General features: G+C 41.0%; 4 protein-coding genes and 1 long non-coding RNA gene across 20 annotated transcripts; 3 read left to right on the top strand and 2 right to left on the bottom strand.

The window, feature by feature from the left end:
- The first annotated feature begins 78,151 nt into the window (after positions 1-78,151).
- Positions 78,152-665,588, top strand: NCKAP5 (NCK associated protein 5). 11 transcript variants are annotated; one of them, XM_074967244.1, is made up of 21 exons: positions 78,175-78,292; positions 95,899-95,963; positions 149,862-149,990; positions 293,928-294,001; positions 358,500-358,563; positions 395,586-395,719; positions 471,499-471,589; positions 496,851-497,000; positions 538,503-538,571; positions 545,855-545,893; positions 551,635-551,754; positions 578,123-578,227; positions 581,305-581,496; positions 585,671-589,521; positions 590,431-590,608; positions 595,578-595,656; positions 621,821-622,135; positions 625,508-625,647; positions 627,686-627,815; positions 630,814-631,001; positions 663,856-665,585. In XM_074967244.1, exons 3-21 carry the CDS (start codon positions 149,922-149,924, stop codon positions 664,135-664,137), a joined length of 6,270 nt encoding a protein of 2,089 aa, XP_074823345.1. In that variant the 5' UTR covers positions 78,175-78,292; positions 95,899-95,963; positions 149,862-149,921; the 3' UTR covers positions 664,138-665,585. The 11 variants fall into 11 exon arrangements, with proteins under 11 accessions (XP_074823343.1, XP_074823347.1, XP_074823345.1 ...); XM_074967242.1 differs by lacking the exon at positions 95,899-95,963 and having other exon boundaries at positions 78,152-78,292; XM_074967246.1 differs by lacking the exon at positions 95,899-95,963 and having other exon boundaries at positions 78,171-78,288.
- On the bottom strand, positions 283,098-316,713 carry LOC141995822 (uncharacterized). 2 transcript variants are annotated; one of them, XR_012641405.1, is made up of 4 exons: positions 316,631-316,713; positions 288,366-288,437; positions 284,373-284,572; positions 283,098-283,719 (listed from the first exon to the last, which is right to left on the bottom strand). It is a non-coding gene; the product is annotated as an uncharacterized LOC141995822 (long non-coding RNA). The 2 variants fall into 2 exon arrangements; XR_012641404.1 differs by lacking the exon at positions 316,631-316,713 and adding an exon at positions 309,113-309,189.
- Positions 665,589-667,524: 1,936 nt separating the features above from the next.
- Positions 667,525-691,806, top strand: LYPD1 (LY6/PLAUR domain containing 1). 2 transcript variants are annotated; one of them, XM_074967253.1, is made up of 3 exons: positions 667,525-667,755; positions 669,343-669,480; positions 690,983-691,806. In XM_074967253.1, exons 1-3 carry the CDS (start codon positions 667,656-667,658, stop codon positions 691,219-691,221), a joined length of 477 nt encoding a protein of 158 aa, XP_074823354.1. In that variant the 5' UTR covers positions 667,525-667,655; the 3' UTR covers positions 691,222-691,806. The 2 variants fall into 2 exon arrangements, with proteins under 2 accessions (XP_074823354.1, XP_074823355.1); XM_074967254.1 differs by lacking the exon at positions 667,525-667,755 and adding an exon at positions 668,157-668,454.
- Positions 691,807-880,019: 188,213 nt separating this feature from the next.
- Positions 880,020-936,483, bottom strand: SLC35F5 (solute carrier family 35 member F5). Of its 3 annotated transcripts, none has more exons than XM_074967238.1 (18): positions 936,370-936,483; positions 934,370-934,438; positions 932,577-932,651; positions 925,265-925,348; positions 920,042-920,183; positions 918,653-918,796; positions 912,379-912,441; positions 911,412-911,493; positions 909,923-910,113; positions 907,882-907,963; positions 905,981-906,068; positions 904,406-904,470; positions 903,916-904,020; positions 900,866-901,025; positions 891,980-892,070; positions 884,404-884,558; positions 883,355-883,443; positions 880,021-882,772 (listed from the first exon to the last, which is right to left on the bottom strand). In XM_074967238.1, the coding sequence occupies exons 5-17, from the start codon at positions 920,174-920,176 to the stop codon at positions 883,362-883,364; spliced, it is 1,443 nt and encodes a 480-aa protein (XP_074823339.1). In that variant the 5' UTR covers positions 920,177-920,183; positions 925,265-925,348; positions 932,577-932,651; positions 934,370-934,438; positions 936,370-936,483; the 3' UTR covers positions 880,021-882,772; positions 883,355-883,361. The 3 variants fall into 3 exon arrangements, with proteins under 3 accessions (XP_074823341.1, XP_074823339.1, XP_074823340.1); XM_074967239.1 differs by having other exon boundaries at positions 904,415-904,470; XM_074967240.1 differs by lacking the exons at positions 925,265-925,348; positions 932,577-932,651; positions 934,370-934,438; positions 936,370-936,483 and having other exon boundaries at positions 880,020-882,772; positions 920,042-920,180.
- Positions 936,484-955,801: 19,318 nt separating this feature from the next.
- ACTR3 (actin related protein 3) lies at positions 955,802-1,007,414 on the top strand. 2 transcript variants are annotated; one of them, XM_074967235.1, is made up of 12 exons: positions 955,802-955,998; positions 985,008-985,063; positions 991,954-992,078; positions 992,504-992,614; positions 994,495-994,590; positions 996,503-996,610; positions 1,000,183-1,000,326; positions 1,001,322-1,001,495; positions 1,002,793-1,002,885; positions 1,003,748-1,003,873; positions 1,005,250-1,005,333; positions 1,005,747-1,007,414. In XM_074967235.1, exons 1-12 carry the CDS (start codon positions 955,955-955,957, stop codon positions 1,005,840-1,005,842), a joined length of 1,257 nt encoding a protein of 418 aa, XP_074823336.1. In that variant the 5' UTR covers positions 955,802-955,954; the 3' UTR covers positions 1,005,843-1,007,414. The 2 variants fall into 2 exon arrangements, with proteins under 2 accessions (XP_074823336.1, XP_074823338.1); XM_074967237.1 differs by lacking the exons at positions 955,802-955,998; positions 985,008-985,063 and adding an exon at positions 991,553-991,654.
- Positions 1,007,415-1,007,750: the final 336 nt, after the last annotated feature.

Here is a 1,007,750-nt window from a genome sequence, read left to right as displayed (position 1 = left end):
GTGATCAGAGACTAACTGGGACTCAGGTGAACTCAATCTAAGCTTTTGGAAACTTGAGTTTCTTCTCACTGTATTTCTGTGGGGACTGACCTGTTTAGATTTAATGTGTTTCCTTTATTTATGTTTATGTATAAATGTGAAGATAATGTATGTGGATTACAAAGTAGACAGGTTATGCTGTAAAAATTAAGTTGTTGTGATTTGTTTCTTTATCATAAAATTTTATAAAGTTGGTACTTAAGAATTAAGTTAATTCCTTCTGTTCTTTTGGACTTGAATGAGATTGACCCTGTGCAATCCTTACTGAAAATCCTTAGAGATTGAATTCTGGGTTTCCCTTTCCAGGTGCTTTTCTATGGGAGTTGGGCTTTCTTTAGGCACTGGAGAAGGGCAATGAAGTAAACTCTAGCCCACCCAAAGGTTACACAGGGAACCCTGTAAATGGTAAATCTGCCAACCAGCTACCTTTTTTGGGTCTTATTTAAGCTATGTAGTCATTTATTTATTAGAATATGTTTTAAAATGACTATCCAGTCCAATTTGTGGTACCACTGAGGGGCTCATCCATTTGTACAATAGGCAGCATGTTCAATCATGTCTCTGTGGACAGAGATGTATGTGAAATTCAGTAGAAATATAAAGCAAATGTAGGAAAAAATAGCAGGAAATATAATCTAGGCAACTATTCAAGCTTCATCAAATTTGCTTCACTGAAAATCTTCAGGCCTAATACAAATTAGGGTAATGCACTGCAGGTTTTGACAAATATTGATCTTTCAAAATAGATAAGAATGGAGGCAACTGATCAGAGACTTTTTGCAATACTCTATCAGCTTATGAATCTTCTGACCATTGGTTATAGAACTAGTGACTTGAAAGACTAGCTGTGAGATATTTACTAAAGAACATGAAAAGACAAATGCTATGTATCAGAATAGAGTGGAACGTACCCCTAGCAGGGGGTTAATTTCTGTTTCTTAATGTTCCTGAACATGTAGCTTATTTTTGCAATATGCAGAATTTGAAAGGCATGAAATAGTCCTGGTCTAAAAGAGCTTAAAAATAATTAACAGTTAAATTTCATATTTTACTTTTCATTTTGTATAATATTTCTCCAAACTACAGCATTTTCCCCTGGCAATTTTCATTGTAACTATTTAACAAGCACTATTTTTTCTTTTCCTTGACTTTTCAATGAAGTTGATTTAACTTTTATAAAACAATGATTCGTTAACTTTATATATAGTTAGAGGAGACTGTAATGAAACCATGTGTTGTAGAAAACTAACACAGTTACTAGTTAAATCACATCTGTACCTGCAGAGGAGCATACTTAAAAGGGAAAACACAAAGTAAAAGGGTAGATTATTAGCACGTAGGCCCCCATTTCTGCAGAGACATGTTAAAAACAATGGGACTATTCAAAATTTAAGCATGTGTGTTAGTCTGACTGGGGCCTTAAATACAATGATTCTATGAATGTACCACCCTTCTGATAATTGAAAGTACTGCTTGCTTGAACCAGACTTCAGATGACCCATCAAGAGCTCTGTAATTGGGTAGTCTGCCCCTTAAGGGTAGGATCAATCCCCCCTACTATATGGTGTGACCCTTTAAGGTTTTGAAAGGTCTGATATATACAAGAACCTAGGAAATCTTGGTGAGAGGAAGTGGTCCCAGGAACAAGTGGTGTTTGGGAGAAAATCCCATCACTGGTTCTTTAAGGGCCCTGGGACCAGAAGCCTTGCAGAATGGGTGGGGCAAGGCTCCCTTCTCACCCAACCAATTGCGTGAGCTTTAGGAAGGGGACCAGCACCTATGCTGCCTTCTCCTTCAGAGCAAAAAACCACTAGCAGGAAAAGGACTAACTGCTGCACCTTCCTAGCTGGAGGGTGAAAGAAAGGACTAATTGCAGGAAAGGCACCGTTAGACGGGAAATTGTCTGAGGCTCTGCTTTGGACTTAAATTATAACTCCAGCTGGAGGACAAGGAGAACAGCTGGAGCCTCCTGTTGTAAGGAGAGACAAAGGAACTGTGGGAAGTACAATCCAGCTCTTGCAGAAGGGCTGGGCCCCCTGAATAGGGGCAAGGAAAAGCTACCTGGATTCTTATAGGGACCCAGAGTGGGCATTAACTTGAGCAGCTAAAGAAAGTAAGTTTACTCTGTAGAAACAGTTAATAAACCAGACCCTGTGAAGGCGATATATGTTTTTGTAACCCCTTTGGGGGTTAGAGAGCATGGCCTCTTTAAATCTTTTTCCTGAGGGGGGAAGTGCTAATTGTTCCAGAAGGAGAATCATAGAATATTAGGGTTGGAAGAGACCTCAGGAGGTCATCTAGTCCAACCCCCTGCTCAAAGCAAGATCAATACCAACTAAATCATCCCAGCCAGGGCTTTGTCAAGCCGGGCCTTAAAAACCTCTAAGGGTGGAGGAAGTGCTGTTGGGGGGAGGGAAGCAGAGAGATAGGTGAGAGAACAGGGTGTGTGTCTGGTGCTCCAGACAGAAAGGCTACAGTAAGCAGGTCCTCACAAAGTGAAGCAGCCAAGAACCCGCCTGAAGCCAGAGAGGGACAGAGCAGCTGACTGGGACACCCCAGGACAGAAGCCAGGAGGAGCACTGTGCCAGGGAGGAATCGCCCGAGAAACTGGAGCTGGACCCAGTATCACTGCGGCCCAGAGCTGCACGGGGCTGTGAGTACCAGGGCTCGTGACTTTGTATTGGGAATAAGGAGGGAGGCTGCAGCTATTTAAGTGGGGAGGTTGTCGCTGTGTGTGGCTTTGCAGAGAGCGGCACTGGAGGGGTTTGTTGGGGAAAATTTACTGGTGCTGAAGATGACCAGGAGCACCTAAGAATCACCATTGGACTGGAACTTTGCCCAGGACTTCTGAACTCTGTGCAGAGACATTGCTCGGTATCTGCCCTTTTAGACTGGTACCACTATGCCTGTGGTGGGGCCTTGTGTTGAATGTAACCCTGTTTTACTGCTCCCACTGTCTTCCCCCCTGTTGTTTTTCTCCATTCATCACTCTGTGAATAAATATTTCCCTTTCCTATATTAAGTGTATTCTTCCTCTGTGTGTGTGTGTGTGTGTGTGTGTGTTCGTTCACTCTAGGGGGCTTGAAACAGGTGCCCCTGGGGTGGAAGGGACTTTCACCGCTGAGTTCCTGGGCGCGCCTTCTCTTGGCCAGAGCTGCCTGTAGAGCAGACTCCATCTTGGCCATGAGGGTGCTAAAGTTACATTTTGAACTAATATAGTCTGGGTAGTTGAATGAAAGATCCAGAGTGGGTGCTGTGAGGAATGTACCTGCAGGGCCACAAGGGGGTGTGCTCAGTGACAACGCCCCATTACGATCTCCAATAACTAATGTATTCGGTAATGCTGATTGCATTAGGTCATGCTGAAACAGAAGGACACCCCAGGACACAGGTATTCTGTCCCAAATATGGCAACTTGGTGACAATAGCTTTCATCATGATAATCAGCACGTCACATCCAGTATGCATAGTTAGTGTTGGAGTAATGTCCTGTGTTGTGACAGATGCCTTCGTTCTCAGGAACTGCTGTAAGCATAACATGAGTGCAACCTCATACCAAAGGGAAATCCAGCCAGGGAGAGTTGTTCCAGCATTCCATCACTTACAGTTTAGTGGTTTTACTGCAAAGTGTCTGGAGGTGATGTATGTATATAGATAATTGGGTAGGCTAATGTCAAACAGGAATTGTATGAAGCATGCTTGAATGAGGCTAGTGCTAACACATGCCACACAGAGAGAAGGCACTGGTTATAAGAAGGCCAAACGGTCTCTTCAGTTTATCCTCTAGTTATATGACAACAATGATCAGATGACAACGCATGGCTGCTTTCTATTTGTGAAATGCACTCTTGCCTATTACTTTGCTAAACCACATTATAGTAACACCATTCACAAGTTGGCCAAGACAATAGTTTTAGTCTGAAACATATTATACTTGCCAGTGTGAGAAACAATCAGGACAGCATTGTGTTGACTTCCACTGACAGGTATATGAGCTGCTTACTGTACTCAGTTTAGGGTCATGATCTTAGAATAGGATATAATGACAAGTGAACAATACTTCTGGTATTTAAAGATTAAAAATACAAACTAATAGCTTTATTGACTGTAAAATCTCAGAAAACAGCAGGAGGCTATGTAGGGAAGTATACTTATTTATCTCTTCAAATTTATAAATTATAACTAGAGATGCCCAGCCCATGCCTTGGATGCCATTCTCATCAATGAAAAATCACATCTATGGATCCCATTACAATAGTAGCAGAGTATCACACAATATTTAATACCCCTTTGAAGTAGGATTGTCTCCATTTTACAGATGAGCGCCGAGTCACAAAGAGGCCAAGGCCTAAATTTTGAAAGGTATTTAGGGATTTTGGAGCCAAAGTGCCCACGTCACTTTTGAAAATGAGACCTAGGCTCCTAAGTCAGTTAGGCTAGGGGATGCTGTACTGCTCAGCTTTTTGGTGGTGATTAGCCAGCTTTTTCTTTTCCCTGCCTTGACTGGTGAAACTGCTAGGGCTGTTCTGTCTGTGACTTGCCCAAGGTCATGCAGGAAGTCTGTGGTTGATCAAGGAACTGAACCCAGGTTTTTTGCAAAACTCTAGGCTAGTGTCCCAACCAATGGATCATCCTTTTCTGGAAAAAAGATCATCAGCAGAGGACTGTCCATAAACATCCTCAGCAGTCTTTGAGAAAAAAGATGCACTTTGCCAAATGCCTGAAAACTAACAGATGTGGTGAATCAAGGTGAGGAGTGATTTCCAAAACTGAGGACCTTATACAGAGAATGCCCTGCCAGCGGCTATCTCTTGTTGATGCTGAGGTAGTTCCAACTTGAGGACCTGTGATGGGGTGTACTTATCCCACACTGGCCCTGCAGGAGTTAACCCCATCCTGTGGTCTGAGGAGGCCATGACTCTCCCCCTTGGTGGACATGCTCCAACTGGAGGCAGACTATAAAGAGGGTGTCCCAGCTCAAGTCAGGGCTAACTGGGGAGGAGAGTGGATGTGTGTTGGAGGCTCACACCCAGAAGCTGTCAGAACTCCAGGCTGCAGAGACCAGCCAAGTCAAGACCCCGGCAAGTACCCGGCTGTCTGCTGAGGCCCATGGTGGGAAGGAGTTGCTGGAAACCACGCTTGCTGAGTCCCACAAGGAGTCGTCGGACCTACAAACTATGGAGTGGAGAGACCAGGGTAGGAAGTAGCCTGGGGGAATCAGACATTGATCCGGTTGTGGTACCGAGAATGGAGTGAGCATGTTTTTGTGGGATTCCCGCTGACCCAGCACCACTCGCCACTGATAGCCCTCTGGACTGGGACCTGATGGAGTAGGGAGGACCTGGATCCTTCTCCACCTGGCCACCAAACCCAACACTGGATGGCAGCCTGCTTCCCTTTGGGCCACAAGGCTCAAGTGTTCCCCAGCCAGGAGGCTGTGGGATCCTAGATGGTGTGGGCTGCCTGCCCTGCTCTATTGACTTGGGCCGCTAGGCCACGCTGCCCAGCACCAAAAGGGTAGCCACCTTGATGCCGTCCCGACACCCCGTGACAGGGCGTACTTACTCCGCAACAATTCCTCTGCTGATCTTGCCTGTGGTAGTGTAAAAGACAGTAGTGTATATCTACAGATATATCCATCTCTCCTTTTCCCCAGTAACAAAGGGCTGAAGAGTACAGTGAGTATGAGATTAGCTGCAATTACATTTACATGCAGTTTTCACTGTGAGCTACTCTGCAACATGCAGAATCTGTACCTTCACATTGTGACATTGTTTTCTATTGAAATATTATGGGATCTGTGGTGCTGGTGTAACCTCTGCAGAGTGGAGGTAAGTCAATTTATTTAGCAATTCTGTGCTACAGAATTCCTCTATTTGACTTAAAGTATTTGCACAAACCATGAATTCCTATCCCTTCAAGAGACTACAGCTGGATTTTCTATAGGAACCCTCTAAATACTAAAAGTGGAAATTATAATAGGATTCACTTTCTTCCTCTCCTTAGGAATCTAATATCAGGGTTTAACCAAAGACAGTTACATGTACACACAGTTAATAATTTGAAATTCCTTTTTATGGATAACACTCAACCCCTGCCTCTTACAGCACAGCAGTTACAATGGACCCTAACTAGACTAACATCACTAACTAGAAATATATTTCCCTTTAAAATGAAGAATATAACACAGGGCCTGGACACCAAAATATATATATTACCTTACAAAATAGATACAGGGATTGGGGCTTCTGACAATGGGAGAACTTATGTTTTCACATAGGCGCACCCTGGGTGTTATATTAACAAGTAAATAAAACACTTAGTTGTATAACATACCCAATTGTTTCAGCATCCACACTATTAAGCACCTACCCAACTTCAAATAAGATTTAAAAAAAAAAAACTTGACAGTGACTGTAGCTGTTTAGCTCACACAGTATCTTTTGGGTCAATGGTGTAATACACCTCCCGAAGGCATTTAGCCTCCAGTCTGCTAATCTTCGTTTGATGGTGTTTTCCCAGTCTCAATCCCAATGATTTCTTTGTCTTCTCCCTACAGGATTGGGCTGGATCTAGTGCTAAACATGGCTGTTAGTTTGTACCCTGACAGATCTCACTACTGGTTGGCCAGGAGCTTCCAGCTTCTAACTAAGGGGCAGGGAGGGGGAAGTCTTCCCATGCAGGAATGTCTTCCCTTAATGTAGCCTTTCTCACAGCTTCAAAACAGCTACTGAGCATGGCTAAAAACTTCCAGCACACTACAGAGAGTGCAGGATTAGCAACTACTTCTTTGCAGTCACTCAAGGTTCTATACTGCTATCTTGTCTGGAACTGTTTCCATATCAACTCCCAGAGTAAATAGAAACAGCAGCTGTAATTATAGCAAAATGTGTTTGTGACTAAACTAGGGTAACTATATTTCCCAAAGGGCAAATGGGATGCTGTGTAGGGCTAGCCCGAGTCTCCCCCCCCTCACCCCCGCCCGCCATAGGGCTGGAACTGGCATCATTGCTTGCCCGAGGCCTACCTGCCCCCACATGCGAGACTGAGCTGCCATTGCGGCTTGTTCAAGCCCTACCTCCCCCCCATGCGCAGGGCTGACATCGTAGCTCACCTCCCCCCTCCCCCAAGATGTTCCTCTGCACCCCACGTTTTTTTTTACGAAAGGAATGCCCATTTTTGTTAAAAAAGTTGGGACATCCTGGATAGGTCTTAAAAAAAGGGACTCTCCTGGCCAAAACGGGACGTGTGGTCACCCTAGTCTAAACACCATGAAATAAGAAAAAGTAAAGGGGGTTACACAGGAGTGGGTAATGTTCCTGTTGAATCAAAGTAAATGGAAAATATAAAGTTTGCATGTATACAATCTGGGTGTGCTCTCTTAAATTGCTGTAGGATGATGTCAGTTCGGGGCATAAAAGTGGTAATCTCTCCCAGTATATTCACTGGAAATGGAGATTTCATCTTCAGTCATCCTCATTTTGCATCAGTGGTAATTGCTAAGAGCTACCTGGCTACTACTAGAGCTGGGTGAAACATTTTGGATGGAACATTGTTCTGCTGGAGAATCCTGATCTGATTTAAATCAAAATATTTCAATGAGGTTTGAAGCATGATAAAGCCTAATGTAATTATAAAAGTGGAAATGATAAAGTTCTAACAAAATGTTTTAACCTTGTTGAAACAAAATGTATCAACAAGGCCAAAATGAAATTTCATCCTGAATCAGGATGACACCGAATTTTGAAGGCTTAGAATTTCCTATGGGATGGAAATTCCACTTTTCAACCTGCTCTATCTATCGCTGTTATCTGTGTGATGAAACAATCAGTCAACTGGGATTGCTGCCACAGAGAACTTTGGCTTCACCCCAGCTATATTTCTGCTCTCTGTAGAGATCAATCCCTGTAAAGGTGCTGTGGTACTAGAATGCTGAGACATTTTTGTGACATCTCTAACTTTGAGAGATGTAGGTTGTCAAGTTTGTTTTGCAACAAAATATTCAATTTGCACCTTTTTAACCCCAAATGGAATATTTAGTGACTTGCTAAGTTCAGGCCAAGTTCTTCATGTAAATGTCTCCACATAGGCTGACATTGTTCCAGTTAAGTAGCTAAAAATACTGTATCAATCCTGTCATTCCCTCCGTCCAGTCACCAAGAGATTTCAACTTTGACACTAGTTTAGATCCAGCTCCTTCTCATACCAAGCTTCACACATAATTTCAGAAGGAAACTTCAGCTTCACTATTACTTTTAAGACGTGACCATGGAATCCAATCTCTCTGAGTTAATGTCTTTGCTGATATTGTCATTCTCTGAGATGTATAAGTCTGTTTAATTATCTGTCTACTCCTATGTCAATGTCTAGCTGTCTGGGTGTCAGGACGTAGCAGAAGAGTACAAACACTCAGTCACCTGTCAGCTCTGTTGGCTGATGCTGTAACATGCATTTTGTATATATCGTGGGCTACATTGTGCCTGCTCCTTTTGTGGGAGTGATTGTAAATGTGTGTGGTGTCAAAGGCAAGGCACACTCAGTCCCTTTGCTTAGAAGAGCACAGGAACTACTCCCTCCTACTGACCTCAGAGGCACAATCTACTTGAAAGGCAGCAGGAAAGTGGGACAGCCCTGGCTCCTGTACATCCAGCTAGCACTCTGGCTGGGTGTGGAGAACAGCTCATGTAGAATAGTGCCTACTGGTCTGGGAGCTGTGCTGCCCCAACAGCAGGGACATGTAGCAAGTGCACAAAAAAAATCATGAATTTGCTGGTGAATATTACAAACCAAGAACCCTTGCTAGGGCCAGACATGGCACAAGCAGGTGCAGTGCAAACACCCTCACAGCAGTTTCTCAGCACCTAGACTCTAGGTGTTTTCCAGGGAGTTTTCTAATTGTTTTACAGTGAGAGCTGACGTCCCTAATGCATCGAAGTAGCTCCCCATACAATTCCATAAAACCACTGTTATCCTTCTTAAAACATACCTCTGTCATCAAATGTCTCCAAAGCACTTGACTGTGTCTAAGCAGCTGGTACACTGTAATTGCTCTTTGTTACACCAACGGTAATTAGGGTTGTCTGGAAACAAGAATTTCAGTTTGCAAAATAACTTGATGTTTTGGATTTTGTTTTTGTGTTCCATCAGAATGAAACTGAGACCTTTCAGAGTTTTTTGTGGGGAAGAAAATAAGGCACCCCTCCCACCCACCCAAAAAGGCCCATAGACTGCTGGTTAGGGCACTCAGCTGGGATGTGGGAGATCCAGGTTCATGTCCTTGACCTGCCTGTTTTTTCCCTCTCTTTCTTCTGGCCCAGTGAATATTTAATTACTTATACAAAACCAAACAGCTCAAACTGACTCAGGTAGAGCAGCGACTTAAACCTGGGTCACCTACATCCCAGACGAATGCCCTAACCACGGCGCTATGACATCAGTTTTTTCCTGCATCTGTTTGTACCCACCTGATGTCTCTCATCATATACTTACTGTATGAATATTCTTAGGCATTTTTAATTGTGTTGAATGCCTTGTGCAATGGGGACCCAATACCTGACAGGGCCGCTAGATATGGCTGCAGTACAAATAATAACTGGGGTCAAATTAATCCCTAGTGTAACTCTATTAATGACAAGGGATATATTTTGCCTCAGATGACTGCTTTGTGTTTTGTGGCCCGTATTTCCCTAGTCTTGGGAAACTCAGCACAGATTAACCAAGGCTGTTGGAGAGGTTAGAACTTCTTTCCACCAGTTTTCTAGCTGGTTGGAAAGAGGTCAATGGAGGGTAAGTGGCTCCCTTTCTTTCAAGCATAGATTTGGGCTAGATGAGAACCAAGGCTCTTCTTGGCTTGGACTTCTTTACTTTAGCCCAACAAATATGGATGGCCCTGGTCTGGCCTGAACTGAGTTATGTGAGGCGCCAGCGAATGAATTTCTAGGGTTTATTTTTTTCATCCCAACATGTTCCTTTCTCCATCTTGTCTGGTTTTCTTTTCTTCCAGCTTCATGGAAATATTCTTTTTTGGCAAAAGAAATGTACTTTCTAAAACAGTGACTAGCTGTTTTCCCCCCACCCTTGTCATTAAATAGTTGCTGAGATAATACTGCTGTCAATAACCCAGTGCCCAAAGAAATACAACATGTAATAAATCCATTGCACACTATGTTGCATGGAGACATCTGTTAAACCACACCCCAGTGGCTTTTGGATATGGAACTCATGTTCTTCTGCTCCAAGTGTACATACGTTTCTGTTGCTCTTACTAAATGAGAGTCCCAGCTAGCTGACATAGCAAGGCTCTCATCCTTTTTGCACGTCACCCACTTAAGCAGGCAGGATCGCACACAACTAGGCAAGTCTCAGGCCACCCAGCAAAGAGCGCTGATACCAATACTCAGTAGCCAGACATTGCAACAGGTGGAAAGTCAGCCCCATTTACCTGCTGGCAATCGTTCCAAACAGGAAGGGCCACCATTCTTTGATATCCGTACCAGAAGCAGCAGCTTCCAAAGATGGCAGCAGCAGCAGTTAATTAATATCTTCTGCTGTAGGGTGCAGAGTGATGAAAAACCATTAGTTTATTATTTATGTAGTACTAACAGTTTGCTCAAACAAAGAGTAAGTAAAAGACTACAGCCCTGGCCTCAAGGAGTTTTACATCTCTTACTATTTATTTATTTATTTATTTATTTATCAACTAGTTAAATTGGTCCATAGATGTACATGGTTCTTGGGTTGATACAAACACGAAAAGACAAAAGGCAATATCCTGGCCCGATTTAAGTCAATGGCAAAACTCCTACTGAATTCCACGGGCCCAGGGTTTCATCCAAGATCTCTACCCCAAGGAGTTTATAATCTAAGGATTGGAGTGTGATTGGCCCTTACACAGGTCGGCAGGGGACAGGGCATGAAGCCAAGTCCCTCCGTCCTTGCAAAGCTCACGCAAGGGCTAGTCATATCACACCCATGCCTTATGTGCACCATAGAGGATGCATGTTGCCTCCTAAGGGGGCAGAGAGGAGGGAGGACAATGGCCTTGCCCTCTCCATACTAGCTCCCATTCTAATGCACAGCCTGTGCAGTGCCGTGGCCCTGTGCCCCAGGAAGCTTGTCCCTTCCTCACCACTCCTGGCATGGCACAGTTCTATAACCCTCTCCTCAGAGCTGTGCCTTAAAGGCACAGTCCATACTAAATTAGGCCAATTGTTGGGATGCAGGAACCACAGAATGGCAAAAATAGGAGGAGAGACAGGGGATACCCTGGGGTATGCAGGGTTGTGAAGCCCCTGACCACTACCTGCCCTTAGTGGGAAGCAGTGTTGTGTGTGATGTTACTGAAAGGTTGGCTGGAAAGACCAAATATCTTACTGGAAGGCAATTGCTTCAGCCTCTGAAGAGCCTTTCCTCATGTTGAAGGTGCTTGGAATGGCTGAGACAGTCACTGATGAGGTAATACATGTGCTACAGGCATTCATATGCTAATTTTACCACTTGAAGATTAACATTATGACACTCGCAGAACTATGTTTGTGGATCTTTTCCGAGAAGCAGATAAACGGAGAAAAATTGCCACCAACAAGGGGTGCATTTATTCCTGATATCAAGAGGGCAAATGAGCAAGCAATGGAATGGTTTCAGGATGACTGAGTGCATCCAAAACTATCCTCTCCTGTCAGGCATGATGGGTCTTGGAGAACGGACTTATCACATCATTTGTGTGTGAAATACTAGGCACTCCCGAATCAATCCTTCAGGTAATCAAATCCTTGTGTGCAAAGTGCAGATGCTTGCGACCCTGCACATGTTTTGCCAGAAGCCTGCCTTGTACAGAGATGTGCGAGTGCGACTTGAACAAGGATCAGTATGACAATGTGTCTAGCATTGGTGCCCTAGACTGAGATGACACTGATGAGGACTTTGATGAATACATGTTTTCAGGCCTATGTGTCAAGGCTAACTTTCCTAGGATTTCAAAGACCAATGGCTTTTTTTCAATGTAAGCAATGCATTCATGTGTTTAAAGTATAATTCAAACAAATTGTTTTTTTAAAACTTTCTCTAACATATATCTACATAATTGTTCTAGGTTTGCTATGCTTAGTACCTTTGTATTTGTGGGTGAAGGGGCTTTTGAGTGATACCCAACTTGACCCATCTGGATGTATTATCAAAATTCAACCAACTGGAGGGTCTGGAGCTGGGTGCTTGGGGATGGGGAGACACTAGCGAGTCCCCTGTTGCATGCTGCAGAGGGTGACAGCATAGAAATTATGATTCTGTAATCAGATGACACCTCCCTTACTTTTCTATCACTAACTTTCCCACGGAATGAGATTTTACTACATTGGGCTCCCAGACTAGTAACTCAGATTCCTGAAACCAACAGCCTCTGGTCACACAAGTACTTCCAGGTGTCTGCAGACCTTGCTGTCCCTCTGCAGGCTATTGATATGCACACATTAACCTCTGGTCCTCGGGGTGCTCTCTGAGTGTCTAGCTCTTAACTACTGGGCACACAGAGAAATTACCAGGTAAGCTGCTCCCAAAGAAAGAGTGCACACACCAGTTTGATTGATTTAGCCTAGGATCAGCTCCAACATAACATCACAGCACTGAGATATATTTATAGGTTTATTATCCAAGACTAAGATTTAAGAGATGACGACTAAGGATAATGATAGAAATAGAAATGGTTACATATAAAACAAGAAGTATAACACACTTCTCAGAATCTAAACTTAGCTTTAACAGGCTAAAATTCTTTGTCTAAAGCAGCTTATCTCACCTAAAGCAATCTCCTAGCATTTCCAACCAACATGGCTGGGATCTTCCTTTCATTAATAGAGAGTGCTGTCCTTTTTGCTTCTTCAGTGCAGGATAAAATGATGCACTTTTTGCCTTATTATACCCCCAAAGTTCATTGTTTTGTCCCCAGAGTCAGGATTACTCCCCTGGGGTTTATCATCTGGTGTCTTCTTTCCTGCTGACTTCCCAACCACCTCTTGAATCAGTGGTTAATTTGTGCTGGGGCTTGCCAGGGCTGAACCCTGGCACCTCTAGGCTTAGCAGTTCATAGCCCTGGCACTTCTGTGCTTGCTGTGTCAGTTATGAAAGTATTGCATGAGTCCCAACACCTCTTTCATTACAAATTAAGCACTGTGTTGAATCATATGCAAATAGGGAGGGACAGGTGAATCAACATCTTCTGTCTGCCCCATAAGATGTTTGTCAGCTCTTTCTGAGACACAGATTTTAAAACATATTTTCAGTATTTATACACAACTTCTTAAATATCATCCGTACGTACAGTTTGCAATGATTATGAGAATCAGTATGACATAACCTTTTATTAGCTATGTCACTTGTCCCTCTTTGGATCACTATGTGCGATGCACATGAGAGAGAGGCCCTCTTTGGATAAATACTATGAAAGTAATGCATTGGGTGTCATGAATTTGTCTGGCGTGTCAGGAGTTACTGATACAGAACAGTGAATCATTTGCCAATTGGCATTGAGGGGTTCCTAGGGGTCACAGATTTTACTTTATTTCCCTTTATCACTAAATGTTTGTCATTGAATTATTGCCTTGTGCTGAATTTGCCCTCCTCCCCCTACCTGTAAATATAGGTCTGTTAATCATGGACAAGCATGGGAGTGTCATTAGGAAGTACTCAACAGTGGAAATCCAGCCAGAAGAAGCAAGTTTTGAGAATGGATATAATGAAGGAGAGGAAGAATGCATGATTATAAAAGGAAAGGTACTACGGGGCAGGGAGCTGCATAGAATCATGAATTGGGGAAAGAAGACAAATGGAAAATGTAAGTGAATGATGCAGAGGCATAAACAAAATAGTCCAGGCACATATAGTACAACACCTTCTGCTTCTGTGAGTTTGAGGAATCTGTGGTGGTAGATATGGAAAGGCTTTTTTGGTGGAAGAAACCGAGGAAAATATAGAAAACAGTTCTGAAGAGCGATCTGAATAAGGAGATGGAATTTGTTTGGCTCATAAGAAGGAAACAGTATTCCCGGTTGTAAAGGGCAATGTGGAGGGTGGCACCAAAATGAGAGTAGAAGCGGGGAAAGCAAGAAAGAAAGAGTGCTCCTTCTATTTAGTGTGGATAAAAATATACCTGACCAACTGGTAGGTCTAGCCACCCCACCTCTTATTCTGAAATAACTAGTTTCTGTCGACTTGGCTTAAATCTAATTGTTCCTCTTATTTTGTGTTTCAGAAATTACCTTTTAGTAGTTTACTCTGACATACCTATTGGAAATTGAGCTATTCCATTCTTTTGTACTACATTCACAGAGAGAGTTACATACTCGGGCATGAACGCTGGCAGAAAACTGGAAGTGAAACAGCATTCAGCTGCTGCAAAGGCTCAAATGTGTAATACAGACCCAAAAGGAAGATCACAACGTTTTAATGCAGGAAACTTAAAATGCTGTGGGATGTAGCCTCTTGCTGTAACTCAGTCTTTCTGGCACTTCCATTTCTTGACTTTATTTCTGATGTAAATAATCTTCAGTGGTAAAAAGGAAGGGAGGGCAACAAATTCATGTGCAGCATAGGTAACTTTGGGCATAAAAAGAAAGGCATGACCAGCTTAACTAGCTCGATGTATTTGGCTGGACTTTAAAAACTCATAGAGAGCTAGAGCAAACGCAGACTTTTACAATGGGACTCTCTCTACCACCTTTACTTTTTCTTGTCACTCCTTTGGCTAAAGCCATAGAAGCTCAGCAAAAGACAGCTGTTCAGATCTCTTAGCTGGGAATCTCAGTGAAGGCATATCTGTAGTCTTTTGCGTGAGTTCAGTCATGCCCATCAGGTGCAATGATGTGGTGCCAACTTCCCAGTTGGTTGGATATTTACCCTAGAGCACAAGTGCCAAGAAGTAATGGGTTTAGACAGGATACTTGTAAAACACTGTAGGTGCCATTTCTCCTACAGGTTTCAGAGTAGCAGCCGTGTTAGTCTATATCCAGTAAAAAGAAAAGGAGTACTTGTGGCACCTTAGAGACTAAGAAATTTATTTGAGCATAAGCTTTCGTGAGCTACAGCTCACTTCATCGGATAGTGAGTCCTGACTTTGTTCCAACATTCCCATGCTGTAGCTACTTGCATCTTTGCACTTGATGATTTTTAAATGTATTCATCAGGAACAACTGAAGGTAGAGCTGGTCAAACATGTTCAGTCAAAACCTTTTTTAGTGGAAAATGGCCTTTTTTTTTTTCAAAATAAAAACTTCTATGGAAAATGTTTGTTTAATGTGAAATGCTCTTGTTTTTAAGGGGAAAAAAAGAAACACTTTAGTTTTTTAAAAAACTAAAATTCTTCAAAATTTCTTGCAAAAGAAACAGGTGGCATTTTTTGACTAGCTTTCCATTAAGTATTTTGGTTAAGGAGGTTGTTTAACAAAACAAGTTGTCCTGCAGCAGATGCCTTAGAAAATCATGGTTAAGGAGAATACAGAAACCACAGGGCTGATTCTGGCTCCAGCTGACAAACCATACCACAAAGTGAATGAAGCAGATCTCAAAATACAAGTTGAACATTTGGCTTAGGGGACTGGCAGTGAGATGTGCAACCTTTCACTTCTGGATAAAACGGCTATGTCTGGCACATACTGACATAAACCATAAATCCATTAAAGTGCTACAGTATTTGGTACCAATATAAAATGCGTTTTGTGGTTTCAGTCCAATTCCTACTGGACAGATGACCACATTACAAAATCACCTTCATAAATGGCACCATCACCAGCAGTCTCAAAAAGTGAGAACAAAAAATGGTGTGATCTGGATTGAGAAATACATCTCAGAGTTAATTCTTTAATAGTCTATACACAATGCTAGGAGACTGGGTAAAAAAGAAGGGGAATTGGAATTGTTCACTTATGAAGCCTGGTGGGATGATTCGCCCAACTTGAATGTTAAAATCAACCTATTTAGGAAAGACTGAGTGGACAAAAAGGGAGGGGGAGTGGCAGTCTATGTCAAAAATGGCATAATGTGTTTCTGAGTCACTGAGAACTTGGAAAAAATTATCTTGAATGTTTACAGATCAATGTCCTAACAGATAAAGCACAAGATGGGGCACTAGTTGGTATCTGCTACGGACCACCAAATCCCGCTAGGGCACAGGATGACTGGCTCCTTATGCATCTATCGATAAAGTGTAGGAGAAAAAGCTGTGTGATCATGGGGGATTTCAATTTGAGTGACATATGCTGGAGATCTCATACTCCCAGTATTAAAACATCCTTGGAATTTCTAAATGTTATAGATGACAATTTCTTAACTCAAAATGTGTATCAAGTAACCAGGGGGGAAGTCTATGTTAGACCTAGTCTTCTCAGATAAAGAGAAACTGATCACAGAACTAAAAGTTAATGGTAGCTTAGATACAAGTAATCATGACTTTATCACATTTATAAAGTCCAAACCAGTAATATGTATACTTGGTGCCTTAAAAAGAACAATTTCACAAACCTGAAAACAGTTATGAGCCAAATCAGCTGGAAAGAAGAATTTAATCAGAAAACGGTGAATGATAATTGGGAATTGTTTAGAACACTTTACTAGATTCCCCAAAAGCCACAAATGAAGAAGGCCATATGGGTTAAAAAAAAAATTGACCTTGTTTAGAGGGGAAGTGAAGGAAGCCAATAAAAATGAAAAAGGGGTATACCAAATGGAATAAAGGGGAGGTTGATGATGAAGAATATAAATTAGATGTTAGGAACTGTATAAAATTGTCAAGGGAAGCAAAGAGATGCAAGGAGACATCTATAGACAGCAGAATTAAGGAAAATAAGGAGTTTTTTAAGTATATAGGAAAAAAGTATCCTGACAATGGTATTGGTTCATTACTAGATGGAAATGGTAAAATTATTAATAATTCAGAAAAGGCAGAAGTTTTCAATAAATATTTCTGTTCTGTATTTGGGGGAAAACAGATAATATGATGATTGTTGATGATAACATTCTTTCCATTCCACTAATATCTGTGTAGGATGTTAAATAGCAGTTACTGAAGTCAGATGTTTTAAAATCTATGGGCTATCTGCTATGGGACTCGATTAATAAAGAATTAAAGGAGGGTAATATAATTAATGTCAACCAGCATAAGTTAATGGGAAATAGTTTGAAGGGATCTAACTTGATATTTTTTTTGATGATATTGCAGGTTCGTTTAATAAAGGTAATAGTGTTGATCTAATATACTTAGATGTCTGTAAGGCATTTGACTTAGTACCACATGACAGTTTGATTAAGAAACGAGAAAGATATAAATGAACATGGCACACATTAAATGGATTAAAAGCTGGTTAACTGATTGGTCTCAAAATTTGTAAATGGGGAGTCATCATTGAACAGGTGTGTTTCTGACAAAGATTTGAGGATTATGGTGGATGATCAAATGAACATGAGCTTCCAGTGTGAGACTATGGCCAAAAGGACTAATGCAATCCATGGATGCATAAATAAGGGAGTCTCAAGGAGGAGGAGAGAGCTTACGGTACCTCTGTATTGGCACTGGTACAACTACTGCTGGAATACTGTGCCCTGGTTGGATGTCCACAGTTTAAGAAGGATGTTGATACATTAGAGAGGGTTCCAAGAAAGCCTCGGGAATGATTAAGGGATTAGAAAACCTGTCTTATAGTGATAGACTCAAGTTGCTCAGTCTGTTTATCTTAACAAAGAGAAGGCTAAGGGGTGACTTGATTACAGCCTAAAAGTAACTACATGGGGAATAAATATTTAATATTGGGCTCTTCAATCCAGCAGAAAAAGGTGGAACACCATTAAATGGCTGGAAGTTGAAGCTAGACAAATTGACTGGAAATAAGGTATTCATTTTTAACTGTGAGAGTAATTAATCATTGGAAGAACTTACTAAAGGTCATGGTGGATTCTCTATTCCAGGCAATTTTTAAATCAAGATGAGATGTTTTTGTAAAAGATATGCTCTAGGAATTTTTGAGGGGAAGTTCTGTGGCCTGTGCTATACAGAAGGTTAGACTAGATGTTCACAATGGTCCCTTCTGGTCTTGGAATCTATGAACCTGTAAAGGAGGTTGAATCTGCAAGATACAGAGTACTCTTGGCCCCGATCCAGCAAAGTATTCAAGCAGATGTTTAACTTCAGGCATCTGAGTAGTCCCACTGATTTCAGTGAGACTACTTGTGCATAGAGCTGAGCAAAATTTGAAATGTCTGTCTCATAGGAAATTCCAACATTTTAACATTTGTTTTTGCCCTGAAAGGGGATGAAAAGTTGATATTTCAAAATACCATCAAATGGAAATTAAAAAAAAAATCCATTTGGAAATGTCAAAACATTTTATTTCAACACTTTCAAAGACTGAGACATTCTTGAAACAAACAATTGTTGAAAAGACTTGAAACACTTGGTTTCAAGCCATTTCCACATGAAACTGCATTTTTCTATCGTCGCTCATTGCCATATGGATGTTGAAGTTGGGGAGCCTGATGCCCCCAGTCTTCCCTATGGGCCAGGTTTATTCGTCCAGGTCTGATGCACCCAGAGTCATGTAATTTCCATGATACACCACACAACTCAGTCAGAGGATAATCAGTACATTGCCTTACGAGAGATGTAGTACTTCAGGGAGCCTGGCTCACAGGAGAGAATTGGGGCCAAAAATACAACTCCCATAAGACAATGTCATAGGGAAGTGCAGTTTAATGTTTTGTTGTTCTGATTCAAAACTAAATATTTCAGGTCATTTCAAAAATCAAAATAGTCCAATTTGGGTCAAACTGACCCACAATGAGATTTGGGGAAATCAGTTTTTTTTTATGGCAAACTAAAAAGTTTTCACAGAAAATTTTTGAATTTTGTAGAAACTGGATTTTCCATTGGATAATTCTTGATCAGCTGAATTTTTGCTGGAATGGGGCCCAGGTTTCTTCGTCGCCTTTCATTTGCACTAAATTTACTCAAAAATTAACACTTCTAGATTACCCAAAATAGATACATTTTAAATGATTTTGCCCATTTTTCAGTGCTTAGGGATGCGCCCTGATTGCGTTATGTGTGGTATAGCCAAAGGGAACAGTAGAAACAGAACACAGAACCCCTGATCATCATTCTGCTCTCACTTACTAGTGTAATTCCCTCTACTTTGTCAGCGCTACTCCTGATTTACCCAGGGTTAATGAGAGCACAGTCAAGCCCTCTGACTGCAGGTCAGTCAGATGGTAGTTAGTAACTCACTGGGCCAATTTATTCGTGTGTGAAGCAATTATGGTGAACATGTAAAAGCCTCTTAGTAAACTCCTGGCATTTTTCATTCAGGATCAGAAAAGAGACTGAAAGTAAAATTAGCTAGTTACATTGTATGTTCTATACGTACAAGAGAATAAAAATTTAAAACAAAGAGATCCATACTATAGACGGGCAAAGTATGAGGGAGGTAGAAATTGCGGTTGCTGCCTTGAAATGAAAGAAGTGGTAGAATTCTATTCTTACCCATTTGCGTATCTGAAAAGAAGGGTTTGTAGGTGGAAAATAGCTAATAGTCACTGTCCACTGTGTAATTCAACAGATACAAAGAACCATAAGATCTAATCAAAGGCTCTGAGCTAAATTCAACCCTAATGTAACTCCACCTGAATGACTTGGGATACATTAAGCCCCGTCTTCTCTTGCTTCCAAGCTCTTCAGATCTGGTGGTGATGCCAGTCTGCCTCTGACAACCCACAATTTGATAGCACTTTCTCTTTCAGTAAAGCACCTGATATCACCAAGATGCACCACACAACTGTGGTGTGGCTTTGTACTAGTTGGGTTGGGGGTTTCCCAGTCTTGCACTTAGAGTAACATAGGAGCAGTCCAGAAAAAATTAATAAACAATCAAGACTAGACTTAATGGCAGCTGCATGTATAAAAACCCTGTGTGAATCTTGCTTGCCCAAACTGTGGAAGTCTAATTACTGTATATCACAATAGACCCTGTATTTACTAAGGAGCCTTATTAACATGGATGTATTTCTAACATTGTATTATAAATTATTTAGTTAGGGTTCCAATGTATTCTCTTCTCCCTGAACATGTGTAGATTCTATTGATGGAAGTAAAACATACTTATCAAGAGGGGAACAGGCCCTCCTGAACAGCCGAACATTTAGTGTTTAAGGAAATATCAAAATTGTGTCATGATCATTATTTTCCAGCAGATGGCAGTACATGCACATGGCCTCTGAATGGCAGGAGTAGGAGATAAACATATTCACTGTTAAGACACAGAACAACATAAATGTGATGGAGATGATACCAGTCTTATTAAAACACAGATTCTAAAGTATTTATCATATACTTCCCATTTTAAAATACATGAATACCTATCTCTACATGTATTCAGTGATAATATTTTTATTTCTGCTTTAAATGCAAGTGGAGTATTATAAGATTTGTGGGTTTTGGGAACAAAGAAAATAGGTTGTGCAGTGTGGTAACCCTGTGTTTTACATTGTAAGTTTAATGAAAGCTTATGCTCAAATAAATTGGTTAGTCTCTAAGGTGCCACAAGTACTCCTTTTCTTTTTATTGTAAGTTTAAGTTATACAAACTTTCTATACAGGTACTATTCTATAATAATCCAAACAGGTTCTTGCTGCTTGACAAGGAGAAGAAGGAGCTGGATCAACTGGTACTGAATAATTGCAATGGAATAAAGTACATTTAATAACCTACCAACGCAGCTGTAATGAGTTAAACCTATGGAATGACTTCACTACTACGTTAGGGCTCCTCTGTTCAAGTCATAAAAGAGAAGCCACACAGTGATCTTTAAAATCTGCCTAGTAAACTTCCTAATGCTATTTCAAATACTGGAAGCTCTTACTTAAAAGGTCACAAGGTGGCTGTTTAATCCCCCCCTTCCCATCATTTTTAATGAAATGCAGGTCCCTTCTCTCTGTATTAAAATAACATTGAGGTTTGTTGTGACCCAAAGCAAGAAAAGGTAGAATGGCAAATGCTCGCCTTGTGTCAATAACTCACTTGGTTGTAAAACTCAAGGTACAACTGTGCAAAGGAGGGTCATGATATCACCTTTGCTATGAGATTCTTGGCTATTGTCGGCCTCTGTCCAAACCTTAATGGTAGTGTATTTATATATAATTTATATATTTAATTTCCACATTAAAGAGGAAATCCATTCATGGAAAATTAGAAACTGCTCACTATTTACCCCTGGGCGCAAACCTGCTCTCCCACAGCTGTTCCAGTCCCTGTGTAAATTTATACTGAACCTTTTAAAAAATTACATAGCTAGCTAGCAACACAGTCAGTCAAATTGACAGGTGCTTCTCTGGAGCAATTCTGAGTATACTTGTGTATTCAAGCTAGAATGCAATTGAGAAATGGCCTTGTAAGAGCTGTTCTAGCCTACAGGGTGAACATGTATTTACAAATATGCAATTTTTTAACCAACAGGCCATAGTGACTTTCAGAAATAAGTAATACAAATAATCAAAAAGTTATTACTCTGCAGCTACCATTCTAAAAGTTTCCGCAGCATTCACAGCAAATAGTCATATTAGTGGACATGAGTGATAACCAATGCACAATGCATATCCACTTATGTACTGTATCAACTTTCATTCAAGGATCTCAAGGCACTTTACAAACATACATTAATTAAGAATCACAGTCATATGAAGTTATATCCATTTTACAGATGGGTAAGGAGAGAGAAATTACTTATGCCAGTGAAAGAGCTAGTAATGGAATACAGGAATGCCACCTCCCAGTTCTCTGCTTTAGACACTAGGATTTAGACACTAATCCTCTCCCTGTTGACATAAATGGTATTTACTTCAACTTCATTACATTTTTCTAAAAAGATTTTTTAAAAAACCCAACCTCAACAGAAACATTTTGTTTTTCCCAAAATGAACTTTTTTCAATTTTTTTGCTTTGCCAAAGATTTGTTTTAAAAATTGTTTTGGGTTGACCTGAAACAATTTAAAAAAAATAACTTATTTTAAAGTTCATCCACTTAACCAAAAAATTAACCAACAGCTCTACTTGGGACTATAGAATGCCCTGGTCTGGAGTTAGATGTATGAATCAAGCACTGTTTTTATGCCTTGGAATCCAATGTTGCGCCTTTCATGTTGTGCACAATTGTCTTACTTAATGAGTGACTTTCCAGCTGGGGAAACTTTCAAGAGTAATAATAAGATCTGGCTCTGATCTAGTGATTTTTCATCCATTAATCTCTAAGTGCTTTAATAAAGGAAGATTAATATCTTCCCCACTTTACAGATGGGGGGACAAATCACAGAGAGGAAAGTGAGTTGCCCAAGGTCACCAGCAGAGATTGGAATAGAACCCAAGTCTCCCAGGTCCCAGTCCAGTTGTCTAGCCACTAGACTTCAGGCAAAAGCCCATTTACCTCACTCATATTTTTCAGGATTTTTATCAAGTTTACTAATCACTGGAGGTATTTGAATTTAAACAGGAATTTCATGCTTCATTGGACCCTGCAACTGACCTTTTCCTAAAGAGATTTTTGACAATAAACAAGAATTAATGGAGTCACAACTTAAATTTTTTCTTTGCTTTCAATTTTAAACCTCCAATAGCTTTAAGGCCCTGGGAAGAAGGCTGATTATAACAGGGTTGTAGGGGCAAGTTCTTCCTATTTTTCCCATAATCTCTCTTCCTCTTGTTTCTATTTTTTAGCTTTGCATTGACCTCATGAAGATTCCCATGTGCAAGCTTCTGTTTAACATCCATTCCAGTTACAATGTAAGTGAGACGGCCAGTTCAAGTGGTTCCCTTGCTTAAGGCACTTATGGTATGAAGTGCCAGCAATCTTAAGTCTATCTTCTGGTACGGGGAGCCCAGGCAGGCACATGTAACTTCTGCAGGGGTAAGTCCTTTATTAGGGCTCAATTGTGAATAAGGGCAAACACCCCCTGACCTCTCTTTATTATTTCTTATTTGTATTACCATAGCTCCTATGAGCTCTGGCCATGGACCAGGACCCGATTGTGCTAGGCATTGTACAAACACAGACCAAAAATATCGTCCCTGCCCCAAAGAGTTTACAATTTATAATCCTTTGTGAATTGTCCACATCAGTTTATGTGAGAGACTGCTACTCCTCTTCCTGTGCAGGTGACTGGGTGTTGTCTTGGCTGCGTCATGACAGAGGGGCAACCAAGCCAACCCTGGGTGATTGGCACTGTTACCTGGAGCTTGCCACTTCCCCTGCTTTTACCATAACCACCAAACTATCAGAAGGCTGTCCACAACCTTCCAGAAAGTCCAACATTTCCCTCTCCACCCCAGGTTGAGAACCTCTGTTCTAGATAGGGGAGGGGACATATTGAAGTTTTGCCTCTGGTGATAATTTTCTTGTATATCACATGGTCTGTCTAGTCCAAGGAAGGTGGGGTTCTCCACAATTTCTGTATTGCACAGGGCACCAAAATCTTTAATCTGGGACTGATCGACACTGATGCCAAGAAGAGGTTTAGGGTACCCAACATTTCACAAGATTGGCTCTATAATCATCCAGAGACAGATTTGTTCTGGCCATTCAACTGAGGAATAAAATAAATTCTAGCTGCCCATCTCTGATAAGAAGGACCCATGGAAAATTGTATACAGAATTGCTGTGGTCATGTCATAATGTTGAAATTTGTGGTAAATTGCAGAGGACTTTTTGTAGGCTATTTCATTTTACAATTTTGCAACTTACTATAATGGTCACTAACTACTAAATCTGTCACTGTTGCTTTACGATGATATTAAATTGTATTCTCAGGCAAATAAGGGCTAGCCGAAGTAGCAGCTAGGGGTCTCTGTGTAGCTGTAGCAGGCAACAAAATAGGAGGCCTAGATGTATATGAGGTTCTGCATTTTACTCTGAAAGTTTGTAGACACTCTACTTTGCAAAGGTATTTGCTGCTAATCCAGGCTTTGTGATTCCACAGCACCTCCTGTTCTCCTGCTGCTGTTCTCCCATTGACTCCTTTCCTTTTGTACTTCCCACTCTCACATCTCCTAGAAAATGCACATCAATGATAGGAATATGATACTTTTCCCTTGGGGTTTAAAATGCTGCTGCACAGATTGCTTAGCAAAGTGGGTCAGGGTCCTGATATATATGTGTCTCCTATTTTTCTGCCTGCAACAGCTACTCAGAGACCCCTAGATCTGCTTTACCTGAGAATACTATTTAATACTCCATGAGGACTCAGAATTTGGCCCAATATTAATGCTTTGCAGTACTCCAGCCCCTTCTGCTGCTTTCAAATCATTTGAGGTAAAATCACAGCACCCTGAGAGATAGGTAAACGTTGTTAATCCCATTTCACAGGTGGAGAACTGAAGCCTTGTGATAAGGTGTCCACCCCACACAGGACTGACAGGGGTTAAGATAGCCAGGTAGGCCAATTAACTCCACAGGCTGCACCCGGAGAAGGAGGCTGGTAGCAAGGAGCTAATTGAAATCAGGAACAGCTGGGCAGGAAGGCGGGGATGGGGGGAGTGCCTATAAAGCCAAGTAGTTGCCAACAGGAAGGGCTGCTGCTGGGAAAGGCTATAGTTGTTCCCTGGGAAGAAGGAGGCGTGTTTGAAGGCTTCAGAGACAAGTTGCCTTAAGTTACTCCCTGGAAGGAGGGAGAGAAGAGACTGGCTAACTCAGACGTGTGGGGAAGGCCAGGAGGTATGGAAGCGGCTCAGGGAAAAGCAGCAGAGTACAGGGAATGCCTCTTGGCTGTTGTGTAGAGAGTCCCTGATCCAGAAGCTGGAGTAGAGGGTGGGCCTGGGTTCCCTACCAGCCTGTGCAGCAGTGATACAGTGAAGCAGAAGACTGCCTGAGGGTGCTGGAGAACAGGAATTTTGATGCCCTGCCCTTCCCTTCCCTTCCCTCCAAAAAGGTGAAATCATAATGGGGACCTGGCTGGACGGCAGAGTCACGAATAGGACAGCGGAGGCTCCTGAGAGTGAGAGAGGATGACTTGCTTATGTCATGGTGCAGTGCTGTAGTACATGAGTAGCCCCACTTTCTTCAGTGGGGCTGTTCATGGAGTATAACTCCTCCTGTATAGCAGTGGAATAGTTTGGTCTTATGTAACTTGTTCACATACCATTTCTGTGGCAGAGCCACAAACAGAACCCAGTTTTGAGCTTTAAACAGACAATGGTTCCTTTCCTCTAATGAACTTGACATAATAATTGGTTATATTTTCTTAATTTTAAATAAATTGCACAAGAAACTATGATGTTAATAAACTGTCAGAAGACAGAGGAATTCTGCCCAGAGTGGGTAAGGGGTCATATCAGTCTGATGGACTGGTTCAGTTCCCTATGGCCAGAAACTTTTAGGTCAAAGAAGTGGACGAAGTTATACAACTAGAAACATGACCTCTCCAAAACGCAAGTTGTCTGATTTTATTCATTTACAGGGTAGCTGACTCTCAAGGGAGTGAATGATGTGGGGGTTTGTTTGTTTAGATCTGAAGATCACCAAAGTATCTCTTTGAAGAATTTGCTTTAGTTAAGGTTATTGATAAGCAGCAGGTGGCTTGTGGATGCTGATGTGATGATAATTCTTTAGGGTACTTTTTGCTAACTTAGAGTATGGGGTGGCAGTTTATAAACCTGCTTAGTTGATGAAAGCACAATTTTACCCCCTTAGTCTATGCACTGCAGCTGCACTGATACAGCTGTGAGCTCTCTAGTGTAGTGGCTCTAAGCAGACAGGAGAGAGCTGTCCTGTCAACTTAATTAATCCACCCCCAATAAGCGGTGGCAGCTATGCTACTTCTCCTGCCAACATAGCACTGTCCACTCCGTGCTTAGGTCTGTGTAATTTATGTCACTCGAGGGTGGCTTATTCACAGCTCGGAGCACTGTAAGTTATACTGACATAAGTGGTAGTGTAGACATAGCCACTGACTTATCTATAAGGCCAGAAGGGACCACCGTGACCAGCTAGTCTGACTTCCTGCATATTGCAGGCCACAGAACCTCACCCACCCACTCACATAATACTTCAAATACAGTCTGAATATTTTGATCTAGTTTAGAAATTAATTTTCTGAGGCCGTATCAAAACGTGTGTGACAATATGAAGAAGCAGCCCACTTGCATGCTCTGTGCTCATAGTCTACTGTATATAAACCACAGGACGTGGCAGAAATGGCAGTCTGTCATTCTAAAATTAACTACTTTGGGCTTTGTCCACAAAGACAGCCATCTCAACAACCAAAAATGTTTTCAGTGTTATGTATGGTAGAACTGATGATCTGTACAGAAGTTGTATGTAAAATGATCATTGTTAAGGAATTTTAGCCTCTGGTTGCCGGAAGCTGGGAATGAGCGATAGAGGATGGATCACTTGATGATTACCTGTTCTGTTCATTCCCTCTGAAGCACCTGGCATTGACCACTGTCGGAAGACAGGATACTGGGCTAGATGGACCTTTGGTCTGGCCCAGTATGGCCATTCTTATGAATTGTCATCTTGGCATCCATTATGTACCTGAGGAAAACACGCCTGTTGTAACAGGACAATCTAGATAAGGGTCAGAGCCTGCAAGGAGTTGAGCAACTCCTACAAAGTGCCAAGTACTCCTCAGTCAGTCAGCGGAGTCAATGGGATTTGAAGACACACCACACCAGGAATTTAGCATGTCTAATCAAATATTTTTAATGCACCCATTGCTCTGCAGGACCATTTTGTATAGGGAAAAAGAGCAGTGATGTGATGACTGACATTTTGCATGCAAAGATAGTTTCCATAGCAATGTAGGCTGGTTGCTTTGAGCATCAGGAAGCATTCACTCCCTTATGGCTCTTGATAGGAAATAAGTCAGAAGTGTGCAAATGTTGCTCTTCCACGTACAGAAGACCATAGAACACATAATGCTAACCCTTAATGTTGGTAAGCAACCTACCAGAGTGGGAGGATCCAGAGGTCTAGAACTGAAGTCTACTGGTTCTTGAGTGAGTGTCACATCCATCCTGCCCTTTGACTGATCTAGTAGACCAGTGATTGACAGGCTGTGAGCTTTGTGGGCCTGAGCACCACAGGTTGTGCTGCCCACAGAGGGCCTGATGTCAATGCTCCTAGACCCCTGATTGGTCCAGGTTCACTACTTAAACCTGGAGGGAACACGTGGGAGTTGTCTGTGTAATGAGGTGGATACTCAGGTGGCTGCTATGATGGACCCTACTTCTTTTCCTTGTTCTGATCTGAGTTCAGCTCTGATCCTGAGTTCCTGATCTCTGGCTCCACCCGCTAGGCCTGGCTTCGGCCTCCACTACTAGGCCCGACTACCCCGCCAAGGCTGTGACGCAGTTTGCTGTGGAGCTCCCAATAAAAAAAATTTTTTTTAGTTCTGATTAGACAAGAGTAGGCCTTACCATTCTCCCACCAAAGTTAACAGAAGTTTTGTTGCCTTTGGTGGGATTGAGTCCAGTATCTGATATTTTATGAGATTCAGTGAGGGACACAGATTTTAAGGCTAGAAGGGACCACTATGATTATCAAGTCTGCCCTCCTGCATTACACAGGCCAAAGGTGTACAAGTACATAGCCACTGATCAGAGATGGTACCGTGTAACAGGGATAGCAGAGTTTATCTATACCAGTGGGACCTGTGTATGTGGCTCAAGGACATTGTGCATCTCTGAATGCTCTCATTAACTGCAGTCCAAAAGCTTCTCCCCCCCCCACCCCCCGTGTTATGTTGCTTGGGAGAAGCAGATGGCAACCTGAGTGCCAATGACCACCCTCCCCCTTCCTTCTCCTTTAGTACTCAGGGCCCTACCCAGAAGCCAACTGGTGCAAACTTGTCTTCCCCATCCTTTGTCCATTGGAGGATTGGGGCTCTCCCTGCATTAGCAGCTGAGATTGCGATCCTTCCCTGACACAAGTTGGCTTGACAGAGAAAACACAGGAGATGTTTTCTTCTAGCCCAGACCAGCAAAGTCCCAGCTTCCACATTTGCCTGGAAATCCTAGCAAGGCACATCAAAGTAAATATGATTTTATGACTCTGTAATGATCAAAATAGCCATTGCAGCACATGTGGCCAGATTAAATCCACTGACTGCGGGGTGGTATTACAGCAGGAATGAATTTGGCTCACTGTATCATTCCTTTTTGATACACCAGGTAAACTGTATCAACTCCATGTTCATCTCAATATAATTACAAAAGTGAGCAATACACTGTGCACTGAATTCTCCTTGCTCAGGATTCACATTGGGTACAAAGAATATTTTACTGCATCCAAGGAGCACAGAATGCTACGGCTGTTTGTAACATAGTAAAATGAAGCAGCCTAGGTGCCCTGTAAAAAAACCCCCCAAAGTCTCACTGATCATAACAAAAACTACCCATCACATCCTTAAGGTTAAATTGGAGAACATATTGTGAATGTTGAATATATAGCAATTTACATGTGCGTAGGCATCCAGCACTAATCCTTCTAGAATAAATACACAATGGATTCTGAGGGTTTAGAAGCAAGAGATTAGAAAAGTCACATGCAGAGAGTGAGAGGGAAACAGACCATTTATACAGGGTCTGAGACAGAGTAGTATTTATTAATAAAAAGAGACATGCATACAGTGCTAACTGCTAGCAAGTAGGCACTCCCATGGAGTGGGTGCAAGTTTCCCATGGAATTAATTAAATTATGTTTAATCCCATTTATTATTAAACTAAATGGCAGAGTAGTGGGAAACCCGCATCATCTCCATAGGGGCCCTTCACTTTTTAGTGTCTGGCACTAAATCATGGGGTGTGAGTTAGGCAGAAAAAATCTGCACAAACGTTATCCTGTGTTTTAGGGCACAATTGCATCACTGTACACTCCTTGTAAGAAAGCACACTATTGCCTATTGTTGCTTTATTAGCTCTGCTCAAGAGAGGAAAGGAGCGAAGGCAGACAAAGGACTTTTAGATGAGATGGACAGACAATACTACCAATAATTCCATCAGTATTGGAGGGCCGCTTTCAAAGATTTCTCATCTCGGAGAAGGAGGGTAATAACCTACAAAGCCCTCCTTTTCTGGACTGACACAAAGGTAGGAACTAAGCACTGGTACAGATTTGGCTCCCTCTGTGCCATGCTCTAGATCAGGGGTGGGCAAACTTTTTGGCCCGAGGGCCACATCTGGGAATAGAAATTGTACGGCGGGCCATGAATGCTCACAAAATTGGGGTTGGGGTGTGGGAGGGAGTGAGGACTCTGGCTGGGGGTGCGGGCTCCAGCGTAGGGCCAGAAATGAGGAGTTCAAGGTGCGGGAGGGGGCTCTGGGCTGGGATGGGGAAGTGGGGTGCAAGGGGGGAGGGATGGGAGTACTGGTTCTGGGGTGGGGCTGGGGATGAGGGGTTGGGGTGCAGGAGGGTGCTCTGGGCTTGGATCGAGGGGTTCAGAGGGTGGGAGGGGGATCAGGGCTGGGGCAGGGGGTTGGGGTGCGGGAAGGGGTGCAGACTCTGGCTGGGGGAGCTGGCTCTTGGGTGGGGCTGCATATGAGGGGTTTGAGGTGCAGGAGGGTGCTCCGAACTGCGATTGAGGAGTTCAGAGGGTGGGAGGGAGATTGGGGCATGGGGAGAGGCTCAGGGGTGCAGGCTCCCAGTGGGGTGGCGCTTACCTCAAGTGGCTCCCGGAATCAGCGGCATGTCCCTTCTCTGGCTCCTACATGGAGGCATGGCCAGGTGACTCTGCACGCTGCCCCATCTGCAGGCACTGCCCCTGCAGCTCCCATTGTCTGTGGTTCCCGGCCAATGGGAGCTGCAGGGGCGGTGCTTGGGGCAGTGTGTAGAGTGGAGCCCCCTGGCTGTCCCTACGCATAGAAGCCGGAGGGGGGCCATGCCGCTGCTTCCGGGAGCCATGTGGATCGGGCCCCAACCCTTCTTCCCGGCTGGAGTGGGGCAAGCCCCAGACCACGCTCCCCAGCGGAAGCTCGAGGGCCAGATTTAAAGGACTGGCCAGGCCAGATCCGGCCCGCGGGCCATAGTTTGCCCACCCCTACTCTAGATCTTCTCAGGGTGTGTTAAATGATGTGATAAAGACCACATTAGAAGCTTGTAATAGGGTGTCTACCCCACATGAGGCCTGAAGGGGTGAATTAGACCAATTAACCTATAGGCTGCACCTAGGGGAAAACCAGGGAGTGCCAAGACCTACTTTGGTGATGAAGTCCAGCTGGGAGAGGAGTTGTGCTGGGCATATCAAGCCAGGAAGCTGGCATCAGAGAGGAGCTACAGGGAAGTAGGCTGTATTAAGTCCCTGCGAGTTGGGAGGGGTGTTTGCGGCTATCGGGTTCAGTTATCCCCTGTGAGGAGGGAGTTTGAGCTGGTACATGCACGGGTGGAATGGGGAGCTGTAGGAAAGAGCAATGGGGTCTGAGCAAAAGCCGCAATTGCCAGGTACAGGGCCCCTGAACTAGAATTTGGAGTAGTGGGTGGGCCCAGGTTCCCCTACTGGCCACTGGGGAAGTGGTACTATCAGGGCACTGCCAGAAAAGACTGCCTGAGACCAGTCATGTGGAAGGTCTTTGGTACACTGGCAGGGGGATGCATGGTGAGTCACCTGGCTGGAAGGCTGAATCACAAAGTGAAGGCTGCAGCTTGTGGAGAGATAGAAAGAGAGAGAGAAGTGGAGAAATGGCTTGCAACTGTGGGAAGGGGTGTTGAGCTATTTCCCAGAGTGGCCAGGAGGAGGCACCATCCTAGCGGTGAGTGGAACACTCTGTCAGAGGGCTAATGTCCGCTCTTGGCGATAATCATGTAAACTCAAAGTAATTCTTTTTGACTTGAATGAAGTTATTCAGGGTTTACAGTGATATGACTGAGAGTGGAAATTGGCCCTAGGTCCTTTCACTAGTGATAAAAGTACAGTATATAAATATTGCACTATGTAAAGATAAGGAGGCATCATGCTTATTTTTATTCTTACTATCTCCCTCCCTCCACACTCCACAAGGGGCAAAAATAAGAAGTGTTTATCTTCTGAAATAAGGTTTCATAAGAAATCAGGGGTCCTAACAAGGTCTAGTGAATAGAACCAATAAACAGGACCTCCGTATGCAGGTTGTCTGTAAAGTTCGCACCACCACCATGAACACCTTAGTACAGCAACCTTTAATTAGTTTTACAGGTGTTTCAACATAGGCAGTTGAATATTCTCTTCTGTTCCCCCTTCTCTTCAATGTGAAGGCCAGCTGTTTGGGACAATGACCAACTTTCACTGGGATGAGGGTATGGTGAAAAGTGCACAGTAGAATGGGACCCCAATTCCTGATTGGAGCTTTTAGGTGGTATTGTAATGCAAATAGCAATAATAGGCCATAGGAGATACTGAGATACCTGGGCTGCACTGCCATGTACATGTTGGGGACGCTCAGCTCTACCATTCCTTACTACAGGACAGGCCCAACAAAGAAAATAACAGAATGCCACTAGCTGTCACCTTCAGCCCCCAACTAAAACCTCTTCAGTGCATCATCAAAGATTGGACAACCTATTCTGAAAAATGATCCCTCACTCTCACAGATCTTGGGAGACAGACCAGTCCTCGTTTGCAGACAACCCCCCCAACCTGAAGCAAATACTCTCACCAGCAACCACACAACAAAAACACTAACCCAGGAACCTATCCTTGCAACAAAGCCCGATGCCAACTTTGTCCACATATTTATTCAAGTGACACCATCATAGGACCTAATCACATTAGCCACGCCATCAGGGGCTCGTTCACCTGCACATCTACCAATGTGATATATGCCATCATGTGCCAGCAATGCCCCTCTGCCATGTACTTTGGCCAAACTGGACAGTCTCTATGCAAAAGAATAAATGGACACAAATCTGACATCAGGAATCATAACATTCAAAAACCGGTAGGAGAACACTTCAACCTCTCTGGCCACTGAGTAAAAGACTTTTAAGGGTGGCAATTTTGCAACACAAAAGCTTCAAAAACAGACTCCAAGGAGAAACTGCTGAGCTTAAATTAATATGCAAACTAGATACCATTAACTTGGGTTTGAATAGAGACTGGGAGTGGCTGGGTCATTATACATATTGAATCTATTTCCCCACGTTAAGTATTCTCACACCTTCTTGTCAACTGTCTAAATGGGCCATCTTGATTATCAGTACAAAAGTTTTTTTTTCTCCCGCTGATAATAGCTCATCTTAACTAATTAGCCTCTCACAGTTTGTATGGTAACTTCCAACTTATCTGTATATGTATATATATATCTTACTATATGTTCCACTCTATGCATCCGATGAAGTGGGCTGTAGCTCACGAAAGCTTATGCTCTAATAAATTTGTTAGTCTCTAAGGTGCCACAAGTACTCCTGTTCTTTTTGCTTTCTCAGTTCTTGGTAAATTGTCTGTCTGGCAATTAATCTGGACAACATTTAGGTGATGATGGCAGCGGTGCTGGAATAGTTTTTAAAGTGGGGGTGCTGTGCCCCCCTCTTACTCTGCTCCATGCCCCCTGCTGCCCCCAGAGCTGTGTAAAACCTGGGGGTGCTGCACAAGCAGGGGGGCACAGATGGGGCATGGGCCGGGGCCTGGGCCAGCTCCTGGGGTGGGGAGGGAGAGCCACGCAGCTCCACTCCTAGCCCTGACTCTGGCTGCTGGCCCCAGCCGAGGCTCCGTTACACCCTGAGCTATGACCCTAGCCTCAGCCTCCTTATTCCTGTCCACATCCACCCGTCCCAGAGCCATGGCCCCACTTCTGGCTTCAGCTCTGCAGGGGGAGGGCCCGGACAGAGGTAAGGGGGTTGTGAGGTATAGTTTGGGGACCTTTATGTCCTTGGTTATTTCTGGTTTCCCAGGTAGCAGGAGTAGTTAGGAGTGCTGTTTTCTGTCTGTGTCTGGTTAGGAAGTTGCAAACTTTTATCTTGAATGTATATCATGCCACAGTTATCCTTGATTTTTTTGACCTCAAAATTGGAGGTGATCCTGAAGGTAACTTTTGCATGGTACATTCTGTTCTCTGTGTATTGCACTAGCTTTCTTTTTTGTTTCCAAGTAAAATTCTACGTACTGAATTTGTAAAGCCTGTAGCATTAGAATTCTGGCTACCTTAGAGGATGTCTCTCTCCTCTTACCATCTCAACAGAACATCTGTGACTTCTCTGCTAACAGGCCTTTGATTTGAACTCAGGAAGGAGGGGAGGTAGGGCCAGACACAGGGAGCAGGATGTTCTCAATGAAATAATCCTAACTCCTTGTTGGTCTGACCAACCAAAACCCATGTTTGTTGACCTTTGTTTTCAAGGGGTCAACAAATATGTGGGCAAGGGATATAGTACACTTAGATATCCAGTGAATATAGTAGACTTAGATTTTTCAGAAAGCCTTTAACAAGGTCCCTCACCAAAGGCTCTTAAGCAAAGTAAGCAGTCATGGGATAACAAAGGTTGACTTGTGGATCAGTAACTGGTTACAAGATAGGAAATAAAGTGTAGGAATAAATGATCTATTTTCAGAATGGAGAGAGGTAAATAGTGGTGGCTTCAGGGGTCTGTTCAACATATTCTTACTTGGTCTGAACAAAGGGGTGAACAGTGAGGTGGGAAAATTTTGCAGATAGTTAAGTCCAAAGCAGTCTGGGAGTGGATGACAGAGGATGGATCTCTCAACAATTGCCTTTTCTGTTCATTCCCTCTGAAGCAGCTGGCACTGGCCACTGTCAGAAGATAGGATACTGGGTTAGATGGACCATTGGTCTGACCCAGTATGGCCATTCGTATGTTCTTAAGGCTTGTCTGTTTGTTCAATATTTTTCCGTAGTCAGGACAAGGAAGGGATGTGGGCATCCATGTTTGCACTGGAAAATATTCATGCTTTTGTTCACTCAAACGGAGAGGCGCTTTATGCTTGTCGTCTTACATGGACAGTACAAGAACAAATTGCCTGTATTTCCATAGCTGCTGCTGCATTGCCATGGAAACAGATATGGTGTGTTGCATCAATTAAGTGACTTAATGGATAAATGGCACCTCTAGTCCATTTAAACAACACTCCTGGCATATCTGTAAGTCTGTTCATACTCCTTTACAGTTGGTACTCAGTTGCTCTTTTCCAATGTAAATATCAGACTATGCTTTTTGTTCATTTTGAGGCTGGTGTCTGGGCATAGAATGGTAAATAAGACTTTACTGTAATACTACACTTCAACTGTAATTCTTTTACTTACAATGACTATTTCTTATGCACAGAACAATTTGTGCTGGGCAAGGCACAAAAAGAAGACGGTCTTTGTCCTGAAGAACTTAAAATCTAAATGCTCTCAGAGTCTTCACTGTGTAGTTCTTAATTTGTCAGAGTTGAATAAATATATATTAGTATGAGAATGATCAAAACTCCCAGGGCATTGAGCCAGTCTTGCATTGTATTGTTTTGTTCTTCTAAAATCTGTTCATCTTTAAAGAGCAAGAAATGGGGCATTCTTGATGTTTTTTGGCAATGGCTTCTGTATAGAAGGAACTATATTCTGTAGCTTAAGCACTGACCTTCCAGTGGAGCATGTTAAGGTTCCATCAGACTTGTAGGCTGCTATCAAATGTCAGGTGGGAGTTAGTTTGCCAAAAGGGTATGGCAGAGGCAGAGAACTAAGTTGGATCATGATTCTGAAAGAGTCTATAGGTCAAAATGAGCATCTTGTTCAAGTCATATGCTGCTCAGAATCCTCAAAGCATCATATTCTCTCTCTCTCTCTCTCTCTCTTACCTGTGACCTCATCTTATCTTATCTTTTTTTCCTAGTGCTCTTCTCCTGTCTAATTAGGGTGACCAGATAGCAAGGATGTGAAAAATCAGGATGGGGGGGGGAGGGTAATAGGAGCCAATATTAAAAAAAAAAAAAAAAAAAAAAAGCCCCAAATATCGGGACTGTCCCTATAAAATCAGGACATCTGGTCACCCTATGTCTAGTTTCCCTTCTTTTCTACTTTTTTAGCTTCTTTCTAGCATCCTCCTCTTTCCACAATCCTTTTTTTTTTTTTTTGGTCTGGATTCTGCCATTTGGACCATTCATTTTTCTGCAATGTGTAGAATTTCTGCTACCAAGCCAATTTCCTGTGCTGCCATTGCACTGTGGTGGGGCCAGGAGCAGTTCTTTCAGTAGCAGTAGACAAAATAACTGGTTAGTCCTGTAAGTCAATATTAGGTAAGAAAACAGAATGCAAAATGCTATCCTTACTCTCTGCATTGGTAAGGTTGCCAGGTACTCTTTTTAAATGATCACACACAGTCTGAGTAACTTGAGGAGGAAATGTATAGCAATTCCTTGCAAGTTTTTTCCATGTAACCATACTATGTATTTCTCAAACAGTGCTCTGAAGAGGTGTCCACAGTGTAAGATAGATGTGCTTTTATTTTATAAATTGGACTTATAATTCATAATATCTGTAATATTCAGGCACTACCTAATTTAAATTTATGTACTTAAAGTGAAAAAGGTCCTTGAAAGTGTTTAGTTTATGCATATATTTTAGTCTCATTTACCTCTACCTCTAGGCTAGGTAGACTATTACTGTTATCTGAAATGTTACCATGGCAACAGTTTTATACTGTCCTTCCTCTTCCTCGTTATTTCTCCTAGACAGCGTCTGTCTTTTAAAAATCTTGGCATTGCTGAAATAGGAGTCTTAATTATTGAAGACTGATGGCTTTATCCTGTAAAGTGGAGTAGCGCTGAAGTCAAGGGAGCTTATGCCGGTTTTCAGCAGGAGAGGATCTAGCCCTGAATGTTCATCCTTTTTTCCTCCCCAAAATTAAATATAAAACTGCTTCAGGTTCAAAACTGCATTTGTGAAGCACAGGTTTCCAAAACAATGGACTCTTTTCAGCCATGACTGATGCATTTTTTTCACTTTATTATTGTCCCCGGATAGCGTTATTGGTTTGTGCAAACAAAGAACTGACGGGAGGTATTAATGATTTAATTTACCAAGAGTCTTTTTTTTCTTTGAAGATTTCATCAAAAGTTCTAGCTCGTGCAGTAGTGAAGTGCCTGCATGTATACACCCTCTCCATCACGGCACTGAAGTATGAAGGTCACTCGCTGAATTGAAAATATATCAGAAACATGGGTACATAATTTGAAGACATCAAAGAAATAATAGATGGCAAAACTCATTGAAAGGGAAGCGTCCTGTTGCATTATTACAGCTCAGATTTCAATGAGGAAATAGGCTGGAGCTAAAATGAAAGAATCAAGAAAGATTGTGTTCATATGATCTTTTATCTTGCAGATGAACTTTCATCAATGTCTGAGAGCTATACGGTGACACATCAGGAAAAGGTAGGGATTATATGTTAGCAAAGTGAACTGCTAACTTTTAAGACTATTTGACAGAAAGGAGCTGTAGTCAAGGTGACAGAACAGAAAATGACTGTTATCAGTTCAATATTCGATCCTCTCAGGAGGAGCAATATCCTTCTCTTGTAATGACTGATCAGGCAGCAGCACCTGTGGTAGAAAGTGCAATCATGGTATTCTAAAAGCTATTTGTTTTATATTGATCCAGTACTGACTGAATTGCTATATCAACATAATTTTCAAATAACTCGCCAAACACTAAACGCATGACTTGAGGATATATATATATTATGTCACCACTCTTCTTGACTGAATTTAATCCAGTTTCATGCTTACAGAGGTCTGCTCAACCAAAGTGATGTGGTCCAGTGTTTGGAAGCCATGGACTGGGAGTCAGGAGACCCGAATTCTAATATTAGCTTTGCTACTGACTTAGTGTGCAGGTTGCTTAACCTCTCTGTCTACTTTTGTCATCTGTAAAATGGGGATAATACCAACTTCCCTGTTATAAAATCCACCCTTTTAAAAGCACTTTCCAAGTGCTATATACATTTTATTAAAGTTTTATACACTGTGGGATAGATTCATCCTTCTTGTTGTGAAGGGCCTAGGCCCCTTGCTGATGAAAACTGTTATCCTGCAAATGGAATGCATTGAGTTGGTGACCTTTAAAAGCATGCTTAAGACTTGAAACTCCCCAGAGTACATAGCCCACCATGTTTGAAGGGGGAGGGGAGGAATATTTTTTAATTATGTAAATGGCACCCATCTTGCTTCAGTACCTTATAAATGCATAGAATAGCTACAAAATGAATAATTGCATCCTATGGGAAACTGAATAGGATGCTTGATGTGACTGGTATATTTGCCCCATCTCATGACTGACTGGGAACGCCCCTGGCTTTTGAAGGACCACAGCTCCCTAATCTCTTGTTTGTGTATGAGAGAGGACTTTGGGCCTCCTTTTCTCTCCATTTTCAAATACTTATGAGTATCAATTTTTTTAAGCAAACACATCTCACACTGCCTCATGTGTGGGCCAAATCCTGTGGCCCTTCCTCAGGTAAAAGTCAATGGGGATCAAATGACAGCCACAGTTGGCCCATGTTCTTCAAGATTCTCTCATAAAGCTTCCTAGGCATGTGTGTTTCAAGAAATTAAATAGGATCCAATTCTGCCTTCAGCTATGTATTTATTAGTTTTATTTTCTTTACTGACACTAATAATTTCTGCAGTAAGTATGGGCTGCATGTGCATGTGAGGGTCCAGTTTGGCCTGAAATCTACTGTTTATTTAGGCTTATAGCAATAGCTGACACATAATGTTTACAAAAAACATTGCACTACCACACCACGTCTATAGTGGGGTTGCAAAAAAGTTAGCTTTTACCATTATTCTCTCCCCACACATATGTTAGATTTGTGCTGGAATTGAATGGAAATATTATAAATACAGTTTTGGTGGGGCCAATTTTAAGACAATGCTTTGAAATTTTTTTCAAAAGAAAATTAATCCTGAGCAGTGCAATTAAAGTTAGCCAAAATAATTAAAATATAGATGACAGTATGGGACTATATCCACTCATGCACAATATTAAATGACAAGAATATGTAAGAAATCAGCAAATTCAAAGATTAAGAAAATAATATTCTAAAAATTCAGCAAATCAGTCATTAAGGAAGGTTTCTTTCATCTTTTTCTGGCTATGCCTATTCATTTAAGCCCCTATCATATATTACAAACTTATTTGTATGGTTCAGCATGCCTCAATTAAGGTTTTACTGGCCCATCATAAAGCTTATCACAGACTAAGTTTTTTCTTTTCTTCTTCTTTCTGTGATGTATGCCAGGTTCTGTACCAGCTGTCAGTCAGTGCATTACGCTTAGTGCCTGAATAGACACTTGTTCAAAATCAATTTGTTCCCAAATTTCCCAGAGTTTTCAGACCTTTTTACAACCTCGGCTATCTTTTAAAATCCCAATATAGAGCTTTTCAGTCAGAACTGATATTGCCACTGTGCACTGAAACATCATCTGACAATGGACAGCCAAAGAAAGGGGAAGTACATCTGACCATGGTGCTTACCAGAAATACCTATCATTTAATAGGTATACCTAGTCCAGTGTGTGGTGGGGTGTGTTTTTTTTTTTTTAATAACCATTAACAGCTTGAATGCACAGACCATCGTTCTCATCCCTCCCACAGCACAGCTCAAGTTTTTACTTTTAAAATACACACATTATTTAAAAACTGGATGGATAGGGCCTGATTCACCATTGCCAGCCATACGTATAACAAAAGTGTGACACACAGGAGTGCCAGTTAAGTGTGGCTGAACTCTCTCTGTCTTGGCCCCAGTGACTTGCATGTGTCAGAGTTACAAAAGATCATGTGACACTAGTAAGGATCAGATGTGGGAGACTGACCCAAAATAAAGGACACACAGGTATTCTTGCAGGAAACAAAGAATGATGCAGGATTCTCTCTGTTAGAGTAAATAACTGCCTGTAACTTGAGTTGCATAATTCTCTCTTTCAGATGCAAATAATTTTCAACAATAAAAGAGGAGGAACACAAAATTTTTGAGGCTCATAGGTTCCTTTGCAACTTAACTGTGTGATGTCCCTGAACCAGGGGGGCAATTGAGAGGTATGCATGGAAAGTTTGCAGGATCAAGCACCTTATTTATAGAAATGTCTGCACATGGAGCTAGTGGTGTGACTAGCAGCTCACGTAGACCTACTCATGCTAGCTCTCATGGAGTTAGTATGCTAACGATAGTGGTGTCGGCTAGCCACCCTGAATATGTACCCAAGTGGCCAAAAGACTTTGTACTCAGGGAGGATTGCCTGTGCTACCACTCACCATTGCCCACTGTACTGTGGCTACCCTACTATTTTCAGTACACTAGCTTGATAAAAGCTAGCACAAGGGTGTCCACTCGAACTGGGAATCACACCCCAGTCTCCAAGAATAGAAGTAGCCTAAGATTAGAGGGGAGGTTTTCAAAAGCCCAAAGGGCAGTGAGGTGCCTAAATCCCATTCCTGCCTTTGGAAATCGCTGCCTGAAAGACTTTTTTTTAAAAAAAAAAAACCCAATAACGTTTTAGGTTTAAAATAATGTGGTGTACCACGGAACCATTCAGCATTCTGGGAGAAATGACTTGTGAAGGCAGAATTCACACCTCTTCTGTACTGTCCAAGAATCTTAAAATGATTAGAAAATGAGGAGTAAAATGATTCAGTTCCTTAGGAGGAAGAATGGGGTCTGTATTAATTCTTCTGATGAACCGACAATAATTTTCTCAACCCTTTCTCCTGAAATATGATGTTGCTACGTGGACAAACAATGTCTCTGAACCCAATTTTTCTGTGTGTGGGTGTGTGAGTGCTAATGGGTACTACCAACCAAATGACATGGGCTTAATTTAATACCTACACAGTTGAAATAAATTAAGCAATTTTAAAATACTTCTCTTCATTATTTCCCTTTTGTCTGCAGTAAGTCTAGTCATACAAAATACTTGGTTCTGGAATACATTTCATCTTGGTTACAAAAGAAGGAATTTCAATATGAAAAATGTTTTTCTTTTAATTGAGGTGACAAATTGGGCTTAAGAAGGTTAAGCTTTGAGACAGGAAAGAAAGGACACTTCTCTGTGAATTGTTCACACTCTCTGAAGCCTCCATGGTATCAGTGTCTTGCCTGGATTGAATACTTTGATTTCATCTTTTGTGTCTGATACACTCCAGGTGAAAATCAACTTCATTTTAAATACTGTAGATCAACAAAAAATTAAAAACTTGCTTGGCTTTTGGTCACTGTCTTAATGAGAGATTCATGATGGCTCTATTGAAGTCAAATGGGAGTTTTTGCCACGGACTTAAGTGGGCAAGGATTTCACCCATAGTGTTTTACAATTTTTTACTAGTCTTGTCAGTTAAACAAATTCAGATGTGGGGTAAGAAGGTGCACCACTATACGTATACAATTGTGTATGTACTCAAATACTTCACCTGTTTTATAGATTGTTCTTGGGGTACCCAGGGACCACAATTATACCTTGCCCTGTATGAGAGCATAAAAGATAAGGCTCCTTGTGCCATGCCCTTTTTGGGCACCTGCATGAGGATCTGTCTGAACGTGCTTACCAAGTGGCAGAGGAAACAACGGATATTCATGTGACAATGACAAGAAATATGAAATAATCATTACAAAATTTCTCCAAGTCACCCTATAAGGCTGTGATCCCTGCTCTCACTAACATTCCACACTCAGATAAAGGAAAGAAAAGTCCACCAAAATTCGTAGAATGGGTTTCATATCTCATGATCGCATTGAACAAATATTCTTCACTTAAGTGTCCCATTTAAAAAGGAAAGCAGCCAATGGTAACATTCTCACCCTCTTCCAAAACAAAACCATTTCCCCACTAAACTGCATTTCCAAGTTTCAAATTCTTCATTCTCTTCTGTCTCTGGATCTCTAGCAGAGGAATTATTAGACAGTTTATCATTCTTATGTTTCCCTCATGAAAAATCAAAGGACTGATCAGGGCCAAAAGACATCAATGCCACCTTATGAAAAACAACTTGACATTTACAAGGGGACAGGAGTTTGAAATCACCCTAAGAGAGAATTCTACTTGGCTATAGGCACCTCCTAAACCCTGTACTGAGTTGTGTGTGGAGATTATAGCAGTGTATGCTGGGACCCTCCGCAGTTCATGTGAAATAACGAGGGGATGTCCCCATATAGGCCAAGGAAAAGGTGGCAATTTTGATGGGTGGCTGGGCTGAAGGGATCCAGAAAAAGAACCAAAGGATTTATGATTGTGTATCCATATTCCAGCACTTTGAGCAAGTGACATGGAGGGGCAATGGCTGGTATTCTCAGTCATAAACTGGAATAGTAGCTGCTGATGAGCTGCGTGGCCACAGGTTGGGTTGCATTCTACTCCTCCGACTCCTGCATCCTTCTTCCAATTACAAGGGCTTTATATTGGTGCAGTGAATCCTACCCTTAATAGAGTTAAGCCACAGGACTAAGGGGAGAGCTTTACCTTTCTTTTTCTTATCCTCTTACACTTTTGTTTTAAATCATAAGTAGTATTGACATATCTTGCATAAAGTTGCAATGCAGTTCCATTCAGTCGCTGGTAACTAGAGTTGCTTTAAATTTTTCAAATGGGGCAAATATGTTTTCACTGAAAACACTTTTCAAAAACAAACGTTTTGGTGAAAAATTGCTGACGTTTCATTTTGAAAATGTCTTTTTTATTTTTCAAAAACACCAAAACATTATTGAAAATGTTACAGAAATATTTCATTTGTTTAAAATGTTCTTGATTTTGATAGTTTTTTTTTCTTTTTCTTCTTTTGTTAGCCTTTTCAATAAAATATTGGGGGGAAAATCTGCCACAACTGTGTTTTTTAAAAAAAAAAAAAAACAAACAAAAAACAAAAACAAAAAACCCCCTGAAAAAAAGTACTTTTCATTCTGAACACTTGAAAATGAAAGCAGCTTTGATATTTTAAGGTTTTTCATTAAAATGTCCCCCCCCCTTTTTTTTTTTTGGACCAGCTTTCATACTAACAAATCAGATTTTATTAGACTAGACCATATCCTAATATAACTCAGTGGTAGACGGGGATGGATTTATCTTATACATTTACAGACTTCACTTACAAATCCAAATGCAGTTCTGAAAGTGTTTACATCTCTATAATATCAACAATAGATCATCCCAGCAGTTTGGAACATGTAATGGATGATGAAGAATTTGAGGTGCTGGTATGAGATGAATATCCTTGATTGGACAATTTCTGTCTACATTTTTTTGAATCCTAATGCATGAAAATGAGTAAAGTTTGCATTTGACTATTTGAGGCATGCTTTATTTTTATATTATAAATTAGCTGAGGATTTTAGATGCAGTCTCTGAAGATTAATGTGAATAGGTTTTTAATGTCTAGTGCTATATTTTAAAAACTTTGGGATGGGAAAGTAGATGTATCTTAAATGGCTTAGAGAACATCTTGTGCAGCTAGGCTGTGTGACTAGTGTGCATAAATCTTATATTTCCTTTTGCCAATAATTTTTATATATTGGCTGATTCACACTGTAAAACAGATGCCAAGACATTAGTAACATAAATCATGAAAATGGAATAGCTGCATATGTGATAAGTATTTACACAAGTTATATTTAACTGTAGAAGAATATATGTGACTAACAAAGTGCAGACATTCAGAAGGTGATAGTAGATTAACTCATTCTAGTCTTCTGCATATAGAAACTTCTATTTAATAAATTAGGTTTAATTAATAACTTAGGTGAAAGACCGTTTGATCACATTTCTGTCAGTGGATAGTCTACATGTCAGAGATAATGCTGTCTGTACATACAATAAAAATAAAAAGAAATACTTTTAAAAAGAAAGACTTCGTCTCTAAGGGGCCACAAGTACTCCTTTTCTTTTTATTGTATGTACAGACTAACACGGCTGCTACTCTGAAACCTGTACATACAATAATCATTGGATTCAATCTCATTAGAACCTTACAGCTACGCTAGCTTGTTTGATATGGGTGAGAACTAGACTAAGGCAGAGCTGTATGGGGAAGTTCGCATAATACTTGCCTGGACTACAGATAAAAATCTAGCCACTTTTAACCAGACCTAACCTTGAGTTTCCTTCTTATTGCACACCAATGAGCAGAAACAGGACCACCCTTATGAAGAAGGAAAATATGCAGATAAGGGACTGGCTGGATTATGTGTTGGGTGAGAAGAAGGGAAAAGGGAGAGGGAATATTATGACCATGAAGGAGGGAGAAGGTATGAGGAATATCATGTAGGAGGAGCTGGCGTCAAATCCTGATTTCAGCTAAGGTGCCAATACACCAAAGACTGTCCACGGTTCTGGGGGGTTCTCCCACACACGCATTGTATCTATCAGAAACAAACTGATCTTTGACTAGTTGGGCAAAGAACCTGAGTGCTAATGAGACTGTTTGGATAACTCTTGCCTTCATTATCATAAAGTCAGAGATATGACTATAGAATGCTAATCATACTTCACAAACTGTACACACAGCACTTTGCATCTGATGCCTGTCACATAAAGGTCACCATGACAGGAATGTTTGCTTAAAAGGAGGAAATTCCATTTTAAAGCTACATGACTCACAGTCAACTCCAATGATAGGGTCAGTAATTAGCCCAAACCTTTATCTGCTTTGTTTAATATTGTATATTGATGAACCCAGACCAGAAACCATCTCTCATTTAAAAAATATTTTGCAAACATTTGTAGGATCACATTTTGGCTTGAGATTATTTCAAGAATGGCTTGAATTAGCCAAGACCACTTCCTGCATGTATCAGCTGTGAATCAATGGGGGTGGGGTGGGGGAATGTTTTAGTTCACCTGGTGTAAAGTTTAAAGAGTGAATAATTACAAATTTGTAAGTAACAAAATAAAGCAGAACATTTGCCACCAGGATGTTTATAAATAAATGTTACTATTATATAATATATATATTTTTAGTAAAACAAATAAGAACTAGACCATTTCAAACTGGAAAGAAGGAGCAAACTTTTAACAGTGAGGGTAATTAACCATTGGAACAGTTTACCAAGCGATATGGGGGATTCTCTATCACATGACGTCTTTAAATCAAGATTGGATGTCTTGCTAAAAGATATGCTTGACTGCAAGCAATTGGGCTTGATGTGGGAGTTACTGAGTGAAATTAAGTGGTCTTTGTTATGCAGGACACCAGACTAAATGATCATAATGGTCCCTTGTGACCTTACTATCTGTGGGTAAAATCCTAGCTCCACTGATGTTAATGGAAACTTTGCCAATGACTTCAATGGACCTAGGATTTCACATTAGATCACACTCCCTGTCAGTAAACTCACTGTTTGCTTGATTTTTCTTTTTTGGGCTTAATCTAATGAATCTATGAATTCAATCTATTTAACTTGTTCATGCAACTAGTTCCATTAAAGTCAATAACAGGATGGATTCTGATCTCACTTACACCAGTGTAATTCCAGAGTAACTCCCTTACTTTGGTGTAACTACTCTGGATTTAAATTGATATAACTGAGATCACAATCTGGTCCAATTAAACTACTTGTAGGAGTAAGGCAAAAAGAATTTGGGCCTAAAATTTGTAAGAGAAATATTGATGATTTGATCGCCACATTTTCTAAATAACTAGAAGCTAATAGACAGGGCCTCCAGCCACTCTACCTTTCTTTGTTTTTGGAAACCTAGAGAAAGAACATGTTTAGTATTGAATGGGGGCTTGTGATGTTTATTCCTTGTTCCTGCTACCCTTTCCTAGTTGGTATGTTGGCATTTTCTTTTTGGGTGGAAAGGGAACCCTCCTTATCAGGTTGCAGTTGTCCTGGCTCAGTCTCTCTCTTTCTCTCTATTCATACCTCAGTTTTCTTTCCCTCAAGGACATCAACTCTGATTGTGGCTCCTATAAACACATTTAATATGCTCTGAGTCGCTAGTAAAATTTCAAAGTATGCAGCAGAACAAAAACAGAACTATTAAACCCTGACTCTCCCACGTACACTCCCTGTACAGTGCACAGGAATCGCACTGAAAGAACTATTATTAAAAGAATAATTGCATGTGTTGTGCGAAGTTAAAAATACATATATCATAGAAGGTGTATGTACAACACCTGTTATGGTCTCATCTGACCATTTATTACCTTCAGACATTAGCTGGTAAGTATTGGAGATGGGTAATTGTATCCATATGTGCATATTGCCAAACTTTCACAAATCATGTAAGTTCTACAATGTATTTGAGAATCTTGGCCTCTCCTAGGTGAAAATTTTTTCAAGTAGTTTAGTGTGATGAATAGCAAGGACCTTTATACTCCCCTTCTCCCAAAGGTTCCTACTGATAAATCTCCTGTTCTCTGAGACCATTGGGCCAAACACAGAGATGATGTGTCAGTGCCCTGAGTTACATGCTGTTAAGCAGGTATAGTGAGGCATAAAGGAGTATAAGTTGGTGTAGCTTAAGTGCTGAGGAGCAAGAAGATATATATTAAGCCAACTTAGTCTCCCTTAAACTCACCTCTGAATATGTCCTATTGAGTCTAAGTGAAATGCCAAAAAGCTAATATTGACAGACATGGCAAATGATTAAATTCTATAGTGCACAAAATACTCATATATCCACTGTACTTGCCACATGTAATACATTAAAGCTCAGTGCCATTCATCAGAGGGTGTCACTCAGGATGTGCTCTGATACTAGTAATGGGGGCGATACAAGTTCTAGGTGTATTCATCATGCTCCATGAGTTCTCTCTTTGGGTTTCCAAAACTACCTGACAGCAGCTGGGCTATGGGCCTTTGCATATATAGGCTTGCCTGGTTAGAGAGGTACTTTAAATCTAAAGGAGAATGGATACATATTAAAAAGTGCCTAGGTGCCTGACTACCATTTAAAATTATGTCTCATCTGCCATTGGTTTCAACTGGAGTTAGGCACCAAAATATCTTTAAAAATCAGTTGAAGGCCCATTAAAATTACCACTGAAGCACCTTAGGTATTTTTGGCTCCTAAATCACGTACCTGCTTTTGAAAATTTTACCCAATTTCTGTTTCTTTAAATAAAGTAGGTTTCCAGTCCTTGTGCGAATGGCCTTGCGTATGTAAATTTATGCAAATGGATCTCTGGAATTGAAAGGAACATGCTTACTATCCCCAAACCTTTTGGCTTTCCTTTTGTGTAGTGGTGGTACCATGGTGGACAGAAACTATCTATACGTGGAAGGAGGAGGGTAACAAAAATGGTTTTCTAGACCTGCCCAAAACAGTTGAGCTGTGACTGACAGGTCCCTTCTGTGGACTGAATGGGGACTTGCTTTCATTCATTGTCTGATCCAAGTTGTTTAAAAAGAACCATGTGAAATGTAAACATTTGCTAATAACAGCAGAGCTAGTTAGTCTAAAATCTCCTGTTGTATCTGGTTTCAGGAATATATTTTTTCAGAGGATAATTTACCCTTAATCTTTCTCCTGTTGATATAAAAATGTACGCTTACATAGCATCTTTCAGTCCAAAGGATATAAAAGCGGAACAAACTGCATACTTGTCATCATTGAAATGCAGCCATCTCCCATGGAGCAAAAGATGGTATGCCAAGGATACTGCTATTATGAAAAGGGATATGAGATCCTTAACGCCCACACATCACTGACAGGACTTGAATGTTTAAGATCTGTGTCCAGAAGTCCTAATAGATTATACTCACACCAAGGCTGTCCCAATTCTATACTGGGCAAATTGTACCTTTTGGGGTGCTGCCAGCTCTCTTGTCACATCTTACTCTTTCCAGAATTTCTAGTTCATTGCACTGAGAGAGAGCAGGACATAACCAGAAAACTAACGGCAACTCAAATTACACTGGACATGGAAGTGCATTTGTGTGAGAGAAGAAATATTTCCTCCTAATGATGAGATCTCAAAGGTGTGGGAAAGATTTACCATTCTGTTTTGTAAATAACCATTTTATGAGCTCCTCAACTGTACTTCACAATTGACTCTGTGGAACTTGCCCAGTAGAACGCTTTTATTCGGTATAAATGGTTTCAAATATCTTGGATACTAAATGAATCAAACAGCACTGAATATGACTTGTGAGCAGCTAGATGCTTGCGCGCGCGCTCTCTCTCTCTCTCTCTCTCTGTGGGTGTGTGTGTGGGTGTGTCGTTCTCTCTGGCTGAACTTGCTGATAGGGGCCTGTTAGTCAGCTGGGGAGCCATTCAGAGGGGCAAGAGACAAAAAAATTATAGACCAGTGAGCCTAACCTTTATGGTAGGCAAGGTTCTAGACATTAATAATGGATGAGATCACAAAACATCTGGAGAAATATGAGCTTACAAAAACTAGCCATCTTGGATTTATAAAGGCTAAATCTTGTATGACAAAGCTGATAGATTTTTAAAGGAGATAATGCAGAGGGGAATGAGGCAGTGGACAAAATCTAATGCTCTCTAAAAGGCATTTGACCTAGCATTGCAAAGGAAACTTATGCATAAGGTTAACAAGCACAACAGTAGAAACAACTTCACAGTCATGTTCAAAGAGAACTGGACAGGTACTTGACTGTGCACATTAATAAACCACCCATTCATTAGTTAGCTGCTGTAGCAGCTTTGGATCTAGTGGGCTGCTAAGCCTTCTTTGAATTGATAATATTCCTCTGTCCTACAGTAATTTCCTAGGATGCCCATATAGAAGAAAATAAATATTGAAATAGCATGAGAACAACAAGCCCTTGATTACTCAGTTGAATGGAGGAAAAATTGTCCTGACAGGGAACTTTTGGGGTGGTGGTTTCATTTTTTATTTAGGTCTGTTTCCCCATGTATGGCACAATATTAAGATTGAGTAACTCCCTGGGCCCCAAACTACAAACAAACAAAACCTTTTGGACATGGCCACATCACAGAGGAAAATAAAATGCTGAGACACACAAGCACCAGTCTTCAGAGGAGATCATTTCTCCTCCCTGACAATGCAATGCACTGCGAGACCCTGTCAGTTGCCAGTGCCATCCTGGCAATATCAAACTTGACCTCTTCTTCTCTCTATCCTGACTTCCCATCAAATTTAAATTTAAATTCAAAGTCTCAGTTCATATCTTCAAAGCTCTCCATGGCCTGGGCCCAATATAAAAGATTGTCTGATGCTCTGGGATGAAGACCATGGTTGACAACTTTGATCCTCTGGCAATATGGCACACTCTACAATAAGAGTAAAATTTGTCTGTGATGGAAATGACACTTTCTCTAGGGGCTGGTCTGAGACCATGGAATGAACTAAGGACTATCACAAATCTCACCACTTTCTGCTCCAAGTGCCAGGCATGGTTTTTTGACCTGGAGTTCTCTAACATCGACATGTAGAAATACGTATATTTAAAAAACAAAACAAAAACAACCCTATATTCTACCAACACAATACACTTGACTGCACATACTTCTCTCACTAGAGACAGGATGAAAGAACAAACAACACCTGACAGTTGTGTAGTCAAGTTCCTTAATACGCTACAGGAAGGTGCGCAGATATTGTAGGTATGACCATGGTATAAGAATTTATATAGAATAGAAAATATATTAACTCTCTCTTCATCTTGCAGTTGCTCTCAGTGGAAGGCAGAGAGGCTTGAATTATTGTCTGATGCATAAAACAATGAAATATCAATACAGAGTTCTGTTTATAGAACAGGTACAGGAACGACCTTTTAGAATTGTTAGAGAAACCACAGTGTCTCTCAACAGCTTTGCCCAGGTGGAGTATTCACCTGTTTTCTTCCTGGCTGGCACATAGTTTAGACCAGGCTGCACAGAGGTTTTGAGGGGGGTCCAAGGCAAAATCTGAAACTGATGCCCCCCGACCTTCCAAAAAAATTACCACTGAGGGGAGGCCAGGAGAAAGCGGGTGTTGGAGAGTGAACCTGCACCACACTCTCCCCACAGTAGTTCCTCAACTCCTATTCCGAAGGACTGTACCGAGCTCCCTGCTCCAGGCATTATGACCTGGCATGTGGGGTCACAGTGCCGCTCAGGTATAGCCCAGCTGCCCCTCTGTCATGACAGAACTGCCAGGCCAAATTTAAGTGGTTGGGTCACAGCACCACTTGGTTTGGGGGACCATCTGAAAAGGGGGTCTGGGGCAAACTGCCTCCATCTCCCCCACGCAGCTTTAAATTTAGAACTAGACTGACTAGGCCCAGAAGGATCTGAATAGGGTCTGCCAGCTGGGTAGTTTCCTGATTCTTGAGACTGGATTGGCCCCCAGATAGAGCAGACTCATGCCATAGGAATTCTCAGAGATTCAGTAAAGCTCTTAAGTGTGTTTATATGGCCTTCTAAATATCTTTTCTGAACCAGGGCCTTAGGACAATTTAATGGGCCTACAGTTCTGGCCCACTGTATTCACTTGAAATTACTGGAAGAGACTGGACTCTCTCCTTACTGGAGGTATGCAGATATGCACCTTATCTAAAATCTAAAGGACACGTCTCAATGGGATTGTGCCTGAAAACACAGTTGCAGATTTTTTTTCTAATTATGCAGTAGTGTGACTTCAGTGAAAACAGAGCCACTTCTAGATGAAAAAGTAAATAAATAAAAATTAATTAAAACCCAGCCTATTGCAGTGGGCCTCACAGAGCCTTCTGCATCAAAAGGAAGTCCATGGTGATGCTATGCAGAGAGATACGGGAACTGCTGGGTACTATTGAAAAGCTGCTTTCTCTCTCCTCAAAAAAGCCTGCATATATCAATGATGGACAAACAATCTTTGTATATCCCTTACCTACCTCAGAAGGGTGTTATAAGCCTGAATTTATTTGCTCATGTTATTAAGAGTCAATGTTTGCAAAGTGTTTTGATATCCTTGCGTGAACAGTGCAATAGAAGGTCAAAATACTAATAATTTTTGTTTAATATGGAATTTTTAGAATTAACTATGTACACAGGCAACATAATATCACCATGTGTCACCCCTATTCTTCAGGCAACGATGCAACTTCAGGAAGATTTATCCTGGTGTTCTTGTACTTTTTCTGGCATGAACAATTAAGTAGATACAATATATATTACATAACACAATTATGTACATAATTTCACCATATGAAAGTACTTAAGGGCCCGATCCTGCAAACACTTATTACAAAGCTTAGTGTGATTTCTGTGAATACTAATTCCAATTGATAGGAAGTGTTTGCAGGATCAGGCCCTTAGTACTGTTGGACACAACCTAAAAGGGTTGGATTGTGCTCCATTGAAGTCAATGGCAAAACTCTCATTGAGGCCATTGGGACAGGATCAGGCCATACTGAGCACTGACTTTAATTTTAAGACTAATTGGCAGCATTTAGAAAATGGGACCAAATCTAAACACCATGTCCCTGAACAGTGGAGGAGTTTGGATCTGGATCCAAAGCTTCATGGCTTAAGCCCATCTCTAATTAACTTGTTGCTTATCTTGTTTGCTTTGGCTGAATCCATTTTTCACTAGATATGGCAGTGGGTGTAATTCCTTGTCTTTATTAAACTTTTCCCTCAGAGAGGCAAAAGCCTGAGCATTCTAAATTGTCCTCTTATTTATACTACAGGAAACCAACATAGTTATGCAAACCCATAGCCAAAATAATCATGTGCTGATGTATAGAGATCTAAACTACCTCATGGACAAATAACTCCAATCTGGAATTCTTCCCAAAAGTGGGATTCTTAATGTTCCAGCAACTGAGGGTAGACAAAAATCATGTCACAAGATATACATTTGAACTGATGGTAAACCCTTTGGTAATGTGATATCATGTAAAATATGTAAGACATTAACATAAATGCTCTTTTAAAATATTATGCCTTTGTCACAACTACAGAATAGATAAATTAAAATGAGATTTTATTATAAATTTAAAATGTTCTATAGTTTGATAAATAAAATACAGCCAAAATATGTTTTCTTAACCTTGTTCTCCCTTGCATTTTAAAATATTTTTCTGAGTACTTTAGAATGATCACACTCAAGAAAGATGCCATGGATGTTGTGTACACCAGAATGCACAGTGCATAAATTCTGCACAGACTGACATATTAATAGCCTAGGATGGGCATCAAGATCCAAATACTTAACTGAAATTATGTCAAAAGATAATTTGGTGTGAAACAACATAGCTCATTGAAGGAGGATCTGGCCCCTGGATTCATATGTTAGGGTGTGTGATATGGACACACTTTTGTGGTTCACTGCTCTGTGTCAGCAATTCTTGTCAGGCCTAATATTCTCCTAACACACAGTTGTCATGATATATACTCAAAAGGTGGCATGTAATACATCACTGGAAAACTAATAGCTCACCGATCATTAATATTATTGCATGATGTATGTACAGGGCAAGTACATATAGTTATGGATATGTGCTAAATTATGTTGTTAAAATGTATTTGGCAAGTAATGCATAAGCCCAGTCTGCCTTAGACAGGTTTTCCCCCAGAAAGGATGGAAGGGAGTTATCTTCCTTTCTCCAATGACCTTAAGCAAAGTGTGAACAAAAACAATGGAAGACCCATTTACATATGAATGAGCAAGGGGTTGGGAAGTCCAGAAGAAGGGAAGAACAGCATGAGGTCATCCTGACACTGGCGACAAAACAGTGAGTTTGGGAAGATATAAAGGGAGAGAAGAAGCTGTCTTAGCATCTAACACTGGACAGACACAAGGGGCCAGAGATTTTGCAAGCTGAGAAAGATGGGCCCTTCAGGCAAAGTGGTTAAAGTCTTTGGGAAGTGAATATAAGTGAAAAATCTGCTTAGGCAATGATCTTTTACCTAGGAAGACAAGGGAAACCAGCACCTTGCACTTCTGCGGAAGATCCTGACTAAGAGAACTTCGGCTATGGCTGGAAAGAAAAAGATTGGTAAGAAATCCATCTTAAACCAAGGCTGTAGCTTGTTGAGTTAAGTCTTAGCCACTAGAAAGTGTATTTTACTTTTATTTGGTTGTAGCCATTTGGTCTTTATCCCTTGTACTTGAACTCACTTAAAACTGATTTCTTTTTGTTAAAAACTTTTTACTTTTAATCTAAAACAACTTAGTGCTGTGTTTGAATTGAAGTGATTAACTCCAGTTGAAGCAACTCGCTGTTGTGGCTTTAAAGCAACCAGCTGTTGTCCCTTTAAAGGAGCAATGGACTTGATTGTACCTTTGAATGTTCCAGGAGAGGACTGGACATTTCAGGGCAGATGGTTTTGGGGAAATTCAGGACTGGGAGTTTGTTGGGGTCCTTTGGCTAGTAATAACCTATGCTGGTGGAGACCAGAGTGTGACTATGGTATAACAAGCAGGCTGCTGGTATCAGAGTTGCTGAAACAGGGCGGCTCAACACATAAAACACTCAGCGCATGCTTAGATGCTGTCTGGGAGCATTGACACGGGGAGGTATAGCAGCAGAGCATTTTAAGATACCCAGGGTTACAGGATGAGCAGTGATGCAAGCTCTCACTAGTCTGAATTGCATCCCAATATCTAACTGGGTGACACTGTGCCTAATTACAAATTCAACTCAGTATGGGCATCTGGGATCAGATTCTCAGCTGTATACTGTGGAGCTATTACAATTTATACCAGATGCGGATCTCTCCCTAAGTTTAAAAATATACCTTGCATAATGAACACCACCATTGGCACCTAAATTGCAAACACATCCTACTTATGGCAAACAGTCCCAAGTTAGGAAGAGGTGTTGTGACAATACAGAAAGACGCACTTATTAGCACCAGAATATGGATTGGTCTTTTCAGAGTAGTCTTTGTTGTGCTCTACAGCCTAATCTTTCTAGACAGATAAAAGAGAAGGGCCTGGTGGTAGAACACTACTAAGTGGAGCAATACATTCTCTCTCTCGATGTCTTCAGATCAAGACCGAATGCCTTTCTGGATGATATGTTTTAGTTAAACACAAGTTACTGAGCTCAACGCAGGGGTAAGTGGGTGAAAGCCTGTTAGTTGAACCATCTTTTAAAATTTTGTTATAGGTACCTGTATGCCAACTGTATGGCAACTTCTTTGTATATTTTGTATGTTATATGTGAACATAAATAGCTATTTTTTACAGCAGGGGAAGTGGGAATGCTTGTATTACTGCACTGCTGAGGTAACCTTTGACTTTATATTTGCATGTCTTATGAAAAGATACTAGGGAGATGGGACTAACATCTGTCTTATGTCACCTTTCTTGGAATCAATGGTTTCCAGCTAATTTGAATTCATTCATCTCGTCAGCAAAACTTTCACACATGGAGGAAGTCAAAGTTGCACTTTTGATATCTCTGGTTCATATTGGAGGATTGTCGACTGTTCACTTTTGGAGATCATCACCCTTATTAAGAACAGGCCTAGAAACATTTATAAAAGTAGCACAGCATAATGGTGTGATTTGTAACCATGGATAAATCATCAAATATATGCTTGCCAGATAACAAGTATTACACAGTACATTGTATATGCTTGGCACAGGAGCCAGCTGGCATTGTATCTGCAAAGCAATCTGGAAAATGTAGGACAGCTTGTGGGTAACAACGCTGACATTTGAAAGGTTTGTAAACCTCCTACTCAGTTTTAACCATTTATTATTTATAGTTGATAATAGCTTTCTGGAAAATACTTTGCTTATGAGCCGGTCCACTAATTATGATACATCAGCTCTGCATGAGACAGTACAATGTGGCATGCTGTGTCATTCAGTCTGTCACTGAGCTCTATGAATAGTCTGCTTTTTCTCCTTCGTACAACAGATAGGATCGGGTCTCCAGTGTATAGGTGCTGCTGAGCGAGATTGTCCTTCTTAGAGACAGATGCCATTAAGGTATGATATACAGCATGCGATATGGCTTGTTGGGATTACAACTGCGGCAACATTCAAAGGCTATGTATAGTGATCTCATTAGTCTCTAGATTGCCTCCTGCACAGTCTGTTGGAAAGCTTTACAAGGGCAAGCTCATAAGGAAAAGTAATGTGTCACGTTTTGATATGCTACTCCAGTCTTGAAAAACAAGCAGAAGATCGGCTGTCTGGGGGTGCTACCAATTTAAAAGAATAGGGAATGTCTCAAATTGCAGGTCTACTAAATAGCTTAAACTTACCATGTACACTTGGTATAATCTTCTCAAGGTCCAGAGCGTCCAGATAGGGACTGAAGACATCTGGAATCTCTGGATTTTTTCAGCCTGAGATGTTTATCTCCTTGCTTCATAATCAGCCCCCAACAGATGTTCATCTTCTGTCAGGAATCCAAATGGAACATCTGCAGAGTTCTTAGGACTTTCAGTTCAGGATATATCTGTGAGGGAAAACATATGACATGGATGATATTCTGTTGTATTCATTTCAGCTTTATATCCCCTCTTTTGGTTGAGGTTTGCAAATATTATTAGCACAGTGACATTCTGAGTGAACTAGGAGCATTTTCTAATGAGGATCAGTTATGGGGAAACCTTCTTTTAATCACTGCATTCGAGTGACCATTACATTGAGCTCTATAAGAAAGCAAATTTGTCTGGTCTAGACATCTGCATGGAAGCAACGTCCTCATTTTCACAAGGACAGAATGAGTTGTGTTTGACAGTTTTTGAAGACTTGGTAGAGTTTGAAGCCTGTAGTTTTAATTGTTCTGGCCTAGTATACATTACAAAGTTAGAGCAATGCAGTGTGAGTGTAGACACTGCATTACTTATGTCAACCCTAATTGTCCTCCAGCAGCTGTCCCACAATGCCCCCTACTGATCACTCCGGTCATCATTGTGAACTCCACTGCCCAGGTCACTGAGACTGGAACCCCCCCTCCAATGTTCCCTCTAATTTTTGACAGGTTGTGTGCACAAAAAATTTCTTCTGTGCAAATTGTTGTGCTTCTGTGCAAATTTTTGTGCGCGTGGTGTTTCGCCGTGTGTGCGGGGTTTAGGATCTGTGTGCGTGTGCACACCCGCACAGCATAGAGGGAACAGTGCCCCCCACCCCTTAAAGCCCTCTGAATTTTTGAAATCCTTTTCCTTTGCCCAGCTTGGCGAGCACACCTAGCAGCTCTCCATTGTTGAGTGCAACTGCCCAGCTGACCATGCCAGACGTGCTTCTGCTAGGAGTAGACAGGAGATACTGGGTCTCCTGGGACTGTGGAGAGAAGAGGCTGTGCAGGTACAGCTCCAAAACCTCTTTAGAAACATTGACATCTACGGGCAGATTGCTCAGGAGATACAGGAAAAGGGATACCAGCGTGAACAGTGAGAGGAGAAGGTGGTGGATGGGGGACTGGCAACCGGGGGATCCAGCAGTGCTGTGAGCCAGGACCTGTTTTTGACTCTACCGCAATCCAGCCAGTTGAGCATGGATGAGCCTGATGCAGGGGAAGAACCTCAGGTGAGGGTGCGGATAGATTTTCAGTTACAGGAATGGCACCCCCAAAGTAGCAGGCCATATCTTTTGACTTTTCATTAATTTACTCACACTAGAAAAGATAATGGTACAACCAGAAGACAGAGAGTTTCTATCTGCTTTTCATTCCCCTCTAGAGCTAGGCAGGGGGTAGGGGGCCTGCAGAGCACTTTGTTTATGTATACAGGGATGTCTTATTTCTTCTTCTGCAGTGGGTCACTTTCCCATGCCACTCAGCGATAACTTTAGCAGGCACCATTGCAGTATACAAGCTAGCAGCATATGGGCCCGGGTCGTGTCAGGACACCAGCAGCAGCTGTGCTCTCTGCCTCTGTTACCCTCAGGAGTGAGATCCCCTGAAATCACTACCGCCTGTGGAAAATGGTGCCAGTATTCAGTCCCATTGCTCTATACTACTAGAATCCATGCAACCACGCAATTCCCTCCTCATTTCTCCCACAGGTCATACTCCCCTTGGCCAGTGTTGTGACGGCAGTGCACAAGCAATCCCAAGCAGAAGTGAGAATGTAGTGCTTAAAACTTTAGGGGAGCAAGGGGAGTGAGTTCAGCATCTTGTTTTGCTTTCTGTAGTGAATGCGCCGACAGGGGTACCACCGTGTATTTTATCTTCAGATGCTGCCTTTGCAGCCTTCAGGGTCTCCTCCTCCACACCTGTGGAATGCCTGAGCCAGATAAGGAGGACAAAGAGGAGGACTTGGAATGGCATGTTCAATGAGATCCTGCAAGCCAGTGCTGCATCAGACTGTGAGCACAGGGCCTGGAGGGTGAACACTGCAGACAGCCTTGAGAAGAGTGGAGAGGAAAAAGTCCCAGCAGGAAAAGGAGAGGAAGATGCACCACGGCAACAAACACAGATGCTGCAGACTCTGGTGGACCTGCACGTTCAACAATCCCAGGCTCCCCTCCTTCTACAGCCATTGAGAACTCAATATGGGGACCTCCTTATACCTTCCCCGCAACATTCCACAGGGCATCAGGAGTATTTTCACTACCCCTGCCATTTCACCCCACGGAACATTAAAGACAATCACAACTTCATATACGCTGACCTGTGAGAGCCACGGTTGGAGTATGTATAGTAGAAATAGACATGAATGTTCTTTTGCGTAAGTTCTGTTCTCTTAATGAATTAAGTTTTTAATGTATTTGTTTTAAATTGCATGGATTTTTTTTTGTACACTGATTTTGTTACAGAATAAAATTCTATTATGGAACATAATTCATCTTTATTAGTTCACAACATATGCTGCTGAGTACTCAGCAGTTCTGAAAGCAACCAATTACTGCACAATGTCATACAACTCATAGGATCTTTCACTAACAAAATTAGCAAATGCATTGACAATGTTATATTCCTACATGTACCGCAACCACCACACGATTCCTACCAGGCCACTAAAGAGCAAGGGCAGGTAGAGCACTCTACAACAACACACACAATACTCCGGCTCTCTGTTAAAATTGTCTTTCAAAGTCACCCTTAGCCATATAGTCTACAATGAGCTCTTCTAATAGCCCTTGTATCTGGCTAGTCAAATTCAGCAGACAGCCTCTGCACCTCCGCCCTCCACCCTGGTGGAAACTTTCCCCCCATTGTTTCACAGATATTATGCAGGACACAGCAGGCAGCTATAGCCATTGGGATCTCTTTCTCACTGAGGTCTAATCTTGTGAGTAAACAAAGCAAGTGACCTTTCCGATGACCAAAAGCATATTCAACTGTCATTCTGCACCTCTGAGCTGGTAGTTGAATCATTTCTTGGTGCTGTTGTGGTGGCTGATGTACAACTTCATGAGCCAGAGGAGCAAGGGATAGGCTGGGTCCCCCAGGATAACTACTGGCATTTCAACATTCCCAGTGGTAATCAGCAGTTGGGAAATAAAGTCCCTCTTTGTAGCTCTCGGAACAGTCCTGTGTTCTTAAAGATCTGAGTGTCATGCCCTTCCTTGACTAGCCCATGTTGATGGCAGGGAAGTGCCCCCAGTAATCCACCAGTGCTTGCATAACCATAGAAAAGTTTCAGAGTAACAGCCGTGTTAGTCTGTAGTCGTAAAAAGAAAAGGAGTACTTGTGGCACCTTAGAGACTAACCAATTTATTTGAGCATAAGCTTTTGTGAGCAAAGTGAGCTGTAGCTCACGAAAGCTTATGCTCAAATAAATTGGTTAGTCTCTAAGGTGCCACAAGTACTCCTTTTCTTTTAACCATAGAAAAGTAGCCTTTCTGTTGATGTTCGCACCAGCAGGGTATCTGGTGCCAAAATAGGGATATGCATGCTATTTGGGAACCCCATTGCTGCAAATCGATGCACTATGTCCTGCACATTGCTCAGAGTCACAATCCTGCATAGCAGGAAGTGATTAATGGCCCTGCATACTTGCATGACATTGGCCCCCATGGTGGATTTCCAGACTCCAAATTGATTCCCCTTCTCACCGGTAGCAATCTGGTGTTGCAAGTTTCCATAGTACGATTGCCACTTGCTTCCCTATGGTCAGTGCAGTGCTCATTTTGGTGTCCCTGTGCTGGAGGCCTGGTGTGAGCTGAGTGCACAGATCCAGGAACATGGCCTTGCAAATCTGAAAGTTCTGCAGCCACTGCTCATCATCCCAAACCAGCATTATGATGTGATCCCACCAGTCAGTGCTTGTTTCTCAGGCCCAGAAGTAGTGCTCCATCATCTGGAGCTGCTCTGTGAATGCCACTAATATCCTTGCATTGATTCTCACTATTTCCCACAGCAGTCTGTCCTCCAAGGAATCATTGTGCTTCCCACTCATTAGGTGCTGCTTGTAGCTCTGCAGATACTCCAGGATCACGCGTCCTGTGCTTGCAATTCTCATAATAGTGCAGAGCTTGTGCAGGCTCCATGCTTCTGTGAAGATGGCAGACAGAGAGAAGGGCTGCACGCGTTTGTGGGATTTGGAGAAAAAAGGCATGAAGTTTATGGGATAGGGATAGTTGCAAACCGCTGACCCCATGCGCCCAGTCACCCCTTTGTGCCTTGTTCTGGCCCCATCATGCATTGCCAAAACTTCCCAAAAGACAGTGCATCTGACAGTGGTGAGTTGCACAGTGGGATATCTACTTGTGGTGCACCACACCCTGCATCGATACAAGCAATCACAGTGCCTATGCACATTGCCGACACAAGAAGCCAAGTATGCATGCACACAAGCAATATACTAACTGTATGATGACATAACTTGAGTTGACTTAAGTCTGTAGCGTAGACATGGCCTAACACTGTTACTGCGTACCTGCAGCTGGGTAGCACTCAAATTATGCAGAGCAAAATTGTCCCGTTTTTGAAAAACCAAAGCAGCAATAAAATCACTTCTAATCCGATTGCTGCAGAATAAGTTACGAGCAAACATTTGGGCACAAATGAAAACTGGTGTAGGAAAGTAAGATTATATACGCATCGTCCACTGATAACTACAGACAATAATCAGTAGGACCAAACACTACCATGTAGGGAATCTATCCTGTTTATTTCCACTATCCTGCTGTGTCTTTTCCTGACGTGAGATAATAACTTTCCTACCTGCTCTAAAACTCTGTCTGCAAACCCTGTGAAGGGCTGAAAACTCACCCCCTTCCTTGGGGCTTGAATTTATTAATGAACAAATAAGACAACATGTGGTCCAGCCCAAAAGTTGTCCTTCAGTTTGGCTGCTCCCAGGGTTTCTAGTTCAGCCCTCCATGCAAGGTCTTCTCTACTTCAGACATAAGATCTCTCTATCAGGGCAGCATAGCTGGGAAGCCTGCTTCTCCTTTTTCACTTTCTCCAGCAGAAGGGCCTTCTCTCCAGGCCTTTTATTGCTGGTGAATGCAGTTTTAGCCCATTTCCAGGGCAGATCATTAATCCCTTCAGCCCTTGTTTCAGGGTAGAATGTCTACACTCAAATGCACTGTCCCTATTCCTTAATTTGGGGGTTCTCCAACTATGGTTCATGAGGTTATTACATGGGAGGTTGCAAGCTGTCAGCCTCCACCTAAAAACCCCAGTTTGCCTCCAGCATTTATAGTAGTGTTAAATATTTTTTTAAATGTTTTTAATTTAGAAGCATGGTCACACTCAGAGGCTTGCTGTGTGAAAGGGGTCATCAACACAAAAGTTTGAGAACCACTGCTAAATGAAAACTTCTGAATCGACTGAACGTAGGCACTCAGTACAGGAAAAGGGCGTGGATATGCCCCCAAAAGTATTAGTGCCACCTACATGAGTGCAGCACCAATGTGGATGTAGTAATTCGAGTTCATTTGCCGTGTGGCTGCTCTCACTCAAGCTAGGCTAACTCAGAGAAGTAACTAGAATGTAGATCACTCAGGTTAACTCTGCAGTGAAGACATAGCCTTACACAATGCAGCCTGCCAGTTTTCCTGGCTTACCTCCTCTGGCCTGTGCATGACCACAGCCTTGCCCGTCCCATTCCTGAAGGCTAGAATCACTGTATATTCTAGCCTCCAGCAATTGTTAGTCATTTATATTATCTCATTATTTCTTTATTAGGACAGAGAATACCATAAATTCCATTGTAATAAGGAAATAGGCAAAAATTGTAAAAATTGACATGGTGACGACACGCTAGTTTTTAATCAGCCTGAAAAATATTTTGGCTGGGGAACAACTAGATATGTGATCCTGCTCCCATTGAAAGTCAATGGAAAGACTCCCATTGAAGGACAATGAGAGTGGAATTGGGCACTAAAAGATGTAAAGGTGAGCAAGACCTGCCATTAATTGTTATAACTTTCAGGACTATTCAGTGTAAAGATTTAAAAATAAACAAAAAATGTATGACATGTAGGCTGATTTTTGTTTCCTCTTTACAAATTGTTTGCATGGGCTTGGTATGCATGAGAAGTGCCATTTATGGTAAGCGGTTGTGGTACTTCCCCCACGCCCCATGGTTATAAATAAGCTATATACTGACATTTAAACAACTACAGTATTTCTATAACCAAATGAATATGATATGCACTCTGATAGCTTCATGTTTCAGGTCTCTTAAATCACCACTGCATCTTGTTATGAGGCCTAGGGGAAAGTCAAAGGTTGTGTTCTTTGCTTTCTTTTATAAATATGTTACAGTCCATTTCATCCAGAGTCTGGCTCTTTTCACAGCTGGTTGTAGAGTCAGATCTATAGCCTTTATTATGGTTTAAATCACCTAACATCATACTTTGTTTTGTTTTCTGAAATGTGAAGAACTCTGGCCTGTAATATATATAAAAGTACTGTTTGTTGTTTGACTGGACACCTAAATCATTGTTGTTTCTCCTTTTTGTAACTCACATATGTAAAGGGAAAATGTTTTTGTTCAGATCCATGTATTTTAAAAAGTTTTTAATAATGGTTAAATGAAATAATTCCATGATTGTTTATTTTGTATCAACATATATTTCTTACTTGCATAGACTCTCTTTTTACCTGATGGATGCTGGATGCGGTATTATGAGAAGTCAAATATGACAAGCTATGCTGATTTCAGAGGAATAAATGTCAGACTACTTTTGCTGTCCTGTGGTATCCATACTATTAGATTATTCCTGTTATGTAGTGTCCCTCAGTGGAATCTAGGAGACCTGGACACTCACTTTGTAATTAGACCACCTTGTAGAGACCCATAAAATAACAGCAGAGAGTGACCTTGACAACAACATCGTGTATTGGTGCAAACTTCATTATTTAAGCTGGTTGGGAATTTTATGTCAAAATATTTTTAATGAAAATTTTGTTTCCACAGAATTAAAATTTTCCATGGGAAAACTTAGGTTTTTCAAAAAGTTTTTGCTTTTGTGTTGGGAAACTCAAAATGAAATATTTTGTTTTAGGTCAGATCAACTTGAATTGAAACATTTTGTTTTGCTGAATTGCATTAAATGTGTTTTTGTTTCAAGTCCTTCTGACACTAATCAGTGTCTGCCTGAGCTGCCACAGTGTCTCAGGGGGATTGTAGTTCAGATGCCTCCAGGGGTGTATGCAGAAATTTAACATTGACCCTTTTGGGGTGGGGGAAGCATGTTCTGTGTCCGCCCTAGCCCTAGGAGGAGCTTGTTCTTCCCTCCTCCCCATCGTCCAGTAGGAATTCTCTCTACCCTCCTTCTCCGCCGCACCCTGGCTTCAGCGGGAGCTCGCGCTTCCTTCCCCCACCCTGGCCCAGCAGGAGCTCACTCCCTTCCCTGTGGCTCCAGGGCTGGGAGGAGCTTGCTCTCCTCCTGCCCCTGCAGCTGGAGGAGTTCTGTGCCCCCCCTGCTTCCACCCCCTTGTCCACGCCCTTGGATGCCTCATTTCCCCATTCTTCCCAATGGCTAGACTCCCTACTTAGAAGATTTAGTCTATGTATTGCCATCTCCTTGGTTGCTGATCCACTGTAATGTATGATGGGAGTTCTATAATTACAGTGCTGTCAAGCTGTCCTACATGAATCTTAGGGCAGACTGTTAAGAAACAGGGCACAGATTTCACATTGGTTGTGGGTTCTAGACTTATTTTCACCAACCAAGTGTCAACTTCTCCAACACTGTAACAGTCTTAACATGAAGTCACAGACAGTCCTCATCGGTCCTTCGATCTATCTTGACACCTAGATAAGATAAGATGTCATACCAAAGACATTGCTTATAGCCTATCCTAAATAATCTATCTAAAGATTTATTAACTAGGAAAAGGACATAAGAGCATTATTTACAAGGTTAAGGCAGGTAAACATATATACACACAGATAAGTTCCAATCTTAAGTTTCAAAAAGTGATAAGTTTCTATAATAAGCAACATCTATATGTCCTTTAGGACTAAACCAAGCCAAGCACTGTGAATCTTTTGCTTATGCTTAGTAATCCTTGCCCCTCAGAGTTCAAGCAGCATACAAGATACAGTTCCATCTTCTTAGGGCTTTTTATTCCTTCCCTTCTTTAGCTTTCAGTTGCAAATTCAGCTGTGGGGAGGAATTCACTTGTCTCCTCTTCATGTCCAGGGCAGAGCAATCTACAGTCTTGTGTCCCCTCATGTTCCACAATATTTTGTCTGGTGTTGAGGGCCTCCTTTGTTGGGCATGAGATAACACCTGTTGGAAATTAGTATTTCAAACTTGCTAATGCTTCTCTATGTGGTGATTTATAGAGCAAACACTTAATTACTACTGTATAATATGGGATACAGGTATTTTAAATGAGATAAATACATGCAGCAACTTTCAAGCATTTCATAAACACTAAACACATTCTTATAATTCTAATACCTATTTTAACAATACCAACACATAGGTGAGCCCGTCTGGTTCCTGCTATGTATTTGTCAGTGTTCAGTTGAGATCTAGGGGCCTTTCATAAGATGGCACTTGGTTTGCTGGCATCACAAGTGCATCACAGGAAAATGGTGGATGTGAGGCAACCAAACTACAACTCTCATGAGGCGATATGGTGGCTCAAGCAGAAGCAGAGATTAATATTAAACTGAGCTGAAACTAAGTATTTTGATTTGGCATGACAAACAAATGAAACATTTCCATTTGGAAAGTCAAAAACACCATTTAAATAAAAATAGCTGAAAATAAATATTTAGACATTTCTGAATTAAATGTTTGGACACTTTCATTTGATGAAAAATGATGATATTCTGACTTTTTGTCCCAATTCAGGATGCAAACAAATGTCTAAAAATTGGAATTTCCCACAAGATGGAAATTCTGATTTTTTGATCATCTCTATTCACAATGCAATATCATGACATTCTGCTATGCTTTTATTTTGTCTCTGTGGCTCTATTCAATAATTATCTCCTCTCCCTTTCCTTTCTTCCTCCTTCCTCTAAGCTATCACTGTGTCTGTCTCTCTTACCTTCTCCACTTTCAGGCACTTGAAGGAGTGGAAAAAGTTTCCAATAGCATCATTCCATTTATTTGGATTTCCTTTACATATGTGAAGCTCATATGGAAGCATTCTTGGTAATTTTCAGTCTCACTACACCTGCAGCAAGGTATTGGAGTCTTGGACCAGATTCTGATCTCATTCACATGTGAGTAACTCCATTGTTCACTAGTGAAAATTCTTTTTTTTCCTTACTTTGTTATGTCAAGTTCCCGCAACTGTGGTAAGTGTCTCCCAAAACAAATGACAACAAAATCCTTGCTGTGAAGAGGATAGTCTAATTTTGACACAAGACAACCAGAAGGTAGAGGGGAAGAGGAAAGGAAGTACAAGGGTGGCATAATTAACTCACGTAGTAAGTCACAGACATCTTGAAGTTTCTGTTGTTTTGTTTTAAGCCAGCTTCCTTCCTCCTCTCTTTTCACAGACTTCATGGGAAAAGTGAGTTTCAGGAAGGGATTTGAATGAGGTGTGGGAGGTGTCTTGACAAATGTGTCTGGGGAAGATGTTCCAACCCTAGGAGGATCATAGAGAGGGCATGGAGACACCTGTCAGAGGAAACCTACATAGTGTCAAGGCTGCATCATTTAAAAAGTGGAGAAGATGAGAGGGAATATGAAAGGAAAATAGTTTAGTGAAGTAGACAATGCCTGATGTATTGGCTTGAAGGCAAAGATAATAAGGTTAAATTCGATCCATGGCACAATGGGGAATCAGTGAAGTGACTCAGAGAAGGGTCTGACTGCTACAGCAATAACTGTTGTTCTGGAGGGACTGGAGGAGGGTTAGGCAGCATAAAGAAGAGGATATTGCAGTAGTCAAGAAAGGTGATACAGGGGATTCATACAGGGAAGTCAGAGTAGACAATCACAATGGTCTCTCTGGGCTTAAAAAAAAATCTATGACCCTATGATGAAAAATTTAGTCATTGAGACACAGATTTTAGAAGTGTTTTGTAGGTAGAAGTGACCACCCTTGGTCATGGGTTGCATGTGGGAGTAGAAGGAGAGGGAGGAGTCAGAGAGGACCCCCAGGTTATAGGCCTACGTGACATGGATGAAGATGTCATAACTGATAATAACAGAGACTGGAGATTAAGGAGAAGGTTTGGGAGGTAGGATTTTTAGTTCAGCTTTGGTCATGTGGAGTCTGAGGTGACAACTTGCTATTCAGCATGAGACAGGGAAAGCTGAAAGGTTGCCCTAAAAAGTGATGTTTCTGCTCTTTCAAGAAACATGGCAAAAACTAACAACAAAAAACATACACGTTGAAAAACATCCTGGCTTTACTTGTGAGATTTCACACAGGTTTTGGAAATGAGCCCAACTTGAGATGCTATGGGTTTTTGCAAATCAGGGCCCTATTTTATCCAAACACCAAAACTGCAGGTGTTTAGAAGGAGGAGAGAAGATAAAAGCTTTTGGTTTTGGCCCCCCTCTAGCTGTTTTTCAGTGCCTGAGCCTAAATATGCAGAATGTGCCCTTCCTCTCCACTGGTGCAAGTTCATTCTTGATTTCTTTCTTCTTTCATTTTCTTGCCTGTGGGGTAGGTGGATCTGCTGCATTGAGGAAAGATGAGTAAACTTCACCTGAAACGTAACAGATGGTAAATGTTCTGGTTGCAATTGAATACTTAGACTTCAGTTCTAATTATTAAACCACATCTGTCAACAAATCTGCAGTGACCCACATAAACTTCATGGCCTGCATTGGGAAGTGAGTGGGAATGGACCAGTATATGAAGCCAGTCACTTCATCATGAAGCCATTGTTAAAGAGCTTATCTTCCTTCCCAACCCATCTAACACAGGTGAGTTTCTTCTGAGACCACAGCTTACTCCATTTTGTTGGTGGGTGTCACATGGCCCATTCACCTCTGATGGCACTTCCTCCTGGTCACTTTGGGGATAAGCTCTGGCCAGATGTGCTCTCCTCTGGCAGTTTCTCTCCCATTATCCTCTTGGCCTGCAGACCCCTTTTGCTCTGCAGCCTCCTCTTTGTGACTCAGCCCTCTGGCCAGGTCGCTGCATGGTTTCCCCTTCCAGGAGTGGGGGAGGGGTACCAAGGTCTCCATGGAACAAAAAGTCCCAGGCAATCCACTGTCCTTTATCTGCTCTATGCCATGTCCGCAGTGACTGGTAGGGGAACCTAGGTCCACTCTCTACTCCAGGTTCCAGCTCAAGTGCCCTCCACTCAGCAGCCAAGGCCTGCACAGTCTGAATGGAGAGCCATCTGAATGGAGAGCCAGTAGACTCTAAAGTTTTGCCACTTTCACCATGTTTATTGTATGAATCTTGCTTTTTTTAAACTCACATTTCTGATTTCTAAATCCTGAACAGCTTTTCTGCCTCTTGTTCTTCTATAAAATCATAATATAATGAGTTTCATGACATGAATAAACACTTGGGTGAAATTCGCCTCCTTTTCTTCCATTCTGCACAGTCTGAATAAACAGATATCATGTGGGAAACTACATGGTGGATGGAATCCATCCCCCTAACGTGAGAAGCATGAAGACGGTCCATAGATCCTCCCTGGCCAATATTCCAGCTCTATCTGCAATAAAGTTGCAAGATCTGCACTACATACTTGGTGGTTTGTAGCCCCTAGATCTCCATAAGCATGGACCCAGTGACAAGATCCCACTTCCAAACCCTCTCTGTCCTATATAGAGCTGATATGGAACATGGCTTCTCCACACACAAGGGTTGCTCAATCCTGCATTCACACTGTTCAGCTGCTCAGAGCACTGTTATACCTAGGGCCTTCTGTAGCCCCTTCCCCACTGTAGGAGAAACCTCCTTTGCCTTCTACAGTCTGATTTACTGACATTACCAAGGTGGATTCCCTCTATGTTTTAGTATAGTTTGCCCTTTGGAGTTCAGAGGGTTGTATCAGGACTTCCTCTCAGTGCTCATGTGGAGATTTTTAACTGGGGAAAAGTCTTTCTTATTATTTCATTGACAAGTCACAGCATGGCTCTAAAATCACAATAGGACACCAAATATTTCAAACTTGCTAGGAGTCTTCGGGCTGGTAGCCAAGAGCTTTGTTTTTAATCATTCTCTGTGTGATGAAATGTGGGAGGGTTTTGTTATTGTTTTGGGGTTTTTTGCTATTCCTTGCAAAAATGGCATCAGAGCATTAACCTAATTTTTGGAAGTTCAGAAATTAAGCATCCTGGTTTTAGGAGATAAGCACCCAACTTTCAGCAACTTCTTCAACACCATCCACACTACCTGCAGGTGTGGGTGGTGTACAGGTCCAAAGAAAAGAGTCAGCAGCAAAAGAACAATGACATGCCCCCCCGTGCTTCTGTGGTATTAGATGAGTCAATCCATCAAGAACAATCCATCTAGCATCAGGGAGACCCAGAGGGATCACGTTGTGGTTTTCCTGGATCAGCAGTAGTGTCTCTATTGTTGCTTTTTTTAAAGTTACCTTCAAGTGAGGCCTAGTGCACGGATTGAAATGCTAGTTATTGCAGTTGCTGCGGAACAATCAATCGTCATGAGTGATTCGAGGCAAGCCTGATTCTGGGCTCTTTTGACATTTTCCGTTGACTGATAGTGATTGTTAGGACTATACTCAGTGTTTTAAGAGCTAACAGGATGATTGTTTGCTATTTCTTTATGAGAATCATTTACTGAATGGTAGAGAGAGAATTTTCATTGTGATTATAATTGCTCAGTGTGGAAATGTTTGTTCTTAACCAACTAATTCCCAGGCATTCCTTCATCTTAGTTAGTTTGTGGTTGATCCCTTTGCAAATTATAAATTCTTATGGATTGTTTTTCAAGGGCATCATTGGGTGTGTTGAGCATTCAAGCATCCATGCAAAGTTACTGCACATGTATCGCCATAATTGTGATGAATCATCATTCCTGTTGTTAAGTTTTACAGCAAGACTTTAGGCCAAACAAGAGTGGGAGAGATTTATTTAGAGGTCAGAAAAACAACACCCTGAATGTGTTACACAGGTGGGTTCTTTGCCTCAAATATGCAGTTCATTTAATTTTAATAAGACCTAGTAGGAGAGTACATTTCAAATGCTAAATGATGGTGATAGTACAAAGGTCTATGAAAACATATAGGGCGATATTCACTGTGAGTCTGTGCCAGCCTGCACTAGCAAGTCTGCTGAAGCAATAGTTTGCAGCCATACACAGCACTCTCAAATGCTGCAAAAAATTCCTCAGAACCTGGGGATTACCACACTTCAATCATTCCACTTGCGTCTGTAATGCTGAAACACAAACCATTCCACCTCCCCCCAAACTCAAACTTTTTCAAACTTTTCTTCTTGCTTGCAACATTTTTCTCCCCCACCCTACTTCCCTTGTTCGGTTCTAAGGTGACCAAAATTCCCTTATTCTGGGTGGCTTGCCCTGCTTTTCCCAATCCCTAATCTATATACATGTTCATTATCACTCACTTGCGTAATTGTAACTACCTCTGTTCTGCTGCATCCTAGCTATGCTCTCAGCTTGTACAAAATTCAGCCACTTAATTATTCACTTGATGCAGGATAATTGACCATATCACTGTCTTCTGTACTGAAAGAGCTTTACAGGCTTCTGGTAAAAGAGCGGATCAATTGGAAGATCCTGCAGCTTATGTCTGGCTGTGCCCTGCTTTATCTTCATGACCTTAGCTCAACTCTAACTTGCTTCACCAATAACACTGTAACCCTTGGTCCCTTTCATATCTCCACATACATTACAAACAAAGACAATACTGTTGAAACATTACTTAAGTTCAATAAAATGTAGTATATTTAGTGCCCTTAGTACATATTTTCATAATGACATTTAATATAGTAATGCAGTTTTTCACTTCTATAGTGTCATCCATCTCTGGCATCTCAAAGCTCATTATTAATATTAATTAAGCTTCACTACTATGTACTGTAACCCTGTAAGGTAGGTGGCATGATACCCATTTTACAGACCGCGAAACTAATGCATAAATGGGAGTAAGTGATTTTCCCTACTTCTGAAGAACAATTAGAGCTAGCCGTGATCTGATTCTTGGAAATTTAACCCTTAAAACAAGAGCTTTCTGGGACAAGCAGCTCATTCTTCAGTCTACCTCTGGTGGCCTGAACCTGTCGTCGTGCCTCTGCCTGGGGGTAGCAGAGCTCTTTGCTGTGGTAAAACTGGGACAGGGAGTGTTGTGGCCACCAGAGGGACCTTTCTAATGGCAGCAGCTGTTCAGCTCCTCGTAGGTAAGTTTGAGATTCTGAATAGCATAGGCTGTACATTTTCTCTAAACTGTTTGTTTAGTTATCTATTATTGACTTATTACCAGTGCTGAAAACACTAGTTGGTAGCTCCTCTCCCTGAATTCTTTATTTTTAGTTGACACATGAAAAAAACAAAGTACAAGGTTGTTTCCCCCCACCCATCCTGTAAATTTGCTTATCAGTGTACAAAACAGAGTCAGACACAGTCTCTGACTCAAGAGCCCACATTCTAAATCATACAGATGTTAGGCAGTGGGTGTTATACCCCTTTTACAAGTAAGCAGACTGTGACTAAGAGAAGTTACGTGACTTGGCCGAGGTCACATGATCCTGCTGTTGGTGCTGTGCAGATGGATCCTTGTGTCTATGCAAAACTGCATTACAGTCAACATAGATCTGCGTGGGCTCACGGATCTGTCCATGCTAATCTGATTGTAGGATTAGGGCTGGTGTTTCTGGAGAAAAATGGGATTCTTGACTCCCAGTCCTCTGATCTAACCAACAGGCCGTGATTTGTTCTTGGTTACACCAGAGTAAATCCTGACTAACTCAGCTTAAATGAATGCAAATAGCTGGATTCATAGTTGTGTAAATGCAGAATTTGGCCCCACATGTGCTAATTGAAATGTACTCTTTCTAGTCAGAGTAATAATAGATATTAGTCTTTTGAAAGACATTACTAAAAGTATTTCCTTTTCTCTCTTCTGCCGTACAGTGCAATCTTAAAGTAAAGACAATTTTAGACTCCTTTGTACTCAGGCTTAAGTGTACAGTAAGTTATGTTTTACCTGTCTATTTCTGTGGAAGAAAAGCTTTAATTTACATCTCAGTTTAATTATGTCCCATGCACACTGTACCTCAAAATGCAGGATGAGATGATAACATTTCTTACTTATCATGCTTACCTGCCTTATGGGAGGAGTTAGAGGCTGGATCTGCTAATGTCTGTATGGAATTTTGAATACCATTATTAAAAGAAAATGTGAAACAATTTTTTTAATAAATACATTGTAATAATAATTGCTGAGCAATTATCGTTAAAAGAAGGATAGTGTACACAGGCAGAATTTAAGCCCCAACCTGAAAATTGAACCCCTGTGTCCACGTAGAATTCAACTGACATAAGTGGTGCTCTGTGGCGGGATCTGGCCACATGTATCATTATATTATTGTTAGCAAAAATCAAACTTTAATCTGCATTGTCTCATGGGTAATGTTGTTATATGTCACAGTACAGTGACGATCTAAAAGGTTACTGAAAACCAAGTGCGTGAGAGTTGTCATGAGTTTCATTAAATGAATGGCGATTCCACGGTTATACGTTATAATTGGTAATGCTGTCCCTGCAGTGACTTCCCAGGAGGGCTTTCTTACAGGCTCTGGCTGCCCAATAGATCGAATGGAATCTGAATAAACAAAATACTCGGCTTTATCACAGGCCCCAAGGCTCTGGCTCCACCGGTATCCCTGGTTTCCTTGCTTGATCCAGTCCTTGTTACCTATGCATGCACAGCTGAAACCTCAACAGCTACAGTAGGATAGGAAAATGAAGCTATAGAATCTGCAGAGCTCACACTGAGTTCCCTTAACAGATTATTTATTTATTTTACTTCCACTCTCTCCCAGGTAAGCGAGACTGTATGAGTGGTATGAAATATTTAAAATTGCTACATGAAGATACCATACCTTAGCTACATGTTCTGGAAAAGACTGGCACAGCATCACATTTTTATCTCCTTTTTTTTTTTTTTTAAAGAATGCATGCTTTAGAGTTGTTACCGCATGACACACAAATCATATTCTGTCCAGTTATATGTCATCTCATCAGACTGGCCATAAGTATGTAGCAACTGAAAATGACATATTTGTCCTGGTGCATCCAAGTGCTCATTTGAAGCTGAAAACATCACCTCAGGGTAGCAAGTTTTGAATCACATGAGGGGTGATTTTTATCTTGTGCAGGTAGATGATTTTAGCTATTTTGATTCCACCCTTGATTTCTTGTTTTTATGTTGTCTGGATGGGTTCCCTAGCTGATTCATTCTCCTGTAATCTTCAGTGCCCTCTGCGTGCTAACTAATCCTTCATCTTCTGCCCTGAAAACTTGATCCCTCATTTATGTAAATTTCTACCCTCCTCATTTGTTAGCTCAGCAAAGCGAAACAATTGGTAAGCTATTTTCTTCCATCTTGGTGGACACTGTCAGCCTGATGCAGTTATTCCAGCAGAGCGTGACTGAAGTGAGACTCCCTCTGCAAATTATACACCCACCAGGGTGGAAAAACATGAATGGTATGCATCAGGGTCTTTAGTGTAAAAATCCAGGAGTAGAACTAGTGCATTCATGGATGTGTGGAGTCCAATTGGCATTATGTGCTGCGCAGAAGGTACTTCTAAGGACCATTCCTCAGGCTTGGCCAGGAGTTACTATGCAGCTGTGGAAGGATAAATGTTGCTGATAATAGGGACATATGGCATGTGTCCTGGCCATTCCACTTCTCAGGCAGATTACTATTGACCCTGGCAGAAATAATCGGCATAGGAGAGAGTACTTGGGGTTGCAGCCAATCTGAATACAGATCCCTTTTTGATCTGATTTGAGGAAAAGGAAAAGCAATGCCAGTGCAAATTTATGGACATAACATCTGATGAGAGAAATTGCAAACTGATGTTAATAAGTCCGAGGGCATTATACCCCAGTGAACTTGCAAATTGATGCTAATGCAGATTAATGTGCTCTCATGCCTGAGCTAAATCTGCTCAGGGCATGAATTTGGCCTTAAACTCAGACTATACTCATTTATTTTTTGAAAAGGTTTCTCCTCCATAAAGATGTTAGTGTTGTGTGGCCTACTCATAAAGAATCATATGCCACTGCAAATACCAGAAGAACAGGAAGGTATGTGATAGATAATGGTACAACATGTCAAAGAACGTCTATCGGCTTTGGTGTTTCAGTAACATGCCCTGTGCGGCAGCCCTGTATTCAGAGACATTGCTCCAGGAAGGTAGGTCCAGGAAAGTGATACTTCAGGGGGTGATATTTGAACTCTCAATGGAATTGACTGACGTGGAGACATATTTCTCAGGGTGCTGTTTCTTGTCAGAGGGTTTGGAGCTAACTAGAAGGGAGCAACATGAGACACTAGATAAAATGGGGTATTTGGGAAATACTTCTCAGGCCCAGCTCCAGTGTCTAAGGAAGGCTAGCGTCTTCCTTGGAAATCCCACCATTGTTCAGTGTAACTGTAAATTATGAATCATTATATTAGATTCAGACATCTTGTTTCTGCATATTATTGCATAGAAGCCCTTGTGCTTCCCACAAATGAGTGTTTATCAAATGATAGCTATCATGCTTGGCAACCTTGCTTAGGGCTAGATTGCTATGTGTAGCCACTGCATGGGGAGGGGGTGCAGAGGCAAACTTCTATCAGTAGGGCCTTACCAAATTCATAGCCAAGAAAAATGCGTCAAGGACCCTGAAATCTGGCAGATTTCACGGGGGATACTAGGATTTCTCAAATTGGGGGTCCTGAAATCAAAATGTTTTGCAGAAATAATCTGTTTTGATGATCATTTTGTTGGGAAGTTTGAGAGAGACCAACTCATCCACCCCAGACTAGCAGAGTGCGGACTTGAACCCAACTTTCCCATGTGTTACATGAGTGCCTTAACTACTGGGCTATCGTCTATTCTGTGCATCTGTGTCTGTCTGTCTGTCTCCTGCCAACAGCAGGAAGGCAGTGAAGAATTCCCATTAGAGTTGGGGGAAGTATTCTTTGCTTGTTGCTGTTGTTGCTTTTGAAAGATTGATTATCTTTTCTTTGATAATGCCCGTATTTCTTTCTCTCTGTTTTTGAAGTAATGCTTTTCCTTCTCACTGTGCTCAGGGCTATTAACTGGCTTAATAGGAAGCGTTTCAAATGCTTACATTTTGTCAGTGCAAAGATTCTTCTTGTGTAATAGCTATCAGAAAATCAGTTAGCATAGAGCTTTTTTGAGGCTTACTGGGGCTGTGACTTGAATCTCCCATAAGGCTCGTGAATAAACCAGACCCGTCTGTGAAAGTTTGTTCTTACTGTTCCTTTGGAAATTTTAGCCAGTGCCTTAAATTTAATTCATTTAAAAGGCAGCTATTGAATGGAAATAAAGGCTGATTGTCCTCAATGTCCTGTAACAAATCAGAGGTTACTTAGGACTTCAGGTTACCATTCATGACACTGCGCACCGTGATCCCAGGAGCAGCAGACATTAGAACTCTGATCTTCCTTCTGCTAAAGCACAGGCCTTGACCACTTGAGCTAAAGGTAGGGCTGAACTGGGGTGCTGTGCAACCTGCCATTAGCTATCTTCAACCCCCCTCCTCCAAGCCTTCTCACCCAGCCACCCACTTCATATTTTGCTGATAAGATTAGTTTTTCCCCAGTAGAAGGTTACAGTGCAACAGTTCCACCAGGGAGTTTTCCCATTTTACAAAAAAATCCCACAAACAAACTACAAAGCTTGGTGTAAATAATGATATTCACAATGCATCCAGGGTACTTGTGATGGTCTAGGAATATTCTCTCACTTACAGTATGGATGCCACAAAAAGCTATGCTGCTCTCTCTTACGTATAACACTCATGAGATGACCCATTACAGGCCTTGGGAGTTTTGTCATGCATTTCAGTAGGAGAATGGATGACATTGAAGGTCTCAGGAATTTTGTCATGCATTTCAGTAGGCTGCAGTGTAGGGACAGCGGGTGGGACAAATGTTGCTTTATGTAATCTTTTCTGCTGCCTGTGTTTTCAGGATGTTGAATGTTCTTGCCCGGCCCTTGCCAATCATCAGCAAGAGAAGTCTCAGAACTGCTCTAAGTAATGTTCTGGTAGCAACAGTGGCTTAGTGTGATGGACAGAGTAATGCCGACAGACCCCAGTTGTCGGCGGGCAGGATCGAACCTGGGATCTCTGGAGCTTACTGCATGAGCCTCTGCTGCATGAGCTAAAAGCCACCTGCATATTAGCTAAGGCCGTAGAGCAGACTCAATCTCTCTCTCTCACTTTCTAAGTGGTCTTGGTGACACAAGATGGGACAGAACACCACACCTGGAAGATGTGTGGGTTACATACTTCCCCTAGCTGAGGAAGCACATCCCGAGCTTCAGAGACTTCCCAGTTGAAATCCCCGACGAGACCCCACTTGTAACGCTGACAGACCTCAGTCGTCGGCAGGCAGGATCAAATCTGGGGCCTCTGGAACTAAGTGCATGAGCCAACTGGCTCTTAGTTAAGGCTGTAGAGCAGATTCATTAATCTCTCTCTAAGTGGTCTCAGTGCCACTAGCTGGGACAGAACACCACGCCCAGGAGATGTGTGGGTTACAATGGGACTTAGGAAGGTCTGGTTTCAAGTCCCAGGTTGGTCACAGACACCCTCTTTAAGCAAGTAGCTCAGCTCCCTTTTGGTTTTATGAAAACAAAACAAACAATAAACAATTTCCCTCTTCACAGACATGCTGTGAGGGTAAAATACATGAGTGATAGTGATGCACTCAGATACTATGATGATGAGCGCTGTATTCACACCTAGATAGGGTTTGTCAACCAGCCCAGGATAGATCGGCTGCAGCTTACTTGGCTAAGCCTCCCTAATGTATACCTCTTTTTGTGCGAACTAGGAGGAGACCAGGATAGAGCTGTGTTGGCAGCTCTCTGCTGTTCAGGGAAGGTCCCTTGATAGGAGTAAACCTCAGGGGCAGTTTCTATCCCTTTTGGATCCCTTTACACCTCTGGAGGACATAAGGGGCTGAGGTGGAACAAAAAATTGGGCACAATATTTGGAGTATCATTAAGAGCTCAAATCTACATTCCCTCTGAATGTGGTACTTCCACTGAATTCCATAAAAGTTCAGGGCACTGAGGGCTGGCAGGCCAAAGCCCTCTGTCCTTACAGATTTAGGGTACAGAGATGCACATTTCCAAAATGTTGCATGGAGTCAAAATATGAAACCATGTGACTCATGGTTGGTATAATTAGTTCTTCTCCTTTTCAGATGGTGCTCTTGAAATGCTGTTTTTTCTCTGTAGGTGGCAATTATTATCATCATTCCTCTGAGAACTGTTCACCTTTAAACAGTCTTCATTATACTCCTGCTCAAGAATAATCCCCTTTATCGTTACTGATACATTGGTGATAAGCAAACTGTTTAGCAGTTACAATTTCATAGGCGCTTTCCTAGGTTGCAGAACACTGGGTTTCTCAGATGCCATGCGTTCAGTCAGACACAGTTTGGAAGTGTCTCAGTGCTTTTAAACCTGACTTGTTAATGTTTCTACATTAAGTCTAAATATTGTATTTTACTGTGTGAATTCTTGTGGGTTTTTAATGTCTTCCCATTTTTCCATGCTGCTGTGAGCCCTTAAATCTCTATATTACAGAATTAGAAAATACACGCTGCACAATTAGATATGGGATGAACTTACTCATTTAAATAAAACTGCAGAGTCCACTTATCATGTACACATTTAACCTCTTAGGCCTGGTCTACACTATGAGGTTAGGTCGAATTTAGCCGCGTTAGGTCGATTTAAAAATGACTGTGTCCACACAACCAACCCTGTTCCGTCGACCTAAAGGGCTCTTAAAATTGACTTCTGTACTCCTCCCCAATGAGGGGAGTAGTGCTAAAATCAACCTTGCTGGGTTGAATTTGGGGTAGTTCAGATGCAAATTGATGGTATTGGCCTCAGGAGCTATCCCAGAGTGCTCCATTGTGACCACTCTGGACAGCACTTTGAACTCCGATGCACTAGCCAGGTACACAGGAAAAACCCCGGGAACTTTTGAATTTCATTTCCTGTTTTGTCAGTGTGGCGAACTCAGCAGCGCAGGTGACCATGCAGTCCCCCCAGAATCATAGAGCATAGAATGTTTCTACGCTCCCCCATCATCTCTGTCCCTGAGGTTATTGCAGATTAGAAGGCGAAAAAAATGCACTTGCAATGACATGTTTTCTGAGCTCATACAGTCCTCCCACACTGATAGGGCACAGCTTAATGCATGGAGGTATTCAGTGGTAGAGGCCAGGAAAGAATTAAGTGAGCACAAAGAGCGGAGGCAGGATGCGATGCTGAGGCTAATGAGGGAGCAAACGGACATGATGAAGCATCTGTTGGAGCTGCAGGAAAGCCAACAAGAGCACAGACCTCACTGCATCCACTGTATAACTGCCTCCCCTCCTCCCCATGTTCTGTAGCCTCCTCACCCAGACGCCCGAGAAAGCGGAGTGGATGGCTCTGGGCACCCAGCCACTCCACTCCAGAGGATGGCCGAAGCAACAGAAGGCAGTTGTTCAAACAGTTTGATTTTTAGTGTGGCTACAATAAGCAATGTGGCCTTGTCCTTCCCTCCTCCCCCACCCCACCTGGGCTACCTTGTCCGTTATCTCATATTTTTTTTAATTAATAAAGAAAGAATGCATGGTTTCAAAACAATAGTTACTTTATTCTGAAGGGGGGAGGGTGGTTGGCTTACAGGGAATTAAAATCAACAAACAGGGTGGGTTTGCATCAAGCAGAAAAACACACAACTGTCACACCGAAGCCTGGTCAGTCATGAAACTGATTTTCAAAGCCTCTCTGATGCGCAGCGCACCTTGCTGCGCTCTTCTGATCGCCCTGATGTCTGGCTGCTCAAAATCAGGCGCCAGGTGATTTTCCTCAACCTTCCATCCTGTGATAAACATCTCCTCCTTACTTTCACAGATATTATGGAGCACACAGCAAGCAGCAATAACAATGGGAATATTGGTTGCGCTGAGGTCTGACCTAGTTAGCAAACAGCGCCAGCGAGCTTTTAAACATCCAAAGGCACATGCTATCACCATTCTGCACTTGCTCAGCCTATAGTTGAACTGCTCCTTACTACTGTCCAGGCTTCATGAGAGCCTGGGAGCAAGGGGTAGGCTGGGGTAGGTGCGACAACGCGGTGCTGCCAGCTGGGAGAGCAGCCTTAGGCAGAAGCCTCCAGCTCACATGATATTCCAGGCAGGACTGAATCTCCATGAGATGAAACTTAAAGAAGAGAATGACCTGGAGTCTCTGGCTCCCATTCGGTGCTCTAAGAGGAGAATAGCCATGTCTGTCCAGGCACCCCGATCGACCTCACTGAGGTCTGCCAGGAGCACCCAGGAGACTTACGATGGCTATTAGTCCTATTGCACCATCTGCAGTGAAGGCAAGGAGCTGCTGCTGTGTAGCAATGCAGTACCGTGTCTGCCAGTAGCACCCAGGAGACATACAGTGACGGTGAGCTGAGTGGGCTCCATGCTTGCAGTGGTATGGCGTCTGCACGGTAACCCAGGAAAAAAGGTGCTAAACGACCATCTGCCATTACTTTCATGGAGGGAGGGGAGCCTGATGACATGTACTCAAAACCACCCGCGACAATGTTTTTGTCCCATCAGGCATTGGGAGCTTAACCCAGAATTCCAATGGGCAACGGAGACTGCAGGAACTGTGGGATAGCTACCCACAGTGCACAGCTCTGTAAGTCGATGCTAGCCAGGGTAGTGAGGACGCACTCTGCCGACTTAATGCGCTTAGTGTGGACATACGCAATCAACTGGATAAAATTGGTTTCTAAAAATCGACTTTTATAAAATCGACCTAATTTCATAGTGTAGACATACCCTTAGGTAACAAAACATAAAGAAAAGGAGAAAAATAAGCAGATGTTAACAACACTAATGGAGACTCAAACTTTTGTTTTTTACTATAGACTTGTATTCTATAGTATCTCACACACTAGGTACTAGAGTATATCATACCAAAATTCAAATGGATAAGTCTTGTTTGACCGTAAATATGCACAGAATCGCACAAGTGACTCACAAAAGAACTTAAAAATGGGGAGACAGTCAGTTTCTAAGCACCTCATCATAGCACCTCTTGAAATCTCCAAAAATCGAATTGTCTTTGAAAACAAGAAGTGTAAAGCTACAGCCCTTTCAGTAAATTTGTTTCCAGATGAAGATTTTTTTTGCTTCCAGATTAATTAAGACCTTTAACAGAAAATTATTAATTACATCATCACATCTATATAATAGAGTTCACTGTAGTAATGTAGGAGTCAATGGTATTCAAACGACATCTTTTGATGAAGTAATCGGGCTGCTTCTGGGGCCTGTTTCAGCTGCTATGGGCGTGCTTCAAATGCAAATTACTGCCAAATGCATTCTTTCTAAATTCCAGCCAATTAAAATACATTTAAAGTGCAGCTGGTGGAAAGCAAAAGACCTACAATTGTGCAAGAAACTTTAGGGCACTGAGATAAAATCCCCAAGTTTGGCTAACAAGATTATTAAATTATGCATTTTTGTAGAAGTGGAGAAACCAAACAAAGAGCTCTCCTAAGCTCCAGTTAGAAGCAAAGATGACACTTTTAGCACTACCTTAAAAGAGACAAAGCAGGGAGTGTGTTTGTTAGGGTGTCAGTTTTCTACTCGTGGCTCTTTAAACCATGTAAGTTTGGCAGCTTGCCCTATGTGGTGCTGCATACAAATATTGACAGAACACAGTGGTATTTGTTAAACCCGTTCTTGAGAAGCGAGTGATTAAAACTCTGAAGGAAGATCTGAGAACCTCAGACATTTTTTGTCCTCAATAACGTTATAACATTTACAGAATGAAAGAGAAAATACTGAGTTTGGTAAATTGAAAACATTGACCTTCCATTTCTGCTTTGCCTTGTAGGTAAGGACAGATTTTTGTTTGTTTTAAATCTTATTATAAAAAAAAAGCTTACATTTAGCACACTGAAAGGTGCTGTTAGCACTTTTAATTTAATCCTGTGATTTGGGAGGAAGCTGTGAGACAGTATGTGTAAACAGAAGATGTTACCCAGTAACTACGTACCATCAGCATTCATGTTACCTTTTTCTCGGTACTGTTCCAGTGTCTTATAGGTGCTTGAATCTTTACAGACATCTTTATATACATTTATAGTTTAATGTCTGGTACTTTCCTGACAAGTTCCCAGCTGCATTCTCTCTAGTTGTATTAATAGGGGGATTTCAGAATTTGCTGCATGTACCGTACTTTTGAAAAGTTATTCTCTCTGCTATCTAACTGATCGTTGTTATTCTAGTTTTCAAATGCAAACCAAGGACTTCTAAAAATATGTCACCTGCTCTTTCTTTTAACTTTAATGAGTTGTTTTATCTGAGAATATCGTCTTCATCTTTTCTGGTATTTTAAAAGAAACAGCTGAAGTTGCATTAATGAAAAGTGTATATTACACAATTTAAGATGTGTAAATCATAATACATCATATCTGATTTCATTTATTACATTCTGATGTATTGTAAATATGAATGTCTTCAAGTCCCTGCAGACAGTATTGGTTTATACCCATCATTTCATCTCAGCACTTTAAATCATCTGAAATTCCAGATTGATGATTCCTATTTCAACACATTATGGTCAGTACTCTTTGGCTTCACTGTTGCTAACTATGAGCAAAGAATCTTGCTCATTTCATGGTACAGAATCATATTTCAGCAATAGGGATTCGTTAAATGTGCCTTGTTAATTGTTAATGTGCAAGTAGAGCTGAGCATATGCCAAGCTGAGACTTTAAGAAAAGCTTCATGTGCCTACTGACAAAATAAATGCTGGTTAGTCTATGGAATAATAGTTTAAATGTATTTTGCAACAAAACTTCAATGTATGAGTTCAGCTATCACATGAAAATAAGTCTGGTGAAGTAAAAATCAAGTACATTCAAGAAATACACATTCAAATTCCCTACATTAAGGGCCTTGATTTTTCAAGCTTTACTCATGAAACTAGTCCCATTGAAGTGGATGGAACTATTTATTTGGCAAGGTACAACACATCATTAATAACTACTACAGAATTGGGGTTCAAAGCATGTGTGTAAATAATATTTATTATGGGCTATAGTGCGATGCAGAAATATATACTTTTAAAAAAACCCACAAGGCCCCACATCCTGCAAAGACTAGTGCACATGTTTAACTTTAGGCAAGTCGTTGCGGGATTGAGTGAAAGTCTTTTTGAAGATAAAATGCAATTGAAAAGCCTTGAGAAAGATGGAAGGGTCGGTGGGGGAATGGGTCAGCAGCTCATTTTTTAAAACAAAAACAAAAACCCACCTCTGGGAGCACCAACATACCCAGATCTCTAATACCACAGCAAAAGCCACTACATGCTGCCATCTTCCATATTTACCCACCTTCCTAGAGTCCACTGAGATGCTAAATATGATTATGGTTATTGTTAAAGGACAAATTGAAAAAGCAACTTTTTAGGGGGGTTATGAAGGATAGTTAGGAAAGATGCTGAGAAGCTAGTACATGGATACCTGAAAAATGGGTTAATTCCTCTGACACTTGGATTGTCATTATTCTCTTTACTAGGAGTCTCAGAAAAGACTTGTTTCAAACTGAGAATTTGTCCCAAAAAAAGAGGCTTGATCCAGTTAGCATAAACCAAGAACTGAATTTAGCCCTTTCTATACAAATGTTTTTCTTGTCCTGGACTTTTCTGTAAACTTCCCTTACACACATGAACTGATTGGTGTCTCTGGCTTTGATTCTGTATACTATATTTTTTCCTTCAAGGGGAAAACAGAAAGAGTTGGTTAGACAGTGTAGAGACAAACAGGTAAGAGAGATCTATTGCTACTTCTACATTCCCTGCTCTACCTTCATATTATACTAGCCATTGGCCATGGTATTAGTATCAGAGATCAGAGCCCCATTGTACTATGTACTGTACAATACAAAGTGCAAGCCAGTCCCTGCTCTGAAGAGCTTACAGTCTAAACTCATTCTGAACTCAAGAGTGCATGTTGTAATTTTGAGGGGGACACAGTGTAACTTCGTGCATAACTAAGGCGCTGAATCCCTGCTTTACATGCAAAACACAGCTCATCCTTAACTATGGAGTCATGACTGGCACCATCTTAATACACAAGACAGACACAGAGCAGAAGGAGAAGCAGAGGCATGGAGAGGTACAGAGAAGCAGAAGTTGGTAGATGCTAGTGTTGATCCTGCACCTCAGACTTGGTCCGACTCCAATAGGAATTTGGACTGTGGAATCAGATCTTATGTTTATAATAGCAAGCAGATGTGATCTTACTCCTTTCTGGAGCTTATCCACTACTTCTTCATGTCTTTGACAGACCAAACATGAAAGCCCTCATGTGCGAACATATCCTCCTTTCCTTTATCAAAAGACTAGAGCTATGAAAAAATGGTCACGTTGCAGCAGGACAGATGCACTGCTTTTCATAATTATGAAAAGGAAAACATTATTCAGAATCAAGAGATATTATTTTATTTTATCATCTGTTTAGTATTTCAGTGCTGACAATATTCTTGGTATTGTACAGCACCCAGATAAACAGACCCTGCACCAAAGATCTTATGTAAAACAATGCACTATGGGTGTCATATCCCCTTCTAATGGCTGGTCCATGTTAGAGGATAAGGGTGAAAACATGACCCGTCTGAAATCAATGGCAAAACACCCATTAACTTTGGTGAGGGAGGATTTCACCTTAACTGCTAGTAGTTAACGGAGTTGCTTCTTTAGCTCTAGTGATTGAGGCCTATGCTTTTAGTGTTGAATGTGCTAGGTTCAAAACCCTGCAGATGACTCATGCTGAAGGTCCATACACTTATAGGCTCAAAGCCAGAAACAAATAAACTGAGATGAAATGGGAGACCCAGAAGATGATATTAACTTGGAATACATTTTGGGATTTTTTTAATGGACTTTTGTTTACTTTCTTTAGTGCTTAGGATTCTGTTTTATAACCAGGAAAGAGGATGGTGTTGAGAGCAGAAAAGCTATTGTTAGAGTAAAATTTCCCACCATAAGTGGCCAGGTTTTTTTTCTAAAGTAAAGGTGTGAAAATCTGTGGTGTTTGCTGAAAGATGGCAAAATTCTACTTTGTAACAAAGGCTTACTCCATGAGAATTCGATACTTCTGGAAACTCAGAATTGAAACAAAGTGCAACTGCTGAATTGTACATTCTAGAGTGATAGATCGCTAGAAAAACTTTTGGATGTGATTTCACTTACAGCACCGCCAGGGTACAGCATTTCATAAAGATATGTTATGTGCATAGATCGCCTTAGTTATGCACCAGTACTAACCTATAATCAACACATTGATGTATCCAACATTTTTCTTGTAAACTGAGCATTTTAGTTTTGAGTACCTCTTAGTGCCCTGACAATCCTGCTCTCTACTGAATTTTTGGTAGCTGCTTCAGATCCTCCCATATTTTTCAAATTGTTCTGTTAGGACACTGTGGCTAAGGTTGTGGTAGAAGTTATAAAGGCAAGGCAATCACCATTTCAAATTCAGGGAACCAATGAGCACCTGGCCTCCTATGGAAATACAAACAATTTGAAATGCAGTTTTACTCCAGAAAATGGCTATATGAAATGTCGCCTCCTTTGTCTAGGCCCATCCCCGTGTGGTATTGAGTCCAAAATTCTGACTCTAATAACACGTATATTATCGCTAAGGAGCCAATATAACTATGTGAGATAAAACTATGTTCCTGTTCACACATAATCAATTACATTTCACACAGCCTAGGTGTGAATGGCAGCATCATTTGACCTATAGAACCTTTACTACTGGTAGTTCTGAGGAATAAGGAAAGAACCTGGCTTGCTTTTCATATCCAGGGTGGTTTTTCCAGAAGTCTGGAAAAATATATTTTTGCTTTTAAATGGAGCAAATTGTGTATGGAATCACAGTGAGATACAAAGGGTTTGTCTACACTAGAAAATCTTGTGATTTAAACAATACAGGTGTACAGAAATTTCAATATTTTCTGGTAGCAGTAACAAACACTGATGTATGAGAGGGCATATCAATTAAAGGAATGTGAAAGGCTTTGGCAATCAGTGCACATTACTGTGGTTTGCTAAACGATACTCATGCTTTAATGAAATTACTGTTTTTACTCTGTGCGCCCTGCCCACACTGCCATAGTTATTTTCCTACCCAAAGCCAAAAAGTTTTTCTTTTCTCTGTGGTGGGAACCACAAAACAGGGATACAGAATCTTTTTAAAATGACTACTTCCGCGGAAACCCACATGAATGTTGGGTTTGTCACTTTATCCCAAGTGAATCCACACTCGATCTTGCAACTGGCCACATTACTGTGAGCTTTGTTTCCCTCAGGCTTTAGCCCCGTGCCCCAGCAGGCACTGCCAGACAGGGCATGTTGTGTGTGTCTTGCTCAGAGGGTCAGTAAGTTTGGCCACCCCTGATCTAAGTGATGTCTGTAGCTGCATTGCCCCAGAAGGAGCCCCAGCAAAGAACTGCTACCCCCTGCCCCATGTTCTCAATGGGGAAGTAATCTGCTACTGGCCCTTACCAGATTATTTTCTCTCCATCCTCTCACCCATGCTGGCCCAGCTATGCTAGCCAGTTTGTTAAGGAGGAAGAGGCAAAGATCCACCTGTTTCTTGCTCATTACCTTCCCACTTTCATGGGAGGGGATACCAGCTGTGCCCCCCAGCTTTCCCCCCACATATCAGTAGCTGAGATATGGGAACACAATACAGGGAAATGTGTGTACATCTTTTGCCCTTGTAAGGCTGTGTAAGGCCAGGCCACAAGTTGACCCATTGCAAATAGCAATACTTGGTTGTTGGAAAAAGGAACAAAATGTGTTGTCAACATTGTGTGCTCTTCCAATAACGATGCTCTTAACCTGTGTGACCACTTTATGTCATGGCAAAGTATAAGGAGCAGCAGCTGTTAACTTTGAGCTGCATCTGCATTTGGAGCTGAGGGTGCGATTCCCAGCTGGAGTAGCTGTGCTTGAGCTAGCGTGCTAAAATAGTAGTGGCAGCCATAGCAGCGTGGGTAGCGGCAAGTGGCAGCAAAGGCTAATTGCTCTGAGGACATGGCCTACAGGGGCTGGGCAGGCGGTCAGGCCACGCCACTGCTTGCCATTGCCTGTGCTACTGTGGCTGGGCTACTATTTCTGTAGCCTTTCAGCTCAAAGAGAGCTAATGTTCTGTCTGCTCAAGCAGGGAATCACATCGCCAGCTCCAAGTATAGATGTAGCCTTGGTTTATACAGACTAGCTTTTAAGAATCAGAGGGGTCGCCATGTTAGTCTGGATCTGTAAAAGCGGCAAAGAATCCCGTGGCACCTTATCGAGTAACAGACGTATTGGAGCATAGGCTTTCGCGGGTGAATACCCACTTCGTCGGATGGATGTAGCGGAAATGTCCAGAGGCAGGTATAAATATGCAAGCAAGAATCAGGCTAGGGATAACGAGGTTAGTTCAATCAGGGGGGATGAGGCCCTCTTCTAACAGTTGAGATGTGAACACCAAGGGAGGAGAAACTGCTTTTGTAGTTGGCTAGCCATTCACAGTCTGTGTTTAATCCTGAGCTGATGGTGTCAAATTTTCAAATGAACTGAAGCTCAGCATTCAGAGTAGCAGCCATGTTAGTCTGTATCCGCAAAAAGAAAAGGAGGACTTGTGGCACCGTAGAGACTAACAAATTTATTTGAGCATCAGCTTTCGTGAGCTACAGCTCACTTCATTGGATGCATGCAGTGGAAAATCCAGGAGGGGGATTTTATATACACAGAGAACATGAAATAGTGGGTGTTACCATACACACTGTAACGAAAGTGATCAGGTAAGGTGAGCTATTACCAGCAGGAGTAAAACTATTTCCCCATGTTTATTTTTCCCCCCTACCGTTCCTCACATGTTCTTGTCAACTGCTGGAAATGGCTCACCTTGATTATCACTACAAAAGGTTTTTTGTTTGTTTGTTTGTTTGTTTGTTTTTCTCTCCTGCTGGTAATAGCTCAACTTACCTGATCACTCTGGTTACAGTGTGTATGGTAACACTCATTGTTTCATGTTCTCTGTGTATATAAAATCCCCCTACTGTATTTTCCACTGTATGCATCCGATGAAGTGAGCTGTAGCTCACGAAAGCTTATGCTTAAATAAATTTGTTAGTCTCTAAGGTGCCACAAGTCCTCCTTTTCTTGAAGCTCAGCAGTTTCTCTTTGAAGTCTGGTCCTGAAGTTTTTTTGCTGCAGGATGGCTACCTTTAAATCTGCTATTGTGTGTCCAGGGAGGTTGAAGTGTTCTCCTACAGGTTTTTGTATATTGCCATTCCTAATATCTGATTTGGGTCCATTTATCCTTTTACATAGGGGCTGTCCAGTTTGGCCGATGTACATAGCAGCGGGGCATTGCTGGCACATGATGGCGTATATTACATTGGTGGATGTGCAGGTGAATGAACTGGTGATGGTGTGGCTGATCTGGTTAGGTCCTGTGATGGTGTTGCTGGTGTAGATATGTGGGTAGAGTTGACATCGAGGTTTGTTACATGGATTGGTTCCTGAGTTAGAGTTACCTAACTATGGTGCACTATGGTGCGGTGTGTGGTTGTTGGTGAGAATATGCTTCAGGTTGGCGGGTTGTCTGTGCGCGAGGACTGGCCTGCTTCCCAAGGCCTGTGAAAGTGTGGGATCGTTGTCTTTTAAAAAGAGTTACTCACGTGTTAGTGCTATGGTGAAATGCACCAGCACTGTTTAGTCTCTTCTGTATTCTGCTAATTTTATCATTTGTATATAGAAAACAATGTACAATGGCTTTTAAATAAGGGCTGGGTTCTGGTTTTGAATGTGTATCTATAGCACAGGTATTTTTAAGCCCAAAGCATGGGATTTCCTGGTTTAAAAAAGCTTGTAGCAATATTGTTTTGTGTTGTAATCATACCTGATCTCACAAGCTAAATTGCGGTGGTTATGGTCTGTAACGGGAGGTTCCAAGGATTACCTAGGATGCTAAGAGTAATGGTGTTTGCGATTCAGGGCAAGACACTTTTCCCTCCAACTCAGTGTGGTATATGGGGGCATGTATATACAGCTATATATAAAGTATGTGTTTTAAAGTGCTTTGTGATCCTCTGGCAAGAAATGTGCAATGCAGACATAAGGTATCACAATTAATAGTAACAACTGAGTGGATATTTTATTAGCTGTAGCTCTGAACCATAGAACAATAAGAGAGCAGAAAGTGGCAAATCGCCCTGCACCCTACTTGGCCGCTGAGGAAAGCACGAACAAGAGCCATATGTGAGTAATTTTGACACTAAGTGTCTGTAAATGGGTTCTTTGTTTATTAAAAGGAGACAGAGGGGAAAAATCTGTAGGCTAGATCTGACATGTCATGGCTTTGTGTAACACAAGGACTGTGCAGGGGTCTCATGTACTAGAAAAGGATCTTGGTAGAAGTACCCACCATTACAGGTCTCCACTAGAAGTTCTCCAAGAACACATCAAACTGAGGGGCTATAATTTCCTTCCAGCCTCATTCTTCAAGATAACCATTTCCATCTGCCTACAAGAAATTGTTAATGAGAGGCAACCCTTTCCTCTGCCTCGTGAGAGTTTTACATATTTGTACCCAGACTGAAGAAACAGTTTCTTTATTGGTAAAACTGGGGCCTACTGAGAGTGATGCTGGCCCTACCCTTCAGCAGTAGAATAGTCTGTTGAACATGACTTTCCACTTGTGATTGTTCAAAACAGCTTCCTTATGCACCCATTTAAAAAAAATCACATAGAACAAATGTGAGCCTCCCACAATATTTGCCATTTTTATGCTTTTAATTTAGTGCTCACCTTACTCACTTTGAGTAGTGCTTTCGTCTTCAAATAGACTCACTAGGGCAGATCCTCGGGTGGTGTAAATTGTCATCACTCTATTAAAATCAATTATTGAACTTCAGTGAACTATGATAATTTTCATAATCTGAGGATCTGCCCCTCTGGTTTTAATGAGAAATAGGGTACTACTCAGTTAATATTAGGGTGTCTGACTCAAGCCACAGAGATTGTTGTTCCTTTTTTTGGGCAGGCAGGGGAAGAGGGGGTGGGGATTATGGTAGCACCAAGATCAGGGCCCCATTCAGTAGGTCCTGTACAGACACATAGGATCCATTCTGATATTCTTCCTCAATTAGTACCTCAATCCTCAAATAGTCCTGTTCATTCCAATAGCACCACTATACCTGGTGGAAGGGAATTGCAATCTGACCCATAGTTATAGATAGTCCCTGTCCCAAAGAACTTACAGTTGAAATAGACAAAATGGGCAAAGGGTCCTCAGAAAAGGAGCATTTTTGCAATTAACAGATGGTGAACGGAAATGCAGACAAGTAATTTGCCCAAGGTGTCACAGGGAAGCAGTGGCAGAGCCAGATACCAAACCCAGATCTTCTGAGCTCTAGTCTAGTGTCTTAGTAACCACAGAACAGTCCTTCCCCTGGTTGTGAAGGCTCTTAACTAATCTTTTCCATCAAGGTGACAGATGTTGTCCTGGATCTTTTTAAAAAGATGAGCATGATCTTGTCTTTTGAGAGTTGGGCAGATTTTTTTTTTCTTTTAGATAAGATTCATGGAAATTGCTCTGTAAAGACCTTTGCTTTCCAAAATAAGAATTTCAAGAAGGGAATGCTGGTTGCATGCTGGGTATAGTTGTATGCCTCTGATTAAACCAGTCAAGCTAAAAGTAGTGGACAATGAAGTTTAAATAACCAGGATCGTTAATGTGCTCTGTCAAGCACTTCTTTAAAGAAAAAAATGTTCATTCAGTCTGGCATTTGCCACAGTGCAAACAGCCTATATAACTTATTTTGCGCCATGGAATTCCTATTTACGCCCCCTGGTAAGTGATTAAGTAATTTGGGGTTAATTTCACCTTTGAGAAGAGATTTATGCTTTCAATTTTGGAGGGAAATGATCACAACTTTCAGGACCAGGGGTGTGTTATTCCCATTGACTTCAGTGTGGCCAGGATTTCACCGCAGATGCAAAACTAATGCCAATCTGAGTGGATACTTACTGAAGAAACAGAATACCCCATAGCACTTGGCTGAAGATCACTCTGTCAACAAAACGAGTTTTGAGAACCAAACTCTGTGAGATCTATTGCTGAGAACACATGGTTGTTGGACTCTCCCTGCACTACTAGCACCTAATATCTTTTTGCAAAGCAAAGGTGCTAAGATACTATGGTGATGAGGTCATATAATTACCTGCGTAGATCAATAGACAGTGCCATTTTGGTATCCTTTATTATGAAGAAACGTGTATAAAGCCCAAACTCTTCTGTAAATATCGTAGAGTTGTATAAACACAGAACCTACTGTGTACTGCTACCGGTATAGAAAAATTGACAAAAAAACTATTAATATTATTAGAACTGAATATTTGGATAAGGTTTAAAAGTAAGGGCTAGGTCCTCAGCTGGTGTAACTTGCCATCACTCCTCGAAGTGCATATGGAGCAGTGCTGATTTTTCTTAACATTCTTTATTATAAAAAGGAAAGAAATGAGCCACTCTTCTGGATTAGATGTATAATAATATGTGACTTTTTAAAGCAAGTCTTTTCATTGAAAAATACTGGAGGAATCTTATGTGATAATGTTTCTGACTCATTTTAAAATGTAATTTCTTTTAGCTTGGTATTCCTGTCAGAGAATTATGTACGGCACATAGGACCGTCTGAGCTGTAAAATATAATGCTTTTGAAGCAATTATTTGTTTGGAATGATACAGCAGTCTTGCAGGATTGGGTCCTTACCTATACAAGTAGTCCCAGTGAAGTCAATGGATCTACCCACATAAGGAAGGGCTTTCAGGAGTGGGCCCAAATCATAGCTTTTCGGATCCATGTCACTATATGGTATCTTACTGACAATGTGACATCAGTTTGTATTAGCTCACCAGCTTCATAATCTGGTTGTGTTCCTGTTCCCCCTGAAGTTAATGGCAAAACTTCCTGGAACCCCGCTTTTGATTCACATAGATTAATTAAGAAAATGCTGTATTGACAAACCACTGTACACAAAAATCCAGATTGTGGCATGAGGTTTTATCTGCATAAATTCCATTGATATTAGTAAGAGCTGAATATAAATTCTTGTTACTGAGTGAAGAGTGTTTTTCTAAATATTTGGCATTGCTTCAGTGTCCCATTGAGGTATATTCCCCAGAACTTCTACCAGTGCAGTCCAAAGCTGACCTTATTTAATAACATGGAAGATGAGAACCAATGGAGTCTCCTACAGGATCCAACTTAGAATATTCCATCTTTGTCCAAGCATATTGGCTTTTTGGATCAGGGATTCTATACCCTTTGTGTGCCGCAAGCCACTTCATTAGACAGATTCTCATAGATGATTCTCATCCTCCAATGCCCCAGTACTTGTTACTTAAAAAAGACAGTTCTGTTTGCCACCAAGAAGGGATCTTTGGACCATTGTTGGACTACAATCTGAGAACTGCTGAGACAGAATATTACATATTTTGACTTGTTTCCAGAAGCTGCTTTATGTGCAGGCTTCAAGTCCTTTGCAAATGCTAACAACAAAGTTGTTAAGTTGATAGTTTGCGTACTCCTGCTTTAGAGAGACAACAGTTCAATAATTATTCAGAAAAAATATCTGAGATTTTTGAGACGCTCTTTCATATATATTTTTAAATATAGCTACCAGTTATACAACTTGCCAGACAATAAACAACGGGAAAGTTTGTCTCCATAACCAAACTAATCAGAGTGGAAAAAGATGGAATTCTTTCAACAAAATAAATTCTGTTCTTCTCAGATGTCACGAAAATTGATGTCACTTCTAATTCTTCTGCAAAAATTGCTACAGTTTGCAGCCAGTCAATGCAGTCCTTTTCTCCCTGACCAATCTATAAAAAGACATTGTATACAAACTTCTATTTTCTGTGCCAGAAATGCATTCCTGGAATATAATGGTGGCCTTTTTGTTTTGTTTTTTGTTTAGAAATGTGGATAATACTTTCTCCATGAACTTTGATAACATTTATTTACTACTATAAACAACTAAACTGAGTTCTTTTGGCAACCCAAAGTGGAATCCCCCAGCAGTAAACTTCTCATTATTTATTCTGTAAATATTATGCTGAAAATAGTCTTGCCTGACAGCTTTACATGAGTAGCATAAAGCTTCATATCTATGAATTCTAAGGGCTCTGTCTATAAAGTGAGGGAGGCTTTTAATGGACTGAACAAGAAGAACCCTTCCTAGGTTCAGATGGCAATCCAACCTTTACAAGTACGTATTATTCAGACTGACATGATTGCAGTGGTTCGTTCCATAAGTTCTTCTTTGTTGATGAGATCAGCTTTACTGCTGTGGTGTCCAGGAAGAGTCTGCTTCCATGGAGCTTACATCCAAGATTCTGGAAATCCCTTTCAGATACAGGAAGTAAAAAGCCATAACTCACTGAGATGACTCTGAATGAACAGTGGTGCACACTATGAGTGTTAAGCTTACCTGATAAAATAAAAAGATTAGAAAAGTTGGCATGTGAGTGACAGCTCTGAGTCAGATGGACTCTACTCTTGCACAGCCATTCAACCTTCCGGCCAAACACATTCATTTTTGGTTTGTGTGTGTCTGCTCTGCTAATTGCCATTGATAGACCTATTTGCAGTCAGCTGTGCCAGCCCTTGTTTGTTTAACCCAATGACAGGCTTGGTGAGTAATGCTCTATTCTCTCGTCTTCAACCATACCTACAACGCAATGCATCTCCTAAGCTGGCCATCTCTCTCTCTCAAGAAAAAGTGCATGGATGTGTCTTGCTCAGCTGGATATTTTTTTCTTTCCTTTTTTTGATTTATTTTGTTCCCCTGGTGTCTTGCCTTTGCTCCATGGCTGCAGAGTGTACTCTTCTGGTTACTGACAGCAAGTCACGAATGCTGAAGGTGATCAATGCAGTTCAAGCTGCGTGGTTTATTTTTAATGATCTTCTCTACCATATAATGGTGAGGTATATCATTGTGTTAAAATCAGTGTGGGGGCTGGAGGAGGAAGAGAAAGACAAGACAATGCTCAGTTGCTCTGAAAATCAAACCACTTCTGCTTAGTTGCCTAAGTATGGATTTAGTAGCCTGACTTCTTTTTTCTTCTTTTTTTTTTGGCAGCAGTGCTGTGCACATACAACTCCCGTTGAAGCCAATGGCAGAGTGGGAGTGGTCAGCACCTCTGAATCTGGCCACTCAGCTCAACTTTACGTACCCAGCTTTGGCAATCTTGGCCTTCGATATTAGAGAAGGACAGCAGAAATAGTCTATGTAGATACAGTATGGTTGATGGTAATGTGTATGTAGAAATGGAAATGACCACATCTGAAGTGGAAGAAAAACATAAAGGGCTTAATGTGCTCAGATCAGGGGAATCAGATCACTTCCACCCCAGAATACTGAAAGACCTGGCCCACGAGACTTCCAGTCTGGAAGCAAGGATTTTTAATAAATCTATTTATTCGGGGGTAGTACCATATGAATGGAGAATAGTTAATGCCGTACCTATATTTAAGAAAGGGGGAAATTATAGACCCATTAGTCTGATCTCACTAGTATGCAAGGTTTTAGAACAAACTGTGAAGGAAAGAACAATTAAATTCAGAGACGTAAATGGTAAAGGGGGATGCAATGAAACGTTGATTTACAAAAGGTAGAACGTGCCAGACTGATTTCCTTCTTTGAGAACAGACTTTTTTAGACAAGAGAAATGCAGTAGATGTAATATTCTTGGACTTCAGTAAAATCTTTGACATAGTGCCAAATGGGAAATTATTAGGTAAATTAGGAAAGATGGGGATCAATACAAGCATTGTACAGTGGATAAGGAATTGGCTAAAGGGGCGAAGGCAGCAGGTTGTGCTGATAGGTGAATTATCAGAATGGAGGGAGGTTATTAGTGAAGTTCCTTGAGAATCAGTCCTAGGCCCAGTCGTAGTGACAGAAGAGGAGAGAGACCTGGGTGTGGGTCAATCACTATGAACCACCAACGTGATGTGACTGTGAAGAAGGCAAATGTGAACCTAAGCTGTTTTAGGTGAGGTATTTCCAGTAGGGATAGAGGTGTATTAATGCTATTGTACAAGGCACTGGTAAAACCTTATTTGGAGTACGGTGTACAATTCTGGTCATCTTTGTTCAGGAAAGATTAATTTAAACTGGAACAGGTGCAGAGAAGAGCTATTAGGATGATGAGCGGAAAAGAGGGACTATCTTACAGGACAAGACTAGAAGAGCTTGGCTTCCTTAGTCTAGCAAAAAGGAAGCGGAGAGGGGATATGATTGCTCTCTATAAATATATCCGGGGTTAAATACCTGGGAGAGTGAAGAGTGATTTAACCTACAGGACAATGTTGGCACAAGAACAAATGGATCTCAACTGGCCATGAACCAATTCAGGCTGGACAGTAGAAGAAGGTTTCTAACAACCGGAAGGGTGACGCTCTGGAACAGCCTCCCAATAGGAGTCATAGGGGGGCAAATAACTTACTTGGTTTTAAGAGAGCTGGACAAATATTATGAGTGCAAGTGTATGACAGGATTGTTTGTGATGCTAGGCGGTGGGCCGCAACAGCCCTGGGGCTCATTTCAGGTTTATGTCCTAAGTGCATGCTTCAAGGTTTCAGCTGGCCACTGGCAGGGGTCAGGGTGGGATTTTCTGCCTCTGAAGCACCAGGAGATGGCCATGGCTGGAGATGATACATTGTGGGGGTGGGCCAGTGCTCTTTGGTGGCACCAGGCATTCTCTCTCTCAGGTGCTTGGCTGGCTGGTTCTTGCTCACATGCTCAGGGTCTAATTGATCGCCAGGGGTCAGGAAGGAATTTTCCCCCAGGCCAGATTGGCAGTGACCTTGGTGGGTGGGGGGGACTGACGAGACCTGCCTTCCCGTGCAGCATTTCAGTGCGAGTCACTTACCAGGATCGTCTGGGTATATCTCACTTAATTATTTCACAGTCACTGAGGGGGGCCTCAAGCACTGGTGCATCTTGATTCCTTCTAGTCACTGTCTGTGGCACATAATAGTCTAATCTCTGGTGGGCTGTAATACTTTGTTTTCATTTTGATTGTTGGGTTTAGTGTGTGGATGTGGGTGTGTTTGTGGGGGGGTTATTGGCCTGTGCTATACAGGAGGTCAGACTAAGCGCAAGTCTACACAGGGCTGTCCCTAGCTATTCTGGGGCCCTCCGCAGCCCCTCCATGGGGGGGTATGGGGGGCAGGCCTCTGCAGGGCGGGGAGGGGCTGGCCCCAGGCCTCCGTTGGGGGGGGGCTGGCTTGGGGGGCACGGGGGAACCATCCCCCAGCACTCACCAGCGGCACAGCTGAGGTCGGGTCACTGCACTTCCCGCTGCCGGTGAGTGCAGGCCCGGCCCTGCTGCAGTCCTCAGGGGCAGGAAGAGGCGGGGCTAGGGCAGAGCAGGGCGGGGGCTTTGGGGAAGGGGTGGAGTGGGGGCAGGGGCTTTGGGGAAGGGGTGGAGTGGGGGCAGGGCTGGGGCGGAACAGGGGTGGGAAGAGGCGGGGTGGAGGCGGAGCAGGGGCCCTGGGGAAAAGGCAGGAGCTGGAGCAGCACGCAGCAGTGCAGGTGCCCCAAATTTCCTGGTGCCCTGTGCAGCTGTGTACTTTGCGTATGGGTAGGGATGGCCCTGAGTCTACACTTAAAATACTGCATCAGCGCTGCTGCAGCACTTTAATGAAGACACTCTATGCCGACAGGACAGACTCTCCCATTGGTGTAGTTAATCCAGCTCCCCGAGAGGTGGTAGCTATGTCGGCAGGAAAAGTGCTGTCTACACAGGAGGTTAGGTCGGTATAACTAAGTTGCTCAGGGATCTGCATTTTTCACACCTCTGAGGGACGTAGTTAAACCACTATAGGTCTGTATTGTAGACCAGACCTAAATGATCCAGTGGTTCCTTTTGGCCTTAAAGTTTATGACATTAAGTGATCACCAAGCACCGAGATCACAGAGAGTTGCACATATTAAGGTGATGATTTTAAAAGGTATTGTATATTTGCCAAGGGCACCCAGTGTAAGAGCAGGGGAAGAAGTTAAGAGTAAAGAAAAAAAATTTAAAAGCCTCTTTTACTGATAAGAATCATGTGAGGCTTCAAGTATGATTAAAATATTGATTCAAGGATCTCAAGACTTGGAACTTCATTGCCATCCTACAACTGCTGTGTAATTAAAGTTCAAATAGACAAGAGTAAACCAGATTTCTGAGTTAGTTTAATTCTTATTTTTCCAAATGCCTCATACAATCTTTAGCTAGAAGTACCATGAGTATTATCACCTATCGCTTATACTTACAGCACTTTTGGCTAGAAGCATGTCTGATTTTGATATGATCAGAGGATGAAAGCATTATTTCAAGTGTTTTGAATGAAATTCTTTGTTTATCATAAAAAGAAAAGGAGTACTTGTGGCACCTTAGAGACTAACCAATTTATTTGAGTATAAGCTTTCGTGAGCTACAGCTCACTTCATCGGATGCATACTGTGGAAAATACAGAAGATGTTTGTTTTTATACACACAAATCATGAAAAAATGGGTGTTTATCACTACAAAAGGTTTTCTCTCCCCCCACCCCACTCTCCTGCTGGTAATAGCTTATGTAAAGTGATCACTCTCCTTACAATGTGTATGATAATCAAGGTGGGCCATTTCCAGCACAAATCCAGGTTTTCATAAGCTATTACCAGCAGGAGAGTGGGGTGGGAGGAGAGAAAACCTTTTGTAGTGATAAACACCCATTTTTTCATGATTTGTGTGTATAAAAACAAACATCTTTTGTATTTTCCACAGTATGCATCCGATGAAGTGAGCTGTAGCTCACGAAAGCTTATGCTCAAATAAGTTGGTTAGTCTCTAAGGTGCCACAAGTACTCCTTTTCTTTTTGCGAATACAGACTAACACGGCTGTTACTCTGAAACCTGTCTTTGTTTATCATCAAATGCAATTTGTAGCTGTTTTTGCTTTTGCTTTATGAGTTAGTTCCGTAGCTCTGTAATATGGTCCCCCAAAGAACTTGCCTGTTCTCTTTTAGGCTCAAAGTTTGATTTAATTGAATTGAAGTTTTCCATTTACTTCAGCAGAACATGTGGTCCTTAGGGTCTGATCCAAAGTCCATTGAAATCAATGGGAGTCTTTCCACTGACATCAGTAAGGCCCTTGAAGCAAAATTCTCTCCCTCTGCCCTGAAAGTACATTACATTGGGCTGGGATTTTCAAACATACCTAAGGGAGTAAAATGTCCAGATCCCAATGAATTCCCATTCAGTACATAACCCCTTTAGAATCTAGTGGAAGCAAAACAGAGGGTAGGTAATTCCAGTAAATGTCAGAATGTCAGCTTGAGCCCTTGCTAGAAGTAGATGATGTTCAATAATACTCCTATGAACATCTAATTCTTCTCACTTTAGCACTCTCAGACTACTAGGAAATCAGTAAGGAAGGTTATTGTCCACAGAAGAAATCACAACTGTACCAGCTAGGAGCCCACTCTAATATCCTGCACGGAAAACATCATGTACTATAACTTCTCATGACATTGATGGGGAGAGGAATGACCTACAACACTTCTCGCAGCATGGGAACAGGCATGAGTTTGTCCTGCTAAAATCAATGCAGCTTATTAGCGTCCAGTGGTGGAAGAGCTTAGAAAAACAGGAAAGTGCATTGTTTTCATTCGGTGGTATTGCATGTAATGAGAGATGTGACTTTTCAGATTAAAAGAGACAACTGTCTTCAGGGAAAAAAAGGCGCCAGAATAAAAACGGCTAAGAAATTACTCAGCATGTTTGAGGATTTAGATTCAGTTAGGGCACTGATCACAAGCCGATTGAATGCAATAGAAGGATCCCCATTGATTTCATTCGGCTTTGGATTGGGCCCTTACTACCTGACTTAAAAATATGTAGGCCCAAATCTTCAAAGGTATTTAGAAACCTAACTCCCATTGAAATCTTTGGGGATCCTAGGCTGTAGCTCATTTGTTCCTCTAATCAATTTGTATTTAAGGACATGAAAAAACATTAACCCCTCATTCACCATAGTTCCTTGCCTTTCAGAGGGAGGTGTACAATTTTAAGCATTGAAACTGAACTGTGGGGATTGTTTTGGTGCGTATCCCATTCTGATGTTCTTATTGCATCTAATGACCCATGGGGCCAGCTGTATAGCTGTCAACTTACCTGTGCTCCTTTTATCTCTGAGCTTTATCTTTTCAATCCAGGATCTCTCTCTACTGATTTATAATAGTCTTGCAGCATTGAGAGCCCTGGAGAAGTGCTATTCTACATTTAAATACACACATCTGTATGTGTTGTACGTTACTTTGTACTGCACTGCTAAAATGATGCTATGAATTTTTTTTTATTACAGGTTATATAAAATACACATATTTATTTTTAGGGAGATTGGTCACCAGGGCTTGAAAAAAAATCTGCCATCTCCTGTGGGCCCAAGCTACCAGCCAGGTAAATATCTTCGGCCTATTGTTCCTCACAAAGGCTGGACCCTATTTCCTCTGAGGCTATAGCCCCTGCATTTCAAAGAATGATAGTTGTGTGCTGTATATAATTGTAATGTATTATCAATCTGTTTCTTGTAAGATAATTTACTACTAGGGCCAGTAAAATAGCAGAAAAAATAGTCATTTAATGTAATTGATGAATTCTACTAGTAGTAATCTAATAATATATGTGCTGAATAAGATCTGACTGGCTTTAGAACTGGGTGACTATAAAATAAGTGTTAATATAACGTGAGCTACGTTCTCTGTCAAGCTGTCTCAAGTGGTTCAGGACTGTGACTACCAAGTTCAGGGAAGACTGTCAAGAAACAGGGCATACACCCAAATTGGTTGTGAGTTCTATAGTTAGATTTCACCAACCAAGTATCAAGTCTGAACTCCTCAGGCACTAAAACAGCTGTAACATGGAGTCACAGAGCCCCTTGGGTACTGTGATCTACTTTGCAACCCAGGCAAGTTTGGCTTTGTGATAGATAGTCCCTTACATCAAAAATCACAATTACTTCCAGTCCCAAAAGACCAGTCACTTACCCATTGCACCTTAGATCCTATACCAAAGACAACGCTTGTAGCCAATCCTGTAATAAGTGAACTAAAGATTTATTAACTAAGAAAAAGAAATAAGAATTATTTGCAAGGATAAAGCAGGTAAACATACACACACACAAATGAGTCACGGTTTTAAGTTCCTAAAGGTAATAGAAGTTTCTATAATAAGCAAGCTCTATATGTCCTTTAGGGTTAACCGAGGCCAAGCAAGGGGATCTTCTGCTTATGCTTAATAATTCTTGCCCCTCAGAGTCCAAGCAGCATAAAGATGCCGTTTCTTCCTGTCAGGGAATTTTATTCCCTTCCCCCAGAGTTCAAACAGATGAGACAGGTCTCCATGAAGATCTCCTCGTCATGTGTGCGGGGGAACAATCAATAAAATCTTTTGTCCTCTGATGTTCCACAATGGTTTGTCTGGTGTCTATGGGCCTTCTTTTGCTGGGCAAGAGAGAACACCCCCTGTGGTAAACTATTATTTCACACTTGCTTAATACTTCTCTCCTGACTGGGCGGCGGAGGGTTACAGTTTCAAAGCAAAAACTTTTCTAGTGCAAAAACTTAAATATTACCTTTATAATGTGGGATACAGATATAGTGAAATTACTGCATGTAGCAACTTAAAAGCATTTGATAAAATCTATACGCATTTTCATAAACCTAATATCTATTTTAACAATACCAACACACAGGTGATCCAGACTGGTTTCCAGCTATGTATTTGTCAGTGTTCAGTTGAGGCCTACAGGCCTTGGCATGAGCTGGCCCGTGGTCCACTAGCATCACAAATATATTTGCTGAATATTATCTGACTAGCTATAGAACTGGTTGACTATCCAATAAGTGCTCATACACAACAATCTCTAATGAATACCGGAGACAGGGGATTCAGTTTGCTGAGTACCATCTAACCAAAAGGTTTGTCAGGCTGTTCTCAATAGGAGCTGTTGAATGATGAGATTTTTTTGAAAAATCTGGCTCTTCATGTCCCATCTAGTCTCTTGTGTGCCCTAAAGTGCAAGGTAACATGAATGTTCTTCGGTTCCTTTGTAACTGGACGTCACAGCATCTGGGAAAGTTAAATGGCAGCTTAATTTTCATATCTAGAGGCTTCTCATTAGCACAGCTTCCCATAACATCAGTTTAATCTGTGTATTGTTCTATTGCATTATGGAAAATCATAGAAATACATATCTGCTAGAGCTAAGCATATACGCTTTTGTAATCAGTCCCTGACAGCATCTGTCTAAACAATGCAGGAAAATCCTTGGGCTTGGTTTGTTATTAGAGAATGGGACTGTTTGTTTATTCAGTAGAAGGAATAAAACACATTGAGAAGAAGCCAACAGAGAGACACTGACTCAGTTATAAAGACTTCCAACTTGCAGCTACAGGATATTTCAGTTCCAGCATTTCACATCAATAATAAACAATCTTCATGGGAATCATGAAATAAGAAAATGAATTGAGGGCTAGGATCTATATATTTTTTAATTTTGTGCTTGTTGTAGTTACATTAGGTTCGATTTGGAGATTGTAAAGAAACATGTTCCATATCACAAGAGCCTGAATTTAAAATGGTTTCAGAGTAGCAGCCATGTTAGTCTGTATTCGCAAAAAGAAAAGGAGTACTTGTGGCACCTTAGAGACTAACCGATTTATTTGAGCATAAGCTTTCGTGAGCTACAGCTCACTTCATCGGATGCATCCGATGAAGTGAGCTGTAGCTCACGAAAGCTTATGCTCAAATAAATTGGTTAATCTCTAAGGTGCCACTAGTACTCCTTTTCTTTTTGTGAATTTAAAATAAATGTTTGCCAGATACGTGAGGCATTATCAATAATTCATCATCCTAATTCTTCTGAGATGATCTGTTGATGCAAACCGTTGGCGCACATGGTACTAATATGAGCATTTATGTGATTTACAGAGCTACAAAATAGCAAATAACTAGAAATTTCTTCAAGTGACAGCCTGGATAGGCTCTTGAACATCAGAAATGGTGTATGTGACTGACACAGTGTAGTATAAATCATGCTTGTCTTTTCTAAGTGGCCTCTAGTGGTCTCAGGGTATAAGTAAATGCACTTAGACTGGCATCTTCATAGTCCATTTCCAATACCTGATTGACAGGTTATATTTTATATTATTATGGGTTTTTTTTTTTTAGATCTTTAATAACTCCTTAGTCCCCTGGATGTTTGGTGCTCACAGCAGGACATCTTGGAAAGGGGTGTTAATGTATCTCTATAAGGTGTGTCCTGACACTCACTGTGTATTGGGTCTGTTTTTTCTTAGAAAGGTGTGCCTCGCGCAGCATGCAGCCAGTTGTGTTACAGAAGGGGATAATGTAAAATCTTTCTCAACCCTCTGTTGGGTAGTAAACCTAGAGTAAACATACCAATCCCACAGCTGCAGCTGTGATTTGCCCTCATGTTTTGCAAGTTTAGGTGACAGCCATTCTTTGTTAAACATAGGTTTATTTTAACTCCTTGTCCAGTATCTATGACAGTGCTTATGTATGTATGACATATGCACGCATGCTCACCCACACATCCGTACAACACATACCCATTTTAAAGGGTGTTTTTGAAGATTTATTTACTTCAAAATTGATGGGATTTGTAGATTTTTGGGTGTACTGTCAATGTCATGCACCCTCATGTGTAGTCTGAGAGTCAAGCTTGGTTCCTTGCTCCAGTGCCATTAGGAGCTGGGAGAGCTGAAAGCTCATCCTTAGCCCTGGAGAGCTGGGTGTGTTTCATATAATTGTCCAGCAGCCAGTCTGTTAAAGGAGCAGTCTTGCTGTCTGCTAGAAGTCCCTTCCAACCTTCCTCTGTTGGAGGGATGTTTGCCATGATATACCACCTTGAGGGGGATGAAAGAAAGAAGAAAAATAAGGTAAATCATCAGAATTTGGTTGACCTGGGAGAAGCATAGATGGGATTAAATACAGTGTTTCCTGCATGTATCTGCAGTCCTTTCTGTAAATCAATGCATTCTCTCAGGGGTCTTTTGTGTGATTTAAGAGTGTTGGAGAGTAGTAAAGGGAGGCTGGGTGGATTTGTCGCAGTAGATGTAAGAAGTGTCCAAGTTTATAAGCCAGAATATGCAAAATACATGCCTAATGTAACTCTCTTGACTTCAGTGGAGTTAAACCAGGGATGAATTTGATTCCATGTATAAAATAGAAGTACATACAATTATTTTGGACTCAAAAAAGAAGATAATTATATTTTTCTTGTAGCTTACAGTGTGGAAGAGGAATTAAAACTTGATAGTTCCTATTCACAAATGTATCTCTGTCCCTTCTAAGAGAATGATGTAGACTGGAACTTCATTTTGCATCATTTTATGGGCAACAGTTGGCATCCCCTAGCTGAAACTCAGTCAGCTCCATGAGTGACTGAGGATTTGAATAAGCACTGCCACAGTTCATTGGTTTTGTGGTTTTGTCCTGAGACAAAACGGATTTTGTGTGCGTTCTGCAATATGCCAGCACTAAAATGTTCGTCTGCTTTTCCGCAGCGGCTGCGAGGCTTGCTGTCTGAGGCACAGCTGTGTGCAGTGGATCAGCCACAAGCAGGGAAGAACTGGTCCTTGTGGTTTTTGGTCTTGGTTTTGGATACTTGATGTAGGAACTCTCTCTTGGAAGCTTTCAGCACAATGGACCCCACTTCTGGCCTTATCCAAAGTCTACTAAAGTCATTAGAAAGATTCTCATTGACATTAATGATCTTTGGATTAGGCCCTGAATCTGGACCTGGAATATATGGACAAATGCTAGTTTCTGAATAATTTTGATATCACACATTGATAAACAAGTCTCTGTGCACTTCTCTGAAGCTTGATTTCAGTTCTGTGGCAAGGCTCTTGCATTTTGTGGTACTCCAGTACAGCAGTTTGGCTATTCTGTGGCAACTTCAGATTATTGAAAACCTTTGTTTTTTAAAATTTATTTAGATATAAAAATAAATACCATTAAGAATGATAACGTAAGAAAGCTGTTTCAGGTACCACATGCTAGGTAATGATAATAATAATAATAAAAAGAACTCCAGGCTTGTAAATTTAAACTGGTTCTTTATTAAGAGAACAATTTACAGAGATGCCGCAACTGCAGCCAGCATTCTAGCCATGTGGACACAGATTGACTTCCTGATGCCTCTTCCAAACTCTTCCCTCCTGCAACCTGTGCTCCTCTCTCCTGTTTCCATGATTTCTGAAAAACTCATCCTATAAATTGATATTACATTGCATTTATTTTATGCTGTCACTACATGTTAAATTTTCAAAATGTCTCAGAATTTTGTATCGAGAATACATACATTCATTTTCAGAGTTGCTGGCCAGCACTAATAGTAGGAATGTTGGCATTCCAAAATGTAATTATTAAATTTCAGAGTTAACATCCCATTGAGAAGAATAGGGGCATCCCCACAGAGCTTTGTCTCGGAGCTATTTTCTCAAGTTTTGTGCAGATTCAAGAAGAAAACATTTCATTGGTTAATATTCTCTGTTCAATGTTAGGCAAATTTTCTTCTCAAGCATAACAGCTAGAAATGTATTTTTTGTTTGTTTTGTTTTTTAATGTAAGCTTAAATTGTGGAGCACAGCTCTGTAACAAGGGGTGGACATTCAACAGTTGTGCAATTCCAGAGTATAAGAGGCCCAGTTTATGAAGCGACCATCAAACTAATGCTCACGTGAGTGACCCATTAGGCTTCTCTGTGGCTTATGCTATCATTTCAATAGGGTAGAAAATCCATGTTAGACTCACATTTATTCCCTGATAGCCTCTCTGACCTTCTCCTATTCCTTAAACCTGCTTTGCTCTGCCCACACAGACTTCCCAGCCAGTTCCCTACAAGACAAAGATTCTCCAATTTTTGCCTACATAGAACAGATACAGAGTGACTTGAACAAATTGGGCTGACGGCCTATTTGCACTATTGCTGATGGAAAGTAAGTCAGCTTCACAACTGCAGCTGGGTTGATTTGCATAAGCATCCCCATAATGCCTGGTTTTGCCTAAGGGAGAAGAAACCTTTGAGGAACACTAGAGCACCACTGAAAATACACTCATGTATGTGCATGATGCATGACCTTTATTTTGTGTAATTTTAAAACTGTACTGACTGGAATAGCTTTAGGACACACACACATCTCCCTTATATGATGGTCTGATGTGGATGGCAATCATACAATCATATCCCAGCATACCTATGTACAATACAAATAACATAACGCAAGTTGGGTGTTGACTCTAACTCAGCGGACAAGAATAATGACTAGTCAGATTCAGTTCATTTTTTGAGCATTTCTTAAAACCAAACCAAGAATGTAGGTGCCTGCTTCAGTGGAACAGGCAGCTTGTCCCAGGTCTTTGGAGTGGTAATTTTAAAAGTTTGCCTGCCTTTTGTAAGGTCTGATCCTACTCTTCTGACTTTAGTGAGAGTTTAGTCTGAGTCAGGACTGTAGGGAAGGGCCTGTGGGTATAAGGTTGCTGTCGCTGCAGGGGAAATATTGGAGGAATGAGAATAAGTGTAGATTAGAGAGGCCTTTTTGGCAGGAAGAAAGAGCAGTTTGCCTATAACACCTAGTCAGGGGTGCTCTGTGTGTGTGTGGGGGGGGGGGAGGGAGAGCAGGAAGGGCGGGAGGCCTCCTCCCGCCCCTGAGTTTTGTACAGGAGGTGTGCAAGCTCCCAGGTAGAGCTCTTAACTACAGCCCAGCATTAGTGTGAAATGTATCCGATGAAGTGAGCTGTAGCTCACGAAAGCTTATGCTCAAATAAATTGGCTAGTCTCTAAGGTGCCACAAGTACTCCTTTTCTTTTTGCAAATACAGACTAACACGGCTGTTACTCTGAAACCTGTGAAATGTAAGTTCTGCAGAGAAGAGGTGCCCCTGGGGCGGGAATCAGTATTTTGTTTACAAACAGAGGCAGGGTGATTAAGATAAGAAAGGGTTGGTGATTAAATTAAGTATCTGGAAGTCTAGCCTGTAAAACAGGAATCCCTGAGGGGTAGGGTGGGGGGTGGGGTTATTTTAGAGAGAACATAGGGGACTCAAAAAATACAGCCAAGCCCTGTGAGCCAAGGTTACATTCAGAAAAGGGGGAGGTTTGGGAGTATAGGTGAAAAGAAGGGGTCAAAACCCAGGGAAGGGATAGCAGTGGTACAGAGAAATTCCCACTCTACCTGTGGTACTTATGTGGCCCCATCAGCATAGTATCTGTGCACCTCACAAGGTCTAAACCAGGGGTAGGCAACCTATGGCACGCGTGCCAAAGGCGGCATGCGAGGTGATTTTCAGTGGCACTCACACTGCCCGGGTCCTGGCCACCGGTCCAGGGGGCTCTGCATTTTAATTTAATTTTAAATGAAGCTTCTTAAACATTTTAAAAACCTTATTTACTTTACATAAAACAATAGTTTAATTATATATTAAAGACTTAGAAAGAGACCTTCTAAAAATGTTAAAATGTATTACTGGTACGCAAAACCTTAAATTAGAGTGAATAAATGAAGACTCGGCACACCACTGCTGAAAGGTTGCCAACACCTGGTCTAAACTATTTCTCCTCACAGCCCCTCGCTGAGGTGGAGCAGGGCTGTTATCCGCAATGTACAGTGGGGGCACTGAGGCACACACAGACTAAAGGCCAGATTTTCAAAGGTATTTAGGCACTGAGTGGGATTTTCAAAAGTGCCAAGAAGGTTAGATGCTTTGTAAACCCCATTAGATGCCTAGCTGCATCTTTGGGTGCCTAAAAGATTTTGAAATTCTGTCCATAAGGCAATGGCCTGAGGTCAGACAGGAAGTACATGGGGGGCAGGGCCGGGGGAGCGAGTAGAACACAGGTCTCTCATGGCTAGCTTCCTATCCAACAGACCAGCTTCTCTCTCTGCTGTATGCTGGGGAAAAAAAAAAGAGGACTCTGATAGATGAGAGCAAAACCAAGGTGGCTAGGTCTCTGAGATGCCAGCAAACAGTCCCAGGAAGTTGGGATGCATGCCATGGTTGACTGTATGAAAAGCAGCACAGAAGTCAGGAAGGATGGAGAATGAGAGTCAGATGAGAAGACATCACTTAATTCCCTAGGGGTGGCAGGTTCTGCCTCAGGCTGGGTTGTACAACAATAGCTGCTGTGCAATTTTACATCATTTTTGTTCTGAGTTCTAGAAAAGGAAGGAACGAGAAAGTGTCATATGAGTATCAGATGTGTTTATGCCTCAAATTCTCAGGATTTCATCTGTATCCAGGCCAATTCCAGAACAAAGAACAGAAATTGCATCCACCGAGTCCATAGAGTCAACGATTATTGACATTATATGTATTTGTCACTGGGCACCATCTGTGTGCTCAGCACTGTTCAGAATATGGCAGAGAATGTAGTTCCTGGGCCAATGTGTATAAAATGTGTAGCCCTGGATAGGATGGCTCAGATATTTAAGTATGAAGTGTATAGTTATTGACCACACATGTTATCACGTGTTCACTGTGATGTTAATATCTACCACTAATGGCGATAGAAGTTTTACTTAATTAAGGACTAGAAGATTTGACCCTCCAACTCTCTTTCAAGAGGAAGAACTGCTCAGAGCTCCTGTGCCTGTTTATTTTCCTTTCCTGCCTGCAGTGGCCCTGATATACGTCAGAAGTCTCTGGTTTTTTCCTCAACTTTAAAATGTGGAATTTTTTTGATGTTTGGTTTTAAATATTTTCCTGTGAGAACTGCGACTCAATCGCTGTAGTGTAGCCTTCTGGAAAGTAACTAGCCTTTAAATAGAACTAAAAGCAATGTTGCCAACTCTCATGATTTTGTCATGTGTTTCATGATGATCATTGTTTTCCTTAAAGCCCCAGCTCCTGGAGTCAAGTGAATACATGATGATTTCAGCCTTCATTCTTAAAGAAAAATGAAGTTTCTAGCCCTCGTGGCTGTGGAGAAAGCTTCAAAATGTGACTCCAGTGTACCCTAAAGGCTCAAAAAGCAGAATGCAAATAAAAAGATCACCAAATCAATTATTTTTACATAATCTCATGAGTTTAAAGCCAATCTCATGATTTTTGGTGAGCCTGATTCATGGTTTTTGAACATTTGGGATTGGCAATACTGTGAAAGTGACTTGAAAGTGTCACTTTCACTCCTGTTTGATGTCAGTTTCTAGTCTATTATTTGTAGTGGGGTAACACCCCTACAGCCCCAGACGGGTGCAGTATAAACTCATGGGGCCTTGCCCTAGTAGGATGTTTCCAAAAGTTAAATGATCTGTTCCAAGCTTGGTGAACTGCAAAAAAGTGATAGAAAGTAATCGAGATTTTTCTACAAGTATTTCAATTGTGGTATTCAAGAGTTAGTAACAAAGTAAGGACATATATTAAAATTTTAAATCTAACCAGTATCCCTTAAGTGACTTGACACAAGATGTGAGAACATGTTAGTATTAGAGCTGAGTGGGTCTAACATTTATTTAATTCTCTTTTTTAATATAGGAATTAGATACAGTGCTCCTATCAGCTAATTTCTGAGTTATTATCTGCAAAAAAACCCTAGAGTTTTCAGGTGCCTGAGTAGCCCTTGGAATCACGATTAAAGTTGCCCCCCCGACCCAAAATCTGAAATGGCGCCCCTGCTAGATGTACTTGAATGCAATTACATTTAATTTTAATTTTTTAGTGTTTACAGCCTTTGGTGTCTATTCTGCCCTTGATACATTTGTACAACTCCCATTAATGCAATGGCAGTTCTTTATGTGCTGAGGGAAGTGCAGACCCTAATGCAAACAGTTACTAGTGAATACATTCTTGGAGTTATCCGTCATTCCAAAAAAAAACCCAACAAAATTCAACTTCCCACCCTCTCTTTTATTTAATTACTATTGTCAGAAATTGCATTATCTTTAAAAAAAGTTATAATATTTAACTATAAACCAACATCTGGCACGATATGGACCACTTCTGCTTTCTGTGTAGATAATCCGCATCAAATTACAGTTATAATTACTGTTTATCTTGCCAGCTACTGTGAACCATTGAATCTTTTTAAAGAAAGCAAATAAGGAGCTCGCTTGCTTACAGTTCACCAGTGTTGTCTTTACCATACATTAATAGCTACTGACTCAGCTTATTCCTGTTTGGAAAATATTTCTATTCTGTTATCTGTGTTTCGACAGATGCTTATTAGAATGACTACAAGTGAAATTTGGGGCCTGATTCTGAATTCAGTTACACGAGGGTAGAATCAAATATTTAATCATGGTGTTAAATGTTGTAGATTGCTCCCCAAGTCTTTACTGCTAGAAGCAGAGTATTCAGGTCCTGGCCCCTAATTAACATTATCTCATTGACCGCAAATCTCCTATCTTTTATTTCTTTAAAGATTTAAAAAACATGTGTTAAAGAAACCTCTATAACCTTCCCCATATTGCCATTGTCAAGAAATCCTTAACTGAATACATCTGTAGCCTTAACATTAATATATTTTCAAGGAAATTAAAATATATTTCTTAAGTCTGCAGAGATCTGATTTTCTCTTGTAAATTACTGTTTGTGGTTCGTAGGTGCTCCCATAATAAAATCAAGGATTGGGTCTCATTGTGCCAGGCACTATACAGAAAAATCACAGAGGATGGTCCCTGCTCCAGAGAGTCCAACAGTCAGACAGGTTGCAATCGAGGGACTAAATAGATAAACGTGGTGAGACTCTTTTGGAGGAAATCTCAGGTCACCACCTGCCCACTCAAAATCATTTAAAATATCAAATATTTTCTACAAACAATTCATGAATAAGTCACAGTCCAAGAATTATCACAAACACCTAAAGCACTTAATGGAGTGGACCTGCTTTAGGTGGTTTGAGATGTTATCTTTCTTCCATTTTCACATGAGTAGCCATATTGAATTAATGGGATATCTGAGTAGGCTGAGCTTGACTCATGTTGCTTCATAAAAATAAATAAAATGTTACTCTAAAATAAAAGCCATCTTCAAAAAATGAGGCTGCTAAAGCCACAGACACCTAGTGCAGGAACGTTACTCTGGTTTGAAAAATATGGGGGTCTTGGTGTTGTCACTGAACATGTAAGGTAAAACAGGTTCTAGGAATACATGAGATTTTAATACACTACAAAAAACCGAGAACCTTATTCAATACACCAGAATGGCTCACTTAATATATTTTTGGATAGATTATGTTACATTCAGTATACAGTTATATTCAGATTAGGTTGTAAATGAGCAAATCAACACCATGTTTCTGGCTCCAGTCCCGATATTTTAAAACCCTTTCAGTGGCAGAAAAACTCTGCTATTAATTGGATGTCATTGCAGAAGAAACAAGAGCTCTTGAGTTATTTAGATATCCTAAGGCTGCAAAACAGTAAATTGCATTTGTTTTATTACACATGCCAAAGTCAGGGACGCTGGAGAAATAAACTACTTTCAAATTGTTGGGATGATTGGAAGAGGTGGTAGAGACTTAATACCTTGCACGTCTAGAGACATGGATTCATACAGTACTACTCTAAGCAACAAACAAAATATGTTTGGCCTCATTCAGATCCCTAGAGGGCATTCATACCCCTATGGCACCATATAAATATAACATGAATTAATAATTCACATCGTACACAATACAAAACATTTCAGCATGATGGCAATTCTCTTCTCTGAAGAATCCTAGTGCTAGCAAAGCGGAAAAGGTGCAGTGCAGAGGTCTGGGACATTTGCAGAGGTGTGCTGGAAAGATTGCAGCATGCTTGGGTTATTTTAGTCAACCAGGGATTGAGCGCAAGGAGTTCCAGAGCTAAAAGCATCAACTCTACAGCTTGAATTAAAGAACCAGGCTCACTCTGAATCTGGGGCCTTTAATAGACTCTCATTCTCTGTGGATCAGGATGTGTAAAAAACACTGACCAGTGGGTTATACTTGGTTCTAGCCAATGATATCCAATCCCTACTTTCATGAACATCTACATATAATACAAAGGGGAGAGTGTGTGCATGTGTGTTTAAAGAGTGCGAAGAAGAAAAAAAATCCCATTAGTTGAACTAAGGTGGAAGTAGCACAATGAACATTCATGTGACTTTTTAAGATCAAAGGAAAGTGGGGTGGGCGGCACTGCTCAGTATGTACTTAAAGGTTTTTGATATTTAGCAGATATAACAACAGTCAGTTAACTAGCCTGAGACTTAAATCTTCAGTTAATCACAAAACATGTTATCATTCAATGTTTCAAACACATTCAGTGATCATAGAATCATAGAATTGGAAGGGACCTTGAGAGGTCATCTAGTCCAGTAACCTGCACTCATGGCAGGACTAACTATCTCTAGACCATTCCTGACAGGTATTTATCTAACCTGCTCTTAAAAGTCTCCAGTGATGGAGATTCCACAACCTCCATAGACAATTTGTTCCAGTGCTTAACCACCCTGACACTTAGGAAGTTTTTCCTAATGTCCAAGCTAAATATGCTTTGCTGCAATTTAAGCCCATTGCTTCTTGTCCTATCCTTAGAGGTTAAGAAAAACAATTTTTCTTCCTCCTCCTTGTAACAACCTTTTACATACATGAAAACTGTTATCATGTCCAGACTAAACAAATCCAATTTTTTCAATCTTCCCTCATAAGTCATGTTTTCTAGACCTTTAATAATTTTTGTTGCTCTTCTCTGGACTCTCTCCAATTTGTCCACATCCTTCCTGAAATGTGACACCCAGAACTGGACACAATACTCCAGTTGAAGCCTAATCAGTGCGGAATAGAGCGGAAGAATTACTTCTCATGTCTTGCTTACAACACTCCTGCTAATACATCCCAGAATGACGTTCAATTTTTTTGCAACAGTGTTACACTGTTGATTCATATTTAGCTTGTGGTCCACTAAGACCCCCAGATCCCTTTCCACAGTACTCCTTCGTAGGCAGTCATTTCCCATTTTTGTGTGTGTGCAACTGATTGCGCCTTCCAAAATGGAGTACTTTGCATTTGTCCTTATTCAATTTCATCCTATTTACTTCAGACCATTTCTCCAGTTTGTCCAGATCATTTTGAATTTTAATCCTATCCTCCAAAGCACTTGCAACCCCTCCCATCTTGGTATCATCCACAATCTTTATAAGTGTACTCTCTATGCCATTATCTAAATCATTGATGAAGATATTGAACAGAACCAGACCCAGAACTGATCCCTGTGGGACCTCACTTGTTATGCCCTTCCAGCATGACTGTGAACCACTGATAACTACTCTCTGGGAATGGTTTTCCAACCAGTTTTGCACCCACCTTATAGTAGCTCCATCTAGGTTGCATTTCCCTAGTTTGTTTATGAGAAGGTCATATGATACAATATCAAAAGCTTTACTAAAGTCAAGATATACCAGGTCTATTGCTTCGTCCCATCCCCAAGACTTGTTACCCTGTCAAAGAAAGCTATCAGGTTGGTTTGACACGATTTGTTTTTGACAAATCTATGTGGCTGTTACTTATCACCTTATTATCTTTAGATGTTTGCAAATTGATTGCTTAATTATTTGCTCCATTATCTTTCCGAGTATAGAAGTTAAGCTGACTGGTCTGTAATTCCCTGGGTTGTCCTTATTTCCATTTTTATAGATGGGCACTCTATTTGCCCTTTTCCAGTCTTCTGGAGTCTCTCCCGTCTTCCTTGATTTCTCATAATTGGAGATGCTGGGTAATATACCGGTAACTTCTTTTTATTTATAATGTGTGTTAAGGATTTTGTTTAGCTTGAATTGAGTGGGTTATATTAGGCTTTCATCCATATGATTTTGCCAGCTTGTTCTGGTTTTCCCTTACAATATGAAGATAAAGCATTCTCTTCCTTCCTCTTTCTCCAAGCAATGCCTTGCACGCTGAGTAATCAATTAAACTCATGTTAAGTGGCTGTAAAATGTTACCATTCTGATTTGGTAGCAGTTTATACCCATTTTACACACGTGTAAGTGCAGGGCAGTGCAGAATCAGAGCCACAGAATATTATTCTGGTCTCCGTTACACTGATGTACATCTAATATAATGCCTTTGATGTCAGTTAAGTTATATTGTATTTGCACTAGAATAACCAAGCAAAATTTGAACCGTGGGCTCAAAGTGTTCTCTGAAAGACATGCACACAACTGCCATTGGCTGCAGTGGAATAATTTCAGGGGAGGACTTTGGAGGAAAATATGTGCATACATCAGAGCAAAAGTTTGGTCAGTAATTTTATTTTGATCTAATAAATTATTGCAGAGCCAACTACATCTACATATATTTTTCTCTTTTGTTTTTTGTTTAATGCCTATTCATGGATTAAAGAAACAAAACAAAACAAAAAACAAGAACATTCTGGCAGCAGAATTGTTCAGTGGTGTTTTTTAATGTACAACTTTATGTAAGTGGGGGGGCAAATTGTCCTCTCAAGCAGATTGACTCACTTTACATGTGGGGAAGAGACAGCTGAACAGCCAGGAGGGAAATCTGCCATTCAGAAAAAGTATTGTAATAAATCTACCCTGAGACTGCATGGTTTGTTTTGAATGTTAGTTTGCGTTTGATGGTTCTAATCTAACTGAAGTCTTTATCATACTGTTTGAAATTGTACCTTCAGGGCTGAGATGATCACTGAAACTTGCAAAGGCATTTGATGTTTATTCCGTGTTGCTCAGTGCATTTATATCGCTGCACAAGGAGTTTCTCTTTCTTTATAGTGTTCAGTAAAATCTTCAAGAAATATAGCAGAGAACAGTATGATAAGCCAGAACAGACCATCTCTTCACTGGGCACTTTCTACCAAGACAAGAGGAGGGGAGATTCTTTGAACCTTTTGAAGTAGGATGACTAGGGAAGTTTTCTCTTCACAAAAATAATAATTTCAGAGCTGTTTTAACATTGTTTCAAAGGTACAGGTCAATTTTCCCTCTTCGATGAGGAATCTCTAACCAGCTGCTGTGAGGAGTGTTTATATATATATATATATAATCAATCAGATACAAAATAATTAGGCCATATGGTTGAAATTCTGTTGTGTGCATAGGCGCTGACTCTGTGGGTGCTCCGGGGCTGGAGCACCCACGGGAAAAAAATAGTGGATTGTCAGCACCCACCGGCAGCCCATCTGATCAACACCTCCCCCTTCCTCCCTCCCACTGCAACCAGCTGTTCAGCAGCATGCAGGAGGTACTGGGGAAGGGGGAGAGTGAGAGCAGGGCGTGCTATGGAGAGGTGGCAGAATGGGGGTGGGAAGAGGCAGGGTGGGGTCTTGGGGGAATGGGTGCAGTGGGGCAGGGCCTGGGGCGGAGTGGGGGGTCGAGCACCTCCCAGGGAAGTGGACTGCCAGTGGTTGTGTGCAAAATTTATCACTGCATTTCCATGACACTGTGACACTTTCCAAGAGGACTGCAGGGTGGATACCTGGAGACTTGCTCTGAAGTGCCTGTTTTTTTTTTAAGCATTTGAGAAAATGGTGTTCCCCAGTTGTTGAGACTGGGAGTAGGAATTCCTGGACTTTAATCTACCACTGACTCCTTCTCTGGCCTTGGGCAGGTAACTTAACCTCTATGTGTCTTAGATTTGTAGCATGGAGCAAAGTCGTCCCTATATCTTAGGACTGTTATGAGAATAACATATTCATGTCTGTGAAGTACCTTGAGAGGCTCTCAGAGGTGTTATAGGGTGCTGTATAAGTGGACATGAAGTAAAATGGGAAGCTTTGACTGCAACAAGAATACATTACGGAAGAGAGGCTCTGGATATTTCTAAAATGATGCATATTATTATTTTTGATCACTTAAATAGTGTCAGCAGTGTGGTAGATGCTTCACAGCTATTGGCTCTTCACTAATCTTGGTGAAGATAGGAGAAAGCTGGGAGATATGAGGAGGAGCACGAGTGACTTTAGTCTCTGTAAATGGCTCTAGGGCTGCTCAACGTGCTCTATTTGTAGAACCTTGGGAAAGGATGGCTCTGATTTTTGATTGCTGATGCAATCATTTACTTTTGCTGGTGTATAGTGATCTGAATCAGGCCCAGTGCTTCTTGACTGCTGCAGGAATGAGTAGCTGTAGTGACCATTTCCAGTGGATGCAGTGGTTCTTCTCTGGGACTACTGCAGTCAGCAGCCACAATGTTGCAAAATGTCATAGCTGCTGCTGGATCTTGATTGAATCTGTGTGTGTGTGTGTGTGTGTGTGTGTGTGTGCTCGTGCATTAATGAGATTGCCTGCGTAGTGTGACTGATCAAACAGTAACCTGATCGTACAAACACCGAAGCTAATGAGAACAAGTACCATGGCAGGTTGTCCTTGGTCAGGATCATGGTGGAGTGATTGTGTTAGGAAATCCACATTGTGGCTGGAACAAGAGTGGGCAGAACAGGAAGCACTGAACAAATGGGCCTGGAGATGTGAAAGTCACGGGCTCCTTCCCGAGGGAAGATGCTGCATGGTGAAATAGGCAGGCTATGAGGTTTGTGAAGGAGCCAAATGGAGTACAAGTCCAGCAAGGGAGAAATTAAACATGTATAGTTGGCAACAACAGTTTTCCCCTCCCGCACAGAGAGAGAGAGACACCTCCTCCCCTTATGATGGATGAGAAAAGAGGGAGGGAGGAAGAGGGTAGAAACTGTTCTTCCTCCAAGCAGTGAAGGGAAGAATAGAGGAAGAGAGGGGCTCACAGGTGGATGGAGACGGGAGGTTAGTAACACTGATGGCTTTATCTTTTCTTTAGTCTTCTATGAGAGGTTCGTTCTTCCACTATGCTATGCCAGTGTATGTATGTGGATGGTTTTGGGGAGGAATCAGTGCCTTTAAATATTATGTAAATACATACATAAAATAAACCAATCTAAGCAAAATTAATTCTTATTAGCATAATCCACTTTCCTCTGGAGAACTATTTTTTTAATGAGTTGATATGGAATTATGTCTCTGAAACACATTGTAAGGCTGCATTTTCCACCCTGATGCTTATCTCCATCTGGTGTGTGCGTGTGGGAAGACACTGTGCATAAAGCTGTCTGAATAAAATAAATTCCTTGTTTGCTGTGAGCGGCTCTAATCACTCTCTTTTAATAATGAAGGAGCAGTGAAGTTTCCAATGGACGGACACTGAAAGATGTTATAGCAAATATTCCCAGTTTGGGTGGATAGCCCCTCCCACCACTACAGGCGATTGTTGGGGTCCGTGAGCTTTGCCGATGTAAGGGTGTCAGGATTGGGCTGAGCATGTTAAACAATGAGTTTGATGTGTAGGGATGTGGGGTGGAAGGACCATGTGTAAGAATCTGCTCTCAGACACATAGAGAAATGCAAGTGATTAACTCCATTCCAATGTCCAGTTCATTGAGTAAAAAGGTAAATGGGCTCTCATCCAGGAATACAGGGTAGTCTAGACAGCAAGACCATTTAGTCACCTGAAAGAACAGAGAGCCACCACAGCTGCTGTGGAACCTGTCACAACCGGGTTGCCAAGAAGCCAGATGCCTGCATCTGGAGGAATGTGGGTTTTGCACTGTAACACCTATGCTTTGTGACGGGGAGCGATATGTCCAGAAGGGAGGAGTGTGAGCTCAGATCAGTCAGTGTTCTCATTAAGGCCTCAGTCGTGCTGTCACTTAGACACATGCTGAGCTGTAGGCATCTCAGCACTCCCATTGGAAACTGACTTTGGGGGCACCATTCTAAGACTCATCGCTTACTAGAGACCAGTTACAACAGCCCCACTGGGACTGCTCCTGTGTGTGACAGATGTCAAGCTCTGCCTAACTCATTTTAGGACTGGAGCCAGGGTCCTGAACCTTCAAAGACTTACACGTGTGCTTAACTTTGCACCTGGGCATAAACCTTTGCAGGATTTGGGCCTTGGAATGTTCTTTCTTTGGGCCTGACCCAAAGCCTAATGAAGTCATTGCCATTAAGTTCAATGAGCTGTGGATCAGGCCCTTGGTGTTTGAATAATTGTAATAGTTCCAGGGACAATGGGGCGGAAAGGAAAAGAAGAGTGGTTTAAACCTTTAAATTACCCCAAACCAGTTTTGTATGTTACCTGCATTTAATTAAACATTAAAATGAAAAAAAAAAGTTTTTGATTGCTGTTGGGTGAGGAGGGGGGAATTGAAAGTTCCACTCACTGCCACTGTCATGAACCATGACACAAATAGAACTCTCAAGCTTGGCTTAAAACTTGCATATTCTTGTTGTGAGTTTACAATGAGGCAGCTTCACAAAAAAATCTTATTGTGAAAGCAAATGTTCTTTAAGGGTAATGGTCATGATATTCTGAGCCAGACGATCCCTGTCACAAACAGGAAGGCTCTCAGCACAATACTATGGTAGCAGTGGTGAGGGAGCCTCACAGAAGTGTTAGAAATTGGTTGCATATCACTGTTGTAGCTGGCAGAACTAATAGGTTCATTTTAGATTCCCTAACGGCTAAAAATATTGGAGGAAATCTTTCATATTAGCCCTTTATGTTTCACGACAGTATCTGCTTTCAAGGCTTCATCTTTGTAATTAAGGATAAAATTCTGGATGGTGCAGGAATTGAGTTGGAGGAGATATTCTTGCACAAATGCACCTTTGCATGATGCACTTTATGCTGAATCACCTTCTAAGGTACTGGAGAGGTTAATAAAGATCTGGGGAATGCACAGGTCATCCCATAAAGCTGTCAATCAAGTACTGGAAAGACTGTGGAGATGCCATTCTAAGTGCATGTACTTATCCCCCGAGTTCACTTTGAGACCACTTACCACAGACAAGCTAGATTTATACTGCACTATGACTCCATTAGATTGTGGAATAGCCAATCAGAGGGCAGTTTCCTGTTATTAAATATTGTTAGCGGCTTTCTCTGCAGTCTGAGGAGAAATCTATTGTTTGTTACAGCAAGAAAGCATTGCCTTGCTAAAGACTTCTCTTACCTCTTCACTTTCCTTGGCATGCAAGGGAGGTAGAGTGAGCTTTGAAAAATCACCCAGCAGGGAAAACAACAAAACTGTCCTGGTGATCAAAAGCTTCCAAGGCTGATCAAACTGTTTCAAGTGAAGATCGGGTGTTAACAATGAGAATTTAAGGAGAAGCATATCCTACTCCCACGTACCTTTTTCACATATTTTCATTCAGCTCCCTTGTTTGTCCTGTCTGCGTGCTACACCCCAGCTAGTAGGCTCCGAAAATATTTACTGTGCGAACGTGCTAGGAATCAAGGTATGTTTAGGCATTTGTATTGTCATGCTGTTCAGGACTTATTTATGTTGGCTAAAGTGAGTGTTCAAAAGGTTTTAAAATGTAGGACCAAATTCTGGCCTCAGATGCTACCATGTAAATCTGGGGAAAGTTCTTTGATTTCCAGGAGGCACTCCAGGTTTCCACCAGTGTATGAGAGAGCCAAATTTGACATATTCAGGAGAATCCTTTTGTCAATTAAGAAAGAAGCACCACCCGTACAGTGGTCTCGGTGAATGTACATTTTATATGCAGCCAGTTAGGAATAATGCAGCCAGTTAGGAATAATGTCCAGCAGCGTAGCCCTCTAAAACGTAACTGCTGCTACTGCATCCACTGATCTGCTTGTCCTGCCTCACCCCCAGGAATAGCCTGGGGAACAAATAAGGGCTTGTCTTTACTACCACACTGAATCTGAAGGATAGTCTGGTAGCTGAGCACAGGAATAAAGAAATCTATGTTCAGGCTTCACCTCTGCTGTAGGCTTTTATCTTGGGCAAGTCAAGTAGTGTCCAGTTGTGAAATATGTTGAGGTGGAGGGTCTAAAAAATTTGGGGTCCTGTTCTGCCAGGGCCAACCTATTCCTGTGGAACGGGGAGGATCTGACCAATGGATCCTCTGCACTGCTCTAGTTGGGGAAGTGATCTGGTCATGTGTGCCAGTATCTGACTTAGAAATGCTCTAAAATTTCCTAGTGAGTTGCAAATTTCCATACTGTAAAATGTACAAGAACTAGGTTGAGCAACATAAATATTCATTGGGAACAGAGTCTTGTTCTGTAAGTGCTGTCTTTTGTGTGTGTGTGTGTGTGGTTTTTTGTTTGTTTCATGAGACTGTAACTGTATTGTGAAAATATAATGACAGGTTTCAGAGTAGCAGCCGTGTTAGTCTGTATCCGTTAGTCTCTAAGGTGCCACAAGTACTCCTTTTCTTTTTGTGAAAATATAAGTTTTTGATCATTTCATTTAGATGAATAAGCATTTGAAAATTATTAGTCTTAATTTATGAAATGCTGATTCCTTCTTTTTTCTATTGGTCCCCCTTTGTGTCAGTTTACAAACTGATTTTGTTTTCAAATGTGTAGGAATTTAACATGTGTTTTACAATTTTATTAATGCATATAAATCTTTGCAATGGAAGGGCCAAGTAACGGAGAAAATCACATTGTAAATTAGCATCAGATTTACACTAAATCTAACCCCTCCAGATTACGGATGGGTTTGTTCCTGTTAGAACAATATAAGGCATTGATTAACAGACCCGTACAGAGTCCTATTAACATTTGCTTCAGTGGAATTCTTTGCTATACCACCTGCATGCAGGGCTGGGGTGTAAAGTTGTCTTAGGAGTTGAAATCCATGTACTTTAATTATGTTGTGTTGTAACACTTCTCACTGAAGCACATTGATCTTCAAAGTGCTTTGCAAATATTGTGAGTCAGATTGTGGGCTTTGCACTGGTGATCACTTGCAAATTGTTCCAATGGCTTCAGTGGGACTACTTGTGTAACTCCCTGCCCACTATTTCAAACTGGGACCCACCCTCCTTCCATCAAAGTCAATGGGAATTTCGCTCCCTGACTTTAATGGAAGCAGGCTTGCAAGGACACCATTGTGAGGTAGGCAGTAAGTAATACCATAGTAGTAGAACTACTAGTGCCTTGAATGGGTTAGGAGCTGTACAGACATACATGGAGAAATTCTAGAGAGACTTTACATCAATCACCTCCATTTTCAGGAGGAGACCACCCTGTCTTCTTGTTCCAGATCTTCTGTCCTAGGTAAAACGGTGCATTAGAACCGACAACAGAGCTTACCAGGTGTAGTCCTTACTGCTGTGAGCAGCCCCTTTGACTTCTACTCAAGATAGCAAGATACACTGCTGTTGTGTAATCACTAAACCCAGGGGTAAATATTGGCAAGAGAGAGCGCTTTCATCATTAAGGCAGGCCAGGGGCCAGATCTTTAGCTGGTGTAAATTGGCATATCTTCTCTTAGCTGGTGTAAATTGATATAGTTATACCGACTGCCACCAGCTGAGGATCTGACCCAAGTTTTAGTCTCTGAAGAGATGCAGGAGTGTAGGATGATTGCTTTACTAATCGTGGCTGAGAAATTTGCAAACAAAAATACTACTTTAATTTGGTTCTAAACAGTTCTTCAATCTTTCACTCTGTGGTTGAATCTGCATTTTTGTTTTCTGAAGAAGAGCCAAGGTATATTTCCCAATATTGAAGTTCCTCCCTGTTGAAACATAAACAGATTGCAGATATAGTGTAGACAGTTGCAGTTCTTACACAGTGCCCTTCCTGTGTCCCAAGTTCTGACTTGAAAAGATCAGCTTCTGAGAAACAGGAGTCAAGGTCCAAACTTCATGCCAGTTCTGTTCTAGACTTCTCCTTTAGCAGAAATTCTCAAGGAAAGGCATTTGGCCAAATTAGTGGCAGTGCTAGTTTTGTGATGTGTGTTCTACAGATTGGTGGGGACTGAACAGAATCTGTCATACTCATTTCACTTTTAAAACACCATTTTGTTCCAAACCACAGTCCCAGGAAAGAAAGGTCAGTACTTTATGTCCTTACCACCTAGTATTGACAGACTAGCTGCCTTTGCCATTCAACTTCCTTGCTCTTTATATTTTCACCTTTTAAAAGTGAGGGATTAAATAGGATTTTATAAAGTCTTTAAAAAAGTCAATGAGATTAAAAATGAAACTATCTTGTAAGTCATGGTGTGATCAAAATAAGTGATAAATAAAGGAAAACATCAGGGCTGACTATGAAAGTTATTTTTCTACAATGAGAGTTTAGCTGAATATTCAATTTCAGCCCAATACTGACATCGACTCTAGGTTTCCTTTTATATATGTGCCTGTGTGTAATTATATATGCACACACACACTAGAAGTATTCAGGGGTAAATCCTGATAAAGTACTGCTGTCATTTAAATCTCTCTCTTTCCATTGTGTAAGTTGATTAGGATGTACTCAGTTTTCTGTTTTTCATGCACACACTGGCTACCGGTCATAAGAAATCGTAATTTGGGTAACTAGAAGTATTTACTTATGTAGAACTGAAGCTCCTACTAAGATGCAAATTGTGCTGCAGGGAAGATAGTTGTGCTTTTTTCCCTCCCCTTCTCTTTTCTTTTTTGACAGTCAGTTAATAAAGACTCAACAATAAGCAGCTGCCAGTGATGTCATTTGGGACTTTGTCCACAGAGCTTGTATTTACAAGTACCGAGCAACTACATAACAGCAGAAAAGCCAACTACCAGCAAACTTCATGTCTGCAGTTACTGTAGGACTTTGTGGATGGTCTAGAAAGCTAACCCTGTTCTTCTGACCACAGAGTTTTAAAGCTTGGTAAATAACCACTGGATAAACTCAAGAGAATTTCTGGACTGCAAAGACTTCTTATGGTTCTGATTTCTCTAGGACTGTGGCATGTTTTAATTGAACAACTGCAAGTAAGGCTTTTGCTGTTTTAGTGTTTTATCATATCTGCAAAGCTTCTTTTCTTTTAAAAAATATTGCATTATGTTTCAATATTACTAGTTGTGGTAAAGGATTAATTATAACAGCAGCAAGGACGCAGTTAATAGCAGTAATTACAGTCAGACATCTGAATCTGTTTCAAGTGTGGCTAATAGTCCCATATAGCACGGGTAATAGAAAAATCACAACTTGAATTCTAAATTTTATGTTTGCATGTGATGGTTATGCTAACTTGACTTTTTTCAGTGTAACTGCAAAATTACACTCGGATTAGAAAACAAAGAAAAATCATAAATATTTTTCATCGGTTGGCTGATGAAGTTTTTATGGTGGTTCCCAAGTTGGTGTCATTTTAGGACAATCAAAATTCATTCAAATAGTTAACATAGTTTCCTTATGAAGTTGTACTTCCTGCTCATCTATACTTACATTTAGGGCAAAATTAGTCTGCTTTGACTTTTAATCTCTGTACTGGCTCTGGAAGCATAGAAAGTTTAAAAGTTTGTAAATCATCCAGTGAAACCATTCATGTAAAATGAGATGTATTCTACTACAACTGGGACAGTAGCATTTTTATTTTATTTATTTCTGTTAGCTGTAAACAACGAATGATAAGTAACTGAACCACTGCTGAAAGGGGCTGCCCTAATAAGTGCTATTAATAATACATTATATTTCTTTAGTGCCTTCCATCCAAGGATCAGAGTGTGCTTTACAATCACTACTGAACTCAACTTCAAACAACCCTGTGAGCTGGGAATTGCATTGTCCCCATTTTACAGAGGAGGGACTGATGCACTGAGGTGACTTACAAAGACTGCGCAGGCGCTCTGTTGAAAGGCTTGGAACACATCCCAGATGTTCAAGTTCCCTGTCCCCTGCCTTAAGCAGAAGACCACCCTATTTAGTGTAATTTCAGATATACTGTCTATTCTCCAGAAAAGCCACCTGATCACAATACTGGCCATAAAAAGCTCGAGACATCTTTTTTTTATTACTACTTTCCTCTACTTAATGATGTATCTCCGTTGGGAAAACAAAGCACTCTCCCTGCAGGAGGAGGCGGAAGGAAGCTCCTGCTATTAAACATCTGAGGGTAGGTCAGCATATACCACATCTGGTAGCAGCAGCGGCGGCCGGAGCCCCGGGCCCTTTTAAATTGCCTGCTCTGGGGCAGCTGCTCCTTTTGCCTGCCCACCCCCGTTTGGCGGCCGGGCTTTGGGGGCAAAAGGGGCAATGACATTAAAGCGTTGCCGTGGCAGTGCTTTAACATCGCTGCCCCTTTTGTGCCCCCCCCCACTCCCCGTCGGTGGCCCTGGCCTGTACCGGTACACTGTACTGGTATGCTGTACTGACCCATTCCAACTTACTTTCACCCCTGCTGGGTGGATCCATGCTCAGGATTGGTATCCTAGGGCTAGATTTAAAAGAGGCTATAGACATTGCAACACTAAGCACCGCGGGACCTAAGTTTTGTGGTGCTTTGCCACCTACTGGAATGTATAGCCCTAAGTTAGACATCCAGGCTCCCTAGCACGTTGAGAAGGAAGCCGCCTAAACTAGCCAGTAGGAAATATGGAGGAGAGGGGTATGGCCTACACCACAACCCTCAGAAAGAGTTAGGCATCTACATCTGATTTGGAGGGAGGCACCTATCTGCAGTCATGATTCACAGCCATGGATCCTCTCCTGCAGATAAGCACCTAAGCACTTCCTTATGTTTATTAAAAACAAACAAACAGACCCCAGGAAGAAGCAAGTGGTAACTTCCCCTCCCTTTATAACAGTTAGCCCAGTGGTTACAGTTCTCACTCAGGATGTGGGAGAACCAGTTTAAATTCCTCCCTCTGCCTGATGTGGAGAAGAGATTTTAATATGGGTCCCCCCCCCCTCACTGGAGAGTGCCCTAACTGCTCAGTTTTGGGGTATTTTGGGACAGGTGCTCTAACCCAGTGTTTCTCAGCGACCAGTCCGTGGTCACTGAGATCTCCTTGACACAGTTTAAGAAGTCAGCAAGCTGTTCCCTGGTATCAAAGAGGTTGAGAAACACTGCTCTCTAAACATTGGGCTAAAAGCTACAAGGGGGGTACCACCAGCCCCCTCTTCCTCTGGCTCTTTTGTGTGGGTTTATGCATAAGTGCACATGAAAAGCCCCATTGATTTCTATGGGGCTACTCACCCACATAAAATCACTCCTATGTGCAAGTGTTTAGAGGATTGGGGTTTAAATGAGCAGAGACTGAGACTCATCAACACTTACAAGAGGTCCAATCCTATTTCCATTGTAGTCAATTGCAGAACTCTTAACTGATTTCAACAGGAGCGGGATCAGAGACGCTAAAAGCCTTGAGAATTTGGGGCCATTTTTCTTTCATTTTCCTTAACTTAGGTTGGCAACATAATATAAGGTCCTATTTTATATTTCATTAAACCAAATTAGGATACACAAGAGAGTCCCAATCCTGTAGATACAACTTTAGTTGGATTTTTGCCTTGGTAAGGACTGCTGGGTTGGCCCCTGAAAATGTGCCCGGGGATGCCATATGCATAATCATCTATCATTATAGTATGGTGTTAAAGTGGACAATTGCCAGCAACATTTCTATTCTTCAGGCTCTTTTTCAATTTGAAAAGAAATGCAATAAGTGCAGACTTCAGCCAGTCAACCTGACAGGTGGGACTAATTTTGGACAAAAACACTGTACAGTTCTGCAAAGGGAGCAGCAGAATTAGCTAAAGACTTAAGCACCCTCGTTACAGGGACTGGTGCTGCAAGATGCTTCACAACTCCCACTGATTTCAGTGGGAGTTCAGGGAGTTCTGCACCTTGCTGGATTAGGACCCCGGTAAAACAAAAATGCTAATCTGGCTGTGGAAGTGTTGAGCTTCTAAAATTCAGTTTTATTGTAAGCTCTGCTGACTTTATTACATACAATAAAATACATGTACAATAGAAATAGGACATTAGTCATAATGCCTACAATACCCTGATCCACACGTGTCTAATGATGTGTGGTATGCAGAAACCTTGATTACTTTAGATATTTCCTGATGGTTGCGTAAATTAATCAAGGTATTTTCAGGGTGAGGAATGGGCTCGCTATAATCTGAAAATTATCTAGAAATCTCACTGCGATTTCTTTGCCTGGCATTCAGGTGAGTCATGCTAATATGGTTTGTATCACAGCAGAAGGTGCTAAAAGTTGTCAGTAAAATTGTCTATAGGCTATGGATGATGTGAACTCTGTGAAAAGCAGCTTGGATACTAAAACAGTGGATAAACATTATGTTGCTGAAAGATGGGCTATTAGCATTGAGACGCCGAGAGAACAAATGCTGTTGTTGAACGGCATGTTTGATAGGCTTGCCATGAAATGATACTGTTTGTTTTTCCAGAGCCAGCCTAGCTTTGGATGGTGTGCACATACAATAGGTCTGTGCAGCATCAAATACATCACCCATTATTTTCTTTGATCGCACTAATTGATTATAATAATTCATCCTTATCTAAATTGTTAAATACAACAGTTCACCGTGTCCTTTTCTTTCTTTGTCACTCACACATAATACAAATAGGAAGACTTAATTACTGCATGCAACAATAGAGGCAAATTTTATTGCTTGCCTTATTTTGATTGCAGCAGCACTGAACTGAGAGTGTGGATATTCGGGAAAGGAGAGAGGCAGAAACAGCTCTGCTTAGCTGATTGTTATTAGTAATTAGCATTCATACTTTGCCTTTCTCATACTTAGGGACAGATTATGATATCCTTACCCATGCTAAGTAATACTATACTCCACAAATAGTCTCACTGAAATCAATGGGATTACTTGTGGAGTAAGGTACTTCTCAAAATGAATAAGGGTCTCACAATCTGGCCCTCGATGAATTGTTCTATTCAGTTAGTCTTTATCTTCAGTGCAGGACTGATATCCAGAGTTGCATTTGCAGAGTAAAGAAAGTAGTATTCCTGGCAAAGCAACTTTTGGATGGGATAAAATAATGACCCAATTTCTTCTCCTTCATTATTTTCTTTTTGCTAGTTTCCAGAGCTCCCAGGTGTATCTTCTTAAGATATGAAATAACTTGGCTATAACATGTGCTTATAATAAATACTCAGTTCCTGGAATCTTACAAAATGGTTCACACTGATACATTTTTTGGGGGGGGGTGTTTTTGCCAGTAGAGGGCCCTCTTAAACGGAATAAAATAATTGCTTGCTGGACTGACATTTTCACTGAGTAATGCTGCTTAAAACATGTGGATATTTTCAAGGGCAAAATTTGGGGTTTATTTTGGAAGCTACTGAATGATTAATTTTTTAAAATAAGACTCACTTCCCTCTAACAGCACAATGCAGTTATATATGGGACTAATTAGACTGAAATTCTTCCCTTTTTTTAAAAAATAAACATGTGGATAAAATGTATTTGAGACTGTTCTAAGTTTATAGATACAGCTTCAATAAGTCATTAAGTGGCTGTGATATACAGCAATAGCATGTGCTTTCAAGACAATGAGACAAATGAGAAAAATATTGTTTTTCAGAGGTACAATCATGCTTGCATTTGATTTGGGGTCCAAAACTTGCAGTCATGATATAGGCAAAACTCCAGGATGCCCCAGTGGGAATATTGCCTGAATAAGTGCAGCAGGAATTGACTCTTGGCAAAATACTTTGTCCTCAATCTTTTATATGCAGCTTGTGTGAACTCTGCACAGCTCATGTTTTGCTGATTGCATTTAGAGGGTCATTCATTGTGCAGTGTTGTCTGTCCTTACAGCAGATGTTAAAGGATCCCCCTTTAAAGGCTACTCCTCCACAGCATCTAATTATAACCTACACAAAAGCTTAACAGATGTTATAATTGTCTTTGCTCTTTGATTAAATAGTTTCTGCATGATTTGCTTAGATACCCCTCCCGAGTTTCTAAGTCTTTCTGGACAATTCACGTGTGTCTTCAGTTTGTTGGCAGTGGTTGGTTTTTTTGTTTTTTGGGTTTTTTTTTACAAATTTGTGATTTTTGTTTTTATTGTTAATATTTAACACATTTTTATGTACTGTTGGGCCAAGAGAAAGTAACAAAAACACTGTGATTAGCAAATGTATGCTTGAATGAATTTTCCTCTTGCACTTAGAATCTACTGCTTCTAATGCACAATAACTGAGGTTATTCAACAACATATGCATTAGCACATATCATGTGCCATGAGTGCAAAAGAAATTACCAGTTGAGAAAAACAGTTCAGTTAAATTCCCATCTGATTTTATCTGTGTGATTTTTGTCCTCTGTCTTGCAAATTTTACTGGTTTCTTCAGGGGGGATTGAACAATTTTGGTTCTATTCTTAGGGCTGCATTGGGCCCAATAGACACAAGTCTACACTGATAGTGGTGTGATGTCAGGGTGAGCTCCAAGAAGGATTATGTCTTGGAAAGGACACATTTTCACCCAGATCCCCTGCCTGCAGAAGGGCACTCTCGGTAAACCTTGAGATGCTGGGACCTGTCCTTCCTTCATGGCATGCCCAGTCAGTGTCATGGACTAATGTGAGGCGGGAAGTGGCCATGATCCCACCTTTTCTCATCCCTTCTGGAGCAATTTGCACTCATGGGGGCACTGAATGGATTTCTCACCCTGCTTTACTGGAGGAAAGATGATAGAGCTCTGGAATCACCGAAAGGAATGATCATCTATGGCTCTTTGGTGATCGTGAAATAAATTTGCATAAAATTCATTTCATGCTCATGTATTTCACAGCGGGTATGGAGAGGGTGGAATTTATTCGCTAGCCAGCAGCTGTAGTGGCATCTGCAGTTGGGGGTTGGGTCAGTAGATGCTGTAATTGCAAACCCCTCTGGTCTCTCATCCAGTCTACCCCGATCCTTCCTTCTTACTGCTGGCACGGGGGGGGGGGGTGCCCAGCCCTTTTTGCTCCCTCACCCTGTCAGGTGTCTCTCTAGCCTCTACCCCCCCTCCCCCACATGGTCGACCCATATATCCAGCCCACGTGTGGACCTTTTGGAGGGGTTTTTGACCAACATACATTTTGAAAACAGGTAATAAGGAGGAAACAATGGTTTGCTGCCTTCCCATCCCCGTTTATGAAACCAACGTACAACCCCAAATAGGGCTTGATGGAGCCCATGAGTAGTATGTAGGAAGCGAAGACAACGGAAATCTGTGTTGAGACCAAAAGGGTGAAATCCAACGAGGTTTTATTTAGACAGCCAGCAGGCAGCTGCAGTAGTAGTCCCTGACTCCAGCCATGACACACACTCACACACTTACACTTCTTGCTTCCTGTTAAGAAAAAATTAACTCAAAGACTATAACTCCCAGCATGCAATACTGGATCTATCAATACCACATTTCCCCCATCTTAAGAACTAACCCTATCTTACAACAACAGTAATAGTGCAATAGCTTGTTACTATATTAATAAACACCAATTCAGTAATTAGCAAATAAATAAACAATAGCTAAGAATAAATGGTTAGATAACTTGAATTAATCTTCTAATTATAACTGAGTACTAGTCTCCTTTTTCAGTAGTAATTACATAACATAGTCTTTAGTCCATGCAGGTAGCTGTCTGACTCTGATAGCACGTCTGTCAGGCCCAATGGTCTGTCAGTTATCCTGTACTGTCCGTGGCAAAGTAGAATCATCGGCCCCACTTAGATGGTTTGAAACATCTTTGCTTTGCTCTTCACACAGGTGCAAGATGAATAAACAGCATTTCATACCTGAGCATCTGACAGTTTGTAAGTGTAAAGTCCTTTCCTCCGCCCTTCCCCCCGCCCCCAACAATTTTCAATGGAAACATGAACCTGGTTTCTTCTTTTCATAAGATTCCAGGTTTTCATACTCTTACAAATGAACCAAATTAAATTTTTGGTTCCTGGGCCCCACACTGTTTCTGTATAGATTTATATATTTGCTGTTTCTCTTCTATCCAGCAACACAGCTATATCAGATGTAGGTCCCTATAATCGATGCAGTAATTCAGCAGATGACCTTTGTGTTGTGGCCTGGTGCATAGCCTTATAGATTTGTAAGAAATCTGTAGTGAAGGTCATCCGGGCTTTTCTTGCCAACATAAGCTGTTTGCAGACGGTCTTTCAAACATCTGTTGAATTGTTCAGTGTCTCCGTTTGTTTGAGGGTAATACATGGATGATCTTCTATGTCTAATATGCCTCTCTGCCAGAAAAGTTTGACATTCCAGTGAGGCAAATTGCATTCTGTCGTCCAATACTAATTCTTTCAGGTTCCCTTTCTTGCTAAAGGAAAGAACTTGACAAGAACTTGATCACTGTAGCAGAGGTGACTTGTGACATAAATGCCACTTCTAGCCATTTACTGAAGTAGTTGATATAGGTGACATAGCATCAATCAGTTGGCGCATTGTCTGATGGCAACCTTTTCCCTCACTGCATCTAGAAGAGGAACAGATTGTAATGGGGGCACATGCATAACCACCATCTTGTCATGTAATTGGCAAGTAATGCATGTTTTTGTAGGTGCTTCAGCTTGAGCATCCATTCTCAGACACCAATACGTAGGTGCTGCTTTACTGAATTAAAGATGATGTGTCGTGTGCCAGGTGTATGAATTTTGGCTGCAGTTCACCTGGCACAACCAGCTGGTAAGTACCTTGTATCATGCATCCATCTTGTAGAGAAAGTTTGTTGCATGCTCTAAAGCAAGATAGCAAAGCTGGATCAAGGCATTTGGAATTTTGTGACCATTTTGTCATCAGCAGTTCCTGCAATTTTTGTTGAATTGGGCATGCTAAGCAAGTAGATTTGAATTGTTATGGCTGTGAGAGTACCTGTTATAGGTGCAACTACTTCTTCATCGTCCCCAATCTGGATGTCAGACGAAGGCAAGGGCACGTGGCACAAGCAATCAGCCATCACATTTTTAATTCCCAGCCAGTCTGTGTCATATGTGAAAGACAGACCATCTTTCGCTGACCATCTAGCAATTCAGCTTCCTGCTCATTTACATCCTTTAGGTGTTAATAGTGTCATCAAAGAGCTGTGATCTGTAGGCAATTTGAAAGTATGGCTCCAAAGGTAAGTTCTCCATTTTTCTGTAGCGTATATGCAAGTAAATGCCTCCTTTTCAACAGCTGAATGCTTTCTCTCAGCTTCTGTAAGTGTTCTCAAAGGAAATGCAACTGTCTTCTTGATGTTGTCATCATGGATTTATGTAAGAATTGTCCCGAGTCCACAGTCTGAGGCATCCATCATCACAGTTGTGGGTAACCATGCAAGTGCTGGGCTATTTAATCAAATCTTCACTGCTTTGAAACTAATTTGAGGTTCCCCGGAGTAGTGTTTGTAACAGTTCTATGACTGAAGCATAGTTTGGAATAAATTTGATATACCATGTCATAAGACCTAGGAGAGCACATGAGCTCTGTGAATCTCTCTGACGTGGCGCTTTTGTAACTGCCATGACATGGTTCAGGTCAGATTTCAGTCCAGTTTGCAAAATTATATGCCCCAGAAATAACAAGTCAGCCTCTCTGAAGTGGCATTTGGCCAAATTCTGTTTCAGCCCTGCTGATTCAGGAGATATTTTTCATGTTCCTCAGGAGTCTTCCTGAATACAATAATATCATCCAAATAACTGTGGACTCCAGGCTGGTTCTTTAGAATCACTGAAAACATTCTTTGGAAAGTGCTGGGTGCTGATACAAGTCAGTATGGTAAAGGTGTAAAGCAGAATAATCCAGCATATAGAATTAAATGTTGTGAGATCTCTGCTGTCCTCCTGTCTTATAACTTGGTGATATGCACTCTGTAGATCAAGAGTAGAAAAGATCTTTGTGCCATGAAGTTGCACGAACACTTCTGTGTGTGAGAGCGGATGGCTGTCAGTCACAATGGCTTTAGTAGGATCCCTTAAGTCTACACAAAGATGAATACTTCCAGCCTTTTCCTTTGTCACCACTAACAGAACTATTCATAGAATCATAGAAGATTAGGGTTGGAAGAGACCTCAGGAGGTCATCTAGTCCAACCCCCTGCTCAAAGCAGGACCAACCCCAACTAAATCATCCCAGCCAGGGCTTTGTCACGCCAGGCCATCATTCAGATGATGCAGGGTCTTCAATAATACAATTCTGTACTAATTTTTTAAGCTCTTGTGATACAGCATCCCTGGCTGAGAATGGTAGATGGTACAACTTCTGTTGCACAGGTGTCATATTAGGTCGAAGTGTAATTTTGTGAACAAATCCAAATATACAGCCAAGGGCCTCCTCTGAACTATCCTTGTTAAGAGCAGAGACTGGAGTTTGTGGTTTTAGTGGTGTCAGGTGGGGCAGAAGCAATGCCCATTGACTACCCATGCACGTTTAGTGCGGCAAACAAATCTGCCTACAATAGGAGTACCCCTATGGATGATATCGAATTTCACTGGTACAGAGTATGTATCAAAAGAGTACAGGAATGTGATTCATCAAGTTCCACACTAAACGTAAGCTTGGTTCAACATCTGGCACACGTCCAAAATATTGCAAATAAATCGATTCAGGTAGTATTGAAACTGTTGAGCCAGTGTCCAGCATTAATTCCACCACCTGGGGCTTCCCTCATGCTATAGCAGAACCATGAACAGTACATACTATTTTATGCAATACTCCAGATGCGGCCTTACCAGTGACAAATAGAGGGGAATAATCACTTCCCTCGATCTGCTGGCAACAATCCTACTAATGCAGCCCAATATGCCGTTAGCCTTCTTGGCAACAAGGGCACACTGTTGACTCATATCCAGCTTCTTGTCCACTGTAATCCCCAGTTCCTTTTATGCAGAACTGCTGCTTAGCCAGTAGGTCCCCAGCCTGTAGCGGTGCATTGGATTCTTCCATCCTAAGTGCAGGACTCTGCACTTGTCCTTGTTGAACCTCATCAGCTTTCTTTTGGCCCAATCCTCCAATTTGTCTAGGTCCTTCTGTATCTTATCCCTACCCTCCAGTGTATCTACCTCTCCCCCCAGCTTAGTGTCATCCGCGACCTTGCTGAGGGTGCAATCCATCCCATCATCCAGATCATTAATGAAGTGTTGAACAAAGCCAGCCCCAGGACCGACCCGTGGGGCACTCCACTTGATACCAGATGCCAACTAGACATTGAGCCGTTGATCACTACCTGTTGAGCCCGACGATCTAGCCAGCTTTCTATCCACCTTATAGTCCATTCATCCAATTCATACTTCTTTAACTTGCTGGCAAAAATACTGTGGGAGACCATATCAAAAGCTTTGCTAAAGTCAAGGTATATCATGTCTGCCACTTTCCCCATATCCATAGAGCCAGTTATCTCATCATAGAAAGCAATCAGGTTGGTCAGGCATGACTTGCCCTTGGTGAATCCATGCTGACTGTTCGTGACCACCTTCCTCTCCTCTAAGTGCTTCAAAATGGATTCCTTGAGGACCTGCTCCATGATTTTTCTGGGGACTGAGATGAGGCTGACCAATCTGTAGTTCTCTGGATTCTCCTTCTTCCCTTTTTTAAAGATGGACACTATAATTGCCTTTTTCCAATCATCCAGGACCTTCCCCCGATCACCATGAGTTTTCAAAGATAATGGCCAATGGCTCTGCAATCACATCAGCCAACTCCCTCACCACCCTCAGATACGGTGCATCCTGCCCCATGGACTTGTGTATGTCCAGCTTTTCTAAATAGTCCTTAACATGTTCTTTCACCACTGAGGGCTGCTTGCCTCTGCCCCATACTGTGCTGCCCAGTGCAGCAGTCTGGGACCTTGTCTGTGAAGACCGAGGCAAAAAAAGCATTGAGTACTTCAGCTTTTTCTACATCATTTGTCACTAGGTTGCCTCCCCCATTCATGGTCACTAGTCCTAGCCCATCTGGAAATTTAGACTTTATAATGCCATTTTTGTACTGTTCCTGCAACTTTACTCTAGTGAGACACCTCCTATTATTCTGGAATATCTTACAGTATCTGTGGAGTCTAGTTCATAACATTTGCTGTAATCTTGACACTGAACTCGCCTAATATGGCCCACATCAGTGTAGGTTTTATCAAATACTGCTCTGAACATATTTGTATTGATCTGCACTATAATACTTTGCCTTGGCAATGTACAACACCATTTGTCTGGGGATCTCAAAGTCCTTTACAAACCGGGGTATGTTGTTTATGGATTTACTAAGAGTACTGTATCCTTCCAGTTCTTACACCTGAAATCTCATTACTTCTGAATACTTTCCATTTATAAACTGGAGGTTTAGATGAGTTAAAAAAAATTGTAGAGTGCCAACTGTGCTTGTACAGAGTATTTTAATTATCCAGACACCTGTCCACTACCAACTTATAGTGTTTCATATAGGTCACTGAGCAGCCAGATGATGGTAATCACTTTCATTCACTATCATCCTGGTGTGAATTTGAAACCATGATCCAGAGGTGAAAGGCTAAAATTTCAATTACCAATACTCCGAGCCTTCCAATTCCCCCTATTACTCTGCTGCTAGAAGTCCTAAATTTCATATCTGTGGAACATTTATAAATTATGACATATTAAAAGATCAGCTTAAATCACTAACTCCCTTATGTCACCATTTTGAATGTTCGGAATCAATCTGTTCCAAGATGTTCCATAACTATGTCCTAAAACTGCACAAGCAAAGGGAAATGCAAAATGGACTGGACAAGGAAGAACAACAATAGAACACCATGGAAAGTCTCAGGCTGGCCATTCTCCTTGTCATTCTACTCAAGAATCCTTACAGTTCTCTTGTATTAAACTAATACAAGACTAATTAGTTCCCCCAAAGCTCAAATTCTGTCATGTTTTTATTGGTTGTGTATCTAACATCATGATGTTTATAGGAAACAATTTCCTCAGTTCCATTTACCAGTCTTTAATCAAGTGAATTGTGTTTCTTCTCCATCATCACAAAAAAACCCAGCTTTAACCAGCCAGTACTGAAAATTTATGGGGAAGATTCTGACTTTAGGCACAGCCCTCAGCAAGATATAGTGCATAAGCTGCACTGCTCCAGGGGTAGCCATGGGAAGCATTGTGACTCAGACACACCTTTGGGTCACAATTCCTCCCTAGCTTCCTCCTTGCTCTCTTGGGTGTGTGTGGGGGAGAGGGGAGGAAAAGGAATTTTACAGCTCGTCCGTACTACTAGTAAGTTACTACAGTCTCTCTGTCCCCTACTGGCTCAGCTACTCTGGCCAATGAATAGTGTGGAGCCAAGGTCCTGCCCCATGCTCCACCCACCTGCTTTGGGAGGGGAGTAAGCAGGCAAGTAGCTCTGCTTATTTTTGTGTGCTCAGACTCAAGGTCTAAGTTGCCTACATATGGGACATTGGAGGATTCTTGCTCCCTTGCATGGCTGTGTTGTCCAAGTCATAATCTAACTGTTTGGTTGTATCTTTTGTTACTGAGAGATCCTACAACCAACCATTTAAAATAATGATGAGCAAATGCTCTTTATTGTGCCATATTGTTTGTATGTGAAATTTTCCTTGAGTGGAAAATCTAGAAGAGTCTTTGTGTACACAATGTATTGGGTCAATTTCTGTTCCCAGTTACATCCATGCAACCTCATTTACTTCAGTGGAACGGCATAGGTATAAATTAGGGTTGAGTTTGGCCTGCTGTCTACTTTGTATGAAATCTGGAGGCAGAATCATAGAATCATAGAATATCAGGGTTGGAAGGGACTTCAGGAGGTCATCTAGTCCAACCCCCTGCTCAAAGCAGGAACAATCCCCAACTAAATCATCCCACCCAGGGCTTTGTCAAGCCTGACCTTAAAAATATCTAAGGAAGGAGATTCCACCACCTCCCTAGGTAATGCATTCCAGTGTTTCACCACCCTCCTTGTGAAAAAGTTTTTCCTAATATCCAACCTAAACCTCCCCCACTGCAACTTGAGACCATTACTCCTTGTTCTATCAGCTACCACTGAGAACAGTCTAGATCCATCCTCTTTGGAACCCCCTTTCAGGTAGTTGAAAACAGCTATCAAATCCCCCCTCATTCTTCTCTTCCGCAGACTAAACAATCCCAGTTCCCTCAGCCTCTCCTCATAAGTCACGTGTTCCAGTCCCCTAATCATTTTTGTTGCCCTCCGCTGGACATTTTCCAATTTTTCCACATCCTTCTTGTAGTGTGGGGCCCCAAACTGGACACAGTACTCCAGATGGGGCCTCACCAATGTCAAATAGAGGGGAACGAACACGTCCCTCGATCTGCTGGCAATGTCCCTACGTATACATCCCAAAATGCCATTGGCCTTCTTGGAACAAGGGCACACTGTTGACTCATATCCAGCTTCTCGTTCACTGTAACCCCGAGGTCCTTTTCTGCAGAGCTGCTGCCAAGCCATTCGGTCCCTAGTCTGTAGCGGTGCATGGGGTTCTTCCGTCCTAAGTGCAGGACTCTGCACTTGTCCTTGTTGAACCTCATCAGATTTCTTTTGGACCAATCCTCTAATTTGTCTAGGTGCCTCTGAATTGTATCCCTACCCTCCAGTGTATCTACCTCTCCTCCCAGTTTAGTGTCATCTGCAAACTTGCTGAGGGTGCAATCCACACCATCCTCCAGATCATTTATGAAGATATTGAACAAAACCGGCCCGAGGACCGACCCTTGGGGCACTCCACTTGATACCGGCTGCCAACTAGACATGGAGCCATTGATCACTACCTGTTGAGCCCGACAATCTAGCCAACTTTCTATCCACCTTATAGTCCATTCATCCAGCCCATACTTCTTTAACTTGCTGGCAAGAATACTGTGGGAGACCGTGTCAAAAGCTTTGCTAAAGTCAAGGAACAACACGTCCACTGCTTCCCCCTCATCCACAGAGCCAGTTATCTTGTCATAGAAGGCAAATAGATTAGTCAGGCATGACTTGCCTTTGGTGAATCCATGCTGACTGTTCCTGATCACTTTCCTCTCCTCTAAGTGCTTCAGAATTGATTCCTTGAGGACCTGCTCCATGATTTTTCCAGGGACAGAGGTAAGGCTGACTGGTCTGTAGTTCCCAGTATCCTCCTCCTTCCCTTTTTTAAAGATGGGCACTACATTAGCCTTTTTCCAGTCGTCCGGGACTTCCCCGGTTTGCCATGAGTTTTCAAAGATAATGGCCAATGGCTCTGCAATCACATCCGCCAACTCCTTTAGCACTCTTGGATGCAACGCATCCGGCCCCATTGACTTGTGCACTTCCAGCTTTTCTAAATAGTCCCGAACCACTTCTTTCTCCACAGAGGACTGGTTGCCTCCTCCCCATGCTATGTTGCCCCGTGCAGTAGTCTGGGAGCTGACCTTGTTTGTGAAGACAGAGGCAAAAAAAGCATTGAGTACATTAGCTTTTTCCACATCCTCTGTCACTAGGTTGCCTCCGTCATTCAGTAAGGGGCCCACACTTTCCTTGACTTTCTTCTTGTTGCTAACATACCTGAAGAAACCCTTCTTGTTACTCTTAACATCTCTTGCTAGCTGCAACTCCAGGTGTGATTAGGCCTTCCTGATTTCACTCCTGCATCCCAGAGCAATATTTTCATACTCTTCCCTGGTCATTTGTCCAATCTTCCACTTCTTGTAAGCTTCTTTTTTGTGTTTAAGATAAGCAAGGATTTCACTGTTAAGCCAAGCTGGTCGCCTGCCATATTTACTATTCTTTCTGCACATTGGGATGGTTTGTCCCTGTAACCTCAATAAAGATTCTTTAAAATACAGCCAGCTCTCCTGGACTCCTTTCCCCCTCATGTTGTTTTCCCAGGGGATCCTGCCCATCAGTTCCCTGAGGGAGTCAAAGTCTGCTTTTTTGAAGTCCAGGGTCTGTATTCTGCTGCTCTCCTTTCTTCCCTGTGTCAGGATCCTGAACTCAACCATCTCGTGGTCACTGCCTCCCAGGTTCCCATCCACTTTAGCTTCCCCTACTAATTCTTCCCGGTTTGTGAGCAGCAGCTCAAGAAGAGCTCTGCCCCTAGTTGGTTCCTCCAGCACTTGCCCCAGGAAATTGTCCCCTACCCTTTCCAGAATCATACCTATAGCTGGGAAAAAAGACAGTGGGGAAGCCAAATGGTGGCTAACTAAGAATAACAATACCTTATTTTGTAGAAGTTCTATGGCCTGTGTTATACCGGAGGTCAGAATAGATGATCACAAAAAGTCACTTCTGGCCTTGGAATCTATGATGTAGTAACAGCATTTGCAGAGCATATTTCATGAAAGCCACTGACAAAAATGAACTAATCCTTAAACCACCCTATATGAGATGTATTATTATCCTCACATTACAGGAAAGGAAACTGAGGCAGGGAAAAATAAGTGACTTGCCTTAGGTAACACATTTAGTTTGTCAGAGCTGGGATAAGAACTTGGGGTCCTGATCATCTGGTCAGTTACAGGCGAGTGGCTTCAACAGCTAGTGTGATCAAGTCCAAGGAGTTTTTGACTTTCATGCTGATAGCACACTTTTCCCTTTCCACCTTCCTAAGAAACAGAAGAATACCATTATTCTCCATGTAGATGTGTGTATGTTGTTGTTTTCCTGATTGTGTGTTGTAGGGTGTAGTTCTACCCCTGAAAAATCACCTTGGAAAACAGTCACATCAGACTGGCAGCCATTGCTTCCACACTAAAGAGAGACTGCATTATCTCATGCTAATATGCCCACCACCACAAGACATACAAATGTCCCTCAAACATCAGTGGGTGAGTGACCTTTGAAATTTAAAATAAATAAAAACTTAATCTCTGTTTACCTCTGTCCCCACTCTCTCCGTTACCTTAGTGTTATTGTTAATGGTAGTCTGCCATATAGTCTACATGTCTGTTTTGTGTCATTTGAAATAACTGAGTGCAGACTCGTGAAAGGGATCAGTAGGATGACATAAACACGGAAGAGTTATCAGCCTCTAACTAGGAGTTTCATGAGCGTTTTAAAATTTACATTTTTATTAAGTTTCTGGCAGATGGCAAGAATGGAAGTCAGTCTGTGACAGCCAGTGCTCTCACAGAGAAGTTGAGGTAAGGCACTGGCAGCAGCTGACTGCTGGAGGGAAAGGGAGGGGCTGTTATTTATATGTTTCCAAAGCTAAGCTCTCACTCTAATATAGATCAGCCACTACAACGTAGAAAAAGAGAATCATAGAAGAAAGAGATGGAAAAATCCTATCAGGCTCTGTCATCCACCCTGTCAGTGTAACATTGTTCCTGATAGTATATTTAATTGTCCCTTATCCTGTCTCATTTTTAGTATCACAAGTATTTGACCAATTTCCTTGGAAGATGATACCATAGTCTATATTGGATTTCACTATAGGTAGTTTTCTCCAACTACTCAGTGTCTTCCCCCCCCCTTTTTTTCTGTTTAATCTCAGTGTACGAACCCTAATCAATTCCTTAGTGTCTTTGATGTTTGTATACCTCTCTCAAATATGTGTAGATAGTTATGCTCTCCCATCCCGTCCTCCTCTCGTAATTGTTTAAAACAATGATGTACAGGTTTGTTAACCTTTCTCCACATAAGCCAGTGCCTTAATCATTTTTATTGCTGTACAAAAGCCCAGTGAACACAATCAGCAGTATTTTGGTTTCTAAGGGTAACATCCTGGCCCTGTTGATGGAAGTTTTGACCTTGATGTTGATTGGGCCAGGATTCCATCCTAAATTCAGAGGAATTATTGCATCCTGTAAGACATGATGATTCCCTTCTTCCTCTACTCCAGCCTCTCAAACCTTTTAATTTGATTAATAGATAAATGTTATAAATACATTGGAGTGTACATTTGCTTTTGAAACTATTGTGCGTTTCAGATTTGTATCAAAAGTAGGTGGATCTGAGTCACTTCTTGGGTTCCCTGGGTGAGTGCCCACATCTCACCTAAAAGATTGATTGGTAGTGTGGTTTGGTAAAGGGCACCCCATAATGCTTTATAGAAATATGCTTATGAGTGTAAATATGATATAACTGGAATATGTTTTATGCTAGATATGCCATGTAACATATCTTTGGAAAGGTTATGATCTACTGAATATATTCATCCTATTTGTATGCATGTATCATTTTTATATCTGAAGTTATGAGCGTTGGCTCTATGCTTGTATTTAAAGTGTTTGCTGTAGGAAGCACATAAGGCAGATTTGGTCAACATAGTGTGAAGGGGTTATTCAAGTAATTGGGAGTGCTTAACTAGCAATGGACTTTGGGAGACGCTAGTCCACATCTAAGCTTTCCTGGGAACATTCAAACTAACATGTAAACAATGGTGTCGGCCTGCAAAAAGCTGAATCATTCATAGACATGTGACTTGCCCAGGTGGCTACAGACTCCATCTTGTTACTGTGATTTTGCATAGGAGAACAAAGGGGTTTCTGCCCACAAAAGAAAGAATATAAAAGGCCCTGGAAACCCATCCATTTTGTCTTTAGCTGGCTCAAAAGATAGCCTCTCCAGCACAAAGAGATGCCTGAAAGAAACTGGAACAAAGGACAGTAACTATGGGGGTGCGAGTGATTGCTGGACCCAGACTAGGAAGGAGTCTTGTCTTGAAAGAAGCTTATTGGAACATCTCTGAGGGTGAGATTTACCTGCATTTAATTTCCTACTCTATTAGGCTTAGACTTGTGTGTTTTTGTTTTATTTTGCTTGGCAACTTACTTTGTTCTGTTATTATTTGGAACCACTTAAGTCCTACTTTTTATATTTAATAAAATCACTTTTTACTTATTAATTAACCCAGAGCAAGTAATTAATTCCTGGGGGAGGAAACAGCTGTGCATATCTCTCTATCAGTGTTATAGAGGGTGAACACTTTATGAGTTTACCCTGTATAAGCTTTATACAGAGTAAAACGGATTTATTTGGGGTTTGGACCCCATTGGGAACTGGATATCTGGGTGCTAGAGACAGGAGTACTTTCTAAGCCATTTTCAGTTTAGCCTGCACCTTTTGGGGGATGTGGTCCAGACCTGGATCTGTGTTTGCAGCAGGCTAGCGTGTCTGGCTCACCAAGGCACGGTACTGAAGTCCCAAGCAGCCAGGGAAAACAGGCTCAGAGGTAGTCTCAGCACATCAGGTGGCAATCCCAAGGGGGCTTCTGTGACCCAACCCGTCACAGACTCCAACTAGGTAGGGCTAGGAGTGGCCTGCTAAAGCAGCGAAGTGCTCTGGGCAGGAGGACGTGGGAGAGGCTTGGAAGACTTTCAAGGTGAGTCTGAGCAGGGCTTGATGAAGGATTAATAACTGAATTTTGAACTTGAAGGACTTTATTTTGGAACCGTGTATGATAATAAACCAGCCCAAATAGGAGCATTGTTGGCTGCCAGGAAACCTTTGTGAAATTCCCAAGAAACCCTAAAGAGAAGGAAACTGAGGCAGGGATACTGCAAGGTATCTCCAGGCCATGAGGTGGTGCTCTGGAGGCACTGACCTGGGTACCGTTGGGTTTCTGTTTTTGTTTTAATGTTGCAGACTTCAAGCAGTTACAAGGGAATAATAATTGCTGCAAACTATATTGCAGAGGTATGATTTTTTTAAAAATAAAAGCTGATACAGGAGCAGAAACTTAACAATTCTTATTAATTCCATATATTGCTTGAAGAGCGGCTAAACATATCAATATTTTATAATAAATTAAAACTTCTTTATATTCCAGATGTCTCTTTCTCTTCTGATCTTTTTCATATTCTAGAAATGATATCTAGACTTGTAAGACTACCATATAGAGACCAAATCTACATCTCAGATCATTCATGAGCTTTTCCATCATAAGATTATCCCATCCTCTCCTGAACCACAAAGATGAACAACTCTATTTTCTAATCTTCCTGCATTTACTTCTAAAATATTGTCATTTTTTCCTGTGATTTTGTGTGTGTTTATGCAAAAACATGTTTTGATTGTGGTGGTGTTGAGTTTGTTGCAAAACTTAGCGCACAGACTTTAAGCACAGACTAAAACAGTATCTTTCTAAAAATAGGTCCAAGAGAAAATGTGACTCAAAGAGACACCTGAGATGCAAGTCTCCCCCTGCTTAATCTGGGTTGGTAGTGATGCCAGCAGTAAATTACTACCATCCCCAACCTGCATTTGGTCATTTTTATGCTTTGGGCCACTGAGTAAGTGGGTAGAGTTAACTCCTTACCCCTCCCTGCCCAGTCCTGCCTCAGCTGCTCTGGGGAGGGAGAATACAGGTGAATGGCTACATTTACTCCTGTGAGGGAGTGGGATGTTCTTCCTGGCCCCCTTCCCTCTCTTGTCTGTGTGTGCGTAGTCCAAGACACAATCTACCCCTTAATTTTTTCACTGCAATTTTCTTGACCATAAGCTAAACTGAAGTTGGACGAATGTGAAAAATTTTTTTCCCTATTTTCATTGATTGTCCCTGTCATTCTATCATCTAAGCATATATTACAAAAATTGATACAAACAACTGTGTTCAACATGTCTCTAAAATCACACCCATCAATTTTTAACATTTTTTCATCTTTAATAAGGACGAACCAGGTTGTGCCACTCTTGTTCACATGGGGCCAGATTTTCCAGTCAACTAAATTCAATTTACACTGCATAAGAAGCACAAAGTAAATTTTTAAAGCAGCTGAAGAATGCCGCTGGAGAATTTTCACTGTTTAGAGGGAATCCCTGCTGGTGTATAGCTGGAGAAGATCGGTTAGCTGCCTCCTATGCTAGCTAGCTATCTTCCTACCACCAATGAGTGTCAGAGGTGTGGGTAGTGGAGCCAGGTTCTACTCTGACTGATCCCTTGGTGGAATAAGCGTGGCAAAAGCAAGATTAGACCTCTTCTGCTCTAACTTTTGCCAGGGCCAAATAGTCAGGAATCAAGGAGTCACAGCTGACTCCCTGTGGCTGCCACTGTTGGCTATGACTGAGCACATATTGGAAATAATGGAGAATGGGGCAACTGAGTGATAATTTACCCCTCAAGTGGTCTCACTGAAATGAATAAACGTACTTGTGGAGTAAATTACTATGAAATGTGAGTAAGGATGGCAGAATCTGGCCTGTAATAAAGTGTCCAGTGCCGTCTAGGGGTTGGAATGAGAACTATTCAACTGTGTGTTACAGGCTGTAGGGTGTAGCAGCCCAAAAGTGGTAGGGGCTTGTCCTTTGAAGCTGGAGAAGCTGAGTTCTTTCTCTGGTGCCACTGGATGAGATTACCCAGACCTTTCTCCCCTTCTCAGCCCTTCTCAAATTGTGACTTTAGCTATGGGGTTTCAATAGGGGCTATCCACTCAACCCTCTGCACAGTGAGCAAGTAGGTGGGAAGTGGGCAGGAAGTGGGAGAAGCCCTTGTTCTGCCTCTTCTTACTTGCTGGCTAGGTACACAGTGGAGAATAAGCTTCTCCACAAAAAGGGGCAAAGCAGCTATCATCTTCCTCAGAGTCTGGGGATTATGACTCAGAATCACAGGTTGTTAGATGCATGTGTGACGTTGCATTCCATATGATTTTATGAAAATATGCTAATGAATATGAATATAATGTAACTGGAATATGCTTCATGCAGAAGGTATCTTGTAGGGTATCATTACAAAGCTTGCAATTTACTGAGTGTGGTCATCCTAGTTGTATAAATGTATCATTCTTGTATCTGAAACTAGAAATATGAAATATAACTCTGAGGTCCTATTGTAATTATGCAACGTGTGGGCCATTAATGGTGGTTTGGAATCTTGATGGCTCCCATCAACTAAGACAATTTGCTGTAAATGGCTGTTTACTTGCAAACCCTCCTGTGAGTCAGGCTAGGAAGAATGAAGGCTTGGGGTCTCACAGGAATGTGACCATGTCATCTGGTACTGGAATCTATCTTAAACCTGGTGCTTTTCCATTTAGAAGGAGGGGTGAGGACCCAGAGAGACAAAAGATTCCCACCTTGTGCCAAAGCTACATAAGGGGGTGGAACAGAACAAAGGAGGTTCCAGTCATGAGAAATCCCCTAGTTACCACCTGAGCTGGAGCTAACAAGAAAGGATTGGGCCCAGATTAGGAAGGAGTCCAGTCTGTGAAAGAAGCTTATTGGAACATCTCTGAGGGTGAGATTTAATCTGTAATCAGTTTCTTAATATATTAGGCTTAGACTTGTGTGCTTTGTTTTATTTTGCTTGATGATTTACTTTGTTTTGTCTGTTATTACTTGGAACCACTTAAATCCTACTTTTTATGCTTGATAAAATCACTGTTGCTTATTAATTAACCCAGAGTAAGTAATTAATACCTGGGGGAGTAAACAGCTGTGCATATTTCTCTATCGGTGTCACAGAAGGCGGACAATTTATGAGTTTACCCTGTATAAGCTTTATACAGAGTAAAATGGATTTATTTGTGGTTTGGATCCCATTGGGAGCTGGGTGTCTGGGTGCTGGAGACAGGAACACTTGTTAAGCTGTTTTCAGTTAAGTGTGCAGCTTTGGGGCGCGTGGTTCAGACCCTTGGTCTGTGTTGGAGCAGACTCGCATGTCTGTCTCAACAAGGCAGGGTTCTAGAGGCCCAAACTGGCAGAGAAAATGGGCTTAGATGTAGTTTCAACACATCAGGTGACAGTCCCAAGGGGGTCTCTGTGACCGAAGCCATCACAGCATGCTCCGTGGGTGGAACAATTTCCTGAGGCCACTTACTGTAAAGTTCCAGTCTAGTCTACTGTGAGGGTCAAAATGACAAAGTAACAGCTGTGCAAAATGCAGGTGACCATGACATCCTCCGTGGCCATAGAATTGTTCGAGTAATTTAGGAACAAATTGTGCTGTCCTTACTCATGAAAATGGAAAATTCTCATTTAAGTCAGCGGATTGTTACTTTGTCTAAGCAGGCAATGTGAGGTTTGTCCCTTACAGTGTTATTAGTTAACAGAGGAAAAGATTTTTCAAGATATGACTTTTATCTTGAAAATTTTCCTTTAGGCTACATAATATTTTATAACTTCCCAGCATGCTTCATAGAATGAAATCAGATGTTCAAAAACTATGAATAAATTAAGACTGGGTTATAATTTCTCATGTCCATGAGTTAGAATTCACCAGTAAATAATCATTTACTCTCCTGGGCTCTGATATTGATAAAACCAAATCAAGTTGTGCTCTTACAGGTCATATAGGGAGAGGGATAGCTCAGTGGTTTGAGCATTGGCCTCAAAGGGTTGTGAGTTCAATCCTTGAGGGGGCCATTTAGGGATCTGGGGCAAAAATTGGGGATTGGTCCTTCTTTGAGCCAGGGGGTTGGACTAGATGACCTCCTGAGGTCCCTTCTAACTCTGATATTCTATGATTCTAAGATGGCACTTCATCTAGCAAAACCTTGCTTGGATTCACTAAATTTTTGTCATAAAAAATGTGCATAGCGACATGTTTCTTTTTGTGTCTCTAGAATATGGGTGGGCAAACTTTTTGGCCTGAGGGCCACACTGGGGTGCGAAACTTGGAGGGCCGGGTAGGAAAGGCTGTGCCCCCAAACAGCCCGGCCCCCGCCCCCTATTCGCTCCCTCCCACTTCCCTTCCCCTGACTGTCCCCCTCAGAACTCCCGACCCATCCAACCCCCCCTGCTCCTTGTTCCCAGACTGCTCTCTCCTGGGAACCCCTGCCCCAAACCACACCCCAGGTATCCCACCCCCTATCCAACCCCCTCTGCTCCTTGTCCCCTGACTGCCCTGACCTATCCACAGCCCCGCCCCCTGACAGGCCCTCCAGGACTCCCACGCCCTATCCAACCCCTACTGTTCCCCGACCCCGACTGCCCCAGAACCTCCACCCCATCGAACTGCCCCCTGCTCCCTGTCCCCTGAGTGCCCCTGGGACCCCCTGCCCCTAACCGCCCCCTGCTCCCTGACTGCCCCCCGGGACCCCCTACTACCCAACCCCCTCACTGCTGCATGTGTGCGAGCGCTGCTGCCACCCCCTTACCATGCCACTCAGAGCGGAAGGAGCTCGCAGCCCCGCTGCCCACATGGCTGCGTGGCTATGGGGGAGGGGAACAGCGGGGGAGGGACCGGGGGCGAGCCTCCCGGGCCAGGAGCTTAGGGGCTGGGCAGAAGGGTCCCACGGGCCATAGTTTGCCCACCTCTGCTCTAGAAAGAAGTGGGCAAAAACTGTGCTATTAAAATGGTCAATTTTGCCAAACTGATGTAAAGATAAAATTTGTCAGAAGACTGAATTGCTCAGGGGTTTGGCAATGAGGTATTTCTGTCTGGGTGATAGTGACCTAAAATTGTTATAGGACCATCAGGAACTAGACTGAGATTACAAAGCCAACACTGTAACAAACACTAGCCGTTATTTTTGTTGGCTGCCTCAGCAGAGCTAGAAAAAGTTGAAGATTCATGGAGAATTAATGCCTTTTGGCAATCTCTCTGGAACAGGATTAGCAGGGAGGCAGAGAGGATGCTGCCTGTGTTACGTCTATTCTAGGGAAAAACACAGGTCTTCTGTCATTAGGATCGTCTATGTGGTATCTTTCACAAGCACTAAATTCAGTCTTCAAAAATTTTAATTGGTTCAGCCCATTGACCAATCACATTTTGCTTACTATGGAGAGTCAAGACCTGACTCTTATCGTTCACTGGTTTCATACTTCATTGACTTTCATAAATATACTCCTGATTGATGCTGATGCAAGAGAAATGAAAATCGGTCCGAAAGATCCAGACTTGGTGGTTATGAAGAACTCTTGATTAGTTTATTGTACACGTCTTCCTTTTGCCGAAACAAGTTTCACCAACTGCCACTCTTTCAGACCTACTCACATTCACTTATCTGTGAATTGCATCACATTACACAGCTCCTTTGGATTTGGCCTGCTATCTTCAGTGGCTTCCTAAGAAAGATGTCTCTTTCTGATAAAGCCTTTGAATTAGGCCAAGTAGAGACTTGATCTCTGGGTCTGACACATGCAGGTCTGTTTCTGTAATCACTAGGCTACTGGATATATTGGGATGGGTATCTCTAATTTTGACCCGAAATTCCATCCTGGACCTGAGACACTTTCCCAGCAGAAATCCATGTTTAAACCCAGGTGTTCCTGAGAAAAGTTTCGGGTTTGAGAAACTGGCATTTTCCAGAGAGAAAATACTTCATCAAAAAATCCTGACAAGCTCTAATACCAACTGTCTTCAAATCCCTTTTGACTTCTGTGGAGGAGCTAAGAATGCTCATGCATCTTGCAGGATCAGTCTTCTGAGGATCAGAACACTGCAACAGATCCCTCTCACTACTCTCATCAGTCATTGTCTCAACAACCCATTCATGCTTTCCTACTTTTTATCTGTTATCATCTTTGTCCAAATAATTTAGTTTCACAGTTTAAATGCGTCATATATTCCATAAAAGCAAACAACAAAGTGTAATCCTTTGACCTTTTCAGTGTTCTTTGGTGTAATTTACTGACTGCTCACTTTCTCCCTACAGCATGGCCCTTATTACCACGATAAAAATGGACAGACAGTCCAAATAGGAAATGCTGGAAAGGTTACAGCCTTTGGATTGGTTATAAGTCTATTAACTGTTCAGAGTATTTTTACCAGGAAAGGTTTTAACAAGAACAGAAAATGGCATCAGATGAATCACAGTTGTTATGGAATAGGGAAATGATATAAACATAACCCATTCTCCTTAACACATTAACACTGTAATCTTGTGGCCTCTCATTTTATGTCATTGCAACCAACCCTTTTCTCTTTAAATGCATCCAGTTATCCATGTAATTAACCTGATAAGATATTGAGATGCAAATCTTTTAAACTTTTCTCATCTGTTTCATCTTGACATCTGTCATTACTGAAACATCTTTAATGCCATATTCTGTATTTTATGGTTTATTGAATTCCTTTTATTATTTTGAGCACATTATTAGGTTTGTTTGCTTTAATCCCCCAACCCTTACTTGCTTGGCTCTTAGAAATGGTCTTGTAAGGCGGGTTTCTAGATGTTTGGTTTGACAAGCAGGGGGAGAACGCCTTGTGTGAAGAAAGCTTAAAGGTAGATGGCAAAATTGTGTTGCGGACAGGGTGAAAGTTCAGAAGCTGGGCAGATTTGTTTCATTCTCTCTCTGGGATACATTGCGTAGGAGTCTGCCTGCCTGAACCAAACTCCTCAATGCTGCTGGGATAATTTCTCCAAGGCAGGCGCTGCATAGAGCTGTTCTAGACTCTAAATTGGTCACCTCACAAGCCGGGGGACTTGCTGGGACAGATTAGGAATGTAGATGGGGATGCTCCAGGCTGCAGAGCAACTCAGAGGCAGCCCTTGGGCTGCTGCACACCTACCACTACTCCTAAATGCCCCAGGAGCAGCAGTAGGGGGTTGTAAGCCGGGTCAGAATCTGGCAAAACGAGTTATGCTGCTGAAAGTCTTGTGTAAGGGAGATCGGACTCAGGATCCTTTTTTGTCAGTAGTTCCTGACTGACTTTCTCAAAATTGGATTTTTTGTTTTGATGTAACTTTCCAGAGCCAATCAGAAAAAAATTAGACGTAGGGGCAGCATGCATGGAGTAGTGCTGTGTTTGCTTCCTTTTCATTCCCATTGCATTCAACTTAGCTAGGTGTTTTAGTGTCTGGCACTAGACTTTCTCTGATTTAATTAATTCATTCATATTAGCACGTGACCCAGGCTAAGATTCTTCTCTTTCTCTCTGCAAAAATGCAGCTTGCTTATCCAAATAGTCTCCTAATCCAGTGTGTGTGTGTGTGCACAGTGTGTACCCTCGTGCTAGCAAACTACTGACCAGTCTACTCAAATACCTGGGTGTATTGAGCTTTATCTGGCTGTTCTGTGCTCATAGAGTTGCTGTGGAGCATATTGCAGGTGAAACAGAAAGTGTGTAATTTCATGATGCATAAACACAGTTTATGCAGTTTTCTGCAGTTTTTTGTTTCCCTAATCACTAGTATTGAAGACAGCTGTTTGATATGTCCTCTCAGAAGAGAATTCCAGAATGATTTTTCCTTGTCAGTATTTAAATCCTCAACATCAGCCTGCTGAACACCATTGGAGGGAAGGAGGAGGGTGTCTTAATGAAACCATTTTAATGACCTGCTTTTAATCATAATGGAAAATTTTTTAATGCTTTGCAGAGGTGGAGTTTTGTGGTGATCCCAGTCTGAAGTGTTTGGAAGGACAGAAAAAGGACACAGAATCAGAGTAAAAGGGTTTTTGATTGATGCAGACCTAGGAATATAACAGCACTGTTTGGTGTGTAATGAATATTCTTCATTATATTGAATATTCGTAGTAATAAGCTCTACGATTTTGAATGCTTTCTTTTTTCCACCTCATGTCTGTTTTGCAAAGGCTCATGCAATTCTTCATAATACTTAAGTTTGAAATGCTTCTGTGTTCATTTGTCTTAGAGAAACCACATGCAAAGCCAACCCATAAACTTCAGTGTCACCAGCACAGGCTGCAAAAGCAACCCTACTTTACTATAGCAGACTAGTGTGTATGATAAATTGGAAGATAAAATTTCAGTTAGAAAACCGATTCCAGGGGGCTTGAGTGACTCAAAGGATTCACAATGAGATAGAGAGACTTTCACCTCTAGGTCACCTGTTTAATTCTAGTCAATGTCTGCACTGACTGAAAGTTTTTCCTATCTGATGGCTTTTTGATGTCCTATCCTAGTGACAGCACTTAAAACATTTTCCCCCCAATTTTCAGAGATATTACCAGTTCCAGCTGTGTTCTCCATTTCAGGTATAAAGGATAGCTCTCAAACTGGCTGAATTTTTCTAGATGGAAGAAACTTTTAAAATGTGACCAATATATAATCTTTGGCGATTTTAATCTAGTCTCTAGTAGGCTCATGATCCTATCACAAAAAAATCCCCATAATTAGCACTCTTGTTGACAATCTCAGTAGAGGAGGCCAAAGAATGAATGAGCTATGGAGACTGAACTATCCTCTTGCCCCAGGGATGCTTGCCCTGTTGGTACTGAGGTATGTGGAGTGGTGGGAATGTTTGAATTGTACCTGTTCTGAGGATAAACAGGAAGACTTCAGTCTCTAGAATTGTCAGTCTGACACTTATCACAGTTGCTATGTTCATATACATTTTTAAAAAAGACAAATATAATCAGTTTCACGTTTCCAAAAGATATGATTCTGGGCCAAATCCTTGGTTAGCAAAAATTGGCATAGCTCTATTGAACTCTGACCCTGTACCCTTAAACTGTATGAAGAGATCTTGGATGTTTATCTTGGTAAAATAATCTTACACTTTGCCAGCGGTCATGATATATACATCAAAGTATAACCTTCTCTCTGAAGGAGACAATATGAATCAGAAAATGTCATATGTGGATTACAGGTGGAATTTCTGTATGTTAATAACAATACCTTGGTTCTCCTGGATGCGGATTATTAGGTCCATCTCCCAGTGTACTGAACATTTCTTTCCATTATAAAATTAGTGTATTTTCAAAGTGTGTAATACCTCTGGACTGAAGATTGCTGTTACCCTGAAAATTCCTAAATCCAAAGGTATGGCTTCATTGCGCAGTTAATCCAGGCTCTTTCATGGGTATTGCACCATACCCACCTCTATCCACACACACAACCCTCTCTCCCAAGTTTAGTGGTACTTTCAGCCAAAGCTAGCTGGCCTGCTTTGGACTGCCAGCTAAAATACAGGTTCAATAGTTACTCAGGCTGGTAACCTACTGACTTTGCAGTGAGGATAGGGGCTAAACCACTCAAGTGCTGATAGTCCTACAGTGCCTTCCCACAAGTTCCCCGTTGTGTCCAGAAAAACAAAAACACTTCCACAATTCATTGGTAAGGCTATGGTTTTATCACGGAGGTCGCGGAAGTCACAGAATTCATGACTTCCAAAGACCTCCGTGACTTCAGCCCTGGCAGCTGGGATCTGCAGGGTCCTGCTGCCTCCCGCAGCAGCAGGGAGCTGTATCATACCCCCACTGCCTGAGGTAGCGGGCCCCAAAGCTCTCAGCCGACATAAGCAGCAGAGGTTCCCCCAGCACCCAGTCGCTGCAGGCACGGGGGGTACCCCGCAGTTCCCCAGCCTCCGCCACGAGAGGGCAGGGGGACCCCTGGCAGCTCCCTGGCTGCTGCCACAGGAGGGCGGGGGACCCCTGGCAGCTTCTTGCCCACACCACGGGAGGGCAGGGGGACCCCAGCAGCTCCCTGCAGCCACCGCAGGGCAGGGAGCATGGGGACCCTGCAGCTCCCCATTAGCCATGGCAGCAGGGGGACCCTGGAGCTCTGAACCCCCAGAGCTAAAAATATCCATGATAAAATGGGAAGGGACTAGGCAGCTGTGGGGTGGCTGGGAGCTCCAGGTCCCCACCCCCCACAGCTACCCAGTCCCTTCCCATTTTATCATGGATATTTTTAGTAAAAGTCATGGACAGGTCACGGGCTTCCGTGAATTTTTCTTTATTGCCTGTGACCTGTCCGTGACTTTTCCTAAAAATATCCATGACAAAATCTTAGCCTTATTCATTGGTAAAGAATCATAAAGCAGCTCAGCTTACTGCAGCACAAAGAATCCTGGGCCCTTCGCCAGAAGTCCTAGTGTCACCAGTCAGCGAGTGCAGCACCAGTGAGGACACATGTAGTTGGGTATGGTTTTGCAGTGTGGCTGCTCACACCTGGCCTAGGCTAACCTTGGTTCTGATCACCTGAGTTAACTCTGCAATGAAGAAATCCCCTTAGGAGCATCAGGCAGCGGATGATAAACTGAAAAGAGAAGGCTGGTAAATTGTTTTATCCTGATATGTAGGTAGAGTATTCCTCATGACGTGGGCAAACTGTTAGTGAGTGGTACAACGCTTAAGGTCTATTCCTGCTAGACAGCCACTCTCCCAGAAGGTGGAATCTCTCAGGAGGTGCATTTCTTCCCGTTTGAATTACTGTAGGTCTCTTAGCTGGCCTGTAGGTTGATCACTAGGAGATAGAAGCCTACCAGATAAAGCTCTTTCTTTGGGACAGGAAATATGTTGCACAGAAATATCTGTTCAGAGATAAGAGCTTGTTTTTCAACATTTTAGCCAATGTTTTTATCTTTAGTTTGAAGAGAGAGTCGGATTTTGAGGTTCAAACTGGCCTTTGGCTTGTCTGAATTAGAATATTTTTGTTTGTTAAGATTCATGGGCAAGATTTTCAAAAGTGACTAGTAATTGTAGGTGCCTCAGTTAACGGTGCCCAGCTGGAGGCAAAATAAAGGGAAGTGATATTCAGAATGTGGGTACTTGCTTCCTGGAAATCAGGCTTCTTTAAGGTGTCATGAGTTGGACACCGAAGAGCTGAGGTACCCACAGTCACTAATCACTTTTGAAAACTCAACCCATGTGTCATGGGCTATTATTTCCTAGTTGGAAAAGGGTAGGGCTAGACCTAGATTTGTAACTGTTGATAAATCTAGACTATAAACTTTTTGGGAGCCTTGTCCTCACATATATGTGTAAAATGTCCATAGTAGCTCAGTGTTGGTACTGTACAAATAATTGATAGATAGTCTTACATTCATTATTTGTGTAGTGGATTTGGGAATGGTTTCTGCTAAGTGTCTGCAGACAGGATAATCAAAGCACTTACTCAAATGAAATCTTGCCCATCCTCTGGGGTAGTTGCCTCCAAACTATGACTACCTCTAGCTCACGCCAACGTGAGCCTATTGGTCAATAGAAATGTATTTTAGGGAAGGTTATGCTTGGCTGGTATGATGATGAATGGATAGAGATACTGTGCAAAGATGACAAAAGTTAACCCTTTCTTTCTCACGTCTGGCATTTTATAAAGAGGAGAACAGCATTGTATTGAGTTGCTGTTGCACCTTTAATAATATCCATTGTGGTATTTCACGTGAACTGTGGTAATTCATCTGGAAACAGTGGTAACTACGTAGTAACTCACCGTTGTGCTCCCTCGTTATCTCAAGTGAATAACACATTTAACATTTTAATTGGTAGCAAAGCAAGCAAGCAGAGGTTTACTGTAAACAGCACTGCACAAAATGGAAAAAGAAAGTGATTGGAGCAATAATTGAGATTTCTTCACTGATTAATTGCCACGCACATTTAAATATGCTCTCACTGAGCTCATTTATAGCAATTAATCTCTCTACAGACTAATTTACAGGTATTATATAGAAAACTGGCTGAATTTTGATCTCATACCAGAACAAAACCAGTATAAGTGAGGTCAGATGGGTCTGAAGTTGGGTAGAATGGGAAACTTGACACTGGATATATTGCTATCAGGACAGATTCTGATTCCCCTTAGTCACCTCGAATAGCTTCTTACAATAGTAATCCCACTGAAGTCATAGGGCTACTTGTGGTTCAAGGTACTATTCAAAATAAGTAAAAGGAGTTAGAAACTGGTTCTTATACATGTAGGGTCAGATTCTGCTCTATTTTAGTCTGGTTTTCCACTAAATAGAATGGATTTGGCACTGAGTGAAACTAGGAGGATTGCAACCTTGCTAAAACCATTTTTTTTTTAATTCTTCTCTTTCTAAAACTGGTCTTGACTAATGATTTTGGACCAAACCCTCAAATCTTTGTTCAGGGAAAGCTCCCTTTGGCCTTGCTGGAAGTTAGCCCAGAGTAAGACCTGCAGACATTGCCCTTTGACATTTACAGATGCACTCAATGTTGGTTGCAGTAGAAGTTTCTTATACTTGGCTCTACATTTATGTGCATACTTATTTGCCTCTATTTGGGTCAGATTTTGATCACAGTTACATAGTTCTAAATCCAGAACATCCTCATTAACATCAAAGACGTTATTTCAGATTTACACGAGTGCAGCTGAGAGAAAAATCTGACCTACATTTCCAAAGAACACTAGACAAACCATTGCATGCACAATATACCTCTCTTAGAAATTTGAACCTTTTAAGACACTTTCTGTTATCCTGGACACTTGGAAACTTTCTTGTTACGTGATGCAAGTTATGTCTTAGAATTAATAGAAAAGGTCACCAACAATGACACCACTAATTTCCTCTACTGCAGAAGTACCAGAATTTCACAGGATGAAATTCTATGGCCTGTATTATGCAGGAGGTCAGACTGGATGATCATAGTGGTACCATCTGGCCTTAAAAATCTATGAAAGGTGCTCAGGGTTTTCAACTCCCAGAACCTTGCAGGATTGGGCTCTATATTTATGCCTCATAAATATAACACAAGGAGTTATGCCTGTAAACATGGTTTACTGGGGAGTGTGAGCAAAGTGAACTGTTTATTTTTTCAGACAGCTTACTAGCTCTGCAAACCCATTTCCCAGATCTGTTAGTAAAAGACTATACAAACACAGGGGGCCCTGATAAAGCCAACCAAGGACAGTATCAACAGCTGGGTGGTGGTGGTTTATTTTTTGTTTTTAAGATATCACCCCAATATGTTCAGTTTACATTTCTCTCTGGACAGATCAACTTTTTTGGCACAGAAAACTTGTTCCTGGAACACAGCCTACTCGATTCACAAAGTCATTAACTGCTGGATTATTAGAAAGACAGAAAATGTTAACTCGAATATTGAAATGTGCATTTATTTTTTTCAGTGACACTGGAAACAGCCTGATATTTCTAGTAGATTGCAAGGAAAACAAACCACCAAAGCCATGGAGAGAAAAAAACAACTACAGAAAAGGGAATTTGGGAAAAGACTTTCTCTGGACAGCAGTCTTGTGGTAAGGACTAAAATATTCATTTACTGTTGTGTGTTTTGGCATTAAAAGTATTGCTCTTTAATTTAAGGAAGCATCATCTGGCACATGCTCTGGATGAATTATTATTGATATACCAAGGACCTGATCCTGAATTTAATGAGAGCATGATCTTGGCCCCAAATCTGCCTTCAAAAAGTAATGTTTTAGCTGCTGACTGGAATAAACAAAGAATTCTTTTACAGACATATCATGGATGCCCAGATTGGAAAATACTTGAAATATGTGTTTACAACTAGTATGCTGAAACTGAATAAACTGAGAGGTCTCACCCTGCCCACATTCACCACTGTGACTTTTGCAGAGGCTACTCCTTATTCTGAGAAGGGAACTTTTTCCTTGGAGGTGATCGCAGATCTGCTGCCTTCTCAGAGTAATGAAACTCCTGGGAATGATGCTTGGGGAAGTGGCTGGCATGCTTAGTGAGTCTCCTCCATTGTATAAATGCAGGAGAGGATGGGTCTTGCTTGATTGGTAATGTCAGCTGGCCAGGGAAACAAATGTAGAAAGGGGACATGACTGTGGGAGCAGTGACCACTTTCCTGGGCTCTGAAATGGAGATTAGGGAGATGAGATGATTCTGTAAATCACCCTTTGTGCCTTATAAAATAAATCAGGGAGTCAACACTCCTTCCCCTAGCCTTAACAGACTTCCAATGGCCCCAATGAAAGGGTGATTGTAGTGAGTTACATATCATGGGAGGTGTGGAGTTGTAGTGAGTTACATATCATGGGAGGTGTGATTGTAGTGAGTTACATATCATCTTCCCATTGTGAGCAGCTCCAAAACAACCTGACGTTGAGTGTGCTTTTGCAGTGGACCGTCTTTTCCTCCAGGTAGGTCTGCAAAATCCAGCCTGCTGGAAAGCCTGCATCCTCCCAAGACTTGCACAGTCCAGAAATGTGCAGGTATTTTCAGCTAGATCAAGCCCAAAGTTACAACGTTATTAAAACTACTTCAGTTATCTTACAGCTTGTGTGCACAGAAGTGGATGCACAGTTTCATCATCTAATAGACTCTTATATATGAGCAAAACAAAAATAAGCGTTTATTGTACATTCATAGAGTATGGACTGTGTTCATACACAGGATCAAGTTCTGCTATTATTTCTAGGCATGTAACTCCACAGAGGCAGATTCTGGTCTAATTTCTCTAGTTAAAGTTCATTGCTGTGTTCCAAAGATTTTAGCCACAGAAGAATAGAAACTGTATACTGAGAGTTTAGGGCAATGCCAGCAATTTTGAACATTGCCGCATGGATTGCTAGGAAAGGTGTTGATCAGTATGGAAAATAAGTGCTGGTTTTTTTACTATTGTTTCATTTATCCAAAGAATTCTCCATAGAATAGTTTTGGTGCTTTCTGATGTCTAATCAACCAATGAAAATGTAAATTTTGTTTTACTCAAGAGACAGGTGTGGTCTGATGCATAGGCTCCTGGTTTCCTGCCTCCAGTCTATGCACTAGATCACACTAACTCCCCAGTAAACCAAAATGTTGTGAGTCTTCTGCAAAGTCTTGCATCTTCGACTGCCTGTTAGTATATCATTCTGGCTGTCCTGTGACTAACCCAAATTCAACCAGGCAAAACTAAACACTTTATCTTTCTCTCCCTTCCAAAAAAACCTCTCCTCTCCATCACTGTCAATAACAATACATTTCTTTCTGTCATCCGGGCATTACACTCCGCTCTTCTCGTCACTTCCCCTACATCAATTCTGTTGTCAAATTCCATCAGAACACTACATTTCCAAAATCTATCCACTCATCTTCATTCTACCTTCTGAAGTTCCTACATCTCCTCTCGGTCTTTTTACTTCACGTAAACCCTCCTGCCTCACCACTCTCTTGAAGTCATCTTGCACGCTCAAATTTCAGTATTCTCCAGGCTGGACATTATGCTTGGAACCATCAACCCTGATTTGATGATAAAAACATGGTCTCTGCTTTCTGTGGAGCCTTCTAGCAATAATCCACCATAGAAAAGAATCTTATTAATATGCATTCAAAAGCAACATGTTCAGTTTTTGACCTTGGGCCACAAAACACAAGTATGAACAGGAGATAATCTTAACACACATAATAGTGTGTTATGTTATCGATCTGTACTGCTTTACTATGCCATCTCCTTGTGGAAACAAACACTTCTTCCATGAAGTAATGCACAATGTAGATCTCACTTTCAGTAGGTATTAAAATTTACTAAACCTAAGTATTGCTTGGAGATTTTTAATAGCAGTGGATTATCTCTGCCTGCATCTTCCTCTTGGAGTCAGAATGTATCGGCTCAGAGGAAGAGAGAAAGTGAGAAAAAGAGAAAGAAAGCAATTTCTAAAACTGGAAATGGGCTCAAGCCATTCTGGGTATAAATTTGGGCTTTTCAGAACTGAATCTGAGCTTTACCAGAGTTTGGTGTGTTTGGATTTAGCCCATTACAGAGAGCGGTCCGAACTCCAAACCTGGGACACCATTTCAAGCTTTCATCTGGGGTTTTGACTCAGGCCAATTTTTGTCTAAATTTGGAACCTACAAACAATGAAGTAGTGACAAATGACACATGCACATGACACTCTTCCTCATAGCACAAAACAGAGTCGCTTCTTCTTGGATCCCCTGAATGAAGGGGAAAAATCAAATGTATTTAAGCCCCGCTAGAGCTGAGCAAATTTTTTCAGACAAATAGTTTAGTTGACAAAAAATTCAGTTTCAGGTCAACCTGAAACTATGTATGGATTTGACACCAATAGTTTTGGCCAGTCACAAAATGGTTAGAGGAGGAGGCGAAGGAGGTGGGGATAGTGGTGCTACCTGCTTTCCGCCTCCATGCCCTAACCTTTAGCACAGCTGAAAACCCTTAGGGAAAGAGCTTGAAAATGAGGCCAGGTAAGCTTTTCTCAAAGAAAAAATGTAGACACAAAAATATGAGGATGATTCATACTGTGAAGCATCATGAGATTTTCTACTAATTAACAAGTTCGAATGAATATTTCTCTGAATACTTTACCAAAAGCTGATATATTTTAATCCGTTTATTTCTGCGGAGACTAAGAATCCTCTTGCCCTTAGTAACAGCAAAATATCCACTGAGGGCCCTGTTCAACTCTTGTTAGATCAAGAGAAGTCTTACGATTGACCTCAAGGGAACTGGATCACTTTGAGGTTAAATGGTCATATGATTACTGCTATTATTGTAACCACTAGAGGTCTCCACTATTGCCAACAACTGAGAATTTCAATGCACAGGCTATTAATTAATATTTATAGACAAAGCACGCAAACCTTTAGAGCAATGACAATGATATTTATAGTTCCATGTTCAGGTGAAAGGAATGACAAAATATTTAACTTGATGTAACAACCCCTATAGAAAATCCCTATACGACTTCAGAATAATACCACCCTTTTTAGTGTTCTGTCTGATGGTTGACATTCCCCACCCGCCTGTAATAAGGATATAGTTTTTGTATAGGAATTTAGAATAATTTCTATAACCTGTATTGGTTTCATCCCTATTAAGCTCTTGGGAAGCTTTCTATTATGAAAATCTGTGTTTATATGTTACAGACAAGACATGATTATTATTTAAATCAGAGACACATGTGGGGAGCTAGGATTAGAACTCTTGATTTTCATCTTAAAAAAAAAACAGGCCTCTGTCACTTCAGATAAAGGAAAGCTCCTTTAGATGACCTTATTAATAGGGGTCCCCTGTTCTGTCTGTGGGCCAGCCAATAGATGGAAACAACACAAACTCTCTCAGACATCTTAGACAAAGTCCATCCACCTACGTGGAACTAGAGCCCTATATTTTTCATAAATTCATGATGATGGAGGGGCAGATGGGCCAAAGCTGATCGGTATTGCAAACCTGGGTGCCAGGTGCCTGGAATGGAGAGCTGGAGTCAGCCTCACAGGTCAGAAACCACTGCTGCATGGTGAGTGAGGGACAGGCTCACTCTGCAAACCCCATCACCCAGAGAGTCTTTCACATGTTGTGGGCAGGACGCAACACTTGTGGATAAAATGAATACAATAAAATAACATGAAATTCACAAAAAAATTATAACAAAAATATGTTTACTGAGCTCTTACATCACTGTGAATTGCTTTTGTAGGATGGGGGTCACAGTCACATCAGGGTTATGCTGTGATTACTGAAGGTACTTCAATTTAGAACAAAAATAAAATGCAAAAGAAATAATGTCAATGGAATAAGGTTCTTTGCGATATATTATTCAGCCATTTGGTATTTCTCTGTGTTGTACAGTTTTCCAGGCAGGATATGATCCCTGGTAAACAAAGGAGACAGAACTGGGACTCAAGCTTTGTAGAAGTCTGTTGGTTTGGTCTGCAGTTTGTAGTTTTCTACAATAAACTTTGTAAGATTGATTCAATATAAAATGAAAGTCAAGTAGCTTAGGCCTTAAATTTAAGTTCTGTTAAGTTTTACAAATCTAATATTAGAAATGTTTCATGATTTTTAGTTTTTTCAAATAGCTTTTTGCTCCTTCTGACATTTGGAACCAAAACATTGTATTGGTAAATGACAACCAGCAAATGAAAAATGCAAGGAGAAAAAAATAAAAGGAAAACTTGCTATTCTGTATTTTTTTCCAATCTGAGTTAGAATGCAAAACAGAAATAAAGAGCAGACTATGAAGAATACATTAGCTTTTAAATAATTCTTTCAGTTTGGAATAAAGGAAAGATATTATTAGCATCAGTGTACTTTTTAATAGGGTATTTTTAACCTGGTGAGATCCCTTTTATCCAATAATAATTACCAACTTATTTTGTAGGTGCTGGAACTAAGAGTACTGCCGCAACCCCTGGCTTGAAGTGGTTTTCATCATATACAGGGTTTGCAGTTTGGTTCAATGGCTCTCAGCACCCCCACCATACAAATTGTTCCAGCACCTCTGACTTATTTTGTTAGTGGTGAGGGATGTTGGCCCTGAGGATGCTATTAAAACAGCTAATGAAAGGATTGATTGTATTTCAAGTTGTCCTAAAAGAACTTCTTCCCAAAGTAAGTAAATAAAACAACTTTTCAAGAAGCATCTGTGGGATAGAGAGACTATTAGAATGTGTCATTATCACTTTGAGTACAACTAGCTGTGTATTCACGAGGTCTAATACTCTGTGAAAATAATAAAAGGCCCACCAGAAGTCTAGCCTTTGCCTGATCCAAACTGTTCAGTTGTCCCCAGGACACTTTTTGATCAAAAAAAGTCAATGTTACAAGCTGTGCTCTTTATTTATGTGAATAATTCACAAGCCGGCTGTGTGCTTGGTTAGCATTTGCAGCTGTGATGGCATTTAGCTGAGCAGGAAGTTTGAGAATAGTTTCTTTTCAAGCAAGCCAGCATTTACAAAATAAGTTTTTCACTTACTTTAAAAATGAGGCTTTTACTTTTAAGAGCAAACTGCAGTAAATGGTTTCTTTGGTGGCTCATGAACTGTGTGCTGATACTTTCAACCTAGTCATACACTGCTGTGATTCTCAATTGGATTAACTTCAATGATACCACTACACTGTAATGAGGGTAGCACTATAATATAATAAATTGCACTTTACAATGAGAGTAATAGCTATACCCACCCCTCCTCAGATTGTATTACAGTCAAACACTAGGTAAAGGCCAGTCTAGTCAGTAGTCGCTTAGGTGACCTACTGGGAAGGAACATTGTGTTTTCTAATGATTAGAGCACAGGACTCAGAATCAGATGTTCTGGGTTCAAATCCTGGCGCTGTGTCCTTGATCAAATCTCTCTCAAATTCTATTCCTCAATTTTCTCACAGTAAAATGGAGAAGATAATACTTCCCTATGTCACTAAATGTTGTGAGCCTTGAGTTTCTAGTGTGTGCTTGTAAAGTGCTTTGAGACCTTTGATGAAAGGTGTCATATACAAAGTATTATAAAAACCTCCACAGAAAGCAGTGTTGGTGAATCTGGAAGGGGATTCTTCCTACTGTGCGAGAATTCAACCAATGTCCCAAGCTGTTAGCATTGTATTGTTCAAAGTATTATCTTTTACCTGATATGTACGACCAGTTGAAAACTTGTGAAGTTTAAGGATCATGCCACTTTTCACTTGTCATTTAGCAGATAAAGGGCGGCATAATCCAGTTTGGGTTGCTACATTGTGTCGCTATGAATCTCCATACTGCAGTCCAGCTGAATATGGTATTCTTTCAAATTTTCTGTCCTGATATGTTGGATAGTGTTGCATCACAGAGCAGTGTAATTTCAGTGGTGGATGCAGATTCTATTTTGAATGTGTGTTTGTGCACACACACAAATGAGAAAATACCTGTGGAAAAGTTCTAGATAGTCACAACCAGAAAGATTCATTTCATAAATAGCTGGGGTTGAAAGAAAAGCTTCCTTAGAGTTTTTGACTTTATTTATTCTAACTTGGGACTCAAAATGAAAGTATCATCTGGTGTCACAAACTGTATTTTAGAGCTGGTTAAAAATAGAATTTCCATCCTGTGAGAAATTCTGAGATTTAAAAATTGGAAAACTTTCAATCAACTCTGCTGTAATCTGCCTTATGCTGTTAGTAGTCCTAGTCAAAATTATACAGCTTACATGGAACATACTTATCGACTAGGACTCATGTGAGCCAGGGGTCTTTGGGGATACCAGACAGATTACTTTTGTAGGTTTCCTTAAAATGCTTGTCAAGGCTCATTTACTTTGAATAACTGACAGTTGCCTTCTCTCTGACCCTCACAAGCTGGTCATCCATGCTCCTTTTAGGGGTCCGTTTGACCCAGATAAGAAATGAATCAGGATAATTGTGAAGCATTCAGATTCCGCAGTAGCAACAGCAACTGGCTTTCTGGGCAACTGTCTCTATAAATCCAGGCAGTCTTCATGACACCAATGAATGTTTTCCCTGGTGTAGAAACAGTGCAGGGTAATTTGGCCTGAGACAGTTTCCAAGTTGTTTTCCAAAGAGCTTGTTTTCACTGTCATACCTTAGAGATTTTCTTAAAAGTGAAAATCTTTGGTAAGGCTGAGGGAAAACTACCTCTTACTGTTTATGAGCACACAGTATATTTTTTCCTAATTTGAAACTCTAGTTTGACAAAGATAACTGACAATGTGATCACATTTCAGGGTTAATGGCTTCTCTGACTGAATCCAAAACCATCTCATAACTGTTCATTGCACTCCTATGTGTCTTCAGTGATATATATATATATATACCAAGAGAAATCCTTCCACTCTGTCCCTCCAGGCAGTGGTAACACAATGTAATATTGTTTATACTGAAATAATAAGACAGTCCCAATTTTTTGCAAAGGCTTGCATCATGCAAACTGCAGTTCCAGTTGTAAGGATTCTCCTCTTACTAGGACAAATCTTTCCAGTTTTATTCACTGTGGACTGAATTCAGTGGGATGACTTATGTAAGTAAGTGGAGCAAGATTTGGCCCTTAGCGAAGTTGTTCTGTGAACAAATTGTACCGCGTTATTAGAAGGTTGTAATGTCCATGTTAATTAAAGCACTCTAATGAATAACAGACAATGATGCTTCTGTGGCTCCATTTAGGTGTTTTGTGAAGTTCCTTGGAGATTTAAACCCTAGAGCTGGACGAAAATGAGAATTTCCATCCTGTGGGGAATTCTGATATTTTGAGATTTCTTTTAATTTGTTGGGATGAAATGACAAAAATGTTCATGGAATTGAAAGTTGAATAAAAAAATTTCAGTTTAGAAATGTTGAGACATTTCATTTTGTTGAAGTGAATTGAGTCTTTTTGGTTTGAATTGGTTCCTATGAGTTGCTGCGATGCCCATGGGAGTCGTAGTTTGAGTACCTCATGCCCCCATTTTCTTCAGTGGTCAAGCTCTCTGGTGGGACTACATCTCACATGATCCACCAAGGTGGCTCAACCAGGGAAACTGTGGGGCATCCAGGGAAATATCCAGCCAGGGAGCTTGGCTGGCAGATGAGAATGGGGGCACCCAGACAATAACTCCCACTGAGGCATCATGGCAACTCAGCGGGACACAGATTAATGTCAAACTGACCCAAAACAAAACATTTTAATTTGTTTTGATGACTTGAAACTTTGCTATATAGGGCAACTTGACCTGAAATGAAATATTTTGTTTAAACTTTGCCAGTGAAATATTTAATTTTTTTTGACAAAACTGAAATTTTCCTATGGAAAACTTTGATTTTTGCAGAAACTGCATTTTCCATAGACAATCTATTCAAATGGCAAACTCATGACAAGCTCTACTAAAGATAGTGGGCTGGAATTTTCCACCTTTACTCACGCTTTGTAGTACCTTGCTCCATGAGTAGTCCCAATAACTTCAATGAGACTGATTATGCAGAAAGATACTGCTCGACATAAGTAAAAGTGGCAGAATCTGACCACTGTGATGGCTTGAATCTGATCTCATTTGCTCGTTTTACACCAGTTAAACTCCATTGACTTTAATCGAGTAGTTCCTGATTTACACCAGTGTAACTTATATCAGAAACAGATACCAAGTGTATGCCCATTCTATAGGTACTTTGTCACATATGCATTCGGTTACCAACAAATACCTGTTCCTCCTACTGTTGTTATACATGCTCAGGGTTGAGTATAATTCTTCCCACATGTTCTGTTTTGTAATATGGGTTGCACTGTGATACTGACTCTTTGGCTGAATTTTGAATCATTTTGAATTATAGTTGGCTCCCATCACTGGCTGAGAAGCATTTTTTTCATTTATGGTTCCATTTGATGGGACTGTTATTTACTTTCTAACCAGCTTGTAATCTTGGTTTCATCTGTGACTTGAAGCTTTCCTTTGAGTGCCACATCAACCACATTGTCAAGACTTTATTATCAGCACAGGAATTTAGCAAAGCTCAAGCCACTGCTGCCTCAGCAAGCTGCAGAGGTTTTGATTTATGCCTGGATAACAGCACGGTTGAATTATTGCTATATCTGGTTCACAGACCTCCCAAAGTGGCTGTTACTTCTCCAGCTTGTGTGAAATTCAGCAGCTAGAGGACACACAGCTCAATGTTTCCAGCAATCAACATACCACACCTGTACTAGGAATTATATGCTGAATTCCTTTCAAATATGATATTCATTTTATCGCACTTAAACCTATAAAGCTCTGAATTTGCTTGTTTCTCCACATCTTCATGAAGTATCAGTTTCTCATGTTCTAGGACTGTCCCACTGCTTGTATGCTTACAAAATATATTGTTCAAGAGTGTGTGTCTTTGTTTGGTTGTGATCTGTATTCACCACTTGCCCTTGAAAGGTAGGGAATCTGCCACAATAGGAGTTCCTTGGTCTCCTCTTCCTTCAATAATAGAAAATTGATATTTATGTATAATTTCAAGTTAACTTATATCAAATGATCTGAAATATTTCTTTATTAAGGACACTATGTAACCAAAAGCTGATGAAGTGATTAATATACTTTACAGTAATTTTTTTATGTCTAGGCTTGGCAGAGTTCATTTTTTTTTATAATTTTGATGGATAATATCAATGTTTATTTAAGCACATTTTAGATTTTTATCAATTTAAATGTTCACAGTTATGGGAAATTATAGGGGGACCCGTTTAATGACAGTGGACTTTGAGACTCAAAAAGTTAAAGGTTTGTAACCATTAAAGCACAAATCGTCAACATCACATATCAACATATACAAAGTAAATATCCTTAAATCAAACTCTAAGTTCTTAGCAGCATTTTTCTTATGTTTCCTAACTGTAAATTTTGATTATTGTCACTGGAAATGTTTTGATTGGCTTGTGTGTGTAGAGTATAATCAGTGCTTACTGACATTTGCAGATAAAAATCTAATCCTTACAAACCTATTTATATCCCATCTTTAAAACCCACAAGCCAAGATTTTCAAGTGTTTGTGGATTCTCAGTGGCTCATTTTTAGGGTGCCCAACTTTGGGCATCCAAGTAGGACCTCATTTCCAAACGTGTTGAAATTTCTTCTGAAAACCAAGCCCCTTTAAGAAGTCTTAAATTGAGCATTCAAAGATCGAGGCATCCAGAATCACTGTTCACTTTGCAAATCTTGGCCATTTGCCAACTTCATCCCTGGTGTCATTCTATTCATTTCAAGGATGTATTCAAAACTGTGAATTGAACACTGCAGAAAGACAAGCCATACTTACCCCGTGCCATTGTTGAATTTCATATCTATATTTTGATCAAGAAAAACAAATATTAAGGTAGTGCTACTTGTGGTTCATAGTTAGGGGTTAGTTGAGTTTTCGCATTGACAGCAGAGATTCACCCATTGGATTATGTATCAAGAATACAGTGTATGTTGCCCCAGAACTACAGAACTCACTCTTTGAGTACAGAATGAATCTCTGCAAATTTGCAAGTATATTAGTTAATTAATTTGAGTTAAATTAATTTTAAAATTAGTCTTTTAAGAAATTTAGCACCATGTGTGCGGCTATTTCTTTGTCCTGAATTATCTAAATACTGGAATAATGCAAACTCTTCAAACTTTCCTTATACTTAAACTAACTAAAATATCTGATTACTTAAAATTTTTTGGTAGGATTAATGGTATTTTTTGCCATTTTTCTACATAGTGGAAAGTTTCTTCTTCAGCAGAGACTTATTATAGAAGGACATTATTAGAAAAGTCTACAATGGACCTCCCCCTTTTAAAATCTCTGCCATTTCCAATTGTTTTTAATAGGACTGAGACCACAGGTGCCTTTGATTAAGATGTCCTCTTTCAAAATGGCCACTGCATTCTATTGGGAATATAAGAATGAAGCAAAGCTGCCTTCAAAGAAGATGGTAGCCCCTGACAGCACAATGTCCTGACCTATAGGGACATGATGAGGGGGAGAAATGGAAAAAAAATCAAATGTGGCTTTTTAACCTGGGGCTACAGGTGGTTTATTGCTAACCATAAACATATTATTTATGCATGGTGTCATTGCAAGGCAAAGTTAAGGTGTTTTTTTGTGCCTAGGAATTTTATACATCTGTTTGTATGAGTATTAGTAGCTATGCTGCTATGTCATTTGTGCTTTGGGAGATCTCTAAGCAACACATAAGTTTTGCGGGAAGTGTGTTGGTGATAAAGTAAATGGGCGGCTTCTCTCTCAATCAATACTGAACCAATGCACCAGCTTCAATGGGATTGGTACTCTTAACTCACAGAGGTGCTTTTGAAATTCCCACCAGAGCCTTCAGTTTAGCTTGCAGAGCTGCAAGTACTAGACACAGTAAAATTTACAAAGCCAGTCTCCATAAATTATCTCAAAGATCTTCTGCAGTCCTGAGGCAGTAGGTATAATCAGTTGAAGTTAATGGCACTACGCACAACTTTAAGCATGTGTTTTAGTGTTATGAAAACAAAATGGGTAGACAGTTGTTAAAGCTAAAGAACTAATAAGAAATAGAGACAGGAAAACCCAGAACCCTGGATCCAAACATTCCTCAATGTTTTGGCTTGGGGCCCATCTTTAATAAGAGGCAATAATGAAGACACAGTGTATTGTCAGCCGGTGAAAATCAGGATTGCACAAGGTCATTGTGATAAATACTGTGGCTGGATTTGTAAAAGGGCTGGGTAATTTTATGACCTCTAATGTTTGTAGCTTTGCAAGCTAAATTAATGATGAGTGTAATCTGATCTCTTGCTTCAGGGGATAAAGTAATCACCTGTAGAGCAAGGACAGACTTCATACCCTCCCCAGATGCATTACACAGTTGGTTGGGCAGGATAGAAAAGTGCCTGCCTTTCTCTGATGAGGTGCTGTCCATTACCAGAGAGAGGATTGCCAGCTGACTAAAAGGACCAATAGTCTGATCTGGTTTGGCAAATCATATGGTATGTTGGTATGGAATGAATACTGAAGCAAGGGTTCGAGAAGAGTTTGGGGATGTCTGGGTTTAGTATTTAAAATGGAATTACTTGAATTTATAATACTACTCTATTCTATCCCTTAGTTGCTATTTTCAATGTTAAGGATAATAACCATACAGCTCTGTCCTGAGAGATTTTTTTTTTGACTGAAGCCTTGATGGATGTTTCAAATATCAAAACAATAGAAGAAACAGAATCTGCATTGAAAACGGAGTGGAAAATATCTTCTAACTCCTGTTTACCTTGTTTTGAGTGTTTAGGTTTGAGATTTCTGCCCCTTTATTCCACTAGAAATGTTGACTGATAAAGCCACCTATCATGGCTTGTCACACTAGTTAAAATAGAAAGTCCAATGTATATAGTAGCACAGTCAGCTTAGCTTTGAACTCTGTCTTATTTTCTTTCATATATAATAATATGTAACATTTCTGGAAAGTAGAAATCCCTAGAGGCAAGATTATTTCTTTTAAAGTTTAAACCATTTTAATGTGATTATTGAGCACCCAGAAGCAACTGTAAGAGGGAAATATGCTGTCTGAACCGGTTCTTGTTTATTTAGAGTAGGTTAAATTATATGGTGGATGAAGACAAGTCTAAGGAATGGGATCCAGTTAGCCCAGTTGAATGCTATTTACTGCTCACTTTCTGCCTCACTAAACTGTATATTACAGTGGCACTTTTCTGTGACCACTTCCTTTAGAATGCCTTAATCTTGCAATGTTTCGTATATACCTCATGATGGGAATAATTACTTCAGCTTGAATTTTGACATAGAGAAGACACAAGGCCTGACTCTGCTCTCACTTGCACCAGCGTAAATCAGGAATAACTGAAGTCGATGGGATAAATTGGAATTACCGTGGTGCAAAAGTCAGGTAAGATTAGAATCAGGTCTACAGACTAGAAGCACAGAAACATGGTGCTTAACCTGTCTTTAAACTGCATGTTAACTCCAGTGAAGTTACTCCAGGTTTACACTGATGTAAATCGGAGGAGAGTCTTGGCCTGGTAGCCCAATAATGCCACTTTCTTCTTGAGGTGAAATCTTGGCAGTGTCCCTCTGTCTGTGGTTATTTTATCCTTATAAGGTAAATAAAGGCTTGAGCGTTTAATACTAGCTTTTGAAAACTGGTTATTGTGCTTGTTGAGTATCTTTTTTAAAAAATGTCTTCAGCTTATATATGCCTCTACCTACCATAGGGATTCAAAGTACAGGTGCAGGTTATAGCATTTGTTATGGGAAATTATTCCTCTCCTGTAGAAAAACACTGGTGGATTTACTGTTGCAGTGTCTTGGAGGAAAAGGGTTTTTTGTCTTGTGCAGTATTCAAACCCCACAGCGCCTGAAGTTCCATCATGAAAATGCAGGTGATTCCTAACTCCTGTCTGTTGGGAGCAGAAGGTGCAGAGATGGAGACAGCATTCACTAAAATGGGTTACAGCTTGGAATCTGGAGGGGCATGTACCTACAGCATGCCACCTTCCCCTTCAGGCTGGAACTGACAGAGCCCTATTTGCACGGCGGGACTTCCTCAGACTCCTAGTGACGGGGGAAGAAAGCTGTGGTGCTGCCTCCCTGACTTGCCACTGGATTGTGTGTGTGTGTGTTGCGGGAGAGGGTTCTGCCTCCGTATTCCTGGTCCATGCAGAGGGAGACTCTGGCTCAAATGTTCACAGGAAGCAGTGGGGACCTAAACAGACATTATGACCTGTTTTTTGTAAAATATAGATTTCATCCCCTGTTTACATGGGAGAGGAGCTGCTTTATAGATCTTAGAGGAGTAATACGTGTCTTTGCACTTCCCACAATGTGTTTCTTTTTAAAAGAGAGAGAGAGAGAAATAACACCAATGACAGGACCAAATTCAGCAGTGACATAAATGATGGTTCAGTTTTATTTGGCGGGTATAAGTATTAAAGTAGTGTAACTAGCACAGATCTGTTGTTCAGTGGGTGTTAAACATGCAGGTAGGTTTGTGAAATGTCCATGTCAAAGGCAAGTAGTGGGAAAAGTCCTGGTGATTGAGATTAACAGCAAACTGCACTTATTTTGCATACTCAAGAAACGTCAAGGCAGTGCAAGTTACACTACTTTGCCACATACAGTAGTTTTCAAACCCAGTCATGCCTGACATGTAGCTTACATCACCACTGAATTTAACCCAGAGATTTTCTTGGGAAGTGCACCTACTTTCACAAAGTCTACATGTGGCTCATTATGTTGAAATAATGTTCGGCATGCGATAGAAACAACAAAGAGCAGGACACGGCTGGGTCCACCAGACACAAATCTGCTATAACGGATACAGCATCGTAAGCATACGCTACACATTATATAATGTAAAATGTGCTAAATAAAAAACTAACCACTGCCCTAAGGAGCTTACAGACATAAGGGCCTGAATATGATACAGTGAATAAACAGAGTGATGGGTGGCCTTTCTAGCTGGAATGCTTTGTGGAACAGGTGGGCCTTCAGAAGTTAGTTTTGTGTCAAGGAGAAGAAGGTGTGTAGGTGGGAGCTACGTGCATGCAATTACTGAGAGAAGAACAAATGCCTCCAGCTTCACCTTGCACCATTGCTGGCAAAGAAAACCAACCAACAGTTGATTAAGGTTGGAGATGTGACTGTTAATTTGAATTTCCTAGCTGCAGCTGGCTTATTTTATGGTCTTGGCATTATTTAAATGTACATTTTTACACTAAATTCACTTTGCATTTTACACCTTTAAGAAATGTCAGGTTGCTACAAGTTCCAGAAAAAAAATGAACAAGCATTTCCTTACAAGTCAGGTACTGTTATTTCTCGATGTGACTTTGAACTAAGTTCATTAACTTTTCCCACCTGAGACCTTCCTCCTCAATATCTGTGTATTGCCTTTAGCTGCTCCCTTGGAACTCTTTGCCTGCTATAGGCTCCCAATGCTGGGTCTGATTCTGCAGCTGTTTCATGTGTACAACTCCCAGTGACTTCACTGGAAGCTTAACATGCAGAACTGCTGCAGACTGGGTCAAACTGTAAGGCCACATTCTGTGCCCATGTATACCTGTGCAACCCCACTGAAACCCTACTGGGTTGCCTGGGTGTACCTTTGGGTAGGCGGAGAACCTAATGGCCATACTGGATCAGATCCATCTAGCCCATTATCCTCTCTCCCAACAGTGGCCAATGCCAGATACTTCAAAGGGAATAAATAAAACAGGGCAATCATCAAGTAATCCATCCCCTGTCATCCAGTCCCAGCATGTGGCAGTCAGAGGCTCAGGGACACCCAGAGCATGAGGTTGTATCCTTGACCATCTTGGCTAATACCATTGATGGACCTTGTCCTCCATGAACTTACCTAGTTCTTTTTTTAATCCATTTATAGATTTGACCTTCACAACATCCCCGGCAACGAGTTCCACATGTGGACTGTGCATTGTGTGAAGTACTTCCTTTTGTTTGTTTTAAACCCACTTCCTATTAATTTCATTGGGTGACCCCTGATTCTTCTGTTATGGGAAGGGATAAATAACACTTCCTTATTCACTTTTTCCACTCCATTCATGATTTTATAGACCTCTATCATACTCCCCTTTAGTCATCTCCTTTCTAAGATGAACAGTCCCAGTCTTTTTAATCTCTCCTCAGATGGAAGCTGTTCCATGGCCTTAATCCTTTTGGTTGCCTTTCTCTCTACCTTTTCCATTTCTGATCTATCTTTTTCAGGATGGGGTCACCAAAACTGCACACACTAGTCAAAGTGTGGACCTACCATAGGTTTATATAATGGCATTGTAATATTTAGTGTCTTATTATCTATCCCTTTCCTAATGATTCCTAACATTTTGTTAGCTTTTTTGACTGCCACTGCACATTGAGTAGATGTTTTCAGAGAACTATCCACAATGACTCCAAGATCTCTTTCTTGAGTGATAACAGCTAATTTAGACCCCATCATTTTGTATGTATAGTTGGGATTACATTTTCCAATGTCCTTTACTTTGCATTTGTCAACATTGAATTTCATCTGCCATTTTCTTGCCAAGTAACCCAGTTTTGTGAGATCCTTTTGTAACTCTTCACAGTCTGCTTTGGCCTTGACTATCCCGAATAATTTTGTTTTATCTGCAAACTTTGCAATCTCACTGTTTTACCCCTTTTTCCAGATCACTTATGAGTATGGTGAACAACACTGGTCCCAGCACAGATCCCTGTGGGATACTGCTGTTTATTTCTCTCCATTCTCAAAACTGACCATTTATTCCTACCCTTTTTCTGCTGTCTTTTAACCAGTTACTGATCCATAAGAGGGCCTTCCCTGTTATCCCATGACTGCTTACTTTGCATAAGAGTCTTGGTGGGGTACCTTGTCAAAGGCATTCTGAAAGTTCAAGTACACTATATCCACTGGATCACCCTTGTTCACATATTTCTTGATCCCCTGAAAGAATTCTAATAGGTTGATGAGGCATGATTTCCCTTTACAAAAGCCGTGTTGACTCTTCCCCAACACATTATATTCATCTATGTATCTGATAATTTTACTGTTTACTATAGTTTCAACCAATTTGCCTGGTACTGAATTTAGGCTTACTAGCCTGTACTCACCTCTGAGGGCTTGTTTAAAAATTGGTGTCACATTAGCTATCTGGTATAGAGGCTGCTTTAAGCGTTAGGTTACATACCACATTTAGTTCTGCTGTTTCATATCTGAGTTCCTTCAGAACTCTTGGGTGAATACCATTTGGTCCCGATGACTTATTACTGTTTAATTTGTCAATTTGCTCCCAAACCACCTCTACTGACACCTCAATCTGGGACAGGTCCTCACATCTTGCACCTAAAAAGAATGACTCAGTTCTGGAAATCACTCTCACATCCTGTGCTGTGAAGACCAATGCAAAGAAGTATTTAGCTTCTCCACAATGGCCGTATCTTCCTTGAATGCTCCTTTAGCACTGTGATTGTCCATTGGCCCCAGTGATTGTTTGGCAGGCTTCCTGATTCTAATGTACGTAGACGTTTTTTTGCTGTTAGTGTTTGAGTCTTTTGCTAGTTGCTCTTCAAGTCCTTTTTTGCCTACCTAATTATACTTTTACACTTAACTTGCTAGAGTTTATGCTTCTATTTTCCTCGGAAGGATTTGACTTCCAATTTTTAAAGGATCCCTTTTTGCCTCTAACCGCTTCTTTTACTCTGTTTAACCATGGTGGCATTTTTTTAGTCCCTTTACTGTTCTTTTTAATTTGCAGGTATACATTTAATTTGAGCCTCTTTTTGTGGTGTTTTTAAAATGTTTCCATGCAGCTTGCAGGTATTTCACTCTTGTGACTGTTCCTTTCAATTTCCTTTTAACTAGCCTTATTATTTTTGTGTAGCTCTCCTTTCTGAAGTTAAATGCTACTGTAGTGTGCTTCTTTGGTATCCCCTCCCACCCCCAACAAGGATCTTATATTTAATTATATTATGGTCTGTATTAACAAGCTATAATCACCTCTTGGGCCAGATCCTGTGCTCCACTTCTGGGGTCTAGGACTAGCTGCTTCAAAAAGCAGACATTAATGATGTCTAGTGCTTCCAGTGCTTCACCACCCTCCTAGTGAAATAGTTTTTTTTAAATATTAGGGGAAAAAATTTCACTAGGAGGGTGGTGAAGCACTGGAATGGATTACCCAGGGAGGTGGTGGAATCTCCACCCTTAGAGGTTTTTAAGGCCTCGCTCGACAAAGCCCTGGCTGGGATGATTTAGTTGGGGTTGATCCTGCTTTGCACAGGGGGTTGGACTAGATGACCTTGTGAGGTCTCTGCCAACCCTAATCTTCTATGATTCTATGATTTCTATGTCTAGAAACTTTATTTCTGTATCATGTCCTGAGGTGACATGGATCCAGTCAATTTGGAGATAGTTGAAATCCCCCATTATTATTAAGTTGTCTATTTTTATAGTCTCTCTGATTTCCCTGAGCATTTCACAATCACTGTCCTGGTCAGGTGGTCGGTAGTATATTCCTATTGCTATCCTTTTATTAATCAAGCTTGGATTTTTTGTCCATAGAGAGTCTATGGTACTGTTTGGTCAGTTGTAAGTAACAAGTAAATACAACTGATTGTTTTAATGTTTGTTGTTGAAGCAAGGATGACTATGTCCATTGAGGCTCATCCTATATAGGACATTAGAGGTCAAGGAAGGAGGGATCAAGGAGAGGAGTCGAATATTTAATTTTCAATCAGAAGCTTCAACTCTGCTCTGGTTAGCTCTGTTGGGAACCCATAGCACTGATCCTGCTCCCATGGAGGTCAGTGTGTGTTTTGGGGAAGTTATCATTCATCAATAAATAAGTGAATTAAATTACAAGAACAATTCATTCAAGTTTAATTTGGACGCTTCTGGGCCTCTTCTCTGTTCTCCTCCAGAGCCAGGCAAGGAAATTCAGCTTCTAATAGATAATTAACTTCTCTGCATCCATGTAGAATCTCCTGGCTGTTTAAATTTTCTATTTTTCTTCCCTACTTTAGTGTGGGCAAGAGATGCCACAAAGAGAAGCTATTTTCATACTGCATGGTGCATCAGTATTTGGGTAAAGGCCAGCGATTAGCTTTTAGCTCTTTGAATATGCAGAGTCTAAAAGTTGAAATCTTGCCACATACCATACATAATATTTCCCATTAAATTCATTTTCCTCTCTGGAACCGGTCTTATCTTTTCAACATAACATTCCATTACAATGTTGAATGATGGTGAGTATAGTAAGTCTCACAGCTGCTTTTCCCTAAATGATCTGAGCAACTTGACTATGGATGTCAGCAACTTGACCTTGTTCCCTAATCCTGCTGTTTTGAGAGAGCACTTTGAGGGATATGTCTGAACGCAGCATTTCTTTATCCTTCAATGTGGTCAAATTTACAATATAATCCTCACTTCTGTAAACTTTCAATTAAGAATATTGACTGTCAAAGCAAAGAGTATTGTTGAGTTCTGTGCAGTTGTTGGGATACAATGAAATGATGGAGTTAAGAAGATTCAAGCCTTTCTTTAGACAGCCTAAAACACTGGCAGAAAATAGATAAGATCCAGTGTTTGTTAGTGAACTGAAGCATTCTTCTGGGGAGCGTGACTTCAGAATGTTGTTTTATCAAATGCTCACTCCAGATGTAGCATTCCATATAAAGCAATCAAAAACATATTGAATGTTCTGGTTCCCTTGCAATTTTCTTTGCTGCAGTCTTGTCCATTCTAGCAAATATTTCTGAGACAAACAAGTAACAAAGCTGTCAATGCCTGAATTCTGGTTTTTCAAAAATATAATCATACTTGATGCAAAAGCTATAGCTCAAACTTCACAAAAGATGAAATAGCAAAAGGAAGAATCACACCAAACATATGACTCCGTGAGCAGCTGTCTTTGAAATGTATGTTTTTGGCAAAATATATTCAAGAAAAATACTGTTTATTTTTAAAATAGTTTTTTGCCTCTGAAGATCAAATCAATGCCCAAGTTAAATTTTAAACTTGGTTGAGAAAAAGAAAAATTCTTCACAAATGCACAAGTACTCAAACTTCCAGTTAAAACAATTTAATTCTGTATGTAAAATAGAATTTGTGAACTTTGGATTTAAAAGGCTTATAACTAAAGCCTATAACACTTGATTTAAAGGAGTTCTTCTCGTGTTGTCAGTAACGGGACTTGTAGTCTCTATGTACCTCAGCCACTAGAGGGCAAGAGAATAATAATAATGATAATAATAATGAATAATAATAAATCTTGTATGTCTGCATCCATCCAGTAGAGGGCAGTAATGCACATTCATGTGACATTCCATTAAAATTTATAAATTTCACAAGGAAAAAGTTCTTGCCTTGCAATATTTGTCCATTTTCTTGATATTTTATGAAACTTAAGTTCCAAGTTAAGTAGTTTGTTCAAAAAAGGCCTTTGCCTGATTCTGAAAGGGAAAGGATGTGAATGGGTGAAGATTTGGCACTTTAAAGCATGCACTATTTTGCATTGCATACTAGCGGAAATAACAGAGATGAAAGAGGTGCAAGCAATAGTACCAAAGCAACCAATTATGTGAACGCATCTGTGGGGTGGCTAGACAGGAACTGAGCTTTGTCCCGTCTTCATTTTGTAATTCAGCATGTCCCTGCCAGCTTTGTGGTCCCACATGTGTAAATTGTCAGGGAAAAAATACCATAAGTTATTTTAAAAAGCAAACAGATGACTAAATGGATCATTGAATTGGATTGAACAGTGCCAAATGGACACCAGTATCATCAGATGTAGTATATCCCTGCTCTTCAACATACACCACCTTCCAGGTGCATCCAAAGTAAAGTCACTGCTCAGTGGTATTTATGATATCACAACAGTTCCCTACACTGTGATCAGGGAATAACTGTAGTATCTCGGTGTTGTAATTTTTCGGACATGTACATTTCAGGGTAACAGCTCTGCTACATAGTTAATGAATGACTCGTCACATGTGACTGTACAATGGGAGGTAGCAATATATCAGTCAGATCAGGAGGTCTGAGAGGTGGAGGTGAGCATGACTAATGACCAGCCATCATGGAGGCCTTTCTTTGGGGTCAGGGTTCTGCAACTTTGGGAGTGGAAAACAAACATGGAGCAGCTACTTTCTGAGGCATATTCCTTCAGACATGTATGGATTTCCAGTTGAAAACACATCTGGATGTCAGGTGTACAGTATATTTCTTGTATGGTACTTTGAGAAGGTAGGGGTGCTGGACAGGTTTGATGTAGTCAATGGAAGGTGGTGCTGCAAGAAAGCACAGCTTCTCTGGGAGCTTTATACTGTGAGGGGAAGAGGAACCAAGGGTGCTGTGTGAAGGTATTTGGCTTCCGATAGGATGCTCTGCTGAATGCAGGGGTCCCAAGATCTTTGTAGAAGTTGGCTATCCACAGGTTAGGAGACGGAATCCCCTTCCACTCCAATAAAAGCAAATCCTACCAGCCCTTCCCACCAGGAAGTGATTCAGAGGAAATTCCAAAGTGGAAATTAGCAGAATTTTCCTGCCTGCTATGGGAGGTTTCTCTCACATACAATCCAATGTGGCAGGGGGCTGAGCTTAATTTATTTATGGGAGCAAGAGATAAGTATGAACAGTCATTAGGACGGATCAGGTTTTGGAATGTATAGTGTATGTGCTTCTGCATACACACTTGCCTAATGAAAGAAAATGAAACTGTGGCATTTTAAGTGTGAGAGTAATTAACCACTGGAACAGGGTAACATGGCTTGTGGTGGATTCTCCATCCTTGGCAAATTTTAAATTAATATTGGATGTTCTAAAAGACATCTAATTCAAACAGAAATTATTTCAGGAAGTTCTACGGCCTGTGTTATTCAGGAGGTCAAACTAAGTGATCACAGTGATCCCTTTCAGCTTTGGAATCTATTAATTGTTCTCTGTGACTTCTACTTCTTGCCTCTTGTAAATTTGATGCCAGTAGTAGTATCTTATTTTCTTATTCTGCCATTACGCCGTTGAATGATCCTTTATAAAGCAGGGCTAAAAGTAATCACTAGAGCAGGTGCAGTAGGGTTGGTAGGATACATGCTTTCCTCCAGTAGTTAGAGAGGGAGATGCTACTGTGAACTTGATTTACATCTTTACATTAGAGATGGGACTGTTCAGTACCCAAAATTTCAAATGCTCCAGAATGGTCCTCATCAGTATGCAAGGCTAAAACAAAACCCTGGACGAACAGCTTCATCTCTGTTTCTCAGGGTATGTCTACACTGCAGCTGGAAGGACACTTACTGATGAGGGTAGACAGACATGTGCTAGCTCTGTTTCAGCTAGCATGCTAAAAATAGCAGGGGGGAAGGGAAGGGGTGGGTAGCATAGCATGGACAGCACCTTGGGATAGCCACGTGAGTACAAATCCACCCGGACCCCCAGGAATGTAATTGGGCAGCTAGCCCAAGTGGCTGGCCATGCTACCCCAGCTATACTGCTATTATTAGTGTCCTGGCTCAAGCAGAGCTTGTGTGTGTTGGTCTACCCGTGCTGAGAAGCACACACTCAGCTGCAGCACAGACATATCCTCAGTTTCACCATTTTCCTAAAATGCTTTGCAATCTTGAGTGAGATAATCAGGGCTTTCTAAGGATAAAGTAGTATTATGTTATCTCACATCTATCTTCTGGGCAGACCTGACTAGCAGTTAGGTAATTTAATACCAGGGTAACCTCTCCTCAGCTCCACTGGGAGAAGCACGTGGAGAGGTACAGCAAGGTTAGAGACATGGCAATGTCACAGGTGATTTGCCATCTTCTAATGCTCAGTGCGTCCAGCGGCCAATTGCCTTGTGCTTTTCTTCTGTCACTGACGTTCTGAGAACAGCAGATGAGCGAGTGCCTCTGCTTTAAATAGAAACAGGCTAGATTTCGAATTCTTCTGACCCTTTGGCTCGAGGAAACGGCTCAATTTTATAAACTAATTTAATACCAAGAATTATCTAAGAAAGTATAAATAGCAGCCAGCTAGTGAAATATTTTCTGAGTAAGGGGACCTTCTCAGAAAATGATGCTGGGTTAGACTGGTTTTGCAGAAAGATATGTCTCTTCCTGTTTTCTCTGTGCCGACACATCAGGTTGTGACTTGTCATGTCTGCTTGCATTAATAGTGTTGGATTATGCTAAATGAGGTAACTTAATGTGACTTGTCTTGCTTCTCTTATGCTCTTAGTGTAGGACTGACCTAATGAAATCTTTAGGAATGTGTGTCTTTCTGTTCACCACTTGATCACAACTATGCTGATCCTGTAGCATTTGCTAGAGCCATGTTATTAACTTTGCTTTTGCTATTTGATGTGTGTCTAGGCCTGGATCTCCCTTACTCTATTGATTTTTTTTTATTTGCTTTTCCAATATACAGTCCTGTCAAAGAATTTAGTAGTAGGGACCAGTATATCATCCTTTAAAGTAGCCAAGAGCATAAATTTCAACGGAAACAATAGCTGGCAATTAGAGCTAGGTTGGGAATTTTTTGCTGAAATGTTTTTTTGTAGAAACATGCCGATTTGTCAAAACCTAAACTTTTTGCAGGGAGGTTTATCAGGAAGGTTTCTCATGTTTAAGGATGGAATTTCTTGTCAAAACGAGAGGGAGAAAGAGAGAACACACATCACCCCAGAGTATTCAAAAGCCCAGCATTTATGGTGCTTTCCTAAGTTGTGGGGGACCCAGGTTCAAGTCTTTGCTCTGAGTAAGGCAAAATAGGGATTTAAACCCAGGTCTCCCATATCCCAGGTGAGTTCCCAAACCATTGGGCTAATGCCTATTCTGGAGTGATGTGTGTTCTGTCTGATTTGAATGAAACATTTTGAAAAGTCTTGGTTTAGTCCTAATGCATAATGGGAAAAGTTGTTGAAATCTTGAAAATTTTCATGGGGCATGTCAAGGTTCCTTCCCCTCTCTGAACTCTAGGGTACAGATGTGGGGACCTGCATGAAAAAACCCCTAAGCGTATTTTTACCAGCCTAGGTTAAAACTTCCCCAAGGTACAAACTATTTTACCTTTTGTCCCTGGACCTTATTGCTGCCACCACCAAGCGTCTAACAAATATAACAGGGAAAGAGCCCACTTGGAAACATTTTTTCCCCCAAAATCCCCCCAAGCCCTACATAGAGAATCCCTCTAGGCTAAACCTTAAGTTACAAAAAGACACAAAAACAGGAATATACATTCCATTCAGCACAACTTATTTTATCAGCCATTTAAACAAAACAGAATCTAACGCATATCTAACTAGATTGCTTACTAACTCTTTACAGGAGTTCTGACCTGCATTCCTGCTCTGGTCCCGGCAAAAGCAACACACAGACAGAGAGAACCCTTTGTTCCCTCCCGTCCCCCCGCCCACCCCTTCCAGCTTTGAAAGTATCTTTTCTCCTCATTGGTCATTTTGGGTCAGGTGCCAGCGAGGTTGTCTTAGCTTCTTAACCCTTTACAGGTGAAAGGGTTTTTCCTCTGGCCAGGAGGGATTTAAAGGTGCTTACCCCTCCCTTTATATGTATGACAGGGCATAAGAGCTATTTTCCTCCCAGCAGTACAGTCAACACCTGCATCGGTTGTAAGATTTTAACTTGTGTCACTGATGTGAGATGGGATGGAAAAGAGTTTTTAACTGGAATGAAGCTGTTGTGCGATGACAAAATATGGATATGAATCATGTGATTGCATTCTGAATTGGGAGATGTATACAAATATAGATTATAGCCCTGTGTTCTTATCAGCACAGAAATGGGAACCAGGCCTAACCCCAGTCTGACATTGAGTCCTTTGTCGCTTTGGGTTTGCTGTCTCATTTTTCCTTTGAGTAAAATGGGAATAATGCTACTTACTCCACCAGAATTTAAAAATCATTTTGGAATGAAAATTTGCTTTGCAAAATGATTGCTATGTTTTATTATTAGGTTTATTCTAGGTTTCTTTTAGCATTTTTGAAGTGACAAATGATCTGTGATCTGAAATTAGCTAAAAATGGGCCCAAATCTCCTTGCTGACTACTTTATTTCATTTGTTTTTGGCAGCTAGAGCTGGTTGACAAAAAAAAAAAATTGTGTAAAAAAATGTTTGAGGGGGAAAAAAAGGAACAAAATTTTCACAAAAAAATCATTCTGTTTTTCAACCAACTTTGTTGACAACACTTATTGTAACATTTAAAAACAAACACACACATTCACACACCCTTTTTAATACTAAAGGACTAAATTATCCCTTCAGTTACACCCACATAATTATAGATGACACACCATTATCTGAGGGCAGAATTTGGCTGCGAGTTAGGTATACTATGTCTGTGAAACTAATCGCTATAACATTTTGTAAACACTGTATTTTTTCCCCCTCTGGCAGAACATAGACATTTACATTCTTGCATCCTTAAATGAGACGTGACTGAAGTGACTGTATCAAGTTAGGAAAGCTGAAGGCTTAGAAATTTAAAATCATAGTTTAGATTATCCTTCACTCACCAGTCAGAGTGCACACTGTTGACAAAGCAAAAGGCATTGACAAACCAGAAGCCAAAGGGAGATGTATGTATTTTCGTTCAGCAGCTTGAATGTGACATTTATGTACAAAAATGTGTATGAAAAGGTTTTACTTTAATGCACAAAAGCAAGGAAATTCTGCCACCAAATCCTTACCTTGGGTCTGACAGGAGGTTGTTGCTCAAATAGTTTACCTAACAGACCGTTCTGTAACACTGGGCAGTGTTGAACGATCTAAGGGATGGCACATCGTGCAAACCTACCTATCTGGTTAGATAAATATAAACGTATACAACTACAGGTATCTTTAAAGATATAGTCATATCTTGCATTTTGGGAAACTACCATACAGATTCTCCCTAGTGTTACTGAAAATTGTCCAGCATCCCTTCTGCAGCATGGTCTAAAATAATGTTTCTCATACTTTTGTATTGGTGACCCCTTTCACACAGCAAACCTATGAGTGCGAGCCCCATGCCCCCTTATAAATTAAAAACACTTTTTATGTATTTAACACTGTTATAAATGCTGGAGGCAAAGCGGGGCTTGGGGGTGGAGGCTGACAGCTCAAGACCCCCATGTAATAACCTTGTGACCCCCCTGAGAGGTCACAACTCCCAGTTTGAGAACCCCTGGTCTAAAATGTATAGATAAAAGGAGATTTCAAAGAGATTATAGCAGCTTTAATTGAGAATTTTCTTGGTTTTTATGTCCTCTGTGTTGTCTTTCAGGATAAGAATGTGCAGAGGGTGACACACTGATACCAAGCCCATGTGGGTTTTGATGTGTGGCCAATGGGTTTCGTACTTCTCCCTGTGCAAGGGACTGTTGGGAATATGGTGACAGTAGAGTAAAGCAAACCTAGGGAATGTCAGGGCTCTGTGTGAAATCCTGGCTCCAGTCTCACAGATCCTTGGTCATGAACACAGAGGGAACTCCTTCTGTGTTACTTCTTGCCCAGACCGGATAGTGCAGTTGATGAAGAACGCAGGTAAATGGAGTTTATCCACTTCTCATTTAGGAAATATGGAGTTGAGTTTAGTTTAGTTCACCCATTTCTATTTCTACCACTATGCCACTGACCTCACCCCATCCAAACTCTGACAGCATGCTTATCTAGCTGTGCTGCCTTTCAGTTGCAGAGCTTCAGGCTGAGAGTCTGAGATGGCAGCTGAGAGGAGTCTGAGTGCTGCTTCAGCATTAACTAGTCCTGTTTTCTCAGGTGACATTCAGTCCACATGGAGTTCAGAGCCGCTTAGAGCTGCTCTCCCCTGCTCTTCTCTGTCTGGATTACATATCTTTTTCCCGAACATTTGTGGAGGGGACAAATACAGCATCATAAGATAGAGGACCATTGTACGTATCGCTACTTCAATATGTCCTCTCCACCATGGTCCAGCAAGGGAGCATAGGATAGCATGTGTTTATCTGCACCCTTAGCATTGCTTTAATATCACTTTTATTTTTATCATTATATCAATTAAAATTATACTATCTTATTGTACTCTTTGTGCTTCAGTTACAGTCATGTCTAAAGTGCTAAGGACCAGGTCCTAAGTCCATTAAAGTCAGTGAAAAGCCTCCCATTGACTGTGAGCTTTGGATCAAGCCTAAATCCACATGCCATATTTGTTATGCATTCTTTACAATACACAGAGCATAAGGTACCACTTGGGGTTCTCTATGGTTCTCTAATGATCTTTAATCTAGTAAGGATCCAGCAACCATTGCATGAAAAGTAAAGGGTGTCAAAAGGCACTGAAGAGGCACAAGGGGTTAGACTACATTCCTCAGGCTGCACAGGTGACAGGTGGTACTCTGTACTGCCAGCTGCCTGAGTGTCTAAAACTGGGTCAAACACTTAGAGGCCATGAGAAGGCTTGGGAGGATATTGATACAATAATTGCAGTTTGCTATCTGAGTTTGTAATGACTCCCTACATGACTATAACTTATATCAGGCTGTTCATCTTCAAAGCTTAAGTGATGCAGAAGGCCTGGCATGTGTAACCCACACACCTTCTGGGTGTGGTGTTCTGTCCCATCTAGTGGCACCGAGACCACTTAGGGAAATTAATGAGTCTGCTCTACAGCCTTAGCTAAGGGCCAGATGGTTTTTAGCTCATGCAGTAAAGGCTCATGCACTAAACTCCAGAGGCCCCAAGTTCAATCCTGCCCACCAATGACTGGGGTCTGTCAGTGTTACACATGGACATTTTGTACTTGGGTGAATCTAGCCTTTAGGTACCCTCCACCACGCAGTTGGTGTCATGTCTTCCAAGCGGTTAAGAAAGACTGGACTGCAGGAGTGGGTGATTTGCTTGCTGGGAATGAAATGAGTGGACACACTGTATCTTACCCTATGATGACATATCCTAGGTTCGCTCATTTCCCATGGGACCTCAGATCCTAAGACATTCAGACCCTTTTGAAAATTTTACTCACCATCTACATTTGTTTACATTCTGCACAGTGCAGAGTACAACTCCTATTGACTCCAACAAGACAAAACTCCCCTCCACCAGCCAGGTGGTCAACAGGTCAATCAGCCACCCCTGATTTGCTGCCAGTGTTTCTAGGTTTTCCTTGTTAGGGGAAATGGAGCAATCTGCAGAGCTGAAGGGTCCTATTCTAAGTCTCAGCATTTCAGAGGCAATCTGTGCTGTGAATATTAGGGAGGTAAACTTGGTCTAAACTCTTCATTGAAGTGCCTGTGAGTACTCCTGAACATGACTGGTTTACTATTGGTTTAAGTTTAACCCTCTTTATGGAAAACTTTTCTATATCAGATACACATAATTTTTTAAAATGTTTTGTTTTTGCCACCTCTGTCCCCTACTCTTGCCACCATGGTGTAAGCTAAATGCAATAAATGTACCATTTTAATTTCCAACACAAAATGTGGGTGGATAAAGCAAGTTATTGCCCTAGCATTCCATGAGCCTCTGAAATAAATCCTTTTGATTAGAAAGATGTTCCTAGTTTGCAGACGAGTTAACATCCCCTTGGCAATTTTCTCTGATTTGTTTGTTTGCTTCAAAATATGGAGACAAATTCTGAGGTTCTTACTCCATTCTCACGCAGTCTTTCCTCAGGAAATCTCTCACAGATTTCAGGACTTGGCCTCTGTAGTGTACAGATTTCTCAATGGCATTGATAAGCAAAGCCATGAGAGGACAAGGTTTTGTTTTCTAAATGGGTTTTTATATCCCAGAGGAAAGGCTTTCCAGTCAAGCTTGAGATTTCATAAACGTATTGAATAAACACAAACCATCTCCTAATGATGTTCTTTTCTTGTACACTGTTACATAACTCACATCCTATGAAATTAATTATGAGTCTATTAGTGATTCCTGGAGTACACATCATATGATTTCGTTTTTACAGAAGAATATAGTGATGAACCCTCTGAAAACTGGGAGCATATACAGTGAAACATACAGTCTGGTCTGCTATCCAGGAAGCAACTCCCTTTTTTAAGCAACACATTTGTCCCAAAGGTTCCCAGTACTATTTTTTACAACCGTATTTAATGTCTAGACAAAAAATGTTGTTGATCCCTTGAGTTGTCACAAAAGAGAGATTTCACTGGATATCCTCCTAAGCACTGATTTTGGCTACAGGCCTAGAAAGTGACAGTGGTTTATAGGTTATGAGGACAGACAAGTTTCTGCACTCAAGCGTAGTGATATTGGGTAAATAATTTCTTCATGAGCGTGCTAGTTCAATGCAGAGTTATGGCTGCCAGCCTTCATATGATGTGTAGCATTGGTTTGGTCTGCCACTAAGAGTAGAGGATCTCTCTAAAAAGCCATGTTTCTGCAGATGTAGTGACGCTTAGATAGGACTTTCTGTCTTTTCCACCCCTTCTTTTATCTTGAAATTCAGGATGGGAGTCTGGCCCTCTGTAACTATGCAATATAGGTAATGTCTTTCAAAGGAATTAGTGCAATATCTCTCCTTAAAATTCATGAAAACTTCTATTCATTGTGGCAAAGAGCACTTTTAGGTCTTTATAAATGACCGTTGGTCTAATGGAATATAACAGTGACTAGGCAAACGCAGAGTCTCAGACAAGTGATTTCAGAACCTGGTTGCAAGAAATGAAAATGAAAAATATTCATTGCATATTTCTTATTCAAGAAACCTAGAATTATAGATGTTAGATACCAAAAGGCCTGTTTGGATCATCCAGTTCATTGGCCTGCCATTGCAGGATTGTTCCCTATGGTGTGTTTCCTAAGGGTCCCCAGCAATAGGGTTGGTTTCTGGTGCCCCATTTTCTCAGTGAAGGGACTGTAAGTTCAGTATTTCTGTAAAGCTTCTCTGGATGATCCTTTAGTTAACACCCCTGTGTTCTGTCTGTTTTATACTGTAAGGTCTCCAGTTCTGGTTCTACAAGTGTATGTGTGCTCAGCTGCTCCTGTACTTTAAATCGGGTGCCCCGTACAGTACTACCACATGCATTATTTTCTCTATAAATATATACAGCACACCACAGGAAGGGGGAAGATTGATGTGCAGCTTGAAAAATTAATTTGGAAAATTCAAGCTACAACTGGAATTTGAGACTGTAAGTTCTCTAAGACCAAGAAACAGCTCTGCTACAACAGACCATAAGAACAGCCATTCTGGGTCAGACCAAAGGTCCATCTAGGCTAGTATCCTGTATTCCGACAGTGGCCAATGCCAGGTACCCAAGAGGGAATGAACAGAATAGGTAATCATCAAGTGATCCATGCCCTGTCACCCATTCCCAGCTTCTGGTTAGGGACACCATCCCTGCCCATCCTGGCTAATAGCCATTGATGGACCTATACTCCATGAACTTATCTAGTTCTTTTTTGAATCCTGTTATAGTCTTGGCCTTCACAACATCCTCTGGCAAGGAGTTCCACAGGTTGACTGTGCGTTGTGTGAAAAAATACTTTCTTTGGTTGTTTGTTTTAAATCTGCTGCCTATTAATTTCATTTGGTGACTCCTAGTTCTTGTGTTATGAGAAGGAATAAATAACACTTCCTTATTCACTTTCTCTACACCAGTCATGATTTTATAGACCTCTATCAGATCCCCCCTTAGTTGTCTCTTTTCCAAGCTAAAAAGTCCCACTCTTACTAATCTCTCCTCATACGGAAGCCGTTCCATACTTGTAATATTTTTTGTTGCCCTTTTCAGAACCTTTTCCAATTCCAGTATATATTTTTTGAGATAGGGCGACCACATCTGCATGCGGTATTCAAGATGTGGGCGTACCATGGATTTATATAGAGGCAATATGATATTTTCGGTCTTCTTATCTATCCCTTTCTTAATGATGCCCAACATTCTGTTCGCTTTTTTGACAGCCGCTGCACATTGAGTGGATGTTTTCAGAGAACAATCCACAATGACTCCAAGGTCTCTTTCTTGAGTGGTAAGAGCTAATTTAGACCCCATCATTTTATATGTATAGTTAGGATTATGTTTTCCAATATGCATTACTTTGCATTTATCAACATTGAATTTCATCTGCCATTTTCTTGCCCAGTCACCCAGTTTTGTGAGATCCTTTTGTAGCTCTTTACAGTCTGCTTGGGACTTAACTATCTTGAGAAGACCAGAAGATTTGACATGTTATTCTCCCAAGTATCCTTTGTTAAATCATGATGGCTCATCTCAGGATTATTTACCCAGAGGCTGATAAGCTAAGATCACAAGGTGAGTGCTAAATATGACATTTTCCATGCGAATGTAAACACATGTAAATTGTTAAAAAAAATCTTGCTAATTGAAAAAAAAAGGCACAGTTAAAATAAGGAGATCAGCACTGCAGCGAATCAGTTTGTTTAACAAGAGTGTTAGCACTTTGCCCTCGATCAGATATATCAGGGCTGGATTGTGATGCCCTTACTCACGTAAAGTAGTACTCTACTTCTCAAGTGTTCTCATTGAAATCAGCAGAAGTAGTTGAGGAATAATGTACATTCCAACATGATTAAAGGGAACCACAATCTTGCCCTTAGAATCTAGAAATATTGATTTTAATGGGACTTATTGTGGCGTAAATTGCCACTCAAGATTACCAGAATCTGTCTCTAAGTGCGCACGTCTACCAACCATTAATACAAATGCACTTATTTTAAAATTTCAGCTTTCAACTAGCAAATAGAGATTTTTAGATTCTCCATAGCCCTTCAAACTTTTTTGAATGCTTCAGAGAATATTAGATCACTTCTGAGAACTCTTAAGACTTCAGTGGGTGTTACAACTGCAGGAACACAATCTTAGAACTGATTGCAGCAAAACCCAGGGAAATACTCTGCTGTCATTTACCACATTTTCAAATCAAAGCCTTTAAAAAGCATTGTGTATTATAATTTAAAAGATAACAAATCAGATGGATAATATAATTCTTGGACTCACTGCAATTTCCTCCTCCCTTTAGTCATTAGAAAAATATTTAGTCTGACTATGATTATGCTGTAAAGCGTATAATTCCAAAGCATAGATATTGACAATTAATATAACGGGAACTGAGCAAGACTAATTAAAATCTAATCAAGAGTGCAAGTCAGAGCACATAGTAACCTTACCCTATTTTGCTCTCAAATACCCTGATATTTTGTTTTCAGTGCTAGTGAATTCAGTTATCATGTAATTTCTAAGAACCAGTTGAGGATGAGGAAAATTTCAAGCAAATAGATATTTTGTGTTTATTTCCTATTTAAAATGTATGTTAAGTTGACAAGAAGAAATTAAGCGCTAGAGTAGGACTAGAGATTTTCATTCTTTTTCTGACTGTCATAGGCTTGGTCTGCTCTTTTTAATGTCTCAGTCCATGCCTCAGTTCCCCACCTATAAAATGGGGATAATACTACTTTTTTTCTTCTTCGTCATCTGTCTTGTCTATTTAGCTTGTAAGATCTTCAAGACAGGGACTGTTCTCAGTAGTTGTGTGTACAAGGCTCAGTACAATAGGGCCTGATCTTGGATGGGAACATCTGGCTCTACTGTAATGCAAATAATTAATCATGATAAAATGCAAATCAGTTGTGGCACCTTGGACTTCTGGCAAATTACCACAGTGGATCTTATCATTTCTGTTTGGACATCATGGTTTACAAGGAGCCAATCATCCCTGAACTATACTTGGAAATATATATTCCAGCAAATATTGAGATCCTGCTTGAGTTGAACGACACTCCTGTAGGCCCCGATCCGGAAAATATTTGTGTATATACATAATGTTACATAATGTGTGTAGTCCCATTACATTGTCTTTGCAAGATCAAGGCCTTACTGACTTCAGTGCAGTTGTACAGGTGTAACTGAGAGCAGGATTTGGCCCTGGGTCAAAGAGAACTTTATGAATCACTTCTTAATCTAAGAGGGGGGAAAATGACTCTACAGCGTCTTTTTTTCTCCATGTATCTACCAAATAGGCCTTAAATAATCCAAACAGAGGCTTTCAGTAGGGGTTTCACCATCCTTTAACAATTAATTGTTGAAAAAATTATATACAATTATATATTTGTTATATATATTAAAATAGGGCTAAATCCTGCCATTCCTATTCCAACACAGACTCACACTGATGGCAAGTGGGGACTGAGTAAGGACAGCAGGATTTGGCTCTGAATTAATATTTACTAAAACAGAGAGAATAATTTGCAACAGTGCTCTATCTGATTAATTTTGCCTCTTTTCTGCTTATGGAATGTCTGCAAGCAAATTGAGCGTTCCTCAAAGGTATTTGTTATTCAGATACACTCGGTTAATTTTTTCACTTTGTTTTTGTTATGTGGACTGCCAATCTGACATGGATATTCGACAGGCAGTATTTATTTGGAACTCTAGTTGTCTTTTCTAATTAACTTTTGGACAGTAATCAGATATTCTAAATTGTTCTAATCACATGTATTAAGATTTGCTCCTGCAACTCATTTAATCAGTACAAAAATGCTAGCACCTGACCCACTAACATGTCTAAAAATTTACTCCTAAGGATACCATGACAATTTTAGAAAGAGTAGGGACAGAACGTGATATCTTCAGCAAAAATGTCCCTTTCCTACCACCCTTGACCAGTGTGTCATATGTTTGCTTCCCTTCACACCTGAGCTAGGTGCATGATTCTTCGGATCCAGTAGGAGTTTTGCATGAATGAGGAGTTTTGAATGGGTTTCCAAGCCCCTCCCCTCCCTCAGTTCTGCAAACACTTAGACGTGTGAGCACTTTACTCACATGCATACACCTGTTGAACTCAATAAGACTATTCCTGTGCATAAAGTTAGGCACATGCTTAAGTGTTTGCATGATCTTGGCCAGAGTTTGTGAAATGCTTTGTGACTGTTCTGGGAAAAGGCGCTATACCTCTACAACAGATACTATTTTATTTTATTTGTGCTTGTAAAGTGGAGAGTAGATAAATGAATTAATCATGCTGGATTTCCTGCACTACAAGTTGAAATCTTTAGCAGGCATATCATCACTTTAATACTTTGGAATTTCTTCAGTGAGAAGGATCTTCTGAACAAATTATTGAACGAGTATCATTGAGTCTCCACCTATCCACAAAACAAAATCCATATGGTAGAGTAATAAGGAATGTGTTTTGAGGGGTCAGACAAAGTACCCTTGAAGGTTATAATCTTAATTATTAAAAGGCTTGATTAAAGAGGATTATTAATTCTCCTTGGAGTCTTGTATGTATTATTCACTATGATAACATACCACACGTGACTGTGAACTTCCTGGTCTAGCCCAAAAGCTTAAAGAATGAGTACATATTTGAAAATTAATTTCTCCAGTAAAGCCAGTTAAGGCATTAATGTGATAGTACTGTATCTGAGAAATCAGTGCGATACCAAATTAGTATCTAACATTGACAACTGCTCTTGTAACTTAAGAAATCTGTCAGCAAAATTGTCAACTTCAATTATATTGGCTTGCCTAGCTGAAGTATTTGAGTGCCAAATAATTGCAACTGATGAACCTTTGTTAATGAAAAGCTGTACAGGTTAGTAAGTTGCATTATATAATTGAAGAGAATCTCAATTAACTGATAAAAGGTTTCTTAAATTTTATTTTATTACTCAGTTAAAGATCAAAGTGCAGTATCCTTTTGCCTTCCATCCAGTGAAGAGGGGTTTTTTTAGACAATCAGTGAAGTAAGGGGCAAATTTGAAAGCATTTTCACTTCTTCAACCATTCATTATAATAAGCAGAATTATGCCCTCATTTACATCCCATACCATCCCATTGATTTCAGTGGAGTTACATAACTGCAAATAAAGAAATAATTTGGCAGTAATAAATAGCTTTGTGCACCATCATTAGTTTATGGATAGATGAATGCCAAAGCATTCAGGTCGACAGGCAAGTGTTTAAATTTCATTGAGTCAATTCCAGTAGCAGAAAAGGCCAAATATGAATACAACAGTTGATGGGACTGGATTCAAAGTATTTTGCAAAATGTATTTATGTCTATTTAATCAAAACATATACAAGGTGTTGTTATTTCTGAATGCTAAACATGGTGATTAATTACACTGACACAAAAGAAAACAAGATTACCTGGAATTTGTGATAAGAAAATGCTAATTCTCTTAGTCACAGTAATGAATCACTATGTCTCTCCTTTCCTTCCCTGTTCTCAGATGTGTCAATATAATACAAATTGTATTGGAGTAAACCAAGAATATTTCTGAACAAATGTATAGACTCCAAAGCATTGCTATTTACACTGCATCTGAAAGTGGGAATTTGGGGCTGTAAACCCAGATGCATCAAGTCAAAGATAAGGTGTGATAGCCCTTGCTTCATATGGCTATAGTAAGACTGCTCCTGGAATACTGTATTCAGGTCTGGAAACTTCGATATGAGAAAAAAAGGGATGCACTGGAGGGAACTCGGAGAAGAGCAAGCCGGTCAAGTAAACTACATGACTTGAGTATCCCAAGAGTTGGTCCTGAAAAACTTGGGTACATAGAATTGCATCTGCAATTTTAGAAGCCCATAAGGCCTCACTGGGTTTTTTTTAATTTCAACAAAACCTTTTTTGTGTTTGGATTAATCCTGTGGGGAAATATCACTCACCATGGGTTGTATAGTGCTAAAATGGACACACATGAGGATGGCTGGCATGAGGATTATTGACTAGTTTGTCTCGCATGGATGGGTCAGGGGCCATGCTGAATTTTAATGTGGTCCCAATAAAGTGTTACTTTATATCTTAGTTCTTTGTTGGAACCTTACAGGATGACTGCTAAAGTCCAGGTTGAAATCTGGGTCCCACTGAAGTCCAAGGCAGAACTCCCACTGATTTCACGAGGCGAGGGCTTGGCCCTAGTTCTCCTGCTCTTGCACACTTTCTCACATGGAAGAAGGAGAGAGGATTTAAATTAGTCTCAAACCCAATCCTTGTGACATAATGTATTTTGGGTAAAAGAATTCAAACAAAAGAAAAGAGCAAGATATGCCAGAAAACAATAGGATTGCAAGCAACATGAGCGTATGGTGGAAGGGGACTGTCTTGGTTTGCTCCAGCATAATGTCAAAGAGAGACTGATACATGACAAGAGCCTAAAAGGGGAATTATAGATGGTGGTTTGGGCGCCAGATGTGTAATTAGCATGCTCAAGTTCATACACTGACTATGTTGTGCAGTGGGGCTGGTCTTTGGTGAGAATTTACTTAAAGCTGTTCCACAGTACAGTCGTGTGTTCCTTGCAAGATACATTAGTCCATTTCCTAGGGGACAGCCAGTATTTGATTTATTCATTAGTTGCACGTGAACCATTGAGGGCTGATGTTTCTTTAGTAAATGGACATTTCAGATTGTATTGGTATATTTAGAGACAACTGTTTTCAGGTATCATTCAAATCTGTTCCAAGGGAACTTTAAATCAGCACTTATTTGTTTATTGTGAAAACATATCTAGCAAGTGCGGAAAAAACCCAGAAGCGTAATGTGAGGGGAAAAACCACACCCACACTGTAAGATGCAGACAAGCTGTAGTGGTGTCTATGTACCATGAAGCTGTTTTGCAGTCTGTTGAATGCATATATTACAGCCTGACTTTTTGGAAAATAATTCTCCTTAAAAGGAAAATATGTAAATTAAGTGTATTAGAGAGGTGAATAGCTATCTCATGCACATTTTTTTAATTTGCCATAATATATACATGCATTTGCAATAACAAATATAGTGGCCTGGAAGATGACTGGAAAAAGAACAATATGATTAGGGGAGTTAAAGCCTGATTTGCATCTAAAAAATGTAGCGTATGCTCATTTATGTGCAAATGCAATGGAAAAAGGCTGCAGGTAAAGTGGCTAAAGCCTAAACAAAATAAACACTTAATTTTCTTTTATTGTACTCTGTGACTATTAATAATATTATTGTACGAAGGCAGGAACATTAAACTAAGCAGGGGAGCAATAAATGTTCCTAGACTGTGCAATGCTGTTGATATTAGTGGCTAATAGCTCCAGAGTTCACATAAAATGCAGATTGAAGTACAAAGAAGATGTTTAGTGGAGTCAGCAGTGGCAGTGAACTGTTTACAGGTGAAACCAATAAGCAGAGGGCAAACACAGCAGGAGCAGTTTCTGTAAAAAATATCCAGAAAGGAACTTTGTGAAGCGCTTAAGCAGAATGTCGCTATCCTCAGGGAAGAGATTTGATAATCCCAGTTTATTTCTCTTCAAAACTAACTTTTGAAATGATTCATTATAATAGGCTGTATTTCCATTTACAAATGCCAGGGAACAAGTATATACGTGTATGCCTACATAAAAAATACGATTTAGGGAAATCATTCAAGGGTTATGACAGATGACTTGATGTAAGCCCATTGGGTATAGGGGATGAGAAATTGAGTTTGGGGTTAATGAACCATAAATAAACTTGCTCACTGTGACTTACAGAAGAATGTAACACTTCACAGCCAAAGGTAGAATACTGGGTTGGATGTATTTCTCATAACTGGACCCTTGCTGTTTGCCTCAGCTTTATATGAAACAGAGAGAAAATATTGATTTACAAGAAAACTAATAGTGATTTACCTAATTAAAGGGAGAACCTTGGTATCCCACCAGAGAAAGTTTCCTGGGTGTGAAAATTGCATTTCTTTGTTACCTTTTTGGGTAAATGTTCAAAACATTAAAATCTATATTTAAGGGTTGGATTCAACTGAGACAGTTGTGAAAAAGAGTAATGTGTCTGAAAAGACTGAATTGTCTAGCCAGCAATTTTAAATCATGATTTTTTAAAAAGAATTATACATTTACTATAATATATGCCACTTAACTGAGAGGACCGCTTTACTGAGAGATTTCCAATGAACAAATTTAGGATTGTACAGCACCTACCACAATGGGAACCCAGTTTGGTTGTCCTCTAGGTGCTATTATGTGTTGTTATTAATAATTATCATCACAGTTTAGCCTAGTGGTAGTGGATGAACATTGCTGAACTGTGACACAGTGAGCAAAAGTTCTTCCTTATAGTGATGCATTTCACGAGTGCCAAGTAGATAGCTGGTGCTTGACGAGGTATAAAATAGGTATGAAATTAAGATCATTTAATGCAGAAATGATCAAACTCGGATTAAGAGACCAAATAACGATACAGGCATGGCAACGATACAGGTACAAAAGGGGTTAGGTGTTGTGATGTTGAGAGTCACAGCGCCTAACTTTTAGGTGCCTAGAAAATCACTACAATCGATTGAGTGAATGAATGGCGAAAGAGAGACAGGGCTTCACAAAAGCCAGCATGTTAGGCAGTGAGCTGCCTGAACAGTGGGAAATGCCAATGAGAAAGATTTCAGAGTAGCAGCCGTGTTAGTCTGTATCCGCAAAAAGAACAGGAGGACTTGTGGCACCTTAGAGACTAACAAATTTATTAGAGCATAAGTTTCCGTGGGCTACAGCCCACTTCACTGGATGCATAGAATGGAACATATAGTAAGATATATATATATATATATATATACACACACACACACACATACACATACAGATACAGATAAGTTGGAAGTTACCATACAAACTGTGAGAGGCTAATTAGTTAAGATGAGCTATTATCAGCAGGAGAAAAAAAAACTTTTGTAGTAGCATTGTGCATGCCCAGAGGCAGAAACTTAGATGCCTACAGTGTTCAGTAGGAGTTATGTGAATTGCATTGGAGCCTAAAACTGGGATTTAGGTAGCTAAATTAGGTATCTAAATCTGGGGTTTAGGTGCCTAAGTACTTTTGTGAATGTAGCTCATAGTGAAGGTTATGTTACTCTTGCATTTTTATTCAGTGTGCTATTTCATTTTATGTCTTTTCAGACATTTGAATAAACAATAGAATTTTCACCTAATTTGGCCAATGGACTGTCAATTAGGATACTTCTGCGTTATTAACAGCTTTGCTCCACATTCCCACTTTTTTAGTTCTTTTGTTTTTTTTGTTTGTGTGTGCCGTAGGAGTGGTATTGTAAGTAACCCCTGTCATTAAAATGCTGTGTCTCACAGTAGGTGTTCACTGATTGGGGCATGTCTGTTGAAACATACATTTCTGCAAGACAAAGAGAAAAAGACTTTAGAGCAAATGGAGCCTTAGGCTATCAAAGAGCATTAAAAACAGAATGCGGCAACAGAAAATGTACAGCTTACATGTGCCTGTGTCCAAGTGTGGGATGAGCTCCTTTGACTCTTTCTCTGGGCAAACAGGAAGAACAGGCTCAAACATGACAATTCTTCTGAGAACATATAGGTACCGATGGTACTGTTATCCTTTAAAGCACCTTTGCCAGCCTTCATGTATACGTCAGGGAAGAGCAGGGAGAGAGGGAGTTGCTAGTGCTAAGTGTATGATTTAAATCAAAGGTTAATTGATGCCAGAATGTTTAGAAATGGATAGAAGCCTGCTAATAAATAATATGGTTAATTTAATCATTTAATTCAATAACTTGGGATTTAATACATTGCTGCAAGTTTGCTAAAGCATTTCAAACTATTTACGCTATGTGCTCTAATGCTTAGGCTTGTGCTGAAATGCCATACAATTTACCCCCAGAAGTTATTCGCAGCATGCTAATTTGTTAGCAATCTGTGAATTGACTTTTAAACAGTAGTAGTCTCATTTGGAAGTCATAAGGGTTTTTATTGGTCCACAAGGATCAGATATCATGGTAGACTGTTAGCAATTGTCTGTAATCCTGAACAAGAAAGAGTAAAGTAGATAAACTTGACTGCGACAATGTTTTTTCCCTTTAAATTTACTGAAGGATATAGTCCAAGTCAACAGGGGTCAGTGCCATACTTTTCTCTTCTTTGGTCATTTATTAGCCATCCATTAGAGTTGAAAGAACTATTTTAGGCTTGGGCATATGAACAAGAGAATGTAGGGGGATTTTACGGAAGGCAGTTTCAGTTTTCACAGTGCAAAAATATCTGGGGTTTGAATTAAAAATAGTCGCATTTTTTCAAAACATTCAAGATCTGGCCTATAACTTCTTGAAATTGGTGGGGGTGTCTTGGAAATATGGGGTTTTGCTTTTGGTGTGTATAGGTATACACCCACCCACCCACCACAGACCTACTGATTTAATGCGGTTATTATTTATGTGTATAACAGGGCCTAGAAATCTCATTGTGCTAAGCTATCTACAGTCACGTAGTAAGTCTCTGCCCCAAAGAGATTACACCCTAAATAGTAAAAGGATGTATTATTCTGTTCAGATTATGGTGAGGTACTGAGAAATTTAAGTGATTTACACAATGTCATGAATGAAGTCTGGGGCAAAGCAGAAAATTGAACCAAAATCTACTGAGTGCCTTAACCACAAGACCCTTTCTTCCACTCTAGCCAGCTGATTTCTTCCCTGCATGCTAGCAGGTTTCAGCAAAGCTGCAGGATGTGACCAAATGCTACTATACTCTTATCAAACTGAGCTCAGATAGTAAGGTCACATAGGATGAAACCTATGGGATTTTTCCAAATACTTTAACTGTTGGTGTCATTTAATCTATTCAGAAACTTCTTGGAAGTTTTGATGCTCGTGTTGGAATAGCAAGCATTGCTAGTATGACACAACATAATATGTAAACCATTCAAAATACCTGGAGGATGAAGTGGTGATCACTAGCAGCCAGCATGGATTTACTAAGAACAAATCATGCCAAGCCAGCTTGATTTCCTTCTTTGAAAAGGTAACTAGTTTGGCGGATAGGAGGACATAATATACCTGGACTTCAGCAAGGCTTTTGACACAGTCCTACTTGACATTTTCATAAGTAAACCGGAGAAATGCGGGTATAAGTGGGTACATAATTGGTCAAACAACTGTAAACACAGAGTAACTATTAATGGCATTCGCAAAAAGAAAAGGAGTACTTGTGGCACCTTAGAGACTAACCAATTTATTTGAGCATAAGCTTTCGTGAGCTACAGCTCACTTCATCGGATGCATACTGTGGAAACTGCAGAAGACATTATATACACAGAGACCATGAAATAATGCCTCCTCCCACCCCACTCTCCTGCTGGTAATAGCTTATCTAAAGTGATCACTCTCCTTACAATGTGTATGATAATCAAGTTGGAAATGGCCCAAAAAACTTCTTAACTGTAAGAACAGTAGGACTGTGGAACAGACTGTCTAAGGAAGTCATGGAAGCTCCTTCACTGGAGGTTTTCAAGGAGAGACTGGATAGCCATCTGTCTTGGATGGACAACAAGTCCTGCCTCTTGGCAGGGAGTTAAACTAGATGACTCCTGTGGTGCTTTCTAACCCCATGGTTCTATGATTTGATGACACAAAGATATAGTGATTGCAAGAAATTGGTGCTCAGTGAGACCATGGACAATGGATTACTCTTAACCTTTTAGGCTTTGACTTCACTGACCCAAAGTTTTTTTTTTATTGTGAAATGAACATGCCAATTCCTATCTCCCTGTGAAATCCCAAGTGGAGACAAGTCACTTCCAGTGTTAGCCATGATGTTGGTAAGCACTATACTCCCCCACTCATGGTAGACCGGGCCTACTTTACTTCATGGAAAAACTACAGTGCCTTGTCTCCACTATATGTTTTTTCAGCAGAATTGCTAAATACAAAGCTTCTCTGGTAAAACACATGGTTAAAAACATACTTATTTTTTTGTCAGTGAAGGCACAGACTTAGAATCCTGTAAACGTAAAGGCTTAATAAAGGAATAACTCATTTAGATGTGTCCATCTGCAATAACATTTAAGCCCTGGAAAAAGTAATGTTACCATAATATTTGACACTCCTCCAACTCCTTCCATCTGAGGCTCTCAAAGTGCTTTAATTAATTTTCACAACGCACTGTGGAATTAAGCAAACATTGTTAGGAGATTCATTTTACAGATTGATAAAGTGAAAGAGAGGTTAAGTGTCCTTTAGAGTTGCACATCAAGTAGGTTGCAGGGCTGAGAATACAACTCAGGTGTTCTGATGTTGAGTTCTTTGCTCTCATTAAACATCTTTGTATTCAAACATATGCATGTATATTTAGAACCAAAATAGAAATGTTTTCCAAACAAAGGTAAAGACAAAAACCAAATTCTAGTGGAGGTGTAATGTTGAATCAATATTATAAAAATCTGCATAACACTATATAATGCCCCACTAGCAATTAATAACATATTTTAGGTATGGTCAACATTATACAGAAACATTCCCCAATAAGACTCAATGCACTGGTTCACATCCCAAAATGTGATTTATTTGAATAATCTGAACCCTAATTTATACAACAATTTGTAGTTTTGGAACTGGGATTTCCATCCTTGCAAATCTATGGATGCTTCAGAGTTTTGGAAATTATTATTCCCCCCTCTCCCACCCATGCACAATCTAAATGCAATCTTCCCCTTTGTCTAATGTGCACATTCGGAAAATTGCCATTGTACAATGTATGGAATGAACAGGCTTTTTTTCTTTCTAAGCTCTCAGGTTTCTGGTTTGCTGTATTTCACGGCTTTGTTTTTCAAATGTCATATTGTACTGGAAACATGAGAACACTTGAATTGCAGGTTGTATTTATGAAAACAGGAAGCATTTCAAGACGAATAGCTGTCATTTAATAGGTTGCAGGTTTCAGATCTTGATGTCAAGCCAAACCCTTGTTATTTTTGGCTAACATATTTTCCTCTGAAGCTGATGCAGTTTAATATTAATGCTGTGGAGTTAAGTAAGTCGTTCCAGCTCAAGAGACTATTTAGTCTGATCACCTGCTTTCAAGAGAACTAAATGGGGGTCTTTTCTTTGCGGTTAAGTTTTCTACTTCATTAGCGATGATGGGGTTTTATCCACTCAATAAGAGATGACTTTATCCACCTTGTACTACGTTTGCCCTCAAATAAAAACCTGGAATTCCTATGGACTTTAATGGAAGCTGTATAGCTGAGTGTAGAATTTGGTATGCTGTGTTGAGAAGTGAATGGGAAAGTTGCTGATCCAATTAGTTGGGTTCTGACCACAATACTTCGGTGCTTGCTAGAGCCTGTAGTACATTACACTCAGAAAAGCAATCTGTAAAAATGTCAGGTTCCATATTTATTCTGTCACTCACTCCTTTTTTCCTTTGATTCTTCTAACAACCAGCAATGAAGAACCCATGCTGGTCGCTAAAAATCAAAAACGTGATTATCTTTCTATTCCTTGCATCACCACCAGGAGTCTGCAATTAGAATTTAGCTGACACATTAGTTAATAATGTGCAAGGCACTGTAGGAAGCAGCTTGCTCTGCCATAGTGTTCTTGAGAATTAACTGTAGTTAAAAAAAAATTGTTTTTGTCAGTGAAGAAAGCAGACCTGACCTTAAAATACTGGATGAGTAGATACACTGAATAAGAAGGTGGCACCTTGTAGTGTCCTGTTTCTGAGTATAACCACACATCTAGTATAAACTGGTATCTTGGGCAACTTGTTAGTGAATTCAGCAGTTGGGATTATTTAAATTATTTTTGTAGTTACTGAATTTCTGGCTAACTTTGATAAGTTACAGAAAGAACAATATTTTATTTATATGTATCAATATCTCTATCTATATAAAATATGTATTACCACTGCACCTAGGAACCCTAGTCATGGACCAGGATCCCATTTTGCTAGGCACTGAATAAACATAGAACAAAAAAAGCCCTCTGTTCCAGACAGTTTACAAATATATTATAATTGAGCAGGTACTCTACAGTAGCTCTGTATATTTTGCTTTTTTTCTTTTGCTAAAGTCCATTTTGAGTGTTTATTACATGATCGTACATATTAGGAATACTTAGCATCATGACATTTACTATGATACAGTACCTATTATTTATGAGTTACGGAGCTGTGTTTGAAAATTTGCAGAAATATATTGTGGTATATCTAAAAGAGCCTCAGCCTACAAAATGTAGATTAGCTGACTATATGATGTTCTGCACCAGCTGAAATTTGACCCATTGAGAGGGCCAGTGCAAAGCCTGTGAACCACTTAAATTCCACTAATACCCAGTTTTAATGGATTAAGTGGAATTTAAGTAGTGCACAAGCCTCCAACTGGCTTTCTGCATAGAGGTGACTTTCACCCTACTGCGAGCTCTAATCTGACCGTTTTCAGAGCCCAGTTTTCTGCAGAAGCCTTCTCAGAATAACAGGAGCCAAAGAAAACGAATGGAGGGGTTGGATGGCAAAGGGAAAAAGGAGAAGAAGCAGGAAGGAAGGGAAGAAATAGCTGCAAGTATAAATGGCTGAACCCATGGCTGTCGAGAGACTGTATATGTAGATGGAATTCTGAGCTAGAACAGGTTGGAAAGAAAATGTACCGTGTCGCATTTCTAGTTATGTGAATATTTTAGAGGCTCTGCTATCACTGGGAGGCATTGGTGCAAGTAGAAATCATTTCTTGCCGGTACTGCACTTATGAGAGGGATGCAAGGGGGGAGCACATCACCTCCCCACATGACCCTCCATGTGACTCCTCCCAGTGCCGCCTCCAGCCTGGACCCCCACGCTCTCCCCATCTCCTCCTTTGAATAGCCAAACATCAACATGCGTAACTACTCACTTTCCCTCCACATATGTAGTATTCAGTCTGTTTATATGGAATATGGCAGTTGGCTGAGGAGCCAGTTCAGCATATGTTTGACTTATTAAAAGAGAAATTTCAAGTAGAACTGTATCCTAAACTGCTTTATGGTATTGTACCCAAACATTGCATTTCAATGGGGGATTCAACTTCCTTTATAGGAACAGACTCCTGAAACTCTTACTAGTCCACAAAAATGATCCATAGTCATGCAAATAGTCCCATTGTCTTCAACTGGATTGATCAAATGATTAATGGTTTACAGGATTAGGTTGCAAGTTTGTAAATTGCTCTGGATGAAACTGACAATCTCTGAACTGATCAGAAGGAGCTTCGTTCGAATAAAGGTGGGCAGACGAGGAACATATTTAAAAGTGGTAAAATGAGGAACATATTTTCAGCAAAGTTCTTGGCAGATTCCTGAGGCAGCTGGTTTAAGGCCGTCAGTGTCTGGCATTATAATCTTCACTTATAGTTCTCTCACCGACAAAGCAGCAAAATGAGACATTTGTTTTCTTTGTTTTGCTGCTCCAGTTCCAGTTAACAAAATGCATGTTAGACTAGTTTGGCTGCAAAGAATAATTCTATGTACACTGGGGACACAGTCTGATTCCTGTAAGGCTGCAGAACTGGCCTGACATCAAAATCCAAACATCCTCTGGTCAGTGCAAGCAGAGGCATCCCTCTAATAATTTGGACTTGATGTGATGCAGTATGAATGTCATGGATAATTCAGACCAATGTGGAGAAACAGAATCAAAAACACTGTTTAAACACCTTCCATCCCCGCCACCCTTCCCCTTCTTGAGGACTCCTGACCAAACAGCACAATACATGTGCTAACAAATTTAAACAAAGCCTTTGTTTAAGTTTGTCAGCGCATGTATTGTGCTGTTAAAGCCATTTAAAGAATGAATGCTCTCCCTAGCCACGTTCTGCTCCATTAAGGAGCAGAGTGCAGGCCCACACCCCCTCCGGGGAGGGAGGGGGCTAGCCCCAAGTCTTTCCGGTATCCCGTACTCACTAAAAATCTCTTGCCGGTACTGCATACTGGCGGGTACCGCCCTACTAGCACTCCTGCTGGAAGTGGGGACAGAATCTGGCCCTTTACTACCAGAGCATAGGATTAATTTTCTATCGGAGTGAATGAATTCTATTTGTTAGAGCAGGGGGCTGGTTGTCAGGCCTCCAAAGGTTCTTGTCTTGCTCTTCCACTGCCCTTATGAACCACATGTCATTTATGAGCCTCACTTTACAGGTCTGGGAGAAAGGGGCTAACCGCATTTACCTGCCTCACAGATAAAGGCTTAATGTTTGTGAAGCACTGACAGATCCTCCGATGAGAAGGACTGTATCAATATCCATTCTGCCTTCTCCCCTCATATGCCTTCTAATGAATTCTTCTTTAATACTCTGTAAATGTTATGGGAAAAGGTTATGACTTTCCATTAATATAGATTATGTACAGTTCAAGATGGTACAAAACATACGATTGTTTGGGGAACGTGTCTTAACTTGTGGCCTCACCAATTTAAACTGTTTTGCAATGTCTGACTTTACTAACCCCTAAAGCATGTCCTATCATACATACTACTTATTCCACAGCTCTTTGGAAATCAAAACACATACTTCAGCAAACACGCCCTTGTAAAGAGAAGGCTGAAACATTGGCAGTGTTTAAAGAAAAATGGCATATTTTTAAAAGGTTAAAATTTTTCCTTAGATTTTGCTGCTCATTCTTTTAAATGTTGGGCAAAATTTTCAAAAGTGCTTACATCCCATTAATTTCCAATGGGACAGACTCTAAAGTCACTTTTGGAAATGACACTTAGGCTATGTCTACACGGCTCCACAGTTCAGACTATGGGGCTGTGAATAGCAGTATGCCTCAGAGTGCTGCACTGTAACTTCCCCATAGTGACACCAGGGCAGCAAACTGAAGGGTTCCTAGTTTGTGTTAACGTAGTCCCCTTCAAACAGCACCACATTAACCAGCCCAAGGAACCTTTTAGTTGGCACCCGTGGCATCCACATGGGGGAGTTACAGCACATCATTTTGGTGTGCACTGCTCTTCAAACTCCAGTATTCCAAACTGTGGGATTGCATAGACAACACTATGACGAAATGCTCCATGAAATCAGTGGACCAGTGTCACTAAAGTTGGTGTAAGGAAGTGTAAATCACATCTCTGTGTACCACTGAGGCACCTTGTGCCCAGTTGGATTCAAATGGAGGGCAGGCAGGTGCTGGCTACTGCCATTCTCTCCTGGAGCCTTGGAAGAAGTCTCTAACATGCTGGAGCTCAACAGCAGTTCTGCAGGTAGGAACAGCTGAAGGGAGACATTAAATTAATGCACTTCTCAGCCACCCTGGCTGCACCCCTTCTGTTCACTTTTAGCGGCACAATTGTCCCTTATGATTCTCCACCCACTAGGGAGATAGCAGCCTCTCTCTGGCGCTGCACCTTCCTCCCATGGTGGACTTGATGCCATCAAGGGTTATTACGGAAAGCATCTGAATCCCTGATAAACAACTAGTAGCTCTGCTTTGCACAGTTCCATTAGAAGATACTAAAAGAATAAATATTCTGTCTGTTGCTCATTATACAACAATAATAATCCAAAGAAATCACATGGGCACAGTTACGTTCCAAGTAATCCTGTTTACTAACCATACACTAACACGCAAGGCTTGGCTTTATAGATTCTGCTGCTCTGTTTGGTTTCTGGCAGCGTAACAACATAGAACACAATGAGCCGCACTGGAGGGCTCACAAACTATTTAAAGACATACCGACCTATTCCTATACACTACAGTAAAAAATCCGGGACATGCTCAAGGTTAATATTTTTCTGAGAGAAAACTTGTGGTGCAAGGTGGGAAGGTGAATACTTGGACAGTGTATGATGTGACCGTTCTCTTTGTCTCAGTATTTCCTGGGTGTCATGGGGAAGCTGTCTCATTTTAGGGTAGTATGGACAAAGTCAGGCAATCCCTGCTCCAGGTCATGTCTCTATAGACTCATAGACTGTAAAGTCAAAAGGAACCATCATGATCGTCTAGTCTGATCTCCTGTATGTCACAGCCACAGAACTTTGCCTACTCACTCCTGTAATAGGCCCATAACCTCTGGCTTTAAGGCTCCTGGACTTCAGGAGTGGAAACAGACCTAGGAAACAGCAAGAGGCAGGTACTGGAAGAGAGGAAGTGGGTCCCAGGGCATAGTCAATGTGTGGTGAAAACCAAGACTACTATCTTTAAGATCCCAGGAATAGGAGTCATGTAGTATAGGGTGGGTCAGGGCTCCTCTCTCATCCAGCCAAGCAGAACAAGCTCTGGGAAAGAAGGCAGTGTATATTCTGCCTCTTCCCTCATAACAGAGGAGACACCAGCAGGGAAGGACTACTGCCCTCTCTCCTACCAGGGAGGAAAAGGTCTAAGTAAAAAGGGGCCACCTGGGAGAAACCAATTTAGGGCTTCAGCTAGCCTGAACCAACAGAGCCCCAAGAAGGATGCTATGGAACTCTGGGCTGAGAAGAGGACACCTGTTTGAATTGCCACACAACTCCCGGAAGGAGGGTTTGGAGACTCCTGAACTAGGGAGAAGAAGGGTTTGGTCTGAGGTACCAAAAAACTCTGTGGCAGGGCAGAGAAGCACCATACCAGCAAAGGAGGGGTTAAGGAGAGCCATTGAGCCCCACCCCACTATACATGCAGCCAATGTCAAGCCTGGAGGGGGAATAAAAGGAGAGAGCCTGACTCAGTTCAAGGCTTACTGTCTGGGAAGGAGAATGGGGCTCTGGCTCTCTGCCTGAAGAGAGCGTCTCTTGTAGAGTTGCAGAGACAGGCCTGCTAGCTGGAACAGCCAGTGGGGGAACAACTAAACCCCAAGGAGTGAACAGTGCTATAGTCAGAGACTGTTTGGGAACCAAACCCAAAGGAAAGGACAGGAATGTCCCACCTCAGAAGACTGGGGATGGCCTAATATTGAGTTATGTTTGCTTTTTGTTGTAGAACGTTTGGGGCAGAGCCCCTCAAACCCACCCAGAAGGGGATAAAACTGATGGGAAAATTAATCAGTAGGTGAGAGTCCTGCCTCAGTGGACACTGGAAAAAGAGACTTCTTCCCTCCCCTACCTGAGAGACCTTGGCTGCCTCAGGGTGCCAGAAGGGGGAGCTGCTCCAGCCACACCGCTACAGATCTATATTTGGGAGAGGACTAAATAAACCCACACAAAGGCAGTGGGAGGGGGAAACTTATTTTAAGTATTCTGATCTGAGTATAAATGACAGTAAAGAACTAAGAGGGATCTGAGGGCAGGGTGCTGGCAGGGCTACCTCAGGCCACGAAGGTTGGCATTTCTGCATACTAGGGTATAGCAGAATAGTGGCTGTCATTCAAATGAAGACCCAACATGGGTAAATTCCACCTGCAAACACTAGAACTATTGCCACAGGGAAGAGCAACAACTGTAAATAGTGCTATAATTCCCCAAAATGGTAATTCCAGGCATTTTGAGATAGAAGCAACACATTTGTTGTCCTTTGTCAAAATCTTCAAGAGACTTTCAAAACAGATGAAAGACAACAAGAAAGATGTAGACAGGAGGTGACACTTGGATGGGATATGCTGCAGCACAAAAGCCTTTTAGCAGAGGAGTGAGAGATCCTTTATAGGAGCAGAGTCCAACATAGAAAAGTATCTTACATAAATCAAGGGCCAATCAAAATGGCTATTGTAGAAGGGCACACGATCACATGAGTACTGCAGTTTAGGACAGTATTACAATGCTTCATTCATTAAGGGCTGAATTCTGCATCCTTTCAGTATCCAAAACTCCCACTGCAATCAGTGTGCCAGGAATGCAGGCTCCAGCCCAAAGTGAAGACATGCAAAGAAAGTAACCCACATTTCCAGCAGCTGTTCAGATGAAAAAGAAATTCAGTGATCCAGATCTCACTTACACTAATCTCTCTCTACACCACTCTTTACACCTGGTGTAAAGAGACCAGGCCTTAATGTAAATCAGGATCTGACACAATGAGCTAAATTCTGCAGCCAGATATAAAGAAAGCAGAATTTGGCCTTTTCTGCCTTGACTACAAATAGGAATTTAACAATTTTCAAGTGCAAACCTTGTGAGGTTTTTGTGTCTACTTGGAAAAATTTGAGTCTTGTAATGCTTTGTAATCTGTCAACAGCTTTTATCTGGTCAGAAAAACCCTACAAAATATTACTAATCAAGCATAGGGCAGTGGATAATGAGATTCTGGTGCGATGTAGCAAAATGTTTGCCCTTATTAGGGTGAAAGGGCAATCTTCAGCTGCCACTTTCCACGGGTGAAGGCTGATTTTCAAGACTGAAAAACCCACCTTTCCTTTTCCTGAATCCTTTCAGAAAATCACCCATCAAAGTATAACTTTTTCCCCCCTCCCAAAATCATGAAACATTTGTTTTGAGCATCCTAAGACTCTGGCATCCATAGGGCAGGGACTGTTCCTTCTGGAATGCATGGATAGCACCTAGTGTATTGTTGATGCAACCACAAACAAATAAATTAATTAAAATGTCTTCCACCAGGTGAGAATATTTACACTGTGTTGAAGGCCTGAGTCAATCTAAAAAGTCTTTCAGGTTTCTGCGTCATGAGAGCCCAAGCACAGCCATGAGTTGCAAACCACTGAAACTCAATTGGGTTGAGGACCCCACTGCCAGAATATGTTCAGAGCAGGTTTCTTTCAAACCACTCCTGACCAATATTTAGAGTGAGCGCCAGATCCTCAGCTACTGTAAATCAGTGTAGCTTCTTTGATATTGGGAGACATCACAATCCAGAAGATTGGAATATTATACAGAATGATCTAGATGACCTTGAAGATGGTTGTGAGAGAAATGGGATGAAATTCAGTCATACAAAGTGCAAGATCATGCACTTAGGGTCTAGTAATAAGAATTTCTGCTCATGAGTTGGACACAACAGAAAAGGCTAGAGATCTGGATTTATGGGTAGATCACAGGATGACTGAGCCACCAGTGTGATGCGGCTGTGAAAAAGGCAAATGCGATCCTAGGATGTATTAGGCGAGGCATTTCCAGTAGTAAGAGAGAAGTATTAATGCCATTGTACAAGACACTGATAAGACTGCACTCAGAATACCATCTACAGTTCTGTTACCTGTGTTAAAGAAAGATGATATAAACTGAAACAGGTGCAGAGAAGAGCAACTAGGATGATCAGAGGGCCTATCTTATGAGAAGAGACTGGAAGAGCTTGGCTTGTTTAGTCTAGCAAAAAAAGGCAGGGAGGGGATATGATTGCTCTGGATAAATACATCAGGGATGTAAATTTCAGGGAGGATGAAGAGCTATTTAAGCTAAAGGGCAGTGTTGGCACAAGAACAAATGGATATAACGTGGGCATGTACAAATTCAGACTAGAAATTAGAAGAATGTTTCTAAACATCAGAGGAGTGAGGTTCTGGAACAGCCTCCCATCAAGAGTTGTGGGGGCAAACAACTCAATTAGTTTTAAAGAGAGAGTTGGACAATTTTTTAATATGATTGTATGACAGGATTGCTTGTGATAGTAGGGGACAGGGCTCACTTCTCGTTTATGTCTTATGTTCCTAAAAGCTCATGCTTCAAGGTTTCAGCAAGGCACCTGCAGGGGTCAGGAAGGGATTCCACCCCCAATCCCTCCCAACCTCTCACCACACAATGTATTCTGGGGCTGGGATTTTTTTAATCTCCTTCCTCTGAAGTATCATGGATGGCCATGGCTGGAGATGGGACATTGGACAGGCTGGGCCATGGCTCTGAGGTGGCACTGAGGTTTGTCTCTCTCTGGTGGTTGTCTAGCTGGTTCTTGCTCACATGCTCAGGATCTAAATGATCGCCATATATGGGGTTGGAAAAGAATTTTCCCCAGGTTAGATTGGCAGTGGCTGTGGGGGGTTTTCACCTTTGTCTGCAGTGTGTGGGTGCAGGTCACTTGCCAGGATTATTCGGGTATATGTCATTTAATCATTTCCTTGCCATTTCATGGTCCTCAGGTATTGGTGCACCTTAGTCCCTCCTATTGTCTGCCTGTGGCACATAAGAATGGCCATAGTGGGTCCAACCAATGGTCCATCTTTAGCCCAGTATCCTGTCTTCCAACAGTGGCCAATGCCAGATACTTCAGAGAGAATAAACAGAACAGGGCAATTGTCAAATGATATATCCCCTGTCATCCAGTCCCAACTTCCGGCAGTTGGAGGTTCAGGGGCACCCAGAGCGTTGGGTTGTGTCCTTGACAATCTTGGCTAACAGCCATGATGGACCTGTCCTCCATGAACGTATCTAATTATTTTTTGAACAAGTTATACTTTTTGGCCTTCACAACATCTCCTGGCAACGAGTTCCACGGGTTGACTATGCATTGTGTGAAGAAGTGCTTCCTTTTGTTTGTTTTACACCTGCTCCCTATTAAGTTCATTGGGTGAACCCTGGTTCTTGTGTTATATGAAGGTGTAAATAACACTTTCTTATTCACTGTCTCCACACCATTCATAATTGTATAGACCTCTATCATATCCCCCCTAAATCATCTCTTTTTTAAAGTTGAACAGTCCCAGTCTTTTTAATTTCTCCTGTTATGGAAGATGTTCCATACCCATATTCATTTGTGTTGCCCTCCTGCATATTTTTTTCTGTTCTAATATATCTTTTCTGAGATGTAGTACCATGGATTTATATAGTGGCATTATTATATTTTATGTCTTCTTATCTATCTCTTTGTACTTCTTAATAATGTTCTGTTAGCTTTTTTGACTGCTGCTGCACACTGAGCAGTTGTTTTCAGAAAATTATCTACAATGACTCCAAGATCTCTTTCCTGAATGATAACAGCTAATTTAGACTGCACCATTTTGTATGTATAGTTGGGATTATGTTTTCCAATGTACATTACTTTGGATTTATCAACATTGTATTTCATCTGTCATTTTGTTGCCTAGTTATCCAATTTTGTGAGCTCCCTTTGTAACTCTTTGCAGTCAGCTTTGGACTTAACTACCTTGAGTAATTTAGTATCATCTGCAAACTTTACTACCTCATTGTTTACCCCCTTTTCAAGATCATTTATGAATGTGTTGAACAGCACTGGTCTCAGTACAGCTCCTTGGCGCACACCACTATTAATCTCTCTCCTCTGTGAAAACTGACCATTTATTCTTACTTTTTGTTTCCTATATTTAATCAGTTACTGATCCATGAGAGGAACTTCCTGTTATCCATGACTGCTTACTGTCCTTAAGAGCTTTTGGTTTGGGACTTTGTCAAAGGCTCTCTAAAAGTCCAAGCTCATTCTGCCAACTGGATCATCCTTCTCCACATGTTTATTGACCTCCTCAATGAATTCTAATAGATTGGTGAGACATGATTTCCCTTTACAAAAGCCGTGTTGACTCTTCTTCAACATATTGTGTTCCTCTATGTGTCTGATAATTCTGTTCTTTACTACAGTTTCAACCAGTTTGCCTGGTGCTGAAGTTAGGCTTACCAGCCTGTAATTGCCAGGACTGCCCCTGGAGCCTATTTAAAAATCAATGTTACATTAGCTATCCTCCAGTCATCTATTACAGAGGCTGATTCAAATGATAGGTTACATATCACAGTTAGTAGTTCCACAATTTCATATCTGAGTTCCTTCAGAACTCTTGAGAGAATACCATCTGGTCCTGGTGACCTTTTTGCTGTTTAATTTATCAATTTGTTCCAAAACTTTTTTTATTGACTACTCAGTCTAGGATAGTTCCTCAGATTTGTCACCAGGTGTGGGAATCTCCCTCATGTCCTGTGGATAGTAAAGACTTAACTTAGTTTCTCCACAATAGCCTTGTCTTTCGTGAGTGGTCTTTTAGCACCTTGATCATCCAGTGGTCCCACCGATTGATTGCCAGGCTTCCTTCTTCTGCTGTACCTAAACATTTTTTTGCTGTTAATTTTTGTGTCTTTTGCTAGTTGCTCTTCAAATTCTTTTTTGGTCTGCCTCAATACAGTCTGACACTTGACTTCCCAGAGTTTATGCTCCTTTCTCTTTTCCTCAGTAGGTTTTGACTTTAAATTTTTAAAGGATGTCTTTTTTACCTCTAACTGCCTTTTCTTCTCTACTGTTTAGCTAGGTGGCAGTGTTTTGGTCCTCTTACTGTTTTTCTGGGGGCGGGGGGGAGCACTGTCAATAATATACTGTGTAATACTTTAGTCTAATTTTGGTTGTTGGGTTTAGTGTGCGGGTGCTGGGTGGTGTTGGAGGCCTGTGATATACATGTCAAACTAGGTGATCTGGTGAGTCCTTCTAGCCTTAAACTCTGACGTTGTCGGTTGGAGCTATTTTGATTTTTACCAGCGGAGACTCTGACTTGGAATATTAGTCAGAGGGAGTGAAATAAACTCTTTGTTTATCTAAATCATACAGTGGTTCCCTTTTTGAGCTGTCTGTTTCTGTGGGGATTGACAATCTCTGTTGCATGCTCCTCTTATTTTCTTTCTGTCTCAGATGACTGTTTTCCAATTCAGTTCTGCAGGACGCTCCGTTAACAGATCATGACTCACTACACACAGACTTGCTTTGAGTAAAAAATGCCCCGTTGCCCATTTATTTTGGAGCAAGTTTTGGCAATTGAAGCTGCCAAGAGGCAGTTTTCATGAACCTTGGAGCAGCTGCAGCACTGGGAGGAGAATAAATATTTTCTTTTACTCACAAACAAAACACTCTCTCCTACTTGAACCCTTGTGCCAATGCCTTGACTATATGGAATTCTAGCAAAATGATCAGCCTTAACCCAATGGCAGCTCTTGAAGCTGTGATTTGTACAACTCAGGTCTCTGAGGTGGCCAAGTCAGTGCCTCTTTGTACTATCTTGCTCTTGAAATTTGTTACTAAACTCGTTACCCTTCCACTCCATTTCATAGATGTTGGAGGTCTGAAGCTGTGCTGAGAAACACAGGTGCAACTTCTACTAAGAAATGGCACATTTAAAGAGTACAGACATACTGCATCCTCCATGCCACTGCCATGTTGGCTGGCATAAAAGGCCTCCAGCATATAGTGCAACTCCATTAAATATCTGCCTGAAAACAGGGTACCACAACAGTCAACACCTATCTTCAGGCATGTCTAAGGCATTGTGTCCTGTTTTATATGTTCTCATTAGTTAGATAGACGCCCAGGGGAAATATATAGTATCACCTCAGGTGGCCTGACTTTGAAATATTCTTCTGTTTAAATTGTGTGATGCATGTAACATTCCCCCCAGTTTAAACATATTTTGGGGATGAGAATGTGGTTTCTGATTAAATGGATATCAGCAGATGCAAATCTATATAAGGATGAGCATAAACATGGTAAAATAGATTGCTCTGAGTAAGATCACTACATTCCCCAATTTAAATCTACTCAAGGCACCCAGATGCCATGGTATGTAGTAAGTAATTGTCAATATAATAATAATAAAGAACTGATTTTCAGTGTGAGGTATTTGTCCTCTCTGCCAGGCTCTCCATGCAGAGCCAGAGGGCTCATGAGAATACAGCCCCACTTTCAACACTGACCCAAGGAGAAAAATTGTGCCCAAGGCACTGGCTTTGTGTCCAGTTGGCATAGCTATAAAACTCTTCTGTGACATAATGGTAATGGGGCACTGAAAGAATAACGATTCTTTCCTTTAACATTGAACAAGGAACTTTATTAGAATAAGTCAAAAATTAATAACCCCAAAGCTTCTCTGCCTCTCTCTCCCTGGAACCAGCCTTCGTCTCCCTGACTTTAGCCTGTCTTCCTTCTCCAGATTTAAAGAAACAGTATACATATCCTAACACCTCTTTACAAAGTAGTCACAGGAAAACTGGAAAAGGTCACCAGAGCCACTAGAATGAATCAAAAGTCAGAAGTTTTCCTCAAGTGACAGGGAGTGTTTGTGGAAGTTGGGGAGGGGGTGGTATTAACAGGCTGAAGAGAAGCAGCACTGAAATTTGGGAGTTGGATGGATTGCTCTGAGGGGCTGGAAGGCCCAGCCAGAGATCTCAGCTTTGCATCTGCAAGTGTCTATCCCTGCTTCTGGTACAAGGGTTCTAAACTGCTGTATACCAGTTATGTGGTCTTCAGAGACGAAGAAAAGAGAGACTCCTGTCAGGCCAGGCAGACTGTCTGATCATATCAGAGGGGTAGCCATGTTAGTCTGTATCCACAGAAACAACAAAGAGTCCGGTGGCACCTTAAAGACTAACAGATTTATTTGGGCATAAACTTTTGTGGGTAAAAAACCCCACTTCTTCAGATGCCTAATCGTGTCCTCCTCAGATGTGCCAGGATCCTGAGCTTAGCTAGGAGGGCAGAAACCATGAGTGGCTCTGGGTAGCCATCTGGGTAGAGTAGGCTTCACAACCTCATCCTATCACAGAGACTTAGTGGGTCCTACGTCCACTCTATCTGCTTGCAGCTCTGTGCTGTCTCTCTCCTACCCCATTCAATGAAGCCCTTTACCCACAATGGATTGTCAGCATTTATGCACTTCGGAGTGATATTCTGTGTAGGTGTTTGGTAGCTTTAACTAGCACACAGGCAGTAGACTCTCATACAGAACTGGCACGATTGAGGCTGAATTCCTTGTGCAAGTTTATCCTCATCCCTTCAATATTAATTCTAACCTACAGCTTCAATCCACTCCCGTGGAGAGGGTAGAAGTGTGAAGCTATGGACTGAGGAAATCAGTGAGCAGGGTCTGCAGCCACCGAGCAGGGCAGCCAAGGACAATATCTGGGATAGCTATGCATGCTTGTCCTAAGTTCCAATATATCAGGGGTGTATTCCCTGAAATTTCCTCAAACCCTGTGAAACTAGAAGGCTGTGTTCCCTGCCCCTTCTATGTCAGTATGAAACCTCTTTCCTAGAGGAGATAAAGCACTGATTTTTCTACAGTCAAAAGTTAGATTTCCTTCCTTTATGTGGCTCAGTGTTACACAGAATTAGCTAAAGCAGTATTCCCAGCTCCAAATGTTCAAGCATCATGAGTCAGGCCCAGAAAATGAGGAGATTGGTTTTAAAATTATGAGATTAAAAAAGACATTTGCGGTCTGATGTGTTTGCCTTCTGATTTTAGATCTTTTATAGGTCTTCCTTGGGTAACATTCTCAAGTTTTTCTACTCAATCCTGAGGGCTAGAAATTTACTTTTTTAAACAATATTGAAAACTGAGATTCTCAGCTAAACCCAGTAATCCAGGAGGTGGGGCTTTAAGGAAAACACCAAATATTGTGAGACTCTCAGTGCAACAGTGAGAGTTGGCAGCAATGTGAAGAGAAAGATTTACCATCATAGTGAATATGCTGTAGCACTGTGATTGCAGGAATAGAGTATGCATCAATAGTGAGACTGTTGAAGTACGAGTAGGGCTATCAAACCTTTCTTTTTTAATGAATTTTTCCTATCTATCTTGTCTCCACCACACAGATCTATTGTGCGGACACACTGGCAGGCAGCATGCTTACCTCAGTTAATTCACTTTCAGACTAAGAATAATAACGTATCTGAACTGTGTGCTTAGCATTCTTTGGAAAATGCCTTGGATCCAAAGCCTGTTAAGTCTTCCAAGTGGTCTTTCATTACATTGTGCTAGCCTGTCAGCTAGAATTGTTTTTATTTTTAGATACAGAATACCCTAACTTGGAGACTCTTTAAAAACTCTATGTAATGTAAGGCTACAGAGTCCTGACTCCACGTCCCCAGAAGCAAATTTCAGATAGTTGTTTACACAGCCTCTTGATTCTCTCCCTCCCAGGGGCAGTCTAATGGGGAATCTCAAGTGTATCATAATGGATATTTTCCCTCAAACCCTTTAACTTTAACTCCTTCCTTCTAATTCTAGTGCTAGTTAATCTCACTGCTTTTTTTTTGTGTTATCTGCTGTCTGAAGAGACTTGGCTTTGATCTAATAAGAAATTGGTGTGTGTGACACCACAAATACTTTACACCTGCAGAAGATTTCTATTTAATAATAAATGGATAAATATTGGCAAGATCTGAAAAACAAAAGTGGAAGAAGCAGAATGTGATTTTAGCCCCATTTGATAAGAAACCAAAGAGGGGTAATTTAATCATAATTTATTTTCATTATGAAGTTAAGCAAGTTTTAAAAAAAATAATTTTTACATGAATGTACTGAATTTTATAATTTTAGTGTAAGGTTTCAGTTCTACTTGATCTCTTTCATATGTTTTGCAGTAATATGCCTGGATCAGCAGTAAAACAGCCTCTCAGCTGTCAGTTCTGGATTCCTATTGATACTATCCGTTGTTTTTGCTTTAGAGTAAATGGGTCCTCTAACTTTGCACAAATCAAAGTATTCAAATGACAAATAGTCATAAGATCAGATACCATCCAAACAAGTTAGCTTGCCTTCCAGCTATTTGAATATTCATCAGAGTTTCATTTCCCATAGCCATTTTATTGATCATGCAACTCTGATTACAAATTTACCATGCTGAAACCAATTTAAATATTTTTGCATTTCTTAAATGTACTGGTTGGTTAAAACATCCATTTAGTTTATGATGTTGTGAAATGATTTGATATAGACACAGAAGATATCACTCCATTCGCATTTCTGCCCAAGATTAAGAGTCAGATTCTTCAACTGGTGTAAATCCAGAGTAACTCCATTGGATTCAATAAAACAATAGAGATGAGATGAAAAAATCTAGCCTTATGCCTGTGGATGACATCGACACTGTTGGCAACTACAGTAGAAATGTCGTCAAGAATCTGAAAATATGGTGCAATCTAAAGCTATTTTGCATAATAGTGGCATGGTGTATTGCAGAGTTTATCATAAAACTGTTTAGCTATGCCAAGCCTTTAATGCTGCTTTGAGGAGCTTTGCTTTACAGTATCATTCAAACAGCAGCGCTCAAGTCCCCTGATATTGCTGGTAAAAAGTAATTATTTGCAGTGAATAGACTGCCTCCACAGTGCACTCATTTGACAGTATGCACATTCACTTTTTTTCCCTAACCATACTTGTCAGAGTTAGCAAACCATCCACAGCAATGAAAGAAGTGTAGGCTTTTGTAACATTGGTGTTTTTAGTGTTCCTTTAAAAGTGTGAAGTGATAGGTATTAATAATCTTTATTTCAGATTAACAAAGGTTTGTTTGTTTGTTTGTTTGTTTAGTTGGTTGGTGATTTTGCCTGGAAATTTATGAACTGTTACTGCTTTGCCTGCACAAGCTACACCCAACATAGCATTTCGGACTTACCCTATCGCTTCGCTTAGTTTTGCAATAATAACCTTTTATTTTAAAAAGCATCACTATGTGCTTTCCTAGTCTCTGTGACCCCCAGCGATCGATATTTGGTCTTTGTGTACTGGATAAAAGAGAACGGTTGGGGTGAATGACCTTTAACTGTCCCCAAAGTTTGGTTTCAGTTTTATGGGCATAACATTGTTGATCCCACATCCATTAACATTTATAGCCTGCAGCCATACTTCCTTGGGCTGTGATCTCATTTGCTCCCATAAACAAAGCAAAATTTGGGTTTGGCCAGTATTTGAATGTGTGCTCTCCAAGGAAATCCCCACCGCTGTAAAAATTGTTGTTGGTAATTCATTAGGTGGCACTCTTCCTTTTGATCAGTGCTGAACGAACTCCCCAGAATAGTGCATGAGGGCCCTGTGCCATTTTAGGTGCCATCTCTCAGAGGAGATGAGAATAAGCCCTTTAAGGAAAGTGTGGAATGTGTAGGAGTAAAGCAGTACTGCCTTAAGGGCATCTGAAGCTTTTCTTGGCCATGAAGATCTTGTTGTCTCCTTCTCCACTTGTGAAGACACAAGGCAGCTCCACTTGTGTGCCACCTCCGGGGCACCTGGGATCCCGGCTGCCACCCCATGCCCTGAGCTCTGCGGGCTCCACTGCTGCCCCACTGGCTTGCCCCGAGAAGTGGGCAGAGACCCATGTGGGCTGAACACCCACCTGAAGGTGGGGAGGGGGGGAACGGCTCCATCGGCAGCCACCTGGGCGCCCCGCTGCCTCTCTGAGAGAGAGATCTCTGCTCGCCTCCCCTGGCTGCTGGGTCCTTGCGATCCCCCTTAGCCGCTGCGGCCGTGCTGCAGCCCCCATGGCCAGGCTCGGGTACCTCCCTGTCTCCTCAGGAGCCCGGGCGGTTCTGTGCTCCTAACATAAGTGGCACGGGGCAGCAGCAGAGCCCTGCATTAAACGTGGGGGTGCTGCAGCACCCCCTGCACCCAGGACCACCGACAGGAGGAGGGGCAAAAGGGGCAGCTGCCACAGGGCCTGGCAATTTAACAGGGCCCAGGGCTCCCGGCTGCAGCTGCTGCCACCGCAACAGCATCAGCAGCTGGAACCTCAGGCTGAAATCACTACCGGAGCCACGGGCGCTGTGGCTCGGGCAGCGCTGAAGGGCTGGCTGGGGGAGGCTAGCCCCCAGCCCCACCCCTTCTGCCCGAGGCCCTTCCCCTTCTGGGGGCCCAGAGCTGACCTCCCCACCTTGCCCAGGGGCCCGGCAATTCAGTCGGCAGCCCAGTCCACACCCCTAGTTCCCGCACCTATAGTCCTGGCTGCTGCCCCACAGCCCACGCCCAGGTCTGGACCCACTCCTGGGATGAACAGGGATCTGGCTTTCTTTTTCTTGGCTGGGTCCCGGGCGGGGGCGGGGGGAAATGAAGCTGTGCACAGGGCCCCACTAACTCTAAATCTGCCACTGTGTAGAGTCAGTGTTGATGTAGTTAGGTCAAGGCAGTGTCAGTGCAGACACTTTGTTGCTTACGTCAACTGTTACGGGCTTTCAGAAGCCATCCCACAATGCCCGACACTGACTATAATCAGTACAAGTGCTCCTGATGAGGATGCACACTGCTCACATGAGGCACAAAGTATAGACACACACTAGCGATGTAAATACTGCGGCAGCTGAATGCTGCCGTAAGTTAAGTCAACTTAATTTTGTAGTGTAGACATGCCCTGAGTACCTTTCCCAGGCCTGAAGAAGAGCTCTGTGTAGCTTGAAAGCGTGAGTCTCTCACCAACAGAAGCTGGTCCAATAAAAGATATTACCTCACCCACCTTGTCTTTGAAAAGAAGGAATGACAGAGGAGGAGTTTCCTCTTTAGTCTTAGAGATGCTACGCACTGTATTAATTTCTGTGAGGGGATGAATGATAGAGGAGGAATTTCCTCTTTATTCTTCAAGATGTTAAGCACTGTTCTAGTTTCTTAAGCCCGTGAAGTGGACTTAATTACATGTTTGATAGCAAATGTAGTAGGAAGAGGGCCTGAAACATAAGCCCATGTATCAGAGGGGCTAAAGTAGTTAAAACCTTGCTGATATGAAGCAAGGTCAAGTTGTGAGCAAAAGGCAGGCCCTGCTCACCTAATTTGGCAAGCATAAGGTTGATATTGCAAAACAATATTCCTAAGAGGTGCACAAAATACTCACGCAAGCACATTCCAGAAGGGTGGTACCAGAACACCCCAATAAACACATTCCCCAAAGATAACAGGAACATGCTGACCGATCTTAAGGATAAGGTCAGGATGAAAGGATGATGAAGAGAGATGTTTTGATCACACTTGCAGGTACAAGGCAATGGGTGCCGCCCTAATACTTTAGAGGGTGGCACCCTGATACATCAAGGATGACACGTAACTTGCTTGTATTGCTGTATAAAGGTATTGCTCAGAGGGAGTGTCTTTGTCTGGCATAGGGGATAGTGGAAAGTCCCGCCACTAACTGAGACGGTCCATTGTCATGAGCATACATGTGTTAGTGTACCTGTAACCATTGAGCCAGGGCATTAGCGCCATGCTTCGTCGGCAATAAACCTGACCAAGTGCCTTCGCTATGAGCCAAGTCTGTGGATTTATTGGGTGGTTCACTCGAGGTCTGCTGTGCCAGCTGTCTGAGCAGAGCTGGGACAGCACACAGTAGAACACATGGCAGAACACACACACAGCCAAAAATCTGATGACAGCAATGTGTGTTCCTAATATTCTGAACAATGTGCCTAAACAAAGTAAAACGTGGATACCTATCAATGCATTAAACAATACATCATATTACTATAGCTGGGTCTATTGTAAGAAATTATTTAGTATGTATGCAGATGAGGCATTTCCTTTTCATTTATGCATTTTTTCAGCCTTATATGCTGAAAAGAGAACTTTAATAATTGATTAACATTTTTTATTGTTTCTCATGAAAAAGTAATGCTGTTCAGTTTGTTGCATGATGTAAATAATGTGGGGATACTAATCTTGCAATTATACTGTATATTGTGTGATGTACAGTATTCAAAGTTTAATGAGCACACACTAAGATGAAGGACAGCTTTGTGAGTGTAACACAAATTGGCTTTCCTTACTTAGCCCATGGCATTATAGGCCATTATTAAAAGCGAGTACCAAAAACAATTACGTATATTCAGCATCTTTTGACATCCACTTACTGCACAGGAACTTAGTGCAATAGATTTGTCGTTCAAAATGATACAAGGGAAGGTTTGTACTTTGTAGTCTAACAAATAAAGACTGTGCAGCCTGTTTTAGGGATTTGAATCTAAGGGATTGTATTTTTCAAAGTGCTGAACACAAGCTTAACTTTGATCCCTCTGAAGACAATCAAAGTCTTATCTCTGATTGACTTCAGTGGGAGCAGAGTTTGGCCAACTCTGAGTGTTTTTGAAAATCCAACCCAACGTTTTCTGGCCCACAAATGAGTACCATCAGCACCATTCATTTTCCTTCCTACACTGTGACACAAGACCTGATCCAAACCTTTCTTACTCTTTCAGGCCAAGCTCCCATTGATAACAATAGGCATTTGACCTGTGTAAGGAAGTTGGGATTAGGCCCATTATATCTAGCAAACAGCTCAGCAGAGAAAATTGAAGTCAGTGAGAGCAACAAGTGCAGCTGAGGGTAAAATTTGGGAGTGTTATGTACCGAGAGACTGACGGCCATTATGTGCATGTGAAAGAATGGGTATGTGCACGTAAGAAAAAGGTCAAAATTCTCCTCTCATATTGACCAGATTGTACTCAGTTGTGGTGATATGTTTTTTTCTACCTATGTGGAATTCCAACTGACACAAAAACAGCCTTTATGGTTCACCTTTCAGTTAAATATATAAAATATACTTTTTAAAAAAGGGATTTATAATTGCAGTGCTGAAAACTGTTAACTATACCCTCTTAGCCTGGATGCTGTAATATACATGTGATCTGTTATTGAGGTCCTCCATATTTCATGAATGTTTAGAAACAATGCAGACTTTGGAAACTAACCCCACAAAGCCGTACAACAGGTTTTTGCTTTTTTGATTGTTTCTTTTTCAGAAGACTGAAATCAGTCTGCACACTTAGCTGAAGAGCTACTTCTCACTATCTGAAACTTTGGTAATCAGCTCTGAACACCATTGGGGATACATTAATTGGCAGCAGCTGTGGAAAGCTATTCAAGTTAGTTTCCCCAGCCAAGCTGTTTGGGTTACATATAGGGAGCAGGGGGGAAAGAGATAGAGATTGAGAGAGAGAGAATTACATTAAGTGCGCTCAGGTTTTTTGGACCAGACCTTGTAGTATGTCATGTATTTTGCATAAGTTAAAATATTAGGCAATATTCCTGTGTATGAGAGACTTGTCTCGTATTTTTTTCCCTTTGTGTGCAAATTGTGAATCAAATTCTGTAGTATCAAAAAACAAAATTTGAAATAACTAACCATGAAGCATTCTCCTTGCTTTGGGACATCTCTATTGGAAATGTGCACTCTAGGCTCAGATCTGTTCTTCCTTCTAAGGATATTTTTAAATGTTTTGTTTGCTTTTTATGTTTAGCATTCGCATTATTAGGGGGAGGGATAGCTCAGTGGAGGGGGAGGGGTAGCTCAGTAGGTTGAGCATTGGCCTGCTAAACCCAGGGTTTTGAGTTCAATCCGTGAGGGGGCCATTTCTGTGTGACAGTTGTTTTTAGGGGGGGAGGGATAGCTCAGTGGTTTGAGCATTGGCCTGTTAAACCCAGGGTTGTGAGTTCAATACTTGGGGGGGCATTTAGGGATCCGGGGTAAAAATTGGGGATTTGAGCTTTGAGCAGGGGGTTGGACTAGATGACCTCCTGAGGTCCCTTCCAACCCTGATATTCTAGGATTATTGTCTAGCACAAGTCTTGTATTTGTGTCACTGCTTGCCTATGAGCTTCCCCCCGCCCCCATTAATAACAATGGTTACAGTCTTTATCTGTGGATTGTTAGGAATCGGATCTTAGATTATCATGACCAGTGTTATATTCACTGATGGAATTTGAAAGTATCAACTGAAATTCACTAAAAAAAATGCCTGGTTGACAAAGTGACATGTGGCATCTTGTAATCCTAATGGATAGATTATATCAACAACACAATATCCTTCATAATTAGACAAAAAAATCCGCTGCCATTTTGTGATTAATAGAAGCAGTTCTATATCATTAGTGATGAGACCACTCATTTACCCCAATCAAAAATATGTTATTAAATAGGTTATTCATGGGAATTCCTGTCTCTTTAACAAAGAATGAAAAAAAATTAAACTATTCCTGCCACCTGTTCTCTGTTCCATTTCATTGTATTCATTCCACATGTAGTAAACTTGTATCCCACAATCAGAAATCAAGCCTTGCTTAGGGATCCAGCTTATAGCAACTAGTGTTCTGGTTTTCGTGATAGTGTCAAAGAAACCTCCCTTGTTTCAGACTTTCAATAGTTGTGAAATATGGGTCAGCTGTTTTTACTATGGCATATCAGTTAACATTTATCAAAGACAAAACTATCTTCTTGTAAAAGACTAATATTTGTCCCCTGGTCTCAGCTAGAGAAACACTATGTGAAGCGTTGGTTTCAGAGTAACAGTCGTGTTAGTCTGTATTCGCAAAAAGGTATTCTAAGGTGCCACAGGTACTCCTTTTCTTTTTACTATGTGAAGCATGTTACAAAATAGCCCTTAAATAGTCAAAAGCTAACATTTATTTCTGCAGAGTCTCAGAACCTCAGAAAGCAGCAAAAATCCAGATGGAGGGGACTGGATGGCTCAAAGGATTGCAAGTAGGCTGTAAAGCCCTTTATATCTGGAATATCCATTTGTATCCCACCCAGATTTGCATTGACCTGACACCTTGACAGTGATCTTATGGTAATGGCCATTTGTTGGCATATACGAGATAAGTTTGGTGATATCAAGTTAGTTCATGATGGATAAAAGGGCCCACACCTGGAAAACCGCCACCACAATGTTCACCACAAATCTGAGGTTGGCCAATTGAGGTCAGAGGTATGGTAAGTTAGCACTGCAACTGAGTTTGTATGGAGCAGGCCCTCTTTTACCAGAACACAAAGTTCAGTATAGTCAATAGAAAAATTTGCAGGGACCATATAGAGCCCATATAGAGGTCTCCAGTGTTTTGAGTTGAGCTCCTATCACGATCAAAATTACACACACACACGCACAGTTCTGTTAAGAGCTAAATACTCCTGGTCTCTTATACATGGGAAGTCCTGCTGAAGTGAAAGGCAGGCAGGATTTGGTCCTAAATATTCTAACTTCAGAGTTATCTAAAAATATATATATAGTCCCTTTTATATGCCCAGACATGAGGCTTGCCCAATGGTCATAAACTCAAGGAAATTAGAAATGGGAAATACCATTAGGTCATTCAGTCTGTCTCCTTGCCTTCAACACTTTGTGGGGTTTAGTTTTAAATGTCCCTAAGCAATGAGACTTTCATCACTTCCAACATCTGGCCTGACTGATATAACTGACTTTAAGCATCATCCTCTATGAAAATGCCCAGCAGCCCAGACAGACTGGGCTGAGAAGGTACTTGCAGAGTTTTCCCCAAAGCATTTTGGATTTCCCCTCCCCATACACATCCCATCCTCTGTGGGAACACACAGTGTTTATTATTAACAGGTCAACTTTTAATGAGAGTTCCCTCCAGGTGGTATCTGAGATACTGTTATATTTCCATAAAAACGTTGTTATCTATTGTAAGGAAATATTAGTCTCTCAGATACAGCTGGTTGGTAACAGTTGACTTTTTAATGGTAACAGCTGACCTTTGAAATACCGTATGGGTTTAGCATAATAATTTTTGCTAGCTGAAATCATTTGTCCATTTAAACCTGCAGTGAAAACTTTGCACCTTTGAGGGCTGCACTGGAAAATTGCCTGGAGCCTGAGGGACACACATACTTTGCATATAAATGTACATAAAATGTATCAAAAGATAAATGCACACAAGCCTAACAGTAGCTTACACTTGCATCTTCACTGAGGGTCAAATGGAAATTGCTTGTTTGCAATCCCCAGAAATAAAGGCCAGCAGTTGATCAGCTTTGTCATTGCCATGTATTTACAAGGAAAGGGCATCCATGGGCCACATTCTAAGACTTTTAGATGGCTACAGTTGGCCCTTAAACTGTGTTTTCTTTGACCTTCAAACCCAAACTATGTAAAACCTTGTTATAATGTTACTTTAAACATAATCTGTAGAAGAACATGCTCATTTTTAAATTTCTAGTTATTGGTGCTATTTTCATCCTTTTAATGGTATCTTTATATTTATTAAATGCTATAATAAGTAATCATCAAGGGGCATCAGAACGCCATCTAACTACAGATTTTACTTGCATGTTGCCGTGGAACATAGATAAGCATTGTGGTTAATTTACACACTGTTTGCTTTTCTTCCCTCAAATGGTTCACAAACTATAAGGTATATTCTGCATGTGATAGTGTGCGCAGGAAGAAATCTCTGTTCCTTTTAGGTCAAACAGCTAATTGTGAGTCCTGGTAATGTTTCGATAGGACTTTAATATTTGCCTAAGATGCAATACTAGAAGCACACCCAAGCTGGAGCTACAAGAGAAAGATTTAGAACAGGTGATATAATCTAACTTGACAAACTAGTTAAATATTGACAAGAAGCGGAAGAGCAGCAGCACTCAGGCTGAAGGAGAAAAGTAAGGTCTGGCATTTGTGATTCAACATATCCAGGATTTTTCAGTCCAAAATGAACAGCTGGAGTGGTCCTAATGATTCACCTGGGTATAGTCTTCTGCATAGTTTACCTTTTCTTCAGTTGTTAAAGGTAGGTCTGTTTACTCAGAAGAAATTATTCTGGTTGGTACAGCACATTAGCAGTAAATAGTGCAGATGCCTCGAAGATGGTTTAACTTCAGGGAGATAATTTTATTGTTGATTGCGCAGTTACATACAGGCTTATACTGTTCAAAATTTAATGAATGAAAAATAAGCAAAGTCCTTTAGTGACACAAAAAATTTCATGTTTTATAGCTTGTAAATTGACCTTTTGCAATGATGATTTTTTGTGTCCATTTAAAAATGTTTATCTTGTTGATAGTATTTCCATAAGACTGCATCTAAAAAGGGCTATTTACTAATGGAGAGACATGTATGTCAAGAGTATTATGAGATTATTATTTCATTTAAAATAATGCACAGAGGTAGTCAAAGGATACAGTGTGTTGCTTTTTTTAAAAAATGGTGTGGCATTCTATTATTGCACCAAATCCTTTTATAAACTGGCAGGCTGGGTAGAGAAGCTGTCCCAGAAGGATAACTGAAGAGCTACATAAATAAAAACTGACATATTAACTGCTTTAGGTTTTGGTAGTTCCACATTTGGAAATTAGAAAACATAGAAGAGACTCAGGAAACTACCATATTTGCTTTTCAGAAAAGGTGATTAAATAATCAGCAGCTGGAATTTACACACTACCTTTTAAAACTAAATAACAATGACAAGTCACCTTCAGTCTTATTTCCAGAATAGTACAGAAAACATTCAATCTTCTGGATTATTCTTCATAAATTATTTTTAAAAGAAAAAGGAGAAATAAAAAAGAATAGGAAGAAAATATTAGAGTGAGCAATAAAACCCTCATAGTTTATTTCAGCAGGACTATTCTTGGGAAGCATCCTCTTAAAATATGATGTTCATATAATGCATTGTTGGTTATATGTTCCTTTCCAGAAAGCACTGTGTTGTGTAATTCCAATGTGTCATATGGCCTATACATACCATGCACTTCTTGGCAAACATTCTTTGATGTATGGAGCCTTATTGAAATATGGAAACATGAATGCAAAGCTCATGGACAGTAGCTTGTTGGCTCATTTGCGAAAAGCTTTATAGAGAATTGTGAAATGCATATTAAATTCGATGTCTCTATATGTTTTAGAGCCAGCAGTTTCCCTGAGTCGTTTTTGGCTAACAATCCTCATTTATAGAATGTGATGCTCTTAGTTGTTTAGAGGTAACAGTTTTTTAGCCACTTGGAACATTGTCCATTCTGGCTGAGATCTGGGAGCGTTTTATGCATGGCCGACCCCTAAAGTTCTTAGTTCTTGTTTAGGCAATTTTCTCATCAAAATCACTTATGTTTTTTGAGTGAGGACTGAGTAAGACTCAGGATTTTGCCCACAATAATTACCCTAAGGTGTGCAATGTATGATAATAAAACCATATATGGTATATCCTGCTTTGGTAGTGATATGCTGTACCTTCATTTGATACAGAAGCAGTTGATGAATTACCAAAGCTATATTCTTGGAAAAAATATGTAATTTATGTGGTGTAAGATATGCAAGATTAATTGGAGAATAAACCAACCAACTAGCAGAAGAAAAGGGATTATATGCAAAGCTGGCTAAATATTTTTAGTTGATAATGGCATGAAGCTAGCTCTGTTCCCAAATTACAGTCTTGCTGTAGGCTAGCTTGATTACCTTACTCTTCTGATTAGTTTTAGGTCTTGGAAATGTACATCACTAAGGACACAACATACTGAGCTTTTTGTTTGTTTGTGAAGGTGTTTGTAAATTCCTTTAAAAGTGTTCCTTGGTGTTATGAAATGTGTTCTAATTAAACCGGTATCACTTTGTGAATAATGAAAAATTGTCACTAATTATTGTTTGGACCCTGCCTGGAATTCATCCACATGCAGAATTTGCTGGGTATGTATCATCACTGTCACTCCAGTATCATGCTGATGAAACTCCATTTATATCAATGGAGTTACACCAGCTTAAAAGAAAGTTACATACAGTTGAATCAGGCCCTCTTGGTTCTGTGGGAATTCTGCACAAAGAAAGGCTGCAAGATTGGACATACAATTTAAGAAAGGAAATATGAGGGCAGGGATCCAGTGCAATAAAAGGAAATGAGGTTAGCTAGCACGCACATCATCTTATATGGTAGGGAAGGGAATTGTATCTGTTACACTGAAAAATCTGTGATGCAATTCATGCTCGCCATACAAAACCCACTGCAAAGAACAACTAAGTATATAAAATCTTCTTTATAAAGTGGAAATCATCTCAAGGTATCTTATAATGAGAAAAAGCAAGGTTGTAAACTTAGCCCAAGCTACATTAGAGAGAGGATTTTAATTTTACTGTTGAGAAGACCTGTAATTTTCTGCTGTGCCTAAAGAAAAGATTTCAAGAAGACAGTATGTAAATCTTAGCCAAACCACTGCATATCAAGGGGAATATAAAGACATTTTCATGCTAATTGAGTTGTAAAAATTCTGTTCAAAATTAAGACTCAGACTGAACTTGATCCCTCTGGGCCAAATGTCCACTGGGTCCTGTCCACACTTTAGATGAAGTTAATGATAATGGCCCATATGCTCCCACTTTGTGGTAATGCTCAGACAGAGGGCAATAAAACTATGAAGATCACACTTGAGAATGTTAATAGGGACAATGACTTTGTGGAACAACACACAGGCTATATCTGCTCTCCCAGTTTTTTGTTTGGATGTCACTTTCCCTTGTGCAGAAGCTTCCTGTGGGTCAAGAAAGAAAGAAATTTAGGAATATCCTCAGGTTCCCACCTATAAACTTCTGGAAGGAGGGGCGTTGAGCAGAAAATCTGCAGGTGCAGGCTGAAGTAGAATTATGTGCTCTGAGACTTCCTATTGCTACAGTCCCAGGGCAGAGTGAGACAGTTAATGGCCGTACGACTGCTAAACTCTTCTACTAGTGCTGAGGAGTGAGGTACTGGTAGAATACTGACATAGAGAGACAGGGCCTCTAGTGTGTATTCTTGTGCAGCTAAGCCCTATACCCAGTTTTGAGTCCTTGAGGCCCGCTTGCACTGCAGTTTCCCCAGCTCAGCCTATCAACAGAAGTTGTGATGAATCTGTGGGAGAGATTGTTTCTCTCCCCAGTAGAACCCACCCCAGAGATGTAACATATCCAACATAACACAGGAGCACCACACAACAGCTGAACTATACTGTGATCAGATGAAAATGCAGGGGGAATTGTATATAGACCTTGGCCTGTAATGACTTAGGTTGGCATTTGGCCAGGAGCCCAGATTTAACCAAGTGCTTACATATTTTTAATCATCACAGTGGATGATTTGTGGTGTCAGCTTTACTTCTCATCTAAAGACAGCATCTCTAGCAGCATGATGCCCCTTAACACCACACTAGCGCCTTATTTCATGATTAACTCAGAAGGAAAGTGATATCTACCGATTCACAAATACCACTTTCTATGGCATCTATTTTCCCTGGAGTTCTCCCACACAAATACTGATCAATCCTATTAGGTACAAGATGAAAATAGAATATCAAATCCAAACTCCCTTGGAAAATGCTGGATTAGGATTAGAATCCCTGAATCCAAAACTAGAAAAAGTCAAAAATCTCACAAGAACACTGCCAGCAAGACATTGGCCAAAACCAAGCAGAAACATCAAGAGACTTGTGTCCTTTGGGGCTGAAATCTTGCATTAACAGCATTGTAAGATTTTGGTGCCACCTGTATCTGAAAGCTAACCCTAGTTTGGCTTTGAACCTGAACACTATCCTAAATCTAATCCAGATCCCAAGATTGCCTCCTTCATCCCATCTTCATTCCTAGCCCTCTTTTGCTACTAAATTCTGAGCGGATCACTATCCTTTTGACACCTTTATGGACAAAAGGATAGTGTCACCTGTTTGAAGTGTCACCCTGCTGTGCAGGGTCATGGTAAGCAGGAGTTTAAAGGAAATTACCATTTGTTGTTCACAAATCATATGGTGCTAAATTATATAAAACCTCTGTCTATCCAGTGTAACCTTGTATAGGCTACTGTGGAACATAATCATCCAGAGCTTTTATTGTATTTGGCCCTGAAGTTGTAAATCAAAATAAATTAAATGGAATTGAGTCCGTCCTTCTGTTTGCTTCACTCTAGTCACAGAAAATACTTGCTTACATAGGCACTTGAAATATTTTGAACAAATAAAGAAATATATTTAATATACATCTCTGAAACTAGTAAGGAAGTATTGTGGTTCAGTGGGAAAAATAACTTTAAATAATCAAATTTAACATTTATTTTCTAGTCACTTGTCACTGAGTATCATATCCCTGTTCCTTTCTGTAGCCCTGAAAACCCTGGAGCTATTCCATCTGATTTATCTAAACCAAATGTTTGGCAGAGAAGTATTCAAAATTAAAAGATGTTCCTTTTTGAGTCTGGTTTTGTTTAACTTTGGAAACGGAAGCTTGTGTTGAACAGTGTTTTACTTCATGATTAAATGGATGAAAAGTACAGTTTGCAATATAAAGCAGAACTGGTAACTTCTGGCTTTTTGGGTGTGGGTTTGATAAAAGCACAGAAAAACATCCCTGGTGATTATTCTCAAGATTTTGTCATAAACACAGGCCAAATTAGAACACTTAAAATGTTATAAAAACAGATTTTTGGGCCAAATCCACAAAGATGACTTGAAAAACGATTGATTGTTAACAACCATTCACCAAACCAGGCAAAATAACATAATCAAATTTTCAAGAAGTTTCACCCATCTCTCCTCAGTGTGTTACAGAAAAGAATCTTTGGCAATTTTGGATCAAATTATGTGTTTCTTAATCCAGTAAAATTCCCATAAAAATCAATGAGGATTTTGCTGAATAAAGAACTGCAGAATTTCGCCCTTTTGTCATTAATAAAGTGTGCTATTCTCATACAGATTAGAACTAGTCTCCTCTCAATGCACACATATTAATGTTCTACATTCTGCCATTGGAATACAATATTGACCTGACTTTCAGGGATACTGACCACCTGCAGCTCCATGTATCTAAATATGAATCTTGATATTCCAGTAACACTCTAGAATTTTCTTTATGTAATCAGAATGTTCATCAGTTATATAACATTTCAAACTAACACTATGAATTTTTGCAAAATTAACCTTCACAATTAGACCTGAATCAAATTCCACTTCTACTTGCAAATCCTTTAGGCTTATTTGGATTGGGAACCAGATTTGGATCTGAACTACACCCCTTGGACCTATCTTAAGGCCAGACTATTATCCCAAATACAATTTGGGGATTTTAATTTTGAAATGAGTACTGATCCTTTTTAAAAATTCAAGCCATTTATTATGTCCATTTCAGCTAATCTCACCCTTCCATCTTGCACACAGAATTATAAGTTTAAAAGTTGGGGGGGTTTTTAAGAAGTATATTAGATAGAATATATTGAATGTTTTGACAAGAAAAAATAAGCCCTGGAAAGTGTCTTTGTTCTCTGAGGGCAAGAGGTTAGTAAAGGAAATTTACTGCGCAACAATAAAGAAGAATGGAAGATTTGAACAAATGATTTTGGTGGTGAATAAATCAAATTTATTGTTCGAGGGTTCTGCTCTTTTGTGTTCAACGAAAAGGTAAACAATGGATCTGTAAATTATTTGCATGTTTTATTGCAAACAATCAAAGAGCCCCCTGCAGGTAAAATTCTCTTCTTGTAAATAGTAGCCAAAGCCCCTTTGACCTTTCAATGTATCATCCAAGATAGTAATGGCCATTTGGCTATCATAGATTGCTGTGACTCCATCTGGTCTACCAGCTGGCTGCCAGACATATGGGAGAGAAATACTGAGAATCAGGCACACAATGACAGGCCAGCTAGAGTCGTTAGATCCACTGCAGTGGTGTCCAGTTGGTTCAAAAGGGCTGAAAGCTGTTTCAGTGTTCTTTGCCTCAAGTTTGCTTTTGACAATCTGCACATTCATCAATATAGGAATTTACTATCCTTATCTCTTAATACTGCTCATCTATTATTTTACATACAGAAACATTCAAACCAGAAATGGTTTACAGGGTACAGAATGCAAGCACAGAAATTATATAATTTTCATATAATTATAAACTAGATAAACATCTGTTTGGCTAAATATTTATTAGGCAGTGCCAATACTGAAAACTGATTAGTTAACAGAAAAGTATGCTTGAGTAAAGCGCTTAAGTAATGTGTGCAACTGCTAGCATGTGGGTTTTTCCATTAACCATTTGAACAGTCCAGCTGAATTTAAGTGAATTGTTGGATTGAGGCCTAACACCAGTGAAAAATCAAGAGTAACTCAGAGGAAGTCTAATGCAATTATACTAGTATAAGTGATACCAGAATTGGGCCTAGTGTATGTACATAAGTGCATCTATGTTTGAGCTCTGTGTCATCCTTTACTCAAAACTGAATACTCTCAAAATTTGCTTGTATGTGTTTGTGTAGCATTTCCTACATCACTTTTGAATTAGCGAAAATTTAGACAAATTTGGACAAGGCGTGATTTTTATTTTCTGGATCTCTGTACAAAAGTCACTGCAGTTTTGTTGCTCTATTTTTCAGTTTCAGTCTGAGTAGTTGGGTTTTATCACATGGTATCCTGAAACAGAGAGGAATATTGGTAAAGTTTAAAGATCTCTATACAGGAAAACTGACAATTCAGAGAACAAAGTGACCTTTAACCTAAGAATTTAAAAAGTACAAAAAGAATAGATTGAATTAAAAATGAAAGTGCTGCATTTCTCTCACTTGCCTTTTGCTTGTTGTTTTTCTGTTGTCTAGAAAAGTCTGAGTCACTTGAAGAAGGGACCTGTCTTCTCACATGTCTGTAAAATGCTTAGCACACTTTTAGGCATATGAATAATAAGTAGTGGTGGTTTAGGTTTTGGTAGTAGTCAGATCCGAGGTTGGGGGGGTTCTATTTTTCAGGTCCAGCTTCAGTGTGGTCAAATGTGAGATCAGGATTTTTTGAGAGATTACGGATCAAACTGGTAAAAATCTCATGGGAACAGTTGCTCATTTTCCCCCAGAGAACCCAGACTGTGGGTAGAAGCAGTGCAGAAAATATATTTTGAGTAACCTAGAAAACACAGAGGACCAAATGTTGTTGGTGACATCAGTGGAAGAGTTGCTTGACTAAGAACCACAGAATTTGGACCCAGGTAATTTGCAAGTCGAAGGGGAGTGATGAGAAGCAAATCCCCTATTCAGAAGTCTTAGAAATTGCCTTGGAAACACCTATCACTTAATGCAAGCTACTGTATTCCAAAATATCCCCAATAAATATGTTTATTATGAGCTAGGAATAAAAGTTCTTGCTGACAAATATTATAGTGCAACACACAGCATGGGGATAAAGTCCATTGCAGACAGGGCAATCTCTCCTTCCCTGTCTCCAGTTCTGGTACTGACATACAAGCATAAATCCTTCATGGGAAAAGCAAACCACGGCCACTAGGAGCTGCAGGCGGTCATGCCTGAGGATGATCAATGTAAGCACTGTCTTGCGGCCCGGCAGCAGATTACCCTGATGGGCTGCAGGTTGCTCACTACTGTTCTGTCTGTTGAGTTAGTGTGAAGGAATGGAAAGATACAAGCTCTCCTTTGTTTAAAGTATCACCAGATTCAGTGATCACTGGGCCTTGAGAGAACCCGATGGAATGCAGGGGTCCACAGATTCTGGGGAGATTGGAATATGACAGTTGATCAGAGAAGTGGAAGTAATGGCTCCGGGGGCTAACAAAAGTGGTTGTGCTTCCAATAAGGGACAATGGTGTGCACAAATTTTGGGGAACAAATACAAACAGGAGCAGTTCTCAGTACAGAACGACACATGGAAACAAGAGCTTCCATTTTCAGCTTTTTTACACAGATGACTTTACAAATTATGCCCATGCGACAGCACTGGCTTTCAGCTTCTACTACTGTATAATAATAATAATATAGGGTTCAATTATGGCTTGAAGTCAGCTTCTATTTAGAAGTCATCAAAATGTTTGTGCACAACTTGTCTTGCTGCATGCCTTGTTCTGGTAATTACACATCATTTCCTTCTCCAAAAAAGAATTGCAAAACCTAGTAAATCTGGTAAGGTCTGGCCATTGTATTGTCTGTCTGAATGATGAATTTATGCAATGGCATTTTAGATGTAATGACCATCTATACTCTTTAAGCTGACTAAGGTAAATAGACAATTAATTACATTGCTGTTTATACTTCATTGTGTGATTTTTATATTGAGAGATTCTTACTGATAGATGCAGACTTCAGATTAATTAATACTTGTAATTATTTCTTTTTAATCAAGTGTCCTCATTAGAATTTGATTAACTTGAGAAAATCTACTTGATAATTGAACTAGGATATTTTGTGGGAGAGGATGGGGGGAGAGTAAACTCTAAGTTCTCCAAACTCTCAAGCCTATAACACACAGTCCGAGGAAAAACATGTTAAGCACCGTGCCTCCCAATGCTTCTGCTGGGGCAATACTAATTTACATCCTTACTTAGAGCTGTGCCTTTATAATGCCACCACCATTCAGTGTGTGTTACACAGCCTCTTTTGTGCCTTGTCCTCAAAGGATATGGGCTCTGCTACAGCTCCTAGCTAAAGGACTAAGCTCAAGTAATTGAGAATTGTGCTTTTTGTCGTGGAGGTCTCTGGTTTGATCCCTGGTGGTAGCTGCGATGATGATAGTTATGAAAGTGGTGGCTTCTTTAGGATTAGAATTATTGTGGGTCTGACATGTGGGGTGAGCATCCCAGGGGAAGTATGTAACTCATGGCTTGTGACTGTTTTACAACTTGTAGCTAGGAAATTTAGATCAAATTTGAAAAGTATTGCAACACCCTCAGACAGAGACAAACACCTACAACTTCTCTATCAAGCATTCTTAAAACTACAATACCCACCTGCTGAAGTGAAAAAACAGATTGTCAGAGCCAGAAGAGTACCCAGAAGTCACCTACTTCAGGACAGGCCCAACAAAGAAAATAACAGAACGCCACTAGCCATCACCTTCAGCCCCCAACTAAAACCTCTCCAACGCATCATCAAGGATCTACAACCTATCCTGAAAAATGATCCCTCACTCTCACAGATCTTGGGAAACAGACCAGTCCTCGCTTACAGACAGCCCCCCAATCTGAAGCAAATACTCTCCAGCAACTACACACCACACCACAGAAACACTAACCCAGGAATCCTTGCAACAAAGCCCGATGCCAACTCTGTTCACATATTTATTCAAGTGACACCATCTCATAGGACCTAATCACATTAGCCACGCCATCAGGGGCTCTTTCACCTGCACATCTACCAATGCGATATATGCCATCATGTGCCAGCAATGCCCCTCTGCCATGTACATTGGCCAAACCGGACAGTCTCTATGCAAAAGAATAAATGGACACAAATCTGACATCAGGGAATCATAACATTCAAAAACCGGTAGGAGAACACTTCAAACTCTCTGGCCACTCAATAAAAGATTTAAGGGGGCAATTTTGCAACAGAAAAGCTTCAAAAACAGACTCCACCGAGAAACTGCTGAGTTTGAATTAATATGCAAACTAGATACCATTAACTTGGGTTTGAATAGAGACTGGGAGTGGTTGGGTCATTACACATATTGAATCTATTTCCACATGTCAAGTATCCTCACACCTTCTTGTCAACTGTCTAAATGGGCCATCTTGATGATCACTACAAAAGCTTTTTTCTCCTGCTGATAATAGCTCATCTTAATTAATTAGCCTCTTACAGTTTGTATGGCAACTTCCACCTTCTCTGTGTGTGTGTATATATATATATATATATATATATCCAGTGATGAGCTGCCAAAATCTTAACAACCGGTTCTGATTTAAGGGATGTGCCGCAGTATGTTTTTTTTGTACCAACAGGGTTACCATACGTCCGTATTTCCCCGGGAGGAATTTTTAAATTTTAAAAATTCCTCCCGGACGGCAATTTAAGAACCAAAAAGCCTGACCTGTCTGGGAAAATACAGATGTGTGTTAACCCTGCCTAACGTTCTTTTTTAAAAAGATGGGCCTGAACTAGAAATGAGCTCCGTTTCACATGTGTGGGTCCCCGCCACACCCTGGGGGTGTGCTGGGGGACCAGATGTCCTGATTTTATAGGGACAGTCCCGGTTTTGGGGTCTTTTTCTTATATAGGCTCCTATTACCCCCCACGCCCTGTCCTGATTTTTCACACTTGCTGTCTGGTCACCCTAGGGTGTGCACATGTGTGCATCCCAGCTGCTCCCTGCCCCCCCCCCCCCATTGAAGCAGATGTGCAGGGTTATTGCCCTGGGAACTGCAGGGCACCAGTGGACGTGGGGCCAGCTGCAGACAGGGGCGTGGGGCAGGGCTAGCTGGAGCAGGGGGTGCAGGGCTGGCTGCGGGCAGGGCAGGGGGTGCAGAGCTGGCTGGAGACAGGAGGGTGCAGGGTGGGCTGGAGGTAAGGGGGTGTGGGGCTGGCTGGAGACAGGGCAGGGGCTGACTGGAGGTAGGGGCTGGCTGCAGGCAGGGCAGGGGAGTGCAGGGTTGGCTGGAGACAGGGGATGGCTGCAGGCAGGGCAGGGGGTGCGGCAGGGGCTGGTGTGGGCAGGGCAGGGGGTGCGGCAGAGGCTGGCTGCAGGCAGGGGGTGCAGGGGTGGCTGGAGACAGGGGCTGGCTGCGGGCAGGGCAGGGGTGCGGCAGGGGCTGGCTGCGGGCAGGGGGTGTGGGGGTGGCTGGAGGCAGGGCAGGGGTGACTGGAGACGGGCTGGCTGCAGGCAGGGGGTGCAGGGGTGGCTGGAGACAGGGGCTGGCTGTGAGCAGGGGGTGCGGGGGTGGCTGGAGGCAGGGCAGGGGGTGGCTGGAGACGGGCTGGCTGCAGGCAGGGGGTGCGGGGGTGGCTGGAGACGGGGGTGGCTGCAGGCAGGGGGTGCGGGGGTGGCTGGAGGCAGGGCAGGGGTGGCTGGAGACGGGGGCTGGCTGCAGGCAGGGTGTGCGGGGGTGGCTGGAGGCAGGGCAGGGGGTGGCTGGAGACAGGGGCTGGCTGCAGGCAGGGGGTGTGGGGGTGGCTGGAGGCAGGGCAGGGGGTGCGGGGTGGCTGGAGGCAGGGCAGGTGGTGCGGCAGCGGCTGGCTGCGGGCAGGGGGTGCAGGGGGTGGCTGGCGGCAGGGCTGGCTGGAGGCAGGGCAGGGGTGGCTGGAGGCAGGGCAGGGGGTGCGGCAGGGGCTGGCTGCGGGCAGGGGTGTGGGGGTGGCTGGAGGCGGGGCAGGGGGTGCGGCAGGGGCTGGAGGCAGGGCAAGGGGTGTGGGCGTGGCTGGAGACAGGGGCTGGCTGTGGGCAGGGTGGTGGGTACTCACAGGGAGAGCAGCAGGACACACCCCAGGCCCAGCAGAGCAGCCGGGGACCCACCAGGCAGCATTGGGAGCCCCAAGCTGGGGAGCAGCAGCAGCAACAGGGCTCGTGCCCAGGGCCAGGCGGCAGCCCACGTGGCTCCCGCAGCGCAGCGCCCCCGGCGGCCAGAGGAGAAATTCCATCACTTCCCGGCCGGAGTCCATCAAAGCCTCAGTGCCCCCTGCAGAGAAGCAGGTTAACACCCAGTTCTAAAACTGCTTCAAAATTTAACAACCGGTTCGCGCGAACCAGTGCGAACCGGCTCCAGCTCACCACTGTATATATCTATCTTCTTACTATATGTTCCATTCTATGCATCCGATGCAGGGGGCTGTAGCCCACAAAAGCTTATGCTCTAATAAATTTGTTAGTCTCTAAGGTGCCACAAGTGCTTCTGTTCTTTTTGCAGATACAGACTAACATGGCTGCTACTCTGAAATCTAACACCTAGTGGGATATTCAGAAGTACGCCCAGCTCCTTCTGATTTCAACCTCATCAACTTCAATAGGAGTTAGACATCTAGCTGCTTTTGGAAAATCCCACTAGGCACCTATCTACAGATGTGGGTGCCTAAATATCTTTAAAAATGTGGCCCTGCATCCTTTAGCTCAAACTATAGAAGCTTATGCTTTAGCTGGGGAAGTCGAGTTCAGTTTAAGACACCTTGTGTCCCCCTATTCCTGGAATGACTGTGTGAGAAGCTTCAGGGCAGCCTGAAGAACCAGACTGGCACTGGCCTAAGGGGAAAGTATAACCTTACGGGGAGAGTATAACCTATTGTACTGTGATATTAACTTTAACCATTTTCAAGATGTTTCTGCAGTATGGTGTTCAGCAATACAACCTGATCATGCAACAGGTCTTTGCTACAAGAGGAATCATTTCTACCTTCATTGCCAACTGAGTTGAATAATTTCTTGTAACACCCAGCTAAAGATTTAGCAGTGAGTTCTAGATCTAGTTGCTGCATAAATGGACAAAAATAATTGATGGATTCGTTTTGCCAGCAACCTTGCTTCATTAAGCTACAATGCACGGGTAGATTAATGAATGGCATCACTTAGAATGCAGTGAATGGAGACATGCATTATGCACTAAATTCTTATCCCAGTTATACAGATGCAGCTCCCACTAAGGCACTACAGTCTGTGCCTCTATCCTGCAGCTTCTGTGAAGGCAAATTGCCCATTGACTTCAGTGGGAGAGCAGCTTGTGTAAGACAGAGTCGGGTCCCTTATAATAGGAATTGTTGTGGAGTAGAAAGAAAGGGGATTTCAAAAAAGGATAAGGGAGCACAAAACTAAAGCGAATACAAAGCATTTATTGAACTATCCATCATAAAATCATGTTTTATAGGACAGATGTGATTGTTGTAATAAGGAAGAGTGAAGAGATTTTAAGTGGAAATCTTTTGTTTGGCAAAACTGTGTATTTGTAGATGTGTTGTACAATGGTTTCATATTCTTGTATAGAGATTTAATAGGAACAGAAATTCTGGTTAATATCACTGGGACTTTTCCATTCTTGGCCGGCATTAATTTACACTTTCCATAGGTTTGCTGTTGTTAGTTACTCAATTATTTTTGTGTGCTTGAATTTTGAGATCAAATGAGACAAATCTTGTATATTTAAGAAGCAGAATGCAGACTGGTTATGGAACATCTTGCTGGCAAAATGAATCCATAAATAGTTTTTGAACCATTTATATAGCAGCTCCACGTCTCAATATCTTCAAGTGCTGTGCAGTGTTAAAGATATTGCCTGTTTTAATGCAAGGAGTATTGTTGTTAATAATACATGTGTTTTAAACATTATTAATAGTTTCCTCAGTTCTGCTTTAATTATTTAAAATAATCACAAAGCTTCAACTTTTCTTTCCCTCTCCCTCCCCAACAATGTAATTTGGGCCTTTACAAGCATATGCACTTTCAGAATAAACGCTGAAGTGTCGGTAAATACATTTGGTGGCAAATCTTATTAAAATTTTGGACAGGGTTTCCAGCAGGTAGAAGCTCTGTTTATCCAGGATTCAGAATGCACAGACATTATTTTTATGATAGAATTCCAGTAAAGCTATCCACCCAAGGGGCTGCTCTTTGAGATTCCATTCATTAGCTCTGAAATTTTTGTCTCTTGTACGCTGGCTTCAGGAAGAACAGGGCAAGCACCTCTAATGAAGGACTCTGGATTTTCCATCTTGATCCATTTAAGTCAGAGTTTGATATTATCTTGTGGATATCTAACAAATATAGTTTAAAGTAGAGCTGCCCTCAGTTGTTTGCCCCTCTGGTCAGTAAGTCCTTCAAAGCTTTCCACTGTAGTGCTGTTCACCCAGTAGAATTACGCTTCAGTGTAAATTTACATGTGTCCAGTAAATTGTAATGAAGAGGAAGTTAAAACACAAACAAAATTGTAAAAACAGTATAACCAGCACAGCAAGCTAAGAGGAAATGAAAGCATTAGCAAGGAAGGTGCAAAAAGGAGATCCATGGGCCAGGCCAAAATAGCATGTTAAAGGACACGTGCTCTCATGCAAAAAGGGTGATGGGGTGAGGGTTGGGTGGGAATTCTCCCTCTAAAGCAATGCTTCCTCCTTCCCCACACATTCTCACTTTGAGTTTCTGGGTGCTGTGTAATTTTGGAAATTTGTCCCCAAATGATTGCTTGTAAGGACTTTTGTTACGACATGTCTGACATTCTTCGGGAGTTGTTCTTTTCCTTGACCTCTCCCTAGTAGCTTGAGAAGCCCAAGTAGAGCTTGTAGAAAAGAACTCTAGCTTGCACTGAGGTTACAGAAGCACTTGGATCCATAATAGTGGTGTGACAAACATTTTCTTTGGTAAAAACAACGAGGAATCCTTGTGGCACCTTAGAGACTAACAAATTTATTGGGGCATAAGCTTTTGTCGGCTAAAACCCACTTCATCAGATGCATGGAGTGAAAAATACAGTAAGCATTATACGTATGTTACAGCACATGAAAAGATGGGAGCTACCTTACCAAGGGGGGGGGGGGGTCAGTGCTAACGAGGCCAATTCAATCAAGGTGGACGTCGCCCATTCCCAACAATTGACAAGAAGGTGTGAGTATCAACAGAGGAACTTTTTGTAGTGACCCCGACGCTCCGAGTCTTTAATCAGACCTAATTTTATGGTGTCCAGTTTGCAAATTAATTCCAGTTCTGCAGTTTCTTGTTGAAGTCTGGTTTTGAAGTTTTTTTGTTGAAGAAGGTCAAAACAAGAGACTGGATTTCTACATAGAGTGCTTCCGCCGACATGCATGGGCTGAAATTGTGGAAAAGCAGCATCACTTGCCCCATAACCTCAGCTGGGCAGAACACAATGCCATCCACAGCCTCAGAAACAACTCTGACATTATAATCAAAAAGGCTGACAAAGGAGGTGCTGTAGTCATCATGAAGAGGTCGGAGTATGAACGAGAGGCTGCTAGGCAACTTTCTGACACCACATTCTACAGGCCATTATCCTCTGATACCACTGAAGGTTACCAAAAGAAACTACACCATCTGCTCAGGAAACTCCCTGAAGAAGCACAGGAACAAATCTACACAGACACACCCCTAGAGCCCTGACCAGGGGTATTCTATCTGCTACCCAAGATCCATGAAACTGGGAATCCTGGATGCCCCATCATCTCAGGCATTGGCACCCTGACAGCAGGATTGTCTGGCTATGTAGACTCCCTCCTCAGGCCCTATGCTACCAGCACTCCCAGCTACCTTCGAGACACCACTGACTTCTTGAGGAAACTACAATCCTTTGGTGATCTTCCAGAAAACACCATCCTGGCCACTATGGATGTAGAAGCCCTCTACACCAACATTCCACACAAAGATGGACTACAAGCCGTCAGGAACAGTGTCCCCGATAATGTCATGGCAAACCTGGTGGCTGAACTTTGTGACTTTGTCCTCACCCACAACCATTTCACTACAGTGCAAATAAACAATGGTCACATAAACACCACCCTATACCGGAAATTTACTGACCGCTTTACATGGTATTGTATTGGAAGAAATACAATACCATGTGCCATGAAGCCAAAATAATGAATAATATTCACTTTGGGATTCAAATAAAACTTTAAGATTTTCATTTGTTTGGATATTTTAAGCAATGGTGAAAGAACTCTATTACAGGACAAATTCTCCTGCAACTTGGATTCAAATGAATATTATGTTAATCCATTGTGGCATTTTTAATATTATAGTCAGGAGTGCTTCAACTCCAAACTACGAAAACTACACCCGATGCACTATCAGAAACAGCTAGCAAGCGAACAGTAGCGTCTGTAAAGCTATTAAATTTCTCTTCTTTCGAGCAGGAGCCTGAGGCCTAACAGTATATCTGAGGGTGCATAGGAAGCAGATTTTGCGTGGAAGATTGTCTTCTTTAGCTCAGAAATTTTAGGTAAATATACATATTTCTGGATTCTTTGGCACACTTATACAGTATATTGTTATGTTTGGATACAGACACAGAGAGGCTACAGAACTGGGCCCTTATTATAAATAACTGTTTACTGCAGAAGTTCCCATAAGTGTACATTACTGAACAGCATAGGATGTTTTGGACACAGTCCAAAGTTTTTCAACTGACTTCTTCAGCTTGGTCCCTTCATTTTCATTTTTATTACTAACCATAGAACATTGCTGACTCGTATGTATTACTTTAACTGCTGTATTTTACACTAATTCCACTTGGTCTACTGTTATCTTGTGCTTCCGCCTCCCACCATCTATTTGTTGTATCCACCCGTTGACTTTTGTCTCATATTTAGACTGTGCAGGGACCACAGTTTCCAACATATATATGTAGGGCATCACACACAATGGGGCCCTCATCCTCAACTGGAGTCTCCATGTGCTACTGTAATACCAACAATGAATAAATAAGAATCAAATCTCTGTGAACTTTAAAACTTGAAGATAATTACAAAATAACAGTCTGACACAAAGCAGGGGCCAGAAGCAGCATGCTCAACTCCAAGACAAAAAGCAACTTGTGTCATTGAATAGTCCTTTATGGTGTCAGCCCAGGAGTGGCATTGATGGACTTGAGAAGTAACCACATGTAGGCCTTAGTGGCCAGAAGGAAGGATCAGCTGAATAGGGGAATGTTTGAAATCCTTCCTGATCTGGTCCAAGAATGGATGTTTGCTAACTGCCTTTGAGCACTTGTGGATTCTTTGGTCAAAAAAATTATGTAATACAATTAATAATAGGAGAGAACATGGTCAATATACAAGGTTATTTCTATCTCTTTACCTTTGTGTGCAATCTTCCAAACATACGTAAATGGCTGTAATCTGTGTTACTGGGTCAGCCATTGTAGATTAACTCTAGAATAAATAGATTAGATTAAAGTGCTCTGTAACTGAATTGTCATTCTGAGGCTATACTGGTACAATCTAAGCCAAATGCTATAATGAATAGCCCCAGAAGTCTGCCATAACCTACATTAGAGTTTGTGACAATCAGATGCACATTGCATTAGACTTACAAAGTTATATTTGAGTCCACTTTAACTAAAGATAAATTGGGTATTTGGTGAAAAGATTTAAACTCCTGTTTCCATATTCTGCTCACAGTCATACTACATTACTAATTCAGAAAAGATGTAATATGCCTTATAAACAAAGATATTTTGTTATATTTTAATCACTGAAATTTGCTCTCGGAAAGGCAAAGGGTCCTAAATCTACACTACAACTGTGTTAAATGTGTGGATTTAATTAGTAGAGATTCTTGTGAACTTTTTCCTTGTTTCTTAAGTGTTTCACTTTGCTTTTCGGGTTTGGACAAGTCCAATAACATTGCAAAGCTCAGCCAAGCCCACAAAGTTCTCCCTGGTTTAGGATTGGCTGAAATTATTTGAAGCCACCAAAATTCACATGGGTTCCATCCATAACCATACTGTAACTCAGTCCGGATTTCTTTGGAATCCAACATAGTTTTTGATGAAGCTTAGGCAGTGTTCGCAAAAATGTTTGTGAACTTCAGTGAGCCAGCATTGAGTCTGGTTTTGAGTTTTTGATTATATAAATTTCAAGCAGTCGTAATCTACAGTGCACTTGCACTGAGATAAACTACATATTTCCTCAGAGTTAAGGAAGAAAGTAACAAAATGTGGATTGGCTGCCAAAACTCTTAAGTAGTCTATATTCACTATATGAAGGGCAAAGAGAATGTTGGCCCTCTCTTCATACTGAAATTGCAAAAAAATAATTGGATCAATCCTAAAATCACCTCACTCTTTCTGACTATTTCCAACATCTGTGCCACTATGTGCTAGATGCGCACACAGAAAACCTATAAACTGTGTGCCTGTGTAAGCACATTTTTGGTGACTGGAGCTTCCTGGGTTTTCAACTGAAGGTCAAATAATTATAACAAGCAGCCAGTAGCTGGTCCTAGAAATCCTGCTGAAAACCAAGATTTAACATCCTTCAGACATTTGTGAGATTGAATTCATTACAAAAGAGCTCCACAGTAATAATCAAATCTCTCTGAACTAAAGAAAATGGAGTTTTTCTAGTTCTTCATCTTCTGATAAAATATATCTATGCTCAGGGATTCTGAGTATAGTGCTAGGCTGCATTCTTTAGCCCCTTTCTGTTTATTAAAAGATTCGAGAGTTTGTGTGTGTTGTGCCTAAAGGCCATGGTAATGCGTGCACTGTAAATTATTAAAATAAATGAATAAATATATACAGTTTTTCCTTTAGTGCCAGTGGTTACTTCCTGATTCTGACTACTGAAGCTGACATCTACTGCAATGGTTCTTGCACCTTTTTAATATTGTGGACTGCTTTTTAATGCCAGTCTTTTCATGGACACCTGACGCAATATCCCAAGTCCACACTTTGCCTGCAGCAATTGTAGTACTTGGCTTTGTAGAAATAGGTAATATTTGGACAATATAACAAAGACAGGATACAGCTAAACTCATTGTCATGCAGTGGATTATGATTCCTTAGTTACATTCCTCCATCAATTTTGTATCTGTTAATTTACTCCCCTAAGTGTAAGGCTCTACATTTATTAATAGGAAAGCTCCCTGCATTATCTGATGCCCCCAGTGCTCTAATCACTTCCTGTAACATTGCAGTTTTGTTCCCTTCTCCTGTGTGTTTACGAACCCTTCAACTTTGGTGTTGTCAGCAAATTTGAAAGTGGTTGAATTTATACACCTGACAAAGAAATACTTGTTAGCAGACTTAAGTTCCATGCAGCAATCCAAATAGGCAGAAGTATACAAGGAAGCTCTGGCAGGGTTCTGCTTGAAGACTGATGAATGCATAATTGGTACTTTCTAGGACAGTATGACTGCTACTTACTTCAATTGCACATGCTTCTTCACTTTAATGGAAGCAGCTCTGTGCATCAGCTGGAAGTGCCCTGTGAGTGACAGCAAAAAACTTCAACAGCAACTGGCCAGAACATTGCACCCCAGATTTCTGGACATGGAGTTGGCCTTGGAGAGCAACACATTCAGGATGCCCAGCCTTGATTATTACTGCTCATTATACCTAGGAATGAAGCCACATGCCCTAAGAAGCTCCAATTGGTAGCTTCAGTCTGGTAACACAGATCACTGTAAACACATCATCCTTGTGCCCTGTTCTCTGCATTGGCTCCTCACTGAATACAGAGTTTAGTTCAAGATCTCTGTCCTCATAATCAAAGTCCTTGCTACCTGGGAGATCACCTCTCCTTCTATAATAATCCTGGTTGTCTGCAACCACTACTTTGCAACAAAGCAATTAAACTGCCTATGAATACAGGAGGTTCTTGAGTGCAGGATACAGAATTATTGCAGGAGCCAAATTTAGACTATGGAGCTCACTCCTAAAAGATATAAGGATGACCCCAAAACTATCACTTCTCAGAACGAAAAGCAAAACTCATTTCTTTTATAATAGTTTTCTCTCAGTAATTTCTTTCCACTCATCACCCCCACTCACGCACACACACAAACATAAGCAAATCAGAAAAGTATAAACGAATGAGGCTGTTTTTCCTATGGGCTGGGAAGAAAAGAAAGAGAGACATGTATTGCTTCTATTTTTAAAAACTTAGGAAATGCTCAGTTACTACAGTGGAGGGGGGTCATATAAGTACCTTGAAAACTACTAATCTAAAGTATTGTGGTTTGGCGAGCCCTCCCACCTCCCCCATTGTTCATTTGTCAAAGTGTGTCTGTGTAGGTACATGTACATGAATAGGAAGGGTGGGACATTGCTAATGATGCTCAACTGTGCAGTCATTTTCTTTTTCATTTTAACCCGTCTTGGTGGCATCACTGAGTCAAAGACAGAAACACTTGAGTCAAAGACAGAAACACTAAGCTTTACAAATGAATGAGAAAATCCCTTAATAGATATAGTCACTGAATATTACTACTTGCTCTGACAGACAGAAATAAGGAATGACAGTATTTTATTTCCTGGTGGTATTCAGCTTAGAATACTCAATAAACAGACACTCCATGGGGCTGAGCAGTAAAAAAAACCCAAACCCCTCACAGTCATTTAGAGCATGTTTAATATAGATAGCCTCAATGAGATATTATATGTTCATTATCCTGAATACTTCTGGTCTAGGAATCTATAAAACAGGGAGCAGGTCTGTTATTTCCTGGATGATGGTGCCAGATATTATGAGCGAAAAATGGTTCTAGGCACTTAATACCAGACATGAACCTCCGCTCCATCATGGACCTGGGCTTTGGAGAAGTCTGCCTGCTAGCCCTCATGTTGGGGTGGGGGAGGGGGGAAGAGAAAAGTTTGAAGAGGGAGAGTTAAGTGTTAAATGGATTAAGAGAGCTTTCCATAGAATGGAGATATCCGGATAAGTGAGAGAGGCACAAGAATCAAAATTTGGGTATGCATATCAAGCACTGCAAACTTCAGAGGTGTTCAGAACCGGGTTGCAAGGAGAGGAGCCATTTGCAGAATTCAGACATGAGTTCAGATTTTGGACACGCCTCAGGTTTGAGGGGAAGAGGTTTGTGTGATCCAGGTTGTCCCCATTTCTGCACATATACTGAATCTTTTTTGTGCCCACTTTTGTCCATTGAGAGATATCTGAAGTACAGACATTGGGGGAAGAAGTTGCATCCCAAAGTGATTTCCCTTCTCTACTGTAATCTAAGTAATTCAGAAGTTGCATAGTATGATTCAGACAATGTATTACTTACCAGTGCAATATGAACACACAGTTGAAATGACAGTAAAGCCTGCAAGTTCCTCCTTTTTTGTGCAAAACACTCATGTGAAATAATATTTAAAGGCCGATCACAGATGCATAACACAATCCAGATAAAGTGACAAAAGTCTTTTTCAGAATAAGATACAATATGCATAGAATGCAAATAGCAACTGTATGATGGGTGTACGTTATAAATTGCATAATGAAATAAATGCTCATTATTACTCAAGTGCTCTGTGTTATTCACAAGGTACCATAGGTCTTAATAGCATAATGACAGTATCTGGAACTGGAGAATACTATAACTTACTTTTTTTTTCCATTTTGGCATAAATTGCTTGATTATCGGAATTTCCTGCAAAGCTCATTTATTGAAATAATTAGAAACAAATTGCTCAGATCCACTTTGCCAAACTAATCTCCTTTACAAATTGCCACTCTAATGTCATTCCAGCTCTCTATCCTGAAAAACTTTATCATGAAGAAGAAATGGTTTTTAAAATTAATACACGATAATCTTCTGATGAATGTTGGACAGCACATAATGAGCTTAACTACCATAGCTTTCAGAGGCAACTGACAGAGAAAATATATCTGAAATGAAGGTTTTCTTTGCATATTGGCATGATACTGAATGATGAAATTTTCATTCTTTGAAGTAACTTCCGTAGTATAGGACATTTCGGCCACTGTAATATCAAGTTCACAACTGAACAAAGCAACAATTTAGCCTGTGCTCCAACCCTTTGCAAAGGGATATTCAGCAAGTCTCTTGTAAACTGTGTTGAGCAGAGACCTACAGAAACAACATTTGTTACAAAGACCTAAAAAAATACTCAGTAGAGAAAACCTTGCTAGACACTGTGGGCCCAGACATGCAAGGAGTTGAGTGTCTCAGGAAAGTTGCTGACCTCTTTCATGGCTTATGGTATGACAATGCAATGGACTAGGGACTAATTAGTTGCAGTGCAGCATCTTTGCAAGCCATGTTACTGACTCTAGAAATAGGGATGCAGCAGAAACACATTGTAATGGTAGGATCATCCCTGGTCATTCCTATGGCTGCCCAGCCATTTCAATAATTGGTGACCAGCCTCTTATTTTTCTTCAGGGGTCAGAGCTCCACTTCTGAAGGTGGAGAGCCACAGGCACTAAAGTGGACAGTCTGTAGGATTGGGTTCTTTTTGAGCAAAGATATGTATAATGATCTAATATGGTTGGTGCAAATCCACACAGGAATATTTTCATTAGAAAAGTTCCTATTCCACATAGCACAGGTGAATTCTGTCTATCTGGCAATTTCAATATGTGGTAAAGACTCTCTGACCTAGACAAGGGGGTCACACACTTCATAATGTCCATAGGCCAAGTTCATTGCACACACCACAGCTCTTTGCATCCCTCTAGTTCCCCTCAATAAGCTCCCTGTATGCCACACTCCCATCACTCTCTATTTCAGGGACTGTCTGCAATCCCCCCTTCCCCATCCTCCCTTATGCCCATTCATCCTTCCCCCCATGCCAGGGCCTCTGTGTGTCTCCTCATTCACCATTTCCCACCCGCCCCTCATGCCAGGGGCTCTATGTTTGTCCCAAGTCTGCTCCCCCATACCATCATCCTCCATTCTCTCCCCTATGGCAGGGACTCTCAGTGCTCACATAATTCCCCCTCCATCACATGCTAGAGGCTCTGTGTGTCCCCCATGTCCTCTCCTCCCTTGCCAGGGATTTTTTATATCACCGATTCCCTCCTTTCTCCGCCATATCAGGCTCCCCCATTTCCCCCGCTGACCAGGGGTTCTGTGTTCCTGCATTCTCCCTTTTCTCCATACCAGGGTTTTCCACTCTCTCCCCTACCATTCCAGGGGCTTTGTGTGTCCCCCATCCCCAAGCATTTCCCTATTTCTCTCCACCATGAACAGAGAAATGCCATCAAGTTGAGAGCAGGACCTTACTGTCTTAACCAATTATTATACTGTCTTAGACCAATGTTACATTTTAAGGCTTTCTCCTCATTCACCTAACAGCTGGCCATGATTATTCAGCTAAAATTTTATTGGAAGTGTGTTTTTCTTTGAAATCAATGTGTTTCACGAATATAGTTTAGTTTTATTACAGAATTTTCAATTTTTAATGAAAAAATTCAAAATGAATGGATCACTGTCCTTTTTATAACAGCCCTTCACATATTTGAAGACTATAACCGGGTCCCCCCTTGGTCTTCTTTTCTTAAGACTAAACATGCCCATTTTTTTAACCTTTCCTCAGAGATCAGGTTTCTAAACCTTTTAGCATTTTTGTTGCTGCCCTCTAGACTCTTCAAATTTGTCCACATCTTTCCTAAATTGTGGTGCCCTGAATTGGACACAGTCCTCCAGCTGAGGCCTCACCAGTGCTGAGTAGAAAGGGACAGTTACCTCCAGTGTCTTACATACAACACTTCTGTTAAAACACCGCAGAATCATATTAGCCTCTTTTGCAGCTGCATCACATGGATGATTCATATTCAGTTTGTGGTCCAATATAATCCCCAGATGCTTTTCAGCAGTACTACCATCTAGACAGTTATTCTCCATTTTGAAGTTGTGCATTTGATTTTTCCTTCCTAAGTAAAGTAATTTGCACTCCTCTTTACTGAATTTCATCTTGTTCAATTCAGACTAATTCTCCAATTTGTCAAGGTCATTTTGAATTTTAAACCTGTCCTCCAAAATGCTTGCAACCCATTTCAGCTTGATGTTATCTGCAGATTTTATAACCATATTATCTACTCCATAATCCTAGTCATTTAATGACTAGGATGAATGGTACCAAACCCAGGACTAACCCCTGAAGTACCCCACTAGATATGCCCTCCCAATTTGACAGCAAACGATTAATAGCTACTCTTTCAGCCAACTGAGTATGGTCTGTCAACCAGTTGTGCACCCACCTTATAGTAATTTCATCTAGACCACATTTCCCTAGTTTGCTTAAGAACATAAGAACAGCTATACTGGATCAGACCAAAGGTCCACCTAGCTCAGTATCCTGTCTTCCAACAGTGGCCAATGCTAGGTGCCCCAGGGGGAATGAACAGAACAGGCAATCACCAAGTGATCCATCCCCTCCCACCAACTCCCAGCCTCCGACAAACAGGCTAGGGACACCATCCCTGCCCATCCTGGCTAATAGCCATTGATGGAGCTATCCTCCATGAATTTATCTAGTTCTTTTTTTAATCCTGTTATAGTCTTGGCCTTCACAACATCCTCTGGCAAACAGTTCCACAGGTTGACTGTGTTTGTGAGAATGTCATGCAGAACTGTGTCAAAAGCCTTACTAAAATCAAAGTGTAACACATCTAGTGTTTCCCTCCAATTCACTAAGTCAGTAATCCTACCAAAGAAGGAAATAAAGTTTGTTTGACATGATTTGTTCTTGACTAATCCATACTGGCTATTCCTTATAACCCTATTATCCTCCAAGTGCTTACACATGGATTGTTTAATAATTGCGCAAGTGTCTTTTCAGGTATTGCAGTTAGGCTGACTGGTCTATAATTCCTGGGTCCTCCTTGTTCTCCTTTTTAAAGATAGGTACTGTGTTTGCCCTTCTCCAGTCTTCCTGTCATCCTCCAGGAGTTCTCAAAGATAATTGCTAATGGCTCTGAAATTGCTTCAGCGAATTCCTTTAGTATCCTAACATGAATTTCATCAGGCCCTGCTGACTTGAATACAACTAACTTATCTAAATATTCTTTAACTTTTCTTTCCTTGTGATGGCTTGCATTCCTTCCCCCGGTTGTCAGTATTAATTGTGTTGAATATCTGGTCATCATTAACCTTTTCAGTGAAGACTGAAGCAAAATCAGCATTAAGCACCTCAACTTTCTTGATGTCATCAATTATTAGCTCCCTTCCCCTTTAAATAAAGGACCTACACTTCTCTTCATCTTTCTCTTGTTTCTAATATATTAAAAGAACTGCTTCTTATTTTCTTTGTCTCTTGCCAGGTGTAACTCATTTTGTGCCTTAGCTTTTCTGATTTTGCCCTTACATACTTGTGCTGTTCTTTTGTATTCCTCCTTATCAATTTGACTGTGTTTCCACTCTTTGTAGGATTTCTTTTTTATTTTCAGGTTATTAAAGAACTCTTGATGGAATCACATTTAGCTTCTTACTATTCTTTGTATCTTTCCTTTGCATTGGAATAGTTTGCAGTGGTACCTTTAATCTTGTCTCCTTAAGGAACTGCCAGCTTTCCTGAACTCCTTTTTCCCTTACATTTTCTTCCCAAGGGATCTTACCTACCAATTCTGAGTTTGTTAAAGTCCGCTTTTCTGAAGTCCATTATCCTTATTCTGCTGCTCTCATTCCTTCCTTCCCTTAGAATCATGAAATCTATCATTTAATGATCACTTTCATCCAAATCACCTTTCACCTTCAGATTCCCTACCAATTCCTCCCTGTTGGTCAGAATCAAGTCTAAAATGGCTGTCCCCCTGGTTACTTCCTGGAACAAAAAGTTGTCCCTGATACATTCCAAGAGCTTATTGAAGATTTATATTGCTCTACAGCTTTGCTAAACAACCCCACCCTTCCAACACTTTCCATTCTATTTTAGCACACTGTATTTCCAAATCATATGATTCTAGGTTGGTTCTAGGTCTTTGGACAATGTGCTCTGGAAAGTCAGATTCTCACACAGTATTTCCAAAGCATTTTCTACCTCCTTGTTAATTAATTGTTTCTATAGTAATATTTTTGCTGAAATTGTAAATGTAAATTTACAAACCCTCCCCAATAGACGGCCTACTCTAATCAGCAGATGCTCACACTATTCTGTATTTATTTTAATTGTCCTTTATGAGGTGGTCTTTATCAGCCAAAGGGAAAGGATGTGATACATTACTGAAGTGGAACATAAGCATTTCCAAGTACTAGTTAGTACTGCCACTTGAAAAAGAGTCAGGTCTACAGTTCCAAAAGGAGCTTTATCTGTGAATCCTTCAGCCAGTAGAATTTAAATGTATGATTGATATCAGCTGTTATCATCACTGCCAACTGCACTGTAACTTTTAAAGTAAACAGACTTCATTAGCAGCTTTCAAATGTCTTTTTTTTTTTACTGCTGTCATTTCATGAAGCCTAGTGAATCACAGAATAAAATGCTGCTTTCTTCATTCACCACAGGCATTCTTCCAGCGTAGCTCTTGGAAATCTTAGGCAGTTCAAATCTGACTTCCTTATTCAAACCATACACACTTATAGAATGGTAAATAAAAGATATACATGTCACACACAATAAATTTCTTAGGCACAGGTACCCAAAATTACTTTGCTTAAATAAAAGATCCTTTGATGAATTTAGTGCTCTTGAAAGTTGCCAGAGGGACTGCTCTGAAGATTGAACTTCCTTGTTCAGAGAAGAGGTAAACACTGAGCTTATGAGCATGGTATAAATACCTAGATGATGGTGCAGAAACTGTCTCAACACTGGCTATCCTTGGAGGGACCTTGGAGGGACCAGGCAAAGATAAGGACTATTGTCTGGACAGAGCCAGGGCCAGATTTAGGGGCAGGTGACCCAGGCAACTGCCTGGAGTGCTGGGCTTGGGGAGCACCAGGCTCTGGGGGCTGTTTTTGTTGTTAGCAACAAAAGGGAAAATAGAATGTTTGAAGTAAAATGTTTCAGGTATTCTGTATGTGGATTCATTTTTCACTAACTCCTAGAATGTTCCGGACCTTTGTAGAATCTCATGGAACCTTTCAGACTTTCTAAAAACTACATTTTCCTTGAACCTCCTAGAATGTTGTCAGCCATGCCTAAGCTTGGCCAGCCAGTCAGTGAGATATAAAAATGAAGTGAGAGCCTAGCTGCGATATACTGAGCCTTGTTTTATTGTGTAATTATGAAAGTGTACTTGTGTTTTAAGACTTGAAGTGTGTAAGTAGCAACTAATAAAGGGCATATTTAATGAGATGCCAAAGATGGATTGAACCCCTATCTACGTAACAATATAAAAGAAATACTGTTATTTCTTTTGACTTGCAAAGAATAATTTGGCTTTCTGGGGCTTGTCAGATAAATTGTTCACTGAACATAATGGTAATTTCCTCAGCTTTGGTACAGCTCCTTGGGAAATAAGACAATATCATGCGTGAGCACCTATGTCGGATAGTTCGTAAAGAAGCTGTGTACCATTACTGCAGCAAAACAACTCAAAACAAATTGATTGACCTTATGGCAAGGAAGGTGCTTGATAACATATTGATGTGCCTCAGCAAAGTGAAGCACTACGCCGTAATAATGAACTGGACTCCCAACATTAGTCACAGTGTGAAAAGATGTCATTTACAGTAAGATTTTTTTTGTTGATAGGGATGGCTACATCCAAGTAAAAGAACACTTTATCCTTTCTGGTCTGTGAATGACTCTACTGGGAAAGGCCTAACAGAACTGTCTGTGAACATTTTGAATGAAAATAAAATAAAGCTTCAGGACTGCCACAGCCAAGGCTACAACAACAGTGCAAACATGAAGGGAAGAAACCGTGGCATCCAGGCAAGGATTCTTGCACTGAATCCAAGAGCTTTCTTCATGCCTTGTGGCTGCCATTCCCTCAATCTCTTTATGTCAGATGCAGTGTCATCTGCTTTAGATTCAATATCTCTCTTTGGAGTATTGCAAAGGAGATACATCCTGTTTTCAGCATCAGCTCTCAGAAGATCCTCCCGGACAATGTTACAAATCTGACCATGAAGCCACTAAGTGACACTTGCTGGGAGAGCAGCATTGACTGCTTGGGGCCAGGGAGGTACCAAGTGACTGAGGTTTACCATGCCCTGATGAAACTGACACAGCCAAGTAAAACCGAGGCCAGAATCTGACAGAAGGCACAAAGCCTGGCAAAGCAGATCACTGACTTCAGATTTCTGGTCTCAGTTGTGGTTTGGCATGATATTCTGTTCCAAGTAAACATGATAAGTGAGGCTTTACAAATTTAGTCAATGGAAATCGTGACATCTACTACTTTGATGAGAAGCTGACTTGATTTCATTGGTGCCTACAGAGACAATGAATTTGAAGATGCCATCACTGCTGCCAAAGAAATGGCAGAAAACGTAGCTAAGGAAAGCTCATATTCATTGGAAGATGAGACAGTTTGGTTGTGAGGGTAGAGATGAGGTGATGGGAAGCTCGGAAGAAAAAATTAAAGAGGGAGTTTTTTTGCTTGCTCATTGACACTGCTTGAGTGTCCATCAAACAAAGGTGTGGACAAATGAAGTATCACAAAAAAACCCTGGGGAGTGGGGTGTACGACCTGGCGACAGAAAAACACTCTTGAACAATAGTACAGACCTTCACCGGATGCTGACGCATGGGGAATGTTCAAATATCAATGATAAAGACCTCTATGTCAAATTGGACATCATCTGTTACATTTTTCAACATGGGAAGCACTCTCCACTCTAAGTTCTCCAACTCATTCATGATGCATAGCTTAAGGACACTTTTCCTAATGTGTGAATAGCTTTGAGGATTGTGCTTACGCTGCTGGTCATAGTCCCAAGTGGTGAGCGCAGCTTTTCGAAGCTTGGGCTCATTAAAACATCTCTTCAATTGACAAGAGACTGACATTACTTGCTATTTTATTGCTTGAGAATGCCATTGGCCACTCTTTGGATCTCTCTGACACTGTGCTTCAGTTTGCAAGAGCAAAGTCAAGAAAAAGGACCTTTTGAACCAAAGGACTAGAATTAACATTCTAAGGCTGTCACTTACTGTAACACTATTTAATACTGGTCCACCCAGTGTTGGGGCACAGTTTAATTTCTTGATGTTAGTACGTTTCAGTTTTTCTTAAAATTAAAAAGTTTCTATAAGCTCAGAGAAATAATTTTTTAATTTGCTTATATGTGGCATGAATAAACACAGATTTACAGATCCTAGCACGCAGATTTATCATCTTAGGTGACAGGGATAAATCATACATGCATATTGTGCATCAGAGTAGTGAAATGGGCTACAAATGCCATAAAAATAAGGTATTCAAAAATTTAACAAATGTAGGGAGGGCACTGGAGATGGTCCTCACCTGGGGTGCCATGCCCTTCACTCTGCAAGCTGGGTTTGGTGAGGATATACAATAAAATATAGCATATGCACACTCCCATCAGCAGTGCAGCCATTGGCAGTGATCACTCCCCTGCAGTATACCCAATCTGCTGGGTGCTCTATTGAATGAAAGTGAGATTATAAAAAGAGGCCTTGGAATGGTCAGAAAGTTGAGCCACCTGATTGGCAGGGGCCCTTAAAATGTCTCATTTGGCCATGTCTACGCTGCAGCTGGCCCCGTGCCTCCCAACCAGGGCAGACAGACTCACATTAGTTCTGCTTAAACTAGTGTGCTTAGCCACCCGACCCTTCTGGGTCCATCCTCAGGTGGCCAGCCCCAGCCGTTGCCTGTGCCATAACATCCACACTGCTATTTTTGCATGCTAGTTTGAGTCTATCTACTTGGGCTGGGAGGCATGCTGCCAACTGTGGTGTAGTCATATCCACTGAAGTTAATGGGAGTTTTGCCACTGATTTCACTGGGGTCAGGATTTCACCCTGAGATATGTCCTTTGCTTTTGAACAGCAGGGTGGCTCTCAATAGTTCATAATGGTCATGGAACTATGAGTGGTGACTCCCTGGTACTCTTTGGAATTTGGACAAACATACCTTTTCCACAACCAGTGTATGGAAAGTAATTTAGTTTGTTTTTAATAAATTACTAATGGTATGTTCTGCCGAAAGATTGATTGAATACAGCAGATTCTTCTCATTAGAGTACCATAGATTTAGTCAAGGGGATTTGAACATCTTTGCTTCCAAAAATTTGTAGATGTTTCTTAGTCATGTCTTTAATTCCTTGATCACTTCTTATTGTTGTTAAAAACCAGAAGACTCATGATTTTAACCATAAACTGGCTGAAGACTGGTTGTCTCTCATGGCCTCACAATTACTATTCACTTTTACAAGGATGCAATAGAATTTAATTTACAATCTCTCATTTGTTCATTTCGGGTCAACAAAGATCTGATTTTATACATTCAGCTGCTAATTTGTAACAGTGTTTTCTTTGGAACATATATTATGATTTAAAAATGTGATCCTTTATGTACATACTTGACCAAATATGACAGTTTTCCTCATGTATACAAACTTAATAAAATTTTATTGAAATTACTCTCAGATCTTACAGAATGTAATAAAGAATTATATCCCTTTAATAGGGTATTTATGGAACTCTATAGCAAAATAGAATTCATATTAAATTCTTTCGGATTAGAAAGAATATCATAGTCCATTACATTCTATAGAATTTTTTATAGTAGTTTCATTCTTTAAATAGAGGGCGGGGGGAAATGGAGAGGGGAAAGGAACATTAAGATCTGTTTAAGACATCAGGGGTTTTTGGGTTGGTTTTTCTTTTTACTACTAAGTATACATTAGTAAAACTTAAAATTGATTTCATTAACTTCTCTAAATTATGTAGACATTAATAGCATTCTTATTATTAATTCCTTCAATTTGTTTATATGAGTATTTGATAGGATACTTATTATATTTTTTGCTATTCTAGCTATGTATTAATGAGACTCATTAAACATAATAGAATTTGACAATTTATCACACAGATTAAAAGCCCGTTTCACATCACCTCCACTCACCCTTTATGTTTGGAGAACGTCTTTGGCATAAATCAGGGACAGAGTGCAATTTCCCAGGTTTTCTTATACAGAAAATCACAGAAGCTCTATGCATGAGTTCCCTTGATTCCCCTATGTACCTCAGTGTTTGGCAACCATTCTTTCCCCTTCACTTATTAAAACAAAGGCTTTTACAGGTGCTAAATTCATATTGCAAAAAAGTTTTAAAACTTCATAGTGTAATACAATAATCCTGTTGAGGGCAATAGCTGGCTTCATCTGACCATATTTCATCAACTACCTCCAGAAGGACCATAGAGGTGCTTTACAAACACTGTAAAGCTCTATTTCTCAGTACAAATTTAACAATAGCAATATAGAGAATAATGTATCTCCAGCTGTGCATAATGGGGTTGTAAATTCCATCAAGGGTTCTGGCAATATTATAAACCATGAGAGCAAACTCAAGTGGTTTTTGATGTCTCCAAAGCCACACAATCAAATTATATAGCCTTAGGGGCAGATCATCCTTTCCAGTGTGTAGCAGGGGCCAGGAGGGGGGTTGGGGGTGAGGAGGAAGAGAGTCAAAGCAATTCAAATGTCAGCTAACCTGGATGGTAATTGCTTAGTATGGTGGAAATGGAAACTATGGAAGCATAATTCAGAGTCTACAGACACTATGTGATTGGTGCTCTCTGTGTTATTTTTTGTGGAGTGGCTGACTGGAAAGGAATGGAGCTGAGGGTATGCGTATAGTAACATCTTCCATCAACTATCAAGGAGACTCCCATAAATTCAACCAAGTGTGCTTTTTAAAGGCTACAGATCTATATCAAGAATATTGACCCGAAGGTGAACATATGACTCTGTGTGTTGCGATGACAGACCTCTATCTATATTATTCACCCCAAGGTGCACCTGTCCATCTGTTACACTGTATGATTCTTTTACTTTTAATGGCGGTTTCAGGGATATTTAAGCAAAGCAAGGATCCCTAAAAATATAAATGGTAAAAGTGCTCTGAAGTAGCATAATAAAGTGATGAGGCATGCTTACATGAGGAATAAGAGGTGATGTAAGATACAGAAATGGAGCTGGAATCTTTAAAGATGATCTCATTGTTCTTCCGAATCTGCACTTCTTTCCTGCCCTTTCCCACCAGTAATATGTGGATGCTAAGGATAGCACCTCTGCATTATCTTTGATAGCAGCCACATGATCCATGAACCACGCTACAGATTATATCTTTGCAGAACTTTATAACTTTGTAGTTGACTTTGGAGCTATCACATAGGCTTCTGACTGAGATTGAGCTTTCTGAGTTTTATTAACCTTATGGACACACATTTCCTCCTAGCTAACTTTTTCATTCCCAGGAATTCTCACACTTTCATTCTATCTCCTCCACTTGACATGAGCATTGGGTCCCCCCCCCCACCAAAAATAATCTCTGTTGAATTCTTTAGTCAGATCTTCCATGGTGGAAAAGTTTGATTCTGTGTTCTCATGGACGCTTTCTGTGTAAATATGCATGCTCCCTTGGATTGTCCTGAGTCCGAGGAAGTTGATAGGTGGAGTGAAGAAGGAATAAACCCATGACCTTGCTGGGAGCTAAAGCTAGACCTACAGCTATTGTACAGACAGAACTGGATAGCCTGAATTGCTTGTGACTGACATGCAGTGATCAATCACATGCTTTTCCTGCTATAAAAAGATACACAAGTAGCAAAGAAGACAAGTAACTTGTTTCAGAGCACTGCTGATTTGATATTTTTCAAGTGCTCTTCAATAAAGTGTGTCTAGTTTGATCTATCCCTTCATCAAAAATATATTTTTAAAAAATAGATAATGTCAGATTGTGGGCATTATTTGAAGACATTTCAGTCAGGGAAAATAATGAACTGTGTAGACACTTGTTATAGTTAATATGAGATGCTGGTGTCTAAATTTTGCATAATTATTATGTAGTATAATCATTATCTTGTACAAGTTCACATCCTATCTGTTTAAAATGAAGGGAAGTTCTTGGCCTCTGAGCTGAAGTCAATAACACTAACTTTGCTGTTTATAAAATTTATTTTGTTGCTAGCTAGCTATCTATGCAGCTAGTTTCTTCTAATCCCTGAGGGAGAAAGAAAAAAGATTCTAAGGTCATTAGTGTGCAGAATTATCTCAAACACAATAGATTTTCCTCATGACAAATCACACATAATCTCCATAGCAACCTCACATAATTATGCATAAGATTTCAATGTAGTAACAAAAATATGCATGACAGGAATTGTAAAGAATAGCTATATAGGGTGAGACAGATGTGGGGGTAGATGGTGTATAGAAAGATTGAAAAGCGACTTTTCTAAGATTGAAAATGAACAAAAGACAAAAAAGATTGCCTGCTTTGTGTTTTGGAGAGTGGTGTCATTAAGTCAGTACATTATCTGGGAATTGGATACCAAGGGCTGAAATACCTACTAGTAATACAGAGGTTCCTGCTAGTGCCACAAGAGTTAGTGCAATGGCACCAGCCTTTTATTATAAATCCTATTTTCACGGAGTTATGATGCTATAAAAATTTTCTCCAGGTTGTAATTTGGCATCCAAGATCTAAACACAGCAGCAGTTTTATATTTTCAAATCTTGTTTCAATCTGTTTGGAAATCTTTGACTAATGGGAGTGCAAAAATAATATGTATAATTTTGTTGTCTTTTTTTTTTAAAGACTTCAGAATTCAAAGACCGTTTGTAACTAAAACATGTACGTTGTGCAGAGTGGTAGCTCAAAAAGAAGACTAGAACCTTTCCGTAGCCTCTCTCCTCCAAACCCAGCATGCACAAAAAAGTTACATATCTAAAGGTTAAAAGTAACTACTCTTCATTCACATAATGTACAGTAATACTTCAAAGCATGCAAGTGGGATTTCATTGCCCAGTGCCGTGTATTAATATCCAGTCCTCATGTGGGGCGTGGTTAGTGTGTGTAGGTGTTGTGCATTAGCAATACAGATAAAAACGTAGATTACACAGCATATGTTTGCAGGTTCCAATACTCGTGACACAATGAACCCAATATAGGAACAAATCCTTGAGGGTACTAAATGTCTTTGTGAGGTGCTAAGCCCTCTCAACTTTCATTTACTTCTATAGCAGTTGAGAATTTTCAATAGTTTTGAGGATCAAACTGGCACTCAAAAGGCTAATGCTCCTATATTAATACATTGCTATGATTTAAAAATTATCTATCGTCTCAAAGATTTAATCATGCTGGGTCTGATCCAAAATTCAGTGTCTAATCTGGCAAGCTGGTTGAGTTCTAAACTGAAGACAGTGTGAGCTTTGGCATTGACTTAAAATGTAGAGCTGGAAGGGACCTGTAGAAGTCATTTAATCCAGCTCCTGCACTGAGGCAGGACCGAGTATACAGCCATCCCTGACAGGTATTTGTCTCACCTGTCTTTAAAAATCTGAAATGATAGGGTTCCACAATCTCTTTTAGTAATTTATTTCAGTACTTAAGTATCCTTATAGTTAGAAATTTTTCCTGATATTTAACCTAAATCTCCCTTCCTGCAGATTAAACCCATTACTTCTTGTCCTACCTTCAGTGGCCTCAGAGAACAACTGATCACCGTCCTCGTTATAACAGCCTTAACATATTGAAAGATCAGATCCCCTCTCAGTCTTCTTTTCTCAAAACTAAACATAACCAGTTTTTGTAACCTTTCCTCCTAGGTAACCTCATAGGTCAGGTTTTCTAAATCTTGGAGCACTTTTGTTGTTCTCCTCTGGTCCAATCTGTCCACATCTTTCCGAAAGTGTGGCACCTAAAACTGGACACAGTTCTCCTGCTAAGGCCTCACCAGTGCTGAGTAAAGTTGGACACTTACCTTCTGTGTCTTACACATGATACTCCTATTAATATACTCCAGCTTGATGTTTGCCTTTTTTGCAACTGTATCACATGGTTAGCTCATATTCAATTTGTGATCCATTATAACTCCCTGATCTTTTTCAGAAATAGTACTGCCTAGTCAGTTATTCCATGTTTTGTATTTGTGCATTCTATTTTCCCTTCCTAAGCGTAGTACCTTGCACCTGTCTTTATTGAATTTCATCTTATTGATATCAGACTAATTCTCCAATGGGGCTTCAGTGGCCTCTGGGTCAAACCTATCAGAATGTTGCAATTAACTCCAATTAACATCTTGGTGGTATTGTTTTTAAAAAAGTTAAAATGACAAAATAAACTAATGCATAAAAACTACTTTCAGCTAATGCTGCATACTTGATTTAAACTCAAGAATGCAAGAAAATTCAGAGGTAAAGAATCCAGCAAAATTTAAGTCCTGATGGAAGTGGATAAAACTGCATAAATTCCAGTGTAGATAGACATATTTATGCCATGTTTCAATTTCCTCCCCATCTATAATTTTATTCATTGTGACCATGTGTTAAGGTGGGGGTGTGGGACAAGTAAGTGTGCTATTCTCGCATTGTGGGCTCTGTTTTTGTGTGTGAGACGCCCATTGACAAAAAGGGACATTAAGCTGGGTTATCGAAGCACCTCCATTTTGGTCCACAGGTGAACAAAAACTAGCAGTTTACCAGCATACTTAGCTATTTTGGTTTTCTTTAAGTTACTTGTTCATACACTATGAACCCAAAGACTCTATGGCCATGTCTACACTACCCGCTGGATCGGTGGTTAGTGATCGATCCCCGATCGCTCTGCCATCGACTCTGGAACTCCACCACGGCGAGAGGTGGAAGTGGAGTCGACGGGGGAGCGGCCGCCGTCAATCCCATGCCGCAAGGATGCGAAGTAAGTGATTCTAAGTCGATCTAAGATACCTCGACTTCAGCTACGCTATTCTTGTAGCTGAAGTTGCGTATCTTAGATCGATACCCCCCCTCCCCCAGTGTAGACCAGGCTTTTGTGAAACTTCAAGCAAACTTGATGAGAATCACCAGTTTCATCAACAAACTGGCAAATTACTCCAACCTCCCCATCTCAAAACCTACCTGGAACCTACCTTTCTCCCCCTATAGGTTCTCTGGTTCTTTCTCCAACAGGCCTTAGAACTCTCCCCATTCTTTACCTCTTACTGTTTCAGGGGGCTTGTAAACCTGAAAACTCCTCTCTCGTCTCTCCCTACATCTGATGGCAGACAGCTGGCATAGTCCTACATCTGCTGCATTGTGAGCATCAGAAAGGAGGATCACTACACTGCAAACACCACAGCGTATTCTTGGGGACTGGCAACCTGCCCAGCACTCCACCCTTTTTGAGTAGGAATGGGGCAGGAAAGAGGGTGCCTTAGGAGACTGATTTCAATGAGACTCCTTGATGTCCCCTGGAAAATAGCAAAAAGAAATTTCTAGGACCCTATCTCTTACCCCCTTTCATTAGCTTTACACCAGTATAATTCCATTGACTTCTTTGGGGTCGCTCCTGATTTATATGGATAAAGTGGGTCAGGTCCATAGTAGTCTTGGTTCTAGATGAGTCAGAAAGAATCCACTTTCACACTGTATTTCAGTTACTTTTGCTACCAGTCCCTGCCAAAACCAGAGAGGGGTGAATTGTGTGAAAACAAAACAAACAAATGAACAAACTTTCTAGTCTGTCATAAAAGGGGTGGGTAGAGTTCATGTTCAATTCTCAGTGAAGGATTAGGTGGTTTCTTATTTCATTTGAACTGTTTCAAATATCCTTAGTTTATTACCTTGTGGCTATCATCAGTTCCATTATATCACACATTAGCCAATGCTTAGGCACAATAAGTAATATTGAGGACAAAGCTTAAGCCTGGATTTTGTACTTCCTTCATGAATTTAAATACAGTTGATGACCAATGTGTATTGTGCTAAATAATGTGGGATATCCTCTGACATGTCATAATGAATTATGTGAACCACAATCCAATTTTCTCCTGAGATATAATAGCTTTAGATTCTGAGAACTTGTCCTAAAATGCACTAATGGTTTTGAATTATCTTTCATAAAAGTCTCAGCATTATTTTAGTATACTCTTATTTTTTTTGTTCAGATAATGATCATCATTCAAAATGTTTACAAATATCAGACATTATTAATACATGGTTGCAAAATCTACATATTTTCATGTATGAAATGTAATAGATTGAACTACATTATTAAAATTCCCTTCCAAATAAAACAAATGTAGTTAAGAAAAATAAAAGAACTGAAGCTATGACTAAGATTTCATAGAAACAAGGAAGCAAATATTGCATCCTGTTGAACTCTATTAACATTTCATACCACAAGATGTTCTCTCTGCTAATATAGAACATAATAAGATGATTTGTCAGTAGATATATGCTGAACTTTTTACTCAACTCTCAGTATATTTTATTTGCATATAAAGTGGCACATTTATGCTCCACAATAACTAGCCCTGAAGGAGCAATATTTAATAGGAGAATATAATTATTCTACTCCGGTTATAAACATTTTCTTTGGGGCAGTGGGCAACCATTTAGGACAAGCTTCATAATCATTCATGTACATTATCTTAATATTACAAAACGGAGCCAGGAAATACCTAAGTTGCAAAAAAATTGTGATTTTATTTTAATGAAAGGTCTATATTTTCCTTGTATGACAAAATGGATGATGTAATATATTTTATTGGACCAGCTTCTGTTGGTGAGAGAGACAAGCTTTTGAGGTTATACAGGTCTGGGAAATGTACTCAGAGTGTCACAGCTAAATACAAGGTGGAACAGATTGTTTAGCCTAAGTAGTAAACACATATTTCAAAGGACCACTCTAGGTGAAGTGACCAGTTAACACATTTCTAGCGTTGAGGGAGGAAAAGGTCGGGGAGAAAGCTGGGGGAAGAGGGGTAGTGGGTTATAGATTGTTGTAATAAGCCATAAATCCAGTGTCTTTATTCAGTCCATGATTTTTACTGTTTAGCAAAGTTATGAATATAAACTCCCAAGCTCATCTTTTCCGTATCAACCATTTTAGAAATCATGTTAATAAAGGTCAGTGTGCTCTCTACCTTTTTATGCCTGACTATGCATCATGGTTCTATGTTTTAGGATACATATATTATGTTTGTGATAATATTATGTCATATACTGTGTGAACCACAGAGAAATTGCTATATTTTTCAAATACAATGACTGCATTATATAGAAACTGATTATAATAAAGCTAATTAATTATTCTAATGTTTCTAAAGGGCTTTTAGTAGGTCTGACCAAATACGTAGCATGTTCCTAAGGCATTTTCATGATGTTTTATTTTTTTATTACACTGTTTCTTGTAAAGTTTTACAATCTCAATATTTTTCAGAATTTTGATATGTGACCCCAGGGTGAAAGAGGGAGAAGAAACAATGAAGTTAATTGGATTGGGCAATGTGTAATTAAGGATAGAATTTGGCCCATTGTAATGCCGTAACCTCTTCTTGTGTGGTGTGGGATTTTCCTTTCTTCCTTAGCAGATACATCATAACATGTGATGCTTGTGGGCTGGATACTGATTGCACTTACACAGTCTGGATGAACTCCATTGATTTTTAGATGAATTGCTCCAGATATATATCAGCATAAATGAGATCTGAATCTGATTGATTGTCTCAATATCATATTTTCCATGTTTGCTAAGAGGAGGGGTGCTTTATTCTGAGCCCTGATTTTAACTTCTGACCCTTTACCTAATCCCCAGCACCTTGATCTACAACCAGTAATTTAACTTCTGGTAGGAAAGGGAAGAAGAGTGAAAGACTCTGAGGGTCATGCAGTTCTCTGAAGGTCAGCCAACTTGCTCTTTAATCCACAAGGCTGCTATCTCTCCAAATGGTGATAGAGCACATCCTTCCTGTTCTGCTTTCACTTTCTATCAATCATAAGAACAAGAATCCAATGCAGGTCTCCCACAATGAAATACAATGCATGGCCACTGCAACAAAATGTATGATCTTTGGAAAGCCTGCATTAGACTGCCCTGAGCTGATCTTTGTTAATTATTTATTTGTGGTGGTGGTGTTATCAAATTTGCACCAGACACTTCCCAAAAGACCCAGTCCCTGTGCTGAAGAGTTTACAACTTGATGACCATGGAAGGCAGGGGACAGGCTGAGTAAAGACAAATATTATAGCAGGGCAATCATATGCAACTCAATTTATGCATACACATATCTTGGCAATTCGGTAATATTTTGACTTGGAAGATAATAGAGATAGTACTATTGACTCACAAAGGCCCCAGTAGAGCAAAATACTTAAGCATGGGCTTAAAGTAGTTTGTTGAATAGGGAGGGATTTAAGCATGTGCTTAATATTGACATTAATGACAATAATGTCATTTTATCCCTTGTTTGGCCTTAGAATTCTGTTTTCACTTAGAAACTAGGGGGCAAACTACCCTTCACTCAATTCCCATAAAATTCAATAAGTGATATTTATGATGGCACAATCTGGCCATAGGTAATTGTTAGTTTCGTAAATGTTATATTTAAAAAGTACTATATAAATATTTTGATTTTTATTCTTAATTCCACAGTACTTTAAATGAAAGTGGTCAAAGGGGAAAATAGCAATTTAAGAAATGCCAGATCTCCAGGAAGTACAATGACTTTGAACATGCTTTTGTACTATGATGATGTTTGTACTATGACATGATGACATATTGTGTATTGAAAAAGACATAGACCAATATTGATCATAAAGGTAACATTTAAAAAACAATGGGAAATCACCAGTCTGCATTACTATGCAAATCTTTCATAGTAAGACAAATGGAAGAGAGAGAGAGAAAAAGAGTATCATACTTTTTAATTAGTGTTTATTTCTGTAAGTAGCTGAAGAAAATAAATACGTATATTTTTCTTATTGTCAATTTTCCATTCAAAAATGAAAATCATGCGGATGTTACAGCTACAGAAAGCTGTTCATCAGAGTTTCAAACTCGGATATCTAAACTTAGGATCAAAGTGGTTTTAATCTCATGCTGCCTGAATATTCAAACTGTTCCAAGTGCAGGAGTCAAAGGACTTGCTGAAGAAGAAGATCAATTTGTCACGCTCTCATTATCAATGCACTTCGGCTTTGGGGAAAGCAGGGCTCAGTTAAAGCTTGAGAGACAGAGAGGAAGGAATGGTTGTGTGCCTATGTGAGTGTGTAGAGGGGTGATTTGTTACGTAGTGGTCAGGCTTTTGATCAGTGAAAGAGGGGATTTCATAAAGAGAGAGGAGAAGAGTTAGGGGAGAAAAAGGTTGGAATGAGACAGCACTTTTTAAATCCATGTGTCTGATGGGTGGATCCATTGTCTTTGAAAAAGTGTTTTATTTTATCAGACTTAACAGCAGCAGGGAAAGAACTTTTGATCCTAAACCAAAAGGAAAGGAGCACCTTGACTGTGTATTTACATTGGATATTGGTTTCAAGTTCTTAAGTTATAAAAGCTTTTTTTAAAAATGTAATTTTGTTTACCCTGTGAGATTTTCAGGCTCTCGCAACTCTAAAGAAGTTTGTCCTAGGACTGTATGTATACCTCAAAAGATGGTGGAGATAAATATTCATCATGCTTGGTTGAACAACAGGTATGCAGCCATGATATAGCTCTTGATTCTACTATTCTGGTATGAAGATTAAAGCTCATTACAGCCTCTTTAGTTCTCTATTCTGGTAGAGCAACATTTTACCTGCCACAGGTCCTGGACATATCTGGGACATAGCTGGAATGCAGTGGTGGAAGCTATTAGAAGACCACAGGGTGGAAAGTAACTGAGTTTTCGGTTAGCCCCATCTCTCCATCCCAGTGGAAGTTCCAGCAAAAGTCAAATTCGTTGTACTGATGATGCTGTCTCAGAAGGAGGCTTTCTGTCTGCGGTATGACAGGAGCAGCAGTGGCCTAATGGTCACTGGGAAAAATCAATGACTTGGCAATTGTGACCAGAAAGCTGCTTCTGTTAAATGCAAACTTATTGATATCCCAGGCAGGTAATAAGAACTGCTCCATTCAAATGGCAGAGAACTCTTTCAAGATAGCAGTAGAGCTGTAATCATGGACTTTGTTTCTGGAACTAACAGCACATTGTTTAGGTGATCTTCAGGGAAGAGAAAGATTTGAAGTTAGCAAACACTGTTCCAAGGACTTCTACTTTTTTTTTTTTTTTAATTTCTTACAAAAGGTCCTACGGTCTCTGAAATATATGAAGCGTTCTCAGTCACACACAGCCACCACAAGCAGTGTGTGCCAGTGGTTCAACTACCTATTCACAGACAAGGAAAAGGAAAGGAAGAAAACCAAAGGAAGAAAAAATCCCAAGCAACTCCACTCCATGATCAAAAACTGAAAACCTGCCTGTGGGGTAGGCATCTCATATAAATGAGCCTTCTGCTCATTGTCGGCCCCGTTTCTCCCTCCCACCACAGCCATGTAACCAGCAGCAGATACTACAGCCCTAAGGAAGATGAGACATGCCCACTTGTTGCCTGGTTCAGGTTCCTTATTAAAAAAAATTAATATATAATAACATGATTCTATCTCTGGGGAATGACTCCTGCCCAGATTACAGGATAGGGCATTTTGAGGGGCTTATCCCTGGTGATGGTCCACCCCATTACTTTGTGTATATGAGTGACTCATCATGAATAAGTCAGTATGAAGTATTTGGCTAGGTTCCTGATGCCAGCTGAAATCAGGGTGGGTTCAGATTCCATGCTACCTGTGAAAAATCAGATCCGAATTTTGTCCAATACAGCTGGCTCAAATGTAGGCCCCCACTCCCATCCTTTGCTAAAAATGCCCTCTCACTCCAGGATCCTCCCAAACTTTCCTTAGTTGTTTTCTTGTGAGGTGGAATTATGGCCTGATCCCAAATCATTCCCTCCTGAAACTAACTGTCCCCATCAGGCAGAACTTGGACTGCTGTCCATGTCCTTTAGCTTCTTGGAGCTCCAGGAAACAAAGGGCCAATGACTCTGAAATCCACATAGGAATTTGGCGAGAGAAAACCGTCTGACATCTTCCCCCATAAAGCAGCAGGAACTGAGAATAATTCCTTGTAATGTAGTTGCTACACTGCCTGCAGGGACTAGGTGCTCCATAAGACTTGGTGAAGTAGCTAGGGAACTTTGCGGGGTTCTTAGCAGTTGTGTGTTAGGAATTACATGCCATACCTGCTAGCGTGTGGTTGCTAAAGGACCCTAGGGGTTTCCCTAGCTACAGTACTAAGACTTATGAGTCTCTCTGTGTGCCCTAGAGTCAGTGTAACCATGCTGATCAGAAAGATTGTCAGGTTACTCCCCAAAAAGAAAATAAATGAAAATTTTGGGGCATCCTGGCATTAAGGGCTGCTCAGAGAAACAAAGCCTGAAGGGTGTACCCACCTCTCCTGGATAATCATTAAAAGTTCTCCCTGAGATCTTGGCTGATCTGCTTTCAGTGTTTTTACCAAGTGCTTGCCCTTTATCACCTTCCTATGATGCTCCCAAGGCTCACAGTGAAATTTATTCAACTGTTTGCAATCACACCAACCCGCCCATCCATCTCCATGCAGTCATGCAGAAAAATTCCAAAATGTCAAAAGTCATGGACATTTTTCATTAGCTTCAGAATCCAGAACTCCTGTGCTAGTCCTGGTCTCATTTATAACTTATAAGAAGAGCAGTATATTCATTTTTTTTTTATTACTCGAAAGCTCGTTAGATCAGTTTTAAAACAAAACCTAAAAAATGCACAGGAGCCAAAATATCTATCATTTCTGTACTGTTAGAGGACTCTCCTATGTTGCACTATTGATGGTATGTGTTAAACATGTCAAGCAAGTTAAAGGTGGCTTGTTAATTCACTTTTATCCAACCTTCTCTCATCGGTGATCTCATACACTCACTTGAGCTATAATAATGATGAATTGTGTGGTTACTTTTTAAAAAAAATGAAACTACTTTTCATTAATCAAGGGTTTTCTCTTTGCACAGTAGATTTTTGAAATATTTATGGCACAGATGGATACTGAAACTGTTGCTACTGTGCTTGCTACTTCAGCCATGGTGTGGAACGACTCTTAGTGTACTGGAAGTTAATGACCAGATTTTCTACCAACAAAATGCAAAACACAGACCCTTGATTTCTTACTATTAATTATGTCATTACTACTTTTCTATGTAGTTTTGCTTAAAACATTTGTACTTAGCCTTTATTTAACATATTTAACATAGCACAAGAAACCACCATGGTAAAATAAATTTAGTTTTCCTTCAGCTTTTGATTGATAGGCTTTATAACCCACATTACCACTTTCATATATTTAATGTTTATTGTCACAAAATGTGTTTAAAATAGAGGGAAATCAGCAGTATAACCAAAGTGTTTGAAAACATTTAAGTCTTCAGAAAAATTTTCCAAGGGGCCTCTAAATTTGCATCCATCCTACAATTGGATGCCCATGGATGGTCCCCTGTATCTGTGCAGACTCCACTGACTTTAGTGGGATGTCACACAAGGATCCATCTGCATGGATTCATTTTGAGGATCAGGGGTAAATTTGTGAATAAACCATATTATTGTAACCCTCCACGTCTCCCCTATCTCCTCCATCCTCTATCTTTCTGGCTCTATGAACTGAGGTTGTGCATTCCTCAGGGCAGTGATCAGGGCCAAGAATCTAAAAAGTGACTAGTCATTTTGGATCCCCAAATTGAGACCCCTTTATGATTTTCATTAAGTGCTGATAACCATCATCTAAAAATCAGGTGCAATTAAGGTGTACCAAGCTGAGCACCCAAAAATGGAGACATCAAAATCCCCAGTCACTTCTGAAAATCACTACTGCAACTTGCTCAAACAAAAACCTGCATTTTCACAAGCAGATATGCACGATTGCACATACAAATCCCTCATTAATGAATTAAAATATTTGTTTACTTATTCAAGTGCAAGGATTCTCTGCACAGAGTTGGTACATAGGCAAATTTTGCTGGCTTGGTTTGAAAATGTGATGTTTGGTAGGTTGCAGACGTTTGCATAGTAAAATGATCTTATGAACACTTGCAGAATACAACAGAAAGAAAATCTACAAAAAATACAAATCTTCCCGCAAAACACTTTGTTTTTGTATTTTTGCACAGCACTTGTCAATGGGTTTCAAAGAAAACCAGGTTCCACACAGACTAAAAAGAAACACTCTCTGAAGGATGTCAGTATGAGGAAGGATCTTTGTGTTTATTCCTCCAATTTGCCTTTTAACCTTTAGTAATAACAGATTATCCTTATACTTGTCACAGTAGGTGAAAACCATGGTATGCTGACACTATGGCATCTGCATTTAATTCAAACTTTAGCCAGATTGAGTGGCTCCAAAGGATAAATAAAGTCCTTCAACTGCAGCCATGTGCAGTAATAGATCTTTGAAGAGATTTAGTTACACTTATTAGCATAAGGTTACAGTTTTCCTTATTTAATTGAAAGCTTCTTCCAAACCCATAATGAAAATGACAGAAATTATACTCCTGTGACAATGTCATATACAGACTAGCAACATGTGTTGAATAACACACAACATTAAACAAAGAATTTGAAGTTGAGCATCCCATTTATTTTTTAAATAGATTTCTATCCTGTTTTTCACAACCCCCAGGAGCCATTATTGTCATTGAACTAGAAATATTTCTTATAATTACTAAACTTAGCAAAGAAGGTCTTAGAGTTTTCAATAATTTTCATGACTGGTAAAACATTGGTTACATAAATAATAGAAATAAGCAAAATATTATTTATATCAATTTAGATTTCAGCCTGGCAAATGCTTAGGCACCTGAATACCTTTATTAATCTGAGTTCAATCGAAGACATATTTAAAAAATCAGTTTTTTCTGGCATATAGACTTACAAGATGGCTGCAGTCTGAACAAGTATAATATGACTATTACCAAGGTGTACTCCTGCTACTGTACTTCATCAAAATAGGGCATAGCCCTTATGACTGTGTAACTAAGCAAGCTCAGGGACAGAGCCGGGGGGAATGAATTTTAAATTTTTGCTCCATTCTGCAGACGGACAAAGCTGACATCTTTCAAAAATTTTCATAAAAAATGTGTGAGAGAGGCCTGCCCACCCACTAGTGGGGTAGTTAGGGCACGTACCTGTGTTATGAGAGAGTGAGGTTCAAGTCCCTGCTCTGACTTGGGCTGAACAGAACTTGAACCGAGGTGTCTGCTCTTTGCTGTTCAGGGGGAGGGCACCCTCTCTCTCAGAAATTCCATCCAGGACCCTGAGAAATGTGTAGCGGAAACTGATGCTGTCCTGTGAACAGTTTGTTTTGACGAATGAGGATTTTCAGAAAAAAAACAACAAAACCATTTTGTCAAAAGATTCCTAACCAGGTCTACTCAGGGAACTTTTGTGGCCAGTAGCCCTGGAAGGCATTGGACCCTCTCGCTGTGCTTTTGGCATGAGACATGTTTAGTTCCCTTTGGAAAGGATTGTCTATTATAGATGTTACATATTTCTGTGGACTGCCATATATAATAGGGGCCACTTACATAGTAGTTTGGTTTTGAGTGTTATTGTACAAGTCCAATATATAAAACATATGCCATTCAGAATATATAGAATTGACAGTTGCCATATATTTTTGTTCTGCATGGAGTGGAGAAAGTTGCCACATATAGAAGGCCTGTTCAGCAGGCTGTAACTGTGTTGGACAAATTCCATGTTTTCCACCTCCTGCGAAATTGCAGTCATATAGATTTCATGTCATTGACTTTCCCTCTCTCTTCCAAAACTAATGGCTGTCTCAGGAGTGACAAAAACTATTCCTCAGCAGCAGCTCGACACAGTTTTATCAGCCGAAAGTTAATCCATCTCTAAATCCACTCCCCACAGATGCAGATTGCCAGCTGGATGCCTGAATCCAGCTGATAACATTCGCATTGCATTACAGTATTATATGGACTTTAGTGCTTCTCTTCTTGATCAAAGCCTTTACTAGTATGTCTCTGATTTCAGACTTTTACATTCAGTTGATGTGGGTGAATTTATTTGAGCAATTTCTGTTGAGTTAATCTGACATCATTACTCATGGCCATTGTGTGTATTAGGTGAGTCTAGAAGTCCTGCACAGAGGGGGAAAGGGGTCTGAGCTATGTAGCCTAAGGAAGTGAACCTTTTCTATTTGTACAGTTATAGACTTAATTTAACCCTGAGTTCTGTTAGCATAAGCCAGCAAATGCCAGGCTGCAGATCCCTGGCAGCAGTAAGTCTGTATGTAGAGAGGGTGCAGCAGTCCAAGTTGCCCATGTCCCATTCCTACTGGAGGTCTTTGGTTGGTGCAACTCCCAAAAGTATGTGGAGCCATCCTTAGTGGGGGGCCTGGTGCAAGATGCACTAATTCAGTGCCTCTGCTGGGCAACCTTCACTAGAGGGTCTTGTAGTCCCTGTCCAGGAGGAGCTCTAGTGGAATCCTGAGAGGACGGCAGCAGTGATACATGCTCAGTGGTAACTCTCATCTGTGGCCCAGCTGCTCCCCCACACACAAGGCAGGGAGGGTACAAATTATACACCTCGCTGTCCAAAGGAGTGAGTCTGAATTTATGGAGCTGAAATTCAGAAAACTGCAATAGGTGATGCTCATCCCATGTAAATCCTGATTTTTGCTTCTTGATGGTGTCATTAGGGAGAGGCATGCACTATACTTTAGCATATTTAGACTGAGAACCAGAAACTCCTAGATTCCTGCCCTGGTTCTGACACTGACTCACTTTGGGTCATTGGGCAAATCACTTAACTGTTCTCTGTCTTAGTTTCCTCACCTATAAATTGGGGATAATATTACTTATGAGGATTAATTAGTTGTTGAGCCATATTGTGCCAGTGATTTTTTATTTTTTTAAAGCAGACGTTGTTTCCAATGGGGGAGTTCTGCTTAGAAATCAATGGCTTGATGGTGGCATGAGGTTTATAAAGCAATTTAAAAATGTGAAGAGCTTTATAAGTACTTAGCATTGTTATTCATAAGAAATCAACTGTTCAACTGAAAGTATAATAGGATTCCTCTTACTTACACTTTTGATTTTAAATGAATAGAGGCCAAAATTACATGTCTATAGAAATCGTGCATTTCATCTGGGAGCAAGTATATGAGAAAAGCAGCCACCCAAGGTTAGACTAATGGTATCAGTACAGAAAGGGCTAGTGGCCTGATGCCATTTGTCATCCACTGCTAGGAAAAGAAGCGAAATACAATAATTTCTTTCTATAGTCTCCCAATCACAATTGTCATGGGTATTATAGTGATATCTGTTCTGATTTGTTATGAGGTATGCCTCTAAGAGATTACAAAGCAAAAGGTACAGTGGTATTTGTAAGAGTTATAGTGAAAATAGTGAACTTTTCAATCCAATTACCAAAGTGCCTAGAATTCTCATTTCAGAGCAGGTAAAGCTATAATGAATATTGGATGAAAAACTTATTTATCCAGAGCATTTTAATGAAAGAAAAAGCAAATGAAAGAAATGAAAGAAAAAGCAAAACAATAAATTGGCTACTCTTGTTACAGAATGAAGGGGGGAGAAGTGCCCAAACTGGTCATGTTTGTATTACCACTGAACCTTTTGGTATGTCTCAACTAAGACCATATGTTCTACTTATTTTCAAAGTCATGGTTTAAGAAAGGAAAAGATTTTATGGATCAAGCTGCAGAATAATGCTTTAGTTCATAGGCTGCAGTCTTGGACATCTACCAATGCATATGCCAGAATGGTTGAAATTGGCAGAATGCTAAAAGCCCTTGTCTCTAGCAGATCATGTGAAAAAATGAAGTGTGGTAGGTATGTAGACCTCCGTTTCTACTGATCTGTTTCTGGCCGCCTGAGCAGTAATTTTTTAGGAAACTAGATGACGATCACTGAAACAGAAGAGAGGCAAATGTATTGAAGAACATGAGGTTGCTCTTCAACATGGCAATTTGCCAACCTTCTGTCCTAACAGCTCCACAGAAAATAAAATGCATTGCAGCGTAGATGCTTGTTTTTGCCAGGAAGAATTTCTCTTTATGCAAGGATGTATCTCAGAAAGTTGCTAAATTATTAAAATAATGTTTCAGAAATATTTTCTAACGATAAGCATCGCTGATTCATCTGGGGGTCTGAATTCATTCTAATTCTGAGACAAAAGAAAGAGGCTCACTGTGGAGAGCTTAATGAAAATCTTTGCTTACTGTGTAACGATGGTCAAAAAACAGTGAAAAAAATTAGGATGAAAGCCTGTTGGGAAAAAATTGTGGAAAATTTAGACTTTTTGTCAAAAAACATTGAAAGCTCAATTATTCATTGAAAAACAGTTTTGACTGACATTTTTCAACCCGTCCTAGTTAGGCTCTATAAAGAATGGGGTCAAAAATCATTCTGAAAACGTTATAATGCTTTCTTACAACACGTAATTAGCCTGTTGAATTAATTGCCACAAAATATCACTGAGGCCAGGAACTTTATATGATTTAGATATTTATATGGATAGTAAGTACATCTACAATTACATTAGGTAGGATAAAAAAATTTGAAGACTAAACATAAACTCTCATTCTTTAGGCATAAGCCAAAAGAAAACTTCTCTGTGAGCAGATAATTCTATAGTTATCCAGTTTTGGGGTTCTTGTACATTCCTCTGAAGCAGCTGGTTTTGGCTACCAAAGACAGAGACAGGATATAGGATTAAATGGACCACTGGTTTGATCCAGTATGACAGTTCCTATATTCCTCTGATGCTGCTTTTTAAATAACTTATTTACTGAAGACAATGAAAATATCCATATGATGGATACATTCTACATACAGAATTTTGCAGTCCACCCAACATCAGTACATGATACCACAGGGAAATGCTTTAGAAATGCCTTTAAATAGACAGTCCTCTATAAATACACTCCTTGTATTTACCATTACTTTATATATTACAAATGAGGTGCTGGTACTAGGGGTGCTGGCGCTGCTGCCGCACCCCCTGGCTTGAAGTGGTTTACCCCCTGGCTTGAAGTGGTCTCCATCATATACAGGGTTTACAGTTTGGTTCACTGGCTCTCAGCACCCCTACCATAAAAATTGTTCCAGCACCACTTCAAAAGAGCACCATTTATGATTATCTATTCACATTTTTATTGTTGGTATTGTCCCTGGTGCTGTGTTGGGAGTGTGTGTGGGGTGTGTGTGTAACTAGAGAGTATTTATTTGCAGTTTCCTACTGTGTCTCAGGCAGAGTGTTCTAGATATATTTGTAGGTTACCATTTGTAATAGATTGTACTGTTTTAAACTTTAAAATCTTTTTAGTTGTGATTGGGACAAGTACCTCTTTTCTGTCAATAGGGGTATTTTTAGGTCATTTTATAGAAAGGGTAGGTATTTTTTCTCCTGAGCTCCAAAAGGCCTTTTGAAGGTGAATGCTGTTTAATGTTATAAATGTCCTTTCATGGATAGCCTAGAGGTGATCTTTCTCATATTCAGACATTCTATCTTTTTTTATTTCCCTGTCCTGTATTCATGTGTGTCCTGTTGTGTGCATAAATATGCACAATTCATACTTTTATTTGCATACTACTTTGCTGTTAAAGTGCATTGTGACATATGTATATACTGAAATCTGACTTCCTTTGTACATATATCCATATACTTTTTCATTTGTGTGCATGCCAATCCACACATTTAAATATGCCTTTGGTTCTTTTATTGCTTCTTGCTGCCTGAGGGATCTTGCCACTACCAGCAAATGTAAACTTTCATGTTGTGTTAAGTCCCACTTTGATTATGAGTTGTTTTGTTTGACAATAGTAGATTCCATTGAGTAATAATATCTGACAATGTGCAAATAAAATACCTGTTCTTCTGTCAGCCGGGTTTACAGTCATAGGAAAAAAAACCACATAAAAGCAAGAAACAAACAAAAAAAATCAGGGCAGACACAAATCTTGCTTGAGTAAGAGTAAAAAATATAATCTGATTGGAGGAGAAAGAGGAGGAATCTAATTTTTTAGAGCACGAAGTCAGATATGCAGAAGCTGAGTGCACATCATTCACGTTTACTTTTGATTGATTAGTCACAGTTACTGGAAGGGCGCGCAAGTTTGGCATCTCTCTCTACTCTTAATAGGCACCTAAGGTGACATCCACTGGTATCCCAGCTGGTGTTTCCACCTGTTTAACCTCTTAAAACTGGCACAGAGCATGATGTTTATATATTTAAGGGGTAAAGCGTACAGACATAGGGCCAAGATTTAGTGAGAACACAATAATTGCTTTCCTTTTAACAGCAGGTGATGCATTTCCCACTGAGGAAAATATAATCCTGCTGCTTTAAGTCATAGTAGGAGCAACAGGAGAAAAAAACATGAGGAAACAGGAAATGTCACAGAGCTAGGTATTTGGAATTCCATTTGCAGATACCATGAAGCTCTGTAAGTAAAATGAAACTGTTAATTCACAGATTTAGTAAAGCTGCCAAGAAAGTCATCAGATGATGTTTAATCACTAATTCAAAATTTTCAAAGTACAGAAACTGGAAACAACTGTTCACTGTTCTGTCTTCTCATGTCTGTTCCCTGACAGCTGTACGTACAGTTGGCAGTCAAAAGGTTGAAATTATGCATACTTATAACAGCTTTGAGGGGCTAATCCTTACAGCATAAATGCGTCAGTTACAGTATTAACATCAATTACGTTCTGCAAGGACAACTAGCATATGTGCTATTCTGTAATTTTAATACAGTTGAATAATAACTTCTCCTAATTAATATATTCACATGTGCATACACTGTTAATAGTAATGACAGAAAATTGCAAATGTATATAGAACATTTGTACGACCCTCAAGTCTTGCTGTCTAAGGCCCTGATCTTGTAATCAGACTTTTGAACTCATATGGGGCTTTGATTATGTTAATGGGGCTTTTCATGGCTGTAGGTGATCTGACTGCAGGATCAGGGCCTTGTAAGTTCATAAGAGCAAGTTCATATGCCATCATACTATATGTGTTTGTACAGTGCCTAGCACAATGGGACCCCAAATCTAATCAGGCTTCTGGAAACTAGTATAATATAAATATTTGATAATAATGATGTATATGGATGGTACAAATAGGTTAATTCTCGATGAAGTCTGATCATCTGAGACTATTACATGAGTAAGAATGATGCATCACAATGTTACCATTCCACTGGAATTACAGTGTTGCCTTTTGGAAGATTATATATTTTATGAACTTTCCAAAAACTTTACCAGAATGCAAATAATAATCAGGGCACTAGTTCGTCCTTCTCTAAAGATTACATGTCCGTAAATTCCCTTTGTGTTTTGTAAGAATGTGAGTGCCAGGAAGGTTTCCTTTAGGTGATTATTGGAATGTGTACTGAAACACTGGTGCATGTAACCAAAGGCTATTTTTCACATAAAGCCATTATGGGGTGTCAATACTGGCAATAGATTCTCACAACTCTCAACAAAATAGTACATCTCAGCATTACTCCAACTCCCAAATTAAGTTTAGGATGTACTGTATCAGTTCAGGTCTGAATGCTGACTTTCTTAAACAGTGCTTTCACCATGTAGCACTGATCATAGTTAAGAGACTAATTACATTACTGTTGAAAGCAGAAATCTCAGCCTTGATTAATAGCTTGGCACAGATCTGAAAGAAGTAGCTTCAATCAAAAGAGCCTGATAGGGGACAATCTGGAGAATCTAGGCACCCATATGTAAAAGATACAGAAGCCACAAAAAGAGTTTAGATCTGTCAGTAAACTAATAATTGGCAGAAAACTCATTAGTATCTGAACCCTGTGTAAACTAAGCTGGCTATGTAACTCTGTGTTGTAGAGGAAGGATCATTGTGGCTCCCCTGAATATAATTTTGCTACTAAGGTGAACATTAAAGATAAACAAGTGTTTTCTGAATTATTTTCATTGGTTTATGTTCTCTATAATATTACACAAATATATCTGTTTTTTGGATACCTGTTTAAGAGGAAGAATGGTGCTGTAGTTTAGGCACTAGACCAAGTTTCAGGAGATCTGGGGTTCTAGTGCTGGCTTTGCCCAAGTCTTCCTGGGTGATCTCAGCCAAGTTACTTTGTGGCTCTGTGCTTTCCCATTTGTAATGATAAAATAATTTGTCTTTCTGAGGTGCTTGGAAACTATGGTGTCACAGGTTTCAGAGTAGCAGTCGTGTTAGTCTGTATCCGCAAAAAGAACAGGAATATTTGCGGCACCTTAGAGACTAACAAATGTATTTGAGCATAAGCTTTCGTGAGCTACAGCTCACTTCATCAGATGCAGCATCCATAGCTCACGAAAGCTTATGCTCAAATACATTTGTTAGTCTCTAAGGTGCCACAAGTACTCCTGTTCTTTTTATGGTGTCACAGAAGATCTTATCAATAAGCATTTGTGAAGTTTCGTAAAGCTAGGGTGTGCATTGTTCACGGATAGTTTGAGGATTCCATTTGCCTTCTTTTTTATCCTCTTCTTCCTCCATATTTTCTTTGTGGCTAGACAGTCACCTGCATATTCAGCATGCCTTTCTGGCCCCAGACGTCTGATGCACGAGCGCATGCTAGCATGGGGGTGGAATTCAGTCATCCACATAAATGATCATGGTTTTCAAATATGTGCTTAGGATGTTTTGTTTTACCATACAAGGTAGAAATGTAAATATCGAAGAAAAAGAATTTGCATGCTGCCCTCCTCTATTCCCCTCCAACCCTTGAAATCAAAGAAAAAGTGTCTGACGCACAAGAAGTAGCAAGGGGCCAGATTTTTAAAGGTATTTAGGTTCCTAAAGATACAAATAGTGCCTAAAAATACTTTTAAAAATCTGGCCCTGTGTTCTTTTGGTTCCTTCTTGATGTAGGGATGCCTAGCAAGGGAACCTGTGTTAATAGTCTCACTCCATGGTGACCTCTATGGGAGACTTGCCTGAGTAAGAAGTGCGGGGTCAAGCACAGTAGGAACAATAACTGTCAGAGAGCTCATTGTTACAGAGACTTAGGGCCTGATTCTCATTTAGACTGAGGCCACTTTAGCTCCACTCTGGCAGTATAAAGTGGCCTTAACGTGTGCGTCAGTTATTTTTGCACCCTTCTTAAGGTCCCTTTCCACTACTAGAGCTGTGTAAAATGTTCTTAGGATAAGTGAGAGACAGGGCCACAATGTTTGGAAGAAAGTAGGGAGAGACAAAGACAAGTGACTGCTCAACTGCAATTCTTCTCTAGGGCTCAGGCCCTAGAGAACATTGTGGCCCATTTCCTTTCTAAGGAAGGACTTTGACTTCATAGTTGACTGCTGACTCCATTTAAAGGTCCAAATCTTGCTCCCATTGACAAAAATCCCTTTGACTCCAATAAGAGCAGGAGTTGGCACTATGGGTCATGAGCATATTACATCCTGAAACTGATGCGTTGTTTTGGCGGGGAGTTATTGAGGCAGACTCTGAAACATGCATGACATGCATTTATGTAGAAATATGTAATAATTAGAAAGTCTTTATACTGACTAGCCTGGATTTTCTCTTGAAGCTTCTGCATGTAATTTATGAAAAAGTGTTATTTCATTACTCAGACATATATACAAAGGAAGCAAATTATCTTATTACATTCTGTGACCAGTCAAAGGAAGAGTTAAGTGGACCATACCCAGTTCTCTTAAAACATTAATTTCCTGTGTTGTCTTTAATTTCCATGATAATGAAATGTTGAAAATAGCCACTGGGTATTATTGTATGAAAGACAAATTAGATTATTCCAGTTAGATAGAAGTCCTCTCTTAGGGTTGTCATCAGGACATGATTACTGTACATTTTTCTATACATGAGAAATGTCAATCTTTAAAAACATTTCCTGCTTGAAAACAAGCAGTGATTTTTCAGGATCTTTTCATTTAAATACTGTCAAGCTGATGACAATGGAAGTGCTTTTTAAACAAATGATTAAGTACTATATTTAATGTTTTAAAATGGCTTTTTCCCCCAACTGGGCTTAATTGTAAGAGATAGGTGATGCAGATAGATGTTTAGCACTTTGCAGAATCAAGCCATATAAGATTCCATGGACATGCCTGGGCGAGTGCAATGGCTTCACTTGTATAGTTACCCATAGGTCTGTAACACTTTACATTTCATACTTTCTTGTGCAGTAGGCTTTTGCTTTATAGGTAAGAGGTGAGACTTTGATAAAGGGCTAACCTCCCTGTGGCTTTTAGTGGGAATTGGATAAATAACTCCCTTTGGTGGGAGTAGAATCCTATCCATGGTGCACAGTGTATATTTGTGGGGGGGAGGGGTGGTAAAAGGATCCTTCTGTCTCCTCTTATCTCTGCCCTGCAATTGTAGTGTTTTCATCTACCTGAGTGCAAGAGCTATACATAGCTTGTGGTGTGGGCCATCCCAAAAGGGAATCTGCAGAGGGGACCATACTCCCTATGTCCTGGCACAGACCACATTCTCCTTGTGTGCCAGGGAACGCCATTGTACACAATGGCTCCTGGAGCACCTGCTAGGGCACTGAGGTACTCTTCCAGCCACAATGCAGGGCAGAGCCTGTAAGATACAAGCCAGCCCTTTCTATAGAAATATATAATACATAGTAGTAAGTTTTTTGAGGGTAAGGGGAGGTTTAAATCTCCACCAGTTTCTAGGAGGGAAGCTTTTGGAAATTTCTGAAATATTTGGAAAAAAGTATGTTTCACTTTGGAGTTTCTCAATAAAGCTAATTTAAGCCTCAGAATGTTCATGTAATTTGCATATGCATCTGATCTTCAAACCTTTTGAGGACCATACGGTATATTGCCCATGATCCAGGCACGGGATATATGTGTGGATCAAATACATTTCATTGTCCTCACATATGTAACTTGTTAGTTACCATTATTTTTGAGTGCTCAAAAGCACAAGAGTAGCTTTACAAATGCTAGATGCTTCTAATGGACCACTATCCAAAGAATGGTTATGTACAATAAATAGTACACTAAAAATCATTTAAAATCAATATTTACTGTAAAGTTCTGCCGTTAAAACCACAGAAGGAAATTGGCAATTTCAGACACCCCAGAAGTCTTTCCTCCTGTTGGAGTGATATCTGAGTAATTTGGTCAAGAGTAAAATGACTTCAAGGTGAAGCTGAGTAATAATTCTCTTGCCCACACTCAGCATACGGCATCACTCTGATGTGGAAAAAGAGGCTTTGGGGCACATGGTTAATATATTCTAAAACAGTTTCAGGGTTGTTGTTTTTTAAGTGTCCCTTTTTTCCTCTCCGTCTCTGAACAGTGAGAACCACAGCTGCTGCGGAAAAGTCTGATGGTATTTCCACACTAGAACAATTCAAGTGGCTAAAACTTCTCAAAGTCTATAATAGAGCCTCCAGTTCAGTAACATGACTCATAACCTATAGCCCTAGATTTTCCAGTTGATCATGATAAAGATCTTTATAATGTTTGTGCTGTAATTCAGGTAAATATTATACAAGCATTGTTTCCAGTGAGTCAGATCCAGTGATGAGAACAAGTCTAGTGGAAGCCTAAAGGCTAATGCTCGCTCGCTCGCTCATTGTTTAAATAAATCACGTTAAGTCAGAATTAAATCTCCTGCAGACTGAAAGGATCATATTTAAGACAAATGGACAGTAAGTATTATACTGATGTATTTTAGACATAATGTAGAAGGGATACTTATTGTAAAGATATATTTTTGGAATGTTCACTTGCAATATGTATTATAAAAATGAAAAGCTAACATGTAAGGATAATCTGAATTGTCACCATATATCCTGAATTGCAGTCAGTTCACAAATACTCATCTAAGCCTATATTTCTGAATATTTTGAGCCTTCTTTTCTACAGTTTTGTATATGGTTCAGTCTTATTAGAATAAACAGAATATTTTGCAATACCTTCTTAAAGAATATTTCTAGGCATGTAGCTTTTAGGGGTGTGTTTTCAACTCAGTATGCGGGGATTTAACTACACAATTTTCATTAGTATTACTAAGAGATGAACAGCTAGAATGTCATGATTTCAGCTGAGAAGGTATCCTCTTACTGTGTACTAGTCCTATACCTTACTGCATCTGTGGATACAAAAAATGCTGAGCTACATTAAAGTTTTCAGTTTAAGATTTTTATAGAGGAAACAAAATTAATTTAACTTGTGTAACATTATTACTTTTTATGACTTGTTCAGTATCCACAATATGTGTAATGAAAACCACCTGTAGAAGTTGCAAGGCTGCACGGGGGATAAGTAATGCATTGGTCCTTTTCTGTATAAAATTACATAATAATATGATTAATAATACAACCCTCATGTGCAAGCAGTGAGGGGGGAACTGTGTGATTTATTTAACTATCAACCAGAGAGAAAAATTACTCATTTCCACTTTTTTCTACAATGACATGTAAAACCCAATTAAGCTGGCTTTTTGTAAGTGTTCCAGGGGAGATCTATCAAAAGCCATCTTGACCCCATCCTACCAGAGGGGAGGATGTGGAGCTGCAGTGTAGCTCCTCTTCATCCATTACTTTTGACTATAGGCTGATAATAGTGTTTGCTGCCCCTCTGCACCTCTTCTACGTTCCAAGCCACTGTATCTATTGTTGTCATAAGCATGGATCAAACTGTCCCTCTCCTGGTTTACCACCAAAGCAACCTTTCACAATTACCTATCATGAAGTGGTGCATAGTCACCTCACCAGCACACAGAAATACATCCCGGCATGGCTCCTTGCAACACATCTATCCCTTATTCAGGGCTGTTGGAGTGCTGTAGCAGCACAGAGTGTCTTGTGTAAGGCCCATGCAATGGGGTGAATTGTATCCCAGTGACACATCCCAGTGCCCGCTGTTTATACCCATTGAGTTTAGCAGGACTGAATCGGTGTAACAAAGAGCACAGTTTGACCTATTAAGTGTTTAATAGGCACATAGGCACAAATATTTCAGTTTTAATTTCAGACCTGTCTGGGATTTTGTTGAATTTTCTTATTATAGCTTGACATTAAAATTTGGCATATTCCTTTTGCTAAATCTGTCCTAAATCTGTCCTAAATCAGCCAAGGTCACATGATGGTGTCTAGCCTATACAATCTTTAGGAAATGCCAGACTTCAGATGATTAATCCCATGAATAGAGAGGGTTAGATTACACTGGTACATGCTATTGTCTCATGCTGGAAATGTAAACTCTTTCTTTATAACGTGGAGTCCAGGGTTAGTTTATTGGCTATACTGCAGTGCGTTGCTATTAGAGCTGGTTATCAGATATGTGACTTGTAAACCTGTTCTGCAACAAGTATTAAAATTTGTTTCCTCACCCAGATGCATAATTTAGTTGCTGTCTATAAGAAAGTGCATTATACGTTGCAGTATTTTTTTCCATTTGTGGGAAACAAATAAAACAGGGACCAATCCTGTGATCTTTACTGGGTTTTATTCATTTAAAACTATCACTGAAGTTAATGGGAATTCTGAATTAATAAGGAGAGTGTGATTTGGCCCACATTTTAGCACTGATCCTTTCTTTAGGCTCAGTCATATCCCATAGTCACTAGCCTGTGTTGAGTGCATTGAAGAACTCCAGCACTCCTGGGTGACATTTGGGAGTCAGGTCTACACTAAAAACTTAGGTCAATTTACAGCCACCACATTGGTTCATTTCCACACTACCCTTCTTCTGTCTGTGGTGCACATCCTCACTGGGACTGCTGCTTCCACCTTCTTTAGCGGGGCAGTGTGGGGGTCTGAGAGCCCGGGCTGCCAGTTCCATGCAACTCTCCACCCGGAGCTTGGCTTCCCCCCCCCGCTTTCAGCTTCCTGCTCCCCACCAGGAGCCTGGGTGCCCCCCTGGGTTCCCGGCTCCCTGTGGGGAGCACAGCAGCCACCCAGGTTTCCAGCTCCACGCTCCCTGCTGGGAGCATGGCTGCTGCCCAGGCTCTCAACAGGGAGCTCTGTGATGGCTCCCTGCTGGAAGCAGCCCAGCTGGGTATGGGGAGCTGGGAGCACAGAGGACAGCCAGGCTGGGAGCCAGAAACCACGCACAGGGAGCTCGGGCAGTAGCCCGACTAGGAGTGGAGAGTCAGGACCCTGAGGGCAGCTCATCTCTGAGTGGGAAGCTGGGGTATCTGCCCGGTTGGGAGTGGGGAGACGGGAGCCTAGGGAGCAGCCTGGCTCCAAGAAGGGAGGTGGGAGCCGAGGCAGGATGCAGCAGCCCAATGGGGAGCCAGGAGTCGGGGGAAGAGGGGTAGCTGACACCAATGTTAGCCAATAGCCGATGTAAGTAACCCGCAGTGTTTACACAGACACTCTAAACCGACATAAGCCCTATGCCTCTTGTGGAGGTGCTGTTATTATGTTGGTATAGTACGGCACTTACAAAGGCGGGAGCAAGGCTATAGTGGTACACTGACATAATTAGGTCAATGTAAATTGCCTTATGTTGACCTAACTCTGTAGTGTAGACCAGGGCTTAATCTTCCTGTGGAAGAAAGATACCTCTCAGAGCTCCTTGAAGGCAGGGTAAATACACATTACTGCATTCTTTTGTGTTTCCAGCCAGATCAGCTGGCCAGGAAAGAATAGAGGACATGGCTCTACCTTCACCTAATAACTCCCCACAGCTATTAAAGTGCTTCCACTGTCAGGGTGCTAGTGGGGAGCATTCCTGCTCTCCAAGGTGTGGCTAGAATGCAGGGACACAGAGTGGGGTGTTTCTTACATGACTTCCTTCAACTTGAGCACCCTCGGGGCAGCTGGATTTAATATGGCCCTTTGCTTTAGAGCCGAATCCTGCTCCCATTTAAATTAGGGGTTTTCAGTGGACCCTATTAGGAGCAGAACCAAAGTCATGGTGTGTTTGTGTGTGCGTGTGTATGTAAATAAAATAAATTCTAGGAGAAATTTGACTTTTTTTTTTACTTATTAGGATTTTATTGTTCTATTTTTAATAGATTGTAAAGTGTAAAGAAAATGGTTTTTTAGGACACTCCCTTCGGATTACATTGCTTTTTTACTCTTTGTTTCTCTCTCTCTCTCTCTCTCTCTGTATACTGTATCTAATATATGTATAGTGGAATATATAGTAGGTTACACCGGGGGTAGGGGCAAATTTTCTGCAGATGCAAATTGATGTAGCTGTGCTGAAGTCAATATTTATAAAATAACTGGAGTGCTATTATGCATGTGCAAGCCAGTCCAGCCGAGCTGGCCACAGTTAAGCAGATGTTACTTCAAAAACCTGCCTTAACAAGTTCAGTTCGCCAATCAAAAAGTTTGTGGCTAGAGCAAAGCGTCCTGTCAGACAGGCGAAAGAAAGACAGAGTGACGGCAAGAAACAATGAAAGGAAGATTCCTTTCAGCAGTCTCAGCAAAAGGGAGGCAAGGGGGGAGGATGTCTGGAGTCAAGGAAACCTCACCACTGCACTCACATTGCCCTTTCTTTGCTAGTCTTTCACTTCTCTGTTTTTATGACAGGCCAAAACATCCAGTAGCTACTGTATATGGCTTTGCAGCTGTTTTTTATCAGTATTGCTTTTGTTAGATAACAGACTAAGCTAGTGATTAGAGCCGAGTGGCTGAAAGCTGGGAATCCTGGCTGGTTTTTCATGCTTTGCCACTCTGGCAACCTTGGGTATTACATTTAAAATCTTGGTGCCTCAGTTATTATGGATAACATAATGGTACTTATCTCCTTCACAGGGCTGTTGTGATTATGCATATGTAGCATTTCTAAAGCATTTTGTAAGCTTCACATTGAAGGCACTATAAAGTATTTTTAATATATTTCTATAATGTAGCACTCTGCCAGGAATTGCAATGTGTATGTGAGGATGGTCATGGTAGTGAGAGGAAGGAAAGGGGACAAAAATATCCAGTTTGGGATTTACATATTGCTCACATGGATGACAATTTTAAGCTATACACTGCGGTTATTTTGAGTGAATACACAGGTTAAGTAGCCCTCTATATGTATGCAACCAGAGTAGTCTTTGCAAATGAACACTCCGCATCTGTGATAGCCACAGAAACTCTTCACTGGATTTCCCCAAACCTTCAGATGGATTCTATGAATGCTTTTCCATCCATGTTATAGCTCCCTGTCTCCTTCAATCCATCACTTCCATGAGTCACATGCAAGTACCATATGTATAAACAAATCTGATGCTTCCAACCAATACCTACTTTCAGTGTGTTCTGGTTGATTTATACTCATAAAAACAATGAAAAATTATTCAGAAATTGTAATTACCTGAGAAAGTCAGAAGTTGATTAATTAAAGGCTTCAATTTTTATGTTGCATTTCTCTGATTGTTAACATTTCTGGACATATGGCATCAGTACTTATACTGTGTGATGTTTGTTAATGTAAATTGGATTTGACAAACAAGATTATAGCTAATTATTTCATTTAAAATGTATATATTGTGTAAGATAAATTCATAAACATGTTGCACAGTATTTATTTTACAGCTTTATTTACTTGACTGTCTGCTTTTGCTATCTAGTAAACTTCTTTCGGTTTCAGTGGCTACCTTTTCACCCATGACATCTTTAAGATACAAAGGTTTCTGTCAGATAGTTTCTCCCCTTCTAAAATTACACTTAGTCATTAGCAATTTAGAAATATCTGAATGTTTCCTTAGCTCCTAAAACTTAGATCATTCAACAAAAATAAATGTTGCCAGATTCAGTTGGACTGTATTGTTATGTAGAGATCTCGTACAAAGGACCAGGTTCTCTCCTCTGTCTGACCACTTTACACCACAACTCAGCACAAAAAAGCCAACCTGGCATGACTGAACCACCTTGCTGAAAGGGAACCCTATGGTGACATAGAGACAGCACAGTAGTTCCTAGACCAGCACCTATTGCCATTCCTTTGGCTGGCACTAAGAGCATGTTCAGAACTTCCCTCACCCAGCTATCTGTGGCTGCTGTAATGGCCTTTGGGATCTTTGGCAGTTGGTGCAGATTTAGGGTGATGAGATGTCCCGATTTTATAGGGACAGACCTGATTTTGGGCTTATATAGGCTCCTATTATCCCCCACCCCTTGTCCCGATTTTTCACATTTGCTGTCTCGTCACCCAATGCAGATTAGAAGAGCCCTAGAACTACTACTTTTACTTATACCGGAGATCAGCCCAAATAAGGGGAAATGCTTAAAGCTGCCTTTGCAAACCTCCTTCCCCACCTATGTTGCATTTTATACTCTTTGGCTACAACAGAGGATCAGGGCAAAAAAACTCTGCTTAAACTTAATTCATAACAGGCCACATCCTGATTTACTTATTATTCTGTTCTTATTCAGGGAAATCTCATATTAGTATCAGTGGGAGTTTCGTCTGAATAAGGACTGAATACAAAGTGAGAGAGGATGTCCAGTTTTGACCTCTAATAATAATGAAAAATGGATATCCACTTCTATAAAGGAGACATGATTATGATGCTATCAATACTATTTATCTTCATAAGGTCTAGTTTTGATAATCACATTGACAGCATATATATCTGATACACTGTTCTCCTAAACTGGGCTACTAATACTCAGCAACTAACTCATTTAGCATTCAAAATTCAAACGTTCTGGCATTATATCGATCATTCTGTCCCATCTCAGGTTAATTCCAGTAAAGGCTTAAAGTACTCTATTTTTCTTATTAGCCATACTCTCCCTGATGTATTTCATCCGCAAGAAAAGCAAGCAAGCAAGCAAGCAAGCAGCTCTGTGTCTTGAATTAAATACAGTTGGTATGTCATCTCAAGACAAAACGCATTTACTTCATTTTTTTATTCATGCAGCCAAACAGAATAGCTTGCTCAAGATTTAAGAGGAGGAGATACCACTCCTGCAAGCAACCACCACCAGGGAGATTTGTGGCCCAGAAGGAGTGCTGACTGCTAACTTTTTTAGATGCTTGTGCCAGCAAGAAAACTAAGTTCTAGACACATTCATTTAGCTTTTTCATTCCTGTTTTCCTCCCCACCCTTTGTTATCCCTTCCATTCGGAATTGACCCCCCCCCTTTCATTCATATCCCTTCTATCTGTCCACTTCTTCTGCAAAATCTTCCACTAATAATCCATCAGATAAACAGATTAAAATAGTTATGTACATTTTTAAATGGACTATGGGCATATTGCGCCCCCCCCAGTGTCTTGTTTCTAAAATTGTTCTGTCTGTCCAGCTCAGTCATTTTGGGATTTTATACTGCCACCCACCACCATAGTATCTGAGCACCTTCCACCTAAATCAATAGCAAGAGCAAAGTCCCTAGTGGACTCTATGGAGTCTGTTTCCTGCTTGGGATCAAAACTCTGCTCTTTGTTTGTTTTTTGAGGAGGGGGCAGCTGGTAGTGGTTTGGGAATAGAAGAGATGTTGCACTGTGAGCATCACTTATGGAGGAAAGGCTTTCTCAAAGAGGAAGGTTTTGCAACATTTCCTAAAGACGGACAATCTGAATTCACCTTATCGCCTATGTGAAATGGTTCCACAGTCCTTGACCAAGGATGCTTTGTCCCCAGCTCTCAGGTGCTTCCTTGTGAGCTTTGTGATCTGTATGTTGCAGAGGAGTGCAACTGTCACAATGGTTCATAGATTGAAATTTGGTCTTTGATGTAGTGGGGAGTTGATCCATCAGTTGCTTTGAACATTAGGATCAAGGCATTATACTGGCATCAAACGCTGACGAGGATCCAGTGGAGGGATTTGAGCACATCAGGCGATGCTTACAACAGCTTAAGCCAGGGAGAAGAAGGCTGTACCAGCTGGAGCCAGTGCATTGTCTTCACATTCAGCTTCAGATACCATGAGTTGCAGCAATCCAGCGTGGGGATGACACATGCATGGATCAGTGTGGCCACTACCTGGTCCTCCAGATTTAGCGAGGAATAAAAAAACAGAACTTTAAATAGGTCTGTAACACTTCAATGGAAGGCATGAACAATGTCTTGGTCAGCTCTTACAGGGAAGTTCTTAGAGGCAACATGTTCATTTTATTGTTCTATGTTTGTGCAGCACCATGCAAACTTATAGCACTCAATAAATAACAATTAAAATAGTTACGACTTGAAGTCAAGGGAGATATGCTTATTTAGTGCAGCTGAAGAGCTGGCCCTCTGTTTTTCATCTGGATGAGCCATGGCAACAGGATTCCCCTGGGGATGGTGAAATGTTTCTATTCCTGCCTCTTTAGCTTCTCCCTTTCACACTGAAGCGCCAGTAGGGAAACTCTGTTCTGTGTCTTATGTAAATGCTTTTTATGAGGTTTTTTTTAATCACACTCTTTGACGATTAGGATGAGGGCAAGAAGGGATTTGTAGGGTAAAGCATCAAGTTGAAATTAATTTGGTGAGTGTGAGCAGAATAAATTGGCAAATTATGTTACCTTTTTGGCTACCTTCTCCTCCTCCATTTGCAGATCATCTTACTCCTACAACAGTGCTATCCAGCTACCTCCTGTGGTTTTTCTTGCATGACAAGGCCCATCTCAGAGACATATTATCTAGAGGTGAAGCCTGTGAGGGAGAGAAAAAAAAACCCTGGCAATGTCCCTTAATAAAAAAAGCATGTTCATTCTCCAACAACTTTCCTCCAGGTGAGAGAGCTGGATAGAATTTGTCATGATCACTCCTAGATTAGCCAGTCCATAGCCATATGCTGCTCACCTGCCTCATTACTTCTGCACATGAGGACAAAGTGCCTCTAGAAAATGCCCAGTCTCCACCAGCCCTGGAAGCAAGAGTCCAGGCTTGAGCTTCCTGCCTTGCTAGATGCCCAATTTGTGACCCTTAGCTGATGTAGAGCGGCATAAATCCACAGAACTGTTTTACCCCAGCTGAGAGTCTGCCCCTGTCTTGCAACCCTAATTCATGTTGAGTTGTAGTCCCATGAGTAGATCCACTGTGTCTACTCATCAAGACCGAGGGTTGCAGGATCAGTCTCTTTAACTGTCTTGTGCTGTTTCAGGCTTTATTAAACTCTACTCTCATATATGTGGATAGTGACATTTGAATGGGTGCAAAGCCAAAACTAGGCAGCAGCAGAAATGAGACCCAGCTGATTTTTATGAAAATAACTGGCTTCAGAAGAGTTGGTAAATCAGCTTTAATCACTTCAGCTGAGATTTAATATGAACTGTTCACTCAGGCTTAAGTAATTTTGAACAATTAAGAAATCTGCTCAACATATTTGTTAAAGCCATCATTACTGTTTTCACCAGAATGTTCATAATGCACACAGCATGAGAAGAAGGCTCTTGCCAGTTTTTTGCTCCACTGAAAGTTTTTTAAAATGTGCAGTTTGATTTTAATTGCTAATAAAATTAACAATGAAACTACCATGTTGAAATCATGTAAGAAAATAGTAAATTGGTGAAAAGAGCTGTTTTAAAAGACCTTCCTTTCATTGGCTTGCACTGTTTAGCAATAGCAGTTATTTAACTCTAAAGGTGGGCAGTCTGGCACCAGATGCAGTGCTGAAGGAAGTGACAGAAATACCTAATACAAGGAGCTTTTATATTTTTTCCATGTGTTTTATTTTTAGTGCACTGCTGAATAATATTGGATAACAGATAGCTCACTTAAATCCCCAATTCTCCTAACACTTGGACACATTTAAAATACACATATATATTATATATATATAATCTCCCCGGGGGCTGTTGGAAAAAGCCTATTCCATCAGAAGGTTATGTAGCAGGATGATAATGAAAAATAAATATTTTTTAAACATTATAATATTCTCCAGAGGAGCTCTCCCCAGAACTAAAGCTTAACCCCAGGCAGCTTTCCAAAGTCCTTCAAAGATAAACTAGTGCCTCCCCTCATGGGATCATAGCTTAGGTCTTCATCTCTCTGGTCAGCGTCACTAGCTACTTCTGGTTTTTGCTACTGTAGGTTGCTAGTTTCAACAGAGTTTACTGACTAACTTTATTATTATTATTTTTTAAATATTTCCCTAAGGCTATGTCTACACTACGAAATTAGGTCGAATTTATAGAAGTCAGTTTTTTAGAAATCGTTTTTATATAGTCGATTTTGTGTGTCCCCACACTAAATGCTTTAAGTGCATTAAGTGCATTAACTCGGCGGTGTGCTTCCACAGTACCGAGGCTAGCGTTGACTTCCGGAGCATTGCACTGTAGGTAGCTATCCCACAGTTCCCGCAGTCTCTGCCGCCCATTGGAATTCTAGGTTGAGATCCCAATGCCTAATGGGGCAAAAACATTGTCGCGGATGGTTCTGGGTACATGTCGTCAGGCCCTCCTTCCCTCCCTCCCTCTGTGAAAGCAACAGCAGACAATCGTTTTGCGCCTTTTTTCCTGAGTTACCTGTGCATACGCCATACCACCGCAAGCATGGAGCCCGCTCAGCTCACTGTCACCCTACGTCTCCTGGGTGCTGGCAGACGTGGTACTGCATTGCTACACAGCAGCAGCTCATTGCCTTGTGGCAGCAGACAGTGCAATAGGCCTGAAAACCATTGTCATCATGTCCAAGGTTCTCCTGGCCGCCTCGGTAAGGTCGGTTGGGAGCGCCTGGGCAGATATGGGCACAGGGACTGAAATAGGAGTGACTCGACCAGGTCATTCTCTTTAGTCCTGCCGGCAGTCCTATTGCACCATCTTCTGCCGAGCAGGCAGGAGAGGAGGATGGCTAGCAGTCCTACTGCACCGTCTGCTGCCAGCCAAAGATGTAAAAGATAGATGGAGTGGATCAAAACAAGAAATAGACCAGATTTGTTTTGTGTTCATTTGCTCCCCCCTCCCTTCCTCCCTCCCTCTGTGAAATCAACAGCCGACAATCGTTTCGGTGAGGTATCGGTGAGGGGCACCTTGAAAAGTTTAATGGAGATTCAGTCCTGCCTGAAATACCGGGGGGAGGGATAGCTCAGTGGGTTGAGCATTGGCTTGCTAAACCCAGGGTTTTGAGTTCAATCCTTAAGGGGGCCATTCTGTGTGACAGTTGTTTTTGTGTCCCCTTGATGTAAAGCCACCCCCTTTGTTGATTTTAATTCCCTGTAAGCCAACCCTGTAAGCCATGTCATCAGTCGCCCCTCCCTCCATCAGAGCAACGGCAGACAATCGTTCCGCACCTTTTTTCTGTGCAGATGCCATACCACGGCAAGCATGGAGCCCGCTCAGATCACTTTGGCAATTAGGAGCACATTAAACACCACGCGCATTATCCAGCACTATATATGCAGCACCTGAACCTGGCAAAGCAAAACCGGGCGAGTAGGCGACGTCAGCACGGTGACGAGAGTGATGAGGACATGGATACAGACTTCTCTCAAAGCACGGGTCCTGGTAATGTGGGGATCATGGTGCTAATGGGGCAGGTTCATGCCATGGAATGCCAATTCTGGGCCCAGGAAACAAGCACAAACTGGTGGGACCGCATAGTGTTGCAGGTCTGGGACGATTCCCAGTGGCTGCGAAACTTTCCCATGCATAAGAGCACTTTCATGGAACTTTGTGACTTGCTTTTCCCTGCCCTGAGGTGCAAGAATACTAAGATGAGAGCAGCCCTCACAGTTGAGAAGCGAGTGGCAATAGCCCTGTGGAAGTTTGCAATGCCAGACAGCTACTGGACAGTTGGGAATCAATTTGGAGTGGGCAAATCTACTGTGGGGGCTGCTGTGATGCAAGTAGCCAACGCAATCAAAGATCTGCTGATATCAAGGGTAGTGACCCTGGGAAATGTGCAGATCATAGTGGATGGCTTTGCTGCAATGGGATTCCCTAACTGTGGTGGGGCCATAGATGGAACCCATATCCCTATCTTGGCACCGGAGCACCAAGCCGGCGAGTACATAAACCGCAAGAGGTACTTTTCAATAGTGCTGCAAGCACTGGTGGTTCACAAGGGACGTTTCACCGACATCAACGTGGGATGGCCGGGAAAGGTACATGACGCTCGCATCTTCAGGAACTCTGGTCTGTTTCAAAAGCTGCAGGAAGGGATTTTATTCCCAGACCAGAAAATAACCATTGGGGATGTTGAAATGCCGATAGTTATCCTTGAGGACCCAGCCTACCCCTTAATGCCATGGCTCATGAAGCCGTACACAGTCAGGAGCTGTTCAACTACAGGCTGAGCAAGTGCAGAATGGTGGTAGAATGTGCATTTGGACGTTTAAAATCGCACTGGCGCAGTTTACTGACTCAGACCTCAGCGAAACCAATATTCCCACTGTTATTACTGCTTGCTGTGCGTGCCACAATATCTGTGAGAATAAGGGGGAGACGTTTATGGCAGGGTGGGAGGTTAAGGCAAATCGCCTGGCCGCTGGTTACACGCAGCCAGACACCAGGGCGGTTAGAAGAGCACAGGAGGGCGCAGTGCACATCAGAGAAGCTCTGAAAACCAGTTTCATGACTGGCCAGGCTACGATGTGAAAGTTCTGTTTGTTTTTCCTTGATGAACCCCACCTCCCTAGGTTCACTCTACCTCCCTTTAAGCTAACCACCCTCCCTTCCTCCCTTCGATCACCACTTGCAGAGGCAATAAAGTCATTGTTGCTTCACATTCATGCATTCTTTATTAATTCATCACACAAATAGGGGGATAACTGCCAAGGTAGCCTGGGAGGGACGGTGGAGGAGGGAAGCACCTGGAGGGGTGGTGGAGGCGGGAAGTACCAGGTCGGGTGGTGGAAGAGGGAAGGACAAGGCCACACAGCACTTTAAAAGTTTAAAACTTTAAAACTTATTGAATGCCAGCCTTCTGTTGCTTGGGCAATCCTCTGGGGTGGAGTGGCTGGGTGGCCGGAGGCCCCCCCACCGCGTTCTTGGGCGTCTGGGTGAGGAGGCTATGGAACTTGGGGAGGAGGGCGGTTGGTTACACAGGGGCTGTAGCGGCGGTCCGTGCTCCAGCTGCCTTTCCTGCAGCTCAACAATATGGTGGAGCATATTAGTTTGATCCTCCAGCAGCCTCAGCACTGAATCCTGCCTCCTCTCATCATGCTGCCGCCACCTATCAGCTTCAGCCCACCACTTACTCTCTTCAGCCCGCCACCTCTCCTCCCGGTCTTTTGTGCTTTCCTGCACTCTAACATTGTCTGCCTCCACGCATTCGTCTGTGCTCTGTCAGTGTGGGAGGACAGCATGAGCTCAGAGAACATTTCATCGCGAGTGGGTTTTTTTCGCCTTCTAATCTTCACTAGCCTCTGGGAAGGAGAAGATCCTGTGATCCTTGAAACACATGCAGCTGGTGGAGGAAAAAAAAGGGACAGTGGTATTTAAAAAGACACATTTCATAGAACAATGGGTACACTCTTTCACGGTAAACCTTGCTGTTAACATTACATACATAACACATGTGCTTTCGTTACAAGGTTGCATTTTGCCTCCCCGCACTGCGTGGCTAACCCCTCCCCCTCCCCATGGCTAACAACAGGGAACATTTCTGTTCAGCCACAGGCAAACAGCCCAGCAGAAATGGGCACCTCTGAATGTCCCCTTAAGAAAAGCACCCTATTTCAACCAGGTGACCATGAATGATATCACTCTCCTGAGGATAACACAGAGAGATAAAGAATGGATGTTGTTTGAATGCCAGCAAACATATGCTGCAATGCTTTGTTCTGCAATGATTCCCGACTACGTGCTACTGGCCTGGCATGGTAAAGTGTCCTACCATGGTGGACAGAATAAGGCTGCCCTCCCCAGAAACCTTTTGCAAAGGCTTTGGGAGTACATACAGGAGAGCTTTATGGAGATGTCCCTGGAGGATTTCTGCTCCATCCCCAGACACGATAACAGACTTTTCCAGTAGCTGTACTGGCCGCGAATGCCAGGGCAAATTAATCATTAAACACGCTTGTTTTAAACCATGTATACTATTTAAAAAGGTACACTCACCAGAGGTCCCTTTTCTACCTGGCGGGTCCGGGAGGCAGCCTTGGGTGGGTTCGGGGGGTACTGGCTCCAGGTCCAGGGTGAGAAACAGTTCCTGGCTGTCGGGAAAACCGGTTTCTCCGCTTGCTTGCTGTGAGTTATCTACAACCTCATCATCATCATCTTCCTCATTCCCCAAACCTGCTTCCGTGTTGCCTCCCTCTCTATTGAAGGAGTCAAAGCACAGGTTTGGGGTAGTGGTGGCTGAACCCCCTAAAATGGCATGCAGCTCATCATAGAAGCGGCATGTTTGGGGCTCTGACCCAGAACAGCCATTTGCCTCTCTGGTTTTCTGGTAGGCTTGCCTCAGCTCCTTAAGTTTCATGCAGCACTGCTTCGGGTCCTGTTATGACCTCTGTCCTTCATGCCCTGGGAGATTTTGACAAATGTTTTGGCATTTCGAAAACTGGAACGGAGTTCTGATAGCACAGACTCCTCTCCCCATACAGTGATCAGATCCTGTACCTCCCATTCGGTCCATGCTGGAGCTCTTTTGCGATTCTGGGACTCCATCATGGTCATTTCTGCTGATGATGTCTGCATGGTCACCTCTGCTGATGAGCTCTGCACTCACCTGCAGCTTGCCATGCTGGCCAAACAGGAAATGAAATTCAAAAGTTTGCAGGCCTTTTCCTGTCTACCTGGCCAGTGCATCTGAGTTGAGAGTGCTCTCCAGAGCGGTCACAATGGAGCACTCTGGGATAGCTCCCGTAGGCCAATACCGTCTAATTGCGTCCACAGTACCCCAAATTCGACCTGGCAAGGCCGATTTCAGCGCTAATCCCCTTGTCGGGGGTGGAGTAAAGAAATCGATTTTAAGAGGCCTTTAAGTTGAAAAAAAGGGCTTTGTTGTGTGGACGGGTGCGAGTTAAATCGATTTAACGCTGCTAAATTCGACCTCAACTCCTAGTGTAGACCAGGGGTAAGAAAATAGGACTTTTAGGACTTGCCATGTTGGAATAGGCCACTAGTGTGTCTAGTGTAGGACCATGTCTTTGATAATGGACAATTGCCTGACAGTTCAGAGGAAAATGAAGCCACCAGGCTTCTGGACAATTGTTGATTATGTAACTTTCCCACACCCAGGTGACAAACATCTTATACCCTGAGGCATGAAGGTCTGGATCAACTGTGAAGTTATCCTAGTTGGTTTAAAAGGCAATGTTACTGGGTGAAATTCACCCTGCTGCAGAGTACCAACGTAAGGCTCTCTGCACTACTTATGCTCCTGGTGGAGTTATTGGTGGAGCAGCTATGTTGGAGGGGCCATTCTGGCCCAGCTTAGGGCTGCTCTGAAGGGCAGTGATGGGGCCATGCCTGAAACCCCAGAGGGGACAATCACAGTTTTGAGTCCTTGTGCTCAGGTGGGTGCACAGGGAAATAAATGGCATGAGATTAGTCACAACAAGTGGTTTAGGAAGCGTGGAGAAGACGGAGTTATATCCTTGTTCCCTCCTTCACTGGTGAGCACAGCTGTGGCCTGCCACAGCTGAAGTACACACTGCACTACCTTAAAGAGTGTAGCTGGGCCAGATTGCTTCTGGACGGCAGAGTTCCTGACTGAGTGGGATGGCTCAACCCCAACTGCCACATTGGTCAGAGCCCACTGGCCCTACTCTAGCAAAGCACTTAAGCATGAGCTTAACTTTTAGCACACGAGTAGTTCCATTTGTGAGGCAAACTCACAGCCAAACCAGGGCTCCTCACTCAGCTGCTGTGGTGAGACCACGTCTCCGGGGCAGAGTTCCTCTGGGCCACATCTACTGCATGAATGGCAGGCAGATCCCCCCTTCTGGGAGTCTAGCCCCCAGCTCTGCCCCTTCCACCTCTGTCCCCTGTCCCTCCCGTGGCCAGAGCCCTAGCCTCCCCCTACCACTCTGCCCTGTGGCTGGAGCCCCGAGACCCCACCCCTGCCCCAGAGGAGCCTCAAGCCTGCCACCATTTAGCCAGAGGAGCCCCCAGCCAGCCGGAGGCCTCCCCCCAGCCACGCCACAGGGAAAGCTCTTGTTTCTTCTCTTCTGGGAGAAGAACCTGAGCTTTTGATATCCACCTTGCGGGTTCCAGGATGGCTGAGGAGGTGGTATGTGTTACGCAGCTTCCTGGGTTCTCAGTAATCTCCCTGGAGTCCAGGGAGATTACTAATGAACCTGGGAAGCTGAATAGCACATACTGCCTCCTCAGCTGCCCCAGAACCTGCATGAGAAATCATAGAATCATAGAATATAAGAAATAAGAAATAATAAGAAATAGAAATAAGCATAAGAAATCAAAAACTTCACCCCAAAATCCCACAAGTGGGAGTCCAGCGGCTGTGGCAGCACCAGGGGAGGCTTAGCCTACCCTGGCCTATTATACCCACTGCCCATGGTCCACTGGCTCCCTGGAGGCCTTTGAGGAGCAGTGGGCACTGTCCAGAGATCTTTGCTCATTGTCCCGCTCTGACTCCCTGCTTTTGACCCTATGACCCTCACTCCCATTCCTGTTTTATCTTTTGTTGTCCCCCATATTTACTTGAGACCTGGGCCCAGTAGCTCCTACCCTTAGGCTGAGGGGAGGGACCTTTAGATGTGGGCGGGCCTGTGCCCGCCCATCCCCAGACTCTCAGTAGGTGCTGCGGTGAGTCAGCACTCAGGCAGCAACAACCCAGCGGCACTGACTTACCACTTCAACAGAGTCTGCAGTGACTCAGCCGTCTGGCAAGCAACAGCAACCTATCACTAAGCAGAGCCTGAGTCACATGACGCTAGGCTCAGCTACTTCCACAACCCCACCAGAGGTGTCGATCAGTCTGAGCAACAGTACTGTCTGGCCAGGAACTGTCCTGCTGCCTTGCCACGCCCCACACTCCAGAGACTCCCAGCCTGCCCCTACCCTTACCCCAGACCCAGTATTGTCCTTGCCCTACTCCAACCTCATCACTGACCCGCTCCAGCCTCATCTCTGCTTCCTGATCCTTCCCAAAACCTTGGACTCTGACTACCCAGCTTTGACCTTTGGCCTGTATCTGGACTCCAGCTTGAATATTGACTTGGCTTGTCTTTGGACTGTGACCACCCAGCTTTGACCTCTGGCTACAGTTCTGATTCTGGTTTGTTTACAGACTCTGACTTAGGTGTTGACCCAAGCCTGTCCTGGTTCTTGATTCCAGCACCACCTGTAGCCCAGGCCCAACCCCCTGCCTCGCTGTGACTTACACTCCAACCACTAGGACTGATTATTGACACCACTGATTTAAAGCTAAGCATGTAATTAGTAATTTGCTGGATCAGGACCTATAATCTTAATCCTTTTCTCAATTTTGCAAAGATCATTAATATATTTGACTGTGACCTCTACAAACTTATTAAATGATCCATAGAATATATTTCATTTTGCCAATTTTAGTTTCTAACCTCCAGCTTTCACTCCTTGTATTCTGGGACCAGGATGTCCTACGTTTGCTGCATTACAATAAGTGGGAAAGTGTTCACAGTGTCCTGTGTTCCTGATATTTTGTTTTGTTTATGTCCTAGCTAGCACAACACAAATACACATCTGGTATATCAAAACACTGGATGGTGGATCCGAGTTCGCATGTGAGATACTAATTTCTGTTTTCTTAAAAAAGGAATGTTTTAGATGGCTTTGCTATCTAACAACCATTTAATTATCATTTTTACAGGAAAACAGCTGCACAGTGGGAATTTTCATATTTTGTTCTGTGAACAAACATGCTTAGATTCATTTATAGGCTTATGCAGCAACACAACAAAATTACAGGCTTTTATAGAACTGTGCATTAGTGCCCATATGGGTTTGGTATACTTCCCTTTGATGAGTTTACAAAAACCACATGGAGAGCATGGGGTTAAGGAGCAGCCCTGGGTGCAGGCAGCCCCACCCAGCCACACCTGCAGGGCTTTAAAAAGGAGAGGAGAGCAGCTCAAAGGGAGGTAATGAAAGGGAGCAGACATCTACCTTGAGCTCTGAGGGGGATGTACTGCCCAGGAGCTCCCTGCCTGAGGCCTGACTTCACAGATCAGTGAAAATCTACAAAGGAGAGAGAGAAGTCAAGTGAATGAGCGTGCAGGTCAGAGAGTTGGTAGAAGTAGTATAGTCTCTGAAACTAAAGTCGATGAGTAGGAAGTGATCCAGGGAGGGTGCCAGCTTAGCACCCTAATGTGTCAAGGGTAGCTGCCCCCACCGTTGGGCCCTGGACCGGAGAGGGCAGGCCTGGGGCTCCCCTACCCTCTCCCAGAGGACATTACAATACTATGGGCCTTCACCTAAGCTGAGAGGTCTGCTGGAATAGACTTTGACTGCTCTGGGACCCTGTGCAGAAGAGGAGGACTGGATATCTTTGGGGTCAGTGGTGCTGAAGGGCAGGATCCAGTTTCCAATGGGGAGATGACCTGCTGATTCCTGCCTGACCACAAGGCATCATTGTGGGTGGCTGTGCACTTTCTACACCCCCTTCTCCCAGTTACCCACATAATCTAGATTAGATAATGGGAAGTTTTATTTGGATTTTCTATTATTTTTACACAATTAGTGAAAGTGTTACCTTAAAATGAAGTGATTTTGTGCCATCATATGAGAGTTTACTCAGTGAGTGAAATGCTGGCTCTATCATGCTTCAAATAAGCAAAAATTTCCTTCCAACAAAGTTGTGATATAACACTACTAGATAGGTTGCCAGCTTTAGACAGTTAATAACTGAATTTCAAAAGTATTGAGCAGCTACTGATCCCATTGACTCAGTTTAAAGTTGAGGTGTTTAGCATCTCTGAAATGCAGTTGGGCAGCTTACTTTTTAAAAATTAAATCAAAGTGCTACAGGCCATTCTCTACTATCTATTCCACTTTTCTAAAATGGTTATCAATAGTATTTGTACCAGTAATGTTAATCTAAATGGTTCTTGTCACTACTCAGTAACTGGATGTTCCTTCTCTAGTGTTTATGGGAAGGATATTTTTCGCAGGGTCTGAGCCTTATTGCTTTGCAGCGTAGACGCAGCCCCACTTGACTCACTTCCTGGGAGTCATCTGGAAGTATCCCACAATTCCGTGGAATAACTTCCTTAGTCCTCTCTATCCCAACAACTTGCTGTCCACTCTATTGAAAATGGAAGCCACGTCCCCTTTGCAAACGGCAGCAGCTCAGGTCAGTGTTAACTCCTTCTGTTCTGATCACCGATCTGCAAGCACACTATCGGAGACCCTCTCGCAATGGAGAGCGAACTGATCAAGCCTTTTGCAAAGCAAGCTGATTACTGCCCACCCTGCACATTACCAGGGAAGTTTTCTCACAGAGCACCATGATCTTAGGGCTAGAGTGGCCACATTTCGAGAGTGGGGCGCTAGGCACTCTGAAATATGGTTGCTTTGACTTGGGTCTGTGCACTGCGGTGTGGATGCCAGAGCCCTAGGTTAGAGCATGAGTCAGAAAATTCTAGGGTTAAAATACAATGTAGTCACTCAAGCCCAGGGTTCCCTAACACAGGTAGGCTGACTCAAGTCCCACTAATCCTGGGCTTCTATTACAGTGTAGACATATCCTCAGAGTTCAAACAACCAAAAAAATGGGAAATTTTCCTGTGGCTTTGTTTTATTTCCTTCATTCAGCCTTCAAGCCCACAGGACTCAGCTTTCTTGCACGCAGGTGCAGATGGGTCTGTTAACCAATCCTTTTTATTGCGATGTTCCTTGATGGCCCATCTGATGTTGATAGTCCTGGATTGGTGGGGATGGGTCGGTGGAAACTATTCCCATGCCTGATTTCACAAGTTTGGAGCAAACATTTTCAAAGTTGTAAAGCAAAACATATATTTTCTTATACTATGGAATACAGACATTGCAAGTGAGCTTAATGCATTCAGCAACCTACAAGCATTTCATAAAATCTAAACAGTAAATACATTCTTATAAAATAATAATAAAGGACTATTCAAGGCAGAGAGGCCCGTTAACACGTCTGCAGTAATAGACCAAAAAAGAAGGGGTTAGTGCGTTACATATGGTTGTAATAAACCATAAATCCAGTGTCTCTGTTCAATCCATGATTTTTAGTGTCTAGCAGAGTTATGAATTTAAGCTTCCAGGTTCATCTTTTGAAGGTGTTATGCACACCATTATTTATACCTGTGTGCTGACTACTTATGCTAAACAATCTGTTCCACCTTTCATTTTGCTGTGATATTTGGAGTACCTTTCCCAGACCAGAAGAAGAAGAGCTCTTTGTGGCTCGAAAGCTTTCCTCTCTCACCAACAGAAGCTGGTCTAATAAAAGATATTACCTCACCCACCTTGTCTCTCTAATGTCCTGGGTCCAAAACAGCTACAATTACACTGCATAAATAGATTATGGCATTTGGAAATTATTCCCTTTCATGTGAAACCTTTTTAAAGGCTGACTCCTACTGCTATCCCAGAGCAGTTCAGAGGGGTTAGGTGGATTAGTATTAGATAGGGACCAAATCCAGCTGCTTTCACATGTGCAGGTAGGAAAGTGGGCAAACCTAGGTTTGGAAGTACAGTACTTCCAGAGCTTTTGAAACAGCAAATCATTGTATTGTACCTTTTAGTCACAGCACAGATGAGATGTTTGGGCTAACCACAAAATTTATATTTGAGTTGTGCTTGATCTTCACGCCATACTGACAAATCATCTGCTGTTGGCTTTCAGACCTCTAAGTAGAAATTGAATCATTTGTCAGGTTTGCCATGGGAAGAACTTGACATTAAGGCAGAAAAAATATACAAAATAAATATATATTTTCTTTTTCCCAATTGACTTTGTGCACTTGACCATATTTTTCACAAAAATAGCGATAAAATTAACTGTTCACATTATTGCAGTAGAATTGTGCGTAATAAAACTATTGATTCTCTTGGCTGCAGGGCAAAGTGCACTCAAGTATAAACCAGGAGTGATTCATATTACAGTAAAATAAGATATAAAGGGGTTATTAATACTAATTTCTGCTATATGTGATATAGTAAAAGCTATTCATTACAAGGAAGTTTGTTTCAAACAACTTGGTACCACAAGTAATCATCATTATGCAATTGCATAGTGTAGCTTTTCTAAGCCATAACATACCCATTCTGCACAATGATTTTTCTCAGTTTAGCTTCAGAAAAGCTCACTATCTAATTTACATGATGACTGTACATGTAAAATTTAACTCAATCTATTAAAACAGACACTTTACGGACCCAAGATAAAGCCAACGGGTCAGATTCTGATTTCCATTGCAGTGATGTAAAACCCAGATTAATGCCACTGAAGTTGATGGAGTTTCTCCAGTTTTATATTATTGTAACAAAGCACAAAATCCGTTTCACGGGAAGTTTGTTTAAGTAGGCTGCATAATCTGTCCTTATATTTGGAATCTACTACTGGGGTTTGGGAAAGATAAGGAAACTACTGGAAAGCTTCATAATATTCAGTTCCTTACCAACAATGCTAACTTTCAACAAAATATTACTGAGATTATTTCCATTTGCATGGAACAGGTGTCTACTACTACCTACTTCAGAGAATTTCTATAAGAGGAATTTTTGTGGTTTTATCAACCAACCTCTGAAGAGTGAATGTAGCTTTTTATTAGAACAACAAAATAATTACCATGGGCAGAAACATATGCTAGAACATTTCATCATATCCTCATTGTAGAAATCCTGCCAATAATACTATTCCAATTGACTTAACCATCAGGCCCCCTCTATGTTGTAGTGTTGCCAGAGGTGCAATTGAAGAAACCTCCTTTACTGTAGACATAATTGCAGTTAAAAATGTACAGTAGTGTGTGCAAAATTTATTTTGGTAATCACATGATTATCTTTTTGATTGTATGCTACTCAGTTTTTCACAAGCAGAAATAGGTGTTTGTGGATCATGATTTTTATACTTACATAGCTGTAATTGTATATTAAGTTGTTTTTAGCTTAATTTATTTCTTTTGTTGTCATTTAAATCCATAAATTATTAAAAGCTTAGCTGTATTCCTGAGAACCGTCTATTCTCACCCAACGCTAAGCCCTATAATGTTACACAATTGCTTAGAACAATTTCGGTCCTGGAATATAAAAACTACATTAGATACATAAAATATGATGGTTGAGTTTTTGTGACATTTATTGTCACCTTGTGGAGAGATGGGATAATGTACTGTCCCCATTGTAATACCACCTTCCATTCCTGAATTATTAAGATAAATGGCTGAACAAAGACCAGCCATTAGGCAACAGACACACACAAGCAAATAATACTAGACAAGCAACAATAGTACACAAGGATATAGTCTATGATGGGGCTTGCCAGTGAGTCCATAAAAAGAAGAACCTTTGTCTCCAGAAACCCAAGTTGGAATTTTCATTAGATGTTGCCCGTGAATCATATTGTTGATAAAAACAATGAGGAGTCTGGTGGCACCTTAAAGACTAACAGATTTATTAGGGCATAAGCTTTTGTGGGTAAAAAAACACTTGTTCAGAGGTGTGGAGTGAAAATTACAGAAACCAGATCACTCCATGCCTCTGAAGAAGTGTTTTTTTTACCCACAAAAACTTATGTAAAAACCAAGTAAATCTGTTAGTCTTTAAGGTGCCACCAGACTCCTCATTGTTTTTGTGGATACAGACTAACATGGCTACACCTCTGATATTGTTGATAGTCTGTTAAATTAAAAGTACTATGGCTGTACTGAAGCCACTGCCATAATAACACAGCATATTATGCTATATGTTATTCTGTGGGATCTTTCTGAAACATTTTATATAAGTATCACTCTAGAGTTACTTTCATCCTGGAAAGTTATTTTTCTATTGCTGAAGTAAGTGTTTCTCTAGAGAAATAAATTATTTCTTTAAAGAACAGACAAGATTCTTTCAGCAATAGAAAAATAATTGATCAGTGATTTTTGTTCTGTATCTGAAATTCCACCTGATGAAAAGTACAGTAGCTTTCGTGTGGCTGATAATATCATACGTTACCGCACCTGAAAAAGTTGAACTGAAAAAGGATCCTGGAGCTGAATTGGTTTGATATTCAAATTCAGTGTTTGAGGTAATATTTTTCCAAACTGTGATGCAAGCAACAAAATAAACATTTGGGTCAAATCATGGTTGCCCAGCAGACATAGATTTATGTCAGAAACCACAAGACCTGAAGAGAAAACATTATCCACCCCAACTCTGACCAAAAATCTACCACCAAGAGACTTGGAGGAGAATTCTGGACATAATGTGCAGGTGCATGCATATACATACCATGGCCTACCATGACACGTATGCATTTTCCCCAATAATTTCTGCATATAACAATTGGCTTTATAAAGGGCTCTTCTGGCTCGAATATAAGCCTCCATTAATGTTGCTTTTTTATGTCAATGTAAGTTTTATGTGTTGTAGGTTTCCATTTCGTCCTTAACCCTCACATAGTATCTCTGTTAGTTAATCAACATTTTACAAATGTTATAATAAATACATAAATATAAATATATATATGAAAAAATATTTTGATCCTTTTCTTTTTAGGAATATATGGACTCAAATAAATACATAGAGCATTTAGTAACTCAGCTAGAAGAGCAACGCTGGAACCTATGGAGGCAAGTGCAATTTATATGCATATATTTGTTTTGGAAAGAGAGATGATATTCCATAGTTTTTGCTGCTGACTTTAGATAAGATGGACAGGTGTTGAACTTCCAAATCTGCACTTCTGTTGAGATGTAACCCAAAAATACCCACCCACAAATATTAAACTCTCACATGACTTTTACCACAGATGAAATAACTCAACAGTGCACCACACAGAAAGTCGTCACTCTAGCAGTGGAATCATAGCCGTGGCCTGTCAAGATTGTTAAATATGTCTGCAGGTATCCCTGTGTGTGGAAATACTCTGTTTTCCAAGTATTTGCTACGCTTATGCCTGCTTAGAATTATTGTCAGTTTCACTGGAGTGGGTGAACCAGGCAGTTTGGTCTCCTTGAATATGGGGGTCTCTTTCAAATGGAATGTGAAAGGAAGAAACATAAGTGACCATGAAGTGGTGATAACATGGCAACATAAGACATTCAGAGTTTTAAAACCCAAACTAGCAATGGTTAACAAGCCTGCTGCAATGAAAGGTTGTCTCTCTCACCAACAGCAGTTGGTCCTATAGAAGATATTACCTCACCCACCTTGTCTCTTCAATGAAAAAGAGGCAGTCTTGATGCTCTAGTAAGTATTTTCCATATCTCCTGCTTTCACATCATTACCACTGGATGTCCAGACCCAATTTGCATATCTATAAAGTGATGATTTACATATGCTAATATATACCTAGTGGGGATTTCTGCTCCACCTTTATCAACTGAGAAATGTACACGAGCACTTGAAAATCCCATTGAATTCTGCGTGCTTAGGCAAGTTGGATGCAGAACTTTGAAAATTCCCTTGCATGTGTTTGCCTTAGAAAATGTAATCTACTCATAAGTTATCAGTTCACCTAGTTCTGCTGCAATAAAGTAGCTATTCAATTCTAAATACATTTTCCCTATGTGTGCCTGCAACTTGATTGGATAGCCTTACTTGGATGGTTTTACTGAAGCATTCCCAATGATGCCAGATTCCATGGCCCATCCCCATTATGTAAGCCATACTACTGTGCATTTTTTGCATCTCTCTAAAGTTATGGAAATGTCATTCATAAAAGTGACAACTTGCAACATGAATGGTTCTGGTGCTGTATTGTTGTTTCTGAAGAATTGTGCTCTGCAGGTTATCCCAGGGCTGCCCTGGTGAGAAATGGTACAAACATCTCAAAAGGCTTTTTCTCTGATTTTTTTTTTTTTGGTCTCAACAAATCCTATTTAACTTTAGATGACTTATTCCCTCTATAAGTGGATAACTTATTTGATCAGATTTTTATTAGTCTGTGAAATTACACCAGTTTTTTTATTTATGTAGATTTGTAGTTGTTACACATTACATGTGATAACTAAGTAGCTATAGGAAAACACTTTGCAGTTCACTGTACAATTTCTGAGCATCCATTATCTCACATTTTTATAGGTATAGGGGCCAAATTTAATATCTGACGTAACTCTACTGGGAAGTCACTGGAATTATACCAGGGATGAAACTGATGGAATATTTACCATCCGTATATTTTTGTATGCAATATTTGATTATTTTTTCTTGCTGCATGTAGAAGGTTCATGAATCTGAGAAGTCCTCCATTAAGTTTGCAGACAAGTATAATTTAATTTTCTCAAATTAGTTAAACCAATGCACCTCAGATCTGATCTCAGGAGAGGAATAATTAAGTTCTTATGATTTTTCAGTTGAAAACCCTGTATACTCAAAAAAGATGGATTTTCACATTGCTTGATATAGCTCTGATGAACATTCCTGTCCTCTGGGATATAAAATGGGATTAAAATAACATTTTTGACATGGGGTTAGCCTCATTTAAAGCTAGACTACAAAAGTTTATGGACATTTAGTTCCCATTTTCTTTTAAAATTGAATTATTATACCAGAAGAGACAAGGGTTTTCATGTAAAATTACAGTATTCAGTAAAATGCATTTGATTAAGAATGAAGGTTAACAGTAGCATTATATCTGAATAATAATATGGTGAATAAATGGAAATGAATAGTAGAATAAAGAAAATGGAAAAACTCCTTGAAAACCAGCAAATATATAAGGACTTTATTGAATTGAGAACTGACATTCAGCTAGTACTGAAAACTGAATGTTCTTTGCAGAGTTAAAGGCAGCACTTTCTTTTTATTATTATTTACAGAGTAACATTGGGATAAAAACTTAAGAATGACAATGAATACTATAAAAAAATCCTCTCTGGTTTCGATAGACTATCTTGAATGCTTTATTGTAGTTTTAAAAGAGAGAAATCTGTAATATGCTCAGGATCATGGGAATAGCTCATGCTATACAAGAGCAGTACTAGATTGTCTAGAGTCAGACAGATGCCCTAATAAATCAGCATAGACCACTTCTTAGACTTCATTATGCCCTTGATTTGTGGCTGCCACAATTTTAACCTATTGGGTCATTGGGCATTGAACCTGACATTGAACAATAGCCCCCAGTTTACTCTAGGCTAGCTAATAAAAAAAGACAGATACAAATTCTGAACATTTAGCTCCTTCAACATTACTTACAGTCTGGGCTAATTTATAGCAATCAGTCTGAGACAGAAGAGACTAAAACTGATGGTAGGGTGCTCCTATAGAATGTCTACGGTACCACATGTACAACAGCAAACTAAAAGGCACTTAATTAGATGTGGGAGCAGAAATTTCTTTTTCTTCTCATTTTACAGAGCTTGATATATTTTACTTTCTTCATGTGGCATAGCCATCTGTTGTGGAACATAGAAATTTATTGCTGTAATCATACTCCCAAGAGGACCGGTTATGTTTAGGTCATGTTTCATAGCATGCTACTATAATAGACCTCCAGATTTTCAGTTTCTAAAGAACTTCAGAAGCATAAGCACAGCTACCTCAGCAGTGTCTGAAAGTACAGCTGTTTGTGACCACCACGGTTTTCTTACGCTAAGAACCTTAGAGGGCTTATTGTTATATGAAGAATTAAGACAGCAATAAAGGTAGAAATTCACTGTCTGAAACAAGATACATACACACACTCACACACTAGTAGCTGAAAGCCCACGCTGTCACTCAGGTGTAATTTGTAAAGTCACGTGCGTAAAAAAAGACAAAAATATCTGGGAACTTAAAAATTACACAGTAACAGACTGTGAATCCAAGTCATGATTGAACCTGGTGATATTCTAAACAAAAACTATCATCCTTGTAGCTGTTTCCAGCTCTTCACACTGACTCAGACATTCTTCAGTGTGATGCTTGAGGTTTCTGTGTGTGCTGATTGTGTTGTTGTGCTGGGAGAGTTGTGTTGATTTGTGCAGGTGCTGAATGAGCAGTATATGCTGTGGAGAGGAGCTATGTATGTATGGGGTCATAGTGTGTGCTGCTTGCAGAGGTAGCGGGTGAACTTTGGGGCAAGTGGGCCTTAGAAGGGGGAAAAAAGTAGAAAATGCCTGGTCATCTGGGTAACCTACCTGGGCCCTGGAGTCGGGGGCAGTTGTGCTGCTGGGGCATGTGAGAACTGGTCCCTGAACTCTGAGCCTGGACTGAAAGGGTGGGACGAGTAGGGTCCTCTAAAGAGCTGTGCACTAACTGCCTCCTGTAGGCCCTGTTGGCGTGCTCTAAAAGGTACCTAGGGTGCGTAAACGCAGTCCTGTTTGAAACGGGACTACATCAACTGCATAGGTGTAATTCATAAATCAGAAGGACTGAGAACTTAAAAATTGGATGGTAACAGATCGCAAAACCCGGTGACGATTCAGTCTGGTGGTATGCTGAACAAAAAAAGCCCTCCACCATGCTTATCGCTGATTCCATGGCTTCACAGTGATGCTACGGACATCATAGTCTTCAGAGTGACACACACAGCGACAACCCTGGAATCTTATTTTTTGAGGTGGGGTTTCTTTTTTTTTTTTTTTTTATAAATCTTTATGGTTTTTTGTTTTGTTTTTGCTTTTCTCTGGCTTATTTGGGAAAAGAACAGACAGTAACGCAAATTCAATGCTGATGTAACTCCATTGAAGCTATTTTAGTGGTTACACAGTAATGAATTTGTCTCAGTAGATCAACATGCACTGGAACATTTGGGATTATTTTAGGGTTTATTCCCCCCTCCCACTCCATCATGGTCCTATAAATAGTATCAAAAGTTTGGACAGAAAAGATTTTTTTCTCTGCACTGGTTTTTTCTCACGTAGTCAACCAGTGCTGTTTCATATTTGGCTAAATTTTATTTACTCTATATAATTTTAAGGGCAGAATAATATGAAGAAATAATTGGAAAAGTAAGGGTTTGCTCCTGCAGTCTTTGCTCAGTGGGGAGGTTTGCCTCAGTAACATCAATGTAATGATTGCAACAGTAGATCTTAATTTTAAATTATTGACATTGTAGTTCACTTTTTCCCTTAACAGAAAAAAGAATTGGTATTGAAGATAGTATGCTTTTCCAGGTATAAAAGGGTCTGCTCTTGTTCCCGCTAACGTCCCAGAGAATTTTATTAGTGACTTCAATGGAACCAGGATTGGACCTTGGTCCCAGAATTTTTGGTAGTGTTGGGATGTTCTAGACTTCACAGAGAGTACAATCAGGAAACAAAACAAAAGCCAAACATATATACTACAGTGATGTAAAACCCTGAGAGATGGAGAGAGAGACAGTATATGGACTCCATGACATTTTTCTAAGTACAAGTTTTAAAAAAGAGGCTTTCTTAAATAACTTTGCTATGCTTTCATCTAAAGTATTAGCACGTCTCTATGCTCATGGGTTGAATGCTTGTAAACTAAGGAGGTGCCAAGTATTCATCAGGTTGCTTTTGCTGTAATCATAAACTTCCACTGGGAGATCTTAATTGGTAACAAGTAAAATTGCTCTGCAAGAATTCTTAATGGTGAACGCAGATTAAAATAACAACCGTGATTCGTTTTAAACTGCTTGACTAGAAAAGGACTAATCTTTTGGGAATATGATGCATGGCAAACAAATGGAAAACCCTGTGTACTGTCTGATGTTAAGGCAGGGCAGGCTTTGACAAAAATATCTAATGCTGTAGCAACAGAACAAAGGCATACTCCGCACACATTTCTTTTCCTGTGGGGTCTCCCTGTAGCTTGGCTGAGTAGAACTAACATTAAAGCAGACAGAATCTTGGGGATCTTCATAATTTTAATCCCACTTTAAGTCTTCCTGTAAGATTTCCAAATGATAGCTATATCTTCCAGCCAGTGATGTTGAATGGGATTTCCTTTGGAATCCATCATTGTTGCCCCTTGGTCATCTGGCAGAGATCTTCGCAAAGAAATGCAAAGCTCTCCTCTCCGCTGTCTCCATATGAGGAGAGATTAAAAAGACTGGGATTGTTCACCTTAGTAAAAAGATGACTAAGGGGGGGATATGATAGAGGTCTACAAAACCATGATTGGTGAGGAGAAATTGAATAAGGAAGTGTTTTTTACCTCTTCATTTAACACAAGAGGTAGGGGTCACCAGGGCTTGATTAATGCAGGGGCTTTAGGGGCTGCAGCCTAGGGCGGCGGGCTAAGGAGGCTGGGGAATGAGGCCCGCTGCTTCTTTTTATCTGTGCCATGGGCTGGACACTGGTCCCTGAGCCTCTGAGCCCCACCCCCCGGGGGGATGGAGCCACGAGTGCCAGCTCGCCGATGTGCTCCTGTGGCCCCTAGGCGAGGGGCATTCAGGGAATCTCTGAGCACTGTCCCCGCCCCTGGCACCAGCTCCACAGGTCCCGTTGGCCAGGTATCTCTGCCTAGGGGCTGCACATGCTGGCCACACTGGGGAGCAGAGCAACGTGGAGCCAGGGCAGGCAAGGATCCTGTGCCGCCGACCAGGAGCCACCCGAGGTAAGCGCCTCCCAGCCGGAGCCTGCACCCCGCACCCCCTCCTGCATCCCAACCCCCTACCTAGCATGTAGCCCCCTCCTGCACCCAAACTCCTTCCCAGACTTCACACCCCCACCTGCATCCCAACCCCCTGTCCCAGCCCTGAGCGCCTCCTGTACCCAAACTCCCACCCAGAGCCCACACCCCGAACCTCCTGCTGCACCCTAACCCCCGTCCCATCCCTGTCCCCACCCCAGAGGCCCCCCCCAGCTGAAGCTGCACCCCCTCCTGCACCCCAATCCCCTGCCACAGCCTTGAGCCCACTCCCCCACTTCAAACTCCCAGAGGCCCCACAAAATCTATTAGCCCCGGGCCCACAGGACAGTTAATCCAGCCCTAGGAGTCACCCAATGAAATTAATAGGCAGCAGCTTTAAAACAAACGTAAGTAAGTACTTCTTCACAAAACACACAGGCAACCTGTGAAACTCATTGCCGGGGATGTTGAGAAGGCCAAAAGTATAACTGGGTTCAAAAAGAATTAGATAAGTTCATGGAAGATAGGTCCATTAATGGCTATTAGCCAAGATGGTCAGGGACACAACACCATGCTCGGTGTGTTCGTAAACCTCTGACTGCCAGAAGCTGGGACTGGACAACAGGGGATTGATCATTCGATAAATAGCTCTGTTCTGTTCATTCCCTATGAAACACCTGGCATTGGCCATTGTCGGAAGACAGGATACTGGGCTAGATGGACCATTGGTCTGACCCATTATGGCCATTTTTGTTCTTATGTGTTAGTGGCTCAGTATTCTACCTACTCATGCTTCCAACACCTGCCAGTGGATAAAGACAGAATAAAATGCAATTTTAAGATGCCAGGCACATATACCTAAGTTGCTTGTTTTTGTCAAATTATTTAATAGCCATGTTCCTTCAAGTCCAGGACAGTGCTAAATCTGAGAACCCATTAGATTTGTAAATCTGAAGATCATGTGGTACAAACACTGACACATTCCTTTTTTTTAAGGGAAACCTTTACAATCCTGCAGTGAGGTGTGAGACTGTAACTGAGGGCAGAATTTGGCTCTTGGTATTCATTTGCATTATCTGGGTAGCTGCCAATTAAAATAATTAAATAACATTTTTTTCTACTTACATTTTGTGTGGTTTCTGTGGTTCATTATAGTAATGAACTAACAGAACTTGATTGAATGAAACTTACAGAGCAGACAAATCTTGCAGGTTTTTTTCCAACACAGCTGATAATGCCTCAGTCCTAAAATACACCATATGCTTTATTTATTATGTGAACTCATTTCTTCCATGAACCAGCATTTGAAATGTGGGCTTGAGAGGGAAAGTCTTTTGAGAACATGTCTAATATTTGATCAAATGTATATTTCTCTAGATCAGAGTAAATTTGGATGATTCAATGAACAGGGAATATGTAGCCACTAGGTCATTAAAAAGCACTACTATTGCATTATCTGTGAATTAAGCAGGTGTTCTTCCTTTCAATCTCTGGTACAAAGCCCTGTGTCATACCACAATTTTAAAAAGGGTCTTCTCCATGATTTTAAACTAGTTAGGTCGGTATTGTGGATAACTGGCAGATAGAAAAAGGAGGCATTTTATTGGCTACATCTTATTGTATGACCTAAGAGATCACAGAATGCAGTGAGATAATCCATTCTCCTATTGAGATATACATTAAAGGGGACAGCTCTCTGAAAAGCAAGACACACAATAGGAGACTGTAAAAATAAATTCAGTGACCGCACTAAATAGGTAATGGGTTAAAGATTACAAATGTACCAAACTACACAGATCCTATACAGTACATAAACATGAACTCTTTAAACAACATTAGTCTGATGAAGAAGACTAGAATGCTTACGTATTGGCTAAAGGGGGTAAGGAAAAACAGTTCAGTGCTTGTTTAATATTAATATTATTTGTCTCAAAGTACCACTTAAATCACATTTAAACTAACAACATTACAGTGGATACCTTTTGAAAAGTTAGCACCTATTCAAAAGATGGTACTATTGTATCAGTGTTCCTTCGTGTACTGTATATAGAGGAAATATCTCACAAACTGATAAAAAATTGCTACCGGGTTAGTCATTTACTTAAGTGCAACTACTGTATCAGATTAAGAAATTAATATCTCTCTTTAAACCAACAAGAAATTTTTACAGTAAATTATACTTGTTTTGATGGAGCGTTTTCTAAATTAATTTTACTTATTTTAACAAAGCACAGCTTGATGTTCTGTAGTACATAAGAAATATGAGGCAGTGGCTATGATCATTACACAATACATGCAAAGCAAATATTAATTTCTAAAAGACTGTAGATCTTGTCCAGCACTCCTCACTCAGGGAAGGCTGATGGCAGTGTCAACTGGAGTTTTGCCTGAATAAGGAGTGAAGTATTTAAGTCATTAGGAAAGGGATTTTGAGCTTTCTCTGTACAAAATATTTTCCATATCATCAAATTGCTCTGTATGTATACTATACAATCCCAGTTTAAAATGTTAAATTTGACAGAAAGAGCTTAAGAACACTATGTAATTGTTCCATATGTTCACAATTCTAAAACTAAAGAAATTAGCCAGTGCTTAATCTAAAAATATTTTAAGAAAATTGTATAATGAATTAGGTTGGGGTTTTTTTGCACAGATGTATGGCTGTCTTAATAACAAGACTGCCTGAACCATGAATTGATTCATTTCTGAAATTAAAAAATAGAGGCCTTGAGCAAAATATATTCCTTAGATTTATTTGGCGGAATAAAGATCATAAATGTTCCCTACTCAGTTGAAAGAAGAAAACTCCAGCCGGGAAGAGTGTGGAAGGTCTACTTGACATATGGATGTCTGTTAAATGTAAAATGTATGAACAGCCCAGAGTGAATGCTCCCCATTTATATGCTGAGAAATGAAATGTATAATCTTGGAATGGTTCACTATTTATTTTACATTTTTATAAAAATGAACTTTTTGTGTATTCAGATGGGCTTCTTTCTTTAGTTGGTATTTAGGGTTAGAAGAATTTGGGAATTCATTTTACCTGATCCCATCTGTTTAAGGCAGATGGTTATTGTCTGGGTCTCCTGAACTATGCACTGTGGTTCAGTTGGAGGGCACTAGGCACAGCATGTATATATATACAACTGTATCACTGCATGGGTGAAATGTAGGTCTACAAAGAGGAATGTCCCCTTTGGAAAAATATTGGAGCACATGCTAATCTGAAAATCTGTCTCAGCTTTGGGTTCTGGTACTGAATCAGGTCATTAACGACAATTTACAATGCATGTAGATGCTGCATTACATGTTGAGCTTGTGAGGCTTCTGTCAGGTTAGCAAGCTCTTTTTTAAAAAATAAAATGCTCTCCAAACTTATTTCAAGGCAAGTGAAAATTAAATACAAAATAGCACATAGAAATGTTTGTTTCTCCATTCTCACTAATGGCTATCTTTTGCCATACTTTTTTTATGCTGAACTGTACTTTACTCCTCAAATAGTCCCATTGATCAAGGAACAGTGAGTGACAGGACCTGACCCAAGATCTTGAATAATTATGTAGTCTAAGCCTCAGATAAAACAAGTGTATCTTTAAATGTACAGGTTTCAGAGTAGCAGCTGTGTTAGTCTGTATTCGCAAAAAGAAAAGGAGTACTTGTGGCACCTTCGAGACTAACCAATTTATTTGAGCATAAGCCTTCGTGAGCTACAGATGAAGTGAGCTACCGATGAAGTGAGCTGTAGCTCACGAAAGCTTATGCTCAAATAAATTGGTTAGTCTCTAAGGTGCCACAAGTATTCCTTTTCTTTAAACGTACATACTCTCTCTTACATATAAAGCATGTGGGATGGATTCTGGTCTCAGTTATGCTGGTGTAAATCTGAATAATTCCATTAAACCCAGTGGAATTACCCTAGATTTATAAGTGTAAAAGAATCAGAATCTGGACCTATATAAACAGCCTATTATATTGTAGTATAGTATAGAAATATGTGTGGCAGATAGGCTAAGTCTGTGGAAACTTCAGTGACAGGTTTATCTCAAGTGGCTTTTTTTTTTCTTTCTTGTCATGTGGGGAGAGAATACATAAAAGTGAGAATAGGATTGCAGAAAAGCATGTGTATTGTCTACCATGAACTTAGATGTGTTATTGTCTTTGGAATTCTTTGAGGAAATATCCTAAATTAGTCATTTTACTCAAGTAACTTATGAAATAAGTTGGAGAGCCCAGTGCAGCCCAGTTTTTCCTCTGCAAGCTATAAGTCATTAACACTAATTCAATAGGATCTACAAGGCCGCCTTTCTGGTCACCATCAAATTTTGCACCGCCTCATGGCACCCTTTGTCACCATTTCAGAAGGAGGCCAATGACTGAACGAGCATGGAGGGAGAATAATTCAATCATCTCTAGGAGGAGAAGGACCCAGAAAGCCCTTCCAAGGCTATATTGAATCACACTCTCTGAGCTATGTGGAGAAGCTAGCACTGCTGCTACCAGGCCATTGGGTAGACAGGACTTTGATCTACCAATCTCTCCCTGCAAACTGGCTTCATTTATAGAAGATAAATTCAATAACCTAGCTTAGCATATCTGTTTGATTTTATATTGCACCAGCATTGATAAAGTTTGTTCCATCATTATTATTGATTATCATTTACATTAAAGTAGCACCTAGAGATCACATCTGAGATCAGGATCCCATTGTGCTAGGCCATGTTCATACTTACAGAGAGAGACAGTGTATGTACCCTGGCCCCAAAGATCTCACAAGCTAGATAGGCAAAGGGCAGGAGGAAGGGAATAGTAGTATGCCTATTTTACAGATGAGCAACTAAGTCATATAAAGAGAATATGTGACCGAATTCATACAGAAAATCTGTGGCTAAATCAAGAATTGAACTCAGAACTCCTGGGTTTCAGTCCAGTGCTTTAACCTCAAGAACATCCCTTCCTTCAAGTCACAGTGTTGTGCCCTGTCTGCCTCATCTTAGAGGATGTGGTTAGTTATCAGCTAAACTGATAATATGTAGCACTTTTAAATTTTCTAGACCTAAGGGTATGTTTATACTTCATTTTACAACACACAGCAGGAAATCTCAGAGCCCAGATCTACAGACTAGGGCTCACACTACAGTGCTAAAAACAGTGGTGTATGTAGACATTGCACCTTGAGCTGGGTCATGGGTTCTGAAGACTACCCTGTGCTCAGGCTTCAGAGCCTGAGCTCCAGCTCAAGCCTGAATGTCTACACTGCCATAGTGCTAGCCTGCAGGGATTTCCCAACACCCCCCACACCCAGTGGTCAACCAGTTACATACAGTATTGCCAATTTAGTTGTTGGTTGGAAATTTGAATAGAAACTGAAACATTAGTACACACTTTGAAAGCATATACAGCAGTGGTTGGCAACTTGCGGCCCGCAGGCCACACACGGCCCATCAGGGTAATCCACTGGCGGGCCACAAGACATTTTGTTTACATTGACGGTCTGCATTATGGCCGCCCACAGCTCCCAGTGGCCGCGGTTTGCCATTTCCGGCCAATGGAAGCTGTGGGAAGCGGCACGGGCTGGCCACAGCTTCCTGCAGCTTCCATTGGCTGGGAATGGTGAACCGCAGCCACTGGGAGCTGCGGGTGGCTGTGCCTGTGGATGGTCAATGTAAACAAACTGTCTCATGGCCTGCCAGTGGATTAGCATAATGGGCCGCATCCACCACTGATATACAGCATATGATAAAATACGTGTACCTGAGAAAGCATAATGTGTTTGAAAAGTATGAACAAAGACTAGCTTTCTCATACAGCTGTTGTTTATGACAATGTCAGTGCATTTGTTTCAGCTACATTGTCCAACCTAATAATTTCAAATTACGATTTGTAAGCAAGGTCTGAATGAGCTCTCCCCTGATAGCTAGTGATGAGCCAGGGGGTAGGTGGAAAGGCTTCAGGACCTGACTGTATTTACATGAACACACCTACTCTTCCTACGTATCCGGCAGACAGAGCTGTGTTGTCTAAGTGATCAATTTTGGCTGGTGCCAGGTTACAAATCACTTTAGTATTGAATGCTGGGGTAATCAAATGTTATCCTTATTTCAGAACTGTGCTTAGCCTGCCTGAATGGCGGGGGGGTGGGTGTCTCCCTCAGTGCTTAATTTGTGCTACGACTTGCCAGAGCTGAGCCCTGGGACCTCTGGGCTTGCCACATCAGTTATGAAAGTAACAAATTTGCTTGAGTTCCTGTACCTCTTTCATTACAAAATAAGCACCCTCAACTGAACTCACCTCACTAAGCAGGGGGGTTGGATGCCAGATCCCAGTGGGGAGAGAGAGGGTGGGGCACAGGTGTTTTGGTTGGTGGTGTGGGCTCTGCCTAAGAGTCACAGGCACTATTTGATCTGCCTCTCTCCCCTGTTTAAAGATAGAGCTGATTAGGCTCTGTAGGGAGTCTTTTGGTTTAAGTGACCACTAGAGCTGAACTCACTGATAATCAGGTCTAAGTACTTAGACCTGCTGTGGGACAGTGTTTCTGTTGAAGAAACTGCCCAGCCAGCAGTAGCAGTGAGGTTCCTCACTGAGAGCTGGGTGGAACCTCAAGAGACCAACTTGCAGAGGTCACAGTGGCAGGTGGTAGCAGGAGGTGATGGTGCAGGGCCATTGGGGACAGAGCAGTGGAGTAAATGGTGGGACGACAAACAACATCGGCCAGAGTGAGCAGCCAGAGCAAGTGGTGAGCAGCCAGAGTGAGTGGTTGGAGGAACGAGCAAGATGCCTTCTTCCTTGCCCCTCCCCACCTCCCGCAGCTCCCAACTATGAGTACAGTGTGGTGGAGGGAGAAGGGAGGGACATGTCAAAGGAGCATTTGTTTGTTGGATTATATTTTAGTGACTTTGCTCCAGAATGCTAGATTTGTGATTGGGAAACTTATATAAATGTACGTTTCCTAGGGGGCTAACATTTTAAAAATGCATTATTTGCCAGTGTTGTTATCTCACATTGCCACTAGTTCAAGAGGTTGTTATCTTGGGGAGTTTCTGTACTAAACTTTTTTATTATTATAATTCATTTTTATGTAAGAACAGCCATATTGGGTTAGACCAGTGGTCCATCTACCCCAGTATCCTGTCTTCTGAATGAGGTAAATGCCAGGTGCTCCAGAGGAAATGAACAGAACAGGCAATCATTGAGCGATCCATCCCCTGTCGCCCATTCCCAGCTTCTGGTGAACAGAGCATGGTGTTGCATCCCTGCTCATCCTAATAGCCATTGATGGACCTATCCTCCATGAACTTATCTAGTTCTTTTTTGAACCCTGTTATAATTTTGGCCTGCACAACATCCCTGGCAAAAAGTTCCACAGGTTGACTGTACATTGTGTGAAGAAATACTTCCTTTTGTTTGTTTTAAACCTGCTGCCTATTAATATCATTGGGTGACCCCTGGTTCTTGTGTTAAGTGAAGGGGTAAATAACACTTCCTCATTAACTTTCTCCACATCAGTCAAGATTTTATAGGCCTCTATCATATCCCTTCTTAGTCGTCTCTTTTCCAAGCTGAAAAGTCTCAGTCTTTTTAATCCCTACCCCTAATCATTGTTGTTGCCCTTCTCTGTACCTTTTCCAATTCCAATATATCTTTTTTGATATGGGGTGACCAGAACTGAACACAGTATTCAAGATGTGGGCATATCATGGATTTACATAGTAAAAGTGGAGGAGCTTGATTTGCCAGACTGATCAGCCAAGCCAATACTGACAACCTACATGAAAAGGCTTCAAAACACCATGCCTCTGGACAGCATCAACATGCAGAAAGTCTTATAAGCCAGTCACTGTCAAAGCAAATTTTAGAAGTACTTAATGAGGCTGTTAAGAATGCTGGAGATATAACTCAGTTTATGTGAACCAACATGGCTGTCGCATCATACTTTCTGTTTAAGCAAGAGATACCACACACTACAAACCGGAGGCCAATGTTAAGTGCATTGTCACTTGTTAATCCTGAAGTTGGACACTGATCCCAAACAAGACTGGCAAACGCTCACTATCTTTCTGCAAGAAACTCAACTAACTGGCTAGAAGCATGTGGCGCAACAGTGAAAGACTCAGCAGTCGAGAACGCAAAGAACTCTCTCACCACATTCAAAAAATGTGCATGCATGGCTGATGAATGTACTAGTGCAAATAGACATCAAGTATTAAGTCACTGAGTATGTTGTTTTGATGTCCGTGGTAGGCCACTAAATGTCCGTGGTAGGCCAGCATTCTAGATGTTCAGGTTATAGAAGACACATCAGATGCATCTGTGATATCTTAGAAGAGTTAAATGCTTGAAAATTGAACCCCAAACAGATGGCCACTTGTGCATTTGATGGAGCTGCAAACTTCTCTGGAAGACATAGTGGTGTACAAGCTTTCCTCAGAGAAAAGTGTAACCTTATCTCTCCTAAACACACTGCAGAGACCATTTACTCCAACTAGCACTAATATGAGCTGCAGAATCTTCAAAAGACATTTAAAAACCGATAAATTGAATGGCTTTGTCATACTCTCTTTTCAGCAAGAGTCCAAAAGGACTGAATGTCTTGAAAACAAACAGAAGATACACTGGGACTGAAGTTCAAATTAGTCCAACCTGGGAAAACTTGCTAGCTTTCTCATGAGTGATCTTTGGCTGTTGTCTCAAAATTACTGCACCATTATTACTGGCTTTAGAAAATATCTACGGAGATAGGACAGATCTAAGTAGTGCAGCTGGTTGACTACTTTTGCTACAAAGTTCAGAGAAGACTATTGCCATTCTCTCTCTTGTTAGTCTACCGTTAAAACCACTTGGGTCATTAAACAATGCCATCCAAAAATCTGCTATAACAGTAGTAGATCTTTGTCCAGCAATAGAAGCTACCCTTGGATCAATCAGAGAGATATCCATTGAAAACGTACTGGAAGAAGCAAAGACTTCAACCCAGAGGTTGACAAATGAAGGCACTTATACTGAATCCTTAAGTGGAGAGGACAAGAAGTGTTTGTTAAGCCAGCTGAAAAAGTACACAGACTTGATTCTTATAAATCTACAATAGCGATTTCTGGATTCTACTCAACCACTACGTCTTATAGAACACCTACAGTTGAGTAGAATGAGGCACTACCAGCAATGGAGCTGCTATGTGATCAGGACAGAGTAGAGAATTTTGAATACAGAGTGGAATATCCTACCACAAACGAATGAAGATTTAACTTCAATTTCTTTATCATCACTCGTGGTTCGACCCGATCTTTGTTCTGTGTTTCCTAGGATGAAAGAAATAGGAATTCATCTATTGCTACCCCCAGTCACAGCAGGTACAGTTGAGTGTTTTTTCCTCATTGAATAGAATTTTGTGCTCTGAAAGAAGTCATCTTCTGCCTGATCATGAACATACCATGAAGGACTGGGAGTAACAGACACACAAGAAGCCACCAAATATGAATGCACTGCATTCGAGAAGTTCATTAACAGAGTTGTGCAAAATTATAACAAGAAACCATGAAGGATGTAGTGTACCAATGTACTTCATAGTAGCCTTGAGTAGCCAACTTTAATTTGTGTGATGAGTTAAAAACATAAGTTAAATCTAATAAAATGGTCGTAAAACATTTTTCAGTTTTTACTGTGGAGCCATACAACCTACCTTCACCCACACAGTCTCACCCCCTTGGCTCTCACCGCCTCTGTAAATCTGAACACCCCCACTAATTTCAATTCCTGGGGGAAACACTGCTAGCCTGAATCTGTAACCTGGACTCTGAGAGTCTCTGCAACAGGTTTTAAAACACAATATAGCCATACCCTAAGGTATGTCTACACTGCAATTGAACACCTGCGGCTGGCCCATGTCAGCTGAGCCAGACTTGTGGTGCTGAGGCTATGAGGCTGTAAAATTGTGATTTAGATGTTTGGGCTCAGGCTGGAGCCCGAGCTCTGGGACTCTGAGAGGGGGCAGAATCCCAGAGCCCAGGCTGAACCTGAATGTCTACGTTGCAATTTTGGAGCTCTAAAGCCCAAGCCAGCTGACAAGGGCCAGCTGTGAGTGTTTAATTAAAGTGTAGACATACCCTCTGATCTGTTGCTAGCTTCATCCAGGCCACTCATCTGGTGTCTTGTTTAGCTTCGCTGCTGGGTGTAATGGGGGATAGGAGAATTTGGGGATAGGAGAACTTGGCTGAGGATGATTTAAGATCATTATCCTATTCTGGATACAAGTTTCCTTTAATTCTGAAGAATTTGGCTGACTTCCTGCCTCCACATGTTAAATATTTAGACCCAAGATACATTTTCTATAAGTTGTGTGTGTTGTATGAGACCTTTTTATGTTAAGGAATGATATTTGTCATGACTGTGCTTAATATTAAAATGGTGTTGTCATGCATGTGGCAACTCATATCAGGGTATATGGTCCATTTGCTAGTCAAGTTTTTAAAATCAGGAATAAATTCCAACAGATTCTGCTTCGGGGGAAAAATTCATGGACTGATAGTGCAAACCTGTGTAAACATTCTTGAAATTGATCCCACAAGGGGCAAGGTTTCAATTATAAAGCCGTATTCATCAGGGTGTTAACAACATGAGCAACTTTTTTTCTGTTTGATTCACCTTGGTCCTGAATTTGCAAACCTTTGCTCATGTGAACAGGGGTGCTGGATCAATTTTTATAGTGGGGGTGCTGAAAACCATTGAACCAAACTGTAAACCCCGTATATAATGGAAACCACAGACTCATGCTAGCTCAGCTCCAGCTGGCATGCCAAAAATAGCAGTGTGGACATTGCAGTTCCTGAGTCCAAGCCCATCCAGCCACTTGGGTCCAAGCTCAGGTGGCTAGCCTGAGCTGCTGCCAGTGTCATAATGTTCACATTGCTATTTTTAGCATGTTAGCTCAAGCCGAGCCAGCACAAGTCTATCTACCAGGGCTAGGAATCACACCTCCCAGCTGCAATGCAGACATATCCTAATAAGTCCCTGCTCATGCAATGCAAGATTGTCCTAAGTGCTTCTAAGGTAAATTAAATCTGTGTAGTGAGGTCCCGCATAGACTTGATGGATTCCACTCTGGGTGGCTAGGGAGGGGAGATCTCCCAACACATGCCCTCTGAGGCTATATCCACACTGCAAATGGGGATGTAATTTGCACCTTGTGTAGAAATATCCACCATGCCTGCTCACTAAAAATAGCAGTGAGGATGTGGAGGCATGCGGCACATCCCAGGCAATGCAAATACATACCCAGGAGGCGAGGCATGCTTGTAAAGTTTGTGCCAAAGCCAGTGTTGTTGGGTCCTCACTGCTATTTTTAGCAAGCTAGCATGGGTATGTCTACATGAACTGCAAATTGCTCCCCAGGTTCAGATGTAGTCTGAGAACCAGATCCATTAACAAAGTTTCAAGCACTTTGAAACTGTCCTTTCCTTTCCGCAAAGAATACTTCGTTAAAATGCCTGAGTTATTGGCCAAATGCTTCTATTCTAGTAGACATGGACATGCAGAATTTCCCTTCACTTATATTCTCTGAATGTGGATCTTGGCAGGATTTGGGCCATTACTGAGACATTTTTTGAAAATACAATTGGAACCCACTTGTAGGGTCTGCTCCAACTCCCAATAAAATCAATATCAAAACTCCCATTGACTTAAATGGGAGCAGGATAGTGCCTATTGGCTTGATCCAATGTCCACTGAAATAAATAGGAAGATTTCAAATCATTACAATTCTAGTTATATATGGCTTTGTCTACACTGGGAAATTGACCTCCACAGCTATAGCAGAATAAGGTATTCCGCAGTATCTATTCTGGAATAGCTCCCCCTATGGACACTTTATAAAAGTGACTTTTATTCCAGAACAGAGTCTCCACAGTGGGACCTATTCCAAAATAGCTATTATAGAATAGCTCATTCTGCAATAGGTATGCTGGTCAATTCCCTTGTGTAGACAAGTCCATAGTGAACCTGTGTATATGAGGTCTGAACCAAGAGAGTGCTCTGTTCTCCAAGTTCCCACTAAATGAGTGTTAAGGACTTCCTACATATCTCAGGTTCAGACTCAGAGTGAAAATAATTTATTTCCCCAATGACTTCAGTATATGAGATTTCTAATCTACTCCAATATAATTAATTTTTGGAGTTCTAGGAATTAACTGTTAGTAACCTGTGGGCATAATACCTGAAAGTTGAGTAAACGAAAATTCTGTTTCACTCCTGTGTAAGTAGAGTATATAAATCATTGTTAAAAAGGACAAGGAGTGTGTTAAATTTAGTAACTGGGTTTGTTAGTTTTTTCAGACTTTTAATAAAAGAATGTTTCAGCTGCCTCTCCCCCCCCCCCCCCCGTGCAGCCTTTCGTTATGATTAAATAGTCATAGTGATATTATTAATTACAACTGAACTACTTCATTCCTGATCTGGCTGCCTATTGGATTTATTTTCAAAGTATTTCTACTTTGAAAGAGATATGGAATGAGTTGTGGATGATAGTTAGCTGAATTTAGAAACACCAGGCCTGATTCCAATCTCACTGATGCTGATTTCACACTGGGGAAATTTAGGAACATAGTGGTGGGCCACACTGGAACTGACCCATGGTCCATCTAAGTCCAATGTCCTGTCTTCAATGGTGACCTGGTGCTTCAGAGGAAGGAACAAAAATCCCAAACTGGACAATTATTGAATATATCCTTACTAACAGTTGTATCTTTCCATGTGAAATCTTTCTTATTCCTTATATGTTAAACTAGAGTTACTTGGTTTTACATTTAGTCTAAAGGGTTCTGATATATGAGCTTTGCCATCAATGTTCTTAAAAGTGTGCTCTATGATCTACTAAACATTTATGTTAGATAAAAATTGATTCAGGGGCAAGAACCAATTCAAGATGTGGTATATGCACCTATACGCCCTAGAGTCACAAACTCATATACACATGAAACTCAGATAAACTATTAGTCTTGCAAACAGAAGAGGCAGACAAGGAAGAACAGCAGCTCAGTGATCAGGAGCAAAGTAGTTTAATTTGCAGAAAAATATTTTTGAGTTATTGTTGTAAGTTGTAGAAAAATAATGTAGTTCTGTTTTTAGTTATGAAATGTTGTGGTCATAGATTAACAGCCCATTCCTCCTCTACTGACTTCAGTAGATGCAGGATTGGGCTCTAAATAGTTAAACACTTAGCAAAGATTTATTTAGATTGGGTAGTATTGACTAACCACATTTTTATTGTGGATGGCAATACTGTAAGATTATCCAAATACTGGTATGAACTACCGGTATATAGAAGCTTTACTGGAATTTTGGGAAAGCAGGATTGGGCAAATGTAGGCAGAGCTTGGAAAGAAATGCAAACTAAGAAAGTTCCATGCTCTATGACACTGTATTTAACAATCCATAATTTAGAGATAAAGTCAGTGGACTAGTACAGCAGTTCTCTCACACACATCTTGCATACACATCTAAACCTCCAAAAGTAATTGTGCTTTGTAATTTTAATCAATGCAGTTATACAGGAATCTTTTGCTGATACTATAGTTTAAACGAACATATATACTAGCCACCTGACTGTGGGCCGTGTACTATCGGTGCTATGCATACCATAGCTTGAATACCACTAGTTTAGAATATTATAACAAGTATATAGGGGCTTCAAAGGATTAGATTTTTATCAGTAAATGGCAGTAAAAGTCTACTTCACCCCCCCCCCACACACACAAAGTGATGGAAAAATATTTGCATTGATAATAATCAAAATTTACAGATAGGCAAAGTAAGAAAAATGCTGCTCGACTACCTGTTGAGTTTGAGTGAAGGATGTTTACTTTGTATATTTTGATGTGATGTTGACAATTTGTGTGTTAACATTTTATAGAGCTTTAATTTTTTAAATCTGAATTTCTCCTGTTATTGTTTGAGCCCCTGATAATTTCCCAGACCTGTGAAAATTTAAATAAATATTAAAAATCCTTTAAAATAAACATTGATCTTATTTGCTAAAATTATATATAAAAATGTAAAAATCGAATGCTACCAAGATGAGTATATGGTCTTCTGCTGTCACTTACATGCTGAGATGAAACCATATGTGGCAACTACAATGTCAAGGTGAAACTGAAATGCTTATTTTCAAGCAAGGGACATTGGTAACTGTGATAGCATTTTATTGCAGTGATGTTATTTCTATTATATCAAAAGCTTAAGGTGCTTTATGTTCAGTCATTAAAATTGATGGCTATTGACTGAATACAGGGAAAGTTGTTCACTGTGATTCCACTCGCAATTAAGCAACTGCATGACTTCAGTGTGGGTACCTAGGCCTTGACTTCAATGGGACTACTCATGTGCTAACAATTATGTATACGCTTACATGTTCTGCTGAATAGTGGCTGTCTGGGACATTACAGACTAGCAAACACATACAGTAGGTATGTCTCTAAACCAATTAGAATGTAGTAAACTAGAACTTCCTTCCTTATCTTTCTAATGGTCCTTTGCCATTTCCTTTCTGACTTCAAATTTGGGATTACTTTTGTTCAGTTTATACCTACATTTCTGTCCCCTTCATTCTGGTAGCCCTTTCCTCACATTCTGTTACTGCTTCATTAACTTTTGCTTGCATCATAGCTTTCTTCATCTTAGTATATCCAAAAAAGGATTTCTTTCTAATTTGTAAGGAAAGCAGGCTTTACCAAAATACCAAAACCGTGAGTTCCATTGTGATGATATATGAGATACTGACTGCTAAGCTCACCAAACCAGGGGTTTGGCTAGAACAGCTTCCCTGTCTCATTGTGTTTGATCATCTTAATTAATTAGCCTCTTACAGTTTGTATGGCAACTTCCACCTTCTCTGTATGTGTATGTATATATATATATATCTTCGTACTATATGTTCCATTCTATGCATCCGATGAAGTAGGCTGTAGCCCACGAAAGCTTATGCTCTAATAAATTTGTTAGTCTCTAAGGTGCCACAAGTACCGTTCTTTTTGCCTCTCTAGTTGTTTTCTGATTATATCTCGAGCTCCATCAGTTCTCCCTGTTTTGTGACACCTAACACTTTAGCTAATTAAACTGTAGAAAATCTACCCCACTTCTCCTGCTTTCCCTACAATCAGTCTTTCTCCCTGAAATTTGATCATTGTGCCTTTTGTACTGCGATATACCACATCTACCTAAAATAACTTTTAGAATTTATTCATAAAGGTTGGAGTTTTAAACATATATTGTAGTTGTCTGCGTATTACAATAGTTTAAAGTTTTTTTGTTGTCTAAATTTTGTAAGGGAGTAACTCATCCATCCAGTAGTGTGACTGGCACAGATCCCATCTGGCATAACTGTAACCATTTATCACTTTTCTGATAAATAATTCCAGCAGAATGGGCCAAGACCTTTCTACCTGGGTGAGTGTTTGCCAACTTTTCAGGATATTTTGAAAGGCATCTATTTATTCATTATATATTTCTGAATATTTAAGTCTACATTTTTTTATTCTTTGCGCTTGTATAGTCACAAAGTAGTTTAACAAAACAACCAAACTGACAAACTGTGTAGCTCTCTTGTTTAAGAAGTACAGAAGCACAATAGTTTGCACCATCGATTTCCCCCTTTAAGCCTGAAAATACTGAACTTGTTTTATATTCTTTATTAAGAAAATATTGGCTGTGCAAGTGTATTTCGAGTGGAGTAGTGTAATATACTAAAGTGCTTCTTCAAAGAAATTACATGTTCCCCAACTTTAACACTGTAGTCAAAGTCACCTATTAAAGCCTTGACTACCCAAACAAAACACACTGATTTAAAAAAAAAGTGCACTGACTTGAAGCTAGTTCTGAGTGTCACTGATCTGTTGACAGTTTTAATGTGCAACTTGCCACTTACAACACTTTTTGTTTTCTCCGAGGGGAGGGAGGTGGCACATCGCACGCTGGCCTGCTTGTTCAGGGCTAACTGATAACCAGGTTAAGGTAACTGCGTGTTTAGTTTATTAGCAGCAAGCGTTTGGCCAGGGGGGGCAAGGGTGGGCTCCCTTGTCGTACACCGGGGGATGGGCAGGGCTCACAGCTCTCCCGGAGCCTGCCTCTCCAAGTGTCTTGCCTTTCAGGCACCCAGTTCGCAGCAGACAATAGAAGCCCGCACTCTTCCCTGCCTCCCTCCCCTACCCAGGCTCGCCTAACCCCTGCTGCAGGCGCGGATTTGTCAGAGCCATTCAGTTGAGACTGATTATGATTGCAGCAGATGGGCTGGATTTGACAGCCCCGATCCGAAGCAGTTCCGCGGGGGCCGGGGGAATTAGCAGGCCCCGGCCGCGCCGCGGGATCGCACACAGCGCCCCGGCCGCGCGCGCGCTACTCTCCCCGCGGAGCCTCGCGCCGGCCCCCCGCCGCGGCCCGGCCCTGCCCGCCCCGGGCACATGCGGCGCGTCCCGCCGCCCCGCCGGGGAGCCAGCAGGGAAGGAGCCGCGGGAGCGCAACCGAGCGGGCGAGGCGCGGGGCTCCCCGGCAGCGGCGGGGGAGAGCGGCTCGGGGCCGCGCGGGCGGGCCATGGAAAGTTTATCGGCTCGGGGGACCCCGGCCGGCTCCTCGCCCCTGTAAGGTGGTAGCGTCCCCGCCCCGCTTCAGCATGTGCCGCCGCAGGCCAGGTAAGGAGCCGAGCCCCCCACCCCTCCGCCGCCGCCGCCGCCGCCGCCGCCCTCGCCCTGTCTCCTCACCTGCTCCCCGCCCCTGGCCCCGCGCCCGGCTCTGCGGGCGGCCCGTGCGCGCTCCGGGGGCCACGCGCAGGGACAGGAGCAACCGCGGCGCGCGGCGCAGCAGCCCCGGTCCCCGCGCGGGGCGGGGCGGGGCGGGGCAGGGCAGGGCGGGCGGGCAGCTGCTGCCGCCTCGCGGGCTGGGGGAGGGGGTCAAGAGGCCTGTGGGGGGGGGGGGCTTGGGTCCGGCTGGGGAGGCGTGTTTGTGCCGTGAAGGGGACACCTGCTCCTCTCTTGTCTCCGCGGCTGCCCCTGTGACAGGTCTTGCTTCTGCTGCCCCTTCTTCCCCTGTCTCTCGTGCTGCCAATTCCCTGCAGCCCCAGGCTCCCTGTCCCTTCTGATGCTGCCGCGGCCTCCTTCCCCTGCTGCTCTCCTTGCCCCGGCCCTTGGCTCCTTCGCCCGTCTTGACCCTGCCCCTACTCTGCTGTCCCATCTGCTTCTGCTCCTGCCCCCTCTCCTCCCAGCTCCCTCTCCTGCCGCTGCTCCTCCCTCGGCTGCTGCTGCTGCTGTTGCTCCTGTGTGAGGGAGGAAAGCTGCACAATTGTGTGCCCTGTTGCTACTGGCAACTACATGTACCGAATTGCTACGCATCCATAAGCAGCTTAATTCTGATTGATGGCCCAGAAATATGATATTTTAAAGATGACCAGTGAGAGTGAGAAACCAAAGCTTTCTATGCACCCTGTATATGTGTGTATACATAGATATGTGTGTGCCTGTGTATTTTAGAATGATTAGAATTTTTAATCTTTAAAATTAATCCTGGTGCCTTCCCTCTTGTGATCTGGCTGGTTTATCTAGGCTTTCTGTGTGACTGCTGCAGAGCTTTCATTTCTACCCTTCATTATGTATGCTTCTGTTGATTCAGATAAACGAAGCTTTTCATGTAATTTTACTTCAGTGCCTGATCATTGAAACAGACCTGTCCTACTGACCCAGAATGATTCTTGAAAGCTCTCCGGAAACAATTTGTTAAAGAAATCAATTCGGTGCAGAGAATAGAAATATCTATTTTCCCTTCTTCCATTCCCCCCCCCCCTTCTATAAAAGCTGGTCACTCTCTTACATCTTCCTAAGCAGAGGAGTACGGTACAGGTAACAAACTAAAAGGGAAGAATGCTCTGTATTTTCTGTGTGTGGCTGTGTGCTTAATATGAACAAAAACTGTTCTACCTAATGATCCAAAAATTGTCTGGTTGGCTGAGATTGGAATCACTTCCAATGCTCTGGGTGAGAAACCTGGACTAATCAAATATTTAGTTTAATGTTTATGCTAATTTGTGCTGAGCAGTTCTTTCCTTCCTTGTAAAGTGTTTACAAATACTTTACATAAAGTCTATAAACATTATGTTTCCTTAGGAAAAAATCCTCTGAATCTTGAGTATATGAATTATAAGAGGCTGTGCATTTTTGAGGGATGGGGGTGGGAAGTCTAATGAACGTAATATGCTTAGCATTTTGTCTTGAGCAGCAATATGATAAACAATATGATGTTTGCTTTTTATGCTGTATGCTTTTAATGTTTAATGCTTCATTAGAGTAAATATTTCAACCCTGTTGCTTCAGAGGAGCCAGGTTTTCTCTCTCTTTATATTTTGATTCATTAAGAAGCACCCTAAGTCTTTATTCATGTTGAAGTGAAGAGGTTTAAAAAACAAGCAGACACAAAACTTGGCATAAGTAATCACATCATATATTGATGCAGAGAAACTAATTCAGAAGGAAATGAACTAGAGCTACACTTAGTTCATATTCAAATACACCAGGACAGGAGAATGTAAAATAAACTGAAAAATAAAGTGTGAAATCATGAATTGCTGTTCATCATATTCCAAAAAACCTTTCAGTTGTATTAGACCTATCATCCAATATGTGAGTTGCTCCTGAAGTGAAAGTTTTCCTGAAAACTTAAAGTACATAAAGTAAGAAATTGACCTTGCAGCTTGCTTTAAGAATCATCCACTTGAATCAAACATAGTTTAAAACAACTTTCTGAGGGAGGCCTCACAGTTGACACATTGTTGCTAACTTCATATTCTACTTTCAGCATGTATTTTAGGTAATCCTTTTGTTCTCATAACTGTATGTAATACTTATGGGCTAATTGTTGAAATGGTTTAAAGCCTAGACATTGTAGACGTGTGCTTTAAAAAAAATGATATTCAAGATAAAACCATTGTTTATCATTGTAAAATTTGCTAAGTTGTTAACAAGCGAGGTAACATTTCATAGGCAAGTGATTTACATCTGAGGGATTGACTGTATACGTTTCTGGATTGCAGATAAGCTATGTAAGTAAACAAAAGTGCAGTGATCTGTTATTCTGCATGACTGTGGAGATATCACGGGACCTTTTCACAAGTTAATATAACAAGGCATCGTGGGAACTGTTTGATCTGCAGGACTTTTGCTTGGCAGTAGTTTACTTAAGGTTATTACACTTTGTTTGGAGACTTGTATTTGCTAGCCATTATTGCATTTTTAGTTCCAGGCTTCCCAGAGTTACAGGTTAGTAGGTCAATAAAATTTACTTTGAGATGTCAGAGCTGACAAGTTCTGTTTTTAAATGTAGTTGGGAATATACCATCTAATATTCAAAACTTGTAGGATTATTTTAGTAGAAGTTTTAATGCAGGTGATAATGATGTAACAATGAAATCAAAACATTTCTTCTGACCTGAGTATCTAGACTGCTGTCCTTATTTTCCTTGGTTAATTGAGAAAACAAATTACAGAAATTAAATAAATTTCCTACTATTAGCTTTTGGATCAAGTGCACAGAACTTCTAATCTAGTCATTGAGCTAGAATCTGATCTCAGTTCTATCAATGTAAATCTGGAGTAACTCTACTGGAGTTTTACTTCCTTTGCCTCCATTGAGGTTTCTCTGGATTGTCTGTGATGGAACTGAGGTCATCATCTGCCCCAGAGATAGACTTTTCTTTTAAAAGGTAACTATTTTGCATGCACTACAGATTGTAAGTGCATGAAAAGCATTGTCCAGCATACCCAGCACTTTATGAAATGTCCCATGAACTTGGAAGACTCAAGATTTTAAAGTAGTTCTAGAATTTGTTTGTGGGCTGTTGGATTTTCAGAGGTGCCTTCGTAAAGTGGTGCACTTCGCTTGCTGTGGGATTGGCTCTGCAGCCCCTACTGAAATACAGTATTGTAGTACTCATTCACTTGACTAGACTCATGAGTTCAAAGATCCTGATTTAGCAAAGCACTTCCAGGACTTGTTTGTACATCATAAAGAAGCAAAAAGGGCATAAACTCCTCTTCTTCCTCTCTGTTCTAGGTCACCTTTTAAATCTGTGCACTCCCTGACTATTCCAACCAAATTAAATGCCTGCCAATTGTTTTCCTTACTTGTCTTTGTTCAGTCTTATAATAATTTTTCTTATATTGTTTGTAATATCCCTTTTGATGGACTCTCAGATCCTGCTGGCCTTTCTTGTTCTAATTGGACAATACCTACATTTCTTCAATATGCAAACTTGAATCCCTAAAACCCTTTCAATGGCAGTGCATTCCAGGATTTTATTAAGTAACGTATATTGTTCTGGGCTATTGAAACACACATGATAAACAAATAAATAAATAAAATCACTATACATTTGCTAAGGTGAAACCCTACCAGCCATTATATATGCCACTTCTGTAGTGTACTTTTTATTTATTTATTTATTTATTTTGAAGATGAGCTATGTCACTTAAGGCTTGAATAACAATTCTAGCTTTGCTGTCATCAGCAAATATAGTAAATGTAGGCACAGCTTTGCTCCAGGTCATAATAATCAAACCAATTGAAAAGCAGCATCCACTGATCTTTCTCACTATTTGTGTCTCTGTATTTTCAGCTGCTGCCATATACAATGACCTTTTGCTTATGCCCAGTTGAAATGCCTATGTACGTTAGCCAGTGTCGGAATTAAAAGCCAAACTGTGCTTTGTTAAACAAGTGTGGGCCACACTGACTTCAATAGGGTTCCATGTATGTATGTTTTCTTTTCCGCTTGGTACATCTTGCTTCACTGAAGGCATCCTGGAATGTGACATTGCAAATACCAGAAGTCTCATTACAATTCAGGGTGTTTTTGTCATGTAGAGCTGTATGAATTTTTTTGAATTAATACATTTGTTCACAGAAAAATGCAGTTTTTGCCAACCCAAACTATTCACGAATTTGACACCAATTCACTGAATAGTTCCCCCCCCCCCTCAAGATTTAGGCACCACTCACAAATCAGTGATGGTGACAGGGACCTTTAAACTCTTTGCCCGGTGGTTAGGGTAATCACCCATGATGGGGGACTTGGGTTCAGTTCCCCCCTCTGCTAGATGTGAAAACGAAATTTGAAGTTGAGTCTCCCACATTGTAACAGAGATCCCTAGACATGGGGCAGTGGCATATTCTGGTGTGATTGTAGGAGTGGTGTGTCTCAAACTCTCCTGTTGAAGATGTACTAGTCTATATTAATAGTCATTGGAGCAGGGATTTGCATGTGGGTCTCCCATGGCCCAGGTGAGTGCCCTAACTATCACGCTGTCTGGAGTGGCTCATGAGTGCCAAGCTGAGGGCAGTCTGTCAGGAATGTACACCATCATAGGGCCTAATCACATCAGCCACACTATCAGAGGCTCGTTCACCTGCACATCTGCCAATGTGATATATACCATCATGTGCCAGCAATGCCCCTCTGCCATGTACATTGGTCAAACTGGACAGTCTCTACGTAAAAGAATAAATGGACGCAAATCAGATGTCAAGAATTATAACATTCAAAAAACCAGTCGGAGAACACTTCAGTCTCTCTGGTCACTCTATTACAGACCTAAAAGTTGGAATATTACAACAAAAAGACTTCAAAAACAGACTCCAACGAGAGACTGCTGAATTGGAATTAATTTGCAAACTGGATGCAATTAACTTAGGCTTGAATAAAGACTGGGAGTGGATGGGTCATTACACAAAGTAAAACTAGTTCCCCATGTTTATTCTCTCCCTCCCCCCCCCCCCCCCCACTGTTCCTCAGACTTTCTTGTCAACTGCTGGAAATGGCCCATGTTGATTATCACTACAAAAGGTTTTCTTCCCCCTCCCTCCCCCCGCTGGTATTAGCTCATCTTAAGTGATCACTCTCGTTACAGTGTGTATGATAACACCCATTGTTTCATGTTCTCTGTGTATATAAATCTCCCCACTGTATTTTTCACTGAATGCATCCGATGAAGTGAGCTGTAGCTCACGAAAGCTTATGCTCAAATAAATTTGTTAGTCTCTAAGGTGCCACAAGTCCTCCTTTTCTTTTTGTCAGGAAGTAGTGACCCCAAACAGGTGGTATGTTCTAAAATTAGATTTCACCAACCCAGTAACAAGTGTGTACTCCTAAACTACCACAGCAGCCTTACCAGAGAGTCACAGACAGTGCCCGTGAGCATTCCAGTTTATCTTGCCACTCAGGGAAACTGGACTTGGTGATAGATGGTTTCTATACACCAAAGATCACAATATATTCAGATTGTTCCCAGTCCCAAAGGAACAGCCACTTACCCAGGTTAATTTGTATCTTAGATCTCTCTCCAAAGACAACTCTTGTAGTCAGTCCTATACTAAACTATCTATCTAAGGGCTAGTCTACACTGGCAATGCTAACGCGCTGCCGTGGCAGCGCTTCAACGTGGCTTGTGTGGTCGCGGCAGAGAGCTCTCCCAGCGCTTTAAAAACACCACCTCCATGAGGGGTGTCGCTCCCAGCGCTGGTGCACTGTCTACACTGGCGCTTTAAAGCACTGAAACTTGCTGCGCTCAGGGGTGTGTTTTTTCACACCCGAGTGAGAAAGTTGCAGTGCTGTAAATTGCCAGTGTAGACAAGCGCTAAGGATTTATTAACTAAGAAAATAAATGAGAGAGTTATTACAAGGTTAAAGCAGGCATGCATATATACACAAAGGAGAGAGAGTCTATGGTTTTAAAAGGTGACAGAGTTGTAGTAATCTGTCACCTCTGAATGTCTTTTAGGGATAACCCAGGTTGACCGTGGGGATCTCTGCTTCTGTTTCGTAGTTCTGGCCCTGTGAGAGTCCACAGAGCAAAAGAGATTAAAAGTTTTCTTTCAGAATCTTCCCGTATTCAAGTTGATGGAAGGAGCCTTTTTGCTGGGTGTGTAGGAGCAATTAACAAAGTCTTTGTGATGTCCCACAATGACCCATTTAATTTTGATAGGCCTTCCTGATGGACAGGGGATGGATCTTGGGTTCACAGTTTGAGAGCAAACATATTTTTTGCAGGTAAAAAGCAAAAAATTAAATATTACCTTATAGCAGGTGATAAAGATATTATAAGTGAGATTAATGCATGGAGCAATTTACAAGCATTTTATAAAGTCTAAACTCACAGTTATAAGTCCAATACCCATCTTAACTATACTAACACACAGGTAAAACTGGCTGGTTTCCAGTAATTAATTTGTCACTAATGAATTTGTCAGTGCTCGGCTGAGGCCTAAAGCCTCGGCATGAGCTGGCACCTGCTCTGCCAGTGTCACACTAACCACCAGGCCATAGTGTCATTTCTCTTTGTACTTTCTCTCTCTGACTATTAAAGTATTGTATAGAATATAGGGTTGCCAATTTTGATTGGGACATATTCCTGGAGGTTTCATCACGTGACATAATCTTTAATTAAAGATTAATATTCTGGAGACTTCAGGACAATCGTGGAGGGTTGGCAACTCTGAGGGCAGGTCTACGCTACAGTGGGCATCAACGCTCTGAGATTGATCCACCGGCTGTCGATTTAGCGGGTCCAGTAAAGACCTGCCAAATCGACAACAGATTGCTCTCCAGTTAACCGCGGGACTCCACCACTGATGAGAAGAGTAAGGTAAGTTCACGGGAGATTTTCTCCTGTCGAAACCCCGTGGTGTAGACCCCGTGGTAACTCGACCTAAGGTATGTTGACTCCAGCTACGTTATTCATGTAGCTGGAGTTGCATAGCGTAGGTCGACTTACTGTGGTGGTGTAGACATAGCCTAAGAGAAAGTGGAACAGCTTCAACAGGAGAGACTGAGAAAGCCCAACCTCAATCTACCTTCTAGCCTGGTGGCAAGGGTGCTGTCCTGCACTCTGGGAGATCCAAGGACGACTCCTGAGGGCATACTACACCAAAAAATTAAAAATTCTATACACAATATTTTAAAATTCTGCAAATTTTATTTGTCAAATAAATGTGGAGGCTCAGGCATGGTAGTGGGGAGTACAGGCCACTGGCTTAACAGAGGTGGGAGATCACTGTGCAGCTCCCCCACAGGACATGGACTCAGTGGTGAGGCTGCACCCAACCCTGATACAGCGCAAGGAAAAGACCTGCCCCAGAAACACCCCAGGGCCCTACCTCTCCATGCCAGGTGCACCAGGTGTGGGCAGGCTGGCTCAGCAAGGCAGGATCCAAGTGTGTGCGTGGGATTTGTGGGGAAGGGGGTGGGAAATCCAGGTTGGGTTGAGAGAGTTCTGTGTGGGGCAGTATAGATGCGGGCAGCTCAGTGGGGGATCTGGATGCAGGGGGCTTGTTGAGGGGGTTCTGGGTGCAATGGTAATGGAATTCTGCATGGGGGTTCAGGTGAAGGTGGTTGGGGCTCAGCGGAGGGGTGTGGGGGATAGAGCTCGGCAGAGAGGTCTGGGGGAGTGGGGCTCAGTGGGGTGGGGATCCAAGTGTGCATGGCTAGTTGGGGTAGTCCAGGTGCAGGGGGAATAGGGATCATTGTGTGGGGGTTCTGAGTGTGTGTGTGTGTGTGTGCGGGTGAGGCTCAGCAGGAGGGTCTGGGTATGAGGGGGTCTGGATGCATGGGAGTTGGACAGATGGGGGAGCAGGTCCCTCTACAGGGATCCCTCCCCCTGTAGCTGAGGAGCAATGGGTGCAGGAAGCAGGTGGTGGGCAAGATAGTTTTCAGATATTTCTACAGTTGGGAGAGAAATCTGAGGGGATGGGCCTGGCATGGTCCCAGATGCCATGCAGGGAAAGGGGAATTCCCATCCTCCCCAGCCCAGCTGGGACTAGCAGCTGAGCCCGGTACAAGGTAGAAGCCACTAGCTGGGTCTTCCTCAGTCCCACCCTCTGCCCCACAGTGATTTACCTCTCTGCCAGCTGCCCTGGGCACCTGAAACATGCTGCTGGGGAGGGTCGCATGACCGCTCTTGTGGCTTCTCTTTGCTTCCCCATCAGAAATTTATTTTTCTGCGGGGAAGCAAAGAAATCTGTGGGGGAAATAAATTCTGCACATGTGCAGTGGTGCAGAATTCTCCTAGATGTAAAGTACAAATCCCTTCTCCATATCAAGCAGAGGAGAGAATTAAAGTGGCTGGGTGCCCTAACCACTAAGCTAAAAGCTTATAAAATGGGCATCATGACCTCCTCCTCCTCCTCCTCTCTTTCTCCCTATTTTGTGAATCTAGCCCTTCATTTCCTTTGCTTTTATGTTTAAGAAGTGCCTGGAAACAAATTGAAATGAAACAGTTCATTCAACCATTCAAAGAACTTTTTGTTAACTTTTTCAATTTACTGAAATTTTTCTGAATTTTCAGATTCAGATTGAACCAATCCCGCCCTCACCCTCCCCCCCCCCCCGAACTGCCAACAAACTGAAGGGAAAAAAAAAGTTATTAGCCCAGTTCTAGTGTCATGTGTAAGTATATAACAATACATACAACTTCCTACATGTAGGGCTGACCCAAAGCCCTGAGGAGTAAGTGACTCTTTCCCGTTGACTTTTTATCAAAGCCACACCTATCAACTGAGCCATAGTCAAAACACACTGTGCCTGGCTTTTATGTCACACCATTAGAACTCCACTGCAGCGATTCCTGATTTCTACTGAATGTGAGATCAGAATCATGCCCATTGATGATAATGGGATTTTGCAGGCCAGCATACACATAGATGAATGTATATAAAAAGATTGTACACTTAAAAAATATAAATAGCATGTGTACATGGGAATGTTAGGATTGCCTCTGATCTTGGCTGCTCAAATGCAGCATATGTAGCTTATGAAGCAGAGCTCTTAGTTTCATTTCATAGTGTACGCTTGACTAGCCAGTTCTCTTTCATGTGATATTGGCTTTGCTTGTGTTGCCGTGGATAGTCTTTTGTAGACGGTTACAGAGTGAGATGTAACAATTTAATACTCAGTGGTTATTGATGAGTAAAGTAGTAGCTGCCAAAAGAAAACTGAATTTTTATCATGCTCACATACCACACACTACTGTATTTATGTCAAGCTTTACACTTGTCAAAACAAACAAATTCTCACTGTTGTTGGTATTTTCCTGCAAAACTTCTGAAATTACTATATATTATGTACTTCCTAATATTTAATAAGGAAAAACGAGCTCTTCTTGACTTGCATTGTATTCTTGACACATATTGCATACAATGGGTGGCCAGAACATTTTTTCCAAGGATTATTTATGTGAGTGAAGTCATATATGTTAAACAAATCGTCAAACTCTTCATCATTTTCGTGTTCAGAATTTTTTAAATTTACTATCTATCATACTGCAATCCATCACTTTATGTGCAGAGAGCTCATATACTACAATCTAAATAGCAAGAGTGAGATCCCATGTGGACTTCATGGAGTATTGTGCTCTTCTCCCTTTGTGGGGTAAAAAATCTGCGTGGGGTAATTTTCGGTGTGTTTTCTCTTTTTGGTTGATGGCTTGTTAGACATCTTTATTTTTATTTTTTGGGGGTGGGAATGTTATTTGGGTAGATGGATGTCATTGTTGTGATTGTTGTTATTACTATGGTGGAAAGACTTTTTCTAAGCGAGCGGCTTCACAATGTTACCTAAAGGTGCTCAGACATTGGGTTTGCTTGATCTCTTCTGGAAGGTCATTCCATTACCACATCCCCTTGACGAAGAACGCTTTGACCCCAGCTCTCATGCCCTGCATTTGGGCTTTGTGATCTGCATTGTCCCAGAGGCAATGTGGATGTTGCCTTCCAATTCAATGGATGCACTATACCAGGGATCAGCAACTTCTGGCAAGTGGCCCGCCAGCGAAATCCACTGGTGGGCCGGGACTGTTTGTTTACCTGCAGCGTCCACAAGTTCGGCCAATCGCAGCTCCCACTGGCCGCGGTTCGCTGTGACAGGCCAATGGGGGCTGTAGGAAGTAACGGCCAGCACATACCTCTGCCTGCACCGCTGGTGTCAAGAGGGCACCTGTACTGCATCCCTAATCCTGGCCTGTTGAGGAGTGGGTGGCCACTGACGCATTCCCAGAATACTGGACATTCTGGTACTTTCGGGAACGGCATGAGCCTGCCTCTGCCAGCATGACCTCATGTGCACCATGTGTGTGAGGTCATGCCGCATGGAGGATATCTTTTTGAAAAGTGTGCTGCACCGCCCCCAATAGCATGACTTGCATGACAGTGGATGCCATTTTGAAGAATGTCCCACTCCCACTGGTGTGACTTTCTAATTATACTGTGAAATATATTAACTGGGAAGAGATATGAGCTTTTGATATATAACCTATATAATGAAACTGATATGCCTGTTTTAATGTCTTTAAAAGACTTGCCACATCCACAGTTATTTCAGGATAGATATAAATGTACATCACCCTGGAGTCAGATCCTACTATCCTGCTCATGTAAATAGTAGCAGGGCTGTTCATGCAAGCCAGGTGAGCTGGATTTGGCCCACTAGTTTTGATCATTAACACGTTTTAGAAGTCAGTGTGACTCGGAAACCTGTGAAACATTTCTGGTTTTAAAAAGCAAATTATTTGTTAAGATCTTAAATCATTCATCAGTTTTAATATGTACTTCAACTAAGTACATGTTTCTGAGAAATTGCATCAAATATTTTGATAGAGAAAGTTACTTGATTCAACGTGCTAATTTATAAATAAATAAGGAAATTTATTCAGTATTAGAACCGTTAGTAAATTTAGCTCGAAGCTCTCCCTTTTGTATTGAGAAGGAGGCTTCACAGGGACGTTTTAGTTGGGGGAAATGATGTATTATGAGAAGTCCACCTGGAAGTTCATTGAAGGTCACGGATAAGAGTGTGAAAAGGCAGGCTGGTGTGGCTGGACACTGTGTTGTAGTAGCCCGGCAAAGTACTAACAAACTTCAACAGGACTTTATTTTTTAAAGTGGAAACCTCTTTTTCCAAGCTGCTGCTGCATGCTCAGTAGCTTTCCCTCGGCCTCTTCAACTCCTCCTCCCTCCTTCCTGTTTCCTGTCCTTTCAGACTCCCAACAGCCAGTGCTTCCAATTCTAATAGTTACAAGCAACATCTAAACACCACACACTGCTACAGGACTTTTATCATGGTCTCAATAGCTGCTATGTGACAGCGACTGGGAATCAATACAGAGGCACTCCAATCAACAAGTTTCCTAGCAGCTGTCCTTATTCACAGGAAGGGGATGGGTTTAACTTCCAGACCTGGAATATACAAAAGTATTAATTTGCTCATTTGCTTCTGAGGCAAAAGAAAACATGTGGCAGGCTAAGGGCCTGATCCGACACCCATTTAAGTTAATGGCAAAATTCCTATAGACTTAATGGAATAAAAATGACACACCGTTTAAACTGTTTAAAATGAGTCCAGATTCTCAAGTGTGTGCAAATCAGCATAACTGCATTGATCAAAATGGAGCTGCACCAATTTATGACAGCTGAGAAACTAGCCCATATACTTTTACTACAGCTTATCTTGAAGTAACAGAAGGATATGATGTGCAGTTTTCTATGAAACGAGCATGTTAGAGTTAAGGGACATACGCTGTGATCCCAGTCCTTAGAGTCAGCTTTAGCAGTCCATACACACCAAATGTAAGTGTAGGGTTGCCAGGTTTGGTTGGACGTATTCCTGGAGATGTAATCACATGATATGATCTTTAATTAAAGATTAATCTTTAAATCCTGGAGACTCCAGGCCAATCCTGGAGGGTTGGTAACCCTGTGTAAGTGTTATGTTTTGAGCACACAGCTTACTTGTCAGTTTTGGTCTGCCCAATGGACAAATGTTTTTTGGACATAAATCCTCAACTGTGCTTGGGTACCTTAACAGAAATATAATTAATAAGTTATTTACAGTTATTGACATGCAGCCTCATTGGCACACAGAATTAACGTACCTATAAATCTTTATCAACTCTCAGCCTTCATGCTGTGTTTTTAGTGACCTTAGAAAGTGCTACTGATTGAGGGTCCAATCCTGTAAAGTGCTGAATGCCACTGAGCTCACTGGGGGTTGATTGCACACAACACCTAGCATAGGTCATTTAGCAGCTGGTAGGACTGGGACCTTAATTTATGTAGACTTGATCATGCAAGTCTGTCTTAGATGAGTAGTCCAAGTGAAGCCACTTAGGATGGCTTAGGCCTTGCAATGGTCAGTATCACAGTGCATAGAAAGTCACAGGAATAGATCTGCAATCAAAGCTGAGTTAGAAGCCTCGGCTCCCTATACGATGAAAGCGGGGAGAGAGAGGTGCCTAAGAACACGATCTACAAAAGCCAGGATGTTTGGCAGGGAGCCACGTAAACTAGCCAATGGAAGACGGTAAGGAGAAGGATATGTGTTAAGCCGCCCCTCTCCCAGAGATAGGTGCCTAAGTCTGGGGGAATTAGTTATAAGGTTAGATCACTCATCTGGGATGTGAGAGACCCAGGTACAATTCCCGCATCTCTGCCGGAGGTGGGGAGAGGATTTGAACAGGTGTCTCCCCCCTTTAATCACTAAGCTATGGAATATTCTGATATGGGGTTCCCTCAGTCTCTCCTTTTGAAGCTGCTCCTCTTGAGATAAGTGGCTTATTATAATAAATTATAATTATAATAAATCCAAAGAGGATGGAGCTAGGCTGTTCTCAGTGGTGGCAGATGACAGAACAAGAAGCAATGGTCTCAAGTTGCAGTGGGGGAGGTCTAGGTTGGATATTAGGAAACACTGTTTCAGTAGGAGGGTGGTGAAGCACTGGAATGCGTTACCTAAGGTGGTGGTGGAATCTCCATCCTGAGAGGTTTTTAAGGCCCTGCTTGACAAAGCTCTGGCTGGGATGATTTATTTGGGGTTGGTCCTGCTTTGAGCAGGGGATTGGATTAGATGACCTCCTGAGGTCCCTTCCAACCCTGATATTCTATGATTCTATGGCTGAATGCCTGTCTTTGTCTAAAGAAAAGGAGTACTTGTGGCACCTTAGAGACTAACCGATTTATTTGAGCATGAGCTTTCGTGAGCTACAGGTCACTTCATCGGATGCATACTGTGGAAATTGCAGAATACATTATTATATACACAGACACCATGAAACAATACCTCCTCTCACCCCACTCTCCTGCTGGTAATAGCTTATCTATTAAACATATATATATATATATATATAGCTTAGATAAGCTATTACCAGCAGGAATCTAAGCTATATATATATATATATATATATATATATATATATATATGTATAATAGATAAGCTATTACCAGCAGGAGAGTGGGGTGAGAGGAGGTATTGTTTCATGGTGTCTGTGTATATAATAATGTATTCTGCAATTTCCACAGTATGCATCCGATGAAGTGAGCTGTAGCTTACGAAAGCTCATGCTCAAATAAATCGGTTAGTCTCTAAGGTGCCACAAGTACTCCTTTTCTTTTTGCGAATACAGACTAACACGGCTGTTGCTCTGAAACCTGTCTTTGTCTAGTTTGTGATTTGTTTTGGGGCTTAAGCAGGCTATAGGTATTGGGACACCTAGAGGGAGGCAGAAACTTAGGCACCTATAGAATTTTGTGGGTGTTTTGTGGATTGCAGTGGAGGCAAAGCAAGGTTTGCAGGATTGGGCCAAAACATTAAAAATACAAAAAACAAAAAACACGTAGCAAGTGTTGCACAGAGTGTCTGAGATGGAAAATAGTATTTGAATACCATAATGTCGGAAGACAGTACAGTTTAGTGAAATACAAAGGAGGAAATGTATGTATACTTGAAGCATTCCACTCCTGCCTACTTCCAGGTTGCTAGCCTTCTTAATGAATGAAATCTTTCACTACTTTCAAAATACCATTCTACAAGGAAAACATCTTTCTTCAAAAGTTTAAGTGGATCATTAATCGTTTACAATTACTGTCCTACAATAACTGTTTTGTGTGGCAGATTGGGGTTCACAGATACATTTGCCTCAATAGATCTCTGGTACAGATTATCTGTGTCTTATTTTATGTCTAATTTTCCAAAGGTAGGCCATCACCATTTGGAAAAACTATGGTTCTGTCAGACTAGTAATTGATATTACAGCATTTGTGCAGCAGGTTGGGTTCTGATGGGATTATAGCAGAAAAACTGTTCTTAGAGGATCAGTGGAAGTATATTCATTTATAAAACAAATGTGACAAGTAGAGAATTAAGTGAGATTGGATTTTTCGTTTTCATTGGTTGAAAGTATCAGCACTCAGGATAAGATGAAAACATTTAGATTATTTAGTGATTAGTAAAATACATTTTCAGTTAAGAATCTATATACTAATTATTTTTTAGATTGTATCTGATGGTTTTACAATCTCTTATGTACTCCCTGATATCAGGTCATTGTAATAAATAGAAACATGAAAGCATCTTCATGTATGTTTTATGTTGTTTAAATATGTAAGATATCTACTATGGCAGATTATAATTCTAATTAAACCTTTGAAGATTTAGTTTCAACTAATGTTTAGCAAGGTTGGAATGGTTGAAAATTAAGGCTGCTGCCACTGACTGAGTGTAAGTAGCATTTTTATTTTATATGTTGTGCTGGGATGAAGGCCAGTTGGCCTCTAAAGATAGTTTCCATAGCTACTGTCCTGCTCAGACAGAAAATGCTGCCACCGCATTTTTCCTTTGTACCTTTACAATTTTTATGCTAGCTGTCAAGACAATTAATTTTCATCAGATTTATTAGTTATTAGGTTGTTGAAAGCAGGCAGCATGGGTGGGCACAAAACTGTGAGAAATGCTCTAAACTGATTTTTTTTTAATTAAATGTAAAATAGAAAATTTCTCTTTCCTCAAAACACATCAATGTATTTCAAATTTATTAATCTTTTCCCTGCAGCCATCTGTACTGAACCAGACTACAATCTGTGCTAAAAAGATAAGTTTCTAAAATTTGAGGTTTCCTCTAACTTTTTCCCAAAGAATAAGCAAATCTGACAATGGATTTCAGTGTTGGTACATGTTGAATACTATAGCTTAGGTTTTAAGTTTTTTTTTTAAAACGTGCTTTCACTGGTTCAAAACTTTCCAAAAACTTCTTTTCGTGCTTCTCAAAGCATGGGACTTGAAACTTGTATCTAGGAGTAAATAAATAAATGACAATACTGCAGTATATTGTTCACTTAAAAAAGTTTTCAGTACAGCATGCAGTATGCAACTCTTCATTCTGGGGAAATGAACAGGTGTTGCATAAACAACTGAGGCAGCAGTGATGTGGAGGTCTTCACACTATTCTGAATTTACCCTTGAATATTGTACATTTAACCTTGAATACTGTACATAGAGATGCAGTTTGTTCCATAACTGTGACAGAGTTTCCTTTTCCTTTCCTTTCCTTTCCTTTCCTTTCCTTTCCTTTCCTTTCCTTTCCTTTCCTTTCCATCACCTTGTAGTGAAAATTCTAGTTGCAAACGTTCAGCCGGTTGCAGCTGGCTATCTAGGTTTAGGGGCAAGCAAAGGGTTTATGATGTTCCTATTGCTAATGGTGAAATGGACAGAGGCCATTAGCAGCCAACAGATACTAGTAGTAATCAAGATTCAGCTGGAGGAATCTAATAGCTAAAGAGCATGTGCTCAGATTGCCCTACTCACCCACTCTGCAATACTGGGCCCAAAATCTTAGGCCAAATGTTGGTGATTGATAATGGTAAGTAATTTCTGAAGTCATTGATCTCCAATGATGTAATTAATTTTGTGAAACTTTCCCTTTTAAGATTTTGGGCTAGATCTTTGGCTGGTGTAAATCGATTGATTAAATTGATTTCAATGGAGCTATGTTGACTTATACCAGCTGAAGATCTGGCCTTCTATTTAAAATGCTAGATGTCTTTGACACTGTTTTCGAGCATTTATTTTTTCCCATCTTACTGTTTATTCTTCCTGCATGACGTGCCCTGGGTCCCTTGCATAAAATTGCAGTTCTTAGAGATGTATAAAGTAGAAATCACTGCTTATAAACAACTATGGGAGGAGAGGAAGGTGATCAGAAACAGTCAAGATGGATTCACCAAGGGCAAGTCATGCCTGACCAACCTGGTTGCCTTCTGTGATGAGATAACTGGCTCTGTGGATGTGGGGAAAGTGGTGGGCGTGATATATCTTGACTTTAGCAAAGCTTTTGATATGGTCTCCCACAGTATTCTTGCCAGCAAGTTAAAGAAGTATGAATTGGATGAATGGACTATAAAGTGAATAGAAAGCTGGCTAGATCGTCCGGCTCAGTGGTTAGTGATCAGTGGCTCAATGTCTAGTTGGCAGCCGGTATCAAGCGGAGTGCCCCAGGGGTTGGTCCTGGGGCCGGTTTTGTTCAACATCTTCATTAATGATCTGGATGATGGGATGGATTGCACCCTCAGCAAGTTTGCGGATGACACTAAGCTGTGGGGAGACGCAGATATGCTGGAGGGTAGGGATAGGGTCCAAAGAAATCTGATGAGGTTCAACAAGGGCAAGTGCAGAGTCCTGCACTTAGGACGGAAGAATCCCGTGCACTGCTACAGATTGGGGACCGACGGCTAAGTGGTAGTTCTGCAGAAAAGGACCTGGGGATTACATTGGACGAGAAGCTGGATCTGAGTCAACAGTTTGCCCTTGTTACCAAGAAGGCTAACGGCATATTGGGCTGCATTAGTAGGAGCATTGCCAAGGGAAGCGATTATTCCTCTCTATTCAGCACTGGTGAGGCCATATCTGGAGTATTGTGTCCAGTTTTGGGCACCCTTCTACAGAACGGAAGTGGGCAAATTGGAGAGAGTCCAGCGGAGGGCAACGAAAATGATTAGGGGACTAGGGAACATGACTTATAAGGAGAGGCTGAGGGAACTGGGCTTATTTAGTCTGCAGAAGAGAAGAGTGAGAGGGGATTTGATAGCAGTCTTCAATTACCCGAAGGGTGGTTCCAAAGAGGATGGAGCTAGGCTGTTTTCAGTGGTAGCTGATGACAGAACAAGGAGTAATGGTCTCAAGTTGCAGTGGGGGAGGTCTAGGTTGGATATTAGGAAACACTGTTTCAGTAGGAGGGTAGTGAAGCACTGGAATGGGTTACCTCGGGAAGTGGAGGAATCTCCATCCTTAGAGGTTTTTAAGGCCCAGCTTGACAGCCGGCCGTGGCTGGGATGATTTAGATGGTGTTGGTCCTGCTTTGCAGGAGTTTGGACTACATGATCTCCTGAGGTCTCTTCCAACCCTAATTTTCTATGATTCTATGATAAAGGATGAAAAATGCTATATTTCCAGGGTGATATTTTGGGAGAAGGGAAAAGAGGAAAACAGTCTGAAAATGTTCAAAATGGAACTGTAATTTCAAGAACATAATGGAAGCTTTATGTTCTGTGAGTTTACTTTTTAATGGTCTTACATCCAAAAATGAATTAGAACACAAAATATATTAACTAGAAATACAGCTAAAAGTTGTTGAAATGAAATAATTATAAAAGTTAATGTATAGTCCACAGTAAAGAGAACTAGTTTATAAAGCCCTAAGTTAACACTATGCTTGTTAGCCAATAGTGCAGAAAAAGAATTTTTGCATTCTGGTCATGCATTCATCTACCGTATTCATGAAGGGCATATTTTATACTTCTGAGTGGATTAAAACATCTCATTTCCACATGAAATTAGATAATAATAGCTTTCATTCTGAACTGTGAAAACTTGTTTTATAGTATTTGCTGTAATGAAAGGGGCAATATGCAATCTGAAAGCATTTTGTTATTTTACAATCAAATTTTAGTCTTTAATAGAAGTCTTTTAGGTTTGTTGGTTATTGCAAGGTGATCTGTCTTACTTTGTTGGCAAAGGGGATTTAGAAAAATGTGTCAACATTCATATATTTCAGTGTATCAAAATATAGATTGTTTTTGCAACATAATTAAAGCTATTGTGTGCAGATCAACACCCCCTTCCTCCCCTCTTCCATGGGGGGAAAAAAATAAAGAAAGAAAAAGAAATCTGCCATCAGGCTTTTCAAAAGGGAAACCAGATGTGAACATCCCTTAGGTATTTTTCTTTCTCAGTTTGGAAAAGTTCCAAGATACTATATAATGACTTCATGACATTTAAAGCCAGAATTAATATATGTTACTAAATTAATACCAAAGTACTGAATAGTTTCTTTTGCATTCCTTTAAAACAGTATGTCACCTACTGATGCAGCTTTTGTTGGTAATGGACTATGGATATACAGTAAATTACACTTATGTCCAGTTTCCTTTTAGGAAATTGTTATTTATTGGTGGCGTTTGGCTTAAAGGTAGTTTGGTTGGTAATTTATTTAAGTTGGTGATTATTAAAGGCCTTATTGAGATCCTTTGAGTCTAGGCAGTGGTTCTCAAACTGTTAGGTTGGGACCCCAAAATGGGTCATGACCCCATTTTAATTGGGTCACCAGGGTTGGTGTTAGACTTGCTGGGTCCCGGGGCCAAAGCCAAAGCCTTCAGCCTTGAGTAGCTGGGCTCAGGTTACAGGCCCTGCCACATGGGACTGAAGCCCTTGGGCTTCAGGTTTGGCCCCCTAGCCTGGGGCAGTGGGGCTTGGGCTTTTGCCCCCCAACCCAGGACAGTAGGGGTCAGGTGAGCTCAGGTTTTGTTCTCCCCTCCTCGGGTCATGTAGTAATTTTTGTTGTCAGAAGGGGGTCGCGGAGCAATGAAGTTTGAGAACCCATGCAAGAGTAAAGATGAGTATTTTGGATTAAGCAGCAAATCTCCTAAATGGCTTGAAGTGTGTATTTTCTGGCTGCAATTTTGACCTCAGTGAATTTAAAGGCATGGCTGTGTAACAGTTCTGGTTCGGTGCCCCCTGCTCGAAGCTTAGCAGATTGCTGTGAGGGGACCCAGCTGCTGGATCCTGTTTTAAGTCTCCATATCCTGAACAGAGTCAGTCTCAGCCTGAACAGAGCCCAGACATTGTCCCTATCTTGAAGTCCGTAGGCACACTGGGTTACAGATCTTCTAGAACCTTGTCCGGAGAGCTTAGACCATGTGGTCTGTCAGCTTATCCTCTGGAAGCCCGCTCTGGACATATGTCCATTTAAAAGCAATCCTTTCCCTCTCCTCTGTCTTAGGTCTGTAGAGGCATAGTGGGCTTGAGCTTGATGGTTCTAGTAATCATCTAATTTCTCAAAACATATAATCAGCCATGGGCCACTGGCTTTGACTTCAGCCGGTCTGTCTTTTTAGCTAGAGTGATGGGAGAAACAATTATGTCATTAAAATGTAATTGATTTTAATGCTTTAAGGCTGTATGAATATGAATTTGCCAGCTAGGTGACAGAGGGACACTTCAGAGTGAGCCTCAGCAGTCAGTATTTCAGTTTTTTCCCCCCAAATCCCTTATGTAGTTTAGAAAACGATATTTTGTTTGAGGCATCAGTTAGCATGGTCTCAAGCCCACGGAAGAAAATTCTAACTGCTGATGAATTTTCCTAAAGCTCAGTTAAAATGTCTCCTTTCAGAACTCTGACCTGTGTTCACTGCCTTTTAAACTTGGCTTCTTATATGATACAATATGTAGCTATTTACAGCGATTTATAGAAAGTATAGAATTAGCCTCGTTCAATTACTCCCATTGAAGTAATTAATGCAGGATCAGACCCTTTTTGTTTAATAATAAATACTGTAGCATACAGGGCTTGATCATGCTCCCATTCATGTCATTGAAAAAACTCCTATTGTGAATGGTGCAGAATTGAGCCCATAGAAAATGACTTTTATTTTGTGATTTAGGGGTTACACAGCTCTCCTCCTTGAAAACTGCGGTCTCTAGGAGTTCCTCTCTGTTAAGTAAGTTTTTCTTTCTGTGAGCACCACCCTGCAACTGAGCCCTGTTGTCATTTAATCAGGCCTAGGTGCTCATTATTCAATTAAGTGCCTAGATGTACTTAAATTAGCTTGTCACTGGTAGCCTGGGCCCAAACACTCCTTAATGTGGCCGACTATCTCATGATAGCAGTGTTCTGTCTTTCCCATTGATTATTTCTTCAATATGTATTTGGAAAAGAGTTCTATTTGTCTTAACCTGTTACGCATCCATCTACTTAGTTCTAAATCCTGTTCTCTCACTTGTGCGTGCGCTCTCTCAGCACTCAGAATTTCCATTGTATCATCTTAATACCACATAATTAAGCCTTAATATATGTAGGTAAACCCCACTGAAGTCAATGGAGTTACGCTATTACTATTTTACAGTGCTCAAAAGTGTGCTCAGTACAGATAGATTACACCTGATCTCTGCCACAGGTTATTTTTTAATTTCACACATGACACAACAAAGGGGAAAATAAAGAAAAGCCTCAGCTGAACAAGTTTAGGATAAAAAAAAAGGGGTCATGGCAATAAGATAGGGTTGCCAGGCATCCGGTTTTCGACTGGAATGCCCGGTTTTAAAGGGACCCCAGCAGCTCTGGTCAGCACTGCTGACCAAGCAGTTAAAAGTCTGCCTGGCTCCTGGGAAGTGGCCGGTATGCCCCTCCGGCTCCTAGGCATAGGGGTGGCTGGGGTTTCTGCATGCTGCCCCCGCCCGCAGGCATTGCCCCAAGCATCGGTTCTGTAGCTCCCATTGGCTGGGAACTGTGGCCAATAGGAGCTGCATGGCGGCGCCTGTGGATGAGGGCAGCACGCGGAGCCCCCTGGCCACCCCTCCACCTCGGAGCTGGAGGATCAGGTTGCTGCTTCCCAGGAGCCACCTGGGTCAGTGCCACCCAGAGCCCACACCCTGAACCCCTTTCCGCACCCCAGTCCCAGCTCAGAACCCCCTCCCACATTCAGATTCCCTCCCGGAGTCTGCACACCCTCCTGCACCCCAATCCCCTGTCCTGACTTTGAGCCCACTCCTGCACTCTGAACCCTTCATTTCTGGTCCCACCCCCAGCCCAAAGCCCGAACCCCCTGCCACACCCCAAGCCCCTGCCCCAGCCTGGAGCCCCCTCCCACAGTCCAAATCCCTCTTCCCCAAGCCAGAACCCCCTCCTGCACTCCAAACCCCTCATCCCTGGCCCCGCCTCAGAGCCCGAACCCCCAGCTGGAGCTCACTCTCTCCTGCACCCCAACTCTCTGCCCCAGCCCAGTGAAAATGAGGGAGTGATTTAGGGTGGGGGACAGTGAGCGATGGAGTGAGTGGGGGATGGGGTCTCAGATAAGGGCAGGGGCAGGGCAGGGGCAGGGCCTCGGGAAGGGGTGGAAAGAGGGTGGGGCAAGGGTGTTCGGTTTTCTGCAATTAGAAAGTTGGCAACCCTACAATGAAAACAACACTCTTAAGGCCTAGTCCAAATCCAATTGGAAAGACTCCCGTTGACTTCAATGGGCTTTAAGATCGGGCCCATGCTCAGCAGTGGCATGCACACAGCATGGTTGAATGTTATTTTCATATTTATAAATTTTATTAAAAGTACATCTAAAATAAATATATTTCTGAAATAAAAATGATTTGGATGGTTCATTTCTAGTGGGAGTCCCAGTCGAAGTCACAGGCGCTAACCTTCATTGTTCTTGGTGTTCTTGTTCTCCACTCCCTCTGCACCCTGAGGCTGCGCCCCCACTCCGCCCCTTCTGCCAAGGCCCCATCCTTGCTCCGCCTGCTCCCTCCATCCAGCACCTCCTGCCACCACCGAACTGCTGATTGGTGGGTGGCTGGTAGGCGCTGAGCACCCACTATTTTTTTTTCCCATGGTGTTCCAGCCGCGGAGCACCCACAGAGTCTGTGCCTATGGTAGAAGTAGTTTGTTCAGCAATGGCTAGGTTTGGTCCTTGGGTCTTCTTTGCACCCGATATTTGTGAGTTTGCACCTTTTCCTTCTTGTGATTGAACAACTTTTCATCTTCTAGCAACACCAGCCTTTAATATTAGTGTGTGCGTGTGTGTTGCTAGATGTCACTCAGCTATAAGCAGCTAAATATCTCTGAACGCTTTTCATTTCTCTTCTATATTCTTTCTCTTCACTGATTGAAGAGAGAGTGCAGATTGCTACAAATTGCTAGCATAGTGTATAAGGCATGAACACTTTGTACAAGAAAAAATAGTTCGGAAAGTGGATGCAGATGTCAAGAGAGTGAACAAAGAGTGAAACCATCTATTCACTCTGTCCCCTGTCCACCTTTACAAAGAAAAAAAATGAAAATTTTTTTGAAGGCATTGTAGTGTTCAATTAAAACAAGACTTGAATGAGAGCCAGAAGGCAACAAAGCACACAATATCTGAAACTTCAGAAGGAAAAAGGCATGATGTTTGGCAGGCAAGACTTGATAAGAAAGACAAAGGTCTTGATGCTGGAGAGTTTATAGGTGGATGAAAACACATTTCATTGTGTGAGAAGCTGAAAATAAAGATTGCAAAGAGTATCAAAAACATGTTGTAATGATCCAGGATATTCTCAAGGAAAATAGGAGTTTAAGGAAATGAAAGGGTCAATTAGTAATGAAATGAGCAGCTATTTTCTTTGGACACTAACAACACAGCAGATACAGTATATAGAGTTAGCAAAAATCTGCAGTAGTATGTCTAAGCAGTCCTGAAAACACTAGTTGGTTCCAGGGGTATTAGAAACAGAAAACAAACAGGGAGATCAATATACCTTTTGTAAACTCAAAATAGAAGTAAAATAAGATGCAAAGAGCCCTTGGTCCATGAAGGCTGGATATAACAATTTGGCTGAGATTGGGCTCTCTCTCCAAAGCACCTAATTTATTCTGCTTTTTAAACCCTACTTTCCTTTCTTCCCCTACCCTCCTAGAAATTTGCAAGTATGTTTGGGGTCTTCTTTCCAAAGAGGCCTACAAATTTTGCCACTCCATTCCCTTAGAAATATGGGAGTTGATGTAGGGCCTGGTGTTTCCAAAAAGACCTCCAAATTTTGCTACGTCATGACCGCCCACTTTGCCCTCCCCCATATACCCTGGAAATACATGAATGGGTTTAGCGACCAACGTTTTTGGTAGCTTCAGATGATCTTTAATCTTGGTGACTCTCTGCAAATATTATGAGGAGGACAAAAGTTTCAAAACTTGATGACATATTGGAAACATATGGAATTACACACTGATCAGCATCAAATCTAAATTTTAACTGAGGAGCTAAAGAGCTGACTGATCTAAAAAATGGATTATAACTAAGCAAAAGATCAGATATCGATCAGAGGTTACCATAAGAGAGAATGAATGCTACAGGCAGCCTGTCATTGCCTTTCACCAGTAGCTTATATCTGACTGATTTCAACTGTGGCAAAGTCATAGTTCACAGATCTCTGAAATTAGTGGTCTGATTCTATTTTGTAGTGGACAATATTATAAATTTTAATTAGCACCTGTGCAGGCAGCCTCAGTAGAGAGTACGACGTTGGCCGAGTCTGTATTGTCTTTTGAGCTTGGATTGAAACACACTACTTGGGAAAGTTACATTGTTGCTAACCAGGCTGCACGTTATATTAATAGAGGACTGGAGATTCCAGTGCTGTCAATCTTGAATCTTTCAGGAGCACTAAATTCTCATTAATAATCCTTTAGGGAAATGCAAAAGAGTTTTTCAAAAGATTTTCCACTAAACATCTTGTGCATATGACAAATCTCCAGAGAAAATACATATAAACTATCGTTAGTCGAGGGATTTATTAACTGAACTTTCAACTTCAGCTGTTTTTTTAAAAGAGAAATTCTCAACATTTCTTCACAGCTTGTCTCAAAATTGTCTTCTAGTGACTAGACTGTGAAGAAAAAGAATTCACTACTACTGGCTAATGGCTGAACTATCCCAGATTGACAGCTTGTACTATCTTGATCAGAATCTTCAAAAGTCCTCATGTGTTTTCTGTGATCTTTTGGCTTTCAAACTTTTCTTGTGTTTAAATCTAAGGGAAGAAATAGGAATCAGTAGGAAAAAAAAAAGTTATGATAAACCTATACACAACACAGTTGTGATACTTTAAAGCTTCACAAAAGAAACAGATAATCAGAGATAGGCACATCATTAAAGAAGTTGAATCCATTTTGTATGGAGAACTGCTCAGTCAAGCTTAGAAATAAACACCAGATAAAAGAGGTCAGAAGCTGAATTACATTTGTTAGATGAAAGAAACTGTTAAGAGCAATCTCTACTAAACCAAGGAGAAACATCTACAATTACCAATGTAATGATAGTAATACTCAGTCTGCAAATATGGCCTCTTGCACTAAGTATAGAGTAAAGTAGAATTGCTGGATGTGACAACATGCTGAAATAACACCATATGAAAAATATAAACACTTCCACTGCAAATTACAATAGCAAACAGTAACTAGAAGGAAAATTCCTAAGGACTGAGCATAAAAAATTAATCAGAAAAGATTTTGATTTCTTACGCTGATTATCAATCCAGAGTAGCTCTATTCACTTGAGTTACTTTTGGATTTAGACAGGAGTAGGTGAGATCAGAACCTTACTCTGTGTGTCCTAAAACTGACATGAGGGCTTTAGCAATGTCACAGTCATGTATCAACTCCCTCTGGTGCATAGGCGGGACCTCATAAGTATCCCCATTGCACTCTGTGAGCGAGAGTGGGAAAATGGTTGAGGAGTGGTCCCCATAAGCATTCTGTGCTGATATGTGGCAATGAGATGCTATTTCATATGGTGGGAAATGAGGGTTGGAGATAAAAAGTGACAACTTAAAATGTCCCCTCCCTGTAAGGGCCACATTGCCGCTTTAGCAGCTGTTTGTGGCCCTTTCCTCCACTTTTAACCTGCTTTCTGTGCAAAAGCTAAACAGAGACTTTAACAGCCCAAATGATATTTCATAAAGGAGATCAAGTTGTTGGACCGTGAACTACTACTGAAAGAGCAGATGGGTTTCTGGGGACTGGAAGAGAAAGGTAATGGTCTGGAAAGCAAATTTTATTTTGGCACTCAATGGGGAAGGTGCAGAACACAGGAAGGTCATGAGATTGATACACGGGCTCTGGGCCTTTTGTTGGTCAAAAAGTTTAGAGAACCTAGGATTTGTTTTGTTTTTTAAATTAAGGGGCCTATACTGCAAGGTGCTGTGAACTTTCAACTCCTATTGACTTCAATGGATCTTACAGGTGCTCAGCTCCTTGCAGCATTGTTGGAGATGGTCCCAATCTTCCAAAGGTTTATGAATCTGATTAATTTTACAGTACAGTGAGTAGTTTCACTGAGGGGTGTGTGTGTGTGTTTGCAGGTTTGGATCTTATGGGCTAGATCCTGCAAATAGATCTGCCCCAAAACATCCCTGTGCCTATTCAGAGACCATTGAAGTCAGTGAGGCCTCTCACAGGTGCAGGGGTGTGGTCAGGTGGATCCATTCATAGGATCTGGCCCTCATTGGGAACCTTCGTGTAGAATAAGAAAACTCAAAGTCCTAATTAAGTGAGATGTTGTCGAACATTTTGAGTTAGTATCCAATAAGTGACAAAAGGAAGAGTGAACAACCATTCACAAAGAGAAGGTGCTGGATTTACATGGACCCCCTGCCTCATTGTTATCTAAACCTTCCTGTGCTTAGTTAATATTCCAAAATGACTTCTCTTAGTCCTTCAGTTCTTTTTTCTTGTACATTTTAACGTTGAGATTTCCCATGATGATGATGATGATGATAATAGAGTCTTTGAACATTTGGCAGCTTGCCTCATCGTATAAATTCCTTCCAGATGCTTTTTGGATCACAGATATAATACAATATTAAATGAAAATATTAATGTTAATGCAACATCGAGAAAGATAAATCAATCACCTAAGTCAGGAAATTCTGAAAGTTCCTGACACAATGTTGAACTCTGCCAAATTGCTCTTCCTGTATATTTTATGGTATACATTGCACAACAGAAGCATTAAGGTTTACATTTAACAAGGGCAGAGGAATTGAAAATACAACATATGTGCAATATAGATGTCTTAATATTGCAGTAAAACTGATGGCCTAAATTCCATGCTGATTTATACTCACTGTGCTTCAGTACTATGGGGGCTAAGCAGGGTGTACATTAGCTAAGAATTTGGCCCAAGGTTTCTACTAAAATGTTAACTCAACCATATTGAGTCCTCATTAAATGTAGAGCTTACTTAAGGTTCATAACATTTCATATGTAGGCACGATTGTTCAGAGTTTGGTACTACTGTAGAACACTTGATATTTCCTGACATTTAAATACTTGAGTTCTCACACGTGACATTGTATTAATGTGAGTACTTGGATGTGATTTCGCTGTGAGGAGTGGTGCTTTGTTGTGTTTATTTTTTAAACTAAGCCTCCTTAAAGATGCTGTGGTGCCACATAATGTACTTTAGAAATGATTCAGTATTGGTAAAGTTTTTAGAGCTACCATAGTGCTCATAGGTCACTTCAGTAACACAGCTTTAACTGGGGTGCCCTTAATCAATATTCTAAACTACTCCAGTGCCCTGATTCAGGAAGGTACTCAAGACATGCTTGACTTTAAGCACATGAGTTGTCCATTGAAGTCAATGAGAGTACTCATGTTAAAAGTTAGACACGTGCTCATGTACTTTCATCAATCAGGACCTACAATAAAAAACACTCGAACTTATGTTGTAAATTGCATGTGAGAGAACAGTGACCTAAAAAATTGACATGGCATATTCTGGTTTTGAAACATAATAGCAAAACACCTTAAGTGACTTAAGTGGGATCAAGATTTGGCACTGAAAACTTTAAAAATACTGATACAGTTTTCTTTAGACTTGATTGTTTATCCTTCCTCAATTACAACTATCAAACAGCCAAGCTGGAAATGTCTTGGTTTGCTGTTTGTTATGTAGGCACAAACACTTATGTAGAATATATATACATAATACATAATTTATATGTACGCATGCACCTGGGGGACCAGGAAGGGGAAGATGAGAATGGGTGTGGTTTATGTTTCTAACACTTTTATAGCTCAAAAAACTGCTCATTTGCTTTTGCTTCTGCTGAAAAATTCCTCTTCTCTTTCCCCACTCCCCCATGTATTGTCTTTGGTCCTAAAAAAAGTATGAAAGGCATGTATTTGAGAGAATTATGAGCAACTAAAAATAGCATGGAGGAGAGGGGGAAAGTAGAACGGAAACTGCATCTCAATCTTAACTTCAGCATTTACTTATGTTGAATGCTAAAAAATACATTTGCATATTGAGCAAAATGACCTATTGTGAAAGTAGATCATGCTGAGTAAAGGGGTTTAAAACTTTGATTTTAGACAGACATCCATTCGCTCCATAGGTGTCAAACCTTATTGTTTGTTACCCTGGTTTTTGGTTTGGGTCTTGTCTTAGGCTAGTATAGTAAGAACACTTTGTATAGTATTAACCAAACTTTTCATGATCATGAATTAAACTTTTTTCCAGCCTCAGAGTTTACCTGATTTTTCAACTGTAAATAAAATAATCACTGTAATTATATGACCTTATACTGCTCCACTTCACTTGCCTCTTCATCCTACCTGATCTGCTAGATCTATTAGTTCTAATAGAAGTGTTAATACCTGTATCAAAACAGTCATTTTGTTAAGATAGCTGGTCTGAGCCGACTTATTACTATTCCAAATTCTTTTCCCCCCGTCATATTGGGTTTAAAGAACCACTGGCAACTGAAGACCATGGCTCTTGATTAGTGGCCATAATAGAGAAGTTGTCACAGGTTTGTAAAAAGAAAAGGAGGACCTGTGGCACCTTAGAGACTAAGAAATTTATTTGAGCATAAGCTTTCATGAGCTACAGCTCACTTCATCGGATGCATTCAGTGGAAAATACAGTGGGGAGATTGATATACACAGAGAACATGAAACAATGGGTGTTATCATACACACTGTAACGAGAGTGATCAGGTAAGGTGAGCTATTACCAGCAGGAGAGCGGGTGGGGGGGCGGGAACCTTTTGTAGTGATAATCAAGATGGGCCATTTCTAGCAGTTGACAAGAACGCCTGAGGAACAGCGGGGGAGGGGGGAGGAATAAACATGGGGAAATAGTTTTACTTTGTGTAATGACCCATCCACTCCCAGTCTTTATTCAAGCCTAAGTTAATTGCATCCAATCTGCAAGTTAATTCCAATTCAGCAGTCTCTCGTTGGAGTCTGTTTTTGAAGTCTTTTTGTTAAGAATTGCCACTTTTAGGTCTGTAATCGAGTGACCAAAGAGATTGAAGTGTTCTCCGACTGGTTTTTGAATGTTATAATTCTTGACGTCTGATTTGTGTCCATTTATTCTTTTATGTAGAGACTGTCCAGTTTGGCCAATGTACATGGCAGAGGGGCATTGCTGGCACCTGATGGCATATATCACATTGGTAGATGTGCAGGTGAATGAGCCTCTGATAGTGTGGCTGATGTGATTAGGCCCTATGATGGAGTCCCCTGAATAGATATGTGGACACAGTTGGCAACAGGCTTTGTTGCAAGGATAGGTTCCTGGGTTAGTGGTTCTGTTGTATGGTGTGTGGTTGCTGGTGAGTATTTGCTTCAGGTTGGGGGGCTGTCTGTAAGCAAGGACTGGCCTGTCTCCCAAGGTCTGTGAGAGTGATGGGTCGTCCTTCAGGATAGGTTGTAGATCCTTGATGATGCGTTGGAGAGGTTTTAGTTGGGGGCTGAAGGTGATGGCTAGTGGCGTTCTGTTATTTTCTTTGTTGGGCCTGTCCTGTAGTAGGTAACTTCTGGGTACTCTTCTGGCTCTGTCAATCTGTTTCTTCACTTCTGCAGGTGGGTATTATAGTTGTAAGAATGCTTGATAGAGATCTTGTAGGTGTTTGTCTCTGTCTGAGGGGTTGGAGCAAATGCGGTTGTATCATAGAGCTTGGCTATAGACAATGGATCGTGTGGTGTGGTCTGGATGAAAGCTGGAGGCATGTAGGTGGGCATAGCGGTCAGTAGGTTTCCGGTATAGGGTGGTGTTTATGTGACCATCGCTTATTAGCAGCGTAGTGTCCAGGAAGTGGATCTCTTGTGTGGACTGGTCCAGGCTGAGGTTGATGGTGGGATGGAAATTGTTGAAATCATGGTGGAATTCCTCAAGGGCTTCCTTTCCATGGGTCCAGATGATGAAGATGTCATCAATATAGCGCAAGTAGATTAGGGGCATTAGGGGACGAGAGCTGAGGAAGCGTTGTTCTAAGTCAGCCATAAAAATGTTGGCATACTGTGGGGCCATGTGGGTACCCATAGCAGTGCCGCTGATTTGAAGGTATACATTGTCCCCAAATGTGAAATAGTTGTGGGTGAGGACCAAGTCACCAAGTTCAGCCACCAGGTTTGCCATGACATTATCGGGGATACTGTTCCTGACAGCTTGTAGTCCATCTTTGTGTGAAATGTTGGTGTAGAGGGCTTCTACATCCATAGTGGCTAGGATGGTGTTTTCAGGAAGATCACCGGTGGATTGTAGTTTCCTCAGGAAGTCAGTGGTGTCTCGAAGATAGCTGGGAGTGCTGGTAGCATAGGGCCTGAGGAGGGAGTCTACATAGCCAGACAATCCTGCTGTCAGGGTGCCAATGCCTGAGATGATGGGGCATCCAGGATTTCCAGGTTTATGGATCTTGGGTAGCAGATAGAATACCCCTGGTCGGGGTTCCAGGGGAGCGTCTGTGCAGATTTGTTCTTGTGCTTTTTCAGGGAGTTTCTTGAGCAAATACTGTAGTTTCTTTTGGTAACCCTTAGTGGGATCAGAGGGTAATGGCTTGTAGAAAGTGGTGTTGGAGAGCTGCCGAGCAGCCTCTTGTTCATACTCCTACCTATTCATGATGACGACAGCACCTCCTTTGTCAACCTTTTTGATTATGATGTCAGAGTTGTTTCTGAGGCTGTGGATGGCATTGTGTTCTGCACGCCTGAGGTTATGGGGCAAGTGATGCTGCTTTTCCACAATTTCAGCCCGTGCACGTCAGCGGAAGCACTCTATGTAAAAGTCCAGTCTGCTGTTTCGACCTTCAGGAGGAGTCCACCCAGAATCCTTCTTTTTGTAGAGTTGGTAGGAAGGTCTCTGTGGGTTAGTATGTTGTTCAGAGGTGTGTTGGAAATATTCCTTGAGTCGGAGACGTCGAAAATAGGATTCTAGGTCACCCCAGAACTGTATCATGTTCGTGGGGGTGGAGGGGCAGAAGGAGAGGCCCCGAGATAGGACAGATTCTTCTGCTGGGCTAAGAGTATAGTTGGATAGATTAACAATATTGCTGGGTGGGTTAAGGGAACTACGGTTGTGGCCCCTTGTGGCATGTAGTAGTTTAGATAGTTTAGTGACTTTTTCCTTTGTAGAGAAGCAAAGTGTGTGTTCTAACCACTGGAAATGGCCCACCTTGATTATCACTACAAAAGGTTTGCCCCCCGCTCTCCTGCTGGTAATAGCTCACCTTACCTGAGCACTCTCGTTACAGTGTGTATGGTAACACCCATTTTTTCATGATCTGTGTGTATAAAAACATCCTCACTGCATTTTCCACTTCTATGCATCCGATGAAGTGAGCTGTAGCTCACGAAAGCTTATGCTCAAATAAATTGGTTAGTCTCTAAGGTGCCACAAGTACTCCTTGTCTTTTTGCGGATACAGACTCACACGGCGGCTACTCTGAATCCTGTCACAGGTTTGTACATCCTTGCTCAATCCTGACGATTCAGCATTATGCCATACAAGATTTTCCATATGTTACAATTGAAGGCAAGCTTGGTGATGAAGAGTCAGTGTCTCCTCTCCTGATAGAGAGACAGCACTAGCTGTGAAAAGTTTGATGGCACAACGTCACTAGCTTTCTTGAAAAAAGCAGCCTCATCAATAATTTTATGCATTTTGGAACATGATGGCTCTTACAGCACACTGCCTGCTACTCCCTTTATCTCTGCTTAATCAGGGGAATAACAAGTACAGGTATACTTCATGAGAGCAGCAGGCTGCGCATGCCATCCTTTTTGGTATCCTGCTGACTATTGGCTATTGCTGAGGAAAACTGTTTAATGGTCAACCGTTTAAAAAGCACTGACTCTTGACCTAGTTATCCTGAAATCATGTGATAAAATCAGAGCTCAAAATTGTAAACTTTGTGACTAACTTTCAATAGGTTATGATTTGAGATAATTTTTTTGGCATGAGCATAAAGATGCTGCTTTTCTTAGTGCTATGGAATCAACCCAAGTTTAAAGCAGTTTTTCCCCTAAATGACAAAAGGTGTAAAAGTTGTCTGTAAACTAAAACAACAGCAGGTCATTAAGATCTGAATCCTGCATTGAGAATTGCTCGGAGGACCCGTACAGACCCTACTGAACTCATAGGTTTAGTGAATTTGAGTCAAGAGACCACATCTGAAAATATACTGCTACTAGCACCCAGATGTTTAAATCAAGGGGCTTTTAGCTGAATTCCTCCAGTTGGTCTCAGCTGCCATGATAGCAGCTCAGGTGAATAATTTTCTCCCAGAAAAATTATCCTCTCATAATCTGTTCTATAGTCCTTACCATACTACCCTTTCTCTTTCAACCTTTTTATGGACTCTCCCTCCTTCTCTGCATCAGATTCAACCTTTTTGTCCTCACCTTTGAGACCCTTCATGATTCTGCCTCACCATACATACCTGTTCCTGAATCTTTTGGGGGGTGTTCCATGTCTCCTCTATTACACCAACGATGCTTGCCTCAAACACTCATTTGTCATTCACAATGACCTTTGATGCTCTCTCCCCTTCACCCTCCTCCCCCATTCCTTCTGTATCTTGTCTGAACTATTCTGTACAGCAGTTACCCTGTCCTGTTTCAAATTTTTCCTAAGGACTTTCATATGATGTCTGTGGGAAAAGCCAACTGATTGCTAGGTAGAGAGTCAGTGGGGACTGCTGATAGCCATCCTTTCTCCAACCCTTTTGTTTGTCTTGTCTTTTTAGATTGTGAACTCTTCAGGGCATGGACTCTCTTTCAGTGTGTCGGGGGAGTGCCTAACACAATAGGGCCCTGATCTCAGTTATACTTACTTCTGTTATGTAAATTCTATTCAATTATAATATAGACAAATATTCACAATTACAAATAAATAGAAAACTATGCATTACTGGTGCCATTTTCTATATATGAATTATTCTGATGGTTTTTAACAGGGTTAATACACCAAAAATGACTGCAGACGATGTAAATTAAAGTATTCCTTTAAATAAAGCTTCTTCTACTGTGTCTAGCCATCATATTTATATTTTCATTTAGTTTTTCCATGCAAGTTAAATTTCTCTATTGCCAGATCCAATTAAAATGGTCATGATTCCAAAATAACGATTCAAAAATTCAGTTTGGAACTGCCATTTTGATAGTATCAAATCCATTATACATAATCTCCTACAATAGAAAGCAAGTATTCAGCACTGCTAACCACAGTGATCACAACACCAGTTAAAACTGAGTTAAATTAATTCACTACAGCCAATCACCCTGGGCCTGTGCTCTTGTCAGATCGCATAAACTAAATGGGGTCAAGCCTGGTTAGTACTTGGTTGGGAAACCTCCATGGAAAACAAGGGTGTTGAAGGAAGTGGTGCTTGTAATTCTGTGCATAGTACACCTCACCATAAGTCAGTATTGGCACCATGCTGAAGCATTGGTTTAGTGGATTTTAGAGACTGATTTTCTGGATCATTGGAAGAACAAGGTCCTATTTAACATCCCACAGCTTTTTTGGAAAGTGAGGGTAAGTGTTTTGAAAGAGTTAATGATACATGTGCGCTTTTGAAATTCAGATTTCATATCCTGCCTGCTTAAATATTTATTGCCTTTTCAGTTGGGTACTCTTCACTTCCTGTCTTTCTACTGTGTAATGTTGCTGTCAAGATGTTTTTATTTTCCTGTGGCAAAGGAATCTGCACTTGTATGGACTGATACACCCATACGATAATAAAACAGTGCTTGCTAACATACAGTTTGACTAGTGTGGTGTGGTCTAACTGTTTGAAATAATTTTTTTACAAAGCATGGTTTTCAATCTGCCAAGTCATCTCTTGTATTTTTACAGGAAGACAAGAGCTCAGTGTTACAAATGGTTCACTACATGAAGGAAAATACTAGATTTTTAAGTAATACTACTTTTATGCAGAACTGTGCAAGTTCAACACAGTGTGAAGGTTACAAAGCTAAGTGTGAAACATACATGAAAAAACAGTCTCTCTTTTTTGTTGTTCTCAGGTTAAGATTGGTTTATAGAAAAACTAGAGTCTGTATAACATGAGCACTGACTCTTAAGAGGAATTAAATAAAGAAGAAGTACAGCTGTATCGGAAAATGATCATTTCAGTATGAAAGGGAAACTCTGGAAGCTGCTTAAGTGTTAAGAATGTAAGACACACATTCTGCACACACATCGTGGGTGTACTGATGTGTGATTAAGACTGGAAAAAAGGGCTTTGTCCGGTTTTTTTATGGGTATTGTGTTCTCTATGGAACCTGGGCAACTGGATTCAGTGAAGCATTACATCAGGTTTTAGGTGCAGTACCCAGAAATTTCAAATCTCCTTGTTTTGATTGATGCCAAAGTACTTTTTTATTACAAAGCTTTTTTTAAAAAAATTATTTCTTAGCACTGAAACTGTGTCCTAATCTACTTGTGCATGCCTAAACCTTCTTTGAAAATTAGGATGAGATTCCATCTGAGACTATTTTGATTGAACATATTCCTGAAGGTTTCATCACATGACATAATCTTTAATTAAAGATTAATCTTTAATTCCTGGAGACTCCAGGACAACCCAGGAGGGTTGGCAACCCTAGCCTGAACTCTTATGCTGGAAAGGTATATCATCATTTCACTTATGTAGGAGGCTGAACCAAGATTCTTTATCTAAAAGCTCCAGAATTTGAGATTTCAAAATATGGATCAGAATCTTAACATAAAGTTTGGGAGGTTCAGGTTCAGTGTTAGGGTTTGGCCCATTATAGAGAGAGTTTGGAGCTATGACTGTTTAAGATTAGGACATAGGATTAGAAAATATATACTTGGATTTTTAAATGAATAATTTACACAACAAAGGTAGCATCTTTTTTGTGTGTCTGGAATGTCTCTGAGCAGACCATAACATACACTAACATTCTTGTTCAAAGTTGTGGTGTTTTTTATAAAATAAAAAAAATCAGTCCAGTTATTTTTGTCTCTCTGAATTTTGAAAAGTTAGTGTTTGATATTGAAAATCTGAGCTCTGTCAGTTAGTTGTGACTGGTCACATGGCATAGTTTCTTTTCAGTCTAACTCATAAGGAAGATGGCTTGAAGGAGTAGTAGTAGTTAGGGAGAATTAGAATGTAGGCAGGATTATTTAGAACATCATAAACCTTTTCCTTTGTGGGCCAAATATGCCTTACTTGTCCCATCCCATCATTACACAGAAAGGTAGACTATTGTGAGAGATATTAATGGTGGGAAGAGTTTTAAAGTATTTTCCTCTCATAGTATTCACATAAAGCAATTGCATGTATATGTTTGGTCCTGTCTGCCAAGGGTATATGATCAGATCTTTATCGGGCTCCCTCAGTTACCTCTATAAAGGGTCTCTAGCTAGCCATTTTGGGAACACTGTCCCCTGTTGTATTTACGGCCTGCGACCCATCTTCTACAACATATACCACTTACAGTGCAAATCAATTTCAAAAGCACAAAATATGCTTTCTAACAGCATTTTGTAAACCTCTTATCATTTGATGTTTTTTCCAAAAGTACCAACAAGTGCATCTGCAGTGAATTTATTTTAATATTTTGTCCAGTCCTTGCAGAAATTTTTTTTTGTCTGGTTCAGGTCTGCTGTAGTAACTATAGGGATAAAATATACTTGATTTAAAAATTAGTAAAACTGTGTAACTTCACAGCAAAGCTAAGCATATTTCCTATTAAAAATATTAAAACCAAAAGTTAACTTTGAAGGCTCATCACAATATTCTTACACATTCAAAACATCTGAAAGGCTAAAGCAGCTGAAAACCTATTCTATTCTCCAGCTCAGTCATAATAAAAATCCTTATCCAACTGACACTGTGTTGATTTAAAAAAAAAAAAATCTGGGCTGAGAACTGTTACAGGTTATATCTTAATCAGACTTGTCAATGATTAACTTCCTCAGACAGTGGCTTTTAATGGATAGTCTTATTTGGTCACAGTTAAACACAATGGACCTCATTCCCCCTTGCTATACAGCTTGTATAATAATTTACGATAATTCAAACTGTGTGCAAAATGCTACCAACTCAGAATGATAGCACTTTGTATGCACTTTGCAATCATTTTGCTGGTGTATATGATTACATGTGGTGCAAAACAATGTATTACCATACCCAATGGGTCAAATTAATCCCTGATGGAATGCCATGAAATTACACCATGGACTGATTTGGTCCAGGGGCACTGCTGTGCCTCACTAATGTGTCCTAGTAAGTGAAGGTAACAATCTGCTTGGAGTGAAGTACACAATTTCTTCATTTCTAGGAGGGGGGCCTATTTAAAATAGAAACATAAACTTGGGTTGCCTCCAGATAAACTTTCTTTTAGACACCCATGCAACAAATGGCTGTGCAGTGCTCTTAACCTTTTTTTTTGTGATATGTAACAAGCTACTTTTTGTTTTTGTGTTTTTTGTTTTCATTGCAGAATTTTTCAAATATTACATCTTTTATCTTGCATCATGCAGATTCTCTAAGGGTGACCATCCTGGCTTTGTTTCCTTAGGAAATCCCTCAAGGAAGCTCTCTTTCTAATATTTCTCCAAGACTCTTGCTGGTAGTACTCAGAAGATTCATGTACCAGAAAGAGAAATCTTTTTATTAGTGAAAGCATAGATGGGATTTTTGGGTTCTCAGGGTCTTCAGGAACTTATAGCTTGTTCTGCATTCAGATGTAAGATTGAATAGGGAGAGAAAATAATTTCTTTTTTTTGCAGACAGCTGAAGTAGATACAGGGGGGGCCCATATTGTTTCATTGTGTATTTTAATGTTGATTTTTCTAGCAGACTGTAAATATGGATAAACAGCTCTTATGTGCTTTGCTCATGAAATATCCTTAGGCATTTGTTTTGCAATTAAAAAGTCAAAACCCCTCAAAGCATATGTTAGCTTTTCCACTAAAGCATATTAAAGCAGTGAAGCAATGCAAACAAGAAACTGACTATTTCCAGTGGATGAGCTAAATCCTTAAAACAGGATTAACCAATTTTGTAATTTGATTATGGTAGGATCCTGCCCACCAACGACAGGGGTCTGTCGGTGTTACAGTAGCATCTACGCAAAGGGCCTTAAAAAAAGGGCTGTGTTTAAAAGCTACATATTTGCACGAAAGGTGCTATTAGTGTATTTGTTCTACCTGTGCATTTTCAATAGATGTTTAGAGCTCTGATAGTCAAGTTGGAAAACAAAAACAAATAAAACAAACAAAAACTTGATTAGATTAAATGCAAGATCCAAATTGTTTTGATATACTTTACTTAGGTTTTGCTAATATTAGCTATATGAAAGTACTCTAAAAATATGAATGCTTGATTAGTAATACCTTAAGTTATTTGATAGGTAGGTACCATGACGAATGGAAATTGTTCCAGTGAGGTTAAACTGATTAAATTTGTGAATGGTAAATAGTTTAGGAACATGGCAAAAATGCCTATGATTATAAATGCTTATGTAAAAGCTGGATTGCGATAGGTTAGAGGTAATCCTGTAACTTCTCTGGTAGGAGTCACTTTCTGTACAGAGTTCTTGAAAATTAGTGCTATGTAAATAATGGAAATTCTGTTTCACACAGGATTTCAAGATTTAGAAACTGTTTTTATTCCAATCCAGAATAAAACCTGAAAATTTTGAAATTTTCTGAAAAAATATTCCTAAAAAAATTATTGGGATTGTTTGAAATATTTCATTTCAATTTTGACTTTTTAAAAAATTTAAATTATATTATAACACAAAATAAAACAATCAAACAAAAAGTTGTTTTGGAGGAAAAATTAAAACATCATCTGAAAATGTAGAAACAGAATGTTGTGAAACAGTTTTGTTCAGAGTTTCGATTTTGATGGAACTGCACTTTCCAATGAAAACCTGTTCTGCAGCGGTTTTTTCTGATCAGCTCTACTTCAAACCTTGATTTGCCCTGATTCCCCTTTGTGTTTTGCTTCTCTGACTCCACATCAACTTACCCACGAAAAGAGAGGAGTCCCCCAGTCAAGTTGAAGGGGCCCTTTCACATCTGTACTTTCTTGCTTAGTCCTTTTTATTTTATTTCTTTCTGAGCCAGCTTTTCCTCTCATATACTGTACTTCCCAAAGTAATGGCATTGGTCTGCGACAGGGGTCTCAAACTCAATTTACCTTAGGGCCAGTGCCAGTCCTCAAATCCTACCAGTGGGCCAGTAATGTCACTCATGCCGCCTAGAACTTGCCCCCAAAACTCCGCACCCCACCTGCCTAAGGCTCTGGGAGGGAGTTTGGATGGGGGAGGAGGTCTGCGGTAGTGGGTTGGGGTGCAGGCTCTGGGAGGGAGTTTGGGTGCAGAAGGGGTGAGAGGTTGGGCTCTGGGAGGGAGTCTGGGAGGGGGTCTGGGGTGCAGACTCTGGGATGGAGTTTGGGTGCGGGGTGCAGGCTCTGGGCTAGGGCTAGGGGAGGGGTGCAGGCTCTGGGAAGGAGTTTGGGGACGGGAGGGGGTGTGTGGGAAAGCGGTGGGGGTGCAGGTTCTGGGAGGGCATCAGGAGGTGCAGTGCTTACCTGGGGCTCCAAGGTGGGGTGGGCCAGGGGGCCTCCACACACTGCTGCCCCCAGACACCGCAGGGGCGCTCGGGGCGGGGGCAGTGTGCGGCGGCACAGCCCTGCCCTGCCCTGTCCCGCCCTGGGGCCGGCAGACATGTGGAGCGAGCACGCAGAAGCCACTCAGCTCCTCTGTGCTGCCGGTGGTGGGCAGGATCCTGGGCCATTGTAAATCGTCTAGGGGACACGTGGGGGAGGGGAGCGCCCAGAAGCAGCAGGCAGGGCCAAGGGAGAGATCTGGCCCCAAAATTGCTGGAGCCCTGTGGGCCACATTGGGGAGGTTCTCGGGCTGCAGATGGCCCACAGGCCGGGAGTTTGAGACCCCTGGTCTGCTAGATGAGAGCCACAATGAGTTACCTTAATGGCCCAATTTGGAAGTACACCTCCCAATTTAACTTTCCCTTTGAACAAATCCTGTTTATTTAAGTTCTTATATGGCTCTGCTTACTGTAGTATCTGAGCATCTCTCAAGCATTAGTGGATTTTATCCACAATACGTGTGAAACAGGAAGGTATCATCCCCATTTTACTGGTTGGGAACTGAGGCACACGGTAGACTAAGAGACTTGCCCAGCATTCCATAGGGAGTCTGTGACAAGCCAGGAACCAAATGCAGGTCTCTTGACTCCCAGTCCAGCATCCTATCTTTTAGACCATTCTTCTGTTTAACATTGTTTTAAATGTGCTTCTCGGATATGACTTTCATCATCAGACAGATGCCAGTACAGAAAATATGACCTCATTGTTCCGTGGGCCTACAGTAATATAAAGCATTTGCAGTATATTAACCTTTAAGATATAACCCATTTTTGAACAGTACAAAGTAACTTGAGATGAAACATAACACAATATGATTTGAAAGTAGCTTCTGTCTACAGACGCGCACACACAAACACACAGGGATATAAGAACAGACAATTTTCAACTTTCAGATAATATTAGAGATTTTAAAAGCTATATAGGTCAGGTTATGCTTTGCCATGGCAATATCCGTGGCTGGGCAGATTTAAGCAGAAAACTCAGTCTCAACTTAAGTTTCCCGACTAATTATCCCATCATTGAGAGGGGAGGGGGCTAGTTTGCTGGCCCAAGATATGTGTGTGGTTTGGGGCCATCCAAGCCAGTGCCATCAACCCTTGTGGAATCCTACAGATACTCACACATCTATGGTGGGCCACTCTGAAGCATCTCCTGGTCCTGGCAGAATTGTTCTGAAAATAACTTTGCTGCCACAGTCTTCTCATTTGTGCCTGGGCCAGCCCTTCTCAATGGCATGGAGTAGGCTCTCCAGGGAGCTGATGCTGACTGTCAGCATTGTTTTCTGCGGAAAGAATTCCCCAGGGCTAGACAGAGCATTTCTGTCTCCCTTCTCATCTGTGGGAGCCTTGACAGGACAGAGATTCCACAGGTTTAGGGAAATAGAGAATACTTCCTCTTAGATTTCTCTCATCTCCTTTCTCACCTGCCCCCACCGTCATGCTTTTACCAGTCAATCTTGTCTTCCCTTTTAGGCTGGCGATTGACCACATGAAATGATGCAGTCTGAGTTTCATCCTTTGTTCTGGAGTTGGAAAACATGTTTTTCAGGGTAGCCAGTCATTGGTGAGGATGGAGAGTTGAAGTATCTGTCTGTTTCTGGCTTCTTCCGTGAGCCTTGGTCTATGCACTTGCAACGCTTACTGTTTTAACGAATCCTCCATTGCTTCTTAAATTGGTAGGAGATTGGGACTTTACTGTGGTGGGCTCATGGATACTGAATTATTTCGCTCTCCCTCTTTTCTAAATTCATCTTGATCTGTCTCTGCCCATGCTGAAACTCAACCTCTAAAAAAAGTTTTGTTTCATACAACATGTGTATTCACACACGTGTGCATTTGTGTACACACACACATATATGAATTGAGCATTATTAGTTTTCGTATTTGCCTACTCTTACTGCCTTTTACCCCTTCTTTTTCACCCCTTGACTGATTTAATTTGTTAAATTTTTAAAAAGTAAACTTTTATTTTCGTGATTTTTAAAAAGCATATTTTAAACAGTTTGTATTATGCTGTGCAACACAGTGCTTCAGGTGTGCAAAGGAGGTGGGAGAGGTTTTGGAGTTGAATCATTGATAAATGTTTTTTACTTAAGAAAAGGAAGTGAGGCTTCTTTCAGCAAGCTAAAAGAAAAGGAGTACTAGTGGCATCTTAGAGACTAACCAATTTATTTGAGCATAAGCTTTTGTGAGCTACAGCTCACTTCATCGGATGCATTCAGTGGAAAATACAGTGAGGAGATTTATCTATCATGATGGCTTTAGTTGCTCAAAACTGCTCATGTATTGTAAAGCAGATCAAGAAAGGGGGACACGTGATATCTGCTGTGGAATTACTAAGGGGATGGTGTGTCTATTGTTGGTGCCATTTATTTAATTGCAGATAAAGTTCTTGGACTGATGTGTGAACTGAAACTGTGGTCAGGGAATTACATTAACTACTACTCCCTCCTCAGGATTATCACTGTATGTATTTTTAGGTCTAAACTGTGTTTGCTGAATGGAAGTGAATAGAACTCTCTAAGTGAGAGTGTTGTTGTGGGGTATGTGATGTGTGTTATTGTTCTCTCACCATTTGCATGGAATTTTTTGTGACAGTCTAGGCTTCTTGAAATTCTGTTCCTCATAGGTTTAAGCATTAGGTGCAAGGGGGGTTATATGCTTCCCCTCTCCTAAAGTTTTATTATCCTTTTGATGTTGCCCCTCAGGGTGGATATATGAATAGTGTGTTCTCCTCTCCCCACATTTTTTTGTTTTAATGTGGTTGCATCACGAATATTCCCCAATAACTATTAAACCCAATTGAAAAATGCCCATCTTGCCTTTCTTAAAATAATTTTAAAAGGTTATTTCCTGTCTCTTTATTCCTCTCCCTGCTCACTCTACTTAACTAGCACTGGTGTCTTTTGTTTCCCTTTACACTGTTCCCTTTAGACTTCTCTTCTGTACCTCCTGCATACTATGTCTCTCCGCTCCAGGGCCTTCCAGGATCTTTCCACTCCATGATCTTTTAGGACAACATCCTCAGCTGGTGTAAACTGGCATTGCTCCAGCTGAAGTCAGTGGTGCTACACCAGAGTACACCAACTGACAATCTGCTGCCCAATCTCTCTTCAAATCTTCTAAAACCATATATTTTATCCCTTGCGTATGACTCTCGGAGAGAAACTCTCTCTGTTGTTGTTTACTGTACACAATAAGAACTTGATTTACCACCACCCCCGCCCCTTTAATAAAGCAAATAGGCCTACATGAAGTCAAGCTAAGGATCTGAATGAGGATTTCATGTGACTGAGGGTTTCAGGATTGGGGTCTAAAATTGTAAGTAATACTGAATTACAAAATGCTACAGAATGTGTTTATGAATACGGTTGGTAATGCGTTCTCAGCTTCTTCTGTTAGTTTATTTATAAAGTTCAAATATAGTATAAATGTTTTTAAATATTCCAACCTTCTAACCAGAGCTGCCATATAGTAGAATAAAGTTGATGTGCAAGGTTACAGAAAAATGATGAAAACATAATTCAGGTGAAGTTTTCCCATAAAGCCAAGATCATGGGCTATTTTGCTACTTGTTTCAATGGGACAATTGATGCATAGGTTGATTTGATTCACTGACACAGTGTCAGGCTGTCATGAAATGCAACAATAAAGCTCAACTCCTTTAAACATTTTAGGAAATATGGCAGAGAGAGAGAGAGCTCTGCCAAGACGGTTACCACGGCAATGTCGAAGAATGCTGCAGTGACATGCGAGCAGAGCATTCTCCCAACTAGTGAAAAATGATCTGCTTTTCATGTGCTTCTCTTTCCATAGGGAGAAGTTGTCTGTGGCTCAGCTGCAGCGGGAAGTTGCGCGAAGTGAGAGTGAAGGGACAATGGTAAGTGTTGGATAATATCTGTTTTGCAATTCCAGTTGTACCCTTTCTATTCAGGCCTTAGACACATTTCACCTTCCGGAGGGTGGCCACTGAAATATTAGTCTTGCATTAGGATTAGTGATGTTTTTGCCAGTGATGATTTTGGAAAAACTCACAGTTATACCAGAAACACCATTGTCTTGGAAATACTTGTGTTAGGCAGAGAAATAGTCTCCTTTTCCCTGGTGATGGGAATTCACCCTGAAACTCAAGCAAGCATCACTCTGAACCAAAATAGCCAATATCAGATTGAGATATTAGAATCATAGAATATCAGGGTTGGAAGGGACCTCAGGAGGTCATCTAGTCCAACCCCCTGCTCAAAGCAGGACCAATCCCCAACTAAATCATCCAGCCAGGGCTTTGTCAAGCCTGACCTCAAAAACTTCTAAGGAAGGAGATTCCACCACCTCCCTAGGTAACGCATTTCAGTGTTTCACCACCCTCCTAGTGAAAAAGTTTTTCCTAATATCCAACCTAGACCTCCCCCACTGCAACTTGAGACCATTACTCCTCGTTGTGTTATCTGCTACCACTGAGAACAGTCTAGATCCATCCTCTTTGTAACCCCCTTTCAGGTAGTTGAAAGCAGCTATCAAATCCCCCCTCATTCTTCTCTTCCGCAGACTAAACAATCCCAGTTCCCTCAGCCTCTCCTCATAAGTCATGTTTTCCAGTCCCCTAATAATTTTTGTTGTCCTCCGCTGGACGTTTTCCAATTTTTCCACATCCTTCTTGTAGTGTGGGGCCCAAAACTGGACACAGTACCCCAGATGAGGCCTCACCAATGTCGAATAGAGGGGAACAATCACGTCCCTCAATCTGCTGGCAATGCCCCTACTTATACATCCCAAAATGCCATTGGCCTTCTTGGCAACAAGGGCACACTGTTGACTCATATCCAGCTTCTCGTCCACTGTAACCCCTAGGTCCTTTTCTGCAGAACTGCTGCCTAGCAATTCGGTCCCTAGTCTGTAGCGGTGCACGGGATTCTTCCGTCCTAAGTGCAGGACTCTGCACTTGTCCTTGTTGAACCTCATCAGATTTCTTTTGGCCCAATCTTCTAATTTGTGTAGGGCCCTCTGTATCCTATCCATACCCTCCAGCGTATCTACCTCTCCTCCCAGTTTAGTATCATCTGCAAACTTGCTGAGGGTGCAATCCACGCCATCCTCCAGATCATTAATGAAGATAATGAACAAAACCGGCCCCAGGACCGACCCTTGGGGCACTCCACTTGATATTGGCTGCCAACTAGACATGGAGCCATTGATCACTACCCGTTGAGCCCGACAATCTAGCCAGCTTTCTATCCACCTTATAGTCCATTCATCCAGCCCATACTTCTTAAACTTGCTGGCAAGAATACTGTGGGAGACCATGTCAAAAGCTTTGCTAAAGTCAAGGAACAACACGTCCACTGCTTTCCCTTCATCCACAGAGCCAGTTACCTTGTCATTGAAGGCAATTAGATTAGTCAGGCATGACTTGCCCTTGGTGAATGCATGTTGACTGTTCCTGATCACTTTCTTCTCCTCTAAGTGCTTCAGAATTGATTCCTTGAGGACCTGCTCCATGATTTTTCCAGGGACTGAGGTGAGGCTGACTGGCCTGTAGTTCCCAGGATCCTCCTTCTTCCCTTTTTTAAAGATGGGCACTACATTAGCCTTTTTCCAGTCGTCCAGGACCTCCCCCAATCGCCATGAGTTTTCAAAGATAATGGCCAATGGCTCTGCAATCACATCTGCCAACTCCTTTAGCACTCTCGGATGCAGCGCATCCGGCCCCATGGACTTGTGCTCGTCCAGCTTTTCTAAATAGTCCTGAACCACTTCTTTCTTCACAGAGGGCTGGTCACCTCCTCCCCATGCTGTGGTGCCCAGTGCAGCAGTCTGGGAGCTGACCTTGTTCGTGAAGACAGAGGCAAAAAAAGCATTGAGTACATTAGCTTTTTCCACATCCTCTGTCACTAGGTTGCCTCCCTCATTCAGTAAGGGGCCCACACTTTCCTTGACTTTCTTCTTGTTGCTAACATACCTGAAGAAACCCTTCTTGTTACTCTTAACATCTCTTGCTAGCTGCAACTTCAGGTGTGATTTGACCTTCCTGATTTCACTCCTGCATGCCCGAGCAATATTTTTATACTCTTCCCTGGTCATTTGTCCAATCTTCCACTTCTTGTAAGCTTCTTTTTTGTGTTTAAGATCAGCAAGGATTTCACTGTTAAGCCAAGCTGGTTGCCTGCCATATTTACTATTCTTTCTACACATCGGGATGGTTTATCCCTGTAATCTCAATAAGGATTCTTTCAAATTAGGTTTGTTTAGTCAAAAGTTGCCCCTCCCAAGCTGTGAAAAATGGAAAAATTAAGGTAAGGAAGCTTAAAGAAAGAAAAGAAGACCAGTTCGATAACTGTATAAATTTTAAGCTCTTAATTTATTTTTTGCTTTCCGTTGGTTGTCTGTTTTCCATGTATCAAGCTTGTGGGATGAAGATTGTGAGTTAAAAACTGGCATGGCTGGTTTTAGTTAACTATAACTTCAATTGATAGCATGCCTTATTGTAACCCACACACCTCCTGGGTGTGGTGTTCTGTGCCATCTAGTGGCACTGATACCACTGAGAGAGAGAGAGAGATTAACAAGTCTGCTCTACAGCCTTAGCAAAGAGCCATATGGCTTTTAAGTCATGCTGTAGAGGCTCATGCACTAAGCTCCAGAGATCCCAGGTTCGATCCCACCTGCCGCTGACCAGGGTCTGTCGGCGTTACATTATCACACTAAAACAACATTATTTTTGCCCCAACCATTTATTAACACTGCCTAATTTATTTGAAATCCAGAGGACTTTTCCCATCTGAGAAGGATTCTATTTATCTCTGTCTTCACCTGAAAAGTCTGGGGGACACAAGGGATAAAGCAGATATGTTCAGAATTACTAAAACAAAACCCAGTTCCCGTGGACATGTGCGTGAGGCTGCCATTGACTAAAATGGAGTCATCTAGTTGGATCCGAAGGCAGAATTTGGCCCATAGTTTGTTAAACTAAGTGGAGAGAGTCTGAAATAGTGACCATATGAGGAGTGCATGTGGGCATGTAAAAACTCCATTAGTCTTGTGATGCAAAGTCTTGAAAACCTTAAAATTTCAACAGTTCCCTTTTAAAAATATATGTAAGCCACATTTAATGACTAGTATAATAAAATGAGAGATTTGGAAGGCATAATTGGCAGCATGCAGATAAAGATGAGTTTGATTCTGAAGCTACAGCTTTTAATAGAAAGCTGAAGCTAGACAAATTCTGACTGGAAACAAGGAGCAAATTTTTAACAGTGTAACTGACACTGCAATTAACCACTGAAAAAACTTACCAAATTGTTGTGGTGGATTCTCCATCACTGGCAATTTGTTGATCAAGATTGGGCTAGATCATATCGTTTAGAAAAAAACATCCAAACAGGAATTAATTCATGGAATTCCAGTGTCCTGTGTTATGCAGACAGTCAGACTAGATGGTCACAATGGTCCCTTCTGTCCTTATAAATTATGACTCTACTGTATGTATTGGAGCAGAGCTCTTATACAAGGTGAGAAAAAAAATTTCCAGTGTTAAATCATAATCTAGGAGTCTGTAACTCAGGCAAAACTTCCACTGGCTTCAGAGAGAGTTTTGTCTGAGGAAAGATGGCAAAGATCAGGCCTCAGGTTTGCCACTGTGTGTATTGCTTTTCAGTATAAATAATTTTAAAAAAGTACAAAGTGCTATTACCTTGATTGAAATGTTTCCTTTAATTTTATGAACTAGTTTTCCTTGTAGGCATAGAACTAATACAGTTTCTTAAATGTGAAGTCCTTCTTGTGGGATAATTTGAGGCTCTTTAAATAAATAATATTAACCTTCTAGACCAGAGGTGGGCAAACTACTGCCCACGGGCCACATCCGGACCACGGGACCATCCTGCCTGGCCCCTGGCCCCTCCCCTGCTTTCCCACCTCCCCCGCAGCCGTGCCACCATGGGGCGCAATGCTCTGAGTGGCGGGGCTGCAGAGCCCGGCCTGACCCAGTGCTCTGTGCTGTGCAGCACGGCGCGGCTGCCTGTCCTGGTGCAGCTGTGCTGTCAGCAACTGGTGCTCCAGGCAGTGCGGTAAGGGGGCAGAGAGCAGGGCGGAGTTGGATAGAGGGCAGGGAAGTTCGGGGTGGTGGTCAGGGGGAGGGGGTGTGGATAGGGTTTGGGGCGGTCAGAGGGCGGGGAATGGGGGTTGAATGGGGGCAGGGGTTTCGGGGAGGCAGTCAGGAAGGAGAGGAGGGGTTGGATGGGGTGGTGGGGGGCAGTTAGGGGCGAGGAGTCTGGGGGCAGTCAGGGAGAAAGGGTGGTTGGATGGGGCATGGGTCCGGGGGGGGGCAGTCAGGAAGGAGGGGGGGGGTTGGATGGGGCGGCCGGGGGCAGTTAGGGGCATGGGGTCCTGGGGCAGTCAGGGGACCGAGAGCAGGGGGGGTGAATGGGGCCGGGGTCCCCGGGGGGCCGTCAGGGAACTGGGGGTTTGGATTGGGCAGGAGTCCTGGGCGGGATTTCAGGGGTCAAGAAGCAGGGGGTCGGATAGGGGCCGGGGGGCCGGGCCATGCCTGGCTGTTTGGGGAGGCACAGCCTCCCCTAACTGGCCCTCCATACAATTTCAGAAACCCGATGCGGCCCTCAGGCCAAAAAGTTTGCCCGCCCCAGTTCTAGACATACATAGCTTTTGAGTACATGTGATTCCAGAGCATGCCTATCCTAAATCAGGTGGAAAAATCTACACTATTTAGGATTTGCTTCCCTACACAGGGGGATGCTAGTTAATTGCAGCCATAACTTATGACCAGCTGTTGTCTCCTATGTACGGCCCAAGGAATTATAGACAGGAAAGACCTGTTGCGCTATCTCGTCCACCCACCGTTACAGGAATCGCTGCAGTGGGGATTATTCAGACAGAGCAATAATTAAAAGTAAACATTAAGCATGTGTTTTAGATCCGATTTAAGCTGTGATATCTTTGCTCAAAATATGAGTTATACACATCTGTATAAATAACACATGTGGTAAGCAATAATGAAATGCATCTTTACGAGGAGAGAATGTTGAGCGCCACTCACGGTGAGGTATCTCATCTTTTTGCGAGAGAACAGATCAGGAGGAAACAGTATATGATATCAAGCTATCAGACCCACATAGGAAATGCATTTTTTGTAAGTCTTTGGGTCCCAGAGTTACACTATCTCAGTGTTCAATTTATTCCTGGCAGTAGGTATACCAAGAAATGCTGAGGTGAAAGGATTAAAATGAAGATTTTTTTTCTCTCAAGGTAAATCGTCTCTACCAAAAAATAAATTTTACTGATATAACAAATACGTTTTTAAACAATTTTATAAAAACTGGTGTGTCACAACTAGAGTTCGGATAATGTAGGGAATAAATTATTATGTGGCGGGGGAGGGATAGCTCCGTGGTTTGAGCATTGGCCTGCTAAACCTGGGGTTGTGAGTTCAATCCTTAAGGGGGCCATTTAGGGATCTGGGGCAAAAATTGGGGATTGGTCCTGCTTTGAGCAGGGGGTTGGACTAGATGACCTCCTGAGGTCCCTTCCAACCCTGAGATTCTATGATTCTGTGATACATGTGAAATGGAAAAATAGGCTAAACTTATCTGTGAACACTTTGATTTGCTTAGATTTATGTATTATTCACAGTTTTTTACTGGACCATCTTCACAAATAATTTCTGATTTGTAGAACTGTCAAATTGCACAGAGACTTTATTATTAATTATGTTTATTACAATAATGCCTTAGGGACAACCAAGAAAGGACGCCCCATTGTGCTAAGCACTGTACAAACAGTATAGTGGATGGTCCCAGCCTAGAAGAGCTTACAGTTTAAACAGACAAGACAGACGCAGGTTAGGGTAGGGGAAAGGGTGGAACACAGAAGCAGAGTGAACTACTTGATGGTAGCAAACATTAATTCCATGTGTTGGTTTGTTTGAGGTGGGTGTGGGGTAAACTAAATGGAAAAGGAAGGGAGTGAGGAGGACCGGGCAAGGGAGAAGTGGGGCAGGTGTGGTGTGAAGCTAAGATGAAAAGACTGAGGGACGGGGAGCAAGAGAGTTGAAACAAACAGCTAGTCATCATAGGGCAGAGAAATCCAGGCAGAGCTGTGAAAAGTTGTCTGAATGTCCAGAGATCCTCTAGAAAGGGCCCTAGAAATGTATCTAGAAATTGAAACCATGAATATATATCCAGGCTGCACTTTGGCCCTTACTGCATAATTTTTAACCATGCACATTTGAAGTTTTGAGTTAAAAAATTAGGATATCAAAGGCATTTTCCTTTACCAAAGACTAAAAGCTACATTATACCCTCAAGTATGTGCATCTCTCTCTGAAGCCAATGAGAAATGTGTAAATATCTGTGATGGCAGAATTTTTATTTTCAAATTTAGGAACTTTAAAAATAATCCAAGTAAGAGTTTATTCCAGAACACAGAAGTATATAGAAACATCTGAAATAATCAAAGAAGTTGTTTCCTCAGACTCATGTAACTTAAAAATAACCAAATAATATTTTACCAAACTTTCATCAAACACCAAAAATAAGAAAACATCTCTTTGGGCTCAGCACAAGACTAAATTTCTTGAACACTAAGTTCTAGAATCAGGAATTTACAATGACAATGCCTTCTCAGCTGTGTGTGTCACTGCAGCAATGTCTAATTGTAAAACAGTTGTTTTGGAATTGAAAACCTAGAGTGTACTAAAACTATACAAAATGCACCACAGTCTGACTCGCGTTCATATTCAAAGACAAGTAAAACTTGAAACACTTTTGCATCTGTTTGTATATACATGCACTATAATATATTTGTTTACTAGTCATTTTTATTAGTTTCCTGCATCTAAGTACTATAATTCTAACCAACTTTTCTTTAGTTCATTAATCAGTAACCCACACAGAATAAATCCTAGTACTCAAACAATGTATTTATGAAAGTTAAAGTGGTACGATATTCTTTTATGTCTACATGGGTCTCACTAAGGGTGGGCCTTAGGCTCTGATTTACCATGTTTCCTGCTGTGGATTTAAGTAATGCAAAGTGATTTTCATGGCTTCTTCCTTGTATCCATCTATTTCACACCTGCACCCTTTTGTTAGAAACACACCATGTTAACTGAATATGAGGTCCCCACTGAATAGGTTTCCACTCTTCTGTAATCCTCCTGCATTAGATTGATTTATGAATGTATCAGATTCTTTGTTAGCATGTAAACCACTAATTAATTTAAAGCCCTCTGTGGAGAAATTAAAGCCCTGGTTAAGACTTTCAACAGGCTCAGATGGTGCTAATAATGGGAAAACAAGTTATATTAATGAGTTTTTGTGTGATCCACGCTATTATTGCTTTACAATGAATTCTTAGCATAAACTAGTAGACACTGTAAGTTTAAAAAAAGGGGGGGAGGGGTGAACTACCAGAAAACAATTCATTTGTTATCATAAACTGAGTTGAATTTTATCTTTCTTGTTACAACTTCCTTGCATTAGTTCTTTGTGTATACACAAGAGTCACGGATGAGAGAAAAAGGATAAAATATAAAACAAACTGGATCTTTGCCTAAAACTCAAACCAAATCTTTTAATTATTTATTCAAGTTTGAAAAAGTTTGACTAACTCTGTGAAATCTTTGTCATTTTCATGTGACTCTGAACTTGTCTGTTCCATTTGGAGGCAGAAATGCTGAAGTACAGAGAGCGGTTATGATCCAAAGCCTACTGAAATCAGTGGGATGTCTCCATGGTTTGAACCCTCTCAACCTCAAATTTCAGGGAGAGGTTGGTTGTGTCCCTCCTAGCTCAGATCTGTGTTCAAACTCTGTGTTCATTTGAAAATTCAAAACAAAACAGATAATGCTGTATACGTTTTTTAGGTTCATTCAGGACCAATAACAGTAGCAGGGAATAAAACTGGAAATTTAAAGTAAATTCCAGAAAAGGTCCCTTGTAAACATTTTTTAAAATTCGGCATTTCTTGTTCCCTATCTATAGAGAGACACTTATTGCTCCAAGACATTACAGTATGGACTAAACTCACTCCATCATTATGGAGGCTCCTGTTTTTACTCCTCCTCCTTCCTCTCCCTACTGCCTGTGCCTCTCTCCAGCTGTTATCACTATACTGGCACTCTGTCTCCAGCTAGGGAACTGAATATGTGGCCTTCACCAAGGCTGATATTAATGCTACTCCATTAATCAACTAGCAAGTAATGCTTCTAAAACCTGTGTGGTCAGCATTTCCAGATAGCCAGCATGTGACATCTGCAATGTGCCTCGTCCTTACCAAGGAGTGGGAGTCCTGAGTTTGCACTTGAACTTGGGTCTTTTACACATGGCAGCGTAATGTGCTGCCTCCAGCTTGGAAACACTTTTCTACCAAAGAAGTGATAAATCTGTGCAATAGCCTTGAGCAACTGGAAAGTCTGTTGATGCAGAAGCATTGAGGTCATTCAAAAATAGATGTTGTGTAGCAGTAAATGAAGTGTTAAAAGATGAGCTAAAAGAGGCTAACTTATCTTTTTGCAATACCAACATTTATGTCCTTGCATCCAGTAACCCAGCTATCTGTGCTTTAATTAAAAAGTAGCACATAATGAGGCAGACTCACTATTTCCGTTGAAGTTCCCTGTCTTGAAATTGAGCTATATTCACTGTTCATTTATTCTTTCAGGTTTCAGCATGTTGTATTTTGTCAGGGAATAGCTGCATATTTAAATGTATCCCTTTGAACATTAAACACCCTAAAAACAAGATGAAACCTGCTCATCCATCCATCTTGCTCTTTTTTTCTCTGTTAGATGGTCTATTTACACTACTTCCTACCTCCTCATTAGAGCTACATCACATAGTCCTCATGCATGTAGAAACTCAGTGACTTTAATAATAGTTATTATCACTGATAATGACTGACCAGTTTCTTTAGAAGTTTAGCCTAATGCACCTGGACCTCATTAAATTCTATCCTTCAGTGGGTCAAATGTCCTAATTTACAACTTTGCAACCTTATTGTCGTTAGTGAGGTTTCAAATATGTTTACTGAGAGAAGGATTTGGCCCCTTAATTCTTCATGTTAAATATGTTCCTTTTTATTTGTACATCTGAATATTTGGAGCAGACATTTTGTTATTACTGGTAGTTTCTTAAGAATATTCTTCATAATTTAAAACAGAATGTTTCTGGCATTTCAGCACTCATTTGACAACAGCAACAACATAAAATAAAATAGCCACAGTTTTCTGAGTTTTCCTGACACTAACCTATTGGACACTTGATAGTTGTGTAGTCTCTGAGTTCCTCTGCTCTTCAAAGCCAATTTTAGTTTTTCCTAGTTAATTAACTTCAGAATTTGATTTACTCATCAAATTCTTCTATAAGAATGTGAGGAACATGCTGATTATAAATTAATTTACTTTCAATCTATTATTGTTTTAAGTGTAATAGGAATTATGTGAGCACATATGGGAAGGAAAATATCCCTGTTGTTTTTTTTTTCAGTTCCTACAGTTACTGATTCTGGCTTTCAACCAGAAGAGGGAGCTACATTCATTTAAAATAACATCCATAACCAAAGCTCACTTTAAACTACAAACCTTCTTCAGCATATTCAAGGTTGAGTATTGGTGACATTGTAGTTCAAAACATCATGGGACAAATCCTAGTCCCATTTGACTTCAATGGGACTTACATTTGGCCTTGTATTGTTAGCAGATCAAAGTCCCAATATTTAAAGATCTGTTTTCAACATTCACAATTGTAGAGCATAAAACACTATCCTCATTTTCAGTCTTGGTTAGGGAAACTGAGGTGGTAGGCAATAGGATTATTCAAAATATAGTACTGAAAAAGGAAAAACAAGCTTTGGTATAAAAGATCATGTTGTATAAGGCCTGAATGGAAAACAGTCAATTTGTAAAAGTACAGTGTGTAAAGTAAATTGCTCTTGGGTGGAAACTGGCATTTACACATTAGATAACCCATGCAGAAGCCAATCCAGGCAGTGCATCAAAAGTGCAGGAAATCTCACACTATCCGATGAAGTGAGCTGTAGCTCACGAAAGCTTATGCTCAAATAAATTGATTAGTCTCTAAGGTGCCACAAGTACTCCTTTACTTTTTGCGAATACAGACCAACACAGCTGCTACTCTGAAAACTATCCATTGGGTATGTTTAATATCAGAGTAGAATTTGTCTTTAGCAAGGAGCAAATCCCATTTTATGGCTAGAAACAGATGTATGCTGCTCTAGGCAATACCTCGCTGGCTAATACACACTAATAGTGAACTGTGGCCACTTTAATATTTTAAAGGTTAAGCTCTGCAATCCGGAGCACCCTCAGGCAACGCAATGGGTTGGTGATGGGGGCCCATCAGTGTTATTGGGTTAATATTCTTACAAAGGATGACCTGAAAATAGCCACTATTTTGAAATCTAAGGAGAAAGTAAATGTATAAGCATGTTTTTGATAGAATACCAGGGTATTGTCCTGCTAATGAAACTCTATTAATCAGAAGATTTATTGAAATTCTTAAAAAGATAATGTATAAATTGCATAACAATTTGAATTTGATGCAAAATATAAAGAGAAATCTACTGATAAAAAATTGCTATGGCATATTTGGGATTACTTTTTTTTAGATCTTCTAGGAAAATTCTTATACTTTTAATATGACAAATTAACCAGTTTGTTCTCTTGGTTAATTGCCAGAATATTTCTGTAGCATTTATATTAATACAGTAGCATTGCTTTAATCAAAATAATATGTTCACTGTTTTAATGCTGAGAACACAGAAAATCAGTTAAATTTATATTTTTAGCTAAGGATTCATTCATTTTATTTATTTTAAAACAAACCTTTTTACAGGTACTGTTAATTTCTTGTTTTTTAGCCTTCACACACTCTTTGAGCTAAATAGATGCTGGTGTAAGTCTGTGTAGCTCTGTTGACTTAAAGCTCTGTAAATCAGTGAAGATACCCTGATTTACATCAGCTGAAGATCTGGCCCTTAATGTCCTGGTAGCCTTCTATCTCAGCAAATGCAAGACCTTTTGATTATCACAATAATATGTGTACTAACACTTATCATATTTGTGTTTTTTATATCCGTACTACTTCATAGTGAGTTGAATTGGTTACTGATTTATCATATAATGCATGACAAGAGCAACACAGAGAAGGGGACAATGGAATAAATCCTGCTCTACTAACTAAGCAAGAGATCCCATTGAAATCTGGTTAGGTGAGCAGGATTTGCTCCAGTATAGGGAACAAGATCTTTTGTTTCCTTTCCATGCCTGTCAGCTAAAGGTGAACCAAACTTGTTTTGCTGACTATTTATTTAATATGTGCTTGCAAACCTAACCTAATGCTCACTCTCCCAAAGAGGTAACCTTTAGTCTTATATATGTGACCCAAAAAGAGAAGATATTGAACAGTACGGAGGAAGTGGGGTGTGGAAGAACAAAGGTCAGAGTAAGAAGATTATTCAGTCTTGGCATTGGCACACCTTGTTGGTTCAATTAAATGTACAAATCCAAACCTATATCTTTAAATGAATGGAGCATTGTTAAAAAGTGCCAGATTAACAGAAAGTCTGTGTTTTACCCAAGAACAAGTGAAGCACAAACAGTGGAAATAAAATAAACAGTGGAAATACAAGCTTTATCACACTGCCCTGTCCAAGGCTCAGCTCTGCAGCTCTCTGTACTGAGAGAGGGTAGTTCATGCTCCATGGCCCATTAAATCTTGGCCTCTCCAGTAATTGTGATAATGCATCCTTTGGTATTCCACTGAATATGTTACAATGAAGATTTCATCACATAGTTTCCAGGTCTGGAAACGGGACAGAGGCATTCTGGTGTGCCCTGTGGGATGAGATTGACTATGTTTAGACTGTGGGAATGACTCTCTGATGTTTGAATTGTATTATTTCCATATCGCTTGGCGTGATGCACTGTGCCTTTGTAATTCTTCTGAACTCTAATAAAAAGTAAAGTACCATGTTATATACGTCTAATTCCCAGTGCCTTACCCGGCTGTAATCTGCCACCACAGTGACTTCCTCCCTCATTCCAAACCATAGCGACAAGCAATGCTTTGTGTGTACAATATAATGGCATATGTCTTAACATGTCTTAGACGTCTACCAAAAATGTTTTTTAAATAGTAGTGTTTTTAGTACTCTTGTTATCAAAAAGTCACAATGGGGTATAGTTTTACCACCCCTTTGGGGTGCAGAGGGCTTGGGAACACCACTAGGTGGGAGCACACATGCTGCACGATTGTCCCTTCCATGCTGTCATGTGAGGTGGGGATGCTGAGCATTTGGCAGGGTTGGGAAGAAAGTGCGCAGCCTCAGGAAAAGATTCCTCCCTCTCCCTTCTTCCCAGTTTGTTGCTTGTTTGTACCTCCATTCAGGAGTTCTGGGTTCAGCTTTCTGCTCTGCCACAGATTTCCTGAGGGATCTTGGCAAGTCATTTAATCTTCATGCCTCAGTTTCCCCCTCTGTAAGCCAGGGATAATGATACTCCCTTTCTCCCACCATTTGTATGTCTTGTCTGTTTAGACTATAAGCTTTCTGGGGCAAAGATTGTCTCTTACTAGGCTTTCATACAGTGCCTAGAACAACTGAGCTTAATTTCATTTGGGGCCATTAGGTGCTACTGTAATATAGATGGTTGTAGCCCAGTTACTAAGGTTGGGCATTGCAGAGTGGATATGACTCAATATGCATAGCCTTCATAAGAACAGGTTTGTAATGGCTGTTTATACTCTGAGTTTGTGAATAGCATTCTAGTGTGATCCTACCTATTTAGAAGCTATTCCTCAAGGTAGGAGAGAAGTTATCCTCCTTTGGGAGCATTCTAAGTTTGGCACCTATTTACCTCAGCCCTGGACCAGTGACTGGTCTAGTTTCCCATTTAAGCAACTTTGTTCTTGACTTCACAATGAGAGCCGGACCTAATTGTGTGATTGTCTCTGGAAATGTAGTGGTATGTAAGGTTCCTTATGCTGTTGATGATAAACCACAGCAAAAGAGAAAATATGTGCAGTTTACTGCCAGAGATTTCATGGGGGCGGGGGAAATATATGTCCTAACTCAAAAGCTGAAGAATCTCTGATTTAATAATTTTATTAAGATAATGTTGAAGTAAAAAGAAAACGGTACAGAGTTTCAGCATAGAAGTTTCTGGTTATCAGGGAATAAGGTACAGATTAACTAGATCTTGAATCTTGCAGGTATTTTAAATTAATTTCTTTCACGTACTGGATGTAACATATTAGACTACAAGAAAAAGAAGTGTTCACATTAAGTAATTTGTAGGAGTGGGAATAAAGCTCTTGCTGTAGGACATTTTTTTGGCTAATACCCTACCATTTGGGTCCAATCTGTCTCTTCAAAAGGTACAGAAAAACTTAGTCAAAATGAGACTCCAGAAAAATCATGACTATATCATAGTCTCCTGAGATAAGGGAGGCGGTGCAGTCCAGAGGCCAATACAGCAAGAAAGCAGAGTTTTCTTAGCTCCAGTGCATGTATTAGATGACTGGAAATGAGCATACTTTTTGGTCCTTGATTTTTCAAAGATTTAAATAAATGGGCTAAATGCTTCCTGGACATATATCTGGTATTTCCCTGTTGACTTGACTTTCTGCTAGGATTGATACAGGGAAGAATTTGACAAAATTTCTGTTAAGTTATTGTCTTAAGAAAAATCTATTTAATATTTCAGTTATCTTCTCACTATAGGGATTTGATATCAGACTTGAGATCTGGGTTGTTATGTATTACAGCAGCTGAGTTCTTTCTTGTTATGTATTACAGCAGCTGAGTTCAAACCCCCATTGTGCTAGGCAACGTACAGACACACAGTAAGAGATAACCCCTGCCCCAAAGAGCTTACAATTCAAATAAAGACAGATGCAGTGACTTGCCCAAGGTTATACAGGAAATCTGTGGCAGAGCCAGTAATGGAACCCAGATCTCCTGAAACCCATGCCTATGTTTTAATCACTAGGCCAGGGGTCGGCAACCTATGGCACGCATGCCAAAGATGGCACGCGAGCCCATTTTTAATGGCACGCTGCTGCCTGCCGGGGCAGCAGCAGCATGCCATTAAAAATCCTGCCCTGCCCGGCCCGGCCTGGCCCACTCTTCTCCGCCCCCTCCCGCAGGGGCAGGGGGCAGAAGCTTGATCCTGCCGGCTCCCCTGCCTTTTCCCGCAGTGTGCTGGGTTCCGCCAGTCCACCTCCTCTCCGTCCCTCCCTGCCAGCCGATCAGCTGATGGCCCTTGCAAGGGGGTGGGTGAGGAGTGGTGTCAGCGTGCTCGCTGCTCACGGCGGAGGCAGAGAAGAAGTGGGTGCAGGGCCTTGGAGAGGAGGGGTGGTGGAAGCGGGGAATATCCCCTCCAGTCCCCTGCCATGAGCACCCCACGACCCCAGCCCTCTGCCCTGACACCCCTCACACACACCCAGCTCTCTGCCCTGAGCCCTGTACCCCTGTCTCACACACCCAGCCCTCTGCTTGACTCCTTCACCCCCCCCCACGACCCCAGCCCTGACTCTGGCACCCCCACATATACCCAGGCCCCCCACACCCCATGGCCTGACACCTGCATCCCCCACACATACCCAGCCTCCTGCCCTGACTCTTGCACCCACTCCACATACCCAGCCCCCCCACACCCATGCACCCCCCACATCCTGACTCTTGCACCCCCCACATCCCCACCCCCACCCTGAGCACCAAACTGGAGCTCCTGCACCCACCTCCCCCCCACATTCCCACCTGCACCCCTCCCACCAAATGGGAGCTGCCCAGGTAAGCTCTTCACACCTAAACCTCCTGCCCCAACCCTGAGCCCCCTCCCTCATTCTAGCTCCTGGCCAGACCCTACACCCGAAACCCCCAGCCTGCTCCTTCACCCCCAGCCCTGTGTTCAGTGCACTCCCACCCTCAGCTCAGTGCAGAGAGAGAGGAAGAGAATGGGCCAGAACCAGGGAGAAGGTAGGTACCCACTGTATATGGGCAGGGCTGGGACCCCAGACCGGCAGCGGGCTGAGCGGGTCCAGCAGCCGGAATCCCAACTGGCAGGAGCCGGCGGATAGAACCCCTGAGCGGCAGCAGGCTGAGCCGCTCAGCCCTCTGCCGGTCTGGGGTCCTGCCACCGGCCCCGCACAGCCCGCTGCTGGCCTAGGTGAACGGAACCCCAGACCAACAGTGGGCTGAGCGGGCCGGCGGCATAAGATCAACATTTTAATTTAATTTTAAATGAAGCTTCTTAAACATTTTGAAAACCTTGTTTATTTTACAGTACCACAATAGTTTAGTTATATAATATGTAGACTTTTATAGAGAGAGAGACCTTCTAAAGAACATTAAAAGGTATTACCGGCACGTGAAACCTTAAATTAAAGTGAATAAGTGAAGACTCGGCCCACCACTTCTGAAAGGTTGCCAACCCGGGCACTAGGCCATCCGTGTTGAGGATACTACTATGCAAGAATTATGAGGCCAGTAAAGGTAATTGGTAATTCAGTGATGATCTCATTTATTCTGCAGCAACAGTAATAAACGGTAACTTTTGTTCAAGCAAGTAGCTGTAGTACCATTTCTAAATGACAACACTGTAAAACCTGCTGCAGGTGTGTAAGACAACACCTGTGAAAAGTGATGCAGCTGGGACACTGTACAAAGCAATTTCACACTTAAAAATTTGTGCATGGTTAAAATGTTCTTAACTGACTCTTAAGGTGGAATAAATGTCAAAATAGTTATCTTGCTTTGTATCCAGTCAATGTCTACAGATTTGTGTAAGACTAAGTAATGGGTCAGAATAAACCATCATTTGATATGATTAAACAAAATACATAATATATGGCAATCAATAGACAGAAATGGCAAAACAAGAACTAAGGGATAGAGGTCTCCTATCTGTGTAGGAATTCTATCACATCAGTGAATCTAGCTCAGCTGCTCTAACAAAGAAAAGGGACTGTTTGAAAAAAAATTAGTTTAACTCGTGCTGCTATTTCAGCTCCCAAGGAAACAGGAGGTGGGCCTGGAGGAGTAGAGAACTGAGGGCTAATGAGATAGCAAAAGTATAACTTAGAACATAATTTGGCCCAGGAAATGCTGAAAGTATGGGTAGAACTTGAAGTGTAATTATGCTCTGAAAAGTGATTCTGCAAAATGGCATCATGTGTCTGCAGTTGTAGTGTCTCTTAATTACCATATCCAATTTGCCCAGATTACAAATAAAAAGATGTTCTTTTCTCCCACGTACCAGACCCGCAAACTCAGCCTGCAATCTGAAAGTCAAGCTCTATTCTTTCTGATGCATGCATCTTCATCAATAGTAAAGATTCTGCAATAGGAACTCTATTAAAAAATCCTGTTGAAGACGCACAAGAAAATAATCTTTCACATTTCCCCATTGTCCATAGCTGCGATGGCTCTGCAGCGCTCACAGGAGTGAAAAACTGTAAAATGGTGGTTTTTTCCCCAGAAAATTAAGTAGATAGGACTGTTGAATCCATAAATGGATCAGTTGAGTAAATATGGTGCCATTTTTTACAATTACTTTTTTAAGCCTAAAAGGACTCTACAAATGAAAACAGGAAAAAATTAATAAACTGACAGTACCATGAAGCAGTACCATGAAGAGCCTGGTAAGAGGCTATGTGGGGAGGTGGCTGGTAGCAAACTATTGTTTGATATATCATCTGAGTATCATGCATAGAAATGTAAATGTGAAATCTGTGATATTAGACTACCTCAAAATCTTTTGTCTCTGATAGCATTGCAAATCATTTTAGTTTTTTTTTTCTTGTGATTGGCACAATAACCTCAGAACTGCTTGATGCTTGCATAGCGTTATAGCTCAGTTATCTGCTTGGTAGTGTCTCTATTGGCAGGATTTGCATGTGTTTATATTAAAAGGAAATAACTTCAAAAATTGCATTACATCTCTTTCTGTGTGGCATCAGGGCAGCAAACATATGCTGCTTTTACTCTGTAAGAATCTCTATTCATCAATCTCCCTGTCAGAATGATGCAGAATTCTACACGTCCGCCCTTTTAAATAAACTAGAATCCTTATAATATTCCTGATGTTGTTCCCATTGTGTGCATACCACACACAGTGTGTTGCCAGCTCCCATCTCACCTGTACAGATCCCAAGAATAAAGGGATCTGTACCAACCACAACCTCATTTATGTAATCAACATCATATAAGGGTTACTTTTGTTTGTACTGAGTGCAAATGGAACGAGGAAATAATCATAGGATTGTTCAGGACATGGAACTATTTTGGTTTATCTAAAGTATCTTGTACCAGCAAGAAGGCATGCCTGCAGTATTGTCCTATATATGACCTGTAAGCTGCAGCTGAGACAAGGTTGTGAGGCAATTTGAAGGGGAATGCTCCTTTTGGAGATCTCTTGCATTTTACTCTGCAATTGTTCAGCCCAAATACAGTTATCTGATCTAAGAGATATGCCAACTGGTTATGGCAAAACCATTCACTTTATGCTATCATGGTAGGAGAACATGTTCATTCGTTGCATACGTCAGAGAACATGAGGTGAAAATACTGTGTGTATACGTAGGGGGGGATACGCTGTCTTGCATGATGCACCTTGAAGGGGCTCATGTTTACTGTTTATTCCAGGTGGTGGTTGTAACAGAGTGGTCTGCCCCTTTAAGGGCCAGAGGGCCTGGTGCCAGACAGCCCTAGTGGATTATCAGACCCAGCTGGGAAGGGGGTCAGGTGATTCCTATAAAGGGCTGGGAAAGCTCAGTTGGAGGGGGAGCTGTGGAAGGAAAGCTGGCTTCTGTGACTGGCCCTGTGGGAGGCCAAGGCTTCTGGGCTTCTTCAGCCTATGTTGGTCAGGGGAATAGGTTTGTTTTGTCTTCCTTGGCTTGTTTTTGAATTAATAAACCATGGCCTGAGGGAGGGACCTGAAAACGACTTGGGCATGGTGTTAGTCCTTCCTGGGCTTGAGGGGACAGGCCAGGAGCCTATGCTGCATTTAATATTCATGTTGTGGTAGCTCCCAAAGGCTCAGTCAAGCTACATGCATCCTCTTGTTAGAGTGCTTGCTCATGTCTGTTCCACGTTAGGTGTGAACATGCTGCATGCACTGTTGCCTGAGATTTTTCCCTCAGTGGTGTCCCTTGGGCCATCTCTAGCACCCTTTTGTGCTGCATGCTTATGCACTGTATAAGGTGCACTGCCGCCCTGCACCCTCTCAGTTCTTTCTTACCACCCTTGACGCGCTCAAACATCTCCTCTTGCTTCTGCAAGGCATTATTCAGTGGTTTTCTATTCAGCTTAGTTTTATTAGTCATAGTCAGTAGTAGTGTAAATAGCTAGTTAGTCCCCCTCTCTTAGCATAGAGGGGCACCCTTTACCCCTGGGTCTGAGCATGCCCTGGTCCTTGGGCTTCAAACCTTGTGACTCTTGCAGCAAGCCTATGCCCGTGAGTGACCCACACTCCAGTTGTCTGAAATGTCTGGGAGAGGCTCACATGGCACCCGAGGGTGCTAGAGCTGGCCCGATGGATACCACTATGGGAAAAATCTCCGGAGACAGTGCATGCGGTGCGTGCACACCTAACATGGAATGGACATAAGCAGCACATCTTGAAGAATAACCATTACGGAAAGGTTTGTAACTGTTTTTTCTTCTTCCTTCCTTCCCCACTCCACTTTTTTCCAAACCATCCTCCTCCTTCTAGTGCCTTGTGAGAGCAGGTGCACTGGACAGCCATATCAGTCCTAATGGACCTTTTGGAAGGTGGCATTATCCCATTAGAGAAGTTAAATGAAATTCCACCTTGAGGCGATAGGCACTGAAGGATCAGAAATCAGAATCAAGCCCTAAATAGCTACAAAAACCGTGGTTTCTTCCTCCTGCCCTTCCTCCACATTTGATGCCTGTACTGCAAGCACACTAAGAAATACTGTTTTGCTGTAATGAGTATATGGAAGGTACCAATGTGACAGCCTACCTAAAATCAGTCTGAATAATTTCCACGCTTCAGAATTGTGCTGCCATGGCTAGCGGGCTTATTTTTGAATAGTATGATTAACTGCTAGGAGAATAACTCTCAAGTTCTGGAAATACTCTGCCTCTTAAATTCACATTTTGAAAACATATCTTGCATGAGAGAAGAATACTGGCTGCGATACTGAGTGACTGTACAGCAGCTTGAGGAATCTTTTTTCCCCTATCTTTCCTTCTGATAACATTTTTACGCCAGATGGGCCTCTCTGAGCTTAGTCTTACAGGTTTAGTTTATCCAAGCAGCATGAATGTAAACGCCATTGGATTTAGTGCTCAAACATTACATTTTAAATAAAAATATGTCAGTCAGAGTTGGCTACAGTTTGCATTCTGAGCTGTAGGCTGAAATACTTATATAGTAAGTTCAAGTCAGAATTGTACCAGTGAAGACTACATGTATAAAGCTGTATAATTGAGGTGATATAAACAGTTGAGTAACCGCAATGAGTACTGCTCTCCCTTCCCAGGCAAATATCTTGCTATACTAGAAGAGCAAGGCCCAACACAGTGGAACCTCAGTTTTGATTAGGGCTTTGAGGCTTTACTATAATATTAAAAGTAAGAGCTATTTATATAGAATCTGGAACAAAGAGGAAGAAATGAAACAGACTTACATGGGCGATATACTGCTTTTGGTCCACTACTTGCAGAAATTCCACTGATATCAGATGGCCTGTAAAATTTGCTGCCAAATGCATATCTAATGAAAGTAAATATATAATGAACATGAAATAAATTAGCCTTTTTAAAGTTTTTTCTTTTGCTCTTCACTGCAACTCTTCGCTTGGCCATGTTTATTTCCTGCAGTTTTTCTTATGTTGACTAAAGTTCTATCCAGACTTGTAGCAGATATCTATTCCTCTCTTGCTCTGTTAAGGGTAAATCAGGGGTGGGCAAACTTTTTGGCCTGAGGGCCACATCTGAGTATAGAAATTGTATGGCGGGCCATGAATGCTCAGAAAATTGGGGTTGGGGTGCGGGAGGGAGTGAGGGCTCTGGCTGGGGGTGCAGGCTCTGGGGTGGGGCTGGGAATGAGGGGGTTGGAGTGTCGGAGGGTGCTCCAAGCTGGGATTGAGGGGTTCAGAGGGCGGCAGGGGGATCAGAGCTGGGGCAGGGGGTTGGAGTGCGGGTGGTGGCTCAGGGGTGCAGGCTCCAGGTGGCACTTACCTCAAGCACCTCTCGGAAGCAGCAGCATGTCCGCCGCTCCAGCTCCTACTCGGAGGCACGGCCAGGCGGCTCTGCTGCACAGTGTACTGTGCGCAGGCGCCACCCCTGCAGCTCCCATTGGTTGTGGTTCCCAATGGGAGGCACTTCGGGTGGGGGTGGTATGTGGAGCAGAGCCCCCTGACTGCCCCTACATGTAGGAGCCGGAGGGGGGACGTGCTGCTGTTTCCGGGAGCCACACGGAGAGGTCCCCGACCATGCTCCCCGGCTGGAGCGCGGTAAGCCCCAGACCCTGCTCCCCAGCGGGAGCTCAAGGGCCGGATTATAGTTTGCCCACCCCTGGGCTAAATTCTACTATGTGGATCTTTGTGCAGAAGTGAGATATGTGAAATCAATTTGAATCCTTCTGTGCCTAGCACATGGATCTCATTGTGAAGATACACCAGTTAGAGAATTTCAGGACCAACCCTCCATTCATGCTTGGATAGTGTCCAAACAATATCTCCATGTCTAGCTTTTATTGCTGTTTGCAAGGAGAGCCCACCCCTCTTGCCCTCCTTCCCATATTGGGTGATGGAAAAAGAGCAGGTGAGGCTACATTACTCCCTTGATCTCATCATCCCTTTGTTCTGTACGCTGCTTCCCTCTTCAGAAGCAGAGTGAAACTGTAAAAAGTCAGATCACTTTAATTGGTGGCACCTACTGCTCTGAGCAGCAAAGACACCAACCAGATTCTTACAAGCTTTACTGGGCTTCTCAGGGGCACTGTGTGCAGCAATAGGGGTAGCGGATGTGGCTGGGATCTCTCCATCTCCAGAAGGGAAGACTGAGTTTCTGCTGCTGCAGCTGCTACATAATAGTGTTCCGGAGCAGCACAGTGAAACTCTCAAAAATTGGGTGAGAAAAGGAGGCAGCAGCAAAGAAACATCTTAAGTTTGATTCATTCCTTTGCCACCAGCATTGGCTCACTTGCCAAAGAATGTATTCCATTAGTGGATGGAAGAGTCCTTTTACTTTTCAATCCTTGTTCATGGTGGATTATTCCAGACAATTTATGTTGCAAATGATTCACCTATCTCAAAAAGTCCAGAGATCCTGTAATTCCTCAGCTGACCCCTTGGACGCATCAGATTGGCTATGAACAAGAGGTTAGGTTTGCTGTACTTGGATGCTAACTATGGTGTTGAGCATGGCTTAAATGTCTAGACCGAGAGAGGAATACAGTAGATGTTACAGAGTTTTGTGGATTGCTGCATTACTGTCAGTGAAGGGAAAAGTATGTCTGTCACATTTACTTTTTTTGTGGGCATCAGCCCGATATCAGAGATGTTCCAGTGTTAGCAGAAACTAGAAGGACTCCCAGGCATGTAGCTGATGACACTGGAAACATGGAGTCCTTTTATGTTATTACCCAGCAAGTGGTAAATGAAACACATCCATACTCCATCTTGGCCAGACCATCCCTTTTGGGAAATCTTAGTGTTTGTTTTATACCAGATCTGCAACTCATTCTCTGAGGTATAGAAGAATTCTGTGTATCACCCAATAACATTTGTCAGCCCAAGGAGTGGTTCAACCACCAAGTTATTGGTGCTGTGCTGGTACACCACAGTTTGGCTCTTAAGATAGTGATTTGCTGGGCTGTACTGAGTCATGAGTTGTTGATTAAATGCCAGTATGTCGCAATTCCTTTGTTCTCATTGTAAATTCTCTAAAATCAGACAAATGGGAAATAAAAAACTTTTTAACACTGAATGGATTTTTGCACGTGAATTCAGAATTCATAAACCTGCCATGGAAACAGGTTATGTTAGTTAAATGAAAACTCACTTTTTTTAAATTGAAAAAGGGGTAAGTGATTAGTTTTAAGGAATTGTTATGCTTGCTTAGCTGTCTTAATGTGAAACAAGTCACCTCCCAATCACGATGTGTGGTGAAGCGATTAGAGTAATCATCAGCAAATAAAAGCTAACATGATGCAGGGAAAAAGGGTTTACGCATTACTTATTACAGTTACTCATTTTGCTATTGATTTAGGCTTATTCTGAACAACTTTTGAATACTAGATTTTCATACAAATTATCTCTGCCCTAATATCATTCCTAAGTTTTTATTTGATCTCGAAAAACATTTCATTATGTTTAATTTAAGGAAATGAGATTTCCTTTATTACTGTCTGTAGAAGCTATTAGAAGCTCAATTACATTTTCAAATTCATTTTTGAAAAGCTTTATGGTTTTAAGATAAAAATCCCACGATCTGACTATATGGGACTTTCTTGTTTACTAAGAAGTTCCCCCCACCTTCCCCCAATGGTGTTCATACATCAAGGAAAGAATGTACTGCTCTGAATGCAAAATTAATTATGCTAGAAACTGAAGATCAATTCAAGACTTAAAACTTCGCTCTGAGCTACACTGAACAATAAATATTTCCATAAAGAGAAAGGGCTGACAAACATATTTGTTGTTTTCCTTCATTCAGTGTTGAAAATACAATATTTAGACAGATTTTGAAAAGTTCAGTAAGTGAAAATGAGAGGATGGCTACCCAGGGATTCCGATGTTTTGTTTTGTGTACATATTGCATACCTGTAAATGGTTTATATTTCTGTAGTGGATTATATATTACCACTAGTATGTCTAGAGCAGTGTCTCCAAGAAAGATTGTAAAAGAAGTCCACATAATAACTTCCAGTTTATTAGTCTTTGGAAGACTGAGTGGTTTCAGTGGTGACTCCAATTTTATGTCACCGGGATTGCCTGTTTCACATTATTAAATGGCTATTTGGCAGTAAGAGCTATCCCCTTTCCTCTGCCACCAACCTGAGTGTTGGCTGTATACCACAGTTGTAGAGAGAGACAGGAAGAAAATAGTGTTAACTGCCTGGCTCTTTCCTGAAAGTTTGTTTTTAATTATTTAAAATATTTTTCACTTTTAAAACAAATGCTGCCACAAGCCCAATTGTATATACAGTACTGCATATGTAGCAGCCTTCTAAATTTCTAAATACAGATTAATTGTACAATTATAATGAAAAAGGAGCTTCAGAACAGCAGTTATTTTGTTGCAGAGATACAATTAAAATTATACCAGTGCTGTATAAATACAGCTAAATTAAGTTGCTGTCCTGCCACTTGGTGGCAATTTTGAGCTATTGCCTAGTGAGAGCTAGTATGCTATTTTATACAGAAGTAGTAACTGTAGCAAGAAAACCCTTTAAATTTACTTGAATTGGTTTGTAATAATGCCATTTTGTAAGAATATAAACCTTGCAATCTATAGTCTAATGTCACTAAAATATCATCCAGTAATAATAAAAGTTCTACATTCCTCTCTTACTATTCAAAACTTAGAGTTTGTAACTACTAGTCACTGAACAAATGTATTTGGTGTTTGCTAATAAACAGAAGATGGAGATATGTTTTAGCTTATCCAAATTTAAAACAAAAAAATTGAAACCATTTGTTCTGATTTATTAGTCATTTATAGGCGTGACACTCCCTGGGGATACCCAGGGTTGTAAAGCACCTTGCTACCATCTGCTCTTAGCATGAGGGAGCCTTATCTGTGCCTACCAGGGGTCAGCTCCCTGATTCTCCCAGCCACAGGCAATGCAAGCACTCCCCTTTCAGCCTGTGCACGCTTCGCTGGCCCTCATGCAGGCTAGCAATAGACACAATCTAATTCCCGCGTGCTCTGATCACCCCTCTGAGGGGTCCAGCCCCTTATCTACTGGACACTCACAGAATTACCAGATCCTCTGTTCCCAAAGGAACAGTACACCACAGCTCACTAGGTACACCTGAGAACACAGTTCCACTTAACACCTAGCACTTAGATTTGTTTATAGAGAAAGCAAGTGTATGTTTATTTAACAAAGAGCAGAGATTCAAATGATAGTAAACAGAACTATTGGAAATAAAGGCTTACATATAGAATAAAATAATGCATTCTAGAGCTTAAACTTAACTCACAGTATGCCCTCTTGTCTAATAAGGTTCTGCGTACCCCAAAGTCCTTCTCTCAGTGTTGTTCAGCTAAGACTGTAGAGACTCTCCTTTCATGAGATCAAGCCTGCTGGCAATTTGTCTCTCCAGTTGAAGAAAGGCATGGTGTCCTTCTTCACCTTTAGATACACTAAACCAGTCGTTTGTTCTTCATCTCTTTAAAAAAAAAAAGTCTAAAAAGTCTCTCTTCAACCCCTCCTTTGTTTACCTCTTCCTGTTAATTTTCCTTCTGAAGTTCCCACAATCCCTTCATTAGTATTTAACTCAGTGTGCAAAGAGATTTCCATTGTAAGACACACAATATGCAATGGGCAGCCAGAGAGATAAATGTCTCCCATATCCTGTCTGGTGAAACCTGACATAAGGCATGCTATGACTGGGTGATCTGCCTTTAGTGTAAGCAGGGGAATGGTTCCACTATTGTGGGAAATTTTCTTGCTTTCTTTTCTACCCCCACTGGAATCAGATCATGAAAAGATCCAAATCTCTGTTCCAGCTCTCTTTACCTGGATGCCTTCCTGACCTCAAGGACTCCTCTTTCTCTCTTCCATGCAGCAGAATCCTCATAACTCTGATAAGGCTGGGTGCAGGATCCCTGGGGAGCTCAACCCCAAGTGTCATTATGAGCCGCTCAGGATGAGGGCTACGGTGTTCCCACTCCGTGGCACACTCTCTCATCACTGGCCACTTCCCTGACCCAGTGATCACTACATGAAGTTTAAACTGCATGCTATTTATTAAACAGCAACTGTAAACAAATAAGGGAAAAACTGAAAAGATTGAAAGATCATGGAACCCTGCACTGTGGGCATAAGGAGCACCATAAAGAGTGGTCTCTGGAACTCAGACTATTCCTCACACGTCCCAGGCCTCCTTCCCAGGACCTGGATGTGCAGGGGTGTTACCATGGGTAAGATGCCTATTCTGGTGGTGGCTACACGCCCTCAGACTCAACATGGAGGGTCCCTTCTCCCCAGTATTGGCCCTCTTGTTGGGTTTGCATCTCCCCTTCCAAGTCTAGCCTTGTCTGATGAAGTCTCCCTCTATTGGGGCCCCCTTTGCCCAGGATCCCCACCTTGTTCTCTTTAGCCACTTACAGCTCTCAGCTCCAGTTTACCTGAGGCATGGTAGACCTTCCACTATCCCGGTTCTGGTTCTGCGGCTCCACACTGAAGCTCGGTCCTGGCTCACCGTCAGCATGGTTGCTCTCCGCTGCTCAGCTCCCTGTCTCTGGACTGCTGCTCTGGCTTCTCTGCCTCTGGGCTGCTGCACTCTCCCTGGCTCAGCTCTGGGGTCCCAGGATCCTGACTCCTCTTAAACCCTTCCCCTTTCTCATGGAATTAGGAGAGGGCCAACCAAAAAACCCACTATGTTTCAGTAAGGGGCCAAGAGCCCGCTTACATTAGGAACACAGTGTCCAATATATATGTATACACATCTCCTTACATATTATCCACACATACATTTTGCAAAGATTATGATATCAGTGTGATACAGGCTTTCAGCAGAAACCTTAAAGGACACTTTTTTTTGTTGAGCTAGAATGTAAATACCAGATCCAGGGGATCCCTGTGACAATTATGCACCCTAGTCCTCAGGTCATAATAGGGCAGTACTGGAAAATACTTTTTGACCATTCAAATGGTTTAGGACATTCTAGGTTTTCCCAGTATACATGGAGGAGCCACAAGATTGTTCTTTAGAACTTTCCCCTTTTGGAATAAAGGGATTAGGGTGAGATAGAAGGAATCAGCCACTGGTAATCTTGTTTATATTCTCATGTTCTGCTCTCTATGCTGTAGTTATAGATCCTGCTGTTCTGGAGCCTTGAAGGGAATAGATTTTCGGAGAGATTATCACTTTAAGAAATAATGTTAAAAGTTAAGAAAAAAGCTAGAATGAAGGAGGAAACTCTCTCCTTGAGCCTTAGTAGGGTACATCTGTATCAGATAAAGGCCTACTTCACGTTGATGGCAAAGCAACCACACAAAATTAAAAAGTCTCATTTTTAAAGATATATAGCACTATGTATAACATGTTATTCCCCCGATTTCCAAGACTAAATTCCTGAAGAACTTGGTTGTTACTGTCTCTATCCTACAGCGTCACACTGATATAAATATATCTATAACTTCATCACTGGAAAAGCTTCAAAAATACTACCAACATTAGTAGTACAGTTCAAAACAGTAATAAAGAACAAAGGCATATTAATCACTAGTCGGTAAATTCAAGATTTAACAGTTGTCTAATTTAATATTCTTGTTACAGGAAAATTACTCAGATGTAAGCAGCTTGTAAAAACAAAACCCAGTGCATATCTTTTTTTAATTCATTGGGGGTAGTAGTTTTTTATACTGTCAAAATCCACTACCAGGAAAGCTGCAATAAGCTGCATAGCTGTTTGTCAGTGCCTGGGTTTATTTTCGTAAAGAAGTATTGATTACAGAATGAGAAACATTTAGTTTAACAGCAATCGATGAGGAACGGACAAAGGACATTCTGAAGTCTGAATCATTTTAAATTTAAACTAAAACACACAACCCAGAGTAATTTATGATTAAATAATAAAATGAGATATATTTTTGTAAGGTCACAGTGTTTTCCCCCATTATTTGAGACACATACACTTAACAGTGTGCTTAATACAGACACAATATACACAATTACTATTATTATTCAAGCTGTGTAAATAATTGATTTTTTTTTTTTGGTTCATTGGCTGAAACTAATGAACCCAAAATAAATTTTTTATTGTTGTCTTGGAAAAAATACAAAACAAAACACTTCTCCCGTGTGCAAAAAAAAGGTCAAACATAATATTTCATTCAACCTGAAAATAAATGTTTCATTTAGTTTTTGAGCATGTTTAACTGATTTTTTTTTTTATTATTACAAGCCAAGGACATTTGGAAACACCATTGCCAAACTAGTGTAGTGGTGGTAGCAGTGGCTGCTGCCTCTTTATACTCTATTGCTCTGTCATTGAAGCGCTCAGCTGGGATATGGGAAACTTATCTTCATGTTCTCACTCTGCCTGATTTGGGTCTATCACATTGTGGGTGATTGTCCTAGCCACTATTCTGGGGTAAATCTCTCTCAGTCTCTCCTGTGGAAGGTGTTTCAGTTTGTGTAAAATACTTTAATAGTCATTGGAGCAGGGACTGGAACCGGGAAGGGGGGGGGGTCTCCACCCAGGTGAATCCCATAACCATTATGCGCTATAGAATGTGTAGGACAGGTGTAGGTAAAGATCTCCTGTTCAATCATTCCTGGCTGCCTTCATAACTAATATCTGCTTCTAATCTAATTTTTAATGTAGCTCTTGTATTTTCTCCAGTATAAACCAACCTCCTTGCAACCCCCTTCCCATACATTCTGTGGTCTAAATTGTATAAACAAAAGCTACATTTGTACATACACAAATTTGTTTGCAAATTTCTTGCTATGTATTTGTGTAATTCTACCACTTTTGCATATAAAGCATAGAATTTACACAGTCAAACGTTCCCCATGCAAATCTAGCACAATTGACTGCAAGCTGTTTTTGTGCATGTGCATTTTATCATTTGTGTGCACAGGTGATATTGCACAAAGAAGTATGTCCAGTGATTTGAATGTGCATTCTTGTGTGTGTACACAAATGGCAATCTGGTTGAGGTCAATTTGAAAATTTGACCGAGGACATTTGAAAGTGCTCCTGGAGGTTACTAAAAGCAAGAATCTAATATTCACTCTTCAGTGTGAATCTTCTGGTTGTTAGGCTATTATGCTCTTAACCACTACTTCAGGCAATGTTTTTATTATGGCATGGTTATTATGGAGAATTGTTAAATGCATAACTTCAGAAGTTCTTTAACATATGTACACACTGAATATACGCTACTATAAACAACTTTTAATTTGGAATTGCAATGACTTAAAAAAAAACTTTTTTATACATAGACAAATAGTTTTGAGAGACAATTATCTTCTTGCCTTAGTTTAAAACCTCTAGAAAAGCTTTTGCTAGAAATCAGTATTACTTGCAAAGAAATTGTGGCCTTGTTTTCAAAATGCTTAAAAACATGTCAACAATTAAGATTAATTAATTAGGGTTAGTAGCCTTATCAAACAACCTTAATTTGTGTTTTAATACTTTGCAGGCTATTGCTGACATAATTATTCTTGTATTTTAGGAGAATTAATAGTTACCATAGCTAATCCACTGTCTAATTTCTCCTTCAGGTTACACATATTCAGAAAAGAAATAAACACAGGAAAACAAACGACTGAATTCTCATATATACTGAGCCCCTCTTTCCCTACTCTAGTAGTGTAAATTACACTTATGCCCACTTTAAAGCCCCTTTACATTTACACAGAGATGTCCAACAGAGCCTTATTGTACAAGGGAAAAAGATTAAAATAGTAGATTTAGACAAGGTGGGGTAGTGGTAGAAGCAGTGTGACAGGTAAGGAAACCATAGAGAACAATTTATTGTCTTAACTCCCATTGAGCTCAGTGGGATTTGAGAAGTTGAGCACTTTTTGGGAGACACACCATCATCTCACTGGATTGGGTCTTTGGTCATTAATACAAGTGAGAACATAATAGTCAGTCAATAATTTACACAACAAATTTAGCCTGTCTTTCTCTTTGTGGGATATCAAAGAGGAGGTCAGAATTTCTGCAAATGCATTCACCATTTGAATGTAGTCAATAAACATTTTTCTCAAATTTTGTATTGATCATGAATATTCCAGATTGGAATTATGTTGCTTAGATGTGATTGGTCACATAGGATTGTTTCTATTCCTGGACTGGAAGAGAACAGGAGGACTTCTGGCAAGAATGTTTACACATGCAAATTTAAAATAGGATTTTTTGCAAATATTCATGCATGTAGCTCTTCAGTTTTGTTCACAACATCTAGCCCGTAAAACTAGATCACTCAAACATTCACAGAGCATGAATACGAACAGTGCCAAGAACATGTGCAAAATAAATTCACTTTAAAATTCTGACTCATAGTTGGGAAATAGTTGTGGTACTTGATCAACCAGTCTCTAAACACATGAAAAAGAGCAAATTCTTTTTGGGTCCAAAACCAGACTGAAAACCATGGAGGAGATTTTGCAAGAAGAAATGATCAAAGATGAGTCAGAACACTTTCTTCAGAAGCTTGCTGATGACAGGAAAGCTGGAGATGGAATAGACATTAGAAAGCAAGTAGGTGAAGTGAGGATAATTTTTAAAGAGGGGGTGATAGCACATTCCTGAGTGCAGAGAAGAGGAACCCCCGATGATGAGGAAAATAGTAAGAAGAGAAGGCAGGAAAGCTACAACTGGAGAAAAATGTGGCAAGAGTTTGTGCAGATAACTTCATTGACAAGATAACCGTGGTTGCCTGGTGTTTAAGAAAAAATATGACTTTTGTTTCTATTTTCATTTTTCTTAACTTCCCTTCAAACCTGTTGCACTCACGTATCCTCCTTCATTAAGTTTATACCCACTATGGAACTTAAACATGCAACTGGCTAATGCTTTTCTGTTCTCACCCAATCACTTTGCTTAGTAGTAAACTTTAAAAAGAGAGCTACAAACACACAGAATTTGTAGGTGATTCAGGAATGCTGACTCTATTTTCATCACAAACAAACCTCTTTATCTTGTCCTAGCCTTTCTTTGGGATGGGTTTGCTTCTTCTGTCTCACCATTTGTTGTCTTTTTGGTTAGAATAAAAATATTGTCCTTATTTTTGTAGGTGAGATTAGTATTGCTGTATACTGCACATAAGTGATTTATATCCTGAATTCTGCAGACTCCTTAGCTGTGGGAGTTTCACATTCATACTCTTATTTTTGTCTCCAGAGTCCTTTGAGTCTCTAATTTTGGATAAACTACACACACACGCGCGTGCGCACTAAATAAAATAAAATAACACTAAAATTGCAAAGTCAAGCACTCATAATTTAGGAAATGCTGGAATTAAGGTTGGTAGTGCAACCTTAGTTCAGCCGGCTTGCATATATGCATTTATAAAGTCTTGTCCAACATCCCATAGGATCTGTGGTAAAGTCAGGAAAAGAACTCAGCTGTTTTGGATCCCAGTCCAGTGCTCTGCATACAAAAGAACATCCTTTCTGTACTTGTATTCCTCTGCCTCATTCGCTGTCCATCATGTGCACTGAAGTAAGTACGTGTCCTGCACAACTAATAGTATGTAATCATGTAATTAAAAACTATATCATAATGTATACTCACAATGGAGCTGAATTAAGTTTGCTCTGGAAATCTTCAGTATGATGGTTCCTAACTTTGTGCATTTTCATTGCAACCTCATTGTTCTTTTAATGTAATTTTTAAGGTACTTTCATAGTTTAAAAATTTTTTTTAAAAAAAAGCACACTGACAAAACAGAAATTCTGTCATGCCGAGCCATACTGATCCTCAGGTATTGGTCATCAGCAGGATATGAACCTTTAGTTCCATAATACATACTTCTACTACATGAGTTAAAGGAGTAACCTATCCTGTATGAGTCCCAGCCATTTGTGGGGGACATGACACACATGTTGCCAGTGGCTTACAGAACTCTTCATTGGACAGTAGAGGAATGCTTGCAATCAGGAATCTTGGGCTCTATTCTTTGCTGTGGAAGGGGGAGTGTGATTTGGTGATTAGTGGAAGCATAGCCACATATATGGACCCGACACAATCATTCTGTAAGGCAGTGTGCCTGAGTAGCCGAAACCTGGGTTATATTCTTTGCTTTGCCTGAAGTGATCTTGTGGAACCTATCAGTTATCAAATCTGTAAAATGGAGGGAATGATACTTACTCGTCTACTACTTAATGAAGGGGTATGAGGCTTTGCTCAATAATAAAAGCTTTAAAGTGCACAGAATTATTGATACCGATCAGGAGGGAGGGGCTCAGACCATCAGGAAAGCTGGATTTCCAGACAGAAAACCTTGCACAAACATGGAAGCCAGAATTGAATCTATATTCAGAGCTTAATGTGGGAAATAAAGATGAGAAGATGAAGGTAAAGCTTTTTTACTGTCTCATTGGGGAGGGGGGAGTTGGGAAAAGGATGAGACATAGTCAGCAAAACACTGGAACAGCTGTTGAGTGTTTTGATGAGTACTGTGACCCCAGATGGAATGAGACAGTAGAGAGAGACTGGATTTTTTTTAACCCACTTCCAAGATGTAGAAGTAGGAATGTACTAACTTTACAGACCTGGGAATTCTGACATCCACATGCAACTTGGGAGACATTAAAGATTCCTTAATTAGAGACAGGAGCCTTTGTGGGAAATGTGATTCCAGCTTACAAGAGAGATTGTTGAGAGTAACAGATCTGACAGCAAAGGACTCCAAATAGCAAGGACAGCTAAACCATCCAAGCAAAGGATCAAAACAATAACAGCCACTGGTTGAAAACAAGTTTAGAGGCTCAAGCTAAAGGAACCCAGGAATCAGGAGAGAGACGGACCGATCATGAATGCAGATGACATGATTCAGTGTAAATACTGTGGAAAGCAACACTGATGCAAAGCCAGCAGCCCGTACATGTACTCAGATAGAAAAGAAGCTGCTGGCTATTGTCTTTGGAATGGAACAATTCTATCAGTTCACCCTTGGGCACGAGGTAGATGTGCAGGCAGACCACCAGCCACTAGAAAGCAGCATGAACCCCTCCTGAATACACTGAAGTGACACCAATGCATATTACTGGATCAGTGCTATGAGGTGAGGATAAGGTACTGCCCAGGAAAGTCATGACTGGTGGCAAATACAGTGATCAGGGCTACCATCCAAAGTACAACAGAGATGGATCTGTGGAGCAGGTTGATAGACTACCGTCATATCTCTGAGGGGAGGCTCCAGGCAATGCAAAAACAGCACCACCCAGGCTGGGATGCTGCAGGCAGAAAAACATTCATACTGAAGAGCTGGGCAGATCTCAAGGAGGAGGATCCCACAGGAGGTTGCCCTATGTTACCAGATCAGAGATGAGCTGTGTGCACAAGATGGGGATTTTGTTTAAAAGGAACTGAGCAGTAATCCGAGCAGATTTAAAAATTGACATCATGAGATGGATACACACTTCACACCTGGGGATAGAAGTGTGCATGATACGAACCAGGGAGTGTACCTGTTTGTAGCCCCCCTTTCCTTCTTGGGTTACTCAGGAGCAGGCAACACTCACCTGTGTGTCTGGGCGCCTGATGTTCAGTGGCCCCTCTAGTAAAGGGTGTATACATGTGTGACGAAGTGGGACTGTTCTTAATGTTTCCTTTGAATAGTGTGGGGGTGCCTCAGTTTCCCCTATGCAGTTTTTAAGTATCTAGGGGGTGGGATAAGGGTGTATGGTCATTGCAGAGCCCTAGAGGGCAGGTGTGTGCAGGGGTCTGGACACAAGGAATGGCCGACACCCTGTTTCCTGGCAACTGATGGCCTGGGTCCTTCCCCCCTGCAAGGTGAGAGCTGAAGGGTTGGAGAACAAAGGAATCAGGTGACCTCCTGGCCCGGGGAAAGGGACAAAGCCCAGAGGAGGAGGGGCTGGAGGGAGTTTCAGTTTGGGGCTGGCTGGGACATGGAGTGAAGTGCAGACGTGGTTGTCTGGCTCACTGCCCCCCCAAAATGGACCCAGCTGAGGGGTCCTGTTCTCTGCACTGCAAGCTCTGTTTTAGACCATGTTCCTGTCGTCTAATAAACCTCTGTTTTACTGGCTGGCTGAGAGTCACGTCTGACTGCGAAGTTGGGGTGCAGGACCCTCTGGCTTCCCCAGGAGCCCCGCCTGGACGGACTCGCTGTGGGAAGCGCACGGAGGGGCAGAGGATGCTGAATGCTCCGAGGTCAGACCCAGGAAGGTGGAAGCTGTGTGAGCTGTGTGTCCTGAAGACAGGCTGCTCACAGAAAGGCGACTGCCCCAGAGTCCTGACTGGCTTCATGGGGAGCAGTTCCAGAGCATCGCCCGGGGACTCCGTGACAACATGTAGGGTAGGCATAAATGCCCAGTTGAGAGTGACATGGAACAGGGCAAGGGGAGAAAACAGTGCAGGGATCAGCCACAGAAGGAGATTCTACTGCATCACGAAATCTGAACCTGACCCTGGAAAAAGGCTGGATTACAGATCTATTCACTGTTAGTAGCAGGAAATACATGGTTACATTAAGTTACTACTCCATTTTCTGGGAGAAGGACTGTATGGAGGACACTCAGGCAAGAACTGTGATCTGGAAACTGATGGTGCATTTTGTAAGATATGGCATACCCAACATGCTATACGTAGACAATGAGCCACAGTACTCTGCATCAGAATTACAATGATTCAGCATCAAATTGGAATTTTAACACAAGAGATCTTCCTCTGGGTAACCAAAAAGCAATGGGAAGGCAGAGTCAGTAGTAAAGTTAGCCAAGAGACTGAACAGACTGACTTAACAGACAGAAATTACTGACAATGTTGGACCATCGCGATACACCCTTTTAGGGACTAGGTATAAGCCTAGCACAGGGACTGATGGGTATGGGGCCAGAGAACCAAGACTCTGCTTCCCATGAGGGGTAGTCCGTTGCAGCAGACTATGGAGACATACAAAGGAATAATGGACAAGACACAGATGCAGTTAGGAGAATGCCAAGATAAGCTTACAACTTGCTCCTACAGTGGAGTCAAGACCCGAGTCCACTGTACAGAGGTGATCAGGTCTGACTCCAACCTTCAAATAGCCACACAAAGCAATTCCAAAAGCAGCAGTGCAAATTGCAGTGGGTCACAGGTCACGTGATGTGGCTATGTACTCAGGACAGCAGTGAAGACAAAACCGAAGACCACTGCAGAGTAGCAGCAGACAGCTGGTACACCCAGACAAACAGGGCCAAGGTCAAGACCAGGAAGACTCAGAAAGGGCCTCAGCTGTCCTGATGTAGAAGTCAGAAGAAACAAGGTATATGGACAACACAGGGACAACAGGATGCCACCCATCAGAATGAAGGCAGCAATGGAGTGGAAGCAAGTCCCACACCAACAGTGATAACACAAACAAGAAGTGGGAGACTTGTTAGAGGAATAGCACACCAGGACTACGGTCGGTGGCAAAGGCCATGTCTCTGTGGTGAGCTATATACTAGTCACCTCTGGCCCCACCAAGTCAGCAAATGCTTGCACATGATACGCAATAAAATTGTTAAAAGGAAAGATGCTGCTTGGAACTTGGAGGGAGGAGCACAGATTTCAGGGGGGAAGAGTTTGGAGGAGGGACCAGATAGTCAGTAGGTGTACACACGGCTGGAAATCTAGCTGCAGTTGCAGCATTTCTGTAAATAGTTTTCCTAATAAAGAACCAGTTTAATTTTAGAAACATGGAATTCTTTTATGTTACAGTATTACCCTGCATGCAATACATGAAATGCACCCCATTCTGCTGGAGTTAACTCCCTTAACTTTGCCTGAACAATGTGCTTGCCTTGTACGGGCATGACAGTTCAGCTCTTCACCCAATAATTTCTCCTTTTCTCTGGATGAGCCCCCACTGGGTATTTGGGTCTTAAGCATGCAGATTAAGCAGCCAGACATTTCTCTTTCATTTCATTTTCACAGCTGCCTTCTGGCTCCTGGAGTTGCCTCTCTTAAGCCCCCCATATGGCAAGGGAGCTACATCTATAATTCAGGCTATCATCAAAAGAATTCAGCATTGGCCAAGCTCTTCTCCTATTGGAATCATTAGACATTTCCCCATTGACTTCAACAAGAACAGTTAGGCAAATACTGAGCACTTTTGAAAATCCCACTCAGTATTTTTAAGCATGAATTACTCCTCCATGTTCTCCTATATTCAGAATTCTTGTAGTGTGAGGTGCTGAGCACCTTCTACCAGATGTTGGGCACTCTCAACTCCCAATGAAGTCAGATGAGAGTATGGTACCATTCAGCATCTTGGAGAATTGGGGTCTGTGGCAGAACATTAATTGGATAATTTAATTAGAACAATAATTTATTTTCCAATAATTTATTTCCTATTTTGAAAATTTCCATCTTTGAGATACTAGGTATAGCTAGCTAGACAGAAGTTCTGTATTCTCTCTACAATTCCCCATATTTTCCCACAAGGATATAGATATTTCATTTAATTCCTTGCCAGCCTTCCTTTGTGGCATCTGCTTATTTATCACTGTCTTTAAGATCCTTTATCCACTTGGTAATGCTCATATTTTTGGTCCCTTGGTTACTGCTATTATAAATTTATTATCCAGTAAGATTTATAGCTGTGAGACTTGTATAAATAATCTCCTCTGTTTAATGACTTAACAGTAAGAAACCTTTGTTATTTTGTAATGAAACCATATGTGTAATTTCTTGATACATTTTTTGCAGGTATGTCAAAAAAAATTAGGTCAGTAGCAGACCTACATCAAAATCTTTGACAGGCCACAAATTGCACCACATCATGTTTACAGTGATTTTCAAAGTATATAAATGGTGTACGTAATGTAATTTTATGATGCTTTAGCCTTTTCATAGTCAACTGATGCCTGAGCTCTTTCTCTGTCTAGTAGAACATTGATCAGTTGTTCAGTTTCTTATTGACCTGTTTGATGCTGTCTCATTTAGATGCTTGTAGTATAATCAAATACAATTAGAATTTAATTTCTGTGTTTGTAGGATCTCATGGATAGCGTATGTATTTTATGGTTCAAATAGTGGGTTTTGAAGCTGCTGCTTGTTTTTTTTTTTTGCAAGTCATGTGTAACCTTTTGTTTGAAATAGGCTTTTGAATTCACTAATTTTTGGAGCTGAGGTTAAGAGGCTAATAAGAATTAGCATGTCATAATTGACATGTACAGTAGGTACAGTATGCTGGAGGTGCTCTGTTTTTAGTCTGTGTTCCCAAAACTCTTCACCTAAATATGTCTTTATAGGGGAGGGTGTTCTTATTAAATTTCTGAAACCTCTCTCTCTTTCTTTTTGGCTGGGTACCTGGATTTTTAAAGCTAGATTCTTCTTATTGTATTTTATAAAAATAAAATAAACTTTGCTGCATTGATGTAAAGGGGAGGGCTTCAAATGGAGGAGGGGGAGAGAGACTTTTAATTTTAAAGGCCTGTTTTGTTGATTTCAATGAGTCTGTGAGCCAAAGTAGAGCAGCTCAGATAGGGATACTTTACAGCAGTCTTATACAGATTTGTGACCCTACCAAATCCTAAAATCTGTTTTCTCTGTAGTAATTTGCATTAACAAACTGAACACACAGAACAAGTGGAAAAATTAGACATTTTTTTCTTTTATCCTTTTGTGTGTGTATGTGCATTCAGTGTAGGATATTGGATGTGGAATGTGGAACAGTGGAAAAATAAAAGTTCTTATTGCTTGAGAAGTTTAACACACAAGTAGGAACTTAGAAATCATATTATAGGGAATATCCCTTTACTAGAAGGGGAATGGACTAGATAACTTACTGTGTTAGGTCTTTTCCATCTCTAATTTATATTATTCTAATTGTCGTATTGATTTGATTACATATCAGAATCAAACACACTTGACATTTTTCTTATGGCATTTCATAAGTTTTGCTATCTTTATCTTCAAAAAGAAGCACCTTTATTTTTCAAATGTGGACACATACAACTAATATATAACCTCTGGTGATATATTTTTCAGCGCGAGAAGCTGATACATGAGTTGGAGGAAGAAAGACATTTGAGACTTGAGAGTGAAAAAAGATTACGGGAGGTGACATTGGAGTCGGAGCGTAGCAGAGCTCAAATGCGTGGATTGCAGGAGCAGTTTTCGAGGTACGTTGTGTTTGTAAACTTTATTCACAATATAGAAAGAATGCTTTGATACAAAAGTGCCTGAAACCCTCTGGCAGCATGGTCAGCATGAAAGGAGGAAAACCTCTCATATAATTAATTGGGAAAACCCATTATGCTTCTGGGTAAATGATTTATACAGCCTATAGAATTTAAGAGGATTATACCTTGTTGTAGAATTCCATAGGATGGTGTAAACAAAATCTGTGGAAATGCAATTACTATCTGTTATATTTCCCTACTATTTTTCTGGAAGATCACAGAGCTTCACATTTCTTAAGAAATACATGCGTGGCCAAATCAAGGTTACATTTTCTTTATTCTTCGATATGATGAAAAAACACTGTGCCTTCATCACCAATTGAAAATAATGCTTTTTAAATAATTTAATAAAATGTGCTACTTGTTTATGATCCATTGTCAAATATATAATATCCTAAAGGGTGCAGGCTATTTTCCTGTTTCAGCATGCTTTAGGACTGTTTCTGCATTGACTTTAATGGAATATGGTGCTTGGGTAGGAGTCCACCCATATGGATGTCATTACAGGATTGGGTCCTTAAGTTATTTCCATAGTCAAATACTTAAATGAAATGGCTGAGACATGGAATAGAGTGCTGTATGGTTTTTGTAATGCACAATGACATCTTTTACTGCAATTCTGAGTGGCTTCTATTCACATGGAGAAGAGCAAGCAGAATCAGAACTGAAAACGGAGTTTCACATTGTATGGTGTCCAATGAGACAGTGTCTGAGAATTAACTGTTTCTCTCGCAAAGTTCCATTTTGTTCATACAATAAAAGTGAGCTGTCTTTTTGTTTAGCACCTAGCAGAATGGAGTCTCGGTCCATGACTGAGGCAATACAAATAAATAATACAATTATAGATGGCCAATATTTTGGAAATGCTCGGAAAATAAATTTCTGTTTTTGTCAAAAATTGATGACAACTTTTCATGAAAAATATTGAAAACACGTCACACCTTTTTTGAGGTTCCAGCATGATGTTCTCTTTAGGTGAGTCCCATTGAATGATTCACAATAATTCAAATCCATCCACTGAACGTAGTTGGTTGGGATATTTTTTTCCTCTTACATTTTAATCATTTTAGTTTCTGGAAAAAGTGCTTAAGCTCCTGATTATAAAACAATAATTTTGTTAAATTTAAATCTTCCTGAATTATTTAAACTGATGCAGTACTGCTAGCTTGTATTGTGTCTTTTTGCTATAAATTTGTAACTGGATGTTGTGACTGAAATTTTCCAGTGTTTCATGCACAGATCTCTTTACCATTCCTGTAAAAACATTTGACTAAATCTCCAATAGCTCAACAAAATGACTACCTTTACTGTTAATGAAAATCCATGTTTGTATGGCAAATTAATCCATTTCTTTCCTTCCCATTTCTTTTCACAATGTCCTCTTCATCACAGCGTAGCTGTCTTAAAACTGATTTAGTTAAACTGGTGCAAACCTTTGTCTGGACACATTCATATTGGTTTAAAAGTGGTTAAATTTGCTTTGCACGTATTCATTTTCCAGTGCAAGCTAAACCAATATAAACCTGTATTAAACTGTTTTAAGAGCATCAACACATAGTCTTGTACAAGTTTAACTAAAACACACCTTTTGTTAAACTAGTGTGAATTTGGGTGAAATCCCTTGCCCCGTTTTAGTCAACAGCAAAACTCCCACTGATGTCATTGGCCAGGATTTTATCACTTGTATGTAGACCAGCTCTTTGGAAGACAGCACTACACTGTTTTAAACTCCATTTCCATTTGGAATGTCACCTTTGTAACTATGAGGGCTAAAAACTTCCCTCTTTTTTAGTGAAAGTTTTCTTGCTGCAGAAGATTATGGTGCTCACAGGTTATGGTACTCACATCATATAGATTTATCTCTGGACAAGTGAATTTTTCAGCCCCATGTTAAGAAATAATAAGACTGATGCTGGTAAAATCCTGTGCCCCAGGGCAGTCGTATAATTGAGAGGAAACTCAGGTAAATGGAGATTATCTACTTCTCATTTGAGGAATATGAAGTTTAGTTTAGGTTAGTTTACCCATTTCTTTTTTTCCTAACTATGCTACTGTTCCACAGTGATACTGTGTCAGTTGAGGAATTGAAGGAAAGGAAAAAAAATTACACTGGACCAAAAAAAAGTGTGTGGCGATGGGGGCAGAAAGTGAAGGGGAAAAGGAAAGCACTTTTATCAGTACATACATGCGAACTGGGAAAGGATTTTCTGCACCCAAATCTGGCTTTCAAAAGAGAACAGAAAATCTGAGAGAAAAGCAGGTAGCACATCATAGCTTTGCAAGTCTGCACATCTCTGTTACTGAGTCAGTGTATACATTCATGCCTATGCACTCCATGCAATACAGTAACTTAAACAGAGATTTGGAGCAGGTGATCAATCTGTCTTTCTCCCTCTCATAAAAATATTTTCTCCTCATCTTTAGAAGAATGAAACATGACGCTGTAAACTGACCTTTTGTAATCAGCGTCAAAAAGCTCTGCTCATTATTATGTGAAAACTTTAACCTGCCTTATAAGCATTCAATTTTGAGTGCACAGTCCTCTGTGCGTGACTCCAGAAGCAGGCTTTCTTTTGCATTGATTAAGTCCTAACACCTACTCAGTCAGCAATATTTCTGGCTGAGATTCCCCCGCAAATCAAAGTCCTCCTTTTTAACATCTGTAAAAATCTAGACCCTTAAAATGATACAGTGGCTACAGTTTTAATGTAAATGTTTGACAGTTACTGTGGAAGAAGGAAAAGATTTTTAACAAAACGTATGTTCTGTACCTGGATTATATAGTGTACTGTGCAGATAGGAGCAATTTTACTATTAGATGTAGTATGTGTTTAAAGTATTCAGAGTGCCGCAGAAAAACACTTTAGTCTTAAATCCAAAATCTTTACATTGGAGTTGTGTACAATGATTCTTGTGTTGTTTTACAAAGCATAACATACTGTACTCTCACCTTCAACTCCATTGAAGTCTGTTGCTTGTTCGTAACAATTAAATTCCACGAGACTTTATTGGCATGATTAACCATACAAGTGTTACTAGAGTGCATAAAAGAGACTGAGCCTTCAGGTATCTATCAGAGTTGGGTAATATCCATCCAGGATATGGGTAAACGTGTTTAGGATTTATTTCCTGTTTCAGCAATGGCCATTCCTGATCCACTGGCAGATTGCTACATCGTGTGAACCCATCTCTGGAAGAAAGGAAAGACAGCAGAGTTAGATACAGTTTTCATTACTCCTTTTTGCTTAAATGACTTTTATGATTACTTACAATTTGAGATTTCTTTCATGTATTTCCTTGTATTTTGGACATTGAAGTAGAAAGTGCAATCTCTTCTTGGCTGCTCTGAGCTTGGACTGTGCTTTATGTCTGATAGTTTCATCAACTTCTTGTAGCAATATGTGCAGTGATCCCAAGAAGAACCAAAACAGTAGGTGTGATTTATAGTATCATTCCAGAAGGTACATTAAGTAGTATACAGAATATAAATTGATTGCACTGTCTTCTATACATCATCATAGTGTACCAAATGTTGCTTGAGTGCATGCAGTACATAGGAATCCATGCTGGGATTAAATGTTGAAGCAGTAAGAGAAGTAGATCTGTCTTAAGTTATTTTGATTACTATGTAAGTCTACAGAAAACAAGTTTAATAAAACACACAATTGTATAGTGAATCTGTTAAGAGTAATTGAAGCTGCAAGAATCAGTTCTTTAAAATTACTTTATTTACATTGCAAAACATATTTCACCTTAAGATGGCCTTGGTTACAGATGTCTACATCTGTTGCTGCAAAACTGACGCTGACTTTTAAGAACACATGCTGCTGGAAAAGTAGGAAATTTATCCAGGTTGGGGCTCTAGGAATCTGACAAATTAGATGTCTTATAATTCTCATTGCATTGTTTCAGTATTCCCCTCACGCTAATATTGACCATAGGGTTATATCTGTCACTTCTAACAGGTGGAACATGACCATGACAAATTCAATAACACTTTGCATAAGATGACAGTACGTGTCTCTAGTGGGTACAAACGTGTATTCTTTAGCTTGCTCCTGGTGTTTTTGATTCCTCCTGCTGTATTCTATTTGGTGATGTGTTGTCAGAAGATCAGACCAGAATTGATAACTAATTGCCTACCACTGGGGATAAAGGGATATTTTGCATTTAATCACGTCAAACTGACCTAGAGATTGCAACCTGCTTACTCCCCAGAGAAGCTTTATTGCAGTGCACAACAATCCACTATGGCACAGACTGAATCTTGGGTAGAATGGCTTAGAGATTTATAAGCCTTGGGACACCTGTATAGCCTAAAGTGCTGGGGTCATTTTGTCTAATGTCCATTTAACACCAGTCAGATTATTAATCTTATTTCAAAATCATCTTTGGATGTTAAAATGTAGATACATTCTCCTGCTTATGGAGAAGAGGTTGTAAATTTGCTTCCCCTTCTCCATTTATCATTAATCTGAGGTTAGAATCTCTTGGTCAACAGATTACCAAATAGCTAAAACTGCTTTAAGTATACATCTCTGATGGAGCCATATGAACATAATAATGATAAGGGGAAGGGCTTTTCCTCTGAGTTTAAGCCATCAGATTTCTGAGTTACTGCAATCTCCTCTCCTTCTGTATGTTTGAATGGAACCTCCATGGCTTCCTTGCATCTTTAGGAAGGAGCAGTACTATCATAAAGGAGTACTTGTAAAGGTTTTACCTTTTTCAAAACTAACATCATTAATCTGATCAAGTCAGTCAGTCTTCGAACCTTTTCTAGGATCAGGCACTCTTTGTGTCAGAACCACTTTTAGATTTAAGTTGCAAGCCTGCTAAGATGTTTTCTGTGTACTCAGCGATTTAGAATTCCTCTCTTGAATTACTTAATGGAAAAATAAGATGTTTAGTAAAGTTCAAACATGCATGAAGTAAAATGAGCATAATGAAAAATCAGTAGCTATTTCATGAGCAATGGTCAAAGCCTAAAAGGCGTTTTTTGCACACTGTAAATATCTTTCTAGGATATATAAACAGTTCAGAGACTCTGTAGGACCCTGCATTGTAGCTCCATTACTATTTTAGTTCTCTGGAGTAACAATTCCAATAGATTTTTCTCTCTTCAACCACTGTGGAGACAAAGGGCACTTCCCCTGTTTAAGACTATCTAGATAATAAATGTGACTCCTCCAAAGCTCAGACAATTTCCCCCCTTTGGAGAGGATGTGGCAGTTCTTGTTTTCAGAGGGTCCTAGTCTTTCCAGGCCAAATGGATCTGCAGGTTAATCCCATGGAACAGTAAGATTCTTTGGCTTAGAGACAGTTTGGTGAACATTCCTAAACCTCCAAATCCACAAAAAGGAAACAGAGGAAGGGAGAGGCCATGGTGACCAAACTGCCCTTTTGGGCCAGGATTGTTGAGAAGGTGGGAGGTGGGAAAAATTGGCATCATTACTTACTTCATTCTTTTCAACTGGGTTACTGGCTTAGTGGGTGAGGGAAACAGTAGATATAATACATCTTGATTTTACTCAGGCTTTTGACACAGCCTCACATGATATTCCCAGGCAAATGTGGTCTAAATGAAATTACTATAAGGTGGCTGCACAACTGCTTGAAAGACCATATTCAAAGAGTAGTTATTAATGGTTTACTGTGAAAGTGTGAGGACATATCTGGTGGAGTCCCAAAAGGGTCAGTTCTGGGTCTGATACTAGTCAATATTTTCATTTAATGACTTGGATAACAAAAAGGAGAGTACGCTTATAAAGTTTGCAGATGACACCAAGCTGGGAGGGGTTGCAAGCACTTTGGAGGAGAGGATTAGAATTCAAAATGACCTTGACAAATTGGAGAATTGGTCTGAATTCAACAAGATGAAATTCAGTAAAGACAAGTGCAAAGTACTTAGGAAGGTAAAGTCAAATGCACAACTACAAAATGAGGAATAACTGGCTAGCTAACAGTACTGCTGAAAAGGATCTGAGGGTTGTTGTGGATCACAAATTCAATATGAACCAACAATGTGATGCAGCTGTGAAAAAAGCTAATATCATTCTGGAGTGTATTCACAGGAGTCCCATATGTAAGACATGAGGGGTAATTATCCCACTCTATTCGGCACTGGTGAGGCCTCAGCTACAGTATTGTGTCCACTCTTTAGGAAAGATGTGGATAAAACAGAGACAGTCCAGAGCAGAGCAACAAAAAGGAAAAAAGGTTAAAAAAACTGGGCATGTTTAGTCTTGAAAAAAGAAGGCTGATGGGGAACCTAATAACAGTCTGCAAATATATTAAGGGCTGTTATAAGGAGGCTAGTGATCCATTGTTCTCCATATCCACTGAAGGTAGGAAAAGAAGTAACAGGTTTAATCTGCAGCAAGGGAGATTTAAGTTAGATATTAGGAAAAACTTCCTAACTATAACGGTAATTAAACTCTGGATCAGGCTTCCAACAGAGGTTATGGAATCTCCATCACTGGAGGTTTTTAAAAACAGGTTGGACAAACACCTGTCAGGGATGGTCTAGGTTTACTTCGTGCTGCCGCAGTGCAAGGAGCTGGACTTGATGACTTCTCAAGGTCTCTTCCAGACTTACATTTCTATGACTCTATGATTTGTCTGATTCAGGTGTAGAAGCTTCACCAGGCTCATTTACAGATTATCTCTTCCTAGTGATAGAGCAAAAAAATCAGCTATGTCTGTCAGCAACCTCTCATATAATTGACAATATAAATTTGTTGACTCTACTGCAGACCCTAGTGGGGAGAGGGAGACAAAACTGCATGTATTCCTGCCTTTCAGAGAGATTTCAGATGGTGTCTGTTTGATTTTTCCTTTCTCCCCAAGGGCTGTCTTTTGCACAGATCTTCAGGGACCCATCCTAACACCTTTTGTGTTCAACCTGCATGTGAGGTCCCTGTGGGAGGCAGCTTGTTGTAAGAATGGAGAGAACTTGTATCTGAAGCTGACCTTGAAACACGTATCCATGGTTGAGTTACCTCCAGATTTAATTACTTGGGGCTAACACCACTTAGAAGCCACAGACCTGGTGCAGAATGCAACAGCCCGTTTACTTAGAAGTGCTGACTGAATGGTGCACATGGTGCTTGTGTGCTAAAGACTACACTGGCTTCTTCTTTGCTTCCAGCTACAGTCTGAAATGTTGATTTTGATCTTGAAAGCCCTAAATGGTTTGAGTGGTAACTACCTTAGAGACATTGGGGGCCAGCCGATGGGCAAAAGCTCATAGCACTTAATTTGGCTATTTGGGTCCTGGGGGCAGTGTTTTCAGTGAATGGTTGCAGAACCCACTTTTCCCATTGGTCTGACAGGAGTCAAGTTTCTGAGCTTCAGGGCACAGTGTGAAGCCCATCTGCTTATTGGGTCTTTGGCCTGAATGGGGGGTGGGTGTCTGTTTGCTTAGAGCTGACAGTGGAGAGATGAGGTTTGTTTTCGTTTTAGTTTTAGTTTACAGTGGAACATAGTATTGTTCTTATTTATTTACGTACATGTGCACATGGACCATGTGATTGGCATATTTAAACAACACAACATAAGAACGGCCACACTGGTTCAGACCAGTGGTCCATCTAGCCCAGTAGCCAACAGTGGCCAGTGTCAGATGTGTCAAAGAAAATGAACAGAATAGGAAAATTATTGAGTGATCCATCCCCTGTCATCCAGTCCCAGCTGCTGGAAGGCAGAGGTTTAGGGACACCCAGAGTATGGGGTTGCTTCTCTGACCACCTTGGCTAATAGCCATTAATGGATCTATCCTCCATGAACTTATGTAATTCTTTGTTTCAGTTATACTTTTGACCTTCACAACATCCACTGGTGATGAGTTCCACAGGTTGACTGTGCATTGTGTGAAGAAGTACTTCCTTATATTTGTTTAAAACCCTGCTGCCTATTAAATAAATAAATAGATAGATAGATAGATAGATAGATAAAAGTCAGGAGGAAGACATGCAAATATGATTGGGCACCACCACTACTGTGACTTACCTAAATAAACAAAGGTGAAACTGAAATGGCAGACAGCATGTTAAGGAAGACCAAACAGGTTCTATTTTGAACAGCTCCATACCCTACCTCTTGGAGTCTTGTCCGGCAGGACAGAGGAATTTTTTCTTAAGTAACTGTGGTCCAGACTCCTAGAAGGAAGTTCCCCAAGGTGGAAATTTGATTTGACAGTATTATTTCTCTCAATTCATGTGCTAGTCTGGACCAGCCTTCTAGGCTCTGGGCTATATTCTAATAAGGAAAAAATAGAGAAAGATGGCCTCTTTATATCCGGCTTAAATTTATCAGTTTTTCCATTCCAGATGTGAATGTGGTTCGCATAAATTGTGTTTCTTTTGTAGTTTAGAAATAATTTCTTTGTATTAGAGAGTACTCATGCCTAAATACCTTAAATGTGGGTTTTCTTAAAAACCGGACTTTCTCTCCATGGTCTTTTTTCTGTTATGGTGTAGGGGATTCATCGGCATTGGTGAAAAGAGAGATCCCATATTATCATTATCAAAATATACCTCACTGTTGTTGCTGCTTAAAGTGACTATAGAATCAGTGTACACTCCAAAACAGTGTCAGAAGTTATTCAGTGAAGAGAAGTTATAACTGGCTAGATTCGTATGACACCTGTTGGTTTATGTAACACTTGTAGAGAACACTGAATTGACTAGCCCCAGGCATTATTAAGGATGCATATCTTTCCTGAACACCTGTAGGTTGTTGAGGCACTAAAGCTGCAATAATAGTCAAACCTGTCTCAATATCCTGACATACTCGTGAATAATGTGCATTGCTGTTCTGTTGAATCTCTTATTTGCTGTGAATACTTCTTTTAAGGGGTCCAGGAAATGAGTAATTTGTGTCTGCCATGGCAAAATCAGACTAATTTATTTATTCTGATGCTCACAGTTTTACTTTGTGTGGCTATTGTATTGGCTATTTTGTAATTCTATATGTGCCTCGACCACATACGTGCATTTCTGGCAGGCTTGATCTATAACATGCCCATCATCTTTGTATCAGAACACTAACAGCACAGAGCTCTCTCAGGTCTCTTGGCTAACCTTACAATGTGGTGGTTCTTTTCCTTTGTTTAATATAATTCAATAACCTTAGAATTAGTATATGCTCATTTTGGCTGCGCTTTCTTTGAGCACATACAAAATGGTGCTTAAGTTACTTACAGGTTCTGGGTACGTCAAAAATACAGACAAATACCAGCTTAGGTTCCCATACTGCCCTTTGGGTATATGCACAGAGCATACTCCTGTTTAGGGGACATGGTGTGGGGAAGTTATCTCTTCCAGAAAGGCTCCACAAAGTTTGGCTTCTGTCAGTCAGGAGAGGGTGGGGATGGGAAAGTAGTTCTGGCTGGTCTACAATGAATCCTACACACATATAACAGATCTTGGGAGCAAAATGTTTCAATTTACACTAGACTGTGAGCTACTTACGCTTCTCCTCCATCTGTAGTTTGGTGCATTTCCTTCACCAAATTGGGTTCCAGATGATGCCAGAGAAACTCCAGACAGCATATTTCCGGCAGGAGTTTTGCAGTGCGGGAAGGCAAGCAATAAGGGCTGCTCTCCAGGGGTCAGGTGGCATTGTGGACACAAATTCTCCATGCACAAGCAGTGGAGAGGGTGGAATTCTTCACCACTGCCACAGAACAGTGAAAAAAACTCCATGAGCTGGAATTTGCAGTCCCTCCACTGCCCTATCTGTGTTATTGCTAGCAAAGGAGACTGGGGCCCTTGTACTGAATGTGACAGTACACAGTACTATGACATGTTACACCAATCAAAATTCAAGGCATTTTGCAATTTATTTTGCACTCTAAAATAGGCACATTGTCAGAGCTAATATCATTTACTTTCCCTAACCACAAATCAACTTTTCTTCACCCTTCTTTGTAAAGTACCTTGAAAATCAGGGACAGAAAAGTGCTAATAGAAGAACTAAGTATTATGGATCCCTTTGAAAAAACACACACCTGCCTTGACATTTCACAGTCCTTCATTTTGAGATACTTTTACAGGAAGTATGTCCTTCAGTCATAAGGATACATTTCTGTTACTTCTTATTGGTGTACCAGTCTTATAGATATATTTTTAAAAAATGGTATTTGTAATGTGGAAAATAAAAGAAATACTGACAATATTTCTTTCCTGTGGAATTTGTCATAGTTTGGTTTCTTTGGTTTCTCCACTTTACAGATAGGAAAAGTACGGGTCTGAAGTTGACAGGGTCACAACAGTCCGGGGGTGGTGGGAGCGAGCAGCAGTGCCAGCTGCTCTGTCTGCATCCAAGTCAGTTTTCCCATGTGGGTGCAGGAGGGGGATGCAGAGGTTAGGGGCACAGGAGGGGGAGCAGGAGTGGGGGTGAAGAGGGCACAGTGCAGGGGTTAGGATGCAGGAGGGGAGTGAAAGGGTTGGGGTGCAGGAGTTGGGGCACAGGAGGGGGAAGGGGTTAGAATGAAGGGGCGCAGGAGGGAGGTGCAAGGTGTAGGAGTGAAGGGGGTGCAGGGATTAGGTGAAGAGGGCACAGTGCAGGGGTTAGGGGTTAAGGGAGGGTGGGGAGCCCATGGGTGCCAGGCGCTATGGGGGAGTGTACCGCACCCACGGGAGCTAGGAGCACCAAAATGCAAGTTCACTCAGGGTGCCATTTTCCCTAAGGCTGGCCCTGTGCCCAAGGACTTTCTGAATTGAGGTCTGGTTATATCACAGGACTGTAGTAATATTTACATGAAAAAAAGAAAAAAATACAGGAAAAAATGGATGAAAAACTGAATGGATAATAGTAATACAATGATGATACTAAAAAGAGTGTTGTAGCCATGAGAGTCCCAGGAAGAAGAGCTCTATGTGGTTTAAAAGCTTGTGTCTCTGTCACCCACAGAAGTTGGTTCAGTAAAAGGTATTACTTCGCTCACCTTGTCTCTCAATAGTAATAAGAGTGAGACATGGGGTAGGGGCAAAGGCAGAAATGCAAAGGCACAAATAGATGTTCTGCTGGGAGAGAAGCAGTGTGGCCTAGGGTTTGAGCGCTGTGACTGTGACTCAGGAGAGCTGTGTTCTGTTCCTGGATCTGCCACTGACTGCCAAGGGACCACCCAACAGATTAGAAGGCTGAAATGCTTAATTGCTGCTTTGCTTCAATCTTCCCTAAAAGGATGATTGTGATAGGATGCTTAATGCAATAATAATTAACAAGGAAAGGATGAGGTCATAAGGCAGAATCTGGAAGGACTAGGTTAACAAATACCAAGAATGAGATTGAAATCACCAAGGCTGAAGTACTCAAAACGGCTGGCTGAAGTAGTAGCAGAACCACTGGCAATTTTATGTGCAGGCTACATGGAGGATGAGTGAGGTCCCAGAGGAGTGGAACATGGCAAACATGATGCCTGTTTTTAGAAGGCTGAGAAATAACACCCAGAAGATTTACAGACCAGTACGTCTAACTTCAGAACATGGTAAATTGTTAAAGATTGATAAAACAGTTGATTTGCAATTACCTAGAGGAAAATAAGATGAATAGTAAGAGGCAATATGGATTTGTCAAAAACAAATCATGCCAAACCAACTTAATCGCTTTGATAGGATAACAAGCTTAATGGATAAAGGAAATGTGATGGGTTTAGGATATCGTGCTTTATTAATGAATTTGATACAGTTCCACTTTACATTCTCATGGGGAAACAGGGAAATCTGAATATGTTGAAACTACTGCAAAAGTAGATGCGCTGTAGACACTTGCAGCCATTTCTGTAGAGTACATTTCATAAAGGCAGGTGGAAGGAGGGTGAAGAATAATCCTATCAAATCTGCAGGTGATGCAAATCTGGAAGGGAATGCAAACACTCCAGAGTTTTGGAGGGTCAGAAACAGTATGTTCTTCAGAAATCGGGTAAAATCAATCATATATGATGCAGTGAAAGCCAGAGTCAAGTGGTTCACATAGGAAATAATATTTTTGCTCTGCTTAGCTCTGGATAGGTTTCAGACCCTTGAGTGTTACAGATTAGAAAAGACACACAAGCCCAAACTGTTCCCTCCGCTTCTACGGATCCCCAGTTAGGAGGCACTGAAATGGGGAGAGTGCTGTCGCTAAGGCCCCTTCCCTTGAGAGCGTTGCGAGTGGGCCAGAATCAAGGTTACTTGCTTGCATCCATCATCACCCCCACTGAGTGAATATTAACTGTTCGTAACAAGGAAGGGCTTCTCCCCAGCTTGCTAAAGACTCACTGCCACACCCACAGTCTCTCGTCCAGGCAGTGTATCTGTCCACATGCAGGGCAGATCAGCAAAAGCACAGTGCCTCAACTCACCTTGGACTAGGGTGACCAGACAGCAAGTGTGAACAATCGGGACAGAGGGTGCGGGGTAATAGGAGCCATATAAGAAAAAGACCCAAAAACCAGGACTGTCCCTATAAAATAGGGACATTTGGCCACCCTACCTTGGGCTACAACTCCCAGGAGGTTTTACGCCTTTATTTCTCAGGGTCCGACTGCCTCCCCTCCCAGGGGACTTTGGCGGTCCTAGCTCTACAGGGCTCCCTGTTCCCAAGGAGAAGGCAGTGAGAGCCCCATGTCCACTCTAATGAATGGCTCTCAGCCTGACTCACCCTGGCTCCCCCTCACCAAGTCTCTCTCTCTGTGTAAGCCCAGGTGCCCTCTTTGAAAGCTCAATTGAGATCAGCTGACAAGTCACAGATGTACTAGCCCTGCTCCCTTTTAAAGTGTACTTCTGTGACACTATCATTGTATGCTTCCCCCTGTGCACTGTGAGGAAAAACCCCTTTCATGGGGTGATGTAGGGACAATGGCATTAGTCATCCATAGAGTGGAGTTCCAGGGAAACTCATGAGCAATGTGGAGGTACATTGCATCTGCCCACATGGCCCTGGCCTCCAACAGATCTCAGGTGTCAGCATAGATCTTTGGGAAATCCTTCTGGTTTAGGGGCTTTAACCTCCTGCCTACTCTGACTCCTCATAGAGAGAATTTCAGAAGAAACATGATAAGGTTTTCCTGTATAAGAGATGCTTGATTTGAGAGGGCCATAGATTGGGGAGAGTTCACAGACCAGAAGCAAAAATAATCCAAAATTTGAAAAATATGATTTAGGAAGAAAAGTTAAGAGGATGGGGAACGTTTAGTCTGCATTGAAGATGACTGAGAAAAGCCATAATTACAAACAAAAATGTAAGGGAAGGGAAGTTATAGGTGGGACAGTGATTCTCAGGGACAGAGCAAGAGACATTATCATAGCCTGGTTGATTAATTTGACACTCAGTAACTGCTAACAGAATAAGTAATGGACAAAACTGCAGCAGGGTTAATTTAGGTTTAAATACAAAGACGAAATGTAAAAGGACTGTTAAACAAATGAGAGAATAATTACAAGGGAGACTGTGCAATTACCATCAATGGAGGTGTTATAATAAATTGACTATGTAACACCTTCAATCTGAGGGTCTCAAAGTGCTTTGCAGAGACGTGGGGTGAAGTCATCCCAATGCAGAGAGCTAGTACTAGACTTTTGAACTACTTAGGTATCAGTTCAGCTGTTTTGACAACCTAAGTAGAACATAAGAATGGCCATACTGGGTCCGACCAGTGGTCCATCTAGCCCAGTATCCTGTCTTCCAACAGTGGCTAGTGCCAGATACGTCAAAGGGAATGAAAAGAACAGGGCAATTATTAAGTGATCCATCCTCTGTCATCCAGTCCCAGAATCTGGCAGTCACAGGCTTAGGGACACCCAGAGCATGGAGTTGCATCCCTGACCATCTTGGCTAATAGCCATTGATGGACCTATCCTCCATGAATTTATCTAATTCTTTTTTTAACCCAGTTATACTTTTGGCCATCACAATATCCCCTGGCAATGAGTTCCACAGGTTGACTGTGCATTGTGTAAAGAAGTACTTCCTTTTATTTGTTTTAAACTTGCTACCTATTAATTTCATTGGATGATCCCTGGTTCTTATATTATGAGAAGGGATAAATAACATTTCCTTATTCACTTTCTTCTCACCATTCATGATTTTGTAGACCTCTATCATCTCTCCCTTTAGTCATCTCCTTTCTAAGATGAACAGTCCCATTCTTTTTAATCTCTCCTCAGACGGAAGCTGTTCCATACCCTTAATCAGTTTTGTTGCCCTTCTCTGTACCTTTTCTATTTCTAATATATCTTTTTTGAGATGGTGCAACTAACACTGCATCCTATATATATACATATATATACTGCACACAATTATATATTAGTAGGATTTAAATGGTGCTTAGGCTTTTGGCTGGTCAGCTGCACAGGAGTGAATTGTATTCTTACGGAATTAGCCTCAGGACACCTCTCTGAGGGAAGCATTATTACTATCATTTTACAGATGGGAGGGGTGGGAAATGAAGCATGGAGAGATTAAAGGGCTTGCCTACATGAGTAACTTGCATTATTGTTTTGCATCAATATAAGTAAACTGGTGCAAAAGGCTGTGTGAACAATCTTATTTGGTTTGAGTGGGTTATTTTGGTTTAGTTTAATACTATTCCTATTCAAATGAAACAAAACTCCATGCAGTTAGTGGCTTGTTTATGCCATGAGGCTTGAAGGAGCTTATGCCTTATTTGACCCACTAGTGGCTCCTTCCAACACAGTTTATTATATGAATTTTACAGTAAATGTCTTGCAGAAATTAAGACAATTTATTTAAATGTAACATTCTTGTGTTTAGAGTGTAATTGTACTATTTTAAAACCAATTTAAGATATACAAACACATGTTAAATATTCACAGACTTTTAAAAAGACTCTTAAAACTGGAAGTTTAATTTATAAGATTTGATAGCTCTTTTCCAACTATTTTTACCATCTGTTGTCTCACTAATGGCCTCTGACTCTCACATAAATGAGGGAATCTTTATATTTAACTGTTACTCTATCATTCTGAAAATTCTTGGCTTCCAGAAAAGATTGTTACTATTCATGTCATTGCCTGTTTTTGAAAAAAAATGTTAAAAACTACTCCCTCATTCCAGCCTTTGTTCAACATTGAAAATAAAGTGGTGGAAATAGTCTCCTTTTCCTTTAAATTTCTTTAGGGTCCACAGTGATATGGATTTTTTTGAAAGCTTACTCTATTTATCACTTCAGAGTCAGATTCATCCCTCTACCAGAGCTTGTGAATATGGTACAAGTCTCTTCAGATTTAAATATGTACCTCTGTTATTTTAAAAGATTGTCTTTGTTATATGATAGCCATAAAACAAATGACCAAAAAGAAAAGGGGGGCGTGGGAATCTGGAAGGAACACCTACAAGACGAAGGCAATGTGATGATAAAGGTCTTGAATCTTTACAGTGAAACATATTACGAAGAATCACCTTTTAGACAGCCTTGTCAACTATATCTCTGAATCCAAAAATACAAAGGGATCTGTCTAAATGGAAATGATGTCACACTAAAATGCTTAAAGAAACAGAAATAAGATTGGGAGAACAGGAAAGAAGATAGGAAAAAACAGATGTGATTTAAAGATTTGCCCACAGACCACTGAGATAAGTTTAATGCTCCCACTTCCCTCCCCCTTCCAAATGTCCAATTGGTTTAAGATACAACAGTCGTTGTTTCCCACACCATTAAGGGAACCAGATAACTTTCTTTTAAGTCTTCCATCCCGCTAGTAATCCTGCACAGTGGTCACCTTTAAAATTTTGTTCCAGTTTGAAAGATTCTATCTTTCCAATGGAATTTCCTCTTATATAGAGGAGGAATGTTACTGAAAATGGCAGAAAAAATGAGACACCCCCCCCCTCTGTGTATAAACCTTTCAAAGGTGGCTATGCTCCATGCCAGTCCTTCTACTTCAGCAGTGCTTTGTTTTCCTGCTGTTACATATTTGAGATACAGTACAAACAAATAAAATACACAGTCCAACACTGCGTAGTAATCTGTTAATACTGGTCTGGCAATTGTGCAAAAGTTGTGAATGCAGTTTCCTTTGCAAGATACTGTGTGGATTTGCCTCCCTGTTTACTTTTTGGATTATGCTATACTTGTGACTCCTTTTGTCAGGTAAATGTTGAAGACCAACTGTAGCTGACAAAGGCTTCTGTGAAACCCTCAGATGCATAGATTTATTCCACTTTTCTATGCAGTGTGGATATGAATATCTGAGTTTAGGGTCAGGAATTTTTCTGTTTGTTATGACAATTTTTCTGTATAGTGGTTGTAGTAGTGTGCTGAAGTTCATATTAATAATTCCCATATACTGTATACTTTGTATTACAGCTGTAAAGGTATCATTAAAACCCCTACTATATATTCAGATTGACTGTAATAGGTATAGATTAAAGTAAAGCATAAGGAAATATTATGATTGAAAAGGTGACATTACAAAACTAAACCTATTTAGTTTGGGACACAAAGTTGCTTTTCTTTTATGAGCTGTGATCATAATCTTAAAGGGATACTGATAAGACTGACAGGTCCTAAATTTTGCATACTTTTAAAAAAAACACTTTTTAATTGCAAGGGAATATAAATATGATCCACCGAAGTGCTGACCCCCTTTTGAGGTGACAGAGTGCCCTCTACTTCCATTAAAATCAGTAGGATTTGAGGGTGCTCAGCACCTTGCAAGACTGAGCCCATAAAGAGTACAGATACATCTCACAAGGAATAAAAACCATATAATCCTGAGTGTTGGCTGCCACAGTATGATTGTAGGTGTGCACAGTGCTTTATCTAGCTCTTTGAAGGCTTTCTCCCAGTTTTTTTTCCATAGAATTTAACATTAAACAAATGGAAAAGTGAGGGAAAAGGATAATATGACAATAAACAGCTTATGCATGAACATAGATTTACTGTACTTATTACTGTAGCAATGCTCTCATTTCCTGATAAGGAGCTCTGATAGTCTCTCCAAAAGGAAGAGGAATATGAAGTGTGTGACTTGTTTATCCATCACCTTTTAAACTCCCAGTTGATAGAGCGCTGCCTCCCATTTATCCAACTATTTGCCTGGACTGGTTTCAGGGTCCATGTAGTAATGAGATAATACTGCATAAGGTATTCGAGGCATAATTTAGGCCTGGGGACACATGCTTTTATCCAGTGAAATTATATTATCCTACAAAAACGTATAATAAAATAAAGGCAGCAAATTTAAGAGAGAAATGATTTTTCTCTGTTAGGTGTCATTTCTACAACAGACCCAGGGAATGTAATTTATTTCACACTTGCCCATATTGCTGATCCTCCTCTCTGTCGTCATCCTTTCAAGAGCAAAATCTCGGAGGTCAGGATTCTAATATCCTGCTTTCACCTGCTCACCAGTTAGTGAAAGAATAGGGGAAAATACAGTATGCACACAGCTAGCAGTTGGGCCAGACTTGCTGATATCTTTATATATACACGTTCTGGGTTGGACCAAGAAATGTTCATTTTGGATTTAATGAAACATTTTGTTTGACAAAATTGAACTGTTCCTTTTTCATTTTGACCACTTTTTAAACATTTTTGAATTTTCAAAAAGAAAATTATAGGACACTTTGAAACTAAATCGTTGCAGATCAGAAAATCAAAACGTTTCATTTGAAAACTGTTGAAATGTAATGTTTCCTTTTTTCAGAAATTTTTTAGTTTTTTAAAAACTTTGAAAAGTTTGAGTCTGAATCTTCTCTTTTTTCTCTTGAAAAATTTCAGCTGAAAAATTTTGTTTAGCTCTGGTGATGGCAGATGCCAAAATAACAAGTGGACCTTGGGGTTTGACCCAATAGACATGACTGGTGCAAGGTTCAACAATGAAAGGAGTGTTTTCTAGCGAATGGAAGATGGGGCTGGAAGTCAGGACTCCTGAGTTATGTTCCCACTTGCATTACTGCCTTGTATGACCATGGGCAAACCACATAGGACCACATGGGTGTGTAGGATCAGGGAGGGCCAAGGAGTCCCTCCATGCTCCTTGCTGAACAAATGCCAGTCAACCTGAGGACACTGGGTTTCCAGTTCTAAGATCTGCCACCTGCTCATGCCCTCTGGAGTTCCAGCCATCCCATAGGGGACTGTGGCACTGGGACTTTTTCCAGCCCACAGTACCCTCCTTCGGATGTATTTTTCTTTTAAAAATCAGTTAGACGCTATTATAAAAGTTGGTCTTTGGTCACATTTTTGTGTTGTTTGCTTTCTGATATCAGAGGGCAAATAAAAGAGCTGGTCCCTAAATGTAACGATACATGAGTTGTAAATATAATTTGTTTATCATTTTAGACTGCATAACCTCTTAAATAGCTACAATAACTAATGGAAATTGAATAATATTTCTGCTTAACCTGAGGTCGTAATATATATTTTTTCAACCTAGTAGCAATTTGTAGACTGCATAGATCAGATTGTTTCATGGAATAATTATTATGGTAATTTTAATATTATCTAGGAACTTGTAATTATTCCATACTCTTGTTTTAATGTAATGGACTACACAGCAGTTCATTTGTTGTCTCTGCTCAAAATTGGACAGTGCAATTTAGAAAATTTAGATAACCTTTTTTCTCATAGCAAAATGTTTTGGATTTTTTTTTCTTACAGGAATATTTTAAATATATTTTTAATTAAAAGTTGCAATGCACATATATAAAGCTTGGAGGCCATCAGCAGGGAGACTCATTCAAAATTTTGCATATAGAGTAAATGTGAAACAGAGTAAAGCAAAAGGATGGCACCTTCCCTGCTCACTCAGGCAGCACTACCCTTGGGCCAAGTTCTTCTTCTTCTCTCTCATTTATATTGTGGTAGAACCCAGAGGCCTCAGTCAAGCTGAGGTCCCATTATGCCAGAGACTGTTCAGACATATAGAACATGAATCTCTGCTCCAAAGTGAGAGGACAAGACATAACAGATACACAAAACAGACAAATGGGTGGGAGAGCAGGGAGGATGGGGTAACAAAAATAACAGGATGATGGAGCACAATTTTTAGCCAATCCATAGGAGTAATGACAACTCCCAAGGTTCTTATTCAGTTTTTACACAGTCCTAGCTCAGATAAGTTTCCACTAAAGCCAATGGGAGTTTCTCTCTGTAAGGGTGGAGAAAAAAAATTAAGGGTCCCATCCTGCTTTACAATTTAAGTAAGTTGATGTGAATGGAACTACTTGTATGTGTAAGGACTAACCATGGGCTAGATCCTGCAAGATTCTAAGCGTCCCCTGAAAAATGGTGAATATTCTCAATGACCAGTTAAGTTAATGAGTGTTGAGCATTCTTGGAACCATTCAGGGATTCCTCGGAGTGAGGGTTTGCGGGATCAGGCCCTGAATAAGTACCATATGCTTTGACCAATGGACTTAAATGGGAATATTACCCAAATAAAGAGTACAACATCTAGCCCTAAGTGGCTAATCATTTAAATGCCCTTGATATTTGTTGCAGTGTCATTAACCATCCTGAAGTCACTTGATCCTAATATGGACGTAATATCTAATTCCATAGAGATTCTGCTGAAATTTAGCAACAATTACTGTTCACTTATTATAAAGTGTTGCCAAAAAACACTAATGTGATTAGTTTTGGTCACACAATACAGTGTATTCCAGTTTGCAGATGTTGCAAAAAATGTAGATTGATGTGAGTGATTAAAACCATATTACATGGGAAACAATTTCATTTGTACCACTTGTGGTGCTCTTTCTGTAGTCATAAACAATACAAATGAGGGTATGTTATTCGCTATTATAATGTTGCATTAAATAGCATTAATTAAATATTAAATTGTCTAGTAAAACTTAGGTTATCCATCAAGCATACAGTATAGTAACTTTTGGGTACTGCAAATATATCCTTAAGGATGTCAGGAGTATGTTGCTTTGCCCAAAGTCTTGGAGCTTGTCCTGGGAGAATACGATGCCAAAGTGTATGCTGCAAATGGATGTAAAAGAAACTACATTTAACCCACAGAGCGTGTTGATTATATGAGTTGCCAGATAAATTCTTAGTTTGCATGTGCCGCAAAAGAGATTTTCTGTGGTTTATTTTCATGTCATGATAAACAAATATCTAAATTGTAATTTAATCATTTTAAAGATAAGGGATTCATACTGCATTAAATCTTGGAATGTGATGTATTTGGCCCTTTGATCTCTGCCTCTGAGGAACCCAGCAAAGTCCTCGATCCATTGCTTGCATCAGCTGTTGGTTTACAGTGCTGAGCAGTAAGTTGCCATATTTTAACCATTTATTTTTGAGTAGGAAGGGGGAAAGAAAGTGAAGAACCCTTCACTTCAGACACAGGGTATTGAGCCACATAGCTTAGGCACCATGTTGAATATTATCTAAACCATCAGAAGAATGGTGACTTCATTAGGGTGTTTGGCAGCAAGCCAGTCAAAACCACTAATCTCAAGAATGGAAAAAAAAATCTTACATGATCAGAGATTGTGTAGAATTGCAGGGCACAGTGGGACATAAAGTTCAGGGTTCCAATACAACTTAGAAAGGCAGATAAATAAGCAAAGAAGTTATTGGGTCCCTCTGCACTTGAATGATCTCTCTAGCCTCCCAGTGAAGGGAAAACCAGGTAAGAGAAGTAGCGGTGTCCCTCCATTCCATCACCAGAACACAACACAGCAATTAGCACAGAGTAGAGTCTAATGGTAGGGAAGTTAGTTGCGTGGAGGCAGAAGATGGTTAAGCCAGTGGATACAAGGCAACAAATATTTCTGCTGTGTCTCATTTACTTTCCTGAGAAAGTGTTTTCAATCATCTTCTGTTTATGTAGCTCATACTAATTTAGACACCAGTAGAATTCATTTATGTTTGCATAGTATTTCTGAGTGGTACTGCATGTTATATTTAGCATCAGAGGTCTTCATCTTGCCATACTAGCAAAATAAACTGTTGAAACATTCTGAAGCATCATTGTCTGGGAAATCCAAGTGAGCTGTTTGTGTGTAGCTCAGTCTGCATTCTCTGAGAATACAGATTAGATCATTAAGGAGTAGCACATTTTGCCAATTTATCAATGTTTGCAGCAGTCTATTAATTGAATGAGGATGGTGAATGCTGACATACCATCTCACTCTGACAGAGGGTTACTTTTCTGTCTCTACCAGGGGGTTTCATCCTTAATCATGAAGACTGAAAAGGCAGAAGTGGCTGGTTTTGTGCATGTGTGCGTGTGCCTTTTATCTTCAGTTTACTTGTCAGCTAATTTGCAGACTCTTTCAGCAGTCTTTTGCTTTACACCTATAAAATATACAAGTGCTAATCATGGTCGTGTGGTAGACAAACTAAGTAACTGTGGTGTTTAGATGCTGCTTGTAATTATTAGAACTGGGAGCACTGGCTGTTGGGAGTCTGAAAGGACAGGAAACAGGAAGGGGGGGAGTTGAGGAGACGGAGTGAGAGCTACTGAGGGTGCAGCAGCAGCTTGGTAAAGAGGTTTCCACTTTAAAAAATAAAGTCGTGTTGAAGTTTGTTAGTACCTTGCCTGGTTGCTACAACAGTAACAATAACAACAAGCCCTTGTGCACGATCCTTTCTACTGGACTAGCTAAAAATTAGCATACAACTGGCAAGCTTTGAGCACTTGCACTCTCTGCAGCAGACCAGCCAAAACAGAGTGAGGTAAAGCACCAGATATGGAAGCAGAGTATCGATTCAGACTTAATAATTAAAGTCAGAGTTACAACACATCTTAGTGGAGCTGTGTTAAATAATAGTATGGATCCCTGACTTGCTTGTCAGTCACATTATTATGTAGTTCAAGAATAAACACTTTCTACTTAAGACCAGCAAAATATTTTGTAGTCAATATATTGCACAGGAACTCTTGAAATATACTCATATTCACAGATAAGAAGCTAACAATCAAGCTCCGTTTTGCTGTGTCACTATTAAAGATCTCTCAGCATTTTTCATAAGAGTTAGGGTTTGCCCCTGTATTCTGGCTGGTATATCTCCTCTCTGTTTTATTTGATATGCTGGCAGTTTACTTAACAGCAGCACTCTACCTTTACACCTATGGTATAGTATGTAGGAGGTGCATTCTTTAAGTGCCCGGTATTCTGTGAATCACCAGGTCTTTCAATGCAATGTGCTGTAACGTGTGTTTTGTGACATGTGCTATTCAGGGCAGACTGTTAGAAAATTATCCAGTGAATGAAATCAATTCCAAGAAATTGTTAAGCAATGCAGAGTTAAGGGTGCATCTAAGATGGGGTTGCTGTTACGGATTTTCAACCTCATGGGCACGATCCTGCTGTTTACTTGGGCAAAACACCTACTGACGTCAGTGTGGGTTTTGCCTGAATAAAGATGATAGAATCAGAAACATAATCTGAATTTCTTCCTGTTTTGTAAAGTGTAAGAAACTCTTCATGTTACTTTAAGCTAGATTAATGGCTTGATAAAATGCATAAGATCACCTACTGTTCAAGAACTACTTGATAAAGGACCATATATAGTAATGCAATATCCACGTATAATGGTCCTCACAATATTTGAAGTGGTTGTAGAAGTCTTAGTTTGCTGTCCTGATGATTTATTTCTAAATAGCCCTAAAGTGTTATCTGGGATATGCTAGTGATAAGATTGCTTTTCAATTAGCTCTAGCGAGCTTTGTTCAATTAAGACTTTTTCCTAACAAAATACTATATTAGCCTTAAGGGACTTTTGGAATGAACTGGTCATTTTATAAATAATCTCCTCTAATCCCATCTGTTGCTCCTAAAAACGTTAACAATTGATTTAACAATATTACTCCTGGGTTTTTTTTTGCTCATCAAAATTTTATAGTCAGTAGAGATTAATGCCAACATTTGATTCTCTGTTGGAAAACAGTGGGCATCAACTAGCAGAGTGGCATATGGTACTGTGACACTGCTGTTTCTTACTAGTGCCACCAGATTCAATGATTATATCTTGATCTAAGTCCCTCTCAGAGAGAAAAAGAAAAGCTACATTTGCCCAAGGCCAATTTAATACTCTGTGAGTACTGACCATGTGGAATACATTATAGTGCTTGGTCTGAATGGCCCCATCACCCATAATATTTCCTAAAAATTTCTTTATAGATACATGTCTACTTAAAATGTGTATATTTGATTGCAGCTCTTTTGTTTAAATTTCTGGAATATTTCTTTGAGGTAATGCTAAAGGATACAAAAAAGGAAAATCTTTTTGTTTTATATTTTAACTAGAGAGCATTCTTATTAAAAATTACGTGAAATAGTCAGCCTTTTGTTCAGCTCTTGAATTGCTGCAATTTATGGTACAGTAAAATAATGAGCCATATTTTCTAATTCCAGACCTGCCCACTGTTCATTCTGAACATCAAATTGCATATTTCCTGACATATTTAGTGTTTATTTCAATATTTCTCAATCAGTGAGCTTGTAATGGACAATTATACCGGCAACTAGTATGTAGAACACACACATCATGATCCCTTGCAGCATTGGTGAAGTGAGAAATGTCAATTGAGGTTGTTGTAAGAGGTTTCCTAATCCTGCTGAACTAAGGAAAGAGATTCTTTCTGAACCATTGCCATCTGGAGAACATAAAGATGTGGAACAACCTTTTGTCATTAGGTTGGCATGTTACTGGAACAATGTTGACATTGGAAAAATTCTAATGAAGAGAAATATTATGCACAGGAACAGAAAAACTCAATACTTTAGTTTTTTAAATCTATTTGAAGGTATTTAGCAAAATAACAATGAAAGATACTGAAAAGTTAACAATTTTTGTAACTAAAATATGTAGTTTTAAAATTTGAAATAATTATAGTGATCTGACACAATAAAATGTATATGATATGTGTGTTTTTACAATACAAAGATTCATATGTGTGTATATTGGGCAAACAATTTGTAATGCATACTACTGTCAATGATTTTAGATTCTTTATTTTGGTTTGCTATTTGTATTTGTTTGACAGCTGTGTTGTACTCAAAAAATGGAAATTGTGGATTGCTTGCAAACAGTGTGTATTCATTGTGAGTGTTCTGTATTCATGATTCACTCTTCGAACTGTGTGACCGGTCGCTTAAGTCATATGGTATTCTCTGTTCTCTACTTAAATGAAAGCAGGTATTACTACATTTTTACTCTGGCACTCTAGTATGTACTCAGTGATACTAACTGTGGGAACGATGCTAATGGGCTGGGTGAGACAAGCTGACAGAAGGTGCGGAGAAGGACGTAGGCTCAGGGAAGACCCATCTCCCACAGCCACTTATAAAAGGCTCCATGTGACTTCTGTTTTCATCTGCACTGCCAGGATCTACCTCTCCTCCATGCTGTTCTCCGCTATCACAGTCCAGGTATGGGTGGATCAACAGTTCTGGAGGCCTTAAAGAAAAGCAGTATGTCCTACTCCATGGACATAGAATTCTGCAGTGGATTGCTACAGGCTACTCTCCATCCTGCTGCCCCTTCCTCTGGGGCAGATACTGCTTCCCCAGCTTGTACAATTATCCACTGCTGACAACAGGATATGGAGCTGGATTCTGTGGTAGACCTTCAGGTGAGCCCATGGAACTAAAGTGCATCAGTTCTTAGATGCACTTTAGCTTACCTGATGCTCTCCTGGATTGCTGGTGGCAGAGGTCATGTTCCCAGAAACCTCAATGAAGTTGATCCCCGTAGGTGAAGAGTTGTCCCAGCACTGTGCCCTGTCTCCCTTTCTTCTCCCTCTTCCTCATCGTTATTGCACCTCATCGTTCTGCTCTCGTGATCCTTCTCCATATGTCTTTTCTTGTTCATCCTCTCCTCCATCTTATGGCTACCCTGATCTTCTCTTTCACTCACAAACACCAGAATGAATTTCTAGGCTGTCCAATATGGTACTTCTGTTTCCAGATTAAACAAATGTAGTTCTGTAAGAAAAGAGATTTCAGATATGACCCTGAATTCATTTCCTTCTAACACCCACATGACCAAAACTTCATTCGTACAAGTGTTTGCAACAAAGTAAATAAACAGTTTTGTTAGTTAAAATAATGCAAGGAGTCAGATGTGGGGTCTTGTGCCAGGGTGCTAAGCAGAAAACTGCTTAGCTAGCCCTCTGTCACTCCAGCTCCAATTAAGGGAGGTGAATTGGAGCTGGGTAGATCATCTGGGCCTGATTGGGGAAACTGGAACAGCTGCTGCCTCATCAGGCTGGGGCTGGATAAAAGCCCCAGGGGAAGGAAGCTGGGGTGGGAGCTGGAAAGACTGTAAGCTGTATTAGAGGAAAGGTAGTGAGGGGAAGCAGAGAGAGAGAGAGCTTGCCCCCTCTTTCCTGCTGGTGGACTGTAAGAAGGGGACTATGTGTATGGTGGAAAGGTGGTGGGAACACAACCTGTAAATAAAAGCACCAGGTGAGCATTGCACCAACGTCTCTGTGGGACTTTCTCAGCCCATCGGGGGCAGGATTCCGGAGGTCCCTGTAAGGACCCCATTACATGTGGGGGCTTGTCTGGGATTGTGCCAGAGCAAGAGTTTGGCAGCCCAAGATGGAAGAGACCTTGCAGTGGTTGATCAAGCGGCAGGAAGAGCTGCAGAAGTCAGTACAAACCTTTCACCAGTCCCAGCAGCTAGAGGAGCAGGCCTGAGCCACAGTGGAGCCTGAGAGACTTTATTTGGGAGCAGATCAATGTTCAACACCGCTCCTCCAGAGGGCAGGGAGTCCCCTGGTGGGGGATGGCATGTGGGCTCCAGGCTTGAGACTATGTAAAATGGGCCCGGCAGATGACCCGATGCCTTCCTAGGCACTTTTGAGTGGGTAGCTATGGGGGCAGGATGGGACAGGACAATCTGGGCCCTGCATGTGGCTCCCTACCTGGCTGGTGAAGCACAAGCGGTCTTTATGGCCCTGAGTGAGAAACAGGCCAGGAGCTACGACACAGTAAAAGTGGCTTTCCTAGACCGGGTAGGACTGTCGGCTGAAAAAATATCACCAGCACTTCCGGGTAGTGAAGTGGACAGGGGTTTGAGGCCCCAGGACTTCACCCAGAAATTAATGAACTAGGCCACCCGATGGTCGAGAGCTGGCGCCCAGGCCCTAGAGGACGTCATGGATGGCTCGTCCTGGAACAGTTTTTACAAAGCCTCCCTGAGAGTACAAGGGTATGGGTGAGACAGCACCAGCCGGGCATGGTGGAGGCCATGGTAAAGCTGACAGGGGGGTATGTGGAGGCAGACTCCCCCAGGAAGGAGGGGCACCCCTATAACGATGAGGACCATGGGAGAAAATTCAGGGAAACCCTGAATGAAAAGGGTCCAGAGAAAAAGTGGGAGATGAACTGGGGAGCTCCCACTGAGACCAGGCAACTCGTCTGCTGGCAGTGTGGGCGAGAGGGACATAAAAAGCAGGACTGCCCGGATATGGACTGTGGCTTCGTGGAATTTTGTGGGTGGACCAACTCTAGAGGGTGGAGGAAGGGGCAGAAACTGTCCTCCATTCCTGTGAAGGTGGGGAGGAGACCCCAGGGGATCTGGTGGACTCTGCCTGGACCTGTCCTCTAGTAAGGAGGGGGCTGGTGAAGCCGCAGTGGATAATCCGTGGGGCCAAAATAAATTTGGGATGCATCCATGAGGATGAGAGGCAGTGCCCAATGGCCCAGGTACCCCTTGAGGTTTGGGACCAGTTCTGTTGGAAATGGGTCAGGGTAGTAGAGGGCCTGCTGTACCCAGTGGTGGTGGGCACCGACTGGGACCCCTGGTCCAGAGGGAAAGGAGATTGGGCAAGGAGGCCCAAGGTGAGAGAAGGGAGCCCGAGTCAGGAAGGATGGGAGATGGAAAAGGTAGAAAACCCTAGATAACAGAGCCTGAGTCAAGAAGGATGGGGGAAGGAAAAGGAGAAAGAAGATAGGGAGGGAGTATCCGCCCCAGGGCTCTCATCAGAGCCAGTTGGCCCAACAGAACTCTCGGTAGGCAGACCCCCAGGAGATGAGGCCCAAATCCTGCTTGAGGGGTCTTGGGAATCAGAGATCCTAGGTGCCCAGGAGGAAGCTGGGTCCAATCCTGAATCCCTGTCAGAGGTGAAGGAGGGAAAGAAAGGGGAGCGCACCCAGGGGTGTGACTGGTGTGATGACCTCCGGGTGAAAGCAGCGCTATGGGGTCTCCTACCAACAACGCAATGTACTTGCTGCAGAGGGGGAATGGCTGAACCCTTCAAGGAAGCCCCAGCAAGTCACCCAAAAGATGAAGGCCTCCCCAGTAGGACCCCACCCGTTAGAAGGGGGAAGAAGGGACCTGTACAGTTGAACCGGGTGGTTCAGAAAAGGGGGGGAGGTGTATGACAGGGTGCTAAGCAGAAAACTGCTTAGCCAACCCTCTGTCACTCCAGCTCCAATTAAGGGAGGTGAATTGGAGCTGGGTAGATCACCTGGGCCTGATTGGGGAAACTGGAACAGCTGCTGCCTCATCAGGCTGGGGCTGGATAAAAGCCCTAGGGGAAGGAAACCGGGGTGGGAGCTGGACAGGCTGTAAGATGCACTAGAGGAAAGGCAGTGAGGGGAAGCAGAGAGAGAGAGAGAGAGAGAGAGAGAGAAAGAACGAACGAACGAACGCGCGCGCGCGAGAGAGCGCGCGCCTGCCCGCCCGCCCGCCCGCTCTCTCTCTCTCTCCCTCCCTCCTGCTGGTGGACTGTAAGAAGGGGACCATGTGCATGGTAGAAAGGTGATGGGAACACAACCTGTAAATAAAAGCACCAGGTGAGCACTGCACCAAGGTCTCTGCAGGACTTTCTCAGCCCAGCAGGGGCAGTAGCAAGGAGGGCCCTGTAGGGACCCCATTACAGGTCCAAATTGCTTTGAATCTTCAATCTGCATCTTACTTTTTCATGTTGCAAGAGTGAGTTATCATGGAGTTGAGAGAACGGGATGACAGTTCTGCTTATTCTTCAGATTAAACAATCTACTGCATCAAAGGTAGAGTTGGATTTAGAAGATGAAGGATTAGGACTGTTTTTAACTAATTCCTTTGAGAACGCAAATTCATCTCATCTTGTTTAAATTCCAGTTGTCCGATGTTTTTGTGATCCTATAAATATAGTAAATAAGAGTTTATTTTATTCTGATCATTTTGCCTTGCCTCCAGCTTTATTACCATTTTCCAGTCACTGGCATAAATTTATCTCTGCCATATTGAGCTTAATTAGATATTTGAAAAGTGCTACCTACATATTATTGTTGTTATGGTAATGGCTAATTATTCTTATTTCTGCTATAGAACCATGGGGGAACTTATGTCAAGGTATACATAACATACAAGAATATACATGTTTTCTTGCTAGTTCTCAGAGTCTCATCTCTCATTGCTGTACATGCAAGCACCTGGTAAAGTGAATGGGGTCAGGCATGCATAACTCCTGTTAACCTGAATGTGGTTATGTAAGAACTTCTGAATTACGAGGATCCAGTTTTTGGCCTTCTGATTTGTAGAGCCATCTTCCAGTGGATGGGAACAGGAACAGTTGTATTTTTGCAATTGTGTTTTGTGGTTCTACATATTTCACAGCAATATTGGTTTAGTAAATCAATTAGTAAGGGACAATCTTCACTCATTGTTATATTTGCTTTCCACAACCAACTCTCTATATAACTTTTCATGAGTGATGTATCCGAATACTTGGATGCAAATATCTAAACTGTATTCTTGAATTTATTCACCAAAATTGGGGTTATTGCTGATTGTGCACTATATGTATCTTATGACTTTAGAAATAACCTTTATATTTGTGGATAATCTAAGTACTATACCCAGATGTACAGATGCTCTTTTCTTAACCTGTGTACTATATAATTTTTTAACGTAAGCTTTAATAACTTTTTTTCTCTCTGCTCACTTTGCTGTACATCATCATCATTAACATTTAATAGCCAACACAGTAAGCAGAGTAAATAAGAGTATTCTGTTTTGTAATTCATGATTTTAAAACTTCTAATTTAGATTGTGTGGTTCAATCCCAGATTCTTATTTATTTGTCCTTTCAATTTAATTTGCTGAATGTTACTTTGACAGATACTAAACTGTTAAACACCTTTGTGGAGGTTTGTTTGATACATGTATATAGCTCTCATTATTGCTGTTACTCACAGACACTGACGAGATCAAAGTCTCCTTAGCAAACCACAAAATAGCAGGTAAATCTTGCTGTGTTATGATACAATATACTTTTAGGTTGCTTAGGTCTTCCTTGGGTACACGTGTGTAACTTGCATTGCCACTAGTGGGATTAATGTGTACACATCGCACATAATGTTGATGACAGAGGCATTCAGATGCTGTAGTGATGGGAACCAGTACGAACCCTAAGAAACATACACAGATTAAAAAAATAGGTTGATGTTATCACTGAAATATGTTATAATGTGTATATTATTTGTACACTGAACCACATGAATATTATTTGTACACTTATGTTCTACATGCTTTACTTTTTGGGAGGGGAGAGAGAGAGATGCCTTTTTGATTTAATTCAAGGAAAGATGTGAACTTTAAAAGAATAGAGCGAGAATAACACTCCAAAGTGACAAAGAAGATGTAGAAACAACAACAAAAAAAATTATAGTTATAGGAATAGATATGACAATTATACATGAAGGTTGTGGTGGGAAAGAGAGCAATATTTCTAAATATCAAGGAATTGTTGACTTTACTTCTGTATTTCCAAGCTATTTGGTCAACCATCAATATGTTGCCTCTATTAAAATAATTAGAAATCCTTTTTTTACAGAAAGAAAAATATATATGCCTTAACTGATAAATATTTTAATGTGAATCACAATTGTAGTAAAACATTGTTCTCCCTCTACTTCAATACATGAAAACCCTGGCTACTTGTCGTTTAACAGTCTGTGGATTCCCAATCAGTTTAACATTAAAACGTTGGTAGAAGAAAAAAAATCCATTCTTCAATAGTGTTTTTCAGCAGTTGAAATTGTGTAAATTAAACTAATATATCAATGAATAACACAAATTGTAAGTACAGTATAATACATTATTCATTATAAGCACCTTATAATTGCGCTTTATCAAAGCTGATTATAAAGGTTTATTGTGTGTGTGTATATATACATGTATTATATATATATAATACGTGTGTGTGTGTGTGTGTGTGTGTGTATATATATATATATATATATATATATATATATATATATATATATATATATATATATATATATTAAAAAAGACAGTATCTTTCATCAAACTATATTCCAGAGATGAACCCATGTTTTAAATTTGTAAATTTTGCATCTGTTGGATTATTATAAATTCAAAGAATTCTTTCACATGGTGAAATAACTTTGCAGGGAGAATAATTAACATTTTTTAAAAAAAAAAGAAAGAAGAATGCTGCTTGTCATGTGACTGGCTTTCCTGTTTGGGGTTTTAAGAGTTGAAAGTCTGGCTATTACGGTGTGGATTAGTAGGAGATTCAGTCATCTTCGTGATGTAGGTCAGACACCAGCAACATGGCGAGAAAGAAAGGTCGCTCTTCCCAGTAGTATGTGGAAAGTGTAACTGTAAGGACTTTAAATAGAGGACTGGACAAAATGATAATCTGATATCCCATGTACTGTGCAACAGATTTGAAACGTATGAGTAATGAAGGGTTCATGCAGAAGAGCCTTTGACAACAATGTGGGGCCAAGCTAATGCTTTTTTAAGAAGCAGCCCAGTTCCTGAGTAGCCTTTTGAGAGAAGTCATTTATCCTAGTCAGAAAGAGGAACTATAACTGACAATGTCCCAGAACACACACAAGAGGAGTATCACTCTGAGATCCTATTCAGAAGACCCTGAATTTAATCTGATGCTAAGAGAGGCTGTTTGCAGGTACTAAGTCCTTTTGGAGAAAGTTTTCCTATTGCCTAACTTATGTCTGGAAGAATTTAAATATGAACGATAGTATAACATATTTAAAGAAGACTATATACCTAATAGTTTATTAGCTTTAGCTTTGTGAGGATCAATTTGAAGATATCTGAAGCAGTAGCTTTAGAAGGACTGTGTGCTATTTAAATTTTGATCTGAGGAATTGTGTTTTCTATCAGTGTTTTATGTAAAATCTAATTGTTCCTTATATCACATTAAATATGTGCACTGCAACAATGTGTGACTTACGCAAGCCGCAATTGTAAGTGTCCTTATTTACCAGTTGAGAAGTTTTTGTTATGTTTGCAGCAGTTTTGTGTATTCATCAGGTATTTGAGCTAGTTCTCTTGCAGTAAAAGTGTTTAGTAATCTTTCTTAATTTATTTTTACAGTTCTGAAAATGGCACTATCATTTTAGAGATTAATTTCAGTTCTGCAGGCTCTTTTTCTTTCACTCCACAATTTTTTTTCCACTTTTCATATAACTGTCCTGCCCGTGACCACTGAGAGGAACTGTCTATACATAAAAGCCATTCAGTTTCTCTTGCATCTTTTGACTTCCTGTAGCTCTTTTATTTTTTTAAGTGTTGCTTTTCATAGGCAAAATTAGCCAGGCATTAAAGCATTTCTAAAGTTTCAACTTCTTGTACTTGCATGGTTAATTTTTGCATTGCACATATTTGTTTCTTGATAACTTTTTTTTTTTCTTTTGGGGACTAGCAGTCAGAACTGTGATAAAAGGAAATTAGAGTTGTATACAGTTAAAAAGAGTAGGCATCTTTTCTTTAATTCCTTCCATTTACTGTCTGAAGTTGCTCAAAAGCTATAAGTAAGTCGTCAAAAGCTATAAAAGAAAAATGAAAGAATAATTCTTTGCTATTAAGCTTGTGTATATATAGAAAGAGCCTTGTTGGCAAAGAACAGACATTACAAAGGTTTGTGAAGCATGGAAGAGTTTTTCCCAGAGTATAAGTTTGTATATACTGCACTGTACAGTGTATCCAGTAGGCAGAAAAGAACTGCTGAAAATTTGTCAAATTGTAGATCTTGAAGGTTTTTTCTTTATACTAAAGTGTCAGCAGCTTAAAAAAAAAAAGACCTCTAACATCCCCTCATGTTATAGGCCTTAAGTTTCATGAACAATTGAAACCATAACCAGGGCCAGAGACTCAGAAGATGGCATGCATTTTGCTCATCATTTTTTTTTTATTTGGGCATGGATGCATGACCAAATCAGTGGCAGAGTTTCTAAAGGGTCTAAGAGGTATGAAGTGAGTGGTGAAAATGGTTATTGAGCTAATTGCACAGCCAACTGCATTAGAAGTGATGTTATTATTGTGCAAGTAGTTTTAGGAATCTTGAAAAACTTAGTTTTAGTTATATATCATTGTGGCTTTTAGATGGAGCTTTATAGGGTGCTCATTTGCAGATAATAAAAATCCTTTGCAAATCTTTTGGTGTTTTGAGGCACTTTGTATGGTATATAACTTCTGCTTAAGGTGACCAGACAGCAAATGTGAAAAATCAGGATGGGGTGGGGGGTAATAGGAGCCTATATAAGAAAAAGACCCAAAAATCGGGACTGTCCGTATAAAATTGGGACATCTGGTCACCCTACTTCTACTAAGAGAACAACCAATATGTATGTGTTCTAATGTAATTTTCTATATAGGTTTAGGTGAACCTACAGAAATTACAATGGACAACATTCATATCCGTGAAGATACTTATTGTGGATGTTTGGACAATGGAAATATTGATTATATGCCCAAATTATGACATTTGGAATCACATCTTCATTTCATTCTTGAGGAATAAAATGATTGTTCTATTCCCTCGAGGCATTTTAGCAACTAATTTGGATGAATCAAGTCATTCTGGCTGAGTGTAATTAATTTTGAGGCCAATCTAATATTTCTTAGTACTTGGTGTAGATTTACCTGATTATAGTGGTCCTTGCATAGACCATTATTTGAAGATTAGATTTACATTCTTCAGGCTAAATTCTGCTTTGGATGGATGCATCTGTTTTTCCCATTGCGTTGACTTCATTGGGAGTCACACACGTGCAGGCTGGTGCAGAATATGGCTCCTCATTGATATCTCCTCCTCCCATTAGAACTCTGTTGGGAACGAAAAGATTTGAGCTCTGCACCTAGCTGTTGTCTTTGAAGCGAGTAGTTACCATGCATTGGTTTTGTTTTTATTTTTTTGATCTAATTATGACAGTTTTCTTTATGAATAAAAGTTAACAGAACAAATTCAACTGTATGTAATGAAAGTGTGGCGAGGGATACAGTAAATTTCATGCCAAGTGTTCTGAAGTACTCTCCAGTGTTCTGTTGTATAATGTTGCCAGCCATCTTGTCTCATATACATTTAATAGTGATCATTTGATCATAGATTTATTTAGATTGTAAGCTCTTTGGGGCACTGTGTTTGTACTGTGCCTAGCACAATGGAGCCCTGAGCCCTGGCTGGGTCTCTTAGCTGCTACCATGATACAAAAAATAATGATAATAGAGTCTGTTTCTCAAATGGGTGTTCCTCTTCATCAATACTTTTAGGTCCTGATCCTGTAGCTGGACCCCAGCAGCAGATACCTAGTAATGCCCCTCTGCATGGGCTCCAATAGTGCTTCCTCAGTCAGGCATAAACATCCTCCCATGTGGATGGATACAGTTGCAAGATTGGAGCCTTCATTTGTAAACACACAGTTCTGACCTGGCTGCTTTCTACATATCTCAGCTTTGCGCGAAAGCCTTGCAGAAAAATCACATAAGTGTGTAACTCTTCCTGAGTATCAGTGAATTACATTCTCTGAGAATATTTCAGCTATAACAGTGGGTTGTTTTTTTTCTGTGTGAAATTAATGCTTCCTGACAGGATTTGCCATGTAGGCTTGTTTTCTTCAGACTGAGCATTCATGTACTAAGCCTTTGTATGCAGGAATTGCAGGTCTCAAGGAAATTAACTTATCCTTATTTACAACTCAGACAATCATAAATAATACAGCCTTTTGATATCCCCCCACATTCTAAAGTATCACATGAATTTCCTGTGCTTGAGTTGTTGAGTTTAAATTTCACAGCTTGCGAGTGTTCTCTGAATCATAATTTAACATTTCAGTCAAAGGAACTCATTTGTCTGACTGAAACTTATCACTTGTAGAATTCCCCAGCACTTATAGAGTTACTAATTTCGAAGTGCAGTTGATGAATTTCATTCTTAAAGGCACAGTTGCCTGACTATATTCTGGTCTACAAAGATGTTTCGCTACAACTACAAATGTAGGAGATTGGCTGTTGACTTTACAGCTAATTCCAAACTGCTGGTCTTCCATTGATACAAGGGGAGTTCTATGCAGGTAATCTCCATTACTGCTAATCAAAGTTACTTGTATAAATACTTTGCTGACTGATTTAGAAATCTGCCTAAGTGCGCAAATATAGTATGTGTAACCAGGTGTTGGAGACATTTCGGGAGGTATGTTAATTGTATGGGAAAACTTGCACAAGTAAAGGAAGTCCTCAATCCATGTCAGAGGGCTATTCCGTGTAGCAAAACGTCGCTGATTTGCCCCAATGATCTAGAGACCTGTTGCAATTTGAATTATGCAAATTAAAAAATAAGAAAAAGGCATAACAGAATATCTTTTGTTTATATAACTGACCATTTAGTTTCAGTTATTTATGCTAAGTGATAATGCATAATGTTTTGTAATATATTTGTAAATGTAATGAAGTCTCAACATTAAGACCTCACATGGCACTCTGCAATTAAATCTTTGCTCAGAACTGCGCATACACCATTTCTATATGTGTGCAAATTATGGATTATTAGGTTTAGCACTGTGTGAATTAGCAAGGTTCTAAGTAATTTGGATTTCATGTATGATTATAATCTCAGCCAAAGACAGACAAATGTCTGGACTCTTAAATCTCCAGGAAGGGGAAATAATGGAACTGATGAGAACAAAAAGAACACCCAATAAATGTGCAAAAAAGTCAGATGCAGGAAAATATTTGTCTGAAAGACTGTTTAAGAATTGCTATGGAATTCTTAAACCAAGGCAATTAAGCAGTAAGCACAAATAATACAACTTCACATTTATATAGCAACTTTAATATTTGGTGTTTGATTTTCAGAGTGCATTATACACATTAATTAATTACATTTCACAGCCCCCACCACGAGACAGGGTAATGATATTACATCTGTTCTACCAGTGGATACATGGAAACCAGAGACTACAGTTACTTTCCTACCGTCAGAAAGTAAGCCACAGCTGGGACCCAGGAGTTCTGACTCTAAGCCCCTGGCCATGAGACTACACTATTGGAAAACAAATGCAGACACAGATATGTACATGGATAGGCAGTCGATACTGTATGGTATGTTTATGGATATGCATTAGGGGCTTTCCTGAGAGCTTACAGAATGGTTAGAAGTGCATCCAAAATCAATCCCATTAAATAAGATCCTGCATGATACTTTAGAATCCTGTCTGTATACTAAAAAAAAATGCATGAGTATGGATTGTAATAATCTGTGGTGCTGTGACTAAGGGGAGGAAACTGTAGGAGGGGAAAATACACGTCCATCCTACTTTGGGCTAGTGAGTAGGCTAGGGCTGAAGTAGGTGGTGCTATATAAACAGCTGGCATTTAATTTGCCATCTAGTGTCCGCCCAGTTAATGTTTCTACACAAAAGTTTTACAATATGCAAGAAAAAATCATTTCTGAAGAATCATTTCTATATTCTTACAATAGTCCAGATTCTGATAGCCTCACTCAGTTTCTACTCCATTCTTACTGTACCCAGGAAAACCTCCTATTGACTTGAATGAGTTTTTTTTTTTCCCCTGAGTAATAGTTTCAGATTTCTTTGATGTACTTTATTTCTTTGGCTTATCTTAATTTTAGCGTTTATGACACTGCAGGTAGAGCTATTTAAATTTATTTTACCCAAACTGCCTTTACTTTATTGATCAAGTAAATATTTTCCAACACCTCATTGATCTAATGCATCACTGAGGATTTTCAAAGTGTTAGTGTCTAAAAAAAAGCTCTTTTCCAATCAGCCAGATTTGTTCAGTGATGCCTTGCTCCAGTGTTTGTGATATTACAGTCATTTTCAAGCAGGGAATGTCAAACCCTGGATTGAAGGAAATAAGTGAGAGGAACAAGTTGATGTATCAGCAAAGGCCCCAATCCAGCAGACACTTATGTGCAGACTTTGCTTTACTCCCATTAATAATCTCATTGGTTTGCAAGCATTAGCACCAATACTACAGAAATCAGTAGCAATGATTCTTTAAGGATCATTCAGTTTTTCCATTAAATTCCACAGTTTTCAAGGATTGATAATTCAACTGCTTTAAATTACATCTGGCTTCAATTTTGCATGAATATGGTCAATCTACATGTGCCTTTTTTTCTAATAAAAATACTTGAAAGGATACTGCTGAGATACTACCTATAATTTTTAAACTCATTATTTTACTTGCTGTTGTTTTATAATAACTCCTTGAAAGCATAAGGCAGAATTCTGCTTCTTTACTAAATTTTCCTCCATTGTGCATGTTCACTGCTTTGTTATAGGCTGCTCATGTGCACAGGGCAACTGATAGCTTTGAAAAAATATAATCCAGATTCTTGGCTGTTGTAAATCCACTTGAGGATATGGATTAATACATGTATTTTTCAAGCCGATATACAGATAGGAAGAAAAATATAGGGTCACATTTTGGGCCTAACAGTCTTGATTGTGTCCATGGCTTTCATTTATAGATCAGTCCCATAACAGTAGGTTTTTTTAGTTTCAGACACTTCCTTTCATTCTAACAAAGACAAGCCAGTTTCAAAAGGTTCTGTCTACGCCTAGTATCTCTTTAGCAAATAGTGTTTTAAGCATGGTTCACTGAAGAAAAGCAATCAGGACAAATGTCTCTCTCTAATTTTTTTTCTTGCCCTATAAAATAGGTATATCCACCAATCATCTTTGTTCTATACAAGGAATAGGTTGGTTGAGTGAGAAACCTTCTGGAAAGTATCCTCAGGAAATATTATGTATATAGATCAGGGCACTCAGTTATGTTATATATTTCTCTTGTTAATGTATTTGTTAGTAATTTTATATAGGGAAGAATTTTTTCTGGAGAGTGAGTTGCGAGATGAGTTTTTGTTTCTTGGTTGGCCCTGTTTGATAGCTCTAGCTACCTCTGAAACAGCAGTGGAAGGGAGTTGACTGATCATTAAGTGTCAGGAGATAGTTTTTCCTCCCAAATAAAGGCATAACAGCTAAGACAGATTTTATACTCACATCTGAAAAGTTTGTTTGGACTCTAGTAACTACTTGTATTAATGTTTTTTGCCATAATTGACATTACTAACGTGATGTAATTGAACTGCTGTATTCAGCTATATGCTTTCTAAAGTTTTGCTAGACGTTTCTAATACATTTTGACATATGGTGACTTTTAATGGCACCATACAAGCTTGGTATTAGGTCTGAAGGAGCTTCAGACTTGATACAATGTCACTGTCAAAGTCTTGTACCGATTTCATTCCCGTTAGTATTTCACAAACTGTAAAAGGTGACATTAGCAAGGAACAAAATTTATTTTCTAGTTTATCATAGTTGGGAGAGAATAATGAAATTACCATCTATTACCAGAACACTTTAATAATTTTAATGCCCTTGTCTGGTTGCTACTGTATAAACAAAAGATAAGGGCAGTATGTAAGTGTTCATTGACTTACTTTAAAGAGCATTTGGACCTAGTTTCACCTTTTCTGATCAATGCCTATCTGATACACCCTATGGAATATAGTGTGGATAACTGGAAAAAGTGTTCTTAATGTGAATATTATGCCAGTTCACTATTTTTTGTTGTTATTTTATTGTAGAAATGAGTATCATTATTTCAAATTCCACACGAGTAGATCTGATTGCAAGCTTATGTAAAGTGTTGTAAATACCCAAAAACGTAAATAGAAAGTCTTGTTTCCATGCCATTGAATTCTGATAATGGGAAAATTCATTCCTGACATACTCCTACTACTGGCCCCATGAGTCAGAAGTTATTGCTGACATAAATATTTCACCTTTCTTTATCTCTCCGTACTGTATTATACAAGGAAACCCCTTGTAACTTAATTTCTGATGGGAAGGCATACAAATTGCTAAGTTTATGTTATGCAGTTATTCATTCAGTTGTCACTTAGGTACATAGCGAACATGTCTCATATTGTTTGCTTTTGTAGCTTAAATGGATTATTTAAGAATTAGGAGAAAGGGAATTAAAAGATTATACTGAGCAATGAAAAAATGAGTTTCCCTAGTAACTAAAACCAAAGCATAAGTGAGGGACCTTGAAACTGGAACTTTACTTTGAAATCTTACCCTGTAGGCAGCTTATATAGCAAAAATGAAATACAGTTCAGCCAAGGAGAGTTTAAATAATAAGGGAAACTGAGATAAGACTTACCAGTCAAATGATGGTCATGCATGATGCTATGTGATCCTGACAAAATGTACAATTAACCTTTTGTTTTATCAGACCTGTTTCAAATGCCTTCCAGGTTGTAATGTTCCTCTATGAAAAGAAATTTAAACAAGTTAGAGCTAAGTAATGATGGGAATAGTAACAAGTGAAGATTAGTGCAGTGAAGAGATAAGTGAGTCTTGCTTAACCATTGAACCTGATTGACTGTCAATGTTAGTCTATTTAGTTCAAGTACATGGTTAACATTTATTTTCCAGTAATGATTTACTTGGAGTAATACTAATGCTTCACAAAATACTCTTTGAACATGCTTAGATATTATGGAACAAAATTAAAGGTGTTCTTCTCTTGTATTCTATTAAAAATACATTGTTTTCTAAAACTAATAAAAATCTTCAGATTTAACAGTTAGTATGTATACAGACGTGGGAATATTTTCTACATCCTTTTTTGGGTTATCTAGGATATCTGGCTAAGGTGCAGCATTTGATATTTGAATTCATAATGTATTGCAATTGGAAAGCTTCAAGTAAATGTGATGACACTCTAGAAAATTTTATTGCAGTATTATAATACAGACAGTATAGAGGTAACCTCATATTTTTTTTCTCTCCTCTTCTCACAATATTGCCATAAACTTGTTTGAATAAATATATGTGCCACTGAAAATTTCTTTTTTGCCCACTCCCAATCCTTTCCCACAGAGCTCACTCATATACTGTACATTTTCTTCAGCTGATATCAGCAGTATCAGTCTTGCTTTCTGGACAGCTATCTTCACAGACACGAAATAAACTCCCTGACATATAGCTTAGGATGAGTGGCAAAAATGGACTTCAAAAATTACTTCTAGACAAGGAATCTATTATAAAAGATGAATATTGAGAACATGAAAATGAGCTGGAGTATTTTCAAGCAGGAACTTGCCAAAATGAGATCCAGGGGTTGGATTTCACTATTTCTGGCTCATTAAGTTTTTGTATGCTTATGCAGCTAATGAGTTGGAGACGCCAATGGTGTGCTATAGCACCAAAATCCATATCAATAGCTTCACTTTAGTAGTGCTCCATAACATATAGTTTGAGATTTAAATAACAAATGTCTTCTTACGGTACAATTTCATTAAAATTAAAGAAATATCTTCTAAATAATGTTTTAGGAAATGAGTGTGGCCAATAATCAGATGTTCTGAATTATATTTTAATATAAATAACAAAGGGTCTTATTTCAGACTTGCTGTATGAAGGTAGGTTTATTCTACAGTGAGGTGAGTTATATGTGTGGTTTTAAGGTAAATGTACCCGTTGGCAATAACTGAGTTCACATTAACATATTTAGGTTTGGCTGGGTCAACCACACATTTAAATAAGGATTTCAAACAAAAGTAAATCTGTCTGTCTTCATATGGACTGGAAAGGACTGTATACTGACCTACCAACTCAGAATTTGGCATGGGTTGGTTTCACATAAGAATTTCAGTATAATATGCTCCAATTGTTATCACTCCTGTTGCTTTAAATCCTGCTGACTCTAATATGCTGATGATTTTGGGTCCAATGCATATTCTTAGATAGTGGGATAGGAAGTACTTTTTGCCTCCCCAGATGACAAGGTTAGAAAACTGTTTTTACTGCTCAAACTAAGTAACCACAATTACAGAACGTCACTAAAACCTGCCATTTACTCTGTGGAAACATGTTTACAACAGATCTTGTAGTTCACTTCTGTCTTGCAATATTGTAAGAATGGCCTAGTGAAACCTGTTATAAATGGGAGTAAAGAGAGAAGGAGAATTTTGAGGTGGGGAGAAATGGAAAGAGAACAAAAAAAGAAACAATTCAGAGGAACTTTATGAAATGTTGCAGTAGGATGAAGTCAGAGAAGAATGGACACTGAATGTGGTATTTTACCAGTTGACTTTTTTAAAACTTGTTTTAAATTTCATTTAAAATTGCTCTGTCCAAACTCATGGTGACCTCATGTAAAGACCTTGGATTTAGGAGGACTTCTTAGGAAAACTCGAATAGAAAATTACTATATTATTGATTATTCAGATGTTTATACAATACAGTGTGGGCTTGATTATGATCTTTAAATCTGGGCATTTGTGGCCTGTTGAGTGGTGTAGAGTATCCATGATGTGCTGGGAGCCTGTAGATAGAATTCTTGTTTAGTGAGTAATATTTCTTTTCGGGATTGAATCATAGACGTATAGGACTGGAAGAGACCTTGATACATCATCGAGTCTAGTGCTCTGCACTCAAGGCAGGACTAAGTAATAACTAGATCATACCTGACAGGTGTTTGTCTGTCCTGTTAAAAACCTCCAACGATGGAGATTCAACAACCTCCCTGGGCAGTTTGTTCCAGAGTTTAACTACCCTGTCAGTTAGGAAGTTTTTCCTAATGTCCAACCTAAATCTGCCTTGCTGCAATTTGAGCCCACTGTTTCTTGTCCTAGCCTCAGAGGTTAAGGAGAACAGTTTTTTTTTCACCCTCGTCTTTGTCACAACCTTTTATGTACTTGAAAACTGTTCTCAGACCCCCGCCCCCCAAACCCCCAGTCTTCTCTTCTCCAGATTAAATAAATCCAATTTTTCAATCTTTTTTCATAGATCAGGTTGTCTAGATTTTTAATAATTTTCATTGCTGCCCTCTGGACTTTTCCAGTTTGTCCACATCTTTCCTGTGATACACAGAACTGGACACAGTATTGCAGTTGAGGCCTTATCAGCTCAGAGTTCAGTGGAAAAATTACTTTTCGTATCTTTCAGAGTAACAGCCGTGTTAGTCTGTATTCGCAAAAAGAAAAGGAGTACTTGTGGCACCTTTAGAGACTAACCAATTTATTTGAGCATAAGCTTTCGTGAGTTACAGCTCAGTATGCGTCCGATGAAGTGAGCTGTAGCTCACGAAAGCTTATGCTCAAATAAATTGGTTAGTCTCTAAAGGTGCCACAAGTACTCCTTTTCTTTTTTCGTATCTTGGGACTGGTCCACACTACACAGTTAGGTCAACATAAGGCAGTTTACATCGACCTAGTTATGTCAGCCTTTCTCCGGCCAATGTAAGTGTCCTACTACACCGACATCGTAACTCCACCTCCACGAGAGGTGTAAGGCTTATGTCAGTGTAGTTAGGGCAGCGCAGTGTCTGTGTAGACACTGCCTTACTTACATCACCTGTTGACTGTCTTGTCAATTTCACAGCAGGAGATATAAATTAACAAGAAAGCTGGGTGGCTAGAGCTCAGCTGCACCTCGCTTCCCTGGACAGCTGGCTGCCAGAATGAGAATGGACCCTCTCTAGGCTGGGAGCTGGGGTGAGAAACCTGGGTGGCTGTATCCTATGGCTCAGAGCTGTGAAATTGACAAGGCCGCCCAACTCCTGGTGGGGAGGGCCAAAAAGCCTCTCGTGGCTTCCTTTCCCCTCTCCCAGCGGGGAACAGGGAGGTGAGAAGCCTGGGGTGGCTTCCCCTGGCTCATGGTGGGGGTTGGGGAGGTGAGAAGTCCTGGACAGCTTCCCATCCACCCAGCTCCCGGTGGGGAATGTGGAGCGAGGGGAGTGGGGGGCAGCTGGTGTCCCAGTAGGGAGCTGCCAGCGGAGTTGAGTTGCCAGCTTCCCACACTGCCTCTCTTATGTCAGTGGAAGCGCTCCTGGTGAGGATGAGCACCACTGACCCAAGGGGGGTAGTGTGGACATGAAGCACCTCAGTAATTACTGCAGTGGCTATAAGTCCACCTTATATAAGTCAGTTTATGTTTCTAGTGTAGACATACCCTTGCTTACAACACTCCTGCTGATATATCCCAGAAAGTTTGCCTTTTTTTTGCAAGTGTTACACTATTGACTCATATTTAGCTTGTGATCCACTATGACCACCAGATCCCTTTCTGCAGTGCTCCTTCATAGGCAGTCATTTCCCATTTTGTATGTGTGTAACTGATTTTTCCTTCCTATGTGGAGTACTTTGCATCTGTCCGTATTTAATTTCATCCTATTTATATCAGACCATTTCTCCAGTTTCTGCAGATCATTTTGAATTTTAAGCCTATCCTCCAAAGCACTTGCGACCCCTCCCAGCTTGGTATCATTCGCAAACTTCATAAATGTACTCTCTATGCCATTATCTAAATCATTGGATGAAGATATTGAACAGAACTGGCCTAGGACCAAACCCTGTGAAACCCCCAACTCGATATGCCTTCGAGCTTGACTGTGAACCACAAATAACTACTCTCTGGGAACTTTGTTCCAACCTATTATACACCCACCTTGTAGTAGCTCCATCTAGGCTATATTTTCCTAGTTTGTTAATGAGAAGGTCATGTAAAACAGTATTGAAAGCTGTCTTTGGTCTTCCTCTTGCTTCTAATGTATTTATAGAATGTTTTCTTGTTACCCTTTCTCTCTCTCGCTAGTTTAATCTCATTTTATAATTTGACCTAGTTTCTAGTTTTTGTAGGACCTTTTTGATTTTCAGTTCATTGAAGATCTCCTGGTAAAGCAAGGGTGGTCTTTTTGCCATAATTCCTGTCTTTCCTATGCAGTGGTCTTAATAATGTCTCTTTGAAAAACTTGCAACTCTCTTGAACTGTTTTTCCTCTTAGATTTGATTCTCATGGGATCTTATCTACCAACTCCCTGAGTTTGCTGAAGTCTGCCTTCTTGAAATCCATTATCTTTATTCTACTTTTTCCCCTCGTACTGTTCCTTAGAATCATGAACTGTGTCATTTCATGATCACTTTCACCTAACCCGCCTTCCACTTTCAAATTCTTAACCAGTTCATCCATATTTGTCAAAATCAAATCTACAGAGCCTCTCCCCTGAAAAAAGAATGGTCTCCAATGCATTCCAAGAACGTATTAGGTAATCTGTGTTCTGCTGTATTATTTTCCCAACAGATGTCTGAGTGCTTGAAATCCCCCCATCACCACCAAGTCCTGGGCTTTGGATGATTTTGTTAGTTGTTTAAAAAGAGCCTCATCCACCTCTTCTTCCTGGTTAGGTGGTCTGTAGTAGACCCCTACCATGACATCACCCTTGTTTTTACCCCTTTTATCCTTACCTAGATATTTCCAACAAGTCTGTCTCCTATTTACATCTCAACCTCAGTGCAACTGTATAGATCTTTGATATACAAGGCAATACCTCCTCCCTTTTAGTCTGTCCTTCCTGAGCAAGCTGTACCCTTCTATACCAATATTCCAGTCCTGTGAGTTAGTGGTGATTATTCACTAGTATTTCTAGTTCTTCTGGTTTATTCCCCATACTTCTTGCATTACTATTCAGACCTCTAAGATACTGATTTGATTTCTCCTCTGTGTTTCCTCTTGTCTCTCCTTTGTCCTTGCTATAATTGCCCATGTTCCCCCTGGATTCCAGCCCTTCACCCAGGTCTCCATGTTTTTGACTTATCTGTGGACTTTTGTCTTCTGTCCCCATTGAGCCTAGTTTAAAGCTAGCCTCACTAGGTTAGCCAGTCTATGTCCAAAGATCCTCTTCCCCTTGCTTGATAAGTGGACTCCATCTTTGCTCAGCAGTCCTTCTTCCCAGAACAGCATCCTGTGGTCAAGGAAGCCGAAGCTCTTCTGGAGACATCATCCATACAGCCATGCATTCACCTCCAGGATGCATCTATCTCTGCCTGGACCCCTACCCTTGATGGGAAGGATTAAAGAGAACATCACCTGTGCTCTCAGCCCCTTCACCCTTACTCCCAGAGCCCATTACTCACTTCTGATCTGCTCAGGGTCATGGCTTGCAGTATCATATTAGTGCCCACATGGATGAGAAGTAGTCAGAGGGCTGGATGATCCTTGACAAGTCCTTCCGTAACATCTTGGATACGGACCCCCCAGCAGGCAGCACACCTCCTGCGATGCCATGTCAGGCTGACAGATTGGTGCTTCCGTCCCCTTCAGAAGGGAGTCATCGACCACCACTATGCTATATTTCCTCTTGGGAGTGGTGGCTGCAATCCTCCCAGCCTTGGAGGCACATGGCTTTTCCTCCTCCACCTTTGGGGGAGATTTCTCATCCCTTGTTGCCAAGGCAGCATAATAGTTCTTCATCACTATCACCAGTGAGTTGGGACCAGAGGTGGAGCGCTGCCTACCACCCTGTGACAGAGCCATATCCTCCTTTTCCTGGTGGCTTGACAACTGTCCTCTAGCTAGATAGCTCCTCAGCCTTGGAGGTTACAATATGAATACTCTAGATGAATTCCTTGTGTGCATGGATGCTTCTCAGCCTAGCCACCTCCTGCTTGTAGCTCTCCTACTGGCTTCCTGAGAGATTCCGCCAGCAGATCCCTTTCACACTGGACAGTCTCCCCAGTGTGGCTCTGTGGCCTGCATTTCCCTTTCACAGAGACTCTGCAAATCCACACCAGGCTGTGAGAAGATGCATCCATGGTTAGGTTCTCTGTCTGGATACAGGCGCAGGTGGAGGAGACAGGAGCAGTACTGGCAAGACAGCCTTTCCTAACCATAGTGATTATATTACATCGCCCTCCCATAAACACCATGTCAAACTCCCCTGTTTGCTGTCCCCTATTTGGTAGCTCCCCTTGGTTGCTTAGCCTCTGGCTTTTAAACTCTTCTCTCCTAAATCAGCTCTACCCCCTCATTAATGAAACAGGGGAGGGTGATCTCAAGGCTAATTGAGGCTTATCAAAGATGATCAAGGGAACAAAGGCTCAAACAGTCCCCAACTGCACAATCCCAGCTGATGCTGTAACTTCAAGTAACCTGAAAGAAAGAGGAAAAAAACAAACAGCCAAACAAGCTCACTCATCCTAGGATTAAAACTTGCACCTCTTACAGTAGGGTCAGTACATATTACAGAAGAAAATTTCTGAAAATTTAGTGGATACTACCCTCTGTGCACTCCTTTTTTTGGGCAGCTAGATCCCAGAATCAGTGTGTGGGATCCTTAATAAAATTGTGCTCGGTCTTTGCACATGGACTCTAAAGAGTGTGGATGCTCTTATATGGGGCCAGGCACAACTGATTCTTACCCGAAGAAACTATTAAACTGCATTTGCTGATATATTTGCTATGGGTTCAGTTAAGTAAGAATATCACCACTGCCTGATGTGCCATGTGCTAAGATAGATTTATTGCCATTAAAATTAATTTAACAGCATCCTGTTACTACTTTATTACATTGCTGCACTTTTGGTAGTGGTCCAAAGTACTTACGATCTGTTTCAGTAAACCACCGAGTGATCATTCTTTATATTGAAGGAATGCTTGTTGTAAACTGAAAGTTTGTTTTATTAGAATAAGGAAAGGTCAGCTGTTTATGTACCAGCAGCCTGAAGTTTTCAGTTATTTGAATCACTTCTTCCTTGTACAACTATAAAATGATTTTATCCACCATTACGTACTTGCTTGAATTGATTAATCAGAATAGTTAGAGTGAATGAATGAATATTGCAATGGATGATTGTAAATGTTGACTCTCAGGTCCCACTTGAAAACAAACTGGCTGATCCAGCTTAATGAGGTTTTTTCTGGAGTGTGTACAAATTTTAAATTAAAATTAAATTCAATCAGAGTCCACTGTAATTACAACTGAAATTACACAGTTATCCTTGCAAGGCGGAGAGAGAAGGAAGTTCAGTTATTTTAAATATTGGTGGGGTTTTTAATCTCAGACTGTACATCTCTATGAATGGTCTCTTTGCAAGAGTTCATGACATGAGAGGTACCATCCAGAGTGTTGACATTCACCTCTGTTACAGTGTTCACCAATACCCAGTTAACTCCAGCTTAGCTTTACCCTCTCTTTGCTCCGATGTTCACAGGAAGGGCCCTAAGGATTGGCTGGTTGGGAGAGAGAAGTAGGATATTTTGGGGAAGGTTGGATTCCACCATATGTGATAGGACTGGGATGGATCCATATCTCTGGGATTTTATTGTTTCCTTGTTTAATAACACAATGCACTGTGCTAAATTTATATAGATTTGTTCATGCAAATTCAGTATTTTATATGAAGTCACAAAGAGCTTTGAAGATCCAGCATCATTTAAGCTTAAAGCCAGTAGGAAAAGAGTTTTTATTTTATCTTAAAATCAGCAAATCTGTGTTTCTGATGAATGTGGAAGTTGTGTGTGTGTGTGACAATCCTTAGCATCTTATTTATTTATTTATAGTCATTTTGGTGGTGCTCATCACCATACGACTTGAGTGCATCATCCATAATGGAACTTATGGGGGTGAAAAAGTCAACAATATAAGGAAAATGGTGCTATGAATGCCCTAAAATGTAGTAAATTATTGTTAAAATCAATTGGTCTGAGCATGCTGCTATTGGGTAGCCAATGGGAATTTTGCTTTAGAGTTCAGTGTTTGAAGGATTGGGCCTGTCATGATGCACTACTCAACACACTAGTAATCAAAATAAATCTCTAGGATAGTGCAGAATAGGCTGACTGGACATTGCTGGGAGAATTTTGTGTTGGTTGAATCTTACAAATAGCCTTTTGCTGGGTGTGCTTAAATAGAATGAATTTCTATTATCTAGACTAAAAGTTACAACAGCACACATTCAAGTCCTCAAATTTATTCTTTAAAGACACACTTCAGAAATGTTCCTTAGATGAGACAAAAAACACTTACATGTTCCTAATTCCAGGATGATGTACGTTTTCTTAACTAAAAAAATAGAAGCAAACAAAATATTTAAAGGAAATTGCCCATCAAACTATATACATTTCCATTTCTGGTGGAACATAAAATATTTCTTCTTTGTCACTTATTCCTTCAGCTAAACATTGTGTTCATTTTCAAATTCAAGGCATTAAGGATATGACTAAAATAAATCTGAATATCCTGCCCATAACAACAGCAACAAAAAACATTGCAGTCAAATATTGGGATTAAGTTTTCAGCAAAACTGAAAACAATAGTACTAAGAAGAGAGCTCCAGAGCAAACTCCATAAAACACAAGTGTAATGATATAAATAATTTTCAGCCAAAAAGGCAGTGAAACTTTAAGTAAAATATGGATGGATAAAATGACTGCCATTTAACGTGTCAGCATCTGCCAGTAGTCACCAAACCAGGGTATTTGAGCCACAGCAGTTTTTTCTTCATATTCAAAATAGAGGAGGTATCTGAGGTACAACTGAGACTGTGTTTTGATAACTCTTGGTGAGTGCTGCCTTTACAGTGACAACCCCTGTATCATTTATTTCTTTGTGAGATGATCCTGTCACTAGCACTAACAAATATAGTGAGGGTCCCTTTTTAGAAAGTTTGGGTCCACATCTGAACACCTCTGAAGTGTAGATGTATAAAAGCCATCTGCCCTATCTAATTTGTAATTCAAACTCCTGTAACAACAGGGACAAGAGAATAAGTAACTTCTCTAACTTTATAGTATGTTCCGGAGTACAAAGAGATGCACATTTAAAAAAAACATTAAAATGTATTACACTAAATGCTCAGCTCTTTCTATTTATATTGACATATTAGATTATCAATAATAAGAAACATGTTTAATTTTCAGAATATCACAGCTCTATCATTTTAATATTTAACTACAGTACACAGCAAACAGCATTATTTGGTGGTTAAAGAAAAGAATACCTTTCCATGGTGTTATGCACTGTTGTGCTTAGTTAAAATTGTGGTCTTCATCAGATTAATTTTTGCAGAGAGATCATATGAAAAAGTGTCGTTTACAGTAAATGATAAAAACAAAAAACAACTCCTCCCACCTCTTTGGGCCAAACAATGGCTTTGCAACTATTTTGAGTACTGGAGTGTTACTCTAGTGCTCCAGCAGTGGAAGAGAGAAGCATTAGGCCTCTATAAGACATAATGCCTCCAGGAGCCCTTGAGGAAGTCCAGATAGGAGCAAATTGCTAGGTTTTTAACAATATGTAGCTCGGATTCTCCGGCTGATGCTTGCTAGTTAGTTGCAATTTGCAACACTTCCCAAGTTGTGAGTTTATTTTTATATAAGTAAGGCACTGCTGACCTTGTTTTTGTTGTTCACATATCTATAGCTATCATTACATTGCATATACAGCACGAAAAGAGTTCATTGTAAATGTATGCAAAGTGTAGTCCCAAATATGTACATTTTGTACAACATGCCTTTTCCTTAGTGTGTGGTGTTCATTTGATTGTTTAAATGAAGTATCAGTGTTGTAATTCAATTCTATTTCTGCAGTTTATAGAGTATGTGATTCAAATGAAGATCTCAAGAAAATGTGGATATTCAAAAGTTAACAGTAAAATTAATAAAAACAAATATCTATGACATTTCTTCCATACTGTATTAAAAAGAATGAATAGCTAGCACACTGTATTCTTCTGCAAGGCTTCAGTTCAAACTGATTAACCTCAGATGGTTTTCAAAAGATTTTCAAATCAGTTTCAGCAAAATTAGTGTGTTATTAGCATTTCATACTGGATTTTCATTGTCATGAATAATTACGAAACTCTTCTATATTTTGCCATGTATGTGTAATGTACTAATGATGTTTGTGTACCTGATTTTAAGGTAAATTTTAATGCAACTGATTTTAATTTGGATCAGCTTGACTTCTGCATTTCAAATGTTTCGGGGGGGGGGAAGGGGGGTGTACATACGTTAACTGCAAGGGTATCTTGCTATTTACCCTGTCCTTAATCTGTCTTTCCATTAACTTCATTGGGTTTTGGATTAAGCCCCTAGTAATTAATTTATGTCCAAAAGCTTGAAAGTTGATTTCCCTTATAAAGTTTTTGAGATGAGGTAACAAAAACTGAACTCGGTATTCAACTTGAGGTCCTACCATTGATTTCTGTAATGGAATTATTATCATTTCTGTATTTTTTTTTCTCTAGTCCTTTCTTAATATAGCCTAATACCTTGTTTGCTTCTTTTACCACCAGACTTTTGATCAGATGTTTTCAATGAGCTGTTTACAAGGACACCTTTTTTTCTGAGAGGCCATGGTTGATAATTATAAATTAATATGTAGATTTGATTTATATGTATGAGCAGTTCACATTGTTTTGTTCTTTTGTGCATTGCAGCACAATACACTGACTTTTATGTGGCAGTGGGTGACCTAGTAGCTTTGTTTGCGAGTTCCTTCGGAAGGTCCTCAAAATCCTCTTTAGACTTGATTAATTGAAACAATGTTGTATCATTTCCAAAGAGGGTTTTTGTGCCTTTTAAGGTACTGAGTGCTGTGGAATCAAGTTGGAACTCAGCTGAGACTTTTATCCAAGCCGGTTAGTATCAAAGCAAGTGATCCTAGGTCAACTACTGGTACTGTTTGTTTATGAAGCAGTATAGCAGTCTAAGGTTGGGCCTATGACAAAGTGAAGGAACTGCTTTAAACACCAATGCAGTGAAACAGATTTCTAACATGCTTTCACCAGCCATTGAAAGCATGGCCAAATGATATTAGAACTGTGTTTTAAAGCCATGAATGAATATTTCATAATAAATGAGAAAATGTTTACGTTTGATTCCCATGAAAATGAATTATAATGTAGTAGACTGTCTTCTCCCAGCAAACAAGTATGTTTTCAATTTGAAACTATGGTACTGCAACCCTGAGCAGCACCAACTTGACACTCCATGGCTTTTCTGCAACATCGACAGGATGTAGGCAGACCACTGTCTGATGATAGGCCATTGGCAGCACAACATAAAGACGGTGTTCTCATTCCCATGGCAAAACTAAGCCCTGGTCTTCACTACACAGGTCGATGTAAGGCAGCTAATGTCAGTGTCTACACTACAACCTTGTCCCGCTGATGTAAATGCCCTTCTTCACCAACATAGTAACTCCACATCCATGAGAGGCATAGGGTTTATGTCAGCGTAGTTAGGATAAGGCAGTGTCTGTGTAACACTGTGTTTACTTACATCAGTTGTTGGCTGTCTGTCTTGTCAATTTTCAGGGCTCCCTGCTGGAGCTGTGAAATTGACAAGAAACCTGGGCAGCTAGAGCCAACTGGCCGGGCTCCCCACTCAGGAAGCTGAGAAGCCAGACTGGCTGCCCCCCCATCCCCCCCCCCCCCCCCCCGGCGGGGAGCAGGGAGGCGAGAAGCCCAGATGGCTAGCAGCTCGGCTCTTGGCGGGGAGCTGCGTGGAGCTGAGAGCCTGGGCTCTCAGGCCCCCACTTAGGTTGCCAACATTTTAACTGCAGAAAACCAAACACCCTTGCCCTACCTCCTGCCTTAGCCCTGCCCCCCACTCACTCCATCCCCGCTCCCTCTGTCGTTCGCTTTCCCCACGCTCTTTCAATCATTCATTTTCCTAGGGTTGGGGCAGGGGGTTTGGGGTAAGGGAGGGGATGATGGCTCTGGCTGGGGGTGCGGGCTCTGAGGTGGGATCAGAGGGGTTCAAAGTATGGGGGGGGCTCCTAGCAGGGTGTTGGGGTGCATGGGGGGTGAGGGCTCTGGCTGGGGTGTGGGCTCTGTTATAGGGCTGGGGATGAGAAGTTTGGGGTGTAGGAGGGGGCTCTGGGATGGGGACAAGCAGTTCAGAGTGCGGGAGGGGGTGTGGGGTGCGGGCTCTAAGAGGGAGTTCAGGACTGGGGCAGGGGGTTGGGGTGCGGGAGGGGGCTCCAGGCTGGAATGGGATTGGGGTGTTGGATGGGAATCCAGGTTGGGGCTGAGGGATTCAGAGTGCAGGAGGGGGTTCAGGGCTGGGGTTGGGGTGCAGGAGCCTGGCTTAGCCCCACTGTGCTGTCAACTGGATTTTTAACAGCCTGGTCAGCAGTGCTGACCGGAGCTGCCAGAGTCCATTTTCGACTGGGTGTTCTGGTCAAAAACTAGATGTCTGGCAACCCTAACCCCACACTGTTCCTCTTCAGTTGGTGGAAGTGTTCCTGGTGAGTACGCCCACCACCGACAGAAGGGGTGTAGTGTGGACACACGCTGTGGTGGCTGTAAGTTGACTTAACAAAGGTTGACTTAAGTCTGTAGTATAGACATGCTTCGTATGCAGGCACAAGCTAGGATCCTTTGGATGGGCATGTTCCAGAGATTTTGGCCTGCCTACAAGGAAAGGCAGCCCCCATCACTTGCAAAGAGTGAAGCTGAATGCCGGTTAAGTTGAACAAGTGGAACTTCATTAAACCCTGTGTACTACTTTGGCTGATTTTTTTTTCTAGTCTAATTTCCCTGTTTCCATGGTATTCGCTCAATAACAGTCCCTCCAGGGAATATGGGCCCTCTGATTTCTGTATGATGATGCATTCTGACTTCCACTGATCATGATGCATTCTGCAGCCTGGTCCACTTCTAGAAGAGTATGATGCATGTAAGTTTCTGTGACCTAGAAACTGCATATTTGTCCTCCCTGCTATCCTCTTAACATGCGAAGGGGATGATATGCACTACAGTTGGGAAGTACCGTAACTTCTTAGAACTCCTTTTGTTAGTTCGTTTTTCCTCTACAGATTTGGTGTGTTAACTTATATTGAATACACTGTACAAACTCTAGATCTGGAAACCATAGAAATGAACAGGAAGAAAATCCAGTATATTTTCTAATTAATTCTGAAGTGTCAGAAGAAATACAGAAACCAGTACTTTCATTCTTGTTTGGCATTCAATAGATGTACTGTATATTCCCAAAGTGTTAGAATAGCCCAAGGGACAGTTGGCAAGAGTGACAGTGAAGATGAAGACAACTCTTGCTGCCACTCAGTGTGAAGGGATTGAAACAATTATTAATTCCTCACTATATTTCTTTAAATCACTTTACGAAGCAGCTATGCTTAGCACTTTTTGGAGGAGACATTCCTGCTTCACTTGCAGAAGATGCTAATCATTCCTACAAAAGTTAGAATGTTAACGATTCAGATATACATTTGTTATACTCCTCTGCATTGTGGTTTTTTTAATGAGAGGACATACTGAGTCTCCATCAATGAGCCATCCTTATGTCATATAACTCTTTCCAAGTGGATTAGTGTTTTAAGAATAAGGAAATGTACAAATGATGTAGTAAGAATTTATGGAATGAAAAGTACATCTGATGATCTGCCTTGTGTCCAAAGTTTTCTTATTATGAATTTTTAATGTCCCTTGAATTTTCCCTTTGATCTTATTCTTAAAATAATTCCATAATGAACAATAATGGTAACCACCTTCTCTTTTTTTTGTTTTGTGCAGTAGCATGTCCTCTAAAATAGCATGCACTAAATCTCTGCTCTCTCTCTCTCTCCTTTTTCCCCTCATAAATCACTTACAACAACAACATCAAAAACCAAGTTCTTGTGCTATTAGTAATCTCATGACTCTGGAAATTATATGTTCTTGATCTTTTAGTATCTCATCCAGGTGAGGGTCATCCAATAGAACTTTCCATACAATTGCTGGCTCAATACTTTCTGCAGTTTTCTATATGTTACACAGACAGGAATTTAGGCAGTTTTTATTCTTGTTTTGAATATGGATCCCAGTTGTGAATAATATAAGAGTGTAGATGAGTGCTTGTTGGTTTAATTTTCAAATGGGTTTAAGAATTCTATCCGTTAATATTTTCCCTTCCAAAAAAATAAGTGAAAAAAAATGTTCTGTATGCTACTCGTTAAAAATTTGTCAGGTTTATAAGGCCCATTTATGAACAAAGCCATTTCACAGAATATAGTTCTCAAATTTTGGGCCTCCACTCTTTTTCTAATGCTTTATTTACAATAATACAATTTAGTTTGCGCTAATGACTGGGAGACCCATAGCCTGTTACCGCACATTGTGAATTTATAAGTGAGAAAACAGAATAAGAATGCATCACAAAATACATTTTTTTAGTTTTAATTATTTATGAGAATGCTTCATAATATACTAATCTAATCTAAAATATATTGTAAAAATAATGAATTTTTGAGAATATTAGACCTCACTGCTGAAATCTTAGCTGAGAAGAAAGACTTCTATTTTTGTGTGCATATTACATGGCATGGGAAATTAGTGAATCACAGTTTAGTGAAGTTATACATTTGTTGCAGTTTAATGTGATTATACATTTTATATAATTTTCATTCCAGAGACACCAATGTACTGACATCAACTGATCATTCTGTTCATACACAGGGATCGTTCCATTTACCAAATAAATGCAGCAACCCCTGAATAAAATACAGAATCTGTTTAACAGCTCTTAGCAACATTCAACAAGTTAGATTAGGTAGTGAAAAATATCATCACCAATTGAAACTGCAAATATAAAATAATTACCCAGTAGCAGATTATATGGAAGCCTTTATAACTGTAATAACATGGAGTGAAAACCTTCTTTTATGTCTTACCAAAAATGGTGCCTCCTAATGTCATGCTGGGTTTTGGTTCAGAATAAGCGTAAGGGGAGGGTTTTGGAAGGAACTGACAGAAAGAAGGGAATTGACATTGTGAATCTCCAGCACCAATCTCTGTAGAACGTAGGTGTCCCTACATCTGCCGTTCATGTGGTGCAAGACCCACTTCTTTCTCTGGGGTGTGCTGGGGTAACACACTTAAGCACCTCCCTTTCATCAGGGCAAAAGTTAAAAGGACAATCTAGCCATAGTATATGTGTTTAGTGGAGCCCAGGATTTGGCTCCAGAGATTTAATTACCTTCCCTTAGTTACTGGCAGCTAGACTGTGAACTCCTTACTCTCATTGGTAAGCAGACACTGGCTGGTAAGAAGTCAGTCTGTCCCTATATGATTTAAATTATTTTTTTCTAATTTCACCTGATTTGTATCACTACAAAGATAAACTACAAAACAATATTATTACATACAAAGAAAAAGGGGGCATTTATCATTAGGGTGATATAGAAACTGAAAAACTCCCAGAAAGATATGTATTAAAGAAAACTAGACTAAAACAAGACTTAGCTGTTTTTCAGACCCCATGATCATTTTTTATGTGACGTGTAGTCAAATAATGTTATCACTTTAAGAAGGTGTATGCTTGATCTGTTTTGTATTATGATTCATGGATCCACGAACAATACTAAACATCTGTATGGAATGATATCCGAAAACAGGGAAAATGATCATAAAGTTATCTTTATAAATTATGAGGATTTGTACTCATGAAAAGTTCATCACGAAGAGAGGAAAAATAGGCAGCTTGAGACAAAAGAGAATCCTTAATGTGTTCAAGTTAGAAACAGACACACAAACACACTCCCTTACATATTTCAGAACCAGTTAGATGTAGTAAATCATGTTAATTACTCATGCACATCTGTTTTCAGTGCTCAGAAAACTATATTTAAAATAAAGAAGAATACAAGTTTATTACATACCAGTTACTGCATATAAAGAATTATTTTTACTTGTAAAGGATGTTTCTGTAGTAATTTTTTTATTTGAAGAAAGGTATACCTTTTATACATTGGAAATTATATCCAATATTACACATTTTTACATAATTTTCAAGCAAATTATCAATGTGCTTCCAATTCTGTTATGTGACACTGAATATATATTGAATACTGAATATAGACACATAAATAAAACATTTTCATACCATTCCTCGAAAAATAATGTAAATTATATCAAGTCACTCTACAAGGATTAGTTAAAAGTAAACAATACCTTTGTAATTTGTTGCCTTTCTCAAATTGCCTTAGTAGAAATCCTGCTTCCTTTGGGTAGCCATTTTGTACACTATTGATTCAAAGGTAAATATTTTTATAGTTAGTTAAAAGACCTCTTTAAAATTGGTTTTCCCCCTTAAAACTATAAAATCTGTAAATTATGGAGTGAACCATGAGAATATGCATGCTTCACATTTCAGTCAGTTTTCACATTTTGCTTGTGTAATCACTGGTCATAATCTGTGTTCTGGACTATATTCTGTGACCAATCCACAGAGGATGCCTCAAAGTGTCTGTGACAATTCTTAGCTTGAGAGTCTGGCTCTTTAGCACAAACTCTAAAGACTCATTCTTTTAGTGCTAGAGATCATTGATGTTGGCCAAGGTGGTGGCCTTCGCACTTACAGATGTCTCACATTGACATGGAACAGTACAGTTCATAATGACAGAGAAGGAGAAGCAGTAGGCAAATCTACTTGTGTAACGCAGGCACACCCTGCTATGGCAGCTGCTTGTGGCTGTGTCCAATTTCTGGAGGCTCATGAGAGACTATCGAGAGTTTTGGACTCCTTCTGAGAAGTTCTGTCTAGCTGACAGGTCATCACTGGTAAACATAGAGGGTTTGCTGTTGCTGTACATAATGAAAGTATGTTTTAAATAGGGATAAAATGTTACATGAAGCATGTCCTGTTTACAGAAGCACGTCACAGCTTCTCACACTTTTCAGCAGGATTGACATATTCAGGAGAAGTTTCCACATCCCAGTTGCTCTGTATGATTCCCAGGCAGGTGCAGATTCTCGTTTCCCTGACTCTGGGGTGCAATATAGTGAAGAACATAAAAGCTATGTAAACCCCTAGGAAATTAGTACTGTAACGTGAAACCTTAGCACTGAGTTCAGCAGTGTGAAGGCAAAATAACTTCCTAACTGCATAGAAGTTCTTGTGTTATGATCTGTTGATTTAAAAGCATATATGCATCCTGTGTTAAGGTTTTGTATTAGAGTGCAAGTGTGATGAAATGAGGGTATGTTTATCTGTTGGAGATGGAACTGAAAGCCTTCTGGATAGAGCTGATCAGAAATTTTCCTACTGAACAGGTTCCCATAGGAAAATGCTGATTTGACAGAATTGAAATGTTCCACAAGAATGTGTCTATTTCTTTGAAATTCTGATGGAAGCCAGGTAGGTTCCCAATGAAAACCTACAAACCTGCCTGTTATCCTGTCAGTTTGCCCACACCCCCTCCCAGGGTTCCCAGGATCCTGGCACCTTGGCTTCTGAGATAGGTCTCTCTGGCTCTTTGGCAGCCTGCTTGGCGCGGAGCTGGGGCTATCAGAGATTCCAGGCTCCCAGATTCTTTGAAGCCTGATAGTTCTGTTGGAAAAAATTTCAACCATCTCTAATTACTACTGTCTTTGTAGGGCTGCAGTATACTCCCTTTCCTCTTCCTCTGCTCCATACCAGTGAATTGCCTCAGTTGGAAGGAAGACTGGGCTCCTGATCCTAACTTTTGCCTTACTATAGCAGTGTTTCTAGGAGTGGCACCAGATTCATCCAGGAGCACAAGGACTGGCATGGAATCCTGCCTCTTTCATTCTGGCCACTGGGGTGATGTCTGGCACTGTGTGATACAGCTGTATATTTTGGCTTATCTCTACAGTTTTATACTGCCGCTCATCATTACCTTCCACATAAAACCATTAGCGAAGTTGCTAGGTTTACTATTCTGGATATATTTTTAATACTAAATATAACAGAGATACCAGGTTTGCAAATAAATCAGGCAATTAAAGCTGCAGCCAAACCTCACATCGAGCTGTAGTTTCTCTTCCTCTGTGTAACAGGAATTCTACAGTACTATGCAATATAAAGACAAGGAGAGGTAGGATTTGAGCTGCATACTCACACTGAGGCAAGCTTTAGTTGGAGGAGTAACTAGCCAGATTTATGTGTGTAAAAAGGCTATTAATATTTCAGCGGATTATCACACTTGTTTGTGGATATAATTGAAAAAATGAATCTTTAGAAGTAGAATATTTTTGTGTTAACTGGTTCCTATGTTGTTTTAATTTACATAATTTTTTTCTTTCTATTGTGATTGTATGTTTAGCTTAGTAACAAGGCATATCAAATAGGAGCCAAAAAGACACACTCTTCTTTTGGTTATTCTTTCTGACCCTTGCCAGGGCACAAAAATATGCTCTTCAGACATTTAGAAAAGCTAGAGGAGAAACATTTAGCATTTACCCCCAAATGTAAATGTTTTGTATTGTTCCTTCAATATTAGAATTACAGTAAAACAGCAATTAAAAACTCTCAGTATTTAGGTCTAAATTCTTAAGGAACACATTTTAAGTCAACAAGTGGGGGCAATAGAGTGCTAAATGATGCACAAAAATGATAAGTAGTTGGTGTGATGTTTGTGGTTAGAGCAGGTGAATAAGCCAGGACAGCTGGGTTTTGTCTGTGGCTTTATCAGTTAACCAACCAGTTCCTGCTCCCATTGAAGTAATTGAAGCAGTTGTGGGCTTTCACTGTGTGACCCTGGATAAGTCATTTAACTTTTCCACGCCTCAGTTTACCTATTTTTTAAAATGGGTGTGGTAACCTGTCAGATGGGGGTGTTTGGGGTTTAGTGGCCAAGATTTTTCAAAATGACTAGTGATTGTGGTTGTCTCTGTTTTTGAGTGTCTAATATGAGATATGTTAAAGCAAGCTATGTTCAGAAGGTGGGAGTACATCACTTTGTGAAAACCGGGCTCTCTTGAAGTGTCTCACTGTAGATGCTCAAAAAATTAAGGCACCTAAAATTACTAGTGACTTCTGACAATTTTGGCTAATGTGTGTAAGTTAAAGTGGGTGGAAGGTGCAGTATAAATGCAAACGCTTGTCACTATATATTGGCTCCTAGAGCAACAGAAAATTGGTGGTTTGGCTTTCTAACTGCACACTTAAGTTAGAGATTTCATATGTGTGCATTAAGGATCATCAGATTTAAAAAAAATACAAATCAGTAAGTGTGTTTTTGTATTCAGAATTGCAGGCACAATGACTTGCTCGTTAATATACATACCCCTCCATGTTGTACTAACCTTTTCATTATGTGTAAAGAAGATACTGAAAACATCTCACTCATCCCGTTGATTAAACAGCAATCTTAAACCTAGAGAAAAATTAGTAGTAGGCAATTGCTTATATTTTAAGTTAACAATAAGCTTTTTTCTCCAAATCCTCTGTAATTCCTCATCAGTTGCAGTTTGAAATACTTGCCCCTGAGGGAGTTAAAAAAACTAAATCCAGGAGCATTCCATTTGCCCAAAGGCCTATGGATATATCTGCAAGATTAAACCTACAGGTATTTATTCAAATTAGAAAGATTCAAATTATTGTCAAATAGTTTTAAGAGTCACAATTGAAAATGAACATTCAGCACATTAGATACAGATATCTCTCCTGCTAATGGATTCATTTCCAATTGGACACCTCTTGATTTAGTAAATGATACTCGTGTTTCATCTTACAAGGTGTCAAGGTTCCTTCCCCACTCTGAACTGTAGGGTACAGATGTGGGGACTTGCATGAAAAATCCCCTAAACTTATTTTTACCAGCTTAGGTTAAAAACTTCCCCAAGGTACAAACTATTTTACCTTTTGCCCCTGGACTTTATTGCTGCCACCACCAAGCGTCTAACAAATATACAACAGGGAAAGAGCCCGCTTGGAAACGTCTCTCCCCCCCCCCCAATCCTCCCAAACCCTACACCCCCTTTCCTGGGGAAGGCTTGATAAAAGTCCTCACCAGTTTGCATAGGTGAACACAGACCCAAACCCTTGGATCTTAAGAACAATGAAAAAGCAATCAGGTTTTTAAAAGAAGAATTTTAATTGAAGAAAAAGTAAAAGAATCACCTCTGTAATCAGGATGGTAAATACCTTACAGGGTAATCAGATTCAAAACATAGAGAATCCCTCTAGGCAAAACCTTAAATTACAAAAAGACACAAAAACAGGAATATACATTCCATTCAGCACAGCATATTTTATCAGCCATTTAAACAAAACATAATCTAATGCATTTCTAACTAGATTGCTTATTAGCCCTTCACAGGAGTTCTGACCTGCATTCCTGCTCTGGTCCCAGCAAAGGCAACACACAGACACAGACCCTTTGTTTTTCCCCCCCTCCAGCTTTGAAAGTATCTTGTCTCCTCATTGGTCATTTTGGTCAGGTGCCAGCGAGGATATCCTAGCTTCTTAACCCTTTACAGGTGAAAGGGTTTTTCCTCTATCCAGGAGGGATTTAAAGGTGTTTACCCTTCCCTTTATATTTATGACACAAGGGTACATAGCCTTAATCAAAAAATGAGTTACCCACAAACCTCCAGCAATCTCAGACTGCACAGTGGTATATTTTAAAATGCAAAAATCTTACGTTTCCAAAACAATGACAGTTTATTTTGTTGAACAGGATTAGAAACTCAGTCTACATGCCAAAGGATTTCTCCAAGCACATGATATGCTAGAGGAATGCAGAGAGGAATGTATAAAAAGGTTTAGGATAGCTAGGATTAAGAAAATGTATGACAGTTGCACTCAGTAAACTGATAGGAGGGAAGAAATTGCTTTTGAAATGAGACACTGACAGATGGCTTAACATAGGTAGAAGCGTATTATGCTAGTACTTTGTTAATAAAAATACTGCAAACAGCTTCATTTTATGTTGGTATTGAAATGTTATCATAAGTACAAAAATATGCTTGCTATATGGAAGAAAGCTAATAAAGCAGTGGCGATAATTTGGAGCGAATATGAACTTTAAATTTGAATGATAAAATAATGCATTTTCCTGTATTTGTCTTTTGATATTACAGTTAGTCACAATATCAGACTTTATTCGCAAGATGGCACAATTCATATGTGTATCCAGTAAAAAGAAAAGGAGGACTTGTGGCACCTTAGAGACTAACAAATTTATTTGAGCATAAGCTTTCGTGAGCTACAGCTCACTTCATCGGATGCATAAAGTGGAAAATATAGTGGGGAGATTTTATATATCCATAGTGTGTTTAATTGTCTTGAAGTCTACAAACATTCTGGTCAGGTCTAAACTAAGAGTGCTTTGCTGGTCGAACTATACTTGTGTTTGGATGCATAACTTGCAAAAGCACAATTTTGCTGATATAACTACATCCATACTGGAGGCTTTTGCTGGTACAGCTATGTCAGTCACAAATGGCATCTCCTCACTGACAACTATTCTGTCAAAAGTTTGTAGTCTATACCTAGCCTCTATCTGCCTCTGTAATGACCCCCACAGATAACACTGAGACCTGATTAAATATATTCCACAATTTGCAAGCCTTAGCTTAAATTGATTATACAGAAAGATAATTAGACAGGGAGTCTTAGGGCTTGTATTACTTTAACTATACTGGTCTAGTTACAAATGTAAACACCCCCTAATGTGGACATCATTATACTGGTATAAAGGTGCTTTTATAACTTATTCCCATATGGGAAGGATAATAAGCTACACTGGTATTAGGCACCTTTAACACCAGTATAATCACATCCACGCTAGGGGTATATCAGTATAAGTAAATCAGTTAAAAATCAAACCCCTAACCAATATAGATATATGAATACAAAAATGGTGTGTAGACCAGGCCTTAGAACTCCATCTGCCCTGCATGGGTTCACCTGGCCTGCAAGCTAATTCCAGTGTATAACCCTGAGTTCCTGTTGAAGACAAAGCATACTCCCTTCCTGCAGAACAGGTAGAATTTTTAATATTCCAGAACTGTGGGTTACTGCTGTTCAGTAGTTATTCTTAGATACAAAAGCATCTGTCATACACAGGTACTCTTTCAGGGAGTTTTTTTGTTGTTGTTGCCCTTCTTCCTTGCTGGACATTGATATCTAAATTGGGTTCTTCAGAATTCGGGGCTTTGCATTGTAATGAAGTAGTATCGGGCAATGATTGCTTCTTTTCAGCTTTTGTAATATTTAATTAAGGTTTTTAAAGGATCAATTTCTTTGTGTTGATACTTGCTTACAGAACAACAAACTGAGTTCCTGCTAAATTATTTCTTAGGTTAGGACAGGGGTGGCCAACCTGTAGCTCCGGAGCCACATGCAGCTCTTCAGAAGTTAATATGCAGCTCTTTGTATAGGCACTGATTCGGGCTGGAGTTACAGGCGCCAACTTTCCAATGTGCTGAGGGGTGCTCACTGCTCAAGTCCCCACTCCATCTCTTCCCGCTCCCTCCCCTCAGCCTTCTGTGTCCAACCTTTCCCCTCCCCTCGAGAGCTTCCTGCACGCCACGAAACAGCTGATCAGGAGGTGCGGGGAAGGAGAGGGAGGCGCTGATCGGTGGAGCTGCTGGTGGGTGGGAGGTGCTGGGAACAGGAGGGGGGAGCTGATGGGGGGCTGCTGACGTATTACTGTGGCTCTTTGGCAATGTACATTGGTAAATTCTGGCTCCTTCTTAGGCTCAGGTTGGCCACCCCGGGTTAGGAGGCTCGTCTGAGGCTTTGTTTCCACCAGATTTGGGTAAAATACGTGCTATCTGTTCACTAAGTAACTTACCAAGGTCCTGATTCTGCAGACATTTTAAGATGTGGATAGTCCTATTGAAGTCAGTGGTACTACTTTGCACTAAGTTACTCATATGTGGAAGAGTTTGCAGGGTTGGGGCCCAAAGCAGGTGGCTATGTCGCTTTTTTAGTCTTTCTATTTCCCATTTGCCTAGATTCAGAATCTTTTGAAATATTGTATCTACCATACAACAATAGAGGTATGCAGTAATATCCAAATAGTGGTTTGTTAAAGCTTAAAAAACCAAAACCAGTAATGGTTTAAGGGTTTTGCTTGCTAAGCCTAATTTTCAGAGTCATCTAAGCACAGGTATTGGCATAAATCTAGATATGCCCAAAGGTATTTCCATATTTTCATGATAGCATAAGTTACATAAGTAAGATGTGAACTACATAAGTATGTGGGGAACTCGCTGAGATAGTTGTATCAAGCCCATTGTCTGCCAGCAGTCTAGTGAAATGGCTACAATGTAAGCCAATTTCCTTTTTTCTTTTTCTTTTTTTCCCCAGACATTCATGGGCTGGACTGTTACCTGGTGTAAATTGGCATAGCTCCATTGCCTGCAATAGAGGATCTGGCCCCACATGAATGCCATTTCACTCATTTTCTTCATTGGCATACTAATAGGGGGCCACCCTCTAATAATGCTTACTGGTGCTGAATAGTACCTTAATTCACAAGTAATGGAGTAAGTTACTGCTCAGCATGAATAAGAGTATCAGAATATGATCATCAACTACGTGGACATGTAAACATCAGAAAAAATTGTACCTGCTTAGATTTATTTTGAATAATCTTCTAGTATTCCTGAAAGATGACTGTATTAGAGACTATCTTCTGTTTGTAGAACAGGAAGAACATGGGCAGTGGTGGTTTAAATTATCCAGGACTACCTCACGTATGTTTTTCAGTCCCAGGCATGAGGAAGACCCCCTCCTACAGAGGGAAGAAAATGAAAGCATTTTGCTTGGGAAGTGAATACCCCTGCATTCTTGCCATATCTGAATAAATTTACCTCAGGTATATCTGTGGCCTTCATTACCTTAGTATCTGAGTACCTCAAATATTAAATTTATTTATCCTCACAATACCCCTAGGACGTAGGCAGCTATGACCATCTACATTTTACAGATGGGAAACTGAGGCAAAGGGAGCCTAAATAACTTCCCAAGGTCACAGAGGAAGTCTGTGGCAGAGCAGAGACTTGAGCAGAGGTCTCCCAAGTCCTAGACTAGTGCCTTAACCACTGGACCATCTTTCCTCTGTGAGAGACATGCAGCATGGGTTGATTTATGTTCCCCATTTAAAAACACATACGAGTAATTTATTTTAGTCATTATGAAAACTAAATCCTAGAGGTTGATAAGTTTTTGTGTTAAATATTTATATGGAGGAAGATCCCCTTTTGACTAAACCCTGGTGAGTTTCCCAATATATATTGCAAAACAGAATGATATAACTTTAAAAATCCTTCTGTCCTTGTTTTACTTCACTCCTATCATATGAAAAGGTAACAAGTTAATGTTCAAATAGTACATTATTTAGACATTTTGGAGTACAATTTGAAAGCCTCAAATGAGGGCTCATCCACAGGACTCCCATTAAACTCAATGGGAGCTGCATGGCTAAAAACCCACACAGCAGTTTGAAAATGTACCTCGTGCTGTGCTGAAGATAGATGCTTAAAGAGTAAGTGCTTGAAGAGGGGGGAGTAAGTGATGGAATGGCTTTCACTCTTCAATCAGGCCAAAAATCCTCTTCCACCTAAATGATTTTCCATTGGAGTGGAGTCCCCAGCTTTATGACTCTCCCTTTCCTGCAAAGGAAGTATAATAAAACATGCTGAAAATAAATAAAACAACCATAAAGGTGTCTGTCTTCATTTCTTACTTCCTTGTTTTAATTCTCTTTCCATTCCTTTTCTTTCCTGGCATCTCATTTGTACCATCATACACTCTTCTTTCAGTTCTCCCATCTCATTTCCACTTTCCTTCTCTTCTCTCTCCCTTTTCTGTTCTCTTCCCTGGTCTCCAAGTTGTTTTCTCTCCACCTCTTCTCAGTATTCTCACCTTCCCCTTCATTTTCTCTCTCGATCCCTTTCACACTAGTATATCTTTGTCTTCCCCTTTTATTCCCCGCCCAATGTCTGTCTCTTCCCCCACCCTGCTATATCCTGGTCTGCCTTGTTGTGGTGCTTCTGGGTGGGCCTGATCCATGGAGTGTGATTCTTCAGGGCCTCTCACCTTTCCATCTCCTCTTCTTTCTCTTGCATTTTGGCCACTAGTTACTCTGACAGAGCTCCCTCACCCCATCCCCATCTGCTTACTGGCCTCATACTACTGGCCCTGGTAATCAGTGGGTGGGCGTGGGCCGGACCTGATGTCTGTGAGAGGGGAAGTGTTCTGCACAGCTTCAGCAACAAAGGAGAGAGCTGGAATAATTGGTACAGGAGACAGAAATAAAGCCAGCATCCTTTCTGTAGCATCTCAATTCAAGCCGTGTGAAGAACACCACATAGTCTGGTTTCCCCTCTTTCTGTGTTTTAACCATTATAAGCCCTGTAATATATAGGGATACTCCCAGAGTAAGGCACTATTCATTGTAAGAGCAATAGCATCTGGCCCATTATTACCAATTACTAGATATTTGTCATTAATTTTTCAAGTGTCTCAATCAAACACGCCACACACTTGTAGAGAATATTATACTAAAGAGCAATTGCTTTTTAATTATAATGGTAAATATTTTTAAAGCACTGAGTCCAATTGTTCCCCAGGGAAATGTCATAAAAGCCAGTGGGGTTACCACCTGGATGAATTTGGCCCTTAAAGCTTAATGTGGGTTTTCTTTTTTCCATTGTTGCCTGATAAAATAGGATAATGGCTGTGATACAGCAGCACAATTAGGAAGATATGAGCAACAATGTATAACATAATTTTTCTTAGTCTGAGTGATTGGAATGTGCAGCATTAAAACTGTTAATGACAAAATATTGTCTACAAAATTCTTTTGTAGTCAATTTCACAAACGGTGAAATTCTGCACCTCCTGTATATCAATGTCCAGACCTGTATGATCTATTTAAGGCTTTTTCAGCCATCTTTAGGGCATGCTCAGTCATGATGTATAGAAGCTGTATTTTTACTGCCTCGTTATCAATGCTTTGGTTGTAGAAGAGCTGTCAATATCATTTTTAGGGAGACTATTGCTGCCTAACATGGTACAAATAATTAAGCCCTTGGAGACCATTATTCTAACTACTTATTACTTGCTCAACCATTTTGCTATATTGCTCAAATTTGGTGAAGACTAAGAACATTAAAATTCTCTCCTTCTTATAAGTCTCTGGAACAACTTGTTTTCTTGTTTGTTTGTTTTTTAACTACCTGAAATTTAATACCTGAAATTTAGATCTTTGTGACTGTTATGTAGAGAAATTATTATATCCATCATCCATATTAGTAAAACTTTTTAGAATAAGGAAGGTACTTTTTAGAAGAGGAGAACTGCTGTTTATGTCACTAGTTATTCCTCACCTCTAGTCTCAATTGTATCTTTAAGGCAGAGCTCTCATACATCCTGGAGCATGTGTGGGATCAGAAAGTACTGTCCCTCAGGGAATTTCCATGCACATGAGAGGACTTAACTTGATGCAGCATACTCCTCTCTCTGTCCCCATCCAGCTTTGCTGGTCAGTGGAGGTTGGAAAAGCAAATATATTCCTCACTCCATGTGGTAGTTTGTTCATGGGGTACTACAAGTCATCAGTCTCTGTGCTCTGGTGAGGCTGGGCCCTGCTGAAGCAAAGAGATGGCAAGGAGAGGAAGGCTTCTTATTCACTGCACAGCAGCCAGGCAAAACCTAGCCCTCTCTGTTTAGGTTTAGCTACCAGAAAATCCCCAGTCAGATTATATTAGAGGGGAGAAAACAAAAGCCAAATTCTGGCCCAACATTTAAAACCAGACTGTACCTGCCAGGATCCTGAATTTTATACATGTAATATGTGGATAGGGATTATCATCAGGCTGTAAGATCATGTAGTTTACACCTTTGTTACTGGTTTCAGAGTAACAGCCGTGTTAGTCTGTATTCGCAAAAAGAAAAAGAGTACTTGTGGCACCTTAGAGACTAACCAATTTATTTGAGCATAAGCTTTCGTGAGCTACACATCACTTCATCGGATGCATACTGTGGAAAGTGTAGAAGATCTTCTTATACACACAAAGCATGAAAAAATACCTCCCCCCACCCCTCTCTCCTGCTGGTAATAGCTTATCTAAAGTGATCACTCTCCTTACAATGTGTATGATAATCAAGTTGGGCCATTTCCAGCACAAATCCAGGTTTTCTCTCTCCCCCCTCCCCCCCCCCCCACACACAAACCCACTCTCCTGTTGGTAATAGCTTATCTAAAGTGACCACTCTCCTTACAATGTGTATGATAATCAAGGTGGGCCATTTCCAGCACAAATCCAGGGTTTAACAAGAACGTCTGAGGAACAGTGGGGGTGGGAGGTAGGAAAAAACAAGGGGAAATAGGTTACCTTGCATAATGACTTAGCCACTCCCAGTCTCTATTCAAGCCTAAGTTAATTGTATCCAATTTGCAAATGAATTCCAATTCAGCAGTGTCTCGCTGGAGTTGTCATCATGAATAGGTCGGAATATGAACAAGAGGCTGCTCGGCAGCTCACCAACACCACTTTCTACAAGCCATTACCCTCTGATCCCACTGAGAGTTACCAAAAGAAACTACAGCATTTGCTCAAGAAACTCTGTGAAAAAGCACAAGATCGAATCCGCACAGACACACCCCTGGAACCCCGACCCGGGATATTCTATCTAATACCCAAGATCCATAAACCTGGAAATCCTGGGCGCCCCATCATCTCAGGCATTGGCACCCTGACAGCAGGATTGTCTGGCTATGTAGACTCCCTCCTCAGGCCCTACGCTACCAGCATTCCCAGCTACCTTCGAGACACCACTGACTTCCTGAGGAAACTACAATCCATCGGTGATCTTCCTGATAACACCATCCTGGCCACTATGGATGTAGAAGCCCTCTACACCAACATTCCACACAAAGATGGACTACAAGCCGTCAAGAACACTATCCCCGATAATGTCACGGCTAACCTGGTGGCTGAACTTTGTGACTTTGTCCTTACCCACAACTATTTCACATTTGGGGACAATATATACCTTCAAATCAGCGGCACTGCTATGTGTACCCGCCTGGCCCCACAGTATGCCAACATTTTTTTGGCTGACTTAGAACAACGCTTCCTCAGCTCTTATCCCCTGATGCCCCTACTCTACTTGTGCTATATTGATGACATCTTCATCATCTGGACCCATGGAAAAGAAGCCCTTGAGGAATTCCACCATGATTTCAACAATTTCCATCCCACCATCAACCTCAGCCTGGTCCAGTCCACACAAGAGATCCATTTCCTGGACACTACAGTGCTAATAAACGACGGTCACATAAACACCACCCTATACCGGAAACCTACTGACCGCTATTCCTACCTACATGCCTCCAGCTTTCACCCTGACCACACCACACGATCCATTGTCTACAGCCAAGCTCTGCGATACAACCGCATTTGCTCCAACCCCTCAGACAGAGACAAACACCTACAAGATCTCTATCAAGCATTCTTACAACTACAATACCCACCTGCGGAAGTGAAGAAACAGATTGATAGACCCAGAAGAGTTCCCAGAAGTCACCTACTACAGGATAGGCCTAACAAAGAAAATAACAGAACACCACTAGCTGTCACCTTCAGCCCCCCACTAAAACCCCTCCAACGCATTATTAAGGATCTACAACCTATCCTGAAGGATGACCCAACACTCTCACAAATCTTGGGAGACAGGCCAGTCCTTGCCTACAGACAGCCCCCCAACCTGAAGCAAATACTCACCAGCAACCACATACCACACAACAAAACCACTAACCCAGGAACCTATCCTTGCAACAAAGCCTGTTGCCAACTGTGTCCACATATCTATTCAGGGGACACCATCACAGGGCCTAATAACATCAGCCACACTATCAGAGGCTCGTTCACCTGCACATCCACCAATGTGATATATGCCATCATGTGCCAGCAATGCCCCTCTGCCATGTACATTGGTCAAACTGGACAGTCTCTAGGTAAAAGAATAAATGGACACAAATCAGATGTCAAGAATTATAACATTCATAAACCAGTCGGAGAACACTTCAATCTCTCTGGTCAAGCGATTACAGACATGAAAGTTGCGATATTACAACAAAAAAACTTCAAATCCAGACTCCAGCGAGAGACTGCTGAATTGGAATTCATTTGCAAATTACAATTAACTTAGGTTACCTTGCATAATGACTTAGCCACTCCCAGTCTCTATTCAAGCCTATTTCCCCTTGTTTTTTCCTACCCCCCCACCCCAGACGTTCTTGTTAAACCCTGGATTTGTGCTGGAAATGGCCCAACTTGATTATCATACACATTGTAAGGAGAGTGATCACTTTAGATAAGCTATTACCAGCAGGAGAGTGGGGTGGGGGGAGGTATTTTTTCATGCTTTGTGTGTATAAAAAGATCTTCTACGCTTTCCACAGCATGCATCTGATGAAGTGAGCTGTAGCTCACGAAAGCTGGTGCTCAAATAAATTGGTTAGTCTCTAAGGTGCCACAAGTACACCTTTTGTTACTGTAGAACTCATTTGGAATATTCATTCATTATTCATGCAGTGTTGCTGGCTCATGAGACTTTGTGTGTCTCATGATATTTGATTTTCCGAAAGCCCCCAGTTCCTGGAGTCATGCGATTACATGAGAATCTCAGTTTTCATTTAAAAAAAATTCTTAGCCCTCATATTTTCAGAGAAAAGCTGGAAAAGATGAACCTTAAAGGATCAAAAATCATAAAATACAAATCCCCCACTTTATTATTTTAAAACTTATTTTAAGCCAAACTCATGATATTCTGCAATGTTTTGGGTCCTGTGTCATGATTTTTGGACTCCCAGGTTTGTGGATGTTACAGAGGGCCTAAAGAGTGCCCTTTTCTTGGGTTTTGTGGGGAGACAAGATCAGTGTTGGGGAAACTTCCACCCCACACTCCTATTTGTACAGACTGTATGACAGGCCTTATGTGCAGTGCACTGCAGAGGTTTGGGCTTAGGGGTATGCCTACAATACATGGCTCTGTAATCACGACACCAGCCCTTTATTGAGAATTATATTTTTAACAAAGAACTTCTTTTATGGGACCAAATCCTGAGGTCCTTATTCACTAAATAGCTAGTTAGCACAATTAGCACCTTACTTTTATGGACATTAAAATCACAAGTAAAAATTAAAGGAAAAACAATGAAATGTAATACTTTTTAGTTCTGGAGGAGTTAGGGTATTTTATGTAGACTTTAATATAATAAAACTTCCATTAAATATTAATAATATGCATAGTAGCCACTTAATCAAAATAATTCTATATTTTAACTATTACTTTTGTATTGCAAAATAACTATAAAATGTGGAAATATTTTTTTCTTTTTAGCCCCACACATATTTGCCAGGTACCTTTTTAAACTCTGAGTCCATAGTATGAGTACTAAACTGTCCAAACTAGTAAAAAGACAGAACTAAGATCTTCAATACCATTCTTCATTCCAGATCAAATTGTCTGTTTTTAAAATTATGTGAGCAGGATCATATGCTATTGATATGAAATGTACATCAAATGTATTGGTAGCTCTCTGGTCTCTATACTGTTATGATACTATGAAGTTATTTAGATATGTATTACTGTATGCAACTTAGTCAGATAACTCATGGAAACAGCATTAGGTCTGCTCAGTCACAGTAATGAAGCGATATAAAATAGAAACAGAGAATATGTCTTGTCATCTATTGCTTAGACCAAGGATTCGTGACTGCCAGCTTCTATTCCTTTGTCAAGTCACTTACTTCTTCGAGCCTCAGTTTTCAAATGTAAAATGAGTATACAGTAGAATTATACTAACCTCCCCAATCATAATTGCATGCCCAAAACCCCATCATTCTCTGATCACTTCTTAGCAAAAACTTTAATACATGCTCGCTTACATACATATCACTTGCTGATGTTTACAAACTGTACATCATATTTCCTAGTATACAATGAATTATAGTTATTGATACACTGCATTTGAATGAACAAAGTATATTTTGTGGTGTGTAATCTTCATCTCCGCTTCTTTGTTTATGCACATGCTAATTTGCAAAATTCAGTAATTTGCAGTGGGTCTCAGTCATTTGTGTGAATTACATAAGTTCTGGTAGAATAGTAATCAAAGGGATGTTGTGATTAATTGAGGGCGAATCTGTCATCAGATACACAGGCAACTCCTACTGTTCTCTGTTACATGAGTATAACCTGGGAGAATTTAGTCTTTAATGACTGTAAAGCACTTTGAAATCCCTGGATGAAAGGCACTGTAGAAAAATACTGTTAGTAATAGTATTAATTATTGGCCAGTTGCTGAAGTCTGTCCTACTCAAGCAAAATTATATATAGCCAACTTCCAAGGGCTCTAGGGAATTTCTAAAGCCCTTAAAACTACCTCAAAAATCACAGGACTTTTGGAAGTGTTGATTTCATGATAAGAGGAAGTTATTACTGGAATAGAGATGGTTCCAGATAAAGAATAATTCTTGAGTACATAATCATCAGGAATCAAACAAATGTAGGTGATGTAATCTCTGTTATGAGATGAGAAACCTTTTGATAGACTCAGAAAACTCTGCAGGAAACTTGTAGTCTGAAAACAAATAATGGTAATTCCTCGTAGAATAGAATACCTTTCCTGTTCTTTGCTTTCCTCCACCTGCCATCAGTTCTGCAGATAGCATTCTTGTGTGTCTACTAGAAAACTATATAGTATGAGCCCGAAAATGTCGTGATGCATGCAGTGTGGTGTGAAAACACATGAGAACTGTTTGTTAACTTTCAGGGGATTTCCACAAATAGTCATCGATGACAGACCTAGTTTTCACCTTGCACTTCTCTGTATTCACTTCATCCTTTCAAAAGTTGTTGTGTTCCACACAGCATCACTATTAATAATAAACTATAGATATTTCCGTGTCCACACATACAGATGTTCTTGGAATGGCTATGAAGCTTCATTCAAAATGAGACTAACACTTTTGGTTGGTTTTAAATGGCATAACATACCCACGAGTAAATTAAAGCCTGCAGTCAGTCTCTCTCTCTCTCTCTCTGCCAAAGTAGTTTTACCAAATTAAAGACTATGTAATATATATAGTGTGTGTGTGTGTGTGTGTGTGTGTGTATAGATATGTGCATGCACACACACACACACACACACACACAATCTGTGTTTAAAAATTAGAAATCTACTTTTACAGCAAGGATGTATAGTTTGTTTCAGTGTTGTTGATGTTTTGAGATATCTGACCTACTGTGTAATTTTATGTGATGCATGGGGTAGGAGTACAGATAAAACTTAAGACCATAAACTAAATCTGACCTGAGGACAAGCTTTCTTTACACGTGTATTTGTATTTATTTATAAAAAATGAGAGTGTACATTTTTTTAAAATCCGTAACACATTAATGGGGGGGAAATAGCTCCCTCCAATATACAATGCATTAGACTGGAGCTGAGTCAGTAGAGTTTTTTGCCATTAACTTCAGTGGGGCCAGAATTTCACCCCTGAGTTCTACTCCCAGCATTACCTGGGATCTTGGGCAAGTTACTTTACAAAGCTGTTCCTCTGCTTCCTGTCTCATCCTTTGCTGTTTTGTGTACGTCATTGCAATAGCATGATTGGACCCTAATCTCAGTTCGGACATCTAGGTACTACTATAATACAAATAATAAATGAATGCATCCTCCTATTACTACTTTATTGGGGGGGGCGGTGTTGGTTAGGGTGATGCAAAAGAAGTTTTAAGTGCTAGACCAGAATGGATACTAAGGTCTATTCTATTTTTTGGGGAATGCTGCAGGGCTGAATTATCTGCTCAGAGCCTGGTATGGAATGTTATGAGTGGTGATGCAGCAAACTCTGACCTGGCATTTCCCAGTTGGCAAGCATTAGTACCAATGAACCGAATAGAAGACATTTTGTATCTGTGCGCACACGTGCGCGCTCTCTCTCTCTTTATGAGATTTATTTCCTGAAATGTTGAAGGGGTTTGTGTATATGTGGACTTTGTCCCATATGGTGCTGTAATGCACATATTTTTAGCAACATAGTGCTCTGAAAAGAAAATGAAACTTACAGGAAAATACAAGGGTAGGGAAGGTTAATGCTTTCATCAGAAAAATGAAAATCTTTGGCGTAAGCGTACTTGGACTGAGTGGCTAACATAAACAATTCAAAGACATCCTTAAGCAGAATCTCAACTCATGCAGCATAAATATCGATCACTTAGAAGACACAGCCACAGGCAGACTTGAATGGAGAGCAACTAATTTGGAGAGCAAAGTGTTTGTGAACACTTTGAGATAGAAAAATTGGTTGAAAAAAGGGTCGAGCATCATGCCATGTTTTCAATGGGAGACATTTCTGTGTGACACCTACCATGACCTTGCTCCTTGCAGATCGGACTGTACAGCCACAAGAGCAAACACAAGATGCCGTGATGTGATCATCAGACACGACTGACTACTATATAGTTCATCAATGTCACTTTGGTTCAAAATTTATATGCTATCTCCCAGATAAAGTCTGCCAGGGGAAGGCCTCACTAGAGGACTAATTCCTGGGGGCAAGAGGCTATTTCTCAAACTGGATTGGGGGGAGGGCCTGGCCAAACTTTAAAATAGTGTATTAAATTTTACTGGTATATACTTTAATTGTGCAGACTAATGTAGATTATAATATAACAATTAAATTTTATTAATGCTCTCATAAATTAGAAGCACTGAATGCTGATTTAATGAGGAAGCAGATTAAATTATTGTGGTACAGCATGTTTGGTTAAGCAGTTCCTCCTAAAATGGAAGACCGGGATTCAAATAAAAAAGGAATGCTAGCAATAGCAGTCTGTAAACCACAATGGCAGGGCCTGACAAACTTTGCTAAAGCTGAATCTAAGGGCATTTGACTTGCCTTTTTGGCAGATGTCTATTTATTCTTTCTCCTTGTTGTACTCTTCCACTGATACCTGATTAAAGGGAAATCAGGACCTTTGGAAATCTAAAGTAAATTTCATTGTACATGCTGAATCAGCTTGTCTTTATACATTTCTTTAATATCAACAAACAAAAAAAATATATTTAACCTCCAGTTAGAACAACTCTGCCTGTCGTCTGGGTGAGTTTGTCACATTCTGTATTTTGTTCTGCCAGTGTAAACTGGAGTTTTGCTAGAAGGAGTATCTGATCACTATACTCCACATAGAACAGTGTACAATCAATCCCTACAAAGTTCTTAGACAAAATGAGTTTCTGCTTTGCATGCACGCAATCCAGGAAGTCAACCTAATTGTGCACAGAAAATAGGCTAAGAGAAGCTATCATGCAACTAATGACCTCTATTATAGGGCTTTTCACAATTCTTTTTCATAGGTGGTTTGGTTTTTTGCACCTACGTTGTTTTTCATTCATATTATTGTCCTTGATCCTGCTAACACAGAATTCAATGACAAAACTCCCATTCACTTCAGTGAGAGGTGGATCTGTTCCTCATTTTCTTTCCTGATTTAAGTATGTTTATTCATTTGCATGGGCTTTTCATAATATTATAGCTATATCTGTAGAAAGAGACCCTGCTATATTTAAAAATTAGGGGTTCACATTTTAGGCATTAAATATATATGTTGTCTTTTATGGATTATATTCTGAAGCAAAAGGATTTTGCCTCCTGAGTAAAAAGGCTCTGATTAAGGTCAGCCGATGAGCAGAAATGGTTCCAGTCTGCCACTGAAAAACTATGTACCACTGTCTGCACTGGAGATTAGAGCTGGCTTATTCTTATTCACATTTGGTCAACAGATGGTCCAACTATTCCGTGTGTATTCTGGTAATGCAAAAACATGCACATCAACTAAAAAAAATAATAAAAATAAGGGAAATGTCACTGGGCATCTGACTAGGATGAATGCCTCACAATGCCTGCTTCTCAGGAAATAGGATGTTGCTGGCTGACTATAAAAGAGAGAACTAAGCAAGCAGGAATGTTGTCATTAGATTAGTAACTACTGATTCTGATCAGACTGAAAGACTCGAATGACAACCAGATGCACAAAGGTTATGTAAGGATGGTACCGTTGCCCCTTGTCCGGTGTGGATAGCTAACATTTGGGGCCTTACTGGGTTGTTTCCATTAGGAGTAAAAATTGATTAAGAGAATCAGGTATTTCTTTGGTGCAGTCCTCTTTATTTACAAAGAAGGTTCACAACGTCCTGTTTCTGTGAACTTAGTAGGAACAAACAGTAGCAGGTGGTTTCCTTACTCACAATCTCCAAGCCTGCTTTTCTAGCCAGTCTTGTACTCCAATGAGCTCTGTCTACTCCCTATCAAGGTCACTCTCATGACAGCTTCTCTGGCTCTCTGGTTGTTTCTGCTTCTGACACACCTGGACAAACACAGCTTCAACCAATCAAAGCCCTAGCCCCTGCACTAGCAATCAGTCCCCATGGAACCCATTTACCCATATGGCTTGATTTTTGATTAGCCCTGCATGTGGCCTAGTGCCTTGGACAGTGGCTTCCATTATCTAAGGCTATCTTACTCAATAAAGGAGCCAAATTGCTTCTTCCATTCAGCCTGAATTAAGAGTAGCTAGCATGCCCATCAGCTTTAACAAGCTCTGTGATTGCAGATCGATCAAAGGCATGCTTGATGGCAGCCATTAATACCTACCAGCGTAATAGCACAAACATTCTTTCTTTTTTAATGTCTGAGCTGAGATTGACTAAACTCTCATGATGTTACAGTGCCAGATTGTGGCCAGCCCTGCATGGGATGTAAGTGGGGAAAAGGTTACCAGGCAGTGCACTTGTGCCTCTATAGAAGAATGAGCCATGATCCCAGTCTTTGCACTCTTACCTCCCTCCACACTAGCTAGCATTGCTGTGCTAGGAGGGAGCACATAATGGACCCATTCACAGAATTGTGTCTGAATTAGCCTCTCCACATTCTGGTTGAGTTGGCTAGAATTTCTTCAGGCACTCCTGCTGCAGCGCAGCCCATCATCGACCCTCAGTGCCAGGAGGAAGCTGGAAATCAAGTTGGCTGTTACTTTATTCCAAACACCTCAAAAGCCTTCGAGGTCAACTAGTTTGCTCCCCACTCCTACATCTTGATCTCTTCACTACATTGGTGGTATTTTATGAGTGACAGCTCACCTCAACCCCTTTTTGCAGCAGGACCGTAAAGGATCCTGCTCCCACTGCTACTGCATTAACATTCAATTTTTAATTTGGTGGCCACAGATTGTACTGGACTGAAGTGAAGAGGGGGAAAAACAGAGCAATAAGGTATGCCCACTTTCTCAATCCTTCAGAAGGCGAGTCGTTATCATCACAGTTGTAAATTTTAGACACATTTTCACAGAGTTCTAGTTGTAATGTTTTCTTTGAATACAAACCAAACATACATGGAGTGGGAAAATTATAAGACATTTTATTTCAATTATCCTGGAACATACCTGGGGAATAAAGGAGTCAAGCCAGGAATTTTCTTTGGGGATGAACTGTCCACATTATACACAACTGATTAGAAATGCAATGGTACTCAAAAGAAGTTGTGGTATTACACTTTTCTGGAAAATTATGAATGGTTTTTTTAAATGGCATTAATTTTATCATTCTGCTGCTGCTACAACACTGACATCAAGAAGATGCCTGCTAGCTGCATGTGTTGTCTGATGTTTGTTAAACTCCCTTTGTAGCGCAGATAAAAAAGAAGCTCTCACTACCCTATACGTGTAAAAGGTAAAGAAGTGCTTTAAATGTGTTAATCATAGGCTTATGTATAGAAGCGAAGAAAGTTCCAAGCCCAGGATATCCTATGAATATTAATTTGCTAGTAGCCAGTAGAATTATGTATTTTGTTCTTTAAATGACCCTAAGACTACATGTCTTATCCACATACAGAGATTTTTGACCTTTAAAATGTTTTTGTATTTTCATTCTCCAGGATGGAGGAGACGGTGAGAAATCTTCTGCAGAATCAAGGATCCCCAGACCAGAATGGAGAGGGAACAGTTAATATCATGAAGGTGTATCAGGTATTGGTAGCTTTTCTATTGTTTACATATTTAAAAAATCTAACCAGTGTTCTATATTTCCGACATCCATGTCCAAGTATTTTTGTTCTGTCTTTGAATTATGAATGCTGGTAATCTATTATTATTAAATAATTCAACATACCTGGTTCCTCCTTCCTTTCTCCATGTATTCTCCCCCTACTGCTTAAGGTTTTCCATTTCCATAATTACATTTTTATCTTCTTGCTCCTTCCCAAGAAACTCTTCGCTTTATTATTTTGATTGTTGCATCTACCTTTCAGAAGGGAAACCTGAACCAAATGTTAAGCCTTATTAAAGAACATGAAATTTATGGTAAAATATTCCAAAGTGTCTAAGTCACAAGATTTTACCAGAAGATTGTCACAGCAATGTTCTGTCAACCCATATTTTCAGAGGTGATAGAACCCTGTAGAAAGCTGCAAAAATTCATCTGACTTGTGTGGTAGGTGTGCTTTGTCACTTGAACCCAGGATACAGGGAAGGTGAGCGTCCCATTGAACAGAGAGTACTAAGGGTCTAGAACAGAGTTGGTTCCGGAGAGAAAAACTGAGGGAGAACCAAGTTGAGGGAGGAAGCTTATATTGTGGTTTATGATTTATTAGAATTTTCCTTTACCCAAGAAGAGCATGAGATTTGAGCTAACTGAGGGCCTTTACATTCTGTTGAGGATGTTGAGATATATTCTGTCCATTTACACTGACATTCTGAAAATTTACTTATTTAAATATTTAATAAAGACAGTCCCAATGATTCTAAAAGTTGCATTTCCTTGGTCAGACAGAGAAGCCCTCCGTGCATATTCATACCTTTACTAACAATCCTACAAGAAATAAAATATTGAAACGTGACCTACTTTGCAGTTCTCCAGATAACGAGACACTTGTGAAAAAAGGTGTATAAATACTTTCATGTCCCTTCTTACAACCAGAGCATGAGGACAGACTAAAATGCAAAGCCAAACAACAGTTACACTTGATCAGAGCTTCAGAATCGTAGGCAGTTAAGACTTAATCTAAGGTTATGTATATGTTCAAGTAACTGACGTGGAAATAAATGTGAAGGTGATTCACTGTGTGATTTGATTGTTAAGGTACATGACTAAGAGTCACAGCTGTCATGGATTCTATTTTTTGGATCTGCTGCTATCATGTCTGATCTTGGACAAGCCACTTAATGTCCCTGTTAAACTGTCTGGGCTCTAGTTTCCCTGTCTGTAAACTGGGGATACTAATAGTAGCTAACCTCACACAGTGCTGTTCTGCTACTTAAATAATTTAACACTGGGATTCTTCTATGGGAAGTCCTGTATAATTACAACATGCATTTAATTGTTCAATTTATTTATTATACAAAAAATGTGCTCAAAGCAGTTTCTTCTTTACTGAAAGAATGGCCAGCCTACTGCATCATATGACAGTGATGAACAGAGGGAGTGAGAAATGAGGAAAATTGTTCGTGAACATTTTACTTATTCTGAATTGCTTTTCAGTTCAGCCATGTTGTCAGGGTTCCCCCCTCCCCCACTCTGAACTCTGGGGTACAGATGTGGGGACCCACATGAAAGACCCCCTAAGCTTATATTCCACCAGCTTAGGTTAAAACTTCCCCAGGGCACAAATTCCTTTCCTTGTCCTTGGATGGTATTGCTACCACCACCAAGTGGTTTACACAAAAATTCAGGGAAGGGTCACTTGGAATCCCTGTCCCCCCAAGCAATTGCCTTAGCAATGTGAGCACAGACCAGACCCTTTGTCTTCAGGACACTGAAATCAATCAGGTTCTTTTTTAAAAAAGGAACTTTATTTATAAAGAAAAAAGTAAAAGAATCACACCTGCAAAATCAGGATGGAAGGTAACTTTACAAGGTAATAAAGAGATTTAAAACACAGAGGATTCCCCTCTGGGCTCAGCTTCACAGTTACAAAAACAGGAATAAAACTACCTCTGTAGCATAGGAAAATTCACAAGCCAAAACAAAAGATAACCTAACACATTTCCTTGCCCTACTTACAATTTCGGTGGTTTTATATGGATTATTCCAGGTATATTTTCAGGAGATTTTGTACCTGCTTGGCTTCTCCCTCTGTCCAGAGAGGGAACAAACAAAGAGAACAACAACAAATCCTTCCCCCCTCAGATTTGGTCTGTGCTCACATTGCTAAGGCAACTGCTTGGGGGGATATAGTAAACTAACTAAAGCTTTATTAGCTAGGAAAAGGAAATGAGTTATTGAAACCTTAAAGCAGGTAAAATATATGCACAGGTGAGTCACAGTGTGTAAATTTAAATGGCAACAGTGATGTAATAAACTGTCAGTTTCCCAAAAGTCTTTTCAGGATACCTAGATTGTCTCTGGGGATCTCCGCTTTGCATCTGGCATACTTTCCTGTAAGAGTCCAAACAGGCCGGAGACGAAGGATCTTTCATTGAATCCATATTTATAGCTTCTCACAGAAAACAAGCTGACAGAGTCAATACCTATATAGGCTTTTCCTTTGATGACAGAGAGTGAGGAATTCATTTTGAGTCTTTGACCTCCAATCATCACTCACTATGAGCATTTGCTTTGCAATTCGCTTTTTTCTGTTAGAGTTCTTCATTGCATCCTACAAGCTGCTTTCTCCTTTGATGGGTTATTTAATTACATTGTAAATGTTTGCTATTACATTATGAGAGGATACATATAAGTAAAACAATGCAAGTAACATTCCATTAGTTTTCATTAACTTTAAACACCAAATACACTCTGATACATTTAACACTCACTTTCATCTATACTAATGCACAAGTGAATTGGCTTGGGGCTTTGGCATGAGCTGACACTTGGTCTGCCAGTGTCACACTTACTGTACATTCCAAATAAACTGGGGGAAAGTTTTAGTTTGAAACATGCTTTGGCGAAGAATGAAAATGTAGTGATACCGAAACGTTTCATGAGTTTGTGTCAGTTTTGCCAAATTGTTTAAGTTGAAGGGGGGAAAAAACCCAAAATTCCAAAAGAGTTGCAACATTTCATTTAGACATTTGTGAACAAAAGTTTCAATTTCTAAAATTTGAAATGACTTTTCATTTTGAAGTTTCCGTCAATTTTATTTTTTAAAATGTAAAAAGAGCTCAAAATGTAATTGAAATATTTCATTTTGGGTTGAACAAACCAATTTGTTCAACCTGAAAAGATTTTTGCACCCATTTTTTGGAATTGCTAGTAGGCTGAAACTTCGGTTAGTCACATAGCTCTCATTCCTAATGCTTTATTGAGTGCAATTTTCAAATGTGTAAGTACAGTTGGTACTATTTTTCTAAAGCAGAACACACCTATGAGTTTAATTATCAGTAATCCAGAAAATTTTTGGCACAATAAATTCCTATATTTTGGAACAAATCAGAAAATATAGAAGGAGATCTCTAGAGTGGCTCTTTAACAGGAATTGTTGATACCGTGTCCCATATTCCCTGACACCTATGGTAAGTTAGTTTCACTGTGTGCAGCCTGTTCAAATTAATATTTGAGTAGTCATAAAACACTGTGCACTAAAGACTTTTGATCTATTGACTGTTGGACACATTTGTTTTTTGCAAACCCAATGATTGTTCTGGGACATATAAAACTGAGTATTTATTACAATACCAATATGCCTGACTCCAGAATAAATATTGCTGTTAATTAACTTCAGATCATAGAATCATAGAAATGTAGGGATGGAAGGGTCTTGGAGAAGTCATCAAGTCCAGCTCCCTGAGCTGAGGCAGGACCCAGTAACTCTAGAGCATCCATGACAGGTGTTTGTCCAATGGGTTCTTAAAAACCTCTAATGAGTTCTTAAAAACCTCTAATCCCCACATGATGGGGATTCCACAGCCTTCCTTGAAACCTATTCCAGAAGCTACCCTTTTAGCTGGAATGTTTTTCCTAATATCTAACCTAAATCTGCCTTGCTACAGATTAAGCCCATTACTTTTTGTCCTACTTTCAGTGGATGTGGAGAACAATTGATCTCAGTCCTCTTTATAACAGCCCTTAAGATATTTGGAGACTACCAGCCCCCCCCCCCCCCCCCGCCCCAATCTTCCTTTCTCAAGACAGGTCAGGTTTTCCTAAACCTTTTAGCATTTTTGTTGCTCTCCTCTGGACTCTCCAATTTATCCACATCTTTCCTAAAGTGTGGTACCCAGAATTGGACACAGTACTCCAGCTGGAGGCCTCACCAGTGTCAAGTAGAGCAGGACAATTACTTCCCATGACTTACATGAAACACTCCTGTTAGAATAGCTGTCATAGGGCATCTCTCTCGAACACACCCCCTTGTGCCCCGTTGTGGCCCTGCAGGCATGCTGCACTTAGTGTCCTTTGGGTCTTTTCAGACAATCACCCAGATCAGGTTAGTCCAGTGCCTCTTTGCAGTATCTGGACTTGCAGTTTGTTTATTCTAAAGAAGGTAACTCACTTATTTAGCTGTACAAGTTCATGCCCACTCTGGATCCATGTAAGAGTCCTGGTCAGTTTTCTCCCCTGTCCCAGATCTTCTTCCAGAGCTGGGTTGTACTTTGGACAATCCCTCTGTCCCTCTCCTTAGGATAGGAGCTCTCTATTTCTCTTGCTTGGAGCTGGAGTTAAACTTTATAGCTGTAGAGCCTCAGGCAACTTCTCCTGCAGCTGGCCCTTTTCACGATCAGTCCTTCAGCTGGTTGTGGGGGTTCAGCCTAGGAGAGTTCAGCAGGCAGACCTTCTCCGGCTGCTGTCTTCTTTCTGCTGACACAGGGCCCTTCAGGAGCTGTCATACTCCCTGTGGTGTCTACAGGCATCTGCCCAGCTATGAGGGAGGAGACTGCATTTATGCTGGTGCCCTTCTTGATAGAGAAGAAAGCTTTGCCCCAACTTCTCTGAGCTCCGATCCCTTAAAGAAGCAGTACCAGGGTTTCCTCCCAAATCCTACTTACTCCTGGAACTGCTTCCTTTCTCCTGATAACTCCCAGGTATCTTGCATCTATATTCAGACATTTCAACTCAAAAGAGTCATGTCAGGTGATGGGGTGGACTGACGAGTACTCGGGGCAACCCTTGAAGAGCAGACTGCCCTGTCACTACAACCCAGAATGATATTAACCTTGTTTACAGCTGCATCACACTATTGATACATACCCAATTTGTAATCCATTATAACCCCAGATCCTTTTAAGCAGTACCAGTACCAACTATTCCCCATTTTGTAGTTGTGCATTTGACTTTTCCTTTCTAAATGTAGTACATTGCACTTGTTTTTATTGAATTTCATTTTGTCGATTTCAGACGAATTCTGTAATTTTGCAAAGTCATTTTGAATTCTAATCCCATCCTCCAAAGCCCTCCCATCTTGGTGTAATCTGCAGATGTTATAAGCATAGTCTCCACTCCATTATCCAAGTCGTTACTGAAAACACTGAATAGTACAGGACCCAGGACTGACCCCTGTGGGGCGCCACTAGATACACCCTCCCAGTTTGACAGTGAACCATTGATAACTACTCTTTAAGTACAGTTGTGAACCCACCTCATAGTAATTTTATCTCGACCACATTTTCCTAGTTTGAGCATGAAAATGTCATGTAGGATAGTATCAAAAACCTTACTAACATAAAGATTAATCACATCTACTGCTCCCCCCTATCCACTAGGCCACTTACCCTGTCAGAGAAGGAAAGAAATTTGGTTTGGCGTGATTTGTTCTGGACAAATCCATGCTGGCTATTCCTTATAACCCCATTATCTTCTAGGTGCTTACAAACTGATAGTTTTAATAATTTGTTCCAGTATCTTTCCAGGTATCAAAGTTAGGCTGACTGGTCTATAATTCCCCAAGTCTTTATTCCCCTTTTTAAATATAGGGACTATGTTTGCCCTTCTCCAGTCCTCTGGGACGTCACCCATCCTCCAAGAGTTCTCAAAGATAATTGCTAACGGTTCTGAGATTGCTTCAGCTAGTCCCTTATGTATCCAAAGATGAATTTCATCAAACTCTGCTGACTTGAATAGACCTAACTTGTCTAAATATTCTTTAACTTGTTCTTTGCCTATTTTGTCTTACATTCATTCCCCCTCGATGTTAATGTTAATGTTGTTGAGTATCTGGTCACCATGAACTATTTTAGAGAAGACAGAAGCAAAATAGGCAGTAAAGACCGCTGTCTTCTTGATGTCATCCGTTATTGGCTCTCCTTCCCTGCTAAGGAGAGAACCTACATTTTCTTTCATCTTTCTCTTGCTCCTAATATATTAATAGACCCCATTCTTATTGCCTTATATCCATTGCTTGGTGTAACTCACTTTGTGCCTTAGCCTTTCTGATTTTATCTCTATATGCTTATGCTATTCTTTTGTACTCCTCCTTAGCAATGTATCCATATTTCCACATTTTGTGGGATTCCTTTTTGATTTCCAGGTCATTAATGATGGCAACATATTGTTTTCTTACTGTTCTTCCTGTATTTCCTTCACATTGGGATAGTATGCAGTTGTGCCTTTAATATTGTCTTCTTGAGATAGGGTTTCCAATTTTGGTTGGAGGTATTCCGGCAGGTTTCGTCACACAAAATAATCTTTAATTCCTGGAGTCGTATGACAGGGTGCTGGGCAAAGGGTTGCTGATTCATCCCTCTGTCATGCCAGCTCCCATTTAGGGGAATACATTAGAGCTGGCCAGAGAGAACCTGGCCCTAATAGGGGGGAAAGAGACAGCTGCCACCCAATTAGCCTAGGGCTGTATAAAAGGGGAAGAAAGCTAAGGGAGGAGTTGAAAGAAAGTGGAAAAAGTAGGGAGTGGAAGCAGGGAGGTAACCCCTCCCTTCCTCCCGCCTGCCTGCAGACAGTGATGGGCCAAATGTACATGGTAAAATGGTGGTTGGAACAAGCCTATGAATAAACTTCACCAGTGGTTACTAACCCCAGTGTCTCAGAGTGACTTCGTGGATCTAGCAGAGGCAGGAACCAAGGGGACCCTGCCGTGCCCTGCTGTAAGACCCCAGGACAATCCTGGAGGGTTGGCAACCCTACCATGACAGTCTTCCAGCTCTCCTGAACTCCTTTAGCCCTTAAATTTTCTGCCTTGGGACTTTACATACCAGTTCTCAGAGTGTTTTAAAGCCTGATTTTTTGAAGTCCATTGTCCTTATTCTGCTGCTCTCATTCCTTCCTTTCCTTAGAATCATGAAATCTATCATTTCATGTTCAGTTTCACCCAAATTGCCTTCCACCTTTAGATTCACAAGCAGTTGCACCCTGTTGGTCAGAATCTAGTCTAAAATGACTGTCCCCTGGTTACTTCCTCCACTTTCTGAAACAAAAAGTTGGCACCAATACATTCCAATAACTTATTGGACATTTTGTGTTTTGCCATATTACTTTTCCAACAAATGCCTGGGTAAGGTCCCCCCACTGCTACTGGGGGTTATGTTTTGGATATTTCTGTTATTTGTTCTAGAAATGGCTCATTTACCTAGTCCTTCTAGTTTGATAATCTATAGTAGACCTTTACCATGATGTCACTCCAGGTTTTTTCCCCTTACTTTTAGTGACTTTCAACTGGTCTGCCTTTCTTCTCCTTCTGGACCTCAATAGAATGTAATGTAATTTGATGTATAATGCAGCACCTACTCCTTCCTGTCCTTCCTGGCAGGAATACCAGTACTGCAGTCATAAGATTAATTCCACCAAGTATCTGTGATGCCAAATGTCATAATTTATCTTATGTACTAATACAATACACTGTAATCTTCCAGTTTATTCCCATACTCCTTGCATTTGTATATTGAGATCTCAGAGGTTGAGCAGATTCCCTTATTGCTTTCCCTCTTGTTGGTTCTGTGGCCCCTCTGTAATTTTCCATGTCCTCCCCAACATCTAGTCCTTTGTTAAGGTCACTTTTTTATTTCACCTGCCCCTTTTGAACATAGTTTAAAGGCTCAATAGGCTGGTGACTCTTCTGTTTCTTGGTCAGGTGAACCCCATCTCTTCCCAGTAGACCTCCTTCCCAGAATAGCATCCCATGGTAGAGGAAACCAAAACCCTCCCATTGACACCATCTGTCCAGCCATGCATTAATCTAGAGGATGCACGTATCCCTGCCTTGGCCCTTACCCTCAACTGGGAGGCTGGACAAGAACCCAACTTGCACCCCTGACTCCTTTACCCTCACTCCGAGTCCTGTAGTCACTGGTGATCGGTTCGGGTCATACCTGGTCGTTTTGGTGGAATAGTAATATGGTACAGCACACAGCTTGCATTATTATTATTAAACTGTGTTATTAAACTTGTCAAAATTCTCACTTGAAATGAAGATTCTGCACCCTTATAGTAGAGGGAACTGCCTTGGGGGAATTCAGTAAATTGGGCTTAAGTACCTTCTACAGTGTAACTGAATTTAGATGCCGGAATGCAAATAAAATTATGTTCAATTATAGTGCATGGTTTTTACATAATAATAACTGAGGCTATGAGTATGAATATTCACATAAATTGAGACCATAATACAGAATAAAGAATGTGTGTTTTAAATTATGAGGGGTGGCACTCAAATGATCTGGAAGTTAAGTTTAGTTAAAGACTGCAGAATTCTGAAGCTTATCTGAAGTTTATTGGGGTTATGAGCCACTTAAGCCTAAGTATATTAAAGGCCAAACAAAGGCTTGCCCATTCAAGATGCCCCATTTATGGGAGATGGGAAATGGTCACTGTGAATAATCAGGAGAAATGGATGAATCCAGTTTGTAAAAGCAAGGACTCTGCACGCCATTTTCCATATGTTTATTCCTGTGATCCACAAATCTGCAAATAGATTCTTTCTTATTCGCTTGATCCTTTTACTGCATGTATGCCACAGGGAGAGTATCATCTGATTTAAAGATCACACAGGCAAATAGAGTCTTTCAGGTTTCCTTTAAACTTATTTTGACTTTATCTGCCAGTTTGGCAATCAGAATAGATAAAGAAGACAAAGAGTTTGCTGTAAAATCCCAATTGATCACAGTTCAGAATTTGCCAGACAAGTACTCTGAAGTTCAGTACAGACAAACATAAACTTGTTTGAATATATTATGTAGGTTATCAGAGAGGAAGGATTATTTTGTGTTTAAGGCAGTAGGACTGAGAAGACCAGAGTTCAGTTCCTGTCTCTGCCACAGACTTCCTGTGACCTTGGGCAAGTCACTTAATTTGTTTCAGTTTTTCATCTGTAAAATGAGGATAATAATACTTCCCTACCTCACATTCACATTAAAGATAAACTCCTCAGTGCTTGTGAGCTGCTCAGAAACCACAGTGATGGGAGCCATAAAAGTACTGATATGGACAGATAAAATATAGACATAGGTTATGTCTACACTGCATCTGGGAGCATGCTTCCCAGTGCAGATAGATAAACACGTAGTAGGTCTGCTTAAGCATCACCTGTGCTACCTGTGTACCCTCGGCTACATGGTTATTTTTAGCACACTGACTCTGCTGAAGCTAGCAGGAGTCTGTTTACCCATTCTGAAAAGCATGATCTCAACTGCAATGTAGACATGAAAAATACAAGGCTTTTCACATTTCTTTATGAACTAGAAAATAGGCTCATTTTCACAAAAGAGTTTGCTAAATATACAATTTTTAAAAAATAGGACCAAATTTCAAGTGAAAATGGGACAGTTTTCAAGCAAAAGCTATTCTTTCATATATAAAGAATGGGGAAATTACCTCCTGTGCCAGTTTCTGTGGTTCTTTGAGATGTGTTATCTACATGGATCCCACTGTCTGTTCACAAGCATCCCATGTGTGCGAGATGAGATTCTTTTGCTAGCAGTGTCCACTGGAACTGTGCCTATGTCCTAGATGCCTTTGCCCCTTCCTCTTGAATAAAGGGTAGTGCAGTCCCAATTGTCCCTCCATTCCTTTGCCAACACAGAATCTGAGATGACTAGGACTGTGTAGTAATGGAGTGGGAGAAAAGGTCATGCAACGCATGTGGACAACACATCTCGAAGAACCACAGTTACTGTAAGGTAAGTGTTCTTTCTTCTTAGAGTGATATTCTGCATAAATTCCACTCATGATGACTAATAAAGTGGCTGTCTGTTTTCTTGGAAGTGGATAGTAGGAGTATAAATTCTACTTAACCAGTGACTGCAGGACCACTTTACCAAAGCAGGCATCCAATCTGAAGCTTCTACCAAAGAGTAGGATGTTATGAGTAAGTGGACTGAGCTCCATGCAGCTGATCTACGGGTTTCAGAAATAGGGACATTCTCCAAACAGGCAGTAGAAGCTGCCTGAACTTGAGTGGAATGAGCTCGATGTGGCTAGGTGGATCTAACCTGGCCAATTCTTAACATGTCCTTATACGGTTGGAGACCCACTTAAATTGTCTCTGTGAGGTCATTGCCAGACCCTTAGCCCTCACGGCAAAGGCCACCGTTTAGGCGTGTTCCTGAATATGTTTTTCCTGTCAGTGTAAAAGGACAGTGCCCTTACTATGTCCTGTGTGTGAAGTTTATCTTCCCTCAAATTTACATGGAACAGCTGTAGGCAGGAACTTGGGATGAGGCCTGACAGTGACCCTGTCCTTCTGAAACACTATGTAGGGGGAACCAACCATGAGGGCCTGAATCTCCCTACCCTTCAAGGTGATGTAATGGCCACTAAAAAGGCAGCCTTCATGGATCAGTAGTATAGAGAACAGTTTGCGAAGGGCTTAAAGGGAGAACCCATCAACTCTGCCAATACTATATTGATGTTCCAAGTGGGGTGGGGCTCCCAAACTGTGGGAAAACATAAATAAGGCCCTTAAGGAATCTAGCCATGGTAGAGAGGGAAAAATAGACTGTGGGCCTGAATAGGAGAGTGGTGTGCAGATATTGCTTTTAGATGGGCCCCTGTGGAGCTGATACAAAATCCAGATTGCTTGTGGACTAGCAGACAGTTCAGTATTGCTGAAATGGGTACTGTCAAGGGAGACAGCTGGTGCTGAGATGCCCAAATAGCAAACCTCTTCCATTTAGCTTTAAAAATCTGTCTGTGTGGGGTTTTCCTGCTTGGAGCAGAATGTTCTTAACTTCAGCTGAATGGTTTCTTTCAGTGGACATCATCCAGACAGCATTTAGACTGTCAGATGTAACACAGTTGAGGGCAAGTAAGGCGGTGGGGGGGGGCCCTGTGGTGAGAGAGAACAGAACTGCCTGGCCCATGCTGGGACTATCATAATCATCAGTTCTGCATCTTGCCTTGGTTTCCTCAGAAGCCTTGGTATCATGGGGATTAGCGGAAAGGCATTCATCAGTTTTGAGGAAGAGGAAGGCATCTGTCAGGAAGCCTGGGCTGAGACCCACTGGAATAGAATGTTTGGCAGTTGTTGTTCTAGTCAAACAGGTTGAATCTGGGAATCCCCACTTGCAAAAAAAATATTCTGTAGGACTCAGTCTTTGATAGCCCACTCATGATTGTCTGCGAACTGTCTGCTGAGCTGATCTGCCAAGGTGTTTAGAAGGCCAGGAGGGTGCAGAGACACAGGCATGATTTTATTCAGAATGCACCAATTCCAGAGCCACAAGGCCTCCTGGCAGAGCAGAGATGATATTGCTCCCTCTGGTCTGTGACATCATGCTTGGCTGTGGTGTTGTCTGTGAATACTTGGATTATGGATCCCTAGAAAAGTGGTAGAAATTCCTTGCAGGCCAGGTGGATGGCTTTGAGCTCTAGAACATTTATGTGGAGACAGACTTCCTGAGAGAACCATAAGCCCTGAAATGGAAGGTGATGTAGATGAGCCTGCCATCCCTGAGAGGAGGTGTCTGTCACTAGTGTCTTGGTAGGTAGAGGGGCAGAGATAGATACTCCATTGCACACCTGCAGAAGGCCTTTCCACCATGAGGACTACTTGTGGGACTGACCATTATGCCCATGTGGTGTCTGGTGAGTAAATACACTGATTTCAACCACTCTTTCATGAGTGTAGGTGAAGTCTGGCAAAGTGTCATCACATAGGTGCATGAGACCATGTGTCCCAAGAGTCTGTGAGGTGTGTTTTAACTGATTTCTTTGGTTGGGCTTGAAGTTGGTTGAGAAGGTTCAATATAATTTGTAACCCTTCCTTCTTGTGGAAAGTAAGTGTTTGCTCATCTGGAATCTCACTGTTCCTATGAACTCTGTGCTCTGAGACAGAATCAGTGTGGATTTCTCTCTGTTGATTTTGAGGCTCAGAGTGACAAAGAGTTTTAAGGTTATATGAATTGAGTTGGTCACCTGTTGATCCTCCCTGGATTAGCCAGATATCAAGTTATGGATAGACTTGGATTCCCTGTGTCATTGGATGAGCTGCCACGAATACCAAGCACTTGGCGAATACCTTCATTGTTGTGGGAAGACCAAATGCTGTTCCCACTAGGAATCTTGTGGGTTGGATTAATAAATTCATGGAAATAGGTATCATGTAGGTCAATAGCTGTGAACCAGTCTTGAGATGCTAATGAGGGAGTTATGAAAGCCAGAGTCACCAGCCTGGACTTGAAACGGTAGATGAATTTTTTGAGATGTCAAAGATCCATAATGGGACCTCAACACCCTTTCTTCTTTGGAATGAGAACATAATGGGAATAAGCCTCCCTTCCCCTGAACTCTAAAGGAACATCTTCTACTGCTGTGAGTTATACGAGGAAGTGAACCTCTTATTTCAACAGTATCTTTTGAGAAGATTCCCTAAAAAGCATGGGGAATGGGGGGAAATGTAGGAAAGAACTGGAACTGGATAGAAGTGCTTATAATCCTACGGTGGTTCTATTGGGCTCTTGATACTGGTGTCAAACCTGCTGCCTGGCAGAAGACCTGGACCCTGGAGAAGCAGAGGAAGAGGTGGAGGGTCACTGTCTTCAACTTGGGTGAAAGCAGCTGTTGAAATAGATTATGATGTTGAAAAAAGGCTTCTAGTTAAATTTAAAAGTCTAAACCTGCCCCGGAATGAAACAGGATTTTTTTTTAATGCAGTAACTTTGGTCTGAGCTGCCTCTGATTCAAAGGCATTCACCCCAGCTAGGGGTCAGGTCATCCAATTGATCAAAAAATAAACTTGTCTCTATCCTTTTTTGTATAGTGTCATATCTATATAAAATTATGGTGTGACATCAAATTATAATGTTTCAGTAACAGAACTCCTGAAATCCTTTGATTTCAAAGGGAAGCTATGATTAGAAATGGATTGCTGGTAGGGCAACGTAGATACTGAGGGCTTTAAAGGCACTGAAGAAAGCACCTGGTTTTGACTTCTTCCTGGAAATACACCTGGGACAATGGTACAGCATTGTAACTTTGATATATTAAAGGAATATGCACATAATTAAACTGGTTTCATTTATAAGGTCAAGATAGCATGAGGTGTCAGAGACTTCTTTTTATTTCATCCTGGCTCTTTTCACATGTTTGGACTGGGGTAAGGCGTGTCATAGGGTCTATATCAGATGATAGAGAAAGATAAAGTCCCAGAATTACTCCTGATGCAGTGAGGAGCTGCACCAACCTGACCAGCTGTTCCACAGAGCAGATTCACAGTAGGGGAGGCCTAGTGGTGTTTTCCCTGCCACCTCCTTCCTGAGGAGGATGGAGAGAGCAACTTTACATTCTGCTGGCAGCTCCACAGGAGATCCCGGATTGCCCTGGCTAGCTCTGTCCACTTTTGGAGCTACCCTGACTCCGCTAAGCAGAATAGAAACCTGTGTCTTCCTCTGCCACAAATATCCCTTGGGGTAATTTCTGCTACTGGGAGCCCTTTATCAGTTTCTGTTCTAGCTTCTGGTGCAGGCTTTGTGTAATCTGTCCTTACATTTACATACCTAGAGGTTAGTTTCCTGTATCTAAAAGGGAGAATGATGATGCTAATGTACATAATTCAAAACTAAATTTTCATATCAAAGAACATACCTGCAGAAGCGTTCCAGTTTCATTGCTCTTGTCTGCTTATCATTCAGTATCATAGAGCAACAACCATGTAGAGTTACGTACAACAGTGAAGTCTAACAGCATACGCCTATCTCTGTATTAAAAATATGCAGTTTATGTGCCTATTTCTTAGAAAATAAATTATTCTCTTATTCCCAAAACATTCAATCTATACATTCCAAGTAACATGTTGTTGTTGCACTATATTGGACAGATCTGGCTCCCACATCTACTTTTCCTCTAAACCATCTTGATATTTCCTTTCAATCATACCGTCTTTCTGTATCTTTTCTGTGGAATCATTCAAAAAAAAAAAAACCTATCCATGTTTCTTGGTACCTATGAATATCATACAGCCATAACACAGAGATGTAGACACAAGAGCTTTGAAAAATTCTACAGCCAGATTCACAGTCTGCCTAGGATGATTCATGCTGCCCTAATGCCTGCAGATATTCTTCCTGTGTGCAGGGATAGCCTACAGACTCTGGAGTGAGGGTCATGTCCCCAAATGCTGGTGATAAATCAAGTCCAGATATGGTAATCAGCTGTCTGCCTTTCCCAGGCTGCAGTCTTGTTCCCTTATATCATTCAACATCTGCCTCTTACATCCCTTGTTTCCACCCTAGCTGAAAAGCAGCGATGTTCCTGAAGCGCTTTTAAGCTGTGAAGGATGGATTGTCTTATTGCCAAAGCATGAGAGTGGGAATCTGATAGAACCTGGGTTCTGTTCCTAGGTATGGATTCTTAATATGGGTTTCCTTTATGGTCAAGTCACTTAACCTCTCTGTTCATAAGTTTCTCCATTTGTACCATCAACTAATTGATACTACCCTTTCTGTGTTTTTGAGGTATGATTTATTGAGGTTTGTAAAGCACTTTGAGATCATTGGATGGAAGGTGCTATAGAAGTATAAAATATTATTATTTGTAAATATATAATATTTTAACAAGTTTACAAAGCTATGCTGTACATTTTTTGTTTAGCAAAATAGCAAGAAGCGATATATACATCAAATTTTTTTATTTGGCATATTATCATTTTACAGGCTGAACATCCCTATACTGATATTATTTGTTCTGAAAATAATTTGTTGCCATTTGCATTACAGATCTATTGTTCAAGACAAGGGAATTTGCAGGATTTTATTTTAAAATAAAGGCTGTAATATGAACTAGAACCACTGCCATAAAATTAATCCACATATTTCTTAAAGACCTGTCTCAAGGCTCAGGGTTGTCATTCTGACTTTTATCTACAGTTCTCGACCATATTTCTGAAGCAGCCAAATTAGATTTAGATTTCCCCCCTTTCTTAGTTACTGCTTCTGAGATAAAACAGCAGCCAAGAGATAAGGGAAGAACAAAGATTTATTCACAAGTGAGACAGTATTGTGAGTCAGATATCTACAATACAGCCATAAAAACATAACCAAGCTTTCTAAGGTAATTATCAACATCCCAGATTAGAATCACAGATTTGGATCTGAAGTCTCAGCTCATACTTATCACTCTAATTGGGAAGGTTCCAATCAGGATACTGAACTCCCAAATTTGAGAATGTTCAGATTTAGGTTAGGCCCTTTATAGAGCTGTATACTTCAGAGTGAGATCCAGAGTTTGTTTCAGGCTCATCTCTAACCAAAATTATGACAAACAACATTTCTATATGCAGGAAAAGTAAGTAATTTGTAGTTAGTAAAAGTAACTAACTAAATGCAGGAAATGTAAAAAATCCTATCCTCTTATCACTCATAGACAAATTCTTATTGTGTTAGCTAGATTTCTATGTATGAAATCTACAGCCACTTTCTCCTAATAGCCATCTACCCCTGCAGCCTAGCAAAGCCAACAAAGCAACCTCTATTTCCTGCATCTCTTGGTTAAGACAAATGGAATGCTTAGATCTAGCTAGTCTAGCAAATCTTTGAAGCCATATCACTGATAGATTCCATCCACGGAATGGTGTTGACAGTTGAGAATCCCATCCAAAAAATACATTCCATGCTTGCATCTCTGGTTGGTTCTACAGCCAACTAAATATTTCATGGCATCTGCCAAAGAGAACCTCAGTTACAGTACTATACTTGCTTTGTAGCTAAATTCCACATGAGGCATAGTTGGCTCTGGTCTCTGTACTTGCACCGACATTGTCTCCCATGAGAGCTAATCAGCTAATATGCTGGCATTCCAAAATACTAGTTAATGCCTTTCTTGAGCTATGTTTTTTGTAGCTTCTTTGTAGTAATCTCTAGAAAGGGAAGAACAGGCAGAATAAATTGAGTAGCACAGCTCTGTGAAGCTTGAGTAAGGACCTTTAATACATTGGTTTCAGAGTAACAGCCGTGTTAGTCTGTATTCGCAAAAAGAAAAGGAGTACTTGTGGCACCTTAGAGACTAACCAATTTATTTGAGCATAAGCTTTTGTGAGCTACAGCTCACTTCATTGGATGTATACTGTGGAAAGCAGTTTCTGAACACCAACAATGAGATTCATGGCAGGGAAACTTTTTACCTTAAAGTTCTTTAATTGATCAAAATGAGCATTTTCACCTCCTTCATCTGGGAAGTGAGAATACAGTCTTTTTTTTAAATAGGGCCAAATTCTGCCAAAGTAAATCTGGAGTAATTGCATTGACTTCACTGCAGTTTCGTCAAATAAACCCCAAATTTAAATCCGAGCAGAATTTGTCTTATCTTGCTTCAGTTAACTGTAGATATTTTAATACTCTCAAATTCCTATAGCCACATTAAATGCTGTGTTTCCTTTTAGGTTAAGATAGGTTTCCTTGTGAGAAAAGAAAAATGCTTTAATTTTTCAGTAGTGTAATGAACCGTTTCATATTAGATTACAATGTACATGAGAAAATGCAGTGGATATTTTGCCCACGTATACATGCATGAAACATCAATAGGAACCACGGAATGCAATTTGCCCCTTAGTATCATTTTACTGTGCAAATTCCATAGCCACAGAATGAATTTGAAATTTTCCATTTTATCAACACACTACGCACATCACTGTAATACCAGATGCCGCAAGCTACTCCCTTCCTGCCCTGCCAGCATGTCTCAGTCCTGATTTGAAAGGGTCACCTACCTTCAAAGCTGAAAGGGACATTCAGTTCCCTTGTCTATGCAGTCCTTGATATCAATGCAGACAACAAAAGTCCTAGATACAGTGGCGGTGTTTGCAATGTAGATATCTGTTTACTATGGACTGGATGAGACCAACGGCAACTCATTTCATATGTGTCACCGGACAGCTATTCTACTTGTTGGTCATTACAGACTACATTACTAGTGGCAAAAGACTCCATATTCCATTATCCATCTACTAAGCTATTTCCTCCGCTTTAACCATTTAATTAGGATTAGTCTTAAGTTTTTCTCCATTTTTCATTTCACTATGCAGTTTCCTTTTACTTTACGTGCCTTCTAAATCAGAACTTTTTCAAAAGAAATAAATGTTTGCTGATAGATGGAACAGGCAATAAAAGCATCATCAGAAAATGTATTAATGTAACTCTGCAGAACTGTTCAATAAGGATGATAGCTTGCAACATTTAGGAGTATTTTGAGTGAAGAATAATGTGTAGTAGATTTAGATTGATATGCGAGTGGTCGTGGGCTCATATTAGAGACATAAAGAAAACACTTTGTCCTCTTATCCATCATACACATTTAATCTAGGGGATTCTACTGCTCACTCTCTTCGCTTTGTAAGTCAAATCCAGAGATGAAAAAGAGGAATTTTATATGTTTTGCCTGACAGCAGTAATGTTAAACTATGAACAGTTTGGGATGTTTCTGCTTCTGATTTATGTGAATCCTTTTCTTTTTCTTCAAATTTGGTCAGGTTGTACTGAAGAAAAAATGTTAGCTATACAAGAAAACATTATTATTGCATTTGTTAATGTGCTGTCTAAAACAATGATTCTACTCCACCCCACTGCCACCAGAAAATAAAACAAGTGAATAAATATATTTCAAATCAAGAAAAAACTATAGGAGTTCATGTGGCACCTTAGAGACTAACAAATTTATTTGGGCATAAGCTTTCGTGTGCTAAAACTCTCACTTCATCAGATGCATGGAGTGGAAAATACAGTAGGCAGGTATAAATACACAGCACATGAAAAGATGGGAGTTGCCTTACCAAGTGGGGGGGGGTCAGTGCTAACGAGCCAATTCAATTAAGGTGGAAGTGGCCTATTCTCAACAGTTGACAAGAAGGGGTGAATACCAAGAGAGAATCACTTTTGTAGTGCTAATGAGGCCAATGCAATCAAGGTGGCCCATTTCAAATGGTTGATAAGGTGTGAGTATCAGCAGAGGGAAATTAGTTTTTGTAGTGACCCGCCCGCCCAAATAATGTCCAAATAAATAATGCTTAAGCCCAAATAAATTCGTTAGTCTCTAAGGTGCCACAAGGACTCCTCTTTGTTTTTGCTGATGCAGACTAACATGGCTACCACTCTGAAACCTATAGGAGGCATGTGTTGGTTTCAAAGCTGATAGCTAATTTATACTGAACCGCTCATTTTCTCGTTATACTTTTTTGCATTCTACATTGATTGCTTAGTTACTTTTTTGTAGTTACTTTCTCCTAGTACAGTAAGCTGTCCAGAGCTGGGTCACAGAGCTTAATAGCCTGAAAGGATTCCCATTAACAAATAAAGAGAGTTTAAAAAAATTCCACTTAGAGAGCAGAAAAGTTGATGTCACTAGGACCTCATCATCTGCCCCTCTAAAAAGCCATCTCCGTGGAGGTACGTCTTTAATTCACCAGATCCTCACTGTCCTGAGGGTTGGACTTAGTATATAAATGCCTTGATGCACTTCAGGTTCTGTTGGGTATAATAGGTTCCACAAAATACATGAGGTTGCTATTAAAATTCAAAAGGCACATTTAAGAGTGACTGAGCTAGAAAATGTTGTAGCAAGCTAGGATGAAAGAATCTCCTCCTATGATTAGGACAATAAGGCCCTGGGGAAAAACTGGATGCCACTGAGAATGAGATGAGATTGTTGAATCCTCAAGCTTGTTGGAATTTCCAAGCAAATATCATTGGGAGCATTTGCTGCGTTTTTTCTACTTGTCTAGTCATATTACTTGAGTGAGTTGTGCACAGCCCTGACTGTCTGTGTCATGCCAGCATGAAGACTTCCTGTGAAGAAACTCCATGTACATTCACTATCCATATCTACAGCGTGAACATTCTTCTTTCATGTCACGCACTCATGATGAGGGATAGTGCTGAACACTAGGAGTTCTGCAGAGAAAATAGCATTTAATGTACTTTGTATAGGAATATATCAAGACTGTATAGCGACATTGCAAGAAACAACTTTCAGAATTTATTATTGCATCAGTTATCTTGTATATTGTTTTGTAAACTGAAATGTAGAGAGTACTGAGGTCAAGTTTATGCATTTAGAATAGCAGAGAAGGCTCAAGGAGAGCTGAACCTATGGAAGCCTCAGAGGCATATCAGTGCATTTTGATAGCTTCCAGAGAAGAAATTTGCAGTTTAACTAATTGGGGGCAGATACCCACTAGGAGCTAGTATTAATGTTACTTTACAATATATACACCTTTGCTGACTGTGTGTTTATAAATACGGCATGGAGGTTTGTTCGTTTTTTTGTTTTTTAATTGGAGCTGTGTGTATGAATGATTATAACATAGCAGAGGTACTTTTCTGCCTCACAAATAATGTTGAAGTTATTCCATGCCATGTGCTTTTTTGTCGGTTTCGTTCCTGAGTTAGATGTGTTTCTAAAGCAGTATTCCCACATCAGATCTCTGCGTAGTATGAGTTTACATCAGTGATCAATCTACTATTTTTAACAAAGTCCAGTGACTTAAAAATTAAAGAGACTATAACCAAAAAAGGAGAAGCTGACATTTCATAGTCCAACAGCTGAAGCTGATATAAGGACATGGTCTGCATCTGCAGAACCCTCACTGTGTCTGAAAATGAAACTGGTTTGGTTTTCCACATAAATGCATATTAAGCACAATCTGGCTGTGATAATCATGGAGATAAGCTCCAACTTCTGTGAGTGAGGGGGTAATTTTTCTAATGATTCCTTATTAGTAGCCAGAACAATAAGTACCAGAAATGGACTATTGCTTTTTCTTTGTGTGTTTCTGAATGTTACCTGGTGGGAGGAGGTGAGACATCTATCTAGTAAGCTTGTTTTCCCCAGCATGAGTGCTAGCAAAATTAGCACCTGTATTACAGGCAGCAGCCGCCAACAATGGTGCAGTAACTATAGACAGGGCTCTGGCATATTTACCACTTAAGCAGATGTGCATGACTGAGTGTTTAAAACACCCAAGGCCTCCTGTTTTAGCACTTACAGCATTGCTAGCACTGGGGTAGCTGTAAAACAGGTACTTTTTTTTTTTTTTTTAGTGCAGTCAGGGCCAAGAGTGGGTCATATCACCAACAATTGCTAATAAAGAAACCAGCCATTCCAGTTACACAAACAGCTTTGACCCCCTTTAAGTCACTTTTATTGTTTCAGACGAGCCTCTGTCACAAGACACGCTGATAGCTGTTGGTTACTGCTAACAGCTCTTATCCTGGAATGTGCTATGATGTTCATGGTTCTTCATATGTTTCATGTGGCTTAATGTTAAGACAGGCAGGTGCTCTATTTATTAATGCCTGACAGCTGAGCAGTGACACTAATGGATTGTGTTCTGTTAACAGACAAAAAGATTCCCAGTCAGTGCAAGTGACACTTAGGTTGTAAACTGCCAAATTAGGTCATAAGATCCCAAATTGGACCTTAAGCTCCATGGAGTAGGGACCATTTCATGGCATATATTTGTAGGGTGACCAGATAGCAAATATGAAAAATCATGACAGGGTGGGGAGTAATAGGCACCTATGTAAGACAAAGCTCTGAATATCGGGACTGTCCCTATAAAATCAAGACATCTGATCACCCTATATGTTTGTACACCATGTGGTACAGTGGAGCCCCAGTTCTATTAGGCACTAGTGTAATATAAATAACAACAGCGGGAAATCAAGCATTTGTTTCCTTGCCAGGCATTCTTTTTCAATCTGGGCATGTTTCTTCTCAGGCTTCAGAGACTGGAAGAAACCTGTCACCTGTGGCTACTTCAGAGCCTCTCGGGGCTGTTCTTAACTGAATTTGCTACTATGTGTCTTCTAACCATTCACTCTTTTTGTTTAATGTTTTGAAATGTCTTTGTAATTAAATGAAATATTTTAATAGTAACTTGATTATTTTCCAAATGTTTTTCATGAAATTGTATAATTCCTAGATGTGGTCTTTTCCAGTGCCATACCAAAAAGGAAGTATTACCTTTTGAAAATGTCCCTTATGTTTCCTTCTCTAGATATTGTTACTGTTGTTTTATTTATAATTATGATTGTGAATGCCTCTTTGTTAATGAGAATATTCTCACAGGGAATACTAGGGAGGAAAGCGGCTTTTCACCATAATGAAAATAATGGAATTTCAGCAAGATTGCATCCCATGTCAGTTTGTCATTTTCATCTAAATGTATTGGTGGGGAGGGGAAATTGAATTGCTCCCTCTTAGTTCATCTTTTTGAAATCCAGCTTTCAGACAAATCTCAGTGAGGTTGTTGCATTGTGAAGTTTCATAGATCAGCATCTTCAGTGATTTATATCTTCACATTAATTCAAGAGCTCTTACCACTTTGAGGCTGCACTGGGTCTATCTTCAGCTGTTGGCTCTATTGGCAATAGGAATTGAGGTAATAGACCAAAAGATGCATCATCAGTGTACTACTTATGTCTTTTTTTTTTATAGAACATACTGTATATGTAGAGATAGTAGGCCAGATCATTAACTATTTTAAATGTGTATAGCCTCATTGACTTCAGTGGAGCTACATCGATTTACACCAGTTTGTGAATCTGATACAGTGGGCCAATCCTGCTAAATTCCCATTGACTTCAGTGGGAGCAGGAGACCTAGTTTCTTTATAGTGGGATTTGATCTTTGACTGTATTCTGTTTAGCATGTATATATTGTTACAGGGTAACATTATTAAGCATCTTTGTTTGAGGCTTCATTTTTGGGCAAAGAATGCTCAGATATGTAATTCTATTTTAGTTGACAGTGTGAATTTTCAGTAATGCAACCTTGTCTCCCAACGACTTCAAATTTTGTAATTCAGAGAAGAGTGAGAAGTTGTTTCTTTGTTCTCAGCATTGTATTAGATAAAGTCATTGATTTCTGCAATTTACTTTGAGAGGAATCACATTGTTTCCACCTCTGTGGTGAAGTGTCTGGGATCATGCTTTACTATATAATCTCCTGTAACAAGCTTATGAAGTTGGCAGTTAGGATGCCCTTGTATGGGTGTTAAGATGTCCTTCCATTACTAGACTTCATTCATTTGTGTTGTATTTTTGTCTTTAAAAGAGTCATTCATGCTGGCATTGCATCAAAGATGAGTCGTTATAGCAAACTGTTCTCTGAATTGGTTGATAAAGTTTTACATGGATTTCCTGATTGGACAACTTGAAAAGGGAAAATGGTTTGAATGTATTGTTCAAGCCATTAAATCATTACAGAGCATGTGCTATATATTAGAAATAACAAAGTACCTCTCAAAATATAGGCTCGTACAAAATACCTGTAAGTGTGCACATATATGCAGTTGTATATCAGAACTATCATGAAGTGCACATTACATATCCAAGTGATTTTATATATCTATCTAGATTTTTGTAAGGTCACCCATCCCATGTTATCTTTTTATAGTTGTTGTCCTTCCTGTCTTCCTATTTCCCATTCCTATGGACACCACTGTTACTTTCACTCTTCGTATCATTTTCACAATTAAATTGCAAGCTCTTCAGGGTAGGGACAGTGTATTTTTTATTGTCTGTGTTGAGGGTGGAATCTACAAAGCAACTTAGGTGCCTAGATAGAAGTTTCAGAGTAGAAGTTAGATAGAAGTTAGGACCTTAACTTCCATTGATTTCAGTGACTGATTTCAGTAGAAGTTAGGAGACTACATTGATTTGTGGAGTCCACCATGAGTGTCTTATGAATAATAACATTGTATGTGTGCGTGTGTCTGTTTTTCCTTACTCCTTTCCTCCTTTTGCACAATATCTCACATGCAGTATAATTTTCCTTTGGATTTGTTACTCTCAGTTCATTTTTGCCACCCTCTTTGTCTCTAATTGTAGAATGAGATCCATAACTTACTGAGTTAGTACAGTTCAACATTCAAACTCATATTTTCTACAGGTCTCTTGTGAAACTCACCAACCTTAATCACATAACAAAAACAACATTTAAATAAAATAAAATTTCTGAGTCACCCACTGATACTTCCACTCTCAGTAAAATGTATGTGTGCATCATTTTATTCATCTATTTAGGTGCTAATCCTCAAAACCCTTCTGCATATGCATATGTAACCCACATTCATCCTGGGTGTGGTGTTCTGTCCCCTCTAGTGGCACCGAGACCACTTAGAAAGAGAAATGAATGAGTCTGCTCTACAACCTTGGCTAACAGTCATATGGCTTTTAGCTCATGCAGTGGAGGCTCATGCACTAAGCTCCAGAGGCCCCAGGTTTGATCCTGCTCACCGACGACCAGGGTCCGTTGGTGTTACACATACATTTAACACATGTGAACAATCCCAGTAATCTCAATGGGATTGTCTTTGTGTGTAAAGTTATACATGTGGAGAAGTCTTTGGGGGGCCTTAGATTTTAAATTTCTTGAGGTGATAGTCCTTGCCCTCTGTTTCTTCTTTACATCATAGAGTACACTATTTACTCTCAACAAGCAATTAGTGCCAGTTGTGGTCTTGCCTACATGACTGCATAGGGGCCCGATGGGGAGAAAAGTTTCCTCCTCCCCATACTCCTCCATGGCTTGTCCACATTTCTGCTACATGTATTTGGAGAAGCAGGGCCACATGCCTGGTATTTTCTTCCATCTGCCTTCCTCCACCATGCAGTTGGGCAGATTAAGTTGATAGGGTCATGGAATGGGCGGAGCCTTGGCTCTGTATCTAAATGTGTCAACCAGCACAGCTGACCTAGTATGAAGGGAGTAGTAATCTGCGAGTGGTAAAGATTGGTATCCAGTTATTACTTCCTGGGAACAGAGTGGAAGAGCAGGAGAGGAACTGTAGCACAGTTCCTTCCCTACATTGCTCCTAGGGCAGCTCAGCTACATGCTATCCTTTTCTCTAGGCTAGAAGTAATAGGCAATCTAGCCCTAAATAATGATGATGCCATTCAGTGGGACTTGAAATTAAGCAAAAATGAGTCTGCCTATCAAAAGCTATAACCCCAAAACACATGTATCAAGTTAAGTTAATTGAATGCAAAATTTCTGGATTATGAACAAAATTTTAAAAAGTTCCTTTGTCACTTTGGAGCCTAAGCCTCACTTATTTTCAAAAGAAACTTTTGAAAACTTCTTGTTACTTTGGTTATCTCTAGTTATACATTAGTTTATATCCTGCGCTGAAATCAGTATCCAAGTAGTAGTCACATAATAGGTTCTGAGCCTACTAAATGATAGTTCATGAATAAGCGCTAGATGAAGAAGGATGTCATATATTAAGTATAAGTCTCTATGTTGGTTGTCCCTAGGTAAACTGTCTTTGTATGTCAGTGGCAGAGCACTTGTATTGGAAGCCAAGTTTTTGTTGCAACAACTTTTAAAGAAAATGCAAAAGTTGTTTTGTTAATGATAATCCAGGTCTCTAACCTGCAAAAGACAGACTCTTACACCTGCACAGAATCCCATTAAATTCACTGGGAATGCAGGAAGGATATAAAGGTTCACCCATGCACACCCTTTTGTGAGACTGAGGCCATAATATGTTCAGCAGAATCTTCATGAGTACTGTGATCACAAACAAGGTACATGTTCTCTTTTTTGCATGTGCAAAGGCGATTCCTATGTTGTTTGCAATGTTGTTGTAGCTGTGTTGGTCCCAGGATATTAGAGAAACAAGGTAGATGAGCTAATATATTTTATTGGACCATATTCTTTTGGTGAAAGATACAAGCTTTTGAGCTACATAAAGCTCTTCTTCGGGTCTTCTGTGAAAGAGGTAGCTTTTGAGAAGACCTGAAGAAGAGCTCTGTGTAGGTCGCAAGCTTGTCTCTTTCACCAACAGAAGCTGGTCCAATAAAAGATATCACCTCACCCACATTCTCTCTCAAAGGAGATTCCTAGGCATTTATTGTTACATAGTTAATTTCATCTACTCTTGTGTGTAATGAAAAAAATTCTTAATCTTTTTAGGAAAAACTGTCAGAAGAGGACAGAAAATGCAAAGCAACAATGGAACACATTCATATGGCAGTAGATGAATATTCAAGAAGTGAAAGTAGCAGTACTGAAGAGGAAAAAGAAAAGACAAAATTGCTAGTAGAACGATTGAAAGTTCTGGAGGTAAGAAATAAAATAACTTTACACATAAAAGTATACCACTTCTTGTAGTGGTACTGAATCAGTGTGGTATAAATCCTGTCTTTCTCAGTTCACTTAGACTCATGTAACAGTATTTTTTATCATGATTCATTTATCAAGGATGAGCAAAAAGTTCCATTTTGGAACAACTCTCTTTAATGTCAAGGATCATTTATCCTTAAAAAGTACTTCATAAATAATTTTAATTCAGTTCAAGCTATAGGCTCAATGACACCCACTGACACTATCCGATAAGAAAACTTGTGTCATTCTGACTTTGTTTCAAGTGTTAATTTTTTAAATCGTGTGATTTAATAACTATCATAAAAATGGCATTACTTCAGTCTGATGTTTACTGCTGAAGTTGCAGTATTTGGTGTACTTATTGTGGAAAATCTCATAGTCCTTAACAGACCTCCAGGGAGAATGCACCTGAGTAACTGCACTGAGTTCAATATGTATGTACTTAAGCATGCCGTAATAACCTCAAGGATCAGAACCAAAGACTGGACATAGAATCAAATTCTGAAGTTCTTATTCAGTGCTCAGTTCATTGTAGTCTGTTCAGGTTTTTATGTAGTGGTTCAGCAGTACAGTATAAAAATGCTTTCTAGTGATCTCAGCAGGAGTTTTGCCTGAGTAAAGATTGAGAAAAACAAGGAATAAAGATTCAGTCACTAGGGCTATAGATTTCTGGTTTAAGCAAACAGGAAAATTCTCCTTCTGCTTCATAATCACTTGGTTTGTACTCCAATTCAATTAAAAATCAAGTTCAGTATTAGTGTCCTGGAAGATTTTGTAAAACAAAAAGAAAACAAAAAGTGGTAGGTGTGTTCAGATCTAAATACAAAGCACAGGCCTCACCTAAAATGATACGAGGTCTTTATAATTGTCTGTAAATATATTTTCCTTTTAAAGACCCACACAAATATCACTAAAATAAACATATTAAATGTTAATTCTCACTAATCCTACATAGAACAATTGCTTCATAATGTGTAAGCATTTTACCTAGGTCTTTAGAACTTGAAATAAACAAAAGCTCTTATTCAGTCTTAATTTTATCATTGATGTTGAGTGAGTTGAGGTTACTTGTACATTTCTTTTTCCAAATATGCATAATTTGAGCTCCCTTGGCCTTGTTTTCAGTCAATCTACATGACTGTTTCAGTCCTTTATGTCCTTTCAGCTGATAAGAAGTCATTCAATAAAGTCATAACCTTTTATCAATTATGGCAAACTGCCTAGAAAGAAGAAAACATAACATTATGGACAGACAGGCTCTGTCTCTGGGAGGTCAGTCAATAGGTTTCCTCACTGATGTCAGTTTTGTGCAGTAGCTTGTAAAAAACCATGTATTAGCAAATGCCAATACTTCAAGAATTAATCTACATAAATAGTCTAATGAGCAGTCAAAGAAGAAAAATGAACTGCAGGGCCAACATTAATTGTGCGCAAAGATAATTAAAACAAAGTGTTGTTAATTGTGTGTTGGTTTAATGGTATATATCCTTGCCCTTGTTTTTTCTTGGAGGGTATAAATTTTTATGTCAAAGGGTGAAAGCTCTTTGGTTTATTAATCAAGAGACATACATTTTCTCGGTTACTTGCAATTAGCAGTTCTCATCCTTTAGTATTCTGAGAGTAATTAATCTTAGTATTTCATTAATGTATTTAAAAAAACAGAAAATGGGTATTTGACATTACATCCACAGTAAAGCAATTAGCAGGTTCCTTCATCTTGAGTATTCAAATTATTACAATTATCAGACATGATTCATAAAATTAACAAGTCTAATAAAGCACATAGGAAAGTTAGTCCATCCATCTGTGCAGTGTTGTGCATTAAGATTATGCCTTTAAGCAAAACTCATGAATAAAACTCATGAATGTCTCAGGACCACATTGTGCTATCATTAGCATTTGCATGGAGGTAACTAACAGCAAGATTTGGCCCACTGTATGGTGACCAATGCAGAGCTGTTTGGAAATTTTTTTCCCCTCTGGATAGATTTGGAAAAACTGGAACTGGAAAATTTTCAGCCAGCCAAAACCCAAATGTTTTTGGCTGAAAAGTTTGCAATTTTGGCCAAAGTGTTTAAGATGAAAATTCAAAATTTTCTGCAGAAAGCAGACTCTTTTAATGAAAAATGTTATTTCATTAGAAACTCAATTTTTCACGGAAACAGTTTTGTTGGAAATGTTTTGACCAGCCTTTGATCAATGGAAGACCATTTGGAGGAGCTGATTCCTTTTTAAAAATTATTTGTTGGCCCAGTGCATATTTTTACCAGTAGTATTTTTTGGGGGAAACAAATTGTTACAAGAAAATATTTTCATTATATATTTATCTCTACAAGCAGTGGATTGCTGGTATTAGCATACATTAATATCAGAAGAAGGCATCAAGAAATAATGTAATATATAGTTAGATGTGACATAGCATATCATGCAATGAACCCCAGCACAATGGGATACATGTCACATTCAGTCTGTGATTTAAAAACCATGGTAAACCCCTAAGTGTAAACACTGCCATGAGTAGTAAGCACACTATTTATATGCTAGGGAGTATTTCCATTCACCAACTGAGAAAAAAATTAAGTGTTTTGGATAGTTATTTCTCTTTCCAAGTCTTAATACTTACTTTTGATTAAATTAATTGCATGTATAACATTTCTGTTAGTAAAGTATATCGTTCGGGTTGTGTGGAAGTAACAACATTTCCTGCTTCCTTTGTGAGCAGGATACATTGTTCTAAACAAAACTGCTTGTTACTTGTAGTAGAAAATTAGGACTAAGGCCTCCATTCAGGAAGGCACTTGCTTAAGTTCCAGTGGCTCTGCTCAAGGACTTTCCCGAATAGGGATGCATTTCCAAATACAAGGAACATAAAGGCCCTCAACACTCATTTCAAATAGAACTGGTACTTTAAAATAGCCTTATAGATTAATACACTAGACAGAGATACTAAGTATATGTATCAGAGGGGTCGCCGTGTTAGTCTGGATCTGTAAAAGCGGCAAAGAGTCCTGTGGCACCTTATAGACTAACAGATGTATTGGAGCAGAAGCTTTTGTGGGTGAATACCCACTTCGTCGGAGGCATGGAGTGGAAATTTCCAGAGGCAGGTGTAAATATAGAAGCAAGAATCAGGCTAGGGATAACGAGGTTAGATCAATCAGGGAGGATGAGGCCCTCTTCTAGCAGTTGAGGTGTGAACACCAAGGGAGGAGAACTGCTTTTGTAGTTGGCGAGCCATTCACGGTCTTTGTTTGATCCTGAGCTGAGGGTGTCAAATTTGCAAATGAACTGAAGCTCAGCAGTTCCTCTTTGAAGTCTGGTCCTGAAGTTTTTTTGCTGCAGGATGGCTACCTTTAAATCTGCTATTGTGTGTCCAGGGAAGTTGAAGTGTTCTCCTACAGGTTTTTGTATGTTGCCATTTCTAATATCTGATTTGTGTCCATTTATCCTTTTACTTAGGGATATGTATGTGTATACATATGTATATGTATACCAGGCAGTAAAATAAGAGCAGATAATTTTGGGCACAGTTTGAGATGGGAATTTGCAAGATGCACCTAGTCTCATCAAACTAATAAAACCTGAAATAAAGCATCTGATTATAAATAATTTTGTATCACAGACTTGTAATGTCTTTTCAAGCCTTGTGTATCTTCCCAACTCTATTACTTTCTTTGGAAGCCATCCTAGTCATAACACCACCTCTTAAAAATCCTAGTCAAAATTGTTGGCCCCAAGTTGAAATTTGATTTTAAAAGTTGGAAGAAATATAGCATACGTGTGTGATTTAAAAATATTTTCAGTATATAAATATTTTCACAAATATTGCTAATTTATGTCTGTGTAAATATGTATGTACGCATGTATGTATGTACTGCCGGGAGCTGGGCTTACCGGTGGCATCATCTAGTAGTTAGGTCATTGGGCCCTCAATTTCCCCCTCCCTGTCTCTGGTGCTTCCTGTCAGCAACTCCTCCAGAACTGGCCTGACCTGCCTTTTGGTGTGAATCAACTCAGTCCTCTAGCTGGGTCACCACTTTAGCTCGTCCCCCCTTTTGGGGCAGCAGCGTTCAACAAACTGTAGAGGGTCCCATGTCCTTCCGACAGGAGAGGATCCTCAGTTTATCTCCTGGCCCCTGCAGATGGATGGTCCTTCCCATGAGGCTTTCAACATCTCCATCTTCTTCTTACTTCTGGGAGGGGTGGAAGTGACGGTTAGATCCCTGTGTGACAAGGGCATTTGATAAAGGAGCCTGGACCCTTCCACTCCACTGAGCTCTTACTCTGGGCCCTATGAGAGGAAAACAAAGTCAGGCACCAGGGTTTGCCTCAAGACTGCCTCCTTCGACCACTTCCTACTATCCACCCCCTTCTACAGTCTCAAAGTCCAACTTACTATAGCAAAGGGGGGAAAAAGGGGCAACTGAACCTTCAGCCTGGCTAGAGACAGCTGATAGTCCTTTCCTCCCCAGCAGAGGCTTTTGTGGCAGCTTTGGACTGGAGCACTCAGGGCAGAGATCTCCCCTGTTCCCCCATCTGAGTTGTCTGGCTCCCTTTAAAGTCCTTCCTCCAGCTGGAGCATGCTCTGCAGGTTTGGGGAAAAGAGGGCGTGCAGAGTTACCGGGGCGCAGAACTGCTCTTTAACCCTTTCCACTCTAGTGTGGGATTTATACTCCTCATCACGCTTCCCCCCCACACACATGTTCTTTCTACGAATATTTGACACTGACTCATGAATTCAGCACATATTTTAAGAGAAGAGATCATTTGCATCAAGAAAGTTTTCACATATTTAGCCAAATATGCAATTTCAACACCTAAGAGATTCCCAGGGTACACAGGTTTCAGAGTAGCAGCCGTGTTAGTCTGTATTCGCAAAAAGAAAAGGAGGACTTGTGGCACCTTAGAGACTAACCAATTTATTTGAGCATAAGCTTTCATGAAGTGAGCTGTAGCTCACGAAAGCTTATGCTCAAATAAATTTGTTAGTCTCTAAGGTGCCACAAGTACTCCTTTTCCAGGGTACACAGAGTCCTTCCTTTCTCTTCCCAGCCCTTCCTCATCATCCTGTTGCTGGAGAGTGCTGTCCCTGCACTAAAGACAGTAATATATTTATCATTAATCTAGGGCAGAATTTGAACTAGTAGAAAAAAAAGGTTTTGCTATATACTAAATGTCTTTGAGGAACACCAGACTAAAGCAGAGGAGTTACCCACTATCAAAACCCTAGCCCCAAAGAAGCATACCAACGGGTTATTCAGCTTATATTTTTATGCTACCCATATAGGAAAAAATAATCTTATGTTCTAGCTCCATAACAGGAAGAGAATTCTTTGGATGCTAATAGTATTTGGAATACTGAACATCACCGCATTAGCTGGGAGGCAAGTAATAGATTTCTGCACGAATAGTCTGGTGCAAAAATGGCAAATATGATGAAGCTAATACAAACTGATGCTGAACTGAATGTTGCACAGTATCCATTCTAGAGTAAAAACAGTAATACATTTTATTCTCAAGTAATACATTGTTAAAAGGGAGAAAATGACTTTAACAGTGCAGTTGTTTTTAGCACTATTTTTCTCATTAACTGTTGAGTACTTTGCCAAATAAACCACCACACTGCATCTTAGTATAGATGGTTTCTCAGTGAACAATGAAGAGCAATTTAGTAAAGCGTTTTTACTGTCAGCCTACCGAAAAGTATTTTTTTTCCCCGATGAGGTGTTCTGTGCCCTTTGACAAAGTTTAGTATTCCCTCATTTGCCCTTTTAATGGTGATCTTTTTACATCCTTTATCAGTCATAGCAATTCTCTTTCCAACGTACTGACTGATAAATACTCTTGGCAGAATTCAATTTTTATTATTTTCTAATTGTGATGGATAATATGAATTTTAAGCATGTTTTTATTTTTAATTATTTTAATTTTCTCAGGTGCATGAAGGGGGCAGGTGGCAGGCAATAATTATTTAATGGCAGTAGATGTTGAGATTAAAAAAGTTAAAGCTTTATTTATCTGTACAAGCCTAATTCAAAAGTGTAAATTACAGAATTTTACCATAAAGTCTTCAGTTCTCACAGCTAGGAGGTTGAAGCTCAAACAAACAAAGATCTCAGGCCTTTTTGTGTGTGGGAGGCTGCGATCAGGCACATGACAAGGACAGGGGAAGCCACCTCACTGCTGAACATCTCCGGCCCATGGTAACCCCCCCATTCTTGGCCAGTGAATGAGTCAGCAGGGCCACGACAGCAGGGAAACGGGCGTCCTGTGTGGCTGAGGTCCTGTGATACCAGATCCTTGAAGCTGCTAAGTGTTGGGGAGGCTGCGCTCACTGACTGTTTTTCAGTGGACATTTTTTCCCTCGCTTTGTGTGTCAGGTGAAATTGACATTTACTGACAAGTCATGATTTAAATTGAATCCTTCCAAGCCTATAAATACCACACATTTGTAATCAAATGAAACAGATGACAAATAACAAATGGTTCAAAATCCATTATATCCCACTCTATAGGAATTGATATAAAATTGTGATCTCTTGGATATCAAAACTCCCTTGTGGCATCAGCATTCTTAGTTAGCTGCTCATGAAATCCACTTAATTTACTCCAGCAGTTATGATCAAACACCTTATAGCTCTTATGAAGCAAAAGTAATTCCACTGGTAAATTCATTGTGTATGTGGACTTCTGAAAAAGATAAAAGATTAATGATGTAAGGAAAATAGTGCAACTCTGGTTGGTTTTCATTTTCATGTCTGCTTTCAGCACAAGAGTGATCGGAGAGAGATATTTTTAAAGGCAGTCAGGAAAACCTGCACAACACAGTATGTTTTGAAAATGCATCAACCCCCAGTATAGCTACATATTACACATACTATGTGGAAAAGACTGAAAAGTCAAACACTCAGAAGTTAGGAAATGCCAGAATTAAGGTTGCCTTTGCAACCTTAATTTGACTCCCTGGTGTGTATGCATTAAGATACAGTCTCTAATTACATGATCACATACTGTTTATTTCAACAGAACCCCTGACTACTTCTCCACTGCCTCACTGATTCTAAGTCTGAATTTCTTTATGTAGGCAGTCCCAGTCATGCACCCTGTTAGCCTCCCTAACTCCCAGTTCCAGTCTCCTTGCCCAGCCAGTCCCAGTCTCCCCCCTACTCTAACTCTAACTCCCAGGCCCAGTTTCCCTCTCCCCACCACCAGCCTTCAGTCCCACACCCTCTCCGGCTCTTTGACCCAATCTACTTGCCCCACTCTCCTGACATCCAGCTATTGTCCTCTCCCCATTCAAATAAAGCAGGTTCCTTCTCCATGCTTCCTGGGCCTAGCTGAAGGGTCACACTGAAAGCACAGGGCAGAGAGGCTTCCTGCTCTCAGTTTTGGTGCCTGGCCCTGGCTCGCAGCACCCCTAAATTGCAATTGCAGGGAAAATCCTGCTTAGCCCCAAGCATGGACCATGCCCAGTGTGGATGGAATTTTGGGGGAATTTAGCTGCAAAGTACTATCGTGTCTCTACTGACCATGTGTAAACTGTGATTTTCAAAGGGCTTCTAACTTGGCCAGATTTGGGTGAAATTTTACAGGGATGACAAAAAGCACACTTCAGCCTAGAAAGTTAGTTTGGCAAAGTGAAGAGCAACTGAAAACTAGGTCTTATCATTGGAAGTCTCAGGCAACCTTAATAATAGACAATGCTAACAACCCCACATAAAATGCTAAAGAGCAGCAAAGGATTCTCATTATGTATTACTACTGAATCACTTGGATTACTTGTGAATTTCACTTTTGTGTTCAGTTTAAGTCCTTTGAGGCTTTATTTAGCAAGTATATCCTCCCTGGCCATGCAGGAATACCAAAAAGGTCTTAGTCTTGTGAGAGCTTGGCCTACCCATCAAGCAAGAAGCTTCTGTTCCAACTATGCAGCAAGGAAAGGCTTCCTACAGTAGCAATTCCTGTGCTCTGGGGAACTGCTTGCTTCTCACAACCTCCCCTGACCAAAGAGAAGTCCCCCCAAAAGGGGCAGGGGACAGTCTAGTTCATAGCTCTGTCCCCTCTATACCAGCCTGTGGGTGGAGTGGGGAGGGGTGGGGTGATATGTGAATAGAGCAGTTTTTTCACTCTTCCTGTGTATACAGGGATCACCTGGGAGGGAGTGTTCCTATCTGTCCAAAGTACAATCTCTTTGGTGGTCCTCCAGGAATGGTGCAGCTCTTCACTACGCTACACAGGGCTCGGTCCCTAATCTAGCCCTAAAAGCAATAGTCATTTTGATTTTAAAAAATTAAATTAACAAATCAGTGATAAATACTGTGTCAGCTTTTGAAGGCTTATTAAAATCTGTCCGATAGACAGACATTTACACATTGTGGAGAATTCAGCATGAAATAATTAGGTCTGACGGTATTAAGTGTTCTGTCCTTTTTTTTTTTTTTTTTTTTTTTAAGTTTTCTCATTGCAACTCTCTAAAAACCATTTGCTTTTGACTGAGCAGTCAGGAAGAAAGCAACCTTTCTGTCAAATGGTGTTAGCCTGAGGGAATAAACCAAAGGATGCTGAATGAAAGACAATTTTTTTAAAACAGTAAACATAGGTTTTATTAAAAGGTTTCTGTAAAATACACAAATCATTGTGTGTGATGGCCTTCTTTCATGCACTAGGCTCTGGGTCCTCACATTTCCTTGAAGAGGAATGAGGTTGTGGTTAGGGGTTGGATTGAGACTCAGAAAATCTGGGTTCGGTTCCCAGTTCAGCTACAGACCTCCTGTATCTTGTACAAGTAATTTAATTTCTCAGTGCTTCAGTTCTTCATCTGTAAAGAACGGGGATGTGAGAGGGCAGTCAAGTATCTTGGGGAGAGGTTGCCTGGGTTTGGCTTGCTGGCTTTCTTTCCTCAGGATTCATTTTACAGATTTGACCCAGAAACACAAATCAGGGAACCACTGGGACACAAGGATCACAATTGGGAAAATAGAGACTTATAGTTCAGTGCGTTATCCCATTAAGGTACCTGAAAATGGTGCATATTGGCTAAGAGGAGACAAAGGTCAGAGAGAAGATGGGGGACTAGTTAATAAGTACTGTCTTAGACTTGGCTATTCTAGCTATTAATATTGATAGCCCCTTTATGTGTTTTGTTTGTTTGTCTGTTGTCTTGGCCCTTCATCTCCAAAACGGGCAAGGAAAAAATAAATAAAATGGGGCTTTGATTTTTCATCTAACCATCTGGAGTACTGGTGTGATACTTACAAACTAATATGCCTGTTGAGGCTCTGTGACATATGATAATACATCCTGTTTCTGTCTTGTCTACTTAGACTGTAAGTTGTTCAGGGCAGGAGCTGCCTCTTTCTGTGGGTCTGTAGAGTGCCTAGAATGTTGGAAGCTGGAGCTTCAAGGGGCTACTGTAATATAAATAATAAATACTACTACTTGGCCCTGCCCCTGAATGAAAGTCAGTTCATTCCCAAAGCCACCATTTTATTTTTTTCTACCTCTAACCCACATTCTGTATTAAAAGTACAACATAACTTCCAGTTAAGACGGATATTGGTAACCAATCAGTGATTCCTACAGGTTGTTACATACCTAGATAGCAGGCAACCAGCCCTCCTGCCTCAAGCACCTAAATTCTGCAGTTTGCATCAGTTCCACGAGCTGAGGAAATTGGTGACTGTAGGCTGCTGTCAGCCTTGCTTTCTTGCACCAAAACAGCAAGCCACTGAGGTAGCATAAAATTGTGATCTTGAAGTTTTCCAATGAAAGGCCTAATTCATGTGTGAAAATCTCATTGCTCGCGGGTGAGTGAAACTCAATGAAAGTTTCAGTAAACTGAACTATAGTAGACCTAGTTTCTATTTGAGAAGAGAAGAGTCACAAAAAGCCTTCTCCTTGATTCTAATTATAGTGTTTTTCACTCTCACTCTTTGCAATTTATCATGGGAAAATGTATTTTGTTTTAATAAATTGAGCTTATGGGAGAAGGTTCACTTAGGATCATAAGCTAAATGTTCCAGTGTATTAAAAGGGTAATTTCCCCCATATCATCACCATTAAACAAATGAGGAAGTATGTCAAATACTTCCTATATTATGCTTTTATTACTCTATGGAGAGAGACTATTTGATAACCAAATAGCTGAGAGAGACAGTGTTTATGAAGACACTTATTTCCTTTGGGTGAACTGAAATTTCAAAGAGAAAGCAACTTCATTTTAATCTTTAATGTTGCAGTTTATAGATTCTGGGCTTTCTTTTTTTAACAGATATTTCCATATGGATTATGATGTATATTGAATAAATTTTTTTCTTTGTTAGACTATTTTTTCACCAAAGAAAGTGTCAAGCATCAAGGAGTCTAAAATCCCTTTGGTAACAAGGAGAAGAAACTTGTTACTTACTAGAAGTGAACTGCTTCATCTGCAGTTGTTGCCACAAGAAAGTTTAATCCCATTACTTAAAATTGTGACATAATCACTAAATTGCCTAAAAATAATCTACAGCAAATAGTCCTCCTTCAGTCACCACATTTAATTCGATTCATCCATAAACAGCCTCTCTCCCCAATTCCCTGGCCACTCGTGTGTGTGTAGTCCGTCGGTTCAACGATGACGTTTTCATGCTCTCCCTCTTTTTGTGGATTTTGGAGTGACTCTGAAGTCCAAAGCGTGACACACATGCTCGTGAGCAGATCGGGCAGAGAAAGTCATGGGTGAGCGTCTTGGTAGCTATAGCAGTAGTATGACGCTTTTTCCTTGCAGCTAACGATTATTGCTGTCCTCTTCAAAGGCTTGGAAAGCTCTGAGTGTTGTGTGTTGCCAGGCTGATCTATTTAATGCAGCTTTCTCAAGATCATCTGGTTTTATTGCACCAAAGTGTGTGCTGTCCTTGATGCTGTCCTTGTAGCAGTTTCTGGGGTGGACTTGGTTCCAGTGTCCTTGTGCCAATTCTCCATAGAAAATTTTTCTGGGGAGTCGATGGTCAGGCATCCCAACGATATGTTCAGCCCAGCGTAGCTTATGGCATGTGACTTTTGGAGAACCTCCAGGTTGGTAATTTTGTCCTGCCAGCGGATCCCCATAATGGTACACAGAGACCGCATATGGAAGGCCTCTAGCTGTTTGATATGCCATTTGTATGGTGTCCAGGTCTAACAGCCGTAGAGAAAAGATGTGAGCACAAGAGCATTAGAAAGTTTTATTTTTGCTGAGAGGGTTATTGTTATGGGATTTCAGGACTTTGTTATGTAACTTTCCTAATGACTGAGAAGCTTTCTCTATCCTGTTTGTGATCTCTTTGTCAAGAGATCCATCATGGGAGATGTTGCTGCTGAGATAGATAAAACTGTCAACTTGCTTTAGCTGGATTCCACTCGTGGAGATGCCCGGGGATAGGGCACGGAGCGGTGAAGATGATTGGTGCAACACCACAGTTTTCTCCAGGTTGATTGAGACGCCAAACAATTTTGATGCTTCAACAAAGCGATCTAGGATGCACTGAGGAGCTCCCTCTATGTGTGCTAGGAGGGCACAATCATCCACAAAGAGCGCTTCTCTTATTAGTAGTTCTGTTACTTTTGGTTTTGCTTTAAGCCTTGTAAGATTGAAGACTGAGCTGTCGTGTCCGTGTCTGATGTATATGCCTCTGTTGAGCCCATCTGTAGCATGGTTGAGAACTTGGGTGAAGAAGAGGTTGAACAGTACAGAGGCAAGGACACAGCCTTGTTTGACTCCATTTGAAATGGGAAAGGAGTCAGTGAGATCTCCATTAAAAAGTATCTGACCTTGCATCTCCTCATGAAATAAACAAATGATCTTTACCAGTTTTGGTGGGCAACCAAGTTTGCTGAGGATCATCCATAATCCTTCTCTATTGACTGTATCAAATGCTTTTGTCAGATCGATGAAAACACTGAACAGATTCATGTTTTGTTCAATACATTTTCTCACTCACATGACCAGATTTATTATCTAATTAGTCACCGTAGGTCAAGCTAGTTAATCCAAATTATCTGACCCGTTTACTGTCAAATCTTCTTCTCCCAGGGAGATTTTACCATTCAATTCTGAGCCATGTGGAAGAACCAGATCCCTTACAGTCATGGGGACGGGGGAGGAGGGAGGCTGAATGAGTCCAAATTCCATAATGTGGACCAATGCCTGATAATTAACCAACATTTTCACATACCATGGATTTCACAAACTCTCCAGTTTGTTGCACTTAGATTGAAGGCAGCATGCTGTCTCCAAACTACAATGTTGTTTGCTTCTAATAATGATGGTAAACTTTTACTTCTCAGGATTTAAGCAAGTTTTCAAATAAAAAATCTACTGTAATTGATACCATTATGGCTAATCCATTTCAAAATCTATTCCCCCACCCCCACACACACCAAATTAATTAATGGATAAAACTGCTAGATTACATAACCATTACAAGAACTACATGTCAGTTATTTTCGTTACTGAAATCTAAGTATTAAAAGTATTATTATTTTCTTACTAAAAGTATGAAAATATAAATAGAATGTGAATAAAGGTTATATATTCACTTGAAAGAACCTGGACTACTGAAAATATCTATTGGACTGTGATGGTGTATACCAAGGTTTACTGCCCCTTACTGGAAGTCCCACTGCCTTGATGCACCTTGTCCAAGGAAGATTTCCTTTTGGAGAAAAAAGAAGTGAGTTTAGATCTCCAAGAGCTGCATAGAGAGGTCACCCAGGGTCAGCTGCAGGCAGTACCAATGAGAATAGTTCTTTGGTGGCTAGAAAGGTTGGGAGCAGACAAAAAGCCAATCAGCGCCCAACAGGTGATGTAAAAAGGGTTGGATGCTTTCTCCCAGGGACGGTTCTAGGTGAAGTTAGGAGAGGAAGGATCTGCACCTCTCTTAACCCCAAAGCCCAGTCTGGTCATTGGCTAACTCTGCATGTTTCTGATTGAGTCAATGAAAGATTGTTTTATGTTGTGGAATATAAAACTGAGGTGTCCACCTTGAGCTGAACAGTAGTTGACTGCTGTAAAATTATAGGGTTCTTCCTTGTGAGTCCATTGGCTCTGGTGAACCTGTGACATGAACATATTGGCTACATTCAAAGTTAATAAAGTATATTTCAGTATATAAGGCTAGAAAATGACATGGAGAAGGTACAAGATCTTTTCTATCCAGCATCTTCCCTTTTTGCAGTCCTGCAGAGAAGCCAGGGCTCTTGGCATGCAAAGGCAAAGAATGTCTAGTGTGGACATTAGTCTCCCTAAAGGTGATGAAGATAGTCCTGCCCCTCCCCTCTGGATACAGGAGGAACTACTTGGGTTTCACTCCCCTATCACCGCTGAAACCATTGTGCTCGTCTTTGGGACTGGCTGGAGGTGCACAGTCCACCGCACAGCCCTTCCCCCCAAATGGAACAGTGTCTTAATATAAATACGCATAAATAGCCATCACCTGGTGGAAGGTGACGTGGGGCCATACGTCTGTCTATGGATATGTATTTTTTTGCTTCAGATTTTTAAATTAAACCCCTTTCCTGTTACAAGAGCTTTTTAAAAAGTGTTAAATATTAAAAAGTGGGGGGGAATAAGAATGAGTGATGGAAATGCCCCATATGGCATTGAAAATGTACTTAACAATACAAAGCTATCATAAAGCCATATTTAAGGGTAATATATTTTCCAGGTGCTGTTAAAATGAAACTGCACACCGCCAAATATGCACACCATTGAAAACACTTCCTTTCTCCCGGCAGACTGCTTATAATGAGTTTGGACTAAACATGCATCTGTGTCCTAAATATTTACACCTTAAAATTGTTTTAGAAAGAACTGACATTTTAATCAGATTAAAATTATTTTGCTGCCCTGAAGAGCATAAGAAATTTAATGAAAACCATGTCCATACTTAGTGGCATTTTCATGATCTCCAGATTTCTTGATGTCTGGAAAAAGTAATGCTGTATACAGTATCTCAATTTATTTTTCTTACAGTTTTAAATTGAGTGCAATTATTTTCAGTTGGGATGTTGGGAGTTTGGGGGATATAATAGGTTAATAATAGTAATAGGTAAATCCCTTCACCTCTAGGTCACTGCTGAATGCAATCTGTGCTGGATAGCTGAATGTTACACTTAACTGACTGTTCAACAGTCAATCGATATCAGTCGGGCTTCTGGTAAAGAAACGTTCATATCTACAAATGGCTTTATCAAGCACAATTAGTACTAAATAGCTCCTTTATTGCTACACTCAGAAAAGAAGTCAAGGATTGAATTGGCATGTAACACATGCTACTGCCTTGGGTATGCTCTTGAGGGCTGGTAGAAAATTTTTGCTGAAACTGTTTTTGATGAAAAATTGGAGGGGTTTTGACTAAATGAAAATTTTGATAGATAAATTGAATGCCAAATTTTAAAATTTCAAAATATTTAAATTCCAAAATGCTGCCATAGTTTCTCAGGGTACTTGTAGTTCAGATGACTCATGCTCCCACTCTTCACTGTAGGTCGGACTCTCCAGGTTGACTTCACATCCCATTATGCACTGTGGCCTGTGACTGCACTCCCTTCCTTCACCAAGATGGGAGATCATTTTTGCATAAGCCAGAATTCTCCTTGTTCAACCTTCTCATGCAATTAATATAGTTTTTAATAGAAGTTTTTGTTCACTTTCTGGTTTGGTTTCAGATTCTTGCATGCTCTTACTACAAACATAACACTGTCCAGGTCAGGTTAAGGCTCATTGATAAGGCAGATAACCTATGCTGTTACCTATTTATGTCTACTCAAGGTAGATTGACATGGGGTTTGATTTTTCAGTGCTGTCAATTCAGCTCCTTTTATGTGCACTAAATGTCCTTTTTAAAAATATTATTTTTATTTTTCTACTAATGTTTTAGCTTGTTATAATGCATACAAACAATGGAAACTGTATTTAAACTTGAGGATCTCCTAAACAATGTATTGAGTTACTGAATTTACAGAAAAACTTGGAGAACAGAGATTAACATTTTCTGTATTGTCTGCAACACAACTAAATATAATAGTTTATAACTAAATATAAAGGCTTCCATTTTGCAGACCTTCCATAACAACTATTTCATATTCCACCCCATTCTGTAGTGAATCCTTGCTGGGTTGTAATTAATCTCATATTTTGAATCTCAAGTACTTTTGCTTAAGTGTTTAAAAGACTTTTATAATTCCATTGTTAATCACTTTAAGTATCATTGGATCACTCTGTGTACAATACCTCACTGCATATCATCAGTAAGTAATGTAACTTAGCTTCTTAACAATCAAAAATGCAAAAAAATTGAAAATGCAGTATCCTAGTCAAATGAGACAAAATTTTGCCAAACAAAGTTCTCTGTGCTTTCACTTACTTTACCACTCTCTTATTTGTAATTTTAAAATAGTAAGTCGTAATAATTTATTTTTATGTATATATAATTTCTATTAGATAAATTCTGAAATTGATTCTGCAAACCATTGGTTAAGTAAAAAGAAAAGGAGTACTTGTGGCACCTTAGAGACTAACCAGTTTATTTGAGCATAAGCTTTTGTGAGCTACAGCTTATGCTCAGATAAATTGGTTAGTTTCTAAGGTGTCACAAGTACTCCTTTTCTTTTTGCAAATACAGACTAACACGGCTGTTACTCTGAAACCTGTCATTGGTTAAGTGAGTCTGCAAGGGGCTTCTCATGGAGCAAGGGCTTTTTGTCTGAGAGAGGTTTTGCAGGATCAGGCCGTACATTTCTAATTTACATACTAATGCAATGCTTTTTGTGATCCAACGAAGCAAGTCTCCAATAATAAATAGTTCATAGACTTAAAATAATAAGTAGCTGGAATTCATGTCAAATTGATCTAAATAGGAAAATCCCATATGCCATCAGCATTCTTTGTTGGCTGCAGAGGAAATCCCATTAATTTACTTCAGCAGTTAGAGTTGCAAGGTATTTGATTCTCACATAGCAAAAATAATTTCTCTCAATTCATTTTCTTCTATGGGCTTTGGAAGATGATGAAGCATGAATGAGGTTAGGAGAGTAACACAACTTTAAAAAATGATAATGATTTTCTTTTTGTTAAATTTGCAGAACACCACAAATTAGACACCCACATCCCAGATCTGGCCCAGCTGGCCCAGATCCTTAGCTGACTTAGGTCAACTGAGGTTCTTGACCCCAGTATTTGGGGTGGGGGGGAGTACGCACGCACGCACATATTTGCATAATCAGAAGATCATTGTTTCAGTATCCTTGTTTTATAAAGTTCTTTGTTGGTCCACAGCAGTTAAAACCTAAATATTTATTCTAATTTTTAAAAGTCAGTTTAACATGTCAGTGTGGTACTTGCAGACTTTAAGATTAGTTATAATTTCAATAATATGTGTAAAAACATAAATAGAATGAATAAATCAAGCATGTATTATGCAACAAATACCTGCTTTCAATTGAACAGTAAAACCAAAAAAAGCCACAAAATATATGTATATTTTATGTTAGTATATATTTGCCTGATTAAGATTTGCAATGGTATTAAACAGCATGTAGAAGGAAGAATTTGATTTTACAGAAAAAGACAACTATTTTTGCAGACATTTCCCCCCATTTTTCGTAATGCCTGAGATTTGTTATATTTATGTTTGTTCTCGTGCTTTGATATCTCATCTCATCCATCCTTGGCACGCTATCAAGTCTGGTTACCCTTAATGAATCTGCCCAGATGGTGTCTTGGAGATCCTCAGTCATTTTTGTCCTGAGATTTTGGAGCATCCTTTCTTCACCTCATTGCACCTGGAGTACTAATCAAATGGCCAGGAAAGTGGCTTTCTCCCAGGACAGCAACCTTTCTGAATTTTAACAGTGAGCAGCTGTCTCCATCCCATAGAGACCAAAAGCAGCCATCTGATCTTTTTGACTTACGTACACAAATTTCCTACATAGGTGGAAGGGTAAATAGTGTGCCTGACATTCTGACCCATTAAAATCTGAAATATGCAGGTTCATAATGCCATCTAGAGGGCATAGTCCCTTCCTTTTCTGCATAAGGACATGAGATAACACTCCCTTTCCATTGTATATCATAATGGTGCTTATACACTTTTGCAATTCAATATCTCCATATTCCTGTCCTCATTAATACACACTGCATTCAAGGCCCAAACTGGAAAACCATTTCAGAAAAGAAGATGGAAATGCCCATTTATTGAGAGTGACAACTCTCCCTATTTAATTAATATGTAAACTCCTTGTTATCCCCAGTCAAGCCCTCAGTCAGTGCTTCCAAAATAGTCTTTGCTGACTTTAACACTCATTCACTTCATCTGAAATTTTAATGTGAGACAAGATTCTTTTCCGGAAAGAGTAACGACAAGAGCTTTTAGTTTTTTCACTCCACTTTGCTGCAATCTGCTGAAAAAGAAGAGGTCTTACAGGTTAGTTGTTTTGCTATGTAAAATTCTCTGATGAGGTTATTCCAACAGCAGTTTAGGGTCAGATGAAAAACTGAGTCTGACAGTTGAGCATCATGTCCAAAAATTAAAGAGCACACAAAATGTAATATCATCATGCTTCTTAATCAGGCAAATACATGAGTCCCCCTGTCTTCTCAGTCACGCCTGCCTCTCTCATTTCCAAGTGCTCAATGACAGTCATCCTCACAGTTTTTCTCAAAGCACCTCTGTACCTCTAGAATCCCCCACTTAATCTAACTCTACCCTCATATCCTTGAAATTGTTGTCTTCTTCATGCTTAGGTTAAACCTCTGAGGACTTTGCCTGCACTTTATACTCTCTCAGTCTATTCAACAGTCAAATCTAATCTTTCATCCTGGCCTTATATTGAACTCATCCCTGAAATTCAACTCCCAAAACACCTCTTGTCACCCTAACACCTCCTTAAGCAGTAGAGTCTTGCTCATTTGTGGCACTTCTATTTGAAATGCACAGTTAGCATTTCTCTTAACAGTCTGTGGCAATCTGGAAATCAGTTGGAAGAGGTTTTCCCTGAAAAACTGACCTGGTTGGAGTGCAAAAAATTTCTCCCTGCCATTTCTCTAGAGTAGCGGCTCTCAACCAGAGGAACGTGGTCCCCTGAGGGGCCATGAGCAGGTTTCAGGAGAGCCGCCAAAATAAACCAGAGAGCAGGGCCGGCGTTTGACTCTCTGGGGCCCAGGGCAGAAAGCTGAAGCCAGAGCCTTGCTGCCTGGGGATGAAGTTAAAGCCCAAGCCCCGCCGCCCGGGGCTGAAGCCAAAGACCGAGCAACTTAGTTTTGTGGGGCCCCAGGCAATTGACTTGCTTGCTACCCTCAAATGACAGCCCTGGCTTTTACTGCATATGCAGAAAAACTGTTGTGGCCCAGGTGGGCCATGGAATTTTTATAGCATGGGGGGGGGGGGGGGCTCAGAAAGAAAATGGTTGAGAATCCCTGCTCTAGAGGTTCATCAAAGGCTGTTTTCATTCTTATGGAATGTTTCTGTTTTGGAGTTGAAACATGCCTACATGTTTGCTCTCCATTCTGCTGCATGCAGTGTTCTCCCTCCCCAGCAATATCCAGACCTCTTTCGACTTCTGTGCACAAGCTCAGTAAACTCCTCCTCTCAGCAAAAGTCCATTGCCTGTTGCTTAGCACTATCACAAAGGGTTTTGTCATTTCATTTTATGGCCTTGTCTTCACTGCCAATTTACAGAGCTGCAACTTTCTCCCTCAGGGGTGTGAAAAAACACCCCCCTGAGTGCTGCAAGTTTCAGCACTGTAAAGTGCCAGTGTAGACAGTGCACCAGCACTGGGAGCTACTCCCCTCGTGGGAGTGGTTTTTTTACAGCCACAACTGTGTGGTGCTGTGACTACACAGCCACATGGCAGCGCTTTAACGTTGCTAGTGAAGACGTACCTTATTTCACGACATTTTAATCACTACCATCTCTGATAGGAACAATAGAAGGTATATTCTTCATTTTCTTAAATAAACAATGTCAATTCTTCCTTAAATCCAACCTACATCATCACAATAGTAATTATTTTGCTATGTCTCTAAATTTCTATAAAATAAATCCAAGCTCTAGGGACACCGCCATGTTCTTTAATCAATCCTGTTTTCATTTTTAAAATGTAATTGCCCATTTATTTTAAGACCAACCAATAAATTTATCAGACAGACATTAAAATAATGCTGAATATTTTGCCAAAATAACACTTCTGTTTTGAGAGAACTTCCCTGATTTCAATAACTTGACTTAAATACCCACTGACTCTGTAGTGTGAGAGGAACTGGAGAAAGGGGGGTCAGGTTTCAGAAAGGACGTACTTTGCTGTTACACAAGGGTCTTGAGAATTCAATCTGGGGCCATGTTCCTGCCAGACAGACAGGCCAGTGTAACGTAGCCTCCATGCATGATCATTAAATCATGTCTTTCCTACAACTTAGCCTCTTTGCTGCATCACTTATTGCTTATGAAACAGACTGTGTCTTTCTCTCACTTACCCTTTATTTATCAAAACTATTTTTCTTTTCATTTTAGTGATTCTTTCTGTCCCTCACCCATCTCTTTTGCCCTCTTCAGGAGAAATAGGGTATGCATAAAACGATGAAAATTTCTTTTGTTAAGCACCCAATTTGCCCTGCTGGTGACCTCTTGTGAGCAGGACTATTTCTCACTTGCAGGCCTATCTGAGTGAGCAGTAATATGATCGATCCCAGGTATATATTACATTGCATAGTGTTTCACACATTGATTTATTTGTGTTCTCTTGTACACATTTCCCCCCAGGCCAATCAATTAATCATTGATATTGCTCTTGAGTAGCAGTTGGAATTAAGATAATGACAACATTTCCTCATGGTCAATAGTAATGTTTGTATATTTGACTTCCCTGGGATCAATTCGGACTTGGTATAAGTGGGTGTAATTCCACTGACTGCAGTGGAGTTGCACATACCACTAGTCTGAATTTTGCCCATTAGTTGAGGTTACTTATATAAATCAGATAACAGGATGCATTCTGCTCTCCTTTTCATAGGTGCATCTCATGTGAAATCAATGTAAATAGCACCAAGGTATCTCACAGAATTTAGCCTAACACATGTGATTAGAGCTAGGCACATAATTCAAAACACTTCATTTTCTTTATTCTGTTTTTGATTTAGTCACAGATAGTTTGAGAAAATCTGTGAGCGTTCTCTTTCTTTGAAATTAGTCATCAAATCCTTCAGCAATTATTGCTTGCCGAAGCTTTGTTGCTAATTTTTAGAATGCGGAATCTCGCTAGGTTGGTTAGATACAAGATATCAAGTGGTATCGTTTTTGTTCCGTAGTTGTATCCCTGACATGTGTAACTAACAATCTCAGCGCGAACTGGGGATGTTTCTGTCACATGTGCAATCCAAAATTTATATTGTGTCCTTCAACACGGGGCATGCTAAATAAATAAAGATACTTATTGTGGTACTATACTGATTCCAAAAAATGACTATGTCAAATAAACACATACTTTTCACACACAGCTAGTTTCCTTTTATGCACTTTTGGTGATATTGTTGCACATTTTCTGTTTTCCATTAAATGTAAATTCACAACATTTACCCTGTGAAAGCTTTTGAAAATTCTCTTTTTAATCATTTGTCACAGAAGGCCTCTGGATTGGTTCTAAGCTATACAGAAGAATGCCATTCTGTGTTTTAAACAAGGCTTTCTATCCCATTTGTCCTATCTTTCAGTTTGGGTTTATGGGAAGTTTCCTTGACGTAGGTGATGACTCCATAGGGGCAAGCCCCTGGTAAGTAAGAGCCCTCAGACTACTGGTTGCAGCTGCATCAGGCATCCCTCAAGGATGGTTTAGAATAACCATGGTATGCTGCCATGATAGACTGCTTCTAAGGCCACCATCGCCCAGCAAAGGGCATCCATCCCTTCTGAAGGTAGCACAACTTGGGAAAAGGCAGCTTCAGATAGTAAAAGATACTAAATTTCAGATGCTTTTGTTCTGCTTTGGGTGAAGTAAAATTGCACTGAAAAAGCAACTTCATTTTTAATTTAACCTATTGTGTATCATGATATAAACAGAGTGACTTACAGGATGTTATTTGCTGCGTATTGTGTCTGTAAGAAGAAAAATAGATGAAATTCAAAAGGGAAAGAAAGATGTTTGTCACTGGAGTTTTATTTCATTTGGCAGCAAGTAAACAATACTTTGCTGGTTCACTTATGAGAAGTTAGCTATTGGCTATGAAAAAACTTCATCACATTATGTGGCATTGTGTCATGTCTAGTGCACAATGGACCAAATACCTACCGTGCTTGGTTGTGAGTTGTGGTGGTGTTTTTTTAACTCCTCGCCTGGAGGGGAGAGGGAAGCAAATGAAATCCTTGAGAAGAAGGTCATTTTGAAATCCCTGGGGACAGTTGACTTATGGATGCACTTCTATGGAATTGAATAAAATGAAATTGCAGCTAACACTGCCTTTCAGGAACCTCTGTGTGGTTAAATATAGAGAAACACGTTATAAGTTTCTTTTAGGAATTGTGAAACAGTTGACGTTAATAGCTTAAATTGTGATGAAAGTCAATAATTTTAAAGTGTGGAATAAAACAAAGTTTATACACTGTAGGGGAAGGAAGGTAAATAGATTTTAGCTTTCATGAAAAAATTAATATTCTGTGATACAATTAAAGTATAATATTATGGCACCATACTATACTTAAAATGTTTCTATCGTACAACATAGCAAAGCAAAAGAGATGATTCCATTTTCACATATACAAACACAAAAGGACAATAAACTAAAAAGGAGATTTGCAAATTTTTTTTAAAAAGTGTGTGTGGGGAGGAGGGAGGGAAGATGTCTTATTTGTTTTTTTAAGATGTTTAAAAAAGGCCTGAACATTTTGGGGAGGTGAAAAGTTCCTGCTTATTTTTACCTGTACATTCCAGTGTAATGTATCACCTTTCACCATGAAAACTCCATGGATGGCTGGAAAATTCTGAGGATTGTTACATCAGACATACCAAGGATGTGAAATTTGAGCAATTAAGAAAAGAAGGAATATTTGGTCAGGCTGTTTGTGTGTTAAAGACTTTTTATTTTTTGTTTGTTTTTTAAAACACCTATTTATTCCAAACACTGGATAAATGGTTGGGGGAAAAGATCACTGTTAAAGATTCAACACCCTACTTCTTCAATTAAGGATAGAGAAAGCATCTATTCCAGTTCTCTGGCCTTCCAGTGACACAGCCAGCAAAACCAGGGAGGGGAAGACTTGACAATAGTCATATTTCTAAGCTAAAAGACAGACAGGGAAAAATAAATTTGGGAGGGACAAGGTGAAATATCAAGCTTTATATCAAAAACAAAAGTATTATCTGTTTTTGTTTGTTTTTGTGTTTTGGGGAGTTGTGGGGGGAAAGGGTCCCTACGAGTCCCCTCTAGACCCCACTGCAGGTTCTTCTACTCTCCCCCTTTCCAGCAGATGCCCAAGAGGTTCTTGGAGCAAACAAAAGAAAAGTCCTCTCCCCCTCTTTCGTCCCCTGTGGGAGAGGGGACCACATGGGAAATCAAACAGACGCAAGGCAAAACAATTCAGGCAGTCTTCCTGGGTCAGCCCTTTGGGCTTAATCTACACAAGGTCCACCTCCAGCCACTCCTCATGAGGCGCGTTGCTCTGAGGCTGGGTTGTCCAGCTTTGGGAGCAGTGCGGCTTGTTGCTGTCTCCTTCTCCGTGGGCCTGTCTCACTGTCTGAGGCAGGGCAGCCTTCTCCCTGTTCACTGCCCCTTCCTGTGATAGGTTTTCCCTTTTAAGCTCCCTGCTCTCCAGGCAGAACAAGCCTTGAAGGTGCACCTTATTAGTGCTGGACAGGCCCATAGGCGCTCAATAGTGTCCTCAATGTCAGTATGAGGCTGTGTCCCTTTACGTACCTCACCTCTCAACCTGGAAAAGCCATACTGGGGCAGTTTGTTGCCATCCCCGATCTCCCATGAGAAGAAATCGGTGTTATGGTCCCTTCCCACCTAGTGCTGTACTCTGAAACTGTAGGGTTGTAGCACAAGTTACCATCTCATTATATGTGGGGTTTTTGTCTTTCATGGTGTGAATCCAATGTAGGGGGGCATGTTCTGTGACCAGAGAGAGGGGCTACCCTCTCAGACAATACCCAAAGGAAAACATGGTCCACTTAATCACCAATGCCTCCTTTTCAAGAATGGAGTAAGCCTTTTCTCTGGGAAAGATCTTCCTACTCAGGAATAGGACTGGGTGTTCTTTTCCTTCAAAGTTTTGCAAGAGTATATGTTATACCAATAAAATAAAAAACAGCAGGATCTTATTAAAGGGGAAAAGGCAAAATGCCACATTTATTGTGAATACAGAAAGAATCATAGTAAGCAGTTAGTTATAGCTATAACATTCCATTCAATTTCATATTTATTCACACATTCATTCATACACACACAAGTTCTGCAAGGTTGTTATCATAGTTACCAGCCTTAGAGTTGCTCATGCCAAGCCACTGGCCAGGTGGCCTGGACATGAGGAGGGAGCAGGGCCTTGTCAGATGCTCATCTGATGCTCCTGGAAGTTGGTTTGCAGAATCAGACACCAAAGTTCTCACTTTCTAGAGTTCATTTTTTATAGGAATTTCTTCCTGTGCCAGTCTATGGGAATTGCTTCATCATGCATTTGCTGAATCAATCAGCAGATGGCACATTCCTGACGGCTCCGTGCTGCCAGATATTATCTTGTTCGTTGGTTCTTGAGGCTGTTGGGTGGATTCCAGTCTGCCCTCCGGGGGTCCTCTGGTTATTTCCACTTGACGCCTTCTTCAGCCGATGGACACTAGATTCTTAGGCTGGCACCTCCCTGATCATTCAGTTATTATCCACACCAAGCATCTATCCGCATACATCCTCTAACTCTATTTTAATCACAATTGTTAACAAAGCGAGATGAATACAACAAAAGGGTGGGGAGTCTCTGGGTGCTGTTTCTGTTGTTACAAGTATTGCTTTGAGTCTCTCTCTGTGTGAGTAGTTATTCTTACAAAGAATTGCTTTGAGAACAGACTCTGTCTTAGAATGTACTAACACAATTAGCAGCTTGCAAGTTTTACACATAGAGGGAGAGAAACAGTACCAAAAACCAAGAGACCTCTTAATCAGTAATACTCTGGAATTTAAACTATGGGGAATCAAACTCATTTGTGATTTTAATACAGAACTTCTTTAATATGATCCAACATATAGTGCTGAGCTTGATATCCGAGGCTTCCCATGCGCAGCATGAACTCCCAGGAGAAATCAAGGTTGAAGAGCATGGGTGTGCCTGGCACAGTCGTGTTTTCAGCTCATTAAAACTGACTTTGCATTTCTCATCCCATTGGATCTTTTTGTGTTGTTGCCTTTTAAGTCTGTAAGGGTGGCTGCAATTGAGGCAAAACCAGGTATAAACCTCCAGTAATAACTGACCAGACCGAGAAAACACCTTACGTGCCTATTTGTCTCGGGAATGGAACACACTGCTAGGGCCTGTATCTTGTTGACCACTGATTTCATCAGACCACCTCCTATGCAGTATCCAAGTAGGCTACATCATTTATGGCTAACTTACATTTTACTGGGTTGGCTGTAAGTCCCGCATCCCATAGGGCTTTTAGCATCGCCTTTAAGTGCAGTAGGTGGTCTTCCCAGGTAGGCCTGTAGACAATGATGCTGTCTGTGTAGGCCACAGCATACTGATGGTGGGGCCTGAGGATCCTATTCATAAGCCTTTGGAAAGTCATGGCAGCTCCAAGGAGATTGAAAGGAATAGTCTTGAACTGGAAGTGTCCAAAAGGGATGTAGAAAGCTGTTTTCTCTTGCAAAGAAGGGGATAAAGGAATCTCCCAGTACTTTTTTGTTAAGTCAGTAATGCTCAGGTATTTCTCTGGTCTCAGCTGCTCCAGTAACTCATCTACACTTGGTATTGGGTAAGTGTTGAATTTCGAGATGGCATTAACCTTTCTAAAGTCAGTGCAGAACTGAACTGTCCAGTTTGGGAACGAGAATTATGGAGCTTGTCCATTCACTTTTGGATGGGACAATTACCCCCATATCCACATCACCCGTACTTCCCCTCAGACTATATCCCACATCATCCATGGCAATGACCTAGCATTCTTCCTGACCAGCTGGCCCGGGTTGGTCTCCAGATGGTGTTGAACCAACTGCATTCTCCCTGTGTGGATGGAGAATACAAGTGCAAAGTTCTTGATCAATTGGTGGAGCTGCTTTCTTTGCCCAAGGGAGAGCCCTCACCCTCCTATACTGTTGTCAGTTCTTGGCTGCTGAGTAGTTGGGGTCCTAATTCAGGTTCCGGAAGATGGGGAGTTATCATCAAGGCCTCCCATGTCTTCCAAGGTTTGAGAAGATTCATGTGATAGATCTTGATTTCCTTTCTCCTCCCTGGCAGTTTTATCTCTCAATCCAGTAGCCCAACCTGCCTCACCACTGCAAAGTCCCAGTCTTATTAATCTCTCCTCATATGGAAGCTGTTCTGTACCCCTAATAATTTTTGTTGCCCTTTTCTGAACCTTTTCCAATTCCAATATATCTTTTTTGAGATGGGGTGACCACATCTGCATGCAGTATTCAAGATGTGGGCGTACCAGGGATTTATATAGAGGCAATATGATATTTTCTGTCGTCTTATCTATCCCTTTCTTAATGATTCCCAAAGTTCTGTTTGCTTTTTTGACTGCCGCTGCACACTGAGTGGATGTTTTCAGAGGACTATCCACAATGACTCCACGATCTCTTTCTTAAGTGGTAACAGCTAATTTAGACACCATCATTTGATATATATAGTTGGGATTATGTTTTTCAATGTGCATTACTTTGCATTTATCAACATTTAATTTCATCTGCCATTTTGTTGCCATTTTGAGAGATCCTTTTTTAGCTCTCCACAGTCTGCCTGGGACTTAACTATCTTGAGTAGTTTTGTATCATCTGAAAATTTTGCCACTTCACTGTTTATCCCTTTTTCCAGATCATTTATGAATGTGTTGAATAGAACAGGTCCTAGTACAGACCCCTGGGGGACACCACTATTTACCTCTCTCCATTCTGAAAACTGACCGTTTATTCCTACCCTTTGTTTCCTATCTTTTAACCAGTTACCAGTCCATGAGAGGGCCTTCCCTCTTATCCCATGGCAGCTTAAAGAGCAATTGGTGAGGGACCTTGTCAAAGGCTTTCTGAAAATCTAAGTACACTATATCCACTGGATTACCCTTGTCCACATGCTTGTTAACCCTTTCAAGGAATTCTAGTAGATTGGTGAGGCATGATTTCCCTTTACAAAAACCATGTTGACACGTCCCCAACAAACTTTGTTCATCTATGTGTCTGACAATTTTGTTCTTTACTATAGTTTCAACTGGTTTACCTGGTACTGAAGTCAGGCTTACCAGCCTGTAATTGCTGGGATCACCTCTGGAGCCCTTTTTAAAAATTGGCATCACGTTGGCTATCCTCCGGTCATTTGGTTCAGAAGCTGATTTAAATTATAGGTTACAGACTACATTTAGGACAGTAGGACATGGTCACCATAGTTCGCCCACCACTGCCTTAGTTGCAAGATGTATTGGGTCATGCTTAAGGCACTACTTACGTCTTGTTCCTCCCACCCTTCACAGAGCAAATACAAAATTCCCCGTGGTTGACGACCATAAAGCAATTCAAATGGAGATAACCCCGAAGAGTCTTGCAGTACTTCTCATGGCAAACAGGAGTGATGGGTGTAGCTGGTCCCACTGTTTGGTGTAGTCACTGGCAAAGCATTTCAACATTCCTTTCAGTATCTTATTAAATCACTCTATTAGGCCATCAGTCTATGGTTGTTCCACCAAGGTTTTTAGGAACATCACCTCCCAGCTGATGAGTAAACTATTCTACCTTCTAAAGGTTAAGTTCGTTCCTTGATTTGTTAATATTTCCTGGGGGAAATCCCATGCATGAAAAGAGCTTCAAGAACTCTGGAGCTATTGCCATAGCTTTCGCGGAGCAGCCTCTGGGAACCTGGTTGCATAGTCAACAATCTCTAATATGCACTGATGCACCGAGGTAGTTTTCGCTAGGGGTCCGACCATGTCCACACCAATTCTCCTGAAGGCCATCTTGATCAAAGGCAGAGGGATCAAGGGTGCCTTAGGGGCCCCTTTGCTGCTGGCCAACTGACATTTTGGTCAGGGGGAACAGTATTCTCTTATCTTATGATGCACACCTGGCCAGTAGAATCGGGCTAATATTTGAGATAAAGTCTTCTCCCTCCTTGAGGTGCTCATCACTACAGAAGTTTGAGGGAAAGGGTGTTATAACTTGATTTCAACTTGAGATTCCTCCCACCTTACAAAAACTTGCATGCATGCTTAACTTTAAGCATATGAGTAGTTTCTGTCATGTTATGAATTTTTTAAAAATCCTACAATATTCTACTTTCAAAAAACAAAATTGCTGATTCGTCACACGCATCATTTTCAAAAAGCTCTTAGGTACCAGATCCCAAGCCCACTGAAGTCATAGGAGCACTTCCAGCTGACCTCAGTGGACTTCGCATCAGGTTCTAAGTCATAATGGGATGGTTAGAGTTCATTAGAAAATGGAATTTTTATCCTGAGGAAATTCAGACATTTCAAAATTTCTTTTCATCCTGATTGGGATGAAAATTTGAAATTTAAAATTGGCTGAAGATTCCAAAATACTTAGTTTCTGAAACATCTAAATGACCTTATCAAAACATTTTTTAGATGTCAAAATGTTTTATTTTCATAAAGTTGAAACGTTAAAATATATTCAATAATATGTGTATAAATATTAAATATATATAGATAAGAAAATACACATTTAAAAATTGTCAAATTGAAACAAGGAAGTCAGAATGAAATACTCCATTTTGATTAGAACCATTTTGAAATTTTCATCTACATTTACACGTTGCCATGAATGTTTTGATTTTGACAAAACTGCATTTTCTGACAGAAAAGTGTTCCACAGAAAAAATTTCAACCAGCTCTAGTTATCACTGTACATATTGGTACAAAGCTGCCAAACAGTCATAGTGAACACTTTATTGAATTCCAGAAAAATTGGTCTCAGGGATTTTCTCTGGAGATTTTGTTGCTTGAAGCAGAGAAAGAGAGTTAAAGCAAATGCAGCTAGCCAAACAAATAAAGAAGTCTGTAAACCAAAATGACAAAAAAAATCCATTTCAGTGGTGAGTGAAGTGAATCCTTTGTGTGTTTATAAGTGACTGTGTTTATGTATATTTAAATAATATGCAAATGTGTGGGGGGGGGAAGAAAATGTTCTTAAAGATGTGTCTAGTTGGCATTAGGATTGCATTTCTTATTTATGGCCTTTCCTTAGTTCATAATAATTACAATTTCAGTACTGCTGGACTGATTAATGTTTATTTCCTTGAGAAAGATGCAAATATTTGTTAATACTAGGTAGGAGAAGCAAAATAAATACACCAAGATGAGATGCTCTGTTGGATACCAATTGGAGAGAGTGTCATTATGGCATCAGCTCATTTACAGGATTGGACAAGGAGATGAAACACAGCAGAGATTGGGGAGGTGCTTCACAATTTGCAAAGAGGTGGATTGCCAAACCCAAGTTTTTGAATACAAGAAAGCAAAGATACACCAGTAATTACAGTTGCCTTTTTGGGGTGACATGCGCAAATGTTCCCTTGCAGGAGCATTCAGACTTCTGCCCTGCGTTTGTGTTTTGGCACCGCTGCCTGTAGCATCATGTCCGGAATAGAACAAGAAGCATGTGCGGTAATACCATATGGTGACGGCTCTGAAGCCAGTGGGAAAACATTCTCTCGGATTTGGCTACATCAGTTCCCCTCACTAGCAGTGGCCCCTTTCTTTAGGCAATGTCAGAGCTTTGAGATTTTGTTAGATCTGTGACCCCCAGAGACAACACGTATGATGTACAGCACTGTCGGTTTGTCCAATTTATTGTCACTGTTCTCCTCTTCTCCAAAAGTATACGGTCTGACCATGTCAAAAAATGATGGAATAGAGACCCTTTACATCTGACATATAGAGATGTATAATTGTATGTGTGATTATATTGTAAGTACATTATACTCTGTGTGTGTGTGTGTGTATATACAAACAGTATATGTCAGAGATGCTGAAATTTTCCGTACACCAGAATTTGCTATAAAATGGCTATTACTGATATATCTGTTTATAGCCTGGGTATTTATTTGCTGGAAGATAAGTCTTGTGTTATAGTGCATTCTGTTGTGCTAGAGCCTGTTCCTAAGCTTCTTTTAAAATGTCAGCTCCAGACATTTCTATGGTATCAGGAGGGAAAATGTTGAAGGTTTTAAAGGCTTGTTGTTCTTAACTACCATATAGTCAACAGAAATAAGAAAGAGGAATATTGTGACTCTTGAGCCAGTTAAAAATATCGGGCCATAGCTTCTCTGGAAAAATCCTAAGAAAACTCAGCAAAGATAGTTTGCAAAGCCCCGGAAAAATTGGATTTATATTTTATATTTAAGAAGCAGCCTCATCTCTAGTAAAATGTGTGAACCTCAGATAGTTTGGGTTTGTTTGGCTTAGCCTTGTGAAGGTCAGTTGCTTATCCAACATAACTTGACTTTTAACCTTCAAATCTACTTATCCCACTCACTCATTCACCAGTTTGCAAAAAGAAATGAATAACGACAAAACAAGGCAGAACTCCGACTTTAACCAGAAAATAAAAAATGTATCTAATTGTCCTGGGGCATTTTGAGAAGCCCAGTTGAAGTCTGAGTTATGCCTGATTTTTTGCTAACAGATGAATGAGTGGGATAACTTGACTTCATCATTAGTTATTCTTGGTAGCAGTCAGAGACTGTGACTCAGTAGAGAGAGTTAGAACTACATGGACCATGAAAATTATGCTACCTTTGTTGGCGCCCAGGGGCAGTCCACAATAGATCAGTGGAGGTATATTGGCAGGGCAATGCGTGAGGGTAACAACTTCCCCTGTTCTCTTGCTGGATTGTGGATAAATGGAGGACTTCCTTACTCCAGTCTTTCTCCAGCACTAAATCCACACAATTTTTTAAAGCTAAAGTTTAGGTTCACATACAAATAATGTGCACATATGCAATTTAAAATCATAGAATATCAGGGTTGGAAGGGACCTCAGGAGATCATCTAGTCCAATCCCCTGCTCAAAGCAGGACCAAACCCGAACTAAATCATCCCAGCCAGGGCTTTGTCAAGCCTGACCTTAAAAACCTCTAAGGAAGGAGATGGGCTGTGGGGGGGAAGGGCAAGAGACAGTAAAAGAACGTTAAGTTTGCACAGTCAAGCACTCAAAAGTAAGGAAATACCCGTGTTAATATTGTCTTTGCAACCTCTGTTTAGTCATAGAAGATCAGGGTTAGAAGGGACCTTCAGAGTTCATCTAGTCCAACCCCCTGCTCAAAGCAGGACCAATCCCCAAGTTTTGCCCCAGATCCCTAAATGACCCCCTCAAGGATTGAACTCACAACCCTGGGTTTAGCAAGCCAATGCTCAAATCACTGAGCTATCCCTCCCTCTCCCCCGCATAATACATACGCACAAGTGATCTCATTGTATGTATGTATTGTAGTAGTTTTAAATTACATGGACGCATACTGTTGTTTCTGCCGGACTCCTGCCTCATTCAAGGTATAGGATGAACAGTGCTTATGGAATGAATCAAGGCTGTGTAGTGAAAATGAAGCTGCTGAACGTAGGACCCCTGCCTCATTTGTTGCAGAAGTCAGAAGCTGCGTGGTGAATGAGGCTGGGATTGAAGAAAGAGAAAGAATTGTATTGGTGAATGACACTCTGGAGATGCAGTTATAGCAGTATAATTCCTACTATTGAAGCATTTATATCAATATAAAAGGAAACATGGAACCAGCAAAAGTTATACCAGTATAAACAGTTTTATAGTGATGTAACTATGTCTACACTAGGGCTTTTACTAGAATAGTTTTATCATTACAAATATCACACCCCTTAACCAACGTAACTATGCCAGTAAAACTTTTATGTAATTACTTACTTTCAAAAGGTATATTGTCTCTGTCTCATCAAGACATGCAGAAAAAGATGGAGGTAAACAGTTCACCAGGGTCAAAGGTATGGAGGTGGCAGGCTCCTTCTAGAGCAGTAGCTTGGAAAAAATCCCAAAGGACATAAGGGATCCAGGAACCATTACCTACATCTACACAGTCTACAAACTTCTTCTTAGGTTCAAACCAGCCCCTTCTGGATAGCTATAAATGGTGGAATCTATACAGCTCTGCGCACAAAATGTGTGAAATCATAGATTAAAAACATGAAAAAAAATTGCTGAGTGCATTTGAAGTACTTGGGCAGCTCTTAATGTACTATACAGGGTTTACACAAATGAGTGTCTGTGTAAATCAATAAACTTTTCTATAAAGGGACTACTGGTTTATTATGAATAACAAGGAAATGCACAGAGTAACCAGTGTTCTAGCATTCTGTCAGTGTTTTTAAAGTTCACTGTCATAACTCTGTTCCCCTTGACCTTTATCAATGATACCTTCAAAGAATTTTGAGTTGCTAACTTGACATACGACCTTTAAACCCTCATTTCCTTTCGCCTTAGTGCCAAATACATGTCTGCTATCCTGCCCTCCATATCCCTTTGTTTCATATCTTGACTCTGCAATAATTGGTTCTTGAAAGAAAATCAGTCTTTTGGGGGAAAATTCAGTGGGTTTTGTTTTTTTTCTTCCATCGTATTTATAAAAGTGTTGAAGACTTTCTCCAATCAATATACTGTATCACACTTTTCTTTTGAAGATCTCAAAATACTTATCATGAACTAATTCATTATGTTTCATAAGACCCTTGTCGGCGTGGGAGTGGGAAAGATTGTTATCCCAGCTCTAACGTGTCCTGAAAATATTTATAGCTTTGCTGGAGATATAATCTGCCTTTTTCACCCTGAAAAGTGGATCAAACTAAGAAACAAATGAGTATCTAGTAATGACTGTATCTTGGCGATGGTGTCAATGCCAGAAAACCCTATTTTATACAAAGTAATCTTAAATTTTCATTTTCTAATTGATTTTCCATAAATTCAGTCTTACGGTTTAGAACAAAGTTGTCTCTAATTAAGGCAGCTGAAAGCTGCTTAGCATTATCCAGTTACTGATTTAAAACCTTATATTTCCCACTAACTGTTTGGAGAGTCTCTTCTACAGTAGAAACCTTTTATTCCAATTTGAAGATATGAAGCACATAAGCCTCTATCTTGGCATCAACATGATAGTGCCTTAATAGCATGCAAAGCAGTATGTAATGACTCATCTAATGGCAAGCTTTATGTTGCAACATGTCTTCAGCTGACTGAATGATATTATAGGATGAGGGCTGAGACCCCAGCAGAGAAGTACTTACCCACAGTCTGAGCTGCTGAAACACTAGTGACAGACCAAACATATCCATGGTCCCCGGGACTGTTTACCATGCTTAGACTGCTTTGGCTTTTAGGTTGTTTTGTTTAGTTTTTTACGTTCCGTGTGTGTATTGGGACATAAGAAAACACAGAAGAAAAAAGATGCACAAAATCCATTAGAATAAAAGTACAACTGTATCTAAAACCAGAATGACTGCAGAAACCATACAGTTGATACTTAAGAAAGTGTCGTCATCAATAATCTTCCAGCTTTCTTCCTTTTGATTTATGGACTCACCTCCTAGGTTATGTCAGGTGTGTAACTTCTATTTCTCTATTATGCCTCTGAGGGTCAGTAAACATGATACAGCTTGGAGTATACTGTCCTCCCACTTCCCACAAAAAATGTGTAATAGAGGATCAGTTTCTCAGAGTACCTATTTTGCTTAACAGCCACCTTTTCAAATAATTATAAGGAGTGATACTTTTTAACTCCATGCAAATCCCGCAAGAGTTTCCCAATCAGAAGATGGCTGGAATCTGAATTCTTGGGGGTAGAGGAAACAAGGATCATTAGGATTCCCAACAGAGAACACCATGAGGTAAAAAGTCTGGGTGATAAGAGTGGTGAAAGACTTCCACAATTCTCTACCATTCTGGTCTTCCAAAGAGAAAAAGCACATTCATAGATTCATAGATATTAAGGTCAGAAGGGACCATTATGATCATCTAGTCTGACCTCCTGCACAATGCAGGCCACAGAATCTCACCCACCCACTCCTGCGATAAACCTCTCACCTATGTCTGAGCTATTGAAGTCCTCAAATCATGGTTTAAAGACTTCAAGGAGCAGAGAATCCTCCAGCAAGTGACCCGTGCCCCATGCTACAGAGGAAGGTGAAAAACCTCCAGGGCCTCTCCCAATCTGCCCTGGAGGAAAATTCCTTCCCAACCCCAAATATGGCGATCAGCTGAACCCTGAGCATATAGGCAAGATTAAACAGCCAGATACCCAGGAAAGAATTCTCTGTAGTAACTCAGATCCCACCCCATCTAACATCCCAACACAGGCCATTGGGCCTATTTACCATGAATATTTAAAGATCAATTAATTGTCAAAATCATATTATCCCATCATACCAACTCCTTTAAGAGTTTAATCTTAAAGCCAGATAGGTCTTTTGCCCCCACTGCTTCCCTTGGAAGGCTATTCCAAAACTTCACTCCTCTGAGGGTTAGAAACTTTCGTCTAATTTCAAGTCTAAACTTCCCGATGACCAGTTTATATCCATTTGTTCTTGTGTCCACATTGGTACTGAGCTTAAATAATTCTCCTCCCCCTCCGGTATTTATCCCTCTAATATATTTATAGAGAGCAATCATATCTCCCCTCAACCTTCTTTTGGTTAGGCTAAACAAGCCAAGCTCCTTGAGTCTCCTTTCATAAGACAGGTTTTCCATTCCTCAGATCATCCTAGAAGCCCTTCTCTGTACCTTCTCTGTTCCAGTTTGAATTCATCCTTCTTAAACATGGGAGACCAGAACTGCACACAGTACTCCAGGTGAGGTCTCACCAGTGCCTTGTATGACGGTACTAAAACCTCCTTATCGCTACTGGAAATACCTCGCCTAATGCATCCCAAGACCGCATTCGCTTTTTTCACGGCGATATCACATTGGCGGCTCATAGTCATCCTGTGATCAACCAATACTCCAAGGTCCTTCTCCTCCTCCGTTACTTCTAATTGATGTGTCCCCAGTTTATAACTAAATTTCTTGTTATTAATCCCTAAATGCATGACCTTGCACTTTTCACTATTAAATTTCATCCTATTACTATTACTCCAGTTTACAAGGTCATCCAGATCTTCCTGTATGATATCCCGGTCTCTCTCTAAATTGGCAATACCTCCCAGCTTTGTATCATCTGCAAATTTTATTAGCACACTCCCACTTTTTGTGCCGAGGTCAGTAATAAAAAGATTAAATAAGATTGGTCCCAAAACCAATCTCTGAGGAACTCCACTGGTAACCTCCCTCCAGCCTGACAGTTCACCTTTCAGTATGACCCGCTGTGATAGTCTCCCCTTTAATCAATTCCTTATCCACCTTTCAATTTTCATATTGATCCCCATCTTTTCCAATTTAACTAATAATTCCCCATGTAGCACAGTATCAAACGCCTTACTGGAATCTAGGTAAATTAGATCCACTGCATTTCCTTTGTCTAAAAAATATGTTACTTTCTCAAAGAAGGAGATCAGGTTGGTTTGGCACGATCTACCTTTTGTAAAACCATGTTGTATTTTGTCCCATTTACCATTGACCTCAATGTCCTTAACTACTTTCTCCTTCAAAATTTTTTTCAAGACCTTGCATACTACAGATGTCAAACGAACAGGCCTGTAGTTACCCAGGTCACTTTTTTTTCCCTTTCTTAAAAATAGGAACTATGTCAGCAATTCTCCAATCATACGGTACAACCCCTGAGTTTACAGATTCATTAAAAATTCTTGCTAATGGGCTTGCAATTTCATGTGCCAATTCCTTTAATATTCTTGGATGAAGATTACCTGGGCCCCCCGATTTAGGCCCATTAAGCTGTTCGCGTTTCGCTTCTACCTCAGATATGGTAATATCTACCTCCATATCCTTATTCCCATTTGTCATGCTACCATTATCCCTAAGATCCTCATTAGCCTTATTAAAGACTGAGGCAAAGTATTTGTTTAGATATTGGGCCATGCCTAGATTATCCTTTACCTCCACTCCATCCTCAGTGTTTAGCGGTCCCACTTCTTCTTTCTTTGTTTTCTTCTTATTTATATGGCTATAGAACCTTTTACTATTGGTTTTAATTCCCTTTGCAAGGTCCAACTCTACTTGACTTTTAGCCTGTCTCACTTTATCCCTACTTTGGTTTCCCTCTTTTAAAGAAAGGTGTTTTTTTTAAAACTACAAAACTGTTCCCAAGTTTATATATATGTAAATATTATGGGGGTGATTGTGGTTTACTGTAAGTGTTCTTTTGCAATATGGGGTGACATACTGATCCCTGTATAGGTCTGTCAACCTTACAGGGATTGGCACCGGGATCTTAAATGAAGTCTGTGAAGTGTTCCCTTCCTTGCTCAGTCCCCATTTCAAAAATACCAAATAAATGGACATGATTTGCTCAGCAATCAAGAAGCAAGCTAGCATAGACTGGATTACATCCTTTCTGTACACATTCAAAGCCACTGGTGTGAAAAAGTTTGTATTATACAGATATTTCCACTTTGGCAGGCAATGAGGAAAAATGTACTATTTATTATTAATGCTGTCACGCTCAGATTTCCTAATTTTGGCAGTGTATTCACCAAGGAATAGCTTGCTGAAGTCATATTATAGGCAATAAAACACATGCAGTTTTAGATTCAGCTTCCATTTTATTACTACATCACAGCAGTCAAAATAAGACAGACTGAAAGAAATGTAGGACTCAAGTTTGATATTTTGTAGTTGTGTGTTTACTAAATGACCATATATTGTTAGCAGATCTTTTAGGCATTTGGACATGGGAGCAGGCTGTATCATATATATTTTTCAAGCTTACTATTTTAGGGCTAGATTGTACAATACCTATTCACATTGGTGAGTACTGACTCAGAAATAAAACTGTAATTGCAAATTCACATAAACAGATTCAACACTGCTCAATACATTCAAATATATCACATCCATCCTCTCCCTGAAATCAAATGGGCACAAAACCTTCAGAAGTGTTTGGGGGGGAGCAACCAAAGGTTCAGTTACAAGTCAGATCTTTTAGGTGGTTTGTATTTTGCGTCTGCCAGCATTTTGAACATTTCCCTGAGGAAGTGGTGGGTCCACAGTAATGTCTGAATCGGATGTTCCCTCAGATGATGCTGATGGTTCAATGCAGCTGTTTTCTGGTTTAATGTTATTGCTTCGGGTTGGGGCACCAGTGTCGGAACAATTGATGGCTTCCCAAGTTTGCTTCTTTTGTCAGTCATGGAGTCACCCCCAAATCTTGTAGTGGGTCAGTGTGGCAGTGTCCGAACATATTGGGTGCCACTTGTACTCTATAGGACAAAGTACCCATTTGTGTGCTAACAATTGCTGTTTGATCCATTTGTAGCTTACAAGGTGCGCTCTCTCCAATTGCTTAACTTATTTGACTATTTCTGACTTGTAGACATAGATCTTGCTTTAATAAGTCCAAGCATGACCTGAGATTTCAGTCCATAAACAGAATTTCAGACGTTTGGTTCATCATGGCATGTTATGCATTTTGATATGCTAGTAAGAAGCATGCCAGCTTCTGCTATAATGACCCCTTCTCATCTGTTATGGATCACAGAGCTTGTATAGAAGTTTGTACAAGTCTTTCAACCAAACCATTTGTGGCTCCGTGGCATAGTGCTGAGATAACATGTCTAACACCATTTTTCTTCATGAACGACTGAAACCCTTCTGAACTTAGCTGAAAGCTGTTGTCACTCGCAGCTTGTTCCTGCTGCCCCCTTCTTGCAAACAAAATTCAAAGATTTTTCTACCATCTGTGCAGCTGTGGTGGTTTTCATGCAAAAAATATGCGACCATTTGGAATGGGCATCCACCACTACTCGATACATTATTCCCCAAAATGGTTCTGCAAAATCAATATGCAGACACTGTCAGGGTGCTGAGGGCCATTCTCAGGGGTGTAATGGTGCTGGTTTAGGCATGTCTGGTACCTGTTGGCATCCTAAACATTCCTTAGCAAGTGGCTCTATTTGTTAGTCAATGCCTGGCCACCATACAAAATTTCTGGCAAATGCCTTCATTTTTACTACTCCTAGGTGACTTACATGGATCTTTTCTAAGACTCTTATATGCAGTTTGCTAGGTATAATAACATGAATTCCTGGATGTACCATAAATTCAACTTTGCCAGTGTAAAAGGGTGCCAGATTAGGGTGCTCAGTATATTTCCAGCCCTTCAGAGTGGCTTCATAAACCTCTTGGTTTCTTGCTCGAACAAACTACAAGTCACTGGGGCACACTCAGTTTGTAACAAGTTTACAAATATGATAGATTTTGTTTTTGTTACAGGTTACCCTTTAACTAGCATGGGCAGACAGGGGAGCCTATCTTGGTTTGCGTGAGCATCTGTTCTTTTGAATTCGATGCTATAGATATAACCTGCCAAGAAGAGGGCCAAGCATTGCATACATGCTGCAGTTGTCACAGGAACTCCCTTCCTCAGATGCAAGATTGATACTAGGGTGCTCTATGACAAGTGTGAATTTCCACCCATATAAGTATTTGTTGAATTTCTTTGCACCCAATACCAGACTTAAAGCCTCTTTGTCTATTTGTGCATAGTTACATCCTGGCACTGTGAGAGACTGGAGGCAAATGCTATGGATCTCTCACTGCCATCTGGCATTGTGTACAGTATAACTGCCCCAATTCCATGTAAAGAAGCATCACATGCTAACTTGACAGGCAACGGTGGGTTAAAGTGCATTAGCGCACTGTCTGATATGACCAATTGTTTTGCTTCCAGGAAAGCTTTTTGACGCTTACATGACTATACCCACTTTTGACCAGTCTGCAGCAAACAGTTCAGCAGATGTAATACAGTTGCTAGGTGTGGTCAAATCGGCTATAGTAGTTAATAAATCCTAGAAATGTTCTACATTATGACACATTCTTTGTCAGAGGAGCTTCCAGTACTGCTTTAATCTTCTCCTGAGATTTATGTAGGCCGTGTACATCAGTAACGTGCACGCAATAAGCTATTGAGCCCTTGAAAAGTTCGCGTTTTATGCAATTGGCTTGTAACCCAGATTCTTTTAGACACTTTACTATCCCCTTCCAGGATTCCAGATGTTCCTCTACTGGTCACAGTCATGTCATCCAGATACCACTGTGTGCTCAGAATACCTTGCAAAACTTGATCCATTGCCATATAGCAGGAGCTGAAGCAATGCTACACACTAGCCTGCTGTATTGGTAAAGAGCCTTTTGTGTGTTGATTGTGAGGTTTGCTTTAGACTCTTCCTGAACTTCCATGTGTAAGTGTTTTCAGACAGGGTTTATGGTGACCTTAAAATATCCACAAACCCTTACTGCAGCACATTTTTCACAGCTGGGCTGATAGGAGTTCCCCTCTTGCTCCAGGCCCCTGTTGAAAGCATGCCCTCTCTTTCTGGGCATTCCAGTTCAGCATCTACCTTTGAGCGACTACTGTAAGGTACAGGTTGAGTTTTGTGAAACTCGGGTTGTGCCTTCTCGGCTAGGATCATTTTAGCCTTCATGTGGTTTAGAGTTCCTGTGCCCCCCTTGATTATTCCCAATGCCTGACATAATATCCCTTCCAGCTGCTGTTCAGCTGTTTTAGTGGGGTATACTGAAAGTGACTTTAGAGATCTTTATAGATTTCCAATCCAGAGGAACATTGTATAACCATTCATCGCCCCAGAGGGCTTTGCCCCCCTTCTCAATGATATGAGAGTCTAATAAACATTGCTTATTGTTATACTCCACATTCTCTTGTTTTACTCCAGTTGGTGCTATCTTTTCTCCCGTATATGTTTTAGTAACGTCAGTGTCTCCCTCAGTTAGTTATTTTTTAAAGTTTTCATATATTCTGAACATGAGACTATGGAGCCAGTGTCCACTTCCATTTCAAGTATTTTTCCCTCCACCTGGGGTGTCAACCCGATTGCTCACTTGTGATTTTGGCTTACACTAACTATATCCACAGCTGGCTATCCACTCTCGCAGTCTGTGTCACCATTGCCTCTGTCTACAGAAAGAAAAGGAGTACTTGTGGCACCTTAGAGACTAACCAATTTATTTGAGCATAAGCTTTTGTGAGCTACAGCTGAATTCCACTGAATGCATCCGATGAAGTGAGCTGTAGCTCATGAAAGCTTATGCTCAGATAAATTGGTTAGTCTCTAAGGTGCCACAAGTACTCCTTTTCTTTTTGCGAATACAGACTAACACGGCTGCTACTCTGAAATCTGTCTACAGAGCGTACCTTGATATTCCTTTTTCTATATCCTAATTTGGTCTCTTCCTTATTTCTTATAGCGTGACAAACTGTTTGGCTATGACCTTTTTTATTACAGCTTCTGCAATGTGCATCTTTAAATCACCAATCACAAGGAGCATGGAACGCTTTTCCAAACTGATAACAAGTGTCTGTTTCCTGAGTGGACTGGCACTTTCCTTGGGTTACAGATAGTTTACGTGCTCCTACTTCTGTTTTAGCTCCGGTGTGCAAGTATGATGTCCTCTTGGATATTTGAGCATCCAGCTCCCAAACTCTTACTGCTGCTTTTGTTATTCTGACCTCTGCTTCTATCTTTGCTTCTGCTTTGAATTTACTACTGCACCTTTACCTTTTCCTGCAATATGTTCTGCCACTTTGCTGGGACACTTAGAAACTCTCTTGTAACCAAATGTTGAATCTATGGGTGTGCTGTATGGCGCAGATATGATGCAGAGAAATTCATAACATTTACTGATAGATCTCTCTGGAGTGTACTGCTGACTTTATAAAACTGTTTGTTTAGAAAGGTAAGTAATCTCCATATGTTGCTCTCCTCACCCTTTGGCTTGTCTCTATACTTCTTAAATACTGGCTAATTATGGGCATATTTCCCTTTCTCCTCCCAACACATTATTTTTAGGTTAATCTTGAATTTGAAATAAAGGTCGGTGAATTAACTAATTGCAATTTTGCTCAGGTTTCTTTCTTTTCTTTTTTTTTTAAACTATAAAGAGATAACTGTTGCTCTCTCCGGGCAAAATCTTCCCTTAGGACGTGTTTGATTACACCAATAAACTTTTCGGTCTGGAATTGCAAACATTAACCATACATGTGACCATTGTTCCAAAAAATAACTGTGGTTAAAAGACTTCATTTATTAAGCTTTTATGGATTGTCAGTGCAGTAAAAGGGAGGTGAGTAATGTAAACTTTTTAATGGTTGTAATTATCTGAATGTATTGATCGTGATGTTATGGTTGCATGATGTGAAGGGTCTGAGTGGGGAGCAGGGACAACACATAGATTCCCAAGGCCAGCTTTAATTTGCACATTTTTATATTTTGTTTTATTTTTTCAGTCTTTGAGAGGAATACAGGTGAAACTTGCTCTTATTTGAAAATGATGTATTTGTTTCTGTTATATTTTGGGGAATTTCTGCAACAAAGGAGCTTCCCAAGGCAAAGGCAAAATTATATAGAAGAGTACAGTGATTTAACACAATTTAAATTTTAATACCATCTTGTGCTATTTTTTTCATGTGCATTATGCAAAAATCTCAGAACAGTGGATAATTAAGGACAGATTAAAGCCATTAGTATACAGGAAAATATTAATTTTTAAACTGACATATTTGTTAGAATGAAATTTACTGTTTGACTTTAAGATTTTATTTAGATGTTGTAAAATATAATTCCTTTTCACTCTTGAAATGGTAGACTTTGGCATGTGTTTTTAATGTGGTGGATTAAGAAAATTACTTTTTATGATTAGAGTGTAATGTACCCATCAATTATTGTGTGGCCACTATATCCATGGTTACTCAATTCCAGGGCCCTGGAATGACTTATTGTTGCTTTTAGCTTGGGATAGATTCCGTTTCCACCAGATACTTTCTCTATGCAGGTTGGGTGTCAGTTTCAATGTACAGTACCAGGAATAAAATTGACATGCAAACTATCTTTGCACCTGACAAGACTAGGTTACAGATATACTTAGAATGTCAATGCTTGTATTTTTCTAAATTGTAATGTATTTTGTGGATAACTTCATAAAACTGATGACATTTCAGTTTTGTTTATAACAGTAACTTAAAGGAAATATGTTTTGTGTATTTTTAAGAAATTATTTTGGATCCTGAGAAGGTATGTGCAGAAAATTCATTGAATAAGTTGTCATGTAGCACAAAATACCCAATGATTCATTTGCATTATATATTTGCATCTTACTGCAGGCAGAGAATTCAGCATTGGCTCTGGAAAATGAAAATCAAAGAGAACAGTATGAAAGGTGCCTCGATGAGGTAATGTAGATTTAAGAAAGGTTCTGTGACTGAGTTTTGCTAACTGTAATGAACAACGAACAGGCAGTTTCCCCAAGCCTGCCGTTCCAGTAGGTTCCCAGCCCTAGAAGCTCTGTTGTTCTGCTCTCAGGGTCACCCTCATGACTGTATCTCTCACTGTCTGCTAACTTTCCCTCCTCTAGCACACACTCAGCTTGCCAAACAATCCTTTAGTGCTTTGTTTACAATCAGGGAGCCCTCAGCTCACATGCTTAGTTTAGCATCTGCTCAGGCCTCGCCATGCAGCCCATTGCCTTGGGTGATGGCTTCTGTTGTTTTCAGTGATTTCATTACATAAAGGGACTTAACTGCTCCTTCCATTTAGCTTGAAAGAAGGGTGCTTAGCACCAGACCCAGCTTAACCAATGTGAACTCTGTGCCCTTGCACAGGGCCACCATCTCAGGAGGGCTGGAGGGAAAGGAGAGAAGGGCTGGTGACCACTGGGGGGAAAAAAAAGGGATGGGTAACTGGCCTGTCAGCATTTTATTTTGCCCACTACATTAATCCTTGTGCTGAAAGGGAGGATGCCCTCCCCAAATTCCTGATCTCACTGCCGTGCTGTGACCTGCTGCTGGCCACAGAAGGCATGCTGCCGCTGCTGCTGTGAGCTGCTGCTCTGTTGCATCTGTAGTGGATGGCATGGGCTAGCCGTGCTGGGTATCTTTTTACTTGGAAGCAAAGCATGCTCAGGCTATTGCCGCTGCCTAACTCATGTAAGAGCTGGTGTTACTGATTGTTGCCCTATGGAAGGGCATGTAGCCTTTTTGAAACACAGACAAACAAACAAATAAATAAAATATGGCCCACCCAAAGGTTTTAGTGGATTCTGTGGCTGTCTGCACCCACCATCACATGCTCTGTCTAGTTTGGGTTTAACCAGATCTGTGATTGCTATATATATAACTATAACTCAGATAAACGGCAGCCTTTACACCTTGCAGCATAGCAACACACAGCAGCCTGTGCATTTAAAAAAGCAAAACACTACACTACACACACAATTCTCCCCTTGGAGAAAGGACGAGACAGAAAGAACAAATCGCATATGACAGATACTAGTCACGTCACTTAACGCATTGGTGGAAGGTGCTCAGATACTATGGTGGTGTAAGAACCTAGTTAGGATAGAATATAAGAATTTATTACGTTTAATATGAAATTGTGAAGTTCTTTGTTTTTTATTATCTGCTTGTCTTGGATATGATGTGGCCATAGAAGTCATTTCAGCACTGGGTTAAGTGAGACAGTTACCCACCATTGAGAAAATAAAAGGGGTCCACATATTTAGACAGTAAGCATTTGGGGGAAGGAACCCTCTTTTTGGTGTGTATTTGTACAGTGCCTAGCACAAAGGGGTCCTAGTCCATGACTGTGGCTCCTACGTGCTACTGCAATACGAATAATAGTCATTTTAAAACTGTGCTCCAGATTTTATTTTCTAAGTGCTTCAGTCAGGTGATTCAGGTCTTCCCCTGGCATATCTGTTCCTTCCCATTCTGTGAACGCTCTCCTGGAGGCAATGTTTCTTCTCTGTAAGTGACAAGGGCTGCTGTTTCCAGTAAGGTACATTGTCTTGTGTCTTGCCTCTCATTTTTTCTGTGTTCCCTTCTTTTTTTCTTATACCTCTGTTATTTCTAATCACCTCTCTTCTTCTTTGCCTCACCTGTTACCCACTATATTTCTCATCTCTTTCCCCACCTCCAATGCCTTGACCTCTCTCTTCCTAGTGATATTGTAACCTGCCCTATCTCAGCCGAAATAGGCCTGGACCTATGTGAGCAATGATGCACATAATTTGGTTTCAGCAGCCATGACAACCTCACCACAAACCCGGAGACAAGCACTGTGAGTTCCAACTATGACAGCCACATGGGCATCTAACACTGAGTGGGCTCACACAGGAATGTCACTCACAGGAAGGGTTCACAAAATAAACAGGGACCTTTACTTCCACTCTGCTGAGATAATCTCAGTGAATTCAGTAAAGAAACAATAAACAGAATTAATGATCTGACATAAACACAATTAAGAAATAATCCATTAATGCCCTTGGGACCCTGTGGCTCCAATTGCCTTGAATCGCATGGACCCCTCTGGAGCAAGCATACCCTGATACAAAGTTATTCCTAACCAGGGATTCTCAGCAGAGCTGGTCAAAAAATAAAAACATTTTAAAAAATTATGAAAAATTGTCCATTTTTTGGTTAGAAAACTTTTGTTCTTTAAGGCTCTAGGCCCAAGGTACAAGCTCCACTTCTCCCAGGCAGGAGCTCCTTCCCTGGTCCTTTTCTTGTTTGATCCAGATTTTAGGAGCTTCCTATGCAATCCTCAGGACCAGAGATCAGCTGCCTCATTCTCTTTCCTTCCAGGATGTCTCACATGTTCACTTCTGCCACCAAAATGACCTGGTTGGCTGAGGGGAAGGGACTCAGTTGTCCCTCAAAACAGCAGGCTCTGATTAGTCCCCGAGTTGCAGTAGATCAGCCCTCTAAAAGAGAGTTTCAGGGTCCATTACAATAATTATTTTTAATTTCCTACCAGCAATCAAATCAATCATGAATCATGATCTTTGGACCCCACAAAAAAAGGGGGCGTCCCATCCCTGTCAGACTGCAGAGGAAGCCATACAAGGTCACAGCATCAGCCAGAGATGATGAATATTATGCATGGTCATGTCATGTTCTGACCTCTGTCGATTAAGGGGAATGCTATGAACCAAGGGTGCATTTCATCCTCTTCATGTCTTGTACACCCAAGAGCTGGATTCAAGGCAGTTCATAATTCCTGGGGCCCTGTGCTCCTGTGACGCCACCCTGCCTCTAGTTGGGGTAGTGATGGTTGTAGGGTTGAGGGAATCTGCCACTGTCCTGTGGGCCCTCCTTCCCAAACCGCGGCTCCCTGTCCAGGAAGGCCAGGGTCTGTCCCAAGCAGAGGGTAAACCTGCCACCCCATCAGTGGATTCTGTGCTTGGCCATACATGCCACCTCAGCAAAACTTTCATGGTGGGTGGGGCTCCTACCTGGGGAAGAAGTTCCAGCATCATCCCAGCCTAGCCATGATGGGTTGGCAACAACATCTCACCCCGCCCCCCCCCCCCAGCCCCGCAACATGCACAAACTAAAGCGGTGAAGGTATCAAAGTTCCCTCTTATTTCCTTTCTTTGAGGAGCAAATAGCAGTTTGAGCTCATGTTTGACACCTATGAGTACAGCCTCTCTCACTTCCATTTCCTCCTCCTTTCTTTGTCTCCTTCTTCATTCCATCATTCCTTGTACTTCCTTCTTCCTCATTCATTCCATGTCCATCCATCAGTATTCAAGGGTGAATACTGTATCTCTGACTTAAAATTTCATGTTCTCCAATCATTTTCACCAGTAAAACTCAATCAAACTCAAATATTCATAGACAGAAAACACACAAGGGATATGAACATGACTGAAGCAAAATCCTTTATGAACTCTATTAATATATTCACAGATGTTTAAAATTAATTGCCCGTCTCTTATTTTATCTGAAGTTGACATATGAACATCTCTGGAATAATATTTGGAAGTAAATAGCACTGAACTGCCCAATCCTACACAAACCAGAAAAAGAGCTCATTTATTTAAAATTCAAAAATATACTGTAAACCTATCTCTCTGTCTAGAAAACATAATGCAAGAAACAGGATTATCTTCCTGTACCTTATGGGGTTACATGCTTAATCCTAGTTTCCTATTCAGGAATTTGACTGTCAGTTTATTGGCAAGAAGTAGTATAATGTTTATTCACGTTATTGTGCCAGCTAAGATTTCTGTCAAGCTTGACTGTACTGATATAGAGGAAAACGTACAAATGACTGCTTCAGTGATAGATGAAATCTTAAAATGATTGCATCTTAATATTACTATAATACATTTTCAATTAGCACCCCCAACATATAAAGGCTTCTTCAATATGCATTTTACTTTTTAAAAAAATGAAAGAAAACTATCTCTCAGAGCTTCTGTTTAATTAATTAGAAAATCCTAAATGTTACACAAAGCCATATGTTAAAGATACAGTTCTGTAAAAAAATACTTCACATACAGAAATCAAGTATCTAGGCCAAATTTTAGTGAGAGGCATTGCAGTCTGGTTCAGGATATCCAGCACCACTCAGGTTTGGCAACGCCCCCCCCCCCCCAATAGTGTGGGGCGTGACTCAGATTTCAGAGTGGCTGCTGCTGGCATCATTGCGCTGGGCCTGAGGTGACCCACCAGGCTGAGAACCTGGAGTTAGGAGCAGAATCAGGGAAAATTCTCCCACCACTAGCGTGCCTGGAACTCAGGGAGAGGCAGGACCAGGAGTGGCCTTCCAGCTGTATGCGGGGCAGAGCCTCCCTAGCTCCGCAGGGAAGGCAGTGACTCCATCCACCTGGGCCCTCACTGTCTTCCCCATCCCCTCTCTAGCCCCCCAGCACAAGGCGGACAGCGACCCCAAAGACCTGGCCCTCTCTAACCTCCTTCAATCCTTCTCCTCTTCTTAAACTCTTTTGTCTCCGTGATAATTTTTAGAAGGGTGATGGGGAGCCTCACGTTCAGATTTTTTTCTGGGCCCCAAAAAACATCTGTGTGGTACTTGCCCTCTAGCCTGTAAGCCGAACCAGGAACGCCCTTACAATGTAAAGCGTTCAGCTTGCACAGTTTTAACACAGTTTTCAATACACCACAGACAATGCCTACCGCACGGGAGTGTTGTCTGAAAGCCTTTTGACAGCCTCAGGTGAGTGGCATGGTATAGGTGTAAAGTAGTCTTAGTTAGCAGTTACTTCACTTTCCCACAAACAGGAACAGGAATGTGAACCACAGGAATGAATTTCCCATAATTATGACCACCTTTAAGCTGAGGGGGTCTGGATGTGACTACATTTGGTGATTCCCTTCTGTGTGAAGCCTAAATGAACCACCATTACTCCAAATACTATCCTGCAGGCTTCCTGCTCAGTCTGAATTCTCAGTTTTCTCTGGACATGCCAGTCAAGGGACTGGATTTGAAAATCTCAGGACAGGAGACATAATTTTCAGACTTGGGTGCCTAAAACTACTGGGGTCAATGGGAGCTTTGGTCATTAGCATCTGTGAAAATCAAGCAGCATTCATTTAGGGCTTGTCTATGCTGGGACATCCAGGAAAATTAATCCAAATTAACTAAATGTGTGAATTTGAAGTGGATTAGTTAAACCACAGTAAATGCCTATATGGAAGATGTTGTTCAAAATTAAAGTGGCCTTAATTTGATATAGTTTAAATCACTTTGGAAGTGAATGAAACTAAACTGAATTAAGGCCACTTTGATTCTGAATGAAGATGTTCACACAGGCTTTTTATGTAATTTAACTAAACCACTTCACTTCAAATTCACACCTTTAAATAATAATAAATAATTCAGATTAACTTTCCTGTGTCCCTGTGTAGACAAACCCTTAGGTACCTACCTTCATGCACCCAAGTTAGAAAAATTTGTCCAGTGTGCATCAGCAAGTTCTTCCCCCACCCCTCCACCTCAATTGGCAGATTATTCCATCTACACTTCTTTGTACAGTCTATAAAGCTGTAAGAATAATTTTACAGGTAATGCTGTTGCAAGTGCTTTGTACACATTGCAAAGAACCCTTTAGTCCTTGGTAAAGTAACTGTATGTCAGGAAGTAAAGAAATAATGTATTAGATGTGATTTGTTCAATTTTCAGGTAGAGCAAACAGACGTTAAAAGTACATGCCAGAAGGAACACTGTCAGATGTAGATTCTAAAAGCCTGTGGGGCAACACATGGATTTCAGAAATATAACATATTTACTCCTGTGGGTTATTACAGTTCCAGTATTACTCTGTCTTCTGTTAAATCATGTATAGAGCTATTTTATGTGACCATTGTTCCACAGGCTGCCTTAAATTAGGGACCAGTTTGGGGGAAAAAATAGATACTAGGCAATTTTATGAGAATATGAATCAAATCAAAGTTTTGGGTTTTAAAGAATTGAATTATTTACCGAAATGAATTAGCTTCAGCTCTTTGCTCATGACTTAGTTCACTTGAATGCTCTGTTTTTTTTATTTTTATTTTAAATTCACTAACAGTAAAGAGAGGCAAGGCAGATTTGTACTTCCAAATGACAGCCTCACGTATTGTTTAACTTTTAGAAAGCTAAAATGGACTCGAACTCGTAACTAGACTCTGTGCACAGAGTTAAGCCTAAGATTATGTTATTTTTACAGAGTGGAATCCGGACAAACACATTGAAAATGTGACAGTTCATGTATAGTTTCAAAAATGACATTTGATTATGGTAATACATTTTTTAATGAAACATTTATCAGAAACATTCAAAAGTATCACCAGCAGAAAATACTTACTTTTCCCCCATGTCAAAAATGTAACTAAGCAGAGGACACTTATATAAAATAAATTTAAAAATTCCCTCCCACGTATACCGTTCCTTTAATCAGTGGTGTGTAATCTGATTCAAGGCAATTACACATTATTGTGTGAATGCTTCCAACCATATTTTGCAAAAAGAAAAGGAGGACTTGTGGCACCTTAGCGACTAACCAATTTATTTGAGCATAAGCTTTCGTGAGCTACAGCTCACTTCATCGGATCCGATGAAATGAGCTGTAGCTCACAAAAGCTTATGCTCAAATAAATTGGTTAGTCGCTAAGGTGCCACAAGTCCTCCTTTTCTTTTTACGAATACAGACTATCACGGCTGCTGCTCTGAAACCAACCATATTTTGATGACTCTAGGTATTTTAATTTTCTGTGGCACTTTATTGTTGCCTGCCTGTCATGATAGATGTACCATTTGCCAGCATTGAATCAAGAAACAACTAAGCTTCATCAAAACATTCAGGATCACGTCCTCAGCAGTGTAGCGGTGTTGAAGTCAGTTCAACTATAGTGATTTACATCAGTGAGAGATCTGACCCTTACATTGTATTCTGTTTGACTGTATTAGACTAGAAGACCAAAACAAAGATTTGTAATGTCATACTAAAGTTATTAGGGTGTATATGTTTGGTATGAAATGGGGAATCGGTCAAAAGTTAGAACCTAGATTTTATGTATGCGCGTAATGTCACTATCTGATTTAGGGAGTGGGTTCGGGAAGTTACTCCAGGGGGGAAATAGCTTATAGTGGGATCCCTCAGAAAACGGTCTCCTCTGCCAAAAAAAATCAATATAATACACTGCTCAGTTATTTTATTATTTATTTCTTACAGGTAGCCAACCAGGTTGTTCAAGCTCTACTTACTCAAAAGGTAAGATTGTTTCTCTGATTTTTGGTATATTTTTAAAGGCTATAAATGCAAACCATTGAATTAGAAAATGTATGTTTTTATGTGGGATACGTTTTTTCAAATGCTGTGCACACATTTCATTAACGCAACCACAAAATGTCAAAATATGACAAGTGTTTTACCAATAACAAAAATGAAAAATAATTTCTGGACACCTCAGAGGATTGGTAATGGAATATATAGCCTCATCCCATTTGATACTTAGGGTAGGCCTGGCTAAGGTAAATAATGCCTGACAGTCCATCCCATCTCTTGGCTTTTTTGTGTCCTATCCAAAATTAGTTGGTTCTGTCTCCCAATCCGGTTCCTGTTGGACATCAGAAAAACACCGTCACACTTGGCATTCTTGTTGGCTGTCAGCAGAATATAAGGGTTATAGGTGAAAGCCTGTGCCTGCCTGAGTGGCAATGGAAGGCTCCCATATACACAGCGGAGGAATGGATATTCTAAGGCTGAGTAGTGAAGATGATGTAAAGGGGACGCTTCAGCCCCATGCTATGGAACTTTGCTCTTTAACACCTCTGTGCTATATGACAGCTGTGTAGAGAGGGATTTGTAGGTAGGCAATGCAGGAATATCCTGGAGTGTAGCCACCACATTCACATACTGTGAAGATCTGTGGACGGAGCATATAGAGGGGGCAATTAATGTTTTCTAAAGCCCTATGCTCACTAATTGTGGCCACAAAATGGCTCCATAGATGCCACTGTCACTTGGGGATGAATATTCCATTCCTCACCTCCACATCTTCAGAACACTATCTTTGTCTCTGTACCCACAATTCCACCCTGCATAGGTTTGGAAATGACACAGCACACTCAAGCCTAGTGGTGGTCCACGCAGGTCAGACATGAGGCAAGGCAGTGTGGGGAAGCTTGCACTGTTGCTGTTCTTGCTATATCTATTCTACGTATAATCAGAGAACTGATCCTTGAGTACATAAAGCAAATTCACATCTTATAATGGTAACATATTTGCTAGAGTTTCAGTCTCCATATTTTAGGCTATAATTTGGGAAATGTTGTGATTGTTTTCCAAAAGCAGAGAGAAGCTCTCTGAATCCTTTTGCACTGAGAGTCAGATTTTTTTATGACAATATACTTTCCCAATAATGGACCCACCCAAACTTGTAGGAACTGTGGAGTTTGTACAGATATAATAAAAATGGATTTAAATATATTTAATAAAGTAATTTGCTGAGTATTGATGGGATTTAACAGCTGCTTACCAACTGCTGAGTAATACCAGCTAATTTAATGTCCATGGAATGGAGAGGGTACTCTTCTAAATGCTAATGAATGTTAACTGTTACAGTACTCCTACCTCTGTTCATACTGAGATCATTTATAAGAAAGGAGAGGAAAACAATAGTGTAGGAAATTGGACTCTTCAGGTCAATCACAAAAGGTAGTAGTTATACAAATCCAGGTAATAACTAGTAAACAGATAAATCTACCATACTGCAGCTAAGCAGCAAGACACATCAAGTCATGCCACAGTGAGATAACACACCTCTGGGGCATAGTGAGGCATGAAGACAAGCTGAGAGCTTTCAAAGATTCAAGGAGAGTAATATTGCACAGTAACCTATATTGGGTATGTTTTATTGTGAATTTGAAATTGCTCAGCAAGGGCTAATTTTGGTTTAAATTAAGTACATGCTGTAATGTAAGGGATAAAGTACTGTACACCCACCAGTATATGAGAAGACTGTGATTCCACTGAGGAGTTCTGTTGAGATAAACTGAGAGAGCAAAGCTTGAGTGATTTATCAATGTCATTGAAACCTTGAGATGGAATTACAGTCTTAAATGTGCACTTTTGGAGTATATCATTTGTTATAATACGTATTGAATTACTCTGATATGGCCGGCTTTTTACCAGGCGCTTGCAGAAAATATGTGAAATTGGGAATTTTCCTGAATTAGCCGCAGAGCAAAATTTCATCTTTTTATGCAGAAAATTTGTTTGCGTTTTTCTCCCCACTTACAAATAGCAGGTTTTACCTCTGGAAAATCTGAGAAGTCAGATAATCAGCAAATGATTTTGAGACAAACCACAAAATATGTTTTGTGTGTTTGTTGCACAGTCCCATTGATTTCTGTGCAGATCATCAACCATCATTCTTCATGTATCCATGGATGGCTTAACTCTATGTGATAGAATTAAACATGGGTAATTCCCCTGGGCAAAGAGGGAGGCAGTATTTTGAAGCTCCACACAGGAGGTGACATCCCCTGCACTGCTTGTAACCTACCACTGCTGGGGTTTGCTCTGTGGCAACACATGGGAGGGGGCCTGGGGAAAAGGTAGGCAGTGGGGAACTACTGCTAGAGAGCGTTTCCCTTCAATTGGTTGTGCTAACACCCTAGAAGCAGGCTCCAGACAGAAGGCTGGAATAAACTGCATGGAATATCTCTGCAGCCAGTGTGAGGTTTCCATCCCCTCTCCAGAGATCCCTAGTGCCCAGTTGAGAAAGTGCGGCTGCGTGCTTGGGTCTAAGTTTTCCTTAAGATCTGGATCAACATTGTAACATCGGAGTTATAGTGCATAATGGAATTGCTGAGTGATCCATAGTTCTGACCTTTGCTTGTCACCCTGCTACACTTGAGTCCTTTCAGGAAAGTGCTGACCCACATTCTCTGCTCTAGGATCCGCATGATCATTTAATTTTTCCCTTTCTGATTTTTTAAATCTTGCCACCTGTTATCTGGTGCTACAGGTGACCTTCAGTGCTGTGTATGGTGAATGTGTGGACAGGAACTGAGCATTACAACAGAGGAAATGGATTCAAAGAAAAGGCAGTGGATTTCCAGAATTTGAAGGAAAGGCATCATTTCCCAGCTGGGGGAAAAATAGTTCTGGTATCGAGGAATAGTGCAGTGGGTGTTGTAAGGATAAACACCTTAAAGATTGTGAGACACTCAGATACTACAGTCCTGAGATAGATATTTGTGGTATCGCTTTTTTAATACCCATTAGTCCTACCATCTGGAATGTGCATAATGAGATACTTCAGGTTTTGTTAATTATTACACAACATGCCTACTAATCATTTTACTATTTTGATTTAATATAACCAGGCATTGCTACTTTACATAAATATTCTTATGTTAATTTCCTGTTAGTGCTTTTTTTCACCTTACTGTGAATGGCATTAGTGTTGGAACAGTTTAGTGCATCTTGGTTGGTAACATGCCAGAATTTTACTCTTGCTCTTGAGCAAAAAGTCTGAAGTTGGAGGGATATAAAATTCCAATGTTTAGCTCTTAAAAGGAAAGGTTTGAGAGGCAATATTGCTATGTCTGCAATGTTGTTTTAAATTGTCAGTTCCCATGAAGCGTTTTTCCTCTTCAGTGAACTCAGTATTTAAACTTCATTATAGCAGCTAGGTCTCAGTTTTAATTTCTTTGATTATTTGTGAAAGCCATGTAAAGAGGAGCTTTGGTGTTGTGCTTCCCCTGACGAGAAACACTGTCCCATATAAGGTAATAGATGACAGTTTTTAGCAGGGGTTTTCACTCAGAGAATTAAAGCTTTAGGATTTCACTACACCTCAAATAGATATCATTGCCTCGTCATTTTAGAAGGCACCACATATAGAACTTGGACAGCTTTAGAACCACTTAAAATAAGCACTATCCTGGTAATGTATCCAGGGGAAATAACTTCATAATTCATCCAGTGATACCTCTGTAACTAAAGATATTTCAGCATGTTTCCAATGGTCTTGGGACAAGATTTTCTCATTGTGTGGTGACCTCTTTTGTATTCTCTGTGCTGGCTACAGTACACTCTAGATAAGAACTGGCACTGATGTAGACAGGCACTTTGGTTACTTCTGACTATAATTTCCCACTCTGAGCTGCTACTTCATCAGGTTCGTGCACCTTTGCAGGTCAATACATTGTTAATGATATTGATGGACAAAGCATATTGGAAGCAAGAGGCCTGTTTCTCCACCAGTTAGGCAGTGCCAGTGGGTAGCAGCTGTTCTAAATTTAAAAAAAACTGAGAAGAGTGGTTACGCTTTTTGTGGGAATAAATGTGCCTGCACTGATTCCCCCTGCCCCTTGTAATTGTGGTGGAGTAACCACCAAGATGGCTAACGTTTATTTCATGGATTGTGTACCACCAGCATCAAAGATGCCACGGTAGCTCTGAGAATAAAGCATTCGTTAGGTTATGTTCCTTTAGCTATCTGGGTAGCAGGATCTGCTGCAGAAGTAGAGCATAAAACAGTTCTTACATAAACACTGGTATTGTTGAGTGCTTTATTTTGATTAATATTTTGCTAGCAGAATGGTGACTGCAAAAAAACCAAACTTTTAGGATCTGCGCTTAGGCCTGAGTCCAGCAAAGCACTTAAGCACATGCTTAATTTCAGTAGGCCTACTCATGTATTTAAACTTAAGCAATGCTTCAAGTGCTTTGCTGGGGTCTTAGATGCTGAGGTGATAGACATTTTCTAAAAATCTTAAGACTATAACAATTCCCATTAGACTATAACAGTTGTAAAGTAGATAAAATTATTGGGCTAAATTACACAGCAGCTTCTCTTTAAAAAATTATCATAGGTCCCTTCAGTTACAAAACTGCATCATCAAATTTGACAGCTGAAATAGTGTATGGTGTGGAATCATGCTGGGTATATTTAAAAAAAAAACCCATACTCGGCTTCAGTTTATCAGACCTCTGTTCACTCTGTTCTGAACTGTGATTTGGACTTTGTGGCCGCCTAAGGGGATAAAGGGGAATGAGAATCATTTTTACAACCCTGTGCAAGCCCTTGGGAGTGGGTGTAGCCCACACAAATTGGCACTCTGTCCCCTTCTACAGGTGACTGGGCGAAAGGTAAAGGTTAGTGAACCTGCAACCTTTGGCTAATTGACCTGGACAGAAGGGCTTCATGCTTTAAGAACCAGAGATCCCAAGTACAATCTCAGCTGCAGACAACCCATCCAGGGTCATAAGGTTACAAGTGGTAGCCTTTATTGGCAACTGGACTAGGTAAACCTTTAAAACTTGGGATGAGCTTCCTCAGCCAAGGCTGTAGCAGGCTCATCAACCTTTGTCTGTGGCCAAGCCACCCCTAGAGTAGCTAGTCCAGAGCTTGTGGACAGGAAGAGGAATGGAAAGTGAAGAGCCAAGCTTCCCCCCTCTTCCTGATGCAACAGTCAGCACAGCTGAGCCAGCATGCGTGGTGGTATACTTTGCTCTTGGTACTACTCCAGAGCAAGCAGAAACAGGGAAGGGAGGGGATTTTGGAGGAGCATCTCCAAGGTATAATGCCTCCTTGGTCTACTTCTGTAATGGTGTAGCTTACAAAGCACTGCATGGTATTTTAGGGCTCTGCTTAAAGACACAGTCCAGCTCTATGAAAACATAATTATTCTTATGTTTTCTGATTGATTTTATGACCATATCGATACACTAAATCACACTGCTGCTAAGGCTTAATTGACATCACACTCCAAAAGTATATGTACTGTAACTAATATTTCTGATTTCATGCATTTTAAATATTATCTTTTGATGAGCAAATAATCAGGGAAATGGCATAGTATCTTTTTTTCTGATTTATTTGTGCTATTTTGAAAATTTTGCTCATTTTTCTCTTCTGAAGCCTCCTATTCCATAAAGCATTTTCAAGAGTTTCATTGCATTTTTCCTCAATCCTCCTATTTTCTCCTGTGCTGTAGGATCTGAGGGAAGAATGTGTAAAGCTGAAAACAAGAGTTTTTGATTTGGAACAACAGAATCGAATGCTAAGTATGCTTTTCCAACAAAGGGTCAAACCAGCTTCTGACCTCCTCCTCCAGGTAGGAAGAAACCTTTGCCTCTGGAATCTGCTAAATTTAGGTTCAGTACATTTACATAATATTAATCTTCTTAAGAAAATGTTAGCAAGCAAGAAGTGACAACTGATAGACATAATATATTAGAAGAAAATCTATCTATCATCTGATGGCATTGAAATTGAAAGTGTACACCACCAAACTTTAGCTGCGCATTATGTGCAGATGTGGAGAGAGAAGTATATTTGAGGAATAAGTTACTTTTTGAGGTGCCTCCTCAGGATGATAAATGGGATGACGTATGGGTTCATTATTCCTCTTGGGGGGCAAAAATTGTGGATACATAATTCCATAATATTCCATTTGATGGTAAACAAAGCATAATTTTCTGTGAGAAGGAAAACAGTCTATTTAGCTTTCTCCATGTTTGCTGTAGTGACTCAATATATTACATAGACCCAGAGCAATATTTTTTTTTACCTTTTCTGGGACAAGACAGTCAAGAACTCAGATGTAGAGTGACCTGTCTCCCATTCTTCCTTGTTATTTTGGAAAAATCAGGAAGGCTTCAGATTTTCTTTTGATGTGGCATTTCCCTTAATATGAATTTATTTTTATCTTCCCTATTATTCTTTGTTCCCCTTCCCATTAGAAGTGCCTAGCAGCACCTCTGTGCTAGCCAGAAAATCTGACCATGAGCTGGGATGAAATTAAATGAAGGTAACTTTAGGTTGAGATTGAGAAGCTGTTTAAAGATGGTCCAAATTCTGCCCTTTGTGTGTATACAATTGCCACTGAGATCAAAGAAAGGTACATGAGAGTACGGAATTTGGCCTGTGTAAGAGCATGAATGAAACTCTTATGGAAATCACCAGGTGTTCCACACATGTATATGATGGTGAAATTTGGCCCTTAGGATGTCATATATCTTCTCAAAGGAACTCGTGTCAGTCCTATGATTAAAGTTATTTGAAACTGGACTGCACCAAGTGCTATGGAATATACTGAAGAGAATGAACTTGCATTGGTAGCAGGAAGGAGTCGATCTAGTAAGTCTTTTTATTTCCAGCTTGTATGAATTTGTAACATTTATCCTTGTTGCCTCTCCATGGTTTAGCAGGCAGGCTCTTCATATCTGCAGAATTTTTCTGACTTCACTACTTAGTCTTTATTGGCCAAGTGAGAAGGGGAACCACTGTTATTCCTAAACTCCATGTCGCCAATCTGACCGCAAAATGTACTGCTGATGTGCAACTGAACTAGGTCATCAACGTATTTTGAGCCCTTGTGAAAAATCAAAAGAAGAGTGTCACTGTATTTCAGACAATGATGGACTTCTGATAAAGATGATCAGTGTCACATTTTTTTTTGCAGAAAAACAGAACAGTAAATTTGAGAATTACCAAAATTTAACTCATCTTCTAAATTAATTTGCCCAGTGGAATCTAATTCATCATCTGAGACTTTAAGATTTTCAAAGAGATATTTCCAAATGATATTACTGAATTCTGCTAGATTAGGCAACTAATAATATGTCTGCCATCGGGGTTGCCACATTAATGGAGACTTTGGATTATACTCTTAAACCCAGATTCAGAAAAGCTGTTAAGCACTTGCTTAAGTTACCCCATTCAGGAATGTACTCAAGTGTGTACTTAAATACATGCCTGAATCACAATGCTTTCTTGAGTTGGGGCCAAACACCATAATTATTTGAAAGGGTGGTTGCTTAAATGTTCTGATGGTCCCTTCTACATACACAGGCAACCAGGAGACCACAACTCTCTCAAAACCTGTGGAGTTGACACTTTGCAGCTTCCAAGTGGAATCTCTGCACATTTAGCTGCACCTGGACGTTCTAAGGCAGTGGTTTCTGTTGATAAATTGTATAATCAATTCTTTGACCACATTTTGGTTCATTATGAAATATACTCAGTAGACCAAATAACCAATGTCAGTCAGGTTTATTGCTATAAGCCAATAATAATATAGTACAGGAAATAGTTTTTATACAATACCAGTCTCTGGAAAGCTGTCTTATGCACCGTTGTCACATTCACCTTACACGGACGGTGTGCTCCCAAAGTTACACATTTCAGCTGGTAGTATTTATCAGATGATTTTACAAGGTACACATTTCTTTACATGTTACTAAAATTCAGCCCATCAGTTTGTCCCAGTTCATTAACTTGTTGTTCTGTTCCTTTCCTTATCTTTGTTTTGGATACTAGCATTCCAGGTACTGGTGTTTGAAGGTACCTTCTAGGTTTGTACCAGGTCAGAACAATCATATCTTGTCGTCTTCCTTTGGGATATTCCAGTACTGGCCTATGGGGATAACTCCCTATCTCTTGCTAGGGTAAAATACACATATGTCCTTATCCTGACAACTTTCCTATCTACTTAAGCCAAAGCTTACTTCAACTAATGCACGATGTTATGGGGTACCAGCATAAGTGAATAGGCAGGATTATAGTAAAGGTCTAGGCTAGTTTAGTCTGTATAACTGCTATAATATTTGTGCTTAATGCTATTTGTGCTTAATGCATAGTAATATATATCTATGGTGTGGATAACATACATACGACTAATATGATATATGTACATGCTAGCCAGCACATACTGGTCAACATTCCAAAACATTTTACTAAGGCAACCTACCAACTGCATTTTGTGTTTTTTTGGTGACCCACCATAATGTACATGCACCCTCCACCCTGACACCGCAACCCTAATCCTGGCCTAACGCGGAGGGGAGACCCTTGGGGGATAGGTAGGGGATGGTGGAGAGTGATCTGCCACCTGTGACCCATTTGGAACTTTCGCATGACCCACTGGTAGGTCGAGACCCACCCTTTGGGGGACACTGTTCTAAGGCAGGGTGTGTGATCTGTGTGTTTTAGAATGGAGTCCCAGATCCACCTTCATTTACTAAGAACTATTCCCCAGTTGAATTATTCTCTAAAGATATAGTGGAGTTTAGAGAAATTATATGATCAATAATTGTATTTGCTTTACATGTTGTGTACCCATTTATAAATTCTGAAAAGCATCTAAATGACTTAGGAACATGAGTCCTATAATTTAGGGATGGGATTTTCAAAGGAGACTAACTCTGAGAATTTTGAAAATCGCAGCCAAGGCTCACAAGGCCTATTCAAAGTCAGTTGTACTTGTGCTACTCATTTACTTAAACATGTGTGAAAATATCATCATTTATTTATTGTTGATTTATACAATGCAGTACTATGTTATTTTCATACAAATCTCATCCTAAAATTCTGTGTACAATTAAATAGTTACAAATTTGAAATAAGTGAGTGCAGAGGAAGAAGAAAATTGAGTTAATCTTAGTTGTTTTCTTCTGTAGTTATCATGTATACCATTATCACCAGTGACTTGATTGCATGTTACCAGCAGATTATTGTGCAACCAGACATTAGTAAATTCTTTTACCTAAATTTAAATGTACTTTAAAAACCATTTATGAATTTCTTGACATACCAAATTTGTATTAAAGTATGGCTTTCTTCCATTTCAGTGGTGTTGAAATCTTGCCTGAGTGAGCTTAAATGCTTTTCAAAATAATGAATCACCAGTATCACAGGTTATTTTAGTGCATTTGACTTTAAACAAAGCCTTCACAATCTGTTTGGTTGATAAACAAGAGGAGAACATAACGCACTGTGATCATTTAAGGATGTGATTTAAATTAGAGTGCAGAACATGTTCCTTATATAATATTGAATGCACTATGCTGTTTTCCCTCATGTTTCACACACAGATCAAAAAGAAAAACTGATTACTCCAGATTTAGCAAATTTCATGCAAGGGAGGTTTAAAAGACAACTTTAAGAAGCCTTCACTGTAAAACAGTTATTAAGTATTACATTTTCATGAATTTTGGATAAATATAAGTATCCATTAAATCCAAGGGACTGATAGTACTGAACAAGAAATTACTGTGTTTATCTGGGGGATTTGATTATGCAGATTGCTACATTAATTCTTTGGCACTTGAAATTTCGGTGCGTCCATTGCTGGCAGTATATGTCACACGGGGGAAATCTCATTCCTATCTTGAAAAGATTAAGTAACCCAAACCCTGACATAAAAGACCAGAGTTTCTGGGATCCGGAGGTAATTCAGTCTATGCTCCGTCACCAATTTGTATGGGAGGTGAGTTTGTTTTGAGATTCTCTGGAGACATGCTTTCTTGTTGCTGGAAGTCATGTATAGAGTTGGCATTAGGTGTAGGCTAAATAAGCAAGTGTCTAAGGCACCTAATTTTTGCTGTTATCTAACCATCCTTCTCCTTGACCCACTGGGACAGTTTTGTGGAGGAGATCTCCCCTTTTAGAGGTGCCTTCAACTCAATACCACCTGAAAAGCAGCAACAGCCAAGGCCAGGATCTGTGGCAGTAATGGAGCTCCTGTCCAGTTGACCCCCTGTGGGAGGGTGGGGGTGGAGGAGAAATAATGTACCTGCCCTTTTGGGAAGAGTATAGAAAGAAAGATCAGGAGCTCAGTTTTAGCTAGCCATGTTACATATATTCTGTCAGTGAGCCACACACCAGGAGGGAATGTTAGACAGGCTGAGATTTGAGCTTGGATGAAAAGGAACACTCAAGGAAGACAAAGCCAGTGGAGAGGCCGTGTTAGTCTGTATTCGCAAAAAGAAAAGGAGTACTTGTGGCACCTTAGAGACTAACCAATTTATTTGAGCATAAGCTTTCGTGAGCTACAGCTCACTTCATCAGATGCATACTGTGGAAAGTACAGAAGATCTTTTTATACACACAAACTATGAAAAAATGGGTGTTTACCACTACAAAAGGTTTTCTCTCCCCCCACCCCACTCTCCTGCTGGTAATAGCTTATCTAAAGTGATCACTCTCCTTACAATGTGTATGATAATCAAGTCGGGCCATTTCCAGCACAAATCCAGGTTTTCTCTCCCCCCCCACACACACACAAACCCACTCTCCTGTTGGTAATACCATGAAAATCAAGTAAAGGCATAAATAAATAACAATTTTACATGGGAAGGTGCATATGTATAAATTTGTTAGCTGAATTCTCTCAAGAATGTTGTTCTATCTCTTCATAAACAGAGTTACTATCATTGATGTAATTAAAGCACTTTGAGATCCTTGGGTGAAAGGTGTTAAATAAGTGCAAAGTGGTAGTAGTATTGTTCATTGATTTGATTTATTTCATCAAACTACATCAACTACATAGTGAAATTTGCATAGAGTGTGGGAAGTATAAAATAATATTACTAATCGTAAGACCGAGGGCATCTCTGTTCCCAAACTCTCTTTTAATTGTCATTTTATCACTATCTCTACAAATATCACTTTAGCAGCTCTAGAACAAAGCAGGAAGTCTTTTGAAATGTCTAATTATGCCTTGTGTACATTTGGCTGGATTAGTATAATTCATTTTCCATGGATCTCCAGTATTGCTTAATTGTGTACCTAAAATTTGTCCATACTGCTGTGGCCAGATTGCTAAATTCTCATCTTAATGTAGGTATTAACTATTTTTGTATTGACTTCTATAACTATTTGAAGAGTGTGCTCTAAAATATGTATTTGAAGGGAAATACACTTACTTAGATGGAAATAGTTATCAACCTAGCAGAAAGGGGTAAATTGCTCCAACAACATTATTATATATGTGAAGAAAGATAGGACAATTAATTGTTTAAGCCCTGACAGAAGTGGATGAAATGAATGGTCCAGAATCTGACCTTACATTCAGATATCTTGAGACATCATGATGTTCTGAATACAGATGGTTAAAAGAGACATTACGTTGGCTTCTACCAGTTGAATATGCAGAATTAGTAGGTACTTCAAAAAGTAAGCAATTGCGGAGGAGAAAACAAACCCAAAGATCATCTTATATTGGTAGAAAAGGATGTTAACAGTTAACCATCCATTTAAATAACTGTACCAATATGTGCTGAAAGCTGCATAATTCAGACTGGATAGCATGCCAACTGTCTAGACCACACCTCATGCATATCTGCACTCTAAAGGCATATTTAGGAACAAGATCAGTAACTTTAAGTTTCAGCCATTTCAAGGCTCTGAAATTCCTGCAGTATAACCCTGCTGTTCACCTCTCTCTACTGTGAAAACCAACCGTTTATTCCTTCCCTTTGTTTCCTATCTTTCACCTATTTACTGATCCATGAGAGGAACTTCCCTGTTATCCATGACTGCTTACTTTGCTTAAGAGGCTTTGGTGTGGGACTTAGTCAAAGGCTTTCTAAAAGTCCAAATACACTACGTCCACTGGATCACTCTTGTCCACCATGTTTGTTGACCTCCTCAAAGAATTCTAATAGATTGGTAAGGCCTCGTCTCTCATGGCTACTTGGTTTCCTTAGAAGCCTTTGCCGAAAGACCTTGTTAAGGCTTTTTGAAAATCTAAGTACACTTTATCACCTTGATCATCTGGTCCTGGTGACTTATTACTGTTTAGTTTATATTTTTTTTTCCTAAAATCTCTTCTATTGACACATCAGTTTGGGCGAGTACTTCAACTTTGTCACCCAAAAAGAATCACTCTGATGTTGGTATCTCCCCCACATCACCTGCAGTGAAGACTGATGCAAAGAATTCATTTAGCTTCTCTGTATTGGCCTTGTCTTTCTTGAGTGCACCTTTAACACATTGGTAGTCTAGTGGCCCCACTGCCTGCTTGGCAGACTTCCTGCTTCTGATGTACTTAAAAAGAATTACTGCTAGTTTTTGCATCTTTAACAAGTTGCTTCTTAAATTCGTTTTTGACTTTCCTTAATATACTTCTACATTTCACTTGCCAGAGTTTGTGCCCCATCCTATTTTCCTCAATAGGATTTGACTTCCAATTTTTGAAGGATGCCTTTTTGCCACTAGCAGCCTCCATTATTTTGCATTATTTTGTTTAACCATCATGGAATTCTTGTAGTCCTCCCACTGTCTTTTTTGATTTGGGGTATACATTTAGTCTGAGTCCCTATTATGGTGTTTTTCAGTGCTCTCCATGCTGCTTGCAGCGTTTTACCCTTGTGACTGCTCTTTTTAATTTCTGTCTACCTAGCATCTTCATTCTTGTACAGTTACCCTTTTTAAAGTTAAAGTTATTGTGGTGGGTTGAGCTGGTATTTTCCCTTCTACAAAGATGCTAAATTTAATTACTTTATGGTCACTGTTACCGAGTGCTTCAACTATAGTTACCTCTTAGACCAGGTCCTGTGCTCTACTTAGGACTAAATTAAGAATTTCTGTTCTCTTGTGGGTTCCAGGACAAGCTTCTCCAAGAATAAATCATTCATGGTGTCTGTAAATTTTATCTCTGCATCATGCCCTTAGATGACATTTACCCAGTAAATATAAGGATAGTTGAAATCACCCTTTATTATTGTGTTTTCTGGTTCTATAGCCTCTCTTACCTCCCTCAGCATTTCGCAATCACCGTCAGCATCCTGGGCAGGTGGTTGGCAATATATTTCTGCTGCTATACTCTTATTATTGAAGCACAGAATTTCTATCCCTAGAGATTTGTGATATAGTTTGATTCATTTAAGATTTTCACCTTATTTGACTATGCTTTTTTAAAAACTATAATGCCACTCCCCCACCAACAATACCTACTGTGTCAGTCCTATATATTTTGTGCCCAAGTATTACCATGTCCCTTTGAGTATCCTTATTCCACCAAGCTTCTGAAATGACTGTTATATCAAAATCCTCATTTAATGCTAAGGTCTTTAGTTCACCCTCTTCGTATTTAGATTTCTTGCATTTATATATAAGCACTTGTGCATTTTGTCCATATTTAGTTGCTTGCCTCCATGTGTTATGCTTAAATGGGATTTAACATGTGATTGTTCCTTATTAGCTCTTACCTGTACTTTACCTACTTCTTTCCTACCTACTCTACTATATTGTGTTCCCCCCTTTAATAAATTCATCCCCAAGGGATGTCTGTGCCCAAAGCAGGTGGTCCTCCTCACCTGTCAATTTTCCCCCAGCTCACATAATCTCTAATCCTCAGTAATCTTTTTTATTTTATGTGCAAGCAGTCTGGTGGTTCCATTTTGGATAGTTGAACCCCATCCCTCCTGTATAGGCTACTGCTTCCCCCAAAAGTTCCTCAGTTCCTTATAAACCTAAATCCTTCCTCCCTATACCATGCCCTCATCCTTACATTTAGACCTTGAAGTGCTTTCTGTCTTGGTGTCCCTGCACATGGGACAGGAAGCATTTCAAAGAATGCTCCCATGGAGGTTCTGGACTTTAATCTCTTACCTAGTACCATTTCCTCCCCATCACTGCCTATAAAGCTGTCTAGATCAGTGGTTCTCAAAGCCGGTTCGCTGCTTGTTCAGGGAAAGCCCCTGGTGGGCCGGACCGGTTTGTTTACCTGCTGCATCCGCAGGTTCGGCCAGTTGCGGCTCCCACTGGCTGCGGTTCGCCGCTCCCGGCCAATGGGGGCTGCGGGAAGCAGCACGGGCAAAGGGACGTGCTGGCTGCCCTTCCCGCAGCCTCCATTGGCCTGGAGCAGCAAACCACAGCCAGTGGGAGCCGTGATTGGCTGAACCTGCAGACACGGTAGGTAAACAAACCGGTCCGGCCCACCAGGGGCTTTCCCTGAACAAGCAGCGGACCGGCTTTGAGAACCACTGGTCTAGATCTCTTGTGAGATCTGCTACCTTCGCGCCTGGCAGTCAGTTCTCCATGCCATTCTCACAGTTCTCACATAATCCAGCTGTCTATGTTTCTAATAATCAAATCCCCTACTACTATTGCCCATCCCTTCATAATAACTAGAGTCCCCATGGCTGGAGGGATATACTCAAAGCAAGAGGATAGCTTGACTTCATCTGGAAGGTGGGTCCCAACTATAGGATTGTTTCCCTCTGCTCCAGCTTGATGGTCTCCTGCCTTGAGACTTTCATCCTCCTTGCAGTACAGCCCACTGATCAGATGAACAACTGACCAATTCAATCCTGAGAGATCTCTCAGATAAAAAGGAAGAGATTAGAGAGTCAATGACCAACTTCTCCAGCAGCGGTATCCTGCCCACTCACTGTTGACTGTTACTAGTCACACTTCTGGGCATTTGAACCCAGTGAATCTTCCTCACAGGCTTAAAATTAAGTACTTGAGTACTTAAAATTAAGTGCTTTGCTGGATCAGAGTCATATTCACATTGATATAGGCATATTCTCAGTATTAGGAAAACCTTCCTGATAATGAGTTGTGTTACACTGTGAAATAGTTTCCCCTGGGAAGAGATGGAAGCCTCATCATTTGGGACATTGAAAACTAAACTGGATATAGCACAATGGTGAACAATCTTTCATCAGCAGTATGATGGACTAACTGACCTAATAGATGAGTTCCATCTCTAATGTATGTGTTTCTATGATCTCCTACTTGTCATGTCTGGCTTCTCCTAGTTCAGCATCTGGAGTCTTTCTGATCTCCCCCTCCCACCCCTTCAAAATGAACAAAGCTCACCAAGCATATAATCCTGGTGAACATGACAAATCTTCTAAGTGAAAATAACCCTCAGCAGCCAGCACTTCTCAAGTCCTTATAACACAGATTATTAGCCTTTAGGACTGCCAAATAAAAGCATTAAAAGGCTTTTCCATGTCTATACAAACATGAGGTTCTGTGATATTTTATGGAGGCACTTTTCACATCCAACCTCTGAAAGCAAGATTTGTCCTCTGCTCAACTGACAATAAATTGCCAGGGAAAGACTACCAACAGTAAATTGAGTAAATGGTTTTGAGGCAAAATATAAATGGTCTTTAGTGTAATATTTATAAATTATTTTGAAATAGGAATACAATCTATTATAACAGTTGAAAGATATATGTGGGCATCGTCCTGATGAATGAAGATGGATGTTACTCAGCGGAAGTGTGGATCAAGAGAACACTTACGCCAGGCTCTTAGTGACAAAAATAAAAATACATACAGCTGAGACTGAGTGAGCTGTAGGTTCCATTCCATCTTATGCATCATCATCCTCACCAGAATTGTTCACTCAGTTCCATGGGGGCAAATTGTTGTCAGTGAGGATACACTGAGGCCATAGCATAGACAATGGGGTTGCCTGCGTGTAAGGACCTTTATTACTGATGGGGATGTGCTCAATGGAAAAAATCCAATTTTGCTTTTGTAGATCAAGGTGAGTATGCAGAGATAATCATTAGGAAAAAATATCATTATACTTGTAAACTGAATGCTTTAAATGTAGGAATCAGTGAAAGGCAAGAAACAAGGAAGCCTACGCTACCATTTTTACAGTTGCTTTTCAGAGGAGCCCTACACTTTAAACTTTTTATAAAAGCATTAAAAAGATACACTTTTCTTTGTTGTCCACTGTTGTATTTTGTTCCTCATAATCACACCTTCCTTAAAGAGAAGCAACCACTTGACTCAGGGGCACCTTGGTTTTTCAACCTGCTGTATTTACTGAACATAAATATAAGATGTCAGCTTGTCATGTAAATCCCTGGGTAAATGGTCAAAGTCTAAGTGAGAGCTGTTTATAGGTAGCCTTTATTCTACACTCTGAACTGTGTGAAAATTCTATCAGCTGTGTTTGTATTTTTTATTAGCAGCTCCAGACCATTTATTTACTCTTTGGGGATGTGGTACTGAATTAGCTCTTTGTTTGGAGTAGGGTGGGGTGGGGTAGGTTTTAATTAAATAGAAAGCAGTGGCATTTACTTGTTTACTTTTTTTTTTAAGTTTACATAAAGTGCGCATGAACAGTGTGGGGAATTTTCCTAATGAATGCAGCCTAGATGATACAAAGATTTATCACCATCAATTTTATGACAGGGACAGTATCAAAGATTCAATAGATGTAAATATATTGCAGTTGATGCATTTCTGTGTTCAGTGTATATTATCCTGTTTGTTTTATAACTTGTATATTTAGGCTAAGACTCCTTCAATTTCCCATTAAAACCGAGAAATCTTTCTCACTGGAGTCCAGACTGGAAAATTAGTTTGACTTGGAAAACAGACATCATTCTAGTGTTATCACAATGGGCAAAGCACTAGCCATGTGTTACATATAAAAGTGTAATTTCATGTCATCGGATCAACTTTCAAAGCCCCCTCATTGAAATTATGCAGCGGAATAAAATAATAGCCATTGCAGGACTGTCGTAAACACAATATGCATAAGCAACAGGTGTGCTAGATAATTGTTTTCTCATCATGGTGAATATTTCACACTCCATAACTCCCAAATGAAATTCCAAAAGAATGCATAAGATTAAATGATTCAAAGATTTAGAGGGTTTCTGTTCTTTATTGTAAAAGAGAAATCTACTGAAATTCTAAAACGGTATGGAAGTATAAACATTATTATTAATGTTGCTAAATATGAAGTATTTATTTTGGTTATCTTAAAAGACTGAAATTTAGACAAAGGCCTACTGCTCAAAAAATAGTGTGTAATATGTGTGTATATGTATTTATATGAAATTAATGGCTGATGTAATAAAAATAGAGGATTAATTTACCTGTAGCATCACTAAAATGAATATGTGAAACTCCCTGAAAATTTCACTTATTTTATTATCTCTTTTTTCCCATTACTACTTTATATAGCATGGTGATAGAACTTTGGGTTGTGAAACAATATCAAACCTATGGCTCTATTATCTAAAACTGTCTATGCCTGTAAAGGTTATACTTGATTACATTGTAAGATTTTTAAACTTTTATCAAGTCAGTGTGATTTGCAAGTGATTTTAAATTAAACTTCATGGACTCTCACCAGATGACTCCAACTAAAGTTATGTTAAGTGATTTTAACAAACAAGATTATTCTATAAGATTTTGTGCTGCCATCTATTACAAAACAAATAATTTCCCTGGCATATATTCTGTATACTTTGTATACTATTATATATATTGCACAGTAGTAAGAAGAGATGGGGTAGTAGTTAAAGTGAAATGTGATCCATAATGAGTCATGAAACAGCTAGTCAAACAACCCAATCTTTTTGTATTGAATTTTACTAATGTGCTCCTTTCTTTCCCATATGACCTATCTTCTGTAATGATGGTTTGATACTGGTAAAATTCAGATCCTCATCCAAAGGCTGTGACACTATTGACTAAATCTCTATTGACTTTGCTGAGGATGTGAAATACTGTATTGCAAGATAAAATCAGCACATAGATGCTCAATGAAACTGAAGAGTCCATTAGTGCTTTAACTCTTAAATTACCATCTGTCTTCTTTCTTGATAAAAGCAGGCTGAAGGGAAAAGTTACCTTTGTTGTTAAACATTTTGCAGCATATTGCTAGACTTAACTCTAATTCTTTTGCATTTTTAGATGGTATTAAAATTAATTTGTCTCTAAACGTGAGCAAGCCATGTTTCATTAGTCACTCACCTTTTTCAGGATACGGGGAGGAGTGGTGATTTGTCTGTGTCCTGTGTGGAATACAAGGGCATCTTTAATGTTATGAATTAAACTCTCACTGACTGCATTTGAAGTATGGAAACCAGCATATCAGGATAATGACATCTTGAATTAATAACAGTACTTTAGAAATCTCGAAGAGATGCCCACTCTTTAGTCTTTCTCAACTACAAAGTCATTGATGTGAATCGTTTTTATTCTACACCCATTTTGTAGAGTTTGAATTTTAAACTTTAATATTCTATTGTTTTAAAAACTGATACATACTCTTCTCAGGTTTCCTCTTATGTTCTGTTGACTAAAATTCTTCCTTATATGTCCACCTCCAGTGTACATAAGACTTGTGCATACTGTACATTTGTCTGTGGACTTCATATATTGTACATGAACCTGAGGAAGAATATAACCTTGTTTTTTTAAAGGACGCCTTAAATGCTATTCTGTAAACCAGTCCTTGGGAGTTACTTGACAGTAACCTGACATATGGCCTTCCTTAAGGGACAGAGGTTTGCCTCTGCAATATTACCAGTCATTCCCAGCCCATGAGGGAATAACTAATAGAAATAACCTTTAATTTTGGTCTTCCATATAATAGCACGTAGGACCAGATTTTCAAAAGAGCTCAGGGCCAGATTTTCAAGTGCTCAGTCAATATGCTGAGCACCTTTGGAATTCTGGACACTTATTTGATCCCAAAATGGGAGCTGATCTTTTCTGAAAATCTCGTCAACATAATATTATTTCGTGGACCAAATCTTGGCCCTGCTTTTCTCTACAGAGAAGAGCTAGCTAGAGGCACAAGGCCACAGAATCCTAAGCAAAACCTGGCACTTTCTCCTCCCATCCAGGGATAGATTCATAAGGCTCCACAACCATAGGCAGGTTTGTGACTCCCTTAAGCCCTAAGGTGGCTGTGGAGGGACACTACTTCTCTGCTGCCCCAGCTGTCAAAACACTGTGAAATTGAATAGGCCACATACCTGGAGATGGTTGTCTCACAACAGCTCCAAAATGGGATCAGTCATCTAGAAGCACAGTGTGAGGCAGAAAGGGAAAACACCTGACTCCTGTAACACTATCCTCTTTCTGTGCCAAGATATCAGTTTTAGGAACTAATCCTGGTCTTTCTGTGTACTCCCAAGCCAAGTCCATGGCAGATCTGCAACTTTAGTACCGCATTGACTTCTGCAAGCCCAGCACAAAGAGACAGGGGAGACAGGAACAGCACAAGGCTCCTCACTGTGGGTGGTGAGCACAGGTCCAAACCACCACATAGGCAGAGAGACTGTCTTCCCCTTTCCCTTACACACCTGGCCTGGCTGTTCTCAGGAATGACAAGGTCCATGTCTGTGCAGCTGATTGCCATGCTACTGCAAGACCACAGTTTGACTCAATAACAGTGCTTAGCATTTGTCTTCAGATCACCATGAAAAACCATTTAGTTAATCCTCCCAATAGATCTGGTCACACTATTATGATCAATTCATTGTCTGATTTGGTGCCTTTTCCTCTCCAGGAGTTGTCAGGGAACAGGTTTTGATTTGTACTGTTCATAATTCAGATTTGTTTTGTAAATAGTTTTTAAGGAACCTATTTTGCGCTGTGGGATTTTTTTGTGTGAACTCTTCCATGTCAGTGGTCCCTTGAGTATTTGATATATGGGGGTTTGTGTTCAGTCTGTGTGATTGGCCAACTATGGTATGCTGTCTGTTCTCTGATTGAATGACCTAGTCATCCATAAATAAGAACCTGGACAAATGACTTGAGGGTGCTGAGTTTCTCAGGGAGGGAGTGGAGAGTGTTTTTTAGTGAGAAAAGCAGAGCAGAAAATAAATATATCTTGTTTAAATATTTTCCTTTTTTCTTTACAAAACATAGATGATTGTTTTTGTCTGCTTACATGGACCCAGATTTAAAGATATCTAGAATCTTTCCTGAGTGAAGATGGGGAAGACCAGTCAGATGTATTGGCTGTTCAGCAGATTTTAGATTCAGTATTCTCTTGTCACAATCATACCGAGTAATTGCGGTGGCTAATCTTTGGCTTTCCCTTCTACACCAAGTGGCACCCCTGCTTGCTCATCCCCAGCCCCACTCCTGCTCTCAGGAGGGAATGGGATAGTCCTTTCTTGATCAGCAGACCCACCCAATCATACCAAGGAGCTTCCATATGACTCCAGTAAAATATACAAGATCTTATGCTTTGTACAGTTGTAGTTCCTTAGAATAATTGTTCCACCTCAGTAGCTAGTCACATTGCACAGTCTCTGTTCCAGGGTCTGAAACATGTTCAGAATCTCCAGGCAAGTTTAAAGAGAGCAGCAGAGGAGGAAATAAGATTTCAGAAAACAAAAAATAAACCTGCTCTTTAGATTATGCCCCTTTATGCTTTTCTGCGTCCTTCTCCTTTTGCTGGGTGATCACGCTCTTTATTAAAAATGATTGGTTTGGCTTTCTCACTCTCCCAGGCCTGGTCTACACTAGTAACTTACATCGGTATCGCTACATCTCTCAGGGGTGTGAAAAATCCACACCCCTGCAGGAGGAAGCTATACCAAACTAGCCCTTGGTGTAAATAGTGCTAGGTCAATGGAAGAATTCTTCCATCAACCTCACGACCACCTCTCGGGCAGGTAGATTACCTACACCAACTGGAGAAGCCCTCCTGTCAGCATAGGTAGTGTCTCCACTGAAACACTGCTGCAGCATTCTAAATGTAGACATAACCCCCAGTCTCTTCCTTCTAATACTCTCATGCCCAAAACCTCAACGCCAGTTTTTATACATGGGGTCATCAAGCAAAGACTTCTGGTGTGAGTGTGCATATCTGCATCTGAATACACTTGTGGACACGAACAGAAACTCCATCGTTAAGCTGAGGGGGGGAAACCCCAGCTATTTGAATGTTCATGGAAAAGGGAATTTTAAAAAGACACCTTGCTTCGTTGAATCAGATTTAGGGAACAAGTTAGAAAATCGATTTTTTTCCACTATTTTCCCAGCTCTGCTTACAGCACTCCTTTGTGATAAGTATCACTATATTTGTTTTACAGATGGGGAAGCAGAGAGTTAAGTGACATACTCATGTCCATACAGCAGCCTGAAACAAGGGTAGGCTAAACATCAAGAATTCCTGAGTCCCAGTTCTTTGCTTAATCCAGTAGACCTGTAATCTATAGAATAAATCCCTCATTAGAACCACTGGAACAGGACAATTAAATCTTAAAGATGCTGAATTTGGGTCTGGCTCAGATAAACAGCCAAAATTGGGATGCTTATTCAAGGCTTTGGGTTTGCAAAGTTATGGTTCAATCCTGCACATGTTTATTGTCCTGTAATTTTGGGAAAGTGCTTAAGTGTTTTCATGAGGTAGTTAGCCTTGGGCTGGAAATTCCACAAGATTAGGTTTTCTCACCCTATGTTGGGACTTCGAGGACATTAACAAAAAGTTGGGGGGAAAAGAGTTAATTGAACACTTCAGAATCTTCATTTATAGAAATAGACAAAAAGATTCAGGAGCAGTGAAGCTGACAATTTACACCAGCTGGGTGACTGCCTTTGATTATTTTCAAATCAGTTTGCCCATCCTCCAAAAGACGCTTTAAAGAAAAAGTGTTCAATAAAACACCTTCCATCCAGACTGCTAAGGCTTTTTAACAGAACCTTTATAAAAGTTCAGAATTTGGAATTGCTTTTCCAGAGCAGAAAACATTGCATTTTGATCAGTGTTGGAGAAAGAACTTTTATTAAAAAGTTATGAAAGTCTTGAAAGTAGGAATGAGGACATTTTGTGTAAATCCTGCTACTACTCTGCCTTCCACCCCCAACCGGCCCCACCATCTATGACATTTCTATAAGATACACAAAAACAACTTTCAAAATACAGAACATTTTGGGAAAGGAAAAGATGGCTTGTTCAACATTAACGTTGACAAATTCATGTTCTTGTCATGTAAATAAATGAATCTTTTCAGTGTCTAACATGCTGGACTTTGAGAAACTGCAGTGAAAGAAGATTATAGAAAATGATGCTTATCTCTTCTGTTTTTTTATAGAATAAATGAATTATTTCAGCTAAAACTATGCAAGAAGGAATCTATTGAAAATATGTAATATGATGCTTATTTGGGACACCAGCTTGTTGCCTCTGAACTTCCTAGCAAAGCAGTGCTTACCTTCCTCTGTTGCCATGTATTGATTTAAAATATCTTCCCTGAGCCTTGTCTCTCCTTTTCCTCCTACAGGCAAAAGGTTAGAGTTAGATAATAGTATTAATTTTCCAGACATCTGCACATGTTTTAGTAGCCTTTGGAAGGCTTGAAATAGTTTCTGTTTGCCCACCACAGGGCTAAAATACCATTAAGGCCTGGATTGAAGTAATACATAACAATCATAGTCTCATAGTTTAACCTTACAATAAAAAAGCTAATTTATTTTATCAGAGATTTAAATTAATGTGAGGAACTCCTCTCTTAACAGGAGCTGGAATGCCATTCCTGCAGAGCCACATGTGCATTTTGTATAATTATCCTTACAAATTTTAAAGACGTAAAACTGCAACTATCCTTGTACATACATTTTGTCCTGTGCTCTGTTTGTGTGTGTGAGAGAGAAAGAGAATTATGTGCTTCTTTTCATTCCAGACATCAGAGTTTTTGTTCCTGATATTATCTCTACTGAAAATCCCTTCATTCCTAGGCTCACTTACTGCCTTGACTCAAAATACAGAAGAGGAGGTGGGGAGATTCGTGCCAGTCTCTAAGCCCTTAATATTTAACCTTTTTCCCCCTGGAAATAAGTTGGAATTTTAGCATGGGAAATAATTTTGTGGGGGTTATGTGAATTTAGTTTAAATTAACTTTTAAAATATACACAATGATTAGGATATTTCTGAATACTTGAGTAAGTGATCTTGAGATTCAAGACAGTTTTCATTTCTAACTCTAGGCTGGAGGAAAGCTTTAGCTTATCCCATTATAAAGTGATAAAACAGCATTTGATAGCAGCAGCTTGTGTGATAAAATGATCATGGCAGCAGTGAGAAAGAATCTAATAAGAGAATTGATCTGCAGATTCCAATTCTGTAAGAGCCAACATCGATCAACATAAATGTCAATAACAAGATCGTATTGAGGTCTGCCTAATTCCTTTAGATGATTTTTGGTTCTAGTGACAGAGTCAGGAAGTGAATGTGAAAAGAAGTTTAAAACAATAAGAATCACAAAGACAGAGGCCAACACTACATTATACTATAAATGATATATCGCTGGCTATCCTGATATAAGCTACCTAATCACATGATGAAATTAATTAATAGTATATAATCAAATAACTTCTATATTATACAGTGCATATTTTATAGATGGAACCTAAGCAATAGCATAGCTGTTCACATTCATATGTTAAAGTACTGCACTTGGGCACCCTGACAGAATAAAAGGCAGGCCTGCCTTTTTGTGTTAAAGTACAAATATCTTCTGTAAGGCAGGTCATAAAAGATAAATGGTATAGATTTTCCTTGTCATAAAAGTTAGAAGTATAAAATGGTATTCTGGAGTGATTCTGACCACGCTGAAATGTAAATGAAAAGTCTTTGAAACTGACTAATAAAAAAGATAAGGTGTCATAACTTGCAGAATTCTATGTTACAATTTTTCATATACACATAACTTGCTGTATCTGTGTGATTTTGGCCATCCCATAGTAAAGTGGGAGGAAAATTTACTTCATTCATTTTAGATCAATAGAAAAGTATTTATGAAAAGTATTTACTGCTTTTTATGTGAAACAAATGAGCACAGAAAGTGAAGATTGATATTTAATAGGAGGGTTGAACACCTCAGAATGCATTTTGCAGGAAAGATGTTGTCATGAAATACGCAAGGAGTCTTCAGTGAGCTCAATGAAATAATTAATTGCGTTAATCATTTACCTTCTGGCGAGCTGATTACCAGGTTATTGGTGTAAAATGTTGACTCTACAATAATTATAAACCATAGGGAACTTTATACATATTTTTCCCAAAAAAACAAATTAGTTGATTTTATCGTTTCTGCTGTATTTACACACTCCTAACTTAATGCTATTAAAATAAGAACTAATATTTTGGAGTTCTCAAGACTTGAAAACACTGATATAGTTATAAAATGAAAGCAAGGATCAGAGAGGATTACATTAAATCTGTCAGTGTAGCTTTTATTTAAAGCAGTTTATAAAAATTAATAAAACTAGGAGGATTTGAAAGAGGAATAATTTTAGGCTTATAGTAACACAGGCAACTGAAGAATACAGAGAGATTATGCTATTTATGTTTATGCATCAAATATGTGCTTAATACCTCACAATTTACACTCGAGGACATTTAGGAATTTTTGCTTTCAACTTTCTCAGTACTTTTGGAATCTAATTCACTGCTTCTGCCTATCTTTGAAAGGCTTGATTACAACAAAGTGTAACAAGCCTGTAGACTCTGAAGCAGACACAAAACTATTGTTTTATATTTTGTGGTGGATTTGCTTTGTTAACAAGATTTTCTGATGTAGCTGTAACTCCCTAATCTTCCATACAAACGTTTGTAATATCACATCCTTGTACTTTGTCTTGAATGTTGTCAGTTAAGTCTCAGTAAACTCGCCTGTAGGATTTGCCAGCAAAGCTGACAAGCCACTATTAAGGGTGGGTTTGAATGTAAAGTCTGGCATCTTTTGTATCTCCTGACTTAGCTTTTAACGGCTTTATCCTGACAGGAGGGGGAAAAAATCAGAAATAAACAAATTAAAACTTCAACAGGGAAATACTTTTGCTAGATTAATAGAAAATCAAAATAAAATCCACTTGACTGGATGAATTCTCTGTAATAGCTAGAAGCTCTTTTTTATACTAAGAAATTATTTGGCTTACTGAACTATGTTTTAGAGTTAATCCTTTACTATTTATTTTGTGTATAACTTTCCCCACTGTTAATACTGAGCAATATTGTAAGCTTGTAATTTTGTTCCTTACATTTCAAACAGCTATTTGTAAGACCAATAAATAACAATCCCCAACTGCTTGCTTATATCACTATGAGGCATTTCATATCCTGGGATTCACTTACTGTAGGATAGAAAACAAAACAGCAACTATAAGGTTGAAGCTACAGGAAAATAAGGATGCAACTCTGCAGATACAAACTGTAAGGCAAGCTAATTTTATTAAATCTACCAGTTAGGCTATAGAGAAGAACAAAGTAATAAACCTGAATCACTGATAAGGTGGATGTTAGTATTAAATATCATGGGAGGTAAGGCTACAGACATTCATTGCATTTTCAAGACACAGATTCCACGTAATAGACCTTTAGAAGTATCACCAAATATTGTCATTAGCTACTTGTCCTGTTGGAACCAATACTCAGAGCAGCAGAAAGAACAAAAGATTGTACATTATGGAGCTAATTTTCATCAATTTTTTCTTGCATTTTGCATTCCCTTTATGATCAGTTTTATGGTGCCTTAGAGTCATACAAGATTACGAAAGTTTGCATGTCCAAAAATGGGGACTCAGAGTAAAGGTTTATTAATGGCTTTTAATGATCTAAAGGTTTAGTCAGCCTTACAAATATTATAAGGTGTTATTGTTAAACAGTCACAAGCAAATATTAGAATTGTTTTAAGATAGCATAAGGTTCCTACTCTGGTTTTTACTGTACTTGCTTAAACCTGGGCCTGCTATGCACGTGTGAGCTGAAGAAGTTATCCACTTGAGCCCCTGGTGGATCTACTACCTATCATATATTCTGTCAGCTGCCTCAGGTGAGTAACTTGTCATTCTTTTTCAGCCCCATGATTGTTCTGCACCCAAATAAGGGGGCCAGGATAGGGTTTGGCTCAGCACTTCTCTGGCCATGGCCTCTATCTACAAGTACCCCACCCTCTTTTTTCCCCTGGCAATTGATGGTGCAAGATGGGGATGGACAGGGAGACTTCTGCAGATTGACTGGTTGGCATCCGGCTCTGTCTTGGGTGTCCTCAGGACCAAGGTGCTGTGTGTGTCCAAATGTTTGTTACAAAGTATTCTATGCCATTTGAAGGGTGTCTGTAGACAATATTCCACCCAGCCAGCCAACATTTAAAAGCAAAGATCTAACTCCAGTTATGCAGAATGCAGAGGTTCATGGTTTACTTCCAGTAAATATGGGCTGGAAACTATCCTAAATGTGGACACTTACTCAGAATGCTACAGGCACCTAACAGAGAAGATCAGGAGAAAAGTTAGTTTCGAATCCTCATGTTCATTCTCCTGAAAATGCTTTTTCTTTTTTTTTTAAACTGAACTCCTTTTTCTGCTACTGAGAGCCATGCTGTTATTTCCTCATCCTCTACTGATGGTCTCTTTACACAGAAACTAGGGAGATATACCTTTGGACCTTTTCTGTGCAGCCTACAAGATAGGACCAAATCTTATTCCCCAGAAATTGGAACTCCTGGTGTGGAAAGTCGCATTACTTCAGTCTCCACTTTGGAGCAAAAGCAGATGAGGCATCTTATGAAATAGACAGGCATGTGCCATTAATACTCTTTGGGGAGCTTCAACTCTTGTAGAGAGATCTCTGAAAAGTGGTAAAGAGGACAGTGGACACTCTGGCATCTGGAAAAGGGCCTCTACAAAGCTGGACCCTTTACAGATCCAAATCATTAAGAGGAATGGCATATGTCGGAGGTAAGGGTAGATTGTCAGGATAAATAATAAGGAAGTTGTTAGGGAATTGGGAGGAAAAGAACTTTGAAAATTTGGACCAAGCATTGCCCTTGAAACGACACTAGGTAATATCAGTAGTCAGTATGAAAAGAATGGTGAAAAGGCATATGCAAACGTAACAGCATTACTGTGACACTGCATTTCCTGGCAATTCATAAACAGCGAGAGGAGGTGAATGCAAATCCTTAACCCACCTGATTAACTAGGGGGAAATGCATGGAGGTCAGTATTGCCATTATAAACTATGAAAATAGAAAATAAATAAATATTGTTGTTCGTGTACTGAAAAGTTAGATTAAACAGTATTTTGCAATGGATATAAAGTTCTGTTTATAGCACAGTAATTAATTAGTAGAAAAGCAGGAGTTTAATTCTCAATGTTCCATTATATTTATAACTTCCAAGATCTGAAATAAGTAAGTATAGCTAACAATTATACATAATAATAAATTCATACATTTTTGTAGATCAAAAAGAGTACAGTTCTCAGAAATGTTCCAACATTTTATAATATTATAATTAAGTACAGTGAGATCTGCAGTAAGAACCATTTCCAATAGCATCACTTCGTAAGAAAACACTTTAAAGCATCTTTGAGGTTTTCAGTGCACTTTCTTTGCTCTTTAGTTAAAGCCCACTTCCAATACATGACCAATTTTGCTGGTCTCTTTGGAAGGCAATCTTCACCATATGCCAGTGTTTGTAAACTCTAATTTGTGTAAAGCTGAAATCCATGTTACATTTTTTATTTTCAGTGTTTCCATACACATAATTTGCCCCTTCGTTCTGAGAATTAAGCATATGAAGAATACATGCTTAATATATTGGTTGTGTAGTATTTAGCTTGAATTAGAACTCTCACCAATCTTGCAAGAAACAGGTATAAGATGTCCCCTGTCTCCCTGAAAACATTTCTGTGCATTCTGTTCAATGCCCAGAAGACAGCAGGATCCAATTCCATAATGGAGACATTATCTTTAGAAACTCCTATTAAATAAACTAGATACCAAATCATAGTGTTTATTGGGGGGGGGGGGGTTGTAACATTATCTGGTATGGGGCAATAGAACTGTTTCACAGTGTATTATTTCTATAGGCTTTTTGGAACCGAAAAGAGAAAAACTTCTGAAAAAATGATACAGCCTAGGCTGTATTAACTTTCCTGAGTGTTCTGCATGGGGGCTGGTGAGAGGATAACATGTATTTCCCCAGCTCAGGACTGCTTCATTCTCATGCACGTGTGCCTCGATCCACAGCAGTTCAAGGACAATAAGGGTGATGCCATGTGTGCACCTGATGGCCTCTTCTATTCAGGCAAGGGAAGTTCATGCATGGAAGTTCTCCATATTACACAAACTTCAAGAAGAATAATCTCCTTCTGTACTCCATTTTGCTCTGCTGAACCCCAAGGGCATCAACAATATTTTAAAAACCAAATTATTTTCAGCACAGAGGTATCATTACACAGATGCTGTGATGTAAACAAGTGTGTCATGTGAGAACGTCCGTGATCAATACAGTATAGTTTACATCATGTCATTGGAGCTTCTGTGAGATGAAGTCATCAGTGGGGGGGATGTCACATTTTGTAGAATATTTTTTCATTTTGTAAATGTATTGACATTTTTAATAAGCAACATTATACTTCTTTATTTTTTGACTTTATCACTTGGAGAAAATAAATGAATGTGGGGGGAAATTATTTTCCTGTCATTTTTACTTTATAATTACTGTTTCATTGCTGTGTGGCTCTATTTCCTTAATTATCTTAATCCAAACTTTGTTCTGTTTCTTTAAACTTTGTTAATGTAGGTCATTCTGCTGGGTATGTATCTGTTACAGCTGATTTCATAGAATCCTACAAATGTAGGACTGGAAGGGCCCTCAAGAGGTCGTCTAGTCAAGCTTCCTTTCTGTGTACACTAGACCATCCCTGACAGGCATTTGTCTAATTGGTTTTTCAAAACCTCCAATGAGAGGGATTCCACAACTCCCTTGGAAACCTACTCCAGTGCTTAACTAGTCTGATAGTTAGAAACCTTTTCCTAATATCCAACCTATAACTCCCTTGCTGCAGATTAAGCCCATTACTTCTTGTCCTACCTTCAGTGGATATGGAGAACAATTGATCACCATCCTCTTTATAACAGCTCTTAGCATATATGAAGATTGTTACCCCTTCAGTCTTCTTTTCTCAAAACTAAACGTACCCAGTTTTTTAACCTTTCTTCACAAGTCAGGTTTTGTAAACCTTGCGTCATTTTTGTTGCTCTCCTCTGACTCTCTCAGTTTCTCTTCATCTGTCTTAAAGTGTGGCGCCCTGAACTGGAAACATACTCCAGCTGAGAAGAATGAGACAGTTACCCACTGTGTCTTACATACAACATTCCTGTTAGTACCCTCCAGTGTGATATTGGCCTTTTTCACTACTCAATCACATTGTTGACTCATATTCAATTTGTGATCCATTATAACCCCCACATCCTTTTGTGATTAGTATGATGGTGAACGTTTCCAGTATGATGATTACTTAATTGGTCTATTTGATACAGATATGTAATGGTATTATAGATCTTGAGAACCCACTTTCCTTCCTTTCTTCTCTATTATTCTTATTATATTTTGCTGATTTACTTTTATTATTTATAGGCTCATAGAGTTTAAGGCAGAAGGATTCATTAGATCACCTAGTCTGACCTCCTGTATATCACAGGCCATTAAATGTCACCCATTTACCCCTGTATTGAGCCCAATAATATATAACTTTTAACAATTTACTATTTTTAATTAATTTTAGGTTGTTATTTGGGAGATTATTTCTTTCTCCTTCCTGATTTTATTTTCTTCTTGCTGACTCAGTATGCTGAGTGAGCTGGCATTATGTTTCACAAGGATGATATAGCAGTGTACTTAGTTTCATGTAACTGTTATTGTTATAACAAATTATATTGTTCACTTCATTATTTACGGCCATCTGTATTGCTAACTCCTGTACAATAAAATAGTATTTTCAAAACATTTTTAGGGACTGACAAACTCTGAAGCAAGTCTTCAAGATGTAAAACTCCTGAAGTAATTTTTCCAGTATGTTTTCTTGGGAAATAAACGTTAGTGTCTATTCCCTTCACACTTCTCCAATTTTCCAGTCTCATGCATGGCTTAAGTACAGAAACTTGCACTAAAAATCCTCTGCAAGGAGAGACCAGGAAGTTGGTCTTTTTGGAGGAAAGACAGTCCTTTTCAAATGGTCCTTCCTAACAACACCTTTGCATCACATCAAAGATTCCTGTGTCTGAATCAATTTGAATTTTCTGGTGGCTCAACTATACAGTTGGGAGACTTTCAGTTAAAGGCTAACTTTGAGTTCATTGTAAACCTGTGAGCTTGGAAAGGTGTAATTAGGCAGTATTTAAATTTTGGGCAAACATCAGCCTGCAATTACAATAACGATATTTTAAATGGTTCACATTCAATAACTGGAGAATAGATATAACTGACACTGTGTTAGAAGACATGTACACTCGGTGTAGTAAATATTTATAATGAAAACTATACTGAATGCAAAGTGTTTGTGGCATCTATTCAACATTGTGTTATAGGAAATATGATTATACAGAGCATTCATCATTCAAACAGTTTCCCATAATCTTACTGAAACAGGATAGCACAGGTTAAAACAAAACACTGAATGAAAACTAGATGAATATGTAACTCCTGCAAAATTATTCCCCAATTAATAATTAGTGGTTAAAAGTACTAAATTGCCTGCAATAGAAGTCAGTCTGCAATTCTGGATGTGACCAGCAAAGGCTGGAAGAAGAGATGTCTATTTATGGATGATTCATTCTCCAGAGGAAGAAACTGTAGAGGTGAGTGCCTGACAAGCAGGCTGAGCACTGCATGTGGTGCTGAGCTGAAGCCTCAGTCCCAGCTTGCAGAAGCCTGTGTAGAGCTGCTCTGCCAATACTCCAGCTGGATATCGGTAAGATTAGCGGTTGCAAGCTATTGCTTCCCCCTCACACTAATATTTGTGGACAAATGGATAAACAGTTTCCGGGCCCACTGCCTTGCCCCGCTGCATCGTCTCCACATGCCTATAGGGTGTGTCCTGCACAGTGTAACCTAGGGTACCAAGTTTTCTTGGCAGGTTTGCTGCAGCCTCTCCTTCCCCTTCACCCCTTTCCAATACCCACAGCCATGCACAACATGAACTGAGCAGTTCCAGTGTCTTGATTCTTCTGTGGTTGCAAGGAGGGTGGGCAGGATCTTACCAGAGGGCCTGACCCAAAGCTCACTGAAGTCAACAGGAACCTTTTCATATATTTCAGTGGACTGCGGATCAGATCCCAAATATCTATAATCAAAAAGCTTAGCTCACATGACCAGCTGGAGAGCAGATATAGCTATTTTTTTCTTTTGAAGTCATTGGTCAAGAAACAGCATTCAGATAAATCATACGTTTGAAATTAAAACAGGTCAGACTTATTCTATACAGAAAGCCTTGGTAATTAGTGTACAGATTAATATGGGGGAAATGGCATCAGGTTAGCAGGCCTTCCAAGCAAAACTGAAATAAAGGACTGAGTGTGTAATTGAACAGCATGTGAATATTAATGCACAAAATCCTCTGAGTCCCTTGCTCCCTGATGCAATTATTTTCTATTCATATTAATTGTTCCTAACAGATGACATTAATGACTTTGAGTTAAAATGTGTGCAAGGCAGGACTTCACAAGATCAATGCCGTTTAGAAATAGGGTCACTTTTATAATCATTCACTCAAGCTGTAGCAACTGCTAAATAAAACAAGGTTAATGTGTTGATTGCTTTATAAATGTTAATTTCATCATTCATTTTTATGCTCCTTTAATGCAAACTTTCCAAACTCTATGGATAAATATGATTGGGGTCCTATTACTTTGTCATTATTGCATGTGAAATCATGATAAGTTGTGAAACAGTCACAGGGAGAAAAAGTTCGGTTTTCTTTGGATGAAAAATTTTCGTGCATCAAGTCCTGTACTCAGTAAGCAGTAAAATGGAAAACTTTCAAATTAGGACAAGTGCTCTTTTACCACAGGGTTTTATTCTCCTTTGAAATTTAACTGCACGGTTTGGAATTTTTAAAATGCTGATCTGTTGCATATTTGTCAAATGTTTATGCTTTGGTCATTCTCTTCTGCCAGAAACTGCATTCACGCATCTTAGATCTCTCGTCTGGGGATTTGCTTTCAGATGTAGAAAGGAACAGAAGTTTGATACAATCACGAACTACTGGTGTTCAGATTCATGTGAGTCTTTGTGTGGTCTTTAAGTGCCTCATTTGGAGCACTCATTTTTGTCTGTGAAGTGCGATGTCATGGGTGAGCCATTGTTGAGACAGATAACAATACTTTCCTTTCTTCTGGTCTCTGAAATTCAATATCATGTCTCTGGTTGATATAGTACACAGAAAGTGTCACTCTGTGCAAAAAAAAACATAAATCTTGACAATGTCCCCAATATACCTTTTTGGGTATTGATTACATCTCAAAATCTCTGAGAAATGGTCAAGGAGCTTTTTATTAAAGCCCATGTACCATGTTATTCATCCTACTTTTATGATATATTATGTATGAACTTTTAAAAATTCATGGTCTCTGCAGTTTTTTGGTTTTTTTTTAATTAAAGTTGGGGGTTAGCTTTGTGCTTATTTGGCAAAACTGTAACCAGTAGGGCTTTCATGTTTCATTGACGGAGAGAAAAGTAGCTTTAAAAACAAAAGTCACATGAAGATAGAGAGAAATAAAGCAGATGAGAACAGAAAACTGAGCCTTTCTATGCCTTTCATCTTAAAGTATAAAAGTGTCATCAGAAATGTAATCCGCTTTATAATAATACATATTTTAGTGGAAAGCCATTGTTTCAAAGGTTCAAAAAGATGTTAATGACCCTCTATACAATCTGTAATTTAGCTTTCAGGTTAGATTTTTCTAAGTATGCAGTTTTCTCCCTGCAATTGTTTGATTCAGTCAGTTGTCTTTTCTTCCTAACAACAATTACATGTTTAAATTATACTCATACAGACAGCTTTTGTACTCTAATTTCATTAAAGGTGATGGTTTAGAAGTCATGATTAGGGGAAAAAACTCAGATTATGCAATTCAAATTAATTAACCAGTGTGCAAGTTAACTATATATAATTAATGCATCATAAATATAATCTTTAAAGGTTTTTTAAACAGAATTAAAAAAAAAAATTAGACAACTCCTAGAAGAAAAACCCAGCCTCCTTTTAAAATTGAGGAAGTTGAGAGAACGTTCTGTTCAGAGAGAATTCTCGGGATGCACACTATATTTTCCATGTTTTCTTACTTGCTGTAAATATTAAGGGTATTTACATGAAAATACTTTTTGCTTAGATGTCCATTTGCTTCTTATTCTGAAATCATAGGACCTGATGTCCCTCTCCTCCTTAAGGCACAAAGGGGAAAAGGGGATGGGATGGGAAGGCTCCCAAAGCAGCAGAAGGTGGGGGGAGGGGAGTGAGGGCTCTGCACCATGCTATGTGCTCCCCTTCCCCAGAATCTACAGCAGTCCTTCCAGGCAGGCACTAGGCACTTTGGAAATGTCTGTCCTGTTATATGGGGTGGAACCCAGAGTGCAGTCACCGAACATTGTATGTTTATCTAGCACCACAGCTGAAATACCATAATAAGCAGAAGTCAATGCTACTGTTGGCCTCCATGCCTTCTACCTGCAGGGGAGGACGCAGGCATAGCAGGGGGAACTAGTGACAGCAGAGGGAGTGAATGATGCCAGTGGTGAAAGCCAAGGGACTCTATTGCAGAAATGCTGAAGCCTGTGCTCTGTGTATTACCTGGCACTCCGGAGGGTTTGGAGACCAGTTCTTCTACACCCCTTTCACCGCTTAGGAGGACATGAGGTGAAACTCTCTGCTGCTACTGCTGACTGATTTTTCTGATCATGGGGTTTTGTCCATGACAGGGAGCGATGATTTGCCCTGTAATTAGGTTTGTTACAGACAGAGTATTATGATGTCACTTGAGGAATGAGCAGCAGTCGCTGAGGAACTCCTCAGCAATAAAAATCCTGTTCTCAGCCAAACAGCCTTTGTAGTAATAAATGGGGGGAAATCACACACACAAAAAGCAACCCAGCATGGAACAGAGTATATGGAGAATGGTCTCTAAATTGAATATTTTCCAAAGATTTCCATGAAACATTTTATACATCCATTGAATCTATTTGACAGTTTTGCCAGCCGCTCATGTATTATATAACCTTAGATTTGTTTGTATCCTATTGGGATATAAATGTGAAAACACCCATCTAAGCAAAACTACATCAGGCTATAAACAAGAATGGAAATCAATAAATATTGCTTAAGGCTTGGTTGTGAGGTTATTTTCTAGTTTTAATGAAATTCTAAGCCACCTTTCAGAAAAATGTAGTCATGTTGCTCTTCAGTATTCCTGGTAATTAAAAAAGTTTCTGATTCTATATGGCAGACGAGGATATCATCATAACAGCATAACAGTGCAGGCACTTAACATTAAAGAAAGTCTAGCATTGTTAGGCACAAGAGAACTAGTTTGAATATAAATTACACACATCCTAGATACTCCTACAAAGGTTTAATATTTTACCTAACGTGCTATCTGCTCTTCATTACTCTCTTCCTCAAAGCTGGCATTTAGTCACAGTCAGCTGAAATTGCATTTGGAGAGGGGCGATAACTACCCAAGTACTAAAGGCAGCCATAAAGTGTCAATAAATTGCATAAGTAAGAGGCTTCAGCTGTCTGAGAGTGACACAAAGATGGATTGTCCTGCATCCGAGAGTTTCTTAGACAAAGGTTTGGACTAGATAGGAAACCAGAATTAGACTGTAATGGAGAGATTCCATTCTCAATGGACATTCTGTTTGGGACACTAAATTAATTTACCTTGTCCAGTTGGTGGAGCCTCATCTGTTATATTGTGGGGCTATAATGCAGTTGTCAAGATGTACTTGTACTCTTATAACTTAGTTTGTGATATCTTACTGGAGCATGCTGCTAATATCTACAGCATAATTCACACAGATTCAAAATACTCTTGCAGAAAGACCAGCAGAATGCTGAAGCCATAGTAAGTAAATAAAAATAATTGGAGGGATTGAGATTTTTTTCTGTTCTAATAAAGCTAAACATTAAATTGTTTTTTTTATTTTATATCTATTCATTAATATTACCAGATCCTAATGGAATATTAGGCAAGTATAAATGGCACACTTGCATTTTGCCCTATTAACCAAATCAATCAGGTAGAAGAGAAAGGGATCTGTTTTTACCCATAAGATTGTTGCATTTCTTCTTGTGTTTTAGGAATGCCAGCAGAATGTGAAATCCAGTATACCTGCCTTGAAATGCCAGAGTCAAATAAATATGACAGGGCCCAGTCGCCTATATCCCCGGAGCAGTTGCAGTAGCAGTGAACTCTCTCTATCAAGTGCTTGCAGTGAATATTCCAGTGGCTCCTCCTACACTTGGAATGATGGAAAGACGTGCAGTAAAAGGGTAAAGCAAATTGATTTGTTTCATTTATTAACTCAATTCATCTGAAACAAGATGGAGCAGTCAGAAATTTCTGAACGATTTGCCTTTATTCCTCTTCTCCCCCCATCCCTTTAAATGATTATCAAACTTGCTAGAGTTTGGTGGGAGCAAATGTGCAGATGTGAGAGGTCCGAACAAACTTCAGGCCTCCTTAACTCTTTAAGCTATCTGGCACAAGGGCCTACAGAGTGCAACATGCAAAACCAGTCTATGCATTTACACATGAGGCCAAGCTGTGCCACACTGGCTTCATTTGGGTTGCCTTGGTTTAATCAAGGGTAAAATTTGGTAGATTTAGCAGATTTAAAAAAAAAATGTCGTTATGGTTTAGGAGGCAGGAAGCTTATGAACTGAAAGTGTTTGCTTCTGCAATGAATAGGAAAAAATACATCGGAAAGGAGGTCTCATGTGATCTAATGGCCTTAAATAAAAGAGTTGGAGAGATTTCAGCTTGAATCATATAGGGAAGTTTAGTCCCTTGACGCTAATTGTTGAATTACATCAATGCAAAGTCCTAATGCATGATGAATTAGCACACAACACTGGGAGCATCACCACCACCAGTGCCAAAGGGTTAAGCAAGTTGAGCTCATATTGTTTTTAATCGTTTTCTATTCTCCCTGTCTCTGTATTAACTGAGCATATTGAATGGTAGGCTTCTTCTCTGAACAGTAACTTCTTGGTAGTTTTGGATTTTCTCCAGGTTTCTTCTCAGAAAGAATGTTTCATTTAGTTTCCTTTTCTAAGCATGCTAACTTCAAAGTAGGCTTTTTGAGTGGCGCTAGAATAGGGAGGTAAAGGGTGAAGGATTTGGGAAATGGAAACTTTCAACTCTTAGGTTCAGATATAACTAGGGCCCTACCAAATTCATGGCCATGAAAAAAGCATCACGGACCGTAAAAATCTAGTCTCCCCCCATGAAATCTGGTCTTCTGTGTGCTTTTACCCTACACTATACAGATTTCACAGGGGAGACCAGCATTCCTCAACTTGGGGGTCCTGACCCAAAAGGGAGTTCCAGGTGGGGGGGCTGCAAGGTTATTTTAGGGGTTCGAAGTATTGCCACCCTTACTTCTGCACTGCCTTATGAGCTGGGCAGCCAGAGAGCTGTGGCTGTTGGCCAGATACCCAGCTCTGAAGGCAGCACCCTGCCAGCAGCAGCGCAGAAGTAAGGGTGGCAATACCATACCAGGGCACCCTTACTTCTGCGCTGCTGCCTTCAGAGCTGGGTGGCCAGAGAGTGGCAGCTGCTGACCAAGGACCAGGGGTGAAAGTAACTTAAATGACTTACTGGTATGCAGGGTGGCTGGGGTCCTGGGCAAGGTGGGGCGGGGGCAGCTCTGAGCCCTGGGAGTGGCAGGGCCTCTGGCAGAAGGGGCGGGGCAGGGGCCAAAATCCCCTAGCCAGCCCTTCAGCGCTGCCCCACCCCCACTGCCCGGGGCTTCTGTGGTGATTTAAGGGGCCCAGGGCTCCAGCCACAGGAGTGGTGGTGGCCGGGAGCCCCAGGCCCTTTAAATCACTGCTGGAGCCCCAGGGTAGCTGCCCCTTTTGCCCCCTGCCGTTATCAGCGGCTTTCTTACCAGTACACCATATCGGACTGGACCGGCTTACTCTCACCTCTGTCAAGGGCCCAATTCTGAAGTCATCCTTACTTATGCATTGTTGCTACTGGCGGCTCTGCCTTCAGAGCTGGGCTCCCGGTCAGCAGCTGCCGCTCTCCGGCCGCCCGTCTCTGATGACAGGGCCGCCGCCGCCAGCAGCAGCACAGAAGTAAGGGTAGCAGTACTGCAACCCCCTCTACAACAACCTTGCGACCCGCCCCTCCCCCCCACACACACACAACTCCTTTTTGGGTCAGGACCCCTACAATTACAACACCGTGAAATTTCAGATTTAAATATCTGAAATCGTGAAATTTACGATTTTTAAAATCCTCTGACCATGAAATTGACCAAAATGGACGGTGAATTTGGTAGGACCCTAGATATAACCCTGGTAAATAGTGACTGAAAGTTACCATCAGACATCTGTTCAGTGGAAGAAGTTTGTGGTGTGAGTAAAGTACCCAGTAGACAGTTGATCATCTCAGAAAAACCACTAACACACTTAACATTCTAGAGTTCAAAGACTGCGAGGTAGATTCTCAGTCCTGCTCTGCTAATTTTATGTTACCCAAGCAGCACAAAAGGAGCATCACCCTAGCTAGAGATTTACCTTTGCTGAAGGCTCCTCAATGCCAACAAAAACAGCATAGCTGGCTCCTGTGCTCCCCTCCCTGCAGCCCCCTACTCAGGGAGGTTAGAAAGGATGTGTTGTTGGTGGGGCAGAGGTATGGCTGGACCACTCTACGTTTTGGCTATCCTCAGCTGGCAAATCATTTCCTGCTGATAGATCTTAGAGCAACACTCCTCTAAACTGTGCCCTGGGTTGGGGCCAGGCAGAGAAGCTAGACACAGAAGAGAACCTGGCCCAGAATTACCTGCTCGTTCTTTGAGATGGTCCTTCTCCATGTGGCCTTGAGGCACAAAGATGCTCACATTGCCACTGCCTCTACCACTGTTAAATGGATTGTTTTATTTTCTCGGGACATTCACTCCAGCACTTTTCGCAAGCATCACAGTCATTTAAAACCATGCAAAACATTTTAACAAGAACTATTCCAAGCAAGTTTTGCAAATCACATCAAGGTTTGGCCTTCGCTGTGAATATGGTTTATATTTAGAATCGTAGAATCCATAGACTCTTGTGAAGTCATAACTAGTCCATCAACTTGCTGGAGGAAGATATTTCCCTATAGTATATTTTTCAATAATTTTTCCAATGATATTTTAGAAATGTGGCTTTCACACAGGGAGCACAGTCTAAGCAATCAGAAGGGAGGAAATTTCTGTAATATTTAAGGTAAAGATGCATTTGCTATAATTTAGTAAAGTACCACAGTCACACTATCTCACCGTAAGAAAATTGCCTTTTCTTTTCTAGCTATGCCTATCTCTAGCTCTTCTTTGCAAATCACAGTTTGCTCAATTTGCACTTTTGTTTGCTGTTCATACTCAAGCATTTTCTGTTGTATTGTGCTTCCTATCTTTTCAAAAAGGCAAGTTGAAAAAGGCAAAAAGAGGAGATTTCCATGTAGAAAACTATTGGGGACTGTATGGGAGCTCAGGGGTTTCCCTCAGTAATAGACACCAGACTCTCTGGTTAACAAAAATAAAATCTTTTTCTGGGTTGCTATATTTATTTTTGGTTGTTAGCATATTAAACCAAACAATAAACATAAGACCTACTATAGACTTCTCCTATCTCAAATCCAAGCATCAGTTATAAGAAAAGACCCGTAAATGGTCCATAATGCAGAAGAATCACCTTTCCTAGCTGTCTTCTGGGCTGCTTGGTGGGTCTCTAAGCTGCCTGAGTCACATCCAGGCAAGAGGAGCTGCTAATACAGTTCTAATCTGCAGGATACAAAGCCCACTTGCCTAACAACCCCACTTCTTCACTACTACTAATAACAATAGTAACAAACCTCTATCTTAGGTACCATATAGGGCCCCATTACCTCACAGACTTCAATGTAGAAGTAGGGTTCATGGGGTTTCCTCCCAGGGCCCAGCATGTCATAGTGGTGCTGGAGTTCATGTAAATATGCAGTATTTACTATATATGCTGTGTAGTCTTCCCTTTATTTTTTTCCCCTCATATGTGAAATGGCAGATCACCTGGCCATAAGTTTGCATGCATGAGTGCAGCCCCTTCACTATCCTCTGTTCTCACTCTTCATTCACTCACCTCATTGATTCCCGTTTCCTCTTTCCCCTAAATCAAGTCAACTATCCTCATTCTCTCCCTCTGCTTTTCCAATCTCTCTCTCATTCAGACATTCCCTTTCTCTTTCACACTCAAATTTCTTCTGCTCTCTTTCTGTCTTACTCATTACCCACATTCTCTCTTACACACGCCAATCACACTCCCCATTTCACACTAATATGAAATACTGTATTAAGAAAGAATATTGGCATCAATTCCAAAGATAGCAGTTTGTCTAGATGAGACTTAATACCATATGCAATTTATAACCAATTAAATAAAAGGTGTTACTTTTTTTCTTACCAGCATATTCTTATTTTTTTAACAGTCATCTGTAAGCTGGGATAAAAGAATAAGCATTGGTTCTTCACTACCGAGCAACCTCTCTAGTCCTACAGACAATCCACCTCCAACTCGTATCAAGGAAAACCACATTTTGGAAGGGCTGAAGAAGTTACAGAAACGAAAAATATTATTTGAACCATCTTCAGTAATATCAAAATGGGGTTACAAAGATTGCATGAACTCCAATGAAGGAATATATTCCCCTGGAATTAAATGTGGCAGCCATGAAGAACAAACTCATTGTAAGCCAATGGAAATAGGGAGCGTTTGCATCGAGCACAACAAAACTTTCATTTATGATTCAGATTCACATGATGATGCAGATGATGAATCTTCATCTTTAGTATTGCTGCATGAAGTACCAAGCAAAGGTGGCAGGCTCTATTGTAATAAATTAACCCACAGTATTTCTGACAGTCTATTTGGTTGGGAGCCTAATGGGAAACGTTTACCAGAAAAAGGTTCATATTTTAATTCAAAGGAAAGACCTGAAAAACTAACTAGTTTTGTCAATGATTTTCAGTCAGAGGTAAAATCATGCACAAATGTTAAACTGCCTGTACTGCAGCTAGATCAAAGCACTGCTAATCTGGGTTGGAAGGACCTTAATTTACAGTTTTCAGATACTGATGACAATGAAGTCATGGATGAATTACATATAGAAAGCAGTGATGAAAAAAGTTCATCAGAGTTGTTATTAACTCCCTTTACTGACAAGCATACAAAGAGCTCTGACATGCTTGCAGGGATGGAGAATTCTCAGTTTGTATCTACTGATGGAGAGGAAAAACAAGTATCCGCTCAGTCAGATATTGGGCCAAAGACATGTAATTTTATTAAACAACAAAAGCTTATTAAAAAGACTTCTTCTGAAGAATGCACTACTGTAATATTTGATGCTGAGGATGGTGAGCCTATTGAATTCAGTTCACATCAAACTGGAGTAGTCACTGTGACTAGAAATGAACTTTCCATCAACCGACCACAAAGTGGGCGCAATGCAGAATACACTGAATTTATACCTCAGGGAATAACTAATTCGCAGACAGGAACTGATGCTAGAAACTACACTGTTTTAGAAACACCTGAAGATGAAATAGAGAAAAAGACTCTTCAGAACAATGTAGGGAATGAAAATACAGTTGTCCCCATGACATGCAGTGAATCTTTACACTTTGAAAGAGCATTGTTGCAAAATACTCTACGACAAAAGCTAGTGAAGCCAGTGTACAATGTATCATATAAGGCCAGTTCCATCTCCACTGTTCATGCAGGTATCAATCAAAAGCAAAACTTGACTAAAATACCCAGCAGAAATAAGTTTTCACCACAGAAAATTAAGATGACAGATAGTGAGTCTGCTGCAGCCTCATCATCTGGCCCAACAACCCTAGAAAAATCACCAGCTTTGCCGCCTATGAAACTGTCAAGATTCAAAAAGGCACAAAGTCCAACTCATAATTTGGATTCGAAAATAGACATACAAATTCCAAAGCACCATCTTCCTCAAAATTCTAAAAATCCAGGCAGAAGTGAGTGGAGAAAGAATCCAAAGAGTCAAGTTCCAGGATCACCATTATTGCCTCAGCACCTTATAGAACGCAGTGACTATGGAGAGCCCCCAACTAGAGATATTCATTGTGATTTAGCAACTGTAGAAACCCAATCCCCATCACCACCCCCTCCTCCAGGCCGGTCAACTTCACTGTTGATAAAACCAAATTATGAACATTCTCCACCTTTATCCATAAAGCCAGGAGCAACTGTTCCCAATGAAACTGCAAGAAATATTCTTAAATCATCACCCTTAAAAGGAACTGCAAACCCTATTGCTTTTCATAATCAATCTAATCGTGAAATGCTAACAAAAAATACACCTCTCATGGCCAAAATTGAATTAGTTCACCTTCAAGAGAATGGACAAATGAGCACACAAAACATGCTTCAAAAGTCCCACAGCTCCCCTGGAAACTCTCAAGGGCCTTCCAAAGTTTTCACAAAAAGAGCTAACCCAAAAACCTCTAATCAGTCAGTATTCTGCAGCAATCAGGAGTTTTCTAACCCAGGATTACGGACAGCTAAGACTTTCTCTCTCGCTTGTGTGTCACTGGAAACGGTTTCCTCACAAAGCACGTATTCAGGCAAAAAAGGACTATCCAATGGCAGTGGAGTGCCTCAGCCACAAAAAATGCCAAACAGTCTGCCCACATCTCCACAATGTCACACAGCAAGTAGTAGCGAGCCTCTTCTATCTCATGTTAACCGTTCCTCATTGCCACTATCGTTTCATGGCAGTGACATGACAAATGCTGTCCAAAATTCTCATGAGAAAGGACTGAAAACCCGTCTCCCTGTAGGACTGAAACAACTTGTAAAATCTCCCCAACTCCTCAGGAAGAGTTCTACTGTACCAGGAAAACAAGAAAAAGACAGTATAAATGCAGCTTCCAAAAGCAATGTGAGTTCATGTAAGTACAAGCAGGATGAATCCATGTGTCTAACCACCATGGAAACAATGGGTACGGAATTAAGAGTCACTAAGGCCGATACTGAAATAAAAGATATTTTTTCCATGGGACTTACTATGGATACAGCATCTCCTCACTCACCTGAAAACTGCAGCATTATGGTAGACCGAGGAGATGGATTAGAAAACAAATTAGTTAAGAGATCTGTTTCTTCTAGTAACAAAGCATACTTAAAACCGGCTCTGGGAATGAATGGAGCAAAGGCCCGTAGTCAAAGTTTCAGCATTCATACAGGGGAAAAGCCAGCTATCCCTGTGACAGAAGGTCTAGGAAAAGTACGGACTCAGATTATTACTAACACTTCTGAGAGAGGAAATTCTTTAACAAGACAGAACTCTACCATGGAAGGATTCCAAATCAAGGCCACTCCTGGCTTAGCAATGGCATCAGAGACCCTTTCAGATACTTCAAAAGTCCCAGAAAATTTATATTCTAGACAAGTTTCTGATGGAAGCATGAGTAGTTCCAATAGTCAGCATGGTAGCCCAAGCAGACTACCATTCAGAACATCTCCAAAAGTGGACTTGTTTCACAGCATTTCAAAATGTGAGGGAAACGAATCACCTTCTCAGAAAGATACACCAAGTATATTTGTCCACAATGAAAAAAGCAGTGAGAATTCTAAACAGCATCCACTAAACAAAAAAAGTATCATGCAAGCAGAATTGGAGTTGGAGTCATCACCTACTATTCCAACAGAACACATTTCATCATTTCAAAACTTGGATGGAATACAATATCCTCGTAAACTTGAAGCAAGCAAGTCACAGAGACAAGAAACCTCTTTAAAGATATCAGAAAACTCTGAGGTTCCCAGTGCTTTAAGTTCATCTGTTGTACAACCTACAATAGAAGAAAAAGTCATGTTGTGTATCCAGGAAAATGTGCAGAAGGGTCAAGGGCAAAACAAGCCTCCCACTGCTGAGATGAAGCAAAAGACTGGGCCCTCTATAGCTAGCTGGTTTGGTTTTCGTAAGAGTAAACTCCCAGCCCTGAATGGTAGAAAAACTGATGTTCCTAAAACAAAGGTAGAAAAGAAAGAAGCAAAAGGTTCAGGTTTTGGAAATAAGCAGGCAAAGTCAGAGAAAAAAAAAGATAAAAAGAAAACTGACCAACACCGTGAAGCAGAAAATGAATTTAATAAGAAAACCGAAAATGGTGACATTTTAGATGATGTTTTGAAAGGCAAAAAGAATACAAGAGCTTCACAAGACATCCCTGGCCAGATTAGGTGTTATCAAAAGAGTGGTTCCTCCACCATCACATATTCAGCAAAAGACAGTTTTATGAAAGAACTTTTAAACAGGTAATTACTTTATGAAACAATTTGGGATGTGCAGTTTTTTTTTTCTCTGCAGCTTTATGTGCATTCTCAGTATTAAACAAAATGCAAGCATGTTTCTTCTAGATAGGAATGCATAGTGTAACCCATGCACCTCCTGGGTGTGTTCTGTCCCATGTAGTAGCCCCAAGACCACTTAGAGAGAGAGAGAGAGAGAGAGAGAGAGAGATTATGAGTCTGCTCTGTAGCCTTTTAGGTCATGCGGTACAAGCTCATGTACTAAGCTCCAGAGGTCGCAGGTTCGATTCCGCCCGATGACGACCGGGGTCCGTCGGTGTTACAATAGCAGCATTTGTTTTGTACATATCAAGATTTTAATCTCTGGGGGAAAATGTTAGCAATAAAACAATAATCTGGTTCATGTTAGTTTGTTAACCAAACCAATGGTCTTTGAAATTAAAGAATGGTAAATTTGATCAAAGATTATAGGAATTCAAACTATTCCAGAAACCAGGAATGTAGGCATCTGGTGTGACACACAGGAAAATTATGTACATGTTTTTTATTTCTGCCGTTCTCAGTGATTGTAACCAGCAAATGTGCATTTGGTAACTAGCCAGAATTAATTACATTTACAGCTACCATAACCTTAGGCCACAAAGACACTCAACAATCATTGTACAGTGATTCCCAGTTTGCCGCACAGCAATTTCAAATATAAAATAAATCCTTGTATGTGAAAGACTAAATTGATATACTACCTGAAATTGCAAGTGACAGATTTGATCAAGACTAGTTAGAAACATTTATCACTCAAAGGTCTAGAGACAGAAAGATACAGAGAGGTTACTTTAAACATTAAAGGGATGGGAAAAGTAGAGTGATTGAAGAAGGGCAATGTAATTTATTAGAGGAATCACTTTCTACCTGCAGAGTTGATAAGAAAGCAGCTCAGCAGACAGAAAGTGGATCAAATAATGTTTCCTACAGGAGTGTGTCGAAGGGCAGCTCCCAGGGCTCCTGTCTTCCCAGCAACTCTATCAGCACTCAAGGAAGCCACAAGAAAAATAGCAAAACAAAAGCTGATATGGAAATGCAGCATGAGACACTGGTAAGTTCTTTAGTGCACAAAAACGTTATTTCCCTTTTATTAATATCTGGATGTGCTTTGTTCCTTATTTTCAGTACAGACAAACAAGACAATAATTGTTTATATATAGTAGAAAGAATTTTGTAACTAGAGAACTATGAATTAATGCCAAATCTGACAGTTTGATTATGGGCCAGATTGTACGATCATGAAGATCGTACTGCTTTTACCGGCAACTGAATTTCTGTAAATATATTTGCACGATGATGCCATAATCACAGTGCAGCACAATGAAATAATGAGACCATTTTCTTTTCTTCTTTACTTTCCCCTGAAAATTATACACTTGTGTCAAACATTCTTCTGATATGATTGAAACCATTAAAAAGTAAAAAGTGTAAAACTCAATGGAAAAAAAAAGCAAAGCACTGAACCACATTTAGGGATGTTTGTCACTATCAAACACACAAGTGGGAATTGGATACTTGACTTTCCATGAGAATTAAGCCCCTTAGATTCCCTTTGAAAATTTCCCCCTTGGAGTGAATTTTGTGCTTCTCTACAGTTTTAACTGGATCTGATACTTTAATTTATCCAGAGAGCAGAAGCATTACAATTCCTAAGGAAAATTGTTTTAAGCACTGTCAGCTCTTAGGCCCTGATGTGCAAAGGTAATGCATGTATGTGCTTAGCTTTACACATTGTGAGTAGTGCTTGCTGTGCAGCAAATGAATAAAGCTAAGAATGTGTAAATCTTTGCAGAATTGTGACCTAAGATCTTACTCTAAAGATACCCTTAATTGTGAAGTTTTTAATAATTAATCTTAGAACTCAGCTGACAGTGATTTCTCCTTTGGAGTGGGCTTGTCCCATGATGTTATAAAGTTCAAATACCAGTGGCGTACAGATGTTTGAACTCTGACAGCATTTAATTTTGTATCATAAAACACTGTCTACACTCTCCATAGTTGTGTTAACCATATTATTTTCCCTTTTTGCAAAATAATTTGAACGCTTGCACCAAATGTGTACACTATACAGCATTAATTTAAGCATATCATTTTCGTTCTGACAAAATGGGTTATTAAAATACAGCACATGCTGCCATTTTGTATGAGAAAATTTGAAATATGAAGTAATTAAATATTTCTCTGGGTTATGTTTGAAGGGTAAAGCAAGTTTCAAAAGGCTTCATAAGGGAAATTGGAAAACCTCTTAGTTTACTATTGATGTTAGAGTGCTTAAGGTTACAGTTATCACAGACACACTTTCAAGTCCAGGCAAATGTGTATTTTTATTTTCATGCAAATAATGTCTTTATAAAAGGATATACAAGGTCATTTTGTAAACTCTCTCAGAAAGCGTTGGCAGAACGAATGCTCTGGAAAACTTTTTCCTCTTGGCTTCTGTGGTATCATCTCTTCTTTGAAAATGTAGATGTCCCCTGCATTATAAAACCACAAATTATAAGCATATCTAAGGCTGCCCTTGTAATGTCACTGAAAGGAAAGAGAGAGAATGAAAGTCTGGAAATGTGCAATATGCAGGAAATTCAATCCAAGTGATCTAGAACTTTGATAGCAAAGCGGAGCCCCTTATCAGAGCCACTCAATTTAACGATGTCCCATTTAATATGGTCCTGACAGCATAGAGTATATCGTCACTGTACAGAAGTACAAAAAGCTCTGAACCGTTGCTTCTACAATTTCTTTTTTGCTTTCTTATTATTTTCTAATGCTGCAATAATTTGCTATGCTTTTTGTCTCTCATTTTGTAAAGTCTTTTAAAATGTAACAATAACAGTCATTTAGGACTTTAAGTATATCTTCAAGAAACACACTTCATTTTATCAGTGAAGTACAAAGATTGTCCTTAATATACATAAATAATGGAGAAATGCTAATTATCCTATTTAGCTTCTAAGGACAAATTAGTCATGGTGAAAAGGCATTACCTATCTTATACCATACATCCCTTTTGTTAAGCTGGAAATCAAAGTATTGTAACTATATTGTTTTTGAAGATTCAAGTTGCTTCAGCTGTGAATTCCTTATTATGAATTTTGTTGAGTTTAATTCCTAAATGAAATAACTAGTGCCAACATGTTGAGAACATTTAGAATAAAGAGAATGAAAGCATATACTTTGTGCTCTTAAATCTAATTTTTGAAAGAAATATGGTGTTAAATAGGATTTATAAATTAAGTGGAATTTCAGCTTGTCCTCCAAATTCATACAAGAGAAACAATTGACACTCTTTAAATTCAGAGTTCATGCATCTTATTTCTAGCTCTTTCCATTATTCTTTGGTGCCTGCTTTCTCTGAAGAAGATTGCAACGGATTCTCTTTGGAGAGATATCTATGATTGAAAACACTAGCATGTGGGAGCATAGACCATTGTATATTTTTTATAAAAAAGAAAAATAAATGCTTTTTGAGAAAACAGAATAAATCTTTTAAAAAACCTTAAACTAAGAGGATTATTCTTTTCTTAACAATGTAAAGTACATTCAGTAATGAGGGTCAACACTGAAACTGACACTTGTTCTTCAAACCTCATATCGTATGTACCGCTTTTTTAAAACCTGACAGTAACGTGAGGCTCTTTTAAACATTAACATTCTAGAAAGTGTTTTTTTCAAGTCTTTTTTCTTATACTTCATAGAATTAAATCTTTTCTCTTTCCAAGTTCTAATTAAAGGCATGGGGGGCCTATTATGCCATCCCTTATGCAGCACTTATCCCTGATTTTTGTGCAACTTATACTAGAGAGTACCATTACTTGGCTCTCATATTTAAAAGATATAAAACTAGCATCTCATTAACAGTAAGCTTGGGCATACACCTTTGGGAGGGATACACAGCCACCAAATGCATTATGATTAAGTTAATCAAAAGAGGTACCTTTTGGGCCAAATGCTGCTCACTCACACATGTACTCCCATAGGCACAAAACAATAACACCCCACATGTTCTTTTCTGACACAGACGTCAACTTATTCAGACCATTGGCCATTACTTCAGGTCAGGTGCAACAGTGTGAGGGGAGAAGTGTACAGAGTAGCACTAGAATCAGGGCAATGCAAGTGAGAAATTTGAGCCAGATTTGCATACAGCTCCTTGAATTGCACTCTGTGCATTTTGGAATACCCAAGGACATAGACTTCTATCATGAAGTTTAATAAAATTAGCAGGACACATACAATCCCTCATGACCTATGGGTCTTGAACCCAGCTTGCTGACAAGGACCTACCTGGGACCCATGAAGCCCAGCTACAGTGTAAGGCTCCGCCCCTGAGGTCCGATTGTTGGAGCCCCAGGGTGGCTGATTGATCCACTGGCCCTACTTAAGCCAGTAGCAGGAACAGGAAGCTGTTGAAACAGCTCTGCTCCACTCCTGCCCCGTCTCTGCTCCTTTATTTCCTGGCATCCAAGTTTTGGGTCCAGACCTCCAGTTTGTTTCCTGCCTCTGACCTCCTGCTATTCTGACCCAGCCTGACCCTGATTCCTAACTTGTGGTGCTGATCTCCAGTTTGTCTTCTGCTTCTCATCTCCTAATATCCTGACCCAGCTGACTTCCGTCTCATCACTGTGGAATCTGGCTCAGATTGCTGTGTCAGGCTGCCCATGTCCTGGCTGTGGTACAATCCCTAAGTGTGAAAAGATTTTATCAGTCAGTTAAGTCAAACCATGCACATATTCTTCTCTTATTCCACATGCCCTAAAGAGTTCTGTTCCCCAAAAAAAGGTCCATATAAAATCTTTCCGCTTCAAAGAATATGTGACTTTTGCAAATTTATAGAGCCAAATCCTTGACTTACTAATGGTAGTTATGAGAAGTCAGTGGAACTACCTGTGTGAGTAAGACCAGCAGAATCTGGCCTATGATAATTTTTTAAAAAAAATTAATAGTTTTGCAAATAATAATCCTAAGATTTTAGATTGGGAAGCATATTTAATACTTCTTTGAATGTATATAAAATACAATAGATCCTGGAAGTGGCTTTGGCCAACAGAGGTCAGTTAACAAGTATTAATAAGAGCACAAGCACTAAACAGTGAAAGAGTGAATTTTTCTTCAGGGCTAGTTCTCTTTCAGGACAGCCTGAGGAAGTATTTTCCTTTGTTTGACTTATACGTATTAGCATGGTGTAAGAAAAAACATATGCCCTTGGATCTGAATTATAGCCACACATGGTGCACACTGAAGAGGTTTTTCTCTGTACGTGTAAGAAGCAGGTTGACAGAATGCATGCGAGGAAGAAGCTTAACTATTTGTGCACCCATTTTTGGGAATAGGAGAGAAGAAAAAGTGTGAATTGTGCAGTCCTCTCAAGCATCACCTAGAAAATCCATGAGGCTAGAATCACACATTTTAACTACAGTGCTATAGAAAAGATCAGTATAGGGATCTTGGTGCATGATGCATTTTTAAAAATTATGATTGGCTTTCTAGCTAGCCTTTTAACAGGTGGAAAAGAAGACACCAGAGTTAAATGATTGCAAATTGAATGAGGAGATACCAGGTCACACATTAAGTTCACCTCATATTTTCCTTAGCATAAAGAATGACACGTGGTATTCCTGGAGAGAAACAAATACAGGGTCATGAGACCTGAGTGTATTTCTGTATTCTTATTAAAATGGATAGTAACAGAAGTAATTTCCTCTTGAGGAATTACATGTCCCCAAGTCTTAATTTTTCTTGACAGCCACATATCATGGCTTTTATTAGGGGATTTAGAATCAAAGCTGTTATCTTTAGACATCTTTCATGGACATCTTTCATGAGACATACTATATATTCCTACTTTTGATACGTGAGCAGCTAAACATTTCTGAAAGGATATTAGGATAATTAAAGTAAATAATCAGCTAAAACAATAAAACAAAAGTGCTATGGCTTCACACCATTTTTGGTCTATGCTACCAAAAGCAGACACGTGAAGAATATTTTCTTTACTTTGATTTTTGTTGTACTATGTGCAGACTAAAGTGGTCACAGAAAGCCAGCAAGAAGATGAAGAGGACAGCATCACAAGCACTACATGTCAGAGTCACGTAATAGGTACAAAACTATATTTTATATGGGTATTAATGTTGCTTTTTTCCCCTGGTAAAACAATGTTTAATCTCAGTAGCTAACCTAGCTACTAAATTGTCCTTTTTAAAAAAGGACTTTTTCTGCATTGGTTTGCCAGTCCAGAGGTACAGATACTGACATCGTGCTCTACCATGCTGACACCAGTTGTGGAGCAAGGTGCTATTCGATGTGAGTAAGGGTGTCACAACCTGGCCCAGAGGTTACAACTGGAGTATTCCATGTACTATGTCCTGGTCTTGTAGTAGTTGTTCATGCAAAACTGCCCTTGCTTTTCGCAGGAGTTCAACCAATGTACAATCTGTAACTATACACTCTGCCTTGAATAAGGGATGGCAGATAGCTGTATCACCTCAGGAGCAGAGCACGGATCGAGTTATGACTCAGGGTCACAGTTCCTCATCTACTCCTCCCTTGCTCTGGTAGAGAAAATTACTTCACCTCTTTTTGTGGAGCAGCTTACTCCCATCTCAGCACCCAGCTATCTATTCTGGCCAGTGACTAGAAGTAGCAAATCCATGGCTGCTCCCACTCTGCTCCTCTTTCCTTCCTCCCTAACCATTTGCTCACAGCAGGGATTATCAGATGAGTAGACCCTGCTCTTCTCACCACAGCCAGAGTAGCAAAGTCATACTCTGTGCGGCAGAGTAATAGCTGTGACAATCTAGCACAGACTGAGTGCCAGATACTGCCCCTATTTAAGGAAAGGTACTAAAAGGTTTTACTAAATAAATAAGTAAAGAATTACCTCCACTATGTGTTCTTCAGTGGACTAGCACAATTCCTCCTGCTTGCGATTTGATTAGCATGTACTACTTTTTAATTTGAAATACATGGTCAACATTTCTTAAACTATTTGTTCCCATAAGCTCTGATGCAATAAGGGACAAAATATGGCCCTGTGAAAGGGGATGTCAAAGAGCCATTATGTTCGCTTTATGTGGGACAGGAGGATTCTGCAGTGGCCATTTCAACCCCCTGTGTTGCCAGAGACCACAGCATAGGGTAGAATCTGACTTAGTCTTTCCAGGGTACTGTTGGGGATTATGCCAGGAAGAAGCACTTTTCAAGTTGGCCTGTCAAGCTCTTCCTGCAGTAGCTCAAGAGCATGAGGACCAGCCTCAAGGCAGACTGTGAAGAAGCGGGGCTCAAACCCCAATTGGTCTGTGAGTTCTATAGTTAGATTTCACCAACCAAGGATCACGTGCAGACTCCCCAAGCACTACAAAAGCCTTAACATGGAGTCACAGACAGTCCCCTGGGGCACTCCTATCAATCTTGTCACCTAGGCAAGCCTGCCTTTGTGATAAATGGCCCTTTACACCAAAAATCACCACTTACTGCCGGTTAATTGCACTTGAGATCTCACACCAAAGACAATACTTGTAGCCAATCTTGTAATAAACTATCTAAAGATTTATTAACTAAGAAAAGGAAATAAGAACATTATTTACAAGGTTAAAGCAGGTAAACATATATACACAAAAATGAGTTCCAGTCTTAACTTTCAAAACATAATAGTAGATTCTATAATAAGCAAGCTTTATATGTCCTTTAGGGCTAACCCAGGCCAACCACTGGGGAGCTTTTGCTTATGCTTAGTAATCCTTGCCCCTCAGAGTCCAAACAGCATAAAAGATACAGTTTCTCCTTGTTAGAGCTTTTTATTCCTTCCCCTCTGCTTTGAGTTGCAAGTTCAGCTGCTGAGAGGAATTCAGTTGCACATCTCCTCTTTGTGGGGGCGGAGGGGGAAGCAATCAATAAAGTCTTTTGTCCTCTGATGTTCCACAACAATTTGTCTGGTGTTGGTGGACCTTCTTTTGTTGGGCATGAGATAACACCTCCTGTGGCAAACTAGTATTTTACATTTGCCTAATACTTCTTTCCTGTTGGATGATTTACAGTGACAGAGCAAACATTTAAATATTACTTTATAACATGGGACACTGTAAGTGAGATTAATGCATGCAGCAATTTACAAGCATTTCATGAACTCTGAACACTAAACACATTTGTATAACGCTAATACTTGTTGTAACCACATCAACACACAGGTGAGCCAGATTGGTTCCAGTTATGTATTAGTCAGTGTTCAGCTGACACCTAGGGGCCTTGGCATGAGCTGGCACCTGGTCCGCCAATGTCACAGCTCCCATTCCCCACAAAGATTAGAGCCTGGGGGGTGACAAAGTCATCAGATCATGCCATACGTAATACTAATTCTAAACTGTCTGTCTTCTGTGCAGCTGTGCTGGGGTGGGCAGAAGGGGCTCTTTAAACTCTCACCTCTCTAATGCATGCCTGCAGGGCCAGCCATAATTTGGCCCTGATTGTAACACAGTTTGGCCCTGTGACTAATACTTAAGAGACTCCCAGACTCCCTTGGCTGTTGCAGGTGTAGATTACAACCATTAATGGCTGAGGACCCATTGGTTGTGGTTTCTTTAAAAATGTTTTGTTTTATCATCACTATGATATGTGGATTCTAATGATAAGTGGATTCTAATGATAATTCATGCTGCTAGGTTTGCGGGATTAAATATTGTGACTCTCTACTTGTTTGCAAGGCTGTGAGCTTGGTGGTTACTAAACAAAATTGTAATAACTCTTGAGATCAGACTTCAATCAACTGCATTTGGCCCATGGGCAGGGACAGATTAAGGCAACCTGGGGTCTTAGGCACACCACAACCTGTCCCCTATGACTTTACCCATCAGGCCCCAGCTCCCCCTGCCCAGTGGTTCTCATCCCCATTCCATGGAGTGATAGTGTTGGGGGAGGGGAGGCTCCTTTCCCTTTCAGAGAAGCAGGTTCCACACAAGGGTGGCAGCAGGGGTCCCTTATCATCCTGGAAGAGGCAGGTGTGGCAGCAGGGGGCACCCCTGTGTTTACTCCAGCTCCTAGTTATATTACTTTTTAACCCTTACATGCATTGGCTGGGCCTGCTGCTCAACTTTTCTGCAATATGCACAATTCTCTGTTAAGGTGGTGTTGGTGGGGGCTCCCAGAGAAGTTAGTTAACACCTCATTGAGATGCATGGGGATGTTCACACCTCTGAGCTATTTTTTCAAGCTACCTGCAGACTTCGGCAGATGTCCTTGCATCATTTACATATGGATCACATTTTCAAGCTTTTTCTCACAACTATGTGCACTAGAAATCTATTTCTATTTGTTAATGAAAGATGAGATCATGCATTCACCAAGTGACTCCAGGGCCTAGGTGTGGGCCTATAGTGCCTCCGCCTTGATTAGTCCCCGGTCTTGGACATTCATCTGTGGGAGTCCTATAAAGTAGGCTTTATCTCTTTCTGGGTGTTTTGTTATACAAAGTGGCCATAAAAGTTAGATTAGATAGACTTCTGGACTATAAGGTGGATAGAAAGCTGGCTAGATTATCGGGCTCAATGGGTAGTGATCAATGGCTCGATGTCTAGTTTGCAGCCGGTATCAATCCTGGATCCAGTTTTGTTGAACATCTTTGTTAATGATCTGGATGATGGGATGAATTGCACCCTCAGCAAATTCGCAGATGACACTAAGCTTGGGGGAGAGGTAGATACGCTGGAGGGTAGGGATAGGTTCCAGAGTGACCTAGTCAAATTGGAGGTTTGGGCCAAAAGAAATCTGATGAGGTTCAGCAAGGACAAGTGCAGAATCCTGCACTTAGGAAGGAAGAATCCAATACACCGCTACAGGCTGGGGACTGACTAGCTAAGAAGCAGTTCTGCAGAAAAGGACCTGGGGATTACAGTAGATGAGAAGCTGGTTATGAGTCAACAGTGTGCCCTTGTTGCCAAGAAGGCCAACAGTATATTCGGCTGTATTAGTAGGAGCATTGACAGCAGATCGAGGGTAGTGATTATTCCCCTCTATTCTGCACTGGTGAGGCTACACCTGGAGTATTGTGTCCAGTTTTGGTCCCCCCACTACATAAGGGATGTGGACACATTGGAGAGAGTCCAGCGGAGGGCAACGAAAATGATTTTGGGGCTGGGATACATGACTTACGAGGAGAGGCTGAGGGACCTGGGGTTATTTAGTCTGCAGAAGAGAAGAGTGAGGGGGGATTTGATAGGAACCTTCAACTATCTGAAGGGGGGTTCCAAAGAGGATGGAGCTCAGCTGTTCTCAGTGGTGTCAGATGACAGAACGAGGAGCAATGGTCTCAAGTTGCAGTGGGGGAGGTTTAGGTTGGATATTAGGAAACACTATTCCACTAGGAGGTGGTGAAGCACTGGAATGGGTTACCTAGGGAGGTGGTGGAATCTCCATCCTTAGAGGTTTTTAAAAGCCCTGGCTGGAATGATTTAGTTGGTGTTGGTCCTGCTTTGAGCAGGGGATTGGACTAGATGACCTCCTGAGGTCTCTCCCAACCCTAATATTCTATGATTCTATGAAAATGGGGAATAACTGGCTAGACAGTAGGACTGCTGAAAAGGATCTGGGGGGTTATAGTGAATTACAAATTGATTACGCATCAACAGTGTGATGCAGTTGTGAAAAAAGACTAATGTCATTCTGGGGTGTATTAACAGGAGCATCGTATGTAAGACATGGAGGTAATTGTCCTGCCGTACTTGGCACTGGTGAGGCTTTAATTGGAGTACTGTATCCAGTTCTGGGTGCCAAACTTTAGAAAGCAAATGGACAAATGGAGAAACTCCAGAGGGAAACAACAAAAATGATAAACGGTTTAAAAAGTCTTGCTTCTGAGGAAAGATTAAAAAAATTAGTCATGTTTAGTCTTAAGAAAAGACTGACCCACAGGTCAAATGGTTCATTGTAGTGCCCACGCTCCAACACTCCACCTGAAAGTCTGCTGACAACTGCTTACCTGTGACCCATGGAGCCCAGCCCCAATATGAGGCTTTGCCCCCTGAGATCAAATTGGCAGAGTCCCAGAGCCTGCTGGCTATACATAAGCCACCAGCAGGAACAGGAAACTGTCCAAACAACTGGGATGCATCCTGCTCTGGACTGTGTACCTTGTACTTCCTGTGCCTGGGAGGCCATTTCCTTGGACTACCAGAATCCAGTTGTTTCACAAACATCCTGACAGTGGTAGATCGCATTTTTAAGATGGCTCACTTCATTCCCTGCACAGGTTTACCCTCCTCAGAGGAAACCACCCAGCTCTGGATAAACAGCGTAGTCCATCTTCATGGCCTCCCAGATCATGTCATCTCCAACTGGGAGGACACAATTTACTGCCTGCTTCTGGCATGAGGCCCTGTGTTATTAGGAGTCCACATGCAGCTGTCCTTTGCTTACCATCCTCAGCCAAACAATACTTAAGATGCTTAATCAGCCATCACTAGGGTCACTGCTACCATATGCAGAGTTCTTGTACAATAGTGCAGACCATGCATCCACTGGCCACAACCCTTTTTTTATCAACCATGGGTACCACCCACAACTACCTACATCCTCACCCAACCCATCTGCCTCAGACCTAATACAATGTATCCATCACATTCAAGAGGACATGAAGGGACACCTTGAGAAGGCAAATGAGGTCTACAAAAGACATGTGGAGAAGCGTCAGCAACAGGGCCCTTCCTACTCCATAGACGAAAAGGTTTTGCTTTCAACAGAATACCTCCACACAGATAGACCATGCCAGAAACTAGACTATCATCTCCTTGGCTGGTACTGGGTTTGGCAACTAATCAACCTGATCACGTTGCAGCTCCAGCTCCCTCAGTCTTTTAGAGTCCACCCGGTATTCCATGTCTCACTTCTAAAACCATACATCAGAAACACATTTCCCCATACAGACTATGCAATGCCCCCACTGGGTCACAAGAGAAATCCATTGCTCATGAAGTCAAGTAGGAAAAATTATGGGTACCTGATTGACAGGAAAGGTTATAGTCCAGAGGAACACACTTGAGAGCCAGCTGAAAACATTCATGCTCCAGCCCTGTTTCGGGCCTTTCATAGCACAGGGGTAGGCAAACTTTTGGCTCGAGGGACACATCTGGGTATGGAAATTGTATGGCAGGCCATGAATGCTCAAGAAATTGGAGTTGGAATGCAGGAGGGGGTGAGGGCTCTGGCTGGAGCTGAGGCTCTGGGGTGGGGCTGGTGATGAGGGATTTGGGATCTAGGAGGGTGCTCAACCCTGGGACCAAGGGGTTCAGAGGGCAGGAGGGGGATCAGGGCTGGGGCAGGGAGTTGGGGAATGGGGGCGTGAGGATCTGGCTGGGGGTGCAGGCTCTGGGATGGGGCTAGAAATGAGTTCAGGGTGCAGGAGGGGGCTCCAGGCTGGGATAGGAGCTTGAGGTGTGGGGGGGGGGGTGAGGGCTCCAGCTGGGGGTACAGGCTCTGGGGTGGGGCTGGGGATGAGGGGTTTCGGGTGAAGGAGGGTGCTCAGGGCTAGGATCAAGGCGTTTGGAGAATGGGAGGGGGATCAGGGCTGGAGCAGGGGGTGGGAGCATGGGAGGGGCTCAAGGGTGCAGGCTCCAGGCAGAGCTTACCTCAAGCAGCTCCCGGAAGCAACAGCATGTCCCCCGTGGCTCCTACACGGAGGCGCAGCCAGGCAGCTCTGCGTGCTGCCCCATCTGCAGGCAGTTCCCGCCAATGAGAGCTGCGGGGACAATGCTTGGGGCAGGGGCAGCACGTGGAGCCCCCTGGTTGCCCCTAAACATAAGAGCTGGAGGGGGGACATGCTGCTGCTTCTGGGAGCCATGTGGAGCTGCAGCACGCATATGTGGAGCAGCTTCTGACTCCACTCCCCGGCTGGAGTGCGGGAGCAGGGCAAGACCCAGACCCCGCTCCCCAGCAGGACCTCGAGGGCCAGATTAAATCGGCTGGCGGGCCATAGTTTGCCACCCCTGCCATAGGAGATACCCTGAAAAATCTGGACCACACCTGTAGGGAAGGGGGCTATGTCATACCCCACAGGTCTCAAACCTGAGCCAATGAGGCTTATGGGAGCAGTCATGCTCCAACCCTCCACCAGGAAGACCGCTGACAATTGCTTACCTGGGACCAATGACACCCAAACCCAGTGTGAGGCTCCACCAATGAGGTCCAACTGGCAGAGTCCCAGATCAGCAGATTGGCCCGCTGTCCCTATTTAAGCCAGCAGCAAGAACAGGAAAGTGTTTGAACCACTGGCCTCTATGCTTCTCTGGACTGTGTGTGCCTTGCGCTTCCTGCTGCTGCTCCCCTGGCTTGGTTTCCTGGCATCCCAACTCCGTGTGACTCCTGGCATCTATCTTGTGGTGTTGATCTCCAGTTGTCTCCTGCCTCTGACCTCCTGGTATACTGACCCAGCTGACTCTTGACCCCGTCTCATGACTGTGGACTCTGGCTCAGACTACTAGGGCTGGCTGCTCAGGAGATGGCAATGACAAAGACGACCAGTTAACAGTCTTCCAATATGCTAATGGCTGTTATAAAGAGGATGGTGATCAATTGTTCACTGTGCCCATAGAAGTTAAGAACAAGAACTAATGGGCTTAATCTGCAGCAGGAAAGATTTAGGTGTGATATAGGTAGAAAGTTTTTTCCTGATAAGGGTCGTTAAGTTCTGGACTAGGCTTCCAAGGGAGTTTGTGGAATCCCTGTCATTGGCGGTTTGTAAGAACAGATTGAAACAAACACCTGTTAGAGATGGCCTATGTTTACTTGGTCCTACCTCAGCACAGAGGGCTACACTTGATGACCTCTTGAGATCCCTTCTGGCCCTACATTTCTATGAGTCTGATAATTTGTTTTATTTTTTTCCATATAAACTGAAGGTTATGTGAAGGCACTGCAGCTGGGAAGTGTTATTCCCAGTGCGGGGAGAGAGATACATGCTAGCTCTATTTGAGCAAGTGAGCTAAAACTAGCTGTGCGGCTGCAGCAGCTCACGCTAGCCACCCAAGTCTGTACCCTAGAGGCTGCCACTGTGCCACTGTGGCTACACTGCTATTTTTAACAAGCTAGCTTGAGCAGATGTAGGATGTATCCACCTACACATGCTGGAAATCAAACTTCCCAGTTGCAGCAAAGATACACCTTATATGTAAATAAGCTGCTGACGGTATATAGGCGGCATGGGACTCAGTCTCAAGGCACTCCTGAACAGGAAGCCTGGCCCTGCCTCAGTTTCATGGTATAGCCATGAGTAAGCCACTTAAATTATTTGGGTGACATCGGCACCCCTGCTCTGGTCCTTCAGTGCTGGGTAAAAGCACTAGAGCAGCATAAAGGGGCTCTAAAAAACCCAGATCTGCCCCAGGGGAGGATTTTCCCAATACAGGCACTGTGATGGTCAATGGTAAGGCAGCCTTCTGAGGACCTCTTCATAGGCTCTGGTATAGCAGGTATGCCAAGAGTGACAGAGGGCTTGTCTGTATGTGGTGCTCTGGAAATTCCAGGCAGCACTGCAGTGATTCCAAGCCAGTCCTGCATTTCATAGAGCACCCCTGGGAATCTGTCGTAAATGAGGCTCCTGACACAGCTGAGGATCCAGGAATGCAAAGGTGGCTTAAAGCCACCTTAGCACCTCCTCCCCTTGGGCTGAGAGTTCTGGCACAGAATCTACCCGCTGTCTGTTCCCTGTTGTTAAAATGTACAGACCTTTCTTTCAGGGTTTGTTGTGAGGCTTCATCACTTAATGTCATAGATGTCTTAGAAGATGCACAGCAGTGCACTGTATAGGTGTCATTGTTACATAAAAGATGGAGTACATAGAAGGGCCCTAAGCAATGTTTTTGTTTTTTAGTGTTAGCAAGCTGGCCCCAATTCAGGAAAGAACGTAAACATGCTACGTTTCATTTACTTCGTAGGAATTAAGCCCAACTGAAAGACATGTTCAAACATCCTTCCTGAACAGAGATGCTTTTACCTGAATCAGGCTTTGCTGTGTTTTATGCTCCTCTTATGCTAGTCTGTTCCCATGTTGGTATTTTTGCTGCCAGTGCTCAGCATGACTCTCTATGGACACCAGACTCCAGCTGGTCTGCGTTAAATACATTCTATTTCTGACTTTCTCAGCAGTCATTTCAAAACCATAATTTAAAGTTTATTATGGTGAGTTGTTGTGTAGCTACATTGTAATGAACTTGGCATACTGTAATTTTTCTTCTATGCTCTAACTGAAGGAACTAAAATCTTACAAAACAGAACTGAATGAGTTGAAGAAAAAAGACATTCTTTACTATAGTTGTCAATGTAAAATGCCTAAATTGGTATCAGTTCTGCAAGCAAGTCAGATAATATTTTACAGCCTTCAAACTTGGCACCATGTAAGACAACTCTGATTCATCATTTTCCAATAATTACATCCTCCTGAACCTGTTAAACAAATAACGTGTAAACTATCAGTTGCTAATGTTTTATTATTAAGCATTTGATCTAAATAGATTTAAAGATATTATAGACTCCTTGGGTTAGCCAAAAAAGAGACGAATGTTAGAACATTTTCTCTTTATATTGCACCTGGATCCAAGGACCATTCAGTGCTTTACATACATTAATTAAGACTCTTAACACTTCTTTTGGGTAGATAAGTATTATTATGCCTATTTTATTAATAGGGTAATTTGCAAGACAGGCATAAGATATAATAAAGCTATGGTCAGTCTACTAGTGATTAACAGAGCACAGAATAGAATCCAGAACTCTTAGCGCTCAATCCCCTTCTCTAACTAGGAGTTCTTGCGCCTTCTCTTAATTTAACTAAAGCACAGCACCTCACAAGCCTGCATAATGTAATTGTTTCTGTGTTTTATTTCGAGTGTGCCATTGCTTGGGCTAAATCATTGCGGGACAAAGGCTGCTGTCAAATGAAAGCATACAGTGACTTGAAATCAGTGAGAGCACTGTGTGCAGAGTTTGGGTCCAAGAAATGCTGGTAAAATGAATTAAAAATCAGTTCATTATTAACTGCACTGTAATTAGTTTCAGCACTGTGGATGGCATGCTAAGCAAATTATTGATAGGACAGGGATTAGGATAGTGATCCAAAATGTTTCAGGATTTACTGTTGGAGTTAGACGTTTAGCTGGTCTGTTGAAAGCATAAGATACTACCAGGTGGGATGTATGGGTTTGATATTTGTGTTCAGGGCTTAATTTCCCCAGGTGAGCAGGGGTTTGAAGTGCCACCGAGATAATAGTCACAGCTCTTGGGGAGGCATTATCCTACTACAGCAGTGGCCCTTATTGTTTATGTTGAGTATTTGATCTGAAGTGCAGAACCATGCAAAAATAAAGAAGATAAAAGTTTTGGCGAAAGGCTCAGGTCAGTTTGTATAGATAAATTCATCCAGTGTTAACTGGCAGACTCTAGAGATGTTGATATGTCAATAATGCAGAGGGGGGAAAAGCTAACAAATGATTGAAAGGGGCTTAAGGAAGTCTCAAGATAGACAGAGGGTCAGGCATCCAAACTGTTAAGTAACATTAAAAATGCATTGTAGACTTAGGTTTTTTGTGACAGAATAAAAATATACTCAGGTCAAGGTTTCTTTTATAGTTCTGCTGTACTATGGTGCTCAATTCCATTAAAGTTCTCGATAATCATCTCTACCTTATAGGAGGCACTTTCCTATACCATCGTTTTTTGCTTTCCAAGAACAACCTTGCAGAAAGGTTCTGCAGTTTAATTTAAAGGCAATCTGATCCAAAAAGGAAGGTCTGTTTTTCACACAGCTTTTTTTGTAGATTTCCTTATTTTAAAAGAATGTTTGGTTGAATTCAGTGGCATTTTTAATGCTCCTGAAATTTTGGGCTATTGGTCTTTTGCAGCAAGGATTGTATTTTTAGGTGTACACCTTTAAGTTTTACACAAAAGAAACAAGACAAGTGATCAAAATTAAATTTCAGTGGGAAACAGGAATGCTCTGGATAGCAAGTTTAATAGATAAATTGATAGCAAGTTGGCTAGATGTAAAATGCTGTTGACGGTGAATAGGGTTGACTTATAAAGTGAAGTGTCAGCATTAAAAGTTTTTGTTGTGGTATCAAAAATCTATGCATAATATCCTTATCGAAAACTGCATCCAAATATTGTCTGATTCAGTACTTACAATAGCTTTATACACTATATAAAATGAGGGGCAGATGAGTGCTATAAATTAATGCATTAGTTTTTCTACCTACAGTATCCATCTATCTAGGGTATTTATAAGTTACCAGTCACCTTGGTATTTAAGAGTTGTATCTCACAGACTTACTTTCTGCTGTAGGACAAAGCTTTGGCTTATTTCTTTGAGCAGATTTCTCCTGATAAATGTGCATTCACATCACCTAAATAGAAGGCCACTTTGGTAAAAATGGCAATCACTGTAAGCTTCACTGAGGTGCAAGGACAAAGTGGTGTGGGGAGACAGTGCCATAACTCCTGACCAGGGTCATCTTAAAAAGTCTTAGGTTATCAATCAAATGTGCCTAAGTGCCACGGACAACCTGTGGAACTCTTTGCCAGAGGATGTTGTGAAGGCCAAGACTATAACAGGGTTCAAAAGAGAGCTAGATAAGTTCATGGAGGATAGGTCCATCAATGGCTATTAGCCAGGATGAGCAGGAATGGTATCCCTAGCCTCTGTTTGCCAGAAGCTGGGACTGGGTGACAGGAGATGGATCACTTGATGATTACCTATTCTCTTCATTCCGTCTGAAGCACCTGGCATTGGCCACTGTTGGAAGACAGGATCCTGGGCTAGATGGACTTTGGTCTGACCCAGTATAGCCATTATGTTTTTATGTAATAACCAGATGTGGGCGGTAGGAGGGATCAATTTTCTCCCTCCCTATTCCTCCCATCACCTTCCCTGCCCCAAATTGTCTGTCAAATCCCACTTTCACTCTCATCAAAAGAACCCCAAACCTGCTCTTTACTCTTGATCAGACCATGGGTTTGAGCATACATTTTATGTGGCTCCATAGATACTGTTTCTGCTGCTTCTTGTCAATGTGCCTTTGTTCCAGATGCTAGGTTTCCTTCTGGAATCTAGGCCTTTAAAAACAAACAATCTTACTCTCCAATTCAGTCTCTTGACATTCCAACTACATCTCTGTAAAGCCCCTATTCAGAACTGCTCCTCCCATGGATCCTTCTTATCCAGCAAGAGAAGCATAAGTCCTCAGATCATTTCTCATCAGCTGCCTGCATCAGTGAACCTAGTTGGTTTCCTGCTCACATTGCCCTGAAACCTAATATATACTGAGCAGGTTCCCAAGAATACCTCCTGCTCAGCCCATTTTCCCAACTGAGCCCTTTAAGTCACTGGAGGCTGCTTTTTCATGGCTTGTAGGTCTTTAAGTGTCTTCAGCAGTAAGGCAAATTCCCAGAACCAAATATGGATCATTTTGTAGGTAGGCTGGGAAATATGCTTTCCTTTCTAGTGTTATTCCATCCTCATACCTAACGGTACTATCAAGGTCTCTCTGTCATAATTAGTAAATATGCATGAAATTATCCCACTATTCTCTTTTCCTACCAAGCAAATCATTAATTAACATTACAACACTCACCATTTTTAAAAATGCCGCAGCTGGGTAGTTTGTTATGTTGATATTAAGTAAGTTGTAACTGTCTGGTTTCATGTTTTTCCATTCTGAGAATATGAAGATAGACATGATGGAAACAAACTCAATTAATGTGGTCTATGTATTAAGTCTGACACATGTCATCCTGTAATATGCCCATTACGCCTGACATATTTGAGTAAATACATTTACTTTAGAGAGTCCTGAAAAACTGTGGGCAGATTAGGTGAGGGCAATAATGAATTATCAAGATAAAATGAAATCACATAACAAAACAAATGACAGTGAACAAATTGAGGCTGTCCATTTAGTAAAGAAAGGTGATTGAAATTAAAATGTGGTTAGGAATAGGTACAGTCATTAGAAGTTGTTCAGATTTGGGGAAGATCCTGGGACTCCTCTGCTGAGGTGTGTGTTGGGGTCTAAAGAAATCCTCTCTTGTCATGAAACCTCCATGCCTGAGAAAGTAACTTATCAATGTCCGTCTTAATTTTTTTCGTCAGGCCATTGATAGAATTTGAGAAGAATCATTTAGCAATCATCTTATCACAGACAGTGGTTGGTTGATTCATTTTACACATGATCAGATAAAGGAATGATATTTGCTTTATCTTCCCCTTCAGCACTCAAGTAAGGCGATAGAATACCTAAAAGTCTCTACAGATGAGAGAGCGCTAGGTTACTGGCTGTAACAACACTGGTAGCACTGAATCAATTTCCAATCTGTTTCTGATGTATTTGGAATCTGTACTCTGAAGGTGTTATGTTTGATGTGAGAAATGGTAAGGGGTCACATGTTCAATGAGTCATTTATATGTGAACAGTGGTACCTGTAGTCATGTACTTATTTGCACACCCAGAATGAAACCTGTTTTCAAAAGCCCTAAGGGCACACACCGGTTGACAATTAAGCCTTACAAGAACCCAACCATTGTGAGTTTGTACACAGGTTTTAATGTGAGTGCTCGCTGAACTGAGACTTTGTAATGGGGCTACAGCTTATCAGCCACATTTGCAGCCTACTCGGCCACTGTACCTCAGCAGCCTGAATATTAATAAATGTTAAAAATAAACTATTTACCTCTTGCAACATCAAAGCCTACCAGACCTACATACGTTCTAGAGGATGTGGCAGGGTGCCTCATGCTCTCTCAGTCATTTGGCATAGTACGAAAGGGTAACCCTATGGACTCGTGCACAGATTTACAGACAGGACAGAACTAATTACAGGAAGAAGCCATTCAGACTAGTACCTTCACCTGCTACTATGCTACAAAAGCAACTACTGTCCCTGCCAATTCCTTTGCACTGTAGCTCTGTGTTCCCCCATGAGAGGGCACTTTTCAAAATCTCTGCACCACTCAGTCTACAGGCACAGGATTTTTTGGCTATGCAGACAGGTGGGGAGCTGTCATGTTCCATATGCTAATAATAACATATGCTAATTATGTGCCAAGCAGCAGTGCAAAATATGCCACACAAAAGGGATGGGTGTGCAGACAGTTGGTGGATTCCAGTGGTCTCTCTGTAGTTTTTTTCCTCCCTCTCAGATCCATCCCAGAACAGGTTTAATATTATCTCAGTGCCTGTTGCTCTTCATTCCCTCACTCCATTCCCTCCACCCCCAAGTGTCTTATATTCTCACCCAGCCAGCATCCCCTGTATTTTGCCGTTTCTTCCTGTCTCCAAAATCTCCTTTATCTTTCTCTCTGTCATGCATGTGACCAATGTACAAGGGATCTCTGCCTATCCATGACTCCCCTGTCCATGTGAGTGTTCCCATCCTTGGGATCCACATGCAATTTTCAGAGCCTTTAGAAATCGTGTGTGCAGATACTGTGTGCTGCCTAGGCCATTAACTATTGTTTGGTTATTGAGTGTCTTCTGAAAAGTATTTCTGAAGTGATGGTATGAAGGAGTCTGCAATAATGGAATGTAATTTTATGTGTACATTTGAAGATGGTGGAGAATCTTTTATTGTGAATAAGAAACTAGCATGAATTTGTATCTCCTAATTTATGTCAACTTACCTTCTTCACAGTCTGGCAAAGACAAATAATTTATTCCTACTTCAAACGGATAATACACATAACAGTTCACAATTGCCAAGTCTCCTGCAGCAACGCTATGGTATACCGTTTAGCTCTCCTTTCTGTGGAGAATATTAATATCTTGGATCAACATTTCCGTGTTAGTCACAATGATTTGCTGTTCATTTTATTTTTTGTCATTACATTTATCCACCTGGAAGTACTAAATTATGTAATTGGAATGATAGAAAACCTGATGTTTCCTACAGTTATGTGCAGGTAATACCCTGATTAGTATTCTGGATACTTAAAATCTACTATTCTTCAGGATTTAAAATACCATTTAAACACATTGGCCCAGAGCCATAGTTCAGAAGTCACTGGAGCTATATTGATTTACATCAGCTTAAGATCTGGCCCGATTTATCCTACTTTATATCATGCATATAGAGAATACAGTACTTATCCCAATTAGTTGGGGTAGTATAAGACATTATTCTCCATATAAATATGATTTCCTTATATTTTAGACTTTTCACTTTAGAGATTATTGCTTTTGGTTAGTACATATTTTGGTTAAAACCACTTGTGGACGGACACATCTTCGTCTCTCTGTATGGAGCTTTGGTCATGCATTTCCCATTAACACTACTTCACATGTCTGTAGTGGAGCAGAGGGAATATTACAAAACACTTTCTATGGATGTTTGTTCGGGTTTTTTTCCAATTCACTTCACTTGTGCACACACTGATTTTCTGTTCTGTTTGTACAAATGGTGGAATGGGTTTTAGGAGCATGAATGTTCATGAAAAACAAATTTTAATCTTGAATGCTGAAATATGCTTGAAGTGCAAAAAATGAATTTCAAATTTTTATTTTTTTATTTTTTATTTTAATATGTAATTCAAAATTCACATTCTTACCAGTTAGTTACATAACTCATTCAAGCCTGTCCAAAGCCTGTTGAAATCAGTAGCTGTTTTTTCATTCACTTTAATCAGCATAGCACAATTTCAACAGTAATCTCCACGAGCATGAAATATTCACTGAAGAAATTCATGCGTCACTTTGAATATTGAATATATCTGAGAATTTCACAATCTGAGGACCATTCATAAACAGAAAAAATCAAATTTATTTTTCATTAATTATTTGTCTCTCTCCAGCCTCTAGCAGGCAGAGTGGTACAGTATGCTGTTCCCAACCACTCATGTTAATGATGTTTTTGAAACACCACCTAGCATTTATATTACAGACATTTGTTATGGGGAAAACACTTTCTGAAAGAAATCAGTATTCATTGTTCTGGCTTTAGATCATGACAATTTGTCACCAACTGCTGCTTTCTGTTTACACACAGTTAGCTTTCAGATACAGTGATTAGAATATCATCTGGTCTGGAGGAGCTCAACTTGTGTGCTGAAATAAGAAAGATTATAGTTCAACTGAAAGTCACCCAGAAAAGTCTGTTAACAGGTTTTCACTACATTAATTGGGAAATAAAGCCATTTAGTTGCACGTGTGTGTGTGTGTGTGTGTATATATATAACTAGTTATTACATTACGGTTAAGTAAAATCACCCTCTGGGCATAACTAATAAATTATTTAAAGCCTCATTTAATATTTATATAGCTGTTATTTTAGCACTGTTTTGTGCTATTAAAAACAAATCGGTGATGTTACTAAAATAAATATAGTACATTGTCTTTTGCATTTGCAATACGCAGAGCTTCTTGTGCACATCTTTTATAAATGACTTCATAGTGCCTGAGACAAAATGTGTGGACTCAGAGCTCTGTCACTGCTCTTGTCTGTTCACTAGCAGAAAAGTGAAGGAGGCTCTCCTAACGTGAATGAGACCACGCGCCAGTTACACGAGGTTCCTACAAGAGCATGTTATCAGTGGCTACCAACCTTTTCAGTCAAGTTTCCTGGTTTATCCTAGACTAAGACTTCAGCAATACCAGTCAGTGAACTCTGGCTTCCACCCTCAGTGGTACTAGGGTTGAGACTGAGGTTTGAACTGGTCACAACTGAATGTGAGTAAAACCAGAAAACATTTGCTAGGATTCAGTTCATAGCCTCTATGTCTGTGGCGCTCTGTTTATCTATGTAGATATGGCCCCATCACTATTGTATCTGAGTGCTAAACGTGAATGGCTTTATCCTGACAACTCTCTTGGGAAGTAGGGGAGTAGTGATAGTCTCATCTTTAAGATGGAGAACTGAAGCATAAAGGGCAAGATTTTTTTTAAGGTGTTTAGGGGCCTAACTCCCATTGAAACCAATGGCACAGAACTCAATGAGAGTTAGGGGCCTAAATAGCTTTAGAAATCTGAGCCAGAGAAATTAAGTCCCAGATTGTAAAGGTATTGAGGCATTGCTCCACTTGGCGTTGCCATGCCTAAGTCTCATTTTCAAAAGTGACTTAGGTTCCTAAGTCTCAGGCTCTTTATAGAACAGATTTTTAAAGGTATTTAGGCACCTAAATATACAGTTAGGTGCCTAGTGGATTTTCAAAAGCACCTAGTGCCCATGTCGCATTGATTTCAATGGAAGTTAGAGGCCCAGGTGCTTTTGAAAGTCCCACTAGGCACCTATGTGCATCTTTAAGTGACTAAATCCCTTAAAATTCCTGGCCTAAGTGACTAGCCCAAGGTCACATACAAAGCCTGTGGCTGAGCCCCAATCTCCTGAGTCCCAGTTTAGTACCTACATACACTGACTATCCTTTCTCAGGCTGCGGTACTACACGTTTGAACTATGGAAGAATCAGGAATAGCCACACTTCTGCATTGCTACAGCAATAATTTATCATTTATTTTGCTTAACTTGGATTCATCCTGTACATTTGATTTGAGGATTTCACCTTCTCTTCATCTATTATTCATCAGTTGGGAGTTCCTAAGCACACTTGCAAATCATTAATGCTGATTGGCAGGTGAGAATGTACAGCCAAAGTTATGTATAGTCAAAAAGGAGGAGTCTGATCCCTTCCAAAACAAACCCATTTCTACCCTGACCCTGTTCACATCCTGTAGGTGCAATTCAATTTTGTTAAAAATTCACAATGAGTCTTACACACAGAGCTAGAATTTTCACCTTACATCAATTAAAGGCCCTACTATTCCTGTTAAGGCATATCAAACTTGTTATTCTAATGTCTAATTTTCTTGGCTAAAATGTAAATCTTTTCCCAGTAAATAATTATAACAAATTGGAGGAACAACTAATGTTTTGGGAAAGATAAGGAACAAGTGCAAGTGTCCATAAATAATTTTGTTTTTACAACTTTTGTTCTTAAAAATAATGGACATTGCCCAAAAATGCCCTAGGTAAATCACAAATGAGAATACATGTGATGAAATCCTAACAAAACTTCTGTTGATTTGAATAGGGACAAGGATTTCACCCATGATCCCTGCCCCAAAAAGCTTACAATCTGTCTTGTCATAATGCAAGAAGAGGGATAACAAAATGGGAGAGGGAAGATGGACAGGAATAACAGTATATGGTAAAAGTCAGCATACAATATGGTAGAGCAGAAGATTATTATTATTACTTGCTATCAATATTACAAATAAATGTGTCTGACTTATTGTTGTAGGCAGAAGTGTGTCTTTGGAGAGGTGGGTGAACGAAGAGAAGGTAGTGGTCTGGTATTTCCACTCAGACAGGAAGTTCCATGGATAGGGGTGTCATAGGAAAGAGCATGCAGATATTTGTGGGAGAATTGTACAGTGAGGGTATTGAAGTTGGATGGAATGCAGAAAGGCAGGAGAAGGGGTGAGACAATAAGAGGCATGGTTGGATAAGTGGGGAAGGACAAATAAGGACCACAACATAGTTTTATAGAAAAATTTTAATTATAATTGGATCTGAACTGCAACCCGGATTTGAGCAACCCTGAGTCTGGGCAAAGCTCATATTTAGATTAATCAGTTTGAAGATACAGGGCCTGATTCTTCTCATGTCCCCTGGTATAAATTAGGAAAAACTCCATTGCAATTAATAGGATTACATCAGTGTAAAACTACTGTAAGTGAGAAGAGAATCATGTCCATACAAATCGTTACCTCTTAATTCTCCTCTGATTTGTACCTACAGTAGGCTTAGCTTCTTCAGGTGTGCATATTGGTCATGCTTCTAATCCAGACAGTAAACAACTGATGCATTCATCTTTGACTAATTATATCAAATGGTAGTATAAGCCCAAAAGGAATAATCTGCTTGAAAACTGACATCAGTTTGGCAGAATTATGTACATTTTTTTTGTAGTTACGTTAGCACTGCAGATGAAGAGAAGGATGTGCAAATAAAGAGATCTGTTCTGCCATCTGTAGTTTAAATTCTTCTTGCCAATACCACATGTAGTTTAAAGATGTTTATTAACTGGTAAAGCAGTTTTGCAGAGATCTATTTACACTGGAGATATTATTATGAAAGAAGAAAGAGTGATAATTAATAATCTGGCATGTTTCAAAATACCAAAAAAATTAGCTGTGCTCATATCTGGCTCAAAAGCCACATCATATCATCTGTTGCATATGCCAGTGTAACTTTTAGAGACAGGATGAATTTCTCATGCAAAGAAAGAGCACTTGTCAGAATATTTTGGGGGGCTTCATTTTAGTGGTTTGAATATGTCTCCTTCATTTTCAGTGCAGTCATTCACCCCTGTGCAGACAGCCCACACAAGAGTTATGTATCACTTTAAACACTATTTTGAGGGCTAAGTGGTGAGCAGAATGGGTCAAGAATTTTCCATAAACTGTTTTTCAGTGGTAACTGAGGTTTTGACTAAATGAATTTGATTGTGAAAAGTGTCTGCTTTCTGTGAAAAATTTTGGGTTTCTTGTCAAAACATTTCAGCCAAAAACCAAAGGATTTCCACCAAACACTTTTGGGTTTTTGGCCAAAAATTCAAAAATGTCTGTGTGATTTTTTTCCCCACTAGTTCTAGTGATGTGTGCCCTCTACTCAAGGGTAAATGTAACCTTTTTTACATAAAGCGAACCATTAAGATGAAAGAAATTAAGACCCTGTGGGCTATGGTAGTTGTAGTTACACTACCCAGGAAGCCAGGTTTAATGAGAGCTGCCTATATACTGTTTGAACACAGATTCTCTATGTCCCTAAAAACATTTTGTTATTTTTTAAGTTTAGATAGCCAATGTGACAATCTACATGACTTGCCATTAAAATTAGCTCTGGTAGCCAGTATTGTGTACACTTTTCCTAGTTCTACTACAGTTATAACTGTTAAAGGAATTCTGTACTTTGAAATAGAAGTAATGTTGTTTGTTTACATTAAGGTAACCAGCAAAAATGTTTGTGTTAACCTTGTGATGCCGTCTGATTCAGAGCTGTTGTGATTAGCGAAGTTTCCAGAAATCCTGACACGTTTAGCGAAGTGGGATTGACTTTTGACCATCCTCTGTCAATCTTAGCACAGGTCAATACAAGACAATGCTTTGATTAGGGCATGCTGGAATCTAAAACTAGAGAGATATAGAGAGATATAACTCCTTGTCTGCACACATGTCCAGAAACATATATTTTGTTTATCCAGCAAGCACACAGACATACACTTGCCCTCAAGCACATAAATAGTCCCATTATTTTGAATATGGCTATGTACTTAATTGCTTTGCTGATCAGGGGCTCATTCATTTTATTTCAAATGTAAGGCACTCTAAGGATTATTTAATCATTATTATATATGCATGCATGTAAATGCATCCCCAAACTTGGCAATATTTAGAACTTACACTGCTTTATATTTTAAAAACCCTACAAATACTTTTAATTAATTGGAATTAAACTCCTATTTAAGGAATAATTGAGATCTGTTCAGATTATTGGCTAACTCCTCAATAAACCAAACATCTGGTAAGAATTTATGAGTGGAATGTGAGTCTTTGATCCACCATTTTCACAGATCAGGTGTTTTGGAAAGCTCTACCAAGTATCCAGAAGAAGAGAATACATTGCCAATGCCTTTTTTTTTTTTCTGAATAAGAATATTTTTGTAAATTATTGGAGCAGTGCATCTAAGAAGCTGTACTGAAAGGCTATGTCATCACTTCCATTATAAAATCCTGTTTTCAGAGATTCACGCTCTCTCTAAGGTTGAACTCTGGTTTGTGGAAGCTCAACCCAAGAGTGCTTCTTTGTACCTAATCTCAAAGTTATGTAGGCCCTGATTTTGCCTCATTACTCACATTAAATAGTACTTTACTTTGCAGGCAGCCTCATTGAAATCAGTACTTGCAGAGTAAGGTACTATTCAGTATGGATAAGAGTGACAAAGCCAAGCCTTGTGAAGAGGCTCCTCCATGTACATGCTTTATTTATTTTTTTTTCATTTAGGAGTCCTTATTTGGGCTAAACTCCCCTATTTACATCAATTTGGAATTTTAACCTGAGAAAGGACAGAAGCATCAGGCCCTCTGGGTTTCTTGTTGTACTGTTCATCTTGTCTTCTTTTTTCAAATAATGATTTCCCAAATTGCATATTATCTGAAACTGGAAACAAGAGGTGTCTTATGTAAGAACGCTTCTTTTATGTAATGTGATTATTTTAAAACAACCCAGGAATTTGGCCAGTGATGAGTTCTGTGAATGTGTTGCTGGTATTTTAAAGAGAAAAAATCTAATCATTTTAATGTATCCTACACCAGGCCTCATTTCTATACCAGGATGAGGTGTCCTGACAAGATGAAATATTTGTCCATGGTTGCCAACCTACCCTGACTAATCCTTACTTAGGGAGATGCATGGATTCTACCGTCTGATTTTTAAGTAAGCAGTGAATGGGGCATACCATAGGAACACAGGACTTGTCAGACTGGCTCCAACCCAACATCCGTCTACTTCAGTAACTTGTCTCTGACAGTGGCCAGCATCAGATGCTTCAGAGGAAGTTGAAAGACTCCACAGAAGGTGGATGTGGGATAATTTGCCCCCATGAAGGTCTCATTTTAATAGCTAGAGATTGGTGTAAATCCTGAAGCATGTTTTATATCCCTTACAAAATTTTTCTATTAACATTAACATTAGAACTCTAGATATTCTTGTTTATCAATATAGTCATCCAGTCCCTCTTTAAATCTTGCTAAGTTTTCAGAGACCTATTTCAGACTATAAAATATGCAGTTGCTTTTTGTCTGGAGAGGTCTCAATGCTGTTACCACAGGACACTAAAGTCCAAGGTTTGTCAGACTACAGTACCATGATGTCTACCTTACCAGACTAGGGGAATCCAGACCAGACTGGATGATCATCTTATCTATGAAAATGTGGAAGTTAGACTGAAATTCCTACACATGCATAACTGTTCAGTCAATTCTTAGATCAGAGAGCGTAATGGCCAATGCCTTGTGTAGAAGTAACAGCTTGTCGGAGGAAACCTCGCTAAACCCAGAGGTATTCCTCAAGTTGTGCCATCCATAGGGAAATATGGAGATAGTATTGTTTGCTGCCTGTCACAAGGTGTCAGAAGGTCCCCTTCTGGGGTGAGGAGGTTTGTGATCTCCTGTAAATGTCTCAAAGTCATGGGCCTATTTCTGCTTTCAGTTTGGAAGAACGCATCTGCACAGGAGTTATAGGGACTTTTGTTTTGTAGGCAGAATCAACTCCAGGCAAAGGAAAAATTCTTTCGGTATTTCAGAGACTGATTCTTGACTATTTGGTCAGTAGTATGGCAGATGGTAAGACTGTGATCACTATAACAAAGTCATGCCTGTGGAATAGTGCCTCTCTTCCCTGAGGCAAAAAATACAAATAAAACAAACCACCACCGCCTCCCCTCCAAGGAATTTGGCATACTTGCCAGGGAAGACTCCCTAACCATAGCAGTTAAGCTCAAATATTACTCCTTTTGGCACATTAATGTTCTGCTGAGTCATTTTATATCTTTGAGTTTGATTATGCAACCTTACACATACTGACCAGCACTTAGTAATGTAAGTATTCCAACTGAAACCCCAGCACAGGGCTAAGAGAACCTGAAGGAGTCATATTTGGGCTTAAGCAGTTTGGCTTGGGAGCCATCCCTGATGAGTGTTCCACATACTTCGATTTGGCAGTTGCCTCATAGAAGTTAAAATCCAGCACACAGGAATACTTAATACTCATTCACTTAATAATGCAAATCATTCTTCGGGGAAAAAACCCACACATCTATGAACAATAGTTTTTTTGTATTAATAAAATAAGCTTTCAGGTATAAAGCAGTAATGCACATTGAAAAGTTAGCACACTACATAGAAAGTTGTGATGTTCATTGTGTTTAGATCTAGGGACAGATTATAGCTTGTTGGGTTCACATCTTTTTGGAAAATCTCGCCACCAGTGTCACAGTGGGAGCTTCTGAATACTGAGCCCTTTTGGAAACCAAGATCCTGTGGTGGGTGCTCTGCACTAAAAGCCTGGCACTGAGCTCCTTTGAAAATCTGTTTTACAACATAGCATCTTTTCCTTTTACAAAGATGGTTAGCCAGATACAGCATTCTACAGAAGATTTTATTTTGGTTAAAAGTATTTATGTTTATTAAGTGAGACTTACTTTGTGCTCCCAGGTCACTCTCTCATCTAATCAATTATTTTAGAAACAGTTGGGGATTTCCACTTTTCAAGAATCATTTTTTGGCAATCAGCACAGTCCTTACTAGTCATTTATCTTGATTATGAGCTCTATCTTTCATGGATGTTAGGTTTCCTAGGATTTGTAAAGATGAGTCATGAGGAAGAGGGATTCTCTGGCACGAGATGTGTTCTTTCTTGAAGCTATTCCAAAAAGAGTTGATAGTCTTTCACTTCCAATTTTCCTGTGTTGAAGGCCACTGCTACTTTTTTGCATGATCAGCATCCGTTGTTTGATTTGAGTCCAGTACCAGACATCGGTGTGCTGTAATTAGGAAGGACTGACTGTTGTTTCTAATATAGAATATTTTTAAAACAACATGATGGAAAAGAATGGCTGTAAATGGAAAAGAGTTACAAGATGTGTGCTTGATCTTACAAGCTCTTCTTTTGCAGAATTTCCAATGAAATTGGAATGCAGAATCAGGCCCGATAATAACACTGCAGACCATAAAAGGCATGCTGTTAAGATATTTAGGGTCCAAAATATGGTCTTCTTTTTATCCCTCCTAGTTTATCCCATGTCTTTGCTGAAGCCCTGGAATTCTTTCCATTGTTATCTGATCTATACCTCTCCAAACTAAGATCTCCACATCAGTCACCATCCTTCCAGCTAAGTAGAAATTAATCGAAATCGCTTCTTCACTCCCGTTTTTCTTTAGTTGGTAGGAGCCCTGTCAGTAAATGATGTCTGCTTATTATCCATGGGGTTTCTAACCCCTGCTAGTCCATGTAGCATGTTACCAGGACTGACTCATTGAATGTAACTTACTTGAACACTGTTACAATCTGATAGGAACAGTCCACAGAATTCTAAGTAGCTATGTTATTGTGGCTTTAAAAAAAACCCAGAGCAATTAAAACTAAAAAAGAGGAAGGATGGATCAATTGTTAAGGCTCTTGCCTGCCTTGTCACAGGCTTCCTGTTTGATTTTGGGCAAGTCACTAAGGCCTGGTCTGCACTAGGAAAAGAGGTCAGTATAACTACATTGCAGATGGGTGTGAAAGATCCACACCCCTGAACAATGCAGTTAAAACGACCTAACCCAGTGTTGACAGTGCTAGGTCGACAGGATAATTCTCCCTTCAACCTAGCTACCTCCTTTCAGAGGGGTGGAGCACCTACACCAATGGGAAAACCCCTTCAGTCTGCATATATAGCATCTTCACTGAAGCACTACAGAGGTGTAGCTACTCCGCTGCAGCATTTTAAGTGTAGACAAGTCCTAAGTCGCTCTCTGTGCCTCAAATCCCCATCTGTAAAGTGGGGATAATGATACTTCCTTTCTTCACAGTGGTGTTCTGAGGATAAATGCATTCAAGACTGTGATGCACTCATATACTACAGTAATTAGCAGGCATATAAGTACCTGAGATAGATAGATAAAACTACTACTTCTCTGACAAGAAACTGAAAAAATAAATAGCCACCTAACAATTTTTTGGGGGGTGGAAGGGAGGCAAAGATAAGTTCTTATACCAATATCAAGTTAAGATAAATATATTAAGTGAAAACAGCCATTATTTCAGAAGCAGACAGGCAAAATGTGTAAGGGAGAAATGTTTTCAAATATTAGAAATGCTGCAGAGGAAAAATAACAGAACATGACTTGACAGAGCACTGCTAACTATGATGGTGTTAAATAGCAAATAGGAATATCATAAAAAGATCAGTACATAGGAGCATAGAAAACAGAGATGGAGAAGATCTATTAAGTCATATTCTGTGTGTCCTACCAGGGCACAATTGCTTGCTACCATATACTCTCAAGTCCCTTTTCCAGTCTGGTTTTAAATTGCTCAAGCAATGGGACTTCCACCACTTCTTTGGGGAGTATCTGCAACCACCTGATAGATCTTGCTGTCAGGATATGTTTCCAGATATTTAACCTAAATTTTGCTTAGTTTCAAGCCATTAGTCCTAAAGCTTCCTCCTCAGTATTTACGCTCTTAAAATATAGGTCAATTGCCATAATACCCTCTCAGGATTGTTTGGCCAAGCTAGGTATGTCAGAGGGGAAGACTATGTGAGTGAATAGAGAGGGAGGGGATAGGATTATGCAGCTGCATCCCTATCTCCACTCCATGGCTGCTATGGTGGAGCCGAACACCACTCATTTGAGAAGACGCAGGGGGAGGGATTTGGTGTGAGGCTTTGAGTCATGTCCCCCTGTCAGGAATTTACCAACTAAAACACTTGCTTCCCTGATCAGCAGTAACTGCTCCTCTGCAATTTGAATAAACAGCGCATAGGGCATGTGTGACTAGATAACATCAGCTGAGCCAAAGTGTGAGAAGGCAGGGATGTGAGCTGTCTTGTCATTGCTATGGGAGGCCTGTGGGGGAACCCTCAGAGGCTGATATCTCCAGGTAACCCTGTAGATCTTGGTCATCTGCAAGAATTGGTGGTATGACTTCTGGCAGTGGCACATTAGCACCCCTTTCCTTCCTCACGGAAGAACGAGCTCCTGTTGTACATGTTGCACATGGGAAGGAGAGCACTGCACTCTTAATTCTTTTACTTTTTCCTGTAAGCCTACCCCAGCCCTTAATCATGTTAATGGTCTTCTCTGAATTCTCTCCAAACTGTTAAAATATAATGTAGCTCAAAGAAATTCGTATCAACCATTAAGAGCAGTAATTAGTTTCTAGTACATGCCTTTTTAGCCATTGTCATAACAAGAGTTTAAGTCATGCAACTTAGAATGTCTTGTCTTTTATCTTTTTGTTGTGGTTTAACTGTATTTGAATGTGATGTTTTGTTGTGTTTAATGAAAAAGATGTTTCACGTGAAATATTAGAAGTTGCAATTGCAACTGACACTTGCTAAATGTGAAATGTTTTTCTTTCCTTAAAACCTTCCTTTCAAGATACCCTCTTTCCCCATAGCCCCTTTCACTGTCTTTAAATACTAGTGATTCCTTTAGCTCCACTCCCATCACACAATCTTCCTGTATCTTAGAGTCTTGCTGCCAGATGAGAACATTGGACAGTGGGATAGGAACCTTCCCTCTCCCAGACTCAGGAAACCGGTCAACTGGACGATATATTTCTAAGCAAGAATCAACTTTAGAAACTGAAGTCTTCATGTCTCCTGAGCAAGCCCTTCCTTTAGCTCCTTCAATAAAAGCCAAAACTCTTGAACGAGAAGTGCCTTCAACAGCTAAGAGCCCAGAATCTGTGGAAAGCATGATTAGTCATTCAACATCTGATCCTGCCATGACTGCCAAAGTTGTACAACCTTTTCAAAGTCGCCTTCCAAAACCAGTCTCCTCAGGTAAAGTGCCAATTACACTGGAAATAAGATTCTTTCTGCCCTAATGTCTGTTTCCATTAACAGAAGCCCTGTAATAATGACGTTAGATAACGAGAACACTAAGCATGTAGCAGAAAAGATTCCTTATGTGAATATATAAGGTTATCAAGTTGGTGACGTGAGTCGAATGGAAATTTGGTTGCTCATAATGCATATCTGTATCTCAAAGAAAATTGTGCAAAATATTAAATCCATTCCTCAAGAAACAGTATTTGAGAGAAAAGTAGGGCCAGCCCTGAGAAATGCTGAACACTGTTGATTCCCATTGATTTGAATAAGAGTTGCATGTGCTCAGCAACTTTCAGGATCAGGCTCTCAATTTGCTGTCAGTGGCCTTATTGTGATATTAAATGTTAAAATGACATATTCATAAACACTTGCTTTCAGAACTGAACTTGGAATACAAAGTAATTTGGACTCAGTGCATAAATTCTATACCAATGAATATTTTGCCTCAACTGTAAACATAAGTCTTTTGATATGTTACTGCACTGTACAAATGTATTTATAGAGAGTAGTAAAAAACACTTATTTTGATGGACCAGCAGAATGTGCATTAACTATCACATATAAAACAAGAGCTCACAAAGGAATGAAAGACATATGCTAAGGCCCCAATCCAGCAAACACACACATGAGTATCTTTATATATACAAACTGAATTGAATATAGTCCCACTGAGTTCAGTGGGACTGCCAGTGTGTAATGGTATGTGTGTGTATGCGTGTTTGCAGGCTTGTGGCCTAAAAGTACAAGTGCCAGTAAAAAAAATGGATGTTAATTACACCACAGCATTTATCTTTATCATGGAGTAATTTCTGTACTTAAAATGGGAAATATTGCAAATAACACAATAAATTAAACTGCTTTGGGTGGTGTACAAATTTTAATTGTTCCTACTTCAATATTATGTATTCTTTGTATTATGGGAATGCCCCAAAGCCCCTATTAGGATTGGTGGTCTTTGCTGTTAAAAACTGTGCACTTAGATCCACAAAGGGCAGATAGACATCTAATGTTTAGGCTCCTTGATGCACAGTGGAATCCACAGCCCTGAGTTGGAGACCCAGGCTCACTGTACAATGCATGAGTAGAGTTAGGTGCCTAAGAATGGGAGTCACTGAGCAGGGAACTGCCTAAGCTAATGCCAAGGACAGGGGTGCGGCCTGAGCTCCACCTCTCCAACGGAGTCCGCCACCGCCCTCCACTTGGGATTCACAGCCATGAAACCTCTTCTGGCACCTAAATCAGCTCAGCTCTTTCTCTCAAAAAAATGGGGGCAGCTATTCCACCTCTTGTATAGCTTATAGCCCAATGGGAGGTGCAGCTTCAAATCCGTCCTGCCCGATTTGGAGAAAGGACTTGAATCTTATGTGACTATCCTAACCACTGGGCTACATAGTATTCTGGTTGCAGCTTTAAATCTCTCCTGTTGAAGCTGTTCCACTTTGTATGAAATTTTTAAACATTCATTGGGCCAGAGAGAGTGAGTGTGAGAGAGTGACTCTGTAGCCCAGTGGTTAGTGCACTCACCTGGGATGTGGGAGAGTCTGGTCCAAGCCCCTATTCCAATGACCACATCCCAGGTAAGTGCTTTAGCCACTGGGCTACATTACCACTTTCTTCTGTGTTAGTAGGTATCCTCTGAGAATGCCCACTTGATCGGGCTTTGCAGGTGAGCTTGGCGGGGGAACATCTAGTTTGAGGATCCCACTGCAGTTTAGGTAGGAGCTAGGTGAGGGTGTCAGGACTGAGGCAGCTTTGTGCATGCTCACCAGCAGAAGTGTAGGTGCCATGGGGTCTTTCCAGTGGAAATGTGGGCTTCTACATGGTTAGGTAGCCTTTGAGCAACAGCATTGAGGGATCTACATTTTGGGTTTAGGTGCCCAAAGTGACAATTAAATGTTTAAATCCCTTTGTGGATCTAGCCTTAGATTAACACATATAAACACATACTAAGAGACAGTCCCTGCCCCAAAGAGTTTACTTTCTAAAAAGAGAGCTATTAAAAAACCAGCAAAAAAATCTACAGGCTGAAACTTTTTTGCTAACACTTTGTCAAGGTAGAATATTTATTGCAAGTAAAAAAATGATACTGATTTATTTAACTTGCATGACTCTGTACCACATTGCCCTCATACAAGAAATCCCATGTAATGGTCATGCAGGGCTAGACATCAGGTTTAAATTTAGGGTAAGGCCACCAAAGTATGTTTTGCCAAATTGCTGTTATTTAAATTGAACCTAAGACTGGTGTTTCATCAGAATGTGTATGAGAAGGTTTTTAATTAAACATACTGGAATGTGGTTGATTTAGCCATATTCCCAGTACAGTATATTAGAGTACAAACACATATGGTGGCCTTTATTGCAAACTCCCCTGCAGGTTTTGAATCAAAGCTAAATAAAATATATATTAATACATATTATTTTCAAAAGAAATGTATTGTTAATTAATGGCACAGCTAAGAGATTCAGAAGAGAAATCTTAGTTATAGATTATATGCTACATGCTTGAATAGCCACATGTGTGACCTCAATTCAGCAGTGTGCTATAGAGTAGACTCCATGATTAAACACTGTCATTATAACAAATTGAATAGAAACTGCAAGCATTGAATTGCTTCATAAGAAGTTGGTAGCAGTAAGATTGCACTGATTTTAATCGTAATATTCACTGCACCAATCTTGTAAGGTGTGTATCTTAATTAAATTGTCATGAAGAGATGCAAAAAAAGTAGAATACATCAGATTGTGAGGTCAACTCATTCTTTCCTGGAATATTTTCATCTGACCCTTCTTCTTTACCCTACTTCACCAAAAACACAACTTTCATTTTATTCTACAAAGCACTGTTTATTTTCTTAGATTTTGGTTTTACACAACATACATGTAGTAAATAAATAGAACTATTTGATCTAAAACATTTCTGGAGTAAGATATAATTTCCTATTTATGTCTTTGTAACAAACTGAGTTTGCTATGTTTCTCTCCACCGGAATATAAAATAACAGTACAGCTTTTCTAACTGCTTCCTAAAAATCATTTTTAACCTTTTGTTTCTCATTTGCAAAGAGTTTACATTTTAAGAGTCAAAGACTGATTTTAAATTGTGCCTTGGGAAGTGCTTTGGGCAAGATTCTGCCCCCCTTATGTTGAACAGCACCTTACTATACAAGTCGTTCCATTGAAGAATGGGATTCTTTGACATGAAAAGAAGTATCAGAATCAACCCATAACTGAACACTGGATTACTCCTAAACACAAGCAAACGCTGTTGTTAGTGTGATGATGATGAGATCCATAAATTGCATAATCTCTTTCTGAATTCAGGAATAATTAACCCTCCAAAGCAAAGTGGGCATGAACAAGTTCTGGTGACTTCTGTTTCATTAGAGCATACTGAAAAAAATGTGGAAAACAAGAAGATTCTTCCAGACTGGAGCAGCAAGAAAGCCACTAAAAAAACAAAGGTATAAATTGAAAGAAAAATGCCAGTGGTGTAACTAGCATATATATTTAGTCTAAAGACCATACTTCACTGTAAAAGTCAAAATTGCTAAATGTCCTAACTTTAATGAAAAGAATAATTAACAATCTAATGCATAATTATTTGTGATTACTGGATAACATTCATTGACAAAAGGTATGTTATTATTTATTAATAATACAGTGCCCACAGGTATGCTTGGTACTTTGTCTCATGCTTTACAGACATTAATTACTTAAATATTATTATCTCCAGGCATTTTATAGATGAGGAAATTGAGTTGCGGTTACCTGATGGTCTTTCTTTACAAGAGATTTGGGCTTTTTCTTGTTTTTTCCCTTTGGAGATACAATTCTTTCCTGATCTAGGTTTTGCTGTTGGTGTGGTATGTGTGAGTGGATGTAATATAATTTTAGTGTAAAAGGTAAAATAATCTTCTTTTGGTTTGTGTCATTTTGTTAATCCCTACAATGATCTGTCTGTCTTTCAATCCTTCCGTGAAAACAATGAAAAGGACAAATAGGCAAATGCAGACACCTGTGTAAAAGCTTCTGTTGATGGTTGGAGGGCTATGAATGATTAAAAGTGCCAGATGAGTCAAGCCCTGCTGGAAGAACAGGTGCAGCAGGTTAGCAAATGGGAACCCTTGAGATATAGGATACATAGGGTGATTAAAAAAATAACCTCCTCAAGAAAGGGGGTGGTTTAACCAGGAAACTGATCTACAGCTAGCACATAAGCCTCACACTATTGTGAGCTACGATCTTTACGTTGCTTATGCTGTAATTTATGCTAATCTTTTTGTTTTATGCTTTTTTTAAAACTGGTGCAGGGCTGTTCCCTTATAAAGTTGGCCCAGACTCTTGTTCTCCATGGTGCACACAGATAAGTTAAGTGGCTTGCCCAATGTCACATTGGCAAGTCTGTGGCAGATCCTGATCAGAGTACTGCTGCCTCTCGCTCCCATACTCCTGTTGTTGGAATATGCCTCTTACCCAATAAGCAGCTGTCATTTTAAATCTCTGATGAATTGAGGAATACAAGGGGAAAAACCAGCGTCTCCAAAACTGCTATAAGAATTTCTCATATTAAAAAAAAGTTTAAAAGTGGGTCCAGGTGATAATTGTACTTGTGGACCTTGCTATCTGGTTGATAATCTGAACACCAAGTACAAATACCACCCTATTCTGAATATCAGATGTTACTTCCTCCCCTCTCCTTTCTGCTGCCACTGAACTCCTAAATCTTCAGCGCTTCCATGGAGTAGGGTATCAGGACCAGGGCTGCTCTTTACTAGGGATCTTCACTTCCAGAGGAAGGGATGAATTTGTCTGTGCCCCTCCCCATGGAGTCCAGAGGAGAAGGAGCCAGTTGTGGAGTTTATTGCTTCCCTACCACTCTGCCAAAAGATAGGAAGGGGGGCATGACATTAAAATGGCTGAATTGCTCACAGATGGTAAAGCCATGAGTGTTTTATGCTAGTCATTCCAACCAAGTGTTGATAAAACCTTTACACAGCCCTACACATCATTTGTTGTGTGAATGCCCTACATGCTATCTTAGAAATACTTGAGAGGTTTGAAAATTGTATATGAAGGGTACTTTATAAATGCAAATAAATAAATAAATATTACCTGAGGAAAGTGTGCAACCTTAAAGTAATTTTACAGAGGGAAAGAGGCTGGATTCTCCCACTCTTACCAATGTTAAGCTGTTATTCGCTCACGGAGTCCTGTTTAAACCAGTGGGACTAAGTGAGGAGTATGGTACTACACAATGTGAATAAAGTTGCAGAATCTGGCCCAGTATAAGCAGGACTAACTCCTGGGACATATCTGGACAATAAACAGTGGCTATTTCCCATACTGTCAAACTTATGATTAGATGCTGAATGATAATTGCTGTCGTTCCATTAGTAAATCCGAGGTTTTCTTTGATGAATGCAAAATGTTTTATACCCTAATAAAATATTCTGCCCTAGTGTCTGAGTCATTCTCATTGTGCTGTTATTACTGGTGCAGGACAAGGCACTGCGAGCGTGCACTTATTCTGCTAGCAGCAGTAGTGACACTGAGACGGAGCCAGAGTATGAAACAAATGACTTTGGAACCGCAGGGGAAAAGTTAGTAGATCTAACAAAGAACAAACAAGGTAATTGAAAATGTAATACATGGTAATGTATAGTTCCCATCTCCATCCTGACAGCCGCTGATTGTGTCTTTCATTGTGGGATTATTTCCACTTTTTAACTCTATCTTTCTTCAGATATAATTTTCCAGTATGTATAATTTTATTATATATCCGCATCATTGTTTTCTGGAACACCATTCTTGCCACTATGGGCATAACTCTAAGGCTTTTATTCATAAATCCCCATGGTGAACTAAAAAGTCTTTAGCTGCATTATTGCAGCAATAAAAAGGTGATTATAAAGATAACTTTTTTTTTAATTACATAGTATAGTAGTAGGTTAAAATAACCCAATGAGCCATGGCCATAGCTTTCTAACTGTCTTATGACAGTGGTACTGTTCACACGGCTACATTTAAGAGTCTGTCAGCCTTCCCAGTGTATATTGCTACTTTTCTGAGGATCAAATTAGGTCACAAGAATCAACTCTGAATTGAAATCTAGTATGAAAGCTCAACAGTGAATTCCTTGGGGTAATTTTTCTAAATTTTGAGGTAACTGACTGCTGGATTGGTGGTCCAGAAGATTGCTGTCCGTATTTGAACACCAGAATAGGTAATTCACGAGCAGCAGCAACAGTGAAAACCATCCTGCAATGTATGTTAGCTGTGTTATGGAGAAGACTCTCTGCAGTGGGAAAGTCCAGGCCCATTCCATCCTCGGCTTCCCTGCTACGAATGATTCAAGGGAGTGTATAGGGCCAGCACAAGAGCTGTGCACCAATGAACCCACTCAAGCCCTGAGGACCTGTGCATTTCATGAGAATTTAAGGGAGACTTCAGTGATGCATAGACTTTATGCCAGCCCTTTGCACAGTGGGTGAACTTGACCCAGCACATACAGTAGAAACTACAGTGATAAGTGCCTAAAAATGCCACAGGCAGACAGATACTGCAGATAGACACCCAGGTGCCATTAGTGTCTACCAGGAGCTAGACTGAATGTTTGGCATTTGCAAGGATAATCCATTTGGGTGTTTTTCAGCAGCAAGAGTAGGGTTGCCAATTTTGGTTGGACATATTCCTGGAGTTTTCATCACATGATATAATCTTTAATTAAAGATTAATCTTTCATTCCTGGAGAGTCCAGGACAATGCCGGAGAGTTGGCAACCCGAAGCAAGAGTGTGGGAGGTTGATTATTTTATTTAGGGCATGCTCCTATTTTTTTAATCTTTGGTTATATATGAAATGTTGCAAGTGATTAAATCAAAGAGACATTTGATATTTTTCTAAAATGATTTTGTAACAGGAGAGAATCGTACTTTCTTAAATAGGTGTTGCCATATGTGCAGTGATTTCTTTATCCATAACAAATGTTTTAAAGGATTTTATCATGTGTAAGTGCATTAAATGACAGCAGCCTTCAAATTTTGTGACATCTACTGTGAATTAAAACCACCACTTTACTTAGTGAGCTGTTACTTTTACATAGCTGGCTCATTGGGGTTGGGACAGAGAGAACCAAAATGGATGCAAAACTTCTGGTCTGCAATTGAGGCAAACAAAAAAAAATCCTAAAATGTTGGTATAGCGAGTCGTTTTTTTTTCTCCTATGGATCAACATTTCAGCCTTGGTCACTTTAAATACAGTTGCCCAGATCAGGTAAGTAATAACGCTATGCTTCTATTGCAACTTGCATCCAAAGAGCTCGACACACCTGACTGACATTAACTGATTTAGCCTCACAACACCTGTGTGGGGGTGAGGTGGTATACCCATTTTACAAATGAGCAAACTGAGGCACAGAGATGATCTAGATACTTATATGGCCCCATTACTGTATTGCCTCAGAGCCTCACAAACATTAATGAACTTATCCTCACTACACTCCATGAGGTAGGGGAGTATTTTAATTCCCATTGTACAGGCAAGGAACTGAAGCACAAGGAGACTAAAGGTCTGGTGCAAAGCCCATTGATGTCAATGGAATGGCTCATTGATTCAATGGGCTTTGGATCAGGCTATTAATGAGTTGTCTAGTCACATAGGAAGTCTGTGGCACACTAGGAATTAAACCCAGGTATTCTGAGCCTTCGCCCCATGCCTCAAGTACCAGACCACCCTAATTTTGATCTCAACTGGATTTTACATCAGTATAACTCTGTTGAAGGCAGTGGAGACAGTGTTTTTTCAAAAGGTACTGGATATACAGTACTTCTGTCAGGTAGCGTTCAAATGTGTGTAACAGCAAGAGCCAGTAGAGAAACAAATGCCCAATCTAGAACATCCTTCCCTTGTGCTGTCTCACAATGTTACAGAGGGTTTCTTTGCTTTTTTTTTTTTTTTTTTTTTTTTTTTAACATGGGTTTCAGGCCTAGGAGTAGGGAGTCCTGAGGTCTATTCCTAGCACTGCCACTTCCTGTATGATCTTTAACAAGTTAATAGAGCTTGATTCTGATCTCACAAACATAGGTTCTACACCACTGTATTCACTGCCAGTCAGTCAGTTAAGGATTTAAGATTTATAAAACAAATGAAAAAGTAGATAAAAGAAAAAATATGTTCAGAAGCAAGCCAACCAAAAGATAGGCATGTGCCCAAGGAAGTTCGGGCTTGAAGGCTATTAACAGCTGAAGATAAAAACTTAAACCAAAAATATTAAAACAAAAAAATTCTACACTGAAGTCAAATTAATAACCTCATCTAAAGTCACAAAAGAAAGGAAATTAAAAATCTGGGATTTGCCCCTCTGTTTATCTCAGACCATTGTATCTTCTTTAAGGATAGAAAGTCATCCTGAATTTTAAGTATTAACTTTGAATGTCCTTTTTCAGTAGTTTTAAATCATACCCTTAACTTTCACATAGTTTTTGTTATGGTTTTATTACCAACCACTGACCTTTCTAGTTGTCTTAAAGTATCTGTATTGCTATTAAAAATTACACTGTCATCCATTTAAGCTGGACATGAACTTTCTCTCAAATAAATGTGCAATGTTTTTAAAAATCTTTCCATAGCTGAGCAAGAAGAAAATACTGTGAGAAAGTCCTTTATGGGGAGCCCTATGTCAATCTTGGATTTATATCAACACAGTCTCTATGGCCATTATGGAGAGGATGGGCCTGAACAATTAACACATTACAGTTTAATTGAGCAACTGAGTGGAGCTTCCAGTAAAGAAGGCAAGAGCAAAGAGATCCCTAGTGTGAGTTATCTTGCTTTTTATGATATTCCTCTTACTTAACCCAGGAATATATCTGTCTCATTTATATTCATTTTCTGCATTCATCATTAGTATTTACAGAAACCAAAAAGACACCTGAAAATATGGCATGGGTTGCTAGGGGGAGTAAAGCAAACTAAGCACCTTTTTAAAGGAGGTTGCATAAGTGTGGTGGTCTTGTCGTCAGCTCTAGCTTACAACAGACTTCCGAAACTTACCATTAGAGACAATCTGGAGCCCTAAGATTCATGGCAAACTTCTGTTTAAGAATAGCAGTAAAACCCATGATATCTCTTTGGAAATGCCTGCACTGCAGTGGGGAGTGTCTCCCAGCCCAAGTAGATAGACACAGGCCAGCGCTGCTCGAGCCAGTGCTCTAAAAATAGCAGGGTGGACATTGAGGCACAAGCAATGGCTCGGGCTAGTCACCTACGCTCAGACCCCCAGGGAGTCAGACAGGCTTAGACTTGGGCATCGAGCCCAAGCTGCCTCCCCTGCTGTGACATCCACACTGCTGTTTTTAGCATGCTAGCTTGAGCAGAGACAAGTCCATCTACCCACGCTCCAAGCTGCAGTGTAGACATAACATTTGTGGCTGCTGCTCCACGCTGAGTCAGCTTACAAGAGTTTGCATTTTATTTAGTGCAGCATAGGCCTATTACATGGTATTTAAAAAACAATTCAAGTAGAAGTCTGCTGTGGTTACCAACTGTTTTGTGGGCTCCCCAAAATACCATCATATAGTCAGACACAGTTCTGTTAAGACTAGGTCTGTCTTACCACCAATTTCTGTGCAAACTTCATTTGACTTAATCAAGAGTTCCACAAAAAGATTAGTAGCAGAGTATGACCCTTACTATGGGAGTCTCTACCACCTTGAACACACAGTACCTCTGAAATAATGTCCTCTACCACATTTTCTCGCTTTCTCTCCCTCCCACACACACATTCTTGTTTTCTGTCCATTCCCCCCTTCCTCCACCACTACCAATATTCTCTCTTTCTCTTTCTCATTGAGGTACACAATTCCAAGTATTAAAAGGGAAAATACATTCTCTGGCAAGCAGTCACAGGTGCAATACATTTTAATGCCTGTTTTACAGAGAATCTTTTCTTATGTGTAAACTTAAAAAAAAACAAATCTGTTTCTGTAAGTATAAATTTTATTAAAAGAACCTAGAATTAGATTTAAGGAAGAAACTGAGAGTGACTTGTATCCAAGGCTGCTGGAGTATATGTCATTTCTGCTCTGAAGATGCAGCAAATGATGGCTTCAAACACACTGATCAAGGTCGCACACAACTCTCATCTCTGAACCTCAATGCTTTATGGACAGAAAATTGCATTTTCCCCATAGTAGATGTAAACCTGCTTGCTAATCTATATCATCCATAAACGATGGACTTTTGCACCACTTAATACCTAAGATACCATATCTCTGAGAAGTGCAGACAGAGTGTATAGGAGGGTCAACACTAGCCCTGAAGTAGGTGGTATAGAGAGGCCATTGGTGGCTGCTTAAAGGATGGACTATTGGATCCAGGATTACATGGATCTAGTTCCTCCAAATCTCTGCCTATGGGTGCACAGGTAAACTGGCAGATATTTCAGACTATAGTCCTGGAATAGTAGCTGTAGTTGACCTACAGTGCTACCCACAGCCTGTTTCATACCACCTCCCCCACCATCCCTGAAAAGTTCTCTGCAGGAAGGTGGATTACTTGGATTTTGTGTGTGAAGAGGTGAAGTATTTTTTGCTAAACCCTGCCCATTGCCCCTTAAAATACTACTGGTGAGCATGTGCTTTCATTCTCCCACCTCTTCTCCAGCTGGGGCTTTTTTACCTCTATTTCTGAAGTGCAGTGAATCACAAATAGAAGTAGTTTGTTAACAGAGAATCAGTGGCTAGAACCTGGAGCTAATGATCCCAAAGCAGACAGCACCAGCTGTCAAGTCCGGGACTTCCAGCCTTGCTTCTACCCTGCCTACCAGACCCACAGCAACCAGGCCCAGAAATTCCACTTGAGCAGTAGCCGCCTCAAGGAGTTTGGAGGGGACATGCTTAGGAAAATTTCTCAACCCTCAGGGCTCCTTCTCTAAAGAAGCCAGCACCAGCTACAGCTGAGGGCACAGGGTGCAAATCAGGGTCCTTCAGGCCCAGTGCCCCTTAATCTCAACCATACCCTCCTGGGACACTGGTTCTAGTGGCCTTCAAATGAGGAGCAGCAATAGCCAAGAAGCACTTGCAGGGGTCAGACTTTGGCAAGCATCCAGGTTCAGCTTTAGCTGGTGCTGCAGAAGATTAGCCTCCAGCTTGCATGCCTCCTCTTTGCTATTTATCCATTTGCTTCCCTCCGTGGGGCTCGGAGCCACTTGACATCATTGTGTTCACTAACCTCTGAGATCTGGACTTGGACATATTATCTTCTCATTAGTTGAATTGTCATTGGTGGTTGGTCCATCTTCTTCCCCCATTGCCCTTATCTCTGCCACCCTTCATCTGCCAAATCCCTCATTCACATCCCATTGTGCTTCTCTCCCCTTACTCTCATCCTCCTCCTCTTCTCAGTCCTACAATCCCTTCCCACCATTCCTCTCCCTCACTTCAACCCTGACTGCCCCCATTGAAAAAACAGCTAAAACTAAAAGATTATAGCAGAAATTAAGTGAACATATGCATTTTAAAAAAAACTGAACTAACAAAACCTGTCCCATGTCATTGCTCTGTTCATTTTGCATATTGAATCTCTTCTCTGCAGCCATTCTCTTTTTGATTGTAAGCTCTTCTCAGCAGGGGCTGCATTCTACTCTGTCGCTGTACAGCACCTAGCACATTTTGAGCACAATATTGTAAATATACAGGAGGACGATAATAAATGATAATGCAAGGGCTGTTGTGTGTGGCACAGTGGGTTAGATCACAAGAGAAAAAATGCATTTTTCATCTTGACCCCACTTGTGCACTTAAGAAAATCACTATACAATTCCACAGAGTTGGCAATATCTGTTACTTAGCAGAGAGCATTGGAGGTTAGGCCCAAAGTGCACAGTCGGAATGACATGGAAGAAGCTTTCACAGCTCTTACTTACACTGTGCCTTCACGGCAGTGCTCGGAAACCTGCACTTTACTGAACACTACATTCACTCACAAACTTAGAAAGAAAAATCCTGACATGTACCTACTTTGTTTCACCGTCTACCAACATTTATCTAATGACTAGACTGTGCTCTGGCTTTACAATTAGAAAAACACGAGGAAAAGAAAATGATACTAGAATTATACTCAAAAGGATAAATGAAGGGAAACAACCATTTAATTCCTCACTTTAAACATTTAGAGATTCACAACTGAATTATGTAGAGATAATGAATTGTCTCAAAACAAATATTACAATTCTGCCTTTGCCAGGGCCAAGGTCTTTTGCTATTAATCGAGCAATCAGATTTGGTTGTATTAATTAAATGGGCTAAAAAAGGTAGCATTTGCACTTAATTAATTTTTACTGGTATATTATAGCTTTTTCATGTTTAAATAATGTGCAAAATCAGCAGTGGGTTAAAAGTAAACAAAACTCATTGACATGGCCTTAAGAACCTTGTAACACTGCATCATTAAACTAGAAAACAGCAGGTATATCTCGGCCCCAGCATTTATCATGCATTAAGCTGGGGGGCTTTTAAGATGACTTTTTGAAGATTTGAAACCGTTCTCAAAACCAGTGTTACCTCTTGGTGAACAGTGAAAGCTCAATAAAACACAAGGGATTTGCCTATTAGTATTAAACTTTTCAGAATGACAAATGAGGAGCAGTGACCATGAAAAGCAGGTTGCCCCTGAACTCCTTGTTTGAACCAGCGCAGCAATTTTTTTCTCGGCTGTAATTTGTCCGCCACAAGAAGATCCATAGTCTGTTTAAATTAGACTTGTGTGGCTTGGAACATTACTCACAAAAAATGGGGAATCCTGGTAACGAGGACCTGTGTCAACGATTCTGAAAAATCAGGCAAATTTTGGAAAGGAACTGTGATCTATAATGTGGCCTTCTAAAAAGAAGATGGTACGTGCCTTGAATTTAATTCTTGAATGATGTATGTCAATTTTTTTTTTAAAAGTGTCATGATGGACAGAATGAGTTTACCATGCTTGTCAAAAGAGCAGTGTGCCGTGGCAGTACCTTAGCTCAATTAAATTGGACTGTAAGGCACCACTAGTAAGATGGTGGTTACAGGCTCAGTGCTGTAATGAGACATTTTGGAAGGAAGCTCTGCTAATCTGGCACTATTGTAGTTTGATTTGTCTCTCCTCCCCCAGTACACATTCACCAGTGCTACCCCCAAAATACACACACACAGATACATTCAGTCACCAAAAGGCAATAGACAAAATACCTTTCTTATAGAGGGGAAAGTAAACAGAATGTTTGAGAAATTATACATAGTTTCTGAGGATGTAAAATACATTTTTAATGTTGCTCGATCCCATCTTTGATCTGAGATATCCTAAACTTTCTGTTTTGGAAACTATTTTTAATATCCTCAAATTTCTGCTCACCAGTAAGAGATTGTTTTAAATCAGCTAGGAAAATGTAGGCATGGTAGGAAATTCTGATATACTCAGATTCTTCAGTAAGTTTCCATTTTTATACAAAGAAAACATGATTTCAAATAGAAGATAATTGAAGTGAACTGAAGGATGTGGATAAAACCATCGTCTAAATTAATAGAATTAATATATTTTTCTAACATGATTTTTGCTAATTGCAGTATTTTAAAATTGGGAACACAATTATTTTTATATGCAGCAGTTAAATTTGATTTTAATTACACAATAACTGATGTAATTTAATGAACTCCTACCGGGCCTGTACCAAAGACCGTCAAAGTCAATAGAAAAACACCCATTGATTTTGCAAACTTTAGATCAGGCCCATAGTATACAGAATATTGCTTCTATTGCTTGTGGCAATAACTGATAATGCCCTAAACCACTTGCTGACATCATGATCTGTGCTCCAGTTACACAGAAATCTGAATCATGACAAGTCAGAGATGGAAATATTATTTCACAATTTGCATTATCTCAGTGGGTTTTTTATAAAAATTAATAAATCACAGCATGTTTTAAAGAACTCAGAAAACAAGACATCTGTTCATCACTTTCCCATGTTGTTTGTACTGCACCTAGCACAAGGTGGTCCTGGTCCATGACTAGGGCTCAGGTGCTATGGCAATACATCTAATAATTAATTATTTTTACTGCCTTCTTTCTGGCTGCAGAAAAGCATGCCAGTTAGTTCATCATCCTTATGACCCCAAAGCTTCATGAAAAATATATGCTCCTCTCTGTCTCTATGTAATGGAGTCACATGTTTTTTATTTAATAAAGTCATTCTTCTTTCCTTTCCTCCCTATATGTAGTTCAGTTAGAATTCTCTAGATTTTTTTCTTGCTTATATTTCAAGGTATGACTTGGTGAGGGCAGAAAGGATAGGCTCCTTTGTAGAAGAAGAGTGATGAAACGTTTGTATCCATTGCAAGCTTGGAAATCTGTTTTTCCTCAATTACAATGATTTACATGTAAACACTGACTTTTCACCTCACATTACAGTGTTTACTACATCAATGATTTAATTATAGACCCAATTAACTAAAGAGGCTTATTTGTGCATAAGTGAAGTTATACTCTTTTTTCTATGCAGCAGAGTGCCTGTGTATTGTACAGCTGATTCATGAAGGAGATTTGATGCTCAAATCACCGTGTCTTGCCATTCAAATAGGTTTTAGAGCTAGCTGCAAAATATGGGCAGAGGAAAAACAAATATATCAACAGAGAAACCAGTGCTGTTTTGGCTATGTTTATGAAGGGAATCAACATGGTGACATTCCCAGATAAACTCAAGAATTTTTACAAGTGAGTGAGTTGATGGGAATTAATGTATGCCTCATTGTACTTGTGAGTCTTCTAAAGTATCATATTAGCACAATGGAGTATCCAAACAAGGACTTACAAAATGATGATAATTAGTAATTGTACAATGCTTGCCATCCTCAAAGAGCCAAAAGCATTTTACGAGCAATGCATAAGATAATCCAGTGCCTCTTAATTGCAGCCGTAGCTGTTCGTGCGATCCAGCATGTAGGCGGGAAACCACTGCAAAGCATACTGTAGGAGCAAAAGTAGAGGGAGAGGACAGTTTGTCCAAGGACTCGGAGGCAAATGTCTCCTCTTATTAAAAGTGTCATTAGATCTTTCACATCCATGTTGAGTTGACATGACTTCAGTTTTTAAGATCCGAAAGAGACAAACACAGTAAACTTCATTAAACTCAATTTCTCTGACTCACGAGGATGCAAGGTTGAGCTGATCCTGATGGGACTGGAATCTGTGGTTCTAGGGAACCTAGCTATTTCACACCAGACATTTAGATCAATAAGCTATCCCTTCTGGCAGCCTTGATGATGAAATATCAACTTCATCTATTTTTTTTAATGAATATATTTATTTTAAAATATTCAGTGCTTGTGAAAGGAACTGGGTTGACTCTGGAGGCTCATTACCTATCCACAGAATGGTACAGCATGGGCAGTGGTAGTACCAACTTTCCCCAACCCTGACCCATTCCAGTCTTGTCATTTCTAGGAAAGAGAGCATAATTCATTTTCCATGGCCATTCAGTCCCTATCTTATCTCCTGAGACTGGCAATCATGGTGGTGGTGTTCTCACATGGATACTTAGGAACTGACTCTCACCACCAGTTCAAGTAGTCCTCTAAACAATCATGGGACAAAGCATCCACTGCTCATTACTGACTTGAACTGGATATGAACCAGCAACCTAGTGTTGTATCCTCTTAACAATCCCCTGAACCATCCAGCCTGTCTTCCCTCCTTTTCTCATTGTTTTATATTAGTGTCTTTTAAAGGTAGCTTTAGTTAGGAAATACTTCATAATGCCTGTGGAAATAGAAAGTGCTTGCTGTACAACTCGGTGTGCAGCAATTTGCTGTTCCTTAATATGGTAAAAATGTTAAGATAGGGCTCAGTTCAGCCCTGCAGGCACATGGAGGTACAATTTGCACTTCTGCAAATCTGAGTGATAGCTGGGCCACTAGAGACATTCATTACTAAGGAAGGGGGGGGGCAAATGGGGTACCGTGGTTGCCTGCCCTAGCAGCCCTCCAGAGGTAGCAGCTTAAGGTTCTAGCCAGTGATCCATCCGAGTCTAATTGGTGGAGACGTCACTGAATCATCACATTTCCCAGGTCCCCTGGCATCTAGGCCTGTTCACTTTCTTAGCAGCCCCAACTGCCTCCAGACCGACCTTTGGAGCTGTATTTGCAAGCAGCTTGTGCAGCTAGTGCTGGCCCTGCCCAGGCAGACTTTACTTCTCTGGCAGTTCACAGCCCGAGTTCCTCCTCTGGAACCCACGGAGAACATCAGGCCTATAATGTCTTATAATGGTAGTCTGGTTCATCACAGCCAAAAATAGGCTTACAAAAATGTAGCTTAATTTCAGTATTGGTGCTTGTCTGATCATTTTATCATTGTCTTTGCCATTGTCACACCTGTGTTATCTTAGTCAGGTCACTTAATCTATATCTGCTTCTACTTAATAAAATGGGTATAATTTCAGTTACTTACCTCACTGGAGAGTGTGAGGTGTAATTTATGTTTAACGAGTGTGTTGAGAATCTCAGATGAATAATGTAATATTTGTTCCATCAAGGAACAATAGAGTCTGGATAATTACACAATTTAATGTCCAGTCTACTGTCCTGGGAGTCTCATAAGAGTGACAACTTCAATGAAAAAAACACAGGAGCATGATCCAGTAAGATAATGGACTTTATTGTACCACCCATGGGAGTATTGCAGAATTTAAAAATGTGTCATCTAGCCTCAAATTTAATTTGTTTGAGAATGAGGAAACATTAAATTAGAAATAAATTAGGAGGTCTCTGGACATCAACAAATTCGACATCTCACATGTTTAATAGGGTGAGTTCCTATTTCAATATCCCTCCTATGTTACTCAGTCTTTTATTCCTAATTAGATCCAGAAACCACTTAAAATATGGGAATTGTTTAAGAACACTTTACCAGATGCCCAAAGGCCACAATTGAGAAGGAAACACATATTGGTTAAAAAAAATGTGGTTTAGAGGGGAAGTGAACACAGCTATAAAACAATACTATAAATAAATAGAAGAAAGGGGAAGTTGATTGTAATAAGTCAGAAGGTAGGAATTGTAGACAAGTGATAAGGGAAGCAAAGAGGCAGAAGGAGAAATTATGGTCAGCAGAATTAAGGAGTATAAGAAAGAGGCTTTTTAAGTGTATTAACAATTACACTGGTCCATTACTATATTGAAATGGTAGAATTATCTATAATAATGCAGAAAAGGCAGACATTTTGAATAAATATTTATACTATATTTGGGAAAAACATATGATGTAATCATATCATATGATAACACTCTTTCCATTCCACTAGTATCTCAGGATAATGTTAAACAGCGGCTACTAAAGTTAAACATTTTGAAATCAGCAGCACTAGATAATCTTACATCCAAGATATAACAGCTGGCTGAGAGCAAACTGGACCATTAATGTTGATTTTCAATAAGTCTTGGAGCATTGGAGAAGTTCCAGAAGGCTGGAAGAAAGTGAACGTTGTCCCAATATTTTAAAAGGGCAAATTCAATTACCTGGATACTTATAAGCCTGTCAGCCTGTCCTTGATCCTGATAAAATAATGGAGCACCTGATATGGTACTTGATTAATAAATAATTAAAAGAAGGTAATATAATTAAGGCACATTGACATGTTTATGGAAAATAGATCCTATGAAGCTAACTCGATATCTTTTTTTGATGAAATTACAAATTAGCTTGATAAAGGTAATAGTTTTCGTAAGGCATTTGATTTGGTGCTATGTGACATTTTGATTAAAAACTAGAAATATATAAAATTAACAGTGTACACATGAAATGGAGTAAAAACTGGCTAACTGATAGGTCTCAATTCTGAAGCACTTAGAGGAGAGGAAAGTGATCAGGAACAGTCAGCATGCATTCACCAAGGGCAAGTCATGTCTGACTAATCTAATTGCCTTCTGTGATGAGATAACTGGCTCTGTGGATGAAGGGAAAGCAGTGTACATGTTATTCCTTGACTTTAGCAAAGCTTTTGACACAGTCTCCCACAGTATTCTTGCCAGCAAGTTTAAGAAGTATGGGCTAGATGAATGGACTATAAGGTGGATAGAAAGCTGGCTAGATTGTCGGGCTCAACGGGTAGTAATCAATGGCTCCATGTCTAGTTGGCAGCCAATATCAAGTGGAGTGCCCCAAGGGTCGGTCCTGGGGCCGGTTTTGTTCAATATCTTCATTCATGATGTGGAGGATTGCGTGGATTGCACCCTCAGCAAGTTTGCAGATGACACTAAACTGGGAGGAGAGGTAGATACGCTGGAGGGTAGGGATAGGATACAAAGGGCCCTAGACAAATTAGAGGATTGGTCCAAAAGAAATCTGATGAGGTTCAACAAAGAAAAGTGCAGAGTCCTGCATTTAGGATGGAAGAATCTTACACACTGCTACAGACTAGGGACCGAATGGCTCGGCAGCAGTTCTGCAGAAAAGGACATAGGGGTTACAGTGGACAAGAAGCTGGATATGAGTCAACAGTGTGCCCTTGTTGCCAAGAAGGCCAATGGCATTTTGGGCTGTATAAGTAGGGGCATTGCCAGCAGATCAAGGGACATGATCGTTCCCTTTTATTCGACATTGGTGAGGCCTCATCTGGAGTACTGTGTCCAGTTTTGCCCCCCTCCCCCCCCCCCACTAAAAGAAGGTTGTGGAAAAATTGGAAAACATCCAGCAGAGGGCAACAACAATGATTAGGGGACTGGAACACATGACTTATGAGGAGAGGCTGAGGGAACTGGGATTGTTTCATCCTGCAGAAGAGAAGCATGAGGGGGGATTTGATAGCTGTTTTCAACTACCTGAAAGGGGGTTCCAAAGAGGATGGATCTAGACTGTTCTCAATGGTAGCAGATGACAGAACGAGGAGTAATGGTCTCAAGTTGCAGTGGGGGAGGTTTAGGTTGGATATTAGGAAAAACTTTTTCATTAGGAGGGTGGTGAAGCACTGGAATGTGTTACCTAGGGAGGTGGTGGAATCTCCTTCCTTTTAAGTTTTTAAGGTCAGGCTTGACAAAGCTCTGGCTGGGATGATTTAGTTGCAGATTGGTCCTGCTTTGATCAGGGGATTAGACTAGATGACCTCGTGAGGTCCCTTCCAACCCTAATATTCTATGATTCTATGATTCAATTGTAAATGGGGAATCATTGCTAAATGGGTGTATTTCTAGTGCAGGCTGTCATTGATCAGTTTTTGGCCCTATGCCATTTAACATTTTTATTAATGAGCTAGAAGAAAACATAAAATCATCAATGATAAAGATGACAGATGACCCAGAAATTGGGAGAGTGGTAAATAATTAAGAGGACAGGTCACTGATACAGAGCAATATGGACCTCTTGGTAAGCAGAGCGCAAGTAAACAATATGTGTTTTAATATAGCTAAATGTAAATATAGTCAAAGAATGTAGTCCATAATTATAGGATGGGGGACTCTGTCCTGGAAGCAGTGACCCTGAAAAAGATTTGGGAGTTATGCTGTATAATCAGCTGAACATGAGTTCACAGTGAGACGCTGTGGCCGAAAGGGCTAATGTGCCACTGTGGCCAAAAGGGCTAATGTGATCCTTCGATGCATGAACGGGAATCTTAAATACAATGAAGAAGTTATTTTACCTTTGCATTTGACACTGGTATGACTGCTGCTGGAATACTGTGTCAAGTTCTGGTGTCAACAATTTGAGGAGGATGTTGACAAATTGGAGAGGGTTCAGAGAAGAGCCATAAGAATGATTAAAGGATTATAAAACATGTCTTATAGTAATAGACTCGAGGAGCTCAATCTATTTAGCTTAACAAAGAAAAGTAAAGTGGTGACTTGATTACAGTCTTGCATAAACCTAAATGGGTAATAACTATTTAATAATAGGCTCTTCAGCCTAGCAGAAAAAGGTGTACTATGATCCAATGGCTGGAAGCTGAAATAAGATAAAATCAGACTGTAAATTAGGTGTAAATTTTTAACCATGAGGGTAATTAACTATTGGAATAATTTGCCAAGAGTCATGGTGGATTTTCTATCATGATCCAGATAGCTAGAAAGGTACAGCAACAACAACAAAAATCCGTCACCAAACAAGTTTTTTCTCCAAGGCTTAATTAAGATCTTAGAGGGGACCAGTTATAATAGGAAAGAAACAAAAGATTTTTCACAAACATAGGGTCCAACAGAAAAAAAAACTGTTGCTACAACCTAGTTCTCTAACAGCTAGCGTAAAGCTTCGTGTCCAGAGACCTTCTCTACATGGGGAAGACTGAGACCTGCGATCCTCCACAGCAGTGGCAGCCATGATGGAGGCTGTAGTGTAGACAGAACTCTGGCGTTTTCACTAGCATGTCACTGCTTTGACTGGCCCTCCATGCTGTATAAATATTCTCTTTATTTTATATTTGCTCCAATGTACCTGTCCCCATATAAAGTTGGAGTGGTAGGTGGCGTGTTACTTTGAGCAAACCAAATGTTTTTCATCCAAGGTTCACTAGATTTTTCAGAAACATTTGAGGAGTTGGTGAGGGGTAAGAGGAGGTTTGGATTATGGGAAGGGGGTGTGACTAGCAGGCAGGGAGACAGCCCCCTGCTTAGTTGCGGTGAGTGAAATAACAGAGCAAGGTTAGACAACTGAGAACTTAATTTCTCTGTTAACTGAGAGAAGAGGCAGAGGAAATGAAAGGCTCTATCTAAATTAGGAAAACTGGAATCTGTGGTTTTCCACAGGTGGAGACCGTGGTATAGATAGGACTTTGGCATTTTTGCCAGGGTGCCATCTAATCCTACTCAGAGCAAATCTCCAAACGATTCACACCACCAGAGCTGTGCTTCAACTATTAGGGTGAGATTGTTTGCTGTGCCTGTGCAGTGTGGGGGCCTGCCTAAATTATGGCCATTTCTTTGGGCTGTCCTGAGCTTCAGCACTGTATGCTGTGGCCCCACCCAGGGCACAGTCCTTCTGTCAGGGCTTGCAAGAGGATCCTTGGGGGCAGCCTTAGAGCTCTCTCCTCAACTCCTGCACTTGCGGAATTTTACCCAGTCCAAATAAGAGGCTTTTAATTTTACACCATTCCAACCCTTGTACATGGCATAAAAGGACTGGGGCTGAGGATGTCACCCTTCTTTTTTCTACTCCCTTTGATATTTCTTCATGTGTGTTCCTTAATAAGAATTGTCTTTGTTGCCGTGTTGACGGAAGGGTAAGGACAGGAAATGGGAGTGTAGAGGGGTCGGGGGAAGGTCTAACAAAGGAATGCAGGTGACGGAGTGTTTATGGGAAGGCTGAAGACAAGAGGGCTATAGGTGTGTGTAAGGGGCTAGAACTTGACAGGACTGGCTGAATGGTTGAAAAATATCCTGGACCTGATTACCCTCTCACTTTACATCCATTTTACACTGCTGTAGCCCATGGATTGCAGTAGTTACTCCTGTCCTATGCTGGTGTAACTGAGAGGAGACTCAGGCCCTCTCTTTCCTGTAAGCCACATTCTGCCACCCTTACTCACACTGAGCAATGTCTTGCTCCATAAGATGCCCCACTGATTTCAGTGGGACTACTCACTGAGCTCTTAGCCTTTTCTCTCTGTCAGGGTGAAAGAATCTGGCCCTTTTTGACTAAGGAAAACTTGCCCACTGGAGCAGAAGCGTTCCCTATTTTGTCTAATGCAGCCCAGACCCCTACTGGTCTTAATTTACATTATTTTCCCACCCAAGGAGCATTTTTTAAAATATTTGAATCACACAACCACGATACTTTTGGTGTATACAAGTTATATAACTGTATCTTTCATTGGTCCAAATATAAAATGTCTTGGCGCTCATATCATTTTGGAGTCCTTAGAGATAAGCACCTGTCTGTTAGTGATAGTAAATGTTTATTTCCCTATATAACTGAAGAATATTTAAGAATTAAATAGATTCTGTGGTGAATAGGCATAAGCAGATAGATCCTTCAGTCAACAGATAGCTAGAACCAAGAGCATACACTGAATAAAAATATAATTTACTAGCTGATTCCCTTAATTGGAGAACATTCTAAGCCGTTTGTCAAAAAACTTGACAGATGTAGCCATTGCGATTTGCACCATGACTCAAAGTGCAATAATGTTTCTGCCATTTGTCATCTTACACTCTTCAATCTTGCAACTTTGGAAATGAAGCTTTTGGTTTTATTTCCCTTTGCTTTCATATTGTTGCCACGAATTGGAATATTATAATCTAATACAATAATCCAACATGGAATTCAGTAGACATTAACAGCAACAAATGACAAATATTATTAGGAAGTTTGTGAGATCATGTAATTGTTATAATGGTGGAAATGTTATTAGTAATAAAAGAAACAGATAAAAATAAATTGAATACAATAAACACTGAGTTGACTCAATTCACAATAAGAGGAATAGGAGCAGAGAGATGTTCAAAAGAGCTCTTTGTTTTGTGAGTCTGGAAAATATTTTGACTCCAGAGGAGCATCTGATTAGCAAAGTTAAATGAGATGAATAATAGGACAGCATTTTTGCAAATTGTTTTTTCAGCTGAAATTTGCCTCCACCATCTATAACAGTGATATGCTTTGCATAAAAGCAGTTGAATATCATGAAGGGAGGGGCAGGAAATGACTGATATTTTAATATCAGAGTTATGTTCTCAGCACGATGCATGAGGGAATAAGTTTCGTAGCTCACGTTAATAGGGGCTATGCACTGCATACAAAATGTACTGCCAAGCCATTTCTTTTTTTAGTAGAGCCCTGTAGCCTGCTTCTTTCTTTTCCTTCATATGTAGACAGGAAGAAATGCTCCATCACCTTTTTTTTTTTTTAAGAGGACAGAAAGTTCTTGCTAATATCTTTTTAAAATTACATGTTAAAATCTTTTTGAAGACTGTTTTTTATCTTATAGTCTGCTCCAGTCCAGCCATTTACTAAGTCTGCTGTGTTTCATCTCCCAAAAATTTCAACTTTTATTTAAATGAAAAGTCATCTGCAACCTGACAAAAACACTGACTATGTCCTGTGGGTAGAGGTAGGAGAAAATGCCACTGTAAGTACACTGGTTTTAATTAGGGAATTGGAAGTGCACCCATCCTGTTAATTTTTGATTGGCCCCAGCCCCAAAATAAAATATTTGTCTTCTAACAAATTTTTTAAGACCTTGGCATTTGGATTTCAGTCCCCATGCAGCACTCATGAAAAGCAATAGTTGTATCTAGTATGATAAATCAACAGGGGACTCAGCAAACTTAATAGCAATGAGTGACAAAGATTATATGAGAAGTTTGTAAGATACACCTGAGTAATTTAAATGTATTTAATAACCTTTCACAAAAGCTCAGAAGAGTGATGTAAACTTTAGTGGCACATATCTGAGTCCTCCCAGCCTGAACTACCCTCTATTTGTCACTGAGAGGCATCCTGACAGCTGAGCTCCAAGTACTGCCGCCTTCTGTGGATTACTCCATTCTTTGCTTGATCATTAATAAAGGTTGCTAAAACTTCTCTAATTATAAAATGCCTATAGCCGCAGGGATTTTTTTTTAACTACTCTGTTATTCTTAGTAAACAAGAAACCAGGTGGTTATTTGAAGAATTATTTGAATAATTGCTATGCATTTAAAAGTGATCCCTCTGATATCCTGTTAAACATGAACTCATCTTGTCTGTAAAATTAAATACACTATTAGGCATACTATAAAACAAGGCCTCAAATGAATTTCAGTGGATGTCGAATAAAACACAAGTGGGTGGCAATGAGGAAATTAAATATGAATAAATTATATTGCAGAGTATTTTAAAATTAAAATGTTAACCATGCATTAATAGTACATGACTTTTTATGGCAGGAGTGTTTAAACTTCACTGAGACACTGAATCTGCAGCAAAGTTAGCGGGTGTGGCTGTCAGAGAGGGAGAGGTTACACATGCACAAAGCTACAAAATGGATTTGAAATGCAAGAGGTACGTTTATTAGGCTGCCTGACACTGATGAGTAGAACCAAATAAGCATAACATACTTTGTTCGTGGTCATTTTTGCAAGAGTTATATAACACTGCAAAGCCTAACCGTAGTGTCCTGTTCATGGGCCCTCATCGGTAAAAACACTGGCCAGTTTTTTCAAGCTTGGGTTCTTAATGTTAGGCACCTAAACTCATGTTTAGACATTTAAACAAATGCCTTGATTTTCAGAGGTGCTGAAAGCTTGCAGCTTTTAGAGACATCCAAGAGAGTTCTACGTATTCAGCTCCTCTGAAAATCAGGTCTCTTATTTAGGTGCCCAAATATGGATTTATGTACTTACCTTTAGGTGAATTTAACCTATAATGTCTAACTCTTGTACTGGGGTAGTGTGAGTGACATCACAGAAGCCTCAAAAGGCATTTTTCTATGGTTTCCACCAAAAGGAAGACTAAATACTGTGTTTTTGAATGAGAACCTATGATTCTACACAAAAGGTTGTATCATAATAAAACTCCTGTTAATTTGAAGCTAATTTTTATAGCATTTTCCATTACCATTATAACACTGGCAACCAGCAAAGGCCAGAACCAGACTGTCATTTACAGGCTTTTTTTATATTAAATTTCCTCTTTCTTTTTTTCGTGACACTGAAAACCTGCCACACCAAACAGTAGCATTAAAGACTCCAGTGTTACCAATCGAGTACTCCTATAAATGTTAGGTACAGAAAGGGAATCTGTACTGTGCCAGCATATGCTGGGTTTTAGTAGCACAATAGTGAACCAGAAGGAACACGGAGGCAGGGTAGTAAGTCAAAGAGCAGTAGTAGCCATCCAAAATAGCTGAGTAACATGGAGGATGATGGTCTGTTCCAGCTATCTGATAAGGACCAAAACTCTGTTAGTTGTTAATGATTACGTCTATCATTTGGGGTAGGGCTGGTGGTAGTGGTGTCTGGTTAGGGAGAAACTTAAAATATGAAGGCATAATTTATAGTCTACTCTATTGCTCCATGGTGAAAATTATGTTCCTTCCTCTGTGGGGCAGAAAGGGGGCAGAATTGGTGCTTTGGTGGAGCCATGCAGTGGTGCAGGCACCTTGGGTGGCTCACACCTCAGCTCTGTACGGCTTTTGTGCCATTGTGTGGGGAGCAGATCCACATGTCTTCCAACACTGTCTTCCTATTGGGGTGCCTTAAGGCAGGCTGGGGAGAATGCTGCAGACTCAGTCAGGGCTACAGTAGTGATCCTGAAATGGCTTCCCATCCTGAGGGGGAAAGGGGAAAGGAATCTGAGCTGTGTGCCAAATGGGAGGACTTGGATCATTTACTGGATAACCAACAGCCATATATGCTCAGAGACAGTAATTGCCTCCACAGCTCCCAGTACATAGTGTGTGTGTAGAAAATGACCAAACCTTTACACAGGGCAAACCAATAAGATTAAAATGTTGGACAGCTCCAAATGATACATCAGAATCTGGCTTACAGTTGCTGGTGACACCAGCGTTTGCTAACCTGAGTTAAGTCAACTTTTGTGAAGCAGTCGGGAGTATAACAAAAACCATTTCAAACTTTATTTTGAAAGAATCTCAAGCATTTGGGAACTGGTCATGTTCTGTTCATTGCAGCAGATGGCATTCCATTTGGTATTTTTTAGCTTTAGTTTGCAGCTCAAAATTTTGTTTCTAGGGGAGTTGGGTAAATTAACCTATTTATATCTCTAACACACCAAGGTCCTGATCCAAAGTTCACCGAAGTCAATGGAAACTATGCCATTAGCTTCAATCGATTTTGGATCAGATTGTAGGTCTGATGTTTTGACATAGCATTTCAGGATCTCTTCTAATGAGGAGTACAATCCAGTCCTTAATGTCTGTATAGAGAATTTCCTGGCTGAAGGAGAAAAATTCTCTAATATTTCTACATGGGCTAGTAGTTAAAGCACAGCACTGTGGAATCAAGAGAGTAGGATTTTACTCCCAGTTCTGATGCTGGCTTTTTGGGTGACATATCGGACAAATCACTTAATCTCTTGTTGCCTCACTTTCCACATCAGTGAAACTAAGGATGTATTTGGGGTTTAATTCATAAAAAGTTGCTATAGCAGTGCTAAGTAAATAATCATTATTATTATTAGTTAATTTTATGGTAGCATCCACAGAGCCCTACATACTTCAGTGGGGCTTCATGCCAGCTCGGGAATCCTGCTGTGTTGATCTCATTGCAGTGTCTGTGCACTGGGGCAATTTTAATTAAATCCTCATAAGCATTTGATTGGTTCAAAACATGGAATCTGTTAATATTTTAAAGATTTACTTAGGCTCCAATATATATCAAACATAGATTTGTTTTGTTTTTCAACAAAACTTTTCAAACTGTTCATTTCCTAATATAACTTAAGTTACTGATTTTTATTATTTCCCAATGAGTTTGTTGTTGTGCATCGTCTGGCATGTATCTGATCACTCAGAAAAATTGATGCACATTAACGAATAGGCTACAGTATGTGTGCACGTATTCCAGTTGTATTTTAGCCCTCCTAGTGGCCTTTTATAATAACAATAATGTCCCCTTTATTTTATATACAGGAATATGAGGCATATAACACATCTCAGAACAGAATTAATAATGCAGTAACATTTCTAAAACACATACGACAAGACAAAAAATCTTAAACATATTTCTCCTACACGTTCACTGCAGTGTCGGGTCAGCCCACCAATTACACATCACTAAATACACACACTATGAGTTGCATCATTCTGTCACTGGAGAAAACCCACAGGGAGGACAAGAAACTTCACAAGGTTCCCCTCAGTGAGTCTGTTACATACAACATCTAACAGCTATTTTAGGTATGGTAGCTTTCTAGCTGTGTAACCTGCAGTCCACTTCTTGGTGCCAACATACTCTGCTTATTCCTACTGATATTTCTTTATGATGATTCTCCACAGCAGAGGGTGAAGGGTGTCCTCTGCCATTTGGTTTTGTGTCTGACATGACTCACCTATTTCCTGCATGTCTCTTCTTGTCTCTGTCATTTCCTTGTGGAGTGAGCCAGATGAGTCACACATCACAGGACTAGATCCTTGAGTTTCCTGACAAATATTAGATTAGTCTATGATCTATATTTGTGTATGCCCAGATGTATTTTAGGCCACAGACTACACTACTCAGTCTTATTTTACCTTGTTACTACCCTAACCAACGTCACCACAAATACACTCCATTTTTCTACTGGACTGCTATGTGGAAGGAGTTCAGAAACACATTGCTTCTCTTCTGCAACATGCATAAAGTATGCCTTAGCATCCAGGATGTGCTAGATACTGTACAGATTAAATGAAGAGACATGGTCCCTGACCCAAGCATTTTGCATTCTAATATTGGAGATGATACTGTGAGCGAGAGCAGCTAATGAGAGCAGGGATTGGGGAAGAAACCACAAGGGTTATGGTGACGTGGTTACAATGCATGCACACCTGGATGGTTCCTCTAAAGTAAAACTTGGTTTTGTCTGTTTAGATCAAATCACCTGTTGCAGAGGGCCTGGAAGAAATGATTGTTTAGGGGAGATTGGAATGAGTAGAGGTAATGACTTGGTGGACCAGGTTTGGAAAGGGTTTTGTTGCATAAAAAAAGGCATGGAGATGATATTGAGAAAAGGAAATCAAGGGGACATTAGGACAGGCATTACTGACGTTCCATTGATTTCAGCAGCATATCAGTGAGACATAACACAGGAGAAACAGCAGTGGGAGTCCAGGACATGTCAAAGTTATAACAGAAAATCATTAAAGCAGCAATGATTTATAGATAAGGCTGAAATGTGGCTCCTGCCTTGACTCCTTGACTGGTCTCTGATGTTTCCAGTGTGCCTAGGAAAACATATCAGAATGGTTCCCCATCCACCTTTTTTGGAGTTTGTGACAGGTTGGTGTGTTGTTACCCTCCTCTTCTGTGACCTCTTGTGCCATGCCCGACCACAGTGGCAGGGTTTCTAATTGTTGCTCTCTCCTCTCTCTCCCCCCCCCCCAAACACATTCTTAGCCACCTCACCCCCCACCTGATTATTTCTCTCTTTTTTTAAATTTTGATTTCAAAGGGTTTTTTCCTCTTTCCTTTTTTCCATTCCCCTCACCTGATTGATCCCTATGCTCCTTTCCTCATTCTTCATCAAGTTACATGGTTCTCATTCTTCTTCTGGTGGGAGGTGTCCAGAATGGAGCTGGAACACATCCTTTAGCAGCTGAGCTGTCTGATGTTGTGAGTGCAGAAACAAACTTTGGGTAGGTGAGCTACTTCCTGAGCTGGTACCACTATACACTTAAGCTGCTTCTGTGGCAATGGCATTCAGGGTTACTGCAGGTGCAGGGAGGGAAGATGGGTTCCAAGGAGCTCCCCACGGTGCCAAGTCAGAGTGCGTGCAGTTTCCCACACCCACTCCCATACTTGTCTTGCACCACTAATGGAGCCCAGGCCCAAGATGAGAAACACGCTTATGGAAAATTTCAACCTTAACCATGAATTTCTTGGCATTTAAATTATGAATTTTCTTGTCTTGATTGTTTTTCATCAGTGCCATAATTCTTAATGTAAATTTTGGTGCGTGACTTAATAATACATTGTTTTACTTAACTAGTTCAGATAGAGATTTATATGATTATTGCCTGAGTATAAAGTCTTTTTCAATAGGAGGGTTGTGGGTTTTTTGTTTGCTTCCTGTTTGCTAGAATAATAAGTTACTTTATTATTCAACCCGGACTTGCTTCATGCTGTTTTCAATAAGATATTTAATAAATATGTAAATTTAAAAATTAATTTACTGCATACGTTTGGCAGTGTGACTTTTGAACTGACAAAAGTTTGATGGATTGTAAAATTATCCCCCTAAAAATCATCAGACATAGTAAACAGAATTTATCAACCTCTGTTAATTTTACAGCTTTTTCTTCATCTTATCTTCTGTTAGGATCTCACTTAAAATTGATTATAATCAGTGTATTTCTAGAGCCGTAATTCATTCATAGATTAATTAGATTTTAGGTTAATATCCCATCAGAGTATGGGACATGAGCCAGCAGAGTGTTTTCCAGTTGTTACAGAGCTGCAGTAGAGAAACCTTGATTATTGTTCCCATGTGACTTAAACCACCAAGACTAATCACTAATCAAATTCAAACCACATAAAATGGAACATCCTTCATAGCATTTATTTTCTAGCTGGCTTATACTATGAGCTCTTTATTGACACAACTAACTAGACTGAAATATACTTTAAAAATTGCAAGAGTAATTCTCCCCTTACTTAAATTTGGGTATTTTTTCCCAGCCTTGACTGTTCTGATTTTTGTATGTGTGCTGTTCTGTTTTTTGTGTGTGCGCGCCTCTGTGGCTTCTGCCCCTCCCTTCCCACAAAATTTCTGGGCTAAAGAACAAGTAAATTGGTTGCAGGAAATTTTAAAAAGTGTATGTGAAATATACTTATGTACAGGGTTTGATTGCTGATGGATGAAGCATAAGTTTCAATACAGACAGATAGATTCCTGTTTTTGTTTGGTTCCAGTCATTTCTAAAAAATGATCTGATCTTAATGCCAGTTGAAGTGGCAAGAAGAGCCACTGAACCAACATCACTATTTAGGTCTCAGTCTTTCCCTGACCCGTTGTGGATGAACATAAGAATGGCCATGCTGGGTCAAACCAAAGGTCCATCTAGTCCAGTATCGTGTCTACTGACACTGGCCAATGCCAGGTGCCTCAGAGGGAATGAACAGAACCAAGTAAACATTAAGTGATCCATCCCCTGTTGCCTATTCCCAGCTTCTGGCAGAGACTAGGGACACCATCCCTGCCCATCCTGGCTAATAGCCATTGATGGACCTATCCTCAATGAATTTATCCTCAGTGCTGCCACTTGAAAACTGATATTTCTACTTCTGCTGCTTCCTCCCCTTTCCCATTGGGTCAGGTGGTGCACTCTGGATGTTCACAGGCTAACAAGAACTAGAGTTTGTCATTTTTGAACCCTGTTATAGTCTTGGCCTTCACAACTTCCTCTGGCAAGGAGTTCCACAGGTTGACTGTGCGTTGCATGAAAAAAATACTTCCTTTAGTTTGTTTTAAACCTGCTACCTCTTAATTTCATTTGGTTCTTGTGTTATGAGAAGGATTAAATAACACTTACTTATTTACTTTCTCCACACCCGTCATGATTTTATAGACCTCTAACATATCCTCCCGTAGTCGTCTCTTTTCCAAGCTGAAAAGTCCCAAGCTTACTAATCTCTCCTCAATGTTGCCTTTTCCATTGCACAGATCAGGACAAGTTTTAAGAGAGTTCATATGCTGAGGGGATACACCTCCACTGAGGTTTTGGTGTAGCCAGTTGGGGGAGATATGGGAACCTGGCCAATGGAACCATGAGTATGCAGACTTTACCTGAACATTGTAACTTTAAGACCTGAGGTGGAGAGGAAGTGAGGAGATTCTTGCTCCTATGAACAACCCCCACAAAAAGCCTCTTAATTTTGACTTGGTAGTCCTTACTGGCAAATCCTGCTTCCACAAGTGCAGGTGTGAAAGGCCTGCTGGCAGTGAAACCAGTGTAATTCTGCTGCCCAAGGAAGGTAGGATTTGTTAGGGAAGCCGTGCTGTATATGCATGCTGCCTGTATGACATGGAGTCTCATTCTGCAGCGGTTTCCTGTGCAGCAGTACACAAGAAGGTGTTTGGAAATGAAGTAGGGTGAACTGGTGGATATGAACAGACCCTGTGTTCCCTCCCCACTCCCCTTACACAGAGAGCATGCAAGGACCCTAGAGGCTGTTCCAAGGGTTGCCAGGTGTCTGGTTTTCAACCGGAACACCCAGTCAAAAAGGGACCCTGGCAGCTCTGGTCAGCACTGCTGACTGGGCCGTTAAAAGTCCTGTTGGCAACACTGGCAAGCTCTGTCCCCAGCTCCTGGGAAGCAACCGGCATGTCCCTCCAGCTCCTAGGTGGAGGTGTGGCCATGGGGCCTTTGTGTGCTGCCTCCATCCCGAGCACTGGCTCCACAGTTCCCATTGGCCGGGAACTGCAGCCAGTGGGAGCTGCAGGGTCAGTGCCTGCGGGTGCACAGAGCCCCCTGGTCGTGCCTCCACCTAGGAGCCAGAGAGACATGTGGCCACTTCCCGGGAGCCGCCTGAGGTAAGTTCCACCCAGAGCCCAAACCCCCTCCTGTACTCCAACCCCCTGTCCCAGCCCTGAGCCCCTACTAGGAGCTCACATCTCCTCCCACACCCCAACCTCCTGCCCAGCCCTGAGCCCCCTCCTGCACCCAAACTCCCTTCCGGAGTACACACCCCGCACCCCTCCCAAATCCCATCCCGGAGCCCCCTTCCACATCCTGAATCCCTCATTTCTGGTCCCACCCAGGATCCCTCACCCCACATCCCAGAGCCTGTACCCCCTCACACATCCCAACCCCATGCCCCAGCCCTGAGCCCCACACTCCGAACCCCTCACCCCAGCTGGGAGCCCCCTTCTGCACTCCGAGCCCCTCATCCCCAGCCCAACCCCAGACACCACACCCCCAGCCAGAGCCCTCACCCTCACCCTCTCCTGCACCCCAACCCAGTGAAAGAGAGCAAGGGTGAGGAAGAGTGAGTGATGGAGTGAGCAGAAGCGGGGCCTTAGAGAAGGGACGGGGCCTTGGGGCCGCAGGCAGGGCAACGGTGTTCGATTTTCTGCAATTACAAAGTTGGCAACCCTAGCTATTCCAGCAATTTAAATGGAGTATCTCCTGTGAACCGTCTCTACAGCCATGTGAGGAAGGATGTTCTCTTTCTTCCCTTTACAAATCTCCCAACCTAGTCAAGCTACTTGTGCTGGGTACTGGGGTGGGGATGTCTCCCTGTGTGTATAAACACCTGCTGCTCTTCATAGCAGGGAGAAGAGGGTTTTTCGTTGTGCTGACTGCTACTGATGCTGCCACTTGAAAATGCTATTTCTACCTCATCTGCTTCTGCCCTTTTCCCGTTGGGTCAGGTGGTGCACTCTGGGTGTTCACAGGCTAACATGAAGAGAATCTAGTTCAGATGCCCAATAGGGAGGGTTACTAGAGCAGAAAATCATTATCTACCCCCAGTTACTCTCCACTACTGAGTCTTGAAGGAGACATTGTGCACTGGAATCCCATTTTCCATCAGTACACTGCGTTACTAACTCTGAGACAGTAAGGGACTCGGACATAACTGGAGAGTGAGGGGAGAAATTTCTTTGTAATTACCAAAATAAATAGAAAGTCAAAGGTAGAACATGAAGACAGGCAAGTGTGTGACTAATGCTTATGAAAAATCATTTGAGAACAGGTCAGCCTTAGGGAAAGATGACTACTCTCATGGTGAGAGTCATTAAAGATTATATGTTGTATGTGCCTGATCCTGCCTCCATTGGATTCCATGGGAGTTTTGCCATTGGTGTCTATGTGGCAGAATCAGGCTCCCTAAGAACCGCACTGTGAATTATCTTGTCAAAATAACTTGGTTGTTTGAACTAGTTTTTACAGTTTCATTCCTCATTCAGTTCTAACTGATGTCCTGGTTTTAAAAAGAAATCAATTTTAACAAATGCTAATTTTGGATTAAATAGCCAGGATATCCCCATTTTATCCCTTCCCTGTTTAAACTACCAAACAAACAAACAGACTTTCATGGCATATCCACCTCTACAGAACAGAACCCTGGATATTTAAATACTGTACATTGAATAAAAAACTGATTAAGAAGGTAAAGAGTAAAAGCATTAGTTTAAGTGTGCATGGTTTTCACTAAAATGGTGTTCAATGGGTTATCATTGGCAATGTAAGGCTAACGTTTAGAGGCAGTATTAAACTTTATATGGTTTTGTAGAGTAAGATAACTGTCAGCAACTTAGTTTGGCCTTTCAGTCTGAAATGTTTTACTGTAATTTTTCCCTTTACTAGAAAATCAGAATAATTTTATTACTTAATTCTCCCCATGAGTAACAACAGTAAATTGATTTCTGAAATGCAAAGTTTACCCTGTGTGTCTCGTATTAATTGTCACTCTCTCAAACGCTAAAATCTAAAGTTTCAGCCTCCTTTTCCTTCAATCCTTCAATCACAGGCTCATCACCAGAATTAAAGAATAAATAAATATTTGTTCTTTAATTCTGGTGATGAGTCTGTGATTGAAGTTAGCATCACAATTGTCTACTGGATTTCCTTCATGAGAAGCAGAATTGGTGATTCCATGTCTGCTGACAGTTTGTGGCCTTGCTTTCTCTCTCTGGAGAAAGCAGGAGTGTTTAGCTTTTTTAACTTCTCTGGTCACAGTTGTCTGGTTGTTGTTATGCTGTTGCTGCCATCTTTTTCTACTAAATTCCGCTCAAATTATTCTCTCCTCAACCACTGTCAAACACACTTTGTTCATGTACAGTTCATGCATCCAATAGCCATTATAGAATGGGAAGGGACCTCAAGAGGTCATCTAGTCGAGTCCCCTGCACTCATGGCAGGACTAAGTATTATCTAAACCATTCCTGACAGGTGTTTGTCTAGCCTGCTCTTAAAAATCTCCACAACCTCCCTCGGCAATTTATTCCAGTGCTTAACTACCCTGACAGTTAGGAAGTTTTTCCTAAACTGCCCTTACTGCAATTTAATACCATTGCTTATTGTACTATCCCCAGAGATTAAGGAGAACAATATTTCTCCCTCCCCCTTGTAACAACCTTTTCTAAACTTGAAAACTGTTATCACGTCCCCTCTCAGTCATCATATGGTGCCATGGGAAAACAGCCATCCTTATAATACTTTGGCACACCCAGTTTCTTACCTGATCAGGAACATTTCAGAATTTGAAAATCTTGGGTACTAAAAATGGGCAAAACTTTGAGGCAAGAATGAAAGGTTGAGAATATCTAATCTAGTGTATATGTAAACAGTCTGGTGTATCACCAAAGGGATAATATTACGTGCTAAACTGTGAGGGTAATACTGGTATGTAATTACTGCTGTTATAATGCCTATATTTCTAGGTGCAACATCATACTGGGCACAGTATTCATTTTGAGTAACTGAATCCACTTAATCCCTTCTTAAAAGCAGATATATATATCTAGCCATATTATGAAAACTGTGCTTTTAGACACATAAAGCTCTATTCACTAGGCAGTGTCTTTTACTTTCCACATCATACAAGAATTCAAACCATCGATAATACAGCTCTCAGCTCCACAGCAAGCTATTTATTCATCAATAGCCATTTTGTCCAGGTCTGCTGGTGTGAGCCATGCAGAGCTCATGCTAATGAGCTTTATTTCCCCTTAGGTAATTTATTTACAATTTAGAAGGGCCAAAAATATTCTCCTTGTCACAAAAAATTAAATATTTATGTAGAACGTTACTCCCCTGTCCTAGAAATGGCATGCAAGTTTCTGGTTCTGTTGACAGTATCACCAAGCTACACATAATACCATATGTAGATTACTTTCACCTAAGTGTATATTGTTTTCTCATAAAATGATGAACAGATCAATAATTTCACAAATACTCTATGTCAAAGCAATTTTTCCTGGAGGCAGGAAATAGAGGGCTTCTTTATTATTTATCTTGAAAGTCTGATGGGGTTCCTTTGAGAAGGTCATTGTCTGCTACAGCAAAATAATCATGGGATTTCTGTTCAAGCAGGAAAAAGAAAAATGATTCATTATTTCAAAAATTATTTTACCGTCAGTCTAGAAAATAGATGAAAGCCTCTGACAGTATATAAGGGAGAACAAGGCTTAACTTATTATTTAAGGTTACGCTTTAAAGAGAAAAAAGTTCAAACATTACATTTTTAGCTCTGCTGTAATATAACAGAGGTCATGCAGTTACAGCTTTCACCTTTGTAGTTTCCTGGATGTGATTGTACCACTATTTTCACCGTAGAGCTTTACCTGTCCACCTAATGTTCTCATCCATTTGGCTAAATGAGATCTGGAGACTGTTCACTTTCTATTGAGAAACTACCACTGCATTCTGTCCCTTTCTGTCTGTCTAATGGAAAACTACTGTACCTCAGCTCAAAGCTATACTGAACCTTTTCATACCACGCTTGGCTCTGCAACACAAAATGCTATGGCCCTGAACCCGATCTCACTTACCATGGTGTTACAGTAGTGTGACTCCATCGACGTCAGTGGAGTTACTTCTGATTTACATCAGTGTAACTTTGATCAGAATCCAGCCCTGTGTCTGCAAAACGCCTTTTTTATAAGAGGACACTGCATATATATTAAAGGTGTCCTACTGAGCATGCAATATGGTAGTTTGTAACAAATACAGTAGTGCATCTGTGTCTTTTACTGCTTAATCCTAGTGTGTAATAAATGCAAAGCAGTTATTGTAACAACTACGGGACATCTAGATTGATAAAACTCTGAATTTAAAATGATAAAACAGTTACAGACGGTGAGATCAATATGACCTTGGATACACACAGGCGAAGTAACTTATGGAATTAAAAAATGTAAAAAGCTAGAAAATTGTTTTGCCTTGTGGTGTAGTTTTAAATAATAATTTAAAAAAAAATCAAAAGCAAGCATACTTGATATCTCCTATTAGGGATTAGATCTGAAATGAAAGACCTTGAGTTATACAATTAAGTATTGATTTTGTTGATCTATATTTAATTCTCATAGCAATTTAGTTGTTTTTACACAGGAGTGTTTTGCAGCTGTACTTCACTTGGAGCAATGTTCCTTTTACTTTTGTGATAATCTAAAAACTAAATTGCTCAGTGCATGCGAGACAAAAGTAAGGTTTATTTTATTCTAGTGTGTAACTGACTCTGAGCCCCTTAAACTACTGTTTAACTAAACGTAGAAGAATGCAAAATGCGTTTACACTACAGTATTTTCCTTGCTAATTTGGGGCTCAGGTGTACCTTACAGGCTCAGTCTGGCTAGGAGGCAGTGTCTCGCTACATTACACAATGGTAGCTCCACCGGTATATGGTAGGAATGGACATGCGGCTACAGTCCTTAAGGGGGTTCAGCATGAGTTCTCCTCAGCAGCCATAGCTCTGCCGTCACCCCACCCTTCCCTGTCCCTGTTTGCTAGCCCTAGTCCTGGTGCTGTTCAGGTTAGCACTAGGACTGCAATTGTGGCTTGTCCCTGAGCATATCAGGCACAAGGAGAAGAGGCTCCTTGCACCACTGCCCACCCATAATCTGGCCCTATGACTTTTTAATTAGAAAGTGCATCATAAATTCTTTGTTAGTAAAGTAGAAATATTCAATGTGTATGTCCAATTCTTAAATGTGCATGTAGGTTAGCTTTGTTTTCTGAATTTGTTGCACTAAGATATTTTATTACATTAGTTCTGGTCTTAACTAAACTCATTAGAATGTTGCCAAAATGAAAAAGTATTCTGATTTATGACTGCAGTATATCTCCATATAGACTCATAGACTTTAAGGTTAGAAGGGAGCATCATGGTCATCTAATCAGACCTCCTGCACATTGCAGGCCACAGAACCTCACCCACCCACCCACTCCTGTAATAGACCCCTAGCCTCTGGCTGAGTTACTGAAGTCCTCAATCATGATTTAAAGACTTCTAGTTACAGAGAATCCACCATTTACGCTAGTTAAAACCCGCAAGTGACCCATGCCCCATGCTGCAGAGGATCAATGTAAATTGCAATCAATGTAAATTGATTCCTAATTAATGTGTGTAGTATCTGGACTAGATTCTCTCCTTCTCCTCCTCTGGCAACTGTATACCACTCTCAGGTGGTGGCCGGCTGAGGATTCCTGCAGACTAGGGGAGCACTCAGCTGATGTAAAGTGGAAAAGCCAGTTCCTGTGGCAATTGCCCCCCCTACACACATACACACACTAATATGGGGTGTTCCTGGGGTGGAGCACAACACCAATTCACAATTGTAGTATGGTCCCATTGAGTTCATAGCCAGTTGGCATTAATTAGAGGAGCCTTGAGCCTTGATGCTGCAAAGGTACCATAAGAATCAAGAAGGCTTAAATTGCTCCCTGATGGCATCTTCTGTACTGACTGTATCTTGGCTCAGGACATAATCTGTGCTTGTATCTATTGTATTTTCATCTGGGTGAATTTAATGTTTGTGAAAAGGTGCTGAGTTGACCACCCTGAAGGATAGATCAGTCCGTCTACCTCAGAACAGGTATGGCATGGTCAGCAGCAGTTCTCCCCACTGAACCTGCCTTGTGCCTTGGCCCTCAGCAAGGAACCATGTTTTAAATGAGAATGCACTTCAGTTTCCATTTCTATTCCTCTGCTCATATTGCCAGCTGTGGTGATAGGAATGCTTGTTCCCTGACAGTTAGGTTGACCACAGTTAGGGTGACATGTTTCTGATAGTAATGACTTTCAGTCACTACTGACCTGGACCAGATTTGATATGAACTAATATACCATTACCAAATCCCTGAGCTATCCAATTTCCCAATATACTTATATATATATATGTCCCACTGAAGGGCCTTATCGTCAGGAGAAGATACTGATTCTTTCACGTGAGAATTGACACTAAAAGTGCGTTAGTAAATTAATGACTTAAACATGAGTAAAGCTAACATCTTTGAGGCAAAGTCTGTTCCTTGTTACACCTGTGCTACTCCACTGAAGTCAGTAATAGATCTAAATGCATGTAATTGAGAACAGAATTTGACCAACTATGTCTATAATTTATCAACATATCCTAATAATATTTATTATTTTGTGATTTCCTTTTGTTTCATACAGCAGTTTTTGTAAACTGCCATGAAAACCAAGAAATATAATGTATTCTGTATCCAAATAGTCTATATTTTGTATCCTACTGGTATTCACCTTCCGTAACTACTGAATAGGTTGTTAAAGAACAAAGGGGATTCTTTCTTGATAATAAAATAATGCATGTTAGCCTTTACAAAGTGGATATGTAAGTTATTTCATTATCATGCGACAGGAACAGTGCATTGTCTGTAGAAATCCTCACAGAAATTATTGTGCTTAAACCTTTTCTGTGTGGAGGAGTTTTGGATGTAATGGAATTTACTTCCAGAATTATAATTAAGGAAATATCATATTGTAACTTTTTGCCCACATGTATTAAGAATTATATTACATGACTTCTTATTCCAAGGTCAGCATAATGTATTAATATGATATGCAAACACAATTCTCTTGCAAATTAAACTGTGGGGGGAAGTTCTTCTTAATGAATTTGTCTAATACATTAGTATGATTCCCTTAATTGTTCCTACTCCCACTCCCAAACCTCCCAATTTACATTTCCTTTGTATACTTGCTGTTATCTGAAGATTGTCTTAGGAGACTGGGGATATCTGGTGTTTTTCCTTAAAGCTTCAGCTCCTGGAGCAATGGTATGACATGAGAATCTCTCCTCTCTCTTTTCTAAAAATGTTTCTAGCCCTCATGGTTACAGAGTGAGGCTTGTAAACATGAACCCTAATAGCACAAAATCCAGTGACAAATAAAAATAACACAAAATGTATTATTGTTAAAAAAAGGGGGGGGGGGCTTTTTTTAAGCCAGTCTCATGATTTTTGGAGTCTGACTCTTGATTGTTGACTGCTTGGGGTTGGCAATCCTGAACACTGTTCAAAGGAGAAAGAAACCCAGAAAAGGAGGACATTATGTATCATATGAAATGAAAACCATACATCAGCATCAGCTGAAAAGGAAAAAAATATTTTGCATCTCACCCCAACACTATCAATAAATCACACATCTTTGCTCATACAGTATTGTAGTAATGTGTTAGAGAAAAGAAAACCCAGACCATCTTCTGTCTTTTACCAAATGAAACCATTGACCTTGGCATTAATACGTATATGAAAAGGCAATCATATATCATAAAATATCTTTAACTTATTCCTGAAAACAAATGCCTTTGCCTCAGGTTCAGTCATACACATTAAGTGTGGCAATGATAACCTCCCATTCCTTTTGATCACACGTGTTCCCACTGCTAGGAACACATGAAACACCGTTTCCACCCTTCCTACTTCCCGTTGTAGGATAGCAGATACTGTATCCACATAAGACTTATGTGTATCAAATTTAGAATTATGAGCATCCATCCATTGCAGTGTTTACTACGCAGTATATTCAGTTTTCAATGCTGGGCACTTCAGTTTCATTTGGTTCAGTGATTTTAGTTAAAATTTGGTGTGGATACCTTTCGTCCCAATAATTTCTTTAGTATAGTTTATTTCCTGTAACCCCCATATTAAATACCTTAACAAGGGTGTGATTATATCAATGTACTGTTTTATATTGGACTTGCATGAGGTTATACGCTATTGAGGTTCCAGGTACGTAGAATATACTAGTCAGCTAACCGCGTGTCCACCCCTGTGACTTACACTGTCTTTCAGCCCATCCAGAGTTTTTGTTGTTATTTAACAGTGTACAATATACTATCAGAAATAGCCCTGAGCAGTCAGTCCATACATACATTCTAGCTCTTGTCAGAAAATAAAGGATGAAATCCCCCATTAAAACCAATGGAAGTTTTGCCATTTACGTAACAGATCCAGGATTTCACCCAAAACCCCATGTTTATCCCTCCATGTCTATGCCCAAACAGCCCCATTTTATTTATCCAAAGCAAAGCTGAAAGTTGGAAGAAAAAAACCCCAAAGAAAAGCCATGTGACTCAAATTAAAAATCAATAGTTCATTTAATAAAATATTTAAGATTTTGCTAGTCTGTAGGATAAAAGGCACTATGTAAGTGTTTTAAAGATGTTACGCATACGGATCATTTCATTCAGCCTACACTGAAATATGGCATCTGTCTGTGTCAGGTTTCAGAGTAGCAACCATGTTAGTCTGTATTCGCAAAAAGAAAAGGAGTACTTGTGGCACCTTAGAGACTAACAAATATATTTGAGCATAAGCTTTCGTGAGCTACAGCTCTGTTCTGTGTCAGTATGCACTATACAGCATTGTTTAAGGGAAGGGAAGAACTTTGAAAACTGAAATTACAGGGAATTTTAAGTGGGTGGACTGTCAACTGTAACTTCCAAAATTTGAATTTGTCTGGAATACTGGGGATTACATCCCTCCTCTTTCAGAAAGTACTGTGAGATCAGTGGTAAGGACCACTGTTTTGTCTCATCTAGAAAAATGGCACTTGCAATAATACAATTCCCCCTTGAAATATGTCGGGGCATGCGTTCACTATTGGACCAAAGAGAAGAGTCCCACCTACTGTGTCACCAACATTACTTCTAGTGTCATTTAAAGTTTTCCGAAAGGTTTCATCCAAGTTCTAACCTGGGCAGCCACATTAAGCCTGTAAGATCTAACAAGTTCACAATCTAAGGTGGCATGGCTTCATGCCCTCCCTTTTTTACATATTTAGCCTTAAAAAACAAGCACCCTCCTTTACCTAATCTGTCTTCCCATTGCCCAAGATCTCTAGGGTTAAATAAACATGGCAGAAAGAAAGCCTGATATATTTTTAACCTTAATATTTTCCACAAACCCTGATGACTAGTTAAAATTGTGTGTTTAATCACTCAGGATCTCCTGGTTCTGGTTGAGCTGTATTCTTGGGTGGGCCTAAACTATCCATCGAAACCAAGTAACACTGTTTGTTCTTGGATTGCCAATAGTATATTGATCCAGTCATTGCTGCTTAATACTATTACTAAAAATAAGGAATGACCCTAACTGGGATAGCACACCTCATTTAACAATATGTATTTAAAAAACTTGGCTCCCTAGGTCTCCGTGCCCATCAAATGTGCAATGTTATTTTTTGATAATATTATCTGTAACATGAGTTGGTAACATGATAAAAAAAAAGACTGTATGTGAAAGACAGGTCATTTTTATTGAACTTCTCCCTAAACAGCTGATAAACTGGTCTTGAAAAGATCTTTGTAGCCAACAAAGGGATGCAATTACACTTGTATAATACTACTGTGATTTTTTTTAATATAATGTGCTAATACATTGTCCAGTGTTTCATTTGGTGCAGTTTCAACAGAATTACAACACTTCCCAAAGTAGATCTAGCCAATATCTGATTGATTCTGGTCTGTGGGGATTGGATCAGTTCAGTGTAATTTCCTCTCTTGTTGCTTTCATTTCTATTAGGGAGGCTTTTGGTTCATGGAAATCGATAACCTTACACATGCAAAATGTTAGGTTATTTTTTAGTAAGTTTCATTTGTGCCTGTATCATACAGAAAATATATTTTCCCCCTCAGAATATGTGCACTGCATGTTAGTTATTTGGCAGACTCCAAAGTCAATTCATAGACAAATATTCATTTACCCTTACAATAAATAAATAAATAGTGACGAGGGAAAATTTAAATTACTATGAAGAGGCTGAAGATATTTTACACATACCAATTCCAGAATCTGCCACTTAAAATGTAAATGGGACTTAACTGTTTTGCAAATTGAGTCCTATTTGTCTCAGCAGAATCATTAAAGCTATGATTTAACCCAAAAATGGGCTTTATTATTCCATTTAATTATACTGGAGGATTTAGGTACAAGCCTCTAACAATTTATTCCTTTAACACTGTGAATGTTGGACAAACAAATATTTGACTATGTACGTAGGATAGCTTTATTTTTGTAAGAAATATGTTTCTAATATTTTCCTTACTTATTACAGAAATTGAAACAAGCTGAAAAAACAAGGGAAGATTCTGAGAATAGATTATCTAAAATTTCCCTGGAGTCTCTCAATAAATTTAACAGCAATAATGTCATTTTATTACAAAAAGAGAAGAATTGTGTGAACAAGGTTGAAGGACAAAAGGAAGAAAATGGAAAGAATGAAGAAGCTTCTTTAAATAGCTCTGATAGTCATGTTGTAGACAATTTAGAATCCTTGAGTGATTCTTTATATGATAGCTTCTCATCCTGTGCCAGCCAAGGCTCTAATGATGTATAAAGAGACTTTCTAGTGGGTTGTGAATGGAGCACTTAACGAACTGAGGGGGAAAAAAGAAAGGAACAACTGTTGAAAAACTTCATCCTAAATTGTTGGATTCACAGCAGGGTATTTCCTGACTTATTTTCATGACACAGCAATAAGGAAAGACAAGACTGCATTTATTGTGATGCATGAGACTGAAAATTGAACACAAAAGCTGTTATACAAAATGTCTTAATTTTGCACTTTTATGAATATCTGTACAGAAGTTGTAAAAATTTTTGAAAAAATATATTTGTAGAAAAAAAAAGCAATAAATATTAAATGGTGCCATGCTCCTGAATTGACAGATTACTAACTTTTAAAAGTTGATGTTAATATTAACAAGCAGAGTTAGTGCATTTTTTAAAGAAAGATTTATAATTGTACTAGTCTTAAAACTGTATGTAGAAACACTGCTTTAACATAAACTTGAGCCCGCCAAATTGTCTGAAATAAACCTTCTTGGACCACATTTTACAACGTACACTTTGTAATTTTTTTTTTATTTTAGTGCAATTTCACATAAGATTCTCCAGGGGTATGTGCATTTTAGTTGGTGTAATTCCTTAACATGTATCTGTTGATACTTCAAGAGGGTTTTGATGTTTGAGACAGTATGAGAATGGTTGGAATCAAATACCCAGATCCCCACTACTACTTGTGCATCTGAGCAGCCCCACTGAGTTCATAAACCATGTGCATAAAAGTGTTTGGAAGATCAGGGTCAAAGTGATTTGCCATTTGACTTCAATGGGAGTTTTGCCTGAGTAAAGGATTGCAGGATCTGGCCTTTATTGCTCACTGCAGTATTTACTTTTATAGTTTACCTACTTCTCCTTCCGCTGTAACCATTTAATATGAATTTCTGAATGTGGTATGTTGATTTTTCCCCTTCAGACCACCTTGGTTTTAACTCCATCTAGGAATCCTGGAAAACTGAAATAAAATTCATATTTGTGATAAACTTTTTTAAACTAAAAAAAAATGTTTTTGGTGCTAACTCTTAATTCAACATATCTTTTTCCTATAAAGACTTTATATGTAAGGGGAAGTCTATTTCAAAGGTTATGTGTATTTTTGCTAGTTGTGAAGTATTTATAACTGCTTTTGTACAGCAATCTATCTGTAAACTAGGTATATTTGGGATATTTCTAGGGTCTACTGTTTCTTTAGCAAATACCTGTTAATCTTTATGATATTGTATGATCAGTGTTATTTTGTTAATACTTTGTGCAATTTGTTACATTTTAATTTTGTTATTTTAAGTAATGATGTCAGATTTAAACTTGCATTGTCTTTTTGAAACTTATTTCTAAATAAAGTTCATATCACATTTATAGGAATGGTTAAAGATATATATTTTCCCAAGGACAAGTCGTCCATGTTGGAGTTAATTGGTTTAATGAGATGGATTTACGAATTAATTGTCCAAGAAAATATCAAAGAAGAGATGGGAAGCAAATAAAATAATGTAAAACTATTTTAAAGAACCACCTCTATGATACCATATGCATGCAAAACACTGTGCAAACCATTTCCCTTCTCCAGTCAACTAGCCCTCGGTGCCCCAGAAATAATAAACGTGCAGATGGAATTCAATCATTCAAATGAATTCTCGACATGGCAACTAAAAAGTAATTTAAGCTTAATTCAAACCCCTCTGCTTGCAGACAAGATTGTGACTGATCAAAGGGAAGCCTGTGGGTTGCCGAAAGATGAGGCTGGGGAAGGAGTTGTAATAGGCTGTACAATGAAAACCATCATTTTCCTTCAGCTAGTTCTTCATCTCACAAATGAAGGCCGCAGCGGACTGTAGGAATGAAGAGCACCGTGACGTGGGGTGGCCCCAGTAGCCTCCACTCGCTTCCACACTGTGCCAGACGAGAGCCAGGCCCCGCATGGCGGAGACAGCCACGGAAACGCTCCTCGCCGCGGCCCATGTGGCGGCGCCTTTGGGGGGGTGCTGCAGGGAATGGGTCCTGCCCCGGCAGCGCTTCCCAGGGAGTCGACACGCGCCCACCGTGGCATGGGAACGACTGCGCGGGGGCACCGCCCCGGGGGAGGGCGAGCCTCCCCCTGCGCCGAGCGAGCCGCGGGCTGGGCCACAGCTCCGCTAGCCAGCAATGAGCGTGCCCCCGCCTCGCCCTGGGCCCGCTCGCCTCCCACCCGGCCGAGGCCTCCTGCACGTTCTCGACGGGCACGCTGCTGTGTGCCCCGCGGGCCATTAGCGAGGGCGAGACTAACCCGGACCAACGCCCTTCGGCGGGGGAGTGTCCCTGCAAACAGCACAGAGGCGCCCCTTCCTCCCACACACACGTGGATGGGTTAAGGGCAGCGCGCCGCCCCCTCCGTTAAAACACGGGTTGGGGGGGGGGTAAGGGCAGCGCCTTCTACAGCCGCTTCCCCCAATACACACTAGGGGAGGTTAGCGTTAACCCCCCCTCCCCCTCCCACACACACACTGGGGGGGGTTAGGGTCAGCCCCCCCAACACACAGGTTGGTGGTTAAGGTCAGAGCCCCCCCCCCCCATACACATGCTCGTGGGGGGGCTTAGGGTCAGACCCCACCCAAGACACACAGGTGGGTGGATAAGGTCAGAGCCCCCCCACACACACACACATATATACACACTAAGGGTTACAGTCAGCCCCCCCCCCCGGCCCATACACACACTCCTAGGTAAATTAGGGACCGAGCCCCCCCCCCCCACACACACACACACACTGGTAACCTCCCCCATGCCGGGGGAAGAGTTGGGGGTGAGAAGCTGAAGGTTCGTGACCGCTCCGCCCGGGCAGGGTCGGGGCAGTGCCCGCCCGTCTGTCCCCACGGGTCCCTGCTGTGTGGGGAGCCCTTCGGCCCCTGCCGGCCCGGGAGGTGCGCGCCGGTGAAGGACAGAGCCCTGCCTGCAGACACACACCGGACGGGGGCTCTCCCTACCCTTCCCAGACCGCGTCGGGCTGCAGCGCACGGACAAAGCCCCGCAGCCTGGGATGAGGTTGGGGCAGAGCCCGACTCACCGGCCACTGTGTAGCGGTAGCTCAGCGCCTGAGCCCCCACCGCCTTGGGGAGGGTCTCGGATCGCTAGCGACCCCCCGCCCCATACACCGGGAGCAGGAGAGGGAGCCCCGGGAGAGGGGCGGGTGGGTTAACTTGGGAAGCCCGCCCAGCTTTAGTGCCTGGCCGGAGGGGGGGGGGTGTCTTCCTCCCTCCCCCACCCCCCATGAACTTTCTCCCTTCCCCTTCCCCTTCCCCGAGTGTGCCGGGAGGGGTCCCTCTCCCCTCCCCTGTCACATGGTGCGAGGGAGGGGGGCAGCGGGAGACTTTTCTCTCTCCGACTCTCCCCCAGCGCCGGCCAGTCTCCGCTCCCAACTCCTGGAGGCTGGAGGCAGCGCGCAGCCGGGCGGGCGATGCGGGCTCCCGGAGCTGCTCTCCGCAGCGGTGCGGGGAAGAGGCTCGGCGGCACCGCGCCTCGGCTGCCCGGCTGCTTCTGATGCGCCGCGTCGGGCGCCGTGCAGCCCGGGGCCCCGGCTCCACGAGGATGTGGCTCCTCTTCGGCGCGGCAACTTTCTGGGGATTGGTCCTGGCTCCAGGTAGGAGACGCGGGGCAGCGCGCCCCTGGGGGCCGGGGCAGGGCGCGGCGCCGGCAGCGCCCGGCTCTCGCACCTGCCGCTTCCCGCGCCGCTCTCCCCGCCGGCGCCCGCAGCAGCTCCCCGCTGCCACCCGCTCCCCGCCACTCTGCAAAGTTCGCGCTGCTATTCAACAGCTGCTGGCAGGGCGGCCCCTTCCCCCGGCACTGCGCCCAGCGCTCCCGAGGGGAGCCTCTGCCCAGCCCGTGCCCCGCTTACCGCCCTCCCCCGGGCAATGCACCAGCCCGCCTCCTCTCGCCGGCGGGTGCGCGAGGATCAGCTCAGCTGTGGGTCATCGCTCGCTGAGCGCAGTCTCCAGCCCTGAGCCAGGTCCCTGCGCAGCGCTCGCCTCCCTGTCCCCGCGATCCTAACACTGACTGAGGCCAGCTTCTGTGGGCGATTGCCTGGCGAACAGCATCGCTCAGCTGGGAACAGCTCAGGTCTGGGTCCCTTCTACCAGCCTCCGTCCTGGGAGCAGCGCCGGTGTGAACTGAATCGGCATCGTCAGCCCGGCTCGGGGTCCCCTCTGGCATTTTGCTGCTCCCTGTGAGATGCACAAGGGACCAGCTCTGCCAGCGGTCCCCAGCGAGATGCATAGGGAACAGCCGGGCTCTCTTCGTGCAGCGCCCAGTTCCCTGACATGCCCGGGGACAGCTCCTCTGGGTGACGACGTAGTGGAGAAGTGGCTCACCTCGAGCAGTGCCCGCCCCCCGCCCAGCATGGAGGGCCTGTGACAGTTTCCTGCACTTCGTGTTGGAGAAGGACCTAATTTACATGATAAAAGAGGGAAGCGAAGACGGCTTTGCAGCTGTAATTGTGCATGGCAAAATAGTAATTAAATCATTTGTAATTAATTAGTAGTTAAGTAAACCCGACGGCACAGATAAGAGCTGAAGCGCGTCTGTTAGCCCGGTTACTGTCCCCCAAGCACGGATAGTTCTTATCCCACTGCTTTAAGGGGACTCCAGCGGGGTAGAGTGGGAGCTGAGAGTGCCGGGTCGGTGGGTAAGTGGTATCAATTTTGTTTCAGTCCTGTTCTTCGTACTCTGCCCCCTGCTGGCTGCAGCGTTAATGTTGCTCCCCAGGGAATTCGGATAATTCAAAAAAGTTGAGTGGCTGGCTAGGGATTGCTTCGCTCATGTAGACTCCCCGTTTGTACATAGTTAGCTAATTATAAGAATCTGGGTAATTATGAGGGGAGAGCGATAGCTCAGTGGTTTGAGCATTCGCCTGCTGAACTCAGGGTTGTGAGTTCAATTCTTCAGGGGGCCGTTTGGGATCTGGGGCAAAAATTGGGGATTGGTCCTGCTTTGAGCAGGGGGTTGGACTGGATGTGACCCCCCCCCCCCGCGAGGTCCCTTCCAACCCTGATATTCTATGATCCTATAAGGAGTAGCCTCAGCTAAATGGGCCAGAGTTGTAGACAAATCTTTTGACAAAACCCATATTTTTGCTTTGCTGCTAAATAGATGGAACAACAGAGTGAAGAAAAAATAAGCAGCATTTTTGGCATATGCAGATCTACTCTGAGCAAAACTCTGTCTATTCCAGGAATTGGTCTGCAAATACAGTGTTACCAGTGTGAAGAATTCCAGCTAAATAATGACTGCTCTGCTCCAGAGTTCATTGTGAACTGCACAGTGAATGTTCAAGACATGTGCCAGAAAGAAGTAATGGAAAAAAGTTCTGGTAAGAACTTAATAATTACACTCTTCCAGGTTTATTTGGTATTGTTTGGTGCTCTTAGCTGCATTTGTTCATTTTTCTCTACTATGAATTTTTAGCTTAAGGCATATTATGTTATTACCAAAGGGACTTTATCTCAAATTTATTGTATTTTTCAGATACTTTAGGTTAATAATTTTCCTTTAAAATGGAAAATATTGACACTTACAAGACAAATGTTAATAAAGATGTTAAAATATGATCATATGGTCAAATTTAGTTTCACAGCACTGGAAAATTAATAACAAGTTAGTTTAATCTCATTATAGTTAATTAGATGGGCCTTTCCCAAGAGATGGAGGAAAAGTGCATTAAATTACTAAATTCCTTCTTTTCTTTATTTACTCCAGCAATTCACATAAAGTAAAGGTTGATCGTGTGGGATAAGAAGCTGAGCTATGGGATTTCATCCAGAAGACAGTGAGCAGGGAAAGATATTGGAATTCAAGTGGGCATGGCTGAAAGAATGTATTGGGCATATGGATGTTATCTCTGAAAATTCTTTAGGGGCTCTGTCACTGCTCTAATTAATTTTAGAATACAGTGCACTGCTTTTAGTTTTTTATTCAAAGATCACTAATATTTTCAAGAGGAAGCCAGCCATGTTTGTTCTTTTCTCCCTAAATCATCTCTGGGCTGGGCTGTAAATCAATCCATTACATCAAATACTTCAAGATATTTTTAGAGATTTTGGGGGCAGGTGTTTTGTATGTTAAACTTCAGGACCCATCATAGTCATCTAACTGGATAAAACGTTCCAGCTTTATCAGAGACTTTTGGGTTGAGCTCTGTGATAGAGGAAAAGTGTTTGGCTGTTTGCTATTTCATATAGCCTCCTGCTCCTATCATAGCCTCCACCTGTGATGTTTGCAGGGGTAGAAGGAGCTAGGATAGTACTGGCTCTCAGGAGTTCCTCAAATTAGATGTGATCTGCACACTGAGTGGTGTTTCCAATTGAAAAACTCATCTACAAAAGGCAGGAATCCAGAAGATGTACAAAGATGGGAGTATGTAGTACCACTGATTCGGAGGGAAAGGATCTTGGATGGATATAGTGGCTCACAGCTGAGGGCAACAATTTATACATGCCTGTTGATTAAGGATGGCATATAGGACTGTTTTGGTGTTTATGTAAATAAAGCCACAGCCTGTCTCCTTCCAACAATACCAGATTCCCTCTGTTAATGGGAAATATAAGTATAGCTACAGGACTTGAAATGTAAAATAGTTTCCACATAAACAAAAGTGATTAATACTATTAAAATCTTCTACAGACCTAAATGATATTTACCAAGGTATTTATCAGCAACTCTGATCTTACAGCTAACCATGATTAACGCCCTGCAAATCATGAGAAAGTGGTAAAATTGCCTCTTTAGTAAATAGAGAATGCATTGTTGGCATTTGTCCTCAATACAGATAACACCATACACACAGTACTGCACTTATAGCTACTTTGTAAAGTATTTGGGATTTGTTCTGAACAGACAGAAAGAGATATATACTTAAGGGAAGATTAGTCGCCATTCAGTAAGAGAATTCAACTTTAAAATGTGAACATATTTTGGGTAAAAACACGGTTTTTCTCTTTATTTCAAACATAGTATCTTCTTTCAAGAAAGGAGTATTTACTCAGAGAAGGTGGTGGAGGTTTGAGACAGTTATGGGTTGTGAGGTGCTTTGAACCTATGCATAATTTTAGACAAATATTTGAAATGCAGTTTGAAGGCTTTGCCACATGCACCCCAAATATTCTATAAGCTTTTAAATAGGTTTGAATGAATGATGTGGAGGATCACATAAAATCCTATATAGTCAAATCAGATCCCTCCCAGTAAAACATGTAAATTATCCTAATTTAACTCTTGCCACTTTCTTTCCTTTTATCCCCTTCCCTTTGCACAATATTTTTATTCTAATGTACAATTTCAAACTATAACAGCCTTCAAAGAAACATCTATAATCTTGTTTTCCGGATGAATGTTAGACAAAGAAGTGTTTGCAGTTAGACCTCCTTACACAAGGAATGGTTTACTTAAGTGTATAGGTATCCAAAAGATTTAAGTGGAAGCCACTCACATAGCATGTATGTACAACTGACTTGTTCAGATTAAAAAAATCAGATTAACAACTGAGTTTGCAAACTGGCTGATTAAGCTTTTGTGACTATGTTATATGGAAAATATGAATGATTGTGATTGGGTATTAAAAATATATGGCTGCATAAACTTGTCTTCACCACTACAAAGAAACTGGTTTGCAATAGACTAAATAAAGGTAGAGAAACATTTTTAATGAAATGTTCTTCTATTCTTTTACCTGGGCAATATTACATTGCCTATAATGAAAGTCTCTGGACTGACGTTTGAATTTTCCCATAGATACCTATCATGCAGTGCATAGCAGACTACAGTTCAGTCTTATTTGGCTTTGTTCTGTAAATGCAGTTCTTATTAGTTTTAAGTTAGAGAGTTACAAGTTCCCGTAAAGAAGTAAATTTTATTTTTAAATTAACTATTCCAAATTGAGTGAGATTTGCGGTACAGGTTAAGCTTCTTTCCTATTTCCTCAGTCAGTTCGAGAAAAGGGTGGTAGTAAAGCAAGGAGGATTGAGTAAATCATCTCTTATTGGGGTTTTTTCTTGTTGTTTAAATGTGTGTAAAATAAAATGGCTCATTCTCAAAAATTTCATTTAATAATTCAACATTTATTTTGACAGGCCATTTTAAAACTCAGTTTTATGTGCTTATCATTGAAAACTGAAAAGTATTTCAAATATTGATTTTCATTTTATAATAATATTTGAGTTTGAATTTTTAACCCAGTATATAAAGAATATGCATTTGCATTTGCTTGTCAGTGTGATCTTGTAATTAGTTTTTTCCTCGACTTGATACAGTAAAAGGAGTATAATTTAATTTTTATAGACTAGCCAAATTCTGCCTCTAGTAAAATATAGCTCTGTCAGTAAGCAAAATGTTTCATGTTCTCCTAAACCTTATTTAAAAGTTAAATGCAGTATATTGAGATAAAGTTCATGGTCTGAATCAGTAACCTAATGAACCTTGTCGCCCGTCCTTTGCAACATACATTAATCTAGTTGTCTATTTTGCAGTCAAGGGGGTCACTGATTTACATGCTTGTATACATTATACTCATGAGCATGTAGGCAATGGCTATTTTCTTACATATTTGTTAGTGGTCATTAAGTTTAACAATGACAGTTCAGTGGTTCAATTTTATTTCTATACTAAGCTCTCTCCTCAATAATACAAAGGAGAACTGCAATTCTAAGCTTTATTCATTTATATTGTAAATACTTCTTAAGCCTTACTTTAGTCAAGACAAACCACTCCTGTTTAATTAAGGTAAAGTGAAGCTTAAGCTATGTTTAAAACCTTACTCTACTCAATCAAAGCATTCTCAGAATTTGGGTCTAGAACCAGTTTTCTGAAATGTATTTCATCCCTACACAAGACATTCTAACAATCCTATGTAAAATATGAAATTTTACAAAAATCCAAGTTAAAAAAGCACAGTTATGAGTATCTTGGATTTTCAAAATAGATATTGAAATCATTCATATTTAAATCAGATCAACTTAAGCAGTACCAATCAGATGGTTCCACTAATGTCACAAATGGTCTATTTCCTAATTAAAACAATAATAATAAAAGTGGGATGTATTTGGGAAACAGTTAAGCATGTACCAAGATGGGTGACTATACTGAGCGAATATACCCTCTTCTCCCACCCGCCCCCCAACACACATGTTCTCTTATTATATCAGTTTGTATTACAATAGAACCTAGATAACCCATCCAAAATGTACAGAATTGGAGACCTCATGAAGTAAATGACAAAAATGTTCCAAGTTTCAGTACCATTATTTATGCATTTTTCAAGACTAAGTTTTAGGTAGTAATGGGAGATGGCTTCCAATGGGAGATGCAAAAGAACCATATTTCACTAAAGGGAATGCACTTTGCCAACTAATTACTTAACCTAGTTTTTAAAAAGCATCAATACTTCTCTTCTTTATAGGGAAGAACTGTGAGCTCTGGAGGAGGCACTGAAGCCCATATCAAATACTTTTGGTGCTATAGAAACTAACATAAGGGATAGGTTTTTAAGGTTAGCCTTCTAGTTGAAGAAGCAGCTGATGTTTGCAAGCAGATTACATAGACGAAATGTTTGATGAATGAGAAGCGTTCATTATATTAATTCTATTTGCAACTATTTCAGGAAAACGTTGGTAACTGATTTTTTTTTATTATTATTATTATTTTTTTTTTTTTACTGATTTTTGAGCACTCAATCTACAAAGCTGCTACTTGTCTTTGTTCAAGTGAATACAAGAACAAAGAAACCTAAATGCACGCTTCTCTTCTTTGCACCGAATTAAATGTTTCGGCTATTCATGTGTTTATTATATTTAAATAAAACAAATTCTAAGAAATACAACTTTTCTTCTATTGGTGACGAGTGACCTGACCACCTGGGACTTGATGCAAAACCCACTGAATGCAAGGGGAGTTGGTCTTTCCACTGACTTTGATGGGCTTTGGATCAGGCCCATAGTCTGCAAAAAGATACAGAAATGCAGCAAATACAGAACCCAGTCTATCTCCAAATGGAGAAAACCGTACAACCGTCATCAAAAAATGGTACAAGGCAATTTCTTATCACTATAAATAACGGTGTTTTTAAAAATAGAATAAACCCAGAAAATGAACAGAGTAGAAGGAAACCAAGTGTGACGGGAGAAAAATCAAAGGACAGAGTTGGAAAATGTAAAATTCTTAGACCATCTCAATGCTCAGTAGCTATAACAGGCTATTGAATTTTTAAAACAAGGCTTCATGCTCTTGCTACTTCTCTGTTATGTAGCTTGTAAATCTTTTTTTCACTGTCTCTGTTACACCATTCACCTAGTATCTGCATTAGAAATGCCGCTTGGAAAAAGGCAAAAAGTTTTGCAATAGGCATTCCAAAAAAAGTTTCTAAAAACTAATTTTCTCTAGATAGCAAGATGAGGTTATTTATAAAGTTTCCCTGTAAATGAAGTCACCTACAACCTCATCAATTCAATACATCTGCAATAAAAGGTTCTCTTTTTTTTTTTTTTTTTTTTTTTTTCAATTTACAGTGGCATTTCCCATGCATGCACTTGTATAGAATACTGCAGTATAATTAAAGCAGTTCCTGTAATTGTACTTAAAGTAGTGCCTAGGAACATGATAATCATTTCACTGGTGAATTTTAATTGCTGTTTCTAAGGATCTTCATGATACTGATTTCCAACTCCCTCCTTTTATGAAGCAGAGGGAAGCAGATGTTAAATTTCTACCACAACTAGTCCTACATTAACACCTTCACCTCTGATTCCTTTGCTGCCACATTCAAGTTGCACCATATATGTCGTTCTTAAGGGCTAAACAAGTATATACTCCTCTCCTGCATATGCATAACTGTCACAACCTCAGGGGTTCCCCTGGGGAAGGCAGATCAGCACTGCATGTTGCTAACGCTGTTGCAAGCATCGCAAAGCATTTTGGGGAGGGTCAAAAGTGTGAGTGGGGAGTAGAAGATTCATTTTCAGGCTACAAGAGGCCAAAGAGGGAAGGAGAAAAAAAGCAGAGAATGGGTTAACTCAACACTGCAGCTAGCAAGCTCAGTCCGATGATAAGAGCTGGCCCCAGTCCAAGGTCACGGCGCTAGATGAAAAATTATCTCACCCAGCCACAGCCAGCCATGAGAAAGAAAAAGTACACTGAACCAGGGCTGCAGAGATGGAAAACACAGGCGAGACAATGGGGGGGGGAGCAGAGCTTCGCGTCCCTGGAGCTGTTGTGTTTTGGTAAAGCGAAGAAGACCACAGAAAGCCGGTTTGGACTGGCACAAGAGCACCAGAAACAGAGGTCACGGAATGGAACACCCCCAAAGGAACCCAGGACTTAAAACCCTCCTGAGAGCTGGAGTAATTCGGAGATCATAGCGGACCCCGGGACGACCTGGGCCCAGGACAGAACTCCTGGTCACCCTTCCTTCTCTTCTGCTCACGTTACACCCAGGCTTGGCCAGCCTCAGGTAGAACATGTGTGAGTATGAAAGTGGGTTAGGGCTTGGGGCACTAACACTTTCTTCCTTCCTCTGAGTGATGTGGGGAGCATCCATCACTCTCCGCTGTTGTTTTATTATTTTATCGATAAACTTAAAATTTAAGCACTTGGTGTGTTACATCATCTCCTCCCTTAATGATCCTGTGGCCTCAGCCTGATCACCTGACGCCTCAGGCAGATTGACAGATTTCTGTTACCGCATAACTCCCATTGACTCAAGCAGCAGTTACACATTGGCATCAAGGGGAGAGTGTGCCCTGCGTACATTTATTGACAAAAGATTACCATAGCCAACAAAGTTTAACACCTTCAGAATCTCTCTAGACATTATGGCTTTATAGATAATAGCTATAAATCTTCTTTAACTTCATCTTTATCACTTAAAAATTTACAGAAAGGAATATGTACCAATTCCTGCAGTGGTTTCAGGGTGTGTGGGTTGTTTTTTCTGTTGTGGTGTTTTTTTTTTGTTTGTTTTTTTAAGAACAATGTCAAAAGTGATTAAAGTCTTTTTGTTTTAATAACTCAGTGGAGTTGGGAATGAAGAGATGCACATATTATCTATTTTGATCATTTTCAAAACTAATATAACACTTAAGACAATATATTTTATTAGTATTTTTCAAAGTGTATAAAGTAACTTAGTGCATGACATTGTTAGCAAATAGCATCTTGTTCTGCACTGTTAGATGCTGAACAGAATCAAAGCATAGTAACCAATATTCACAACACCTGGATGCTTTTTGTTGGGGTGTGAATAAAAGCTTGCATATGAATAAAAGAATTATAGTATATGTCATTAACTTTCACTATATGCTGTAAACTTCGAGGGGTGTATATATTACCATTCAGAAACTGTTTTCAGATGCCAAAGCTGTAGGGCATGTTCTCTTATTAATAAATCGCTTTCTATCAGTTGCCTACAACACTACAAAACAAGCAGGAGATAAACTGAATTAAGTGCATTAGATAAGGTGAAACCATGGAGAGTTTATAATAAATTGCTTTGTGCGTGTGTGTTTTAAATACAGTAAAGTAATGGTGGAGCTAGTTGTGGACTTCAAGTAGTTGATGACTTGAAAACCATGAAAAGGATCCAAACGCAAAAGTGATGAAGTGTTGTATTATTTTAAGGAGGTTGTGATATCTGGTCCAGTGAATTTCATTTCTCACAGGACATGGACAATAGCTTTTTATGTTTTTCTATTTCTGGGCTTGTCTGAAAAATATGTACAATGATAGGATATGGTGCCCATAGGCTGGTATCTCTGAACTCTGTCCCTTATCGAGTACCATATTGTGCCCCACATTTCACATATAAATGAATCTGAATTTCAAAAACAATTTCCAGTGACCTGCCCAGATTTTTCTCTAACTCCTGGGGAGCTAAACACAAGCAAGTATATTTAATGACAACAATATAGTTATTTTCATTTTATAGCAGGGGCATCCGTTGACAAAATTGAGAGTAATCACAAATGCTGCATCCATAGTACGTGGCGTTCTAATGATGGTATTACCAGTGACACTTTCAATGTGAACTTAAAAATCATTTTAAAACCCCCAAACCAATGGCCTCATCCTGGTCACATTGAAGTCAAGGACAGCAGGATCGGGTTCTAAAGTGTTAAATATCCAAAATCAATAGCAGAATATATATTTAGATTTAAACCATAAATATATACATTAAACAACAAAATACTAATAAATTAGGTCCTTCTTTATTCCATCAAGACTTGAATGTAGGTTTCTGTGTTAAACTTGCAAGAGCTGACGACGTTAGCCCCAGTCCTGCAAATATGTATACTGGCAAATAGCTGTACACATGCAAATAGACGCACTGAACTCAATAAGGCTCTTGAAAAATATGTGGACTATTCACATGCGTAAAGTTATTTGTGTGTAAATGTTTGCAGGATTGGGGCCATTTAACACTCCAAATAGCATAAGGACTATGGCTCCCTAATTCATTTCAGGGAATTACTACTATAATCAATACCTGCAAGTAAAATACTAAAGTCTGATGCTGAAAGGTCAGAAGCCTGAGTAAATGTCCAGTACTGGAAACTGGAATACATTTTGATCTCAATATCCATGACAGTTCCCTACCATGTAGAAAGAAAGGACAGCTGACGACTGCACAAGCCAACTGTACTTGAAAAGTTGTACAATTTACTACTTTACTGCTAGTGCACAGCAAATTGTAAAGATGAAATAGATACAACAGCAGAAAATAAAAGGTTAAGATTGGAAAATGAAAGCTGAGGTTTGACTGGAATGCAATTGTTTTTAATCCATACTTGGCATTTACTAAAAAAAAAAAAAAAATCTGTCTGGTAATACAGAAAAACCAGATGCTGCTCTTAGACTTTGCTAATCAATGCATATTTTTAGTAGTTTAATGCCTCACTTGTGCTTTGTGAAGCTGCAAGCAATAGGATGGATTTTCCTGGGTCATTATTTAAAACAATATTAACAAGCCTGTTTTGCTTTAGACTTCCAGTGCCATAATTGGAAGGCACAATTTGATGCCATGTTCTTCTACAGTATTGTAAAATAAATCACAGTAATCCAGTCCCTTGTTCACTGTATCCAGCAATTATCCTGTTTTCATCTAAGAACATTTTCAGCCCTACATGACATGGTCATGGCAGAAAGGTCAGAAAGCAGGTAATCAAGCATCTTTTTTAAAAAAGACGTGTTGTTCAAAACCACCTATTACTGTATTTGCCCAAAGGATTTAAAAACCAAGGCCGTGATTAAACGAATTTTTTAAATTGTTGCTGCAATCATTCTAAGCATAAATTGAAATTGTATATGAAGAACTATTTAGTGCTTGTCTACACCCGGAGTTATTCAGGACGCAGTCAAGAATAAGTCTGGAATGAGTGTCCACACTTGGAGTTATTCAGAAATAGCTATTGCTCTTTAAATTCATACCCTGCCTTAATCCAAATTAACACTCAAGTCATGCAAGCCCTTAGGAAGAAAACACTAAGATAATGGATGTAGTTTTCATAACTATACTACACTATCTCAGAATCTAATTGTAATGGATATACTTGCTCCTTAATATATTTATAGGGTCCAATTCTGGAATCCTTACGAGTGTAATGAAAGGGGGGATGCAGGGCCTTCGTTCTAAAGCATAGGTCTTGGCGATAGAAGAGTTGAGTTCTGTCTCTGGTTATGCTGCAGACTTCAGATCATTTAACCTCATGCCTCAGGTGCCTCCTTATAAATTGAGGATCACAATTAAATATAGTGAAGATTAATTAGACGTTTATTAAATCACTTTGAGATTCTCTCATGAAAGGTAGTACATAAGTACAATTGTTATTAAAATGTAATTAACTTCCGTGTGAGTTTTGAGAGAGTAGGGACAGCAAAATTAGTCTAAAATGAAACAGCACAATTTAAAGAGCCTGTGTGTAAAATTAAAAGCATGTCCAGTTTTCATCTCTTCCAAGCAGGTTATTCTTTATTAGAAACAAAACAAGAGCACAGGTTTGAGTCTTTTATATGAAGTTATTGTAACAACTTCAGCTTCTTGAATATTAGTCTAGTTGCACATAAGCAAGTTTTGAATACATGATTTCTTTTTCAAAGCATAATGCAAGGAAACATTCCTTTTCCACCTGCAAGATGCGTCACATTCTAATACGTGTAGGACCTTATTGGATCAAATATTCATAAAGACTTTTTCTATAAATCGGAGAGCAAAATCCCAAAAAGACTTGTGGCATCAAATCACTGCATAATGAATCCTGTGAACAAATACTAGATAAACAGGGATGCTTATGTGACTGATGCCTGCTGGGTGTGGTGTTCTGTCCTCTTCCAGTGGCACTTAAACCACCTAGAGAGTAATGAGTCTGCTACAGCCTTTACTAAGTGGCATGTGGCTTTTAGCTCATGCAGCAGAGAATCATGCACTAAGCTTCAGAGATCCCAGGTTCGATCGCTCCTGCTGACGACCAGGGTTTGTCGGTGTTACACTTAGCTTTACAATCTAGTGAGTGGAGGAAAAGGTGCATGTCAAAGCCACTTAGTCTGTTGCAAAGGCTGTCCTAGTTAATCTGTACCAGATCCTCCACTAGAACAAGATAATCCTATACCCTAATCCTTTTGTGGCTTTGCAGTCTGTTTTTGACCATCTGTGGATGTATCAAAAAATCTGAACTCAAGTCCTATATTTCAAATTAAATATGATTTTTGATAAATGATATACATCAAAGATTATATTTAATTATTCTGGCATTACAAGAAGGGTGGGATTCACAAGGAGGGGGTGCATGGCTGAGTGTTGCTATGCCTATTTATAGGTTCTCTGCCATCGAGTGGGATTCACCACCCTGACTTAGGTGACCAGGGTCCCTATACAATGCATGGGGAGAGTTAGGTGTCTAAAAAAAGAGATTCACAGAAGTCAGCACACTGAGCAGGGAGCTGCCTAAACCCAGCCCTCAAAGGATCTTGGATGCCTAACTCCCCCCACTCGAAAGTCACAGTCATGGACTGTGTCCTGGCGTTCAGGGCCTAAGCCAGGTCGGCCTTTTTTCAAGAACCATTCCGGCAGTAGGGCCTTCATACCCATTGGGCCTGCAGGTAGAGCACTTACTTAGGATATGGTGATGGGCTCCCCTAATACCTAGTGCAAATCTGCATTCTACTTGAGCAAAGCAGGGACCTGAAGACAGTCTCCTAGTGAGTGCTATGGCTAGTGTGGGCAGGGTCTTGCCTGTGGAAGTTGTTTCACTTTACATACATTACTTAAATGGTCATTAGGTCAGAGCGGGACATTGACTCCATAGCCCAATGGTTAGGGCACTTAGCTAGGCTACGGAAGACCAATATTTACTGCAATAATTACTCAAGAGTTGTATATTCTGAAATGCAGCAGACACTAGGCTGAAATGCAGGAGCTGTTTAGCAGGGCTCACACAATGTAGGGCAAGAACTAAAGAATACCATATATACAGTTAAAACTGCAGAGAAAGTGTAGGTAGAAAGACAAGACATCAAGTCTGAGTGCTTCAAAAAAGCATGACCGTACAGATTTCCCAAGACCCCCAAAATTAAAAAATTCAGAGGAACAAGAGGTGAGGCCATTTAGGAGGCTGGTATAACAAAGGTGATAGAAGAATGCTTTATCAACTTGTATACACTGTGTTAAATCTTGTCTTTATGAACAAATGCAATAACATCCAAGACAGACTTAATTAATCATGAATGTGTATCATTAAAGTGAGGCTAATTATTATTACCGGTTTCACACAGTGTGTGCGCGTGCAGCTGATTCAGATGAGCTTGACTGAAACAGTAACTAATTTACAGCCTTTTTGGTAAGCACCAAATGCAAGAATATGGCAGCAACTTTCCATATGTTGCTTCCTTGTCTCTCGTCTTCTTTACAAAAGCCTATTGGAGGAATAGTTATCTCGGGCCATGGAGAAGTTCTTATACTATACTATTTGATAGCCCAGCAATCAGAAACATTATGATGCAAAACATGAATTGGAATGATAGAAATGTCTCTTTTAGGACATATTTAATTTAATCTAGGGCCATTTCATCTTTGTTTAATTTTGTTTTTAGGCCACATTCCCAAAGGGACTTAAGGCCACAAACTCCCACTTCAGGTGCCTAAGACCAGTGTTTAGTCACCACTGGCATTTACAAACCCCTCACTCAGCTGCCATCTAAGTCTGGATGTATCAGTTCCTGCATAAATTCTCTAAGTACCAAAAATGTTTCCTGTAAAAGTGCCTTAGGTGCCTAGATTCCAGCCGCTGGGCATGCACACTGCATCTTAGACAGGTGCCTGCATACCTAACTATTGCCTAAGCCCCTGCAGGATTCTCAAATTAGGCATTACCATGCAGCACCTGATCAGGTAGGTGTGCTCAGTGCCTGCCTAACTCTGCGTAGAACAGCCTTCTTGCTGGGGAAGGAGGGAAAGAGCAGCTCCTGTATACCCATCAGCCTAGTGGTTACAGCATTCATCTAGGAGACCCCAGTTTCAGTCTTTCTTCTGTCTAATGAGCCAGGATTTAAACATGGGTGCTCTAACCACTGGACTATAGTTATTTTACGCTTCCTCTCTCTGGCCCAATGGCTATTTAATTATTTATAACCATGGAACAGCTTCAGCCAGAGAGCTCCACATCAGATTAGCCCGTAGTCCAATGGTTAGGGCACTCACCTGAGTGATGGATGCCCCTTTTCATCAGGCAGAAGGGGAAATTGAATCAGGGTCTCTTACATAGAATCATAGAATATCAGGGTTGGAAAGGACCTCAGGAGGTCATCTAGTCCAACGCCCTGCTCAAAGCAGGACCAATCCCAAACTAAATCATCCCAGCCTGAGCTTTGTCAAGCCTGACCTTAAAAACTTCTAAGGAAGGAGATTCCACCACCTCCCTAGGTAATGCATTCCAGTGTTTCACCACCCGCCTAGTGAAAAAGTTTTTCCTAATATCCACCCTAAACCTCCCCCACTGCAACTTGAGACCATTACTCCTTGTTCTGTCTTCTGATACCACTGAGAACAGTCTAGATCCATCCTCTCTGGAACCCCCTTTCAGATAGTTGAAAGCAGCTATCAAATCCCCCCTCATTCTTCTCTTCCGCAGACTAAACAATCCCAGTTCCCTCAACCTCTCCTCATAACTCTCGTGTTCCAGTCCCCTAATCATTGTTATTGCACTCTGATGGACATTTTCCAATTTTTCCACATCCTTCTTGCAGTGTGGGGCCCAAAACTGGACACAGTACTCCAGATGAGGCCTCACCAATGTCGAATAGAGGGGAACGATCACATCCCTCGATCTGCTGGCAATGACCCTACTTATACATCCCAAAATGCCATTGGTGTTCTTGGCAACAACAGCGCACCGTTGACTCATATCCAGCTTCTTGTCCACTGTAACCCCTAGGTCCTTTTCTGCAGAACTGCTGCCTAGCCATTCGGTCCGTAGTCTGTAGCGGTGCATGAGATTCTTCCATCCTAAGTGCAGGACTCTGCACTTGTCCTTGTTGAACCTCCTCAGATTTCTTTTGGCCCAATCCTCTAATTTGTCTAGGTCCCTCTGTATCCTATCCCTACCCTCCAGCGTATCTACCTCTCCTCCCAGTTTAGTGTCATCTGCAAACTTGCTGAGGGTGCAATCTACACCATCCTCCAGATCATTTATGAAGATATTGAACAAAACCGGCCCGAGGACCGACCCTTGGGGCACTCCGCTTGATACCGGCTGCCAGCTAGACATGGAGCCATTGATCACCACCCGTTGAGCCCGACAATCTAGTCAACTTTCTATCCACCTTATAGTCCGTTCATCCCGCCCATACTTCTTTAACTTGCTGGCAAGAATACTGTGGGAGACCATGTCAAAAGCTTTGCTAAAGTCAAGGAACAACACGTCCACTGCTTTCCCCTCATCCACAGAGCCAGTTATCTCATCATAGAAGGCAATTAGATTAGTCATGCATGACTTGCCCTTGGTGAATCCATGCTGACTGTTCCTGATCACTTTCCTCTCCTCTAAGTGCTTCAGAATTGATTCCTTGAGGACCTGCTCCATGATTTTTCCAGGAACTGAGGTGAGGTTGACTGGCCTGTAGTTCCCAGGATCCTCCATCTTCCCTTTTTTAAAAGATGGGCACTACATTAGCCTTTTTCCAGTCGTCCAGGACTTCCCCCGATTGCCACGAGTTTTCAAAGATAATGGCCAATGGCTCTGCAATCACATCCACCAACTCCTTTAGCACTCTCGGGTGCAGCGCATCCGGCCCCGTGGACTTGTGCTCGTCCAGCTTTTCTAAATAGTCCCGAATCACTTCTTTCTCCATAGAGGGCTGGTCGCCTCCTCCCCATGCTATGTTGCCCCGTGCAGTAGTCTGGGAGCGGACCTTGTTCGTGAAGGCAGAGACAAAAAAAAGCATTGAGTACATTAGCTTTTTCCACATCCTCTGTCACTAGGTTGCCTCCCTCACTCAGTAAGGGGCCCACACTTTCCTTGACTTTCTTCTTGTTGCTAATAGACCTGAAGAAACCCTTCTTGTTACTCTTAGCATCTCATCCCATGAGAGTGTCCTAATCACTTCTAATGAGCATCCAGCCCAGATTTAGGCATCTAATTCCCTTTGAGGGGCAGGGCTCATGACACACCCCTCTCCTTGGCATTTGCTACTGACAGTGGGCTCTATTACTCTATTGGCTAGTTTAGGCAACTCCTAGCTCAGCATGCTGTGTTTTGTGGACCCCATTTTGAGGTGTCTAATTCTCCCCACACAGTGTAGAGGGCACATGGGCCCCTAACTCAGGGTTTGTGCATTCCACTGGTATCAGCACACCTGAAAGTTAGGAATTGCTTTGCTTAATCCCCTTTGTGAATCTAACACTTTGTTTCTTGAAACCGTTCTGAATCATTGCTATTCAGTAGGCTAATATGAACACACGTTTGGGCCCAATTGTGCTCTCAGAATGCTGTGTGGTGGTAGAATGCTGGATTGTTTTAAATTCAATGTTGTAACTGGTCTTCTTCTATACTTGAATGGTTCCCAATTTTTGGTTGTCCTGTTGCTACTTTCTTTTATTGTGTATGAGCTTTTCTTTATGCTGTGACTGAGCTGGTCTGCCATAAGCTCTTTAGGCAGGAGCCTTACCTTCTATTATGTATCAAAAGCACTAGCATATTCTGGGCAGTGCCAGACAAATAAATATAAGAAAGGTACATTAAAGGCCCACAGAAACTAGTGATACAGCAAAGAACAAGACATAGAAAGCTTCCTTCTGTGCTCCTGCAGATGCGAAGTACTTTTTGTTATGCTGGCTTGTGTTTGATAGTTTATTTTTAATATAATAGCGGTACTAAAAAAATGCCTCCACAGAGCTGGAATATACTGTATTTTTTGCTCTATGTTGCTCACTGTGTGCTTCATATGCAGCATATGAAGTCCTTAGGGTAGACATGTTTTGCTTACCTTATTTTGCGGCAAGAAAAGTAGCATCTTTACTCATAGTCATAAAATGTGGTCGTGCAGCTACTGTGGTATGATAGGCATTCATTTATTTCAGTGATAGGAGAGACAGTCCAATTTATGCAATGTAGTTAGGCTAAGATGTGTATAGGGCATGAAATAGCCTCCCTGTGAAAATTCCCATTGCTGTATGAAAGGACGACAGGAACACCATGCTCTAGAGACCAGAAGAAGATTGCATTACCACATATGGCACTCCATGATTGCCAAAACCCCCAACTAGTTCATAGTCTACTATATGAATGGTATATGCAACACTGATGTATGCAAAGGTTTGTTTGAATGGGTTTTCCCCTCTACATTTTATTGTGTTGTTGGACCTGGAAACTAACCTTTCTGGAGGAGGGTTATAATTTTTCCTTGAATCAAAGTTTGGAGGCAATCATTTGTTCTATATTCATTCTACTACCTCAAGAAACCAGGACCAAAGAGGTATGAGCTAGTCTTCTATAATAACCATCTCTAAGATTTCTGTGATTCAGGGCTTCATTGCTTTTGCCCCACTTGAACCAAAAAGGTGTGGGGAAATAAGAGTCGTATTTGACTAGAAGTTGAGCAAGAAGAAAGTAAATCGCCTCGATTGGCATCAGCTTTTCCTATTTTTCAGCCTACTTGCTTATCTTTATTGTACCTTGTGAAGAAGGATTACAGCATGCCAACCACAGTAAAAACCTTTTTCCATGTAAGTTGAGTTGCTACCTGACAACTCCTAGAGTCATCTTGAAAATGCAGATAATTTCTATGAAACAGGTCCTTTGAACGCAGATCCATCTGTACTTTGTTTATAAAAAGATATCTTGGATGTGGAGAGTTCTAAGAAAGCCAAAGAACTGCCACAAACCCAACTATAAGAATGCTGCACAGTTTTAATTATCTAAAGAAGAATCTGAGTCTAATTCAGATTACTGCTACTGCAGCTGGAAATGGGAATAAACACTCATTGGGGAATGGAATTTTCTATTGGAAGAAACAATCATGAAGACACTACAAGAGATGAATGTTACAATGAGGTTTTATTGCCAGTCAGATGATTCATTCTACTTAAGCATGAATGTGTTCCATCTGTGCATGAAACTACAGTACTAGAGTTTAAAATTCCACCTTCCCTGCAGGAATTTAGGGTTTGTTTTTACAGGAACTCTATTATGCAACTGAATTCATGCTGGAGATAAGAAAGCCATTGATGGCAGTTGAAATTAAGGCTGTAGGCGTATATGATCATCATGATTGAGGTCTTCAGAGTTCCCTGGTGAAAATCAGGATGCTTCCATTTGAGGCTATGAACAAACTGTTCACAGTAATGAACATAGTCCTTCAGTTAAAGCAACACGACTTGGAGGCTCTGTCACATCAGATACCTAAACCATAAATCACTGTGGATGCAAATCACACGAAATGGGGAGAACCATCTCAGTCAAAGAAAAATGCTCAGCAGCGAAAGAAAAACTGTATATAAACAGAACAAAATCATGCACCTCTGTTACTAACATTCTAGAAGCTTAATAGTTAGGCAGGGAAAAATCAGCTTCAATGTTCTTGACATGTTCTAAATAGAGATGATTGGATGAGCCAGAAGCCTGCAGAGGAGGAAGAGGACTCATCACCAAGGTCTGATCTTCTGGAATAGAAATGGGAAACACTCAGCATGGTTGTTCTCATTTAACTCTTACACAAAAGCAGTGATTTCTCAAGAACTAGAGAAAATTAGCTCTAGCAATGGCCATGCAAGTAGCAAGGCTGGGACAGGGCTTTTGCCCTTCAAATGCTGGAGAATAAATTTGGACAAAGCAACCCAGACATTGGGATGCCAGCATCATGAACCTATCGGGGTAACACTGTTAGAGCTCCTGGACCGGAATAATCTATTTCCAGGGTCACCCGCATGCAAACTTTGACATCAGTTTGTGAAAGGAAAAAAAGCCCTTGTTAACAAAGTTTACCCAAAATAAGGTGGATGAACGTCTGTCCTTAAGGTAAGATACCATGGTAGCATCAATAGTCAAAGATGAACCCAACATAGTGGGTGAAATCTTGGCTCCAAGCAGGTCATTGATTTAATTAAGATCAGGATAAGAAGATAAGAATTTTCTGTAGATAACTCTATATTGGCGTCGATTCTGAAAGTTCCACAACACTAGAACAGTACCAGTTTTGGGGCAACATGCAGGGAATTGATTAAAATAAGACCAACAGCTGTTTTTCCTCTCTAAGCAATATTGCTGAGCGTAGGAAATAATTTCCCCCAGGGCACAAACCAAATAGACTGTGCACTGGGGGAGGTTCACAGCAAGTCGGGGGGGAAGATGGCTTTGTTCTGCCGTAGCTATTACTGCCTAAGGTCTCTACTAGACCGTAGAACTAGTGCACTGCTCTCTTCCCCCCATTCAAAGGGGATTTAGCCAGTGGACCTACATATCATAGCTGGCTTTCCACAAGCCACACCCCCACCTCTTTGGCCTCCTCCCCAAACTTCTGCTTTCCTAGTGCTCGGCCTCAAGGAGCCCTTGTTGGGCTGTGATTCATGGTGTACGTGGGCACATAATTCTTCCAGTGAATCCTCATATCCTTATCTCAGCTCACCTAAGAAGGAACTTCCCCACAACTATTAGTGACCCACCCACAAGGGCCGGGATTTAGAGAGGGTTAAAGATGTAGGCATGTAATTTTAAAACTATGCTTAATTCCTTTCAAGTCAGTGGAAGTTAAGTATGTACTTTAAGTATCACTTAAGTGCTTTCCTGTCAGCTAATTTGGTGTGGCCTGCGTTGTGCAGGAGATCAGACTAGATGATCATAATGGTCCCTTCTGACCTTAGTATCTATGAATCTATACATAAAGGTTTATGCTTCAGAACTGTACATTATGGTTAGCACAAAAGCTTAATAATGAGCATTCTGTCATTATAGTATTACTGAGGGGGCCTTGGGTAGGCAAGACTAAGCAACATCCCAGAGACACAGCTTTGACATCTTCAGTTTCTGTGCTGGGAAGCAGCATGGTCAACTCCATAGGAGACCTGAATTTTAACCCTAACTGTCACTGACCTGCTCTGTGAACCTTAGCATGACACTTCACCTCTCTGTGGATCATCTGGAAAGTGGGGATGCTGATACTTACTTGCCTTTATAAAGTGCTTTGAGTTTTACCGACTAATGCATAATATTTAAAAAAAAACCTCTTAGAAGTAGGGCGGTCAAGTGATTAAAAAAATTAATTGTGATTAATTGCACTGTTAAATAATAGAATACCACTTATATAAATATTTTTGAATGTTTTCTACATTTTCAAATATATTGATTTCAATTACAACACAGAATACAAATTGTACAGTGCTCACTTTATATTTTTTTATTACAAGTATTTGCACTGTAAAAATAGTATTTTTCAATTCACCTAATACAAGTACTGTATTGCAATCTTTGTCATGAAAGTTGAACCTACAAATATAGAATTATGTACAGAAAGACTGCATTCAAAAACAAAACAATGTAAAAATTTTAGAGCCTGCAAGTCTACTCAGTCCTATTTCTTGTTCAGCCAATTGCTAAGGCCTGGGCTACACTGGGGGCGGGGTTCGAACTAAGATACACAAGTTCAGCTACGCTATTCACATAGCTGAAGTTGAAGCATCTTAGTTCAACTTATCTGGCTGTACTCAGGGTGGTGAGTCAACAGCGGCAGCTCCCCCATCAACTCCGCTTACTCCTCCTGCTGAGGTGGACTACAGGCGTCGATTTGGAGATCGATTTATCGCATCTAGACAAGACACGATAAATCAATCCCTGATAGATAGATCACTACCTGCCGATCCGGTCGGTAGTCAAGACGTACCCTAAGACAAAACAAGTTTGTTTACAATTGCAGGAGATAATGCTGCCCTCTTCTTGTTTATGTCACCTGAAAGGGAGAACAGGCATTTGCATGGCACTGTTGTAGCTGGCATCGCAAGATATTTACATGCCAGATGCGCTAAAGACTCATACGTCCCTTCATGCTTCAACCCCCACTCCAGGGGACGTGCGCACATGCTGATGACGGGTTCTGCTCGATAACAATCCAAAGCAGTGCAGACCAACGCAAGTTCGTTTTCATTATCCGAGTCAGATGCTACCAGCGAAAGGTTGATTTTCTTTTTTGGTGATTCGGGTTCTGTAGTTTCCGCATTGAAGTATTGGTCTTTTAAGACTTCTGAAAGCATGCTCCACACCTCGTCCCTCTCAGATTTTGGAAGGCACTTCAGATGCTTAAACCTTGGGTCCAGTGCTGTAGCTATCTTTAGAAATCTCACATTGGTACCTTCTTTGTGTTTTGTCAAATCTGCAGTGAACGTGTTCTTAAAACGAACAACATGTACTGGGTCATCATCAGAGACTATTATAACATGAAATATACGGCAGAATGTGGGTAAAACCAAGCAGGGGATATACAATTCTCCCCCAAGGAGTTCAGTGACAAATTTAATTAATGCATTTTTTTTTTTTTACGAGTGTCATCAGTATGGAAGCATGTCCTCTGGAATGGTGACCGAAGCATGAAGGGGCATATGGATGTTTAGCAATGCCAGCAATGAAAGTGTCATGCAAATGCCTTTTCTCACTTTCTGGTGACATTGTAAATAAGAAGTGGGCAGCATTATCTCTTGTAAATGGAAACAAACTTGTTTGTCTTAGCGATTGGCTGAACAAGAAGTAGGACTGAGTGGACTTGTAGGCTCTGAAGTTTTACATTGTTTTGTTTTTGAGTGCAGCTATGTAACAAAAAAATCTACATTTGTAAGTTGCACTTTCACGACAAAGAGATTGCACTACAGTACTTGTATGAGGTGAAAAATACTATTTCTTTTATCATTTTTACAGTGCAATATTTGTAATAAAAAAATAATATTCACTTTGATTTCAATTACAACACAGAATACAATATATATGAAAATGTTGAAAAACATCCAAAATATTTAATAAATTTCAGTTGGTATTTTATTGTTTAACAGTGCAATTAAAACTGCGATTAATCACAATTAATTTTTTTGAGTTAATCACGTGAGTTAACTGCGATTAATCAACAGCCCTACTTAGAAGCCAACACACTATACTGGTGGGCATGTTATTTCAGAGTAAAGAAACTAAGAGGTAAGCAGTTGAATGCGCGTTCAGGGCATTTTCTTCTTTGGCTAGGGCATCCCCTTTCCTCTCAGACAGGCAGTCTTGGCCTATTAGCGTGAACATAAAAATCAAAAGGTTATGGGTGGGATTTTAAAAAGCACTCATCAGTGGCCTCACTTTGTTCCTACTGACATGAGCACTTTTTAAAATCCTACTCATGATATCTATAGAGGAATGAGGTTTTTATTAATCTTGAATACATGTAACACTTACTGAGCATTTACTATACTTCCACCCCTTCCTCTCCCTAATCTTCCCCCAGGTAAATTGGGCAAAAAAATAAAAAAACCAAGGATTCACGGCTGTATTATGTGCCCTATCTAAATTTCTGTCATATCACATAAAGGAAAGACCCTTGAAGTATTGAGTGGTAATAACTGTTTATTTTACAACCTTATAAAATTTTTAAAATATAGGATTGTGTGCATTAGAATGCAGAGTGCACTGCGTTTTATTCAGTTAAAAACAGTTCGAGATACTAGCTTTTAAAGGAACACCTTCAACTTTAAAAAAAGAATTTCTCTTCAAATTGTTTTTACCCTCTCCTAATACAACAACTAGAACTGAACAACATTAGAGAAATCTATTTGTTGGTTTTCCTTGTGTATTGAACAGTGCTTTGTGTTTAGTCATTTCCCCCTCCCAAAGTCAATCACTTACCCATCTTTGTACATTTTTTCCCCACAAAGCAACAAGCAAAAGCAACATTTTTAAAACATTGGGAAAAAAAAAAAAGTAATTCTAAAGCTACAAAAATTGTGCCGGAGGACTCAGGCCAGTAAAGTATCTGAAACTCGAGTGCCTTTTGAAATTGACTAGATTTCCTTTTCAAACCTTTTAACAGGCACTCCATCGGATTACATTTTTGGTTGTAAAATGTATGGCTTTACAATGCATATTGTGTATTTTACAACATTAAAACAAATCTAAAACAATGGCTGAGATTTTCATAGCAATGCAGGGATTTTAGTCACACATCTGTTATTCTAACTTATGGAAGTGATGAGACTAAATCCCCAATATTGATTTGAAAATTTTAACCAGCATTCCCAACTGTCCGTCAGAATCTTCAAACAGGATTCTAACATACACCAAAAGCATGTTCATATTAAGCTAAGTAACTTTTGTTCTGTGTCACAGGAATCCTCTATCGCAAGTCCTGCGCATCCTCAGCAGCCTGTCTCATAGCCTCTGCTGGATACCAGTCTTTCTGCTCCCCAGGGAAAATGAACTCTGTTTGTATCAGCTGCTGCAATACTCCACTCTGCAATGGACCCCGGCCCAAAAAGAGGGGGAATTCTGGCACAGTGCCCAAGGCAGGCATATTAACTACTATTTTGCTCTTAAAATTGGCTCTTTTATCATCAGTGCATTGCTAAACTTAAAGGATTTTTTTTTGTCCTGGCATTATTTGTTCCATATCCCCATATCCCACTTTCTTCAAAGACACTACTGTTCTTTTGCTGCCACCCTGCTAAAGAAGAGTTTGGTCCAAGAACCATCTTCCTCTCCCTGTTTTTTTTCCTTTTGGTCAGCAAGTAATAAATTCAGTTGTCTGATTGAATTTCTAGTGTGCACTTTAAAAAACGAATGGCACACAAACTCATGCTCCATTTGTGTAACTGGAAACAAGTCCATCAGAAACAGCACTTAAAGAAGGTATAGTTGATTGTTCAGTTTCTAGATCCGCAGTTATTTTAATTTCCATGTTATGTTTATTGCTAATCATCTAACTTTGCCTTACACGGAGTCACATTTCATGTTCATGAAGGCCATTCTGTGCAGCTGGACTGGACTCTAAATTAGTCTCCAGTGGCATTATTTCCAAGTTGGTCTCCGGTGATTCAAGATTCAATTTCGGTGGACTGTAGTCAGGTTTGGTCTCATTCTGAAAAGTACTTAAGAAAACAGGGCTCTTTCTAGAAGAATTGCGCTTAGATGAAAGGAAGATCAATGGACGCATAAAATGGCCAGTGCTGGTTCGAGAATTCAAATTGGCTCGCAGAAGCTTCTGTTTATTGGCATGTTCTATCGTCAAATGGCAACGGAGGACCTGTCGAAATACGGTTCGGAACTGCTGAGAAGAGATGTTGTACAGGAGTGGGTTTACCACAGAACTGAAGTAAAAGAAGGTGTCTGCAATGGGAAGAAGGATCATATACGCTCTGAAGTAGGGTACAGTCCAGTCCTGCTTAGGTTTAGCAGCAGCCATGATCCTTCGAATCTGATTTGGCACCCAACATATTGCCAGAGTGGCAACAATCAGTCCTGTGAGCAAAGGGGGAGAAAGAGAAAACATGTGAAACAAATCATACAATATTTAGTCTCTCAGTTTTGCACTTACTGGGTAGGAAATGGTACTGATTTTTCAGTGTTTTGCTCGACAGCTTTTTCTGCCAGTAGCAAATATTTTAACAGGTTCAAAGTCATTGCCGTATATGATTGGATAAAGATTGTGTAAGATTGTATTTATTTCTACCTGTTGGCACTTGTTAATTTTCAGATGTTCTCTCATTGATATTTGTATCTTTAGAAAGAATGGGAATTTTTTTGTTCCTACATTTATGTTTTCCTTTTTCTTCCTTTTTTAAAAAAATATAGCCATATTAGTGCAGGCAATACCCAGAAGAGAGATCAGACTGTTTGTATTTTACCAAAAAAAAAAAAAAAAAAGAATGCATAATAGTATATTAGGCATTATTTTTGGTAACTTTCCTCTTACAGAAGATATTTTTAAGTAAAGTATGTATGGATCTTTTTAGGGTAATTAAGAAGATATATGTTGGGAATTAAATTCATGAACGTAAATGGCACAGGAAAGACAGAAATGTAAGCAGTATGAGATAATACAAAATGTGTTCCAAAATGTGGTATCTGATCATTCTATATTTACATATAATGTGTCGCTGCATCACGCTACCTTATCGACATTTTTTTAAAGGGAAACATTATCTAAATAGACATCTGAGGATTCTGTCTTTATGGAGAAGCTTTCAATAGAGAAACAGCAATAATGGAGTCTCTGTTGTGACAGTAGCATTAGAACACATCTATCAGAGTACTTTTCACACAGTGGTAGCACAAGGATATGGAGGCAGGGAAGGGAATGCAGTCTGCGTTTTGAAACTACTAACCTCTAGCTAATATGGAAACAAATGCTGGAAATCCTAACTTCTCATTTGACGATGAAACAAATTCAAATATAAATACTCCAAGAAAATGTACTAAAAATTGAAAACTTTACAGTTTCCACTATATTTTTCCCTTTTCATCAAAGGTGCCTTGTATTAAAACACAATGGTAGCAGCAGAGTCTGCCTCCCCTACAGTTAGAATAGTCTTGTAGAGCTCTGTAGTGCAAGGCAGCACATTTTACCAGATTTTTTCTACCTTTGATTTTATAGTTCTGAAATCCAACCTGCTTCTCAACAGAAACAAGAATTCTGCTGCTGCCTTTCAGTAAATTTGGTTTCATAACTACACCCCACGTCTTGTTAATTCTAAAACATAGAAAGCAAAAGAGAATAATTGACTGGAAAGGATGAGATCACTTTAGGGAGACATGGAATTCTAAAACAGTGCATTAGATAACATTTGTTGGCTTGAAAACCAGTATTTTACTGGAGTCAAAATTATGAATGTAAAGAAAAAGATACAAGGTTTTCACCACTTTGGAAGTGCCAGGACTCAGAAACAAGCAGTGTGTGTATTCAGTGTTCTAAGAACTGCAGTTTTCACATTTTAATTTTATTTTTTCCAGATTCTTTAATAAAGAGATTCATTTTCTTAATGGGAGGCCAGTTTCCCTTCTGTTGTACAAGGACTGTACAAATTTCTTCTCTCATTGACCCATACTGATCAATTGAAAACCCTCTTTTCTGAGAATTTCCCCCCAAAAAAACATTTTAATGAAATTTAATTTTTAAGGACACTGCTGCCCTGAAGGATTTGGGGGGGGGAGGGGGGGTTGGTATCTCAGATATCAACATTATTGTATTTATAGAGGCTGGGAAAAGGAGAAATAGGAACTTGCTTGATCAGGTAAGTGACCAGAGGAGACAGTGTGGCCTTATCTTTTGCTTCTCTGCACATCACCTTTCATTCTGTTCTCTGCTATCTCAATACCTCACCCACCAGTCTCTCTGTAGATGTCCTGTAACATTTTTGTACTGCACGTCCCTCACCTCACATTTGTGTTTCACTATTTGTGTTGCATTTCTGTGCCATGACATGAGCTTTGTGCAGAGCTCCAGACTTCAATGGTTTTCTTTGCTGCCAGCACTATAAATGTCAAAGAGCCATGACAGAGAGAAGCAAAACAAGTGTCCTGGGTAAGAACTTTTCTGATGGATCATTTACTTAATTAGCACTTTTTATAGAATAGCAAAGGTAGGTTATTGGGCTGATTTTTGCATTCTGCAATCTAGGTACTTATATAGCCCTCATTACCGTACGTAAGCAGGGGAATAGTCCCGCTATTGTGGGGAACTTTCCTGGCTTCTGCACTATCCCAGTGAAGTGGGCTAGTGAAAGGATCTGAGTCCTCGCTCCCACTTCCTTTACCCAGTGGCCTCCCTGCCCTTGAGGACTCCCCTTCCACTCTCCTGTCTGGCAGAGTCCTCGTAACCAGTGGTGAGCTGGAACCGGTTGTTTAATTTAGAAGCCCTTTTAGAACCGGTTGTCCCTCGTGGGACAACCGGTTCTAAAAGGGCTTCTAAATTTAACAACCAGCCAAAAGTGGCACCTTACGCGCCGACTCTGTGGGTGCTCCAGAGCTGGAGCACCCACGGGAAAAATTTGGTGAGTGCAGAGCACCCACCAACAGCTCCCCACCACAGCCCCAGCTCACCTCGGCTCCACCTCTGACCCTGAGTTACGCTCTGACCTGTTCTGCTTCTCCGCCCCCCCCGGCTTCCCGCAAATCAGCTGTTCATGCGGGAAGCCTGGGAGGGCTGAGAAGCAAGCAGCAGCTTCGCGCTCAGGCCTAGGGAGGCGGCGCGGAGGTGAGCTGGGGTGGGCGAGCGCAAGGAGGGCCTCCCGCGCCGCAGCAGGTAACCCAGGGGGCGCGCAGGGGAACTGCTCCCCGCCCCAGCTCACCTCCGCCTCCCTCAGCCTGAGTGCGAAGCCGCCCCGCCTGCTTCTCAGCCCTCCCAGGCTTCCTGTGCGAACAGCTGATTCGCGGGAAGCCGGGGGGGGGGGGGGTGGAGAAGCACAGTGGGGTGGCTCGTTCGGGGGAGGAGGCGGATCAGAGGTGAGCTGGGGCCGGGCACGGAGCTGCTGGTGCGTGCTCCGCACCCACCAAATTGTCCCCGTGGGTGTGCTCCAGCCCCGGAGCGCCCACAGAGTCAATGCCTCAGGCACCACTTTTTATGTGATCAGTGGGGGGAGAGGCCGCTCCCCCTGCTCCCCCCCAGCTACGCTACCCCACCCCTAGGAGCCAGAGGGTCCTGCTGGATGCTTCCCGGGAGCCGCCCCAGGTAAGCACCAGGGCTCCCCACCTCACTCCCTGGCAGGTCCCTCTGGCTCTTAGGGGTGGGCACCCACTATGGTGGCCCACGAGACCCTCCTGACCGGTTCCAGGGAGAGTCAGGGAACAGGGGAGGGGTGTGGATGGGGCGGGGGGGGGCTTCAAGGAACGTGGGGGGTTGGATGGGGCAGGAGTCCTGGGGGGCGGGGGCGAGCCACGACCTCCTCATGGGCTGAGGAGGGAACCGGTTGTTAAGATTTTGGCAGCTCATCACTGCTCGTAACCCCAACAAGGCTGGACCCAGGATTCCTGGGGAGCTCAACCCCCAACCCTGCTGTGGTCACCTAGGACAGGGGCTAGGGTGTCCCCACTCCGGGGTACTCTCTCTGCACTGGGCACTTCTCTGACCCACTGATCATTACATACAATTTTAAGCAAATGCAAGTTATTTAATCAACAATTAATTTTAAAAAGAATAAGGGAAAATGGGAAGGTTAAAGGAAACACATCACCCTGCTCTGTGGCAGGGATCACCACAAACAGTGTCTCTGGAATGTCAGGGCAGTTCACAGTCTGTTCCTTGTAAGTCCCAGGCTCTGGCTGTGCTGCAGGGATGCTGTGGGTTGGACACTCGCTCTGGCAGTGGCCACACGCTCTCAGGCTCTAGGTGGCAGGGCCCTTCTTCCCAGCGTTGCCCCCGCCCTGTTAGGGTTACCAATCCCCCTCCGACTCTGGCCTGCAGAACCTCCTGGCTGAGGCATCTCCCTGTGCTGGGCCCGTTGCCCAGGGTCCCCCCTTGCTCTCCCCAGCTGCTCACGACACCCGGCTCCGGACTGCTCCAGCCCCAGCTCCAGCTCCACTCTGCCTCAGCACGGCTGCTGCTCCACCTCCAGCTTCCTGGGCTGCTTCTCTGGCTCTGGTTGCTGCAGCTCTGCTCCCAAGACAGGTCTGCTCTGCAGGCCGCTTCTGTGACTCTGCTCCCAGCACTGACCTGCTTTGTGGGCTGCTTTTCTGGCCCCCCTGGCTCTGGTTGCTGCAGCTCTGCTCCCAGGGCAAGTCTCCTCTCTCTGGGCTGTGCCTCTGGCTTTGGGGCTGCAGCTCTGCTCCCAGGACAGGGTCTGCTGTCTTTCCGGTCCCTCTGGATCTGGCACAGCTCTGCTCCCCAGCTCAGCTTGGGCCCCTGCTTTCTCATTAGCTTGGTCCCACTCTGTCTGACCCAGGCAAATCCAGCTCACACAGAGGACGGGACCTCCCTGGCCTCCTGACTCCCTGATTAGCCTGCCACCCTGTCATTCAGGCTGACCTGGAGCATAGGCCTCTCCCCATTGTTCCTAGGGACTGTCAGTCTCAGGGTCCTGATTTCACCATCGACCCTTCCCCCTCTTTAGTACTGGGAGCTAGCAACTAAAACACCCCCACTGAATGTTAGTAAGGGGGCAACATTCCCCTTACACATAGTATCTGCAACCAAATTCTTATCACACTACAAGAGCTTGTTTATTATAGAGTAAATCAATTTGGGTTTCATTTTTTTAAATTACAAGTTATTTTATCTTGCCAGATTATATAAAGACCAAGGATGGAAATTCTACTGTGAAGATCTCATCTTCTAAAATCAGTGTTTTAGTTCCATTTTTAAAGCTCTAACATAATGCCCTGAGTGTTCACATTTTTATCTTGCATCCTTTTGACATTGACCTTTATTTTGAGTCTAAACAGCCAAGTGTGTAAGATTCCTCCCTATATTCTTCAGACATGTCTGTTCTGGGGGAATTGACTATTTGGGCATGTATACAGCAAGTGAAAAATGAGCTGTTTGTGCTCTTCTGCAATACCAGGATGGTTAGTCTTTTTAGGGGGAGGAGGGTAATTTCTCTGTAAACTTTGTCATTTTTAGAAGGACAAGTAATTATTCATTTTTACACTTAAAAAACGGTCATTGTTTTAGCAGAGAAGCACCACGTGAATAAATATACTGACAAAAAAATCGTGTTTTATTCTAGCTGTTTGCATTTCGTTCAGATACACTTAGAGTTACTTCATACCTCCAAGAAAAAGCTTTACATTCTCATTCAGGCCTTAATATAACGTATTAAATATGTTGACTGAGTTACTGCTGCAATCAATCTGAACTTGTATACAGGCTCGGGGTGAAGGAGGGCATAGTATTTGATATGTAATGTGCAGAATGCACATACATTTGTGTATGAACTTTAATGAAGATCAGTGAAATTAACTCACATGTAAAACAAAACTGTATTTTATACCAGAATTGATACATCTTTTCCCTGTGACTTCTATGCACACAGATCAGTCACCTGCTGTGTATTATAACCTTACATGTTTCACCTGATCTGCAAGCCCCCTAAGTCATTTTTCCTCTTGATTACTGTACTAAAATGACAAAAGACATTAGCACAGGACACAGATTTATCCTCTCAGTATTGTTTAAAAACAAAGTAATGCAGATGTCCAACAAACTGTAGCACTTGATGCTTGAAATTTCCAACAACATTAGAATCATTATGCATGGTTTAATATTCAAAAGTTCATTAAGCCATGCAATCAGAGGCTTGGAGGCTTAGCACTAGCTGGTTGAACGCATACTAGTGAATACATGCCAGCTTTTAAGTAAGAGTAACTACATTGACTCAGTTATTTCAGCAAACTTAACAAAACTCATGTAACTCAAGTGCTTTGAGATCCTTGGATGAAAGGCAAATAAATTTAAACATTAAGCAAACTACACAACACTTTGCCCCAACCAAAAGTGGCCCATTCTGCTAGAAATTTAGTTTTAAAATGTAATCCTCCTTTCTAAAAATTGTGCATTTCATTGTATGAATCTTGACAAATGGTTGCTAGTTTAAATTAAAATAATTGTGAGCTTCTTTCGGGAAGCTACAATATCTAATCTTCATAAGTGATAAAGGATGGTCTTTGTAATAAAGCAAACCTAATGCCTAAGAGCTAATGACATAAATATGCATCATTGGCACAGAATAGAATGAGTTTGGCAGTCATTTCTCTTAACTATACTTTTTATGACTCAAAACATTCTCCTGAGGTATAGAATGCTAAATTAAATTCCTTACTGTCTTTACTAGGTGGTTTTAAATACATTCCAGCTAGCAGGATCCAAAGTCTGGAGGAGCACACCGGGATTTTCTACAGGTTTTGCTTGTTTCAATGTTGAAAAGACCAGAATGTGCCTGATGGCTCCTTCCCTCTTTTCTTTGTTATCGAAGTATGTTATTTCCACCCTACAATTAGGCACTGCCAGCCCAATCCACAGAACCTGGAGTCATCTAATGAAATTATAAACCAGTCAGTAGGATGCTCCAATGCATATTTTTATTTTGATGCCCTATTCTATTAACCACTTCCATGGTCATTGTCACATCAAGTATATTCTCCTTGTCTATTCCAATTATACTATTTGCCCTGATGATTAATAGTGTATAGGAATCTGCTCCTAGGCTGACTCACAGTTGGCAGCAGCAGGGTTAAAACCTAAACTTTATTTTTCTTTGATTAAATTAATGGTACAAAAGAGGGTTCTCAACATCTGCTTGTAAACTGACATTTAAATGGCAATTGTCAGTAGACTATAAGCATATGGTTAGCTGAGTTATGAGTCAAGTGCAGACAGAAATGCACTTGGTTCAATAGGACATTCTTAGCTTTCTGTATTTTATATTTTCACACTAGACCTGGTTTTATACTCCAATTCAGGGTATAATGTGACATTAGTGCCCTACTTTGTACCGGGATGCAAACCCTTCCCAAAACCCACCAGATTTAAATCTTTTTGTAAAGCTAGCTACATCAGATCCTAGAAGAGGAAAATATTCAGTAAAACCTGTATCTTGCAAATGCTAAATTCACTGCCATGGGCCCACAATCTTGCAGATCACACTTTGCCTTGGTTAGAAAAAATATATATCTTTGTCACTTTTGTCCCCACTAATCCTACTTTTTTGGCAGAGGAGTCAAGTTAACTGCCCAAGTTAATGCTAACTGGTTGTGAAACCTTTCACAGTTAACCCTTGAGAAAAAAATCTCACATTTTAAAAACCACATACCTAGCAGTAACTTCATACAATGCCACCTTCAGTTTGTGTTTTTAAATTGATTTAATATGGGCTTGAAAACGTACTTGTTTTCTGGGAATCTAAGCCATCAGTTTGCAGAGTTTAAGGTTTTATTAAGAAAACAAAATATTGCTTTCTCACCCTTACGATTGCCAAGATGATTAATGTTTGGAAGGTTAATGCAGTGCTGTCTCCCAGAATCTGCAGGCAGCTCCCATGTCTCCTCTACTGCCCATTACTTTGAAAGCAACCAACAAAAAACCTTCAAAAACAGACTCCAATGAGAAACTGCTGAATTGAAATTAATTTGCAAACTGGACACCATTAAATTAGGCTTGAATAAAGACTGGGAGTGGATGGGTCATTACACAAAGTAAAACTATTTCCCCATGTTTGTTTTTTCCCCTACTGTTACTCACACCTGAAGGTCTGAATTTGCATTCTGTAGTCAGCTCTGTGTCTTAGCTTCAGTGTACTGTCAAACACACACCTCTTACCATAAATCAGAAGGCAACTGTAGTCTGCACAATGGAAAAGATGGATACTATGGCCCTTTTTGCTAGTGGTAATTAACTTTATATTTCCCAATAATCAATTGCCCAACCCTGAATTACTTAGTACAGAAAGTATCATAGACATCAATAAGAGTTTTGTTGAATAAGGACTGTACAATTACGCTCCAGGTACAACATAAAGTATCGAGTGAAATCAAAGCATGGGGAGCATACAAATCATCTCTCCCATTCCCTCCCCCATATGTAAGCTTTCTTTGCAGAAGGACAAACACCATAATATATAATAATAAGCAGATATTGATGTCTGTTGAGGTGAAAATAAAAGCTTGTTAATCCAAGAGATAATATATTGATCTCTGCCTTGGCTGTGTCAATATTTAGTTCAGAGGACAATATATTTTGATGTTCACTGAAACATGTAAATATATGCATTGCTACATACACAGAGCCCTGCGTGGAAACACCACGTATATCTGAGAACATCAAATGGATATCCGTGGATTTGCAGGCTCTAGCGACAAGGAGCGAGACCATCAGGGCCCTGGCCAGCGACCAGGCAGCAGTTTTCATCTCCTGTCTGGGAGCACATGAGCCACTTGCACATACTAGTGTGACCAGGGACAGCTGCTGGTGAGCCTGCTGCCCACGCCAGTGGGCACGGCAGGAGGTGGTACAGCCACGCTGGAGGAGGTGCCCGGGCTGAGCGCTGGCTCTTGCAAGTGGCGGCCAGACATGCTGCTGCTTTTGCCACTGCCGTTCCTGGTGTGGTTGCTGGCTGTGGCCCTGCTGGTCTCGCTCGTTGTTGCTAGAGCCCTGCAAATCCGCAGATATCCACTTTATATCCATGGATATTCGCATCTGTAGATATACATTTTGTATCTGGGCAGGGCTCTATAAAGTCTACACATACAGTTTGAATGAGCTCATCAAGTTTTTAGGCAAATCTCTTCCAAGCCCCAAGGTTCAGAAGCACTCTTTCCCCTTAAAACAGCAGCAACAACAAAATAACCCTAATGTTCTAGAATAAATTTGTTAGTCTCTAAGGTGCCACTAGGACTCCTTGTTGTGTTTTGTTTTGGCTGATACAGACCAACACGGCTACCACTCTCAATTGTGTAATCTTGGCACTGACTTGTAAAGTGACGTTGTAGGGGTGGGGCGACGGTGCTAATGATTTCCATATCAAAATGTGCTCCATTCACACCAGCCAGCTCTGCAAACTCAACGTGGGAACTGAAAATCAGGTTAGGCTGGCTGCTAACTGTGCACCATCTCCAGTGAACAGATTCCGCGAGCCAGCTCCTCCCCATCTGCGCAGCCCCGTTATTTGTCACCGTTGCCATCGGTGGGTTTGCACACATCTAACATTATAATTGGAATGGAACAAACAAGTCTGCTGATCACACGCAAGGGCGAATAGAATCCAGCTCCCTCTCTTAGCTGTGCTGGCTCTGCGGGGCTAATAGGAATAAAAAGGTAGCAAAAGCATATTTTGGTACTAATGCAGGCAGGCATGTCTGAATACACACAGGGGGCTGCCCTGCTGAACAAGAAACTGTCCTTTTTTACCCAGCAGTTCAGAGCAGAACTTATCAGTTATTTTCATATGCAGTCTAATTGGTTAACATTTTTTCAGGCCACATGGTTAATTTTGGGTAAACAATTACTATTGTTGACGGCATCAGGCACATGTGAGGCAGCCTCCTGTGAAGTACTGAGCACTATTAACTCCCATAGCTGTCACTGGGAGTTGAGTACATTTAGCACTTCGTAGGCTAGTGTCCCATATGACTGTCTTGGGCTAATCGTGCATTAGGATTTCTCTCATGTATGTAGCGATGGAATGTAGCCATTTGACATTTCACTGTTTGATGTTCAAAGCAAAATGAATATGGCCTCAGCAAAGGGATCACAGTCCCGGACAAGGAGTGCAGTAATTATATTGCATAGCAGCAGCTGAGTCAGGATCATGGACCCAGTGGACTAGTTACAAGAAAAGCTTTAGGCAGGGTTCTTGCTCCAGAGAGCTTACTGTTAAATATAACAGCTAAATAGGGTGTGCGCGCATTGTGCATGCTTGTGAGAGACGAATTACACACACACATACACACAGCTGTGTGCCTTACTGTGCAACTGATGTGTTATCAAGCATTTTAGGCAATCTCTTATCATTAAATTCACCTGTGATGTCAATCTGAAGAGCTCTAACATTTTATAGGTGAATCAAAGTCTTCTTGCACAGTCAGGTGTACAGAAAGCAAGAGGTGTTGTGTATTACAAAGATGTCAGGTGCGCCTAACTGTTCTGTCACTGAGCACAGGAAATGGGAGACTCAACTACAAAGTTTTAATAGCTAAATACCCGAATACACTGTTCTAGAACAACTTGCCTTTTTCTCCATCAGAGAAGCTATTACTGTCTTAAGTAAATCACAGATGTTAATGGAGTTAGTGCAGTCTGCTTACAAATTACACATTTAGTGCTTCCGGCAGTTCCTCTCTCAAAGCTGAAGTATGTCTAGTATGGAATTACTGGCAAACTTGAATTTATGTTTACCCCTTTAAAAAAGGATCCTGGGTGATTTCAGTGGCAGTGAGAGAGATAAATGGCATCAGTGAGCACAAGGCCTATGTACAAGATTCTCCACATCTCACTGCCAATGCACCTCTAGTTCTGACCACAGAAGGATTGGAAGAGTTTGAATGATTGGCCACGCGCGCGCACACACACACACACAAATGAGGCCACCTTCTCTTCTCTTTTGCTCCCAGGTGGTCATTTGTAGCAATGTGGTGATCAGGGGTTTGACAAGTTTGGATTAAACCAATGATGCAAGGTAACAGAGTGCAGGTGACTCCAGTTCCCTCCTCCCTCACTGAAAAGTCTGATTGTTCTGCTGCTCTCCCGTGTCTGCTCTATTGCATGCGCATGTCTCCCTTACTGGCATGGAAGTGCTGCTACAAAATTCCATTAATTTGCCATACAAGCACTGCATAAACCTTTGTTTAGAATCCCTTGGACACTATATATTGCAATTTCTTCTACCTGTGGCCTATACAAGAAAGATGCACAGTAAAAGTACAGTTATTCAACAAGAGCAACCTTCTTTCAACAAACAAGTGGTGGTCAGCTTCTAAATGAAAAACTACATAGTATATAATATAAGTCCTATTCATATCTCACCGGTGGAGAGAAGTGCTTATAATTTAACATTTTTAAAATGCCTAACTTTTAGAAATAACTATGAGGAATATTTTCAAAGGCACAAGTTGGCACTTAACTCCCATTTGGTCTTTGAAAATCTTCCCAAAATCTCTCCTATATGATTCCTTCCAAAAGTTTAAAAAAGAAATTACTCCTCTTCACTTTTTCCTATTCAGATACACATAGAACTCTAGTACAAGTGATTCTACTTTAATGTCTTAGATTCACTGCCACTGACTGCAAACTTATTCATGATTCTCATCATTCAACCATATTCATTTTAATCATGCACATATCTATCAAATTTTTTCCATATGAAGGATGCACGAACACTTTGTGAACCAGGCCATAACTATGGAGCCTTGAGGAGAAAGAACTGACTGCTTAATCCTTGATGTTTTATTTTTACTCCTGTGATGGGATTCTGGGGTTGCAACCTGGAACTAGGGTACGGCTGTGCCCCTTAACTCTCCAGCTTGGGCTGTCTCTCACAATGCTTTGCTAGTGACAAGTAGCAACCCCTTCCAGGTGCTGTTATCACTCAGTACAACAGCATGTGGAGCCCCACACCCAGCTAGGTTGCATGAGTGATCCCTGAGCCACTCATGAATCACACAGAGAAAGGCACCAGCAAATCTCCCAAGCCCCTAGCTTTGCACCCCCAGACTATACTGTCTTGCCCTGGTCAGAAGGCTGACCACTGTAAGTTCATCACCCATTCACCCCTCCTATGATTTGGAAAGGACGCACACTAGACTTTTCAACCTGAGCTGAGATGCACTTCAACCAAAACACACTGTTTTAGATAAAATATAAAATATAAAAACAGATTTATTAACTAAGAAAGATATATTTTAAGTGATTATAAGTGGTAGGCATAGTTATAAAATAGTTACCAAAAAAAAAAAAACCCCACAGTAAGTCCACAGTCTAAATCCTAAACTCTCTTACATTAGGCAGTATTTGGATCAAGCAGTTTCTCACCCCACTGGATGTTGCAGGTAGGTTATAGTTAATAATACACAGGCTTCTCCTTTAAGCCTGGGACCAGTCTCCTCAGTTCAAGTCTGTCTTCCCAGCATTCCTGTAACTTCCAGTATAGGTTGTGGAGGAGAAAGGCAAAGGCATGATATCAGTGTCCCGTATTTTATGCCCTCAGTCCATGTGCTTGGAAAATTCTAGCTCAGACACATCCTGGTGGGCTTTGCCGAGTCACAGAGTTGAGCAATTCCCCACTGTGTGACGCTTATGCAGCCCTCTTACAGCATTGTACAGAATCCCTTGTTCACAACTCCCCTGCTGATTAATGGTCACTTGACACCCTCCTGGGAGTGGATCTCCACCTTTGTTGTCACAGGGGAACTAGCAGAGATTCTCAAACTTACAACATATTTCAGTAACAACCATACAGCAAAATCTCATAACTTCACACACACTAATGATATACGTATTTGGACAGAATAATGGGTTTCAGCAGATCATGACCCTTCATATGATATCTTACATGGCATCCTTTGTATGAAATATACCATAATTCTGTGACGGGGTGAATATGGGGGTTCCAGAGTGCTGCTTTGAGATACAGAGTGCCACAACTACATAATTCTCTTTCACAATCTAGAATCAGGCTCGTAGCACTGGACTGATGTCTTGTTTTCCACACAACATACAGCAGTTCAGCCCTCCCACAATGCTATGCCAACCTGCCTCAACACCTCTCCTGAAGGGACCACACCTCTCTGGATGAGACAGTAGTTCATTCTCCATGACCATTCCACCCTTGGCAGTCTCAGGAAAATTGGTAGGAAGGGTGAGAATTAATGGGGCATTTGATGTGTATGCTTGTCCAGTCTGATACTGGACATACACCTGTCTCATTTCATATAAGCTAATAAACAGTCATTGTCTGGCTATGCTGAATGACGGACAGGAGACACTGGTTGTGGTTTAATTAGGCTACAGCTTCATTCCTAGGTATCGGAGTAATAGGCAGATAAAAGTTTACAGTGCAAGTAATTCCCTAATCATTTACATATACCAGGGCGGGGGTGGAGGGAGCTGCTGTCAGCCCTGCCCCTTTACTCTCCCCTCTCCCCCACTTTCCAATGAGAGTTAAGGGGGAGGATGTAAAAAAATGGGGGGTTGGCTTCCAGGCCTACAAGTCATAGAAGCTCCAACCCTCACATTTCTGCTTCTTTAAAAAAATACCGCCTTTAAATGCTTTCCCAATCAATTTTATCTGATCACTGTATCCCTTCCCTATGGCATCTCCGTGCTCACTTGATCTGAACCTGTCTCAGCAAGTCACTCTGGCTCTCTAGCCCTTAAAAGAGCCACACACCTTTCCCTACAAGCCAGACAATTATCCCCACACCACTTATTATGCAGTGAGGTCATTATTAGATAGTGATGACATATAGTACTTGACATGAATCTTATTTGAACCAGGGATTGACAGTTCTTTTTAGGTTCACATACTACTGTACTTAGCCTAGAGATGAAATGCTATAAATTGGATTGGACTGGATTGGACTAGATGACCTCCTAAGGTCTCTTCCAACCCTAATATTCTATGATTCATCATCATCAATTCTCAGAGGTGTCCACTCCCAATCAGTACAAAAAATGCTGATAATATATACTAATCATAGAATTGTCATCAATCAAATTGTAATTCAAGACTACTTTAAAAAAAAACCCACTGCACTTCCATATTCAGCTAATATGAAAGAGGAACGGTCTAAAATTTATTAATTAGATTTTCCACAGTGGTCTCATTTCAGATTTATTTTATTATAAAATAAAATAAATTATAAAATAAAACAGCTGTCAAATAATATAGTCTTTTATAATGTACATATCACACAAAAAATCTTAATTTAAAAAGTAGTTTAAACGCTGGAGTGTAAACAAACTTGGGAGGAGGGGTAGTAAAAGGGAAAAAAATGGAATCTTTTATTAATGTTTCTCCCTTTCAGAACAATTTCTCTGGAATGGTTCCCTTTGATTTCCTTTTACAAAGAATGAAGACTTGTTTCTTTATGTGTTAGAGAGCCACTGAAAAATTCAGTTTCCATAGAACTCTCATTTAAATTCAGTGTTGCAACCAGCAAACGCAATTTGGAATTTAGATTTTTCAAAAAAATTACAGAATTAGCCATTGCAGCTTTAGACACCTATACCAGGAGTCTCATCTAGCAGAAGCTAGCTGCTGAATTCATTGAACAGTTAACAGCTGAATATAAATCCAGGGAGGCAAAATATTAGATCAGCAGATATGAGAGATACTGAAGAGCTCTGCCAGAAAGACAAGTCTGAACTATATTTTATACAGAACCAATTGTCATAGTGGGAATCAGCAAAGCTCTCCCAAACTGGAGAGATATGATCAGGCTCCTAAGATGGCTTTTGCATTCAAAACCATCAGACGAAGAAAACCTACTGCTCTGTAGTTAACAAGTTGGAAATGAAATTATAGCAAAAAACATGACTGCCAGCTGATTTTCAGGGGCAAGTGGAGTTTATGTACAACAGACTGTGTGAGAAGAGAAACCAGAGCAAGCGCCATTAAAAAAGTGGTGTGCAGCCATTTAAATCTTGCATCCAAGTGCACAGCAGTAACAATGTCCAAACGAAGAGGAGAAAAGAACAGAAATTCAATATGCCATTCACAAATTTGGTGGAAAAAAGTGGATAATTTGGTTGCTTATGTGTAGAACTAGAAGTCTGACTTTAGTTCTAGTCCCAGCTCCGTCACTGACACACTGTGACTTTAGGAAAGTCATTCAAAATATCAACAAGGAATACTATGAGGTTTAATTCAGTAATGCGTGAAGTGCTTGGAGATGAAATGAAAATGAGATTAAAATACCAAGTGCAAAATTCAAAACTATTTAGCTCAAGGAAGAAATAATTCACACACAGTTGCTGAGAGATCTCCTTATTGCAAAGTTTATGAGAAGAAATGCAATACTATAACACCAAGTTAAGGGAGAAATGAACTCTGACTTGTTTTCATAAATTAATACTGCAAACACAAAAATCAGCAGCCTGCTCCTGCTCCTGCTCCCATTGTGTGGTGTCCACAATTAGAGTGATAATGTGCGTGAAATGAGACAGAAGGATTAATAACCCCTCTAGTGAGAAAGGAACCAGGGCATTCTGTGGCTGTCTCTTGATAGGAGATGAAGTCCAATATACCTCAGCAGTTAGGCTCATGCAGAAGAGACTCATCCTTCTCAACACCTTAATGCAGGAATGGGCTCCTCCCCATTTGGTTAACCAAGTCAGTCAACTACAGAAAAATTTTGAAAGACCGTCCATGCAGTCCAAACATTATTTTTCACCCATTGAGAACCTGTAGGGAAGGGAAGGAAAGATTCAATAGAGATGGGCAAATTCAACTCATCTCCATTGAGTTCTTCTCCTCTGTACAGTCGAGAAATGCTCCCACATGGGTCAGGTGGAAGAGTTTCTGTGACTTCTTGCAGCCGGAGAGCTACAATTACTCACCAGATGTGCAGCCCCATGTGGAAAGCGTACTTGTCCAGAGAATATACAGTAGCAAGAATTTTCCACCTCTGACAGAAGGAGTTTTAGAGCTGCATGGAAGTGAGGGGTTTGGGTATTTTGGATTCCAAAACGTATCCAAGTTCTCCTGGAAACATTAGCCTGATGCTGAGCCAGCTTCCTTAGCACTTTGGCCTGAAGAGAGTGGATATTCTTCTGTTAGATTAGTCGCTATGAGGGGAAGGGAAACAATATGGCCAAAAAAGTGTGGAAAAAAATTTATAAAGCCAGATGTTTCAGGTTTTTCCTCCAGGACTAATTTTTAAGATCCAAAAGTTTATAACCCATCTGGGAGTTTTCAGAAGAAAGAGTGCTTGCTTGGAAATACCATAATCAATCATAATCAGTCAAGATAAAGAAAGTGAAATATTTCACATTGCAGCTGCCTCCTTCCAGAAAGGAGAGTAGAATCTTCATTTCAGGTGACCTCTAATAGCGTTTGTTAGTTAAAGTAATGAACCCAGAAAATTAAAGGAGAATACAGACTCAAATCCACCCTCAAACCTCCTTGAAAAGGATTACTTTAAAATGTGTTTGTGTAGGGGAAAGTAGAAGAGATGCAGAATACCCAAACTGTCTCATTAAAAACAGACCATTGATCTAATTTTTTTCTTCTGGCAGTGGCTAATACCAGTGCTTTAGAAGAAGGTGAAGAGACCCTTTAACACACCTGGCTAGTTTACGAGATATATGCATGCCATGCATGTATACATGGAATTAAATTTCCTGTGCAACCACTGCAAGTGATTTACTGAAACATGAGGTTGACTACCCTTCTGCCATACCTTCGATTTTCACTTCAAATTACAGTTTTACCTAATTAATGTTACCACAATATTCAGTGGGTAAAATTTTCAAAATCACTTAGGCTCCAAAATGCCTAAATCATTTTTGAAAGTGGGACTTCGGTGTTTTTGAAAATTTAATCCCATAATCCTTAATGTATATTTAACCAGGAATAGTGTGGTAACATTATCTGCTTGCACACAGCAGCTGTAGACTTTACTGGCAATCACTAACCGTGTCCGCTTACACAGAGGCAGATGTGTCTTCACTATTTGCTGAGGAATTCAACAAAATCAGAGTGGGGTTTGCTGAGACACAGAGCCATAGGTTTCAGAGTAACAGCCGTGTTAGTCTGTATTCGTAAAAAGAAAAAAGAAAAGGAGTACTTGTGGCACCTTAGAGACTAACCAGTTTATTTGAGCATGAGCTTTCGTGAGCTACAGCTCACTTCATCGGATGCATAGCATATCGTGGAAACTGCAGAAGACATCATATACACACAGAGACCATGAAACAAAACTTCCTCCCACCCCACTCTCCTGCTGGTAACAGCTTATCTAAAGTGACCATCAAGTAGGGCCATTTCCAGCACAAATCCAGGTTTTCTCACCCTTCCCCCCCCCGTCCCCCCCCCCACACACACACACATACAAACTCACTCTCCTGCTGGTAATAGCCCTTCCCTCTTTGAAACCTCTCTTTATAATGCGCATGATAATCAAGGTGGGTCATTTCCAGCACTAATCCAGGTTTTCTCACCCCCCCACACCCCCCTCCAAAAACCACACACACAAACTCACTCTCCTGCTGGCAATAGCTCATCTTACAATGTGCACAGCAATAATCCAAGTTTAACCAGAACGTCTTGGGGGGGGTTTGTAGGAAAAAAACAAGGGGAGATAGGCTACCTTGCATAATGACTTAGCCACTCCCAGTCTCTATTCAAGCTCTATTCAAGCTGTGCACATTGTAAGATGAGCTATTGCCAGCAGGAGAGTGAGTTTGTGTGTGTGGTTTTTGGAGGGGGGTGTGGGGGGAGGGGTGAGAAAACCTGGATTAGTGCTGGAAATGACCCACCTTGATTATCATGCGCATTATAAAGAGAGGTTTCAAAGAGGGATGGGCTATTACCAGCAGGAGAGTGAGTTTGTATGTGTGTGGGGGGGGGGGGGGGAGAAGGGTGAGAAAACCTGGATTTGTGCTTGAAATGGCCCTACTTGATGGTCACTTTAGATAAGCTGTTACCAGCAGGAGAGTGGGGTGGGAGGAAGTTTTGTTTCATGGTCTCTGTGTGTATATAATGTCTTCTGCAGTTTCCACGATATGCTATGCATCCGATGAAGTGAGCTGTAGCTCACAAAAGCTCATGCTCAAATAAACTGGTTAGTCTCTAAGGTGCCACAAGTACTCCTTTTCTTTTTTCTTTTTAGAGCCATAGGTGTAGACTCCGTGGGTGCTCCGTGGCTGGAGCACCCATGGGGAAAAGTTAGTGGTTGCTCTGCACCCACCAGCAGCCAAGCTCCCCCTCCTCCCACTGTCCCCTCCTCCCCAAGCGTTCCACGTCCCCACTCCTCCGCCTACCGCCCAGCTGCCACCAAACAGCTGTTTAGCAGCATTAGCATGTTCCGGGAGGGAGGGGGAGGAGCGGGAACATGGTGCACTCAGGGGAGGAGGCGGGGAAGAGGCTGGAATGGGGGCAGGGCAGGGATGGGATGAGGCGGGGCAGGGGTGGGGCCTCATGGAAGGGATGGAGTGGGGGCGGGGCCGGGGGAAGAGTGGCAGAGTCAAGCACCCAGGGGAAAGATGGGAAGTCAGCGCCTATGCATAGAGCTACCCCAGAATCAGGAACGGACACCATCCTGCCTGAAGACTGACTGTCCATCACCTGTAACAACACCCCCTGCCCTTCACGCCTGATGTATTCCACTAAAGATGTGCTGACCCCAGTGATAACTCAGATGAAAGTCTTCTTCAAAGCAGTCAAGCTACCATACGCATATTTAAACAAGAACCATCTGGCTAATCATTCCCCAGTTTCCAGCCTCCCTTTCCTGGGCAAGGTCACTGAGAACGTGGAGACATCTGAACTCCAACAGAACCCATCCTCTCTTAACATCCTGTATCCTTCCTAATCAATGTTTCAGAGTTGGACTTGCCACAGAAATGGCCCACATGGTGCTAATGAATGTCACTTTTTTCAAGCCTTTCCTAAGGAATCCTGCAAATAAGGATAGGATTTTCAAAAGCTGTGGGCACTGGCCTAACTCCACTCCCACTGATGTTAATAGGAGTCTGATAATAGACAAAAGTGTGACCATTAGGCCAATACAGAGTGCTTTGGAAAAACAGTACCCTAAAGAGACTTTACTATGGATGCACTCTCCCTTCTAATTCAAGAGAGAAGAGAGAGAGAGTAAATACCATTTGCTCTAAAGTCTTTTGCTTCTTCATATTACATACTTTCAGCAACGAGATAACAAGGTATTAGGTCCCTTATAAATATCTCAGCTACCCCGTGTGCAGCAATATCTACAGATTGAATATACATCTCATAAATGAGCATTTTCTCTTGCCATCAAGTATCAACCTCATACCATCAGATTAGACTCTAAAGGAAAGAGTCTGATCAGTTTGACAATTTCCTTCATAATTTGTTTTTAAAAGAGTCAATCAAATCCCTTTTACTGTTTTACAGACTAAACAATTGAAGCAATTTCACTCCTTTCTATGCAAGTCTCACCAGGTTCAAACATTTGTTAGCCTTCTGATTCTCAGTTATACCCTTGAGTAGAGACCAAAACTAACTACAGTATTCCAGGTGGAGCTGGACCATGCAGTTTTCTCTATCTTTTGCAGCACCTTTCTGATGAATACCAAGTGCAATGAGATGATAATGGAAACTTGAGAAAAGTAATTAAACCAGAGCCCCCGCTATCTGCCACGTTTCTCCACTCAGTGTAACTAATTCCAGGCTAAGAAAGACAGGAACCAGACAGTGATGTTCAGAACAAAATTATATTAATGAGCAAGAGAAGATCAGGAATGATTCTAATTATATGATAGTGCATCTGATCTAATTATGCAAACATATTACAATTCTTAAGTGGAAAATCAGGAATCCAGTGTCAGGCAGGATTTTTTTGGGGGGAGGGATGGGGAGCACAGGGAGGTCATGCATGACGTCTGACATTTAAATGAGGTCACCTACCTTCTCCAGATTCTCTTCATTCTGAATCACTGTAAATGATGTTACTTTCCTAAACACGTCTTCTCTCATAGGCGGGTACAGCCCCCGGCCCAAATTTAGTGCATAGGATACTGCAAATTAGGGAGGGTGCACCACATCTTCTCCCCCAAATCACCATCCTAATAGTAATCCTAGCCATGCATAAGAAACACACTTTATACATAACCTAATAGGATGGTTTGTTGAATTTTTTGGTTATGGAGCTATGTTCTAAATCTACAACATGCATAACCAGCAACTTAAAATTAGACAGATAAAAAGATGGGAGAGGGAATTGGACAAAGAAATTGACCTGGATGAGTGGGTCTCCATATGGGAAAGAGTATATACATCTTCAATTTGCATAGCTCAAATACATTTTTTTAATCAATTATTGCATTTGAGTCCAGTTAAGATCCATCATGTTTTTGCTACTATATAGGCATTCTGTTGGAGGGATTGCCGGGAAAGGGGAAGATACTTCCACATGGGGTGGTTGTGTCCAGGAGGAAATTATACTTCCACATCTCGTGGCTTTGGGAGGCAATTATTAAAGGGATTCATCTCATAACAAAACTCTGGCTTCCTAAAGAACCTCTGACCTCTTTACTTATCACTTCAGTAAAGGATCTGCATTTTAAACAGAAAAACAAATTGTTATTCTTTTATTGTTCGCAGCTAGAGTCTGTATTGCACACTATTGGGAAAATGTGATGACTCCTATGGAATTGTGATATAGTAAAATATGGACTGTTCTTGTAATGGAAAAGCTTTCACAGCAACTATGTACACAAGAGAAGGTCCACAAGAAGGATGCACTATGAAATCAATATTTTACACCTGTGATACATCCCTGATATTTTCATCCTCTGGACCAGAGGTGGGCAAACTATGGCCCGTGGGCCATATCTGGCCCACGGGACCCTCCTGCCCAGCCCCTGAGTTCTGGCCCAGGAGGCTCGCCCCCAACCCCTCCCCTGCTGGCCCCCCTCCCCTGCAGCCTCAGCACGCCATACTGCTGGTGTAGTGTATTAAACTGCTCTGCGTAGGAATGTGCTACTGGTAGCAGTTACGGAGAGCAGTTTACTACACTACACCAGTGCAATGCTCTGGGCGGCGTGGCTGTAGCACTGCCAGCCACTGGTGCTCTGTGCTGCGTGGTAAGGGGGCAGGGAGCTGTGGGGGTTGCATAGAGGGCAGGGGAGTTCGGGGTGTGGTCAGGGGGTGGGGGTGTGGATGGGGTTGGGGCAGTCAGAGGGCAGGGGTCCCGGGGAGGGGCAGTCAGGAAGCAGGGATGGTTGGATAGGGTGGTGGGGGGCGGTCAAGGGACAGAGAGCGGGAGGGGGGCTGGATGGGGCAAGAATCCTGGGGGGGGCGTCAGGGGGCGAGAAGCAAGGTGGGGGGCAGATAGGGGGTGGGGGCACAGCTTGGCACAGCCTCCCCTAACCAGCCCTCCATACAATTTCCGAAACCCGATGTGGCCCTCAGGCCAAAAAGTTTCCCGCCCCTGCTCTGGACAGATGACCTAAAATTCTGTCATAGATTTGCACCACCAGTTCAACCACCATCCATCCAAGGAACTATCTCTAGAACGCTCCCACACCAGCGTGAGCTTCCTGGACACCACGATCATCTTCAGCAATCAAACTCTACAGACAACCCTGGATCACCACACATGTGCCTTCACAGATCCAGTAACCACACCAAACATCCCGACAAATCCGTTATCTACAGCCAGGCAATCAGGTACCACAGAATATGCTGCAAGAAAAATATCCGGGATACACACCACCTTAAGGACACTTAAAGCTGCCTCCACCAACCAAGGACACTCTACCAGAGAAGTAGATCGCATCATGGAACCAAATACCCCAGGAGAAACTGCATCAATACAGGGAAAAAACCTGAACAAACCACAAGTCTGACCACATACCCCTATTTGTCACCTAGCACCCTACACTAGAAACCATATGGGATATCGTTAAACAATTACAACCAATGCTCAATGAGGGATCTACTTCACCTTGAATGGTCTCTTCCATGGTAGCTCCTTATGCTAAACAATCTGTTCCACCTTGAATGTAGAGGTGGCACAGAGTATATTTCCCCTTTTTTCAAAACTCTCATTTTTGCTTATTCCTTTTCTCTCTTTAATTACCTTTTCACTTTAGCCTTCCCATGCCTCCATATGCCTTGTCAGAGTTTTTACAGTCTCTAATCCCACACATACTCCCATCTATTGAACAGGGTGAAATGGCTCATGGTCCCCAAGTAAGCTCTTCAAATAGGGATATTTTTTCTTTCCAGCAGTCACAATACAAGCAACTCCCACCTCCTTGTTCAGAGGAATTTGAAGTCTACAGGGGCATGTGCAAGGAGGGGCGGGCAGGGGCAGGGGCAGGGGTCATCCCCCCCCCCATGATACAGTAAGCCCCCAGCCCTGGGGCTACGGCGGGGAGACAGCTGCAGCCCCGGAACTGGGGGAGTCCTCTCCCTCCGGGAGCTGCGGGGGGGGGGGGGAGGGGAGGAGAGGGGGGTGCAGCAAGCTCCTCTCCAGGGTGGGGAGGGGGAGTAGCGAGCTACTCATGGGACTGGGGGTGGGAAGGAGAAGAGTGAGCTTCTGTGCCCCTTAAAAAGGGGTCAAATTTAAATTCCTGCACATGACCCTGGAAGTCTACCATAGCCAATCTCTGGACACCGGAAGTTATACGGCAGACACATTTCTTCAGAAGGATAACACAATAGCAATATTAAGCCAGCCTTTTATCAGCATGCAGAATTGTTCTGCTTTTGGTAAGTGGGCTGCAAGAGCCCTCTTAGTTCATAATTAAATCTAGCTTCCAAAGAAGATGTATTGCGAGAGTCAGTGGAGCCTCCACTTCAGCAATTGCAGCACTGCTCCAACCCAAGAAGGAAAGTGATCCCTTCTTAACATGTTACAAATCTTACATTAGGAAGGCCAATGGAAGCCATGGGTCCATAATTTGGCTATGTTATGTTATGTACAGCGGCGTATTATCACCTTGGCTGACAAGGCCTAGGCCTAGGGCGGCAAATTTGCAGGGGCGGCAAATTTATAATAGCAGCATTTTTGTAATTGTGGCACCAGTGACGCACGCCGCAATTCTACCAATCACAGCGCGTACTGAAACCACCCATGACGGCGCAACACCATTTAGTAAAGAACATGCTCGCGACAATCCTAAGCATTAATTTCTTTCTTCCGGTCATAGTGTTAAGCGTTTCTCAGTTTAAAAAAAATGCTATACAAAAGAAAGGGAAAATGAAATGATAGGAAAAATGCGCAAAATTGATTCCTTTGTTGTATCAGTTAGTGCCGACAGTGAGACAGAAAAAAATAGTTGAAAGAAGTAGTGAAGTAAAAAGTGAAAACACTGGTGTTGGTATTGAAAATACTGATGTAATTAAAAGTACATATTGAAACTAATGAGGAAATTCCGGCTGCAGTTAGTGTTGAAGAAAATGCTCCAAATACTAGCATATCAGAGACTACCGGGAATCATGTTGATCTGGATATCTTTGACAATACTGCAGAGATCTGGGAATCATGTCAATAGAAATTCAATCGGACATTGAAATATCTACCATAAGTGACGACCTGCCCCAGTGGATATTGAATAAAGAAAAGGAGGACTTGTGGCACCTTAGAGACTAACCAATTTATGTGAGCATAAGCTTTTGTGAGCTACAGCTCACTTCATCGGATGTAAATTGGTTAGTCTCTAAGGTGCCACAAGTACTCCTTTTCTTTTTGCGAATACAGACTAACATGGCTGCTACTCTGAAACCTGGATATTGAATGATACTACAATTGAGAATTTATCAACGCATGGTATTAAACAAAATATTGATAGTGATTTTACTAACTCAAAAAGACAATATACTGATAAAATGCATGTTCTAACAAAAAATGTGTTTGAACGACATCTTTTAAACGGTGAAGTAAAGCCACGGCAATATCTTGTATATTCGGAGAGCAAAGGAGCCAGGTATTGTGCCCCATGTCAATTATTCGGAGGGATCTCTAGTCTGGCGATGAGTGGATACCATGAAGGAAAAACATATCAGCTCAACTACGTGAACATGAAAATTCAACTGAACATAAAACGTGTGAACTGACAATGGTGAAGAGGGGCGAGATATCCGGAAGAATTGATACGAATTTAAAATTTCAAAAGGAAGACATTATTTATTGGAGAAATGTGTTGAAGAGGATTGTAGCAGTGGTAAAGAAACTTTCAAGCAGAGGACTTGCATTTAGAGATAAGGTGGAAAAATTTGGATCACCTTATAACGGCAATTACATGATGGCCCTTGAGCTTGTCGCAGAATTCGATCCATTTTTAGCAAATTACATTGCACGTTACAGAAATGAAGGTCGAGGTAACGTATCTTATCTTTCATCCTATATAGTAATGAATTTAGAAAATTGATGGCTTCAAATGTGATCTCAAATATTATTAGAAATAAAAAAAGCCAAATATTTCTCGATAAGCATTGGCTCAACTCCCGACATATCTCATGTTGATCAATTGGCTTTTATACTGAGAAATGTAAACGATGATGGCATACCAGTAGAGAGGTTTCTTTGTTTTTTTACCAAATACTGGCCACAAATCAGAACAGTTAGCCGATGCTGTACTTTCAACTTTGAATTGTTACGGATTAGATATCGCAAACTGCCGTGGCCAGTCGTATGACAATGCCACTAACATGTCTGGTGTATATAGCAGGTTGCAAGCAAGAATAAAGAATAGAAATCCTTATGCTGTGTATGTGCCTTGCTCTGCACATTCTTTAAATCTGGTTGGAGTATGTGCAGCAGAAAGTTGTCAAGAAGCATGTTCATTTTTCTCAACTGTCCAACATCTTTATTCATTTTTTTCTGCCTCTACTCACCGGTGGGAGATTTTACTATCTAATTTGAAGCCAGGCAGTAAAGTAACAAAAAGACTTTCTGAGATTCAATGGTCATCGAGTGGAAGCTTGTCATAATTTGAGTGAAAACTGGAATGCTATAATTAAAGCCTCAAATACAATAAAGGAGGAGGCTACTGAGAAACCTGTTACACATAATGAAGCTGCAGGCCTGCAGCGAAAACTCCATCGACTTGAGGCAGCTTTTATGGCTGTATTTTGGAGCTCACTCTTGGAAAGATTTCATATAACTAGCCAAAAACTGCAAAATGTTTATATCGATATACAGACACTTGTAGAACTCTACAACTCACTAAGAGGATACATTAACTCTACACGGGACTTGTTTGATATGTACGAAGAGACAGCCAAAGAAAATCTGAAATTGAAGACTAACCATTTGACACAAGGCGAAAAAGAAAGCGTAAACTTCAATCTGATGAGACACGCGAAGTTGAAGTGGAAATGTGTGGTAGACATTAAATTTAAAGTAGATACCTTTTTAACATTACTAGACCTTGTATGCTCCGAATTAAAAACGCAGAAGTAATGCGTATCAAGAAATTTATGGCAGATTTCAGTTTCTCTCTAACATTACCAATACTTCAACAACAGATATAACAGTTCACGCTAAAAAATTACAGCTATGCTACCAAAGAGTTAGAAGAATCATTCGTGAATGAGTGTCTACATTTTCAATTGTATTTGGAAGGTGACAAAATTCCTGAAAATGAAAAGAAGTCACTTTTAAGATATTGCAGCCTTCTTCGAAATCAAAACATTCATTCAGTATATCCAAATATTGATATTGCCTTCCAAATGTTCGTTTGCACACCTGCTACAAACTGTTCAGCGTAACCATCATTTTCGGCATTAAAAAGGGTGAAAAACTATTTGAGGGCTAATCTCAGTGAAGAAAAAGTAAACTCCCTTTCTCTCCTGACAATTGAAAAGGATCTAACAACTTCTCTGGATTATACAGAATTAATTAATAAGTTTGCCGCTCAAAGATGTAGGCGTAAACAAATGTAATTACTTACTACTCACATACTTTTATTTCTTTTATTGTATCTACACAAAATAAAAAAAATAAATATTTGATATACACCGGACCCCCGCTTGAACGTGGGGTTTTGGATCCATGCGCGGTCCCGCACTATAAGCGAAATCGTGCTATACAGACACGCGTTCAAGCGAGGGCCCGCTGTACTTGTAATTTTATTTATAATAACACTTGTAAATGTTCAATTATTTTAATGACATTTAGATTCATTTTAGTTCAAATGAATTTGTAAAGAAACTAAAACAAGTTCATATGGGGTGGGGGGGGCAATTATTTCAGGGTCTATGAGTGGCAAAATCATTAATCTGCCACTGGTTATGTACTAGGCAAATATCTTCCTCCCATTTGCCACAATGGTCCCCAGGGTTTGTTTGTTTTTTTCCCTTCAGAACATCTTACAAGTTCAGAGACAGTATGTATGGAAAGCTTAGACTGTTTTCCCACTACTGTCTTACATTTATCCAAGTTAACTTTATATGACAGAAAACTTGTAAGTGGAACATATAAGGCAGTAATCCACCTAATGTGGAAAACATCTTGTACTGTACAACGGGCAGTAACAAATCGAAGGAACTATTTTCAAAAATGCTGATTAGTGGAATATTAAAATTGCTGCTTTCTGTTTTTATCTCATTCCTTTAGTGAATATAATAATCTCATAATAAATTAATTTAGAACATTATACCAGAGTCAGATTTTGAATGCTATTAAAGATGTAAAAAGAAAAGGAGTACTTGTGGCACCTTAGAGACTAACCAATTTATTTGAGCATGAGCTTTCGTGAGCTACAGCTCACTTCATCGGATGCATACCGATGAAGTGAGCTGTAGCTCACGAAAGCTCATGCTCAAATAAATTGGTTAGTCTCTAAGGTGCCACAAGTACTCCTTTTCTTTTTGCGAATACAGACTAACACGGCTGTTACTCTGAAACCTGTCATTAAAGATGTACTTAATTAGTGGCTGATCAACAAGACCAAACATGTTTCTGATTACATCTCTTCATGGTATGAAATATAGTTTCATTCCTCACTAACACCTGTATTTCTACAATATATTGTATTATTCTAAATGCAGTAAATCCTATTACTACACACCATAGGAGGTTCTTTCCCAAAGGACTCTCTCTTTCAAATCCATGCAGTATACAGAGGCATCACAACATATTACTGAGTGTCACAGTTAATTTTACATTTTTTATATTTGGTCAAAATGGCAATTGTTCTGAACTCAAACTCATATTTGTGATAAGACACACACACTCGCTCCTACAGTAAAGAAGAAATTCATGACTGAATAATGTATCAATTCAAAAACAATCTCTTAGCTACAGGAAGCCTCTTGAGCTGCTAGTCTGAACAAAACAGGGCTTCAACAGAATGAACCACCTTGAAACTAAATGAAAATTGAGCAAGTTGAGCTAAAACAGGAAAACGTTATGTACAATGTAACATTTTAGCCACAATGGAGAACCTTGTAACAGATCAATTCAATAAAAAAAAAAACAACTCACCAATAAAACAAAAAGGTAGACTTAATTGTGTTTGTTCTTTTAAGGCAGAATACTTCATTTTCATTATACTAAATACATATACAGATTTGGGGTTTGGATTTAAACAAAAACTGACAATTTTTAAACCAAGATTGAATGTGTTTTTAAAAGATATGATCTAGTAATTATTTTGGGGGAGTTTCTGGCCTGTGTTACACAGGAGGTCAGACTAGATGATCACAACGGTCCCTTCTGGTCCTGGAATCTATGGAAGAGCAACTGATAAAAATGCAGAATTTTTTTTCTCCAAAAAAAGAGAGAGAAAATAATATTCCTTTAAAAAGAATTTCATTACCATTCATTTTCTACTGAACATTTCCATTTCACACCTTGGTATAAGTAGCAACGTAGGAAGCACAGTGTGCTCCAAAGATGCTGGAGGGCCAGAACTTGAGTGGATGTTTCCAGTATTATTGCTCTGGAGCAAGTTTAGTTCCCTTGATATGCTAATGTAGCAAAAAGATTTCAGTTCAAAATTATGAAACTATGGGAGAACTTTAGGTCACCATGAGGGAGAGGGAGACGGAGACAGGGAATAGGGTTCCAAAGGTACCAGAGGAGCAGCCATTAATGCAAAATGATGACAGTGCAGTCAGCTAGATTAGGAGAACCAGGAGCAAAAGTGGAAGAGTAAGAATGAACGGCAGTGTTCAAGGTAGCAGATGCTTCAACCTGAATTCTTTTCTGTTTAATTAGGAGAAGGCCATTAGTGAAGTTGGTCCAGACAATTTCAGTGGACTGGAGAGGGTAGATATGGGATTGGAGGGGGGTTAAGTAAGGAGCTGGACGTAGGAAAACTGGGCACATAAAAGCAATCCTAGACTTGAAGAAAGTTCTGGGGCAGACAATTAGTTGGAGTAGAAGCATACCCAGACTGTCACCTGCAACTACTGTGATTGAACAGAGAAGAGATAATTGCAGTAGTAGAGATACTAAGTGATTGCGATAAAAATATTAGCAGGGCAGGGTCAAATTAAAGATGCATTCTTGCAACTTTATGTTCTGACAGGGGCAATAGGCAGATCTACAGACAGACATCTATGAGGAACAAATTAGTCTGGGATCCAAGAGGACTTAATTTTGCTCCCAAGGCCAGAAATCTTAAACTAAATATTTTATCAATTTAAAGGCCAGAATAATAGTAGCGCAAGAAACATGGGGCCAAAAGCACATTTTACCCATAAGGTCTGAAGCATTCAGGAGAAGGATTTTGCATAGTATATTTACATGGGAATTTTTTTTAATTGAGTGGTATTGAAATATATAAATTGTGCACTCTTCACTTGAGTTAGTGATTTACAATGACAGTTTACATTTAGTTCCACACATAGAAATAAGAGATAAATTAAGTGATCAAGTGATTACACAAAAGAGTTAATTTCAGCTTGCTGAGCTGGCACTAAATTATAGCAGATCTGGCAAGATTATGAATTAATGACAGTGGTGAAAGCTGGGCAAGACATTTTGCCAAATTTTGTTGGCATAAGCGCTGAGTCCATAAACTTTTAAAGGAGGAAAAAAACAATGGCTTTAGTTGGTAACACTGCAACGGCTTAACAGTGGCATCAAGTTTTACTGGGGCACTGAGCACATCTTGCATAAAGAGAAGCCCTCTTTAACAATGGAGAGTCACACAGCTGTGCTAAATGCCAAAAGAATTCACAACAGGACAACAGCCTTGCTCTTAACAGCTTAACGAAGACTCAAAATGAACATAACACATTGCCCTTGCCACTGAAGCCAGCTGAGAAGGTTTGAGCTTTGTATGCCTCCAACCACCAGAGAGAAGACTTCTTCTAAGGACATGCAATGGAAAGGACAGCTGTCAAAAACTGAAAAAGACAATTTAGATCCACAGTCAATCATTCACTTTAATGCATCTTAAAGGCAAGACATAAAGCTGAGGAACCACAGAGATCTTAGAAATGTAGGACTGGAAGGCACCTTGATAGGTCATCTGGTCCAGTCCCCAGCACTGAGGCAGGACTGAGTATTATCTAGACCTTCCCTGGCAGCGGTTTGTCTAACCCGCTCTTAAAAATCTCCAGTGACTGCAATTCCACAACTCCCCTAGGTAATTTGTTCCAGTGCTTAACTACCCTGAGGGTTAGAAAGTTTTTCCTTGCTGCAATTTAAGCCCATACTACTACTTATGCAGTCCTCCGTGGTTAAGGAGAACAATTTATCACCCTCCTCTTTATAACAGCCTTTTATGTACTTGAGAACTGCTATGTCCCCCTCAGTCTTCTCTTCCCCAGACTAACAAACCAAATCTGTCCTTGAAAGTCACGTTTTCTAGACCTCTAATTAATTTTTGTTGCTCTTGACTGGACTTACTCCAATTTGTCCAGATCTTTTCTGAAGTGTGGTGCCCAGAACTGGACACAGATCATCCTCAGCAACCAGAGACAAGCACAGAATAGACCACTCTGAATACAGAGCTGACAAAGCACAAGTCTGCATGCAACTTTTTATTGCTTTTGAGGCACTGTTTTGACATGGATAGCCCCAGGCCTGAACCACATCCTCCTGGAAGTAGGGTGAGGAAGGAAGTGTTAGGAAAGGACTCTGCATTCTCCCCCTGCAGCTTATTGCCCGGCTCACTTTTGTCAAAGAGAGTACAAGACAGGTTTGCCAGTATGGTGGTTGCATATTATCAGACTTGGCTCGCACATTTCACCTTCCATACAGGTTCTGAAACAAAGCTCCAAGTTCCAAGCATCTTTTTGATTAAAAGGCATCTAAAGCTGCTTCAAATACAATTCATGTAAGTCACCAAAATATCATGCTGAACATTCCTGTGGTAAGAGCCATTGGCGGGGATGGGGACGAGAGGGAGAGGACTGCAGATACTTCAGGTGAACATTGTATATTTTCTGCTGCATGTTCTCTGGGACTGAGGGATGCAGGGGGGAGGGGAAGGGGAGAAGGGAGCTTGTGTCCTAATGGAGGAGGTAAGATCTCCAAATTGATTAATACACTCCCTGTCACCATCTCGTCCTCTTCCCTAGCACGATGGCTCTCCTACCTTGCACTTGAAGTTAGTGCTGCTTGTGGCATTATTAGCTTCTGCCTAAAAGCCCAGCAGAAATACCACCTGTTTCACAGGAGAACATGCTATTCAGAAGAGCTGCTCCCCATCTGAAGCCTATCAAGCCTACACTGCATGGTGTTCATGGGTATGGGGGGCGGGGGGTTGCAAATGCAAGAATGGAAAGGTGATTGTATGGGTCTGCTGCCCTCTTCCTTAAGCATGAAATTGCTTTAAACCCTTTCCCCTGCTCTCTAGAGCAGAAGGGAATCAGAGCCAGAGGCTGTGGAAGACAGTTAAAATTTGAAAACCACCACAGGGTAAGTAGTCAAAGTAGCAAAGATTGAGCTCTGTCTCCTAGTAATGATTCCAGGAAAATGCCACATCTAGCGTATGTCAATTTAATCTCCTTCCCCCCCAAGTCAATCTGGCCAAGTGTTTTCACTATGTGCCATTGTTTTTCAAAGTAATGTGACTGGGAAATCTAATTGTTTTTTTAAAGGCTTTCCAGCTTCTGAAGCCCTTCCAAGCTGCAGTGCTCCGTAGAAATCAAAATGTCTACAAAATAAATAGATTAAAGGTCTTTTCTAGCTAGAAACCTTTCCAAGACACCAGACTATTTTCTCCATTTAGCAGTTCAGAGAAGTATACACTTTTTACATTTTTTATAAGCCTGAACTCACTTAGATTTGAAACAGAACAATGTGAAGCTGTGTACTTGAATGGTATGTGAATTGCAAAAACTAAACTAAAACAAACAAAAAACCATTTTCTTTACATTGGAAAAGAAGCCTCAAAGTGGGGTGGGAATCAGCATGGAAGGTTTGACTAACTGGGATTTAGAATGAAAACTGTTACATAGCCTGAAATAGAGAAAAGTCACTGCCACTCCTGACACATTTAAAGGTCTTCTCAGTGAACACTATATGATGAGATATGTAATTCTGTTTTACCATAAACTGGTCCTAGATCCATAAAGGAATGTGAGTTATGCCAGGGCTAATTGTAACTGTGGTTTATTGTACAAAGTTGGTTAAAAATGTAATTAAATTATTTCAAGGTACAGCACTAGAGGCCTTGGGTATTGTTCGGTTTCTCCAGTTCTCGGTTGCTAGTTCAAACCCAGTCCTTGTTGTTAGTCTTTGGAAGTGGCACCAAACAGATGACTATTTATATGCCCTGTGCAAAATGAGTTTGGTTGCCTCTGTCCAGTCCCACATTACAAAAACCACTGCCACAGCTGGAACCTTTGGCAGAGGCACCAAGGGCAAATCATCATTAGTTATATTGTGCCTAAGTACATCAACTGAGATCAGACAACATGCGTGTGTGCGCGCATGCGCACACACACCCCCTGAAGAGCTTACCCTGTAATTAAACAAGACAGAAAAGGGGAGCATTATGGTCTCCATTTTACAGATAGGGAACTGAAGCACTAGCTATATTAAAGTGACTTGTCCACGGTCACACAGAAAGTGTGTGGCAAAGCAGAGAAGTATACCCAGGTCTCCTCAGTTACCCTTTTCCCCACCTAGAAGTTGTCCTTCAGCTCAGTGTTCAAGCTCATTGGCGGGTCGGTGTGGGGAAGATTGGGCTATCATTGCCCAAGCTGTGCCTGCTCTGTAGTTAAAAAACTTACCTACCTGTACTGTAATTGTTGTTCTTTGAAATGTGGGTGCCAATGTGTATGCACTCCCAGAGCATCAAAGCTGGAGAACTTTTCTTAGCAGTACCAGTGGGGCAGCACTCGCACCCTCTGGCCCTTAGCCTCTCTCCTGGCTATTTAAGGGCAGCACTCTCAGTTCCTTTGCACCAGATGTTAAGAGTAGAGACGGATACAGAGGGTGGGTCATGGAATACACATCTGGACGCACCTCTCAAAGAACAACATTTGCAGTACAGATACGTAACCATTTTTTCTTCTTCTCGGGTGGCTCTGAAGCAGTCCTCAAAGGAGGTGGGACTCAGAGTCTACTTAACAGGCTACAGAACTGCCTTCCTAAAGTTTATATCTGACCTAAATGCAGCATCGTGGTAGCAGCATAGTGCTTGGGACAGAAGACCAGGTAGCAGCCCTGCAAATGTCCAACATCAAAACATCAGCATAGTTTGGGCCCTTGTCAAATGAACCTGTAATCTCTGCAGAGTTGATGGCTGAGCTTCTTCATATGCGGTCATAATGCAGGAAGTTATCCACCTGGAAATCATGCATGCAGAGACTGCCTGACCCATCATTCAATTTGCACAGGAGAGAAAAGGCGAAGCGATGAACAGAAAGGCTTAAGTCCTCCCCAGGTAAAACACCAAGCATCATCTCACATCCAATGAATGAAGTGGCCGTTCATCTGCATTTGACTGCAGTTTACGAAAGAACACTGGTAAGTATATTACTTGGTTCAGGTGAAATTGGGAAATCACTTTCGACAAGAGTTTTGAATGAGGTTGTAGGGCCACTTTGTCTTTGGAAAAACTGTATATACGGGGGCTCGGCCATTAAGGCCTACAGCACTTGCTCTCCTTGCAGATGTTATAGAAACAAGGAAGTCTGCTACTGTGTCTCCTGTGTCAGAACAGGTTGCCAGGGGCTCAGACACAGGCCCCATAAGGGAAGCTAACAGTATTAAGGTCACACAAGGGAACCAGCTCTTTGACAGGGGGGCGGAGAGGAGTAATCCTCTTAGAAATTTTGCTATAATAGAGTTTGAGAAAAATTTACTTCCTTTGGATTAGAGGATGAAACTCCAAGGTCATCACTAAGTGGACCCTGAAGGAGCTGAGAGACAGACAAGAGGATTGAAACTGTAGCAGGTCCTCCAAAGTTTTTTGAATGCAGGCTAGCCTGGGTTGAAGTCCCCAGACTAGCGACCAAATCAAAAGCTGCTTCCACTTGGCTGAATAGGTAGCTCTGTTATTGAGTTGTATTTGCCTAACAGCTCCCAAAGAGCATTCCTCCTCAGCTAGACATGCAGCATCCATGCCAGAGTGCTGAGCACTGGGTGCAAAACTCATCATCATGCTGAGTCAGTACATCAAGATAGAGAGGAAGAGATATGGGTGTTCGAACTGATAGACTGAGTAGGTCAGAGAACAAACATTGTGTTGGCCACACTGGAGTGGCAAGAATCAGTTTGGCATGATCCAACTTCAATGTGAGGATGACCTGTGGGTTGATTGGGATCAGAGGGAAGCTTTATATCACCACCAATCCCCAATTCAGATGGAAGGTGTTGGTTCAGGAGCCTGGACTGAGACCTACTTAAGAGCAAAACCGATGGAACTTCTTGCCATCTCTCATTACAAAACACGTCTGTTGTCAGGATGCCCCATTCTGTAAGATGGACCTTAGGACTTGGGTCGTGAAAGACCACTCATGGTCCTAGGAGATGATTGGTCAAGTGATTTTGGACCCCCAGGTAAATGAGCAGCTGTGGAAACCATGCTGTCCTTAATGGAGAACTGCCAAAATTTTGTTGCCTCTTGACAAAGCTGGTTGGAGTGGGCACCTCCCTGCTTATTCACAATACATGGAGGTGGTATTGTCAGTAAGTATACGAACTGCTGCACCACTCGTGATCCCAAAAAGGCTTGCCAGGCTTTGAAAGTGGCTCAAAGCTCCAGAACATTGATATGAAAGGAAGCCGCCTGTTCTGACCACAAGCCCTAAATTTTCAGTGTTCCCCAACCTATTGAAGCAGCATCAGTAACAATAGTTGTGATCAGAGAAGGATGAGCAAAGGGAACACCCTGGGATATATTTATCTGAACTGCCCATCACTATAGGGCATCCAGGATCGCTAGAGACACTCAGACAAACGTGCCTAATGATTGACAATTCGGGTGATTGACCAACTTCAACCCCATGCTTCAAGAGGATGAAGGTACAATCTCACATGCTGGACTATGGAAGTGCATGCAGCCATATAGCCTAATAACTCCATGCATACAAGGACCATAGCTGAAAGTTGAGATTGTTATGCCAGACAGAGGTGACTAATTGCATGAAATAATTTGTTCAGCAGAAACACCCTTGAACACGGTTTTTTTTATTTGGTATTAATGTCAATTTTTTTTTTCAAAATCAGGCCTAGATGATTGAAGAGACGTAATGTGAATTGGACATAACAGAGGACTTGCTTCTTGCTAACCAATTGTCCAGATATTGGAAGACATTAATTCCTCTTTTTCTGAAATATGCTGCTATCAGTTATGTTTGGTAAATACCCACAGAGCGCAGGGCAGGCCAAAGGGAAGCACAGTGTATTGATAATGCTGACCTGCTACTACAAATTTCAGAAACTTCCTGGGACTTGGGAGAAATCACCACATGAAAGTAAGCATCCTGAAGACTGAGGGGAGCAAACCAGTCATTATGATTCAAAGCAGGCAGAATAGTCACTAGTGTAACCATGTGGAATCTCATGTATTTGATGAACTTGTTGAGAATGTAGAGATTAAGGATAGGTTTAATCTTTTCCTTGGGCTTGAGAATCAGGAAGTACCATGAATGGAATCCCTTTCCCCAATTCTGAATAGGAACCTCCTCTATCACCCCAGAAGCCCAGAGAGTCTGCACCTGCTGAAGTAGCATAGACTCATCAGAGGGGTCCCTAGAAAGGAACAGAGTAGGAGGTTGGGAAGGGGGAAATGGACAGTAATTGAATGACATAACCCTGTCCCATAGTACTTAAGACCCACTTGTCTATCCTTGTTGACTCCCAAGACCTGTAGAAGTGGAATAGCCTGTCCCAGAATGGAGAAGAAATGGCTTGAAGTGCGATGACTGGAATGCCAAACTCAGAGAGAGTCAGATTGGATGCTTGCCCAAAGCTGATGAAGGACGGGCTGACTGGTTGAAACTGGGACCAGAAGACTTCTCTTATGAGACTTGTACCCCTTTCTAGAGAAGTCCTGCTGTCTAGCGGGATAATTCAAATGAAAGAAGTACTGAGGGCAATATTGCTGCTCTTGTCACCCCCACCCCTGCCCCAAGTGAAGCCTCTTTATCACCAAGGTAAAAATCTCTAAATGCACATAGTACGAGTCTTTAAAGGCACGTAACGTTTTGCAGGTTTTCTCTGAAAACAAAAACTGACTGTCAAAGGGTAGGTCCTCAGTTGTCTGTTGGGCCTCAGGAGCTAGACCAGAGTTCTGCAACCATGAAGCCCTTCTCATTGTTACAGCAGCAACCATAACTCTAGAGGAAGCGTCAGCCATGTCCTAAGTTCACTGCAGTGACTTTTTGCTCCTAGGCCTGTCTCTCTCAAATGCGGCCACCATGACTGCATGTGGCCATCACCTTTTCTTGAGGCCACAGCCTCCTGGGTGGTATTTTTGGGGGTGGAGGGAGGAAGAGAGCAAAGCAGCAGCCCCTCCCCTGGGGCTGCCAGCAGGGGTTGGGCCCTGTGCCCCTCTGGAGACAAACGCTGGAGGAGCAGGCAACCGGTGAATTCCCCACCTTCCCAAGGGCGGTAGGGTCAGGTTTCAGTTCTGGGGTGGCAGATGCCAGCTGTGGGACTTTGTGCTCCGTCCCCCCAGCCACAAGGTGGTGGCTCTGTCCGCAGGCTCACCCTCTCTCCTCATTACTCCTGACCCCTGCTACCTCCTCCAGCCCTGGGCTTCGTTCCCTGGGCTCCACCCCAGGATCCAGCTCCCATCGCCCCGGCCCCCTGCTGCCTCCCTCGGCCCCCTATCAATTCTCCCCATCTCCCCTGGTCCCCAGTGCCTTCCTGCCCACCTCCCTATCGAGGGCTGAATTTGTCCCCAGGCTTGAAGGGGCTGAGTAAGTCTGCTGTGAAAAGTGATATTTGTATGTTTGTTCATGTCACTTTTCACAGTAAACTTAGTAGCTAGTCTGGAGGCAATGATAAGTGATCTTAACAAACAAGTATCGCTTTTCACAGCAGCAGACTTACTAGCTAGCAAGTCTAAAAAAAGCAACCAAAAAAACAAACAAAAAAGACAAAAACATGCAAAGTGCCGTCTTTGTGTTTGTATTCTATTTAGATCCAGTAAAGAATAGAGACAACTGTATGTTTTTTTAATCGAGTCTGCAAAAAAACACCCCTGATTAATAAATTACAAATGATTTGGACCTATATGTGCGCATTTTTTTTGGTTTGTTTTTCCTAAAGTTAAATAAGTATTTTAGGAAAAACCGTTCGAGCGGCCACCAGCGAGAGTTGGTGGCCGCACTCTGAAGCCATCAAAAAAATTGTTGAGAGTGCCCCTGCACTAGATCGCCTTCCACAATGAAAGTCAAACTCTTCTCTGGAGGATGCGGACAACCGATCCGTAAATATTCCTATTGTTTCCCAATTTAGAAAGTCATACATTGGTAAAAGCACCTGCTCACTGGCAATGTGCATTTGTAAGGATGAGGTAGAATAAATTTTCTAGTTAGCCTCATGGCCTGCCCCAGAAGTTGTTGCTTCAAAACGCAAGTCCCTTGCCACCCAAGTTCTTTTCCTGAATGATTTGCCACTGTGCATGGGGGGGTCAATTCTGGGGATAGCCCCTCCCCCACCCCCGAGGTTTAAACCCCGGATAGGGCATCACCCAGGATAACTACATATCTCAACTAACTACTATAAACTAAACCTCTGGGTAATACTAAACTTAATTATATAGTAAAATCCCAGAAAAAGACAGACAGAGAACTATGAGGTAAAAATACCACACAGAAAGCTCTGACTCTTGCTACAGGAGGCCAGGAGGAACTGAGGGGGGTCAGGGCAGCCCTTAAACAGCCAGAGGATGGGCCAGAGGGCTCAGAAGCTGACACACCTATGTGTACTGCTAGCCAAAGCTCTGTGGCTTTGGTGTGCTGAGCACCTGCGCACCTATGTGGAAAACACATTTGCAACCACTTGAAGAAGGTGGTGGCTTACAGTCTCTAGGGCTATCAGATACTCTTACCTAAATTCACACCAATATTTTTAAAAATAGTTCAAAAATTCAAAATACTGTTTCAAAGTATTGAAGAATATCACTTTGCTAGTTAAATAGGCTAAATGCTTCACCATGACAATTGTTAGGATATAGATATTCAGGCCTGTCTGTAAAGGCCTATACTCTAAGAATTTAGGTGTATTCTTATCACTTAGCTAGTTACAGAGGTATAAAAGAAAATCAAAATCACTGTCTGCCGGTGTAAGGGCCTTCTCTTACTGTGACAGTCTGAGGCCCTGTGCTTAGGCTAAGATCTTTGGCTAAGCAGCAGAGGCAGCCATAAGCTGGGAAGCGAATGGTCAGATCCTCACATTCCAAACTAGTCACATTGAAATAAGGTGCTATTGGGCTGATAGGAATACAGTCCTGTCCTGATAATGCCTATCGCCTCCAGAGAAAGGGAAGTGCCTAGAAAATGTAAAAGGAAACTTAGTTTGAGAGCATTCTGACTGGCAATAACTCACTTATCAATAGCTGGGATGTGAAATCCTCACTTCTGTATTGTTTTGTCATTATAGTTCCTACTTTGCTATTGTTTATTTGCATGGTCCTGTCTGGTTCTGTGATTGTTTCTGTCTGCTGTATAATTAATTTTGCTGGGTGTAAACTAATTAAGTTGGTGGGATATAATTGGTTACATAATCATGTTACAATATGTTAGGATTGGTTAGTTAAATTTCAGGAAAATGATTGGTTAAGGTATAGCGAAGCAGAACTCAAGTTTTACTATATAGTCTGCAGTCAATCAGGAAGTGGGTGGTGGTGGGGGAAATGGGAACAGGGAATGGGGGTGGGGAAATTTGAATCATGTTTTGGTAAGGAGGGGAATGGGAACAGGGACGCAGGTAAGGCTCTGTGGTGTCAGAGCTGGGAAGGGGGACACTAAGGAAGGAAACTGGAATCATGCTTGCTGGAAGTTCACACCAATAAATATCGAATTGTTTGCACCTTTGGACTTCGGGTATTGTTGCTCTCTGTTCATGCGAGAAGGACCAGGGAAGTAAGTGGGTGAAGGAATAAGCCCCCTAACAACAATTAAAAAGAAAAGGAGTACTTGTGGCACCTTAGAGACTAACAAATTTATTAGAGCATAAGCTTTCATGAGCTACAGCTCACAAGTGACTTAAAATAAAATGAAGTGACAGTTCCCCTCCTCCCCCAAGATCTATTATCTTTTAACTGGGAGAAGGGGGGAAACCCAGATTCAATTGCATGAAACTGCATATCATATTTCTCTTCTCTTGAGATTTCATTATGGGCATGAAACCAGAGAATTGCATTGCCAGCTCATGCCTGCTCTTCCAGTTACTTCTGGTTTTTTAATAATTATTCATTAATTGCACTCTATGATAAGATCCTCACTGTTTTGAAACATTTTCCCTCTGGCCCCCATACTATTTAAGACCCTGATTGCCTGCCAAAAGCATAACATTAAAAATCAAAGCACTACCTCTGAAAGGTTTAATATGTGCCACATAGAAAAAGTTTCTATAGCTCACAGCCATGTAATTGCATCACTGGCTAACAGCACCATCTCTCTCAGCATTTGAAATGCTTTCCTTTGAAACACAAGCCAGCTGAGAGTAGGATTTACACTCCATGCGTGCCAGTGCTTTGCATGCCTTCTGTGTCCTTCCCCCTTTAATCTCTGCTTCTTTCCAGCAGGTGAGAGCCCCTGGTCATCTTAATGTAGATTCTCTCATCCCACCCACTCGAGGATGCAGCAAAGAGAGGAAGAGTTGCCAGTTCAAGCAGGAGATTTTATAAATGCGTTTTCATTCCATTTAATCCTACTCCCCCTTCCCCCCCCCCATGCTTTCTCATTTATTCCTATATCCCTTCCAATATTACAGCTTTACCTGCGCTGCTCAAAGAGGTACACTTGCCCTACAACTGGGAAGCCAAACAATCTCTTCCAGCCAGCCACTAAATGGTTTGAAGAGTCCCATGCATCTTGCACTTTGCTTCTATAGACTGTCGCAATCCTTCTAGCCAAGGGTTTTTCTGATCCATTAACCTGTTGTATTCTATAGTGCACATCCAGAGCCTCAGCTTTCTCCTCTACCCCCTAACCTCCAAATGCACAGCCTTCTTCATTCTGTTCTCTCATTGTTTAATTTTGGAAACTGGATGAAGTTTTAGTATGATCAGTTCTTGTGTAAGAGAGTGAGGTTCTGACAGCATGGGTTAGAGTCTTTGCAGTCGATCCTGACCTGCTGCCTCCACCCACACATTCTTACGCTGCAGTCTCCCCCAAAAGGGATGACTGTTGTAGGCTGTGACCAAACGTCCACTGGTGTGGGGAAAGGGACTAGATCGCAGTGCTTCAAATCTTCCCACTATGAGGCGGGTTAAAGAAATGCTGTCATCCAGTTGGTCAAAAACAGTTTAGAGAAAGAACTATAGTTACACAACACAAATCTCTTGTGTTTATAAAGGTGAGCTACAAACTATTTTCCTTTGCAGATCATGTTTAAAATTAGTTTAGTCACCCATTTTTCCCCTTTAATCACGTTTTAAGGGTGCCCTCATAGGTGCCGACTCCGTGGGTGCTCCGGGGCTGGAGCACCCATGGGGAAAAGTTAGTGGGTGCTCTGCACCCACAGGCAGCCAAGCTCCCCTCAAGCATGCTCTGGGAGGATGGGGAGGAGCGGGAACGTGGCGGGGATTTGGGGAAGGAGTTGAAATAGGGGCAGGGAGAGGGTGGAGTTGGGGTGGGGACTTTGGGAAAGGGGTTGAAATGGGGGACAGGGCCTCATGGAAGGGGTGGGGCCGGGGGAAGTCAAGCACTCAGGGGAAAGAGGGGAAGTCAGCACCTGTGGGTGCCCTCAGGGCCGGCACTAGGCACAAGCAAAACAAGCAGGTGCTTGGAGCGGCACATTTCTAGGGGCGGCATTCCGGCGCTGGCCATGCCGCCCCTAGAAATGTGCCCCCACCGTCCCAGCTCGCCTCCGCCTGCTCCCCTGAGCACGCCGCCACCACTCCACTTCTCCCCCCTCCCTACCAGGCTTGCCACGCGCGAAACAGCTGTTTCACGAGGCAAGCCTGGGAGGGAGGGAGAAGCTGAGTGGCAGCACGCTCGGGGGAGGCAGTTCCTCTACCCCCCCCCGTTACTTCCTGCGCTCCCCCCCACACCCTCGCTCACCTCCGCTCTGCCTGCTCCCCTGAACGCACTGCCTCTCCCTCTCCCAGGGGGGCGGGGGGGGGGGGAGAAGCGGAGCAGCGGCGTGTTCACGGAAGCAGGCAGAGCGGATGTGAGCTAGGGCGGGGGGGAAGCCACAGGAAGCAATGGGGGGGGGGGGAAATGCGGCACGCCAGGGGGAGGAGGCAGGGGCAGGGAATTGGGGAAGGGGTTGGGAAGGGGCAGAGCCAGGGGCGGGGGGAACACAAAAAAAAGTGGGAGCGGGCAAAAAAATTTTTGCTTGGGGCGGCAAAAATCCTAGAGCTGGCCCTGGGTTCCCTGTAAGGTTCGACACCTCTCCTTCCCAAAAAAGATGGTTATTTTCCATCTTGTTTTTTATTTTTTAAACTTTCCTAATATCAGCAATGTCGTGTCAAACTGGGCTTCTTTTTTTCTTGGGCCCAGGCATGGGGGCTGGGAGCTCTGTCATCCCTGAACTGAAGAGGCAGGGATGATTCATCTTTACAGACAGAACGAAAGCATTTTTGTTTTGTTTTGTGTCTAACTCAAATGCCCAAACAAGGACTTGAATCACTATTACAGACAAAAACAAAAACAAAATATAAACTGCCGGAATAAGGATCACTTCCCCTCCCAGCATGGTTTCTCTGAATTTACAGTTTTTTCAGCCATCCATACTCTCTCCCTGGAAAATACTGCAAAATACTTGAGTTCCAGAGTCTTAAAGCTGAAACACCTCACACTCACGCTCCTCTGACATTTTTCTATTACTCCCGTTTTATCACTGAAGTTAAAAATTCAGTGTCCAGTAAGTACATCCCCTCCTAAGGGCTTCAGGGAGTCTTTAAAAATAATCTGGCCTACACTTGGATTTCTAAAATAGATATTTAAACAGTCATAATATAATAGGCACATTCCATTCGGGAATTTAAGGCCTCGCAGGCCCCAGAGCCTTGTTGCCTAAATTTAAAATGGGAATAACGCTAGAACCGGTGATCTCTCTAGAACCTGTAAGTACGCCCGCTGCAAGTGGCCTGACTTTCAAGATTAATGGCACCCATCAGCTGTTATTAAAGTCAATGGGAGCTGAAAACATGAAAACATTTAGGATTCTAAATAAGGATTTAGGAGCCTAACTTTAGGCATCCATATTTCAAAAACCCTTGAGCTGATACTGCTCTTGAGTTTAAGGGAGAAAAGTAAATCCTGCTATTGGTAGGTGTCTTTGGAAAGAAACACAAAGCAACCAGCTGCTGACTCTCCCAAAGGGGTATGATACCACAGTATATTTCTAGCCAATACTTAGAGGGTCTGTGCAAACAGGTCCTCCATAAAAAGAGTTGGAACAATCAAGTTGAAGATGATGAAGCAAAACTGAGTAGTTCCATGCCAATGGCAAATTATAAAGGAGAAATCCTCTAACAAATACAGAAGAGTCCAAGACCATCTTGCATTTGTAATCAATGCAACTATGTACAATACCAATTTATACTTTTAGAAAAAATATCCCCAGTGCAAAAACCTGGCTTTCACACAACTCATTGCAATGTACCAGAACACTTTTTGATTAAAATGTGAGTATGGATAGGAGAAAAAAAAAAAAACTCATGCAAAAGTTGCAAGAAAATGTTTGAGGTCCTTTCCTTGAGTACATCACTTGGGGTCTTTTCCTAAAGTACACTGATGGCCAATTCTTCTCAATGCCTCCATCTTGCTTCACTCCCCTCACTATCGGTCAAATTATACTCTCACATTTTGCACAATTAGTACTCTTGGAACGATGCCATACACTGCTTACCCCCTACCTGTGGGCTGAAAAGCTTCCCTGATCCCGTATGCCATGCAACACCCATCCAAGCTCTCCTCCGAACAGATTTCTTGTGACTGTGCTGGACCACTAACCCATGTCAACCTAGTATATTTAGAAAGAATTCCACTTCTAAGACTAGGAGTACTTGTGGCACCTTAGAGACTAACCAATTTATTTGAGCATGAACTTTCGTGAGCTACAGCTCACTTCATCGATGCAACATACAATGACTACACATACAATGCAAACAAGTTGCTTTATGCTATATAAGCCTCCATCTAGTTCCCACCCCAACCCATTCTCTCTCCATGTCCTCACATCATACATAACCTAGATCCTCAAACCTGCAACTGGATCCACACAAGCGCACATCTGCATTCATGTGATCTTCCATGATGTCCTGGGGCTTTGCATGGTCAGAAGAATTCACGCCCACAGCCATCGAACTGTACGACAAGGGCCCTAGATTGGAAGCTTCTCAGGGAACGGGGCCGTGTTCATCCATGGTGTGGTTTAAATACAATATATATATTGAACATGAAGTATGAATTGTCAAGGAGCAGCAACTTTCGTATTTCCTCCTGGAGCCACAGTCAGTTCTTTATTTAGAAAGATTTACAAACAGGATTTTGCCATTCACAGGGCTCTAGCAACCACCAAAAAAAAGGTTCCGCTGGTCCTCTTTGGCCTGGGTTATGCACAGCACCTTTCTTTGTTCGGAATTTAGTGTGGCTATCAGTTATATAAATGTTCTCAAATCTCAGAGTCACATTTCATTCATTCACTGCTATCAGTGCTGGTTTGAGATGATAAGCGGCCATTTTTGCAGCCAGGAAAGCTCTGTCTTACCTCCGCCTACTGCCTGCATTTGCGACCCAGCTTCTTTTCCTTGGGCTCAAGTCTCCATTGCCCTGTAGTTTGTGTAGTCCATCCAAACTCACACCACAACTCTGCCATGTTGCTCAATTGAAAATCTTATTACTTGGATAGTTGAGAATAAAGAATCTGTGTGCTGCTTAAAGTTTCTAGCTTACACTATGTTTATTTCACAGCAAGATATTCAGAATGCATTAACCACATTTCCCTCTCTTGCCCTCCCCCTCCGCCCCCTGTCCCAGTCCCCTAAAAAAACCACAGTCAAGGTAACAGCCAAATTTTCTTCCAAGGTATTCTGGGAATCAAAGAAGCTTTGAGCTGTTGGACAACCAAATTTATGCTGATCATGTCAAAAGGAGCAGAGCACTCCAATGCCTTTCACCATCTTGTTACTGGAATTCCAGAAGTGAAAAGGGTTTTCCCTCAGCCCTCATAGTTTTTGAGTTTACATCACTGGAGTTCCAAGTTCTTGGAAGTCCTTAGATTATCTTTTGACTCTGGGGTATCACTGGAAGAGTTCCTTGCCTCTTACAAACACACCCTTTATGTCACAAAGGGGAATGAGGCCTTAGTCCAGTTTGTAAAGTTGACTTTTCTTTATTGCAACCTGGTGTTGTGCGCCCAGAGAAACTGGACTTACAGCAATAAAGCTAAGGAGAGAAAAACGAAGCTCCCAGGAGGTGTCTGAGTTCAGGTTAAATTTAAAGGCATGTTGTACCGGCAGGACAGGCGTAAGTAGTGCCCAGGAATCCTATACTTTCCACTCTCAAGAACGGTAATTGCTTTTTGGGGCTATTTTAAAGTAAGAACATGGGCCTTTGTTAGGCCTCCTACACAGGAGCTATCTTTTAAAGTCAATTGTGAAGAATGTCTACCAACTTTTTAGTGCTATAGTAATAGGGAGGCCTCTCACCTCCCCATTAGCCAGCAGTCTCAGGAAGTTTGGGCTGCCTTTCAAATTTTACAGAAGTTACATATTGAGGAACACAGACTTCAATTCTAAAGCATGGCATTCAACAGAGTGCTTTTCTGAACAGAATTGTTCTCATTTATATAACATCAAAGCCTCTGAATGGTTTATTTGGATTTCTACAGTAATAAAAAGGGGCACCTGTCCAAAAGTTCTTAAGTGTCCCCAGCACCAGTTACACAGATAAAAACTAAAACCAGCAACTTTCACATCAACAGCACTGGACCCTCTACAAAGCTTCACACACATCTCCTCCTCACCGGCACCCTCTGCAGCACCCTGTGCAAATAAATGTCTTTCAGAATTCCAGTGTGGGGAACTAGTTCCAGAACTGAGCCCTCCCCCTCTTCCCGCTCACGCAGAAAAAACACTATTTTGCCAGCTGCCTCTCTTTTATATTGAGAGGTACGCAACTTGAGTGCCTCTGCTGACCACAGTGTGGCACTACGGCACGAAGAGGGCGGTGGTCTCAAGTTACTTGGGACCTTCCTACTGAGGGCATGATGTCAAAAGCCAACACCTTAGATTTAAATTGAGAAACCAATCAGCAGCCAGTCTCAAGCATGGCGAACAGATGTGGAGGGCTACCATAAAAAAGAACTGATCGATAAGCAGGCTGACACATTCAGTACCATCTTAAGTTTCTGGATTGATTTAAGGCATAGCCTCACCTAGAGGTACTGTAATGGAAACTAAGGCCATGTGTACACTACTGGATAAATTGGCACTGCTGCGATTAATGCAGTGGTCTCAGTTTAGCAGGCTGGGTGAAGACACGCTAAGTCGATGGGACAGCGCTCTTCCATCGGCGTCTGTACTCCACCTCCCCGAGAGGCAGAAGCTATACTGATGGGAGAGCATCTCCTGTTGACATAGTGCGGTGTACATACCCCCTGTAAGTCAACCTAAGTTACGTCAACTGTTATGTAACTGAACTAGCGTAAACTTCGATCGACTTACAATGTTAGTGCAGACCAGGCCTAATGCAACAACTCATTTGCTTAAAAACAAACATGTGAGTAAGCAGTTGCAGGATCAGGGACTAAGAGACTATGCAAACAAAGGGGGAGCACTGCAGTTGTTGCCCCAGGAATCAGAGAACTCCATGCATAGCACAGGAACAGAGCTCATTCAATATACTGTGTATTATCTGACTAGTGGTTTATAAAAGCTCTAATATAGTGTGGCAACTTGAAAGTGGATACAACATTTTACATTAAACAAACCTGTCCCCTCTTATATGGAAAAAAGCAAAAGTGCTCTTGTTTTGCCCAAATCCTTCTTTCCACTTTATAAATTGAAGGCCTATTTATTCTTCTCTGGCCACATCTCCAGCTAGTGGTAATGAGATTTTGATAAACCCACAAAATAGAAGCTATTGTAACAGTTTTGGTCACATCTGAAACCCAGGTTGCGTTTTGCTTTGATTTTTTACTCCTGGAAGAGAGGAGTAAAAGATGTCACTATCTCGTGGAAAAGATCTAATGGGACATGTATACTCAGGGACTCGACTAGCCTGGTTATAATTAAAGTTTCATTATAATTTTCATTAGAAACTGGTTTCTAAGGGGTTTGACTCAACTGTAAATTTTCACTCTGCACTGATATTTTCCATGCAATAACTCCATAGATGTCAAAAATAGCTTTGACTTCAAACCAACGCTAGGCAATTCATAATACTGTACAATTGCTGTTGATTTTATTAACAATTCAGCCAAAAGTATACACATATTAAGAACCTGATTAAGAACCAGAAAAAAAATTAATGCATTTGGCATCTATAATACTTAGTAGTGGGTATTGTATAATGTTAAGATTCTAACAGGAACCGGAACTATTGTTCCCAGTTCTTGTAGTTTTGACATGATGTACAGGTCCAGAACCCCTAAATAGCAAGGGCCAATATACACTGTACAAACCACAATGTCATGAATGTGGTTACAATGCTGGTGTCTCCAATATTGTTAATCTAGCATGCAGAGAATGGATGGGCCTGAATCATCTTTTAGCTGGTTATCTATTCTTGACTTAGAGCCAGAGAAAGGAAACAAAATCAACGGTTTATAAGAGAAAGAACCCATGCAATGATTTTCTATCCAGCCAAATGTGAACATTTATAAAAAGGGCAGACCTGGCACATAAATACTATTTCCAAGCTTCCAATTAAGGCACAATGGGAAGACGTCAGAATAAGTCTGAGGAGGAAGAATGCCACTTAGAGATACTGGGTAGCACTTTCTAAAGCACCCAAGGGATTATATCACAGCATTGCCTGCGATAGCAGGGGATTGGACTCAATGACCCAGGGAGTCCCAGTGGGGCTTCATTTGGGACTTGGGTGTCATAGTCACTTTTGAAAGTTGTACCCAGTAGTCTTACATGTTGATACAGACATTTAGAATTGCTTGATTTGTACTACTTCGGGTTCCAGTTATTAATTATCCACATTACCACTGAATGGAAATTGTTTATCACCTACGAGTAACCCATTATCACAAGATTTCATTACATTCAAAACAATGGGTGCTTTCCCATTGACTTAATTGGAGAAGACACTTTCTCCATAAAGATTAAAACCAGAATATATCTGTACTGTAAAATATTTACAGCATACAGAATGGGTTTATCATCTTTCCACTTGTTATCCTGTGGCAGGAAAGTGGTGGGGGGGAACTCAAAACAATTATTCTCCCCCCATTACAGCCAAGTTTTGCTCCTTTTTTTGGTTCTCATTATGGCTTTTACTTGTATATTACTGTCTGCAGACAATGATCTCCTTTATAGCCTTTCCTCTTGTGATATATGCAAAATCCTACTGAAAAGGTTAATATTATTTGAAGAAGTAACTCCAGATATCTTAGTATGTAAAATGTTGACACTAAACAGAATGGGATTTTTGTTAATTGTCTTTTCTACTTTTTCCAGTAATGAAGAATATCAGACCTACTACAAAAAGTTAGTCTTTAACACTTCGCCTGCCTCTCTCCTGAAGAGGCAGAATAAATGAATGTTAAAAGTTATCAAAGGCTCAAGTTTGAATATTGTTTAAGTATTTGGAGTAACCTCAGAACAGACTTTACAAGAGAGCTTTTTTTTTTTTTTTAAATGTATAAATCAATAGAGGCAAGTTGCCATAATAGCTAGGATGAAGGCAAGGTGCGGGGTCTCTGTGGGGAACTGTGACTCTCCCTCATCTTGAGACTTGGTATCCTTTGCTGTCTCATCCCTCCCCCACCGGGGCTGCGAGCCTGGGCTGCCATCGGGCTTAGGGGCACCAGTTTAATAATACTGCATAGGGCCCCATAAATCCAAAGATTTTGATCACACTAGTTCACGTCCTGGATTTTTATTGTCTATCTTTATTTCTCATTTTTATCATGATGTGCATATGGGTCGGGGGTGTGAGAGAAGTAATGTATGGGCCACATGCTTTTTGTTCAGATAAAGGGCAAGCTTTTCTTACCTTGATGATTTATTCTTATTTTTTAGACAGAATAAACTAAAGTGCTTAGAGCTGAGTGTGAGAAAATGCCTTATTAAGATAAACAGGCAATATCTATTAAATTAAAATATAAAGATATTGCCAGAAAAAGAGCCACTCAGTGTCGGGCCAATTTTTTTTTTCAAATTTGCAAATATGAGTTGCAATAGCATGTTCTGCACTAGTTCAATGTACAGAACTTCTATTGATGGGCAGAATGTAGAGTGCCCAATGAAACTGTGGACTCAAGATAAAAGTTCTGAAATACAGTTTAGAGGGAAGAAAAATTGCTTATTAGCTTAAGTGAAATTAGCTGCAACCTGTATCAGATTGAAATTGCATCACCACTTAGCAGATATGATGTACATGAAAACAAAATTCAGATATAAAATGTGACAACCTCACAAATCCAAACAGATACTAAGGGCAGGATTTGCCATCCTTATTCACATCAAATGGAAACGGACTCAATGAGACTACTTACCTAGGAAGGTACTACTCAGTGTGAATAAGGAGGAGAGAATTGGGCTCCTGGGTGTCACCAGGATCAGAAGGGGAACCAGATGGCAGAGGTGGGGGTACCAGACTAGATTATGGTACCAGTTGACATTTGAAACAGGCTAGGAGTAGTGAAAAACCTTTACTGTGGCTTTAAGTAGCCCATGAGGAATTATTTTGTGGTCTCAGCTCCTCTTTGGGAAGTTTCACATTAATACGGTTCCAGCTGTGGTGGATTTTGCAAAGAGATCACACACTGAGGCCGCCTTATCACTAGAAATAGCTCTTCCACATCAGGACTGAGGTACATTAGTGGGACAGTGTGTGGTAGATGCCTGAACTGTATCTACTTTTCCATCCCTGTTGATCCAGTACCTTTCATAGGTCGTCCCTATCAGCATCTGCATCACTATTTCAGAGTAGCAGCCGTGTTAGTCTGTATTCACAAAGAGAAAAGGAGTACTTGTGGCACCTTAGAGACTAACAAATTTATTTGAGCATAAGCTTTCGTGAGCTACAGCCCACTTCATCGGATGCATCCGATGAAGTGGGCTGTAGCTCACGAAAGCTTATGCTCAAATAAATTTGTTAGTCTCTAAGGTGCCACAAGTACTCCTTTTCTTTTTGCATCACTATTGACATTCCTCTTTAATACTGTATAATTGCATACATAGTACTTTAATATAGTATCGATGTATTATAGCTAACTAATGTTTTACTAAGAGAAAGCCAAAAATGAAGATACCAGCAGCAGTTCCTGACACCAAAGATGTAGACTCTTCTATGACATTTTCAAGAGCGTAGACAAGGGATGCAAATCAAAAGGCATGGCACATGAATGCTAATCAGAGAATACAGTCACCTTTGCTTTTGCTTTCACTTTGACCCTTTCAGCATCACTCATGTTAGAAATACTGAAGTTCATGGCACACAGGACCTAAAAAGGCACAAATTAGACACCTGAAATTAGTTATCTTGAAATGTCTAATTAGTAGCTGGAGGAGTACTGCAGTGCTGCTGAAATATGGACCAGGTTGCTCATTTTACCTAATTCAACTACTCCTTGTGTAGAGCGAACTTACTAATCTCTACCCTTGAAGCAATGAAGTGAAGTTGCTAATTTGTTTGATTATACTCAAGACTTACACTGTGGGGTTTCAGTGGAACTTGAGACAGTGGAGCATTCTGTGTGCCACTAAAAATGATGAACATAAAGCAGATGGAGTACTAAGTTTATGCTGGCAGAGGTCTATCGACTATGCAGGGCTGGAGGGTCATAGGTGGCAGACTCATTTCAACTTACTGAAACATTAGTTTGTTTTCCTTGTCAGTAGACCAGTTTACAATAGATCTTGCTGAATAATTCATTGCATGGGTCTTCGTGTGGGTATTTTACTGTTGGAATATCTAACATACTGCACTAATCTATAAATACGGACTATAAATGTTCCTAGAGGATAGCTTTATTTTATGCTGCACTGGTCTTTTTTTCTTTTTAAGTGTAGGGGACAGCATAGATATTTTACTGTCTCTCTTTCAGCAACACCAAATGCTACAACATTAGTGTTATTAACATATGCATTAGCTCAAGCTGATTTGCTCTTCCAGCTGCTGTTCCAAACTCCCAAGGAGAGGCTACAGCAGTGAATCAGATAACACTAATGAGTGTGTTAATGAAGTTCCTGCAGCGGAATGTGTAGCTTGGAGACCGGCATTAAAAGCATATTCCTCTACCCTTGAAAACTAAGATGGTTCATAGCTGTTGATTTTTATTTATTTATTTACTCACTCACTGCTCAGCGTAAATTCCTACTCAGAAGGGGGATTCAGCAAGAGGAATGCCCAGGATGGAGAAATGACAACACGGCAATCTAGTCTGAATCCAAAAGCAGAGAATTAGAGTTAATTAGGAAACATATTCCAGCTGGACTTTTGCCAGCTCCACTCTGCCCTGTAAAGTGCTGCCAAGCCCTTGCTCGCCTTTCATTAACTGTCTGTCTGCTCTTGCTTTCCTGAGTTTGTCCTCAATAAATTGTTTCTTCCCCTTTTATTACTTTAATAATGTAGTCTCTCTCTGTTAGTACCAGAGACAAGATTCTGTTTCTGCAATTTAATTAAACTAAATTTCATAAATCAAATGCTGTCTCTTTTGGTGCAGGGGAGAAAAAATATATATATATTTATAAAGCAAACTGACTGGGGATGAAGAGGGAAAGTCATTTAAAAAATTCCTCTGGTTGCAGCAGGCATTTTTTTCCACAGAACTCAAACACAAACTCGAAATATGAACCCACATGGAGTCTTGGAAACCAAGCTAGTTACAGCTTCATTTGTGTTTTGAAAATATATGTAATAAGTGGTATCACACATACACACATCAAAAAAAAAAAATCAATCAAAATATCATAAATAAATAGGATAGCTAGCATCACTATAGAAGCCCACTAATAGAAAAACCCTGCAGGCTTTCAGCACTGCAGCCCTCAGGTTAATAAACACAGGTTTCCCCCATTCCTTGATGCAGCGTCGTCCAACAGAGAAGTCATTGCTTTTCACAGTTATTCCTCTCGTCTCTCCCTGGGAAACGAAATGGTGCAGAGTTGGTTTGGCAGCACTTAGTCAGTACTGCACTTCAGCTTGATTATATGGGTTCATATACTGGATGAAACTGTGGCAGCAGCAAGGGGGACCGACCTCTGGAGGGACCAGCGCCTTGTGGCCAATCCAAATGAGCATGTTAGAATAAAGGAATAGGGGCAGAGGGAGAACCTTAACCAATATTTTATTTCCTGTTTTTCTCTGGCAGGATGATTTGCACGCAGACATCTGGGTTTCTAGGCCTTGTTCGCTTCTAAGAAATAGCTCTGAAAAGGTTGTAAAGTGGCCTGTCCCAAAGTCAAAGAACCAGGTTCAATCCTTCTTAGGCTTGGCTGGTTATTACAGACGATTTGTACCGCAATACATCACTCACAAAAACTTATGCTCAAATAAATTTGTTAGTCTCTAAGGTGCCACGAGTACTCCTTTTCTTTTTGTGGATACAGACTAACATGGCTGCTACTCTGAAACCGGAGAAAAATTGTTGTTCTTAACCTCTGAGGATAGGACAAGAAGCAATGGGCTTAAATTGCAGCAAGGGCAGTTTAGGTTGGACATTAGGAAAAACTTCCTAACTAACTGTCAGGGTGGTTAAGCACTGGAATAAATTGCCTAGGGAGGTGGTGGAATCTCCATCATTGGGGATTTTTAAGAGCAGGTTGGACAAACACCATCAGGGATGGTCTAGATAATACTTAGTCCTGCCATGAGTGCAGGGGACTGGACTAGATGACCTCTCGAGGTCCCTTCCAGTCCTATGATTCTATATATCTCAGCTTGTAACAGATGATCTGCTTAGAGCTGAAGTACCAGGGAGATCTGTTGCTTTAAAGAGGAACTTACATAAGGCTGAGACATTTAGCCTGGGTCTACATTAGAGAGAGTTAGGTTGACGTAAGCTACCTAATGTTGACTTAACTCTGTAAGCATCTACGGTGAAGTGTAGCTCCCACCGATGTAACTCGCCCACTACCCTGACTTAACTCCACTTCTGAGAGAGGCGTAGTGCTTAGGTCGATACAGTTGGGTCGACAGTGTCCACGTAGGCACTGCATTGCTTACATTGACTGTTGCTGCCTTTCAGAAGCCGCCCTACACTGTCCCACACTGACAATTAAATCAGTGCAAGCAAGCCTGGTGAGGACACGCACTGCCGACACAAGAAGCGTAGTGTGGACATGCAAAAACAAGTTAAGCATGGTAGTGGCTGCAAATTGACATAACTTAAGTCGATTCAATTTTGTAGGACCAACTTTCCCTCGGAGTGGGATGCATAAAAGGACTTAAGCATTGCTGCGCTAACTTTTAAACACCACCATCAAAAAAAAACCAAAACCAAAACACAAGAACACCACCGTGATCCACGAAGCCAAGTTAGACACCTAAGCTCCTTATACAATGAATGGGGAGAGATAGGCGCCTATGAATGTAATGCACAGAAGCCAGCATGCTAGGCAAAGAGCTGCCTACACTAGTCAATGGGAGATGCCCGTGAGAGGAGTGTCTGGTAATCCCCAGCCCTCTCTCTTGTACATCAGACACTCCCTGCAGCCCAGACATATGCCCCTATCTGTGCTAGCAATCCATGAATGGGAACCTATCTCCTGGAGTCAGGTGGCTTAGGCACCCAACTAGTTTCTTAAAGGGATACATTAGGTGCCTGCCTCATTCTACACAAAGTTGCTGGTCATAACTTTTAGCCCAGTGGTGAGAACATCTGCCTAAGATATGGGACACCCAGGTTCATCTCCCCTCCTGCTTCACAAGAGAAAGGATCTGAACAGGGGTCTGCCACCTCTTAGGAGAGGGCTCTAACCACTAAGCTATGGGAGATTCTGGTGGGGGGCTCCCTCAGTCTCTCCTGTTGAGCTGTGCTGCTGTGGATACGTAACGAAAGAGTGACTAGAGTAAGGGGATTGGACTACTGCTCTCCCACCTCTCTGGCAGGTGCCGTGAACACCAGGCTACATCCTTACGCTTCCTCTGGCCCAATAATTGTTCCACGGTGGGTAAATACTTAAATAGTCATATGGTTGGAGGAGCTGGGGCGGCGGGAGGAAGGTGGAGAGAGAGTGTGATTCTGTAGCAATGGATTTGAATAGGGCCCAATCCAACAGGCCGGCTCACAGGCCACCTGACCCTTGCATGCAACATTGGCTGATGCATACCCTCTTTCACCGGTTCGTGAATTGCCCTGGGGCTGAAGCAGGGGATAGGCATCTGGATGCCTAGAAGGAGACAGCAGTGCACATACCCTAGGGTCTAAAATTTAGGTGCCCAGGAGACTTTTACAGACGAAACTTAGGGGCCAAGTGAGTTTAGGCACCTGCAGGGTTAGGAAGCAGCCAAATGGCATTTCAGGGATTGCAGTGGTGCCACGCATAGGGACTTAGGAGGGTAACTTGCTTTGTGGATCCCACCCGCAGTCTCTGGCAGGAAAAGCGACTATTGGAGAGAGCACCTATCACTTCTGAACTGTGTGGCGGTCCAAGAGCCTAGTCTAGGAATTCATCCTCAGCCTCCACTTACTTTTCTCAGTCTCCAATACTCCACATTTAGTCTGTAGCAGGAAGTGCCACCATGCAGTCTCAGTGAAAGACAAAGGACAATATCTTATCATATCCATTCAACTCCATTATTCTCCTCCCCCCCCCCCCCCAGTGATCATAAATGGTTTGGGGTCTGCACCAACATTTAAGCCCTAAAGCAGCTCTCCTTGCTGCAGAAAGACAAAAAGAAGAGAGTGATTTAGCCAGCACCAATTATGCCCTTAAGATTTCAGGCTTGTCACATCCATAATACACCTGTCACTTAATCACCACTGGCTCAGGGAGCACCATCATCAAGGCTGCTGCCAGACGCATGCATTCTGCAAAGGAAAGCACCCAACTGCCTTCTGGCCAGCAGGCCATCTGCATTACGCTGGTTTAATAATTTTTGAGTAATTTATCACAACTGTATAAAAGTAAAAAAAAAAAAGGCATGGAGTAAATAGAGTTTGCACAATGCAGGCTGTCACTGGCCTTTGGGAAACTTCATGCGAACAAAATGAAATCCTCTCTCACCAGGGAAACCCAGCCACCAGTCAGTCCCATTGCTTGGGGATTTTCTGCACACCAACAGGGCAGTGAATATTTCTTTGAATTCCTACTAGAGCCATCATATGAATTGGAGCATTGTGACTCTCACTGTAACAAGGGTTCTCAGAGACACAGAATTTAAAAAAAAAAAAAAACACCCATGATCAGTATCCAGTCAATATGAAGGCAGACTTGAGAACATGTTGTTGGTTCACGTATTTAGATACTTGCCTGTTGAATTTACACAGAATTGTAGCAGCTGAATATTACACAAAACATGAATGCTGCAGAGCTACCTTGTCCTCTCCCCATTTGTCTGCCTCTTATTTTATTTGTGTAGACAGCCCAGCATGGCATCACTGTGTCCTGATTTGGCCTTCTGGGGCTACCAAGGATGTGTCTACAATGCCGTAAAAAGAAAAAAAACACCCATGGCACCAAGTCTCAGAGCCTAGGTCAGCTGACTGAGGCTCAGAGGACTTAGGCTGGGGGCTGAGGGTATAAAATTGCAGTATAGACTTTAGAACAAGGGCTCCACCCTGAACCCGACACTGCAATTATATAACCCTGCAGCCAGAGCCCACAACAGCTAACTTGGGCCAGCCCTAGCCATACGACAGGTCTTTTATCAGAGTGTAGACATACCCTAAAAAACAAATAAGTGACAATCTTATCTTGGCTGGGACTAACCAGATATGAAGCATATTTATGCTGCTTTCTGGAAGGCCAATGTTACATTAGTTAATACTATAGCAACAAGATTATCTGAATGAACAAGGCACTCTCCCAATTCTCATAAACCTCAGGATATTTGGTGCTTTTGTTAAAGCCCTAGCTTCTGGAAGCATGTGACTAGGTGAGAATCTCAGCTTCCCTTCCCTAAAGGGAGAAAGTTTCTAGCCCTTGTAGTTGTGGGGAAAATCTTGAGACCATGAACTGAGCAAACAGTAAAGTGGCAGAAACCAGGAGGCCAATAAAACCCCCAAGTTATTATTTTTTTAAATTTCATGATTTTGGGGGTCCTGACTCATGATTTTTGAGCACTCGGGTGGCAATATTAACAAGGTAAGACCACACCACACTTTTCCTGCAGTCAAAGCCACCCCCACCAGCACCTTTTCTCCCTAGAGCTGACTACACCAGCTGCACCACATGCCAGAACACTTTCAAATCCCCCGTCTCTCTCCTAATTGCACCTCCCTATAATCCAGATTGTGGGGAAGGCGAAATCCAATACAATGTAAAAGATTGTTTTTGGAGATCATCATCCACCTTGGAGCATTCTCTTGCATCAGAATTCCTCTGCTAGATCCTTTTGCAATGCCAGTTTATCATCATCAAGCGGTGACTGTGAGGCTTCACAGAGCACAAAGTAGATATTAAAGAATCTGAGAGTCCACTACCAGCATTGCCAACCCAAATCAAAAATCATGAGTTGGGCTCCAAAAAAAAGTGATGAGATTGGCTTAAAAATCCTGGGATTTAAGAGAAAGATGCATTTTGAGGCTTTATTTGCCTTCTGGATTTGGAGCTTTTTGGGTACACTGGGATCAGAATTCCATTTTTTCTCCACAGCCAGGAGAACTAGAAATATTCTTCCCTAGTCCTCCTGACTATGGATAAAAAAAAAAAAAATAATGAAACCACATAAACAACAACAGATAACAAAAAGTACTTGGAGATCATCAGAAGGAAGGCAGTTTACACAAGTGCAAAGTACTCTACAAACACTGATGAATTAAACCTCTACAGACTTAACCACATGATTAGTGTGTTATCTTCATTTCAGATGTGGAAACAGATAAAGGTTAAGTGACTTGCCCAATGTCACCTGAGTTATGGGTGAGGAGTCAGGAATACCACACAGATATCCTGGCTCCCAGCTCCCTCCTCTAGCCACTAGACCCAGCTTCTTTCCTGTATGCTAATTTGAGTAATTCAAAATACAGAATCTAGTGCTCAAGATACAGAAAAACAGATCACATTCAGTCTTGCAAAACATCATTAATATGAACTTGCACCATGTTAAAACACATTTCATTTCCGCAGACACTTTCAGTGTTCTGTTTTATTTATTTATTCAATGTTTCCCTCTCCTCCCTCCACTCCACTCAATATGCTTTTTCATTTAATGTGCCCTTTTGATTAAAAGACCTTGGAAATAAAATAAAATAGTATTGAGACCAAGCAGGCACAGATCAGATTCTGTCCTCTTTTACATTCATGCAACTTCATTTACTGCTGTTGCTTTATTTAAATTGAATGAAGGAAGAATGTGTCTCAGTGTTTGCATAGCGTACGGCTACACTGCAATTATTCACCCACGGCTGGCCCGTGCCAGCTGACTCAGGCTTGCAGAACTCAGGCTCGGGGCTGTTTAATTGTGGTGTAGATGTTCAGGCTGGGGCTTTAGCCCAGGCTCTGGGACCCTGTAAGGTGAGAGCATCACAGAGCTCAGGCTGCATCCTGAACCCAAACTCCTACACCACAGTTAAACAGCTCCTTAGCCCGAGCCCCATGAGTGAGACTCAGCTGGCATGTGCCAGCTGTGGGGGTTTAACTGCAGTGTAGACACACCTACAGTGACCACTAGGAAGTCTAGGTTTCATTAGGTTTATAACCGATTTAAATTTCCTGAGCGCTCTCGACTTGGAAAGAATGCATTTTTTAATGTGCTTTTTAGATTTTCAAATGGCCAAGAGAATCAGACCTTGTTTGCCGTTATCTGACTATGGCTGTGCACTCTAAAAGATGATGAATGAAGGAGAAAGAAGTAGCTTTTTACCAGATATTGGTTTTCTCTAAGCATCTGATATCCACCAGTCCAGAATGTCGGTCTTTTCCTCTTTTCACTGTATCAGTGGCAGATGCCAATCGTGTTCCATTAGTCTCTCAGAATTCCTTTTACAAAGCTCACATTCTCAGGTATAAAACTAGAGTGTTTCTTCAGCAGTCAATGGCTTTTTCCATTGAAACTGTCAATCAATCAATGAGAAAGGAGGGACCTTAGACTGATGGGTCTAGATGTTCAAAGGAAAAGAGAAAAACAATTTATAGGTAAGAAATTGCTTTCTCTACTGCTTCAAGCGTCTACCACTATGGGAAGTGGGAAACAGCAATGATTAGCTTCTTGTCACTTTGTGAGTAAGGGTATGCTAGCCAGCATACCCACTATGTGTAATGTGCTGTCTTTAATCATACAGCTGTCTTGAATATTCCAACACCCCCAAACATTTCAAATTGTGTCTAGAAATAAAAGATTAAAGTGGGGGGGGGGAGGGGTGAGTGATGTGTTAGTACAAGTCATCTTGGAGACTAACTCATTTAGCCCTAAGATTTTTTTTTTTTAAGTATGTTAAAATAAGAGGGTGACTAGCACTAAACTGGCCTCATTGAAGTCTGCCTAAGATCGGACATGCTGTTTGAAATATGACTTAAAAATTGGTATCTCTCTGTCCTGATAGTACTTCAAGGCATTCAAAGTGTTAATCAGTGATAAACAGAACACATTGAAAACCAAGCTAAATATCCCAAATGGAACAGATTGCAGGCTCCCTGACCAAAAAAACAACAAAAAAATCAGTGAAATCTAAAAGGGTTCTCTCCTTTTTCCTAGTTCTTATTCAGAAAGTCCAAAACGTGTAACTCTCACATGAACCGATACAAAAGGATGAGGACAATAAAACTTTTGAGAAATTTAACTTTGTACTTTTATTGCCCAATTGCTTCAAAGCAGAGATAAAATAGGAAGAAAACTGACTCTCTGTACTGCACAGATCGACAAAAACTTTAGCATCTTGTCAGTTTCCCACTTTTCTAACCCCTTAACTTTTATATTCAGAAACAGCAGAGCAAGGCCCAGGTCAAATAAGACCAAACAAGACAAAGGATAATACACAGTTTAGAATCACTCTTATCCTCCTCCAGATAGTGATAGTTTAGGAGCCTGGCAGCAGACTTAACAAAAACCCTGACTACAGTCTCACTACCAGATACTGTAAAAAAAGAGACTGACTGAATGGCTTTATGGGTTCTGGGTTCAAGAAGTCAACTTTGCACACTGGGAAATATTGGCTAAACTCTACTTGGACTGACCATAGCATGTATTGCTGACCAAGGGTCATCTATACAGCTCTATACCTAGATAGCAGAGCTACCTGCTGGCATAAAAAATTCCTTAATACCCTCAACTCTCTTTCTTACCTCTGTTGGTTACTTTTATTATTAGTTATACAGCTCTGTGAAACATGTCTGGACAAGGAGCCCTATTTTGCCCAGCTCTGCAGACTGTTTCCTTTTCTTCATCTTTCCTGCATTTAAGCTTCTCCTCCCTTTCTGTCAGGCAAATTTAAATCACCCCATGACAGGGTACTATTAGCAACACCTTCCATCACTGAGGCCATCTACACTGCAATTAGACAGTAGGGTGGCCAACTTTCTAATTGCACAAAACTGAACGCACTTGCCCCACCCCTTTCATCCCCTCTCCCTCTGTCACTCATTCTCCCCCACCCTCACTCAATTTCAACGGGCTGGGGCAGGGGCAGAAATTCAGGGTGCAGGAGGGGGCTCCAAGCTGGGGCAGGGTGTTGGGTGTGGGACAGAGTGAGGGCTCCGGCTGGAGGTGCGGGCTCCAGGGTGGGGCCAGAAATGAGTGGTTCAGGGTGCAGAGGGGGCTCTAGGCTGAGGCAGGAGGTTGGGCTGTGGGAGGAGGTGAGGGCTCCGGTTGGGGGATTTGGGGTGCAAGAGCAGGTTCCGGGCTGGGGCCAATGGGTTTGGGTGAAGGCTCTGGCTGGGGTGTGGGCTCTGGGGTGAGGCTGGGGATGAGGAGTTTGGGGTACAAGAGGGGGCTCAGGTCTGGGGTAGGGGCTGGGGTGCAGGAGGGGGCTTGGGGTACGTGCTCCAGCTGGGTGGCGCTTACCTCACGTGGCCAGCATGTCCGACTCCTAGGCGCAGGGGCGGCCAGGTGGCTCTGCACACTGCCTGTGCCTGTAGGTGCCGCCCCCGCAGCTGCAGCCAATGGGAGCTGTGGAGCCGGTGCTCAGAGCAGGGCAGCACACAGAGCCCCTGTGCACAGGAGCCACACATACCAGCTGCTTCTGGGAGCCGCATGGAGCCAGGGCAGGCAGGGAGCCTGCCTTAGCCCCACTGCACTGCCAACCAGACTTTTAGCAGCCCGGTGAGCAGAGCTAACCAGAGCTATCAGGGTCACTTTTCGACTGGGCGTTCCGGTTGAAAACCAGACACCTGGCAACCCTATTAGACAGCCATGTCTGGCCCATGCCAGTTGACTTGGGCTCATGGGGCAATGCCTCTCTGCCATGTACATTGGCCAAACTGGACAGTCTCTACGTAAAAGAATAAATGGACACAAAGACGACATCAAGAATTATAACATTATAAATCTCCCCACTGTATTTTCCACTGAATGCATCCGATGAAGTGAGCTGTAGCTCACGAAAGCTTATGCTCAAATAAATTTGTTAGTCTCTAAGGTGCCACAAGTCCTCCTTTTCTTTTTGCGGATACAGACTAACACGGCTGCTACTCTGAAACCTGAAGTCAATTTATCAGCCTCTGCTGAGGATTACTGACACAGGTGGCAATTGCTGGGCTAATGAGACAACTGGGAGAATGCAAGTGGGAGGAACAGGAAGGGGAGAAGCTCAGAAGGTGAGCCTGGGCTGAGGATAAAAGGCTGCATGGAAGTCACCTGCTGCTGTTATTCCACTATACTTTGTATATATTTCTAAAATAGTCGATTCGTCATATACTTGTTCCTTTAAAAAAAAACGACAGTGGTATTTCAGAGATTTGTAATTGGGTGAACAGAGCACTGATCTGATTGCTAAAAAAGCAATACAACGGTTGGTGGCAGACTCCTTTTGTCCACTTTGAGACACAACTCAGGGTGTCTCAATGGGATCAGAGCCGAAGAGAATCCAACATTGTGACTTGTTCTCCCGGCCAACGCTGTCTTGTAATGAAGATTCTCCTAAGCATTGCATGCTTTTATGCTCTTTAGATCTTTCATTTTCTAAGCTACAAGAACATTTGGTGGATTTAAAATAAAGAATGTGTAAGCAGGTCTTGTCTGTGCTAATCAGATATCACTCACTACGGTTTTATTGACATCAGATATATCATGCTGCCACGCAGCAAGCTAGACCTGTCTGCAGCGGTCTTCTACTTGGAATGATCATCTCTCTCTCTTCCTGAGGTTAGCTGTTGCCTCTGAATACTGATAACCCAACCATAGCATTCTCTTTGCTTTTGAATAAAGTAATGTACTGCCCTTGCATTCTGTTTTGCCCTCCTCTTCACTGAAACCTCTTGTATCGTTTGCAGAGACGGGAGAACCTTAGCATCTAATTCTTACCCTGATTTTTAGAATATTTTTGTTTTATGGGCAACAAATGTCGCTTTTAACATATTTTGTTTCAGAGGCTCAATTCCAGCATTAATTTTATGTGCCCCCCTCCGCCAAGCTATGCAGATTCTCCAGTCAGTCAGCTTGCACTTTGCAATGCAAGGGAGGCGAGTTAAGCACCAGAACTGCAGCTGGTGCAAGTTTCTGGGACAAACCCTTAGACATGTCCATATTGTGGTCATTAAGACAGAGAGAAATATTTTCATTAATCAGTGTTATTTCTAGGTATTTAGGAGACCGTTCTAAACATCTCCAAATTAAAGCCAACAAGCCATCCATTTTCACAACAGAAAAAGTTGTTAAACTGGGTCTGAACTTAAATCAGAATGTTGGCCTTATCATACAATAGGTGAAATGCTCTTCTGAAGAGTTTAAAGCTGTTGAAGAATCCACATTAGCTGCAATTAAACATGTAGATTTTAATACTAGACACACATTAAAAAAAAAAAAGTTGAAAGCTGGCTCCTTTTCTTACATTATCACTGGTCTTCCCCTAGAGGTGGCTCAATCAAGTCCTCACAGAGGCCTTGATCAGCAAAGCACTTAAATTACATACCCAGCATTGGACATTGGAATAATGGAACTACTCACATGCTTAACTGTACATGCTTATGTGGTTTGGGAGATTGGAGCAAGGGTGAGGGTCCCTAGCTTTGCTACCCCAGCACAAACAAGATACATGATTACTTTATGGTCCATTCTCCTCAAGGCTTTGTCTACTAAGTTCTTCAATATATGTCTACCGTTTCAGCAACTCATGCCCAGATTCCACCCCCAACTAGGTTCTGAAACCAGAACAGAAAGTATTTCACAGGCTGACCTAGGGTTGCCAGGTGTCCGTTTTTCTGCTGGAATGCCCAGTCGAAAAGGGACCCTGGCAGCTCCCATCAGCACTGCTGACTGGGCCGTTAAAAATCCAGTTGGCGGTGCAGTGGAGCTAAGGCAGGCTCCCTGCCTGCCGTGGCTTCGCGCACCTCCCAGAAGCAGTGACATGTCCCACCTCCGGCTCCTACATGTAGGGGCAGCCAGAGGGCTCTGCATGCTGCCCTTGCCCCAAGCACCAGCTCTGCAGCTCCCATTGGCCAGGAACCACAGCCAATGGGAGCTGCAGGGATGGTGCCTGCAGACTGGGCAGTGCACAGAGCCGCCTGGCTGCAGCTCCGCATAGGAGCCGAAGCAGGGACATGCTGCTGCTTCTGGGAGCTGCTTGAGGTAAATGTCACCTGGAGCCTGCACCCCGACCCCCATCCCACGCTCCACACCCCTGTCCCAGCCCTCCGAACCCCTCAGTGCCAGCCCAGAGCACCCTCCTGCACCTCAAACCCCTCATCCCCAGCCCCACCTCAGAGTCTGCACCCCCAGACAGAGCCCTCACACACCCCCACACCCCAACCCCTGGCCCAGCCCAAAGTCCCCTCCCCACCCCAAATCACTCATTCCCAGCTCCACACCAGAGCCCACACCCCTAGCCAGAGCCCTCATCCCCTCCAGTATCCAAAACAGACAAACAACAAAAAAAGCATTAGCCACATACAGAAGCCCTAATGTGCAAGCACTCTCTTTCTTTCTTTCTTTTTTAATATCCCTAATTGGCCTAAAATGCCTTTGATGGCCCAACAAAAACAACTGCAACTCTTGCTAGATCTAAATGGTCAGCACTATTGTACAAATGAACCCATTGATATAAATGGCCAGATTTGGGGTTTGTTTTTGTTTGTTTGTTTTTTTCCCCATTTTTAAATCCTAACTCCTTCCATCAAGCAATTAAAGCCATTTGTAAATGTGAAAAGTTACTTTACAAATTATAAAATTAAGGCTAATGGACTCAATTATAATAAAACGTATGGGTCAGTGCCTGTGGCAATTTCTCTACCCCTTCTTTATTTCAAGGATCAACATGATAATGAACTCCATTTCACGTTACTATTAGCAGTGTAAATCCTGAGTTTATATTTCCTGCTCATTTATGAACTGCTATTGGGAGGAGGGGCTGTTCCCTTCATCCAGTGGGAGGGATGCATTTCTGTTTCAAGTTTCACACCAAAATAGGTTCCTTTACATGTTCCATAACATAAGGTGTCCCTTACCTAAAATATCCCACCCTGTTAGCAGGTGGTGTTTCAGCTGAGAAAGGATTAAGTGCATTCTCCTCACAGTGAGGCAGGTGGCTCATTATCCCACCCATGTATGACACACATGGAAGCAGCTTATACAAAATAATCTAGAGTCTTGAGGGAGGAACCCTATGAGCACCCAAGCCTGAAGACAAGATCTGAGCCAAATTTTGTTGTTCGTTTGTGTGCTAAACCCAAATCCCTGTACAAGTGAGACAGGTGGATAGGATTTTTGTTTCCTCACGTGTTATATTTTCCAGTCCAAAAGAACAAGCTTTAAGAAGCTGCTCAATGCCTGATAAAGGCTTTGAGAAACCTCTTGACTTGTCTACATAGACTCTAAAGTCTGTATCTAACAGATCATTGGAAAACAACAATACAACATCCACGATTTAAAAAGAAAAAAAAACGGCCATTCTTCCCCTAAAAACACACACTCAGGTGGTCTTCATGGAAGAAGGACAAGGAGGAGGAAGAGAGACTGGATTACCCATCCCCCCAGACACCAGGCAAGTAGCTTTCCATACATCATAGAATCACAGAACTGGAAGGGACCTCAAGAGGTCATCAAATCCAGTCCCCTGTACTGGTGGCAGGACTAATTATCTAGACCATTCCTGACAGGTGTTTCTCTAACCTGCTCTTAAAAATCTCCAATGATGGAGATTCCACAACCTCCCTAGGCAATTTATTCCAGTGCTTAACCACCTTGACAGTTAGGAAGTTTTTCCTAATGTCCAACCTAAACCTCCCTTGCTGCAATTTAAGCCCATTGCTTCTTGTCCTATCCTCAGAGGTTATGAAAAACACTTTTTCTTCCTCCTCCTTATAACAACCTTTTACATTCTTGAAAAACTGTTATATCCCCTCTCAGTCTTCTCTTTTCTAGACTAAACAAACCCAATTTTTTCAATCTTCCCTCATAGGTCATGTTTTCTAGACCTTTAATTATTTGTGTTGCTCTTCTCTGGATTCTCTCCAATTTGTCCACATCCTTCCTGAAATGGGGCGCCCAGAACTGAACACAATACACTAGTGAGGCCTAATCAGAGTGGAAGAATTACTTCTCCTGGATATCTAGGGAAATCAAAAACAGTGGGTTAGATACTGGCTTCATTGAAACCAATGGCATGTACTTCAATGGATCCAGATTCCACCTACTATTTCAAGCCTTGTACCCGAGTCTCTGTTCCCTAGGGAATTTAGAGAGCTACCAATCTCTCACCATTCAGCGTAGTACAAGCAGTGCAGCATGTTTTAGATCAAAAGATCTTCCCTCCCCAACTGTCCCCTTTTCTTTTTCTTATTTCATTGGCTTCAGCCAAAAATACTTAAATTACACAGGCACTTCCTTAAGATATGGTCAGATGACCCAATTATCTCTGTATGCAAAAGGCTCACTCCTATCAACTGCCGAGAGATCAGTGTCAGCAGCAGTATCAGCAAACTAGCCTGTTGTGTCCTCAATTAAAGTGCTGCAATAGCTGACCGACTGTAATATAATGCAACTACATGGAATTAATCACATTTTATCCTGGAAAGAAGCAGGTTGTTGGGGGGGAAGGAGGGTAAATAAATATTTGCCTGGCTCATATTAGAGAATTTGACTCAATTACCACCCTGGAATCAAACTGAAGTTGCTATAGGTGAAATTGGTAAGAAACATAGCAAAGAGGACATTATTACATGTTTGTGCCAATATAGGACCAAAACTCAACACCTGGAAAGCATCCTTTCAGCAAGGAAAGAGTACAAGAGGGGTGTCACCTCAGACTGATGCTAGGATCCCAGACTACCAGTGAACAACTCAGACAAGATACCTACATATATACTGATGGTCTGGCATAAAACAATTAGTCTTATCATAGAATACCAGGGTTGGAAGGGACCTCAGGAGGTCATCTAGTCCAACCCCCTGCTCAAAGCAGGACCAATCCCCAATTTTTGCCCCAGATCCCTAAATGGCCCTCTCAAGGATTGAACTCACAACCCTGGGTTTAGCAGGCCAATGCTCAAACCACTGATACCTGCTAGAAATCTAGTGCTATAAAGATCAGCCAAGAGCCAAATTAAAAATGGTATCTCAAAGGCAAAACCCAACACAGAACAACACTGTAGTATGGTAATATGAAAACTGAGCACACAACCATCCTTGGGTTCACAAGATGACAATCTGGGAGCTTCGGGATAGCTATTAAAACACTACAAGAAAAAGCTAAGAATCTTCTACACCATATAAAACCACTAGGATAGATTCACCCATCTAGTTCACAGTAGTGAGGCGTGCAAGATTAAGTGAGACTCTCACCAAAGAGACAGAGTCAATGATCATAGAGTAAAAAAGTGGAATGTGGAAGATAAAAAGCAAGGTCTAATCCAGAGAGAAGTGACCATGTAACCAACATGATCTAGAAGAGAAGGCAAGATGGAGATAGACATGCACTTCCTACTCCAAAAATGTCCAAAAATCCATGAAAGGCCAAGAAATATTTTCCCAAATTATCAGGAATGAGAAAACACTTTTTTTTTTTGGATTAAGAGAGAGAAGGGGAGAGAGGAAAAACTGTGCCTAACCCTATGAGAAAGGTCAGATATGGGATCATACTATTTAGTAGCCAGCAATTAGCTCAGGAATCGAAGACAATGACATACGGGCATATTGGGTAAAACTTCACACACGCTAAAACCCCATCCTGGGTAGACTGTCCCTACCTCTGACAAAGAGCTGAAGTATGTGTCATGTTTATACTCTGGCAACATCTATAGAGTTTAATGGTAGTTTGACATGTGAAACTAACTCTTCACCCCTTTCTTTCTCAGCTATCCAGTCTTTTCTGCAGCACAAGAATGTACTGCATATGCCTGTCCCCAAGTAGCTTAATTTGTCCAGGTCAAGATTGATGGTCATTGGCTGGCAGATTTGAAATTAATTTTAACAGGCCAAAATTTTCTTTCTGAAGCTTGCTTAGCCTTAAGAATACCCAGCACAAGAGTACAAATAGCAGAGCTTTCATCCCTGCGTCTACATATTCTTTAGATTGTTCTACTGGCCAGATAAAAGAGACTTTGCTGTTTTGAAAAGGAAGGAAGCATGTACAATTCTTAATAAGGCTCTTCAGGGTCTAGGTTGAGTAGGTATCTGGCATGCCAAAAAACCCACCTTGCAGCCATGTCAGTCCCAGGATATTAGTGAGACAAGGTGGGAGAGGTAATATTGGACTAGCTTCTGTTGGGGAGAGAGACAAGCTTTCAAGCTTACACACAGCTCTGTCTCTCTCCCCAACAGAAGCTGGTCCAGTAAAAGATATTATCTCACTCACCTTGTCTCAAAAAGCCATCAGACCATTTTTGTTTCTCCTTCTACATAACTCATATACTCCCATACTCTATGTAATAATCACAGCTAAACATCTTCACAAGATAACTCATGAGCGCAGACTCCCAGGACATTCTGCTCTTCTATGAGGCATCACAACAGGGACAAGAAACCAAGCAGCTGTTGCTGTACAGCTCCCTTTTTTAATTGTTCAACAGTAAACATATATTTAGTATTGACACAAAAGTTTTGGAACCCTTCAAGCTTGATCAAGAAACAACCCCTGGAATCTCCCAGGAGGCATTCAGGGCACCCACCTGGAAGCACGTATCATTAACTTTTATTTAAAATAATGCCTAGCGCTGAAATGTGAATGCGATGGGGGTAGGGGCTCAATTATTTGTATTATGGAACATAAGCAACATACAACACAGCATATACAGAGAGCTTCATGCTGTGGCATGCTAATCGTAAATCCGAGAAAAACAAACTATTCCTATCTTTTCAACTGTATCAATTGTTTAGTTATTCCTGTACAGATATATCATGGGTCTGTTATCTAGGGGAAAATCAAGGTTAAGATGATTAAGTAATTTAGTTAATGATGATTAATGTGCCATGGAATGGGACTTTGGATAAATTTGCATAGAAGAAGGGTATGCTAAAGGACTAATATACCCTGCATTAATAAAACCATATAACTTAAAAGAGTTCTAGAGCTATTGGTCTTACATGCTATATTGATATAACACAATCTAGTGTAAAAGGCAAAATGTAGAGAGATCACATCACTAACCACTCAAATGCAGCAACCTGCAGGGCCGAACAGTACAACTGTTTCACAGTGCACAGAAGCTTAGGGATGACAAGTGAAGAATTCTATATCCAATTGATACTAAAGCAGAAACGTATGGACTTTGCATGCATAGTAGTCAAACAAAGGCATGCACACAACATACAAAAAAATTAAACTTGGTCCCCAAGACATGCCATGTGTGTTGGAGGGGTTTATTTGCTTTCTTCCCCTCACTCTCCTTATTTTCCCTCCCCTAACTCTAAAAATAAAAAACTCTAATAAGCAGTTTGGTAAGCCCAAGCTCTGAAAAATCATGACTTAGGCCCATATTATCAGGATTGGGTAAAAAAAAAAAATCCATTAGATTAAAAATAAATTTGGGTTCTTTGCCTTCTGAGCCATTAGGGTGCACTTATGTCAGGTTTTAAGCTTTCTGCTGCATTAATGAGTGCTAGAAACATACTTTTTAAAAAATGAAAGCAGAGATTCTCACTTAATCACATGCATCCAGGAGCTGGGTCTTTAAGAATCATGAGAGTCTGGTTAAAATACTGAGCATTGGCAACACTAGGTAAATTGAGTACAAAATCATACTGACAGAATGATAAAATTGCACAATTCAAGTTCAAAAGAAAGAACAAACAAACAAAAGAAACCCAGAAATTAAGGTTTCTGGAGCAACTTGGCCATGCTGCAGCTATTCTGTATTTTCTGATATTTGGTAAAGGAAGTCTTCAGCCATTAAAAAGGTTGGTATTATATAAGGATACTGGAGTAGAAAATAGTATATATACATATCATGACATGCAGCTGAATTGCCATAATGTTGTGTTAAGAATCTAAGAGCCATAATTCTAAAAATTAAGGATTTGATTTCCCAGTCTTAACATTGCATTACATACTAGTCTTGCATTATTTAAGATTCCCTGCTGTATTTTGGTTCATCTGTTTGTTTAAAAGAAATAAAGGAAAAGATGCTGTTTCATACTTAAGATTCATCTACGTATGATCAAAGTACTTTAGCAGAGCAACCTTAACTGAAAGAAAGGCTTCTCAGCCAATGCATCCTTAAATCCTCTAAGCTGATCTAGGTTAAAAGCACTGGAAACATAATTCTAGCGTGCATGCATGAAAATGCTGACTTGCTAAACGTTCAGAACTTAAAACACTAAACCTTTTTTTCCCCAACTGGGAACTCCCCAGTGAGAACTATAAACAAGCTAATTTGACATAGCTAGCTTCAGCCAGCTTTGAGTTACGTGTGCGCAAATTTTGACTCTGAAGATATGGGAGAATTGTATTTTCCCCATGCTTGCATAAATCAAAAACAGCCAAACCAATTTTGTTTAAAATTAAAGAGAGAGAGAGAGAGAGACCGACCAACCAGGCATGGGGAACTACAGCCCACAAAGAATGAGAAATACATGAGCAACTAGGAAAAAAGTTAGAATGGAAACCCTCTCTCAGCCTTAACCAGAGCCTCCACTACCAGTGAATATTATCCATATACACTATTTTAACATGGTCTTTATTTAGGAATGAATCTAAGACTCAAAGTCAATGTAAAGGTTTCCGATGACTCCAATGAGAGTTGAAGGGGCACGTTCTGCCCCATCTTAGAATGATGGGGCACGTTCTGTAACAATTAGTTAGTTGGAAATGGGAGAGGAAATAGGAACACTTTCTCGTTCTATCTATTTCTTTTTCTCCTTTATGCTCTCCTCCTACTTCACCTATGTTCTTCCAATCTTGCTTCCCTTTCCCTCTAGACCAGGGGCAGGCAAACTTTTTGGCCTGATGGCCGCATCGGGTTTCTGAAATTGCTACTCTGAAACCTGAAATTATATGGAGGGCCAGTTGGGGGAGGCTGTGCCTCCACAAACAGCCAGGCATGGCCCGACCCCCCCACTTCTCACCCCCCTGACGGCCCCCCAGGACTCCTGCCCAATCCAACCCCTCCTTTTCCCTGATAGCCCCATCCATCCCCCCTGCTCTCAGTCCCCAACAGCCCCCAGACCCCACCCCTAACTGCCCCCCACCACCCCATCCAACCCCTCCTCTCCTTCCTGACTGCCCCTCTGGGACCCTTGCCCTCTGACTGCCCCAACCGCTATCCACACCCCCATCCCCTGACCACCACCCCAAACTCCCCTGCCCTCTATCCAACCGCTCCCTGCCCCCTTAGAGGACAGGTAGCCACGCCACGCAGCACAGAGCACCGGGTCAGATCGGGCTCTGCAGCCCCGCTGTTCAGGGTGTTGCACTGCACGGCAGCATGGCTGCAGGGGAGAGGGAACAGCGAGGGAGGGGCCGGGGGCTAGCCTCCTGGGCCAGGAGCTCAGGAGCTGGGCAGGATGGTCCCATGGGCTGGATGTGGCCTGCAGGCTGTAGTTTTCCCACCTCTGCTCTAGACATCTTCATAAATTCCTCCCTCCTTTCTTCTCTCCCCATCCCCAATTCCCTTCCTACTCACCTAGCACGCAGCCCTCAGCCTTCTACTCCCCTAGCAACCAGGAACTGGCTACGAGGAAAATTTAACCAACAAAGATGAGGCACAGAAAAAGCAACTGGAAAGGGTTTTAAGCAGGAAGTTAAGCAGAAGGTCCCCCCACTTTTTTAAAAATTTATTTATTTAAATCTGGGCTGAACAAAATGATGAAAATAGATTACAAGGAACTTTGGAAAGGACCCAAATAAGCTTAGATGGTATAGAGCAGTTGACCCCTGGGCAGTGAATGGAAAACTTGACAGCATCAACACACTTTCTCTTTTCCCAACTCCTACTGACTGGAGGAGCTCTTCATGAGACTCTGCAAGACCAGTCCATTACCCTCCTCCTGACCTTACCTTAAAATCTCTCCCCAGTACTTTGAAGTCACATGACAATGGGTAGGCTGATGGTCTTGTGACCATTGTTTAGGACTCTTACAATCGTCTTATTTTAATACTCTGGCACACCTGCTGGTGTTTGTCCTATTCACCTGTAGTGTCTCACCTTATACAGAAATCATAATTTGTGGAGCAAGGATGTGTGCATGTACAGTGTCTAGCAGAGAGAGTCTAGATGGTCCAGCCCCAATCGCAATACAAACAACAGATGACCTAGTAGGGTTTTCATGATCTCTAATTAATAGGGTTATGTCTATACATGTATTTCTTGGTATTTGTTTTGCAGATGAACTTGCAAATGAATTCAAAATGTCTAAGACGTTACAATATCTGGCTAGATTTCAAGTACTAAAAAGCCGAACTAATTTTATTTAATAACTTAAGTGAAAGGAAAACTAACCAAATGACAATTAAAAATAGTCTGCCGTCAAAAGCCAGTTTTCATAATGAGGATCATAATCCTGGTTTATATGTAATTTTCTGCAGGGCTGTGTAATTTACAAGTTACACAAAGCAACAGAGAGATTAAAGAACTCAGTATACCTCAACAGCAATCATTTATTATATCCGTGGTAGCATTTAGGATGCTGAAGAAAGTATGCATGCAGGGAACAGTAAGTGGCATTTCCAACACATTTCCTTTGAGAAATCCCAGGTAAAGATTATAAAATCTTCCTAGCCTACCCTGGATATTTCTTTGCCTTCTCTAAATGTATGTTTCGCAAGAACCGTGCTACTTTTGTACATTGCTGCCCCCTTCTGTTTGAAGGGATTTCTAACCTTCAAAGATTCTAGAAATAAACTCCAGTCCCTCTCATTCTAAATTATATCCCACCCCGCCTCAGTTATAGTTCATGCTATCTTACGAGAGGAGCCAACTAAGTATCCCTTGGAGTACATGTATTTTATCATCCCTTCTAACAACTCTCAAGCTAGTAAACACACCAAAATGTGGCATACTGAAAACAGCTATATAAATAAAACAAAGTCATGGCCATTAAGTGAAAGCATAAAAAATATGCACCAGAGGCCCAATTTAATAACCTACTCCTACCATAGACCACTAAATCTTCAGGGAAAGCTGCTCTCGAAAAATGAAGCATCTGCCAAAACACAAGCATGCTACGGACTTTTGCAGTTCAAAAAACTATCTGTCTTGCATGCATATTACCTGCACACACAGCTCAGCTTTAAAGATGCTAAACAAATCTATGAGTCAACTAGAAATAGTCATGCTCTCATTGCAAATATTAATACAGTATTTTCTGATACTGAAAAGGAGAGTAAAACGGCATTCACTCAGGCTTCTACAATTTCTATGGGATGGCAACTCTTAATTTGATTAATACTTCATACACAAAGAACAGCAAACATAAATAATAAAGCGACACAGACAGCAAACAGAGCCACAAACAAACAAGTGACAACACTGAAAATAGGAAGGGAAGTAAAACATCAAGTGGTTGGTTACAGGTATTTTAAATGAGTGTTTAGGACCCACACTATGCAAGTCCAACAGAGCCCTGTAGAAACAGGCACAGTTCTCCTGGTTTCACATTGTGTCACCCAACTCAAAAACTCAGAGTAGCTTCATTAAGTTTTTACAATCCCCTTAAGTGAACGGAGCACATTAACAGATGGCTTTGGAGTTGCAGACACATCCCTGTTTCAAAGAGCTTGCAAATAAGGTCTTCATGCTACAAAATGCCTAGCACCAAACCTAGTGCTTGGTACATGAGAGTCAATGGGAGTACTCTGAGGAGCCAGAACTATGCCAGATGGCAAAGATCTGGCCTTAGTGGTTTCCAATAGATATCCAAATGAGTGATTTCCATTAAATTTTAGAATTTGTTCTAACTGAAGACCCAAAAAATATAGGAATTTGGGGGTGAAGAGGCACAAACACACCAACCAAAATCAATGCAGTGAAGCCATTGACTTTTGTACAGCTCTACTTAGGAATCATCTTTTAGTTCCTTTAAATAAGATTTCTGGTTCTTGTGTCTTGTGCAGTCTTGTGGCAACACTACTGGAACCAGATATATGCCACTAGGAATGGATGTACTGTACTCAATAGATTTTAAAGGCCAGAAGAGACCAGTGTGATCATCTACTTTGATATCCTGCAGAAATACAGACCATAAGGTTTCCCTGTATTGATCCCTGCTTCAAGTTAATAGCTGTACTTGAGCTAGGGCATATCTTTCAGAAAAACAGACAATTTTAAAGTTTCCAGTGGTGGAGAATCTACCACAACCCTTGGTAAATTGTTCCAATGGTTAATTAACCTCAGTGTTCAAAAATGTGTGTCTTATTTCTAATCTAAAATTTGCATAGCTTCAACTTCCAGCCACTGGTTCCTGTTTTATATGTGCAGTACGTCCCCACACAAGTATACGGTTGAATATATATATTACACACACACACACACACACACACACATTTTATTCTTCCATTAGTATATGTTTTGCCAGGAGTAATTTGCATAGGAACCTGTGCAATAAATGGTCGTTAGGCTGCTCTTTATCATCTTAGGTGACAAAAGTCAGGGTTTTTTTTTCCTATCTACACCATTTTAAAGCACTCTCCATTACAATTCACACACACACATTCAATATTTAATAACATTGCCACTTAATCAAAAAGTGGTTTGTTTTTACCTCAACATTTTCTCTAAAATGTAGCATGTTTTGGGGAAGTCTAATAAAACAGAAGTCTATACACCACCCTTCCTTACAACGTGTGTGTCAAGGTTCCTTCCCCACTCTGAACTCTAGGGTACAGATGTGGGGACCTGCATGAAAACCTCCTAAGCTTATTTTTACCAGCTTAGGTTAAAACTTCCCCAAGGTACAAACTATTTTACCCTTTGCCCTTGGACGACTTCCACTGCCACCACCAAACGTTTATCTGGATTTTTATTTTTATTTTTATTAGGAAAGCGTTGTTTGGAAACAGTGTGTTATTAGACGGGCATGGAAAATTGCATTTAAACATGGTGTGAACTGACAATCAGACAGCTCTCTGCAGACATTTTTCTACCTTGAGAGCACAGTAAAACTTTGATGATGGCTTAATGCACAGTGGGTAGTAAAATAATGAGCAGGTGCATTATGTTGACTACACAAGCTAGTCCTAACGCATGTAATGGTAAGGTTTCCCTGGTGCTTTTTTAAAATCTAGTTTTAACTGTACAGTCGTGCATTCCTGTGATGGGGTGTGCACCCTGGCCACTGGCTCTGAATCGGTTAATGTGGGCATGAGAGGACAATTAGCATACCAGGCTGCACCTGGAGGAAGAGGTAGGCTAGTCCAGTTGGACTGGAGCCGGTTAGTTAGTGTAAAGTCTGTAGCAGAAAGGGGCTGCCAAAATAGAGGACAAGGTGCTAGCCCAAATTTATGGAAGGATCAGTGAAGTGGATCATATTTAGATTGTTAACTGGCCTCTGTGGTTTGAAAATAATAATTTATATTTAGTGAATAGACAAAGCTGGGTTATGTAACATACGTGAGGTTAAAGAGACTGTTGATCATCTAATACAGGGAGTGCTCTTTGGAAAAACAGATTTTTATGAAGAATTGAGACACTTTCAGGTAACAGAATACACAATGAGAGGGTTAGTGGGCATCAGGAAACCAGGGTAACATTAAAAAAAACCCTCTACTATTTAGGATATAGAGCAGGGTGAGAGAGAGGAGTGGCATGAATGTACGAGGAACATAGTAAGTGGTGGTTACAGACTCTGTGGTTGAGTCTGCTGCACCATAAAGCATATGAAGGAGAAAAGAGGGGCTGGCAAGACGACAGTCTGCAGTCATACTCTGGGACTAGAGAGGTGGTGAGGAGGAAGCCCAGGGGCAGAGAGGAGAGGGAGAATGGCCAGGATCCCATGATTTACTCTGACTAGGAGAAGGCCGAGGCTGCTGCAGGGGAATGGAACGTCCCTGGGCAGTGGGCTCAGAGAAGGGCAGGGCTGGATGAGGACTTCCCTGAAAGAGGAGCTATGGAAGAAGACTCAGACTAAAGGGGAAAGGAACAATGGAGGGGCTCCTTGTACCCCGAGACTGTCCCTGAAGGGAGAGGGCGACTGGGGAGAAAAACTCCTAAAGCAAGCCCAGGAGAACAGAGGCTCCAGAGAAGAAGCCCTGAGAGTCCATGGCACAAGGCAGCCAGGCCCTCCATGATAGAGTGAGGAGGAACTGTCCTGGGAGAGCCTGGGAGTGGGGCAAACAACATGCGGAGGATTGGTTCCGAGAAGGATAAGTTTTGTTCCTTTGAGTTGGGACATTATTACCATAAAAGGGGACTGAACTTTATGACTTGGCCAGGAGGAGCAAGGCACGGAAAACCCAGTGAGTAGCAAAGGGCCAACAGGAGGTGCTGGAGAGGAGGACCCCCAGGCAGCACCTCACCCTGACATGAGGAGGTGCTACGGATGGTGAGGACACTGCCTTACAATTCCACTCTGTCCTAAGCCAGGTTTGACTAAATGTTTGGAGTTCAGGGACAGAACAAAGTTATCAGAGGTCTGCAAAGTCAGTCATGCTATTTTAAGTTTGCATTACATGAGCCTGACTGACTCAACATTAGTCATTATAGCACTTCAAATAAAAGTGGATGATCTTCCCCGAATGTACCATACCGGTAGTAACAAGAAGAATTGCCAGTTCTGAGTCAAGCGTACGTTCCTTTTCTCTTACTCACCTACCTGTACACACCTCTCTAGTCACCTTCCAACTTCCCTTCCCATCAGTCTTGCATTCAGGGCTTCCTGTTCTGACTTTATAAACAAATCAGATTCAATCCTGCAAGGGGTTGGGGTTGGTTCGTATCCCAGGGCAGCTTTTCAATGTTTGCGGTCCCTTCCTAATACACTTTCGCCCAAGTCATACTGTCACCATAAGCGTCTTAAAATCAGTTCTCATCGGTGATTATGCATATCCATGCATCCAGTGGATCAAGGCCCAGCAAGCATAATGCTAACAAACTCCAGTCGGCAGAAGCTGAGATCAAACCTGGGACCTCTGGAGCTTAATGCATGAGCCTCTACTGCATGAGCGAAAATGCACGTGTCTCTTAGCCAAGGCTGTAGCAGATTCATCAATCTCTAGCTAGTCTAGCCGCCACAAGAGGGGGACAGAGTGCCACTCCAAGCAGGCCTGGCTTACACAAACACAACACCTTGTGGGAGAGGACTCTTTACTGCACCCTCTTGACAGACTCACTCGGGGCATGCTCCAGATGCCCTTCATTTGGGACTTTATCTTAGAGGCTGAAGTTTATTCCATCTCTAGACGGTCTGCACAAAATTCTCAAACTGCTTAAACACTCAGATGACATTTTTTTTTTAAAAGGAGAGCAAGTAAATCAAAATCAAGACAAAAAAAGGAAGGATATAATATAGCCTGAAACTCTGCAAGAGCTCAGACAGGTACATAAACCTTGGAGTAGGTGCAGTAAAGAAACAAAAAAGCTATTCCACTCTAGAGAGCACTTTCTATTTCCCCCAGCTTGTCCCTTTAGTCTCTCTGCCCCTTTGGCAACACGTTAGAGCAGTGGTGGGCAACCTGCGGCCCACACGCAGCCCGTCAGGGTAATCCACTGGCAGGCTACGAGACAGTTTGTTTACATTGACTGTCCACAGGCACGGCCACCCGCAGCTCCCAGTGGCCGCACCGGGAACGGTGAACCGTGGCCCCTGGGAGCTGCGGACGGCTGTGCCTGCGGACAGTCAATGTAAACAACTGTCTCATGGCCCACCAGCGGATTACCCGAACGGGACGCAGGTTGCCCACCACTGCATTAGAGAGACAGCCTCTAGTTTCTTGGGTAGGTGTCCTCCCACTTCCCCAGAGTACCCTCAGATATATTTTCCAGGGTACTTTGATCTACCCCTCCAGTGTCACCCATGAGAGGGTTTACCCAGTAGCACTCTCAAGGAGAAGATGACAGTCTTCTGAAAGGGCCATTGCATGTCCAAAATCAATTCAGCGTTGCATTTCTTCCTTCAAACAAACAATATGCTTTCCATTTATCCCCAACACAGTTTAAGATGACCTGCTGAAAACATGTGTGTGCACACTCATATTTCCCAGCTAATTTTGCATTCTACTTTCAGTAACATGGTCCACAACACTAGCACCTCTTACTGGGTGCCCCAAGTCTCCCACGGTATTAGTGCATGCTCTTTTCAGTGAGAGGCCCATGTAGGACAGGCTCCACCCACCCTTCCTTCACAACCTTATCTCCTGCATAATTTCAGTGATTACTGAGGAAGGGTCTAGCCAAACCCAGTACTGTTGCTGCTGCAGTCTGATCTAGTGTCTCAGTGTCTACAACTCAGGAAGTACGATGCTCACTAATACTCTGCATTGCAGGATGCATGGCAGCTTTAAACTTCCTCCTAGATGCTGCTGGAAACCAGCACAGCTTGGGGATCGAGTCAGACACCTCCCACACCTAAGTGCGAACCCCTGCCTTACATGCTCAGAGCGGTTTCTAGCCCCTGTGTAAGCTCATTCCCGCCTGGAGGGGTTACTGCGCCTTCAGTATCCTTCTGTGGCTGAGGGTCCCTGGAGCCTGGCAGCTGATATGGTTGGCCTGTGCTCAGGCTCTGCGGGAACATAACCGTTTCATTCTCTTTTCACGCCTTCATGGAGGAGGCCAGGATGGCCCCTGCTGAAAGGCACTGTTCTCTTCAGGTGGTTTATTCTGTATAAAGACTTGTATACACATGTAAATGCTATTTTGTACAGAACCGTGCAGAACAAACAGCAATACCCGGTTACCACTGTGGGGGCAGGGGGGAAAGGGGGAAGGAAGAGACTTATTTTTCCATATTTTGTACTGGTTATTTGTAGCATCTGGCTTACAAGTTTGTGTACTTATTAAAGTTAAAGTTAATTTACCACATTTCTCTGTTATTAGTCCATAAAGTGTAATTAAATTTACTATCAGTACAATTGCCATTTCACTGCTACGGAGCTGAATGTCACCCTAGAACAACAACAAATATTTTTAATGGAAGAGCGTGCTACAATTTAATGCTGCTTATTGCAGGTCACATATGCTTCTTCCTTTGGAAAGCTTCCACCCCGCCCCGCAGCCTGCAGCTGTAGGCTGACCCAAAAGCAGCACTTCATGTGATGAATTTCCATTTGAAGTAGCTGGCTCCTTCAGGAATTGAGAAGGTGGTGGAGGGGAGAACCCAAGCCTTGAAGCATGATTTCCACAACCTGCTGGTCTCTTTCTCTAGCTCTGCGCAGATATTGCTGGTACCTCCTTCAGCACCTCTGAGAGGCTTGATGATTAGTTTTCAGGAACTCCAGTAGAAAGCGTTTGAGCAAAGGGTAAACTCCAACCAATACTTCTTGGACATACTTGCAAAATTGAGACCAGAAGTAGCTGAGCTTCCCAGGAGTTTGTCCCCCTTCAGGATCCAAGAAGGCCTTTCCAAATCTCCCACAGGCCACTATTCAAGGAGTGGTTATGAAGGTTTGTGAGATAGGCACACAGAGCGTAGTTCAATTGTAACCCTTAGACTGGAGTACGAGGATGCCATGTGCAGATGCAGAATGGAAATATACTCAAAAGTAGGAGAGCTGCTGCAGACAAACTGCATTGTTGGGGGTCTACCCCAGCGAAGTCCCACCTGTTCCTTTCTCTAGCGCTGATGGAGCCAGAGATCTGGTTATAAAAAAAAGTTTGACTCGGCACAATCATTTAAAAATGCTGCTTGGTCACAGCATTGTTAATCTTCTATTTACTTATCAGGGACACCCACACTTTTCATGATTTAAAAAAAAAACACTGAGACACGTTTCAGGAAGGCTGGTTCTCAGGTTTCTATCATTTAGTTACACAATGGAAAAACCATAGAATAATGGAAAATGAACAGATTTTCTTGTGGTAACCAAAACACTTGGGGTGTTTATTTTTAAACAGATTGTTTTAAAAAATTCTTTTGGTTAATACATAATAGCAGGAAACCTATCCTAAGAGAGAAACCATGAGACATTCCTTAATTTAAAAACAAACACACACACACACACGCTTTTTAGTATTCATAATTTTTAGGAAAAAAATTCCATTCTATTATACATGTACACAGAGGAGTAAAACCAGTAATGTGAATGAGGACACAGAACATTAAAAATGTAAATTAAGAATTACATAGCAAAACAATGGAATTCTGCCAATATTTTTATAACCATACAAATTGTGAATCAGTATCCAGTGTCATGTTGGCAGATTTTGTTCAACAGGGAGTACAAAGCAGGAAACAAGATGACAGACTACCCTTTCTAAAAGGATGTAAACTCAGCTCCACATGCCGGGGGTTGCATATTTATATCCTTTTGAATAGAGAAGCTCACACACATTCAACACTTCAGTAATGTTACCAGAAGAAGTTTTAGAAATTTGTGAGTTGTGCATAACACCATAGACCAATTTTTCACATCAATCTGTAAGCTTTTTATCATCAAAAAAGACAGCAGTCCCTCCCTGCTATGAACTGCCCCAGAAAGCACTACACAGCCAAATATTTACTACATGTTCAGTCCTTGTTTATTTCAAACAGCATGGAAATTAATGGAGACAATATTTCTATGCTATCACCGTAGGATAGATTAATCAAGGATCCTACATCAAAAGTTAAGTTAGCCAACACCACACACACGTCAAGCCTGTGTACTTCCAGGTCTCTCAGAGAAGTCCATCTAGCCTAAGACTCTGGCACTTGAAGTGTTCTCAAAAATTTCCACCCTGACTGTGACCTGAATAGGACTAAAAATTACTCTATTTCAGTCTATGTGGAAAGCAAGTCAACAGTCCAATTACATCTGCTTAGGACTTCTCGCCGATAGATGCTACTAGTTTATCCAAAGCTAAGATATAAAGCCTTTGAAACTGGCACCTTCAAGGAAAGAGAGAAAAAGATTTAAAGACTCCTGTAATTGATTTCTCCCCCGAAATCATGTTTCCTGCATTGAGGATATGAAAATCCAATCTCTGGGACAAGAGAGTATAAAATACTTAGCTGTATGAATGAGCCTCTGAATGTTTTCCTTCTGCATATACGTATCCTTCTTCCTTCCCCAACATTATGCAGATCCCCATTGTAGAGGACAATTCTATTATGTCAACTTTGTGCCTCACTTTCCTGATCTGTTAGAACAGGAATAATAGTACTTACCTCCTTCATGGAGTGAGGCAAGGCTTAGCAATGTGTGAAGTTCCTCAAGAGCTTTGCCACAAAAGCATAAAAGAGTATCATGATTATACTATTCAGCTCAAGTATTTTAATAAATATAAACGTGGCCCCCTGATCTCCAAAAACCACAGAGCTGAAGGATTAGCAGATAACTGCATTTTAAATCATTTGCTGTCTTAGTTTATCCTACCAGTTGTCCACAGCAGCCTTCAGAAATTTCCTGTTTTTTAACACTATGTCTTTCCACCATCTCACTGAGCCGTGTTCAATTGTTCCATCATACCAGTGCACAGAGAGCGCTCTCTCTCTCTCTAGTCTTTTCACTAGCTTTCAGTTCCTGCTATTTATTTTGAAAATAATAAATTAACAGTTTTCTACAGGCTTCCATACATCAGTTAGCGAGTCATCATTCCTTTGTCTACATTGGAAGCCTCTAATAGTCACTTTAAAGAGTAGCAGCCATGTTATTTTTATTTTCCACTGCATGCATCCAATGAAGTGAGCTGTAGCTCACAAAAGCTTAGAGACTAACAAATTTATTTGAGCTTAAGGTGCCACACGTACTCCTTTTCTTTTTAATAGTCACTAGTTTACACTTCCAGGATACTACCTTGGCATGAAAGAGGATTCAGCCCCAGGCTTCTGGTTTGCTACAGCTGTACTTGGAATGAAGGGATTGTACTTCATTCAGCGTATGGAAAAATGCAGACCTCAAGGGAGAGGGGTACCTTTACCACTTCTCCCCACTGATTGCCTCTTCCCTTGAGAACTTTTGATTATTATAATGTTGGTCACAGAGAGTGACAGAAGGGAGTGTCTTTGTTGTAGAGACCTTCATAAAGATGATGACACTAGCAGAGACAGCCAACCCAAAGTCCACTCAGTCTACTGTAGTGTTTCATGACCTCCTATCTACCCCAATCCAACCCTCCCCTCAACTTACACAGCACCTAATGAGGAGCATTCATTGTGGTCAGTGTATTCACACGTTGGCATATACAGGGAAAGAGCAAAGATCTATCCAGATACTTATTCCAGTGATGAGGCCATATATCTGAGTGCCTCACTCATGAGTAGATTTTATCTAAGATAAGGACACCCTTGTGAAGCAGAGAAGTACTAATATGCCCATTTTACTGATCAGTAATGGAGGCACAAAGGAGCTTAAGTAGCCTGCCTAAAGTCACATAGGAGATCTGTAGCTGAGTTATGAATTGAACCCAGGTCTCTGAAGTCCCAGTCTAGTGCCCTAACTAGCACGTGATTCTTTCTACCCTAGTGGAACTACAGACCCCATAAGCCTCTGATTTCCATAATCTAGTGTGCAAAATAAACAGTGGTAGCCTTATCTAGGCTTACCGTATGTACCATGAGAGTTATGGAGCAGAATACCAATTGCTGCCTGCAAGTGTCTTGTGGATACAAGCACAAAGGCAAACATAAAGCCAAAAACCCATATTCATAGATTTCAAGGACTGGAGGGACCATTGTGATCATCTAGTCTGACCTGTATAGAACAGACCATAGAATTTTCCCCAAATTATTCCAAGAGCAGCGTTTCACAAACTGGGATCCGCTGGCCCCTGGTGGTCCCCAAGGGTACTCTGGGGGGTCCGTGGGCCCCGCTGATCAACTCCTCCCCCTCTGGAGGTACAGCAGTGCTACGGCAGGGTCCTGCCTGCCCTGGCTCTGTGCTGCTCCCGGAAACGGGCCGCACGTCCCTGCGGCCCCTGAGCGGGGGCAAGGGTGTCTCTGCGCACTGCCCTGCCCAGAAGCTGACTCTGCAACTCCCATTGGACAGGCTGATGCAGGGAGTTGGGGTGCAGAAGGGGGTGAGGGCTCCGGCTGGGGGTGTGGGCTCTGGGGTGGGGAGCCAAGGGATTTGGAGTTCAGGAGTGGGCTGCGTGTTGAGGAAGTGGGTTAGGGTGTGGCGGGGTCAGGGCTCTGTGCTGGGGGTGTGGGCTCTGGGGTGGGGAGCCAAGGGATTTGGAGTGCGGGAGTGGGCTGCGTGTTGAGGAAGTGGGTTAGGGTGTGGCGGGGTCAGGGCTCTGGGCTGGGGGTGTGGGCTCTGGTGTGGGGGGATGAGGGGTTTGGGGTGTGGGGGGGCTACGGGTTTGGGGGGGCTCAGGGTTGGGGCGTGGGCTTACCTGAGGTAGCTCCTGGTCAGCAGTGCAGCAGGGTTAAGGCAGGCTCCCTGCCTGTCCTGGCTCCATGCTGTGCCCTAGAAGTGGCCAGCAGGTCCGACTCCTAGGCGCGGGGGCCAGGAGGCTCCACACACTGCTTTCGCCCACAGGCGCCACGCCCGCCCCCCCAGCTCCCATTGGCCACAGTTCCTGACCAATGGGAGTACAGAACTGATGATTGGGGTAGGGGTAGCCCATGGCTCCCCATGCCTAGGAGCCAGACCTCTGTCCTCTTCCGGGGTGCAGCACAGCACCAGGACAGGTAGGAACTAGCTTGCCTTAGCCTTGCAGCACCACTGACCGGACTTTTAACGGCTCAGTCGGCGGTGCTGACCAGAGCCCCTACAGTCCCTTTTCAACTGGGCATTCCGGTCGAAAACCTGGCAACCGTAGGTTAACTAGATAGACTCAAGGACCTCAATCATGATAAGACATATTTTCTGATCCTTTAATCATTCTCATGGGTCTTTTTAGCTCTCTCCAATTTATCAGAATCCTTCTTCAATTGTTGACGCTGGAACTGGACACAGTATTTCCAAAGTGGTCATACCAGTAACAAACACAAAAGGTAAAATAACTTCTTTGCCTACTCGAGATTCCTCCGTTTATGCACCCAGGAATTGCATTAGCCTTTTTGTCACGGCATTGTACTGGGAAATCTTGTTCAGCTGATTATCCATCATGACCCCCCAAATCTTTTTCAAAATCCCTACTTCCCAGGATAGAGTTCCCTAGCCTGAAAGTATGGCCTACATTCTTTGTTCATAAATGTATACATTGGATTTAACCATATTCAAATGCATATTGTTTGCTTCAGCCCAGCTTACCAAGCAATCCGGACAGCTCTGTATCTACAACTTGTCCTCTTCATGTACCACCCCCACAGTTTATGTCACTAGCAAACTTCATCAGTGAGGATTTTATGTTTTCTTCCAGGTCATTAATAAAAATGTTAAATAGCACCAGGCCCAAGAACAGACTCCTGTGGGAACCCACTAAAAACACACCTGCTCAATGATTCCCCATTTACAATTACTTTTTTAGATCACTTAATATGTGCCATGTTAATAATATATCATTCTGTTTTTTTAATCAAAGTGTAATGCAATACTAAATCAAATGCCTTACAGAAGTCTAAGTATATTTTATCAAAACTATTACCGTTATCAACCAAATTTGTAAGCTCATAAAAACAATCAACTTGGTTTGGCAGGGTCTGTTTTCCATAAACCCACATTGATTGGCATTAGTTACCCTCCTTTAATTCTTTAATAATTGAGTTCTGTATCAGCCACTCCGTAATCTTGCCCAGGATCAATGTCAAACTGACAGGCCTAGAATTTTTCAGGTCATCCCATTTACCCTTTTTAACTACTGGCACAACATTTTCTTCCAGTCTTCCTAAACTTGCCTGGTATTCTGAAAACTTATTGAAAATCAACTTTAACAGTCTAGCGAGCTCCTCAGCCAGCTCTTTTAAAACTCTTGGATGCAATTGATTCAGGCCTGCTGATTTAAACATGTTGAACTTGAGTAGCGAGGGAGGAGACTGGGGAAGTCACCACATGGGGTTGGACCTCCCTTTGTGCCAGAGAGAGAGAAAAATCTGTGCAGACTTCATGCAGATGAGAAGAGTCACCATCTGATAAAAGCAGCTGCTGTCACCTGCTGCCCCCCATGCCATTCTTCTTACCCAGGGGTTGGAGTAGCAGCTGTGGAGAAATAGAGCCCGAGGAGATGGGGCAGAATTCCATTTTATGGCCCCTCTCCTGAATTCCTTGCACAAATCTCAGTCTACAATTAAACAGGACTATACCTAAAAAATAGATGTGTACAAAACCACCATCCATGATATGTGTCACTCGCCAAAACAGCCAGCTGATCTCATCCTGCAGACTCACTCTTTATCTTTTCTTTAACGAGCCATTCACACTCATTGCACCATTGGTTGAGGCAATAGAGTTGGATGCAACAAATGTGGGTTCGGTTTCGAGCCCTGCCCCAAACTTCTTGTTTCACATTGGGGAACTCCCTTGATCCACCCTGTGCCTCAGTTCCACCAAGTATTTCCTCTCATTTTTCTAGTTCGATTGCAGGGACTGACTCTTAATACAAGTTTCTACGGTACCTAGCTCAGCAAGTTCCCACTACCGACTGAGCCGCCTACCATAATACACATAAAATCCGCCCCCCCTGCAAACAAAAACAAAAACAAAACTGGAGCTTTGTGTGCACAACCTCAGTGTAATTTTCACTTTTTAAAGATTATAATAATGAACTGAAAATATTTGTTGTTTAATACAGAAATGAGCCAATAAGGTGCTGTTCACATCCACATTAGATTTAATGCTTTGGCTCATATTAGAAGACACTGAAATATTCCAAGATTCCCTCCTCAGGTCTGAATTCAACCCAGAACCAGAACTCTAGGCTCAAGATCAGAGAAAGAGGATTCAAATTGTAACACCGCACTAATTCAAAGTGGTTTGGATCCCAGGTTCTGACCTATCTTGGCTAGAATGATTTGTTGTTAAAAGAAATGGAAGCCTGCAAAGCAAGACTGCCAAACAATTCTTAGAAATAGAGAGCCATGACATTTAAAACTCCATAATTTATGCTATTCACTACACCTAAGCACACTGCAAAATGGATGTGTTGCATTTCTCTCGAGAACTCAGATTTCTATATTATTAAAACAGTTTGGGAGGAAGAATCTGATAGATTTAAGGTTTATACTTTTTCTCCAAGTACCTTGCCAGCAAGATAAAATATTTAGTGGCTTCATATTCCCTAACCATATGCTTCATGCACTATTTGCCACCAAAGTTGTGACACTGCAGTCAGCCTTCAACGAATGAAGCATGCATTTTTCATGGCAAAAGATTTTTTTAAATCTTATTTTATTACACCGCCATTGGTTAAGTCAAGCTCTGATAATTAGGATATTGGATATTTATGAGGCGCTATTCTGCCTTTATTTTTGCTTTAGGTGCCTGTTGACAGATGCAGCAAGATAATTTACATTGACGCGTGAAGTAGAAATTATTGCTGAAATACTGGCAGTCTATTAGGGGGAAAAAAGGTACATTCTCACTTTTGGAATTACTTCTGCTTTGGAGCATTCCCTCCTGGCATATTGGAACTCAGAGTGTTCAACACTTCATTTGAACAAGTCCTTGATCTGGGTGCAGACGAAGTTTCAGAGGTAAATTTACTGCTTTTCCTGGAAGCAGTGATTAAGGGTTCTGCAAATTGCCACAAATCCACTCCATCCTTCCTAACAGGAGGAGGGACAAAAAACTGCCTTCAAAGCAGTCTCCATAGATTGACCAGTGGGAGGCACTCCCGTAGCATGCAGATCTCACTGCTCTCCCCTGCCTAGAACCTAGGCTGCATTAATCACTGTAGTGCAACTGGGAGTGATGGGAATTTTTCAACAAAACCAAAACTTTTCACTGAACCGTGTCAGTTTCCGTTAAACTTTTGTTGGGCAGGTGTCTTAGATACAAGACAGAATCTCTGTGCAAAACGAGAGAGACCCCCGACCCTCCCCCCACCCACCAAAATAGCCAGTGGTGGTTACGGCACTTGCCTGGGATGTAAGAAACCAAGTTTCAAGGCCCTGCTCCGAATCCTGAAAAAATTTTTTGAAAAAGTCTCATTTTTGTTCTGATGTCTAATTCTTTTTGTTTTTTAAACACAAAATCTGAAAAACTTATGCTTAGGGCTGGCTGGAAAACAACTGATGCCCTCAATGGTCAGAGAAGTGATAGGTTGATTCCTAAGGAAGTCTTTTACAGATAATATGGACAGCTGGAATATCCAGACTATTGAATCAATTTTATAAATGCTACATGGGCAAAGGATTGTATTCTGGCTCTATAGGGGAGCGTTACCCAAGTTTCCCGCAGGAACTAACATCAGTGGGGAAGATGATTAAATCAAATCCCTAGGTCGGTAACTAGTCTGGAGAAGCTTGCATATATTTATTTGACCTGGTGAAAAAAGGCTACTAAACACAGCACTAAATGAAGTGGCCAGGCTGACAAAGGATAGGAGGTTACTCTCACATGATCCAGGAACTGCCATGACACCGAGATCAAGAGGGACAGACCCTGTGGGAAGGAGTTGAAGGACTTCTCTCCCTGTCTCAGGGTCTCCATGTAGAAGACGAATGACTACCTGATAAGCTAAGACCTGCATGTAAACAGTGTACTGTTTTCAAGAAAATGTTTCCTCTGTAATGTTTTTGTTCTTAATAATGATTACATTACAATACTTTACGAAGGCTGGCTAGGCACTGGCTAACCCTGTCATTGCCTCTGAGGCAACATCATTTCAGGTGCCAAACTAAAAATCTTAGACCTGCTGGACTAACCACAGTGAATTGCAGCCTAAATCCTCAGTTTAGAAGGAGAGTTGCAGAACACCATAAGAAAGATGACCGGTCTCAGGCCTCTAGCTAAGTCAGGTGCTCCGAAGGAGGCCACACATGGGCGCGAGATGCAATTACTTGGGGAACTAGGACATGGTCCCCCTCCCACTAAACACTGCAGACCGGCACACCAAGCCAACCCCTGCCTTTCCTTCTGCATTCTGTACTTCACAAACTTTCAATAAAAGTTAGGAGCCAGGTTTAAGCAAGACAGAAACATGAATTTCCATTGAGGACATTTCCACACAGGATCGGAAACCCATTTCCCAAGAATTTCTCTATTGCCTGATTTTTAGCCATTTTAATACCACCTTCCCTCCACCCCAGAAATCCTTCCGTCTTTCAATTGATGGCATGTGGTAAAAGTGCACTGGTCCATCCCCGGTTAATCTATACCTATCCTACAAGTAAATGGCTCAATACTTCCTCTTACAATCCGTACATGTTAGATTTACTTATAGCTGAATAAGCTCCAGCAGAGTTTATATGTGCAGAACCATAACTGAGCATAGAGCAATATTTAACTGCAGCACACTTGAACCACAGATTTAAGCAGAACTAAAAGCTGAATACCTTCAATTACAGCACATTTAAAGTGTCTGGGCTGTCTCAAATATTGGCTTCCAAGGAGAGAGGGAGGGACGAGACAAAGAAACCCAGGATTATCGCAGACTGGAATCTAGGCCAAAGCACCAGGCAACACTCGTTTTCCAGTCATTGCCAACAACAGGTCAATGACTTCTGGTCGTGCTATTTGCAGGATGATGGAAAGCAGATTGGAGTGTCATGATACTGCTGAATCACAGGCCCATGTACTGTGCAAACCTAGCTCTCCGTTAGACTGGGAAATCACTACAGGTGGTTTCTCAGCGCTCAGTTATATAGCGTTAGTACCCTGGCTTTTAATGCAGACAGCTCAGTACAGTTCATCTGAGCAACAGTTTCCATTGCCACTTCCCCCCTTTGTCATCTCACCATTTATCAGCCAGGTTGTACAGAGCAAGAATCTCTCCAGCCTCCTTATTCAAGGTGACAGCAAAACACACATTCTTTGTTCAATGTGACAAATCACTGTTAACTGCTCTAACCAATCCTGTATTATTATTATAAATAGGGGGTTTATGGCAGCTGATGATACTCTGGCATTTTGCCTTAATGGCAAAACATTTTTGTGGCACAACTGAAATATTCAGTACAACTCATTTTGTAATATGTGCTGGCCTCCACCTGGAATCCTTTTCTGCTGGGCCGGAGAACTTTTGAGTTGCATTTATTACATGAGTGGGTAGAAAGGAGCTTGAAGAAAGTAAGTAGACAAAGAGCAATCCCAATTCATAGTTTATCTTCCATATAGTTTCAGTCTGCCTAACACATACAATGTCTAAAATCAGGTAGCAACCATGGTTCTTTGGCCTAATTTACATTCACACACACACACAAAAATCTTCTGCTATATTTGTCCCAAACACCAGGATCCATGTTTAGAGGACACGAAGACAAATGGGAGAGCACAAAAGGAATTTTAACTCTAACATACAAATTACATTCACTTAAGCATAGATGCACACGCTCCATGCATTATATGTCTCTGGGGCTCTCCATAAACAAAACGAAAAACAAACAGGAGAAGAGAGAGACTAAGTGGCAGGGGAACAGGCAGGCAAGCATAACTAATCTGAAGCCTTTTATTTAGTTTGCAGTGGATTATTTATAACAGCCATCTATGAAGAATGATGTAAAGGGTTCATTATTTACTCTCCCCCCCCCCCCATTCTTGGAAGGTTTTACTGTACATGACTATTAAACTTCATACTGATGGAAGTTAAGCAAAGAACATTTTTGCTTTAGGTTATTTTTTTCCTGACTCTTTGTGGAGATGAGTTGGGCAGATAGGAGGCTGCGGGAAGTGTCAGTGGGTTTCATTTACACCTGTCTGATTGACTCAGAACAAGCCCAACTCATTTCCTCGCAACTGGATTATTCAATCTTAATCCTTCCTCCAGAGTAGGACTGATGTCTGATAATTATTACAGTACGGAGATCAAGAAATGCAATACAGATTTATATTTACTCTCAATACAAACCATCAACAAAAATCTTTAGAGAAATTCCATCATCAGTGAGAAGCCAGGAGGACTTTTCAGGTGAGAAAGTGACACATCAGGAAAGAGGAAGAGAAAGAATTCAAGTTATATTGGGGAAAAGGCTAAAAGAGCTATGATCAAAGGGAGGAACAGTGACAGGGCAAGACTAAAAGCTCAGAGCAAGAGGGATTGTGAAGTAGGTGGGACATGCTCACCAAAGACGAAATCCTTGCCCCATTGAAGTTAATGGCAAAACTCCCATTGACTTCAGTGGAGAGAGAATTTCACCCCAAGAAAACAGGCTGATAAGCAGCCAATAAAGGAGCATGGAACTGAAGTGGCACCTCAAGAGGGGGTGATCTGGATATAGGATTCAAACATTTAGCAAGTTACAGAAGAGTATCATAGAGATGCCTGGTAGCTTCATTCTGGATGTTGTAAACTTGCAAGATTATGAACACAGCATGTCACAGCTCCACCACGCCACGCATTAAATGTCTGGCATTCTAAAGTCTTCTGGGCATCCGTATTTCATTCTGTGCCATGCTATGCCTATCCATAAACATGGAGACACAATAGAAGTAATATAAATAGTTTTCACATATAGTTTTGTTGTAACAGGTACTTTTACAGACACACTGCATGCAGGAAGATGAGACTTAGCAGGTCCCTATTTTAACCATTGTGTTTTTCCTAGCACAAGAAAAGTCCGCACAATGTACATTTTGAGTAAGTTAAAATTAGCCTGTTCCCTCTTACACCAGAAAAGCTGTATTTCAAAGGCAGCTTTACTGCCTTCAGTGATCTCCAGCTGTTTACATGTGCCATCTATGTCAAGCAGAGGTGTAAATTGAAAAACTAAAGAAAAAATGACTAATTAAAAGAAGACGCACTTTGTGAATCCTAACAATAACAACCAACCAATGGAGAGGAACTTCCATAAACACACAGTAAGAAGAGGGAGTGTGTGCTATATGATCTTGCTATGCCTGGATAGAGCAAAACTTCTAGAGGAAGACAGGGCTAATCCCCAGTGTGAATCAAGCCAAGATCTCCACTTTCAAAACTGATTTCAGCCAGCCATCAGATGTGAGTAGTATGATACAATTACGAATTGCTATAAAAGTGTAACCTACTGGTCAGTGTGTGTTATGTGTTACCAATCCACAGAGGATAACCTCTGTAGCCTCCAATTCTGTCTCTGTAGCTCAAGCTGTACACACTTGTGCATTTAGGTGTGGAGATCCCTGGTGCTGGCCAATATGGTGACTGCCATGTAAGCACACCAATGGGTGGTATTACAGATGGTTAGAAGCTGCCTGCTGACTTGTTAGATTAAAGCTTAACCATTTATAAAAGTCCTTTATAAGCTAATTATAGGTGTACCCTTAATAAAAAATGTGGCCTGTGTCTCTAGCCCTTTCAATTGCAAAGATAACCTTCAGAATGAGAATTAAACACCTGAGTCTGCAAAGAGTCTGAACCAATAGCTCAGTGTGACCTGCACCAATTCATATTGAGGGGTGTCAGCTCTGAAACCTAACAACAACAACTTTAATGCCACCAGTAGCCATTTAACTGATGATCAAAGCATGCAAGAAAGACGACAGTCATATGATGATGATCTGAATTTTGGTCTCCCTAGTTTTGGTCTCCTTGCTTAGGAGACAGTAACCACCACTTACTGTTTACCCCTCTTCTGACTGATATGTAAAACGGAGATGCCTGGAAGCAAACCAGAAAGAACAGTAATGAAACAGCTCAAAGCATGCTGCTCAACATGAGAGGACTTCAGAAAAACTTTCATTAAAGAAGCTACCAACTACAGTCAGATCAGTCTATTTGATGTTTGAATTGGAGGCTAAGCGTGGAGGTGAATTTCACTGCCTATAATGAAACTCATCGTTCTCCCCATCTGGATACCACTAAGCCAACTCTGGCAGGGATGGACTTCTATCCCTAGATCCAACTTCTGAAGAGCAAACCCTTTTTGCATTTGAATGCAGCAGATGGCATGTGTCTTATAAAACTGTTCCCTCAGGAGGATACCTCTGAACCCCCATGCATGGGCTTTGTCCCCCGCTCTCCACAAATTACTCACATCAAACACTATTTAACACAGAAGAGAAACATATGCCTTTCCTTTGGCAAATGCATTGGGTTATGCCGTTAAGAAGCATGCCAGATCTGGCTTCTCCTTCTCTTCAGTATATTGTACTAGTACTGGATTGATGTATACCTCAGACAAAATAGTTCTGCATGGCCTACGCTTGGGTAATTGGATTACACTGATGCGAAACCCAAAATGCTACACATTCTCAGGGGAGAGTCTCTTTCTTTTGCAGACTGCCATTAGAATCCCATGGAAATGAAGGACAAAAAAACCCTACACTAATCTCACTTTAAGCAGGATATTTTTCATCAAACTGTCGAGGGGCTGATTTTCCATAGGCATTTTGCAGCTAAAAATCTCACACACCACTTTGAAAAATTTACTCCTAAGGGCACGACCTCAAAAAGAAGCAAGGAAATCCATGCTAATGCCCGTGTGTGCGCTCAAGTGCACCCTGCTGTATTGCCACACTTGTAGTTCGCAATAAGTCACTCCATTGTATCAAATCAGTGCTAAGTGCTTTACAAAGGAGACAGAAATCCCCTCTCTGCAGGTGTGGAAGCAGAGGCACAGTGAGGCAAAGTGACTTACCCAAGGACTCACAGCAGACCAGTGGCAGGGCTAGGGACAGAACCCAGGTCTCCTCAGTCCCAGTCTAATGCCCTATCCACTGGACCACACTACCTCAGGATGATAAGCTGGGAAAGGCAGAAAAAATTATGGTCTTATCTACACTTAAAGTTTCATAGTTCAAGTGGCAAAAAGCCCAGTGTAGACACAGTTATATCAGTGTCAGAGTGCTTATACTGGAACCAACCTAGCTGTGTCGGTAAAAGAGATTCACACTTGCTGCCATAACAATGCCTGTAAAACTTACGTGTAGCCGAAGCTTAAGTATGTCACTTAACATCCATAATTAAAAAGCCTTCATAGAGCAAAGCACTAAGATGCTATTGTGATGGTCCTCATAGAAAGAGGATTTGATGGTGTGTAATTAAGGCCGGGGGGGGGGGGGAAGAAATCATATTACCTTTGTTCCACTCTGTCTGCCTGGAAATGAAGGTAACCAGCACAGTACAGGATTTGCTGCACTTGTGAAAAATTGTGTCTGAAATAAGATGGATACAATGGTGGCTAAAAACAATTTAGGTAAGACCATGGGCAAGCCATTTAGCCTCTTGCAATTCAGTTTACATGTCAGATGGGTCTAGTACTAAATAATACAGCTGGTCAGCAATTATTCAGAGTACATCTACACAGCAAAGAAAAACCCGCAGAGGGGCCGTGCCAGCCGACTTGGGCTGCGGGGCTGTTTCATTGCTGTGTAGACTTCTGGGCTCAGGCTGGAGCCTGGGCTCTAGGACCCTCCCACCTCACAGCATCCTAGAGCTCAGGCTCCAGCCCGAGCCTGGAAGTCTACACAGCAATGAAACCGCCCCTCAGCTCAAGCCCCAGGAGCCCGAGTCAGTTGGTACGGGCCAGCCGTGGGTTTTTCTGTGCTGTGTAGAAATCTCAAAGTGTTTTTGCCGTTGGATAATATGGATTCATATTGGATAACATTGATTCACAACCAGACGCTTTCATGGAAATATATTTTAGGCCCAGGAAGGAATTGGGGGAAGAAGGGGAGGGCGAGGAAGACCGAAAAAGAGGGAGTGTAAACAATACTTTGTTATATGGTTATGTTAATACAGATATGTTAATACAGATCTCATCATTAAACATGGCGTTTGCTGCTTCCCACCCACATGGGCTTTTGACTGTGTTAATAAATAGAGAGATAGTGTGGCAGCCCCATCGTGGTCAGATCTGTCTGGAGCAGTTCAACTGTGAGTGTCAATCTCAAGGCAGACTGTCAAAAAGCAGGGCAGACCCCCCAAACTAATTGGAACATACCAGCAGATTTCACCAACCCAGTAACAAATGCAAACTTCTGAAGCACTGTATCAGTCATACCAGGGAAGTCACAGACTCTCTCTCCAACACTCCAGTTTATCTTGCCACTCAAGCAAGCTGGACTTTGTGATAAATGGTCACTTACACCAAAGATCACAAAAAAATTCAGGTTGCTTCCAGTCCCAAAAGACCAGTCACTCACCCTTGTCAGTGTGTACCTCAGATCTCACATCAAAGGCAACACTTGTAGATAATTGCATAATAAACTAACAAAGGATTTATTAACTAGGGGGAAAAAATGAGACACCTATTACAGGTTAAAGCAGGCAGCCCGTGTGCACAAATGAGTTACAGTCTATGGTTCCAAATGGTGACAGATGTGGTAATCTGTCAGCACTGACTGTCTTTTAGTGCAAACCCACTTTATCCTGAGGATCTCTGCTTTTGTTTCATAGCTCCAGCCCTGCGAGAGTCCAAACAGCAAAGGGATGAAGAATTTTCATGTCAGCTATCTTTATTGCCTTCTTCCAGAATTCAGGCTGAAGGGATGAGCTTCCTTGCATGTAGCATCTTCATGGGTGTGCGACAGCCATTAACTCAGTCTTTGTATCGTGATGTTTCACAATGGCCCACTTCATTTTGCTAGTCCTTCTTGATGGGCAGGGGAACTACTCCTCCTGCCTGGGTTCACAAGTTCAGAGCAGGTATTTTTACAGTTATAACGCAGGGCCGGCCTGAGCAGCAGGACAAGAACATGGTAGACTTCAGCTGAGCTGGTCAGGTAGGGGAGTGCACCCAATGGTGCCCTGCTCACCCTCCACTGCTCTAGGCAGTCTCCAGGGATGGGACTGGGAGGTGCTCATTAGAAAAGGAATTAGTGTCTTGACAGGATATCTGGGCTAAAGCAGGGCGGCTCCAGAGCTGGGCGTGGCTTTTTGGAGAAGAAAGAAAGAGAGGGACACCCAGCCCTGAAGAGCCAATCGCATGTGTGTCACACTGGTCTGTAAAAATCCAAACAGTCCAGAGATAGAGCTTCTCACAGAAAACAAGCTGAGAGGGTCACCACCCACGTGGGCTCTTTTTGTGACTGGTGAATAGAAAGGAGCGCGTTTAGAGTCTTGGATCTCTGATAATCTCACACAATGACCACTTGCCTTCCAATCCACATGAATTAGCACTTTCCTGCTAAAGATCTTCATTTGCAACTTCTGGGGGAATTCTGTGCCACTGCGCACATGCAGAATTCATATGCCATGCACATTTTTTTTTCCTCAACAGAAAATACATTCTGTCGAGAAGTGCTGCAGTTACGTCTTTCACCCACAGAAGGTCACTATGGCGCCAGAACAGCCCCAACTGTGGATAGGGAAGAGCAGGCTACATTCCTCACAGTGCCCTGCCTGTGGGACGAGGTCAGGAGGCACAGGGTATGGGGAGGGAGGGGGGAACAGCGTGAGGCACATGAGGCTTCTGGGCGGGGTCACAGACTAGGGTTCAGAAGGGCTAGTGGGGGGGGGACAGACTGGAGTGGGGGCTGAATGGCAGTGTGGGTGCAGGGACACATTGGGTTAGCAGGACGGCTCAGTGGGAGTGCATCCCAGCCAGGGCTTTGTCAAGCCTGACCTTAAAAACCTCAAAAAGGAAGGAGATTCCACCACCTCCCTAGGTAATGCATTTCAGTGCTTCACCACCCTCCTAATGAAAAAGTTTTTCCTAAAATCAAACCTAAACCTTCCCCACTGCAACTTGAGACCATTACTCCTTGTTCAGTCATCTGCTACCACTGAGAACAGTCTAGAGCCAACCTCTTTGGAACCCCCTTTGAGGTAGCTGAAAGCAGCTATCAAATCCCCCCTCATTCTTCTCTTCTGCAGACTAAACAATCCCAGTTCCCTCAGCCTCTCCTCATAAATTATGTGATCCAGTCCCCTAATCATTTTTGTTGTCCTCCGCTGGACGCTTTCCAATTTTTCCACATCCTTCTTGTAGTGTGGGGCCCAAAACTGGACACAGTACTCCAGATGAGGGGAATAATCACATCCCTCGATCCACATCCCTCAATGCCCCTACTTACACAGCCCAAAATGCCATTCGCCTTCTTGGCAACAAGGGCACACTGTTGACTCATATCCAGCTACTCATCCACTGTAACCTCTAGGTCCTTTTCTGCAGAACTGCTGCCTAGCCATTCGGTCCCTAGTCTCTAGTGGTGCATGGGATTCTTCCATCCTAAGTGCAGGACTCTGCACTTGCCTTTCTTGAACCTCATCAGATTTCTTTTGGCCCAATCCTCTAATTTGTCTAGGTCCCTCTGTATCCTATCCCTACCCTCCAGCATATCTACCACTCCTCCCAATTTAGTGTCATCTGCAAACTTGCTGAGGGTGCAGTCCACGCCATCCTCCAGATCATTAATGAAGATATTGAACAAAACCGGCCCCAGGACTAACCCTTGGGGCACTCCGCTTGATACTGACTGCCAACTAGACATGGAGCCACTGATCACTACCCGTTGAGCCAGACGATCTAGCCAGCTATCTATCCACCTTATAGTCCGTTCATCCAGCCCATACTACTTTAACTTGCTGGCAAGAATACTGTGGGAGACCAAATCAAAAGCTTTGCTAAAGTCAAGGAATAACACGTCCACTGCTTTCCCCTCATCCACAGACCCAGTTATCTCGTCATAGAAGGCACTTAGATTAGTCAGGCATGACTTGCCCTTGGTGAATCCATGCTGACTGTTCCTGATCACTTTCCTCTCTTCTAAGTGCTTCAGAACTGATTCCTTGAGGACCTGCTCCATGATTTTTCCAGGGACTGAGGTGAGGCTTACTGGCCTGTAGTTCCCAGGATCCTCCGTCTTCCCTTTTTTAAAAGATGGGCACTATATTAGCTTTTTTCCAGTCGTCCAGGACTTCCCCCGATTGCCACGAGTTTTCAAAGATAATGGCCAATGGCTCTGCAATCACATGCGCCAACTCCTTTAGCACTCTTGGGGGCAGCGCATCTGGCCCCATGGACTTGTGCACGTCCAGCTTTTCTAAATAGTCCCGAATCACTTCTTTCTCCACAGAGGGCTGGTCACCTCCTCCCCATGCTATGTTGCCCCGTGCAGTAGTCTGGGAGCGGACCTTGTTCGTGAAGACAGAGGCAAAAAAAGCATTGAGTACATTAGCTTTTTCCACATCCTCCGTCACTAGGTTGCCTCCCTCATTCAGTAAGGGGCCCACACTTTCCTTGACTTTCTTCTTGTTGCTAACATACCTGAAGAAACCCTTCTTGTTACTTTTAACATCTCTTGATAGCTGCAACTCCAGGTGTGATTTGGCCTTCCTGATTTCACTGCTGCATGCCTGAGCAATACTTTTATACTCCTCCCTGGTCATTTGTCCAATCTTCCGCTTCTTGTAAGCTTCTTTTTTGTGTTTAAGATCAGCAAGGATTTCACTGTTAAGCCAAGCTGGTCGCCTGCCATATTTACTATTCTTCCTACACATCGGGATGGTTTATCCCTGTAACCTCAATAAGGATTCTTTAAAATACAGCCAGCTCTCCTGGACTCCTTTCCCCCTCATATTATTCTCCCAGGGGATCCTGCCCATCAGTTCCCTGAGAGAATCAAAGTCTTCCCTTCTGAAGTCCAGGGTCCGTATTCTGCTGCTCTCCTTTCTTCCTTGTGTCAGGATCCTGAACTCAACCATCTCATGGTCACTGCCTCCCAAGTTCCCACCCACTTTAGCTTCCCCTACTAATTCTTCCCAGTTTGTGAGCAGCAGGTCAAGAAGAGCTCTGCCCCTAGTTAGTTCCTCCAGCACTTGCGCCAGGAAATTGTCCCCTACACTTTCCAAAAACTTCCTGGATTGTCTGTACACCTCTGTATTGCTCTCCCAACAGATATCAGGGTGATTGAAGTCTCCCATGAGAACCAGGGCCTGCAATGTAGTAACTTCCGTTAGTTACCAGAAGAAAGCCTCGTCCACCTCATCCCCCTGGTCTGGTGGTCTATAGCAGACTCCCACCACAACATCACCTTGTTGCTCACCACTTCTAAACTTAATCCAGAGACTCAGGTTTTTCTGCAGTTTCATACTGGAGCTCTGAGCAGTCATACTGCTCTCTTACATAAAATGCAACTCCCCCACCTTTTCTGCCCTGCCTGTCCTTCCCGAACAGTTTATATCCATCCATGACAGTACTCCAGTCATGCAAGTTATCCCACCAAGTCTCAGTTATTCCAATCACATCATAATTCCTTGACTGTGCCAGGACTTCCAGTTCTCCCTGCTTGTTTCCCAGGCTTCTTGCATTTGTGTATAGGCACTTAAGATAACTCGCTGATCGTCCCGCTTTCTCAGTATGAGGCAGGAGCCCTCCCCTCTTGCGCTCTCTTAATATGCCTAGTGAGGAATCTATTTATCAAAAAACATTTCCTGAATCTTTCTGTTGTCTGTATTGTTACAGACATACTTTTATTTCAAAATACCTGTCAGCAAGTACTAAAATAATTGAAGTTGGCATGATTATGCAGAATTTTGCATATTTTAAAAATATGTTGCACATAATTTTTAATTATTTGGTGCAGAACTCTCCCAGGAGTAATTTGCATTACACAAGGCTTCTTTCTCATTTGATGGGTTATTTAGTTATAGGGGTATGTACAATGTAAATGTTTGCTACTATGTTATAATGGGATACAGGTAAATGAAAACAATGCACGTAACATCCCATTACTTTTCATGATCGTGCACTCAGCTGAGATGTGGGAGACAAGAATCAGGCAGAGAAGGGACTTCAAACTGGGTCTCTGCATTGACCAGCTATTCTGGGTGGCTGGATGTCTCTCCCCTAAAAGTTCTGATGTGGAACAAAACCTAAAATTTCAAGACCTTGAAATTATTCACAAAACTGAATTCTTGTTTTCTAGCCAAATTAACCTTAATCAATCAATGGAATTACTTCTGAGCCAGGGTACCATTCAGCGTGAGTAAAGATGTCAGGATCTCTCCCTGGGCGAGATCTCGCAGGTTGTGAAATCAACCGATGGGAGCAGAATTCCCATCATCCTGAGACATTTAAGGCTTTATCTTGCAAAGTGCGGAGTAGAGAAGGTCACTTTTCATTCCCAAACGCTTTCAATGAAAAGTGATTTTTTTGGGAGCATAGTTCATTTTTGGACTTTCTGATTTTTGAGGAGAAATGGAAAGTGTTTCAGTTTTGCAAGCACAAATGAAAAAAAAATTGCTTTTTCAGTTTATTTGTCCACCCCTCCCATCCCTCCTTATGCTGCAAAATGGAAAAAAGAAATAAAGAAGAGAAAAGGGGGAAATAGTCAAGATTTTGTTCTTTTAATAAAAAAAAAAAAAAAGGAAGAGATTTTCATTTTTCTTCCCCCCCAAAAAGTTATTTTTCAAACAAGCTCTGGAGCTGAGCATCCCCTCACTTTTGTGCTTATGAATGCCAAATATCCTCATTTCCCATTAACTTCATTCCAGGATGAGGCCCATAAAACCAAACTAGACAACATGTCATAGAGAATAACCTTGCATCAGAAGGGAGATGCCCTGCATGATTCAGTAGGTCTTTTCCATGCCTTATTAGCAAAGGGAATATAGAAAGTGACTAGCCCAGTAAATTGCTTTAGGTTTAAGTGCTGTCTTTCCAAGTTTGCTCCAAAATGAAAGAACCTCTTAAATAACATGTCCTCCTTTCAATGGAGCAATAAAATGAACTCAGACCTAATGTATTAAAGATAGTCGACTTGATAGCAATCATTAACGAAGAATGTTTTCCATGAGAAATGTTGCTTTACAGAAGCGTCATTGCTTTTTAATGCATTTACCTATAGATTTCTATTACTCAAGCATATAAATCAATCTGTGCAGCAGCACGGATAGATAGGCCTGCTCACACAAATTTGTCTCTTAAAACCTATTATAAAAAGAAGTCAAAAAACATTTTATAGTAATTTTGAAATGTACATCTTAAAGTATTTGTTGTTTTAATGGTATCTGTACTGTTGCTGCTTTGAAAAACTAATGCTCCTGAAAGAAGCTTCCTGCACATCATCATAAGAAAATAAGAATTGCCCTATGGGTCAGACCAAAGGTCCATCTAGCCAGTGGCCAGTGCCAGATGCCCCAGAGGGAATGAACAGAACAGGTAATCAAGTGATCCATCCCCTGTATCTCATTCCCAGCTTCTGGCAAACAGAGACTAGGGACACCATTCCTGTCTATCCTGGCTAATAGCCATTGATGGAGCTATCCTCCATGAATTTATCTAGTTCCATTTTGAACCCTGTTATGGTCTTGGCCTTCACAACATCCTCCGGCAAGGAGTTCCACAGGTTGACTGTGCATTCTGTGAAGAAATACTTCCTTTTATTTGTTTTAAACCTGCTGTCTATTAATTTTATTTGGTGACCCCTAGTTCTTGTGTTATGAGGAGTAAATAACACTTCCTTATCTACTGTCTCTACACCAGTCATGAGTTTTATAGACCTCAAATCATATCTCCCCTTGGTCGTCTCTTTTCCAAGCTGAAAAGTCACAGTCTTATTAATCTCTCCTCATACAGAAGCCGTTCCATACCCCTAATCACTTTTGTTGCCCTTTTATGAACCTTTTCCAATTCCAATATATCTTTTTTGAGATGGGGAAACCACATCTACACACAGTATTCAAGATATGGGTGTACCATGGATTTAGAGAGAGGCAACAGGATATTTTCTGTCCTATTATCTAACCCTTTCTTAATGACTCCCAATATTCTGTTAGCTTTTTTGACTGCCGCTGCACATTGAGTGGATGTTTTCAGAGAACAATCCACCCTTTCTTGAGTGGTAACAGCTCATTTAGACCCCATCATTTTATACATATAGTTGGGATTATGCCTTCCTATGTGCATTACTTTGCATTTATCAACATGAAATTTCATCTGCCAACAATATCAGTTGAACTTGTAATTTATTTTTTAAACTTACAAATGAACGCCCTATTATTAATTTATATTTTGATAGCACCTAGGAGCCCTGGTCATGGAGTAGGACCCATTGTGTTAAGGGCTGTCATTGCTGCCTCCTGCGATTGCTTTTCCCCTCCACCCTGAAGTCTGTGTATTTTTTACCGCATCAACAGAGGAAAAATTCTTTCAGCTACTCACAAAGCAGGTGGCAGCTTTGCCACGACGAGCGAACATTTCAAGAGGTACAAGGAATCAATCTTGTTACACAAAGTCACTATAATTATGCCACTGAACTGCAGGCAAACTGAAGCCAAATTTTTCAGAAAAGCAGGTGGCCGGTTTTCACAAAACGTTGAGCTACTGCAACGGAATTGGTTGCTCAGTACTTCTGAAAACACCCAAGCCCACCCACCCGTTCATTTATTTAGGAACCTAGCTGCAGGCTACTTTTTGAAAATCTTAATCTGTGTGTAAAAAACTGTGTGTGTTTAATCTAAAGCAAGGAAAAGAATTTACACAACTGAAAGCAGAACTGGCTGGCCACAAAAGAAACTTGGATGGACAGCTAGACAGAAAGTTCAGCAGAGTTTAAACCACATTATAAAATTTGGGTGTGTCATAGCCAGTAAATACAAGACCCCACCACCAATCACGAACTAATTCTGAAAAGGCAACTTTCTACATAGTTCCTCCAAACCACCCTAACGTCTTTTTGGCATCAATAGTTATTTTGCAGCTCATGTTCACACACAACATTAGTCAAGTAATTCATCTTTCTGATGCTGCCAGCTCCTCCCAGAGCTGGGGAGCTTAAAGTTCTCTCACTAGGCCAGTGGTTCCCAAACTGGGGTTCACGAACCCCTGGGGGTTTGCAGAACGTTACAGGGGGTTCACCAGAAAAATTTCACTCATGGGGGCCAGAGGACTCCGGGCATTGGAGGCAGCAGGTGGGACCCGGTTGCAGGGCAGACCGCCTGAGCCCCAGGGACAGCAGGGCAGGGCAGTGGGGGCTGGCAGCCCAAGTCCTGCCCCCGTGAGTGGGGGAGCCGGCAGCCCGAACCCCAGCGCTCCATGCGGGGCTGGCAGCCCAAGCCCCAGGGAGACCGGGGCCGGGCAGTTGGGGCTGGCAGCCCAAGCCCCGGCGGTCAGCGGGACGAGCAGCCCAAGCTCAGGGGAGCTCAGTTGACCAGAGCGGTCAACGGGATCCAGCAGCAGGAGCCCCATGGAATGCGGAGAAAATTTAAACTTAAATCCTTGGAAATATTCATTTTTAGGAGGGGGTTCACGAGATTTCACAGATTTAGTGAACGGGGTTTGTGGGCTGTCAAAGTTTGGGAACCACTGCACTAGGCCAATCTCCTAAGTAAAGCAGTAGATAACATGAGCTGGTCCTCAATTACGCTATTCAAGTGCCTCCTAACGATAAATTTGCTGCTGGCCTAGGAGACAATTGTCCTCCCTAACTGAGCCGATTATGGCTAGGGTACAAGGGAGTGATGCAGCTCGTGTGAACATCAGACAAACAAGCACTTCAGGCTTATCGATGTAAATACGTTATGAAAGAGCACTATAAACTGTAGTGGTCTTAAGAGGGTAAAACAATGAGGATACTCACAATTGCCTCTGGACTAAGTAAAGTCTTGAGGACATGCAAGGGAAAAAACAACCCACGTTAAAAACCCTACATATATTTATCCTTTGCCTGCCCTTTGAAATTAACACCCACGCATAGTAAGACTTTTGGAAATTTAGGCCTTATTTATCAGATGGATCCAAACCAGAGCCCCAGATTGGAGCAGCCCTGAAACCAGGATCTGGATTGAACTTTTCAGCATGCTCTCTCAAGCCAGACACATATCAGAGGACTTCAGGCTGCACAGACTGAAAGGGCCGAGTAATTTATTTATTTTTTTAAAAAGCACAACTTCACTTCCTCATTCCTACAATTTCCTCCCTGATGCAAGCAATGAAAATCTATCTGGATATCAGTGACTTCAGAAAAGTCTGCAAAATTGTATCCCATTATCAGCATTAGCTATTGGTCTTTGAAAATGTCCAAAATGTTTGCTTGTTTGTGTGTTCAGCAGGCATTAAAAATGACACTTCTGTCACTCGGATGATAATTCTTGTGGACTGAGCGGTGCCTGAATTAAATTGTACAGCTTCATTGCTCTCTGTCTTTCCATACTCCATATAATTCTTTTGCCCATGATATTGCAGATTCATTATAAATTATAAACCTTCGTCATACATATCACCGGAAACCTGCCATCCTGAATGCATGAAGTGCAGGCACTGATGCACCAGCTGTGTCTGAATGCTCAGGGCTACAAAGAAACCACTACAGGCTCTTGTTCCAATGCACTAAAATAAATCAGACAACAAGCAAAGAACTCCATGCTCTCTTCTTCCCCATAGGGAAGTTTTATTCAGTTTATCTGGAGATACAGCTACACATGAATGATAAAAGAAAACATTGCATCAAAGCAAACCAGTTAGACTACCAGCAGCAACAGTCTCCCAAGATGAAAAATGTGTTTAAATGAAGCCGTGGAAAGGGAAGAAGGTTGAGAGGGAGAGAGAATGAAAAGCAGCATAGAATCTTAACCGAAGAGCAACTGAAAGAACTAAATATAAAAAGAATTCAACAAGGTTTCAAAAGATAGACCAGGGAGTTACGATATTTAAATGCTGTCAAGGGGAAAATAAATACTGAAAAGCAGTCTAAGTTGCATTCCTGTCAAATTTAAGTTAAACAGCTTTCCACAGCCTGATCCTAGTTTATTTTACAAGTAGGAAGAGGTACATTTCCCTCTGAGCAGCTACTAACACATTTAAATATCCACTTCAGTTTCTATTATTAACTGAATGTGTGTCTCACAATTCGAGTCTGCAAGCAATATTTCTACTTAGATGAGAAAGGGGGGAGGGGAGCCACCAATTGAATGCACTTCATTTTCTTCCGCTAATCTGCACTGAAAATGGAAAAAAAATTAAACAGTTGAAGGAGCTCTTGCTAGGAAACAGGGATAGATGAACACCCAAAGAAAAGTAAGTCATTTAAAAGAAAATTTTGAAATATGCATTTTAAAAAAAAAAAAGAGAGAGATACAATATTTCCTAATCTGTTAGGTAAAATGTTATATAGTTCTCAGATGAAGTTAACCCACTATACTTCAATGAACGAGGACATTTCTTACATAGACAGTTATTTTAATACGCAATAGCTGTCTTATTAAAGCTAAGAGAAGATCAGTTTCCCCATCTGGAAAATGGTAATAATACTTCATTCTTCCCATTCGTTGCTTGTCTTGTTGATTTAGATGGTAAATCCTTTAGGGCAGGGACTGTTTCTTATCCTCTTTGAAACAGGACTAGATCAAAGCGCACTAATGAATATTAATCTGTGTCAGCAGGGTTCAGAGAGACAGTTAGAGCATGGGAGGCTAGTGTGAGTTAGATTCACACCCCAGCTTACTGTAAACTAATTGTTTGTGTAAACAACTCATGTGTGTCTATACAGTGCATAACACAACAAGATCCTGATTTCAGAATCCAAGACTCTACTGGAATACAATAATATTTTGGGCTGTGAATTCACAGTCCAGCATCTGGTATGTTCAACCGCCAATGGTCTTCTCAATTGTGAGACCCTCAGTAGAAGTTCGTAATCCTAACTGAGCAGTATACATACGTTTTGGATATTTTTCTATTAATACAGCCATCCAATAAGTTACTCACAGAATCAAATTTTGAGTCATGAATTGTCACAGGACTTTCAGAGTGCAAGGGATTTTTTAAAGTGTCTTTTTATAGCTGCACTGATTGTGAAAAGTAACTTTGCCATAAAGTTCATCATATGCATAACTTTTTTCTGGCCCATAATAAGTTAAATTGCTTGAAGGGGGAAATTTCAAATGCAAGAGCTTTTTGATTTTCCCCAACTTGTTTTTAAATAGCATATGTTCGCCTATTACTGTGCACAGAGAACTCAAAATATTAATGAAAGTTATACATATGCTCCAATGGAAGGACAGCCCTAAATACAGAAACTCTCTCGTCTGCTTGAAATCATGGTGATAGTTTCATTTATACTGGCTAGAGAGGCATATCACTTATCATTTTGTCCTTAAATATTTTCATATGCAATCGGGAGTTAAAACTGTCTCTACATCTAAATTATGTTAAGTGTTTAAGAATTTTGGTATTACTACAATTCTGACATCATATACAGTTTCACATGGCCTGGTGAGGCAACAATAGGCAAAGGGAATAAAAGCATTCCAAATACATAAACAGACTCCAGTGGGTAATGCTGTAATACGCTAAACACTAATAAGGATATCTTAAATCATGAAGATCTATGGGCAAAATTATAGATAAGTTTAAAAGGCAATTTTGCAGGCTGGTGGAGGGGAGAAAACCATTCATGTGCCGTAGAGGGCAATTCAGATCAATGTCTGCTAAACATCTCCTGATACACAAGAGCAGGAGAACTCTGATAGGAGCACAATTGCGGTGGGAGACAAAAAACTTTGATGGCCTCCTGAGAGGCCAATTTTCATTCACCAGTTAAAACACGGCTACATCATTGGGGAGAAAGTTAGATATTTCAAATCCAGGGAATTCCTTTAAGCAGGTCATAACTGTTTGTAGAGCATCAAGTTTGGAGCCTAACACACACACACACACACACACACACAACCTCACTTAATTACTAAAAAATTTGAGACAGAAAAAAAAATTAGCCTTGACCCTCAACCTTTAAAAACTAAGGGCAATCTTCTTATAGCAAGAAGTACCTTAAACCACAGGTAGTCTCACTGAAGTCAGTCTGGCCCTAACTCAGAAAGAATCACAATAAAAATGTAGCAAGTTAACTTATTTTAAATATTCTAATGGAAGAGTTATTGTTCTGTTGTGATGAAACTATACCAGTTTGTCTAATTTAATGTGTCCTGGATATAGAATTCCATTTATGTTAAGCAAGATTGTAGATACCCGAATTCACTCAAGAGCAGTTCTAATTCTTACCTCGAAGCCAAACAATTCACCACAATTTCTTTAATTTGTATAATGTTACTCATGTTTGAGTCTCTCCTTCTGTGATAAAACTACTTCTTGTAGAACTCTGACAAAGACAAACCCATGGACTCACTGTGATTTCAAGGACATTCAAAAATCAGAAAAAAGAAAAGGAGTACTTGGGGCACCTTAGAGACTAACCAATTTATTTGAGCATAAGCTTTCGCTCAGATAAATTGGTTAGTCTCTAAGGTGCCACAAGTACTCCTTTTCTTTTTGCGAATACAGACTAACACGGCTGCTACTCTGAAACCTGTCAAAAATCAGAGTAATAAATAAATTGCATGTTCTTGGGATAGGAATCAGAACAATTACTCAACTTCTTTAAACAAATTTGTGGTACCTAACATTAATCAGCTTTAGTAACCTCATAAAAATGGAAGTGAATGTAAATTCATTTATATTCATTAACTAGGGAGCTTTTCTATTTTAAGCTACCATAGGGGTTACCGTGAGATTATTGTTTCAACTATTCCTGTAGAACATCAGCCCTCAGATCAAAAACCATCAACTTTCACTTGAAAACAAAAGGACTTTTTTTCTCCTGGCTCCTCTTAATTTTCATAAAAAATAGATTGGACAAAAGTGATCTGAAAGTACTTTATTAAAAATAAGAAAACCAAGCCAAGTAGTTACTAAAGAGCATTTGCAGCTCCGGGAGACTGGATTTCTCAGGGATAGATAAAAGGATATGGAGCCTATTTCAATTATTTCTGACCCCGGATGGCTTGAGAGTCATTATGGTTTAATTGCCGTTCAAATGCGCTGAAGAACTAATTCCACTTCCTAGTGGGCATTATAATAAGATATCCACTATAAGTGCCACCTTTGCACCTTGATTCACTCTCCGGATCTGTTTAATTCTTGGTACCTTCATTGAACGAAGCTGCCATTGCTAGAGGGTCCGAGCTGAGTCACCTTTGAATCCTCAAGCAGGTTCAGCAAACACAAATTTCCAGGAACATGAAGACATGGTGGTCTCCTTGTAACAGGGCAATTTCCTGCAATATCCTGGACAAACTCTATTGAATTATATGTATGTAATTCTGTGGGAGAAGGGGGACAACAGTGTGTGGGAGGGACGGGGGTAGTTAGGCTAATTCACTCAGGCTGTAACAGTTCTGGAGAGTACCACTTACACATACTGATTCAAACTGGATTCTCTACAGCCAACAAACAAACTTTTTGTTAAATAGCTTGAATTAAAACTGACTCAGGGTCTTTGTTCTGATCCCGCAAGAGCCAAGACATTCTTCCAAAGGGAGAGCCCCAATCCTTAGGGAAGAGTTAGAAGGACTGACACCAACCAGAGGCTTTACAGTGTAGGGGGGAGGGTTGATCTCTGATAAGCTTATTAGTAGGCATTCATTCTTTCATTGTTCAAAATTCATTTTCTTTGTAGCGCTTTGCCCTTAAAATTAACTGTGCTTGCTTATGAGTTACCACACAGCTCTTTATAACTGTGGGCAGTTACGCTATTTATAGCCTTTAAGTTGAAAAGCAGAGCATGCAAGTTTAGGCACTCTGATTTTGCTGGGGACTTCAGAGTGTTAGACAGGGAGCTCGGCAGCCTGTAAATACCCAGTCAGGAGGGAGAGACACTTGTCTCTCCACCCAAGAAAGGTGATGGCTGGGGAACCAGAAATCTAGAGCAGGTGCGCTTGCTGGACCATAAAGAGGGAAATACAGGTGCAGTTGCCCTGAACTGTGACACTTTTGGATAAGTGAACTGGTACTCATGAGGCAAAATGCAACACGTTGCCTTCTTGTAGGGCTCCGAGCTGCCATGTGACCAGACTCTCAGTTCCTAAAGCAACAGGAATTGGAGTGCAGCATGAAGTGCTCACCCTCCCCCAGATGAGTTAGGAGTAGTTACATTACTCAGCAAAGCAGTTACTGCTAACTAGCCAGTACCATTAAGGGAATTTCATCTCTTCCTCTTTTGATTTGAGGATGGTGGAGTCGATACATAAGAAGAGAAAGAAGGAGAATGAGGAAGAATGGTCCCAATTCATGAAAGTGTCTCTTAACATGCTTTTCTGAATTGCAGCCCGTGGAACAATGCTCAGGACACCAGTTAGAATGATAGAAGACTTGCCCCTTGCCTCCAGATTAATTTACACACACATCTTCTCTGCATCCCAAAGCATCTTAACAGACACGGGGAGCACAGTATTGCCATTCATTCCTACCCATGAATTGCTCCTCCATGAAGCCCAGCCTAGTCACGTCCCTGTGTCTGATGTCCCACCATCTTGTCAGTGGTTGGCTTCTAGGGTCTGAGTGACCCTGGCTGCATTTACATTCTCATCTTTGGCATCCTATCAGCTGTTTGTCTTCTACAGTGTCCACGCCATCAATCTTTTTTAACTGCAGCCAATCCTGTACCCTGATTTCACATTCTATTCTCCTAACACTATTTGTCTTTAAATCATTCCACTTTACACTTGTCATCTTCCAAGGGACTCTTATCTCTAACTGCCTCCAGCCTTCAGATGTCTGTTTCATTTAAGGCAGCTTCTTCCAGACCAGATTGTAATTCTGTTAGTACACTGGTTAGACAAATTTTCACTTTGGTACCAAACAATGTTTTTATCTATCCATATTGTCACCAACTTCTGTGCAGCACATATAGCTAAAGCACGTCTTCTTTTAATCTTATCCTTGATGGACCCATTGGCACCAATCAAACTTCCTAGGTACACAAGATTTTACTTGTTCTTGGACTTCCCCACTGCTTCATTTCAATACTCTATCTATTGTCCCTTTTCCAAGATGCAACTACTTTGTCTTCTTGGCATTTATTGTAAGTGTAAGTTGACTACACCAATTTTTCAAGGTAGCAAAGGGTATCATAATTAATTCAAATATGTCTATGATGTAGCTTATGCATATCTATAGGTCAAATTCTGCATCCCTACTCAGATGATCTCTGCAAGGAGATAGAATCCTCCATCACGGCACAGAGTACTAAGCAGCTACTATTTGACCTCCTGTCCATAAATGGGCATTAGGATCGGTGTCTCTGCCTCTGTGGATAATGTTTCCCACACTCACAACCACCTTTTTCACTGCCATTGAAAAGCCCACAGCAAGCAGAGGTATAAAATCTTCCTTTATAGTGCCTTCAGAGCCTGGTCTGAGACTTACCAATTGAATGTAGGTACTTCCATATCTACAGGGAGTAGATGACTCAAGAGTGAGAAGGGGAAGTACAGGATTTAACCTTACGTGAGTAAGTTGTTTCTTAGAGCTGCTTCATTGACAGCAATTGAGAGCCATATTGCCAAACTAGAAGCCTTCTTTGAGCAGGCTAGTAAAAGGTAGCCAACAACGGATATTGAAATGGGGACAGTAAGGCAAGCATAATGTCTTGCAGGGGAAATGCCAAGAAATGTATGCTTTTTTTTTTATTAAAAAATAAAAGTCACTTAATATATACAATCAATAATAGAGATACCTTCATTTCCAGAGGTCAAACCCCAACATTCCGAGCACCCTTGAGAGTTCTCCTCAAAAAAAGTTGTGACTTTCTTTTGGCAGGGAAGCTGGCAGGAAATAGAGGCAGAGAGCACTTCTTAAATTCATTAGTGACCTGAAGAAAGAAACCCTCACCATGAATGCTTTGTGAAATAAGTGTTTCAACTCAGCTCTAGAAAAAATATATAGATATTAAAATATAGAGGCTCAGCTCTCCATGAGAATGTAGAGAGTGCTCTGGTTTTGATGAAGCTCAGGGGAATGTTTCTGAGAAGCAGAAACAGGTAAGAGGTCAGGTTACCCGGATATAAGAAAATGGAAAATGAAAACATATTTGAAGGGGAGAGAATGAACTCCAAAGCTTTGATACAGAGACGGCACATTTGGATATAAAACAAAAACCACCACCACACATTCGCCCGCACACATGAGGGTTTGGCTGACAATGGGGAGAAAGTGGGGAGGATTCACTCCAGCACCAGAGCTTTGCTCAGTGCAGGGAATGAGAGGAAGACGAGGCACCTGGCTGTGGTTCCTGATTCTGAAGTCCAGCCACACCACCACTTAGAGCTATCACCAGATACCTCTAACTTGCCTCTCTGACACAGGAACCTCAATGGACCAGTGGAAGACTGGTATGGTGGAGCTTTGCCATGCCCTGACACATCCCTACACCCTAAGAGCAATGGCATGGATGCACAAACATGGAGGATCCCTACTCTGTGGAATTTTTGTGCTAGACAGTTGAGGGTGGAATATTGCCCCTTTACACTACTTGTGTTGTACAGAGAGGCTGTAGCCAGGCTTGAGAATCTGGCCCAGTAACTCCCTTCCCCCCACCCGGGGGTTGCAACATTGAGAAAACAGTTAAAGGAAGTTATAATTACTTACCTAAGAGATAGGTTTTCTACCAAAGAGTGGGTGTCACAAGTTACAGTGCTCAACACCGTCTAAAGGGAGATTAAAAAAATCTAGGGCCAAATCATCAGTGGATGTCAGTGGGCATAGTTCCAATGAAATCAGTGTATAACTAGGCAGAGCACCACTGAGGATGTAGCTTCTCCTGTTTGCAAACCATACACATTGCACAGGTTTTCAAAGGGTTGTAGCAGAATGCATTAACTCCCCCACCAGCTAATTTGTAACACAAAGAATGATTGACCTTACATGTAACCCAAGAGGTGTCTGTACTATTCAGTCTGAGGAAAAGATAAGCCAATTTCAGGTTCCCTTGGGTAAGATTTTGTTGCTTGATTAAAGAAAAAAGTGAATCTTTAAGTATACTTACAGTAAAGGTATTTGCCATCTGCCTGAGACTGGGAATGGCAGTGCCCTGAGTTAATTAAATCAAGTCTCCTGTGGTTGTTAGAGGATTTCATGTTTGAATTATGCAAATATCAAAATCTCTTCATTATAGAAGATTTCAAAATGAGAATGCTCTGCATAAGGCCAAGGCAGCTCAAGCACCATCTTGTTGCCAAAGCTTAATGTGGTTTGACTGAAGCCTAACAAAGGGTTACGATTTGGTTTCACAGCACTTTGTTCACACTGTGACAGTCTAGAGGACATCATCTGCCTGTCAGCAAACAAACATCCAGGCATTTTAAAACTTCACTTCAATCTGATAAGGTTAGACCAATTCTCTCTTGGAAGAAAGCATTCACAACACAGGCTTTTAAGTACCAGACACTGGGCACAAGGAGACTCACAACTGAGTAGGTCATGGATTAGTACATCCAAGGCATAGACCAAGCTGGGACACTAGGGAAGCAGAAAATAAATGAACACTTTATGGTGGGTCTTGGATCCTGGATGCAGACAAATTGAGTAGAGTGCACATCAAAGGGCAAACAGGGATTGCAGCACATCAAACTTCGTGTACCCTTGGTCTTTTGGTGAACGTTTCCTACTCTTCTCAGGACACAAAGCAACTTGTATGGGAAGCAGCTCATAGGCAGAGAACCATTTGTGTGTGTATTTCAGCTGGAAATAGATCTCATGGGTTTCCTATCCTGACTTCTGAAAACTTGAGCTATTTGCCTGCCAGGTAGCGTCACTTGAGAGAGTCTGCTGCACCTTCATTGGCTCCAGCACTCTCCCACCGCAGGGGTTCGTGCAGTCACATAGTGCTCATAAAATGACATATACAAGCCAGTTCACCTTAATAGTCAACTGTTTCTGCTAGTATAAAAAACACCCGCACTGCACACACCCTCCCCAGTCAGAGGAAACAACCTCAGTGCTGGGTCAGCCATAAAAAACTTACACAATGCCATAATCAAAGAGCAATAAACTCCAATCCTTCCTAGAGGCAGCTTCTAAGTTTTCATACCATACTCATCATAATGGTATCCGAGAGCCTTTAAGCCCTGAGCTTCAGTTGCTTTGTGAAACATCTGACTATTGTCAGATAGAAATGGTCTAGTTTAAGAAACCTGAATGTGTAGCTTAGGTTTTCAATACAAACAACGCAATTCCATAGGGCTGGGTTATTCACACTGGTGAGCCGTTACCTTTAAAAAAAAAAAAAATCTGTGTATTTAGGCATCTAAAGATGCAGGCAGATAATTCTGAAAATTCTACTAGACACCATCTACATTTTTAGGTACCTAAATACGTTTGAAAATCTGGCACCATGAGACAACTCCTTTGTTTAACTGCTCACCAATGCAAGTAAAAGCGGCTCATAATCTAACCCACAGTAATTATGACCAAATAAGAATTCTATTAGCTATACAAATAGGAGTTAAGCACCAACTCCCAGGCTTTCAATAGAATCTGGGTACCTAAATACCCTTTGTGTTTCTGAAAAATCTGCCCTAAATCTATTTTAGAGGTCTCGTTGGACAAAAAAAAAAAAAAAAAAAAAAAAAAAAAAAAAAAAAAAATCAAGAAAATAAAGCTGTGTTGTGAAAAAGTCTAAAGACCTTCTGATGCTATTTCAGAGTCTAAAACCTAATCTAATCAATTCAGCTGGGCAACTGCACTTGCCCTTGACTTCTATTTATCCTTGACAAACCACCAAGGATTTGGTTCTTATTTGGCACATTAGAAGCCACAGTCAACCTGCTTTGATACATGAACAATGTAGCCTAGTACTAAGCTAGCATTATGTGGTTTGGACCCATTCACAGAATGGGGCAAAGGAAAAATTTTATAAACAGTCTCACTATTTTAATTATCTAAGATTAAGATTTTTCAATAGTAATTTTTGGTGCTTCTACTGTATTCAGTATGGGTTCTGATATTCTGCTCATTACCAGGGTATCTGAGCACCTCAATTCCTGCATGCCCAACTTCAGACATTATAAGAGTTCGGTTTTCAGAGGAACGTTTTCTGAAAGTTAGGCCCTTCAAAAGGTGTCTCAATTGGGCATCCAAGAATTGAAGCATTTAAAAAAAAAAAAATGCGTCACTAGAGCTGGGTGGAAAAATGTTGTTTTGGTCCTGCAAAAATATTTGATGACCGTGAATTTTGTTTTCTCTATTTTTTTTCCCCAAAAGGTTGTTTGTTTTTTATTTTGGCCCAAATTTTTCTGGTTTCAGTTTTTGGTGGGAGGAGTGAGGGGGACAAAAATCTAGAATTAATTGAGAAAAAACACATAACCCATGGAAGATTCCATTTTGACAAAAACATGCCTTTAAAACAAAACAAACAAAAAAACCACACACCACTATTTCAAATTACAAATAAATAATAATTGAAAAGTGCCAACCAGCTTTTCACTTTTGAAAATGTTTACCCATGTTTGTATACCAATGTCTTTGGCTGAGCTACGGTGTAGAATTTGACCAACACCACAATGCTAATAACATAGGAATTATATCCACCATTTAATAGAGGTGAGAGGAAAGGCTGTGTATTGAGGATGCAAAATATGATACAAGTATTTACCTTTTATAGATGATCATTTAAAACCCTCCGAAAAAGTTAGTTGGACTCTTGTTGAACACATATATTTACACACACGAGTACCTGCTAGAGATTAGATGGTTTACATTTTTATGGGTTTTTTAGGCTTTCCACGCTATAATTTAAAGCTGAAATAAGCAGAATCCAGTGTAATTTTTTCCCTGTTGAACAGCAAGCAGTTTACCAACTATTGCAGATACTGTCACTTTTAATTGGCCTCTCAAGTGATTGAAGGTTTTACTTTTAGCATAATTAGACTGCTTTTCCTACACTGGGAATGGAAAAGTGGAACCCAGAAAACAAGAATGTTAGATTAGAGTCTAAAGGAGGCCAAAGGTCACCGAAGTGTTAAAGGGGTTATTACATTTTCATTAAAACATGCAAAATGTAATTACACTGCAATAGAGTGCTTAAAAATTGTTTCAAGTGAAAAGTTCAGGGTATTACAAGTAATGTAGCCCCAAAAATATTTAGCCAGAAAGCTAGAGTCATCACTAATTTACATCCTCTGCCATCCCAACGAAGTGGCGTCAGCTCAAAATGTGATGATTGTGAAACTATTTTTGTCTTTATGTGCATACACTAATAGGGCTCATAAGAATTTGGATGTTGTTCTAAAACAGTATGATCTAGGAATTATTCTGGGGCAATTCTCTGACCTGCGTTACACAGGAGATCAGACTAGATAATCACAATGGTCCCTTCTAGCCTTGGAATCTATGAATTTCTAAAGAACGCTTTATCCTCCGTTCATTTCACCGGTCCTCTGTTTAATGAGAATCCAGACACAAATGCCCTCCAATTGATACACAAAAGGAAACAGCAGTTACACCAGAAGAAAGAGTACATGTTGAGGACACCTGTATCAGCCTGATCTTTTCTCCCACCCAAACAGCTCTAGGATATGCCCACCTCTTCCCCTCCGTGCTCTAGCACTAACATCACAAGGAAGCCCTCAGTTGCACTACAGAGATTTCTTTAGTACTCTTAAAAAGAAAAAAGAAAAGGAGTACTTGTGGCACCTTAGAGACTAACCAGTTTATCCGAGCATGAGCTTTCGTGAGCTACAGCTCACTTCATCGGATGCATAGCATATCGTGGAAACTGCAGAAGACATTATATACACACAGAGACCATGAAACAAAACTTCCTCCCACCCCACTCTCCTGCTGGTAACAGCTTATCTATAGTGATCTTCAAGTAGGGCCATTTCCAGCACAAATCCAGGTTTTCTCACCCTTCCTCCCCCCCCCCCCACATACACACATACAAACTCACTCTCCTGCTGGTAATAGCCCATCCCTCTTTGAAACCTCTCTTTATAATGCGCATGATAATCAAGGTGGGTCATTTCCAGCACTAATCCAGGTTTTCTCACCCCCCCCCCCACACCCCCCTCCAAAAACCACACACACAAACTCACTCTCCTGCTGGCAATAGCTCATCTTACAATGTGCACAGCAATAATCCAAGTTTAACCAGAACGTCTTGGGGGGGGTTTGTAGGCTACCTTGCATAATGACTTAGCCACTCCCAGTCTCTATTCAAGCCCAAATTAATAGTATCCAATTTGCAAATGAATTCCAATTCAGCAGTTTCTCGCTGGAGTCTGGATTTGAAGTTTTTTTGCTTTAAGATAGCGACCCTCATGTCTGTGATTGCGTGACCAGAGAGATTGAAGTGTTCTCCGACTGGTTTATGAATGTTATAATTCTTAACATCTGATTTGTGTCCATTTATTCTTTTACGTAGAGACTGTCCAGTTTGACCAATGTACATGGCAGAGGGGCATTGCTGGCACATGATGGCATATATCACATTGGTGGATGTGCAGGTGAACGAGCCTCTGATAGTGTGGCTGATGTTGTTAGGCCCTGTGATGGTGTTCCCTGAATAGATATGTGGGCACAGTTGGCAACGGGCTTTGTTGCAAGGATAGGTTCCTGGGTTAGTGGTTCTGTTGTGTGGTATGTGGTTGTTGGTGAGTATTCGCCTCGTGGCTGGATTTTACTAAAACTAGACAAGCCATTTACAACGCACACTTTACTTCTCTACAAAAGAAAAAGGACACTAAACTTTCTAAACTACTACAGGCTACAAGGGGCCACAACAATGGTTCCCTCAACCCACCCAGCAATATTGTTAACCTATCCAACTATGCTCTCAGCCCAGCAGAAGCAGCTGTCCTATTTCGGGGTCTCTCCTTCTGCCCCTCCACCCCCTCGAACATGATACAGTTCTGTGGTGACCTAGAATCCTATTTTCGACGTCTCCGACTCAAGGAATATTTCCAAAATACCTCTGAACAACATAATGATCCACAAAGGCCTGCCTACCAACATTACAAAAAGAAGGATTCTAGGTGGACTCCTCCTGAAGGTCGAAACAGCAGACTGGACTTCTACATAGAGTGCTTCCGCCGACGTGCACGGGCTGAAATTGTGGAAAAGCAGCATCACTTGCCCCATAACCTCAGCCGTGCAGAACACAATGCCATCCACAGCCTCAGAAACAACTCTGACATCATAATCAAAAAGGCTGACAAAGGAGGTGCTGTTGTCATCTTGAATAGGTCGGAATATGAACAAGAGGCTGCTCGGCAGCTCTCCAACACCACTTTCTACAAGCCATTACCCTCTGATCCCACTGAGAGTTACCAAAAGCATCTACAGCATTTGCTCAAGAAACTTCCTGAAAAAACACAAGATCAAATCCGCACAGACACACCCCTGGAACCCCGACCTGGGATATTCTATCTACTACCCAAGATCCATAAACCTGGAAATCCTGGGCGCCCCATCATCTCAGGCATTGGCACCCTGACAGCAGGATTGTCCGGCTATGTAGACTCACTCCTCAGGCCCTACGCTACCAGCACTCCCAGCTACCTTCGAGACACCACTGACTTCCTGAGGAAACTACAATCCATTGGTGATCTTCCTGATAACACCATCCTGGCCACTATGGATGTAGAAGCCCTCTACACCAACATTCCACACAAAGATGGACTACAAGCCATCAAGAACACTATCCCCGATAATGTCACGGCTAACCTGGTGGCTGAACTTTGTGACTTTGTCCTTACCCATAACTATTTTACATTTGGGGACAATGTATACCTTCAGATCAGCGGCACTGCTATGGGTACCCGCATGGCCCCACAGTATGCCAACATTTTTATGGCTGATTTAGAACAACGCTTCCTCAGCTCTCGTCCCCTAACGCCCCTACTTTACTTGCGCTATATTGATGACATCTTCATCATCTGGACCCATGGAAAAGAAGCCCTTGAGGAATTCCACCATGATTTCAACAATTTCCATCCCACCATCAACCTCAGCCTGGTCCAGTCCACACAAGAGATCCACTTCCTGGACACTACAGTGCTAATAAACGATGGTCACATCAACACCACCCTATACCGGAAACCTACTGACCGCTATTCCTACCTACATGCCTCCAGCTTTCACCCTGACCACACCACACGATCCATCGTCTACAGCCAAGCTCTGCGATACAACCGCATTTGCTCCAACCCCTCAGACAGAGACAAACACCTACAAGATCTCTATCAAGCATTCTTACAACTACAATACCCACCTGCGGAAGTGAAGAAACAGATTGATAGAGCCAGAAGAGTTCCCAGAAGTCACCTACTACAGGACAGGCCTAACAAAGAAAATAACAGAACGCCACTAGCCGTCACCTTCAGCCCCCAACTAAAACCCCTCCAACGCATTATTAAGGATCTACAACCTATCCTGAAGGATGACCCAACACTCTCACAAATCTTGGGAGAAAGGCCAGTCCTTCCCTACAGACAGCCCCCCAACCTGAAGCGAATACTCACCAACAACCACATACCACACAACAGAACCACTAACCCAGGAACCTATCCTTGCAACAAAGCCCGTTGCCAACTGTGCCCACATATCTATTCAGGGAACACCATCACAGGGCCTAACAACATCAGCCACACTATCAGAGGCTCGTTCACCTGCACATCCACCAATGTGATATATGCCATCATGTGCCAGCAATGCCCCTCTGCCATGTACATTGGTCAAACTGGACAGTCTCTACGTAAAAGAATAAATGGACACAAATCAGATGTTAAGAATTATAACATTCATAAACCAGTCGGAGAACACTTCAATCTCTCTGGTCACGCAATCACAGACATGAGGGTCGCTATCTTAAAGCAAAAAAACTTCAAATCCAGACTCCAGCGAGAAACTGCTGAATTGGAATTCATTTGCAAATTGGATACTATTAATTTGGGCTTGAATAGAGACTGGGAGTGGCTAAGTCATTATGCAAGGTAGCCTACAAACCCCCCCCAAGACGTTCTGGTTAAACTTGGATTATTGCTGTGCACATTGTAAGATGAGCTATTGCTAGCAGGAGAGTGAGTTTGTGTGTGTGGTTTTTGGAGGGGGGTGTGGGGGGGGGGGTGAGAAAACCTGGATTAGTGCTGGAAATGACCCACCTTGATTATCATGCGCATTATAAAGAGAGGTTTCAAAGAGGGATGGGCTATTACCAGCAGGAGAGTGAGTTTGTATGTGTGTATGTGGGGGGGGGGAAGGGTGAGGAAACCTGGATTTGTGCTGGAAATGGCCCTACTTGAAGATCACTTTAGATAAGCTGTTACCAGCAGGAGAGTGGGGTGGGAGGAAGTTTTGTTTCATGGTCTCTGTGTGTATATAATGTCTTCTGCAGTTTCCACGATATGCTATGCATCCGATGAAGTGAGCTGTAGCTCACGAAAGCTCATGCTCAAATAAACTGGTTAGTCTCTAAGGTGCCACAAGTACTCCTTTTCTTTTTACGAATACAGACTAACACGGCTGTTACTCTGAAACCTTTAGTACTCTGGCTCTCTCCCAATCCAAAGCCCCTCAGAATGCCAGCAGCATTAAGAATACTCTTAGCACTGGCCTTAAAACCTCAGCCTCTTATTCCCCACTCTTACGTAGGAGAAAAAAAAAATAGCAACAAGGCTGTCTCATTACCCTCCTCTCCATCTCCCTTTAGCTGAGAGGTCAGTGCGCCTGCTGGTACCCAGAACTTTTCCCTCAATATGTTCTTTAACAGAGAGGAGGAGAGAAAGAGCCCACCCAACATCCATCTCTGAAGCTTACCCCTGCTCAAGTGTTGTGGGTAGACAGAAATCTTCCAATCCTGTGTCACTCTCTCCAAAGATAGCTCCTGAGAGCAGGGAAAAAAGGCCTCAAGGACTTCTTCCAAGGAGCTGGTAGCTTAGGGTCAATCTGGGTGTGTGTGTGGAGCTGAGGAGGGTTAATAATAAAACAGAGTGCCTCCAGTAACAACCTAGTGCACTCAGATTAAGTAAGACAACCTCTAGAATTTTGGAATACCATTCTCTTCCTCTGGACAATATACCATGATCCCAGGCATTAGTATTCCCTTCTGGCAATGTTTTCTCGCTGTCACCCCTGAGCCAGGCTCCAAGTCATGTATAGATTGCTCACATGCCTCTCCCAGTTTCAATAGATAAGACTCATTTGTGGCAAGTTCACAGATGATTTATTAAAGTCTTCACCTGTGAAAATTAAGTGCATTATCTATTCTTCTATTGTTCTGAATTCCGATTATACCACATTTCACAAAATTAAATCTTTTGTTTTCTAGCTGATGTCAAGACCATTATCTTTAAACAATAATTGCTAGTCTGTGAATTTTAATGAAAGAGCTCTAATATCGGAGAATTTATTAGTCATTTGGAGCTTTCAATTTGATCGCACATAACGCCTTGACTTCCTAAAGGCAGCTATTAGAATCTCAGCACTAACTGCACAGCAACAACCAGCAGGCTAAAGCTTATTTTCTTCTTCTTCTTCTTCCATTATGACAAGTGGATTCCTAGACTTGCAGTTTTACTGGGCAGCTAATACCATTGCAGAACTAGTCAGGAGAAATTTCAAAACAATAATCTCCACTGCAGACCACCAGTTAAGATTTCAATATGTAACTGTGCCACAGCCCCGTCCTTCTAGGCAAAAACAGTTCTAACATGTCCCTTCAGACTTTCCTCAAGGGTAACCCAAGCAATTTACACTGCTAGACTTCATCTGCATGGTTACCAAGAGGGAAAGAGATAATCTTTCTGATCCTTTAAATCAGACGCAAGAGTAACATATCATCAAGGTCAACTGACTATTAGACTAAACCTGCCTGCTGATAGTTTCTTACTTGTACAAATAACCATTTACAAAGGAAGGAGGAACTGAGAAAAAGAATAGAGTTAGCATTATTTCTGAACGTGAAATCCATGGGCCAACGTTTTCGCTCCCCCCACAGCTGGATTTTAGAATGCTCTCTCTGGCCCCATGTTTGACACTTTTCGCTCACCCCTGTTTTATTATTAAAGCCATTCTCATTCACATTGTTCATATGAATTTTTAAAGGAGGCGGGTGTTAATTTTTTTTATTATTACACAGTACTTATTCGGGATTTCACACACACAGTATTCTTTCTCCCACACAAAATGTGCACTTGTTGGTTATAAAAGGAAAGATTACTCCAAATATATATTATAGATTAATGAAAAATTAATCTCCCAAAACCATGCTGTATGTAGTAGCATGAAACAGTTTACAGGCTGCCACATGAACGCTGAGACATCTCAGACAAGATACATTTCTGAACATCCCAACAATTATCTCCCAGGCACATCTGCTTGGCTCCATATTGGGAATAAAATTCCCTTCTGGTGCTGTCCTAGGACGCTTTATTCTACCTTTTCTAGAGTTTTAAGATGCAGTTTCTGCACAGATCTTTCAGTCACCGTCCCCACTCTAATCTCCAACTGAACACTGTCATTGCACTGCGACCCCCTTCTGACAACAAAAATTACTACATGACCTCACACCACAGGGGTCCCCATGAAGGTGAGCTGCTTGACCTTGGGCTTCAGCCCCACATGGTGGGGCTCAGGCTTCGGCAAGGCCGGCATTAGACTCGCTGGGGCCAACAGCAGAAAGCCCAAGCCCAAGCCCCGTGGGGACGAAACCCTTGGGCTTTGGCTTCAGCCCCTCATGGCGGGGCTCAGGCTTCAGTTTACTCCCTGAGCCCCAGTACAGTGGTGCTAGAACTGGGAGGGGGGAGGGACATGGTCTTCCCACTTTTTGAAAGTGTACGGGACAGGCCCATACACTTTTTGCCCGGCTGGACCCCACTCCCTTCCCTCCTCTCCACCAAGGCCCCATCCTCCAGCCAGGCCAGCCTGGAGGCCGGACGGGGAGCCGCATGGACCCTCCATCTGCCTGCGGTGTGTGGGGGCTGAGAGCAGTGCCCAGCCCATATCCCCGCCCAGGGCAGGTGGAGTTCGAGGGTCCACGACTCCACGCCGGCTCTGTCCCCGACCTGGCTCTAGTTGCAGGGTTTGGGGAGGAGGGAGTAAGAGAGGAGGGCCCTCAAAGCCATAGCCAAGCCATAATAAGAGCCATGCAGGCAGCTGTGGGGAGTCGTGGACCCTCCATCTGCCCTGGGCAGGGAGTCTGGGGGGCAGGGACACGGGCAGGGGTCTGCTCTAATGCCAGCCCTGGCGACCCCGTTAAAACAAACTTGCGACCCATTTGGGGTTCCGACTAATAGTAAGAGGTATTTGCATTCCAGATTTCCAGTGTGTTGCTGTGGGTGGCTATAGTTTCCTCCTGTATGGTTAAGATTCCAAAGTTTGTTCCCATTTGTGTGTTATTACCACAGATCTACCTTTCTCTCTCCTAAACACTATATTATTAAATTCCCATTTGTTGAGGTTTGTGCAATAAAATTATTACAACTAGCACCGTAACAAAAGGAGGCTCATATAAAAAGGTGTAATCTTCCCTTTTGGCTAGTGTTGTGCCCAGCACTGCGCTGCTGGAAATGCTCCTTTGTTTTGTTGTTGTTGAGGTTTTTTGTTGTTTTTTTTTTTTTTTAAAAGGCTTTGACTACTCCTGGCCAGTAAACACAGCCAGGTCAGTATATTTAGCAGCACTGTGAATATGTCAACCCTGATTCTCCCACCCACTGCCAACCCAAATTCAACCCTGGGAAACAACATTCTATCCAGCAAAAGTTCATGCTGTAGTTTTGTTTGGAGATGTTAAATCACTTCCCATCATTAACGTGGAGCTCTGATGATACAGAATGGATGACACATTCCAACCCAGAGGTAGCTGTATTTCAGTGGAGGGTGACTGATGGTTCCTTTAATATTTTATCTAAAGACTTTCACCTAAAATGACCACAGTGTCTCAGGAACTGTTTAGGAGTCAACCACCCTCCAATGAGATGCAGCTACCTCTGGGTGAAATCCAATATCTGTGTGACAGAACATGGCAATGCTACAGAACTATTTGGGACAGAAGTGAAGGAACCATATTCATCTGAACACATGGGGGAGTTTTCAATAATCAAAACGCAATTAACCAGATTTGGGCAGGGCACCAAGGTTAACACCCCCTACTCTTGTGGAATGAATTAAGGCATTTTTAGCGATAACAAGCCGGCAAGACATTTGCTTTTATGTCTTATTCAAAAGACAGCATCAATACAGTGCTGTGGCATTGACTCAAAGTGGATGCCACCAGCACAACTTCCTGGATTATCCAGATGTTCCCTTAAATTCTCCAGCCAAACACTCATCCAGCTGCCCCTGCTAAATTTATGAGATCTGACAATATCTAAGCACCAGGTGATACTGATACATATAGTTTATTGACTTGTGTAATCAGAGTCCCTCTCCAAAGAAGGCCCCATCAGGAAATATATGGTTAAGGGGAACTATATAACACGCACACATGAAAATAACCACCAATCTACAACATATTCATCATCTTTAGGCACATGTCCAATAAAGTCTAAGGGGACTATAACCTAATCAACCAAGTTGTTCTTTCAATTTTTGTTCTGTCTCCAAGCTGTACCTTTTGCTGTAAGGAAAAGAAGCAGACAGTTTCCAGCCCATGAGGAAATGTCTAATTTTCCTGTAACAGAAGTCCTACCATTGTCAAGTTTTGCAGCACCTGAGTCATCTCTAGATGACAACCACATATTTTTTGCAGAATACTTGAAGTAATCGGTTCTCCTGAAAATCCATTTGCCAAGTGCCTTACAAAATATATTTCCTTGGTGATCTTTTGAAAGGTGATTTCTGTACACAATATCTTTATTTTGAGCTACACCTTAATCTGCCAACACTAGATGGTTCATAACGAGGGGGGAGGGGAGGAAATCAGGTGCCCTTCTCCAGTTTTGGGGGTCATTTTTTAATTTCTGATTTAAAGAAAAGTGCTAGCATTGGTCACTGTAGTTATATTTAGCTTTAATTGACTGTTTAGGTCAGCTCACACACCTGTTTGTTTAAAACTGGCATTGTGTAGAATTAAAAGATTAACGACTGCCAAGCTAATGAGTCGTGAACATGGGCCGCAGTATGTTTTGTGATTATTTTAATTAGCACAGTGGGGCTAGGCATCTATTGTAAAACTCAATAGGTATCAAAGAGGCAGTGTTTTCCAGGGGATAGGACACTGGTGTGATATTCAAGAGACTTGTGTTCAATTAATTCCTGGCTCTGCCACTGATTTGGGTGAGGTTTGGGAAGTTGCCTCTGCTCTCAGTGCCTGTTTCTTCTCCCACCCCTTCCCCTGTCTTGTGTATATGGATTGTGAGCTCTTTGGGGAAGGGACTGTCTCTTCCTATACAGCACAATCTTGGTGCTACTGGAATACAAAGAAGATCAAAGTGAACTCTATCTTGTGGCGGAACACTAAATCTGGTACATTGTAAAGTGCTGAGTAGAGAGACCTCTCCATATTTGTGTAAGCACTATGCCAAATTAACCCTAAAAATGCCACCAAATTGTAACTGCTTCTAATGGAGAAGCTACACAAAGTTTGTATGAAAAGTTCCTATTCCTGCTTATTTGACACTACGGTTCTTCTGCCAAAGCGGGAGACAGCCGAGCTGTCAGCCTGCCAGGGGCACTGTATCCTGTGCATACAGCAGACCTGGCTCTGTTGGGTTGGGAGAGGGGCAGGGGCAGTAGATCTGTGTAAACACAGATCCTTTTACAGTCAGGGAGGGAGAGCTGCAGCCCCTATGCCAGCCAAACAACTGGGAGCAGCAGCTACCGAGGGTATGTCTACACTGCAATTAGACACCGGCTGATCGGCTATGCCAGCTGACTTGGGCTCACGGGGTTCAGTCTGCAGGACTGTTCAAATGCAGTGTAGATGTCCAGGCATGGGTTGAAGCTGGGGCTCTGTGACCCTCCTACCTGATAGGGTCATAGAGCTCAGGCTCCAGGTGGAACCTGAATATCTACACTGTAATTAAACAGCCCCTTAGCCTGAACCCGGCATGCCTGAGTCAGACACCTGCTGCTGGCCCATGCCAACTAACTGCAGTGTAGACATACCCTGAGAAGCTACATAGCTGATTCATGCTTCAAACAGGGGATACAGATTTCTCAGCAGCTGGCCCATCACTTCGATACTCCTTTCCACAGCAGATAAGAGGTTAGGATGACCACAGATCTCAACGTTTTCAGGACAAAGACAGACAGAGTGTATACTGACAAGTGTACAATAAATGCCCACAAGTCCACGCAGTGCAAAACCACCCTTGGCATCTACCTGGGTCTTTTATCACCATTTTAGCTTTTGGCAGAAAGGCCAGGAGCTGAACAAGCTAGATCCCCACCTTCAGGGTCAATCCCACCTGATCACAGAAGGACTGAGTATTGTGGGGAAGCTTGCACTGCTGTTGCCCAGGTTTATCCTCCATTTATCCAAGTTCTACCAGTCCAGCACTTTTCCTGGGCACAGGTCTGAAAATGTAACACTTCACTAACTTCTGCTGCTGTAGATGAAGCAAGAAGTTTAAACATAAAATACTGCACAAGCGTGATTCATACAAAATTACACTGACAAAATGACAATAGATAGATTTGCCTTACTGCTCATAACACCAGCCTGAGATAACAGCCCCAATATACATTTTATCACAGAATCATAGAATATCAGGGTTGGAAAGGAGCTCAGGAGGGCATCTAGTCCAACCCCCCCCACTCAAAGCAGGACCAATCCCTAACTTTTCTCCCCAGATCCCTAAATGGCCCCCTTAAGGATTAAACTCACAACCCTGGGGTTAGCAAGTCAATGCTCAAACCACTGAGCTATCCCTCCCCCATAAAATGATGTTTGCAATGAACAAGGAAGCACAGTCAATTATGAGTCATTTAAGCAAATCCCACACCATATCAAACCAAATTCTACTTGCTTTACTCACACAAGCAGTCCCATTGCAGGGAATGCAGTTTCCCATATGACTAAGAAGAGCAGGTTCAGTTTCCAAGTGATAAACACACACTGAGGCAAGGACAAGAAAAGTTGCTTGCAAAAACCCCTAAAGTGTGTCTATCTGAAGTGCAAGACACTTAAATTTGAGCTGTGTAAGCAATGAGGTACAACAGCGCTTATATCCACTGTAACATATGAAAGAAACAGCACTGTGCTACTTAGAAGGGCATTACACTTAACAGTTACAAGTCAATCTCCCAATACACTGGGGCAACTTCACACAGCTCCACTGGTGTAGAGCTACCGTAAATCTGGCTTGCCCAGATATCAAAGGATTCCACCAGCACTATGGGTCCAGAATTGCTGTTGTGGTTCCCACACCTCTCCCCTCCAGGCTGCCAGCATAGTTCTTGGGTCTGGAGGAAGAGGAGTGTGGCCAGATATCCCTGCACCCCAGCAATTTCCAAATGCCTGAGCAGCCCCTTTGGATCTTAGAGGAAATTAAAGCAGTCTGAAGGCCTGGGGTTCAGACTAGCCCAGCTAGAGGGACTAGACCAGCACCACAAGAACTGGGGAAGGCAAAAGTGGTTTAAATCCACCTTTATACCATCTATTCCCCCACCACCACCCCCAAGAGCTGCATCAAGTGTTCCTCAGTCACAGTCCAGAATCTGGTCCATTACATTAGTATATTATAGACTATCAGACTGGAAATCAGACGAGCATCCTGACAATATGAACCAAATTTCTGCTCTACGTTATGCTAACAGAAGAATTTGGTTCTGTACATATTTCAGTAGTATCTACCTTTGTATTCTCCCTCAAACACATGCTCTCTCTACGCTATGACTGTCCATTCCCATCTGCATCTTGATTACTTCCCGCAAACTATCTACTGGATTCTGAAATGATACAGGAAATATTTTCTCACTGTCAACTTTCCCAATTTGTTTTCATTACTCCCAAACATGGCAAAATAATAAGGCACTAAAAAAAAACAAAACAAAACAAAAAAAAAAAAAACAAACAAACCATCAGTTTCTACTTCTGTGTTTTTCTACTTACGTTCTTCTCATCTTTGGTAGATTTATGAATTTCTGTTTTGTAGAAGTTATCACTTAACAACTGGAGGAAGAAAATGCTAGATTGTTTTTATTGCTGTTAGATGCTCAAAGACATCTTGCTATACGCCGTCATTTACATTTCACATTTAATGTGAAATATGTTGGAAATAAGCAAATATCTGTTTTAATTTGACCCATCTGTTAAATGAAATACAAAGAGGGCTGCTAAATCAACATATTTAAATTAAGCAATTTGTAAACAATTTATATGTTTGTTTCTTCTTGGTTAAAATTGCCTTCAAGCATAATTCTTATGAAATCCGCATATTAAATTGCATTGTATTATTCTCATGGATGCAGGCCATGATTTTTTCCTCTTCAGTTCATTAATTTATTTCCTAACCCAAGTTAATTAGTGAGACTCATATTTTTAAGAGCCATTTGAAATACATTGTAAAAATCGTTTCAGGAAATTCATGAAAGCATTTTCCAACACTGTCAGCATGCTGGTGGCACACAGAAAATGTTAGGTATCAGTGGCAAATTCCTTTAATATTAAGCACCAGACAATTGCTTTCATTTAGCTTTTAGCATTGGTCCTGACCCACTTCCAACTGGGCAGTCAAAGGAAAAATTAAGAAGTGGAGATATGGGCTGGCAAACCAGGTGCCAGCTCTTACCAAGGCTTTAGGCCTTGGCCAAGCACTGACAAATTCATTGCTGGAACACTGTCGGTTTCAGCTGTGTATCAGCATGGTTAAGATGGGCATTGAGCTTATAACCATGGGTTTAGTGTTTAGACTTTATGAAATGCTTGTAAATTGCTACATGCATTAATCTCAGTAATATCTGTATCACCTGCTATAAGGCAATATTTAAGTTTTTGCTTCATAACTGTAAAAAAAGTATTTGCTATGAAACCGTGTGCCCTGTCAGAAGGGATTGTCTCCTGTTCATCAAGGCTACCAAAACTAAAGGGGCCATTGTGGGATAACAAAGTCTTTGTATTGTAATAATTGCCCCTTCACAACCACGAAGAGGCTGTATACAAAAGAGCTCAGTTTGCATTCTGAAAGAAGGAACTAAAAATAGCTATCAAGGAAATTTTTCATCTCTCTTTTGCTGTTGAGACTCTCAGAGGGCTAGAGTTATGAAACAGAAACAGAGATTCTCAGGGTCAACCTGGGTTAGCCCTAAAAGACATTCAGTGCTGACAGATTACTACAACTTGGTCATCTTTTGGCACTATACACTAATTCATTTGTGTGTATATATATTTGCCTACTTTAACCTGGAATAAAGTTCTCATTTCTTTTCTTAATCCTTAGCTAGTTTACTATAGGATTGGCTAAATGTGTTGTCTTTGGTGTGAGATCAGAGGTAAAATTTGACATGGAGGTGAGTGACTGGTCTCTAGGGACTGGCAGCAACCTGAATATTGTGTGACCTTTGGTGTATACCAATGAACCATTGCTAAGTCCAGCTTGCCTTGATGGCAAGATAGACTGGAGTGTCCAATGGGATTGTCTGCGATTCCATAGTACGGCTGTTATGGCGCTTTAGGAGGACACACTTGTTACTGAGTTGGTGAAATCTAATAATAGAACATACCACCCATTTGGGGTGTCTGCCCTGCCTTCTTGACAGTCTGCCCTGAGGTTGGCACTCAAGGTTGTAAGCCACTCCAGACAGAGTGACAGGGGATAAATGGGAAGAAAAGCCACAGTAATGTAGTTTCCCCTCTGCACCCATGTAGAGTGCATTGCAGGATTGGGGCCTTAAGCTGGATTTGAATGTAGATGTGGACAGTTTGTGAGGGGAGCAAGTTACACAGATATCTGAAAGGTCCCATTGTAGCAAAGACCTTAAACAGCAAAACAGTCTCTCTCCCTTGCTCTGTGCAAAGTGCATTAGTCATTGCCTTCCATCCCAGAAGGCAATTCAGATACAGTGCCACTGAAATGTAAATCATCATATTTATACAGTGCCTTTCATTCCAAATGATCTCAAAATGGTTTGCAGAATCATTAGAGAACCACAGTAACCAGAGTGTTTCTTCTCAAAAAATGCACTTTAGACACAAGGACCAGACAAGTGTTTTGACAAAGTAAGGCATATGGCCTGAACCTTCAGTTCTCACCTTTGAATCCTGCAGAACACTTTGTGCATGTATTTGGCCACATCTGTTATCCAACACTTTTAATCTGGTTACCGAGACATAATTACAGGAGTAAGGTTAGATCTTGTCCACATGGTATCTTTTAACTGGGTCCGCAATTCTGACCCAGACATAATGCAGAAGAGGCCAGAGAAACACTGGGTCTCTTTTCACTATAGCTAGAATTCCTGGTTCAGGAATCCATTTCATTCCCCCTATTCCATAGGCCTCTAGAAAAGGTTTGGTGGGTTGCAGATAATAGTAAGACTATGACTAGCTAGGAGAATATGGGACAGTCAGTGTTAATCTCTGCAAGGTTTTCTAAGTGGAAGAGCCTATTTGTGTCAACCCCTTCCCTGAGGTATCAAAGTGCCAAAAAGCTGCACTGAAATCCTATTTTGTCTATGCATTCATCCACTAGCTTGTTCATTTACCGTAGCCACTACTGTATTAAGCAAGCCAGCAAAACAAGGATTTGCTGTGATTCAAGCAAGACATGATTAAGAGCACCTCTAAGACCCTCAACTGGAGGTGGAGGCTACATGGATCACAGCCTGGAAAGATTCCGAGTTGGTAAAATGACAACTTGATTAGTTTTAGTCTGACAAATGTGGCGAGAGAGATCAGAATCAGACATAATTCCAAGGTTATGGGCCTTCAAATAAGACCAGAGGAAAAAAAAAAACAAACAAACATGGGCAAGAGCAACCTGTGAGACCAAATGAACTCTCCAGCCCAGTTTCAATCAATCATTCAACTTAAATATAGCAACAACTGACATAGTTCAGCAGGGGACACTTGCTAGGTAACATGCTGAATAGGATATGCATCAGAACTGGCTGAGATTTAGATCTTGTGAGACAACAAATTTTTGCAACTGCCACATAGTCAGGAATTTAAGGGAAAAAATGCCAGCAGGAACAGTTTGACATCAAGTCACTATCTCTCTGGCCTGCCTACCAGACTAACATTGTATGCCACAGTGAGGCCAGCTTCATTTGTCCACAGGGAAAGAAACACAGAGTGTAACCAGGCAGCATAAATAACAAAGTAAACTGGATTTTACTTAGTGACCTCCCTCCCCATTGCTTTAACATGATGGAATGTTAATAAGACACAGCTCAGGGAATCAGGTTTTTTAAAATATATTTTTTAAAATTTAAAGGGTCCCTTTAAAAAAAAAAATGGCCGGGGGGGCGGGGGGGGGGGGACTGGAATGAAACTAAAAAAACCCAGCCTTGGCCTTTGTGTAGAAAGCCAAAGGATGCAGATGGTATGAGAACAGTTCCTCTGGGCATGGCCCTCAGCTGTGCCATTTGAGAGACGCTATTCATTTTCAGTCCCACATTCCACACCAGCTTGGGGTCCCATCACTTTAATTGTTAAAAAGTTATTGCCATCAAGAATGAAGAACCACAAAAGTGAGGAAATAGAGTGATTTATTTAGTTGTATGAATAATTTTCTTAAATTCCAGGGCCTCCCTCATTTTGGATCTGCATCCCATACTGCAATACATGGGCCTGGGCAGGGTGAGCGAGATACCTCTAAGTTTCTTCCCGACCCCTACAAATAAAACATGCCCTTACCTAGGAAGATGATGGTCTGTTTCCTGGAGTTCTTGCCTTCCATACTCTGATTTTTCCTTATATACTGCTCCTGGTGACTTTGTACCCCCTGAACCATCACAGTCCCTTTCTTGAGGATGATCAGAGTTTTCATCATGCTGCGGCACATGAAGGCCACTGATGTCAGCACCACAATGTACACAATGAAGGCGCTGAAGATGCTGGACTGGAAGACAATCCACTTGGAAGAAAGATTTGTACATATAGTGACATTGCTCATCAGGTTAGGCCAGTGGTGTCTGGAGGTAGGCGTGATGCAGGGAGTCACTCCTCGGTGACCCTGGACAACTTCTAGGGGGTATTCAGTGCCCATTGCAAAGAGCAGGGGAAGGGCCACCAGGATGGAGATGACCCAGACAAAGGCAATGAGTATCTTGGCCTTATGGGGTCCAGAGGCAGCCTTGAACTTGAAAGGGTGGCAGATAGCAATGTACCTCTCGAAGCTGAGGGTGGCCACGTGCAGTATGGTGGCGTAGCTGCAGGCCTCGAAGAGGAAGCAGTACAGCTTGCAGGCCACATTGCCGTTTGGGGTGGAGAAGGGGATCCAGATAATGCTGAAGAACTCCACAGGCATACCCAGCAGGATGACCAGCAGGTCAGAACAGGCCAAGCTCACCATATGGTCAGTGACCTCCTTCTGCAGATAACCTTTCCTCTGCAGCACTTTGGTGGTCTGGATGGTGATACTGTTGCCCACGATCCCTGCAACAAAGATAAAGATGTAGACGAAGGCAAGAGTGATCTTGATCCACAGCGCAACCTCGAACTCTGGGACATGACTGTGATCAATCACATGAGAGCAATTTGCCTGGCCACTTTGTTGAGCCATGACCAAGTCCACGGAAAAACAAGGAAGAAGACTCTGCTTACCAACTCCCTCCAATATTCTAAGTAAAGAAGTAAATAGATCCCGCTTCCTCCCTTCACAGTCACAAGCTCCTACAAGCAGGCTGCAGTGAAAGGGACTCTACAAGGCACACCTGACCTGAATCAAAGCTGGTTTGTTAGTTACAGAGAGTGCATCCATAATTCAGCACAGGCGTGGTGGGAAGGAGATAGGGTAGTTCTCAGCATACGTTCCCCTTTTCTTATAATGGATGAAACAAATTTCTTTTCATTGTTCCTTCTCTCTTCTCTGCTGAAATCAGTTCTGTTTTCTCAAACACTCCAGGCAACGAACTGCAGAGCTGTACCTCTTCCATTCACTGCTGCTATCTACTGCTTTGCAGCACACCTTGCACCCAAGCTTTCACTGCGCAAACTTGGGGATGAGATAAGAGTTTGTGCAGCTGCTCTCGTTTAACATTAACTGGCTGAGGCAGAGACAGGATATGGTCACTGACCAATAGTCAGGTGGGTGGGGGAAAAAGTGCAATAGCTTTTCAAAACAAACAGCCTCCACTTCCTGAAATCAGATACCTACTGCTGTAAGAGGCCTTTACCCTGAACCTGCCAGCCAGGAGACAAATAAAGGTGGGGTTGGTGTGGAAGGCAGATACTGGAGAGAGGTGATTCATTCAGTAGTTTCCCTTTGAGCAGGATTCAGGCTTTTGCTCTATGCTGACTTTAACCTCCTTTGTTGCTCTGTTTTTATACTACCTTTAATCAGCACATTCCTCATGCATGGTTGTGATGCAGCAGAGCAAAATAAAGTGGGCCTAAGCCTTGCTTCAGATATAATTTGATTGACTTCAAGGGGGCTGGCTTGATTTATGCTAGCTGAGAAGCCAGTCCAATATTTTGGTTGCAGCCCTATATAGACAAATAGGTTTCTTAATGTAAATAAATTATTGGTGATGAGCTGATGGATATATAAAATACATATTTAGAATGTAAAGGGTATTCTAACAAGTTTTAAAGTAAGTCAAACTCTGAGCATAAACAGATTAAGAGTATCTCTTTACATTTCCATTTTTTCCCCTGCTAGATAAAAATAATACAGATAGCAATCCTAATCACGCTCATTCCTTCCAATAATCATGACTGGCAGGGATTAGACTGTATTTCCCTCTTCCATGCCTCATTCCAGAGGGACAGAATTTAATACACTCTTTAGTTTTAGTTTCACACCAAGACACTAAAGACTCCTGAAGTAATCCCTGGGCCCATTGATTTAGGGGGGTTGTATGGGTTAGGAGAACTTCACAGTACAATGCAAGTTGTTTTTCCCCAAATGGCAGAATAACTTTAGCAGCTGTAATCATGCCAGGTCCTGTATGATGAGCTGTTCTAATACTAAATCCAAGAAAAGTGGGTTCAAACAGTAATTTTTATTAACTAGAAAAGTTCAGGTCACATTTTATCTCAAGATAAGAGGAGCATTAGAAAAATATTATTAAGCAGCCTCCTCATATTCAGTGGTTATCTCTACACCTAGGCAGCCCAAGTACATAATGAACAAAGGATGCCAATAACTGGATAATCAGCACCTGTTTCAATGGATTATTTATGCAGGCCTGTTTCAGAGAAACCACCTCAAACCTTGCAGAACTTCAAGCCCTGTAGCCCCAGTCATCTTTCCTTATGCTTGATAATTCAAATTTGTTCTGCTCAGACAAGCTTTCTATTATTACCCAATTTCTTTCACTTAATTTTACTTTATAAAAGTGTGAACAAAGATTACATATGCATGACTGAATCATGGAAATGAAGCTAATTAAAATTTGCTGCTTGCCATCAAAGGGAAAAAGGGGGGGTCCAATAGGATTAGATCTCCCCCTTTTTCCACACCAATTATAAAATGCATATGCAATTTTGTAGCTTTCAATATTATCTTTAGAATATACACAATGTTTATTAACTCCCTTTATTAGAGTTGTAGTACCACAGAGGGAATAAGAGTGGAAAGAGAATATTTCAGTGCCCATAAACTGAGACCATAAAAAAGAAAGTACATAGGAACTGCCATATCAGATCAGAACGATTGTCCATCTAGTCCAGGATCCTCTCAGGAAGGTCTGAAATATCCATCGTGGGTAATTATGCAATAACATACCTATATGGGAAGATTCTTCCTAACCACAGATAGTTAATGGTTGACTGCAGTATGAAGATTGAAGGCTCTCATATATTTTTATCCTAATTAGTGTAGCACTATATTATATTATTATTATTCACATGAATGTCTAATCTTTTGGAGGATCTTATTAAGCTCTTTGCCTTACAAATATCTTGTGGCAATGAGTTCCACCGGTCAATTTTTTATTGTATTCCAAATTTTCTATTATTTTTAAATTAATTTCCATGGATGGACCCTTGCTCTTGTATAAGAAGAAATGGTTCTTTACAGCACCCAGTTGATCTATGGGTTGGTCACCAAGAGTTCACCAACTCTTGCAATTTTATTATAACTCTTATGCTTTTGGGGTAGGGGAGGTGGGGGTTTTTTTTACCTGTCTAATGAAAACATGATGAAAGGCTGAAACTCATGAATCTTCCCTTACACAAAATGGCCACAATCTTCTGTTACTGTCAATGGGATTGAAGCCAGCAAGATAGTCACCATTTCCTTACAGTCTATCTGCAAAGGGAAGTGAGGCTGCCCTTAATAAAGAAATTGTCTGCCACCTCCCACTGTTTTCAATAAGGTTGACTTTTCAATCTGAAATTATAACGCATGCTTTGGGAAATGAATAGAGCGGAGTTACAAAGTCAAAAGACAGACTACAAATATTTGATTTTTTTTTTGTCATGATTTTTTTGGGCTAATCTGATTATTTTTGGGGGTCTTACTCATGATTTTTGATGTCTTCAGTTTGATCATACTGGGGGCCAGTCATCAGTGTTGTGGAGAAGCCCACATATGTAAGATAGCACACAGCTGTGCTGGCAGGCTGCAGTCAGCACTTTATCAACCAGACAATGATGGTAATGCAAAAAGCTCAAAAAAAAAAAAAAAAAGATTAAGTGCAGGCAAGGTAGATGCAGATCTGACATTCTACCTGCAGCCTGCTCTCTCCATTGGCCAGGTAACATTAACTCCTGCAATGTTCAGAGATGACACGTGGGGAAGGTGCAGGGAAAGAAAGACAGAGTCCCAGTTCCCCCCGCCCCCCAGGCAATGTGGGGCAGGGACAGAGTGGTAGCCCCAGGCTGGGAGCTGGAGGAGGTGTGTCACTGGGCAGGGAAGACACATGGGGTGGTCACATGTCCTCCCCTTTAGATTGTGCCTCCCCCCACTATGGGGAGGCACAAGTCATCTATCATGGATTTGTTTGATAAGATACTATGAGTAATGGGCGGGGCAGGGGCATACAAATACATAGATAGGTAATACAGATTATTGTGGCTGGAGTAATGCTTATGTAAATAGTTCTTCTATGGTTAGCTTTCTGCTTTAATCTCTGTGTGACTTTGGAGTAAGTCTACACTGCAAAATTAAGTCAACCTAGGTTACATCAATGTACCACCACCCCAATAATTACATCGCTTTTGCAAATCCACACTATGCTCCTCGTATTGGTGGTGCACTCTTCACCAGGAGCGTGTGCACCAATTTAACAATCAGTGTGGGGCATTGTGGGGCAACTTCTAAAAGGCAGCAACAGTTGATGTAAGCAATGCAATGTCCACACTGACACTGCATCGACCTAACTACATCAAGGCTACACCTCTTGTAGAGGTGAAATTATCAAGTTGGTGTAGTGGGTGTGATAGGTTCCCCCCCACGGTGCTACCTGGAACTGGCGTACCACTGAGCCCACCTGACCCACCAGCCTGGGCTCCCTTTACACTGTACTGCTATGACCAGCCTGCCACAGTCTCCAGTGTGCACCTTCACTAGCACACATACGGGTAGGGACACATCCAGCTGAAGAAACATACAGATGCTGTGATCAGCTCTGTGTGGAAAGGCTTCAGCTAAGGAACTTCCCAGCCACTTAGACACTCACCCCACTCTGGAGTGTAAACCCAAAATTATACCCTCTTGCACTGCACAGGAAACTGAACAGCATAAGCTCATGAAATTCGCCTCCTCCCTCAATGTGAAAAGGAATATACAACAGCTTTCTGCCCCAAGTTATAACTCCCACACACTGGGTTGTGATAAAGCAAAAACACATTTCTTAATTACAAAAGATAGATTTTAAGTGATTATAAGGAATAGCAACCAGATCAAAACAGATTACCTAGCAAATAAACAAAACACAATCTAAGCTTAATATACTAAAGAGATTGGATATGAGTAGCATCTTCTCACCCTAAATGATGATTTAAGCAGGTTGCAGAGATTCTAAAGGGGCCAGCTGCCCTTGCTTGCAGCTTAAAAACCCCAGATATTCCTCTCACAGGCTAGAAACCCCTCTAGCCTGGGTCTAGCACTTCCCCCCAGTTCACTCCGTGTTCCTCATGTGTTTCCAAGAGTCTCCTTTGGGCGGGGAGTCAGTGAAGAACCTCAGTGATGTCACTCCCCTGCCTTAAATAGCTATTGCATATGGCGGGAACCCTTTGTCTCCAAGATTCCCACACCTTTTAGTGGAAAAACACTTGTATTCCAAGATGGAGTCCAGTACCAGGTGATCTGGTCACATGCCCCTGTAGTATTATAGCAGCCGTGACTCGAAGGCTGTTTGTAGCATCCTCAGGAAGGCTCCCCAGTGGGAGATAAACTTCTTCAAAGGCCTATTGTTTTCTGTAATGGCCCTTCCCAGCCAGCCATCTAGACTGATTGAATTCTGCCTAGTGGGCATTCCCCAGGTGTAAGCACATTTGTAATAGATGCACAGACAATATTCCTAACTTCAGATACCAAAATGATACATGCATACAAAGAGGATAATCATATTCAGTAGATCATAACCTTTTTAATGATATCTCACATGACCTATCTTGTATAAAATACATCATAGTTATGCATATCAATCATATCATAACAATATCTCTATGAAGAATATGGGATGCGGTGTCACAGTGGGTGAGTTACATCAATGGGAGCTATATTCGAGTGTAGACATTTAATGAGTTATGAGTTATGTCAACATAAACTGCTTGATGTCAACCTAACTGTCGTGTAGAGCAGGGCGTAGTTCTGGAGAAAGTTGCGTGATTGATAGTTCGGGTAAGCAAAGTCTTCTCTCCCACATAACAGGTATTGCACAGGTAGTTGCAGTGCAACCTTTCCCCCATGCTGCCTTGGCAACACATCTAAGAGGTGCAAGGACAGAACAGTTTCCATGCCATTCAGTTCTTGTCCAATCTGTTCTCTTGTTAATGGGCCATCCTACAAAGTGTTCACAGGATCAGACCTCTCAGTGTGGTAGTTGGTAAAAATTGTAAATGGGAACTCATCTAGGAACAACAAACTCATGTGACAGATGCCATCACATTTTATGTAAATTATTTGTAGATTAACCTCTTTCAGTGTGCAGGGATACCATATAGTTACTGACTCATAAGTACATTTTTTCCCAGCTGTGTAATTCCAGGCACACTGATTGGTTATGGGTGCTCAATTTGCATAATAATTATATGGTTATTTCTCAATTACCATACACTATGCTAATCACTGTGTTCTGAATGGCTGACAGCCATTATTAGATTTGCAATCTCTCTGTAGAATTTTTCTCAATAGCCATGTTGTGAATATGCAAATCTGCCCTAATTGACTGTAATAACTCTGCTATGATTGGTTCCCATGTTCAAGGTGCTTGGCAGAAACACCTCACCTCCTCACTTCGTCTGGCTGAAAAACTCCAAAACTTGAATGAAAGCTCAAAAGCAAAGAAAGCGAGGATGTGAAAGTCTTTTTGTTTATTTAAGTTAGAAATATTTCTGACCCATGTCCCTCTCCCACCACATGTTTTCTCTCCACATCACAGCAGGCCTCTTGTCCTCCGGTATAATTGTCATGCATTTGTCTCTCGTTTGTTTGCAGAGGCAGAATCTCAGCCTTCCCCAGTTCACCTCTGAAACAGAAGGTAAACAAATTGATACTAGAGTTAATCTGAAGGCAAGTCATAGGCCATGTCTACATTAAGAGGACTATAGCATAGTGTAGATGCAGCCTACACTGAAGGAAGGAGTTTTTCTGTCACTGTAGGAACAGCACCTCACTGAGCAATGATAGCTAGGTTGACAGAAACATTCTTCCATTGACCTAACTGCATCTACACTGGGGGGTTAGACTGGCTTTCCTTAACTACACCACTCAAGTGCGTGGATTTTTTATACCCATCAGCACTAGTTATGTTGACCTAAGTTTTAAGTGTAGACCAGGTCTTAGTGGCTTGTCTAGGCAGGAAATGGGGGCGGTGGTATTAGGGACGGTGCCTTTAAGGGCTAAGGTTCCCAGAAAGATTCTGGATGGGGTGCTATAAAGCTCTTGTTGTTATGCACAGCCAGTTGGAGCCAGACACAGAATAAACTAAATCTCTCTTGCAAATAACTTAAGCGCTGAGTAATTGCTGCCTACATGGCACCAGGAGTAAAAAGAAATTAAGAGCATACTCTGAGTGGAAAAATTGAGCAGTTAAAAGCTCCAACAGAGCTGAAACTTTCAGGACACGTGGAAGACAATTGGAGAAAGTTCAAACAGCACTTCACTCTGTATCTGCAAACCAGGGGTGCCAGAAAAAGGAAGACATTCAGAAGGAAGTTTATTATTGACAGTGTCTGGTTCTGAAGCATTTGTTGTGTTTAAATAGTTATCAGTTAATTCAGGCAGGGGATGGACCTGTTGTACAGAAATGTGAGGTGTATTGAAAAATGAGACATATAATTTTTAATCTCAGGGTACCACAGGAAGGTGAAACTATAGTACAGCATGTGACTGATCTGGGGGTGAAAAAAAAAATCTTGCAATGGGGGGGGGGGGGCGGTAACTCCGTCCCTGATAAGAGACTAGCTCATGACCAGATTCTAGAACAAAACAAACAAATTTAGAGGGAGACTATTGGAAGACATAGAATTAACCCTTAGCAAAGCATTTATAATTTGCCTACAAAAGCCATCCTGTCCAAAATAAAGCTTCTGAACGGTGGACAGTGCTCTCACACGGGAGCCATGATTGAGAATCCAAAATACTACAAGAAAAGAGATGCGAGGCAGAAAGGTATGCAGAGCTTAAAGTCAGAGTCCAGCAAAAAGAGTACATGGACCTGCGCCCACTGTGGCAACCCACACAAGCCATGATAGTGCCCAGCATATGAGAAAAAACTGCAAGAAAAGTAGGGCTGTCAAGTGATTAAAAAAATGAGTCATGATTAATCGCATGATTAAAAAAATGAATCATGCTTTTAAACAATAATAGAATACCATTTATTTAAATATTTGTGGATGTTTTCTACATTTTCAAATATATTGATTTCAATTACAACACAGAATACAAAGTTTACAGTGATCATTTTATATTTATTTTTATTACAAGTATTTGCACTGTAAAAAACAAAAGAAATAGTATTTTTCACCTAATACAAGTGCTGTAGTGCAATCTCTTTATCATGAAAGTTGAACTTTACAAATGTAGAATTATGTACAAAAAAACTGCATTAAAAAATAAAACAATGTAAAATTTTAGAGCCTGCAAGTCCACTCAGTCCTACTTCTTGTTCAGCCAATCGTTCAGACAAACGAGTTTGTTTACATTTGCACAAGATAATGCTGCCCGCTTCTTGTTTATAATGTCACCTGAAAGTGAGAACAGGCGTTTGCATAGAACTGTATGTGCCAGATGCGCTAAAGATTCATATGTCCTTTCATGGAAAAAGGCTAATGTAGTGCCCATCTTTAAAAAAGGGAAGAAGGAGGATCCGGGGAACTACAGGCCAGTCAGCCTCACCTCAGTCCCTGGAAAAATCGTGGAGCAGGTTCTCAAGGAATCAATTCTGAAGCACTTAGAGGAGAGGAAAGTGATCAGGAACAGTCAGCATGGATTCACCAAGGGCAAGTCATGCCTGACTAATCTAATTGCCTTCTGTGATGAGATAACTGGCTCTGTGGATGAAGGGAAAGCAGTGGACATGTTGTTCCTTGACTTTAGCAAAGCTTTTGACACAGTATTCTTGCCAGCAAGTTAAAGAAGTATGGGCTGGATGAATGGACTATAAGGTGGATAGAAAGCTGGCTAGGTTGTCGGGCTCAACGGGTAATGATCAATGGCTCCATGTCTAGTTGGCAGCCGGTATCAAGTGGAGTGCCCCAAGGGTCGGTCCTGGGGCCGGTTTTGTTCAATATCTTCATTAATGATCTGGAGGATGGTGTGGATTGCACCCTCAGCAAGTTTGCAGATGATACTAAACTAGGAGGAGTGGTAGATACAGTGGCAGGTAGGGATAGGATACAGAGGGACCTAGACAAATTGGAGGATTGGGCCAAAAGAAATCTGATAAGGTTCAACAAGGACAAGTGCAGAGTCCTGCACTTAGGACGGAAGAATTCAATGCATCGCTACAGACTAGGGACCGAATGGCTAGGCAGCAGTTCTGCAGAAAAGGACCTAGGGGTTACAGTGGACGAGAATCTGGATATGAGTGAACAGTGTGCCCTTGTTGCCAAGAAGGCCAATGGCATTTTGGGATGTATAAGTAGGGGCATTGCCAGCAGATCGAGGGACGTGATCGTTCCCCTCTATTCGACATTGGTGAGGCCTCATCTGGAGTACTGTGTCCAGTTTTGGGCCCCACACTACAAGAAGGATGTGGAAAAATTGGAAAACGTCCAGCGGAGGGCAACAAAAATGATTAGGGGACTGGAACACATGACTTATGAGGAGAGGCTGAGGGAACTGGGGATGTTTAGTCTACGGAAGAGAAGAATGAGGGGGGGATTTGATAGCTGCTTTCAACTACCTGAAAGGGGGTTCCAAAGAGGATGGCTCTAGACTGTTCTCAGTGGTAGCAGATGACAGAACAAGGAGTAACTGTCTCAAGTTGCAGTGGGGGAGATTTAGGTTGGATATTAGGAAAAACTTTTTCACTAGGAGGGTGGTGAAACACTGGAATGCGTTACCTAGGGAGGTGGTGGAATCTCCTTCCTTAGAAGTTTTTAAGGTCAGGCTTGACAAAGCCCTGGCTGGGATGATTTAATTGGGGATCGGTCCTGCTTTGAGCAGGGGGTTGGACTAGATCACCTCCTGAGGTCCCTTCCAACCCTGATATTCTATGATTCTATGCTTCAACCACCAGTCCAGAGGACATACATCCATGCTGATGATGGGTTCTGCTAGATAACAATCCAAAGCAGTGCAGACTGACACGTGTTCATTTTCATTATCTGAATCAGATGCCACCAGCAGAAGGTTGATTTTCTTTTCTGGTGGTTCGGGTTCTGTAGTTTCCACATCAAAGCATTGCTCTTTTAAGACTTCTGCTCCACACCTCATCCCTCTCAGATTTTGGAAGGCACTTCAGATTCTTAAATCTTGGGTCGAGTGCTGTAGCTATCTTTAGAAATCTCCCATTGGTTCCTTTTTTGTGTTTTGTGAAATCTGCAGTGAAAGTGTTCTTAAAATGAACAACATATCCTGGGTCATCATCCGAGACTACTGTAACATGAAATATATGTCAAAATGCGGCTAAAACAGAGCAGGGGATGTACAATTCTCCCTCAAGAAGTTCAGTCACAAATTTAATTAACGCGTTATTTTGTTAACGAGCATCATCAGCATGGATGGAATGGTGGTCGAAGCATGAAGGGGCATACGAATGTTTAGTATATCTGGCATGTAAATGCTTTGCAATGCCAACTACAAAAGTGCCATGCAAATGCCTGTTCTCACTTGCAGGTAACATTGTAAATAAGAAGCGGACAGCATTATCTCTCGTAAATGTAAACAAACTTGTTTGTCTTAGGGATTGGCTGAACAAGAAGTAGGACTGAGTGGACTTGTAGGCTCTGAAGTTTTACATTGTTTTGTTTTTGATTGCAGTTATGTAACAAAAAAAAATCTGCATTTGTAAGTTGTACTTTAATGACAAAGAGATTGCACTACAGTACTTGTCTGAGGTGAATTGAAAAATACTATTTATTTTGTTTATCATTTTACAGTGCAAATATTTATAATAAAAAATAATATATACTTTGATTTCAATTACAATTTGAATACAATATATATGAAAATGTAGAAAAACATCCAAAATATTTCATAATTTTAAATTGGTATTTTATTGTTTAACAGCGTGATTAACACTGCGATTAATTTTTTGAGTTAATCGTGTGAGTTAACTGCAATTAATCAACAGCCCTAAAGAAAGTGCAATAGATTACATCACTCCGCAAGAGTTTGCACGTACCAGCGGAGTGTGCACAGCATGGACAAAGAGGACCACAACAGCACCACTACCCCAGAAGAATTCTTCTTAGGAGCGGTGGACAACATGGCAATAGAGGATGATTGGACTATTAATCTGAAAGCAAATGGGACATTTATTGATTTTAGATTGTACACCAGTGCACAAGCCAATGTGCTGCCAGAAATGCTGTTAGTAACACTAAAAGAAACGCCACGGGTAGAAGAAGGTAAATGGATAAAACTCAGGGCTTATAGAGGTGAGTGTATCCTCACTAAAAGAGTATGTGAACAGAATGTATAGGTAATAAATTGGAAAAGATACAATTTGTAATCGTACCAGGGGAAAAAACAACCATTATTGAGTTAAAAGTGTGGCAAGCCCTTGATTTTATCAAGGTGGTGCATTCATTGGAGGGACTGGGGAATCAAATCAGTCGAGGAAGAGTTTCAGGATGTCTTCCAGGGAATAGGGAAACTCTCAGAGTACAGAATAGAGGTGAAAGAGACAAACCACACCACTATTCATGACTCTAGGAAAGTTCCTCTGTGCCCTAAAAGATTGAGCTGGATAGGCCCACTGCTCAGGGAATCATAGGGCAAGTTGAAGGACCAACAGAGTGGGTATCCTTGTTGGTCATTGTATGGTACTGGGGGAGAATAGAACTCTTTGCTTATTTAATTCCTTTTTTATATATGCATATGTAAAAAGGGAACATTTCCCACAATTTACAAAGGAAGAAATTTTGGGGGAAATGGCTGATGCATCATTGGAGTTCTGACAGGTGCCCTTAGGAAAATAGAGCACACATCTGTGTATATTCAAAATACAACATTTTTTGATGGCACGGGGGCACTAAGGTTTTACATATATGATGTTTTGATTTAGTGGAAAAACAGTAGAAGAACACGACCAGAGGCTCCATGCAGCTTTGGAAAGAAGCAGAGCTGCTGGCCTAAAGCGAAACAAACAAAAATGTAAATGCTGTGTAATGGAAATAACATACCTGGGAGAGAAGTTAACACTGCAATGCGTACAGGTAGAGCGCAGTAAGATTGAGGCCACTGGCAACGTTCCTGCCTCAGCAGACAAGGAATGGGTACAAAGATTCCTTGGCATGGTGAATTACGTAAGGAAATTTCCACCCAGTCTAGCTTCCCAAACCAGCAAGGTGAGAGTACTACTGTGCAAAGATGCCTAATGGTCATGGGATGGAAATCTTAATCAGGAGCTTGAGAAACTGAAGCAGTTAATTAAAGAGCCCAAGTACTATGACAATAAGTGCAATACTAAGTTGTTCACAATGCATCCCAGGAGGGTATTGGCGCAGTCCTCTTAAAACAATATGGTCAAAACTGGAGACCAGCAGCTAACAAAAACCAAGTGCCAATACACTCAGAAAGAGGCTTTGGTCTTAGTCTAGGGATGTCAAAAGTGTCACATCTTCATTTATGAGATTCGTGTGTTAACTGCCACTGACCATAAGCCACTTATTGTCATTGTCGTAAGAAAGCTCCCCTCACTCACCTGCCCCCTAACAATACAGAGGATATGCATGACCTGAAAATTGAACACAACCTGGGAGAGATTTGGTGGTCTGGGATGCTGGAACAATTTTTACAGTGGGGGTGCTGAGAGCTATTGAACCAAACTGTAAACCCTGTATATGATGGAAACCACTTCAAGCCAGGGGGTGCAGCACCTATGTTGGTGGTCGTGGATACACAGTCTAAAGCGTTTGACCAAAGTGCAGTGGAGCAAAGTCCAAAAATAGATGTTGTACATATCAATCTGATTTAAAAAACAAAAAAACGGAGACCTCTCTGGTCTCAGAGAAAATTTGGACAGTGATTCCGAGAGTTACTGCCCAAGAGGAGACCCTGCAGAAAGTAATTAAGATTGTTAGCACAGTGCCGCTCGGATGGCATATTCTCCGTTTACAGCACAATCAATAGAAGAGGGAGTTCTCAGTCCTAGATGAAAGGCACCAAGATGGTGTTTCCTAAGCTGCTACACAAAAATATGTAACAAAGAATACAGGAAGATGTTTAGGGATTGAAAAATCTAAGAGACGGACCAGCAGTATTTTACACTGGTATAAAATGAACAGTGACACTGAAGAAGCTGTTAATGCTTGTTGCAAATGACAAACATACAGGCCAAAACAAGTGAAAGAGCCCTGTTGGTGGCACAGGAAAAATTGCTCCCCTGGAGCAAAATAGTGGAGCGCTGTGAAGCTCTTGATGTTCTGCACAGCCAGCTGGAATCAGACATAGTATAAAGCAGAGCTTTTGCAAGAACATAAAGCACTGAGTGGAACACCAGAGAGGGTTCAGGGGGAATAAAGAAATAATGGCAAAGAAAATGGGGGAAAGACCAAAAGGCTTTTAAACATTTTTAAAAATCAAATTGATTTCAACAATTCATGTTGGTTTTTGTAGTTATTTTTCATTAACAATTCAAATATCTAATAAAAATTTGACTCAGTAACTGGAGGGGGCTTCCAGTTTTCTCAGATCTAATGACCTCCTTCCTTACTGGTTTTGACCTCAGTTTATTTAGTCCTCCTTAATGTAATTGTGTCAATAAAAAAAAAGTTATAGTAAATAATAGAAAATAGATATTTAATAAATCATTAAGATTCCTCCCCTCCCCCCAAATAATTAAAACTGTATGTTTGCTTTTTAAATACCCTTTTGGCTAGGTCTTCCATAATATATTACAACTGCTCTGCCATTGACTACTAGATGATTTCCTTTCTGGAAATAGGCTAGACATGGGAAGCATAATATAACCAATTTACTCAGTGTTTTCTGGGGTGGTGCCATCAGGTCAGAGTATCACATGCAATAATATCAATCTCATGAATGCCTTATTATAATTATAATTTTATTTTTTTCTCATCAGGAAACCCCATTCAAGATTGTATGTTGCATAATAAAAGACAGCACCTGCCCCAAATTACTTAGTCTTCATAGACAAGACAGACAAGGAAATAACAAAGCTTCTTTCTCCCAAACTGTTTTATAGATTGGGCAGTAATAGATTTACACAAGGTCACATAGGAAATCTATGGAAGACCTGAGAACTGAACACAGATCTTCTGAGTTCCAGCCAGCTGCCTGTCCTATAAGATTATTCTTTCTCCTACTCTCACATTAGCAACAGAATAACCTGTAGCTTTACAAACTCAAGAGGAACAAGCTCACCCCTCCACAGAAGTTGCCTTGACTGTTATATTTATTATTAATTAATAATAGCTGAAATACAATTATGGCTGCAAAACACATTCACATTTTACTCCGGCTCAAATTTTACTCTGGTTTATAGCTGTCTGGAATTATGTTTTTAAAAAAGCAAATCCTGTTCTCTGACCACATGTGAGAACATTAAATATTCTTGTTCTATATACAGCCTTCTTTTTCATAGTCAGTGTTGTCCGGAGCACACCCAGTGTGTTTATCCCTGACAAGAGGAGTGAGTTAGGCATCATTGTGACAGGTTGTGTGTGCCTTCCCCTCATCGGTGTGTAAAAGGGTTAAGCTCCTTCACTGGAGCAAGGAAAGAGAATTGTCACATCTCACAGAGACTGCAGTAGTTGCTATGTATGGAAGGAAGGGCATTCAGCTGTGACTTATTAAAGAGAAAACCTGAAACAAGATGGGTTGGGTTTGGTAGTTGAGACAGGCAAGAAGCAGTCTCTCTATTGGACTAGAGAGGACTTTTTACCCCCTAAAATCAAGGGACCATGTTTATTTATATCCTTCCTCTAGAAAAAGGAAATATTTATAACTTAAAAACAATACTCCCCCCACCCCCACGAGTCCCCTATAACTGTGAGCTGGCTGCACAGAGAGTGTTTGTTCTGAAATCATCTGTATGGAATCCCAAGTGTCTTTAAACACAGTGTCATGAGAGTACAGAAAATTACCACCTTTAGCCTTGGAACACAAGCTTAGGCACACCCATGCAGGACACATTTATCACTGCCTGTTTTCTGAACTGTCTGTCAAGATGAATATTTAATGGCTTTCAAATACACATCAAACCACCTGCTCAAGCCAAGGCTTTTTGTCGGTTTTTTAACCCATCAGTTAGCTGTGCCTGTAACATCCCCTATCTGAGCATGCGGTAGGTCTTGCATTAAAATACTGGTTTTGGCCAGTGTTTATAACAGAGTTTCATCCTTTTGCATATACCACTATAGCTCTATGCAGGACTTCAGAATTTTTTTCCTCTGACTGGCTTCAGCTTACAAGACATAATAGAACCATTGAAAAAATGCATCATTGCAGGACGTAGCATCTCCACAGCTTGCATTTATGAAACTACAGGATTAATGTTCCAATTCCTTGAAAGATCCATGGATACAAGCCTCCCAGCCATGTTGCCAAAATGCTCCAATTCATACAATTGCCATTGGTTCTGTTTTTTAGTGATATGACTGTACAACTTCTGGAAATTGTCCACTTTGATCTCTGCTTTTCGGGGGGGAAATAATAGCTGCAGTGTTAAGTTGGCTTTCTGCCACAGGAAGCAATGAAATCCTTGCCAATGCCCATCTCATATTTGTCCTCTTGTCATCTTCAGTACTTGGTGCCCAGCTGAGTAGTTATACAGCCATTTTGCATACATTTCAATACTCAGCTGATAAGGTTTATTCTGAAGGATGCTCTTTAGCCCACTTGAAAGCAAATCATGTCAGCTGTGTCACTTTAACAGGGACATTTCCTCTTGCCTGTTTCTCATTTACAATAAATATCAGATCTCTACACTCAAAATATTCTGCCACTCATTTAAATGAAATGCTTTACAGTTTTATAGCATCTTTCCTTTCAAGAGGTTTAACAACCATTGACTAATTCAAACATTAAATTCTCCTATGAAATAAGTAAGGGATATATAGGGACTGCTTCACCTGCCGCAGAAATAATGCAGCCACTTTTGGGGTATAGCACAGCAGCTGTTTAACTCAGCAATTCTACACATGTAGAGGATACCATATCCAACCGAACTGTTGGGGAAACTTAAGTAGGAGAATGTAAATATCTGACTTGAAATTTGGCCAGAACAAAGAAGGTTCAATCCTTCTTGTAAAAAGCACAATGGGATTATTAATGATGTCTTAGTCCAAAGACAAACCCTCCAGGGTCTGTCTTCACTGCAGACTTAATCCTGGTGCTCATCACCCAGGTCTAAGTACTCAGGTTAGTTTAGCCTGGGTGTTAACAACCACATTGCAAAGCCTCGCCCTACTTACTGTGTCCTTACTGATGCTATACTCACCCACATATGTTGCTAGAACTTCTGAAAACATAACCCATGGCTCATTGTGCTGCTGTAAGTTGAGCCACACTATGATTCTTTCCCAGTGAATTGTGGGGGGACTTGTCTGTCTTTTTGGGAACATAGGGGGAATTGTGGGAAGACACTGGAGGACTATCACGGCTCAAATGGTTTAGCCTGTGTCCTCTATGCAAAGTGGGGCAAGGAGGGTGCCCAGCCTGAATGAAAGCTGTACCCAAGCTCTCGTCTACAACATAAGACCGGCCATACTGTGTCAGACCAAAGGTCCATCTAGTCCAGTATCCTGTCTTCTGACAGTGGCCAATGCCCCAGAGGGAATGAACAGAACAGGTGATCATCAAGTGATCCATCCCCTGTCGCTCATTCCCAACTTCTGGCAAACAGAGGTTAGGGACACCATCCCTGCCCATCCTGGCTAATAGCCATTGATGGATCTATCCTCCATGAACGTACCTAGTTCTTTCTGAACCCAGTTATTGTTTTGGGCTTCACAACATCCTCAAGCAAGGAGTTCCACAGGTTGACTCTGTGTTGTATGAAAAAAATACTTCCCTTTGTTTGTTTTAAACCTGCTGCCTGTTAGACACACAGTCCCAGAAAAGCCAGATATCCTGGTCTGAAAGCATCACTCAACTTGGGTGACAGATTTTTTATGTGTGGATGGGAGGGGAGTTAGGGGTAACACCTGAGTAAGAACCTGAGTTAACTCTGAATTGAAGATGTATCTTCCACTGTCAAACTGGAACATTGGTTCAGTTCTGGTGTAACGGGAGTAGTGCCCTTTCCTTCCTTGCAACAGTGAAGTGTTCCATGGAGATTTCTCAGAGAAGCCTGACTAGCTTGTGAGAATCATAGTTCAAAAAGGGGAATGGTCATTGGCCCCATCATAAGCAGCTTTTAAAAAAAAAATCCCTCTATTTATGTATGTTGTAAAACTATACTATATTATATACTATACTATACACTATACTATATATATATACTATACTATAGTTGTAGGAAGGTCCACAGTTAAGAAAGAAGGCAGTTGAGTACATAGCCTATATTTAAGGTTATTCAGGTAAATGATGCAAACATTAACATGGACTATACATGTAGTTGTAGAAGCAAATGTTATTAATGGAAAGTGACAGGCTTGACTCCTAATTACCAATTACACTGGTAATTGGGAGTCAAGTCAGTACAGGTAAATTAATAGCAGGCAGACATGTAAGTAAGCCAGTCTATACTCAGAGCACTGTGTGCCTTCATTATCTAGGAGCTGGCACTTAAGATGTTTGGTGTAGGTATGTCATATTTCCCTGGAAAGCCTCTGCTTCTGACTGGTGGCTAATCACACTTTCTCTGCCTGCAGAGACCTTAGGTGCCTAACAGGCATTTATGCCTTTGAAAATCTCCCCCTAAATGTTGATTCAGTAAGCTGCTTACTGTACTAGCCTACTAAACTGACCCTTGAATAAGCTGAAGCCCCACACAAACAGTGACTGGGTATGTAACCCTACATTGCTTTTATACGTACTTATATTTGATACCATTTCCAGGCCTGGTAGTTCTAGGGTTATTGTAATAAAAATAGCACGCTTTTGCTGTTGGGGCAGATTCTGGGATTGGCAGGGTGTAGTAACTTCATGTACCATGGAAGTGGAGCTCTTTTACCACATGTAGGAATGATACAGAAACTGTCACCAGCTGTAGCAAAACCATTAGGACTGTATAACTTCTGTAGGATAAATTGCACAGGGTTCATGTGGAAATCCTCTATGTTATCTCTGGTCTCACTTTCTGCTCTCTGCGCCTCTTGCTTTCTCTCAATTGTTTCTGTTTTTGTTATTTATTGTTTGTATAATGACAATCCAACAGTATTCTATATGCTTTAGACAGCTATAAGGACAAGGTCACTGCTCCCAGGAACTTATGGTGAGATTTACAAAGGCATTTACATGCCTAAAGATGCAGATAAGTGCCGAATGGGATTTCCACAAGCACTTAAGTAGGTTAAGGCTTTGGGGCAGGGACTGTCTTTTTATTCTGTGTTTGTACAGCACCTAGCACAAAGGGGTCCTGGTTCATGACTGGGGCTTCTAGGTGCTACAACAATAGCAATAATAAATAATAAGAGATAAAAAATCATGAGTCAGATCCTAAAAACCATGAGATATTTTAAAAACATTAAAAAGACAGACAATGCCCTCCCTAATGTTTGACCTCCCCCCTGCCCATTGTGTGTGTGCGCGCGCGCGCGAGAGAGAGAGAGAATTCGTGTTGTCCAGCCTCCTGAATGTATTGGGTCAGGTGATTTCGGCCCCTGTTGAAGGAGTTCTCACCTCCACATCTGCCCATCCCCTCTCCAGCAATGAATTCCACACCCCCCCCCCACTCTCCAAATCTATCCTGTCCCCACATCAATTTGACCCCCCCCCCCCCGTTCAGGCTCAGCCCCAGCCCCTCCAGCCTCCCCTCTGCTTCTCCTTGTGTTCTTCACCACACCCAAGCCAGCAGGGGGGCTGAGCCCCCTCTCCCGCTTCCCAAGTTAAGTGCCGCAGGAAGGGAGGGAGAGGAGCAGAGGAGCTGTCCCCATTGCTCCTAGGAGGGAAGGGGAGGGGAAATGGAGCCTCCCGGATTCCTCCTGCCACGGCTGGGCTGGGTTCCTCCTGCCACGGCTAGCAGGTGAAACTTCCCCTCGGGGAGGCTAGCACTCCGTCCTGCCTCTTCCGCCCACGGCCCTGCCCATACTCCACCCTCGCTCCGCCCCCCTCCCTCGCCTCCCTCCTCTACTCTTCCCTTCCCCTGCAGCGTCCCCACGTCCCTCCGCTCCACCACGCACCCCTTCCCCCGCGGCGCCCGCCGCTTCGGCCCTCTGCATCCCTTCTCTGCTCCCCCCCACCGCCCCACAGGGACAGAGTGAGCAGGGGGTGGGAGCGGCCTCGTGGGGGAGGGGTGGAGGAGAGGAGGTACGCGGTGAGCGGCGAGGACCTCCAGAAACTGGGCGGGGGGTGGACTGGAGGAGAGGCGAGGAGGGACTCCGCCAGGCAGCGGCAGGCGGTGGAGGTTTAGGGAAGGGGAAGACCAGGGACAGGGAGAGGCAGAGTGCAGACAGGGGCACCACGGCCCAGCTGTCTGTCGGCGGCGGCTGCTCCAGGGGAGGCTTAGTCTCACCTGGCCTATTAAACCCACCACCTCTGCGGCTCCCTCCTCTCCTCTCCCCCCCCAGTCCTGTAAGAGTGGCTTCAGGGTGCTGAGGGGAGAGGAAGAGGGAGAGAGCTGTTCAGACAGCAGCTCTGATTGGTTGCTCAGCCCCGGATGGTAGGCTTGGGGGACAAGCAGCCAAACAAGAGGGAGGTCTGCCCCTGACAGGGCTCAGATTCCTATGAGGGGAGAGCTTCTTGCATCATCATAAGACTGGCTCTAGCCCAGCCAAAATTCGGTTACAAGAAAATCGTGAGAAGTGACAACACTAATAATAATAATAATAATTCTATTGAAAGTCAACATCAGATTGAGACTGGGTAGGTCCTTGGATGTGGCTGTAAAGACCAACAGTCATCCTCCAATTTGGCAAGGGGGGGGACTCAAGACAGCAGGGAGCTACAGGCTGCAGTTAACATCAAGCTGTGGTTGCTGTGTCAGCATTATGCAACGTTTAAGTAAAAATAAATTTTAAGTGTTAGACATAAGCTCTTCATGCCTTATGGAGAAAAACACCACAGTAAAAAGCCAGTGGAGGATTGTGAACAGTGATTGAATGTGGTCAGAGCAGCCAATTCCTCTTGCAAAGTGAAATTATGACGGTTTCACTTGCTCACTTTGCTGTGACTGAGGTAACGTGCCTCCCACATGGAAACGCTTCAGAATACAGTGTTGTGACTCTACCCTTCCCCATTACCACAACGTGCAAAGCAGCACTGTTTCATTTCTCTTTTGATTGCTGCAGTGCTCATGAGCTTGCTGTCCCCTACAACATTTGAGCCTTTTGTTCTAAGCCAGGGGCAGGCAAACTTTTTGGCCTGAGGGCCACATCGGGTTTCTGAAATTGTATGGAGGGCCGGTTAGGGAAGGCTGTGCCTCCCCAAACAGCCAAGCGTGGCCTGACCCCACCCTGCTTCTCACCCCCTGACGGCCCCCCCAGGACCCCTGCCCCATCCACCCCTCCCTGTCTCTTGACTGCCCCCCCCCCGCAGCCCAATCTAATCCCTCCTCTTACTCCTGACTGCCCCCCGCTGGGAACAGCAGGGGAGGGGAGGGGCTGGGAGCTAGCCCCCCGGGCCAGGAGCTCAGGAGTCAGGCAGGAGGGTCCTGCGGGCTGGATGTGGCCTATGGGCCGTAGTTTGCCCACCTCTGTTCTAAGCTGTAAAACCAGAGTGCCCAAGCTGGGACTGACAAGCAGTTGCCTTCCTGTGGCTGCTTTAGGTAGCATACTCCTGCCCCGATTGAAGTCAATAGGAGCTTTGCCAAGGACTTCCATCAGAGCAGGATTGTACCTCACAGGAGTCCCTGTGCAAGAAGGGCCCCGTGTGCTAGTGCTTTTTGTTAGCTAACATTGTCCCTCTTTGAAAAAAAAAAACCGCGAGGGCCATTTCCTATGGAAAAATTCAAACGTTGGAAATTACTGCTCACTTCTACAAATGGGATTCTTTTCACAAAATTGCCCTTCTCTTGTTTAAATCAAAAGCTTTTGTAGCATCAGATCTGTCTTCAGTGTTTACTATTTTATACTCTAATAAAGATTTAATGTTGCAGGTGACACTCTGGTGAGGAGAGAAGAAATTCTTCCCTGCATACAGTGAGTGCTGAATAGCTCAATGATTCTCAAAAATTGTCCCTACTAGAATCCCCTGTGGAACATAAATGGATGAAACCAATACACCAGGATTAGAAATGACATGCATTTCCATGGAAATTACTCTAAAAACCTATTGCAGAAAATAGAGATTGAAATCCTTTTGTAGAATTTTAAACCGATGGAATTTAACAGAGACGTATACACCTGCCACAGAATTCCACATGTTGTTTTGAAGTTCTATAGCATGAATGTAATTGCCTATTAAATTCCATAAGATTCTTCCCATAAAGGTTTGTCTAATTCTTTCTCTTTTTCTTCCATATTGTGGTTTCATAATGTGAAATACTGCACTAATAAGGATTAAATAGCTTGCGAATTATATGATGCATGTACACAGCAACACCTGAGGGCAGGATTTGTACCAGAAAGCAAGAACAATATATATCCTGTTACATACACAAGGCCAAATGCTGCAGATCTCACTCAAGTAGTACCTAAACTGTTTTCAAAGGGCGTTTTACTTTTTCATTCATAGGATTTAAGGCTAGAAGGGACTGTTACATCTAAAACAGTCTTGATTTGAAAACACTAAGAAATGAAGAATCCACAGCTTCCCTTGGTAGTTTGTTCTAATAGTTAAACACCCTCATTGTTCACGTTAGAATTTAGGTGTACACTTTTAATTTGTCTGCCTTCAGTTTTCAACATTTGATTCTAGTTATACCTTCCCCCACCATGAAGGTACTTATACATTGTAATCAACTAACCTCCCAATCTTCTTTTCAATAAAATAAACAAATTTAGCTCTTTAAGCCTCTCACTGTAAGGCATGTCCTCTAGTCATTTTTTGTGGCTCTTCATGAATTCTCCCAATTTTTCAACAGCCTTTTTAAAAATGTTGACACCAGAAATAGGTGCAGCATTCTAGTATTGGTATCTCACCAGTGCCATACACAGAGGTAAAATCTGCTTCTTACTCATACTCCTTTCTTTATACATTCAGGAATCACATTGGCCCTTTTTGACACAGCATCACCCTGGAAGTTCAGTTGCTTGTCCACTTTGACTCAAAAATCTTTTGATATTGTATAGTACTAGGTTTTTAAATTAAAATATTGTGTGATACTAAATCAAACGTCTCATAAAAGTTAAGTATGTTACATGTATGCAGGTTTCAGAGTAACAGCCGTGTTAGTCTGTATTCGTAAAAAGAAAAAAGAAAAGGAGTACTTGTGGCACCTTGCTATGCATCCGATGAAGTGAGCTGTAGCTCACGAAAGCTCATGCTCAAATAAACTGGTTAGTCTCTAAGGTGCCACAAGTACTCCTTTTCTTTTTACATGTATGAGGTTACCTTTATCAGCCACACTTCTAATCTCATCAAAGAATGAAATCAGGTGTGTCTGACACGACCTATTTCCCAAAAAACCATGTTGACTGGCATCAGTTATATCCCTGTCTGTATCCGCTGAATTCCATATCAGCTTTTCCATTATTCTGCCTGGGACTGATGTCAGGTTAACCAGCCAGTAGTTACCTGGATGAATACACATGGCTTTTTTGAATATTGGCACAACATTAACAGACCAGGGAGCTCCTCAGCACTTTTAGGAATTTTTTTGTTAGCTAACATTGTCCCACTTAAAAAAAAATCACTTTAAAAAAAACCTCAAGAGTCATTTCCTATGGAATGATAGACCTACTGATTTAAAAATATTTATCCCTAATAAATGTTGTCTAACAGCTTCCTCAGGTGCTAGTGGGACTGGAAAGTACTTCATCATCTTCATGTGAAAAGAGTACAGCATCCTGCTTCTTTCCAAATACAAAATGTAAGTATTTATAAAACACTTCTGACTTTTCTGCATTATTATTAAGAATTTTACCATCTCCCTAGTAATGGGCCTAATGCTTGAAAAAGATCTGTAAGCTTTAGTTCATGCTTCAAGTGGAAAATTAATTGCTATCAAATAGATCAGTGATACATTTCTATGTTCCTTTTTCTCCATCTCTATAGAAATTGTGTATAGTATGAGTTTCATCAACAGTCATTGAAGTCAATGAGAATCTTTCCATAGTCTTCACTGGGCTTTGGATCCGACCCCCCGTTGAATTACGAATTACCCTGAGGAGCTTTTTCAGATGCTCCTACCCTCCCCACCTTCATCACTCTTCTAAAGTGATTAATTAAAGACAACAAATCACTCCAATAAGTAGACATCTGATCCATATTTTTGCAGGTAATTCCAAGTAGGGAGCTGGTACCTCCAAGAACTGAATCACTTCCATTTGCCATCCTATCATTTTACTATAATCATTAATTCTGTCTCGGTAGTATGCAAGACCTTGCGTATTCCGTATCAATATTGATCTTGAACCACTGGAATGCCCGAAGCATGACAAACAAGAGTCTCTCATATTGATGCTAATGAAGTTATTAATGCAAATTCCGAAACAATAACAAAATGGGATTTCAAATTGTGTAGCAGAATTCCAAACAGTATACTTTTTACTATGGTCATCTTTCAGTGCAGAGTTGTAGATAAGACTTTTCCGATAGACACGGTTGCAAACTATCAGATTACTGTGAACTTTGGACATTGGTTGACCTTTTTATTAAAGTGTTATTGAGTATAACACAGTGCTAAGGTGATGTGACAAAACTATGGAAACAAAGCCAATTGTGTTTGAGCATTTTGGCTAGAAAAGGCAGATAGTGATGCTGGAAAAGTCATGGCAGCAAAATATTGTTCAAATGAAGAGAACATTTAAAACTATGACTGTGGTAGGAAAGGTCTGCAACAAAAACACAAACCTAGTCCAGTAGTGATTGAAAGTTGCTCCCACTGAGGACTGCTGTGGAGGCTCTATTAAGTAAATCATTGGTCTCAGCCCAGTCTCTAGTTGACAGGACTCTGCTTTGCAATGGATACCCTAGTTGGTAAATGGCAGGAGGGGCCAAGAATTGAATTGACAAAGAGACTGAGCTACTATCACTCCCTTAGATTGGTCCCTGAGAGTCAAGATTAAAGGCACACCAGCAGACCTAGAAGTTTGCCCTGACTCTGCCCATGCTGTCCCTGTCCTGTGATTAGATTACTACACCCTCAAGGTCTCCAGACCTGTTGATCAAACATTTTATGAGCAGTAAATTAACTAAAGAAAATCTTGAACCAGATCCTTTGTCCTTGGTCAGTCCCCCTTGCACCACTGCAGCAACAAAAGTGGACTGAAAATGATAGTCATGGAGGATTCAGCAGGTGTAAGACTGGCATAGCCGCCGCCCCACATCAGTCTAGGTGGTGTTTGGGAGTAAGCTTGGTTTGTGGAGCAGCTCGCTGGGAGCTTCTATCCATCAGTGTATGTTAAAGCGGCCTTGAGCCTGTTCTAAATGGCATCATGGGCTGGTTCAGTCTTTGGCAGCCCCCAGAATCTTAGGGTCAGACAGGTGGCATAAAGCCATCTGTGCTGGTCCATTTCTCCAGGTGTGCCAAGCACTGCCCTGGCTCCTTGGGGAATCTGCCCCCTTATTTCTTGTCCTCATGATCTGAAAACATGGGTATAACATTACATTTTATTTATTTGCATTACCATAGCCCCTAAAGGCTCCTGTCATGGACCAGGACCGCATTGTGCTAGGTTCTGTGTTGTTTGGCTGGGAAAATACTCTACCTGATTCGGAACTCAGAATCCCCAACAGGGATTTGGATCTGGGGTGCCTACATCCTAAGTGAGTGTGCAAACCACTGAGCTATTTGTGTTTAAGAAGGGCATCTCCATCATTATCAATTCCTCCTCAATTGTCTTCCATGGAGAGTTGGCATAATCTGAGCACGCCTACTTTGTGAATCCTCCTGGAGTTTAAATATGAGTTATGTGTCAAGCAGGTCAACGATCGGCCAGTGGCATCTAAGTGTTGGAGTTAAGTGCCCAACAGTGAGCCATCTGAATCCCCTTGTGAATCTAGTCCTCTGGATCCAAGGCTATCGCATTTAAACAGTCTGATCAGCAGTAACTTCAGTGAAGCCCATGGGGATATACTTATCTAAAAGTGAGAAGAGAATCAGGTACTGTAAAACAGAGCATCCCTAGCCCGCAAGAGTTGTACTACTTAGGGAAATACCATGGCCCAATGACACTTTCCCACCTTTGAATATTAAAGGAACAATTCATGCAGCAGAGTTAATTATTAACCAGAAAGAGAAGATTCAGTAGCAGATAATAGTTTGACAATAGTTCCTATTTACAGTTTTCCTTTGCAGCACTTCCTTTGTACACTTGTTTTTCCTGAAGCAGCTCAAGAGTATGATTTACTTGTTGAGTGACAGGGTGACTTTGAGTGAGAATATGCAGATTCAATTTAATAATCTGCTAGCAAAATACTTCCTATGTGTATCTGAAATTGGGTTCATATGGCCAATGAAGATTTTATCAAATCCCTTCTTTCATTTTTGTGGGGGAGCGTATTGATGATCAACTCAGTGGGCATTTGGCAAGACTGCTGTTCATTTTAGATAGCTCCTGCCATTTCCGCTCCTGAGAGATCTGGTTTTTTGTATCCCAATGAAATAATTATTTAAAGTCAAAGACTTCTGGTTACCTGGCAACCTATAAATGAACTGTTTTGGAAAAGGATAAACCTATTGAATGTCTTTCACAGTGTTCTCGCTCTATTATAAAAGAGATTATTTGTTGAATGATCTGTTGAATATAAATGGCTTTTCCCTTCTGGAATTTTTCTGTAGTCAGAAAAGTTAGTAAAATCTATATATAATTAAAATGGTAACAAACATTCTCTCAATCCTGTCAACTCACACTAATTGCTCAGGAGCTTCACTTCTCTTTAACGGGACTAACAATATTTTCTATCTTCCTTCAGTGAATTCAGTGCTTATTAAAAGTAGTAGAGAAGCTAGCCTGACAATTCTGGAAAAGCGAAGACAGAATAAGCAGTGACAGTGCAAGCTTCTCTACTTCATACCTCACCTATGTGACTCAACCCTGCTCTGGAGCGATCAACATAAAGTTTGGCATTGCAGGACTTGGTCCCAAAATCATGGTCCCTCATGGCAACACAGCAGAGACCTGTCAGAACTTTGGTGTCAGCCTTGGGCCAGATGACAGTGTGCTGAGATGTCTTTTCCTGGTCTCCCTTCTCAAACAGAATCAGACAGAGCTCTGTGGCAGAGTTGGAGAATGTTGTTGCTGGTCTCGGAAGTTGAGTGTAAACATTAGGTTCAAATGCCAAACTGGCCTATATGAATTGCTAAAGGACTTCCAGTCCAGCAAGCAGGGAACTGGTAGATGACAAGATGAGACAGCCTAGGGGGAATTGTGGATGGCATTGGAGACCTAGCGGTACTCAAATGTTACTAGTCTTTGTCCACCCTACAATGCGGTCATGTTAGCAGCTGATGATTTATGTTCCCGGGTCAAGTCAACAGGATCAACTGAGCTATACCCTGAGTTATCTTTGCAGTGAAAACCGCCATAGCAGTTCAATGACCATAGTAGTTCAGGCCTCCTATCCGACTTTTCCTGCAGTAATACAGAGTGTGTGGATTGTGGTGATATGTACTCATCCCATAACAATAGGCTTGAGACCACCAAATAATTTTCTAAAGATCACTAAACAGCCACTGAATTTTGACAACTGTACCACAGGAAGTAAGGCTTTACGTAGGACCTTGTGTTTGTGTGGTTACTTCCCATTGCTCGAGCCCTGGTCAAGCTGGGACCCAGGGTTCAAGCCCTATTGCTTTGCAGTGTAGACGCAGCCCCACCCCCGACTTGGGTCCTGGGATTCCACCAAAACTATCCCATGGGCCAACTTCTTTTGTCCTCTCCATCCCATGAATCACTAATCGACTCCAGGAAAATGGAATTAACTGCCCTTGTAGCCCAGCAATGCAGCGAATGAGAGTTTAACCCTTCCATAGTTTTCTGACCGGTGAGCTGCAAACGCGCCTTTGGAGAACCTTCTGCATTTCTAGTGGAGACGTACCAGAAGAAGTCCTTTACAAAGAGCATTGCTTCACGGACACAGAAGCACAGCCAGATTTTGGTTAATCTCTGGTGCAATGCCAGCAAAACTGTGGATTTTAGTAAGAGGATCAGGAATGACCATGCATTCCAGCAAATAGGGAAGAAGATGGCAGCCCTGGAAATTTACCAGACTGGTGACCAGTGTAGGGAGTGGCTTAAGCAGCTCAAGACCGAGTGCAGGAAAACCAGGGACGAGAACCTCACCTCAGGCAACTCGCCAGCATCATGGCCATTTTATGAGGAGTTTGACCGGGTGCTGGGTACTGCACTGAGCATGGGGCCAACGATGGTGCATGATGATCTGGTCAGCTGAAATGGAACCAGCTGGCCCCAGAGTCCAGTTGAGATGTGACAGAAGACACTAGTCCCAGAGGCGGCTTTGGAGCCGGACAGCAGCAGTACATCGTGGGGCATACTTGAAGGAGCTTTTTGATGCCCCCCTCCCACTCCCGAACAGCCCACCATGGAATTGGCAGCAGAAACGGAAGGCACAGAAGTGCCCTAGAGACTGGTAAGTTTCTGGATCCATTTTAATGTTCATTAATATAGGAATGGGAGGGATTTCCATTCTATAAACCAATGCCAAAGTTATTAGAAGCCCTGGCTAGCGGTATGCGTCCACTAATGGCAGATTGTATGCCAGCACCTTGACATCCTGCTCCTCCCCTTCCCGCCCCCCCACACCCTCATGTATGTGGAGTGAAGTTCAAAATGGCAACCAGGTAATGCAGACAGTAAAAAAGCTCCTTGAAAAGCAAATATTTATGGGAAAGGTGCTGATTTTTTTAGGGCATTCCTGTTACTTAAAAATAATAACCTTCCATTGCCATCGCTGTAAGTACTCTGCTGTTTTAACCACTCAGCGGTGTAGCAAGCCACCTGGAAACAGTGAACTAGGGAGTGAGCGAGCAGGTGAAAATACGCTCCATTTACACATCTAGTCCATTTCAGTCACTTGTAGTTAAGGCTATGTTTTAGTCACAGGTATTTTTAGTAAAAAAAAAAGTCATGGACAGGTCAGGGGCAGTAAACAAAAATTCACTGCATGATTTTTACTACCTTATACCCCAACTAAAACTTGGGCAGAGGGCTGCGGGTACTATGGGTGGGAGGGTGCTCCGGGGACACCACAGGTGCTGTGCGGTTGGCCCAAGATCCCTGCTGGTGCTGGGGGGTGGAAGAGTTGGCAGGGCTGGCAGGATCCCTACCCAGCTCCACATATCCCTGCAGCTCCTAGGGGGAGGGGCAGCTGGGGGGGGCCACAAGCGCCAGCTCTGAAGCTCCCATTGGCTGGGAACTGCAGCCAATGGGAGCTGCAGGGGTGGGGCCTGCGGGCATGGGCAGCGCGTGGAACCCCCTGGGCCCTCCGCCTAGGACCTGCAGGGACATGCCGGTGGGAGCGGGGGAATCCCCCACCCCGAGGTAAGTGCCACCCCACCCCACACCCCAACCCCCTGCCCTAGCCCTGAGCCCCCTCCCACACATACCAAACTGCTGCTGCTAGCCACTGCAGAAGTCACGGAAAGTCATGGAATCTGTGACTTATGGGACAGACATGCAGACTTACTCATAGTCCATAGGTGACAAAATCATTTGTCCCAAATGTGACTGGGGTTTGAAATTTTGTCCAGCAATGTGCTGGGGGCCATGTAAAGAGGATAGCAGTGGTGTTCTGGGTGTTTGCAGACAGTGATAACAGGCTAAACTCTGGGATAGTAGAGCAGCATCCTGTTACTTCCCTCATGAATTCTGACCCAACCATAGGTGCTGATAGCTTCAAATTTGCCCTGTAGCAGGAACTCCAGATAGGAGTCACATTTCAGGGATGGGCATATTTTCCAAGGCCACCATGATAGCATGATAGCTCACTCCATTCACAGATGTGCTGTTCAGTCACTATATGTTTGAATACTTCAGTTGCATACACTGCAGGTTTCCCATGAGCAGCTTGGAATAACATTTCCCCTTGCCAATCAGTCACCCCAGAAACGGTTATGTCCAAGATGTGGAAGGCCTGAAATGACAGAGAAAGCTTTTGTAGCACAGCTACCTACTGCCCCTCCAAACCGAACTTCTGCAAATTTTAGTGGGAGGGTGGAAAAGCAGCTGTGATTTTTTTTTTTAAACTTACCATTGCCTCTGCACTTCTTTTACTGCAAAGAGAAAAGGAGTACTTGTGGCACCTTAGAGACTAACCAATTTATTTGAGCATAAGCTTTCGTGAGCTACAGCTCACTTCATCCGATGAAGTGAGCAGTAGCTCACGAAAGCTTATGCTCAAATAAATTGGTTAGTCTCTAAGGTGCCACAAGTACTCCTTTTCTCTTTACGAATACAGACTAACACGGCTGCTACTCTGAAACCTGTCATTATGCAAGGCACTACATTTAGCCGTATGGAATGGAAATCTATCAACTTCATGAAAAAACTCGTACAGATACAGACAGACATCATCTTCCTTTCCAAATGAAAACAGATGGACATCATACTAAAAGGACTGAAGGTAAAAAATCCATTACAATCTACATACCACACAGACTATGCTGACAGCTTGTGCCACACACTCTCAAAGAAACTGCGGAACCACCTGATCAACATCCTCTAAAGCAAACAGGGAAAGATTAAGAATGAGCTCTCAAAACTGGAAGGAATTCATCCGATAAAGTGAGCTGTAGCTCACGAAAGCTTATGCTCAAATAAATTGATTAGTCTCTAAGGTGCCACAAGTACTCCTTTTCTCTTTGCGAATACAGACTAATACGGCTGCTACTTTGAAGCCTTCTTTTACTGCAATTAATCCTGCTATGTCCAGGGAGGTTCTGGAGTCTGAAACATTGCTTTCAGTATAAGTTCAGTTTGGAGAAGTAAAACTTGATGTCCTTGAAATTCCACAAAGATTTTTTTCTGTCCTCCTGCACTGAGCTATTTGAGAGACTAACCCTGTGTCGTGTCCTGTTCCAGGCCCCTTGTCCTCTAAAGGTTGCAGTACCTTCACAGCTCACCCACATTGTAGTAGAATCCTGGGCCAACAGACCATTCCAAGAGGAAGCATTTCTGTGATGAACTTATGGTTGAAGTTCTGGACAGAGCCAACCAGCAGGTCTAGTACCAAAGACAGATGGACTTCTGGCTAGAGGAAAGGCTCCAACTGGCTGCACAGCATGAAGACAAGGTTTCAGCGTTGGAGCAGGCACTTGCTTCGCAGTTCCTGGAACAGGAACAGCAGCTAAGGCAGGAGCACAGAGCTCAGCAGAAAGAACTGTTTGAGCAGCTGCTACCTCTAATCGCCACAAGAGTACCGGCTCCTGATGAACCCACATTACGGCCTGACTCCATGGCTGGGTGGCCCATGCAATCAGGCCCATGAGCAGCTGAGTAAGGCAACTTTGCCCCATGCAGTCTTCCATACTGACCGCTTCCCACATGGATGCCTCCGTCTCCGTGCCCCAGTACCAAGTGCTCAGCAAACGTGGAAAAAAGGGAAAGGAGAATGGGGAGCCTGGGGACATGCAACAGTAGGGGGTGTCTGTCTTGTACATAGTTTCACTGTTGGCATTTCTTCGTGCCCTTTGGGGTTTGTTTTTTTTAAGGTTCTCTTGTGGTAATGGCTGCTGGCCTGTCTGGAAATGGATTAATGTTGTAGTTTTCTAATAAGTGTCAGCAATCAACTTTCTGGATAAAAGAAAGTTTATTTATAATCACTGATTCCTATCACACAATCTGTATTTCAAATAGTAAAGGTAAACACATGATCAGGGACAATGGGGAATTTGTATGCAAACACTATTCCTCATTACAGTTAACTACATGAATCACTTCCTTACATCAATCCATATTGTGAATCAACTCCTCTCCCCCAATTTGATAAACGGTCAGGTCATTCTTAAGTACACTGCGTGGCAATCAACCCCTGCATCCCTCCCCCAAATTCCCCACAAGTAATCAGCTCCACCCACCCACCCACAAGCACATTCAGAAAGGTATTATTCCTCCCTCTTACATTGGGCCATGCAAGTCCATAGTGTGGGAGCACAAAGAATCCCTGACTTATGTTGCCCAAATGTATCCAGCTCCATCAGTGGTATGCAGACTGAGTGTACCAATTCAGTGGCCCCTCGCTGTCGTAGGTCCATTCAGGGTGAAATGGTGTGCTTCTGGCTTCACAAAGATTGTGAAGAGCACAGCAAGTCACAATGGTGCATACAGCCTTGATAACATAAGAACGGCTGTACTGAGTCAGAACAAAGGTCCATCTAGCCCAGTATCCTGTCTTCTGACAGTGGCCAATGCCAGGTGCCCTGCCCCAGAGGGAATGAACAGAACAGGTAATCATCAATTGATCCATCCCGTTGTCCATTCCCAGCTTCTGGCAAACAGAGGCTAGGGACACCATCTCTGCCCATCCTGGCAGAGTCTACAGACAGAGTCTACAGACTTTCTAACAGGATATCAATCTGCCTAAAGCACATTTAACTACCGTCCTACACCTGCTGAGGTGTAATTAAACTGACTTTTGCCAGAGCTTCTGAAATCAGAATATGGTTTCATAAACCAACATAAAAGGGGATACCTGCGCCCCCGCCCCCCCAGAATAACAGTGGGGACAGTAACTCCATTTATAACAATGGCATTTGGTGGCAATAGTGTCCAAGCCTGTCCATGAATGTAGACTTCTGATTGGTGAAAAACCCTGGCGTCATGAACTTTTCCAGGGCAGCGCACATTGATATTCATAGATCGGCTTCTGTGGTTCACGAGGACCTGCATAACAATGGGGCACTACCCTTTGCAGTACCTATATGCTCCTTGAGGAGGGCAAACTATGGACATATGAGTTCCATCAATGATCCTGGCACAGTTTGGCAACTCCATTCTCTCAAAGCCAGCATTTACTTCAGGAATATCTTTTATGTCTGCCACCTTGTGGTAAACCACATGCCTGACTGCCTCAGAAAACTCCATCTCCACTTTAGCCACAGTCAACTTTCCAACACCAAACTGGTTGGCAGTGGACCTGTAGCAGTCAAGGGTAGCCAGCTTCCAGATGACTATAGCAACTGCTTCTGTACCAGGATGGCCATCTTCATGCACGTGTCTTTGCACCGGAGTTTGGGGGCAAGCTGCTCACAAAGCTCCAGAAATGTAGCTTTCTTCATGCAGAAGTTCTGGACCCACTGCCGGTCATCCCAGGCCTGCATGATCCCATCGGTCTGTGCTTTTGGCCCTGCTCCTGAAGTGCCACTCTATGTAGGGGGCATCAACAGCTATACCGAGTGTCATGAGCAGCCAGTTCAAGTTGGCCATGTCTGTGACCTCCTCCTCCTCCTGGTCCTGGCCATTAGCTCTCTCAGGTGCCTTCGGTGGGTCAGAAAACACCACCAGCGTCTCACAGAAGCTTTGCCCATTTTCTGATACAGGTATGAAAGCACAAGCAAGAGAAGTTCTTCAAAAAGCACCTCCTCTATGTTTCTGGGTCTGGTTGCTGGGAGCACACAGACCAAAATGAGTGCTTGGCAGGCTGTGTTGGTGGGCTGTTCAAACTGCCTCTAACATGCAGGGTGGAAAAGTCAAGATTTCCCAAACTGCACCACAGTCAAAGGGTTAGAGCGACCACATTTTGAAGGGCACTAGAAAATCTGAGATCGAGTTGGTTAAACTCAGGTTTGTGTGCTGTAGTGTGGACACCAGAGCCCCAGGGTTCAAGCCTGGACTAGAAAATTCTCAGCCTAGGGTTTATAATCAGTGTAGAAGCTCAAGCCCTGGGTCCTCTATCCCAGGGTCTGCTGACTCAAGTCCCACTAACCCTGGGCTTACCCTGCAGTGTAGACATACCTCTCAAGGTGAAAGATGTCACGTCCTATTAAGGATCTACTTGGCCAGAGACCCAAAGCTTTATGAAAGAAATGTCACACCTGAGAGCATTTCTGCATTACCTCTATTCAAATCAACTTAGCTCCTTACCACTACCTTAAAAGAAACACTAAAAGGGAGAAAAATAAAGGGTTAAGAAGAGGTGTCTGGAATGGATATTTGCCAGTATTAATTACCTGCTATCCACATAGTACCAAATTATAACTTGACTGGTTGCAACATAGCCTTTTCACCACTGCTGCTACAATGTGAATGAGAAAAAAATAAAGCCAGGAACTAGAGGAGTTAAAAATCTCAAGAAAGGAAAAAGCACATGCTTCCTTAATTATGCTTGGAGCCTGTTCTTGCTAATGGGCGTCCCTTGCCAAGCTAAGTAGTAGAGGAGCAAGCTCATGCTGGGTTCTGTAAATGCACCAGCAGAAGTAGCACACGGGCATGCCGCTGTAACTATCTGGCACACAGCTGTCCGATTTGGTATTTACATTATTTCAGACAGAAATTGAGGGGCAGATGTATAATCTGGGAACATATCCAGATTCTAAAAAAGTGAGGCACTCAATGGAGGGGGTTTTTGTGCGTGGGTTTTTTCCTTCTGATTGTGCTGGTAGCAGTGATCTATTAAAAACCTAAAGCAAGAAGAAATATGTACTTTATTCTTCACATTTTTATACATAAAAGATTCACAGTTGATTTAATTTTGTAGCATACAGTGAAATGGCCTGATTCTCACTTAAAGTAAGGCCCCTTCACACCACGCTAGAAGTGCAAGAAAGTGCATGTAGATAAGCTTCTTCACAACCCTGTGTAAAGGGGCCTTACTGTAAGTCAGAATCAGCCCCAGATTGTTCAGTCAAATGCCAGTCAACAAGAAGAGCATCTACAGTGTGTTTAATTTTTTCCCGTCACAATTCCTGTTTTTAAGTTTATAATGTAGTTATTTCCCCGTATAAGGATTCTCCTATTCTGTCTGCATTATCCTCTGAAATCTCAAGAAAGTGAGGATTTAGATAGGACTTTGTGTCTCTACAGTTACTTCCCATAGCTATAAGTAGCAGAGCAGAAATCACCATAGCTAAAGAGACTGGTTTTCTTAGTGGCAGAATACAGTGGTTCAAATGTCCATGGGAAAAACTGCAAAGTAATCACAGAATTATTATCTGCCCCCTGTGAATAAAAGTATTGCTGGTTCTGTACTGGGTGAAGAGATAAAAATATCCTGCCTGGCCTAACTTCCGCTACAGCTCCTCCAGCAACCATTTTCTGAGCATCTTGGAAAAACACAGACACTCTCTCTCTGCTTATTCTTCCTGGTGCTGTATGGTTACAATAACACACAAAAAAACCCTTGCTCAGGAGTAGTCGAAACTCATTCTTCCTTTAGTGTGTGCTTTGAGGTTACATACAGATGCTTACATGTTGGAAGATGCTGAGAAAAAGAGGATGATTGTACGGTTTGCTGTCTACATTATAATGATGGCAAGGTCATCAGAACAAACAGGAAAAAGCTTTGCTAAGCTATTGTTTGTTACACTGTACTTTCATCTCTGGGAGAGTGAAAGGGCTACAGAATACTGTGGAAAAGTAATTACAGTATTTTCAGCCTCAATTAATTCATCCCCACCCCCACCCCACCCCCGAAAAATACCCCAAACCCAAAGCTGTTTTTCTATGGAAATGTCACATCCCACAATCATCATAATTGGGCTTCATGATGAATGAGAGCTGTGATACTGAACAGGAGATCAATAGGCATTGGCTCCTTTACTGGTGAAAAGATGGGAAACAATCAGATCATTCTTGAAGACTTGAAAGCATAGCAGTAGGCTTTGTCTGAAGAAAGAAAGGAAGGAAGAAAGAAAGAACTGAACGCACCAAACAAACAACAGAACACTGGGGTGCTTCAAATGCTAAGGCTACAATGATGTACATTCTTTACATAATTACAGCGGAGGAAGTCAAGTTCTCTTAGTCTTGGATCAGAAGCTGGATGTTTCTACAATATTGACTACAAGATAAAGTGATTGAATCAGCAGGAATTAATCATGCAGCAAGGGAATGTGCACAAGTTAGAAATGGCTGTAAATCAATCAAGTGAGAAGGTTGTGGAAGACCCCTTAAGATCATTATGTCACCAAGCTTCAGCCATGCATTCCACCACTTTAAGCTGAAATGTATAGTAGAACATCTTTATTATATATTCAAATAATTGTAAACATTGTTTAGGTCTCTGGCCTAATTATTAGTATTTGGGTGACTGGGAGTCTAGTCCCATTTCTGCAATTGACCCATTATGTGACCTTGGATGAGCCATTTGTCAAATTTTCAAACCTGGGAACTTAAAGTTACACACCTAAACCAGCTGCTAGCCATGTAAGAGTTATATTATAATTTGTGTAGTATCTGCTTGTGCTCTGGTTGAAGTCAGAAGCAAAACTCAAGTTAATTTCAGGAGGATAAAGTGGCAGCCCATGGAGACTATTTATCATATAGAGATTGGAGAAATGGAAAAAAACACACCCTTTTTTATAAATTTATTTTCTTTTTTCTAAGACAAGGAAGGACCTGCAGATTAAACAAGTGTATTCCAAACACGGTCAGGTACACATCTTTCTGGAGTTCAATCAAATACTTAATGGAATTCAGTTGAATATATCACTGTGCACCATGCAGTGCAATAATTATGCACAATTAAAGCCTACTGTGCAATTTTGCTACCATAAAAGCTCATTGACTTACACCAATTAAAAAAAAAAAAAAAAAAAAGGCCCTGTTACAGAATCCCTTTCCATGATTAAATGCCAATTCACAATTTCATCTACATGGTTCCTGTACATTTTCTAATTGTGTTCCTTCTTTCTTTTCATGGTTGTGATGTTTAAAGCCTAAGCACTAAAGAAGGGGACCAGAATTGACATTAAAACAGCTTAGGAGGACATTTCCATGCTCAGTGTTTAGCAAATGTGCTTCTGATTCCACCCTTCTGTGGTTCTTTTGTTTAAATGGTACATAGTGAAGGACAGAATAATTACAAAAACAATTATGGCACTTAGTAAAGGTCTTATAAATAAGGAAAGCTGTGCTCATGCTGTATGATAATGAAATGTGCATGCTCATTGCTTTGTATGAAAACCACAGCAACTGTTAAGTGTAAGGTGGTTAGTCACTGCCAGAACAACTGGTGTAAAAAAGACTAACCTACACATTAGGCTGGGCTAACTGTATAATATATAGTTTTAAAAGGTCAGCTAAACATGGGTCCCTTTACAAAACAGTACAGAATTTCTAAAGAGTATGATGTTTAATTCCATTCCAAAATCATGTAACAGGCACTTTAATGTAAGTTGCAAAGGGGAAGTCCTCCAAGGAACTAGCAGAAACTGTGTTCACATTCAATTGCACGGGTTTCTCAGTTGTCAAGGAGATGAACAACCACAGAGACTTATGGACTCATTCCTACTCATGGGTGCTCAGCAATTCCTTCTTTCATCTCCACCTTGTCAGGAAACTTGACGTGAACTCCTGGCCCATTTTTGTAAATGGGAGTTTTGCCTTTGACTTGAGTGGATCTGGGATTTTACCCTTAGCCTCTCTCTCTCTGACGCTAACTGACCACCTGCTTTGCTCACCTCAGGGCTAGACTGCTGTGACATCCTAAGTGACCCAGAAGTAGAGCTGGTTGAAGGTTTTGCATTTTCAGTTATGTTTCCTTCTGTTTTCCCTCCAACTTCAAAGTAAAATTTTCAGATTTTGACATTCCAACAAAAGTTTGCAAAAATAAGTAAATAAACAAACAACCTCCACCCCCCCATCCTATTTTTTTTAATGCAGTCATCTGGCAACTACTAGGCAGGGTAAACAGAGGACACCCTAATAATCCAATTGCTGTTGTGCCTACCTCAGCTGCTTACCTCAGGGACTGCCTTTTCCTATGCCACGATAGAAGCTTCATTTAATAGCTATGCTTTGGCCAACCAAACCCAGATTCAGACTCATGGGGCTTGGGGATGAGGCATTCTCAGTGGCTGAATGCTCTCTCTGATCAGGCTGAGGCTTAAAACCTTTGGAGCACAATGCCAGACTCATCTCCTTCAGCAGCTCCTAGCCTAATAACATTTAAATAATTAAACAAATTGCACAATGGTCAAGAAGCGATGTGCCAGAGACACACTGGGAATAGGTGCTAAAGAGCCCACTGACAGTTAGATCATGAGAGTTCTTGGCAAGGCATGGACAGTCGACACATTCCCCACTGAATCAAAACCATTCACTGCCAAGTGTGTGGATGGAGTATAGCTCCTTACCTATAAAGAGAGATGCACAGTAAATGGAACAAATCATTTTATGATACTTCTCCAGCCAGGCTGGTTCCCATTTGTTTGCATGGGACTATGGATTATCAAAAATGATTTTATGGTGCCTGTTGTACATTGCTGGCACTACACTCAAGTTAATGGGCCTATATTACAATGTCCAAATGAGGGCAATACAATGTCAAAGCAAGTCTGTGGAGACCACATAGTGGATCAAAATGAAACAGTGTCATTATGCACTTATGTTAATAAGATTATGATTGCAAGGTCAAGGGAAACTGATGTCTTGGCAAGTCATTGGGAACCATTTTAGGATGTCAAGGTGATAGGCAAACATGGCAAAGCATGTTGCGGTTACACAGCTGTGATTGCAGGGTCATAGGACAACATGGCTGTTGAAAGGGATATAATAGGAGTGTGTTTCTGGAGGGAAAATGTTTACATACCCTAACAATAGGAAAGATATTTTTGAACTTGCCATAGCACATTTAACACAGCACAATCACGTGTTATCCCTAAGGCTACAATTTAGTCACAGATATTTTTAGTAAAAGTCATGGACAGGTCATGGACAACAAACAAAAATTCATGGCCTGTGACCTGTCCATGATTTATACTATAAATACCTCCTGACTAAATCTTGGGGGGAGGGGGGAAGGGTTGGCACCGCTGGATGGGCGCTGCTGCTGGGGTGGGGCAGTGGCTTCAGCTGTTGGGGGCCATTGAGCAGCAGCTGCTCTGCCCACCCCAGGACTGCTGCCAGGGGCTGTTGACAGTGGCTGCTCCAGGGGACTGCTGCTGGGGGCCTCTGAGCAGTGGCTGCTCTGGCTGCCCCGGGACTGCTGATGTGGTCTGCTGACAGCGGCTGCTCTGGCTGCCCCTGGGACCCTTCCTAGCGGTCCCCAGGGCCAGCCACACCGGCCGCTGCTCGGGTGGTCCCCCGGCTGGTGCAGCTAGCTGAGGGGTCACCTGAGCATCCGGCTGCAGAGCTGCTCCAGCAGCGTCTGGTGTGGCTGTCCCGGGGGCCACCTGAGCAGCTGGCCCCATAGCCAGCTGCTTGGGAGCCCTCGGGTCAGCCACACTGGTCACCGTAGAAATCATGAAGCCCTAGTTATATCTTAAACCATTTAATCCTACAGCACTGACCAATATCACATGCCATTAGAAAAATATTTATTTTGCCAATATACCATTACATAAATCTCTATAAACAGTTTATTTATCAACTGTACTTCAATATTACAGATTATGTTAACATAATGTATGCAACTTCTCTCTGTGTTAAGAGAGGATCATACTCTCTATTGTAAAAAGTCCAGAAGGACAATGGAGCTTTTGTGTGGTTATCAAACATTAGTGCATACTGCACATACTAATTACTGTTTAAATATATCAGGCCCAAATAGTGTATGCTTGATCATTATATGCTTGATCATATAATCTCTGGATGAAACCTATACACTAAACCTGAAATGTCAGACTGTGAAAGAGTCAAACTAAACTGTAATTTAATACCCAATACATCAGCAACCTTAATCTTGTGGCATAATTTCTTACAAGGTGATGCCTTCATCTTTCCCGCATTTAAGACGAACGGTAAATGAGTTGATTGAATAAAGATAGAATCTAAATATTGGACAAGGCTATTAGCAGCAGAAAATCCTATACTGCTATGTTTGAGTAAGATAGAAAATTTATAGGTCACTGACTACAGCCATGGGGATCAATTAGTTATATACCTTTGTCTCAAATAACCACAGGCAAAGAAATCGAGCCAACCTTGGATTTGAATTTAAAGAGTAGACTTTCAAGAAAGGGATCATTAGTAATAGCCCTGACTAAGTTAGCACATTTAATTAAGAGTAAACACTGTTTCAAATAGAATTTTCTGATTCTGAGTAAATCTTCCTGAAAGAAGGTTGTGCTGATAGGAAAGTCAAAAATAGCAGCACATGTCCACTTATTTTACAAAAGGATAAAGAGGATGGCTTTTCAGTATAAGCCCCTACAGGAAAAACTGACAATGATACTAATAGAGGTGAAGTGTAATCTGCCCTTCTGCTCTCCTGGTATATTTTACTAAGCTGCATCTTGAAATTTATAACAAGTATATAGACTACAGTATTCCTAAGAACAAGGAGCAGTATAATTTAGTTACTACATTTAAAGAAAATTGTTGACGAACAAACAATTTTCTTACATAAGTATTGAAAGAGAAGGTTCCAAATACAAAACACAACAGAGTTGAGGCACTAATTAAAATATACAGAGATTTAAAAGGTATAATTTTCAATATGAGTGTCTTTTTTCGTGGAGAAAAAAGCTAAACTGGATGTAAAAATTGTTGATGCACCAAAAACCACAGTCCACATGCTCCTTGCTGATTTACTTAACTTTTGGACTGATCAGAATGCCCAAACACCTTCCTATGTGCTGAGCAAAAACCCAATAAATTGTTAAGAGATGAAGTTGATAGGAAATAAAAAAGGCAATACTAGAGGAAACTACTTACCTGTAATTGTGTTTAACTGGAGATTACCCATAGGGCCAGATTCTCAGCTGATGAAAGTTGTTATAGCTCCATTACAGCAAACAGAACTATGCCTGTTTACATCAGATGACAATCTGGTCTGTACCATTCTTGGAAGGAGTAGGGATTTGTGCACCTGCAAACAGTTTCAGTGGGACCTGTCTCATCTCAAAGTTGTAAGCCATTGTTCATAGCAGGAGTCATTTAATGCTACACCTGCTGAGAGGTTTCAGCTGTCCTCTACTCTCCAAGCATCTATTCCTTTTGTAGTGGAAGATGAAAATCCTCCCTATATCATCTCAAATTAAAAGAAGAAAACCATTAACAAACACACACACGATTTACAAAAATCTCAGCTCGGTAGGGAGGTGAGGGGGTGGGCAAGAGGTAATCCTTTGAGATGCCTATCTTCAGAGAACAGCAATTACAAGGAAGTAATTATCTCTTCTCAGGAGACATGCGTCCCAGCAGACTCTCAACTCTTGGGGACCAGAAAGAGAAAGCCTCATGGATCTCTCTCTAAGGGGGAGAGTAGGGTAGGGTATGTGTGTGGGGTAGGGGGTGGGGGAGGAGGAGGAATGGAAAGAGATAACAGGCACCATGTGATTTAAATAATACAGAAGTGGGTGACATTTACTGATAGAGACTCTGTTGGAACAATCCCTGAGTTTGATAACTGCTAGACCGGTGCTACAAGGCTTTCTGAGAAGCAGATGGATATGTTTAGGAGGGTACAGGTGGCTAAGTGGGAGGAGAAATTGCTGGCCTTGGTAGATTGGGAGGGTGATGAAATGTTGTAATTGTTAGGGGTTGGTTTTGTACCTATCTAGTTTATACAGTATGTGCACCAAGGATTTAGGATGGATGTATTTTATAAGTCAGAAAAATACATCGACAAAACTTGAGTTTGCTGATGCAGCAGATGAGGATGCCACTGAAGTTTTAAAAAAATTGAATTTTTAAAAGAAAGGGTTAATTTTTAGAAGGAATGGATGATGTAAGCATCTTGTGTGAGTGCTGGGTCCAGTTCTCTTGTATATTACGACAGCTTTGCACTGCTACCCAGAGATTGGCAAATCCAGACATTTAAGGGTTCCCCATGCAGTCTCACGGTCGTGGAACTGCCATTACAGGTTCTAGGTCACTGGCATTAAGGACGTGACTGGAGGAAAAGGTCTGTGATTAATATTTCTTTGCAGGTTAACATCCCCAGGTGCTTGATTGGCTTCTTAGGGCAATAGGCAAGTGCTGTATATTAGAGCATGGTCAAACACCCCTTCTCCCCAAACGGGCAGCGCCTTGCTGAAGGACCGTCTTTGTACACAGACCACGAGCGGCAAAGTGGTGCTCAGCCGGTAGATTGGGTTCTGTGCTGCTGTATTTTAAATGGAGCAGCTGTACGTTTAAAGCAAGTAGACATTTGTTCATCTTTTCCTAAGTTCCAGGACTGCAGTGCCACTACTGCCTTTCCCTGAGAAGCAAGACCAGGGTGGAGGATGGGTGGGGCCTGCATTAACTTTTTAATTGTGTCCACAGTCACCTCCTGCTCATCACTGTACTCTCTCTGCCTTTGCTATTGCTCTATCCTCTCCTCGTTCTGGTCTCCTCCACGTGTATTTTTTGGGCAAACAGCCCAATTCCCCAAGCACTTTGAGGCCTAGCCCTAAACACCTCTCCACTGCTGGGCCAGGCCCTTTGACACTGACATGGTTCTGTGGTGGCACCAATGAAGATAAACTGCCCATTTGTTATATTAAAAAAATAAGTCATTTAGCTATCTGGAACAATGCCACTCTGCCTCAACATAGCTAGAAAGCTTATTTTTTAAAAGTAACAAATGGTAGTTAATCTTCATTGCTGCCACCAGAGAGACATCAATATTAAAGGGCCTGGCTGAGCAGTGAGAGCAGCTACAGCAGAGATGTATTACTGTTGGCATCTCCAGTCAGGACTCATTAAGAACTTTGGAAACTGGGCTGATTGCCCAAGAAATGCAGGTGGGATTGGAGAAGAGGAATAGCAGGATGCAGGAGAGAAATCCAGGAAACAAGACAACCAGAGGTCAGCACAGGTTACGGCAGCGTGGGCTGAAAACAGTCCCAAATGCTTCATATACAGTGGTCCTTCTAATAGTAGGTCGTAGTAATTAGTTTTTCTATAGTATTTTTCCTCTTCAGAGCTGATAGCACTTTACAAAGGAATGTGATCATTATCCTTATTGTACAGCTAGAGAAACCGAGGCACACAAAGGTGAAGTGATTTGCCCATTGACACTGTGCAGGTAAGGGGGATCAGCAACGTCAGTATGAAAATGTTTCAGTATCTGGCCTTTGGTCTGTGTCCTTTTCACTGGCAACACCAGAATATTTGCTCTAAGACTATTTCTGCCCCAGAGTCCTTTTTCTCTTCCAAGCAGCCACATAGCAGCCCTTATTTTCCAACTCTGGAACTAGAGCTAGGCAATCAAGACTAGTACTGTGGGTCTCCAGTTTTATATAGAGCAGCACAGTTTCAGCCAGATCATGAAAACAAGAGGGATCTGTCTCCTTTTTAAAAGCCTTCTTAAAGATTCATTTCTGAAAGCCCAAACACCAACCCAAATCAGTTAACTGCCCCCCTACCCCAAAACTGCATGCAGGGATGAGAGAAATATTCAAAATGAATCCCTTTCTCGAGGTCTCCCAGTGTTTGTCTTATGTGTGTCTGTGTTTCAGATTGGTTTCAGAGTAGCAACCGTGTTAGTCTGTATCCGCAAAAAGAAAAGGAGGACTTGTGGCACCTTAGAGACTAACAAATTTATTTGAGCATAAGCTTTCGAAAGCTTATGCTCAAATAAATTTGTTAGTCTCTAAGGTGCCACAAGTCCTCCTTTTCTTTTTGTATTTCAGATTGTAAGTTCTTTGGAGAAGGGGTTAGCTGTATCTGTGAACTTGTATGGTGCTTAGCATTAGCACATAATCAGAACTGAAACAATATCATTTACACTGAGCAGAAAAAACAAAAATAAAAGAGTTTATAAAAGGAGACATGAGACATTTTTACAAAGCACCTGCAAGATACGAGAAGGAAATATTGAAGGCATCAAGTTACCATCTCTAGGAGTTACCCTGGCAGAGAGATGGCCACTGCTGACACTGCTTCATGCAGAAGGAATCTCAGGATCACTAACCCAAAACGTTCAAAATAATGAGCCAGCCCCTCCTCCCAATCTTGATGTAGGTGTAAAAATCATTTTTTTAAAAACAATGACTGAGGTTCTTTTTATTTGCCTTCTGGCATTTGAGCCTTTAAGATTCACATTTCCACATTTTGCTCTGCAACCATGAGGATTAGATTTTGTTTTTAAATGGAAGTGAAGATTCTCTCAGAACCATCTCAGCCCAGGAGCTGGGGCTTTAAGACAATCACCAAATATCATGACAGGCAGCAACGCTGGATCCATCTTGAGCCTGGGCTGCCTCTTCCCCAAACAGCTCAGGTTCTCTGTCATGCTTTGGCTTCTGAAAACTGGCTTTATATCTCTCTTCACGTTTTTGAAAAGCTATTCCTCCCTCACTCTAGACAGGATGATAGCAACTTGGGCAAGCTACCTGAAGGATTCATCCACCTTATCCTATCTTTGGTGTGTCTCCAACCTCCATCACATCATCATATTTTCCCAGCCATTCTATTCCAAACGAAGTAAGTGTTCCTCTCAGACCCTTTCCCTTAGAAAAGGTGCCTATAGTGGACAGTGTCTCTTTCCACTCTCTCTCTAGCAATTGCTTTAAGCTTGGCCATTCAGACCCTTTCTGTAGTTGGAGACATTTCACACTTTCCAGCACTGACAAATGAATGAATGGATCTTAATGGTTATGCATCATTTCCTTTGTGTCCCCTACTAATAGCAACAATCTAAGTCTCACTAAGAGGCTGGTTCCTGCAGAGGGCAGGAATTTCTCATTTCTTGGAATGACGTATTTGCATGTTCCCCATAGGCCGGGGTGGCCTAACGTACTGACCCCGCCAGCCGCATAGGACAATCTTCAGAAGTTTGAGAGCTGGGGCGCTCTTGCCCGCGCTTGGGGCTTCAGCCCTGCCAGGAGCGGGATCTCAGGGCTTCAGCTCTGTGGGAGATGCCTGCCGGAACTCAGGGCTTGAGCCCTGTGGCAGGGTGGTGGATCTAGGGGCTTCTGCCCTTCAGGGAGGGGGGTCTTGGGGCTTCAGCCCTGTGGGAAGCGCCTGCTGGGTCTTGGGGCTTCAGCCCTGCTCCTGCTAAAGCCCCGAGCCCTGGCAGGTGTGCCCCGTGGGGCTGAAGGCCCGAGACCTACCTCACCGCTGGGAAGAAGCCACAGAAGACATGGGGAGGGGCACGAGAAGTGGCCCCCACCCCACCCCGATTTTTGTCAGGGTTTGCTGGCTCCGCTTGGTACCACCGGGCCCCCTCCCTGCACGGCAGCTGCTGTAGCCAGCAAGCTGGGAGCTGCAGGAGAGGCAGCAGCAAACAGCTGGGAGCTGCAAGGAGGGACTGCTGAGGGTAAGGGGGGGGGGCATGCCTCAAGCTGTTGGCGGGGGGGGGGCAAATCTTCAAATAGTGTCTCCCCACTCTCAACAGGCACCAGTCATCTCTGGCAGAAGCCCCTAGCCCCACCACAGGGCAAAAGCCCTGAGAGTTCTCCCCCCCCCCCCAATGTTGTAGATGGAGAAAGAGGGGTGTGGATGCTTTACTGTACATTCCTTTTGGATGTGTTAATTGAGGGTAGGGAAGTGTACATGAGGCCAGGAGAGCCTGTTGAGAGGCTAGGGTGTACCACAAGAGGATCCATTTGCTGATTTCCCTTGATAAATCACTTCCTCCTCCTCCCTTCCAGATCAGTCCACACCCAACAGCAGCAGACACCACAGTCCCATATCATGGAGTTGATCCTGCAGCTTTTACTCAAGTGAGTAAGAGATCAGGCCCTACATTGTGTGAGTCTCTCTCTTACACACTTGAATCCCCATCAGTGTCAGACAAGCTAGCTCCACACACAGCTCCAGACACAGCTCCAGCAGATCAGAGTGAAGGTCTTTGAAAGATACATTAAACAAAAGAACTCGACTAGTAGACTTGTACCTGAGTTCTGGAGGGCCTTCTGGGTGGGAAAGCTGAATGTTACAGGGAGGAAGAGTACATTTTAGCATATTATGAAGTAAATAATACTCCCCTTGCATTGTGTAAACAAACACATTACAGTTGCACAGTTTAATAATGGAGTTTACTCATCACCGTTAACAGCATAATTCTAGTAATTAAGCCAAATAATCCCAGCAAATGATGCAGCACATTTCCCACAAAGTATAGCTAATTTAAGTAATCAACTAATTTTTATGGTATAACCATCTTCATGTCACAGCAAAATTGTAATGTACTAGATAAAATTACAAAAAGGAAATCCTAAATTAATTTTAAACAGAGCTCTAGATTTTTACTTTAAGTGGAAGCTTCTAATAAGAAAAAAAAAAATCAGTTTACTCCAAGGCAATAAACCAGGTTATTAGAAATGTTAAGAGTTGCCAAGTTTTTTAATCAATATAATGTGATATTATTGGGTTATAAATATAGCTAAAAATTGACAAGAATGTTTTCTATACATATTCTCTCTTCCAGAACCCCTATATATTTTTTTAAAGGTTTTAAAGTTATGAGAAAACTTCACCTATGAACAAAGGCCATTTGGCTCTTGCAAATGAAGTAGTGTCAGGGATGAAATGTGGTTTACAGTGGTGGAGGATGAGTGAAAAGATGAGAGAACCCTCCTCATTCCAACAGGGAGACAGAAGATGCCTCAGAGAAAGAGATGCAGGGCTGGGTAACCAGTTGCTAGTTTTTAATACACATCTTCTAAGAGTCAACAGGCTGGAGATAAACTTTTAAAATGTGTCTAAACATGTAGCTTGAAAGTCTGTCTCTTTCACCAACGTAAGTTGGCTCAATAAAAGCTGTTACCTCACCCACCTTGTCTCTTTAAACAGACATGTTTACTAGGGTAAACACGAGGGTGCTGACAACTACAAGCGATTTCACAAGAGGACACTGGAAATAGTGGAAAATATCTTTGGTAAAAACTTGGGGTGTGGTTGTAATATGACCTTGTTTTTGAAAAACATTTGAAAAAAACATTGTGAAGGGGGGATATGCCATAAGGGCCCCTATTTCCCCACTACTTGAGCCAACGTGATGGCTACCAGAAATGCTGTGTTCATCAATAAAGGGAGGAGTGAGCAGATCAAGATCTCCATTTGCACCGATGGCTAAGGTATTTAAGAACCAGAGTGCGGTTCCAAAACGAGAGTAGGACATTTGAGTGGTAGAAAGATTTCTGAGCTGCCTGAGGAACCTCATTGTCATTGGATGGTTGAATATGAAATAACCTTTTACTGGAGCATGGAAAGCTGTGATAACTGCCAGATGGATTCTAATGGAGCTCAGTGACAGCCCAGAATTTTTTTTAATTATAAAATGCAGTCCAGCATATCTGATAGCAATGAGGTTGGTGGAATGTGTTTGAGGTCACATCAGCAGGCAAATCTTGTCCATTTTGTAAGTAATTGTAGAGTCTAGATGGTAGTAATGGCACTCTTTTTACTTCCTCTGAACAGGTCATTTCTAATCCCGTGAACCATCAACCAGCCATGCTTTGAGGGGAAGAACTCTGAGACTGGGGTGAAGGATCTTCCCGCCTTCTGAAGAGAGATGAGGAGCAGTCTGAAGAGCGACTGGTGAGTAAATGGCCAGGTAAGGAAACCAGGTTTGTCCAGGCCAGGTCAGAACTATAAGAACAACTCTGGCTTTGTCCTTTTATATTTTGAGTAGAACTTTGGATATTAGAGGAGTCTGGGGGGAAAACACACAGTATATCTGACAATCACTGAAAGTGAAAGGCATCTTCCACGGATCAGTGGGACCCTGACCACCTCTGGAGCAGAACTGGGTGCATTTCTTGTTTATCCTGGCCTGTGTCCCTGGCCCCCTGAGGGCCCACCCAGGGCAGGTGGAGGGTCTGCAGCTCCTCACAGCTGCCTGCAAGGCTCTTCCCCCAACCCAGCTCCAGATTCCAGTCTGGGGGCTAGGCCTCGGGGGCCAAAGAGCCACATGGTCACCTGTGGTCAGCTGCAGATTCTCCATCTGCTCTGGGTGGGAGACCCAGGGAGTGGGGACACGAGATGGGGGCTGCTCTCAGCCCTCCCACCCCACCCTGGGCAGATGGAGGGTCTGCAGCTCCCCAAGCCACTCTTACCTGGCCTTGGCTCCAGCTTCTGGCCTTGCTGCAGGGGGGCACGAGGCCTTGTGGGAAGAGGAGAAGCAGGGGGCTGGGCCTGTGGCAAAAAGTGGGAGAGCCATGGCCTGTTGGACTCCCGTTCCAGCACCCCGGTTTAATCTTAATGCCAAAATCTGCAACAAAATTGACTTCAGGTATAGTAGAGTGCAGGTACAGGTAATATCAGAAGGCTGAATTCAGCCCTGAGTATTTCAGTAAGTTTAGAAAAAACAAACATTTTTAACGATTAATTTTTCTAGTATGTTTAGGTCAAAGCCTACAATCCACAAAAGATTTAAGAAATAATTAAAATCTATGAAAGCTCAACTCCGTGGAGGAAGCTCAGCATGTAGTGCTGATTAATTTCAAAACGAAGGGTCAGAAACAGATGAGTCATGATCTTTGTACTGCTAATGTCATTTATGTAGTATGCACTATAGTAGTTGGTCAATAAAAGATATTACCTCACCCACCTTGTCTAATTTCTTGTGTAGGTGACTTTCAGAAAACTGGAACAAATAGTGGATATGTACTACAGGAACTCCCCCTGCTGACCAACCATGATATTGAAGAAAGCATAGGGGGCACTTCCATCTCAGGATATAAACAGAAAACTGGCTAAAATTTTGAGAAAGTAACAATTTACCTGCTACCTGATTTATCAGTCCAGTTTGAGACCCAATTACAAGCATATGGGATCCTGATTGACTCAGAGCAAATCAAGACATTCTGATTCACTTTGTTTTTTTAAAAAAAAAGTAATTAAGTGGACATGTGTAGTTTGCCCCGCAACTTTTCACTACTATGTTATTCTTCCAAGGAAGACTCATTAAAACTCATAATGGACTCTGGAATCTTATTAATTTACTGCTGGTAAATACTGTCAATTGTGGTTTGAAAGGTCATATTGAATTCTAGAGATAAAAGGTGTTATTAAGCTTGAGAAATCATTTATATTGGAACCCAGACTATGGTACATAGATAATTAAGATGGGTGCCAGTTTTCCTTATTATAAAACTTTAACCAAGATGTGTCAAATTCAGGCCTGGTCTAAGGAACAACTGCCATGGAAGGGTCTAATTCAGCAATGTAACTTTCATCCAGAGATTCAGTTTGTAGAAACACATTTAAGCAGGGCTTATTAAGCTTATTCAAGGCTTAGAACACACCTTGAAAGTTACAGACCACAGACCACTTTACCTTCCCCCTCCCATTTATCAGTGGGAAAACTACCTCCTTTCTTGTAATGATCAAACAACCTGTGCTATCCACAGCAATTGTTTATATGGAAAATCAGTATTATAAAAATATTTAATGTGGATACTTGTAATGCGATTTGCCATCTTGGGAGGGAAAAAAAGCAGAGCTAGCATCATATGACTAGCCTGATGTCCATGATCATGGACATTGACAGTTTGGGAACCCTGGCTTTAAAACACAAATTGTAACCAAATGCTTATTTCTGTTAAGAAAACAAGACAATTTTTAATTTGTTTTTACAGACATACAATAAATATGAAATATACAAGACAAAAATTTCACACCAATTGATTGTATTACATAAGCAGTTCATTAGAATACATGATGTTTTCTTTTTCATTAGCCCTTTTATAAGGTTTGGTACTGGATATTAAAAAGAATCCAAATGTAAATCTCTATCAATACTATTTTCTCCCATTTTCATCATAATATATATATTTCAAATAATCACACATGTACTGATTTTTTAAAAAAATATATAAGCAGTGTCTGAAATTCCTAATATATGCCAATAATTTCTGTGTTTTAGGCCTGTACAAGTTCTAAAATATTTCATTGTTTAATCTGTTTTTAATTCTTGTGGATTAAAATATACTATGCTATACTTTTTACTTCACCAAAACCCCTAAGAAAATGAATAAAGTGTCAGACTATGGAATTCCATGTTAAAGCTAATATTTGCTTGCCATGAACTAATGAGTGAATTCTGGTTTTTGCTACTCCAGATTTATACTAGTGAAATGAAAAGCACAAGTTGGTGCTAAAGTAGGGAACTACCTTCCAGTTCCTAAGGAGACATGCGTCTTCATTTCAGAATCATAGAATATCAGGGTTGGAAGGGACCTCAGGAGGTCATCTAGTCCAACCCCCTGCTCAAAGCAGGACCAATCCCCAACTAAATCATCCCAGCCAGGGCTTTGTCAAGCCTGACCTTAAAAACTTCTAGGGAAGGAGATTCCATCACCTCCCTAGGTAACGCATTCCAGTGTTTCACCACCCTCCTAGTGAAAAAGTTTTCCCTAATATCCAACCTAAATCTGCCCCACTGCAACTTGAGACAGTTACTCCTTGTTCTGTCATCTGCTACCACTGAGAACAGTCTAGAGCCATCCTCTTTGGAACCCCCTTTCAGGTAGTTGAAAGCAGCTATCAAATCCCCCCTCATTCTTCTCTTCTGAAGACTAAACATCCCCAGTTCCCTCAGCCTCTCCTCATAAGTCATGTGTTCCAGTCCCCTAATCATTTTTGTTGCCCTCCGCTGGACTCTTTCCAATTTATCCACATCCTTCTTGTAGTGTGGGGCCCAAAACTGGACACAGTACTCCAGATGAGGCCTCACCAATGTCGAATAGAGGGGAACGATCACGTCCCTCGATCTGCTGGCAATATTTAGAATTATGTTTTCTTGGGTTTATAATCACTCAGGAAATCATGGTTACATGTTCTTTTCTCCATGCATATTTTTGTTATTGAATGGAAATCAGATAAAATGCTACACTTCTATTTATCAAAAATAGATCAAGATTTAAAACCCTTTGAAACCAGGATTTATTTATGTGCAAATGCAATATGCATCAGTGATCAGCAATTGAGGCTCTGGTCTCATCAAAGGAAAATGGGTTAAAAAATTTTGCAGCACATAAATATTTCATACAAGATGTATACCTAGAACTTACTGTGCTTTGAATTATGAGAAAGAGTCTGGAAACTTTAAGCACTTTTGTACAAGTATACACTATTTTCATCAGTTACACCTAGTGGTTTCACTATAGTTTTGCAGGGCTGTCTGCCTTAGAATCCTGGTTTCTGAATTCATTTCATGATGAAGAGCGCTGAAATTTAGTACAAAATGTTAATGCTCTAATGAGCATTAACATTATTATGTTACAGTTAATAATTTCATGGGTTTTTCTCATCTTTAAATGCTAAACTTTTAAAACCTACCAACCTCTATAGACAAAATAATGATTTCCAAAACATATTTTTGTTTAAAGACCACCCCATAAACCTCCACCCCAAAAGCCTCAGGTATCAAAGTATCTCTTCCAAGACTCATTGTGCTATACTGTGTGAATTTTAAAATCATAATTCCCCACTGAACTCAATATGTTCTACTTAGAAGTCAATGTAACACTGTGACCAAAAAATGGCTACTTTTAATATAGCTGTGTCTAGATTGCATCACAACAGGCAATTAACTTCAAAATTTAATATGCATGGTATTTACTAGAAACTAGATCACAGTTTTATATCCTAGTCATTTCATATTCAATCAGATAAACACAAAAAACTTCCCATGTACATTTTCTAGTTAAATGAAATTTCTAGCCCTAACTCTCCAGCGGCTCAACAAGGTTTTGCTCCTTCCAATAAATGTGCTGTTTTTACATTATTTTAAATGATCACCTTCCTTCCTTCTCTCCCATTTTGCAACTTCCGGAAGGAGACTTTCCACTCTACTGTTAGCACCGCTGTTTCTCAAGCTGAAGGAAAGGAAGCTATCAAACCTCATTTAATATTTTTATTCAGTTATTCATTGTGCAAGAGTCTCAAGCCTTTCTCCAAAGCAATAGGCAGTGGGTCAGGGCTATATGAATAGAGTAGCAATGTGTAGGACAAAAGAATGGAGGGGATCGGAAAAGGAAGCAGCCAAGGTGGTTGGCTAAAGCTGTAAAATGTTGAGAGCTATATCAATGAGAACACAAGGATTGCATATTGTAGATGTAACACTATGCTGACTGGCTAATTCCCCTCAGACTGAGAATAGGTATTTGTATAATCGAGAAATAATTGTAGGATTGTGGATCAGTAACTGTACAAACATCCCTGCATTCTAATATCAGAGACCATTCTATTATAATGGACAGCCATATTTACTCTATGGCATATTCAGCAATGACGTCATACCACCACACTCCTTGCCAATATGCTTAAGGCCCTAAAAAGAATACACCGAGTAATTTTTAAAAGGGAAATACAGGGATTGGTAAGGAAAGTAATAAATGTAGGACTAACATTTGCCATTCTATAAGAACTTTTCCATCACAAGAAAAGCACAACATCACATGCAAAGGTGGGATCCTTAAACTGCAGGTAGCGCAAATGCAGATGTTCATCTGGTCAAGACTTGAATGCAACCAGGGTCACACGATTAAAATCTAAAAGAACCCCAGTAGCGTCAGTCAGTCACATTGCTATAGGCAGCCAATGCAAAGATAACAGCTGCAGGCACAATACAATCTCAGTAGCATAAACCAACAAGCAAACTTCCTGCTGCATACTGACCCAAGTGCAAACAGAGCAGCCATACTGGGAAATCTGTTAAGAGAGACTTGAGGCTCAAGTCCACGAGCACACATATATTGATGTTGATACTGACAATTAATCCTTCTAAAAATAAATGATAAATCCTACTGAAATGGATAGAATCCCTTACACCACTGATTTAGAGCCCGACATTATAACAACTGGAGCCAAAAACACCTAAGACTCTAAATAATAAAGCTGCTATTGTCTTGGGTACAAGAGAATAATGGCTTGAGTGAACAGTTAGAATGCTAGGGTCACTACATTTTTTACTGCATCAAGTCCCATTGGCGGATACTATGCAAAATCCTATTAAAGTAAGACTATTCCAGAGGTATATTACACATGGAAATACTGTGTACGAAGAAAGATCAAGCTGCTTATAAGAGCCTTATTTCAATAAAATTCTGACTCAAAACTCACTGGAAAACCATGGAAAGACTGCCATTTACTTCAGAAGGCTTAAATTAGTTGGGGAAGCAACTTTGCTGAAGAAAAAATTGAAAGGACAACCTGACTGTACTTTACTTTGCAAAAAAAAGGTTACTTACTTTCTCGTAACTGTTGTTCACGTCCATTCCACATTAGGTGTGCGCACGCCGCATGCACGAGCGTCGGAAACTTTTTCCCTTAGCGGCTCCCGTCGGGCCGGCGGGATCCCCCAAGCGGTGCCACTGCACCGTGCATATATACCCCCCGCCGGCCCAACCCCCTGCAGTTCCTTCTTGCCAGCGACTCCGACAGAGGGGTAGGAGGGTGGGTGGTGGAATGGATGTGAACACCACATCTCGAAGAACAGTTACGAGAAAGTAAGTAACCGTTTTTTCTTCTTCGATTGCTTGTTTACGTCCATTCCACATTAGGTGAATCACAAGCTTACCTCTGGAGGAGGGTAGGAGTCACGGAACAACCGCTCGGAGGACCGCTCTGCCAACTGCCACGTCTTCTCCAGCCTGCTGGTTGACCACGTAGTGGGTTGTGAAAGTGCGCACAGAGAACCAGGTGGCTGCTCTGCAGATCTCCTGGATTGGGACCTGTGCCATGAACGCCGCTTACGTCCTGGTCGAGTGGGCCGTGACCGCCGGGGCCGGAACCAGAACACCTGTGAGCTCATAGCACGCCCGGATGCAGCTTGCAATCCAAGACGAAATCCGTTGCACCGATACTGGGAGGCCTTTCATCCTCTCGGCTACAGCTACAAACAGCTGTGTGGATTTGCAAAAGGGCTTGGTGCGCTGCAGATAGAACGCCAGCACTCGATGCACATCCAGGGTGTGCAAGTTGTGGTAACTCGGGTCCATATGGGATTTCGGAAAGAACACTGGCAGACAAATGACCTGGCCCAAATGGAATTGGGAGACCACCTTAGGGAGGAACTTGGGGTGCGGCCGGAGCTGCACCCTGTCCTTGTGAAATACTGTATACAGTGGCTCAGAGGTGAGGGCCCTCAGTTCGGACAACCTTCTGGCCGAGGTAATGGCAACCAGAAATGCCACCTTCCAGAAAAGGTGGAGGAGGGAACAGGAAGCGAGGGGCTTGAAAGGGGGTCCCATGAGTTTAGAGAGGACCAGGTTAAGGTTCCATGGAGGGACTGGTGGGCAGGAGTAGGGGAACACCCTCTCCAACCCTTTAAGGAACCGTCCCACCATTGGGTGGGAAAACACCGAGCCCCCCCGAGAACCCCGGATGGAAGGCAGAGATGGCCGCCAGGTGCACTTTGAGTGAGGATGGGGCTAGACCTTGCTGCTTGAGGTGCAGGAGGTACTCCAGGATTGCCTGCACCAGGGCCTGGCATGGCCGCATCTGTCGGGGTTCACACCAACATGAGAATCTTTTCCACTTGGCCATATAGGCTGCCCTCGTAGAGGGCTTTCTACTGCCAAGCAGAATCTGCTGCACTGGAAGGGAGCACTAGCTCTCCAGGGCGTTTAGCCACAGAGCCTCCAGGCTGTCAGGTGGAGTGACTGTAGGTTGGGGTGGAGAAGCCATCCACTGTCCTGTGTAATGAGGTCCCGGTGTAGGGGCAGGACTACTGGGGCCTCCACCAACAGCTCTAGAAGCGATGTTTACCAGTGCTGGTGGGCCCAGGCTGGGGCGATGAGGATCACCACCGCCCTGTCCCTGCGCACCTTGAGTAGGACCTTGTGCACCAAGGGGAGCCGGGGGGAAGGCATATATCAAGCCCCCTCTCCATGGGACCGCAAATGTGTCCATGAGCGAGCCTGGGCTGTGGCCCTGGAACAAGCAGAACCGTGGGCACTGGGCGCTGGCAAAACAGATCTACCCGGGGGAACCCCCGCCTGCGGAAGAGCAAAAGCATGTCTGCCCTGAGCATCCACTCATGCATGCGGTACAACCAGCTGAGGGAGTCCGCCAGCTCGTTTCATACCCCCAGGAGATAGCCCATGCAATTCACGTCGAGGCGTGCTATGCAAAGGTCCTAGAGGAGGAGAGCCTCGCGACAGAGTGGCGAGGAACGAGCCCCACCCTGTTTGTTTATATAAAACATGGCAGTAGTGTTGTCTGTCAGAACTGTCACGCTGTGACCACTCAGAGTGGCGAGAAAGGTCTGGCAGGCAAGACGAACCGCCCTGAGCTCCTTCACATTGATATGGCGCTACCGCTCTGCTCCGGACCACAACCCCTGTGTTATGAGGTCCCCCAGGTGAGCCCCCAGCTGTGGTCTGACGCGTCCATCACCAGCGTCAGGTCCGGTTGTGGGGCGGCAAAGGGGATGCCTTCGCAAACCACAGGCTGGGACTGCCACCATAGCAGGGAGTCCAGCACGTCCCTTGGGGCTGTCACTACCAAGTCCAGGGGGTCCCTGCCTGGGCGGTACACCCAAGCAAGCCACGCCTGCAGAGTCCTGAGTCTCAGTCTGGCATGCCTGACCACGTGCGTGCATGCTGCCAGTGGTCCAGCAGCCGCAAGCAGCACATGGCCGTTGTCGTTGGAAACTGGCGCAGGGAGGCCACCGCTTGCTGGATAGCCCAGAATCGGGATACCGGAAGGCTTGCCCTGGCCTGCACCACGTCCAGGATCGCCCCTATGAATTCCACTCTGCGTGGGTACAAGCGTGGACTTGGGGACGTTGACCAGGAGCCCCAGCTCGCAGAACAATCTCAGGGCCACCTCCACATGGCCCCGCACTTCCGCCTCGGATCGGCCCACCAGGAGCCAGTCGTCAAGGTACAGGTACACCCGGATTCTCTGCCTCCGTAAGGAGGCAGCCACCACCGCCCTGCACTTCGTGAACACTCTTGGGGCTGCGGCTAGACTGAACGGGAGAACTGCAAACTGGTAATGTTCTCTGCCCACGGTGAAGTGTAGGAACTGCCGATGTGCTGGGTGGAAGGCAATATGAAAGTACACGTCCTTCATGTCGAGGGCAGAGTACCAGTCCCCCGGATCCAAGGAAGGGATGATGGTGCCCAGAGAGACCATGCGGAACCAGGCCCTGATCAGGAACTTGTTGAGCCCGCACAGGTCTAGGATGGGCCAAAGGCCCCCTTTGGCCTTGGGGATGAGGAAGCACTGGGAGTAGAACCCCTTCCTCCTCAGGCTGTGTGGCACAGCATCTACTGCTCCCACCTCTAGCAGCAAGCGGACTTCCTTCTCTAGGAGATGCTCATGAGAGGGGTCCCTGAAGATGGACGGGGAAGAGGAGTGGGAAGGGGGGGAGGGAGGTGAACTGCAGCGAGTACCGGTTCCGCACCGTGCGTAAGACCCAATGGTCTGACATAATGGTGGACCACGCACGGGAGAAACGGGACAGGAGGTTCAGGAAACAAAGGGATGGATCCAGTGACTGGTCTGGTACGCTGTCCTCGAGAGCACCTTCAAAAGTCTGGCTTAGTGCCCGGCTGGGGTTTGTGCTGGCCTTGGTTCTGGCCTGGCGCATTATTGTTACTATTGTTGTTGTGCCGTGGCCTGTTATCTCTGCCTCGCCTGTGGTAAGGCTCATGCCTATGGCGAGGCTGGTACTGGCGTTGAGGAGGAGGTTGCAGCTTAAAGAGCTTCCTCTGGGTCACCGGGGTGTGCATACCCAGCGACTTACACATAGCTCGCGAGTTCTTGAGGCGATGCAGCCTTGTATCTGTCTGGTCCGAGAAGAGCCTGGACCCTTCGAAGGGGAGGTCTTGGAGTGTATTCTGGACCTCGGGCGGCAGGCCTGACTCCTGGAGCCACGCCGAGCACCTCATGACCTCCCTTGACGCGATTGTTCTAGCCGCCGCGTCTGCTGAATCCAGGGAGGCTTGGAGAGAGGTCTTGGCTACTGCCTTGCCCTCGTCCACCAGGGCCGTAAACTCCTGTTGGGAACCTTGCGGGATGTTGTCCTTAAACTTCCCCACCACCACCTAGGAGTTGAAATTCTGCCTGTTGAGGATGGCCTGCTGGTTCGCAATCCTCAACTGAAGGCCCCCAGATGAGTACACCTTTCTGCCAAAAAGGTCCAGGCCTTTTGCCTCCTTGGCCTTAGGGGCCAGGGCCTGCTGTCCCTGGCACTCTCTTTTGTTTACCACTGAGACCACTAGGGAGCATGGACTCGGGTGACAGAACAGGAACTCATAGCCCTTAGATGGGGCAAAGTATTTACGCTCCACTCCTTTGGCCATTGGAGCACAGGAGGCCGGGGTCTGCCATATAGTCTTATAGTTGGACTGAATGGTCTTAATGAGCGGGAGCGCTATTCTGGATGAACCTTCGGGGCTCAAAATGTCCACCATGGGGTCCTCCTGCTCCACTGTCTCCTAGGCCTGCAACCCCAAGTTTTGGGTGACCCTGCGCAGCAATTCCTGGTGGGCTCTATGGTCTATCGGCAAAGCGCCGGACACCTCTGTACCCTCCACTACCTCATCGGGGGAAGACGAGGAAGTTAGCTGCTGCTCGACCCCCTCTGGTTCGTCCTCCTATTCCCCTTCTCCCATGGGAGGGGCCTCCGGCTCAGGCAGGGGTGGGAGTCCATGGGACGGCACCGGGCTCAGTGCCGGTCTCTCCGGTTTATGCTGGGGGGATACTGGAGGCCTGGATACTGTAACCTCCGGCACCATCTGGCGTCGGTGCAGGGACCGGGACCCCTGCACCGAGTAACTTGCCCTGGACGGTGCCCCTTGGCGCTCCTGATGGGCCTGGGGGTCCAGAAGAGCCAATGGCCTGGCAGCCCCCATTGGGGTTGCAAGCTCCTCTAAAGGTCCCTGCTGTCCGGGGCCCGGTGCAGGTAGCTATAGCGGCGGACTGCAGCAACGCCCATCGCGAAGGCCATGGCGGTGCCAATGATCTGCGCCGGCGGGAGACCGAGTGGCTACTGGCTGAGCGGGAACAGTACTGGTAGCTGGATTGGGACGGTCTGCGGGAGTCCTCCAGCGAGAGCCGTCTCAACTCCTCCCGGTGCCAGTCTCTGGGTGGTGCCGGAGAGCGGCGTGACCTTTCCGGTGCTTCTTCGTGCCGACCCGCTGCCGGTGCCACAATCTCCTTCTGGGCCGCTGATAAGTGTGAGTCGCCGGAGCTCAACCGGGACCAACTCCGGGAGCGGTGCTGGGATGGTGTCCTCGAGCAGGACACCATTGCTGGCTTACCCCTCAATAGCACCCAAGGCATGGGTGCCGGAGGGTTCTCCCCATACGGAAAGGGGCTCGCTGCCGACAGCTCTATGAGGTCCTTTTGAGGCTGCAAAGGTGCCAGGCGTAGAGAGCTGCTCCGTTATGCCCTCGAGCCCATCGTCTGCACTGTGGGCTCGGTAGGGCTTGTGCTGCTGGGACCGCAGCCTTCCCACTCTTATCAGCGCTCGGGGCCTTGGGAGGCGCCAGCTGCCTGTGCAGGGAACAACCGTGCCTTCCTTTCAGCTGCGCCGGGGGACGCACCGGGGAGGACGAGCGGTGCCAGGGCCTAGCCTGGCACTCTGGGGCCGACAGTTTACTGTGCTTAGCCGGTGCCGGGTCTCTCGACAGCTCCGGGACACTACGCACCGAGAAAGCCTGAGCCAGCATCGGGCACTCCGGGCCCGGCGGCTGCAATGGGGTCTCCATCAACAGTTGCTTTAGACGGAAGTCTCTTTCTTTCCTTGTCCTTGGCTTAAACACCTTGCAAATCCTACACTGTTCAGTTTGATGTCCGTCCCCCAAGCAACATAGACACGAGTCGTGGGGGTCATTAACTGGCATAGGTTTGCGGCACGTGGCGCAAGTTTCCGACGCTCATGCACGCAACGCACGCACACCTAATGTGGAATGGACGTGAAGAAGCACTTGAAGAAGAACCCCATTGACTGTAGGGAACATATTCATGGAAATACTGTTATACTAGCACTGTGCACTGAAATCAGTACAAAACTCAACTAGGTATGTGATACAGTAGAGCTGTTTAACCCTCAATGCTAGGCATCATGATACTACCATGGATAAAAGGGCAGCTTTGAAATCAACAGAGCAAGAGTCCTATTAATTTCAATACAATTTCATACAGTAAAGATGATGCACAGTACAACTATGTCGGAAAACTGGGTAAGTATAACAGAGGAATTATATTTCTGAAAAAACAGAGCAATAGGGAAGTATACTTGTAATGTCATCCTTATCCAAAGAACCAGGATGAAGGAGCTAAGTGAAAGGAAACAAAATATGAAAACTATATTCAATGTTCAAATAAAAGCCTACAAAGGGCTGCTGCTTCATTTTCAAATCACCTTCTTGGATATAAACTGCTTAAGATCATCCACATTTCCCTGAGAAATCATGCTATGATATTATATAAAGTGCGAAGAACTAGTGTTATTTCAACACAAGGTTGGAAAAACCAAACCAAAACCAACAAAAAATACAACATAAACAGGCAAAAAACCTCCCAAAGAAATATCAAAAGGTAAGGTTTTCACTGCATCAATAACTCTTATCAAGTTGCACAACTATATATTCAGTTATGCAGTATTTAACCGAACTGATAATATAGTGAGGATTTACACTGGAAGTGAGAGAAAAAGTAACAGGACCAAAATATGGTCATATAACTCAGTTGTGCAAAAGAAACCTTAACTTCTGCTATTTTCTGATTTTTGTGTATCTTATTTCTCAGTACTAGCATTGCGTTAATGATCGGGGGTGCGGTGGGATTGCATTGCATTTGCCTGTCTTCTTTGTGTTACATTCAGAAAACAGAAAAGTTTCCGGATCACTAGTTAAGAGGCACTAGCCTGTCTGTGACCAGCAATGCTTGTTAAAGAAAACTGTATAATTATGCAGATGTGCACAGATGCATGCCATGCACTTACAGCCATGGGTGCCAGGTTTGTATGATTTCTGGTGGTGCCCAGAATGGGTCCAAGCAGAGGGTGGAGCAGGGGTGGGAAGAGGCGGGGCAGGGCAGAGCAGGACAGGCTGGGGCCAGGTCACTCACTGCTGCCAGCTCCAGGCCCCCCCGCTAATCCCCCAGCTGCTCTGGACTCCGCGTCCCTCTGAAGTGTAGGGCCCTGGTCCGTCCTATGGCGGGACGGCTCTGAAAATATAAGCCCAAACATTGGTAGAGCCGGACCCACGTTCCTGAATATTGGTGGAGCACGGGCAACGTGGGCCCATATAAACTTGCCGCCTATGCTTGTAGCCTGCTCAGGTTGCTACATAAGATCCAGGAGGGTTTTCCCCCCCCCACTGTGCATTCTTCAAATGGCATTTTCAAATAGCCACTACTTCACTATGTCTAAAGAAATGCCTAGCAAAAATAATCATTCACCCTTTTTTTGCATAAACTCACCTTGGAGTTAAGAACTTTCCCCTTGTTCCGTGACTTAAAATAGGCTCAACACTTTATTTAATTAATTTTCCCAAGCCAAAAGACTATGCAGAGACCACGAATGGCAAAACTCAGTATGAAAGGAGAATTCTTCGAAAATTATTATAAACAAAGGAAACAGGATAAAGAATCACAACAGTAAACAGCAGTACCTAGGCACAGTGGGGATAAACAAACAGGAAGAATGGCAATTGTATAAGGCAAGGAAACTCAGTTTTCAGGCTCTTACTATTTTAAACTTCTAGCCTGCTGTGTAATATGAGGTATGTGATGCACATAACAGCACACACAGCATGTCTTGCATCACATGCAATACCCTGGTTTTAACTGTCCTTTGAAGGGCATTTAGCATTTCTAAGGGAAATACTGCTGAAGGCCCCAATCCAGCAAAGCACCTAAGTCTGTGTGTAACTACCATGGGATTACTAGAGCACTACTAGAGGTTAAGCGCTTGAGTGCTTTTCTGGATTTAGGCTAAGGTTTGCAGCAGCCACTAGCAGTAGAAGGGTTAATGCAGTTTTCTGTATTTAACAGATCCAGTTGAATATAGCCAGAATTAAACCCTTATTTACTGTCTACCGGACTGCACAGTATAGTGTAGCAGACTAATTGTTACTCCCATTCAACTCTTGAGTTCCAAGACTTATTTTGGGGCAGTCAGAAAATCACTTAACTTTGCTCTGTATCAGTCTCTCCATATGTAAAAATGAGGATAATTATTTAGCTGCCTCATAAGGATGCTGCGATAAATGAGCTAATTTTTGGACAACACTATATATATGGCATTGTTTTTCTATAATGTAGGTATATGTGGTAAATCACTGCTCTTTAAATATGCAACAACATTCAAAGTATGATTAATTTAAAAGTTAGAGAAGATTTTTTTTTTTTTTTATGGTGTACACGCTTCCTACAGGAAATAAATCAAAATCAAGACATTCCAATTAAAGAGTAAAAAAAACAAGTTTTGGTAGCACATATCGGTAAACAGAATTCTATCAGAAGAGATAGCTTCTTCACATTACTGTAACAAGAAACTGATTCCAGTTGCACATCATGTCATGTAAAAAAAAACAAAAACCCAAAAAACAAGAAAAGTATTATATTCATCATGTCACCACTATTGCACCGGTACCTGAGATTCAAAAGCTAAATCTCTTGTGCCTTTACCTAGCAACCATTATAGAAAGCTCCATGAATCACTTTTCTAACAAAAAAGATATAAAAGATGTTCTTGTACTAAAAATCACAGGTTGGTACAGAAAAATCTCATTACCTCTTATTAAATGCAGGTATAATGTAACAATATATAACTTTAGTTATTAATACTCTAATACATGTATCTCTTGTAATGCTGGGGCACAACTGTTTAAAAATTTAAGGCCTTTCAGGGAAATAATTTGTTTTGTATTTTACATTCCATTCTCCAGAATGCTACACATTAATAAGAAGATTGCTGAAGTCATTTATGGTATCTAACACTTTATATCATGACACTAAACAAATCTGATTTCTCAAAATATTTATTTATATATATAAATATATATATATATATTTTTTGAAAATTAGTGAGGAGGTCCCAGCATCTGAATTGTTTAAACATATAGTTATTTGAATGTCCTTCGGAGGCATAGAGATAAGATGTTCTATGTATTAATGTTCATTTTTTCCAGCACAATGTATTTCTCTACACAATTTAAAATTGCTATGTAAAACTCTATAAACTAACCAAGGATTTGATGATAGATTACACATCTTTGTCATGTTTTGTAATGTTAAATAAGGATTCTGGTCCACAGTTATATGTTACAGCCCAGTACAACAACAACTATGGGTCATGGGCAATCGATTTCAAAAGTGAACCTTAGTTTTCTTCTGAAAACAGGGCAATACACCTGTTGGAAAGCAAAATTAGCTTTGCTAGGCTTATCTCTGCAGATGCCACAATCCTTACCCTTCTCGCTACTATAGAGAACATGATTTAGCGTTGAGCATTAATTAGGCAAACTTGACAGAAGCCAAATATTAATTGAAGATGTAATCATTATTTAAGGGAACAACTATTTGCATTCCATTGCCACTATGCCTTAATTAATGGCTTTTCTTAGTAAGGATTCTGCTTAAATTCTCCGGAGTTACCTTGCTTCCTAAAAACCATTTTTAACCTTATCAGGAGAATTCTCCTCTTGCCAAACAGCCAAAAAATTCTACCCAAGATCAGATATAAAAATAGTTCAACTGCGGCATTTAAAGTTCCTGTCTTCTCATGGGTAGTTGACGGCTGAAGTAATCGACAGACAGAGACATTCACTTTTAGTTAAGACTGTTTAAAACTAATGCAGTTTGGTAGAACTGAACGTTATTTTTCATTCAGTTTGATGTACATCATCAGTATTTCTTTCCAATTTTTACTGACCTCCATTTCTGCAAGAGATCAGGAACTCTGGCTTAAGTGTTCAAAAATAGGAGTATAAAGGACAGGTGACTAAATATGGACTTGGGACCAAAAAAAAAAAAAATGGGATTTTTGAAAGTATCTAAGTGACTTCAAATGGGACTGTGCTTATAAATCTTTTGAAAATCCCAACCTCAGGTCCTATCTTCATGCCCCTACTTTGAAAAAGGTTGGCCTCAGATAAATTTTGTTCATAGTTTAGTGACCAATCGTTGATATAAAATTCAGAAAAATATTTGTATTTGATAAAAATGAACAAAGAAATAAATATTTGCCTGCAAGTGCAATAGCCTATGTTTTAACTTACCCTCTATAAATTTCAATTAACAATGGACTTCTCCCTACATCTACTGATTTGGGGGTTGAATAAATTAAAATCTAATCCTTCTAAACATTTATCCAAGTCTGTGTCTTAATATAGTCTAGTTAGACTAGTTTTTTCTTTACATCACCAAATCACCACCACCATTTCCACAATTAGTATCCTTATTGGTGGGAGTAATAGAGATAAAAGACTGAATGGACATTTATCCCTAGAAAAACATCAGTTCCTCCAGAACAGGGTTGAGACAAATTGCAGAGCAGCAGGAGAAAGCTTGCAATGTTACTGTAGGTTTTGTAGGTATCTGGAGGATTTAGTCACCTTGACTGAAAGTCCATCTGTACTCTTTATAAGCATTACAATTCACTAAAAGACAAAATGAATTAGTAAATAATACCCCTGGGCCAAAGTTACCAAATTTTACTTTTTGAAGAGGGCAATGACTATTGGCAGGATTCTTGTGAATATATTTATTAATTCATTACCTTGCAGCATCAAACAGAACAGCAGCATTGCAGTAGGGAAGAAAACTCAGGTCACAGTGAAAGTTAGCCATTACACAATAATTTCATTAGGAAAACGAAGTCAACTTGATTATCTCTAGCTTTAAAATTGCTTGGAAGATTTCAGTTGAGACAAGATAATAACTACAAAATTTAGAATTCTACTTGATGTTTTCCCCCCTCAAATAAGCAGCTGCACACATGGCATCTTGGAATTATTTACAATTTTACATATTAAATAATTTTGACTATTAAGTTTTCAAAAAGAGACTGATTCTGAATTATGAACGTTTACATCAAGTGCTTGTCCAGCCAAATTTAAAAATACATAACCTTTTTATACACACTTCTTTAAAAGTTTCAGATTGTTAGGTCATAACAGATTTTTAAACACAAAGCACCCTTTCCTATTACAAGGTTTTTTAAAATGAGATAAAGCAATATACGTAGTGTTCCAGAAACTTGCATACGTCTTGCTCCGATAGTTGCAAAAATGTACTTATTTAATAAATTAAGATATTTTTCTAATTTTATGTGTTAATATGCAAATAGACTTTATAGAACAAAAATGTTAATCCGTACCTATTACAAGTAACCTACATATTTAGCTTTTTTCATCTGAAAGCCTGTAAGAAATGATAACCTGCAGACTTATTAACGTATTCATTTTTTAAAGTAATTTTTGAACAACTTGTTATCCAGCATTTAACAAAAATGTAAAAACAAAAAATAAATCACCAGACCAGCATTTGCTTTCTTGATTATGTCAAGTAATTTCAAGTTGAGTTCTATAAGGCAGGTTGGTAGTTTAGATGGACTGGGATTTCCTATAGTTGTAATGATATGCACATAGTGAAGTTGTTCGTCGATAGAACTAGATGAAGACAGGCAATTATGGGAAAATAAAAGTTTAGGAGTTTCAAAAGAACTGAAACTTTTTTTCCAAATGTAGAATAGGCACTGAAATACGGTTCCTTATGGACTTTCCAGGAGATTGTCTCTTTGCTGAGTACGAATCCATCTTTAAACTGAAAAAAATGAAAACAGAATTATTAATGCTATGCATTAGGTATTAATTGTATTGATTTTGATCCTATATTTTCCATTTTCCATACCTTTTCCAGTCATAGTATTAAACGTATTTGAAATTTCGCATGCAGAATGGTGAAAAATAGATTGCAAATATATTATAGAGCTGGGCTACATTTTGTTTCGAGGCCAAACAGGCATTATTAGACTATGGAAAAAATGACCACATTTTTCTCAATCTTGCATTTCTAGTTATTTTAGCTTTGCAAAATTCTCCACACTCACTTGTCAGGGAGAGCAGCTTCATTTATTTCAAGGGAGAGTATCAATCATGATAAAGGGCGAGAGAGTAAATGTTGTGCCTGCACAGGTAAATTTCCATGACTCTTTGGCAGACTGCTAACATATATGAGCTCCTTCTTTAATTCATGGAAATGAGAGTTCATAAAACAGGTAAAGCTACTGAAGGTAATGGAATAATTAGCAAGTCCATTGTAAGGTGTTAATCTCAAGAGGGAAAAAATTTACTTAGAGTTTGAATGTATTCACTGTATTTTTTGAAGTTTACGTGTTAGCCATACCTATTGCCTATGAACAGCAGCTTTCTCCTTCTTGAGAAACACTATGCATAGGGATGAGGCTTTCACACTGCTCACTTTCCTCTGGCATTCTGAAAGAGATATCAAATTCATTTTGTAATTACAGAAAATCTAAGACTGGTTATATTGTGACATGGAGACATGAATAGTAAGGATGGTAATGCTATATAAAAGAGTTACATAGTATCTTGAGTAGTGTTCATTAAAAAACTAAATACTTAGGTGAATTACATATACTGTACTAGAGTCGTCATAATTAAGATCTATAGATAGCCATTTGGTGTCTCGGAAATATAGCAAATACTATGGTAACAATAATTAGGCAAAACCAAAACTGTAAAGAATATTCACTGCAGAAAAATTTTTTAGTACAATGGGATTTTAAGATGGTGGCTTGTCCCCAGCCCATGAAAACTCCACTGCCATACCCAAAGTCTCTTTCCAGGCATAGTTTTATTTTCCACACATAGATAAAAAAAACAAAACCAAACCAGTTCTTCCACCCCCACGGGGCTACAAGTACTAGGGGATTTTCCCCTTTGCCTCTCTCATTCCGTCCTGCTTCAAGGCCTGTTGCAGGATTCCTCCTCATTCCTTGCACCTCTTCCCAGGGCTTCTCCCAGGAGGCTTTTTTCCCCCCACTGCCTCCCCTCCCAATGGACTCCCTGCAGCCTCTGCCTACCTTTCCTTCCTGATGGCCCAGCTCTTTATAAGGAACACATGTCCACCCTTCAGCTGCATCTGATTAATGAATAGGGTTGGCAGGACCCAGACCTCTGGCCCTTAAAGGACAGACAATCCTGTCACAGGGATTTTTATAAATTTGTCTCTGCCCTCACTGGATATTAGGGCAAAGAATGGAGATAAAGAATTACGCTGGTACCTAATCAAACAGTCAATGAGGTGCTCTTAAAGAAGGGGAAGGGAGGGAGCCAAAAACCCTGGATGAGAGTTCTGAGGCTTCTGAAATAGGTAGGATACATAGGGAAGATAGAATGAAAAGTTAGGGAAATTACAATAGGTGATCATACCTCTGAATTCGATGTTTTCTGCAGATAAAGGCAAAAATTCTTCTGATTCCTACCATCACTGGATCCCAGTTGTTGTAATGGCATAAGCAAGTTGCAATGAAAAATGAGAAAAATACATGGATTGCCCCTGCAAAAAATAACCAGGAAAACTGCACCTGGAATTAGAGCATGAATATAATTTATCCATCATGTAACAAAGTGCAATAGTAATTTCTTTTAACATTGGACTTTTTTCTTTTGTGACAACTGCCATAAAATTGAGAAGTGTCTACTTTTGTTATTGTTAAAAGTGTCTAACTTCAAGATTGTAAAGATAACTGAATTTGTAATTTATTACCTCCTTTGTTGCTACAATAGTGTCAGGATATGTGTTTAAGAGACATTTCCACTTGGAGAAAAAAATAAAATCTATTTGTAAACTGTGTTGGGTCTCAGTTCCTTTGAATGCTGACCAATGTTACAGTTTTTGCATTTTAACATTTTCTATAAGATCTCTTCGTTCATCATATCCTCAGTCACCCGCTGTGTTCAATTCCCTTTTTTCCTTACCTCCTTACATTGGGACCTATGTTTTTCCTCCCCTTCTCTTCCCGGTAACATGGTTCTCTTTTCTAGTTTCTCAAATGATCTCACCCTTACTCATTCACTCATGGACCTTAGAAGGATTACCAGGTACAGAATATCAAGAGACTACATCTTCTAGCTAAAAGCTGATGTGGATCCACATTCAGGTGAGAAGCCAACACTCCTCCCAGGCATGGAAAGAGATGTACTGGGATTCATACTAGGGTACGGTCTTTAAACCCTCTTTTGGGGACTTCATCTTCCATATCAGTCTCAGGAAAATAGGCATGCATCTCCCCTCTCCTAAATTACATCTGGTTGCTGAAAAATGGAAGCACTTTCTTTGTTTCTCCACCCACCCGTACAAGTTGATGACACTAATCCATGAAAGTTTAATTTCCAAAGATGAGCAGGCAAGCGAATTTTCCAAGCCCTGAAACAACTGTATGGACAACCCAAGTGAAATGTCACAAAACAACATACCTACTCCACCTAGATTTGAATTTCTGACCAACAGTTTAGCTGAAAAAAACCCAAATATTTCAGGGCAATTTGTGCCCCCAAATGCTCATTTAAAGAGATATTCAGAGATGTGTGCATTAAAGAAATAAAAACAAACAATAATTGAAGAGAAAAATCCTTGGATGTGGTCCTAGCAAAGAAGTTCTGATTTTTGTCTGCCAAATAAAGCAGATGGAGAAGCTAATAGTTTTGGAAGTAACAAGAATTTGTTCTTCCTGAGTGTGTCTTGTGTGGGGGGGGGGAGGGAAGTACAGCACTTTTTATTAAGTTATTTGCTCACCTGTTTTGAAAGTGAGCCATAAATTAGATGAACGAGATTTTACCTGACTCTAGCGTAGTAATAGTTAGCCTGAGCATCTGGAATGTCTACTACATATGTAAAGCTTCAAAACAGAAATTACAAGGTCTGTAAAAAGCTTCTTTTTAGCTGGAAAAAGCTGATTAACCATAGACAAGGCTCCCCCTTGTGGAAAAAAATAAAGTCTTATACAGTGATAGGAAATCTTGGGGTTTTAATGAGTATGGACAACACCTCATTCTTAGAAATCTGTATCTGCAGTTACTAGAATTGATTAGTGTCCACATTAATTTCTAACTGAGCCTAGCTTCAAACAACTGAAATAAATGTTTAAATAAGCTTAAAAGGTACATTAAAAACATGGGGAACAGCCATTGGACTAGGACTAAGAGGACCTGGGTTCAATTTCTGGCACTGCCACTAATTTGCTGGTTGACCTTGTGCAAGTCAATTCACGCTCTGTGCCTCAGTTTCTCCATCTGTTAAATGGGGATTATGATACCAACTTCCTTCCTAAAACATACTGAGATCTATGGATGAAAAGTGCTTTATAATAACTAGTATTACTAGCTGCAACAAGTTTGACTTGTAAGGTCTAAAGCATGCACGTCTTAATTTTAGTACTTTTCCCTTTTCCTCAGAGCTTCTGTGTTTAGGGGAAGAGGCAAATCTCCTGGGGAACACAGCCAACCTGAAGCACCCAGCTTCAGAGGGAATGCTCCCTTGAGCTAGTTCTATCCAGACCAGCTCAATTATAAAAAGGCACTGAAGGGAAAGGAAGGGAAGAATTCAGCACTCATCCAGCCACAAGTTAAAACCAAAGACAGACCTAGCCTGCCTAGGTCACATCAGAATGGTGTTAATTAGTGTGAGAAAGAGACAGGCAGACAAAGTCACACAGGCAGACAGAAACCTGGATGGTAGATGACAGCCATGTGAAGAGAAAATGAACTAGAAAGTGTGCAATTTGAAGCTGAAAAGACCCCTATACCATTACCACGTTTCTCAGTGGCAATGCCTATGGGGAGGTGGAGGAGGAGACAGATTGCTAATAAAAGGGTAACCAAAGGCAGACTCTAGAGGCAGCAGCAGTTTTTAGTGAGAGTGAAGAGATAGTCAGAAATAAAAGCAACAGGAAAATCCACAAGGAGCAGGAAAAGAAGAGCAAGAAAAAGGTCACAGGGTGTTGTGCCTGAAGGATGGAAAGGGTTAGGGAAGGTAGGGAGGAAAGGAGTGGATATGTGCAGAGGACTAGGATTAAGACAGATGCTGCCAGCAGACAGGCGGAGAAAGCAGAGGTAGATAAAGATTTATTAAAATAAGGAAAAGAAGAAAGAGCAAGTGAGATGAGAGCGAGTAAAATAAATGAGATTTGTTATTAAATGTTTTGGGCTTATTAATATTATAAATGTCAAACAAACAGATACAGTACAAGTGTTCCGATTATAGTGATGAGTGCCATAAAAATAATTAGCAAGTTAAAAGAAACTGTGTTGCCATTGCATTAGTGTGCCTCGCATCTGTCACGCAACATTGCTTTAATGCTGTCTCTTCCATTTCAGATGCTGCAGTGATTTTGTGTATTTTTTGCTTATACAGAATAAATTCTATTTATTTAAAGGACTGGGCTGAGACTCTATTTGGGTTTATAGTTCAGAGAAGAAACTGTTCCAGTTTTCTGGGAATTACGAAAAAGGATTCCTGTTCATTCAACCATGGCCGCGACTAAATTTAAACAAATTGCCTCAGAATATGAAAAATAATAATAAAAAAAGCTTGTGAGCTGTTTGCACTTCAAAGATATAAATATCGCTGCCTACATGCACTGGAGTTAAATTCTTCCTGTTTTTGTGGAGAAGAGTTACTTTGATTCACTGAAGAACTTTTTATTTACTTTTATATTCTTGGTACAATGTTTATGTCTTTTATAGGAATTGCTTAAGTTTCAAGGCCAAGACAATTAGGCTTGTTTTGTTTAAGCTTTAGCTTATTCGCATGAAATAATTTATTTTAGTTGTAGTTTCTGTACACCTAAAGCTGAAAACATTTTCACTTTCTACCAAATAGAAAATATATCATATTTCATGTCTGCTTCCACTACTATTATTCAGGTTTGAATTCAGCCATCTTAATGCTTGTCATTTTCTTTCTTGTGGCGACTGGCATTTCACATGAAGAAAGGCCTTTTAAAAATAGCCTACCACAAAAACAGTGGCCCACATAAAATGTCACTACAACAGACTTCACAACACATACAGATGTTGCTGAACCCAATGTCCAAAAAATAAGATTTGGGAAAAAAGTCAGCCTTACGTGATATAATGGAAAACAACAAAATAAAAACTGATTCCAGTCTTCAGAGTGCTTAGCAGCTTCCAGAAGATACTGTATTTTGGGAAATAACCACTAAAAAGTGTCATGTAATTGCATAAAAATAAGGCAATAAAGCCAGAGGAAGACCTGCATTTTAACGAGACACATGACAGTAGCAATGTTTCCTCTAAGTTTTCTTTGTACTGAGCAAACTACAAACTTCACTGAGAACTACATTTTTGTCCCTGGGCAAGATTACCCTCAGGGTTTCAGGCACAGGAGGGAGTGCTTGGTTGGATGCTCTGCTTGTGGAGTGGAAGCAAGTCGGCATGTTAGTGGGGTCAGGGTGAGTGCTCTGCATGGAGACCAGGGAAATGAAGGAGTCAGAGATAGAGGGAGTGGGGATGTCCGAGGCAGCAGAGAGATGTGGAGCTGTGTTCTGCATAAGGATGGGGTGAGCACGTATCCTTGTGCACCTGAATGGTCTGCCAAGACTATAGTGACAACGTAATTATTCTGAAGACAAGGTGACAGCACTGTGATATTCAAAAGGTTGCACACATTTCAGAACTCTTCCCTCCTCAGCAGGAAAAGACAACTCCACTTTGTTTTCCAACTGGAAAGAGTGGGAAAAGTGTTCAAACACAGTCAGGTAAAGTTGGCTCACGCTCCACCAACACACTCCTACCCCTTTTTTTCAGTAGAGGGGAAAAGTGAGAAGATGGGGGGGGATGACCCTTAAAGTCCAAAAAAAGAAAAACAAAGCTTTTCAGTGTATTAAAAAATCCCAAAGGGACATTAAATCAAAATGAAACAATAATATGCACAAAAAATGCACATAGAAAAAAAAATTGTTCATCAGAATGGAAATTTTCCCTGTGAAAAATTTGTGATCAGCTTTAGCCTCCCCACATCTAAGTATCAGAATGGGGACAGACCCTCTACAAGCAAGTAAAAGAATATCTCAAAAGTAATGTAAAAAACTGCAATTTAATGAACTACTGTAATAAGTTATCTAATGAGCTAATTACTTTTTAAAATAAGCCTGTGCTAAAAATGTAGTGTAAACTGAACAACCATAAGTAACACCTGAAACCTGCGTATTCGCTCAAGACATCTACATGATGTATAAATTGATCCAAGTAATATTTCTTGTGAGGTCCATAAGGAATTGTTAGTGTACTTTTATGTATCATCTTTATGCTTGAGCTTTGATCTTTTGAGATTTTACAAACTACCCAGAGTCAAGCTGGATTAAAGACCCCACTTCAGAAGAAAAGAAATGCCATTGAGAGTGGTGGGAGTGATCAGCAACTGGCAGACTGAGTTAATTTCTGGCACTGCCACTAATTTGTTGGTTGACCTTGTGCAAGTCAATTCACGCTCCAGGAACCGCGGCCAATGGGAGCTGCAGGGGTGGCGCCTGCGGACAGGGCAGTGCACAGAGCTGTCTGGCTGCGCTTCCGCGTAGGAGCCAGATGGGTGACATGCTGCTGCCTCTGGGAGATGCTTGAGGTAAGCGCCACCCGGAGCCTGCACCCCTAACCCCCTTCCCCAGCCCTGATCCCCCTCTTGCCCTCCGAACCCCTCGGTCCCAGCCCTGAGCACCCTCCTGCACCCCTAACCCCTCATCCCCAGCCCCACCCCAGAGCCTGCACCCCCAGCCAGAGCCCTCACCCCCCAACTCACACCCCAACCCCCTGCCCGGAGCCCCCTCCTGCACCCTGAACTCATTTCTGGCCCCACCGCAGAGCCCGCACCTCCAGCCGGAGCCCTCACCCCCTGCACCCCAACCCCCAATTTCGTGGGCATTCATGGCCCGTCATACAATTTCCGTACTCAGATGTGGCCCTCAGGCCAAAAAGATTGCCCACCCATGGAACAGAGTATACGTCCACTTCCGTACCTGCCTTAGACTATTTTGTTGCATTTAACAGCTGCTGCATGCCATCAATGGGTGAAGGGAATCCAGTCTACAAAGTGAGTCCGGATCCTCTAAGCTGGGAATTGCTATAAGTGTAAGCTGCTTTTAAATTATTGTATTGTTTACTGATCCATTTTAGGGTTTACCATCTAAACCAAAGAACTTTAACCATTTCAATATTATTTAAGGGAAAGGAGGATTTCCGACTTATTTAGCAACATACAACTAACTGTTAGTCATTGCTGTCATTTGTTTAAATTTGTCAGAACATAAAGGAAGCTTTCATGATTTGCCTTTGATAAGTAAAAAATGCACTTGATCGATATCCATTTTTTTTTTTTGGTGAGTACAAAGAAGAATTAACGATACAGGTGAGAAAGATAACATACACACTAATCTCAAAAATTGTGAGGCACATCACTTATGCACAAATGTATGCTTTCTCCTCCCCCGACAAGCAGTACTTGTGCTAGTTTTGAAAGCGATTCCAAAAAGTTAAACAGGTATTGTAGAGACAGATCAAGTGATCTCAGTTGTTATTAGTTAGACTTTGCAGCAAAACGGAATAATTATTTGCTCCAAAATTAGGAGCAGCAGCAGCAAAGTTTTAAGAGCCCATGATCTTAGCAAACAGAAAAACAAACCTGTAAGACGGAGAGCTTTGAGTCAATTAAAACAAGAATGAAAATGAAGACAAAGTAGTACTCAACATGTATGAATGTATTATGTGTTACTATACATAAAACATAACAATGGCTATACCTGGGTCAGATCAAAGGTCCAGCTAGCCTAGTATCCTGTCTTCCGACAGTGGCCAATGCCAGGTGCCGCAGAGGGAATGAACAGAACAGGTAATCATCAAGTGATCCATCCAGTCGCCCATTCCCAGCTTCTGGCAAACAGAGGCTAGGGACACCATCCCTGTCCATTCTGGCAAATAGCCATTGATGGACCTATCCTCCATGAATTTATCTAGTTCTTTTTTGAACCCTGTTATAGTTTGGCCTTGACAACATCCCCTGGCAAGGAGTTCCACAGGTTGACTGTGCATTGTGTGAAAAAAATACTTCCTTTTGTTTGTTTTAAATCTGCTGCCTATTAATTTGATTTGGTGACCCCTCATTCCTGTGTTATGAGAACACTAAATCCAGATTATAATTCATATAAACAAATTAAGAATTTGGGGTTCCTTGCCATTGATAAAATACTACAGTCAAACATTCAGAAAGACAGCTAAATTTTATATGAAAATCATGACAAAAATGATCTAATTTTAATAGAATATTCAACAAAAATTTAGACAATTTAGTTTGAGGGGGAATATAAATGAAAAATTGTGGCTCATTTCTGTTCTAAACACACTATTTTTGGATATTTATTTTAATCACAGGAAGTGCTCTCTCACAGTTATTAACTTCTATAACACAATACCCATCGAAATAAGGTGTTTTTTTTTTTAAATTGGGACCGCTTCATTTACAAATTTAATTTAATGTTTATTGTATTCATAAAATCTAGGATTAAGCCTTAAATTGTCCATCTTCTGCAAACATTAACCTACAGGTTTTTTACATCACTAACCGAATATTTTCAAAATATACAGGCCACAGACAGGATTTTACACTATTAAGTTGCTATTTAAGGATGCTGTTACATGATGTTCTACAGGTTTAGTTAAATGATTAGACCAGGTAAAGGAACTGAAGTGGGAGAGTTTGGTGATTTAAATTACTTTTCATTGAAGTTGTATTTCAGTGAGATAAAGTATGCAGTAACAAACAAGATTAAGATACATACAGGAAGGATGACAGACAATTCAGTCTTGATAATTAACAGTAATAGGAAAATACTGTACATTGTGTACATTCAGCTTTAACACTGGCATTGCATTAAAAGATACCTACTTAGGCCTGTTAATAATGCTCAAATCTTATCAGTAATCAAGTGTACATTACCTTCTGCATGCACATGTCAGCTATTATGGACAGAGGTATTGTAAGGCTTAGCGCAAGTGTGCCTATCAGTGATGAGGTAAGAAAGCAGCCCCTAAAAAATATAAAAGTCTTATTTAAAAATTAAGAAAAATACTTTAAAGTACAGAAGAGATTTAATCAAGGTTATCTGTTAGTTAAGGTTTGTTTTAAGTGTAAAGTCATAAGGTTTGTTTTCAAAAGTTCTTTGCAGGACACCTTCAATGTGAAAGTGACTGAGCCATACAATATATATATTTTTTAAATAAGACATTTCATGGAATTACTGTGAATTTGAAGTATTCTTTAGTTCACGAATTATTGGCCCAACAAAAGATCTACAGTAAGGCTTGCCTAGTTTGAGCCATTTCGGTATCAAGTTAACAGCACCTAAGATACTAAGAAAGGCTATAAGTTAGACACTATGATCCATCAAGTCAATGATCCCAAATGTAAAACCAGGCTTGACAGATACCTTCCTAAGAGGTATTCTGCTTTGTCATGTAAAGAATCACTGATTTAATAACTCTGTAAATGCTTATTTTCCCACTTCAGTCAATACTGTTCATTAAACTAAATTACCTATTTATTCATGAGTCTAATGGTATTAGATGCTGATGGACTATCAAAATCAGTAATTAGAAAGTTTTACGGGTAATCTGGAAAAAAAAAACAGAACTTCTCCCCTTTTTTGTTTCTTTATCTCCATCATCAAGAAACAAAGAGGGCACCAGATATATTTTTTCTATTTTAATTTAACTTCCTAATTACTAGGGCTGGTCAAAATTTTCCATCAAAACTGTTCAACAGAAAATTGACCTTTCTACTAAATATCAAACAAAAAAAAAAACCCCCAATAACTTTCCACAGACTGACCTGTTAAAAAACAACAACCACCACCTTACCCTTAACCTCATCACCCCAAAAAAACCCCACAACCAACCAATCTCCACACCAATAAAGTTTCTGGTTGAAAAATGCTAAGATTTTATTCAGAAATGCTACCACATCACCTCAACGGAGATGTAGTCCAGGTGCCTCACCACCCCATTCTCCTCTATGGGCCAGATTACCAGACAGACTACATCTCTTATGATGTACCATAGTGACATTACCAAATCAAAATTTTCTGTTTTCAGCTTAAGACTTTCAGTTTTTTGGCCAAAATGTTGAAGTTTTCCACAGAAAACAACCCCCTCTCCCTCAGTTATCTGACCAATACTAATTACCAACTTTAAACAAGACCTTAAATTTAAGAATATTAATCTTTTTTATTCTATTTTTAAAAATTCAGTTAAGTCTTTCCTATGTAATTATATGGATAACTAGAGAATTAGTAGGAGTGACATCACAGAAGCTATGCACATGAAACCTAGTTAACTGAAAGGGGATGTGATTTTTATTCACATCACAAAATTGTTTTATTTTTGTTAACACCTATTAAGCTCAAACAGTCTGAACAAACAGTTGGAAAAAAGTCTTTTGGCTAAAGATTTAATGCACATGCCTCTTCAATTAAGGAATGAGAGAACCCCCAATCCAAGCCACTGGGTCCTTCTCAGAGAGACTTCCAGCAAAACAAAGACTAGACTGGACATTATATTGGTAAACTTTACCAAAAAGGGCAGAAAAAATACTTGAGCAGGGGTGATGGGGGCAGAGAGAGGAAGCAAACAAATGTTAGACCTTGTTTATTTATACAGCAGAAGCAGCAAAAAAGCACTCTCCACTCCCCCAGAGTTAAAAGCACAAATCCAAATTTCCAGCTCCCGTTCACAACACTTTTAACTGGTAGGTACTTTCTATGACCCAACTTTAAGTTCTTCCAAATACAGAAGTAATTCAACCACACAGAAATTTAGGAGTACAAAGTTTAATTCAAACCTACAAATATGAAGAAACAAATAATTAAGACTCAAAATCTGCCACTTGGCTCTTCAGCTTATGCTTTTATGTCGTTCTACGCACAAAGTGTAATTAAAAAAGCAAAAACAAAAAACAACAACTGTGGTCTTGTTGGGACTATTTGCATGAATAAGAGGACGTTTGATGTTAACTCAAAGAATCTTAAGATTCTTTGGTTTAGAAATATTTTAGGGAGAGTTTGGGGACAAAAGGAGATTTCTCATTCACTGCATAGCCATGAAATCACTAGCTTAATGTAGGAGCTGGGATCTCAACATTTAAATGGTTTCAGCTCAAATAAGTGTTACAAACACAAGAATATTTTTCTAATCTACACTTTGGCAATTATTTTTTTCCAATTTAGCAATCTTGCTTCATTTTTTCAGCAAATGATTTAATACCATCACTAGAGAGATGTCTCTTATTAGCAAGATGGTGTATAATATTCCAAAATATCCTGTCAATTAAAAACTAAAACTTATCAAAATACTAAGAGCCTATACTCTGTGATGCAGGTGAACCTTCACAGTGTGGCTCAGTCACCGTCCAGTGACTAGGCCACTCAATTCAGAAGCCTGACACAAAAAACGGTTACTCGCCTTCTCATAACTGTTGTTCTTCGAGATGTGTTGTTCATGACCATTCCAAACAGGTGCGTGCACGACAGCCAGAAGATTTTTCCTCTAGCAGCATCCATAGGGTTGGCTTGGGCGCCCCCTGAAGTCGCAACTTCATGGCTCCCAATAGAGGGCCCTACTGACCTCAGTTCCTTCTTGCCGGCTACTCCGACAGAGGGGTAAGAAGGATGGGTATTGGAATGGACATGAACACCACATCTTGAAGAACAACAGTTACGAGAAGGTGAGTAACCATTCTTTCTTCTTCAAGTGCTTGTTCATGTCAATTCCAATCAGGTGACTCACAAGCCCAAGTTCAGGAGGTGGGGCAGAGCAGTCCACTGATTGGAACACTGCTCTTCCAAAGGCCACATTGTCTCCGGCCTGCTGGGTGATTGCTTAGCATGTGGTGAAAGTGTGTATGGAGGACCAGATCACTGCTCTGCACATTTCCTGGGTGGGGACCTGCACCAGGAACGCCGTTGAAGAGGCCTGAGCTCTGGTGGAGTGCGCAGTGATCGAAGGAGCAGGCACCCCTGCCAGGTTGTAGCACTCACGGATGCAGGATGTGATCCATGACAAAATCTCGAGAAGAGACAGGAAGACATTTCGCTCTGTCCACCACTACCACGAATAACTGGATGGACTTTTGGAATGGTTTAGTTCTCTTGATGTAGAAAGCTAGTGCTCTGCAGACATCCAATGAATGAAGCCTTTGCTCCCTGCCAGTCAAGTGCAGCTTCGGATAGAACACCAGGAGGAAGATGTCCTGGTTGATGTGGAACTGGGAGACAACCTTCGGGAGAAAAGCCGGGTGAGGCCTGAGCTGAACCTCGTCCTTATGGAATACAGTAAGGAGGCTCTGATGTTAGGGCCCTGAGCTCAGACACCCTCCTAGCTGAGGTTATCGCTACCAGAAACGCCACCTTGTATGAGAGAACAGGGAGCACGTCGCCAAAGGCTCAAATGGTGGCCCCATAAGTCTGTATAAGACCAAACTGAGGTCCCAAGCTGAAACAGGCTGTCAGACCTGCGGGTATAACCTGTTGAGACTTTTAAGGAAATGGCTGGCCAACGGGTTGGCAAAGACCGAGCGTCCCTCTGAGCCTAGGTGGAAGGCAGAGATGGCAGCCAAGTGAACCCTTATTGACGACACAGACAGTCCCTTCTGCTTGAGGTGGAGAAGATAGTCCAGTATAAGTAGCACCAAGGCGAGCATCGGAGCCGAATGGTGCTGCACCAACCAGACTGAAAATTTCCTCTACTTGGCAAGGTAGGTAGCTCTCGTGGAGGGTTTCCTGCTGCCAAGGAGAACGTGTCTGACTTGATCAGAGCAAGAAAGCTCCACAGGGGGCATCCATGGAGCTTCCATGCTGTGAGGTGGAGTGACTCAAGGTTCGGATGTTGGAGATGGCCATGATCCTGAGTTAGTAAGTCCGGGAAAAGCCGCAAGGTAACTGGAGCTTCCACGGACATTTCCGGGAGTGACGTGTACCAGTGCTGGTAGGACCAGGCTGGAGCTATCAATATCATTGAAGCTTCTTCCCTCCACATCTCAAGGAGTACCTTGTGAATGAGAGGGATGGGCAGGAATGCATATATGAGATGGCCTCCCCAGGGGAGGAGGAATACATCTGCAATGGAGCCTGAGCTGTGATTCAGGAAGGAGCAAAACTGTTGACACTTCCTGTTATGTTATGTGGCGAACAGGTCTATCTGGGAAAAGCCCCACTGATGGAAGATTGAGTTCATGATGTCCGGCCTAAGGAACCACTCGCGGCGATGGAATGACCTGCTGAGATGATCTGTCAACTTGTTCTGAACTCCAGGGAGGTACAATGCTTGCAGGTGTATCAAGTGCTCTACACAGAAGTCCCACAGCATGAGTGCTTCCTGGCACAGGGGAGAGGAGCGTGCACCCCCGTTTGTTGATATAAAACATCGCTGTGGTGTTGTCTGTCATGACTGATACACATCTACCTGTTAGGTGGGCTTGAAAAGTCTGGCATGCCAGGCGTACCACTCTCAGCTCTGACGTTGATGTGTAGAGTGAGATCTGCCTGAGACCAGAGGCCTTATGTTCTGAGGTCTCCCAAATGTGCCCCCCAGCCCAAGTCTGACACCTCTGATGGATGGCTGAGGGCTGGTGAAGGGGACCCCTGCACATACTACCTGCAGGGTGAGCCACCACAGGAGTACTGGAGGAGGCAGGGTTACAATCCTGGACAAACTGTCCTGGGTTGGCTGATACACTGACGCTAGCCATGACATGAAGAGATCGAAGTCTGAGTCTGGCATGCTGTATTACGTAGGTACAAGTAGCCATGTGTCCTAGAAGTTTCAGGCAGTTCTGTGCTGTGGTGGTGGGGAACTGCCTGAGACCTTGAATGCTATCACCTAGGGCTCCAAATCTCACTTCGGGAAGGAATGCCCTGGCCTGTGTTGAGTCCAGTACTGCCCCTACAAATTCTATCCTCTGAACCAGGGACAGCTTTGATTTCCCCTCGTTCAGTAGCAGGCCCAATTCATCGCAAGATGCTCTTATGAAGGGGACTTCTCTACTTGAGCCCTGGATCAGCCCTTAATCAGCCAGTTGTTAAGGTACGGGAACACTGTACCTGTCACCTGTGCAGGAATGCAGCCACGACTGCCATGCACTTGGTGAATACTCGAGGTGCAGCTGACAGGCCAAATGGAAGGACTGAACTGGTAGTGGGTGTTGTTCACCACAAACCTGAGGTATTTTCTGTGAGACAGAGTTATCGCTATGTGAAAGTAAGCATCCTTCAAGTCGAGGGCGGCATACCAGTCTCCTGGATCCAGTGAAGGGATGACGGAGGCTAAAGAGATCATGTAGAATTTGAGTTTCTTCACGAACTTGTTGAGTTCTTGCAGATCTAGGATGTGCCTGAGCCCTCCTTTGGCTTTCAGTATTAGGAAATACCAGGAATAGAAGCCCTTGCCCTTCTGCTCCTGAGGAACCTCTACCACTGCCCCTAGTAAAAGGAGCAAGTGCACCTCCTGTATAAGGAGCTACTCAAGAGAAGGGTCCCTGAAGAGGGACGAGGAAGGGAGGTGGAAGGGCACAGAATTGGATGGAGTATCCCCTCTCTACTGTGCGGAGCACCCGGAGGTCTGAAGTGATACGGGACCATGCACAATAGAAAGGGGACAGTTGGAACGAAAAGGTAAGGCGGGGCAGATCCAGTTCTTGATCTGTATGACATCCTCGTGCGCGCCTTCAAAAGGCCTGTTTCTGGCCCGCAGAAGGCTTGGTTTGGCCAGAGCCCTGGCCTGAGGACAGGTACGGCCACTTCCTGCTGCTCCTATTCCTCCTCCAGGAACCACCCTGTCAGTTTTGCTGGTAAAACCGTGGAGGAGGTTGCAGCCTGAAATGCCTGCATTGTGTGGTGGGGGTGCGTATACCCAGGGACTTGAGGGTAGCCCTCGAATCTTTTAAACTGTGCAGTCTTCTGTCTGTCTTTTCAGAAAACAATGCCTGACCTTCAAAAGGTAGGTTTTGGATGGTCTGCTGGACTTCATGAGGTAGTCCAGAGATCTGGAGCCAAGAGGACCTCCATAGCCATGGTACGGGGGCTGCATCCACGCCATCAAGAGCCACCTGCAAGGAAGCCGTAGAAATGAGTTTGCCTTCCTCCACCAAGGCATTCAATTCAGAACAGGAGTCTGGTGGTAGCAGCACAGCAAACTTGTCCATCGTTCCACAGGTGTTAAAGGATTATCTACTAATGATGGCCGTTGGTTTGCAATTCGGAGCTGCAAACCAGAGATGAGTATACTTTCCTCCCAAATAAGTCAACCTTTTTGGCCTCCCAGTTTTCAGGGGAGGGTCCCTGGAACCCCTGGCGCTCCATTTGGTTCGTAGCATCCACCACCAGGGAGTCAGGTGGAGGGTGAGCATACAAGTACTGGTACCCCTTTGAGGGGACGAAATAGCTTCTTTCATTCCTACTTGCAGTGGGGGGCAAGGAGGCCAGGGTCTACCACAAAAGTTTTTGTGCTGTCACTTATAGTTTTAATAAGTGGTAGCACAATACATGAGGGTCCAGAGGGGGCGAGGACATCCACCATGGGATCCTCATCCTATACCACTTCCTTTGCCTGGATCCCCAGGTTCTGGGCCACCCTGCGCAACAGCTGTTGCAGGACCCTACTATCCTCCAAGGCCGGGGCTTTTGACATGCCCACAACAGGGTCATCTGGGGAGGACGAGGACGAAAACACTGGCCCATGGCCCTCATCACTGCCCTCGGTGCCAAGAGGGTGGCAGTCCTCATGTGGATGGTGCTGAGGCTACCAGCGCCGAGCTCAAAGCGGCAGGCAGGAGTCGTTGCTGGAGATGGACCCGGTGCCAGTTGCCGTCGCAATCAATGTCGATCTGGATCTCTATGCCTGGTCCTGACCCTTAGCCTGATGGTTAGCCCAGGGAGTCCAAAAGAGTTACTGAGTTGGTGGTTGCCACTGAGGTGGCCATGGTGCCGGAGGAGACTGGCGGTGTTGCCTAGATCTAGACCTCCTGCTGCTGGACTCTGAGGTCTCCAAAAAAGAAGACCACAGAGGAACAGTATTGGATGGTGCCGAAGAGCGGTGCCAAGCCTCTGGAGACTGATGCGATTTCCCCCCGTGGGCGGCCGGCACCGGGGAGTGGTGTGCTGGAGATGGTGAGCAGCGTGACATCATTGCTGGCTTGCCTCTAGATGGAACAGGCGGTCTGGCTATTACCAGTGCCTTGAGTCGACGAGCCCCTGGGAGCTGCCAGACCCAAAGTAGGCTGGGTGTGCTAAGGTCTCCCTGCCGCTGTCTCCTTAGGCTTGGGACGGGGAGAGCATCCTCTCTCCTGCCTCTTTTTCTTCTGGGTCACCATGAATACATATCGGCACCTACCAGAAGTCTTACGTTCGGCGCTGTGTTGGTGCCGGGAGTCCTTAATTTCCTTTCTAGGAGCCGACTTGTGCACCATCGGTGTGCTGCGCACAGAGGAGGCGGAGCTTGGCATGTGCTCCGCTGTCCCAGGGTTGGATTGCGGGCTGAGGGCTGCCTCCATGAGGATAAGTCCGAGTCTCTGCTCGCGATCCTTCAGGGTCCTTGGCCAAAATCCTTTACAAATGCGGCACTTGTCCTTTTGGTGACTCTCACCAAGGCACTTCAAACAAGAAGTGTGCAGGCCACTTTTTGGCATCAACTTTCCGCAGACTTCACATGGTTCGAACCCCAGAGTCCGAGGCATGCCCCAGTGGTGGGGGGAGAAAAGAAGCGGGGGGACCTCCACAAAGAAAACAGCCTAGTAACGCCACTACTAGTATTAATTTAAGACAAAAACTATTAACTATACACAAAATACAACGGGACACTAGCTTGCAGAAGCAAGAGTGAGGGAAGTTCCAGCTAGCCATCACTGGTGGTAAGGAGGAACTGAGGGGGTGGTGGGTTGGCAGGGTGCTATATTGGGCGCCATGAAAGTGCGATTCCAGGGTGTGCCCAGGCCAACCCTCCAGATTCTTCTAGGGGAAAAATCTTCCATCTGTTGTGCATGTGGCACGCACACACCTAATTGGAATTGACATGAACAAGTACTCAAAGAAGAACCTCCGATCCTAGTTCTTATCCTCATGCTGTAGAGACCATGGTCTTAAACCCAGAAGTCTCAGGTTCAATTCCTACTGTTACTGACCCATAATACACATTATCCTAGATTTCCTTTGTTTACTGACTTGCTAATTCACAATTCATCTCCTAGTGATTAATGCAAGCTAATAAGATACCAGTGCAATCATTTTTCAAAGATCTAATTTAATTAAACTTTTAAACTATGGAAGTATGTAATTTACTGGATATGATTCTTGCATTGCCAGGATATTGCAAGAGTCTGGAATTTAAATAATAGTTTTTATGTAAACTCATAATCCAAGATGATTAATGCTCACCTTTTTTTTTTTGGTAAGTGTATTGTTTCAGCAGAAATCAGCACAAGAAAACTACAATTTCAGGATAAACAGGATCCTCAAAATCTCGTCATCTTTCCTCTAATAGTTTTATAATTGGCGAACAATATAAAAAATTAACTACTACTGGGTTTATTCTTCTTAGTTGTAAATAATATGTACACTTGTTTCTTTCTATAATCTCGAGCCATTTTCTCTTTACAATTATCAGGCTAACTGCTCTTAAACCATAATTTATGATATATCAGATGACTTCCTCTAACTCAGACTGCCTTTACAGATCACTGTAAAACAAAAACACAGCCTACTCATTTTGACACCTCAGCAGCTCACAGTCTTTAAGTAATGTATCAGAGGACAACTTATATGAAGTAAACAGTACATACCACAGCCAGAGGAATTCTGACAGAACTGTTCCAATAAGGCCATTAATGACAATGCACATCAATACCAATTTATTGGGAAATTCAAAGGCCTCGAATCCAGTATAATGAAGTAGGAAGAAACCTGGCCAAAGCAGCAGCAGATTAAAGAGGCCTACAAAACCTGAACATAAAAATCAAATTAATGTTGGTTTCCTTTCAGTTTCATCATAATTTTTTATTTACCTCTTTCTCCCCTTACTTGGCTTCCCCTAAAGTCCAAATGTTTGGCAAGAGCTGCAGAAAAACTATCTTAATAGGTTGTTCCTATTCCTGGGGAAAGGAATACAGGAATCTTTAACTGAAAATGGCAAGCAATACTTTAAATATTTACAATATGTGACACTTCTAGGCTTTTAGTAGTTCCCCAAGTTCAGAATGCGTATTTGGCTTTCCACAAGTAAAGCAATCTTCCATATTAAAGATTCCAACAAGAAAGAATTTACACTAGCAATAGGGATGATCTAGACCATGGGGAATCCAGGGTGTCACAACCACCGTCATTTTTAATGGCTAGATGGTCCTAGAACTATTGGGAGGGACTCCTGAAGCTTTTTTCAATTCCAACATAGGGTCACAGTATGAAAGCTGGACTAGTAACAAGGCATAAAACATGTTTTTTTAAAACAAACAAACAAAAACAAACCAACCTCTATCATGGACTTTTTAAAAAGTGACACTGGTCAGTAAGAGCTCCTGCCTGAATCCAACTGTCCATTTGAAACAGGGGTGCATTGGACAGTTACACAAGAGTTATAAGAAGAAAACATGGGTCTGAGAAAATAGGTTGTCAGTGCCTACATGTGAAAAGAGAACTAAAAGATCAAACTTTGGGGAAAAAAAAAGATCGGGAATTTATAATAATAATTCCAAGTTAAGGACTACTACTGTGGGTTTCAAAGCATGGTGCATGAACCACTGAATGAACTTGGTCAATGAACAACTTGCTTGTGGGTCTGGAAAAAGTAGATGACCACATGGTGCTGGCTTTACTTGTTTCCAACTGTTAAAATTACTTTGCACTTGTCTTTATTGAATTTCAGACAAATTGGAGAATTTGTCAGGTAGTTTTGAATTCTAAGCCTGGCCTCAAAAGTGCTTGCAAACCCTCCCAGTTTGGTGTCATCCAAAAATTTTATAAACACACTTTCCACTCCCTTATCCAAGTAATTAACGCAAATATTGAACAGTAGCAGACTCTGGGACCCCGCTAAATGTACTCACCTTATAGTAATTTCATCTAAACTGCTTTTCCCTTGTTTGCTTATGAGAAAGTCATGTGGGATTATTTCAAAAGCCTTACTAAAATTCCAGATATATCGCATCTACTGCTTCCCCCTATCCACTGTGCCAGTAACACTATGAAAAAAGGAAATTAGGTTGGCTTGGGATGATTTGTTCTTGATATATTCAAGCTGGCTATACCTTATAACCCTTTTATCCTCTAGGGCAGGAGTAGCCTATATTTAGTGAAGGTCCAAATTTCTTGGTGAACGTATAGTCACAGTCCAGACTCCAGAGAAAAATAATAATAATAAAAAAAATAATAAGTAAAATGATTTCAGGGTCCGTTCAAAAGCATCTGATGGTCTGGATTTGGCCCACGATCTGCCTATTGACTAGCCCTGTTCTAGGTGCTTACAAACTGATTGTTTAATAATTTGTTCTATCATCTTTCCAGGTATCAAAGTTAGACTGACTGGCCTGTAATTTCCCATGACCTCTCTATTCCCCTTTTTAAAAGGCAGGTATTATATTTGGCCTTCTGAAGTCCTCTAGGACCTCACCTGTCCTTCATGAGTTCTCGAAGATAATTACTAACAATTCTGCGATTGCTTCATTTAGTGCCTTAAGTACCCTATCATAAATTTCATCAGGCCCTGCCAACTCAGCTAAATATTCTTTAACCTGTTCTTTCCCTATTTTGGCTTGCATTCCCTTCCCCCTTGTTGTTAATATTGATTGTATTGAGTATCTGGTCACAATTAACCATTTTAATGAAGACTGAGCAAAAGAGGCATAAAACATTTCAGCCTTGTTGATGGCATTAGTTAGCTCTCCTTCCCCTCAAAGTAGTGGACCTACACTCTCCTTCATCTTTCTCTTGCTCCTAACGTACTGAAAGAACCTCCTCTTATTGCCACATGTCCTTTGCTAGATGTAACTCATTTTGTGCCTTCCCTTTTCTAATTTTGTCCCATATGCTTATAACATTCTTTTGTCCATCTCCTTTGTAATTCATCCATGTTTCCACTTTTTGTAGATATTTTTGCAGATTACTGATTTTGCAGATAGTTTCTTAAAGCCTCACTAATTAGCACAAAGACTGGAAGACTCACTGCAAATTACTGATTTCTGTGAATCAGCAAGCAACTGAACATAATTGTACTATGGTCATTTATATCATTTAGTTTTATTTATATTTCATGATATACTAGTACATTTGAAATTTTATTAATATGAAAACTCCCAGTAGCACTTTGCTATTAAGTCTGCTCAGAGGCAGGGACAGAACACTACATTTTTGAAGGTTAGTAAGGCTCTATGGCACAATATATGGTTTCTGGTTTACAATTTGGACTTCAGAAATTATGGCATTGCAAAGTGGAGATACCATATTGAACTGCTCACTACAAAACCTGCACTACAACAAAAATTTCAGCATACCAATCCAGTTTTTATTCAATATAAAAATACATCACAGGAATTATCAACAGAGGGTCACTGTGTCACCGATGGCCTTACAGAGATGTGTCAAGCACCTGAGACTCCCACTGACTACAGTGAGAGCTGCTGCTCAATACTCCTCAGGATCAGGACCTAAGAATGGACTAGTACTGAGAATACTCAAAGATTAAGGCCCTAAACCTGCAGACACATATATGCTTAACTTTACATGCATGTTTAAGTGTTTACAAGATTGGGGCCTGAAGAGCAAGGGATTTAGTCATTCTGTAAATGAAAGTTTTGTTTTCAATATAGTCATTGCTATATTACAATATTGCTGTTCTTACCAAAGAACATTGGTATATCAAGCTTATCTTCTCTGTCTACTTTTCTTTTTATCATAACTATATAGACAGCATACAGCACTGCTCCTACAAGAGACCACAGGGAACCTGTAAAAGATGAAAAATATTGTTTTAAGACAAATGGATTAGGCATAGTGTTATCAATCTGACTATCATACTTAATTCCCTCTACTGGGCAATTTTCTAATTGTAATAGTTTACTATAGAATCCATTATTATATAAAATGAATGAAACTTATGAAGATGTGACCCTCTACATGCATATATTGAAAGGGTATTTAATAAAAAGCATTCCTCAAAACAAGCCACTTTCAGCAGTTAATCTTCCAGAGTCTAATACATGACAGATTTATACAACATTTCCTTCTCCCACCCTGTAGTTTTGAGCAGTTAAAAAAAAACAAACCCAACATGTTACATTTATCTTGGTATTTCAATTTACAGAATAAAATTTTAAAAATATTTAATATACCTATTGTACCTCTTCCTGGAGATTTCTCAGACCCAGAGAGATTAACAAGAACTACACCGCCAATGCTAGGAAAAAACATCATCAACTATTAGGCATACCACAGATTTATTTTTTTTTAATTAAATCTCACACACACGCACACCAACAAATAAAGACACCAGTTTTTAGATATCTGTAATTAGACTGAACCCAGCTTTTGGTGAATCTGTGCTTTAAGGCCTACTCCAAAGCTCAATCAAATCAATGTGATTCTTTGCACTGACTTCACTGAACTATGGATCAGGCCTTTGTGAGAACAAAGCTGACATGAGATATTAAGTTTCATTAAACATCTAATGCTTTCCATCTGCATTAAAACAAAATCTAAAATTAACTAGCAATAAGAGAAGTGTTAGTATTTATTATCTAATAATTTTATAACCAAATCCTATACTTATATCTTAAATTAGGTTAAAATGACCACTAAAATATAATTGCTTAAAGATGCCCTGCCCATTACAGTTGAGATTCACTTTGACTAGTAAAACAAAAAAATCTGAAGCATATCACCATTGTCGTATACACACTATATACTTTCCCAAAACTCCACTGACATAGTAGGGGGGGGTGGGGGGGGAGTCCAGAGCAGATCTATAAAAATCTGACAGCTGAGAATTTTGAATGATAGCAGAACAAAACTGTGAAACTAACCAGATTACCCATATATCATAGCATCTTTCTTCCTAACCCATCTAAATATTTGGAAGTTACTTAAGTATCATGCACACAACTTTCAGACACAAACATTAAAAAGTCAAAATTAGCTGAACTTCAAATTAACTCCCTAATGCTGCACACCAAAGTCATCTGACCCAAAAATGGGTTCAAGTGAAAATATATAGTAAAACATGTCATTCCAGAGCAGAGTAGTAACACCACAAGGTTCCAGCAGTGTTTTAACCTTAATCCTCGGTTACTTAGTCTTCAGCAACTAGCATATAGGGAATTCTATTAACGAAAGGTTTATATTTAGAGTAGCGGTTCTCAACTCTGGTTCACCGCTTGTTCAGGGAAAGCCCTTGGCGGGCTGGGCCGGTTTGTTTACTTGCCACGTCCTCTGGTTCGGCCGATCACGGCTCCCACTGGCTGCGGTTCGCCGCTCCAGGCCAATGGGGCCTGCGGGAAGGGTGGCCAGCACATCCCTCGGCCCACACCGCTTTCTGCAGCCCCCATTGGCCTGGAGAGGCGAACTGCGGCCAGTGGGAGCCACGATCAGCCGAACCTGCGGACGTGGCAGGTAAATAAACCGGCCCGGCCCGCCAGGAGCTTTCCCTGAACAAGCGGTGGACCAGAGTTGAGAACCGCTGATTTAGAGGGAGGAGACTCCTGGTCAGAGCAGTTGTCAAAAAAAAAAAGTGACATTTTAAGCAGGCACTCTTCTACATTTTATTTTCTTTAAAAAACTTGCCAAGATCTGCTACTCTTGAAATAACATTCTTCACCAAATAAATTGAACTAACAGTTTAAAAAAAAACCAGCTTGTTTAGGGGTAGGGTCAGAGAAGGAGTGTTGGAGATTAAGAGTTCATATGCCTACCTTAAAACAACAGCTAACAGTTTGGAAAGGGTAAACCGGTCTCCACTGTTACTTGGAAACACTGCAGCTAAGATTAAGGTAAAAAGTCCTGTAAGAGAAAATAAAAAGGTGTAACATCTTTTCAAGCTTTATTACTCATCTGTTCAATAAACTGTACTACCACTACCTCAATTTAACTTAAATGTTGTCTACTCACTTCAGATTAGTTTCCATACTTTTAATCTGAATTTTTGCAACCGAATTAGTATGTCAGTTTGTCTCTAATTTTCTTGTATTGCTGAAATGTTGACAGTGTCTAAATTGAAATTCAAAATCTATGCCCCCGACAAGTAAAAATACATTTAACAAAAATGAAGAAGATTGCAACTTAAACATGCAAAGGAAATAAACTCAGTTAAATCTTTTTATTTTATATATATATATATATATATATCAGCCCATGTCAAAACCAGTGTATATTGGAACTACACTTTTTAAATAGCAGTAACTAAAGCAGTGTGCTATTTTTGGGTTGCGATAAACGTAAGTATCAACTTTGAAAGTCTAATTACATGTTAAAGCAAAACTGGGGAGCAATTAGTGTCTGCCATGCTATGATAAAATTAGACAGTCTCACTGAACATGTAAAAAAAAAACCTATTTAGAGAACTTGATGTCCATAGTAGGGACAGATTATGGTTTTTGGGTCAACAGAAATATGAGATACAAAAAAAGCGCTCATATAGTTTTAAATTAAGACACTTCAATGGCGGAACTAACCATTTCCTAAAAACACTGTAGCTTGGTACTTCTTCTCACCCCTCCAAACAGTGGAATTGATTGGTTCTAATTATGACATCTCCTGCAAATTTTCCAGTGTAAAAGAAACCTTTGTTTTTATGTTGCAAACTTGAAAGGGTGCTAGATTTTGTGTTTGTTTGCAGTTCAAAAGCAGATTTTTTTTTTCTTAAAAAGGAGATCTGCAAGTGTAAAATTCACAAAACTAAAATTAGATTTATGTCCTTAATGCTTCCAGTGACCAGTATCAGGGTATACAGCAGAGCCTTCATTGAAATTACTTTCACTCCCACCCTTCTTTGGGTTACTGTAGCCCAGACCTGTCATATTATCACCAGCTCTTTAGAGCACAGCAGCTGTGCCATTTGGTTCAGATCACATCCACAATACTCGCTACATATAGTCTACGGGGTCATACTGCTTTCCCCATCCCCATTTTAAAAAAAAATACATTGTAAATATTATTGTTCTCATACCAATTAAAACTTAAGGTTGTATAGAAACTGCAATCGTGATCAGCTTAAAGACAAAAAACCCAAGGAAGTTTTGCTGGTTTCAGATTCAGCACATGCTGGAGGTTCTGTTCAATGCATTATTTCAAATTTAGATTTCACAAGAGCTGCTGAAGTAATAAATCTAAAATTTTAAAAATATCCCTCTCATAGTCAGGGGCATTCAGTACATCGATTTCAGGTATGGCTGAGCATCCTAGAAAAGTAGCTGACTTTTAAAACAAAAAATTTCTTCTGTATGTGAAGGATTTTTTTTTTTTTTTTTTTTTTTTTTTTTTACACACAACAGTAAATTGCAGCCACCTAAAAGGTCAGCTTTCCTTGCAACTACTACAGTCCAAAAAGTATCCTAACTATAAAAATGTAATGTACTTGCAGAGCTATATAAAGACAAAAGAATGCAAGTTGCAAAATGGTAAGACATAGATAGTAAAATAATTTCCAACAATATAGGGAATGCGTCTAAGCTATCATGTTTGTTTTTTAAACTTTACGCTTCTCAAAGATACACATAATAGTCCATTTAATGAACTAGTGCTAGCATAACAAAAAGAGCTTTAATTTATAAACAGCTATTTCACTAGCTCTTACAATGCACATTTCATATCTTACCAGAGGTTGAAGATAGGATATTAACTATGGCAACTTGTGCATTTAAGAGTGCTTCTTGATAAGAGAAGTTTGCCAAAAACCACTGCAGAACAAGGAAAGTAGTTAATGAATAAATGGATAATCACAAAATGTATTAAAACAGTCTGTTTTGCCTGTGCATTAATTCCTACAATTTTTAGATTTTTTTTATATTTACCAGAGATATCACTTGAACCAGTATACAAAAAAATCATTCACACAAGTCCTTTTGCCTTATAAATAACAATATCAACTTCTAATTGTTATTAAGAGGCGGCAGAGGCATAAAGTAGCAGAGGTGAAAACAGGCAACATGAACAGCTTCAGAGGTGTCTACAATAAAGTAATTACTGCAGACTTTAAAAAAATGCACACTAGAGATAATCAGTGAAATGGCAACTGCAAGTCAGCAACAACCAAAAAGCTAACAACTTAGTCTGAAGTCATCATTTTGAAACGGTTTTCAAAAACTAAGAGAAACTACTTATTTCCATAAATCTCAAAAGGTTAAATTAATCATCATCTCACTTAAACAGATTCATATACTGGAGTCTTAAAACATCTTAAGTACATAAACAAACAAGCATCTCCAAAATAGAGATAATACAATGCATAGACCAATTATCTCACAGGTATTTTGTGAGGATTAAATGTTTGTAAAATCCTTTGTAAAACAGTAAATATTAGATCATGTCTTGGGCAAGAGCTCATTAATAATGTTAGCCTATAGATGTTCTTAGTGAAGCTACCATTCTCCCAAAAATTATTTCAAAAAGATTTTACTTTTTGAATGATGACCAAGAAGAAAAATACAGAAGTAGATACGGCCAAGGTAACTTTTAGAAGCAACTGCAAAAGCAAGAGCAGTGTCATTTAATTTGTTTGTAAACAAAAAGGAAAGAATAATCTTATTCCAGACAGTTTTTAAGTACATGTGCAAAAATAGAAAATAAATCTAAAAAAGATTGTTACTTTATAATCTCCTTCATATACATGAAATATACAACTAGTTTTCCTTTAAATTCTGTGGACATCTTCTCAATATATGCATCCATCTCAAGAAATTCCAGTTGTCAGATCACTTTCCTCTGGTCAGTGCACCAGTTAAAGCCACCTCGTGAGCTGCTATACCCATGAAGTATCTCCTGCTGGCCTAAGAGCTATGTGTGGCTTGCTCCTAACCAGATTAATTTAAATTTAAATAAAACGTCTCTAGCAGTACAGTGGGGCCACTGTTGGAAGGGCCACCACTGCTTTGTTACCCTCCTCTTCAGTGCTGGCTCTTAGGAAACATGCCACTCTCACCTCTGTGTTTCCATGACATTGAGAACTGCTGCAGAAGTATGTGAAGATGACCAGTCTGCTGATGAGGATAAGGACATCTTGCAGCCCTATCTATTCTCATTGGGGAGAGTTGAGGATATCCTCTGTCACAAGCCAAACATCTTCACATCACTGCATGGCTGTGTATAATGTCACAGGATGAGACAGACAAGGTGGTGGCAGCTTTCAAGAGGTTCCACAAAAAGAGAGCAGAGCAACAGCTGCATTTATAAGTCCTTTCTCCTTCTCCACCCTGAAACTGAAAGGCAGTTCTACATGCTATATCCACAAAGTTGTGGGTACAGTCAGGGCTCAGCCCCACTCCTCTATACAAGGAAGAAACAACAGCTGGTGTTTAAGTAACCCCGGATTTCTGCCCGCGCAAGACTAGTGAGTGACTTACCACATCCACTCTGAAGAGTGGAGTAAGATATAATTTACAATGGCCCTGCCAGCAGTAGAACCTGTGCTACAATTAAATGCAAGCCACTGAAAACCCAGTGTACTGTTCAGAGTTGCGTTTTAGGGAAGTGCAGATCAGAGAGGTTATACTGTATTTAGCATATACATAAAATGAGAAAAACACTGAAAAAACAGACCACACTCCAACGTTAAATACAAGTTCATTTTCATTACTATGTAAAACAGTTCAATATTTGTAGCTATACATAATAATTTTCTTAAAGAACAAAGGACATACCACAAAGCAAAAGAAAAAGCTGATTTTTGCTACTTGAGTTGCAGTGAGTTTCCCTACAGTTTTTAATATTGATTCCTGCTCCTTAACAGTTGGATATGACATGCGAGACAACTTTGCTTCCAATGCATGGCTCGATGGGAGTTGTCGAATCTCCATAACATTACTGAACCTTACACGAGGCTTTTTGGGAGCTTAAGGAAAAAACAAAGTGGCACATGATCATTCAACTTTTCACTCTATTACACAGAAAAAAAAAGAAGTGATGTTTGATCCCATTGATTACAGCAGTTCACAAATCATGACATGAAGCTTCTCCCTCCAACAAAAGATTTGCTTTAGTTCTTTTTTTAACAAAATAGTATTTATACCACTTGATAGGGTACTTATGAAAAAAGGACCTCATAATTGTTTTAAATAATTATTACGGTCTGTTCAGAGTAACTCCTTTGAAACTTGACAATGAAGCCTGTTACTTTATTTTTCCCCACTACTTTGTATGCACATTGTATTGTTAATAATGCACAATAGCTCAAGTTCTAATAATTTTGTTTTAAAGAAATTATCAGATGTTAAAAGTTGCACGAATTTGCATGCAAAAATTAAAGTTATGTTTTTGATCTTACAATGTTGCCTGTACCAATTTAAACTAATAAAAAGATTCCACAACACAAGTAGTGGTTAAGTTAACAACAAAAGAATTAGCTCAGTGACAGAGTGATAATGATTTGAACTTCCATTTTCCAGTCCTGTGATGGTGCCCTGTCCCCTCTGAAGTCAATGACTTCACCCTGGGGCCAGGATTTCACCTGATTTCTTGCTCTTTAGACAAGCAGGGAATACAGCGGCAACAAAAACAGTCCCTAGGCAAGAGAAACTATCTTGTGTTGTTGAAGAGTCTGGCTAGTGTTTCTCAGTAAAAAGTACCCCATACAGTTATGCTAAACTGTAAGAAAAGGATGGTTGCAATATAGCGTTCTGAGGGTAGGAGCGTTACATAGATCCTCAAAGTTTCAGTAGGAATCTGGAGGATTTTTCAGGTTTGGAGAATGGGTCAAAGAATCTAACAGTTACATCAGACAGGGAACTTTTTTATACAAACAAGAGTTAGATTGTTTTTGTTTTCATTTAATAAACAATACTAATTATAACAGTGTCTTAGGTTTTTCTATAGAACCTATTACTGTAGTAGTGACAATATGCACAGCTATCCATTAAAATGTTTTTTGTTTGTTTTTTTTTTAAACCCTGACCAACGTAGCTGTTGATCTAAACTTAAAAGTTAGGTTAACTCTAAAAGCGTGGGGGGAAATCCCAAAATTCCATCCCAGGAAAGGCAAGGAATGAGGCCAGACACCTGAGGGGATTTGCTCACAGAGATCAGGAACAGGATAGTGGTGGAGCTAGCTCTGCACCCACAACAGGGGCAATACAGACACAAAAATAGTCCCTGTACCAAAGAGCATTTTGAAATTCTGAAGTCTTTACTCACTTTTTTCAGTATCACTGTTAGCACTGCCATTCTTTTCACTTGGTAAGTCATGAAACTTTACAGGAACATACAAAGGTTCACTCTGAAATGCAGCAGGACAAGTAGCATATGCAGTTAAACAGAACATTGAAACTGTTAGCAAAACTGTTATCTTAGGATACCTGGAAACAAAATACTAAAGGAAAAACAAGTTCCATGAAATAGCAAGACAGTCAGAATTTTTAAGCAGTATCACGATCGCTCTACCAAGTCTCTTCACTACTACTAAGATATTTCAACTTTCTAGTACACATATAAAAATACATGACCAATCTATTTTAGAATATATTTTAAATCCGTTAAGTAAACCCTTTTTTTTTTTAAATCTTCTAACAAGTTAATATTTTAGACCAGTCCAAATATAGCAACTACCATGCATGTCCCAACAAGATTTAAAAATGAAGACTGACAAAAATCACCTATATGGTAAACCTGGCTGGAGTTTATTTCTCTTTCAAGTTGTAAGATGAGATCATGATATGTTAATGTGTTCACCTCCAGCTGAATAACTGTTGTACAGGCCTTGGATTTGAAGGCTATTTGGATTTATCACTGGCTCTCCACATTTGGCTTTGCAAAAATTGAGCTGAACCTGGGAATGTTTCCCTTGTATGACACACTGATATTTATTTCATAGTCCAATCTAAATTCAATTAATATGTTTTATTTCAGAGAGATCCCACATCTCCCACTATTCTTAGTACTATTAGCACTATTAGTGCTACTAAGAATAGTAGCACTATTTCTTGCATGACACATTACTGCCATTTTAACTAAATGCTTTTCAGTCATTTTGATTAAAGGAGAAATGTAACTCATCTTATTTCCTGAATGCCTGCAAATTTACGTGTACAATTTTTAGAATAGGATGGAAATAATTGACAAACATAGTGGTGTCTTAATCATACAAAAAAATGAAGGGACTTACCAAAGAACTGTTTACAGTGTTATCCGTTGTACAAGCAGCAAAATAACCTTCAGCATCTGCAAACTAATTAGAGATTTTACATTTAGAATTTTAACAAGTCATTGTAAAATTATTATATAAAATCCTAAGTAAAAAATGTTTACATTGTAGTCTACCATAGTTTAGTCACAAAATACTGAAAAGAAAAATAACTATAAAGTTATTAATATTTTACAAGCCAGCAGAGAAGATCAGCAACAGTAAAACTAGGTCTTGTTCTGCAAAGAGCAATTCCCTACTGGCTTAACACACAATCTATATATAACTATTTATTATCAGAAATGCTGAAGGAATTATTGAATTGAATGTCTATAAATATATTAGACTGGTTAAGGTTGGTGCACAAAACATTGTTTTAAAACATTCAAATGTCTAATAGTACATCTTTTAGTAACAAGCAGGGTGGATAAAAATAAAAAAAAGTCAGATTTTTATTTAAATAGGTTTTTTCCCTCAAAAAGCATTTTATCAAAAAAATCCGATCTAAAGATAGCTTTAATTAAGACACGTTATAGCTCAAAGATATCTCATCATGGAATAGGGATTATGAATGCTAATTCTATAGTATGAGACAATATATTCATGTAACGTTTAAGAAAAATTTTATAAATGAGTTCCAATAGTTCATGGATTAGGGACCCAATCTTATGGGGTTCCACGGGCTTCTATATAGATTATTTAGGTTAATCTTTCTATCTACCCAATGGGACTCAGTGCTCAGTCTGGAACAGTGGTTCCCAAACTTGTTCCGCCGCTTGTGCGGGGAAAGCCCCTGGCGGGCCGGGCTGGTTTGTTTACCTGCCACGTCCGCAGGTTCAGTCGATCGCCGCTCCCAGTGGCCACGGTTCGCTGCTCCAGGCCAATGGGAGCTGCTGGAAGCAGCGTGGGCCAAGGGACGTACTGGCCATCACTTCCAGCAGCTCCCATTAGTTAATTAATTAATTCCAAATTGAGAAATCGTTTGGGACCTGAAAAAGCAGGAAAGCTTGTTCTTCTTTTCCAGATTACGAACAAACAGGAAAATGAAGGTGAAGTTTGCTGCAGAAGCCAATATTTTAAATTTTTCATGTTGACCTGGCTGACATAGTCAATTTAATTTTTGTTTAAATTTCATTTAACTGTTTTAGTTAAAAACAATTTTAACAAAAAACAACAACCCTGATTTAAAAAAAAACAAATGTTTAATTAAATTCATATGCTTGTTTTATTAAAATATTATGTTTGCTGTTGAAGAAAAAAAATCCAGAATACATAATGTTATCGTTACATAAACAATTTAAATGTCTGTCTGGTGATGTTCTCCTCCTAATACAGGAAGGCAAGAAAATCCTCCAAATTAATGACTACTGAATTGGAGATATTTATGAAGTCATTGGGAGGTGAACTATCTGCTTCAATTACCTTTGGTAAATGAAATAACCAAACAATCATTCATTTTCTGATATAGCTGTATAACTAATCTGAAAAATTTTCAAAATAAATCACTTTGAAAATGTATAGTGTGTACCTTCTAAAAATGAAATCTACAGCTATCTCTGAGTTGTGAAGAATATGTATTAAGGTTATAACAACCGACAAGAATGCACTTTTACGTAGAAATCCATGATTAAATCAAGTCTTCCTGACTAGTGATTTATATCTATTTGATTTAAATCAAATCCACCCTGGTAACAAGATGTTTATATGGAATTATACAGTTACAAAACAACCTTCTTCCCCTGCTCCTAAGAAAAAACTTGCCTCACCCCCATCTTAATGCAATAATCCTATCTCTACATTGTACTTCGGAAATATGCTGCCATCAATGGCTTTCTAAACTAGCCAAGTCATTTTTCACTTCAGAGTATCAAGTCTATCCTATCTTCAAGTATAAACTAATTCCCAAGCACTAGATCCTTTCTACACATTATTAAAATGAGTGATGAAAAATGAATAGTTACGGTATACAGAGCACATTTCAAAAAAAGCACCCAGAAAGCAAAAATGTCAAAACTTATGAATTTTTTTCACCAATTTTTTAAAATCATAAAAAGCCCGAAAAGACATTATATTTCCCAGACTCAATGGAAAGTATCGTTTACCGAACTAATAAAAATCTATTGTGTTTTTAACAAATAAATGAAGTTGTTCTCTTGGACCCTCCCTATATCTAAGAGGAAACAGCCAGAAAGACTGAAGAACTCTAGCTAGATCTACACCAGGGGTCAGCAACCTTTGGCACACGGCCACTGGGAGCTGCGGGGGGCCGTGCCTGTGGATGGTCAACAAAACGTCTTACAGCCCACCAGCGGATTACCCAGATGGGCTGCGTGCCGGGTTGCCGACCCCTGATCTACATTATTCCACCAAATCCTACTCTTCAAGTTTACATAATCAGAGAGATTTATGCACTATTTTTACTTCTTTCATAGATTATAAAACCAGAAAAGATCATTAAATCATCTGGTCAGATGTCCTGTGTACCAAAGGTCAGTTACTGCTGCACTAAATCCACTAACTTGTAGTGAACTAAAGCGTATCTTCGACAAAGGCATCCAGTCATGATATGAAAAACATCAAGAGATGAATAATTCACAACATCCCTTGGTAGCTTGTTCCAATAATCGATCACACCCATTGTTAAAAATGAATTTGTCTGGCTTCATCCATTAGTTCTTATTATGCCTTTCTCCACGAAACTGAAGAGCCTCTTCACACCCAGCATTTTCTCCCCAAGAAAGTACTTAAGACACCATAGTCAAATTACCTCTCAAATCTCCCTCTCAATAAACTAAGTAGATTGAGATTTTTAAGGAAGGCACTTCTTCCAGCCCTCATTTCACTTTTGTGGCTCTTTTCTGAGCATTCTCTAGTTTTTTAACATGTTAAAACGTTGATACCAGAATGGTATGTATTATTCCTATTAAGGACTCACCAACACTGTATACAGAGGTAAAGTCACTTCACTGTTCCTACAGTCACGGATCTGGCAAAAAGATCTAACGTGAATTGCATATGGAGCACGTGTTCAGTTGCTTGTCCACTATGTCCCCTAAATCCTTTTCAGAATCAGTTTTCCAAGACACCATTCCCCACTGTGCAGGTTATGGACTGTGTTCCTTGTTCTTAAGTGCATAACTTTGCATCTGGCCATATTCAAATACATTTTTTGGAACAGGCCCAGATTACGAAGCCATCCAGATGAATAGGTATGACTGCTTTGTCCTCATCATTATCTACCACTCTGCCAATCTTTGTGTCATCCACAAATTTTATCACCAGTGATTTTATATTTACTTCCAGATCACTTAAAAAAAAAAAAAAACGTTGAATAATGTCACACCTAGTACCAAACCTTGCAGCACCCCACTAAAAAGTAACCCCATTCAAAGATGATTCTCATTGACAACTACTTTTTGAGAGATCAGTTAGTAGTTCTTAATCTCTTTAATGTGTGCTCTCTTGCTATAGTACAGTTGTTTTTAATCAGAATGTTGCACGATAAGTAAAACACCTTACAAAAGTTGAGTACATTACATCTATGCTGTTACCTTTATCAACCACATTTGTCATCTCAAAGACTCAAATCAGGGTTCACAAGACCTATTTTCCACAAAACCATATTAGCTAGCACTAATTATATTCCTGTTAATTCTTTATCCATTGAATCCTGTATTGCTTTTGCATTGTTTTGCCCGGATTGATGTCAGGCTAATGGACATACAGTTACCCAGGTGATTCTGCCTGCTTTTTAGCACTCTTCTAGTCTTCTGAAATTTCCCCTGGAATTGCTTCTATGCCTCTGTAACATGAGGTTAGTTCCAAGCCTCTCATGAGAGTTGAGTCTTTAGACCAGAGTTGGGCAAACTACCGCCAATTATGTTGGATCATATTAAAGAAGTTCTGTATTAAAATCACAAATGAGTTTGATTCCCCATAGTTTAAATTCCAGGGTATTACTAATTAAGAGGTCTCTTGGTTTTTGGTACTGTTTCTCTCCCTCTATGTGTGAAACTTGCAAGCTGCTAATTGTGTTAGTACATTCTAAGACTGAATCAGTTCTCAAAGCAATTCACACAGAGAGAGACTCAAAGCAATACTCTAACAACAGAAAGAGCACCCAGAGACTCCCTGCCCTTTTGATGTATTAACAATTGTGATTAAAATAGAGATAGAGGATGTATGTGGATGGATGCTTGGTGTGGATAATAACTGAATGATCAGGGAGGTGCCAGCCTAAGAATCCAGCGTCCATCGGCCGAAGAAGGCGTCAAGTGGAAATAGCCAGAGGACCCCCGGAGGGCAGACTGGAATCCACCCAACAGCCTCAAGAATGGGAGAACCAAAGAACAAGATAACATCGAGCAGCACGGAGCCGTCAGGAATGTGCTATCTGCTGATTGATTCAGCAACAGCATGATGAAGCAATTCCCATAGACTGGCATAGGAAGAAAGTCCTATAAAAATAGACTCTAAAAAGTGAGAACTTTGGGGTCTGATTCTGCAAAGCAACTTCCAGGAGCATCAGATGAGCATCTGACAAGGCCCTGCTCCCTCCTCATGTCCAGGCCACCTGGCCAGTGGCTTGGCATGAGCAACTCTAAGGCTGGTAACTATGATAACAACCTTGCAGAACCTCTGTGCGTACGTGTGTGCGTGAATAAATATGAGATTGAATGGAATGTTATAGCTATAACTAACTGCTTACTATGATAACAACCTTGCAGAACCTGTGTGTGTGTGTGTGAGAATGAATGTGTGAATAAATATGAGATTGAATGGAATGTTATAGTTGTAACTAACTGCTTACTATGATTCTTTCTGTATTCACAATAAATGTGGTATTTTGCCTTTTTACCTTTAATAAGATCCTGCTGGTTTTTAATTTATTGGTATAACAATTGGACCATCCTCTTGGCCCCGATCTCCTGGCCCGGGAGGCTAGCCCCCGGCCCCTCCCCTGCTGTCCCCCCTCCCCTGTAGTCATGCTGCCGTGCGGGCAGCGCGCTCATGCAGGGCAGCGTGGCAGTGTGTCTGGCTCCGGCGTGGCTCCCAGAAATGCTGCTCTGAGCGGCACGGTAAGGGGGCCGGGGGGTTGGATAAGGGGCAGGGAATCCTGGGGGGCAGTCAGGGAGCAAGGGGGGGGGTTGGATAGGGAGTGGGGTCCTGGGGGGGGTCATCAGGGGACAGGGGGCAGTTGGATAGGGCAGAGGTTCGGGGGGGGGGGGCAGTCAGGGGACAGGGAGCATGGGAGGTTAGGTTAGATGGGGGTGGAATCCCAGGGGGTGGTTAGGGGCGGGGGTCCTGGGAGGGGGCGAGAAGCGGTTGGATGCGTGGGGGGTTCTTAGGGGGGGCGCGTATAGTGGGAGGGGGCGGATAGGGGGTGGGGGCCAGGCTGTTTGGAGAGGCACAGCCTTCTCTATCTGGCTCTCCATACAGTTTTGCACTCCGATGTGGCCCTCGGGCCAAAAAATTTGCCCACCCCTGCTTTAGACACTGAATTTAATATCAAACACCAAATTTGAGTGTAGAATATGCCCACCATAATGTGAGCAGAGTCTTTGTCCACAAAGATGTTTAACATAAAACCCTACAAATACATTTAGTTGGTGACAGAAAACTAAAACTCATTCTAACAAGTTCCTGAACGTGATCTCAAAAAAAAAAAAAAAAAAAAAAAAAAAAAGAGTGATTGTAGTCTCTCTAAACATGCTAGTCAGAATTAATCTGAAGAAACTGGATATAAAAAAAGTGACAAATCATAATGTTAGAGTATAGAGTTCCAGGTATAGACTCAAGTGTACAACCTGAAATTACCATTTCTGTTTAGTTTGTAATGGTATTTTAATGAAATCAGTATTTGATTCACTTAACATCTGGAGTTTAGCTTATGTTATTGTAAGGCCAGGTTTACATTACAAAGTTTTTCCAGTATAGCTATGTTGACAAGGAAGACAAGGAGGAGAGGAAAAAACAAACAAAACCAAACCTCTAACTGACACAGATATGACAGCAAAGAAACCCCATGTAGATGCAACTTATAATGTCAAAATTATTTCTGCAAGTAAAACTAATGTTCAGGGTGGTGGCTTAACTACACTGGGTAAAGAATATTTTCTGGCATAATGGGCATCTCCAGTAGGGGGCCTTGCCAATATCACTATCAGCAAAGTAATATACACTAACCCTCAATTTCCCCCCCCCTTTAAAACTTTGAATTGTGTATATTTATGTTATTAAATTGAAAAATACTTACAAAAGCTGTGTGCCTTCCACGAAACCCACGTGTACACTGTTGCCTCCACGGTTTCCAAACAATAAATCCCAAGAGGTATAGAACAAACATGGACGTTTTTGCAAAGGTACTGAAAAAAGGTTTCTCGTACTTCGAAAAAACATACTGCGGAATGAAAATAAATAGTTACAGTCTTCATAATTACTAATGAGTCATGTGACTTCTCAATCAGTGCTTTTCAAGTCCAAATCAGCCCAGCAGGTCTTCTTGAAGTCAAAACATATACGATAGAATCTCAGAATTACGAACACCAGAGCTACGAACTGACTGATCAACCACACACCTCATTTGGAACCGGAAATACACAATCAGGCAGCAGCAGAGGAAACAAAACAAAAAACAAAAAACACAAATACAGTACAGTACTGTGTTAAACAAACTACTAAAACAAAGAAAAAGTTAAAAAAAGATTTCACAAGGTAAGGAAACCATTTCTGTGCTTGTTTCATTTAAATCAAGATGGTTAAAAGCAGCATTTTTCTTCCTCATGGTAAAGTTTCAAAGCTTATTAAGTCAATCTTCATTTGTAAACACGCTGGCATTGTTTAAAAACCACAATTAAGCAATAGTGATCTTTAACTACTTATATTAGTGTTTAGTCTATTAACAGCAACATTGCTGATTTTTCAGTATGGGAACAAATATAGCCATAATAATTTTCCCTAACAGGCTACAGGCAGTAGTTTCATAAAATCTGAAATGTAAAGCTAGAATGACAGGTTCATTATACAGACTAACTTTTAAGGATATAACTGCTCCCTGTGGCAACACTTGGCATTTTTTTCACTGTTATAATAATAGATAAGTCAGGTTTTGACTCCCTAACTAAAAAATAAGAATACTTGTTGGTTCAAGTGGCAAAGAGTCCTGTGGCACCTTATAGACTAACAGACATATTGGAGCATAAGCTTTTGTGGGTGAATACCCACTTCGTCGGATGCATGCAGTCATGCATCCAACAAAGTGGGTATTCACCCGTGAAAGCTTATGCTCCAATATGTCTGTTAGTCTATAAGGTGCCACAGGACTCTTTGCCACTTTTACAGATCCAGACTAACATGGCTACCCCTCTCATGATTGTTGGTTCAAGATATTGACAATTTCTAGATTAAACAATACCCTCCATAGTTAAAATAATAGCTCTTACATTATGCTGGCTCATAGCTCTCAGTTCACATAGCTTATAGTACTGTTTAGCTACCTGGAGGATTCAGATTTTTTTCGCCCTTTTTTAAGATTAAAAAAATGTGTCAAGTAAAACTCTGTGTAAATGTGATCAGAGCTTCAAAAATGTCTATGCAATATTATTCTCCCCTTTTTTAAAAAGAAGAAGCACTAAACAATGCTTACTGAAGTGAGTTCTGAGGAGGCAACCCATATCACATCAACAAGTAGAAGAATGACAATTCCAAGAGCCATTCGCTTACGCTGAGTGGAGGAACTGCTTTGGGAGCTCATTCGGTTCATGATAAAAACCCACACCATTTGTAACCTATTAAACATCAATACAGAACAAAATACAGATTATAGACAATGACTATAAATATAGTATATATAAATATAAAGGAAAGTAAGAAAAAAAGCCATCAGTAGCATTTAACAGACATTAAGTGTGTGTGTAATATGCTATTGAGAGACCCAGGTTACAGTCACTGTTCTGGAGCAGGGACTTGAAACAGGTTTCCCAGATCCTAGGCTTATAAGGTATAAGAGGGGCCCCACAATCTCAATGGTTTTGTGAATCTAGACCCTTTGTTTTTAAATTTCCTTTGCTCTTAATAAGACAAAAAGTTGAAAATGCCCCAAATCTAAACAGAATGTTTCAATTGACCCAAACTGTATTTTTTTTCCCCTCCAACTTTTCAATGCAGCAAAAATTCCAGTTTGGGTTTTCCCCGGAACCAAAAAAAAAAGTCAGTTATTCATACAGCATGAATACTGAATACCTAGCTATCAAAACAAGCACTGTAGACATGGGGCAGGTCTACACTAGAAAGAAGTACTACATCGGCACAGCTGCACGTTTGGTGAAGACACTCTATGCCAACATGGCGCTGGAATGCACAGCGCTTTAGGTCACTGTAACTTGCATTGCTCAGAAGGGTGTCTTTTTCACACCCAAGTGACATAAGTTAGATGGACTTCAGTGGTACTGTAGACGTGTCCTAGCTTTCAGCTAGGTGTGTAATATAAAAGGACATTAAGACGACTTATGTACAGATGTATTTAAAACAAAATAAAAAATCAATGGGAGAACATGCAGACATGTCTACTAGAAATTTCAAGACAAAGTTTAGGTTAACACACAGAGGACCTCTGGCAATTTTAAAAGTCCCTACCCAAGTTGGTACTGACAAGATCTACCTTATCAGGACTTAAGTATAAAGGAACAGATGAGCAAATTACTAGAATGCCAAAAGTATAAAAGGGTTTAAATGTTGAACTATGGCAATACTTGCTCATATGCACAGGAAGGAGCATGCTGATCAAATACGGGCATTAAAAACATTATCTAGACTGCAAAATCCAGTCAGAAAATGCTAGATATACAGCTGCCCACGCAAATTTATTTCTGCTGCCCTGGGCATATGCATCATTGTACCATCTTTAATTACACGATCACATACTATTTTTTCCCCCCCACAATACCCTGCCTCATTCAGTGCGCAGGATGGACATACATGGCAACAGAGTAAATACTGCATGGCCAGTCCCAGGCTGTCATTGAGAATTCCTAACTTTAGCTTTCACAGTCAAGCCCTTGAAACATTCTTTTAACAGTTTTTCTGTATATAATAAATATTGAAGTTGAACAAGGTATATTGGAAAATATCATACATGTCTTTTAAAGGGCAGGGAGAGTGAAATCAACCCACCTTTTCTAAACCTTGCTCCAGATGCCTTTGAAATCACAAGCTGCATTAGTCTTACTCCAAACAAAGTCTTATCTTGACCATGCCAGCAATACACACACATTTGTACATTCACCAAGGTGAGCAGAAGGGGACTCAAGTTTATTATACAACTAAATCTATAGTTGTATGTGGCACTAAGACTGCCCATCAGTAGACCTGAAATTCAGCAAGACCTTAAGTTTTATGAAAGTATCAGTTTAGGATGACAAAATGTTTTCTTTAGATTCTGAACAGGAAGTTAGAAGTCTAATACCGCAGACTATTAATGCCAGAAAGAAGTTAAGTACTCGCCAGTGGACCTTGGTAAGAGATATTGATTTAGCAAGCTTTTTGCTTCTACTTGCACTTCTATATACACATATTCTGAAAATAAATGTGTTTAAGAGATTTAGTCATGGAATACCTAAAATTCTTTTCTGTTTGTTAGAATAAAAAGCTATAATAGTAAGGATTCCTTCTTGAACTCATCTAACAACTCATTAACTTTTATGTAGCAAACCCTGATTCTGGAATAAACCAAGACAGCCTGCTTTGCTGAAAGAAATAGTGAAACAAGGTAGCTGGCCCCTCTCCAATTTCAGTCCAGCTTTGCGCCCTAATTTGGTGTGATGCGGAGGGCAGGGATGCCCCTGGAAGTTTTAAATCAGTGACAGCCAAAGGCAAGAGTTCAGAATCCAAATTCTAGAGACAGCACTCAGGAGAAGAGCAAAGCTAAATTGAATGAGGCAGGGAATATCCCTGAAAGAGGGATTAGAAACAGTTCCCAAGCTGTGCAGTGGACCCCGATAAGGCTGGTGATAGCAGAAAGCAGGAAGGCAGTTGGGTGGTCACTTACAAAACTTGTAAGAGCCATGACCAGAGAGGGCTGAAGATTGATACTAGCCAAGGGAGATGTCTCCTGGCTCTCTGAGCGGAAGAGCCAAAGAGAGCTGAAGGCTGAGAGTGATGGAGTGGTGACCCTATTGATGTCTCCAGGTGAGGGCTAGAACCAGGTGAGGGCTGAGAATGAAGCAGGGCAAAAAAACCTCAGCTAGAGAGGCCAGGGACTGAGGTTTGGTGAGAGACATTGAAGCTATACTGAGTCTCCACTCCTCAGGTTTCTGATACTAATCGCCCTGCCCAGTAAATCTAGCCCCACCCTTCTAACTCCTGTCAGTTCCAGGTCTCCTTGTCAAGGCATTTCCAATCTTCCCCCATCCCAACTCCTTGCTCCCAGTCTTCCTGTCCAGCCAGTCCAGTTTCCTCCCCCACTCCCTGGTCTCTCCCCCTTGTCTCTGGCCTCCCATCACCTGCCCACATTCCCCCAACCCGCTGGCTCCCTCTCCCCAGGCTTCTCACCCAACCTCAGTGTCCTCAACTTCCCTGATTACTTATGCCAGTCCCTTTGCCTATTCAGTTTCATTTCTCCCATGCACCTCAGCTCCTTGCCACATCTGTCTTCCCTCACCTCTATATATTGCCTCTACCACACTGGTTTCCAGTTCTACTCTTGTCCTGCCAGTCCCAGTCTCCCCCATTCCAATCCTCATCCAATCTCAATTCTCCCAATCCCCTGTTCTCGCACCCTGTTCTTTCTTCACCGGCTCCTAGACCTAGCAACTGAAACCAGGGTCTAATAATGGGAAATGCTTTTTCTAATAATGGGAAATGCTAACAAACAACAAGCAGTGCTACCAGCCCCACTTATACTGTATCTGTTGCCAGCACATGTTGTATACCTTTCCCCTACCCTCTGTTTGTATGGCTGTCTTTAGACTGTCAGCAAGACATGGATCGTTTCTTCACCTGTTTGGAAGGTCAACTGTTAGTGCTCCCAGAAATAATTAAAAACATTCATTTGTATTATAGTAATGCCTAGAAGCTCCTGTCAGGATTGGAGCCTCATCACATTAGAAGGTGAAGAGAATAAAAGGCTCTCCTATCCCCAGAGCTTAACATCTAATTAATACACAAAAAAATGGGTGTAACAAATAAGCAGAAGTAATAAGGAAGTGAAGATGATGCAGTAAGAACATGCTTTTAAATAGACCAGATATGTGCCCAGCCAGAAAGTTATGTTTTTGTAGATTTAAGACAGACAATTAAGATAAATATCAGAAGTCCCTGATGGCAATCCATGTAGCCATTATTAATTGACAATTTCCCCATAAGTAGTGGGCCTTGAGGAAGGGTCCAAGAGATATGCAGTGAATTTCCAGGGAAGATCAGGATAGGTGTTCTCTACAAAAAGGATGGTTGAAAAAAGCATGCAGTTGTTTGTGATGGAAGCAAACTGGAAGACAATAAAGACTGGAATGGTTGATGGAAGGAAGGGCTTGACACAAAAGAGAGAAAATGTGGATAAAGTAGGTAGGAACCCACTTACAAACGACCTGATGAGGACCAGAAATTTGTATTTAAATGTGGTGGTGAAGGAGAAAATAATTGAGGAATTCAAAGAGGTGAAAACAATACATGTTGAAAACACTGGGCCAAGAAGATGATCTTAAATAATATTCTAGGGCCAAGCCCTTTGCATAATGTATAAGCCAAACAGGACTGTGTGTGAAGGAATTCAAGGAAGCCAGAGGGAAGGAATTTTCTCCCACACCCAGGTTGACAACTAGTAAAAGAGTGGCTCTCAAGCTTCTAGTGCAGCCTGAAGGCTATTGTAGCCTAAGGCTCCCGCATGCCTGCTTTGCTGGGGTTAGGAACAACCAGTAAATCCACTAAATGGTGGAGCCACTGACCCTCAGCCATCATACTACTTAGTCATATCCCAGATCCCCCTGCTGCTCCAAAGCATACAGCTGGAACAGATCATCCTATAGTCTCTTGACCTCTTGCCCTACTCTTCCGTATCACACCCACCCCACTTCTCCTGCATCTGGAATCTGAAGGAGAGAATAGTAGAGGGCAGGATTTCCCCCTAAAATTACTCATCTAATATTTCAGAGATCACAAGTTCTCTGAATTAGTTTACATTTTATGGATACATTTTAATACATATTATACTGCTTTTTAGTCATGGTTAGTCATTTTAAATGACACCAACTAAAAAACCACTTATGTCTGAAGGGTTTTTTCAATACTTATTAAAAGTAACAGCCAAGATCACCATAACTAAGAAATTAAAGAAAAAATATTTATCTTTTCAGTTTTCTTGTGCATTTGACAGCAATGTGTGTATTTATCATCTCCACTTCCCCTATATGGCCAGTTTCTTGTTTTCTGTGTTTCAGGCTGCAACAAGAAAAAAAAGCTTAATAGGAAAATGTGATTGTGAAGTCTCAGTTTGCACTCAAGACAGGTGCAATACTGACTAGACCGAAAGCTGACAGTGTCCTGGGTATCTGTTCTAATCCTCAATATCAAACCCATGATTCTTCTCTAAATCTTCGGTATAAGACATCTTATAGCACTATGTATCACAGCATTATTAAAGTTTGTAAAATTTAATATGGAATGCAAAGTGTGTGAAGAGAAAATAAGGATTCTGGATATCTTAAACTGTTGTACTATTTCAATTTTTCACAATATGCAAACAGATTTTAAATCATGAATATTTGTAAAAAGGAAGTGAAAAAATGCAGTATTTTGTTTCCCCACATTGAGAACAACATGCTGAAATAAAGAAGAACGTTGAGAAAATAATTCCCGAGATTTATATTTTACATACCTGCACAGTAATTTTTAAAAACAAAATAAATGCTTGGACTTTTAATAGACTTCAAGCTGCCATTGTCAAGATGAAAGCTGTCTCCTAAAATAAAAAAAAATAAAATATGAAATACTGTGTAATATATACATGTTCATTCAATAAGTTTCCTAAACAGAAAACAATAAATTACATTGCAATATCAAAACGCCCAAGCCCTAAATGTTACAGATGCAAATATAAACAATCTTAACAATTCAGTCCATATTTTAAGGTTTGAAAATCATTAGTAATATAGAGCATACAGGTGAAACAGCAACAGGTGTGGGAGCACAACCCTTCGCTTATTTAAATCCCTCTTAATGATCCACAAATGGAAACAGTTTTCTCAAAAAGTTTAATTACACTGGCTCCTTCCTCTGGTTCTCCTAGTGGGGTTTGTTTTTTGGGTCTTATATTTGGTGCAGATACTGTATTGATATCAGTACAACCTGTACAGGGTTGAGCATACTGCTTGGGCTTAATAGTAATATTTAAACTACATAAGAAAAAGATACGTAATTGCATGAAGGAGAAAACCTTAATTCTTAAGTATAACTGAAATCTCCTTACTTAAAAATGTTTCAGATTCAAACACGATTTGGAAGAGCATGTATATATTTTAAGTTTATTATTTTAAGGCTAAACTGTAGCAAAAACAAAGTTATTCCTCTTTATAGCTCCTTTTTCATGAAAGACTCCATCACACTCTCTCTCCATATCTTTGTTCAGGTTCTCCAAAAATATTCAACAAAAAACAGTTTATTGTATTTGGGGAGTCTTTTCACATCATAGATAATAAGAATCGCTGCACTAGATCAATCACCAGTCTAATCTAATCTACTCTGGCATCCTATCTCAGACAGTGGCTAGTACCAGATGCTTTCGAAGGTGAAAAATCCTGTAATTGATGAGTCTCAGTAAACAGTCCATAGAGAAAGTTTCATTTTAACTTCAGACATCTTATGCTTTAAAACAAAGGATTCTCTCTCAATTTTTTTTCTATCCTACCTAATTCTCTCCTTATCCATGTCACTGCATAATCCTTTTTTGAATCTGATTAAGCTCTTGGCTTCAATGATATCTTGTGTCAATGAACGTCCCCGATTGTGTGTTAAAAAGAGGGGGCAGCGAAGAGCAAACCTTTCCCTCCAACTCTACATTTCACCTTTAATACCTGCCAAGGGTGTACCCCCTAGCTAGCAAGGCCTACTATCTTTTGTTCTTTCTTGTTCGCAGTTTAACTGATGCTCTCCAAGCACTCTAAATTACATTTTAAAAGTGAATAAAGAAGAATCAACACAAATTAGGGCTCAATCCTGCAAAGCAAGTAACACCTTTAATTCCCACTACACTTCATCGAAGTTGACTGCCCAGCACTGTGCAAGTTCAGGCTCTTAGACCTGCAGGGTTTCTTTTCCTCCACAGAAAATACATTCTGCTGGAGAGGAGCTGTCTTTTGCCCACCAGGAACTATTGTGGCACTAGAGCAGACCAGCAACTGGCTCCTTGTAGCAGCCAATGGAGAAGAGAGGCTGCGTTCCTTATAGCGCCATGACAGCGGATCCGGGTGAGGAGGCATTGAATATTGGGGTGGGGAGGAGAGGGGAGAGACAACAAAGGGGAGCACATGGGGTGAATGGGAGTCACATGGGGGGGAGTCATAGACTGGAGTTCAGAAGGGCTAGTGGGAGGACAGACTGGGGCGGGGGCTGAATGGGAGTGGGTCTCATGTTGACGGGGTGGCCGAGAGAGGGTACACGGACACTTGGGCAGGGGGAAGAAGAGTGGTTGAGTGGGGGTGCAGGAACACAAAGGCACTGAATGGGAGAGGCTGGGGTCAGCATGGGGGAGGGTCCCCAACTCCCTAACAATCCCTCCCCTACCCCCCCCCCCCCAAAAACTGTTCCTTATTTTTCCCCACCCATACCCAACTGCCCTCCAGGTTCACTCCCAGGCTCCTTTCCAGCAATTACTTCCCTCTCCCTCAGCTCCTCCATTACTCCTGACACTACTAAGCCTTTGCCCGGCTTCTGATGGGTGCAGGAAATATGTTTCTGTATTGTAGTTTAAATAAATTATGAAATAGGGCTGTCAATTAATCGCAGTTAACTCACACGATTAACTGAAAAAAAATTAACTGTGATTAAAAAAATAATCACAATTAATCACAGTTTTAAATCGCACTGTTAATAGAATACCAACTGAAATTTATTAAATATTTTGGATATTCTTCTACATTTTCATATCTATTGTATTGTGTTGTAATTGAAATCAAAGTGTATATTTTTTATTACAGATATATGCACTGTGAAAATGATAAACAAAAGAAATAGTATTTTTCAATTCACCTCATACAAGTACTGAAGTGCAATCTCTTTATAGTGAAAATGCAACTTACAAATGTAGATTTGTTACATAACTGCACTCAAAAACAAAACAATGTAAAACTTCAGAGCCTACAAGTCCACTCAGTCCTACTTCTTATTCAGCCAATTACTAAGACAAACAAGTTTGTTTACATTTATGGGAGATAATGCTGCCCACTTCTTATTTACATCACCAGAAAGTGAGAACAAGCGTTGGCATGGCACTATTGTAGCTGGCGTTCCAAGGTATTTACATGCCAGATATGCTAAACATTCATATGCCCCTTCATACTTCGGCCACCATTGTAGAGGACATATTTCCATGCTGATGACGCTTGTTAAAAAAATAATGCGTTAATTAAATTTGTAACTGAACTCCTTGGGGGAGAACTGTATGTCCCTTGCTCTGTTTTACCCGCATTCTGCCATATATTTCATGTTATGGCAGTCTCGGATGATGACCCCAGCACATGTTGTTCATTTTAAGAACACTTTCACTGCAGATTTGACAAAACGTAAAGAAGGTACCAATCTGAGATTTCTAAAGATAGGTACAGCACTCGACCCAAGGTATAAGAATCTGAAGTGCCTTCCAAAATCTGAGAGGGACGAAGCATGGCGCATGCTTTCAGAAGTCTGAAAAGAGCAACACTCCAATGCAGAAACTACAGAACCTGAACCACCAAAAAAGAAAATCAACCTTCTGCTGGTGGCATCCGACTCAGATAATGAAAATGAACATGCGTCGGTCCGCACTTCTTTGGATTTTTATAGAGCAGAACCCATCATCAGCATGGGTGCATGTCCCCTGGAATGGCGGTTGAAGCACGAAGGGACATATGAGTCTTTAGAGCATCTGGCGCATAAATATCTTGCAAGGCCAGCTACAACAGTGCCATGAGAATGCCTGTTCTCACTTTCCAGTGACATTGTAAACAAGAAGCAGGCAGCATTATCTCCTGCAAATGTGAATCACAGAACTGAAAGAGACCTCAAGAGGTCATCTAATCCAGTCCCTTGCACTCGTGGCAGGACTAAGTATTATCTAGACCTTTCCTGACAGGGGTTTGTCTAACCTGCTCTTAAAAATTTCTCCAGTGATAGAGATTCCACAACCTCCCTAGGCAATTTATTCCAGTGCTTAACCACCCTGACACTTAGGAAGTTTTTCTTCATGTCCAACCCAAATCTCCCTGCCTGCAATTTAAGCCCATTGCTTCTTGTTCTATCCTCAGAGGTTAAGAAAAACAATTTTTCTTTCTCCTCCTTGTAACAATCTTTTACATACTTGAACACTGTTATGTCCCCTCTCAGTCTTCCCTTTTCCAGACTAAACAAACTCAATTTTTTCTATCTTCCCTCATAGGTCATGTTTTCTAGACTTTTCATTATTTTTGTTGCTCTTCTCTAGACTCTCTCCAATTTGTCCACATCCTTCCTGAAATGTGGTACCCAGAACTGGACGCAATACTCCAGTTGAGGCCTAATCAGAGTGGAGTAGAGCAGAAGAATTACTTTTCATGTCTTGCTTATAACATTCCTGATAATACATCCCAGAATGATGTTTGCTTTTTTTGCAACAGTGTTACTCTGTTGACTCATATTTAGCTTGTGGTCCACTATGACCCCCAGATCCCTTTCCGCAGTACTCCTTCCTAGCCAGTCATTTCCCATTTTGTATCTGTGCAGCTGATTGTTCCTTCCTAAATGGAGTACTTTGCATTTCTCTTTATTGAATTTCATCCTACTTACTTCAGACCATTTCTCCGGTTTGTCCAGATCATTTTGAATTTTAATCCTATCCTCCAAAGCACTTGCAACCACTCCCAGCTTGGTATGGTCCACAAACTTTATAAGTGTACTCTGAATGCCATTATCTAAATCATTGATGAAGATACTGAAAAGAACCAGACCCAGAACTGATCCCTGCGGAACCCCACTCGTTATACCCTTCCAGCATGACTCAACCACTGATAAATTCTCTCTGGGAACGGTTTTCCAACCAGTTTTGCACCCACCTTATAGTAGCTCCACCTCGGTTGCATTTCCCTAGTTTATTTATGAGAATGTCATGCAGGACAGTAAGAAAAGCTTTACTAAAATCTAGTTATAACACATCTACTGCTTTCCCCCCCATCCACAAGGTTTGTTACTCTGTCAAAGAAAGCTATCAGGTTGGTCTGATATGATTTGTTTTTGACATATCCATTCTGACTGTTACTTATCACCTTATTATCTTTTAGATGCTTGCAAACTGATTGCTTAATTATTTGCTCCATTATCTTTCTGGGTACAGAAGTTAAGATGACTGGTCTGCAATTCCCTGGGTTGTCCTTCTTTCCTTTTTTATAGATGGGCACTCTATTTGCCCTTTTCCAGTCTTCCGGAATCTCTCCGGTCTTCCATGATTTCTCAAGGATAATTGCTCAGATATCTCCTCAGTCAGCTCCTTGAAATAAACTTGTTTGTCTTAGTGGTTGGCTGAACAAGAAGTAAGACTGAGTGAACTTGTAGGCGCTGAAATTTTACACTGTTTTGTTTTTGAGTGCAGGGTTTTTTGGTACATAATTCTACATTTCTAAGTCTGACATTGATGATAAAGAGATTGCACTACAGTACTTGTATTAGGTGAATTGAAAAATACTATTTCTTTTGTTTATTACAGTGCAAATACTTGTAAGAAAAATAAATATAAAGTGAGCACTGTACACTTTGTATTCTGTGTTGTAATTGAAATCAATATATTTGAAAATGTAGAAAACATCCAAAAATATTTAAATAAATGGTATTCCATTACTTTTTTTAATGGCGTGATTAATCGCAATTACTTTGTTTAATGGCTTGACAGCCCTAATTATTACTCAAAGTTCTGTATTCGTATGTCCAGTAAGGAATCTATTTGTCAAAAACATTTCCTGAATCTTTTTTGTTGTGTGTATTGTTACAGACATACTTGCTAACAGATATTTTGAAATAAAATACCAAAATAATTGAAACTGTTGTGTTATTTTGACAAATAAAAATGCAGAATTTTACAATATTGTGCACAGAATTTTTAATTTTTGGCACAGAATTCCCCCAGGAATAAGACATGCAACGTATGCTGAATCACTCTAATAAGCCAGGCTAAGAGGCACTTGCAACATACTTTGAAAATGAAAACCTTATTTGTTTATGCATTCTGGAGGTCAGAGAGTCCAGATCCACTGTAGGTTGCTACCCACAGTGACCTAGCATGCACACTATACTTGCTGATCACTTTACATTTACTATGCAATCCTGTGGCAGACAGGGGCTGGCACTTCAGAAAGCAAAATCTTTTTAATAGGTTAAAATAATTATACACATATACATGCGCAGGAACTACATTAACCTATGCTATCGGTATCAAACATCTTGCCCACCTTAAGTATTCTTCCAGACGCATAACAGAGTCAGACTCTGCAGAACATGACTTGACATACCTGTCTTAGTCTATGTCTACACTGCAGCTGGGAGGTGTAATTCCCAGTTCAGGCCGATGTAAACACCCCAGTTCTGCTTGAGCTGGCATGCTAAAAATAGCAGTGAGGCCATAATGGCAGAGGTGGTAGTTCTAACTAGCCAACCAAGTGCATATCTAAGATCTTGGTTAGGGTTGAACTCAAGCAGGTAGCCCAAGTCACCACCCATGCCATCGCTGCAACACTAGTACATGTACTTCTACCCAAGATGAGAATTCACCTCTGAGCTGCACTGTGGATGGACCCCTTACATAAATTTGAGAGGTGTGAACTGCCTCATTTATACAGCTAGGATGATACATCTACTACTTTAAAGCTAAATAAGTACAGGTGCAGTTTTATGTTTATGTGATTTCCGCACACAATAGCAGTAATTGTAACTGAACACACCAGCGACCAAACAGAGGGGTAAAACAGACACTGGTCCCAAAACTGCCCTCTATCATTTCCATCCACAACCCATTGAAGTTGAATGCAACAGTTTACTTTTCTAAGGGTAGATTCTGTTCAGTTATACAGCTTTAGCTCTCATTTAAGTGCATAGGAGTTGTACCCCATGTACTACAGTGCAGAATTTGGGCTACAATTTAATTACTGCTTAAGGACCGTATTCCACCCTCTATCACTGTGCAAACCTGCCTTTGAGCTAGATTCCTAAAAGGTTCTGAGCACTTACAACTCCATTCAAAGCCTATTACCGTCAGTGAGAAACCCACTGGGAATCTGAAGACAATTTAGCATCCTACCTTTGGATATCAGGGCCAAGAAAAAAGATTAAATATATATTGCAGCCTTCTCACAGAATGTGTCTGACACTCCTGCCCGGTTATGTGCAAGCTCCTGTGGTGTATGCATGTTGTGAGATGGAGGTGACAGCATGCAACAGATCATATGGTTTTTGTTTGTTTGGTTGTTTTTTTAAACCCGAACACAATTAAACAAAAGATATACTTCAAAATTGTGCTGAATGTCCCTCTTCTCTTTGTTATTTGAGGCAAAACGTACTGCTTGTCTAAGACATATTTAGAGATTCCAAGGCCAGAAGAGACCACTGTGATCATCTATGTATAACATCTGTCTATAACACAAGCCACTGAGCTTCCCCAAAATAATTCTTGGAGCATATCTTTTGGAAAAACATCTAATTTTAATTTTAAAATTTTCAGTAATGGAGAATCCACTATGACTCTTAGTAAGCTGTTCCAATTATTCTCACTGTTAAAAATGTACGCCTTATTTCCAGTCTGAATTTGTCTAGCTTTCAACTTCCAGACATTGGTTCATTGCATCAGCAACAAAAATCAGAATTCCTTTTACGTCATCTTTACAGTAAAAGTTAAATATGCTTCAAAACCACCTTTGTTAATAAACACTTTTCAACAGAGGCTGATAGTAGCCTAGACACAAAATAGTTTTCCTTACCATTTAGACCATGTTAGGGCTGAGATTGTCATCTTGTGGAACCATTTTTTTTTCAGCCAGTTACGTGCAGGCCTTCTGCAGAAAGCCAAAAAGGAATGAAAACTTTAATACACCCCTTTCCAACACCTTGTGAAGAGTGAAAATCCCAACTCAGTGGTGTCTTTCCCCCTCCCGCCCACATTAAACTATTCTCAATCACTTAATTTTAGGTAGAGATACTCCGCATTAACAGTTGATATTCCCAGACATAAATGCCTTTATTGTATGCAGTGTTATTGTAGCTGCACCAGCCCCAGGATATTAGAGAGACAAGGTGGGTGAAGTATCTTTGATTGGACCATCTTCTGTTGGTGAGAGAGACAAACTTTCAAGCAGAAGTTGGTCCAATAAAAGATACTACCCCAATCCCTGGACATTTAAAATGATCTCACATGTATTTTCACTTGGCTACCTACATATGGATCAATGGGCTGGAATGGCCTTATGCTAATTCACAAAACCATAGAACACCATTTTTACTAAGATACATATGCCAAAAGTGTATTTAGAAGGGTAGTAAGTATGTGTAATCCTGCAAGTGTCATTCCATTTGCAAGAAGTCCCATCATCTCTGACAGCAAAGCCACATTAGCACCACATGTTTCTCTAAAGATTACCACCATTCCCAATTTATAATACAATTTAATAGTGAAGACAGAACAATATGATATCTCTGAGAATATGAAGTAATCAAATAGCTTGTTGATCATAAGGGAAACCGCTTTATGAACACAAAAATTGCTAAACCAGTGTATATACTACAGACATTCTATGTAAAAGCTAGTCCATGACAAAGGCACCTGGACAGCAGCTCAATCACAACAGATTGAATTTTTTTTTCAGTCTTCACAGTTTTGCACCCACACCACAATCTGGGCCAACATGAGAACAACTTTAAGATGTACCAACTAATTGAACACTGCCTGTTCTCATAAGGGAATGTGTCAAAAGAGACTTGAAATATACTGGCCTCAGTGGATTCTTATTTCCCTCACACCCGGGAAGTATGTGGGTCATATGATGAAGACACAGAAATTACGTTTTAGCTACAACCAGACAATGAATAGAAGTGGATTGACTAATCATTTTAGTGCCATCCTTCCAATTCTAGAAATACCTATTAGTCAGCCAGGACAAACGTATAAAAAAAAAAAATATGAGGGTACCAATCTCAGGGAGGTTATATAGAAATGGTCAGCCTTTGTATTGACTAACTCGTGTCTCACTGTTTTTCATTTGATGGCTCAAAAGCAAAACAAACCGGTGCATTTTGTGCAAATAATTTTTAAAACATACAGGGTTTTCTTTGTTGTCCTTTCTACTACCTCAAGAATTCACTTCCATAACAGCTGATCACCATACTACATAGGAATAGCAGGTGGGGGTGGTGAGGACTTCCTTCAAATAAGACAACGGCAATTTTTAAATCAGATGGGTGGGACGCTTTCCAACAGATATTGCAATCACTAAAGGTCTAATCCCACAGTCCTTACTCAAAGAAAACGCCATAAAAAGAGTAGACTCCTCCACAAAAATCTCCGTATCATGAAGCAAAGCACAGGTTATCGAACCCAAGTCTCATATGCTGGTGCTGAGTATTGTCACTAGTCTACCACACCTGTCCAAATAAAAAATTAATTAAAAAATAGAAGACCAAAATACACACAGAAAGCATTTTGTTTTGAATTAGTTAAAATAAGCTCAATTATTTTATCTCATGAGACATCTCGAGTCCAACAAAAGGCAATACTCACTTGAAAACAGTGCCTCCATGACATCAAAATGTTCTGTATATAAATAATAGTAGAGCGGGCTCCCAGTATCTAAAGAATAAGAGGAATACTTGAAAAAAATATATCTAAATTCTCATATAAGTGTCAGAAACATAAATTTTCAGCTATATTGTAATTTGCAAGTGTGAATAGAAATGGTATATTACATGGTGTGTTTAACTATTAACTGACAATTATTGGAATAAACCGACCATGAACTCCACAAGTTCAAACATTATGAAGAGATCACACAGAACACTTGTGTCTACGTAGCATCTTCCATATGGAAGAATCCTAAAACTTCACTGTCTAACTGACAAACCTTACACACATATAACTTCACCCACCACTGAAGGGCAGACACCTTTGCGGCAAAACAGACAACTGGTAACATTACACAACAATTTTGAATATGACATACAATATAAAATTAATACAGAGGAATTTTAGTTAGGAAGAACATAAATTACCCAAATGGAATTTGGCCCCAACATCAGGCGGTTTCACCCACAATTGTGAAAAGTACTAGGGAATCTTTGATAACCGCTCAGGACCTCACTTTTACCTCTCATCTGATCAATGGTGTCCCCTGGCTATTACCAGCAAGAGAGTGGGTTTGTCTGTGGGGGGGCGGAGGGTGAGAAAACCTGGATTTGTGCTGGAAATGGCCCAACTTGATGATCACTTTAGATAAGCTGTTACCAGCAGGAGAGTGGGGTGGGAGGAGGTATTGTTTCATGGTGTCTGTGTGTATATAATGTCTTCTGCAATTTCCACAGTATGCATCCGATGAAGTGAGCTGTAGCTCACGAAAGCTCATGCTCAAATAAATTGGTTAGTCTCTAAGGTGCCACAAGTCCTCCTTTTCTTTTTGCGAATACAGACTAACACGGCTGTTACTCTGACACCTAATAACATGCTGGATCATGCATTTAATCCACACACAAGGAAGAATATCAGCTACTGAATTATCAGAAACATAAGCATTTCTTGGAAATCACCTGTCCAATCCTTCTTAATAGGAGATCAAAAGAAATCAGCTTGCAGCGGGGTAGACAACTACACAGCAGTGGTGAGGTCAAGTCCAGCACAGTCTCCAGAAGTACTCCTCACCCTCATAACTGTGGTAGCCTTACACATTCGGGAACAGGCACAATGCTGCACTTCTAGAGAGATGCTTCCAGGGTAGGGGTTCGGTTCTGTTTCCTTCCCCCTCCACCCACTCACTCTAGGGATGGGGGGAGAGAAACAGGAGACCTCCCCCCCCCCGCAAAAAACCTCCCACTCCACAGTTGGGAGGCAAAGGAAGAGACCCTTCCCCCCCCCAAACACACACATTGCTGCGCTGGGGATGGGGAGAGAAACACAACAGTTCCCCTTCCCCCGCGCCATTCCTCCACTCCGGGAATAGGGAAGAGGGACAGGGGCAGCCCCCTTCCTCGGCAGACACCCAGCCAACTCTGGGGATCAGGTGGGAGAGAATGAGACAGCCCTCCGCCCCCTCCCCACCCACTCTGGGGATGGGGGGAGGGGAGATAGCCTCCCTTCCTCCGCGCGCGCACACCCCCCACTCTGAGAGTGTGGGGGAGAGACAGGCCCCCATTCCCCACCCCCTACTCTGGTGGTGAGGGAGAGGAGACAGCCCCCCCACGAAAAGTGGATGTACAAGGGAAGCTAAGCTACCCACCCAGTGGATCCCGGGGGCAGAAGGAAGGGCTTCCCCCCTCACACGCAGGTGACAGTGGGGGAAGGCGGCGAGTCTCCCCCCACGGAGAGGGAGGCTGGTCAGGGGAAGACGACCTGGGCAGGCTGGGCACCGCCCCCACCCTCACTCACGTACGAGGGGGGCGAGAAGGCGAAGAGGCTGGTCCCTTCCCCCACTGACACCCCGGGCCAGGGTTTAGTCGGGGCGCCCCGGACACGGGGCATCGGTTCCCCGTTGGGTTCCGGGCCGGAAGCCCTTGCTCGGGTCTCGCCGGTACCTGTGTGCGGCAGGGCCCGGCCCCAAGACCCCTCCGTCCCGCTGCGCGGCCCGCTCCTCTCCTCTAAGATGGTGGCTGGCCCGGAGTCTCAGCTGGGCCGCGGCAAATCCATCCCAGAGCCAGCGAGCGAGAGCCAGCGCCCCCTACCGCCCAGCCGCGCCAGGCCTCCATCGATCTGCTCGGAGAGCCACTCGCCGGCCTGCTGCCGCTCCCAGAGACGCCGACGCGGCGGGGGGGGCGAGAGGCGGCGCTGGCGACGGCCGGGGCAGGAGCGGAAGTGGGGGGAGGAGGAGGCGGAAGGGGCGCGGCTGGCGAGTGAAGGGTGTGAGGGCGCGCCGGTAGAGGCAGCCGGCCGCCGGAGGGGGCCGTGCAGAGGGGTGTGGTGGGGCGGGAAGGGGAAGAGGGGCGGAGTAAGGGAGGCAGCGTGGGAGGGGTGCGAGTGACTCGCCGGCGGGGGAGGCCCAGGCGGATGGAGAGCACAGGACAGATCTGCGCTCAGCGGCCTGTAAAGTACATAAGGCATGGGGGCGGGGTGTCCTCTAACGGGGTGTGTGATTGTTTCAGCGTTAGGCCCTATTGCCAAGGTGGGCGCGAGCCTTGAAACTCACCCCCCCCCCAAAAAGTTCTGTAATTTATGAGCAGCCCCTGAGGCCTGAAAGAAAAATCCCTTTGAAAAGAAGAGAGACTTTAATAATTTTTTTATTCACAATTTTTTGCCAGCTAAAGCCCATCTTTTTTCATAGTGGCACCTTAGAGACTAACCAATTTATTTGAGCATAAGCTTTCGTGAGCTACAGCTCACTTCATCGGATGCATACTGTGGAAAGTGTAGAAGATATACACACAAAGCATGAAAAAATACTCCCACCCCACTCTCCTGCTGGTAATAGCTTATCTAAAGTGATCGCTCTCCTTACAATGTGTATGATAATCAAGTTGGGCCATTTCCAGCACAAATCCAGGTTTTGGCACCCTGACAGCAGGATTGTCTGGCTATGTAGACTCCCTCCTCAGGCCCTATGCTACCAGCACTCCCAGCTACCTTCGAGACACCACCAACTTCCTGAGGAAACTACAATCCATCGGTGATCTTCCTGATAACCCCATCCTGGCCACTATGGATGTAGAAGCCCTCTACACCAACATTCCACACAAAGATGGACTACAAGCCGTCAAGAACACTGTCCCTGATAATGTCACGGCTCACCTGGTGGCTGAACTTTGTGACTTTGTCCTTACCCATAACTATTTTACATTTGGGGACAATGTATACCTTCAAATCAGCGGCACTGCTGTCGGTACCCGCATGGCCCCACAGTATGCCAACATTTTTATGGCTGACTTAGAACAACGCTTCCTCAGCTCTCGTCCCCTAACGCCCCTACTCGTGCTATATTGATGACATCATCATCATCTGGACCTATGGAAAAGAAGCCCTTGAGGAATTCCACCATGATTTCAACAATTTCCATCCCACCATCAACCTCAGCCTGGTCCAGTCCACACAAGAGATCCACTTCCTGGACGCTACAGTGCTAATAAACGATGGTCACATAAACACCACCCTATACCGGAAACCTACTGACCGCTATTCCTACCTACATCCCTCCAGCTTTCACCCTGACCACACCACACGATCCATCGTCTACAGCCAAGCTCTGCGATACAACCGCATTTGCGCCAACCCCTCAGACAGAGACAAACACCTACAAGATCTCTATCAAGCATTCTTACAACTACAATACCCACCTGTGGAAGTGAAGAAACAGATTGATAGAGTCAGAAGAGTTCCCAGAAGTCACCTACTACAGGACAGGCCCAACAAAGAAAATAACAGAACGCCACTAGCCGTCACCTTCAGCCCCCAACTAAAACCCCTCCAACGCATTATTAAGGATCTACAACCTATCCTGAAGGATGACCCAACACTCCCACAAATTTTGGGAGACAGGCCAGTCCTTGCCTACAGACAGCCCCCCAACCTGAAGCAAATACTCACCAGCAACCACATACCACACAACAAAACCACTAACCCAGGAACCTATCCTTGCAACAAAGCCTGTTGCCAACTGTGCCCACATATCTATTCAGGGGACACCATCACAGGGCCTAATAACATCAGCCACACTCTCAGAGGCTCGTTCACCTGCACATCCACCAATGTGATATATGGCATCATGTGCCAGCAATGCCCCTCTGCCATGTACATTGGTCAAACTGGACAGTCTCTACGTAAAAGAATAAATGGACACAAATCAGATGTCAAGAATTATAACATTCATAAACCAGTCGGAAAACACTTCAATCTCTCTGGTCACGCAATTACAGACATGAAAGTTGCGATATTACAACAAAAAAACTTCAAATCCAGACTCCAGCGAGAAACTGTTGAATTGGAATTCATTTGCAAATTGGATACAATTAACTTAGGCTTGAATAGAGACTGGGAGTGGCTAAGTCATTATGCAAGGTAACCTATTTCCCCTTGTTTTTTCCTACACCCCCCCCCCCCCCGCCAGACGTTCTTGTTAAACCCTGGATTTGTGCTGGAAATGGCCCACCTTGATTATCATACACATTGTAAGGAGAATGGTCACTTTAGATAAGCTATTACCAGCAGGAGAGTGGGGTGGGCAGAGGTATTTTTTCATGCTTTGTGTGTATAAAAAGATCTTCTACACTTTCCACAGTATGCATCCGATGAAGTGAGCTGTAGCTCGCGAAAGCTTATGCTCAAATAAATTGGTTAGTCTCTAAGGTGCCACAAGTACTCCTTTTCTTTTTGTTAATCTCTATGGTGCCACAAGGACTCCTCGTTTTTGCTGATACAGACTAACATAGCTACCACTCTGAAACATTATTTACAATTTACCTTGCTGTGTGATCATGCCATTACTTTTTTCTTGTGAAGATGACTACACAGAGATATTTTGGACATCTAGATTAGGCTTTTTTCCTGATAGTTCTCCACTATTGTTACCACCAGTGGAGTTGCACTGATGCTCGCAATGGCACATCTGACCACCTGCATTAAAGTCACCATGGCATCTGTCAGCTCAGAAAAGGTCTGAGCTGCTATTGTGCTGCTCTCAAATAAGAGCTAGTTCTCCTGCTGTTGCGAACTCCAGGAAAGTTGAATGTATAGTGACCATGGTGGGAGATTTTAAGAAAATATGTCCACTGTAGACAAAGTTTGTTGCGAAGGGTAGTGTAAGTTACAAAGACTAGCTATAACAGGGTCAAACGGTTATACTACAAACAACTATACTGGTAATTTGCAATTTGATGTGAGATTTCATTTGCAGCCCAATATGTGGAAGAACTATATTTTATTGTTTAAACTTGCCCATTTCTTCATGTATTGTGGCGTTTAAGAATGCAACTGGCATTGTTCATTGCTTTTGTAGTGGAGCAGCTTAATAAATACATAAATGTAAAAAATATTAACAGTATAACCCAAAGTATAATAAAAATAAAATTGAGATACAGTACAACTTCAGTTCCTATGCTTTTATACACTTCCTTGCAATGTGTGGGAGATAGACTAGATGACCGAATCATTTTTTTTCCCCTCCAATCTCTACCTTCATTATTAATTTTATGTTGCTGCACTCCCATTATTCTAGATGCTGTACAACACACATAACTCAGTCCTTACCCTGGTTCAGCAATATAACTTTACTAGATTTATAAGATAGGTGCTTTATAAATTTAAATAAATAAAAGGTTTTGCCTTTAAGACATTGTTTTGTGGTATCAGGAATACTGACTCGGTCAATGTGCTTTACAAACTTGCTGAAAATACTTATTAGGGATTTAAGACTGAGTGGTCCTGCTGATTTCAATGTACTTAAGACCTAATTTGTATCAAGCAAATTTGTGTTTGCAAAACTGGGCTATTAGCTTATAGCAAGAGAATCCCCTAATAAAAGATGTTCCAGTTAAACTAGTGAATGGTGAACAATCCTTGTACTTAGAAGTCCTCTGACCAAGCAAGCAAATAGAGTATTAACAATTCAGAGATGTAGGGAGAGCAGAAACAATAGCATAATGAAAGAGATTTAAAAATTGAAATTTGTTTTTCTGACCCACTGATATAGCACTTTTTGTAATCAACACATTTCAGTGCTTTAAATACTAGTACTGCAGCAGTCATGTTGACAAGTGGAGCAATCTTTATGTACTCAGCAATAGCTCATGCAAGCAGGAACATTAGAACCTTTCTTATTGTGAGATGGAAAGTTGGCCAGGACATTAGTCTTATCTCCTACTCAAGTTTCGTATGATCCGTGATTTCCACTTGGATGCCAACTAAGATAGGCAAAAGGAACAATGACTTAATATCTTCTCTGAAAGCTGTCGTGTCAACCAGCAGTTCTACACCCTGTTTCAGTACTATACTGAAATGTTAGCAATGAGAATGAGCCTAAATTCTAATCTAGGCAATCTTGAAAGAATGGGAAATGGTAGCAAACAGCAGTTTTACCTGTCTATTAGAAGACTAGTTCCAAGAGTTCAGACACTAGAGGATGTAGCCTCTTCTCTCCTCTCCAAACTCCAGGCAGAATTGAATGGGAGAGCCACAGAGGAACAGTTGTAGTTCCCTGATTCAGAGCTGCCTGGCCCGGCACAAATTAGAACTTCTGAGTCAACCCTGACAAACTAGATTACGATTAGGTGTAGTGGAGTTCTAATCCACCATGCCTCCGCCTTAGTACCAGTCTTGCCAACAGTCTCCCTCTGACACAATCTTTAAGACAGCTAGGGGGACGGCAGGTACAAGAATCAATAGAGTTGCTTCTGCTGGCAAAGTTCCCACTGCTCCTAGTGTGATGCTGTGGCCAAAAGAGCTAATGCAGTCCTCAGACACAAACAGGAGTTGAGACGTTATTTTACTTCTGTATTTGGCTCTGGTTCAGCTGCTGCTAGAATACCGTGTCCAGTTCTGGTGTCCTCAATTCAAGAAGGATGTTGATAAATTGGAGAGGGTTAAGAGAAGAGCCACAAGAATGTAAAGCATGCTTTCTAATCCTTTAATCATCGATAAACACAAGGAGCTCAGTCTATTTTGCTTAATAAAGAAAAGGTTAAGGGGTGACTTGATTACAGTCTGTAAATACCTACATGGGAACAAATATTGAATAATGGGTTCTTTAATCAAATAGAAGAAGGTATAACACAATCCAATGGCAGGTGGTAGAAGCTAGACAAATTCAGACAGGAAACAAGCTGTGCATTTTTAACAGAGTAATTAACCACTGGAACAATTTCCCAAGGGTTGAGGTGGATTCTTCATCACTGACCATTTTTAAATCAAGATTGGATGTGTTTTTAAAAAATTTGGTCAAGAAATTATTTTGGAGTAGGTCTATGGCCTATGTTATATAAAAGATCAGACTAGATTATCACAATGATCCCTTCTAGCCTTGGAATCTAAGAATTCCCCTGTGATGGGAGAATTCTCCACTGGCTATCCATTAATGTAATGCCAGTTTACAATGTTTACATGGAAAAAGGGGGCTTTAGTGGACCAGAGAATCTGCCCTCTATGTTTGTGTCAAGGTTCCTTCCCCACTCTGAACTCTAGGGTACAGATGTAGGGAGCTGCATGAAAACCTCCTAAGCTTATTTTTACTAGCTTAGGTTAAAACTTCCCCAAGGTACAAACTATTTTCCTTATTCCCTTGGACTTCATTGCTGCCACCACCAAGCGTCTAACAGATATATAACTGGGAAAGAGCCCACTTGGAAACGGCTTTCCCCCCCAGATCCTCCCCAAACCCTGCACCCCCTTTCCTGGGGAAGGCTTGATAAAAATCCTCACCAATTTGCATAGGTGAACACAGACCCAAACCCTTGGATCTTAAGACCAATGAAAAAGCAATCAGGTTCTTAAAAGAAGAATTTTAATAGAAGTGGAAAGTAAAAAAGAATCACCTCTGTAAAATCAGGATGGTAAATACCTTACAAGGTAATCAGATTCAAAACATAGAGAATCCCTCTAGGCAAAACCTTAAGTTACAAAAAGACACAAAAACAGGAATATCCATTCCCTTCAGCACAGCTTATTTTCTCAGCCATTTAAACAAAACAGAATCTAATGCATATCTAGCTAGATTACTTACCAAGTTCTAAGACTCCATTCCTTTTCTGTTCCTGGCAAAAGCATCACCCAGACAGAGAGAACCTTTGTCCCCCCTCCCTTTGAAAGTACCTTGTCTCTTCATTGGTCATTTTGGTCAGGTGCCAGCAAGGTTATCTTAGCTTCTTAACCCTTTACAGGTGAAAGGGTTTTTCCTCTGGCCAGCAGGGATTTTAAAGGTGTTTACCCTTCCCTTTATATTTATGACAGTTTGTGAAACTGAATTTGGAGGACACCATATAGCCCGGATTTTATCAGGAGCGTCCTGGTTTGGAGAGAAAGTTTTATAATTCCTACCAGTTCTAGGAGATTTGGTCAGCTGCCTGTGCTACTGTAGCACGGTTGTGTTGTGAACTCCCAAAGAGCAGCACTACCTCTGGCTCCCAGTAGAAGCTGACTGGCTCTTTAGTCTCTTTTGCTGAAAGGTGGTCAAAGCAATGAACCAAGTATCTTTGATGGAAGAGATGGGAACCAGTACATGGGCCCTTTTCATAATCCTTTCAGAATAGTGTTATATTGAAAGATACAGATGAGTGAGAAGCAGAGGGAAATAAAAGAGGTAACAGAAAACTCAGAGAAGCGGGACAGTTTACAGACAGAAGGACCAGAGAAGAAAGATAGGACTTGAATGTGTGTGTGAGCTGCAAGTCACCACACATTTAAAGTAATGGCATGTAAAAACCAAAGAAACAACTCCCCCCTCAAAATATTACAGGACTCGTCTGTTTAATTATCAGTACAAATGCCAGTGTGCCCGATACCTAAAGTTTAGCTTTCAAATATATAAAGTTGTCCACTAGCCAATGCACCTTCTAGACAAGACACAAAAGGAAACATCAGAAACTATTAAAAATACAAAGTGTCTGTCCTTTTTAAAAAAAGTACACCAGCATAGAGTTAGATATAGAGCCAGATTCTTCTCTCGATAGATAATCTGCAATGACTAGAATGAGTTATTACTGGTTTACTGTAGAAAGGAACTGGGCTTACAGCATGTACACAGTGATAACCTCACACAGTTGGATTGGAAAGCGATTAATGAAAACTAACATCTTGTTCAGGATTCATTTTAAAAAAATGTAATTTATTAAAAAATTCAACTACAGCAAATTGAGTGGGAAGGCAAAGGCAACTGTAAAATCTTCTAGGAAATCATTTCAAATTTTGCACATGGGTGGGAGGAATTACTACTGACAATTTTTCAAAAAGCTAATTTCATGCATATTGCATGGTGGTAAAAGTGGACATCAGATCATCCACACTTCACAAGCTATTGAAATAGTAATCTATTTTGTCTTTCCTACAGTTTAACTATTACAATTATATACAAATTTTAAATTAAAAGCTGTAAAGTAACATTTGATCAAAATAGCCTCCTGGATTCATGTTATTGTGGACCTTGAATGATTTCCTGTATACAAACTAAAACCACTTTGTAGAAAGAAAAAAAAGAAAAAGAAATGACATTAAGAAAGTTTCAGTATCAGTCAAACTGTCATTTTATTCACCTGATCCTTTATTTCCTACTTAGGAAAAACTTCTTTACTTATTATTTTGTAGTAGATTAGCACCAACAGGTGCCAAACAAGACAGAGCCCAATTGTAGTAGGTGCTGTACAGACACATAGTAAGAGACAGTCCCTGATTGATTACAATCTAAATAATAGAGATAAATGCAACAAATTATGTTCTCAGTTACATCCACAGTAGTTATAATCTGAGTAGTTAAAATGTGTGGCTGAATGATTGTGTGTTGCTCCATCCCCCACTGTGTTCTTCCTTGAAGACAAAATTACCAAAAATGACTGGGATGGTACTTTCACATGAAATTTTGACCGCTCAAAATTTTGCATGTACACTGAGTTAGAAGTGAATTTCCCAAGGCAATCTGGAAAAAGTGTGGACTCCTGAAAAGGTGCTTTTTGTGAAATTGTGAGAACATGAAAACAATGTAAAATGAGCTGACAAAAAATGTGCATCTACTTTAATAAAGCATTTTTTTCCAGTTTTGCACAGATCCTTACAACTTTTTACAGAAGGAAAAAAACTCAGGTTCAGAAAGCATGTGACTCACCTAAGGTTAGTAAGTAGCAAAGCCAGGAGTAGAGCCAAGGAGTTAAGATGCACAGTTCCTGATCTAATCACTAGACATACTGCCTGTTAATAGTGATGCCTAATGTCATCTTTACTATTTCATACTATAGATACTTTGAAATTATTGATAATATCTATTAAAACAATAGATGAATATTCCAACTATATCACAATCAAGGTTCATACACTCTAAGAAAGAAGAGTAGGGGACCAGATAGCTGCACTGCAGTAGCTTTGTACCACTGTTTTGAAGCTCCCATAGCTGACCACTAGTGGTGGAAGGCCCCGGTGCCCTGGACCTTGGTGGTGGAAAGTCCACCTGTAGGGGAAGGTGAGTTGTCATGGCATAAGACGCCCACAGGTCCTATTCTGCCATGTGCCCTGCAGTTGGTGAATACAGTGGCTAAACTGAGTGGCACTGGCAAGTACAAGGGCATAGCCAGGCATCTGGAGAGAAGGTTGCTCTAGCGTATTCTCAGCATCCTCTGATTAGCCACCTTGCAGAACCTCAGCCATAAATTAAAGCTGCCTTTCTCATAACAGAAATCCCAGTGGAGGCATCAATGATGAGAACACCTGTCATTCCACAGATGTGTGTTCCCTTGTCACGGTTTCAGAAGGGTATGCAATTTGCACTGCCCTGCAGCAGCAGGGGTGAAACAAACCTGTGAATGTTTTGTTTTAAAACAATTCTGTCTGAGAGGCATGCAAAGAGTAGAAAACTACAGTTTGAGTTGCAGTGCCAAACTTTTCCCCTTCACAGGATGAAACACTTAAACTGTGGTTCTTCAGGGGTTTGAAAAAAAATGGGTCAAAGGTTATTAAATTTGTTTGCAACTAAGGCCTGGTCTACACTAGGGGGGTGGGATCGATCTAAGTTACACATCTTCAGCTAAGTGAATAACGTAGCTGAAGTTGACATACTTCGATCTACTCACCGCAAGGTCTTCACTGTGGTGAGTCGACTGCTGCTGCTCCCCCATCGACTCCGCCTGCGCCTCTTGTGCCGATGGAGTACAGGAGTCAACGGGAGAGCATTCAGGGGTCGATTTATCGCGTCTAGACTAGATCTGATAAATCGACCCCCGCTGGATCGATCAGTGCCTGCTGACCCGGCGAGTAGTATAGACATACCCTTGGAGAGGTCACAGGACTTTGGCTGCATTTTTAGCTGGTAGTGAACTTCTTGGCTTTCCATCATAAAATCTCACATGATGTCTAAACTGCATTAAAATTGTTTGAATGCTTCATTTCTTCTTTATAAAATTATTTCAGTTTTAGCCGAGTATGAATTAAAGACTAGGGAATAGCATTCTTGGGAGGCGAAATTGCCCTCTTTTCATGTACATTCCAAGTATTTTCTGTACTGCATTTTTGTGTACTTCGTATTTAACTGTGAACAACATTTGATTACATTTTAGAGATAAACATAAAAACAAAAACACTACTGTATATCCAGCCAAGGTAAAAGTATTTCTACATCACAACACCACTACAATCCTTGTATGAATGGAAACACCTTTATCAAGAGTGAGTTTTAGAAACTGGAATGACAAAAATTTTATCTTAATAGTAATAAAAAGTGATGGGTTTTATTCCTGTTGATTCTATTCATGAGAGTTCTGCAGTTGTCTTCAGTGGGAGTTGGATCAGAGCATTAAGGTATATCTTCCCTGCACAATTAATCTGGGTGATTGGCAGTCAGGTCTGAGCACCCAGGATATCTTAGCCCACATGTAAGAATCCCCACAGCAAAGCCGTTCCTGTGTCCTTGCTGTTTCTGCACTTGTCCATATATGTCTGGGGACATATCCCATGGTTCTTTCTACTGATGCACTCCAGGATTCTTTCCCTGTCAATTGTGTAAGAACTTTTCTGTACTTTGCGGGAAATTGTGGAAAAGGCATGTGAATAATTCCATCTGTGTTCAGTAAAGCACTTCAATATGTGCTTAACGTCCACTGACCTATCAATCCTAATGGAAAAAGAAAAAAAAACTGCAGGTGATTTGGTGTACCTTTCAGAGTTCCCAGGTTCTGATTTGTGTTAAATTGGGTACAGGTTATCTGTTTGCCTTACACTGCAAAGTGGTAAGAAACATCATTACTCAAAAATGTGTGGGCGGGGGGTTTTTTAAATAAAACTAATGCTCACCATGAAATGCAACAAAGGAAAATGTTACAATACACACAAGAAGCAACGCAAACAGTTTTGGCTATGTAGCTTTCTCTGAGGCATAAAGCATGGGGATTAGTAAACAAAATTAGCTTTCTTGATACTCAATCTTCATAACTGTAGAAAATGAAACTAGGATTGAGAGTGTTTTATGCTGTGCTGTACGCGATGGAACACAGTTAACAAACATTAGTCAATAGTATTATTATAAAGCGACATCACACTTGTCGCCTCAGTCTCCTTACTCTTGATTTATAGTATGTAAGAAAAACAAGTATCCTAATTGGTAACGGATTTTCCACAACTGAAATTATAGTGACATTGCTGCCATCCAATTATTTTCAGTATATAAATAAAAAAACTTTAAAAACCAACCAAAAGCTTAACCACGCAAAACTAAAAATGAATGAAAAAAAAAATCAGACATTCACAATACTTTGAATCCAGAATTTACAAAGCTATCTGTAAAAACCACAGTCTGTGGGAATGAGCATAAAATGGGGCTACCTACAATCTGTGGGCCAGATTTTAAATCTCTTGCATACATTGGTGCAAAGTTACTCGAGTAGTTTAATTGTAGCTAATGATACTACTCACATGAGTGACGGATCACTGTTTTGAGAAAAATCTGGTCTCAGGGTATGTCTACACTACGAAATTAGGTTGATTTTATAGAAGTCAATTTTTAGAAACCGATTTTATACAGTCAATTGCGTATGGCCACATTAAGCGCATTAAGTCGGCGGCGTGCGTCCTCACTACCGTAGCTAGCATTGACTTACAGAGCAGTGCACTGTGGGTAGCTATCGCACAGTTCCCACAGTCTCCGCTGCCCATTGGAATTCTGGGTTAAGCTCCCAATGCCTGATGGGGCAAAAACATTGTTGCGGGTGGTTTTGGGTACATGTCGTCAGGCCCTCCTCCCTACCTCCCTCCGTGAAAGGAATGGAAGACAATCGTTTCGTGCCTTTTTTCCTGGGTTACCCGTGCATATGCCATATTACGGCAAGCATGGAGTCCGCTCAGCTCATGGTCACCGTATATCTCCTTGGTGCTGCTGGCATTGCTACACAACAGCAGCTCCTTGCCTTCGTGGCAGATGGTGCAGTAGGACTGATAGCCATTGTACATCTCCTGGCAGACTTCGATGAGGTCGATCGGGGTGCCTGGACAAACATGGCTATTCTCGTCTTAGAGCACCGAATGGGAGCCAGAGACTCCAGGTCATTCTCTTCTTTAAGTTTCATCTCATGAAAATTCAGTCCTGCCTGGAATATCATGCGAGCTGGAAGCTTCTGCCTCAGGCTGCTCTCCCAGCCGGCAGCACCGTGCGGTCAGCACCTACCCCAGCCTACCCCTTGCTCCCATGGCTCATGAAGCCTGGACAGTAGTAAGGAACAGTTCAACTATAGGCTGAGCAAGTGCAGAATGGTGGTAGAATGTGCCTTTGGACATTTAAAAGCTCGCTGATGCTGTTTGCTGACTAGGTCAGACCTCAGTGCAACCTACATTCCCATTTGTTATTGCTGCTTGCTGTGTGCTGTGTAATATCTGTGAGTGTAAGTTGTGGGGGGGGGAGAGGAAGACATTTATGATGGGGTGGGAGGTTGAGGCAAATTGCCTGGCGTCCGATTTTGAGCAGCCAGACACCAGGGTGATTAGAAGAGCATAGCAAGGCGTGCTGAGCATCAGAGAGGCTTTGAAAACCAGTTTCATGATGGGCCAGGCTTTGGTGTGACAGTTGTGTGTGTTTCTCCTTGATGCAAACCCACCCCCTTTGTTGGTTATCAATAAAGGCCAATCTCAGGAAAGGGGCATACTTGGACACTAATTCAGGGTCTCTGTTCTTTGTTGCAGATGCGATAGAACAGGGGTCGGCAACCTTCAGCACACGGCCCATCGGGGTAATCTGCTGGCAGGCCGTGAGACATTTTGTTTACGCTGACTGTCCACAGGCATGGTCTTCCAGTGGCCATGATTCGCCATTCCCCGCCAATGGGAGCTGTGGGAAGAAGCACAGGCTGCAGGGAAGTGCTGGCCGCTGCTTCCCACAGCTCCCATTGGCCGGGAACGGTGAACCGCGGCCACTGAGAGTTGCGGGGGGCTGTGCCTGCAGACGATCAGCATAAACAAAGCATCTTGCGGCCCGCCAGCAGATTATCCTAATGGGCTGAATGCCAAAGTTTGCTGACCCCTGGGATTGAGTATCAGCTCATTCATAACTGGTTTCCTAGCATTGGAAAGAGAAAGGTTTACTTTAAAAAGGAATTAATTGTGGGACAATATTGAGTCTAGTGGTGTTATGCCAAGATTGGGGAAGACACAAGGTTTTGTGGGTTTTCCAGATTTTAAATTTAGGAGTGGAGCGTAATTGAGGGAGGTTGTGCAAGGCGCTATGTGTACCATTGTGTCTCTCATTCTCCATGCTGTAATGATGTATCTTTAGTTGCTGTGATGCCTTAGGACTCAAAATGGCATATTATTTTACCATTGCTCCACTGAAAGTGTCAGGGTAGGAACTGCAGGCCAAGGAGAGAAGAGAGTAGCATTAGGTCTGTGCAGCTGAGGAGGTGATCAGGGAAGACAGAACTTCTCTCTTCTCCCTTGCAAGTCTGAGCAGCTGACACAGAAGGAACTCCATGTACAGAACAAAGAGCTCCACATAGGATCCATAAGGATACCACATGACAGCCAGCAAAATTGCAGAGATAGGGAGAAGAACTGATAGCCATTTTGGGACATCCCAATTGGCCAGGCTTATCTGTTACCTGACAACATTGCTAAAGGAGTAAAGATATAGTGGCATGCAGATTCCTTCTGTCTCAACAAACACACACGTGAATCATGAGCACAGTGTCATTAAAACTTTGCTATTTAAATATTCTGTGAAATTAACTGGAGAGAAGATTGCATGAGGAATAAAGTGAAAAGAAAATTCTCTTCACATGTAGTTTTTCTAAGTTTGCATGATTAAGTGTATCATCAACTTCTTCTTCTTCGCCACTTCCCTATTTGGGGTCTTTGGACTTCTTCCAAAACTCACGATTGGATGTCTAGCTATCCTGCATGTAGTATTTGCAGCAAAATGTAACATAAACCTTGCACGTTATTTTTTAGGTTCTTGCCACGTAAGGAAGCAATCACATTTGAAATTCCAGGCTGCACATAATTGATCATCTGTTTAAAGTATACAATTTTTGATACAATAGCAATGACAATGTCCAATGTACTAGATTCTCCTCTGCCAGAGGTTCTGACAAGGTCTTGGGCCCTTTTCTCACTTTCCTCTAGCTGCTAACGTTCCTATGTTGGCTGGCTTGAAACTCTAGCTGTTGTTGCTGCTTTTTTTCTGCTTCTTCATGATATTACAGATTGCCTAATTTCCAATAAGCTTTGTTAATAAAGTATTTTTACTCACAGACTAGAGAAAGCATAATAAGAAAGAGAAAATCATTGTGACATCAGGACAAATTTAGGACTTAGACTTTATTGTAAATCTAGGGGAAATTATCTTCTGAGTGATATATGGCATGTCTTACAACTCATAGTCTAGAAACAGTTATGTTCCTATATTTGGAATGTCCAGATGATATGCAATTATACACACATACATACACAAATCTATGTTAAAAGAACATTATTAAGGATGCAAAGTCAAGTACTCAAAAATTGGGAAATGCCAGAGTTAAGGTCACCGGTGCAACCTTAATTCGCCCCTCCCTTGCACACACGTATTATGATGCAGTCTTTAATTACATGATCACATTTTGTTTTTTTCCCCACAAACCTCTACCTCATTCAGTGTGCAGAGTGGACAGTGCTCACTTAATGCTCAGCAATCCAATATTTTGTTTTCTCCTAATTGGGCAATATGTGGCCCAGTGCCTTATTTACTGTTCAAACCCTGCTCTGAAGACAGAATTATTAATTTCCTTTACGGGCTTTTCTGTGATGCTCAGCACTATAGTATCTGATTGCTTCACGAATATTAATGCATTCATTTTCACAATGCCCTTGCAAGATTAGGGGAACTGAGATAGAGAAAGATTAAGGTCCAAAGTATCCACCTAATATTGGGTGCCCAATGTGAGATGTATAGGACCTGATTTTTCAGAAGACTTAACATTAATCCTTTATATGTTCAAACCACAGCTTCTGTTTACTTCACTTACAGCTGTGAGTGCTCAGCACTCCTGCCAGTCAGACCCCAGTGTATCTTTATCACACACCCAGGAAAATCAGGAATACTCAGTTAGTGACCACCTGTGAAAAGTTTGGATTAAGTGACATTACTTGCATCATATAGGAAATCTGTCCCAGATTCTCTATTTAGGCATTTAACTTCCATTGATTTCAATTGGAGTCAGATGCCTGTATACTTTTGAGGATTTGGGCCTTTGGAATTTTAGTTCAAAGTGGGTATGACCAGAAAACTAATGGGGATTTCTAAAGAGTCCAATCCGTCACTAAAGGCAAGCAACTATGGAAAGAAGTATATTAAAATGAGATTCAATTTTTTTTAAAATAGTATGAATTTCAGTAAAATTTGATCACACACCCTCCCTGCTCTCCAATGTATGCACACACACTAAACATTTTTAATTTTAAATATTTTGGAAGAAATAATCTATTGGCTTCATCAACATTTGTTTTAGAAAGACAAAATGCACATGGCACTGTGTAAATATTTAGCTGTATATACATGTTTTCTTATAAACTAATAATAAAAAGGAAGGTGTTTTATTTTCGAATGTTCCAGGAAAAGTGAGGTTCTATAACAGAAAGAACATATTTCTGCTTTGCTGGTGTAGTGAAATATTCCTGTCTTTAGGACTGCATTTGAACCCAATGTCATTGTTCCTTTGATTTCAGTGATCACAAACTGCACATTCTATCTGGAGATCTCAGGCACATGCAGAGTCAAACAGATCCCCAGGAGTTCTCCACTATTGCAAATCATTGAGCTTGCAGAGGAATAATACAAACAGCAAAGCTGTAGATTAGCAAGGGAATTTATTCAGTCGTCTTTTGGGAACATATCCCTGCATGAAGGTTAATTTGTGGGTTGTAAAAATTGTGTAAGTATTTCTGATGGAATTAAACAATAACTGATTTTTCTAAATCCAAGACAAACTACTAAATGATGATTAGACACCAAAATGATATACGCCTTAAATATTCCACATGTGGACACACCGATAATAAAGATAATAACTGCTCTCCTTGCTGCTAATTACTTTATTTTTATTACAAAGAGGACAAATTCTGGACCTGTATGAAGTAGCTCTCAAAATCTACATATGGTACTTATTTGGCTTCCATCACCATAGTATCTGAGCACCAGATAATCTTAAATGTGCTTATCCTCACAACACCTCATGAGGTAGTAAAGTACTGTTATTGCCATTTTCCTGACAGGAAACTAAGAGACTAAGTGACTTGCCCAGGGTTACAAAGGAAGTCCATGGCAGAGCCAGTTGAACCTGGGCCTCTTAAATTCTGAGCTAGCACTCTGTTGGATCATAAGAGGTACACATATGTGCTCCAAAAAGTATCATTCATGTGTATCTGCACAGTCCTTCCCCACCATCCAGCAGTGGCACCTTGTTACACAAAGTGCAGTTCCAGGAATACATTTCTAATGCCTTTCTTTTCTCCATTCATTGCATCTTTCTCTTCATTTTGCTCTTTGGGCCTGAATCTATATTTGGACACACATAGCTACTCCTTTTGTATCTGGGAGAGGAGGTCAGTAGCTGGAGGGGAATGGCCCAGCATGTTTGGGACTCTGAAAAGCATCCCATCCAGTTTAGTAATGGCATCAACACTGCCAAAGTTTGGCTCTGGTATCTGGATCCTGCAAAATCCTGGGACAAACCCCCGAAATTGTACCATCAAAACAGAAATAAGGGTTGCTTCTACTATTACATTGAAAAAATCTGGTCTGGAACACATCTGGTATACAAAATCTCTAATTTGGCACCAAAATCCCTCTAAATCTGGATAATTTTTGTTTAAATACCATCCATTTTTACCATCTAAAGTTGGTGTATATGTAACTTCTCCCTGTCCACCAAAACAGTCTAGATACCACTGTATCATGGCGTAACAGTGCCACAAAAACACATATCCAGCAACTATGTCCTGCTTGGTCCGTCTGGATTTTGGCACTGAACATCAAAATCATGCTATTACTATACAACAATACAGGACTTAAAATTGAAAAGGTGGGCACATGCTTATATTCTTTGCTGTATTGGGGCCAGAGTGCTCAAAACTTTGAAGAATTGATTAAATAAAAAATGAGAACTCAACTCACAGCTGAAGGGCCTAATTCTGCAGCCTTTTCCGTTGGAAAAGCTCTCATTGGCTTTAATGGAGGTTTTGCCTGAGCAAGAGCTGCAGGACTCCAACCCCTACTTTGCATTGTATTCCAAAAAGAGGAACCTACAATATATCACAAGGTACTGAGGAAAATGCTGCAAATTACACATACTCTATTCGTAAACACGAAGACATCTCAGTATACAGATCAAATCTGTGCTTTTGGCTTTTTGCATGTAAATCCCATTGTCATTTAGTAAAACGGAAAATGTAATATCATTGCTCTTCTGCAATGTCATTTTTAATATAGACTCAGACCAGAGAAACAACACATAAACTGATAGGAAAGGACTGCAATGGAATTATTTGCTACATTTGTATCACTTTCCACATAAGCTACTCTACTTTTTCCTTGTCTTTGTGCTGTCAACCCACAGAAAATGCTTAGACCAACAGAAGAAAACTACTGGACGTTTTCCATATTCTGCATTAAAGTAAGTGCTTGTGGGTTTGATTTTACATTTACTAGTAAATGGCACTACTATTGAAAAGAAATAATCAATATACTCTTATAGCAGCTTTTTTATTATTTCTTCTCCATTTCAGCTGTAGTTCTAAGTGCCTTATGTAGACTAATTGGAAGCATTATGTTAGGATATTGGATGCTAGAGAGCTATTAGTCAGTTATCATGCTTTCACTGTTTTTCCTGGACAAAAGTCCCTACAGCAAAATGTGATCAAGTACTTGCAAGGGATACTGTTTTGCTCCCTGAGTCACAGTCTCCTTTGATATTTGGAAGGAGGACAGCACTCAGGCTATAGAAGTGCCTTTTCTTTATCCCATGAAATTCCATTCTGCTTTTTCTGAGATATTAATCCTTAAAAACCTTCAATTTTACCTTCCCTTTACTTGCCTTCTTCAGGAAAATGTTGGCAGCACCCAAATGTTCTAAAGAAGCAGCAGCGGACACTGTCCTGAGAACACATGGGAACTATGAAAGCAGCTGTAGCAGTGAGGTAGGAAAGACACTTGGGATAGGTTCCCCATCCGCAAACCACTGCGCAGGGTCCCATTGAACCATACCTTGAGGAGGCCCTGAATGAGACAGAAACTAGGCCAGGCTGTCTCCCACCTCCAAATCCTCCGCAGAACTGTTATTTGAACCCAGTTAACATTCCTCCCACATGGGGATGTCATGACATCAAGCTTGCTACAAAGCTGTAGATGTGTAGAACCACAGTTACACCAACTCTACTGTACAGAAGTGAAATGTGGGCACAGAGGAGGGCTGAAGAACCCAAGATGGATGATTCTTCTCATTTTCATCAGCTGCTCCACATCAAGTGGCAGGACAGGATTAGAAACGAGGATATTCAAAACCGAACCCAGCAACTGCCTTAATCAGCACTGGTCTGGTTTTAGAGGTTTTCTTGGGGTGGACATATTATTAGAATGGCAGACCAATGAATTTCAAAGCATGTGTACCAAGGAATGTGTCTACATGGCTGGCAATCATGTGGGTGTCAAAAGCTTTGGTGGTGTGAGAAAATTGCCAGTGATGGTTATAAACTAAATATACAACTAGGCCACCTTAAGTACTTTGCCAGAGATCGATCAAGGTGGTGCTCAATTTGCAAGGAGGCCACATCCCTTTGGGATTTGCAGACGATGGTGATAAAACACAGGGCTTGTGGCAAAGCTGCCATAATTGACCCCCTGACCTCTTAGATTGTACAGTTTTTTTGGGTGTAGGGGGTAGGGAAATTGTCCTTCTATGTCTAATGTGAAGCATATGGCACATTTCTCAGTGCTATAAATAATTCATAAAAGGACACTGCCAAATTTTTTAAAACAGGTCTTATTGTTATTATTTTTCCACTTATTTTTAGGGGATTTTTTTATTGTAAGAAGAGCTACTTGCTTTTTACCAATGGAAAAAAATGCATATACTTAGCTACCACAACGAGTACATGATTCACAAAATGTACTCCTGGGAGACAGCTACATCTGTCTGCTCTTGCATTTGGATGCTTCAGAGACAGAACCAAGCAGTATACACTTCTGCATTTAATGCGTAATCCATATTTATATGGAAACTGAGTACTCCCTCATCCCACCATTTCAAAAGACCCTAATTACTGGGAATTGAGTTTGGTGGTGCCTGCAGCCACTGTTCCCTCTAAGCAGTGTGCGTACCCCACGCACACAGCGAAACACCGTGCACACAAAAATTTGCACTGAATAAATTTTTTGCGCACACAGCCTGTCAAAAATTAGAGGGAACATTGCCTGCAGCCCTCCTCCCCAATCCCACTATTTCAACAGGGCCAATTTACAGGAACTTGGTTGATTGTGGTTTAATCTTTGCAACTCTTCGTCCCTCCATCCAACACTCAATTGTCCCTGTGTCTTTTCCCAAATAACAGAAGGCGAATAATTCTTTCTGCCTCTTTATTCAAATAACTGGCAGATCTTTTTTTTAATTGATCCTCCTTCAAAAGGACCTTGAAGAATCAGATGGTGAAACCAAGGCTCTTTAAAGAAAAATAAGTAGGCGGAGAGGAGCCCGCCCGCTTTACTTCACACCCGCTCGTATGGGCGAGGACGAGAAATTGGACGTCACTGAATGGTTCGGTTGTTGCGCCCTCCCACCTCGCCGTGCTGCGCTGGGAGGGACGAGGGAGTCGGCCATCTTGGGTTCGCCCGGGCTGTGAGCGAGCGAGTGGGGGAGGGACTGGCTGGGTTGCGGAAGTGACCGCGTTCGCTCCCCCGTAGTGGAGAGAGAGCGGCGAGAAGGAGAGTCCAGGGCCCCCACCTTTCCCCGGCCAGCACCATCTCTAGCGAGGAGGATGGCAGGGCGGCTACCGGCTTGCGTGGTGGACTGCGGCACGGGGTGAGCGCGGGGGCGGCGAGCCGGCGATGAATGGGCAGCAGGGAGGCTGCTGACAGTTTGGTACCAGGCACCGGGGGCTGGGGGGTGCCCCCCTCCCGTGTGGGTGCCTGTGGGGGGTGGGGTATCTCCTCCACCCCCCGGATCCCGCCCCGGTGGGGAGGCTGCAGGGACGTGTCTTGCCCCACAATAGCCCCCGCTGGGGCGGGGGTGTCAGCGGGGAGAGGAGGCTAGAAAGCGGGGGAAGGGGTTGAAGTGCCCCCCCCGTTTCTCCCCCACCATCCCCTTTCCGCGCAGCTCCTTCCCTCCTCCGCCTACGGCTTTGTGAGCCCGGGCTCCCGCCCCAGGAGCACCCCTCTCCCCCAGATCTGGGTGGGCGCGGGCTCCCACCCTGACTTCAGCACCCACCCCCCGACTCCCTGTTGGAGTGGGCCTCTCCCCAAGAAGCACCGTCTCCCGCCCCCAGTTTATTTTGGGCTGACTGTGCAGGGGCAGGGTCTGCTCTGACCCTCCAAAAATCAGTCTGACTCTGGGGACAGGGTCACACCCTAAGGTGAGCATTCTCCCCTCGCCCTCTTGGGTGTTTTTTGTAGGGTCTCCTCTCTACCCTAATCTCATTCATTCTGCTCTAGAAATCTTCCTGTCTCGGTCATTCAGGAAGCAATGTTCCCCACCCTTGACTGAGAATCTCCCAAGACCAAGCTTGCTGCCTGTGTCTTGCAGGAAGCAGGCTCCTGCTCAGGGGCTGCTGAGATTAGGGTGGACCCTACTCAGAATCCAGATAGGATAGCAAAATGATTTAAAAAAAAAGTATTATTTCTATTGTTCAGTCATGTAATTGTGTGCATTAAATATTCTGAGCTCACGGGTTATTGCTAAATACCATGGGTTTTCTTTTTTAATATATGGATCAAATCATTTATTCAGTATTACTTCTCTATAGGGGAAACCCTCCCCCCTCTTCTAGTGAGCAAGCGCAGCGGAACTTCCTTAGTTTTGTCAAAGCCTCTTCCTGCTTTCAGGCTTTTATACCTTATAAGGCAGTTTTCAGTGTCAAACCTGAACCAAATCCTTTTTAGAAACTATTTTGTATTTAGCAACTACCCGATGACGAGTAGAGAGAAAGTACCAGTGATAGCTAATGCAAATAGATGGAAGGGACAGAGGTTCAGAATTCCTTTCAGTTGTTGTCTGTTTGCTGCTCCTAGTCTTCCCACTGTGTGCAAGACCCTGTGGGTAAAAGTAGGAAGTAAAGACTGAGTTTGAACTTGGAAGGATTATTGTATCCTTAATGGTAGTAGTGTACTGAGGAAATGCAAGGGTTTTTTTTCCTCCTGTGAGCTACTGATTAGTGTATGATTTTAAAGATGGAATGATTTATTATTAAACATTCCAGAAGGCTTTATTGTAGAATCTATCAAAAGATTTTTTTTGTAGTGGTTCTAGCTCCTCCCTCTTCTCTAGGGAAAGTGAGTGTGTTAAGTGACAGGTTTCAGAGTGGCAGCCCTATCAGTCTGTATTTGCAAAAAGAAAAGGAGTACTTGTGGCACCTTAGAGACTAACCAATTTATTTGAGCATAAGCTTTCGTGAGCTACAGCTCACTTCATCAGATGCATTCAGTGGAATTCAGCTGTAGCTCACAAAAGCTTATGCTCAAATAAATTTGTTAGTCTCTAGGGTGTCACAAGTACTCCTTTTCTTTTTGTGAATACAGACTAACACGGCTACTCTGAAACCTGTCATAGGTAAGGTTGCATTTAGAGTTACAGCAGGAATAAATACCTTGAATTTATATGAAGTGTGAATGTACTCTTTCCTTTTGTATATCACATTTTATGTATTAGGTAGGGAGCGCTTTGTCGTATTTGTTTTTTTTTTTTTGAGCGATGAAGTGTTTCAGTGAAGCACCTACTACAAGGGAATACGTGGCCCCTGCCCTGAAGAGTTTACAAGCCTAGAGCCTGTAAAGAGAATTACTTATACCTGCAAAGAATTTCCATTTTTTATAGCGATCTTTGTACAGGAGTAAAGGATCCCTTTTTATTACTGGGGCCTACGTTTAAATAGGGGAGTAAGAGAATATATAGAACAAGGATTACAGTAATGTGCAAAAAGAAAGGAGTACTTGTGGCACCTTAGAGACTAACCAATTTATTTGAGCATAAGCTTTCGTGAGCTACAGCTCACTTCATTGGATGCATAGCTTATGCTCAAATAAATTGGTTTGTCTCTAAGGTGACACAAGTACTCCTTTTCTTTTTGCGAATACAGACTAACACGGCTGCTACTCTGAAACCTGTCATTATTACAGTAATGTGGTTACTCAGCAAAGACATGTACAGGTCTTGAGGGTTCTGTTTCTCTTTTTATTTGATACTTTGGTGTTTGTAGACCCCACTAAAATGTACTTAGAGAGTCTTGTACTGACATTCTAATTATGAGACTCTTCCCACCAGTTTTCATTTATATCTACTAAACCAGTGGATCTCAACTTTTCCAGACTACTATATCCCTTTCAGGAGTGTGATTTGTCTTGTGTGCCCCAAGTTTCACCTCACTTAAAAACTACATGCCTACAAAATCAGACATAAAAATACCAAAGTGTCACAGCACACTGTTACTGAAAAATTGCTTACTTTCTGATTTTTACCATATAACTATAAAATAAATCATTTGGAATATAAATATTTTACTAACATTTCAGTGTATAGTATATAGAGCAGTATAAACAAGTCATTGTATGTATGGGATTTTAGTTTGTACTGAATTCGCTAGTGCTTTTTATGTAGCCTGTTGTAAAACTAGACAAATACCTAGATGATTTGATGTACCCCCTGGAAGACCTCTGCGTACCCCCACATGTACTTGTACCCCTGGTTGAGAACTACTGCACTAAACTATCATCTTTATTATTTAGAATAACTTAGTTAATTAGTATATTTTTTAATAGTTAAGATTACAATGAGACTTTCTTTATAACCCCTGTTTTCATATGCTTTGATATTAAAAATTCTCCTTTTGGGGTTAAATTTTCCACGTTTAGAATTGATTTTTTGTGTGTGTGGGGAAGCATGAGCAAAATCTCTTGAGCCACTCATTCATGGAAAAGGGAAAAATACCATTTCAGGATTTTAAGGGCTTTTCTGCTTGCCAGTAACTCTGGTGGGGATAGAGGGTGCCCTCTATGCTTCACGTGTGAATAGGCTCTGTGCTAGATTTGGAGGTGGAGTTGAAAATTTTAAAACTTTAAAAAAAAAAGTTTTTTTTTAAGTATTTTTAAAACTTATAACTTTTTATTATAAGATTGAAAATAACTTTTGACCATGAACACTTAGTAGCTGCATGGACTTTTAGAAGAGCCTAGTGAATCCTAGCCTGCTTTGTGACATTAAAATGTACAGCTCTCCAGCTGTTGACACAACTTTTAAAAGTGTCTCATTGAAATACACATCACAGTTCATCAAAAATAATGTAATGTATACTTTTCTGTTGCTGCTGCCATTGCAGTTGCTTTTTCAATCTGCTACTGTCATTTAAACCTCCTGTTGAAGAAAAGTGATTGGAGAATCAAACTAATTCTAAAAAGAAGGTCAAATCAGTTTTATATTGTCCATTGGCCAGATGGAAAGCTTGCACAAAGATCAAGGGAGAATATGGCCCTGATAGTAGTAACTAACATTTACTTGAGGCTACTTGAGAAATATTAATACAATGAGAGAGAAACTATGCGGGATACTATTCAGCTTCTGTTTTGGTGTTTGTTTGTTTTTTTTTGCCATTTGCCCATGCTAGTATCTGAGTTGCCCACACCACACAGGTAATGTGGTAAATGTGCAGATGAGATGTACATTTGGGCACCAAAATTAGTTGAAAATTTGGCTTTTAGGAACACAGAACCAGTGGTCTGTCTAGTGCAATGGTATGTGGATGATTTAGAGGAAGGTGCAAGAAATGCAGCAATTGTCAGTTTTGGGCTTTTAACTCATGGGCCTGTTTATCATCAATATGGGGCAGTGGCACGTTGTCAGTTAAGAAAGACACAGTTCCAAACATGATCTGAATGCAAGTTTTCTTTTCAGAACCATAAGGGCTAGGAACTAACTTCTTAACAAAATGAAAGCTTGAGAATCTAATCTGTCTTGCGGGCTGGATAAATAGTTAGGTGGGACTATGGGTCAGCTGTTTGACACCGCTGACTTAGTGTATGAGCAGTTTCTTTTTTATCAAAAGTGAAGAAGAAGAAAAAAGAAATCAACTATATGAATGCCATGGTAAGTCTACTTAATCAAAAAGGGTCAGGAAATGCAAGTTATCCTTGGACAAGCTACCTTTCTAAAAGGTTTCTAGTCTGAAAGTAGGCCTTGGAATGTGTACCTGGTTCAGGAATCTTTATATAAGCTACCAAGGGAAGTAAGTACTACTAGAATTTTAGGTGGTACACATGACATCTTGCCAATATTTATTGTTTTTGAGAAATAATTGAATAAGTCGAAGAAGATACCACCTCCTAAATTGAAAATGTTATTGAACCAATCTCTGAACCTTTTTTTTTAATGCTGGAACACCATTCTATTTTTCTCTCTCATCTGAACATGGGTTCTCCATTTTGTTTGATTCTAAACTAGCGTTTAGGTGTGGGAAGTGTCTTATTCTGATGCCTTTCTTGTGAGGCTCCTTTTTTCCCCGCTTGTGGTCATTGCATGGTGCTTAGAACTTTACAGCTGCGTAATGTGGACTAACTTAGACTGTGAGGAGTGAGAGACAGTGCATGCTGTCACTGGACTGATTCCAGTTTTAATTCTTTGGATGATGCAATATCTGTTTTGTTTCTGAAAATGTTACATACTTATTATTGTTTTTTTTTGTCATGAGTTGCCTTAGATTTATCTCCATGTTCAGCATCTGCAAGAGATTTCAGAAATATCACTGCCCTTGTATATTTACTGTCAGACTTGAGCCTATGTGGTTTAAAAAAAAAAATCTTAAATGAGACTAGCTTTTATTAAGACAAGATTTAATGACATGTTTTGTCTACAGTTCAGTAGGATACTTTTTCAGAAGACAACTGCTTCTAATTTAAACATTGTCCTGAAGTAGAAACATGTTGCAACATGACTGTGTAAACTGGTATTTTAATGCAAGTCTGCTCTTGACAAACAAACACCACTTGGTTACCTCCTTAAATTAATATGTTAAGCGGTTAAACCAGCACAAATGTATATGATGCTCTGGACATTTTTATTTGTTGGGCAGAATGCCTGCATCACATTATATGGAAGAAATGCAGTTAAATAGCTGTACATTTTACATCCCCAAAAGATTGGGGAAAATTTTTAGCAAGTTATGATCGATGTGAGTAAAGTGTCTTAATTTTCCTTTGTGTACTGTCACAAAAGCAGAAGTCAGTGGGGGTAGTCTTGTGTGTCTGGGGGCCAACAGCAGGGTTTTCTTCAAGTGCAAGACTTGACTTTGGAATTTGCTGTTTCTATCTGCCCAGCAGACTCCTAACTAGTTGACTTCAGAACTTAATAGATGACAAATCTTTTCTCTCAGGCTTCTTCTGATGGATGTTGGAAAGCTGTTGGCCTATTCTAGGGGGTGGGCCTGATTTGTTGACTTTGTGTAGTGGTATGTTATGAAATTTTATACATGTATGCTAAAATCTCTTCCAAAATTCTAGGGCATTTTGTTTTACCCTTTAGTTGGACACACTTTCACATGTATTAGCTATAATATAAAGTGCATTTTAATATTTTTCTTTAAGATAAGTAGATTATGTGGATGAATTTGAAAGTAATGACCAATTAGCAATACAGCATATGTCCAGCTCTGTCTTGTGTGTTGAAATACAGAGGCATACTGTTAGGACACTGAAAAATGAATGTGCAGGTCCCAAAGGATGTGGTAGGAGAAAGGGAGCATTCTGTCAATGCCAACACAAATTACATTTGTAATACAAATGTAACATTCAAAGCCACGTGCCATTTCTTATTTTTGAGAACTGCATTCAAATAAGATATATATTTTTAGCATTTTAAAAATAATTACTTAAAAGGAGTTTCACAAATAGAAAGCAAATAGATTCAGAATTACAAGTTAGATCCGGGTGGTAAGGTAATATATAAGTGCTTGTAGTCATGCCTCTATTTGGCTTTGTTAATCTGCTATGGTATAACATTTGCAGATATTATCTTCTTTATATAGAAATGGCCAAACTATAAATTGAGGAGATTCTGAGTAAGTTCCCATTTTGAGCAATGGTATAATTTTAAATGGCATCTTATCATCCGCTCTAACTTTTAAATATAAAGATACAATTTCTAAAGAGTCAAGTCACTACTGCACTTATTTTACGAACCTTGAATACCTGTGAATTTAACTTAGTAGAAAATTATATTTAGGTACCCAAGCCAGTTTGAACAGTTAGAGGAGACACCTTTCTAGTAGCTGCCATAGTGCTGATGGCTGCTTGACCTGATCTTAAGGTAGGTGCTGAAATGACATAGCATGGAAAACTTGATTTTAATTGGGCTTTCATTTGTATATCTTTATCCTAAATCTGAGTAAAAATTAGCTGATATAGCAATTGTGATCTTTTTATTGTTGCCTTTTTTTTTTTTGGACACGTTAAAATCTATATTAACAGCCATCACAACAGCAATATAACAGAACGTTCTTCTTAAATGCAACGGCATTAGAAACTGTAAGCACCCATGGCTTCCTCCAGTATTTCTACTGAACTTTTTAAGCTCCAGAGAATTAAAACACAACATCTAGTTTGCTTTATCGAAATTGGCAATTTTGTTGCATATCTTAATATGTGAAATATAAAATTAAGGAAATAATCATTTTTATCCAGTTTGGGGAAAATAACTAATTTTACCCACAAGCATATCTTGATTGTCAGAGACACCCAAAGAATTGGATAGGTACAGTTTGTGTTCACACAAATATCTGCTTCAAAATATAGGTATCTTAATTTGGAGTTCTATCCTCCCTCTCTTCCCCCACCATGTCTCCCTCCCCCCGGTGCTAGAAACTACATTTCCAACTCCTGAGCCTCCTGGTTGCTTCAGGAGGAACAGGTCTCAGCTACTCTCCCTCTCTTCTAGTCTCCATTTTTGTGTTATCACCCATGAATAACCCCAGTGTGTGGTTCCTGCTGCTCTGGTTTTTCTGTGCTGCACCATGAAATTGACATGATTCTTGAAATTTTTATTGCTACCTAGAGGGTTCTGAATGGCAGCAGTGAGACTGACCAGAAAGTTGTTAATTTCACTCTGCTGCTGCTTAACAAAGCCATAAGTAGTACCACACATAAAACCTGTGTGTGCTGACTCAAAGACAGCAGTCTGATTGTTTGTTCCCAGTAGGAAACTTATTTTCCCAACCATGACAGCCTGGCATATTTGATAGGTTTTAATTTACTGAAAACTTAAGCATAGTAGACACTGATTAGCGTTACTTTCCCCAAGAACAACTTCCATCTGGCCACTGGCAAATAGATTCCCAAAGCACTTTCTTCCGCCCACGTGTTGTATTCTGGTAACAGTTTTTAGATGTGTAGTGCTGCTAGATATGATATATTGAACAAGAAGCTTCATTTCAACTGTAAAAGAGCCACATGCAGCTTGTGAGTCATGGTTTGGCCACCCTTGGCATAGACTGTGTTAGAGGTCACTCCTTGTGGTGTTTTTTTAGGAGAGTGCTATACCACCAACAGCAGCATCAAGTGAGAAAAAACATTGTGGTATCCTCATTTTGTCCAGAAACTGTTCAGATCTGTGGGCTTGATTTGTATTTGTTTGGAATTCATAGTGCCATAAAGCATCCTTCAGAGACTCCAGTCTCAAAACTCCCACCCTCTTCTGATATCTTAGGAGCTCCTAAGATATCAGAAGAGGGTGGGAGTTTTGAGACTGGAGTCTCTGAAGGATGCTTTATGGCACTATGAATTTTGGTCAAGACTGTTCAATATCTGAATTTATTATAAAAAGGTTGATCCTGGACAGGTTTATCATGCTGTTGTGGATGCCAAGCAGCCTTAATAGTAACTACTCATAAGCTAGCTACCAAAGTGTATTGCTACCATCAAACATAACATGGTAGCAATAGACTCATTAGCTATGTTTACACTGGGAAAATTTGACCAAAACACTCCCACAGGTTCTGCTGAGTGTCTATACTGCAGCTCCCAGTTTAAACAAGGTTCTGGTGGCCTGTGCCATTTTTTTTAAAAATTGTCATTTTAATTGAAACTGTGATAAGATGGATTTGGCCACAGGAGATTTGCTTGCACTGCTGCTTCTAATTGTTTTCACGGTGGTTCAGTTGGTTCCCCTGGTTCAACTGGTGGTGGTAGAATGAATGGGAATGTTTTGGTGAACTTCCCCATATAGCGAATGCTTTAGAGTAGTTAAGTTTCTGAATTTTGGATTTGTTTTGTGTTAAGAATCTATTTCATTTGTACAGGTTTACTCAGATTCAGGAAAGAAAGACACAGATAAAAGCAGAATTTGGATAAATTGTAGTTCTGTTTATTAAATACAAGAAAAACAATAATACTTTGAAATGTAAATCAGTGTTTAGAAGTTTTTTTTCTTTTCTTTTCCAAGATGCCTAGACAATTGTCAAAATAAATGGTAGCTTTCTTTCTCTTTACACAGCTATAACTCCCTGGTTGCACTTTACATTTTGTCAGGATCTTATTTAATATTAATGGCTGAAGGCAGGTATGTGTTGTCACAGTGAAAATATTCACCAATGTGAATTTGCAGTAGTCTTTGTTTAGGGGAAGAATGGGATTTTTGGATTTTGGTTTTTGGGTTTTTTTTTTTAAAACTCCTACATTCTGTTCTACAGCATCCTCTCAAATATCCAGTGTTGCAATAGTTGCCTGGTCCAGTGGTCTGGTTTGCACCGTCCATAACATCCCCTGTGTCTAGAAACACTTTTAGACTACCGTCTCTGTTTTTCTAGTTTGCATCCTCAGAGTATTTTGTCTGGGATAATTTGAAATTGTGTGTTTCTCCTTCAGTTGCAATGTTAAGTTTCCATTTTTGACTAGTAGTAATTCAGTCCTATGAATTTAAAGTTATTTAAAACTCAACATTTATGATTGAAGTAGTTGCAAACCAAAAAAAAAAAAAAAATCAAAATTCTTGAGATAAAGACCAGTCCCATACTAGCTAATAAGTAGAACTTCACTAGTACAGAAGTTCGGGGCACTGGATTGAAGAAACAGTGCCCACTGAAAGTTTTCTTGTCAGCAAATTGTGAATTTTAGTTTGATGGTCTCAGTTCTTGCCTAGACTTATCATCCCATGTCTGATTCTTAAGAACATTTGAGAAGAGATATTAGGCTAATTAATTTCTTCTATGAACAGCCCTTTCTTCCCGTGTCGTTTCGCAGTAATTCAAGTATTGAGGGGATTCCAGAGGCTTCACTGCTTCCTGACCAACTTTTATCTGCTCCAGCTGTAGCACAAAATCTGTCTTACAGGAGAGGATTTGCAATTTATTTCCCTTTTTTCTCTTCTTCAGGAGAAATGAAAAATACACTCTTCTTGGGCTTCCCAACTGTCCTGAATCTCCATATTGATTCAAATACAGCAACAACATAAAAGACTGAAATTAGTCTTCAACAGTCCCACAGCTTTGTCCACACTTCTTGTGGTCACTTCAACATACATATGTAAAGACTAAATATGTTCTCATTTTTTTAGCAGTGATGTGCCGAAGGAGGTTTTGTGATGCTTTAAAAACAGCTGATCCCTGTCCACATAGTGCTTGCACTGTTGTAAATGTCCTTCTTAACTGTGGAAAGAACTCTGATACTGCTTTGAGTGCAGTATGAAAACCCTAAATAGAATACCACCAGGCACAACTGATGAAAAATTTAGTATAAAATTTTCTACTGTAGATAAGACATTACTGGACTGCAGATTTTCCACGTCTCCTTTCTGGAAAGGATCAGTTGTGGGCCATTTTTTGGATGATTTAATACATCAAATATTGCTGGTCGTTGAACATCATTGTAAACTTTGAAACAAATGAAACAGTACATTAGCATATGTATTTTGTACTGTTTGTTGTTGTAAAAGCTGCTACTGAGAGTGTACCTGAAAGGAAGTAAAAAGAAGCAGCATTTGTGTGGACTAGATATAATTTATTTGAGTATAATTGTTTCAGTTGTAAAATGAATGTTGAAGACTCTTGTTTCATCTAGAGTGTGGTGATTCTGCAGTTTAAGGATGAAAGACTGTAGAAATGTGTAGTAGATTTTATTCACTGATAAATTGTGCATCACATAATATTTTGCATATATGCTATGTGAAAAAAGTAACAGTGTAGAGTAGCAAGGGAGTTAGTCTATAAACTTCCAGTTGGCTTGAATATCCTTACTAGTTTTATCCATTTTACATTGTGTAACCAGTCATTAAGGACATCTACGTAATCACTCTTGTCTTAACGTTTTGTACCTACCATCACTTAAATTTTTTCCTGTAATCTTTTAGTTAATGAAAACTTTTCTCTCCATTTTGTTTTGTGTATTTGATGGCACTTTCTGAATAAAGAAAAGGAGTACTTGTGGCACCTTGGAGACTAACAAATTTATTTGAGCATAAGCTTTCGTGAGCTACAGCTCACTTCATCGGATGCATTCAGGGGAAGATACAGTGGGCAGATTTATATACAGAGAGAACATGAAACAATGGGTGTTACCATACACACTGTAATGAGAGTGATCACTTAAGGTGAGCTATTACCAGCTTGGGGGGGGGGGGGGGTTCTTTTGTAGTGATAATCAAGGTGGGACATTTCCAGCAGTTGACAAGAACGTCCTCCTTTTCTTCTTGCGAATACAGACTAACATGGCTGCTACTCTGAAACTTTCTGAATAGTTAGTTTCATTATTTGTGTCAGTGTGTCAAACAGCAGCTAGGGAGACATACTTAAATAAGGTACAATTTGGAAGGGGCATTCGAGTAGAGTAGTACGTGAAGTTACTTTTCCCTCATTTTTAAAAATTAATTATCTATAGATAAAAATACAAAATAGTAAATTTTATTCTAGATATTATGGAAGAAGTAAAGTGTTTTTTTTTAAAAGGGATTTTAAGTAGTGGAGGTAACGGTCTACAGAATGTAATATTGACTCAAGACCTACAATTTGTCCATAAAAAAACCACAAAAAAACCCACCCCCAAAACCTGTAATGAGGAGAGAAAGCAGCAATCCAAATGAACTGTGAAATATCTGAGTACGGCAGCATCACAAAAGGTGTTACCCCACGGTTACATCCTACTCCACAGCTATTTAATATATATGTAGAAGATATAATGAGGGAAAGTTTTGAAGACACCAGCCAGGGCATATCGGTCAATGGCATATACATCAGCAACATTAGATATGCCAATGACCTAGTTTACCCATCTCTTTCACAAGGGAAGAACTTGAGAACATGCTTATTGCTGTGAACAGTGCCAGCAAGAAATACGGAATGGTGATCAACATTAGAAAGACAAAAAGTATGCTAAGTAAACGGTAGCACACAAGGTAGGCAACACCAATACCTCAATGCTCAAGTTAAGAACATAACATAAAAATGGCCCTACTTGGTCAGACCAATGGTCCATCTAGCACAGTAACTTTTCTTCTGACCGTGTCCAGTGCCAGATGCTTCTGAGGGAATAAACAGAACAGAGCAATTATTGATTGATCCATCCTGTCATCCAGTCCCAGTTTCTGGCAGTCAGAGGCTTAGGGACATCCAGAGCATGAGGTTGCATCCCTGATCATCTTGGCTAAAAGCTGTTGATGGACCTATCCTCCATGAAGTTATCTAATTCTTTTTTGAATGCACTTATACTTCCGGCTGTCACATCATCACATGGCAACAAATTCCACAGGTTGACTGTACGAAGAAGTACTTCCACATGTCTGTTTTAAATCTGCTGCCTATTCATTTCATTAGGTGATCCCTGGTTCTTGGGGATAAATAATACTTGCTTATTTGCTTTCTTCATGCTATTCATGATTTTATAGACCTCTCTCATATTCTCTTCCCCCCCTTAGTTATCTCTTGTCTAAGATGAACAGTCCCATTCTCCTTAATATCTCAAATGGAAGCTGTTCCATACCCCAATCACTTTTGTTGCCTTTCTCTGTACCTTTTCCAATTCTAATGTATCTTTTTTTGAGATGGAATGACCAGAACTGCACACAGGTTTCAATGTGTGGGTGTATCATGGCTTTATATAGTGTGCATTATGATATTTTCTGTCTTATTAGTAAAGGGATAGATGGTTCCTAACATTGTTAGCACTTTTTTTTCTTTCTGCTGTTGCTACACATTGAGTAAATGTTTTCAGAGGACTCCAAGATTATTCTTGAGTGATAACAGCTAACTAGACTGCATCATTTAGTATGTATAGTTGGGATTATGTTTTCCAGTCTGCGTTTCTTTGCATTTGTTAACATGGAATTTCATCTATCATTTTGTTTCCCATCCACCCAATTTTGTGAGATCCTTCTGTAATTGTCACAGTCAGCTTTGGACTTAACAATCTTGAGTAATTTTGTATCATTTGCAAACTTTGCCACCTCACTGTTTACCCCTTTTTCCAGATTGTTTATGACTATGTTGAACAGTACTGGTCCGAGTACAGAACCTTGGGGGATCCCGCTATTTATCTCTCTCCACAGTGAAAACTGACCGTTTAGTCCTAGTCTTCATTTCCTATCTTTTAATCAGTTACTGATCCATAAGAAGACCTTCCCTCTTATCCTTTGACTGCTTACTTTGCTTAAGAGCCTTTAGTGAGGGGCCTTGTCGGAGATTTTCTGAAAGTCCAAGTAGACTATATTAACTGGATCACTCTTGTCCACAAGTTTGTTGACACCCTCAAAGAATTTTAATAGATTGGTTAAGCATGATATTCCTTTACAAAAGCCATGCTGATTCTTCCCCAACGTATTGTTTCATGTGTGTGTCTGATAATTCTGTTCTTTACTATTGTTTCAATCAGTTTACCTGGTACTGAAGACAGGCTTTCTGGCCTGCAATTGGATTGTCTCTGGAGCCTTTTTAAAAATTCAACTTCACATTAGCTATCTGCCAGTCATCTGGTACAGAGACTGATTTAAGTGATAGGTTATATACTACAGTTAGTACTTCTGTAATTTCAAATGAGTTCCTTCAGAACTCTTGGGTGAATACTCTCTGATCCCGGTGACTTATTACTGTTTAATTTATCAGTTTGTTCCAAAATCACCTCTGTTGACATCTCAATCCAGAATGGTTCCTCAGATCTGTTATCTAAAAAGAATGGCTCAAGTGTGGGAATCTCACTCACATCCTATGCAGTGAAGAACAATGCTAAGAATTCATTTAGCTTGTCTGCAATGGCCTTATCTTCCTTGAGTACTCCTTTAGCACCACTATCATCCATTGACTCAACTGATTGTTTAGCAGGCTTCCTGCTTCTGATATACTTAAAAAAAAAAAATCTGCAGTTAGTGTCTTGCTAGTTGCTCTTCAGATTTTTTTGTCCTTCCTAATGACATTTTTGCATTTGACTTGCCAGAGTTTGTGCTCCTTTCTATTTTCCTCAGTAGGATATGCCTTCTAAAGGATGCCTTTTGCCTCTGACTGCCTCTCTTACTGTGCTGTTTAGCCATGGTAGTATGTTTTTGGTTCTCTTACTTTTTGGGGTATACATTTAGTTTGAGCCTCTATTGTGGTGGTTTTTAAATAGTTTCCATGCAGTGTGAAAGCATTTTGCTCTTGTGATAGTTAAATAGAAGTTAAGAGACAAACTTCATCTTTTTTTTTATAGTTCCCCTTTTTGTAGTTAAATGCCACTGTGGTGGGTTTCTTTGGTATTTTCCCCACTTACAAGGATGTTAAATTTTATTATATTATGGCTGCTGTTACTGAGTGGTTCAGCTATATTCACCTCTTAGACCAGATCCTGTGCTCCGCTTAGAACTGAATCAAGAATTGCCTCTCCCCTTTTGAGTTTCAGGACTAGCTGCTCCAAGAAGCAGTCATTAATGGTGTCTAGAAATTCTCTGCATCCCATCCTCAGGTGACATGTACCCAGCCAATATGGGATCATTGAAATCCTTCATTAGTATTTACTTTTCTGTTTTTGTAACCTCTTTAATCTCCCTGAGCATTTCACAATCACTGTCGTCATCATGGTCAGCTGCTTGGTAGTATATTCCTACTATCTATACCCTTATTCAAACATGGAATTTTTATTCATTGAGATTCTCTGATACAGTTTGTCATTTGAGATTTTTACTTTTTTTGACCTTCTGCTTTCTTTCAAATATATATGCCACTTCCCCACCAGCACAAGCTACTTTGTCATTCCTATATATTTTGTTCCTCTGGTATTACCATGTCCTATTGATTATTATCGTTATCATCATCATCATCATCATTTCATAAAGTCTCTGTGATGCCTGTTATATCAATCTCCTCATTTACTATCACACACTGAAGTTCACTTACCATAGTACTTAAAATTATAGCATTTGTATACAAGCACTTGTTGACAAATTTTATATTTACTTGTCTGCTTTCATGTGATGTGATTGAATGGCACTCTTTTTCATTTTACTGTTTGTCTTCAGTTCCTACTTTGTTGTGGAACAAGTGAATAGTTTCCCCTACTTGGGGAGTCTAATAACATCAGACAGAAGATGCGATTAAAAAAAAAAAATCAAGATCAGGATACAGCTTACCTAAAATGTATTCAGTAACATACAAAGACTTCCGTGTAGTCCAAAAGTTAAAACTGCATATCCGCACTAGATTGCTGATGTGCTACATTTGGTCACCCCTGCTGTACAGATGTGGAAACTGGGCTCTTAAAAAGGACACTGACACAACTCGGAGGTTTTGAGTTGTGGTGTTACAGAAGAACGTTAAAAATTAGCTGGATCAACAAAATGATGAATGATGAGGTGATGAGAAGGATGAATTTAAAAAGAGCACAATTATTAGAGACCCTGTGCAAAAGAATATCATCTTTTTGGACATATTGTTCGCTTATCTCAGAGTGACTCAATTTCAGTACTCATACTATCAGACAAGATTCCAGGCAAACCAGGAAGAGGAAGAAAGAGAACCACCTACATTGGAAATGTTGCTAGATGGACTGGTATCCCAAGGAGAGTGGAAGCTGTGTCGTGACTGAGAAAAAAGGAAGGCGGAAATTGACAACCTCTGTATCAGAGATATCACTTGAAGGGAAGGGAGAGAATGTTCTGCAGGCCACAGTAATGCAGACAATTCATGTGTAGGAGGCAGCAAGTTACACAGATTATTCACTGTTTCATGCAATTATGAGGCATTGCTTCAGTTTTATTCTCTGTTCCTTTCCCTCCCGCGCTTAATCCAAAATATGCAGCTTTAATTTTAATTATTCACTTACCGTATCGCTTATGAACAATTGGTCTTGTCGTGGTAAAACCTTGTGATTTCTAAGAGAAGTAGGTGGTGAAGAAAATTTTCAAACTGCGGTCTGTTTTGTTTTTGTTACCCCTTTGAAGATGTCCTATTTGCATATGTCACGGTTACATGGCTGATTGGACCTGTGTCCCAATTCTGGTCTCTCTGAGTACACCCCTGAGGTGTTAGGTCTAGTGCTGTGTTGTATTAATTTAGATGGAATATATGGGCCCAAAGAGTTAAAGGTGTTGAACATGACCCTGAAACTGCCCAACATTGAACAGTTTTAAACAAGGTTCGGGGTTTGTTATGCAGAGACCTCTAGCATGCTTAATACCATGACAAACATGTTACTGAAAATCTTTTTTAATATTTTAATAAAGATACAGACAAGAAGGAAAAACAGTTAAAGCATCTGAAATGTTAAGTGTTAAGTACAGTTTGTCATTTTAACAACATCCTTTTGTTCCCTTTCACTCTAGCTGGGGAGAGTTTTTAGAAAGAACCCCCTTGTTTGATGGTCTTAGGTGATAACTGTCCTTTTTGGAGAGAGAAGTTAGGTGAGATGGGCTGGAGCAGTTATTGCTGCCATTTTAAAGTCTGATCCCGTTTCCTGGATATGACATACCTAAGGGGAGAGAGAGAACAACTACTCAGATTTAAAAAAGCACTTGTGTCTCTGGAGTTGACTTTCACTTGCAACCTCACTGTTGAAGAAATGCGGACGTGGCATCTGGTCTCAATATCTGCCACTCTGAGACCTGGCAAACATTTGCAGCATTTGGCTATTAAGAGTTTTGCTTTTAGATGACTCTTTGGTCGCAGTCTTACAACAGTGTTGCAGAATATACAGTCTTGGCTGGCTAAGCCAGACTTATTTAAAAAAGAAGAAAAAAAAAAGAGAGGGAAAAGAAATAAGGTGGGGAAGGAAAAGACACTGGGTAGGGAAACAGGACGAGACAACAAAGTCTCACGCCCCAGATGGAGTTCAGGATTTAGCTAGAGGTAGTGGAGGTGGCATTGTCATCTGGATTCCTCTTCTTGGACCAGTCTGGTCAGGATATGTCTCAGGATCAGGATGACAGTCATAGTGGTGTCACAGTTGATCTCAGGGTCCCTGGAGATGGTGGAGGTAGCTGCCATTTTGTTGAAGCTCACTCCTTCCCCTTCTTTTGCTCAGGCAGCATTGTAGTTTTTAGCTTTTATCATTCTATGGAATTGGAACATTTCATAAACTTATCTGCTTTCTCACAGCTTGAGTTGCTAGTGAGGTAGGCTTGCCAGGCCTCCGTTGTCACTACCACCCTTACCTGTCTTTGGGTTGAATTTCTCAATACTCTCTCTCCTCTCTTGAGTTAAAGGAAAAGAAAAGACCCAACTTGTATTCTTTTCAGGAACTCGGTGGTTCTTGGGACCCAGCCTGGTCTCAGTTTTCTTTCCAGTGTGTGTCCCCTCATCCATTCCCTCCTCTGATTGAAACTCCTTTTCTCAGAGCCTCCCTGGTTATGTCTTCGCTGCCGGGTTAGGTCAGGCTTCAGCCTAACCCTGCTTCCATCCATGCAGGAAAACCCTCTAGCTGGGGCTTGAGGGAGTCTCAAGCACAGTTTAAGGGCATTGGCTGGGGTCAGTTTTTGCTTCAACCCAGGCTGGCAGCTCGCCTACTTTGCAGTGAGAATGAAGTTAAGCTAATTAAACCCAGGTGCTGTGAGTCCTGCAATCCTAGCCTCCAGTTCCCCTTGAGCTGCGCTTTGTCTGCCTCCCTTACTCTACACTGGGAATCACCTGTGCTGCCTCAGCATTTAACCCGAGATTTGCCTGCTCCATTTCTGCTGTGCTTCCACAGCATTTGAACAGAGGTGTCATCCAATAAATTCTCTTCTCGTACTGCCTGGAAGCTGACACCAATCTTCTGCTGGTGTGATATAAGTAGGACCCATAATTTGGGAGAATACACCCAAAAGAACATTTTTATGTTTAGTGGACAGGAAAGAAACTGAAAGGTGTATATAAGTCAGTCAGGTGTGCCACAAATCACTTGGCTTGCAGATTGAAATCCTTAATGACATTCGCATTAAAAGTTCTTGTTGCCAAATGTTTACTTTTTTTCTTCAGAATTGTCTGCATTAATAATGAGTAACTCCATTTGGAAGTTATGTACGTGAAATATTGTTCTCGTGTCACTGCCACAGACAGCACCGCCATGCTAGGTGTGAGAGAGCACCCTGCAAATGAATTGATAGAGCAGCCCAGTTTCTTGCACCGCTAAGAACTATGGGATATCTCATCAGAATTCCATCCCAGCGTACGGACTAGTACAGCACCACTGGATGCAGTTATGTAAGTCTGACACAGGTAGCAGTTTTTTGTAGTGGGGATATTCCACCCAGACTATATTAACTGGTTTAACTGCAGTGGAAACCACACTCCCTGTTAGCGCAATAAAACTGTGGCTTCCCTATGTCCGCTGATTCAGGCTTGCAGAACTATAAACATAGATATTTGGGCTCAGACTGGAGACCAGGCTCTGAATGTCTGCATTACAATTTTTAGCCTCGCAAGCTTGAGTCAGCTGACATGGGCCAGCAGTGGGTGTTTTATTGCAGTGTATGTCTGAGCCCAGTTACCATTTTCTCAATGGCTTCTATTACAGGGCCTAGGTGTGAAGTCTTCCTTTTGTCTCTCTGTTTTTTTCCACTTGGCTAGTCAGGCCATTTGAGAGAATGTTGCTGTGATGTTTGCTTCCTTATTTGGTAGCTAGACCTATTCAGGCTTCGTGGTTTTCAGTTGCAAGTCTTGTGACTGAGGGGACATGTGCTGAAATCTGTACTCTCCCTGACATTCCAATAATATCAGAAATCCTACACCTAAAACATTTGGGGGGACAGATCAGTATTTATTACTAAGCACTCCCACATTGGTCATGGCATATAATAATGGTAACTTGTTTAGTAATTGTTAATGATTTTAAGTGGTTGTTCAGTAGTTCATAGGCTAAAAGGAGGATACTGTCTTCCATTTACTTTCAATTATCGTTTGGAATTGGGTAATACTTTGGAGTAAAGTCTATATTGGCATGGGGATTTATTTCTGATAATACCTGAGAAGATCAAATATTTGATCTGTATTCAGAGTAGCAGCCGTGTTAGTCTGTATCCGCAAAAAGAAAAGGAGTACCTGTGGCACCTTAGAGACTAACAAATTTATTTGAGCATAAGCTTTCATGAGCTACAGCTCACTTCATCGGATGCATGCAGTGGAAAATACAGTGGGGAGATTTTATATACACAGAGAACATGAAACAATGGGTGTTACCATGCACACTGTAACAAGAATGATCAGGTAAGGTGAGCTATTACCAGCAGGAGAGAGGAGAAGAAGAAAGAAAGAAGAAACTGGGGGGGGGGGGGGGGGAGAAGAAAAAAAAACCCTTTTGTAGTGATCAAGGTGGGCCATTTCCAGCAGTTGACAAGAACAAGAATGTGTGAGGAACGGTGGTGGTGGAGGAAATAAACATGGGGAAATAGTTTTACTTTGTGTAATGACACATCCATTCCCAGTCTTTATTCAAGCCTAATATAATGGTGTCCAGTTTGCAAATTCATTCCAATTCAGCAGTCTCTCGTTGGAGTCTGGTTTTGAAGTTTTTTTGTTGAAGAATTGCGACTTTTAGGTCTAATCGAGTGACCGGAGAGATTGAAGTGTTCTCCGACTGGTTTTTGAATGTTATAATTCTTGACATCTGATTTGTGTCCATTTATTCTTTTACGTAGAGACTGTCCAGTTTGGCCAGTGTACATGGCAGAGGGGCATTGCTGGCACATGATGGCATATATCACATTGGTAGATGTGCAGGTGAACAAGCCTCTGATCGTGTGGCTGATGTGATTAGGCCCTATGATGGTGTCCCCTGAATAGATATGTGGACACAGTTGGCAACGGGCTTTGTTTCAAGGATAGGTTCCTGGGTTAGTGTTTTTGTTGTGTGGTGTGTGGTTGCTGGTGAGTATTTGCTTCAGGTTGGGGGGCTGTCTGTGAGCAAGGACTGGCCTGTCTCCCAAGATCTGTGAGAGTGATGGGTCGTCCTTCAGGATAGGTTGTAGATCCTTGATGATGCGTTGGAGAGGTTTTAGTTGGGAGCTGAAGGTGATGACTAGTGGCGTTCTGTTATTTTCTTTGTTGGGCCTGTCCTGTAGTAGGTGATTTCTGGGTACCCTTCTGGCTTTGTCTGTTTCTTCACTTCAGCTGGTGGGTATTGTAGTTGTAAGAACGCTTGATAGAGATCTTGTAAGTGTTTGTTTGCTTCTGTCTGAGGGGTTGGAGCAAATGCGGTTGTATCGTAGATTTCAGCTGTAGACAATGGTGTAGTCTGCATGAAAGCTGGAGGCGTGTAGTTCAGTATAGCGGTCAGTAGGTTTCCGGTATAGGGTGGTGTTTACGTGACCATCGCTTATTAGCACTTTAGTGTCCAGGAAATGGATCTCCTGTGTGGACTGGTCCAGACTGAGGGATTTTTTGTTTTTGTTTTTTTTGTTGTTTTTGTTTGTTCTCTCTCTCCTGCTGGTAATAGCATACCTTACCTGATTACTCTTGTTACAGTGTATATGGTAACACCCATTCTTTCATGTTCTCTGTGTATATAAAATCTCCCCACTGTATTTTCCATTGCATGCATCCGATGAAGTGAGCTGTAGCTCACGAAAGCTTATGCTCAAATAAATTTGTTAGTCTCTACGGTGCCACAAGTACTCTTTTTCTATTTGATCTGTAGTTACTCATGTTAGTATGTAAGCCCTGTGGCTTTGCTTAATATTTGTATATAGTATGCCAAGAACATTTTTACTCCACTTGCCTAGCCAGATTTACATAATCACATCCTGGAGTAGCGATAGCTGAATTATTATTTTGTAAGTAGCAGCTCCCTACTGAATTTGGGTAATGTTAGCTGTTTTAAGTAAATGCTAAGATTCTGATTACCAGATAGGAACAATTGTTGCATGCAGTGTTGTTGTAGCCATGTTGGTCCCAGGATGTTGGAGAGACAAGATGGGTGAGGTATCTTTTATTGGGCGAACTTCTGTTGGTGAAAAAGACAAGCTTGCAAGCTCCCTACAAACCAGGATACACTAATTCGAAGTGGTACAAGACCCTGCCACAACAAGAGATGCAAAATCCACAGACAAATCTCCATTGGTACAGTTATCAACCCCTGCACAACACACTTTTCAAGATCCATGGGTCTACGCATGCCTGTCACAACCTGTAGTGTTCCTCATCCAGTGCGCTAAATGCCCCAATAGCAACTGGGTGAAACCAGACAATCACTACGATTCTCAAGTGAATTCACACAGGAAAATGATGAAAGACAAAAACACCATATCACCTGTGGGTGAATGCTTTTCACAAAGCGATCATTCTATACCTGACCTCTCAGTCCTCATCCTCAAAGGAAAGGTGCACAACACCTTAAAAGATGACACTGTGAGCTTAAATTCATAATTTTGCTAGACACTAAAAATCTTAGGGCTAGTCTATGCTGGCAACACTAAAGCGCTGCAACGCTTTAACGTGGCTTGTGTGGTTGCGGCGCAGTGCTGGGAGAGAGCTCTCCCAGCTCTCTCAAAAAAAACCCACCTCAACGAGAGGCGCAGCTACCAGCGCTGGCGCACTGTTTACACTAGCGCTTTCCAGCACTGAAACTTGCTACGCTCAGGGGGGTGGCTTGGTTTTTTTTTTTAACACCCCTGAGCGAGAAAGTTGGAGTGCTGTAAGTTGCCAGTGTAGACAAGCCCATACACTGAATAGAGATACTGGATTTATGGCTTGTTACAACAATCTAACCCACTAACAACCCCCCACCCTCTTTCTTCCCTATGACTGGACGGGTGTTAATGGGCCACTTCACCTTGAATAGTCCCTTGAAATGTGTTAACTACTTACGGTAAACAAGCGTGTCAAATCTTATGTTTAGCAGTGACAGTTTGAGTTATGCTGCATCTACACTAGAAGAGCTACAGCGGTCTAGCTTCACCAATGCAGATGCGCCACTGTAGCGCTTCTGGTGAGGAAGTTCTAAGCTGATGGGAGAGTTACTCCCGTTGCCAACTATCCCGTTGGCAGTTACTCCACCTCCCACAAGAGGCAGTTCTCCCGCTGACATAGCACTGTCTACACTGGCGCTTAGGTTGGTGTAACTCTGGTGTGGATTATTCACACCCTAAGTGATGAAATTTATTCTGAAGTGAATTCTAGTGTAGACAAGGTCTTCATTTCCCAGACCTGAAGAAGAGCTCTGTGTAAGCTTGAAAACTTGTCTGTCTCACCAACAGAAGTTGGTCCAATGAAAGATATTACCTCACCGATCTTGTCTTTCACAGTAGTATTTTTAGTATTTTTCCCTTCTTCTAATGAAGAAAAATAAGTAGGTCAACAAGAACATTTAATAATAGGTAGCTGAATTTGGAGAAAACTATCTTAATGACAGCTTGACCAAAGAGGATCATAAGATTATTTTTCCCTTCCAGAAACTTGAAAACCATTAATAATAGTGTTCTGTAATTCAGGTCATACAAGGTGATCTACCTCCCTATTATGTTTTACATTCATTTGTGTGGATTTGGTACTGTGGCATCTTAGAAGAATGTTATAGAACAATATAACTTGATTGGAGCAATGTGTAATATGCTATTAGTAGTACAGAATTCTGTTTGGGAAAGTTAGGGGAAGAGAACTCAAAGTGCCCACCTTCCTCCCTGTAAGTCAGTCCTGACTGAGAGAGGTCTCCAAATCTAATAAGGTTTTTCAAATTTATAGAAAGTACTTTTAGGGTGTAATTTGTAATCAGTGGTGCTATATCAGTAGTCTCTTCTGCAATTTTTCTTATATTGGGATCTTTTCAGTAATGGAGAAAGGGACTCAATTACTAGTGCAAATAGGATTGAAGACAGGGTGTGTCTCATACTTCATTGATTCATACATTAGTCAGACACATCTTGGTTTACATGAGTGGCACTAGGGAATTTGTAAAATCCAGTTTGCTTAAGGCGTCACTTTTTTTTTTTTCAGTGAGTAGAATCTTTCAATTTTAACATCAGCATTGGATGAGTAGATCTGGTAAATTTGAAAAATAGTTATGCAAAGCTAGAGGGTGCTATTAGTTATATAAAAAGTAATAATTAAAAATGTATTCATTATGACTTTTTTCCCCTGGTTTTTTCTCTTTTCTTCCTCACTTTTCTACCTTCCCCTCCTCTCTGATGTCTCAATTTTTGACCACTCCATGTTAGCTTACGGAATAGTATCTGTAAGTCTAGTCTAGTTTGTTAAAGGTGAATCCTCACTTTGAGAGACTACATTGGTAGTACAGCTGATAACAGGCCTGTTTTTGCACTTTTGAGTGCAATAGTCAGGTCAGCCTAACCCCAGAGTAGATGTGAGTAGGTCAACAGAAACATTTTTCCATCGACCTACCTACTGTCTCTTGGAGAGATGGATTTACTAAATCAATGGAAAAACCCTTTCCATCAATGTAGGAAGCATCTACACTACCTTGCTGCAGGAGCATAACTGCAGCTCTGTACATTTAGCAGCTGTAGGGTAGATATGCCCTCAGAGACCAAAGTAGAATGAATGTTTCTGTTCTAACAATTAAAAAAACCAAAACCCCAACCCTTTATTTTTATTTTTAGGAGTCAGGCTGCTGTGTTCTAGCTGAATAAGCATTGTGTATTTTTAGATCTGCTGATCTGTATGCTTTGAATGCAGCCTTTTTATTGAAAATACATCTTTCATCTGGCTATATTTTTCTTTCAGTTTTCAGAGAGTGTGTGTGTGTATACTGGACTGTTTCCTACACCACAAAACTACTAAGCAGCATGTTGCTATCTGCAACAACTTACTTTTTGTTTTTCTTAGAATCTGCTGAGTTTGATATAAAACTATTTAACTCTTTTTATATGCTGAGACACTTCTTGGCTTTTTTCTGTGTTGGATGTTGCATTTGATGAGGCTTTAGCTTTTTCAGGACAGAGTATAATTTTCCAGCACTTACTGACACTATTCCCAGAAGTACAACTATTCAGAACTTCTTCCAGTGATCTCAGAGTTCTTTACAAACATTAATCTTCCTCACTTTAGTGAGGTAAATATTTTCCTTCTTTTACAAATGGGGAACTGGCCATAGCAGCAGTCTGTGCCAGAACTGGAAATAGTAACAAGTTCTCCTGAGTCCCAGTTTGCTTCATTAAGCAGAAGTCCATTTTTTCTCCTACGTAAAAGTGAGCTGGATTCTGTTCTGATTTTCACGTTACCAGCAGACTAGTTAGTAAATTGCAACTGTAGGTGCAGCTTCTGCTCAGTGTTCATACAGGTAAAATGGAGGGTAGATGCTTACCCTGCAGACATGTCATTTTTAAAAAAACTTAGAATCAGAGACTTGATTTCAAGTTTCAGGGTTGTATGTGTGTTTGGCAGTTAGAAGAATCTTCCTTGTATCCAACCTTGAAGTTCCAGTATTGTGTTTTGGTCTGGTATCAGCTGTGACAAAGTTCCTCCTCTACTTTGGTGGGTCTTGTGCTTATTGGCGGATTTGCTCGCCTTGGAGTTTCACAGCAGCCCTCAGTTTGGCCGCTTTTGTGAATCCACAATCCAGGTCAACTCTTGTGTCTGACCAGGGGTTGGGAGGTTTGGGGGGAACCTGGGCCTGCCCTCTACTCTGGGTTTCAGCCCAGGGCCCTGTGGAATGCTGCTGTCTAGAGTGCCTCCTGGAACAGCTGTGCGACAGCTACAACTCCCTGGGCTACTTCCCCATGGCCTCCTCCCAACCCCTTCTTTATCCTCACCATAGGTCATTCCTCCTGGTGTCTGATAATGCATCTACTCCTCAGTCCTCCAACAGTATGCGTTCTCACTCTCCGCTCCTGGTGCCTCTTGCTCCCAGCTCCTTACATGCGCACCACAAACTGAAGTGAGCTCCTTTTTGAACCCAGGTGCCCTGATTAGCCTGCCTTAATTGATTCTAGCAGCTTCTTGATTGGCTGCAGGTGTTCTAATCAGCCTGTCTGTCTTAATTGTCTCCAGAAGGTTCCTGATTGTTCCGGAACCTTCCTGTTACCTTACAAAGGGAAAAGGGACCTACTTAGCCTGGGGCTAATATATCTGCTGTCTATTACTCTCCTGTAGCCATCTGGCCCGACCCTGTCACACAGCATAAATAGGAGGCAGGTCTAGATCCTAGGAACTGAGCCCACTGCTCTAACTAGTAGACACGTTGCCTCTTCTGTCTACTTTTTTAGTTGTCAGTCATACCACACTTCTTGATGAGACGTTCACTAGGAGTGTCTGATGTGAGAAGGCTTGTACAGGTAAAAAAACATCTCGTGCCCTGCCAGGGGCTTACCCCTTACAAGCCACAAATCAAGTTTGGGAACCCCTGCTGTAGATACTCATTTAATTGATTTTTACCACTTGTAGTTATGAAAGCTTCCAACAGTAATTCAAAGTGCATTATAAAATTCTGAAACCTGTCATCCTTGATGTGAAAAGTTAAACATGAGCACAAGTAGTCTTTAAGTAAAATGAGCTAATTGTAAGGTTAAGTCCTGAATGCCCTCCAAAAGCAAGGGTAAAATAGGCATTCTGCACAGAAGTAATTTATAAAAACTTAAAAGAAAACCGAGTGCTGGTTACTGTGTTATACTTGTTGTTTTGGGCATTAGTGCATAACCCTACAATTTTCACATTCCTTAGAAAATACTAGCAGTTAACTTTAAAGTGTTAATTAGCTTTTCTAATAATACATATATCTAATATTCCCTTTTTTTGAGTGAACATTGCTAAAAGAATGTCTAACAGTAGGTTTAACTAGCCATAGTCAGACGGGTAATATACAAACTTCTTTGCGCTACTTTTCTAGTGCTGTTCGGTCAGCAACACCCATGCTAACCTGGATTTGGACATCTCTTAAGGATAGCTTTTTTCCGGTCATGACAGATGGAGTGAGTACTCTGATGCTAATAAATGGAGACTAGGAAAAGATAAATCCTCCTTTATGACCTGAATGGAGCTCCAAAACGGAAAGGCCAATATAATTGTACTATATGTACATTTTAAGAATGTTTTATTAAACAATTCTAAGAATACATTGTTCAGCATGTGAAACTTGCTCCTTTGAACAGCACTATTATTCTTATAGGCCAATACTGCTATTCTGTTTTATATATATTTTCTCTTTAAAGCTTAGCTTGGATGTAATTAAATATAACTACATTAAAATAGTGTTGAGTTCAAGACTCAAAGCCAGAAAAAAAATCACAATGTAACACAGTGAATTTCAACCTATTTGGGCACTACAGCAATTTTGGATACTGTTATTAAGCCAGTGCTTCTCTTGTAGTAGTGTTGTTTTAACGCCTAATAGGTGTGATCATAATGGATGCTTCACTGCTGCTGTGGGTCTTTCAGTCAGTGAGGAGAGAACATGAGGGCTAGACTGAAGGGAACTGGGAAGGAGATGTAAAAATGATTGGGGGTGAGAGAAATGATATAGTCCCAGTAACAGGCCTTTACTTATCATATTAATACCTTCATGTGAACTCAGAGTAGTAATGTAGAATAACACAAACTAGATTTCTGTATTAAACAGTTAACTGGAAATTGAAATTCAAGTTGAAACCTGTGCTATAAAGTAAATCTCTGAGCAATCTGAACTCTCAAGGACACATTGGAGGAGAAGAAATTATAGTACAAGGAAAGAAATGAGGCTGAGTTAGGTATGGGGGGGAAAAGCCTCAAAATAGTCTTGGAACCTGTATGAATATAGGGATACAGTTACCTACAGATAGGACACTGTCTGCTCTAATGAGAGCTGTCCATGCAGAGAGAAGTACCATGCTAGTCTAAGTTTGAATACATCTGTAAAATAATTTCACATTTGGAGGTAAGAGATCCATGAGACTGAACACAATTCGCTAAATGTATGCAAGGTAGTTACTAAGGAAGCACACAAATTATGTGGTGGTCATTACTTTTTGAATACAGTAGAATCTCAGTTATCAATAAAGGGTGGTTGGGGAACTCAGGAGAACTCTCAGCAACTGAATATGGAAGTAAACAGCACAGCTTTAGGTTCAGATTTGTTCTGTAATTAAATTTGTGTTTAAAAACAAAACTAAACAGACACAACTTTAAGATCTTTTAATGTGCGTGTTATAAAATCCATAAATGCTGGGGATCACACGTTTCTTACAGCAAACTTTGGTGTTTGGACAAGTGAGGCTCACCCACTGTCTCCTTTGGAAATAGATATGTCTGCACCACAAAGAAAAACCCGCATCTGGCCCCTGCTAGCCAACTTGGGCTCATGGGGTTTGGGCTCCAGGCTCAGAAGTCTACACAGCAATCAAACAGCCCCACTGCCTGAGACCTGGGAGCCTGAGTCAGCTAGCAAGGGCCAGATGCGGGTTTTTCTTTGCTATGTAGACATACCCATTCATTAGTTGAGAGACTGAGGGCCAAATGTGGGATAGTCCTTAATGTACAGCTGAAGATGGATCCATTAACTGTCTTCTGCTGGTATTCCAGTTAACTTCTGTTGTGAAATGGTAAACTTTTGAAAATGATGTTTAAAGTGGAAGTGCCAAAACTTAACTCTAGTTCTGTATAAGTAGTAATGGAACACTCACCTGGTCTTTAATTATTTTAGTAACTGGACATCATTATAGAATTTTTAACACAAACATATTAAAGATCAATATTTTTCTGAGAATGAATCCACAAGTTCAAATAGATTTCAGAATAGCATATAACACGACAGTGTGTCAGCAAAAGCGGTTCATTTGTTTCCATCATTCTCCACTGTATTAAGTTCTAATATGATCTCCTTGAACATCAGTCAGACCAATCTTGTTTTGCCTATTGTATTTTATAGAAAAATTAATTTTCCTTGCATTGGTCAAAATTAACTTATCTAAATGGTTCTTATCTACATAGCCTTTGTAATAATTCTGACTCTAGTTTCACAAAACAACGTCCAGTGTTACATTCTGTAACACTGACATTCTGTGATAATAGTTCTGTCATCAGAAGAGAAATTGATCATCTTTTAAATTGTGAACATCGTGTTGATGCTTAACTTCATACCAATACGTGTCCAAGATCAGAAAATATGGAAACATTAGTGATTAGATGAACAGAACAACAGCCTCTGAGATTAGCATGAACAAAAAGTAATGGAGCAGCACTCCTGCCCATGGCTTGTAAAACCAACATGTTCCTGTCTGTTTTGCAAGACTTCTTGAATTTTTGTTGATGTGGAGTTATATACTTTATTAAAATTTGTGGTTTGCCATTATGTGGTTTGCCATTTTCTCTGCCTGTATTTGAAATGTCAAATCTATAGAGATGCCTGTATGCTGCTGCATATGTTTTGTACTTTTAACTGATTGTTATATAGTCAATGCAACCATCTGACTATATAGAGAAATGGAGAAAATTTGGATGCACCCTTATTTAAATATTGATAAATAGGTACATAGCCTGCAATGTTTAGGTGTAGTGCATAGTTAGTTTACTAATTTAAACACTTCATCTGTGTTACAGCTAGGTCTTAATTTTACAGTGTGGTTATCATTTGGTCCAATACATCAAAAGTAAGAATATTGTAATTAACTTTTCAGTGGTAGCAAATCGTTTGCATGCTTTTAAGCCAAGATGTTTATTACAGTTTTGCGAACTCAGTAGAATCAGATGATATTTTCAGGCATTTTGATATTTGATATATCTGAAGTTCACCAAATTGCAATAATATAAGTGATGTATGGTACACTGAATAACATTAATGTCCAAAAGACACTATAGGGATTGAATCTGGGAAGTATGGATGCATAGTTTTCCTCATCTATGTAAAGTAAAAATATTTTAAAATCTGCATATTCCATGTGTGACTCTGAAAAGGTCTGTGTAATTTGTCACTCAGGGGTAGCTTTTTCACGTCCCTAAGGGACGTAACTTATACCACATAAATGGTAGTGTAGACATAGCCCTAAAAACTTGTTTTCTTATTTCATAAAAATATTCTTATGGAACTGGTGAATGTTGGACAGAGAAGAGCAAACTTACAGTAACTTGCTGTGAAATGCTGACTCCATTCCTCAACAGTGATAAATATAATTTAAGGAAAAGTTAAAATTTTAAGAAATTGTAGTTTCTCTCTTGATGCTCAGAGGAGGGTGGGGTTTAATATTACACATTCCTTTCATGCACATAGCTATGCTTTTGTAAATATTTGTTTTCATGAGGATGTTTTTCCCTGAAGTATATAAATAAGGTTAGGGTTGTGCTTTAAACAGTAAGATATTTTAGAAAAACATTGTCAGTTTCAGGCTTGATTTAAGTGATTCAACTCCATTGGAAGTCTCAGTTTGTGCCTTTAAGACTACTCTTAAGAAAGGTATTTAACCAATATTTCAGTGGCGTTATTCATCACATATATCTTAGACTCACTATTGATGGGAATATTAATAACATAACCCGTTTGCTTTTTGTTTTGTAGGTATACAAAACTGGGATATGCTGGAAATACAGAACCACAGTTCATCATTCCTTCATGTAAGCATTTGTTTACACATGCACTAAAGTTCATGGTCTGTTTATTTTTAAAATTAGAAAGGTGGCCAGGAATACAGAATCACCATGCACAGGGCTGGAAGTGGAACGTAAGCATTTGTCCCTGGGCTTTAGGTAATTTTCCTGAAAATGTAGCCTCAATTTATGCAGAAAGTAAGCTTTATTTAAAAGCAAAACAAAACCTAGCCTTTGAGGTTGAAAGGCTGGTATAGGAGGCTGGCTTTTAAGTAATAGTAGCACAGGTATGGTTCACCTTTCAAGAGACCATGTAAATATTTCAAGTTGTGACCATATATAACTGGAGAAAACAGCCTAATTTACAACTTTTTGGTATGTTTTCATATCTTCAGTTCTTTTGACCTGATGTATTTTCCCCAGACTTTTTCAGTGTTTCCATTAACAGTTTCCCAACTTAAGTTTTGCAAATGGTACTTGTAGAAACTGATTTTTTTTAACTTTCTTTTTTCGTGTAAAATTTACATCTTTATTCCATCCTCTTCATGAAGGGGTTCCCGGTGATTGTTGCCAAACTGGAGTAGAATGTAGAATTCAATTAATTTCCTTTTGGAAGTCCATCTAGAAGGTTAAAAGATTTGGCACTATGTCATTGATCACCTGGGCCAAATCAATCAAGTATCAATTCTTGGTAGAAAAAACTAATCAGCACAAATGAATTTCACTGAATGAGTACCAAATGGAAACAGGATAAGAAGCAGTAGTGCTTAAAAATTATTCTTGCAAAGTAAATATTGTGGCTAGTTTGGGCTGTCTTGCTTCCTTGGCAACAAAATTTTGTATGGGAAACTAAGCTTGATGCATTTAATATTTCTTACTGTTCCCCTGATTTACTCCAGTACTATAGATCCATTTCTTTTCTATGTGGGTTTTTAATTTGGAACTATCCACCTTTTTTGTTTTTGTTTTTGATCATTTTTGCTTTTTTATATGTTTACTTGATATATCCTCTCCAGTGTACTATCCTCAGTTTTGCTTTTCCCCTTAAACCTTCACTTTCGATGTTGCCTTGTCAGTACTGCCTATTTCACGAAAAACTAGTAACTGCTAGCCAGTTACTTCCCTTTAGAATTTTAATGTTAAGTGTGTTGTGGAAATTGCTATTTCTCAACAGGACATTGAGAACAGTATTTAGGAGCTAATGTTGGATTTACAGAAAATGTTGCTGAACAAATGCCTTTAACTGAATAATCCACTTGTCATTCTTTTTGCATTATAATATTAAAGATAGACTTTTCACTTCAAATATGGACATAAATCTACTTACATGGATTAGAATATTTAAAACTTGTATTTGTATACTCCCGGATATTCAGATGTTTCTTCTATTTATTCTTCCTGCATCTCTTCTTCCTTGCTAGTAATTCTAACATGATCATAATGGTCTGCTTTAGACATTAAATACTGGAATGGGAATTACCTAAGAGATAAGCAGGGAAATTATGTAACCGGTCATCAAGAAAAGAGGATAGTGGCACACATATATGTTAAATCTTTGAGGAAATAATGGATTTTAAATATCCATGAATAAGTTCAGTTATTTGTATATCAAACACAAAAATTACCATACTGTGGAAATAGCTGCAGTCTAAATGGGACTGCTTTTGAAAGTATCGTAGTGTGCAACACTATCATTTGATGAAATTAAATATTTCGTCATCTGTCCTTTAGGCCAATTTATATAATAATTACACTAATTGCATAATAAACTAATCCACCACCTAAAATGGGGTAAAATAGAATCTGTAATCCACATTAGATAAATTTCAGCAGTACATATACATAAAATCATACTGAAATAAGTGAGGCTCTCTTAAAAGCTTCTATATTTTTAGCTTCTTTCACGCCACCTTTGCTATTTTAATTTTTTTTCTTTTGACTTTAAATATTGGTTATTGCTCTCTATTTGATTCTTTAGGGGGGAAAAATGCTTACTATATAACCAGTTTGAGCAGCATTCCTTCCCTCTTGATCAGTTGTTTCTCTTTCCTGATCTCCCACTCTCAAAGAATATTTTTCTCTCCCACTGTTCCTTTATCTAGATTTCTTGCTTAATTCTGAATATGCATCTGTACTGTACAAGGAAACTTGCTAGAAAAATAAAGTAAAAGTGAAATATTAGGCTAATTGCATTGGCCAGGAAGACTGTTTTGTCCCTGTTTGAGTTCAGTGGTTCATTTTCTTTCTTTGCTGTCTCCCAGCTATTTGTTAATGTCCAGCAAACCTTCTTCTTTCTTGTCTTTAATTTTTACTGTGCGATATATGTTCAAAATATCAAGTAATTGATATCCCTCCAGAGCAAGCACTCCTATTTTCTTGTGTCCATATCAAAATATTTTTTGTATGAACACAAATTTTAAAGACTCATTCTCTTCTTTTTCCAGTTTTTATATTTAAAACAAACGGCCCCATCAGTTTTTGAGCACAAAAGTCAGTATGACACACATACATCCTCTTTCTTCTAAAAGCTTTTCAATCTTGTGCTGAACAACCAAAGCCAACTGCTCTCTGATACTGCTGGAGAAGTTCCCATCTTCGAACACCATGGTAACCTAGTTCTTTCACTACCCAGATTTAATTTCCAGTTTGTATTGTCACAATGTGCTGCTTTTCTAAATTGCTTCTTTTTTTATTTTCAAATGTTGCCCAAAATGTAGGCTTGTTTCACATTCAACAAGAAATATGGAGTCATCCTATTTTAGGTTAGAGCAATGGTAAATCACTTTAAGTGGAAAAGCTCTGGAGGTTTATAGCAAGTGGTGGTGTCTGTCTCAAAACTGTTTTTAAGATGTCACTGCTGGGCAGCAAGAGTCTTCTTAACGTAAAGTATCAAAGAGCTTTATAATAGAGCTCTTAAAAATGCTTGGCACAACTCTTCCTTTTACGTGTAGCACAAGAATGTCTTGCATCCTCCTATTTGAGTTGGACAAAATTTTCTTCAGAGAGTAAATCTGCCAAAAAATATGCCGCCCCACGCGCCCCCCCCCCCTTTTTTGGGAAGTAACACTTTTGAAATAAAATGTTTGCTCTTGAAACAAAACTCAAAGCCTTTCATTCAACCTGAAAGTTTTTTTTTATTTTTATTTTTTTATTTGGCAAGAAAAACAATCAATCCGTTTTGGGTCTGAAACAAACTGAATATTTTAGAGATCTTCCCCCCCCCCCCCCATTTCAGCCACAGAACAGAAAATGAATTATTTGCTCAGTTCTTCTCCTATTGGGTGCTTTTCTCCCTGTACCCCTTACCATCTATGAGTAACCTACTATAATTTATAAATACATAATACCATTCATCTCTTTCTGTCCCACTCTTAGTTTCAGTCTTGGCTCTTCTATGGTTCTTGCTGTCTCTGTTGATATTTGATTTGTCATCTTTCACTGCTCTGAGGAGCAAAGTAGGATTCAGTAGTAAATGCTTAGGATTTTTATGATGAGCAAGTCCTCAGTTAAGATCCTCTGTTCATTAGCAAAAGTCACTATCCCCAAGTGGTTGGATTAGGATTTTTCACACGTTGCTTCAGCATCCTTCACTATTATTGGTCAATACCTTCACAGGTCTAGGTATTGACCAATAATTGAACACCTTTTGACTTACATATGGAAGTGTATATGACACCTGACTTCAGGAGAGGGTTTAATTTTAAAGGTGATCTGCAGGGTTGAAAAATTTACCAGGCACTCACTAACCCAACTAGCCAAATCAAGCTGCAAAAGATTGGAGGCGAAGGTCAGATGCATGGTACCCTTACTGGATCAGGCCAATGATCCATCTACCGAGTATCCTGTTTTTGATATTGGCCAGTACCTCAAGCTTCAGTGCGCAAAACCCCCATAATAAATAAAGAAGGTGCTATAAGGGAAAGTGTCTTCCTAACTTTCGTTCTTGTGTTGTGATAGAAGGTAAATAAGAATACTTGACTGATCTTATCAATAGTATTCATTATTTTGTATATCGCCCTCATGTCCCCTCTCTAAAAGATAAAGAATCTTAATATTCCTATCTCTCTGTTTGTGGAAATCTTTTCTCCCCAGACTTTAATTGCATTTTTGAATCCCTTCTTGGTCTGTTAATGTCTTTATGGTGAGGTGTCTAAAATTAAACTTAGAGTTCAATCAGAGCGAAACATCCATTTATATAGTGGCATGGTGTTGAAAATATCTTTATCCCATTCTTTATACATTTTTAGTATCTTCTCTGCTTTTTTTTGAATGTGGGTGCACATTGAACAGATGTTTCCTTTTTTCTCCTGTCTTTCTGGCTGCTGAGTGGTTGTTAGTTGAATGTGGAGGTAAAGTAGTCCATTGCCAGTTGAGGCAAGTCTTCAACAGGGGGAATTAACAGCGAGTTTATTGACTCTGCTAAAATACTAACTTCTTCTTTGAGTAGTACCTCTAGGGGTGCTCCACTTCAGGCGCTCATGCATCTCTTGAGCTCTTGATCAGAGATTTTTCAGTTAGCTGTGTCCATTCGACCTGCGTATGCACCCTTTGCCTCCTCATGCCAGACACCAAAGCTATGTAGGGGTGTGTGGTGTGAACCACCTTCAGTTCCTTCTCAACTGCCTCAGCCTGAGACTGAGCCCGAGTATGTCCAACTTGAGCGTGCCTTGGCTTTCTGTATTTCTAATAATTGTATAATAAGAGCCCATGATCAGCTTCGGCAACCATGGCCTTAGCTACTGCTTCAGTAGTGATCCCCTATTTAGTACCGCAGGAGTTCAGATATACTAAGGACCTCTTGATAACAGATTAACCAGAGTCTCCGCTCCTCATGGGTACTGAGGGTCTCTGGGTACCAAGACTCTGATCTCTGGACTACCGTCCTCCAGTACCACAGGACTCTCCAGTGAGGGCCTCCTCCCTCCCCTCCTCTCCCCCCCCCCCCCCCCCCCCCCAGGGCTGCCTATCGGCAACAATTTACCAGACCACTCTCATAGGGAGGCCAGAGTTGTGTAGCCCTCTCCTCCCCAGTCAGCCCCCCGACAGGAGGAAATATTTGAGGAGCAGGAGGCTAGGGCAGATAAGGAGGCCACCTCTCAAATTCCTACTTCATCCTCACTTCTGGACAAGATGGTTATGGTTCTGCCACCATCCACAGGTGATGATTTTTTTCCAGTAATTTCATGATCTCAGAGAGTGACTGACACTTTTCAAATTCCTCTCAGAGGTGTCAAGAATTCACAGCAAAAACTGATGGTTATCCTGCAGTCAGCAACACCCCCAGAATAGTTACCCATCAATGAGGTACTCCTGGATCCAGCTATACTGCCATGGCAGACACCTGACATTATTCTGCCCACATGTAAACAGGAAGATAAAAAGTATTATTGTCTTTTTGTTTTCCCACCTCCCACACCTAATTCTCTGGTGGTGGATGTGGTAAATGAGCAGGGTAGTCAGTATTTCAGTAAGTCTACCCCATATGACAAGGACCAGAAAAGGCTGGATATCTTTGGGCCAAGGGCTTATTCTTCAGCATTCCTCCAGTTCAGGATTGTGATTATTTGGCAGTCATGCCCACATATAATTTTGCAAATTATAACCAGTTCACAGCTTTTATTGAGCATCTCCCACAAGATCACAGGGAGCAATTCCAGTCCATCTCAGAAAGGTGGTTGGTGGCCATAACCACTCTTCAAACATCCTTTGATGCTTCATACACGGCTACCAGTTGCATCTTTATGACGGTGGTTATGCACAAGGCATCATGGCATTTCTTGGGGTTTCCAAGAGAAGTACAGAACACCATGGAGGAGCTCCTCTTCAACAGTTGCAAGCTGTTCTTGTAAACCACAGATGATTTCTTGAACACTCTAACAAATTCTAGGGCTACTTCACAATCCCTGGGCACATATACACCTACAAATAAGAAAAGGTTTAGGAGGTCACAGACTACCCAGAGATGCATCCTGCTCCGTTTTCCTGGTCCCATAGATCCACCAAACACCCCGGAAAGAGATGTAAGTTTCAGAAAAAGAGGGCTGCCCAACTGCCTTCCACGACCACCTAGCCATCTTCGAAGCAACATTTTCGTTGGCTTGGTCAAGGGTTTGAATCTTCCCGCACTTTTGTATTCACAGCTGCTCCTACTAGCCCACCTCCCTGCACTTTGGAGACTGCCCTGCTTACTTCCAACATGCCTGGAGGTGGATCACTTCAGATAAATAGGTCAGAGCATTAGGCTACACGATACGTTTTATATCACGCCTTCCCTTCCTCGTCCCTCAGAAGTCACCTCAAGTGGAGCATCCACAGGGACACTACTCAAAGAAAGTTACTCATTCTGCACAGTAATTGTGGTTCTTTGAGATGTGTCCCCCTATGCATACTCTACTACCCACCCTCCTTCCCCTCTGCTTTGGACTGTTCCTTAGGGGTGTTTGGGTAGAGAAGGAACTGAGGGCAGCTCGCCCATACACCCCTGTATTGCATGAGGAGGCATGGGCCAGATGGATGCTAACTGAAAATCTTCAATCAAGGGCTCGAGAGGTGCATGTGCTTCTGAAGTAGAGCACCCAGAGGGATACACATCTTGAAGAACCACAGTTACTGCACAAAGTAAGTAACCTCTCTTTCTGCATTGTATGCTTTGCATTGCACCATGTTCATATTTTGTTTTTCATGACTGTGTTGTATTATTCAATCCTAATAGTGTTTCATTATAGGTGGCCTTTCAAATGAGATTTTTGAGTGTTCTATGCAGACTCATTGTACCTACACCGAAGCTAGGAATGGTAAACTATTTCCAGGTGGCAATGTTTTAATCTTTTAATTCAGAATATAAAGCTTTGAAGTATGACAGAAGTTTCAGGATATACAATCTACAATGTCATTTGTATATCTGTTGCTTATTAAAGGTATTGCAATCAAGGAATCGGCAAAAGTTGTTGATCAAGCACAAAGGAGGGTTACAAAAGGTGTGGATGATTTAGACTTCTTTATTGGGGACGAAGCAATAGAAAAACCAACGTATGCCACAAAGGTATTAAAGGATAGTTCTTCTCTATGAATTTAATGCTTCTAAAAAATCCACTGTAAAATAAATGGTTTCTCATTGATCTTTAACTGTAAAGAACTCTTTATTTTTCCATTTTTAACATGTACTTTTTAAAAGAAAATGACATTCATATGTGATTTAATATTCAACCAGTTCTGGTAACTTTCAAAACATTTTGTCTTCATTTGGAAAAAAGTATGTTAATTTTTTTCTTTGAAGTAACACTGGAGAGTGAAGCACTCTTCAGAATGTCAAATTATCAATCATTCTGCGGTAGGAAGAACTTACAGCACAGTGTTCTTACTGTGTAGTTTGTTGCCACTTTTAGTGAATTTTTTTCCTGCACTTACAATCAATAAGACTTCTTATTTTAAACTTTCCAAAATATACTGATGCATCTGTTTTAACAGTGGCCTATCCGCCATGGTATAGTTGAAGACTGGGACTTGATGGAGAGGTTTATGGAGCAAGTTATCTTTAAATATCTAAGAGCAGAACCGGAAGATCATTACTTTCTTTTGGTGAGTACAAATTACTTCCTGTTTATGAAAGAATATGTAAGAATTTTGTGTTTATTACACAAAGAACCTTTTATGTAAATAAACCTTTAAGCTGTGCCACCTGTGTAGGAAGTTAAAGGTTATGTGCATTGGCTGAAGCCAAGCTGGTCTGGCTGCTTCTCTATATGTTGCTGCTTTATTTTTTTATGAGTTTTAAAAGCAAAGGAGTGTCTGATCTACAAACTCCTATTCTTCCTTTTATTTCTATTGCCCCAAACTTTCTCTGTTGCAACAGCTCTCCATTGAAGTGAATAGTGATGTCATGGAAACTACATTTTAGGTAAGTATTTCTCCAGTGATGCAGTAGCAGTCTGTGCGCTGTGTTAATAGCAGTTGTATTAAAACGGAACAATTACTGTATCATTTGGATGCAGTTGCTGAAAGTTTCATTTCAGTTGCCGTACTTTTTACAGAGCCTGTGGAAACATGGAGTGTAAATCTATTCAGTGGGATTTGTTTTGCAGCTTTGAGTAGTTCTAGACATTTTATGGTTGGATTTGGGGCAAGTTCTGAGCCTTCTTAATTCCTCACAACTGTTGCTGAAAGCTTTTTCTTGGATTTTGAGAGTTGAATTTGCTACACAATTTAGTTACAATTAACTTGTCAAGTTGCCCACAACTTCAGTCTTTTTTTACAAGACTTTTTTTTTTTTTTTTAAAAAAAGAAATGTCCACATATAGAAGTTAAAAACATAAGACTGGAAAGAAATTTCTGGATCATTAAGTTCAGTCCCCTGCTATCACAGGCCGCTCTGTTATTTCATCCTGTTTATGAATTCATCAACCTCCATTTTAAACCTAGCTAAGCAATTGTTCCCACTCCTCTTCTCAGGAGGCAGTTCCAGAATCTCATTCCTCTGATGGTTAGAAACTTTCTTCTAATTTTCAGCTTAAATTTATTCATGACCAATTTATAACTCTTCTTGAAAATTTCCCCTACTTATTTATAAAAAAAAGGTAAAGGCAGAAAATGGCTTTAGTATCACAACTGTAGTTTGTTCCATGAATATAGAGCCTGAATCTGCACCCACTAACCAACCACATTGAATCTCATTGAAATCAGTGGCACTTCAATGAGGGTTGCAGGTTGAAGTCAATATTCCTCCTCTACTAGAACTGTAGTGTGTGCCTACACGAAAGCAACTGGTAGCAACAAATATTATGTTTATTTCTTTAAATATTCCTCACTCATATAACATTCAGAATGCATACTTTCAAAGAACAAAGAGAACTATAGTTTGTAATAAGTCCAAGTTCACTATAGTAGCACATCATATGTATTCTGTCCCAGTCTCCCTTTAATATAATTCATTCAGATGGTAACAGACTATCTTTTTCAGATATTGCCTTTGAGAAGAAAATAGAACATAATATCTATGTTCAGTTAGATGAATTGCTGAGGGAAAAAATAACCTTTTTGTAATTGGGGATATCAAAATACTTGGAATATACAGCAGTCCTTTTTTTGGATGATAGTGCTATATTCTGTCAATGGATACAATGTTGCAGTGAAATAACTGCCCAAGATAAGAGGACACCAATATATCTTGGTAAATTGCGGCAAGAATTAATTTTCACATCACTTTGTGTTCCTGCATTGTCACATAGAGTGGTATATCCCTATGGTGCGGTTTGCATTAGTCTTTCAGCCTTCATGGGAATTGACAGGTTTACTAAATTAAACAGTTTTGCTTTTTAAAGCACAGTGTGAATTCCTGCTGTTTGTACTCTGGGTAAATTATTAAGCTCACAACCTGAAAACTTTTCTTGGTGTGTTTTAAAATCTGAATAAATGCAAGTATTGGATTTGAATTGATTTTAAAAATCACTTCTGTCATACAGACTGAACCTCCACTAAATACTCCGGAAAATAGGGAATATACTGCTGAGATAATGTTCGAGTCTTTCAACGTTCCAGGGCTGTACATTGCTGTTCAGGTGAGAATGCAACTGTTAAGTGGAGGGAAGGAAGGATGATTTTTCTCAACTTTAATTTAAATTAATCTTTAAACCCAATGAAAAAATTGTGCATAATTCTAATGGTTGGAAGACGTTTTGGAGTTTGATATTTGGGTCAGAGGTTTTCATGGGGTGACTGGCTCAAATCCAGTCTAGTGGTCAAAAATACGTACTCCAGCTAGCAGCCAAATGATATTATGTAAAATTAACTGGTGGTTTCAACTCAGTTTGTGAAGGACAGGTTTCACATGAGAGAAAACACCATAATAAGTAGCAATAGGCCAAGAACAGGAAGTTGTCTTTCATGTCTAGAGGTAGCCCTTTGGATGGGAGTACCTCTGTTTTGCAGAACTTGCATTGCTGTATTTCTGTGCTGTCTGTTCTGTGGCTAGGAAACATTAGGGACAGGAACTATCAATACTTTTTTTTTTTTTTTTTGGTTTTTGGTTTGGGAAAGCTGTTTTATATAGATATTCCACCACTCCATTGTTACTTTCCAATCCATAAATTGTACTAATGCACACAAATTAGTGAATTACACTGAAGATTATTCAGAGAGAGATTTGTAACTTGAGCTTTAGTGAAAAATTTTATTTTTAGAAAGCATTGATCTGTTTCCTTAGGAATTTTTGTTTTAGGAGCATGATATAGTTTATATTTGTTTAAGGAGATGGAACACAATAGCACTTAAGCAGATTCCCTTTAGAAATCAGTTTCAATTTTGTGATTATGCTTTTAGTACTGGACAAATTCTTTCTTCTATCCTGGTGTATAATCAGATATGCAAATAACAAATATATAGGTACTAATTTGCCATTGGAGAAATCATACTGACTCACATACAGGTTCATCTAGATTCCTTCACATTTTCTATTAGTTGTTCATCCATGGGTCTAGACCCATCCCCTTCCTCCAAAATATAAAGTGGATGTTCCACACTTCCTTGGAGAGATGTTTGTCTTAGTACTGTGTCAGGCAGCGACCTGGATATTCAAACATGCATTTACCATTCATTTGTATAATTGTGTAGATCTCTCCAAGTGGCACCTATCATCATATGGTTATTTTCTGCCAGTAGTGTCCTGCTATCCAATGCGAACATTTAAAAAAAAAAAAAAAAAAAAAAGTCTTCAGTGTGTGAGGAATACAGAGGATGATGTATTTTGTCTCCTAACAGTTTGAAGTTCATTTCCTCCAACACTTCAGATAGTAGAAATACAATCTGATGTTCCTTGCTTGTGTAAATCACTTAAGTGGAGGTTCGAACAAGAATTGATGTTTAAACTTGCATCCTTCAATGAAATCAGTGGAACCATGCCGGCTTACACCAACAGAGGATCTAGCCCAGTGGTTTTCAACCTGGGGTCTACAGACTATGTCTCAGAGGTCTGTGAAAGATGGTTGTTACCATAGAACAGTGGTTTTCAATCTGTGGTTCATGGACCCCTTGGGACCGCCTCCATTTGAAATTTTTTAGGGGTCCACAAATGAAAAAAGGTGGAAAACCACTGATCTGCCCCTTAGTTTATAAGTGTATTTGCCTATAAAAGGAAACTAACTAAATGCCAAACTCTAATTCTAGTACTTTTGTTTAGAATGCAATACATCTTCAATTCCCTTTTCAGTACATGGTAATTTATGCTACATTAGTGTCAAAATACGATGTACTTGTTTCGTTTCCATTGTGCTGTAAGGGAAAAATGAAAAGTGTTCAAATATTGAGGGCTTAGGTTATTTTGCTTCAGTTGTGTTTAAATAGACTTTGCTCACTTTGGCTATTTTTGTATCTTCATTCAAAGGGTATAAAACATCAGCTGTAGAGGAACCTCAGTATAGGCTTTATGCATCAATGTAAAACTAAAGGTTCAAATTCTGCTTTCTCTTTTGCAAGGCTGTCCTTGCCTTAGCTGCATCTTGGACATCGAGACAGGTAGGAGAACGGACATTGACTGGCACAGTTATAGACAGTGGAGATGGTGTTACTCATGTCATTCCTGTGGTAAGTATCAAAATATCAAACCCACATAATGTAATGCTATATCACGCATTGTAACCTTGCTGAAGTGAACATTGATATGGGAGGTGGCTTTTGTTGTAGTTAAAACATGACTGTTACTGAATGACCTCTGGCAACTCTCACCTGCGGCCCTTCTATGCTAAGGTGCTGAGAACTGCAGAGCACTCTCGTTTCCTCATTAAAAGTCAGTGTTAGTTCAGTGTCCTCAGAAGCTCACAGAACTTGGCCCTTACTCTGAATCAATTTTGTCATCTGTAAACTAGAACCCTAATATTCATGTACATCAAATGTTCCATATTAAGGTCAGAGCTTTCACTTATCCAAACAGTTAAATCAGAAAAATTACAATTCTAGTGTACTATCATACAGCAAAGATCAAACAGGTAGGAAAATTCCTACATGACTCAAATAATAAAGTTGGTTAACAGACTTATCTTAAAAATAGAACATATAATTATTTGTTTTATTTTATAACTAATGTATAATTTTATTAAATGTCAGTGTTGTTTTTGCTGTAGGCATGCAATGCAATTTACAGAATTGCACACTGAAAGTTTTATAATTGGAGTATATACTAGTTTTCTTCTCCAGATGAATGGAAATACATCTCTTTGCATAGCTGTCTTTTGAGGAGAAAATGGGTATCTGGTGTTTGTAGGACCAGTCTTACAAAATAGAGAACTATGTAAATGAGCTTACTAATTGTAAATTAACAGTTAGTACGCTCATTTGCTTGATTCATTATATTGGAAAGTTACATGATCTAAATTTATGATCTAAATGTGCTTTACAGTTTTTCTTCTCAGCTCAGTGAAAAATACTATGTAAAATATTTCAGATTAGACTCTTATTAGAGATGGCGTTTTTCTGCTAAGGCTTATTAGATTACTGAAATTTCAACTCTTGTAATGGTAAGTTAGGTTGTTTTTATTATGCTTAATCGGTTTTAAATGGCTATTAAAAGACAGCAGAACTTTCTTAATATTTTAACTTAAATAGATGAACAGGTTGTACGTAATTTTTTTTTTTTTGGTATCACTTGGACAGTTAGGGGACGATTTATTTACAAAGGAGTTTCTTATTTCCAGCATTTTTCAACCTTTAGCATACTAAAGCAAATACCCATGATGTAGGCTTGGACAGCCAGCCAATTGACTGGTCAGTTGACCATATACTTGACTCTTGTCAAATATTCCGTCAAAACTGCCCTGATTTAGGCAGCAGCTACATTTTTGGGTGCATGAGGGTGCCATCTGTTAGCCTACTGAACTGTCTTGATCACTCACTTCTGTAATTCTTTGACTTTTCTTTAGAACTTCATTTCATTGTTTCACAATTCTCTGAGTTGAAATAACGTAGTTAAAAGTACTTTTTATGTGTGTAATTAGGCATAAGTATCTATCTTAGGCTAAGCCTATTGGCGACCATATAGTCTTACTCTCTTTTTTGGTTACTGTTCTAAGAAATTAGTGCTTTAAAGTATTTGACAGTTTTCACATTTATTTGACCAGTCAGTTGACTAATTATTTTTGGACTGGTCAAATGCCCATCTATACTGTAATGTAATGCAATAGATGAAGTACTAAAAATGTAAGTAGATGAAAAGGAATTGATAGATGAAAATGTAGTCTCCGCAATGGGACAGACATACATGTAAATATTCATTTTGATCACTTTTAGTTAAAAATACACATTTTAAGTATGCTACTTACAAAATGTTTTAGCTCATTATTAAAATTTCAGAGATCATGCAGAACTTGAAATAGTTAAGACATTTCAAATATTTTAAATACTGTAAAGAGTACTGCATATGCTGTAAAACAGTATATCTGATAATAGAATAATTTAGTCTTCTGGTTTGATCTTCCTTTTTAAAGGTTGAGGAATCTAATCTCCTGTTAAAACATATGCAATTTACAAGTTAATCCACATGAACACCAATATCCTATCACTTATGATAGAATTAAACAGCTGCCTCCCCTTTCCTTCTTTATGACAGGTGAGGATAGGGAGGGTGGAATCATAGAAGATTAGGGTTGGAAGAGACCTCAGGAGGACATCTTGTCCAACCCCCTGCTCAAAGCAGGACCAACACCAACTAAATCATCCCAGCCAGGGCTTTGTCAAGGCGGGCCTTAAAAACCTCTAAGGATGGAGATTCCACCACCTCCCTAGGTAACCCATGCTTCACCACCCTCTAGTGAAATAGTGTTTCCTAATATCCAACCGAGACCACCCCCACTGCAATTTGAGACCATTGCTCCTTGTTCTGTCATCTGCCACCACTGAGAACAGCCGAGCTTCATCCTCTTTGGAACCCCCCCCCCCCCCTTGCAGGTAGTTGAAGGCTGCTTTCAAATCCCCCCTCACTCTTCTCTTCTGCAGACTAAACAAGCCCAGTTCCTTCAGCCTCTCCTCGTAAGACATGTCCCCAGTCATTTTTGTTGCCCTCCCCTGGACTTTCTCCAATTTGTCCACATTCTTTCTGTAGTGGGGGGGCCCAAAACTGGACGCAGTACTCCAGATGTGGCCTCACCAGTGCAGAATAGAGGGGAAAAATCACTTCCCTTGATCTGCTGGCAGTGCTCCTACTAATGCAGCCCAATATGCCATTAGCCTTCTTGGCAACAAGGGCACACTGCTCACTCATAGCCAGCTTCTCATCCACTGTAATCCCCAGGTCCTTTTCTGCAGAACTGCTGCTTAGCCAGTTGGTCCCCAGGCTGTAGTGGTACATGGGATTCTTTCGTCCTCAGTGCAGGACTCTGCACTTGTCCTTGTTGAACCTCATCAGATTTCTTTTGGCCCAATCCTCCAATTTGTCTAGGTCACTCTGGACCCTATCCCAACCCTCCAGCGTATCTACCTCTCCCCCCAGCTTAGTGTAATCTGTAAACTTGCTGAGGGTACAATCCATCCCATCATCCAGATCATTAATAGAGATGTTGAACAAAACCGGCCCCAGGACCGACCCCTGGGGTACTCTGCTTGCTGAATGAAAAATGATAAAAATGGTGAACCAATGTGATGTACTAAATGCCATTTTGATGACTTTGCTGGTCTCCTCCTCTCATCTCTTTTGCCCCTATAGATTGTAAACTCTTGCATACTTAAGTGCCTGCAACTCTTGAGTGCTGTTGAACAGTAATAGGTGAGAGAATGCCTCCAATCATTCAATGGCACTCACTTTCTCTGACTTAAGGAGCAAATAGAGAGTAAGATGTTTACTTTAAGTGCTGACAGAATGGATGTGTCTGGTCCCTGTTGCCTGTAAGAATGGTAACCAAATGCAGGGCCTCAGAAATGGAGCGTAAAGAGCTATGAATAACGGGAATGTCCTCAGGACTCCATCAAGGGTGCAAGATTATGAGAGGGATTGTGTGTGTAAGTGTAACTCTGATAAAATCTAAATTGTGGTAGTGAAGGACCCAATCATGTAAGGATGTGACTAAGCATTTTCAGAATCGCACTCTATATGCTTCAATAAGTAACTTTGTTTCTGAAGCTGATGAAAGGCATTTTTTTCTCCTTCTCCAAATTAATGTTACTTCCAGGCTGAAGGCTATGTGATTGGCAGCTGTATCAAACATATTCCAATTGCAGGACGAGATATAACATACTTCATTCAGCAACTGCTGAGAGAGCGAGAAGTAGGAATTCCTCCTGAGCAATCCTTGGAAACCGCTAAAGCAGTGAAGGTAAAATGAGAATTCATGAATGGCAGAGTTATACCACAATATACATTTATATTAAAATCATATTAAAAATAACTCCCTTCTTAATGATGCTCTTTTTCTAAATGAGACTATAAATGTTGATATTTAAATACCTAAACTATAACATGATATTAATATACCAATGTCCGTCTAGAACCATCTTTTCCCCTGAGAGTAACTATTGTAATACTTAACTGGAAACTCTTCTGGTGCTATCTGTAAAATGAAAAGCCATAATTGCTTATTGTTTTTTGATTCACACAATGCACAGTCAACCTGTGGAACTTGTTGCCAGGGGATATTGTGAAGACCAACATTATAACTATAAATTACTTAGTTTCATGGAGGATAGGTCCACCAGTGGCTATTAGCCAAGATGGTCAGGGATGCAACCCCATGCTCTGACTGCCCCTAAGCCTCTGAAGATGGGACTGGATGACAGGGAATGGATCACTCAGTAATTGCCTTCTGACGAATCTGGCATTGGCCACTGTCTGAAGTCAGGATACTAATCCAATATGGCCTTTCTTATGTCCTTATGACTTCTTCTGCATAGGTAGCTGTCTTTTTTTTCCTGCAGTACAAATCTGTTATACCTGATCCACTGAAGGATGTTCATCTATGAAATACATTATACATTTAGTACTCCTTTTTCATTACCATAGAATTTGAGGGAAAAATGGAATCAAAACCAAATTGCTCCCAGTGATGCATAGAACTGATTTGTAGAAGCAAAGTTTTATTTAATTGTACATAGTGTCAGCTGAACTTTTTTTTTTTTTTTTTTTTTGTTACTCTACTATGGAGTTACTTACCAGCTTCCAACTCTTCCCAAGAGCCTGGACCTTTTTTTAAAAAGGCCCCTTATTTGTATTATATGTAATTGGGTTCAAACGGCTCCATATTGTAAGTACATACCATCGTTTTCCTACTATTTTGGGGAAGATTTCTACAAATGTGTGTATTTAATTTTTCAGGAGCGCTTCAGTTATGTCTGCCCTGATTTAGTAAAAGAATTTAACAAGTATGACACAGATGGTACAAAATGGATTAAACAGTATACCGGAATCAATGCAATCTCAAAGAAAGAATTCACCATTGATGTTGGCTATGAGAGATTCCTGGGGCCGGAGATCTTCTTTCATCCTGAGGTAAATTGGTGTGAATTATAATGGTCTTCAGATTTTTTCAATTCAAGCTGTAGAACAGCAGTTTAAAATTGGTACACTAAAATCTAAATGCATTTGAAAGATGTGAAAACTTGCCTCTCTCAGTTTATATTTTAAAATAGATAATTGCTGCTGTAAAAAGCGAGTGAGTTTTACTTCTTGCTATTGGGTAACCTTTCAGTATACAAATTAAAGCACTTGAGCAGACACAAACAGTACAACCCTAGAATGTTTTAAAGAATTGTATTGCTAATACGGGTTATTGGTCCTTTCTTTTTCTTCTTCTTCATCTTGCTAAGCATTTATCTTTTAAATTTCTTCTTACCCGTCGTGCATGGTTCTGTCCAGTCATTTAAAATACCAATTTTAATTTAATTAAAAATTTCCCGCCTCACTTCCAATTCTGTGCCACTAGTCCTGTTTTCAGGGTCATTTTAGAAAAAGCAGATAGGAATAACTCTACCTATTTCTTCCTCAGTTCGTTCTTTGTCTTTCTCTTTCTTTCTGTTGTCATGGCCACTTCCTCATTCTGAGTTAAACTGTGTGCTTCAGTACTGAGCATCTGAGAAGGGTGGGAGGTCTTTGAACTGTTGCAAAAGAATTGTTAAAGTTACAAAAGCAGTACAAGAGAATAATTGGCAAAATGGGGAAAAAATCTAATCACTTTTCTTTTCTTTTTAACCTTTTACTAAATGGCCATTAAAATACTCAGGTTTCTGTTTCCAGTATTAGTTAATGGTTGCACATGTAGTGCAATAAGATGGCTTGCTTCATTTATTTTCTCCCCTCTTCTGTTTGGTATAAACTGTGCAGCATTTGACTTGACCGTTTTCCATTTGTGAATGTGCAGGAGAGGGGGAAGGGGGGAAACCCTCAGAACATCCTTCCTATTACTCCTGCATGTACTAACACTGTTTTTTCAATTAAGGACGTGTCTGGGATTAATCTTGAATTTTCCTTTCTCTCTTTCTATTACATGTTGATCTCAGGTACTCCGACTCCCTACTACTAATGAGCTTTCTTCTCTTTCAAGTTTAATTGTGTTCTTTCTTTTCTCACTTTCCTGGGATCCCCTGAGTAACCTGTGTACGCATAGTAGGTCAAGAAAAAGGGTTTTGCTTCTAAAACCCAGAAAAGAATTACTGCTGTTTCAAATTGCACTTCGATTCTTTTTCGAATTAAAAGTGCAAGACTTTTGATGTATGTTGGTTTAAAATTGTGATGTTAGCTACCTAATGACTGCTGGTTTTTTTATATCCAATTTGACTTCTGATTTTAGTTTGCTAATCCTGACTTCACACAACCCATTTCAGAAGTAGTAGATGAAGTTATTCAGAATTGTCCTATTGATGTTAGACGTCCTCTGTATAAGGTCAGTAACAGTGAAGCTATTTTAAAATAGTTTTGTTTCAGTGGGGTCCAAACATGCATGTCCTTTACTAGATATAGATGTCATCTTTTTATACAGTTGGTGGTAGATTTTGATTAAAAGCAAACTGCACTGTCATTGGGTCTAACATGCAGAAGAGCACTCAGAGTGAAGAAATTTTCACTAACCATTTAATTTTAACCAGAATTGCAATTTGAACATTTTAATCTATTTTAATGTTTCGGGACTGTAATACTGTTTAAAAAAAAGGAGGAGGAAAAGGGTTAAAAATGGGGGAAAATGTTGAAAGAAAAGATAATGGTAGGGATCAAAGGGAATTTTAAACCTTTTTGTAAACAATTTACCTTTCTTCAGAGTAACAGCCCAAATTATGTGTGGTACTTTATCTAACGTTTTAAAATTTAAATAATTTAAAACAGTCTGTGTAATAACTTTAAAATGCCATGTCAAATTGGTGACCATAGGTTGAATATCCATGTCCAGGGCTGAATAAATATTGAGGAGCTAACTTTTAGAAGTGACTAGTAATTCTTAATGCCTCAATATTGGGTGCCCACATTGACACCCTGAAGAGATCTGATATTCAGTCATGCCAAGTATCCAAGTTCTGAAAAATCAATCCCTGGTAACGTCTCTCCCATAGAATACCCAAAAATGGAGGCCCCTGAAATCACTAATCAGTCAAAAATTTAGGTCTGAGTCCTTGTAAACAGGAAGCACCCTTAATATAATTATAATAATCAGCATCTCTCTTCACTCTTATGTCAAAGACTAATATCTAACTTTTGATAGTCTTAAAATTACTTAATGACCTATTTCTAATGTATATGCATATTCATTATAGAATATTGTCCTCTCTGGAGGTTCGACCATGTTCAGGGACTTTGGTCGCCGTTTACAACGAGATTTGAAAAGAACTGTTGATGCCCGACTGAAACTCAGTGAGGAACTGAGTGGTGGCAGACTGAAGGTTTGTTTCCTTAGCCAATACATTTAAACTAACATTCATGACTCATGTATATCTCTTTTTTTTTTTATTATGCTTTTTTTACTGGAAATTCTAGGTCTTAAGTAACAAGAAATTACTGCAATGACACTCTTCTGTTTGTGTTGTCATTTTGAACTAAAGTTGATTCTTCTTTTCTATAAAGATTTTCTAGATTATTTTAACAAGGATTAATATACTGTAATGGGCTCCTGAGAATAATCTCAACACAAGTATTGTGTAATAGAGCGCTATGGTGCTGCTTCCCTTGCTTCACAGCTGGGCTGCCCATCCCTTGCTTCACTCATGAGCTGTAGAAATCTCTGGGTATGTCTACACTGCAATTAGACACCCGCGGCTGGCCGATGCCAGCTGACTTGGGCTTCTGGGGCTCAGGCTAACGGGGGGCTGTTTAACTGCAGAGTAGATGTTAGGACTTGGGCTGCAGACCAAGATCTGGGACCCTCCCATCTTGCAGGTCCTATGTCCCCATGGCACTGTTGCTTTAATGTCCTAGTGCATCCATTCAATCACGGCTGCCTCAGCACCGATACAGGACTCCATCCCAGACCACCTACCTAGGCCCTTTGTTCTCCCCAACAGTAAATCAATTACTGAAAAATCAAAACACATCAGACTTCCTTATTGCATCACCTTAAATAACACTATTAGTAGTTGCAAACAATAACCTTTCAAAATGATGAAACTTATCTGTAGTGATTGCTTGAAACACTCGCAGAACCACAGCACCTCGCTTCCCTCTAATAAATCTCTTTCCCTCACACACATCTTATTTCCTCAGGTTACCTACCACACTCGCTAAATTTCAATCAACTTCATGCACTCACACCCAACACACACGACACACCCAAATATACCCATCATTATCAAACTACATCATACACGCTATTGCCTGCAACACCAATACTCCAGACAGTCAGGAAACATCCATTTCTAACCACTCTAAGTTTGGTGTTACAATTTCTGTTTTGTGTGAACGTAGAGAGGAAGACGCTTCTTTGTGGGTGATCCAATTTAGAAAAAGAAAAGCTATGGCTGTAGATTGCGAAGTGATGACATCACGTCTGAGATAGGAATTTCAGGGTTTTTATTGTGTTTATGTAGGTGGAATCACCACATGAAATTTTAAAAATTAACTTTTTAAAAATAGTTTTTATTTGGGAGAATAGTAGGTGTGTGGTAGTTGTGTAAATATAGCGTAGTGCAGATACACATGCTGTGTTAAAGTAATGATTTAATTATGAGAGCTAAACTTAGATCTGTAAAGAAAAATGTACACACTCTTGAGTGTTACTAGTAATAGCAAGTTTTAATTGTATTCATTTTGTTTTCCTTTGTAGCCCAAACCTATTGATGTACAAGTCATTACTCATCATATGCAAAGATATGCAGTTTGGTTTGGAGGATCAATGCTGGCTTCCACAGTAAGTTGGTTATAAAACTTAACATGGTTCAGTCATTCTAGGTACACTTTGGAATCCTATTCTGTTCTTGATGCACATTCATAACTCCTATTGATGTGATTGGGAAGGCGCATATAAACCCCTTTGAGTCCAATGAAGACTTTAGAGATTTAAAGGAGCAAATGACAACCAAGTGTCATGAAATGTATCTGTTATAATAGTTACACGATTCTGAATGAGTATTCTTATCGAATGCCATAAAGCCAAATACAGTAAAATGTGAGGTCTGTTGTATGGATTTGTTTAGCAGTAATTCAGAACGAAGTATAGAGTTTCCAAATTCAATAAACCTTTGTTTTCCCAGTTATTATTGAGATTTACGTGTAGTTGAAATGCAAGCAGAGCATCTGACTTTTTGTTTTCCTCTTTTCCAGCCCGAGTTCTACCAAGTATGCCACACCAAAAAAGATTATGAAGAGATTGGTCCTAGCATCTGTCGTCACAACCCAGTGTTTGGAGTCATGTCTTAAAACTGACCTCAGAGGGGTCAGGGCTGGGGAAGGGGGGGAAAGAGGGTCTTTCTGATTACTTGTTTGTCTGGATGGCGGCTATTGAAGATAACAAACATGACTTGACAATAAGAAAAAGCCCAAACACAATTAAACAGGAATATTTTAATAAGTGTCTCAATATGCGGATATAGTGGAAAGCCAAAATAATTAAGTGTTTTTCTTTAGATTGAATATTTGAACCTGTGCGTAACAAAACAAAGAAGTGGGTTTTAGTTCTTTCTGTGCCCTGATATTTTGTATATTAAGGAATTATCCAAGATTTGATGGGATTTGATGGTGTGTAGATAGTCAGCTCTCTAATGCTTCAATTGTACTCTTACATGTGTACAACGCAAGAACTTGTTTATATTTCATACTTTTTTATACTTTGAGGAAAAATATCAATTAAAGAAAAACTGTAATATTTGAGGAAAAAATACCAGTGACCACCTTAATGGTAAATTAAAAAAATATATATATTGGGCACATGAAACTTACTCATGTGACTCTAGTTATTGCAAATTATGACCAGTCTAAGTCCTCGGTTCCAACTTTGCAAGTGCTTTTGGAACGAAGAAGCTAGTATCTTGGGTTAACCGATGCCTGCTAGTGCTTTCTGATTACTCGGTGCATTTTCATTCTATTTCTTGCTTAAAAAAACAAAAGTAAAGACAAGACTGTTGGACCAGTATTGCAGTTCCGTAGTGTCATTTCTAATTAAAAAACAAATAATCAGATTATCAGAAGTGGTATATTTTAAAGCCTAACACCATTCCAATAAAGGCACACCATTTCTTTTTATATTTGTGTGAGGCTTTGTTGATCACATTGCACGAAGTCTTCATAGACTCCTCAGCTGGTTTGCAAGATAGAGATCACTATGTGCATTGCTCAAACTAAAGTGAAATTTTTAGAACTGAAATTTGTATGGCATCATCTAAATTAATCAGTCTATACATCTCAGTATTTGGTTTTATTCATCTCTATAGCTTATTGCTACATTTTTTTTTTTTTTTTCATTTCAGTTCCTGTGGTGGTTTGCAGGAGACAGCATTGCCTTTTTTCAATTTTCATAGCTTATGTGCAAAAGTAAAGTGAAGCGCAAGTTTTTTTATAGTTTCTAGAAAGAAGTTGGATGTATTTAATGTGATCATCTGCAATTGCTGTTAATGTTTGAACACAGAAAATACAGGGAAATCTTTCTAAAGAATGTGCAGCCGGAGATTTTCTGCTGGACTCACAAACTTAGTTAAACCAGTTTACACAGAAGACCACAAGAGGGAGATATTTTACTTGATTTTTCCCCCCAACTGAAATGAAAAATGGAGACACTAGAAATCAAGGGTAGAGGAAAGAGATGAACGTTTAGATGTGATATCTTTCAGTCACTTGAAAGAGAAGAGAGAGTATGACAAATGAGACCATTCTTTCCAGAAAACGAGGATAAATATGGAAAGGCATTTTTACAACTATTACTAAGACATTTTTTGTGCAGAAGCTAAAAATAAACAGAACCTTGAAGCAAAATAAGAAACTGTTAAACAATCATGATATGAATTTATCTTTATCTTTTTAAATAAAACTCTAGGTACGATTCCTATTCTCTCCTGACAACTGCTATAATTTCATTGTGCTTTGTTCATTGGTTAATATCAGTGCAAAAACATTCCACTTGGCTTCTAAGGTAGACTTAGTGGCTGGAGCATAGTACTTGGAGATGGAAGTTTGAGTTCTATTCCAAGCTCTTACATTAACTCAGTGTTTGTCCTTGGGAAAGTCTCTTAACTACTCTGTTTGTCAATCTATAAAATTATGGATTATACATCTCATGTATATTATAAGGATTAATGTTCTGCAGCACTTTCAAGAAGTAAAGTGCCATATGAG

This window comes from Natator depressus, chromosome 11, assembly GCF_965152275.1.
Source record: "Natator depressus isolate rNatDep1 chromosome 11, rNatDep2.hap1, whole genome shotgun sequence".
NCBI classification, from domain to species: Eukaryota; Metazoa; Chordata; order Testudines; family Cheloniidae; genus Natator; species Natator depressus.
The sequence above is the reverse complement of the archived record's forward strand: the minus strand, read 5'-3'. Positions and strand labels throughout refer to the sequence as shown.

What these genes read in the sequence shown, in the direction of transcription:
- NCKAP5 (XM_074967241.1), top strand. Translation starts at nt 154,973, where the DNA reads ATGTTGGCCCTGAGGATGCTATTAAAACAGCTAATGAAAGGATTGATT. An exon ending in ATGAAAGGTGCCTCGATGAG is followed by an intron (nt 538,572 to 545,854) that starts GTAATGTAGATT and finishes TATTTCTTACAG; the next exon opens with GTAGCCAACCAGGTTGTTCA. An exon ending in TCCAAAACCAGTCTCCTCAG is followed by an intron (nt 622,136 to 625,507) that starts GTAAAGTGCCAA and finishes TTCTGAATTCAG; the next exon opens with GAATAATTAACCCTCCAAAG.
- LYPD1 (XM_074967254.1), top strand. Translation starts at nt 668,343, where the DNA reads ATGCACAAGGGACCAGCTCTGCCAGCGGTCCCCAGCGAGATGCATAGG. An exon ending in CCCGGGGACAGCTCCTCTGG is followed by an intron (nt 668,455 to 669,342) that starts GTGACGACGTAG and finishes TGTCTATTCCAG; the next exon opens with GAATTGGTCTGCAAATACAG. An exon ending in AGTAATGGAAAAAAGTTCTG is followed by an intron (nt 669,481 to 690,982) that starts GTAAGAACTTAA and finishes TCTGTGTCACAG; the next exon opens with GAATCCTCTATCGCAAGTCC.
- SLC35F5 (XM_074967238.1), bottom strand. Translation starts at nt 920,176, where the DNA reads ATGGTGTGGGTTTTTATCATGAACCGAATGAGCTCCCAAAGCAGTTCC. An exon ending in TAACAGTGATACTGAAAAAA is followed by an intron (nt 910,114 to 911,411) that starts GTGAGTAAAGAC and finishes TTTTTCCTTAAG; the next exon opens with CTCCCAAAAAGCCTCGTGTA. An exon ending in CTGTTAGCTGTTGTTTTAAG is followed by an intron (nt 904,471 to 905,980) that starts GTAGGCATATGA and finishes GTTTTTTCCTAG; the next exon opens with CATTGGCGGTGTAGTTCTTG.
- ACTR3 (XM_074967235.1), top strand. Translation starts at nt 955,955, where the DNA reads ATGGCAGGGCGGCTACCGGCTTGCGTGGTGGACTGCGGCACGGG. An exon ending in TTACTCATGTCATTCCTGTG is followed by an intron (nt 996,611 to 1,000,182) that starts GTAAGTATCAAA and finishes TGTTACTTCCAG; the next exon opens with GCTGAAGGCTATGTGATTGG. An exon ending in GATCAATGCTGGCTTCCACA is followed by an intron (nt 1,005,334 to 1,005,746) that starts GTAAGTTGGTTA and finishes CCTCTTTTCCAG; the next exon opens with CCCGAGTTCTACCAAGTATG.